At 38.8% G+C, this 888,839-nt stretch overlaps 14 protein-coding genes and 1 pseudogene across 27 annotated transcripts; 3 read left to right on the top strand and 12 right to left on the bottom strand.

The window, feature by feature from the left end:
* Positions 1-4,707: 4,707 nt before the first annotated feature.
* Positions 4,708-9,095, bottom strand: LOC129722767 (uncharacterized). The gene is made up of 5 exons (XM_055676491.1): positions 9,064-9,095; positions 8,879-9,011; positions 8,066-8,815; positions 6,922-8,006; positions 4,708-6,812 (listed from the first exon to the last, which is right to left on the bottom strand). Exons 2-5 carry the CDS (start codon positions 8,927-8,929, stop codon positions 4,817-4,819), a joined length of 3,882 nt encoding a protein of 1,293 aa, XP_055532466.1. The 5' UTR covers positions 8,930-9,011; positions 9,064-9,095; the 3' UTR covers positions 4,708-4,816.
* Positions 9,096-13,394: 4,299 nt separating this feature from the next.
* LOC129724221 (tyrosine-protein phosphatase non-receptor type 4) lies at positions 13,395-19,318 on the bottom strand. Of its 2 annotated transcripts, none has more exons than XM_055678932.1 (10): positions 18,660-19,318; positions 16,975-17,578; positions 16,706-16,914; positions 16,494-16,646; positions 16,262-16,413; positions 15,902-16,189; positions 15,212-15,843; positions 14,522-15,149; positions 14,283-14,460; positions 13,395-14,217 (listed from the first exon to the last, which is right to left on the bottom strand). In XM_055678932.1, the coding sequence occupies exons 2-10, from the start codon at positions 17,543-17,545 to the stop codon at positions 13,870-13,872; spliced, it is 3,159 nt and encodes a 1,052-aa protein (XP_055534907.1). In that variant the 5' UTR covers positions 17,546-17,578; positions 18,660-19,318; the 3' UTR covers positions 13,395-13,869. The 2 variants fall into 2 exon arrangements, with proteins under 2 accessions (XP_055534907.1, XP_055534908.1); XM_055678933.1 differs by having other exon boundaries at positions 19,092-19,318.
* A 4,661-nt stretch (positions 19,319-23,979) lies between these two features.
* Positions 23,980-28,072, top strand: LOC129723533 (AP-2 complex subunit mu). The gene is made up of 7 exons (XM_055677809.1): positions 23,980-24,179; positions 24,781-25,067; positions 25,150-25,312; positions 25,369-25,644; positions 25,700-26,153; positions 26,218-26,356; positions 26,497-28,072. Exons 2-7 carry the CDS (start codon positions 24,891-24,893, stop codon positions 26,602-26,604), a joined length of 1,317 nt encoding a protein of 438 aa, XP_055533784.1. The 5' UTR covers positions 23,980-24,179; positions 24,781-24,890; the 3' UTR covers positions 26,605-28,072.
* A 13,517-nt stretch (positions 28,073-41,589) lies between these two features.
* Positions 41,590-553,494, top strand: LOC129722356 (calmodulin-binding transcription activator 1). Of its 4 annotated transcripts, XM_055675735.1 has the most exons (24): positions 41,590-41,794; positions 44,197-44,694; positions 100,956-101,133; positions 145,474-146,415; positions 405,421-405,512; positions 487,668-487,735; positions 503,000-503,135; positions 503,201-503,417; positions 503,474-503,766; positions 504,280-505,275; positions 524,689-525,670; positions 525,728-525,933; positions 525,996-526,265; positions 526,320-527,092; positions 527,212-527,337; positions 527,398-527,630; positions 528,060-528,287; positions 529,256-529,323; positions 529,390-529,559; positions 529,615-529,817; positions 529,875-530,298; positions 530,355-530,429; positions 538,099-538,126; positions 538,256-553,494. In XM_055675735.1, exons 3-24 carry the CDS (start codon positions 101,094-101,096, stop codon positions 538,370-538,372), a joined length of 6,687 nt encoding a protein of 2,228 aa, XP_055531710.1. In that variant the 5' UTR covers positions 41,590-41,794; positions 44,197-44,694; positions 100,956-101,093; the 3' UTR covers positions 538,373-553,494. The 4 variants fall into 4 exon arrangements, with proteins under 4 accessions (XP_055531710.1, XP_055531714.1, XP_055531711.1 ...); XM_055675739.1 differs by lacking the exon at positions 538,099-538,126 and having other exon boundaries at positions 503,486-503,766; XM_055675736.1 differs by lacking the exon at positions 538,099-538,126.
* Positions 105,122-117,866, bottom strand: LOC129722367 (uncharacterized). Of its 2 annotated transcripts, none has more exons than XM_055675757.1 (3): positions 117,649-117,866; positions 117,446-117,592; positions 105,122-105,490 (listed from the first exon to the last, which is right to left on the bottom strand). In XM_055675757.1, the coding sequence occupies exons 1-3, from the start codon at positions 117,749-117,751 to the stop codon at positions 105,426-105,428; spliced, it is 315 nt and encodes a 104-aa protein (XP_055531732.1). In that variant the 5' UTR covers positions 117,752-117,866; the 3' UTR covers positions 105,122-105,425. The 2 variants fall into 2 exon arrangements, 1 of the variants encoding a protein (XP_055531732.1); XR_008727594.1 differs by lacking the exon at positions 105,122-105,490 and adding an exon at positions 117,097-117,383 and having other exon boundaries at positions 117,649-117,864.
* Positions 118,341-119,096, bottom strand: LOC129722366 (uncharacterized). Its single transcript, XM_055675756.1, has 3 exons — positions 118,866-119,096; positions 118,563-118,804; positions 118,341-118,484 (listed from the first exon to the last, which is right to left on the bottom strand). The coding sequence occupies exons 1-3, from the start codon at positions 118,966-118,968 to the stop codon at positions 118,425-118,427; spliced, it is 405 nt and encodes a 134-aa protein (XP_055531731.1). The 5' UTR covers positions 118,969-119,096; the 3' UTR covers positions 118,341-118,424.
* LOC129722362 (UDP-glycosyltransferase UGT5-like) lies at positions 191,034-192,693 on the bottom strand (annotated as a pseudogene).
* On the bottom strand, positions 194,067-195,719 carry LOC129722359 (UDP-glycosyltransferase UGT5-like). Its single transcript, XM_055675748.1, has 2 exons — positions 194,862-195,719; positions 194,067-194,805 (listed from the first exon to the last, which is right to left on the bottom strand). The coding sequence occupies exons 1-2, from the start codon at positions 195,699-195,701 to the stop codon at positions 194,071-194,073; spliced, it is 1,575 nt and encodes a 524-aa protein (XP_055531723.1). The 5' UTR covers positions 195,702-195,719; the 3' UTR covers positions 194,067-194,070.
* Positions 212,810-214,550, bottom strand: LOC129722361 (UDP-glucosyltransferase 2-like). The gene is made up of 2 exons (XM_055675750.1): positions 213,702-214,550; positions 212,810-213,644 (listed from the first exon to the last, which is right to left on the bottom strand). Exons 1-2 carry the CDS (start codon positions 214,536-214,538, stop codon positions 212,910-212,912), a joined length of 1,572 nt encoding a protein of 523 aa, XP_055531725.1. The 5' UTR covers positions 214,539-214,550; the 3' UTR covers positions 212,810-212,909.
* LOC129722360 (UDP-glycosyltransferase UGT5-like) lies at positions 217,248-218,964 on the bottom strand. The gene is made up of 2 exons (XM_055675749.1): positions 218,123-218,964; positions 217,248-218,059 (listed from the first exon to the last, which is right to left on the bottom strand). Exons 1-2 carry the CDS (start codon positions 218,957-218,959, stop codon positions 217,325-217,327), a joined length of 1,572 nt encoding a protein of 523 aa, XP_055531724.1. The 5' UTR covers positions 218,960-218,964; the 3' UTR covers positions 217,248-217,324.
* LOC129722363 (UDP-glycosyltransferase UGT5-like) lies at positions 235,384-237,645 on the bottom strand. Its single transcript, XM_055675752.1, has 2 exons — positions 236,665-237,645; positions 235,384-236,608 (listed from the first exon to the last, which is right to left on the bottom strand). Exons 1-2 carry the CDS (start codon positions 237,496-237,498, stop codon positions 235,874-235,876), a joined length of 1,569 nt encoding a protein of 522 aa, XP_055531727.1. The 5' UTR covers positions 237,499-237,645; the 3' UTR covers positions 235,384-235,873.
* Positions 237,491-239,488, bottom strand: LOC129722364 (UDP-glycosyltransferase UGT5-like). The gene is made up of 3 exons (XM_055675753.1): positions 239,055-239,488; positions 238,412-238,995; positions 237,491-238,356 (listed from the first exon to the last, which is right to left on the bottom strand). Exons 1-3 carry the CDS (start codon positions 239,290-239,292, stop codon positions 237,628-237,630), a joined length of 1,551 nt encoding a protein of 516 aa, XP_055531728.1. The 5' UTR covers positions 239,293-239,488; the 3' UTR covers positions 237,491-237,627.
* A 36,350-nt stretch (positions 553,495-589,844) lies between the features above and the next one.
* On the top strand, positions 589,845-674,751 carry LOC129722365 (elongation of very long chain fatty acids protein 7-like). 2 transcript variants are annotated; one of them, XM_055675755.1, is made up of 6 exons: positions 589,845-590,610; positions 653,508-653,698; positions 653,903-653,983; positions 654,102-654,264; positions 672,487-672,623; positions 673,320-674,751. In XM_055675755.1, the coding sequence occupies exons 1-6, from the start codon at positions 590,469-590,471 to the stop codon at positions 673,833-673,835; spliced, it is 1,230 nt and encodes a 409-aa protein (XP_055531730.1). In that variant the 5' UTR covers positions 589,845-590,468; the 3' UTR covers positions 673,836-674,751. The 2 variants fall into 2 exon arrangements, with proteins under 2 accessions (XP_055531730.1, XP_055531729.1); XM_055675754.1 differs by lacking the exon at positions 589,845-590,610 and adding an exon at positions 644,439-645,054.
* Positions 674,752-710,165: 35,414 nt separating this feature from the next.
* LOC129722357 (RING finger protein nhl-1) lies at positions 710,166-875,247 on the bottom strand. 8 transcript variants are annotated; one of them, XM_055675742.1, is made up of 14 exons: positions 875,156-875,247; positions 874,313-874,559; positions 757,836-757,976; positions 748,310-748,445; positions 748,103-748,245; positions 746,757-748,040; positions 745,279-746,015; positions 744,940-745,179; positions 744,191-744,874; positions 743,972-744,131; positions 743,763-743,903; positions 733,258-733,334; positions 710,654-710,884; positions 710,166-710,595 (listed from the first exon to the last, which is right to left on the bottom strand). In XM_055675742.1, the coding sequence occupies exons 3-13, from the start codon at positions 757,968-757,970 to the stop codon at positions 710,671-710,673; spliced, it is 3,951 nt and encodes a 1,316-aa protein (XP_055531717.1). In that variant the 5' UTR covers positions 757,971-757,976; positions 874,313-874,559; positions 875,156-875,247; the 3' UTR covers positions 710,166-710,595; positions 710,654-710,670. The 8 variants fall into 8 exon arrangements, with proteins under 8 accessions (XP_055531717.1, XP_055531716.1, XP_055531720.1 ...); XM_055675741.1 differs by having other exon boundaries at positions 875,167-875,238; XM_055675745.1 differs by lacking the exons at positions 874,313-874,559; positions 875,156-875,247 and adding an exon at positions 798,841-799,373 and having other exon boundaries at positions 746,757-747,306; positions 747,370-748,040.
* On the bottom strand, positions 776,294-777,658 carry LOC129719536 (uncharacterized). Its single transcript, XM_055670931.1, has one exon. It carries the CDS (start codon positions 777,656-777,658, stop codon positions 776,294-776,296), a length of 1,365 nt encoding a protein of 454 aa, XP_055526906.1.
* Positions 875,248-888,839: the final 13,592 nt, after the last annotated feature.

The following is an 888,839-nucleotide window of genomic DNA, read 5'->3' as shown; positions in this document are numbered from 1 at the left end:
TTTGAAATATTTTATGCTGGAAAGTAGGAAGAAACAACAGAAGTTTATCTGCAAATGCCATCGTAGTGGCAAAGTCGGGCACATGCAGAATAACTGACTTTCGGAGAAACCGGAAGCAAATGCTAGAGCGGTCGTCGATAAGAAAGAAGTCGTGTTCATGGTGAACGGTGACAAGAAAAAGTCTTAAACTGGGAAGATCCAGTACTGGTTAGACTCAGGACTCAGTGATTACCTCGTGAAGGATGCAAATCATCTGCGGTCCATACGGAAGCTCACAGATCCTTTCATTGTACTGGTCGACAAAAGCGAAATACTACAAGGTATACAGCCCTAGGGTTGTATGAAATGGTGACGTGGGACTAAACACTGTAATTAGGGGATTTTTTGTTACAAAATATACAGAGTCTGCAGACACAATCAATGTGTTTGCTCAGCGACTGTACGTATTTTAATTTTCAGCCTCCCCTGGAAATCAATTTTTGAAATATATTCAACAACACTCGAAAGAATATCGTTTATATCTGACGATATTATGCCTGTAGTATTTTTCGTGCTAACTCTATATCCTCAAAAACCAAATCCAACAATATTTACGTTACCATAATAAATGGGTTTGTCTTATTTAACTCTGATAAAATCAAATCTGTAATATGGATCTTACTTTCAATATAATATGGAAGCCCTTACAAACGTTCATTAATTGGCAAACATAATATTTTAAACAAAATTATTAACAAGTTCCAACAAAAAACGTAGCAATCAACATTTCCATTTTTGTTTTTTGCTTGATAATTTTTTTCACTTGCCTACAACGTTTATTATGGTAAGGCTTAGAATAATAATAAATCATCTCGGTACTGTTGCTTTTACCGGCATGTTTTCTTACAAGACATCAGTTTTTATTAGGTTCTGAAAGCAGGTTTAGAAATTGTTCAAGAATGTGGATTGTTTCAAACTTCTCGGAAAACTTTTACCTTCGAGACATCATACTAGTCTATGCTCATGAAAGCAAAAATTAATTGACCTATTGGGACGGGGAGACTGCCAATTTTTATTTCGATATTGATACAGAGAATATCACAGGGAACGGATGGTGTCCATTAGGGTGGGGAAAAATTATCGATTTTCCAGAACCAAGTTTTTTTGGTTCCTTTTGGGGTCCCATACAACCCCAAACTTACTTGAAGTCGATTGGTTTTGTCTTCGCTTGGCGCATTGCATTTCAAATTTGTATGAGAATTCATATGGGAAAACCTACTTTTTTGCATTTACTTTTCTAGAGAGCTCAACAATGCTCTAATAATGCACTACATTATGTTGAAGTATAGTATTTTAGATGCCTAACAACTTTGCAAAAGACTGAAGAGCTAGAATGTCCCTAAGAAGAGCCATATCTTTTCAAAGTTGAGTATGTCGATTTAAATGCATAAAATCTTGTTTTCTGCCAACATTACCAATGTACCGGCGTCAGTTGGATTCCCATCAGAAGTAACCTGTTGTAACGAGTTTATACACTTCGGCCAAGTTGTTAGGCATCAAAAAACCTTCCATATGAAGTCATAAAACCTATGGTTTGATCCATTTTGAGCCCTTTAGAATGGAAAATGCAAAAAAGTTGGTTTTTCCATACAAATTTCCATATGAATTTAAAATGCAATGCGCCAAACGCAGACAAAACCAATTGACTTCCAATAAATTCAGGATTGTTTGGGGCCCCAAATAGAACAAAAAAAACTTGTTTCTGGCTTTCTGCTATCAAATTTCGTTTTTACCATATAACGATTCCCCACCCTAGTGTCCATTCACGTCGTCTGTGCTAGGAATGCTCGCATGTAATTGGTTCATTATTCGCGTAAATTTGTCATTGAAACTCTTTATCAATTTTAGCGCTTAGCAATGAAATTAGAGTGATAGCTATCATATTACAAATTTTTTATACATTTTATCTCTCCAACAACATATTGGTTATTGTTATCCATCATGTGGTTATGCTGTTATTAACGTTTGAAATCTGACGCAACATTTGCGTCATTGTTTCATTTCCAATTTTACAGAATGCATTACAGTATAGTAAACAAAGACGTAGTCCCGTAGACGTCAAAAAAGTGCTGCCCCAAAGCTCGAAATAGCCTAGAAAGATCATAGCTTTCTAACCATTTCATGGAAAAAGAAGACTCGGAACATCTGTTATGCCGATGTCCGGCAATTTTTATCAAAAGATATAAGTTTCTCGAGAGAGGTCTTCTGGAACCCTCTGAAATATGGAGAACAAATCCCAGTACGGTTGTGCGCTTCATACGAAGTATAATAGCGGACTGGACTAATGCTATTGGCCAGACTATAACGACCACTTCCAATAGTGATACGTTATCCTGACTAAGCAAAATTAAAAAGGAATATGTCACAAAATATCAAAAAATTGGTCGCAATGACGAAAATACCCAACACGGAAAAAAAACCGTTTCTGTGAATTTTGGTGCCCCTAGTCATTACCAAAACGCGTCAACTTACGTGAAAGTTTGCATAGTAATTGCTCGCCAGGTTCGTTGCTTCAACGTTATGTTTACGAAAAAACTCATTTAAGCCTCTGAAAAAATGTTAGTGGCTGGGGGCACCGAAGTTCACAGTATGACTAAAAACCTATAATCTTTCTAGGGCAGCTATTTTTTCGCTTTTGTTGCTCTTTTAGATCAATATATTTTGGAATATTCTGCTTTCTCGAGGGTACTCGGGAATTTTTTTTTTCACTTAAATAGCATTTATTTGACACGGCACAATACATATTTATGTTTTACGGAGCCAATTGTTTCTAGTGTCCTACTTTATAAAGTATCTTATAAACTAAGCGGAAATTTTTTATCCTCGCTGGCGACTACGAGCTAAAATTAAATCTAATTAAAACTAACATGTTGTTTCTGATCGTTGGTGTTTAAATAGCCATATAGTGTGTGCCACTGAGCCACGATATCACGGAAGGCCTTGGGTTCTCGGTCCTGACTAATTCGTGTGGGGTTCCGACGCTGGTTTCAAAATCCAGGTCCAAACATGTTCTTGTCGTTTTGTTGAATGTAGACGAAAGGTAGTGGGACTAGACTAGGGCATGGATGGATTTCAGGAAAATGTATATGAGGGACGTGTAGGGTAGGTTTGCCAAGACATCACGAACAGGAACAGTTGGTAGCCTACTTCCAGCCCGAAGGGAATCTATTAATTTAGACCAATTTAGACATGACCAAACAATATGCTCTATGTCGTGATAACCTTCATCACAGGCACAGATACCGCTTTCGCCGAGCCCAATACGACGAAGATGCGTGTCTAATCTATAGTGATTGGACATAAACCGAGACATAATGCAAATGAAATCTCGACCTACATCCAGCCCTTTGAACCCCGGGTTCGTCGATACTTTGGGTATAATGGAATATAACCACCTTCTCAGTTCCCCTGTAGTCCATGAATTCTGCCAACTGATGATCGTATTCTGACGTACAAAAACGCAAAATTCATTAAAAGCAATTGGTCTTCGATAAATTCCACCGTTTATCGAGAATAGTAATAGGTAAATAGTTAGATACTTTGATGCTTCTGGTGATGATTTGTATTTGCGCTCGCTGCCCATGTAGGCCCGCCGGGCTCTGACAAGAAAGATACTCATCGTTCGTCGTCGCAATGAGTTATCTTCGCTCGCAACACTGTCCGAGTCAGTCGGATACCACGGTGATGCAACCCTTATTTTCCGTCGCAGTCGTGGAGATGCAGAGGTATACGACTGTTACACCTCCTTCCTTACAAAATTTTTCCCTACCCTAACGATCGTAAGGACGTGGCTGACGCCATTATCGATCCATACAAAGCGGTAGCTACTGAATTGTTCTACACTGAAGATGGAAAACAAATCCCAAGTAGCCATATACGTGGTTCTTTGTACAACTTTACTAGCTCAGATCGATCACGGAGGAGTGACTACGAATTATGCGGTCGTCAAGCTCAAGCTCTGTTCGAGTTCAATAGTTTTCCGTGAAGTGGTTTATTCTGAATAACGACTTTCTGAGGATTAGTGCTTTCTGGATAGCAGTTTTCTGGAATTTGGTTTTCTGAGGAAAAAACTTCGGTATTTATTTTTTGAAGGATAGTTACGAGAAACTGTTGAAAAAATCGTTGAAGGTACCCTGAGAGCGCCAATATTTTAACTATGCAAGGTTTCATTTCTTATAAAACAATATAAAGCCCCTATTACATAAGACGAGGCGAGCAACTCGCAAAATTTTGTATTAGAGAAGGCGAGTGAAACTTGGCTGGTTCGCCCAACATTCAGCCGACTAGCTATCTGCAATACCAAAATTGGTCAGACGAGTCACGCGCCGCTCGCCTTGTCTTCTGTAATGATGGTCTAAATTTCCAGAACTTAAATTTTGAATACTAAAAATTCAGCTCACAATGACTATTATGACGAAAAACAAATTAAAATTTACTCTTCGTTAAAAAAAATCTTGCATTTCTCTTTTCGAAAAATACTCTTACATTTCTCTATTCTGGATTTTTCACCAAAAGTTTAATAATAGCACAAAAAAATCAACTTATTTCTTTCTCAGAGCGGTGAAGACAAAAGTTAAAATGGTGACGGTGAAAAATCAACGCGAATAAGGCATAGAATTCACAAATTTCAGTAAAGTGGTTGTCATCGGAGTTAAAATCAATTCAACGTTACTAATCATGAACTTTATGCTGGCAGAACAAGATGGTAGGTACAGCACGAAGATCTTATACTCTAATATCACATTGATGAAATTGTATCTTTTCGCTTCCCTTCAGTCTAGCTGCCATGGGCATCCTCGCCGTAAGCTAGCGGCACTATGCCATGCATCAGTTGGTTGCCCAAATACTCGTTCTGATGAAGACCAGCACCAGCACCGGCTGTTGAAGCGACCGTTGAAGTGGATGATGACAACGAAGACGACGACGACGAGGAAGGTGAGGAAGAGACGTTCACATCGACCTGCATTAATTGCAGCTCCTGTTGAGCAGAATCCGAGACCGTACCAGCCGGTTGCTGGTAGTGGTGACTAGCGTTATCCATCGCAGGCATCGCATAGCCATAGAAATTGTCCACCTTCGAAAGGTTGTTGGCAAATCCAGCCGGTCGAATGATCGGTTGCAACGGGTACTGATGCTCCTGCGAATCGACACTCGATTGGGACGGCGGTATCAGCGAGAATGCATCCAATGGTGGTTCCGATTGATCTCTTTCGACTATTACGACATCCGAATTGACACTTTCACAGTGACGCTCTTGTTCTTCTTGCTCATCCACTGGTTGATTGGTAATTCCATTCGAAGGAGAACCGTGCTCCGTATCGTTGATATCCTCATTGGATTCGTGCTTGGCTCGATGAAGATGGTATTTAAGCTCACTGATGGACACAAACGTACACTGGGAACACTTGTAGAGAAGATTAGACGCCACATCTGCGTGCATTCGTTCCAAATGCTTCCGATACGTTGTGCTCTGAATGCTGGTGTAGTCACAATAGGAGCACCGATACATGTGACCCGCCGAGTTGTGCCTCATTTTATGCCTGCGGATAGCATTATGATCATTGGTCGAATAATCGCAATTCTGGCATTTAAACTTCTTCTCGTCCGAGTGTTTTGCCACGTGCGATATCAGCAGATATCTCGTTTTAAACAGCATCCCACAAATGGAACACTTCAACCGGCCGCCATCGGCGCAACTCGATTCCACTCCGTCAATCGAGTGTTTACTTTCTACGTGAGCCTTCAAAATCTTTTGATTGGAAAATTTTAATCCACATTTGACGCAATTCACCGGCTGCAGCGATTGATGGGTGTTGGTTTCATGTTTTCTCTCGGCATGTCTGTCTTTCGCTTGCTGATTTTGTTCCCGGTGAGACCGGCGATGGTTGCGTAGTTGCTTGTTATTTTTGAAACCTTTATCGCAAACGGCACATATGAAATTCTTCTCGTCCGAGTGGATTTTCATATGGGTGTTGTTCAGCCTGCAGAGCACCGGTGTTTTGAAGTTGCACAAATGACACGAATAGAGCTCCATATCGATCGAATGCTCGCGCCAGAGATGGGTATGTAGGGTGTTCCAGTTTCGAAACTCTTGAGAACCACACTCAGGGCATCGAATGCCATCCGAAGCTGACGTCGCTTCGCCTGCTTGCACGTGACATCGTTTGTGGTAGGCTATGGTTTCGGGTTGTCTAAAGCGAGCACCACAATCCAGTAAATCACATTTGTAGCCTTCTTCCATCGGGGTCAAGTTGGTGTATAGTTTCTTCAGCTTGGTAATCCCAGTTTGCTTAGCTCCTTTCGGACGGCCACGACTGCGGGTCCTTTCTCGGCTGGGTAGATCGCTACTGGATATGTGTGACAATTGAGCCTCATGTTGATGACTAGCGGAGGCTGCTTCAATGTTGATTTGCTCTAGTTGACTAAGAGGTGTAACAGTGTTCGATAGCGATCCAGGAAGACATTGTACCTGCGGTTGAGATGAAGTTGCGGGTGGAGGAACAACTAGTGGCGCATGATGTTCCATTAAGTTGTCGGATACATAGATTCGACCCTGCTGGGGAAGAGGTGCCGCTGGCAGAGGGGTCCCGGATTGAACGGATGGTTCGGGCGAGGTTTTTGCTTGCACTGGTGGATCGAGATTTATGATTTCCTCCGCGCACACGAACAGGATATCTTCGTCGGTTTGATGATATTGTTGAGAGTCCGGTGGTTCTATTGGAGGTGCCGGCAGCTGCTGATGATCAATAAGGTCGTTTGTTTGCGTTGGTAATCTGGAATACACAGTATTAGACAGTAGAATTAGTAACGTAATCGCATTTAGTAAAAATTATGGTATCTTCCTATCGTAGTACTAAATCATGTTAAAATGTAACATCTCACCTCAAGTGCTCCGTTTGGCCTGTGTACGCCACGTTATCAGCTGCAGTTCCCGGCTCGATAATGATAAAATCATTATTAAACTCCGGCTGGTACGAGTCCTGTTCGGTTGGTAAGTTTCCACATATTGCGTTGCAGCTCTGTATTTCATGATATTGATTGTCCGTTCCGGAATAGCTATCCATTTCCTCAGATGAGGCAGGTTCATCCAGAACGTTTCCGAAGTCGTCCTCGTCTAGCTGGTGCCCCGCGTGATCGTTCTCTTTTTCCAAGCTGACATTCTCCATGCTTTGTGTGCTATTGTTGTTGCTAGAGTTCGGTGGTAGTAAGTTTTGCAACTGGAGCTGATCGATGGTCATAAGATTGAGTTCGTCAACCGATTTCAGATGAATCGTTGGTTGCTTTAGAACGCTAATGTTCTTGATAAAAATTTTACTCTTTCTTGGTTGTGATTGGAGCATTGATTCCGTACTGGCAACAGTGATCGCTGGCGGTGTCGCAACCATAGGTGGTGTCGAGGAGTTACTACTACAGGTGGGATTGGGCATTAGTACCAGGTTTAGGCCTGAACATCCCATGGATGCCGTTCCGACGCTTGTAATCGAAGTGGCTGGGCTCACCACCTGAGGTGGTGGAGTCGTGTATAAGCTTTCACTGCTGCTAGTTCGGCTCATTTCACATGTTGAACTTATACTTGGAGGAGTTATCGACAGCAAAGGGTTTCTCAAGATGTCCACATTTCGAATAAAAATTTTGCTCCGCTGGGGAATCGTGTTGCTCCCATCGCTTATTGCCACCGGTGGTGATTGACTGTTTGGGCTAGGAACGGGAACAATAAAACTATACTTGCTTTCGTGCAGTCCTGAGGGATTTTGAAAAACATTATCTACGTTTTGGGCGTAATTTGCGTTCTGCAAGAGTGAAACATTTCGAATAAAAATTTTTCTGCCTTGCTGTTGCTGTTCGTGCTGCTGCTCCGCTTGTTGTTGTTGTGCTTGTTGAACGTTTTCCTGCTCAATAACGTCCGGTTTCTTGAGCAATTGCACATTCTTAATATAAATTCGACTTTTATTTTGTTCTGGTGCGGTCTGTTAAGAAAAATACTTCCCATTATTCGTTCGAATATCGTAACATAATTTAAACTTACCATCAGAGAAGGTGTTGAAACTGGAATCGTGATGCTATGTTGAGTTGTATTGCTATTCGGTGGTTCGGACGGCTCAGATCGAGGAAACCTCCGGTCTACCAGAACTCGCATTTCCGAAGGACACATCATATGATCATCCAGTAGGTGAAGCTCCAAAGAACTAAGCTTGTGAAACTTGTTACCACATGCGGGACAAGCCATTACTTCTAGATTTACTCGTTCCCTATTAGCATGCTGAGCATGGGTATGTTCCCTCAAGTTGCGATCTTCTATAGTAACAAACGGGCAAAACTCGCAGCAATAAACCACCAGTTCAGCTTCCTCTCGGGTTTCTTGCTGGTCAGCCGACAAGTACCGCTCGGCTGTCCCAGGTAGCTGTACCATCGCAGTTCCCTTCTCCAAAGCTCGCAGGTCACCCAGTTCGCGCTTGATAGGTTCCGATTTATCTTCACATTTGATATCGGTAGAACTGCTGTTGGATTGAGTTTGTTGTTGGTACTGCAGATTAATTTGTTTCGGAACCTTGACAAAAATACTCGGTAGGACAACATCATTCGGACCGGATGACCCACTCGGCAGACCGGAGCAAACGGTTATTGAGTTGCTGTAGGTAGTAGTCGAACTGCTCCCCCCGGTGTAGACTATTGAGTTTGCTGGAGGGATAGTAGTGAAATAGGGGGAAGGGCTGAATGTAAGATGAGTTGGTGAATCGGTAACTTGCAGCGGAGAATTGATTGAATTCGAAGCCAGCTGATGAGGAAGAAAAAGTATTGCATTATAGTTCTGAAGGATTGCAATAGCGAAACAACATACCATCGAATCGAACCCAAGGCTCTCTGTGCATTGATTCTGAAATATATCCATAGTGCTGTGCTGTTATTTCACGCCCATTGGATTAACATTTTTGATCACACGACACGAAAGACTAACAGTGTTGAAATTTGACCTATAAATCAGATTAAATTAGGATTTTTTTCTGAGCAAAACGGTTTGTTTACGTTGTTGCCACGGCTGATGCTTCCACTTTCCATTACATTTTGACAGCTGATGATGGTTCTGATCTTCGAGGGGCTCACGAATGAACAATACAGATATAAATTATTTTGTGGTGTGTAAAAATATGACGAAACCATTCGATATTATTTTAATGTTAGTCACATTTATTTTCTTTCTATTTATTTAATCATCGCGGAATTTCACATCGCTAAGCAAATTATGACGTATAGAATTTATTTTGTTTTTGAATTTTTATTACACTCAAAGTATGTTTGGACTGTTCGGTCTTAAAAAACCTGGCGTGCTGCCCGAAGCGCACTGTAAAATTTGTCAGTTTTTACTAGAGATCCTCAGAGGGAGAGATACGCGATGAAAAAAACCGATGATTTGGCAACTAGGTTTCACATATCAGAGGTGCCAGATCTCTTCTCAGAGCGCAATGTTCACTAACTTTTTTATTCGGCTCGTATAACTGATGGTGACGGTGGAAGTCCTGGGAATAATAAAGTGCATCATAAAAACCGTGAAGGTGTTAAATTTTATGTTTATGTTTAATTTTATATACTTTCATCATTATTCTGTAGACCATACAAAGGGTTTGTGAACCACCAGTTGAAAATCACTGTGATGAAGCAACTTTGGAGCATTCTCAATTCATGTTTTAGCAATAAAACATGAAAAACGTGCAAAAATAAATATATTCTTTATTGAACCTTATTGCAATACCTTTCAATGTGTAACCTTTCTTGTTCGTTTGGCTCGAATTTTGACATGTTCGTTTGGCTCACAACACTCTCTTCGCATATCTCTCCCTCTGAGTATTGCTAGTTTTTACCCACCACCGCACGTGCTTAGTTCATAAACAATTATCTGTCATCTCTTACTTGCGTGTGCGTCTTAAATCGCGATGTCGTTCCTTCATTACTGGGTAGATTTGCACTGACCCAGTAGAATAAAGAAATTCGCTATTAAATACTTTCATGGTAAAACAGCCCTCAGGATTTCACCTGCGCCAAAATGTTACACCAACGCATTCGGTCCATGGCAGCTTATCTCCAGTTTCTTGAGCGTCCTACATTTCCGAGATCTTGCTCCACTTGATCCAATCACCTAGCTCGTTGCGCGCCTCTACGTCTCGTGACGGCCATCGTCTCATACACCGCCGAAGTTGGGCCTAAGCACACGTCATTCGAAAACGGCTAGTGCTTGTAAATCCTCCTCGAGCATTGTCCATGCCTCGTGCTCGTGGAAGACTACCGGTCTTATGAGCGTCTCGTACATTGTGCTCTTGGTATGGGGGTGAAATTTGCCAGACCTCAACGTCTTGTGGAGTCCATAGTAGGCATGACTCTCAGCTACAATACGTCTGCGGATATCTCAGCTGTATTTATTGTCTGACGTTACCAATGACCTGAGGTACACAAATTCGTCAACCACCTCGACATAATCTTCGTCGATCACTACGCTACTGCCTATACGAGACCTATCGCGCACGGTTCCAGATTCTTGGTCTTCGACGTATTCATCTTCAATCTAGCCTTTTCTGTTTCGCGTTTCAGTTTGGTGTACTGTTCAGCAACCGCCTGGAACGTCCTTCCGGCAAGTTCCATTTTCGAGATAGTGTCGTAAACGGCCTTAAAATCGATGAATAGGTGGTGCGTAGAGACTTGGTAGTCGCGAAACTTTTGGAGGTTTTGTCGCAGCGTGAAGATCCACAAAACCGGCTTGATAACTTCCCACAAACCTTCTTGCTAGCGGCGAATGACGGCGAAAAATGATCTGGGAGAGCACTTTGTAGGCTGCGTTGAGAATCGTGATCTCACAGTTCCAGAGTTCTCACATTCCAACTTGTCACCCTTCTTGTATATTGGGCATATTACACTCCTCCGGTAGCTGTTCTGTATCTTAGATCCTGACTATCAGCTGAACCAGACAAGAAGCCAACCTTTCCGGGCCCTTTGATGCCATTCTTTTCAGCTGAGTTGTTCTTAAGCAGCTTGATAGCATCCCTAACTTCACTGATCGTGGGGAGCGGTATGTCTCCCTTATCCGCTGTGCTGTCGAAGTCGTTCCTCCTACGGTCCTAGTCTTTTGCCTCTACGCCATTCAGGTGTAGTGTAGTGTAGTGTTGCTTCGTTCATCCGTCAAGATCCCTCCATCTTTTTCCCGACACATTTCAGCTAGCGGCACAAAGCCTGTGTGGGATGCGTTTAGTTTCTTCTAGGATCTACGTGTTTCTTGTCAACGATACAGCTGCTCCATTTCCTCACACTCCGTCTTTTTCAGGCAGCGCATTTTGTCCCGAAATGGGTCTGCTGTCTTAATCTCTGTTTGTATCGACTCACGTTACAACGGGTCCTTTGCTACATTCTTCTCGTCTAGAATCGTTTGACACTCCTCGTCGAACCAATCTTTACGTCAACTCCTCTCGACGAATCCAACAGCACCTTCCGCTGCGTTGTTGATGGCTGCTTTCACAGTACTCCAGCTTCATCCAGAGAAACTTCGGTAAGCTGTTCTTTATCCGGCAAAGGTTTTATGCGTACTCAGTAGCGACTTCGGGGAGTTTAAGTCGCTTCAGATCAAACCGACAACCGAAAGTCTTTGGCTCATTTTGATTTCCGGTAGTCACTTTTCCTCATGAATCCTGGAAATTACACAGTGCCTCTTTGCCGTGTTTATAGAGCTCTGTGGGTAGTCTGTTTGATCTCCAGTATATCGGGAACTCAAACACTGTTATCGTTTTGAGCAAGTCATGATTAACTCTTCCTCCGCCTCCTTCCATTGCTCCGCTATTGAGCACCATCGAAAAGCTGCTTCAACCTGTCGACCACTTCCCGCTCGCTCGTGATCAGATTTTCCTCCTCATCCTTATACATATCTGGACTCGGTGTGTAGCCCGTACGGGATTGGTTTACCTTCTAATACAACTTATGCGTGTCATTAGCCCGAAACAGTTGCTATGAATTCCGTAGAAAGTCTTATTTGCAGCTGCAACTCGTTTGATTTTGCGGCTCACTTCATTGTCACATGTCAAAAGGGTATCAATCAACCACTTCGAAGATTTCTCAATCTAGTTCCACCTCAGCCGCGACACTACTAGCACTACCACGTTCTCTGCTAGTTGCCATGTACTTTGTTTCGGCAGAGTTGATGACGAGCCCCAACCACGCCGCTTCTCTTCTACAGGGCATAAACTTCTTTTCCACAGCTCTACGGTTTTCCCAGTTATGTCGATGTAATCCGCAAAGCCAAAATGCATTTGAAATTTTGGGGCTTATTACGGGAGTCAATTCACGGTAAGAACGAAGTGAAAAAATCTCACGGTGAAAAAGGACGCGTGCAAATCAAATGGGAATCATTTGGGGATTTTTCGGTTGCTGCGTACGAGTGATATAAAGCGTATGCTCTCGTTAGTAGGTAGTTTAATACTAATTATATTTTACATAATATGTACATGAGATGGTTTGAGTGTACGTGTATCTGTCGATCGATTGTCGAAGATCGAGAGATCGTGTGAGGTTGAGAATGAGTTACGTTGTGATGTCTAGAATGAGTTACCTGGTCGGTGATTATAACGAGGCGAGTTGGTAGGGTTACCAATCGAGATCGCCACAATCACTTTCACCGTGCCTATTACGGTTGTCACTTCACCGTGAAATGACTCCCGTGATAAGCCCCTTTGTGTGGATGGTGCCGTGCTTTTCACGTTTTCTCTTCATACTGCTCCCTCCAAGGCAATGTTGAGCAGAAGGTTTGAAAGTGCGTCCTCTGGCTTGAGTCCATCCAACATGACGAAAGCGACTGGTGTTAATACTGTTAATCCAGCGTCATCCGAATCAGCTTAATCAATTTCGTCGGAAAATTTTTCTATCATTCTCAGTCACAGCGTATTTCGCTTGACTAAGTCGTACGCCACCTTGAAATTCAAAAACAGATGATGGGTTTGCAGGTTGCCTTCCTGAAACTTATCCAGAATCTAGCCAACGGTCTCAATATTATGAACAATAGACGGGAGACCCAGCTGGTCTCGAGGTACGATGCTGGCCTAACAAGCCAGTCGTCGTAGGTTCGAGTCCCGGCTCGGGAGAGACTGTTAGTGTCAGTAGGATCGTAGCGCTAGCCCCGCAATTGTCCTGTACACTTAACAGTTGGCTGCAAAGTCTGTGTATAATAAAACAGAAGGTCGAGTTCCGAATCGGAATGTAGCACCTAGGCTTTGCTTTGCTTAGACGGGAGAGCACTTTATACGCAGAATTTAGCTTTTAGAATAGTAAGGTTAGTGAAATAGAGGTCACCAACGGAAAACTTCTTCAAACATAAAAAACACGTCTTAATACGCAAAGATTTATATTAACATCAAATCGGAGCTGAAAAGTCGATTGTAGGAGTTACGAAAAAATGGCTTCTGGCTGCTAACGTAAATAATCAGAGGAAACATACACCGGATTGAGAACCTACATACAGCTGTGTAATTACAGTCTACTTGAGTTTACTCTACTAATCGATTGAAAGTGATAATGACGATTCGTATTTAATGTATTTAACACTGCTAGAATAATCTTATGAAAATTGTTGTTACAACCACTTAGGAGTATACGATTATGTGTGTGTGTTTGTTTGTGATAATTACTGTTGGGGGCAAACTAGGAATAGCTTTTCATAAATATGTAACTGTCAGTCGTAAATCTACGGACAAGACACGGGGATAATACGATTACGTAAATATTGAACTTAAACATACGGTTAAAATCCTTTTTCGTCAAAAATATATAAATCTAGGTCGGAACCTAGACCACGGTTTCTAATCAAGTGCTAACGTTCACGCTGGCCGTAGGTTTCGGTGTCTCCTCATTGCTGTTGGTTGGCGTAATGTTATTGGTGGTCGGTGTCGTCGTCAGACTAGTAGTCGCTACGGCTAGTGGTGCCTTTCTGCCTGCCCTTGATTCATCATCGATGGGCGATGTGTCTTCCTCGCCGGAAGAAGAATTACCCACCAAACCTCCCCCAGCACCATTGGTAGTGGCAACGAACTTCAAAGTCGTGGTAGTCGGAGTTTTGACCCCGGCTAAAGTCGGCTTCGATTCCGCTGTCTCTCTGGTTATCATATTTTTGTAAGCTGCACAAATGCATTCGCACACGAAACGATACTGACTCTGTGAAAAGTGGAGGGTTGTTAAAACTTGAAGTAAAACTTACGAATTCTATTACGGTTACTTACCACATTTTGCACCATGCAGGCGCGTTGATCTCGCATAGCCTGTACGATGTCCAACGGATAGATTGGCTCCTTTTCCTCCATCAGTGCCAAGGCGGTGTCCATCAGGATTAACACGCCCGTTCGTCCGATACCAGCGGAACAATGAACAATAATTGGTGGATTGGCAGCGCTGATGTATCTAAAACGAAGTGATTAATTGCAATCATTTGAATTTGAATGATCAATCACAGTTAACGTACTGATGCACCGAGGTTGAGGATGGCATATCATTCGGACTTTCGTCGCTATCGGTGTGAACGATGCGTCGCTCGGACATATCCAACCCGCCGTTCTCGTCCATCGTTCGTAGTTTTACGTTTTTCAAGCTGGCTTCGATTTCCTGTAAAAGGGTGGTATTTCGAGCGGCCCGCACTTTTTCGGTAAACTGAAGGAACAGTTCCGGATTAGCAGGAACACCATGATCGGGCCAGGCTAGATACTGCATGTGCTGAATAGTTCTAATCTCGGCTGTCTTTTCATCGGTCAGTACTAGATCTCGAAACACGAAACTTCCCGTTTCGTCCGGTTTCTCGGTGATGCATTTGATGGAAAACCCTTCCGACAGGGCTAGCGGTTCCTCGTCGGCCGATGGCCAGTATTGATGGCATTTGGGGCGACCTCGTTCCATCACGGTGGTAAGCATTACCACTAAGTGGCTGCTTTCCTGCTGAACCATTCGCCAGAAATCGTTGACAGTAGTCGAGAGCGGCCCTTGGGTTGCGATGTACCGATTGATTGTCCCCGTTGGCGGGATTTCCATGTTGACGTAGTTTGCGTTGATGTAGTCACCGCTTTCCGCATTCAGCAGTACTACACGGGTACAATCGTCTGAAAAAAAGTAAACGTTCGATAGTGTTTTTAATAAAAACGATTCTAATTATCATACTCACAAGGCGAAATATCACGATAGCGATTTTTATTCATGTTTTCATTCTTCCTAGCTTCCGTGATAGCTAGGTCAGAATTTTTCCTGTACAATTGTTCGTACTGCGCCAGCAAAGAGCCGGACGCCAATCCGTCGCTCAATAAAAGCAGCGATTGTGTAAACAGCTGATCGCCGTTCAATTCTCCCCGCATATCATTCTCCTCTGGAACGTACTGATACAGTGGTTCCTCCTCCGTATAGTCGACTAAGGCATTCGGTTTTAACGTGAGCATCAGCTCACCCCCTTGTCGGGAAGCTCGTATTAAATTCACAACCTGTTCGTGCATCATGGTGCTCACATCGCGCCCGTTGATCATCACCAGCTGATCGCCCTCGCAGATCCGCGGCGTGCTTCTGTCTGCCGGTGTGTGCGGTGCCACCCGTGAAACCTGTACCGGAAGGTTAAGATCGACGCCACCCTTCACGTTGAAACCGAAGCGTCCCTGTTCGTCTGCCGCCAGCCGGATAGTGACCAGTCCCTCCTCGTTGGGGACGGTGTTTTCCGGATTGTTGATGCCATTGTACGCTGGCGGCGAGTCGAACATGTTCGGAATCTGGGCGTCGTACGTTCGACCGCAGTGTTCGATGAAAGTAGGACTACAAATAATTATTCATTAGTAATTACTTTCCGTTAACTAGAAAAATTGTAACTTACTCATCGCCCTGCTGTTCCCAGGCCTTCCGTGGAATCGATGGTGTTTTCGAAGTAACTTTATCGTACGTACGGGTGGCTTTCGTGAGCGATAGAAGCGATAGTTGGTTCTTGTTGCTCGCGCCATTTCCATTGCTGCCTTCGTTGCTGGATCCGTTCAACAGTGGGGACTGTGGCTGGGAAGGACACAGCAATCGTTTGCTCGGTGACCGTATAAAAATTTTGGCAACCTTGCCACGCTCTCTGCTCTCCTGGACGGCTTGCAGCTCGGTGCGGCCGGAATAGTGAAATCTAATCAACAAAAAAAAATCGCTTGCTTGAATAAAATCTTATCTTGTTTGGAGTACTATAAGGAACACCTACTTAGAACCTAAGGTTAATGGCAGGAATCGCGGTGAACGGTGCGGTCTTTGCAGTCTGAAAAACGAGTGATGCTCAACACACGCTTTCCATAGTGTTTTCGCGTTACGATGTGAACCCATACTGAAACCGAGCAGCGTGTCGTAGTTTTCCGACTATCCGGATTTGCAGTGAAGGTGAAGTGAAAAAAATTAGTGTGTTTTAACAGCTATTGCTTCGGATATGAGCAACTTACCGGTTCACGTCGCAGTTGAATGAAGAAATCTTTTCGTTTGAATGACACCTTAACCATCTTAGACCAGGAAAAGGTATTGACGCGAATACCATTTTGGTAGACTAGCAATCCTATGGACGAAACGCCCAGATTCAGTTCTTTACCGGTTGAATCCTGAAAAAAAACCCACGGTTAGTTATTTAAATTGTTGTGTGGCTACAAAAAGTAAATACCGTCGCTCTGTGAAAGTCTATTCCGTACATGTCTAACCGTTTGGCATGCTCGAGATAGTTATATTCGGCATCCGCCGGTAACTGCCCCCGGTGAAGCTTGTGCAGTTCTGATATCCGCCGTTCGGTTTCTTCGTTCTGCTCAGTCAGCAGCTGCATTTCACTAAGATATCCGTATGTGTGATCCAGAGGATTGTAGTCGCCCAGCTCAGCTGTAAACAATCAATCGTACTGGCTATTTTTGTTAGGCAATAATAAAAGGGCACACTTACACTGCACTGTGTAACTAGCGAGCAGACAGGCGGTATTTAAACCTACTGGCAGTTTGCCCTGAAAAATATCCCGTTTTATCTGCAGATAGAACTGGTATCTCGTATACTCTTCGTGTAATCGGCTCGGATCGGTTACATAAAATTTTACCCGGAAGGCAAGCGTCGGACTGGAGTCCCCCGAGAGGCGCACAGAATTCCATTGTTTCCGAAAGGGTTTGTTCGGATCCAACCATCGGCCCGAACCCGCTGTTGCCGATTCCGAGTTACTACTGCTCTTGACGCTGTTACCGCCATTTACTCCGCTGGTAGAGCTGTTTCCGCTTGTGCCTGTACCACATTTTGGTTGAAACTGCAGCCCAAAGTAGTCCCGTTCGGTAAGTTCCAGATGCCGGAAGACCTGCTCGAGAAGATCGGCTCCCTTCGCCTTCTTCTCTAGCTGGAAGGTGTGGGTGCTTTCATCGAGAAACAGAACGGTCACCGCTTTGGTTGGGACTTTCCTGTCGCGCGCCAGCTCGGCACTTCTTACTTTGTACGAACCACTGAAGCCACCCAATCGGACCCGCTCAAGCATCGCTGGCCATCGTTGTTATCGCACCGAAAAGAGCTGAAATAAGACAATATTTGATTAAATTTTAGTTAAGAAACTGAAGCAAAAAATATTTATAATGATGAAATGTTTTCACGGACAAGTTTCGTTTCTTAGAATTGACGAATTCAAACGCATTGCTTTTGGTGTTCGTTAAACATGTTTATCGTTAAACATGAATGGCTTCCATTGTGGTCGTCATTATCGTAAAGGTACACTTTCAAGGAAATATGAGTCAGCATCTTGGTGTATCGATCTTTCTTTTAGATTATTTTCAACTAGAGGTTACGACAAAAAATGCTATGCCTTATCAACAGCCTATGGATTTCACTCTTTCACTCTTTTTTCTTTGCAACTATTTCTTGACAATTCTAGCAACACGCTGCTATCCGGCATATCTGGATCGTCACACTTCGGTGTGCTTAAGGAATTATGTAAAGTAATGTAGCGCAGGCAGGTTTTACGTTCGATTGAGTAGAAAGTAAACAAATTCATTTAGTTCCAAGCATTCAAAAGGTACTACTAAATGGAGCTTCAAATACCGACTCTTTAGGAAAAAGTTAGAAGGTGGTGTTCAAGGCGTTGCGGGCACCCCTGCTTCGGACAAATTGCTCGATCATTGCTATACGTTGGGTATCATCACTTTCTAATAAATATTGGCTTCTAGTAAACAATAAACTTCTTATAAGCATCGGACCGTCGACCGCGACATGTTTTTCGCTGACCGTTTCCTTTTTTACTTCCAAGGATGTCACTGTAGGCAATTGATGCCTGCTCTTGACGTCTGTGCAAGGCGTGCGCGCACTTGATTCGACCTTGAATCTTAAATGGAAAACATCAAAATCCATTTGACTTTGGCACAGCTATCGAGGTCCAATACCTTTTATAAAACGTTTTCTGAGATGCAGAAAAAAATTTATTTAACACTTTTAAAGTTAGTCTTAAATCAAACGGCTGTTATTAACTGTGTGGGAGTAGTAGCAGGACACATTGATGATACAGTGAATGTCACATTCCTCTTGAGTTCGCGATAGGGTCAACACTCTCGCACACGGATCGATGAAATATGAGCAAGATTAATAAGTGTCAGCCTCCTTACCGTTCCAGCAGCAGCAGTAGGCAGTAGATATCGGTCCGCTTGTTGATGGATTTATTGCGCGAGCTTAACAGCACACAAACACAAGCGAGATGGAAAAAAAATCTCCGCACTCAGCAGCATCAACACGATGAGTAATCCAACGCTTACGTTCGTCCCGGCAATGCAGGTGCAGGATTAAGCAAAAAAAAAAGACTATCTCGCAGAACAGCTTTCGGTTAATAAGCAGCTAACAGGTAGTATGCGTAACTAGTTTCTGGCATACAATACCCCGCACGGTTAACGGTGATTTTCTGTTGTGCCGAGCGGGTCGCCAATGATTGAACGAATAAAAACCAAAACACGCACGAGCGAAAATGACCCTTTTTGGGGGATTCAACACGATTAACAGCCAGCCAAAGTAGAACAAAACGAGACAAGGAAAAAAATGCTAACCATAGACAGGATGTGCAGAAAAAGCGGAAAACACAGCTAGCACTGCATGAAACCGTTCAACTATTCGCGAATCTAGTATTACTAAGCGTTATTAAGGATGTGGCACTAGTTTAGCTGAGAAAAATACACTTTTTGAAAAGAAATTTGCAATAAATCACAGCGGACGACCGACCGAATGTCTACGAAAAAGGGGCGTACAGAGACTTTTTTGCTCACTGGATGACTGCTGTTGTCGCGTTATGCTTGTGTGCGAGTTGATGATGACAGGACGATGATCAATGACAGCTGACACACCGGTGGTCGCTGTAGACCGGTCGTTTTACGGTATGCTGAAGTTTCTTACACTGAAGTAAAACATCAAAAATATTCCTCGCTTATAGTGGGATTTGTTTTTAATTGTTACGTTCACCAGTCACGCATCCCGCATAATCAATAACCATAGAACGTGCCTAACAATTAGTTCATGATATAATCTCTCATACAGTGAGTTATCGTTAAACAATATGAATTATCATTAGTTTAGGGTTATCCTGCTTTCCACGAGCGGACAGTGCACGCAGCCCATTTTGACGTTATCGCTCGTGAAAAGCTGGATTGGTTATACGAGATTGCCTTTTCTCACATTTATGTTTCACAAAATGAAAACCCTTTTTTCCGTCCTTCCTGTTAACATTTTGTTTGTTTGATGGTTCAAGAAAAATAATTGGCGAGAAAATTATTAGGCAACTACAGCAACAGGGGTTTTCCGTCCCACCATATCCCTTTTTGTCCTTTAAAGCATTTTGTATACAAAAATAGACAGCCCTAAAATCGGTTTCATTGCACGAATATTGAGTTTCAAAATCTATGTTCTAGCAAAACTAGATTCACCATCTATTGGCCTCCCGCATAATCAATAACCATGAACGGATGATAATCCATATGGTTTAGCGATACCCCATACAGTCGGGACTATATCCCGAACAAGGTGTTAGGCACGTTTTATGGTTATTGTTTATGCGGGCCTGACAAATCTGTTGATATTGATTTGGTTTTTACTTGTGAAAGTGAAATATAACCCTGACAGAGCAAAAAGTGACATTAATACATCATTTTACGAGCTAGGACAGGACGTGACAAGAGAAACCAAAAATCACAATCGTTACGGTTGGCCGTGCTGCGAAAACTATCGGTATTTTTTGTTCACACTGTTTTTGCTTACCAAGTGTATGAACAGCTTTTGGTTCAACGATTTTTTGAAACTTTTTCATACACTATACTGTGTAATGTCTATAAAAATCAACATTCGAAATGTTATTCATGTATTTGAAACTACGTATGATAAACAGTAGCAGATTCATTTCATGAAAAGCAAGAGGAACCCAAAATGAGTTGAAATTATGGCTGGTTCAAATAAATTTAACATATATCTTCTAATCAATTGAACTAGCATTATCAAATTAATTAATTAAAATTGAAATCCAGAACTTGGAAAATCCTTGATATTTATATTTTGCTAATTAAACATTTTTGGAAACACTGGCAAGCGTCGTGCCGAAAAATCACAATGTTTCATGAGGGCAATTTTGAACGAAAAGAAGAATAACTAGAAGCCACTTGTCACGTCCTGTCCTAGTTTACGAGACGTTTCTGAACTCAATTCATGAATGAAATTTTGACAGAAAGCTCGGAACCGTTGACATAAAGCAAGTAAAAGCAGCATCAATATCAGCAGGATCCGTAACACCTGTCAGTTCTTAAAATGGTCAATACTGTTATGACAGGGATGCCAAATGTGAAGACATGTTTTAAGTTCGAAGAAATTACTACCGTAATCTCGCAGACTGACGTATGCGTCAGCGAGTAAAATTTTCAGTACGGGGTTTTTCCAATAACATTTGTTAAATAACCGTTCGATCGAATTTCAACAATCTGATCTGTACATAATGTGTTAACATGATCACAGTAAATTGCCAAATGCATGATTTGTGCATAAAGGATTAAGAACTAAAGTTATGTTACTAACGTCATTTTGTTGTAGAAACAGCGATTTTTTTTTTCATTGTTTCCACAACCGTTTGACGTACCTCCAGCTTAGTATGCGACTAGTCACTCGAAAAAAATTTTTCTTCATAATCAGTCAAAGGTCGCGATTCTCGGTCCAGAATTCGAATTCGGATATGGAGTTGATCGCTGAATATGGCAGTACAAGTGGAAGTGTACCAGAAGATGCAGTTACACTACAGGTTCCAGGCAAATCACTTACGAAACGCGCAACGGAACATTTGCGATATTTGAAAAAAAAAAGAAGAGAATAACACAATGTGATCCCGACAAATTGTAAATGTAACTTCGCCTGCTCTACACAGATTTCTCAAGCAAGAAGAACGGAATTGAATGAAGCATACTGGAAACTTCCCCTGGACAAAAAGAGAGCCTTCATACTTCAACATAGCCTTGGCCAGAACGTTAAACGCCGACGCGTCGAACCTGATATTTCCGGTTCTGATTTCAAAAAATCATATACATAAGCTTACCATCTAGATCAGCGGTTCTCAACCTGGGGTACGCGTACCCCTGGGGGTACTCGAAAGATTTTAGGGGGTACGCGAAAGAAAAATCAGTAATGGCGGACAAAGCAATTTTTCTCTAAAATACTTCATTTGTTTTTCAATTTTGCTCTTAAAACATGACTGTAGCAATCAACGAAACCATAGTTTAATTTGAAACCTAAACAAGACTAACGCAACATGATCTATCACTACTCTCTCCCACTCTGCGAAAGCATTCCAAGCCAGGGGGTACAATCGATATGTAAAATATCGCCAAGGGGTACGCGAACAAAAAAAGGTTGAGAACCGCTGATCTAGATGGTAACAAATCAGCGATTCAAGTTTGTTCAAGTTTCTTCTTGAATACGTTGGGTTACCGATGGAACAGCAAGTATGTTTGTCCAATACTTTGAAAAATTTCAAGTTTAATTTATTTGCATTATCCACTTTAAGCAATATTATCTACAGAGCTTATGAAGACAAAGAATTATTTAGATTAAAAAACGACTCGAAAGAGGTCCCGATTAACCCACTCGTGGAGGCCGTTAAGCTGGACGTTCTCTCCTATGGTCTGACGATTTCGCATTACAGAAGAGAGCACGTGCCAAATGTGCGTTATTTACCGTCGGATTTAACTTGCAAGCAGATGCACGAGAAATTCACACCTCGGCGCGAAACTGAATCGAGAGAAACGTGCAGTTATTCTTATTATACACTGTTCGTTCGCTAACTGGGCTGAGGGCCTAGCCCAGTTAACGAATGTCGCTCGCTAACTGGGCTGACATTTCAAATGTCGTCGAATATTGAGGGGGATTTCGATGTAATGGCGCTACCCGCATAATCAATAACCATAAAACGTGCCTAACAACTAGTTCGGGGTATAGTCACGACCATGTGGGTTATCGTAAAACCATCTGGACTATAATCCGTTTATAGTTTTTGTTCATGCGGGTAGGCAAAACTCTCAGCGAAAATTTGAAAATGTTTTAAACAAATACACTAAGAATCCTGACTGATGAACATAAAATGAGGAAAAATAAATTATTAGCCTTGCGTGTGCTTTATATGCACTTACCGTTGCCTGGAAACATGATCTTTTCATAAAACATTTATTTGACCTGGGAACGAATAGATGAACATCTAGGGGATCGCATGTGTGATGACAACCAAAATCCATTGAACTGAAAAAATCAATCTCAATTCACTATTCATGTGCCCCTATCTCGTTTTGTCAGCAATATGCCAAATGCTGATTTTTGACTTTCATCTGCTTTTTAACTGGGCAGTTAAACAGCACCCAGTTAGCGAACAGTTACTGTAACCGGATTCTATGTGACACGAAAATTCACTTCACCAAGCTTGGGCATGAGCTTTGTGAGAAGTGTCGAGTTGCGGACATACACATGAGAATAACTGGCCATCATAAGCAGAATACCGAAGAGACCGAATTCCTTAACGCTGACAAGGAAGACCAAGAGAGTGATGAACCAGGTAATCTTGCCGAGCGGCCCTCCATCAACTGTAGAATGGATTATAAGTCTGCTGCATCCCCTGTGAATAATGAAAAGAACACGGCGGCGGTGTGATTGCGTCTTCCGTGTAGACGAGTGGAAGGTGGCAGATGCTGGACGGCACACTGGAAGGTTTCAAGAAGGTACTGACAATTTCCGTCAGGAAAGCGTTGTCACGCCGTGTGTGTATTCGGGCCTTTTAGTTAAAAAAAAAAAAAAAAACAAAAAACGTCATACTTGGCGAATTTAAGGCCTTTCATCCAGAACTTTCTATCTGTGCCTTCTAGTGAAGGAGGTAGCCGTTCGCCGCCTTCGGCTGTGTGCTTGACTGCCTTCCGTGTAGACGTATTGTGCCTTCCACACGGTCTTGTGTCGCCTTCTTTTGACGAAGGCGCTGGCAACGCCGTGTTGTATCATTTTTCGCCTGCTGGTGATTCTAGAAGAGGCAACATATTTTTTCTTCCAACAAACATAAACAAACATGAATTGGGTGGCATGACGACAAGAAGGTTAGCACACGGGAAGGTGGTAGATGCTAGAAGGCACAATAGAAGGTTTCAAGAAGCAAGAAGACAATTTTCGTCAGGAAGGCGTTGCCACGCCGTGTGTGTATTCGGGCCTTCAATAGATCAAGTGACAACAATCACTCTCAGGCACACTTCCGCATAGTTGCACTTTTAAACTGGGCAGTTCATTTTGGTTAGAAGTATTTAATATAAAAATATTTAAAAGAACAAGTTTAAGAATATTTGTAGAACTGCCCCTACATTTTTCTCTGTGCATCGGCTCTGATTTTTTTTCCGTGTGCGTCCAGGCTCTGTCAAGCTGTCAGTGATTGACTTCAAACGTCACCCGAGAGTGGCTGCGTAACGGAATGAAAATTTGATTGTGTCATTTTGGTCATTTAATTTCATTACGCTAAAAGTCTGACGAAGAAAATTTGATTTTCTCTGATGTAGTGTTGTTTTTCGATTAGTTTCAGTTGAAAATGAAGTAAACGCTACTGCAGGGTATTGCACTCGTTACTTCTGACTACCGTTCAAAAGGTACGATTGCATGAATTCGCTTCTTTGCATCGATTAGCGCTAAATGTAAAGTGACAAAATCTGGTCCATTGATTGCATGGAGATGGAAGACATTTTTTTCTTTTGCGGTTGCACATTTGTCTGGTGGTGCAAAGAAATGCGGCTTATTTTTGGGCTAAAATGTCACAGTGAAATTTATGTTGATAAGCGTAGTTGTAATCTTTCAAATCAAACTATCGTAAATTGCTTTTGGATCTTAAAAGCAGAATCTTATCTAGGTCCGTCCGAAAATAGTGAATGTGCATTGAAAAGAAAGTATTGATTATCGATAACCATTTGGGTGCATCAAATAAAATACCACAATCCAGTAATTGATTATAGTAGCATTACCAAAAAAGCGAAGCAAGCACACAGGAAGTTTGATAATGCTCCCTACATGCATTGCTTCGATCGCCGCGACCCTCCACACTCTCATCATCCTGTGACTTGAATTTCAATTGCTCGTTATGCTACTTCTGCAAGTAGTCCCATTGACAGTAATTTTCTTATCGTCGTTTATTATGACGCTGAGTTGTAAGTGGGCGTTTTTTCCTTTTTAACTTATTCTTCGTACTATTTTCAGCTGTCCTTTGAAACTGAACCCAGCGAATAAATTCATCGACGTCGTTGGAAGCACACTGGACGGTACCGAAAGGAACCTTCCGATCGAATCGGAAGGCGTAGCAGAAGAAAATGATCGGCGGACTTTTTGTTTACAATCATAAGGGGGAAGTGCTGATATCTCGCGTGTACCGTGATGACATCGGACGAAACGCGGTCGATGCGTTCCGGGTGAACGTGATCCATGCCCGGCAGCAGGTCCGATCGCCGGTGACGAACATCGCCAGAACGAGCTTCTTTCACATCAAGGTGCGTCTCTAGTGGCATTGCATGCGCTGAAGGTTGTTTTTCACAGTTTTGTTTCGTTATTCTGTTTTCGCATTTTCCACAGCGAGCAAATATTTGGCTAGCCGCAGTCACAAAGCAAAATGTGAATGCTGCTATGGTGTTTGAGTTTCTGCTGAAGATAATCGACGTGATGCAATCATATTTTGGCAAGATTTCGGAGGAAAATATCAAAAATAACTTTGTGCTTATCTACGAACTGTTGGACGGTACTTTGTTTACATAGGTTGCTGTAACATGTAATTCTTATTTTCCTGTTTTTTAGAAATTCTTGATTTTGGCTATCCGCAGAACTCGGATACTGGAGTTTTGAAAACTTTTATCACCCAGCAGGGTGTAAAGACTGCGACGAAGGAAGAACAGGCGCAGATTACTTCGCAGGTGACGGGTCAGATTGGTTGGCGCCGCGAGGGTATCAAATATCGTCGCAACGAACTATTCCTTGATGTGCTTGAATATGTTAACCTGCTCATGAGTCCGCAGGGGCAGGTTCTGTCCGCTCACGTAGCTGGCAAGGTGGTGATGAAGTCATACCTTTCGGGTGAGTGACGGCTTTGGTTGATTAAGTGCGGCTTTCTAACTTAGGGAACTTTCAGGTATGCCGGAATGTAAGTTTGGAATCAACGACAAAATAGTTATGGAAGCCAAGGGGCGTAGTGGCATTTCAGGCAACGCAGACAACGAGGCTTCACGCTCGGGCAAACCGGTAGTTGTAATCGACGACTGCCAGTTTCATCAATGCGTAAAATTGAGTAAATTCGAAACGGAGCACTCGATTAGCTTCATCCCTCCGGACGGTGAGTTCGAGCTGATGCGCTACCGTACGACAAAGGACATTTCGTTGCCATTCCGGGTGATCCCTCTGGTGCGGGAGGTTGGACGCACGAAAATGGAGGTTAAAGTTGTTCTCAAATCGAACTTTAAGCCATCACTGCTAGGGCAGAAGATAGAGGTAAAGATTCCAACACCGCTCAACACGTCCGGAGTGCAGTTGATCTGCTTGAAGGGCAAGGCAAAATATAAGGCATCCGAGAATGCGATCGTGTGGAAGTAAGTTCGGCCTGCCACTGAGGGGAACTAGATAAACTAATTGTTGAATATATTTTTTTTTCAGAATAAAACGAATGGCTGGTATGAAGGAAACGCAACTATCTGCTGAGATTGAGCTGCTGGAAACGGATACGAAGAAAAAATGGACACGGCCTCCGATTTCAATGAACTTTGAGGTTCCGTTCGCGCCATCTGGCTTTAAGGTAGGTTGCTCGGGTGAGAATTAGGTGCAAAACATTGTTCTAAGCCTTTGACTTCATTTTTTATTTGAAAATAAAGGAAATATTAGTAGATTATTTTCTATGGCAGTAAGTAATAATATGCCATAAATTGCTCTTCTCAGGTGCGCTATTTGAAGGTGTTTGAGCCTAAACTGAACTACTCCGACCATGACGTTATTAAATGGGTGCGATACATCGGGCGCAGCGGACTGTACGAAACACGATGCTAAGAACATTTTGCATCGACTATCACCTGCTTCACCAACTGACTCGATATTCGTGGTATTCTAGTAATATTGATAGGAACGAATTGAGAATGAATATAAGACAACTACTATTACATTGTTCAATAATAACTATCTATCATGGTATAAGTTTAAACGAATTTTCATCGGAAATCGAATTTCGTACAACTGTCATTCGAGGTTACAAAAATTGAACCGATAGATATACAAACATTTGCATTGATTGTGAGACAATTTATTGTGAAATATGTATGCATATAAACAAGAAAATATTGGACCCATAGTTATCTAATATCTTTATAAAAACGAAAAGCTCCTTATTCCTGTTTTAGGACTGTATTACAAGAATTTAAAAAAAATATATTAATACATTTAGCTCCACCCAAAAAGAAACCGAATAAATGTAGATCATTAGGAATTATTGGATAAATGATGCTATTCTAGAGTATTTGCAAATATCATTAAACTGTACGCTAGCGAATAGCAAATGAATGCTTTCCATTTTCACTATGTTACAGCTTGTCCGATTTGTCAAATAGTTCAGAATCTCAAATACGCAAAAAAGTTTATTTTGTCCAACTTGTTACTACTGTGTCTTGATCTGTATATATAAAGAGCATGATTTACCCATCAGGCATTGACTATTGTTTCACACACACTATCCATTCCATTTACTTTTTTGCCTTTCATCCGCTCAACTGTTGGTTCCTAACCAGCGAATTATAGAAAAAATTAAATACAATAAGAAATAATGGCGAATCGAAACATGAAATTGTACAAAAAGAAATAAAAAGCAACGTGCAGTAGCGCAAATAGCCGTATCGCTGTAACCGTGAGCCATATATACTCTTTTCAAGCGCTGCCAACGCTGCGTTATCCTCGAACAAAAAAATGTGCTGATAGTAACTGTATGTCAAAACTTCAACTAAATCAAGTGTAATATTGCTGTTAAGTTTTACACCAGCCGACACAATCGAAGCAACTAGTAAATAAAAGCTGGAAAACAAAAACTCACAATCATTCGAAACAAATGTGAAGAAATAAAAAAAGATCAAACGTGAACGACGGCCGTGAACCATAATATCAACAGCTGCAGATTTTAGATTGGATTATCACCTTACGTTTACATAGTAATCTAAATTCACGTAGAAAACGATGCAAAGTTAAGCCAAATGTAACGTTTTTTCTAATGCATGGGATACACCTGGGCGTCGTCGATTTATTCGCTCTTATTCGAAACAGCACTATTTTGGCCCATTCGTTCTGCTGCGTGCGAGTGCATATTGCCGTTCGAAAAAAGAAAAAAAAAACATCCCTAAGCAGAGGGAATCGCAACATGGGATGCTGTACATCCTCATATATGATGCTATTGAATAATTATGCTATGGATCTATTAAATTATCAGACAAAAAACGACATACGATGGAATAAATTGATGAACATAGTTGTTGAAGTTCGCAGTTATTTTCTTTTGAAAGAATATTATGGGCTTCAACCCAAGCAAAATCTTTTTCACTTGAATTTGTGTGACACGGTTAGTATACAGTTATCACAGGAATCGCCTTCGGATTACTGCAAATTTGGAAATCCGCGTAAAAAAATCTGACTGATATCTTCTGAAATGAAAATAACACGAGCTCCAAATTTTCAAAAGCGTTTCGAAATTTTATAAAAAAAAATTAAGATTTTTTTTTCAGATTTTTCAATGCCCCAGAACATAATTTTTTAACATATTTTTTTAAATAGTTACTATTGAAAAAATATTTTTTGGTCGGTTGGTAGATTTTGATGTATCCAAAATGTGATGAACCAAGCTGAAAAGTACGGTAAACAAACCGTTTTAGCACGTATAGGATTTCATTGTGATGTTCAGGCTTCAGAATACTCCTCTTCGTTGGAATGTGTGGATGTAAAATATTGCTCTTGATACCAGTAGGCAGCAAACACGTGCTTCATATGCATTCAACTCATAGTTTTGCTTGATTTGATACAGCTCTTAAGCAAAAAACATCAAAGATAGCCATTTTAACAACCACAAACTTTTATAAACGCCAGCCAAGAAAGAGCACACTTCATAAACATTAATATTAATGCGTTTCGCGTTGACGGTATTAAGAGACTTTACAGGTTGATCTCATCTACGCGAACCTTTATATTTAATTATCAAAATGTGCGTGGTGAGAGAAGCAAAAATATTTCATACTTTCTTGTTCGCCTGCAAAAATTAAGCAAATACCAGCAACGCCGTCAACGCGAATATTAACAAACAGATCACAGTAGCTGGAAGAGCAAGAAATGACACTACACACTTGTGAGCAGAGTAAATCCACCCGGTCGGCACAAATTGTTAATCAGATGTTACTCTGATCGGTTCTTTCTACCTCCGTTCAAAAAGAGCATATACATAATAGCGAACCAAGGATTAATGCAGCAAAACAGCGCAGTAGGACATTGAGCACAGAACAGGATTCCCCAACGAACGATTGCGATATTTTCACCAGCTAACTTAATCGCTCTGGCATATTATTTTATCAGGGGAAAATGATAGAAGAGTCGGTGTATTCGAAAGCCTGGTGATGTTGTATACTTTTCGTTGTGTGAAAATGTCTGATTCTTGTGCCGTGTCAAATAAATGTTGTGTGAACAAAAAAAATAAATGTCTGATTTTGCGCCAAATAATCGTCATTAGCGGTAGAGAAAACGGCGACTGAAGTGCATCGAGAGTTGAAAAGATTTACGAAACAAGTTATAACTTGACCAGATCGGTACAGCACATTGCTGGTTCAAAAAAATTTGTTTGTAAATCAAAAGTTCATTCTTGAAACAAAGTTTATAATTCCCGTTGATGAGAGGATATAAACATCTCGTATATTTGATGCACTTTGCTTGTATACTCTCAATGTGCTCTTTAAAAATAAGTTTTTCATCGTGAATTAGTCCCAGTCAGTGCTGATTAAAGTCATTTTCCCCAGCAAAATTCTTTGAAAATTACAGCCAATTATTTTCAATTTTCACTTCCAATGATCGCAGCACTCTTTCAGATACACTAGATTTTCGTCCTAGTAACGTGCTGTTATACTCAGATGAAATAGATCGCGCGCATCGTTCACGGTTACGGAATTAAATTTGACGACAAATCCAACCAAATGATCTTCACTTCAAAGCGAGAAAGAAAAACAAACAGTCCACTCAACCAAAATGAACCTCACCGAAACACTTTTTCACTGACACTAATCGATGCCTTGACAATTTTCGTTAAGGTGAAACGGGACGGTGGTTTTTTTTTCAGGCCTTAGACGCGCCTATGCTTTTGCACTGGGTTGTATGTGACTTTTTTTTTGGGCTCCATTTACATTGCGAACCCACCGTGGATCCAATATTTTGCTTGTTATTTTTCGGTCATACAAAAATGGCGTCTTTTCATAGTCCTGCTTTTTTTGTACAATTTTCAGGTTAGGTTTCATGTCACTTGACGATTTTGAGCGTAAAAATCTCAGCTTCCATTTAATAAATAGGGCCCACTTACATTACACTTGTAATCTTAATGATTTTCGAGAAAATTACCTTGTAAAATTTGGACAAAATTCGAGCACGGAGTGTCACCTTAACTGATAAACTGATTTTGTTGTCTTGCTTAGCAATACTCAGAAAGAGAGATATGCGAAGGGAGTGTTGTGAGCCAAACGAACATGTCAAAATTCGAGCCAAACGAACAAGAAAGGTAACACATTGAAAGGTATTGCAATAAGGTTCAATAAAGAATATTTTTATTTTTACACGTTTTTCATGTTTTATTGCTAGCACATGAATTAAGAATGCTTTAAAGTTGCTTCATCACAGTGATTTTTAACTGGTGGTTCACAAACTTTTTGTATGGTTTACAGAATAAAGATGAAAGTATATAAAATTAAACATAAACATAAAATTTAACACCTTCACGGTTTTTGTGATGCACTTTATTATTCCCCAGGACTTCCACCGTCACCATCAGTTAAACGAGCCGAATAAAAAAGTTAGTGAACATTGCGCTTTGAGAGGAGATCTGGCACCTCTGATATGTGAAACCTAGTTGCCAAATCAGCGTTTTTTCATCGCTTATCTCTCCCTCTGAGGATCTCTAGTCTTGCCTCCATCGCTTGAAATATAATGAGCAGTGGTGGGCACCGCTATTCGAAAATTTAGCGACGCTAATCGCTAAGTCGCTAATCGGAAAATTTAGCTCAATAATCGCTAAACGCTAAACTCACATTAGCGGAACTTTCGCTAATCGCTAATCGCTAACTTTTTAATATGTAAATAGCCATATCGCTATATTTTTTGCTCGTGTTTTGTAAGATTTGGATCACTTTGATCTTTTTTGGTTAAACAAACGAAAACAATTACTTTTTAAAGCTGTTTACAGTAAGAGGTTCACAGGGTAGAGGTATTCATATTTGATTCTGTAAAAACAAGAATAACAATAGTTATTTAGGTTGCATTGAAAATAGATACTCTTAGTGCTTGTTCTTCAAAGTGCTTCAGTGCCTTGTACGATAACTGGAATTCCATTCTAGGGTAAAAAACTGACAAAAGTAACTTTCGCATTAAAGTATGTTCATCTTTCGAAGCAATTTACGTAAGCCATCAGCAATTCACAGTTTTTCTAAATATTTCTATTGTCGCTTCTCTACAAAATTTAGCGAATTAGCGATTAGCGTTTCGAAGGCCAAAATTTAAGCGACGCTAACAGTTTCGCTAACCAGCTCAAAAATTAGTGAAATCGCTAAATCGCTAACTGAATTTTAGCGTCGCTAATTAGCGAATTAGCGGAATGGTGCCCACCACTGATAATGAGGTGTTTTGACAGTTCACTTCCATGCAAAAAGCGGGAAGGGAGAACTCTGAAAGGATTGTGAAAAAATAACGTGTATGGATGCTTTTTTTCACTTAGGAAACGCCTGCTCTGAAATTGATCACGTACTGATTGACGGTCGGCACTTTTCGGATGATACTGATGAGAGAACTTTTCAAGAACCAAACATTGACTCTGACCACTATCCCGTCGTTTGTAGGATCCGCGCACGGTTGTCGAACGTGTTGAAATTTCGCACAGAGAGGACGATTAGGAGGACTTTCGGAGGAGCACTTTCAGGCGCTATTAAACGGTAAAGTGCGAAAGGAGCAAACATAGGCGTAGCCAGAGAGGGGCAGGGGGGTCGTTGCCCCCCCCCCCTAAATGTTGACATTGGTGCAGAATTTTGTTTTCAATAACTCTAATAGAACAAAACGACATCTTTAGCCCATAGAAACATCTGTGTAAATTATCAGCCAGATCAAGAATAATTGATTGAAATGCTCGCGCTATCTGTTGCGTGGAATTGCACAGGTTTTTCAGTTGATCCACCAAGGATATTGCAGCGGCAAAAGTACCGGGCAAATCCGCCCGCATCAACTAGCTTGGAGTATTGGAACCGAGCTGTGACAATTCCTTACCTTGATTCTCTTGTAACCTCACTGAAAACACGGTTCGATGAAGATAGTGTACCTGCCTACGCCTTGTCCTTGCTACATCCCGCTAACGTAACACGCCTGTCGTTGGAAGAATTTTTTTATGAAGTTGACAATTTTGTTTTGAGGTGGAAGTTTTGTATAAACATTGCAGCAGTATGAGAGCAGGCCGTAAGAATTTGGAAGAGTTGGATCTTATAGACCTGCTAGCTAAAGCCCGTTCTTTCTTCCCTGCGACTGAGAAAGCAGTTAAAATTGCACTTGCTCTACCATGGAAACATGCACGATTGAACGCTCGTTCAGCGCATTACGTCGGGTGAAAACCTGGCTGAGGTCAACAATATTTGAACAGCGGTTGAGTGCACTCTGCTTGCTGAGTGTTAATCGGCAGATGGTCAACAACAATCGTGAAAAGACACATGAACCGCTTCCGGAACGTTTGACGTTTGATGCCCGAGGACTTTATTGAGAATCTTGACTGTGTCTTCAATCTACACGTCCTTGGGAAGCTTTGACAGAATGTAGTTGAGATAGTGGCTGTGCAAATGGGTGTCCAGCTTTCGGAGAAGTAAACGCACCTTCGCCGCATCATTCAGCTGGCCTGCATCGTTCTCAAAGAGGTCCTGGGCGCGGTTAAACAACAACGGCTCCGTTTTCTTCGTCGACGACAAACTCGATGATGTTCAAAAAAAGGGACTCCAAAATCTGCTGCGGGATTTGATACTGACGCTGCTGGACCGCTATCCGCTGTAAAATTTGGGCCATCTTGTGAATCATAACTTGAATTCCCGGTTGCGGCTGCTGATCAACTTTATCTTTTGCCATGTTCGTGGATTCTTGAGATCCTCGTCGCCAAAATAATATGTCCAAAGGTTTGAACGAACTTAAGAGTTTTTAGTAAAGAACATCTATTTATATTCGAGGTTGGACAAAGAATTATCAAACTTTCCACTCTGATGTCAAGGACAACTTTTCACTGGTTGCCTTGATGTAACAATCACTAAAGACTAGTACAGTCATACCTCGATATAAGGCAACCTCGATATAAGGCAACCTCGATATAACGTAACTTTTACCTCGATATAACGTAACTTTGAAAATGTATTGAAATTGAAAATAAATGATAAAGCAACTGTTTTCGGGATATAAATTGCTTCAAGAATTGTTTTTAGTAAATTTTAAAATTAATTAAACTAATGCGAATAGTCCTAAATGGGCATAAAAAAGGTTTAAAAATACTAATAGGTGATGGTAAATAGGTTGAAATTTTCTCTAAATGGGCATAAGAAAGGTTAAAAAATACTGATAGGTGATGGGAAATAGGTTTTCGCGCATCTGTGAGTAACCGTCCATAGTCTTGCATCAATTAAAAAAAATTTTTTTGCTTGTTGAAAATTGTCCAAAATGGGCATAAGACTGGTTTGAAATTACTGATGGGAAATAGGTTTTCACGCATCTTTGAGTAACCTGTGTATCAATTGAGAAAAAAAATTTTTTTGCTTCTGAAAATATTTCTAAATGGGCATAAGAAAGGTTTAAAAATACTGATAGGTGATGGAAAATGGGGTTTCGCGCATATTTGAGCAACCATTATCATTCTCGCATAAATAAAAAAAATTTTTTTTTGCTTCGATATAACGTAACGAAAATAAAAATAAAGTTGCCTTATATCGAGGTATGACTGTATTTATTTCTATTTTTCAAAACACACTAAAGTCGCTTTTTACGCGGGGGATACGTGCAGCGTAAATTCCGGAATCCGCGTAAAAAAACGCATAAATTTCGAAATCCGCGTAAAAAACCGCGTCAATTCCGGAATCCACGTGAAAAAAACCGCGTGAAAAATCCGCGTAAAAACAACCGCGTAAAAAGCGACACTAGTGCACCATTTTTTTACTTCTAAAATTTTGAAGAGCTTGCCCCCCCCCCCCTATTTGAAATTCTGGCTACGCCCATGGGAGCAAAACAGAAACAGGATGAGGATTATTAGCGACGACCAAGCTGTGGAGCCACAAACACAGGAGGAGGTTAAAAAGACGATTAGTAAGCTGAAAAGCGGCAAGGCCGCTGGGAAGGATGGTATCCCTGCCGACCTTTTGAAAGCGGGAGCGGCTGTACTATGCGATCGGCGTTTCATGTGGGTAGTATGGGTAGTAGTACCCACTCGGAAAATATTTATGTGGGTACTTACCCACGTGGAACTATCTGACAAAACCCAAAAAATGTAATGTTGCGAGCGACAGATTTTTTGATGGATATCGTTGAGCGAGAGGTTATAAATCTACAGATTCATGTACAGTTGTAAAGTGTCTCAGGGGAAAGGATTATTTTTTTAATTGTATAATTTACGATAGAGAATTTAATTTACGGTAGAGTTCTAAATAAGAGATTTGCTATAAAAAAATCGATTTCGGAAACTTCAAGAACTACTCTTGTGCATTTTTTGGCTGGTCAAAAATGTAAGACTTTCACGACTGTAGTGAAACCTCTGACCATGCTTGTCATTCTCCTCAGTATGTGAAAGGAGAGGAGAAAAAATTCACCGCGCACTTCCCTTCCAGTATGTGCCTGCGTGTAGCAAATGCTTTCAGCACACTGTTTCTTTCTCCACTCCAAAGTGTCTCAACCAGCTTACAGAGAGACAAACACATTTCCAGCTCATCCCACATCTGATAGAAACAAGAGGAGTAGAACTTTACAGAGAAAACGCAGAAGTACACAACAGTGTCCACTGGCGAGTAGTCCGGAAGGTGAAAAAAAAACCTACCGGGCAAAAATGTAGTCCTCGTGTAGCTACACTGCGAAAACGAATTCCACCAGAGTAAATTCGACTGGCACGAGCAACACAGTCTATTTTTTTCTCCCAATCTCTTTTCTTCTTCTGCCATGCTCAGGAAACCAACTGTGAAACGCACCGCAGATAGCTCTGCAGTGTAATTATTGTGCGTGATGTCCACACGTGTGAGAAAGTAGACCATAGTTCATTGTCTCGCAAGTGAGAGATTTCAGATTTCACCGCAGTGCGTTCAGGTAGCTCAACAGATGAAAATCGTTTGTCGCTCTCTTCTAGCCTAATCGTTGATTTGTTCTTTAGTGTGACGGCAGTTGTTTCTGCAGTGCAAGATGTTCTCCTGCACTCTAGACGTTTTCTGAGGGGAAAAGACAAGCATGCCTTTGACAAGTCCGATTGAGCTCAAATTTTGGATGGAGACTTTTTCCGAGAAGACAAAATTGTTTAGCCCTCACGTTAATTAAAAAAATGCTCAAAAATGCCGATTTTTCAAGGGTTTACCTTTACACACACTGACGAATCTACCCATGCAGCATCGATCATAGTAACCCATGAAAAAAAAATTGACTAGAACTCTAACTGTAATGGCGAAAACAGTGAAGCTACTCCGCTCAGAAGTAGCTCAAAAAACGTTGCCCCGCCGCGGCGAATGCGGATATCGTGCGGAAAAGGGACACCGGTTACGATTGTTTCGGTATCTACAACATCTTGTTGTTTCGGTATCTACAACATCTGTTGGACTACAATCAGTGGCTACATCGCTGCGTACGCTTGATTGGAAGGTCGGTGCAACCGGCCAAACAGTTGAAAAGTACCTGGCAAACATGGACATCAGAAAGCGGCAGTCCCGTCCATTGGTCTCGGAGCTGCAGGCCATGACGCAATGGCAGCGGCTGAATAATATGGTCGAGTCGATTTTTTCGGCGAATCGCGACGTGATGGTGGTGGTCGCCGTTAAGATCTATCTGGCAACGATTGGCAGGGCACTCCGTATTTTACTTTCCCCACAAAGGAAGTAAGCTCTGAGGTGAAATTCATTTCACAAACCAAGTTCCCAAAGAAGGGGCTGCTGTGGCTGACAGTCAGCGAGAAACTTCGTACTGGTCGTGAAAGGGGAAATTTATAGTACGAAGTGCCTGCTGGAAGTTGAGTCTTTCATCAAGAAATACCATAGGGGCAAAGACGCTGTGCTCTGGCTGGATCTGGCGTCGGCCCACTACTCGAAGCAATCGTTGAAGGCGTTGATGTGGCTGAAAATGAATGCGGTACCCAGGGTGCGACCCATCCAGAGTTTCTGGGCAAACCAGAAGCGTAAGACCTTCTCCAACAATTTTGTCGCGATAATTGAGGAGGAATTGATGAATAATACGAAGAAAGAACTCAAAAACATGCCTACATGCATGTTTTCGTACACCATTGCGAATGTTCGTTTACCGGAAGGCCACTCGCAAGGGCGTGGAATTGCTTTTGCAAATGAGCTTAATATAATAATATAATTACCTTGCATGGTAAATTCATTGAAATCAATTATCTGTCTTGGTTTTTTGCTATCATTATCCGAATTTTTTTTGAAGTTTTTTTTAATGCAAACATTACTAATGAACAAATTTTGAAAATCTAATTTCTCTTAAACATTCCATTGGCACCCTATTGTTGATGTACTGTCAAATTTTCTTAAAATTATGTTCAGGTATCAGTAGGTCGCCCTCCGGCTACACCTTTGTCACCCATGAGCCTTCCATATTCCTTACAACCCACTCGGGAAAATAATGTGACGTCGGCCCTGCATACTGAGGATGAACCAATGTCGAACGACTGGTTGGAAGGCTTCATATGCTCAATCAATAAGAAGGGCCATCGACTGGATTCTTCTAACTATCGAGGCATTACGTTGCTCAACTCCGCATACAAAGTGCTCTCCCTAATCTTGTTCTTCAGATTGAGACCGTCAACGGAATCCTTTGTTGACGAATACCAGGCTGGTTTTCAACAGGGGCGTTCTACGACGGATCAAATTTTCAGCCTGCGACAGATCCTCTATAAGGTCCTGGGAGTATAACTTGCAGACTCACCATCTGTTTGTGTATTGCGTGCGGATAGCTGGCAAAACATCAGTTCGTAACGTTTGATGGTCTGAAGCAGGGGGATGCGTTCTGCAATTTACTGTTTAACATCGTCCTTGAAGGTGCAGTACGAAGAGCAAACGTGTAATGAAACGGTACGTTTGTCACGCAATCTCACCTGTTCTTTGGTTTTGCGGACGACATTTTTTGTCTCGCTTATTTTCCGTCGGTCTAGTTCCGCTACTGTTATTGCGCCAATCACCGACGCCTGGGGAGGCGACTCCACCCAAGACCCTAACTCACGACCCGTTGATTAACGGACCGGCGCGAACGGCTTTACTTCTTCATGCGATGGAAGCCGTGATCCCAGAAGTTTTTCGCCTCAGAAAATCTCCCAGTGTCGGCTAGAATTGAATCTAGACCAGTTGGGTTGGTTGTGAGGGGATAACGCTACCCCACAACCATCGACACCTATGTCAGCGGTGGGATTTGAACCCGGGTCATTAGCGTGGTTGGCGGAGACGTTACCAACTACGCTAAACCCATGCATTGCGGAGGACATTGATATCATCGGTATCATCGGAAGTTGAACGACGAGTTGTAGCTGCAAATAGGGCCTTCTATCTAGTCCACGTGACCAGTTAATGTCCCGTCGTTTGCAAACTCGCCCTAAGCTAGCGCGGTATAGGACGCTGATCCTCCCGGTTGCCCTTTACGTACTTGAAGGTAAAGGATGGACGCTGAAGAAAGCTGATTGACGAGTGCTCGGAGTATTTGGGCGTAAAGTTCTGCGATCGGTACTTAGCAGTAAATTGGAAGATGGAGCGTGGCGCAGACGCATTAATCACGAGTTGTTCCAGGTATACAAACATGCTGATATGGTTAAGGTGACACAGCGGGGCAGGTTTTAGTGAGCTGGACATGTGGCCAGGATGCCTGACGATAGAGCCGTTAAAACTATATTCAGCAGAGATCCAGGAAAGGGCCGTCGACTCCGTGGTAGGCTTCGCACTCGGTGGATGTGCGCGGTGGAAGAAGACGCACGATCTGCTGCTGTACGAGGTAACTGGAGAACGGCTGTCCAAGACTGAAGAAGCTGGACATCTATAATTCGTTCGACCTTGACCGGTAAACGGTCCGTCGGCCAGCAAAGTAAGTAAGTAATAGTAAGTAAGATTTCTTAGTTTAGTTATCAATTTCTAAATTAGCATAAAGAGAGAAATAGCTTATGGAATTTTAAAGATTTGTGTTACAGAACTCTGCCTAATTTAGACGGTAAAAACTCAAAGTTAACCAGATTTTCATTATTTTTTGCCAAATAAAAATGTTTTTTTTAATAACATTTGACATTTGATCTAATAAGACACCAATGACGTGCGAATATTAAAAATATTTTACGGATTGGAGTCACTTTTCTGGAAGTTATCCGCAGTGTAACATTTCTGCGAGTCTTTTAGTTTTCGAGTTACATGAATCTAACTTCTTTTCGAACGTTTTCCAGATTGATTTTGTGTTGAAAGTGTTCAAAGTGTCTCTTCATCTGCAAGGGGCTGGCAAGGTAGCTTTCTGGCGTAACGAACGTCTATTTCTGTATTATAGTTGGCTCCGTAAAACATTAATTTGTATTGTGTGATTGTATTTGTATTGTCAAATAAATGTTGTGTAAATAAAAAAATCTATTTCTGTACCATTCATCAGAAACTACTTCATCTGCCGTCAAAACTTAGTTGATTTGATCTTGGAGCACACTGAGTACTGTCAAACCTGTTTTTGTGCGACGGATAGGGACCGCACAAAATAAATCGCATAAAAAAAAATCATTTGAAACTTCACGTGCAATTACAAAACAATATTTCCACAACATTTATGAAAAAAAAACTTTTTTTATGCGGTGGATAGGGACCGCATAAAAAAAATTCTCAGTTAAAAATAACTCGAAAGTTTTTGATTCTGATTCAAAATACGTATGAGAACAATTTTAAAACAATACGTAACTTAACGTAACTTTTTTAAACATACTAGCCCTTTCAACCCCTTTCTTCGTAGGCTAGCAATTCGTGACTTTTCCTACGTAAAACTGACTTAAATAGTAATTTTTGACGCAACACTAATGTAATGCGTTGGAATTCATTCCAAGAATCGGAAAAAAATAAATGGCTGATGTTATCGGAAGTGGTCCTTTTTCATATACCGCACGAAGAAAATTCGCGCAAAAACAGTCACACAAAAAAATAATCGCATAAAAAAAGTCGCACAAAATAAATTTCGCACAAAAAAAAAGTCGCACAAAAACAGGTTTGACTGTATACTGAATATCACGTAAAATATCGAATAATATGCATAACATTGCGGAAATTGCTTAAAATAATTAGAAAAGCTAAAAATAATTACAGACAACATTTGGTTGTTTTGCCCGATTCAACAGATGAAAAGGGTGAACTGTCCATTTTTCGGGTGCCAGCCAGGGATGCCACATGTACAGATTAATCTGTATTTCACAGATTTTCGGCAGAAGTAACGGTACAGAATCTGTACATACAGATATACAGATTTTCGTCGAAAAGTACAGATTTACAGATTTTTCGAAATGGACATTGATTTTCAAAAACTATCCAAATTTTATTTCATTAAATACTAAGCAAATTGAAAATATTTTCAACTCCTCACACATTTTAAGCTAAAAATTTCGTTTATGTACCATAAAAACTTAAAAAATACAAAGTTCTTTATGTTTAAACAATACAGATTTTTTTTACAGATATTTTTGTTCCAGATACAGATGCTCAGATTTTTTCAAGGGAAAACACAGATTTAAATGTGGCAACCCTGGTGCCAGCGCCAGTGATGTTGGTAATGCATCAAATGTATGGTAGCTGACAGCGATGTCATTCCCGTGTTTATCTGCAGATTGGAAAAAAGGCGTTTTCACAGGGACACAAAAAATAATTTATGACGGCTCCAACGGCGTGCAAAAATTTCAATATTCGGAGGGTTTTCCGCACACAAACATGCTCTTTTGTCGAAATTTGAACAAAAATAATTATAGCAAAAAAGTTATTCAATAAGGCTGATACAAATTTCGAATTCCTTTCATGTCCAAGGTTATCAAAGTTAGCAAAGGGGGTGGCAACAGATAAATAACACCGAGACGAAAAAAAAGAAACATCTTTGATCAAAGTTTGTGTGCAAGTTATGACGTTTGTAACTTGCACTCAAATAAATGGTGAAAAATAACACTTTATTATTATTATTATTTATTTCGCTTGCCTTGTTTGTTGTTAAATTAAACATTTATGCTGTCGGAAAACCAATAAATTGTACAAAACGGTTTGAGATTTTTTTTTCTTTCCCTTCCAATATTCAAAATTTTTGAAGGGGTGGGGTGACATAAAATGAAAATAAAATTTGTAACGACCTAATGCTCTATTTTCGCTTTTTTGCGTTTTTTGTTGTAATAAAATTTCAGAAACATTTTTCTCAATAACTGAGGTAGAATAGCTGCGTATTTTAACTATCTTCATGACGAATGTAGTTTTGTATTAATAGCTTGAGTAGTTTTTTGTAATCATTCAGCCCGAGCCGCCATTGATAAGTCTGCCATTATGTTTATTGTTGTACCAACAACATTTTTGTTTTCATGTACACAGTTAGGCCGTTACAAATTTTATTTTCATTTTATGTCACCCCACCCTTCAAAAATCTTGAATATTGGAAGGGGAAGAAAAAAAAACTCAAACCGTTTTGTTCATTTTATTGGTTTTCCGTCAGCATAAATGCTTTATTTAGCAAACAACCAAGTCCAGTGACAGCGAGAGTGTCGTCAAAAGGCAAGTGAAATAAATAATAATAATAATAAAGTGTTATTTTTCACCATTTATTTGAGTGCAAGTTACAAACGTCATAACTTGCACACAAACTTTGATCAAAGATATTTTTTTTTTCGTCTCGGTGTTATTCATTTGCTGCCACCCCCTTTGCTAACTTTGATAACCTTGGACATAAAAAGAATTCGAAATTTGTATCAGCCTTAGCTTTAAATCCAAATGATCGGCTCGCTTTTTTCACCTCGAAAAAAAAAAATAGGAAAAAATATCTCCGAGTGATGAGGAGACTCCCTTCATGAGACTTGTGGCCGTGACGGCGCGGCGTGACAACGCCTTCCTTGCGAAAACTAAAAGGCGACACTAGGCCGTGTGAAAGGCACGATGCATTTAAAGGTTTGCTAGAAGGCGAATCTAAAATTCTGGCTAGAAGGCGTACCACCGGAAGACGCAATTGCTCCTTCTAATTTGCAGGAGAAGGCGTCATTACGCCGTGTGTGTATTTGGACCTTTTAGTTCTCACCAACCAAGTTCTACTGGACTCTAAGTAGGTGCTGCCTTTTGAAGCGTTGTTGTTTTAATTAAAACAAATATTTCGCGTAAAATTACACACAAAAAGCGGCTCCAGCTGTGCGCCCTATCATATCGTGATTCGTGTTTGATAGCAGAACCCTCGATTCTTCTGTTCGATTCGCACACCGACCGTCCGGCGAACGTAAATAACATCGTATGCGTGTGTGGTGCTGTACTGTGAGTGAGCTGAGAAGGCAAGTGTCTCATCGTTCTGTAGGAAGGGAAGAAAATAATAGTTTCACTGCCCGAACGATGGGTACGGGTGTAGTAGATTTTCCCGAGCTGCTCGCCAAATATTAAATTTTCACTGGAGCAGATACATACAGCAGCACAGCAGCGGGCCTGTGTTTATCGGTTCTAAAGTGTCAAATATCTAGCGAAATGGTTCGTTTCTTCCGCGTGTGATTCAGTTCCGGGTAGTGCAGATATCTGTGCCGTAGGTTAGCGTGATAGTACCCCGCAGGATCAATCGAACGGGCCAAATTTGTACAGGCAAAAGTGAAAAAACATTGACTAGTCATTTTTCCTTTCCTTGGCAGTCGCTGCGTTTTCCCTAGCAGTATCGGGCATGGGAGTGTGCGTGTGTGGGAAAGAGAGTGAGGAAGTGTTCGATATTGTGACGTTTAGCAGGTGTGAGCGAAACGGCTTCGCTGGCATCGTGTGAAATGGAAGAAGCTGGCGAAAGAACACAAGCAACTGAGTGTTGGTGAAAAACTCGGTTAGTGGAAATTCTGACTGTCCCATTCGGCTGCCTGCTGGCAGAACGTGATCCCTACGGGTTTCGTGAAAATAGTGAAAAGCAATAAAAACATACCACACACGGTGTGCGCTACTGCTGCTACTGCTGCTACTGCGTGAGTGTGTGCGTGTATGTTGGTGAGCACGTTGGCACGATTTTGGGGTGGTGGGATGGGTGGTTGTTTGTTGCCTGCCGGTGGGACGGGACTGTTTTGAGAAAAATTCAAATGTGATCCTTCGGCTGATAATGTTGGCACAGGCTGGTAAAACATAATGCGTGAGCTAGGGAATGTGTGACTATTTTTTGTGTGTGAATTGAAAGCCATTTTGGCGTGACATGGTGGGTATCCATGTTTCGACCGTGTCGTTTGCAGTGTACGTGCTCCGTAGTGAAATGCTACTGATTGTCGGTCGGACGGGTTTTAGGCAGTGATTAGGTACTGCTAAGCATTTGGGTGACTTTTTGTATCGCGCCAAATCTTGTAGAGGGCTTTTAAATATTTTTATTTGTTCAATATGTCGTGAAGTGCTGAATATTCAATAAAAGAAACTAAAATAAAACTAAATAGCAGAATCTCAAAACATAAATAAATTGGAGTAATTCCAGGCGATTAGACAACTTTTTTATTTAAACTAATTTGTCCTTTCCGATTTTGATTAAACCTGAGGAACTGTTCTTTGAAAATCACTTATTCTTTTCAATGAAACCCTTATAGGGTAAGTGTTTTATTAAAGATACCCACATTTTTAACAGCCATGACAAATGCAAATGAAAGCAATATTATTTTCATTCTTATGTAGAAGTATTGTTTGATGGAAATTTCGTAGTAAATTGGAGCGTGTTTGTTCGATTATTCATCCATCATCCCATGGCAATCAAGTCATTCGAAAAACAGTACACTAAAGTCCATTTCACGCACAAATTCCTGAAGCAGCGTAGATTTTAAAAGCTGCCCAAAAAACCTTCACTTGTAAAAAGTTTTTAGTTTTGCCTGCTAAATACTTTCAACAGAGAGAAAAGAGCAGTGTTAACTCCACTAGCAAATCAAAATTAAAATTAAGAACAAAATGAAAATGTCAGGTGAAATTAGTGAATAATTTCACTGCAGTGAATTAAGGATAACCTAAAATTTACGCAAAAATTCGTGTGAAAATGCGTGAAAGCTTCTTTAAGGCATTACCATTTTGCCACTATTTTAAACCAGCTGAGCAAGTTGATATCAAACTTTGAAGACGTCAGAAAAATGTGTTGTGTTTTATTTTATTCATGGTTGCGGGGCTATTGAAAGTGGCACTGATAAATAGAATATAATAAGTTGGAAAGATTGTTGTTTGATTAAAATGGTATCTTTAGTATAGTTATTGATAGCAACATTCTAACTAAAAAATATTCTTTTGCTTATGATAAAAATTGAACTCAATAAATATTTTAATATCGGCTGTCAAATTTTGGTGAAAATTAAGAACGAAACGCTAACAAATATGTCGCAGTTTTCACATTTTGATCAACGAATGTCAATTCACGAGATGGCATGGAATATCTTGTGGCAATTTCTGGAATAATCAAAACGAATTTCTGTATGGAAACATTGGTCTCTTAGCGAAAATTGCCTTTGTGTTCCGTTTTGTTTCCCTTAAGCAAACTGACCCAAAGGCCAAGCGCAATGTTTTAACCGCGACGTACAAATTTCGTACGACTCCCCGGGCGGGATCTGTACGTTTAGTTAAACTTGCATTAACATATGTTCCCTCATCATCCTAAAAATCTGCCGGGTCTCACCACCCGTAAATGGACACGTGCTCAGCAGCGCAACCCACCGCCGAACTCCGAAAGGCTCGCAAACGATAAACAGTAGCCACATGGACGGAACACAATACTCGCCGCTCTTGGACTCGACGGCACATGCTTGGCTTGTAGTGGTGCCTCGAAGGAATGAGTGAATCAGTGGAACTCAGCGAGGCGATCTAATTCCTTGCCGTACATTTCTCACACAATGCATGTGGCAGCTGAAATGTAGGCTTTGTGTATGGAGAGCTTTTAGCCCAGTTTTCCCATAGTGTATCGAGTGGAGTTTCCCGTTCTGATTTCGTGTTGTATTGGTAGTGTATTTCTAGGACAAAGTGTTGAAACTTGCAGTTAATGTAGTGTACTGATAGTTTATCTAGTTAGTTATCAATTGAAACGCCGTTCCGTGGTGCTGGAAGAAGAGTTTGAAATTGGTTCGCTAGTGATCGCAAACCACGTACACCTTGTTTCAGGAAAATAGTGAAGAAAACTTCTCCCCGTCGCTGGTTACCCGCTGCCTCGTAGCTAACGCAGTTGGATTCGAAGGGAGGAAAATTCGCCACCAACCGATTCATGTGTGTTGGTGATGTTGAATGGAGTGTGTTTGTAAATTCATTACATAGTTGAAATATTTCATCGTCGCTCTCGCTCTCTGCTACTACATCGGTGAGTGCCCGGACAACGACGTCAATATTATCCTTGGACTTCTAGCAAAGGGAACCGTCAAAGTGTTACTTTTTTGTGGCTAGTATTATCGCGGTAGGGCGAAATTTTCAAGGGTTCAAGTGCACCGGAAGGCAGCTTGTGTACCATCAGGTAAGCCTAGAAAGTGTCAACAGATTTGTGTAATATAACGGCCTAAGCAGAATAGTGAGGGCATAGTGTTCTTGTAGGAAATGTATTTGTCCGAATGGGTGGTGGACATAAGCACAGACAAAGGTGTAACAGTAGAGAAAATTCATCATTAATCACCGTCATATGGTATTACACTCGAGGATGGACAATTATAACGTTTCCTATTGCATACATCTAAATAATTAGTTTCATGGAGTAGCGACATTCGCTTTCTATATTTGAAATATTTTCCGTTTGTTTAGAAAGTTTTCTTCAACTACGACAGCCAAAAAAATAACTTCGTTTATATAGAACCGTATTTACTATTTCCCTGCAGAACGGCAAAATGATGAAGTGTACACTAATCGGTAAACAACTCGGTGTGGTTTCGCACCATCTCCTATTTCGTGCCGTCCGAGCGTCCACCCCTTCTTTTATTGATGTGTAACACATCGACACCGGAAGGTATGGGTTGGGAAAACTTTTCCGTTTATGTTACTGTTTTTCCGGTTTGAGTACACGTTTATTAGAGAGTCTAAGTTTGTTCCGACAGCGGAGCGGTTCCTGAGCTTCGGTAGTTATCTATCATTTGTCGAGGTTGTCGATAGAGCTACGACTAGAAATTCGTGAAACTTTTCTTTTGTTGTTTTCGTTTTGATTGTAGTGGTGACGGGTGTCGGGTTATCTGCTAGTTTGCTTTGTCCTGCCTTTGTCTTGATTGAAATATCCAATTATATCCCTACCAGCTTGGGCCCCACTGCGAGATGTCACTAACGAAATTTTTGTCAAAGCAAAACGAAAAATTACAAACCTCCCTTCCTAAGCCATAACTATCTATCTGAATACAGCAGCTGGTATTGTTTAAAAACTCCGAGTTTCAACCAATCAGCTCCATGTGAATTTGGAAAGCGCCAATGGGAGGATCAGCATTTTATGCAGAGCTTGGTCTGTGTGAGTTCTGTCTTCCCTTGTCATATGACTCTACGGCAATATGAATCACTATAAAACATATGAGTACCCAATACATGATATAAAGATCGTCATTTAGAACGCAAATGCAAATCTTGGTCAAAAGCAGTTCTACCGTCCCATTATTGGTATAAAGATCTGCTTGCATGCTTCCAGTAAGGAGAAGGCTCTGAAGTTAATGAGAAAACACATATAACAACACACTATTCGCGAAGTCCTTTCGACCATATTCTGGTTGATGATCGACATTTCTTAGATGACATTCATAGATGGTCCTTCCGCGAACCAAACGTCGACTCAGATCAACATCTCACGGGAGGAACGATTGTCGCCCGGCTGGTCAACGTATACGAGTAAAGTTTTTTGAGGAGGATACAGGTACATTTGAAAGGTTGATGATCGGATTGCTAAATCGGTTGGAGCTCTGAACGAACAGTGGAAACACATCCACGAAAAGGTCAGCAATACAGCGCGAGAGTTGTTGGGCATTGTACGGGAGAAATACTGATTATCCGGAACCGATCATGATTCACAGAGTCAAAACTTTCGACACTATCTTTCTTCCACTAAACAACGTGGGAACTTTCTACTCTAATCTTTATTGATCGCGATAGAGCGTTAGCCTCCTAGCTGGTCTCGAGGTACGATGCTGGTCCAACAAGCCAGTTGTCGTAGGTTCGAGTCTCGGCTCGGGAAAGACGGTTAGTGTCAGTAGGATCGTAGCGCTAGCCCCGCAATTGTCCTGTACACTCAACGGTTGGCTGCGAAGTCTGTGTATAGTAAACAAAAGGTCAAGTTCCGAATCGGAATGTAGCACCGAGGCTTTGCTTCGCTTTAGAACGTAAGTAGTATGATGTGGTGTCTTTAACGTACTTTATTCGAATGAGGTTGAAAGATTCTTTTGATCTAGCTAAGAGTAAAGAGAGCGAATAAAATAATGAGTTTCTCTTTATGTGGTGTATAGTTGTGTAGAGTTACATTCGCTGATCCTATGCAGGGTGATAGCTTTAATATAGCGTTAACCGACATGACTGTATGAACCACATGCAACGAATGATTTGATATGGAATCCCTAGAGGTAACAGATGAAAAAGCCGCGTCCGTGCAAATCGGCAGCAAATCTTGTGATAAGCCAGATGAGAGAGGCTAGAACGGCCTACTCCATAAACGCAAGAAACGCGAGCACTGTGACCGATCTCTTGCGGAAGTGCGGTGGTATACATGTCCAGGTTCTACACGACAAGTTCTTATCAAAGTAGTAAACCAAATCAGGAACCGGACTGTGCCAATCCTTGTGATATGCAATGGTATGCGTTGTGACGAACATTTCGAGATGTTGCTGAACGATAAAAAGGATAGAGCCGGCGACAGAAACAGGAGAGAAATTTAAGAGGATAGATGGCTGTAGATCCACGAAGATTAGATTATAAAGCGTGAACAGAACTAAAAAGTAGCAATGCAGTAGCTGGATAGGACTGCCTCTCAGCCGAACTTTTGAAGTCGGAACTGTTGCGTGAAATCATCGGCTCGTCTTAAAACTTGAGCATAGTTTCCCAACAAAACTGATAAAGCAAATTGGCGGTTTTTCATCATGCGTCAGGATAGCGGCCGTAATTACGAATCCTTTCGTGACGTTGGTTGATCTGAAGCCAGGCAATGGGCTCTTGAACCTGTTGTTTATTGTCTTGGAGGGTGTATAGACCGTTCCGATAATTATAAATACACTTACGATCAACCGTCATTTCAAATAACGTGCAGTATTCAACCAAACGTTGGCTGCGTCCTGTTGTTTACATCCAAAAAAAAACAGATGCTGTCATTTCTTCTAACATTTAGTGCGAAATTTTGAAAATGCGTGGCCTTTCTCCCGAGCAAAAAAAGCGAATTGTGCACAAATGGGGCACCGTGAGTGGTCTTTCTATAAGAAAATTAGCCAGAGAAGAAGGTATAAGTGTCGGAGCAGTTCAAACCGCATTGCGGAAGTATTGTGAAGAGTGCACATTTACTGATGCCCCAAGACGTGGTAGAAAACCCGGGCCTGTTGATCCCACAATGGACAAAAAGGTTAAGGAATACTACAAGCGGCATCCTTCAGTATCAGTACGAGATGTGGCGAGGAAGCTTGGAACCTCGGCGAGTAACGTGATGCGTGCCAAGGGAAGAATGGGTCTGCAGACCCGTCGGAAGCAGAAGCAGCCAAAACGAAATCCAAAACAAGCTGAATCTGTGAAACCGAGAGCTCCGAAGCTTCATGACAAACTTCTGACCAAAAAAATGGGGTGTGTTATCATGGATGACGAAACCTACATAAAACTGGACTATAAGACTCTGTCAAAACCGCAATTTTATACATCACCGAAGGGAAAGGATGTCCCTGGAAATTCGGCAAGAAGGTAATGGTTTGGCAGGCCATTTGTGAATGTGGGAAAATATCTCGTCCATTCATTACGAATGACACAATGAATGGTTAAATTTACGTGGAAGAGTGTTTGCAGAAAAGGTTGTTACCCATGATTAAGCAGCATAACAATCCTCCAATCTTTTGCCCCGATCTTGCTTCCTGCCATTACTCTAAGGATGCACTAGGGTGGTATAAAACAAATAATGTCACATGTGTCCCAAAGGAGATGAATACTCCAAACTGCCCTGAAATTCGCCCTATTGAAACTTTTTGGGCTTTGACCAAGGCAAAGCTGAGGAAATATGTCAAACCAGCGGACAATGTTGAAAAATTTAAAAAAGATTGGCTTAAAGTGGTAAAAATGGTCGGAGAACACACTGTGCAAATGCTTATGAGTAGTGTTAAGAGAAAACGTAAGAGAACTCGCGTATCCTACGAAAAATAATCCCAACTTGAATTGAAACTGGAAAGAAAACACTTATTATCTATATTTCAGAATAAAATGACCCGAAAAATCCTGTATTTTTTGTTTTATTCAAGAAAGAAGATGTATTTATAATTTTCGGAACAGTCTATAGTACTAAGAGCTAGCGTTCAGAGAAGCTGTACCATAATCTAAAAGTTTCATATGCTCCTTGGTTCTCTGGAAGATATTGATATCGTCGGTATTAATCGCAGAACAGGGGAAAAGGTATTCGTGCCTTTTAAGAGGGAATCAGCGAGAATTGGACTTATCATTAGCTTTACCAAAACGAAGACAATCATGGCTGGTAGAGAGCGTAGAGCTCTTCGAGTCTTGGTACTGAGATTGTGATTGCTGACTTTGTGTTCCTCGGTACTCTCGTGACGTGTAACTACCAATGATGTTAGCCGTGAAGTGGAGAGACGGATAGCAGCCGTAAACAGGACTTTTTGCGGTTCACGTAGCTCTCTACAAGTTACTGGTTCTTCCAGTGATACTCTATGATCGAGCATTTTGGCCGCATTAAATCAGCACTAGGAGTCTTCGAGCGTAGAATCCTTCGTTTGATATTTGAAGGCAAACTGGAGAAAAGAGTTTGGCGGAGAAGCCCGTGATATACCAAGTATACCAACACACGGATATCATCACACTGTTAAAACACAGCGGATAATATTCAGCAGAGAGCCCTACAAAGGTCGGAGACTTCGTGGTAAACCCCATTACTCGTTGGGTGTGTTGTGTGGATGAGGACACCCGTTAGACGGGTGTTGAGGGTAGTTAAAGGCGACTAGCTTAAGATCGAGTAATGTGGAAACATATTCCGGACCGTATGGCATCAATTGGAACAGATGGTAGTCATATGGGGCACCAAGTATTTTTTACCATTTTGTGAACATTGTTATTCAGGAGAATGACGTATTCGTATTTTTCCTTGTATTGTTTTTCCTTCAGCTCACGGCTCAAACGCGTAAATTGCGTTCGGCACCGATGTGATGGTTTCATTTGGTTTTAGTGAATTACACCTTGCTAGTGCTACCAAATATAGAGCCCCACTTGCTTGCAATCGTGAATGTCCGGTTTTGGATTCGACATGGAGGCATCTCTCCTCTTCACTTGTAATGGACTTGTGACTGCGCTTTGGTTATCGAAATGAAATTTTTTCACGTCACCAGTTCCGATGCGAGGTAGAAATCCTTTCCAGTTTGTCTTTGGAGCAGCTGCTTATAAGGAAAGAAACATCATTTGACAACTCTTGGTTTCAAGTGGTACGGATCCCAGTGTCCGTAACGTAACGCCTAACATTTGCGGGAGGGGAGTAGTTGAGACTATTACGTAATTGTAAAAAGACGTTCTGCTGACTCATGGGTTTAGTATGATTGAATTTGTATTTTGTATTTTGTTTAGTAACTTAAGAATGAGTGCGTCGCCCTCGCTTCTCTTGTCCTTCTGAAACTTCTTGGAGCAATTTCCGCGGTTTCTCGCTGCTATCTCCTTTTGTCCACCACGATAGTCCATTTTTCGTCATTTGTGGCTTCACCGTTTGTCTTTCCCTCAAAGAGACGTGGAGGCTACGCTGCCGAGCCAGCCTCATTCGTTTCGCGGGCGGTTCTATGAAACACACCTCAGTGAACGATAATACTACCGTTTGTGTGTATTTAGACACGGTCGCATTTTTCCGCTTTGAAGCACTTTGTTTTTACTAAGCGCATCTTCCGCCATTTCCGTTTCATAAGCGCGGCGTGATCCACCCTCGCACTGTTGACGCAGATGCACAATAATAGAAGACTTTGTTTCAAGTGCTTCGAGATTTTGCTACGACTCGAAACTCGATTATGGAATCGAGCTGTGCTGACACAGTCGCCACTCTACAGGAAGAGGCGGAAAAAAATACAAGAATTTATTTAATGTACTTTAATTAATTTATGTTTCTTCCAAATATTATTTGAAGTACTTTCAGACCATAATATCAACATTTTTGAATTTAGTTACCTGTATAAGATCCTATCCAACAAGTTTACTTGATGTGTCCACTATTTTTAGCAATGACACCCTCGAGACGACTTTGGAAGCTAGAACTTGCAATGTGCACGCTATTACTATAGGGAGATGTTTGGCAGGCTCTTGCTTAAACATTTTCCTCAATCGAATAGGTCCGGGCTTATAGGGGGCCAAAAATCTTTTGGCCCAAACTTCAAATTTTCCATCAGCCAGTGCAGTGTTGGCTCCGATTAAACGTATGATATAGCGCTCCATACTGTTGTAGCACAACTTATTGATCCTCGGAAAAATTAGCCTTCACCCAGAGAAGCACTAGGCCCTTCAAAATACCGATATACACTTCGGTATTAAGGCCGTTACAAATTTTATTTTCATTTTATGTCACCACCGCCCCCCCCCCCCCCTTCAAAAATCTTGAATATTGGAAGGGGAAGAAAAAAAAGCTCAAACCGTTTTGTTCATTTTATAGGTTTTCCGACAGCATAAATGCTTTATTTAGCAACAAACAAGTCCAGTGACAGCGAGAGTGTCGTCAAAAGGCAAGCGAATTAAATAATAATAATAATTAAGTGTTATTTTTCAACATTTATTTGAGTGCAAGTTACAAACGTCATAACTGTTAACTTTGATGTTAACTTTGATAACCTTGGACATAAAAAGAATTCGAAATTTGTGTCAGCCTAATTTTAACAACAATATTAACATTTCAAACCATTGGAAGCTACCGAGCTAAACATCATTATGTTCGGTTTGGAGCTTGAACTATACTTTTTCAGGAACATTCTCAACTGTCTCCGGTGAAATGAACCGGTCAGTGCGTTTGTTGGACACAACATCGATGCTGAACAGCTTTCCGTCGGAGAACAGGATTACCATTTTTTCTTTTTTCAGCGAAGAAAGCAATTTCTTCGAACTCGTCACTCGAAGTTTTTTATGTACTCCGTGGTCAAGTTTCATTATAGCTCTGGAAAATGCGCCAAATCTTCTTTGAAGATTCTTCGCGTGGATTTCAAAAGAATGTTGGCATCTTTGTCAAGTTTTCTCATAGAATGTACCGAGTTGCAAGCAATCTTTGCACGGACCGAATTGATCACGATTTGCGTACGTGAAAACAGAGGAGGTCCACTTCCCATCTTTCGCTGCTTAAGGCCAGTCTGAAGAAAGTTTTGGATGCGATAAACTGTGGCCAAATGACATCCAACGGCCACGGCAATTTCTTCCGTCGTCTTTTGGGTGAACAGTACTGTAACTCGTAATCACTTCTTTGGTGCATATTTTCACTTCTTTGCAATCAACCGGTTTTGATGTTCTGTTGCAGCCCTTAAAAGTAAATGTTAACAAATGCACTGACAAACAAAACAGGTCATTAGATACACAAACTAACCCAATACTAACGTTTGAACATGGAGGTTCTCATGAACACCCACTTTCCCGGATCGACAGAGACTGAAGAACAGATTAGTGATGGGTCGCGGCGGAACAACTCGAGACATATGGCGTCTCGGGAGTCCATCCTGCTGGCTCGCCGACTGTTCACGGAGGCTTCAATAGGTTGGGCTCTAAGCTCACTCGACCCTATAAAGTCTCCAGGTCCAGACGGCTTACTACCCATCTTTCTACAAAAATCGGCCGCAGCTATCATGTCCAAACTCATAAACCTCTTCAGAGCCAGCTTCATTCTGGGCCATATTCCGGATAACTGGCTGAAGGTGAAGGTAGTGTTTATCCCCAAAGTTGGAAGAAAGGATAAAACCCTACCTAAGACTATCAGACCCATAAGTCTGACTTCATCACTCCTCAAGTTGATGGAGAAAATAATGGATAAATATATCCGTGATGAGTTTCTTAAAGACTCCCCGCTCAATAGGAACCAACATGCCTATCAAAGCGGCAAGTCAACAGAATCTGCTCTTCACAGCTTAGTGACGTTGATTGAAATGTCCCTGAGTTATCAGGAGACAGCGCTTTGTGCCTGTCTTGATATTGAAGGGGCCTTCGATAACACGTCCTTTGCATCAATTGATACGGCTCTCTTTCATAAGGGAATCGACCACACTTCAAGGAGCTGGATACACGCAATGCTCTATAGCAGAGTGATCACAGCAACCTTGGGGGATTCGTCTGTAACAATGTCAGTGATCAAGGGATGCCCGCAAGGAGGAGTCCTCTCGCCCTTGTTATGGCCACTAGTTGTCGACGCACTTCTCAATAAGCTTCCACAGCTTGGAATCGAGGTCATTGGATACGCTGATGACATCGTCCTCATCGTCAAAGGTAAAGATGACGCAACTCTGTCGAGCCGAATGCAAGTGGCTCTGGATGCCACCACGTTATGGTGTCTGCAGGAGGGTCTAAACATAAACCCCTTAAAAACAGTCCTAGTTCCATTCAGTAGACGAAGGAAGATCTCCATCACTCCTCCAACACTGAATGGAGTCAGACTGGGCTTCAGCAATGAAGTCAAATACCTCGGAATTATTCTGGATAAGAAACTGATTTGGTCTGCACAACTGGATCATGCCGCTAAGAAAGCGATCTCGGCGATATGGGCCTGCTGAACTCTGTTCGGTAGGACCTGGGGACTGAAACCAGACTTGGCACTCTGGTCTTACAAGACCATTGTCCGACCAAGAATCATCTATGCTGCCCTTGTGTGGTGGCCCAAGGTGAACGAAAAGACTGCGCAAGCCAAACTAAAAAATACGTATGAACATTTTCGCATTTGTTTCTGCCGCATATGTAGCGTTTCCTTCTCGGTTTAGACTGGTGCTGCAAGCAGGTCGCCAGAACTCCGTTTATTGTCAGGGGTAGCTTTAGGCGTACCTGCCATACTTCCGCCTTTGACCGCATCCGTTTTTTCCGTGTTGGGTATTTCCGTCACTGCGACCAAGTTTTTGATATTTTGTGACATTCCGTGATCGCATCCGTTGGTCTTAATGTAGGCCGCTGCGCTGGATGCTATCTGTGGCTTTAGCCTTTTTTGTCTAAACCTACCCTAAACCGCATCCATTGGTCTCGTTGGAGACTGCTGAATGCCCCCTCTAGCGAAGAGACTTAGTAGCCTTTCGGTACCCGACCTCGTCTTTATGAATTCATCTATATTAGTTCAAAAGGTCCCCCTCTCAGCCGCTATCTTTGTTTATTTGGAGTAGTGGCCTATATGGTCCTATGATAAGCCATGGCCACTATGTATCGCCCCCGACCGGCGTAAGTCAGGTAAGGGCATTTCCTGGCTGCCAAGCGCCGACTCGTGGGAACACGCAATTCGGCCTGAAGTTATGGATTTGTTCGTTTCTCTTAATAGACTATTAGAAGAGAAGTTAAAATTAGCAGAAAGGTCTGAATCTGGTATGAAAATAACGTGGACAATTAACAGAAGGTCAAGTTTCGATAGTGGAATGTAGCACCAAAGCTTTGCTTTGCTTTTTATTGGTTTTCTATTTTCAATTGGCTTATATCTCATCTCAAACATGAAAGTTTATTTCGCTTCATTCGAAGATTGTAAAACATGAACTATTTTAATGGGGCATGTTCAACAAATTGATTCGTTTTTCTTGTATGCACTACATAACCAGCTGCCAGTCAGTGACTTTGTACATGCAAGGTACATGGCTAGTTAAAAGAATTGAACATGATTTCGGTTGCATCCCGTCAAGTACCCAGCGCCTCGAAGGTGGAGGAGTTCAAAAGGCGAAAATAGCTGTGCTATTTGTGGTGAACCAAATGATAGATGTTTATGAATTCATCTACTGAATCAGTTGCAAAACAGAATCGTCAAAACGGTTCAGGCGATCTGCTGCTCTAGTGCTAGAGAAAAGTGATTGCATGATATCGCTTTGAATATGGGAATCGTTATCAGATTTGGCTGGAGTTGAATCTATGCAAATCAGAAATTCGATTTGTATTTTTATTTACGCCCACCGTTGGTGGGAAAATTTCTAGCTCAAACATACGTGATGATATGATAGATACATATGATGCAAAAAAAAATTGATTGGATTGGGTAATGCGAAAAAAGATGTGCTGCTCAATCTGTACACAAAATTAGATACAGCATGCACATGTTTATCAACATTACTGTGGATGGGATTTTGTTTTAACATATGGGTCGGGAAAAAAGCGTACCAGATTTTTACATATTCAATAGTATTGAGAAGAACTAACTTGTTAAAACTTTGCTAAGACGATGGTACAGGCTCTTACTACCCATGGGAAGTATTCGAGCAAAAAATGTTGCAAGCGTGTGATGTTATCTTTGTGTCGGAATTTTCAAGGTTAACATCCTAACACCCAGCACCAGCAGCATGTTCTGCACCCACCCACAGGCCCGTGCCATCAATGCGGTTGAGGGTAAAACATAATGGAACGGAACTGAGCAGGCAAGCTTCGTCATCGTTCGGTGTCTCGTAAAACACACGCATTTCCTTCCTGCTCAGTTTTGGCTTTCGGTTTGCTCCTGGTTGGTACGGTGTGTCGGCTTCTGTTTCTGACTCACTGAACTGTCGATCGATACAATTTTATGGTGTCTGTATATAGGCGGTACGAAACCGGCATTCGTTAAGCTTACGAAACCAGGCTGACTAGGGAGGCCACCAGCTGTTGAGTATGCAATATTCATTAATTTCCGCTTGGGATTTCTTTAATATAATCATTGGTTTTCCTGCTTATCGTAGGTTCTTTGAGTAAGAAGGCAACTTGTCAAAACAATTTTTGACAGGATGGAAATTGACGATTTAATGGATTTTTTTTCCTTTGAAAGGTTCATTATACAAAGTTTCTATGCTGGAAAATTATAACTGAATGAATTTTCCAAATTATCAAACCAGTTCTCCCATATATTCGAATTGAACCGTAAATAGTTCATTTGGATCTCAGATCTTGTCTTGTATGATAGTATGATTGTGGTTCCCCATTGTCAAGGTTAGCTATTAAACAGCTGAACCCTCGACTGAATCCTTCAAACATGAAACATGATAAACGGTAAACAGACGAAGAGCAAACACGTCATCAATCGATTTCGGCGAAGATTTATGACACTAAAGTTCTGCGGCTGGGTAGGGAGATGTTCGGTGTGTGCGCCGGAGACAAAAAAAAAAGTTGATAGCAATCTAAATAATCGGAGTTCGTTTGACTCTGCCTACAGCCGTTCGTTGGTGGTTCTGACTCTTACAGCAGCTAGACGCAAACACGTTTTCCGCTTTCCCAGCATGCCGATGAGGCAAGTTGAATGATGGCGAGAACGTGGGAAGCCGGATATCGTGGCAGCAGTCCCGAGCCGGATAATGATTGGAAATGTTATTGATTCGTTCGCCAGCGTAGGCGGGAGATTGGTTGCTTTTACAGACAGTTTTATCTTTTGGTTTAGTGTGTTTATCAAATTCAATGACATTAATTTCATTAGATTTCTCCCTCCAATTTCATCCCACTATGTTCAGTTCTAATCCACCTGAAATGGGTCTGCTAAGCATCTAAATTATATTGGACTTTACAATTGTTTTTGTGAATCCGTGATCCAGCTGCGAAAAAAGGTGGATTATGTTCGTGTTTGAAGCGCAGTGAAAAAGCCCGAACGTTTAAGAACACGTTAATAAAGATATGCAGAGTGGATTCTCTACGCTTCGGTTTGTTTGTGTGTAGGTCAAGGCCGGCGCTGGGTGGGCCTCTGCTGGATGGTAAAAAAGGGGGTGAGTTTTTTTTGTGTGTTCTCGTTTAAGTATTTTGCTTTTCGCACGAAATACGCCTAATTATGAGTGGAAAGGGAGAGTGGGGTCGGTTTTGAGTTCTGTTTTCCGGCATGGCTCCGGTGAACAAGCAAAATATATCGATTTTCACTTTGTATGTGTTTGCTCCCGACCAGCAGTGCTGTTTTCTTCGGGTCAAATAAATTGTTGCAATTGTCTTGGAAAGCATGCGAACAACTTCCGAGGAGTCAATATTGATACTAATTATTTATTCAAACGTTATTGTTGGTTTGGAAAACCAATTGGTAATTGATTTAGGCTTGACACACAAAAGCGAAGCAATATTGGTAAATGTTTCGATGTTTTCTTTATGTGGTGAAATATTTCACTATGGGGAAACATTTCAGCTCATAGACATTGTCGAAGCGACTGCTGTTCTCATTGATGTCAGTAAACGCTTCGCTGCTACCGGAGATTTTCAGGATGACGCAAAATTTTAGGTACTTGTTGACTATGAATATGTAAAACGAGAAGAATTTGCGCTCTTCAGAAACAGCGATTGGATAATGTTTCAATTTGTTTGTGGTAGTAATTGTGATTTTTACCCTCCCAGTTGGTCTCGAGGTACAATGCTGGCCTAACAAGCTAGTTGTCATAGGTTCGAGTCTCGGCTCGGAAGAAACTGTTAGTGTCAGGAGGATCGAAGTGTGAGCCCCGCAATTATCCTGTACATTAAACAATTGGCTGCGAAGTCTGTGTATAATTAAACAAAAGGTCGAGTTTCGAATCGGAATGTAGCACCAAGGCTTTGCTTTGCTTTCCTTACGGTTAAGCAAACCCTTTTCCAGATAAATATTTCAAAAATGCAAGTTGTTTTATATTCTATAGATTTTCGGACAACATTTATAAAACAAAACCCCTTAAAAAATTCGATACGTTTAAAAAGAGTTGTTAGAATTCTTCGTTGGGATTTTGTTATTACAAATTTGCTAGACAAACAATCCAAAGTAAAAGTAAAAGAAAAATTGATATATATTTTGTAAATGGAGCCATCGTAAAATATAAAGTGAGTAATCTTTCGCGACGTTACTTAAACAATGGCAACTCTAGATTAACCATGTGATTTGGAAAAAGTAATGTATTATTTTCTTTCTTGTTCTAGATAAGTAAATAAATTGAAAGTTAACCTTAGTCAAGATTATATCCTTCGAAATCTCAGCTATAAAAGAAAACTCGCAAATGGAGCGTGATCAAAAGGTCACATCTCTAACTCAAATTAAAAGCTACATTCCTATCTGTTCAATGACTGAGCAGATAGTGTTCCTGTGTGGCGAAGTAAACCTTCTAATGATAGTAGCTTTGTGTTGCACAGTTCATTAGGCATCCTCTTCAGGTTTACTCTATGTCAGCTTGGCGGAGGTAATCCACTTGGAATCAAGTAAATCCTTACCTACCACCGCCCGACCGAAGCCTTGAGGGCTTGAGTGGTAAAGCCGGACATAAATGAGTTGAATTCATCTTGCTGCCACTCAGTAACGAATCCATCCCCTGACCAACCGTAGGGCAAGTGCTTCAAATGCAAAATGTGAATTATGGTGCTAGGTGGTATCTTCTGGCACGTTCCCGGATGAATAGTGATATCCTGCATGTTCGCTTGTGAATAAGGAACAGTGAATATTGCCGCTAGGAAATGCACGAAAAAAAAAAAACGACGAGACTCGAAAATGTCCCATTCGCGTCATTTTCTTCGCTCGTTCGGAAGCTTGAAGCAGGATATAATCGGAATGTCTAGTGGTGGCCACCCACTCTAGGTTAAGCTGATGCCTTAGCCCAAGTGCTCCGATCTTGCTGCAAGTTTTATGTAGATTTATAAATATTGAGTAAGCTGGGAAGTTTGCTTTCTTGGCTGTTCCTACATCCTGTGGCTGGGGCGTACTTTGGTAATTCGAATCAGCCGGTTCTCCGGGGCTAACCGTACTCCGGGACTTTGTCGCTTTTGTGTTCCGACCAGATGAATGAATAATAAATAACCTCAGATCATTGTAATGACTGTTTGAGGAAAAGGTACTTTTCTTTTATCCCTTGTAAGCGGACGTTTACTGTCTTCCTTGGCATCTTTCTTATTGTGTTCTTGGGGAGCGACCGCCATTGTTGTAACTGCAGCCGGATAGGGTTAACCGTACACCTTGGAGTGATTTGAAAAATAATACCTCTTACCGAAACGCATTGTGTTATTAGCTGGATGTATTGAATTGACATATGGATTTGATGTAGTGATTTACTGCTTCTAGATCTAATCTAAACCAACTAGTTTGAGGTTTGTGTGTTGTGTGTTGTTTATTTTCAACTAATTTTAAAGATGTTCTTAAAATGTGGGCATAACCGAAACAACATCTTTTAAATGCCACTGTTTGCTACACTAGGTCAACTTTCAATGCCAATAAAGTGCAATCAAAATGCTAATTCTCTTAATACCATGATTTAGTGCACAAATCCTCTTCCTGCTCCGCGCTGTACGGTTCGATATGTCGAAGGCAGGTGTCATAAATCCTCTGCCAACACCGTCAGGGCTTGGTCACTAACCGAGAATTTCCTTTTACCGCCTCACCTGGTGTTTGGGTGTGCATGCAGGTTGTTGGCCGAATCAGGAAGACTGTCAACAGACGGGTCGAATACACACACGCACCTACCCGTTCTGTATGTTATACTTGTACTAATTATATAACGATTATTGTTCAAATGAAATTCAATTGTCATGTGATTCAGTTTTCCAAATATAACCTACCCTCTCGTTCGGGTCCGAGAGCCTACAACAGTCGAGTAGGTTTTCCAGTACACCGGAGAGAACGATCGTTATGCGTGTGGCCCGAAATGAGCGACAAACAGAAACTTATAATAATACCATTTCGAAATTTATCTAACTGAAAATCATATGCAATCCCGGACTGGATGTGTTGTTGTCGTTCACCAATTCATAATAAGCGGCACCAGGGATAACACGGGTCGAGTGCCGTTGCCGTATCAGTACATGGTACCGGCAGCAGCAGTGGAGCGGTGGTAGTAAAGCCAACAGCAGAAACGGTAATCCAGCCAGCTCTATCTCGATGTTCTTCCTAGATGATGTATGCCCGACGTGGGATGGTCACCAGGACTGCCTTCGTCGGGCCTTCCCACTCGCAGGCAGGTTGCGAGTGGTTTGTTGGTTTGCAGGTAAACTTGTCAATGGTGGCAGTGGATGACTTTTTAATCCGCATTGTGCCGTGTTAAATGAACGATAAAGATAAAATTGTTGAAGATAAAATTGTTGAGTCTTATGAAAAAAGATAATTAGCTTGAAGAAAACAACCACTGCCAGTTATGTATTTTGTAAAGATCGATAACCAACTTTATTTCGAAATTACAAAAAAAAACTAGCAAAGTTTCGTGTATTCAAAACCTGAAACTCCTAAAAATATGCACATACGTATAGGAAACAAAATAATGTTCTTTTACTTAACCATTACAGACAAAATTATGTACAAAAAAAAACTGATTACAGATAGGACATCACAGCCATTGTTGTTCTTTTAAAATTTTCCACAACATTGCTGAAGAAAGCTATTTGGTATATTGAAAATTAGAAAAAATATTTTTTTTATCTTTAAAAACGCCAAAAGTAAGGCATTGCTCTATGGAACAATTTTACTGAAGACATTGAGTACATCAATTTTTCCTAGTCAAATCTGAACGATTACGATTTTTCGAGTATAGACCACTGTGCACTGTGGGATTTTCAAATAAATGTTTCCACCAATTCTTAATGGCTTGAAATATAAGTCTAAGAATGTGTAGAAACTATTTTGGAAGCTATTCCATAAAATGGTGGTTGAAAAACGTGCTTTACAATAGGTATTTCGTTGTTTTTATATTACTTTTTTGTACTTTACGACCTTCAAAAGGGCATTACTCAAAAATGTACCGAATGATGATTTTGAAATTTTGACCAGAGATTATCGACGTCATAACGAATCGAATGGTGTAATCAGCTTCTATGGTGCATTTTTTTTAATAACGGTCTGTGGGAGCACCGTGGCCTGTTTTTCAACCCGGATATTCAGTGCAACTCTAATCGACATATTAACTTTAGAGCAAATTCGTATGTAAAAATCTTCAAAGAATGACAATAAGTGTTTTTGCGATCAGAATCGTAGATCTATTGTGAGATATGCCCGGGTGTCTGCTGTACCCCGCACTTCTATTATTAGCAATACCGCTATTGAGAAGTGGCATGCTTTTATTATTGTTTATCAGTGCTTGTGTGTAATATGATACTCTTTCTTTTACACGCTTACTGTTCTACTATACCAGTGGTTCTCAACCTTTTTTTGTCCGCGTACCCCTTGGCAATATTTTCCATATCGATTGTACCCCCTGGCTTGGAATGTTCTCGCAGAATGGGAGAGAGTAGTGGTAGATCATGTTGTGGAAGTCTAGTTAAGGTTTCAAATTGAACTCTGGTCAAACAATGATTGCTACACCCAACGCAAACGGGGAACATTTTATTACTTTAGGGCAATTTTTCATTACTTATTGTGTCTTATGACTGCGCATTATACACAAAGAGTAACAAACAAAAAGTTATAAAAATAATGACGGCCACACGCTTGTATGTGTTTCTGGAGGAGAACATACAGCCAAGCACCGCAATGCATGTGTTAGCAAGACTTCACTCGCTGCATTTGTATTGATGCAACGATCAGGTTCGTTTTTGTCCCCTTCATCCACACATAATCAGAATCTCAACCGTCAACCTCAAATGTCTAATTAGAAACACTTGTGTAGGTTATAACCTACCAGGGAATTCTTCTACTAGATATCCCTGTACGCGCCTTTGGCGCGGAATTAATACACAAGATAACGGTGGACTAACTGACTTTATTTTCGTACATCACTACTTAAATATACCCTACCGGTAACTCAGAGAGAGAGACTTTCTCCACTCTCTGTTTACCTTACTAATCTCTTAACCTATAATCTAGTACCGCATGTACGATAGAACGCATGCGAGAGCATCAACACCGTTGAACCGGCGACTTCTGTTTTGTTTATAACACAAAACTTGTTTATTTTATTCGAGTTTGTTTGCCTGTAGCACAGCAGAAGGCTGCGCGAAGTTCTTTGCCACCTGTGGCATAATCTGTTGATACATAGAGTGTTGACAGAGACGTTCGCGGTCCTCTGTCAAGGGAACCAAATGTTTCGCCTGACTAAAGCATAGCAGAAGGCTATGCCCTCCTAGGAACAAAATTAAACTTTAATTATAAGGCTCGTGACGGAGCATAAGGTATTTTCTGCGCGGGTGTGACGTCACATCTGCCACCCCGCCTAGTTGGCCATTATCTAGAAGAGATGATGGTCACATGGTCCGTTCTGACGGCCGATAGGTGTGTTTTTCATAACAATTATTTTTCGCGTTTTTATGCTACTATATACATATTCGTTTTCATGATATTCCTTCTTTCCTTTGCACGTAAAATTCAATTAATTACAATAGTGATACATATCATTTCTACATAAATTAACGTTTTCAGACATGGATTTTCTTCATAACAAATTGACAAATGTTCGCTCGCCTGGTGCGCTGCGCCTTGTAGATATCCGCTGCTTGGCTGTCGGATTCAAGCGACGGGTTACAGGGGGTTTGAAACGGAAAGGTGCGTCTGGCAGTAGAGGTTCTCATCGGTTGTTTGTGATGTCATCCTCGCGAACTCATCTTTAAGGCTTCATCGGGTTATTTTCAATAGTTCAATGGTTATCATTGCACTTTAATTTAAGGCTGCAGTTCAGCTGCTTGTTTTACGATTGTTCAGAGTGTGTTGTTGAACTTCAATGTTGGGTTAGCCGTGTCCCTTTGGCATAGATCGGCTGTATTTTTGTTTGGCTTATAGTATTGTTATGCGCCGTGTGGCGAAAAGATTTGCGATTGCCACTGGCTCTGCGGTCACTTGGTTTATCATCTTTAACTGTCTGCGCGGGGTGTCCAATTACCCGCTAGCATGTGTGCACATTTTCAAAGCGTAGTGCGTAAAGACCATAGTTGATTAAACACGAGCAAAATTTTATAGCGTCATTTTGCTTGTTTGGCTTTGACCTCGAATCCTCATTTGTGGAAGTCAATAACTCTCAATGAGTAATATATATTTGGAACAAATTATTACGCCCTTCGCTGTGTAGTTTGCTGTATTCGTCTTCGCGCTGAAGTCTCGATTCTGGCTTGAGCCGCATTGATTGAATTCTGTTGCACATCTGGCCTCTTCAAAAACTGGATACTGCTCGTCTCCTCTTGGTAATAACGTTTGGCTTTACCTCCATCTCGACCATAGACACCCGCCGTTCAACTCCCCTCAAAACCGTCTGCTTCCCTTTTTGCGTCATACTGGGCATTATGGTATGTCCCCATCTCAGCATCCGTTGTAATCACCTCGGTCGTCTTCGAGGATCAGGAACTCGTCTCGTTGTCAATTCTTAGATGCTAGCTGCCCTACTTAGCAAGTGGTGCATTATTTTTTTTTGCCATTATTTCATCAATTCTTTTTTTCGTTTTTTTACTTTTTCCACTTGCTGTTTAAAATTAATTTCACACGCGTACGGGCTCTTATGTTCTATTATATCTTCTAATCTTCTACTTAAACACTATGCCCGTTTTTCTTTTTCTTCGGTTAACATAATTTTTCTTTTCCTACTAAATTGTACATCATTTGTATTAGATTTGATTTAGTATTTCAGTATTTGATTCATCTGATTTTACAAATATAACATTCAATTGTGCATTGATTACTTCTTTTCCATTATGCACTCTCTAACTTTGTTATTTGATGTTTTTTTTTTTTTTTTTACATTTGAAATCATTTCGACACATAATTATCCATTTATCTGTATTAGGCTTTCACTTTCCGCTTTAAAATATCAGTTTAACTTGTCTTGTGGCCCATTATTAACGCTTTTGTTTTTCATCAAAAAGAGTTCAAATAACTTTCTTCAATTTAAAAAAAATAGCATTAATTCGTTGCTTTGGTTACATATTTTCTTCATTTTGCGTTCTTTCCAAATATTTTCCTCCTTCTTCTTATAACAGTTTTCAATAAAATAAATCTGTTTCCGCACAATGTATTATTTTTTCATTTCTCTATTTTTGTTTCATCATGTTTTCATCGAACAAACCGCATTGGTTCATTCTTTTCTTTTCCTTTGTCAAGTATTTCCTGTCTGATTCATAAATAACTCTTTTCATTGTACAAACCGCGTTGATTAAATATTTAGCGTTTTCTTCTGTCTTCGTTTACAATGTTCATCTAATAACTGGCGTGTTCTTAACACCTCATATCATCTTCTATTTGCACCTAAAATGACCCGTCACTTTCTCATCTGCTTTTATTCTTTAATTTTTTGCATCTCTTTTTGAATCTGTAATTATTTAAATTTCGATTTGTCTCTTGCTACTGTCATACTTACACTACTTACACTTCACCTTAGTATGAGTTGCCTGCATAATACCTCTCCCCCTTCCGTCCGAAGGTGCGACCGCCCGCTTTAGAGATTCCTGAAAGATAAGAAGGTTAGGAAATAAACGAAAACTCGCACACTCAATCATCCTGGGCCGGTTATTCCCTTGTTTTTCTTTCACCCAATTTGCACTCCCGCCAATCATTCTGGGTAACCACCCCGTTGTCTACATTCGCTCGTCCTTAACTAAAATTAGAATAGTCTGAATCTCCTAAAGTCAGCAGTCTCCTTGTTCGGTAGGTTTTGCCTTCTTGTCCAAAGTCTCTCCTAGTTCTATTGTTTTCCGTCATTTAAGTTATCTCCATCACACAAAATTTCCCAATACATCGTCAATCGATTTTCTTCTTCTATTTCTTATTGGGCCATTAGCTATTTTAAATTAATCAAACCTCGTTTTCATGAGGTCTTTGTTCACTATATAATTTTCCCATGTTTACATTTGCATTTTACAAAAAAACAAACAAATGCTGTTTTAATTTCTATTAACTCTTTAATTTTCCATCACCACATTCCAGGTCATTCTAGTCATTCAAATTCCCCAAGTTTTCTATTTATTTAACTGTTATCGTCACTTCCTTTTTTAAACCTTGTTACGCCTTTTGATTCCTGTCATTGAAAGGCTCTTGATATTTTCGGCGACTTTTTCTATTTCTTCACGCCTTAACTTCAGTATATTTTTTCGTTTGGTTCTGCTTCTTCAATAAAATCATTCATCTTTCTCGGCGACTTTTCGTATTTTTTCACGCCTATATTTTACTTCCACCTTACTTTTTCATACAGTTTTAGGTGCTTGCTATTATAACTCATGCCCTCCAATATCGTATTTCATTAAATATATTCTGTCCGTTAACCTTGAAAGCATAGTTTAAGTTCATATATTCAGTCATAATAACGCTTAAGCCGGTTATTATGAACTTTTTCTAAACGATTTCCGTTTCTAATTACTGTGGTCAATTCGCTTGGAATGTCCACTACTTCATATGGTCCTCTCCATATGTTCTGAAGCTTTTGGCCTGCACCAGTCGCTACGGCCTTCACTAATACTTGTTCACCCCACATGGGTTTGTAATCATTAGATGATCTGTCGTAAATTTGTTTGCGGTTCTCTTTACTCCTTTTCAGGTTGGCTTGTGCGTTCGCGTGGAGGTCAAAAAATATTTTTTTCATCTCTTGTGTATATGTTTCATATGTCAAATTGTCCACTCCATTCCGCTTGTAAATGGAGGTGGGAATGCGTGCTGTACGTCCATACAACAATTCGAAAGGGGTGTACCCCGTTGATGAGTTTACTGAAGTATTATACTGAAACGTAAAAAATGGGAGTAAGTTATCCCACGTGTGCGGTTTTCCGCCAATAAATTGCCTTAGGTAAGTTCTTAACTCCCGATTAGATCTTTCCACCAAATTTGCTTGTGGGTGGTACGGACTCGTCGTTATTTTCTTAATTTTCAAAATTTTGCACACATCTTTCATGAGTGTGCTTACAAAATTCGCACCGTTATCTGTAACTAACTCCAACGGTACGCCAAATTTGCAAATATAATTCTCTACAAAAGTCCTCGCTACCGTCTGACTTTCTTGGTTTTCCATAGGTGCGACAGTTAAATATCTAGTTAGGTCGTCCTGCATGACCAGACCATAACGATTTCCTAAGTCGGACTCGGGTAATACTACTATATCCATGTATAATTTCTCAAATGGCTCCGATGCGGTCGTGGTGATCTGCATCGGTATCTTGTTTGATCTTCCAATTTTGTTCTTTTGGCAGGAATCACACTGCCGAACGTAGTTCTCGATATCCCGTTTCATCGTAGCCCATGTAAAAAGTGTGCCAATTCTCTGGCGCATTCGTCGCGCTCCTACGTGCCCTCCTAAGGGTGCATCGTGAAACTCCCTTAAAATTGTTTCCACTTGATCTGGCGCAATTACTGTACGCTCGCTATTAGCATTATATAATACTATTTGTTTTTCTAGCTTACCCGCTAGGAACTGAATCATTTGCAGAACTTCCTGTTGCTTGATTTTTCTGAATGATATTAGGTGAATGACCCCGGCTCCCTTTACTGCCGCGGGGCTCTTATTGAAGCTATCCAAAAATTGTGAAAAAAATTTCCGGCAATCGATTAACGAATTTTCGCTGCCGTCTACTATGAAACCGCCTACTTTCTTGTCTTTAAATTTGAGTACCCCATCCTCTACGTAGTCTTTCAGTCCTTGTGACAGCTGATACAGTGTCTGAAGTTCTCTGTACGCCGTCCGACTGTTCAAAATGACAAGACGAGCTTCGATATTCCTCTCGTCCAATATTCTCTTCGAGACTTCCACCGTCTCACTTGGTATCAGGTCATTTGATAATGCCTGTGAAAAGTCATCATATGAAATGTTGACGAGTTGTTGCTCATCCTCGTCCTCAGCGATGTCCGCAATGTCTATGGCACTCAAATCTTGTATTGTGCCGTTCAAATCATCCGAAGCGTTCTTCTGCTGCTCTAGCAGGCGTTTCTGCTGGCGCGTAATCATGGCTATCTGCCTGTGGGGTGAACTTTCCTGCCCCTGACACGTCCCATCTGATAAACGTGACAAAAAATCGGCGACTATATTTTCGCTACCCTGTTTATACCTGATGCTGCATTCCAAACCCTGCAACTTTAGTCTCAATCTTGTCAGCGTTGGAGATGTCTCTTTGAGCCTCCAAATCGCTATAAGTGGTCTGTGGTCTGTGTAAACGATAAACCTTTGACCAAAAATGTAATGTTTGAAGTATTCTATGGCCCATACAATAGCCAATAGTTCCTTTTCTATGATATGATATCTGGTCTCTGCACCTACAAGTGCACGACTCGCGAACGCGATCGGCCGGTGCATGGATTTTTCATTCGACAGGACGGCTCCAATAGCATAATTGCTAGCGTCTGTCGTAATAACGAAAGTGTCTTGATAATCTGGCCGGACTAAAACTGGCTCTGTAATCAGCGCGTTTCTAAGGAATTCGAACGCTTCCTGACATTCTTTTCCCCACACAAATTTAGCGTCTTTCTTCAACAAATCATTCAGCGGCTTGCGCTTCTCCGCGATGTTGGGGATAAACTTCCCGTAAAAATTTACTGTTCCCAGAAATGACCTTATACCTTTTACGTTTGTGGGTGGCTTAAGGCTTTGAATGGCCTTAATATTTGCATTGGTGGGTTTTATGCCTTCTTCATTAACGACATGACCCAAATACTCCAGTTCCTTTTTCAAAAACTGACACTTAGATGGTTCTATTTTTAAGTTATGTTTGCGCAAAGCTTGTAATACTTTTCGCAAATTATCATTATGGTCGGTGATAGTGTCACCGAAAACTATAATATCATCGAGGTAGACAAAAGCTTTCACGTCCCCTATCTCAAAGAGAACAGTATTCATAAGTTTTTGGAATGTTGAGGGGCTGTTCTTTAGCCCCATCGGCATCCGTGTAAATTCGAAGTGGCCTTTGGGAGTGGAAAACGCCGTCTTAGCCGCATCTCGGCGGTCTATCGGGACTTGATAGAACCCCGATTTTAAATCAATTGAGGAGAAATATTTTGCTCCTCCAACATTATCCAATATCTCATTTATAAGAGGTATTGGGTATACAAACGGCTTGGTAACTTCGTTCAATGATCTAAAGTCTACCACAATTCTGTATCTTTTATTTCCGTCAGCATCCGGTTTCTTCGGTACACATAACACCGGTGCATTCCAGGGACTAGTGCTGGGTCTAATAATACCCTGCGCCCTCATTTCATCGATTTCCTTATTAATGTGCCGTTTCGTGGCCTCCGGAAATCTATATTGCCGCTTATTGATAGGCACCTCCGATGAAGTTTCTATCGTGTGTACGGCGGCGTCAGTAGTGGTTAACCTGTCGCCTTCGAAAAAGAAAATATATGCATAGCTTTCAACTATATTCTTCACTGTCCTGAATTCTCTATCAGGCAAGTGCGCCAAATTCAGCACTTGCCGTAGTTTTTCAATTCTTGCATTTCCTTTTGACTCTGGTGTTAGTTTATGTTCTAATAGGTCATAATCTAGCCTAGAGTTAAGATCTATCTCGGTCATTATAATATTCTTCGAGTCAAGAAAATTGTTCTTCGGCTCTTCATTTCGATATGTTTGGTGCTCTCTATTTATTTCGTTTTTGTCTACGTCAGCCTCATTGCGGGCTGTGTTGCTAGTATCTCGCAACTCGTTCTGCACCATAACTCTATTTCTGGCTGCCACATAAACATGTTGACTAAGGACTTCGTCTTTGGGCATACTCCACGGACTCAAGTCGTCCGGACTTCTGTTTCCGTGTTTCTTGAACACTATGTAATCAAAATTATTTCCTATTTGAAGCGTATGTTTCTTTAAGAATTCTGCGCCGATTAATCCGTCGCTTGGCAAATTTTCTAATATATGAAATTGCGTCGGGATCAAAAAGTCTCCGACTATTAAATCCAACATAATTGTACCTGAGGTTCGCACAATGTCTTGGCCGATACCTCCGAAAGTGGTTACATCCTGTGTATTTACCGGTACATTCAAAAGATTCACAATGCGTGCATTAACTATATTCGCACATGCACCTGTATCTAAGATCAGGTTCAACGTAAATTTGACATTCTGCTTAGCCAGTAGGGTTAACATTAAGTGCCCTCTGACATCGTAATATACTCGCTTAGCCACACAAGCACTGTTGTCTCTTATGTGATTGCATGCGGTCCTCCAATCGGCTATTTCTATATTGCTGGGCTCATCGGTACATCTCCGCCAGTCAACATCTTCGCAAATTTCTGCTAAATCCTCGTTAAAATATTCCTGTGCAACAGGATCCAAAATACCTTCTTTTTGCGAATTATTACTTCTTTCATTAATGTTGGCTACCATAAGCATTTTCTGAGGCATCCGGGTATACGAATTCCTGTACCTCCTATCAGTTGGTCGATCTTGACCATAATAATTATATTTCCATCCATGGGCGTAGTCCCCTTGGCTTCGCCGGTAGGAACGCGCTGTGCGATAAATGTATTTGGATCGATTACCGTCGCTAGATCCACATATATTGTTATAATTGTTTTGTCTGTAAATTATTCTATCTCTATTTTTGTAATTATAATATTCATTTCTTCCAAGACGGCTGTTGCTATAATCAGCGTCTTTGTGATTTATTGTAAAAATATTTCTGCTACTATCAAATTGTCTAAGCGCAACGCGCTGTCTTTCGACCCATTCTAGGCCCTGTATTCTGTTTTCTATTTCCGCGATGTGATAACGCTCATGGTAGTAATCTTCTAAGTCGTCTAGCAGCTCTTCTAACTTTAATGCTCGTTTACCCTGAGCAGCTTCTTTCAATGCGGTGTCACACAAACCCGCCATAAAATGTAATCGGAGACTAACTATCATGCATGACTTCGTACAATTAGTTTCGTAGGAGTCGATTTGCTCCTTAATTTTCAATATCCTCTTTTTATAATCAGGAAAGGTCTCATTCGCTTCCTGTTTCAATGTTTCTACTTGATTTATAACTGCCTCGATGCGTATAATATCCCCAAATTCCTTTAATAAATTCTGCTTAACCTGTGGCCAAGCATTTGCGTTAATTCTATGTATTGCTGCAGCAGCTCTGCCTTTTAGTTTTAATAGAATGATGTAAACCAGTGGAGCGTGTGATACTCCTTCTGGTATCTCCCGAGCAAAATGCTCGATATGATAAACGAACGCTTCTAGTTCGTCTAGCGATCCATCAAATTCTGGGATGCACTGAATGGCATCTGCTTTTGGGAACGTGTACTCCATTATAAATATAAAATTTTATATATATTTCATAAAAACAATAAAAGGTACTGCGGACTAAATACTATAAGACTATATAAGGCTTATGTAGCCTTCTTCTTTTTTTTCTAGGTGTCACTAACGATTCTGTTGACCAGATGTGATAACGTAGCGTGACCGACTCTAATTTCTTCGTCGCGCCATCAAAAAATCTGAACACCAAGTTTCGAACCATTTAGTGTCAACGGTTCAACGTTTATCTTCATTAATTAAATAAATAACTTTAGGTTTTCATAGTAATTAAATGATTATTTAAAAAAAATCATTTCTATTTAGTGTAATTAAATTAATCAAAGATTGTTATTGGTTACATTAGATGGCGTAAGGTGCCATTCCTTATTCATGAAATAATATTTTAACGTAAACTTCCAACATTATATATCTCTGCCGTCGGTTACTATTTACTCTTCCGGCGGATATGTCACCATCGCTGCGCGCGTTGCGCTTATAGATGTATCCATTTTTTTTTTACCCTCTTAGCAATTCACCGCTACTGGTAAGCCATGTATGGTAGCAAAACGTTCTTACCATTGGCCATTAAAATTGATGCTTACAAAATACGACCTTGGCCGTGGCTGGCACAGCTGATCGCAATAACACTGCAAAATTCATAAACAGAGACAGCGTACCCGACAATTAGTACAACTGACTAACTTTTGTATGCAACGTGTGAGCGCGCAATTCGTAGTTACCGCTCTCACGCTCTTTATTGGACATTAATGAAATGCGACTTTACCCTTTTTATATTTGCTAACGATAACGTAGCCACCCGTGTGCTAAAATTCTCTCTTAAAATAATTAAGGTGATTTCCATGTGCGCAACTTTGCGAGTATCTGTTTGCGTTCTTAAATTCGATTTGCTAGCGGTGTTACCGCGGTGCTTCCCGCTCTGCCACTTTAATTATTTTGTTGGGCAAATGAACGAAAATCGCTTGCGTGCACTTGTCGTGCCGAGAGTTTTATTGCTTGCCGTTTCAGAAATAAAATCAACCGCGCAGCAGCGGCGCGAATTGATTGTTTATACAAATTGGCCACTCGACCCAAGTAGATGTGATAACCTGTAAATCGTTATTATTACGAACCACTGAAGAATTGTTACGATTGTAGTTCGCCTAATGTAGTCTCCAAGGTCATTTATGTCTCCTAATGTGTATCTCTCCGTCGTTCTCTTCTATCGTCAATAGCTCCTAAATGGTTTTATATTTGGTAATTTTTTGTTCTATCAGTTTTTAAAAAAAGGATTCAATAGATGTTAATTCACTGTGTGCTTCTCACCCCTTGATTCCTGAGTTTCTACAAGGGTCGATGAAAGCGGGGATCTTCAAAAATCACCGATCGCTCTAAGTTCGCCAACTGATCTTCTGCAAGATCTGATGTCTCAAACTCAAGACAATTTTCTGATAATCTTCTATTTCTGTTTGGCTCAGGAACAATCGCCGAGTTATTTAAGATTTTCAATGCCAGACACACTTTCGATTGAACGAGTGTGTACTGATCTGTTAATCTATTCCAATGTTCTGGCGTTAAATTCGAATTTTCATACTCTTTTAAAATTTCCGAAAAGTCGTTTAAAGCGTCGCTTAATAATTTTCTTCTATTAGCGACTGCCGCCCGCGTTCTCGGCCTGTTTATGTTATTGCTCAGATTATGGTACTCCTGGTAGACATAATCCTTAAGCTCTTTTAATCTTGACATTTATGGTCATAACCGTCTAACACCTATTCTGCTTTTGCAATATGCCGCATAATAAAAAAGGAAATGACTCACTCACCCGAGTATCCTTGACACAGGGCTGGTCATCGTTGTTGACTTCAATTTCCACTACGTAACTTCGGCACCTTCTTAATACGGCAATTCACTATATCGAATATCTGCCAACGTCGAAACTGACACTTACATGAAAAAAAACGATCGCACTTTACAAGTCGTCTTCAGCAGCAAAACACAGCACCTTTTCCCCGCATACGAATGTCACTCGCTTGGGTTTGCCACCAACTCAGTTCACTTCCATGCAAAAAGCGAGAAAAGAGAACACTTTTTGTCAACGTCTTTTCTCGATTTTCGTTTCTCTTTTTTTTTTCTCTTTCACTAGCAGCACTACTTTCCAAGCTGCTGACCTCGATAAATCGTTAAGTACTTTTTCTTCAGTTCTCTTTTTTTTTCCTTTTTTTTTTTTCTTTAAATAACACACTCTTTTTCTTCCGCGAGCACTACTTGGATTAAAACTCCGAAAAACTATTTCATTTTTCACTGAACCACAGATATTTAAACCACTACTTTTTCTTTTTGCTCCCTTAGCGTGATTACTACGACCGAGTTTACGACCGCGTCTGACTTCCGAGATACGTCCGATTAAAGAAAAGATTCAATGGCGCGGAAAAGACCACGCGCTGTCACCACGTGTGTAGGTTATAACCTACCAGGGAATTCTTCTACTAGATATCCCTGTACGCGCCTTTGGCGCGGAATTAATACACAAGATAACGGTGGACTAACTGACTTTATTTTCGTACATCACTACTTAAATATACCCTACCGGTAACTCAGAGAGAGAGACTTTCTCCACTCTCTGTTTACCTTACTAATCTCTTAACCTATAATCTAGTACCGCATGTACGATAGAACGCATGCGAGAGCATCAACACCGTTGAACCGGCGACTTCTGTTTTGTTTATAACACAAAACTTGTTTATTTTATTCGAGTTTGTTTGCCTGTAGCACAGCAGAAGGCTGCGCGAAGTTCTTTGCCACCTGTGGCATAATCTGTTGATACATAGAGTGTTGACAGAGACGTTCGCGGTCCTCTGTCAAGGGAACCAAATGTTTCGCCTGACTAAAGCATAGCAGAAGGCTATGCCCTCCTAGGAACAAAATTAAACTTTAATTATAAGGCTCGTGACGGAGCATAAGGTATTTTCTGCGCGGGTGTGACGTCACACACTTTCGTTTCGTCCCCCAGTATTTACTTGAAATGGAAATATGTAATACTGTCTGGCCAGCGTTGCCGAAGTTGCGAATATTGCCTGGTTAGGCACGAGTATTGCATTTTCAAACAGGTGCAAATGAGTTTCCATGAACCAATGAGTATGTTTTTTAGATATCTTGCAGGAAAGCGAATGTTTTTGTTTTTCTCTAACGCAGTTTACAGATCGTGATGTCATTTCAAGTCTTTGAAATCATCAACGTTTGCATACGCTATGATGGGGAAAATGCTGCTTGGCAGCTCTTGTCATATTTTTTCTCAACTCCGTATGCGAACTAATACACACACACCGGATGAATTGGAGATTGAAGAAACTTGTAACATGTGCAACATATGCGACGGTGTGTGATTTTTTTTTGCTTGAGATGGAAAGGGAGCAGTTTTTGACAGAAAAAGTCTTGCATGTGGTTGAAACGACTATTATTAGATATTCGTACTCCCGTAACACGTGCTAAATATACGGCAGTATGTGTTGTTACTTGAGTGGGGAAGAATTTTATCGCCTTTAAAGTGATAGGTTTGTTACCCAAAAGGCAATTTTGCGCTATTGCTTCTAAAGTAATAAGGAAAAGTTTTGCGTGTACAGTCTTGTTTTAAGAGCAAGATTGAACAACAAAGTATTATGAAGAAAAATTTCTTTGTCCGCCATTACTGATTTTTTTCCGCGTACCCCCTGAAGGCTTTCAAGTACCCCCAGGGGTATGCGTACCCCAGGTTGAGAACCGCTGTACTATACCGATGCTCGTTCCTCGTGCCGAATATCACCAACTATAATTCCCTGGAGAAGTTTTGTCGTGCGTCCTTCTGGCCAGTTTTATTAATAAGAGGGACTTATGTTTTTGTTAAGAGGAAGTCACGCGAAGGTGTTATAGATTTCAGCGTAAAGGAAGGGTAAGTGGTACAGTAACTGTTCGCTAACTGGGTGCTGTTTAAGTGGGCTGCTTTTCAACTGGGCGTTCGCTAACTGGGCTATAGCCCAGTTAAAAAGCAGATGAACGTCAAAAATCAGCGTTTGGCATAACGCTGTCAAAACGAGATAGGGGCGCATGAATAGTGAATTGAGATTGATTTTTTCAGTTCAATCGATTTTGGTTGTCATCACACATGCGATCCACCAGATATCCATCTACTCGTTTCCAGGTCAAATAAATATTTTGTGGAAAGAACATGTTTCCAAGCAACGGTTAGTGCAAATACAGCACAAGCAAAGCTAAAGACAATTTATTATTTCTCATTTTCTGTTCATCAAACAGGATTTTTAGTGTATTTGTTTTAAAACATTTTCCAATTTTCGCTGAGGGAGTTTTGCCTGGCGCCATTACATCGAATTCTCCCTCGGTATTAGACGACATTTGAAATGTCAGCCCAGTTAGCGAACGAACAGTGTACAGTGGACAATAAGTGTTAGTTCGGAACTTCGCCGCTAAAGGCGCTGCATTTTTTAGCATATCTTTGTATATTGCCTCATCTTTCATATTTGAGGAAGACAGAAAAAAGCTGGCATTAAAACAGACCGTGTTGTTGCCATAAAATGTAAGAAAATAATATGTGTGACCTGATTCCAACTAAACCAAGGCATAACCTTCACAGTGTATATATTTGGCCAAATCGACGGCGTAGAAGCAGTTTCTATGACTTTATTCGCTTTGGGTTGCTGTAATGAATCCATTTTCCATCACTCATAACGATCCGATGAAGAGATCCTTTCCTTTTTTGCCGCTGGGGTAATTGCTCACAGAAAGAAAAGTTACGCTCAACGTTCCATGGCTTCTTAAGGATTATAATGAATCCTTCTTTGTTTTTTAATCATTTCCAAATTTCAGGAGTTACGGCTTGGCGGGTAACTCCTAATACCAAAGCAAGCTGTTCCTTCGTTTGGCATGGATCCTCATCGAGCATTTCCTAAAATTCAGCATCCTCGAAGGTTTTCGCCTTTCCTTCACGCGAACATTCGACAACATCTAAATTACCGTCGAACAAATCACGGTACATTGTTTCACTTGAAGCAGCATTCCCATGAACTTGTATAAACTCTCGTTGTGCTTCATCCATCGTTTCTTTGAATGAAATGAGAAATCCCCGATTCGGCCGTTTCCGATTCAATATTGTATGATATTCAACAATGTTCGTCGATTGTTCTACCATGTTCAAGATAATTCATGAATGTTATGCCTTGCGAATCCCGAAAATATCTTTCAACACTTCACAACACTTCAGCGTGACAAAAGTCACCCTGTCGACTACTAACTGGACTCGGGAATGTAGTGGTGGAAAATTCCTTCTTATTGTTCTTATTGCCCGTAATCAATGCCGGATTATCCATCGAAAGTTTGACACGTGGGTCTTCTCGCTCAATTGTTAAGGTGGTAGTGTGTAGAAGCCACCACGTTGTCACCACGTGGTCGACTACGAATTTTCAGTGCCACAAGACTCGGGAATAGCTAATGCGTTATCTATGAAAACACTATCCTTTGTTTTCATCATCATAACACACATGATGATATGTTTTCACAAGTGACGCATTACCTATTACCGAGTGGTAAGCGTTTAAAAATTTCAAGTCGACCACGTGGTGACTCGAAGTCGGCCATTTATGGCTTCCACACACTTCCACCTTAAGAAACGCGGCACCCATCGCACGGACAGCATTTTTTTTAGGTACTTATTCATTTATTTCGTCAATCAAAAGCCAATATTCAACATTCTAAAAGGTATGCTCATGCCGAGACGTTGTAAAATCATTGGTTTCGCAGTATTCATTGTGAGTGGTAAGTAGGTAATGATTAATAGCAAACATATTTTGATTTCGAAGTTCGAGATAGAATCTGGTCTGCCCCAAGGAAGCCATTTGGGCCCTCTACTATTTATTCTTTTTGTGAACGATTCGTGCGCAACTATTAAATCTCTTAAGTATATTTCCGCCGATGATTTGAAATTTTATCGTGTAGTATCGTCGATAGTTGACTGCTGTGCCATTCAATCCGATATTGATGCGCTGCTGAATTGGTGTACGCTAAATGGTATGGAAGTGAATGTGCAGAAGTGTAATGTTATCTCATTCTGCAGAAACAGGCAAACCGCTCTGTTCGAGTATAAGATGGAGACAGTCGGTATCACTCGAGTAAATTCCGTGAAAGATTTGGGTATCCTTCTTGACAGCAAACTTTGTTTCGCTCAACACGTTGCAGTTATTAACGCTACGAGTACTCGTTTGGTCACCCTATCACGCTGTTCAAATCACACTCGTTTGGTCACCCTATCACGCTGTTCAAATCAACCGGATTGAACGAATTCAGCGTAATTTCGTTCGGTATGCCCTGAGAATGCTGCCTTGGGAAGATCCTATCCGTCTGCCACCTTACGAACATCGATGTGCTCTTATCCAGCTGCCAACTCTGACTAACAGGAGAAGTCTACTACAACGCTTGTTCATCTTCGACCTTCTCGGAAACAATATTGATAGCCCGGAACTGCTAGAACGAATACAATTTAATGTGCCATATCGAACCACCAGACGAACGGATTTCTTCAGGCTTCCTATGCATCGCACTTTGTTTGGCCAGAACAATCCAATTGATACGTGTTGTCGTGTATTTAATGTTGTATCTGATTATTATGACTTTGATGTGAATAGGACTACTTTTAAATCTAGAATATGCTAATATTAGGAACTGTCTGTGCGATACTATCGAAGACCATTAAATAAATAAATAAATAAAAAAGTTGTCGAATAGGTGCGTAGAAATTTAGCTTGGATAAAAGTGCAGCTGAATCTATGCGCTGCGAAACGATAAAGTTTACAAATAAAACTATTGCAAATTCACGACGCTCTTTTGATGATTGTATTGTATTGAAAGAGGAAATGATGTTCTGTTTAATTTACGAAGGGCAAACAATAGGAAGAGCTTTTGTACAATATACTAACATTTTGGTAGTAAAAATGTTCAAAAGTAGTACAATTTCAAACGTTTTTTGATTATTTTCTTATAAAAAATTGTCGTTAACATTATTTGTTTAGCTTTAATTGAACGTTCTACAGTTAGTTCTCTGACACCAACTCTCTATCTGCTTTAGTTTTCCAGAAATTACAACTTTATTAAAACATGTTTAATGGTGAACTGGTAATCAAACCACGAATTGTGCCGCATTAAAATTGTAATATCGCAAAAACTAAAGCAGATAGAGAGTAACTGTCGAAGAATAAACTGTAGAGCGGCTGAATACGTTTAATTGGAGCTAAACAAAAAAAAAAAATAAAACAATAACAAACATTTTTGTCTTCAAATTTTTTTTAGTAGGAAATTTTCTCAGCTATCATATGAAATCAGTAAAATCGTTCTAAGTGGTATACAGACAAATTTAGAGCCACTTTAAGAAAAAGAGCTTTTTCAGAATAAAGGAAATGTCGTTAATCTGCAGAAAAAATTAACAGGTCCCAAGCGAAAGCCTTAGGGGACGTCAGAAGTGGCTGGCATCGGACTTCAGTTTTGTCCGATAAATTTAACTATTTGTTGGTGGTTAGTTAAATATGATTCGAGCCACTGTAAAAATTCTGGCTCAAGCAAAATTGTTTGCGATTTGAAGAATAGCATTCGTATGTCTATGTAATCAAATGGCTTGCTAACGTTTGTATGAAGAGCTCTTACATAATTCTATTATCCTTTGCATTTAAAGAGTAGTTTATAAATTCAAGTAAATAGGTCGAAGTTGAACGGCCTATGAAAAAGCATCGCAGTTATTGGGTTTTTAGTTTGGAGAAACAGTTTTTCGTTAACAATTGCTTCGAATATTTCAGGAATGCGAGAGGTTAGAGCTATTCCACGGGGAGCTCCGTAGCTGTAAGGTTACAGCGGGTGGTCGTGGGTTCAAATCTTAGTAGAATCAGACCATTTGGTTGCTAAAGGACTTTAACATGGGTTTATTTTCAGGCTCTCCACCACATAACCTTCCTCCAAGCTGAATTCTCCAGTATCCCTGTTGACGTACCTACTAACAAAATAATACTTCTTATAAGAAAACTGGCCTGAATAACGTATAATAGTTGTCTCAGAGAATTGTGATTATGGTGCGATATTGTCTGGAGGAACGAGGTTCCGATAAGACTCCTTTTTTGACAAAATTTAAGTCCTAATTATAATAAAACTGACCAAAGGTTACCTTTGGTTGCATTAGAGGCTCAGAGAATTGTGATTGTGACTCGATGTATTTGCAGGAAGAACGAGGACAAGACTTCTTCTTCTCAACAAAATAAGTACCTACTATGCCGTTGAATTCAAATTTTTCCACTAGACGCTCAATGGTTGATCTGGCAGGACGATTATGACGAGCATATATTGGATGTAGCGCTCTTAAAGTTGAGGCCAATGTCTCCGATTTTCGGCACTAAATTTTAATAATCTTGGATCTTTTCATTATGAAATGACAAATTTTACTGAAGGGAAATGCAAAGAGAGCGGGAAAAAATATGCCGTCGTTTGTTGTCCCTATCGGTTTACTTTCGTAGCGCTCTTATTGAAAAACCCTTCATATACTGACCAAAATCACCGAATCGTCCCTAGGCTTGTAGATTGTTTCAATCGCCCGCGAGTTCCGACGGCTGGCAACGGAGAGGTAGTTTTTCCGGAGGTAGCAAGCTTTCCAATGTTTAGTAGTGGCATTATTAATCGCTGATGGCAGAACTCCACTCCGGCTCCAGTTACTGTAGCAGTTGAAGCAGCCGTGTGCTATGGGGCACAATTGCGTTACCGTGACATACAACCCTACCGCCATACGACGGAATCGGGATCATATTGGGGCCACATGGTTTGTAGGGTTATACGTTTATACGGAACAACATCGTCATCATTGTCGTCGGCGCTGTTGTCGCTGTCGCTCTCACGCCTCGCCATCGTCGTCGTCATCGTCCTATTGTAGGTGTGCCCCTGGAGGTGGTCCATCGACGACAACGCTCTCGCTTACCTGTGGCCAATAATAAGTTTTGATCGTCCTCCGGAGCATACCTATAATAAAGCATATGCAAACACACTTGCCTGCTGGACGGGCGGGGGGACGACAAATAAATGTATGAGAGCAGAGGGCAAGCATAAGCAGCTACACAACATGCAATCGCAGCCGTTTCAACAACGATAAAACAGAAGGATATGTGCCAGTACCAGCCTCCAAACGTCCGGACGGTCCTTGCTTCGCCCACTCTGAGGTGATTTCAGATACGAGCAGTGAGAGCCCGCTTACTGAGCGAGTCGGGCCGAGATCAACTGATGGCATATGGCAAAAGGCGAGAAAAGCGAGATATAAATGTAATGATGAGAATAGTAACACTTTGGAGGATATTAGTCAGACAATAATAGGCTCCTATCGGGTCTTAAATTGGCAATAAATTTCACATAATTAATATTGAGGATGTTTATGCAAATGTGAAAGATTGGTGGAGTGCCACACGGGCATGCAGAATTCATGTCACGATATCGATGGCCGGTGGCTGGAAACGAGTGCATAATAATGGTGGCAGTAGTGGAGATTGGACACAGGTTGTAAGATGGCACAGAGCGCTCGTATTGTGGTTTTCGTGTTCGATTTCTACTGCCTTATTCAGCATGACCTATTGCCTTATCTGTAATGATCTAATATAAATGAAATCCTTATTAAACTATGTTGAAAAAAAAAGCCCTGAAACCAAAGCGTAAACTGCACAGTAACTAAATGCAGAAATAAACGAGTTCATCTTAATCACATTCGTGTTCCACTAAAACAATAGTATCCTGTGTAGCAATAAATCCAACTAGAGATTCAATTTAAAACCCATTCATTTCCAGTCCCGGGACTCTTTATCGTTTTAACAACTATTAAATCTGTGCGTCTGCCATAGACAAAACCAAACAGAACCCAAAAACGAATCTTGCCATCCCGAAGGGACAGAGTGAGCGCTAGCTGATGTCTATACGATGGTCCCAGCATTACTCACACGTGCAGCTAATTTCATAAAACAGAGTCCACGCAACAAAGCAACACCCCCATAAATATCATCGTTACATGCGATTAATTTCATTGTAATTTATTGTATTCGATAGTATTCTCATGTTTTCAAAGTGAATTGGGGCTGGGTTCGATTTCCAAAATTTTCCATTTCCCCCTTGGATCGAGAGTCCAGTACCCAACACAGGGTCCAGCTGAGGCGACGTCAGGCACTCCGGTCGGTCGTTCCGCAATAAGCAATTTCGAACGATTGGAAAACAATCAAATCTGTTATCGGTGGTTGCAACTTGTTATCTGCGCACCACATAAAGTATGGCAGCAAATAAACCGATAAGCGCTATCTGTGGACTGGAGCTAACCTAGAGCGATTAGAGGTTGCTGTAGTGATAGTTGGCTGCAAAGCAAATTTACGTGTAGGTGTAGTTTCATTGAAACTTTGAATCTGGATGATTTATTGTGTAAATACTTTTTATTAGACTAAGATTATTGATTAGTTTGGATTTTCAACAAAAAAATATACCGCAAGAAGTCCAAAAAAGTGACAGCTGTGTGTAAAACACCTTCAAAACAAAAAATAGAACATCAGATGGAAATCGTTTGGAAGCTTTTAATTCGAATGGTTCAGCGCCACAAAACACCAACAGAGCGAATAGAATACAGCTTTTTGGTGTCATTTAATTCACTGCGATAACTGTTTTTTAAGTTTCAATTTCAAACAGTAAATCATTGCCATGAACTGTGTAAAAAAAAAAACGGTGTACTGCACGTGATTAGAGATTTATGCACCGCGCTGAACAGTGCCCGCGGAGGGGTTTTTCCCCGTAAATTATGAATAGCACAACCCGAAATTATTGCGTCATTGATATTCATGAGAGAATGTTTTGGATAATCGTTTTCATTATTATTTTTTGCTAGCTCAGTGTCACTGTGTGATTCATATATTCATTACGCTGGTTAGATGAATGGGATCCGTTCAGGGTGGGGGTGTCTGTTTTGGTCCCGTGGTCATTTCAATTGACAGAGGACCAGGTACGTTAACAATGGGTTTTAATACCCTATGCCCAGAGGCTTGATCAAATATAGCTGTTTAGATTGTCAAATAACAATTTTCGAGCGCATAATTTTTGATAATGTTGTTTGATAGTTAGGGTTTGCGTTTGTGTACTAGATAATGATCAAAATGTATCTGCTTACGCTTGCTATTAGCTAGCGATGTTGATGAGGGGGGCTTAGATTGATGTGCTGTGGTCAACCTGATTTACAATTTTAACTAAGTGATCATGTGGGATGTATCAATTTGGAAGATTTGAAGTTTAATTTTGTTTAGTGGCGAAATGAATTAAATATTTGCGTGGATGCATTTTCAAGTCTCTTATATATTTTTAGTACGTTTTCTATCAAAATTCTTTTCTTAAGTTAATTTAAATCTAGAGATTTGATTTTCAAACCTTATATATATATATATATATATATATATATATATATATATATATATATATATATATATATATATATATATATATATATATATATATATATATATATATATATATATATATATATATATATATATATTTTTTTTTTTTTTTTGTTTCAGGTGGAGGGGAAATTTGCATCCAAACCCCTGAGGTGACCAACCTCAGGGAGTGTGGGGTTGGTTTGAATCAGTGACCGGACCCACTAAAACCCCTCCAGTCTCCAGCCCATAGTACTCCCCGGGACCACCGCTAGGTATTGCTTCGGGGAGCGGCTTTTGTGCTCTGTGCACCCTCTTGGTTCTATAGATCTCTTTGCTAACTTAGCTAACTAACCTGGAGACTGGCCGTTAGCTAACACTGGCGTGTCGGTGGTCAACCTGTCGCCTGTTTTGCAATTCTAAAACTATTTGAGAGGCGGCTGTACAAACCGCCCTCCAAATGTTTGGGTCTTTACACATCCTCCGAACTAGGTTGTCCGGAGTGGTGTCTGGCCCGCTCACCACCATCATGTCGCTCCGCGCATGCACAAAACGAGGGCACACGAAGAAGACATGCTCAGCAGTTTCTTCCGCATCCGCACACTCGGGACACATGGGGGACCCCGCATGCCCGAATCTGTGTAGATACTGCCTGAAGCAACCATGACCTGACAGAATCTGTGTCAAGTGGAAGTTAACTTCTCCATGGCGCCTCCCGACCCATCCGGATACGTCCGGAATAAGTCGATGCGTCCATCTACCCTTTGCGGAATTGGACCATTCCTGCTGCCTTCTGATCATCGAGAATGACCTTCTGGTGCCTCGTATACCCCTTGTGTCACGTTGATCGAAGCATTCTACGTCCTCCTTAATGGCGATGCTGATAGGCATCATGCCGGACAGGACGCAGATGGCGTCGTATGACACTGTACGGTACGCGCTCACAACCCTCAGGCACATGAGCCTGTAGGTACTTTCCAGTTTTCGACGATGACTGTTGGTACCTAACGCTTTGGACCACGCTGGCCCACCATACCTAAGTATGGACGAAACCACGCTGGCAAGAAGTTTACGCTTGCTGCCATATACCGCTGAGCTATTGGACATCATTCGAGATAGTCCTGCTGCGGCCGTTGAAGCCCTCTTACAGGCATAGTCGACGTGACTCTTGAATGTGAGCTTATCGTCAACCATAACCCCCAAGAGCTTCAAGGAACGCCTTGAGGTAATGGTGCAGTCACCGACTCTGACCACCGCCTGTTGCTCTAATTTGCGGTTGTTCACAACCGTAACCTCCGTTTCATGGTGCGCTAACTCCAGTTTCCTAGAGTGCATCCAGTCTTCGACCTTGCGTATGCAGTGCGCGGCCGTCAACTCGACCTCTTCGATCGACTCGCCGTAGACCTCTAGCGTGATGTCGTCTGCGAAACCGACGATCACAACCCCTACAGGGAACTTTAGTTTCAACACCCCGTCATACATGACATTCCACAACACCGGGCCCAGGATGAAACCTTGCGGTACCCCTGCGGTGATTGGGACGCACTTCTGACCCTCCTCCGTGTTGTAAACTAGTACCCGATTCTGGAAATAATTTTCCAAAATCTTGTACAACGACACCGGTACGTGGATGCTCCTAAGCGCGAGCGCTATGGAGTCCCAACTGGCGCTATTGAATGCATTCTTCACGTCAAGCGTGACGATTGCGCAATAGCGAATGCCCCAACTCTTACGCTGGAGTGCTACCTCTGCCGTCTTGGTGACAGAGAGAATAGCATCCAGCGTGGATCTACCTTTCCGGAAGCCGAACTGGTTACTTGCCAGACCGTTTACACCCTCTGTGTACTTCACCAGTCTGTTGAGGATAATCCTCTCAAGCACCTTGCCCGTAGTGTCCAGCAGACAGATAGGTCTGTATGCTGATGGGTCCCCTGGCGGTTTCCCAGCCTTCGGCAACAGCACCAATCTCTGTCGCTTCCACCTGTCCGGAAAGAGGCAGTCATCCAGGCACTTCTGCATGACTGCTCGAAATAGATCAGGGGCCACTTTCATGGCCGTCCTGATGGCCAAGTTCGGGATTCCATCCGGTCCCGGTGCCTTGCTCACCTTTAGGGAGTTGGCGATCACGATGAGTTCCTCATTCGTAACCCTTACCTCCTCCACAACCTCTGCACGGCTGCCGTCTCTCACGGATTGGATGCCCGGCAGGTTGGCCGACCATCCCTGGTCTGTGTCTGAGATACTGGAACGTCGGACGTGAGACTCAGCAACCGGAGGCCAAGGATTTGGCTCGTGTCGTGGAAAGAGTCCCTCGATGATGCGCTCCAGCATCGCTGGTGATCGCTCTGCAGGCGCCAACACGCCTTTGGTCTTCGCCATTACGACTCTGTAGGCGTTGCCCCACGGATTCGTATTGGCACTCGCGCATAGCCTATCGGTGCAGGCCCTTTTGCTCGCCTTTATCGCACTTTTAAGCGCCGATCTTGCAGATCCGAATACTACACGGCGCTCTACCCTCTGTGCATCGGTACGTGCACGTTGCAACATCCGTCTTGCACGGAGGCACGCGCTACGGAGGTCCGCTATCGCGTCGGTCCACCAGTATACCGGTGACTTACCATTCCTAGGTTGGCGGGTCCTAGGCATGGTGGCGTCGCACGCCCGCGATAATGTGGCAACTAATTGGTCAGCACTCGGGCGGAGCCAACTGCCCCCCTCGCGCTCTCTTCTCATTGCTTCTGCAAATACCTCGGCATCGAAATGCGATGTCTTCCACCCGCGGACGGTCGGAGTATTGGCTCTACCCGTCGCCTGCCGCCTCACGTTCTGGACTACGCTATAGCAGACCGACTGGTGGTCACTATAGGTGTAGCCATCGTCTACCCTCCAGTTCACGATCAGTCCTGGGCTGGAGAACGTCACGTCGATGATCGACTCCGCACCATTTCTGCTGAATGTACACTTGGTTCCAACGTTGGCCAGATCTAGGTTGAACTTTGCCAAAGCTTCCAACAAGATCTGACCCCTCCGGTTCGTGCGGCGGCTTCCCCACTCAACAGCCCAAGCGTTGAAGTCGCCCGCCACTACTAAGGGTGTTAGTCCCGTCAGCTCTATAGATAACAGATCGACCATCTGGGTGAACCTTTCGATAGACCAACGCGGCGGAGCATAACAACTGCAGTAGAACACTCCGTCCACCTTGGCAACCGCGTATCCTTCATTTGAGGTTGACACAATCTCCTGAACCGGGAACTTGCTGGTCGTGCATATGGCCGCCGTACTGGACTTATCTGCAACCCAATTACCGTTTCCGGGAGGAATGCAGTAGGGGTCCGATACGATTGCGATGTCCAACCGCGACTCAGACGCTGCTTGGTATAGCAGCTGCTGTGCCGCATAGCAATGGTTCAGGTTCAATTGTGTCACCCTCACGCCCGTGGTTCCGTGGCCGCCTTACCGGCTGGGCACCGTGGGCCTCCCATAAAGTGCTTGGCGTCCCGTTTTCCAGTACATACCAAGCACTTGGGAGGCTCCCCGCAGTCTTTAGCTTTATGGCCAGCACCACCACAACGCCTACATAACTGGCTCCTATCGGGCCCCTTGCAGGTCCAGGACTTGTGTCCTCCCTCGAAACACCTGAAGCAAACGTCCGGCTGCTGGAGTATGCTCAGGGGACATACTGACCAGCCAACCTTAAGTTTGGCTGTCTTCAGGGCCAGAGTTGCATCGGCCGATGCAAGCCGGAAAGTGGCCACCTGGGTCCCCGCTGGACCCTTTCGGAGGCAAATTACCTCAGTGGCTACTTCCACTCCGCACTTCTCCTTGAGGGCCTGTGCAATATCGCACCTCTCGGTGATTTCATCCAGGTTTTTGAGCTGGAGAGTCACCTCTGAGGTGAGTGCCCGAATTTGCACATCTTTCCCGAGGACCTGCTCGGCTACCGTCTTGTAGGCAGCGCCCTTGTTTTTAGCATCCTTACGGAGCTCAAGGATCATCTCGCCGGTGCGAGAACGACGGATGGTCCGCACATCCGCTCCCAGATCCTTGAGCTGGGTTTCGCCTCTCATTTTCTTCAAGACTTCGGAGTACTTGGACCCCTCCGTCTTGAGTATGAGGGCGTCGCCCCTGCTTCGCGCCTTCTTTCCCATTTTTGGACGATTTGTCGCCTTCTCGTCGTTGCGCTTGCTGTCTTTTTGGCGCTTCCTTCCTCCCACGGTAACCCAAGGGTTTCCCGTAGCTGCCACTTCGGCAGACTTTTCGGCGGACTTGGAGGCCGTTGGTGTGCTATCTCGCGGGCTTAGCACAACCAACCGTTTCTTTCTGTTCTCGGGGGCTTCCCCCGGAGACTGCCTTGCTCTTTTTGCGGCTGACCCGGAGGCGCAAACCGCTGCAAACGTGCAGGTGTCCGTTTGGACCGACTTCGTCGCCCTTCCGGTCACCTCCGTTGCATTCTTCTCTGCAGCCACCGCTCTTGCCTTGAGCTCGGCGTGCTCCTTCTTCGCAGCATCGACGGAGGACCGAAGCATGTAGAGAGCCTGCTTCAGGTACTTCGTCGTGTTGGTGCGACTTTTCGCAAACTCGATTATGGCATCGAGCTGCTCCGACAGCGCTACTACCTTCGGTAGCGTGTCTCGCTGTCTTCCGACCGCCTTTATCATCAGTGGACCAGCCACTGCGATGTCTTGCGTCGATCCGGTAGGCGTCCTTTACTGCATCCATCTCCGCCTTTCTCGGCGGAGACCTCTGGATGCCTCCTCGTGCAAACGGGTTTTTCAACCCATCTGCGCCCAATTGTTGATCTTCATTTTTTTCAATATTCATTCTTGTTAATTGGGTCCCCCTTCCAGCCGCTATCCTTATCCATACTGGAGTGGTCGCCTATCTGGTCCCATGGTAGTCTATGCCGAAGCAGTGAGGCCATGGCTAGGGGCGGCTGCCATAGCGCCTTATGAGCAACTATGACACCCCCGACCGGCGCAAGTCAGGAAAGGACATCTGATCCCACTCCTGCCCGGTTCCCACCGGGCAATGAATTTGGAACGTACTGGAAGGCCTGCCAGGTTTTACGGGACGGAGACCCCTGCACCGGTTGTTGTCTCGCCGTTTCAAGCCGTTGTCACACGACCTTACTAAGGGAGCTCGGCGCAGGTGCCAGCCCAGAATCGTGGTACGAAAACGAAATCCGACTCTTATCATATGGCGTTGCGACCAGTTACCGTAATTGGGAACTTACTGGCATCAATCCCAATGGGCGAATTAGTGCATTTGGGTGGTGGGAGCGGCACTATTCGCTCCGTCAGAGCTGCTTCCGGATAATGTGGCTTTTGTGAGAATTCGGCGGCCCAATGCCTGAGTCTCACCACAACCTAGGCTAGCTCTCGCTGATGGTCCGGGACTGCGTTCTTGCAGTTAGCACTTCCGTGGCCTACGGTAATCGCCAAATACCGACCCGTGGTGGCATACAGCTCTGCCAAATATATAATATATATATATTTTTGCATATAACTGAAACTGGGATTGTCAATAGTAGTACTGCTAAGTCACTTCCCGCTTGAAAATGCGCTTGGCACCAACTTTGAAGGCCCATATCTTTTGATCAAAAAATATCACCACCGCGAAATTTTCGTCAAAAATACTTGTGACTTTTTTCAGCTTCTTCAGTGCCCCAGAACATAGATTTTCAACATATTGTTTTAAATAGTAACTATTGAAAAAATATTTTTTCTTCAAAAAAAATATTTTCGTAAACTACAACTTAGGATGCATCTGCTGTGAAAATTTCATCAAATTCGATGCAATATTTTTAAAGCTATGTCTGTTTAAAAACAATTTTGACCTAAATTTCAAATGACAAAAACAACTTGTAAACTTACTCAAATTCAATAAAAATTGGAAAATCAACTTCCCGAGTGAAACTCTTGAAGTTTTCAATACTTATTTGAAAAAAATTGACATCGCGATTTTTAGTGATCCGTTTCACGAATTCTGACCCATGTACTAGTTGCCGGTAGAAAACTATGAAACTGTTGTCACAAAAAACATTCAAGAGTTGACACTTGATGAGCACACATACCGTAGGTGATTGCATGCAAGCCTGAGTGGTAAGATATTACATTTGTGTATGAAACCTTGCATGCAAATCGCTCACATCGGCTTGCTTTTGCGATTTAGAAATGATGGAAGAATTTAAATGCGAATGAGGGAACCCTGGCTAATTTTTTTTTGATTCTAATCTTTCTTGGATCGTGTCTTCGTATGCTAGCAGGAAAATCAATATAATAATTTCAGTACATCATGTTCTTCTTGCACAATAAAGGTAGTTGTTTTTTTTTTTCACCTGTGGATAAATACGAAACGAGGCAGTCACACGACAACTGGTACTGCGAATTTATTTTATAAGTAAGATATCTCAAAATTTCACTGAATTACAGTCACAAAAATTCCTACAACAGGGCGCCTGTCTTGGGCCTGGAAAAACCTTGGAAACAATCAGGTAAATTTTAATATTTGAAAAGAATTTTACCCTGATGTTCTAATGTTGTGTTTTGGGCGTTCGATTTTTTAAAAGCCAATATCGCTGTTATTCATACACTAATAAGTATATTTGTATAGCAATTTCGGTATTGATTCGGTAGTCATATTCCTACAATATACGATACGATATCCAATAAAATGTCGCAGAAAGTTCTTCGTAAATTAAATTTCTTAAGAAAGAATCACCGTAGGATGGCCAATTTGGGATTAATTTGTCATCCTCAATGCATTACAACACAGTAGCCGGCGCCGGCTACGTCCTTACGGTTTGTTAGGGAACGAAAAACGGACGTATTAAGGGGGGACCCTACTCTAGAAAGTCGAAGAAATCAAATTTTTTTTTGCTTTTTTGGAATGCTTACACATTCAGAAATGTTGTGCCAAAAGAATTTTTTTGATATCTGATCGCGTTCAAAAGTTACAGCTAAAAGTATGGGGTCATCTAGAGAGAATTAGCGGAGACGTTTTATGTTGCTCTGTTCGAACAATGCACGCGCATTTTCTGACCAAATATATACAATACGAGCGGGGGTCTAGTGTGGTTGGTAACGTCTCCGCCAACCACGCTCGACGCCTGGGTTCGAATCCCACCGCCGACATAGGTGTCGATGGTTGTGAGGTGGCGTGATCCACTCACAACCAACCCAACTGGTCTAGATTCAATCCTAGCCGACATCGGGAGATTTTCTGAGGCGAAAAATCTCTGGGATCACGCCTTCCATCGCATGAGGCAGTAAAGCCGTTGGCGCCGGTCCGTTAATAAACGGGTCGTGAGTTAGGGTCCTGGTTGTGGAGTCGCCTCCCTGGGCGTCGGTGATTGGCCACAACAGTGGCGGAACTAGACCGCCGGAAAATAAGCGAGAATAAAAAAAAAAAAAAAAAAAAAAAAAAAAATATATATATATATATATATATATATATATATATATATATATATATATATATATATATATATATATATATATATATATATATATATATATATATATATATATATATATATATATATATATATATATATATATATATATATATATATATATATATATATATATATATATATATATACAATAAGTAGCGTTTAGTCGGACCTAAACCCACAAATATATTTACACCGACATATTGAAACTCACACACACACACACACACACACACACACACACACACAAAGTGTGATAAATCGAAGAGGATTAATCAGTAGTTTTATCGAATGGTGAAAGACAGCAACCCGTTGTTCCTCCTGTGCATAGGGGGAATAGGGGCATAATGAGCACCCTAACTTGGTTGCTGATTTAAGCATGGAAAACGACAAAATTTTTAAAATGTCTACAGTGCAAAACTTGCATTAACTGTCTATAATTAAAGGTACACTATTCACCAGTGGTGGGCACCGCTAACTGAAAATTTAGCGACGCTAATCGCTAAGTCGCTAACCGGAAAATTTAGCTCGATAATCGCTAAACGCTAAACCCACATTAGCGGAACTTTCGCCAATCGCTAATCGCTAACTTTTTAATATGTAAATAGTCATATCGCTATATTTATTGCTCGTGTTTTGTAAGATTTGGACTACTTTGATCTGTTTTGGTTAAACAAACGAAAACAATTACTTTTTAAAGCTATTTACAGTAAGAGGTTCACGAAACGGTATTCATATTTGATTTTGTAAAAACAAGAATAACAAAATTTATTAAGCTTGCATTGAAAATAGATACTCTTAGGAATGTTTTCATAAAAATTCAATTATTATCTGAATCGAAAAAGTAGAACCAAAGTTGTCATAATTTCAAGCGCATTGCAATTCACCAAAGTTCTTGATGTGCCGAAAATTCAATCTAGACCTTGTGCTTGTTCTTCAAAATGCTCCTGTGACTTGTACGATAACTGGAACTCCATTCTAGGGTAAAAAAACTGACAAAAGTAACTTTCGCAGTAAAGTATGTTCATCTTTCGAAGCAATTTACGTACGCCATCAGCAATTCACAGTTTTTCTAAATATTTCTATTGTCGCTTCTCTTCAAAATTCAGCGAATTAGCGATTAGCGTTTCGAAGGCCAAAATCTTAGCGACGCTAACAGTTTCGCTAACCAGCTCAAAAATTAGCGAAATCGCTAAATCGCTAACTGAATTTTAGCGTCGCTAATTAGCGAATTAGCGAATTAGCGGAATGGTGCCCACCACTGCTATTCACAAATTGAAAAGTTTATCGTATAATGGTGAAAAAACACAAATTAGATTCATGCATCAAAAACAAGCAATCAGTCGATGTGTGGGGCACAATGAGCACCCCACTGAGGCATAATGAGCACCCACGGGGTATAATGAGCTGAACACTGCACTGCAGATAACTCCCTGAAAGCTGAAGGAGAAGTGTATGGAGCAGGAATAACTGACTAAAAAATTTGATACAAATACATTATTTTTTTACTCAAATACCTTTTTTAAATATTGTACCGGATACATCTTCTGCGTCCAAGGAAATAGTAAGTAACACATTTCTAAACAATTTACTTAATTCATTACAGTATCATCGTTGTTTAAAACTTTAAACGCGTTTTTCTCGAAACCATGTTTTTTCAACTGGGGGTAAATATTTCTCTGCATCTACTGAACCGATTTTGCTGAATTTTTTTTAACATGTAAAAATGGGTTATCTAACTTGTTACGTAGCCGTTTTTTGATATCTGAGTTTTTCAATGTTTTATGATTTTTTAAACAGTGATTTTTGATGAAAAAAAAACAATTTTTTTACTAAAATGGCCGCCATTTTGGCAATTTTTGGAATTTTCGAAAACGGCTACGTAACAAGATAGATAATATGTTTCTATATACTGAAAAAAAATTTCAGCCCGATCGGTCTACTAGAAGCTGAGAAAAACTTATCACCAGTTAGGTACTGATTTAGAGAGAGCATCCACGTTCCCAGCTGCCAACAGTGTAATACTCACTATATTTACATTCACGACATGGAAAATACATCTTCAAATATACCTTAATCAATAGCCAAAATAGCCAAACACTTCGCTTTACTCTAGACAGCCAAAAAAAATATGAAAATTCATGATTTTTCGACCTTCTAGAGTAGGGTCCCCCCTCAAGCAGGTATTAGACGAAGCGAATATTTGCTATTTTTGGTACGAATTTTATTTGCACAAAATAAAATCTGTACCAAAAATAGCAAATATTTGCTTCGTGTAATACCTGCTTTACAATCGTTGTTGCTCGTGACCGAGCATCTCTAACGACTGTTACGCTGCCGTTACTGCTACCGTGGTAAGTGACGGAATTGTATGCTTTTACCCTTCCCTTCACACGCTTATATAAAGAGTTCTTGTTTACCGAGCCTCGTTTCTGTTCCTGTAGGAGACTGAACCACTGCGACCATTGATAATTGATTTATTATGGTGTTACCGAACCAAGTATCAGTAATCATAATAGGAAGGTGTATTTTGCTTAAGAATTTAGCGTGACTGAAGTGTCAATGTAGGGGGAAAAGTCCTAGCAGAATCCTGCGGGTGAGTAAAGCCAGAACGGTTTGTTTGATTGCTATAACGACTTCGGCAAAGCTGTAGACAGTAATTTTGTCCCTCCAGAAAAAAATCCCGCGAAAAAAAAATTTTATCACAAAAAAAAATTAAAAATTTAATATCTCAAAAAACTCCCTTTTGCCAGATCCCAATTATTTTCTACGAAAACTGCACGCTGTAAGCTAAAAAAGGTAAGTAGTTAATTGAACTTGAAGAAATAAAAACTCAAAAAATAAATTCGTCAAAATGAACAAAAATGTGTGTATGTTTTCTGAAAGAACAAAATTACTGTTAACATTTTGCTGACGACGTTAAGCAATCAAACAAACCGTTTTGGCTTAATTTTTTGATTTTTTTTGGAGAAGTTAATTTTTTTTGATTTTTGATTTCTCCATAACTATCAATGTTTGACTAATAGTTTGCAGATTTAAAAAAAAAAAAATCTTTTGAAAAATCGAGCTTTTTGCGCTAGTTAACTATGAATTGTTTTTGCTTTTTATTTTTTCCTAGAGAAAATATTTTTTTTGTTTAAAAGTTATTTGTTTTGAAAGATAAAACTATTATCTACAACATTGTCGACGACGTCACACCGACCAAACAAACTGTTCTGGCTTTAAAAATATTTGTAATAATCGTTTGCCCATAAGAACCTCTGTGCAAAGGTTCAGCCAGATCAAAAATAGTATCCCATTTTTTGTGGAGTTGTACTTTCATAAGCCTAGACTATTTTGATGTCTCGAGAGGAAAGCTTTTCCGAAAAGTTTTATGGTTTACTGTGAGCCGAATTGCAAGGTCGATTTTGTCGATATATGTACGCAAAATTTTCACTCGTTACTTTGGAAGCGAAAAAAATCTCCTTCTTGTAATAAATTTATTGCCTAAAAAGCAATGAGATTCATCTTCACTAAAAAAGTAACACATATGTTTTGCACATGTTACTACACTTCCAGAGGCAGAGCTGCCAGGTATTTTTTTTACCGTTGTAAACCTTGTAGCATAGACAAACAGACGTGCTCCTTCGAACAAAAATCCTGAAAAATTTTCGTCCTTATTCGAAACCATGTGAGCTTATTGCATACTGACTTATTTTTGTAAAACTCTTTTTGTCTTTGCTGATGGGTGTGCACGCTTGCTTAAATCAACACAAGCGGCATTAATGATGGTTTTTGTCTTTGATAATGAATGTGTACGCTTGCTTATAGCGACGCTAGCGGCTTATTGCCCACTAAGCAAGATTTCAAAATTATTGTTATTTTTCTGGTCGATGAAATCGTCATCGAGTGGCACGTCTATTTGTTTGTGCTTGTAGTATTTTTCTCCGGCATGCATGACGGATGCAAATATTGATGCTTTCAAAGATCTCATTTGCTTGAGCCTAAGCTTTAGTTTGAACGATCGAACATTTCGTAGTTGCTCCTCCGTGATGAAGTGAAGTTGCACAAAGAACTACTACTCGGGATTAATTTACCATCTTCAATGTGCGACAATTCTATAGCTTCCGCTTTGTGAATATCGCCGGCCACGTCCTCACGGTCGGTATGGAAGGAAATAAGGAAGTGTTACAACCGTTGTTGCCAGAGACCGAGTTTACCCCTGCATCTCTAACGACTATGACGGTAAAGGAAGATACTTTTTATTACCGTGATCAGTACCGATTTTTCATACTTTTACCTTTCCCTCTACACTCCTATTTTTATAGACTCCACTTCTCTGCTTTACCGAGACTTGTTAAGTTACCCTGCAAGGAGAATTGTTCATTCAACTCTGTTCTACTTTTTTCTAGAAGTTAGCGTGAGCAGTGTTTCTAAGCGAGTGAGAAACAAAACCTTTCTCCCCCTCTCTGCTTGACAACGCTACGCTTTTCGCTTTTAGTGTTTTGCACACACGCTCTTGAAATACTTTTTATTCTTCATGCATTCCCCTGAGTAGCAGCAAGCACGCACCGACACGCAAAAACGCTTTTGTATTGCTACTCAGCGACTGTTAAAAAGTACACGAGTTCCTGCTAGCGAGTAGGAGTACTCGACTAAAATTGCTCGACTAGGGGGAGTTCTTGAAAAACTGTGCTCGAAAACGAAAATGCTTTCTCCATCTACCCGGTTTTGCTTCATGCACCGACAGCCGACAGTGGGGTGAAGAAGAAGTAAAATGTCGCATACTGGCACGTATAGGGTATTAGACTGTAAGTTTTTTACAGCAGTATTATGCAAATCGCTGCCGGAGTAGTCCGATACCCTATTTTTTGTCCCTCTGCAACCATCGTAAAGCATCTAGAAACAATTGTCTTCGGCTGTTCGTTGTCGTGAGTAGGGGAGTAGGTACACACGAGTGTGGGAGTGTGTGCATATGGTTCTCAAGAACGAATGCGAGCAATGAAGAAAGCGGAAAACAACGAGTTTGAATGAAGAATTCTCCACTGTGTGATAGCGGTTGCAACGAGAACCTCAAACGCAACCAACAACACTGAGCGTGAAGGAAGAGTCAAGCAGGGGGATGGTAGGGAACCTTAAAATAAACTCATGTGTGAAAATCCTTCTGGCAGCGAACGGTCTGATTCTACTAAGATTCGAACTCATGACCATTCGCTTGTCAAAGTGGACTCTGTAACCTAGAGGCTACGAGCTCTCCTATTGGCGATTTCAAAGACTTCGCCTGCTTCTTAAAATCACATCACGATCTGTAAATTAGATCTGCGTTAGATAGGCTGACCAGATTTTCTCGGGATAAAAACGGGACAAATGGATTCAAAAAACGGGACACATGATAAGATTGATTTGTGAAAATTTTTACTAACCAAAGAATGCAAACAATTATTCATTGCTTTGATGTACCTACCCAATCCTGTACGACACTTAGCGTTGGAAAAAAAATTAGTGTAGAAGAGTGTGATTTTAACATCCTGAAATTTGTCACATGGATCATCGGGATTTTGACTAAAAATTATCATGATCTCAAGTTTCTATCGCGACTTTTTCGTCCGTTCACGGTAGGAGATGTCCTTTCCAGTGGTGCGATGCTGGCCCGAAATGTACTCAGTAATATCAAAACAATCCTGGCTGCTTGGGAACCTTTTTTCCATTTAGGAAAATCTCAATGCAAAGCTTTATTTAACAATTTTTCATGGAGTATCCGAAAATGGTACAAAATGGCAAAAAGACGGGACGGTCACAAATATTTGAAAAAAAACGGGATTGTCCTGTTCAAAACGGTACGTCTGGTCAGCCTAGCGTTAGAGCAAACACAAATATTTGCTTTCTTGCAAGCGGATGCAAGCCATGTTGAAAATTCGCACTAATCACGGACTTAAAGATCCGCATGCTATAATTTTCTTCTTCTTCTAGAATTGTTTCTCTCTTACCTTCGATTGGCTAGATCCGCCTGCACATAGAGTGGATTCGACACTAGTAGAAGAGGCTCGGACGGCACACGTCCACTAGAAAATCTATCATTGAAGAGAGCATTGAAAATCAGAGCAGAGGATATTCCGGACGATGGTAACGTAGAGCAACAATGGACAACCATCAAGAACGCCTTCATCGCGATCAGCGAGAATAATCACAGATGGAACCTGGCCGAAGAGAGAAGAGCGGAGGCAAGTAAAAGCCGCGACTCCCTGGCTGTTGAAGGGGAGAGAGTCGCAGCAAACGGCGATATCCGCCTCCTCGCGATATCCGTATCTCGCGACATCGGAGTGAAGCTAGGATGAATCTAAGGATGTCTGTGAAAAACGCGACTAGACAACTACTTACCGACCCCACTGACCATTTGAAACGCTGGTTTGAGCACTTCGAATAACTTCTTCGAGTTTCGACAGCCGACTAGTCATCAACATCTCGGTAGGATCCGCCAACTTCGTTGCTTCTTCATTGCAGAAGATCGAAGCTACTAACCGTTATACAAAATCCCACAAAGCTCCCGGGGTCGATCGTATGTCAAAAGAGATGCTCAAAGCTGACCCTATGCTATCCGCAAAAAAAATCAACTATTTTGCAATATCTGAGACATCGCGACAATTCCGGCCGACTGGATGCAAGGAGTCTTAGTGATGGTCTTGGACAACCGATTCCTGTGGTAGGTATATACAACTGGTGTGTGGGTCGGCCACACACTTCGAAGGAGCGGAAACTAAATTTACAAGCAAACGTTGGACTCCAGCAGGGTATCGCAGCAGAGGCAGATCCAGAGACTTCAAAGAAATCCATTGGAATTTGACCCAGGTCAACCCATTGGGCACAGGTCAAGGCTAAAGTGAGTAGCCGTCGAGGATGGAATTCTTTCGAGTCGGCTGAGCTTTTGCAATGAATCCCAGCAAAGCTGCTCGCAATGTAGTATTTATTTTTCATTTTCAAGCGGTAAACAGTGTGGTGTGGTAAGATGAGCCGATTTGAAAGGTCAGAGGAAAGAAGAAAAAACAGTTAAGTAAGCCGGTAAAAAAACTTACGTTTCCAATTAAACATTTGAGCTTAGAGCGTTACAGGAGAGTTTCTGCATATGTGTGCGAAAAGGGAACTGACTTTCTAACACACGCATATCGGTTCTTAATTGCATTTTCCTCTGCAGAAACACATAGGCGTGCAACATTTAATGCGACAAAATTGCAAAATTTGAAGTGATGACCTTTTTGCGGGACAAAGCAACTGGAAAAATTCTGGTTATGAAAAATCTGGAAGATTCGAAATCAAATCTGCCTCTATGTTTACATTCTCAAAAACTTGGATACCTGGCAACACGGGCTGTGAGTATATTATTCAAAATGAGGTCTTGAAGAAAAAAAAATGCTGGTACAGGCAACAGCAAATTTGGAAGAGTACTAAGAGCAGCGCTTGCTTTACCAAGCCGAGTCGAAGACGAGCATCAAGCAAACGGTGTTTGATACTCGTAGGTATTGGCATGCAATTATTTGTATGGCATTTGAGAATCTATCACTTTTTATTATTTTACCAAATCGTTTAGAGAGAGTCATAGAATGGTGTGACGTATTACAAGGGACTTGGTTAAAAATCATGAAAAGAATGAATGATTCAATTAAACCAATGTTATATTATTATTTTTTACCTATTTTTCAATAAACCATCGCTCCCATAACTAACATGTTATACAAAGACAAATCGGATTCCACCGATGACGGTGCGGTGCCTTTCCTACCGAACGGGTTGACATTTTTCCAGCGAATCGAGAACGGCAAAAGGCACACACAGAGAAAAGCGACAGTTCAAGTGGTCGATGTCGTGCCTTTTGACATGTGCATGTGCCATGCACGAAGGAAACGGCAAACATGCATTCGCCACTACAACGTTCGTTATGCACGTGATGTTTCATCGACCAATCAACAGTGTAAATGTACCATGGTGAGAACTGGTGGAAGCGTGCGCGGGTGGACGCGAATGAGGCGGTACACGGTGGAAGGGTCCTAATGAGTGACCATTACGGGCAATTAAAGTGGTATGGTGTGACGGGAAGTGTGTGTACTATGGATTAGGAAATATTGTTTCATGACTCAATTGAGTTAATTTTTTGTGATCGAATCTATCAAAGCCATTAGTGCACAGAAACTGAGAAATGAAAATTAAAAGTCGGACGTACTTTTGTTTTCCTACTCTGCTTTGTAGCTACAATATTTAAATGCTGTTGACAAACAACCAACACAACTCAGTTCAACATTGGATTTTCTGCCCAATTATTTTTATTGAAATCGTATTTACAGAAAAAATACATGTTGCATATGGTTAAAATACGATACACACGGGTATCGAAAAAACATACATCTCTCATTAAATACCAAAAATCCCACGCTTAAGGTTGCACGCATTTATTGTTCAGATTAATTCGCAGTATTCAATCCTAGCAACTACCGCTAACAAACACAATTCAAGCTGTGCGAGTAGCACACACACACGCACACATACGTCGATAATGCTATTTGTTCCATATGCCAATTATGGTACACAATCCTCCCAGCTTGCCAGAGCATTCCCTTATCGCCAGGCGCGCCACACGAGTGATGTGGCAAGGTGCAAATGAATCGACCTATAAAAATCGTTCAGCTTTTGGTCCATTTCCGGCTGTAATTAACCGGAATCGAAACTCTACTTTTTCTGTTCCTGGCGTGGCGTCAACGTGACGGGAATATGTTTTTCGCACATCAGTCTATAGCTCGAGCCCAAAAAAAAAAAAATGAATGCATTTACGCATAAGCTCACCGCTTGAATCCTCTCATTCGAGTTTCGGTAATGTTGTGGCGAGGGGGTCGAGAAGAAGCGCGCTTTCTTCCTGATAAAATTCAATCCAATTCAATTGATGATGGAGGAATTAAATAGTGTAATTTAAAGCTTACTTGTTCAGCAAAGTTATGTCTGACTTTTACAGGGGAGAATGTAGGTCTGGGAGTGACATTAATAATAAAAAAGAAAATTTAAATCACTCAACAAGTGATAATTTAATTAAAGCAAACGAAAATGAAATAGGATGGACACAAAAAAAATCAACCGACGATTCGATGACAATCGAAGCTTGAGGAGCGTTTTTCCGATACGGTATCCTGATGGTGAAGGACGATAGCTCCGTATGCAGCCATGCATCGACTGCTAGAGTTTTACAATCTGTAAACGGTAACGGTGTGACGGAAGAAGTCCGGATAAAAAAAAAGTTGTCCGGCTGGTAGATATTGCAAAAGTTGCAATGAGTAATTATAGGAGTATTTTTTTTCCAACAGAGTTTGCATCTGCTGCTGGATGAGACATGTGTCATGTGTCGAGGATGCAATGTGACACAGTTTTGAAGTGATTGGATTTAGATTAAGAACTGTTGGCTGGTATACGGAAATAAATTTCGCTTTTAGTTTGTCAACGCCCAGAAAGAAATTTAGATTGAGAAAGAGTAAAGAGTAAAGAGTAAAGAGTAAAGAGTAAAGAGTGAAGAGTAAAGAGTAAAGAGTAAAGAGTAAAGAGTAAAGAGTAAAGAGTAAAGAGTAAAGAGTAAAGAGTAAAGAGTAAAGAGTAAAGAGTAAAGAGTAAAGAGTAAAGAGTAAAGAGTAAAGAGTAAAGAGTAAAGAGTAAAGAGTAAAGAGTAAAGAGTAAAGAGTAAAGAGTAAAGAGTAAAGAGTAAAGAGTAAAGAGTAAAGAGTAAAGAGTAAAGAGTAAAGAGTAAAGAGTAAAGAGTAAAGAGTAAAGAGTAAAGAGTAAAGAGTAAAGAGTAAAGAGTAAAGAGTAAAGAGTAAAGAGTAAAGAGTAAAGAGTAAAGAGTAAAGAGTAAAGAGTAAAGAGTAAAGAGTAAAGAGTAAAGAGTAAAGAGTAAAGAGTAAAGAGTAAAGAGTAAAGAGTAAAGAGTAAAGAGTAAAGAGTAAAGAGTAAAGAGTAAAGAGTAAAGAGTAAAGAGTAAAGAGTAAAGAGTAAAGAGTAAAGAGTAAAGAGTAAAGAGTAAAGAGTAAAGAGTAAAGAGTAGAGAGTAAAGAGTAAAGAGTAAAGAGTAAAGAGTAAAGAGTAGAGAGTAAAGAGTAAAGATTAATGATAAAACAATCATTTATCTCGTAATAAATTATCGTTTACAGTGGAATGCCTAAACGAAAAATTTTCAATGATTGTAAAACATTTAACTCAAAGCTTCATCACCTTGCCATCAATAAACGATAAAGTTTTTGAAGTGGCGGTAAACAGAACGTCGGCGCGCTTTCGTCGCCAGCTCGAATGTGCATTTCCCCATTTTCAACTTTCTCGTTCGATTGCTAGGCTATAGGACGTATTAGTTCTCCAAATCTATACTCCATCCTCTACTCACGTGAGCATCGAACTTCACGACGGTAAACTTTTCCGCCCCATTTGCCGTCGATAGATGCCATTCCCCCTTTCCGTTTTCCTAACCAGATCTCGGTGAACCAGGAAAAACTTTCCATATGAAATCCAAATCATTGCTATTAGTATCAATTTGTATCCACTTAATTTTAGGCTCTTTTGGCATTCCCGTTTCTCCTTGCCTCGCGTGTGTTACCTACCGTTCTTCGGCTCGATTGCCAAATTGTTCTTTCGTTGAGCTGTTTATCGAATTTTCCGTTGGAAATACCAAAATCATATAGCAAAGGCGTTCCTGCAAAACCTTTAGCTTGAATTGCCCGCCGGTTTTAGCTATCTTTACCGGAGAGCAAGGAGTCAAACTTCAAATCCATGCAGACTTTGGCAGAGGATTTGTGACTATGGGAAATAGATCCCGCACCCGTAGTTGGTGGATTAGAGCATCGTCACAGTCAACTGACGACGTTGGCGTCGTCGTCGTTGTCATCATCGTTCGTACACCTATTTTCAAGGGGGTATGGAAATCCCGGCTTTTGGCTGAGAATCGGTTTGATTTTGTGCTGATATCCAATTTGTGCCGATCGAAGAGGAAGACAATTTTGCGGTAGAAACTATCCCGTGTGTAATCCTGGTGTTGAATATTTTTTTTTGATTTTTTCCCCCGCTGCCATCACAAAACCAATGTTGTGTATGGGACTTCGCTGTAGCACACTGGAAGTTTTCATGTAAGCAACGTAAAGGTAGGCTCAGCAGTTTGTCACGATGAGGGATTTTCGGAATGGATTGCGTAGAAACGGAAACTTCTTAATCGCTAGTTTGTGTGGCCTCCCTCACACAAGCTGCGGGATTGGTTTAGCGGCTTTGATTACCGACCGGAGGATTACGAGGTTTGGATCTTGCCAAGAGCGTATTAATATTAATTCTAAATAATAAGGAAACGAAAATTGACTAATGAAAATACGTCCCAGAAAAAATTATCGAAATTTTCACCGAACGCAAATCACATCGAATAGAGGTCAGTCGTATGCACTTCTACTCGGCTGCCTGGTCCAGGATGTAAAGTGATTTAGTGAAGGCTCTGTACTACGTAAGAGTTTTGTACGAGAAAAGAACCCCCCTCCCGGGAACTGTCACAGATTGGCTGCTGTGGAGATGTCAATGGGAGCAGCGGAGAAAAATCCGACAAAGTAGCTTAAAATGATGAACGGTCGTTACACAATGTTTTGGCGCAAAAGAAGAAACATTATTTTTTCCGTCTCCTCTCCTTGCAAGGAGAAACAAGATAGTCACCAGTGAAAAGTTACCCGTTGTGGCTGGAGACGAGATTTCAGGGTAGAATGTCAGGCAAGCGATGGAGAAAAAATGAGTGTTTCATGATAAATGAGCTCTGAATTTGGGCTAAACTTACGACGGGTAGGCATGCATGTTCAACATGGACTACGGGGCGGCCAAAGGAGGGAGGAGATTTGCTCAGTGAAAATGTAGCGAATTGAAGATTTATGACATTATGCAACAGATATCCTTATAATCGTTGGCACTTGATCTCGTCATCGTCATCTTTGCGTGATGCGGAGCTCATTCTTCAACATCGACATTTTCTTTTCGTTTGCAGGTGAAGTTTATATTTGTGATAGAGGCATGGTTTTCCTCCAGGGTAATGGATTTATTTAGCATATTTCTCGCTGTATGGAGCTAACTTAACATATGCAAATCTGAGCACTGCATTTTGCAGCCCCCGATGCTGGCTGGAAGGTGGTGTCAAAGTATTCATCAATCTTGTTGCTGACGACAGTCAAACTCTTACCATAAAAGAGATTTATTTCGTGTACGTGTTAGTAATCCTGGGATGGAAGCAACATTTTCAAGAAAAAGTTCTTCAATTCCATCCGGGAATATTTACATAATAAAGTAGGACGGTAAAACTTAATCAGCGGTTGAGCGTTTTTTTTTTCTTTCGCCGAACCTGCACACTACAGCTTCATAATCTGCGTCCTTAGTGGTGTAAGGCATACTTTAAGTTATTTTACTAACCACTCATTCAGTAGCATTTTATTATTGATAATTTTTTCCTCTTTTCTCTTTGAATTTTTTTCTACAGAGTCGGTGCAAGTAGATGCACTTCTTTGGAGCCTGCCAGTGAGAGAGCACTTCCGACGCGGAAACTGCCCGCCGGAAGAGGATGGTGAAAGCAAGTTTTTGCTGTGCACCGTAATAACCACTTTCCGACGTCTGGGCAATGACGTCACAGGCCGTCTACTGTCTTAGCCTTCAGATACGTAAGTGATATTTCACGGCTTGATTCATAGCGATGGGTAACGCTGTGCGATTATTGCATACAGTTTTTCTCTCCAGTGGGGTGTTTTTGTAACTGTGTTCTTTAGACGATTTTTTTAAAATGTTTCCCAAAACGTAACAAAAAAGTAGTATCGAGTAGTATTTTACTCAATCAAAACGGGTTCTTCACAGTGCGCAAAAACTGCTTGAAAAAATAACACGCTCGTAATTACCGGGTGGAAACGAATTAGTTCCGCCAATATTTCTTGCCAGGTAAAGATCTAAAGATAGGCAAAGTTACGAAAAAGTAGTCTGCCCCTAACCACTCACTCTCCACGCAAATGATTTACAGCAAATTTATGAATGATTTTCAGGAAGTCTTTGCCACACAAAACGAATTTTTGGAGGGGCATGGGAAAACAAATACCGACCTTTCGTAACCATGAATCCGCTCTTCCTAGGTCGCTTGGCTGGGCAATCCTCGTGCCAGCAGGGGGAGGGAGGTAAATGTGAATTAGATTTACCGCTTTATAGCACCACTCTGCCGTAAGACCAGAAATCGGTTACACCTCAGAGACTGGGACTGGCACCGAGGTCCTTAGGCAAATGGGGTCGAACGGCCAGTGGTTATGGCCTAGTGGCGTATACGTGGCGTAGTTGAACACCGGTCCAGCAGTGCGATGATGTATGATGCATGACAGGAAGCAATTTATAAAACTGAGTTTGTGCTCTCTTATGTTTAGCATGAAGTTGTTACTGTGGAATAGCGGCGGGAAGGAAGGCGGAATGTCGCCGTTTCGGAATAAAATCCAATTAGATTGAATGTTTATTTATTTTAAAGCAGAACAGAGTTTTAGTCAATTTTTAAGTTTATTTTTCAACGTCAATACCGTGAGCATACTACGCTGGACCCATTTTGAAGCATTTAAGAAAAATTCAAGATCATGATTTCAAGTTTAACTCAAATTGACCAAAAGAGTTTAGAAGAATATATTAAACAAAACGTTCAGAACTCAGTCTAGAATATCTGATAAATATTGCTGAATGAAGAAAAAAAAAGGAATGAATTAAAGACAGAAATGGACAAAATCTAGCCGAAAGAGGGTTAAAAAACAGAAGTAACCAAAAAAGCGGTAGAAGTTGTTTAAAAGTGGACAACATTAAGCTAAAATTGATTTGCAAATAATCTCAAAAAATCTCAAGAAATCTCAAAAATCTCAAAAAAAAAGTCCGTCCCAGTTCCATTTTTACCAAAATTGAGTTAATAAAGTTAGATCCACTTAATACTTGGTCGCAGTTTTCTTTTTACTATGGCGCCTCTAGTGAAGGTTGCGAGGAACCAATGACAGCGCAGTGATGAGGAATGTTTGTTTACATAGTGTTGAAAGCTTTCTCAAATTCGAGTCAGTGGATCAAAAGGTTTCGACGATGAACGTGAAAGACGTGAAAAATTTTGCACACTCTTGTTGAAAATCCGACGTGGTCGAGTGTAAAAAGTTGAAGAGGTTGTTTATAAGACACGACCGCAGAGGTAACGTAGAATACGACAATAAGTCTTTTTGCATGTGTTTGTGTGTGTGTGTGTGTGTGTTTGTATGTGTGTTTGTGCGTGTTTCTCTAATTGAAACTGCCGATGGACAATAACTGACGTTTGACCGAAACACGATTGATAAAACTGAATCAACTGCGAGGCAGTGTAGGAAGTAGTCAAGTTTTTACGCCAAGCTATGCGACCAATCTGCGAGAAAAGTACATGTTTATTCGCATAAACTGGCGTAGCGGTTTTTCTGGATCAATTACCACGGGCCGACTCGTATAATCCATGGGGCCTCTTTTCAAACATCAATCTTCATAAAATTGACAGACTATTTTGTTGAAATTGTATCTCAATATAATGCATTGGGTTAAAATAACAAAAACGCGTTTTTCTCGCAATGATGGTGTTGGTTGTTACGTCAACTATGTAAACAGGGGCAGTGCAGGCCATCACATTTTCAAGTGCGAATAACAGTGCTCAATGAACTGTTTGGGTGTATTCTATTCTTTACTTCTTTTCTTGCTATGTGTATCTCACTGATTTATTACATTCGGCTACCCGAGAAAAAGTTACTCACCAGCAATTCGACTCACAGCAGAACGAAGCGAATGAGGCGAACGAATCTAACGAAGCAAACTAATCTAACGAAGCGAACGAAGCGTCGAAAAAGATCAATGATGTTTATAAAAGTCATTGGGGATAGAAACCGTTAGTTCTGGTGAGAATAGATGCGTACAAGAACCAAACACACGCCGCCGCATAGGATGGACAAGTGAATTCTCTGTTAATCGGATAGGGTGTTCGATACATCTGAGAAGGGATGTGTTTTTGTCAGATTAATTTTTGCAGGATATAGTTTAAGGAATTAGTTCAGATGTTCGCACGTATCTATTGAGACACGGTGCTCCCACAGACCGTTATTATAAAAAAAATGCACCAAAGAATCTGAGTACACCATTCGATTCGTTATGACGTCCAGAATGTCTGGTCAAAATTTCAAAATCATCGTACGGTACATTTTTGAGTAATGCCCTTCTGAAGGTCGTAAAGTACAAAAAAGTGATATAAAAACGACGAAATACTTATTGTAAAGCACGTTTTTTACCGCCATTTTATGAAATAACATCCAAAAAAGTTTCTACACATTCCAAGGGGTATATTTCAAGACATTAACAATTGGTGGAAAGATTTCTTTGAAAATACCACAGTGCACAGTGGTCTTAACCCGAAAAATCGTGATCGTCCTAGATTTGACTGTGAAAAATTGATTTTATGTACTCAATGACTTCAGCAAAATTATTCCATAGAACAAGGCCTTACTTTTGGCTTTTTTAGTTTTTCGATCAATCCACCTAACAGTGAGATAAAAAAAATATTTTTTCTAATTTTCAGTATACCAGATTACTTGCTTCAGCAAAGTTATGGAAAATTTTAAAAGAAAAACAATTGCTGAATACTGCGATGTCCTATCTGTACGTTGGACACGACAAAATAGAGTTTTTTGTGGAACACCCCTCCTAAAAGTCAGTTTTTTGTCTATAATTTTGTCTGTAATGGTCAAAACAATGCAAAATGTTCTAAGATTTTATTCATTCAACTAAGATTCTCTCAAAACTTTATGAAATTTATTGTTTTGACAATCATAGAAAAAGTTATAGACAAAAAACTGATTTTAAAGAGGAGTGATCTATGAAAAACTCTATCTTGTCGTGTCCAACGTACAGATAGGACATCGCAGTGGTCAGCAATTGTTTTTCTTTTAAAATTTTCCACAGCTTTGCTGAAGGAAGCAATCTGGTATATTGAAAATTAGAAAAAAATATTTTTTTATCTCACTGTTAGGTGGATTGATCGAAAAACTAAAATCGCCAAAAGTAGGGCCTTGTTCTATGGAACAATTTCGCTGAAGACATTGAGTACATAAAATCAGTTTTTCACAGTCAAATCTAGGACGATCACGATTTTTCGGGTTTGGACCACTGTGCACTGTGGGATTTTTAAAGAAATCTTTCCACCAATTGTTAATGTCTTGAAATATAACCCTTGGAATGTGTGGAAGCTTTTTTGGATGTTATTTCATAAAATGGTGGTTGAAAAACGTGCTTTACAATAAGTATTTCGTCGTTTTCATATCACTTTCTTGTACTTTACGACCTCCAAAAGGGCATTACTCAAAAATGTACCGTACGATGATTTTGAAATTTTGACCAGACATTCTGGACGTCATAGCGAATCGAATGGTGTACTCAGATTCTTTGGTGCATTTTTTTTTATAATAACGGTCTGTGGGAGCACCGTGGAGATGTTTGAAAAAAAAAAATGGCATTCTTTCAATGTATTGTTTTGTATCTAGAATGGTTGGAGTCAACTTCTGAAGTTTTAAATGTATTTAAAAAAACTGTATTAAATGCTTAAAAACATATACATTTACTTCAAAACCAAAATATTTCAGTATATTTCACTTCATTTCTGCTTATAATTTAGTGACAATAATTCGTTATTCAAATGTTTAACGTATAGCTTCAGACTTCTGAGCAAAACTGGATAATGCTAGATATATCATTGAACAACTGTGTTTGTGACATGAAATCCGATGCCTCTTTGTATAAGCCGAATTAAAATTATTTTGCTCGTAGATGCACTTGTCAACATCGGCAAGGCATCGATATTTTATAGTCCCTGTGGCATCAGCCTTTTCCGCCACAACATCCTTCAACTTTTTTTCAACGCGCCGCGGTTCATCACTGCTAACCTGTTTTAATTTTTGGGACCTACCACTACATAGCCCTGTTGGCTGAATAAAGCTAATCGCTTTGGATCACCTAGAAAAAAAGACACGAAGAATATGATGCGATGCGTACGAATGATACGAACGATGCAAATGAAGTGAATGATGCGAAGGATTTGAGTGAAGAGGTTGCCACGAATAAACTTCTGCCTTCCGATCTGATCGGGTCCGAAGCGGAGAAGGTGCGAAGAAAAACAAACTTCTCTCACGTAAGTCACTCACCATGGCACGGGACAATAAACACGTTTGTTTAATTTAGGAGTGTTGCCACTGTACTGAGTACTTCTGGTTGCAAACAACGTATTTGAGTGTAATGAAGCGATAATCAGCAACACGGAATATGAGAAATCATGAATTCTGCGGTTCCGGGCATCATAAAACGGTTTCAAGTTTTGAAAGGTCCCAAACCGTGACGAGTAGAAGAAAACGGTCGTAAAAACTCGTGTCCGGAAATTATACAACCAAAAGCTGACGAAACTACACTGTTGCATGATGGACGATAAGACTAATGTTAAGGTGGGCTGCAGGGAGCCTGTATTTTCAGGGAATCTGTATTTCACTGCCGAGGATAAGATTGATGTTACAGAGAAGCTCCGAACACAGAAGATGTCCAAGTTCACCAAGAAGTTCTCGATTTGGCAAGGGATTTGTTCTAGCGGAAAGTGGAGTACAACTTTCGTTACCTCAAGCACCACGAACGGATGTATTTGGAAGAGTGTTTCCAAAAGTGGCTTCTCCCTCTCCTGGAGGCTCACAACGGTCTAACGATCGTCTGGATTTGGTATCGATTTGCTGGGCTATTATGAAGAAGATCTTCCGAAATATCTTAAAGTAGTGAAGCCAGTTGAAGAAATGAAGAAAGTATGAGTAAATATGCAGAAAATTGTCGATTGTATGGCCAAATACCTGCAAAATCTTATGGCCGAATTTAAGGTCAAAGTGCGGGAGTTTGAAGTAAACGGCGAAAAAAAATCAAAACATATTTTAATTATTTGTTTTTACACCCTGGAAATTTAATGACAATCGGATAAAAATCCGAATTTCGGGAATTATTTTGTGTGTGCGCGCTATCATTTTTCTGTTGAGCAATAAATTACAGCAAGATTTCGAACCTATAGGATTCGATTCAAAAGTGTTCTCGTGGTATGGATATAAACGTGTTTTTCACTCGTAAAATTATATTCTTTGTTTGTTGCGAGAAAATGGTTGCGAGTAATTGATTGACACTATTTTGATCTAGATCACTGACCAAGATGAATACATTTCATATCCTAGCGATAATTCAAAACATTTCAAAATATTTGCGTGGTTTGCAGTAACAACGACTTCCAGCACCAATCTTCTACTGTCAACTTTCCATGACAGCATTACCGGGTTCCAGTTTTCGTTAGACTAAATTAAAACAACACAAATGATTCCCGTCCGGGTCGTAACTTCAACATATCGAATATTTCCTTGTTTGGGGGATTATTCGCTATTCTAAGCGCTCTGACACTGGTGCCTGTAATACAGCCGATCCATCGTTCGCTATATTATGAAGCCAATGACAACACAGCTATCATGACGTTGGGCAATTTATTTTGCAAACATTAAACGCATTTCTTATACACCAACGGGGCGGGTGCGTAGCCAGGATGGAGGAACGCCAATGCAAGGCACGGTTTCGTTTTTCACCATCACTGAATTGACAGGATTTAGCTGTATCTCCTCAAAATAACTCCCTACAGCCGCTGAAACGAAATCGAGAGCAGCGCTTGTTTCACTTGATTTACTAAATACTCGTACATGTTTCCGCTGACTCGGGTGGAAAGTTCCCCGCATCGCAAGTTTATTCCTAGCACAGCTCGACCCGGCGGAGTACTTCTTTCGATTCTGACTGCGTTTAGAGTAAATATTTAATCAGTGATGTACAATCGTTAGCACTTACTCCGGGTTGGTGTGACGCGCGAATGTGAAACCGCTCTGTTCGGTGACTCGGTTTTACTTGTAGCAGCTATCGTTTAGTTTCGGTCTCAGTGGGATGTGGCGAAAATCGTGATTTCCGCTCACGAATTTCAGCTAACTTCTTGTAATCTTCCAGTACTGTCTTCTGGCGAATTCGACTGGTTCCTCGTTCCCGGTACAGGGTGGAGGTCGTCTTGTTGATGAGAGACGGTACATCCATCGTGATCATTCATATGTATGAGCAGGCGCGCCCGGAAGGAGGCAACGGTTAATAAATTTATTCGTGTTTTGTGAAAAGAGAACATCAAATTTGCAAACTTAGAGCAAGTAAAATTTGGACACTACAAAACACTTGAAAGCGGCTGTTTTTTTTTTAGTTTTTTAATGACATCTCTGTTTTCGAGAACCATACATTAAACGATTTCAAAATTTAATTTCTGCTCAGAAAACCACCTGCATGTAAATAAACTAATTACCATGTTTGTCGTCCTTATTGGTGTGACATTCGGATGAATACCAGAAAACTGGTGAAGCACGCTTGAGGAGTCTTCCACCAACCGTTCTGTGCCGGCAGAAAGGCGGCAGACAGGAAAGATAGACTTTTCATGCTATAAGTCATACTTGGCTTCACAGGTAAGGTTCAACACTCCCCCCAATGCTGTAGTCTTCCGTGAAAACAGGTGGTGTGGTAATGTGATACGGCAATTCATTTTGCTTCGGGCGAAGAAAGATGCTTAGCAAATTCTGAAGAGTGAATATTAGTTGAGGGGGTGATGCGGGGTAAAAGTTGATTTCTACTGAACTAAGACAAGTCACAAGTCAGCACGGAATCTTACCCCAAGCTACCAGCAAAGGAAAGCAGTACCATTTTATCAGAATTATGGTAGTTGTATACACAAATAAATAAAAGCCACCCAATCCCTCGATAGCTAACACGGCAGAAGATAGATGTCTAAACTGTTGACAAATATATCGTGGCAGTTGGGGGAGCATCCGGAAATTAAACGGCTGTGGCTGAGGGTACGAATGAATGACTGATACAGTACGGAAAGCATCTGGGGGGAGTTAGCTTTCATCGACTGTGATTTATCTTGTCGACCTCCTGTAGACTAACATCGTTGCGGATCACAGATTCAATTGAGCAAATAATAGACCCTTTCTTGTGCTTCAGATGAATATGAGGTGCTAATCAGGTTATTAGAGTTTTTTATGAGTCCCATCACGGTAGAATTTTGAAGAAAAAAAATCGCTGACATAAGAGATCATAGAGTAAATAAAATTCCTTAGTCGTATAACGTTCTGCTTAAATACATCGAAGCATTCAAACGGATTCGGATGAAAATAATTTCGTCGTTACCGTCTTTGCTGCTGGCAATAGCTTCCGTCTTGGCTGCTAGGTCAAGTGCATAAAAGTGGAAGTGATTTATTGATAGTTTTATCTTCCAACACTTGAGAAAATTAACTTCTTTTATGAGCACTAAAACGGAACATTTCCTTTTGTCTCTCGGCGTCGGCTTGCTAGTTGCCTGTAATCTAACCTCCCAGGAAAAGGGAACCTTAGTCTGGTTTTAGTAGCACAAAAAGGATGACACACAAGGGTAACAGCACGTATGTGAATCGTCGTCGCTGGCAATGCGATTGTGTGATTCGGATTTTATTGCACTTCTCCGACCGAGAGCGAAGGAAGCGGGTGCAGTGGTGGTGACGCTGGTGGCGGTACGCTCCCTGCCAAAGACAACCAAATCTCACCGGAATGTTTTACCATTTTCTTCCGTTTCCGGAAAGATTAGACGTACAACCTGCTAGTTTACTTGCTTGCGGTGCTAAAGAAAATTGTCCCTTAGAAATATATAAAAGCGGTAAGTAGATGAAGTCTAGACTTGAGTGCTGATTTCGGCTGTGCGATGTATGGTGAATTACTAATACACGCTCGATTGAATGACTTTATTCAAAATGTTGTATATTATTCATTACCAGATTTCTGAAGTGTAGGTTGAACATTTTGAACGGTAGTGTCCGTCATCTTTATTTGGGGTTCATGTAATTTGAAGAACATCCAGTTATTAAGTGATTTCTAATTTCTATAATAGTTTCGATTTCGGAACCGCAGCGCCTGAGCTTAGAAAAGTTGAGAATTGACAAGAGTATTTGTAATTGATTAAATTCTTACTGGTTCGCTTGCTTGTATTTTCTGTTGCCAAACATTCCTATATCATTATCGGTATCCTTACTAACCTTGCCTGTAATTGCAATTTGTCAGATCTGATTAATAAGGTCTTTGTTTGCAAATGCTTCTATTACTCCAACGGCAAAAACTTTGTTGATGGTCGGATAATGGAACAAATTATTCAGGATGTTTCTACTTCATAGCTGTAGTAACTCATCGTAAAAAATAATTCTTTTCAGTTGCCTTCAACACAGTGGCGTAGCTTGACCGGGTGACACTCAGAGCGGAAAATTTGGGTAACACCCCTTTCCCCCTGGATGTTATCTCCACCATGTTGCAGTGAAAACATCTTGATATAAAAAAGTGTGAGATTTAGCACGTTCGTTTTCAATTGCACTAAATTTATTCGTTTTTTGAAAATTGAAATGGGTGGGATTATACTCTTAGAAGCAAAATTGTATAATTTTCAAGGGTTTCACCTCGATATCCACCTAATCGATAATTAGTCTCATGGATGTCACCCTTTTGAAGGTGACACGCATAACAATTTTCCGCATGAGTCCAACTCTCTGACATTTATGACATTAATGACATATATCACATTTATGACTCTTATTACATTTATAACATTTAAGATAGTTATATTATTTATGACATGTATGATATTTATGACATCAATGACATTTGACATTTATGACATTTATGGCATTTAATACATTTATGAAATTTATGACATTTTTGACATTTATGACATTTATGACATTTATGACATTTATGACATTTATGATATTTATGATATTTATGATATTTATGACATTTATGACATTCATGACATTGATGACATTTATGACATTTATGACATTTATGACATTTATGACATTTATGACATTTACGACATTTATGACATTTATGACATATATGACATTTATGACATTTATGACATTTATGACATGTATGACATTTATGACATTTATGTCATTCATGACATTTATGACATTTATGACATTTATGACATTTATGACATTTATGACATTTATGACATTTATGACATTTATGACATTTATGACATTTATGACATTTATGACATTTATGACATTTATGACATTTATGACATTTATGACATTTATGACATTTATGACAATTATGACATTTATGACATTTATGACATTTATGACATTTATGACATTTATGACATTTATGACATTTATGACATTTATGACATTTATGACATTTATGACATTTATGACATTTATGACATTTATGACATTTGTGACATTTATGATATTTCTGACATTTATGATATTTATGACCAAGCATGGAAAAGTTCACTCACTAGCAATATTTCATGCAAATGTGTTTTTTGATTTATCAGTTATCGTTCAACTATTTCCACTCGCGTACAAGTTTTCCATAGAAACGCTGCTGATTGTTTTTCGCTTCTAAGAGTTCCGAATACCATAGAAGGAGACTGAATGATTCAAACACGATAGTATTTATTGTATCCAAGTTCACTTGCATTCAACATTATCGCGAGAAGCTTTGAGATATTATCGCCAGTGGTACAAAATTATGAATCCAAATGAACGTTAGATTGCGTTCAATTGTTTGCTTGCCGGAGCAAATAGGTATCATCAATGCATACGGAAATTGTAGCATGGTGCATTAGCATCTGATACTTGAAATCACCAAGAATCATCGTGGTATATCACGGTAAAAGCACGACGTGGAGTAGCCGAATTACGCCTACAAGCAACCAACATTTAAAAAAAATCATTGCGATCGCTTGAGTGCAATCGTTTACGATTCTTTCGTGAACCACTCGCTATATGTTGCTCGCTCCGCCTAAAGCAGGCAATATTGAAACAAAATCATCAAAGAAAGCTACCATATATTTCTTTGCTCTAAGTTGTCTGTTGCAAGCTTGAGAATGTGTAACTTTTAATAGCGATGGTTTGCTAGGATTGAAAGCTTATAAATAGCACGTTTTTCCATCCTTGTTTATGACATTTATGACATTTATGACATTTATGACATTTGTGACATTTATGACATTTATGCAATTATGACATTTATGACATTTATGACATATATGACATATATGACATTTATGACATTTATGACATTTATGACATTTATGACATTTATGACATTTATGACATTTATGACATTTATGACATTTATAACATTGATGACATTTATGACATTTACGACATTTATGACATTTATGACATTTATGACATTTATGACATTTATGACATTTATGACATTTATGACATTTATGACATTTATGACATTTATGACATTTATGACATTTATGACATTTATGACATTTATGACATTTATGACATTTATGAGCAGTTGTTCACGGGGGGGGGGGAGGTGTTAAAAATCTGTCCACTTGGTTTGTGAATGGCCCCTTGAAAATTTTCAAATTTTTTTTATAAAATTCTTGAACTACAATTTTCGAAAAAAAGGCGTATGCGTTTTGGCTAACACTTAATTTGAAGGATACTCTCAGAGAATGCTTTAACTGTCCAGTAAAACTAACTGTGAACGAGGGAACTATAAAAAATATATATATACAAAAAAAAACAAACACATTGAATTTTGAATGAAGAAGAATAGTTATATTAATAAAAATTTGGAATTATTATATGCGCCGCAAAGTTCTCATTGTTTTTTAAACTTTGTGTTAAAAAAGCATGGATATGGCTTGGCGGGTAACTCCTGATGAAGAAGCAAGCTGTTTCTGCGTTTGGCACGGATTCTGTTCGAGCAGCTCCTAGAATTCAGCGTCCTCGAAGTTTTTTTGGCTTTCCTTCACGCGAACAGTCGTCGACATCGAAATAACTGTATTTAAAAGGACGGAACCAATCAAGGAACGTTGGTTCATTTAGAGCAGCATTTCCGTAAACCTTTTTTTAAACTCTCGATGAGCTTCAGCTGCCGTTTTCTTTGAATGCAGTTTCGCAAACTTTCGCAAACGACGAATATTTATGGTTTATTCACCATACGTCTCAACATCATGTTTTAGAATTTGCTGATAACTCATTTTCAGCCCCGACGATCTGCCAAAGAAACACATATTTGAATGACCATTTTGGATAGTACAGAAATTTGGCACTCACATTAGTATTGGAGGAATGTTTTAGTATCAAGAATATTTTTCTAAAAGGGTGTATATATTTTAGTTACATTTTATTTGAAGCATTGTTTCTCAGAAAGCTTAAACTGTCTGTGAACGATGGAACTAAGAAAAGTGTACACCAAAAAACTAGTTTATCTATCAAATACATAACATTTTAAGCTTTTATTTAAAAGGAAGCGTTTTGTTAGTGGTAACTTGAAACTTTTGGGTGCGCAGCTATGTTCCCGCTGTATGGTTTTCAATAACAAAAGCAGCTTTATTTGAGCAAGCGCTTGGAAATGGTTTGGCGAACCGAAACAATCTGTTTCTGCGTTTGGCATGAATCGTCGTCGAGCAATTTTTCAAATTTCGCGTCTTCGAGAGTTTTTGCCTTCATGCGGACAGTCGTCAACATCGAAATTATCGTCTTAAAAGGGACGGAATCTATCACGGCACGTTGTTTCACTTGGAGTAGCATTTTCGTAAACTTTTTTTTAACTCTCGATGCGCTTCAGTTTCGCGTTTACTTTAAATGAAATGATAAATCTTCCACAAATAATGATTAGTTGGTACAAAAATGGTTTGTTTTGTTATTTGGTCCATCTCATTACTGCTGGCACCATCTGTTAACAAACAGCAAGAATTAAGTTGCGCTCCTAGTATCATTTTCATCGAAACTTGCAGTTATCACATAAGTTGTGAGTAAAAGTTCAGAATGTTTCTTAAGATTGAGTTCTGGAGCATTTTTTCAATATCAACATGTTTTCAGTTGTTAAATTATTGTTGTCGAAGAGTGAATTATGTAGAACCGATCATACATTTCAATGAGTTCTATGATTTTTGCCGAAAAATCACGGATAACTTACGAATAAGGCGTATTTTTCTAAAACAAAATCGATTTTATTTACTTTTAAAATATCTCGGCCAATAACGCAATAAAAGAGTTGATGAACGTAAGCTTTTTGGCTTATATTTCGCTACTCCGGATTTTTATTCATAGATTGTGTAATAAATTTAAGTTAAAATAAACAAATCGTTCCTTTTGTTCTAATTTGACATTCTATTTTATTATTTTTCTAGTTTTCTGAACTTATATTCTAAATATTATGAAAATGAAAACCTTTTTGAACGTTAATTACCCACGGCTAGAATCATTTAACATTATTGGAATACAGGTATTCCTCGTTATAACGAGCTTTTTTCGACTCGTAGTCCTACAGTCAAGGTGGATAGCAGCTTGGCGAATGAAGTAGTATAAGCACGACAGGGAGGGAGAGTTAGAGAAACCTTTGTGGAATAATTAGATAAATTTAAGACCAGATTTCTTTCGTTTAAAGCAGTTTGAAAGTACCCCGATCAAACGATTGTAACGAAGGAGTAACACAAATATATCTGAACTTGATAGAAATAACAAAGCTTATAATATTCTTGATTTGGCGAAATGATGAAAAGTACAGAATTATATCAAATTCTGTTATCATACACATGAATGTTCAAAAATGTGTTTTTTTAAAGCATATTCATAACAAAATTTGTTATTCAATTAGCAAAATATTGTACACTCTCACTAATTCTGATCTTTTTCTGCCAAAAACCTTACAAAACTTGTTATAATTTGTAATAATCAGTAAGTAATTTTGATAGAAATTTTGATATTTTAACTATTAACGAGACCAAGTTTAGAACACAAGTTGATACAAAAAGTTCGTAACAATATATCAAGATTTGTTACAATTCTGATATTTTTGACTGATCGGGACGACATCTCTTCGAGATACTTTCGTCTCATTGGGTAGGGCAAGATGCAGCGCCACAGAATGTTGCCGCAGCTGATTTTAGGCTGGCCGTTGCCGTTGAATTTCGCCGTATAAACAGCAGTAAGTATGTCAGGTAAAAAATAAGTTAAGTAAGCAGTTGAATTCGATGCCGTTTTTGTGGAACCGGTTGTCGACATGGATTGATATTTGATAAAGAGAGTCTTCGGTAAGCATTCTTATGAAGCAGGTTTCAACGGTTGTTCTTTTCCCGTGCTTTTTTTTCTTGGTGTTTATTTTTTGCAAAGCTTTATTACAACTCGTTCTTAGATAGTTTTTATACGCAACCAAACGTTGCTGAGCAACAAAAATTGACAAGTATTCTTGAGTCTAAACAGATTTCTTTACCCTCGACAAATACTCAGTTTACAAAACCGAAGCAAAAACACTCCAATTTGGACGAAAGGTCATCCGGCAAACCATTTATTAATGTGCATTTTTCAAATAGATAAAAAATCCCACAAGAAGTAATCCAATAAGAGGCGTGCATGGCACTATTCTTGCATTTTCCTGCAATGGAAGTTATCTCCTAAAGCAAACGACAAATACGTCTAAATGTGCCGACAAACAGTAACAGCGAGTAGAGCAGCACACCGAAAAAAATATAACCCTTTTGAACAGTCACCCGCTAACGTCGTAAAAAAGAAACCTACAACGCGGGTTCCGGGAACTGCTGGAAAACCACAAAAAATCCACTATAAAAATATTTAATAAAGAGCATCGCGAACTTGCAAGCTTTATTCGAATTTCCTTCTGTTGGTTCGCTCTGTCGGTTGGCAGCAAATCATGAGGGGAGGCTGGGAGCTGGGGTAGTCCCGGTGGGGTTACCAAATTTATAGTGTTGTCTCTTGAAACCGAGCTCTTCGCGATTTGGCAGACTGTTTTCCACTGGAATGTGTGTATGTGTGTGAAGTATGTGACGATACCTCAAAGAAGAGGAGGAAATAAGAACACTCGGTGTGTCCGGAGGACATAGTTATCCGGAAGGGGCATTTTGTGTTCAATCTATTACAGAATTTGGTATTGCAAAATGAAAATGCGATTCACTGAGATCCAAATGAAGGTCGAATGATTATTTCTTTAATTGGATCGGTAGCTGCATAGTTCACCGTCGGATTCCCCTGATTGTTGATCGCAAAGTTTTCCGACTGCTTTTGTTCGTATATACTGGTTGCTTTGCTGTTATCCATTCGAATCCTTGGCCAAAAGGGGGAAAAACGCTAGAACGAGAATGTGAGCATTGTGCATAAATTTCATCCTTTCGCCGGGCCTAATGGATGCGGACCGCGAAAAAAAACCGTTAGGTCTTCTTGAGTGCACTGCTCATCGCGCCCATAACAAATGTTTTTAATCAGCGAATTTTTCCACTGTCCAGTTAATGGTGTGCCCAATAAATTGTGGCATGGCGAGGGTGAGTATGACTATTGCATCTAGGAGACAGATGAAATCAACACCAGCGGTGTTGGGGCGGTTTCATGTTATGTGAATTTGACGAACTTAAGCTAGTGGTTGAATTAAAAAAACAGGAGAGTTGTGTACAAAGCCACGACTGCAAGGTTGGAGTAGAATACTTTTACAAGAAAGATAACCCGGCTGCTTGCGTGTCAGTCATTTTTTCTAGTAAATAAACGTTGACTAATCGGATCAATCGAATTTCGCCATTCAACAAGGATTGACCATTTTCAATAATATAGTAAGTTGCTTGTCATGGTTGGGGCTTGACACTTTTTAAATTTTGAGATGAAATTTTTTTGGATGTCGTGCTCATGACTGAACGAAAAGATAATTCAGTACGTTATGAGACACGGAGATAAAGTAAAATTTATAACTTTTACAAATTTAAAAATGTGAATTAACTCATTAGAAGATATTAACTCTTCAATCAAGTGTTTATTTCGTCCTGAAAAGGACAATTTGTTGTTCATTTTAGTATCGGATAAGATGCCGATCACATCTTTGCGTTATCACTGACCATGTGAAGAAAATATTCCTTGTGATAAAATAAACAGTGAAAAGCTGATTTAACACTCAAAACTAGACGGCTCACGTGTTGTCAAAATGAGTCAACTTTTCATTGAATGCATTCACTAGTGCCCACTATCGCACAGAGACTGCATTTCACTAAAGTGCCTCACTGCATCAGCCGCTATCGATGCTGAGATCCGCTGTAACTAGTGCGCTATCCATAGCCATGCCACAGTTGTGGCCGCTTTCCGCCATCGCTGGTATCCACTGCACTGTTAGTGCTGCTGCTAAGGGAGGACGACTGCTGTTGTCGCTGTCTAGAACTATTATGAGCGGCTTCGGCTGAAACAGGCTCTTATATAGGCCAAATAGCATGTTTTAAATTGCAAGGTATATGATTCTGTCGACCGTGCTTGGGAAGCAATCATATAACGACCAATCAGAGGTCGAATTTTTCGTTTTGTCAAGGCTTGACTATTTTCAATAGTACAATAGTGTGAATAATAAAATTACAATTATCTTCTTTTGGTAAGAATCTTAGAAGATTTTTCAATCTATTGCTGCAAGAACGAAGGAAATCCATCAAAAACTAACCGATTTATTAGCATTTGAAATTGGACATATTTTTCACTTTTTTCGGTTTTAGATTTTCATTTCACATCCCTATGTAGCCGAACTTCCTGAGAGAAGTATTCTACTTCAAAAGGTTTGTAATTTGATTTATTTTATTTTATAAATTCATTGAAAAATTATTATGTTGAGTCTGTTACTTAAATGGGCTTCCAGTTGGCACTGAGGAGGCGTCCGAAATATAGCTTTGAATTTTTTATGTGTTTCGTTTTAGGAGGTGTTAATGCAGTTGTAGATGATGGCTCCAGGTAGAATTTTTTTTCAATTTCATTGTCTGTGTCTTTTTTTTTTTTCAAAATTTTGACCAATGTTACAGTTAACTATTTGATAATTCAATCTTACCTGGATCATATTCTGGATACAAGGGCCATGGCCTTCCATGAACTGCGGCTGCTTTGTATTCCGTAGATATTTCCGTTTTCGAAGGTTCCATTGTAGCTGTTGATAGTGTCTTTGGTTCGACGACTTCGTTTATCGCGTTGTCTGAGTCTTTTTTTTGAAGTTTTGATCAATTTAACAGTTAACAAACTGATAATCCAATTCACCTGAATCATATTCTGGATACCAGTTTGATGAAGGTCTTCCATGGACTGATACCCATAATGTGAGAACTATTAAAATGGGAAATATTTTGCCTTTGACACCCATTTTAATTTTCAGAAGCCAACAAAAAACTCTGTTCACTTGTAAAAACTTAACGACGAATAGTACGTTTGAAATTAATCACTGAGAATTCTCTGTCTAATTGACAGTCGCTTGCTTGTAATCGTAAGCTTGAAAAGAGAAATGAGATAACGCGTTGAAAAATGGCAACAGATTGATTGATGCATATTTTGCTCTTTGATTGAGCGTCGAGAGAGTAACAGATTAGAGAGGGGTTTAAGGCCAATTCACCCAGTCGTTGACAGCACCCAGATTGTGGCGAAATTTTGCAAGTTTGTAATTCAACAAACTTGAAGTTTCAAAGGTCAAAGAAAAGATTCAACATTTATTTCCACCTTCATTTCGATTTTTTTTATTGTGTGAGGGCCTATATAAGAACTTACACACGACTAATTTAAATTTTGGAGGTCATATTCAAAAGTTTTTTATTCGATTCAATATAATGCAGATTTACTATTCAGAACGACGCGGATAAGTCTGATTATTTATGTCGTTATGTATTTAAAAAATGTCTAAAATTTTATCGAAAAGAGTATAACGCATCCAGGCAAATAAAAGCAGTGGTTGGTAACTGTTTGTTGTCAGTTTCTAATTTTATTGAAATAATTTTTAACTGAATGTTTACATGCAAACATAACTGACCCGTGTAGTCTTGCGGTTAGCACTTAGGAGGAGCAGAATATCCAGTATAACGTGGGGCAGGAGTTCTCGAAAAAGGCTGTAAAATATCCATATTTGAACATGTAGTCAGCGGCACTTAATTTAAAACTGAATAGTTGAAAAAGGGTTAACCAACCTCATCAAAATGTATGCGTTTCTCTTCCAGCAGTCTTGTGTTGAGATCTTCCCCAGGCTGTAGTTCGAAATAGTGCGTTCCTGCGGCATGTCGGATTGAATGCAACTCTGGCATTTTCACCGTGTACGCCTCAGCAATTTGTTTATACTTGTATTCCGTGGTAGTTTCCGTTGTAGAAGGTGCTCCTGTAGTTGTAGATGATGGCTCCGGGAGGAACACCTCGTTAATCGCGTTTTCTGAGTCTTTTTTTTTTTCAAAATTTTGATCAACTTAACATTTAACAACCTGATAATTCAATCTTACCTGAATCATAATCTAGATACGGGTCCGATGATGGTCTTCCATTAACCGCTACGCATAATGCGACAGTAATTAGAATTTGAAATGCTTTACCTCTAACAGCCATTTTTGTTTCCAGAAAAGAAGTGACCTGCGTTTACTCTGAAGGATGTACTGCGAATAGTTTGTTTTTATTGAATCGCTGGGTATTTCCACTGGGGATGAGAAGAAATAATGAGATCACTCGCACAGAAAAGGCAGCAGATTAAAGCGCATTGTAGCGGAATAAAAGATTATAGCTGGATGTTTCAGTGCTCCCATTGAATATAATGGGAAGAAAACTGTTTTCGTGAGTTATTTTGTTCGTTTAAATTTGAAAGTTTTTTCCTATTTAATTTTAATGAAGTTTATATTTTTTTAAATTTGGATGCACATTTTTTTATCCTTAGGAAACTACACTGTGACGATTTGAGATCGCTCTTACTTCCATGGTTGAAAGTTCAATACAATTACAGTTTCAGGAACCAAAAATTTAACAATTTCACTGTCATATTGTCCACATGGTCTGCCAACACTATCATCTCAGAATTATTCATAATAATCTTCCAGGGGAAATCCCAACATGATAATCAATTTGTTACGCACACAATCACTGCGAACCAAGATTGGGCATCGTGAACTGGTAAAAGATTTCGCGGTATAATAGATGGAAGTACGTAGAATTTTTATATTGAATAATTAAATGGCATTGCAATGGAATAAACTTGATTGGACCGTTATTGCTTCAAAACCATCATCAATTGGGTTATTTAGCTATATCAGTTTTTTATGTCATCTGAAAAAACTGCATTTTTTAAGCAAAACGTGATTCTCAAAAATTTTCTATCGCTGTCCTTCGCTTTTTAAATCATGATTAAAAACTGCTCGAAAATAGCTATGCTACTGCTCGAAATCGCTACAATGACAGTTCGCCCATATACCAACTGTCATTGTAGCGATTTAGAGCGAAATTTTATTCTTCATTTAAAAATTCGAAGAATGATTATATAAAGTGTCAAAAATCACGTTTCGCTCAGGAAATTACACTCTTTCAGATAATATATAAAAACTAGAATTCCGCATCATACAACAGCTGACTAGGGAGCCTATACACCAGAGAGATGCAGAGACACTCACCGTTAAGGCAACTGTCAACATCAAAACGGATAACGGCAATGCAAAATTATACAGCTCGCCCGTTTCGATGTTGACAGTTTCCTTAACAGTGCGTGCCTTGTCATTTCTCTAATATACAGGTTCACTACAGCTGACCTTTGGATTGAACGACGTCTGTCGAACAATAATAGAAGCTGTGATATATCGCCGTTAAAAAATAAATACTCCATAGCCAACTAGATGTGTTGTGAGATCATACAGCAGCCAAGTTGAACTCAGTTGTTTTACGTGCTATTTATTAAATAGCGATTCAAATGTTGATTATAACTAAAACGTATATTCAGAGGAGCTTCAAGACATTAGATTTTTTTTCAGAATTTTTAAACCTCCTACAAAGTTATTTGCCATCAAGAAGCACATATTTTAAGCTATTCGACACATTTCGATGTTTTAGAGGATACTTTCACTTTAGACATCTCCAAATCGAATTTTTCGTAAATAGTTTCATATGCTGGATAAACTAACCTTAGACTTTCAATTGAAGGTACAAAGTTTTGCCTGTAAAAGTATGTAAACAACCTTTTCGATTGATTCATAGTAAGTAGTAGTCTAAAAAATATTCAGCTTTTGTTTTGTGCGATTTTTTATTTTGACATTCCACTTTCTGCCTTTTTTGCTCTCTACATCTCTGTTCTTTTACTTTCCTAGTTTCTTGATTTTCCGCTTTCCAAATTCTTTGTTTTTGCTATTTTGCAGGTTTTTTGCTTTTCTGGATTTCTCGTTTCTGTTTGGTGACTTTTTGATTTTGATGTTCCTGCCCTTTTTTGTTTACAATGTTTTCGTGACCACAGCAAGATTATGAGTAGCAATTGTTGCAGCAATGAAACCTTCAGAATCATAAATGAAACCAATCGTTTTCGATGTTTGTTCTTGAAACTCTCCATAAAGATCTGAAAATGGTTAACGGTACTCTGATCTCTACTTTCTGCTTCTCTGCTTGTGATTTCTTGTTTATCTGCTTTTATGTCCCTTAAAATTTATCCTTTCCTTGCTCCTTTAAGGGATAATATCCACTAAATGCTTAAAAAACAAGGCTTTTTTCATGATTTTTTTTAAAGGACATTTGAGATGCAAGGTATATAAATAATATATCGTTGGATTAAGCAACTCTTGAAGAATAGAAAAAAAATTGTTGTTACATTTTTATTTGCTGTGAACCGCTTTTATTTTAAAGTTCTTTCGCGGTGAGCAGTAGAAGTCGTGCCCAACTCCAATGATTTTGAAAACACGGTTTTTGAGAAAAACGCGTTTGAAGTTTCAAAATATCTGATGTAAGGCTGCGCTTACCCTCTTTCGCGATATCAGACATGTGATGCTCAGCGACTTTGACGCGGTTGGCGTCCGACCCCTCGTAAAACTCAAACTTTTCACTCATATTTAAGTACTTTTTAGTATAACTTACAGTTAAAAAGTATAGAAAAACTCAAATAAAGAACGTACATAACGAGAACAGCTGATCGACTAAACAAAGGGAAATTGTGAGTAAACATGTGCTGAGGAGACGCCGTAACAGCTGAAACTTGATGCAGCGACCTCTATACTTCAAATTTGAAACAAGATATCGATCATAGGCAACTTCTACTAGTTTACAAAGCCTCGAAATTAAAAAAAAAACGAGCATCGTCAAAATAAACGAAAAATGTCATTTTGGAGCATAAAAGTTGTTCGGTAAAAATTGATTTGAACGAATTCTGAGTTTAGATCAGTACTTGGGCGATGTAGATTTTGATTCTAGGATAATTTTAGCATGATTTAAGCCAATAAAAAAATAACAAGTAAAAAATGTTTTCGGTGGCTAAAAAAGCAAAGCAAAGCCTTGGTGCTACATTCCGTATCGGAGCTCGACCTTCTGTTTATTATACACAGACTTCGCAGCCAACTGTTAAGTGTACCAGACAATTGCGGGGCTAGCGCTACGATCCTACTGACACTAACAGTCTCTCCCGAGACGAGACTCGAACCTACGACAACTGGCTTGTTAGGCGAGCATTGTACCTCGAGACTAGCTGGGAGAGTTTTCGGTGGCTATAACCCCTTAAATCACTACTTTTTCCTTTTGGTTTTCTGTCCTTCTACGTTTTGCTTATCTATTGATTGTGTTTAAATTTTTTGATTTTATTTTTTTCTCTTCTTGTTTTTCTCGTTTCTGTTTTTTGATTTAATAATTTTTTGCCCCAGCTTTTTTATTTTTCAGCTTGTCTGCGACTGTTTTCTTTGTATTTTATGCTTTTTTACTTTTCTCGTGTTTTGTTTCCTGATTTTTACTTTTTCTGCTTCAAAATAAAACTTTTCATGGTTTAGTACATTTCTGCTTTTTGACTTTTACCTTTCCAGCTTTTCTACTTATTTTATTTTTCTTTTTTTCAATTTTTCTGTTTTTCTACTTCTATTGTTTCATTTTTCTGATTTAAAACCTTTTTTATATTTTACCATTCTACTTTTTTGTTTTTCTTGAATTCTTTTATTTTTTCTTGAATTTTTTATTTTTCTGCTCTTTTGTTTTTCTATGTTTCTGTTTTTTTTTTAAAGGAAATAAACTGAATCGAATTCTAAATTTATTCAGAACCTTAGATTAGGTTCAATAAGGCGTCGTACACAAATTACGTAACGCTAAAAACCTAGATTTCAGACCCACTCTGCCCCCCCCCCCTATGTAACGATAAGTTACGTTCGATATGACTCCCCACCTAAAATTACGTAACGCTGAACAACCTGACCCCCCTCCAAATTTGCAATTTTGAGCAAACATCACAGTTACGTAACGATCTCAACTACCTCCCTTCCATTGGGGCTATGTAACAGTAAGTAACGCAGACCTAACCCTCTTCCCGACCTTCATGCGTTACGTAATTTGTGTACGACGCCTAATAACTAAACAGAATAAATAACTGCTGGTGTACAGGGTGTCACCATGAAAGTGATACACTTTATTTATGCCATTAAAGCAGAAGAATGTTTCTTCTCTGATCCTTTTTTATTATCATGGACGAGTAGTTGAATCATATCTTTCGCGTTTGCATTTGATAACAGCCAGCAAACGCTTCTCAAAATTATCACAAGCCGCAGGCACGACTTCGATCGGCATTTCACCCCAGTTTTTCAAAAAAAAAACCTGAATTAATCCACCTAGCGGTCAGATCCAGCCTTTCCCATTCAAATTTTTATTTGTAAAAATAGATTTACACGAACGCTTCAATCCAAGAAATGTATATTCACTCTTTAGGTTCTAAAATATTGATGTTGCAATCTATACATATAAAAATGCAGTCCGGTCTGTCTGTCTGTCTGATCCAAAACTACCGAACCAATCGACGTGAAAATTTGTAAGTAGGGGTTTTTGGTGCCGATAAAGGTTCCTTTGATGGTTTGAGACCCCTCCCTCTTCTGGAAGAGAGGGGTCCCATACAAATGAAACATAAATTTTTGCACAACTCATGAACAAGCCAAGCAAATTAAACCGAATTCGGCATGTAGATGTTTTAAGGGGTACAAATGTGTCCATAAAAGTTGGACGCCCCTCCCTTTTCTGGAAGGGAGCGGTCCCAACAAAATAAAACACAAATTTCTGCACATCTTGATAACTAATCAAACTGAACCAAATTTGGCAGGTAAATGTTTTTAGTGGTAAAAAATATGTCCATAATATTTTGACACCCCTCCTTCTTTTGGAAGGGAGGAGTACCATACAACAATATACAATATCGCACGCTTAGCCTTGGGACTAATAGCGGTCTCGATCAACTAGATTAGTTGAGAGAATTCGTTATCGATATTGTTTTAGGCACATTTTACATGTGTAGGATAAGTACAACGACACACCGTGCCCCAGTGCTGAGTCGAGAAAATTTCCAGCTCGAAAAGATCCTCGACTCGATCGGGAATCGAACCCGATATCACAACCGTGTGGGAGAGCTAGCCGACCGACATCGCTAACCACAAAGCTACGGGGACCACAAATGTGCCATACAAATCAAAAACACTAATTTCTGCACATCTCGAGAACTAACCGAGTAAAGGGAACTAAATTTAGCATGTGAATGTTTTTAGGGGTAACAAATATGTCCATAATGGTTCGACACCCCTTCCTTTTCTGGAAATGAAACACAAATTTCTGCACATCTCGAGAGCTAACCAACTAAATAGAACAAAATTCGGCAGGTGAATGTTTTTAGAGGTAACAAATATGTTCCATGATCGACCTCAGGCAACATTTTGGTTTGTAAGATGGCAACTTTCGGTTCCTGGAAAACAGCCAAAAATGGTCGATTTGCACCCAATATAACAATATCCGGATTTAGAATGATACACTGGAGCTAAAGTCGACCACAGATACCATATTGAATTCTAAGATGGCGACTTCCAGTATTGGGTGTTATTCGATCATTTTCGGCTGTTTCCCAGGAACATGTGCTTCCAGAAGAGGGAGGGGCGTCGAACCATTATGGTCATATTTGTTACCCCTAAAAACATTCACATGCTAAATTTGGTTCCCTTTACTCGGTTAGCTCTCGAGATGTGCAGAAATTTGTGTTTCATTTGTATGGCACATTTGTGGTCCCCGTAGCTTTGTGGTTAGCGATGTCGGTCGGCTAGCTCTCCCACACGGTTGTGATATCGGGTTCGATTCCCGATCGAGTCGAGGATCTTTTCGAGCTGGAAATTTTCTCGACTTTTGTTACCTCTAAAAATATTCAACCAGAATGACGCTCAGAGACCAGAAATTATCTTAAATACCATTTTGAAATCCAAGTGGCGCCCTCCGGTTTGTGAAAAACAGCTTAAAATAACCAAATACCATCCAATATTAGTATCTCTGGAACCAGAATAACGCAGTGAGCTTACAATTGACCTCAGGCGCCATTTTTAATTGCTCAATGGCAACTTCTAGAAAACAGTTGAAAATGACCGAATAATACTCAATATGGATATTTCCGTAATCGAGATGATGCATACAAACCAAACCTGGACACCATTCTGAATTTGAAGAAGACCACTTTTAGTTTGTGGAAAACAATCAAAATAACTAAATACCTCCCATGTGGGTATTTCCGGTGTCAGACTGATGCCAGAAAGTCTGCTGAAAATGACCGAATACCACCCAATCTAAACATATAAAAATGCAGCTCTGTCTGTCTGTCTGTCTGATTCATTTAGGCTTGAAAACTACTGAACCGATCGGCGTGAAATTTTGTATATAGGGGTTTTAGGGGCCGAGAAAGATAGTTTGAGACCCCTCTCTCATCTGGAAGGGAAGGATCCTATACCAATGAAAAACAAATTCATGCACATCTCGAAAACTTGCCAAACAAATGGAACCAAATTTGGCATGTGGATGTTTGAAGGAGTGACAAATATCTGCTTTGAACACTGCTACATTACTTATTTTTTACCCGGTATCTGTTTGGGGACAATCGTGCCAGTTTGAGTCGTTTGATGGTCCTATACATGAATAATCTGTTCAAAATTAAATGTGACAGCTTTTTTCTGATCAATATGTTGCTCATTCTAGCAAAATACAAAATCTTGATTTGTTCTCTACTTGAATCCACTGCAATTTTTCTCAAAAACAAAAAGAAAAGGGAAACACTGCCTTTATCACTTTAAACACGTGTCGCAATCAAAACAAACAGAGCTGCTTAACGGGGTAGGCCTCCCGATGTGAAAAGAGGCACCCAAATGTGTGTATCACTTTCACAGTGATACCCTGTAAAATTTTGATTTTGTTTTTCTATGATATATCTTTATTCGGTTTAGCTCATATTATCTGATGGCCCTCGTGGTTCTGTGGTTAGCGATGTCGGTCGGCTAGCCGACCCGATTGCCGATCGGGTCGGGGGTCTTTTCGAGCTGGAAATTTTCTCGACTCAGCACTGAGGGTTGGTGTAAAAGCGAAGCAAAAATTTAAATTTCACAAAGTAGTTTCCTCATTTTTCACTCATTTAGACACCTGAATATCCTTTGGGAAAGACCTCGCGTCACAAGTGGCTTGGTACCAGCGTGAGTTGCATATATTTATGCATATAAAAATGAACTTCTGTCTGTCTGTGTGTGATTTATATTGATCTGGGAATGACTAACCTGATAGGCGTAAAAATTTGTATGTAGGATTTTTTACGGCCGAGTTCCTTTGATGGTTTGAGACCCCTCTCTTCTCTAAAATCCCAAAATACAAATAAAACACAAAATTCTGAATTATTCGAAACCAACTCAACATAAGAAATGCTATATTTCAGGTAGCCAGTTTAGCGGCGATTAATTAGTAGAAAAACCGGTACCCATATTCTCACTTATTTATCGCCGCTGGGATATCAACCTGAAATATAGATTTTCTTATGTAAAATTGGTCAACAAATTGATTAGTGATGGATTCATTTAATGTAGGGCTCGAGAAATGATCTGTTTTGCCTCATTCTTGCGTATTTTCGGAAATATAGACCCTTTCCCGTGCCCTGCTTAGGATGAAAATATCACCAGTCAGTTTATTGGCCAATTTTACATAAGAAATGCTAGATTTCAGGATGATGTACGGAAGCCAAAAATCGACCCCGGACACACTATTTTGATTTCTATAATGGTTACTTCCGATTCTGGAATTTGTGTACGATGCCTTCCAAGGATTGACCATTTTCAATGTTACAGTTGCTTGCATAATTAGGGCTTGATAATTTTTAAGGTTTGATCATGCTTTTGATGTCGTTTGGAAGCAAATAACAAAAGCTGTTGGGTGTGCTGAGCAGGGTTATGGAAATGACTGCAATACAGTGACAGTTAATTTTCAACTAATCCGGCTCTCATTGTATTGCACAGCTGTACACGTTCGGTAAACAGTCCGACAGCAACTGACGACAGCACACACATGCAACTCTAAACGTGCTGTTATTTTTCATCTTATTTATGTTCATCCTCATCCTCAAAATGAACAAAACAAGGCTGTCATGTCTGAACGAACAAAATACATGCGCAAGAATGAGCTGTCGTGGGCAACACAAGACCGTTCCAATATTTTAAATGGAATGTAATGGATGAACTTTAATTAGGTTCTTAATTGGCCCTCAAAATGACAATTTGTTGTTTAGTTTAATATCGCATATAATGCTGATTGCTATCCCCTTGCTCTTTGCTATCCCCTAGATTGGGAATAAGGCATTCCTTAGATAACATAGTGGAAAGCTGTTTCGGCGCATATATTTTAAATGCTGCTGTACCTACTACTGATGCTGCCTGCTACCGCATAAAGGCAACTTTTTACCAGAGAAGTGCCGCTGCACCAGCTGGCCCTATCACTATGACTACCGCTGCCGTACAAAGGCAACGTTTTAGTAGGGGAAATGCCACTACACCTTCCGTAGCTGGCGGGTGCTGCCACTATCGATGCTGATACCCGCTGCAGCTACTGCTACAGCTATCACTGTTGCTATTCGCTGCCACTGCTGCTGCTAAGTAAGGACTGTCCTAGTCGCTATCCAGAACTAATATGACTGGTTTAGACAAAAGCAGGCCAAATATTATCATCCCGGTTTACCCGGTTATATAATTCTGTCGATCGTGCTAGGGAAAGCAAGCATTAGGTGACCAATTGAAGGTCGAGTTCTGCGTTGGAACAAGGCTAGACAGTTTTCAATAGTGCAATAGTTCGAATAATCTAATTATAGTTTTCTACGTTCGGGCGGATGCATAAATGATTTTCCAATCGATTGCTACAAGAACGGAGGTAATCCATTGAAAACTAACCTGCTTATTATCATTTGAAATTGGACAACTTTTGAACTTTTTCTGTTTTTTAGATTTTCATTTTATATCCCTATGTAACGAAGCTAGTACATTCATAAAAATAGAAGAGCAATGAATTAACTTTAACATTCTGATCATTTTTTGAAATCGTATGCTGGTTTGAGTAATTACAAGAGTTGAAGCAGTTTTGGTTAGCCAAGTTTTGATGAAAAACACACGGTCCATGAGAAAGTAACGATTTTCAGTTAACGAGGAGTTCATCAATTTGATTACACAAATGCAGTTTCTTTACTTAATCCACACGGGCTTTCAAATAAACATAACTTGAATCTTTTTCAACAACTTTATGTGAACAATGCAGTGGTCTGGTCTGAACGGGAATTGCTCATTGTTTTTAATTGCCATGTTATTTTTTTTTAAATCGGACTTGTTTCTGTTTGTCTTGAAAATTGCACTTAATTTTTCCATTGTTTTTACTTAGACAAGCACCTTACACTCGTAATTCTTTCTGTATTTCTGTCACGAAGTGTCTCGCGAGTTAATAAAAATGTAATGGTAAAGTTAAACCTAACTTACCCTCATTTTTGTCACACATGACTAAGTATTAGTTTCCTATATTATTAAGTGTTATCAAGCATGTATAAAAATGTGTGTTCATAAATACCGCTGATAGGCAAAAAAAAACTATTTTCTCATGGCTGCTACAACTAAGAGTGAAACGAAGAACACAACAATCCTAGTTCACATTCTGGAAATGGGTTTCCTCTTCCCGTAGCTTTTCTACTCCGTGCAAATAAAATGCAGCACGCGCTGCTCTAATGTAAATTACACCTATGGCTGCGCCCAGCAGCAAGCTTTATGTACCAGTCAAACTTTTAACCAGAAATACTCTCGTAAATAAGACAATACGAGAAGGTCGGCGAAAGTTTTCGCGAAATGAAACGTAATTGTATGTGCAGACTAGGCAATTTTAATGTCGGCGAAAAGTTTCTGCATCTTGCTTTCCGTTTTCGCTATTTGTGCAGCACAAACAAGCGAACAACCAGTGGGAAAACTTTTCTCCAGGGGGAAGATGACTTTTGAATTGCGTGTCACTGAACATGAACGTTCGGGCGGGCCTAAAATAACAAAACAAAAATAAGAAAAATGGAAAACGTTGGTTTGATTCAAATTTAGAGAGGCTAATTTCGCAATTCAAAAGCGTCAAGTGGAAATTCCCATTTTTCAAGTGGAAATTCCCATCGAATTTTAGGGACGTTACCAATCGATAGAAACTGGTAATTAGACTAGTGTTCGAACACACTTGTTAGCCGTGAGGCGATATTTACGGGTTATTTGTTTCCTAATTTACTTCGACAATCTGGAGCGTATTGGTTGTAAAGTTCGCACGGTCGCCAGGTAAAGCCATGTTTTCCGACCTTCGATTGGCAGACGTGGGCGAAGTGATTCGTTTTCTACTATAGCGCCATCTTTGTACAACCCAACTGTTCTCTACAATGACAATATGGGATATTGTGATGTTTTGTTCCTATTTTATGTAGCATTCTGTGGCGACAAATGAGAAGTGTTAGGAAATGGGGGTTTTAGGGTTAAATAGGTAAATACTGTCATTATTATTAACTGGATACTTTTAGGTTAACATTTGTATGTATTACAGTAATTTAGCGACTTTGTATAGTTTTGTTGTATTTAAATGCGTATATTGTCTCAAGACATTTTTTCGAAAAACTCGAATTATACCACTAACTCTTACTAACAGTTGCCGTTGCACTTCATCGTAAAGGTGAAACGCAAACAGTTCCAGCCAAGCTAGTTTAGATTTTAGTTTGTAACAATCATAAACAAGCGCTGTTCATCCCATTCATTTCCGATGCCGCTTTGACATAAAGCTGGTGAAGTTGGAAGCAAGCTCGAATCCTTGCCGAAGCTTTGTGCGGCAGCATATCGACACTGTCGACATTAGTGGCTAACGGGTGAACGAGACTATTTGGAGTTTAATCGTTCTTACAGCCTTTACGTGCAGTACGTTATACACGTCGCCGTTCGTTTTACTAAGGGTCTCGTTGTATCCGCGTGCCGTTGCCATCGATGTTCCGGTTGGTGGCTTTGTCTAGCGACACGTTCCAAAAGTAAACGAATAAACGGTGCCTGTCTCGGCTCTTGCTGTGGGTTGTTATTTTCGAAATTTTATTACCCTTAGATTTGTTTGCGATCAAAATTAGTTGAACATTTCATTGAACGAAAATAATTACATTGGATGTGGGTGGTTGGGTTCGTGGAAAATGAACTATTCAAACAAATCATTATCATCTGTGCGTTAAACAGTAGAAATATAAAACATTTATTTGTTGCTCCTATTCTAAAAAAAGCCTAATTTTTTCAAAATAAGAATCACTGATATATTTTTTCCAACAAAATCAATTTCAAAAGAAACAAAAAATCTAAAAATGTTCGAAATGCTAAAAAACAGCTTACGTTAGATATTTTAGAGAAAATAAAAAAAAAGGATTTCGAACGAATGATAGATGCTCTTCAATTCGAGTCAATTAAGAGTGAAAAATCGTTATAGACATTACTTTCGTCCCGAATTCGGCTACCCATATAATACTTGTCTACCGCCGTTGCTGGAGCTGAAGCATTGACCCCTTAAATATCATGCTCCAAAATTGTTATTGCCCCTTCTAATATAAGCAGTTCCTAAGGCGGCAGTCGGGGTTCACGTATGTTTCCTTCGTGAAAGTCGATTTCTATCTCGAAAACTAACTTTTGCTGGCCCGCTGCCAGCACTTCTTTTTATAGCTGTGTCGTCACGGTGGTCAGCACCGGATCGGACATGATCTACTACGGTGGCCGGCTGCAATCCCTGATGCAGGGAAACAGAAGGAGATGCTAATTTCTAGAACCCGGTAGTAAATTAGACTCACTTTGCGGTCTCACAAACAGGGCCAAAACAAACACTGTTTTGAACCGCAAACCGAAATGAGCTAATCTACATAGCAAATTATTTTCCTGCCCCTTTTTACCGCGTCGACTACTTTGAGAGAAGGGAGTACTTATTTTTGTTTAACTTCTGACCTGACCCGAAAGTGAATAGCACCCTGTTTCTCTTGGCAAATTAATAAAATAATAACCGCACCATTTGTCACCTGTGCCGTCAACCACACTCAGATATGAATATTATATATCTTTTTATACTTCCTCATGTTCTAAGTATAGTGAGTGAGAAGGGAAATTTTTCTACCGAATTGCTCAATAATGACAGAGTTTGGGTGATATGCAAATCAAAGTTGGGTTTTAACCACCTTGAAATCGTCGTAGTTTTTCACCGTTCAATTGGCTGTAATATTACGCCTAGTTACGGCATATTCGTGTGCACGGGGGTGGTTTCTGGAGTTCTTTATAGAAAGATGGAAGAAAACAAAAAGCTTTTGATGGAATTGGCTCATTGAATAATTTGTAAATGCCAAGGTCACATTAATTTAACACAGTACTCGCACCTCTATTAAAAATTCATACAATTTATCGAGACATTAGAAATGTTCAAGCACAGGGCATCAGTAAAAATACTTCGTTAGAATATCCTTATAAACATTTTTATTTAGCTAAAATCATGCGTAACAATAAGACTTATTTATAGCATGAAATTGAATTCAATTAGGGACCACTCATATTTCACGTGGACAGATTTTTGACGATTTTGACTCTCTTCTCGCCCTCAGTGGACAATTGTCCCCATATATTTTGAAAAATTTTGTTTGGACCGTGGACATTTTACAAGCCCAACTTAGGAGTTCTGAAAAATTTTTAAACTTTGGCTAACAAATTCCCAATAGGTAGACAAATTGAAGATTCATCTGAATCTTTAAAAATCTGTTTGTAAGATAAGACAAAATATATTGGCATCGGAAAAAGCTGCAGTTGTATTTTAATTATTAAACTAGGCACAATCATAGATGTAATCTCTGATAAATGGGCTTCTATAAGATTAAATTAGAACGCGCCTAAACGGGTCTGTTAGTATAATAAATAAGCTAGGACAGCTACTGAATATATAGTCTAAAAACCTGAAAAAATTTGAACAGGTTGGTTATAAGACACCATAGAGTACTTAGAGGAATTGCTCATATGTAAAGACTGCAAAAATTTTCCAAGCAAAATATATTTAGGTGTAAAGATTTTCAGCAGAATAATCCAATTGGAGTTTTTATTGAAGTGAACTCTCTTTCCCGCTTCTACTTAGTCGTTAGTCTAACCCATTAACTCCATCCTGTCTTCCAGTCACCAGTCACCAGTGAACAGCCTCTAGGTGTCAGCCTGCTTGACAAAAAATTTAGCGTTTTTGGCTTTCTACAAATTATAAGTGGCCACATCGGGCTTCAAATAGCATCGAACACAAATTAGCGGTTTCAAATAATAACTTTGGGAAGTATTTAATTATTTTCATCACCTTTTTAGAGCTTTTCAGAGACTGAAAGGTGCCATCTTGGGTTTTAAAATAGCATCGTACATCAATATTCAGTCCCCAGTTCAAAAAATATCAATTTTGGGGAATATTTGAACATTTGAAAGTCGGCATCTCGAGTCTCAAAACATCGTCGGACACCGATAACCGGTTTTCAAAGCTTCGGAAATACCAATGTTAGGCGGTTTGAGAACATTTTCCACAGAGTTATACGGCTTCCCGGAAACCGTTAGTCGCCATCTTGGATTCGAAAATAGCGTCGAACTTGATGTTTTGATCTTTGGACATCAACTTTCGGCCTTCAAAGTCCAATCCAGCGTTGTCAAGCGAGCGAGAAACAAAACCTTCCACTCCTTTCTGCTTGGGAATAAAATGTGTGCTAGTTTCTCTAATCGTTTTCACATACACTTTCGAGAAACTTTTTGTTATTCACGCACTTGCCAGAGCAGCAGCCAGCATACAATCGCTCACGAATTCTTTTTTGTCTTTCTACTAACGAGGAGTACGCTAATAGGGATATGCGAGTAGGAGTACTCGAATAAAAGTACTTTACTAGGGGTGCTTGAAAAAATGTGCCCGAAAACGAAAATGCTCTCTTCACCGGCTCACGCAAGCGATTTGTCGATTGCTGAACTATAGCCCAGCAATTTTGCTTCATGCATCGACAGCCAAAAGTGGGGTAGAGAATCTGTATAGTATCGCATGTTAAAACGTGTAGAGTATCGGACTATCTACCCGTCGAAATACTTTTTTGTCACTCCGCTTCATCGCGTCACGTCACTCCGCATCATCGCAATGCATCTTGAAACAATCATCTTCGGCTAGTCGTGCTCGCGACTAAAGGAGTGCACGCGAGCAGGAGAGTATACGAGAGTGTGTTGTTCATGTGTTCGTGAGCAAATGTCGGCTCACGTTCGTACGAGAAAACTCGCAAGTATCAACACTCGGTGGTTGAAAGAAGGGCAAAAAAACGAGGAACAGTTCGAATGAGGTATCTCCAGTGTGTGATTTTGGTAGAAGTGAGAACCAAAGCTGCGAATTTTCACTGTCAGCAACAGAATATCAGTTGAAATTGGAGGCTGTGAATATCGATTTCAGCACGAACAAGCTGAGAAATTACTTTCAGGTTTGATCGGTTGACAGTGGTAATACTCACTACTGCAATTTCGCACGCGCTCTGTTGTATTAGCGATGTTTATGTGTTTCAGAATGTAGATGCTCATTTATTTCATCGGCTTTATGCATTGGATTGGCACAGATCAAATGTATTCAACATGTTTCTAGACAATATCATTTTATCACTGACAGGATTTTCAAGAAGAATTGTCACGGGTGGCACTCAATATCAGTCTCAATCTGAGAGAATGAGATTGCTGTTGTGTGATATTAATTTTGCAGTTTCGAAATTTCCCAGCTCTGGTGATAACACCACTATCGCATGCTTTTTGTAATTGAGTTTAACAACACTGCTCCAAACAAGATCGAGAGACCGAGAATAATCAAATTAATTCAAAAAATTCCTCATATGCATGAAAAATCTTGACTTTTGACTCCCTCCTGCCTTAGAGGTCACCTTTTCCCCATTCCAATATTTCTATGACCACTTCATTTGTACAAAGAATACGTGTGCCTTGTGGAAACCGATTCCGGCGAATTGAAGGCCGGCTTTAGATGAAACGGACGTTGTCTTTGCCTTTGTTGCCTTGACTAGACATTGAAACTTGCAAATTGCTACAACTAGGCGACGCTGTACAAAGGATAGAATGACGGAATGACGGAATTTGAAAAAAACGGACAGACTGCGCTGCACTCTGTTTGTAGGTGTACAGACGAAAGTTTTGCGAACAGTACATTAGTTTTTCGTCTATAGTATAACCGTCAACAATATGCTTGTTATATGCTGAGATAGCAATCGACTTCTTTCTAGTAGCGCGCAGTTTTTAGGTTACAGCGAATGCAGCTTTTGGCTGTGAAATTATTTTCAGTTGATTTTTTAATATTAACTAATGCGACCTACAAAAATCTACCGAAATTCCTCGTTTTCTCCACTTTCGCACAAATCCCTGCTCAAATATAGTCTGTTAGGTTAGATTTATACATATAATTCACTGCAATTCACTTTCTAAACTCCAATGATAAATTTTGGTTCGTAAATTTGTTTCGACGTGAATGCAGTTAGTCTCTTATTAACCGTCTGCCGCTTCTGCCCGCGCGACAGCTTCACTTTCGTTTTGGGTATCAACTTCACTATCGAAGATATTGGTAGCTGACACAGCAATGCTGCAATGACTAGTAAATTGACGTGTGCCACTATTCTGATAACACCAATGGCACTTCTTAGCGCACCGAAACCATTCATTATAAGTTGTAAAAAATGTGGGTGAAATTGAATTCTGTTTTGAACAAGGGAAATGGTAGAAAATAATAACTACTTCAATTGATTAATTTTGAGGCTCTGAAAAGTGCCATTGATGTGTCACAATAGTGACACCAGCAAGTTTGTTTCATTGTGTTTATCCTTATATGGACACGTTCGCGCAATCGATAGTTACTGCTGCGACCAATAAACTCAAAAAATCTTTCTCCTCTGGATCTGATTGGATTCAAACCGTTGTGTTCTGTCGATGTATTGTTGCATTAGTTTACCCACGCTCAGGCCCGTAGCTACCATATGGGCTAGGATGGGCTTAGCCCCCCCCCCACGCGTTCGCATTGCCCCTAGCGAAATTTTTCTAATTCGTATAAATAAAGCGAATACTTTACCTATTCACATATTCTAGATTAGCTTTTGACGTAGGACTACGTCTAACCGCACTATATCGAGATACATTCCGCGAAAACTAAAACCAAGATGTAACGTCGGAATGAAAGATTTCAAAAGGTTATACTGATGCAACCAAATGATGGATTACAATAATCAATAGGTCGTTGGATTGATAAAATGATGGACAATTTTCTGATTCTTCAATTTTCATTTTCACCTCATTGTTAAACAGTGAAAATTGAATAAAAGTTTCAAGGTCGAATTTTCACCAACAATGTACCAATCATATGCGAGCACGCCTGGCACAGACTTCATGAATAGACACCAACTGCCTGCTGTGATATCCTGTATAGCAGTGGCAAAAAAATAATTGATAGAATCTCCCCGTCCCAATAGGTCAACTAATGTTAGCTTGCATGAGCCTAGACTATTTTGATGTCTTGAAGGTGAAGCTTTGTCGGGAAGTTCGTAGCAACCTCCACTATCAAACAGTATTACGTACTGCTGTTAATAAATATGTTAATGTTAATAAAACTGATGTCTTGAAGGAAAATATGATGGCACCGGCAACAGTACTGCACCGAGCAATGTATGAACAGATCGCTGGTTACTCGTCGTCTATCAGTGCAGAAAAACTCGATATTCATTTTTGTGCAGTCAAGCCAAGTGAAAACTACATTGCCGCTATTGACGCATAGTGGGGTGTGAAACACAATCGAATTGCCGTTTGAATTGTCTTCTTCTTGTTTCGTATAGCAGCAAATATCAGAATTCAATATGATTTTTCGGGTGCCGCAAAATACGCTGCGCCGCCGGGGACATCAAAATGCGTTGTTCATTTTTGAACTCTACACTCTGCTTTTTTCTGATTTATTTAAGTAACTGAACATAGGGTATTTAAAAGACAATAGAAAACCAAAATGCTCCGTACAGATCTTTGAATAAGTAGTTAAATAAGCTGTACTGATGATTATATTTTACTAGCTAAATGAATTGACTCCAATATGACAATAACAGTTGCATCCCGCGGTGGCGGTATAGAGGAAAACCAAATTCATTTCATCCTGACATTAGTGTTCCGACATTAGTATTTGTATTTTTCATTTGGATTTTTTTTTTAAATTAGCATTTGCAAGAAAATATTTTTTCCATAACCTTACTTGTATTTGAACAACGCTATGCAAACATTAATTGCTGAGGCTAATCTTGTGCATCACTCTAGCCCAGTTTATTTTCGAAGATAACAGACATATAACTTTCAAATATGGTATCTTCGTTGTTCTTTGGTATCTTGAAACTGATCAAATTTTTTCTGATTGAGTTTTAGGTGATAGTAATCTCATCTGTAGAAGATACTATGATTTTTATGTTGAAAAAGTGCTCTTTTCAAAATGTTATTACTAAGTAAGCTGCAAACGGTTGCACTTGCAATAAGTTTCGTCTGATAGCTCGAAGTTTAGTCTTTAATAATTGTGAAGATACTCAGTGGCCGTCAGTGGCCTGAAATATGTGGTGGTTTTTAGTTTCTTACGATTGTTGATTCAAAAAATCAGTTTTTCAGGTTTATTCTTATTTTATCCACGTAATACCACTTGGGTATGTTCAGCAAAGTTTTAGATAATAGTAAAATAGGCAACTTTGCTTAAAACACCGAAACGCATGATGTAATTCAATGGAATATGTTATGATTTTAGGGCACATTTTTTAGCACACCATTACAAACCAATCAGCAAACTCGCTTGGGATTCATATTTTTGAACTTTTGTGATGTTCATGGGACATTTTCATAATTAATTAAGAGCCAGTTCGCGAAGACCGCAACTAGGTCTTGTTTCGAAGTTCTCCGATCGGACTGAAACTTCCACGGTTTGTTTATCTTTATAATAGAACAATGTTTTGCATAATGTCAGATTTTTTGAAAAGGGGTAAGTGGGGTAAAAAAGCACGTCAAAAATTAATGTCCAAAAATTGCTAAAAACTTAAAATTGATATAACTTTGTGAAAACTGAATCGATTTTCATGAAAATTGGCATGTTTATTCTACTTTATAAAGGGAACGAAATGAAAGTAATTGGAGTTGCATTAGTGTATTAGTGCATAAAGAACAATGACACAAAACGGAATTTCGCTTCTCGCACAATGGGTTAGAAATGATGGTCAATGACATATTATAGAAAATTTGGATTTTCTCAGGCATCTTTATAACGGCGCATTTTTCGAATATATCTAATGAAAGCTCTTGAGTTGCACTACAAAACGTATCATTTGGATTTTAATCCTAGATCTGTTGGCAATAGAAAAACTGCTGTGAAAATCACCTTATATTTTTAGAAAAATGCGAATATTTCATCATGTATTCTCGATAGCAACTTCCAATCACTTTCATTTTGTTCCCTTTATAAAGTAGAATAAACATGCCAATTTTCATGAAAATCGATTCAGTTTTCACAAAGTTATAACAATTTTAAGTTTTTAGCAATTTTTGGACGTCATTTTTTGACGTGCTTTTTTACCCCACTTACCCCTTTTCAAAAAATCTGACATTATGCAAAACATTGTTCTATTATATGCATAAACAAACTCTGAAAGTTTCAGTCCAATCGGAGAACCTCGATACAACCTCCCTTGTAAAGGTGGTTGCGGTTCTCGCGAACTGGCTCTTAATGTATATGGAAATTTTGCATTCACTTGAAAACTTTGCATTTTCTCAAAAACTCTAATTTATTACAAATTTAAAATACAATGAAAATTAAATTTCAAAATCTTCAGAAGATTCATCTTGAACCTCTGAACTGTCTGAACCACTGTCTCCTACCAAATTTATACCTAACAAATACTTTGCATCTTGAGATGATATTTTGGAATTTTGTTTGGTATTTTTAAACATACTGGAGATGAGTGGGTCCGAAGATACCAACAAACGGCGAATAAGGTCGAGATTCAAGATAGTTCTTGAGCATTTTCTGGTGTTATCTCATCGGTATCGCTTGAGATCTTTGTTTCTCGATTTCTGAGCCTCTTCGGAAAGTTGACCTATTGGAACATTAAACTGTTCAAAAATTTCGCTGCCGTGGATAAGTATTTTTTGCACAGAAGCTGGCATATAGTACCACGGGTATAGATGCACTAGATATGTTGCTGTCTCTGCACAATATTCGGAAAACCGCTTAGTGTTGATTTCGCATCCAGATGCTAACACCTGATAATACATTTGCATTTCAATTTTAGGTTGAAAACTGTAGTTCTACCTTTATATTACCTGCAATATTGCTCCGCATCGTTCCAAAGCTTTTACATTTAGCCCAGTTATGCATGCCGTTTAAGAAGTATTGGAAAAGAAACGACGAGCAGTGTTTCCATCATTTGATGTCCCTGTTTCTTCTGGCTTTGGTTTAACATTTCAAAAATAGATGAGTTTACCCGAAGAATCATAACATATTCCATTGAAAAGCATCATGCGTTTCGGTGTCTCAAGCAAAGTTGCTTATTTTACTATTATCTAAAACTTTGCTGAACATACCCAAGTGGTATTACGTGGATAAAATAAGAATAAACCTGAAAAACTGATTTTTTGAATCAACAATCGTAAGAAACTAAAAACCACCACATATTTCAGGCCACTGACGGCCACTGAGTATCTTCACAATTATTAAAGACTAAACTTCGAGCTATCAGACGAAACTTATGGCAAGTGCAACCGTTTGCAGCTTACTTAGTAATAACATTTTGAAAAGAGCACTTTTTCAACATAAATATCATAGTATCTTCTACAGATGAGATCTAAACGAATAAGTGTCTACAGAAAAGTTGTTTGTTTTACTACATCTAAAACTTTGCTTAACATACCCATGTTATATAATGTGGTTTAAGTGTGAAAAAGTCCAAAAAACTAATTTTAAGGTACTACTTCCAAAGACCATATCATATCTCAATAAATTGAAGCCATGGCAACTTGATATATAAAGCAAACTTTTTTAAAATTTCAAGTACTACAACATTGTAGAACACATTTATTCGCTACCGGTTCAAATAAAAAGTTAATTTTTCTAAATACAGTTTCACCTTAAAAAACAAAATGGCGAATATTCCAATAAGTTGTGAAATCAAAATCAGTCATCATCAAGTCATCAGAACAAACCGAAAGGCTAAAATGCACACAAACGTCACAAAATAATTAGGTTCACGAATTTCCGCTTTTAAACCACTGTGCAGCGGTGATTCAGCGATCTTAAGCAAAGTTTTGCAGAAGGGAATTACATTATTTGGGCCTAACGAAAAATTGTCAGCGGAACTGAGGCGATTGATAGACGATTGTTCAAGAATTTCTGGAGTGAACTTGAATAAATTTTATTCTTCAATTGATAATTAAATTGTAAACGATTGTTTGAAACTTTTTATTAATAAACTTTATTTGAAATCTCATTTTTGCTAAGGATTTTTTCCTGGGAAATGAGATTTTTCATTCCCGTTTCCCGGGAAATCTATTCTCGGGAATATTGCAAACCCTCATTTAAGCTGAACGTATTACTTTTAAATTACTTCTTTAACACAAAAACGTCAGTGAAATTTCTGTGCCCCACCACGCAAAACGGAGTAGCTACGGCTCTGCCCACGCTGCTTAATTTTTAATAGCTCATTCAAAAAGCATAAATTCCTGAAAATCTAGAACCGATCATTTCTTGTTCCGGTGATTAAATGTGGAAATAAAAGTAATATCCGGAAATACCGTGAGATTACAAATCTCTGCTGCATCGAAAATGTTTTTCGATTTCAAAGTCTTCTATGTAGCTGGATTGAAGTGTTATATTTCTACAGACCAACATGGTTTTATGCCTAGATGTTTGGTTATCACGAACTTCTGGAATCTACTCATTCTTGTTTCACACAAAAGCAAGGCAAATCACTCGCAATTTGATCTTCTCTTCATTATACACAAACTTCGCAGCCAACTTCAACTGTTTTAGTGTTCGAGACGGTTGCGGAGCTAGCGCTATGATCCTACTGACACTAACAGTCTCTGTTTAAACAGACTTGTTTTACACAACTGGAAGCAAAATGCCAAGTGGAGGTGGTTTATACGTTTATACGGTTTAGCCGTATTCGACAAAATTGATCACTGTATACTATTGCGCAAAATAATCCTGCTTGGGTGCTTCGTACAGCTTAGTTGCATGGCTTATTCCAGACCTGTGTGACCGATTACTTCGGGTGAAATTGGGAGCGTGTACCCCAACTCCGTTAGTCAACTTAAGTGGCGTACCTCAAGGAAGTAACTGGAGGCCGTTGCTTTTACGAATATTTTCATATGTCGTCAGTATTTTGCTTGGTGATGAATGTAAACTTAGACATGCGGGTCACCTCAAACTATATTTCGTCGTGAAATGCGTGGAAGATTGTCACCATTTGCAGCAGTTACTGGATATGTTTGTAGAATGGTGCAATCGTAATAAGCTGATTGTCAACATTCCTAAATGCTCTGTAATGCTCTGTAATGGAGTCGTGCTCAAAATGGTTCAAGAGATGAATGACTTGGGTGTGATAATGGATAAAGAACTTTCCTTTGCTAGTCATCGATACGCCGTCATTGTTAAGACTGGTTTAAAACCAAAATAGCTTGGAAGCTCTGTATTGTTCTTTAGTGCATCCCAACTTAGAGAATGCCTCACCTCTTCACGCAAAAAGGATAGATTATGAGAAGACAAATTCTTATCGTAACTTTGAGTATCTCTTACATAATTGATATTACATGAAACAGATTTCAAATAAGTTAATCTAACGTCGAGATAAAATTGTTTATCTCGACGTTAGATTAACTTGGGGTAATTGGGGCAAAACTTACATGTTGCTCGCATTTTACGTGAATCAGACACCTACCAATCGATTCCTGAGACTTTTTCACCCAATATCAATATAGATTTTAACTACAACTCTTAGATATTAGCGCATTACCATTAATGCTCATATATACTCGACATTATTTCGCTTTGTGAAATATACTAAAACCATGCCAAAACCGTTCCGGCGACATCCAAAAATTACGTAACGCTCATAGGGAAAAGGGGGGTATCCTTGAGCGTTACAATTTGTTACATAGGGGAGGGGGGACGTAATATCAGCATTACGTGACAAAAAAATCTTTGGAGAGACTTTTCAAAAACTTGCATTTTTATTGAGCAAATTAGTATATTTATTGAGCAAAGTTAGTGTTGGCGTTACGTTTTGTTACATATGGGGTGGGGTCTAAAATTTGGGTTTATTGCGTTACGTAATTTATGGAAGTCGACAATCACCGATTTGAGCTCAGTTTTTATCCGACTTAAGATATGTTTTTCTTAAAAGATGGATTAGAAAATGCTTATATGTGGACAAACTCTTGGAGTTTGATATTTGCATCGAAAATCGAAAATTTCCGATTTCTCAAAAATTCAAAATGGCGCTACTGCACAGTGTCAAGAGATAGAGAAATGGTTTATTCGGCATCGTTTTAGAACGTGCAAAAATATGAAACTTTGCTGAACAAACAAAATTCCTATCTTCATTGGGTACAGAGTTACAGAGTATTATCTATGAAAGTTAATTTTTGCACTTATCTTCTGTTAGTTACATTTTATGAGAAAACGTCGTTGTTAAGAAGCATTTCTGCATACAAAACACACGTTTTTGTTGGAGACCACACATCTCTAGGATTTTTCCTTACAAAGTTATAGCATATTTTAGCTTATTTTTTCGATAACTTTGAGAATGTATAAAGTAAAAAGGTGCAGGTAGAATCATGATGTCAATACTTTTTCGCGAAGTTTAGCATGAGTGCTCAAAACTGTTATAAGTTCCATCCGTCCCAATTCACCTTATCTTTATTTGATACGTTGTTGAAGTTATCGAAAAAATATGCCGAAATGTGCTATAACTTTGAAAGGAAAAGTCCTGAAGATGTGTAGTAAAACGTGTGTTTTGTATGTCCAAATGCTTCTTTAGAACAACGTTTTCTTGTAAAATATAACTAACAAAAGTTAAGTACAAAAAACTAACTTTCAAGTAACTTTTACACAAAATACTCTGTAACTCTGTTCCCAATAAATATAGGAATTTTGTTTGTTCAGCAAAGTTTCATATTTTTGCACGTTCTAAAACTTTGCCGAATAAACCATTTCTCTATCATTTAACACAAAAAAGTTAGTATATTTGATATATGAAAATCTACTGTAATATATGCTCGCCGTACTCTAATATGGGTGGATGGGGACAAATGGAACCTGAAGGAGTTTATAGTACTTCAGCTTAACTTCAAGGAAAAGTATTGACATCATGATTCCAATGGCTTTTATTCAACCTATACGTTCTTGAAGATATCGGAAAAATAAGCTAAAATATGATATAACTTTGTAAGGAAAAGTCCTGGAGATATATCATCTTTGGCAAAAAAGTGTGTTTTGTGTGCCCCAACAATTCCTCCGAACTGAACTTTCGTGTAAAATGTAACTAACAAAAGTTAAGTACAAAAAACTAACTTTTAAAAAAGTTCCATGTAATATACTTTATGACTTTGTACCGAAAAAAGATAGGATTTTCATTTGTTCAACAAAGTTTCATATTTTTGAATTTTATACAACTTTTTCGAATAAACTATTCTTTTATCTCTTCATACAAAAAAGTAAATATTTTATTTTTAATATAGTAAACTCTTCTTAGTTTTTGACAATTTGGGATTATGCGGGTCATACATACAAACAATTGCTACGAAGACATTATTAAGCTAGGATGAAGGTGAAAGGCGCTATGAATTAAGTTCCACTTTTTGCCTTATTGGACCACTGTGCACTGTTGCCACTTAAGGTGAAATGTGTTCAAACTCGGGGAAATTTGTTTTTGCGTCAAAATGAATCAAAAAATCATACATCGAAGCCAAGGCAAAAACTGTAACAATGTGTAATGATATATTTATATTCATTAAGTCTTTTATGTTAGATGGATAAAATAAACTAATCACTAAATAACACATATTACAAGTAAACACACGCTACCAGCACACGCACAACTAACTCTTAGCAGTGCCCAGACGGCTGAAAACGAACGCGTCAGACCCGAATAGAATTACTATAATATTCGGATATGTTCAGAAGTGCTACATATATGCGTGTAAGACGGTGCTTTCCACACAAACGGAAGATCCAAAATCTAGCGCTTTAGAAGGTGATATCCAATTACCAGTGCGCTATGGAAGACTGCGATCAAATTGTATGATTAAATTCGATTAAAAAGACCGAGTCCCAACCTTAAACGATCATGCAGAGATTGAGTGATTCGTTATCACTAGAAACATATTAAATTATTTCAAATACAGTGCTGGGTCTCTATTCCAGTTTACATTACACGAATGAGCGGCAAAAACTTCACGAATGTAATACATTTGAAATCGCCACTTGCTGCACTGCGCTGCTCTGCTTGCTGCTGATCGATTTAGTTGCCAGTAAATCATCAACCTGCAACAGTAACCAGACATATAATGAAGACTAAATGTCTGCTTGCTAGTTTTTTTTTTACGCGACTTCTGATAGTCAAACTTCCGGTAGGCGTGTCGTTGTGCACTCAAGCGAGCAAAACATCGACACCAACAAATCGTTTGTATATTTCAGTGTCGGTTGTGCTGGGGAAGAATGGAAGTTATTGTTTGTTTATTTTCATTTAGACTGAGACTGTGAGTTTCGTGTTATATTTGGTCTTGTTTTCTGCTCTGGTTATTCCAAATATGCATTTAAAAGATTTCAGCGTTAGCGGCACAAAATCACAATTTTCCGCATTTGGTGCACGCATAGCTAATTTCTTAATCCAATGCTGTGAGAATGAAGAAAGTCCGTTGGAAACTGACTAAGTTTTTGGCATTTGAAAGTGGACAATTTTTGAGACGCTTCCATTTTCACCCCTATGTTGCCGTAAGTCATAACTTTACGTCAAAAATGTGATTGTAGTATGAGTTCAAAGCTTATTTACAAAATGCCAAGCTAATCAAAATAAGAATATAGTTGCCATGGACTCTTGTTATGATAGTAATAACAGTTAAATTGTTGTAAAATTTATCAAAAATAAATGCCTCCTCCCACACGAAAATCCTTTGCACGGCTATGCCCATAGAAGATGTCATTGAAACAGCTCATAATAGCCTAGGAGGGAAAAAATCCTCAAGAGTGGGTCGGTCCGGGCGTCGATCTGTCCCTGGTTCTACCCGTTGCGTTGGTCCATTTTACCGCTATTCATTTGTCTACGTGACTAGTTTCTGCTGTTCACAGTGGAACGTGGTGGAAGTGACTTTTTGCAGAAGCCGCAAAGCCACTGTGAAAGATGGGCAACGGTCGGGATGAAATTAAATTCTCCGAGTTACAATTTGCTGTGCTTTGTATGTTTCTTTCCACAAGCCACGCAACCAGGCTGCGGGATGAGATCTGTCATCGCGACTAGACCGGTCCAGTTAGAAGGGTTGCTCGTTTATTAAAAGACATCGTAAAAATGGGTAGGTGTGTCCTCTGAATAACTGTTTGAAAGTTTGTTTCCATTTTAAACTAGAAAATTATCCTGTCAAATAAATCGTTTAATTTCAAACGTAATTCAAAGCGTTTTGTGCGGCGCACAAAAAGAGCAAAAAAAAATGAACTGGATGTTTTACTGTTAACCCGAAATCAAATGTAATAAAGTCGATTCTTTGGATTGGGAGGTGTTACATCATTTGGCTTATTTAAAAAAAATGACGTGGCTCAGCTCAATGAAGGGATGATGGATGTTCGTTAAAACTTACTTCCGGTATCGCGTCACGTCAGTTTCAATGCCTTTGGACCTGAAAAACTGTACAACAATCGAACAGGTAATGCCATTCCTCATCCTTCGATAGAGTGTCTCGAAGGCACTTGAGTCAAAGTGAGCCATTCAACTCCGACTGTCTGTGCATCGATCTGTTACTATCCAAAGCCAGTGCTGTCTTATGCCAACTTGATACTTTTGGGAAGGTGCATATCCATTGAAGTTGGAAAAAATAGAATTGATTGACAACGAACGATTTCACAGCTGACTGAGGCCTTTCAATCTGGTCGTATCTGGCGGGTTCAACTTAAAAAGAACTATGACAGTTACAAAGTAAATCATTGGTCGGAGTGTTGTGGAAGAAAGTTAGGAATAAAATTTGAGAAGGGGCGCAAATCGGTTGGAATACCAATAGAAGGGTGATTGATTTTACGAGCTTTTATGTAGCTTTGTTCAATGGTGTACAGTTTATGACCTAAAAGTAGGTCTTTGGGCTGTGAACATGCTTGTAAAAAAGAATCAAGCGGAAAACTGTTGCAATAACTTTATTCAGACTTTTTGTTGCTGTTAATAATCGAAATTTAAAGCTCTGAATGTTGTTGATAGAAAAATTTGATTTATGTCTAATTTATCAGAAATTACTCATGGCTGCTCTAATTACTCTATTCCAGGTCCCCCAGCGGAAGAAGGAAACAATGCCGTATCCACACCCGGTCTTGCGGTCAGCGCTAGTGAGCTCACCAAAATGGTCGCCACCCCAACGCCGGTTACCGCCCCCGGGGGAGCCATCATTACGGGACTGGACAGCAAAAGTGTCACCATTACGGAAGCGGCCTCCCGGCAGTTTCAGTCGCAAATTCAGCTTCAGCAGGCACAAGCGGCGGCGGTTCAGACGGCCTCGTCCTCGGTCCAGCCCCAGCACAGCAACATCATTCTGGTGCGTGGCTCGCGGTCCGAAAATGGACAAATTATTCTGCAAAACACCCACGAACTGCTCAGCCTGTTGAACGACGAAGACAAACCTATTCTTCTCCAGCATCAACGTTTGAAGACAAAACCGGCACCGGAAGTGGCGTCCAGCGCAGGAAACACAATCCTGTTCCAGCCGGCAATCAAAAACAGTGCCGTCGATGGGACAATTCTGCTGCAATCAGATGGCATCAAGAAAACGGCTATCACCTCGGAGGGAGGTCCAATCTTCCTCCAGCAGCGGCTTACTAAAAACGGGTCCACCGAAGGACCGATACTACTTCGTACGCTTAAACGCATAGATAAATCGCAATCTATTTTGGTAATTCGTAACGCTACAACTACTGCTTCAGTCGCTAATGCTTCCAGTACTTCTTCCGCTTCCATTGTCGCAAATGCCACCACCGCCGGTGTTACCGTCAGCGCAGCGACATTGGCCAGCTCGTCTAATGCTACCCTCGTTAAGGCTAAACCTCTGCAGGTACAGAGTCAAGCCACGGTCGTCAACATTGGCTCCAAAGCAAATACCGTTACTGCTTCCGCTTCCTCCGCACGGGACGAAGCCGAAGGCAAGAAGGAATCGACTGCCGGTGCCACGGTAGCGAAAGTCATTCAGAAGCCGATCAATTTACCGCTCGGGGCAGGTGAGTGTGTATTTTGTTTCACTTAAATACTCTGTCAGGTGGAAGGGAGTAGAAACAACAAACATCACGATTGGCAGCGATATATCACAACAGTTGCAATTTGTCTCGGCATGAGAAAAAAAAGTGCTGCTGCTAAAGGACAGATGTTTGACAGTTTCTTCCTTTCTCCAATTGGTGCGAGCATATATTTTCGATACGGTTCAGTAACGGTGTGCCGGTGTCCAGCATCGGCATGAAATATATCTACATTTAATTCATCTTAACGAATGCTTCAATTTTTTTATTAAATTCTTATTTCAATAAGACTCATTGAACGGTTAAAAAATTAATACAAAATCAATTGAACCATGAATAAACTTAAAATTAATTATATAAGCTATAAAAATTTAAATTGTAATAAAAATGTTCCTGAAGCTATTCAAGTGAGCTGAAAGAACGTTTGTATTGTATTGAACAATTTTATGATTTGAATCGGTTGCAGTCTGTGACACAAATAAAATTTCCAAATGTGTTATGTAACAATAACATGTTAAAGAGTTCTAGCTTATTTAGTTTTTTGAAGTACTGGTATGGAAGTAACAAGTAAAATAGAATAAAGAAACAAGCACATTTTATTTCAATTAACAAGAAATGTTGAAAATTTTGCTGAAAAATACCATAAATTAAAATAAAATCGACAAATTGCGCAAAACGAAAGCGAAAAAAACTGTACGGCTTAGGAAAAAAACAAGTGAAACGTAACTGAAAAATTAATATCACAAAACACTGAAGACAATGGCAATTCAAGAATTCATATAGCAAAAGATTATAAACATTGAAATCAAATTGAAAAACATGAAAAATTCGAACAATATAACAGAAGGGTTGTGTGCAAAGTCAAGACCACAAGGTTGTTTGTTACTTTACTTACATTATTACATTAGAGAATGATCGCAAGCGATAATTTAGAAGTAAACATCTCTTTTGACATAGGACTATGTCTTACTGCACTTCTGACATAATAATTATCATATCTTTTCAATTTCAAACCAGGGAAAATTAAAATTAAAATCAATTGGAAACGTAGTGGTTGTTTATTTTCGAACCTTGTTGTAAGAGACTCCACCATTTTTACAAGTGATACCCTTTTCCCAGCTTCACAAGACAGAAACATATTTTACTCGGCTTGTTATACGAATGTACGAAAAATGAACCTCATTTCGTCTAACAACCAGTGGAACCGAACTAATGGAACTTTTAGGCACGGACAGTAAAACACGTTGTGAGTATCATGTTGCAGGCTGACATCCCAAAAGTACAGTTTTTTCACTGTCTCTTCAGAATACTTTTTCTGTTGCTGTTTGTTCGTGATACCTTTCCGCGCTAGCAGTCGAGGCAGATATTTTCGTGGGACCCTTTTTTTTCGAATCATTTAGAGGTAAGAAAATTTCATTTGGGTGTTGGGAGCTGAAGCTGTCAAAAGTTGAAAACAAACTGGAATCAGCTGATCGCAACTGTCTCGTGGATTGCCTTATCAACGCTTCGCTTCGGCCCAGGACTAGGGGGGCCATCGAATCGGGGAGCCCGGGGCATTTCCCCTCTTGCCGCCCCCCCCCTCCCTAAATCCAGGCCTGCAATACCTCTACTGTAACAGAGGAACGCTCCGAATGTCATTAAACAAAAGTCATCGCTTGGTACCTTTTTACCCCCTGGTTGCGGCTTAGAAGGAAGACAACCTTCTTCTTCTCATATCGGGTGGCGGCAGATAGCAGAAGGTGCAACGCAACAGTTTAATGCGCTCTTGGGTGTTGCATATTGCAGTTGTGCGGCTGGGAGAAAACTAAATTTTGTTCGAGCTGATGGTGCTAAACATGTTTTGGCTAAGGCCTTTCAACATTTTAAATAAAGTGTAAAAACTTCTCTGAGACCTATTCAGTATTTTTAGCTAAACACGATGAACTTTTGATAGACATCGGATTAGTTTTGTATATACCACTGTTGATGCACGATACTATGGAATTGTGGATAACATTACACGTTTGCTTATCTGTAGCGGATTTTGATCGTAGCTGCAATTTAATTTATATTTATTTTTTTATTTATATAATAAAATATATTTATTTATATCATCTGACGTTAAGCTTTAATGAAAATAAAGAAAACCATTAAAAGTTTCTAAGATCCTCAAAGTTTACACAGTTTTCTGATTTTTATTTAGCGCCATTGCTGAAGTCAAGTTGAAGTTCTTATTACACTGAAAAACTTTGCTGAAGACTGCAAATACGTTAAATAGAGTATCAGAGTACTGGACCGTATATTCCATCAATAAATACATATGGTTATATTCAAACTGAAATATAACGAAAACACAAAAAACACATCTTTCAAAATTTCAGAAAATTAAGATTTTCTAATGGACAATTTTTAGAAAAAATCATGGTTTGCTAATACTTGCTAACCTATGAGATATCTAATTCACAAAATTATGTTTTTTTTAATTTTGTGTAATATTTTCACTTAAGTACTTCAAAAACTTTTGTACTCGAAAGAAAACTACGTAATTATTCAATTTTCCTCGAGAAAAAATTTGTAAAAAATTAATTTGAGTGAACTCATAACATTATCACAATTAAACGTGAATTTCTGACAAATTTTATAAAAACTCGTAGATCTCTGAAACTTGAAGAGTTAGGAATTTGGTATGTTCTGTGAAGTTTCATAGAACTTTAAAATCTACAACTTTGTCGAAAACCGTAAAGCTCTAGCGTGTAAGGGGAAGAAGTTGGCATCGCAACGCCACCTTCGCAGCCAAATTCCGAACTAATTCAAACATCCAAAATAAAGCCCTAACTATACCAAGAAACTTTGCAGAAGATCAGAAACCGATTGGGCAAACCCTGAGAGCGCTAATAATTTCGTACCGCTAGATTCCATTCCTGGCCCAGTGTGCGATGAAGAATAAAAAACTGCTCGAAATGCCTTAAATGACAGTTGGTCTATATACCGTCCCGTATACGCCCATGGCGAAATGTCATTCAAGACTCGTGTCATTCAATGTCATTCAAAAATCGAAGGAAAACGATAACCATTTTTTAAAAAACACGTTTTGCTCAGAAAACGCGGCTTTTTCAGATGATATATAAAAACTGGCATAGCTTTAGGACCCAATTAGCTATTCTACGAAAAACACCCTGATAAAATTTGATTGTATTAGCTTACTCCACACAAAAAAGGTCTCGGTTACATGATAAGCAAGCGCTCAAACTTCTGAGCTACATCCCCGACGTCGGAAATTGTTCTCTGCTGCCGAACATAAAGTTGCTAGTTAAACATAAATGAGCATAACAACGAATGAGCATTCAAAAACGAAAAAATCAATTGGAAAAGCAGTGGTTAACCAATCACGAGCTCAGTGTCTGTTACCGAAATTAGTTCTACATGAACGTTGTAAGAGGCTATACCATTTTTGAAAGTAGAACCATCTTTCTTTTCAATTATGTCTATCCTAGTTTCGTCAGATGCAAAAACATATTATTTCATAAGTAATACGAATGTAGGAAATGAATGAATCTCACTAGATGTTAGCAACCATCAACCATCAACCCCTGGAGCTCTCACACACGCAACAATATAACCCGTACCGTGTTATTGCCCGTGTTTCTTCTTTCCATGTCGGATGGAAACAGATAGTAGGAGGGGCAGTGTTGTTGCGTGTTGCATATTGCACCTGTGCGACTGGGAAGCAAAATGTTGTTGATGTTGGATGAAGGAAAATAGCAGGAGGTTCCGCACTCTCAGCCACACAAGGCTGTGTTGCATTTTGATATAATATCTGTTAAGGTCAATAAGCACTCTTACACAGTACTATTGCGGATTTTTGAATGCTTCCGTTACGCGCATTTTCGAAATAATGCGGTTTTTTTAGTTCAGAAATCTTTGCCCGAATTACCGCGGGTTGGGAGCCAAAAACGTTAAAGTGTTTATTGAGTAAAAGATTTAGTATAAATTATCTCCGCACTCGGAAGGATTTGGAATGACCGTGAAAGAGGACAATTTAAAATACTGGTCGTAGAGCGTCTCGGATTTTCTCTAAATCCTTTCCTTTTTTTAATTCTCGCTTATTTTCCGTCGGTCTGTCGGTCTATTTCCGCCACTGTTGTTGTGCCAATCACTGACGCCCGGAGAGGCAACTCCACGCAGGACACTAACTCATAACCCGTTGATTAACGGACCGGTGCCAACGGCTTTACTTCCTCATGCGTTGGAAGGTGTGATCCCAGAGATTTTTCGCCTCAAAAAATCTCCCGGCGTCGGCTAAGATAAAATCTAGACCAGTTAGGTTGGTTTTGAGTGGATTCATGCCACCCCACAACCATCGACACCTATGTCGGCGTTGGGATTCGAAAACAAAATGTATCTCATTGATGCAGCAATATAACTCTATCGTGTTGCACTTGAAAGGACAAGCGAATTCTTCGTTCCGTGTTAGATTATGGTGATGCGTGTTGCACATTGCAACTGTGCGGCTGGGAGACAAAACTTTGTCCGTGTCGGATCGAAGCGGTACAATATTCTGTCGACCGTGCTAGGAAAAACAACTCAGCTCTGATTGGTCAAAATCTGCGTTTCAACAAGGCTTGACAATTTCTAGTAATAAAAAAGTTCGCATAATCGAATTACAATTTTCTGCATTTAAGGCGAATACGTAGCTAATTTCCCACACGATTGCTAAAAGAACGCAGGCAATCCGTTGAAAATAAACCGAGTGATATGCATTTGAAATTGGACGCATTTCGTCCCCTGTTCCGTTTTTTTAATTTTTATTTTACGCCACTATAGCGGAACGTTTTTTAAAGGCTTAGTTTTACGTCAAAAAGATTTAAGAACATAAGCTTTAGAAAAAATAGAATTTTGAAAAACGTGAAATATAATGCAGATGAACGAAGTTAAAAAATATGTATGAAATGATTAAAATATATGAAAAGAATAAAAACAACAAATGACTATATCAAAAAGAGAGCGGTTAAAAAAAGCGGGGTGGAGGAATAAAATATGAAAATAAATTTCGGGTAAAATAATTTCTGCATTTACAATCTAAAAATTGTTCTAGCAAAAAAAAATATATGAAAAAAATTTAACAAATCCTTAAAAGCAAAAGAAGAGAAAAGTAAGTTAAGGATGAAAACAATGGAATATTGCTATATAAAACCGAAACAGAAATACAGAAGGTCAAGAAAATAAACGTAAAAAAAGAAGAAGATAAAACAAAAGAAAAAAACAGGAAGACACGAATTAGTAAATAAGAACAAACATTCATGAAAGCGGTAATTGAACGAATTATATAACGTTGTATATGGACAAAAAACATGAGTTATAAACATTGAAATAAGAACAAGAAACAAGTAAACCATAGATAAAAATAAACATTGCTACTGTTGGTTAAAAATAGAATGGGGAAAACAAAAAAATGTCTAATTCAAAAAAGAAAGATTAGAATGGAATATATATTGTTGAAGGACACAAAATAACCCATGAAAATTGCAAAACAAAACAAAAAATTCAAGGAAAATAAAAATATAAAACAAGATTGCTAAAAAATGAGAAAATTGAGAAATGGATTTTTATGTTTAAAATTAAAAAAAAAACTTGAAATTACGAATCAGAAAAATTATAAAATTATTTTGCAAGTGTGTGTACTAATAAAATGCAAAGAGATGTTCGGAAACTTTATGAAAAACACTTGTATGAAATGAATAATGGTTGCACAGTTTAAACAATTAGCTGAAGAGGCAGTTAGAAGGAAAAACAAGAGAAGTAAGAGACGCAAAATCACTGCGGAAATCAGAAAACTGACAATTTTTAAAAACAGGAATTGATAAATAGCAAATTAATTTAGGTTAGGTGAACAATTCTTAACGCGGAATTACGGGCCATGTGATATCTCTGTGTCTTTCAATCAAGTTTGGAGGGGGGTTATGTTGTTCAGTGTTATGTAATTTTAGGAGTTGGGGAGTCCCATCGAACATTACTTAGTATTACATAGAGGGGGTTCTGAAATAGATTTTTAACGTTACGTAATTTGTGTTCAACCATTCGACCGATTTCGAAAGGTTCCGATTTGAATGAATTTTACACACTTGATTCCCTTTTTTCTATATGGATCATTTATTGATGTTCCGAAATTTCAATCCCGAAAATGCTGCAGTAAGCGTGAACACTTTTGCTGGTTTATCCAAGTGGCAATGGTTTAAAACTTTCATATTTGTGTTACAAAACCATCAAATATAATTTTAAATGGTCCGAAAACCAGTTTAAATAAAAATTCACTCCCCAAAAATATATGAGCTCAAATATAAAAAGCTAATTTTTTTTTCAAAAACCTTGCAAAACAAGGTTCAAAAACAATGCCAAAAGGAATATTTTTTCGATGCTTCCTCAACATTTGGCCCACCGCGTCCCACTCGGAAGCGCTGATGAAAACCGGCGTGACAAATTGACAAAACCGATGAAGTAATCAAAAAATGATCCGAAGCAGAAATCGAAACCGAACAGGCAAAGAACTGACGACTCAGACGTTCCGTACCTGTGTCGTGGCTGTGTTGACTTTCCATGCTTCGCCATCGTTCGAACCTGAATCGAAAGGCAGTCGAAAATGAGCCGTTTCTTCGCCACATTCCTGCCGTCGTCGTTTTCATTTTCTTACGGATGATTGTATTTATTGTGTATTTGCATAACACGAGGATCATCCCATCGGAGAAGCTTTCCAAATCGGTGCACAAAAAAAAAAGAGCGACCCGTTCTACTCCAAACCTTTCTCTTCCTTCGGTTCGCTGGTCGTACGTTTGCTACCTTTTAGTTTTTTCCCCTGGCGTGCCTGCCCAGGGGTGGTTGATAAATGTAGAGACGACTTGTCGCCTTGTCTTCGCCTGGAGGATGGAGGCGTTTCTGGTACCATTTTTCACACTTTTGTCGCCTGACTTGGTTTAATGTTGAGCAGCAGCAGCAGGACCATGCGGGGTGGAAAGACCACCGAACGGTTCAAAGGGTGACTTTTTTAGCAATCTGTTTTCTTTCGATTTCGGACCGAGACACGCTGCAATTTGGAATGCTATTTGGCTTCCACATTTCAACTTCGATCCCGTTGGCACAATGGCGGGGGAGGTGAGTCTGTACATCGGTGGTGGCATTGAATTAATTTTTGATTTTTGTACAAATTCAATTTCTTCTCATGCTTTCTTTGGTGTTCGGCTTGCTCGAGTGGGCTGGAGTTGTTTTCTTTGTGCAGTGATTTGCGCGAAACCTCTTTTGCAGGTGGAAGCGTTTTATGTTCATCGGACCATGACGAAGCAGGGGGGACGGAGGGGAAATGGTGATTTGAAATTCGCGGCAGTTTGATTTATGGGATAAATTACAAATGGTTTCAAAGGAAAAGGTACATTATTATTTTTGTACCTGTTTTGAGAGGAATTGATTGTTAGTAAGACTTGGCTGTAGTGTGAATTGTAATTTCACGGTGAAAGTCTGAATTGCACTATTTCTTGACGGTACAGAACTTTGTTATGTATATTATATTACTGTTATACCAATAATTGCTTTCTAGAAGAAAGATAACAGAAACCTGCTGATCGCATTAACACCTTGCTGGGTTCAAGTGAGTTTATTTATTTCTTTTCTGTGCTCGGAGCGAAAGCATTGATACCTTGGCGCGAAGTAGAGAGATAGAGGCAGAAATGTTGAGTATCCTCTCGAACAGATCATTTTTATTCGCTTACACTGGAAACTGTATAAAATTGTCGCCCGAATATGAGTCAGCGTTTTTGATTTCGTTTTTCTTCACTTTTTTCTGACATTACCGACATGAGGGAAAACGTGTTTTCCACAAACACACGCAGTGCATTTTATATTTGACCTAAACAGCCAAGTTCAAATTTTGTTGATTTTATCGAATTTCATTGTTATCACAATCGTCTAATTATGATGACTCTATTATATAACACAAATATCGAAGCAAAATCAATAAGTGTTCCATCCTTTAACAAAAATCCATAACCAACGAATTTTTGGCACGACTTACCCATAGGCTCTTCTCTACGCTAGCGACGACGACGATGACGACGATGGTGACGACGTGATCTAATGAAGTGACCACGAATGCTCAACAAGGGACTGTACGGTCAGTCGTTGACGGTCGGACTCCCAGGAGAGAACACTGGTGAGAAGCACTCGTTCGGGTTCGCCCCAAAGCATCACTTCCGACTGCGCTTGGCTGGAATAGGCCAGTATCAAATTCAATTAATGCAATAACCAAACTGCCAATCAATAATTAATTCAATTGGGTGTCGATGGCGGCCCCGTGCCATTTCGGAAAGTGATCAATTTTTTCCCTCACGTGTCGTCCTGTTCCTGTTTCGGAGAACGTGTATGAAAGTGTGTATACCGTGCACGTGCTACGAATTTGAAGAGCTGTGTATGAGGTGAAAATTCAGCTAATTGTATAATTGAATATTCATGGAAATACTCGAAGGTGCTGACGAAGCTTTTTCGCAGAAAAAAAGAAAAGATATCATAACATTTTTTTTCGTTTGAAAAAGTTCCACAAATGAGCCTGGTGGCACTCGAAGAGAAACGGTATGAAACATTGCCGGAAATCGTCTTCCACTTGAGCCATCCAAGCAATTTCCTTAATGGTTAGTTTATTTTCGGACAAAGCGACAACACACAAAAGTGGACATCATCGTCGTAAACTCTCCAAACTGATAAAGTTCACTACTCTATCCCTCCCCGTCTTTTGTCGACTCGCCTGGTAGTACTTTGGTCCTCAATGAATTTCATTCCCGGCTCGGAATGAATGGATCCTATTCACATTGAGGAACGTCCTTCTTCTTTGCTTATACCTCACCCAACAGACGGAATTCACCCAGCATACAGATAAATAATCGTTATCATCGTTATAAAATTAACGAAATAAAATTGCAAATTATGAGGATTGTATAGAGCTGGGGTAGCATTTTCATAAAATAGTCATAAAACCCGGTGAAGAAAGCATATTTCATTTTAAAGTCTTTGCTTCCGGCGACAAAAGCGGTCCGGAGGGTCGGCTCAACACAGCCACAAATCCTTCACGGGGATGATGCACAGTCCGCCGGGTCAGACCGTGCTAGTGTCTTATTCCGGGTGGGTCGGAGTCCCTCCGATCAACGACAGCTTTTCTTCTTACCCCAGCCCTTCTTCGGTGACAGATGGCGCTGACTGTGACGAAAAGGGAACGGGCAGTCTATCTGTGTTTTGAATGCTGAAGACGGCGATGAAAGTTTGCCCTTTGTTGCCGGTCGTTAATGGTGCTTCATCAGCATTCCGTCGGGCCTCCGGAAGGGTTGTCAAGGTTAACAGATGTTTTCTCGTTAAGTTTGGTCGCACTTTTTCGCGTTGTTTGTTGCGTGCGGGTTGGATAATTGAAACGAAGACAACATTACGCATTTGATGAAATGGTCTTTCGGGATGCGTAAAGTGGACTCCATTTACAACACGATTCAGTTTACTTTTTAACTTTTAGCTAGTGGCTGTTTTTTAAAACATTCGGCAACACTTTTCGCTACGCGACAGACGTTTTGTCTTTTGGTCAAATGAAATGAAGTTGAAGTTTCTAGGAAAGTTACTGGAGCGCACACGGGGTCAGAATCGCTTGGACAACCGTTTGGGACTTAAAAGAATATTTTCTAGTTTTTTTTTTTGATGATTTGTTTGTCTAGAAAACCCGCAAAAAGCAAGTTAAAAAAATGTCCCCATTTTAATATTGTTTTAATTGTCATTTTTTATAGCTCTGAAATTTTTCACAGATGTTCCTAACATCCAAAGGTGCCATTTGTCGACATGTCGGCAAAGATGTAGATAGTAATCTTGTCTTTTCAGAAAATATATATCGCAAGACACAAAAAAACACAGAAATGTTATTACAAATTGAATATCTATGAAACCCACTTTTCAAAAACCAGATTTTGTTGTGTAAAAACTATGTTAGCTTAACATTTATAACTTGAAGAAATAAAAAAAAAAAACAAAAAGAAATGTCTTCAAAAAAATATACATTGAAAAACCAAAAAAAATTGTTTGACGTAGAATTACGTCTTACGGCAATATCCACAGGGGTCCAGTTTCAAAAACCGAAAACATCGATAGCGTCACGAAAGTTGTCCACTTTCAAACGTTTTAAACTCAGTCAGTTTCCAACCGATTTCCGTCATTTTTGCAGCAATCGGATGGGAAATCATCTAAGCACCCGTCTAAATGCAGAAATTGTAATCAGATTGTTCGAACTATTGTACTATTGAAAATTGAAAATTGTCAAGCCTCGTCGAAACGCAAATGTCGACCTCTTATTGGTCGCCTAATGCTTCTTTTCCCAACAAGGTTGACAGAATATACCTAGTTGACTAGGAATGCGCGCTTTGTGTTTTATGTATAATTCATTCCATGACTGTACCGATATCACACGGACGTTGAATGCTAATCGTGGCGAAGAAAGAAAAACCGAAATTTAATTTCTGGCTGATAGCGCTGGGCGCGTTGATACTCACCTAGGCACCTGTCTATCTGGCGGCTGTTATAGAGTTTTCGGTAGCTGCAGAATTATTGGAAATGGCAGGCAATTCTACTAGTGAAAACTGAAGAACTAGAATCATCGGCGAATGGTTATCCGAAATGATGATAATCGAACAAATTTGCCAGTGTTTTTACTGTTGTGAAATATAATCTACAATTATGTGTTTGAAGCAGTTAGGATTTTTCATCATGTGTAACAAACGTAAAACTGCAAATTTCAGCTTTTGCATGGCAAGAAAAATTCAACATTGCCTCAAGAACGTTTTGGTGGCCCTGAGAAGGACCAGTTGTAATTTATACTTGTTCTCGTGCTAGATGGCAATGTTATTTTGTTGCCTTCATGAGAGCACTATCGGTCCGGCTAGACAGAATGTCCACAAGAAATCATTTTTAGTAGATCCGTATTACGAAACTGAGACAAACTGTGGGAGCTTGAAATTAAGGCGGGGCTATTCAGAAGATAGCTCTAAACCAGAATAAAATGGGATTCATTTTTCGTACATTAGTATTACGACATACGAAATAAAATTTTTCGAACGTTGGAGAATGGTATAATTGGAAATAAAGAAGTGACCTATATATTGTGTCAATTCGGATACCGTACGCGATTTGACCACGGCGCAATTATTCGAACTTTGGAGAATGATATAACTGGAAATGAAGAAGTCACGCCTCTATTTCCACTTATATCATTCTTCAACGTTCGAGAAAAAAAAATGTCAGAGCGGATATCGCACACGATCTGACCATGAAGCATTTATGCGATAATTTAATGAAAATTACAGTTGATGTAATCGGACTTTTTCAAGGCTAGTACATGTATTTGAAAGAGTATAATGAATCGTTATTATTAAACTGCAACTGTTGTTTGATGCTGCTACTGCAAATGCACAGTAAAGGGATGTTTATTACGATTCGTTGATACTGTGCATAACCGGTGGTTCATACGAACAAATCCGATTTCATACAGAAAAGTTCAACACACAACACTTCATTAACAAGGATGTAACGTCTTGAAGAAGACGGTTATTGTTTGACATCACAGCAAAATTTCGACATTCATACTCATGTCTACCATCGGCGATATCAAACACGCAACAATCTGCCTCCTTTCGACACGGGGACGGGAACATTGTCTCCTTTTAAGCCGCAACACGACACGATACATGTTATTTTGTTGCCTTTATCGCTCCGGCTCGACAGATTTGATTTGATTTGATTTTTATTAGAGAGCCTTTAACCTGAGGAGTCATTCAGCTCTTCCACCGGCTCGACAGAATGTCGACAAGAATTCATTTTTTGTGCATCCGTATCACGAAACTATTTATCTCCCAGCTGGCCTCGAGGTACGATGCTGGCCTAACAAGTCAGTCGTCGTATGTTCGAGTCCCGGCTCGGGAGAGACTGTTAGTGTCAGTAGGATCGTAGCGCTAGCCCCGCAATTGTCCTGTACACTTAACAGTCGGCTGCGAAGTCTGTGTATAGTAAAATAGAAGGTCGAATTCGGAATACGGAATGTAGCACCAAGGCTTTGCTTTATCACGAAACTATGTCAAACTGTGGGAACTTGGAATTAAGGCGAGGCTATTCAGAAGATAGCTTTAAGCCAGAATTAAATCAGATTAATTCATACAATTTCTTTTAATTTTTAATTTTTTATTCCACGAAGTCAACTTAAGCACATCGATTAGAGCGCTTTTGACATAAAATTACGTTTTACGGCAACATGTATAGGAGCACAAAATGTAAAACCGAAAACATCGAGAACGAAATTGACCACTTTCAAATGTTTTCAACTCAGTCAGTTTCTAACGGATTTCGTTCATTTTTAAAGCAAAAATGATATACGAGAAAAAAAAGGAAAAAATATACCGTGTGAAGCAGTAATTAAATTGATTAACCCCAGTCGAGTGTACTTCCAAACCTATTGCTAAAAAATTTATTGAAATAAAACAGGTTTTTTCAATTCTACGTTAACCTTGCGGTCGTGTCTTGTAAACAACCTCTTCAACTTTTTTTGGAGAATGTCACTCTTTTGTTTTTTATTTTTACAAGTTCAAACAACTATCAACATTTAGTGAACATTATGTATTTTTGTAGAATAAAAATTAGATGATAATCGTTTCATCTTAGCGAAATAAAAATGAATTACAATTAAAAAAAAATTACATTGATTTTTTTAGAAAGGACAAAATTTTTATCTACCTCTTTGCTGAAGATACTATACCGATCAAACAGGCCGTTTTGACTCTAAAAATAACTGTAATCATCGATTCAAATTTCAGAAAAATAAAAATTAGAATTATAGCAAAATATGACATCTCTACTGCATAGGAGCACCTCAGCCAAGTTTCAGTCAGATAAAAAATAGTCGATCAAAATGGTTGCTCTATGTTGCATAGAATTGCACCGTGTTATGGATAGGAGAGCTTCGCAGTCGCAAAGTTGCAGAGTCCGCTTTGACATGCGGGTGATCGTGGGTTCGAATCTCAGTTGGTTGGTTGTCAAAGGCCTTAGCCATCTTACAATTTTACGATGCACTTAAAGAAGTTTTGATCACGTGCCCCTTAGAACCGAACATGAACCTTGTTAATCTCCCGAAATAGCTAAATAGTGCAGCTACAGCTGCACTATGGAAAAATATTTTTATCATTTTTTTTCAAAACTTCTCGTTTTTTTTCCACTTGTTATGATCAAAGCAAGTTGATTAAAACTTGTGGTCAAATTTTGACAGAGACGTGTATTTTTTTGAATGAAAAGTGGAAATTATACTTTCAGTGTCTGCCCTTCCATTTCTCATACGCTTTTGATTATCTCTAATGTGTAAGAACATGTTTGTCAAGTTAAGTGAATATGAAGATATGGTAGAATATGTACAGATATGCTATTGGTTCTCACTACCGCTTCTGCTATCTGCTACTACCCGATGCTATTTAGTTAGGGCCGTCCTAGTGGCCATCCACTAGTAAAATGGTTGGTTTGAGTAGAAGCAGGCTCTTACAAAGCCTAATTAGTGCATTACCAGTTAACTAAGTATAATATATTGATGACCGTGTTAGGGAGAGCGAGCACTGAATGACCAATCAGATCAATCGAAATCTGCGTTTCAACAAGGCTTGACCATTTTTAATAGTACAGGATTTGCATGATTAAGGCATGACAATTTTCAAGGCTTGAATATGCGCTTAGTGTCGTATGGAAGCCGATACAGAAAAATGGTGCACTCAGTTACGAAACATTTGATTATGCTACTGTTGGGTGATGCGTATCGCTAAAGGAAAAGAAAATTCAGTTCGTGTTGAGACATGAAGTTGAAGTCTAATGTACAACCGTCTTTGTGAAGGGATTCCAACATCTCGATTGAAATATAATGAATGGATAAGAAAATATTAACTCTTGAATCAAGTATTTAATTTGTACATACCGGATATGCCTCTCTATGTTATTCAGGGTAAAGGGAGTAAGGCATTCTTCTGAAACCCCAGTGGAACGCTGTTCTCGTATTGAAATTAGACAGATCACAGATTTTGATTGCCAGCATCTCAAACTATTCCGTGTGTGGTCAAAATATGGCAGCTTTTCAATGGAGAAATGCCGGCCGATGTACCTACTGCTGATGCTATCGTACAAAGGTCTGCAGCTTCTTATTAGAGGAAGTAACGCTACACCTACCGCTAAACCGCTGGTTACCACTACCATTACAGCTGACGCTGTCATTACCGCTTCTGATACCCGCTGCGCTGCTGCTGTTACTTAGGACCATCCTAGTCGCCATCGACTAGTAAAATGATTGATTTGATTGATTGATTGATATCTTTTAAAGAACTTACACCCTCCAAACGGTCTTTCGTCCCTTATGATTGGTTTGTGCAGATACGATACTCAGCCCAAACAATGCATGCTTGGTTTTTTAAATATATAATTCTGTCGACCGTGCTAGGGAAAGCAAACATTAGGTGACCAATCAGAGGTCGAGGTCTGTATTTCAGCAAGGCTTGACAATTTTCAATAGTACAATAATTTGAATAATTACACTGCAATTTTCTGTATTTGGGCGGATGCATAAATAATTTTTCATTCGAGACCTGCAAGAGCGTAGGAAATCCATTGGAAACAAACCAACTTATTAGTAGGAAAACTGCTCCATTATTTAGCTCAGCCCATATATTCATCTCATACAACATGCAAACTTAATTGAAAACAGGAAAAAACGCATATTTACTTCTTAAACCAATTTGCTAATCCATGGAATGGATTCTTCTTAGTTCACTTTAGATTCCTCATAAAGTATAATCCTCAAAAACTCACTTAAAAGCACTAAATTTGATACTATAGTCGGGCATCTGCACTCGAAAACTCATTTATTTCAATCAGCTACCTCAGAAAACAAAATCCGCGTAACGTTCTATACGGCTACAACGGGAGTCGTTCAGCAGCCAACCAAAGTTTTTTTCATCACTAGCGGACATTTTTTCATTTTAACCACTAAACTAAAACACTACACTAAGAGTACTTTAATCTTTGAAATGTTCACTTCAAATTTCCTAAAACAAGCTGGAATTAGCAGAAATATATGAGATGAATTTCTACAATTCCTAAATTTCAACTGTATGTAATTTTCATCTGTTTTCACTGCGTTGAAGAAAATCGAAAGTGGCCAAATCAGTTTCTGTTAATACGAAAAAATCATACTGAAAATGTTGAGTTATTTCGACATAATTGACATAAATCTACAGCACTGTAGTGGTTACCTAGGTTACCAATTTTGCACGTAAACAACTGCAGGGGATATCTAGGTAACCTACTATGACGGGCTGCGGCTACGTTCATTCATAATAATGTGATTCATTCATGATCAACAGTGTGATGAATATGGTGGAGTCGTGAGATGTATAATTGAGCAGTGATTCAAGTTTTGAGATGGATATGGAAGCGTTGTGAAAAATGGTTTGTTTTACAAAATTCAGGACTTATCTAGCTAATTTTACTAAACATACAATGCTAAACGATTCCATAAGAGCAAGTAAACATGTTTAGTTTATTTATTCAATGATTTCGTGAAAATTCGGTGTTTAATCCGTGCATTCATCGTGAATATCGGCTTAATGAGATGAATAATAGAGCAGTTCCCCTATTTGAAATTGGACATATTTTGCATTTTTCCGTTTTAAGATTTTTATTTTACACCCACATGTAGTCGAACGTCCTGGGAGAAGTAGTTCTAACTAAAGCTTCTTTTGCAAAACAAATAAGGCTATTCTAAAGTACAAATCGTATAGATATTGCATGTATAATCCCGTGAGAAAGATCGCAAAAATGTTATGGAAAAAAATATTGCAAACTAACTTTTGTTTGTTAATTCGTTTGTATTCTGAACTCATATTCCATTGAACTATGAAAGTGCATCATTTCACTCAAAATATTATAAATTTCAATTGAATATAACACAAAAAATAAAATTTTTGACTGTTCGCCAAATTCACGGTTTCGTCAAATTCACGGTGAAATTTTTTTTAACCGTGATAAAATCGAAAAAGCACCGAAAAACAAAATGGCGTGTATTAAAGAGCTTAATTTACAGTGGACAGTGATTTTCAGGATTTATTTTTGATGGTTCGGTAAAATTTTGTAATCACTTAAAACTCGATGTTCACTTGTACCGTCGGTAATGTGATTTCAATCGGTCGGTTAGCTGTGTTCAGGCTATTTTCCTCAATATGTGAAAGAGGAGAGTGAATATACATTGATCACTTTTTGCCCAATATGAGCGCCGCGTGTAACGATTTTTGCGCTACACCTTTATTTCTACTTTGTGCTGTGTTTCTGCTGCTCGCAGAAAAATTAATACACTTGCTGCTTACACCACAGCTCAGCGAAACAAGAGTGGTGAATGGCTCTATTGAGAATACACGGAAGTACACCGCGGCGCGCACCGCAGAGATATTTTTGATAACGTTCAAAGAGCAAACATGCGTGACAGTTTCGAGATGCAAAGCAAACAACGCGATTTATTTTCCTACCAAGATGCTTCCCTCATTTGATGTATGCTTAAGACACACAAATTAAAAGCACTGTAGTGAGTCCTGTTGTGTTGAGCGTAATGTCATTACGTGTGAAAAAGCTCACACCAATTTATTATCTCCTTGGAGAGATATTTCAGATTCCACCCCGGGTTATTTTTGCATTCTTCTCAGATACACACGATTCGCTGCTTTGTTCAAGTAAGTTCGCCGCTTTGTCTACCAGTGTGAAAATAGTTTTCGCAATGAAAGATATTGTCTTTCACGCTAGTGATTCTCTGAGAGAAACGATTTTTCCGGTTTTTCGAGCAGTTGCAGACATTCAAAAACATCTGGCATCTCTGACTAAGAATCAATGATTGTTACTGCGAATGCGGGAGTCTCAGTAATTTTCTTGATTTACAGATCTAAAACTGTAAAAAAAATAACCGACCAATAAAAATGTGATTGAGTATGAAGGTTAACTGCGAAACCCCCCACCTCCACTATGAGTGTTATGTAATTTATGGATGTCGCCTTACATAACAATTTTTTTATTACCTCGTGAGCAAATTGTTGTATTTTTTACAACATTCAGGAGTCGATATTTTGACTGAATTTTAACCCGTTCTCGTCCACTGTGAGATGGTGAATGAGGATTTTACGGAAAAATAAAGCAGAAACACAATCGAAACAAGACACAAAATTAGCTACAATAGCATTGCAGAATTAAATAGGATTATTCAGGTCTTTTCTTTTCAACGGTCAATGTGATACTTATCACAATTTAGTGCTTCGGTTTGATGATACAAGCATTTGCGCTTTTAATGGTCGGTCTGTTGTGTGTTTTTCATTTTTTTTTATGAAATGTTAATTGATGCAAAATATTCCAGTTGACTTCTTATTATATAGCAACTATAGTTTTTTTCGTCGCCAAGTTTTTTTTGTCAATATTTATGCAACGTGAGGTTTTTTTTTCGTATAATTCAGGTGATTCCTGACAAATATCGAGCTGCTCAAGTTATTCCACCAACAAGCAGCTCCTGCTTTCTAATAACATCAACCGAAACTTGTCAGAACAACTTAAAACAAAGCAACTCACACTAAACTGCTTCGCAGAAAACTTTTCAACCCGAGTAAAAACTCAAATATTTGGTCCAAACATTATCCTGTCAGTCATTCCTGCGGAGGCAAGCTTCCCAATCTATTTTGAAGAGTTTTTTTGTCGGTTTCCTTCGACTTTTCTCGTTACCCTCCCTGCCAGGCGCTCTTTAGCGGGGTCAGCGAATGACGATACTTCAGTCTTTTGTGGTTTAGAAAAATTGTTTCTACTAAAAGCGATCCCCACCTTCTCTATTCTTTTACTTTTTTTTGCGCCGCGTTTCCGGTTTGGCATGTGCAACTTTGATACATGAAACAAGTGCAATTCCAATAGAGACAATAGAGACACACGGTACACAGCAAGTTTCGATGCTTCTTTAGTTTGATGTTTTTGCGAACCTGTTTGTCGATGGTTGCCGTTGCCCACGCTCTTGGGGGAGGAACGAAACTGACTGCTTCGAATTTTAAATAGTTGAAACGATGCCTTTACCATGCTGTCTTCTATCGGTGGGCTCGTGGAAAAATGGGTGGCTAAATTTTTTCACCCTATTTTTTCACCCTATATTGTTGCGGCAGGTAGTCAAATTGAACCGGAAGATTTTCAATTATCAAATTTTTGCATCAATTACGTAAAAGTTCCAACTAATAGGCACCCTAAAGGTCAGCTTAAATGAAGAGAGAGTTTTTTCTTCGTTTGCATCGGTGAAATCATAATTACTCACAAATTTTTCAAGTTCCGTCTTGCGTTTTGAATGCTAATGAACACTTTCAATGACGTTAAAATCTCAAACAAGTGCTAACTCTTGCATTTGCTGTGTTCTACCTGAAAGAGAAATAACTAAGAAACGTTAAAAAGTCAGGGTTATTGACCTTGCATAAAAGAACCTTCCTTTTTGCCAACCTAATTTACTTATAGAGGAAAACCGTTTGTCAAAGCTAATCTCAAATTGATCATTGCATCCCGCCGCACCAAGGGGGAAGGTGTAACGTTCATCAAAACGAGCTCAACTGGCTGGCTCTTGACAATGTTAGTTAAAAAGCTACTTTTCACGACATCATGCCGTTGACGTCAGGGGTCTAAGAAGGGTGAAAGTGCTTCATTAGACATTTTGAAAGGAGCTATTGTGACATAAGGTACAAATAATAAAGCCATTTCACCGTTGAGGCATCCAATTTGAGTCTAAGCGGTGTAGAGCGAGCGGGAGCAGCATCATCATCCCCCGTTATCAATGTCATTATCAAGTGTACACTTTTGCCGGTCCGGTTTGAATTTTTCGTGTGGATTAATGACATTACAGGGGCGACACCGTGGGACTTTTGTTGAGTGTTGCGCACTGTTGTTTTTGTTGTTTACATTAAACAGGCCCAGTGTGAAAGAATAAGTCTTTACTCGGTTTGCTAAGGCTTTTATATGCCAAAGGGTTTTGTGTACTCGCTTTGCTTCAACTACTCGGAAACACTTCAGTGCATGTCATTGGGCAGGTGGTACTTTAAAAGATGCTTACATCGTACACTTCACGGGATAAGGACCTTTTGGAGCGTGGCGTGTGACACTCGCTGGATTTAATGTTGGCAGTAAGCGTTTTTGTGTTTACTGGCGGAAATGGTGGATGTTGTTTTCAGGTGTGTTTTTGTGTCACGTTTAAATCGTTGATTTGATAATCCGTTTTACAACTTTTTGTGCTGATAAAAATGTATACTGTACGGTAATTAGGCTATGGTTTTTAAAAATTTCTATCAGCAATTCGATATAAATTTATAAAATGCTGTTAATTTTGCTATAACTATACATTATAATGCGTAACCAAATAGTGCTTGATAAATCTATTATTTTGATTATAAGGAATGCACAAACGACGATAAGAAATTGAAAAACGAGTTCAGTCCAAATATTGTCATTTCATGTTCGAATCGTTTCTTACGCGAAATCTCTCACCTTAAACTTGTTTTGAGAACGGGAAATACGCAGAGAAGAAATGAATAAAAGGATTTTTGTTGAGCCTATTTTGACTAGACCTGTGCGCCGACCATATCATCGGCGGCGGCGGCGTAGAAAACATTTTACCTCGGCGGCGATCGGCGCGCCGGCGTGACGCCGTTGGTAATTCTCGGCGGCGGTGGCGTGTACCGGCGTGACACTAATTACCACTTCCAAAATATTGCGTATAATGTGTACACTCTCATGTTCGGTTTTTTAATTCAAAATAAATAGTTAAAAAAATGTTCATCCGGGTTGACAGGATGTCAAAAAAGAAATAAGAATGGTTAAGAAACAAGTAAGCGAACAATTTGACATCCAGCAAAGAAATGACTATCGGCGCAATAAAAATTCTCTCGGCGGCGCGCCGGCTCTAAACCATCGGCGGCGGCGGCGTGCGTAAAAGTGTCGGCGGCGGCGGCGCGGCGTGGCGGCGCACAGGACTAATTTTGACCCGAGCTGCGGGTAATCAACATGAAGATGTGTAAGACAATTAATTAAAAGAGAATGAAAAATTGGAAAAAATGACCAATACAATAATAGAGGAGATGGAAGAAGAGATTGAGAAAATTTCAGTGAAAAAATGAAATATAACAATATTGAATCTATCAAGTGAAAACAAATTGAATCTATTAAGAGGAATGACAGAGAATAGAAAAAAAAAAGATAAAAAGGAAATAAAAAGATCATAGAGTAGTAGAAAAATATAAGAAGAGAAGAAAAGGAATATAAAAATGTCAAACATGTCTATGGCCTGGAATAAAAAAAACATATTATTGAAAAAGTAGAGCAGGAAAGAATTAAAAGTTGAAGAAAGAGAAAAGCAAAAGAGGAGAACGAAGAAGAACAAAAGAAAGAGAAAATAAGACAATTCAATTTTAAAATAACGATGACAAAAATGAAGAGAACAAGCAAAATAACAAGAACAAGAACAAGAACAAGAACCAGAACAAGAACAAGAACAAGAACAAGAACAAGAACAAGAACAAGAACAAGAACAAGAACAAGAACAAGAACAAGAACAAGAACAAGAACAAGAACAAGAACAAGAACAAGAACAAGAACAAGAACAAGAACAAGAACAAGAACAAGAACAAGAACAAGAACAAGAACAAGAACAAGAACAAGAACAAGAACAAGAACAAGAACAAGAACAAGAACAAGAACAAGAACAAGAACAAGAACAAGAACAAGAACAAGAACAAGAACAAGAACAAGAACAAGAACAAGAACAAGAACAAGAACAAGAACAAGAACAAGAACAAGAACAAGAACAAGAACAAGAACAAGAACAAGAACAAGAACAAGAACAAGAACAAGAACAAGAACAAGAACAAGAACAAGAACAAGAACAAGAACAAGCACAAGCACAAGCACAAGAACAAGAACAAGAACCAGAACCAGAACCAGAACCAGAACCAGAACCAGAACCAGAACCAGAACCAGAACCAGAACCAGAACCAGAACCAGAACCAGAACCAGAACCAGAACCAGAACCAGAACCAGAACCAGAACCAGAACCAGAACCAGAACCAGAACCAGAACCAGAACCAGAACCAGAACCAGAACCAGAACCAGAACCAGAACCAGAACCAGAATCAGAATCAGAACCAGAACCAGAATCAGAACCAGAACCAGAACCAGAACCAGAACCAGAACCAGAACCAGAATCAGAATCAGAATCAGAATCAGAATCAGAATCAGAATCAGAATCAGAATCAGAATCAGAATCAGAATCAGAATCAGAATCAGAATCAGAATCAGAATCAGAATCAGAATCAGAATCAGAATCAGAATCAGAATCAGAATCAGAATCAGAATCAGAATCAGAATCAGAATCAGAATCAGAATCAGAATCAGAATCAGAATCAGAATCAGAATCAGAATCAGAATCAGAATCAGAATCAGAATCAGAATCAGAATCAGAATCAGAATCAGAATCAGAATCAGAATCAGAATCAGAATCAGAATCAGAATCAGAATCAGAATCAGAATCAGAATCAGAATCAGAATCAGAATCAGAATCAGAATCAGAATCAGAATCAGAATCAGAATCAGAATCAGAATCAGAATCAGAATCAGAATCAGAATCAGAATCAGAATCAGAATCAGAATCAGAATCAGAATCAGAATCAGAATCAGAATCAGAATCAGAATCAGAATCAGAATCAGAATCAGAATCAGAATCAGAATCAGAATCAGAATCAGAATCAGAATCAGAATCAGAATCAGAATCAGAATCAGAATCAGAATCAGAATCAGAATCAGAATCAGAATCAGAATCAGAATCAGAATCAGAATCAGAATCAGAATCAGAATCAGAATCAGAATCAGAATCAGAATCAGAATCAGAATCAGAATCAGAATCAGAATCAGAATCAGAATCAGAATCAGAATCAGAATCAGAATCAGAATCAGAATCAGAATCAGAATCAGAATCAGAATCAGAATCAGAATCAGAATCAGAATCAGAATCAGAATCAGAATCAGAATCAGAATCAGAATCAGAATCAGAATCAGAATCAGAATCAGAATCAGAATCAGAATCAGAATCAGAATCAGAATCAGAATCAGAATCAGAATCAGAATCAGAATCAGAATCAGAATCAGAATCAGAATCAGAATCAGAATCAGAATCAGAATCAGAATCAGAATCAGAATCAGAATCAGAATCAGAATCAGAATCAGAATCAGAATCAGAATCAGAATCAGAATCAGAATCAGAATCAGAATCAGAATCAGAATCAGAATCAGAATCAGAATCAGAATCAGAATCAGAATCAGAATCAGAATCAGAATCAGAATCAGAATCAGAATCAGAATCAGAATCAGAATCAGAATCAGAATCAGAATCAGAATCAGAATCAGAATCAGAATCAGAATCAGAATCAGAATCAGAATCAGAATCAGAATCAGAATCAGAATCAGAATCAGAATCAGAATCAGAATCAGAATCAGAATCAGAATCAGAATCAGAATCAGAATCAGAATCAGAATCAGAATCAGAATCAGAATCAGAATCAGAATCAGAATCAGAATCAGAATCAGAATCAGAATCAGAATCAGAATCAGAATCAGAATCAGAATCAGAATCAGAATCAGAATCAGAATCAGAATCAGAATCAGAATCAGAATCAGAATCAGAATCAGAATCAGAATCAGAATCAGAATCAGAATCAGAATCAGAATCAGAATCAGAATCAGAATCAGAATCAGAATCAGAATCAGAATCAGAATCAGAATCAGAATCAGAATCAGAATCAGAATCAGAATCAGAATCAGAATCAGAATCAGAATCAGAATCAGAATCAGAATCAGAATCAGAATCAGAATCAGAATCAGAATCAGAATCAGAATCAGAATCAGAATCAGAATCAGAATCAGAATCAGAATCAGAATCAGAATCAGAATCAGAATCAGAATCAGAATCAGAATCAGAATCAGAATCAGAATCAGAATCAGAATCAGAATCAGAATCAGAATCAGAATCAGAATCAGAATCAGAATCAGAATCAGAATCAGAATCAGAATCAGAATCAGAATCAGAATCAGAATCAGAATCAGAATCAGAATCAGAATCAGAATCAGAATCAGAATCAGAATCAGAATCAGAATCAGAATCAGAATCAGAATCAGAATCAGAATCAGAATCAGAATCAGAATCAGAATCAGAATCAGAATCAGAATCAGAATCAGAATCAGAATCAGAATCAGAATCAGAATCAGAATCAGAATCAGAATCAGAATCAGAATCAGAATCAGAATCAGAATCAGAATCAGAATCAGAATCAGAATCAGAATCAGAATCAGAATCAGAATCAGAATCAGAATCAGAATCAGAATCAGAATCAGAATCAGAATCAGAATCAGAATCAGAATCAGAATCAGAATCAGAATCAGAATCAGAATCAGAATCAGAATCAGAATCAGAATCAGAATCAGAATCAGAATCAGAATCAGAATCAGAATCAGAATCAGAATCAGAATCAGAATCAGAATCAGAATCAGAATCAGAATCAGAATCAGAATCAGAATCAGAATCAGAATCAGAATCAGAATCAGAATCAGAATCAGAATCAGAATCAGAATCAGAATCAGAATCAGAATCAGAATCAGAATCAGAATCAGAATCAGAATCAGAATCAGAATCAGAATCAGAATCAGAATCAGAATCAGAATCAGAATCAGAATCAGAATCAGAATCAGAATCAGAATCAGAATCAGAATCAGAATCAGAATCAGAATCAGAATCAGAATCAGAATCAGAATCAGAATCAGAATCAGAATCAGAATCAGAATCAGAATCAGAATCAGAATCAGAATCAGAATCAGAATCAGAATCAGAATCAGAATCAGAATCAGAATCAGAATCAGAATCAGAATCAGAATCAGAATCAGAATCAGAATCAGAATCAGAATCAGAATCAGAATCAGAATCAGAATCAGAATCAGAATCAGAATCAGAATCAGAATCAGAATCAGAATCAGAATCAGAATCAGAATCAGAATCAGAATCAGAATCAGAATCAGAATCAGAATCAGAATCAGAATCAGAATCAGAATCAGAATCAGAATCAGAATCAGAATCAGAATCAGAATCAGAATCAGAATCAGAATCAGAATCAGAATCAGAATCAGAATCAGAATCAGAATCAGAATCAGAATCAGAATCAGAATCAGAATCAGAATCAGAATCAGAATCAGAATCAGAATCAGAATCAGAATCAGAATCAGAATCAGAATCAGAATCAGAATCAGAATCAGAATCAGAATCAGAATCAGAATCAGAATCAGAATCAGAATCAGAATCAGAATCAGAATCAGAATCAGAATCAGAATCAGAATCAGAATCAGAATCAGAATCAGAATCAGAATCAGAATCAGAATCAGAATCAGAATCAGAATCAGAATCAGAATCAGAATCAGAATCAGAATCAGAATCAGAATCAGAATCAGAATCAGAATCAGAATCAGAATCAGAATCAGAATCAGAATCAGAATCAGAATCAGAATCAGAATCAGAATCAGAATCAGAATCAGAATCAGAATCAGAATCAGAATCAGAATCAGAATCAGAATCAGAATCAGAATCAGAATCAGAATCAGAATCAGAATCAGAATCAGAATCAGAATCAGAATCAGAATCAGAATCAGAATCAGAATCAGAATCAGAATCAGAATCAGAATCAGAATCAGAATCAGAATCAGAATCAGAATCAGAATCAGAATCAGAATCAGAATCAGAATCAGAATCAGAATCAGAATCAGAATCAGAATCAGAATCAGAATCAGAATCAGAATCAGAATCAGAATCAGAATCAGAATCAGAATCAGAATCAGAATCAGAATCAGAATCAGAATCAGAATCAGAATCAGAATCAGAATCAGAATCAGAATCAGAATCAGAATCAGAATCAGAATCAGAATCAGAATCAGAATCAGAATCAGAATCAGAATCAGAATCAGAATCAGAATCAGAATCAGAATCAGAATCAGAATCAGAATCAGAATCAGAATCAGAATCAGAATCAGAATCAGAATCAGAATCAGAATCAGAATCAGAATCAGAATCAGAATCAGAATCAGAATCAGAATCAGAATCAGAATCAGAATCAGAATCAGAATCAGAATCAGAATCAGAATCAGAATCAGAATCAGAATCAGAATCAGAATCAGAATCAGAATCAGAATCAGAATCAGAATCAGAATCAGAATCAGAATCAGAATCAGAATCAGAATCAGAATCAGAATCAGAATCAGAATCAGAATCAGAATCAGAATCAGAATCAGAATCAGAATCAGAATCAGAATCAGAATCAGAATCAGAATCAGAATCAGAATCAGAATCAGAATCAGAATCAGAATCAGAATCAGAATCAGAATCAGAATCAGAATCAGAATCAGAATCAGAATCAGAATCAGAATCAGAATCAGAATCAGAATCAGAATCAGAATCAGAATCAGAATCAGAATCAGAATCAGAATCAGAATCAGAATCAGAATCAGAATCAGAATCAGAATCAGAATCAGAATCAGAATCAGAATCAGAATCAGAATCAGAATCAGAATCAGAATCAGAATCAGAATCAGAATCAGAATCAGAATCAGAATCAGAATCAGAATCAGAATCAGAATCAGAATCAGAATCAGAATCAGAATCAGAATCAGAATCAGAATCAGAATCAGAATCAGAATCAGAATCAGAATCAGAATCAGAATCAGAATCAGAATCAGAATCAGAATCAGAATCAGAATCAGAATCAGAATCAGAATCAGAATCAGAATCAGAATCAGAATCAGAATCAGAATCAGAATCAGAATCAGAATCAGAATCAGAATCAGAATCAGAATCAGAATCAGAATCAGAATCAGAATCAGAATCAGAATCAGAATCAGAATCAGAATCAGAATCAGAATCAGAATCAGAATCAGAATCAGAATCAGAATCAGAATCAGAATCAGAATCAGAATCAGAATCAGAATCAGAATCAGAATCAGAATCAGAATCAGAATCAGAATCAGAATCAGAATCAGAATCAGAATCAGAATCAGAATCAGAATCAGAATCAGAATCAGAATCAGAATCAGAATCAGAATCAGAATCAGAATCAGAATCAGAATCAGAATCAGAATCAGAATCAGAATCAGAATCAGAATCAGAATCAGAATCAGAATCAGAATCAGAATCAGAATCAGAATCAGAATCAGAATCAGAATCAGAATCAGAATCAGAATCAGAATCAGAATCAGAATCAGAATCAGAATCAGAATCAGAATCAGAATCAGAATCAGAATCAGAATCAGAATCAGAATCAGAATCAGAATCAGAATCAGAATCAGAATCAGAATCAGAATGAGAATAAGAATAAGAATAAGAATAAGAATAAGAATAAGAATAAGAATGAGAATGAGAAAAGAAATCGAAAACGAAAACGAGAACGAAAACAAAAATAATAAAAAAAAGCAAAGCCTTGGTGCAACATTCCGATTCGGAACTTGACCTTCTGTTTATTTATACACAGACTTCGCAGCCGACTATTCAGTGTATAGGACAATTGCGGGGCTAGCGCTATGATCCTACTGTCAATAACAGTCTCTCCCGAGACGAGACTCGAACCTACAACGACTGGCTTGTTAGGCCAGCATAGTATCTCGAGACCATCTGGGAGATAACAGAAAGTATACGAAAACAAAAATGAAAAAGAGATTGAAAACAATTCTCGCTAAGCGAGGATGACAACGAAAACGAGAATGCCAAATGAAAAATAAAAATAATAAATAAAAAACAAAAATAATAACAAAATGTTCGTCCTTTTCCAACAGAAAATTTATTTCTTGATATACATTCATCAAAGATTTTTATTAATATTTCATTATTCTGGTATGCGGGTCTGGATTTTGCACGGGTACAGTCAAGTTTTTTCACGAGGAACAGGTAACACGTAAACGCGTAAACGCGTAAAAAACCCGTGTTAAAAAACCTGACTGTAATTTGAATTGGAGAACGACAAAAATCAAAATTGGTATTGCTCAACTCAAGTTTTGTTGTGATGTGTATCTTATTGAAAGTAAAATATTTGCTAAAGACCCGCTTTCTGACTTTAGCACGTAATATTTAGCGTAGTACAATCATTTGGGCCACAAGGCCTGTTGATGTAATTTTTACAAATAAACAAATAAACAAATAAACAAATTTGATTTCTTTCTAGAAATATCGTTTGTATATGAGCACTAGTTTTAATGGAATATTTTTTATCTCTTTTTTCAGGTATGTAACGTTGATGTTTGTTTAACACTCTCTTAGGTAAGAATGCTGTTCAATTTTACACTTGAAGTCCAAAATATTCCCGCATAAAACACACAAATGGATTTTCTGGAAGTACCTCCTTCCATCTTACAACTCGCGAGCAGAAAACGCGTCCGTTCTTATGATCTATGAACCCTTTTAAATGCCCGGTTCGGGTGAGTTGCCGCTGATTAATACCGCCATTAGTGTAGGATCAGATTAAATATTCAAATTAATTGGTTTGGTAGTAGCCACTTTCCTTTTCATTTCGCGGTGACATTTAACGGCTCATTCTGATTGCACCCTCGCGATAAGCGGGAGAAATTCTGAGGTGAATAAAAAATGAAAAATGCTCCACTGTATATCCTGTACAGAGAGCGCCGCCGCGTGCGGGCTGAGAAAGGAGTTAATTTTTCATCAGTTTGATGTTGTTGTTGGTTGCGAAACGAAATTACATGGTGGTAACGGTAGCCGCGATAGCTTCCATTAGCCAGTAAATAAATTAGTCAACCGAGGTGGGTAAGGCGTGCGATCTTTCATCGTGCTTTTAATTTTTATGGACGGTTTTATTATCGGAGATATTTCACTGTTTCGGGACTTTTTTTCTGGTACGCGAATGTGTTTCACTTTGCTATCCTCAGCGGTTAGGAGCTATAAAGGGACTTCCGGAGTGTAGTGCCAATGGAAAAGGTCTGTCCCATTTTCGATGCTTTATTTCTAAGGAATGGGACGCGGCTTGTGATAGCTAATCGCTGTAATGGCCCATGTCGGCCGTTGAATTTTTTTGGAGACAACTCAGTTTTTTGGTGAATTTATTGACCAGTCGTTTGAGGCGTGCTTTTTGGGAAATTTCGCAGATTTAATATTCTTGCCTGAACACCCGAGAGTATTCTCTCTGGAGTGTCATGTTACATTTTTACGAAAACCACTAAAATAGTATTACAGCCGTTTCTTTTTACTTTCCGTCGGGTCACGTTTTTTTAAAACTTTCCTCAAAATGGCTCTAAATATGTAAAAATTGACAGTAAAAGTTACGCAAACAAACGCCAACAACGCGACATGAACGTCGATAGTGTAATACTGCAACAATGGACGGTCAACAACCGAAGGTCGAAGGTGTGTTGCTCCACCGTATCGAACGACATATTCGACCCAATAGACGGTCAGTTCCGTCGGAGATATAGGTTGATCTCTGAATCGCTTGGACAAAAGCCTACAATGTGGGAAGATTGATTAGTAGTTTAAATAATTATTCGAAAGCTCACTTACAGCAGGTAGCGGCTTTGGTTTGTTAATTTGAATTCCACCTATCCATATTTGGAGGGTACGGCATTGGGGCACTGATGCTAAAGTGATTATTCAACAGCACAAGCGACACATTCCGCATCTGTTGATCAAGCGAAAGCTTCGCATTGGGAAACGCTTCATCGTAGATACGTCTCTGTTTGGACATGTACCGCCATTTGTTGTAAGCTCGGTCGATGTATTCCATGGCGGTGAACATAAGACGGTCCCAAAATTGATCATGGTCGATGGGTGGTGGCGGAGCTCCAACCAGGTGACAGGTCCATAAAGAATTACCGAATGCGGAGAACGTTATCAGTGGTGCGTTGAAATGTTGAGCCAGCCCGTACAGTGGCTCACTGATAAACGTTTCCACTAGCACGACATCGAACGTTTCATCTGAATTTAACAATTTTACCACGTTCGGATTTTTCAGCACAAACTCACAAGTCATTTTCGGGAACGTTTCGTAAAGAAAAATCATCATCAGCTCAAACATTACCGGTCTGGCACCATGGAAGTCGAAAAAGTTTGGTTCGTTAGTTCCGCTCGAGCCCAGCTCTATTTGTCGATAGTTCGGCAACGAAACTGCGGAACGAAACGGTGTGACAACTGTGACATCGTGACCAGCTTCGGCTAAGGTTTTCAAAATAGCCTCCAATTATATTGTGGGATTTATTGTCCACTGGAAGAACTCCTAGAATTTTGTAACCTCCCGTTGGGTTCCAACAACCGGATGCCAGAAGCAACAAAACTAGCGCCAAGCGTTTGTTCATGGTAAAACACGATTACCTACTGGATGCGAGAGAGGCGATTAGACCGTTCGATCGGAGTGGGTTAGTTGTAATGCGTTATCCAACGCACCACGCAAATAAACGAAAGCGTTTGTCCATGGTGGAGCACGACTGCTGAAAGTGAGAGAGGCGGTTGAACCGGTCGCTCTGTTTGGCTTGAGTCTGATGAGTTGCCAAAAACATTTCGTTCCACGATAACGAATGATTTGCTTATTTTTCGTGCTCGTGATTACGAATGGGATATGAGGGTGATGCGAAATCCTTGGTTAAAATTCTTGGTTTCGAATTATTTTCTCATAGATTAATATTTGAATCTTTAGAATGAAACTGTGGATTTGGCGAAACTGTGAACTCATGATAGCTTGCACAAACTGCTCAAAATGCTTCAACCCTTTATAAGGTCGTGCTAACTGCGCTAGGAGACGACACAAGTTCAGTAAAACATAAATAAAATGTAAAAATTAACAAATCCCACTTCTAGCAGTTTTAGAAAACTTAAAGTGTTGCAAGATACCCTTAGAAGTCTTCAGTTAAGCAAAATTTATAAACAATATTTTTGGTGTCTCAAAAAAAAAATTTTTTTTTCGTTAGTGGCAATATCGTTGCCACTGCCTTAGGGTTAGGTCAATTTTAGGATTTAGTATTCATTAAAGTACCGTTCACTTGTTTGGACACTCACTGTACTGGGGCTCTTTTTCATGCGATATTTTTAATGTTTGAGGTAATTTTATCATACAGTTCCTCTACAATTTTGGGTTTGGGTTTCGTTGCTAAGGCTCAGTCTCACCCGATTAAATAGCGGAGGAGTGATTGAGTGCATCATTCGCTTGATATAGGGTATAATGACTGTTTTAGCGGGGTTAATGTTCAGCCCTTCTCCTAAGCACCACTGAGAGGTGGTGTTAAGAGCCGTTTGCATACGACTAGACAGAGTTGCATCACATTTTCCTCGAACAATAAGGACTATGTCATCAGCATAACCAATGACTTCGTAGCCTAGCTGCGATAGCTTGGTTAGGAGAACGTCTACCACCAGTGATTATAACAGTGGTGAGAAATCTCCTCCCTGAGGACACCCTTTCACTGCGTCTACTGTGACAGATTATCCCCCAATGCAGCTGTGATACAGGGATGCCACATATACATATTTTTCTGTATTTTACAGATTTTTGACTTGAAAAAGCAATACAGAATTACAGAATATTGCCAAAAATACAGATTTTATAGTTTTTCTGTGTTATACCAACGAAGTGGAATGTGACTTGAATGAAGCAATGAACGTTTCAAAATATTTGTCAGGATTTCTATGCAAAGTTCGTAAAACAAATTGCAAAGAGCCCGATCCTGTTGTAAGAACGGCAGTTTCATGTAATCTTAATCGTTCGTAAAATTGGAAAATTTAAACGATTTGATGTGACAATTCCCCAAATTCGTAACAGTAACTGACTGAAAAGGGCTGTCAAACGAATTTGGTATGCTTGAAAAAAAAAACTTTTTGACCGGAAGATTCATTGAAACAAATGATTTAACTTGGTTTATGATGATAATTTCAAGTTTCCGTTATGGATCATTTGTGAGAATTTTCTTAAAAAATCCACACTCTTCTGCTTGTTGGGAACGCCTACTTTTAATATATAGTTGAAACCAGAAATCGCATGCCTCTAAGTTAATGATCTCAATTTCAAAAGCTGAAAGCTACGTTGCAGATCAAGGAAGCGATACTAATATTGAATTAACGAAAACTTTGTGAAATAAATTTAACGAAACCTGTATAAACATCACGTAGAGAAAAAAGAATTTGTTCAAATATATTCTGCAAGTAAAAATGTTTCCATCCAACATTCTGAGTTTGCTCGATACAGATGTTTTAATACAGATTTTTTGGCCCTAGATACAGATAAACAGATATTTTTAAAGAAAAATATAAATGTGCTGTGATATTCCTGCTCTAAAGCATTACTTGGATCCAGCTAATTGTAGTTCTGTCGATTACTTTATGTTGTAGAGCCGTCTAAATTGAGGCAAAGGACGTGTTATCGAAAGCTCCCTCAATATCTAGAAAAGCGCAAACCGCTGTCTCTTTATATTTCAGTGACTCCTCGATCTTTGTCACTAGGCAATGCAGAGCGGTTTTTAGTAGATTTACCTTGTTGATAAGCATATTGATGTTTATGTAAGGGGGACTCCTTCAGAAACTCACTGCGGATATAGTTGTCTATAATTTTTCCATCAACTTGAGAAGAGTTGACGTCATACTTATAGGTCTGAAGGCTATGGCCAACCTTAACGTTCCGCCGGATGACCGGGATATGTCCTAGAGTAAAGCTGGCTCGGAAAAGGCCGATGAGTCCGTAGAATATCATCCGATCGTGGGGTCAAAAGAGCCAAGTGCCCCCTTGACAGAAGCCTCCGTAAACAGTCGACGAGCGAGCACTGCGGAGTCTAGTGACGTCTTGCGTCTAGATCCGAGGCTCTTTAACGTTCGACTCGGAGGCAGAGCATTAGCCGATATCGTATCGATACTTACGGTATCGATACCTTGAGGCTAAAATATCGTTTTTTTTTATCGATGCCAGCAACTTCGATATCAAGCTGGATCGATACTTTCGCCCCGATATTTTTTCGATACTGAAGAGAAACTATAAAATCGGAAAATATTGTTGATTGCGACAAATTGTCTAACGGAAAAGCCTTGTAGAAGTGCGCGGATATGATCCATCGCGTTAAAGTCTTCTACAGACAGTTCAGAAATTTGGTTTGTGCTTTTTTGTAAAAGACACGTACAGGATTGAATATACCCGCTCATTTCTAAGGCGGTTTTTCATGCCTCTTGCGAGAAAAATGCTGCCGCATTTGGTAATACTGTCTGTGCAGAGCAAAATCCTAAGCGCCGAGTTTTTGCAAAAAAGCAGGCAATAAACGATAAGAAGCCAGGATTATCGTGCTGCCCTATATTTCAAATTAGGCCGCCGACGCGCGTATGCTATTGCATTGATTTGTGTGTGTGACATATAATTCTGTCACCAATGTCCCATTCTGGTACCATTAGACTATTGACCGCAGGGATACAAAATATGCAGATTTGTCTTCAAAACGCAGATTTTTAGAGTCGGTGTGCAGATTTTTGTTGATTCGCAGATAATTATATTTTTTCCAGAGTCGCTGCAGATTTTCGTCAGAGTTTCTTTATATTTACGCAGACTTTCTCAACATCTGTGAAAATTTTTGCAGACTTTTGCTTGCGCGAACGCATTTTCTCAAATCACAGATAAATTTTTTTCAGACTTTAAAGTCAGATTTTGTCGGTTTTTCGAATAGTTGCTTACATTTTTCAAAAACACCTGGCATCTCCAATTTTCCGTATTAATGATCAAGAAAAAATGGTAGCTTTTCACAGACCTGTTTCAAGTAGCAGGCAGAGTATCGATACAGCTGGTATCGATGCTCCGCCCTCAGTATCGACCTGGCATTGATACCACCGGGGAAAAATTATCGATACTCGAGTATCGATACTTCTGCAATTTTTGCCCAATGCTCAGGCTTCTTCCGTTCTCTTGATTTTTGCCCAAATTTCTCTCACACAGAGTGAGTAATTATCCACATTTAGGCGTAGAGTATTTCAGTCGCAGAGTTCCTTTTCACTCTTTATCATCACGTGTTAGGGATAAACATTTATTTGCTCTCTCGAGTGCGTCTTGAACTGTCCTACAGGTCAGACGTTTTTTCGGTTGCTTGTGGACTGGTCTTTGACTGCCTATAGCTTCAAAGTTTGTGTTTTGTCAGTGTGTCTTTTAAAGACTACCTGAAAGTTATTTCCCATCAGTCTTTCTCAAGACTACCTACTTTTGAATTTAACATTTGTTTTAACTTTTTTCGTACCACCTGAAATGGCTGGACGGAAAAAGAAACCTCGCATCGCTGCGGGGAGGAAAAGAGAGGCATCTCTTTCTGATACTTCGAGTGTCTGTAGTGACAATCCTTTTGATATTTTGCCTGAGCAAGAAGCTGGTGAAATGGAAGTTGTTAATAATGAAACTATACAAAATATAAAATCTTTAAAAAAGGAGAAAGTTCCACCTATTGTGGTAACTATTTCTTCTGAATTTAATATATTCAAAAAGGAACTTTCAACGTTTGTTTCTGACGTTAAAGTTACCTATCAAATTGGCCGTAGAGGTGAATGCCGCTTATTAGCCGACTCAGTAAAGGGTCGTGATCGTCTTGTCCAGTATTTAACTGACAAGATGTACAAATTTTTTACATATGACACCAAGAACGCCAAGCCGTTCAAGGTTGTCTTGAAAGGTCTCACCAACGATCAAACCGTTGATGAGATCAAACTTACTTTAACAGAATTACTTGGCATAGCCCCTACCCAAGTAATTCTAATGAAACAAAAATCACGAGGCGAAAACAGTCAGAGAACTGGAATTTCCCTTGTTAATTATTTAATTCATTTTAACCGCAATGAGGTTAACAACTTAAAATTTTTTGAAAAAGCACATGCTTTGTATAATGTGCGTGTAAAGTGGGAAATTTATAGGAAGTATGGCGGAGGTGAAAAGCATATCACCCAATGCCGTACTTGCCAACGTTATGGCCATGGTTCCAAATTCTGTAACATGGACCAAAAATGTCTTAATTGTGGAGACTCTTCTCACAAAAAGGACACATGTCCTGTGAAAGAGAGTAAAAATTTTCGCTGTGCGAATTGTAACGGCAACCATATGTCAAATTTTTATCAATGCCCAGTCCGGTTAGCAATTGTTAAGGCAAGGCAAGGTAAACAAAATTCAATTTCTCAATTAAAACCAACTTCAAAACAAAATTCTCCAAGCGTACCAGTGACGCATAGTTTACCTACTCCTTTGCATACCCGTTTAACTTATGCACAGGTTACAGGTAGTTCGAACATTTTACCGCCTAGTGTTGGTAGTTCGAAAATGACCGTTAATATGGGTAAGCAAAACACGCTAGATAATAATTGTACACCTATCACTCCAGCTAATATTGCTACCGAAAATATTTTTTCTAATGTCAACTGCCTGGGGCCTATTACGGCAGGTAAACTTTCTTTTTTGCAACAGGCAATGTTCGATCTTATGAACGCCATGTTGCAGGCAAAATCAATGTTTGAAGCCATTCAAATAGGCACAAATTTTACTATTAAAATTGTTTCTAATTTAAAATTTAGCAATGATTTTAAATAAAACAATTAAAATATTAAATTGGAATGCTCGCTCAATGAAGGCCAATGAGAATGAGCTTTTTAATTTTTTAACAGTAAATAATGTGCATATTGCAATTATTACTGAAACATTTTTGAAACCTAACATAAAATTAAAATATGATCCCAATTACGTGGTTCATAGATATGATAGGATTCAGGGTTCCGGCGGTGGAGTTGCAATTGTTATTCATCGCCGAATCAAACATCGTGCTCTTCCCCATCTTGAGACGAAAGTTATTGAAACTTTGGGAATTGAAGTTCAAACTGAACTTGGGATTTTATTTATTGCCGCAGCATATTTACCATTTCAATGCACACGCGAGCTCAAAAATTATTTTAAAGGTGATTTACAAAAACTCACCAGAAATCGTTCGAAATTTTTCATAATCGGCGATTTTAACGCTAAACATCGTTCATGGAATAATTCTCAAAGTAATTCCAATGGAAAAATTTTATTCAATGATTGTTCTTCAGGATACTATTCTATTTTGTCTCCGAATAGTCCTACATGCTTTTCTTCTGTAAGAAACCCTTCAACAATTGATTTGGTGCTAACAGATCAAAGTCATGTGTGTAGTGATTTGATCACACATGCTGACTTTGATTCTGACCATCTTCCAATAACTTTTTCTTTATCACATGAATCAGTTTTAAACCCTATGAGCTCTGTTTTTAATTATAACAAGGCTAATTGGGAAAGATACAAAACTCATATTGAGAGAAATTTCAATAATGAGCTTGATTTGCAAAACGAAGTGAATATTGATTCCGCTTTGGAAGCATTAAAATGTGCAATTGTTGATGCCAGGAATTATTCTGTTCCAAAGGCTCAAGTGAAATTTGATTCATCAATAATTGACGAAAATCTTCAACTTCTAATTCGTTTGAAAAATGTCCGCAGACGTCAATATCAACGTTCTCGTGACCCTGTTTTTAAAACTATTTATAAAGATTTACAAAAAGAGATTAAACATAGATTTACTCTTCTGAGAAATCAAAATTTTGAGACTAAAGTTGAAAAATTGAAACCATATTCAAAACCATTTTGGAAGCTGTCGAAGATTCTTAAGAAACCTTCAAAGCCTATTCCAGTTTTAAAAGATGGTGAACGTTTTCTTGTATCCAATGAACAAAAGGCTCAAAGACTTGCTCAGCAGTTTGAGAGTGTTCATAACTCAAATTTGAATTTTGTGAGTCCAATTGAGAATGAAGTCACACGTCAATTTGATTTAATTTCTTCCCAGAATTTTTTACCTGCAGAAATAATTGAAACTAACTTGAATGAGATTAAATCAATTATTAAAAATTTCAAAAATATGAAAGCACCTGGTGACGATGGAATCTTTAATATACTAATCAAACATCTCCCTGAGAGCACAATGGAATTTTTAGTGAAAATTTTCAATTGCTGCTTCAAAATTGCATATTTTCCCAAATTATGGAAAAATGCAAAAATTACTCCAATTTTAAAGCCGGATAAGAATCCAGCTGAAGTTTCAAGTTACCGACCAATCAGTTTGCTTTCTTCAATAAGTAAACTGTTTGAGAGAATTATTCTTAACAGAATGATGTCACACATCAACGAAAATTCAATTTTTGCAAATGAACAGTTTGGATTTCGCCATGGGCATTCCACAACTCATCAATTGCTCAGAGTTACTAATATGATACGAGCTAACAAATCTGAAGGTTATTCCACTGGAGCTGCTCTTTTAGACATAGAAAAAGCATTCGACAGTGTTTGGCATAAAGGTTTGATTGCGAAATTGCAAACTTTTAATTTTCCGATTTTCCTTATCAAAATTTTAAAAAATTATCTTACTGATCGAACTCTGCAGGTTGTCTATCAGAATTCTAAATCTGATAGATTTCCTGTCAGAGCAGGTGTACCTCAAGGTTCAGTCTTGGGGCCAGTCCTATACAACATATTCACTTCAGATCTTCCTGATTTGCCTCCAGGATGCACAAAGTCATTGTTCTGCGATGACACAAGCATTTCCGTTAAAGGAAAAAGCCTTCGTGTCATATGCAGTCGATTGCAGAAAAGTTTAGATATTTTTTCTTCCTACTTGCAAAAGTGGAAAATCTCTCCCAATGCTTCTAAAACTCAAATGATAATTTTTCCGCATAAGCCTAGGGCGTCTTTCCTCAAGCCAAACAATAATCACGTTGTCAAGATGAATGGGGTTATTTTAAGTTGGTCCGACAAGGTTAAGTACTTGGGACTAATTTATGATAAAAAACTTATTTTCAAAGAGCACATTGAGAGTATACAAGCCAAGTGCATCAAATATACGAGATGTTTATATCCTCTCATTAACAGGAATTCTAAACTTTGTTTAAAGAACAAACTTTTGATTTACAAACAAATTTTTAGACCAGCAATGCTTTATGCTGTACCGATCTGGTCAAGTTGCTGTTCAACAAGGAAGAAAACGCTCCAAAGGATTCAGAATAAAATTCTGAAAATGATTTTGAAGCGTCCTCCTTGGTTTGGTACACTCGAATTACATAGACTTACTGGTGTTGAACCATTAGAAGCTATGTCAAATAAAATTATTAACAATTTTCGACAAAAATCGTTGCAATCCTCAATTGCTACGATAAGCTCTCTTTATAGCCAATAAGTTAGCAATTAAGTTAGTTGTAAGTTTACTTCCCCTTTTCTGACAAGTAGGTTTAAATCCCTACGAATGATAAGTCCTTATTGCGAAAGCAAACAAATCCTAACAATTAAAATTTCAAATTTCTAACAGTGTTGAGAAGTCACCATTTGTGATTGGACACACATACTCATTATTTACTAATATTTATCATAAATACTTAAGCTACTAACAAATCCCCCTTTTTAAAAAAAAAAAAAATAAATAATTTATTTGCTCTCTCAGTATAAGAGGGAGTAGTTTTCGTTAGCTTCTCCTTTACTAGAAGAGAAGTTGGCCAAATATCAAAACATTTAGGTTCACACTGAAGCCACATCCTAACCGTTTTCGAATTTAATATTATAGGAAGATTCACAACTCACCATGGGTGCGTATTCTGCAGAAAGTTCGATTTTATACTGTTTTTTTTTGTCGCACCCCAGAGCGATGAGAACGGTAACGCAATGCTCGGTTGGTCGCCCAGCAATTTATTTCATTTTTCTTGCATGCGCGGATGAGCAGTTCACAAGAGTTTCACTGGATTTTTGCTCTGTCAAATTATCAAATTAGGAGCGTTTTTTCGTCAGAGAAACTATTACTCTGCGCTCTCTCTACAGCAGATGGTGTGATGCACATTGAATGTAAGCTCGCAGTTGTTAAGAGGGAATGAAAACTCGTTCTCTTCAAGATGAAGATGAGCAAAACAAAGCCTGCTCGGAGGTCACTGTCGAGCTAGCAAAGTGAAAACCTTCCGCGTTTCTTTGATGGTGACAGTCGGACTTCCATCTATTTTTCAATTGCCCTAGACCATTCATATGATATTTGAACATTGTTTTTTACAGTCGCGTTGCCTCAGACAGAGTCTGAATGCTCTTATAGAATCGAACTCTGGACCTCCTTTTGGCTTAGCGTAGCCCAGCGTTATATTTTGTGAGGCATGCTTTTTAGGCTTCCCAGTTGGACGTGATTTTAGCCTTGTTGGACAAGCGTTTAGCTGTACTGTACGACAGACTGTCCGGTTTTCTTAACGGTTAGTTTGAAGTACAAGCTTTCGTGATCCTGTACTGTAGACAGAGGTGCGAAATTTCGAAACTACAAAATGAATATCACATAACAGCAATTCATTCTCTCAGATTGAGACTGATATTGAGTGCCTCCCGTGTCAATTTTCATTGAAAACATGTCAGTGAAAGAAATGATATTCTTTAGAAACATGTTGAATTCAAAACATGCATTTACATTCTCAAAACAAATAAACATCGCTAAAACCACACAGCGCGTGCGAAATCGCAGTAGTCAGTATTACCACTGTCAACCGATTGAACCTGAAAGTGACTTCATTGCCAGCTCGTTCGTGCTGAAATCGATACTCAAAGTCTTCAAATTCAACTGATATTCTGTTAATGACAGTGAAAATTCGCAGCTCTGACTGTAGGTCACTTGCTGCGATGTCCAGTTTAACTGGAGTTCGCATAGCTTTGTAACATGATGGTCTCGAGTTGACCAAATATTCCTTGAAGGAGTTTCATTTGGTTTTCTTTGAATTCCTGAAGTATTCAGGAGTAGCCTCGACGTCAAATTTGAACTCTTATGAAAAAACTCAAATTGTCGCTGTTGTATTATGTCAGTAGAGCGCAGTGCGATGCACTTCTGTGTACTCTCTTTAGAGTGTTCACTATTCTTGTTTCGCTCGGTTAATTTCTTTTGCGAGCGGCAACAGCACAACACGAAGCAGAAGAAAGAAGTGTGGTACAAACGCAGCGCACATACCACAGAAAGGGAATTTTATCTCTGCTTTTTCCACATATTGAGGAGAATAACAAGCCTGGTCAGTCTGCAATCTTCGAAATATACCTTGCTTACCCGACGCTTATGAACTAAATTTATCTCGAAAACTTAGCGAATAAAACTATCCACCATCCAGACGCCAATGACTTTCAGAACAACTTGCTAAAGACTGCAGCTTTCTAGGAGGACGGAATCTAACGATGAGTTATAGTCCGTAAAGTACGTTAAAGTACGATGAATTTTGTGCTCTCTACCACCATGTAGTAGTGGAATTTTGCATTGGACTGTCCACCATCCAGAAGTCTATGATGAAAACATAAGATATTTCCTTATTCCAGGTAATGCTGGTAGAAGGAAGTATTGGTACATAATATCATTAACGTGCACAGTCCTCACGTAGGAAGTAACGATGACGACGCCTGTTACGCGCAGATGGAGCGTGCATACGACAGCTGACCAAAACATGGCTCATGAACGAAAACGGCCTTCGACTCATTGACTTCTCCACTTCCAAGAACGTGCATAGCATCCCATAACGATACAACTGGAGATAACCACAACAGGCTGAAGCACGAATCGATCACGTTTAAATTGACGAAAGGCATTTTTCGGATATTATCGACGCCCAAATCTATCGTGGCGCAAACGTCGCCCGCTAAGGTATGATCCGGAGCGACCTAAATTCCCGAAGTCGCTACTGAAGACGCGAGACGTCGAGAGGTATCGACGTAACGGCTGGTTCGACAGAGAGTGTCAAACGATTCTAGACGAGAAGATTGCTGCGCAGGCGTGGATGCTGCAGCAAAATACTCGTCATAACATGAGTCGATACAAACAGAAATGAAGACAGCAGACCCATCTTCTCCGGGACACAAAAGCGCCACCTGGAAGAGTTGGAATATGAGGAAGCAGCTGTATCGTTCTCAAGAAACACGTAGATTTTACAAGGTACTAAACGCATTCCGCGTAGGCCTTGTACCGTGAGCTGGAATGTGTCAGGATAAAGATGAAGGAATCTTGACGGATAACATGAGGTGATTGACAGATGGAAGCAGCACTACAATCAACACCTGAATAGCGCAGAGGCAGAAGACCAAGACGGTAGAAGGAACGACTTGGTCAGCACAGCGGATGAGGGAGACATAGCGTGCTATCAAGCACCTCAAGAAAAACAAATCAGCTGGTAAGGATGTCATCGCAGTGGAGCTTATCAAGCTGGGTCTGAATAGGTTGGCTCTGCATCAGTTGATAGTCAGGATCTGGGATACAGAACAGCTACCGGAGGAGTGGTAGGAGGTATTGATATACCCAATATACAAGAAGGGCGACAAGTGGGAACGTGAGAACTACCGAGCGATCATGGTTCTCAACGCAGCTTGCAAAGTAATTACCTAGATCAGCGGTTCTCAACCTTTTTTTGTCCGCGTACCCCTTGGCGATATTTTTCATATCGATTGTACCCCCTGGCTTGGAAAGTTCTCGCAGAGTGGGAGAGAGTAGTGGTATATCAAGTTGTGGTAGTCTAGTTCAGGTTTCTAATGGAACTTTGGTTTGTTTGATTGCTACATTCACATTTTAAAAAGCAAGATTGAACAACAAATGAAGTATACTAAAGAAAAATTGCTTTGTCCGCCATTACTTATTTATCTTTCGCGTACCCCCTGAAAGCTTTCGAGTACCCCCAGGGGTACGCGTACCCCAGGTTGAGAATCGCTGGCCTAGATCATCTTTCACCGTCTCTCGAAGCGAAGGTTTGTGCCAGTACATCAACTTCGCAGACGACGTGGACCTTGTCAGAAAGACGTTCTAGGCAGTTGCTGAACAGTACACCATGTTGAATCGAAGGTTAATACGCTGAAGACTAAGTGTCTGCTAACAGGGGGAACCGAGTGCAAGAAGGCTCGCATAGGCAGTAGAGTAGTGATCGACGGAGATGAGCTCGAGGTGGTTGACGAATTTATGTAAATCAGATCATTGGTAACATCAGACAACAACTGCAGCAGAGAAATCCTCAGGCGGATTGTAGCTGGAAGTCATGCCTACTACGGACTCCACAAGACGATGAGATCTGGAAAACTTTGAACCCGTACCAAGTGCACTGAGTGCAAGACTCTCATAGGACCAGCAGTTCTCTACGGGTACGAGACATGGACATTACTCGAGGAGGACTTGTAAGCACTCGCCGTATTCGAACGACGTGATGCCGGACAACGATCCCGCGAAAATGGTGTTCGTCTCGAATCCGGTACAAGACGTAGAGGCTCAATCGGAATGGGGTGGCGCAAAGCGATTGAAGTTAGGTTTTTAAGAATCCGATTTTTTTTGTTACATGAAATTTCGGTTTTCTAATTTTTTTTGAAGCCATATGGCTTAAAAATGCATGAAACAACGCGATCTGGTATCATCTGAAAATAAAAACTCTTATGTGATTTTTCGCAATTCTACTGGCCAAACTTCAATCGTTTTGCGTCACTTCATTTTAAGTGTGATTGAGTTTAAATTTTGTACAGGGTGTTATTTCGGACATGTGAATATTTTGTATCTAGGCTGTTTTGAAATTTTCTCGTCACTTTTTTCGCATACAGGTGAATTGATGAACCAATGCATTGCCAAGGGTCATTTTTAGTATTATAACGGCTGACGTTATTTTAACTGTAGGCTAATAACCATTTTTTGAAGTAGAATACTTCTCTCAGGAAGTTCGGCTACATAGGGATGTGAAATGAAAATCTAAAACCGAAAAAAGTGAAAAATATGTCCCATTTCAAATGCCAATAAATCGGTTAGCATTCGATGGATTTCCTTCGTTCTTGTAGCAATAGATTGGGAAACCTTCTAAGATTCTTCCCAAAAAAAGATAATTGTAGTTTTATTATTCGCACTATTGTACTATTGAAAATAGTCAAGCCTTGTCGAAACGAAAAATTCAACCTCTGATTGGTCGTTATATGATTGCTTCCCAAGCACGGTCGACAGAATCATATACCTTGCAATTGAAAACATGATATTTGGCTTATATAAGAACCTGTTTCAGCCGAAGCCGCTCATAATAGTTCTAGACAGCGACAACAGCAGTCGTCCTTTCTTAGCAGCAGCACTAGCCCTGTGGTTGGTCACCACGTCTCAGGAGCAGCGCGGTTCTTTTCATCGTGTGTCGCCAGACTGCCATTAGTCCCCCCGTGTTGAGGCAGCATAAAGATTGCCATCAGGAAATCCAATTTTGAAAATCAAAATGCCTTTTTCAAGGCAAATAAACAAGTCATTGAAAGTTAATAATTTTCTGACAACGCAAGCAAGCATTCTGTGTTGGATCCTAGCAATTTAAATCTGTCGCGCCCGTCTAATTCACTGAATGTGGAATAGCTTCCACAGTGCATGTTGTCCGTGTATCTCAATTCCCCCACTGTTAGGGCAGCTCGAAGGTTGCGATCAGCAACCGATTTTGAACCGCAAAATGCCTTTTTCAAGGCAAATAAACAAATAATTGAAAGTTAATAATTTTCTGGCATCAGCACAAGCAAACATTCTGTGCGGGATGGAATCAAATTTTGTTGTAGTTGTCTAAATTTACTTTATTTAGTAAACCCCCCACGGTAGGGGCAGCGCAAAGGCTGCGATCAGCATTACCGACTTTGAACAGTAAACTGCCCTGTTAGGACGCTTTCACAAAAGCAGTTAGTTCGACTATGCAGAGCTAATATGAAGTCGATTCAATCAATCAGCATGAACAGAATTTCGTCGTCTCCCAGCTGCCAAGTTGCAACATGATGCAACACGCAACAGCGAGCAAACGAAATCGCTTGATGTTACAAACCGCAATAAGATACGGGTTAAAACCGTTGCGTGTGTGAGAGCACCATCGGTGTTTATTAGCTGGATACAAAAATCATATGCGAATTGTCGAATAATTTTTCTGAAGAACATTAGGGAATGGAACAACTGAACTAAAAGGTGTGGCCTATTTCGTAGTACCCTTCGGCCATGAAAGAGTGTTTCTGGGAAAACTAGCTACATTCATTAGTCGGAAGGTAAGCTGGATGAACCGTCCGGGTTATGCCTGTGCCTGCCTTCAAATTAAACAAATCACTTGCCCTGTGGTTGGTCACCACGTCTCAGGCCTCTGCCTGAGAACGAACGCCAACGCGAGCGATCGGGAGAGATTTTTGCCGTACATCAGCCGGCACTTCCTCTAATGGAAAAGTTGGATCATTTTGTTCAGAAGAATATTACTCTCGGTAATTTTACAAAGATGCGATTGCATTTTATCCGATATGGGATTGAACAATTGTTCTTTTGAGGACAAATAAAACACTTAATTTGAAGAGTTAATAGTTTTGGGTACCAGTAGCAGTATGGTAACAGCCTCAGCGGTAGGTGCAGTCGGTACTTCCATGAGGCGGATGTTATAAGGAAGCAAATGGAAGCGGTACGGCAGCGGCACGGGAAACAGTTCGGGTGTGCTCAGACGAGCGTCATTTTTCGTTGTTGATATTATTCCCCACATGAAACGAAGCGCTTTCGTACGATAGCGGCGGTATTAGCGGTAGATGCATTTGCCAACACTTACTCCAGTAAAGCCGTGTCTAATTTTCAATGTGAAAACACCTTTCTATTGTGTTAGCCGTGCGCATTAGGCCTCTGCCGGGCTAAACGCGAAAAGCGGCGTGTACCGATTCGCCCGGCCGTAGGTTAATGTACAACCGTAAGTAGAGCTGTGTAAAAGTATTCTACTTCAACCTTGCGGTAGTGGCTTTGCACACAACCCTCCTGTGATTTTTTGGGACAGTTTTTTCTGTTTTTACTTCAACTTTAGCAATAAACTATAATCCTAATTGTCTAATTTGTTGAAAAAGTAAAGCAAATTTTCAACATTCTTAGAGGAATAATTTGACCTTGCTTACAAAAAATGAAAGATATTCTTGATGGTATTGTTAATTTTTATTTTGCCTTTGCTGATTTTTTTTTTTGAAAATAATTTCAATTTTCGAGTGATTTATTTAACATGTAGGCAGCGCTGCAATTTGTTGTTTTGTTCATTGAAGTGCAGAGGTAGATTAACAAAGATTTGTCATTTATCCATATTCGGTTAGAGGGCAAATAAATCGATTATTCACAGTGAATTATGTACATAATCAGAGGATACAGAGAAACATTGATATGAATTTGTCATTTAACTAGTATTTTCAACGGTTTGGGCTTATGTTTTAATTTAAATTGTCTAAACTCGTTCCCATAATGCTTTGTAAAGAGTGATTATCAATTCTTGGGGAATCTGTGCGATCAAACACTTGCGCTTCTTCACCTGACATGATCAATAAAAAAAAATGGTATTTTTTCTTTCACTAGGTGATACACTAGCTTATCGGGTGAATTGAAACGAATAAAATTTTAATCTCTTCAAAATATAAAACAAGTTAACAAACTGTAATACTTCGTCTTAGATACTAACAAATTAGGCTGTCTTCTCTTTACCACCAGCCGGACAACTCTTCCGGAACACTTTTCGGTATATTTTTTTCACAATGAACACATTAGTTACCACAATAACCACTAACAGCAACAGCGTTACGGCGTACACATCAAGAGAATGATACTGTAAATAGGATAGTTCAAGTGCTGGTGAACGTAGTTGCGGTGCTCCACCGTGTCGCAGCACGTACTCCACCCAAAAAACAACGGTTTGCCTTGGAGTCATCGGTTGGTCTCTCAACCGTTCCGATACTAGTTTTGCATTTCTCGCGTACGACGGATCGTTCAGTACCGTGTTGATAGCGCGTCCCACCGTTTCTTCACTAATGTCATCAAAATGAATTCCCAAGGCGTACCCAGCCCGTACGGACTTTTTAATGTTCATCGTTTGGTCTCCGAAGATCGGTATTCCCAACATCGGTTTACCGTGGTACAAGGATTCCGTTGTGCCAAGGTTGCCTCCATGTGTAATGAACAGTTTCACATTTGGATGGGCCAACAAATCATTCTGCGGAACCCAGTTGCTAATTTTCACATTTGCTGGCTTGTTGGGAAGATTTTCATCCTCAAATTTCCACAGAACACGCTGCTTTAGTTTGCTGAACACCTTCAGAAAAGCATCTCGTTTTTTTGGTGGGAGATCCTTTGATTTTAAGGTAGAACCCATGCAGAAATAGACAACTCCCTCTGTAGCTTCATCGAGATAAGCTTGTAAGTCCTTCAAATAAAGATAAGATATAGGTGTAAATATGTAAACGGAAGAAGGGCAACCTTTGGACTTACCTTCGGTAGCGGTTAGGGGGTTCGATTTGAATTCCACCAACTTCAATCATGTTGGGTGGATAAGGCCTAGGGCTGCTAAGGGTGAAGTGTTGGTTCAAGAAAACTAAAGAAACATTCTTCATCTGCTCTTCGAAGCTTTGTTTGGCATTCGGGAACGCTAAATCGTAGTATTTCTTCTGTCTCGGCAAATAGATCCAGTTATAGTAGATCCGATCGAACTCAGTGAAGGCAGTGTTAACGAACCGCTCCCAGAATGTCATGCGATCAGTGTAACTGAGCGAAAAATGTGCCAAGTGCGATGTCGGATGCGGGCATCCGACTAGGTTGTTGGTCCAAATTGAATTTCCGGAAGAAGAAAAGGTAATTAGGTGGGCATCGAAGTGCTGCGCTAATCCATAAAACTGCTCTTGTACGAAGGACTCCACCACAACAAGATCGATTTTTTCGTCGGATTTCAGAAGATTCACAACGTTCGGATGCTCCATTGCCAGCTCGAACATCCGGCCAGATATCATTCCGTACAGCATGAATAACATGATGGACGAAGCTAGGATTCCACCTCGCATTTCAAAAAAATTAGGAGCATTTTGTCCTTCCATAGCCGTTTCCAACAATCCAGTTAGCACGATTTCTCGGTAATTCTTCGGTGGTTTCTTAGAAGTGTAGGCTGTTATCACAGTTACATCGTGGCCAGCATCGGCAAGCACCTTTGCGAAGGCAGTTCCTACGATATCGTGCGATTTACCACCCAGCGGCAAGATGGTTAGTATCCTAGCACCTTCTGCGAAGGTGACAAGTGATATGAGCAACAACCCGACAGCTGCTCGCTCGGCCATCGTGATGGTTAGTTCAATACTGCCTAGCGTAACTTGCAGTGTTGTTCCGGTAAGTATTGACAAAATTCCAATCGGTGTGGGACTCGACGCGGATCCACAGTGGGTTAAGTTGCGGTTTCCAATTATCGAAAATGTGAGTATTCAAGAATGTCTTTTCATATTTCATTTGTTTCTTTGACTCACTGTGCCTAATGATTTGCGTTTTTCGTCGCGGTGGAACTCATTACTGCAGACTCACGCTGCTTCAAAAGTGTGTGGAGCAGCAAGGTTATCTACAGTCTTGTTAGGTATTCTTTATCTACTACCTAATTCCAGCTGTTTTTTTATCTCTCCTGCATGGAAGGCTGAAAACGTGTCTTCAGATATGTGTTGAATATTAAAAATAAAAATTCCTTTTTTTTAAATTTGTTCCCTTTTTCGTGAAATTGGGGTCCTTACCTTATTTATTATCATTAGCATGGTAACAGATCCTAATGATCAGTTATCAACAACTACAAGCACACAAACGTATGAAGCAAATATACGAAAAGCTGATGTATGTCTTCTGTGTCTTTGACCATATACTTCTCAGCACCACGTGCAGTTCAATTATATAAAACAGTGACTTGGGCTTTTATTCTTTACGGACGCCAAATTTCAACTCACTCAACAACAGTGCCTTAACAGATACACAGTTTCATGACGTTTGATTCGGTTTCATCATTGTTTTGAGTATGTAATTATATATCAACAGCGTAGATGTAAATGTTAGTGGCACCGGTATAATAAATAATTGAATTTTGCTCGTTGAGGTAATACTTTCATGAGAATTTTGGAACCACTATTTGGTCCCCGAAGTAACAATAATGGTGAATCACGTGTCTGAGATATTTTCGCTTCCTCCTGAATGTTCGGGTTTGGAGAAACTCCAACTTGGCTGGTGAGACACAATTATGGCAATCTGCTTTTGACAACACTATTAAGGAGCATGACTGTTAATTTGTCCAGGAAATGCTCTTCAAATCAACCTGTTCAAAGAACTAAAAATTTTCCTAACCCACGCGCCCTGGCGCAGTCAAATTTGGAGATATCCAGCAGTGAGTTGTTGTTGCTGCTGTCTAGCGTGATTGGTGAGAAATCGTAGATCAATGACCTTGACCATAACCTAAGCTTAGACTAGCGTCGTGCCATTATTAACTAACACAGATGTCGACGTCTGTGTGCTCTTCGCGTGCCTGTGAAATTTATGTGTCTGGTTCATTGTCGATTGAGTTAAACGGAAGGGGCTTTCGATTCGATTCGAAAAAAAACGTACAGATGTGATTCGGCTGTAAACAAGAATAAGGACGTTAATCTATTCAAAATCTATCACATACAGTAACACTTCGTCTTGGAAACTTATTACTTATTAGGCTTTTTTCTTTTTTCCACCTGCCGGGCAGTTTTTTCGGAACACTTTCCGGTATAACTTCTTCACGATGAACACATTGAATGCCACAACAGCCACCAATATCAGCAGCATAACGGCGTACACATCGAGTGAATTGTACTGTAAATATGATAATTCCATTGCGGGTGAACGTAGCTGTGGCGCTCCACCGTGTCGCAGTATATAGTTCACCCAGTAAACGACAGTTTGCCGCGGAGTCATCGGTTGATCTCGCAACCGGTCTGATACTAATTTCGCATTTCTTGCGTATGACGGATCGTTCAGTACCGTGTTGATAGATCGCCCCACCGTTTCCTCGTTGATATCATCGAAATCGAGCCGCAACGCGTATCCAGCCCGCACAGACTTTTCAATGTTCATCATTTGGTCTCCGAAGATAGGTATGCCCACCATTGGTTTGCCGTGGTACAAAGATTCCGTCGTACCGAGGTTACCTCCATGTGTAATGAACAGTTTCACGTTCGGGTGGGCCAACAAGTCACTCTGGGGAACCCAGGGGCTGATTTTCACATTTGCTGGTTTGTTTGGAAGATTTTCGTCCTCGAACTTCCATAAAACACGCTGCTTGAGTTTCCCGAACGCTTTCAGGAAGGCGTCGCGCTTCACAGGAGGGAGATCCTTTGATTTTATGTTGGAGCCCATACAGAAATAGACAACTCCCTCTGTGGCTTCATCAAGATACGTTTGTAAGTCCTTTAAATGAATAAAATTCTTAATTTTGAGTGGTTAAAGGACAACCTCTGACTTACCTTCGGTAACGGTTTTGGATCATCGATTTGAATCCCTCCTACTTCGATCATGTTGGGTGGATATGGTCTAGGACTGCTAAGTGTGAAGTGTTGGTTCAGAAAAACTAGGGAAACATTCTTCATCTGCTGTTCGAAACTTTGTTTAGCATTGGGGAACGCTAAATCGTAGTATTTCTTTTGTCTCGGCAAATAGATCCAGTTATAGTAGATCCGATCGAACTCAGTGAAGGCAGTGTTTATGAACCGTTCCCAAAATGTCATGCGATCGGTATAGCTGAGCGAAAAATGTGCCAAGTGCGACGTCGGATGAGGACATCCGACTAGGTTGTTGGTCCATAGTGAGTTTCCAAATGCGGAAAAGGTGATCAGGTGGGCATCGAAGTGCTGCGCCAATCCATAAAACTGTTCCGCTACGAAGGACTCCAGCAGAACAACGTCGAACTTTTCGTCGGATTTCATAAGACTTACAAGGTTCGGATGCTCCATTGCCAACTCGAACATCCTGTCAGGCATCATTCCGTACATCATCACCAACATTAAAAAAGAAGTCGTGATTCCACCTCGCATTTCAAAAAAGTTGAAAGCAAATTGACCTTGCATGGCTTTTTCCACTAATCCAGTTAGCACGATTTCCCGGTAATTCTTCGGTGGTTTCTTAGAAGCAAAGGCCGTTATCACAGTCACATCGTGGCCAGCATCGGCAAGAACCTTTCCGAAGGCAGTTCCTATGATGTCGTGCGATTTACCTCCCAGCGGCAAGACGGTTAATATTCTAGCACCTTCTGCCAAGGCGACAATAGATATGAACAACAACCCGAGAGCGACTCGTCCGGTCATCATGATGTTCGATTCGATACTGACTTGTGAAGCTGGTGTTACTCTGGTTAATATTGTCGAAATTCCAATCCGTGTTGGACTCAAGTCGGGTCCACAGTAGGTTATGTTTTCGATAACTAGTGGTAACAAAATGTTGCAGATCTACCTAATATTTTCATCTTTGAACCACTGTGCGGAATGATTTGCGTTTTTCGTCGCGCTGGAATTTATTTGCAGACTCACGCCACTGCAGAAGTGTGTGGAGCAGCAAGGTTTTCAACAGTATTGTGAGATATTTTTTGTCTACTGCTTCATCCAAACTGTTTTTATCTTATCATTTTTTCTAAAATTGGGCTCTGTTACGAACATGATAACAGATCCTAATGATCGTTTATCAACCAAAAATTGCACACAAACGTATGGAGCTGACATACGAGACGCTAGTGTATGTTTGCTGTATCTTTGACTAGGGGTAAACAAGGTAAGACCGCCCTGCGGGGTAAGACCGCCCACTGTAGTTTTACTACCAAGTTATAAAATAATTGAAAAATTTCTTTAACGTGTCTATCACAGTATAATTACATAACATTTTGCACGTTTTTCTGTTTTGATAGTGCGCGAACGGTCGCAGAAATAATCAAAACCAACCTTCCAGCTGGCAACCAGTCAATGCGCTATTGTTTTGCGGCAACGGGACATAAGGTTTTTCAGTCTAAAAATCTATTGTTTTGTTCGTGAATATACGTTTAATCGCTTGCCTGAATCTATCTTCTTTCGGGAATATCGAAGGCCGTGAGTAATCTTGTAATTTTGACTACTTTTTCGGTCAAATATGAAAATGTTCCACTGGGGGTAAAGTCGCCCACTATACAAGGGGTAAAACCGCCACGTATCCAACTGCTTGTTGTTTTACTTCAAGACCCAAATGCCTCGACACTACAAAAGGAATATTTACAGGACCAGTAAAGCAACTTCAAGCCACATAAGACATCGATGTTAATCGACCATTTTCGATTTGGTTGAAGCTTTTCTAGTAATATATTTTAACAAGGCTTATTTTTGAAAAAAGTAAACCTGTGTGAAAATGGTGTTAATGAACCAAAATAATTTTAGAGCCATGACGGTTTGTTTGATTGGTATGACGTCTCCGGCAGAATTGAAAATAGTAGTTTTTTACTTCCGAAAAAAATACACACTCTAAAAAAATTAAAGAAAAGATATAAAAATAGAATTAAAAATATATTTTTTTTTCAAATTTATTTGAAAAAACATGTTTTTGCCTGTAAAATCTACAAAAGGTAAGCTAAAATTTTATGGTTGTTGGATCATGGAGTAATAGAAATATTAATAGCTAAATTTTTGTGAAGAATTTTTTTGGACGGTTTGTTTGGTGTATAGAGTCGTTGATAATTTTGTTCTTAAAAAAAAAAAAAAAAACTTAGAAAATTGAAAATATAAATAAACGAAATAATAATTATTAGTATTTTTCTATACATAATAAGTCTTCAAAAGAATCATACAGACAGGTTTAATGAGTTTTAATTTTTAGCTTAAAGATAGGTATATTATGAATTTAATATCTTGAAAACCCCCAATTCTGAAAAATCTATTTATTTTGAAAACCAAAAAAGTTACCTAAACATTGATCTGAACTTGAATAATCAGAAAACAAAATAAGTTGAAACTTAGAATTTTTTTTCAGATTTTTCACAGTGTATATTTTATTTAAAAAGAAAAAAAATACCATCTACAACTTTGTCAGAGACACTATACCGATAAAATCAACCGTTTCGGCCCTAAAAATATTGTTTATCCTCAAAAAATGGTGGGCGATCTTACCCCGCTGGTGGGCGGGCTTACCCGGCATGAAAAAGATCTGCACATGTTCAATGAATTTTTAAAAATTAAAAAAAAGCTGGAAAATAAACAAAAATATTTCAGTTCTTATTTTTTAAATGCGGGTATTGAATAGAAGAACCTCTTAGCGAAGAAAAAATGAAATTGCAGTCGCAACTTTTTTTTCTATAAACAGAATTGCTTAAAGGGGCGGTCTTACCCCGCTTACTCCTATATACTTCTCGCCACCACGTGCAGTTCAATCATATAAAACAGTGACTTGAAATTTTTTACTTACAGCTCCTCAAATACGGTGAAAGACCCCGTTGTAATATATAGCACAGTTTCGCGACGATTGCTTTGGTTTCATCAGTATTATGATATTTTCTGTGTTTTCGACTTTTTGCTTGGATTTTCAAAGCAAGCATTCATTGTTTAATTTTGAATACAAAAAAAAAAAGAATACAAAAAAAAAATATTAGTAGCAGTCAGCATAAACACAAAATTTGCTTATTAAGTCAATACTTTCATCAGAATGAGTATTTGAGCTCAGGAGGATCAAAAAAGTCGAGACACGTATCAGGAATATTTTCGGGTTTAGTGAAACTCCAACTTGGCAATAATACATTGAATCAAAAATAGTCAGCTACAATTACTACTATTCCGATTGCTGCTCAAGTTTTGCTACTTTAATTGTACATAAATAATTTCGATATTTTAAACACTATCAACTAGCATGGATGCCAAACAATTTTTGTTCAGCAAATGTTCTTCTAATAAAACTGTTCAAAGTTATCAAAATATTCCTAACCGACGGCCCAGACGCAGTCAATTTTGGCGATAGTCAGCAGTGAGTTGTTGTTGCTGCTAACTAGTGTGATCGGTGCGACAACCGTGGTTTAATGACTTTGACCATGATGATTTTTATGTGGCTTAGGCCTAGCGTCGTGCTATTAACAAACACAGCGTCGGTGTTTGTATGCTCTTCTAGTGCCTATGAAATACACGTGTCGCTGATTTTTCATTCGATTCCGGTTTAGATACCATTATTATATGGATGAAAGATAAGAGTGGTGTTACTAGAGGAAGTTGCGGGTTGAATTAGTGTGCAACTTTTCACAGTTTATCTATCTTTAAAGTTTTTCAAATAATCTTTTGAAAATCTACTACATAAAATACCACTTCGTTACCGTTAATTAAGCTTCCTTCTGTTTTCGACCAGCTGGACAGCTGTTTCGGAACACTTTTCGGCATAGCTTCTTCGCAAAGAACACATTAGTTGCCACAGTAAACACTAACAGCAACAGCATTACGGCGTACGCATCTATTGAATTGTACTGTAAATAGGATAGTTTTAATGCGGGTGATCGCGGCTGCGGTGCTCCACCGTGTCGCAGCACGTACTCCACCCAGAAGACGACAGTTTGCCTCGGAGTCATCGGTTGATCTCGCAACCGGTCCGACACTAGTTTCGCATTTCTTGCATATGACGGATCGTTCAGTACCGTGTTGATAGCTCGTCCCACCGTATCCTCACTTATGTCATTAAAATTAAGCCGCAATGCGTAACCAGCACGTACGGACTTTTTAATGTTCATCATTTGGTCTGCGAAAATTGGTATTCCCAACAACGGTTTACCGTGGTACAAAGATTCTGTCGTGCCGAGGTTGCCTCCATGTGTAATAAACAGTTTTACGTTCGGATGGGCTAACAAATCATTTTGTGGAACCCAGGTGCTGATTTTCACATTTCCTGGCTTGTTGGGAAGATTTTCGCCCTCAAACTTCCACAGAACACGCTGTTTTAATTTTCCGAACGCCTTCAGGAAGGCGTCTCGCTTTTCAGGTGGGAGATCCTTCGATTTCACGGTGGAACCCATGCAGAAATAAATAACTTCCTCTGTTGCTTCATCGAGATACGTTTGTAAGTCCTTCAAGTAGATAAAATATGATTTAAAATAATTATCGAACGCTGTTGAATTTACCTTCGGTAACGGTTTGGGGTCTTCAATTTGAATTCCACCGACCTCGATCATATTGGGTGGATAAGGTCTAGGACTGCTGAGTGTGAAGTGTTGGTTCAGGAAAACTAGGGAAAAATTTTTCATCTGCTGTTCGAAGCTTTGTTTGGCATTCGGAAACGTTAGATCGTAGTATTTCTTCTGTTTCGATAAATAGAACCAGTTGTAGTAGAATCGATCGAGCTCAGTGAAGGCTGTGTTTATGAAACGTTCCCAAAATGTCATGCGATCGGTGTAACTTAGTAAAGAGTGTCCCAAATGCGACGTCGGATGAGGACATCCGACCAGGTCGTTGGTCCATAGTGAGTTCCCGAAAGAGAAAAAGGTAATCAGATGTGCATCGAAGTGTTGCGCTAATCCATAAAACTGTTCCGATACGAAGGACTCCAACAGAACCATATCAAATTTTTCATCGGATTTTAAAAGATTCACAACGTTCGGATGTTGGATTGCGAACTCGAACATTTTGTTAGACATCATTCCGTACAATATGGCTAACATGAAGGACGAAGCTATGATTCCTCCTCGTATTCCAAAGAATTTTGGCGCATCTGGACTTCCAGAGTTTGTTCCAATAATCCAGTTAACACAATTTCCCGGTGATTCTTCGGCAGTTTTTTCGAAGCGTAAGCCAGGCAGGCAGATCAACAGTGGGTTAAGTTTTTGGTTAATAGTGGTAAATCAAAGTAGCAAAATTACGGTTACTCTGGTTTACGGCAATCCATAAAGTCACTTTTGAACTACTGTGCCCAATGACTTGCGTTTTTCGTCGCGGTGGAATCTGTTGCTGCTGACTCATCGTATTTCAGAAGGGCGTGCAGCAGTAAGATTTCTGCACAGACGATTGAAAACGTGTCTTCAACTATCTGTTACAAAAAACCCTCGCCAACAAAGAGATGCAGAGTACATAAATTCATCTCTTTTTCAGTTGGTGGTCGCTCATTAACCAATACTCTCGCACAAACGCGTGGAGCGAACATGCGAAAGAATTATGTTTACTGTGCTTTGACTATATAATTCTTTTCACCACGTAATGTTCAAATATATAAAACAATGACTCGGCAGTTTAATTATATACAAGCGCCAGGTTTTAACTCACTGATCAACAACACCTCAAATACGGTGAAAGACTCTGTTGTAACGAATAATGCAGCTACGCGACGCGTGCGTCGCACAGTGTGACTAAACTAAAAACTATTATCGAAAATATTTTCCGTGTCATTTTCGGACAAGTTCCTTAAAATGCCCTTTGATATATTGGGGAGATATTCGTTAGAAACGTTATTGAGGAATAAATCACTAAAATAACATCATCTAGACACAAAATGCTAAGTTTGTGTCTTGGTATGGTTGTAGAATTAAAATATTTACTAGCTGATACCCGACCCGCGTTGCTGCATCTTATAGGTTACGTCGATGACCACATATCTAGAAAATGTGTTTTAGTTTCAGGAACATGTTAAGGGGGGATCCTACTCTGGGAGGTCGAAAAATAATGAATTTTAGTGATTTTTTCGAATGTTTAGAGTAAAGTGAAATTTCCGGGTAGTTTGGCTATTGATAAACGTATATTTGAAGATGTATTTTGCATATCGGGTATGCTAATAAAGTGAGTATTACGCTGTTGGCAGCTGGGAACGTGGATGCTCGCTCTAAATCAATACCAAACTGGTGGTAATTTTTTTTCAGCATCCACTGAACCCATTTGGCTAAAATTTTATTCTAGAATGTAAAAATGGATCTTCTAACTTGTTATATAACCGTTTTTGAAAAATCCAAAATTTGCCAAAATAGCGGCCATTTTAGTAAAAAAGTTAGTTATTTTTCATGAAAAATCTCTACTTAAAAAATCATACAACAATAAAAAATTCACATATCGAAAAAAAAAAATTGATCCAAATCGGTTCAGTAAATGCTGAGAAAACCTGACTATCAGTTGAAAAAACATGGTTAAGAGACAAACGCTGCCAACAGCGTAATACTCACAAGATTTGCATCCACGACATGCGAAATACATCTTCAAATATACCTCATTCACTAACCAAAATACTCGAACACTTCATCTTACCCTGAACATCCAAAAAAAAATCACAAAAATTCATTACTTTTCCACCTTCCAGAGTAGGGTTCCCCATTTAACCTAAATTACCCTAATTCAGGTTTTGAAGTAGAATACTTCTCTCAGGAAGTTCGGCTACATAGGGATGTGAAATGAAAATCTAAAACCGAGAAAAGTGAAAAATATGTCCAATTTCAAATGCTAATAAATCGGTTAGTATCCGATGGATTTCCTTCGTTCTTGCAGCAATAGATTGTAAAACCTTCTAAGATTCATCCCAAAATAAGATGATTGTAATTTTATTATTCACACTATTGTACTATTGAAAATAGTCAAGCCTTGTCAAAACGAAAAATTCGACCTCTGATTGGTCGTTATATGCTTGCTTCCCAAGCACGGTCGACAGGATCATAAACCTTGCAATTGAAAACATGCTATTTGGCCTATATAAGAGCCTGTATCAGCCGGAGCCGCTCATAATAGTTCTAGACAGCGACAACAGCAGTCGTCCTTCCTTAGCAGCAGCACTAGCTCTGTGGTTGGTCACCACGTCTCAGGAGCAGCGCGGTTCCTCTCAGCGTGTGTCGCCAGACTGCCATTATCCCCCCGTGTTGGGGCAGCATGAAGATTGGCGTTGGGAAATCAAATTTTGAACATCAAAATGCCTTTTTCAAGGCAAATAAACAAGTCATTGAAAGTTAATAATTTTCGACAACGCAAGCAAGATTCTTTGTTGGATCCTAGCAATTTAAATTTGTCGCACCCGTCTAATTTACTGAAAGTTAAATAGCTTCCACAGTGCATGTTGTCCGTGTATCCTAATTCCTCCACTGTTAGGGCAGTTCAAAGGTTGCGATCAGCAAATAAACAAATAATTGAAGGTTAATAATTTTCTGGCATCAACGCAAGCGGACATTCTGTGCGGGGTGCAATCAAATTCTGTTGTAGTTGTCTAATTTCTACTTTATTCAGTAAACCCCCCACGGTAGGGGCAACGCAAAGGCTGCGATCAGCATAACCGACATTGAATAATAAACTGTCCTGTTAGAACGCATTCACAAAAGCAGTTAGTTCGACTATGCAGAGCTAATATGAAGTCGATTTAATCAATCAGCATCAACAGAATTTCGTCGTCTCCCAGCTGCCAAGTTGCAACATGATGCAACACGCAACAGCGAGCAAACGAAATCGCTTGATGTTACAAACCGCAATAAGATACGGGTTAAAACCGTTGCGTGTGTGAGAGCACCATCGGTGTTTATTCGCTAGATAGAAAAATTAAATGCGAAATGTGGAATAATTCGTCTAAAGAACATTTGGAAATGGTAAAACTGAACTGAAAGGCATGGCCTATTTCGTAGCACCCTTCGGCTATAAAAGAGTGTTTCTGGGAAAACTAGCTACATTTATTAGTCGGAAGGTGAGCTGGATGGACCGTCCGGGTTGCGCCTGTGGCTGCCTTCAAATTACTTCACAAATCACTTGCCCTGTGATTGGTCACCACGTCTCAGGCCTCTGCCTGAAAACGAACGCCAACGCGAGCGATCGGGCGAGATTTTTGCCGTACATCAGCCGGCACTTCCTCTAATGGAAAAGTTGGATCATTTTGTTCAGAAAAATATTACTGTCGGTAATATTACACAGATGCGATTGCATTATATCCGATATGCAATTGAACAATTGTTCTTTTGAGGACAAATAAAACACTTACTTTGAAAAGTTAATAGTTTTCTCAGCGGTAGGTGCAGCCGGTACTTCCATGAGGCGGATGTTATAAGGAAGTAAATGGAAGCAGCACGGCGAAACAGGTCGGGTGTGCTTAGGCGCGCGTCATTTTTCGTTGTTGATATTATTCCCCACATGAAACGACGCGCTTTCGTACGATAGCGGCGGTATAAGCGGTAGATCGTTTGTCAACACTTACTTTAGTAAAGCCGAGTCTAATTTTCAATGTGAAAACACCTTTCTACTGTGATGGCCGTGCGCATTAGGCCTCTGCCAGGCTAAACGCGAAAAGCGGCGCGAAGTTAATGTACACGCCCGGCCGTAGGTTAATGTACAGCCGTAAGTAGAGCTGTGTGAAAGTATTCTACTTCAACCTTGCGGTCGTGGCTTTGCACACAACCCTCCTGTGATTTTTTCGAAAGCGGTTTCAAATGGTGCCAATTTACAGAAAAACACTGTTTCCGAGTCTGTTTCAACTAAAATAAACACGCCCATTCCTTCTAGCCGCATGCTGCTTGACGGTGCACAGTGGTTCGAATTGTATGGCAAGGGCGGTCATAAATCATTTTTTTACAGTATTGCTCTTGAAAACTACTGAAATCAACAGAATTAGGTGTTTTTCGACTATAACAAACTTTTCTGGGACTGCCATCATCCAACTTGTCAAAATTTTCTAGCATTGTCATTATTATGCATGCATAATAGGGTGCCAATCGAATATTGGGAAAAGTTTGACCATTGAATTTCAAAATACGGCAGTTTTCAAAAGTTTTGCCTTCTCGAAAGAAGTCCCTATGCAAAATTTAAGCACAATCTGGTTTCGTTAAGTGAACCCTCAAAGCGATCAAATTTTGATTTTACTTATTTTACGTTATTTTTCTGGAATAACTTCAAAAAAAAAATTGAGATTTTCTCAGGAAACACCCTTATTTCAACACCAAATATCGAAATTCTAATATGAACAAATGTTTAAGAACAAATTTGTAAATTTGAGCTGAATGTACCACAACCCTTTTAAGAAACTATGTAAAAATTATGAAATTCAAACGAAAAAGTAACTATCTTTAGCCGCTTGTCATCGACTAAGATGCAAATATATGTAGCTAAAACTTTTAACAAATCTTTTCTATGTCCTAAATCCTTCGTTCGGTGGTAATTTGGTGATAGTATCTAGCGCAGAACACATTTAAAAGTATACATGAATTTAACTATGAGTGGTGCTCTTTGACTTTTCTACTACGGTCCCCCTTACGACTAATTATGATTACAGTTTATCACATACCTATCAAAACAACACCGCAACAGCATAACAAACCTATTTTCCGAAGGCTTATGATGAAAATAAACAGATGAAGCAATTGAATTTGTTCTACAGCGGATATGTACACAACGTAAAAAAACACGTCCGTTTAAGTTGATTTTGCAAGTGTTAAACACTTTCCCTTATCTCGTGCTCAAAAGTAAACTGTTCATTAAATAGGTCAACAAAAACAGCTCTTCTGCATTCTCAGGTCTATAACCGATCTATTTAATCAATAATAGCCAGAAAACAAAAAAACTTTTTTTCTATTTTTGGCCTATGGGCGAACCACTGTGTGGTGTAGCATTTTGGGACTCCAACAAATAAATGATATTCGCAACCACCAGTCACGCTGTTTGGACCTTGTTTTCGTAAATGAAGACTGTGTTTCACAGCGCACAATGGTCCTGAAACTGAATATAGGAGTAAATTTGAAGTAAATCTAAAGGGATTGCAATATTTTAGAAAAGCTAGAAAAGCTTTCTTCTACAGAATTATTACATATGGTAAAGTGCCTATACAACAAAAATATCAAAAATTGGGGTGGTTTTTTATTTTTTTAAATTGAAGATAGAAGTTGTTATACAATGTTATAGAACCTTTGATTTTAAGCAACTTTTCACGAAACAGTTTTTCTCTAACTCTAAAAATGACCGATTTAGTATGAAAAATCACATGTTTCGCTATAACTTTTTATTTAAATTTTCACATCCAAATTGTTTTTGACCAACTTTCACGGCTTTTTAAGAGTAACAGTTTACAATTCTGACATCGGTAATATCTCAATTCTACTTTAAGTTATTAATGTTTTTCATAAAAAAATATGCCTTTTTCATTTGTTTGTAGTTGTTTTTTGAGCAAACATAAAAAATATTTTTTGATCTCAATTTGAAGGGCACATTTGACTATATGGAGAATCATTTAAAATATATATGTTATATATATATATATATATATATATATATATATATATATATATATATATATATATATATATATATATATATATATATATATATATATATATATATATATATATATATATATATATATATATATATATATATATATATATATATATATATATATATGTTATGTAATATTTGGGTAAATTTAGTTTGAAAACAACCCGAAAATTGTAATAACTTTATTTATTTTGCGTGTCAACGCACACAGATTTACATCTTTGGTGCTTTCTCTCGAAACTAGAAAACATACCTTTGATTGAATCCAAAAAGATCAAAAATCGATCAACTGATTCAAAAGTTATGAATTTTTGGAAATAAAATACATAGAACAAAACCGTTTCTTAGGGTCACCCTATTTCGGGTCACCCAATGTGCTCAATTGTGCTCAAAATTGCAGTGATGAATTTTCGTCGAAAATGATCAAACTCGTAATTTTCATTGGGTCGTTAGTGTGACCATCTCCGATATAGGGGGACTTTGAGAAACGGTTTTATTCTATGTATTTTATTTTCAAAAAGGTATAACTTTTGAACCAGTTGTTCCTTTTTTAATTTTTTTGAATTAAAACCGTTACTACTCAACAAGGAAAGCTAGCCTCAAGGGATGTGTCGCTTTCAGTTTTAAGTATGGATATTTTTTATGTGAGCGAGCAGTCTGTGATATGCGCCACTGAGAGTGTTAAATCTGTTCTTTCGCCTGAACAGGAAGTAGAGTAGTGAGGGGCAAAAGTACACATTGGCCTTTTTGAAACATACGAGCAAAACAAACTAGCAACATTGTATGAATTTCCAGTATTATAACGTCAGTTAAGCACATATTAAACACATAAAATTTCATTTAAATGGTGCGAAGTTATAAAAAAAGTTGTGTTTTGAGCTGTTTCGATCTAATTTTCTTAGTTTTGGGAATAACGATTCTCTTATTCGGAAACTACAGAAATTCGAAAACAACAGAACCTAAAAAACTCTTGTATAATTGCGGTTCGTAGGGTGAATTTGTTTTACCGAAAATATTTTGGTGTATGTCATTAAAATCAAACCAGTTGAAAAACTCATTGTGGGGCAAAAGTACGCATTAAATTTCTGTAAACGTAACGAAAAAATGTGTTTAAGGTCAAATGTCATCCAATATAGATATTTTTGCAACCGGGAAGGTGCCCAGAGATAGGAAAATGGCTCAGACGCCATTTTGAATTCCAAGATGGCAACTTTCGCTTACTAGATAAGAATCTAAAATGGTCGAATACCTCCTAATATTTGTGTTTCCGTAATCGAGATGATGTTTAGAGACAGGAAAACGACTTCAAACACCACTGAGGACCCCAAAAGGCGACTTCCGGTTTCTTAAATACAACAAAATTTTACCAAATTCCGGGCAATATGGTTATTTTTGAAACCGGAATGCTGCCCAGAGACCATAAAATGACCTTAGACGCCATTTTGGATTCCAAGATAGTAACTTCCGGTTTCTCGGAAACAACCAAAAATAGTCGAATATGTGTATTTCTGTAATTTGAATGATGCCCTGAACTCGGAAATCGACTTCAGACTCCATTCTCAAATCCAATATGGTGACTTCCGGTTCGTATAAAGTCGTTTTCAGGTCTCGTGACATCACTCCGACTCCAAAAGTACTCATAGGGTTATATTCGTCAATTTTGTATATATTGTCCGGAAACCGGAAGTCACCATCTTAAGTTTAAAAATCGCGCTTAGAGTTGATTTGGGATCTCTGCGCATCATCCCGATCCTTGGAATACCCATATTGGGCGGTATTCGGTCATTTTAGGTTGTTTTACGCAAACCGGAAGTCACCATCTTGGAATTCAAAACAGCATCTGGTATCGTTTGAATGTTTCTGGATAGCATCCCGATTCTGAAAGTACTCATATGGGGCGGCATTTTGTCAATTTTTACTGTTTTCCGCAAATCGGAAGTCACCAATTTGAATTCAAATATATCTCTGGAGTTGATTTTTGATCTCATCTTCAATTCGATTCCAAAAATTCTCATAATTGGCGGCATGCGACCATTCATGACTATTTTTGTAAACCTGAATTCTCCATTTGGGAATACTAAATGGCGTCTAGGACCGTTTTTGGGTCTCTGAGCATCATCCCGGTTCCGAAAATACTCATATTGCAGCGGTTCTCAACCTGGGGTACGCGGAAGCCGTTTGATACGGTTAATTATTCCATTCTCTCGTTCAAGTTAGAGAAACTTATCTAGTATAAAACTGAAAAGGGTTGAACAAGTGAAAGATCTTGGTGTAATACTGGATAAAAAACTAACATTCAACCCCCAAATCTCTGCTGCTATTGATAAATCAAATCGTTAGTTGGGTTTTATATTTAAAATCGCTCGTGAATTTGCAGACCCGCTCTGCTTTAAAGTGCTGTACTGTGCACGTTAGAATTCGCCTGTACCGTATCGTTATCAAGCAGTTTGGATAAACAGATTAGAAAGTGTCCAACGAAAATTCTTCGGTATGTTTTGCGAAACCTTGCTTGGAATGACCCGCTGAATTTGCCGCCTTACAAAGACCGCTGCCGCCTGTTGGGCAAAAAAAAACCGTTATCAACATTGTCGAGTGTCACAAGCCGTATTTGTCTGCACATGTATATTATAATGTCATCCCGGTCATGTATTTATATTCCCTTTGTTGATAATTGAATTAGTGTGAAACTTCGTACAACTTTTTGAAGATTTATGAGTAAATTATCTTTCAATTATTTCATTTAATCTACTCAACTTCTATCACATTAGATAACATTTCGCCTTAGGAATTAACATATTAGACTTTCTTCTCTTTTCCACCAGCCGGACAACTCTTTCGAAACACTTTTCGGTATAACTTCTTTACGAAGAAGACATTAGTTGCCATAATAACCACTAACAGCAACAGCATAACGGCGTACACATCGAGGGAATTGTACTGTAAATAAGATAATTCCATTGCGGGCGAACGCAGCTGCGGTGCTCCACCGTGTCGCAGCACGTAGTCCACCCAGAAGACGACAGCTTGCCTCGGAGTCATCGGTTTATCTCGTAACCGGTCCGACACAAGTTTCGCATTTCTAGCGTATGACGGATCGTTCAGTATCGTATTGATAGCCCGTCCCACCGTTTCTTCACTTATGTTTTCAAAATCGAGCCGCAAGGCGTATCCATTCCGTACGGATTTTTCAATGTTCTTCATTTGGTCTCCAAAGATAGGTATTCCCACCATCGGTTTACCGTGGTACATGGATTCCATCGTGCCGAGATTGCCTCCATGTGTAATGAACAGTTTCACGTTCGGATGGGCCAACAAATCACTCTGGGGAACCCAGGGGCTGATTTTCACATTTGTTGATTTGTTGGGAAGATTTTCGTCCTCGAACTTCCACAAAACACGCTGCTTCAGTTTGCCGAACGCCCTCAAAAAGGCGTCTCGCTTAACAAGTGGGGGATCTGTTGATTTTATGTTGGAACCCACGCAAAAATAGACAACTCCCTCTGTGGCATCATCAAGAAATGTTTGTAAGTCCTTCAAACAGATAGATTGTTGCTCTAAAATTTCGGGCAGTCAAATGACACCATTTTGACTCACCTTCGGCAATGATTTTGGATCATCGATTTGAATTCCTCCAACTTCGATCATGTTGGGTGGATAAGGTCTAGGACTGCTGAGTGTGAAGTGTTGGTTCAGAAAAACTAGGGAAACATTTTTCATCTGCTGTTCGAAGCTTCGTTTGGCATTCGGAAACGCTAAATCGTAGTATTTCTTCTGTGTCGGCAAATAGAATCGTTCGTAATAGAACCGATCAAACTCAGTGAAGGCAGTGTTTATGAACCGTTCCCAAAATGTCATGTGATCGGTATAGTTGAGTAAAAAGTGTCCCAAGTGCGACGTTGGATGAGGACATCCCACTAGGCCGTTGGTCCATAGTGAGTTTCCGAAAGCGGAATACGTAATCAGGTGAGCATCGAAGTGTTGCGCTAATCCATAGAATTGCTCTGCTAAGAAGGACTTCAACAGAACAACGTCATATTTTTCGTCAGATTTCAAAAGATTTGCAACGTTTGGATGTTCCATTGCTAACTCAAACAAAAAAGTAAGTAAAAAGTGTCCCAAGTGCGACGTTGGATGAGGACATCCCACTAGGCCGTTGGTCCATAGTGAGTTTCCGAAAGCGGAATACGTAATCGGGTGAGCATCGAAGTGTTGCGCTAATCCATAGAATTGCTCTGCTAAGAAGGACTCCAACAGAACAACGTCATATTTTTCGTCAGATTTCAAAAGATTTGCAACGTTTGGATGTTCCATTGCCAACTCAAACATCCTGCCAGGCATGATTGCGTACATCATCACCAACATAAAGAAAGAACCTAAGACTCCGCCCTTCCAATCGAAAATGTTCGGTGCAGCTTGACCTTCCATAACTTTTTCTAGCACTCCAGTTAGCACGATTTCCCTGTAATTTTTCGGCAGCTTTTCAGAAACGTAGGCCGTTATCACAGTCACATCATGGCCAGCAGCGGCAAGCACTCTTCCGAAGGCGGTTCCTATAATGTCGTGCGAATTTCCACCAAGGGGCATGATGGTTAGTATTTTAGCGCCCTCTGCTAAGGCGACAATTGATATGAACAACAACCCGAGGGCTACTCGTCCGGCCATCGTGATTATCAATTCAATACTGTCTTGTGAAGCAGGTGCCGCTCTGGTGAAACTGTCAAAATTCCAATCAGTGAGGGATTCGAGACGGGATCACAGTTGGTTAAATTGATGATAAATAGCGGCAATTTCATGTAGCTGAGCTATTTTAAATTCAATCGTTAATGTTTCTTTATTTCTTATTTCGAGCCACTGTGCCTAATGATTTGCGGTTTTAGTCGCGGTAGACTCACGTTATTTCAGAATTGTGTCTAGGGGGCCATCCACATACCGCGTGGACAGATTTTTGACGATTTTACCCCCCTGGTGGACAAATGCCCATATGTTTTTTGTTTTTTTTTTGCAAGGACCGTGGACATTACACAACCCCCCCCCCTCCCAAGCTGTCCACGTCGTATGTGGATGGCCCCTAGTGGCATTGTGAGATATTCTTTATCTACTGCCCAATTCAAACTTGTCATATCGTTCCTGTACGGAGGGCTGAAAACGTGTCGTCAGATAGGTGTTGAAGATGTCTTCGAAAAAAATGCAAGTTACTTGAATTATTCGTTATAAGAAAAATATATTAAAACAAATTAAATTACTGATTTGTGAGCCTAATGGTAAGGATAATGCAAAATAAGAATTATTACCAAATACTTCTAATATTTCGAAAGTAATTAAAGAAAAGTAATTTAAGTGCATTGTGATCTACAACGGAGGTTACACTGTCGCTTTTCTTACAACTGGGATCTTCGCGCTATCATTTGTTATAAGCATGATAACAAATCCTGATGATCGTTCATCAACCGATTCTCGCACATAAACGTGTGAAGTAAATATACGAAAAGCTAATGTGTGTTTGTTGTGTCTTTGACTATATACTTTTCTGTGCCACATGAAGTTCAATACTGCCGCTCATGGCAAGTCCGTCCCAATTGCATTTTTGTCAATTTTGAGTTTATTTATGGAATCAATTCCTTTTTATATCTACTTTCGATAAAACAAATATTGTTGAATACTTCGTTCTGAGAAACTATGAAAAAAATTGCAGGTCAGTTTGTCCCTCAGCAAAAGTGATCGCAAGTCGGGCCCATTGCAAAAATCTTCGCAATTTAACCCCACAGCCAATAATGATTATGAGAAATGTGATATTTACCACAACTTTTGGTCTTCAGGTTTAGAATTGGATGTACCAAGTGATATTCGATAGGAGGTTTGATTGAATTTTACGCGTTCTACATCGTGTGGCTCTAGCTGATAGTACAATGTTTTCATCAAGACAAAGTTTCCACCAGTACCTAGCTTCTTTCAGCTGTTGTTTGTTGACGGTGAACGCTTTAGGTGTGTCACTATATTGTTGGTTAAAGCATTCTTTAGTAAATACTACTTTTCGTATTTTATCCGTATTTTATGTAAAGACGTGGGCAAGAATTGCTCAATTATTGTCGTGAATTTCGTTCTGGAGAATTTGTCAGGCATATCAAATACTTCGGTAGGCTACTTAGCTGTATTTTAACGGAGCAAACATTTTCCTAAGCTATAGGTGTTCTTTCATATTAGCTTCCACTGCTACGTGGAAGCTGTCCGCCGTCACGAATGTGTGACCGCTCTCAGAAAAATTTAAAACAAGTTCCTACACCTAAACTGATTTCGAATTTATCAGTAGTATAAAATGTAAAAACAAAATCTAATTTTATTTTGAGCGGCGCATATATATTGTGTTATGCTTCTCACAAAAAACTTGTTCAATGAAGCACGAGGGAAGGTCATTTATGAATTGACCAGCGATTTGCAGTAGTTTGTTTTTCATCACCGGTCGTAGCTGGCTATGGGACTGACTTGCTATCATTCTGGCTACGTACCCTAAAAGTAATCGCATGTGAGTCCCAGCTTATGATTTTTAATAAATTTTAATCCAATTTCGGTGTGTATGCAAGTTTTATGATGCAAAAGTGTTAGATTGTCATTGCAGTACTAAATTCTGTTGGTGGTATTGATTGAAAAAGCATTTGAGTGCAAAATTTCACCTAAAGTGTTACAATTTTTAATTGCTGTTTTCTCATCAGCACCAAAACGCAAATGGGACGGACTTGCTATGAGCGGCAGAATAGCACTTCAAACACGATGAAAGATTCATTCGTAGTAAACAACACAGTTTCATGATGTTTGCTTTGGTTTCATTAGTAATTTGATGCTTACCGTGCTTTTTACTTCACACTTCAAGTAAATGGTATTCGCAATGCTCTCACTAATATAAGCATGGACAATTATTCCACCTTTAACGGTATAATCTTATAAGAACAAACGAAATACATATAAATGTTAATAGCAGCCGGTCCATACACAAAATTTACGATCGGAGCGGAACCGTAGATAAATGACCTTGACCATAATAAATTCATGGCTTAGGCTTAGAATAGCGTCGTCGTGCCGTCAACGAACACAGCGTCGATGTCTGTGTGCTCTTCGAGCTGCTAATGAAATACACGTGTCTGGTTGCTGACTGTCGTACTAATCGAAGGGTTTTAACTGTTTTCGATTTAGATACCGTTCTTGTGTGGATGAAAGATAACAGCGGTACCTAAAACTTTTTATAAGTTTATTAGTAAACTCTCCTTTAAGTAATTCTTTTAATCTTTTAAAATTAACAACATAAAATAACACTTCGCCTTAAAAACTAACGATTTAGGCTTTCTTCTCTTTTCCACCAGCCGGGCAACTCCTTCGGAGCACCTTCCGGTATAGCTTCTTCACAATGATCACATTAGTTGCCACAATTACCACTAAAAGCAACAGCATTACGGCGTACACATCTATTGAATTGTACTGTAAATAAGATAATTCCATTGCGGGTGAACGCAGCTGCGGTGCTCCACCGTGTCGCAGCACGTATTCCACCCAGTAAACAACGGTTTGCCTCGGAGTCATCGGTTGATCTCGCAACCTATCCGAAACTAATTTCGCATTTCTCGCATATGATGGATCGTTCAGTACCGTGTTGATAGCTCGTCCCACCGTATCCTCACTAATGTCATCGAAATCAAGTCGCAAGGCGTAACCAGCACGTACGGACTTTTCAATGTTCAACATTTGGTCTCCGAAGATCGGTATTCCTACCATCGGTTTACCGTGGTATAAGGATTCCGTCGTGCCGAGGTTACCTCCATGTGTAATGAATAGTTTCACATTCGGATGGGCCAACAAATCATTTTGCGGAACCCAGGGGCTGATTTTCAAATTTCCTGGCTTGTTGGAAAGATTTTCATCCTCAAACTTCCACAGAACACGCTGCTTTAGTTTGCCAAACGCTCTCAGAAAGGCGTCTCGCTTCACAGCTGGAAGATCCTTTGATTTTAAGTTAGAACCCATGCAAAAATAGACAACTCCTTCTGTAGCTTCGTCAAGATACGTTTGCAAGTCCTTAAAATAGACAAGATCTTAAATTTTGAGTGGCTGAAGGGCAACATTGCAACTAACCTTTGGTAACGGTTTTGGGTCATCGATTTGAATCCCTCCTACTTCGATCATGTTGGGTGGATATGGTCTAGGACTGCTAAGTGTGAAGTGTTGGTTCAGGAAAACTAAGGAAACATTTTTCATCTGCTGTTCGAAGCTTTGTTTAGCATTGGGAAACGCTAAATCGTAGTATTTTTTCTGCGTCGGCAAATAGAACCAGTTGTAATAGATCCGATCGAATCCAGTGAAGGCTGTGTTTACGAATCGTTCCCAAAATGTCATGCGATCAGTGTAGCTGAGTAAAAAGTGTCCCAAGTGCGACGTTGGATGAGGACATCCGACGAGGCCGTTGGTCCATAATGAGTTTCCGACAGCGGAAAAGGTAATCAGATGTGCATCGAAGTGTTGTGCTAATCCATAAAACTGTTCGGCTACGAAGGATTCCAACAGAACTACATCAAACTTTTCGTCGGATTTCAAGAGACTCACAACGTTTGGATGCTCCATTGCCAACTCGGACATCCTGCCGGGCATCATTCCGTACATCATCACCAACATAAAAAAGGAAGCTATAATTCCTCCTCGCATTTCAAAAAAGTTAGGAGCACCTTGACCTTCCATAGCTTTTTCTAGCAATCCAGTTAGCACGATTTCCCGATAATTCTTCGGCAACTTCTTAGAAGCGTAGGCCGTTATCACAGTCACATCGTGGCCAGCACCGGCAAGCACTTTTGCGAAGGCAGTTCCTATGATGTCGTGCGATTTACCACCCAACGGCATGATGGTCAGAATTCTAGCGCCTTCTGCCAAGACGATAATTGATATGAACAACAACCCGAGAGCTACTCGTCCGGCCATCTTGATGGTCAATTCAATACTGTCTTGTTGAGCTGGTGTCGTTTTGGTAAATATTGACAAAACTCCAATCGGTGTGGGACGAGAGGCGGGCCCACAGTGGGTTATGTTGTCGGTCAGTAGTGGTAAATTAGTGCTAAACTATCAAAAATCTTGTTAATATGGGTAAAATGTGTGCATTTATATAAAGAAAAATTTGTATCAAAAACGTGAAAATAAAATGACACATTGGTCATCTTTAAGCCACTGTGCGTAGTGATTTGCGTTTTTTCGTCGCGGCAAATCTCATTACTGCTAATTCACGCCCCTTCAGAAGTGTGTGAGCAGCGAGAGTGTCGTGAGATATTCTTTACCTACTGTCCAATTTATAATGTTCCAATGGTTGAATGATCCGTATAATTGGAGTCATTCTTTCGGAAACTGGAACTTGTACCCTGTTATTTGTTATCGGCGCGTGATAACAGGTTCTAATGGTCGTTCATCGACCAATACTCTCACATAAATGTATGCAGTAGCGATGTGAAGTTTAATTATAGAAAACAGCGGCTGGCCGCTCGACGAGAGCCAAAATTGAACTCTCTTATCAACAGTGCCTCAAATACGATAAAAGACTCTGTCGCAATGAATTACGCAGTCGCAAGACGTTTGTTCCGGCATCATCAGTATTGTGATATTTCGCTTTATGTAATGATGGTACAGGATAAGAATTTCGGGTGGAGATTGTGCAATAGGATTTTTGTTTTATTTGATAAATATTGAAATTATAACTACTCCTTGATGATTATTCCAATTTTTTTTCCATAAAAACATAACTTATAAATGCTCTGAGTACGGCAAATCTCAAGAAATATTTTTATAGAATTTGTAATGTTGACTCCATTAGCGTATTCTATCAAAAGCCCGACTATTTGGATTTTTATGCATGTTGAATTCTAGCGTAGCGTTCTTATGTTCTGCCAATAAACAACCCCTTTCGAAATAGTCAAAACGGCCCAGCCGCAGTCGATTTTGAGGTTATCCAGCAGTGAGTGGTTGTTGATGCTGAACAGTGTGACCGGCTCAGAATCATGGGTCAGTGACCTTGACCATAATGATATTTTTATGGTTAATGCGTAGTCAGCGAAGGAAAAAAATCACCTCTAGCGATTAATGAATACATATAAAACAAGCCTAGGATGCGTTGACATCGTCGTAAGTATGCGAACAACAAAGTATCGGTGCTGGTGCACTCTTTTTGCTTTCCTCTTTACGATATATTTCTATTCATTAGTGTACCTACGTGGTGTAGTTCTCAATGTGCACAACTCGGTATATGAAGTTATTCGTCTCTGTTACAGAGAGCGATCAGAACTTGTTATATCCTTATTCTTCAGACTCATGAAGATGATTTTTTGTCGGAAAAAGAAAGAAAATGACATTGTATGCTCTCCTACTCTCGCTTAAACTCAATCGCTGCCGAAGTACTCCCTTCCCCCACACATTCCCTCTCACCGCACCACACCTCTGCTGCTGTTCAGGCGACATGATTTTCTCCTGTTGCTATCCTTTTTTCCCGTAACTACCGGCCTATGGAGAGACAAACGCAACGATCAAATCGCTTCTCAGAGCGGATGTAGTCTAGTCATGTGTTTGTTTCCTCCCAGAAACCTATGCACCCTATCATCATTTCATTATTGTCGTTTTCGTTTTCGCGGTGTACTACACTTTTTCCGTGCTATACTTTGCAGCTTCAAATAAAACATTTTCAGTGTCATTGCATTGGTATGCGTAATAATGGGTTAGCTGTCAATTCGTTTTGTTTTGGTCATAATCGCATTCGTCATTTTGTCTCGTTTCCATTTCATATGTCAATCTCGCAAATGTGCTGAGAAAAAATTTATCTGACACTTTACCACGTGAAACGAAAACCAAAACAAACCAGTTTTGACACATACGTGTAACTTCCTACAGCACACTCTGCTTTTTTCGGGTGTCATCAGTGACAGAAAAAGTGTAGGGGGAGACAAAAAAGGGTAACACGAAAAATCAAATAAAACATTTTCGGTGTCAAAAGTGTCATTTGAGTGTCATTTGAGTGTAGTACACCGCGAAAACGAAAACGTCATATGGGTTGAGAGGATTCGAGTTTAGTCCCGGCCTGTACACTTCGTGAAGTGCACATATGATGAATAAACGAGGATTGCATCATATTCGTTTCGTTTCCATCCAAGGGAATGGTATGGTAGCCTTCAAGCGTTACGAACATCTATTTCTGTACCGTTTGTCCCAAAACTACTTTTTCTGCTGTCACAGCTTGCTTCAAAACTCAAAAAAATTTTTGAGAAATTGCTCAAAAGAAATCGCTCAAAACTGTTTGATATGCTGATCAATAATTGCAGTCAACATTTAGCCGGTTTGCCCGAATCAACATAAGATAAGGGTAAACTGCCCATTTTTCGGGTGCCAGTGCCAGTGATGTTGGTAACGCGTCAAATGTATGGTAGCTGACAGCGATGCCATTCCCGTGTTTCCATCACAGTACCATTAACAAATCCCGCGTTGATGTCTGTGTGCTCTTTAAGTGCCAATGAAATGCACGTGTTTGGTTGCTGACATTTAGCACTAATCGATTCGTTTTTATCGAATGTGATGAAAGATAAGAGTGGAATTCAATGGAAGCTACGGTTGAACTATTGTGTAACTTCCCACAGTTTTTCATAGCTTCATGAGTGCTCTATTTTTAAACCAATTTATTCAATCTACCTAAATTCTATCACATAAAATAACACTTCCCCTAAGGAACAAGCGTATTAGGCTTTCTTCTGTTTTCCACCAGCTGGACAACTCTTTCGGAACACTTTTCGGTATAACTTCTTCGCGAGGAACACATTAGTTGCCACAATAACCACCAACAGCAACAGCATTACGGCGTACACATCGAGTGATTTGTACTGTAAATAGGATAATTCCATTGCGGGTGAACGTAGCTGCGGTGCTCCACCATGTCGCAGAACGTATTCCACCCAATAAACGACGGTTTGCCGCGGAGTCATCGGTTGATCTCTCAACCGGTCCGACACAAGTTTCGCATTTCTTGCGTATGACGGATCGTTCAGTACCTTGTTGACAGCCCGTCCCACCGTTTCCTCACTAATGTCATCCAAATCGAGTCGCAAGGCGTATCCAGCACGTACGGACTTTTCAATGTTCATCATTTGGTCTCCGAAGATCGGTATTCCCACCATCGGTTTACCGTGGTACAAGGATTCCGTCGTGCCGAGGTTACCTCCATGTGTAATGAACAGTTTCACGTTCGGATGGGCCAACAAATCACTCTGCGGAACCCAGGGACTGATTTTTACATTTCCTGGCTTGTTGGGAAGATTTTCGTCCTCAAACTTCCACAAAACACGCTGCTTCAGTTTTCCGAACGCCTTCAAGAAGGCGTCTCGCTTCACAGGTGGGAGATCCTTTGATTTTATGTTGGAACCCATGCAGAAATAGACTACTCCCTCCGTGGCTTCATCAAGATATGTTTTTAAGTCCTTCAAACAGATAGAATGTTGGTTTAAAATTTAAAGCAGTCCACACACACTATTTTGACTTACCTTCGGTAACGGTTTTGGATCATCCATTTGAATTCCTCCGACTTCGATCATGTTGGGTGGATAAGGTCTAGGACTGCTTAGTGTGAAATGTGTGTTCAGAAAAACTAGGGAAACATTTTTCATCTGCTGTTCGAAGCTTTGTTTGGCATTCGGAAACGCCAAATCGTAGTATTTTTTCTGCGTTGGCAAATAGAACCAATTGTAGTAGATCCGATCGAACTCAGTGAAGGCAGTGTTTATGAACCGTTCCCAAAATGTCATGCGATCGGTGTAGCTGAGTAAAAAGTGTCCCAAGTGCGACGTTGGATGCGGACATCCAACTAAGCCGTTAGTCCATAGCGAGTTTCCGAATGCAGAAAACGTAATCAGATGTGCATCAAAGTGTTGCGCTAATCCATAGAATTGCTCTGTTATGAAGGACTCCAACAGAACAACATCAAATTTTTCATCAGATTTCAAAAGATTCACAACGTTCGGATGCTCCATTGCTAACTCGTACATCTTGCCAGGCATCATTCCGTACATCATCACCAACATAAAGGATGAACCTATAACTCCGCCCTTCCAATCAAAAAAGTTCGGTGCACCTTGACCTTCCATAGCTTTTTCAAGCAATCCAGTTAGCACGATTTCTCGATAATTCTTCGGCAGCTTCTTAGAAGCGTAGGGCGTTATCACAGTCACATCGTGGCCAGCACCGGCAAGCACTCTCCCGAAGGCGGTTGCTATGATGTCGTGCGATTTACCACCGCTTGGCAAGATGGTTAGTATTCTAGCGCCTTCTGCCAAGGCGACAATTGATATGAGCAGCAACCCGAGAGCTACTCGTCCAGCCATTGTGATGGTCAATTCAATACTGTCTTGTTGAGCTGGTATCGCTCCGGTAAATATTGACCGAATTCCAATCGGTGTGGGACTCGCGAGGTGTCCTCACATTGGGTTATGTTGTCGGTCAGTATTGGTAAATTAGTGCTACTAAACTATCAAAATCAGGATAATGTGGGTAAAATGTGTGCATATTCTTAGAACCAAATTATGTAACAAAAAGTGGAAACATTGGTCATCCTAGCGCCACTGTGCGTTTTTTGTTCGTTGCCTGAAATACGGTGAAAGACTCTGACACAATGAATAACGCAGTTGCACGACGTTTGCTTTGGTTTCATCAATATTATGATATTTCGCGTGCTTGGTTTAAGCTTGATGTAGCGATGTGATATTTATGGAACAAGATAAGAACTTCAGGTGTTGATTGTGCAATAGGATTCTTGTTTGATTTTATATATCTGTATAATGGATCTGGATAATGATTCCTCCTTCAGATTTGAACTCTTCTTTCTTGCGAGACTGTATTGATATTTAAATCATGATCAGTGCCTAATGATGTCATAAGAGTAAATGGCGACCGTGACCGTCCCACTTGTTGCCAATTGACCTTATATTTCCAAAAGGTGCAGCTAACTTTTATCATAAAAAATCTTTAAGATACTTCTTCGTTGGCACTAGGGAAAGGGCTGATAACTGCACTAATAGCTCATCGGTAATTGGTCTTGCAGTTGAGATTAACAGCTGGGCGTTTTCCTGCTGTTATTCTCCACCATGAGACTCGCTTATCGAGAACGACAAACGCCAACAGTAATTGGAGATATATATGGAAAACAAATAACTGGATCGTTTTCGTTATCAATCTCATTTATGTTGCCATTTATACTAGCCCTAATACAGAAGGATTATAAAATAACCAAATTTTATTTTATAATTTGTTGTGAGTGTATCACAATTTTGAGCAAAAGTTTGGACTGCAATGATGAAATCATTGACGAATGCCGGTAACAGTGTTACCGTCATCTCTCCCTATCTTTCGAAGAAAAAAAAACTGGATAATTATCGGGAAGTTGTTTTCAACAGTAGTCTGCGTAGGGTCCGCAGATCGTCTTCCACCTGGTCGATCCACCTTACCCGCTGTTGACCAGAGCGTCCTCCGGAGACCAAAGTATGCGCGATTTCTTGCCATAATGCGTCGATGAATTTCTCTGCCAATATCGTTGTCGGCAGTTACCAGTGAGCCCAGGTAGACGAACTCGTCGACCACCTCGATTTTATCACCACCAACTTGAACTCGAGGTGGGAGATTATCACTGTCACTGTCTTCTCGCGAACCCCTCCGTTTCATGTACTTTGTCTTCGATGCATTGATGACCAGTTCAATTTTTTTGGCTTCGACCTTTAGTCCGATGTACGTATCCGCCTTCTTCACAAAGGTTCGAGCCACAATGTCGATATCGTCGACGAAGTTAAAAAGCTGAACCGAGTTTTGAAACATCGTGCCACTCGTATTGATCCACGTTTTTCTAATGTCACCTTCCAGGGCAATGTTACATAGTAGGCACGAGAGACCATAATCTTGCCTTAAACCTCTTCTAGTTTCGAAAAGGCTCGAGAGTGCCTCCGATACTCAAACGACACCATCGTCGCCTTGACCAATCGCGTTAGTTTGCCCGAAAATCTGTAGTCGTTCATAACTAATTTGCCATAGCTGGTCTCGATCGATTATGTCGTATGCCGAAATGAAATCGATGAATAGATGATGTGTGGGCACGTTGTATTCGCGGCATTTCTGCATAACCTACCGAACCGAGAATACCTGATCCGTGATGGCACGGGCACCCATGAATCCCGCCTGGTGCCCCACGAACTTCTTCGCAAATGGAGAAATCGACGGCAGAGTATTTGGGAGAGAACCTTGTAAGCGGCGTTTATCAGATTGATTGTCCGGTAATTGCAGCATTCCAGCTTGTTGCTCTTTTTGTAGATGGGACACATAATACCTTCCATCTACTCCTTCGGCACTCGTTCTTCCTCCCAAAACTTGGCAATGAGCCAGTGCGCGGCTCTAACCAATGTTTCTCCACTGTATTTCAACAGCTCGCTGGGAAGTTGGTCCACTCCAGCAGCTTTATTGTTTTTCAGCCGGCCAATCTTCTCATCCACCTCCAGGAGATCGGGGGCTGGAATCTTGTTTTCTTCTACTGGTGCACCAATATCAATTGCCATACCATCTTTCGATTACCTCACACTCGTCCGTAAGGAGGTTACCTTCCAAGCTCTTGCACATATCGGCTTGCAGCACGTGGCCTTGTTCAGCTCCTCCTAGAACTTCTCAGTGTTGTTAGCTTGGTACAGTTCTTCCATCGCTACGCGATCTCCGTTTTTATGTTATTGCTTCTTCGTTCGGTAGACTGAGTTTTGGTCGTTCTGTGTTCGTCGGTAACGTTCCACGTTCGCTCTCCTACGATAGGTACGAACGTTAATGGAGTCGGCGAAGAACCTTCCGTCGGTTAGGACGTGGTTGATTTGATTTTTTGTATGTTGGTCGAGTGATCTAAAGAAAGTAATTCGGACTACCATACAACGGGGGCTGCAAAGTTCACGCGCCGATAGCCATTATCATTAGGTACGGCGTGCATTTATGTCCCCAATGACGACTTTCACGTCCCGTCACAGGCAGTTATCGTAGACCTGCTCCGACTGCGTATAGAACGCTTTCTTCTTGTGTGCAGTTCACGTTGATGATGCTGTTGTTGAAGCACTTATCAGTACTATGAAGTCAGTTCCCAGCTCGCTGGGGTGCAATAACTCTGATTAAAATTAAAAATTACCTGCCCGATACCAGCTTTTCCATACCTTCTGTTCTGTCAAACAAAGTTCCTGCAGTGCTACGACTTCGAAGTTGCATGGATGTAGCTCATCGTAGACACTGATCAGCCGCTTCTAACATGAAGAACAGACGCTGTTTTGAGCCACACCATCTTGGTGAACAGACGCTTGGGTTGGCGAAACATTTCCTCTACCGCCAAAGTATGGTGCCAATGATTGCGTCGTACCTTCTCACTTAGCTATTGTCGGACGACAGCATTACCAAGGCAACACCAACCAGTTGTGTCCATGTTTCAACTAGCTATTGTAATTATATGACTCATATGATGCATGCCATAGGAAGTTGTGAGGACAAGAGCTAAGTTTGAGCTAAGTTGAGCTAAATCTCAGCTTGTTATTCAATGCACACTGGGCCAGAAATAAAATCTAGCGGAACGAAATTAATAGCGCTCTTAGGGTTTGACCAATAGGATTCCGATCTTCTACAAAGTTTCTTGGTATAGTTAGGGCGTCATTTTGGATGTTTGAATTGGTTCTGAATTGAGCCGCAAAGGTGGCGTGCGATGCCAACTTCTTTCCCTTACACGCTAGAGCTTTGCGGTATTCGACAAAGTTGTAGATCTCTAAATTTCTCTTAAATCTCTAAATTTCTTTTGAATTTTAAAAGTATTCTTCAAAAACTCGTAAATTTCAAATAAAATTTAAGTGACAGAAATTTTGTTTCTTCCACAAAGTTGCATAAAATTTTCTAATCTGAAACTTTGTCGAAAACTGCAAAACTCTAGCGTGCAAGAATAAAAAGTTGGTGTCGATGCGCCATCTCTGCGGCCAAATCGCGAACTAAACTGAGTGTCAAGTTGAAGTTCTTATTACACTGAGAAACTTTGCTGAAGAATGCACATAGGTTTAATAGAGTATCAGAGTACTGGACCGTAGATTCCATGCAATAAATACATAGCAATTGTATTTTTATATGAAACCTATGGTTATATTCAAACTGAAATGTCACAAACACACCAAAAAACACTTCTTTCAAATTTACAGAAAATAAAGATTTTTTGATGGAAAATCATGGTTTGCGAATACTTGCTACCCGCTAAGATATCTACTTCACAAAATTATGTATTTTTTTCAAATTTTGTGTATTATTTTCACTTAAGTACTTCAGAAACTTCTGTAATCAGAAGAAAACGACGTAATTATTGAATTTCTATCGAGAAAAAAAAAGTAAGAAATTATTTCGAGTGAATTCATAAAATTATCAAAGTAAAGCGTGAAATTCAGACAAAATTTATAAAAACTCGTAGATCTCTGAAACTTGAATAATTAGAAATTTTGTATATTCTGTAAAGTTTCATGAAATTTAGAGATCTACAACTTTGTCGAAAACTGCAAAGCTCTAGCGTGTAAGGGAAAGAAGTTGGTATCGCAACGCCACCTTTGCGGCTAAATTCCGAACCAATTCAAACATCTAAAATGACGCCCTAACTATACCAAGAAACTTTGTAGAAGATCGGAAACCGATTGGTCAAACCCTAAGAGCGCTATTAATTTCGTTCCGCTAGATTTTATTTCTGGCCCAGTGTGCAATGTAACACCCAGGTCCCGTATCAACCCGATCAATAGTGTTCGAATCAATAGTTGAATTCCACCGCAGTTTGGCGACGCTTAAAGAAGATAATTTTACATTTCTTTATATTCATCCCATTTTTGGCACACCGTCCACCCCTTTTTGTCACGCCACAGCTGGAGTATGTCGATATCAACTTGCAGGAATGCACTTTCCAGAACGGAAGAAGTTACTCAAAAGATTTTAAAGTCGTTCGCGAACAATAGCTTTTCTGATGCCAAACGGTAAACGAGGTCGTTTATATACAGGATGAAGATGAAAGGCCCGAGGATGCTCCCTTGAGGTACACCAGTTGTGTGACATCGAATGCTACAGAAACTTCATAATCTGCTTGGACGAAAGTTTTTCTTACAATTAGCTACGATCTCAGCTATTCAACTGTTCAGCGTGTGAAGCCCAAATGTAGGAGTTTTTCGGTTATTAGGGTGTGTGAAACCACATCTATTGCATTGGGTCAAAATAAGTTCGATCACGCTTTTGCCGCTTTAGAAACAGTCTGCGGTGCCCTGTTTTCTAGTACATGAAAATTATTCAATTGAAGTAGTTGTTTTTTTTCTGCCATCATTCGCCAGAACGTTAAAACTTCGAGACCGCAGACGGCAAAAGCAGCGATCGAAAATGTTTCAATTTCCATGCAATTTATCCGTCTTTATCTCTATACTGTGTTTAATTTGTCTTTATAATGTGACACACCAATAATATTTTTTAACTTATTTGCCAAACGAATTTTCCGAGTTGTGTAGTTGCATTAATCTTGCTGTTTAGTTTGCATTACACATAATAGACGACATACACACAAATACAATCACAACAACAAACAAACTTCATATGGGTCATTCCATACGAAGTGACCACAAAAAAGCACAAACTTGGACACGACCATCACAGGTTTCACTCGAAGTTGGGAGAATTATTCATCTACTGTCGCTTTGGAAAAATCCCAAATTTGGTGTCGATTGGAATACCCCCGCTCTGTGGGACCCCCCAGTTTATTGCAAAGTCACGCATTCAAAATCTCTTTTTTCGTTGTTCTTACAATTCATAGACGTAAGGTGTCCGAAAAATACAGATAGATGATTTTTGAAGAAAATAAACCAAGGAATCCAGAAAAAATATAGGTTTTGACCGGAAGTGTTGCCAGATAAATTGTTTTTAGCATAGCATAGCATAGCATATTTGATCGCCCGTGTGTTGCCCGCGATTGACCAGAATCAGCTGAAATTGCACAAAGAACCGTCAAAATGGTGCCTAGGAGTAGCAAGCCATTCTCAGTGTACAATTTCTGGTGATCTTTCTTTTCACTGGTCAATAACGAAGCTGGCCACGCCCAATGCAGATCAATAGAGGAAGGGATATCGGGAGTGTTAGTTTAATACTTGTTGCTACTAGAGACCGAGGAATCCTCTGCATCATCCACAAGTATCAAAGGAAGGAATTAGTGTTAGTGGAAAGGAATTGATCTGGATCCATCGAGGTTGATGGTGCGATCTTCTCTACACAAATTCGCGCACGATATGGTTACTTCTCGGTCTCTGGGCAGCCGGCCACCAGGAGACGATATAAATAGAACCGCGCCACGATCTAGTAATCTTCTTGCGTATCTAAACTTTGCGTTTAATGCCGTGAACTTAATTCAAATTTACCTAGAAACGAATGGATTTCGTAAAACGCAACAACCGTACGCTGAACGCAAACTACGCAAACTACTGGTCCCAGCTCAAATAACCGATAGAGCGCTGTATTGAGATAGTCACACTGAGCGCAGTCAAAATACCGCACACGAAACTGAACTGCCTTCTCCGAAAACAAATAAGAGCGTGCCGACCACTTGTATGACGAAAAAGCCAAAACACCCGCTTTATTAAAAAAAAGGAAAATAAGGGAACCGGCAAAACAGGAATAGATTTGGCATCCATGCAGGGTTTGTCTTTGTCGTGAATAATTACAATATTTATCGAACGAACGAAACCTATTCTGAATCGTAACGTGCTAAAAAAGAACCGACGGGCGTACAGTCTTCGAAATAATGATTTGGTACATCCCGGAAATCACAATACACCGATAATCCTCAGATGAGCAAAGCTCACCAAGGCCGCTTCACGTTTACACCGGAGCATTATGTAGGACCGCTTTATTCCCTCTCACCGACGCATACGCAAGAGGACACGGTGCTTCGCCCCGATAATCTTTTGTTTTGTATTTAAGTTAAGATACCTACTGAGTATAAAAACTGGCAAAGTTTCATGCACTCATAGCTCAAAAATTTAAAAAAATGCAATATGCATATCGAACAAGACTGAATTCTAAGTTGATTGATAAAATGCCGAAGAAATCGCAATCGAAATTTAGTTGCTAAACCAACAAAATTTTCACATAATTAATAAAAATTGTCTATGTGTTTCAATATTTGTTCAAAAGCTAGAAAAATCATCAAACAAGGGTATAAAACTGGGCCAAATGTTTGTAACCGTTCGGTCAGGCCGCGATAAGTTTATGAATTATATAGTTGCCAGATAAATTGTTTTTGTATTTGAAAACTAAATTTTCATTTTTCGGCAAATGCAGCCATTTTGATTTCAAATTTGATCATTTAATCGTGCTCCTTGGAAAATTTTACATTAGAAACAACTATCATCCCGAGGTAATATGAGCCAACCTCGAGATATAACATTTTTATGAAAAAAATTGTAAACGTCGTAAATAATTTTTTTTTACAATTTATAGACGTAAGACACCCGTTAAACAGTGATATGTGAATTTTGAAGAAAATAAACCAATGAATCCAGAAAAAATATTGTTTTTGCCCGAAAGTGTTGCCAGATAGAATATTTTACTTTTTAAATCATATTACCTCGTGATGATTTTTTTTCCTGTATGGACTTCCTCACTGCGACCAGAACCGTTGATCTATTGTGAGATATGCCCGGGTGTCTGCTGTATCCCGCACTTCTATTTTTAGCAATACCGCTATTGAGAAGTGGCCACGGCGTGTATCCTAGAACAACTTTATTTAAAAAAAATGGGCGTCGCCAAAATCTTTACCATTTGAAAATATAGCTTTTTACCTTTCATTTGGGACCCTCCGGAAAATCATCCATCGCGGGCTTTCGAACAACTTTTTTTTTCTTTAAAAAGTATTCTGACAGCAAAGCGTTTAACTACCGAGAGGACAGTACGGTGCTACAAATGAAAATAAAAATGCAAGAAGTTTCGAAGTGACATAGTGAAGGTTGTAAGTTAGTTGAGTGCAACTTTCGCTCATACTGGAAATTTTCCAAACACCCCTAAAATTTGAAGTTATGGTCAAAATGCCGGTATTTTCACCTCAGTGCATGAAAATTAATTTTAATTCATTTGTTTTTCAACCGATTTTGAATGTTTTAGCCATTTTGGAAAGGGAAAAAAAAAGGGTTTTCAAAATATGTACAGGTTTGTACTAACTTCATTAAAATATGTTGAGTTTTTCGAGCGTAAATCTAATTTTTTTGACTTCTCCACGCAAATTTTTCAACTTCACTTGAAATTTGTCTGTTATTTTATTTTGTAAGAAAAGTACTATAAGTACACTAGCAGTTTGAAACTATCTTAAAATAGAAGCTTTTGTTTGTAAATCGGCTGATAATTTGTTGAGTAACCTGTTTTTTAAGGAAATCAGAATTTTTGATTTTCATCGAACAATAATATTTGAGTTGTTTATTCCACGGTATTACAAATTGAAGAAAATGCAACAACTTCTGATGCACCCCTTGTGTAGATTGTAACAAATCATAGTGTATTTGAAGGACATTTTTATAAAAATGTGTGAAAATTTGTTCTTAAATTTTAATTTTTTTAAAACTACTTATTACACGTACACCTAAGTGAAATCTGTAGATTATCTATACATTTTGAAAGCCCTATTTTTTGCCTTTGAGAACATTTATAGATGACGTAGCATTCGAGGGGGAAGTGGGGGTTTGCATTTTTGTGACGAAATGTGACGGGAGGGAGAGGGGGGGGGGGTCAAGCCAAGCTACGTAACAAATATGAAACTAAGAAAACAGCAACTATGGGGGGAAAGGTGCGTCATTTATGGATGTTCCCTTTCCAAAACGATCTATATATAAAGAATTTATGTAAAAATAACACAGTTGGAAATAAACATGTGAACCACGGTCCAAAGGCGAAGTTTTGACAATAACTTCAAATTTTAAGGGTAATTGAAAAACTTCAAGTTCGTACGTTAATAACACACGACTAGAGCTACAACCAACACTTGGTCACATCAGAAGTACTTTCATTTTTTTTATTTATAGCACCGTAAAATAAACAGTCCAAATATTATTGTTCGATGAGAGTGAAATATTCTGATTTGCTTAAGAAAGATATAGTTTAGCAAAGTATCTGCCGATTTACATAGAACAGCTTCCATTTTATTCATAATTTAAAATAGTTTCAAAGTGTTTGTGTGCTTGTAGTACTTTTCTTACAAAAAATAACTGACAAATTTCAAGTAAAGTTGAAAATTTGCTTGGATAAGTTTAAAAAATTAGATTTACGCTCGAATAACTCAACATATTTTAATGAAGTTAGTAAAAACCTGTATATATTTTGAAAACTCTACTTTTCCCCTTTCCAAAACGGCTAAAACATTCAAAATCGGTTGGAAAACAAATGAGTTAAAAAAAATTTCTATGTGCTGAGGTGAAAAAAACCAGCATTTTAACCATAATTTTTTTATGAAGAAAAAAAAAACCATAATTTCAATTTTTAGGGGTGTTTGAAAAAATTTTAGTATGAGCGAAAGTTGCACTCAACTAAACTTACAACCTTCACTGCATCACTTCAAAATTTCTTGCATTTTTTTTCATTTGTAGCACCGTACTATCCTCTCGGTAGTTAAATGCTTTGCTGTCAGAATACTTTCTAAAGAAAAAAAAAGTTGTTCGAAAGCCCACGATGGATGATTTTCCGGAGGGTCTCAAATGAAAGGTAAAAAGCTATTTTTTCAAATGGTGAAGATTTTGGCGATGCCCATTTTTTTAAAATAAAGTTGTTGTTCTTACACGCCGTGTGGCATGCTTATTATTATTTTTGATCAGTGCTTGTGTGTAATGTACTTCCCCTCGTTTTACACGCTTACTGTACTTCTCTACCGAGCCTCCTTCCTCCTGCCAAATATCGCCAATTATAATTCCCTGGAGAAGTTTCGTCGTTTGTCCTTCTGGCCAGTTTTATTGATAAGAGGGACTAATTTTTTGTTCAGCGTAAAGGAAGGGTAAGTGGTGGGGAGCCTGAGAATAAACTCATACTTAAAGTCCTTTTTGACATCGAATGGCCTGATTCCACTAAGATTCGAACCCACGACCATCCGCTTGGCAAAGCGGACTCTGTAACCTTGCGGCTATGCAGCTTCCCACCTCGGGATGATAGTTGATTCTTATGTGAAATTTTCCAAGGAACACGATGAAATCATCAAATTTAAAATAAAAATGGCTGCATTTGCCGAAAAATGTAAATTTAGTTTTCAATTACAAAAATAATTTATCTGGCAACACTTCCGGTCAAAACTTATATTTTTTCTGGATTCCTTGGTTTATTTTCTTTAAAAATCATCTATCAGTATTTTTCGGACATCTTACGTCTATGAATTGTAAGAAAAAGAAAATAGAGATTTTTGACAAAAATTGCGCGACTTTGCAATAAAGAGGGGGTCCTAGAGAGCGAGGGGTATTCCAATCGACACCAAAATTGGAATTTTTCCAAGAAGACAATAGATGAATAATTCTCCCAACTTTGAACAAAATCTGTGATGGTCGTGTCCCAGTGGCATGTACACTTCGTATGGAATGACCCATATATAATTCAAACGAGCTTTATACAATATGATTGCATTTAGAAAAAAACAATTTTAGCGTCAGTATTTAATCGCTTGAAATAAATGCAGAATTGTTATTTAGAAAAAAGTCTTTGTGAAATAACACTTAATCATATTTGGCATCATTTGACTGCAAAATGAAAAACTTTTGAGTTGTGCCGGTGTTGTACGGAACCGAAGATATCCAAACCTGACTGTAAGTACGTGGCCGGCGTCGTTATTGGTCTATACTAAATCGGGTCATTGATTGATGCACAGTGAGAAGGAATTACCACTATTAGTCGTTCTTTCAGTTGATTCATTGTGCATTTTGATATGTACAGTAGGGTGGGACAAAAAATAAATGTTAGCTCCCATGCACTTTTCGTGTTCCTTATGGGTCCAATAACAACTGGGTAACTTTTCAGATCGATCGGTGAAACGCCCGATTTGTGCCCGATTTTTAAAGTTTCCATACGATTTTATATGGGAAAATCCACTTTTTCAAAACTTGTTCTCTAGAAATTCTCAGTTAGCTCCTAAAAATATATCGACACATGATATTTGTAGGAAATTTTCCTAGGACAAAATTCTTCTGAGGACCGTAAGGCGCTACGACGCTTGTAGAAACAGCTATTCACCCCAAACTGATTGAATGTCTGATGGACGGCTCACCATTTCAATTTTCCAGCAACACTGCTACAGCATGCTGCTATTGCAGATTTGCTTAAGTAGGAGAAATATTTTCGCGTGGAATTAATTTTCAAAGTGTGATTTTTGCTCAGAGTATCTTCGAAGAAGCCAGCAAGATAAATTTAAGTGATATTATTCCTCATCACATGGCTGAATTTGCAACAGCAGCATGCAGCAGCAGTATTGCTAGTAAAATTCAATGGTGAGCCGTTCGTCAGATATTCAATCAGTCTGGGGTGAATATCTTTTTTCACAAGCAAGGTAGCGCCTTGCGGTCTTCAGAAGAGTTTTTCCCCGAAAAATTTCCTACAAATATCATGTGTCGATATATTTTTAGGAGCAAAAAGTTTTGAAAAAGTGGATTTTCCCATATAAAATCGTATGGAAACTTTAAAAAAAATCGAGGGTTTCACCGATCGATCTGAAAAGTTACACATTTGTTATAGGACCCATAAGGAACACAAAAAGTGCATGGGAGCGAAAAAATAACACCATCGCTTTTTTCCCATATTACCGTGTCCCAGTCTAATTACAGTCAGAACTAAGCTAAGCTAAGCTTGAAATAAATGTAGAATCGCATGTTTCATAATTTGCAATGTGTAAGAAAATTCAGCAATGCTTCAAGAATGTGTTTATGGCTTTGAGAAAGGTAAATTGTAATTCGTACTTGGCAGGAGGAACGAAATAATTCATTCGAGCTAGTGTTTTCGTAATTTCGTAATAGCTTCGGACCTGGCGTACTGCTAGCTCTCCTGATAACCGCTTCTACCGCTTGTCCGTAGCCCGCATTATTACCACTCTAAACTAATGTTTTTTTCGAAACTAACGGAAAACTAATGTTTTTTTCGCGCAACGTTCGTTGTTATCCGTAAAAACAATACGTAGCGCAGCCCAACTTTTTTTATTTTCTTCCATAATACCGTGAGCCTGGCCCCACCTACTTGTCGCGTTAGTTCTCTCCGTAGGTATTCGAAACAATCGCACGGATTCATTAATCACAACATCATTAAGTGCGGCACAGCCAGTCCTATGGCTGCTAACGTTACGGCCAGTACTCGTAAATTATGCGGGTTGGTACAGGAATACCTATCGATCTAGGGGCTGTATTGTACTTCACTGCGGAAATGTATTGGTATTGGCGGTGAACGCTGCTAGAGATAATAGAAGGAGAATCATGCTATAAGTGGCATTCGCAATGACGAGAAACTGAGCAAGCATCTATCTGGCGGTGTCCAAGGAAATCTTTCCTCCGAATATCCCAGCTGTGCTTCTTTCAAAGAAAACAGAAAAAAGGTATTATTCAATTGATTTCCAGCTTTGTAGAAAATTAATCCAACCATCCTTTCAGGGACAATCACTTGCTTTCGATTGAAGCAGTTTATGAGTTTTTCACATGTCAGTGCTATACAGTACACGTGAGTTTACTATCAAATTCAATTTTCGAATTAGCCATGTTAAAAAAGACAATTAAAAGTATCGTCAATACCTACCCATAAAGCTTAATAATGAATTTGCAGTCTGCGATGAATTTATCAACCTCTCGTGCGAACGTGATTGGATGCAAATACAATAAACTTGATTTTTATTGATTGCAAACATGATGTTTATGTTTGTCCGCAAATCAGGATGTTGAGAAACTTGCATCAGTTGCGTGCTCAACAGTATCGAGTTGCACATATTGATTTGTGAGCTATTTAATGAAGAGTTCAGTGCTTCAAACCTTCGCTGTCATGAAAGGATTTCCAGTTGAAAGTGAAATCTTTAAATTTCAACTTTCAACGAACAAGCTTAGAATGAAAGAGACTTTCAGCTCCAATCAGATGATAGCAGCATTTCTGTGATTTCGAACACGCTGTGTTGCTTTAGCGATGTTTATGCGGTTGAGAATGTAGATGCTTATATAGTTCATCGACTTCATGCAATGAACTTGCTCAAATCAAATAATTTTGGTAATAAATCAGACATCTCACTTCTTCCAATGACCGGACCTCCATTTAAAATTGACGTCGCTGACGCTGCAGGTCGTTTCATTTTGAAACAGTGAAAATGCGGTTTTTATCACTTTCGTTTGCAATGTCGAAAATTTGCAGCACTGCAAGTGTTACTTAATTTGAACAAATTATAGTAGCCTTTATGGCTTAATGATGAAACACTCTCAACAAAGCATTTGTGAAATCAACCCAACAAACAATTGTGTTATTAAACAGCTTATTAAGCTGTAGTTCAGCCGAAATCCGTTTGTTAGCAGCTTCACAAGCTATAAATCAACAAAATTGTTTGTCGGGAAGTTTGCAAGTGTTCTACATCAGTTATGCGGTCGTGTTTTGGATACAACCTCCTACTAAAAATTATAGATTATTATTTGTTTCTGTATTCCAAGGAAAAAGTCTTGAACTCTCGTTAGTTCATCACTCTAATTGACTTGTTCTAAAATACGAAGGGGAGCTTGTAGCCTCAAGGTTACAGAGTCCGCTTTGTCATACGATTCGTCATGATTGGCCTTGACCCTTCTCTCATGCTGAGTTCCGAAAATACTACAGGGTATACAGCCCTAGGGTTGTAGGAAATAGTGGCGTGAGACTAAACACTGTAATAACTGTAATTACAAACACAATAAATTAGTTTGTTCATTGAATTACGTATTTTAATTCTCAGCATCTCCATCATTGTTTTAGAAATATATTTAATTGCACTCGAAAGAACTTTATTTACACTTGGTGATGTTGTGCCTGTAGTGTTTTTTTTGTGCAAACAACATTCAACAATTACCACAAAGTTAAAGTTTAAAAAGATTCATTTTTGTTTTGTTTTGCTTCACAAGTCTGTTTCATTTGCTAACACTTACATTTACTGTATTACGAAGACAGCTATTGTAAGTATATTATTTTATTTGTAAAGTTAAAAATAATAAAATATCTAACAACCCGGACGAACACATACGATTCGCATAGATTCTCCAGGATTCCTCACATTGGATTCGTGAGCGTCCTTGAAAAAGATTCCTGAAAAAAGAATCCTCAGGAATGCCCTGTATATGGCTCTAGGATTCTTGAATAAGAATCCTGAGTGGAAATCCTCCGGATCGTGTTTGCGATTCTTTTCACGATTTCGTCACCGAGTTAAAGGTATCCTGGGGATTCTTACTCAGGATTATCTGCGTGTTAGTAAGGGAATGTTGAAATGTAAAAAAAAAGATTCTGAATAGATTTTAATAAAAGGACAAAAAATTCATAAGCACCCGCTGGCCCTTATTCTTCTATGAATTAATATTTTTAGGAACTTACTCGCTCGATATTATATCAGTCACGATTATTTAGTATATATCGAAGATAAAAATAAATATAAAAAACTTATAACCGTTGCAAAAATGTTCAATTTCTGTTGAGTAATTTATGGTTTTTATGGTAATCATATTCATGAGATAAACTTTCAATCACCATTAGTAGCAGCTTTGCAGTTTTGATTGCACGCGAATAGAAGTCGTTCCCGCTGCAATGATAGACGACGGGAAACTAGCGGAGCTCTGCTCCACATGTACGCTACAGTACTGTTGCTCTTACCAGCATGTTTTCTTCCAAGACATCAGTTTCTATTACGCTCTAACAGCAGGTTTAGAAATTGTTCATGAAAAAGGGTTGTTTCAAACTTTTCTAAAAACCTTTACCTTCGAGACATCAAATTAGTCTAGGTTCATGTAAGCAAACCTAAATTGACCTATTGGGCGGGGAGACTATGTTAATTTTGTTTTAGATATTGATACAGAGAATGGTGCTTATTACGGGAGTCACTTCACGGTGAAATCAGAGTGAAGTGAACAAAATCCTATTACAGGACTCACGTAAGTGAGAAAAACGTCGCAAAGTGACATCTAACGCAGAATCAGGGTTATTATGAGTGTCATATGAGTGAAGTAGAAACGGAAAATGCGACGTTTCGCGTGTAATTATTTCACGACCATTTTGAACGGTGAAATGATTTCACGAAGATAGGGAAGTTTAAAAATCGATTGATTTGTAATCCAGTGACAATATATATGGGATTTATTTTCCAGTAACAAGGCTTATTTTTTTTCCTTGAAAAAAAAAAACGACTCTCTGGGACTTACAAAATTTTTGAGCTGCGGCCAATGGAACGTAAGGAAAAAATTTACCTTCGAATTTCGTTTAGCGGTAGGGCTCAAAAGTTTCCTTTTGTCGTAAAATGTCCTCATACAAAATTTCAGCTCAATCGACTTTCCGGAACTTAGAAATGTTTGAGCTGGGAATCTCGCTCATTTCACTTGCCCTATTCTCTTTTTCACTTCACTGTCAATCTCACTTCACGGAGGTGATTTTTGTCACCTCACTTGAGGTGGAATCGGGAATAGGTCTCAAAAAAGTGATAGTGAAATATATTTCACCTTGAAGTGACACCCGTAATTAGCACCAATATCACCGGGAATGGTTGGTGTCTATTCATGTCCTAGGAATGCTACGAATGCTCGCATGTGATTGGTTCTTTGTTCGCGTAAATTTGTCCTTGAAACTATTCATTGATTTTGCTCTACAATGAAAAAGTAATGGTAAAAGTAATTGTCCAACATTTTATCTATCCAATAATCCAATGCTGTTATTATCGTTTGAAATCTGACGCAACATTTGCCAGTTTCATTTCCAATTTTACAGAATGCATACCAGTACAGAAAACAAAGTATGAGCGTGTATAAAAATTCGCCAGTATGGTGACAAAGTAATCTACCTATTCGTTCTAGTCGCTAAAGATGCAGAGGTAAACTGGGTCTCTTGCAACAACGTTTGTAACACTTCCCTTTTACCTTTCCTAATTGACCTTAAGGACGTAGCCAGTGCCGTTATCGATCTTAACAAAAAGCAAACGCTACATTGAAGATGGCACGGTGGTTCTTTGTGCAACTTCACTAGCTGAAATCCATCACGTAAGAGCAACTACGAAATATGCAGTCGTTCAAGCTTAACCTCACTTCATTTGTTCTAAAATACAAAATTCATGGGCTCATAAGCTATTTCTATCTATAAAGTTCCTTTCGGATTGTAGGATAAGAAACGGCTTAAGCAGTGGCACTTATTTTAATCAGTCGAAGAAAACAGGCTTAGACTCCTGAATTTTGATCAATATCGACAATTTCAATGATGAAAACGAAAACTTTGTCTAGCGGTCTTACGAATATAAGAAATACTGTTAATCACAAAGAAATCTGTGAACAAAAATCATTCGAAACAAATCGGGTGCTGAAAAAAAAACGCCTGCAAAGCAGATGGAAACTGCTTAAAATATGTTCGGGGTGATTTGAATAGTGTCCCTCGATTGGTAACCTTAATTGATTATTGTTGAAGTTTGCTTACTTAGTTTTACGATCTGAAAACATGTTCTGACAGAGAAAAAGATAGAAAACAGATTGATATACTTTTGTTTAAATTTCACCCAATATATTTGAAGTATTTCGTCTGAATACACAGGCGGTTTCTAAAGCTGCTTAGAATATGTTTCTTACCCTATACAACATTGTATACAACGCTAAATAACAGATGTCGTGTTTTAAGAATAGTGCAGAGTATTATTTGGACTTGTTCCGCTATCAATTTCCAAGTTAATGGTCTGTTAATGTTAATGATCTTAGAGCCTTGACAGTTTGTAAACGATGCTCTTATCATACATTACGCCAAATAACAAATCGGTTATGTTTCGAAGGAAATTTTACTAATCCATCACAAGATAAAGATAACAAATGCCATGGGAAGTGATTCTTTGTCGAGAACTTTTTATTTTTTTAATCATTTCAGTTATGAAAAATTATGAAAAAGCAAACTGAATTAAATGTATTGAATGAAAAATCATAAAACTTGTCTAGAAACCATTCTTACATTTTAAATACTGAACAACAAAAACAACTGCTCGTTTTGGCTTAATATTGAGCATTATTTTACGCTTGTTTCTTGCGTTTATCGGTTGCGGCAGCCTTTCTTCTGAATATTTTGCGGCAAACTGCTCTCGTAGCAAGACCACAAACTACTAACATACTGCCGAGAAGGACTAACATCATAGCATATACATCCACAAGATGGTACTGAAGAAGGGAAAGATCCATAGCTGGTGAGCAAAAATGTGAAGCGCCGTGCTTCACCAAATATTCCACCCAGTGGACAACGGTTTGCTGAGTTGTCATTGGTTTATCTCGAAATCTTTCGCTTGTAGATCGAGCTTTCTTGCTGTACGTCGGATTGGTTAAAACTTCAGTGATAGCTCGAGTAACCGTTGCTTCGGTAATTTCATTGAAGTCCAACAGTACGCCGTATCCGGCGCGGACGGCTCTAGCGATATTCATCAGCTGGTCTCCGAAGATCGGAATGCCTACCAAGGGTTTGCCATGGTACAAAGACTCCGTTACCCCCAAGTTTCCTCCGTGTGTAATGAACAGTTTGACGTTCGGATGTGCGAGGATGTCATTCTGTGGCATCCATGCCTTGATCATTAAATTGGCTGGTCGATTTGGAATAGTTTCATTCTCGAACTTCCACAAAACTTTCTGCTTTAGCTTGGAAAAGGCCCTCAAGAATGCTTCTCGTTTTTCGTCCGGAAGATCTTGAGACGCGATGTTCGATCCCATACAGAAGTAAATGACGCCGTCAGGTGCTCCATCGAGGTACTTCTGAAGGTCCTAAAATTGAGTTAAAGATTAGTTTAGCTTGTACATTGTTTAAAAGGTGTACGAACCTCTGGTAGTGGATTTGGTTGCTCAATCTGGATACCGCCTATCTCAACCATGTTTGGAGGATAGGGTCTGGCGTTGCCCAGTGTGAAATGCTGGTTGAGGAACACCAGCGAAACATTGTTTCGCTGTTGTTCGAAGGTAATCTTTGCATTTGGGAATGCCTGATTGTAGTAGTACTTCTGCTTCCGTAAATAGATGAGTTCATAGTAAACGTAATCAAACATTGAGAAGGCTGTATTCACGAACCGCTGCCAGAAGGTCATGTGGTCTGTAAATTCGAGCATAAAATGGGCCACATGCGAATAGGGTGCCGGAGTTGCCACCAGATCATTGGTCCATATTGTGTTGCCGAAACTGGAGAAGGTGACTAGTTGAGCATCGAAGTGTTGTGCCAATCCGTAGAACGATTCCGAAACGAATGTCTCAACTATAACTATATCGAATTTTTCATCGGAATTCCGAAGATTCACAACATTCGGATGGTTCATAACTTCTTCGAACATCAAGGAAGGAAACATTTCGTACAACACTAACAGCACCATTAGGGCAGAAAAAATTCCACCTTGCATATCGAATATATTGTGTCCGTCTTCCGAATGGGCTTCCAGTAAACCTGTCAGTTCAATTTCTCGATAATTGTCCGGTTTGTTTTTCGAAGGATACGCGGTTATGACGGTAACATCGTGACCTGCTTCCGCTAACGGTTTCATGATTGCAGTTCCAACAATGTCGTGAGATTTTCCACCCGTTGGAAGAACGCCCAAAATTCTGGCACTCTCGCTTGAGGCCACGAAGTACACGGTGAAGAACAGCACAACAACTTTATGGGTGACCATTTTGAACCCAAAACTGACACTGTTTGCTGAATAAAATTTTAATTTAGGAATAAATATGCTTGCTTATCTTTTTGTCACCCGAGCGTGGATTACACGAAAGGTCATGAAAAGTTCGATTGCGAACGCTCTTTAGTCTATTTTTTTATTCGAAATTATCGATGGTGCTCGTAATTTTCGGCAAGCAAATCGCAACACCCAAAAACTAACAAACACAATCACACCCATGATAAGGACTAGTACCGAGAGTACGTCCAGCTGATTATATTCTACTACTGCAAGCTCGACCGCCGGTGAGCGAAGATGACTAGCGCCGCGGTGCCTTATCACGTACTCTATCCAGTACAGTGCCGTTTGTTTTGCCGTCATCGGTTTGTCGTGATAACGCTGGGAGATAAGTCGAACAGTTTCGCTGTAGCGTGTGTTATTCAGGACTTCATCAATCACGGCCAGTACGCTCTGTTCCGTAACGTCGTTCAAATCCAACAATGTCCCGTATCCCAGCCGAGTTGCTCGGCGGACATTCATCATCTGATCGCCGAAGATAGGAATTCCGACGGTGGGTTTACCATGGAAGAGAGCTTCGGTGGTTCCCAGCAGTCCTCCATGGGTGATAAAAAGTTTCATGTTTGGATGTGCCAATATGTCGTTTTGGGGCAGCCATGGTTTGATAAGCAAATTGTCCGGTTTTTGAGGAATCGTATCATCTTCGAACTTCCAAAGGACCCGCTGCTTAAGCTGCGAGAATGCTCTGATGAATGCGTCTCTTTTGGCTCTAGGCAAATCAGTAGATTTCAGATACGATCCCATGCTGAAGTATATGGCACCATCTGTGGCTTCATCGAGAAACTTTCCGATATCCTGAAAAAAATGTACGATCACTTATAGTGGCATATTCTATGAACATTTAACTCACCTTAGGTAGAGGTTTAACATCTTCAATTTGTACTCCCCCAACTTCAATCATATTCGGTGAATAGGGTCGTATTGATCCCAAACTAAAGTGATCATTCAACAGCACCAGTGAGACGCTCCTCATCTGCTGCTCAAAAGTTATTTGTGCGTTAGGAAAAGCTTTCCGGTAGATCGCATTCTGGCTTGGTAAATGAACTCCACGGTACAATAAGTTATCCCACCAATTTAGAACTACATTCCACAGCCGTTCGTAGAAAGTCATCTTGTCGTCATAGTACAACCAGGAATTAGGAATATGCGAAGTCGGCGTTGGGCTCCCGGTAAGTTCCGCCGTCCACAGCGAGCTCCCGAAGGGCGAATATGTGATTAGTGAAGCATTGAAGTGCTGTGCTAAACCGTAGATGGCTTCCGTGAGAAACGTCTCAACTATAACAATGTCGAATGTTTCACCAGAGTTCATCAAACGTTGCACGTTTGGGTGGTTTAAAGTATATTCGCTGGAAAACTTTCCAAACGTGGTGTATATAAGAACTGTGTTGAGCAGCGGCGATACATCTTTGAAGTCGAATGGATTACCCATTTGTTCTACGAATTTTATTCGGCTTAAATTATGTTATTTAAAAATTTCAAATATTCACACTCACCAAACATCGCCTCCACGACACCGGTCAGTTCAATGTTACGATAATTTTTGGGAGCATTTTTCTCCGGAAAAGCAGCAATCACCGTCACATCGTGGCCCGCTTTGGCCAGCAATTTCATGTAGGATGCTCCAACGAAGTGATGCGATTTCCCGCCGGTCGGAATGACTCCAAGAATTTTAGCACATTCGCCGCCCGAAGTGACCAGCAAAAAAATTCCCAACACTCGCCTAAGAAGCATATTCGTATTGGCGATACTCTGAACTGCTACTAATCACTGCCGATCAGCTTCAGTGCGTTTATATGTTGTCAGTTTGTCATCTGTGCAAACCTTCCGCTGAGAACTGCAAGTTATCCCGAGTCAGCATTTTTGAGCGATATTGTCTTCGTCTAAAGCACGAGCCACCAAAGCTAAGCGCCAATCGTTGTTTTCGCTCAGAGTTTGTTCTTCTTGTCGAGATTAAAACGTGCGAGACGTCAATTATCTACAACTGCTGATGATGTTGTGTGTTAACTTGTGATAAGATAAAACTTTGCGATAAGGAAGAAAAGTCTATTCACAGTCATTCCTCTTTGTGTGCGGTTGAATCTTGAACTAGAAAAATTATACACTAGAAAAAACTTTTGCGGTAATTTTTTTTTATTTCTCTAATGGTGGCTGTGATGAAGAGTATGAATGCATTTCTAAAAATTGATGAACCATTCAGGTTTTCTATATGAGCAAAACCACGCCTTATTATCTGCAAAGAAATCTTTGGTTACACAGAAAAACTGTCTGAGAATGAATTGTAGGAAACGAATTCGGCCATGTAAAACAATAAAGCAATTCCACAAAAAATGGGCAATCAATTCCATCGATCATTTTTGAGAAGCAATTAAAAATGCTTTTTGGGATGATTACAAATATTTTCAGGGCCAAAACGGTTTGTTTGATCGGTGTGACCACTTCGGCAAAGTTGTAGATAATAATTTTGTCTTTTCAAAAAATATACACTCTAAAAGAAGTATTTATTTTTAGAAAAAAATTCAATTTCATTTTTTAAAAATCTGATTTTTATCTAAAACCTACAAAAGGTTATCTAAACAATGCAACCGGTTCGGTCATGGAGAAATCAAGGAAAAAAAAAGTTTTGATATTTTGAAAAAAAAAAATTTTTAAATTTATTTTCGAAGGGCATATTTTTTGGAAGGACAAAATTACTATCTACAACTTTGCCGAAGACACTATGCCAATCATTTAAACCGTTTTGGCTGTAGAAATATTTTTATTTTCCAACAAAGCATTCTATGGGGAATTAAAAATATTTTTACAGTCAAAACGATTTATTTGATTAGCATAGTCTCTTTGGCAAAGTTGTAGATAGCAGTTTTGTCCTTCCATTCAAAAATGTACCCTGTGAAAAAAATTTTTTTTTTTCAAAATATCATAACTTTTTTTCTGATTTCTCCATGATCAAACCGGTTGCATTGTTTAGGTAATTTTAATAAGGTTTTCAATAAATGAGCTTCTTTTGATAATAAATTTTTGATTTTTCTTCTAACTTTTTTTTAGAGTGTATATTATTTTCGAAAAGACAAAACGAATATCTACACCTTTGTCGAAGATCAAACAAACCGGTTTGGCCCTAAAAATGGACATTTTTTGTGGAACTGCTCAGCTGTTTACGACTAACTATCTATACGCATTCGGTTTTAAGATATTTCGAAATTAAGGTTGCTTCGAAAATGGAAGTTATTTTAAAATTAACTCTTTTTGTCGCTTTTGGTAACGTTTTGACGAGGGGCAGAAAAATCATAAGCAGACGATGAATTCGACTTTCTGGGAATAGAAGCCCAGCCCGAGATGAACGGGACTTTGTCTTTGTCTTGATTTAGCCTTTTATGCCACGACCAGACATTGTAACTTGTAAATTACAATCCAGCAGTCCACATAAGCACTGAGGATGACTGTATGTCACAGTCGAAATATATATTTGCGCGGACTGAATTTCAATATTTATTTCCCAAATTTCTAGTAGAGTCTAACGGAAACCGATAATTATTTCTTTTGAAATTAGTTAAATATGTGACGATGAATAAACGGAATGGCGATGTGGTGAAGAAAATTACGCAACAGCTAGGCGACGCGGCGTAGGTGGTGGAATGAAAGAATTCGAAAAAGAAGACAGACTGAAATGTCAACTGTATAACCGTTTACAAGCATATCGTTAATATGGCACCAAAGGCAAGCGGATGTTGGCAGGAGATTGGCGAGCTCTCCGAAGCCGAACAGCACACTGTGTCAGAAGCTGAAGCTGTATTAAAGCAATTACGAAATACATCTGCTCGTAGTATATTGTTCATTTCTCCTGTCAAGTAACAATGACAATAGGTCCTTTTCAGGGCCACAAACACGTTCTTGAATCAATATTGAATTTTCTTGCCTTGCAAATTAAGAAATGTGTAACCGCAGTTCCACATTTATTTCAAGCGATAAAAAGCGGCGTGAAAGGTCTTGAACCAGATTTGTTTCTCACTAAATGCGACCATATTTCAATTATCGACCTAGTTAAAATTATGTAATTTAGAAATCTGTGATCTGCCCGATCATTCTGCCCGATTTTGTAATATACATCGTCAGTTGAAGTTACTGCCACAACTCAAAATTTTGCAGTTTTGAGTTTTTAATGGCAAACGATGCGGTTTCGTTACAAGTTTAATCTCACAAAGACCCGTTTCAAAATTCACAAAAATTCCAGAGTTACAAGTGGATGTGTCTTTATTGCACAAATCTTAAATATCTCTAGAAATACGGAAAAACGAGATTACAACTCATATTACTTGCTTATTACATGCACATGATAGACTCAAACAAGTTTAATAAAAATAGGAAGTCCTAAAATTAGAATTTTTCACGAATAGAAAAAATGAAATTTGAAGTTCAATGCTACGACACAACTTTGAAAATTTTTTGATAATTAAGTTCGAAGAAATGCCGCCAGAAATGAAAATAAAACGAGAATCATTTTGCGTTTACAGTTTATTAACAATGCTGTCAGTTTTTTTTTTCACACAACATTTATTTGACACGGCACAATACAAATCAATGTTTTACGGAGCCAATTAAGTACAATGTTGTCGGTTGCCACAACTGTGATAATACCAGTGGCACTTCTTAGCGCCCCGAAATCACATATTGGAAGTTGTTAAATAGGTTGGTGCACCTAGATTTAGCTTTGAGATTGTCTCGAAAATAACTCTTTTCATTACTATTGACAACTTTTTGGTGATGGTCGGAAAAATAATGACTACTTCATTTAAATACTTTTGGGGCGCCTGACAATGCCTCTGGTAAGTTTGTTACATTAATCATCGCTCTTCCGGTTGTTATTTGCCGATGACACGGAATGATTCTGGTTCCCTTATTATTTCTTCACACACTGCCAACAACAATATTTCAAGTGGACACACGCTACGCTTACAAAACGCGCTCAGGGGAGAGGGGTATTCAACGAAGTGTTACACTGTGTGAGGCCCCATGCAGTCTTGCGTTATGTTGGAATAGGGGGTATTGAAAATTGCCAAATCCTGCGTTACGTAATATACTAATGTTCCCTACTTTCAAAAACACCGCCGTAGCTCTGCTTGCCTCTGGCCAATTCACTTTCCAGTCTTCTTGCTACAGTGAACGAGGCAATGAAGACTATATTTTTACACACTAGCATTTGCTGTTAGGTAGAGCAAATCCGTTGGAAACTGACTGGGTTTCAAGCATTTGAAAGTGGACAGTTTTTTAACGCTCTCTATGTTTTCAGTTTTTAAATTTACACCCCTATGCTACCGTTAGACGTAATTCTACGTCAAAAGTGGTGGATGGAAAAATATAAGGCTTTTACTTAAAAGTAAGGATTCAAATGCTCTTTTCAATTTCAACGTTTTTGAGAACAATCAAATTCTAATGATGCAATTATAAATTAGAATCAAAATAGCAGTTCAAAATCTTGATTATCAACTTTTTAAGTTAACATTCTCAATGCATCCGTTTTTTGAGATATTTTTAATGGTGTTTGGAAGGGGGGGGGGGGGGGTTAGGGTTCTCTAGCAACAAAAAAAGATTTATCAATATAAAACAACTCATTCCTTGACAGCAAAAAGATTGGACGAATCGTTTAGAAAACACCAAAATTACATAGGACTGGTTTAAAAGCCAGCCAGGCGACTCCTGTGTTTTCCAGTGTTATTCTTAGTAAGCATTAATGTTGCCTGGAAAATTCGCTGACATTTTTCTTTTTTTTCAACAATTATATTGGTTTTATTCTGTTCATAAACTCTTTTTGGTTGAATGACTGGTAACTTTGAAAAAGATTATGTTGAAGGTTGCTGGAGCACAGTTGTCGGTAGAGCTCCGCTTCATCGTCGAAAAAAAAAATGTGTTGAATTCTGCGTGAGGTGAGAAATAAGCTATCGATTTCTGGTCTCTGAATATCATCCCGGTTCCGGAGGCACTCCTATTAACTGGTATTAGGACATTTTTGACTGTTTTCCATGCACCAGAAGTTACCTTCTTAAACTTCAAAATGGCGTCTTGAGTTGTTTTCCGGTATCTGAGTTTCATTCTGGGTCCGAAAATATTTGTATTGAGTGGTATTCGGCCGTTTTTTGCTGTTTCCTGAAAACTGGGAGACACCATCTTGAAATTCAAAATGGCTTTTGAGGTCCAATTTAAACCTTTGGATAACATCTCAGCTCTACAAATATTTGATGGTATTTTGCCTTGTTTTCACAGCTTTAATCAATCTAAATCTGTGTTCAAAACAAAGCTCTAGGGAAAAGTAGGTAGAGACGGACACCCGGACACCCTAAGGGTTAAGGGTTAGCCATAATAATTACTCAGGTATTGCTATTCTTTTGAGAGCAAAAGTGGTACATGTCCAGTCTAAGCATGAAGGATGCATTATAGCTCGCTAATCTTAAAACGTAGAACATTCATGTCTTCAGCAGAGTTGTTCAAGTGATTGAGTTTGTTTGTTAAGGAATTCTATCACTTTGTGGCGTTAGTGTATTTGTAACAGAAGACCTTTCAAATAATCTAGATCGACTGTGGCCAATTAAAAGGAAAATACCCTGGTATCTTAAGAAATGCTATTTGGTCGATAATAACTACACGATGGACCCAGGTTCAACTTTCCGGTTGCCCTCCGGATCCAGAAATAACGTAGAAGAGGAAAACTGAAAAATATTTTGGCTATAACTCTGGTATAAGTTATCAGATCTCGGCTTTTCTTTGATATTATGGTATATTTTTACATGCGATAGATTCGAAAAAAAAAACACGGAAAATACCTGTTCATTAAAGCAGACAGTGTATGTAGTTAGAGGAGCGACAAATGAGTGAACTGAAAATATGATACAGCCTTGGAAAAATATACACCGTATCCCGATGGGACTAGGACCTGTTTTTCAAAATTAATCTCGTTTACGGTAACTCCGGATCTTTCGGAGGGCTATCTGATGGTAAATTTGAGTAACATTCTGTCATGAGATTTTTCGTCTGAGAGTGGTTTAGAAAAAAAGTGGGACTGTTCTTAATAATTAATCTCTTGTATGGTAGTACCGGTGGTTCACGTGGTGGCCATCTTGGAGCATATTTTGTTAAAAGATCATTTTCCTTCTAGAATTGGTCTCGAAAAAAATATAAGGAAGCTTTAGGAACACTTTTGAAAATTGACATTTTACGCTAGTTCCGGATCTTTCGGTGAAATCATTTCGTTTCTAGTCAATCCCGCAGAAGCAGTTTCGAAAAAATTAGGAAGCTATAGGATCACTTTAGAAAATTGACCTCAATTACGGTGTTTCTGGATCTTCCGGGACCCACGTAGTGAGAAAATTCCAAAACAGACAGATCTTCATCTGAAAGTACTCAATCACTTGACCAACTTTGCTGAAGACATGATTGTTTTTTATCCTAAGATCCTCGACTTACAATTCATCTAACATGCACAGACTGGACATGTACCACTTTTGCTCTCAACGAAATGGTGATTATGTTAATTACCAAAAATTGTTCTGGCTATAACTTTAGTTTAGGTTATCAGATCTCAGTTTTTCTTGGATATTCTAGTACGTAATTGCGTTCTGCATCAATTTTTGCATAAAACCCAAAAAGTGTAAAAATGGCACATGTACCACTTTTGCTCTCAACGGCTTAAATCACGTGGTCATAAAGAGGGGGACGGGGGGTTTGTCAAAAGACCACGAAAGACCACGCACGGGGGTGGGGGGGTTAACGAAATGACCACGTGGTCTTTTTTCCTGACTTATAATTTATGGTTGCCACCAAGTGAAGAATGAAGCTCTTGCATTTTAGAAATATAGAATGTACTGAACGTTTAAAACAAAAAAATTGAAGCGAATTTTTGGCACTTGACAAATGAAAAGACCACGTGGTGAAAGTCGCAAGGGAGGGGGGGAGTGATTGGCCAAATGACCACGAAAGACCGCGGGGTGGTACGGGGGTATAAAAAGTGATCAAAATATGACCACGTGGCTTAGGAACGGCCCCATAGAAACAAGAGGGGTGAATCACTCTACAGAGAAAACGCAGAAGTACACCACAGTGTCCACTGGCGAGTAGTCCGGAAAGTGAAAAAAAAACCTGCCGGGCAAAGGTGTAGTTCTCGTGTTGCTACACCGCGAAAACGAATTCGACCAGAGTGAACACGACCGGCACGAGCAACGCAGTTTATTTTTATTTCTCCCAATCTCTTTTCCTCAAGAAACAAACTGTGAAACGCACCGCAGATAGCTCTGCTGTATAGTTATTGTGCGTGATGTTCTTACGTGTGAGAAAGTACAGCATAGTTCATTGTCTCGCAAGAGAGAGATTTTAGATTTCACCGCGGTGCCCTCAGGAAACTCAGCAGATAAAAATCGTATGTCGCTTTCTTTTAGCATGTGCGTTGATTTGCTCTTTAGTGTGAGAGCAGTTGTTTTCGCAGTGCAAGATGTTCTTCTGCACTCTAGAGGTTTTCTGAGGAGAAAAGACAAGCATGCTGCTAAGTGATTAATATCTGCTGGTTTCTCTCGCGGGTGTACTTTGTAAACATCTGTAGTACACAACCGATATTATATGTGAAAATTCTTGGAAAATCCGTGTGTCCATCTTTCCCTACCTTAGTGTGTCCATCTGGCCCGTCCTGGATGTAAATTTTCGAACGATCGTAGCTCTTTATCGGAACATCGAAAATCTGCAGGATTTTCACTAGAAAACCGAGGAAAGACTAATTAAACACTTTACCATCGGGAACAAATAAATACATATAAGTTTCACGAGTTTTCCATTATTTGCCGTGGAATGAAAATTACATCAAATAACGCGTTCTCGGAAATATTTTTTGTTTTACTTACAAATTTGACAGTTTGCTTGCTGAAAACCGACAATGCATCTCAAAAGTATTAAAGTATTATAAAACGTTCTAGTTTGTGAAATATCAAAAGTTTCTATCTTACCCGCAGTGTCCGTTTTTGCCTACTTTCCCCTACATTTTTCAACAGTACAATATATTTCGGTGGATGCGTAATTATTTTCGGCAATAATTGAGGAAATCCGTTGAAAACTGACTGAGCTTTTAGCATTGGAAATTAGATAAATTTTGTGACGTTCTCGATGCTTAGATTTCCATTGTCACCACTCTCTTAAAACGTTGCCGACAGTTTAGCGGCAGACGTTGGGACAGAATTCTACGTCAAAAATTTTCGTAGGGCTACGTTTTTATTTTCTAAAAACTAGTGTGTATTTTGTAAAGTGATAACGGAGCCGGTTAGGATGTAACATCATATTTAACCGGAAATTACTGTCTTATGTTGGATAGATAAAATGTGTAACATTGTTGTGATATGTTAGTCATTACTGTTATGTTACTTCGCTGGTTAGTGGTAAACACGAAAATAAAATCGTTATTGGAGTTGGACTACAAGTCGAGTCTGAATTGAAATTCGGGAAGCGGGATGATAAACAGGATTAGGAATGAGATTAGGATTGGAGTTTTATCTGTAATAGGATATTGAATTAGATTTTTGGAATTATAAAAAAAAATCACAAGTTAACGTTTAATTGAAAGGTCGACTGCTAATTTTGGAGCAAAAAATTAGATTGGAACTGAAATGGAAATGAAAATTGGATTGAAATTTTAATTGGAATCGGTAACTCTTGAAGTAAGATTTCGAATGAGATTGGGATTCGGAATGGGATTAGAACAGGATAAAGAATAGGTTCGGGATTTTAATTAAAGCTCGAATTTGGGGTTGTGATTGAAATGGAATATTGGAATGGGTTAGAAAATAAATCGCATAAACAAAATTAAATTTTGAATGAAAATTTTGATTCGGATTGGAATTTAAATTTTAGGTTGATTTTAAAATAAGATTGAAATATGCATTTACGGTCGAAAGTAAAACTAGTGACTGGAAAAATAATTAAAATGGGTTCAATATTTAATTTTTTATTGAGATTTTTAAATTGCAATTTGAATTCTTGTCTTTGATTTGTATCTGAATTTAAAACGAGGTATGGACTCGCATTGAAATACAAATTGAGGCTGGGACTAAGAATGGAGTTGGAAACGGGATTGGTACTAAGTTTACGGTCGTGACTGAGATTGGATTTTAATTTGTGCTTAGGATTTGGATTGGGATCAAGAAAATTCTTAATTTGATTCTTTTTTTTTTCACACAACATTTATTTGACACGGCACAATACAAATTAATGTTTTACGGAGCCAATTTAAAAATTAAATAATTTGATTCTTGTTCTTAAATTGGAATTGAGTTTTCATTAACTCTCAATTGTATTGTGACAGTAAGTTGGAATTGATTTTAGAATTAAAGCCACATTGCAAACAGTTGAATAAATGTTGCTATCGTTAAGATTTATTGTAAATTTTGAAGCAAAGAAATGAAATTGGATCGGAATTGATATTGCACTTGGGATTTGAATTGAGATTGGGAATGGAATTATATTCAAACAATAGAAGGAATTAGGGTATCAGCTATATTACCGTCAGGTTTTACTTATCATCGTCAGGGGGTAAATGATATCCAAGATTGTTAATTTCTTGTATAATAGTTTTTCATAATGGACAGCACCTTCCTGCGAAAGATTATTTCTCTATGACTTCATTAACCCCCTGGACGATAATTGGACGAACCTGACGGTAATAGATTCGATACTCTTTTTGTGTTATGTGTTTGAATTCTCAAACATTTTTTTTGAGAACGGTACGGTTTTAAATAGGGGAGAACCGTTCAAAACGCACCAATTGGGTAAGATGGCCCATGCTATTAATTCCCTAAAATACTCTCATATGTGGCTTTTAATGATGAATTTCCTACAGTTCTCATATGAAAACTATACATGAATTTTTTATTGGCTTTTATGGTTAACTGACTTGCAAAAATACAAAAACCTGTGGTTTCTCTAGCTTTTATACTTTTGGAATTCATAATACTATGACATTTTCTATTTAATTCGCTAACTTTCAGCAACTTTTACTTTGAAATTAACAAAATTAAAGATGGGGGAGAATGCACTATAAAGCTGGTCCCTGCTGGTCTCGATGTACGATGCTGACCTAAAAAGCCAGTTATCGTGGGTTCAAGTCTCGGCTCGGGAGAGATTGTTAGTGTTAGTGTCAGTAGCGCTAGCCCCGCAATTATCTTGTACACTTGGCTGCAAAGTCTGTGTATAAATAACGGAAGGTCGAGTTTCGAATCGGAAAGTAGCACCGAGGCTTTGCTTTGCTTTGCGCTATAAAGCGCTTGCAGATGATTGCTTCACAATTTAGGGCATGTTACATTGTTTTTGATTTTACTTTTGAGACTTCAAATGCTTCACACGCGTGCTGATTTCTGATAGGGACGTGTTAGGCTTCTACTTTGCAGCATATTGGTCTTCGCTGTGGTGCGTGTTGGCCACGGGATTGTTCGGTAGCAATGGTAATTTTGATCAAAAATAACATTAAAATCGAGTATTTTGGAATAAGTTTCGCCATCAATATACATTATATAGATCCTTTAATTACCAAAACGTTCAATGTCGCTTCAAAACGATTAGAAGTGCTGTAAATTACGTAAATACTTAGCTGGTGCGTTTTATAAAGTTCTCCTGCCATGACAAATTCTCTATGTAAATAATGGGCATTGTCTAATATTCTTGTTCAAGCGTGTTCTACAGAAACCCAAATTAAATTTCTCAAAATCTGTCTTCCCACGCCCGCCTTGAATTACGCGATACGTTCCAGCTCCGTGGTTCCAGCTCCGTGGCTAATTCATGTTTCTCTATGTTTTGACTCGCACGTGACATAACCGGAAATGAAATGTGCCGCAAACTCAGTCTATCCCCGTCTATCCGACAAATAACCAGCGAACTGTGGCGGTGGTGGCGGCCTGGTGTGGACTAGACAAGCTGTCTGGTTCAATGTGTTCCCGAAAAAACAGAACCATCTTTCCGGTTTTCGGAGTACCGCGTGGAAGTCAAAAGTCGTCACAATTTTCAACTTGATCTGAAGTGTCTTAAGCAAAATGTCCCAACAGAAACGGGGGATGATTGTCAACCAGTATGCTTATTCCACGGAATTGCGAGCAAGGTTTCAATTATCATCGGTCTTGACACGAACAAAAGTTCCTGGGAGCGGAAAGCGGGAATGTTTATTTCCCCAAGCAGTTTAATAGCTAGGAGGAACTTTTCAAGGGGTTAATTGGCCACCGGCTGGTTTTCGGGCGCAACAGAAGATGATGGGCCGCTAGGTTTTTTTTTCTCCATGGCGGAGAAGAAAAGCAGCAAATTTAATTTATTCACTGCCTGGTTTGGGTATGATCTGCTCACTAGCGACGCGACGGTAGCCTGAGCTCATGCTAGCACGCGGTTGTGCGGGTTTGTGTTATTCTTCTTCCTTCTGCCGTGCCATCCGTTAAATTATGATCTTGAAGCAACCGCGCAAACATTATAATGGATTTTGTTCGTGAAAGTTTTTCGGCTTCGTGTGTGGCCGGATGAACTGGTAAATGAGCTCTTTCGACTCAATGAATAGAAATAACAAGCCTTTTGCATGATTGGTTGTAAGTTTGTTTATTGTAATGATGTTTCACAGCTACAATCAGGAGTAAAACGAAAACACAATCACTTCAAATCGAATTCAAATTTCTCACTGAATCCAATATGTCATAAATAATAACATAAAATTTATTACCCAGTGGACCAGCGCTAGACAATTCAAGCTGCTCTTAAACTTTAATCCTTCTACTTAAAGGGACTTGCTGCTACCGAAGAGTTTCCTTTAGAAAACGGTTCACCAAGACGGGTAGGATTTCGATCCGTCAACGGAGCTTATCAGTCTGGTCTGACAGTGGAAGTTTACACACTGCTTTGCGGCCGCTGACTGCCCAATGCTTGGGTTGGGATGGCACCTTAAATGTTCGAACGTTGGCTGACAAGTGGTTGCTAATTTGAGCCTTCAAACTGTTCATACTGGCAATCAACACTATCGTATTTGATAATCTCGCCTTTTCCCGTCGGGGTAATATGAGCCCATCAGCATCATCAGGTAGAGCTCTTGATTCTAGTTTCGAATCCTTTCCCCGTCCCGACGGGACCGACACGAGGAGAATAGTTTATTGGGAATCTTTAATATGATTAACGCCACCAAGCCAATAAATATGATGATTGATCGGTTCGCTTGGAATATTCCCTGTGGAGGGGTGTCATGCTGACTAACACGAGCTTTCACCTCAGTGGCAATTGAAATCATCGCAATTGCGATCCCGGACCAGGTGCAACTTGATAGAAATAAATGCTTTTTTTTCACGGAGAATTATCATAATAAATTGGGAATGAAATCGGTCGAAAGGATGGCACATTATTATTGAAATTTTCGAATAGTTATAGATATACAAACAATTCCGTTGGAGATAATGTGTGGATTCATTCATCCATTGAGCGGTTATGTAGATGTGAATTGGACTTAAATTAGCCCTGACGGTTTTCGCAGAATCGATTCAGTTGCAATTGAAAATAAATTGAGCTTTTCTTTGTGGCGCCATTTGGCATCAATATTACCAATGAGGTTTATCCTAGAGTTGGCTGGTAAAATATCGAAGCTGAACGTTTGTTAGTAATTTGATGTTTTACAGATGCTTATGATCACATTCTGTACGTTATTACCTAATATTACTCCAATTTTGTTTTTTTTTTTTTTTATTGAGATTGATAAGATCAAAATAATGGTCGCAGTGGTCAGAATCTTACAAAAAAATTAATATTTTAAATTATTTTGCATTGTATCTATAATGATGTTACCTAAAATCGACGCTCATTTGCTGTTTTGCGACGCGTTTTTCTTTGTCAGTATTTTAAAACAATTTTCCATTAATCATGGTATTTTTCAGAAGAGAAGAACTGGAGATAAGTAAAACTTGCAATCTCCTAATGCAATTGAAATTCTCGAATTTCCTTGATTTTTTCCAAAAAAAAATTTAAATGTTTACTTGTCATTTACCATTTGCAGCAGAAAATATTTTACCTATTTCTTTATAAATACCGGCGTGCAGGGCTTTTTTTGACACTTTTTCCAAGTTGAACACAAAATATTTGAACACGAAATAGTTGAACACGGCTACTTTTGACAGTTTCAAAAATCGATAGAACTCTGTACAATGCATTTTTACTAAACTAAAGAAAGTTAATTTCAGATAGAAGGCCTTCAAATGTATATTTCAGGAAATTTATCGGTAGGTTCATACCATACAAACATAAACACATCTTTGTAATATGGCTGACAAAAAAATTTACCGCCTTAAATATATTTGCAAAAAAACAACAATCTTTAACTCAAATCTTATAAAACTGAACAAATTTGAGAAAAGAATATTTTTTTGGTAAGGGTATCGATTTTCCTAAATTAATGACCAGCGAAACAACGAATTTGGAAAAAAAGTTTTAATAGCTATAATTTAATTCGGCTCAAACGAGTGATTTTTTAGTTATCTTTATAATTCTGACGCATTTAAGTTCGGTTTGGTAGTTCAAAGGCTTAAACAATCTATCAGTTTTCGAACATGCTCTGCTGAATGGGCATTTTCGAGGCAGCTAATATTTCACTAAAGTTTCTTTCACATACGAGAGAGTCTAACTTGAAACTTATTTATGTTTTTCTAATATACACTAAGGTCGCTTTTTAAGCGGTTTTTTACGCGGTTTTTTTACGCGGCTTCTTTTACGCGGATTCCGGAATTTACGCGGTTTTTTACGCGGATTCCGGAATTCACGCGGTTTTTTTACGCGGATTCTGGAATTTACGCGGTATTTTTTTTTGTCCGGATTTCGGTTCCCCTTCACTCGGAATGCAAAATTAACGATGGTTTTTTTTACGCGGATTCAGGAATTTACGCGGTTTTTTTTACGCGGCACGTATCCCCCGCGTAAAAAGCGACTTTAGTGTAGTTTTTATTTGTTTCATGATAGTCATAGTGATTGTCTAAGGTATATTGCGGGCGAGGTAGGACTTGCTATTTGTTCGTATGTAAGTTCAAACGACCTTGGCAGTATGAGGCCGAGCGTTGTCATGCAGTAGAATCACTTTTTCGTGTCTCTGCTCGTATTGTGGTAGTTTTCCGCGCAATGTTATGTTTCATCGCCTAAGTTGAAGTCGATACCGTTCCCCAGTGTTGGTTTCCTTCGGTTTCAACAGCTAATAATAAATAACACTGACATGCTCCCACACAGATCAACTTCTGTAGTTTATTCAGTCGAGCCGATATCATAAAGCCATGACTGGGCAGTTCTCATGACTTTTTTTTGGGATGCTGTAATGAATCCGGTTTCCATCCCCGGTTTTAGGTGTGTCAAAATCGACCAGCATTTATTAATCGAGAATTTAATTGCGATCCTAATATATCAAAATTATTAATTAAGAACGATTAATCTTTTGCACTGAGTACTGATTTCAAGAACTCAATAAGACGATTTGACGAATTGAACGATTTTAAGTCGCTCGCGATCGCTTCAAAATTGCCGAAACCTTGTCGTATCATTTATTATCCACAGGTAATTGTCGCGGAGCCCGCAAAACAGTAGAATCTCCTCTGTGAAACTCCTCCGCTTAAGCGCCAGTACTGACAACGGTCCGTACTGCGGGGAAGCGTGTTTGTATCAGCCCGGGTAGTTCTTTCAGGGCAGGTCAGGTAAGGAATGCAACTGACTCTCAATGCGAAAACCTACACGAACTACGGAAGTGGACCGAGAGCGGAACGGTCGGTTTCTTACTAAAAAACTGCTCTGTAGTCCACAGAGCGTACTTAGTTATTATTGGCTTCCCTGCCTGGTCGACTTTATGCTACTTTTAACACATGCGATTTTTATACATATAACCTGTCACAAAGCGTTTCGGGTCCAGCGCCACGTTCAGCGGAAAATTCTCAGGTGATGGCTGCGCGCTTGGAACAAATGGAGGCGCCAAGCAGTTAACGTTACCTACGGACACTGCAAAGGATTTCACTCGTGCGTCGTGCGAAAGGAGGCGCAAAGTGCTTCACGTTGCCGGCGAACGCTGGGGAGAACTCAACGTATTTTTCCTTCTCTTAACTCTACTTATACCCTTTCTTCTGTTCGGGAAACTTTTATACTTGAATTTATAATTTTAGTATATTTTACTTCTCTTTGCTCATGTTGCGTGAATTCAAAAAAAAAAAAATCTCTAAGCTTTTAGCTTACCTACTTTACTTTTCACGGCTATCTTTTGGAATGGTTCCCTAGTAATAGTACGATGATTGCTTATCGCTATCTAGCAAGCCACGCACGGTTAAAAAGCCATAATCTTTCATTGGCTCGCGCGGCACGAAGTAACGACTCATTAGTCTAGCCCTAATTGTTCGGTTGAGGCGAAAGCTCATTCTGACTCCTGTGAAAGGTTTTATCTATGATTATTTTCTGTTTCCGAAAAATAGCCTGGTTTTGAAACCCGTTTACGGAAGCATTAATTGAGAGTGGTATAGTTTTCGGTTCGATTTGAATTACGGTATTTTGAACTTCGGAAATTATCCTGCTGCCCGAGGAACCGTGAAACCGTCAAGAGCTGCATGTATCAGCTTAATCAGGTTTGTTAGGAGACCATGTTCAAGCATATCACTGGTCGACAGAAGAGCTAAAAATTTGCGGTCTCAAAGCTCGAAATAATTGCCCTAGAAAGATTATAGCCTTTGAATTTTGGAGCCCGTAGTGTAGTGTGTCAGAGTGTCGCATAGTAATTACTCGCAGGGCTCATCTCTTTCACGTTATGAGAAAGTGAGAAATCTTATTTAAGTCTCTGAAAAAGTTATCCGTTCTAGGAACACCAAAACTCACAGGTTGAAAAGCTATAATCTTTCATTTTTTCCCAGTTTGAGCACTAGGACCAATCCTGTTTTTACCAGTGTAATCTGCCACAGCTAGTTGCGTTTCACTAAATCGTACGCCGCATTGAAGTTTGAAAACATTATGTTTGTATTTGTCTGTATTTCATCTGACATGAGTAGTGTCCTAATGAATTAATAAAAATTTACAAAATTGTCGAACATGAAGTCTTATTTCTAAAACGACTAGAAGCTTCACTGAAGTCCACAAACATGAACGTCAAGATCATCGAGGGTATCGCCGCATCATATACATAGACAATACGGTGGCATCTTTCTTGCAGCAGTGACCGGTACCGGGGAGGACGTTGAGCCACACGAAAATTCAGCATGGAAAGTAGTCGAGGAGAGTCAACTTCTCCATTGAGCAACTTCGCGACGAACAACGCCATTTTTCGCATCGGTTTTCGTATTCAGGAAAAACTAGAGGATTTCGCCAAGTAAGGCGACGTAGGGCCAACCGGATAAATCTTCGCTGAACACCTTCAATTCTATCGATCCAGCACGTATTTACAGGATTTCAGCCGGTCTCAAGAATGGGTCTCACCAGCGCACAATACAAGGACTTCAAGCAGGATGGATCATTGAAGCCTTTGGCAACTTTCGACCTCAATTTTCGAGATGTAGTGGTTTGTGAACGATAGTATTGGATCCAGGACGAATTCCACGTCATTCACTTTCTCAGCTCTTCGGAGAGAAGTCCCGTTAATGCAATAAGGTTTGTTCCAATTAGTATTTGGCCGTTTCCTACTACAGCAGCGCGTTGTCGTACCGAGAAACTAATGACAGCGTTTTGATCTTGAAGGTTTGTTTACTGGAAAATTTCGTCAGGATTGGTACACGCGTTGAAAAGTTATCCAAGATGGAACGTGAAAGACGCGAAAAAAATGCGCACATGGTCAGGAGGAATGATCGCCAAGGCACACAAACTACCGAAACTGACTGTGTATAGCGTGCCCAAACGTTACCGGGACACTTTGACGGTGAATCGTGCTAACCAAACCATACGTAGAAGTGGAACATTGGACCGGAAACTACTAGCGAAGGTCATCAGGGCAGCCCGAAAAAATCCTGCGGGCTCCCTCCGTGATTTGGAAAAAAAGTTCAATGCAGCACATAATACAGTTCATAAAATCTTGGACACATCCCGGGTTGGAAATTTTACCTTGCTAACCGTAAGGGGAATGCTCCAGGTAGGTTCAAATTTGTTTTTGCGGATAAATTCGTCCGCAAGTTGATGATTTGGCAAGCCATCTGCAGCTGTGGAAAGGAGACAAAAGTTTTCATCGCTGGAGCAACCATGAATGGATATGTTTACAAGGAGAAGTGTCTTCAGGAGATAGTTTTGCCGTTCATCCAGTCACAAAAAGGCCCCGTGAAGTTCCAACTGCCCACAGTTTCGGCCAATAGTCAAGCGTAAATTGAGGAAATGTGGCAAATCAATCAAAACATCATCCGGTATGGCAAAGTGGTGGAAAAAAATGGCCGATACGGTTGATGTTGCCATTGTGCAGAAATTGATGGGAGGTATTCGACGAAAAGTTCGAGAATTCATCAGAACAGCAGACAAATAATTTTTCTTGTACTTTTTCTTTGAAGTTAAATGAAAACCCTGCAAAAACATGTTTTTACCAATTTTGTTAGTTATTTCCTCATGGAGAAATCGGTAACTGTTTGCGGCCCAATTCTAAATGAAACGAACCCTAATCAATTAAAAATTGTTTTTTTAGCGATGGAACGTCATGACGGTGCATTTTGGTACGCTCACGATTAGTTTGTTGCGAGAACATCAGTCCGTGAACAGATTCAGTAGGAGTAGCAAACAGTGGCAGTCTGCAATTGAACGAATCATCAAATATATTTTCAAGCCATCGGCGTAGAAGAATTTGCAACCCAGATGCGCGCGTCGTTGAAAAAAAAAGAATAAACAAAAGCGGACCTGAGTTGCTACCTTGGGGCACTCCGGTTAAATTGTAGAATCTCGAAGGAGTCAACTTCAACACGAAGCTTACGATGATGTCTCTGTAAGTTGTGTTGGCGGAACTTGCCGAGGATCCTAGTCCGCTCGAAAACCGCATTGGTATTCACCAAAAAAGGGTTGCTGCAACGGTCTCAGTCTATGTATACAGAAATGAGGAGGGTTATGCCTCGACAGTTGCTATAGTCGAAGCTATGTCTTTTCTTAGATAACGCCAATGAGTTCTTCCTACCAGTCGTAGGTGGTTTCTCTTCAGACCTTCAGTATCATCTGGTGAATTGCATTTTAAAGCCGCTTGGTGTCGATATTGACGAGTTCGGCCGGTAAGCGGCTTTGTGGTTCTTCACAGCGGCCTTGTGATTCTTCAGTTCTATGCAAAAAGATTGCAAAAGAAAAAGATTTCATCTCGTTGGCGGATTCACAGTTCTTCCCCAAGTTCTCTCGTTTCCCCGACGACTCTCCTGCCTTTAATTAGCTGGTGTTTTTTTTTACAAAACTTAACATTAATTTACCTAAATTCATTAAAAGGCACGTTTTGATATTTTTCCAAGGAATCTCATGAAGAACGGGCTCAGCGTTGGGCTTCTTCTGGTTATTGGCTTCTTGCACCTGATGTGTCTAAGTTTGCAATAGAAAATTTAAAACTGAACATCCTGAGTGAAAATACAAGCGTCAGAATGATAATCGTCATTGATTCTATTGAACCTGCTAATCGTTACTCGTGTTTTTCACCTGTTGGAACTATTCCACCACGACTAATCGAACTACAACTGAATCTTAAAAAATCAACATGAACTTGAGGAAAACTTGCGAAGATTTGCAAAACTTTTTCCCTGTCCTGCTAAGCTCCAGGTAACATCAAAACACTAGAGTGATAGCGTTCAACTTTGGAACTTTAGGATCGAATGACAGCAGCGCAGCCAACTTAATGGTAATGCGGTATTACTCTACCATTATTGGACTGTCAGATAAAAATGTATTAGTGATACAGTTCACATAATTGGAATAACATATTTTGGAAGTTAAATGTTTTGTTTCCATTCACCTCGTTTCATGGTAATAAAATGAAAAATTGTTATGAAGTTTATTGAAGACGCGTTTGCTGAGCTATAAACCAAATTTGTCATCAATCATACAAATTTCGTTTTCAACACGTTTCGGTAATTTCGATGAATTTCAATGAAACATTGCTGGATTTTTTTTTTTTGAAGTTCAACGCCGTGATGAATATAGCCCTATTTAGAGTTCCGAGCGAAGTGAAAATCTCAAATACAAAATGTTCATTTTTTCACGCTCGTAAAAATGCAACCTGCAAAAATTTCATTTCGCTTTGAACTGTAAACAAATTCGATCCAGCAAAATCGGAGGTTGTGGATCTCATCTTTTTCACTAGGGTTTACTTTCTTCACGCATGCAAACGGTAGTGAAAAAAGCAGCAGCAAGCGAAAACTTGCGTGCGTTTTTATTCTGTCAGTTGCAGTCAATTTTTATTTCGTTTGGAGTGTAAACACGTGAATTTCGCTTTACTTAAACTGTAGACTGCAGGCTGGTGAAATACCTGCGTGTTCCACAAACGGGTTTTCACGACAGATTTCGCAAGCGAAAATTTACGCTTTTTCACTTATCAAATTTTTCACTTCGCTTGGAACTGTGAACTTTGCTTATCACGGTATTTTACGGTATTATGTGAAAAGCAATTTGTGACAACCCTCAAACAAATAAATTATCTTTTTAGTAATTTCGTCCACCAAATGTCACAAGTCGAATTCTCCTTCCTCTGCACCCTTATTCTACTACGATTTAGATTAGTCCTCAGAAAAATTACGTGTATTTTGAATCAGAATTGAAAATCAATATTTGTTGCTGCATAAACTGCAAGATTTTTGAACATCTTACAAGTACGATAAGTGTTCAAGGCCAGTACATTTACCGATTTAAGTCTCTCTTTTAGAGCAGTTTCTAAAATATCCGAAGCTTTTGTCAAGCCTCTTTGGTGTGTGGTAATTCATATACTAGTAGAAAACAAAACTATTGTAAGTGTATCTCGTTCCAATCTAATAATTCCTTTTTCTACTTTCAGGTAGGTGCCATAACCCGTTATCTATGTTTCGTATTGAAAGGGGTGAGTAAAAAAGATGATTTTAGTAAACAAAATTTTGTTGCTCTATTCAAATCTGGGATGAGAAATAAGAAATTAAGATGATTTCCATGTTCAGAGAAACATTTAGTTGTTCCACTCTGGAACTCGGAAGAGAAAGTGTCTACGTTCATCGACGAATTTCGTCTCTTCGTCGACAGACCAGACCACGTGAGCTATCGCGGGCACTGGCTGCTTACGAATGAGAGAATCACAACAAACACAAATGTTGCTAATAAAATGCCGTCACATGGCAGCCGCTCTCGCTCGCGATAAAAATGTCAACAATTTTCCTGCTCATTTCCGTTCTCTCCAAGCGGCCCTCCTGGTAAGCTTATCTCGCTCGCACCCCACGTTGGGGCCACACACTCTCCGGAACGTTCTGTTATCCTTGCTCAGTGAGGGGAAAAACAGGATCCTTCCACCGAATTTGAAAATTGGCTTTCCTTTTCGCTCGCAGGCGCTGCGGATCGCTCGCGCGCCTGGGGAAGGTCTTTCGATCCTTTTCCGGCGATTGTACCGTTTTTTGCTGTGCATGCTAATCCAAGCCTTCGCGGCTGAGGCCCGAACGTTGTGTCCCCCCTTTCTCCGAACGCATATCATCAGCGTGGTGGCGGCGGAAGGATCTCGCGTGCCACACACGGGCCACAACAATTTTCAGTGTCGTTTATCCTTCTGCCGGGAAAGGAAGTCCCTGTCGTGCCGTTCCCCTATAGGAATCAGTGCGCCTTTGGCACCTATTCCTCCTTCTGTCTGTATAGATAAATGTCTGTCTGTTAGGTGTCGTATCCTTCCCCGGCGTCTCCATCGCCGTGTGTACAGTCGACGTTGTGTACTCGTGTATGTGTTTCGAAACAATAGGAGATTGTTTACACAGTTTGTGGTATACCGTGTCCGTGTCCGTGTTTGGTGCAGAAAAAATCCAATTCTTTACCGTTTAGTTTCGCTATTCAAAGCGCCAGTTAAATGTTCTCCCAAGAAAAAACTAATTGTGACACCTTGAATTAAAAGTTTTATGTTTGTGAGAAATCGTACAACGAATGCTGATTTGTACATATCGTTGTGCAACTGAATACTTTTAAGACCTCAGTAGTTTCACCGTGGAAGTGTCCTAACGTGGTATTGATAATTTCTCCCATTTGAGTGTTGTGGAGTGTACTGTGTACAGTGAAAATCGTCAAAACTAAAATTAACAAAAACAAAAAATAACATAAATATAATAAAAAAATCTGGTGTGAGTCAGTCTAACCCCACTATACAAAACCGCAATCATTCGTTATTGCTTTGAATCTCCTCGTAATTACGGTAATCTTATCCTGAAGTGATAAAGTGTTGAGGTACAATAAAATTACAACCGACGAATAAAAAAAAGTTTCTCGCATCGAGAATACAAACTGGAACGGCTGGTTGAAAAAGTAAATAAAAGCAAGAAACGGTAGTGAATAAAACCTAAAATGAACAGTGAAGAACTCAACCCTTGCCATTCCTCGAGAAGTGCGTGAACGAAAAAAAGTTGATAAAAAAAACAAAATCAAGTGAAAGTGAGGAACTCGTAAAAATTAACCAAACCCTAGTAAAACGCGTTCCCAGCTGGACGATGCTGAAAAAAGGTAGCTCGAGAAAGGAATCTTTCGAATAAATCTTAACGGCAATTAAACTGAATCGTAAGCGAAAGTGGTGGTGATTTAACGATGTCCCCTTTTATTTCCGAGCCGACTGTTTGGCGGTGCTTTTCCATTACAAAATGTTGGAAATTTAGATATGTTTCTTCACCAGTGGACTCTTGTACATTTTTTTTCTTCAGATTATCAGTGTGGTTTTCACAGCCTGAAACAACAGGTTTCGTGTCTGTTTGCTGTTGGAATTTCTGAGGATTACCACCCACATATCGTGGTGTCGTCCTTACGCGTTCTAGCCTTCCGCACAGTTGGCCCGAATCAGGGGCCACGGCAGCAGTAGAGCAAGTGGGACCGAAACGAGTGACACAGTTTTTTTTCTTCCTTCTGCTGTTGCTCGCAGCCTATCGTCTGTGTGCCTACAGTCGAGCATGGGAGGAGAAACGCCTTGTCCTGCTGTGGTGTGGTTTGCCTTTTCACTCGCACTGGCGCTGGTGACGATCGGCCTCTTCTGGATGCGACCCCGATGGTACCGTTTGCCGTGCAAAATCGATACCGTGGGAAGAAGGTGGCCGTTTTTGCATTGCAAATTTATTGGTTTTTGAAAAAAAAAACTTCGTCAACTTTTTCCTCAATGATATTGTAAATCGATTTTTACGTTCTCGATTGTACGTCACTTTTGGATGGGTTTGATGCGTTGTGAGTGGGGCTGAGGGTCGGCGGAGAGGTGTGAGTTTTGTTGAAAAGGAAGTCGATTTTTAGATGCACGGTTGAGGGAACTTCAGAACGTTCCTTATATGTTTTATGGCATGTATATTGTTTCTTTAATGTCATCTTACATTAACGCTTCCTTCCAATTTCTTAAAGTTTTCATTGTCTTACTAAAAATGAAAGGTACAGAAAAGAGTATAATAAAATAACATATCATCGCAAAAATCATAAAAAAGACAAAAGTTTTGTGATCTGGGGTTGAATAAAATCTTGAAATAAAAAATGATCTAGAGCGATGAGGCATTTGAAAGTTTCGGAATTAACAATGTTCCATGCTCGCGAAATCTACTAGCTTCTTTGAGATTTTGCAATTTTAATCGGCGATACAGAAAACTTCTGCTAGTACAATCGGTGTAAGACACTGAAGATGTTTGCGCTTGTTTGTCTGTAAAAGCATTTACCATTGAAGTAATGAAATGCTAGTGTCTTTTTCTTTCATTTTAAGAATGTCTTATACTCTATAAATTCAATTTGCGGGAATGAATTGTAGGAATGAGCAGAATCAGTCGTCCAAGGTATGCCAACTTTTGCAGTTTTTTGGACTTGGTGCAAATTCGTTCTTAAAATTTGTTATGTTTTTCAGATTTTCTCAGAAATTGCGCGAATTTTCGCAGCTAAAGCTATAAGCGCAAATTTTTTGGGCTTCGAGTTTTTTCGAATCTTATACAGTGTTTAACAATACCCGAGCAGATGCAGATATGTTCAAAAACATGTGGCATCTGTGGTTTTATCCTTTAACTGCATGCCAATCTGACAAATTTCCATGTTCTGTTGTTAGCTATTTAAAACAAATCTATAGAAATATATGTGAATTGCACCGAGAAAATGAATGAAATGTAGACTAGAGGATGAAATTACTCTTTATAATTGCAAAAATTAGCGATTATTTAGGGTAGCGAACGGCGTCATCAGTGGCTTTCTTCGGCAGGTTTTCTGCAGCAATCTTATGCAGAAACCTGCCGAAGAAAACTACTGCGAAAGCCGTTCGCTACCCTAATAATAAAATTCTTTTTTGAATAATTTGAATTATTTCTTAAGGTATTTGTACTCATAAAACAAAAGAAGATGCGTTAAAATTTCTATTTTCGTGAACTTTATGCGTCTTCGGAATCGGATTGCGCTGGGTTCAAATGTTTGGATGTCCAAAGAAAAAAAATCTTGTGGACTCTGGATCATTTTGCAACTACTTATTTTCTGGCAGAAGATATTACCATTTACATCCAACTTTTAAGTGTTACCCGTAGTACATAAAAGTGTATTGTGCCGTGTCAGAGAAATATTTTGCAAACCTCAATACGTTCAAAATCATAAAAAATAGAGTAAAATATCATGGATTTGATCAACACTACAAAGAAAATTCTTAGACTGAAAAAAAAAAATATTAGAAGTCTTTTCTTCTCTTTCTCGTAAACCTCTTCCAAAATTCCCTTTGCTAAACTGTGAGTTGTTTCGACCCAATTTTTGTCGGGTTTCAACCCAGAATAACTGTATAATGTACATAAACCCAAATGATTGGTTGATGTTATGTAACCATTGCATTTTACGGCGGCTGGCAAAAAGTACGTGTTGGAATGAATACTTGACTTTTTCTGCTCACTTTATGAACTAAAATTTGAAATTTTTAAAAGTACACGAATTGTCGATGCTTGATATAATTTTTTTTAGGTTCTACCAATGTGAAGATATACAAATTTGAAGATTTTTAGTAGCGTACGATTGTGGGAATAAAAAATAATTAAGGTCATATTTTTTCCCAGTAAAAAAATAAAATACTTTTGCCGAATTGCTCGGATATTATCAAATTCAAAACGTTCTAAGTATTTCGAAAAAAAAAAAAACAATTCTGGATGAAAACTTGAAAAAATTGATCAGTGAAAGAATCAAGTATAAAAAGCTGTTGTACCTAGAATAACTATTTTTTAGTGGTCAAATTCTCAAGACGAGGTTTATTCTTCTCGAGCTACGCCAATATGTCCGCCATTTTGGGACTACAGGTCGAGTCTCTGTCTCTGAGAAAATGTTGGTGGCTAAGGCACCAAATTCATAGGAATAGTTCAAAAGCTATATTCTTTCATTTTTTCCAGTTTGAGCTTTAGGACCGCACCTGTGTGGACCAGTATTTTCAAGAAAAGTCGGTTTCACGTTTTGTGTTTTTATTGTTTATTTTGCAAATCATTATTCAGAGTGTGGGTTAAATTTCTACCTCGAATATTATCGGAATGTACGAATGTACGTACTCTATATCAAAACAAGAACAACATCCATCATGTTTATAGTTTCTTGTTCGCTATTGATATGAAAATTCACGGAAAAAAAAGGTTCTTTGACTCAAAATTTGGAAAAAAATATAAACGTTGGAATATTCCGTACAAGAAATGCAACCTTTAGCATAACTAGAAAATGTTTGAAAAACTTGCTCAATCATCCGATTGAGAATGTTTTTTTTCAATTTTGCTCTAAGATAATACGCGGATTCCGGAATTTACGCGTTTTTTTACGCGGATTCCGGAATTTACGCGGTATTTTTTTTTGCGCGGATTTCGGATTCCCTTCACTCGAAATGCAAAATGAACGCTGGTTTTTATACGCGCATTCCAGAATTTACGCGGTTTTTTACGCGGCACGTATCCCTCGCGTAAAAAGCGACTTTAGTGTAAAGTACTCATTTATTGTAATGGAATATAAGTTCAAGATACAAACGAATAAAAAAACAAAAACAATGCATAATATTTTTCTTCCTAGCATTCTCGCGAACATTCAATACCTGCTATATTAATTCAGCTAAGGCATTCCATGGAAAATAAATAAAAATATTTTTTTTTAGGATGTCCTCTCCGATTTCGCTGAAACTTTGCACAATCGTTCCCAATTGATAAAGAGGTCATTCTACACTATCAGTTCTTCACGTAGACTCATGACTGCTGTTTCAGAAGGGCCTATCAGAATCGTGACTGACAAATAAAATATTTTGTATCAGAAAAACGACTTGTTTTATTGAAACGGTGTCTTCAGCAAAGTTGTAGGTAATAAAATTGCGATTCTAAAAAAAATATATACTCCGTGAAAATATTTTTTTTGGGCCAAACATTCCAAACTGTCACAAAATCTAAAATATCTTAAAAAGTACCTTTTTAAAAAATCTATTTTTTTACGCATTGAAGACGACAATATGTCAAAATTTGGTGATGGTAAAATGAAAAACAAAAAAGTTATGAACGGTTAAATATTCTATCATTTTCACTTAAACAAGCGAACTGGAAATATGATACAGATTTGGAAAAATATACCGCATCCCGACGGGACTTGAACCCGCAATCTCCCAACTTGAACCCGCAAATCCGCAATCCCAGAGATTGTCACACTGTCTGCTTAATGAACTTTAACGTATTACTTGGAGAGTAATTGAAAAATATTTTCCTTCGTGTAACAAATCTATTGCTTTACAAGTCATAAAATTCTTCTCCTGTTGAGTAACAACCCTCACTGTCATATAGTTTGCACATGTTGCAATTTTGTCAGATTGTAAGATCACGAGTATTTAATAATAACCGTTACAACTACTTGCAAAACTTTTTCTCACTACTTGAAAAGGTAAATGAAAAATCATCCACATCTCCAGTCGATTTACAAAACACACTGTCGTGAATTAAATGAATTAGATCGGTGCATCAATACAAACACAGCAGATCATGTCTCGCTTACACATGCAACGTGGCTCTTGCTTGTATGTTCCCCTGCAAAAGTACATACAAGCGCGTAACTTCATTACTTTTTGGTTATTGACATCTTAGCAGTAGCAACAACTATACATAAAATAGTTTTGAAGTGAATAAATAAGTGGTTAAGTGAAATAACTGTTGGTGTTAAGGTCCAGCAAACAACATGAATAACACTACGTACAAAATTGAATGTATTCGACCTTTCGATGGTAAAAAGTGTTCGAAGCAGCTGCGGAAACTATCGGAAAATAATATCCAAAACTTGAGATCGTATTTGTACGTCATGTCGTCTGCATGTAGAGAAACTAGCTCTGTCTACGCGTCTAATTTTTGAAACCGTCTGATAGCGGGAAAGGTCGCTGAGTTACGCATATTAAATTTCAATAGGGCCAGTATCAAAATGATTGATTATGCTACAAAAAACAGCGCGTTGGATTTGTATCATGCTCTTAGCGATAATTTGTAACGATTACAGAAAAACACAAAAAAAATATTCTGAGTGGAAATGACAAAATATTTAAACGTCCATAACTTTTTTGTTTTTCATTTTACCATCACCAAATTTTGACAGATTGTAATATTGTCGTCTTCAATGTGTAAAAAAATTAGATTTTTTAAAAAGGTACTTTTTGAGATATTTTAGATTTTGTGACAATTTGGAATATTTGGCGCAGAAAAAAACATTTTTTTACAGTGTATATATTTTTTTAAGAATCGCAATTTTATTACCTACAACGTTGCTGAAGACACCATTTCAATCAAACAAGTCGTTTTTCTGTTACAAAATATTTCATTCATCAGTCACATTTTTGGATAGGTCCTTCTGAAACAGCAGTCGTGAGTCTACATGAAGAACTAATAGTATAGAACGACCTCTTTATCAACTGGAAACAACTGTGCAAAGTTTCAGCGTAATTGTAAATGGTTGATCAGAATAGATTTGCGAAGTAGCGTGGGCTTGCTCAGTTTTGTTCTGCCCATTCTTTAGCAGAATTGAGAGAGTCTAATGCTTAGGATTAAAGTATATACAGGCCATGTACGATTTTGGCAACACGTCCAAATTTAAATTTTTTAGGATGCCTACTGGACTAAAAAGAAAATTCAATAGTCAATTATATAACAAACGAACAGTGTTGTCCGATGCTTACCGGACTACGGCGACAATTCAATTCAACGCTTGGATGATTGCTGGTGGCAACACGTCCAAAGTTTTTATGTTGCCAAAATTGAACCGTGCCAACAACGAAATGTGCCAAAATCGAATGAGGTCTGTATTAGGAATAAATTGCAGTCTACATTGATTGACGAAATAAATAAATAAACTGTTTTGTTAGTTTATGTAAAGAGATTATTTCTACAGCGACGTTATATTCCCGTAATTTGAACTTTTAATAAATCTTTCGCAACTTCTCCAATAGTACATAATTTGCGCTCAAAAGTCAATAAAATTCGCTTTTTACGATTAATTTTTGATTAAATTGTAACTAATTGTAACAGATATGGCACTTTTTTGCCCTATCCAGTAAAATGAGCAATTAAATTGAGTTCATAAAACTATATAACTGCAAATGAAAATTATGTTTTTAATGCACTCTTAACAGTTGCAATATCATTAATCTCGATTTCTAATTCTTTTAAAGAAGTGTGATGAAATCGAAATAAAAAGCGTAAGAAAATCGACCGTGAATTTTACGAGTAAAGATCAAAATGAATTATGAAACAGCACTGTATAACAAAAATAGAACGAACTAAAAAAAAATTTAATTGATCAGAATGTCAGTCAAAATCTATGTGATTTTTCTAAAAACATCTGTTTTTCTAAAAACACGTTTGCATTAAAAAATATGGACTTTTTACGGATGGTGAAAAAAAAAATAAGGTAGATAGTTAAGTTTGATAAATTTCCCATAGAAGGCTATTATATTAGCTTACTTGCGAAAAATTCTATGCTCTTGCGAGCGACCTTCAAGCAGTTAACCGGAACGAAAACATGCGTGCAGGTCCTTTTTTTTTTCATTTTATCGTTGGAGTAGATCTTACGCTTCAAGTTTGTCCAGCAATTCTCGATGGGATGCAGCTGAGAGACGTTGCACACTGTTTCCAAAGCTGCAAAAACGTGATCGGAAATATTTTGACCCAAAAAACTTGATTTTAGAGCCAAAATGTCTTCATTAAAGTTTTTTCATTAATTATTCTCAATGTTATAGGAGTTACAGTTTTGTGATCAATACACTTAACAGTGAAAAGCGAATTTTACTGTTTTAATTTTTGCGTATAAAAATTCATCGTGTTCGACAAAGCTGTAGCACATTTAATGAGAAACAACTTTGTCAAAGACACCATACTTCTATCTACCTATTTTAATGGACTTATGTGGAGTTTTCTACAGATTGCCACTAAAAATCAGTTCTTTCAATATAACTTTTAGTAGTGATTTTCTATAATTTTTCAATGTTCTATGATATTGTTTTCTATAACAAAACAAACAATTTCTTCGAAGGAAGTTTATTTTTATCTCACATATTTTTTCAGTTATTGACGATTTCTACTTAAATAATGCACTAATTCACACTAATTACTTTTTACTCAAAAAAATGATTTTGGAGCCATAGTGTCTTCAGCAAAGTTGTTTCGTTAATTATTCTTCATTTTATAAAAGTTATAATTTTGCGATTAATCTACCCAAAAGAGAGAAACGAATTTTATTTTTCTCATTTTTGCATAAAAAATCTACTTTTCTGAGTAAATTTTTAGCATATTTTATAAAAAACAACTTTGTCGAAGACACCATGTTTCTATCTGCCAATTTAAACGAACTATTGTGAAGTTTGCTCTAGAATGCCCCCAAAAATCATTTTTTTGATATAACTTTTTATAGTGATTTTCTAGCATTTTTCAATCTTCTACAATGTTTTCCAGTTCAATAAAACACACGAGTTCACAGAAGGAAGCTTATTTTTATCTCTTATAATTATTAAGTTATTGAAGAATTCTATTGAAATAGTGCACCAATTTACTTACAGATATAAACACAGGAGACAGCGAGAGACAAATGCCTTTATCTGGATTGCATTATGATATAGTTATACTTCAATATAGAAATGGTTTAATCTGCAGATATTTGCAGATTTTGAAGATATCGGTTAGTATATTAATGCATTATATTAATAAAAATCGTCAATAACCAGAGAAATATGTGAGATAAACATAAACTTTCTTCGCGGACATTGTTTGTTTGGCTATGGCAAACAACATTGTAGAACATTGAAAAATTGTGGAAAATCACTTCTAGAAGTTATGTTGACGAAACTGATTTTTAGTGGCAATTTTTCGAAAACTCCACAGAAGTCCATTTAAATAGACAGATAGAAGTATGGTGTCTTTGACAAAGTTGTTTCTTATAAAATGCGCTACAACTTTGCCGAACGCGATGCATTTTTATATGCAAAAATGAAAAAAGTGAAATTCGCTTTTCACTGTTAAGTGGATTAATCACAAAACTGTAAGTTCTATAACATGGAGAATAATTAATGGTACAACTTTACTGAAGGCACTGTGGCTCTAAAATCAAGTTTTTTGGGTCAAAATAATTTCGATCACGTTTTTGCAGCTTTGGAAACAGTGTGCGTTGGGCAGGTTCGTCGACTTGAGTACCAGCCGCTCTAACTCCTCCAACGATTGCTTCGAGTAGTGAGCCAACGCCAGATACGGCCGGAACACAGTCTTCACTCTTATGGTATTTCTTGATGAACGACGCAACTTACGGCCGGCACTTCTTACTATAAATTTCCCCGTTCATGGCCAGTCCGGAGCGAATGAAGAGCAACTTTGACATCTTCTCCTCGCTGATTAACAGCCACAGCAGCACCTTTTCGGGTACCTTGGTGTGTGAAATGAACTTCACCTCGGAGCTTACTTTCTTTATGAGGAAAGTAAAATACGAAATGCCCTGCCAATCGTTGCACGCAGCGATGTAACCACTTTTTTCACGGTCTTTCTCTGCAGCATTTTTTGGAGCTTTTTGTCGCTCAGGGTCGCCGACCGTCCGGAACCGAGCTTTCTTTTGATATTCTGATTGTTGTCTAATAGTGCCAAGATGTCGTAGATGCCGGAACGGGCATATCTTGGGTCCACAAAGTGCCGCACGTTGCCCATTTCCGGCGCGGCGGGGTACTGCTCTTTGAACGCGTACACTTCTGAACGAAGCGGCTTCACTGTTTTCGCCATCACGGTTAGAGTTCGACTGATAGAACTCTTTTGATACTTGCGTTACTATGATTGATGCTTCATGGGTAGTTCCGTTAGTGCGTGTTAAGGTAAACCTATGAAAAATCGGGATTTTTTATCCATTTTTCTAATGGATGAACAATAATTAAAATTAAAAAAGTAATGAATTCCAAAATCAATTCTCTAACTGCAATTGAATAAAAGATATTTTTTTCTACTCTATAAAAAGTTTTTCACATTTTTTATATGCGGTTGTTACATCGCAGAACTTACATGGTTTTTTGCGCAAATTTTGGAATATACGTGGACTGAAGCCGCTTTTTACGCGTTTTCACACGTATTTATACACGAATAAATTCTCGGACGTAAGCTCGTGTGATACGGACGTATCTATAGAGTGATCCAACCAAGTGCGATTTTGAGATTAAAACAATAGTCCTCTGGGCTATTGTTTTAGATAGTGATATTCATTTTTCCTTTGTTAAGAGGAATCTTTCTTATAAGGAAGAGTTAAAATGGCCAACAGCTTGCGAAAGAATACTGTTAAGCTAACCTTTGCACCGGGAAGCAAGACGCCTTCGTATTTGGAAGTTCTGAAGTTTTCCATAGAAAACCAAAAAGTCCCTGCAGCTGAAATTCACAGCATCTACAAGGATGAGAACGGTAGCCAGTTTTACATCAAGTTCGCTGATGAAACCACATTTACAAAGTTCATGGCAGAAACGGAGGAATACTACATTTTCCATTACGAAGACAAGACCACGGCAAAAGTGACAATTGATCAGGCTTCTCGGATCTTCAGGTACGTGAGGATATTCAATCTCCCACCGGAGATCGACGATCGTGAGATCCAATACGTACTGGGACAGTACGGAACAATCCGTCAACATGTGCGAGAGAAGTTTCCAAACGTTAACATCTACACCGGCATCAGAGGAGTCCATATGGAGGTGTCAAAGGAGATTCCAGCGCACATGTACATTGGGCACATCCGTGTCCGAATATTCTACGACGGGTTGAAGAATAGATGCTTTTTCTATAAAGAAGAAGGACATGTGAAATCGAAATGTCCGAAACTGGCAGACATTTCGAAGGACAGCAACAGCTCTACGAATAATGCACATTCCAATATCCCACGTGGCAGACCGGATAGACCGATCATCGATCGTAGTGAACCTCTCCCGTTAACAATGACTCCTCTTGGTAAGAAGAGTAGAAACAATTCAGAAGCGACGAGTTCATCAAGCTTCGCCTCACGACCTTTATCTCAACCGTCTACGTCTTCCATCTCGTTCACCCCACTAACCAGCCTTGATCAACCCAACGCAGTGAAGCAAGCAGCAGTTAGAAACACCAGCGACGAGAGCGGCATGAAGGAAACTGTTTGTGACCAAGATGAAACAAATGAACACATGGACGACGACATTGCCGAGGTAGATCGTCAGATTTTGTTGAAGCGTGCGAAACCAGAATCAAGCAGCGACGACGAACGATGTGTATTGGAAAATAAGAAGGGCAGCAATTCCTTGGTCACGATAGGTCAGCAAGGCTGGCACATGGTCGAGAAAAAAGGTAACGCTAAGAAACAAAGAAGACAAAGTAAATAACTTGATAACCATGTTTTCGAGGAAAATAGCAAGTATAAATATTAACTCAATTACTTCTGCTGTAAAGCGCGGACTATTGAAAAACTTTATATGGAACAATGACATTGATTTTGTTTTTTTGCAAGAAGTTGCCTTTGATAATTTCAATTTTTTGCCCAGTCACCTCTCCATTGTCAATACTAGTGGCGAGTGTAATGGAACGGCTGTTTTGATACGAAAAAGTTTTGACTTCTCGAATGTTTTAATGCATCCCAATGGAAGAATTTTATCTACCTCCATTGCTCATTCTGGGTCGAAATATCGCAAAGAACGTGATACTTTGTTCACAGAAGAAATAGTTCCACATCTATCAATTGACCAACCGAACATAATCCTAGGCGACTTCAATTGCATTCTTTTGAATAGTGACTCTAACGGTGTAGTCAAAAATATTTGCTATGGTTTAAAAACATTGATAAGCGATCTTAAACTAGTCGATATTGGAAGAACTAAAATGGGTAAAACAATTTATACCTTTTATAGAGGAGATTCTATGTCCAGGTTGGATAGAATATACGCCCAGAAGAAAATTACTGGTACCTTTGAATCGTATGCCACGTGTTTTACAGACCACCATGCGATATTGTTAAAGTATAAAGTGAATTCTAACTCCAATGTTACACCTACGGGAAGGGGTTTCTGGAAAATAAATCCCATAATTCTGCGTGACGAGACTGTTTATAATGAATTTGTATCAGTTATTCGTGATTTACGTAACAGAACATCTTATTCAAATGACTTATCTAAGTGGTGGAATGAACACTTTAAACCGAAAGTCAAATCGTTTTTTAAGACAAGGTCCTTCGAAATAAGACGACAAGTCGAATCATCGAAAAATTTTCTATATGGCTGTCTGAAAGAAATATCAATAAAGCAGAAAAACAAAGAAGATGTATCTAAAAAAAAAAAATAACGGAATTTATTGTTTTTTACTGTGAATTTCAGGATTTATGCAATATTTAGCGCGAACTTTGGAATTTACGCTGTTTCCAACCTCATTTTTCGAAACATATTCGTTTTTAGACGGATTTAAAATTTAATGTGGCTCTTTACGCGAATTATTCTGAAATCTAGAGTTATGTTTTAAGTGAGTTTTCATTTTCAACCTGTTTATTCAGAGTGAGCTTAGTTGTCGTAGTTGCTGCTCCGTGATCGATCTGAGCTAGTGAAGTTGCACAACGAATCACGTATATAGCTACTTAGGATTAATTTACCATCTTTACCGTACAACAATTTAGTAGCTACCGCTTTGTATGGATCGAACGTAACGGGGCCGACTACGTCCTTGCCATCGTGAGGGTAACGAGGAAGATTGTAGGGAAGGAAATGTAACAGCAGTTGTCGGCGAAGACCAAGTTTACCTCTGCATCTCCACAACTGCGACGGGAAGGAAGGTTTGTGTCACCATGGAAAGTGACTGAATCGGACAGTAGTGTGCGCGAAGTTAACTCATTACGACGACGAACAGGAGTATCTTTTTGTCAGACCTCGCAGGTTTATGCGCGATGCGCGAGCGACAACTGAAGCATTCAAATGTTCGAATGTGTGTCTATTACTATTCCCGAGTATCCTCGAGAAAACAAATACACTTTGGCAGGCACGAATCTGTGATAGGTATTTATTGCGCATTCATCAGATTGATCACGATTTTTGTCGACCGAGTGGATCGGCTCCGATTCAACGGGAATAGAAGCAATGCAAGCTATCTTCGGCTACACCGTCAGACCGAGATCAAGTTTATCTCTGCATCTCCGCGACTGCGGTGGGAAGGAAGGTTTGTGTTTCTATGTCACCATGGTAAATGACAAAATCCAACAACGTTGCGCGTTTAGCTCGCCCATTACGAAAAAAAACGAAGAGTATCTTTCACGCCACGATTCTAAAGTGTGCTACAGTCAATGATTTGTTGAACAAAAATATATGTAAATCATGTTTTTGCCTTTCTCCTAGAAAGATATAGCAATCACTGGCAAAACAGAAGGTATAAAAGTACTCCAAAGTCCCGAATGGTATATATCACTCGACTCAGTTCGGTGAGCTGAGCATTTTCTGTATGTGTACAGAGTTTTGTAAATAACTTTTCTCCTTATACCAAAAGATAAATTCTTCAAAGCAAAAGACATTAATCCAGAGCGCAGTTAACATCATATGAAATGCTGCCAATGGTGTATGCGTAATAGATAAGTTGAAGTTGATACGGTTACTTTTTTCAAATATTTTTTTTATACATGTCACAGCTTGTATTTTATACGTTTTTCTTAGAATGTTACGTTTGTTTCATGGAGTTGAGTTTTTGTGACCAAAAAAATATTTAAAAATAAGCACATCATTTAAATATGCTCCCATACCATAAACGATCTTAAAATAGTTTTAAGATATTGTGTTGGATGCAGTACCGTTTATCAAAGTAATAAAAACTTGAAAATTTTTCGATAACCCTGAATGGCGGGAGAACACTCGAAACGAATAAAAATTCGTTAGCATCTAATGCAAAGTGGAACTTTTTTCATTATCCATTATTGTAGCGTAATTCCTGCAGAACTTTTTAAAGCTGTTCTAATCGTACAATCCTCACAGTAACTCTATATTCGAAAACCTCATTAGAAGCTCGTTGTCAACAAATATCTTCGTTGACAAGTTTGCCGCCGTAAAAGTTGGTGGCCGGTCAATTTTCAATTCCTCACATGTTTAAAAGCTCGTGATCGTCGTGCTTTTTTCCCTCAACCAAAACTAATTCATGTTCACGCTACTCAAAATGTAGGTGAATTTGGACTGAAGCACATAATCGTCACTTTTCTGACAAAGCCAGAACCAATTATAAAACGAACCCACCATCGACAAAACGACAAACAGTCAAAATAAAAAAAAAAACGCGATTTCCTATATGCGTTTAGTGTCATTAGCCTAATCGGTAGACGGAACGTCCGTCCGTGTGCTATTCTTTTTAAAACAGCCACCAAATTCGATTGTTGATGTCCCGATGCGAAGTGGGCGGTGGTGGAAGCAAGAGCTAACTCCAAATGTATGCACACCTAGGCATGACGTGGGCATGTATCGAAACGTCACCACATCCCTCCCTCCGGAACACGCGTTTGCTTCCGCACAACTCGCACGCTATGTTGCTTGCTTCATATATTGACAGTATTTTGAGGACAGAGTCGACCGAGCGCTGACAGGGTTTCCTAACGGGCTTTCGTGTGTGGAAAAAGCTGCACAATTCGTGGAAAATGTTAAAGCCTGTGTTAGCAGGAAAGAAGTCGACACTGCTAGGAGGGACAAGGGCAATCAGTTTATCCATTCAGTCGCCGTTTGACACACCAAACATTTGCACTTTTTTTTCCTCTCCCCGAACGTGTTTAGCTGTCGATCCGCGCGTTTTGTACTAGGTGGATTCTCCGGAACAGAAACAGACTTGAGTGTGCGAAACCTAATTCACCAGAATGCCAAACATATGTCTATGTGTCCTCATGTATCAGTGGTGCAAGTGGTACTTTCTGATTTATACTAGGCTTTAAGGGTTTGCTGTATTTTTTTCTGTATCTATTCAAGGGGAACGCAGATAAGAATATTTGAAATAAAATTAGCAAAAACGAATTAATGTAAGTAAAAATAGTTCACCAATTATACTGGTCTAAAATAAAATAATTCATCTAGGTCAAATAAACTAAAGTGACTCAACAGTTATGCAAATATTTTAAAACTCGCGAAACCTCTTTGTGCTATTAAACAACTAATCATTGAATCACTCATTACGGTCGTTTCGTAACAATAAATGTCTTGTTTCCTTTCCAAAAGGCGTTGCCCATACTCCCACTAGCGTAAAGAAAACATTTTGTCAAAACTATGCTGGAAACCGATGGAATCGTAACGGTATACGGTACACGTGAACACTAACCGACCGGTTGTTGGCCATTTCGTGCCTTCCGAGAGTCCGTGCGATAGTAAATCATATAATTAAATTTTTACTCGCGCGATATAAGTCCCGGCTAAAGACGACGACGACGAGTTGCATGTAGCTGAAAGCTCAACAGCTTTTCCACCCGGAACGGGGTTCCTCTACAAACATGGTGAACGCTTAACAGGTTCACGGCGGAAACCAAGAAATCATTAAACAAACCAAACAAATGCTTTACAGTCGACACAGAAAGGAGAGTGCGTGTCCGCAAGATTTCCTACGATTTTCACTCTCACTTTAATTGAAAACCATTAACGGGATACGGCCAAAGCCGTGGACTTGAACTGAAGTGTGCCATGTTGTGGTCCCATACATAAACGGAACAGGACAGAACAGTGTTATAATACCGTAACACATGGCGTGATTGCGAACGCTGAATGCATATTCCGATTCAATTAGGCGAAGAAAATGCTGTTTTTTATTGAAATAAAACACCTAGAGGTTGACTTACAAACTTTTAAGCTGCACTTTGAATAGTAATCAATATTTGAGTGCTTTTTAGTTGAGCAGTAAACGTTTCTGCTATACAATCGTATCACATAGCCTGTTACGAGAAGCTTATCTAGTTTCAACTAAGTTTCCGTTTCAAATAACAAGTAGAATGAGTTAGTTCTAGTAATTAGAGAATTATATGACTTTATTACTTTCAAAATTTCTACTCGTGCTCGTGCTGTAAACTTCGCTCAAAACATTTGTTATTATATCTACTATTATTGTTATCAATAAAAAACTGTCTCAAGCACAGTAACAATTCGCATTGAAAAATTAATTAATTGAAGCGGTGTCCATTTTTGAGGGAAAGACAAACAAACACATAAAAATTTGTTTATTATTTTCGTGACTAATCGATATATAAAACACTTTTTTCGCATTTCAATTAGAATAATTAGCAAAAATGTTGCCTCGCGATGAAGAAAAAACTATTCATTACTGTCAAAACACTTTGACAGTAACTAATAATCAGCTGTAGGTAAACCATGTTTGTTTTAGTTTTAACCATCGGAGGACTAGTTTAGCCCAAAATGTTGGTTTCTTATAGAATGTTATGTTAAAAAAATTACTAAAAAATTCTTCTATACAGCAAGCAGTGAATATTTTATAACAAACGTGTTTTTAGAATTTAAGATCCAAACAAATACTTATTGGCTCGCCTGTCATTCATAAAAAAACGATGTAAAATGCTCTGCACAAATATGTGCTTAAAAAATAGGCTTATTTCTGATCAGAAAAAAGGCCTTGCTTTCATAACAGTTTCATCCACTTCGGCTTAAGAGACCGTCCCAGTTTGCCTGAGCTTGTCCTTCATAATCACCAAGAATTTTTCTATTGGGCAAAGTTCTGGTGAGTTTGTGCGGATTTGACCCCTTTGGTACAAAAATAACATCTTTTGTTTCGTACCACTCCTTTACCGGTTTCGCGTGATGTAATAATGTCAAATCGGGCCAAAACAGTGGGGCCGAAGGATGGATAGCAGACGCTTATGGAGGCATTTATCTTTATATATCTGGTCGTTGATGGTGCCGGTCACGACTTGCTAAATTGGCCACACCCAGCAATCGCCTGTCATTCCAAGTACTTCTTGGCAAACTTCTCGACTTTCATCTTCTGGAACTTCTCCGGAACATTCCGGTGGAACTTGCCGATGAGAAACTCCAGGTCGTTAATCTGCTTGGAGTCTACTTTAATCTTCCATTACCGTTTATTCCATTTCGGCTACATTAACCTCTCACGGTACAGCTTTCTGAAGTCGAGCCCACTGCATTGTCTGCTGGACGAACCAGACGGAAGAATTTATTTGGCCACCGTACGAATTGAAAGGTTCGAATTACGCTCGAAGTTATCTCTGACCTTCCTTGGCTTCACGGGGTCGATCGTCTTTTCTTTTCTTCCGTTGCTAGCTCGCAGTTGGGTTGTTTGGGTCCCCTCGAACAATTTTACGGGACATGGTAGAATTACTTATTGTTTGGATTGTTTTATTATTTGGTAGTGTTCAAAAGTTGAATTTGAAAGCATCCGAAGAGTAAACTTGCGAGACGAGAGGCCTGATCCATTTTTTTCAGTTCAGAGATGCAAAGCAAACAACGTAATCTACTTTCCAACCTATGCTCCGCTCATTTAATATATATGCTTGAAAGAGACACAGCAACAGCACTGCAGTGAGCTTTGTTGTGTAGTTATTGTAATATCGTTACGTGTGCGGAAGCTCACACCAGTTTATAATCTGTCTGTCTCTTCAAGCAAGTGCGTCACTTTGCACATCAGTATGAGAGCAGTTGTTTTCGCAGTGAAAAATGTTCTCGTATACGCTAGTGATTCTCTGAGGAGAAACGACACATTTCAAATGTGGTCCCATTTGACCGATTGTTTCTAAAGTTATGTAGAAGTTTATGTTTCGTTTGCATGGGAAATCTCTCTTTCTGAGGAGAGAGGGGTATCAAACCTCCATAAAAACATGTCTAAAACCTCCTTATGTCAAATTTGGTTTCATTTGCTTGACTAGTTCTCGAGTTATATAAAATTTGTGGTTCATTTAAATTGGAGCCCTCTCCTTCTAGACAAGGGAAGGGTGTCAAACCACCATAGAAATATTTTTTACTTCCAAAAACCTACACAGGCCAAATTTGGTTCTATTTGCTTGATTAATTCTTGAGTTATGCAGGAGTTTGAGTTTCATTTGTAGGGTGGCCCTTCTTCACAGAGAAGGGAGAGGTCTCAAACCAGCATAATAACCTTTCTCGGCTCCAGAAACCCTGACATACAAACTTTCACGCCAATCCGCTGATCCATTTTTGAGTGAAATCGTGATTTGCGAACTCCAACTAATTTTTATTATATAAAAAGATAGGGCGTACGGTTCCTAGCCTAAAAGATCTGAAAATATGCAAAAGTTTGCACACTTAGCAAACCAAGCGCGTTTCGCGGTTGGACAATGTTGTATAAAAATAGGAACTGTTAAGGAGAAAGAAAAATATCAACTATTTTAAAAATAAACCAGCTTTTTTGGCGTAGAACTAAGGCTTTTAGTAGGCTTCTGAGGGAGGTTGTAAAATGAAAATTTTAAATCAAAATTCAAATGCTTGTAACTCACTTAGTTTTCAACGGCTTTTGTTTATTTTTACAGCAATATATTGGACAAAAAGCTACGCGCCAATCTAAGTAGTAGAAAGATGTAGTTTTATGATGCTAACTTTTGTATCATTGAAAATTGTCGAGCCTTATTTTGAAGGCAAATTTCGATTACTCAAAGCTGAAAATAAGTTCTGATGGATATATTCGAAAACAAGATGAATATTCGGATGACAAGATGAACAAGAGACCAGAAAATAACCTCAAACTCGATTCTGGTTTAAGGAAAACAGCCTAAAATGGTCAAATATGATCACACCACAGCATGGCAAAAAATTCAAAAGTGGTATTGGCAAATTAAAGACAGCCGAAAGAAAACATGTTTGTTATTCCCATGTCGATGGCATGTATGATTGTATATAACATTCGGTATGCGATACACACATCCTTCAGTACACACCCGCTCTATTGCCGATTCACACGACATTCGTCATAGGCAAATAAAAAACAGTGGAAAATGTCTGCGGTGGATTCGGGATGTTACCGCAACTGCTGTTTTTGTAGTGCTGATACGAAGGACTATTTAAAACAGTTTCTTCTTTCTTCTACATTCGTTATTCTGATGGCGTGGGCCTGACGTGGTTGGTAACGTCTCCGCCAACCAACCAACATTCGACGCCTGGGTTCGAATCCTAACACCTAAGGTGTTGATGGTTGTGGGGTGGCGTGATCCACTCACTACCGGTAGATTTTCTGAGGCGAAAAATCTCTGGGATCACGCCTTCCATCGCATTAGGAAGTAGAGCTGTTGGCGCCGGTCCGTTAATCAGCGGGTCGTAAGTTAGGGTCCTGGATGGAGTCGCTTCCCCGGGCTTAGGTGTTTGGCACAACAACAGTGGCGGAACAAAACCGACGGAAAATAAGCGAGAATGAGAAAAAAATACATTCGTTATTCTGGGGACACCTTCCAAGTAATGCCGAATCGTTACACGAAGTACATTTTGTGATGCTCTGTTGCCAATGCCTTCTCAAAGTGATTAACCGACTGCTAGCGCGGGTAGCTATCGCAAACATACAGCCACAGAAAAAGTATTGTGCGAATATAGTACAAAAAGGCTGTACTTTTGGAATGCCTGTTCAGACACCATTTCAAAATCCAAGAAGGTTTCCGAAAAAAAAAAAAAAAAAATGGCCACATACCATCCAATATGGTGATTTCCGGATCCAGACTAATGTTCATGAGCCGGAAATAGATTCCAGACAAAATGATGAATTATTTGCGTAATCGAGATGACTTACAAAGGTCAGCATCCTGTGCTCCAGACCCAAGACGTCAGAATCCTGCGCGATAATAATAAAAATGGACGTTTAAATTGAACTTTAAACTGTTTTTCCTTATAACGAAACCGACATATTTTTTGCAGAATAATGTTTAATAGATTTACCGCTCTATTAACCCTCTAGTGCCCAAGTTAATTTCTGGACGGGTTCCGTTAAAATCACTATGGATCATTATAAACACTTTTTAATTATTTATTGAAGATTTTTAGAGGTTTGACTAAAGCCCGCCAAATGGCGGTATTGGGCACTAGAGGGTTAATTTTTTTCCTTTGAAAATTTTTTCTTGAACTGTTCAAAATTTTAAAACTAGTAGGTCGTTAAAAGTTTTGTTTTCTGGACTCTTACAGAAATGTTGAAAATGAGAAGAGGAAGGAAAAATTAAGCCGCTTTTTTATGTTGTTAGTTTTTGGACAGCAAACTGTTCATACCTAATTGAGCAACATAGAGCAACATAGATAGTGTCACCAATAGGCAAGACAAATGATTAATTTTAATAACAATGTGATGTTTTCCAGCATTCATTTGCATGCCATACAATACTGTCCATTTGTAAGAAATTTGAAAGAAATAAAAAAAAAGTTAGAGAGGTTGTGTACGACTGTAGGAAGATACGACTGCAAGGTTTTGTTTTCAGTTCTGATTGGTCGAATACTGCGTTCAAAACAAGTTAAGCAATAGTTTAATACTACACCTCCACCATAAAATCACAATTTTTTGTTTTGCTAGAAGCATAGCCAATTTTCGAATCGATTGCTGCAAAAAAGAAAATCCGTTGAAAACTGTCTGAGTTATAAGCATTCTAAATTGGACAACTTTCGAGACGCTCTCGATGTTTTTTAATTTGTACCCCTATCTCTTTATATTGCTGTGAGACGTAATTCTGCATCAAAATCGCATAAAAATCACGTTATTTTGAACAAATTGTGTAAAGGAAAGTTCGCGTCATTTTATAAAATCGTTCGCGTGTACACATGTGCATGTGTATGCGTGTGTACGAAAGACACAAACTAACAAGAAGGGCCATTTTTTTTTCGACTGTTTACTCTATTCAACTATTTGTCCTATTTGACCTCTTGTGCTACTCGACCATTTGTTATGTCTTGGTTACAATAATGACGTTAAACAAGTCGCGTATAAAAGAATTCAGTGTATTTCTAGATAAACATTTCAAAAGGTCCTATCTGCTTTCATCGTTTTTCCGGAGCATCCTTTCATTTTGGTAATAGAAAATATATAGATAATAACAGATGAGCCAATCATATGCTATGAAATTCACCAAATAGATCGGAATGCTTATCTTCGTTGATGTAAATAAATCCCATGATGAAACAGTAGAAGAGTTGACCAAATGTAACCAAATAGAAATGTGGAATCAAATGTGAGCAAAAATTTCTATTGAGCGATTTGACTCTTGTGGAACTAATCGATGTAACTGTGTCGATCTTTTCCAAAAAAATGGAAAATAATAATTACATTACTAAACAGTACTCTAAATTCCTTAACAATATTAAAGCTTATTTGTTTAAAAATAAAATTTAATCTTCTGACTATGTAAGAAGATTAAATTTTATCTTTCACCTGATTATGATCTTATTTTGTAACTTAAGGTTTATGATTTCCACATAATTCAATTGCGATGTTTACTAAATATCTCATATGCGACATAAGCTATAAAAATAAACCACCAATCGAATTCCACTTGACATAAAAAATATTACAGACGAAATCACACTAATTTTCAAACATAAACTGGTATTATGATTCATCGTCGATAATGGTCAACTGGAAATCACCAAAATTGTAGTCAATTTATCTTTCTCTTCTGTCACAGCTAGCAGACGAATATATGCTAGTCAGAACCGTACTTGAGCAAGCCATTTATTGAAAAAGTTTTGTGGTCTATGGATAATGTATGAAAAAAGAACAGATTCGCTCCAGAGGGGTTCAAATATCATCTCATGGGCATATTGTCTCGAAGTTTTTTTTCTCGGTCGCCCCCTAACGCAAAAAGATGTCACACAAGATGCCGGAGGAAATTTCATAAGCTAAATCACCCAATCATTTATTCGTAAGTTGGATTGTGATCTACGAAAAAGGAAAAATATCGTGCAAAGTTGGCAACATCGAGCTGTATCACTCGCGGTGGTACACCTTTTAGGTAATATAATCTACCTGTATGAAAAATTATCTAATCTCGCAGATCAAAACCGAAACGAAAAATCACGCGAACACTTTTATGAGGTGAAGGACAGTTTTTAAACTGCCGTTCTAGATAACGCTCCATCACTGTAAACATTGTACCTACGGTTGAGTGTTATTGTTTATTTGCTTTGTGTATATTTTTTATCTGCGTTATTTTTCGGTAGATGGTGATATTTTAATGTGATAAAGGTGACGCATTAAGTACACGGAGCGGTAAAAAAGTTTCACTACCCCAACTTGGTTAAGTAATTCGAAACTCCCATAACATGTGGGTTTACCAAAGTGTTCCACCGAGAATTGGGGATGCAGTTTATTCCTCAGCATGATAGCACAAACCCTATGCCACACGATTAAGGCCGGCATAAACAGAAAACAAACAACCTCCGCCTCGTCGCTCCACATTGAATTTAGAAACAGCACTGATCGAATAAATCGTTTACATTCCGATTTGCTGCTGCAGCCGTGAGCATTGACGGAAATTTTATTGCCCTCACTACAGGCTATGCCGTGTGTCCCGTTCGGACTGGGTATCCTCCTCACGAGGACACAACGTGTTGTGCTTCTGTGAGGAGCGGTGATAGATAGGTTAAATGCCAAAACTGCGTAGTATTTCAACTCTTTTTCTCTCGCTCTGGCAGCAGTCGCAGTGATACCAAGTAGAGAGCAGACAACGTCCAAACTGGTGGCCTGGTGAGGTTGAGTTAAATTCGGAAAATTCTCCAAATAATATGTAAATATAAATCACTAAAATGTTTAGTAGCTCTCGGAATGCATGTATAGATTCGTGTTTTTCGGTTGAGCTCACAGCAGCAGTGTGTCTATACTTTTTGGGGATTCCCCAAGGATGCCTATAAAAACAAACCGCTCAGGGCGAAATGGATCAGGACAGTAGGTTGTTGAAGTAGGTGGTACACTAACTTTCTTTCGATAACTTATGCGACTTGCCTTTAGTTCAGTACGAAGCCTCTGCCAGTTGGCAACCCGGCAACCGGGTTCTACGGGGGTGATGATTAGAATGTTACGCTCTGTTGCCTTCCACACTCCCGGCCCGGGTTTGGTGTCACTGCAATTCGGCTGTGGGTGACCATAGAGTACGCAAAGCAGGTTGACGAAACCAGGGGGAGTCCCTGAAATGGTAAAATAAATCAGAACCTACCCGAATTAGACGAAGCATTGAATTTCGAGGAATTGTGTGTTTAGGGTATTTCACACTATTCTGTCCTTGGCTTGCATCTTACGTTCGGTGCTGCTTCTCAGTTTTCATGAATTATAAAAATCGTTACTTCCATTAAATGCTTTTCGTCACTTGGTGGGGGGAAGAAGTGAACATTTTCATATCCAAATTAAATACACGAGATTCGATTTATTCTTCTACATACAAACATTGCCAATGGTCGTTTTTCTGCTGGTTGACGATTGTTGGCACTTCCCTTGTTCCGTTAGGACGATGGGAATGTTTGATTCTTTCGATGGGGGTGGGGGAGAGTGGTAGCAGAGTAAGCAAACGATGTTCGGCTGGTAAACTATTTAATTTGGCAACTATCCGGGATCTGATCCCAGATCCCCGGATTGGCAAATGTTGTGCTGTTCCGGTAATCAGCTTCGACGCTTCGGATGTGAATTCGTTTCAGATTCTCGATATAAATTTTCATCAAAAATTTATGGCAAACATTTTATGGACTAAATATTTTAAAATGCTATTCAATCGGAAGGGTGTGTATGTGTCTGTGAGTGTGTGCGGTGATGATGGGCTCTATTCGTCCCATGGTGAGGGGCAACATTCCAGCAATTAGCTAGTGATAAATGATTGCAATTTGTGGGAAAATTTGCCGATAGAATTTTTTGTACCGTTTATTCGAAGGTCGGTGCTTTTCCACAGAGCACGCGCTGCGTTGTTACCCAACTGGGGAGAAATGGGCTGGCGTTGAACGATGAAATATTGACTGAGACAGCTTGTTGACAGAATTATACGGTGCATGACTGAAGCTAATAATTTATTAATTTAGACACTGAGGGAGCAACTTTTTATAACGGATTTTCATTGGAATTATGCAATTAGCAACGTTATTGTAGGCATACACGTAGCGGTTTAATCATTTGATAATTTCGAATGATTTAAATTGAATTGCTCTGATTTACTCGAAAATTATTCATTCAAACCTAACACAAATCTGGCTGCTTGACTCATTTGTTTTCGTTGTTGACTGTGCACACATCAAGGTATTGTTGCAGGATTTAGGTCTCAATAAAACAGCACGAAATTAGTTCCCGGTTTCGAGGTACATCAATCATTGTTGCACACGATCGCTTCCACATGCTGCCCAGATATGAACTGAACGACAGTACTGTCCGAACGATAACGCGGACGGTCTATCGCTTATCTTTTGGGCTACGAAAGACTTTTTATCTTTACTGTGTCTGTGGATTTTCGTAAGACTTGTGCGGCAAATATAATAACAATGGCAATAAAAGGTAAAAATCATAGAGCAAATAGGTAGCTGCTTCTTGCTCCGTCGACATTAACTTCCTTGGAAGTCGAAGATTTCCTAACGTTTTCACTGCTGTGTATTGTCGTATGATGTTGTTTTTTATGCAAGGTTGGTTTCGCAACATGTGCTGACTTAAAAAATAGCGAAAACAAGTTTTGACTTCCTATATTTTCACTTAAGTGTAAACAAAATTTTTTCATCAGTGCCGAGACTCAGAATAATCTGTACCACAAAACATGCATTAAATCTCCTAAAGCTGACCAAGAAAAATATCATCTGCTAATGGTTGTAGAAACCGCAAATTCTAAATAACTTGTCAAAGGCTTCAGTTTTTGGTTACTTAGCGTCTTAATATTGTTTATTTTATTACTTTTTTGTTATTTTTTTGCTTTCAATTTTTTAAAAATTAAGTTTTGTTGTATTTATAATCCTGTTACGGCAAATAAACCTACACTTAGGCGAACATAAAAGAGCAACTTTTTAATCCACAGTAAATCACGAATAATTCAAAATTTTTAAGAGTCATACTGTCCTCCGGTAAATTGTTATTCATAAAATTTCCCATCTTTTGAAGGTTAGTTGGCAATATGCTAACACCCACTTTTTTGAATCGAGTGGTTTTTTTTTTTTTTATTCTCGCTTATTTTCCGTCGGTCTAGTTCCGCCACTGTTGTGGCCAATCACCGACGCCCAGGGAGGCGACTCCACACCCAGGACCCTAACTCACGACCCGTTTATCCGTTAGGACCGGCGCCAACGGCTTTACTTCCTCATGCGATGGATATGGTGATCCCAGAGATTTTTCGCCTCAGAAAATCTCCCGGTGTCGGCTAGGATTGAATCTAGACCAGTTGGGTTGGTTGTGAGTGGATCACGCCACCTCACAACCATCGACACCTATGTCGGCGGTGGGATTCGAACCCAGGCGTCGAGCGTGGTTGGCGGAGACGTTACCAACCACACTAGGCTTCCGCTCAGAAAGTTGTCCTTCCTAGGCTTTATTTTCCTCTTCTTCCTTTTTTTATCTGATGCAAGGCTGCGCCTAACCTTCTTTCGCGATATCAGACATGCGATGCTCAGCGACTTTGACGCGGTTGGCGTCCGACCCCACGCAAAACTCAAACTTGTCACTCATATATAAGTACTTTTAATTATAACTCACAGTTTTTTTTTTTTTTTTTTTATTCTCGCTTATTTTCCGTCGGTCTAGTTCCGCTACTGTTGTGGCCAATCACCGACGCCCAGGGAGGCGACTCCACACCCAGGACCCTAACTCACGACCCGTTTATTAACGGACCGGCGCCAACGGCTTTACTTCCTCATGCGATGGAAGGCGTGATCCCAGAGATTTTTCGCCTCAGAAAATCTCCCGGTGTCGGCTAGGATTGAATCTAGACCAGTTGGGTTGGTTGTGAGTGGATCACGCCACCTCACAACCATCGACACCTATGTCGGCGGTGGGATTCGAACCCAGGCGTCGAGCGTGGTTGGCGGAGACGTTACCAACCACACTAGGCCCCCGCTATAACTCACAGTTGAAAAGTATAGAAAAACTCAAATAAAGAACGTACACAACGAGAACGGCTGATCGACTAAACAAAGAGAAACACGTGCTGTAGAGACGCTGTAACGGTCGAAACTTGATTTGAAACACGATATCGATCATAGGCAACTTCTACTAGTTTACGAAGCCTCGAAATTTAAAAAAACAGCATCGTCAAAATAAACGAAAAATGTCATTTTGGAGCGTAAAAGTTGTTCGGTAAAAATTGATTCAAACGATGGTTGTTCGAAAACGTTTGTGTTTTTTGACGTAATTTGATGATATTTAATCTAGCCAAAACACATAGTTTTCATCGGTATGGTGTTTTGGTAAAATTGGAATCAAAATTTTGTTCAAATATTCGTTTGGTATACATTTTAATTGACAGTAAAGCCACTAGGCTTAAACGAGGACAAAAACAAAAAGGTTATTTCCTGTCCACTACTCTGGCCGGTCTTCCACTAGCTTTCTGACGGATCGTTGTTGTGGTTTGTGGGAAGCTATGAAGTTCACCGTAAACTTTTTGTCAAAATTGTTGTGCAGTTCATAGCGAACTGTACAATGCGCTTGCGGAATGCATCTTGATTCGACGCCATTTTGAACAGAACTGGGCATGCATAAACAAAACGAAAAATACTGTCATAATAATGTCCGATTGAGCCGAAATTTTGCACAGATCATTTTTTAAGCCAACGAACAAAATGTACATGGTCGGTTTTTGAAAATTTTTTTTTCCTCATCTATAGTTTATTTGACACGGCACAAATACAATTCAATGTTTAACGGCGCCAATTATATCTGGTAGCTTACTTTCTAAAGTATCTTAATAACTAAAAGCAAATTTTTTATCCTCGCTGCCGACTACGAGCTGAAACTAAATCTAACTTAAGCTAGAATGTTTTGCATGAAAAGCACTGAATAGTTGTTTGATGGTTTTCCATCGCCATAGGTAAGCAGCATATTGAATATGTTCCGCTGCTGGGCCAAGATATTACGGACTGGCATATTGGGTTGTCTCCCTCGGGGCCTGAGAGTATCGTGCGGGTCTAGTTGCTGTTTCCGGATCCGGGGTCTTAACGTGTTCTTGTCGTTTGGTTGGATGTAGGCGGAAGGGGATAGGACTCAACTGGGGCGTGGATGGATTCCAGGAAAACGTATATAAGGGACATGTAGGATAGGTCACGGCTCGCCAAGACATCACGAACAGGAACAGCCTACCTTCGGCCTGCAGGGAAGCTACTAATCTAGACCTGGCGTCACGGTGTACATGGCATGACCAAACAACGTGCTCTATGTCGTGATAACCTTCACCACAGGCACAGATACCACTCTCCCCGAGCCCAACACGACGGAGATGCGCGTCAAATCTATAGTGATTGGACATAAGCCGGGACATCACGCAAATGAAATCCCGACCTACATCCAACCCCTTGAACCACGGGTTCGTCGATACCTTGGGGATTATGGAATGTAACCACCTTCCCAGTTCCCCCTTGGTCCAAGAATTTTGCCAACTGATGATCGTATTCTGACGTACAAATGCGAAAAATTCATTAAAGGCAATTGGTCTTTCATAAATTTCACCGTTTGTTGCGCCCACCTTAGCCAAAGAGTCCGCTTTCTCATTGCCCGGTATCGAGCAGTGAGAAGGGACCCACGCTAAGGTAATCTGAGTAGATTTTTCGGATTAAGCACTCAGATGTTCCCGTATTTTCCCCAGGAAATACGGAGAGTGCTTAACATCTTTCATCGATCGGAGAGCCTCAATGGAACTGAGACTGTCCGTAAAGATGAAATAATGGTCCGTGGGCATTTTTTCGATAATCCCTAGGGTGTACTGAATTGCAGCTAATTCTGCGACGTAAACAGAAGCAGGATTATCGAGCTTATGGGAGACGGTTAAATTGTTATTGAAGATACCGAAGCCAGTGGACCCATCAAGAAGTGATCCGTCAGTGTAGTACATATTGTCCCAGTTGATGTTTCGATATTTATTGGAAAAAATTTTGGGGATCTGCTGCACGCGTAAATGATCCGGGATTCCACGAGTTTTTTCTATCATGGATGTTTCGAAAAACACAGTAGAATCAGAAGTGTTTGATAAGTCGACACGATTTGGAATATTCGAAGAAGGGTTAATATTTTGGGACATGTGATTGAAATACAATGTCATAAAACGGGTTTGAGAATTAAGTTCGATTAACCTTTCAAAATTTTCAATCACGGGACGGTTCAAGACCTCACATTTGATAAGAATACGAGAAGACAGGCTCCAGAAGCGGTTTTTCAATGGTAGTACTCCAGCTAAGACCTCCAAACTCATCGTATGGGTCGACTGCATGCAACCTAAGGCGATACGCAAACAACGATATTGTATTCGCTCCAGTTTGATCAAATGTGTGTTTGCTGCGGAGCGGAAGCAGAAACACTCGTATTCAATAACAGACAATATCGTTGTTTGGTAAAGCCTTATAAGGTCTCCTGGGTGGGCTCCCCACCATTGTCCGGTTATTGTACGAAGAAAATTCACTCTTTGTTGACATTTTTTCATCAGATACCTCACGTGACAACCCCAGGTGCCTTTAGAGTCGAACCAGACACCAAGATATTTGTGTACCAAAACCTGAGAAATCGTTTTACCCATTAATTGTGTTTGAAGCTGAGCAGGTTCATGCTTCCTAGAAAAAACTACTATCTCAGTCTTCTCCGGAGAGAATTCGATACCTAGCTGTAAAGCCCAAGCAGACAAATTGTCCAAGGTATCTTGCAATGGTCCTTGCAAATCGGCAGCTTTGGCTCCTGTAACAGAGATTACACTGTCGTCTGCAAGTTGTCTTATCGTGCATGAGTTTGCCAGACATTCGTCGATGTCATTTACATAAAAGTTGTAAAGAAGGGGGCTTAAACATGAGCCCTGGGGAAGACCCATGTAGCTAATGCGAAAAGTTGCCAAATCGCCGTGCGTAAAATGCATGTGCTTTTCGGACAACAAATTGGGCAAAAAATTGTTCAAAATTGGAGAAAATCCTTGTCGGTGAAGTTTACCCGAAAGAATGTCAATAGAAACGGAATCAAAAGCCCCCTTAATGTCCAAGAACGCAGACGCCATTTGTTCTTTGCGAGCATACGCCAGCTGAATATCTGTTGAAAGCAACGCAAGACAATCATTCGTCCCTTTGGCACGGCGGAAGCCAAATTGAGGTTTTTGAAATTCGATGAATACATTTTTTTCTTACAAGCATTGTCACCCTATATTAGCTTTTATATACATACTCTCATTTCTCTCTGAGCGTTTTTATTGTGGAGTAAGGGAGCCTTAAAAATTTCAAAATTTTCAGTTGTTACCCGTTAGTTGAATGTTGACAGGTGCTTGCGGGACCAAAGGACAGAAAAATGAACACACAAACTCACAAACACCCACACGCTATATACCACCCACTGTAGACGCACTATTTACTATCGGCAGTAACCACACGGCTTCCAAGACTTGAAATTGTCCAGTCCTGAATGGCGGGAGCTTTCCAGAGCATCAGCGCCGGTCTGGTTCAGTTTCGGGCTGTATTCTAACAACGATATCTGAATTGGATTATCACTGGTGAGGTCCAACCCAGATCGAAGGGAAGCCGAACTGGCAACCTTCACAATCCACCAGAGAATAAGCTTTCATTGGTTGATTGATTGATTTCTTTTAAAGGGACTTTTACCCCTACAACGGTCACTCCACCCTGATGAGCTTCAATTTTTTGGATTTGAATTTTCCGTCGAATAACAGTTCTAAATAAGTGACTTCGGAAGACCACTCAATCCCTTCATGACCACAAAACATAATGGAGGCGGTTTTAGTTTGGGAGTTTGTCGATGGAGAATCATGATTACTTAGGTTTTGGTAGCATTGATTAGAAATATTCAGGTGCTATAATATTCGACAAAGGCGTCAAAGCATTGCTGAAGTTTCTTGGTGAACTCGCGAATCATTCTTGCCTTGACGGCGATTGCTCTGTAGTCTGCGAACAAAAAGAGCACGCAGCTATCTCCTAGGAAAGGTATGATGGAGGTGTAGATGCTGTACACCAAAGGGTCCAGCAAACTGCCCTGCGGGACCTCTGCTGGGATGGAAAAAATGTTTGATAGGAAACCATTCTACGATACTCTGAACGACCATTGCCGAAGGTAGCTACGGATGATTTTTTAAGATATTGTGGAAAATTGAAGGTACGCATGGCAGAAATTGTCAAACGCCTTTTCGATATCCAACAATGCAATGGTTGTGGACTTGGATACAGCCTTGTCACTTTTGATGTTGTTCAACACCTGCACTTTCCTAAAGCCTGTTTCGGGAGAAAGGTGTAGTTTTCCTCAGTGATGACAGTAGGCTGATCGGACGGTAGCTTGATGTCAACGTCGGAACCTCCCCGGGTTTGCGGATTGGTATGAACAGGTCAACCCTGTTGCTGAGCTTTTCTAAGACCATAACCCAGGAGTCTTCATGTTCTTAGTGCTCTTCAGTGCCTAGTAAACCTGTTCTGCTGTAATTTTATCTTCTTGAGGAACGGTTGAGGACGCAGTGCTCAACCTGGTCTTCCATCGGACTAGCCATGGTCAAGCCAAGAAAATGCGATGAGGCAATGTGATCACCTACCGCATTCACTCCCTTGACCGGCGCAACAAGAAGACTGCTTGGGTGCGATTTTAGCACCTTGGTTACTTTTCAAAATGACCAGGCGCAGTCATCCAAACTTTAGACTGTACGTTCGAAATTTCTATTCCGGAGTGAAACCATTTTGCTTGTTCAGCTCGGCCACCTCGAGCTTTATGTCCAGGTCCCTGGTCCTCTGGCGTCTATGCACATTCCGCAATAATATTAGCAGCCGGGTATGGGAATCAATGGCAAGTACTTACCCCTTATAGGAACACGTTGAACACACATTTCGTCGACCACGTTTATGGTTCGCTAGAAACCCTCCAACGCCTAATCGTTGTCTTCAACGTTGTCAAGCGGTGGTGCCTCGTCGATGTTGTTATCCATGTTTCGAGCATAGTGCACCCAGTTCACATGATGGTAATGTTTCCTCAGACAGCTGACAAGAGTGAAAATCTTTCGCCTTGAAGACCGTGGGTTTGTCTTTTTTCCTACCTGGCTGATTGTTTGCGTATATGATAGGTGCGCTATAAGCACTGAATAAAACCTTCATACGCGCTGTTACTGTTTCAGAATATGACTGTGAGAATGGAATGTGGTGAAGATTCTTATAATTCGAAGAAAGAAGCTCGTGCATCAAGTGGATACTCATGTCCATCGGAATGGAATGTAGAAAGTTTATGTGACTGAAATGTTTCCTAATTCTGGGAAGGCCTCTTCATCCCCTCCTACTCACGAGCCGTAAGTCATCTTGAAGAGATTACTTATGCCGATCAGCTGCTGGCCTATAAATATAATACAAATTTTTCCAAGAAAAAATATAATCTCGGCACCTTTCTGATTTTACAATTACATCGACGTTCGCGGTGTTTGTGAAGTTGCATCCGGAAAAAAAAACTTTCAAGTAACGAGCGTGCTTAACAGTCTGAGTGGCTCAATAATCATGAGCTACTGTGTGCTCTTTTATAACGTGTCTCAGTAGGGGAATAACGGGGTGATTGGAAGAACAACCAATCACGAGAAAGCAGCTCTGCTTCCTTTCCACGTTACTTCCGTTGGGTGATAAATACGACGCCATTTGGCTGACGTTGCTAGACAATGAACAAGCACGTGGAATCATTTAGTCTACCTCTCTGATGTCTGTGTTAGGGAAATAAGGGAAAATATATGTCATATACAATATATTGAACCTTGAAAGATTTCCGTAATTTTCACCATGTAATAAGAAAAATTAGAAATTGTTGGTTCGAGTCCCACCTGTTGAACTATTTTTTTCGTAGTTTCTAGTATCATATTTTCAGTTAATTTAATTTTCTATTTTCATTACTACATTTACTCCTTGAACCAAAAATTGAAAATAGCATGACTTTGCTTAGAGTCAAGAAAAGAAAAACAATAAGAAAAAGGTGGTATATATCGTTATACTATAAAATCTTGTATGTTTTTAGTTATCCAACGATTTATTATTCAATGAAATTGGTACAGTGGTTAGAGAGCTACAGGTCGGACTCGATTATCCGGAACAACAAAATTTTTTTCATTCCGGATAATCGAGTTTTCCGGATAATCAATTCACACAAAAAATACTGAAATTTTGCGATTAACAAACATAAAACAAATATTTCTTTTCTTTATTTCACTTGTATGATGCAGTGGCGTAACCAGAAATTATTTTTGAGGCGGAAAGCGGTAGAATCTTGAGAAGCAAAGAAATAAATTGGACATTGATTATTTTCACTTGATTCGAACATGTCCCAAACATGCCGAAAGTAACTTAAATGGTAACAAATATGCCAGAAGGGATGGTAAAGGCAAAATTTCGGAATTAAAATTGAAAACGGACACCAAAAAACTAAAATTCCGGATAATTGAGTCTAAAATTCCGGATAATCGAATTCCGGATAATCAAGTTTCTGGATGATCGAGTCTCCGGGTAATCGAGTCCTACCTGTATTAGCATTTGAAAACTTCCATTCCGCCAATCAAAAACGTTACATTTTTTTTCAATTTTTTTACAGAATGTACCCCAGAAAAGTGAAAAAAAGACGTAGCCCTACGTCAAAAAATGTTCCGTGAAGTCACGAAAGCGTAACTATTTTGGCTTCAGTTATAGAAAGCTCTCCAATGGTGAAACTTGTTCGCAAAACTCGATTTTTTAAAATTTGGCAGTATTCCGTGGCACTCTGCCAATCAAATTAAACAAAAAATTTCAGTTTAACAATTTGTCTGGCAATGGAAAATTCTCCTATGCGTTAAAGTTCAGTACATTTCTACTGTTTCTGTGTATAGGATTGCATAACATTACAGTATTTTTGTATGTGTTTTTTTCATTTTTAACCTTCAGTTGAAGAAAATTAGAGGGGCTCGTATCCTTAAGGTTACAGAGTCCGCTCTGGCAAATGGTCATGAGTTTGAATCATAGTAGAATCAGACCGTTCGGTGTCAGAGGAATTTTTACGCGTGGGTTTATTCCCAGGCTCCCTCTTATCCCCCTATTTGACCCTTCCCTCGATCTAAATTCCAGAGATAAAGTAAGACACAGTTGGAACAATACCTCTGCAGACAGGCTAGCCTATGTGTAGGCATGTAGAAAGAAGGGTAATAGTATGAAAATCTGTACCTCACTACGGTGACAAAGTAAGCTTCCTTTCCATCATAGTTTTTAGAGATGGAGAGGTAAACTCGGTCTTTAGCAATAACGTGCTACTTCTTTTCTTTCCTAACCGCAACCGTAAAGATGTTGCAGGAGCTGTTATCGATCTTTACAAAGCGGAAGCCACTGAAAAAGTTTCATTCCCACTTGAACTCTTTAAGAAAAAACTTGTAATGGATGCGAGTGTATCGCTTAGTAGTGTTTCTTCAGAAACAACCATTGTGAATCGGAATGAACTGATCTATTTGTGCGGACTGTTTCATATTTGCCCAAATGTTTTTAACTTATTGATTACCTTTTCGAGCCCTGATGATGGTTCCATGACAGGACCGAAACGTCGGTGATGAGCGAATCAACGCATTTCATTAGACTGTAAGCCGAAACGCCAGTTACAGTTGTTCTTTGTACAACTTCACTAGCTCAGATCCTTCACGGAGGGGCAATTACAAATTCAACCTACAGTTGAAAACAATTGTGGAGTTTAGAACCTTAAAACTCTTTAATTAATTCACACATAGAAACTATGAGTTGAACCCATTATATAAGCGTAGCAGTAATCATATTTATCAACATTATAAGGAACATATTACTAGCAGCTTTAGGAACCGCCGGTGTATTGAGACGAAATACTCGAAATGTGTTGGGTGAAATTCAAACAGAAGTATATCAATCTGTTCTCCATCTTTTTCTCTGTCAGAACTTGTTTTCATATTGTAAAACTAAGTTAGCAAACTTTACCAATAATCAATTAAAGTTACCAATCGAAGGACACTATTCCAATCTCCTCGATCCTATTTTAAGCAGGCGTTTTTTTCAGCAACCGAAATGGCTCCTGAATGGCTGCAATATAAGTCGATTTTTTATTGTGTTTGTTCACAGATTTCTTTGTGATTACCGGTTTTCTTATATTCGTGAGACAGCTAGACAATCAAAGTTTTCGTTTCTATCATTGAAATTGTCGATATTGACCAAATTCAGGAGTTTGATGCTTATTTTCTTCGATTGATTAAAGTAGGCGCTACTGCTTGAGCCGTTCCTCACCCTATAAGAAAAACCACCTTTTTTGAAGCTACTGATAAGACGACTCTATTAAGAGACACGTGGTTCTACGGCAAAAAATATTGTTTTTCTCATGTTTATAACTCATTGATGAAATTTATTTTATTTCAATATCGTTTTAAAACATTAGGCATGCGATATAATTTTTTTTTATTTAATTGTTAGAATATGGAATGGGAGGAGAATAAGCGATCTGGTACATTACTTTAAAAATAACCATGTGTCTCCACTAAACTCTTTGGAATAGCCCGATCTGCTTTGCACCTGTATTATGTAATTTCCGCCTACAAAGTCTTATTGATTTTTAATCACTTCTTTATTCTGTGCATTAAATGTAGAATTTTGATTTTTATGAACTAATTATCGTTGGAATTTACTCTGAATAATTCGATGATGTTTCTGGGTGTGTAATATATGAGAAATAAATTGATATATCAACCATTCAGCTTAATATTTTTTTCTGTGTTATGTTGCAGTATCCAGAGCAGGATCATTCACCAAATTTTCGGCCTCCGAGAAAAGTTTCAACTGCCAAATTTATAAATCAAAGCATATCATTAGCTTCTGATTTGAGTTTACAGTATTTTTCAAATGACTAATTTCTAAAACTTTGAAAGGCGCAATCTCATATCTTTTGCTTCCGTTTCCCTGCCTCCCGTCAGCCGTCCATTCTCAAACCATACAATCTCGCGTATTTCATGTAATTCGGCTTCGTGGTGGTGGTGGTGGCACCGACTGACAATGGATACCTAGGCACCTGGATTTGGCAGGTTTCTTTAAATAATTTAGATAAAGTGCCATGCGATAAAGCCCCCGTACACCGAGGATTGGGCGATTCGCGCGCGGCACACAGCCCTGGTTACGCTATCAACGCCGGGGGTGAGCTGCTCTCAGTTTTGACGTGGTCTCCTAAGCCCACTGACAGAGTTTTTTGCTCTCTCTTTGCGTCGTGTTTCATGTCTTTCTGGGACACAAGCCAGTGCCCCGTTGAATAGTGTCCAAAAATTCTGTCGAAAACCCCAATCAGCCATAAATTAATAACCTATCTATAGTGAGTAACCATTCGATGCTGAATATGGTTCTGGCCCTTGCCAGGGCCTGAGTGTGTGTGTGTGTGGCGAGTGTGTTTTCTTGCAGGGAAGAAACGGCTGCCCAAATTGCATAAATTTGCGTTGCCCGCCAGACAGTATCGGAATTCGATTGCAAACATCAGGGATTATCTTGTGCTTAGTCAAAGGGTCGTAAACTAGTTGATCGGATTTGATGCTTTGTTCTCGCTTACGGTTCGGTTTGTGTCTCATTTCGGATTCGGAGCCAAGGAGTTTCATATTTCCCTCCCCATCGTATAGGTTATAGCAGCCAAAGAAAATAACTAGTCCAGTGAATCGTAGAATCAGTGGAAGACCTATCGAAGATGGTTGTGAATGTGCGGTGAACGAAATCAACGTGGAAAACTTTCTCGCACTCGTAGTCACATAAAAGCAGCTAATACATATGTTCCTCCAAGATCCCGATGTTCTTGAGAAGTCATGTGTTACAAGTGAAATCGTTCGAAATAACTTCAAGCGAGAAAGGCTACATTTACTGCTAGCCCTAAAAACGTCAATTTGCGTAAAAATAAAATCAAATAAAATCGTCGATCGGATCAGTGTAAGCACGATAAATAAAGTAATAAAATCAGAATAAATAAAGAGCTTTAACGTGTAAACATACGTCGCCCGGAGGCGAAACGAGACTGTCATACAGTGAAACAAAATAAAAACCCAAGTACAAACACTGGTTCAGTTGAACACGAGGATAGAGACAGATAGTGGCCCCCCAAAATAACCCCCGAATGGAAAGTGATAAAAATTATGCCCCCTGAAGATGGATGGGAAGGGGAAGGGGGGAAAAATCACAGCATCATCGCGTTTGGTGGCGACGGTGGATGCAGCAGTGTTGTAAGTAGAGCCAGCTGAAACGAAGTGTTGAGTGTAATAAATTTTTGTGGTTACCCCTTTTTTTGCGATGGGCGCGTGTGTGGTTTACGCTTCAGAGGCCCACACAGAATCAGTAACTCTGGTGTAATTCAAGAAGAGGGACGACAAAAAAAAACAAGGGAAGAAAATCATCACATTCGAGCTCTCCGGGTAACAGTTGTTGACGGAAAATGTGCGTAAATGAAATAAAGTAAAATTAATATAAGTAAATTCCATCGGTTTTTGGGTGAGCTGTGAGCTGGTTTTTGTTCCGCTTCGGGTGAGCTTTTCCGCGTATGGATTTGTGGGGAATGTCGACTATGAATTTACTGGTTGTTAGGAGGTACAAAAAAATGAAAATGTGTGTTAATAAAAGCCCCTCCGAAATGGACTATAAATATTGGGTGGTTAGTGTGCTTTTCCATGCCGTCGGTTTTATTTTTATTTATTTCGTTTTAGTCCTTTTTTTAACTAGGTAATTATGGATTATAGGATTGCAATGAGTTCCTGTTTGTTCGACAGTGGGATGGAAATAAACAAATGATTTTTTCTCGAAACAATAAGGATAACTCAAATTTTGGTTATTTGTTATTCTTCTAGTTTCCATTCAGAGTGCTTTTCCGATTTTATCACGGACAGAAAATAAATTCACCGTGAATTTGGTGAAATGATAGAAATCTTTTTTTTGTTGGATACGATTTAACCTAATTATCATTTTTGAGTAGAATAATTCACTTATTCAACGGAATATAAGTTATAACAAATAAACAAAAAAGTTAGTTTATTATATTTATCTCCGTAGCATTTTCGTGATCTTTCTCAAGGATATTATACATGAAATATAAAATTGATCTTATTCTGCCTATTATGGCATAATTAAAGAAGACTAATGCTTGTTTATGTGAAAGTGTGGAACTACTAGTCTTTATTATTTTCGAATCGACGTCCTATAAATAAAATTGCTCTGCAATTTAACCTTTGAATACATCTTCGTTCTTTACTGCGCGAATAACACGTAATTTTTGCTCCAAAGTGAATGAAATTCGCTTTCTAAAATTCATTTTTCACAAAATTATAACACAAATAAATTGCAAGAGATATGATACTTGGTTGCTCTATCCATACAGGTTTTTTTAGCCTGCATCATCACAAATATTTTCGCATTATTGTTTCTAAATGATTCAGAATTAAAGTTCAAAACGTGTGGAATGAAACAAGTCAGCAAAAATATTGAACTTTTTGAAATGCTTTTGTAAAATAGAATTCAGCTAGTAGGAACTAAAGATCTATATTCGACGTTTTGTTGAAGAAGGAAAATTGAATTTTCGTACCAAAATACACTTGGAGTATGGGTATTTTTACCATGAAGTACAAATCAGTGCGTCCTGACTATTGTCAGCAACGGGTAAACAGATATTGAGTCATATTTTTTTTAAATAAATCTCGCCAATAAAAAATTTTGACTGGAAAATAAAACTTGATTGCTTTTATAGAATACGAGAACCTTTTTCGTTTCGCTCTAGTTTGAGAAATGTATTTTAAATCAAATTTCTACCTATTTCTTAAAATACAAACGACTCACACCAGTGATCGATAAGGAAGTCTAAAATGAAGGTTTGGTTTAGAGCGTTTTATCAAATTCAGTATTTTCAAGAAGTACAACTTGGCCTGAAGCTCGAACTGAAAAATATTCAAACTTATCTAAAGCTGAAATGTAATAAGTAAGCGCCCATAAAACGGGGACGAGACACGAGGCATATGGACACTAGGCATATGGATGTTAGGCATAGTATGCTAGACGCGAGGCATAATGGATGTGAGGCATAATGGATACGAGGCATACTGCCACAAGGCATAACGGACGCGAGGTCGAATGGATGCGAGGCCGAATGGATGCGAGGCCGAATGGATGCGAGGCCGAATGGATGCGAGGCCGAATGGATGCGAGGCCGAATGGACGCGAGGCCGAATGCGATATTGTATGATCGCATGAGATCCAATTATCGTGACTATGTGTTCCGGATTTGCAACATTCATTCCGCAGCAGAATCTGTTGAAAAATAGGTTGCACCTTTGATGATTGACAAAAAGCGTCATTCAATGAATTGTTTATTTAACCGTCGGAAGCGGCGGCCTCTCGCACACGAACGACTGATCTACTGGTTTGCTAGGTCTACTCAAACAGAGTTTCTTTCCCTTAGTTAAGTCCAAACGAGCGGTAGCGAGTAAGGACAGCATTCGCTCGAACAGCGGGTCGGCCGAAGGCCGCGAGTGTATTGCTTTTCAAATGACACTCTAAAGCGAAATACATGTTATTGAAAGAGGGCTGTGATGAGGATGACGATAACACCGTATTCCGCATCACTTTTCCTCGGCCTTGTGTCTATTCGGCCTTGCGTCCATTCGGGCTCGCGTCCATCGGCCTCGCGTCCATATGCCTCGTGTCCGTATGCCTGCCATCCATTATGCCTAGCGTACTATGCCTTGCGTCCCTATGCCTCGCGTCTGTATGCTTGACGGGGTGTCATCCCATAAAACACGTAACGCTTAAAGGTGGGCAGGAGGTGTCTGACAAAGCATTGCAACCTATCTGGAGTATATTATAAATCTATACAAAAAGAAAGAGGGTCGAATATAATTATTTTTTATTGCTGTGTAATTATTGTACGTTCCCTAAATGATTTAAAAAAATTACATCAAAATAAAAAAACAAAAAAAAATTTAAAAAAAGGAATTTTTTGAATCTTCAGTTATCATTGATTGTTGAACTGTGGAAATTTATGAAAAGTTTCAAGGTTTAATTCCCACAAGCAATGTACCAACCACATGCGAGCACGCCTGGTACAGACTTCATGAGTAGACACCAACTGCCTGCTTGATATCCTCTATATCAGTGGCAAAAAATTGACAGAATCTCCCCATCCCAGTGGGTCCACTAGAATTTGCTTCCATGAGCCTAGACTATTTTGATGTCTTCAAGGTGAAGCTTTTTCGGAAAGTTCGTTATAACTTCCTTTATCAGACAATTTAACGATCTGCTGTTAGAATACTATTGAAACAAATATATTGAAGGAAAACAGGCTGCCACAACAGGCAATAGTACAGCGCCGATTTCCACTTGTGTGCATATGTGTGTGGGTATCGTGTCGCGACCTGGTGGAAGACAATCGAATTAGCGTTTTAATTGCTTTCTCCTCTCTGTATCGTATAGAAGCAAATATCAGAAGGTGCCACATACTGCGCTGTGCGGCCAAGGACGATAAAATTCTACACGCGTCGGTAGAGGCAGGTAGCAGGAGGTGCATTGCACTTTCAGGCACGCAACTGTACACACCAAATTTTCATTGCTCGAAACCAGCAAAATTTTGTTGCTTTTTGGTGTGCTGTGTTTCCAGCAATCTGTTCAGCAAAATGAAATTTGCTGATTATTCAGCAATGCTCAATTGCATAAAAGTAGCAGATCGTTTGCTGCATGTTCAGTAAAACAAAATAAAACATGCTGGTTGTCAGCTATGACAATTTGCTGTACATTCAGCAAAGCATAAATCAATTTACTGGTTAACCAGTTAGTTCAAGAAAACCATGTTTCCCTCAGGCACCAGCTTCCATTTGCCCATCGGATCATAGCCAAATTACTGTTGAACTAGAGATGTATGATTATCATTTCAACCTTTGAGTTCATCTAGCCCAACAGTGACTTAGCTATGGTCCCATATCCGCTATCAGGAGCTTAGCGATGATCCCGTACCAGCTGCACAGCGATTTGGCGCGTTTTACTGATGACAGCTTGACGTAAAATATTTGACATATCAATTCTTTCGCTGGATTACAGCAAACATTCATTTACTGTTTTCTGTTCAGCAAATCGATTTGCTGTATTTTCGCGAATCACTGAATCGATTACTGGTTTTCAGTAAATTTATCAATGAAATACTGGTTTACAGCAAAAATAAAATTACTGAACGAAATTCAGTTAATTGTAGAACTGAATTACAGTATACTTTTGAAAAAAATGCTGTGATTCAGTAAACAAGTGATTTGCTGACACACTTTCAGCAAGGTCTTTTGCTGAACCATAAAGAGAAATTTTGGTGTGTATATCAAGGCAATGTTGCATCCAGAGCATATCATTGGGTTACAATTGAACGGCTTTTTTGCAAGAAATTTGTTTTTTGACTTTAGGAAGGTTCGTAAGGAAACATCAAAATACATTCAATACAGCATTACCTCTGAATAATTTTGCTTCCAAAATGTTATTTTTTGCATTCTGCATTTGGTAGAAAAATTTCTCTACCTTCAAATAATAAAAACACTGATCAACAAAAACGGAGAAAAAGTTGCCCTAAAGCTCAAATTGCAAAAAATGAGAGATTATAGCTTTTCAACCATTCCTGTTTATTGACTATTTCATCGCTACTTAGACTTCCCGCCTTACCACAGTCACTGACAAAAAAAAAGGAAATCAACACAAAATAATGTCAAACTTTCACTTTTGCAGCAGCAAAATACAAAAACATGAATCGTCACGGCTATTTACTCCTTTCCTGTCACTATTTTACTGTGAGGCTATTCAGAGGTAAAATGCGCAATATTTTTGGTTTGTAAATGTAAAAGCGCGTGAAAAGGCCGCAGAGTAATTGCTCGCCGGGTTCGTCGGCACTACGTTTGCTCTAGAAACGTTTAATCTAGAAACCGATTTTAAGGGAAAAATATGGATCTTGAGCTCGATAGCAAGATTTTAGCAAAAAACATTCTTTTACAAAGTTGTTATAAACACAAGGTATTGACGGGAGTGTTTACCTCACTAATCCCTTTTCCAAAATCCTCAAACTCTGCAAACTATTACATTATTGCATAAATAAACATAAACTGAAAATTTCAACCCAATGGAAGAACATCGACACAAAACGGAGTAACGCTTCTCGCACAATGGGTTCGAATGATGGTCAATGTAATAGAAAAATTGGATTTTCTCGCGCATCTTTACAACGGCGCATATTCTGAATATATCAAATAAAAGCTCTTAAGTTGCACTACAAACGTATTTTGGATTTTAATCTTTGATCTGTTGGTAGGAGGAAAACAGCTGTGAAAATCACCTATTTTTTTTTTTTTTTGAAAAATGCGAGTTTACCATCATGTATTCTCGACAGCAACTTCCAAAAACCTTCTTTTGTTTCCTTTGTATAGTTGAACAAACATGCCAATTTTCATGAAAATCGGTTCAGTTTACTCAAAGTTATAGCAATTTTACGCTTTGAGCAGTTTTCCCCTTATCAAAAAATCTGAGGTAATGCAAAACATTGTTCTATTCTATAAATAAAAAACCCTGAAAGTTCCAGCCCGATCGGAAAACCTCGATACAACCTCCCCTGTAATGGCTATTTTAACAATTTTTTTGGAGCTCCGATATTTCCAAATAAATAAGACCATATAGAGAAATACAACTCTTTCAGACATTGCAGGTCGTTGAAATTTTCAGCTATCTTGGAGATGAATTCCAATTGTCGGTTTGATTTAGATACTATCGAGCAGTAGTGAAGATTGAATCCCAGTTTTGAGTCAAGTAGAACACCAAGATCAGTCTAAACAACTAAACACGATCTACGCTGCGAAGCGCAGGTAAGAGTAAAGGCTAGAGTTGTGTTTATAGAGCGTCATCACCGCACACTTTGGAGCAATGATAATGAGGCAATTACGATGTCACCAGTCACCGAAGGTATTCAGTTTAGTTTAAAGACGATGGAAATTCTCTGTTGAGTAAACTATAACATACAGTTCACGGTGATTTGCATAAATGAGCACTAGTATAACACTCAACAGAGCTGCCACATCATTGAAGAATAACGTGAATAAACGTGGGCCCAGGTTGCTTCTTTGTGGTACCCCAGAAGTACTGATAAAAAAAAAGAGGCCGGTGCGCCGAGTCGCACCCGAAGGGGTTTTCCAGTCAAATACGAGTTCAACCATGTTATAAGCTGCTTGAATGCTCCAAGTCATGTAAGCTTGCTTAGCAGAATTTGATGGTCGGTCTTATCAAATACTGCGTATAAATAACGTCTACTTGGGCTTTCTTGTGCATGTGCTAGTAAAATCAAGAAGGTTAGAAGTTTCCGATCGTCCGGGAATAAATCCATGCTGGTCAGTTAAAATGTAGATTTTAGAACGGATCAAGATAACTTGACTAAGGATAATCTCGAATAACTTGGACACCGGCAAGAGACTAATAACATCATGGTAGTTTCTAGTGTCTCGCTTTTACCCAGCCTAGAAGACAGGAAACATGAATGATTCTTTACATAGTGCTGGGAATTTATCTTGCTCTAAAGACGCATTAAAAATGGTTGCTATAAGATCGGCTACGACAGCTGAACATCAGGACACTACTGCCTGAATTCCATCCGGGCTAGGAGCAAGTGAAGTCTTAAGCCTCCTCGGTAACGAAAGCACCATAGCTGGAGTTACCTCAAAGGTGGATGGATCCAAGAAGTCGGTAGAAGTACCAGAAGCAACAGATTCCGCATCGACATCACTAGTTGTCGGGCTGTTGATTCCTCACCATCATGAATCACGTTGTTTGTAATACTGGAATCTTTTCTTTTGCTGTTGACCTTTCCTCAGAAGCTTCGAGGCTGTCACCGCAAATTTTTCTAAACTCTCCGTACGTGAAATTTGGATAAAGCACTATTAAACCTACAATAAGCAGAACTAGCAAACTTAAAATTACTAGAGTGCTTTGCGTTCTATGACGACGTAAAATTCTCTGTGCTGCGTTACGATCACATTAAAGCTTAAGCCTAAGACTTGATACCTAATCTTCTGAATACGATCGCAGGAGGTCCTCAAGGCAGCAACTTGGGGCCTCTACTTTTTTTGATTTATGTTAATGACCTGCCTAAAATTGGACTGCATGAAACACCTCGTCTTTGCGCTGATGAAACGTCCTTGTCTTAAGCATCTACTGACTTTAATCAAGTTATACAACAAATGAAGGAGGACATGCAAACGTTGCAGATATACTTCGAAGAGAACTTACTATCCCTCAACTTATCAAAAACAAAATGTATGATTTTCGACTCCATTCGATGACTGAAATAGCTTGACTGTGGTAGGAGAAACGAGGCTTCCATAGTGCAAATTTTAGTGCGTCCCAGAATGGAAGAAGTCGGTTGTGAATGACCGGTGATCGATGAGGCATCATCGTCTGATGTATGATGCAATGAATTGAAGTCTGGTCGTTGTCGTAGACCTTCACGGACAAATCGCCATAGCCGAACGCACCAAATGAAGCTAAGTGTTTTCAGATCAGTATCTTTTTAAACAAGTTTTATCACTTCACGGGGGTTCAGCGCATTGCAAACATTCCATCTCTTCAATATTATCATTAGTTACGTCGGGATGAATACTCGATAAATACACCTAAAAGCTTTTCTCAGCCAGTGGCCACTAGTTTTGAAAAATTTGTTTTTGTTTCTTGCGCTATATCCGACCGTTTCGAATAGCAGTTTCAATTGTTCATTGTTGTATAAGTAGGCGCAGCTGGTTTATTTTTAAGCTTCTCAACTAAATAGGCTCTGACACTTTTGCCATTCAATTCGTCTTTGCAGGCTGAAAATATAAAAATTGCTTTGCCCTGCGCGAACAAATCCTCAAGGGCACGGCTGTTAAATCCACAGCATTGCTGGCCAAAATGTTAATAGCCCCCACAGAAGTTACAGAGTGTTTGTAAACACGATTGCAATTTTCAGCAAAGAAAACCAACGGGTTTTATATCGCAGCGGGTATAAACGAATGAGTATTTCTGCGTCAGGATACCGAAAATCGCACGGAAAAACTTCTTTTTCTACACATTACACTTTTTATCCACTTTCACTATTTAATTCTATCTTTTTGATAAAATTAAATAGTGAAAGTGGATAAAAAGTGTAATGTGTAGTGTAAATATTCTATCGAGACGCTCGATCAGAAGTTAATAAATTTTGACATCTTTTTCACCAAAACTAAATCAAAATAAACATCAAGCGTTTCGAAGGCACGTAAATATTGGCCAGGGTGCCAGTTTACAGTTAGGGTTTCAATTTGGATGTTTAAATTGGTTCACAATCTAACCGCAGAGATGGCGATGTGTTACCAACTTTGTTCTCCCGCACATTAGAGTTGTAGACAAAGTTGTAATTCATGAAACTTGAAGAAATTTGTGGAAAAAGCACAATGCAAATACGAAAACAAAATACACTCTGTCCAACTTCCATAAGACCACCATCATTTTCTCTCATAAAAGAATTAAGGATAGGAATTTTGATTTAAGATTGTTATGCATATGTGAGTACTTGAAATATTTTTTATTAAATACAAATACAGTTGAAAAAAAAAATCATACATTTATTTTTTACTCTTGAATTTAATAAATTTGGCTGTCCAGTTGCTATAAAACCATTCAAAAATTCAGTCAAAATTATCGACTTGAAGCAACCAAATCATCCAAATATCGCAATTAGTAATCAGTTACCTTACCATCGCGGTTAATAACCTGAAAAATGCGATTTGGCATACTGTTAACCAAATTTTGAAGCACAGATTTCTCGTTATTTGCCTGTGCGTCATCAACTAGCAAATCAATTTCCTGATCCTTGATCCACTTCTTGGTTTCTTTGCTGGTGTGAATAGCAGCATTATCCTGTTGGAATGTGAACTTTTTGCGACGGTTTTTGCGTGAAACCGGTAGCAGGGAGCCTTCTAGAACCTGGATGTAGTCTCTGCTATTCATTTTGCAGGATGTGAAAGCAATCTTGAGCATTCCGGTTGCGCAAAGCCCTAACCAAACCATACAGGAACCTCCACCAAAGCTACGGGTAGAAAAACACTGTTCTTCCTTTCTCAAATCACGCCATTATCCATTGAATCCATCCGGACCATCTAAATTGAACTTCTTTTCATCGCTGAAAATAACCTAGATAAGTCAAAAGTACTAATAAACATTTTTTCCATCGAAGAATTTTTGAAACCGCATTTAGCTTGCTTTCATGTTAATTTTAGCAAAGGCCAATCGTTATTCGATGTAAGAATGTGTAAGATTGGGTGCCTTCATCTTTTTAGCCCGTTTTATGTAAGGACTTTTGACCAAGACTTGACGAATTGTCTCCCGGGATACGTTCAAATTTAAAGTCTCCTTGATTTTGGCCAACGAGTTTGAAGAATTGGAAGCTGTTCTTACGATTTCCCTTTCATCACGACTGAAAAGCTTTGATTTACATGAACTCCTTTTTGTTTTTCCGTATCCTTGCGGATTTGCCAAGAAATTCAGTACTACTTGATGAGAGCGACCAATCCGACGAGCGATCTCCCTTATTCCTACTTTCTCAAGATGTAACGCTTCGATTTGCCCTTTTTCTTGGTCTGTCAGTACTTTTCCCTTCGGCATTTTGTAAATTTAGCCTCAAAACAAGTTCAAAAAGACGAAAAAGCCAACTGGTCTTATATAAACTGGACACTGCAAAAACGCAAACACATTTGTTTACGTGGAGCGCTTGCACACATACATGTGATGGGAATAACTGTCACCAATACTAACACTCTGAAATATGATTTGAAAACAGGGCTGTTATTTGTAGCGCGGGACTAGTAAAATAGCACCTGGTCTTATAGAAACTAGACGGAGTATAACACGAAATACATCTCATTGCTTCGGATTTAAAATTTATCTGTGCATCTTGATACGAGTAGTGGCTAGGAATAATTTAGCAGTAACCAGGCCTATGAAAAGACGCCATTTTTATATGACCGAAAAATAACAAGCAGAATATTGGAACCACGGTGGGTTCGAAATGGAAATGGAGCCACAAAAAAGTCACATACAACCCAGTGCAAAAGCATAGGCGCGTCTAAGGCCTGGCAGTAACGCATTAGAACAGTGTTCGCAGATGACATTGATACAAAATTTTTCGAATCTTTCAATTATATTTCACAGAATGATTGTGACTTGATTTTTCTTTACTTGCACACTTCCCCTGTGAACTGGACATCGCATTCACGTGATTGCTTCTGTCCGGCTCTAAGGACCATCACGATTGGTTTCATGTCCACGGTTGTATTATGTCATATATACTGACATCCCTGATAACAACTAGTTTTACCACAAAGCGAGCACACCCTATTGGTGTGTAATTAAATCCCCTCACGTTTGTCGTTCGAGAGTAGGTACCTATACATGCTGGTACTACAATCGGCCATTGGCCGTAAGCTTACAAATTCCTCCGTGTCCCGTTTCCTCTCAAGAGCGCACCTGGAAAAGCTCGCCCGCTCACACTAAACCGATGTAAAATCCTAAACTAACAAGCATTTTATTTATTTACCATGGACAGCGTATTACATGAGAGTGTGTGATAAAAATAAAATATAAATAGCCAAGCACCGGGGCTGTTGCACTGTTGTCGACAAACGGAGCCCCGGTTCGTGAGTGAGTGAAAATTTGTGAAAATTGCTCCGCGGGAGATAATTGACTGCCTTCCGAGAGGGTCTACCATATGATGTGTAATAGTGACATAGTTGATAGAATTTCATATCCAACAATGGAACGGAACAAGAACCAGACATGGATTGTGTTTAGTTTAAAATGAATTACTAGTAATGATGTGTTATCTCTAGGAACTCGTATAATTTACTCGAAGTTTGTGTTGCGAAAAAATGTCGCTTGTTTTAATTACAGTAGAACGGTTAATTGCCGCCTTGCAGGCGGTGGGACCTCTAGGGAAGAGAAAGCAAGAGTATGATTTATTTTCGTTGGTCACTTTATTGATTTCGAATATGTTCGATGTTAACGTGCGCGATGGAGAGCCAATATTAATCATGCGGTTCATTATTTTCATTACCGCCATTATTACGACCGAGGTCGGGCGGTCAGCAACGCGTTCAGTTTCCATCGGCCACAGGCCGGCATAAAACGGTACGGTTCTTCCGATGGAAGGTCCAAAATAACTGGCTTAGTGCACTGTGTGACACTGTATTAACTGAAAATCGCTCAGGAAGCGGTAATTGGCGAAGGTGCAACCGGTGTAAAGAAAAAAACAAGCGTGACTAATAATGGCCGATTATCGTCATCTGCCACCACATCACCAAGCTCGCGGTGGTATGTACCACCCATTGGCAAACCACGGAATGCTTTACCCACCGCAGCCGGCACATGCCGGCTCGACGATGGGAATGCAACAACAACAACAACAGCAGCAACAACAACAACAACAATCTCAGCAGCAGCAACGTCAACAGATGAATCCTCATTCCCACCAACAGCAGCAGCAGCAGCAACATCAACAGCAGCAACAGGCTCTCGGTCACCATCCGGGGCCACCAATCCCACCTCCTTTACCTCCGATGTTGCACCAGCAGCATCCCCTGAACCATCATCCCCACCCGCACGCGGCAGTCCACCATCATATGCTGACTAGGCACTATCTCGGGATGCACGCCGGCCATCCGCGGCTGCACGGCATCAACATGACCACCAGTATGCCCCTCAATGCAAGTAAGTCGCATGGTTTTTACCACACACTTTAGGTTTGAGGGTCTGGGTGGGAGGCAGATGAATTTGTTATTGACCTTGACAGAGGTATTATTGATTAGCTGAATAATCTTTCGTTTATGTTCTATGATCTCGAGAGTTCATGTAATATGTTTTAGTCTTAATGCTATTTTTTACATTTCGATTATCTAAAGGTACTGGAAAAGTAGAAGCAAAAATACTTTTTACAATCTTTAGGCGAAGAACAGACATCACACCGGAAAAATTCTTCGTTTTAAGATTTGATAAAAAATCGTTTGCTTCATAAATGACTAAAAGCCGTTCGACGTTCTTTGGCTACAACTCCTTAGTTTTGTACCATCCTGTACCTTAACTCAATTGACTGTACTCCTAAAAGAATAAAAACTAGAATCCAAACCATTACTTAACATTGAAATATTTCATTCCGCCATAATGACCCATAAATCACGCCTCTAGCAGATGGGATCCTTTACTCAAAAGCACGTCTGCTTCAGCTGCAATTGGACATCATGGCGAAATAAAAAGATGATTCAGTTAAGGCAGCCTGGAAGGAGAGGAAAAAATACACGACAAATATATAAAAACCATTACCTAAAATGAAGCCAAACTGTAAAACTTTAATCCTCTCTCACCCCATCGATTTCCCGTGCCTCCCTTCGATTCCTTTCGCTCTTTTTATTGAAAGGCCATAAATTTTCATCACTTAACAAGATCATAATTTGTAACCCATCCTTCATCGCCGCCCCGGGGCGGGAACCCAGCGGTGGGGTGGGGTGACGCTTTGACACATCTTGAAATTTTATTGATGATCGTTCGCAAAAAGGTACTTTGCTGTTGGTTCCCTTCGACTTTTGTCACATGTGTGATGGATTGGAAGACGGACGTGCCTTTTCGTGTTTTTGAGTGGCAAATTTCGTGCCGAACGCTGAACTGCAAAAGTATATTTCCTTCCAGTGAAGCACTAATTTAAAAATACTTCCGAAGGTCACAGTTTCGTAACACAACTGTTCAGCAACTCATCACACTGTCGGTGAATTTTGATTTGCTACCGGCTAATCCAACCGGCAAAAAACTCCAACATTTCCCGAATTTTATCCACGTCCAAACTTGCTCAAACTTGTAGTATTCTGCCTCGGAGAAGAAGATTTCAACTAGCATGTTGCAAAGTCCTCGGTCACCCAGCCCTCCGCTCACCCATCGGTTTTCCGAAGTAAGTCGGAACTTTCATTCTTTTTCGTCAAGTCAAGCAGCCTAGGAAAGAATCCTTAAGACAAACAATAAATTTTAGCCTGCTTTTGTTTTCCTCACCAGTTGATAGAGCACCGCAGCAGGAAGGACAGAAAGAAATCATGAAAATGGAAAGTACTTCCCAGCCAAGCCGAACTTTTTCCCGGTGGCCGTTTTTCTTCGGAGGAATGAGGGGAGAACTTTCCGAAAGGGCATCATCCCCAAGCGATCCCCGACGATTTGGCGAATGACTTTTGCTCCAGATTTTGGACTTTTTATTTTCCGATGAAAAATTGCATTCGTTGGAGTAATGAATGGAAGACATTTTTATGAATCATGCACCCGGGGAGGGCTGTGCTGCCGAACGTGCCGTGGCATCGGGTGGGAATTGGGTTTTCGCGAGCGGGTGGCGGTGTCAGCTTACGTCTGCTGAACACTTGTTTTTTCTTTTTTTACTTTTTCTTCACGTAACTAACTGCGAAGCAGCTCGCCAACGAACGAAACTTTTCACCGATGTGACTCCCACTTTTTTTAATTTTTCAAAAGTTTCGCACAGCACATCCTGCCCCTGCTAACTTTGCCGCTGAGAAGTTGTACCCACCCGCAGGTCGGTTTAACGAATCCCGTTGTTTTTACTAGATCACAGTGTGATTAAATTGACGAAATGTTCGGTTTAAATGTTATAATGAGCATATTATTTATTTTTTTATTTTATTCTCCTCATGAACTTCCGTTGATATGTTAGCTACTGAGAAGTACAAGTGCAATTGTAACCTCACGTCATTCTTTTTAATTTCTTCAGCTATAGAAATCTAAGAGAGAAAACTCTGATATTTGATAAAAAGTCATGTCGTGAACCAATATTCAGGTAAAATTTCTATGTAGTTTATTTAGATTTGCTTGCTATTGACTGTTATTTTATCCACATATATGAAATACACCTCTCGTCATTTTTAATTGATATTAAAATTGTTTCATGTAAACACGAATGTAAACACGCAGTCAATATGCATGAGTTAAATTATATGATTTACGACTGATGAATTTTCGAATTGAAAGTCTTAGTAGAATGAAATATCTATATTGAGAATAGGTGAACGCCGTTCAAATGGTTCTCAGTATTTCGGTTATTAATTATAACCAGTGGTGGGCACTATTCCGCTAATTCGCTAATCGCTAATTAGCGACGCTAATATTCAGTTAGCGGTTTAGCGATTTCGGTAATTTTTGAGCTGGTTTGCGAAACTGTTAGCGTCGCTAAAATTTTGGCCTTCGAAACGCTAATCGCTAATTCGTAAAATTTTGTAGAGAAGCGACAAAAGAACTATTCAAGAAACTGTGAATTGCTGATGGCGTACGTAAATTGCCTCGAAAAATGAACATGCCTTACTGCGAAAGTTACTTTTGGAACATTTGATTCATTTAAACAACGTTCAATTGTCCTATTTTTTTGAGTTTCTCTCTTTACGACACAAGTGCAAGTCAGTCTTTTACCCTAGAATGGAGTTCCAGTTATCGTAAAAGCCACAGGAGCATTTTGTAGAACAAGCTCAATGTCTAGATTGAATTTTCGACACAGTAAGAACTTTTGTAAATTGTAATGCGCTTGAAATTATGACAAATTTGGTTCTACTTTTTCGATTCAGATAATGATTAAACTTTTATGAAAACATTCCTAAAAGCATCTTTTTTTAATGCAAGCTGAATAACTTTTGTTACTGCTTGTTTTTACAAAATCAAGTATGACCACCGTTTTGATATTGTAAGTAGCTCTTAAAAGTAATTGCTTTGGTTTGTTTTACCACAAAAGATCAAAGTGGTCCAGATCTTACAAAACATGAGCAATAAATATAGCGATATGACTATTTACATAGTTATAAGTTAGTAATTAGCGATTAGCGAAAGTTCCGCTAATTTGGGATTAGCGTTTAGCGTTTAGTGATTATCAAGCTAAATTTTCCGGTTAGCGGTGCCCACCACTAATTATAACTATCACCAGGGTTTGTTGTGACTTCTGTCGATGATTTACCCGTATTTGTTTTTGACGTAGGACTACGTCTAACATTCCGCGAAAACTAAAACCAAGATGTAACGTCGTAATGAAAGATTTCAAACAGTTATACTGATGTAACCACATGATGGATTACAATAATCAATATGTCGTTGAATTGATAAAATGATGGACAATTTTGTGATACTTCAATTTTCATTATCACTTCATTGTTAAACAGTGAAAATCGAAAAAATGTTTCAAGGTCGAATTTACACCAACAATGTACCAATCATAGGCGAGCACGCCTGGCACAGACTTCATGAATAGACACCAACTGCCTGCTGTGATTTCCTATATAGCAGCGGCAGAAAAAAATTGGACAGAATCTCCCCGTCTCAATAGGTCAACTAATGTTAGCCTAGACTATTCTGATGTCTTGAAGGTGAAGCTTTTTCGGAAAGTTCGTAACCACCTCCACTATCAGACAGTATTACGTTCTGCTGTTAATAAATATTTTAAAGTTAATAAAATTGCTGTCTTGAAAGAGAATATGATGGCACAGGCAACAGTACTGCACCGAACAATGTATGAACAGAGCGCTGGTTACTCGTCGTCTATCAGTGTAGAAAAACTCGATATTCATTTTTGTGCAACCAAGCCAAGTGAAAACTACATTGCCGCTATTGACGCACAGTGGGGCGTGGAACACAATCGAATTGCCGTTTGAATTGTCTTCTTTTTCTTCTTGTTTCGTATAGCAGCAAATATCAGAATTTAATATGATTTTTCGGGTGCGCAAAATACGCACCGCCGGGGACGTTGTTTATTTTTGAACTCTACACTCTGCTTTTTTCAGATTTATTTAAATAACTGAATATAGGGTATTTAAAAGACAGAAAACCAAAATGCTCCGTACAGATCTTTGAATAGGTAGTTAAACGAGCTGTACTGATGATTATATTTTACTAGCTTAATGAATTTAGTCCAATATGACAATACCAGTTGCATCCCGCGGTGGCGGTATACAGGAAAACCAAATTCATTTCATCTTGATATTAGAGTTCCGACATTAGTAATTTTTTCTGATTGGTTCTGTATACTGGTTAAATGTTTAAATTGACCTGGATTAAAAAACAAATTCTATGTCAATTTCAAATTTGGTCCAGAAACCAAATTTAGGGGGAAATTTGGGTCTAAAGCTCTATAGCAATATTTTAGAGAAAAACTTTCTTCTACAAAGTTGTTACATATGATAAAGCGCTTATTAAAAAAGTATTAAAAATTAGAGTTGATACATATGATAAAGCGCTTATTAAAAAAGTATTAAAAAGTTAGATGACCACCAATGAACTAGTTTTAGTTCCATGTCGTTTAAGGTGTCGCTTGATGAATTTGGGCTGACGACCTAGAAACTTGATATTACCACCCGAACCAAAATACCTTCCTTTTGGAAGATGTTGAGCTTAAATTGGTTAAAATAAATCAAGCAAACTACAGAAGTAAAACGAGCTAAAATCAAACATAGCTTCAAAAAGAAAATATAAAATTATTGTAGTCCTACGTCAACTATGCGGTCGTGTCTTGGATACCACCCTCCTACTATTTTTCAGTAGAATTAAATGAAAACATTGCCTATTCTCAATATCTATGATTTGTGACCTTCATAATAATAAACCATTCTTCAAAAGTATATGAAAAGTGTAGTGTATTGATACAAAATAGGAAAAATGTCGAATAACGAAATAGGTTGTCGTTGATAAATTTTCGTGCGCCGCAAAGAGCCCTTCGATCATCCTCACTATTAATCAATCACTCTCATCGTACGAATTTTGGTCACAATGAACCCGTTGCCTCGTGTATTAATATGTTTAGTCGTATAGAAGAACATTTTGAGTTTGGTGAGCCTTCGCAAAAATGAAAGAAAAAGCTAGAAAGGATAAGTTTTTAATATTATATACATTTATACCTTAGTTCATTAAGACTTCGAGTCAGTTGAAAATTATACCCAAATAAACAAATAAACTTTGTTTCGGCCAATTTTTGTTTTGTAGATATTGGATTGATTTTTTCTCTGCGACTTTTGTTCTGACACGTTCATTGTATCGCATTACTTTTTTCCCAATTAGAGCTCAATTCAGAACGATCTTGTTAAAAAATCATTTTTTCCAAATTTTACACATTTGGCTTTATATTTTAAGTGTTTACACTCTCAAGTTATGGCAAACCCAAATACTTGACGTTACGAGCTGCGCAAAAAAATGAGAAAACATCGATTTTTGAAACCTCCTGCGTGCTTCACTTTTTGAGAGATAACTGACGCATAATTCACCAATTCCAGAATACTTCTTTTGCTCACACTGTTTTTTCTATTACTTAGAATATTTTTGGCTTTGACTTTTGTTCATTCTGAGCCTGATATAAAATTACTTTCAAGTTTAACTTTTTTTGTTCTTTTAAAGGATTTTTTAAATATTCGGAGCTCAGTTTGGCATTATTTTGTATTTCGGTCTTTTCTGGCATTTTTAATTGCATATCAGCGACATGATCCGAGCATGTATTGGGTTCATTTTTTATGTCGATTCTAGGAAAGTTTTTCGGTGATTTTGTGCTTCATTTCAGATCTTTTCTGATATAGCTGGTATAGCTTTTAACGATTGTGACCTTAATTCAAGATCATTTTCCGACCTTTAAAAGCGGTTTTCGGCGGTTCAGAGCAAGTGCACTTTTTCAGGGCTAAAACTCGAAAAACATGAGAGGTTATAGTTTTTTAACCAAACCTTGAAATTTTATTGCCATTACTTAGCTCGGAAGAACGTCAAAAGGCCGCAGAATAATAACTCTCTGGGTTTGTCGGTTGTACGTTTGATTGAGGGAAGTTTTTATTTAAGTCTCTGAAGATTTTACTCACTTCCGACTTGGCTAGGAGCACCGAAATTCACAGGAACGATTAAAAAGCTATATACACTAAAGTCTCTTTTTACGCGGGGGATACGTGCCGCGTACAAAAAACCGCTAAAAAAAACGCGTAAATTCCGAAATCCGCGTAAAAAAACCCGCGTAAAAAACCCGCGTAAAAAAACCGCGTAAAAAGCGAACTGAGTGTACTTTTATTTTTTCCAGTTACAGGGATTACCTGAAAAAACAAAATTCGCGCATTGCTCTATACGGCTACAACGTGACTCGTTCAGCAGCCAACCAAAGTTTTTTTTTCACTCACTACACTTAGAATACTCTAATCTTCAGAATGTTCACCTCAAATTTCCTAAGACAAGCTTTAATTAGCAGAAATATATGAGACGAATTTTTACAAATCCTTAACTTCAACTGTATGTATTTTCATCTGTTTTCACTGCGTTAAAGATAACCAAAAGTTGCCAGATCAGTTTCTGTTAATTCGAAAAAATCAAATTGAGAATGTTGAATTATTCCGACATAATTGACATGAATCGACAGCACTGCAGTGGTTACCTGGGTTACAAATTTTGCACATAAACAACTACAGTGGATACCTAGGTAACCTTTTACGACGGTTTGCGGCTACGTTTATTCATGAAGGTGTGATTCATTCATGATTAACAGTGTGATGAATATGGGGGCGCTGTGAGATGAATAATTGAACAGAGATTTAAGTTTTGAGATGAATATGGAAGCGTTGTAAAAAATGGTTTGTTTTATAAATTTCAGGATAAACTAAATTTTCAATGCTGGACGATGCCATAAGAGCATGTAATCGTATTTTGTTCATTGATTCCCTGATTTCGTGTGAATTTGGTGTTTATTCCGTGCATTCTTCGTGAATACCGGCTTAATGAGATGAATAATGGAACAAATACCCAATTGCCCTTCAGCCAGCTCGGTCAAGTCAAGTCTTCATAGACTTAAATGAAGTTTTCTCAAACGTAGAAGCGACTATCTCTGCGGTTTTTTACGCCTTTCCGGGCTGGCTAGGGGCACCAAATCTCTCAGGAATGGCTAAAAAAAATAATCTTACATATTTTTCCAGTTTGAGCTCTAGGGCAAAACCTGTGTTGACCAGTGCAATTTTTGGATCGTTTTTCAATCTTGCCTTCACTGGTTTTAAACGCTCTTTACGATAATATTGAGGATTGTTTTGTTTTTGAAAACGTTTTTCGGCGATTCTGTGATTAATTTATAATCATTTACAATTTTGGTCCTCTTTGGATTTTTAAAGTGATTTCAAAACCTTACAATATCCGTCATGAGTTTGGAATTGCCTCAATAAGTAAATAAGTAGTTGGAATTTTGCAGCATCCCTTCAAAGAGTCCTCCATACCTGCAGTAGGCAAACATCTCTGATATATTTCTGACATATATTTATATTTCGAGCAGTAACTGTGGAGTTGACGATTGAAAAATGTACTAATTGGGGAAATAGTCAATTAAAAATTTTCGAAAAATATTGTCCAGCTCGAGACGACACAGGCTGGCCCTTTTTCGATCGATACTGATGCAGTAGACCCCACTGTGACGTGAGAGTGTTGGAACCAACAGCCCGCCACTAAACAGTACTCTCTACTGAGTAAATACATGACGTGCGAAAAGTGTGCAAGCGATACAAAATAGCTACTTAGCAGGGACGCGAAATTTTTCGTATTTTAACCATGACCTATTCCGCGATTCTCACATCCTAAAAATTGACGATCTACGGTCAGTGCTACCAGTGGTGGTAATGTCAACTGAGATTATTATTTTAACCTCACGGGTGTTGCTGAATGATGGATGACGCCGCTATGCACATGGCCATAAAATCTATGACTAACTTCGCGTCAGTCTAAACACTAATACAGTCTCACGCCACATGCTGTATCTTGCTCAAATACACTTTTTTGGATGAACTCAACAAACTGTAAATAAATCGTTAACAAGAACTTTCAAACAAAATAATTTAAATTGTATATTTTAAGAGTGAGTTCAATCGCTGAGTTAGTGAATACTGAAACATGCTAACCAGCTGGATTTCGGAGTTTAGAGTTCATAACACTCGAAACTAAAGACCATGTAGTGCTGTCTTTGCAAATCAAACTGTTGTGGTCCTCAACAAAACTCCTCCTGAACAGCTTTGGTGAAGACTGGAACTTTCCGAGTGGTTTAATTCACGAGAAAAAGTAATTAGAGAATACTAATGAAAACTTCATGCACGGTAGCACCACGGTGTGGCAGCATTCCGAGATAAACTATTGACCAACCAGAAGCCCTTACCCTTCTACACAACTTTCCTGAAGACAGCAGCTTTCTAAGTGGTGCATCCAATCGAGAAAAATTTAGTTGAAAATACTCAAAACTACATGCCAAGTAGCGGCTAAATTCTATACCAACTCAACTTGCCAGTAAGCTTCAGACCGAGACACACTGTTTCCAAAGCTGCAAAAAAGTGATCGAAATTATGTTGACCCAAAAAAATAGATTTTAGAGCCATAGTGCCTTAAGGAAAGTTGATCCATTAATTATTCTCCATTTTATAAAAGTTGAAATTTTGTGATTAATCCACTTGACTGTGAGAAGTGAATATTACTTTTTTTCATTTTTGCATATAAAAATTCACTTTGTTCGGCAAAGTAGTTGCACATTTTATAAGAAACAACTTTGTCAAAGGTACCATACTTCTATCTGAATTTTTAAATGGACTTTTGTGGAGTTTTCTACAGGTTGGCACTAAAAATCATTTTTTTCAATATAACATTTAGTAATGATTTTAATAATAACTAAATAAACTGAAGAGATAAAAATATTCTTTTTTCGGTGAACTTGTGTGTTTCATCATATTTAACAACATTTTTTTTTTCCTCATCTAAAGTTTATTTGACACGGCCCAAATACAATTCAATGTTTAACGGCGCCAATTATATCTGGTAGCTTACTTTCTAAAGTATCTTAATAACTAAAAGCAAATTTTTTATCCTCGCTGCCGACTACGAGCTGAAACTAAATCTAACTTAAGCTAGAATGTTTTGCATGAAAAGCACTGATTTGTTGTTTGATGGTTTTCCATCGCCATAGGTAAGCAGCATATTGAATATGTTCCGCTGCTGGGCCAAGATATTACGGACTGGCATATTGGGTTGTCTCCCTCGGGGCCTGAGAGTATCGTGCGGGTCTAGTTGCTGTTTCCGGATCCGGGGTCTTAACGTGTTCTTGTCGTTTGGTTGGATGTAGGCGGAAGGGGATAGGACTAAACTGGGGCGTGGATGGATTTCAGGAAAACGTATATAAGGGACATGTAGGATAGGTCACGGCTCGCCAAGACATCACGAACAGGAACAGCCGGCTGCCTACCTTCGGCCTGCAGGGAAGCTACTAATCTAGACCTGGCGTCACGGTGTACAGGGCATGACCAAACAACGTGCTCTATGTCGTGATAACCTTCACCACAGGCACAGATACCACTCTCCCCGAGCCCAACACGACGGAGATGCGCGTCAAATCTATAGTGATTGGACATAAGCCGGGACATCACGCAAATGAAATCCCGACCTACATCCAACCCCTTGAACCACGGGTTCGTCGATACCTTGGGGATTATGGAATGTAACCACTTTCCCAGTTCCCCCTTGGTCCAAGAATTTTGCCAACTGATGATCGTATTCTGACGTACAAATGCGAAAAATTCATTAAAGGCAATTGGTCTTTCATAAATATCACCGTTTGTTGCGCCCACCTTAGCCAAAAAGTCCGCTTTCTCATTACCCGGTATCGAGCAGTGAGAAGGGACCCACGCTAAGGTAATCTGAGTAGATTTTTCGGATAAAGCACTCAGATGTTGCTGTATTTTCCCCAGGAAATACGGAGAGTGCTTAACATCTTTCATCGATCGGAGAGCCTCAATGGAACTGAGACTGTCCGCAAAGATGAAATAATGGTCCGTGGGCATTTTTTCGATAATCCCTAGGGTGTCCTGAATTGCAGCTATTTCTGCGACGTAAACAGAAGCAGGATTATCGAGCTTATGGGAGACGGTTAAATTGTTATTGAAGATACCGAAGCCAGTGGACCCATCAAGAAGTGATCCGTCAGTGTAGTACATATTGTCGCAGTTGATGTTTCGATATTTATTGGAAAAAATTTTGGGGATCTGCTGCACGCGTAAATGATCCGGGATTCCACGAGTTTCTGCTATCATGGATGTATCGAAAAACACAGTAGAATCAGAAGTATTTGATAAGTCGACACGATTTGGAATATTCGAAGAAGGGTTAATATTTTGGGACACGTGATTGAAATACAATGTCATAAAACGGGTTTGAGAATTAGGTTCGATTAACCTTTCAAAATTTTCAATCACGGGACGGTTCAAGACCTCACATTTGATAAGAATACGAGAAGACAGGCTCCAGAAGCGGTTTTTCAATGGTAGTACTCCAGCTAAGACCTCCAAACTCATCGTATGGGTCGACTGCATGCAACCTAAGGCGATACGCAAACAACGATATTGTATTCGCTCCAGTTTGATCAAATGTGTGTTTGCTGCGGAGCGGAAGCAGAAACACCCGTATTCAATAACAGACAATATCGTTGTTTGGTAAAGCCTTATAAGGTCTCCTGGGTGGGCTCCCCACCATTGTCCGGTTATTGTACGAAGAAAATTCACTCTTTGTTGACATTTTTTCATCAGATACCTCACGTGACAACCCCAGGTGCCTTTAGAGTCGAACCAAATACCAAGATATTTGTGTACCAACACCTGAGAAATCGTTTTACCCATTAATTGTGCTTCCTAGAAAAAACTACTATCTCAGTCTTCTCCGGAGAGAATTCGATACCTAGCTGTAAAGCTCAAGCAGACAAATTGTCCAAGGTATCTTGCAATGGTCCTTGCAAATCGGCAGCTTTGGCTCCTGTAACAGAGATTACACTGTCGTCTGCAAGTTGTCTTATCGTGCATGAGTTTGCCAGACATTCGTCGATGTCATTTACATAAAAGTTGTAAAGAAGGGGGCTTAAACATGAGCCCTGGGGAAGACCCATGTAGCTAATGCGAAAAGTTGCCAAATCGCCGTGCGTAAAATGCATGTGCTTTTCGGACAACAAATTGTGCAAAAAATTGTTCAAAATTGGAGAAAATCCTTGTCGGTGAAGTTTACCCGAAAGAATGTCAATAGAAACGGAATCAAAAGCCCCCTTAATGTCCAAGAACGCAGACGCCATTTGTTCTTTGCGAGCATACGCCAGCTGAATATCTGTTGAAAGCAACGCAAGACAATCATTCGTCCCTTTGGCACGGCGGAAGCCAAATTGAGTATCTGATAGTAGACCATTTGATTCGACCCAATGGTCTAAACGACGGAGTATCATTTTTTCCATCAATTTCCGGATACAGGATAGCATTGCAATCGGCCTATAAGAGTTGTGATCAGAAGCTGGTTTCCCTGGTTTTTGTATGGCGATCACCTTCACTTGCCTCCAATCCTGCGGTACAATATTTTGCTCCAGGAAGTTCAACAAGCGCCTCTTGGCATTGCCGGGTAGATTCTTCAACAAGTTGAATTTGATTCTATCTAACCCAGGCGCGTTATTGTTACAGGACAGGAGGGCAACTGAAAATTCTGCCATCGTAAAAGGTGATTCAATCGCGTCGTGGCCCGGAGACGCATCGCGAACAATGTTTTGCTCAGGAACAGAGTCCGGACATACTTTCCTGGCAAAATCAAATATCCACCTACTTGAAGACTCCTCGCTTTCGTTGACCGTTACGCGATTCCGCATTCTTCGGGCTGTGTTCCAAAGAGTGCTCATCGATGTCTCCCTCGACGTCTCGTTTACGAACCGACGCCAATATCCGCGTTTCTTTGCCTTAGTCAAGCTTTTAAACTTGGTATCAAGCTCCGAATAACGTTTAAAGTCGTCGGCATCGTCTGTATCCCGGAAGGTCAGATACGCGTCGGATCTTTGCGTGTAGACATTGGAGCACTCTTGGTCCCACCACGGAGTGGGAGGCCGTTCTTTGATCGTTACGCCGGGATATTTCTTCGTTTGGGCTTGCAACGCGGCGTCGAGAATCAAGCCCGCGAGGAGGTTGTATTCTTCAAGTGGTGGATGATGTTGAATCGACTCGACCGCTTTTGAAATCATTTCCTCGTATAACTTCCAATCGACATTCCGTGTGAGGTCATACGGAATGTCAATTGGTCGCATGCGAGTTGACCCGTTATTAATTGAAATAAGAATAGGCAAATGGTCGCTACCGTGAGGATCAAAGATTACCTTCCATGTGCAATCCAACCGTAGCGACGTCGAACATAAGGATAGATCCAAAGCGCTTGGGCGCGCTGGAGGTTTCGGGATACGTGTCATTTCACCGTTGTTTAAAATAGTCATGTCGAAGTCATCGCAAAGGTTATAGGTTAAAGAGGAGCGGTTATCATTGTATGGGGAACCCCAAGCCACGCCATGAGAGTTGAAGTCTCCCAAAATCAAACGTGGCGAGGGAAGAAGTTCTATTAAATCAAAGAGCAGCCGTTGCCCAACCTGTGCTCTGGGAGGAATATATATTGAGGCAATACAAAGCTCTTTACCTTGTATTGTCATTTGACATGCGACAACTTCGATGCCTGGAATCGAGGGGAGGTTAATACGATAGAAAGAATAGCACTTTTTAATCCCTAAAAGTACTCCTCCATATGGGGTGTCTCGATCAAGGCGAATAATATTAAAATCATGGAAGTTGAGATCAATATTTGAAGTAAGCCAAGTTTCACAAAGGGAAAATGCATCGCATTTGTTTTTATTTATCAAAACTTTAAACGAATCAATTTTTGGTAAAATACTTCTACAATTCCACTGTTAGACAGAGATAGAATCCTTCATATACGCAGTTGAATTAGGCATCGAAGGATACGATCGGTGCAAGGAGGGGCCATTGGGCAGTCAACTGCTTCAAAAATGATCTAACTGTTGGGAGGAATGCTGTAAGAAAAATTTTAATTGGATCGGGTACATTGAAATTTTCAAAAATCCAGTCCACAATGTCAGAAAATTTCACTAATCCAGAGTTTGTTTCATCAACTGGATGTGCAAAAGGAACAACTGGGGTTTTAGATGTTCCTGGCAGTGCTGGGAACTCCTTCTGGGACTTTAAATTTGCAAGTCCAGGAGGAGTTTGCTTCGGTTCTTCCGCAGCACTGTTTGGTTTGTTCGTACTTTTCATTACACTTTGGGAAATCTTAGGACCTTTACGGGGAAGTTTAGGAGAAGAAACATTTTTCCTCTTCCTAGACTCCCCAGGATTGGCATAAGATGTTCCCGCTGATGAATCGTCAGAATCGGTTTCATCAGAGGGCAACAGATCAAAGGGGTTCGATGTTATGGTAGAAGTGGTCACGGTCTTCTTCAGCATCTCAGCGTAAGAACGCTTTGAACGCTCCTTAAGTGACCGCTTGATTTTATCTCTGCGCTGCATGTACACCGGGCATGTGGAGAGCTCATGCTGGTTTTCCCCACAGTGAATACATTTTTCAGCATTAACACTGCAAGAATCTTCCGCATGAGTCTCCCCACACTTGCTACATCGTGCCTTATTGCAGCAGTAGGCGGCTGTGTGGCCTAACTGCTTGCAATTGGTGCAATTCATAACACGGGGTATATACAATCGCACAGGCAGACGAACCCGGTCGATCGAGACGTGGCTAGGGAGTGCAGATCCGGCAAACGTAACACGAAACGAGTCTGACGGAGTGTAAACTTTTTTACCGCCGACGAGAGACATGGACCGCAATTGCTTACAATCCAAAATCTTCGCCTGTGTTTCGGTCTTTTTGAAGCAACCGGTTGCGCTTTTTAGGATACACTCGACAGACAGACTCGAATCGGTTATGACACCGTCGATCTCCACGTCTCGTGCGGGTATGTAAACGCGATACTCGCGTGTGAAGAGCTCAGAGCAAGCGATAGCATTGGCCTGTGCCAGATCACTGACCACGACACGGAGCTTGTTAGGTCGGACCTTGGAAATTTCGTTCACGGCCTTGTACCCCTTCGTCAGGTCTTTAGCAATTTGCAGTATGTTTAAACGCTTTGAATTCACTCCTGCCTTTGGACGAAAATAAACAGTATAGCTGCCCTGTTGAGATCCGTCCGGGTAAAGCCTGGGGCGAGGGGGGACTGGAGAATGAACAGGGGAGGGGGTAACAGAAGGGTCAGGGTCAGGGGGGTTCGGGGATGGTGGCACGGGAGGCGAGGGATCTATATCCATTGCGCTAAATGTAGCGCATTAGCGCACTAGCGCCGACAAGAACACGTACCTCTTTACTTCTTCCTTCCAGCAGTGGTTGTCCGATCGTTCGAAGCTGCACCCAAAGCAGCCAGCAGCACCAATACAGCCACCAGCAGTGAGCCGGGTGTGAGATCACTCAGCACAGCGACACGGACTCGACTGTCAACTGATGGGCTTGGATTAAAAAGATCTATTCACGGTGCACAGATCAAAACTGCAGCTGGTATTTTGCACCAATACAGCCAAAGTTGTGAGCCGGGTACAGAACGTATCGACACAACTCACAATCTAGTTGGCCTTTAGCGCGAATAATACACTCTTTTGTTTGGCTATTCGTACACACGGACCGGATTGTAATAGAACGACCACTTTGCACGTCCGTTTCTGTCGAGTGTTCGACGCGGAATGATTTAACAACATTGTAGAACATTAAAAATTTAGCAACACACTATAAAAAATTATATTGGAAAAATTATTTTTAAGGGCATTCTAGAGAAAACTTCACAATAGTTCACAATAGTATAGTGTCTTCGACAAAGTTGTTTCTTATAAAATGTGCTAGAACTTTACTGGATTTTTATATGCAAAAATGAGAAAAATAAAACTCATTTCTCACTTTTAGGTAGATTAATCACAAAACTCTAACTTCTACAGAATGAAGACTAATTAATAGAACCACTTTACTGAAGGCACTAAGCCTTCAAAATCATTATTCATTTTATGAGTAAAAAGTAATTATTGTGAATTGGCGCATTATTTCAGTAAAATTCGTCAACGACTAAAAAAATATGGGAGATAAAAACAAACTTTTTTCGGAGAAATTTTTTGTTTCGTTATAGCAAACAATATTGTAAAACATTGAATAATTATAAAAAACCACTATAAAAAGTTAAATTGAAAAAAAGATTTTAGGGGTAATCTATGGAAAACTCCACAAAAGTCAATTTGAATAGATAGATAGAAGTATGCCGTCTTCAACAAAGTTGTTTTTTTTTAAATTACCAAACTTTGCTGAATAAAGTGGACTTTTATACTCCAAAATGAAAAAAAGTAAAATTCGTTCCTCACTGTTGAGTGGATTGATCATGGAATTGCAACTTCTATAACATGGAGAATAGTTAATGGAATAACTTTGCTGAAGACGTTACGGTGCTAAAATCAAGGTTTTTGGGTTAAAATAATTTCGATCACGTTTTTGCAACTTTGGAAACAGTGTTCTCGGGAGCGAGCAAAAAGACAGCGAAAAAGAACGAGAAATAGCTTGAATGGAGAATACTCCAGTGTGCTATCAGTAACCACGAGAACCTTACTTGAGGTGTTGTATGCTGTTCATTAGTGAGACTAACAACACTGCTCTTAAGTACGTAGTTTTTATGCGTTTATGGCCAGTCCAATTCGTCAGGCTGCAGCCATCTTCTTTTGAATGGTTCGTGCTCCGATGTCAATACCATCGGCGAAGCCAAAGAGCTGAACAAACCTGAAGGTAGCAACTCTCTAAGTGGTGTTATTTTTGCGGCAAATCAAGTTTACAATACTCCAAACTACATTCGGTGCGGCTGGAATAGAGTTACGTAATCTGCATATTTTAGGTGATGTTAAAGCTTTCGGGCTGCTGAAATATTCAAACTGAGTGTTTCAATACTCAGTAAAGCGATTTTATAGCGGGTAATGAATCGATAGTTCTCATTTGAAAGTTAATTGAGATCGCCATCAAGCAAAATTTACAGTATACAGTCAAAACCAGAACATATTGTCAGGACCAGGTTTGCACACTTAGGCACGAACTTCTCTGCTTTTTCGTAGGTTGCAGCTGTACTGACGTTTTAAGAAAACTTCTTGAACTATTTTTACAATAATTCAATTCAATTCCATAATTGTTATAAGGATCTTTTTTTTTTTTGAAGTAGAATACTTCTCTCAGGAAGTTCGGCTACATAGGGATGTAAAATGAAAATCTAAAACCGAAAAAAGTGAAAAATTTGACCAATTACAAATGCTAATAAATTGGTTAGTATCCGATGGATTTCCTTCGTTCTTGCAGCAATAGATTGTAAAATCTTCTAAGATTCTTCCCAAATGCAGATAATTGTAATTTTAGTATTCAAACTATTGTACCGTAAACTGGGGTGACTTTGATCACTTTTTTGATTGTATCTCAAATATTTTAAGAATATACTGTAAACAATAATCTTTGATATTTTTAAAATAAGTACTGGCCTGCATTGAGAAAAATCCAGTCACTACTTCAAAAGTTTAGCAACAATTTTGCTGTTTTTAAATAAGCTCTAAAAATTTTACACCAATCATCATTCCGGGGTGACTTTGATCATTTCATTGTTTTGATGAATTTTGAGTAACACTTTGCTACTTTCACTAAATTGAACAGCCTGAAACGACTCAAATGAGTTTATAAATATGGTAAGCAATTTGGGAGCCATTCACATTCTACGTGAACAGTTTATAATGGCGAATGTCCAAGTTTCATACAAAATTTTTAGAATATATATGAATGAATATTCACTGTGAGAGAAGGTGGTCTAAAATCATCAAGAACTAGTCCACGAGGAATATGACTTATGAAATTGTCCAAATTTGCATGTTACTTCACGTCTTGGGTTTTTGTTAAGAAGAAATATGTAATACGCTGTGGAGAATATTGGGACTCAACATTGCCTTCGAGGAAAAACTTGCAAAAATAACAATAAAATGTATTGTTATAATATTTGTTCATCTTAAGAACTAATCTGAGAACAAAATAAAAAAACTTTACGTATTGCAATTTGTTGTTTTGAATCTGCTTGAACCGATTATTTGTATGCAACAAAAATCGCCAAAAATACACTTTATTTTCAATTAATATTTCAGCATTAAAAACACTCTTTAAATAGCAGGAACTTTTCCTGGGGAAAATACGGGAACATCTGAGTGCTTTATCCGAAAAATCTACTCAGATTACCTTAGCGTGGGTCCCTTCTCACTGCTCGATACCGGGTAATGAGAAAGCGGACTCTTTGGCTAAGGTGGGCGCAACAAACGGTGATATTTATGAAAGACCAATTGCCTTTAATGAATTTTTCGCACTTGTACGTCAGAATACGATCATCAGTTGGCAAAATGCTTGGACCAGAGGGGAATTGGGAAGGTGGTTACATTCCATAATCCCCAAAGTATCGACGAACCCGTGGTTCAAGGGGTTGGATGTAGGTCGGGATTTCATTTGCGTGATGTCCCGGCTTATGTCCAATCACTATAGATTTGACGCGCATCTCCGTCGTGTTGGGCTCGGGGAAAGTGGTATCTGTGCCTGTGGTGAAGGTTATCACGACATAGAGCATGTGGTTTGGTCATGCCCTGTACACCGTGACGCCAGGTCTAAATTAATAGCTTCCCTGCAGGCCGAGGGTAGACAGCCGGCTGTTCCTGTTCGTGATGTCTTGGCGAGCCGTGACCTATCCTACATGTCCCTTATATACGTTTTCCTGAAATCCATCCACGCCCCAGTCTAGTCCCGTTCCCCTCCGTCTACACCCAACAAAACGACAAGAACACGTTTGAACCTTAAGCACAAAACCAGCAACCAGACCCCGCACAATAGAACCAGGACCCAAGGACTACGAGCCTCTGTCCCAACTCACGACATCGTGGCTCAGCAGAACGAATCCATACATGCCAACAACAAAACACTGATTGGAAATCCCATGCTAGTTTTAAGTTAGACTTAATTTCAGCTCGTAGTCGGCAGCGAGGATAAAAAATTTGCTTTAGTTTTTAGGTCATCAGATATAATTGGCGCCGTTAAACATTAAATTGTATTTGTGCCGTGTCAAATAAATGTTATGTGAAGAAAAAAAAAAAAAAATAGCAGGAACTGCATGAATAGTAGCAATGCGAACATATATCCACACAATCAGTGAAGATTACTACAAATCCCAAGCACTATGTGCGCTTTTTGCCACATTTTCAAAAAAGAGGTACAGTGATCAAAGTCACCCCGGTGATCAAAGTCACCCCAGTTTACGGTACTATTGAAAATAGTAAAAACCTTGTCAAAACGAAAAATCCGGCCTCTGATTGGTCGTTATATGATTGCTTCCCAAGCACGGTCGACAGAATCATAGACCTTGCCATTTGAAATGTGCAATTTGGCCTAGGGGCCATCCACATACCACGTGGACAGCTTTGGCAGGGGGGGGGGTTGGCTAATTTCCACGGTCTTTACAATTTTTGTAGAATTTATATGGACAGTTGTCCACGGAGGGGGAGGGGGGGTCAAAATCGTTAAAAATCTGTCCACGTGGTATGTGAATGGCCCCTATATAAGAGCCTGTTTTACTCGAAGCCGCTCATTATAATTCTAGACTAAAACAGGAGCAGTCCTCTCTTAGCAGCAGCAGTGGATACAGCAGCCGTAGCAGTGCAGCGGATAACGGCCACAGCTGTGGTATGGCAACGGATAGTAGAGCGCGTCTCAGCATCGATAGCAGGACCAGGTGATGCAGGGCAGCGGATACCAATGGCAACGGAAGCGTCCACTACTGTGGCAACGCGGATAGCGCAGCGGTTGACGTTGGTCTCAGCATCAATATAAGCAGGGCCAACTGATGCAGTGTGACATTTTAGTGAAATGCTGTCTCTGAGCGATAGCAGGCACGGTTTCAAATTTGTAGTGTGTTGTTATTCGAGCACATACCCAATAAAAAATATTCGATGCCCCAATAAAAAATATTCTTTTTATTTTAGTGTTTTAATTATTGGCTTTATACTAAATCCTTAATTTCCATACCATAAGTTGTTTTGTGTTGACTTTTTTTTCAGTAGGGGGGATGTTTTGTAATGAAATAATTATTTACTAATATTTATTCAAAATTTATATTGTGTGTTCTGCCACACACGATGACATATCAACACTGTTACATATATTTTTTTTATATTTTATTCCATTGAAAAATTGTAATTGCTTCCGCAGTTCATTGTGTTGACTTTGTTCTTCCAGCTTAACGGAAATCATTATTTTTATCATTTTGATAGAAATTTTGGGAATAAAACTTCGTTGACTACACAAAATTACTTTTTACAATAATAAATAATCTCTAACGGTATTTTTTTCTAAAAGTGGGTGTTGTTTTCTTCAAATTGTGCGTAAAATATAAACCAAATGTCAAGTTCTAAACGGATTTGACGTTTGAAATCATAACAATAATCGGTGAAGTTTCACTTCTGTTTTTTTCTGCATACTCGCCAGTGGACTTCACAGATATTAGCAAACCGAACCCACTGTGTCTCGTCAGGGGATATATGCTGTACGATTTTTCCAGTTTCCTTAGCTTCACGAAACTTGCGTTTTGTTTTTCTGTATAAATCGAAGCAAAAACTTCAAAATAAAGCAATTTAATTTAGTTAGTTGTGTTGATTGTTAATTTTATCGATTTCTACTTCTTGTCCCATTTGGGGGCCAGCAGCCCTCTGTTGTTGTTGACCTTTGTCAGCGCGCCGAGCGCTCGGTGAACTAAACTAGACAGTTTATCCAGGCCAAGCGCCGGGCTGCTTGCTTTTTGGCTCAAAGTGGCAAGATTTTCAAACAAACTGTTGGCCGCCTGGGGAACCATTCAACGGGTTAGACGTACGAGTCGAGAGAAGCGAAAGAAGGAAAAAAAAAAACAAAAAATCTTGCTCTTCGGTTGCGTCCCCCCGGGTTGGAAAAACAGGGGGAAACAAGTGTTGAATTTTTAACCAACTACAAGAAGCACTACCGCCACTACCAGCACTGATTTCTGTCATCTAAACCGTTCGAGACACGGCTGGAGAGGTCAAACCAACGACCGAAACGGTGCTTGCCCGGCTCGCCCACATCTTGTAGTGTTGCCACGGTGTTCATACATTGTAGAGTGCATCCGTTTATTTTTTGCCATCACCATCCGGCCCGGTTGAAGCCTAGTTTCCTATTTCTTGCACTCGTCGTTCCGGCTCGACACATATGCGACCAATAAATGTCACTAGTGGCGGTTGCAAGAGTTGGCCCGTTTCCGTTTTCTGAGCTCCGCTCTTTTTGCGATTAGGTGACGTGGGTTTGATTGCGCAGCAAAAAATGTGGTTTGTAAATGAACCCTACCCCGGTACGGAAGGGTTGCTAGACTTTGGAGGGGCTCAGTCTCTTCATGGGCTGGAAAGTTACTTAAAGTAAGCCGTGTAAGTTGAAATCTAGTTCGAAATTGAAAATTGAAAAACAGCTGGTAGTGACATCAATCGTAGACACGAACGAAAGGCTTTCCTGCAACACTTCTCGTCTGCCTTGCCATAGTCGCCATTCAAATAGGTGCATTCCCGGTCGGAACGCTTCCACTTTAGAACCTAATCGATATTAAAAGAAATCCTTATGTCTTCTAGCACTTTTTACTGCTTTGGCCCCGACCAAGAGCAGCAGCTGCTGTCATCGCGTTTCGACCCCCAATAAAAGTGTCTCTTTATAGAGATGTTTCCTTTTCGGGCTCAATTTGCTCGGTCACGGGTTAACCCCCTCGCTCTAGTCGCTGGTACTTTCTAGTCGTTCGGTTTTCTTTCTTCATCCAGGTTGACGGGTGCGGAAGCACTGGTGAAAGAGGTGTGACATCCGCCTAACACGGGAGGGAAAGCGGATCGTAAATATAAAAATAAAAATGTAACGACAGTAAAACCAACGTCGTTGGTGTGCTCCCAAGAAAAACTGACATTCTGACTGCCGGCTATAGTTTAGAAAAGAATGTACCAATGCTTGCTTCCCGGTCGTGGTTTTTGCAGCCTTGCAACCGAGTAGCAGTTGGCGGCTGCTTTAGGACAGGAAAATATTCAAGTTTTTCCAACGCGTCGCGCGTTACACCGGAAGCCACAGGCGTTGGAGGCTCGAGCGTCTGCTTGCTGCTACTGAACGCAACCGCGGGAAATTGCAAGTGTCACGTTGAAAATGCATTAGCCTTACTGTTGTCGGTTGAAATGCTGGCAAGAAAGTGCTGAATTCCAAGACGTCGTAAAGCGGAAAATCCACTTTGATGATTGAAACTGGAATTTAACCGGATGGAGAAGGAATCAACATGATTGGATGTTACACACTCCGTACAACTCGTGGTGGTTTTTTTTTCGCTAATGCATCTGAAAAGATGGAAACCACTTTGATCTTGGCTGCGGAAAATAAAAGTAGTGGGTGTAATTGTAAATATGTGAAGTTGATAACAAACTCCTCTAAAAAGATGCAGATATCCGCTCATATTTATATCAAGGAGTCGAAAAACATAGGGAATAGGGAATGGTCTAAGTCTAGCTCTACGGCTTATCCACACATTCCGTCGTTCAAAACTCGTTTCGTCTATCGTAACTCACTCGCATCACATGTACCAGCATAGAACTTCCCACCGCCTCAGAATGCCGATTAACAATTGCCTAGGTGTGTAAATTAGCCATATTTGAAGCGATAAATCATTTTAATTTTCGCCAAATTATAAAACCGAAAAACGAACCGACTATTGTTTCCATACGTGTGGAAGTAGAGCAGAGTTTGCCCGTGCACCACAAATATAAACCGAGTGCCGTTTTCCTCTAGCAACAACAACACAACCCACGGGTGCAAGGGAAAAAAATAGCAAGCACAGACTCGCGCTCGGACTTATTTTCATCAGATAAAAAGTAATTAATTTCATAAATGTAATTTGTTAAACAAAATTTTACCGCTTTCTCGGTTCTTGCCATGTTCCGTGGCAGCTGGTTTTAGCAAATGGCTTCGTGTTTTCCCACTTTCCACAACTGATAGTCGCTCGTGCCATGGTCCACACACTGTATACCAAGTGTGTGCCTGTGTGTGGGAAGAGGTGGGGAGATTGTGTAGTTTTCTACCGTACCAGGTTTTTTTTCCGACGTCTTCTCTTTGCTGTGCAACCCACCCGTAACCGAAAAGTTCCTTAGTTTTTGGAGCTGAACGCGGGTCGCCCATCGTACGGCGGGTTTGTACAAAATGAAAACGGTGGCTCTAGCTTCCTGGTTTTCCTAACTCTTTGGCCAAGCGGCAGCGCAACAACCGGCCCAGGCACCGAGTTTTGTAAATAAAACTAACTCATGCGGCGCCCGACCTGCTAAGCTGGTGAACAGCAGGAGCAACAAAAAAACGGTCCGAATCTATATCTTGTTACCCACCAGAAAAGCTAAATGCGAAAGCAAAGGTGTTTTCGCTAACGGAAAATTTTACCTCTTATCGGGATAACAGGTACGAGAAACAAAAAACAAACGCACACACTGTGAGAAATGGTTAAAAATGTTTATTTAGTAAACGGACGTATTAGAAAATTGAACCCATTATTCCATTCGGGTAATTATTTTTACGTCTAACAGCTTTGACAAAAACAAACAGACAAACTAAAATAGTACTGAAATACTATCATAATCATGTTCAAATGTAATTCATAGAGTCTAAGGAAAAACTGGACAAGTTTCATCAATAATTGAAAAAAATTGCATATCTACATGAGCCCAACTTTTTATTGTAAAACTTTAGCAAATAATCACTGAAAACTTGCAACTTGAAGTTTACAAATTCGATTACCATGTTATGTATGAAAAAGTTATAGATCTTTGGATACCTTTAGCGGAATAGAACAACACTTGAAATTAAGCAACACAGTAATATTTTATTCAAAAGTTATACCATAATCTTTCTAATCTACGGTATTTTGGTTTTTCATTTTTCATATATTTTTAGCGTCGTTACAGCGAACATATCTCTGCAAAGTTATACCTGAAATACAATGCCTTAAACATGAATCATATATAACATTTATGTAGGCCCTACCTAGGTGTTAGGCATCCAAGTTTCATGATTTTTTTGTTTCCAGTAGGAGTTTTTTGGCATAACTTTAACCTAAAATAATACATTCATTGATACAATGTAGGAAAAAACATTAGAGATTTATTGAAGAAAACCTGAAAAAAGATAGGAGCTTTTTAACCGTTCTTGTGAATTTTTGTGTCTCTAGCCAGTTCGAAAGTGTTTCAAAAGGTCGCAGGGTAATTGCTCGCAGGGTTCGTCGCTTCTACGTTCAATCTTGGGTGCCTTTAGCCTGCTTAGGAATTGCGTAAAGTCAGCTTCAACGTAGTTCTTCCGTAAGCAAACGTAGAAGCGAGGAACCCTGCGGGTGATTACTCTGCGGCCAGAAAAAAAAATTGAACTCTGTCTGTGTCTTGAATAAAATTGTGCATTTCTGAATGAAACTCTGTATTAGCTTGCCATTAGAGGACGCCATATAGGGTAAATTAACCTATAGTAGTGGACCTTTCCTATAATGGACCACCCGCTAGATTAACTCAATTTATGCGAGAATGCGATGGGTTTTTCAGAGAACTTCCATCAGGAAACATTCTTTTTCAGCCAGTCTACATAACCAATATCTAAAAGTTCCGATTTATGTTAAGAGACATTGAGTCAATCTGACGGGTGGTCCACTATAGGTCAATAAAGTAAAGGGGTCTATCATAGGTTAATTTACCCTAAATTCAAGCGTTATTTATCATAAGAGGCTCAATTTTAGTAGGTGAAATCTTTGAAAAATTATATCTGAAAATATCCAATCTCTACTGAAACGTTGCCTATAAACCTAAAATAAAATAAATTACTCTATTTTTTCAAGTGAAATAATTAAACTTGATTTGTATCATGTTTTTAGCGATATAACAATAACAGAAAAAACACCCAAAAAAAATTCTGAGCGAAAATGACAAAATATTCAAACGTCCATAACTTCTTTGTTTTTCATTTTACCATCACCAAATTTTGGCAGATAGTAATAAATATTGTCGTCTTCAATGTGTAAAAAAATTGATTTTTGAAAAAGGTACTTTTTAAGATATTTTAGATTTTGTGACAATTTGGAATATTTGGTCCAGAAAAATTATTTTTAACTGTATATATTTTTTTAGAATCGCAATTCATTACCTACAACTTTGCTGAAGACACCATTTCAATCAAACAAGTCATTTTTCTGATGCAAAATATTTCATTCATCAGTCACATTTTTGGATAGGCTTTTTAAAACAGCAGTCGTGCGTCTACATGAAGTACTGATAGTATAGAATGACCTCTTTATCAACTGGAAACAACTGTGCAAAGTTTCGCGAAATCGGAAATGGTCGATCATAATCGATTTGCGAAGTAGCGTGGACTTGTTCATAAGCCTTGAGTCTAAATATCTGTGGACATGTCATGTGTTCGCAAGTCGTCAATCATTCAGCCAAACTGTGAATTTATATCAGGTTAAACTCAACTGAAAAAAATGAGAAAAAGAAAAAAAATCAAAATAGTTTTTGTAAACTTAATTTAAATTTGTACTTATGCCAAATGTAAATAAGTTTACAGGAGAAACTGACAATAAGGCCGATTGCTTGTGCGCGCTTTTATCTCCACGTGATTTCTTCTTTTAAAGTGTGTTTTGCGAGAAAATAAATAGTGAAATCTACTAAAATTACTAGTGTTGGTGTTCCAATCAACAGAACCATCGGAATATGCAGTCTTTGGAGGATTTTGTGCGAGATAAATGATATTGATTTTTTAGATTTTTTTTCTGTTTCAGTTGTTTGTGTTGACATGCTATATACCAAAAACATCATATCAAGAAGACTGGGAACTCTGCCTTAGATTGAGCGACAGTTTTGGAAGCGCAGTCTTTCGAGTAAAAGTGGAACTGACGCGTGCTAGTGTGTGTGGTGGAGATGCGAATGCAAGCTGAACGCACAGGTTCGACTACCACATACGCCCACTCTGTCTTCGCAGCGATGCAAACTTTCACCTTTTGACACTTGTCATTTGTATGGGATCGATCCAGAGATGCCAGTCTTCTTGATATGATGTTTTTGTATATACTCAATCAATTGTTTTTTGACATGTAGTAGGCGCTGCATTTTTTTTGCTTTGACTACGACGTGTAGAGGTAGATTCATACAGATCTGTTTTGTATATATTTCCGGTTTAGAGTAGAGGGAAAATAAACTGATTTTTTACTAGATTGCTATATAAATAATCTGAAAATTCAACTGATAAAATACAATTTAAACTAAAAAGTCGGTAAATCACGACAGCCTCGGCTCTTATCAGCTTTTAAAATTCATACCTATAATATAATCAATTATCGAACCGCAACATCTAACAGATGTATCCCAGAGTTTCCCTTTCCTACTAAAATTTTCCATCTCATGTAACATTCATGAGAGCACGTAGAGTTCTCTGCGGTACTCTTAAGTAAATGTTGGACTAACATTCCTTTTCCGTTCAGTTGCAAGGACGTGGCCAGGGCGGTAACAGTTCTCTGGAGACATCTGACCTTTGTTTAGTAATATTTAATTAGATCCCAAATTTAATGTTATTGCTCAGGAACGAAGGTAATGTGTTCTCGTAAACAGAGTATTGTTGCTAGCACCAACTACGAAGTTGTGCAGCTGTTTATGCTATGTCCAATGTAAATAAGTTTAAAAAAAATATTTTGATTTATATGATTATTACTAAAATCAAACTGGAACTAAACTGAAATCGACCTAAACCAGTATTAGGGCGTCGTAAATAAATTACGTAACGCCTGAAGAAGAGAAAGAGGGGTTGAAATTATGTCATTTTGTGTTACATATAATTGAGGGGATGGGCTAGTTGAGCCAGTTACGTAACTGTAACATTTTTTTGGAAAAACGGAAATTTTGAGGTGAGGGGGGGGGCAGATTGTTTAGCGTTACGACTTTTTGAGAGGGGAAGTTATATAAATGTTTTTATTTTGTTACATAGGGGGGAGGAAGGGGGCTCAAATCTAGATTTTATGCGTTACGCAATTTGTGTACGATGCCTAATGTGCCCCCTCCAGATTTTAAATTCTGAGCAACCTTCATCGTTACGTAACTATCTCAACTAACCCCAGAACTCTCCCACCCTCTGCCCCCTATATAATAATAAGTAATGCGACTCAACCCCCTCCCTCCTGCGTTACGTAACTTGTGTAATACATAAATAGTTCTAGATATGTATGTGATATTTCGTCTTGATATTTGAACTACGTGTTACTCTATTAGGGTGGCAAGCAGTGTTGCAAATTTACACTGTCAGTGATAGATTCTCAGTTGAAACTGATAACTGCGAATATAACATTCGACACGAACGAGCTGACAGTGATAATTACTTTCAGCTTCAATCAGTTGACAGAAGTAATGCTGACTGGCAGCATTACTATAATTACGCACACGCTATGTTACTTTAGCGATGATTATGCGGGGGAGGATGAAGACACCTACCAACTGCATTGACTGTATGCAAAGGATTGGCCCAGATCAAATAATTTCGGTATTAATTAGGACATAACGTTGTAACTGAACTGCACTGTGAAACTGCTGTTGTATCATTTTCATTTTGCAGTGTGGGAAAGTGTAATGAAAATGTGTCCTCCTCAAATGCATGTTATGTTACTACCACTGAGCGACTGAACGTCAATGTCGAAGGGTCAAGGTTGCCCCAAAATTGTGTTATAATAGTTGACACATCATTTTAATAGTAAATTAATGAAAAATTGAGATGAAAATCAATAATTCGGGGCTTAGGTTCACAGCCCAAAATGCCCAAAATGCCCAAAATATATTCAACAGTAAAATAATGAAAAGTTGAGCTGACAACCATATTTTTCGGGTTTAGTTTTGCAGTATTCAACCAACCTCCAGCTTCTATTGCTGGGAGCAGAATGGTATAGTTTACAATTGCAAAACAGTAAAAAATAAACTAAAAATCAATTGAAAAAGAAGTGGCTAACGCATCACAAACTTGCTTTCGGTTTGCGTTTTTTTAGAATCATGTTGTAAGTGACTCCACTTGTTTTCAATTATGTCATTTCCCTAGTTTCGCAAGACGCAAAATAATTTAATTTCAAATGAAATACGAATTTACGAAAAATGAATCTCATTTCGTGTTGGCAAAGAGTGAAACTGGATCGACGGAGCTCTCAAAAATTCAACAAATTGTTTGAAATGCTACTGTTCTGGCGAATTTCCCCTTTTTACTTAAGACTAATAGCAGACTTTTATAAAACCTAAACACTTCATTTCTGGTTAGCTACACGCAAAACTTTCCCTTATTACTTTAGAAGCAATAGCGCAAAATTGCCTTTTACGTAACAAACCTATTACTTAAAAGGCAATAAAATTCTTCCCCAGTCAAGTAACAACACATACTGTCATTATTTTATTTTATATTTACTCCCGTACGACTATCTAATAATTGTCGTTTCAACCACATGCAAGATTTTTTCTGTCGAAAACTGCTCCCTTTCCATCTCAAGTCAAAAAAAAAAAAAATCACACACCGTCGCATATGTTGCACATGTTATTAGCTTCTTCAATCTCCGATTCATCCGGTGTGTGTATTAGTTCGTTTGTTGTATGCATACGGAGTAGAGAAAAAATATGATTAGAGCTGCCAAGCAGCATTATCCTCGTCATAGAGAATGCAAACGTTGATGATTTCAAAGACTTGAAATGCGTCTTGAAATGACATCACGATCTGTAAACTGCGTTAGAGAAAAACAAAAACATTCGCTTTCCTGCAAGATATCTAAAACACATACTCATTGGTTCATGGAAACTCATTTGCACCTGTTTGAAAATACAAAACTCGTGCCCATCCAGAACAATATTCGCAACTTCGGCAACTCTGTTCAGACAGTATTACATATTTCCATTTCAAGTAAACACTGGGGGACAGAACGAAAGTGTTTCTAATTAAAGATTTGAAGTTGACGGTTGAGATTCTGGTTATATTTGGATGAAGGGGACAAAAATGAACCTGATCGTTGCATCAATACAAATGTAGCGAGTGAAGTCTTGCTAACACATGCATTGCGGTGCTTGGCTGTATGTTCTCCTGCAGAAACACATACAAGCGTGTGGCCGTCATAACTTTTATTACTTTTTGGTTATTACTCTTTGTGTATAATGCGCAGGGTGATCCCAGGGTTCGTCCGAACTGCTCTGCAGAACTTTCTATCGTAGCTGATTTTCAATCGTTCCACTTCGGCGGTTGCTGTGATCAGCGCGATCCAGCGTAACAGTTTTATTGAATAGTTTCAGCACGCTGTTTACCGTTTTTTTTCGGAAATTTGAGGCATTTCGCAATTTTGTCATTAGTTTCTCGTAACCGCCACTAGATGCGCCACAGTAAATAGAAAGCTGCGACGTCCTCGAATTACCAGCATTACATTCGAATTACCTGCTAGCTCGGAGCCGTAAGAATTACTCAAGTGAGCTGCAACAGGATCATAAAATGAAGGCGGTACAGTTGGTGGAGAACTCATGCTTAAATTTCAAATTTAGTTCACTCTTGTCTTGAGAATAACGAAACGGACAGGGCATTGGTAAAAAGTTAGTGTTATATGCTTACCTCAGGACATACGTCCTCTTCATGAAAAACTTTTTACAAATCAAAATTGATTGATACATAACATACATTCAAAAAGAAGTAACTTAGAATAACGGCTATCTTTTACATATTTAGGAGATGTTTGTTTTGTAATCATTGTTGTTGCGCTATTTTTTTTTTTTCATTCACGTAAAATGCAGACAAATTGTATTTTAAACCAAAAGAAAAAGTGGTGCAAAATAATGTAAAATAAAATGTAAAACAAATTGAGATTATATTGAAGTCCTTTGGAAAAAGAACAAAACCAGAACAGACGACTCCGCCAAATAGTGTTGTGAACTTCTTGCTAGGAATTATCGCTGCCAGTTTTTCTACCGTGCTATTTGGCATTTCACCCTCGGGCGATTCCGAAGGAAGCGTTAAGCGGTGTGGTTTTAATTCCATTTCAGCTGGTTGTTGTTTTGTACGTCACTCCGCCAGTAGGGTTTAACAAACGATAGCCAATGGAGTTGCAGGGTTGGTATCTGTCTACACACAAATGACAAAAAGAATCATATTCCGAGGGTTTTCACCTTTCAAAACTAATTAAAATAATGCTTCTGTGTTCTTAAGCAGCGCTTCCTGGTGTGGGACTAGTTGAGAGAAATAATCACCTTGAGGTGCGACAAATGAGACACTTTAATCTTTAACAATAATCTTTTTTCATCTTTCTCAATGATTGGAAAACCTTTACAAACAATACGATAGAATCGTATCAATCGATTGACCAGAGAACTGACTTGACTTCTTCTGGTATTGCCAGGAGAGGGGCAATCAAAGGCTAAGCTCACTACACGTCATACATAATTTCGGGTTTGCAGAAGGGTGAAATTCCTGGTCGGCTAGCTCAACATGCAATTACCAACATTCCATGAATTTCTTCTTCGATTGAATTCCACCCATACTTGGTTTGTTGGTTTGTGTGCGTTTTGTACCGTACAATCGTGTTAGTGTATTACTTCAAGATTGATTTACAATTGAGGATAGAGCAATATTCAGAGTTTCATGTGTTCAGCTTTAAGCTAAAATTCAATCCTCGAGGCTCAATCAAGCCAAAGTTCAATTGTTAATCAAAATAACGCTTTAAAGAACAGCCGGTTTGCTTTATTATCCCCTCGCTCACTGTAAAGTTCGACCGGAAATTTGCATTTGCTGAAATGTAAACAACCGATTGTGTTATTCTTTGCTCGGACATGCCACAATAGACTGGCATTGGCCTCTGCTACCGTCCGCGTACCAAGCGTCATGCCACGATTTTTCCGTCACTTGGCCGTACGAAAAACGATGCATGTATAATATATTTATAGCCGCCATTTATTCCAAATATATTCAAAATTAGGATTTAAACTGTTGGTTTTTCCACACAACTAAATGATTCAAATTTGATTATGCTCATAATTACATATCCTTATTATTATATTCATTCGTCCAACATTTCCTTCGTACGAAAGTACGACAAACAAAAAAAAAAAAAAAACACAAGACGTAAGGTAAACAGGATAGTGGCCACGGATTTCATTCCACTAACATCGGGGGCGATAACCGGCCACTTTGCGATACGCCCCGGGTGTGATATTTGCAAAACGGACAGGATATAGGATTACATCACGAAATTCCGCCGACCTTTTGAGCTCTCTACTCCTCCTCGCCCCAGGCGGGCCAGTTGACGAATGTCCATTCGTTTACAACACACAATTTCTTGGGTCCCACAGCTGGAAAGCAACCAGGAAAGCCGATTCGACTTCCACACTGAGAAAGGATGAGGGATGTTGTTTTGGGCTCCATTATTCAAAGAGAAACGAACAATTGCCGAAAATGGGCGGAAAGGGCTGCTTGCTGATTCCGTCAGTTTGAAGCGGTCTACTGAACGGGCGTGGAAAGACTTTCATATTTTTCAAGAACATACTTTATTTTACTAGTGGCGCTCTAGCGCTGGGATCCGAAAGGGCCAACTTGTATTTGTAATGATATTCATGACACATAAATTATTTCGATGAAAATTTGAAGAATGGCTGGCAGCAGAACGCGTTGCCAAACTTTTTCCGACCGGCCGCTCCGCTCTGCTAAGGCCATCAGCGCTGTCGTAATTCGTTTGATGGTTTCTTGGCCTGTCGACGAGAGTGAGCAATGCCTCTGGTATTCATAAGGTCATTGGGCAAATGGATTTAGACATTCGGGTGATGTGTACTTCAGGAACTATGAACATGAAATGGTTAGTGTTTAACTAGACTGCTCACGGAATGATTAATCGGAACGCTTGTCTCGGGGGCGTCAGGAAGGGCTGGTTTGGGAGGTTAGGCAGCATTAGCTTAATTTGTAGTTTCATCGAGACAATTACGAAATTAATAGGTTAGGGTAACATGTTGGATTTTTACTAGAATTTACATAAATATTAACACGCTAGTGATTACAGAAGAAAAATGTTTAATGCGAGAAAATTAATTTTCATTTGAATGAATGAATGAGTGAAGTGAATTGTTGAGTGAATAAAAATATTTTTGCTTACTATTCCGTAACTTCACTTCGACTCGACTTCGAGCAATTTTGTAGAATTATCTGGTAAGAATTATATTACAATTAAGTTTCAATATAAAAATGACATAACAACCCATATGGAAAAAAGTGGATGTACCTAACACTCGGGTGTCTAGTCTAGTTTGGAATCCAGACCCAAATATGAAAGTTCTACATTTCGAACACATTGCTTATAGAAAATAGTTCCAATATCATTTAAAAAAAGGCAAGGATAATTAGTAGGCAGAATAGTTTGTAAGGCAGAAACACGACTGATATTCAATAACAACCATGAAAACAGAACACAAAAATAATTGTTTTCAATTTTTGTTAACTATGATTCGGCCGGCTCGATGTTGAAGGTTATGCTGTCCTTACTCACCACTCACTCGGACTCAGCTAAGGGGAAGCTTATACGAGTAATTCTGGTAGCTGGTTGAAAAAAGAAAAACACTATTGATGAAAATATTGAGGTCAGAAAAGATAACCCATTAAGGTAAAAAAGGCTCATGAATGGCCAGAAACGGCAACAAAAAAATCTTCAAATGTGGTTAAAAATTGTAGATAAACTTAGAGACAAGAATTCAATTGCAAGAATAAAAATAGAATTTTTTGAATCAATTCTAAAACTGGAACAGTCTGGAAAAACGAGAAAAGTGAAAAACAGCTCCAAACTGGTACTTTAAGCATCGGAAACCGTTTCAATAGGTCAAGAGGAAAATATATTTTAGATGCGCAAAAAAGTTCTTGCTATCTGTCTGTAGATGGCACCAGCAGAAAGTGCTATTCAATTCGAAACAAACCGCCCTGACAAGGTTTTGAGCTAAATTATCTATATTGTGGGACTGCGTCATTACTTTTCTCATTTCATTGAAAGAAAGTGGCGGCTGAAGCGCATCGAGAGTTAAAAAAAGTGTATGCTGTTCTCAGTGAAACAACGTGCCGTGATTAGTTTCATCGCTTTAAAGACGATTAGGATCCCTACCTAACGCAGGAACAGCTTGCTTCGGTATTATGAGTTATGCTTTGGGAATGATTCAACTCGGGTTTCTTATTATTTCAGGCGACGCTGATCGTTGTTTTTTCGCCTTTCAACAACTGCTCCAGCGGTAAAAAAGGAAAGACTTTTTTCATCACATCGTGACGGGTGATGAGAAGTGGATTCATTACTGCCATCCAAAGACAATAAAGTCAGAGGGATGGGCAGTTACGTCGGTGTTATTTATTATGAACTGTTAAACTAGGGAACGGTTTAGACTTCAAACAATACAAGCAGAGGCAAGGAAGAGTGATTATATTGTATGACAATGCTCGGTCTCATCCTGCCAAAGTCGTTAGAATTTACATTAAAACGCTCTAATGGGAAGTTCTATATAACCCGCTATATTATAAAAAAGATAAAAGACATAAAGTTAGATAAAAAGATAGATAAAAGACATAAAGTAGTAAAATGCAGATACAAATTGATGACGAAGCAAACCAAAAAAATAATCAAATCGTTGATAGACTTAATGCAAAAGGCAAGAACTAGTTCACATTTTTTTATAGCACTTTTTTCTCATGTACGAAATTACCTCTAAATAAATGCAGAAAGACTTTTCTCTGTGTGGCTTTTCTACCTTAAAAAAAGCAATTAATAAGAAGCACATATTTTGAAGCCGATAAAGGGAGAAGACCCTTTTAGTACGAAATCATTAGAATGAGCGAAGGCAATGTCGGAATTTGGTTAGTTTCCTTGGCATTTCCTGGTTTTTTTTTTCATTTTAATCATATTTTTTTTCAGAAAATCGTTCGGAATATTTCACAGTGACTTCAAATATAAAATTCGTTAACACGATGAAGTTGAATCGCTGGAAACCAGAAGTCCTGAAACAAATTATACCAAGGTTACCTTAAAACATTGAAATATGTTTGCGAAGTCTTTGAGAACAGAAGACACAACTAATCGTCATAAAAAACTCGGCATTTATAGGCCTGAAAAGGCACACTCAACGTAAGTGGAAAACGTTTTGATTTTTTTTTTGTCTTATGATCGTGCATTAAACAAAAATGGTAACAAACGAAAAGAAATAAAACTGCTACGCGTTTAACGCGTTTCTACAGGGGAACATACAACCAAGAACTGCAATGTATGTGTTAACCAAACTTCACTCGCTACATTTGTATTGATGCAACGAATTTATTCATTTCAGTTCGTCCTATTGATATACACGTAGGTTCCCGTAGCTTTCTTGCGTGAAATGTCTAATTGAAAACACCACTGTTTCGTTTCTTGGCTCAATGGTCTGTTTACTGGCAAATGAAAAGGTGTAATAGCTTGTGACCAGCGTTGCCGGAGATGCGCATATGAGTTTTCTAGATTGGCACTTTTTTGGCCTTGAATTTTTTTTTAAAGAAGTGTGTGTTTAAAGCGTGGCTTGCAAAAGGAAAAGTGTTTATGTTTCTCTTCAAAGCGGTGCTTTAGGGTAACATACTTGTTACCAGAAGGAGAATTTTCCATTGCTCCTTTCAAAGTGATGAGCAAAAATTTTGCAAGCAGTTGTAATGGCCATTATTAGATCCTGATCTAGTAGCATTGCAGTCTGCAATTTGCAGAATAGAGGGCATAGACAAAACGATTAAGTCAAGCATTTTTTTTCAATTTTAAAATGGTCATAACATTGCGAAAATTAAATCAATTTTGACATTTCCTCTTCAAGGGTAGCCACTTTGGTTTGTTTCGAAGAGTTTTAGGCGACTGAATATCTTTCTGAAAGTTGGATTATGAAAAACAAAAAAATCTGATATTACCGGTATAGGGTAATCGCTCCATTATTCATCTCAACAGCTAGCTGCACCTATATTTATCTTATTTCTCTCATTTGTCCAATTTACCGCCAAATTTCTACAAATTTTTGAAAGTAAATCTATTCGCTTCTCGATTTTGTCAAGTGGTTGAAAATTTCACGTTGAAAATATGGTAAAATTCGACGATAAGTTGATTAAAAAGGCGTGATGAGTGCTGAGATGAATATAGGAGCGATTATCCTATTTTAATTTTTGTTTCTAAAATAAATATTTTTCAGTGTAGGCTCTTGATTTAAATTTTTCTAATATTTTTAAATAAAATTTTTTTGTAACAAATTTGTTACAAAGGGAAGAACTTTCCAATTTTAGTTCTAAAGTGCGACTGAAATCGGCATGAGCATTGGGGTGCAACATTGCGATTCGGAACTCGACCTTCTGTTTATTATACAATGACTTCGCAGTCAATTGTTCTAGTGTACATGACAATTGCGGGGCTAGCGCTATGGTCCTACTGACACTAAAAATCACCCTCGGGACTCAAACATACGACTGGCTTGTTAGACCAGTATCGTACCTTAACCTTCTAGTGCCCAAATTAGGTTTAAGATAGACTTCGATCAAAAATTAGGAAAATCTCAACTACGGTCTAAAAAACGAGAAGGGTAAAAAATGTCCTCTCTAGTCCTAAAAATTATTCCACCTAGTGGTGAGACCCAGCCTTTCTCCTTCGAACTTATAATTTGTTACAATAGATTTACTCCAACACTTAAAAAATACACCTTGATTATTTCTGCTGGATTTGTTATTCATTCTAAACAACAAATTGTTGGTAGCCAACAGCACAACTATACCGAACATCTAAAATTTAACATATCATCGGCTTCGTGGAACACTGGCACAACTCAAAATTTTGTATTTTTGAAGTTTTGATGGCAAACGATGCCAAATACTGTTAAGTTTCATCACACGAAATCCCATTTCGAAAATCACAAAAATTCCAGACTTATAGGTAGAAGTGCCTTTGCTGCACAAATCGAAATTTCTCCATTAAGTTAGTAAAAATAAAGTTCTAACTTGGACAACGTGAGCACGTAATATGTGCATAATAGACCCAAAGGTGTTTAATTAGGATTGGTAATCTTAAATTTCAAAGTTTTCTTGAAAATCGAAAAATAAATTTTTGACGCAAATTTTCAAACGCGTTTTTCTCGAAACTATGTTTTTTGAGTTGTACCAGTGTTGCACGAAACCGACGATATGAATATAAATTAACACATACACATGCAAATAACATTAAATTCTTTCAACTAGATGATGTGATTTTGTTTTGATTGTGGTATAATCTATTTGTACTCATATACTGCCTATAAATATTCAGATTCTTTAAGTCAACGTTAGTCAGTAGATTTCAAATAATGTATAGCTTGTTCCTTATACATTAATTTGAATGATCTTATCAGTGAAATTGAAATTCTTTAACGCAGTTGATATTACTGATCGTTTCTGAGAGGCATCCAATGAATGGCCAAATACCAATCAATATGGGTTCTTGAAACCTGGATTATACTCAGTGGCCAAAATCCGACCTAAAACCCACTTTTCAATCCAGATGACCTTCTGGTTGCCTGATAATCATAAAATCATAAAATCCATCATAAAATTGCCGAACTGCCTAATCTGGGAATTTCTATGGCGAAGATGGCGACAGTTTCCGATCAACAGCCTAAAGTGACAAATATCATCCAATACGATTTGAAGAAGCGGTATGATACCCTGAGACCAGAAATCATCTTCAGACGCCATTTTAAATTTCTATACAGTAGCTTCCGGTTCCTACCAGTCTAAAAGGGACAAACATTACCCAATGTGAGTTTTTCAGTACCCGGGATGATGCTCAGAGACCAGAAATCAACTTCATACTTCATTTTGAAATCCTAATTTGCGACACCTGTTTATTTAAATAAGTCGTGTAACCTTTGAAAGAAGCGATTTTCAATATTTTTACAGTTTAACAGATAATGGATAAAATAAAAGTCCGATTACACTGGTCAACACAAGTGTTGCCCCGAAGGTCAAACTAAGAAAACATGAAAAATTATAGCTTTTCCTGTGAATTTTTTTTCTGTCTAGGGCAACTATTATGAGCAACATTTTTTCGATTTTGTCAACCAGTGTTATAATCAAATTGAATGGGTACCAATAAAGCAACTAAACCTTCAATTTAAAACTAAGATTGTTGAAATCAGTGATGCCATCTTTGGCAAAACGAGTGAATTTGATAAAGTTTTCTGAACACGTTTCTTTTTATAACCTTCGAACTACATGTTCAATCATCATAAAATTCGTTATTTAGGGGTTTTAGAGACAGCCCGTTCATTTGATATCTATTTTGTTCAAATAGGTTGTGTACTTTCTGAGATAATGAAGTTTCATAACTTTTACATATTGATACATAACAGACAAAGTTACAGTCCGATTATAATAAAATTCAATAGGGTTTTATCAGGCAACTAGACCTTTCTATTGCAACTTATTTTGTGAAAATCGGTTCGTCCATCTCTGAGAAAAGTGGGTGAGTTCAAACAGTCTTAGAAACATGTTTCTTGTCATAACCTAATTTCACATTATTACACATAACGGAAAAAGTTAAAGTCCAATAACAACAAAATTCAATAGGGTCTTATGGAGCAACAAGACCTTACATATGACACTAATTTTGTGAAAATCAGTCCAGCCATCTCAGAGAAAAGTGAGTGAGTTTAAACAGTGTTTGAAACACGTTTCTTTGCATAACTTTTGAACTACATGTTCAATCATTATAAAATTTCTTTTTACAAATGGTTCAAAAAACAAACCCATTCTTTTGATACCAATTTTGTTCAAATCGGTTGTGTAGTTTTTGAGATAATTAAGTTTTGTGATTTTCACATTTTGATACATAACCTCGAAACTAAGAATCCGATTACAATAAAATTCAATAGGGTCTTATGGGACAACTAGACCTTTCATTTGCAATTAGTTTCATGAAAATCGGTCCAGCCATTTCTGAGAAAATCGAGTGAGATTGGGAGACCGTTACATACATACACACACACACATACACACACACACACACACATACACACACACACATACACACACACACATACAAAAAATGCTCAGCTCGTCGAACTAAGTCGATTGATATACGAGATTCGACCCTTTGGAGCACTTTTATACCTTTGGGTTTTTTCAGTGATTGCTATACCTTTCTAGGAGAAAGCCAAAAAGGTTAGAATGGGTAAATATCAATATGAAAAAATATCATAGAAATATGGAAAAAGTTCCGTACGAGATCAGTCGCTAGTCTGCATAAGGCCGTCGTTTCTAACCGCGGGCTGGGGAGCGACTGGGATTGAAAAAAGGCCAACAAAAGATTGACAGATACAGAATCAGAATATCTGATGAATTTGAATTTCCAGTTTCTCTGAAACAAAATACAATAAATCTTCGCTTTTCACGCTAATTGACCGAGACGCGCATAAAACCACATAAAATGTATGAATTTTGAAATCCACGTTAACAAAAACCAATGTGAAGTCCGACATTTGCGTTCAAATGAACCGCGTAAATTCCAAAATCTGCGAAAGAAAAATTTGATTTTTTATGATTGTTGATAACTACTCTCGAATAAACAATTAAATAACAAGCAGAATCAGTTTCACACTCTGAACACACGATACAAAAACAGACTAAAAAAATACCGAGTGAACCATCCTTTTTGAAGAATCGACTTAAAAAAAGCGAAAATTTCGAGATCGAATCCACGTGAACAACGACTTGTAAAAAATAGTTATTACCAAATGTGATAATGACACATTCTCTGCGAAGCTACACCAACACACCAATTTTTGAAATGAATATTTCAGCAATGTAAATATTTTTCCTAGATTTTATATTGTTTGAACCTTCCAAAAACGTGAATGTAAAATTTATAGTGTTTAAGAAACTGTAGAAAACTAATTGCAAAGTTCAAGTAAAATTAACAAAAAACAAGCGTTTCTGGTACATTTTTCAAATGGTTACAAATGATCAGGAGTATGTATTTACAAGACATTTTTGATGTTATATGACTGTGAAATAAGTGATTTATTCGATGCCTAAGGGTTTTGAAGTGAAATTTCAAATATGTCGATCTTAGGCCAATATGAAAACAGGGGTAATTTAGCATTGTAACGTCACGAAAAAAGTACAGTTTTTCACTTCATGGGAACTCCTTACATTTAATATTGTAAAGTAATATTTTTTTTCTTTATACTCAAAAATACCTTTAATTTGATACTAAAAAATCGCAGCTAGGTTGAATACAACTTGAATTACAACCAGGTTTAGTTTGCGTTGTAACGTCACGAAATTTCTTTTCTCTCTTTATATAATATTCGTCTATGTTTAAAAACATACTTCATGTGTCTAAATTAGTTCACGTTACATCTGTCACATAACAGAGAATAAATTTTGTAAAATGGATTAATGTTTTTAATTATTAAACTGTGGGTCATCCATGAGTAACGTTACATTCTAAAAAATTCTAATATTATTCTATTATATTATATTACAATGCATTGCGTGACGGGAGATTGAAAATTGTCAACTCCCGCGTTACGTAACATGCGAATACTTCGTCCGCATCGCTCAAGCCAATCTTCCGAATGTGATGGTTATCGCAATTACGGGACGTGACATCACCACAATTAACGATGAGAAGAACATTTTTGAACGACCAACACCATATCGTGGAATAAGCCAGCTATTTATTTTTGGGGCAAGTCTAGATGAAAAAATCTTCAGCCGCAAAAATGCACTCGAATTTTCTTGAATGAGTAGTGTGAGTTTTAAAAAATCAAGGAAATATTACGGGAGCGAAAAAAGCAAAAAAAGCGGCATTTTTGTGTTATTATTATAATTTTTGAAAGGTTTCTTGTATTTATTGGAATTGAGGACACATTTGTAAACTTGTTTTTAATATAAATGCTGAATAAACTGCTAACGTACTCAGACATTGTGAAAAACTACAATAAAAATAAATTTAATATGTTTTACACATAACGTCATATAAAACACTTTTGAGAATATTTATGATACATAGGTCACTTATGAAAAGAATTGATTTGATCATAACTCACATTCCTTCACTGAAAATCTCCAAGTTTAAGGTGGGTTCTGCATTCCCAAACATTAAACGACAAAGTAAATTTGTTACGTAGTTTATGAATAACCCCACAAACCAAGTGCATAAAGTAGAAGTAGAAATATATAAAATCAGATATTGAACTATTCCATATGAAAATGTCTAAGAAATATGTGATAAATAATGGATATCGACTGATTCATATTTTCGTGACGTTACAACGGAGTGAGAATACCCCTTGCTGAAAAATGAGCGTTGTAACGTCACGAAATATAAAAGCTTCTCAAATATAGATGTTACCAGTTATAGGAACTCTAAACATGGCAATATGTTTGATTATTATTTGTTATCAAATTGTGGAAAAAGAAATTGTTATAAAATTCCAAACAGAGCAGAGTTTTTGACTTTTGTAAGAAAAGTCCCGACACCTCAATTTCTCGCACGTTGTAACGTCACGCTACATTTTTACTCCCCAAGGTAATATAAACAAAGTAAACAAATATCTTATACATCATTCTTATAGAAAGTTTTGTCTACTTTCCGAATCTGTAATAATATCAAAGGGTTTCAAGAAATAAATACAAGTTAGAATTAAAATGATGCCAACAGAAGAGTCGAAACGTTGTAACGTCACGGTAGAATGTGTCTAATGTCTTTTTGTATAGTTGCTCGTAGCTTACCTTATTGTCAGTGGTGTCTCATGATTTTGAATCCAAACTATGGTATAGGAAGAATCTAATTTATTTACTATGTCATAGAAAGAGTCTAATTTGTTAATGGAAACATCGCCTTCGAACACTTCATTTATCCTTAGAAATTCTTAAGCAAGCCCTACTTACGGTTGTACATTCAACCACGGCAAACCGAATCGTTTCGGAACGCTATTCGCGTTTACTATGTCATCTTTATCGAAACTATGCTCCTACGATGAAAATTGTGTGTACCGCAAAGAAGTATCCTGTGACTTTAACTTTTCATCAATTCACTGGTCGACAAAATGGAAAAAAGTGCATTTCAAAAGCTCAGACAAAAAAAAAGATTATAGCTATTCAACCATTCCTATGAATTTTGGTGCCCCCAGCCATTACCAAAACGCGTCATCTTACGTGAGTGTGTCGTATAGAAGTTGCTCGCCGGGTTTGTCGCTTTACCGTTATGTTTACGAGGAAACTCATTTATGTCTCTCACAAGAACGGTTGAATAGCTATAAGTTTTTTTTTTTTTTTGGTCTGAGCTTTTGGAGTGCACCTGTGTTGACCATTTGATAATTATCAAAGTGAAGAGTTTTTGGTGATTTTTAAAGTTTTTAAATCATAAACTATTCGTGCTCTAGTCAAAAACATGCTGATGGTTCCATCAGGTGTTTTATTATCGTCAACATTGCTGATAACACCTTAAGACCAAAATTCACCTAAAAGCTATCGAGAAACCACTAAACCGTTATATGCCTGTACTAAGAAGCACAAATTAATCAATCACAGTTTTTTATCCTTTCATAATAATCCAATAGAAATAAACCGAACATGAAAATATCATGTTTGTTTGACGAAACCACAATCGCTTTAATTGTGGCCAAATCATTTCGAACCCTGTCACAAAGCAGCATTGCACTCCACAGCGGTTAGTATGTACTCGGAACCCTAAAAATCACTTTTCCACCCCCTTCCTAACGATGTGCCCATTTTCCATTTCTCGCCGATGACGCTCTCATTACCCAAACAACGAACGGCTCTAACATTCGCATGATCGCACCAATTAAAGTGGGCACCTCGGCTCGTTTTGTTACCTGGCGTGAACAGCCCCAAAATGGGCGAAAGGTGCCAACTAGGGCAAAGAGCCATCCGTCACTCATCCATCCATCCGTCAGCCAAATGGCAGCAGCTGTGCCAGCAGCACTGGGAAGCAGTGTAAGTAGGAAAAAAGTCATCAAACTAAATTTGACATGCATCGCTTTGGGCTTGTTTACCAGCTTTTTTGCACGCCTAAATGAAGAAAGTTACGACGACGGAACGTTCCACCGCCCTCCTTCCCCTTTGCTAGCAGAAGTAAAACGGCACAGAGCGACCGTGTTGTGTGATAATGCTCGCTGATAAAGGAAAATATGTTTCCGGCTGGCCCATGGCCCACGGCTGCTCGCAGGATACAGCAATCAGTCGTAAGGCTTTCACTGGCATGCCCTCCTGCCGGTGCGCGCCCGGCCATGCCTACCTGCCACGGGAACAATTGCCGGCTGCTTGTTGTAATCTTGAATGATTGTTAGGAAATTATTTCGACTTCCTCTTCTTGTTTCCTGGCTGGGTAGATGGGACTCGGGAGGAAGGTCGATGAGCTGAAACGAGAGTGGTGGTTCAAGTATTCAATATTTGCCTACTATAGAACCGTAATTAATGTATTCCAGTGACAAGTGGAATCGTTTGTGTAGGATATTAGTTGTATGATTTGAACCTTACAATCTCGTGAGCTATTCTCCACAAATTTATTCAGCGAACGTTTCGAATCAATCTAACTGTCTAAAAAGGTTTTAAATAAAATGCTTTTTAAAGTACCGACTGACGATTGTTTGGCTAATCGAATCATACTCGTTATTTAATGCACAACACCACCGCTGGAATGGAGTCAACTCGTCTGGTTTGTGACTAAGGGGATCGAAGTTCGAGAAGAAAAAAGTAAAGCACAACTCTTTCCCTTTTATAGGTGCCGTGGGAAATTATCCTCCCACCCGGTGAAAAGCCAGAAATTGGAAGTATCTTTGGCATAACATTTATAGAGATCCAACACCCGTTCCTATTCTTCGTCGGTTGGTGTGGTGGAAAAACTTTTCCGTGATTTCCGACCCCTTTTCATCGGAACCGAAACAGGATGCGAACATACGAAACTTTATGATTATTTAATAATAGAATCCCTTCTCCCGTGGCACTTTGGTGTGTGTGTGTTTGTGTCTGTGAAAGTGTTTCGCTCACCGTTGGCTATATTTTTATCGTGTTAATGATGGGGTTTTGCGAAATGAAAAGAAAAACGGCAGCATGTTTATGTGACATTAACCAAGTTTTTCTCCCGGTGGTTCAGAGAAAAAAGAGTGAAGAAAAAAAGTGAGAAACTTCGGACCGAGGCGACAAAATTTAGATTAGTGGTAGGAAAGTTTATTTTTGTGTATTTTCAAGTTTGCGTGTTAATTTCTACCCCGTAAATGAGGGGTGGAACAACACTTGTGAAAGTTGTTATCGAGATTCGGTTTGAAAGAAAAAAAAACTGTCAACTTCAATTCGAAAGGGTTTACACCTTGATTGTTAAAATATTTTTCTCTATAGTGTTCTGAAGTGTTGAATCGTTCCGAATTCGTGGGTCACTTTCCATTGCCTTCAGCATTTGCAATAATTTCTCCCCCAGTCTTGCGAGAGTTAACTCAGCGTGTTGCCACAGACAACCACAACCCCTAGTAAAAGTGGCACGTTCTTGTAACGTGAAACGTTTCGTGGTTTAAACTTCCAACCCATTCATCGTGGTCTCGTGGCGCAACAATTACAAACTTGAACGCAAGGAGGCAAGTTTTGCTGGTGCACAGCTGCCGCTTCGCCACGGTGGTGACTTGCCAGCCAGCAGCCTCCTGGAGGAATTCCAATCCGTACAATAACAGACGCCTTCTCATCTTTAAGTGGCTGCCGCTGTGCAACCATCAACAACAATAACGGGTGCCTAGCGCTCTAGGAGCTGGAGGTGACGGAAAGGAAAGTTTTTCTCGCTTGGCACGCTGCTAGGACTTCTTAGCAGAAGCGAAATGCAACCGACAACCAATTTTCACGCTTGTTTCTTGTTCGTTTAATTTCATTCCTATCCATCGGAACAAGCGGTTGAAAAGGTGACGTGCATCCCCAGGATTTGGCGTTGGTGGTGAGCGCGGAACATCGTAATTAAGTGCATTTGTCAAGTACAAAAGTAATTTCACAGTCGAAGAGATGCATGGCATCATAATTCTGCAGCTTCCATCGGGGCGAAGTAAGGAAGCGCAAGATTTTTATCTCGAACGACGAACGACAAACTTGCTCCTGTTGTACCCTTCGGCGCACGGTATGACAGCAATATAGGGTTTTATCCTTTGCTTGCAATCTATGAAGCATGGCGGTGAACAATGATTTTGGCTTTCGAGTTTTTTTTGCTTCTGCCTGCTCTCAGCCATGCTCTGGGCTGTTGGCTCATAATTTTCACTGGCGATGAGCTGCTAACGAGTGAACGGAATGGATAGAGTAACGTTTGCCAGGGAAGGAAGACTTGAATCAACAGCTTTCGGACGAAGATTCTGTCGGTGCCGGCATGACAAAGTATCTGTGAAAATGTAATGAGTGTAATTTTATTTAATGCGCTCATAATCTTGTCAACGAGGAGCAGCTCTGCCGGAGTCAGCGCGAGATTGGGATCTTCTGCATCCGGCGTTTTATTATTTGCACGGCGGTGACTGTTGCTGCACGGTGTACGGGGTTGTAAAGAAGTTACTGTCAGACTGATTTTCGGATTGAAGACAGTCGGGATGTTGGAGGTTGACGGTGGGGTTTTCGTGGGTGCAGAATTTGAACGGGAAGGGTAAGTGTTTATTTTTAGCGTCGAAAATTTTGTTTGAAAGATCACGATTATCAGGAGGATGTAAAACTTTATTGAAAGAAATTACTTTTGTTTCCAGTTTGGAAGGACTTAGCAACCTAAAACTTCTTAGCAACAGAATTCCTGATTGCAAACTGCTGATTACGTCTTCCTTTTTAGTTATTTGTAGTTTCCTCGCAGTAATTTGCTTAACATATCACCTTTCATCATGCGTCTCCATTGAGCTCTTAGAAATAATGCATGATGGATATTTACATAAATTATCATGAATTATCAAAAAATTCTCTTCAACAAAAAAAAAACAAAAAAGCAAAAACAAACCTCCAAATAGATGCCAGAATTACTTGTGGATCATAGCTGTTAGTTTCTTTCTTCAATAATTTTGCATCCTCAAGAAATGAGGGTTCTTGAAATCAAGTCCAATTTTTTTGTGATAAAACTGAAATGTTTGGTGGCTTTAGAAACTATCACCGATCCGTGCCTCCCACAAGTCAGTCATTGGTCCAAGATAACTCCAAGATCGTTTACGTGATCGACTCTTGTTTGCTACCTTCCATCAATGGGGCACACAAAAATTATCAGTGATTGAGCCCGGTATAATGTTATCACTTCACATTTTGCTGTGCTAAGTGGCATGGCATTTTGTTTACACCACGTCGCACAGCAGTCCAGTAGCGACTGTAAACGTTAACAATCGAATCGATAAATAAATTTTCGAATCATCGGCGTAAACAAGTCTGCAGCCTGTTTCTAGGGCGCTAGCAGCTTCGTTGAAAAAAAAATATAAAAAGCCCAAAATTACTACCCTGCGGTACACCCTGCGATTTATTCGTAAAGGAAAATGATACAACAGTATAACTTGCAACGTTCTATCACACAAAAATAATTTTACTACGGGATGAAACGTTATAAAAATGGTGGTCCCCATGGCTCTGTGGTTAGCGATGTCGATCGACAACCACACGGTTGTGATATCGGATTCGATTCCTGATCGAGTCGAGGATCTTTTCGAGCTGGAAATTTTCTCGACTCAGCACTGGGGCACGGTGAATCGTTGTACTCATCCTACACATGCAAAATGTGCCAAAAACAATATCGATAACGAATTTTCTCAACTAATTTGGTTGATCGAGACCGCTATTAGCCCCAAGGCTAAGCGTGCGGTATTGTTTATATTGAAACGTTGTAAAGCTCCCATTCGAGATATTTTTTAGTAGAATACGATCAAAAAGAACTTTTAGATCAGTATAAACAACATAAACTTTCGCTTTACGTTCATCGTCAGCGATACAATTTAAAATGAAGGCTCTACCTCTTGCGCTTTTTCAGCTACTTACAAGTTGATTGGAAGTAACGGATACAATTTATCACAATCTTTGAATACTGCATTGACTGTTGGATTAACTCAATTTGATACTAGAGACATAAGCTGAGAATACTGCGAAATCAATGTTGCGGTAATTTAATTACTGCGTCGCGATTCACGAATTACAAGAACAAGCCTGATGATGAGTAGGAATAGAAATCGTTACAGGTTGATGATATCATGTTTTCAACTCGATTGCGGTAAACTAGTAGTAAACTTTGTTTTATTATCTAACTTTCTAAGCTCTTTAGGGTTTGTTGCTATTTCCCTATGCTTTTCACTCATTGCTTACTTTTCACTGCTTAAGCAGGTATTAGACGACGCAAATATTTGCTATTTTTGGTACGATTTTTATTTGCACAAAATAAAATTTGTATTGAAAAATAGCAAATATTTGCTTCGTCTAATACCTGCTTCACTCTTTGCTCCTCACTCTTAATTTTTCATTCCTCATTGCTCATTTCTCATTCCTCATTCTTCTTTCCTCTCCTCATTCTTCATTTTTATTTTCTCATTCCTCTTTCTTCATTCGTCATTCTTCATTACTTATCACTCCTTTTCCATTCCTCATTTCGCTTTCCGCATTCTTCATTCCTTATGCTCACTTATCATTCTTTATTCACATTGCTTACTTAACGTTCTGCATTCCTCATTTCGTATTCCTCATTTCTCATTTCTCATGCGTCATTCTTTATTCTCATTTCTCATTTCTCATTCCACATTCCTAATTCCTAATTTCTCATTTTGCATTCCTAATTTCTTATTCCTCATTTCGCATTCCTCAATCCTTATTCCTCATTTCGCATTCCACATTCAGCATTTCTCATTTCTTATTTGCATTTCTCACTACACATTTCACACTCCTTATTTTTTATTCTCAATTCTCATTCCACATCCTGCATTCCTAATACCTAATTCCTGATTCCTCATGCCTCATTCCTCATTCTTCGTTCCTCACTCCTCATTCCTAATACATCATTCCTAATACATCATTCCTAATACATCATTCTGCTCATTCTGCTTCATCATGTCTCATTCTTCATTCCTTCTTTCTCCTTCCTCATTCCACATTCCTCATCCGCATTCCGCAATCCTCATTCCTCATTCCGCATTCCTCATTTATCATTCATCATCATTCATTCCTAATATCTCATTTATAATTTCTCATTTATCATTCTTTATTCCCCATTTCGCATTCCCATTCCTTATTACTCATTTAGCATTCCGTATTCCTAATATCTCATTTATCATTACTTATTCTTAATTCATCAATTCATTCATCATTTCTCAATCCTCATTCATCATTTCTAATTCCTCATTCCTCATTTCTCATTTTGGGTTTCTATCATTCCTTATTCACATTTTTCACTCCACTTTCCACATTCCTCATTCCTCATTTTTATTTCTCTTTATACATTCCTAATTCATCATTCAGCATTTCTCACTTTTCATTCCTCATTCCTCATTCCTGATTCCTGATTCCTCATTCCGCATTCTTTATTCGTCGTTACTCATTCCTAATTCTTCATTCGTCATTACTCATTCCTCATTCCTCGTTCCTCATTCTTCATTCGTCATTACTCATTCCTCATTCCTTATTCGTTCTTCCTCATTCCTCATTTCGCATTCTGCAATCCTCATTTCTCATTCCTTGTTCCATATTTCTCATTCTTTATTCTCATTTCTAATTCCGCATCTTGTATTCTTAATTCCTTATGTCCATGCCTCATGCCTCACTCCTCATTCCTCATACCTCATTCCGCTTCATCATATCTTATTCCTCATTACTCATTTCTCCTTCCTCATTCCTCATTCCTTCTTCCTCATTCCTCGTTTCGTATTTCTCATTCTTTGTTCACATTTCTCATTCCGCATTCCGTATTCCTAATATCTCATGTATCATTCCTTATTCTTAATTCAATAATTCATATATCATTTCTCAATCCTCATTCATCATTCATCATTTCTAATTTCTTATTTCTCATTTCTCATTTCGCATTTCTATCATTCCTTATCCACATTTTTCACTCCACATTCCTCATTTCTTACTCTCATTTCTATTTATACATTCCTAATTTCTCATTCATCATTTCTCATTTCTCTTTTTTCATTTCTCACTATTCTTCCTTTATTTCGCATTCCTCATTCCTCATTTCTCCTTCCTCATTCCTCATTCCTTCTTCCTCATTCCTCATTCCGCATTCCGCATTCCTTCTTCCTCATTCCTCGTTCCGTATTTCTCATTCTTTATTCACATTTCTCATTCCGCATTCCGTATTCCTAATATCTCATTTATCATTCCTTATTATTAATCCAATAATTCATATATCATTTCTCAATCCTTATTCATCATTCATCATTTCTAATTTCTTATTCCTCATTTCTCATTTCGCATTTTCTATCATTCCTTATCCACATTTTTCACTCCACATTCCTCATTCCTTACTTTCATTTCTCTTTATACATTCCTAATTCCTCATTCATCATTTCTCATTTCTCTTTTTCCATTTCTCATTTCTCATTATTCTTTCTTTATTTCGCATTCCTCATTCCTAATTCTTTTCTCTTTATTCCGCATTTCTCATTCCTAACTTCGTATTACGCATTCTTCATTCCTTACTCCCCATTTCGCATTCCGCTTTCTTTATTCCTCATTCCTCATTCCCCATTGTCAATTTCTAATTCCTCATTAATCATTCCTCATTACTATTTCCTCATTCCTCATTCCCCATTCTTCATTTCTCATTCTGCCTCCTTCATTTCTCATTCCTCATTCTTCTTTTTCACTTTTCATTCCTCATTCCCTGTTCCTGATATCTCGTTTCTCATTGCACATTCCGTATACAAAACTCCTCATTCCTCTTTTCTAATTCTACATTCCTCATTGCTCATTTCGAAGTCCGCGATTCTCATTCCTTATTCCTTATTCACACCTTCCCTCCACATTCCACAATTTTTTGTCTTTATTCTCATTTCTCATTCCTAATTCCCAATTACTTTTTCCTAATTTCTCACTCAACATTTTTCATTCCTCATTCCTTATTCCACATTCTTCATTTGGTATCTCTTGGTCCTCATTCATCATTTCTCATTCCTCATATTGCATTCTTCATTCTTTGTTCCTCATTTCGCATTTCGGAAGCGGACATCGTAATTCCTCATTTCTCATTTCTCATTTCTCATTACTCATTTCATATTTTGCATTCCTCATTTATCATTCATCATTTCTCATTCCTCATTTCGTTTTTTTTAATTTTCATTCTTCATTTCTCATTCCTCATTCTCATATCTCTTTCCTCATTCCTTACTCCTCATTTTTTACTTCTCATTACTCATTCTTCATTCCTTATTCCTGATTCCTCATTTCTCACTCCTCACCTTTCTCATTGTTCTTCAATTTACATTCTTCACTTCTCGCTACACTCCTTGTTTTATATTTTTCATTTTTCACTTCTCACTTCTTACTATTCTTCAAAAAATTTATTTTTATTTTTGTTCGTTTTGCTTTTGCATTACTCTTCTGAGTTTAATCTATTCATATTTATGTTTTGTACACTTTTTCCCATTTTTATATTGCTTTTTGTGGGTGAAAATCATTTTATAGAATTTTTTGAATACTTGTGAGATACAAAAATGATTGAAAAAACAGTACCGCGGCATTTATAATATACATAACGCTCTTGATTCTTGATTCTTAATTCTTGATTCTTGATTCTTGATTCTTGATTCTTGATTCTTGATTCTTGATTCTTGATTCTTGATTCTTGATTCTTGATTCTTGATTCTTGATTCTTGATTCTTGATTCTTGATTCTTGATTCTTGACTCTTGATTCTTGATTCTTGATTCTTGATTCTTGATTCTTGATTCTTGATTCTTGATTCTTGATTCTTGATTCTTGATTCTTGATTCTTGATTCTTGATTCTTGATTCTTGATTCTTGATTCTTGATTCTTGATTCTTGATTCTTGATTCTTGATTCTTGATTCTTGATTCTTGATTCTTGATTCGTGATTCTTGATTCTTGATTCTTGATTCTTGATTCTTGATTCTTGATTCTTGATTCTTGATTCTTGATTCTTGATTCTTGATTCTTGATTCTTGATTCTTGATTCTTGATTCTTGATTCTTGATTCTTGATTCTTGATTCTTGATTCTTGAATCTTGAATCTTGAATCTGAATTCTGGATTCTGTATTCTGGATTCAGGATTCTGGATTTGGATTTTGAATTCTCGATTCTGCAGTTTGAATTCTGCACACTTAGACATTTTGGATGCTGGATTCCTCATTATGAATCCTGGACTTTAAAGTCTGAATATTAGATTCTTGATTCTGGGTTCTCGATTCGGGATTCTGTCTTTGGATTTTGGATTCTGGAATATGGATTCTTAATTCTAAATTTGGGATTATGGATTCCTGACTCTGGGCTCTGGATAATGGTTTCTGAACTCTGGATGCTGGATCTTGCATGAACAGTGATTTTTAATTTCAAACCCTTCTAGAGCCAGCAGAAAAACAAGCGAAGTTGTATGAAAAGAACTCGAAATGTACGTAAATCACAAAAAGAATATAAAATTTTGCTTCGTTTTGTTAATGATACTGATTACAAACAATTATTACTGGAGAAGAAACTGTTTTGGAGCAGAGATTGAAAACATGTTATCATTTTCCTCCGTTTTTTTGCATACCATTCTATGAATCTTGGTGGTGTATATTTCATCTATTGTGAACACAACATTAATTTTATAGTCAAAATCGCACACCTGTGCTGAGAGTATTTAACCCAAGCGTAGTTCCCACCTGGAACAATTTAACTTTATCGCGTGTTAGCATTGAAAAACTAAACAACAGCGTTCGGTTTTGTCCGCAGATTTCCTCGGGATCAATTTATAGTCTCGGCCATAATTTAGAAGAAAAAAAAGGACATTCGTTTAACCACGCAGTGACCGACCGGCCGACCGGCCAATTCACACCTCTGCTGCCCTATCGGGTCTGGGTGACCGACCCACGCGCTCTGATCACTTTTTACGTTACGGTCGTCCTTTTGGTCGCTGCAGCGGTAGAAGCAAACAGGATGCAAATAAATAATCGACCGGCTTTGGAACTGAGAGTTCGATAAATTGGCTCCTTTCATGGTTTACCCTTCGGTGTCGGCTTTGGCGGTGGCCTTTCGGTGCGTGCCTCTGCTTGCTTGACCAGGGCTGTGGAACTATAAATATTCTGGTCAGTCTGGTTCGGATAACGCGAGCCGGGCTCGGGGCACGATATGGGGAGCGACGTAGGTGGGCTTGCGGGAGTCCAGGTTTTCAGTGCCAGCTGCTAGGCGAAAGTGTGCGGACTACCACACACGCACAAGTGCGGACAGGGGCGACTAGGCGATCAATTAATCATTTTCATAATTCACTTGCTGATTACATCTATTCATTTTAATAACTCATCTCATCTCAGTGGATGTCGGTGGATGTACACGGTACTTTGAGAGAGATTGGATTTCAAAAATGTGTAAAAGTCGAACGTTTTTTTTTCTTGGAGAAAAAGTGTTGACAACATTTTGTTTTCTGAAAAACTGATAGCTGCTTGAAACTATTACATTTTTGGATTTTAACAAATTAATCCTCCACATTCTATGGAGCTACCATTTACAGGAACCATTTCGGAAATAAGTTTCCGCTGGACATAGCGACTCTGCCTAACGTTCTTCTAATGATTAATGACGCTATTTTCCAGTGGCGATACCACACTTTGTCAGCCGCAACAAAACCCTCAATAATAATTGGGAATTTGGTTGCCCCGTCGTCCAGTAGTACGGAGGAATCTACGAAGAACGTGTTAATAAAGGTTCGACCGAAGTCAATTGCTGTCGGTTGGTTACGGAACGCGGTCCAACTATCGCGACAGACCTGACCGGTTGGCATCCGGGCGGAGCGTGAGTGTGGAATTTCACGCGGTCCGGTCGCGGGCGCGAAATCAACCGCGGAAGTGAGCTGGCTTAGGTTTACGTATGGGACCGGACTGGCGAAGCCGAGAGACCTGATGATAACGGTGAACGTTCCGTTTAGCGCGCGCGAAGGTCGGTCTAGTTCCCAGGAGAACGTTTTGTTAAGGCAGCGTACGGTTTTCGATGGCTGGCGTAAGGTTTGCGATGTGGCGATCTAAATGCGTGTTATGCACCGTGCGATGAGGTTGCTTTCAGTCGAGTGTGTCGAAACTGTCGAAACTCTCGAAAAATTTAATGTCGATTCAAACCTTCCTCAGTTTACGGTTCAACCCGGTACATTAAATATCACTTCGGGTGCTTTCGTTTTAAGCGCGCGCGGGGTCAACAATAGCAACGACAAAAACAACGCAAAACAATAACAACAACGATGGGGCATAAATAATTTTCGACTTCTATAGAGACCCGCTGATGATGTTGGGAAGGTGAAGCCCAGTGAACGTTCCCTTTAATTATAATGGACTTTCAGATGATAGAATCGGTTTTATTGTTAGTGAGAGAATATTGCATTTTGGGTTATAATAAGCTTTTTCAGGAGGACCTGAAGAGCGGCCGTAGTCTTCGTTGACTGCATGCGTTCATGGATCTAAAAGCTAAAACGATGCCAGGGTTCGTTAATTTATGAAAAGGTCTAGTTTCTACAGGAACCATTTGAGGGCTGTTGTTGCGGTTCTCTAGCAATCATCACTGCCGGAGGTAGCGAATTACAAATCAAATGGTTACATAATCATAACCTTAATAACAACTTGCTTACAATCGGCGATTTAGTATACCGAATTAGGCAAAGGTAAACAGTTCATTCATTAATGGGTCCTGCGTGGCATTAGCCAACCGCTAAAGTCCTAAACGGAGGCTTTATGACAAGCTTTGGAATAGACCATAAGAAAACAATCAAAATCTAATAAACAGTGGAAATTGCCACCGAAATTAGTACATAAAGCGTTAGAACACTTCAAAGTTATGACCGTTTTTGAAGACATTTGGAGAAAGAAACGGAAATTCGGAATGGACATAAAGGGCCTCCCTCTTTCGGAAATTATCCAATTGAAATCGAGAACCTGGTAACTTTTGCTTTTTGGTTCGTTTAACTACCGTATTCCCTGTCTCCGTTGCTTTCCCTCCATGCAAAAGCGGGGCTAGAGAAGCATAAAATAAACATTACTTCTTTTTTATGTTTATTACATCAAATTAATTGTCAAGATAATTGAAAACGTCTCCAGGACCGTTTCGTTTGTTTTACCTGCGCCACGAAAAGGTGCAAACGATTACCGAAAGGCTGATTCGTTCCAAATCAAATGCGGGGCGATGCCGTCGATTTCAATATTCATGGCAATAAGAGACTAACGAGCAATAATAGAGTGTTCCGAATTTATGATTATTTTCTTCGCATTATCCGGGCACACGGGTTGAACCGGCGCGCGCGATAAAGCGGTGTGGATCGGAAAAGAACCATAAAACTGTTACCAAATCATTACCATCAATTCGTAATGGCATTTGATACCCGGTGTGTGTGTGTGTGTTTGTCTCTTTCACTCGTGGGTGGCTGCGTGGGGGAAAGTCATTTCGGAAAGGATCGTTTGGCTGTGAGTGACGGATAGAAAAGCGTTTTCATGATGACGAGTATTGGTGAGCAAATAATGCGCTTGCTAAAAAAGCGGTGAGATAGGTCTATTAATTTGCGATAAAAATCGTTTAGTCGTTGATTGAATATCCCAACTCTGGAATTCATAGACCCATTTGAATTTAATTTTATCATTGAAAAGGTCAACACTATATCAAGCATCTAATTTGTTGTTATACACAAAAATTATACAAGTTACTAGAAAAGCGCTCGATCCTTTCTGCCTTCTATGGTCATGAACTATAAATAGCCGTGATTCACGTATACACAAATAATCCTAAAGCGACAAAAAAAAAAACGGAAAATAGTCCGGAAGTCTCCCATTAAGGCAAAAACGAAAAAACTCCCAAAAAATAACAAGGTGGCAAAACGCCCTTCCGATAGTGTGGTGATCGTTTTTAATCCTATCCCGCTTCCGCTGCTGGCACCCTCTCTCAACCCGCCCCACGAGTGTTGCTAATGTAAACCACACTTTCCGGTCATCGTTTTCGGTGCTGCCTTTTCCGCTCCAAGGCGCTTCATTTGAAAGGACACCCGAAATTGCTCCGTTCCTTCACGGCACAACATCACGTGAGAGACACGTTTGCATATAGCGGTTCTCATCCGGTGGTGGCTGGTCGGTTGGCCACGGCACGAAACCAAGCGGAAGGACAGTTTAGAGCCGAATAGATTGAAGCACCCTTCGCCGGAGGTTTGCCGTGTGCCGAAAGTATACTGACAGGACTAGCAGTAGAAAAAAAACTAGATCCGGCGGAGACATGAATTACACTCTTCGCTCCAGCAGCGCTACTCGTCTTCACCAGTGCAGCTGGAGGTTTTTTTTCTTTCACTGTATTATCGACTGAATTTGCCATTGTGGATTCAATTTTTTTTTCGGCACATTTGCATATAGCTTATAAAAATACGGTCATGAAACCGCCCTCTCGGATACAACAAGTGAATAATATTAATTTTTATTCATATTAGACAGTAGGATATGCAAACAATGTACACATGAACCACATCGGGGTAAGTTTACTTTGCTAGTTGTCGGGAGGTGCTTTCAATTTTCGGAAGAGACTTTCGAGTGATATTGACTTCAAACGAAACAAAAAATGAACGAAAGATTTTTCCACATAAGTTGAATGTAACATTTGGACATGCTTTGAAGTTCATCCATCCTTGCTTTTATTATTTGTGTTTTTTTGTGCTTTGACATTTGAACCACATTTGGCAAATTTTAAGTAATAATTTTCCTATCCCTTGCTCAAGAAATTACGCCATGCCACTGTGGTCCAAAAGGGCAAAAGTGGTACTTAATTTCTTAGTACCTTTTACCTCATTCTTAGCTTAATGGTATCTTCGGAACAATTGTTTGAATGAATGCTTGCGTTAGGCCAAAGTGTCAAAATGTATTTCAAGTTCTGGGCTATATAGACAAAACGTCAGATTTTGAAACATGGAAACTTTGCTGATTTCTTATCTTTGTTGTGTATAGTGCTAATGAGTATTTTGTATGGAAATTACTCAAATTTAATTTTTTTGTACCTAGCTTTTGTCCCGTCCGGATGCGGTATATTTTTCCAAATCTGTATCATATTTCCAGTTCGCTCATTTTTCGCTTTCCCTACTGCACATATTGTCTGCTTAATGAACTTGAATGTTAACGGGTAAAAGCCGTTGTTAAAAATAAAAATTTAGTTCGAAAAATAACGTTGGATAGTTGCATTTTAAAAGTTAACATTGTTCTAAGAAGCCGGTAGGACACAAAAAACACACGCTTTTGCCAGAGACCACACATCCAACGTTACCGCATATTTTAGATATTGTTTCGGAAAATCCAAGAATGTAATCAATATTCAGTGTCACAAAATATCAAAAAATTGGTCACAGTGACGAAAATACTCAACACGGAAAAAATGTATTAAGTTAAAAAAGGTAAGTGGGGGCATGATGGCAATCGAAATTTATGTAAAGATTCGGCAAACGTTGTCCCGCCCATTTTCCTTTATTCAAATAATTTCAAACATTCTAATTTATTAAATTCAACACAAAATGAGAACATCCTCGCCTTTTGGATTGTGTTCTCCAGAAACCGGATGTCGTCATCTTCGAATTATAAATGGTGTCCTGGCCTCTGGGCGTCAATCTGGTGTCTGGCCTCTGGGCGTCAATCTGGTTTCGGAAAAATTCATATTGGATAATATTTAGTCATTTTCGGCTGTTTTCCAGAAATCAGAAGTTTCCATCTTAAATTAAAAAATGGTGCCTAGAATCGATTTAAGGCTCTTGTGCGTCATCTCGATGATTTTGGACTGTTTTCCGGAAATATTGGTTGAAATATTTGTTTAATTTGTATGGAAGACCCCCGCTTTCAGAGTGCTGTGGAATGTGAAACCATCATAGAAACATTTCTTACCCTGAAAAACCTCCGCAGGCTAAATTTGATTCCAATAGCTTGATTAGTTCCCTAGTTATACAAAAAAATATGCTTGATTTGCATTAGAGCTCCCCTTTCCAGAAGAGGAAAGGGTGTCCAACCACTATGAAAAGTTTTCTTTTTCCCAAAATCCTCAACATGCCAAATTCAGTTCCTTTTGCTTGATTATTTCTCGACCTGTACAAAAAATTGTGTTTTATTTGTTTACTACTCCCCCCTTCAGAAGAGAGAGGGGTGTCAAACCAATATGAGAATATTTTTAAATCTCTACATGTCGAATTTGGTTCCATTTGCTCGATAAGTTCTCAAGATGTGCAGACATTCGTGTTTCATTTGTATAGGACTTCTTCCTCATGGAAGAGGAAGGGGTGTAGAACCTTCATAGAAATATTTTTAGTTTTACAAAACCTTCACGTATCAAATTTGGTTACATTGCTTCTTGTGATCGACAGTTTTCGGCGGAGTAAATAAATCAAACTACATTTGCCGGTTTGTCCGTACGTTTCGAGTTACTACTGGCTTTCACTCATCATCAGCGGACTCTAAAATTAACTTTATTTAATATACATTCAGAACAAAAACACAAAATTCAAACATACAAACTTTACGACTTACTGTACACACCACAACTACTGTTTTGTTTTCGGTTATCTAATTTTCTTCCTTTTCCTCTTTTTAGTTTGCAAATTATAGGGTTGTATGCAGCTTTGAAAATTATAAAGTCTTTTTGTTTGTTAACAACGTTATCATCTCCTCTAACTTTAATATGAAATGTTTCAGCTATTAGTCTTGTATTGTGCTTAGATACCTTTTCTTTAATTTTAGTTTTGTCGAAATCAAACTTATGCCCTGTTTCTAAAGTATGTTGGGCTAAGCCTGTGCCTCCGATGTTTTTCGTCTTTTGTTCCAATCTCTTATACAAAAACTGGCTCGTTTCTCCGATATATGATTTGTTACATTGACCACAGTTAATCTCATATACCACGTTTGTGTTTTTGTCTTTTGGAATTTTGTCTTTAGTTTTTGTGAACAATATGTTTTTAATTTTGTCAAGTGGCCTATAAGCAACATCAATCCCAAATTGTTTTAGGTACCTAGCTAGTTTTTCTCCTAAGCCTGTTATGTACGGTATAGTGACAAAGCGTTCATTCTTAATTACATTTGGTTTTTCCAGACTGTTGTACATTTTATGCAATCTTTGCTTTATAACATTTTTTACAAAGAAAACAGGATAATTATTTTTATTCATTATGTTTTTGACAACTTCTAAAGCTTTCTGTCTTAGGTCAGCATCGGTTAGTTTTAGAGCTCTATCTACTACAGCTATCACTGTGTTTTTCTTGTGACAGAAAGGACTGTCCGATTTGAAGTCCAGATACCTACCGTCTGGATCTTTGGGGAACCATTCAGTCGATATCTTTCCATCGCTTTTTCGTAGGATAGTGTCTAAAAACTTCAGCTTCCCTTCTGCTTCCATTTCGATTGTGAACTGCAGCCTAGGGTGAAAACTATTGAACACTGCAAGAATTTCATCTGTGTTTTCGCGTTCAGCACCCATCAAGCAGTCATCCACGTAGCGCCTAAAGAAATCCGGTTTTATACCTCGTGCTTGCAGTTCTTCTAGAGCCGCACTTTCAATTCGCTCCAAAACGATGTTCGCTACCACAGGAGACAAAGGTGATCCCATTGGAATTTCAAACTTCTGTTTATAAAAACTGTTGTTGTATTGGAAGAAAGTGGATTCCAATACATTTTTCAACATTTCCAAAAATGAACATTTTTCGATAGAGGTATAACTTTCTATTTCATCCCAAGATCACAAGAAAAACACAGTGATAGCTGTAGTAGATAGAGCTCTAAAACTAACCGATGCTGACCTAAGACAGAAAGCTTTAGAAGTTGTCAAAAACATAATGAATAAAAATAATTATCCTGTTTTCTTTGTAAAAAATGTTATAAAGCAAAGATTGCATAAAATGTACAACAGTCTGGAAAAATCAAATGTAATTAAGAATGAACGCTTTGTCACTATACCGTACATAACAGGCTTAGGAGAAAAACTAGCTAGGTACCTAAAACAATTTAGGATTGATGTTGCTTATAGGCCACTTGACAAAATTAAAAACATATTGTTCACAAAAACTAAAGACAAAATTCCAAAAGACAAAAACACAAACGTGGTATATGAGATTAACTGTGGTCAATGTAACAAATCATATATCGGAGAAACGAGCCAGTTTTTGTATAAGATATTGGAACAACACAAATATAATATTAAGACGAAAAACATCGGAGGCACAGGCTTAGCCCAACATACTTTAGAAACAGGGCATAAGTTTGATTTCGACAAAACTAAAATTAAAGAAAAGGTATCTAAGCACAATACAAGACTAATAGCTGAAACATTTCATATTAAAGTTAGAGGAGATGATAACGTTGTTAACAAACAAAAAGACTCTATAATTTTCAAAGCTGCGTACAACCCTATAATTTGCAAACTAAAAACAGGAAAAGGAAGAAAATTAGATAACCGAAAACAAAACAGTAGTTGTGGTGTGTACAGTAAGTCGTAAAGTTTGTATGTTTGAATTTTGTGTTTTTGTTCTGAATGTATATTAAATAAAGTTAATTTTAGAGTCCGCTGATGATGAGTGAAAGCCAGTAGTAACTCGAAACGTACGGAAAAACTGGCAAATGTAGTTTGATTTATTTACCCCGCCGAAAACTGTCGATCACAAGAAGCAATCAAATAGATGCGGCGATAACCACGATAAAACACAAATTTGGTTACATTACATACGGACAACGGTGCACAGATTGATGCTGTGTACACCGACGTCAAGACTGCATTCGACACTGTGAATCATCATATACTTTTTGAAAAACTGTCTCTACCAGGAGTTTCCAATGGGATGTCAAACTGGCTTTATTCATATCTGATCCTTAATATTGGTCCAAAGAAATCAGCTCGTTTTTCGCCATGTTCTGATGAGTCTCAAGGAAGCAACTTACGACCCCTGCTGTTTACACTCTTCTTTAACGACGTTGTATTTCTTCTGCAAAATGGTGGTACACTCATCTATGTCGATGATTTAACGATGTATCTCGTGGAACGAAGTGAAGCTGCTTAATTGTTTTAAACATTGGTGCACTTAGGTGTTTTGTTTGATGACCAGCTCTCTTTTAAGTCTCACTACTCGGCAATCACTGACAAAGTTAATCGTCAGTTGGGATTCATTATAAAAATTGACAAAGATTACAACGATCCCACATGTTGCTTTGAAATACTGAAGGCTGAAATCGACAGTACTGAATTATTGAGTCGTATGCGTCTTTATGCATCCACCATGTTCTTCGTCCTAGATTACTCATTAAAGCCACAACCAGGAATACGAGATATGGTTCAAATGATCTCATCAACGCCAGAAGCAAAAGATTTCAGCAGGCATACGATTCGTTTGATTTTAACTTGTCAACTGTTGCTTTGCGTCAGCGTCTGTGTTCATGTTACATTAAGTTAGAATAAGTTTATTTCATGAAGACCCAAATGTCCAATGATTTAAATTATAAATACAAATACAAAAGAAAAATCACAGGAAGGTTGTATGCAAAGCCACGACCGCAAGGTTGAAGTAGAATACTTTTACAAGAAAGATAACCCGGCTGCTTGCGTGTCAGTCATTTTTTCTAGTAAATAAACGTTGACCGTTAATTGGCAGTATTGTAGTTTCTTTTTGTTTGATATTTTGAATGGAGTTCATTGAATATTTTAAAATTTTGTGCAAATGAGAAGTTGAAGTGCTGCCGAATTGTAATATGTACATTTAATACGACATCATTAAACAGAAACGCAACAAAGGCTACGGTTATGCAGAACGCGAATAACGGCGCGATGCGATTCGCCTTACCGTGGTGAAATGTACAGCTCTTTTTAAGGCGAAGTAGAGCTATACATTTCAACACATTTCGTCTTGCCGATTCGCATCGCGCCGTTATTTGCGTACTGCATAACCGTAGCCAAACACTAAGCGACGCAAACACGTAATAATAGTCAGAGTATGCATGTAGATGAAGATAATTAACTTTGGATTATAGCGCAAAACGAGAAAATATTAACTCTTCAAATATTTATTTGTGTTCTTCAAATTTCAGTAGTTCAATTTAATATCCGATGAAATGTCTGTTTATTATCTGATGAAGCACTTATATAGGCCAAATGATGCATTCCCAATTTACTAGGTCCATAACTCTGCCAACCGTGCTTGGTAAAGCAATCGTATAACGACCAATCAGAGATCGAAATTTGTGTTTTGACAAGGCTTAAGAATTTTCAATAGTACAATAGTTCGAATAATAGAATTGCAATTCCATGCATTTGGTAGGAATCTTAGAAGATTTTCTAATCGATTGCTGCAAAAACGAAGGAAATCCATCGAAAATTAACCGTTTATTAGCATTTGAAATTGGACATATTTCTCACTTTTTTCTGTTTTAGATTTTCATTTCACATCCCTATATAGCCGAACTTCCTGAGAGAAGTATTCTACTTCAAAACCGCGCTGCTCCTGAGACGTGGTGACCAACCACAGGGCTAGTGCTTCTGCTAAGGAAGGACGACTGCTGTTGTCGCTGTCTAGAACTATTATGAGCGGCTCCGGCTGAAACAGGCTCTTATATAGGGATGAAAATAGGAATGAATTATTTTACGTACGTGGTGGATTGATATAACTTGAAAAATATGTGTGATTTCATTCCGGCTCAGAGCGATCATTTGATAAGCTCCACCTTTTTTTTCAGTTTCTAAAGTTTTTCCTCAGTTTCGTAGCACGGATGCACAAAAATGATTTCTTGTCGAGCCGGACCGATAGCACTCTCATTGAAGCAACAACATAACATGTTTTGTGTCGTGTTGTGCAGCTTCGTTGAAGAAAATGTTCCCGTCACCGTGTCGCATATAAGCAGATTATTGCGTTCAGTAGACAGTAGATAGTGTATCCAGCGAATAAACACCGATTGTGCTCTCACACACGCAACGGTTTTAACCCGTATCTTATTGCGGTTTGTAACATCAAGCGATTTCGTTTGCTCGCTGTTGCGTGTAGCATCATGTTGCAACTTGGCAGCTGAGAGACGACGAAATTCTGTTTATGCTGCTTGATTGAATCGACTACATATTAGCTCTGCATAGTCGAACTAACTACTTTTGTGAATGCGTTCTAACAGGGCAGTTTATTATTCAATGTCGGTTATGCTGATCGCAGCGTTTGCGCTGCCCCTACAGTGGGGAGTTTACTAAATAAAGTAAAAATTAGACAACTACAACAGAATTTGGTTGCATCCCGCATAGAATGTCTGCTTGTATTGATGCCAGAAAATTATTAACCTTCAATTATTTTTTTATTTGCCTCAAAAAAGCATTTTGCTGTTCAAAATCGGTTGCTAATTACAACCTTTGAGCTGCCCTAACATGCACTGTAAATTAGACGGGTGCGACAAATTTAAATTGCTAGGATGCAACACAGAATACTTGCATGCGTTGACAAAAATTATTAACTTTCAATGACTTGTTTATTTACCTTCAAAAAGGCATTTTGATTTCCAAAATTAGATTTCCTGATGGCAATCTTCATGCTGCCCCAACACGGGGGGAATAATGGCTGTCTGGCGACACACGCTGAGAAAAACCGAGACGTGGTGACCAACCACAGGGCTAGTGCTGCTGCTAAGGAGGGACGACTGCTGTTGTCGCTGTCTAGAGCTATTATGAGCGGCTCCGGCTGAAACAGGCTCTAATATAGGCCAAATAGCATGTTTTCAATTGCAAGGTATATGATCCTGTCGACCGTGCTTGGGAAGCAAGCATATAACGAGCAATCAGAGGTCGAATTTTTCGTTTTGACAAGGTTTGACTATTTTCAATAGTACAATAGTTCGAATAATAAAATTACAATTATCTTATTTTGGGAAGAATTTTTGAAGATTTTCCAATCTATTGCTGCGAGAACGAAGGAAATCCATCGAATACCTACCGATTTATTAGCATTTGAAATTGGACATATTTTTCACTTTTTTCGGTTTTAGATTTTCATTTCACATCCCTATGTAGCCGAACTTCCTGTATTCTACTTCAAAAATCTGAACTTCGTCTTGAAAGATACATTTACATTTACATTTACATTTCATATATTTATTTGCCAACGGATAAAAATTCTTACCCTAATGACAATTACTAAACTAACATTTAAGGGGTTATATACCTTTTTAGTTTTCAAAAAACCGAAATTTTTTTTATTGAATTATCTTCAAATACAACATCCCGAGAACATTTTCACAAATTTTCATAAAGATCTGAGCAATAGGGAGAAAGTTTGAGCGATTTGCAGCGCGCCTCGCCACGGCCACATAAGCTAAACTTGAAACTTTACACGCGGTCATCTCGGAATAGTGTTTTTCGAAAAATGACTTTGCCGTGATCCTGATTGCGGAAAAACTACTGAACCGATTTCCTTCATCTTTTTTTGAAATTTTCGTTATAAAATTCGCCGGTCCTTGAACGATCGCTTTTTGAAACCTACAGTTACATTTTGCCGCAAAAAAATTTTTATTGGCATTTTTAGCGCTCAAAACGTGCATTTTTTGGGAAAAACGTTTCCGTGCTTACAACGGCTTTCATAGCTTGGTAGGTTACGCGAGTCACGCCAAGGAAACTGTCTCAAGGCAAAGTGAACAAATTTGCATTGTCCTCGCAATTCAATCCTCGCAACTGTGTCTTGGTAGAAAGGACACCATACAACAGAGGGGTATTCCAATATAGGACGAACCAGAGAGCGATAGAGCGCTTTTAGGCAGTGCACATTTTTGAAGTTTTTGGCGAAGCGAAACAGAAATCCCAATTGCGATGAAGCCTTTGAGACTAAGTAAGCTGCATGGTCCTTGAAGCTTAATTTAAAATCGAGCATAACCTCCCAGACCCCTAACTACCGTTTCGCGACTCAAAACAGTACCTTGTAAGCTGTACTCGTGAAGATACATGGTATGTTCCCGACTGACAGAGATAGTTGAGTTCTAAGGCACATTTAGTGACATCCTGTTAATTCGTCACCAACTATCGAAGGCTTCCAAATTATGTTGAAGCATCTGGGCGTCTCGAATATTTTTTATTGTGTTGTATAGTTTTAAATCGTCAGCGTAAGATAATTTCATACATTTGAAAAGCAAATTTACATCGTTCATAAACAGTAGGAAAAGGAATGGTCCGAGATGACTGCCTTGAGGAACACCATAGTTCTGCCAGTCAAGTAGAAGTGAAGCCAAATTAGGAGGTTGTCATTAATTTCTGTTTTGTCGTATTTTGCCAAAGCGATCGCGTGGTTTACGTTGTAGAATACAATACAATTCTCGACATCTTTGTTTTCACCATCAGCCAGTTCGCGAGAACCACAACCGCCTTTCTGAGGGACGTTCTAGGGCCGTTTTACCCCATTTGGCACATACATGACATGGCTTATACATGACATTAAAGCTCTTGAATTGCTTTACGAAACGCTATATTCATATATTTTTTCTAGAGATATTGAGAAGAGTAGGATGACCCTGAAAATTGACAATTTTTAAAAGAAAAATGCATTTTTTTCGTCATGCTACCTCTTTGCCATATATTGTGACCATGCGTTTTAAAGTACTCTTAGTGTAGAATAATACCACAAATTTTTAGAAAAATCCATCAAGTCTAGTAGGAGTTATTGCACTTTTTAGTATTTGGACGTTTTTGGACATAACATTTTCAAGGGCGGTTTTACCTTACTCAACCTCAATGAAAAAAATTGAAATTTGGCAAAAATTCCTACCTTGAATAGACAAACAAACGCTGAAAATTCCAGCCCAATCAGAGAACATCAAAACAACATGCGGTTGCGCCTCTCGCGAACTGGCTGCTAATGATCAGGAAGGGTGGTGTGCAAAGCTACGACCGCAAGTTTGACGTAGAACTATATAATGCTTTTTGTTACATTATATGTATTGTTGCATTCGGGAGTGATTGCAAATGGTTTATTGAAATCCGAATAAGTTTGTATCAATATGTTTATGTCAATAACCTTCATCTAATAACTCTCTCAAACCAATATGGTGGCCCTGAAAAGATTTAAAATGGCATCTTGGGACAATTTTCGATTTCAGTGCATTATACCGATTACGGATATTCCCATATTAGATGGTATACAGTCATTATCAGACCGTTTTCAGAAACCGGCATCGTCATCTTGGATTTGAATCAACATGTGGAGTCAATTTTTGGCCTTTAAAATCATTCTGGATCCGGAAATACCCATATTGGGTGGTATTCAGCCATTTTGTAACCATAAGTCGCCATCTTAGAATTCAAAATGGTCTCTAGAGTCGGTTTTTGGCTTCTGTGCATCATCGATCATTTTGAACTGTTTTTTGGTAAAATTGGTTGAAATATGTGTTTCATTTGTGTGGGACCCCATCTCGCTTCCTGAGTAGGGAGGGGAGGGGGGTGTCAAATCATTATATAAACATTACTCTGAAATCTTCACATTCCATATTTTACTCCCTTTGCCTGATTGGTTCTAAAGTTATGTAGTTCATTTCTGTTTTATTTATATGGGAGCCCTTCCTTTTTTAGAAGATAAGGGTATTAAACCTCAATAGAACATGTCTTGTCCCCCAAAACCGCCTCTTGTCCAAGCTTAGGAGAATGACTGGAGAGCGACATTATACTGACGACTTTTTTCTCTTTTCACTCTAACAGCCTCATGCATGAGCTGTTTATGAGAGCTCACATACAGCTACAGTTTAAACAAGCCAAAGAAACTGTCTTGTGTTGCGTACGAGAGTTCATTCTTGCGCATGTATTTTGTTCTTTCGGACATGGCAGCCTTGTTTGCTCAGTGTGACAGTCTGCTGATCGGCTGCGGCTGTCATTGACTCGCATTTTTTCGTTTCTCCTTTTTCACAGGCTGGTGGCATATTGAATACAAAGCAAACCGTTTCCATTGTTGATATTATTCCCCACGTGAGAAAAAACGTGCTTCGCACCATCTCTCTTTCATTCTTTCATCGGCCTTACTGTCGTGTACCATAATCACCTGACATCTCGCTCGGATTCATGCTGAAGGATGTCGGAAGACTATAGGCTGTCATTTACGACAGCTTGGAATAACCAACAGACATAAGGAGATGAAAACTAACAGCCCGTATGGAGTTGCATGTGTGCTGTCGTCAGTTGCTGTCTGACTGTTTACCGAACGTATGGGAAACAGAGAGAGCTGTGTAATACAATGAGAGCCGGATCAGTTAAAAATTTGCTGTCTTTGTCTTGTAGTCATTTTCATAACACTGCTCTTGTCAAATATGATTCGATTTGCTTGATTAGCTCTCGAAGTACGCATAAATTTGTGTTGCATTTGTATGAGACCCCTCACTTCCAGAAGAGGGAGGAGTGTCAAACCATCATAGAAATATTTATTGCTCCCAAAAACCTCAACATTCCCAGTTTGGTTCTATTTGCTTGATTAGTTCTAGAGTTTTGTAGAAATTTGTGTATCATGTGTATGGCAGCCCTCCCTTCCAGAAGAGGGAGGGGTCTTAAACCTGTATATTAACATTCCTCAGCCTCATGAACTCTCACATACCATTTTACACGTCGATACGCTGATCCGTTCTTAAGTTAAATCGTGATTTGCGAACTCCAACTTAGTTTTATTTTCAACCTACTCTGCAGACTTTCCATCGTTGCTGCTTGTCAATCGTTCTATTTCTGCGGTTGCTGTGATCAGCGCGATCCAGCGCTAGAGTTTCAATGAATAGTTTTAGTACGCTGTTTACCGTTAATTTTGGGAATTTGAGGCACTTCGCAATTTTTGCGCCTGACCACGATGAATTTTCAACGTGAGTGTGCAAAATTTTCTCGTATTCGGCAAGTTCAATGGGTCATTCCAGGTAAGATTCCGTAAAGTATTTGCGTTGGAGTATTATACTTAGATCTTTTACATGTCCAACTCTTTTATGTTTTGTATTAAAAATCATGTAATCATAGGTCAAATCATATTTTGTACGCTGGTACCTAATAACAAAGCATTTCTCAGCAGTTCCGATAACACAAGTCACTGAACAAGTTCAATAACTTTTGTAGCTCCTCACAGTCAACAAGCACTTGACGACTAAGAACATTTTTGAGCCGTCAGCAAAAAAAAAACATTTTACCTCCTGAATTGAGTATCAGTGCCGCATCATTAATAAGGATGGAAAATAACAGTGGACCAATGTTACTGCCTTGCGGTACTCCTGAACAATTCGAAAAAAAATGGTAAAATGCAAGTTTCCAATGCATACAAAAAATTTCATATGCACAGGATATGATTCTATCAATTTACAGAAGCGCACAATACAGCCCAGTTTCTCTAACTTGGACAAGAGAATGCAATGATTGACCGTATAAACGGCAGCTTTTAAATCTTTATACACTGTATCAATTTGAGTCTTAGCGTCAGTTTTCTTAATACAACACAAATTTTACGAGATTCGTTTCTACCGCACGACTGTTAATCGATTGTTGATAATTGTTTCAAACACCCTAGATTCAGCGGGCAATGAAGATTATGCTTTTAGGTGCCGCTTCCTACCGTGTATGAAATGCTATAATTTTGCTGGGATAAGTCCGGGAGATCTGTGTGTTATATAACGAATATACAATAACGTGTGTTAGTTGAGTCTTATCGGTTTCTTAGAACAACGTTTCTTTGTAAAATGTAGCTAACAAAAGTCAGGTACAAAAAATTAAATTTCAGGTTACTTCCAATCAATTAACTCTATAATTTTATGCCCAATGAAGATAGGAAATTTGTTGATTTAATTTTTTTTTGTATTTTTACATGATCAAACACTTTGCTTGTTTATGACGGTTTTATCATATTTTACATTTATGAAATATTTATGAAAATTGTGATATTTTTGATAAAAAATTTTACAATTTTTGACAAATTTGAGATTTCTGACACAGTTGAAATTTTTGACATATGAGGCAGTCCACGCCACTTCGCATGTTGAATAATCATTTCCGATTTCGCTAAAACTTTGGAAACTCCTTCTTGATAAAGAGGTCGTTTAATGATATCAGTTGCTTATGTTGACTCACCGCTGCTGTTTCCAACGGACGTATCGAACAACGTGACTGATGAATAAACTATTCTACATCAGAAAACCGGTTTGTTTGATTAAAAAAGTGTCTTCGAAAAAGTTCTAGGCAATCAAAAAGTAATTTTTTTTTTCGAGCCAAATTTAGAAAGTTGTCACAAAATATTACACATCTCAAAAAGCATCTTTTTTTGAAAACCTATTATTTACACATTGAAGATAACAATCTTTACTACAATCTGTCAAAATTTGAAGATGATAATATAAGAAACAAACCAGTTAAAATATTTAATAATAAACAATTTTTCTATTTAAGCCAACATGATTTGATTGCTTTATGTTATGTCTTCAGCAAAGTTGTAGATAGTATTTTTGTCGTTCCAAAAAAAAATATAAACCGTAAGAAAAAGAGATGAGGTTAAAATAATAATTATATTTTTGATTATCTAATCTTGAGATGAGGTTCAAAGAATAATTATCAATTAAATGTCTTCAAAGTCCAGTTGTTGAAGAACTATTTTTTTACAAAAACTGCACTATATTAGCTGAATATTGATACTTGTTTGAATGTGGTAGAATGAAAAGTAGGAAAGCAATTTATTTTTATCAAATTTTTTACAGTGTATATTCTATTTTGAAGAACATGCTTATTATCTACAATGTTGCCGAAGTCGCGCGATCAAACAAACCGTTTAGACGCTGAACGCTCGGCGCAGGAGATCATCCCAAAGCTTGATTTATGTCAGCGGAAGATACGGGACATCAAGTTATGGGATATTATTAGATATTTATTGTTTTGTAAACAGTATAATCATTTCAAGGATCATCTCTAAACACTGAAAAAACTGTAACTAATTATGATGATTATATGAAGGTGTATTTATTTTATATAATATGAAAGATTTTTATTGAAAGCGGTTTGACTACACCATTGTTTGGATCAGATAACAAATCAAAGTATTTTCTATAACATCAAATTATTAAAAACTACCGTCATCGCAGCGATATCACTCTAACCTTTCAAAGGCACTCTGTCCGAAAGTGCTACCACTTATGTGAGCATCAATCATAACTAACTCACCATCAGTAAGGTCATCCTAATCCAAGCTCCCTCTTCCCGGTCTCCTTATATCTTACCAAACCCGAACATCTTCGCCGTGCTTGCTTCCATGCAGGGGTAAGTATGGAGTTGAGGCAATACTTTAACAAAATTAAGTATCATATTTTGCCATATTAAAAATAGGCACGAAGCAGCGCGACCCCAAAAAGGGCAGCCGGAAAAAAGGCACAACCGTATGAATGGGGAGGCTCAAGTGCATTTACAGACGGAATGAATGCATGCATGGCACGAAAGACTGCTTGCACCGAAAAATTCACGAGGATGCCGAAGCCTGGCAAGGTCCGGCTGGTTACAGGGAGTGCTGCTAGCGGAAGCATAAATTCCGACCAAAACCAGCCTCACATTCACACACACAGGCACATTTACATACACCCGTAATATTCGCATACGGAGGGCTTAAGGCGCATTTACAAATCCCACCTAGTACTGGTAGAAGATACTGGAAAGGACCGAGATGATGACGTTGGAGAACCGGAAAAGACCTAGGCCTAGTCTAAAGTGAGCAACCGGAGCGGGTGGAGTGGCAGTCATACGTAGAGAAATAGAAAGAGAGTTAGTTCTTGTGCAACTATTTGTACAACATGCACTGTTTCGCACATTTCATGCCGAGGGAGTCAAGCTGAAGAACGGGAAAGGAGGGAGCGTATTTCGCGCAAGTATGCTGACTTTGGTGTCTGCTTTGGGATCGCAAAAAAAATATGCCATACTTGCGAGAAAGCTAAAGCGGCAAAAAAGTCCGGAACACAACATATGCGAAGAACGAAGCGGCCGGATTCACAGCGATGGTGAGAAAAACCTGGTCCTGGCGCGAACGACGCCGCCGACAACGACGAACGAGCAGCGCACATGTTTCCTCACCGTTGAGCTATGTCCGGGACAGGGTGGAATCGATGGAATGGATTTGGAAGCAATCCTCATCAAATGAATAAAAAACTGGTCAGTTGTTTTCCATGAGAACATCGGTACATGAACCAACGTTAATGACGATGGTTGCGACTTTCTGAAAATTTAACCAATAGAGAGGATTTCGAAAACTTAAAAAACCAACAAGCTTTTCGGGTTCACTCCTGACCGCTCGTATTTTTCGGCAGGCTTTGAGCAACTGTTTCAGCACGATGTGAAAACACCGTCGCACATATGGCGATGGTGTAGAGCGAGAATTTAGATTGGATTCGGAACGCAACGCCCGGGCGAAAGAAAAAGCGCCAACTCCCAGCCGGTTGACCAGTTGAACCAAAACGAAGACATGCCCCAGAACATTGCTCACCGGCAAACGGTATCAACCTTGGCGTGGTACTAGCAAGCAGCTTACCCTCAGTTTCGCCAGGATAACTAAATGGCTTTCATTTGTAGCACACTCGTTTTGGATGCAAGTGGGAAAACAAGTTCCCTGTGTTTGGACAGACCTAACTAATGACTTGACTCAAGAACTGAGGGAGGAAGGATTCGTTTTTTTTTCGACCAAAGAATTTACTACTTCTAATTCCCATAATCGTAAAATATACACACTTGTACGGAATAAATAATGCCGGCGCTCGGCCGAAAGCCAACCCGGTTGTCCTTCTTCCTTCGCAGCGAGAAGCGAGTGCGTGTACGTGTATGCCGTGGGATGTAGATTCGGGACGACAGTTTGTCCCACCACCACGCGCACCAGGGAGACAGCGCGGACGGACAAACCAGAGGCCTATTGAAGCTCGCGCGATTAGACTTGTAAATATAATCTCGCACTCTGGCTCCTCCGGACGACAGCGGCGGCATGTGAAAGCAGGAAAAATTCAATTAACCAAGTAGAAACCAGAAAAAAAAACTACGCCTCTGAATGGGACGGAAACGAGTTGAATTCGTGACGAGCAGCTTTTCGGGGAACTAAATATTTTTGCTGCATGTGATGGGGTTTGGTTTAGCATTGAAAATCTTGCTATGGAGATTGTTTCAGTTTTCCATCAATTCAATTCAGTTTCATCAATTTCAGTTATTTTTATTATCTTTGATTGCTCTCATTTTAGATTTATTGTTAGATATTAATTATCAAGAGCTAAAAGTAATACTACTAAGAGCAAAAACTGATAGCAAACTGAGTATTTTCCGCGGGAGGAAAAATTGTATTTTGACATACACTGCCGCTCATGGCAAGTCCGTCCCAATTGCATTTTTATCAATTTTGAGTTTATTTATGGAATCAATTCCTTTTTATATCTACTTTCGATAAAACAAATATTTTTGAATACTTCGTTCTGAGGAACTATGAAAGAAAAAGCAAGTCGGTTTGTCCCATAGCAAAAGTGATCGCAAGTAGGTCCCATTGAAAAAACCTTCGCAATTTAACCCCACAGCCAATAATGATCATGAAAATGTGATATTTACCACAACTTATGGTCTTTAGGTTTAGAATTGGATGTACCAAGTGATATTCGATAAGAGGTTCGATTGAATTTTACGCGTTCTACATCGTGTGGCTCTAGCTGATAGTACAATGTTTTCTTCGAAACAAAGTTTCCACCAGTAGCTTCCTTCAGCTGTTGTTTGTTGACAGTAAACGCTTTAGGTGTGTCACTGTATTGTTAGTTAAAGCATTCTTTAGTAAATACTACTTTTCGTATTTCATCCGTATTTTATGTAAAGACGTGGGCAAGAGTTGTTCAATTATTGTCGTGAATTTCGTTTTGAAGAATTTGTCAGTCATATCAAATACTTCGGTATGCTACTCAGCTGTTTTTTTACGGTGCAAACATTTTCCTAAGCTATAGATGTTCTTTCATATTTGCTTCCACTGCTACGTGGAAGCTGTCCGCCGTCACGAACGTGTTACCGCTCTCAGGAAAATTTAGAACAAGTTCCTACACCTAAACTGATTTCGAATTTATCAGTAGTATCAAATGTAAAAACAAAATCTATTTTTTTTTGAGCGGCGCAGTTGGTACATTGTGTTATGCTTCTCACAAAAAACTTGTTTAATGAAGCACTAGAGAAGGTCATTTATGAATTGACCAGCGATGGATTCATTCCAAACGCAAGTTATAGCACCGCCATCGATTTGCAAAAGTTTGTTTTTCATCACTGTTCGTAGCTGGCTATGGGACTGACTTGCTATCATTCTGGCTACGTACCCTAAAAGTAATCGCATGTGAGTCCCAGCTTATGATTTTCAACAAATTTTAATCAAATTTCGGTGTGTAGGGGAACTGTGGATAAAATGCCCAGTCGGGGCAAAACGCCCCACTGCAATAATAAGAAAAGTATGCATTTTTTATCAGTACTTCAGGTGCCAATCGCTCTATCTCTCATTTTCAACGCGTGTGGATCATATAAACATTCTATGTTATATAAATCCTACGGAAATTGGAAAAATTTTTCTGAGGCCTATTTCTCACAATTTTTACAATTCTTTCCGTAAGACATTACGCTCCCAGTTAACATTATTACGTACCTGTAAATTGCTCTGTTTATGAAAAAAAGTCTTGGTAACTGGTAGCCAACGCAAAGTTACTGGATCTAATTATTATTTGAATTATTTGAACGATTTTTATTAAACTAATCGAGGCGGGTCAAAATGCGCCATAAGAAGCCCCATTTTACTAAACAAAACGGTTATACTGATAGAAACTATTGCCGATCTAGTAGCCTTGGGTGCAGCAATACATTCGTGCATAGGTAACACGCGCATCACAATTGTCAAAACGTTCGCAATTAAATACGCAGTGTTAGTTTAGTTGTGCTTTGCTCTAGAAAACCCAGCTAAAATGCCACGTAATTACGTGAGGACACCGGCGGATTTGGACGGAGGCTGCACTTTCGGCAGCAATGAAGGTGGTGCGAACGGGGTTGTCGAAAAGGCAAGCTTCAAAAGCCTACAAAATTCCAAGGAGAACCCTTACGCGGTATTTGGCAACGACTGCTCTGAAAATGGACGTTTCCCAACTTTTTCACCGCTCGGAAATATTTTTCCTGTGTTTAATGCTGTTCAGGAAAACGAATTGGTTGAACACATTATGAAAATGAATCTTCACGGCCTGGGAGTGACACGAGAGGAACTGCGAAGCTTAGCATTTCAACTAGCGGAAAAAAATAAAATATCTCACCCCTTTTGCCGGAAGAAAGAACTCGCGGGGCGGCTGATCTCCTCCAGGAGGTTTATGGTAGTGATCAGTTCTCCCCGAATCGAAGATGGAACGCGGATGAGACTGGTTTCAGTACCGTGAGTATCTAGTTAATTATTTAGAATTTGTGTGGCTAGTGTTAAAACTTATTTCGTTTTCATAGGTTCCAACAAAAAATTGCAAAGTTTTGGCAAAGAAAGGTGCACGGCAAGTAGCAGGAGCAGTTTCTGCAGAGCGAGGAATAAATACTACAGCCATAATGGCCATGTCTGCGACCGGAGAGTATATTCCTCCGATGATAGTTTTTCCGCGAAAACGAATGAATGAGGCTTTGAAGGTAGGCGCACCTGAAGGATCGATATTTGCATGTAACGAGAGTGGTTAGAGCACAACACACACGTTCTCAACGTGGTTCGACCATTTTGTTGCAAAAACGAAACCTACGGAAAAATCTCCGGTTCTTTTAATACTTGACGGACATTCTAGCCATACTAAAAATGTAGAAGTGCTCGAGAAGGCGAAAAAAAACCACGTTCGGATCCTTTCCATACCGCCTCACACTTCCATAGGTTGCAGCCTCTAGACGTGGCTTTCATGGGTCCGCTTAAGTCGAGCTATAATAAAGCCCTCGAGAAGTTCCAAAAGGAAAATATAGGAAAAACGGTTATAATTTTTAACATTGCCACATTAATAATTAGTGCATACTCCGCTAGTGCGTCGATTTCAACAGCTAAAAACGGTTTCCAAGCCAACGGCATAAGTCCTTATAATCGGCACATCTTTACAGCAGAGGATTATGAAGCTTCTGATTTCCTGATTGCAAATCCCCTCAACGATGTCGTAGATAACCATCTAGGCGATTACAATGACCTGAACGTTGATGCACAAGAATTCGATGGCTCTATGAATTTAAAAGAACCAGTCGACCAATACGGTCATCTGCAGCAAATAGAATATTGAATGAAATTCTTTGCTTATTCTGCGGTATTGTATTCAGTTTGTCTAAAGATGGAGAAGGCTGGATGATGTGTGTCCAATGTAAAACGTGGTTCCACTCTGAGTGCGCCACCAACCCATCTTCAATTACTTGCGACATGTGTTTTTAAAGTTTAACCAGAAATAATTGAAAATAATTACTAAATACTTTAAGAATATGTTGTTTATTTTTATATCTGCAAATATAAATAAATTTTCGGTTCATTTGTTCTGTTTGTCACATCGTTTATATGCTTACAAAAAACTACTCAAAATAGTTAATTCAAAAAAACTACAAATTCAACCTGTTCCATAACGATTATTGAATAATATTCATAGCAAACTTTCAAAACTTTGGGACTCATCCAAGAGTTACGTAAGGGATCATTAAGCATGTGATTACTGATTTTTTTTATTTAAAACACCGACCTGCGACCCGAATAATTGATTTAGAGACTATCTCTGATATTTCGGGTCATGCTGGTTGTACGTTGCTAAGAAACAGGCAGCGCATTTTGCCCATTTGTTGTGGCGCATTTTACCCCTTGGTGTGGTGCGTTTCGTACACACATATGAGCATTTAACCCCGAACAAATCTGAAAATAAGATTTCGATAACCTTTTTGAATTTCACGATTTCAACGTGTTTTATTGATTTTTAGGCTGCAGGATGAATTGGTTTAGTAAAAAACTGTTCAAACTTTAGCCTAGTATGTTTCTCGAATCACATTTTGCCTTGACGAGTGCATAATGTGAGGTTCTTCTTAACATGGGCATTTTGCCCCCAGTTCCCCTATGCAAGTTTTATGATGCAAAAGTGTTAGATTGTCATTGCAGTACTAAATTCTGTTGATGGTCTTGATTGAAAAAGCATTTGAGTGCAAAATTTCACTTAAAGTGTTACGATTTGTTTTGCTGTTTTCTCATCAGCACCAAAACGCAAATGGGACGGACTTGCTATGAGCGGCAGTACACTCTATATAAAGTATTTGAAAACTGTTTGAGGAACTGATAAAGTACAGACCTCGCTCGATTTTGGCACGTTTCGTTTTTGGCACGGTTCAATTTTGGCAACATAAAAACTTTGGACGTATTGCCACCAGTAACTATCCGAGCGTTGAATTGAATTTTCGCTTCAGTCCGGTTGGCATCGGACAACACTGTTCGGATTGCCTATAGAATTGGCTATTGAATTTTCTTTCTAGTCTGGTAGGCATTATAAAAAAATTCAATTTGGACGTGTTGCCAAAATCGAACGAGCTCTGTATTGTATAAAAATAAACATTGAAACTTAATTCAATTTTTCTGGTGAAAAATATTGAATGGAAAAATGGTAGGTATGGAGGCAGTTTTGTTTAACGCTGCATCGCTATTTTGTTCAATCGAATTTGCAACTTCTGGTCGTAGCAAAGAAGGTAAAGCGAAGGGAAAAAAATCGTCCCGTTTATCTCGTACTGGGTTTCAATTCCCGTTATGCGCCATTTAGCAGTCAACTGCTTTTGAAGCACGTTTAACGTTTTAACTGTAGGTAAAAATGCCAGCAGAAGACTTTTAAGAAGATTAGTTTCATTGAAGTTTTCAAAAATCCAGTCCACAATATCTGAAAATTTCAGCAGTACAGATTTTGGCTGAATCTTGGACGCAAATGAAGGAACAGTTGTGTTTTTTCGGTGTTCCTCAGTTTGGCCAATCCCGGAGGTGTTTGCTTCGAGCTTTCAAACAGCACTTTTTCACTTTAATGTATCTGTCATTTCGGATGAGGAACTGCTTTGTCCTTTCCTGAAAAGATTGGGGGAAGAAAGGTTTTTTTTTCTCTTTCTAGACTTTCCGGGTTCAGCAAAAGAAGGCTCCGCAACAGAATCGTCAGAGTCAGACGTCCAAAACTCGTACAAATTTGAAGAAACCAGTTTTGTAGTTGCCTACTTGAGCTTTTCTAAGGAAGTGCGCTCTCTCAGAGACCGCTTGACTTGGTCTTGGCGCTGTTTGTACGTGGGACAGCTCTTGCGTAGTTTGCCCACAATAGAAGCGTCATCTGCATGTTGCTCTCCGCATTCGATGCAGTTCATCATCCGCGACACAAACAAGCGCACGGGTAGACGCACCTTGTCCACGAGTACACAGCTTGGCAGTGCACACCCGACGAAAGTCACCCGAAACGAGTCTGATTGGGTGTAAGTATTTACATTTTTGTCCAGCGATATTAAACGCAATTGCTTGCAATCCAGTATCTGAACCGGCTGAAGGCTAGAATCCTTAAAACGGCCGGTTCCAGCTTTCAGCAGGTCCTCGACAGTCAAACTCGAGTCGGTAACCACACCATTGCTCACCGATGCGTGAGCTGGTTTGTACACGTGGTACTCCAGTACGAAAAGATCACAAATAGCCACCTAGTTTGCTTGTTTGAGACTTGAAATTAAAACACGCAGTTTATTTGGGCGGACTTTGGCAATTTTGGTCTCGACTGAGAACCGTGCCTGATCCTTACAAATCTGCATTGTATTCAATGCCTTTACTTTGGGCCGGGAATATACAGCCGAGATTTCGTTTCGTAAAGTCAGATAACTTAGAAACGGAGCAGGCAACAACGATCCTGTCTCCTCTGAGGCTATATTCCAACCGATCTATTCGAAGTTATCTAACTTTCAAGTTTCTTCATTGAATGCTGAGAAAATTTTCTAGTAGAGTGGAGTGCTTCAAACATCAACATCAACATCCACATACGTTAAAAACAGTACTAATTTTGAACATTTTTGCTCACAAAATGTATTTCTTTTACATTTATTCAGATATGTAAAAGCTCTGGTAGAATTTTTTTCAGCTTTTAAACGAAACCAATAGAATTGCCCTAAGTGCTATACATTTGAAGTTAGAGCCACTTTATGGAAGAGTATTCGAGAAACTTGAAAGTTAAATAACTTCGAATAGACTCCGGTTAGGGCATATGCATAGAGGAGTTTTTTCATTAAATATGCTTCTCTATCAGCCCCTGAAATACTCTCAACAAGGAACCAATCACCCTGTATACCAAATTCATGGAAGATGAAATAGCTTCATACTCCTTTTCTCACCCTGAAGTTTTGATTTTCACTTTTTATCCAAAAATAATCTGCTGCAGAAATACGCCCAATCATCGTTGAAAGTTATGGTAAGTTACCACGAAAAAGCACAAACTTTGCATCGACCATTGTTGAGGGCCAAGTGTTGTATACCAATCGACTCAGTTCAACTAAACGAACACTGGCTGCATATATGTGTATGTGCGTATGTACGTGTGTAGGTGTAAATATGTTGTTTATCTGTGTGGTATATCAAAATCGAACAAAGAAAAAATCCCATCCTTCTTACAGAACGCATTATCCGGTTTTGGTGTAGACAAGTGCAAATGGAAGCTCCAAAGCTCTTTAAAAATCAAACTGAGCGAGTTTTTTTATCAGTTGCTTGAATGTTTGAATATTTAAATCAGAATGTTTAAGCATAAGATATTTTACATTTCCGATCATTTCTCTCTCTATCTTTCTTTTTTTCTATCTCCCTTTTTCTCTTTTTCTCTCGCTCTCTCTTTTTTCAACCGCCATGTATTTCTCAAGAGAAACTAAAAGTGAAAGACATCTGTGCAGTGTTTTATACTCTGTGTGTTGCCTTCTAACTGGTGTAAATTAATGAACCTTTTGTTTTAATAGCTCAAAAAAATCGTTTAAAATCTGTGCACGTGGTATGTTCTGAACTAAAATTTCTTGAGAGCAAGTTTGTAGAACTTTGCTGCAATTCGTAGGAAATATTCGATGCTAATTAATATTCTACAATCATTATGTTTTTTTTTCTCTAGATTTTGTGGTTTTTGAAAACGAAGCCATTGTGGTATTTAGGCTTGGATTATGAGGAACTATATCACTAGTATTGCAATGAACTGACAAACATATCTGCTGTTCTAGAATTAAATATGCATCGTTGTTATCTTTATTGTTTCTGGGCGTTCGATTATGTCAAAAATTCATAAATTGTTTCTATCCTAAAAAAAAGCAAAGCCTTGGTGCTACATTCCGATTCGGAACTCGACCTTCTGTTTATTATACACAGACTTCGCAGCCAACTGTTGAGGGTACAGGACAATTGCGGGGCCAGCGCTACGATCCTACTAACACTAACAGTCTCTACCGAGCCGAGACTCGAACCTACGACAACTGGCTTGTTAGGCCAGCATCGTACCTCGAGACCAGCTGGGAGGGTGTTGTTTCTACCCTAGAAAGCTTAGAAAAATGGTTTGAGGTCGAAAAAATATGACCCAGACTCGAGTAATGATATTCACAATATTTGTGAAAACAGGTTTGATTCAATAATCGTATCTGGTTAATCCTTTGGAAAAGTATCTCTTAAATTCAATTTTAAACGATGTATGGTTTACTGGCATAATAAGTTTATGTGAGTTATAGTTAGTATAACAAAGGTTTTTGCACTGCTAGGTGGATTAGTTCAGGTTTTCTTTACAATTTATAGACATATAATGTCCGAAACATACTAATAGATGATTTTTGAAGAAAATAAACCAAGGTATCCAGAGAAAATATAATTTTTAACCAGAAGCGTTGTCAGATAGATTTTTTTCGTATTTTAAAACTTAATTTGCATATATAGCAGCTATAAAATAAATTTAATTTTAATTTTAATGATTTAATCGTGTTGCTAGAAACACATATTACCTCGAGGTAATATGAACCGATCTCGAAATATACCAAGTGGTATAGACATTTCGTATGGAGCGACCCATATATACTCCACCCGTTTTATTCTCCGGACATCATTTTATCCAGAATTAATGTACAACTAGAAATGTTTCCTCTGGTGTCAAACTGACATTACGTATGATTTTAGAATTGTTACGCATAAGACTTTACTATGATATAGCTTGTACGAGTACGATTATCCGGGGTCAAATATCTAGAGTATTTTTTTTTCTTTAATTTGAGATTGTGTTGACATTTGCGATATATCAATTCTGTCTAGAAATACCCACTTCCTTTGAATATTTTGCATTATATGCCGCTAAGTTAACTGAATGTAGCATACTGACAGGTGGCACGACTGGTTCATCTCATTATGATTGGTGTTCTTATTTTCTAACAATTACTTGATCGCTTCAGATTAAATCTTGATGACCTTCTTTAATCCGTCACTTATCTAGTAGGCTTCAGTAAGACCGCAACACTGAAATCGTCACAAATACAATACAGGTGGAAAGGGTAAAGGGCAGTGTGGATAGTTTCTAAAAACTTCATGAACCTCATGAACTTCATGATGAGGTTCATGAAGATTCGGACGAAGTGCTATATCTTTTGAATAAAATCAGCTGCATTTAAATTCAAGATAAATTCATTGAAAACCGCTATTCGATTCATCATTATAGATGACAAATAACGACATACAGTAATTCCGGTAATTGTTTTTTAAATGTTTATTTCGGCTCATTTCTCGAGTACAATAATTTCTTATTAGTAAACTAACTGTTTTTGACAAGTGGAACTAGGAAAATAAAAATAGATTGACGGTTCGATTGTGAAGTGAAATATTTTTCAAAATTTGGAATAATCGAGTCCAAGCTGTAGTTAATTTAATGCGAATGTTTATTTCAATTTTTTTTTTTAAATTTTTGAAGTACACACATTTTATTTTATTTAACTACCGAATACATCATGCTGAAATGTTACTGCTTAGAAAAACGTTGAATTTATTAGGCTTATCTGGAGGCATGCTTTTTCTCGCTCATAACTGCACAGATTTTTCTCACTAGCACTCTTTTCTTGGTTCTTGGTCTTGTTCTTTTTTGCAAGACTCATCCTTTTTTCAGTAAATTCAGATAAGATTGTTTGTAAGTACGAGAGTATAGCTGCTTTGTAAATAATATGGGATTTCATATCAACTTGATGAGGATCAAAAAAATCAAAGACCATTTGAGCCTATCCACCACAAAAAAATCTAGTGCTAACTAGTGCTAGTGAATAATAGTCACTGATTGTATTAATGCCACAGAGAAAAAAAAACTCGCATGCACTCTAATTACATCATGAGTAGTTTTAGCTTTCATTTTTTTTCCGGAGAAAAAAATCATCGTTTACATAACGGTCGGGTTCTTGCATTATCAAGCAGTAACAATCAAACAGTTTTTGCTGGCAAAAAAAGCTACTATTACATTCCAAACTTATCCTTACAAGCCGAAAAACTCCTATTAACGTGAGAACGGACAGGCAAGTCCTTCCGAGGAAACGTCGAAAGCAGCTTGCATGTAATCGTAAAACTATTTCCTGCCCTTTCCATCCACCCCCTCAGGAGCCACGATTTCTTTCTTTTATCCACCGCCAAAACTTCATCAGAATCACAAACTGGCAGCAAAAAAAAAAAGAAGCACAAGTGCAACCAGCAACATCGCCTGCCACCCTCACAGCATACGTGCACGCTGCCGTTAAGTCGTCGCGGCTGTGAGCAGCGAAACGTTTTTCCCCCCAATGAAAATCGCATGCTAAAATTCTATATTATAAACAATTTTAATTTGTATACATTATCATATTTTTGCTATATTAAAACCTTTCTTCCGCGCTTCCGGCGGTCCATCACACGAACACACACACTCACACTCCCCGCCGATGTAATCAGGCCGGAAAAATCGCAATTCTTCTTCCCACGATGGACGTTTATTTTTCCGCTCGTTCACATTAAACTAATGATAATTTTCTTTCCGTTTACGTTAGAGACCACTTCGCTAGTCAGTCACCAACTCCGTTCGCTTTTTTGTCAGCGAATAGTTCGGGGCGTCTGGATTAAAGCGAATTATTCTACCGAACAGATGGGTTTATTTTTCAGTGGAAAAATAAAGGCGAGATACGCTGATGATGAAGAGATCATTGTCCGCTAATTGGCCGGGGCAGCTTTTTTTCGCCTTCGTTGTTGTTGTTGTTGTTATTTCACACACTGAAGCTGCGATTATTACGCAAATCAAATCCTTCCATTGAACCGTTTGATAAATTGATTAAAACTAATGATTTGAGTTATTTGCTGAAATAAATTATGCAATAATCACCCCTGAGCGGAGCACGTGCCGGGTTTTGTACCGCGTTTTTTTTTCGCTGCATATGTGTCGCTTAACGCCATTTAAAATCCATCAATAATTTATACATTTTGTTTTGTACAATTTTGTCCCTTCTTGAATTTTTTTTCGTTGTTGCAATGTTGCCTTTCTGCTCTTATGTTGGTCAATTTTTCTATAGAGGTGTATCACAATTTTCGATTAGTTTCTTTCTCCCTAATTACGTCAATGCTGGTAAGTCAAAAGCTTCGTTGCGATGGAACCTGGGAACAGTTTTGTTTGCGGCAATCCACGTACGTTTGTTCTATGCCAAAATAATCAAGGGTGCAATATTTATATTCGTGAGAGCGTCGCGTATTCATATTTATTTGGCTTTAATTTGAAATTATACACCATATCATTACTTTAATTATAAAATAATTAAATTGTGACTGAATTACCCTCATTATTGGAATCGTCGGATAGGGCTGGAGAGCTACCAGCGAGGAAGCAGCGGGGAACGGGTTAAATGAAAGCGCAAATCTTTTCGAGAACGTGTTTCAGTTGACGATGCAGTTGTGGGTGGAAGGGTGCTATGTGTTAAATGGAGTCGTCAACTCGAATCATTCTGGTCGGGAAAGCTACAATAGTGGAGAAGAAGGATGGCTGGCAGCCGGGAACAACTGGGTACAATTGTAAAATTTTCAGCTGGCAATTCGTGAGCGACGAAAATCCAGCAATTGCCAAGCGGCCGGTGCGGAATCCGCCGGGTATGTACGACAGCTCAGAGATAAAGGTCGCATTTTCCCGTGGCTCAGATTTCAATTTAAATTTATGAATTGTTTTATTTGGCCCGCGGCCGTGGCGTTGGTTTTGTATCAGATAAGAGCATTTCGGTGCAATTTGTGCAATGACGTAACACCTTTAAGACTTTAATCGGGGGGGCTTTATGGGATGGTTTTGCATTTTGGGTGGACTGTGCAGACATATATCTAATCTATTAATGTAATTGTTTCGACTTTTTTTTCACTTGATTAAGCAGAAGTTCATTACCAGTTAGATGAATTTTGAGTAACGCTATAGGCGCTTTGTGAAAGCTTTTTGGTCAATTTTTTATATGAATATAAGTTATATAATTTGACCAGCGCGGAAGGTTACGTCAGATGTCAAACGTTAAAAACTCCTCAATTGTAAGATCGATTGCACTCATCTATATGTCATTGGACAGATAAAATGTGTAACAACTCTATGATATGTTTGTTTCGTCAGAATTTTAATCGAAAAGCCACGTTCATTTGCTGACCGATTTATCGAAAAACTTTTCAGCAAAACTCGTTACTGTTCTAGGTCAGTTCGATTATCAGCCGCCACGCGCGGAATCGTGCACGCACCTGTCCGGAACTGGTCTATCGACAAGGCAACTCATTCTGCCGAAAAATCACCCGCCAGTGACGGCGTGTAGGTATAGACAGCTTTTAGGTCTACACAATTCCAAGAATGTATCGCATTGTGTTTATTTGTCAGAAATGTAGACCGTCAATATGCAGAGCAGCAGCTCCGTACGTACATTTTAGTCTTTTCGCGCACGCATCTGCCCCATAAATAATGTCGATCAAATTTAGACATTCAATAAAATCTAGTATTTAATACTTTTTTTCTGCTAAAACGAAAACGTCCGTACTGGCGTCGGTGCCGAGCCGACGCATCGAGCTGCGAAAATATAGTTTTGCAGAGGAATGTCATTCCGACAAACGTCAAACGCACAGCAAATCCATCAAAGCCGAACAGAAATTCGATTTCAGATACGTGGTTCCTCCTCCTCTACGGTATTTTTGCCGAGCAGTGATCTGGTCCGAATACCTTTGAGAGAGGGGTGAAATCTATTATTATACCGGCATATTTGGATGGCAGAGCAGCAGACCACCGCAATGCCTTCCGTTTTACCTTCCGCGGCACAGCCCAAAATACACATATATTTAGATAATTTTTCATTTGATGCAAATCAAATACATTCGCAGCTCAACCCTCCTTTCGCCGAGAGTCCATCACCAGCGTCTTGGCCAGGAAATCGCCTTTGAAAAAGGTGTTGATTGCAGTCCTGCTGGTCGTTCGTCATTGTTGGGAACGGAAAACCTAGCAGCACCCTGGCCAACCCTGGGTACCGCGCTAAAAAATGGCAAAATTTATGATTTATATTTATATGCCATAATTTGAAGTTCCGCTTTGTATTTTAAATCGCCGAACCGATCCGGCACGTGTGCTTTGAGCACACGGCCGGCTACCCGTCAAACGAGCGGCGAGGACAATAAAATCCCGAAAGCGGGAAGGCAAATTTGCTCAACTAGAAACCATAGGTACTAGGAGCGCTAGTCCTATTCCCCGTTGACCCCAGCGTTGATGGTATCACAATAGCCTGTGAAAAGTGTTTCGGTGATTTATATGAAATATATTCTAAACAAAATATTTTTTTTTGTGTGTGCTGCTTCTGGCCCTGGTCTGTCCTGGCTGGCTGGCTGACCGGCTCGGTAGAGCAAGAAGATTCGGGATACAATACGAGAAAGATTTTGCCACGCCATTCCTGTTCGAGAACCGATTGAGTATTTTTAGCAAAAGCTGAAAATGTGAAACGAATGGGCCCGCTCCGGTATGAGGCTTCCGTGACAGCTGAAGAAACGAACACCTTGACGCTATCAGAGGCAGATAAATTGGCCCCTGGAGATCATTTAAAATAGATTTATCATAATTCATTTTTCATAAAATGTGCACCAGGGACGACAGATGACAGAGCAGACGGTAGTGTCAAGTCATAACTAGAGATGGTATGCGAAACGGACGATTAATCTTTTGATTTGTCTGGATCTGTATAAAACAATGTTGAACAAATAATAAGGCTGCGTCATAAATCATCAGCGTCATTTAGTCATAAATATTTTGGCACTTCTCTTTGAAAATCTGTGTAAATTTGAAAATATATATGTTTTCTCCAATATTTATATCAAGTCTTAACCTAAAATTAGTGGTTAAAAAATTTGCAAAAAAAAAACAAGAATGTATTTCATCGTACATTTTTCAACGATTGAAAGCTGTTTCTTTGGTTAGGCGATTAATGTTTATGTTTTAGATTTCTTGCGCTCACAAATCACTGCCACTTCTTTCAAAATCAACTTTTGCTTGAATGTTGATGACGATTGTTGTTAACAATTTTGTAACATTCCGTAGAAAGTGAGAGAAACAGTTTGCAAATCGACATAAACTAATATATGTTGACTTTTGTATTCAAGAAAGGTAGGAGGAAGTGGCCGTTCGTGTCCCACTATCTGCCAGCATAACAATTTGTTACCGAATGCAGGCTCGGCCAGTCACCTGCTACTGCTGCCGCTACTACTGTTGCCACTAAGTTGGGACCGTCCATCCCACCATCCACTAGTAAAATGATTGGTTTGATTTTTTAAAGTTTAAATATCCTTCATTTTACTTATGGTGTTTTTTTTATACATTTGATTTTTCAATTGTGTGAGATATCCAACTTTAGCATTTTCACCTCTGATTTATGAATGTGCTAATAAGTGTTAACATTTTTTTACTTTCGTGTGTGATTCACATTACACGCAAAATTTAAATTATTAAAAAATACTAGCTATACTTATGAATACAGCCCACGAATGAGCATCGCACTAGAGTTTAGTGCATAGTTTTTAGTGTTTTCAGCGTGTGCAGCGGTTATTATTTCCTATAGATTAGAGATTCAACATTTTCTGGATTCAGTCGTTAAACAAAGAAATTAAGTAAAAAAATCAACACCTAACTGAATACACATGTATTTTTCAAAGCTTAACAAATCCAGTTTATTTTATATAAATTTTAGAGCAATGATAAATTTTACAATAAAAAGTAAAAAATAAGGCCGCGTAACAAAAATAGATTTAGTCGACGGCTCAGGGGTTCAAAATTTTAAGTTTTTCCGAAATTTGTTTTATATAAAACAATGATGACTTACAAAAGGTTTAATCGACTCTGCAAGCTCACTTGATGGAATCTCTGATTTATTCGCCAAACATTTCTCGAATGTTTTCAAGACAAATTGAATAGTCTGTCTAATATACAGTTTTCTTACAACGATGTTTTGGAAGTTATAAAAGTTAAGGACGAAAAAAAATAAAAATATCGATGCAATAGCATCAAGACTGCCGAGTTGACAGAATTTGCGTTAACGTCCTTCACGTTTGATTATTGTGAATCTAAGAAATAAATCAGTCCAGTTTGGGCCTTCAGCTCACGAACATGTAGCTTTAATTTAATTAAAAAACGTACCGAATAGACCGGGATTTTAACTTATATGGGTCATTCCAGACGAAGTGTACATGCCACTTGGACACGAACTTCAAAGATTACGCTTAAAGCTGGGGGAATTATTCATCCACTGTCTCTTTGGAAAAATTTCAATTTTAGTGCCGATTGGAATACCCCCCGCTCTGTAGGACCCCCCTATTTATTGCAATTTTTGTTAAAACCTCTTTTTCTTTTTCTTACAATTCAAACACGTAAGATGTACGAAAAATACTGATAGATGGTTTTTGAAGAGCATAAACCAAGGAATCTAGAAAAATATAACTTTTAATCGGAAGTGTTGCCAGATAAATTATTTTTGTATTTGAAAACTTAAGCTACATTTTTCGGCAAATGCCAGCCATTTTTATTTTAAATTTGATAATTTCATCGTGTTCCTTGGAAAATTTCACGTAAAAACAACTATCATCTCGAAGTCAAATTATTTACGAAATTTAAAACTATTTTCGTAAAAATGCTATATCTCGAGTTTGGATCATATTACCACGGGGTTATAAATGTTTCTTACGTAAAATTTTCCGAGAATTACGATGAAACCATCAAATTTAAGATAGAATTAGCTGAATTTGCCGAGAAATGAAAATTCAGTTTTAAAATCCGAAAATAATCTATCTGGCAACACTTCAGGTCAAAAACAATATTTTTTCTGGATTCCTTGGTTTATTTTGTTCAAAGTTCACCTATAACTATTTTTCGGGTGTCTTACGTCCATAAATTGTAGAAAAATTAATTACGAAATTTACAACTATTTTCGTAAAATTGTTATATCTCGAGATTGGCCCATATTACCTTGAGATGATAGCTGTTTTTTATGTGAAATTTTTCAAGGAACACGATGAAATTATCAAATTTAAAATAAAAATGGCTGGCATTTGCCGAAAACAAAAGTTATATTTATTCTGGATTCCTTGGTGTATGTTTTTCAAACATCATCTACCAGTATTTTTCGGACATCTTACGTCTATGAATTGTAAGAAAAAGAAAGAAGACATTTTGAACAAAAAATGCGTGACTTTGCAATGAACAGGGGGTATTCCAATCGACACCAAATTTGGGGTTTTTCCAAGGAGGCAGTAGATGAATAATTCTCCCAACTTTGAGCAAAACCTGTGATGGTCGTATCCAAGGTTGTGCTTTTTCGTGGTCAATTCGTATGGAATGACCTATATATTATCCCATGAACCAGACAATTGGCACAGTCAGAGTGCTATTTGATTAGCGAAAATTGAAAGACTTGGAGTTGTATCTCCTCATGCGGACTGGATGTAGTCTTATCTCACTGGACGATCTTTATCGGTGAAATTGAAAATTGCTGAGATACACAGTTTTGTATAAATTTATAAATTTCTGGAAGCAACCTAGGTCCATTGTTATTTTAGTTATTTTTCAACGATATTTGTTGATTAGGTTGATTTATGCAGATGATTCTAAATTTTAATCGGTAATAAGATCTGTTAGCTGACTGTTGTGAGCTACAGTGGTGCGTTGACCGTTTCTGCGACTTGTGTTACGAAAATCTTCTGACTATAAGTGTGACAAAATATTCCGTAATCTCATTCTCGCGGAAGAAAAATTCAATACAGGTCGGGCCCCGGAGTTCGATTGTTCGAAATTTTAGACTCAATTATCCGGAATATTTATTTTTTCCTGTTAGTTTTTATTATTCATCTTGAAATTCTCTGCATATTTGTTACCATTTCTGTCCTTTCCGGCATGTTTGAGGCATACCGTAGTTAAGTAAAACCAATCAGTGTTTAATTATTATTTTTTGCTTCTGGCTACGCGACTGACATTCAAGTAACACAAAGAAAGAAAAATAAGATTTGACGCTCGTTGACTGCACATTGTATGTAAAAGTATTCATTTTTGTGATCCGATGAAATCGAATCGATCGAGTGAAATTTTTTTGATAGTCTGGATAATTGAGTCCGATATGCTATTTGTAATTACACAATTGACGCTGAATCACTCAATCGTACATCTGTCGTAAAAAATCTCAATCTATTTTTAAAAATATTATATATTTTTTATTTCACTTTCTTTTTGCAATCTGGTTATTTTTTGTAATTTTCATAGAATTAAGGGTTTTAAAAAATGAGCTCTTTTAGATACAGGTCGGGATCGATTAGCCGTAGTATCGAAAAAATTTTCACTTCGGATAATCGAATTTCCCGGATAATCGAATCACAAAAAAAATCAAATTTGGGATCAACGAGCCCGAAATAAGGATATCTGTTTTGTTATTTCACTTCTTTAATGCAGTGGCATAGCCAAAAATTATTTCTGAGGAGAAAAACCGTCAAACCTTGAAAAGCAAAAAAAATAAACATCGATTATTTTTAATTATTTCAGACACGTCTCAAACATGACATGGTGACAAATATGCCAGGAGGAATAGTAAAGGTTTGGAAAAAAAATAAAAACTAACAGCAAAACAAAATATTCCGGATGATCGAGCCTAAAATTTCAGATAATCGAATCCCGGACAATTGAGTCAACACAGGTGTGGCCCTAAAGCTCAAACTAGAAAAAAAATGAAAGATTTCAAATTATTAGCCATTCCTGTGAATTTTGGTGCTCCCAGCCACTAACATTTTTTCAGAGACTTAAATGAGTTTTCTCGTAAAAATAACGTTGAAGCGACGAACCTGGCGGGCAATTACTTTGCGAACTCTCACGTTAGGTGACGCTTTTTGGTAATGGCTAGGGACACCAACGTTCACAGGAATGGTTGTAAAGCTACAATCTTTCTAGGGCAGTTTTTTCAAGCTTTAGAGCCACACTTTTTTTCGCTTTTTGACCAGTATAATCGAATCTCCGGATAATCGAGTGGACCGTTGCCGAAGACGTCAGACCAATCAAAAAAGCCGTTTTGGCTATAAAAACATTTGTAATCATCAATACCTTCCTACCTTAGCTTCTTAAAAATGAGTCGTAAAACCAATAGCACAAAATGACATCTTTCACCCAAAACTTTTAAAAGCGGACCCTTTTTTCGTGGAACTGCTCAATATTGCTTAAACCTTGAATGTAATGGTAAAGGGTTTTATGTAACCTTGTTAGCTATTGCCAAGACCTACATAATCGCATTGCGAGGTATGAATGTAACATTAGTAATTTTGGAGAACTAACATGCAACAGAAAACTGATTTCCTCCAAAAAAATGTATATCTTTTATTGATCAATTTTTACCGCAAATTTTAGCTTCAACATCGTCTGGTTTGTGTACCAAACAGACTTGGGTTTCTCCTCCGGGCGACCGAAGAGCAAGGTGTATTTTTCGCTTGCACTACACGGGAATCAAAGGATTCCGCGCGCGCGATTCATTTACGCTGCACCTGGACCTGACAAGCAACTGCTCACTCCTATGCATTCTGCACAGGAAAAACGAATCGTTTACACTTCAGCAAAAGAGAAAGCCGAAGTTTTACACCTAAAACCGAAATTTTGCTCCGCAAAGCCGAACGATGGCACGCAGCGTCCGTCATACAATTGCCATGGCTAGTGCGATTGATTTTTAAAGCCAGGGTATTTTTTCCCAGCATTCAAATAAATCTTCTAAGCATTTTTACTGCCTGACGAGCCGACAGTAGCAAAATGACTCCAGAGGTTTTCTGACCAAAGCGTATTGGACATAACATGTTGGTCGCAAATGCAACTGATGTAACGATAAATGTATATATGAAAAATGGGTACTGAACTTTAATTAGCCACTCTAGTTTTTAAGCTTTTTACAGCCTTTCGCAAACGATCGCAGCTTTTCTTTGCCAGTTCTTCACATCTTTTATTTTGTTCAAGATGTCCTTTTCTTGAATTCTCAGGTCAGTGTGACAACTTGGTGGTATGAATAAAAATATAGTGAGAGTAACGAAGGAATAAGCACGTATGGTCCACGTTGTTGGATGCTCATCCACTAAAACAATAGTGAATATTCCTAATTGCTACTTATTTCAAACAATTTTTTTTTCAATTTTTTTCTACTTATTCCAGCAGAAACCAGATAAATCCTGTTTCTAGGATGTCTTATAAAGGCTAGACGGATTAGAACTAAACCTAAAACTAAAACTAGCATGTTCTTTTTTGAATTACCGCATGGTTCGATTTGTTGTTTGATGAGCACTCCGTTGCTTTTCAAGAACCGTCAGGCGGGATCAGATTGTGAGGTTGTGACTTCTAACCCTTGACTTTTCAGCCATCTCTTCCTGGTCAGAAGACTATTTTTTCTTGGTTGAATATTGGAGGGAACTTTTTCAAAAAAGTTTGGTCTTGTGATCGCCATGAAATGGCTAACAAACAATGGGTTTGTATGGCACAATTTCACCACACTGGCACAATCTTACTCCGATTTACGGAAGCCATAAATCAGTATCGTTCATGTTCTGGGGTGGCATTGTGCAGTTCGATTCGAGCGATTTTCGATACTTTTGAGTACGTCACATACTTTCAGTTTTGCTTTAAGCTCAAAAGGAGTTATCATTGTCATTTGTCCTTCGGCTCATCTAACCCACAAAGTCGAAAAAAATACGAAAAACGAACCACAACGCCCACCAGCAATCATTTAGTTTTGTTCGAGTTGCTCGAAACGAAATGCGAAATGTCACCCCTGTTTCCTTGGTCCAGTATACCACAAACTGGAACATGGGTATCCAAAAGTAACGATCAGGTGCCTCGGAGTTCAGCACCACCAAAACGTTCATATTTTCATGATGGTTCAATCCACAAACGCATTGATTACTATCTGTGAGCCTGATTCGCAGTAGATGTGCGCCTAACCCGTATTGAAAGGACGAGGTCTGCCAGTTTGTAGGCGTACTCTGACGAGAAAATTGCAAAAGCTTATTGTAGGCAATTGTAGTTCTATCATAAATATCACCATTTGTTGCGCCCACCTAAACCAAAGTGTTCACCTTCTTATTAACCCGAATGGAACAATGAAAAGGGATCCACACTAAGGTAATCTAATAAGATTTATCGGATAAAACATTCTGATGTTCCTGTACGTGTACGGAGAGTGCTCTATTATTCTCATCGACGAAGAGCCAGAATAGAACAGAGACTGTTCGTAAAAATGAAATAATGGTCCGGGGGCATTTTTTGCGGTGTAAAATCTCTGTAATACTTCTGTTTTCTAGTCATTATGGCACGAAGATCAACTACTCAACACGTTTGACTGAACTTTTTTTTCAATATAAAGTAGACAAAGCATAGGTTATTAGTTTTCTCATTTGGTTTCATTCGTCTACACGGTGCACCCGCCGTGTACTCGAGAAATAACACACGCGCACCTCCGAACTAATGCGTGTTCACGGCGTGCGAAAAAAATTCTCTTCGCGCGAATCGAGTAGTCTGCTCCTCGTGCGAGTCGACTGGTACACCTGGTGCAGAGAAATGCCAAGTCTGGTACCAAATATACATCACATTATATACAATTGTTGCTTTGGAAATGTAACGATGATTTAAAATTTTTGATTTAGTTGTTTATATAACGACTGAAACGGTTAATTTAACGGGTTTATCGGCTTAATCAGTCCGTGTATACTAGCAAAAACGATTTGTTTTTTCTTATTCCGACATTCCGTGACCGGTCACCGAAACTGTCGGAAAAAGAAAAAACAAATCGTTTTTGCTAGTATACACGGACTGATTAAGCCGTTAAACCCGTTAAATTTTTGATTTATTGTATAAATCAAAGAAGAGTTGTGTACAGAACCAAGACCGCAAATCAACGTAGAACTAGGTAAGGCTGTTTTTTAAAGGGCGTTTTTTTTAACTTCACCATTTACTCGAGAAATAATGTGGTTGCAGTGAAAAGTTTCAGAATGGCATCTGGAGTCGTATTTTCCCTTGTGCTCTACCCAGTGAATGTGACGATAGAGGAAAAAAGACGGACGGCAGATTTTAACTGCCAGAATCCAGAATGCTCGAGTTGTTACAAAAGCAACTCAGAGTTTCTCCAGAAGAAGTGCCACCCCGGATGAACACATTCGATTCGCATAGATTCTCTAGGATTCCTCACATTGGATTCGTGAGCGTCCTTGAAAAGATTTTGAAACCGAGAGAAACAGGATACATAAAGCTGCTGAGTTGAATGGGTATGACAAAGACTTTGTAAACAAAATTCTCCGAAAACATCAACGGAAAAAACACAGGCTAAATTGCACAACACTAAAACCGGAAAAAGAAGAACAGCATAGAATCAGTCTTCCATTTTACCCAAAAATAACCAATCCCGTCCAATCCGTACTACAGAAACATGATTTCTATGCTGTTTACAAAAGTGAAAACACCTTGAAAGATCTGTTGTGCAATTCAAAAGACAAAGTACCCCCGGATGAAAAATCAGGTGTCTACCAAATCCCCTGCAAAAACTGCTCCGCGGTTTACATTGGCCAAACACGACGGAAATTCAAAGTGCGACTGCGAGAGCATAAGAATGCAGTTGACAACGATCGGGCTAATGAATCGAGCGTGGCAGCACACACCATATCCCAAAACCATGCCATCGACTGGGAAAATGCAAAATTATTAAAAAATGTACGAAAAACATCGAACCTAAACGCATGGGAATCAATGTACATCACCACCGCCGACAATCCATTAATGAATGAGGATGATCCCCCAATACTCTCTTCGCTCTTCCACCTGACGAAGCCGTAACAGTGGTGAAATTGTGATATATAGAAAACAACAACTACTATGCGCAACTAGTCGGACATCGTCCAGCTGATGGGCAAGATCGCTGCCCGAAACCGGTCGACTAAAAAGGTAAATCAAATTCCTTTTTTATGTTTTGTAAGAACAATAAGTGTTGTGTCCTGTCTCTCGTCGCGTTCCGTGAGTGTCCTTGAAAAGGATTCCTGAAAAAAGAATCCTCAGGAATGCCCTGTATATGGCTCTAGGATTCTTAAAATAAGAATCGTGAGTGGGAATCTTCCGGATCGTGTTTACGATTCCTTTCACGATTCCGTCACCGAGTTATAGGTATCCTGGATTTGGATTCTCTGCGTGTTAGTAAGGGACGGCCGTTACTGCTGCAACTGCCGCTATCTGCTGCTGCTGAATTATATCCGAAGGTCTCACCATTCGAAGGTAAAATGATTTGTTTGAGCAGAAGCAGGCCCCAAGAGATTCTAAGAGGCCTCGTCCGTTTTGGAGCTGGCTCCTCTTTTTTGGTAGGTTTTGTTTACTCCGCATTTCATTTCTAGCGCAAAACGAGAAAATGTTAAATCTTTAATCATATATTTGTCTTGTCCTCAAAAGAATTATTTGTTGTTCAATAACTCGAATTTGATGCCGATCGCATATCTGTGCTGCCCCGATAGTGGGGGTTAAGGCACTTTGACAACACAGTGGAAAACTGTTTTCAGACTGAAAATTAGATGGCCATCAGATTTCGATTGCAAGGATCCAGAATTCTCGTGTTGTTGCCTCCAGCTTCGGCGGAAGAAGTGGCTGTCCGTATCCCGATATAATGATTTGCTTAAGCTGAAAGCAGAATCGACAAGTCTGTTACCTAGTTGCTACTAGCTATTACTATATTGGGACCGTCCTTCCCACCATCCACTAGTGAAATGATTAGTTTGAGCGAAAGCGGACTAGTATATAGCCCAAAAAATTCTTCCCGGTTAACTAGGTATAATATTCGGTCCACCGTGAGGAAGAAAGCAAGCATTGAGCGACGTACCAGCGCACACTGGGAAAAAATGAACCCAAACTCCCACTATTTAGAAGCCGCTGGGCTGCCAACCTGAAATCATCATTTCTTATATAAAATTGGTCAATAAATCGATTGGTGCTATTTTCATTCTGTGCATGGCACAGGAAAGGGTCTTCATTTCCAAAAATACGCAAGAATAGAGTGAAAAGGGGCAAAATAGACCATTTCCCGTGCTCTGCACAAAATGAAACCATCACCAATCGATTTGTTGGTCAATTTTACATAAGAAATGCAATATTTCAGGTTGCCAGTCTAGCGGCGATTATATCAGTGGAAAAATCGAAACCCTCATTTTCACTAAATAATCGCCGCTGGGCTGACAACCTGAAATAAAGCATTTCTTATGTAAAATTGGTCAACAAATCGATTGGTGATGGTTTCATTTTGTGCAGAGCACGGGAAATGGTCCATTTTGCCCATTTTCACCCTATTTTTGCGTATTTTTGGAAATATAGACCCTTTTCCGTGCCCTGCACAGAATGAAAATAGCACCAATCGATTTATTGACCAATTTTACATAAGAAATGGTATTTTTCAGGTTGCCAGCCCAGCGGCTTCTAATTAGTGAGAATTTTGGTTCATTTTTTTCCCAGTGTGCAGCGGTCGAAATCTGCGCTTCAACAAGTCTTCAATAGTTCGTATAATCAAATTACAATTTTCTGCATGTGAGTGAATATGTAAATGATGTTCCAATCATGAGCAAAAGAAATTCCTTCTAAACTAACCGACTCATAACCATTTGAAATCGGACATATTTTTCTCTACGTTTTTAAATTTTCATTTCACACCCCTATGTAGCGAAACTTCCTGCGAGACGTAGTTCTACGTCAAAACAATTCGAATACTTTTGTTGCTTAAAGGCTTTCCTGAGAAGGTTTTTTTTAACAATCTTTGAATGGTAAAATTGATATCTTTCTTATAGCTGTAAATTAGTATCATTTATGTTAAGTACATCTGTCCCAGGATATCACAAGCTGAGACAAAATGTGATATGGATTTTTTTTTTTAATTCATTAAGCAGACAGTATGTGAAGTAGAGAAAATGAAAAATAAGCGAACTGGAAATATGATACAGATTGGGAAAGATATATCGCATCCCGACGGGTCTTAAACCCGCAATCTCCCTGTCTCCGGCATGGTGTTTTTTTAAATTTTCCAAGTGGCCCTTCAAGGTAGGATTCCCTTCTAATCTAATCACTACATTTTCTCGGTAACGTTTGAGTTGATGATTACATTTGAAAGATTTATTTCTTAGATTACTTTTCGCGAAGCAATTTTTTATTAGTTCAAAAGATGTGTTAAGGTCTATTTTATGGTATGTAACCTATAAGCTAAGTCTTTGATCTGAAATAAAAATTTCAGCAAATTAATGCACTCAAAAACATTTTTAAGTACAAGTAAATATATACCAATCATTCTAGCTCTTCACTAATGAACAGTTTCTTTTTCAATATTCGAAAAAACTGCTCTTTATCTTCTATACTTTTACTGTTATACCTGTTAAGTGCGTAGTTGGTAATTGAGTTCTTTCTGTTTTTTTTTTTTTTTTTTTTTTTTTTTTTAAATAGGGTCATTCCATCTCAAGTTTCTTAAGAATGCTGTAACTCGAGTTTTTCTCATAATACCTCTACGAAATAGGTGTTTCTAGAGTGAAAATTTCTCAGCAACTTGACTTGATGAATTATCTAATTTGAAATCAAAATATACCTCAGAAACCTCAGAAACACGATGAAATTGTTTAATTTAAAATCAAAATATACTCATTCGCCGAAAAATGCAATTTCATTTTTCAAATGCAAAAACAACATATCTGGCAACACTGGCGCTCAAAATTGATTTTTTTGTGGAAACCTCAACTATTTTTCTTCAACATTCATGCATGCTTTGAAGCTATGATTAAAAGAAAACAAGACTTGTCGCCGAAAAATTGCACTTCTTTTTTTCAAAAAAGGGGAGGGTCTTACGAGGCGGGGGATGAACCGATCGGCACCAAAATTGGGATTTTTGCATAATGATCTTATATTAGTCATTCCACAAAATTTGAGCCAAATCTGAGGAGGTCGGTGACACGTTTGTCTCTTTTTTTTTGCACACTTGAGATGGAATGACCCACATGCAACTCTTTTTTGAAAAAGCTCTGAAAGCCCGAAGCAAGCTGTTCCTGCGTTTAGCAGAAATCCTCATTAAGCAATTCTTCCAACTCAATTGCCAATAGGGTTTGCAATATTCCCGGGAATCGATTTCCCGGGAAACGGGAATAAAAAATCGCATTTCCCGGGAATTCCCGGGAACCGGGAACTGACAAATTTTTTAGCAAAATGAGATTTTTAATGGAGTTGATCAGTAAAAAGTAACTAAAAATTGTTTGAATTTCATTCTCAATTCGCATGAAAAACAAATGAAATACAAAACATATTCAAGTTAACACCAAAAATCCGTGATCGATTTTTGTAGCAATTTTTGCAGGAGAGGAAAATTAAAGGGTTTCATGTCGTCAAACAATCGCTTCAGATCCGCTGACAATTTTCCGTTAAGCTCCAAAACTTTATTTCCTTCTGTAAAACTTTGCTCAAGTCTGCTGAATCACCGCTGATGTTCGATTTCTAGAATACTTTGAAATCGCCGATTTCAGCTTTCGCTACACCTAATTGAAAACTGGTGTCCAATTCTTTCAGTTTGTTGAAGAGAAAACTAAGTGTTAGGCAGGCATTGGACGCGGAAAATATTTGCTATATTCGGTACGGACTTTTTTAGCAAAATGTTTTTTTTACACTACAGTAATTATTTACTGTTTACTTGAGCGGTGGCAAACCTATTCGCTATTTTTTTTTCTCATTTAAATATATTTGCTATGCTATTGTGATTTTTTAAATAAACTGCGTTTTAAATCTAGTTTCCATTGACAGGACAACATTTCAAACCCTTTTGGAGTTTATATCATTATTAATTAGAACGTAAGTTTAGGAGGAAGAATTTTGGTTAATTAGCTACGTTATTTCGTTATTTCGCCGTTCGGAGGTTTTTCTGTGACCGAGGCAAACCAGAAGGAAATGATAGAATACTAAATAATCAGTTCAATACGAGTCAAAATAAGTCAGTCTTAGAGCATTTGAAGGCTTACTAATTAACATGCAAGGATGACTTTTACGTTGAAATACAATAATGACTTTAAGTTTTATAAAATGATTTATTTCAGGCCGCACCAGTTTGACGTATTTAATTTTATTGCAATATTGCATAAGAAACTATAGTGAATCATACAAAAATTTTCGCGAAATTCGGGAATCCCGGGATCCCGGGAATCAATATTTTTGTTCCCGGGATCCGGGAATCCCGGGAAAAGCTATTTCCCGGGAAATCGTTCCCGGGATTGCAAACCCTAATTGCCAACTTCGAAATCAACTCTCGATGCGCTTCAGTCGCCGTTTTCTTTGAATGAAATAAGAAATGTAACACTTCCTGCAAATGACGATTATCACGCATATAAAAGTATATAACGTCACAATAAAATCAGCGATTCGTTTAGCATAATTAGCTTGATTAATCACGTTTAAGATATGTCAAAATAGACTGGTGAGAACTTGGTTGCACACCTTATATTTAAAAAAATTCATTTATGATTATATTTTACCTAAAGATTATTTTTGATTCAAGGCTTAGTTTTGTATAAAACCGTCCAAACTATGTTTTTGTATATATTGGAATTTTCTCGGCTACGATTGACCAGATTTGAATGTATTTTAATTACATTTGTTAATTATTTTTTGCTGAAAGCAGTTACTCTTGGCAATCAGTAATGCGTTTGAAGTATCTAATGCAACACGTTTTTCAAGAAACCTTCGCGACATTTCAGGAAGAAAATTACAACCGCGATTATTTTGTAGTTTTCCCGGATTCCCAAAGAATATTGTTGTCAACCAGGTGCAGCATATTTTGCAGAGTTCGCAATAAATCCCTCGAAATGTCCTTGATTAGATGAAATTACATCAGCATTTCTGAAAATTTTTACGAAGGAATTAACTTCTCTTTTGTTTTGACTATCCAATGTGTATTTGTTCAATATCCATTTTTTTTCAAAAATATATAATTGCTCATTTTTGTTGCCTATTTACAAATTTGTAACAAGCAACACATTATTAAATTATATTTATTGAAAAGCAACCCCGTTCAAATTAACTCAGGTGTCCCCCAAGGCCCTAATTTGAGACCACTTATTTTTATACTGTACGTAAACGACATTTCCTTTATCCTCAAAAATAAAAAAAAATAATTAAGAATAAGGAAGAAAAAATCAAAATATTCCAGAATGAAACTCATACATCAATCATCGGATTCGATGTACGAAAACGTATATCCTATTTTTAGGGACTATTGTCTGGTGGCTTCTAATTAAAATTTCTGTATGAAACAAGTAAGTTCATTTTACAGTGATATACATAATGGCATACACTAGACCTGCACTGACATTTTCTTAAAATCGAAACAATGTTTTTACCGGAAACTGTCAATGACCTTTTATGTTTTTCCGTTCCTGAATATTTTTTTATACGGAAGTTCTGAAAAGGGGCACCAGTTTTTCATTTACTTTTGAAATCGTTTCAAATAATTGCGCTATCGCTAGGTAAATTAGGTTATGACTTTAACAACTGAATATTAAAGTTTTATACGTGTTGTCAAACAACATTTTCATCGTAATCAACTGAAAATTAAACACGACTTTGGTCCTATTTGGAAAAGTTCTGAGCTTAAAATACTTCCACTCAATCATGCGAGAAAGCTTTCGCTCTTCGTAGCGAAATAAATTTATCTCCCAGCTCCAATCCAAGAGGCACAAAATCCCATTTTTATGCTTGATCAATCGCAAAAACTATCGTTTCGCGAGGAATCCCCGAGTCAACTAGCAGCTCGAATTCGAATTGCCGGTCGGGAAGCGTGCGCAGGGAGGATTGACGCTGTCTCGGAGTGTATCGCCGTAACATAACCTATCTCGTTCGTATAATTTTCTCCATCGGGAGAATAAATCGCTAATTTAAGCTAAATTATGTATATCGCCCGGCAATTTATGACATTAAGATTGTTCCCGCCCGGTAGCGTTTCGTGCTTTCCCATGCCTGCAGTCGGTCCTACGGTGAATCCAGCTCTGTCTATCGCACCGCGAACCCGCGCTCAGACGCAACTTTGGTTCTAGGCTTTTACGATCCACTTCAATTACTTTGCAGGCACTTTTTTGTGTTCGTCGGGTGGACATTTTTCTTTGGCGGGCTTTTTTTATTGCCATACGCAGCACCTCATACCGGAAAGTACAAGAAAGCCAACGAAAGGATCATCATTTCGGGGCTGCTTCTGTTCAAGGGGAATCGTTTCTAGCGGTCGTTCATCTAGTGGCAGTAGTAGTTCTCTAAAGGTCACCATTGTTGGACTTCAAGCGGATTTACGACCGAACTAGGCATAAATCATCACCAATAAATTATAATTTCTTACATTCAGAGCAGCCATCTGTAATTCAGTGAAAACCGTCGCCGAAATATAAAGGAAAGCCCACAAAGTTCGGGTCATTTTGTTGAGGTAACCGAGCAGAGGCCACATAGGGAAGCGTAACCGGGATGGGTAATCAGATAGTGGTATAATTGATTTGCTTTATTGAGTCTAATTAGTGCAAGCAATAATAAAACCTGCAACAGAGGCTCGTTTAGGAATTGAGCCATGCTTGATTTAGAAGTTTTATGTTTTGGAGATGAATATTCGTTAGACAGAAGTAAAATTAAATTTAGCGATCATCATGTGCTGTTTGCTTTCTTCGTTTTTTTTTGTGGTAAATTTTCACCATTGAACATTCATCAATGTCTGTCTCGTTGATCCGCCAAATTAGTCCTGCATATAAAGAAGTCGTAAAATTTCCACGAGCGAATTGCGGGAGGTGTGCTGGCGATGGGATCTTGTAATCGTAGCGTAACGGCAATTTCACAGGACAGGAAGGAACCGAACAGAAATGGCCGAAATTTAATGCTAGCAGTCACGATTTTCAGATTTGTTACAAATGAACGAAATAATGTCAACTTTTACCTCGCCCCGGGGTAATAAATAATTTCTGCTCCACGTGCTTGGCACCGGGATACGCCGCGTGCCCGGGAACAGTTTAGCTGGACATCGCCCACGTTTGTTTCCTCTCCGAGCCCGCGGACCGATAGTATCAAGCGTGTTGTAATTCGGGGCCGTAAAATTAGTATTAAGTCGTAAAAACACACAATCAATCGTAGTTCATCTATGAATAATTGTGGTTTATTTGCACCGTTAACAGGGCGAGTTCCGAGTTTTTCCAAGTTAAGATTTTCGCTGCCGCTGTCAGACGAGAATACAGTTTCGAAAATCGTGCGCGGGATAATAATTTGTTTCAATTTACTTAAGTAATAGCCGAAACCGCACTGAGGGTGGCCAAAATTCATCCGAAAGAGTGCAGCTCAGTTTTTCAATTCTGTAAATCAAACAAATTAATTACGCCCACTCACAAAAAATAATAATAACATATTCGAAGCAACTGCCAATTATTTCATCTTTTGGCCTGCCCTAACCAGAATCTCTGTCTCGCTCTCTCTCTCTACTTCCAGATGGTGAACCGATCAAGCTTCCGGAAAATTTAGAAAGTTTACCACGGGCTGACCATTTCCCAAACCAGCGACATCGGTGGAATACTAATGAGGTGAGTAAATGCCAAGAATTTTACGCCCGTTGTTTTTATCCGTTGGCATCGACGATCGGAACTAGGAAAGACTAGGGTTGGGTTGGAAGATTCTTCACCCCCGCCCGCACACAGTCGACAGTCAGCCATTGAAGGGGTAGTAAAGTAAGGAATCGAAAGAAGCACAGGCAAAAAATCGTTTCGACTGACTGGACTGGAACAATCTGGCTGGCGGCGGAATTCCTTTTCCTGGATCTAGAAAGAACGAGCAACACATAGAAAGAAAAGAAAAAAAAGTTCACAAAACGGAAAAGATCAAGAGTCAAGAGTTTAATATTGGGTGGAATTGTTTTATATTTTATTGGATTACCGTCTTCTGGCTGAATGAAGCCTTGTTATTCGTGCTGAATGAGTTTATATATACACGTGTGAGTTTGTACCGCTTGTATGTGGGTTGTTTCCATTTTTTTTTCTGACGATACTTGCTCACTCGGTAGTACGCCGTACGGTTCAAATTGAGCTTTCCTCAGAATGCACCAGCTCACTCTCCTTCCCCGTGGTGGAAAGTGGGATAGTTTATTCCGCCTAAAAGGTTAACTCGTTTTTGTTTTGCCTCCTCGTTACCGGCACTTGGGTTGCTTTATTTTGTAGTACGGGAACGTATGTGGAATAAATAGGACTAGGATATTATTATTGTTTTAAAAATAGCTTTCAAGAGCTATTGCTGCTTGAATTTTCTTCTTGTATGGAGTGGCTGAGTTCGTTATAGGAGGTTATAAGGTTATTGTTTTTTTTTTCTTAAACATTGTAACCTTTCCAACTCTATGAATAGTTTGTTTTATTTTTTAATGTAAAAAAATGTATCAACACTTGAAAATCTTTAGAATTTATATGATTATCATTTTTCTGTAAGTTCAGATAAACAAGCTTTCTGGTTTGTCAACTGAAGTGAAGAATAAAATAATTGAAATTATTCAATCAATTTTCGATCGCGCAACACACTTCTTTCAGTTAGGAATAAAACAAAACTAAAATGCGGTAAAGAGAGCAATCATGCAAAGTCGATATTACATTATTCAGTTCGTGAAAGTATTTTTGGAATATTTCTTTAGATTATATTGGGTTTTGTCTTTTATACCACTATTTACTATCTTTCTTCTGAAGGCACCGTCTAAAGATAAACTGGTAATGCACCACAATGTTTTTCTTGGCATGCCATCAAATCTGGTTACTGACTGTCATGAAAAATATTTCATTGAAATATGGCGAGAATAATTTCTTGAATTTTTAGGACGAAGGTTTAAAGGCAATCAACAAAAGACAAGGGTACAAAGGACAAGAAACAAAGGGCATGGGACACGGGATACTGGACACGGGACATGGGACAGGGGACATGGGACATGGGACATGGGACATGGGACATGGGACATGGAACAAGAGACATGGGACATGGGGTATGAAGCATGAGACATGAGACATGAAACATGAGACATGGGACATGGGACATGTGACATGGGGTATGAGACATGAGACATGAAACATGAGACATGAGACATGGGACATGGGACAAATACGGTGGAAATTTCAAAAGTTAATCAGAAGAAAACATTTGATCAACTTTTAAGCAAATCAGATAAAATTCAGTAAAAATAATTCATATAAGAAGTTGATTACATAAAATGTTTAACTGATCTAAAATAATTTAATAAAAAGTTTATCAGATAAAAAGTTGAGCAGATAAAAAGTTGATCACAAAAGAAGTTATTCAGAAAAAAAAGTTAATCAGACAAAAAATAAAGTTAATCAGGTATAAAATTATTCGGATAAAAAAGTTAACCAAATAGAAAGTAATTAGATAAAAATGTAAGCAGATAAAAAGTTATTCAGACAAAAAGCTATGGAGATAGAAAATTAATTGAATGAGAAGGTAATCAGATACAAATTATATCATTTAAAAACATAATCAGGTGAAAAGTTATTCTGATAACAGGTTAATCGTAGAAAACTAGTAGGATAAATAGTTAATCAAATTAACAGGTTGTCCGAGACAGAGTTAAATAGATAAAAAATTGATCAGATGAAAAGATAATTTGATGAAAAGTTGAATGACAAACAGGTTATCAGATAAAAAGTAATACAGTTAAAAAATAGAGAGTTATTCAGTCAAATAAAAAAAATGTATATATGTAAAAATAAAATGCAACAAATCTATAAAAAAACAAAGTTGAAAGGTAACAAAAATAAATAGCAACAAAGCGGGAAAGCAACAGTGATAGAGAGAAAGATCGTAAATATCAAAGATAAAATGTAATAAAGTTAAAAAACAACAAAATTGAAAAAAAAAGATACAAAAAAACAGAGATAAATAGTAACAGATACAAAAAGTACCTACGATATAACGTAACAAAGATAAAAAGTAAGAAAGATAGAGAGTATCAAAAATAAATAGTGACAGAGACAAAAAGTAACAGAGGTAGGAAGTAACAAAATTAAAATACAACAAAATTAAAAAATATCGTAGATAAAATATATTACAGCTAAAAAAGCCGAGCTCACAAGTAAATGAGATTAAAAATAACAGAGGTCAAAAGAAGTAAGGCTAAAAAAATTAAAAATAACAAATATAAAAAGTATCAAATATACAGAGTACTAGAGATAAAAAGTTACAAAGTTAAAAAATAATAAAATTAAAAGATACAAAAATGAAAAGTTGTAATGATAAATAGTAACAGAGAATTGAAGTTACAAAAATAAAAATTTACAAAGATAAAAAAATAACAAAGCCAAACAGTAAAATAAATAAAAAGCAACAAAGACCAGATGGAGCAAAGATAGAAAGTAACAGAGATATAATTGAACCTAGATAAGGAGTAACACAGTTAGAAAATAACAAAATTAAAAAAAAAACGAAGATAAAATGTAACAATGATATTTAGTAACAGAGATGAAAAATTACAGAGATGAAAAGTGACAAAGATAAAAAGAGAAAAAGATAAAAAGTACAATACTGATAGAACGGACACGTAAACGTAAACGGGACCAGACAACAACACTTATTGCTCTTACTTAATATTAGGTTAAATTCTGAAATTTACCTTTTAGCGTCGACCGGTTTCGAGCATTATCATGCTCATCTACAGGACGAGGCCCGATGTCCAAATCGTTTACGTGTCCATTCTATCAGTATTGTATTGTGAAGCTCTTACTTTAGCACTACCGCAATAATTACAAGTGTAAAGATAAAAAGTAACCAAGATAGACAGTAAAAAAGATAAATAGTGACAGAAATGAAATGTATCAAAAAAAATTAACAACGGTAAAAGTAGCAAACACAAAAAAAAACAAACTAAAAGTAACGAAGATGAAAAGTAACAAAGTTAAAAAGCAAAAAATATTGAAAGTATCAAAATAAAAAGAAACAAAATTGAAAAATATCAAAGATAAAAAGTAACAAAAACAAATGTTAACAAAGAGTAAATAAGCTTAATAGTAACGAAGGTAAAATGTAACATAGTTGAAAAATATTAAAATAAAAGGTAATAAAACTAAAATATAACAAAGTTAAAAATTTCAATAACAAAAAGCAACACAGACAAAAAGTAACAAAGATAAAAAGTACCAACAATTTGAATTAACAAAGGTAAAAAATAACAAAAAATAAAGTTACAAACATGAAAAGTAACAAAGTTAAAAATAACAGAAGAAAGCAACATAGGCAAAAAGTAACAAAGATAAAAAGTAACATGGTTAAAAGTATCAAAATTTAAAAGTAACGAAGTTAAAAGTAACAAAGATAGAACAAAGCAAAGATTTAACATAACAAAGCTATGAAGTAAGTAATCAGATGAAAAGTGAAAAAGGGTAAAAAGGGCAACAGATTTTCTACCTGATGTAAAATGGTAAATTGGTAAAAAGGAAAAAGAATAACGAAAATAACGTAAATGAACTTATAAACGTTGAAAGTGGTTACGGGCCATCCACATTCCACGTGGACAGATTTTAAACGATTTTTAAATCCCCCTCCCCCTCTCGTGGGCAACCAACATAATTGAAAAATAATAAAATAAAAAAAAATAAAAGATTAACAACGGTGAAGAGTGACACGACAAAAAGTGAAAAAGTGATAATGATATAGAGTAACCAAGAAAACACTTAACGAAGTTAAAGAATAACGAGGATAAAACATAACAAAGTTAAAAATAGCAGAGTTACGAAGTATGTAATAGAGAGGAATTTAAACACAAACAGATTAGAAGTTAAAATCAGATAAAATTAATCAAGTAGAAAATGTTAAAAAGTAAAGACGGTGAAAGCATTAAAAAGAAAAAGTCCGTAAAAAGGTAAAAGAGAGTAAATAGGCAGAAGCGGTAAAAACTATAAAAAGGGAAAGTCGGTTAAACAGTTAAAAGTATAAAAATCTAAAATGATAAAAAGATAAAGAGGTTAAGCGGTAAACAAGTTGAAATGCAGAGAGTTAAATATACTTAAATGTGAAAAAGTTAAATTGTAAAAAGTTGGAAAAACTGAATAATTGAAAAACAAAAAAGTAAAAAGGTAAAAAAGTAAAAATAGTAAAATCCGTAAAAAAGTTGAAAGTAGACATGCAAAAAAACTGAAAAGTTAAAAAAAGAAAAAGATAAAAAAGTAAAAAGGTCAACAGGTAAAAAGGTGAAATGGTAAATTGGTAAAAAAGAAAAAGGTTAAAAGTTAAAACATTCAATACATTAAAAATGTAACGGTATAAACGGTTAAATATCAAAAACGGCAAAATCGGTGGAAGGTTATAAACGGTGAAAAGGTAACAACGGTGAAAAAGTTAAACCGTAAAAAATCATTGTCATTATAAGGTAAAACGGTAAAAAGGTACGAAAGCTAACGGCAACGGTAAAAAGTAAGAATTTGAAAAAATTTAAAACGGTTAGAAAGTTAAAATATTAAACAGATAAAATGGTACACGGGTAAAAAGTTTCAAAAAGCTCAATACAATGATAAGGTAAAAACGCTAAAAAGATAAAAACTATGAAAAGGTAATGAAAGTAGGTAATAAAAATATAAATCTGATAAAAAGGTAAAAATGGTAAACAGATAAAAACGGTGAAAAGGTAATAACTGTATAAATGTAGAAAAGCTAAAAACCTTACAAAATAAAAACGTTGATAAGGTAAGAGTGGTAAAAACAGTCAAAAGGTAAAATCGTTGAAATGGTAAGAAGATGAGAAAAGATGTCAAAAGGTAAAAAACTAAAAATTGAAAGGTGAACAGGTACTAGGTGAAAAAGTAAAAAGGGTAAAAAAGTAAAATGGTAGAATGGCAAAAAGTAAAAAATTCTCAAAAAGTCAAAGATAAAAAGGTGCAAAAGTTAAAATGTAAAAAGTTTAAAGGTAAAGAAATTCAGAAGGTTAAAAGATACTAATATATATAGATAATATATGGAGGTGAACATATTAAAACGGTAGGAATGTTGAAACGCTAAAATGGTAATGGTAGAAACGGTAAAAAGGTAAAAACGGTAGAAAGGTAAAAACCGTAGAAAGAATAAAAACATCAAAAGGTAAAGACGGTAAAGAGGTAAGAAGGCCAAAATGGAAACGGTTTCTTTTTTACGAGAAAAACTTTTTTCCTTTTTTCCTATATATTAGGAACTTTTTCCTAGATATTAGGAAAGAACGTTAAAAATTCAAAAACGTAAATAAATTGAAAACGTGAATAACGTAAATAAACTTGAAAACGTTGAAAGTGGTTAGGGGCCATCAACATTTCACGTGGACAGATTTTAATCGATTTTAACCCCTCCTCCCCCTTCCCCCGTGGAACACTGACCATGTGGTATGTGGATGGCCCCTTAAACGATAAAACGGTAAGAACGTTAAACAGGTAATTACGATAAAAAGATAAAAACACTAAAAAGATAAAAGCAATAAAAAGTTAAAAAGAAATGAAAACGGGAAAAGGTAAAGACGGTAAATCGGTAAGAAGAAGAAAATGGTAAAAAGGTAAAAACGGTGAAAAACTGAAAACATTGAAAAGTATAAACGGTAAAAAGATATAAAAGGTAAGAAGAGTTGAAACGGTGTAAAGATAAAAATGGTAAAAAGGTAGAAAGGGTGAAAAGGTATAAACGGTAAAGGAATAAACCGGTAAAAGGTTAAAACGTTAAAAAGGTAGAAACTCGAAAAACTTTATAAAATTCAAGTCGTTAAAAAAAGTAAAAACGATAGAGTGGTAAAAACAGTCAAAAGGTAAAAAGAGAAAAAAAGCAAAAAGGTATAGAGAAAAAAAATTGAAAAGTGAAATACTTAAAAGTTAAAAGGTAAACAGATAAAAGGTGAAAAAGTGAAAAGGTAAAAACGAAAAATGTCAGAAAGGTAACCAAGCTTAAAAGGTTGAAAGTAAGTAGGTGAAAAAGTTAAAAGGTTGAAATGTAAGAAAATGTAAAAAATTTAAAGGCAAAGAAAATTAAAGTTCAAAAGATATAAAGGTAAAAATGTAAGAAAATTAAAACATTAAAAGTAGCATCAAAAATAATAATATGCTGGGGTAATAACATTACGAAAAAACAAAATCACAAAAAAAACACAAAAGGAAGTTGCTCAGAAAAAAGTTCAATTTTACTTTTGAAGATCCTGTTAAAGTTAAAATGCATGAAACAACAAATAAAGCTTACAAGCTCCTACCTTAAATATTTGCGTTTCCGTTTAACCGTTCTATTCAAGTACTACTAAGATCTGAAGAAAACGTTGGATGTTATACCAATTTTCTTTTATTACGCAACATAGAACAGTCAAAAATGCAACATGTGCTTTGTTATCGAGTTTATTTTTATATTTGTAGAAGCTTTTCAACCTTCGAAACAGTATTCGAGGTGCAAATAGTTAATACTTTTCTAAAAATTAATCTCTTAGAAATCATTTGTATACCGAATACAAATTTGCATTTCTACGACAACAATCCCGCTACAGCCGACTCGCACGGTCCGGCATCGTGTCGTCTCCTTCGGAGGTTTCTCCTGTGACAACGGGTGGCCCAGCCGCCCATGCTGAGCCGAAAGGACCCGATCGTAAAGTTGCAAAACTCATGGTCCAACGCCGCCCATAAACAGCTCAAGTCAAGCGTCGTCGTTCGACAAAAAGGCTGGCAAAATCTACGATATGCAAGTCGGAAGTGCAACAATATAAAGAAAGTCCACTTTCTTTCCGAGCACAGGCGGCGGCTCTATGTGCATTATAGACACGTACAACATACGTGTCACATACAAACACACACATTTGTTTCTTTTTTTTTCTGTTCGCCGAGGACAACAAAAACAATCCAAGAAAGGCTAAGAATCGTGTGCCAAACAATTCGGGCCGAGTGTGAGCGGTTGCAAATATGCCAGCCAGAAGGATGAAGCCGTGAATTGAAAATAGATAAACAAGTTCTAAATATTGATGGTTTCCTCCCTTCGCTTTTGAGGGGTTTGTTTTGGTCTGGGAAATTGGATTATGAGGCTGACGGTTTAGAAATGGGACCATTCATGTGATTAAGCCTCAGTAATTGTGTACCGGTTTTGTTCTGGGTTTTATCTTTCGTTTCGAGAAAATAATAAATCGAAAGAAATTAAATTTGTTGTACACCAATCTTAAATTTTAGGGTTCAAACGAAGAATAATACTCTATCACCTCTCGCAAGTAGCAGCAAAAAGAACTTATCTTCTACGGTGTTCACGCTCAGAAGCCATACAGTCATTTTACGAAGCATTGAGTGTGAAGCTCATTTAGGACTTTTCCCACTCCATTACGAGCACCGCTTCACCGTCCGGTAGCGACGGCGCCTAACAGGTCTAGAGGCGAGCAGAGCCGTAATAATAGCACCCGGTAAGGTGCCAACTACCACCGGTAGCGCCTCCGGTCAGCAGATGGGCAAAGGATGTTACAACCACACATCCGGTTGCTCGTGCCTGCCACCAAAATGACCCGTCGTCGTTCCTCGGTAGTCCCTTCGCTTGTTGCCCCGACCGGTCGGTAAACCGTTTTTCCGATTTTATTATTGCTCGCGTAGACACATTTTCCACTTCAGTTCGCGTAACAAGCGAACACCTCATGTGTGTGATCTGGCGGTGCTTTCCGTGCCTTGCCCCTTTCCGTAGTGGGTGTATTCTAGGCCTTACGGCTATTTACTTACTTCGCATAAACGAGCAGCGAAAGCAATTCTTCCAGACCACATAGCAGAGCGCGGCACTCGGGGATAGCAATAATGCCATTTGAGAGTAACCAATAATGCATGATGATGGTGTTGTGGTGGGTAGAAAAAGGCACTGAAGCGGTTTGTTGCATTCCGGGCGCGTTTTGTTTCGGCCGCTTTCGAGGGTGCGCATTTCACATTCACCTCTTCGTCCTCCTCTTGATTGAGCCTAAAATGAAGCGCTGGAAGTAGTAAAAACTCGGCAATCGACGAACGGAAAGCGGAATCAATTCTTTTCTGACTGGTGAAGTAAAAGTGCAAGCTGCTGTGGTTTTTCCGGTCACACATTTTAAGTGAAAATATAATAGAAATCATCGGATTGTGATTGCCTACTGTCGAAGGTGAACGATTGGCAGGTTGGGTAAGTTTTTTTTCGACTTACTTTTACCTTAGCCATTTTCCACGTAGGACGGAAAACTCGGTTATCAGTATACTGTCTTGATAAACGTGCCACTTGAGCAGTGCTAAGAATATTGTATAGGCGAACCATTTCGAACTCGCCGGTCGAGGTTTTGATTTTGCATATCTTTTTTGGGTCGTTATTGGATCTGAAATATTTTAATGAAGTCAGTCCGAGAATTATCCACTCTAAGATCCAAGAAAATGTTTTTTTATGCCGTTTTGATTATTTGTAGCTCAAAAATTTAATTCGGGGCCATTCACATTACACGAGTACATCTATGGTAGAATGAAAATGTCCACGCTTACACACATGAATCGAGGAGGGGGTCATGATAATGTCCACTTGGAGACAATATTTTCTCAAAAAAAAAAAAAAAAATGAAAACCTGCAAAAAAATAAATTGACCTTCAAAAACATTCTGCACATGTTCTGGTTTTAGAGACCTTGGTGCATATTACGGGAGTCACTTCACGGTGTAAATCAAAGTGAACCGATTTCCCGAAGATAGAAAAGGTTTAAAAATCCATTGATTTGTGATCTTATAATAATCTATATTAGATCAATTTTTCAAGAAAAAGACGATTTTTTCTGAGAAAAGATAGACTCCTTGGAACTTACAAATTCTCGTCCCTCTCATTCATCTATGGATTTGAAATCAACTTTTACTTTGCTTTTTTCTTGAAGTTTTCAAACATTGGGCTGAATTGAGCCATTTTCTTTTTGGCTTTTTTCTCTCGTTAGAATTAGTTTATTAATTTGAACTAAATATAAGGTCGTTTTCCTTTTTGTTTCTGGTTTTCACTTCAAGCATCTTGTATGCTATATTTCAACATTTTTTGAAGTAGAATACTTCTCTCAGGATTTGAAATGAAATTCTAGAACCGAAAAAAGTGAAAAATATGTCCAATTTCAAATGCTAATAAATCGGTTGGTATTCGATGGATTTTCTTCGTTCTTGCAGCAATAGATTGGAAAATCTTCTAATATTCTTCCCAGAAGAAGAGAATTGTAATTTTATTATTCACACTATTGTACTATTGAAAATAGTCAAACCTTGTCAAAACGAAAAATTCGACCTCTGATTGGTCGTTATATGATTGCTTCCCAAGCACGGTCGACAGAATCATATACCTAGCAATTTAAAACATGCTCTTTGGCCTATATAAGAGCCTGTTTCAGCCGAGGCCGCTCATAATAGTTCTAGACAGCGACAAAAGCAGTCGTCCTCCCTTAGCAGCAGCGGCCACAGCTGTGGCGTAGCAATGGATAGCGCACTAGTTGCAGCAGATTCCAGCAACGATAGCAGCTGGGCCCGCAGATGCAGGGACTGTTGTTACCAATGGCAGGGAAAGTTGATACCACAGCATTGATAGCGGCTGATGTAGTGAGGCAATTGAATGAAATGCAGTCTCTGTGCGATAGTGGGCACTAGTAAATGCATTCAATGAAAAGTTGACTCATTTTGACAACACGTGAGCCGTCTAGTTTTGAGTGTTAATTCAGCTTTTCACTGTTTATTTTATCACTGGGAGTACTTTATTCGCCCTGTCAGTGATAACGCAAAGATGTGATCGGCATCTTATCCGATACAAAAATGAACAACAAATTGTCCTTTTCAGGATGAAATAAAAACTTGATTGAAGAGTTAATATTTTCTGATCAGTTCATTCACATTTTTAAATTTGTAAAAGTTATAAATTTTACTTCATCTCCGTGACTCAAAACGTACTGAATTATCTTTTCCTTCAGTCATGAGCACGACATCCGAAAATATTTCATCTCAAAATTTAAAAACTGTCAAGCCCCAACCATGACAAGCAACTTAGGCGCCGTACACAAATTACGTAACGCAACGGGGGGGGGGGGGTTAAGTCTGCGTTACTTATTGTTACATAAGGGGAAGGGGGGGTGGGGTAGTTGAGATCGTTACGTAACTGTGATGTTTGCTCAAAATTGCAAATTTGGAGGGGGGAACAGGTTGTCCAGCGTTACGTAATTTTAGGGGGGGAGTCATATCGAACGTTACATATTGTTACAAAAGGGGGGGGGAGGGGGTCTGGAATCTAGGTTTTTAGTGTTACGTTATTTGTGTACGACGCCCTACTATATTATTGAAAATGGTCAATACTTGTTGAAGCGCAAAATTCGATTGATCTGATTAGTCAACGTTTTTTTACTAGAAAAAATGACTGATACGCAAGCAGCCGGATTATCTTTCTTGTAAAAGTATTCTACTTCAACCTTGCGGTCGTGGCTTTGCATACAACCCTCCTGTTTTTTTCTGTTTCTTCTGTTCCTCAAAGCATTTTTCAGCCCTCTTTGGCTAAATCATGATCTTATTTTATTCTGACCTATTCTGTCTGATCAAAACGTCTTATACTGATGGAAATATTGTTGGCTTTTGCTGGCCTTCAAAGACGTTAATGAACCAGTTTAAGCTGAATTCGGGATGCGAAGTGTTTTTAGATGTTTCAAGCTGCATTTACCAGATTTTTAACGCATTTCATATATTTTTTTCTTGAGTTTTTTTCTGATTTATAGTTGGTCGGCGTGCGACCAGACCGAGCCAAGCGCCATTTTCTTTAATTTTAAGTTATTAACACCAGTGGATGTGCAAACTGATTAGTAGTTCAGTGAATGTCCAGTAACTACGGCTAGTAAATGGTATATTAAAAAAATTGAATAAAATGAAAATTATCTATAAATTTTGAACCACACAAAAGAGATTATTTTACAGAACAGAGCTGTTTTGGCTCATTAATCCTTTTTTTATTCATAAATTATTCCAAGACCACTCAATCATAATACCGCTTCTAAAGGAAAGAGAAGGCCAAATGAACCATTATCATGCATATAATGCATATAATTTTCTGGGTAACTATTTAGTCAAGCTATTTATCTGGATTTTTTTGTATATCTGAGCGAAATTTAGAATTATTTTTGAAAGAATCGCAGCAAGCTGCGGCCGTAATTTTTCCACGTGTGATTTTTCGCTTACATTTTTCTAGCACTGAAGTTGGTAAAAGTTTATGTGTTCGTATATGTATTGGAGGAAAGTGGTAGAAGAATATCAATTCTTCATCAGATTTAATCAATAGATTTAATATTTGTTGGTTTAACTCGTTTCAAAAATTAAAAAAATGACAAGTTTTATTCCTTTCAGGTAAACCCCACACATTTGTGAGTGGTTTCGGTATAAAACAGATCACGATGAGGTGTGTTGGTATAAAATTGGTATAAAATAGATCCAAATCATATAATATGTATAGTATTTTGCAGTTCACAGCAGCCGTTGTCTGTTGGTTTAAATCGGTCTTAAATGAGAAAATTAAACAAATTTGTGCTCTAGTAAAATAATTAACTCACTCGTGGCCCCTACAGCATTACTAATGTCTGTTTGTTAAACCCAGCAATTAATATAAATTAACTAGGTGTGCATCTCTAATCAGCCGACTGAATGGAGAACAAACCAAAATTGTTCAATAGAGTCGGGTATAAATTATATGTTTGATCGCATCACTTATCAAAGTGAATCCTGATCCAACTTACCCTTCCCTACTAACAAAAACCTCCTTCATGTGACTTTTGTGGAGATGCAGAGGTTAACACGGTCTCCAAATAGCAAGAGTCACACTATCATCCCTTCCCTTTTCCCCCCTGATTGCAAGGACGTGGCCGGTGCCGTTACTGATCCTTCAAAATATTGAATCACTGAAACTTGTACAATGAGAATGATCGGTCACTCCTAGCCCCATTCAGTTGATTCACTGTGCAATTTTACTGATTTTGATCAATCACGGAGTGCAACCTTTGACATGTGTAGTCAGTCAAGCTAAGCAAAGCAATCTAAGCTATCTGAGTGAAATTTTGAATTGTTTTTATTATATGATTTTTAGACCCCAAAGATCTTTTTGAGAGATTTTGGAAGTTTTTTGTATCTTTTTCTGAAGGAATCGCTCACTGGCCTGTCTATGGGTCGATTACTGACCTCTCAACATCTTCCCGGTTCCAGAAATACGTATGTTGGATGGTATTGTCAATTTTGGACTGTTTCAAAATGACGTCTGGATTTGGATTTTGACCTGTGGGCATCATCTTGATTCCGGAAATACTCAGTTTAAACAATATTCGACTGCCTGAAGGCAATTTTCTGGCAGTCGAAGCTTCTGAATTCGATTTTCGGCGTATGGTAATCATTTCGATTCTCATATTAGGAGGTATTCGGCCATTTTATTGTCGAATACACCAGTGTTGATAAAAATATTTTTTAGTAGCGAAATGCTTTGGAAATAACAACCAATCTTTTTCAATTTGCACTTCCTATGAATGCTGCACTCGTTCAGATACACTAGATCAGTGGTTCCTAACCGCGACCAGTAAGGTGGCCGCGAGGCTCATCTAGGGGTGCCGCGAAGTTCTTGGTAATTTTGACAGGTAATTTTTTTTCTAGATATCTCTGTGACAGCGGATTTACCACTCCTCTGCGTATAAGGACCAAGACGTGAAACAAATTAGACTTGCAGGAGAATATGAGACCAAAAACGTATCCTCGAATTGCGAAACTTGTATCTGATTTTTTTTGCGGGGCCGCGAAGCTCCCTGTGTTTCTCAAAAGGGGCCGCGGAGTTCTTTGTGTTTAGCAAAAGGGCAGCGGAGCCAAAAAGAGAGGGAACCGCTTCACTAAATCTTCAGCGTTGTAACAAGTTGTCATTTTTACTTTTATTTTTACATTTCACGCGCGTCGTTTACGGTCACGCAATAACAGTCACTGAAAATTCGACAAGATGATCTTCACCGCACCTTTGGTAAAGCGAAAATAAAAGTCAAACATCAAACTATCAAATAAACGTCAAGATTGATCCTAGGGCGGACTTTCTGGAGCCGTTGTCTTTCGAGGTAGTCCGACTTACTTAGCTTACTTGAATGGCCATACCTCCTGAGACATGACCCACATAACCTAGTTGCGCCAATTTGCTTCAGCCATAGACCGAGACTGCCCACCTCCAATTCCGCGGGCGCCCGGTGATCTACAGATCGTGCTTTATCTGGTCCACTCATCTCGCTCTTTGGGCCCTTCGTCTTCTTGTTCCTACTGAATTTTGAGCATTCTAGTTACATGCATTGCCCATTGTATCCTTCCAGCATTTTGTACGCTTGGTGTGTAGACTCAAGTTTTGCGACCGTAGTTTTCTATGGAGCCTACAATAGCAGGCATGACTTCCTCTTATAATACGCTTTCTAAGCCAAGGTATACAAACTCGTCGACTACCTTGAACTTATCCCCGTTGAATGTTACCGTATTTCGTGATCGTGCTCAGATGCGCCTAAAAACATATACTTTGTTTAAGACGTACCAATCTTCAATCCGAACCTATCTGCTTTACCTTTCAGTCGGGTATATTGGTCTGCCACCGTCTCAAATTTTCTACCGACAATATCAATGTCATCCGCAAGGCAAATGAATTGACCTGATCTGTTGAAAATCGTGCCTCGTATGTTAAACCCAGCCCGTCTCACAACACCCTCTAGCGCGACGATGAACAATAGGCAGAAGCGACCATCATCTCGTCGGAGCCACCTTTTTTATAGCTCAGGTAGAGGGAAAATTTGCAGCCCACTAATTTGACCCACTAAAAATCCTCCAGTCTCCCCGTGTGGCGTGTCGGTGGTCAACTCTAGGAATATTTGAGAGGCGGCCCTCACACATCCACTTAACTAGGTTGTCCGGAGTAGTGTTTGGTCCGCTTACTATCCTCTTATCGTGTCGCTCAGCGCACGCGCAAAACGAGGACATATGGAGAAGACATGCTCAGCAGTATCTTCTGCATTCACGCACTCGAGGCACATGGGGGACCCCGCATGCCCGAACCTGTGAATATAATCCCTGATCTGACCATGATCCGACACGATTTGTGCTTATCTGTGCATCTGATCTGATGTTAACTTCTCCATGCCCCCTCCCGACCCATCCGGATACCACCGGAATAAGTCGGTGCGTCCATCACCCTTCGCGGAGTTGGACCATTCCTGCTGCCATCTGATCATCGATAATGATCCTTGTATGAGTATGTGTTGGTCGAAGCATTCTACGTCCTCTGTAATGGCTATGCTCATAGGCATCATGCCGGACAGGGTGCAGATTGCGTCGCATGACATTGTACGAAACGCACTCGCAATCCTCAGGCACTCGAGCATGTAGGTACTTTACAGTTTACCACGATAACTGTTAGTACTCAGCGCCTCGGACCACACCAGACCCCCAAACCTAAGTATGCACCAAACCACGCTGGCAAGAAGTTTACGATTGTTGCCATAAAACCGCTGAGCTATTCGACATAATTCAAGATAGTGCTGCAATAGCCGTTGAAGCCCTGTTGCCCTATTGACGTAACTTTTAAATGTGAACTTATCGTCAACCATAACCAGTAAGAGCTTAAAAGATCGCTTGGAGGTAATAGTGCAGTCTCCGACTCTGACCACCGCCTGTTGTTCTGATTTGCGGTTATTCACAGCCGTGACCTCCGTATTATGGTGCGCTAACTTCAGTTTCCTGCAGTGCATCCAGCACTTCACAACATCAATAGAACCAAACTGTAAACCTAACTAAAACATTGAATCTGTAGATAACAAAATCGGCAAATATTAATACCAAACACTGGAAAAAACTACAGAATCGCAGGATGGACGAACCATAAGTTTCAAAGACGGTAGAGATAGTTTGTTATTCATCTTGTATTTTCGGAAATAATTTAGTAGGAATTATTATAATGACAGCAATTTTCATTTCTGAGAAACAAGTTTGTGTAAAAAAAACTTACAAACTACTGTGGAATCGAAAATAAATTTTCAGCTTTGTAGTCTCAGTAAATTTTCTGATGTATTCTGTTGATATTGTTGAAATCCTGCGTTGAGATCTTTTTCAGAAAGATTCTGAAACAGGATTTGGTACCATTATATAATCTTGTTTTACAAATTAAAACACTTTATTGCTTACATACACTGCCACTGCAAGCATATCTGTCTAATATTCTACGCAAACCTTGTAAACGTTGGGACAGTTATGGAACGGCAGTATAGAGGTATTGTTTATTGGCGGATTATGGTCAAGGGTGGCGAAAATCTGGTAATTAGCGCTAAAATGAATTTCTAATTGAATTACTAAATATTACTGGTTGTTTTCAAATCCGATCGAATACTTAATACTGCCCAAAAATATCAGGGAAATTATTATTGTGTTTCAGGGAAAACGAAGGAATTAATATTAAATATTTTTTCGCCATTACGTAATTTCTACAATCAAATATCAACTTATGTTAATGAAAAGTCCGGAACCACCGGCCGAACCATTGTTTAGAATATTTATACAGACCACAAAGCCGGAATTCCACAGCTGACCCAAAATATCCAACAGTGGCAATAAAAAGCTTTCAACATTTTGCAATATATGGAAAAATTTTCGTTCTCTTTCTGTCTTCTGAAAATTAAAAGTTTGATCATAGTTAGATGATGATGCAAGATCTAAGTATCGTGAAGGCTAAATAATTTCAATTTATTTTAATAACTTCATTCCATTAGCGTTGAAAAACTCATCTTATTATAGCTGATTACAGGGGAGTTTACATTATTAGAGTTCCTCAAGGAAGTACCTTGGGATATTTCTCATTCACTTAAAATTAAAATCCTGCAGTACCAATTGAGTGCCGGATTAATTCAAGCTATAAGTTAATGAAATAATAGTTAGATCCTATTTTTGTTACATCCTTCGATCTTTATCATGAATACTAAAAATTGAGTGCCATTGTTTTACTTCTTTAGGAAAGGTTGAACAAACTAAAAAACCCCGGGTGAGTCTCAAGAACTAGTTGACAAAACAAGTAAAACACAACCCCTGCGTCAACTTCTAGTCGCTACAGGAAGACCAAAATATCATATGTACGAACACATTGAGGTCACCATAGCGGTAGATTCTACCGGTCCCAATGCTTTATCCGGCAACAATTGCCCTGCCTATCTGCCCCGTACCAAAGCGCCATATCTTTCGTGGCATGACCTTCAAAGAATTTGCTTCCCCAGCCGTACAGAGCGAAGCCGTTTGTTGTATGGCCCGGAAAGCGAACATTCAAAACGTTTATTTAATGTGCATTCTAAAGCTGTAAATTTCGTCTGAATGGGAGAATAATGCTCGTTTATGTGTTGCCATCTAATGTATTCCGTCGTCGTCCGCCGGCGTGTTGAATCGAAATCCGATAGGTGCGTGGGGCACGGGAAACTCTTGTAAGTGTCTCAATTTCCAACTACAACCTGCTAACCTAAAAGTTTCGCCAACCGTCTTGACGGTACGCTTCGCAGTTGCACGTTCCGATCAACAACGACTTTCGCCTCACCATGTAGGTGAGGTGAAAAGACACATAAACATTTAAAATCTTTTACAACCTTTGATATTAGTACACAGGAGCTTATAAAATTTATTTTAATGAGTTGCTATATTTATATCCGCTTTTTTCGTCGGTCGGTCGCTTCTTTCCAGTTTGAAGCAAGACGGCAGGACGGTGACAATGGCGGGACCCGGCGGATGTCAAGAAATAAGGCACCTCTCCGCCCATAAAAATGAAAGCCTATAAAAATCGTACGAACCGTTCTATGAATGGCCCATATATGGGGTGTTTCTCTGTGTGCGAGAGATGACGTGCAACACACTTGGCGAAATGGCCTTCCCAGGCCGGAATCGACGACAATCGGCGACCTTCCGGTTCGGTTGGCTCGACAAAGGCCGTTGGTGTGCGTTTTTTAAAACCTTGTCCCACCTACCGACGAAACCGACCAGGTCCAACCAACCGACCGACCGACCGATGTCTTGCTGGCCAAGTGCCGAGGCCCCGAGCGGATCGCTATAAATAAAGATTCAATTATATAGACATTTGTTGATGCTTTTTTGGCTTCCAGAAAACACAATCGGTCTCTCGGGGAGAGACAGAGATAGTAATAGAGCCTTAATAGTTTTGGAAAGTTTTTTCCTCCGATATATCACACACAGCCGTTTGGCATCCGGTGGGACACATACACGTAGTTCGGTACGGACGCGCTGTCACTTTTATGACCCTTTTCATTATCTTCAGACAATCGACTGGGTCATAAAAAGCCGTACGGATGTAATCAATGTTCATTCGCTTGGAAATGGATAATAATTTGGAAGCTTTTACAGATAAAATTTGAAATGATCGATGGTGGAAAGTTTATTACGAGCCGAATCAATCAAGTTAATAGTTGGGCTACAAAGTATCGTGCGTTGCCGCCGGAGCTCTGGGAGTTGTTATGAAAGTTTTATTATTATTTTTTTTCAGTTTTCATTCCAAATAATTAGTGTAAATGGATTACACTTTCTGCTTGCAGCCTTCGAGCTTCGAGACTTCCGTTACATTTTCCTTATTAATTTGCTATTCATCTTCTTACTGGAGCACGGTCCGAAGTGCATAAAAACAACTGCCGCGCGGTGCATGATATGGTGGGAAAATCTGATTTATTGTAATTTATTTCGCATAAACCAGTGACTTTCGCGAGCAGCCGGCCAACGGTAAAGAAAAAAAGGGAGAAAAAAGCAAAAAACAATCATAAATTTAAGTTCGCGTTCAAGTTGTTTCCACTCACTCCTCCGCGGCGGGATCTTTGAGAAGCGAAAGCCAGCCAGGCAGGCAGGCAGGAACAGGAACTGGAACCTGTCTCACCAACCGAATAAGAAATACTAGTTTCCCATCGGGAAGGACTGGGCATCCGACTGTTGTAAAACATTGCTGAGAAAAAAAAAAACAAAATCTACAGTCTGGTGGAGAGTTGCGGTCGCCGTTCGAAAGCGTGAACAGTTCTCGTTGCAACATACTTGCTTGTTATGCGAGAAATGACTGTTTCTGTTTTTTTTTTTGCTGGTGATTGCTGTGAATAGTCGCCGCTGGCGACATGCAACAGCGAGACTTGTAGTTAGTTACCACCACCAAAATGAGCTCAGGAAATGCATTCGGTTCTACTTTAAGTGGAAGTGAAAAATACATGCATGGTGATAATCAGATGGCTGCTGAGGGTTTCAACTTGATTAGGATGTTATTTGTAATTAAGCTAAAATCGCTTATTTAATTGAAATCATCAAGTAAATTGCTCGTCAACTAATTCTGGTAATAGGCTTTGTGACTCCCTGCATAAGCTGATAACTCTCATCATAACAAGTTGATCACAAGACAACATGTAAAGTTTCTATCGAGGTGCTAGGAATCAGAAATTTATGCAAAGAAAAAAAAACAATGGTCATTACTGTTTTAAGGCTCGCCGATTTCAGTTAAATTCATGTATTGGCATTTGTTCGAGTACTGCAGGGCAGTTAATAACTTCTTGAAGCACATAGAAAACAAAAAGACGTTGCGCTTTATCACGTCTGGCTGACAGCGACTCTAAACATATAGGTTGATATCTATTAGGGTAAGGGGGATGTTCGATTGGTTCGTTACAAGAGAGTGACCGTAACGTAAACCGTACAAATTCAAGACAGGAGGGGGGACTTCAGAACGCCAGTTTCAATTGATCATAATCAAATTGTCTAAGCGCATGATACAATTGTCGAGGCTTACGTCGAACAGTAAAACAAATGGCCTGTCAGGGGATCAAGCCGTGCCAGTGGCGTTGGAGGTTCAATTGAGTCCATGTGCTCTGGTAAATTTCTAAATGCGAGCTCAAGAGGATTTTCGATAAAAAAATGTACCAAGCACGATTTTGTTAGAGTTCACACATTTTTTTGATAATAGATAATTGGTATAGAAGCACACTTTTACTGTGCAAATTTTGCCAGTTGCCGTTTTCCTGCTGACCCGTACGGGTACGCACAGCCACCGTAGAAGATTTTGTTTGCGAGGGATTTTGTGTGTATTTACATTTATTTGCGGCTATCATCAAGGTGCGGAAGCCGAAATCGGTTCTGCTGCTCCACCCCCCAACAGTTATGTGTGGCAAATTTTGTTTGCTACCTTGTGTGTTTTGAGAGAGAAGAGTTAATTGGAAACTATGAATTTTATGTGACTCAGTAGCTAAAACAATTCATCATACTTTCTGTAGCCCTACGTTTAGGCTGCTTTTGTGGTCTCTTTTTTGTAGGTGCATAATGCATATTAGTAAAACTGGTAATATTATAATGCCTTTGTATGCGTGTGCATGAGTGAGCATGCGAGTAACGAATTTTTGTAACCCCATTTGTTGGTTTTGGTTTGTCCTTCATTGAGAGTCACAAGAAATCTTTCTATGGAAAAGGGGAAAATAGAACAAAATTTTTAAGCAACACTACCGGAAGGTTTCTGAGAGAGCGTATAAAATGAAAATGTTAAATCTTAACATGTAATAATTTTTGTTCAACCTCGAATGCTTATAACTCAATAAGTTTTCAACGAAGTTTCTTTGTTTTTTCAACAATCGATTGCAAAATTAGCTACACGCCCACTAAAACTCGGAAAATTGTAATTTTATGACGTTAACTATTGTACTATTGAAAAATGTCGAGTTATGCTTTCAACGCATATTGTGACAACTCAGAGCTAGAAACAAGGTCAAGTATCAATCCAATATTTTAGAAGCAGTATTTTAACCAAATTCCGGAAATCGACCACAGACGCTGGGTGAGTTCCAAGATGGTGACTTATGGTTTCTGGAAAACAGTCAAGTATTGTCGAATACCACCCAATATTAGTATTTCCGGAATCAGGATGAAGCCCGGAGACTGGAAATCAACTTCAAACTTTATTTTAAAATTTTAGTTGGTTATATTTGGTATCTGGAAAACAGCCTAAAATGACCAAATATTATTCAACTTGAGTAATTCCGAAATCGGGATGATGCTCATAGGTCAAAAATCGACCCCAGACTTTGGACAAATTACAGTTTCTGAAAAACAGCGAGAAAGGGCCACATATCACCCAATATGAACATTTCTGGAACCGGGATTATATCCAGAGGTCGTAAACTTGTTATATTTTATTACCGTAAACGCGGTAATCTTTGATAGTGCGGGTAACATTGATAAGGCCTGATGACCTGCACATAACAACCCAATGTATTTGTCTCGATATTTTTACAATAGCTGTTTCACTACTTTTTTTGTGGTTTAGGTGGTTCCCGTGGCTCTGTGGTTAGCGATGTCGATCGGCTAGCGGTTGTGATATCAGCTTCGATTCCCGAGGATCTTTTCGACCTGGAAATTTTCTCGACTAAGCACTGGAGTACGGTGTATCGTTGTACTTATCCTACACATGCAAAATGTGTCAAAAACAATATCGATAACGAATTCTCTCAATTAATAATCGAGTTTATCGAGACCGAATTTAGGTATCATTGTACGTGTTAAGCATTAATTTTGTGCTGTTGGCGTTATACAATGTTCCAGAAAATCGTTAAAAATCTGTCCACGTGGTATGTGGATGGCCCCTTACGTCTGGGGTTGAATACTGGCTTTTGAGTATCATCCCGGTTCCGATATCGTATTAGATAGTGTTTGACTGTCTTAAGCTATTTTTCTGGAACCGAAAGCCGCCAATGGAGTTAAAAATGGTGTCGATGGAGAGTCGGCTAGTCTTCATTATTTTTTTTCGTTAGGTTGCTCCAATGAATTAATTTCCATTTTTGTCATGACCCCCTTCCTTTTTTACCGCCTGAGCAGTTGTGTAGAGGAAAACAACCAGCTTCAACTCTGTGTCTTGACGTTGAATCATGAGGAACTTGAGTTTGTTGTCTTTGAATCATTTTCAAAGCATGCAAACGCTTATAAATGGCCTGGCGGGTAACTTCTGATACCGAAGTAAGCTGTTCCTGCGTAGGACATGAATCCTCACAGAGCAAGTCCTGAAATTCAGCGTTTTCGGAGATTTTTGGCCTGCGTTAACACCGAAATTACCATCTTCCAAACGACAAATTTGTGTTTTTTTTACTATCGATGCGATTGTTGCCGATTTCGTTGGATGAAATAAGAATAAGAAAAATAACACTTCCCGCAAATGACGGTAATTCGGCAAGAATTTTTCACACAGCTAAAACTATATGATGTCTCAATAAAATCATTCACAAGTTAAAGCGCTTTGTTCACCATATGTTCCAGCTTGCATCATTACGTTTTAGCTATGTCAAAACCGACCAGCACTCACTGCTGGCGCCACCTATTGTCAAATAGCGAGAACTTAGTTGCACACTCAAAACATAGATTTATTGAATACCAACAAGATTTTTTTCACGCCTTTTTGGAGAGGCTTTTAGTTTTTGGCTGGTTCACCTTTATGAAATTTTTTTATCTCAAGACATCAAGTTAAATTGCAATCGATGTGCTGGGAATCATAATTTTTTATGATATTATTCAGTGAAGAATTCTGTAGATAAAATCACTTGAAACTCTTGATTTAATCCTTGTTTACGAAGATTTCGGAATTAACGTGTTTTTTTTTTCTAATCGTTCAAGTAGAGTATCTGATGAGTTTATTCAATCCAATTACTGAATATTCACCAGTTTGGACTAAATTTTTAATATTTTTTTTTGATTTTCAGTTCGATTCACAGCTGGACATAACACTGTTATTTATTCTTTTTTAAAAGCAGCCGAAATGTCTAAAAACCTTAAGTAAATCCTGCTTTTTAGGCAGAGTACGGAATTTACACGGTTTACGTAAAATAGTAGGGGGTGGTATTCAAGTATTCTTATATTCCATTAAAACAAGTAGTAGAGGGAAACACTTCTTTTACAAAACTTCGAGGCATCAAAAGGTGCCAGTTGCCGAATCTTTTGTTTTCTGGTTAGTCTGTCCAGAATTTCAGCCATTTCAGTATTTTGCAGTAGCCATGTACTACTAACAGCCACCAGCATTACGGGTAAAACCGGCACGAGATGACCGGAACTATTTTGTCTTTTTTTATGTAATCGGTACGGTTTAGTAATGAAAATGATGGGGTGAAATGTTCGAACGGTACCTTTTATATCAAGGCTTCGTCAGGTAGTTAGAAAGAAGGAGGGGCTAAGTAGAAAATGGAATGACAATGAACGCAAATAAGCATCGGACACAGAAAGTGAGAACAACAATAACAACAAAGTCAGATCGATTGTATCCGTTAGTGTCGACTGTGCTTGGAAAGAGAGGTAGTGATTGGCTGCGCGGTATGATTTAGACAATCGCAATTAATTACCAATTTTTAATAGTGTATCTCAAACAATAGTTGGTTTTTGTTACATCAATTTAACCGCAAAAGAATTTCTGTTCAATTGATGCCAAAACCTCGAAAACCTGATTATAAATGACTGAAAAATAAGCGCTCAAAACCTAACCACTTTTCCCTGGTTTTCCCTGGTTGAATTACTAGATTTTCAAATTCAGGTGCCTAACTTCGATATAGACGTTAGTCAACGTCAAAAAGACTGTAGTGTATCTGTATATGTAGCAAACCACCATGGTACAATATTACTGCTTCGGGGTACACTGATTCTAGTCAATTCCGTTATTCGAATATGGACAGAAAATTTGTGAAAATAGAAGGAATAATGCATTTTTTTCTTCACAAAAATCCGACTATTAGGGTAGGGAACATATTCTAAACAGCTTTAGGAACCGCCTGTGTATTCAGACGAAATACTCGAAATGTGTTAGGTGAAATTAAAACAGTAGTATATCAATCTGTTCTTTATCGTTTTCTCTATCAGAACTTGTTTACAGATTGTAAAACAAAGTTGGCCATCTTTAACAATAATCAATTAAAGTTGCCAATCGAGTTATGTGAAAAATTGTGTTTCTTCCTTATGGGAGCTCTCCCTTTCAGAAGACCGAACGGTGTCGAACTATAATCGAAACATTGCTCCAAAAAACCTCTACATAGTTATGCAGAAATTTGTGTTTCATTACTATGGAAGCCCTGTCTTCTAGAAGGGAAAAGACTATTTAACCATCATTGAAATATTTCTCGTTCCCATTAACCATAGCGTGCCAAATTTAGTTCCATTTGCTCGAGTAGTTTTCGAGTTATGCCGGAATTTCTGATTCATTTGTATGGGAGCTCTCCTTTTCAGAGAAGGGAGGTGTCTCAAACCAGCCTAGAAACCTTCCTCGATCACAAAAAACGCTAGGTACAAATTTTCACGCTTATCCGCTGATCTGTTTTGAGTTATATCGTGACATACGGAAAGTGACTTGTTTTATTCATATAGGTCAGTGGTTCCCAACAGGGGGTCCGTGGCCGGCAAGGGGTCCGCGAGACTTACCTAGGGGGCCGCGAAGCTCTTGGCAAATTTGACATTTTTATGAATGTAGCAGTTAGGGCAGAACTGTTAAAAAAATTGTTTTGTCAACAGTATTCCGAATATGGATTTTTAACAAGATATTTTTGAAGAAATATGCAGTTATCATCATTATAATGAGACTTTATATTCAAAACAAATCCTCTAAAAATTTTTGACTGAAAAATTTCAACTCTCTAGGGGGTGAACTGTTAAAAACCCATGAGGTGACCCATGAGGAAATTTTTTATACGTGTCACCTTCGAACAGGCAACATCCGTGCGATTTATTATTAATTAGGTGGAGGTCGAGGTGAAACCCCCGAAAATTATATGAATTTGCCTCTAAGAGTATAGTTTTTGATAACAAGATGATTTCCGTGCTACCTGGTGGAGGTGACACCCAGGGAAACCGGGGTGACAACCAAATTTTCCGCCCCGGGTGTCACCCGGTCACGCTACGCCACTGATTAAGTGATTAATAATTAATTATTATGCACCGACGATTGATATGGAATCAGAAACTTTCAGCCGAGACTGTCTGAATGTGTTCTGAACTAGAACACTATTTTTGTAATTTTATCATGAAACATCCAAATCCTCTCCGGCTCGACAAATCCCCCCGGTCAAGGGTGCGAGTATCACAAGCAAAAATTTTCTCTCAAAAAATGAAACCAAGCAGAGCGTCACATTTCCTCGATAACGATACGATTGCTTCCTTGTTTCAATTCCCCACTCCGAAATGCTGACTGCATTCGTCTTCCTGTTCATTCGACTGTATTTTCCTGTGGGACAAAAAAGAGTTGCTAACATGTCCTATCATCGTTATTTCTGTTCAGTATGTGTATTTGTTACTTGGCACTCGAGGACTCGAGGCGGATTAAACCAACCAAAGACGAAGGGTTTCGAAATTATTGGGTGCCGGAATAACATTGTCGTTTTTTCTCTACGATATGGGGATGAAGAGCAGCAGCTAGACGCAAATGGCCTTCAACACCCGGTACGTGACGATGGATCCACTCACTAGAAACCACTTAATTTGACGACGACGACGACGAGCCACAAAAATGGCATCCCCACACGTAGAGGCATTGAATTTTTAATACGCTCGCTTGTCCCCCGACGCGGGATTTGCGGATGGAAAAGTGATGCGGAAACTTCATCTCCGAATTGCACCGAATGATTTGATTAAGACACAAATAATAGGTACTATTTGGCAATAACCCCAACAAATCGTGACGTAACGAGCATCACATGAGTTATGTTCGGGTGCCATCCAGAAAAATGCAAGCGGACAAAGTAAAACTATATTCGTGATCAGATTTTCGAACAAAAACATTAAAACAATAACACCGGTTTTATACAATCATACATTAAAGTTTATGGTGCCCCCATCCAATAGGCGATCCTGGAGTGGTGGGCTAATGTTATTCTGTGAAAACGTTCCGCAAACGAACGTTCGGTAGGCACTCGCATCATTTCCAAGATTTTCTCGTTATGAACTGTTCCCGTTCACGTTCAAAGTCGGACCATGAACAGTGAGTGGGGAACTAAGACTGCTCTGGAAATATGCCCGCTTAGATAGATGGACCATTACGTTCCCATTGGAGGAGCCAAATTGTTATTGCTTCCCGGGACTATTATTGCCGAATGAATGTAACACTCACACACACGTTTCCTGTCGGTTGGTTTTGGGTGCTGGAAAAGACACGTGTTTATCTGGATTTATATGACTTGACATCACGACTGGAGAGGGGGTAAAAAGGTGCTGTTGGAATGAATCTTGTTGTGTTTTTGAAAAGTCGGCTTTGTTTTTAGGTTATAGTCGGTGTCTTGTTTTTTTTTTTGTGTAGAATGGAACTTTAACGTCTTTCTGTATTGTGCATCATGCGATTGTTTTTTCTTGATTTTGTTGCAAGTTTTTTGGCTTTGTCCGTAATTACTATTGTCGATTTGTTACAATAGCGTAACTATTCATCAATATATGAACTAATTTTTCAAAAAGGTCCAAATGATCACCACGTTGAACTCGAGCGCCAATTTGGCGATTGATAAATAAATTACGGTTCGTAATCGAAAACCTTCGTATGCAAATTTTCAAATTCACGCAGGATAATGACCTTTGTCTTTTTTTTGGAATATGCATGACGCAACAATCACGATAACCCGTAATAAGGACAAAAAATATAGCAATAACTAACTTTTTTATTCCACTGAAGGATAATAATTAAAAAAAAATTAGGTGTGTCAAATGTATTTGAAATTTATTAACGACGTATTTTTTCGAGAACGAATTACGAGGAATAATGTAGAAGAATTTAAAATCAATTTAGTGGTACAAAACAATACCAATTCTTTTTGATAATGGAAATGGCTGAAAATATCCTTCCAAATGAGTATTTACTGGTCCAATCCCTTCCATTGTTCTATCGCGATAATATATGGAAGATTTAAAATTCCTCCGAGACACGACTTATGCTGTTAGCGTTTCTGCTACGGTACCACAAACCAGCGACTCATAAAATAAACTGACAGAGGGAAAATTGCCCTCATGAATGTCACTCCGGTCCGATGCCAACGATAGCCATCAAACCTGGCTGACCCCAAACCCTCTCACTGCTCGCTGACCGCCGATGTCATATATTTTACTACATTTTATTCGTATACCTAAAACCTCCCACCGCTATCAAATCGGAATAACTTAATTCTCCCATCTTGTTCGGGACATCCTCGCTGCAAGCCAGAGTACGGCTGACCGACTAAATCGTACCGGGCAAGACCATATCGAGGAGGACTCTCGACTGGAAGTAGCACCCATTTACATACACTTCCAATCGTAATCAAACTCACTCTCCACTCAGACGGTGCCAAGTGGCAAACCCGAGCCCCGAGGGCGACCTCCCACGAATCTGCAATTTTGTACGTAATTCGGCCACTTCATGTTGCACAATTCAAACAAAAGCTGATACCTGCCTGCCTGGACCATCGCGCGTAAACGGTACGGTTCGCAACCCCAGGTTCGTCTCATTTTATCAACTGACCAGACAGGCCGAGACCACTCCAGGAAAAAGGTGTTTTGTGTCGTACGACTACTAATTGGCTCATCGCAGTTCTCGGTCCGCTCGGTGTGGTGACGGCGAGGCGGAAAAAGTCATTAAAATCACATTCCTATTGCTCAACTGGTGTCTCATAAGTGCCTTCAAGTGCGAAATGAACTGGCGTGTCAACGATGGAGGGAAGCTCTACTCGACCACAAAGTCCTCAACGTGGTTCCGCGGAACAGGCAACGGGTAGTCCGTTTATGGCGTGTAAATTTTAATTAGAGCGAAAAGGAGTTCTTATCAATGCAGGCACTGCTGCGACGAGGTGGACAGATCGTGCCCCGAGCTGCTAATAGGCGAATAATTCCACGGGTAGATAATTTATATTCCACCTTGTAGTTAATTCGGACATTAAATGAACAGAAATTCACTTTTCCAGCTAACGCAAATGTCGGGTTGCACTTGGTATAGTAGCTAGTAATAGCCGAAGTGTTAATAATTACTTTGCCAAAACATTGAACTGTAATTTGGCACAGTCGCACGGAAAAATTTACAACGTGACGAGTGTGTGTGTAGTTCGATTCTTATCTCGAAATCCATTACTGGATGGATAATGTGCGAATGCATTGCCAGCAAATCGAGTAGCCCTTGCTAGCTGGTTTCGTTTCCTTTTTTTTTTTGTTAACTTTATTACCAACAATGCTACCAGAAAGGGTACAACATATGAGCTCAGAGGTGAGTATATCATAGCTGATTCCAAACGACGTCAGCCAAGTTAGCAACGGCCCAGAAAAAAAGCGAGCAGAAAATAACGACGGGATACCACCACTGGCAAGTGTAAAACAAATCCCCGCGGGAAGACTCTTTTTGTCATTTACTATCTCGGCCCTAGGCTTCCCGGTGCTCCAGAGGGTTCCGGGTGTCATCTTCCGCGCGAGTAGGGCGCCCGCTTTTTTTTTGTGGCTATCACAATTTATGCGACTTGATGTCGTCACAACAGTTGGTCACACACTCGCGTTCCATCGTTGCTCGGAGGTTCGTCCGTTCGTCCGTATGTGCGAATGCAGCGTGCGGGGCGGTGCTCTGGTGGCCTTCCACACAGCTAACATTTAATGTGAAACTCGCCAGCACGGCATCCGTTCAGTTGTACTTCCGTTGTGAAATGGAGGCTCCTTGTTTTATACTCTTTGCTCTGTTCTTGTTGATATTTTTTTCTGTTTCTGCCTCTGGGTGCTAAATGCTGAATATCATCGAGGCGCCTTCGTCGATTGTTGGTATCTTTTTTGTTGTTGCCTGTGGTTTTGGAGGCTTTATTCTCATGATTATTAAGCTTCACAACCGTTTGTTCAATTGTGTTTTTTTTTGTGTTAGCTTTGAGGGAGAACATAAACATCACGAGCTTGTGGTACTTACTCAGTAAAGCTAAGCAGACGTGAATGATTTCGTTGGGGTTTTTGCTATTGGAAAACGAAACCAGAGTGATCAAAACTTGCCGTGAATCTGATGGTTCACTAGCAATAATGATTTGCTTTTTTCCACTAAAACTCTACCTTAGGTTAAAACTCACATAGCTGAAAAACAAATTGATCTCTCTTTTCGATCAAATCATTATACGATGTTCTAAACTGTGATGTAAAACATTCCGCTGATGAAACGTGAACTTCCCAATTAAATATTTCCACAAACTTTGCTGTCAATTGGCAGTTGTGGGTTCGTGTCCCACCTACTGAACTATATTTTTAGAAGTTTCTACTATGCTATTTCCAGTAAATTCGGTTCACTATTGTCATCCATACATTTATTGCTTAAAATATAATGAAAAATGGCATGGCTTGCCTCAAAATAAAGTCAAAATAAAAAACAATAAAATTTTGCAGCCAACTTTTTTGGATACAGGACAATTGCGGGACTAATGCTACGATTCTACACGCAGATATCGGAGAATTGCCAATATTCAAAACCTTTTGGATCACTTGTTAACAAGAAACATTTTCTGTAAATCGGAACCTTAAAAGAAGACAGTTTTCCAAAGCTGGTACAAAATCTTCTTGTTTTTTTTTCTCAACTATTACAAGCGAACAACTAATGGCTCACAAATTACAGAAAAGATGGTCTGCTGATGACATTAGGTCCAAGGTGATTACTCTGTGGAATGAACGATAAGACATCAGATCAAAACTTGTACGAATTGGGAGAACACAATAATTGATTAAGGTGTGACCCTAAGGGCTTGCTTTCATTTGACAAAAGTGGTGTTATAGATAAAAAAATAACTTATCTAGGTTTCAAAACTAATCAGAAATTACGCTAATTCCGCGCCCAACATTTGTGTGTACTGAAACAGAGCTAGGACTGATACATAAGACTGTTTGCTAGCATCGTATCTTGAGACCAGCTAGGAGGTTCGACTGAATATTGCTACCATTGGATTATTTGACAATTTGAATCTGACTATTTACATGAAATTTTGAAGTCTTCGAACAACATCACAAGGATGCAGTGCTGATTTCGCATTTCAGATTATAATTTAGAAACATGATTCTTACTTACAATTATTTCTCTGTGTGGGCTCATCACTGCAACCAGGAACATTTAATCTATTGTGACATTGCCCAGGTATTTTCTGTACTCCGCACTTCATACTTTTGGTAGTATCACTATTGAAGTAAGTGATACGCTTATCATTCATATCCGTGTTTGTGTGTGAGGTTTTACCCTTCCGTTTAAAGCTTACTGTTTTACTTCACCGAGTCTCTCTCAAGCCTACCAATATCGCAAAATTACAATTCCCTGGAGTGAGACTTCACCTAACGTTCCTCTCTAGCCAGGTTTATCTAAGAGGGACTCATATCGAAAAGAAGGAGTCTTATCGAAACCTCGTTCCACCAGCCAATATCGCGCCATAATAACAATTCTCTGAAGAGAACCAGTTATTATACGTTGCTCAGACCAGTTTTATTATAAGAGAGATTAATATTTGTGAGGAGGAAAGTCAACAGGGGTACTGAATCAAGTTTGAAGGAAGTGTATGTGGTGGAGAGCCTGAGAATAAACCCACGTTAAAGTCCTTTGACAACCAAATGGCCTGATTGTACTAAGGTTCGAACCCAACCACGCAGCTAGGGAACTCTCTTTCTTACTTACATACTTGTTACTTCGCTGGTCGACAGACCGTTTACCGGTATAAAACCGTGCAAATTCGAAATGCCCAGCTTTTTTTAGCTTAGGCCAGTACCGTTCTCCTGTCCCCTAGTAACAATATTGGTTTTATCAAAGTTTTATAGCGCCTAACATAGCTAAAAAAGCGCTCTAAAACTTTGATAAAACCAGTTTTGTTACTTGGGGTCACTTCGTACACCAACAGATCGTGCAGATTCTTCCACTGAGTGCGAGGCCTACCACGGAGTCGACGGCATCTTCCTGGTTCTTTGCTAAATATAGTTTTGGCGGCTCTTTCATCAGGCATTCTGGCTACATGTCCAGCCACAGAAGCCTGCCTCACTTTGTCATCTGTTTGTGTTTGTACATGTTTGTTTACCTGGTACAACTCGTGATCCATGCATCTGTGCCACACTCTCTACTAACCATCAATCAGTACTTGATCGATTTGGGAGCAGGCTTCTCTGTTTGGATGCCTCCAGGCCACTCCTCTGGCCGCGGTGAAGTTTATCAGCCTGATGCCGTTTTCATTAGTTGACGAGTGGAGGCTATGTATACCAATGGCCGGACGGAAGAATTCCTCCATCCCAACATGCGCATTTGCATATCCGATGACGACTTTTACGTCGCGTTTTGGTCACTCTTCATCGGTTCGTTGCAGCTTTTCATAGAACTCATCTCTGTCCTCATTGGATTTTTTGTTTGTCGGTGCGTAGATTTTGGTTGTAGAGTTTTCCCTTAATCCCCAACACGCATATACGGTCATCTACGGGCCTCCACTGGATGTCTCTTGTTTTCTGATTTTCCAACACTACGAAACCGACGCCCCGTTCCGCTGCTTTGCCGCCACTGTAGTATATGTGGTACTTGAAAGAAGTGTGTGCAATAAGATCTACTGCGCGGAATACCCCTTTTCAGGAGTCTGGCCTCCTGAAGCGCTGCGATTTCGACTCCCTGCCGCTGTAGTTCTCGAGCAAGCAGGCCATCTCGCGCCGGTTCATTGAGAGAACGGACGTTCCAAGTACCCGATTTTCAATCGTTTACCGTTTTATGTTTCCGTGGTCGTTTTCGGTCCGTATTTCTAATTTCGTTGTTCGTGGTTAGGCTACTTTACCAGGGTCGCGATACCTACAGCCTGCTGATAGGACTGCCATCTTAGGTGTGCTGGCGAGATGCAGAATTTCATGATTCAAGCGTCATCTCCGGGTCAGACGCTGTTGTACGGCGCCCCTAATATGGGGATACAGTTACGAACGACCTCACTCAGCATAGAACTAAAGTTTCCACCGAGGGTTTGTTAACCGATCTACGCTAAGGTTACTCGTATCCCAGTCGGTATTTCGTGGAGGTTGAGATAAGAGTTACTGGACAGAGGTGAGTGCCCACGCTAGAATCTCAAGTTACACGTGTCCAGCCATTTACCAACCAACAGCCGATCAGTGTCCAAAATAATCGGCTGTGCGCTGACGTTGGCCAGCATCCAGCCGTCCCATATAAACATCCTGCGGTTCCAGAGCACCATGTCGGTGATAATATGAGAGGCCGTATCCAGGCGTGGAAAGCTCCTAGGTGTTTATCAAGAAAAACGCGAAAATCAACGCGCATACTTTAAGACTAATGTTCTGGGAAAGATTGTGGCCCGGCACTTCGGAACCTCTTTAGTAAGGATCATTACGTCATTCAACAGGACGGTGCACCGGCCTACACGGCGAATATCGTCCAAGCGTGGTGTCGGGAGAATTTAACTGATTTTCGCGATTAGACTGTATGGCATCTCAGTTTCCCGGGCCTTACTCTCCTGGACTTTTATGTATGGTCGTACATGCTGGGCCAGCAGAACTAACATAAGTGAGCACTATGGATCAATTTAAGAAGCACATTTTTTTGTGATAATCAGGCAGCACTTAAAGCCCCGAATTCCCCTTTCTGCCACTCTATACTAGTGTGGGAATGCATCCTGTCGCTCCGAAAGTTAGCTATGAAAAACCAGGTGAACTTATACTGGGTTCCTGGTCATTGTGGAATCGAAGGAAACGAGAAGGCCGACTTACTCATCTCTAACTTTGTTGGCCCAGAACCTTTCTGTGGAGTCTCCCCGAGCACTCTAGAGCTGAACTCGGTGAATGGGAAAAAGCGACCATCAAAGCAAACTGGGATGTCATAAGCGGATTACGACATTCGAAAAGATTCATAGAGCCAAAACGCGAGAAGAGCCTCGTGCTGCTCAGAATAAATAAGAAAGACTTGAGGACATTCACAGGGCACTGTCCGAGTAAGTATCATCTCAAGAAGATAGGCAAACTTGATGATGATAAATGTCGCCTGAGTGGCATCGAAAGCGAAACTTCAGAACATCTACTCTGCGAATGCCGAGTATTAATACAACGCAGATTGCGTATTTTCGGTAAAGGACACAGAACCTACCGAAATTTGGAGGGAAAGTCCTGGTGAGGTAATAAACTTCATACGAAGTGCGTTGCCCAACTGGGATAAATGTGCAATGTAGCAAGGACATCAACTCGCCAAATAGTGATGTCCCTTCTCGTACGCACATGGAGTAAGGTGAAGCATACCACAATAAACAATTAACAAGGGTCGCAGTGGTTCAGTCTTCTACAAGGGAAAAAAAGAAGCTCATTTCTAAGATTTGGGACGAGATGTCAGTGGAGTAGCTGCGTGCCGCGTGCGATTTTTTGAAAAATGTCTCAAGCTCGTCATACAGCACAATGATCTTAGCTAATATGTCGTAAAGGTTTTAGATAAACATTGCCTCAATAAAACTGACTCAGAAAAGAATATTTTGAATACATCTTTAAAGTGTATTCGAGTTTATATAACACCCTGTATAAATGCGAAGGTCTGTCTGTCTGTTACCTATAATTTCAAAAACTACTGAACCGATAACCGTAAAAATGTGTATATAAGGGTCTACGAATACGGGGAGTAACATTAATTTATTTGTTTCGTTTTATTCCGTAAGCAAAGAAAATAAGGGGGGGGGGGTCCATTTGTAATCTTTAAACTTCAGAACGTCTTCCACAATAACGATTTTGTGGCATCGATGTTGAATTTTATGTATTTATTTAACGTGGCAAGGCCCAAGTTCGTTTATTGTAAACTCCCTTACACCTAACTGTACACGTGTGTTCTGAAAAATCTGTATATGTAAATGGTGTATATCAAACTTCATAATTTGTTAACTATCATAAAACTCATCGTGAATATTTATATACAGGCGTTTCCAATATGAGGCGTGGTTTTACGACATTACTCTGTCATTTACGAGTTTCTTTTATCCCACTGGCGTAGTTGAGAGCACGGGAAAGAAGTTGATAAATGTTGTTAACCCTTAATAATGTTGAAATTATTATATAATTCGGAACATAATGGACCTATAGCAGCGTATTTATTTCAATAACTTTTAATTCTATTGAAAAGTCAGCGAGGGGGGTAGCAATAGCGAATTTGTTACTTGTACTTCTAAATCAAACAAGATCACCGTATCATTTTGCATGCATGGGTTATCAAATACTGGGTATATTTCTGGTACATTGATTTTCCTGTTTCTCAGTAGCGTTTCGCGTGTTGGACGTGTTTCTAAAATAATGGTATAGTTTAAATTAGTTTATTTGACACGGCACGATACATTTTCTGTTTTACTGAGCCAAGTACAATTCGTATTAATTCTACGTTAGCAGGGAAAAGAGGGAGGCCTTTTTTTTATTCTCGCGGCCGACTACGAGCTAGTGGGGATTTAAGGTGAGAGGAGGGGAGATACAATTTTGACTTAAAACTATTTTGGAACTTTGTTTTTCAACTGGTAAAGCAATTGTATTCTTGTTTGTTGTGGGTTCAAAATATTTGTGTAAGCATAGATGCGGGCTATTCGTTTCCGTGTCTTCAGCATAGTATATTTGTATCCTTAATCTGACAAATAGACAAAGAAAATTTTAAATTTTAATGTCAGCATTTTTCAGAAAGCAGTATAGCTGTGTCATGTACTGCAGATCACCGCTTCCCAGAATGTCTCTAACGGGAACGTTCGGTTGTTTTCCTTGGGCCCGGAGGGAATCTATAAGCTCGGACCTAACATCACAGAATTCGGCACACGACCAAACAACATGCTCGATGTCATGGTAGCCATCGCCACTAACGCAGTGATTACTGTCTACAAGCCCTATACGAAAGAGATGCGTGTTTAACGTGTAGTGATTGGACATAAGTCCGGACTTCACGCGAATGAAGTCCCGACCTACATCCAACCCCTTGAACCATGCTTTCGTCGATACCTTAGGAAAATGGAATGTAGCCACCGTCCCAGTTCATCTGAGTTCCATGATGATTGCCAACTGTTGAGTGTTCTCTGACGCAAAATGCTATAAAATTCATCATAAGCAATTGGTCTTACATAAATATCGCCATCAATAGCACCCACCTTAGCTAAAGCGTCAGCCTTTTCATTGCCCGGAATGGAACAATGAGGAGGGACCCACGCTAAGGTAACCCGGTAATTTTTATCTGTTAAAGCACTTAATAACCGCCGTATTTTCCCCAGGAAATACGGGGTGTGCTTTACAGTCTTCATCGATCGCAGTGCCTCAATGGCACTGAGACTGTCTGTGAAGATGAAGTAGTGGTCTATGGGCAGGGTTTCGATGATCCCAAGAGAGTACTGAATAGCAGCAAGTTCTGCGACGTACACGGAAGCAGGAGCATCGAGTTTGTAGGAGGCGGTAAAATTTTCGTGGAAAACACCGAAGCCAGTGGACTCATCTAGATTAGATCCGTCAGTATAAAACATTTTATCACAACTCACATGTTTAAACTTATTTGAAAAAATCTTAGGGATCTCTTGTGGGCGCCATTGATCCGGGATACCAATAATGTCTTCTTTCATGGTGGTGTCGAAGAATATAGCATTGTTAGAAGTATCTAAAAGTGCGACATTGGAGGAATCGTATGAAGAAGGATTAATATCTTGAGCCATATAGTCAAAATATAAAGTCATAAATCTGGATTGATATTGAAGGTCGACCAACCTCTTGAAATTTTCAATTACTAATGTGTTCATGACCGTACATCGAATTAGTAACCGGTAAGAGAGATTCCAAAAACGATGTTTCAACGGAAGAATACCCGCTAGCACTTCAAGACTCATCGTATGGGTCGACTGCATGCAACCCAAGGCAATACGCAAACAACGATATTGTATTCTTTCTAGTTTCAAAATATGCGTGTTCTCAGCGGAGCGAAAGCAGAAACAACCGTATTCAAGAACTGACAGTATTGTTGTATGGTATAACCTTAGAAGGTCTCTTGGGTGAGCACCCCACCAGGTTCCGTGTCAGATACCTAATATGGCAAGCCCAGGTGCAATTAGAGTCGAACCAGACCCCGAGATATTTTCGACTAAAACCTAAGTGATCGTTTTACCCGTTAGTAGGAGCTGCAGCTGAGCTGGATTATGCTTCCTAGAAAAAACGACCAGCTCAGTTTTCTCCGGAGAGAATTCGATACCCAGCTTGAGAGCCCATTCAGACAAATTGTCTAAGGTATCTTGCAATGGTCCTTGCAGATCGCTAGCCTTGCCACCAATAATGGATACAACGCTATCGTCTGCAAGTTGCCTTAGCGTGCATGAATTAGCAAGACATTCATCGATGTCATTGACGTAAAAATTATATGAGAGAGGACTTAAACATGAGCCCTGGGGAAGGCCTATGTAACTAATTCGAGAAGATGTCGAATCGCCATGTGAGAAATACATATGCTTTTCTGACAACAAATTGAGCAAAAAGTTAATCAAATTTGGTGAAAGTCCCTGCGAATGAAGTTTCGCGCTTAAAATTTCTACAGAGACAGAGTCAAAAGCCCCCTTAATATCCAAGAACGCAGAAGCCATTTGCTCTTTTCGAGCAAATGCGAGTTGAATTTCAGTAGAAAGCAACGCTAGGCAATCGTTCGTCCATTTGCCCCGGCGAAAGCCAAATTGAGTATCTGGAAGTAAACCGTTTGTTTCGACCCATTTGTCTAACCGTAAGAGGATCATTTTCTCCATTAATTTCCGGAGGCAATAGAGCATCGCAATTGGCCTATATGAATTGTGATCAGAAGCAGGTTTCCCGGGTTTCCGAATAGCAATGACTTTTACCTCCCTTCAGTCATGCGGAACAATATTTAGCTCAAGAAACTTGTTGAACAAATTCAACAAGCGTCTTTTTGCAGAGTCGGGTAGATTCTTCAATAGGTTGAATTTTTTTCTATCTTACCCTGGAGCCTTATTGTTGCACGACAGGAGAGCCATTGAAAATTCCAACATCGAAAATGGAGGCTCTTTCGTAGTTACTAAAAACGCGTCGCGAAAGGTTTTCTGTTCCGGTACAGAGTCCGGACAGACCTTTTTGGCGAAATCGAGTATCCAGCGATCTGAATACTCCTCACTCTCATTCGAAACGTCACGGTTCCGCATGCGCCTGGCGGTATCCCAAAGAGTGCTCATCGCTGTTTCCCTCGTCAACGCGTTTACGAACCGCCGCCAGTACCCGCGTTTTTTCGCCTTTACTAAGCTCTTCATCTGCCTGCTCAGTGCCTCGTACTTTCGAAGTAGGTTGACAGTGCCGTACTCCCGGTAGTCCTTATACGCCGCGGACCTTCGCGCGTACAGCTCAGAGCACTCTTTGTCCCACCATTTGTTGGGAGGGCGCTGTCTAATCGTTACCTCGGGTATCGGTTTCGTCTGAGCTCGAGTCGCGGCGTCGATTATCAAGCCAGCTAAGAACACGTATTCTTCCTCCGGAGGAAGTTCCTCGTGAGTCTCGATAGATTCCGCTATAATAGACTCAAAACGCTTCCAATCAATATTACGTGTAAGGTCGTAGGAAACATTGATTGGGTTCGGGGGAGTTGAACCATTAGCAATTGATATAACGATTGGAAGATGATCACTACCGTGGGGATCGTTGATTACTTTCCACTGGCAATCTAACGCTAGTGATGTCTAGCAGAGGGATAGGTCAAGCACGCTTTCACGTGCTGGAGGATTAGGTACACGTGTCGCTTCCCCAGTATCCAAAAGTGTCATATTGAAGTCGTCGATCAAGTTACAGATTAAAGAAGATCGGTTGTCGTCGTACAGCGACCCCCATAGCGAACAAAATCAGAAAAGGTGCGGGAAGTAATTCTTCTATATATCAAGGAGTTGCTTCTGTTCAATCCGCGCGGATGGGGGAATATATAACGAAACAAGGCAAAGGTCTTTTCCATTCATGTTCGTTTGAATGGCAACAACTTCAATATTCGAGATAGAGGGGAGGTCGATTCTGAAAAAAAAATTGCACTTTTTAATCCCTAAAAGTACCCCTCCACCTTGTGAGTCTCGATCTCGACGAATGATGTTGAAGTCGTGGAAATTGAGTTGGTCATTTGAATTGAGAAAAGTTTCACAGAGCGCGAACGCATCACAATTGTATGTGTTTATCAAATGTGAAAATAAATCGAATTTGGGGATGATACTTCTGCAGTTCCACTGTAACACAGTGACAAAATTCCTAACCTCTTTCGACGTATTAGTCATAGAAAGATACGATAGCTGAAATGAGGGGCCAAGTTGCTGTGAGTTGCTTCAAAAAGGTTTTCACTGTGGGGAGAAGGGCAAGAAGAATGTTTTGAAGGGGATCTGGTATGTTGAATGTTTTAAATATCCAGTCCACAATATCAGAGAATTTTATGAACCCTGTTTCTTTTATGTCTTCTGATCGAGAAATGGGTGCACGAGGGGTTTTTGGTGCCCCAGGAAGCGTTGGGTACTCCTGGTTTGATTTGAAATTAAAACCGGGGGGTACTTGCTTCGGTTTTTCTTCACCGCTTCCTTTTTGTGTTGTCTCATTGGTCATTCCGCTAGGGGTTATCTTACGACCTTTGCGAGAAAGATTAGGAGAGTTGAGCATTCTCCTTTTCCTAGATCCCTCTGGCAAGGCATAAGAACACCCTTCGACGGGATCGTCAGATGTACCCTCATCGGTTGGCAAAAAGGAAAAGATGTTTCCTGTCGAGGGTGGCTCAGCCCTCTTAATCATTTCTGCGAAAGAGCGCTTTGATCGTTCCTTAAGGGAACGCTTAGTTTTTTTTTCTCGCGCTGTTTGTACGCGGGACACGCCAAAAGGTCATGCCGAGTTCCCTCGCAGTAAAGACACTTTTCAGTATCCCCACTGCAAGCGTTCTCAGCATGATTGCCTCCGCACTTGCTGCAGCGTGCCTTGTTGCAGCAGTAGGTGGCTGTATGACCTAACTGCTTGCAGTTTTGGCAATGCATGACCCGCGGTACGAACAGGCGTACAGGCAGACGAACCCTGTCCAAAGAGATGTAGTTCGGCAGTGCGGATCCGGCGAATGTTACAAGGAAGGAATCCGAAGGGAGGAATTTCTTCTCGATGGATACTGATTCGGATTCGTTGGATACTGAATGCAATTGCTTGACATCCAGTATCTTTACATCTTGAATCAGGGGGTTCTTGAAGCAGCCAACCCCGTGACGCAAAATGTCATCGACCGTGAGGCTTCCTTCGGTAACCACACCGTCGATCTCCACGTCCTTGGCAGGGATGTACACGCGGTACTCCCTTGTAAAGAGCTCGTAGCTAGCAATTTCGTTTGCTTGCTTCAAGCTACTCACGACGCAGTTTGTTCGGCCTCACCTTCGTAATCTCGGTTACGGCCAAAAACTGTTTTGCCAGGTCTTTGCCTATTTGAATTATATTCAAAGGTTTTTTATGGGCCGGAAGTAAACAACGTAGGGACCGCTAGCGGCATCTGGGTAAGCTTTTACCCGTATTTCCGGTACCCATGGTACGGGGCTAGGTAGCGGGGGTGTTGCAGGGGAAGGTAAGGGAGAACTGCTGGGGGAAATTTCAATTTCTTCCCCATTTGTTTCCACATCCAGAAAAAGTTGCACCTGCACGTCGTCCATTTTGCGGGAGCGTTACGCTCTTCCGCACACAAACGATAAGTATTCGAATGTGTGGCGGTGGGGGATCAAACAGTTGATATTAAACTTTAAAAACAACATTTCAAACTACAATGGATCAAATAAAAAAAAAGACAGTAATACTAATAATAATAACAATAGAAATAATACTAATAATAATTATAATAATAATAATAATAACAATAATAATAATAATAATTATAATAATAATAATATTGATAGTCATAATATTAATAATGATAAAAATTCTAAAGTGAAAACTTCACCGAACGTCTAAGTCACGACCTCATGGCTGATAGTAGGATCAATCGAGTGTCTCCGCAGAACAAACAATGACGATCCAGCTTCGCGTTGTGACACAGTGGCCTTGTAGATGCCACTTGTAGTTGACTTCCACTCGCTCGATCGTATGATGGTCCGTGCTGCTAGCGGGGTAACAGCGGTGCGGGAGAATTATTCTTGCTGATATATCAGCTGCGTATCAGATCACTGGCGGGGTAGCCTGCCCCTACCAGTGTGCAGAAGATGTTTCTGCCGATATACTCAGGCTATTGTTATCGCACAGCACAAGAACTAATCGACAAATGTTGAGTACTCGTACCTCTATTAAAATTTCATACAATATATCGAGACATTATTATTAAATTAAATTATTCTGACCCAAAGAACTTGATTTTAGAGCCATAGTGTCTTCAGTAAAGTTGTTCCATTAATTATTTTCCATGTTATAGATGTTACAGTTTTGTGATTAATCCACTTAACAGTGAAAAGCGAATTTCACTTTTTTCATTTTTGCATATAAAAATTCATCGTGTTCGACAGAGTTGTAGCACATTTCATAAGAAACAACTTTGTCGAAGACACCATACTTCTATCTGTATATATTAATGGACTTATGTGGAGTTTTCTACAGATTTCAACTAAAAATCAGTTCTTTCAATATAACTTATAGCAGTGATTTTTTACAATTTTTCAATGTTCTATAATGTTGTTTCCTATATCAAAACAAACAATTTCTTTGATTTCGTTTGCTATAGCAAACAACATTGTAGAACATTGAAAAATTGTAGAAAATCACTACTAATAGTTATGTTGGAAAAACTGATTTTAGTGGCAATTTGTAGAAAACTCCACATAAGTCTATTTAAACAGACAGATAGAGGTATAGTGTCTTTGACAAAGTTGTTTCTTATAACACGATGAATTTTTATATGCAAAAATGAAAAAAGTGAAATTCGCTTTTCACTGTGGATTAATCACAAAACTTTAACTTCTATAATATGAAGAATAATTAATGGAACAACTTTACTGAAGGCACTGTGGTTCTAAAATCGAGTTTTGTGGGTCAAAATAATTTCGATCACGTTTTTGCAACTTCGGAAACAGTGTGCGATGGTCAAACGCTCGTTGTATCGATTTAAAACGCGAGTTACCGTAGATTGAACCATTCCCAGCTTCCTGCTGATTGCGCGATGAGAAAGATTTGAATTTTCCGACTCCATCTTCGCAACGATTGCACTAGCGCAGCTGAGTGCGATTTACATAGTGTCAACAATACACATTAAATAAGTTTCACCCAAATGTACAATAGAAAATACCCAATGAATAAAAAGTTACAGTCATTTCAAGATGATAAAATTCGATTCCGTACACCCTTTACGACCCTTCCTGTCCCATATGTAACAATAAAAAAACGCAAATTAACACCTTCCTTCCGCCCTTCAAGCTATATTCAATTCATAAATGATGCCTTACGCGTTTATAAAATTATAATTTTATGATGTAAACTATTGAAAAATGTCAAGACAAGTCTCAAACGCAGTTTTCGACTCATAAGAGTTAAAAACAAGATCGAGCCGGAATGATATCTAGAGACCGACAAACCGACCGTAGATGCCATTTTAGATTTCAATATAGCATCTTCAGGTTTCTGAGATCAGCCTAAAATGGCTGAACACAACCGAATATGATTACAGAAATTGGGATGATACCCAGAGGCCGGAAATCAACTCTAGACACCATTTTTGAATTCAACATGGTGTGATTAACGGTTGTTGGTAAATAGCCAAACATAGTCAAATACCATCAATTATCAATTATCAATATTTCCACAACGAAAATGAAACCCATGAAACTGCCCAAAATACTCAAATACCTCCCAATATAGGTTGAAATTCTCCCAGACGCCATTTTAAAATTCAAGATCGTGACTTCCGGCTCCCGGAAAATAGCTAAAAATTGCTAAATAGCATCCAATTCAGAGATGATGTTCAGAGTCCAAAAATCGGTTCCATTCTAGAAATCCAAGGTGACAACTTCCAGTTTCTGAGGGACAGCCAAAACTGGTCAAATACTACCTAATATATCGTCGGCTTCGTGCAACACTGGCACAACTCAAAATTTTGCATTTTTGTGTTTTTGATGGCAAACGATGCGAAATCTAGTTAAGTTTCATCCCACGAAAAATATTCCTAAAAAATCCAGAGTTATGAGTAGATGTGCCTTTGCTGCACAAATCGAAATTTCTCCATAAAGTTAGTAAAAATAGTATACTTATATTAACTTAGACAACGTGCTCATAATATGTGCATAATAGACCTAAAAGTGTTACATAAGGATTGGTGATCTTAAACTTCAAAGTTTTCTTGAAAATCGAAAAATAAACCTTCGACGCAAATTTTCAAACGCTTTTTCTCTAAACTATGATTTTTGAGTTGTGCCAGTGTTGCACGAAACCGACGATATGTTTTCCTAAACCAGGAATATATTCAGAGGCCGGAAATTGATCCCAGATGCCATTTTGAATCTATTCAAAGCCACCATAATATTTCCAGAGAGTTGTATTATTATTTTAGAGTATCTGTAATGAAGAATGATTAAAAATAAGAACAAGCTTCGAACTTGTGCTTTGCGATCATTTTTGAATGCAATAAACAATTATGTAAGCAATGTAACTAACAACCCAAGTAACAAAACTGATCATATCAAAGTTTTATAGCGCATTTCTGGTTGTGTTAAGTACTATAAATGGGTTTTATACCCATATTGTTACTTGGGAATATTACATACTTCTACGTCAACCTCAGCTACTGTCCATGGGTTTTCAAATCGACACAATTGTTTTTTGTTTCGTTGGGACTGTGAAGTAAATGAAAATTAGCAATTCACAAAAGGTGATTTAAAGTTCGCCATGTTTCGTTAGAAGCATTACTAAAACTAGATGAAATCACAGTTTCAAATTTTATTACAAGCATTGCAATCATTACTTTCTGTTCAATTGTTGATGGGTAAACTTTTATATCGTCCAGCATTTAGCTATCATGTTGTCAAAGGTCCATTAGTTATTCTAGATTCAAGCAACCGAAAGATTCTGAATGCTAAGATTGCAATCTTTCTAAATTTGTGGCCGCAACAAAAAAGGAGGCAAAAGTAGGCGTACATCACTCCGCCAGTCGTCGTGTAGGGTGGCGAGAAAGCGAAGAAAGTCCCCAAAGCGGTCCGGCCGTCATGTGGTTTCTTCCTCTTTTAATCTTAACGGCGAAGGCCGTGCAGAATTCCAATCAGCCACAAACTGCGGGGCTCTGTGTGGCTGCTATGCAATGCAAGTGGCGACTGGGAAAGAAATCCTTACCACCGCCGGCCGCATCTGCCAATTGGTTTCCATCCCCCCGAGGGGCCCGAATGAATCGCCGGACCCAGTTGAGCTGGCTTCGGCGTGCATTTCAATCAGCACGCTAGATGTAGGCATACACTAGGCTAGCGCTGGCTGAGCTGGAGCCAAAAATAAGATTTCGCTTCCGAGTGATGGGGATAGATTATGTATTCAGATGTGATCCTGTGCCGAACCGAAGGCTGATTGTGATTAAAATTTCATCGACTAATTGGCGTCCTCGTTCTTCTGCTAATGGTCGCCAACTTCAAAGTCTTTTGATATGTATGCCCACACTGCTTGAGTCGGCCTGGCGGGAGTCGGTGTTTGCATAGAAAATTGCCACTGCACGGTTATAAAAAGACATGTATAAACGTTAAGCTGCCCATTGAAGCCTGAAGGCGATAAATTTTACTTAGCCTTTGTTCTTTCTGCTGCCCCGTGGAAGGGCGCACGATTCGCTGGCAACAATTAAAATCCTATCGCATGGTAATAATTATCGCTAATCAAGAAACAATCAAACGAAACCGAAATTATGTAAATTCCAGCAGCACAACATGTCGTAAGTCATGCCATTCCAACATGGGAACTTGACTGCCGAAGGGGGCAGCAGCGAAAAGCGGCTGAAGTAGCTATTTGTTAATCGAATCGTGATTAAACATATTTAACTGACTTCAACCACGAAAGGGGATGTTTCGAAGCCTTCCCGGATAGCGAGAATTCCGGCGGACATCGAGGGTGCGGGTGCATTGTTCCGGAACGATAAACATTGACCGCGGTCGTAAAAATAACGCGCAATCAGTTCAAATTAAATCATTTCGAGCAAGCGATTTTTTTTTCTTCCTTCGACCCATCCTAAGCGCGCTGTTCCTTATGGTCCATAGCAGCGAAATAAAAAAGCCACTCAGGCGAAGTGAAAGCGGCTAACGAGAGTGTGATTAATTCTTGCCTCCGTACCTTTGCTTTGCGCGTTACCGGTTGGGTCAAAATGGAGAACCGCCATCAGGCTTCCATGTAGGTGGTTTTGGAACCATCAGCAAGGCCGCTGGCGAAGGCGAAGATATCTGAACCGGGAGATCTATGACTCGGCAGAACGCTTATTCGAGGGTGATTTATCGCGATTTTCTGACCCAACGCTTCCGCTGGCTAGCGCCTCCTAATGTCTTAATAAATTATCGGCCGCTGTAATCTGGGCCTCCGTCCGGGTGTGACGGTGAGTGGGTGCTGGCAGGTTGCTTATGTTTTAGGTTCTTTTTTCTAGTTTGTCTCACCTTTTTGAACAAATTGGGTTAGACGTTGTGCTTTTCCTTCACGAGGTTTGTTTCGTTTTAAGTAGATTGATGTTCAACCGTATAAAATGGTTGAAATTCCCATCAAAGTGCTTATAATGAACTAATAGGTAACATTTTTCTCGGGTTTACTCCTAATATCTACAATACATTTGATTGCATATGTATATTTGTATATTCCATATCCACCCAGTTTTCACGTACAAAAAAAAAAACTCGTAATGAAAACATCCACTTCACAACACCGCCTATCATTCCAAATCAGCCGAAATGCTAATGTGACATGAAAGCTTGAATCACCATGCATAATAAGCCATAAAGTGCCCGGAGAGCAGCATTTCTCACGAATTGCAAGCGACTACTGGTGGCAAAACCGGAGCTACTAGCTTGTTGCTGTTACTTTCCATCTGAATAGCGAGCACCCAACCCAGGAAGAAGGATCTGCTACCCTTTGGCAAGGGGCAAGTGCTGCACATCGTCCACGGCTCGATGTTTGGTTTCGTTCGGTTTTAGCCCGCCGGAAATCGCAGATAACGACTCAGAACGTACCCACTGCCATTTTTCCGGGCACCCTTCCACCACGGGCTGACTGTGTTTAACAATAGGATGCAAATGTCTTGTGTGTTGTTTGCCGAGCGTTTCTAGCGCGACAAAGAAATGCTAGCTTTTTTTTCGCTCATTTTCATTTTCAAACCACTTGAAGGATATAATAGAGTGGCGCGCTATACAGACATGTTTCGCTTATCCTCCGGATATGGCACAAATGCACTGTTGCCTTTTTGCCCTGCATATGTGTAACGCTTTTTTTTTGGTTTCCTCCGTCGCTTCATTCAATCGAGGAAATTGAAAAGTATTATAAAGCGAAAAGCACTCATTGGCGAAAACACTATATGGAGTGACTGCTAGCTAACTTACATCGCTGTCGGGCTTGTAATCTGCTTTGGAAAATCTCATCCTTTCCCGAGTACAGTGGTTGTACGACTAACAAACGTATGTGCAGTGCCAGGAAGAAAATCACACGCGAAGATACCAATTTTATTTAATAATACAAATGAACTATTTTACATTTCCTGGTTTGTTTCGCCGCCAACTGTCGAACGGAGATTTTCTTTTGTACTCGGAAGAAAGAAAACCAGAAGGAAAGAACGACGTTCCCGCCAGTTGATATATCTTTAATTTACATTTTCCGAATGAAAATCTAGACAATCGTAAAAATTTTACTGATAAACCAAAGCACATTGCTACTCGTATGCACTTCAACTTTTTCCGATGTCTTTGTTCCGCTGCCGCCACATTTTTCGAAGTGGATGCATTTTTCACCAGTAACAAAACAACTGGCGATGGGGAGAGGGAACAGAGCAACGAAATGGAATGGAATGTATGGCTCCAGCATCCACCCCTACTACCCACTTGAGCTGTGTTCTCTTCACCTCTCGTCCCCATGACCGCGCGATAACCAGTAGCATTTGCCGCAAGGGCAATAGTTTTCGATTTTATTCCAAGTCAGCAGATTTTTTTCTTGCTCCAGCCGAATCGAGCAAGGCCGAAAAAGACTAGAAATTCAGTTTTTTTTTATGTTGTTGGATTCTTAGACTGAATTCTTGCCAATTCTATCCATTACGTTTATATGCCTTCCGTGCGATTGAATGCACTCTCTGCTATTGAGGGGGGCTGCTGTCTGTTTCTCGGACAGTTTGTCTGCTTAGTTGGGTGAACTTTAAAATAGCTTAGCCACAAACGGGAACTGCGCTGGCCGGTTTTCGGTGATATGTGCCGTTATAAACCAAGCGTGGAATTGCCATAGAAAGCTGCCTAATTTAAGTGAGAGTTCCGCTTCAAAGTCGTGGTCTATCAATAAGCTATTTCTCAACAAACAAAGAGCTTCTTATTGGATCGATGTGTGATCGTGAATAGTTCTTTTAGGATCCCACAGGAGGAAAATATTCTGTAATACAATGTTGAAAACTTTTGTTTCCAACAAAACCACGGAGTTTGAAAATTTTCAATGCATATTATTCAGAAAATGATGAGATTATCTCGTCAATTTAGAAAAAGTGATTTTTTACAATGTAGCTCAAATTTTGAAAAAATCCTTCCGGAAATAAATTGTTGTATCACTAATACTAGATCCCACGAACCAAATCTTACATATCTTATCCTCTTTAAATCACAAATCGCAAATTTCGAATCTTTACTCCAGAACCGTAATTCCAAGATCATTTATTCCACATCTTAAATCCGGAATTTCAAATACCATGTCCTAAATCTCGAACTTGTGGCCCTGAGTGCTGAATATATCTAATATTAAATATGTTCCATATCTAAAATTCTGAATCCCAAACACCGAATCTAAAATCCAAAAATGTATAATGCTGAATTAAAAATCTTTAATCTAGCAAATGCTAAATCCAAAACCCCAAATCCCAAGATTTCCGCACCCCTTTTCAACGGGAGGTTTAATACTTTGCAAGTATATTTCATAAAAAATGCTGTCATACTGTTTGAAAGTAAGTAACATGTCAATTGCTCTAAAATTGTCCTTTTTTTCTTAATTTACTCATATGTAAAAGAGGTCTTGGAAAAATATTTCAAAATTTCACACATCCATTTCTAAATTCTAAGATTCGAAAAAGAAATCCCCATTTCCAAATTCCCAATTTCAGATCTCACGACCGAAACCCTATATTTCTTATCCTACATTGAGAATCTCAAACTCCAAATACAAAATCCCAAGTTTTGAATCCCAAATTTCAATTCCCGGATTCCAATTTAGAATTTTTAAATTCATATTCCTGTATCTCAAATTTGAATGCCATATCTCGCATCTGCAACATGCGAATCTTAAATCTCAAATTTCTATAACTCAACCATGAGTCCCAATCTCACAACTCTCATTTTATGTCACATATATTAATTCTCAAACTCCAAATTCCATCAAGAAAGATTTCAAATCTCAATTCCTAGTTACAAATCCCAAATCGTGAATACAAAATTCTCAATCCGAAACCTTATTTTCAAAATTATTTAATCCATATTTCGAATTTCGAATCTAAAATCCCATTCACCACATTTACCAAACATATACCACATCACGATTCTATTACCCTCAATTCAATCAACTGAAATTTAAGATCCCGAACTTTTAGTCCCAACTAAAATAAATAGTTCGAAATCCAACTAAAAAAATTTAAATTCTAGGATAAACAAAAACTAAACCCCACATTTCAAATTCTTAACTGGAGATTCCAAGTTTCAAATTTTTAATACCGAATTCCTAGTTTGAAATCCCCAAACATAAATTTTAATACGGGAGCGTCACAAACATCAAATCCCAGAAATAAATTCTAAATCCCAAAATTCCAAACCCCAGGTCCAAAATCTTAGATTGAAATCGCATATATCAAGATGGCTTGACAAAGTAATTTTTTTTAATTCTTTTATCACCAATATTTAGTGGTTAATTTATGAGTTCGAAATCCAATTTGTGGTAATTTGTGGTTAAGTGGTTTCCGAGAAATTTTCAAAAAACTGAGTCAAGCCATCTTGAAACATGATTTTTCTTTAAATGAATCGGACAACGATGATATATAGATCAATCGGAAGCTCTTAGTTTGTGGTTCACGAAAATGTAATTTTTAACGTCATAATTACTAGTGTTTGTACAGAAATTTGTGTTTTATTGTTCACGTGGTTCTACGTTTTGTTTATTTGTTGATGACGCTGCTGTCCGCTAGTGGCGTTGGCTGTTTGCGGTGTTTGTCACTGCTATACTGAGCGTGCGTTTGGGGAATATGCTAAATATCGTGATTCTTAGGAACTTAGCCAACACACTTGCATTACAGGTAGCTTAACAGGCGCAGAATGGATATGTGTAAATTTGTTTTCAAAAAGGATACCGGTAACGAAAATGTACTTTCAAAGGAAAGCAATCCAAATTCGACGGATTATTTTTCAGAACCAGTAGGAATGGCAAACAATAATTATCACTTTTTCATCACCTAGATTCGGAGAAATGTTTCAGAAATATTCAAACAAATGTTCAAATAAGCTGTCGGGATCCAACTTAATGTTGCTCTTCTGTTATTTTTTCATGCATATGTGCTAACTTATGAGCAAAGTAATAAAGAAGATTTCTGCTGTCCGCGTGTCTGTTAAGCTACTAGTGGCACCGTCGCACAGAAGAGTACCTAGAACAAAAATCTGGCCAAAATAAGAAAAAAAAATTATGTCGCTTTTTGGTGCCGCTATATTTTTTCTGCAGCTTCAATAAATGCTTCACAATATACCATCACTCGATTAACGTTAAACGGTATTATCATATGCTGCGAGCGCTGTAAACATTGACAAATTTTCAAGCATTTTTTGGGAATCGAACCAGTTGTGCCAGGCGTCAATAAAAATGACAATTGATCAATATTATGCACCAAATGAATTTTTTATGTTCAATGCTAATAAACCGGTTGATAAAAATTCCGATATTGAAAATTATAGCTACTCTTAACAAGTTTTCGAAATTAGTGATTTTTACGTATTTTCGAGCGTTTTCAATATTGAAAGAGTTATCAAATCTCGCGGAATCCGATCATATAATCATCGGGGGAATGGAAGTTCATAACATCACATCCTCGCAAATATCTCATCCGGTAACGTCCAGATTGACATTTGCGACCCGTTTGAAAAATGTTGTTCATGACATATTTTGACGAATACCTGCCTCATGCTTAAAACAGAGTTTCAGTTCAACAAAGATTAAATGAGATTAGTTAAGTGAATGAACTTCAACTAATTTAAGTAAACTTAAAATTAACTTGATGCACAGAATCAATAATCCAGGTAAATAACATTCCGTCTAAAAGCCTTTTTCCAACTTACGTAGGTTCCACGAGGCATCATATAATTGAGCAACAAATTGAAAATTCAAAATGAAGATATTTTGCTACATCATTTTTCTTGCAAATTCTTCGATTTGTTTCGCTGCCCGTTTTGCGAACACAAATTATACGAGCGTATTTCTTCATCTGTTTAATAACATTAATGAAGCCACATAGGCTATGTTAATGTAAACATCAAGTTATGTGCGTGATTATTAGAGTTACTCTTTGATACAATTCTGCGCCTGTTGGGCTACCTGTAGTAGAGCAAGTGTGTTGGCTAAGTTCCCCGAATCTCGATATTTACCATATTCCCCACACGCACGCTCAGTATAGCAATGACAAACACCGCAAACAGCCAACGCCATTAGCGGCCAGCAGCGTCATCAACAAATAAATAAAACGTAGAACTACGTGAACAATAAAACACAAATTTCTGTACAAACACTAATAATTATGACTTTAAAATTAACATTTTCGTGAACCACAAATTAAGAGCTTTCGATTGATCTATATATCATCGTTGTCCGATTCATTTAAAGAAAAATCATGTTTCAAGATGGCTTGACTCAGTTTTTTGAAAATTTCTCGAGAACCACTTAACCACAAATTACCACAAATTGGATTTCGAACTCACAAATTAACCACTAAATATTGGTGATAAAAGAATTAAAAAAAATTACGTTGTCAAGCCATCTTGATATATGCATTGAAATCTCTTGTTTTATAGCCGAAACCTTAAATCTTATATCCCAAATCGGTAATCTAAAACACCGAATCCCAAAACTCATAAAAGCAAAAATCTCAGGCTCACATCTCAAATTTTCAACACTGAATTCAAAATTCAAAATGATTAATCCTTTAAATTGTTTCGAATCTCAATTTCAAAGTCACTAAAGTATAATCCCGATTCCCGTATTTCAACTCTCAAATCCGGAGTCCCATATCATATATTTCAATTTTTCAAATTCCGAGCCTTAATATTTATTTCCGAGCCTCTAAATCTAGACTTCTTATTTCTAAATCTCCAATCTTCGATTTAAACTTCCAAATTTCATATATCTCAATTCGGTTGTTTCAAATCCAAATGCGTATTATTATGTCTCAAAACCCAAATCTGAAATTCCTATTCTCGAGTTTGAATTCCAAATGCTTTATTTTAAATCACTTAAGATTCTATCAGAATATAAAATCAACCGTTATCTTATAAATCTGAAATTTAACATGACAGTTTCAACCCGTTTCAGGAATTTAAACAGTGTTTTCTTCGATTTCGAAAAACTGTATCGAAGCAGACGCATCTGTAGACATCAGGTGTTTCTTGGCAAACTTTGAAGGTTTTTGATTACTTACTTCCTCCGGAACATCAAACTTGTGCTGGGCAGTAAAGGACAGTAGCCCCGGAAGCTGCCGGAATCCCTCCATGACGTAAGTCTCATCATCCACGATGATACAATGAGGCTTCGTCAGCATCTGGGTTTACAGTTCGCGGGCACTGATCGTCACGATTTGGTGCCTTCTCCACTTCGTACGTATTTAATCCCTTCCGGTTCCGGTTCTTATCTTTCTAAACGAAAGACTTGGACAGCTGCCACTTTTTAGCCACATCCCTGGAATTCCGCGTAAAAGCTTTCACAACACGTTTGTGATCCTAATCACCAATAAAACATCCATTTTGACCACATTTCTCCTCCCGTTCGACGCTCAAAGTTTCGTAGTAACGTTCAAGTGCGCAAAATAAATTTTTCACGTTGCTTTTCGGATAATTTTTGTTTCTAATTTCGAAAAACTAAATGAACTATAAATTCAGTGTGAACAATACATCGAAAACTACTTCTACCAGAATTTTCAAGATGAATTCCCAAATCTGAAATCGAAAATTTCAAACTTTTCCCTAATTTCAGATCTATGACCCAAAGCCTACATTTTTCATCCTGCATCACGATTATCAAACCCCAAATACCAAACGTAAAATATTAGATTTTAAATCCCAAATTCCAAATTTAATAACAAATTTCAAAATTTCAATTTGAATTTAAAATCTCAATCCTGAGACTGCAAGTTTTGAATCGCAAATCCCAAATTCCAAATTTCAAATAGCCACTCCCAAAATTCATATCTCATATCTTGCACATTCTTAATCCAAAATTCCACATCCAAATATTAATATCCTAATTCCTAAATCACGTATTCCAAATCACCAACCATCATCGATTCCAAAATCATTTGTTTAGCATCCTAAATCTTCAAATCCCATATTCCATATCTCCTTAATACCTGATCGTATACTTCAAATGATACATTCCAAAGCCAAAATTCCAATTTACAAATCTTTAATCCTGAATCCAAAATTCAAAATCTAAAAAAAATCCCTAATATTATTCTAAATATCAGATTTCGAATATCAAAACTAAAAATCTAATCCCCATCTAAAATTCCATGTCCCATACATCCCATTTCAAATTCTAAATACCGTAATGCAAATTCCAAAACCTCAATTTAAATCCCAAACATCAAGCCCCAGGTAACAAATTATTTCTTTTCATTTGAATTTCAAATCTCTAATGCCAAGCATCAGATCCCGAATTCTAGTATAACATTTCATGTCGAAATTCGAAAGCTTCAAATCATAACCCTAATTTGGAATCTAAGATCCCTAATCCTGAAAACCTAATCTCCAATCCTTAATCTGAAATGCCCGATCCTTCGTCAAAATCCGAATCCGAATTCAAAATCTAAAATTCGGAATCTCGCATCACGAATTCAAAACATATATTAGAGGTTTAATCTTGAATCTTTTATTTGGAATATCAATTCAAATTTAAGATTCGTGTTTTAAATTTCAAAGTCTTTTCCAATAATCCAAAATTTTACATTCTACTACTCCAATCTGGAGTGGATCGCGAATTTTAAATCCCGAATCCCAAACTTGTTATTCACAAATCCCAGTTCTCCACTTTCAAATTTCATAAGTCTAAACGTACATCTCGAACCATAATCTCAAATCGCTAATCATAATTGCTGACCCTTAAATCCTCGAGTTTAAATTCCAAGTCCGCATTCTCCGAATTTAAAGTCGTCTATCTTAATTCTTTAATTTTAATTTCCCAAATTTTCAACCCGAAATCTCAAATTTCACTCCAGGAATTCCAATTGCTCTATCCCAAAGTAGGGTAAGGAACGGCTTAAGCAGCAGCGCCTATTTCAATCAGTCGAAGAAAACAGGCCTGAAACTCCTGCATTTCGATCAATATCGACTATTTCAATGATGGAAACGAAAACTTTGATTGTCTAGCTGTCTTACGAATATAAGAAATACCGTTAATCACAAAGAAATCTGTGAACAAAGATCATTTGAAACAAATCGACCTATATTGCAGCCATTAAGGAGCCACTTCGGGTGCTGAAGAAAAAACGCCTGCAAAACAGATGGAAACTGCTTAAAATAGGTTCGGGGTGATTGGAATAGTGACCTTCGATTGGTGACTTTAAGTTTTTATTGTTTTAAGTTTTCCAACTTATTTTCACAATCTGAAACCGAATTCTGACAGACAAAACGATAGAGAACATATTGATATAATGCTGTTTGAATTTCACCCAACACATTTCGAGTATTTCGTCTGAATACACAGGCGGTACCTAAAGCTGCTTAGAATATGTTCCCTATCCTAATCACAATAAAAACAATGAATTACTCGAAACTAAGAAGAATTCTGAAAGCCGGTTTGGAACGGCTATTTTTAAAAGTTTTGGGAATTCAAATGGTATTTTCTTGGATTTTGGGAAAATTGCATACACATAAATTGAAAGAGCCATTAAATGTTTTATGAGTATGATTTTAAAATCGCAATCTCAATCCCAAATCTCGAATCTAAGACCCTGAGTTACAGACATTCTATAATCAGTCTAAAATTGGTTACCATAAACCGAATCTCAAATGTGGAATTCAAAATCTCAAATTATAACTCACAAATGCAAAACCCTGATTCCACATGTCTCAATAAAAATTTCGAATCTCTAATTCTTAATCCTGCATCATTAAGGGGTAATATCTACCAAATGCTCAAGAAAACAAGGCTTTTTTCATGATTTTTTCACAGGACATTTGAGATGTAAGGTTTATAAATAATATATCATTGGATTGAACAACTCTTGCAGAATAGAAAAAATATTTTTATTGCTTTTTTTGTTACAAAATGGCGGCTGTGCAGCGATTGCCGTGAACCGCTTTTTTTTAAGTTGTTCCGCGGCGAGCAGTAGAAGTCGTGCCCAACTCCACCTATAACCAAAACAATTTCTTTTCATTATCTACATAAGTGTCGCTAGTGAAGTACACATGATTATATTTTTAGAATTTTTCTTCGCAAAATGGCAACGGTTTGAAAAAAAAGTTCTGTTTCGACAAAAAAAAATCGACTTTGTTTGTTTTTAACTTTAGTTGTTGTTAATCAATCGTTAAAATCGTGTGTACTTCACTATGTAATCTAATGAAGAAGCTACAGTTAAAATTTCAAGTCAATCGGATGTAAACTTTTTCAGTTCTACTGCTCGCCGATTTTGAAAACGTGGTTTTGAGAAAAACGTGTTTAAAGTTTCAAAATGCTGTAAATCTTGAGAATCGCAATAATAAAGCGGCTAATAATTTATTTACCTTCAGTCAGCTATCCCTGCGTCGTAAAGTTGTCCTTCCTGGGTTTTATTTTCCTCTTCTTCCTTTTTGTCATCTGATGTATGGCTGCGCCTAGCCTCTTTCGCGATATCAGACATGCGATGCTCAGCGACTTTGACACAGTTGGCGCCCGATCCCACGCAAAACTCAAACTTTTCACTCATATTAAGGTACTTTTGAATATAGCTCACAGTTATAACGTATAGAAAAACTCAAACAAAGAATGTACACAACGAGAACGGCTGAAACACGATAACGATCATAGGTTACTTCTGCTATTTTACAAACCCTCGAAATAAAAAGAAAACCGAGCATCGCCAAATTAAACGAAAAATGTGATTTTGGAGTATAAAAGTTGTTCTGTAAAAATTGATTTAAACGAACTTTAAGTTTAGATCTGTACTTGGGCGATGTAGATTTTCATTCTTGGATAGTTTTAGCATGATTTAGGCCAATAAAAAAAAGGCAAAATTTTTTTTTTTGGTAGATATTACCCCTTAATTTAAAATCCATACCAATCCTCTAATCCCAAATATAATCTTTCAAATTCCTAACCTTTAATCCCGTATTTAAATCCGAAGTAACAAACAAAACTCCAACTCTAATTTCAATGTTTCAATCCCTGAATTTCGACCGGGATCACCAATTTTAGAATCTATATCCAAATTTCAATGTTTAAATTCCGAATCCGAGACTTCAAATCTAATCACAAATCCTCGGGTTCTCGTCACAAAATTGTAATCTCAAATCCCAAATCTCAAATTCCAAACTCCCAGTGCCTTAATCCAGAATCAAATGTTACAAATCACAAATTAGATAATCCGAATACAATTTCTTAAGGGGGGATCCTACTCTGGAAGGTCAAAAAATAATGAATTTTTTTCTTGTTTTCTTCACGGATGTTTAGAGTAAAGTAAGTATTCGGGTTTTTTGACTATTCATATATTGAGGTTTACGCTGTTGGCAGCTGGGAACACAGATGCTCTCTCTAAATCAGTACCTATCTAGTGGGAAATTTTTCTCAGCATCTACTGAACCGATTCGACTAAAATTTTGTTGAAAAAATGGATTAACTAACTTGTTATATAGCCGTTTTTGAATGTTCCAAGAATTGCCAAAATGGCGGCTATTTTAGTAAAAAATTATTTTTTTTCGTAAAAAATCACTATTAAGATTATAAAAAATTAAAAATTCAGATATCGAAAAACGGCTATGTAACAAGTTAGATAATCCATTTTTACACACTAAACATTTTTTATCCAATTCCAACAGCGTTAAACTCACTACACTTGCATCCACGACATACCAAATATATCTTTAAATACATCTTCAAATATACTATAATCAATAATGATGGTGGTAATCGATAACACTGGTCAACACAGAGCTCAAACCATTCCTGTAAATTTTGGTGTGCCTAGCCATTACCGTTTTTCCAGAGACTTAAATTAGTTTCCTCGCAACATAACGTTTAAACGACGAACCCGGCGAGCAATTTTTATACGACAGACTCAAGTTAGTTGACGCGGTTTGGTATTCGCTAGGGGCACCGAAATTCTTAGGAATGGTTGAATAGCACAGTGCAACAATTTTTTTGCCTTGGCTTCTATGTATGATTTTTTGATAAAGTTTGATGCGAAAATAAATTTCCCGGAGTTTGAACATATTTCAACTTAAGGGGCAACAATGGCGCCATTTTGAATTTTTGAGAAACTGCAAATTTTTGAGGTTTTTTCGTCGCCATTTTGTTTTGAGACCAAATATCCAAATTCTAAGAGTTTGTCCACATATTAGCATCTTTTTACCCATCTTTTGAAAAAAAAAAACAGATCTTAAATCGGACAAAAACTGAGCTCAAAACGGTGATTTTACGAAACCGGGTTTGGCATAGTTTTAGTATATTTCACAAAGCAAATTAATATCGATTATTTCTGAGCATTAATGGTAATTCGCTAATATCTTAAAGTGGTAGTCAAATTATATCTTATTTTAAGTAAAAAAGTCTCAGAAATCGAATGGTAGGTGTCTTATTTTTTTTTTTTTTAAGGTGGCGGGGAAATCTGCAAACAGACACCTGAGAAGAGAACTCAGGGTGTGGGGATGAGACTAGGGGAGAGATGCTGGGGTAGTTACACTCGCCCAGACACCTACTGATCCCTGTCCCGACCCACTAAAACCCCTCCAGTCTCCAGCCCTGGTCTTCCCGGAACGACGGTTAAGTATTACGTCGGGGAGTGGCTTTTGTGCGTGATGCACCCTCTTTACTCTTATAACCTCCTAGCTAACTACCTGGAGACTGGTAATTAGCTACCACTGGCGTGTTGGTGGTTGACCCGCCACACACGTTGCAGCTCCAGAACAATCTGAGAGGCGGCCGCACAGACCGCGTTCCAGATGTCCGGGTCGTCGCACATCCTCCGGACTAGATTGTCCGGAGTAGTGCCAGGCCCGCTCACATCCATCATGTTGCTCCTCGCTCTTGCGAAACGGGGGCATACGAAGAAGACATGCTCAGCAGTCTCCTCCTCCTCCACGCACTCGGGACACATGGGGGACACCGCGTGCCCGAACCTGTGCAGATATTGCCTGAAACAACCATGGCCTGACAGGATTTGTGTCAGGTGGAAGTTCACTTCACCATGTCGTCTCCCGACCCAGCCGGATATCTCCGGTATGAGTCGGTGCGTCCATGTGCCCTTTGTGGAGTTGGACCATTCCCGCTGCCAGCGGAGCATCGAGAATGACCTTCTGGTACCTCGTATGCCCCTTGTGTCACGTTGGTCGAAACACTCTCTGTCCTCCTTGATGGCGATGCTGATAGGCATCATGCCGGACAAGACACAGATTGCATCGTATGACACCGTACGATACGCACTCGCAACTCTCAGGCACATGAGCCTGTAGGTACTTTCCAGTTTACCACGGTTACTGTTAGAACCTAGCGCTCTGGACCACACTGGCCCACCATACCTAAGTATGGACGAAACCACGCTGGCAAGAAGTCTTCGCTTGCTGCCATAAACCGCTGAGCTATTGGACATCATACGAGATAGTGCTGCAATAGCCGATGAGGCCCTCTTACAGGCATAGTCGACGTGACTCCCGAACGTGAGCTTGTCGTCCACCATAACCCCCAAGAGCTTCAGGGATCGCTTCGAGGTGATGGTGCAGTCTCCGACTCTGACCACCGCCTGTTGCTCCGATTTACGGTTGTTCACAACCGTGACCTCCGTCTTATGATGCGCGAGCTCCAGTTTCCTGGAGCGCATCCAGTCCTCGACCTTGCGTATACAGTGCGCGGCCGTCAACTCGACCTCCTCGATAGACTCGCCGTAAACCTCCAGCGTTATGTCGTCTGCAAAGCCGACGATCACAACCCCTACAGGGAACTTGAGTTTCAACACTCCGTCATACATGACATTCCACAACACCGGGCCCAGGATAGAACCTTGCGGAACTCCTGCGGTAATTGGGACGCAATTCTGACCCTCCTCCGTGTCGTAAACAAGTACTCGATTCTGGAAATAGTTTTCCAGAATCTTGTACAGAGACACCGGTACATGGATGCTCCTGAGCACGAGCGCTATGGAGTCCCAACTGGCACTATTGAACGCATTCTTCACGTCGAGCGTGACGATTGCGCAGTAGCGTATTCCCCTTCTCTTGCGCTGGATTGCTACCTCCGCCGTCTTGATGACGGAAGAGATTGCGTCCAGCGTGGACCTGCCCTTCCGGAAGCCGAACTGGTTACTTGCCAGACCGTGTACACCCTCCGTGTACCTCACCAGTCTGTTGAGGATGATCCTCTCAAGCACCTTGCCCGCGGTGTCCAACAGGCAGATAGGCCTATATGCCGATGGGTCCCCTGGCGGTTTCCCAGCCTTCGGCAATAAGACCAGTCTCTGCCGCTTCCACCTGTCCGGAAAGAGACAGTTATCCAGGCACCTCTGCATGACTGCCCTGAACAGCCCGGGGGCCGTTTTTATCGCCAGCCTGATCGCCAGGCTAGGGATACCATCCGGTCCCGGTGCCTTGCTCACCTTTAGGGATTTGGCGATCACGATGAGTTCTTCGTTCGTAACCCTTGCCTCCTCCCCTGCCTCGACACGGCTGTCGTCGCTCACGGATTGGATGCTCGGCAGGTTGGCCGACCATCTCTGGTCTATGTCTGAGATACTGGAACGTCGGACGTGAGACTCGACTGCCGGAGGCCAAGGACTTGGCTCGTGGCGTGGAAAGAGTCCCTCGATGATACGCTCCAGCATCGCTGGTGATCGCTCTGCAGGCGCCAGCGCGCCTTTAGTCTTGGCCATTACGATCCTGTAGGCGTCACCCCCCGGATTTGTATTGGCACTCGCACATAGCCTATCGAAGCAGGCCCTCTTGCTGGCCTTTATCGCACTCTTTAGCATCGATCTTGCCGAACTGAATGCTGCGCGGCGCTCTGTCCTCTCTTCTTCGTTTCGCGCACGCTGCATCCTCCGTCTTGCACGGAGGCACGCACTGCGAAGCTCGGCTATCGCGTCCGTCCACCAGTAAACCGGTGGCTTTCCATTCCTAGGTTGGCGAGTCCTAGGCATGGTGGCGTCGCACGCCCGCGATAGCATAGCAACTAGTTGGTCAGCAGTCGGGCGGAGCCAACTGCCCCCCTCGCGCTCCCTTCTCATTGCCTCTTCGAATACCTCGGCATCAAACGGCGATGTCTTCCACCCGCGAACGGTCGGAGTGTTGGCTCTACCCGTCGCTTGCCGCCTCTCGTTGTTGTCTACACTATAACAGACCGCCTAATGGTCGCTATTAGTGTAGCCATCGTCTACCCTCCAGTTCTTGATCAGTCCTGGGCTGGAGAACGTCACGTCGATGATCGACTCCGCACCATTTCTGCTAAATGTACTTTTGTTCCCAACGTTGGCCAGATCTAGGTTGAGCTTTGCAAAAGCCCCCAACAGGATCTGGCCCCTCTGGTTCGTGAAGCGACTTCCCCACTCAACAGCCCAAGCGTTGAAGTCGCCCGCCACCACCAACGGCGTTAGTCCCGTTAGCTCCATGGATAGGAGGTCGACCATCTGGGTGAACCTTTCGGTAGACCAACGTGGCGGAGCATAGCAACTGCAGTAGAACACTCCGTTTACCTTAGCAACTACGTACCCTTCTTCTGAGGTTGAGACAACCTCCTGAACCGGGAACTTGCTCGTCGTACATATGGCCGCCAAACTGGACTTATCCGCAACCCAGTTACCGTTTCCGGGAGGGATGCGGTAGGGATCCGATATGACGGCGATGTCCGACAACGACTCAGTGGCTGCTTGGTGTAGCAGCTGCTGAGCCGCGAAGCAATGGTTCAGGTTCAGTTGCGTCACCCTTACGCCCGTGGTTTCGCAGCCGGCTTACCGGCTGGGCACCTGGGGCCTCCCATAAAGTGTTTGGCGTCCCGTTTCCCGGAACATACCATGCACTTGGGAGACTCCACACAGTCCTTTGCTTTATGGCCTGCACCTCCACATCGCCTGCACAGCTGGCTCCTATCGGGCCCCTTGCAGGTCCAGGACTTATGTCCGCCCTCGAAGCACCGGAAGCAAATATCTGGTTGTTGTAGTATGCCCAGAGGACATACAGACCAGCCGACCTTCAACTTGCCCTCTTTCAGGGCCAGGTTAGCGTCCGCCGACGGTAGTCGGAAGGTAGCTATCTGGGTCCCCGCCGGACCTTTGCGGAGGCGGATTGACTCCTTAGCCACCTCCACCCCGCACTTCGCTTTTAGGGCTTGTGCAATGTCGCACCCCTCAGTGATTTCGTCCAGGTTTTTAAGCTGGAGAGTCACTTCTGAGGTGAGTGCCCGCACTTGCACCTCCTTCCCTAGGACCTTTTCAGCAACCGTTTTGTAGGTAGCCCCCTTGTTCTTGGCGTCCTTCCGGAGCTCAAGTATCATCTCGCCAGTGCGAGATCGGCGGATACTCCGCACATCCGCCCCCAGATCCTTGAGCTGGGTTTCCCCCCTCATCTTCTTCAAGACTTCTGAGTACTTCGACCCATCCGTCTTGAGTATGAGGGCATCACCCCTACTCCGCGCCTTTTTGACCTTTTTTGGTCCTCTGGCCGCTCCGCCATCATGTCGCGTCGCACCTTCCCGACGCTTCCTACCCTCTACGGTAGTCCAACGGTTGCCCGTAGCCTCCACCTGTGCCTTTTCCGCGGTGGACCTTGAACCGGTTGGCGTGTGTTCCCGTGGGAGTAGCACGACCAATCGTTTCTTGGTGTTCCCGGGGGCCGTTTCCCCCGGGGACTGCCTCGTTCGCTTAGCGACCTGCCCCGTGGAGCAGACCGACGCGAACGAGGGGGCGTCTGTCTGCACCTCTTTAGATGCAGTCGCCCTCCCGGTCCTGGCCGCTTTCTCGGCCGCCTTCACCCGAGCTACGAGTTCTTCGTGCTCCTTTCTGGCTTCATCAATGGTGCTCCGAAGCAGGAGGAGGCTCTGCTTCAGGTCGCCAGCGATGTTTCGCCTGTTCGCCAAGAACTCGATTATGGCATCGAGTTGTTCAGACAGCGCCGCCACTCTTGGCCGCGTGTCCATACACCTTTCGACGGCCTTGACTAGCAAGGGACCGTCTACCGAGATGTCTGGTGTGGACACCGACGGATTCGCCGTTTTTCCACCTCCAGACTTCGCCGCATCCGTCTCCGCCTTCTTCTGCGGAGACCGCTGGATGCCACCTCGTGCGAAGGGATTTGGTAACCCCTCCGCACCCGTCTCTTTTGTTTTTGAGTTCAACATTTTTGTTTATTGGGTCCCCCTACCAGCCGCTATCCTTATCCATAATGGAGTAGTCGCCTAAATGGTCCCAAGGTAGTCTATGCCGGAGCAGTGAGGCCATGGCTAGGGGCGGCTGCCATAGCGCCTTATGGGCAACTATGACACCCCCGACCGGCGCTAGTCAGGAAAAGACATCTGATCCTACTCCTGCCAGGTTCCCACCAGGCAATGGACTCGGAACGTACTGGAAGGCCTGCCAGGTTTTACGGGACGGAGACCCCTGCACCGGTTGTAATCTCGCCGTTTCAAGCCGTTATCACACGACATTACTAAGGGAGCTCGGCGCAGGTGCCAGCCCAAAATCATGGTACGAAAACGAAATCCGACTCTTATCCTATAGTGATGCGACCAGTTGCCGTAATTGGGAACGTTACTGGCATCAGTCCCAATGGGCGGTATAGTGCATTTGGGTGGTGGGAGCGGCACTACTCGCTCCGTCGGAGCTGCTTCCGGCCAGTGTGGCTTTTGCGAGAATTCAGCGGCCCAGTGCCTGAATCTCGCCACGACCTAGGCTAGCTCCCGCTGATGGTCCGGGACTGCTTGCTAGCAGTGAGCACTTCCGTGGCCTTCGGTAATCGCCAATTACCGACCCGTGGTGGCATTCAGCTCTGCCAATGGTAGGTGTCTGATCTACGTATAATGTCAGCAAAATGTCGATTTTGCCCCAAATCACCTACAATACAAAAATTGGTTTATCTGCTGACATTCTACATAGTTCAGACACGTACCATTCGATTTCTGAGACTTTTTTACTTAAAATAAGATATAATTTGACTACCACTTTAAGATATTAGCGGATTACCATTAATGCTTATACTAAAACTATGCCAAACCCGGTTTCGTAGAATCGCCGTTTTGAGCTCAGTTTTTGTCCGATTTAAGATCTGATCTATATATGTTCAAACTCGGGGAAATTTAGTTTTGCATAAAAATACACAAAAAAATTATATATAGAAGCCAAGGCAGAAAAAAGTCAATTTTTGTTGCACTGTGTAATCCTTAATTTTTTTTCAGTTTGAGCTTTTGAAATGCATTTCTTTTTTATTTTGTCGACCAGTGAATCTTCCCAAAAGAAACATATCTTAATTGTAGTTCCGGAATCTGCAAGGTGAGTTTTCGGAATTTATTAGGGATTTGTCGCAAGGTATACATTTGGTCTGTGGTCGCTCCATCCCTCGAAAACCACTGTGGTGTTCGCCAACAAAGGGTTCCTGCAACGGCCTTAACCGATAGAACAGGATCCGAGGAGATTCTTGTGTACGGTATTAAGAAGAGTTATGCCCCGATAGTGGCCAAAAACAAACGAATTCCTGATATGTAATTCAAGACCTCAAATCATTTGTGAGTTTGAATTCCACATTTATAATCTACAATTCCGAATTTCAAATTTCTAAGAAATTTCCGTGCACCAAATCCTAATTTTTCCAAAAATCTTCAAATCCCAAATCACGAATTTCAAATTGCTAATCTTAAACTTCAATATCCCCGAAGTATGAAACCGTAATAACTTCAATATTCCATGTTCCATGTTGTAAATGTCGAATTCATGACTCGGAATCCCGAATGTCTCGTATTCAAAACGATCCATACCAAATATAAAATCCAAATTTCAAATCTGGAGTCCCAAATCCAAAATGTAAAATTTCAAATAAAAAATCTTCAACCCAACCAACTGATTTTAAATTCTAAATCTCAAATCCCAGATCCCTAATACCGTATTGTATATTCCGAATAAAATTCTGATATTTTAATTTTGAAATCGTATCTCACAATTTTCTCACAACTTCAAAATATAAAATTTTAAATTTTGTACTGTAAACCATGTAATCCATATCCTGTTCCCCATATCTGGTTCTTGATACCTAATTTCAAACTTCAAATCTCAAATTCTCGATCTTCAATTCGAAGATTCAACTATTATGAGACCAACAACGATCAAATAAACACCAAATCTCAGATCAATTAATTTATTTTTCAACTCCGAATTCCAGATCTTAAATTGAAATTCCCAGATCCTAGTTTCAAGTTTGAAATATCATGCCTAAAATTTGGCAGTCCTGAAACGTAGTGTAAATCTTGAATTTCTAGTCCCCCAATTACAAATATCTTACTCACTATCCTAAATCACAAATCCCAGTTTCTTCGCTAAGACCCGAGTCCCAAATTTAAAATTAAATATCTCGAATCAAAAATACAAAAACGTTCCACAACTCAATTCAAATTTTAACTTGGAAATCTTGTTTCACGAATTTAGAAGAGAGCCCAAAACTTCAATTTTAAAAATCTTATTTCGAACCTTAATTCCAAATCTGGTAACAAACTATAATTCCATCCCGAATCTCTAATATCAAACTCATGTTTTGAACCTCAAAATCTTCGATTTTTAAATCAAAATCTAGCTTTACCAAGCTATATGATAGGGCAGATGTTTGTTTACCTTCATTTTGCAACAATAACTTGTTCAACCTACGAAGCAACATTACACTATTCAAGTAATAGGGCATACACGGTAAAGAATTTAATTAAGCCTTTTCCATTGGGAAACATTCTGTACTTCATTATCATTACCTCTATGAATATTTTTTTGATTAAACTATTGATATGTCCTGCAGAAATACATTTCGTGTAAAGAACATGGTTATAATACTTTGAACTATACTGAACGAACCGGTTAACAGTCTCAAAAAAGCAAATCATTCGTCTGCTTGGCCTCTGGCATCAAACTCTAAAAGTTTACCAAAACAGAAGCTTTTCAAATTACGTATCAAGGTCCCGCATCTCTACCGTCTAATCGATGGAAGGTAGGAAAATTTTCTTTCTACCCGAATGAAAAATAGTTTAGCTCATTATTTTTCCATCATACCTGACCGGTTACACACATTTTACATCGACAAACTGCATGCTCTAACGTCAACGTGCGAACAACATTGCACAGGCTGTATCAGCGGCACCTCCTTCTCATTTTTCTTCTGCCAGTGCGATGCGAGAAACGAGGTCAAGAAGGCGATACCGACCAGCCTTGCCACACCACCAGTAATCAGTAAACGACCTGTTCGGGTGTGTATACCAGAACATAAATATTATAGTGAGTGGGGCAGTTGGCAGCGTAGTGTGGCGCAAAATCCAGCTAGTGTTGCTGCTGCTGCTGTTGCTTCTATTTGCCAGTCACGAATCCTCCCACGCTCGGCGGAATGAACGAATCCTTCCGAGCAGGCACGACGAGAAAAACTGGTCCAAGAAGTTGCAGCCCAGCAGCAACTGGAAAGAAACCGAATGGTTCGGGTAGCGGGTCGGAAAAATCTATCTGAAATAATTATATGCGCTAGATTTGATGCTCCAAGCTCAGTTTTAGCTCAGGGGAGCAAGTCGGGTGGAGAGTGACGATGAAAGCGAAAGATGTTTCCTGTTCCCCTTCGACTGAACGGAACCCTGCCGGCGGCCGTAGGATAAATGATGGGCGGGGGTGTCGTCATCGCGTCGTCGTCGTCGTCGTCGTCGGCGTCGTTGTGCTCGTTGAGAGAACTTTAGACCAACGGAGGTGAGATAGCAACAGTGAGATCATGAGACAGGAGAGCGGTCGTGGGAGTGACTGCGATAGCGTGGGAAAATTGTAACGTGGGGAAAACGGATAGCGAAAAATCGGGTCGCTTCTGGTGCGGGGGTTGTTTTTCATCGTCGTCCGTCGTTATCGCCGCTTACGGTGGAGGCGGAAGTGGCACCGGCAGTAGAAAATAACATCATCATCATCATCAGCAGCAGCACCGTAGTCGTCATCATCGTTTGCACACGGTTTCGATTGGGTTGGGCTCGAGGTTTTTGGCTATTCGCGCTTTTTCCACTTTGTTACTCTATCGTTAAATGTATGAATGATGGGAAATTGAATGCTGGATAGTGAAACGAACCGATAACGTGATGCAATTATTACGACGCTTATGGTATATTGTGGATATCTTTGGAGTGGTATTCATCATCAGATTGTTGTTATTTTTGAGTACCAATTGATTGTTCTGATGTTTTGTATACAATTGATTGTTTTGGTATCTATCATTCGGTAGAGCTAAAAATCTACGGAAATGAGTATTCTGTAATATTTTTTATATAACTTGTAGCAGTTTGCTAGTCTGATATATTACGATGGAATGAATTTAGTTAGTTTTTTGTGTAATTATGATATAGTTTTAAAATTATTGCCTTAGCCCCATGATGAAAAATAATTTCGCGTAAAATTATGCTTAGAAGTTTCTTTGAAGATATTATGAGCAATAATCACACTTTCATGCTTAATTCCACGTAAAATTCTTGCACATATGTGAGAAGTTTTTGATAGCAGCATGAAGCAGCAGTGTTGCTGAAAAAAAAAAACAATGTTGAGCCGACATCGAATCATTTTTTACGTTAATAACTTCTTTTACAAGCGTATTAGTGCCTTATATGCCTTGCCTCATATAAAAGCGTATGGAAACTTTTTGGGCACAAAAATCTAGTTCCACCGATCGATCTGAAAATTCAAACACTTGTTATAGGATCCATAAGGAACACGGAAAGTGCATTAGAGCAGACATTACTTTTTGTCCACCCGTGTTTCTTATATATAGCCATCTCGCAACCTATTTTTACTAAATATGGTTTTTATACTGATATTCAATGATCGAGTCACTTTCGTATTTTTTGTTTTGCGTTCCATCAGTTTGTTGAGCGATTTAGAAAGCTTCCGACATAATAAAAACTATTTAAGCACAATTATGAATAAATTTACAGATAGTTTATAATTAGTTTGTCACAGCAATGTGGGGTTTGCGTTTGTTTCCAAGGAGTTTCGCTATCTAAATTCGTAAACTAACCATTACAAATTTGAAATTTCAAAATCCTCCGATTTGAAAATACCAGAATACATTTGAAAACATACATTTTTAAATACAATCAGATCGATCATATATAAAATCTTGAAATCTATGACTCCGTGACTCTATAAAAGCATTATTCATAAAAAATGAGGTTGGTAATCTATAGAATCACACTTCCATTAACCCATGATTCGAAAAATCCATCAACTCATGAACCCCTCATACATACAAGAATCCACAAATTCTGGTATTCATATGTCTAAAATTTCATAAATTCAAAAACTGATAAATACTTGCATTCATAAATCCATAAACCTATTAATCCATGAATGTATAAATCAGTAAATCAGTAAATCCTTCAATCCTTTAATTCATAAATTCAGACATCCATATTTTATCAATTTTCTCAATGTATATGAATCCAAAAATTCATAAATAATTCATGGTTAAATTTTCAAAAACAATAAAATCCATAAAATAAAAATCCAGAAGTTTATGACTTCACAAATTCATAAATCCATTATATGCATTTATACAATGACTGTATGGAAAAAGTTTCATAATCGAATTCAAAGAACCAACCATATACATTTTGTTTGTTGGCCCAAAAAATGAACCTGTGCAGAATTCCAGCCCGATCGGACATCATTTGGAGGTGCCTCAATAATCTCAAAGTTTTAATACTTTGACTCTCGAAAATCCACCCAGTACATGGAGTACATGAAATCGGGAAAATTGATTTTTTTTCAATAGCTTAAGATGCCCAAGAAACATAGAAATAATTTAAATGTGCTATATCCCTAAGCTATGTCGATGGATTTTCGTCTAAAACTAAACCAGATTTCTTCGTTTTATGCAATTTCAAACCATTTGGTATCAAACAAAAATGCGATTTTGCCAATTTCATGTTTCCCCCTCTGGGTCAAAAATCAAAACTTGGAGCGATTTGATCTAAATCAAGGCCAGTTAAGCTGAAATTTTGCACAGGTCATTTTTTTGGGCTAGTAAATAGAATGTATATAGTCGATATTTGAAAATTTGGCATGAGCTCTTCCGCTGTCACCCTGACATATACATAGGAAAATAACACAATAAATGCAAATCAATTAATAAATCCTTGAATACATGTATCCGTGAATCCTTGATTTCATATGTTTAAAGCTCATTAATTCAAAAATTAACAATTCCTTACATTCATATATCCTCAAATCAATGAATCTATGAATTCATAAATCAATTTATCCTGGAATCCATAAATTTTCAAATTCAATCCGTGAATTTCGTGAGATTATAAAATCATAGATCTCCCAACCCATACAACCATACATTCATAAACCCATAACACCATTAATTATTCAAATCTTAAATATATGAATAGAGAAAATCATAAATAATTCATTATTCTTAAAATCCGTGTATCCTTGTGTTTACTCTCCAATTGAATAATTCATGAATATATGGTTCATTATTCTAACAATGACATAACAAGCTTGGTGTCGTATGTTTGAATCCCGGCTCTGGAGAGACTGCTTGTTTTAGTAGGATCGTAGCGTTAGTCCCGAAATTACCCTGTCCACGGAATTAAGCATCTATCAATTTTTAATCTTCGATCCCATAAATTTCCACATCCATAGGTCTTAAAAATACTAAAATCTTTGAATACATGAATCCGTAAATCGTTGAATTCATATGTCTCAAAATTAATAAACTCAAACATTAACAAATCTTCAGTCGATAGCAACCTCTCGTCGCGATCGGTAGTTGTTTTCTTAAGCTCCAAGCGTCGTATTGTAAAACAAAGGGAAGATAAATGACCTTTGTTCTATTGTTCTAAAATAATTGGTCACGAGGCATCATACTTTGGTCTTATATAGCAAATAACACCGAATTTGGTGATTCTAGACAGCTGACACTGGTTTAACTAAGTTATCGAAGAGGAATTATCGGATTTCGTGGGAGTAAGAAGAATAGTAGTGTAGTCGAGCTCGGCTCGTACCGCCATTGCTGTAATCTGAAAACACGTGGCTTGCAAGTGCATAATTATCGTAGTTTCTGTGGCTGATTTGTCATCGTTTAAGAAACAAATTATCATAGCGTGCATTCGGTCCGATACACCCGACAATGGCGTCGGGTGTGCATAACTTCCTAGACCCTGGTGGGGGTTCAGGTAACAAAATCGATGGATCTCATACGGGGAGGACAATCTCCAGTTGGATGGATCCTAGAAACGAATGTGGTCGACTCTCTTTTCTTCGCCTTGAGGCGGATGGAGGGGTCCTGCCTAAAAATCCTTTCCTGATCAGAACCTCCATTGAAAAAAGTGTTAACGGCAGAATTGAAGGTGCGTTTACAGAAAACCAGGGAAAAATGTATGCTTTGAAAGTTCGCAATGAAAAACAGGTTGAAAAGTTACTTAAACTGAATACGTTACTTGATGGAACAAAGGTAAAAATTAGTCATCACCCCAATCTTAATAAAGCCCGATTCGTTGTCAGTTGCAAAGAAGTCATTGGCATTCCCGAAGAAGAGTTAATAGACTATCTTAAACCTTATGGCATCACTGATGTTAGAAGAATCACCAAGAAAAGCGGGTTATTGCGTGAAAACACAAGTACAATCATTGCGACAATCAGCGGTACAACGATTCCTGAATACATTGAATTCGGATATGTGAGATGCAAGACAAGACCTTACTACCCAAGCCCCATGCAATGCTTTCAGTGCTGGTCATTTGGCCACACTCGAATGCGATGCCAGCAGACTCAAACAAAATGCGGGAACTGTTTGTTCTCAGATACATACTTTAGATGATGAGAACAAATGTTATCAATTAGCATTCTGCAGTAGATGTAACTCCGATTCCCACGCACTATCAAGTGAACAATGTCCCACCTATATAACGGAAAAGGAAATACAACACATTAAGGTAGACTCGGGAGTTTCATACCCGATGGCCAGAAAAATGATAGAATCTCGTAAAAACACACGCTCGTTTATTGGAGTAGCAACCGCTGGAAAAGAACAACAATTTTCCAACCTAATATCAGAGCTCGAGAAGTTGAAAATAGAAATTATTAATAAAGATCGCAGAATTAGTCAACTAGAATCGTCATCTAGTACAAATAGGATGGAACTCATACAGAAGCATGGCACTATCGAAGACCTGGTAGCTGAGAACATACAACTCAAAGCGAAGGAAAACAAGAAAGATCACGAAATCAGTGTTTTACGAAAAATTCTCTCAGAAAGTAAAAACACGCAACAAATGGAAAAACCCGAACAACAAATTCCTGAAGAAAACTTCTCGTCAACCAAACAAATTACCAAGTCATCTTCAAAACAACAGCAACCGAAACAACAAAAACCTAAGAAAAAAGCTGAGGAACGACATTCCAGCATTATCACAAACGCTATTAATGAAATGCACACTAAACGAAATATGCAGATAGAAACTAGAAACACTAAAGCCAAAATTACCCGCTTAGGAAGTAGAGAATTTCTTAGCGAGTTTCTCTCCGACACATCTGATGACTCAATCAATAAGGACAACGCCGAACATCTCGATGCTATTCCGATGGTAACATAACACACTAATCTGCACAAAGTTTTGCCTTCCTTTTTTTTTAGGGGAAGCTTTTATTATTCAGCTGTTACATCCCATGATATGACCTCGCACTCACCCAATCATCTTTTAATGGATCCTTTATGCTCTAGAAATCATAATTATGATCATGTTTCTGACGGTGCTTCCGCTAGAGCTCAGACCAGTTCTGAAAACGACAGAACTTGCAATATTCACGATTCAATTGCCTCATGTAGTAATTCTATTGAAAACATTCTAGCATTGCAATGGAACGCAAACGGGTTGTTCAACCAGTGGAACGATTTACAAATGTTAACACTAAATAAACCACGTGTCCTAGCTATACAAGAAACCCACTTTCGAAAGGATATAAACCCGTCGCAATGGATGGGTAGTCGTTACAAATGGTTGCAAAGGCACGGATCGAACAAATATCAATCAATTGCTTTAGCTGTAAGAAACGATCAACCATTCACAGAAATTGATATCGATAGTCCCCTACTTTCAATCGCTGTTCGATTACTAGGAACAATACAAATAACAATTGTCAACATCTACATTCCCACTAGGGGCATTGAGAATCTTCAGCACCATTTAACGCATCTTATTAGTAAGCTAGAAACACCGTATATCATCCTAGGTGATTTTAATGCCCACCACAGCTCATGGGGATCAAGCAGAAACGATGGAAGAGGTATTATAATCAACGATACGGTAGAAGAGACCAATTCTGTTATTTTAAACGACGGCTCTTTCACATTTTCAAGAGGAAACTGCAGTTCCGCAATTGACCTCTCAATTGCATCAGCTGATGCTTTACCTAAGATCTCCTGGAGTGTTGCTAAAGACACTCATGGAAGCGATCACTTTCCCATATTTATCAATTTAAATGACTCTACCCCTCAAACGACTCGTCGACCCAAATGGAAATTTGATCAAGCTGACTGGACAAAATTCGCATTAAAGGTTGATTGTAATATACCACCAAACACTGTACTATCCACACAACACCTTGCAAATATAATCATAAACGCTGCTGAAGAAAGTATACTACAAACATCCACTATCCCGGGAAAAAAAGCTATCCATTGGTGGAATCGTGCTGTCGCAGAAGCAGTTCGCACAAGAAGAAAGGCTTTGAGAAAACTAAGAAAAACACCTGAAGGACACCCCCTATTGTTAGAAAGACCTAATGACTTTAAAAAAGCCCGCAATGAAAGCCGACAAATCATAAAAAAGGCAAAAATTGAAAGTTGGGAAGAGTTTCTTGATGGCATAGATTCTGGGGTGTCAATTTCAGATACATGGCGACGAGTAAACTCACTCTCGGGTAAACGTAGAAAAAACGGAATAATTATAACAAAAAGTGATGGTACAACTACTGACTCACCCACCGAAATTGCCGATAACTTGGCGGAATACTTCGAGAACCTATCTTCTAACAATGGATACTCTCAAGAGTTTTTATTTAATAAAACCACCGCGGAAGCTGCAGGTATTAGTTTCGAAAATCAATCGGATAGAATCGGTTATAATGTCGATTTCACCATGATGGAATTACTTTACGCCCTGAATAGTAGCAAAGGAAATTCCACAGGCCACGATAGAGTCGGTTATCCCATGTTAAGAAACCTGTCAGTAAAAGGAAAAACAACGCTCCTCCAAACAATTAACGCTGTGTGGAATAACAAACCTTACCCCCGTGAATGGCAAAGCAGTATAATAATTCCGATACCAAAACCAGGAAAATCATCACACACTGCTTCGGATTTCAGACCGATTAGCCTTACCAGTTGCATTGCCAAAACGGCCGAAAGAATGGTTAATAGACGGTTGATCACTTATTTAGAAGAAAACGACCGCTTAGATCACAGACAATTTGCTTTCAGAAAAGGTAGAGGCACAGGAGCCTACTTTTCTGACTTTGGGTACATCGTCGATCAAGCTTTAGCTGAAGAGAAACACATTGATGTAGCGGCTTTAGACTTGTCAAAGGCATACAATAGAATATGGAAATATGGGGTGTTGATGCAAATGAAAAAAATAGGGTAACAGGTAATATGGGAAGGTTTATTGCAGGATTTCTCGGAGATAGATTCTTTCAGGTAGCGGTGGGGAACACTTTATCGGAAACGAAGATCGAAGTTAACGGGGTCCCACAAGGATCAGTACTAGCGGTAACAACGTCTTCGGCAACTTACCCCCTGGAATATATCCACTGGTATATGCCGATGATATAATATTAATTGTCACAGGTAAAAGTGTGTATAGGACGAGACAAAAACTGCAGACTAGTATAAGGCAGGTAGCCAAATGGTCGGAAAAATATGGCTTCCAACTAAGTTTGGAAAAATGCGCTATTAGTCATATTTGCCAGAAAAAACATCATCCTTGGAGACATCCAGTTACTGTGAATGAAACGGAAATTCCGTTCAAAAAAATTTTAAAAATTCTTGGTGTAACAATTGATCGGAAATTTAATTTTGGCCCCCATTTCAGAACACTAAAAATAGAAGTAAAATCAAGACTTCAACTTATGAAAACAATATGTAAACGACACAATAACGGAAATCGTAGGACTCTGATTCAAGTAGGAAATAGTATTTTAATATCAAAACTACTGTATGGGCTTGAACTTAGTGGACGAAATTATGAAACACTGATTAGCATTCTGGGTCCAATATACAATAAGACCATTCGGCTCTGTTCAGGGTTGCTACCGTCAACACCTGCAATCAGTGCCTGTTTCGAAGCGGGCGTTCTTCCTTTTAACGCCACGGTAGCGCTCGCTACCGTCCGAGGGGCTGTGGGTGCGCTGGAGAATCCTGTCAGAAACACATACTCCGTAAGCACCATAACAGATCCCATTTCTCAAAGGTTTCCAAACTGTTTGAAGGGAAAGGTAAACCCCAATGTACTATATGCGGTGTCGATCTTACCATCGAACATATTCTAATTAACTGCCCGCAATACCAGGATATTAGAAATACTTATCTAGAAGACACATCAATCCGAAATATTCTTTCGAACGATCTCAATAGGGAAACACAACTGATTCGTTTTCTCAGGGATGCCAAATTATTTGACCGAATCTAATCTTAAAGCCATGCTCGTTGACTAGGGTTGGAAATTCCTCTTTTACATTTGCAGACAACAAAACAGCTAAAAAAGGAGCGTACAAATCGTCACAGAAGCCTTCCAAAATCGAATATCAGTACCGAACGTATTATAAAATTATATTTATTATGAATTGAAAAAAATAATTATCAAAGTGATGAATGACTAACGGTTAAAGTCACTATAATTAAATAAATAAATAATAAATTAACAAATCTTCTTATTCATGAATTCACAAACCTGTGAATCCACCAATCCATGAATTTTCCAAATCCATGCAACCATGGATCATATATCCATTAACGCATAAATTCGTGAATTCATAAGTTTCATGATCCCAAATCCATAAATTCATAAATTCAGCAATTCATGAATTCATGCAATATATTTATAAATTCATATTTTTGTGTGTCAACAAATTCGTTGATATTTAAATTCACAAATTCATAAATCTATGAATTCCTGAATCAATGATTGCATGAGTCCTTAAACTTATGAATCCACAAATGCATAAATTCATGAATTCATAAATACATAAGTGTAGGAATCAATGAATTTATCACTCCGGAAATTTATAACTCCAAAAATTCAGAAATCTATTGATCCAAAAGGCCATAGTTTCTCAAATCGATAAATCCAATAATTCGAAAATAATTAATCCAATTATCCATGATCCACCCATAGATCCGAGGGATTATAAGTTTATGAATCTATAAATACAATACGCTTTAATTGTATAGGTATGTATACCCCAAACCATAAACTTTAAATTTGTAATCTATGAATCAATCAATTTATAAATCTCAAAATCACAAAACCCGTAAATCCATGAATCCATAAATTTAATCCGTAAACCCATGAATATTTAAACTAATAAATCCATTAATCTACAAACCCAAAATCATATTTCTATTGAATTTATTATACTATGCATCTAAAAATCCACATATCGATTGTACAATCTATGAATCCATAAATCCTTAAAAATAGTTTTGTAATCTGCGTAAAAATACTGCGTAAATTTCAAAGTTTGTGCTGAAAATCCACAAATCTGTAGATCAGATAATACATAGTTTTGACGTTGACTAACGTCTATATCGAAGTTAGGCACCTGAATTTGAAAATCTAGTAATTCAACCAGGGAAAACCAGGGAAAAGTGGTCAGGTTTTGAACGCTTATTTTTCAGTCATTTATAATCAGGTTTTCGAGGTTTTGGCATCAATCGATCAGAAATTCTTTTACGGTTAAATTTATGTAACAAAAACAAACTATTGTTTGAGATACACTATTGAAAAATTGTTTATTAATATCGATTGTCTACATCATACCGCGCAGCCAATCACTACCTCTCTTCCCAAGCACAGTCGACACTTACGGATACAATCGATCTGACTTTGTTCTTATCACTTTCTGTTTCCGATGTTTATTAGCGTTCCTTGTCAATCAATTTCTACTTAGCCCCTCCTTCTTTCTAACTAACTGACGAAGCCTTGGTATAAAAGGTACCGTTCGAACATTTCACCCCATCAGTTTCATTACTAAACCGTACAGGTTAAATACGGACGCTAGGTGTTAGCAGCTGAAAGGAGGAAAGACAAAATAGTACCGGTCATCTCGTGCCGGTTTCACCCGTAATGCTGGTGGCTGTTAGTAGTACATGGCTACTGCAAAATACTAAAATGGCTGAAATTTTGGACGGACTAACCAATAAACAAGAATAATCGGCAACTGTCACCTTGTGGTGCCTCGAAGTTTTGTAAAAGAAGCGTTGCAACACCCTCTACTATTTGTTTTAATGGAATATAAGAATACTGTAGTCAACGTCATGCGGTCGTGTTTTGAATACCACCCTCCTACTATTTTTAATTCATGGATCCGTAAATCAATAAATCTCAAAAATCAATAAAGTGGAAAGATCCCTAAATCCATAAGTTCGTTCATAAATTCAGAAATCCATTTATCTATATACAAATCCATTAAAAATAAATACATCAACCCTCAAATTTGTAAATCCGCAAACTAATCAATTTGTATATCCAAAAATCCATACACCCATAAGTTCAACAACTGCGAATTCCATTGATCCCTGGATCCATAGACTCATGAATCCATGAATTCATAGATTAAAAAATTCGCAAGCTTATAAATTCTTAAATTAATGAATCCCATTAAGCCATCAATCCCAAATGTAATATATCTATTGATATTCAAACCTATAAATCCAGAAATCCGTCGGTCCATAAATCCATAGATTAACATATCCATAAATCCACGTATCCATTTAAAAACCTTTGTGTAATCCTCGTAATAAAATGTCCATACTCCAAAGTCTGTGCCGAACATTCATAAATCTGTGAATCCAAAAATCCATTAATTTTTAAATCCATGCGTCCAAGGATCCATAAACCGATAAGTCCATGGATCCATAAGTTCAGTGATCCCTGAATCCATGAATTCAGAAATCTATGAACCTATAGAGAAATTCATATATACCTCAATCCCTAAATGTGTAAATCCATGAATCATTCAATATTTAAATCCAAAAACCGCGAATCATTGATCCATAAATCCATATGCCCAAAGGTTAATGAGTTTCGAATTCCTAAGGATCTAAAAGATCGTTAAATTATTAAAACCAATAATTCACAAACCCGTTAGGCAATTGTTAGAAAAAAAATATTACTATTAAATCCATATAATAATGAATCTATGAATACACGTGTCCAACAAAATCCAATATGAATCCATAAATCCTAAAAAAAAATCTCTAATCCGCGTAGAAAAACTGTCTAAACTCAAGAGTATGTGCCAAAAATCCATAAATCTATCAACTCATGGACCCAAAAATCCATAAATCCGTAAATCCATAAATTCAAAGTTCCCTAAATCCATAAATTGAAAAATCCATAAATCTATATACAAATCCATAAAAACATAAGCCCTTATATCTGTAAATCCAATCAACCAATCAATATAATAATCCAAAAATTCATAAAGACACTAATCCAAAAAACCGTGACTCATTAATCCTTGAATCCATATACCATAATGCATCAAATTTCGACACTTTAGCTATGATGTAACTTCTCGCACTAAAATATCAACAAAAACTTTCTCATCGATCTTAAAGGTTTAGCATGTTGGTTATTTTATTGTTGTTGCAACTAAGTGTCGAGCTTCGTAGCCGCAAGGTTACAGAGTCCGCTTTGACAAGCGAATGGTGATAGGTTCGAATCTTAGTAGAACCAAACCATTCGTTCGCAAAAAGGACTTTAAGTATGGGTTTATTCTCAGGCTCTTCCACACAAAATCTTCTCTCCAGATTTAATAACCTCTCATCTAAAGCTTCGATAATATCATAGACTATAGCACGTTCACGCTGTTAGAGTGATAGCTTACAGGAGGATATGATAGAATCGTTAAGGAAGAAAGTTGGTTACTAAACCTGAATAAGAAGACAAAAAGTACTATTACTTCCCTCCAGACTTGATAACTACTGGTCTAAAACTTCGATAATATCATAGACTATAGCACGTTATATGCTTTTAGAGTGATAGCCTGCAGGAGGATATGATAAGGTCGATAAGGAAGGAAGTAGGTTACTAAGTCTGAAGGAGAAGACAAAAAGCACTATAACACGGAGCAGGTTACTTCTCAATAAGTAGCACTGCAAAATGGTAAAAAAACAGAAATGCGCAAACAGCGAAAATGTCCGGACAATGCCACAATAGATCAAACAAATACTGGTCGCGGTGGGGTCCATACAAAAAAAAAAGTGCTATTTATACAGATTTAATCACATTTTGTACACGAAAACAAGGAGAATTTAAAAATCGGCTTTGATTCGAACTCCGAACACTTCAACGTAATCGCTAAGAGATAGATAGGCAAACCGTCTGAACACTGACTGTCACTTTTTTCAACGCCTGCTGATTCCCCGGAAGTGGCCCTACAGTAAAGAACCATACTTCACTGGGTGAAGGACATTCCAAGGAATTAAATGGTGTATAATAATCATGCTATTTATTAAACTAGCTCTAATAGTTCATTAAGCAGACAGTATATGAAGTAGAGAGAACGAAAATTAAGCGAACTGGAAATATGATACAGATTTGGAAAAATATACCGCATCCCGACGGGACTAGCTCTAATAATTCGATTTTTATTGTAAAGTGTTCGAAGTTTGAATCAAAACGGTACTCAAATATCAATGAATTTATAAATTCGTAAACCCAAATATCCTTAAATCAACAAATGCAATAATCCACCAAACCATTAAGTCATAAACCAAAAAATCTTATTTCTATTGAATCCATAGAATAATATATCCATTAATGCTTGTTTGAAAAAAATTTCATCATCGAATTTCAAAAACCGACCATGTACATTTTGTTCATTGGGCCAAAAAATGATCTGTGCCAAATTACAGCTCAACCGGACATGATTCAGGGGTGCCTCAAAGTGCTTAAAGTTGTGATTTTTCGACCTTCGGAAAACTACCAAGGGGGGAGTACAGGAAATTGGGAAAATCGATTTTCTTCGATGTGTTTTACTAAAAATGCATAAAACGTCGAGATCTGGTGTTATCTCGAAAATAAAAATTTTTTTTATTGAAAATCGACCTAGAAACCCGTCTTAAAATACTTCATATTAAGCCTTTATATTTGTGTTTGAAATTTCATGATATTCAAAGAAAAAGAGAATTCTAACCTCTTAATCCTCTGTTACACGCTTTGTTATGTTTTGAACCAATCAATTTATGAATCTAAAAAGCCATAAAGTCATAAATGCAAAATTCGTGAATTCCATTGATACTAAAATTTTAACCCATGATTTCGTGAATTCATAAGCCCGTAAATCCTTCAACTGATAAATCAATCAATCTAAGAACCATCCACAGCTTGGTAATCCAAAAAATCATATCATGTTCTATACTTATTTATATTTATAAACCTATAGATCCACAAATCCATAAGTCCATGAATCTATAGATGATTATAGGGTCAGAACTCGTGAAACGGGTCACTAGAAATGGCGATGACTAATTTTTTCAAATAAATATAAAAAACTTTAAGAGTTTCGCTCGGGAAGTTGATTTTCCATTTTTTACTGAATTTGAGTAAGTTTTCAAGTTGTTATTGTCATTTGAAATTTAGCAAACTTTACCTAGTTTTTGCAGGACAGTTTTGAAATTTTGTCAAAAACCCTGGATTTTTTCAGATTTTTCAGTGCCCCAGAACATGAATATATACTGTTAATATTTAAATACCTACTATTGAAAAAAAAAATATTTTCGTTCAGAAAAAATATTTCCAGAAACTACAACTTGGTTTGCATCTGCTGTGAAAACTTTATTAAAATCGATGCAGTATTCTCAAAGATATGTTTATTGAAAAAAAAAAAAAATGTTGACCTAAATTTAAAATGACAATAACAACTTGAAAACTAACTCAAATTCAGTAAAAATTGGAAAATCAACTTCCCGAGTGAAACTTTTGAAGTTTTCAATATTTATATGAAAAAATTGGACATCACGACTTTTAGTGGTACGTATCACGAATTCTGACCCTATAACCATAAATCCACGTATCCATAGAAAAAAATAAGAATCCATAAGTCCATTAAAAAATCGGCAATCTGCGTAAAAAGCTGCCTGAACTCTGGAATCCGCGCTAGAAAGATGAGTACCTACAAAAAATGCGGTAAAAGAAAACTTAAGTATGAATCCACAAGTTCTTAAATTCATAAATCCTTGAATAATTCAAAATTCATAAATTCTTTCGTTAGAACTGTGTAAATTTTCATAACCACTTCGGTACGCTGATATTCGCGATATCTGATTCTTATTTTCTGATATGCGCGTAGAAAAACACACGTAAAATGCAAGAAAAGCAACTTTAGTATGAATTCATCATTCTACGAATCCTTATATCCATGAAGGCTCACGTCCATGAGTCCTAAAATAAAGAATCACAAGAAGGTTGTATGCAAAGCCACGACCGCAAGGTTGAAGAAGAATACTTTTACAAGAAAGATAACCTGGCTGCTTGCGTGTCAGTCATTTTTTCTAGTAAATAAACGTTGACCGTTCATTGGCAGTATTGTAATTTGTTTTGTCTGATATTTTGAATGAAGTTCATTGGATATTTTTAAATTTTGCGCAAATGAGAAGTTGAAGTGCTGCCGAATTGTAATATGCACATTTAATACGACATCATTAAACGGGAACGGAACAAAGGCTACGGTTATGCAGAACGCGAATGCCGGCGCGATGCGATTCGCCTTACCGTGGTGAAATGTACAGCTCTTTTTAAGGCGCAGTAGAGCTATACATTTCAACAGATTTCGTCTTGCCGAATCGCATCGCGCCGTTATTTGCGTTCTGCATGACCGTAGCCAAACACTAAGCGACGCAAACACGTAATAATAGTCAGAGTATGCATGTAGATGAAGATAATTAACTTTGGATTATAGCGCAAAACGAGAAAATATTAACTCTTCAAATAATCATTTGTGTTCTTCAAATTTCAGTTGTTCAATTTAATATCCGATGAAACGTTTGTTTATTATCTGATGAAGCTCTTCTATAGGCCAAATGATGCATTCCCAACTTACTAGGTCCATAACTCTGCCGACCGTGCTTGGGAAACCGCGGTATAACGACCAATCAGAGGTCGAATTTTGTGTTTTGACAAGGCTTAAGAGTTTTCAATAGTACAATAGTTCGAATGATAAAATTGCAATTTCACGCATTTGGTAGGAATCTTAGAAGATTTCCTAATCAATTGCTGCAAAAACGAAGGAAATCCATCGAAAACTAACCGATTTATTAGCATTTGAAATTTTTCTCACTATTTTCAGTTTTAGATTTTCATTTTACATCCCTATGTAGCCGAACTTCCCGAGAGAAGATTCTAATTCAAAATTAAATCTTCATTAATTCATTTGCTGTCCTTATAAGGACAATTGTTCAATTTATCATTGATAGTGAGGACTAAGGCGCACGGTCAACACAATGAGAGAGGTGTTTGCATATTGAAAACTAGACACGGCTTTACTGGAGGAAGTGTTGGCAAATGCATCTACCGCTGATACCACCGCTATCATACGAAAGCGCGTCGTTTCATGTGGGGAATATCAACAACGAAAAATGAAGCGCGTCTAAGCATAACCCGAACTGTTTCGCCGTGCTGCTCCCATTTACCTTTACATCGGCCTCAGGGAAGTACCGGCTGCATCTGCATCTACCGCTGAGGCTGTCACTATACTGCTATTGGTATCAAAAGCTATTAACTCTTCAAATAAGTGTGTTATTTGTTCTCAAAAGAACAATTGTTCAATTCAAAATCGGATTTACGCAATCGCATCTCTGTAATATTACCGACAATAATATTCTTCTGAACAAACTGATACAACTTTCCCATTAGGCCTCTGTCATAATAGACGCGAAAAGCGACGCGAACCGATTCGCTCAGCTGTAGGTTAATGTACAGCCATCAGTAGAGCTGTACATCACTACTATGAGCGGCTTCGACTAAAACAGGCTCTCATATAAGGATAAAAATAGGAATGAATTATTTTACGTACGTGGTGGAATGATATAACTTGAAAAATATGTGTGACTTCATTCTGGTTCAGAGCGATCATTTGATAAGCTCCACCTCTTTTTTCAGTTTCTAAAGTTTTTCCTCAGTTTCGTAGCACGGATGCACAAAAATGATTTCTTGTGAACATTCTGTCGAGCCGGACCGATAGCACTCTCATTGAAGCAACAAAATAACATGTTTTGTGTCGTGTTGTGCAGCTTGGTTGAAGAAAATGTTCCCGTCCCCATGTCGCATGTGAGCAGATTATTGCGTTCAGTAGACAGTAGATAGTGTATCCAGCGAATAAACACCGATGGTGCTCTCACACACGCAACGGTTTTAACCGTTTTTATTGCGGTTTGTAACATCAAGCGATTTCGTTTGCTCGCTGTTGCGTGTTGCATCATGTTGCAACTTGGCAGCTGGGAGACGACGAAATTCTGTTTACGCTGATTGATTGAATCGACTTCATATTAGTTCTGCATAGTCGAACTAACTGCTTTTGTAAATGCGTACTAACAGGGCAGTTTATTATTCAATGTCGGTTAAGCTGATCGCAGCCTTTACGCTGCCCCTACAGTGGGGGGTTTACTAAATAAAGTGAAAATTAGACAACTACAACAGAATTTGATTGCATCCCGCACAGAATGTCTGCTTGTGTTGATGCCAGAAAACTATTACCCTTCAATTATTTTTTTATTTGCCTTCAAAAAAGCATGTTGCGGTTCAAAATCGGTTGCTAATTACAACCTTTGAGCTGCCCTAACATTGGGAGAATTAAGATACACGGACAACATGCACTGTGGAAGCTATTTCACATTCAAATTTAAATTGCTAGGATGCAACACAGAATACTTGCTTGCGTTGACAAAAATTATTAACTTTCAATGACTTGTTTATTTGCCTTCAAAAAGGCATTTTGATTTCCAAAATTTAATTTCCTGATGGCAATCTTCATGCTGCCCCAACACGGGGGGAATAATGGCTGTCTGGCGACGCACGCTGAGAAAAACCGCGCTGCTCCTGAGACGTGGTGACCAACCACAGAGCTAGTGCTGCTGCTAAGGAAGGACGACTGCTGTTGTCGCTGTCTAAAACTATTATGAGCGGCTCCGGCTAAAACAGGCTCTTATATAGGCCAAATAGCATGTTTTCAATTGCAAGGTATATGATCCAATCAGACCAATCAGAGGTCGAATTTTTCGTTTTGACAAGGCTTGACTATTTTCAATAGTACAATAGTGTGAATAATAAAATTACAATTATCTTATTTTGGGAAAAATCTTAGAAGATTTTCCAATCTATTGCTGCAAGAACGAAGGAAATCCATCGAATACTAACCGATTTATTAGCATTTGAAATTGGACATATTTTTCACTTTTTTCGGTTGTAGATTTTCATTTCACATCCCTATGTAGCCGAACTTCCTGAGAGAAGTATTCTACTTCAAAATACATAGTTTCCCTCAAACCCATAAATTCAAAAACAACTAATTTATAAATTCTCAAATTTGAAAGTGGTCCAGTTGGACTAATTATTGTACTTTATGACCTTTTTTCTTTTTTTGTCTTATGACTTCATTTTGAGTTTAATAATGTGAGCAACGCCTGTAGTTTCTAAGAGGATGCGAAAAATGAGCAAGGACAGATGGTGTGACTTAAATTTAGAAAAAAAGCAAATTAGTGCGTAAAGTAAACACAGCATAACGGAACTCTTCCGTTAGACGCGTTTCGGTGGAAGTTTCGTCACCAATCGAGCGTTTTGATGACTCACAGCCGTAGATATAGCGAGTCGCTATACATAGCGTATGCGAGAGAGAATTCTCCTAGTTACAAAAACAACTTCCACAAGGCAGTGCGTGTGAGTGATCGAGGCGTGATAAGAATGGGACACAATGGTAGCGGGGTTTCAATATTATTCTCAGGAGAAATTACCTTCCCAGTTTTTCAATTGACCAAAACACCATGCCGGAGACGTCGGTGAATGCGGATTCGCGTCCCGTTCGGATCGACATTTTTTTTCTAAGTCTAAGTCATATCTTTTGTCCTTGTTCATTTTTCGCATCCTCGTAAAAGTTACATACATTGGCCACTCTAATAAATATTGTAATTTTCTCTGTCAATGATTTCGTACGTGATTAACTGATGATTCGAAGCAATTCAGTTAGTTACATATTAATTACTATATTTATGTGGGGCTTCTCAGTCCATCGTTAGAAAATAGTTCTACTTTATTGAAGTTCTTCCCAATTCGTTTGCCTTATTTTGTACGGAGATTTGATTATTTTATTCATAGATATCCAAGCTACAGCTATTGGGAAGTGGCATGCTTGCTCTTGCTGTTCATCCGTGCTAATGTGTAAATGATTTTACCTTTCCTTTTACGCTTACTACTCTACTCTACCGAGCCTCGTTTCTCCTGTCAAATAGAAGTTTCGTGTGCGTTCTTTTGGCCAGTTTTATTATAAAAGGGTTTTTTTTTCTCACATAAGAAAGAAACATTCTATCAAAAACTAAAGCTACGATTTCCAAAATTTTGACAAATTATAATTGAAAAATGAATGGATTACGTTGTATAGCTTTGAACTTGCAGTAAAATAATAATTACGAATTGGCGAATGATAACACTTCAAACTAAAACTTTACTAATTATACCATTTTGCGTTTTTCTTTTCCAGGAAATTGCCGCCATACTCATCAGCTTTGATAAACATTCCGAGTGGCAGTCGAAGGAAGTAAAAACCAGGTAAGCTACAATCATTCAATCAATTACAATGTTAGAATAGCATCAGTATGTGACACAAAATCCTCGAAGGTGTTCAGCAGAAGGATTCCACACCGTTAAAACCAAACTGCGAGCTGCGAGCACATGAAAACGGTTCTCATTAGCTGTCGTGAAATGTGTTTTTTCCACACAAGGTGCCCCGATTTGGGAGCCATAAAATTATTACTCACCCCCTCTTTAGAAGAGTTCCAGCGGATTCATCTCCGACTAAACAACCGTGTGCACACACGCGGGTCATAAAATACGAAATTTCAATTTGTATATATGATCTGATGCCTTGTCAGCAACTCGGTGCTCCATTTGTTCGTGAAGAAGCGCACGGCACAGCGCTAAACTGTTGATTCTCGCGAGATGTTTCACGCGAACACATTTTTCCCGGTCCCGGCGTTTATGTGGTCGTTGTGTGTAGAAATTGTGTTGACGAACTTATTGCCGGTAATTTGCAGCGTTTTACGTGACGACTTCCCTGATGAGTCGTAAATGAGTGAAGCGATAGGGGCGAATTAGGAAGCGCTCAAGGCTGCACGGTTCTGTCGGGGTTAATGTAAATAATATTAAATAAATATTAACTAACTCAGGTTGGTGGTACTTGCTGTCGAGAGTAAGCTAAGCTTGAATTTATTACAATCTCTCATGCAACAACGATTGTAAAAAGAATATTTTGCAGATACACCTTTTCCAAAAAAAAAAAGAACCAGCGAAATTATGTGTTTCGTTCAGCTGACATCTTTATGCTCAAGGTCTGTTGTTTTCATGTGCCGTAATTTACACAAGTTGATAGTCGTTTTTGTTCAGAACCTGACATAATTCAAAAGTATTATCGGCCTACGGGGAAGCGCACCAAAAGTGAAGCCTTTTCTCGAAAACGCAAGATTTATTCCTGTAAATACATATTAATTTAACTTTATCATCCGGTGTCCATATAAAACCAAATAAACCCACGCACAGCGCCGTTACCAGCCTATACCAACCTGTCAGCCTATACCAGTCCCCCTTCCACTGGGTCGTATTTATGATTATTGTGTTGTGTTGTAATTTTAAGCATTCTCGGTTCGCACACTGTAATCTTGCGAAGCGCTATCCGCCAGCAGCTCAAAAAAGCGTATAATTCGTTTATCCCCTTCGTCGCCCGCTTGACCAGGGCTCTACCACCGATACCGTCGCCTTGGGTAAACACGACAGATGCCCTCTCTTCCCTCCTCCCCCTAGGGATATATCCTTGAACTGTAGCAAGGCTGGTAGCAGGGCCACGACACGCCAGTCGGTGTGAAATTTATTACGAGCCTACTTTAAAGCTGACACAAGGCTTATGCACACGCACACCGATAATGATCCTCCCCTACCGCGGAAAACTTCCGTGCCGTCGCGGTGGTGGCACCAGAAAAAAAAACACTTTTTATGAGGGATCATTTGGTGGAAAATCATTCGGCGAAGAATGAAAATAAATAAATACAGGAGAGATAATTTATCTGCCACTTTGGGGAGTACAAATTGAAATCGTGTGTCATCCGTTGGTCGCCATCGTTCCCGGGTACGGCGGATGCTGGCAATGGTAAGGATTAATTTGGCCCCCGGGAGGCTCCGGGGCCGCTGAGTTGGTCAGTTGAAGGAGTCATCTAATTGAGAAGAATTAATTAGGTTAAAAGACGTGTCTTTTAACTGGAGATCATGTGTCTTTGTTTAGGTGAAGGTGGAAGTAATTGTGCGATTTTGGCCTTAATGTCTAACCATGCATTTTTATGTTGAAACCATTCTCGAACATTCATTATACAACATTTGACAAAGATTAGTTTGGTAATTGAAGACAAAATTGCTACGAAATGTTTTCATTTTTTTATCATCGTAATTGAATACGTTATTTTTTATTATGGTTACATTGCATGCAGGCCTTCAATTGACATAGTGGGTAATATTTACATGTATCATAAATAATCCAATTTTACAACGTAAAAGCTGTCATTAATCACGGTTCTGAGAAAAAAAAAACTTTTGAAGCATTGAAGCACGTAATAGGAGGATGATGCATAAAATGTTAGGTTGGGTATTGATTGGGTTCGATTAATATTTAATTGATATTCTTTTTCAAACCACTAGTTTTTTATTAGACCATTGATAAACTTACAACCCGTAGTTGACTGTAACACATTTCGCTATAAGGTAAATTTTATTAAATCGTTCTAAAATATGGCTAAACCTAAGCTATAATTTCACAGAAACCTTTTTCCTGTTATTTTTAATTGTTAATATGTGGCTTAATATATTTCATTACACAGTAGTTCAACATAAGAAACTCAATAAAATTGAAATTTCATGTGAACAAAATTTAGTACTTTTTTTTAATTTGAACAGCTTTTTGAAATAAACAAGTTTCTGTGATGTAGAGGGAGGGAAGAAATCGCCGTGCCGAAGCCATCACTAATTTTTTTTTCTTCGGTTCTGACTCTTTTGTATGATTGTTAACATATTTTTACGTAAGAGCATGTTGATGGGTTCTTGACATTTCATGGATTTCTAGAACATTTGGCTCTAAAAAATAATCGATATCGAAAATTTCATGTGCTTTTATGTAGCGATCGACGAATTGGGAATTTGACGACTTCCCGGAATCCGAAGAAATTTCAGCTTTGAATAGGAATTTCTTTTAGAGTAGATGAAACTTTTGATCCCAATCTCCAATTGATATTCGAATTTTCAAATTTGAAATTTTAGTATTGAAAGTATTATTGTTATATTAATAAAATTATTATGAAAATGTTAAAAATAAGCACGTAGTTTAAATATTTTATTCTTTCCGTTTATGTCATGCCATAAACAGCAATTCGCATATTTCGAATTATCCATTGACTAAACTACCTAACAGTTGTTATTTGAACAGCACGTGCGTTTCACGGTAAGCGGTATCACTAATGATAGCACGAAAACACGTAATCTTTCATGTTGTTCTTACTGATTTACTCTCTTCAATAACACCTGCAAAATAAGGACAATTTTCGATGATACGTGTTAAAATTAAACTTTAGCAGCAAGTTTACCCCCTTTACCCCCCCCCCCCCTGAGTTTGCAACTATTTTCTTCAACATGCACGGTCGTCCACAGTTAGAAGTAAATTTCTCTTCTTAACCCAAAAAAAAAAGAGTTGAACCAAAATGGTTTGCTTTCATGTCGATTTCAACTATGCAGCTGGACCGAGATAAAACTGATAATACGCTTCATGCACAAAAACCCTTGTGAATAAATTTACATAACGATTGGAATTATAGATTTAAACTTTGCAATAGCAAACATTGACGCTCCCCCTTGACCACTTTACCAAAATAAATCAGCACTGATATCTCATAAATATGTCCGACACTCGAAAATGTTAGGATGCAATATTTTGAAGATAAACTATTCAACGGTTTTAATATAATGAAGATTAATATAACTCCCCCTCTCTTTTCTTACCCCTCTGTGATATAGATAATATACCTCGCGTTAAAGTGTCCCTGAATACGATTTTGCACGTTGATCAAGATTAGTGTTTGAAAAACTGCTTGCTACCCCTTCTCCTCGTGCTCGTGAGATCAATACCAATCGATTAGGCGGATTTGAAATCGATAAAGACTGACATCATTCATACATCCCTCCTCCACCTTTATTTCGTCACCGGAATTTCACTGAAATACCGGAAATCAATGTCATAGAATACCAGAGGTTCACATAAATCAAATCACTCTCCCCTTTCCAACCTAATAAAATAGGTTTAATTCAATGTCGTTGAAATACCGAAGCTACTCTAGATTCTACATACCGAATTTAATGATGATCGGTTTAGCAGTTTTAAAATCATTAAAAGTTGACTCATCTCATCTCATCCTCAGCCTTACTACGCAGATGAAATAATGAAAAGTTTCAAGTTTACAGAGTACAGACTGATTCTCTCTTACCCATGCTTATGTGATAAAGCAAAACTAATGCTTTAGGCCCAGAGCCTTCGATCTTTTTTTTTAATGTTAGGGGTTCTGTATTTTTTTATTTCTTGCCTATTTTGCGGCCATACGGCCGTCGTTGTTTCTCCTTCGGAAAACAGGGTGTCTAGTATTCCGGCGAAGGAATATCGGAAAAATTTAATATTCCAGACTAAGCAAAGGAAGGTTGAATAATTGAAATTATGTGACTATACGTGTTTCTGGAAAAGAGGCTACGCACGATGAAGCGGGATTTTTGCATGGGGACTTTTTTTCGAGAAACTTTTGAGACTTACGGCCAAACAAAATTCGGAAAGTCTGTTTCTAGTGGCACTTTGCTGTTTATGTTATGCGATAAACAAGTATTTGAATGTTGTTCTCGAACTGAGCAACACTTTATTAAAATAGCGCGTGCGTTGGACGGTAAGCGGTATCGTTAATGATAGCACGAAAACGCGTCATATTTACGTTGTTCTTTAAACTTACAACTTTGTTACCACTGAACGGATTACAGTCATTGATATAGCCCTGGATAGAGAACAAATTTCTCTATTTTATGAATACAATTTTCAAGACATTTTTCTATAGTAAAGAGGTTAAAGTTCATAGCCAACTTGATTATTGTTCAACGAATCGTGTGTCCGCAATGATGCAATCCAAACACCGCCCTAGCACAGCTGACACTTAAATAGAGAAACGATTTGACTTAATAAACGATTTGTTGTTTTATGTTATACAGTAGGCAATGTCTGAGATTTTTTCGAGGTGCTTATAATGAACACGAACTGAGAATGTGAAATAGACTTAGAAAAATTTTTCCTTGTCCAGATTTGTTGTTGTTGTTCTATTCGTCCGAGTGCACAATGACACGCCCACCGGAAGTATAACTGTTATTAGTCACATAGAAAATTAGCATGCAACAATTTCTTCTCCATTGTTCATTCAATTAAGTCTTTATTGTTCACTGTAGCAAGGATGATTCTTTGAAAACCGGATCGACAAGTAGCAAGCAGACTTGCCGCAGCGCAGCAGGCGATGGTTTCATGTTTGCATGGTTTTTTTTAGCGCATCAAGCGTTGTTTTTTAGCGCATCAAATTATCTATCGAAGTTATTTTTTTTTCTGTCATTTGCCAGAACGATTCTAATAGTGATGAAAACTTTTAAATCTCGTTTTTTTTTGTGTTTATTTCTTGACTGCAGGCGGCATTAGCAACGATTGTAAATGTTTCAATTTCTCCACCATTTTCTCATCTTTATCTGAATGCTGTGTTTGGGTGGCAATGCCGGCATGAAAAAAGTTTCATCATCGAATTTTGAAAACCGACCATGTTCATTTTGTTCATTGGCCCACAAAAAATTATCTGTACAAAATTTCAGCTCAATCGGGCATAATTTAGGCATGCCTCAAAGCGCACAAAGTTGTGATTTTTCGACCCTCGAAAATCTACCAAGGAGGGAGTACATGAAATTGAGAAAAATCGAAACTTTTTTTTCAATGCCAAATGTCTCAAAAATGCATAAAACGTCGAGATCTGGCGTTATCTCGGGAAAAAATTTTATGACCGAAAATCAACCTTCTGGGATTGGGCTACCGAAGGCTTAATATGGAATTTTCCAGAACTGACTTCTAAAATCACTCAAAATTAGTTCCAAACCAGATGTAAATTATTTTTATTTTTATAAGGTGTCTCAAACTTAATTGTCATTAGAATGGTTATTTTATTTTTCACTAGGGTGGTTTTTTTATCTTATTTATCAAACGATTTTTCCGAGTTGTGTATTTGCATTGATCTAGCGGTTTATTTTTATAGCACTCAATCGACTCAATCACAGCTACAAACAAAATTTCAAACTTAGTTCAAACAAGTTCGATAGTTAAAATATAATCGTATTTAGTGAAAAACAATTTTAGTGTCACTTTTCAATCGCTTGAAATAAATGTAGAACTGCATGGTTCAGCATTTGTAAGGTAAGAAAATTTAGCTTTCCTTCAAGAACGTGTTTATGACCTTGAGAACGGTCACTTGTAATTTGTGCTTGGCAGGAGGAGCGAAATTTAATAGCTTCAACTTCGAACCCAGCGCATATGTTTTAATGATTTTCAACCATTTTAGCTCTCCTGATAGCAGCAAATTTAGGGAAGTATGAACTTGGTTGCTCTGCCGCTCGTCCGTAGCCCGCTTGTATCCTTGACGATACGCTTGTGATTGAACGCTTGTGATTGAACAGTTGACGAGAAACTAATGTACTTCTCGCGCGACGTTCGTCTCTATAAAAACAATGCTCAGTGTAGTCCAACACTTTTTTACATTCTTCTTTTTATGGGTATTAAAGACAATCGCACGGGTTTATTTCATCATATTCATTTGTACTCTAACTTTCGTACGATTCGGGTGTATATTTTGAAACCGATTCCAGTTCACTTTCATTTTTCGTATTTCTCGTGATTACTTTCCAACCACGTGGGTGGTAAACGTAGAAGAAGATGCACAACCGGTACTAAGGCTGCTAACGTTACGGCCAGTACCAGTAAATTATGCGGGTTGGTACTTCTCATGATCTCATCTCATCAAATGGATGAACTCATACCTGACGGACCGAGATGTTTGCGTGATAATTGGTTTAGAAGAGACGGAATATCTCATTAATCTCTTCGGTGCAAATTGTTTCCAAAGTTGCAGAAATGTGATCGAGATTATTTTGACCCAGAAAAATTGATTATAGCGGCGTAGTTTCTTCAGCAAAGTTGGTATATTACTTTTTCTCCATTCTATAATAGCTTTAATTTTGTGATTAATCCATCTAAAATTGAGGAACGAATTTTACTTTTTTTCATTTTTGTATGAAAAAATTCACTTTGTAGCACATTCTATTAGAAACAACTTTGTAAAAGACACCATATCTATATTTGCCTATTTAAATGGATTTTTATTAAGTTTTGTTTGAATTACGATTATAAATCTTTTTTTTTTTTTCAAATTAACACTCAATAGTGATTTTCTACCTAATACTCTCCCAGCTGATCTCGAGGTACAATGCTGGCCCAACAAGCCAGTTGTCGAAGGTTCGAGTCTCGGCTCGGGAGAGACTGTTAGTGTCAGTAGGATCGTAGCACTAGCCCCGCGATTGTCCTGTACACTTAACAGTTGGCTGCGAAGTCTGTGTATAATAAACAGAAGGTCGAGTTCCGATACGGAATGCGACACCAAGGGTTTGGTGTTGCTTTTTGAGTGATTTTCTACCATTTTTCAATTTTCTAAAATGTTATTTGTTATAGCAAAACTATCCATTTCACCAAAGAAAGTTTGTTTTTATCTCTTACATTTCTTTCGATTTTCATTGAAATAATATACTTATGTACTAACAGATATCTACAAAATCTGCAAATTACTGCAGACAAAACCATTCCCATGTTGAAGAATAAATAAAACATCATCCATTACAGATATAGGTATTTGTCTCTTGCTGTCTCTAGGTGTAGATAACTGTAAGTCAATTAGTGCTTTATTATAATAAGAATGTTCAACAACGAAACAAACATAGGAGATAAGAATAAACTTTCTTCGATGAACTTGTGTGTTTTATTGTATTTAACAACATTGTAAAGCATTGAAAAATTTTAGAAAATCACTAAAAAAAGTTATGGTAAAAAGAATGATTTTTAAAGAGCATAATAAAGAAAACCACAATAGTGCATTTATATAAGCAGATAGCAGTAAACGAGCAACAACTTTGCCGAACAAATGAGATTTTAAAGTGCAAAAATGAAAAAAAATAAAATTAGTTTCTCACCGTTAGATGGATTAACCATAAAATTTCAACTTCTATGACATGGAAAATAATTGATAAAATAACTTTGCTGAAGGCATTACAGCTCCACAATCAACTTTTTTAAGTAAAAAGTAACTAGTTTAGATTAATACATTATTTAAATAAAAATCGTCAATAACCTAAGAAATATGTGAGATAAAAATAAACTTCCTTTGAAGAAATGGCTTGTTTCGTTATAGCAAACAATTATAGAAAATCACTATGAAAAGTTAAATTGACAAGAATAGATTTTTGGGGTAATCTATAGAAAACTCCACAAAAGCCCATTTGAATAGGTAGATAGAAGTATAGCGCCTTCGACTAAATTGTTTGTTTTAAAATCTGCTACAACTTTGTCGAACAAAGTGGATTTTTTAATTCCAAAGTGAGAAAAGTAAAATTCGTTTCTCACTGTTAAGTGGATTAATCACAAAATTGCAACTTCTAAAGCATGGAGAATAATTGAACGAACAACTCTACTGAAGACACTGTGGCTCTTAAATCAATTTTTGTGCGTCAAAATTAATTTGGATAACGTTTTTGCCACTTTGGAAACAGTGTGCGGTGTTTCACATGGGAGCAATTTAGGTCCCCTACTTTTCACTCTTTTTACGAACGAAGTCACCACTTTACTGCAACCTGGGTGTCGCTTACTTTACGCAGATAATGTGAAAATATCGCAGTAATCAAAGCCTTATTCGACTGTTTGGGACTACAACGTTTGATCAACGTTTAATTGGGTTCGAGGTATGGTGCACGAAGAATTTGTTAACACAAGCTGAATCCAATCATATTTAATTACATGGTACTTGATCATACATTGCAAAGGGTAGCTCACATCTGTGATCTTGGTGTAAGCCTTGGTTGCGCGCTCACCTTTCGTCCACACTTTGATGAAATGATTTTGAGGGCCAACCGTCAGCTGGTATTTTTTTAAGGTAGCTACTGAGTTCCTAGGTCTTTACTGTCCTCGATCGCTCTACTGTTTGCTGGTGCGCTCTATGATGGACACCCCGTCAAGCATACAGACGTAAGGCATACGGACGCGAGGCATAGTTCGCTAGGCATAATGGACGGCTGGCATACGGACACGAGGCATACCCTAGTAACAATGTTGGTTTTATCAAAGTTTTATAGCGCTTGATACAGCCAAAACAGCGCTATAAAACTTTGATAAAACCAGTTTTGTTACTTGGGTATGGACGCGAGGCCGCGTCCATTCGGCCTCGCGTCCGTTATGCCCTGTGGCAGTATGCTCCGTATCCATTATGCCTCACATCCATATGCCTACCGTCCATATGCCTCGTGTCCCGCCCCCGCGCTCTATCTATATTGTTTGATTGTCTAGTGCCCATCTCCAATGAAACAGAACACTAGATTCGAATCGGTCCAGAAAAAATTCTTCGATATACTTCTCCATCCAACTTGCCCTCTTATGAAGTTCAATGTAGCTTAGAGAGCCAATGAGATGTATGAAAAAAAATTGACCTCCGAATATCGTTTAGCGGTAGGGCTCAAAAGTTTCGTCATCTCGAAAATAGTAGGAGGGTGGTATTCAAGACACCACCGCATGACGTTGACTACCGTATTCTTATATTCCATTAAAACAAATAGTAGAGGGAATTGCAACGCTTCTATTACAAAACTTCGAGGCACCAAAAAGTACCAGTTGCCGATTATTCTTGTTTACTGGTTAGTCCGTCCAAAATTCCAGACATTTTAGTATTTTACAGTAGCCATGTACTACTAACAGCCACCAGCATTACGGGTGAAACCGGCACGAGATGACCGGTACTATTTTGTCTTTCCTCCTTTCAGCTGCTAACACCTAGCGTCCGTATGTAACCGGTACGGTTTAGTAATGAAACTGATGGGGTTTGATTGATTAATTTCTTTTGAAGGGACTTTAACCCCAAACGGTCATTCGTCCCTCTGCTTTGCTTGAGGAGAAACAGTCTCTTATATAGCCCAAAAACATACGCTGAATGATGGTGGCTTCTCAAATCTGGCGGTGCCGGTGGCGGTGCCACATGCGCTATACGTACCTCAAAACGGTCAAAGTTTCAACTTTTTGACCGATGAAAATAATCGAAATTGTTTTTATGCCAAATGTCTTAGAAATGCATGAAACATCAAGATCTGGTGTTACCTCGAAACAAATTTAAAAAATCGAGGCTTAGAAAATTTTTAAGCTGGGAGACTTGAAACTTTGACCGCTTTGAGGCACGTGTTCCCAATGTCCGATCGAGCTGAAATTTTGCATGCGGACTTTTTTCGAGAAGACGGTACTTTTAGTCCATACCGCTAAACGATATACGAAAAATCTATTTTCATTGGCACTCTAATGTAGCTACTGGGACTTGAAACGCTTGAGCAGCGACGAACTACAGCTCAAGCCGTTTTCGTTGCTAAAATCTTATCCGGACAAATTGCAAATGATCCTTCACGCACTTGAGAGACCGCAAGGGACTTCCTGTATCTCGAGCCGAGCAGAGTGAACTGTTTAATCTAGTCCGATTATGAACTTTTCGACTTTGGAATTTCGATTGATGCCTTCAAACGACTACTCTTTTGTAGACGATAATCAGTTTTAGGATGTTTAGTGTTATTGTGTATGTAACTTAGATTCAATATATTATTAAGACCATACCTGTGTGAGATAACTTTACAATAAATAATAGTAATAATTGTTTTAACATACTCGTCATCAACTTGACTCCCTCTTAAATGTTCTCAAAATTCTTAGATTTTTCACCATCAGGATCCAAATAATTTAAATATCGGTTAAATGTCAAATTGTTTTATTAGGAAACAGTTTCTTTGATTCCTTTTCTATCCGTTAAATTTAAATAAAATTTTAGTTCCTATTTTCCATTTTGTTTCTACAGTTTTGAAAAGCTTGCTCCTCTGATTCGAATTCTGGCTACTTCACATCCTCATTTATAAGAACATATAATCGAAGATGACGTTGCGTGTCTTGAATTTTAAATTGTCTTCGGACATCGATTTCCAATTCCTCCAGAGCCAGAGAGCCACAAAATATCCATACTCCTTAATTTCATAAAGAAAGTTCACATAAAGCACAAAAAATCCTAACTTTCAAATAAATTAGGACCTCCTGACCTTGCACAAGTTGCTCTTCCTGCCTCACGTTTATAACAATAACCTTTTTATGAGAAATACGTATGTAATTTTGAGTTTTTTATTTAAAACAAATATGGGTCATTTAATACGAAGTGACCACGAAAAAGTACAAACTTGGACACGACCATCACAGATTTTGCTTAAAATTGGGAGAATTATTTATCTACTGTCACTTTGGAAAAATTCCAAATTTGGTGTCGATTGGAATACCCCCCGCTCTGTGGGACCCCCTGTTTATTGCAAAGTCTCAAAGTTCAAAATCTCTTTTTTCTTTTTCTTACCATTCATAGACACAAGATGTCCGAAAAATACTGATAGATGATTTTTGAAGAAAATAAACCAAGGAATCCAGAAAAAATATAAGTTTTGACCTGAATTGTTGCCAGATAAATTATTTTTGTATTTGAAAACTAAATTTACATTTTTCGGCAAATGCAGCCATTTTGATTTGAAATTCGATAATTTCATCGTGTTCCTTGGAAAATTTCACATAAGAAACAACTATCATCCCGAGGTAATGTGAGCCAAACTCGAGATATAGCATTTTCACCAAAATAGTTCTGAATTTCGTAATTAATTTTTCGTAAAAATGTTATGTCTCAAGATTGGCTCATATCACCACGGGGTGGTAAGTGCTTTTAACGTAAAACTAGCTGACCCGACAAACTTCGTCCCGCCCAATTTCGTGTTCAATTTAATAATTTTAAACTTGCCAAATTAATTGATTCCTTGCGATTTGTTTATATCGTTTGAAATGATTGGTTTTATCGGAATGACAACATCCTCGACTTTTGGCTTCTGTACATCACCTCTATTCTGAAAATATCCATATTGAGTGATTTTCGATCATTTTTAGCTGTTTTTCTGATATCAATCTGACTCCGGCAATAACCGTATTGGGCGGTATTTAGTAATTTTGTTGTTTTCCAGAAACTGAAAGTGGTCTTTTTGAATTCAAAATAGTGTCCAGGGTCAATGCTTGTCTTCTATGCATCATCTCTATTACGGAAATATCCATATTAAGTAATCTACGGTCTTTTTCGGCGGTTTTTCTGAAACCGGAAGTCGCCATCTTGGGTATCAAAGTGGCATTTGAGACAATTTCTGGCCCCTGAGCGTCATTCTGGTTTAAGAAACACCCTTATTGGGTGGTATTTGGTCATTTCGGCTGTTTTCCAGAAACCAAATATCTTGCAGTTCATAATGGTGTCTGTGGTAAATTTTTAGCTTCTGATTCTGGAGATACTCATAGTGGGTGGTATTTGGTCATTTTCGGCTGTTTTCCAGAAACCGGAAGTCGCCATCTTGAATTTCAACATAGCATTTGAAGAAAATTTCTAGCCTCTGAGTGTCATTCTGGTTAAAGAAACACCCATATTGGTTCGAATTTGTCATTTTTGGCAGTTTTCCAGACACCGGAAATCGCTATCTTAGAGTTCGAAATTGTGTCTGTGATCGATTTCTAGCTTCTGTGCACCATTACGATTCCGGAAATACCCATATTAGAAACCGGAAGTTCCCAGCTTAAATTTGAAAATAATGTCTGGAGTCGAGTTTTGGCCCCTGTGCGTCGACCCGATCATTGTAGGCTGTTTTCCAGGAATCCTGGTTGAAATATCTGTTTAATTTGTATTGGAGATCTGCCTCCGCTTCCAGAGCACGAAGGAGTATCAAACCACCGTAGAAATTTATGTTTGATTTGTATAAGAGCCCTACCATCCAGAAAATGGAGGGATATTGAACCATTTTGGACATATTTGTAACATCTAAAAACATTCACATACCAAGTTTGGTTGTATTTGCTTGATTGGTTCTCGAGCTGAGCGATATTTGTGTTTCATTTGTACGGGACCCCTCCCTTATAGAAGGGGGAGGGGTGTTGAACCAATATGGACATAATTGTTACCCCTAAAGACATCAATATGCCAAATTTGGTTCCATTTGCTTGGTCAGTTTTCGGATGTCTAGAAATTTGTGTTTCATTTGTATGGAACCCCTCACTTCTAGAAAAAGGAGGGGTCTCGAACTATCTTAGTCACCTCTCTCGGCCTCTGAAATTCCTATATACCAAATTTCACGCCGATCTATTCAGTAGTTTCCAAGCCTCCATGGATCAGACAGACAGAAAAACAGAGCTGCATTTTTTATATGTTTAGACAGTTCAACCGATCACCGTGACGGTAGCCACCTATCAAGCGTACTTCTATTTGTATTAATTTTCGGTGGTAGCTTTTAAAGGATGATTTCAAAATAACTGTCGAGAGTCACCTGTTTTAAATTGCTGTCATATTATTGTTGTTCATTGCGCCTTCTGCGATCTCATTTTTTCGTTGCATGGAAATTATATTTTCGTGAATTTTACCATTTTTCTTTGAATTTTCCTAGTTTTTCCGCCGTAACATTTTGCTTTGAACAAAGACGAACACAACAAAACAAAGCCAGCTCAAATCAGACGCTCCGTTATAAAGTTATGGGCGGTCGCACATATGTAACTTTATTTTATATAGAAGATTTTCCGAGAAATACGATGAAACCATCAAATTTAAAATAAAATTAGCTACATTGGCCGAAAAATGAAAATTTAATTTTAAAATACGAAAATAATCTATCTGGCAACACTTCCGGTCAAAAACAGTTTTTTTTTCTGGATTCCTTGGTTTATTTTCTTTAAAATTCACCTATCACTATTTTTCGGGTGTCTTACGTCTACAAATTATAAAATAAAATAATTACAAAGTTTACAACTTTTTTCGTAAAAATGTTATATCTCGAGATTGGCTCATATTACTTCGGGATGATAAAGGTTTCTTATGTGAAATTTTCCAAAGTCAAATTATCAAATTTAAAATCAAAATGGAATGACCCATATTCTTTTCCGATGTCCTACATTTTTACAAAGCAATTTCGTTCTTGGACGGTTTTTCTTTTCAACGAAAAGTTTTTGACCTACAAAACGTTAAATAAAGTGTATGATAGAATTCATACACTCTTTCAGAAAGTTACTCTTAAGTGAAAAAAAAAATTTCCGTGGAAAATACACTGTTTGCTAAACCAAATTCGCATGCAAATTATTATTCAAATCGGAGCCAAGTTGAAATTGGTTAATAGGTTGTTTAGTATCGATTTCTCATGATTCTGAGAACTTTTATAATTTGAACTGTGTTCTAGGAATTTTTCAGAAATTGAATTAAAAAATAATCAATCGTGGTGAAAACTTTTATTATCGATTATATTTGGTTATCTAGCGTAATATTTCGTCGTTTTATTTTTATTTTTAACTCCAACTAAAACTTTATATACTCAACAACACACTTTTAAATTCATTAACACCAAAATTATGGCACTAATTGTTTCAACCAAAACACTGGAAACAATCCTTTTTACTCTAACAATCCCATTAATACTGCGTAATAAACTATTCCAGCCCAAGATTAACTTCCCCTTGAAATCACACCAAACAATAGCCGCTTATTGCATCCATAAATCCTCGCTAGATATCGTTTTTCGGAAGCGGCTTCTAATAATACACAAAAAACCCCGTTTCTGGCAAGAGCTACATCGCTAATCTTATCGCGTTTATAAATTTGGGCGCCTCTCTCACACGAGTACACGACAACCGCGCACTTCGCCTTGTTCTTAGCAGGGGCGTTGCTGCCGGAGTTGTTGAATAACTTTAAGGCGGAAACAAAATAATTAACTCCGGCCGCCTTCCTAACCTGCTTTGCATGCGTGTCTGCATATGTGCTGAAAGTACTCGCTGCCTTCGGGTGTGGGCATACTTTTAAAATAATAATAATAATATAGTTGTAGAGAAAACTTACTTCATCCCGATTAGGGTATGGTGCAAATTTTCCACAACCGGAAATAAATTATGATACGCGAAATGCGAAGCGTGTGTTGCTGGGTGGGCAAGGTAGTTGGAGGGGTGGCATTCCTTTGCAACTCTCTCACTCTTCCACCCTGCATGTGTAGGTACGGTGCGCTTGTATGAAAGCGGAAGCGGTTGTTCGAGGGTGGCAAAATAATCACCGTATGCTCCCGTGTGCGTATACATTCCGAGGCGACAGAATCGTCTGCACGTGAGAAATTAGCGAATAATTAATTCCCCTTTAAACTGGCCGGCTTACTGCCGGAACAAAACGGGGGGCTTTTCAGGGAAGTTTGCATTTGATATTCTAAACATTTGCATTTGTTAGCTTCTGTCCTTGAACTTAAATGGACTGGAAGGTAATTGAATAATTTCCAGTTTATTTGTACTTTTATATGTGCTTTACCTGTTGCTTATTAACCGTTGCTTTTCTGGTTTTGATTTCTTTCTCATAGACCGAAGAGTGGTTCCATGTTACTGTACTCTCGGAAGAAGGTTCGTTATCGACGCGATGGTTACTGCTGGAAGAAGCGCAAAGATGGTAAAACAACCCGTGAAGATCATATGAAATTGAAGGTGCAAGGAACTGAGGTATGAAAACTGATTTTTTCAAGTAGACGCTTTGCTAACTTTACCTTCTCTCTTCATGGTTGCAGTGCATTTACGGGTGCTACGTTCATTCGGCCATCCTGCCCACGTTCCATAGACGCTGCTACTGGTTGCTGCAGAATCCGGACATTGTTCTGGTACACTACCTTAATGTTCCATACCCGGACGACACCAAGATGGCGGTCATCACGCCGAACCTGGCCCTCTGGGGTGACAAGAAGGAGTGGACCAAGGAGGAGTTGGTCAGCCAGCTGAAGCCAATGTGTAAGTGATCGCCGTTGGGGGGTGGATGTTTTAGCATGCTTTCACTGATTGCGCAGTTTTCCCGGCAGTTTTTAGCGAGGATGAACCGGACGCGACGAACGAGATCGAAATTTCGACGGCCGAAACAGTCGAAGCGATCGTCAGCCAGCTGATGGAGAAACAACGGATGGCTCGACAGTCGGCGCTGGTAAAGCAGCTCGAGTGCGGCTGCCCGGATGCGAACTGTGTTGATGGAAAGAGCTGCTCGCACCCGATGAGGCGGATTAGTGCGGCCAAAAGTGATATGGGCAAGCGGGGTGAAAGCGGTCACCTGGGCGGAACCGCGCCGAATGTGCTGATTGGATCGAGGGTAAGTGGAAGTGAAGTGATTGGGAAGCTTTATTATAGAGATTCTTAACAACTTCACAACTTGAAGGAACAGAATAATATTTTAGTAGACAAGATTTATTGGGCAAATATTCATGCTACCTCACTTGAAAGCGTTCAATTTTAAATTAATTACTTGGCTTGAACGTTTCTTGAATTGTCAGTTTTCAACAAATGTAAATTTCTGCTGTACTACGCTTAATGCAGACAAATAAGCGAAAATTAATTAATTTATAGCTGAAAATGACGGATGTGGTTACTGTATGTACCGAAACAAAAAAAAGGATATCAATTTCAATAAATCCCATCAATAGTTCCAAATGGCAACACCTGGGATTATAGAGCATTCCTGGCTATCGTCCCGATAAATCGGACAAATAATTCAATAATCACCATCAGTCGTCCTCAATTTAGCACCCCTGAATAGCCATAAGATAAATCCTTTCGCCTCACGTTAACCACACAATCTCAATTAACTTTCCATTGCATTTACCAGATGTACCCCCGCTGGATCGACAGCCGGAAAGCCCGAGAGCAACAGCAGCAGCAGCATCAGCAAACCCATAACAGCCTCCTGGATGCGAGCCGGTCCGTCACTCCGAAGGACGCACCGATACATTTCCAAGTCATTCCTACCTCTCAGCAACCGAACCACTCCAACAATCCAAATTCAATTAGAGCAATTGCCGGCAATCATCATCACCATCAGCAGCAGCAGCAGCAGCTTCAGAACCCTTCGACTGTAGTGGTCAGCAGTAGTAGTAATTTAACTCTTACCCAGCATCTCAACTCTTTGAACACCAGTAATAGCAATAACAATAATTCACAATTAACAAGTGTCAGTAGTCATATTACAAACGGACTATCCAATGCTCATTTGGCAGCGGCTGCCGCTCAGCATCACCAACAACAGCAGCAGCAGCAGCAGCATCGAAGTCATATGATCATCACCAGCAATAATTCGTCCTCGGCCTCGTCGGCAGCTGGCAATTCGTCCGCTCCCAACGCCGGAGCCAACAATCAATTAACCGCGACTGGTCCTAATAATGGCAACAACGGTAGCAACCGTGGCAGCTCTGACCCTAGCATAAATCTTTCGACTAATGGCGAAAGCCATATATCAATGCACGGCGGTCAACATCAGCAGCAGCAATCATCGGGATCCACGCGAAGGACGATAGCGTCCGGCGGTGGTAACGGTTCAGCGGACAACGTCAATCAGAGGACGTCATCTCAACACCGGCAACAGCAGCAGCAGGATGGGTCCGCGGGCGATGGATTGATAAACAACGGAAGCAACAACAACAACAGCAGCAGTAGTAGTAGTAGCGGCAGCAGTAACAACAATAACAACAGCAATAGCAGTGGTGTTGGTGGTCGCCATCATAATCATATTACGGTTGATAATTGTGCGGTCAGTAGTGCGTCAATGGTTAATGGATCGAACAGCGGCACGGGTGCCACGCCGTCGTTGGTTTTGAGCTTGTCACAGGTGAGTTGCGTTCTGTGGGGTGACCGGGAAACAGGGAGACATGGGAGGGTGTAATAATGTAACACGCAATGATGAACATTTAGGCGATGCAATAATATTTTTTTTCTTTGACCGAATCTTGAATGCTGGGTTAAAAATTGTCCTGTAAACTAGTCTTGTTGTTGTATTTTTTGAAAGCATTTATTTCGTAGTTATAAACCACATCTTTTCTTTTTTCACGTTTCCAACTAGTTCTAAAATTTTGGTATGGGATTTCTACATGTCCTTTTATTCGATTTGGTAATCACGACCATCAATGCATTTGTTAATTATGATTGTTTTACGCAATTCGTACATATTTTTCGTATTTAAACTGTAAACTACGTATTTTTCGTGTTAAAACTCTTATTTTAAGCAACATTATTATATTTCATCGTTATTCTTTATTTTTTGTTATACTTGTGCGCATTTATCAAGATGGCTTGACAAAATATTTTTTTTTAATTCTTTTATCACCAATATTTAGTGGTTAATTTGTGAGTTCGAAATCCAATTTGTGGTAATTTGTGGTTGTGTGGTTCTCGAAAAATTTTCAAAAAACTGAATCAAGCCATCTTGAAACATGATTTTGCTTCAAATGAATCGGACAACGATGATATATACATCAATTGAAAGCTTTTAATTTGTGGTCCATGAAAATGTAATTTTAAGGTCTTAACTACTAGTGTTTGTAAAGAAATTTGTGTTTTATTATTCACGTAGTTCTACGTTTGTTTACTTGTTGTTGACGCTGCTGGCCAATAGCGGCGTTGGCTGTTTGCGGTGTTTGTCACTGCTATACTGAACGTGCGTGTGGGGAATATGGTAAATATCGAGATTTGGGGAACTAAGCCAACACACTTGTTATTTCAGGTAGCCAACCAGGCGCAAAATGAATGTGTGTAAATTTGTTGGTAAAAAGGATACCGGTAACGAAAATGTACTTTCAAAGGAAAGCAATCCAAATTCGACGGATTATTTTTCAGAACCAGCAGCAGAGCCGGATTTGCGATTGGGGGGGGTCCGGGGTCCAGTCTTGTGTGGGGGCCCCAGAATAAACTTTATCCATCTTTGAAAACCTAACAAAAGTTTGTCAGAAATTTTCAGAACATCTTTTTATAATGTGTCTTCGCTGAAAAATTATCAATTATAAAATCAACGCTCAACTCGCAAATTCACAATGCCATATTTGACAGCCTTGGTTTTTTCATACGCTAAATATTTTTAATTAGTTTCATCTTCGAAAAAAGACGGCTCCCCCAGTTGCGTTCGAAACCATTAGACTTAAATTAATACGCAATACAATTTTAGTTTAGCATGTATTTCGTAAGTTTGCTATTCAAATTTAAATTCTTCAAATGTAATTCAAAGGAAATATTCACTAGACTCTGAAACTACTTATAGAAAGCGGATTTTATTATTGGGGGTCAGACTTTCAAAATCCATTATTAATTGAGACAAGATTATTTTTTCTTGATTTGTGGTGGTCTCAAAATGTGGGACCCTTCTTAAATACGGCCCTGCGTCTGCAGGTCTGTAGAACCTGCACACGGACTCTGAAAATCTGCATTATGCAAAGCACATCTGGTATCCCTGATTCGGACAAGTAAGCAACAGCAATGCATTAAAATAAACTTGTGGGTTATTTTCTTTCTCTGCTTTACCTCCCATGCGCGCTGGTTTGATTCAATTGGTGTATTAAAATGTGTCATTCCAAGAGAATCCGAGGTGAACTCTTATGGAGGTAGTTGTGATATTGGCGCTCGCGAAAAATATCACTGAAGGAAAGTTCAAATTTTCTTACTGAAAATCGAAATTTGAATCTCATTTTCGATAGAGAAAAAACCTTTCTCGATTTGTGGGGGCCCCTAAAATGTTGGGTGACCCCCCCCCTCCCTTAAATCCGGCACTGAGTAAAGCAGTGAAAAACACCGCAAACAGCCAACGCTACAAGCGACCAGCAGCGTCAACAACAAATAAACAAACGTAGAACTATGTGAAAAATAAAACACAAATTTACGTACAAACACTAGTAATTATTACCTTAAAATTACATTTTCGTGAATCACAAATTAAGAGCTTTCGATTGAGGAATATATCATCGTTGTCCGATTCATTTGAAGCAAAATCATGTTTCAAGATGGCTTGACTCAGTATTTTGAAAATTTTTCGAGAACCACACAACCACAAATTACCACAAATTGGATTTCGAACTCACAAATTAACCACTAAATATTGGTGATAAAAAAATTAAAGAAAATTATTTTGTCAAGCCATCTTGATATATGCTACTTGTGCCATTATTTTTCATAATATTCATAATATTTTTTTTTGTTATCAATCACATTCTGTTCGATTCCGTCACTATTCATTAATTCTTGTTGCTTTTTTAAATAGCCTTTTTTTTAATCCTTTACATATCATTGTACTTTGTTTTCATTTATCATCTACGTTTATCATCTCTACTTATCACAGTGACATGTTTCGTTATACTCTGAAATGGATTGTATACATCATAGGCATTATTTTTATTTGCAAAATAAAATTAAGCTGAAATTCAACAATTTAGCAAAATTCAACTGATCACGAACCAGCCCACTGGTTTACTTTTTTATAAGAGCATGCAAAAAATCAATCTCTCTTTTTGGAAGCTAGGAGCTATGCAACACAAAAACTTGCTCTCCTTCTTGTTGCTACAACTCGAACAATCAAATTTATTTTGTGTTGGCAGACTTGAAAATTCAGATAATCAGAACGAAACTCAATGATGCAGCTGTGAAATTGACAGAAACAAGCGTGATATATGGATAACATGGTGGGTGAGGTGAGACTTTCAATTTAGGCGTTGTTGTGTAGGTTTTAACGACATTGTCAGAATAAGACCGAGCATTTTTTTTTTTCTTCACATAACATTTATTTGACACGGCACAAATACAATTTAATGTTTAACGGCGCCTATTATATCTGATGACTTAAAAACTAAAGCAAATTTTTTATCCTCGCTGCCGACTACGAGCTGAAATTAAGTCTAACTTAAAACTAGCATGGGATTTCCAATCAGTGTTTTGTTGTTCAATGGTCGTCTGATAATCGTCGAATGGCATGTATGGATTCGTTCTGCTGAGCCACGATGTCGTGAGTTGGGACAGAGGCTCGTAGTCCTTGGGTCCTGGTTCTATTGTGCGGGGTCTGGTTGCTGGTTTTGTGCTTAAGGTTCAAACGTGTTCTTGTCGTTTTGTTGGGTGTAGACGGAGGGGAACGGGACTAGACTGGGGCATGGATGGATTTCAGGAAAACGTATATAAGGGACATGTAGGATAGGTCACGGCTCGCCAAGACATCACGAACAGGAACAGCCGGCTGTCTACCCTCGGCCTGCAGGGAAGCTATCAATTTAGACCTGGCGTCACGGTGTACAGGGCATGACCAAACCACATGCTCTATGTCGTGATAACCTTCACCACAGGCACAGATACCACTTTCCCCGAGCCCAACACGACGGAGATGCGCGTCAAATCTATAGTGATTGGACATAAGCCGGGACATCACGCAAATGAAATCCCGACCTACATCCAACCCCTTGAACCACGGGTTCGTCGATACTTTGGGGATTATGGAATGTAACCACCTTCCCAATTCCCCTCTGGTCCAAGCATTTTGCCAACTGATGATCGTATTCTGACGTACAAGTGCGAAAAATTCATTAAAGGCAATTGGTCTTTCATAAAAATCACCGTTTGTTGCGCCCACCTTAGCCAAAGAGTCCGCTTTCTCATTACCCGGTATCGAGCAGTGAGAAGGGACCCACGCTAAGGTAATCTGAGTAGATTTTTCGGATAAAGCACTCAGATGTTCCCGTATTTTCCCCAGGAAATACGGAGAGTGCTTAACATCTTTCATCGATCGGAGAGCCTCAATGGAACTGAGACTGTCCGTAAAGATGAAATAATGGTCCGTGGGCATTTTTTCGATAATCCCTAGGGTGTACTGAATTGCAGCTAATTCTGCGACGTAAACAGAAGCAGGATTATCGAGCTTATGGGAGACGGTTAAATTGTTATTGAAGATACCGAAGCCAGTGGACCCATCAAGAAGTGATCCGTCAGTGTAGTACATATTGTCGCAGTTGATGTTTCGATATTTATTGGAAAAAATTTTAGGGATCTGCTGCACGCGTAAATGATCCGGGATTCCACGAGTTTCTTCTATCATGGATGTATCGAAAAACACAGTAGAATCAGAAGTATTTGATAAGTCGACACGATTTGGAATATTCGAAGAAGGGTTAATATTTTGGGACATGTGATTGAAATACAATGTCATAAAACGGGTTTGAGAATTAAGTTCGATTAACCTTTCAAAATTTTCAATCACGGGACGGTTCAAGACCTCACATTTGATTAGAATACGAGAAGACAGGCTCCAGAAGCGGTTTTTCAAAGGTAGTACTCCAGCTAAAACCTCCAAACTCATCGTATGGGTCGACTGCATGCAACCTAAGGCGATACGCAAACAACGATATTGTATTCGCTCCAGTTTGATCAAATGTGTGTTTGCTGCGGAGCGGAAGCAGAAACACCCGTATTCAATAACAGACAATATCGTTGTTTGGTAAAGCCTTATAAGGTCTCCTGGATGGGCTCCCCACCATTGTCCGGTTATTGTACGAAGAAAATTCACTCTTTGTTGACATTTTTTCATCAGATACCTCACGTGACAACCCCAGGTGCCTTTAGAGTCGAACCAGACACCAAGATATTTGTGTACCAAAACCTGAGAAATCGTTTTACCCATTAATTGTGTTTGAAGCTGAGCAGGTTCATGCTTCCTAGAAAAAACTACTATCTCAGTCTTCTCCGGAGAGAATTCGATACCTAGCTGTAAAGCCCAAGCAGACAAATTGTCCAAGGTATCTTGCAATGGTCCTTGCAAATCGGCAGCTTTGGCTCCTGTAACAGAGATTACACTGTCGTCTGCAAGTTGTCTTATCGTGCATGAATTTGCCAGACATTCGTCGATGTCATTTACATAAAAGTTGTAAAGAAGGGGGCTTAAACATGAGCCCTGGGGAAGACCCATGTAGCTAATGCGAAAAGTTGCCAAATCGCCATGCGTAAAATGCATGTGCTTTTCGGACAACAAATTGTGCAAAAAATTGTTCAAAATTGGAGAAAATCCTTGTCGGTGAAGTTTACCCGAAAGAATGTCAATAGAAACGGAATCAAAAGCCCCCTTAATGTCCAAGAACGCAGACGCCATTTGTTCTTTACGAGCATACGCCAGCTGAATATCTGTTGAAAGCAACGCAAGACAATCATTCGTCCCTTTGGCACGGCGGAAGCCAAATTGAGTTTCTGATAGTAGACCATTTGATTCGACCCAGTGGTCTAAACGACGGAGTATCATTTTTTCCATCAATTTCCGGATACAGGATAGCATTGCAATCGGCCTATAAGAGTTGTGATTAGAAGCTGGTTTCCCTGGTTTTTGGATGGCGATCACCTTCACTTGCCTCCAATCCTGCGGTACAATGTTTTGCTCCAGGAACTTATTGAACAAGTTCAACAAGCGCCTCTTGGCATTGCCGGGTAGATTCTTCAACAAGTTGAATTTGATTCTATCTAATCCAGGCGCGTTATTGTTACAGGACAGGAGGGCAACTGAAAATTCTGCCATCGTAAAAGGTGATTCTATCGCGTCGTGGCCCGGAGACGCATCGCGAACAATGTTTTGCTCAGGAACAGAGTCCGGACATACTTTCCTGGCAAAATCAAATATCCACCTACTTGAAGACTCCTCGCTTTCGTTGACCGTTACGCGATTCCGCATTCTCCGGGCTGTGTTCCAAAGAGTGCTCATCGATGTCTCCCTCGACGTCTCGTTCACGAACCGACGCCAATATCCACGTTTCTTTGCTTTAGCCAAGCTTTTAAGCTTGGTATCAAGCTCCGAATACCGTAAATAGTCGCCAGGTATACCTCCCGTCTGGTAGGCCTTAAACGCGTCGGATCTTTGCGTGTAGACATCGGAGCACTCTTGGTCCCACCACGGAGTGGGAGGCCGTTCTTTGATCGTTACGCCGGGATATTTCTTCGTTTGGGCTTGCAACGCGGCGTCGAGAATCAAGCCCGCGAGGAGGTTGTATTCTTCAAGTGGTGAATGATGTTGAATCGACTCGACCGCTTTTGAAATCATTTCCTCGTATAACTTCCAATCGACATTTCGTGTGAGGTCATACGGAATGTCAACTGGTCGCATGCGAGTTGACCCGTTAGTAATTGAAATAAGAATAGGCAGATGGTCGCTACCGTGAGGATCGAGGATTACCTTCCATGTGCAATCCAACCGTAGCGACGTCGAACATAAGGATAGATCCAAAGCGCTTGGGCGCGCTGGAGGTTTCGGGATACGTGTCATTTCACCGTTGTTTAAAATAGTCATGTCGAGGTCATCGCAAAGGTTATAGATTAAAGAGGAGCGGTTATCATTGTATGGGGAACCCCAAGCCACGCCATGAGAGTTGAAGACTCCCAAAATCAAACGTGGCGAGGGAAGAAGTTCTATTAAATCAAAGAGCAGCCGTTGCCCAACCTGTGCTCTGGGGGGAATATATATTGAGGCAATACAAAGCTCTTTACCTTGTATTGTCATTTGACATGCGACAACTTCGATGCCTGGAATCGAGGGGAGGTTAATACGATAGAAAGAATAGCACTTTTTAATCCCTAAAAGTACTCCTCCATATGGGGTGTCTCGATCAAGGCGAATAATATTAAAATCATGGAAGTTGAGATCAATATTTGAAGTAAGCCAAGTTTCACAAAGGGAAAATGCATCGCATTTGTTTTTATTTATCAAAACTTTAAACGAATCAATTTTTGGTAAAATACTTCTACAATTCCACTGTAAGACAGAGATAGAATCCTTCATATACGCAGTTGAATTAGGCATCGAAGGATACAATCGCTGCAAGGAGAGGCCATTGGGCAGTCAACTGCTTCAAAAATGATCTAAATGTTGGGAGGAATGCTGTAAGAAAAATTTTAATTGGATCGGGTACATTGAAAGTTTCAAAAATCCAGTCCACAATGTCAGAAAATTTCACTAATCCAGAGTTTGTTTCATCAACTGGGAGTGTAAGAGGAGCAACTGGGGTTTTAGATGTTCCTGGCAGTGCTGGGAACTCCTTCTGGGACTTTAAATTTGCAAGCCCAGGAGGAGTTTGCTTCGGTTTTTCCGCAGCACTGTTTGGTTTGTTTGTAACTTTCATTTCACTTTGAGAAATCTTAGGACCTTTTCTGGGAAGTTTAGGAGAGGAAATATTTTTCCTCTTTCTAGACTCCCCAGGATTGGCGTAAGACGCTCCCGCTGGTGAATCGTCAGAATCGGTTTCATCAGAGGACAACAGATCGAAGGGGTTCGAAGTAACGGGAGAAGTGGTAACGGTCTTCTTCAGCATGTCAGCGTAGGAACGCTTTGAACGCTCTTTGAGAGACCGTTTTATTTTATCCCTGCGCTGCATGTACACCGCACATGTCGAGAGCTCATGCAGATTTTCTCCGCAGTGAATACACTTTTCAGCGTTAACACTGCAAGAATCTTCCGCATGAGACTCCCCACACTTGCCACAACGTGCCTTATTGCAGCAGTAGGCGGCTGTATGGCCTAACTGCTTGCAATTCAGGCAGTTCATGACGCGGGGCACGTAGAGCCTCACAGGGAGACGAACCCGGTGGATCGAGACGTGGCTTGGTAGTGCAGACCCGGCGAACGTAACTCGAAACGAGTCTGACGGAGTGTATACTGTTTTGCAACCGATGATCGATGCTGACCGCAATTGCTTGCAGTCGAGCACCTTTACTTCGGGACACGTTTTGTTCTTAAAGCACCCTTTGGCACTTTGCAGTATACACTCGACGGACAGACTCGAATCGGTTATGACACCGTCGATCTCCACGTCTCGTGCGGGTATGTAAACGCGATACTCGCGTGTGAAGAGCTCAGAGCAAGCTATATCGTTGGCCTCTTTCAGGTTACCGACCACGACACGGAGCTTGTTAGGCCGGACCTTGGAAATTTCGGTCACGCCCTTGTACTCCTTCGTCAGGTCTTTAGAAATCTGCAAGAGGTTCAACTTTTTCGATTTCGGTCCTGCCTTTGGCCGAAAATAAACAGTATAGCTGCCCTGGGCTCCGTCTGGGTAAAGCCTGGGGCGAGGGGGGACTGAAGAATGAACAGGGGAGGGGGTAACAGAAGGGTCAGGGTCAGAGGGGTTCGGGGATGGTGGCGCGGGAGGCGAGGGATCTACATCCATTGCGCTAAGTCTAGCGCACTAGCGCTGACAAGAACACGTACCTTTTTATTTCTCCCTTCCAGTAAGGTTGGTTGTCCGATCGTTCGAAGTAGCAGCCGTTACAGCCAGCAGCACCAATACAGCGACACCAAACAGCCACCAGCAGCGAGCCAGGTGTGAGATCACTCCACACAGCGATACAACTCGCTGACACTGATGGCTTCTTCTTTTTCCTCGTTTGTGTCTCGTCCACTGCTGTAGCACAATCCAGCCAGCAGCCAAATCGGTTTGCGCACCAGCTGGCAGTCACGATGCGAAACAGTTGCACAAAGGCACGACCTTGAACCCGGATTTATTTCACTCGACCAGGCAAACAATGCCAACACTTGTTCACACGTCTTTTGTTTTATACTCTATCGGACCGATCACCAAACACGTCCAGTACTGATGCGTGTTCGGCACAGAATGAAGACCGAGCATTGTCATGCAATAGAATCACTTTTTCGTAACTCTGCTCATATTGAGACCGTTTTTCCCAGTTGTGTTCTATCATTCCTCAATGATGGATTCGTTCGGGTCCAACAGTTAGCTTATAATAAGTACCACTGCCCCCCTTGACCAGAGAGTCCTCATGACTTTCCTTCCTTTGGGTTGCTTTAATGAATCCGTTTTACGTCACCCTGCTCGATGCTGTGTAGTAAACCCTTCCTTTTTGCCGTTGTACATTGTTTCCGAAGCTGTCTTCAGCAAAAATGTTTCATCAATCATTTTCCAGTTTATATAAGTCACGGTGTTGTGATTTGTGATGAATTTTAGTGCAATAATTAAACAAACATAAGAGATAAAAATAAACCTTCTTCGATGAAATTGTGTGTTTTGTTATAGCAAACATCATTATGAAACATTAGAAAGTCGTTTTCCGATCTCTAGACATCATCCCGGTTGTGAAATTGCCTATTTTTTGTATGCCTGAAAAGCCCATATTAAAAAAATACCAATATGGTATCAAAGATGACTAGAACAAAATACCTAACTTCCAGTTTTGCCTTTCTACTAGAGAGGTATAGCAATCACTGGAAAAACCGATGGTATAAAAGTTGTCCCAATGGCCGAATGTCATATACCACTCGACTTCTTTCGACGAACTGAGCATTTTCTGTATGTATTTGTGTATGTGTGTATGTGTGTGTGTGTATGTGCAACTTTTTTTTTCACTCACTTTTCTCAGAGATGACTGGACCGATTTTCATAAAATTAATTGCAAATGAAAGGTCTAGTTGCGCCATAGGTTGCTATTGAGTTTCATTGTAATCGGATTTTTAGTTTAGAGGTTATGTATCAAAATGTAAAAATCACGAAACATCAATATCTCAGAAACCACAAAACCGATTTCAATAAAACTGGTTTCAAATGATTGGACTGTCTCCAGAACCCTTAACTTTCGAATTTCGTTATGATTGAACATATGGTTCAAAAGTTATGTAAAAAAAAGTCATCCTGAGTTTGTTTAAACTCACTCATTTTTCTCAGTGATGGCTGAACCGATTTTCACAAAATTAGTGGCAAATGATAGGTCTAGTTGCCCCATAGGTTGCTATTGAATTTCATTGCAATCGGATTGTAACTGTGTTATTACTTTTCCAGTTATGTTTAAAAATGTGAAATCCAGCTATGAAAAGAAACATATTCTGATGACTACTTGGGCTCACTCACTTTTCTCAGGGAGGGTTGACCCAATTTCCACAAAATTAGTATCAAATGAAAGGTCTAGCTGCCTCATAACACTCTCTTGAATTTTGCTGTAATCTGAATGTAACTTCGTCTGTAATGTATCGAAATGTGAAAATCACTAAACTCCATTATCTTAGAAACTACACAACAGATTTGAACAATATTGATATCGAATGAACGGGATAGTTAAGGGTTAACTGATGAATTATGATTGAACACGTGGTTTCAAAGTTTGGCTCCCCCAAACGTTCCCTTTTCTTTTGATTGTAATCAAACTTAAGCAACCGTTATGTTTTAATTTGTAAAACAACGAAAGTCTAGTATTACAAGACTTATTTGAACATATGTCATTCAAACGAGTAATCTCTCAAACTTACAAATAACAAACTTCATAAAAATTTGATATACTGTTCCAAAGTTTTGTAAAGAAAAGAATTTCAAAGGCTATTCAACACTACAGCTGCTTTGATCAATATATATGGCCTCAACATGATTTACATGTGGTATCGTACTATTTGAATGTTCCCGGTATCGCTCGTGATTAAATTGTTCGAAATTAAGAGTCATTTCTCATATTTCGCTATTTCTGAAGCACTAACATTACGTAAAATTTCATATTTTATACTTTAATTACAACATCAATATTTTAGAACCCAAAGAGTGAATATACCTTTTTGGATTTAAGCATTCATGTAAATCTATTTTTACAAATAATAAGTTTGAATGAGAAAGGCTGAGCCTGACCGCTAGGTGGATTAATTTAGGTTTTTCATACATTTTGCCCACGACACCTCTACAACGGTTAGTGCTGCCATCTGATGATTAAAATGCACATGAAACTGATTATTAGCAAAATCGATTCATCGTGCATAATCCGCCATAAATGAAAACTAGATGAAAACTAGCACCGTATAAGGATATTGAAAGTTAGATGGCAGGGGCATACAAGGATATTGAAAAAGATTACTTCGCCTTTCGCCACCTTGTCACCTTGCGGCGACAGACCGATTATCGATCCAGTGCCGAATCCAGAATACGTCGCCATGTCACGGGTTGCTATCTTCCAGTCGCTTCTAACACCTATCGAGTTTCCTTCTAAATATAGTGTTTGAAACTCGTTTATCTGGTATTCTACCTACATGCCCAGCTCAATGCAGTCTGCTGTGTTTCATCTGCTTAACTATATCTGCCGATTTGTATGCCTGGCACACTTCATGGTTCATGACCATTTTTCAATTTGCTGCCAGGGATTGACCGCAGATTCTAAGCTCAAAAACACCAAGAGCTCGCTGATCAGCTTCTTTGAGTGTTCATGCTTCAAGGCCACGAAGCACCACCAGGAGAATCGGATTTGCAGGCTGCGGAACTTCAGTTGGTTACGTAATCCGTATTCTCCTACTTATCTATCGGGTAAGCTCAGAGTTTATGCCCCATCTACCACTCTACAGTTTATGCCAATGATGTCGATATCGTTCGCAAAACCTAGGAGCATGTGAGACTTTGTGACGATAATTATTTTGTTGGAAAATCATGTTCGATTATTATTTGCCATAACTTGTTTCTCTTAACTGAGTCGTACGCTGCCCTGAAGTCTATGAGCAGATAGTTAGTCTGTCAGTTGAAATCTCGAAACTTATCGAGGATTTGTCGCAGGGTAAACATTTGACCCGTAGGGAAACGTCCCCGTTGAAAACCACCTCCAAGTTGGAATTCGATTTCAATACACTGGACAGCCGAGTGCGGATCTTGCATAACACGAGATCAACGTTTGGCCCTCTGAACGAACTTACGTCTGTAATGTTCGATCTGTGAACAGGGCATACCATATTCCTGCATCCAGATGTGCTTCAGTATATTCCAGCGTGAAAAATAAATCCTCCAGCGAAATTGATAAACTTCAGGCCATTATTGTTCGTAGTAGAGTGAAGGTCAATTACGGCGGAGAAGAAACCTTCCTGCCCGACCTACGCATTTGCATCTCTTTTCAAGAAGATCATAGAACTCCTCCTTCTCGATAACGAGTTTATCATTGGCCGGTGCGTACACTTTGATTAGGCTCTAATTGAAGAATTTTCCCTTGATTTTCAACACGCATATACCCGACTCCTCTTTCTGCTTTACCGCCACCACTGTAGTAGAAGTGTACCTAAATGAAGTGTCCGCAATAGGACTGCTACCCAGGATTCAAGTTTTCCTGTTTTCGGCCACCGCACCTCCTCGATAGCTTCGACCTCCACATTCACTTTACGTAGCTCTCTAGCCAGGTTATCTGCGCGTGACTGTTCGAATAGATTCCTTATATTCCAAGTTTTCAACAATCGTAGCCGTTTTCGGATGGCCCAGGTCCATGCCGATTATTCCGTTCCGTATTATTATCTGGATTGTTCGTAGTAATTCATATTGGGTATGCCCCCTTACTAGAGCTGTGGAATCTAATCTTGCGATGGGGCTACCGTCCTAGATATAGCTGGTGAGGCACCGCATTTCATGACTCAGCCGCTCGCTCCGGGTCACACTCTGTTGTACGCCGCCCCTCACATGGGAACACAGCCGCCTTCCCAGTCCCAGTCAGCATACGACCAAAGTTTCCAACGAAAGTTGGTTACCAGATCTCTGATAAGGTTACTCGTATCCCGGTCGGCATCTCGTGGAGGTTGGGATAAGAGTTGCTGAACAGGGGTGGAGTACCACAATAGGGTCTCAAGTAATACGTATACAGCCATTTTCCAACCGTATGTTGTCTAAAACAAAAATTATAAAAAAATGACTTCACAGAATACCCTTTTTGTCCACTTTTAAATGATACACGCAAAATTTTTCCTTATTACTTTAAAAGCAATAATGCAAAACGCTCCCTTTGGTAACAAATCTGTTACTTGAAAAGCAATAATGTTCTTCTCCAGTCAAACAACAGCCTGTCATATCCGGACTACTTCGTGATTAGGGCGAAACTAGATACGAAAACAAGCAAGGATTCGCCCTTATCACGAAGTAGTCCGGAGTTTTACACATGTTACGGCAGTACAACTATCTGATCTGCCGTAATCTCGCAGACTGACGTAAGCGAAATTTTTTCAAATGTGGGGTTCTTATGCCAATTTGTTCGTTATTCAAAGACCCATCTTTTGGCATCTTTCTTTTAGTTGTAACTAATTCGTACGTTGCATAAAATCAAGAAAACAAAATGACGTATGCACCATTTCAATACAAAAGTAACAAGTAACCCGTTCGTTTTTGGGCCGTATTGAAATACTGATCAAATGGATGTACGTCAAAATGTTATATCACGGCAGTGATTTTGGTCGTTACGATCACACGAAAAATTTTCACCTGTCGAAAAATGCTCCTTTTTTCATCTCCAGTCAACAAACAACATATACTGTCGCATGTGTTGCACATGTTACTAGTTTCTTATGTCCGCAATTCATCCGGTGTGCGTGTATAAGTTTTTTCGTTGTACGCATACGGAGTAGAGAAAAATATGACAAGAGCTGCCAAGCATCATTTTGCCCCGTCATACTGTATACAAACGTTAATGATTTTAAACTTCATATGTAGCTTAAAGTCACATCACGAACTGTAAACTGCGTTTGAGGAAAACACCAACATTTGCGTTCTTTCAATTCTGGTCACACGGTATTACATATTTCCATTTCGAGTTAACACTGGGGAACGAAACATATATATATATATATATATATATATATATATATATATATATATATATATATATATATATATATATATATATATATATATATATATATATATATATATATATATATATATATATATATATATATATATATATATATATATATATATATATATATATATTTTTTTTTTTTTTTTTTTTTCCTGTATGGACTTCCTCACTGCGACCAGAATCGTAGATCTATTGTGAGATATGCCCGGGTGTCTGCTGTATCCCGCACTTCTGTTAATTGCAATACCTCTATTGAGAAGTGGCATGCTTATTATTATTTTTATGTCAGTGCTCGTGTGTAATGTACTACCCTTCCTTTTTTACACGCTTACTGTTCTCCTATACCGAGCCTCCTTCCTCCTGCCAAATATTGCCAATTATAATTCCCTGGAGAAGTTTCGTCGTGCGTCCTTCTGGCCAGTTTTATTGATAAGAGGGACTTATTTTTTGTTAAGAGGAAGTCACGCAAACTGCCCATAATTCAAAAATTGGCTAATATGCCATTTTTACCAAAATCGAGAAAACAGTTTCTGGTGTGTACCATACCCTAAACAAGGTCCCTACGGAAGCCGATTGTCAAAAAATGCATTTGGGAAGGCAGCAAACGTGAAACAATTTTGGCTAATATCCAATATCCAATTTGAACCTGTGGCATGTTCACGAACCAGTGTATAATTACTGAACTGTGTTTCTTCTAACTTTCGAAAGTGTGTTGTAGCTTGGTGGTTACTGGCGACAGGTGAGCGATCGTAAGGCCATTGCATCAAATTTGACTTTTTCACGAAGAATATTCGATGCTACAAGAATTTATTTGTTGTACTGCGAAACCCAGTGATCAAAACATGTGACTGTTTCCTTCTGTCATGAATCTTTACATTTAAAAAAATGATATTCAGCTCTTTGATTAGGAGTAATATTGATAAAGAGAAGGTTCAGATTTCATTTTGGATTTGATGAGAAAAAATAGGAAAGGATTGTGAGATTACCATGAATAATAATATTTTCGTTATATTATTATATTGCCGCACGTAACAATTGTCTCGTCGTCCTTTTCATCCTCACTTGTGCTTCCGTGTTGTTTTATTGAAATTAAAACCATTTGCATCACCAACGAGTACGATATAATTCACATCGTATGGATATTAGCCGAATTGCACACCGTTTTGTCAACTGACCTTTCGTTTATAATTGAAAAAAACGGCTACTGTGTTAAAAATACGTGGCGGATGGATTTTTTCTACAGATTTCTCTGTTTCAACTCAACGGCAAGGTTCCAGCATATATGAAGGGTGATATACTCAATAAAAAAGTTGTCATGATCAGTCAAAATATGTTGTACCGACAAAAAACTCTCAAATGCGTTTTTCTCAATTTGATGTCTATGGCATATTAGCCAATTTTTGGACTATGGGCAGCAAAGGTATTTGTAGATTTCAGCGTAAAGGAAGGGTAACTGGTGGGGAGCCTGAGAATAAACTCATGCTTAAGTCCTTTTTGACATCGGATGGCCTGGTTCTACTAAGATTCGAACCCACGACCATCCGCTTGACAAAGCGGACTCTGTAACCTTGCGGCTACGCAGCTCCCCCATATATTTTGTTACTTTTTGGTTATTACTTTTTGTGTCTCATGCGCGGTCATAAGACACAAAAAGTAATAAAAATTTAATTAAAAGTAACCAAATCTTCCCCGTTTGTGTTGGGTGTACCGTTCAGGATAGAGGACCATACTTAAATGACGTAGCATTCAAGGGGGGAGGGGGGATATCATCGTTTTGTGACAAATTGAGCAAGAGGGGGAGGAAGGCGTTGGATTAAAACCGACGTAGCATTTATTTTAAGAGACCGAATTTTTATAGAAAAAATGTATACCAAAAATACACTAGAAAATTGCGTAAAGTTTTGCAGCGAAAGCTGTTAAAATCTTTCTATCTGTGGCATTTTGAAATCTTCTACATAAACAATCGCTTGGATTTCCAAACACACAATCTGTTTTAAAAATAAAAATCGTCGTTTCTTAACATCTTTCCTTTTCGTACCAAAACACAAACATTAACGAAACAGACATTAATCCAGAACGTTTTTTTCAGAGGGGTAAAAGTTTTGTGACCAAATGCTGCGAGGGAGGAGGAGGGGTTTGAAAATCATGAAAAAAACGCTACGTCATTTGAGTATGTTTTCTAAGAGATTTGTTGTTAAGAACTTATTCGGTAATTCGGTAATAACTGTACCGAATCCAATATTCAATGTATCGCAAGATGTTGTTATGTACAAGATTTTTAGGCTATAAAGTTAATAACATCCATTTTTCTATTAGGGGCCATCCACATACCACGTGGACAGATTTTTAACGATTTGGAAAAAAATACCGAAAATTGCCGATACGCGTAATCGTTGTATGGTGTGCGTAACAGTTGTCATAGTAATAATATCTCTTGAAGATTTTTCATCATAAAGGTAGGCGTGCATTTGTTTTATTATACACTAAAGTCGCTTTTTACGCGGGGGATACGTGCCGCGTAAAAAAAAACGCGTAAATTCCGGAATCCGCGTAAAAAAACCGCGTAAATTTCGGAATCAGCGTAAAAAAACCGCGTGAATTTCGGAATCCGCGTAAAAAATAACGGCGTAAATTCCGGAATCCGAGTAAAAAAAGCCGCGTAAAAAAGCCGCGTAAAAAAGCCGCGTAAAAAGCCGCGTAAAAAACCGCGTAAAAGCGACCTTAGTGTATTTCGAAATCTGAGAAAACAAAAAAAAAAAGAATTATGAAATATGACTGCTGTTTTATGCTGCTTTATGCTGTTTTATGTTTGTAGTTGAGAGGGTTTTCTGGCGCTTAAAAGCTTTGCTAGATATTGTCAAAATTCTTGCGCAAAGCTTCGATCTTTTGCACTGAATGTTTCACAAGGTCTTGATCATTCGCAGAAATCTGGGACGTGAAATTTCAGAATTTAAAATTTTGGTGTCGGAGTAATCCAATCATTACAGAAAGTCTCAATGGCTTCTAAATAATAGAGAGCTTCGTAGCCGCAAGGTTACAGAGTCCACTTTGATAAGCGAGGGGTCGTGGGTTCGAATTTTTGTAAAATCAGGCCATTTGATTGTCAATCGACTTTAACATGGGTTCATTCTCAGGCTCTCTACTACATACCCTTCCTTCAAGCTGAATTCTATAGTACCCTTGCTGACTTTCATCCTAACAAAAAAGTCCCTCTTATAATGAAACTGTTCTGAGTAACGTATAATAGTTCTCTTCAGGGAATTGTAATTATGACGCGGTCTTGGCTGGAGGAACGAGGTTTCGATAAGACTGCTTTCTCTTGGCATAATAAGTCCCTTCTAGAATAAACCTGGCCAGAGAGGAACGTTAGGTGTAGCCTCAGTTCAGGGAATTGTAATTTGGCGATAAAAGAGGCTCGGCGGTATAGTAGGGCAGTAAGCTTGAAATGAAAGGGTAAACTCTCACACACAAGCACGGATATAAGTAAAAAAAGCGTATCATTCACTTCAATAATGATACTGCCAATAATATGAAGTGCGGAAAACACCTGGGCAATATCACAATAGATCAAAATGTCTCTGGTCGCAGTGATGAGTCCACACAGAGGAAAAAAGATAGCTCAATAGAGCTACACCAAAGCATTAACCGACGACACGTTTAGGGCTGTCCAGTAACACGAAATATTTGTCTGCTTGTCCGCCTGCCAAAATGTCCCTTTTATCAAGCAAATTCCGGCAGTGATGTCCAGCAAAACCGAATTGGGAATGACAGGTAGCGTTGATCGCTGATGACCATGCTTTTGATTCTGTCTGATTATCGTTCGCAACAGCATCGAGGATTCGACTCATAATCCCCACTAATTGTATTCTCCTCTTCTCTCTCGAGCAGAGGAAGGAACACAGTTAAAATATTTTTTTTGCATCTTTATTGATACCTCCACTTCGAATCCAGATCTCTGCGTTTCTTTTCAACAAAACAATTGTGCACAACGGTCCCTTCTTATTATCCAAGTCTGATTTACACTCACACTCACACAATAAGGACACCGTTATGAACAGTTACTCGCCATAACATAAACCAAAACATTGATGGTTTTAAGATTTTCCAGTTTCAGTTCCAAATTTTTGAAACATTGAAATAATTTTCGAAAACGTTAGGAGTGAATGCAAGAATTAGTGACCACGTCATCAGAGCTTTTTTCTACGTTCAAACATATGTTCAAGGATCCCTGTTCACCATCTATGCCGATTTTAACTTTGTAGATTATGAGAAAGCCAGGCGAAATGTAGACAGTTGTCGAAACTGTCTACATTTCGCCTGGCTTTCTCATAATCTACAAACCCATTGCCGTTTAACAAACAACAGTTGGGTATGACTTCACTGATTCTGAAGTTTGATCTGCGTTCAATGTTATATTTTCCAAAAATCGTCTAATTGATGAATCATACCCTGGAGCGTAGACTGTAGTCCTGCCAGGGTTGCTGACTGTTTTCTTTTCAAATGCTCTTTGTTAATTGTATTGTCTAAAAGAAAGACATATTTAATTTTCTCATTCTTAATAATACACCAACATAAAGTATACAGACCAAAGTAATGCTCAGCTTTATATATGCCTTCATACGCAGAACATTTTGATGCGTTAATTGATTCTTTGTAGAAGCTGGCTAATTCACTGTTAGACGCGTTCTTTTTCCATGAACTTAGGGTAACTTAATTTGATTATTAGAAGCAGAATCTTTGTCGCGAATTGCTTGAGCAACAAATTGCTCCTGTACTTGCTTTACTTTTTTGGCTAACAGACCGTTCACCGGTCTAGGGCCGAACGAATTAGAGATGTCCAGCTTCTTCAGTCTTAGACAGCCGTTCTCCAGTCTCCCCGTACACCAGCAGATCGTGCATCTTCTTCCACCGCGCACATCCACCGCGTGCGAGGCCTACCACGGAGTCGACGGCCTCTTCCTGGTTCTCTACTGAAGATAGTTTTGGCTTGAAGATAGTTTTGGATAGTTTTAGTTGCTCCTGTACATTTCCCGAAAAAAGGTTTCGAGTTTTGGTCTGTTTTGAACAGGTATGGGCAAATATTAGATTTTTTTTTGTTTTCTTTTATCATTTTATTCAAAACGACGATTAAACAAATTTTTAACTATGAAATATTAATACTGGAGAGCTAAAACTATGATTCTTCGTGGAAACCGTTTTTAAACATAGCGTGTATGAAAGTTTCGTCAGTTCTAGTCTTTCTGCTGTCCTGTACAGATGTTTAACATTTGTGCGACTTTCATAGCGAATTGTTTATTGCCATCCCTTGTAGTGAAGAGTTAAATGAATAATTTCAAGCATACGGTCAGTGGAAATAGTTCAAACTTAGATGCTGAATTTAGCGACAATATCGAAATAGCTGAGAAGGTTACGTGATCCGACAGGTACTGAAGAAGCTGCGAAGACCAAGACATATATTTGTTGTTGATTATCGTCCTTTCAGAAATATCCTTGATGGTTTAAAATGTAAGCAACAGGTATCTTGAGGACTAATGATATCTACGAGAGTGTTCCAGGCAATTTTTTGTATTTTGCTGACCCTAACGCCGAGTTTCGAACATAAAAAGATTGAATCTAACTATCCTAAACAGCTAATCTCTGGTTTCAATTCTCCTTCCACTTCCAGTTGCAAGGATCCCCCGGCAGTCTATTAATCCTAAACGGTCAGCAGCCATCGTTCGTATGTCATCCTTCTCAGCAGCAACAATCGCAACAGCAGCAGCAGCTTCTCCAGCAGCGTAAGTCTTCAGCTGACGCTTGCAAAGATAGCAGCAGCAGTAGCAATGGCAGCCTCAGCACCAATAGCAGTATTAAAATGGAAAATTCACCGTCCGATGCTAGCCAGCATAGCTTGATCCCCAAGCAGGAAATCATGGATTCGTCTTCCTCGCCGTCATCGTTGACGCTGATGGGAGGAGTTCTTCACCATCAAGGATCTTCGCCGAATAGTGGAATGTTCGGCAACTATTCGGCTAGACGAACTCCGGCCCGGCTGGATGGCGGCAATGGTCATCATGATAATATGCCATTCTTTAACGAGACGTTAGATCTGTCCCAGGAAGATATCCAGAAGACGTTGAGCGCCAATATGCCACTTGGTCATGGTAATACAGACGCTGGTGTTGGCGGTCAGTCTGGGGTAACGCCAACTGATGACGCGATGAATGGAGAAATCAATCCAATGGATTTCATCGAAAACTGCGGCAGTCAGCAGGATGCGGTTGATGATGACGTTTTCGTTAATCTGGACGCGTTCGATATGTTGGTGGAGTTTCCCGAGTTAGAACTGGATGCTAAGAGTGGATTTTTCAATAGTAGCGATGCCGGAACGGAAACCGGAGGCGATGCGGATGATGGAGCTAGTGATTTGAGTCAGTTCAAGTTGTCCGCTGATAGTGGTATTGGGATGGGTGGTGCGGTGGGATCGCATGGTGCGAATGTTTCTACTATTACGGATTTCAGTCCGGAATGGGCCTATCCGGAGGGCGGCATTAAGGTGCTGGTTACCGGACCGTGGAGTTCCAGTTCGTCCTATACAGTATTATTCGACTCGTTCCCAGTGCCGACAACGCTGGTTCAGACGGGAGTCTTGCGGTGCTATTGTCCGGGTAGCGAAACGATCTTGTTTTTTTTTAGAATTTGAGACTAAAATATTTTTTTCACAGCACACGAAGTGGGAGTAGTTACGTTGCAGGTGGCCAGCGAGGGCTATGTGATATCGAATGCGGTTAACTTTGAGTACAAATCGCCACCCAAGTTTGAGACAAAGTGCGAGGGCAATGGGAATGACATGCTGTACAAGTTTAATCTGCTCAATCGACTGGAGTCGATCGACGAAAAGCTGCAGATTAAGGTAGAACCTGGAGAATTGGTAAACTTTGCCGGTGGTTTGAGTGTATTTTATATTTTTTCAATAATTTTTTTCCTATCAAGCCTGAAGATTCCATCCTGTTCAAGCAGGCCAACTTTGAGGACAGGCTGGTGTCGTACTGTCAGATGCTGACCGCTAAGATATGGCGTTCAGTTACACCGGGTTCGTGGATTGGAAAACACCGTGGCATGACTCTGCTGCATCTCGCATCCGCTCTTGGCTACTCAAAGCTTGTGCGTACTATGCTGACTTGGAAAGCGGAGAACTCCAATGTGATACTGGAAGCTGAGATCGATGCACTCAGCCAGGACCAGGATGGCTTTACGCCTCTGGTATGTAAATTATTCTTTCCTAAATTATGAATTTCATATTTTTATTTTCTACAGATGTGGGCGTGCTCCCGAGGCCATATTGATACCGCCATAGTTCTTTACAAGTGGAACCAGACGGCGCTGAATGTGAAGAACAACGCGCAACAATGTCCGCTTGAAGTAGCCAAAAGTAAGGGTTTCTTCGGTCTACTGGCGGAGCTTGAAAAACATGAATCGCTGCGATTGCAGAGCAAAAATTCGCATGCTCCTATCAGTTCATCCATACCGACTCTATCATCTATTACTTCGTCCTTTACTACATCTTCCACGTCCACTTCGTCTTCTGCAGCGTGCAATTCCGCGCTGGCCGCTGCCGCTTCTGGCACTTTGCCGTCTTCTTCCAGTTCTAATGCTTCCACTTCTCTAGCAAATAGTAGTAGTAGAACAACCGTGGCCGAATCCGCCCAAGAGTCCAGCAGTAGCAACGCCATAAATGACAATGATAATCAATCGGGCGCCGGAGCCGAGGCGAGTCCGGAGCATAACTTTATCAACGATCTGTTCAACTATAACGATGCGCTTAACAGTAGCAATAGCGATAGCAATAGCAACGATAACTTTGCACTTTCATCCGCCTTCAATCCGTCGCTGTCTCCGGCTGCCCTGTCACCATACGGTGATGGCAAGCACCAGGGTGGCGGATCGGCGTCACTTACCAGCAGCAATCTGCACTACGCACTCGAGAACAACAACTCCAATCCGATGCTGTCGAACGCCCTCTCGCCAAATTCCGACAGCAACCGGAGCCATGATGGGGTCTTTCTGCGTCCGGGAGCGGTGTTCTCAAGGTAGGAGTTAGGGTAAATTGGGCTTTCTATTTAGGCTATGGTAAATAAATTGAAGCTTTCGTAAAATAACATTTTAATTTGTATTTACTCTCTCAATGATTCGGCTTTTTTTTTTCTAGCGGACAAAGCCCTCCGGGAGCACGCTTGTCCAAGCGTTCATCCATCGATAGTGGCATCCACATGGAAACCAGGCCGTCTCAGAACAAGGCAGGAAAATCGTTGCGCGATATCCAGCGCATGAATAGGTAAGCGCCCGTCCGAATTCTTTGTCAAGCAATAGAGATTACAAATCCATATTCCCGCAGAGGTGATCGTAGCATGTCCCTTCCGTTGGCTTCTGGAACCGGTGCTGGTCAATCATCACCTTTCAATACAACCCATACTGGAAACACTGGTAGCAAGGGTTCTTTTGGTGGCGATTCTGAGAACTTCTCTTTATCGATTAACGACCGTACAACGGAGTCACCGTCGCAGATTTCCGGCACACTCAGTAACGCGTCCCTGCTGTCTCCGCTGCGTAAAATGGACTTCGCTCTATGTGAGTAACCAACGCTCGCTTGGACTTAGCTATTCATTCTTTTCCACAAACTCCATTCGAAAATCCGCATCAACAGAACGGCTTATTGGTTATTTCAAGTTTGACACACATAATTCTGGCACAGTTTCTTTCGGCAGTAGAAATATACTTAAAATAGCTTCAGATTGATTATACACTATACACACGAGTTGAGATTTTTCAAAAATTTTCTAGACATTTTCGCTTTTCGCGTTCCGTACAGACAAAGTGCACCCCCTATTTTTACCATCGGATAACAGAATTTGAACTTTTTACTTAAGTAGTGGCTTTTTCGCATTTTTTTTTCTGTATCTTTTCGATTGATGATGATTGAAATGAACGGTACTATTATTTCCGGAAATCGAACGACGACTCGCCTCGGTCGGGGTGTTTGCTGGGTCTCTCGTGCAGGTGAGGTATCGGCTGCCGAGACGAGTCCGATGTGCGAGGACGTCGTCGAAGCGCTGCAGGAGGATGAACGCCACCCGCAGCAATCTTCCTACGGCGGTTGTGGGTGTGGTGCGATTGGAAGTGGTAGCACCGCCGCGCATCTCCACCATCATCATCATCTTCATCAGCTGCCGGTGCAACAGCAGGACAGCGTTGAGATGAGCGTCCCGGGGGGTAGTGGGACTGTAGGTTAGTTGCTTTTTTTGTTTGTTGGTGGATTGAATTTTAGTTTTTGGTATTTTAGGTTTTTATTTTAGTTTGACTTGGGTGATCTCTTTCTTGTTTTAGTTGTTACTGATATTAATGTGTTGGTATTGCTGTGATATTCACCGTAACATTCAGTCCTTTTTTTTCATTTACCCTTTTTTTCTAGTCGAAAGCCATTGGAGACCGTTCCCCAACCACTTGTTTTTTTCTTTGTACGGTCTCATCACTGAGGCTAGAAGTATTTGATCTATTGTGATATTATAAATACCACGTGGTTTAGGAATGATCTCTTAATGATTATTGTTTTGTTGTTATATTTATTTTCGCTCCAGCCATAACTATCGTCATTAAGTTTTTTGTTTCTTATTCGAGTTTATGTATGGATGTGTTGTAAGAAACTCTTGCATTTTTGTATCTGTTCTGAAAAGACAAGCGAGGTTCGCACAATCGGGGTTTGAAGTGGGTATTATTCTGTAGATTATTCCTGCTATATTTTCTTATTATCAAATATTGTATTTGAAACTAACACTGCCAACCCGGTAAGTACACAAATGTTTGCATGAATAATTTTCTGCTCCGCTTCTGCTAGACTTTTGCATTTAAATTGATGAGAAAATGGCGCCTATGTGAAAACAAGGACTGTGTTTCAGAGACTGATAGGATGTGCTTGCATTATAACTAAAGTTTTCAACGTGTCAATAGCTCAATATATATATAATATCCACTTGAAGCACATGTTCTCATATATTATTGTCTTTTCTAGAGATGTATTTATAAAAATTTAATATAACTTGTCTAGTTTACTCAACTGCATGCTCTTTTATGTCATCGTTATAGATACTTACTCATTTTTTTAATATCTAGATGTGGTAAGACTAAACATGTTGTAGTTCGTAAAACCGATAAACCCGGAATGAAGACTCAAAACCGAACTTTTCACCTTCTTTCAGGGGAGTCGGATGTGAAAGTACTAACGCTAGCAGAGCAGATCATTGCTGCTATGCCCGAGCGGATAAAGGTAATAAACAATTAAGAAAAAAAAAGTTTGACCAACATAAAAATTTCCTCTCATTATCACCTGCAGATTGAATCCGAAGAAATCATGTCGCTGGGTAGTCCGATGCCAGAAACGCTTAGCGAGGATACATCCGGAATGAGTATTCTGACAGATTCCTTCATGGAACCACTGCTGGATTCGTTGCCCTCGTCGCAGTTCGAGGAGTTCAATTTTGAGTTCAGTGACCATAACTATCGGTGAGTTGGATTTTATTTTGAATGAAGACAAAGTTTTCATAATCGACTTGCTTAGGTATCACGATGTTGGTACACCCTGTTCGAGCCTCAGTCCAGCGTCGTCCGGGCCTCTTCAATCCCCAGCCAGCTATTCCATCCCGCAGGATCCTCCCGTGAGCTCGCCCAGTCCCCCGCCTACCACACAGGACTTTACTGAGTTTCTTCAGGCCACCAACTGCAATCCTTTCGAGAAGGACTTTTCTAATCTGAAGTTGAATGGTAATTTTTGCTCTTCCAAAATGATGATTACATTACAAGCCATCTTTTTCGACACAGAACGGGAACAGCGCGAGCTGTACGAAGCAGCCAAATGCATACAGAAGGCCTACCGTTCGTACAAGGGTCGCAAAAGTCGCATGGAGGAACAGGACAAGGAACGTTCGGCGGCAGTGGTGATTCAGAACTATTACCGCCGGTACAAGCAGTACGCTTACTATCGCCAAATGACCCAGGCGGCGGTGATTATCCAGAACGGGTACCGTTCGTACTGTGAAAACAAGCGCTTCAAGAAGTCTCAATCGTCCTCGCAGACCGGTCAAATGGGCAGGGATAGTGCGGAGGAAGCCGCCTCTTCGTCGCAGTGCATCCAAAGCTACTATAATACGTTCAAGAATGAACAGAAGCAACAGCAATCGCCTCAGCAACAGCAGCAGAACAATCAGGGCGTCCTGAAGGAACCCAGTCCATCCGGTCCGCTGAAGTAAGTTTGCCAGATTTGCGATAACCAAACCGGTTATTATTTTTTGTGTATTTTAGACGAACTTATTCGCAACGAACTCAGAATCAAGCCGCCAGGAAAATTCAGCAATTTATGAGACAATCGAAAAACAAGTGAGTACAGTTTAACTGGATTTAACTAAGTTGGAGTGAGAGTCCATTTATTAACGTAAAGCTTAAATAATATGTCTGAAATATTTGCTGTTCAAAATAATGCAGCGCAATCCATAGAATCTCGTTATTTCATTTATTAATAGAATTTGTGCTTTAACGTACTTTCTCTGCAAACTCACTCTAAACTTGAAATATTTCACTCGCATGCAATTTTCTCCGCTAAACTTCCGAGTTAACCGCAAAAAAATCCGAAAGATTTCAAACACATTGATTTTACCTTCCGAGTTGTGGATATCTAATAGGGTTAGGAAGGGCCTAATCAGTGGCACCTTTTGAGAAAACGGGCCTGAAATTTAGAAAAATTCACAGATGGAAAGACTTGCTTATTAATGTTATCAGACTTCTAAATCAGAAAGCTAGGTTTCGAATCTTGAGTTTGAAGTTTCTTCTACCGATTCTTATGTTAGGTTAGAACTTTTACTAAGTAACTTTTTTATACTTTGAATTTCGAGTCATAGGCTCCAACATTTGAATTCGGACTTCGTATTTCGGTCAAAGAATCAAACTGCGCGAATTTAATTTAGAAACTCGGATGTTTCAATTAGATATATTGAGTTCGGAATTCGGATTTTGCTTTTCAGTACTGAAGCTTAGACAATATCATATATCAAATAATTCGACTTGGGACTTGAGAATATCGCATTTGAGAAGAATTTTGGATTCCGAATTGACAATTTAAAGCTGAAAATCTGGTCTAGAAATTTCACCGATTGTCTAATTTAGGATCTCAGATTTCAAAATCTTTGAATCTTGTATTTAGAAAATTAAATTCAGACTTGAGCGTCTGTTTATGAATAATTTCTTCTTATAAAATGTTATGTTAATTATATCAGAATGAAGATTTTCATATCTTCAAGTTATGATGTGGACACATTTTTATTTCTGATTTTGGATCATGTGTGGTCGCATAGTCGTAGCTACTCTGTTTTGCGTGGGGGCAGAGAATTTTTATTTAAGAAAACGTTTTTTTTTTTCGTAGAGTAAGCAGTTTAAAGGCTATATGTGCTCGACAGAAAAAAAGTACCTTTAGTAGTGTCCCGGAAGAATTTTTGTTTTCCCGAAAATCCGGTTTTCCGGGTTCATATACAAAAAAAAACCTGCGAATTTGCGTATATTTAAAAGAAAGCAGGGATGTAAACTTTAGATTTTTTTTGCAGTGGCCAGCTAGCTTGTTGCTAAAAACCATGAAGGAAAAAAATCTGCAAATTTTGACTGACTTAAATGAGCAGGTTTACATTGTGTAATTGAGTTTTAGGTGACCAACTTTTTACGCAGGCTCAGACATTTTTACTCTAACTGAGTAAAAACTTCGTAAATTTACTTTGTACGCCAATGAGATGTATGAAAAATAAAAGACATTCGAATATCGTTTAACGGTAGGGTTCAAAAGTTTTGTTATCTCGAAGAAAGTCCCCATGCTAAATTTCAGCTCAATCGGACTTTGGGAACACGTGTGATCAATGTTTCAACTTTTTGACTAATGAAAAAAAAAGCACATCGATTTTTCTTATGCCAAACGCCTTGAAAATTCATGAAACGTCGAATGTATACGGTAGTTAATCGAAATTTTTTTTTTGGAAAAAATCAACTTTCTCGCGTTTAAAAATTTTTGAGCTGGGGCCAATGGAACAAATCGTTTAGCGGTAGAGCTGATAATTTTTTTTTTGAGAAGACGAAATTTTTGAGCCCTATCACTAAACGAAATTCGAAAAATCTATTTTTATTGGCACCCTAATACATAGCTTACGGCTGGGTATTTGTATTCGAGCTCGACGTGAAGACCGCTATTGATTAGCGAAACTGTGTATCTTCCACTTAATTCCTTCAAATGTTCAAATGTCTTGAGGGTGCGACCATGTGCGATTGAAAAACTAAGGACAGAAGAGAGTTTTTAAAAGTTCTACTCTGAAGCAACATTGAAGGAATAACAGCGTTAGAAATCCAGCTTCGAGAGTTGCCTCATTTAAAACCAATGTCAACCAACGATACTGAGATATTCTATTCACGAAAAAATACTGAGAAAATGGAGCGATTTAAGCGTCAGCTTGAATTCTAAATTTTACGTAGGCATTGTTTGATCAGTGTTTACCACCAGACCGGGTAGAGTGTGGAATGTCCGTAGTCCTGTCCGATTTTATTTCGGACCGAAACGGAACAGAGTTGTCCGGGCCAGGTAACGGACTAGGTTATGCTTCCGAGATGTGAAAAATTCCGGCCAAAATATATTGAACTGAACATGAACATGAATCACAAGAAGCAATAAAGATTTGAAAAAACTAGTATTGTGTATCTTTTTTTCCCACGATATGCCCAATCTAAGAAATCAAGAAGTGAGAAATAGATACTTCTGGGAAAACTGGTCCAATTTCACAGCCAAACTTGTTTTGCATTGTTCTAATGTAATCAAACATATAAAACTGTGATTGGTTATTTCTTAAAAATGACACTTTAAAAAACCGACATTTTCACTCCCAGACGCTGGACCAGACATCCGAAAGGGAAGTATGCGGATCGTCAGTTTCAACTTTGACGCGAATCAGGCTGGCTCACCAAAAGATTGAATAATTAATCCTCTTTGGCATATGAGCTCGACCAAGAAATTGACTGTTATCGTTAACATTTAAAAAATACTGAAGACTATTCAACAATGCTTATTGCTAATATTTCAGATTTTTCTTTTGGATTTTTTCATTTAATATCAATCACATACATGAGAAAATTGCGTGGTGGGGCAATGCAAACGCGTGAGGGGGCTAAACCCCCCCAGTAGCTACGGGCCTGGGTGGTCGAGATTTTAGATTCTAGACTTTGTTTACTTTGAATTGTAAACGTTGCATTCCGAAATGTGAATTTCTGATTACTAGCTTCGTCTGAGTTTCAGAAGCTCCGAAATTTTCATATTGAATTTTGTTCCAATAAGTTTCGCAATTATATTTTAAAATTTTATATTCAGAAACAAAATGATTCCTCGAAATTCAAAATTTTGTTTGTCAAAATTTTTACATCTTTTGCTTCGATTGCTTCGAATATTTAAATTCGATCTATTCGAAGTTTTCTTTCCCTGAATCTTATTTAGTTCCAATGGATCTAAAATGTAATCGTCTAGGTAAATATTTTTTTACAATAAGCCAAGACTGGAGGTCGATTGGTATAAGAGAAGAAATATACAACTGTCAACTGTGCCAACTTACTTACTTACTAACTTTATTTTTAAGGGCCGATTATCGATCCAATGCCGAATCCAGAATACGTCGCCATGTCACTCGGTCTTGGGCTGCTATCCTCCAATCTCCCCTAGCACCTATTTCGCAGGCATTCTCATTGACAAAACACATTAAACGAGTGCGGGGCCTACCTCGAAGTCGACAGTCTCTATCGTTATTTCTGCTAAATATAGTCTTCGCTTTTCGTTCTTCCTGCATTCTAACTACATGACTAGTCCACTGCAACCTGCCGTGTTTTATACGCTAGACTATATCCGCCGATTTGTACACCTGGTACCATGGGCGCCGACTTCATAAAACTATTGGGGGAGCAAAAAAATTTTTGAAAAAATCTGATTTATCTGATTCTAGAATAATATTGCCTTAAAGTTTTGCGTGCGATACGTCTTGACGTTAAGCAGGCCCGGATTTGAGGGGAGGGGGGGGGGTAATGCCCCGGGCCTCCCGATTGAAGGGGCTACCTAACCTTTTTTTTTGCTCGTCACCTTCCAGAACGTTACCTCTAAATGTTTCAAGAAAAGAGGAGCCTCACAAACAAATTTGCCCCGGGGCCCCCAGCTTCTAAATCCGGCCCTGACGTTAAGTAATTGGAATGGCAGTTTTGAAAGCAACTGTCGAAGAACACAGTTTTGCAAAATGGCATGAGGGTTTTTTTTCCTCATCTATATAGCATGAGGGTTGTGAAGTTTAAAAATAACAAATGAAACTCTCAGGAAAACCGAAAAAAGAGGTGCCAACTTTCTAGTATTATTTAGGGTCAAAATTATGCGTTGCCGTTCGGACAAAATATTGGGGGGGAAGGTGGGTTCAAAAAGTGTTGTACCCCCCAAAGTAGGCGCCTATGCCTGGTACACATTGGTACTCGCCAACAAAGGTCTCCGAAAACGGCCTCAGTCTGTGGAACAGAAAACGCGAGAGAATTTTGTGAACGGTGTTGAGAAGGGTTATGTCCCAATAATTACTACAGTACAGGCGAGGGTCTGTCTTGTAGATATGACATATGAGACCCTCCAACCAGTCCGAGGGTAGTTCTACATCGGACGACATACTCAGCGTGATCCCGTGTAAAGCACGATATAGCTGTTCGCTTCCGACTTTGAAGAGTTCGGCTGGAATGCCGTCCTTACCAGCTGCCTTGCAGTTCTTCAGCTCTTTCACTGCTCTCTTAACCTCGTCCATGGATGGACCATGGACTTCTCCCGCATTAGGTGCTGATAGTACTATGGATATGCCTCCACTGTTCTTTCAGGTTACCTTCAACGTGATCCTCGATCCGCTCATCTACCTTCTGCAGGTAGCCACTTTTCCAGTTGATAGCCGCTGAATGTTCAACTGTATCCTCCTTGTCGTTCTGGATATTAACACGTTGGGCAACCAAGCGCGAATCTTGGATACCAGCAACCTTCACATTCACTTCTGCAGCTCTCTAGCCAGGATACCTGCACGTCCCGGTTCGAGTAGAGTCTAAGTACCGAGTTTCCATTAATCGTTGTCCTTTTTCGTTCGCTTAGGTCAATGCCGATTATTCCATTCCGTATTTATATTTGGATTGTTCGTAGTATTTTATATTCGGTATGCTGCCTTACTGGGGCTGCGATACCTAGTCTCGCGACGAGGCTGCCGTCTTAGATATAGTTGGCGAGGCACCGCCTTTAGTGATTCTGCCGCTCGCACTGAATCAGACGCTGTTGTACGCCGTCCCTAACATGGGGAAACAGCCGCGTACGATCCCCCTTCTCAATCAGCATACGACCATAGTTTTCTGTATGCCCGAAGAGTACTGGGTTCTGAAATGTCACTGCGACATTCTTGCTGATTGTCTCTGTTTGGCTGTCCACGGGTTACGGATTGCTCATACAACACTACCTAGGACAGGAGTTGCTGGTCAGAGGTTGATGACCACAATGGGGTTCCAAGTGACACGTGGTCAGCCAGTATGTGCCAGTATGAGTGAGAGTTACGCTCAATAGGGCATTTGCACAGTGCATATGTATTAGTCATCTGTTGGGCAGGCAAAAGTGACAGCTCCATATGATTAACATGGACCGGCAAGAGCAATTTATTTCAAACAATTATTTTAGAATACTCAACACGAAAATCACGCAATGAAAACTTATTTCCACAAGCGAACATGTTTACTTATAACATAAAAAAATTCTTTTAAGTATTAAAAATCGTTATGCGGTGAAATTAGGAAATTTAGAAATTGTGTCCCAGGCTAACCGAACTGGCGCGAATATTAAACATTAAATTTACTGGAAAACATTACATTTTCCGTTGTTGCAGAATATATTACTGATAGAGACGTAAGTTGTAAATTGTATGAAGGTTTTAAAAAGTTTAGATGAATTAGTTCAGACCGGCATTTTGCCGGTTTATTGAAACGTTTTGTTCGGATTTTGTTTCGCTTTTGTTCGGATAAAACGTTGATCAATATTGATTATTTTACGTCCAACAAGTAGTAAATCCTGTTAACTTGTATTTCGCTTTCAATCTCATTAGATGATAATATCAAGAAATAAGATTAAAGACTGTTTTTCGCTGGACTCCGAAGATTCATGATTGCCAAAATATGCATACGTTCTAGAAATTTTTTTATTAAAATGAAATATAAAATGAAATATAAAAAATGAAAACTATCACTAATTGTGAATATTCGAAATTTTTTAGAGCAAAAATGATTAAAATCTGTCAAGTAATTGATGATTAAATCTTGTATCGCCACAACGGAAACAAATGGTAAACCTGCAATGTGTGCCCAACAGATGCTATGCATGTATGTGTAGCAAAAGCCCTATAAGAACTTCAACCGACATTAGGTTACTTCAAGAGTTCATCTGAGTTTTTCAAATGAATCCCCTTTTTGAGACATTTCAAAATAAAGTTAGGAAAATTTAAACTTATGAAAATATGCCGTTTTTGAAGGTTATTCCTGCTTCTTCACCAACATTTTTTCGAGTACAATCTTGCCGTGGTCTTTTGGGTTCTAAAATTCGAACTCTGCGCTTTCGACTTGGTGACTAATATTTATTTCATTCGAACTTGGCAAAGTTTTGAATTTTAGTTTTTAAAGATTTGGCTAGAAAATTTTTCGATCATGGATGATCAGATTGATTGATTATTGTCAAATACCTCATTTTGAGTTTCGGTTTCCAGATTTAGATGTTTTCCAAGTTTTATATTTCGGAATTTCAAGATTCCGATTTTGTCCTGCGTTCAATTAGATTCGATTACAGGTGATTATCGGATACGTGTATAAATACGGTCATCAAAGCATTAATGATGCAATTTATTGTTTTAGTTTTATTTCTGATGTTGAGTAACACGAGTAACTTCGGATTCCAGATTTTGTACTTTGTTGATCTTGAGTTTGGATGGCGTGTTCCGAAATGCAAACCTCTAAATGCTAACTTATGATTATGTGTGGTGTTTCGAAATTCGGAAAAAATATTTCAAATTGTATTTCGATCAAACTTCTAAATTTAGAAATTGTATTTCGGATTTCGGTCTCCCTAAGAGGTACAATTTGAAATTTTAGCTATTTGTTTTGACAGCCCATTTAGCAAACCGTTTTTCAAAATTAAATTTAGTTTTTTTAAGTTTCTTTATCGTGATTCCTAATTTTGATTATGAAAATACTACGGTGTTCTAATTGAACTTTTGAATTCCGGAATTTGAAGGTTTAGATTTTGTTATTTTTGGCATTTCTCTCAAGATCTTCGGATTCAAGATTTTAGGATTTGTTGGGGCTGGATTTTTGGATTACACAGTATTGTTTGTAGAATTTTAAAAATATTGAGAATATTGAATGATTATAGAATATTATAAATAATAAGAATTTCAGATTTATGAAATGAGACTATTAACCTGCGAATTTAGTTCTTACTATTGAACTCTCAGATCCTGTTTTGAAATCTCGAAATGTTGCCAATTACTAATATTTTTTTAGTTCTTAGCATTTTGGACTTCAAATGATTGGATTTTTGGTTTCCAGTTCTCAAACTAAAATTCTAAATTCCGGATATAAAATAATTATATTTATTTATCGAACGACTGCATAGAGACTCCAACATTTGATTAGAAATATGCAGTTCTTAACTTAGAAATTGGGCTTTTTAGTATTTTTCATTTGAATCTTCGGGTATCGGACATCAGATAAATGAGAAGTTTGTGATAGGCAAATTTACGTTGTGGGTTCTTTCAAAAACATAGTTATCATTTTATAACTATATAAAAAATTTACTGACACTAAAAAAGGAACATATACTTCTGTTTTGAAAGATCTTTTACGACCGTTTCTCTTTTTTCTTGTGAAAAGTAAGATATAAAAGTAAATACAACCTTCTAACACTGTGCTAATATTTCTCCAATGCTAACATTAAAAGTACTTGGGATGAGCAAATGACGATTGTGGTAAGAAACTTTTCAATCTCTACTGTTATATTAGGCATTTCTAGTTTTGATCTCAAAGTAGACGTCTGATTAATAGATAAAAATATAACACTGAAATAACAATCATTTTCTCTGGTCTCCCCATCACAGGCTGCAGAGAGAACGAGCCGAAAAAGAGAGGCAGGTCCACCAACGCAGGGCGGAGTACCTCCAAAACTTGCAGTATCACGTGGCAGCAGCGGCCGCACCGGCACCAGCGCCTACTAACGAACCCCGCTGAGCCGGAAGGCAACCGCCCGAGCGAGGCGCAGCACGAATGCATCTTGATAATCATCAGCAGGGGAGGTGGAAAAAGCTGGCGTTGGTGTTGCTGAGGCCCCGTTTGAAAGTGATAAAAGTGGAAACTTGCTTAATTTTGTGAATTTTTTGCTGTAGTTTTCCGTTTAGTGAAAATTGAAATTTTGTTGCATAGTACGTTGATAAACCAATCTGGTTGATTTTTTTGGTAGAAATAATTTGGGCTTAGCCCATCGTCATTTGAATGCAATGAATAATTTCATGGTTTACGGTATTCGTATGAAAACTTGCTTGCAAGTTTTAGTTGTCGAGCAAAGATGCACTTGCGTGCAATTTTTATTTATAACCTATCAAGTTATTTAGAAATACAACAAAGCAGAGTTTAAATGTGCAATATTACGAATAACGGAGAGTTGGAGTCGGAAAAAAACATAAAACGGGAAATTTGTTACGAAGGGAATGTTGATTGATAATCAGATACCTGACTCTTTACCATATACGAACGAGAAGTAAAAACTAGCTGAATGAACATAAGCAAATTGTGATTGAAGATTTTTGTTTTTCATTTTACGTAACTAAATCGTACTTCTTAGAGCTCTGATGTAAATCAAACCTTTAGATAGAGTAGAAGTTGCAACAAACCAGAGAGAGAGACAAAGTAAATTTACTGAGGCAGAATTTTGCAAATAAACAAGAAAAAAAAATATTTTTATTAATAGTTGAGAAGGTGAAATAATATTTATAGAAAGATACTTTATTATTGTAAACATAGAAGGTTTAATATCAGAGGAGAATAGAAACAAACCGAGATACTTATTTAGTCGCATCAAGTGTAGAAATGAGCATCAGTAGCGATTGCATCATCGTGGAATGATGGTCGGAAGCAAAACAAAAACAACAACAAAAAAGATGCGGGCACCGATCGAATCACGACTGTTGATAATAATAATAATAATGAAAACAAAAAAAAAGTTAAAGCTTTCCAACCGTTGCCGTAGTTTGTTGCTGTAGGCCTCGCAGCACTTATGGCGTTTTTTGTTGTTATTGATCAGCAAGGTGTGCAAAAGGCGTTAATGATTTTCTATTTCAGTTAACTTTTTAATTTATTCACAATTCAGTCCACAGCCGACAATTGGTGCTGTGTAGTGGACTTGTACATAAACAAACAGTGTAACTGGCAACAGTTGTCACTGGAAAACGGATTTTAGGGGAATGGCGGTTCATTTTTACTTTACTATTTGACTGTTACTTATGTTGTTCTTGTAAAAGTATATAAACTCTAGGTTGAAAACAAATGGAACTATTGTAAAAAAGAAGATTATACAGTAAAGACTATTTATCACTTCGTAGGTTAAACATTTATCGAGATAACGAGAAACAAAAAAAAATTGATAGCTTGGATTGTTGATTCGCTTCACGGAAGCTAAGAATCATGAAAGCATTCATACACACCTACACTTATCACACTAATTTATTTACTAGAAGACGTGCGTCCATCTTATGACTTTGAAGACTTGTAAAAGAATTAAAACTATAGGGCAAAATCATACGCAAAAGTTCATACATATTTCTATGAAGCAAAACATTTACTAAATCTATTTTACTCTAAACACTTACAAAAAACCGATTAAACTGCGCATCTGCAACTTTAGAACTTTGATAGATGAAAATGATAGGTCGAACGCATATTTGGGGAAACTTCTACTTTACTAAACCTCAACCCAAACAAAAAAAACGCATAATTTTTAAAGAAAATTTTCCAACTTAAAAGTAATGAATTTCGTATAGAGGAAGGTAAAGATAAAACTCATTTAATCCAAACATCTTCGCATTCGCATTACCTAATAGTTACGGTTAGTTAAAAAAAAGCAACAGTGATTGTAAAATCAGTAAACTAATGGCCATTTTTCGAAATAATATTTGCTATCATACAATACCAGCAAACATTGCATGAGATAATCTAGAATAGAGTGAAGAGCATGCTGCAGAAAATGCAAAAAAGTGAGAAAGCAATCGCGAACAAAAAAAAAATTTAAATCATCTTACGTTGGTCACGATTTCCCTCTTAACACTACAGACTTACTACACATACACAGTTGCATAATGATAAGCTTCTATACCGAGACTTTTTGAAAGCAATCTCCTGTAACAAAATAAAGAAGAAAAAAACGAAACAAACACACATCTAGCCTAAAAACAAATGGATATCAACTATTAAGACATTCGGTTTCATCCCTCGAAAAAAGAGAAGTGAGAATGCCGATTGCACGTTTCTAGTTTCTAGTTCTAAAAGCCAGGGAAGAAAACCGTTCGTTTTCTAGTACTAACTTTTTCACTATGGTGCACTTGATAAAAAAAAAAACGAACAAATGTTGAAATGAAACATGGTCGGAAAGGATGAAAGCTTTAATACCTAACCTAGCAAACAAAACAAAAAAAGAAAACTTAAACTCTCTCTTTCTCTCTCGTATTACGAGCCCATTTACTGAGACAAAAATAAACACAGATTTCCAACACTTTCCACTCTTAATTCCACTTACTTAAAACGGTTAAACAGATTTCCAGTTGATCCTTCCGGCCGTCGGAATAATAACAGTCATGACACCAGCCAGCCAGTTTGCCCGACTTCACTGCGTGTTTTGTGTTTTGTTTCGCAAAGAAAAAAAAAAAACAAAAGAAAATCAATCGTTGTTGCAGTTCCGGGGTTCCATGTGGCACTTGCGCCCATACTGACCCCGAAAAAAGAAAACAGATCTAATTTCTTCCACAATGTTATACCTCTACTCTAGCGATAACAGAAGTAGGGACACTTGCGGGTCTGTGCGTAATCTACTACATCTGTATAGAGGATATTCTTGGTAGGGTTAAATGCCGCGAGCGACGCGTTTCATGTAGTTTTTTTACACGCATTATAATTATTCTATACACTTGTTGTCTTCTGCCTAATTGGTTGTGCTCTTTACGTTTAGGTTGTAGAAAATATTCTTAGGTGCGCTTTCTGCACTCGATTTTCTGTTCAATTGTAATTATTGATTGATTGATCAATTGATAGGCAGAACCGATTTCTGTTATTTGTTATTGTTTATACAGTTTATCGTACGGTCGAAGATTGACCACAAATTCGTATGTAATCTATTGCTGCTGGAATAATAAAGCGCATGATTGCTGAATTTTGATTATTTTAAGAGCTGCCTTTTTCTTGTAGTTTAAGCCGCGGTTGCTAACAGGAATGATACGAGTTTTTTTAGGTTGAAGCATCGTGAAAAGATTTATCACATCCATAATTAGCTTTGAACCAAGTTAGACTACTTTCTGGTTGTTATTCGGTGTGAGTCAGCATCAACAAAACTTACAAGAATCGTAGAATTTTACCGTTCATCCTACACATTTTTGATCTATCATTAATTCTCCCTTGGTCGATGATCTTTCGGATAGAGGTTCAGTCTACCGCCTGCAAAACTTGATATTTGTGCTATATTTGGTGCCACCTAAACCAGTTCGGCAGAGCGTGGTGATATTTTAGTATCGCATCTGTTGGTAAAAGGTGTAAACCCGGATGCTTGTGTTGAGATCCATCAGTATTAGTAGAAGAAGCTGATCGCGAAATTCTAATCATTAAAATCGAAGTTCGAGCTACCTTTCACACGACACATAAGCAATTTAGTTATTTTTATTTTGTTCTTGACTATTTCTTCAACATGATAGTGTCACCCGACGAACATCACACTCAGGTTTAAGTATTCGAAATCGTCTTTCAAAATTGTATTCTTCCTTCTCTTCTTTCTATCTTGAATAGCTGCAGTTTTTCCAACTTATCTTGAGCACCTTTTTTTTTGGTTTTCGGTTACCAGACCAGTGAAGCGTAGGTAATTCTGTGTGTTACAATAGACGAATAAATCCAATAGATCATTTTCGGGTTTGTTCCATCTGCTTACCAAAAGTTTTATTACATATTCATAAAGTAATTGTAGTTAATTATTGGCTTCTTTAGATGTGTATTCTAGTTTAACTATTGGCCGCAGCAGAAGGAATATTACCCCTGCTTTTAATGCTTTTACACTTATGTAAGAGCTTCCAAAGTTTGTTGGTTTTTATCTTTTCAATAACATCTTATTAATCCATTAATAATACAATAGTCGAAACCACGTTTCTTCATTGCAGCAGTCATTGAGTCATGACGTGAATTGTAAAAGGCTCCTTCTATATCGAGAAGATCCGACAGTGAAATTTCTTTTGCTGCAAAAGATTTCACTAGTTTTGTAACTATAGTATTGAGTGCTGTTTGTTGGGGTTTGAACCACTGCGACCAATATTTTGCCCTATTGTGGTATACCCATTACGCAGTCCCAAAAAATCGATGTTAAAAAAGTACAGGTGCTCAGCCCTAAATTGAAAGATAATATTATTTATAGCATTTTTGTAGAACATTTCGACTTTCTGAAAAATCGTTTTCAGGTTGCTTATTCATTCCCCGCATAATCAATAACAATAAACGGATGATAATCCATATGATACCCCATACAGTCGGGACTATATCTCGAACTAGTTGTTAGGCACGTTTTATGGTTATTGATTATGCGGGTTACGAATACTGCTCTATGCTGTTTTTCATAATTCATCGCATCCAAGATGGCGGACTTTTCCTTTAGCCGTCTTCAAAAGGTTCTGCACAGACGCTCTTTCAACGGAAATGGCCACTTTAATCCAATCTTTTTTTTTGAATTTTTCCACTGTATCGGCTGCTCGGACACGTTTGCTGAGGGTTGCCTTCACTAATGCCCAAAATGTCTCAATTGGGCGTATTTCCGAGCAATTTGACGGATTCATGTGCTTTGGCACAAAAATGACTTCGTTGTCTTCAAACGCGTAACGTAGTCGCAGAGTCCGCTTTGTCATGCGGATGGTCGAATGGGTTCGAATCTTAGTAGAACTAGGCCATCCGATGTCAAAGAAAAAGGACTTTGAGCATGGCTTTATTCTCAGGCTCCCCACCAGTTACCCTTCCTTTACGCTGGAATCTACAATACCTTTGCGTGACTTCCTCTTAACAAAAAAATAAGTCCCTTTTATCAATAAAACTGGCCAGAAGGACGCACGACGAAACTTCTCCAGGGAATTATAATTGGAGATATTTGGCAAGAGGAATGAGTGTCGGTATAGTAGAACAGTAAGCGTGTAAGGAAGAGTATCACATTACACACAAGCACTGATGAACAATAATAATAAGTATGCCACTTCCCAATAGCGGTATTGCTATTAACAGAAGTGCGGGATACAGCAGACAACCGGGCATATCTCACAATATATCTACGATTCTGGTCGCAGTGAGAAAGTCCATACAGGAAAAAAAAAAAACACTTCTGAGTGGGTGCATAGTTACAGCATGTCAAATCAAGCCAAAACACTACTGAGCCTGTATGTTGACGTATCATGGGCAGCAATCTCTTTTGCAGGCATTCTTTATTGTATATGTCAGTATTCATAGTGGTGCTTATTACGGGAGTCACTTCACGGTGAAATATATTTCACTCTCACGCTCACTCCCCTTTTTTAGACCTATTCCCGATTCCACCTCGAGTGAGGTGACAAAAATCACCTCCGTGGAGTGAGATTGACAGTGAAGTGAAATTGAGAATAGGACAGGTGGAATGAGATTGTTTCCCAGCTCAAAAATCTCTAAGTCCCAGAAAGTCATTTTTTCCGTTTTTTTAGATAACCACAGATCTTGACGTGTTCTGCATTTCTAAAACATTCGGCATAAAAAAAAATGTTTTTTCGGTATCGAAAATTTCCTAAACTAGTATGCATTTTTTTCATCGGGCAAAAAAATGAAAATTTGACCGCTTTAAGGCACGGATCAAATTCTGATTCGTTTCGTTACTGAAGAATAAATCCAATATTTACCATTAGATCACAAATCAATCAAATTCAAGACTTATGGCATCTTCGTGGAATCATTTAACCGTTCAAAATGGTCGTGAAATAATTCACGCGAATCGTCGCTTTTTCCGTTCTCACTTCACTGATATGACACTCATAATAACCCAGATTCCGCGGCAGATGTCACTTTGCGACGTTTTTCTCAATTACGTGAGTCCCGTAATAGGGTTTTGTTCACTTCACTCTGATTTCACCGTGAAGTGATCCCCGTAATAAGGACCAGTATCAGTTGTGATGATGCGCCATTTTTTCAGTGTGCCCATACTTTCTGGTGCGGTCTATAGTGGATTGATTACAAAAGACAGCATAGGTTGCTTTAGATCTCACTATTACCGTATAAACCCAGTGCACAGTGGTTCAGGAATGCAATCTAGCGGAACAAAATGAATAACTCCGGATCGTGTTGGTTTCTTGAGATAGTGTTTTCAACAATGTTCATGAGAAGAATCAAGGAATATTTTTGTATGAAAATATTTGAACTAAACGTGAATCAAACTAGTACTAAATTTTTTTCCTACATTTTTGCAATTTAGAAGGATGGTTTACAAAATTGTTTATTAGCCAATAATATGAAAGTCTTTCAAAGTCACAACTCTTCAAGAAGCCATAGTGTATGAGATATTGATTTTTGTTGTTGTAAGTGTACTAACAAACTCTATGAGTTTCTAGTTATAAATCTTTTAAACTTTGAACTTTGCCGCAGAAATAGGGTGGCTATGTAGTTTTTGAGATATTTAAAAAACGAAAATTTTTATCGTTTTTTTGAATGTCATATCTCAATTAGCGCACTAAAGCGCAACCTGAAACTCTCACGGCGGAAAAAATATTAAACTAGGTGTATGTAGACAAAGATTCAGCTCAGAACTCCTTGGAGATTCTACTCTATGAGAAATTTGGTAAAACTCTACTAACTTAAAAAATGCTATTTTGTTTCGAATGCTATGCCGAATATCTTCGGAGATGTTCAAGAGAATTGAATATGAACTCTTTTGGTCTCAAAATATTCAGTTCAATATTTAAAATGAACTATTCAAGTCTTGTGAGATTATTTTTTTTTAATAGGGGGATTTGTTAGTAGCTTAAGTATTTATGATAAATATTAGTAAATAATGAGTATGTGTGTCCAATCACAAATGGTGACTTCTCTACACTGTTGGTAATTTGTAATTTTAATTGTTAGGATTTGTTTGCTTTAGCAATTAGGACTTATCATTCGTAGGGATTTAAACCTACTTGTCAAGAGAGGAAAGTAAACTTACAACTAACTTAAATGCTAACTTATTGGCTATAAAGAGAGCTTATCGTAGCAATTGAGGATTGCAACGATTTTTGTCGAAAATTGTTAATAATTTTATTTGACATAGCTTCTAATGGTTCAACACCAGTAAGTCTATGTAATTCGAGTGTACCAAACCAAGGAGGACGCTTCAAAATCATTTTCAGAATTTTATTCTGAATCCTTTGGAGCGTTTTTTTCCTTCTTGAACAGCAACTTGACCAGATCAGTACAGCATAAAGCATTGCTGGTCTAAAAATTTGTTTGTAAATCAAAAGATTGTTCTTCAAACAAAGTTTAGAATTCCTGTTAGTGAGAGGATATAAACATCTCGTATATTTGATGCACTTGGCTTGTATACTCTCAATGTGCTCTTTGAAAATAAGTTTTTTATCGTAAATTAGTCCCAAGTACTTAGCCTTGTCAGACCAACTTAAAATAAGATGATTTTTTTTCAAACAGGATACATTTCAACCCTCTAGTGCCCAGTGTCGCCTTTAGACACAAATAAAAAACGCATATTTTCCGATGAAAATCACTTAAAACTTTGAGTAGAATTGAGGTATTCACGATGTCAGCATTGCAAATTGTTTTTCTTAGAAAGTCCTAAAAGTTGTTCAAAGACAGTTTTAAGATGAAAATTGAAATAAAAAAGTTAGAGCGCAAAATGTTGTTTTTCAATATATCGGTTGTTTTTAAAGATAGAGAAAAACTTTTGCCCCAAAGCTATTTAAAAAAATAGAGCTATAACATTGTAAAACAAATCTTTCTTTTATCTACAAAGATAAAAAATATTTCATCGAAATTTTGAGCCACCCTAAGTTTTGATAATTTTTCAATAAGCATTTTATCACATGTAATAACATTGTAAATAAAAGTATTACTCTAAAATATAGCTATAGAGCTCTAGACCCGAATTCCCCCCTAAATTTAGTTTCTTGACCATTGTGCATTGTAACGAACATCCATTTGATCAGTTTTTCAATACGGCCCCCAAAAACGAACGGGTTACTTGTCACTTTTGTATTAAAATGGTGCTTACGTCACTGTGTTTTCTTGATTTTATGCAACGTGCGAATAAGTAACAACTAAAAGTAGGATACCAAAAGATGGGTCTTCGAATAACGAACAAATTGGCATAAACACCTCATATTCGAAAAAATGGCATTTCCGTTACTTTGTTATCTCACGGCAGACCAGATCTTGACGTTTTTTGCATTTCTAAGGAATTTGGAATAAAAAATATTAATCTTTTTCTAACGGTTAAAAGTTGAAACTTTGACCGCTTTGAGGCACGAATCGAATTTTGATTCGTATTGTTACTGAAAAATAAATCCAATATTTATCAGTAGATCACAAACCAATCAATTTGCAACACTTATCTCATGTTCGTGGAATCATTTCACTGTTCAACATGGTCTTGAAATAATTTCACGCGAAGCGTCTCTTATTCCGTTTTCACCTCAGTGATACGACACGCATAATAACCCAGATTTCACGACAGATGTCACTTAGGTGAGTCCAGTAATAGGGCTTTATCCACTTTACTCTGCTTTCACCGTGAAGTGACTCCCGTAATAAGCACCATTATCAATGTCATATCACCGAAGAGCAAACGGAAAAAGAGGCGTTTCTAGTAAAATTATTTCACGGTCATTTTGAACGTTGAAATGAAAGGTTGAAAACTCGATTGATTCGTGGTCTATTGATAATAAATATTGAATTTATCGTTTATTAACAAGATGAACCAGAAACAGAATAATTTTCTGAAAATCGATTTTTCTAATTTCGTTCAGTGGTAGCACTCGAAAGTTCGGCTTCTCGAGTCCCAATGCAAAATTTTAGCTCATTTTAGCTTTTGATAATGCACAGGTACTAGTTTATGAAATTGTCGAGATCCAATTTGTTTTTGGTTGCAAATATCGTAGAAATGCATAAAAAGTTAAGATCTGGTGTTATCCAGAAAAGATTTTTTTTGAAAAAAAAAAATTGTAAGCTGGGGCCAATGTAAAAATACCTTCGAATTTCGTTTAGTGGTAGTGCCAAAAATTTTCGTGTTCGCGAAAAAAAATCATTGGCTCAATCGGACTTAGGGAAGTGCTTAAGGGGTTATATACCTTTTTGGTCGAGAAAAATGAGGGAAGTTTGAATTTAGTTTTCAGTGCATAGCACCATTTTTATTGCATCAAAGTGATATTTTTCTGAAAGCACAATTTGTCAACAACAAAAAAATACGTTTGATTTTGAGATATACTAATTATTACTGGAGTAATGCTCGTTTCTCCGAAACGCTTTTTTTTCCCAGAGGCTTGCGGTGATACTGATAGAGACTCAGTGGGTCAACTAAATTCAAAAAAAACTCATATTATTTCATTAGTTTAGAAGTGTGTCGTGTCCTTGAACGATCGCTATAATGAGTACATATTTTGTTTTCAGTGAAAACTGGAACATTTTTCCCAAAAGAGCACGTTTTGAGCGCTAAAAATTGCATTGAACATTTTTTGTGGCCAAATGTAACTGTATGTTTCAAAAAACGATCGTGCAAGGAGCGGCGAATTTAATAACGAAAATTTAGAAAAAAAAAGATGAAGAAAATCGGTTCAGTAGTTTTCCCGCAATCAGGATCACGGAAAAGTCATTTTTCGAAAAACACTATTCCGAGATAATCGCGTTTAAAGTTTCAAGTTTAGCTTATGTGGCCGTAGCGAGGCGTGTTGCAAATCGCTCTAACTTTCTCCCTTTTGCTTACATCTTTATGAAAATTTGTAAAACTGTTCTCAAGATGTTGTAGTTCAAGATAATGCAATAAAAAAAATTTCAATTTTTCGAAATCTAAAAAGGTATATAACCCCTTAAGTGATTTCACTTTACCTAATAAATGGTTCATGCAATTGTCGCTACCAATTTTTTTTTTATGTCAAATGTCTTATATACCTAGAAATGCATAAAACGTCGAGATTTGGTGTTATCTCGAAAACAAAAATGTTCGAAAAAAATCGACCTTCTGGGACTTTTTAAGCTGAGAAAGTCATTTCACTTGTCCTATTCTCGTTTTCACCTCACTTACATAGCTTATTTTGGTCACCTCACTTTAGGTGGATTAGGGAAAAGGTTTCACAAAGTGAAGTGAGCGTGAGAGTGAAAAATATTGCACCGTGAAGTGACTCCCGTAATAAGCACCAAACTCGATTTTATGTTTGCAGGATCTCAAATTCATTTTTTTTTTTTAATATTTTTAATGAGAGGTTAGATAATTTCCTAGAATCCATTCATAGATATTTTTTTCTATCTCTCATCATTACTGAGATATATCGAATTGAAAATAAAAATCACAGGGGTTCTGTGCAGAGCCACGACCGCAAGTTTGATTTGTGGTTCTACAAAAGGTTGTTTTTACATTAGTTGTATTAAATATGTTCAAAATTTTGTGCAATGTGTAAATACGACATCTGAACAGGAATGGAACAAACACTATGCAGCGTAAACAAGTTTCAGTGCCCGCAGATTAGAATAACATTTTATTTTTAACTATAGCGCAAAATGAGAAAGTTTTGAATCTTAAATTCTTTTGTCCTAAAAAGGACAGTTTGTTGCTAAATTCACTATTTTATTGTACCTCTGTACCAGGGGGAATTACGGTGAATTAATATATGACGAAGGCTCTAAGGACTGTCCTACTCGCTGTCCAGGACTAATGTGTCTATTTTAGGCTGAACTTTTGTACAGGGCCAAATAGTATATTCCCCATTTACTAGGTCTATAATTCTCAACTATCACAGATTTCAAGATTTAAAAGTATTATCGTGAAAATGGTAATGGCTCATATTACCTCGGGGTGGTAAGTATTTCTTGCGTAAAATTTTCCGGGAAATACAATGAAATTGTCAAATTCAATATTAAAATGGCTAAACTTCAAAATATACAAAGCAAACAAACTTTTCCACGCAGTTGTAACAAAAAGTGGAAAATATTTCGAAAGTTAGGAAGAAAAAGAATGAGCTTTTGACAATGTACATAAGTTTTATGTCCATACACACCATGGTCCATGGAAGCACACAGGTTCGGAAACTGTTCAATTGAATGGATTGTTGAAACTAAACGGAAAATATTTGCGCATCTTGGAAACTCGTCGCCTAAAGTAATGGCTGTTAAATGCTGTCCTCAAGAGGGAGTTATTTCTTCACTACTATAGTCCTTAGTTGTGAACGATCTGTTGAAAACTTACATTCACTAGGGTTTGAAGTAATCGGATTTCCGGATGACGTGGTTCTTATAGTCCGGGGTAAACTCGATGACGTTATCTCAGAACGAATGCAATTATTTTTAAACTTTACTTTCTCGAGGTGTAGAAGAGATGAACTAATTACAAATCCCTTCAAGACACTTGTACGATTTACAAAAAGATGATCATAACACTAATCCTGAAATTTCTAATTTGAAACAGAGTTCTGTTGATATTTTTCATGGGAGTTAAATATCTTAAAGTAAATCTGGATTGTGAGCTGTTCTGAAATACACACGAAAGGCAGTCATTAACAAGGCTAATACTTACTCGGCTATTGTAAAACCCAGAATAACATATGTAGCTTTGATGTGGTGGCTGGAAACTAAAAAAAAAAACAACTCAATTCTAGTTCGAAAGTTGCGAAGGCTTGCTACTATTCCTAGTACAGGGGCAATCCTTCTAAAACCCTAGAAGTTCTCCTCAGTCTATTGTTCGACTGGATGTGGTTAACGTGAATCGGAACAGACCCGAGCATGGGAAGAACCGATGGCTTCTTCCTGTATACTACCACATTTCGGGAATGCTTCATAAAACATCATTAATGTTTCAACTAACCTGTAATTATTTATTTTGAATCTGCTGAACCAACTAGATAATCTAATTTTATTAGTTTGCACATTTGGTTTTTCCGTGAAATCTTTAAAATGTTTTTATCTTGCAATTTTTCACATCACTATTTTTTCTCCCTCACTGTTGTTCATATTTTCGTGCCGGTAGCGACTAGACTCACCAATGTCGGCACGTAAGAGTCGTGTAAACATTCAAACTAAGTATACTTTTCTTTCTACACTAATAAACAGCGCGATCCTAACTAATTTCTGCGAAAATTCGGCCGAAATGGACTAAAACTTGCCTCTAAAGTGTAGCGTCAACTGTGTGTGACAATTTTGCGCTCGTGATGACAGCACTGCCAGCAGCAGGCTGCGCTAGCATATAGAAATGTTGAAATTGTCATGACTCTGATGAATTTTATGGCATCAAAAATATTAAAAATTTGGTAACCATGTACGTTCAACAATGATAAAATAATAAATGCTTAGATTCCGTCCCGTTTCAAGTTTAGGCTTGAAAATAACAACTTTCGCTTCTGTTGCATCTAAAATGGAAGTGCTCATCATTCGTTGTACGGAAGCCCAGCAATTTTCACAAAACGATGCAAATTCTTCAATAAGGTACTTCTAGAACCTCAGAAATATGAGTTAGTTTTCCAAACAATGTTTTGAATATTATTCGCTGCATGTTGTCCTCATGTATGACCATATTTCATTTTGAACACTCCCCTCCATACATAGGCCAGAAGAGGAGGCGAGTGGCGAATTACTCGTCTGACCAATTTTGATATTGCAGATGGCGAGTCAGCTGGTCACTCGCGTTCCCTAATACACAGTTTGGTTTATATTCGTGTATCATTCCTGACAGCACCCAACGTAACGGGTTTTGTTTATTAAATTTCATTCTTTCAAATTTACAATCATAGAACCAAAACTCACACTAACGCGAAGTAAGCACTAGCAGAGGTTAGCACAGCTCGGGAAAAGAAACAATTAATCCGAAATAAACGTCCAAAAAACTTTTTCTATGATTAACTTAGAACTAGATATTATCATAGGAGAAAAAAAAACAAAAATCTAGTAGAGAACATAGTAGAGTAGTGGAAAACTCTAGTCGGTTAGAAGCAATTCAACAATAAGCCGCTAAAAACAACACAACTAACCCTGATGATTACGAAAAAAAACATGAACCTGTACATGCAAAGATTTCACAGTCTGCAGATAGTAGTTTAGCTAGCTAGTTTGTAGAGTTGTCACTTTGTCAGGGGCTCCGAACTTTTAGCATAATGAAAAAAACCGAAAGAGAGCTCTTCATACGGGCTCGAGTACATAAAATTTGCACACATATTTTGTCACACCAACCAGAAATGGTTGAATAATAATCTACAATCCTGCAGAGCAAAAAAATCGCATTGAAATTCTACACCTCAATCTACTTTGGCTGCAGTAAAATAGAGACTTACAGTAGATATAAGCTTTAACAGTTAAGATGTGAAATATCTTTGGGTTCAGCTGTTTATGTTAAGGTTAAGGCCATAATAAAGCTAACAAACACCAAAACAACGTGCATGTTTCTCAGTTCTAATAACAGCGTTAATACAACAGGAGAGAAATTTGAAAAGTCTGATTTTTTGTTTCATTGATTTCATCACAATGCTGAGTGACAGTTTATCGAAAGTTTAGTTTTGATTTAACGTTTAAGTTTTGGTCAATGATCCGACTACAAAAAGTGCAATAAACTTAGCTCTGCATACTTTATCGAGTGCGATGGTAGCAAAAAATCTAGGGTTAGAACTTGGAATAGATAGATTTTCTCCATTTGCAAAAACAAAAACCGAGAAAAACGCGCACTAAGCAAAAATAAGGTTGTTTAAAAGTTTAAAACAAAACATTGAATCTTTCGCATTATCGCTTTACTTGCAATCGGGTGACGATTATACTGCTTACTACATCACTCAAAACTACACAGCCAAACACCATACCAAAACGGAATATTTCACTCTGTACATAGCAAGTGCCGAATCGAGAAGGTGTCATGCAGGAAAAAATAAAAACTGAAGTACCTAAGTCCAGCTAGGATGGACATTCGATCACTAAAAAAGAAGATAAACAAACGTAGAGCATCCACTTTGCGGAAATACAAACCGAACACCTTAACTGACAGTATTCAAAATCTAATTCGAAATTTATCACTAACAAAAAAGTGAAAAAACACCAACAAAAAACCAAATGCTTAAAAACGCAAATTTATTAAATCCGACTAATAAAAAAACCCCAAGTCAATCAATACCGTTCTGGCCTCACCCGGCAACTGACTGTACTGTAAATATAAACAAACCAAACTTCTGTCGATTCGGTGAATCCACTTGAATTTTGTTCTAACCACTTGTTAACTATTGTTTAAGAATTTTTCCATCACAAACAAAATAGTACGATGATGGAGTGAAAAGTAACACACACTTTCAGACATGTTCTACGGTAATAAAAATAAAGAAGAAAAAAAACACAACAACTAAGCCGTTTTGACTTTCGCTATTCATTATTCTCTAATAATAGTGCAACACATTGTAGAGTGTAGAACGAGGCGAACAAAAAAAAAAAAAACAGTAGGCGTCGGTTTTCGACAGTATTTGTAGTTGAAGGATAGCCTATCCTATCATGGCAACGACGACGGAAACATTGGAAAAATTTTTCTTTATCTACACTACCTAATTGCGAAGGAGAAAAAAAACCTATTAATAATTCTACTACTAATACTACCAGCTCTTCAAACTCCTAAAAAACCGGCATTATTTACCAATAAATAATATTTGATGGCGAACAGAACACGAAAGCAGCAGCAATAAGAGGCAAACAGAATGCATAGCAAAGCGAGAAGAAAATTAACAAAAAAGAGGAATATTCTTATAATTAATTTACGACAAAAAAAAAGTTCTATTATATTGTAGCTATCTTTGAAAGTAAATATTATATTATATTGTACTTATAAAAAAAAAACAGTTTAACAATTTCTGAAATAAAGAGAAAATTAATTCGATTATATGTGTTTTTCACTCAACCTGGTAGACAACCGAGGATCCAGCTTTCCACGAGTAGTAATGGCAGATGGATTTGATATTCGATATAGGTTGGTAAACTACTGTTCTCGAGTCCGTGATCGAACATTTTTATAAATGTTTGCGTACGGGAACATTTTTTCCAAAAACTCAGTCCAAAAATTTGTGCCTAAGAGATATTAATCATTTCCGGCTAGTGATGCCAGATGGCATCACATGACATTTAAACTTTGATTTGAGTTTAACAATTATACTTGAAAATTTGCACGTTGGAACTATTCAGTATCGTTAGAGAACAGATTGACCTATAATATGCAATACAATCTGTGTCAATTGTGCATATGGTTGATTAGTAATATGAGTTAAAAGTCCATTTTTTTGTGGTAAAAACTGACTTCTCTTCGCCGGGAACGGGTTCACTGATATCAATAATAACGATCATTGGAACATTGATGAAGAAAATGGTTTAGCAGTGTTTCAATAATTGATAGTCATTTTTTTTTAAATTACCATTACGAGATGAACTACATGTTCATAGAATATTTGCATCAGTCGGTATCAAAAATTTTATTCATTTCTCATTGCCAGCGGTTTAGTTTCAAATAATTTTTCAAAAACATAAAACCTGATTTACAGGGGTATTAGAAGTACTGATTCGAGAGCCGCAAACTGTTTTCAAAGCTGCAAAAACGTGATCGAAATTATTTTGACCCAAAAAATTGATTTTAGAGCCGTAATGTCTTCAGCAAAGTTGTTACATTAATTATTCTCCATTATAGAAGTTGCAATTCCATGATTAACCCACTCAACAGTGAGAAACGAGTTTTACTTTTCTCATTTTGGAATATAAAAATCCACTTTGTTCAGCAAAGTTGTAGCAAATTTTAAAAGAAACAACTTTGTGGAAGACAACATACTTCTATCTATTTATTTAAATGATCTTTTGTGGAGTTTTATATAGATTGCTATTAATTTTTTTTTTTGCTATTTAACTTTTTATAGTGATTTTCTACAATTTTCGAATGTTCTACAAAACTGTTTGCTGCAACGAAACAAACAATATCGCCGAAAATAGTTTATTTTTATCTCACCTATACTTTTGGTTGTTGACGATTTTTACTAGAATTATGCGCTAATTTACACTAATTACTCTTAACTCCAAAAAATAATGATTTTTGAGTAATAGTGTCTTCAGTATAGTTGTTCTATTAATTATTCTCCATTTCGCAGAAGTTAGAATTTTGTGATTAGTCTATCTAAAAGTGAGGAATGAGTTTTATTTTTCTCATTTTTGCATATAAAAATCCACTTTGATGAGTGAAGTTTTAGCACATTTCGTAAGAAACAACTTTTTCGAAGACACTATACTTGTATCTGGTCATTTGAATGAACTGTTGTGAAGTTCTCTATAGAATGCCCCTTAAAATCATTTTTTAAAATAACTTTTTATAGTGATTTTCTAAAAAATTTGAATGTTCTACAATGTTGTTAACTATAATAATACACACAAGTTCACCGAAGAAAGTTTAATTTTATCTCGTAAGTTTATTTAGTTATTAAAGATGATTATTAAAATAATGCACTTATTTATTAACAAATATCTGCACAGGAGACAGCGAGAGACAAATGCCTATATCTGGACTAAATGACGTATTTCCAGATCATTTGAAATGATTTTGCTCATCTGTCGGATTGACGGGCTTCCTAAATCCCACTTAGTCTGGCCCACTAACCCCTGGTTGATAATGACGACGGAGCAAGACCTGTGAGAGTATTTTGGAGCAGCATATATAAGCGAGATGCCGTAGTAGCTGTGCCACTCCAGCTTGTAGCCCTTTTTGTACATGAAATAAACGGCTCCCATCCACCATTGACTTTTTTTTTAATAAAACGTTTATTTGACACGGCACAATACAGATAATGTTTAACGGAGCCAATTTAATCTTACTTCTAGAGTATCTTAAAAACTAAAGACAAATTTTTTTATCCTCGCTGCCGACTACGAGCTTTAACTAAATCTAGAACTAAAACTAGCATGGTTTTTCCAATTGATGATTAAAAACCCTGGCATTTTTAGATGGGCACTCTGATGCTTTTCAAGGAACCATAAATCAGCACCATGTATGTTATGTTCTGCTGACCCAGAATATCACGAACTGGGACATAGAGTTGTATTCCTCGGGCCCTGAGGGAGTCCAAAAGTAGGGATCTGGCGCCACAGAATTCAGCAAACACCTAAACTACGTGATCAATGTCATGATACCCCAAACCTCAAACGCAATGATTACTACTAGTGAGCCCAATACGCAGTAAGTGTGCGTCTAACTCGTAGTGGTTGGACATAATCCGAGACATCACGCGAATGAAGTCTCGTCCTACATCCAACCCCCGAAACCAAGGATTGGTAGATACCTTGGGGATGATGCTGTGTAGCCGCCTCCCCAGTTCTCTCTTATCCCACGAGGCCTGCCAGTTGATAAGTGTATTTTGACTTGAAAATTTTAAAAATTCATTGTAGGCAATTGGTCTGTTGTAAATATCACCGTTTGTTGCACCCTCCTTACCCGTGTCCGCTTTCTCATTGCCCGGAATGGAACAATGAGAAGGGATCCACACTAAGGTAATCTGAGAAGATTTGTCGGATAAAGCACTCAGATGTTCCCGTATTTTCCCCAGGAAATACGAAGAGTGCCTTACATCCTTCATCGATCGGAGAGCCTCAATAGAACTGAGACTGTCCGTAAAAATGAAGTAATGGTCCGTGGGCATTGTTTCAATAATCCCTAAGGTATACTGAATTGCAGCCAGTTCTGCAACGTAAACAGAAGCAGGATTATCGAGCTTATGTGAGACGGTTAAATTGTTATTGAAGATACCGAAGCCAGTGGACCCGTTGATAAATGATCCATCAGTATAAAACGCATTGTCGCAGTTGATGTTTTTATATTTACTAAAAAATATTTTAGGGATCTGCTGCACGCGTAAATGATCCGGGATTCCACGAGTTTCTTCTATCATGGATGTATTGGAAAAGACAGTAGAATTAGAAGTATCTATCAAGTTGACACGATTGGAAATGTGTGAGGAAGGGTTTATACTTTGAGACATGTGATTGAAATACACAGTCATGAAACGGGTTTGAGAATTAAGTTCAACAAGCCTATCGAAATTTTCAATTACCAAGGGGTTCAAAACCTCACATTTGATGAGAATACGAGTAGTCAGATCCCAGAAGCGGTCTTTTAGTGGGAGAACGCCCACCAAAACTTCCAAACTTGTAGTATGGGTCGAATGCATGCGGCTTAAAGCGATACGTAGACAACGATACTGCAATCGTTCCAGCTTGATTAAATGGTGTTTGCAGCGGCGCGGAAGCAAAAACACCCGTACTCAAGCACCGATAGTATCGTTGTTTGGTAAAGCCTGGGTGGGCTCCCCACCATGATCCAGTTATTGTCCGGAGAAAATTCTCTCTTTGTTGGCATTTTTTATCAAATACCTAATATGACAGCCCCAGGTGCCCTTCGAGTCGAACCAGACGCCGAGATATTTATATACCAAAACCTGAAAGATCGTTTCACCCGTCATCTGTAAGCGGAGCTGAGTGGGCTCGTGCTTTTTAGAAAAAACTTGCTATCTCAGTTTTCTCCGCAGAGAATTCGATACCTAGCTGTAGACAAATTGTCTAAAGTATCCTGCAGTGGTCCTGTGATAGAAACCACACTGCCATCTGCAAGTTGTGTTATCGTGCATGAATTTGCCAGACGATCATCGATGTCATTCACATAAAAATTGTAAAGATGGGGGCTTGAGCATGAGCCCTGGGGAGACCCATGTAGCTAATGCGGAAAGTTGCCAAATAGCCCATGCGTAAAATGCATGTGCTTTTCAGACAACAAATTGTGCAAAAAATTGTTCAAAATTGGGGAAAATCCTTGCCGGTGAAGTTTGCCCGAAAGGATGACAATAGAAACGGAATCAAAAGCCCCCTTAATATCCAAGAACACAGATGCCATTTGTTCTTCACTGGCATACGCCAGCTGAATTTCTGTTGAAAGCAAGGCAAGACAATCGTTCGTCCCTTTGGCTCGGCGGAAACCAAATTGAGTGTCCGATAGTAGACCATTTGATTCTATCCAATGGTCTAGGCGATGGAGGATCATTTTCTCCATCAATTTCCGGATACAGGATAGCATTGCAATCGGCCTATAAGAGTTGTGATCAGAAGCCGGTTTTCCCGGTTTTTGGATGGCGATCACCTTCACTTGCCTCCAATCCTGCGGTACAATATTTTGCTCCAGGAACTTATTGAACAAGTTCAACAAGCGCCTCTTGGCATTGCCGGGTAGATTCTTCAACAAGTTGAATTTAATTCTATCTAACCCAGGCGCGTTGTTGTTGCAAGACAGGAGGGCACCCGAAAGTACCGCCATCGAAATAAGTTATTCCATCGCGTCGTGGCCCGGAGACGCATCGCGAACAATGTTTTGCGCTGGAACTGAGTCCGAACATACTTTCCTGGCAAAATCAAATATCCACCGACTTGAAGACTCTTCGCTTTCGTTGACTATATTACGATTTCGCATTCTTCGAGCTGTGCTCCAAAGAGTGCTCATCGATGTCTCTCTCGAAGTTTCGTTCACGAACCGACGCCAATAACCGCGTTTTTTTGCTCGGACCAAGCTTTTAAACTTGTTCTCAAGCTCCAAATATCGTTTAAAATCGTCGAGTTTGCCTTCATCCCGAAAGGACTTAAACGCGTCAGATTTTTCCGCGTAGACATCCATCTTTGTCCCACCATGGGGTGGGAAGCCGTATTTTGATCTTTGTGCCGGGATATTTTTTCGTTTGGGCTTGCAACGCGGCGTCGAGAACCTAACCCGCGAAGAGGTTATATTCTTCAAGTGGTGGAATATCTTGAATCGACTCGACAGCTCGTGAGATCTTTTCCCCGAATATTTTCCAATCTATATTTCGATTGTACGTGATTTGATCCGTTGGTTATTGAGATTAAGATAGGCCAATGATCGCTACCGTGAGGATCGAGAATTACCTTCCATGTGCAATCCAACCGTAGCGATGCCGAACATATAGATAAATCTAAAGCGCTTGGTTGTGCTGGAGGTTTTGGTACACGTGTCATATCCCCATTGTTCAAAATTGTCATATCGAAGTCGTCGCAGAGATTATAGATCAAAGCTGAGCGATTATCATTAGAAGGGGAGCCCCAAGCCACACCATGGGAGTTAAAATCTCCCAAAATTAACCGTGGCGAGGGAAGGAGTTCTATAACATCAAAGAGCAACCGTTGCCCAACCTGTGCTCTGGGGGGAATATATATTGAGGCAATACCAAGTTCTTTACCTTGTATTGTCATTTGACACGCAACAACTTCGATGCCTGGAGTCGAGGGAAGGTTAATACGATAGAAAGAATAGCACTTCTTAATCCCTAGCAGTACTCCTCCGTAAGGGGTATCTCGATCAAGGTGAATAATGTTAAAATCATGGAAGTTAATGTCTATATATGAAGTGAGCCAAGTTTCACAGAGGGAAAATACATCGCATTTGTATTTATTGATCAAAACTTTGATTGAATCAGTTTTGGGGATGATACTTCTACAATTCCTCTGTAACACAGTGATAGAATCTTTCGTCTCAGCCGATGAATTAATCATCGAAGGATACGATTGCTGCAAGGAGGGGCCATTTAGCAGTCAACTGCTTCAGAAACGTTTTAATCGTAGGTAGGAATGCCAGCAGAAGACTTTTAAGGGGATCAGTTATGTTGAAATTTTCCAAAATCCAGTCCACAATATCTGAAAATTTCAGTAGTCCAGATTCTGGCTGAATCTTGGACGAAAAAGAAGGAACAGTTGGGTTTTTAGATGTTCCTGGCAGTGCTGGAAACTCCTTGCGAGAATTCAGTTTAGCCAATCCCGGAGGAGTTTGCTTCGGGTTTTCAACAGCACTTCTTTGCTTCAATGTATCTGTCATTTCAGGTGAGGATCTCCTTTGTCCTTTCCGGGGAAGCTTGGGGGAAGAGAGGTTTTTTTCTCTTCCTCGACTTCCCAGGTTCGGTAAAAGAAGTTTCCCCAACTGAATTGTCAGAATTAGACTCATCAGACGACAGCACCTCGTAGGGGTTTGGGGAAATCAGTTTGGTGGCAGCGGCCTCCTTAAGCATTTCCGCGAAAGTGCGTTTTGAGCGCTCTTTCAGAGACCGCTTGATTTTGTCTTGGCGTTGTTTGTACGCGGGGCATACGGACAGCTCATGCGGGGTCTGCCCACAATGGAGACACTTTTCAGCGTCTCTATCACAGGCGTCATCTGCATGTTGCTCTCCGCATTTGCCATATCTCTCTTTATTGCCGCAGTGGGAGGCCGTATAACCCAACTGCTTGCATTTGGTGCAATTCATCACCCGCGGTACAAACAAACGCACGGGTAGACGCACCTTGTCCACGAGTACATAGCTCTGCAGAGCAGACCCGGCGAAAGTCACCCGAAACGAGTCTGATTTTAGTTTTTACACCCTTGTCGAGCGATACTGAGTGCAATTTCTGGCAGTTGAGTATCTTTACCGGCTTAAGGCTGGAATCCTTGAAACGGCCGGTTCCAGCTTTCAGCAAGTCCTCGACGGTCAAACTCGAGTCGGTGACAACGCCGTCGATCTCCACTACGCGGGCTGGAATGTTCACGTGGTATTCCCGCGTAAAAAGCTCAAAAGCAGCAATCTCGTTTGCTTGCTTGAGGCTTGACACCGAAATACGTAGTTTATTCGGGCGGACTTTGGAAATCTCTGTCACGTCCGAAAAAAATTTAGCCAGATCCCTTGAGATTTGCATCGTGTTTGATGCTTTTACTTTGGACCGAAGAAATACAACCCATGGCCCAACGATTCTTCCGGGTACAGCTTCACGCGGTGGATCAGCTCCTGAGATGCTCCTCTAGCGACTCTCGGTGCCTTGTATCCTGCCTTGTATGCTGGACGCACAAACCAAGCACGCAGCAGTATGGTTTATATAGGGTGTGGAGGAAGTGTATGTTAGATTGTGTTGGCAAGTCGAACAATCGAAGCAACGGCAGAACGAACAGTTGTGACGTCATACCGCAAATGGTTTTACTCTCTCTTATGGAGATAATTCACAAGTTTCAATGTTTATGCTTATTTTACAAATAATTTTCATGAATTCATTTCCTGAACAGATCAGAGAAAGGCACTGTTCACGCTCTCCTAATTTTATTTGAAATTGAAACAAATAAGCAGCTTTTTGCGATGAATACTGTACTCAAAATGCAATATCATTTTTATTTTTTTCATGTTACATATTTCTTTCGAATATCTTAAATGTTCCAGAATATCTGAGAAGATGATGGCATTATAATAGTCTTATTGATTAATGAAATGGCAAATCTCTTTTGTTCGTTTTGCTTTTATCTTTGGAATTATTTTTCCATGCCACAGCATTCCAGTATCAGCTGTATCGATTCCCGTAAAAGTCGTAACCTGTCCAAAGGTCTGCAACGATCCACTGTTTATTCCACTTGAAATCGTAGAAAAATGTGACATTCAATCCGAACCAAAATTTCTTAGGTTATTTGGTATTTCACGTGTTATCTTTTTTAACGCTTTGCGTTTCACGTTGGTCGGTAAGATGGTTTTTCATGCGGAGGTATTCGAGTAGATGGGCGAGCTAAAATTATCCTGTTTTATAGAAGCGGTATTTTTGCATATATTGTTAGCACGTACCTGTTTTTTTTTCTAGCATATTCACGATAATATTTTCAAAATGATGCAACTGGGAATGTTTTGAAAACACATGAATGTACCTAATTTACATCTTTTCAATGGCGCAAAATATCTGTTATTTTTCCTTCGGGAAACAATGCAAACTGTTTTTCTTTTTGCAGCACGAGGATTTTTGCCAACCACAGCAGGAGACTGCACACCTCGGCATTCCAGAGTATCTTGATTGTCACAGCTAAATATCCGAATTTTCTTATCACTACACTACAGCGATGTAGAAAAATAAAACTGAAACATTGGTATGGCGTAGTACTTTTCCTAGCAACGGTAGTGTAAATAATATCATAGCAGTTTTACACATGTACCAATACAACTATGATACCATTGCCACACCCTATATAGACCATACTGAGCACGCAGAGCCCCAATCACCAATATAGTAGAAAAAAAACCAAGAAAAAAGCTACTTATCTTTTTAGCTGCTCTCCTCCACAACCCGTGCGCGGGCAATGCCAATCTCGGTCGCAAAGATCAGTTCTGCACACAAAAAGCCCGGTAGTTTGAAGTGATGGTGTACTTTTTCGTCTTCAATAGACAGCTTCGGTGCACACGCGGCACAATTCACTGTTAAGGTCTAAACACAATGGATACGTTGCGGCTGCGTTTGCGGTAATTTGACAATTAGCCCATACATTTTCTGTCAAATTAACGTCAACGCAGCGCAAACGTATCCATTGTGTTTGGGCCTTTATTCCAACAGCAGGCTGAAGACCGTCGCTAGCTGGGTAGCCGGCGCCCAGTGGCGCAAGCATTATACTCCGGTTGCTAGTCGGCTATTGTTTAATCACAACCGATACCGAAAGCACAAACGATACGCGTACCGTAGCAAACAAAGCGGTATTGTTTGTTCGAGCGAGCAAAATAATACGGAGCGATATTCAGTTGCCTCCTTTCTCGACGATAGTAGGTAGAAAGGCGAAAAAAATGCCCACTTGTCTGGCAGCATTTCTTCCCCTCAAATCAGGAAAAATACTTTACAATACAGCTTGCTAGGCAGTCCGTCTTGACGGAGCGACATTTTTGTTTCTCAGCTTCCGGATCTCACAACGAACTGCGTAAATATCGGGGGCTGGTTACTCCGTCATCTGTTGCTGGTAATTCTAGGTCAGTTCCTGTTCTGCTTTCTCCTGCTGTGTTTGGTGTTCATCGAAGTACTTCTTCTACCTGTCGACCCCCACACTGGAAGTTTCCCATGTGCGTCGTTTGCATATTTTTGGCTTGCGGCACGTAACATCCGCGAGACTGGTTCAGCTTCGAATTCGGCATTCGAATGGTTGACTTCGTCGCCCCCAAAAACATGTCCATATAGAGTACCTACTTGCGGTATAACCTACTTTATATTCAGGTTCACCTGGAGATCACCACAACAGACCGAATCAAAGTCGATTACGTTTACACTTTACACGATAACACTTTCCACGCAGCGGAAAGTGTTATCGGGTTTGATAAAAATTGACATAACGGCTGGTCCGACAAGGAATGTCAGTGGATTTTAGACATTGATACTGCAGCAAAGAACCCGTCAAAACGAGATGCGATACAAACAGAAACAAGCACAGCCGACTCATCTCCTTAATCTTAAATAAAAACTGGAGTGCGAGGAATTCAGATAACTGTATCGTGCCCAAGAAACGCGTTGTTTTTACGAGAAACTTGACGCGCAGGCTTTGTGCCGCGAGTCGAAATGTATTGGGATAAATCTGAAAGAATCTTTACGGATGAGCGTGTGGTGATCGACACGTGGAGGTACAACTACGATAAACACTTGAATGGCGCAGAGGTAGAAGATCAAGGCAGTAGGATGAACGACTTCGTCAGTACTGTGGATGAGGAAGACATACCGCCTTCACGATAACTGGAGTGCAGTTAAGGGTGCCAACAAACAGCTCAAGGACAATAAATCCGCTAGAGAAGATTGCATTGCAGCGGAGCTTAACAGGCTGGGCACCACCTAATAGTCAGGATCATCTTTTGTTGTCTACCGCTGCAAGCAAGAACGTTGTGGAAAGTTGTCAAATCGGTTTTGTGATCGTGCGATCGACTACGGAGCAAGTATTCTCACTGCGACAAATCCTTTAAAACTTTCGTGAATATCAATTCCCGACGGTTGAAAAATTGTAGAAAATCACTATAAAAAATAGAAAAGAAAAAATGATTTTCAGGGGTTATCTATGGAAATCTCCACAAAAGTCAATTAAAATAGATAGATATAAGTATGCCGTCTTCAACAAAGTTTTTTTTGTATTCCAAAATGAGAGAAGTAAAATTCGTTTCTATATCTATAACATGGAGAATAATTAATGGAATAACTTTGCTGAAGACGTTACGGCTCTGAAAACAATAGTTTTGGGTCAAAATAATTTCGATCACGTTTTTGCAGCTTTGGAAACAGAGTGCGGGGGTCGATTACGGATCGACCCGCTTAGTATGTTTCCTATGGGTTAAGAATTGGTTTAGACATATTTTATAAAAGGAGTGTATGCATACGTTTTATTTCATGCATTCTAGCTCAGAATTCTTTGGTTGCATGTAAAAATTGTCTGAGAACAGCTTTATCAACGAAAATCCCGGAAAAACTCGAAACGCTGCTCTGCTACTTTAAATGCTTCATGAATATTTAAGTTGAATACTCTTCCAGCGGTTCAAACAGAGAACGAGGGCCTGTAGAATCAATTTGCACTCTGCTACCGAGCAACAAAACTCTCTGAACCCGAAAGCGGTAACTGGAGAACTGCTATTGAACTCATCGGCAAATTACACAGGGGCGGACGAAGGCTGATTTGAGCTGCAGGCGAAGACTGATTTTGATTTTGACTGATTGAAGCCACACAAACGTTCTTGTATGCCTGGTACACTTCATGGTTCATGCGTCTGCGCCAAACACCATTTTCTAGTTTGCCGCCAAGGTTTGAAAAAAAAAACCCTACGCTCAAAAACACCAAGAGCTCGCCGATCAGCCTCTTTCAGCGTCCATGATTCATGGCCGTAGAGAGCCACCGGAAGAATCAGTGTCTTATAGAGTGCAAGTTTAGTTCGGATTTGCAGACTGCGGGACCTTAGCTGGTTACGTAATCCGTAAAAGGCCCTGTTTGCGGCTGCTATCCGCCTCTTTATCCCACGGGTAACCTCGTTGTCACATGTCACTAAGGTTCCCAGGTAAATAAATTCTCCTCGCATCGTGCCTGGAGAAGCAACCTTCCGCCTCCGCAAGAAGACGCTCCCAATGCTGTCGTTTCTTCCGGCGATGGAGTCTCTTTTCAGCGGCTCTAGCATCTCGATATCTACCCACGCTCTGACGAGTCACAGCCGTGGCCAACATGTGACCCCTGGCGCGGTTCTTCTCCTCCGTCACTCGCTGGCACCCAGCGTAAAACCACTCATTGGACGCAGCTGCCGCAGTTGTACCCAACACTTCTCGCGCTGTAGTGCTCATCGAACTGTGGATGTGTCTCCTGCGCTTTCATTGTATGTCTTTTCCAGGAGCTCAACGAACACCACTTGTTACACTAATGGGTAAAGTGAGTGAAATTCTCAAAGATACAAAAACATTTGAAAAAGTATCAATCAGTTGATTTTTTGTGATGTAGTTTAACGCATTCATTGGAGTCGTCTCAGCTGGCAACATAGGTGATAAAATAACAAGTTCTTGGTGCATTTCATGTCCATCGATGTCACACTCTTTCTTGTGTGCGAGGATTTTCTGTAAATACAGACAACTTTTCTCTAGCTGATCTGTACTACAACCCATTAAACTGTGAATATCATACAAGAAGCTGAAATTGTCACTGTGATTTTTCATTAACTGGAATCGATCATCGAACGATGCAATAGCTACATCCAATACAGAATAGAAGAAATTCACTTTAAAAGAGAGTTTTTTCGATGCAATTGGTTCATCTGACTGTTCGTATGCAAACTGTTTCTTTATCATTCTCGCCCGAATTCGTGTTTCTGTTTGAAACTCCGGATTTACTTCTAAAATGTCGGCACGTTCTTTAGCATCAATAATGACGCTATTCAAACCTTCATTACTCATATTTTTCAAAAAGTTTTAAACGCTGCCTATCGCTGCCTGCCTATAGTGTTTTCGAGACTGCTATTTATTTTTTGAAGGTACTTACTCACTAAATTGATTTTGAACAAAATTGAATGCCAAGCTACTAAACTGCATAAGAATTTAATTTTTTTAATTTTTTTTGCTAGGCTTTTTGCAGTATTTCTTGCAAACGCATCTTGCTTCAGATCCTCGATTGCTTCATATAGGGCATAATAAATTTCTCCTATATCAAACCTCCAGGGAGTGACAGCATCAATTCGACTTTCCCAACGCATTCCACTCAGAGGCTCTACCGTAAGAGAAGTAATGTGTTTTTTGAACGATGAGTTGAAGCAGAAAAGAAGTTGAAAATTTCTTGCACGACACTGAAAAAGTCTACTGCATCAAAACATGACTTGGCACCATCGCTAACGACAAGATTGAGAGAATGGTTGCTGCATGGAACGGATTGATTTTTACAAAAATTGATTTTTACAAAAAAAGTTTAAGATAATAAGTTTAAGAGATTATGATAGATCTCGACGTTTCATGCATTTCTAAAACCATTTTTTTCAATATCGAACATTTTACGAACTACCTGTGCATTTTTTATCGGCCGAAAAAGTGAAACTTTGACCGCTTCGAGGCACCACTTTTCGAAGTCCGACTGAGCTGAAATTTTGCAAGAAGACTGTGGCATGTGGAGTGTTAGTACAACGTTAGTACATGAAAATGTGGATGGTCGCGTCGCACGTGAATGGAAATCCTGCTAGAGAGAGAAAAAATTTCCTCGTCGCTTGAAAAATAAACACACGCATTAGCCGTCTGTTTGCCGCCCCTCGATGATTGACGAGCAGGCGACCGCCTGCTTCGCCTACGTGTTAATCCGCCCCTGAAATTACATCTACACCGCTGCATTTCCTTGAAATTCAGTCGTAACAACTATATCGAATAGCAAACCGTCGAATTGATCTCGCTCGTCTAATAGACAACCTCCACACGGAAATGACTGGCTGACTTTTCCACTAAATGCAACCCGATCGGATAAAGTGAACCGAAATGCGGAACCGTTTGCTAAGTCAATATGTGCTTACGGCTATCCGAAAACAGCATCATTTCAGAGTGAAACGCAAAATATTAATTTCCTCCAACTCCAACTGCCAATACACACGGCTTTCATTCCATCCAATAATTAATTACTCGGTTCGATTGCCCGCCTGACGGCTTTGAAAGCCTTCAGGTCAGGAACAGAACCGTGTTGTTCCGCTGCTCAATGGCGTTGGAGAACCAAACACCGAAGAAGAGGAGGCCCCCGTTCTAACCAATACCCGCCGGAATAGGCCGAGACGGAAGATTAGCAATGAACCGAGGCGAGCGTAGTCGCTTTGGCTAATTTGTATCGATTGCTGCTGCTGCTACTGGTGGTGATGGTGTTGCCATTTGTTGTTACCTTACACTACCAGCCAACAATGTCTACCGCCTCTCAGCGTTGATGGCCTCCGGCGAAGCATTTGAATCAATGGGCAGTGAGAGCGTTTTGAATTTAGCCATTTAGTAGGGGCTGCGGCAGTGGCGCGAAAAGCAAGAACCTTCGATCCGATCCGAGACCACATGGCCGCAACGACATGGTTGCGATTCAAAACGAATTCTCTTCGCTGTGAGCCGGTGTGACGATGACGACGACGGCGGCGGCGAGCAGACGATGGTTTTGTGCGCGGGATTTCCTAGCTAATTAATCGAACCTGAAAATTGAATCGTGTCCTGGCGAAGGAATGAAGTGCCCACCAACATTGAATTGATTGTTGGTTTGGTCGATCGAACCACGGCGAATAGTTTGCTGCTGTTTCGGAGGAAATCGGATCCTGATCCTGATCTTGATAAGTGATTTATATAGGAATGCAAATACAAGTTCGGGCTCCGGTCCGGTTTTTTCGGGTCGAAAATCGAAACGTATCAGAATAATGCGAAAATAATAGTTTTTCTATCGTAATAAAATCGAAAATTCACTGTAACACAAAGTTGAAGAAGGCACAACGTGATGAAAGTTCAATTTATATTACCACTAAAACTAAGTTAAATGTAGATCCGGTCTGCATCTTTACCCAATGCTGCAGGGGTTTCAACTTCTTCTGTCTAGACAAATCAAATACTAGGGAATAAGTAATTGCAAAGTGTTAAGACCATAAAAGCTTTACACATAATTTAAGAAGATTGGTAATTTATCACTTCCTGGTTAGAAGATAGTATTGAAGCAATAAATGCTTGCTGAAGTGCGTGTTAGTATAACAGTGTCATCTTGTTGATTTAGACAAGGTAGATGCTTCTATAATGTGTTTCTTAAAATTAGACTTAAAATAGACGCACAATCCAGCACGGTGACCTTACTAGCAATTAATAAGTTTGACATTGGTAGACATTGGCCGATTAGTTGGCTTCAGGAACTAAATTCGGTCTTGAACGAATAATTCAGCTTAAAATCTGTGCGCAAAATCTCTCAATAAATCAATGCTCAGAGTAAGGTTTCGCTTTCCTAGGTGCAAAGTCGGCACAATTATCCAATCGTAAAAAATAACCGTTTACTGCATGCTTTACGATTAATTTGTTCCGCAGGGGCAACCAAGAGTGGGCAGTAGATTATTTATTACTTTTAGGCTGGATGTGCGCTTTGCGCTTGTGCCAAACAACAACGGATTCGATTGTGTTCTGTGTTGCGATTTCTGTCGAGAAAGTTGCAAGCAGATCAGGCGTCTGCTGTTTGATCCTGCCGAAGGTGAAACAACCAATCTGACCATAGTCGGATTCTATTTACTTCGAATGGGCCTATAAATTGCACTTGTCTAGGTTCTGTTGAGGAAATCTACAGTTCCTAAGGGTCGAACGCATAATCAATCATAAGTATCGCATAGGTCAAGTGTTTGGGTTAAGTGATTATGCGTTTTGAAAACTGAGGTCTGTGGCTTTTTGACTGGCTTTGACGGTGTGGTTGGTCACCCGCTGTACAAGGTAACGAAAAAGCTGACTCTTCCGTGCGGAAGGCCTATTGTTGATGATGGCACTGACTGATTTAAACTAAAATAGTCATCACATAGGTTTCACGCATTAATCACAATTTGGCGTACTGTTCTATTAGAAACTGATTGAATGTGGAAGGTCTTGGCGGATTGAGTAGAGAAAAAATAAGAAGAGAACGGTTATGCCGTGGGTTTGACTAGATGGCTTCGTTTCGGTTTTCGGTTTCGTTATTTCAAACTCGTGCTGTTATTTTCTGATGCAGTCAAACGAATGACAGGCAAGGACGTGGATATTGTAAAAAAAAAACATTTTGTTTCAAACTTTAATCTGTTAATAAATTTGTAAAAAACATGTTTGAAGATCGTTGAGCGGGAAGTCGTTTATTGCACCGACCTAGAATTATTTGACCTGCTAAGGTAAATGAGCTTTGCCAAAACAATGCTGAACCAGGCGTGAATGCGGTAGTCAGACTATGTTTTGAATGACTTAATTATAACTTGGTTCCGGTTTCAGTAAAATTAATCAATGAAAATGCTTGGCTCGTTGAACTTGAACCGACAGCATGTACCCTCAATTCGATTTTTTTTATAATTACATTGTTATTGAAAACTTTCATGTTGAATTTCAACGGATCATTATGGTTTTTATTACGACTGTTGGCATTACACGGAGTGTTATTCTCAATATTATCGAACACTACCCAAGTAACAATATCAGTTTTACGATGCACTTGAAGAAGTTTTGATTGCTTGTCCTTTCAAACAGGTCATAAATCTTATTATTTTCACAAACTGCTACAAATCAGCCGTAAAGTCCTCACAAAATCGAAGAGGCCCATGCTAGAGAAGGTGCTCGAGAATAGTTCCTAAAGTTCCCTTAAAACTCTATATTTTTATCGATATTTACTCATAAAAGCATTTAGGAGTTACTCACAATCATGAAAAAACTATAACAAATTTCGAGAGTTTTATAAATTAGGTTTGCGATCCTTCTTTTTAGCTTATTTTGCTTGGAACAGAATTTATTTATTATTAACATAGAGCAATTTATGAAACAAACCCCATCGATCTACTTCTTCTCCAAAATGAATGTCATCGTAGTTGTTAAATAAAATAGTAAATCTTCACGTATTTTCAAGTTCATATATGAGAATTTTTAATTGCCACGTTCAGTTTACATGTGTTATGTGGCACAAAAGTTTGTAATTTTCAACGCGCTATGATATTACTGCCAAATAAATAATTTATTTAGAAAATGAGAAAAATATCTGAATTTTCGTTAAGTTCAGGTTTGCTGGACTATGGAAAGTTTTACTAAACTTTGTGTTCATCATGATCAACATTCACTACTAAACTGCCAGAAATATTAGTAACATTGAGAATTACGGTCTTTTATTACTATTTAATTACAAATGGCTATTATTTTGACGGAGCTATTCGCATTCTGTTCGCCATATTTGTCGATGGTTTTATATTCATCTTTCATAAGACAGCTTCTAACTAAAACTTCTTGGGCAAGACTAATGAGATATTTTTAGTATCTCGATAAGTTGGCATTCACTTATTGAATTCTCGGAAAAGAATAGTTGCGCTTGAATAAAAGTTGTTTGAACTTCTCAAGACAAACAAATTTCATCAAGGATAGCTCCCTCTCCCATTTGACAGCTGTTTGTTTATAGTCAAGCATCGAGCTGATTATGAGCTCGAACGGATGGAGATATGGCCTGATACTGAAGTTAAAGACAATCCAGTGCCACCTCCAAAGAAACGCAAGCTACAAAAGCTCACAAGCAATAATAATGTAGTGAAGTATTTCAACAACGTTTACAAGCAAATGGTGGTGACACCGGAAGAATTACTCATAGGCATGAAAGCTGTATCCAAGCCCATGGTTAATTGCTTAAACTTCTTGTTCCTTTTGTATATTTTTAATTTCTAAAATCGGTTATAGGCTAGGGCCTTAAAACATGAATGAGCCAAATGAAGAAATGCAACATGATGCATGAAGCAGGAGAATGAATACCATTTTTTGATGCTTATTCACAACGAAAGTATACACGCTTAAATGATTTGATTAATTATGATGTAGGTTGACTTGACTTGACTTGACATAAGGAGTTAGTTGTTTGAATGAGCTGAAAAATGTTTGTTTATTTTAGATTCTTTTCATTCACGAATGGTTTCTCTTTCATGAGACAAAATGATTTTAAGAACAATTTTTGGGCACATTGTCAAGATAGATTCATTTTAAAGATAAGTACCATAAAACTCTCATGAAGTTTTATGGAAGTTTCTCAAAGGTATTTTTGACGTTGACTAACGTCTATATCGAAGTTAGGCCCCTGAATTTGAAAATCTAGTAATTCAACCAGGGAAAACCAGAGAAAAGTGGTCAGGTTTTGAGCGCTTATTTTGCAGTCATCTATAATCAGGTTTTCGAGGTTTTGGCATCAATCGATCAGAAATTCTTTTACGGTTAAATTTATGTAACAAAAACAAACTTTTGTTTGAGATACACTATTGAAAAGTTGGTAATTAATATCGATTGTCTAAATCATACCGCGCAGCCAATCACTACCTCTCTTCCCAAGCACAGTCGACACTAACGGATACAATCGATCTGACTTTGTTGTTATTGTTGTTGTCACTTTCTGTTTCCGATGTTTATGCTGCTGCTAGCGGAAAAAACCTTGCAAATATGCATCTTTTTGTTGGTGTTAATATTACGACAGCGGCCGGCGCCCCATAATTCTGATTCCAAAACCGCACCAGTGACATGCGGACGCTAGGTGATAGCAGCCGAAAGGAGGAAATACAAAATAGTACCGGTCATCTCGTGCCGGTTTCACCCGTTATGCTGGTGGCTTTAGTAGTAAATGGCTACTGCAAAACACTTAAATGGCTGGAATTCTGGACGGACTAACCAAAAACAAAAATATATTCGGCACCTGGCACCTTTTGTTGCCTCGAAATTTTGGTACAGAAGCGGCTAACTGAATTTTTTGTTTTACCAAATGCTGCTGCTAGCGGAAAAAACCTCGCAAAAATGCATGTTTGTGTTGGTGTTAATATTACGACAGCGGCCGGCGCAGCTTTCAAGAAACATTTGTCTCTACCATTCCATCATCTATGTAGCCCCACCTTCTTTTTATTTATCTGACGAAGCCTTGGTATAAAACGTATCGTTCGAACATTTCACCCCAACAGTTTCACTACTAAACCGTACCGGATACATACGGACGCTCGGTGTTAGCAGCTAAAAGGAGGAAAAACAAAATAGTAACGGTCATCTCGTGCCGGTTCGACCCGTGATGCTGGTGGCTACTGCAAAATACTAAAATGGCTGGAATTCTGGACGGAAACCAGTAAACAAGAAATCGGCAACTGGCACCTTTTGGTGCCTCGCAGTTTTATAATAGAAGCGGTTAGTTGAATTTCATGTTTTACAATTGCTTCTGTTAGCGAAAAAAAACCTTGCTAAAATGCATGTTTATGTGGATGTTAATTTCACGACAGCGCTAGGTGTTAGCAGCTGAAAGGAGGAAAGACAAAATAGTACCGGTCATCTCGTGCCGGTTTCACCCGTTATGCTGGTGGTTTTAGTAGTAAATGGCTACTGAAAAACACTTAAATGGCTGGAATTCTGGACGGACTAACCAGGAAACTATAATCGGCAACTGACACCTTTTGGTGCCTTGAAATTTTGTTACAGAAGCGGCTAATTGAATTTTCTGTTTTACCAAATGCTGCTGCAAGCGGAAAAAACCTTGCATAAATGCATGTTTGTGTTGGTGTTAATATTACGACAGCGGCCGGCGCAGCTTTCAAGAAAAATTTTTCCTTACCATTCCATCACCTATGTAGCCCCACCTTCCTTTTATTTATCTGACGAAGCCTTGGTATAAAACGTACCGTTCGAACATTTCACCCCATCAGTTCCATTACTAAACCGTACCGGCTACATACGGACGCTATCTTGAAAGAATTCTGGACGGACTGACCAAAAACATGGATATATTCGGCACCTGGCCCCTTTTGGTGCCTCGAAATTTTGTTACAGAAGCGGCTAATTGAATTTTCTGTTTTATTACAAAATGCTGCTGCTAGCGGATAAAACCTTGCAAATATGCATCTTTTTGTTGGTGTTAATTTTACGACAGCGGCCGGCGCCCCATCATTTTGATTCCAAAACTGCACCAGCGACATGCGGACGCTAGGTGATAGCAGCTGAAAGGAGGAAAGACAAGAGTACCGGTCATCTCGTGCCGGTTTTACTCGTTATGCTGTTTTTATAAGAAAACGGTAGTCAACGTCATGCGGTCGTGTCTTGAATACCACCCTCCTACTTTTTAATGGGATATTAAGTGGGTCTAAAAACCGCTCCTCAGGGTAATTAGACTTATTGATGAAGAAGTATTACGGAGGACTCTTCAAGTGTTCCTTAATCACTCTTGGAAACTGCTGATAAATAAAAACCACAAGTTCTTAAAAAATCTTGTGATAAAACTCCGTATATTAAGTAATGTTTTAATAAAACTACCATAAAATTTAAATAAAACTAAATCGCATTAGGATTGTTACTTGGGTAGTATGATATTTTTTGAGATTTTAAATATATTCTTTCAAAACATTGAACTTTGAGGATACATTCTATTCAAAAATTTAGAAGTACAAAATTAGCTTTTAGAAAATAACTAAATGAAAGCAGAAAAGTGCAATACAAAGAAACCAAATAAATCTAGATATTGTTGTTAGAATAAATTGGAATACACCTGGAGAACCTGTATTGTCCTGTTTTTTGCTGGCCTTCCGTTGTCATCAACTTAAAATTTATTTGTAGGGTAAGATTCGGAACGAAACTCACCAAGATTTTTTATTTATTCATAGGATTCCGAGAATTTATTCCGAGATCAAAAATGTGAACAAAAATGTCGAAAAATTATGAAAAGGGGTCAATCTATCTCAAGACTTTTGAATGAAGAATAAAAATCACTCAAAATCGCTTTAATGACAGTTGGTACGTGGGCAAACTGTCATTAAAGTGATTTCGAGCAGTTTTAATTCGTGATTCAAAAACCGAAGGACAACGATATACAATTTTTGAAAATCACGTTTTGCTTAGAAAATGCAGCTCCTTCAGATGAGTTAAAATAGGGTAACAGCTTAACAACCCAATTTTCCATATAAGGTCACTTTACAAATATCTTAACTTTGGTGCCAATTGGATCACTCCTCGCTTTATTGAGAAGTAAAAAATTTAAAAAAATTGACGTTGAATCACGTCTTACGGCAGCATAGGGGTGAAAATTGAAAAACCGAAAACAACGAGAGCTTCACGAAATTTGTTCACATTCATTCAAAACTCAACCAGTTTCCAACGGATTTTTTTTTCATATTCAACGCAATCGATTGGAAAATTAACTGGGCATCCAAATAAACTAAAATGCGGAAGGTTGTGACGCTAACTATTGTATAACTGATGAATAGATGCATATTTCGACCAAACAGAATTGAAAGCAAGGCCAAATATCTAGTCTCAGTCTAATTCAAACACTACAATCAATCGATACTTTTTTTTATTTCATCTTTCCAGCCAACAATGAAGTATAAGAACGATTTGACATTCCAATGAGATTGACACGCCCACCGGAAGTATAACTCTCAGTATTCACGTATAAAAGCTAGCATACACAAATTTAGTCAAGCAAGAAAAAGATTTACTGCAAAGTGGATAGGTAGCGGTTTCCAATATAATATGTTCGTATAGTTTTTGATGCAACATCCGCTCATTTGATTGTAGCGAACGGACCAGCAGAGTAACCCAGCGAACCGCATAGGAGCTTGGTGATTACCTTTCACAGTGCTAAATTTCGAATCTTTCGTCTGTGTGGGAAGCACCGTCATACAGGCATGTCATTAGGACTACTCAACTTGTCCGGACATGTTAAGGTGAAACCTCATTGAATCCAAAAATGGCCGATTTCGAGTCGCCACTTCCAATTTCCGAAAGCACAATACTCGGAAGTAGTTAATGCGTTCTCTGTGAAAATGCTATTTTATGAGGTGAAGCAAACATAAAAAAGAATTTTCATAGGGAACGCAATGAGTATTTCCGAGTCTTGTGCTTTTGAAAATTCGAAGTGGTGACTCGAAGTCGGCCATTTTTGGATTCAATGAGTTTTCACCTTGAAGATTCTGTCCGGATCCAGCACGTTCACTTTCAGTCGATTGGGCATTACTAATAGTTACTTTTATAATGTGTTGTTTGCTTGTTTTTTTGTTGTTGTAAGATTTAGACCACTGCGACCATTGCTTTGACTTTTTGTGCTATGATGGCTCGCTTACAATGTGTGAAAAAAAAAAGAAAACAATCGAAGAACTGGAACTAGAATCAACCCGTGTGATCGGTAAATGACAATCCGCAATGATGATAAATTTACAAACCTGCCGGTGTAACTATTGTGACGCGCCAATGGCACTTTTTAACACCTTAAAATTATTCAAATAAAGTAGTTATTAGGCGTCGAACAAACATCACAGTTACGTAACTGTCTTAACTACCCCCCCTCTCCACCCCTACGAAACAACAAGTAACGCAGACTCAAACCCCATTTCCCCCCCTTCATGCGTTACGTAATTTGTGTACGACGTCTTATTTGTCTGCCACTGGCTAAAACGTTGCTAATAGTGAATAAAGGCATTATTTTTGAAACAGTTTCGTTTTTCAAAGTAGAATTCAAATTCGCGCTTGCAACCTCACTTATAACTTCAAATAAATGGTTTCGAGGCGCTAAGAAGTGCCGTTGGTGATGTCACAACATTGGCACCCAGTAAGTCTGTTGATTTGCTGGTTATTGCGAATTACCATTTGCATATGACGCGGAGTGATTCCAGTTTTCTTGTTGTTTCTGAAAGCATTTCGACTAAGAATTGTACAAGGTTTTGTCCGGCGTCTCTATTGACCAGGAAAGTGTTCTGCCAAATATTCCAAGCAGGATTGTAAACGCGTTTAACCCTCTAGTACCCAAATTAATTTTTAGACGGACTTCGAAAAAATCACTATTAAGCCTCATAAACATTTTTTAAGTTCTTATTAAAGCTTTTTAGAGGTTCGACTGAGGACCGCCTAGAGGCGGCACTGGGCACTAGAGGGTTAAACGGTCAGCATATGAATCATTCCATACCAAGTGACAACGAAAAAGCACAAACTTCGACACGACCATCACAGATTTTGCTCAAAGTTGAGAGAATTATTCATCTACTGTCAGTTTGGAAAAATCCCAAATTTGGTGTCAATTGTAATACCCCCCGCTCTGTGGGACCCCCCTGTTTATTACGAAGTCACGAATTTTTTGTTCAAAATGTCTGTTTTTTTTTGTCCGTTAAATACTGATAGACTGCCCCAGTCTAGTCCCGTTCCCCTCCGTCTACACCCAACAAAACGACAAGAACACGTTTGAACCTTAAGCACAAAACCAGCAACCAGACCCCGCACAATAGAACCAGGACCCAAGGACTACGAGCCTCTGTCCCAACTCACGACATCGTGGCTCAGCAGAACGAATCCATACATGCCATTCGACGATTATCAGACGACCATTGAACAACAAAACACTGATTGGAAATCCCATGCTAGTTTTAAGTTAGACTTAATTTCAGCTCGTAGTCGGCAGCGAGGATAAAAAATTTGCTTTAGTTTTTAAGTCATCAGATATAATTGGCGCCGTTAAACATTAGATTGTATTTGTGCCGTGTCAAATAAATGTTATGTGAAGAAAAAAAAAAAAAAAAATACTGATAGATGATTTTTGAAGAAAATGAACCAAGGAATCCAGAAAAAATATAAATTTTGACCGGAAGTGTTGCCAGATAAATTATTTTTGTATTTAAAAACTAAATTTACATTTTTCGGCAAATGCAGCCATTTTTATTTTAAATTTGATAATTTCATCGTGTTCCTTGGAAATGTCACATAAGAAACATTTATCATCCCGTGGTAATATGAGCCAATCTCGAGATATAACATTTTTACGAAAAAAGTTGTAAACTTCGTAATTAATTTTTTTCTAAAATTTGTAAACGTAGGACACCCGGAAAATAGTGATAGGTGAATTTTGAAGGAAATAAACCAAGTAATCCAGAAAAAATATTATTTTTGACCGGAAGTGTTACAAGATAGATTGTTTCTGTATTTTCAGACTAAATTTGCATTTTTCGGCAAATGCAGCTAATTTTATCCTAAATTTGATGGTTTCGTGGTATTTCTCGGAAAATTTTACGTAAGAAACACTTATCACCCCGTGGCAATATGAGCCAATCTCGATATATAGCATTTTTACGATAATAGTCAGAGCCGGATTTATGGGGGGGCCCAGGGGGCCCGGGCCCCGGGCCCCCACATTTTTGGGGCCCCCACAAATTGAGAAAAAGATTTTTTCTCTTTAAAAAATGAGATTTAATCAAAAGTTCGAATTACAGTAAGAAAATTTGATCAGACCATTTCAATCTGACACTTTCTTTCAGTGTTATTTTTTCGCTAGCGCCAATATCACAACTACATCCATGGAGCTCCCCTTGGATCAGGGTTGCCACATTTATTTCTGTATTTTTGCTCGAAAATGTCTGTATTATCTGTTTCATGGGCTAAAAAATCTATATAAAAAATCTGTATCCAGCAAACTAAAAATGTTGCATGAAAATCTTCTTCCTTAAAGAATATATTGAAGCAAATCACCATTTTTTGCTTTGGCCTAATTTTTTATTGGTTCCAAACTTATAATTAGGCGAGCTAATCAAATGTAGTAACTGAACACGATATTGCTTATTTTTCTTTACGTGATGTTCATGCATGTTTTTGTTAATTTAATTCTAGTAGCTCCTGCTTGGTTAGCAACGTAGCTTTTAGCTTTTAAAATTGAGCTCATAAGCTTAGGGGCCATGAGATTTCTGGCTTTAGACTTGCTGCAATTATATATTGAAAATATGCGTTCTACAAAAGCCGAAGAATGTGGAATTATTGAAAAAATTCGCACAAATGATCTCAGTAACGGAAACATAAATTTACCATTGGCATTGTGGCGTCCAACTACTCAGACCAAGTTAAGTCATCTGTTTCATCGAATCTTCCGGTCAAAAAGTTTGTTCTTAGCGAGTAAAACTCGTTATTCATGTCTTGTCGATCAGTTACTGTTACGAATTTTGGAAATCAAATCATTTAAATTTTCCAGTTTCACGAATGTTTAGAATTGAATAAAGCTACCGTTTTTACAACAGAATCGATAAAATCGAACAGCTTTGCAATTTGTTTCACAAATTTTAAATAGAAATCCCGTCAAATATTTCGAAACGTTATTTTCCGCCTTCGTCCAAGCCTCATCCCTCTTCTTCTGCAACGATACTAACATAAACAGCATCAGGTTTTTTCACAAAAGTTTGAAGGTCGTTGAGTTGAATTTAACCTTCCAAAAAATTGATTTCATTTCGAATAGCAAAAGATTCTGTAAAATCTGTATTTTTGACAATATTCTGTAATTCTGTAATACAGATTCTGTATTGCTTTTTTAATTCACAAATCTGTATAATACAGAAAAATCTGTATATGTGGCATCCCTGCCTTGGATTCTCTTGGAATGACACACATTAACACACCATTTGAATCGAACCAGCGCGCATGGGAGATAAAGCAGAGAAAGAAAATAACCCACAAGTTTTTTTAATGCATTGCTTTTGCTAACTTGTCCGAATCAGGAACACCAGATGTGCTTTGCAAAATGCAGATTTTCTGATTTCGTGTGCAGATTCAATTGACCTGCAGATGTGTGTAGTTTTTTCCTAGTTTCTGTAGATTATTGTCAGAGTCGTCTTATATTTGCGCAGTCTTTCTCAAATTGTGTGCAAATTTTTGCGTGTGAATCGCAATTTTTTCAAATTAGGTTTTTTTTCAGGTGTCAAGAAAAAAAAATCGAAGATGAAACTAATTAAAAATAGGTTGCGTACGACTGTGGAGAATGAAAGGCAGTCTTAGCATTATTAAGTTTCGAGTACGAGTATACTGAAGGAGTTGAATGTTGATTATTTAATTAATAATTTTTCTGCAAAACAATACGAAAGAAAAAATTTAACAAATTTTTGATAACTTTTCAATAGCAAATAAATGTTTTTAACTCGTACGATAAAAAAAAGGTTTTGTTTCTTACGTAAAATTTACCAAGGAACACGATGAAATTATCAAATTAAAAATAAAAATGGCTGCATTTGCCAAAATATGTAAATTTAGTTTTCAAATACAAAAATAATTTATCTGACAACACTTCTGGTCAAAAGTTATATTTTTTTCTGGATTCCTTGGTTTATTTTCGTCAAAAAGCGTCTAGCAGTATTTTTCCGACATCTCACGTCTATGACTTGTAAGAAAAAAAAGAGATTTTTGACAAAAATTGCGTGACTTTGCAATAAAGAGGGGGTCCCACAGAGCAGGGGTTATTCCAATCGACACCTAAAGTGGGATTTTTCCTAAGAGACAGGAGATGATTAATTCTCCCAACTTTGAGTAAAATCTGTGATGGTCGTATCCAAGTGGCATGTACACTTCGTATGTAATGACCCATATTCATTTGACCTCGCCTCCGTAGCGTGCTTCACAGTAGGGTTTCGCACGTAAATGTAAAACTAGTCAGCCTATACTGTCGTTCCAATCATGGTAGGCTCATGTTCTACACAAACTAGTGAACCTGTATATTAGAGAAATGACAAAGCGCTTTTTACGCGGGGGATACGTGCCGCGTAAAAGAAACCGCGTAAAAAACCGCGCAAATTCCGGAATCCGCGTAAAAACCGCGTAAATTCCGGAATCCGCTTAAAAACCGCGTAAATTTCGGAATCTGCGTGAAAAAGCCGCGTAAAAAAACCCGTGTGAAAAACCAGCGTAAAAAGCGACCTTAGTGTATTACATAACTTCATGAAGGCAAGCCAGCTTAATGGAATGAAGTGGCAAAATATATCTTTAGTACTATTACGGCAATGCGCAAATCTGTTACTATGACAACAGTTAACCAGCGCATGCGTAATTGTGTTTTTATGCACAGTGCAACCAGACCGACAATCTTTTTTATGAATGGCAGTTTTAAATAGTTATAAATCGATGATAAAAAAATTCAACCGTTCAAAATGAGTTGTTTCTTTCACTTGAATATTTAAATAGTTTCAACTTTATCTAGACATAACATCTAACAAAACTAGAAAACGTGGTTGGATATACGATAACGAATATAGTGATATTGGTTACACTGCAAGCATTTTGTTTATCTTTGCATGGCGCATTTTGGCCCGCCTCGAATAAATACAGAAATCGTTTAAATAATTAAAATTTAGATCAAATAATTTTACGTTGGTTGCTGAGACCTCTGTCCACGGGAAAAAGCACTTTATAGGTACGTAGTATTGTTATGTTACTGATAGGGAGCCTATACACCAGAGAGACGCAGGGACACTCACCGTTAAGGCAACTGTCAACATCAAAACGGATAACGGCAATGCCAAAGTTATACAACTCGCCCTGTTCATAAATTATGACGTTTTTGTGTTACAGTTATTACAAAATAAAAAAAAAGCAGCCAACTAAAAAGTGTATCCAACTGCATGAAAGATTTGTTGTTTGTGATAAACATAACTACAAAATCAACGATTTTCCTAAGGGGGGCGTATTATACCTGTTTACCCTACGGATTCCCAATAGTCTTATATCGTATTTTTTGCACGTTTCCAAATAAATGGAGTGGAGCGTTATACACCAGGGGTCGTTTTATGCATGCTTATCCTACAAACATGTGTCGCAATCAAAGCAAATTCAGTTGTTTCAACAGGGTAAGCCTTCCGATACGAAAAGGGGCACTCAAATGTGTGTATCACTTTCACGATGACGCCCTGTAAGAGTTTGCAGGATTTCTGGAAACCTTGAAGTTTAACAAAATTGATCGATATTATTAGGGTTTGCAATCCCGGGAGCGATTTGCCGGGAATTATCTTTTCCCTGGATTCCCGGATCCCGGGAACAGAAATATTGATTCCCGGGATTCCCGAGTCCCTCGAAAAATTTCGCAATATTTAATATAGTTTCCCACACAATAGTGCAATAAAACTAAATATCGTATCGTAAAGCGAAACTTATGTTGTCAATGAATATGGCAGAGCAATTCTCGCTGAAACCGTCCCACTAGTGACATGAGGTCTTTCAAAAAGGTTATTTTTATGTCTAAATGATTGAAAGTAGCGGAAAAGTGAGAAAATCACTTTGGTTAGTTCATATTGAGCGACCCCTCGGGCACAAATCGGTTGAACGGTTTTTACAAAAATTGATTTTTGAGCAATTCTTGACCTTTTTATGTTCGATCTTATGAACGCCATGTTGCAGGCAAAATCAATGTTTGAAGCCATTCAAATAGGCACAAATTTTACTATTAAAATTGTTTCTAATTTAAAATTTAGCAATGATTTTAAATAAAACAATTAAAATATTAAATTGGAATGCTCGCTCATTGAAGGCCAATGAGAATGATCTTTTTAATTTTTTAACAGTAAATAATGTGCATATTGCAATTATTACTGAAACATTTTTGAAACCTAACATAAAATTAAAATATGATCCCAATTACGTGGTTCATAGATATGATAGGATTCAGGGTTCCCGCGGTGGTGTTGCAATTGTTATTCATCGCCGAATTAAACATCGTGCTCTTCCCCATCTTGAGTCGAAAGTTATTGAAACTTTGGGAATTGAAGTTCAAACTGAACTTGGGATTTTATTTATTGCCGCAGAATATTTACCATTTCAATGCACACGCGAGCACAAAAATTATTTTAAAGGTGATTTACAAAAACTCACCAGAAATCGTTCGAAATTTTTTATAATCGGCGATTTTAACGCTAAACATCGAGCATGGAATAATTCTCAAAGTAATTCCAATGGCAAAATTTTATTCAATGATTGTTCTTCAGAATACTATTCTATTTTGTCTCTGAATAGTCCTACATGCTTTTCTTCTGTAAGAAACCCTTCAACAATTGATTTAGTGCTAACAGATCAAAGTCATGTATGTAGTGATTTGATCACACATGCTGACTTTGATTCTGACCATCTTCCAATAACTTTTTCTCTATCACATGAATCAGTTTTAAACCCTATGAGCTCTGTTTTTAATTACAACAAGGCTAATTGGGAAAGATACAAAACTCATATTGAGAGAAATTTCAATAATGAGCTTGATTTGCAAAACGAAGTGAATATTATTGATTCCGCTTTGGAAGCATTGAAATGTGCAATTGTTGATGCCAGGAATTATTCTGTTCCAAAGGCTCAAATGAAATTTGATTCACCAATAATTGACGAAAATCTTTAACTTCTAATTCGTTTGAAAAATGTCCGCAGACGTCAATATCAACGTTCTCGTGACCCTGTGTTTGGAAGCTGTCGAAGATTCTTAAGAAACCTTCAAAGCCTATTCCAGTTTTAAAAGATGGTGAACGTTTTCTTGTATCCAATGAACAAAAGGCTCAAAGACTTGCTCAGCAGTTTGAGAGTGTCCATAACTCAAATTTGAATTTTGTGAGTCCAATTGAAAATGAAGTCACACGTCAATTTGATTTAATTTCTTCCCAGAATTGTTTACCTGCAGAAATAATTGAAACTAACTTGAATGAGATTAAATCAATTATTAAAAATTTTTAAAATATGAAAGCACCTGGTGACGATGGAATCTTTAATACACTAATCAAACATCTCCCTGAGAGCACAATGGAATTTTTAGTGAAAATTTTCAATTGCTGCTTCAAAATTGCATATTTTCCCAAATTATGGAAAAATGCAAAAATTACTAATAATTTTAAATCCGGGTAAGAACCCAGCTGAAGTTTCAAGTTATCGACCAATCAGTTTGCTTTCTTCAATAAGTAAACTGTTTGAGAGAATTATTCTTAACAGAATGATGCCACACATCAACGAAAATTCAATTTTTGCAAATGAACAGTTTGGATTTCGCCATGGGCATTCCACAACTCATCAATTGCTCAGAGTTACTAATATGATACGAGCTAACAAATCTGAAGGTTATTCCACTGGAGCTGCTCTTTTAGACATAGAAAAAGCATTCGACAGTGTTTGGCATAAAGGTTTGATTGCGAAATTGCAAACTTTTAATTTTCCAATTTTCCTAATCAAAATTTTTAAAAATTATCTTACTGATCGAACTCTGCAGGTTGTCTATCAGAATTCAAAATCTGATAGATTTCCTGTCAGAGCAGGTGTACCTCAAGGTTCAGTCTTGGGTCCAGTCCTGTACAACATATTCACTTCAGATCTTCCTGATTTGCCTCCAGGATGCACAAAGTCATTGTTCTGCGATGACAGAAACATTTCCGCAAAAGGAAAAAGTCTTCGTGTCATATGCAGTCGATTGCAGAAAAGTTTAGATATTTTTTCTTCCTACTTGCAGAAGTGGAAAATCTCTCCCAATGCTTCTAAAACTCAAATGATAATTTTTCCGCATAAGCCTAGGGCTTTTCTTTCCTCAAGCCAAACAATAATCACGTTGTCAAGATGAATGGGGTTAATTTAAGATGGTCTGACAAGGTTAAGTACTTGGGGCTAATTTATGATAAAAAACTTATTTTCAAAGAGCACATTGAGAGTATACAAGCCAAGTGCATCAAATATACGAGATGTTTATATCCTCTCATTAACAGGAATTCTAAACTTTGTTTAAAGAACAAACTTTTGATTTACAAACAAATTTTTAGACCAGCAATGCTTTATGCTGTACCGATCTGGTCAAGTTGCTGTTCAACAAGGAAGAAAACGCTTCATAGGATTCAGAATAAAATTCTGAAAATGATTTTGAAGCGTCCTCATTGGTTTGGTACACTCGAATTACATAGACTTACTGGTGTTGAACCATTAGAAGCTATGTCAAATAAAATTATTAACAATTATTAACAAAAATCGTTGCAATCCTCAATTGCTCGATAAGCTCTCTTTATAGCCCATAAGTTAGCAATTAAGTTAGTTGTAAGTTTACTTCCCCTTTTCTGACAAGTAGGTTTAAATCCCTTCGAATGATAAGTCGCAATTGCGAAAGCAAACAAATCCTAACAATTAAAATTACAAATTTCTAACAGTGTTGAGAAGTCACCATTTGTGATTGGACACACATACTCATTATTTACTAATATTTATCATAAATACTTAAGCAACTAACAAATCCCCCCCTTAAAAAAAAAAGTATATCCCGAGTAATCTGGAGAAGATTTGTGTATGCTAGCGTAAATAAAGCAAGAGTAGAATCATCACTTTTTTTATCCCTAGCAAATTCTTATCGACGAAAAGGGTACGAAAAAAGGGTAGCGAAATTCAGCCAATTGATTAAAGGCTGTTCAAAAATCACGGTGCGTGGGTGCACTTACTACCTGTGAACTAGTAATACTGACTGTCCGCATCATACGCACACCACAGCCTCAGTATATTGCGTTGATTTGATATTGGCCGCGAGTCATGCGTTGAACTGTTTGAAGCTCGATTTTGAAAAGACAAGATAACCTCAATGCTCACCTAATATTTTGAATGTATCTTGAAGCATTTTTTCTCAGCTTTTCAATGGTGATGTCAAATTCAAAATCGGTGGTTGCAAACTTGCTCAAAAACACGTTTTTCTGCTGAAATCCAAGATGGCGGCGAGATCCAAGATGGCGGCCAATTTTTTTCTACTTCAAATGAAAGCTCTATCATTCCTCTTGAAAACAATGTGTGGGTTGCAGGGGGTTAAATGACAAATTTAAGAGAAATAAATCAATAAAAAGGTCAAAAATCAATTTTTGTAAAAACCGTTTAACCGATTTGTGCCCGAAGGGGTCACTCAATATGAACTAACCAAAGTGGTTTTCTCATTTTTTCGCTACTTTTTCATTTAGACATAAAAATATCCTTTCCGAAAGACCTCATGTCACCAGTGGGACGGTTTCAGCGAGAATTGCTCAGCAGCTTTAAAATGGGCACTTTACGAAGCAAATATTTGCTTGAAATGACGGACAATATTTGCTGGCGTGTACTAATAAATTATTTGCTTCAATTATTCGACAAAAATATTTGTTGTTTTGTACAGTGAACGAAAAATTGTCAATTTCAGTAAACGAAAAACGTCCAATGTCGTTCTTTGCCAGTAAGTTCACTACTGAGCGAATGGTTGCTCGATTTTTCCTTCATTGATACAAATTTTCAAAACCTGTAGGTTGATAGAAAAATTTAAAATCCGTGAATCAATGCGACCAGAAATAAATAATTTAATAAAATTCAGTCAGTGTAACTTGGGTCGTGGCCGCAATTTCACATCAAAAATCATCTTCGCAGGTTGTTTACGTAGGCATTCCAATGCTCTAGAACTGACTTATTTAGGGTCGTATTGAAGTGATTATTTAGTATTCTATAATTGCCTTTCGGTCTTTTAAAAAAAAACCGCCAAGTGGCCAAATAACATTCTAGTTAAACAATCAAAATTCTTATACGGAATCCTGCTCTCTAATCAATGGTGATACCAATTCCAAAAGGGTTTGAGGTATTTTTCTGTCAACAAAAACTAGATTTGCGGCAGTTTTTTTTGACGTAGGACTACGTCTAACCGCACTATATCGAGATACATTCCGCGAAAACTAAAACCAAGATGTAACGCCGGAATGAAAGATTTCAAACGGTTATACTGATGTAACCACATGATGGATCACAATAATCAATATGTCGTTGGATTGATGAAATGATGGACAATTTTGTGATTCTTCAATTTTCATTATCACTTCATTGTTAAACAGTGAAAATTGAATAAAAGTTTCAAGGTCAAATTTTCACCAACAATGTACCAATCATATGCGAGCACGCCTAGCACAGACTTCATGAATAGACACCAACTGCATGCTGTGATATCCTGTATAGCAGTGGCAAAAAAAAATTTGACAGAATCTCCCCGTCCCAATAGGTCAACTAATGTTAGTTTCCATGAGCCTAGACTATTTTGATGTCTTGAAGGTGAAGCTTTCTCGGAAAGTTCGTAACCCCCTCCACTGTCAGACAGTATTACGTTCTGCTGTTAATGAATATGTTAATGTTAATAAAACTGATGTCTTGAAGGAAAACATGCTGGCACAGGCAACAGTACTGCACCGAGCATAGTATGAATAGAGCGCTGGTCATTCGTCGTCTATCAGTACAGAAAAACTTGATATTCATTCGTGTGCAGCCAAGCCAAGTGAAAACTACATTGCCGCTGTTGACGCACGGTGGGGCGTGGAACACAATCGAATTGCCGTTTGAATTGTCTTCTTCTTCTTCTTGTTTCGTATAGCAGCAAATATCAGAATTCAATTTGATTTTTCGGGTACCGCAGAATACGCTGCGCCGCCGGGGACCACAAAATGCGTTGTTTATTTTTGAACTCTACATTCTGCTTTTTTTCAGATTTATTTAAATAACTGAATATGGTATTTGAAAGACAATAGAAAACAAAAATGCTCCGTACATATCTTTGAATAGTTAGTTAAACGAGCTGTACTGATGATTATATTTTATTAGCTAAATGAATTTAGTCCAATATGACAATATTAGTTGCATCCTGCGGTGGCGGTATAGAGGAAAACCAAATTCATTTCATCTTGATATTAGAGTTCCGACATTAGTATTTGTGTTTTTCAATTAAATTTTTTTTTTGAATTTGCATTTACAAGATTTACTTTCCATAACCTTACTTGTAATTGAACAACGCTATGCAAATATTAATTGCCGTGGCTAATGTTGTGCATCACTCTTGCCCAGTTTATTTTCGAAAATAACAGACATATAACCTTCAAATATGATATCTTCGTTGTTCTTTGGTATCTTGAAACTAATCAAATTTTTTCTGATTGATTCTGTATACTGATAAAATGTTTAAATTGACCTGAATTGAATGTTAACATGTTCATAAAATTCTATGTCAATTTCAAATTTTCTGTGAATATACATTTTCTACTAAAACTGTCATTCATTATCAATATTTTTTCCACGAGCTTGTAACTGCAGGAAAAAAATTGATGGGACATCTTTGCCGCTTTGTGATCGGTGAGTGAGCCAACTTTAACAAGACAAATAGATATAGAAGGAAGAAGTTTAATTTCTACTAAATCGTACTCAATTAAATATTTTATAGAAAGTTGCCTTTTCGCGTATTAAAGAAAATTCGCTGTATTAGAATGAAAGGTATTCATCAATAGTCTGGAAGCCAAATTAAGGGGGAAATTTGGGTCTAGAGCTCTATAGCAATATTTTAGAGTAAAACTTTCTTCAACAAAGTTGTTACATATGATAAAGTGCTTATTGAAAAAGTATCAAAAATTGTGGTGACCAAAATTTTCAATGCTATCAAGTATCTAACTTTTTTATTTTTGTAGATAGAAAACCTTGTTCTACAATTTTATAGCTCCAATAATTTTAAGTAACTTTGTAAAAAAAAAGATTTTCTCTAAAACATTGCTTTAAAGCTCTAGACCCAAATTTTCCCCTAAATTTGGTTCCTGGACCATTGTGAATGTTGAAGAGAATATTTTTTCTTCTAAGGTAGAGTGGTACAAAGAAATAATCAAAATACAGACCCCGTTCGATTTTGGCAACACGACAGAATATTTTCTGTTGCCAAAATCGAACCATGCCAAAATTGAACGGTTCTTTTTTCATGACTTTTATGACTTTTTAAGTGGTCCAAGACGACCTTAACAGTAGAAATGGCCACCAATGAACTAGTTTTAGTTCCAAGTCGTTTAAGGTGTCGCTTGATGAATTCGGGCTGACGACCTAGATACTTGATATTACCACCCGAACCAAAATACCTTCCTTTTGGAAGATGTTGAGTTTAAATTGGTTAAAATAAATCAAGCAAACTACAAAAGTAAAACGAGCTCAAATCAAACATAGCTTTAAAAAAAAATATAAAATTATTGTAGTCCTACGTCAACTATGCGGTCGTGTCTTGGATACCACCCTCCTACTATTTAAATAATTCGCATCGTGTGATGGGATAGCAAATATAATTGATAAAAAATGATCGAAAAGGCTATGCTACCGTTTAAGCAAACAAAGTTTTAAGCAAATATTCATTATAGTGTAATAGTATAGCATACACTACCCCGAAGAAATATTTTGGTTAAAAAAAATCAGTATCAAATAGCAAATATTTGCCTGGTTTAAGGCCTACCTAACAATCAGTTAACTCTCCAACAAACTGAAAGTATTGGACAATGGACACTCCAGATTCTATTGAAATGTAGCAAGAGCTGGAATCGGTGATTTAGAAGTATTATAGAAATCGAACTCTAGCAGTGATTCAGCGGACCTAAGTAGAGTTTTACAGAAGGAAAACACATTATTCAGGGTTTAAGGAAATTTTTAGCGGATCTGAAGCGATTGTTTGACGACTTGAAAACCCTGAAAGCCACTCTTCTGCAAATATTTGCAACAGAAATCGATGCGAATTTGAATAAGTTTTATTTTTTAATTGATAATTGATAATGAAGTTGTGAACGATTTTTGAATACCTTTTTTTAATAATATTTATTTGAAATTTAATTTCTGCTATGAAATTATTTCTCCATTCCCGGTTCCCGGGAATTCCCGGGAAATGAGATATAAGATATTTCCGGTAAATCTAGCGAAACTTCGGATTCGAGAAAATAATGGAGTTTAGTATTTTTTGTTGTATAGCAATGAAATCTAACGAAAAATATTAAAATTTATCATTTCACCAAGTCCACCGTTTTGTTGGGTTCACGGGAGGATGTTTTTTTGACCGTGATAAGCAAAATTCCATTGTAGTATTGAGTTAGATTAACCTCTATAATTTGTTTTAGTATTTACAAAATATTTTTTCTGTCATGTTTGGATGTGTCCATAATTAGTTTTTGAGTTATATTGAGGTAATACTTGAATTTGGCATCTAGTCGTAATCGTTCTTGCTATTTCGATCGTATTTATCATTTCACTTATGGTGTGGATCCAGTTTTCATGGTTCTGAGAACATGCTGCTGAAATTGGTATATTTTCAAGGGATATACTCTGAAACTCACTTGGATTCCGTTTAAAACCAATTGGTTTAATGAAAAAAATATCGATCTTTGCATTTACATTAAACAAGTCCACTGCAGCTTTCCCCTTTAAATGATAAAAAGTTCAATTAATAAATTTATAAAGAACTAATGTCGTGTATTAAAAACAAAGATGTTTTGAAAGTTTTGTTTTTTTTTTAATTAGGACAAATAAACTGCGAGCCGAATTTTTGTTTGTATATCATACGAAACGAAGTATAATTTCATTTAAAAGGAGATTAAAGTCTAGTGATATGATATAGTGTTAAAAAAGAGATAAAAGGTAAACATGAAAAAGGTCTGAATACTTCTTGTCTGATAATTTGTGTGATGATAATATTTTCTTTCGATCAGTATTACAAATCTATCAAATCAGATTAGAGAGTTTGCTGAATAAATTGCAAAAATAAAAAATTGTTTTCTATCTTGCTTCTAAACCGCCCGCTAATAACATTCATATAATAATAAAATGTTGTAAGTAAACCAAAACATTTGCGCTTTTTGAAATCAGAACTGCATTCGAGACGGGGCCAACTTTTTGATCGCTAGCTCAAATATTTCCTCCGAATCGCACAAGCAACAAACGCTCTTCAGTGAAAGCCTTCAAAGCCATTCTAGCGCTGCTGAGACGACACTATCGTGTCAACCGTTCGAAGCCAATGACTGCTCCACAATTGGTTCATAGCGAAATATTATTGCTAATTTTGCTCGCGTTAGCAAGTACTTACGAGGCGCGAGTCAATACGATTACAGTGCCGGATACAGTGCACCTAGAACGCTTCAGTGCATTCCAGTGGAAACCAAAAGCCGCCACTGGCGGCGCGGAACGTTACATCGTTTACCGCGGGTCGCGATCTCACCCTAAACTCTGACAGAGAACGGCGCGAACTTGCGGCGCGTCGTGTGTCACCACAAGCCTTTTTACGCTGGTCATCGTAGCACAGGCTGTCATCACCACCACCGCCACGCGCGATGATCAATAAAGCTGTCACGAGATGAATGAAGCGAAGCTCCTTTGAGTGAGTGACGACGGGGGTACTAAGTTCATCTGTGCTGTTAGCTTGGTGTATACCACCTTCAAGGATCTCTAGGCGAGCTGCCGTCTCTTTATTCCATCAGTCGCACTTTTTTCCGCATGCTGTCGGCGGATTGTGTTGATCATCATCGTCAGCATCAGTATCGTCATCAGTTGAACTTGACGGTGCTGCTGCTGCTGCTGTCGTCGTCGTTGGTGCCGCCGCCGTCATCGTCATCGTGCTAAGATCGATCGATCAAGAAAGGCTATTGTTTGGTGGGCTGCCGCAGGTGTCTGTCAGTTGTCGTTTCACTTTCGTTCGGTTCGGTGTGACGCGTTTTTCGTTCAACTCTGCTGTGTCACGAGTGTGCGCGGGAGCCCTTATTGCTGCAAGCGTGTGACAGCTCTATCTTTCGGAGTGATTCCAACCTGAGTGACTTAAATGCGCGTGCTGTTCTTGTGCAATTGCAACAACCGCTTTTTGCGCGATTTTGGCAAATTCCAGCAGAGCGAACATTTGGACTGGGGAGGAATTGGGACGAGTTAAGAATGCATTCGCCGCTAGAGTGCTGAGTCGTCGTACTTCTAGCACTGCGAGGCATTCGACCGAAGGGCTGATAAGCCGTTGTAGTTTGAACCAGCAGTGTGAATGTGGATAGGCGGAAAATCGTTACAACACTCACACGCCGAATCAATCAATCAAACTGGGCTGAGGCTGGGCCAAATTTCGACGAAATTTGCTGCTGTGGTAGGAGGCTTGCAGGGTGCGGCAAGTTTGCGACAGCAAGTTGACTTATAAAATCTAGGCTAAGCTTGCGCTTACATCGGTCATATTTTACCGAACGTAGGAAAACAAACGGTCACAAAGCAAACATCGAGAAAAGAAGTAGTATATTTTAGCAACAACCGGCGGAGGCCCTACCGAAAAAAAATACGTTCAGGATGAGTGTCGCAGGCAATTTCAGTGATTTCGGCTCGGGATCGCGATTCGTGTTTCAGATGGCTATCGACGAGTATCACGCGGGCCGGAACTGGTCCGGTTTGGTCGATCGATACTGGTTGATCGTGGAAGAACTGATTGCAGGTGAGTGTCGGTCGGAGTTCGGTGCAGGGTAGCGTAATACTTGCGCTCGAGCATGAAGATCGCATGACCGCCAAATTTTGCCAGCCACTAGTTAATTCATTCGCACAGAGATTTCGATATGGACTTGGGCAGCTTGTGGTGGGGTTTGTGATGTGTGAAGTGTATTCGTTACTCGGACGCTAGGGGTAGCTAACAGGTAAACGCAACGAACTGAATGCTCTATTTTTCAGTTGAGGGGTTTCGATGTGGCTTTTAATAGTTTGCTTTAATATTGGCTAAGTTTTGAAACGCCGCGATTTCGGTTGCGATTTTTGATTGAACGCCGCAGCGTGTGGCAGCAGCTGAGAAGAACGATTAATCACTCATTTAGGATGTATTGTCTAAGACAATACAGGAACTAACAAAGCCCAGACAGTTACCGTTCACCAGGAAAATCCTTGATATGTTCTGGTTTCCATTATTGCGTGTTGAGTTTTTCCTTTTTGATGTCAGTGGAATTAATTTAAATTTATTTTTGATTAAGAAACGAAAACGAAAATATAGGAGAGACGTTGGAAGTGCGTGAAGTCATTGAGAAGGTCTTATTTTATATGCAATCATGACTTTTAAACTGTGATCAAGGTGAAAATATTAAATGGGTTGTTGTTATTATTTTCAAATGCGATACCATGTTCAGTTATCGAATTAGTTTTGTAAGAAGATATTATTATTTTCAGGAAGCATAGCGTTTTCAAAATCTATTTACCATAATTATAACTGATTTGTCTCAAAAAATAACAACTCATGAACCATATTGCCCACATTGAAATAATTTCTTGTTCAGGAAATTGCTAGTATTTTTCTAAAACATTTTAAGAAAACTTTTATATTGTTTTGTTCTATTAACCGAAAAAATGTTCATCGGAAAAGGGGGATGTTTAAAGATTAGTTAAATTAGAGTGTGATATGTCGGAATTTTCAAAATACTGATAATCAAAAGTTCTTGTTAAAATGATGTGAAAAAAAAAACTAAATACGGGTCGGACTCGATTATTCAGCGACTTGATAATCCGGAATTTTTGACTCTATTATCCTGAATAATTTTTTTCTGTTTGTTTCTGTTTTTTCTGATTATTATTTAGAAATTCACATTTTTTATCATTTTCGGGATGTTTCTTACCATTTCTGTCTCTTGCGGTATTTTCGGGACGTGTTCGAAAAAAATGATATGAATTAATTTCCTCTTTTTCCCATGAAAATAATTTCTGGCTACGCTTCTACATCATACAAGTAAAATATCAAAAAAAAAAAAAAAAAACAACTGTTTTAGGGTCGTTGATTGTAAATTTTAATCATTTTTTGTGATTTGATTATCCGAAAAATACGATTATCCGGAGTGCAAATTTTTACGATACTCAGCATAATCGATTCAGATCTAGGGTAGGGTAACGGGGGTATTTTGGCCCACATGCATATTTTGGCCCACCCGGTAACATTTTACGCATTTTATCTGATAAACTCAATTAATATTAGAAAATTATGCATGCAACATTGAATAACACACCTAAGAATCATACTACACTATAATTTTTGGCGAAAAACTGGCTCTAGGTAGTGTTATTTTGGAATTAGTTCATACATATTCGAAGTCATGGCTGAGTCAACCCAAAGACAAGAGGAAGTGGTAATATACAAGTCAACGTCCGGAAGCTATTGCAACAAATATGTATGCTTTTGAAACAATTCGTTGTTTTAGTAACATCAATAAAATGTCATAGAAACAGTTTGTATACTCTAACATGTTAGAAAAAGTTGAAAAAGTGGTTATACGCATGGCCGAAATATTTTTGCCTCTTTCTGCAGCGAACATATTTTGGCCATGCCAAGTTTTGACATCTTTTTGTTTACCGTTCGGCCGTTTCACGTGAACAAAGAAGCAGCTTGTGACAATTTACAAGTAATTACTTCTAATTTATCACATTGAACGATAAGAAATTGGATGAGAATGTCTGTTAAACCGCTATAAGCCAAATCATTTCATTTTTAGATGCCTAAAATTTACAAAAAATCACAGCAGAAGGATGTTCTCCTCAAACCCACTATTTTTGCTCTAAAAATACCGATGATGATCTTAAATATAATTAGTCGGAACTATTTCCATACACGTCTGTGGATATACAGGTGGGCCAAAGTAAAAATTTGGTGGACCAAAATATGTTTTTAGTACTTCGTATTAATTTTGATATTTCTAGGATATTTTTCAATATATTGCATTGTTGAACGGTGTATATTAAAATAGACACTAAGCTTTTAACAATGGTATAATAGAGTAGGTATTTATGTTGAAAAATTGTGTTTGTTTTTAATTAACTGTGCGAACACTTCCCCGTTACCCTATTCTGTGTCTGGAAAATTTGAATGTTTCTTTAGGGTGTTGAGTTAATTTGAACAATGCTTAAAAAATTGCTGAGGTAGAACTTTGACATATTTGGGGGCATAATAAATAAAAAGACAGCTATCAGCAGTCGAGAAATATGAAAAAAGCAGTAATTACAGAATTTTTTTAAACAATAGTCCTAAATTTACTAACAATCAATGCATTGAATACGAAAAGTCTTAAGGTTTTAGCAAAAAGATAATATGTGTAATATATGACCAGAAAGATTCCAATAAAATTAACTAATGATTAAAATCAATACTCCAAATTAAATTTGCTGAGCCGAATGCGTATTAGAAAAAAAAAATGAGCCATCGGTATCGGTTGATCGGTACACTGAGAATAAAAAAAATTATAAAGCACTTAATTCTAAGAGCTTCACCTGTTCTAGTTTTTTAATTCTTCCAAGTGTATATTTTTTTCTGAAAAAAAAAAAACTATCTACAACTTTGCCAAAGACAATCAATCAATGCTCCAATTTGTTTTCTTAGAAAAATTAAACTTTTATATTCTATTATTTCTCTATAATCATCTCTCTCTATCAAAATTTAGCTAACATTTTGAAGCTATGATTAAAAACAAGATTTAAGAAGATGTCCGTGGTATTCGTTTCAAATGTTTTGTTTCGATATTTCCGCAAAATAAAATTACAGTGTATGTTTTTCCGGTAAGACAAAACTTTTATTTTCAACATTGCCTCATTTTTTCTCTTGTAGAAAAAAAAACAAATCAGCATGGTTAAATATTCACGTCTCATGAGTTTTTGATATTCAATAATTGTATTGTATTGTACAAGTCTCCGCAAAATTACTAGTGTTTTCATGTATGTAGACTGGAACACGGTTATATGGAAAAAGGAGATAGTTTTATTTTTTTTTCGATCCCATGAACTTTTCGTGTTTCTTGCGGGTCCTATAACAACTGTGTAAATTTTCAGATCGATCGGTAGAACTAAATTTTATGTGTAGGAAATTTTCCTGGGTGAAACTCCTGGGACCGTAAGGCGCTACGATGTTTGTAGAAAAAGTTATTTTCCTCAAACTGAATAAATATCTAACGAACGGCTCAACATTGAATTTTTCTAGCAATACTGCTGTCGCATGCTTCAACCACGTGATAAGAAATAATATCGCGTAGCATTAAGCTTGCAAGCTTTTTCGAAGATACTATGAGGTAAAATCACACTTTCATGCTCAATTCCACGTCAAATCATTTCTCATTCGTAAGCAAGTTGGCAACAGCAGCCTGCTGCAGCAGTGTTGTTGGGAAAATTTAATGTTGAGCCGCTCTTCAGACATACAATCAGTTTGGGGTGAATAACTTTTTTTACAAACATCGTAGCATTTCACGGTCTCCAGAAGACAAAAAGGAAAATTCCCTACAAACTGGCCATCTCTGGAGAATAAGTTTTGAAGAAGGGGATTTTCCCATCTAAAATCGTATGGAAATATAGTTCCACCGATCGACCTGAAAATTTACCCAGCTGTGTAAGGAACACGAAAAGTGCATGGGAGCAAACATTCATTTTTTGTCTCACGCTAATATTGTACACAGCATAAATGGTAAATGTAAAAAAAGTAAACAATTGAAGATTTCCTAGATAAACAAACTATTTTGAAAACATTTGGAGGGTTACAATTTTACCGAAATAAGTAATGTTTTGGTACGAAGACCGCGATATATTTTAAATTAAAAATTGTTATTGCACTGTGGTCTTTTTCACGCGGGCTATTAATGCGTTTTTTCAAACGCGACTTTTTACTATAACGCGGATTATTTTTAAGCGATTTGAAAGATTATTTGTACGTGGTATCAAATAAGTTTAATCTAATCTAATCTTTGGAACGCGGTGCAATCAGCCGCGTAAAACAAGAACCCAGTGTAACCTTATTTTTCCTTATTTTTGCTGCAAAATCCAGGTGCATAATTGAGGTTAGAATTGTATTTTTCAAGTAATGGGTTTTCAACAATTCCATAAAAATTGCTCCAATTTCAATATGTTTTTTAAATTGTGATTTATGATTTGGCTGAGTCTTTGCACAGCCGCTCTTAGCGGCTTAAAACATCATTTTGTGCTACTGGTATTGTTTTTTGAATCACGACTAGTTTGTGGAAAGGGCTTATGTAAATAAGTATTGATGATTCTAAATATTTCTATAGCCAGGATAGTTTGTTTGATCAGTGTGACGTCTTCAGATAATTATTTGTTCCTAAAAAAAAATAAAAATTAAAAAATAAACGCAGCAAAAATATTTGAATTTTTTTTAACCTTCCAACATTCAGACCCTTCGTTCAGTTAGTCTTTAGGATTTACACATCATTTATTAATTTTGCTTCATATCAGGATTCTATTACTCTACACAGTAAAAAAATTTTAATATTACACGTCACGCAAAATCTTTCTCACTTAAATTTCAGTTGCTTTTGACGAATACCACCATATTGTTTGAAAATTATGTGCATCATTTGAATGTGTGTGGCATATTATGGAATTATCTATCATAAGCGATGGAGGCAATTCTTTATATGCGATTCGACATAAAGTTTTCTCACTGTGTAGTAGCCACGTTCTCATCGTCCGCTAAGCATTCATTAAAATTACCTGGCCGGCCCACCTTTCGTCTTATTCGTTCTAGTTCAGGACAATTTGCGGAAACATACTTCACTGTTATGGCGTCCTTGCAATGTCTGCATAGTGGCTGATTTCTCTTGTTTGCGGGCGTCCAAAAGTGTGTCCAATTCGCGGTCGGTCGAGCATGATGCCTTTTTTCCTAGCTTTCCCGATCGCTATAAGGCATTACAAAAATTTACGCTTCTCGCAGCTTATTATGTAATATTTTTAAATTGATTTTTTTTTATTTGAAACTCAACATTCATGTCCAATATCAAATATTTTCAAAAAGTTCCGGGCCAAAAACCCAATAAATCAAACTGGTCATTTACGCAATGCATTTCAACAAATTTTCGAATTAATTTTAGCTGAGAAACGGTTTGGATACAGAGAATTATATTTCCAAAATTGATACAAAAAAGTACGAGCGTAGTATCCGAGGTAAGACCGCTTGGTTGACGTAGGACTGTAATATTTGGTTTTAAGACTTAACTCAAATACGTTTTAATCGTATTCATGATAAAACTTCACTTGGCATTGACGAATACGGTCGTATTTTCTTCCATACTCGAAAAATTACCCTTTTGTACACATTTTAATTGAGCACAGTTTGGTAGAAATTCGATGAGTTGTGCTACTTTATACTCGAGCAATATTTACACTTCATTCTGTATTTGAGAGAGATGGTTCATTAGCCGACTCCAATTCAGCATTGAGATACTAATCGATAACATAAAGGTATCATTGTTCAAAACTGATTTGTTCCTATTTCTCTTCATTTCTCCATTCATTCAAAAAAAACTTCAAAATCAAAACATTAGTTTTTAAACACAAGCTTTATTTCTAAACTTAATGTTCCATCTACTGTATTCTATACTGTTATTCCGTGCCTCTTGAACTTCTTCCGACATCATACCAATAGGTAGAATACATTGCCGTATGAAAGATGGACCGTAAATTGATAGTCTGTGAATTGTCGGTGAAAACGGGTAAAAGGAATACAACTCAATTATGCGTTATTGATTAGCATCTTAAAAAGTATCTTATTTGAAAAAAAAAGCATTTCATAAGACTTAAATAGTTCATTGTAAATATTGAACTAAATATTTTCAGACCAAAAGAGTTCATATTTAATTATCTTTAACATCTCCGTAACATTTGGCATAATATTGAATAAAAAAAATAGCACGTTTTGCCTTTCTCCTAGAGAGGTATAGCAATCACTGAAAAAACCAAAGGTATAAAAATGCTCCAAAGGGTTGAATCTCTAATATCAATCGACTTAGTTCGACGAGCTGAGCATTTTCTGTATGTGTGTGTGTGTGTGTGTGTGTGTGTGTGTGTGTGTGTGTGTGTGTGTGTGTATGTGTGTATGTATGTATGTAACGGTCTCCCAAACTCACTCAATTTTCTCAGAGATGGCTGGACCGATTTCAATGAAACTAATTGCAAATGAAAGGTCTAGCTGCCCCAAAAGACCCTATTGAATTTTAATGCAATCGGATTTTTAGTTTCGAGGTTATGTATAAAAATGTGAAAATCACAAAACTTCAATATCTCAGAAACTACGCAACCGATTTGAACAAAATTGGTATCAAAAGAACGAACTTGTTTTTTAAACCAATTGTAAAATAATTTTATGAGGATCGAACGTGTGGTTCAAAAGTTATATAAAGAACCGTGTTTCAAAGACTGTTTAAACTCACTCACTTTTCTCAGAGATGGCTGGACCGATTTTCACAAAACTAGTGTCATATGGAAGGTCTTATTGCCCCTTGAGACCCTATTGAATGTTATTGTTATTGGACTTTAACTTTGTCCGTTATGTATAATAATGGGAAATCAGGCTATGACAAGAAACAGGTTTCTAAGACTGCTTGAACTCACCCACTTTTTTCAAAGATGGATGGACCGATTTTCACAAAATAAATTGCAATAAAAAGGTTTAGTTGCCTGATAAGACGCTATTGAATTTTATTATAATTGGACTGTAACTTTGTCTGTTATGTATCAAAATGTAAAAGTTATGAAACTCCATTATCTCAGAAACTACACAACCGATTTGGACAAAATAGGTATCAATTGAACGAACTGTCTTCAAAACCCCTGAATAACGAATTTCATGGTGATTGAACATGTAGTTTGAAGTTTATGAAAAGAAACGTGTTCAGAAAACTTTTTTAAATTCACTCGTTTTGCCAAAGATGGCATGACTGATTTCTACAATCTTAGTTTTAAATTGAAGGTTCAGTTTCTGTATTGGTACTCATTACATTTGATTATATTACTGGATAACAAAATCGAAAAAAATGCTGCTCTAAAGCTTACAATAGTTGCCCTAGAAAGAAAAAGATTCACAGGAAAAGCTATAATTTGTCATTTTTTGCCTTTCTCCTAGTTTTAGTTTGGTGACCAGTGTAATCGGACTTTTATTTTAAACATTATGTGTTAAATTGTAAAAATAATGAAAGTCTATTCTCTCGAAGATTTCACGACTTATTTTGAGAAAGCATGTGTCAAACGAACAGGTTGTTCCTCAAACTTACAAAAAAACAAAACCCAAAGGCTGTTTAAAACTGCTGCTTTGATCAAAGCTCGAAACTTGGAGTCATTATGATAGAAAAATTATTTAATTAGTACAAATATTACGTCAAATTTCAAATACTATGCTCCAAATATTCCTTCAAATACAACATCAATATTTTAAAATCCAAAGAGTGGATATACCTTTATTGGATTATATTTGGCAATTGAAGGATGTTTTCCAGAAACCGGAAGTCACAAATTCGGATTTCAAAATGAAGTATTGGGTTGATTCGTGGCCTCTGAGCATCATTCCGGGTTTTGAAAAACTCACATTGTGTAATGTTTGTCACTTTTAGACTGGTTTCCAGAAACCGGAAGCTACTGTCTAGTAATTTAAAATGGCGTCTGAAGATGATTTCTGGCCTCCGGGTATCATACCGCTACCCCAATCGTATTGGTCATCTGGATTGAAAATGGGGTTTGAGGTCGGATTCTGGCCACTGGGTATAATCCAGGTTTCAAGAACCCATATTGATTGGTATTTGCTCATTCATTGGATGCCCCTCAGAAACTATTAGTAATATCAACTGCGTTGAAGAATTCAAATTGATGTATAAGAAACAACATTTAATTATAAATTATTTGAAATCTACTAACCAAAGTTGACATGAACAATCTGAATATTTATACGCAGTATATGAGTACAAATCAATTATACCTCGATCAAAAAAAAAAAAATCGCATCATATATTTGAAAGGATTTAATATTATTTGCATGTATATGTGATGTATGTTCATATGTGTGTGAATGTTATATTTTAAATGTTCGGTATAGTTGTGTGAACAAAAACAAGAGAATAACAAATCCAGCAGAAATTATCAAAGGGTATTTTTTAAGTGTTGGTGTAGATCTATTTTAACAAATAATAAGTTCGAATGAGAAAGGCTGGGTCTCACCGCTAGGTGGTTTAATTCAAGTTTTTATCCTAATTTTGCAGAATTTTACAAAAATACTCACAGAATAAAAGCTCCAAGGAGTTCCGGGCTGAAATTTTGTCTAGACACACCTAGTTGAATATTCTTTCAGCCCTGCGAGTGTCAGGTTGCGCTTTTGTGCGCTTACAGAGATATGACATTTAAAAAAAATCATCGAAGTTTTCGTTTTTTTTTTAAATATTTTAAAAACTACAGGTCATAGCCATCCTATTTCCTTGGCAAAGTTCAAAATTTAAAAGATTTATAATTAAAAACTCATACAGTTCGTTGGTATACTTTAAAAAATAAAAAAAAAAAATTAATGTTTTTTGTCCATTTTGTGCAAAAAAATTAATATCTCGAGAATTTCATTTTATTGACTAATAAACAACTTTGTAAAAGAAACCATCCTTCTAAATTGAGAACATGAAGAAAAAAAAATTAGTACTAGTTTAGTACACGTTTAGTACAAATATTTTCATACAAAAATATTCCTTGATGATTCTCGTGAACATTGCCGAAAACACTATCTCATAAAACCAACACGATCGGGAGTTATAATTTTGTCCCGCTAGATTGCATTCCTGGACCACTGTGCAATGATGCATACATAGTTTAATAATATTCATAAAATTTATCAGATAAAATGCGTGATAAAATGTCAAGCGAATGATAGTAGGTTCGAGTCGCAGTAAAATCGGGCCGTTCGATGTCAAAAAGGACTAAACATGGGCTCGTTCTCAGGCTTTCTCACCATTTGCCCTTTCTTCACGCTGAATTTTATAATACCTTTGTGTGACTTCCTCTTAACAAAATAGATCCCTCTTATAGAATAGAACTGACCAGAAGGACGTACGACGAATCTTTTCCAGGGAATTATAATTGGTGATGTTCGGCATGAGGAGCGAGGCTTGGTATAGTAGAGCAGTAAGCGTGTAAAAGGAAGGGTAACACACAAGCACGGGGAAATAATGAGCATACCACGGCTCAATAGCGGTATTGCTTATATTTAAAGTGCGGGATATAGCAGACATCTGGGCATCGTCAAGTATCAACTCATTTTCATCCATCCATCTGCGCTCGTCCGGAGGATTTGAGGAATCAGATTTTTTGCAGATGTTTCGTAAAAATCGTTTTCTGTTCTTTGTTGTTTTTGGTTTATTCTAATGAGTTTTGAGTAATCAACTCAATTAAATAATTTTTCAATTTGGCAGAACGTTTTTTAATCATTTTTGATATATCTTCTTCATATGACAGCTTTTATCTCCATATCCCACTCCCCCCTTCTTCACAAATCGTTTCGATCTTTTAAACCCCCCTCCCCCTATATGCGTGACGAATTTCATGGATGCTCTCTTAGGTTATGTAAGGTTGCGTTCATATGTTTGCTTCACAGGATTATTTGTCAGTAGAATAAAAATACAGTAATTACACTAGTGTAGCGAGCATTTCAAATTCTGTTTTATGTTTTTAATGAATTAGAACGTGAATGTGATGGTGAAAAAACTTTTATCGTGATATTTTCATCACTCAAGTCACTAAATCAAACCAGTTCTGCAAGAACTGTAAAACAAACAAATAATCTGCTCAGAATGATTCCCCTCATAGTTCGATTGTATTTTTTTTCTTCTTCTTCTTGTATTTTATAGATAAACATAAAATTCCGTAGCTCAGTTGATTTTATTGAATTTATTCTCTTCGTTTCTGAGGTACAATACCATTCAACGAGATTTTTTGGTTGGTAAACGGCTGGGCAGAGCGTACCTGCAGTACAACCCGTACTGGTATAAAATAGACCCCATTGTGGTCCAGAGCATCCTGCCCGTAGTACCAGCCGGGATACGAGTAACCAATCGAAGATCATGATAACCAACCCGTGTTGGGACCTTGGTCGTTTCTTTCTATAATTCCTACAGTCGTATGCTGACAGGGAAGGGGTAGGTGGGCTGACCTTCTCAAAGGAAAGCTCAGCCTTTCTGAGCGTCTGTTTCCCAGGTTAGGGGCGGCTCATAACAGCGTCTGACTCGGAGCGGGCGGCTGAATAAAGAAACGTGCTGTCTTGAACGATATACCCAAGATGGCTGCTCGATCACGAGACTCGGTAGCGTAGCCCTAGTAAGGTAACATACCTCAACAATTACACTACGAACATTCAAGAATATATAACTCGGAACATTCGGCATGGAGGCAACGAAAAACGGACCACGAGTGGAAACTCGGTACCTGGAACTGCAAGTCGCTAAATTTCGTGGGCGGAGAAAGGGTGCTGCTCGAGCAGCTAGAACCCCGCAAGTTCGGCATCGTGGCTCTGCAGGAGATCTGTCGCAAATGTGAGAAAGTGTGGGGAGTCCGTGAAGGCGATGCCCAGTTCTACCAGAGCGGTGGAGTAACCAACGAGCTGGGAACGGGTTTTTGTGTTATGGGCAGAATGCAGGATCGCGTTATCAATTGGAAGGCGATCAACGAGGGGATGTGTCTGTTGAGGATAAAAGGTCGTTTCTTCAACTACAGCATCATCAACGTGAACTGCCCGTGTGAAGGTAGACCTGACGACGAGAAGGAATCGTTCTACGCGCAGTTGGAGGCAACATACGACGGCTGCTCGTTACGGGACATCAAGATCGTCATTGGGAATATAAACGCCCAGGTTGGTAAGAAAGCGATGTATAGACCGGTGATAGGGCCTCACAGCCTACACACCGACACGAACAACAACGGCCAACGATGCATCAACTTTGTAGCTTCCCGAGGCCTAGTGATAAAAAGCACCTTCTTTCCACGCAAAGATATCCGCGAAGCCACCTGGAGATCACCTGAACACCGAACAACAAATCAAATTGACCACGTTCTCATTAATGGCCGATGTTTCTCAAACATTGCAAACATACGCTCGCTCCGGGGTGCGGATATCGACTCAGACCACCACCTAGTAGCAGTACATTTGCGCTCAAAACCATCCACGGTATTTAATACACGTCAGAACCGTCCTCCACGGCCAAACATCCGGCAGTTGACCAACCCGCAGGCTGACGAAAACTACGCGCGCTTACTCGATGAGGCACTACCTTCCACGAAAGGGTTATGTGCTTCGACTCTCGACGATGTATGGGGGAAGTCACGCTCGGCTATTGGAGAGGCCGCATCCGCGGCACTAGGTGTACTAACGTCGAGCCGACAAAACTGACTGGTTTGATGGGGAATGCCAGCAAGCGATGGAGAGGAAGAGAAGAGCTTGGAAAAATTATCTAAGCATCGCCACAAGACGACGTACGACGTACGCCACAAGATATACGACAGTAGTGTCCCAGTTCCCGATATCCTGGAGATCGAACGGGAAATTAGGTTACTTAAGAACAACAGAGCCGCCGGCAAGGACAGGCTCCCAGCAGAGCTCTATAAACACGGAAAAGAGGCACTAGCAACGGCCCTCCACTGGGTAATCTCTAGGATTTGGGAGGAAGAGAGACTACTGGAGGAATGGATGGAAGGAGTTGTATGCCTCATCTATAAGAGAGGTGATCGGCTACAATGCAGCAACTACCGCGGCATAACGCTGATCAACGCTGCCTACAGTTCTCTCCCAGATCCTTCTCCGCCGTCTATCTCCTTTAGCGAAAGAACTCGTAGGGCAGTATCAAGTGGGCTTCACACAAGCACGCGCAATTCCGTGTAAATTTTCACTCTCCGGCAGATCCTTCAGAAATGCCGGGAGTACAATGTGCCCAAACATCATGTTTTCGTGGACTTCAAGGCAGCGTATGATACAGTCAACCGAGACCAGCTATGGCAAATATTGCACGTCTACGGTTTTCCGGATAAACTTACACGACTTATCAAAGCTACCTTAGATCGAGTGATGTGTTACGTGTGCGTGTTGGGGACACTCCCGAATTCCTTCGAAGCGCGCAGAGGGTTTAGACAAGGAGATGGATTATCCTGCACATTGTTCAACATTGCTCTTGAGGGTGTTATCCGACGGGCGGGCATCGAAACGAGAGGCACGATTTTCAGCAAAGGTAGTCAACTCATAGGCTTCGCAGACGACCTAGACATTATTACAAGAAAATCAGCGACGGCGGAGGCAATCTACGTCAGACTATAAGTGGAGGCTAGAAGAGTTGGACTAGAAATAAATGCGTCGAAAACCAGGTATAAGAAAGGAGGAGGCTCGAAAGAAACTAACACTCGCCTCCCACGGACGGTGGTCATGGACGGTGACGAACTCGAAGTGATAGAGGAGTTCGAATATTTGGGATCTCTGGTAACCGCCGACAATAAAACAAGTAAGGAGGTCCAACGACGTATTCAAGCTGGAAATCGAGCCTACTTTGCCCTTTGCAGGACGCTTCGATCCAGGAGCATACGCCGCCGCACGAAACTGACGATGTACAAAACCCTAATTATACCCGTAGTTCTCTATGGACTCGAAACCGTGACGCTGCTCACAGAGGACATACGCGCACTGGCCGTATTTGAACGGAAACTGTTGCGGACAATATTTGGTAAAGTACAAACTGAAAACGGAGAGTGGCGTAGGCGTATGAACCACGAGCTGCAGACACTACTTGGAGAGATTCCCATTGCACACCTGGCGAAGGTCGGGAGGCTGCGATGGACCGGGCATGTCGCGAGGATGCCGGACGACAGTGCGGTAAAATCGGTTCTCTTCAAGGACCCCACCGGCACCAGGGATAGAGGGGTCCAATGTGCTAGATGGCTTGACCAGGTTGAAGCGGATCTGAGAGTATCAAGACGTCTATGAATTGGCGACGAGTAGTCCAGGACCGAGTAGAATCGAGGAAAATTCTTGATACGGCACGAGCCACCACGGCTCTAGGCTGCTGAAGTAAGTAGTATGATTTTTTCATCAACCGGGGTGATATCAAGAGGACGAAATCTGACCTTAAACGCCTTTTGAATTTCAAGACGGCAGTTCCCTTAAAAAGACCAACTGTTATTTCCGGAATTATTTATATTGTTTTGTAGGACATTTCGACTTTCTAAAAAAATTATTACAGGTTGCCCAAACGTGATTTATAAAAAATGATTTTTTCAAGATTTAAAAGTCGCTTTTTGTATTTTTTTTTGCAATCCGGTTCCATTCCAATTATTTTCCTTATATTTTTTTATTTTTGAATATGTTGCATGGTTAAGTGCAGTATTGCATTCAGTCATTTGACTTAAGAGGTTATATACCTTTTTGGTCGAGAAAATGAGGGAAGATGAAATTTATGTTTAAGTGCATGACACCATTTTTTTCGCATCAAAGTGGTATTTTTTTGAAAGTACAGTTTATCAAAAACAAAAAATAAGTTTGATTTTGAGATATACCAATTATTACTGGAGTAATTACCATTTCCCCGAAACGCTATTTTTTGCAGAGGCTTGCGGTGATCCTGATAGAGACTCAGCGGGTCAACTGAAATGAAAAAAACTTATATTATTTCATTAGTTTATTATTAGTAATGGGAACGTTTTTCCCAAAAATGGACGTTTTAAGCGCTAAAAATTGCAATAAACATTTTTTGCGGCAAAATGTAACTGTATGTTCCAAAATTTCGTTCAAGAACCGGCGAATTTAATAACGAAAATTTGAAAATAAAGATGAAGGAAATCGGTTCAGTAGTTTTCTCGCAATCAGGATCACGGCAGTCATTTTTTGAGAAACACCATTCCGAGATAAACGCGTATAAAGTTTTAAATTGAGCTTGTGCTACCGTGGCGAGGCACGTTGCAAATCGTTCTAGCTTTCTCCATTTTGGACAGATCTTCATAAAAATTTATGAAAATGTTCGCAACATTTGTACTTCAAGATAATGCAATAAAAAAGTTTTCGATTTTTTGGCAACTAAAAAGGTATATAACCTCTTATACATCTAAATAAGTGAATTTTTCCATGAATTTTAGATAAAACCCTTCAAACACATATAAAAAATTTCGGTCGAGAACTAAAATTTTTATTGTAAAGTGGGATTTATTACGAAAATTTACATGAAAAAGATCCTTGATATTTTATCAGAGGGCAGAGATATTGGCATTTTCATATGTGTTGGAAAACTAAGCCTTTTAACAGATATGTCAAATAACTTTTTTTTGGGAGGTAAAAAATAACAATGTTTAGAAAACAAACGCTTTTTTTGGATGGATAATGACTTAGTAGGAGGTTTAGGAATTTTTCAGGAGAAGCAATTATCGAAAAACCTTTAAATAAAATTCTGTTCAACTGATTCTTTCAAATAAAATGTTCTTATATAAAGGTTATGAAGTGGTTTAACATGGGAATACATTAAATTAACAGTTTCTTTGCGAAATAAAAGATTTTATCTTACCAAAGTACATAGACCTTTTTGACTTCATATATATTTCACTGGAATCCTCGAATCGTCTGGAACAAAGTGGTCTATGTACACAAGACTAGTAAAAGACAAAGAAAATGACGGTAACTCGTATAAAATTGCTAGTGTCACATGTTGCATGAAAGACATAAGACAGAAGACAGAATGATGGTCAAAGGCCACAAATCGTGCCTAAAAAAACAATTTTCAATATCCAAGATGGCCAAATGAGCAGTGGAATATGAGAAATGACTAATAATTTTGGAACTTTTTATCTCGAGAAACGTCGGGAACGTTTAGCTTGTAGGGAATAAATTGACACACTCAAAATATTCTCCACGTTATAGTTACCGGAGAAGGTACGTGAATATTTTCCACTAGTGTTTTCAAGTAGATCCTGCTCAGCGAAAAAAATTTTAATTTCACACGTCACGTAAAATACTTTCTCATTTAAATTTCAGTTGCTTCTGGCGTATACCACGTTTTCATTTGATAATTAAGTGAGCAGATTCAAGCCAAATGATCTGCAAATACGCGAAAATTTAACCGATCATTTTTGATTTGAATGAAACTTTGCACACGTATTTGGCTTGACAAACTGAGCATTTTTCACAGAAGGAGAGACACTGTAGACATTTTTTTTCTGACCAAAAAAAAAATTAAAAATCTTCTATTAAATAAAAATAAGTTGGTGTCTGTATAACGGCGTTTCACTCGAAGTAGAATCAACGGATTTGAATGATTCTTTTTGTGTTTGTTTTGTCTTCATCTTCGACGAGTTAATAGGCCATAAAAATAACAATAATCAACTGATAAAGTTAAAAAAAAAATTGAAATATATTTTCGGTTTTTCCCGCCTTTTACTCCAAGAACAACGTCATTAGATTACTATGATTGTAGGCTATGACCGGTAGACAAGTTGTTGTAGCGTCGTTATTAAGGCGTTGTAGTTGAGTAAACAAGCACCTGTTATTGATTCACGTGTTAGGTGATATTCGTTTTCGCTGCCTACTACACCATTTCTATGCAAAAGCGCTATAGCGTGGTAGCAGCAAACTCGACATGCATGTGAATACTCTCAACGTGGCTTTGATTTTATTCAAGGGCATATACTTGATAATGTCAATTGAATTTCTGGCTTATTTGAGCAAAGTTGCATAAAATCGTTTTATTTATCTGATAAATGAAAAGAAAGAACAAGAATAACACTACATGTGCGATGATTTAATTTACCATTGTTCGGATCTAATCAATCTGTTCAATTTTCTCTAAAACGCACACTGACTTAGATCATTGACATTTGCTCATGCTGCAATGATTCTGTTAGCTGGTAAAATGAACGTGTAGTTTTTGCTTCTCAAAAAACATTGATTTCTGTTCATGTTTCGTTAAATAGGCACTATTGCATTCCTACAAATCTCTGGATGTAGTTGAATGTTGAATTGAAAACTATAATGTAGCGAAGTGTCAATTGCACTGTGCTTAGGCAGCAGATCTGCCTCAAAAAGCAGATGAAATATTAATGTCATTGAAGCGAAAATTTCGAAGCTCCGTGTACCTACCAATTTACCATTTAATTTCCAACGTCTGTATGTACCTTCGCGCTCCGCAGTTGGGTGATGTTCGATAATGCCCAAAGCCCTGATAACTGGAGGCATTAAACCTAGAACATGCATATTCTCGTATAAACAGCTTTATGTCATGTATGTTTGAAAAAAAAAAAAAAAAAGATATCCGAAAAATGGTTGGCCACTAGGTTTTGCGAAAATTTTTGTTCAGTACAAAACCATATTGTCACTATGCCATGGCAATAACGAAAATCAACTGGAAAAGTTATAAAACGTTAAAAACCAACCCCTGATATTTCCCGCCCTTCTGAGATTCTGAGAGGATTCCTGGTGAGTTTTAGTGAGTAACGATTTGTTGTTGCCTTTGAAGAAGACACTGTCGGTACGTAATAAACATAATAGATTAAAAATAATAATGTGTTTTTTGCAAGAATTTTGAGGAGTATTCATACTGGTTTCAGTTGATTTCGATTAATTTTCTTCCACATGTAGTGGGAATGCTTCCTAACGAAGATGCCGCTAAGGGTATTTTATAAAAGAAATGTTCCTTAATCTACATGATCAAACTGATTCTTGCATATCTTCCAGTTGACTTTGACAAATTTCTGCTGTGGTCGAAGTGTTTTTTGTTCAGATGAAGTTGTTGTAAGTGGAATGTTCAAATACTTAACATGCCGTTGAATTAAAATTAAATTCGTTGTTTTTGTTACAGTTTGAAAGACACGTTAAGACACGAGTAGTAGCAGGTCAATAAAAGTGTCAAGCTCCGCAACACTGAAGATAGAATATTGAAAAGTCAGGAAATATACGAGCCCCGAAGGGAAGTTGATCGGTTAAGAACAAGACGAGTTCGAAATGCACGACGTTCGACACCCCATATATCTCAAAATCGTCAGTAATACACTTAGTTTCCATAGTCTTTAAACGAGTCTTGAACAAAAGAAAAATAAAGTATAATAACTTAAACACTCAATTGAGAGAAAAATGCCAATTAAATATTTTCAAATACTACTACTTTATAGATTCAAGGTCAAATTTACCACCGAACAGATGCATTGTTGCCACTATCCGATGGCAAATGTCCTTGAAGCGACAATTCTGACAGGGAACTACAAAGGAGAAGTCGTAATAATCCCACGTATCTCGATTACTCCTACCGATTTGCCGTTAAATTTTAAACGCCTGCAATTTCCCGTGCGTCGCGCATTCGCGATGACTATTGATAAAACCCAAGGACAGTCACTGAAAATTTGTGGCATAAACTCCGAGTATTCACGCTTCTCACATGGACAGCTCTATGTCGCATATTCACACGACCCTGACCCCGACATTGTGGAATATATAGAATCTGGGGGCTAGGACCGCCTTGACCACTTTCACATGTTTCGTATATTCCGAATTTTAAGCTTGATTTATTTAGAATTCTGAAGTTTTTTATAAAATCTGTTCCAGTGAGATTGGCCAGGCAGAAGGGTATTACTATATTTGCATTAAGCCTAGCTTTTGAATAATTGAAAAAAAAAATGTAATAATTCCCTTCAAAATATTTAAAAGAATGACTGTTTATTTTCAGAAATGTAAAAAAAACTAAAAACAAATCAGAGCCGAAACATATCGTAGGTATGTTTTTTAGCAGCAGTTAGATATTTCAGTTTTTGCAATACAACAGTCAATAAAACTCAAGGCGGCGGTACGAAGTTTGCCGGGTCAGCTAGTAAACATTAAATTTCAATTTAAAAAAATTAGTTGAATGTCATTCCATTTTTTTTAAGAAACTTGAAGTTAATACCCAACTTATATAAAAAAAATCCAGGATGAAGAAATTAAAAATATTTTTTTTATGGCAGATTAATTTTTTTATAAAAATTCTAATTCATATATTTTTCAAAATATTTTTATTCTGATGATTTTATTTTTTTCATTTTGAATCAAAAATCTCTTGGTAGTTAACATTCTAAAGGCATCGGTTTTCGAGTTATTTTGAGTTATTTAACCTCGAAAAATTATTAATATTTAGGAAAATGCACGTTTTTCTTAATTTGTTCGTGGTTGTCCAGCAAAAACCCTACGTTCATTGGAATGCCAGCAAAATAAGCAATTTAATTAGGTTTTCAAATCTATGCCCATGCACTAAGTGCAAAAGACACAAATGAAAGTTAGGTTTTAAGTACCTTTAATATTCTTGATTCAGAATTATTCTAAAGAAGCGTGATAAAATCGAATTAAAAAGCTTGATAAAATTTGTTAATAAAATCGAAACAGCACTGTACAACCATTCGTAGAGCACTGTTATTACATTTGTTTTAGCTAAAATTCGTGTGGCCAAAAACTCACCAAATAAATAATTTATTTCACGTTAGCCATACAATATTGTGTTATAAACTCTTCATTATAAACCGCTCAACATAACCTACTCTGCAAAGTATACCACAGGTCACTGTTGCGCGCCTGCGGCAGCCGCCCGGTCTGGTCACGGACCACAAACTATAACGTTAATGATGGTTGTGTGACAAACAGCGTGTTATATCGTGCGATAAAAGCAGATAATCGTCGGCAACAGGCTTAGATGAAAACAAACAAAAACCGAACACGGACCGTGCAGGTTGGTCGAACCGATCGATCGAAGGGCCCAACTGCGTGGGTTAGGTTGAATGTTGCACGGACCTTAAAAAAAGCGTTACTCGTTGCGTGAAATGTGCACCACAGCCACGGCGTCGTAACAAATGATGACCGGGACGGCCGAGACCGCGATTCGATCGCCGTGCTTTTGTTCCATGTCTGACCTGTTGACACTCAAAGCTAAGAGCGTGCGCAGCTCTGTTTTACGGCCTTTGCTGACCACCACCGACCGCAGCGTGGTACTTGCACTTGTACCACCGGCTGACAGCGAAGGTGCGATTTTTCAGATGGCTATAAAGGGGTAATTGTTTCTCTGACCGTGCAGATCATAAAACAAGCTGGAATTAGAATTGGCGCGAGAAGTTAACACTCCACATCAGCGATATGTTGACAAATCGTTAGTTGTTATGAACTTATTTCATGGGTCGTAAAAAGTTATATAGATGAAGCATTATTTTAAATTATACACTGATTATTACTCGAACTAAACCTTCAAATTGTTTTCTAAAGAATGTCGCTTGGTTGTAATTTGAGATTGTTTGATTGCAGCTAAACGATCAAGGTTAGCAGTAAATCTATTTCGAGGTTCTGGGCTAAGATAACTGGAAGAGTTACTAGTCGCAGTTTGTTAATTATGACAGTAAATCATCTTCGCTTCAAACTGTCAATCGAAAACATAAACTTTCAGTCTGATCTCTTTCACGGCTTTGGCTACCGTAAAACCTGTCTACCATATTAGGGTTCAAGCTTTCTAAAACATTTCTGTGTGCACATGATTACACTGACCCAAACAAAGTCAAGAGTTGCAAGTTTGATCACACCTGGCGCTTGCTGATAGTGGGGATCGCTCGTTTACTGTTATATACACCTCTAATAGACGGAGAGTTTCGTCACCCCACAGCCGGGGGCAATTCCAGTCTGATACAATCAGCAACAGTTGAGCTTTTCAAAACTGCACATGCCAGCAATTCTCGGGTCGGGTTGACTATCGTGTTTCATTGTCATTAGCTAGTGCTTGTTTTGGAGTTTTGTCACCCGTATGATATGTCGTATGATTGCGGATATAAATCGAGTCTTGGATCAGTGCCTTGTGTAGGGCGTTTATGTCCTTTTCCAGGCCGAATGCTTTCGCACTAAGGCATTAAATCCTCGTCATCGACGGGGCTTACCAGCAGAGGCGACAGGGTTCTAATTTGGCTAAGCAATTTTATTATGCTCGTAAAGCTCGCAACAAAACGGCAACAAAGAGGTTATGCGTGCTCATGCGAGGCTTGATTCTGCAGACGACCGACCTGATGGAAGCTGCCGAATACGGTGCGGAAAGACTAGGAATTTATGTGGGTGCCTTGTTGTTTGATGTTGTTTACTGTCGGAATTGATCCGTGCTAGAGAGGTGAAGAGTCAGCATTGAACCTGACAGTTCAATGTCATATTTTTCCGCTGGATTACTTGCTCCTGGGGCAGCATCCTGCAGGCCGTATCAGTTTCTGTATTTAACAGCGAGCGAACGAGCAGCAGATGTGGACCGAATGTTTTGATGGCTTAATTTGTAGTCTCCATTCTGGTTCTTTATTCTATTGATAATTTCTTTGATACGTAAACTTTTACAACCTAATAAAAGCCATTTTATAACCCATATTCGAGTAACAGTAACAACTTTTCCAATCCGTTTCCGGATATACATTTGATGATGGTTATCATTCTTTTTAGAAATGAATCGTATAAATGCACACATGACTTCGTTCTTTTCGGTGAAAAATACTGACTTGTTATTTTTCCGTTGTATTCCAATACACAATACACCCTAGTTAGGCTTCACAGAAGCAACTGGCTCGTTAACCAAACACTAATATAACCGATTACATCCAGCAATCTATAATTACGATCTTTGATCACCTCTGTTGGGAATTCCTCTGCGCAAGCAAACACAATGACTTCTCCAAAACAAACAGTTCACGAAGCGCCGCTTCCGCCGCCACCGTCGTCGCCGTCAACGTCTTCCTAACTATTTTGCCTTCACGATGACGGTGTTGGTTTTTGCTTTTGCTTCCAATTTCAAGATTCCGGTCTAAATTGCACCAACACCTCTCGACGGAAAGAGATTCTTCTCGGTTGGTTAGTGTTTGACTAGCCATCCGCCTTGATGTCACTACGTTTCTGGTCGGTTCGTTCAATGGGTGAACCGTGAAACGTCGAATAAGCTTTTTTTGGCGAACTTTAACTGCTTAACTCATTAAATGCGCGAATCTCGGTGTTATGTGTTCTTATACTTTCTTGGGGGATAGTTTGACAGTCGGACAAATTAATGGATTGCGATATCCGATTGGTTGGAAGAAGATCCAGCTTGTAATTAATTATCCACCGGGATTCATGAATTTTTTTCTTACTCTTTTTGGTACACAATGATGCTGAATTTTGTGCGGAAATTCAGTAAGGTTCACCCGGATACGCACGTCATTTGTTTGAGCAAAGGTGGCGTGAGAGTTTGTGGTCTCATATTATCGTAGTTCATCACTCCTCCGTTAGATAGTACATGTTGAATTTTCAATTAGATGATTTGTTAACCAATCGTATTTTGTGAACACTGTCTCAAACATTCATTTTGATACAAAGTTCAGTTTCAGTCATTTTTATTGAGTTAATATATTTTTCGTAATTAGCTTGACTGTTGATTGTTGACTGATGATTTGACCTATGACGCATGTCTTCTAAACGCGGTTAAGAGTGTTGTCTAGTGCTCTAATTGGCCAGCTGCTGCGTCCTAGGATGTTTGCTTTGCTGTAAAGCATTGAACTTCAATGGCGGATTCTTGCCATGAGTGCCTTGCCATTAATCCAAGGGCTCTGTACACGAACTCTATACAGCTGCATGTGCGCGCTCATATGAGTTACTACACAAAGCCCGCTGTTGCCTACCTTTCATGATCATCGTTAAATCCAAGCGTTAGTAGCTAGGCTGAGCCGGTAATTACAGTTATCCATCGGATCGGATATGCCGTCAGCAAAGGTGAAGTTTTACCGCCTGTACAGATTCCACGTATGTGTGTTTTTATTTATTGTTTATTACGCGGTACTTGCTCTCGGTGCGAATCCGGACAAACAGCGTAAAAAACACGCATACCGATATACGGACGCGGTTAGCCATAAGTAGTAATTTTGGCCTATCACAACGTTGACCTCTCGCGTCTGAGCCGTCAGACACATCAAACGATGAGACGACCGTGAATGTCGGAACTGGATTGGGAGGTTGGTTTTTTTGTTTTGCATTTATTGAATAATCTTCACGATTCCATACAACACGCTGCGACCATGAGTGTTGGTATGTGTGTGAAGTGAAGAGTATCTATCGATAGGGTTTGCTTCTTCGGAAGCGCGCGGACTGCGTTTGAAACTTTTGTGCTTATAAAGTTGGTTCGCGCTTGCTCGACTATCGTTTGTGCTTCACAATGTTGCCTTCGTTTAGAAAGGGATTCTAATAAGGAGTAATTGGCACTTTTGACGCAAACTCCCTTTTAACGGTAGCAAACCGCACCCCCTCGACTAAACCTGTGTTTTTGGAAAAACTCAAGATGATTTTCATTCTGGGCGGCGGCTAAACTTTTTTTTGCTTCAAATAAATACTCCACTTCTGGCACCAATCAACCTATACTATTCGAACACTTCGATTTAGTTAAACCAATTCGCAGTTAAAAAGTTCTTTTTTTTCTTGCAGAAATGCGAACGAAAACAAACAAACAAATCGTGATAAGATTCAAAAAAAAGCTCCAACTTTTAAAACAACGTTTTCCTGCAAGACATCAGTTTTAAGTTGATTCTTACAGCGATTCAATAAATTCTTTGAGTGACGAGATTGTTGCAAACTTTCCTAATAAGATTTTCATTCAGGAATCAAATTGGTTTAGGCTGTCATATGGAAGCAAACTTTATTTAATCTGTTAGGGCATCTTCAGCGGTGGTCCAAATCGTTGTTTTGTTCTATTTTTGGGAACAAACTCAAACTCACTGCTGCACTGGTGTTGTAAATTTTGTTTTATACCAGATCTAAACTGAAAAATTTTGAAACTGGTATACGTTTTGGTCTATTTTTGTCACTTTTTGGAACAAGAAATAGATCGTTCTAAAACACGTTGCACGCTAAAATGTCATATTTTAATTGAATACCTGATTTTTAGGTATTTCCATATAAGCTTTGCGGGCGCTGTGGGATAAACGAAATAAAGATTTTTCACATCGATTTTACAATTCATTTTTGTGGCTTTTCCGAAGAGGAAAATGAGCAGTTTTGTCGTTCGAGACACAGACAGCAAGAAACAGACTAGCAAAAGGGAGAATTCTGATAAGCCGTAAAGGATCACGCCCAGGTTCAACTATTTTGTTTGCAACCAACAACCATCAGGAAGGCAAATACGTTGGCTATCTAACCTTCGTTAACTGTCTTAATCATAGTGGTACTACCAACATCGATCAGTTTCAAGAAGCAGAAAAATGTTCCCCGAAGACACTGAACTGAAAACTTTCAAATGCAGACTTGTTACAATATCCTCAGAAACGAGCCCAAGTAAAAAGAACGGCAAGATTTTAGGATTTAAGAAATTGGTGGAACGAAAACGGAAAACGAATATCTCCGCGATCAAATGTTTTTCGCTATCCTCCTACTAGCCCTACTTGCAGCAGTAATTTTTCGATCATTGGTACCAATCCTTCCTGAAAAATGTCGCTGACGCTAAACTCAAACCGTAAAATCCATAGTCTTGTGGATATAAATTGTCTTGCCGAAGTAATCGTTTAATGTGCGTAAAAATAATCGAATTCCCGTTTGTTGAATATTGAGCGCTCCGCGGAGCGCTCTTTATTATAACGAGTCTTATGGAAAACTGATAGCATGGGGTATTAATTGTTGACGGGTGACAGATGTCAGCGGTTTAAAACATCAAGATATGCATCACCGGTGCGAGAAACACGAAGTTGGTCTATATTACACGCACAACTTTTCCTTATTACTTTAGAAGCAATAGCGCAAAATTGCCTTTTGGGTAACAAACCTATTACTTGAAAGGCAATAAAATTCTTCCCCATTCAAGTAACAACACATACTGCCATATATTTAGCACGTGTTACGGAAGTACGACTATCTAATAATGGTCGTTTCAACCACATGCAAGATTTTTTCTGTCGAAAACTGCTTCCTTTCCATCTCAAGCAAAAAAAAAATCACACACCGTCGCATATGTTGCACATGTTACAAGTTTCTTCAATCTCCAATTCATCCGGTGTGCGTGTATTAGTTCGCATACGGAGTAGCAAAAAAAATTCAGCAGCATTTTCTCCGTCATAGAGTATGCAAACGTTGATGATTTTAAAAACTTGAAATGCGCCTTAAAACGACATCACGATCTGGAAACTGCGTTAGAGAAAAACAAAAACATTCGCTTTCTTGCATGCTATCTACAGCACATAATCATTGGTTCATGGAAACTCATTTGGACCTGTTTGAAAATACAAAACTTGTGCCTATCCAGACAATATTCGCAACTTCGGCAACTCTGGTCAGACAGTATTGCATATTTCCATTTCAAGTAAACACTGGGGGACGAAACGAAAGTGTTTCTAATTAGACATTTTAGGTTGACGGTTGAGATTCTGATTATGTGTGGATGAAGGGGACAAAAATGAACCTGATCGTTGCATCAATACAAATGCAGCGATTGAAGTCTTGCTAACACATGCATTGCGGTGCTAGGCTGTATGTTCTCCTCCAGAAACACATACAAGCGTGTGGCCGTCATAATATTTATTACTTTTTGTTTGTTACTCTTTGTGTATAATGCGCAGTCATAAGACACAATAAGTAATAAAAAATTGCCCTAAAGTAATAAAATGTTCCCCGTATGCGTTGGGTGTAGTTAGTTCTATTCAGGTTTTACTGGTGTAAATCTAGTATAAAATTATTCCAAAAATAGACCACTGCTGAAGATGCCCTTAGGGGAGGAGTTGTGTCGACTTTTTTCCTGACACACAGTTATCACAGTAGGAGGTGGATGGGCCCTGGGGGAAAGTTGCTGAAAAGTAACAAAATCTTCCTGGAGAAGATTTTATTGTTTTTGCCCGCCATTATTTAGATTATGATTCGTTTGAATAAAAGTTTTTACCGCACTATTATCGCAAAATAAGTCATTAGATGTATACACTATGGACTTAAACTAGTATTTAAATTCAGATTACTTGCTACTACAACTATGATGTAGAACTACTTCAAATAAAAAAGTCCTCTGAAAAATTTCTATCGCTTTTGTATCAAAATAGAAAGGGTTGTGATAAACTCTCTATAAACAAGAAAAGCTTAATAATAATCTAATCGATTTATTGTTTACCTGTTAGTTGAAAATTATCCGTGAAAACAAAAACCAAACTATTGGATACCGTCATGTCCTCGTCAATTAATTGTTTACCACCTGCGAACGTGTTCTTGAAATGGCGAATGAAAAAAAAACTACGATCTTCAAAGCTTGTATGATTTAGATAGATTTGTTTGAAGTCAACAGATATGTGCATGAGAAAGTAAATACAGAAAAGATACTTGTTGCTAGATCATTGATATTACCAATTCATGCACATCTGCTTAAGGGTTAAAACGTCCCATTCCAAACGTCGAAGAGGGCAGCTCGCATTGCATAGCTCATAGTTTCTGTCTTTTCATTAAAAACAATTGTATTCAATTTCATTTTGGCAGCTGCGGATAGAAATAAATGTATGCATTGTATAAAAAACAATTAGAAAATTTACTGGTCTGACTTCATACAGATTACACTCAACACGTTCCAATCCATGAAACTTAGGAAATTCGCGAGCCGCTCTATCTGCCATAACCGTTGCGGTGATCTATCAATTGCAATGCAATAATGCTAGTTATATTTTTCAAGTTTTATCAAGATAATTTTATAACGCGTTTCGAATTTCGAGTCTCTGCTTCGCGAAACATCTAAATCCAATGCCAATAGATTGAAGCATTTATCCCGTAGTAGTAGTAAGTAGATATTTCAGTACAATTGTACGCCGATCATTGTTTTTTTTCTAGGCCTATGAAAGGACGCCATCTCTCCAAAATCAAATATTCAAAATGCAAACGGGAAAAAAGATATCACATACAAACTTATTGCAATAGTTGAAGTCCTAGAGCAAGGGAAAATATGTACAAGCGATGACAGTTTTTTTATGACATTCGAGAGAATTTCTCTATGACAGTAGTGGTATTGGCAAAACTAGGACACCCGACGGAAACAATGTTTTGTGGCTATAACGTTGCATGGCACTTAAGATTATTTATTTATTTGTCATTCCGTCATAATGATATGACCTGATTCACAAAGCTTCTCGGACGAACACATACGATTCGCATAGATTCCCTAGGATTCCTTGCATTGGAATTGTGAGCGTCCGTTAAAAGGAAACCTGAAAAAAGAATCCTTAGGAATTCCCTGTCTATGGGACTAGGATTCTTGAATAAGAATCGTGTAGTGAGAATCCATCGGATTCTGCAGGATTCCACATTGGAATCCGAAGACTTCTCATAACACTTCTCAAGAATCCTAGTCCCATATACAGGACATTCCTGAGGATTCTTTTTTCAGGATTCCTTTTCACGGACGATCACGTTTCCAATGCGAAGAATCCTAGGGAATCTATGCAAATCGTATGTGTTCGAACAGATGTATATGAATTGATTCTACCCGGGACGTCAACCGGACGAACGCACAGGTTTTGCATAGATTCTCTGGGATTCCTCACATTGGAATCGTGGCCGTCCGTGAAAAGTAATCCTGAATGAAGAATCCTCAGGAATGCCCTGTCTATGGGACTAGGATTCTTGAATAAGAATCGTGTTATGATAATCCATCAGATACAAAATCTTTTACTTTACTCATTAGTGCTCGACGGGGTACCAGGGTACCCACAAATTAAAATTCTTGCATCTTTTGCAATTATCATCCGATTTCGATAGTTTTAACGCCAAAAGATTAAGTAAATAATCTACTTGCAAATGAGCGTTAGCGGTGCCCCTTAGGAATTCTCCTCTCTCGGGAATTCGGTTTTCTGGGGATATGTTCCAAAACTGAGGAATTTTATAAGTATTTGAAAAGAATCTCACAATGATTTGGTTCAAATTTTCTAAAATTACTTCCACAGGACATTTCTATGGTTTTGAGTATTTCAGTGATATGCCCTCGAAATGGTCCTTCCGGCACAGATTCCACTGGGGCTTCTGGTGAAAACAATTAAATAATAAGATCAAATACCACAAATACCACATAATATAGGTATTTTCGGAACCGGGATGACGTTCAAAGACCGAAAAACGATCTCTGACGTCGATTTGAATTCCAAGATGGCCACTTCCGGTTTGTATAAATAACCTAAAATGACCGAATACCACGCAATGTGAAAATTTTTGGAATCGGGCTGATAAGAAATTTGGAATAATTTTTTGTGCCCTCTTTTTGTTTTTAAAAAGGTTTTTTTGATATGTTGAAAATCTTCAAAAGTTTTGAATAAAATAAGATATAATATTTATTTTTATTCTTGTTGTCGGATGTACTATAAGTTTCTAGGGTTTTAACTCTTTGAGACACTTCCAACTAAGCTGTGTTTTGTGTTGCCGAAAACGAACTTTTTTTCATGAATTATTTTCACTTTTCAAGTAACCTATGCAACCTAGGCACTACATAATGCCACCAATGGACTACCTTTTGGATTCATCGGTGTTAAAGGTGTCGCTTGATGGATGTTGGTTCAATAATCTGGGAGTGTCCGGAGTTCAACCGGGACAGGTCAGTGTTTGGCCTATAGCGATCTAGACACTTGATGATGACTAGGTACTCGAATAATTATTGTAACGGCACGGTTCTAAGCACTGCTTTGATCATGACCGTTATATTTCCGGAGCATGTCACGGTCATACACCAATTGACCGATTCCGGCCATCCGCATTGGTAACATTAAGGAATTTAATACCATCCTTTTGGCGGCTGTTGAGCTAAAGTTAGTTAGCGGAAGACGAGGAAACTACGGAATAATATTAAACATAACCGTTCGTTTTTGGCACATGTGTCCAAATAAGAATGTTTTACATGTATTTAGACGAATTTTTATGTTCTTCTGTTTTGACTTGGGACTACGTCATTGTTTTCTATACTGGTATGCATTCTGTAAAATTGGAAATGAAACTGGCAAATGTTGCGTCAGATTTCAAACGGTGATAACAGCATAACCACGTGATGAATAACTATAACCAATATGTTGCTGGATAGATAAAATGTTGAACAATTTTGTAATACGCTAGTTATCATTATTTTTCCATTGCAAAGTTGTAAAAATCGATAAAAAGTGTCAAGGACAAATTCACGCGAACAATGAACTAATCACATGCGAGCATTCCTAGCACAGACGACATGAATAGACACCAACCATTCCCTGTGATATTCTCTGTATCAATATTCAAAAAAAATTTGACAGAGTCTCCCCGTCCCAATAGGTCAATTTATGTTTGCTTCCATGAACCTAAACTAATTTGATGTCTCGAAAGTAAACAGTACAGTAGTAGAATAGTTTATGTGGAGCAGAGCGCCGCTAGTTTCTCGTCGTTTCCCAATCAGAAAGACAAAACAAAAATGTAACAGAAGCTGTTAGTTTGTTATGTGAAAAACCTATCAGGTTGTGTTTACAATTTGATTTCGTTAGGTGTTAAAATAACAGAAATTATAACAAATATGATTCTACTAGTATCAAATCCATATCAAATTTTGCTACCAACGTATCTGCTTCCTAACAAATTAAGAAAGCATACAGAACAATATAATAACAAGTATTGATAGTAACAACTGCTTTTGATAGAAACGAAAAATTTGATAGACTTGCTTGAAAACAACTTCATTTCAGGATTTGTTATTATACCTTATTCTGATCCAACTTTGCTATCGGAAGCATGTGGGAAAATACAAAGTTGTATCAAAATATGTTATTTGTATCTCCTGTTGATAGAATTTTGAAGCTTTTTTGATATGCTCTTCTGGTCGGGTTATCATTACAGCAGGCATCACTTCTATTCGCGTGCAATCAAAACTGTAATGCTGCTACTGATGGTGATTGAAAGTTTATCTCATGAATATAATTTCCCCAAAACTATAAATTACTCAACAAGAATTGGACATTTTTGCTACGTTTATATTTTTTTAATTAATTTTTATTTTCGATATCCACGAAATAATCGTGACCGACATAATATCGACCGAGTAAGTTTCTAAAAATATTCATAATTAAAATATTAATTTATAGAAAAGTAAGAGCCGGCGATTGCTTATGATATTTTTTGTCCATTTACTAAGATCCTTTCGGAATCTTTTTTTTAACATTTCAACATTGTTACATATTTTTTTAACTTAACAAAAAAATAATAAACTTATATTAGCTGTCTTCGTAATATAGTGAATGTAATTGTTGACAAATTAAACAAACTTGTGAAACAAAAAAAAAAAAACAAAAATGAATCTTCTATCTATAATTGAAAAATTTTGTTTGCACAAAAAAAACCACAGGCACAACATCACCAAGTGTAAATGAATTTTTTTCGAGTGTAATTGAAGATATTTCTGAAAAAATGAAGGTGAGGCTGAGAATTAAAATACGTAAATCACTGAACAAATCACTGTCTGTAATTACAGTGTTTAGTCCCACGTCACTATTCCATACAACCCTAGGGCTGTATACCTTGTAGTATTAGTTTTGGATACAGCCTTTTTATGGTAAATAAATTAAAATAAGTACAAAAAATTTTGTTGTAGCTTGAGCATGATTGACCACCGGTTGCCACTTCGTTACTAATCAGAGTCGATCGAAATTGTACATCGAATTTATTATTTATTTCTTGGGATTAGCTATTCGATGTGCATCTTCAATGACCTCTGCATACTAATCAGTACCGAACGTATATCAATAAAAGTAAGGAAATTGATTGTGTTATTAGTTTTTTAAAAATGTTTCTATACCAACATTTGTCCAAAAGCCAGCAAAATCATAACTTGAGTGCGCTTGACTCGAACAAAATGTCCATAATTTAGAACGTTGCATTTTTACGCATTTTGTTGAGAATGCACAATGGTCGAGAAACCAAATTTGGGGGGAAACTTGGGTCTAGAGCTCTATAGCAATGTTTTAGAGAAAAACTTTTTTCTACAGAGTTTTTTTTTTCTTCATCTATGACTTTCTACAGAGTTGTTACATATGATTAAGCGCTTATTGAAAAATTATCGAAAAATAGGGTGACCAACATTTTCGATGCAATCAAGTATTTAACTGTTTCATCTTTGTAGATGGAAGAATTACTTGTTCTACAATGTTATAGCTCCATTAATTTCAAGTAACATCGTTAAAAATTTTTTCTCCATCTTTGAAAACAACTGATTTATATTGGGCGGGGGCCTAGCGTGGCTGGTAACGTCTTCGCCAACCACGCTCGACGCCTGGGTTCGAATCCCAACGCCGACATAGGTGTCGATGGTTGTGGGCTGGCGTGATCCACTCACAACCAACCCAACTGGTCTAGATTCAATCCTAGCCGACACCGGGAGATTTTCTGAGGCGAAAAATCTCTGGGATCACGCCTTCCAACGCATGAAGAAGTAAAGCCGTTGGTGCCGGTCCGTTAATTAACGGGTCGTGAGTTAGGGTCCTTGGTGGAGTTGCCTCCCTGGGCGTCGGTGATTGGCACAACAACAGTGGCGGAACTAGACCGACGGAAAATAAGCGAGAATGAAAAAAAAAGATTTATATTGAAAAAACCCATTTTGCGCTCGAACTTGCTCTAACTTTTTTATTTCAAGTTTTATCTCAAAGCTGTCTTTGAACGACTTGTAGAGCTTTTTATTTAAGAGAAACAATTTGCAACGCTGATATCGTAAATATCTCAATTATACTCAAAGTTATTAATATTTTTCATCAAAAAATATGCGTTTTTCATTTGTATGTCATTCTTTTTGGGGCAAACATAAAAAAAATCTTTTGGTCTCATTTTGAAGAGCATACCTGACTCTTTTAAAATTTAATTTTTAACTATAGGTTTTTTTTTTAATTTAAGTAAATTCAATTTAAAAACAAGACGAAAATTTCAAAAATTTTATACATTATGCATATCAAAGCACCAAGTCTTATTTTTTGATATTTTTTCTTATAACTAGAAGTATTTACTTTTAATCAGACTCAAAAAGATCGAAACTCGATCAACTGGTTCAATAGTTATGATTTTTTTTTAATTAAATACATCGGACACAGTCGTTTTCGTAGTCACCCTATTATAGTCCAATTTGAACAGATTGTCAAGGTTTTGTCATCAGCTCATTAGAAAGTTTTTGCAACAAAAATAACCAATTGATTGAGATACACTTTTGAAAAATTGATCAATAAAGTGGATTTCCAAATCATATCGACACGGTGCCCCGCTGGATATAAAAAAAAATTGTCCATCAAATCCAAGTAAGAGGGTCAATTCTTGAGGTCATTTTACACCTCTGGTTAAAATTTTAAAAAAATCTACCGACCGGATCTCGAGAAATCTCGATTTCAGGGTGTTATTGAATGAATTTCAAAATAATCCGTATTCGATTCATGCAATATCACCGAAATTCATCCAAAAACTTGCCCAAATCATTTTATGCCAAATTATACTTGTTGGTGTTGCTACAATTATGATAACTCACCACTGACTTAACCCTCCAAATTGACTTAAGTGTGTTATTTGTATGGCTTAGTGGCTCTAGTTTAATTTAAATGTTATGTTCTGTGAATTGAACGGGAAAAAAATAATTTAAACTTGTTGTGTTTCATACAAACCCACACACAAACACGCACTCACATACCCACACAAATATTCACACACGTATACATATATATTGCCCACAAATTTAGAAAATTATGCATTATATTATCCTATTTAGAAAAAGTGATTTAAAATAATATATATACAATAGGAGAATTCAGCCTCCTTTTCCTAGTTTGTATATCGAATAATTCGATTTTTTTAAACAATTGCATTTCGCACGGAGTAAAACCAATTGGTAGCTATGCATTTTTAATATTTCTCGAAGGTTCAGAGCAAAAAACGTTTCTTTTAGTGTATATTATTGTATTTATTTTAGAACAAGAAAATAGAATCAACAAAAAAGTACATTTTGGACATATTGGCTTTTACGTAAACCATGCAAAAAAGGCAGTATAGGCTAACACATGTGATAACTGTTATACTCAATCAAGGCACTTAAGAAGCGATCGTTGTAAATCTGGAGTTTTGTTCAGTTGCCAAATCACGTTGAAATGAACAGGCTCGGAAGCTTGCAGAACTCTGGTACAGGGTACTTACTTAGCCCTGGAAAGATAATCTTATTTTGACGTGAAATTGATGCATAAATATCAAATCATTTAAAATGCAAGTTTTCATTTAGCAGTGCTTGTCTTTCTAACAGAGAAAATATAATACATAATTTTCAAAGTTTGTGTGTTTATGTGTATACATGTGTGAATATTTATGTGTGTTTGTGAGCGTTGTGTGTGGATTTGTAATAAAACGCAATGATTCATTTTTCCACATTCACTTCACAGAGAGTAACATTTAAATTAATTTAGAGCTACTAAGCCACACAAATAACATACTTAAGTCAATTTGGAGAGTTAAGTTATCATAATTGAAGCTACACCAACAAGTATATTTTGGCATAAAATGATTTGGGCAAGTTTTTGGATGAATTTCGATGAGATCCGGTCGGTAGATTTTTTTAAAATTTCAACCAGAGGTGTAAAATGACCTCAAGAATTGACCTTATACTTGGATTTGATGGACAATTTTTTTTTTTAATAATGGTCCAGCGGGGCACCGTGATCGATTAACCAACCACTACCTTTTTGCCTTTCTCCTAGAAAGGTATAGCAATTACTGGAAAAACCAAAGGTATAAAAGTGCTCCAAAGGGTCGAATCTTTTATATCAATCGACTTAGTTTGACGAGCTGAGCATTTTCTGTATGTGTGTGTATGTGTGTGTATGTGTGTGTATGTAACGCTCTCCCAATCTCACTCGATTTTCTCAGAGATGGCTGGACCGATCTTCATGGAATTAATTGCAAATGAAAGGTCTAGTTGCCCCATAAGACCCTATCGAATTTCATTGCAATCGGATTTTTAGTTCAGAGGTTATGTTCAAAAACGTGAAAATCACGAAACATCATTATCTCAGAAACTACTCAACCGATTTTAACAGAATTGGTTTTAAATGAACAAGCTACTTAAAAAACCCTTAACTTTTGAGTTTCATGAAGATTGAACGTGTGGTTCAGAAGTTGTTTAAAGAAGCGTGTTCAGGAGGGTGTTTAATCTCACTCATGTTTCTCAGAGATGGCTGAACCGATTTCCACAAAATCAGTGTCATCAAGGTCCAATTACCCCATAAGACCCTATTGATTTTTTTTGTAATCGGACTATTACTTTGCCTGTTATGTTTGAAAATGTGAAATCCAGCTATGAAAAGGAACATATTCCGAAGACTACTTAAACTCACTCACTTTTCTCAGAAATGGCTGGACCGATTTCCACGAAATTAGTGTCAAATGAAAGGTCTAGCTGCCTCATAACACCCTATTGAATTTCAATGTAATCGGTCTGTTACTTTGTCTGTAATGTATCAAAATATGAAAATCACGAAACTTCATTATCTCAGATAGTACACAACCGATTTGAACAATATTGGTATCATATGAACGGGCTAGTTAAAGGTTAATTGATGAATTTTATAGTGATTGAACACGTGGTTCAAAAATTGTGGAAAGAAACATGTTCCGATGACTTTTCAAATTCACTCGTTTGCCCAAAAATGGCTGGATTAATTCAACAATCTTAGTGTCAAATGAAAAATTTGGCTTTTCTATAAGTTCCCATTTTATTTGACTATAATCGTATTTTTATTCCAACCGTTATGTATTAAATTATAAAAACAACGAAAGTCTATTATCTCAAAGTTCACACGACTTATTTGAACATATCTAGTGTCATTTGAACGGGTTGTCTCTCAAACTCACAAGTAAGAAATTTTAAAGCAATTTGATATATGGTTCAAAAGTTATGAAAAGAAACGAAATTCAAAGACTATTTAAAACTGTAACTGCTTTGATCAAAACATATGGCCTCAACAAAATTTAAATTTGGTATTGTGCTATACGTACGTTCCCGGTATTGCTCGTGATTGAAGTGTACGAAATTTAAAGTCATTTCTTTTATTTCGCTATTTCTTCAGCACGAATATTTTACTCTTAATTAATATTTTTTTTAACTTTTTGCTTTTCTCCTAGAAAAGTATAGAAATCACTTGCAAAACCGAAGATATGAAAGTGCTCCAAAGGGCCGAATGGTATATAGCACTCGACTCAGTTCGACGAACTGAGCATTTTTTGTATGTTTGTGTGTATGTATGTGTGTGTGTGTCTGTGTGTGTGTGTCTGTGTGTGTGTGTGTGTGTGTGTGTGTGTGTGTGTGTGTGTGTGTGTGTGTGTGTGTGTGTGTGTGTGTGTTGGTGTGTGTGTTGGTGTGTGTGTGTTGGTGTGTGTGTGTGTTGGTGTGTGTGTTGGTATGTGTGTAGGTGTGTGTGGGTGTGTGGCTATCTTAAAAACCCTTGACTTTTGAATTTCATATAGATTGAACTTGTGGTTCAAAAGTTATGGAAAGAAATTGTGCAAATCACGAAACTTCATTATCTCAGGAAGTACACAACCGATTTGATCAATAGTATTATCAGATGAACGGGCTAGTTAAGAGTTAACTGATGAGTTATGATTTAACACGTGGTTTCGTTATGTTTAATAAAACAACGAAAGTCTATTATCTCAAAGATTACACGACTTATTTGAACATAACTAGTGTCATACGAACGAGTCATCTCTCAAACTTACAAATAACAAACTTCATAACAATTTGATATGTGGTTCAAAAGTTAGGGAAAGAAAAGTAATTCAAAGGCTATTTGAAACTATACCTGCTTTGATCAATATATGTGGCCTCAATATAATTTAAATGTGGTATCGTACCATTTGAATGTTCCCGGTATCGCTCGTGATTGAATTGTTCGAAAGTAAGAGTCATTTCTTTTATTTCTTGAGCATTTACATTACGTTTAGTTTCATATTTTATACTTCAATTACAACATCATTATTGTAGAACCCAAAAAGTGAATACACGTTTATTGGATTGAAGCGTTCATGTAAATCTATTTTTACAAATAATAAGTTTGAATGAGAAAGGCTGGGTCTGACCGCTAGGTGGATTAATTTAGGTTTTTTAGCACAGCCGACACTGAAATATACAGTCGATCTGACTTTGTAAACGATCTGTTGTTGTTATTGTTGTTATTTTTCTCACTATAGTGCACATGCAAAAAATTTACTCTTAGTAGTCACGTATAAAGACTCCAGCTTGCAGAAATTTTGTATTGATTGTATAACCGGTTACTGCAGCGAGAGGACGGTTGACTCTTATTGGAAACTGGTTCGATCCGCTGCCAGCAGAGCAACAGTAGTTCATTTTAGCACAACAAGGCTGAGCACGAGACTCGTTCGCTCGCAGCGTTCCACAGCAGACGGACCAATCGGTGGACTGCTCAGAATTGCTAAACATGTCCGAACATGTTAGTAATTTTGTACGGATCAATCGCAGTCGCGGCTGCTTTCAGCCATTTGGCCACTGCGAATAGCTACACGCAAAAGTTGGAGTGTGCGTAACCAGATCATTTATGAGCGATATTAGCGCGTTCACTGCTTAAATTTGGAACCAGTATAACGCATGTGCGTTGGGATGAACGCATTTGATGCTCTAGCATATTTTGAATGTATTACGCAGCTCTAAACCACTACACTTATAAAGCATCAACCAATGTTCAAAAGGCTGGCATCGTTAAAACAGCGCAACTAGCAACCAGTACTGATAAGCTGAGTACTTACAAAACAAAGCAATTATTGTTTGATCGATTCACTTTCATGAATCAGGTCATTTGAAAACATCATTCAATCATTAACAATAAACAAAAACATAAGATTTGTCCAACACATTTTGCATTTAACTATGGCTCTGGTTTTATTCTCATGCATATGGTTTCGCATTACTCGCACCAGCGTACTTCTAACTTCTTTGGCAACAAGGTTCGCTATTGGCTGTTTCGGTTGTTGACGATTTTTAGGGATACACGAGCCGTTAATACGCACTGGCTCGCGAAAGCAGAGAGCGATTTTTTGAGCGCCTCGAACCTGATCGTTCGCCCCAAACCGAAGTTTACCGAAACAATACGATTTTCGTGCATATGATACATATTCTGATTTTGATCTCTGTCAATGTATTCCTTGTACAACTTTTGTGTTATGTAGGGGTGGGCGAAACGGCTCTTTTGCAAGAGCGGCTCTGAACCGCTCACTCACCGTTCTGAACTGACTCATATGAACGGCTTATGATTCACAATGATTTACGAGCGTTGACAGTTCGTGTTGTCTCGGTAAACTTCGGGTTCGTGCAAACTATAGGTTATGGTGCGCTAAAAGAACCGTGGTTCTTTTTCGTGAGCCGTTCGTTTTTTCGCTCTTTTCCAAGAACCGATTCATATGAACGGCTCGTGAGCCGCTCGCCCATCTCTAATGTTATGCGTTTTATGCATTCGTTGTGCAAAGTCAGAGAGAATTCTGTGCGAAATTAAGAACACATTGGATGATTAAAGCTTGAACTTTTGCGTGTATGAGCTGATAGCTACTGTCCGAAAAATTGGAAAAACTGTTTGAAATTAAATAGCAAACAAAATATAACTATAATTACACACGCTACCGGTACACTCACAGCTATTAGTAGTGGCCGGAAAGGCCGAAAGTATACGAGACACGACAAATCCAGAAAAAACTACAAACATGTGCGGACATGTTCAGCAATGCTGTACAGTGCTGTGATCCGTCGGTTGGTCCGCGTGGCACGCTGCGATCGCATAAATCGATTGCTCAGCCTTACTGCGCTAAATCAGCTGCTGCTTTGCCGGTTCAACAAAGCTCTACATTTTTCAATAGTACAAAAATTAGCATCACAAAATCACAATTTTCCGCATTTCGGTAGATCTAATTCATGCTGTAAGAATGACTAAAATCCGTTGGAAACTAACTGAGTTTCAAGCAATCGAAAATGGATAATTTTCGTGACGCTTTTGATTTTTTCGAACTTATACCAGATCTTGACGTTTCATGCATTTTTAAGACATTTGGCAGCTAAAAAAAATTTTGATAACGACAACCTGTGCATTATTTTAATCGGACAAAAAGTTGAAACTTTGACCGCTTCGAGGCATGTGTTCCTGATGTCCGATCGAGCTAAAATTTGGCATAGGAACTCTATTCGAGAAGACGAAACTTTTGAGCCCTACAGCTAAGCGAAATTCGATGATTTTTTAGATTTTTTTTTCGAGTTAACACCAAATCTCGAAGTTTCATGCATTTCTAAGACATATGGCATCAAAAAAAATTGCGATGTATTACTACCTGTGCTTATTTCTCATCGATATTTTCCTAAAACTTTGACCGCTTTGAGGCACGTCTTCCCGATGTCCGATCGAGCTAAAACTTTGCATGGAGACTTTTTTCGAGAAGACAACACTTTTGGGCCCCTCGCTACACGATATTCGAGAGTCAATTTTTTCCATACATCTCATTGGCACTCTACTATATAAGTAAGACGTAATTCTACGTCAAAAAAATCTACTCGCGATTCGAAAAAAATATGTTTGCATAGACAAAAGACTACGAAAATCTGCACATGTATAAGAAGACTCAGACGAAAATTTGCAGAAACTCTGGAAAAACTACATATATTTTGAAATTGATTAAAATCTGTGTCTTGCAGACAAAACTGTATCCTACATGTGGTATCCTTGACTTAGAATGAGTCAGTAGCGTGTGTTAATGACCGATATGTCTTGCTTGATTGCATATGCGGGGTGTGCGGAGAACAAAAAGAGAACTTAAATTATCTTGTGTCAATGGTGAATGGCAATCTAAAAATGATGCTGAACAAAACAAATATGTCAGTATTGTAAGAAAACTCGAAGCATTTTTGAGTGGTCCAAATCAGCCGTACAATCGAATCAAAATTGTGCCTTGTCTGTGTTCTAAGCGTGGAAATAATCGTAAATATTCTTAAAAATTTGGAATTTTCTCACTAATAACTAGCGATCAGATCCTAACTAATGCATATAACACCGAGATTTTTATTGTGAATTCTTTCGGAACCAGCTGTAAATTTCCACTTAATTTATTTCTTTTTTCGACCAAGCCCCCGTAGGTAGAAGGTGCCTAAAACAAAATCCTCTTAGAATGTCAATTCCAGTGTTTTATCGCTCACTAGTGTTAACATCGCAGCTGCTACGAAAAATGAAAAATCGGAGCAAACAATTGTTTTCACATAGGAATCGCTTTCATTAAGTTTTGTAATACATTATTTTTTGCCTACATAATCGAGTGGGTTTGGTCGGGAATGGATAAGTACTTGAAATATTATTTGAAATATTATTATATTATATTATAAAAAAATTCAATATTCAACACTTAGGTCGAAATCCGAGCGCAAAACCTTCAAGCGCTTTTCAATTTCTTACCTTTATGCAATAATAATCATCAACCCTTTTTGTGTGGTCTTTCGTGGTCTCTCGCGTCTTTCATCATGATCACGTGGTTTGGGAACGACTCCCCGACGTCTGTCTATTACATGGTGTGCTCGTATGTGATTAGTTCCGACCTCGAATCTTTTCTTTCTTCTTCATTGCTAACCGGTGAAACAACAATGATAAACAACGTAATCACGAAGTAGTTTCACATTTTATCTATCTAACGATATATTGATTATTGTTATCCAATGTGAATTGAAACTGTTATTGCCGTTTGAAATTATTAAATTATTAAATTTGATATCACCTCTACGGTCATATTAAGATATCTCAATAATTTAGATTTGCTTCAGGTTTTAGGGCCTAGTTGAAACTTTCTTTGAATAAAATAAGGCATTGCTAAAAAAAACGTTTTATGATAGCTAATATAGATTTTCATTTTTACAAAAACCAGGGTAAAACATAGAAATACAACACTTTGAATAGTTACCGCACCTTCTGAAGAAATATAATGGAAAATGTAACCTTGAGTCTGATACTCAACATCATACAATCCAAAAGTAATTAATACAACAACGGTATTTAAAAAAAGTCATGCCGCTCTCTCTTCGATAAGTTCAATAATAGACCAGCAGACAGTAACTGTACAGTAGCGACAGTAGGTCATTCGAGGACATTCGGATTGGTATTTTCGACGGCAACAAACGAAAACAAAAAAAAAACATTTATCCGATTGATTGCCGTGAGCATAGTACTGTACAGTAGGCACGAGCCTCCGAATGCAGCAGCAATGGTTAGACCACAAGAGGAAAACAGAATGTTCATTAACTTCACTGTCATAGCCAAGGTGAAGTCCAAGTACAAATGTATCATTCAGAAACCAGTCAGTGCTGCATACAATTAGCGGTACAGAGAGGAGGAGGAGCGGGCAAGCGTTACGCACGGATGGGGCCGTACAGACATCGTTCAACTCCACTCAAGCATTCACGGGTGTTCGTACGGAATGGCGATGGTACTCATAACTGGCCGGTGGTGCACGGACGCCAGCGTGGACCTTTATGTACGACTAAGGTTGCCGATGAACACTAGATGACCGCGTCGTATCGCGCCGTGCTGTTCTTGCTGCGACCTTACCGACTTCACCGCGTGATTCATTAATTGTCTGTAAGTCGAACCTTACAAGCTGCCTAACGAGCCGAAGCAGCTTTCCTCGACCAATAAAAATAATCGAATGAGCAGAACATCTCGAATGGCTCTGTAGTGAATCATCGATTATCAGAAGTAAAACATGTTGTGCCTTTTTTAAAAACCCACATTACGGACTAATCGAATCGATATTGAATGAAACTTCCGTCCGGCATTTGCAACGAACACGCATCATTCGCACATCAAAAGGAATAGTTCCTATGCTCAGCCGTCAAAACCATAAACCACAATTCTCATTTGACGAGTTGAACCACAACGAACAGCCTTCGACAGCAAAAAGACACGTACAAGACCAACCACATCAGAGAGTAAACAAATTTTTAGAAGAGTCTATGCCACCGGAGCCGAACCTTCAAAGCCAACCGGACTGACCGCAGCCATAATAGTAGGATGGTTGTTACTTTCCTCTACTCCGAACCATTACATTGTCTATCCGTCAACAAGAAGTGTACCGTAAACTGGGGTGACTTTGATCACTTTTTTGATTGTATCAAACATTTTCAGAATATACTAAAAAAAATATTGTAAATATATTTTTAAAATAAGTACTGGCATGCATTGAGAAAAATTCAGTCACTACTTCAAAAGTTTAGCAGCAATTTTCAATCACTTGATCACTTCATTATTTTGATGAATTTGGAGTAACACTTTGCTACTTTCACTAAATTAAACAGCCTAAAACGACATTAACGAGTTTATAAATATGAAAAGTAATTTGGGGGCCATTCACATTCTACGTGAACAGTTTATGTTGGCGAATGTCCACGATTCATACAAAATTTTTAGAATATATATGAATGATTATCCACTGAGAGGGAAGTTGGTCTAAAATCATCAAAAACTAGTCCACGTGGAATATGACGTATGCAATTGTCCAAATTTGCATGTTACTTTACGTCTTGGGTTTTTGTTAAGAAGAAATATGTAGAACGCTGTGGAGATTATTAGGACTCAAGATTGCCTTCGAGGAAAAACTTGCAAAAATAACAATGAAACGCATTGTTATAATATTTGTTCATCTTAAGAACTAATCTGGGAACAAAATAAAAAAACTTTAAGTATTGCATCTTGTTGTTTTGCATATGCTTGAACCGATTGTTTGTATGCAGCAAAAATCGCCAAAAATACACTTTATTTTCAATTAATATTTTAGCATGAAAAACACTATTCAAATAGCAGGAAATGCATGAATAGTAGCAATGCAGACATATATCCACACAATCAGTGAAGAGTGCGACAAATCCCAAGCACTACGAGCGCTTTTTTACCACATTTTCAAACAAGAGGTACAGTGATCAAAGTCACCCCGGTGATCAAAGTCACCCCAGTTTACGGTACTTAACTTAGCAGCAATTTTTACCTCGGTCCATCGACGCAGAATATTTCAAGTTCATCACCACTATCTTTACCCGCGTGAACCGGCAACGGCGCTGGCATACGTGGAGGCTGTGGTACAGTGTCAGCACCGCGTCGCGGAAAGTGTACAATTTGAACTCACGCAAGGCCCCCTGCGTTGTTATTACCATGATTACTTTTATTATTTCCCATCTTGTCAAAGCTTTGTTAAAAGCCGCACTCCACCACCATTACCACTGTCGAGCTTTTCCACTCGAAAAGCATGCGGGTCTGCTAGCGCTGGTATGCACCGAGTATGAACCGATCCGATGCGATATGATACGTAGGTACCTAGTACGTACCTAACCGATCGATCGCCAGTGTGCATTCCGTCCAGCGAACGCACGCACCGGATGGACGAGTTGCGGGATTGCGCAATCCTGCACCGAAGGTCGCCTAGTGGAAAAAGAAGAGTAAAACGGCTGCCAACGGTGAGGCCTGGTTTCTTTTTTTTCTGTTCCGGTGCTTGTCTCTGCTCGGGCTATTGGTTCGGTCGCCCTGCCTTAAGCTGTGTGTGTGGGTGGGTGGAAGCACCTTGACTGAATTCAATCGTACAAAGTGGATCAAGCGAAGGTGCGTGAACGAAAGTGGAAAAGTTCTGACTGCATTCCTGGGCGGAGGTGGGTGGTACTCGACTTAGTTGGGCGGTTTTCTATAATTGGTTCAGGGATTCGGATGCGCGAAGTGAAAAGGTCGAATCAGAATATTCTGAAAATAGTTGAAATTGTATTCGAATATTTTTGTTAAGCTTGGTAAGCTGAATAAATTTTTGGTATGCTGCATACAGTTTATTCAAAGCAACTCTTGGTTGTATAAGAAAACTGTGTGTGAAATCAAAATTAATGGACTATCAAATTCGACTAGTAGCAGCGTTACCTTTTTATGATTTGTATCGATTACACTGCAGTGAAGTGAAATCTGTAATATTGAGTTGGCTATCGAGACTCAATTACCTACTTGCACTCTTCTCATCATATTCCCAAGAAATCACTCTAAAAGAGAATTCTGAAGTGGGGCTTGAAACTGAAAATCGGTTTTTGATTGGTGTAAAGTTGAACACGCTCAAATATTAGTACACGCTTTGTAGCTAAAGTGACACCTAGAGACTGGAAAATTATTTCCTAGAATTTGATACGATTTACAAATTTTTATTTGAAGTAGATAAGTCGACTTTTGTCGGTATTCTGCATGCAAAGTTAAACACCGTTGTTTCTAAGAATGACAATTTTTTGGGAATATCTGAAGCTGGTAATCTTGCTATTAGCAGCTATATATAGTCATTCATGCAAAAGTTTCTACACATCGGCTTTGATGGATCATTTACTTTCAGCCACCTAAAGTCGTGTATGTTCTACGACATGTTCTTTGCATATTTTGAAACGTTAGGGGATGTTGTTGAAGCTGAGCCATTAATAAAATGAAAAGATTTGATCAAAGAAATCGGTCAAAGCAGATAGGATTTAGTGGAATCCATCCAAATGAAAGTGAACGTATGTTTTTAGGTAAACTCCGGTATCAAAAGTAAAAAGAGATCCACAAGGAAGCTAACCCTTGTTAAGAGAAAGGTTTCAACAAGATGCTTGCTCAAGGGTTGATTTATCTAAGAGATTGTACATTCTTGCTTCTAGTGGTAACATGTGAAATTCGACATTCGAGGCGAACTTAGGAGAAGTATACTGATAAAAAGAAATGAATAAATATCAGTATAAAATATATAACTGCCGAAAAAGAAAAGTAGGATTATACACCATAATTAGTATGTTCTTTATCCAAAAGTATCCGAATGGGGATTATTAAATTTACTTACATATAGTGTTTATACAAATAGTTTATTGTAGAACTTAAATAATCTGTATTTTGAGAAAATCAGTATTGTATGATAAAGATTTTTTCTTATTTATTGATGATTTATGTTGACGCAGAGTTTGAAACAGATGTAGTGAGGATTTGGAGAGCAGCAAAGCGGGACAGATTTCACTTCAATAGTACACTTCCACGGAGAACCATTTTCTGTTATTTCCATTTTTCAATTACAATTTTGGGATCGAACATTTTAGTTCAAAATACATTACAAATACCTTATTCAATACTGCTTTTCCTTTCATTAGTATGCCGTAGCGTTAGTCGATTCTGCACGCTGATGTTTCCTTATCCACTATAGCAACGGTTAATTGCCTGTACACCTTGCGCTTTCAAATAACATAAAACTTGATTAAAAGTGACTTTACTACTCTGACCAATATCATGTTTGAAACCGCAGCCGGTGTAATAAACAGTCCCTGAGCGCTGTGCAGAAAAATCATACCTGCACTGAACTACACTCTCATTCTCTTCTCGCTCAACCAGACAAGGTCAAAACACATATCGGTCAAAGATGAAAAGGTCGCGAAATGTACTACTCGATCCTCCAAATTCATGTTCAAGTACACGCTAGCTGCTCTAACTTTCCATACAATTTGTTTTTTTTTTGCTTTTTTGCACGCTGGTTCGTACTGACACCAACCTTGCCACTGACTCAAATCACTCGGCTTGGTTAAAGCGCAGCGAAAAGCAGCGTGTAACAAATCGCGATCAAGCAAAGAGCCGCTCGTGGTTACATGCGGCCTCGAGTGAGCCACCAGATGTTTTAAGGGCCAATTTTGATTTAGTGAATAGTGTTTGAAAAGAGAGGAAAAAAAGTAACGAAGTGAAATGTAATAAACTGGTTTCTCAGTCGAACGACCGCCAGACCGGTGGCACGACCTTGGCCGAATTGTTGGGACCGGGTTTGATATCTAATTAAAAAATTTTTTTTCTCGTGTGATATGTAACCACGATCGTGAAAGATTACACCGCTTTAGGATACATCAAGAGGGTTTTCTAGTTTGCCGTTGCTTTTACGATTTGGCTTGTTGCATACTGTGAGTTTTTTGCTTTGGAAAGTCTTATTACATAAGGTTATGAACAGAGCTCATGTAGTGGCTAAATATGATTCGTTGGTGCCTAATTGATCGTCATTTGATTCTTAGTTGAGTTGTTGAGAAATGTGTTAAATGAACAAAAAGGCAATGTAAGATAATCTCGAATTCGTTCTAAAATAATAAATGCAATCTGCTCAATGTTGAAATATTTCCTAAAAAATTCTAAAAAACAGCAAAAAAGTTATGAGGACCCAGAAAACCATTTAAAAAAGAAGTTCGGACATAGGTTTTGACTCAATCAATACTTTGTCTTCAATTGTTAGAACTAAAATCAATTTCGATTGAAAATCGGCGAGAAACGAATGCATTCTAAAAATGTTCAAAATTTTGTTGAGGTCAGATCCGGGTTGGAAAATAGCTCTAAATCACGAAACATGCTATACGAGACAATGGTTTGGAAGGAAAGTATAAATACAGTTTTGGGCCGTCGAGAAATAGTCTCTAATGTTAGGAAAGACCAGTAAACTGATGTGGAATTCAGCCGGGAATTGAAAATAATCATCAATTTGGTCTAACCCTGTAGTGCCCAAATTAATTTTTAGACGGACTTCTAAAAAATCACTATGAAGCTTTATAAACATTTTTCAAGTTCTTTTTGAAGCTTTTTAGAGGTTCAACTGAAGACCGTCTAAAGGCGGCACTGGGCACTAGAGGGTTAAGTTATACTTGCCTTACAAGTTCTGAAAGAAGAATACTGAAAAAATTTCAATCTAATTTCTTTTAATCCTTTACCGTTATGTTTTCGACAATTTAAGTAAGTGTTTGGCAGGGAATCCGGAAACACACCAAAATGAAGAACTTCCCAGGCAATTTGACATGCGGACTCTAAAAGGATTCCTGGAGTAATTTCATGAATTGAGGTTTATGTCCAATTATGATGGTGGCCAAAAAGAACCCCACGGTCATATCTTAATTTAAATATAAAATACCATTACACATGCCTTTTTTAATCATGGACAAGTATTTTAATGTTGGCAGCGGGGGCCTAGTGTGGTTGGTAACGTCTCCGCCAACCACGCTCGACGCCTGGGTTCGAATCCCACCGCCGACATAGGTGTCGATGGTTGTGAGATGGCGTGATCCACTCACAACCAACCCAACTGGTCTAGATTCAATCCTAGCCGACACCGGGAGATTTTCTGAGGCGAAAAATCTCTGAGATCACGCCTTCCATCGCATGAGGAAGTAAAGCCGTTGGCGCCGGTCCGTTAATAAACGGGTCGTGAGTTAGGGTCCTGGGTGTGGAGTCGCCTCCCTGGGCGTCGGTGATTGGCCACAACTGTGGCGGAACTAGACCGACGGAAAATAAGCGAGAATAAAAAAAAAAAAGTATTTTAATGTAGAAAAAAAAACATATAACCGTTTCAGATTATGAGTTGGAGGCATTCTGAGGCTAAAAAGTCATAGCTTTGCATGTTTTGCGTACTTTTTAGAAAAATATTTCGGATTTCAGCAAGCAGATACCTTCTGTTTCTCCTCAAAAAAAAAAAAAAAAAAAAAAAACACATGTTAGCGTTTTAAATTTTTGAGTTACAGACGAATGAACAGCAATGGTCATGTCTGTTTGTAAATGATGTAATAATTTTTAGTATTAAAAAAACTTAAATTTTTCAATTCGACATCTACGAAGTTTTTTATGTGAAAAACCTATATGGCACTACTGTATTTATTTAGAACACTTCAAAAACGGAGGAAATAATATCAATAAAGTTAATTACGGAATGCCGTTTTATACAATAGACAGAAAACTTAGGCGTCGTACACAAATTACGTAACGTTAAAAATCTCGATTTAAGACACCCTCCCCCCTATGTAACGATAGGTAACACTCGACATGACTCCCCCCTAAAATTACATAACGCTGATCAGCCTGACCCCCTCCGAGATTTTCAATTTCGAACAAATATCACAGTTACGTAACTGTCTCTACTACCCCCCCCCCCTCCCCCCTACCTATCAATAAGTAACGCAGACTCAACCCCCCTCCCCCCTTCATGCGTTACGTAATTTGTGTACGACGCCTAAGAGAAGATTGTTTATTCCCACTAGTAAAGAGCGTTCTGTGAGTTTAAGCTGGTTGAGTTGAGGTTAACCTCGTGTTTTTAGAGGAAGAAAGTCTGAAAAAGTAGAGACAGTGAGAGTGTGTGTGAGAGAGAGAAAGAGATAGAGAGAGAGAGAAAAGAAAGGAATAGAGAGATAAATAGAGAGAGAGGGTGAAAGTGATAGAAATAGAGAGAGAGGGTGAAAGAGATAGAGATAGAGAGAGAGAAAGAGAAAGAGAGAGAAATAGAGAGAGAAAGTTAAAAAGAGAGTGAAAGAGAGAGAGAGAGTGAAAGAGAGCGAGAGAGTGGAAGAGAGTGAGAGTGAAAAGGAAGAGAGAGGAGGGAGAAAGAGAAAAAGAGAATGAAACAGAGAGAGAGAGAGAGAGAGAGAAAAGGTTTTGTTTAAGTTCATCGACACGATTGGGTGGGCTCGGGTCGTAAGGGTTAGAGACGAGAAATATCGCAAAATTATTCTTAATTCTGCTGGCCAACACTAGAAGAAACAATATGAAAATGATAGCAGTTTTAGCTTTAAAATGCTAAGTTCTAATACCTGTAGGTCAGGAAAAGACAAGAAAGATTCAAATTGCACCCGAATATGTCTTAAAACGCTTCCAAATAGGGGTCGGACTCGATTATCTTAAGTTAATTTGTTTTGCTGGTTGTTTTTTATATTTATTTAGAAATTTTACTTTACTGTCACTTTGGGCATGTATCAACACATGTCCGACTTAAGTAAAATCAATCAGTTTTTAATGTTTTTTATGCTTCTCACGAAATTACGATTGAAAATTAATATAATTTTCTGTGACTTTCGAAATTTTCGATGATATTCAAGTCCAACCTGTATCACAAAACACCAATTGTTTATTGAGCACTTTCAAACTGAAATAAATAAGAACGTCTTCAGGTTAGAAATGCGGATAACGAAAAACATTCAAAACTAGAATAGTAGGAATGCATCCAATAACTAGTTTATAGTAGAAAGAATATGATTCCTATATTTACCCTGAGTTTATTAAATAAATTTTCTGAAGCCCAGATATGCGGAAAAAAGGGACTCAAATCCAAAATCTGCTAAAAATGGAATGCCACTTAATTCACAAAATGTGCATTGATAAACTATGCCTATTGTTTGTCAAGAAGTAAGCATAAAATTTTGATTCCCAATTGACAATTCACGCTCCATAATACTAAGCAAAATTATTCTGACTTTCTCGAAAATCTTCGAAAAATGTAACTACAATGCAGACAAGAAAAAATAGTCCAAATTTTAACCCTACACAGTGTGAAAACTTTATGTTGAATCGCATATAAAGTACATATTGTCTCCATCGCTTATAATAGAAAATTCCAGAATATTCCACGCAAATTTAAATAACACTGCACATAATTTTCAAAACAAATCGTGATTTACGTCAGCAGCAACTAAAATTTAAATGAGAAAATATTCTAGGCGACGTGTCATATTCAGAATCTTTACTGTCTATGTTGAATTTTCTACAGGGTAAAAATGTTGTTACGAGAAAACGTTTTGAGTTTCGTCTTAAAAATTGTCCAAAAGTGCTTCCATCAAATAAAAACTTTGTAGTTATAAAGACATTTGAAACTGTTTAATTTCATTGTTTAAAATAGCATTAGCATTTAGCATAACATTGAATGTTTTTGGTAGCACAGACAAAGACTTATGTTTTATATATTTTAGGCCCGTTATTCTGAAAAGAATTCAAAATGTTCTTTTCTTTTTCCAGATGTTTAGAAAGAATGGTTGAAAAATTTTAAAAAAATATTATTTAGATTATAAAGGGTGATATTTTCGCTATTTGGTTTTTCGTGTATTCAAATTTGACAGTTCACGCGGGAATTCTGACAGCTGTCAAAGTCTACTGTACTCAGTTTGGTTTGCCATTTCATCATGAACAGATTTACGCCTGAACAACGCTTACAAATAATCGAATTTTATTACCAAAATTCGTCCTCTGTGAAAAATGTTTTTCGCGCATTACGACGAAGCTCATTTCAGGTTAAATGGGTATGTTAATAAGGAAAATTGCCGCATTTGGATCGAAGAGCAACCAGAGGTAATACAAGAATAGCCAATGCACCCAGAAAAATGCACGGTTTGGTGCGTTTTACACGCTGGAGGCATCATTGGTCCGTACTTCTTCAAAGATGATCAAAATCGCAACGTCATGGTCAATGGCGCTCACTATCGCGCGATGATATCTGATTTTTTTTGCCGAAAATGGAAGAGCTGGGTCTTGTTGACATGTGGTTTCAGCAAGACGGAGCAACGTGCCACACATCGCGCGAAGCAATGGACATATAGCGGAATGAGTTCGGTGAGCAATTCATCTCACGAAATGGACCGGTGAATTGGCCGCCTAGATCATGCGATTTAACACCGCTAAATTATTTTTTGTGGGGCTACGTTAAGTCTCTCGTCTATGCGGATAAGCCAACAACAATTCCAGCCTTGGAAGACAACATTACACGCTTTATTCGCTAGATACCAACCGAAATGCTCGAAAAAGTGATCCAAAATTGGACTTTTCGTATGGACCATTTAAAACGTAGCCGTGTCCAACATTTGAATGAAACTATCTTCAAAAAGTAAATGGCATAAACCAATTTATGGGCTCAAATAAAGATTTCATACAGTTTCGTAATTTTCATGCGTTTCTTTTAAAAGAAAAACCAAATTCTTAAAAAATCACCCTTTATTAGGGTAAGGGACCCATAATTCGCCCACCCACTAATCAACAAATTGTTTACGGGGTTTGTTATTGAATTATGCCAAATAATAATTTATTTTCAATCTCAGCTGTTTCTTTTCTATGTTTAAACACGGTTCTGAGAGTTGACACTATATTGCGAACAATAAAAAAAATAGGTGGGCGAATTTTGGGTACTCGGATAAAGTGGGCGAATTATGGGCTCGTTACCCTATACCATTCTGAGCTCTTTTGGGGTCATTTCTTTCACAGCCATTTCTAACATTTAGAAGTGTTGTTTCGCCGTTTGAGCTTAATTGACAATCTTTTTTTTTGCCATTTAGCCTGATACAAGGGTCCATAGAAATTTTTTAGAATTTATATGAGCAGTTTTCCGCGGGTGGGGGGTGGCGGTGGGTTTAAATTGGTTTAAAATCAGTCCACGTGGTATGTGGATGGCTCCTAATCTCTTCATGCGTTGTTTGCCATTCTAAACCTAATTTTAAATATTTCTGTTTCTTTTTTCTTTCTTTCCCTGGTTCCTAGAAAGGTCTTTTAAATTTCTCTTTTGGCCATATAGTTTTTAAATCATTTTGCTTTTGAAACGTTTTTTCTCTATTCTGTGCTTACTTTGCGATTCGTTTATTTTCACTTCAGGTCTTCAGAAGTGTTTTATTTTTCACAACGTTCGGCTATTTATTGAATATTTTATTATCATTTTTGGTCTTTCGTCCCTTTAAAAGTGTTTGTTCGTCATTCTATATTCGAATTGGGATATTTTTACCCGTTTCTGGCCTTTAGAAACTATTCGTCACATTGTGTTGATTTGGAATTTTTTTGTTGGGTCTTTTCCTTCTATAGCCGTTTCTGGCCATGAAGCGTTTTGAACTTATTTTGTGATACTTTTTTTCTTCAGACATTTTTTCGTCATTTTGAGTCTAATTTGCGTTAATTTCCTTTTTCTTCATTTCTAATTTTTGGGATCATTTTTTCGCCATTCTGAACCTAATTTTCAACTATTTATTTTTTCTGGCCATATTTAGTCTCCAGGAACCTTTGTTAGATATTTTGAATTTAATTTGGTATATTTTACTAACCATTTTTATCTTCAATTTTTCTTCCTATTGTGGGCTTAATGTGTCTTTTTGTGAAGATTTTTTTTTATTTCTGGGAGCGTTTTTTGCTATTTTGAGCATAATAAGTTGGGTTATTTTTTTTTATTTTGCTTCTTTGGAGCGTTCTTTTACTATTCTGATCACTTTTGTTTGATAGTTACTGTCTTTTGAAAAGGTTTTTTCGCCAATCTGTACTTGATTGGCGAATATTTTTGTTTTTGGTGATTTTTGTCCTTTAGTAGCACTTTTTTCCTGATCTTTGGAAGTGGTTTATCATCATTCTGAGCTCAATTGAGAATTATAGCGGTAAACATAGGCAGGCTTGTCGTTTCTGTCAGAGAATCACTAGCGTGTAGAAGAATATTTTTCAATGCGGACACAACTGCTCTCATACTGGTGTGCACATCGACGCAGTTGCTTGAAGTGAGCAGCGAATCGTGTGTATTTGAGAAACTTGCAAAAATCACCGAGATTTTGATATATCTTTCCAGAGAGATAATATACAGAGGTGAGTTTTCTCACCTCAAGTTTCTTGAGCACATATAAAATGAGGGAAGCATCTGAGTAGAAAAGTAGATTGCGTTTTTTGTCGAGTTTGCTTTGCACCTCCAAACTGAAAAAAAAATCCAGGTACCACTTCGCATAACATTCTTCTAAACGAAAACTCAAGTCGTATCTCTTGCATAATCTCAACAGTGCGCAGTACTTCTATGTGTTCTCATAAAAGTGACTCATCACTATTGTTTCACTCGGCTGTGGTATAAGTAGCAAGTGAGTTATTTTTTTTGCGGGTGAAACCCATGTTTTTAGCATTAATTGAATGATAATTACCCAATTTTATTGATAAGCAAAAAAATCAGTAACAATTATGAGGTTTGCAAAAATCAACTTTATTACTTTTTCACTAAATTCCATAATATTCTGAATAATATGAAAATATACGTACAGTTCATGATGTCACGAGTAAGCTTGACCAAATACACGAAGGATTTGGCAGGCAGCAGCAAAATGCACACTGCTGAATGTTTCGGCTGCCAGCATATCGGGCTATTTTTGCGATGTCTTTTTATTGTTATTTCCCAGTCCCTGAAAAAGTGTTAGGTTTCTGTCCAGTAGTTTTTCTTCCGACCATATTTTTATATGACAAACATGTCACAGAAAATCTGATTGTTTTTGGGTGATAATCGTTAATTTCAGACTAAAATTAAAAAAAAAATATTTGTAATTTATTATTCATTAATCTGGCAACTTTGTATTCATGAAAATTTGGACAATAGCTTTATAGCGTAACGAAGTTGGTGTGTGCAAAAAATGTTTCTCTCATGATTTTCTCCGCAAAATATTTTGTTTTGCATCGCTTTTCGCCGGAAATATTTTAACTTTTGCGATGCGAAACGTTGGAATGAATGGAAAAACAGGTGCTTTTTGTTGTGGGAATTTTTGATCGGCATTTTGAAGATGCCAAAAAAGTACATAAAAGCTGTTGACCTACACATAGACCATCACTGTTAACTCTAAATACTGACGGTGCCTTATCCCTTAATACGTCATATCTGATCTGTAGAAGCGGTTTTTCTCGCCATTTTGAACTCAATGTGTGATTTTTTTTCCTCATCCATTTCTGTCCTTTAGAAGCCTTATTGTCTTTCCATCGTAGTAAAATCTAAGCTGGCTATCTAAAATTATGCTAAGGTCTCTAACTAGAGAGCATGCCTAGAAACGTTACATTGAATGCTGATTGGTTGTTGCTTTCTACCAAAGGTAATGACGTTGCATTTGTCTACGTGCAGGGTATGGAGATTCCGGTAGCTTCAATCACCGAACGCATCCTCAAGTAACAAAATTGGTTATATCAAAGTTCGTACAATACATACATTATGACGGTTGGCATAAGATGGCTGAGGCTATCAAATAAAACCCAAACATAAACAAAGCCTTCAATGTAAGTTAACATACAACTAAAATAAAACAATCCTAAGTCTTTTAAGCATTTTGATTGTTACTTGGGTCAAGTAAGTTTAGAGATCCACGGAAGTCACAAAGACAGTTTATAGTCATGATAGTTTTTAAATCGTTCGCAAAATAGAGCCGTGTACTTAACAGAAATATAGCACCGAGAACATAAGCGGGCCACGATTGCTTCTTTACGTCACTTCAGAAGTAGAAGGCTCTGAATGTGATGGCCCAACACGAACACATACATCTGCCAGTATGGTATGATCGAATCCATCTGACAAGAACGACAGAGAGTTCCAGTTTATCCAGCTTTTGTACATGGATGGAATGATTCATAAGATTAAATGCTGTCTTAAAACTCTAAAGGAAAAACTTTCAACCGTGTTTATCTGCGTCAAACCATGGAGACAAAATGCATCGTGCAGAGCACTCCCAGCTGCGGTCAAACGTAATTTGCTAATATCAACGACAATTACACTCTCTTCCAATGGTATCCAATGCAGTTCTCGACAGTTGTAGTCCCTAAATCAGGCCGGTCCAACCTTTATGAGGCGAGGGCCAAATTTCACAATTTACAACAGCTGTCGAGCCAAAATTTTGAAAACTTTCAAGTTTCAGCTAATTTTTAGATTATGTGCAAATATATGTTAAAATACCGTGCTGGTTAACTTTGATTTTGATATAAAAGCAGTCCGTTTTAGATTAATAAGCCGAGGGTGATACCAGAGTTCGAAATCGTTTATAGTCTGTCCACGTGGTATGTGGATGGCCTCTTTTCAAAACAAACGTTATCAGAAATCGATTCGATCAAGACCCGTTGAGGCGAATTCTTCTTATGTAGCATTGAGTTTGGTTGCTTTATTGGCGTAAATTACATTGTGTTAGATAAAAGAGTCCGTTTCCTGTTCGATGTGCTTTTAATATTTTTAAAAATATGGTAATAGGTCACCTTTTCTTCCTATTCGAATTCGAAACATCTTAAACTATCTTATGATGACGTCGAGTGTAGAACGAGAATCGCATAACCCTAAGCCAAACGTTTACACACAAATAATTATTTCGAATTTAATTTTAATTTTGAGTTCATGTCGAAATAGTACTTGAGTCTGTCGAGTTTTTTAATTGGAATTGTTGGCTAAAACCTAAGAGTCGATCAACGCTGCGACGTACACATGTAAGCAAATATCCAATACATCTATCAAAATCAACAACGCAAGTAGATTGCTTCAAGAACGTTTCTGTTTCAACCAGGCGTACCCATCATGATTGAACATTACCCAATCGTTAAAAAAAACCTATTCATGATTCCAACTGTAAAGTTTCGCTAGTACATAAAACTGTTTTACTAGCTTCGGCAAAGAGAGTTTCTGTTCAACACACCCATACATTGATATCGTGCGATCTCTCAGCACGACGCATTATTCTTGTGTTGGATTTTCACACCCTACCCCGCCATCGTCGTCATAAAGGTACACAAAAAAAAAACGAAACAATTACTTTGCACAGGAGGGATTCTACTTGTGCGGCAACAGGATCACGCCTACATCGATGTGTGTTGCCTTCAGAACGCCGGCCGGTCCTGCATTGATGTGCGTCGAGGCGGTCGATTTAAATCGCGTGCTGCCTTCCAGAAGTGGCTTTGCCACTGCGCTGTTGTTGTTTACACGTGTATGAATTTTTTTGTTCTGAGCCCCGCGCGCCGTCGTTCTTCATGGCTTCAGAAGCTTTTCGATGCGTTGACGAATTAAACTAATGCATGTATCACGGCGCCGATGGCTTCGTACCGCGGTCCGCTGGCAGGTGTCGGTCTACCGGTAGTGGAAATTCTGCATATAGGTTCTTGGATATTGGTCAATTAGCGTTAGTTCGGGGCTCGACATCGAACGGGGAAGTTTAGTGCTGGTTTTTCGCGCTCGCGTTGTTTTCAGTGCTGACGGTGGCAGAATCGGAAGTTTTTGCAGTGAAATCATAATGGTGAATTGTTTTTGCTCGATCGGGAAATTGTTACACGCGGTCGACCTGTGATCGAATTTCGCCGTTTATCGAATTTGTGCCGAGCTCGGCGGAGTGAGTGACAAACAGTAGCTCGAGCAGAGTGTCAACACAAACAACAACCGCCGCAGGAGGGGTCAGAAAAAAATAATTAAATATGGAGCATGATTTTCCTACGAGTATCAGCGATTTTGCGTTGGAACAGAAGCCGGCAGTGATTTTGACCGTCGAAGATGGATACCAGGCAAAGAGCTTCGGATCGCTGCTCGCCCGGTACTTTCGGGCCCTGGAGGGATTAACGGCTGGTAAATTGGAATGGGTGGGCTCATGACGGTTCTGTGCGTGTGTGTGGGTCTGTCGAAAAACCAATGCTGATAAAACAGAAGTTGTGCTTTGGTGAAAACTTGTGCTCCAACTGTGACAATTGTTGACCTCGATTCGGTCTGTGTTTGATGTATCTATTTTGCAAAACAGAAAATAAACACGGTTAAGTGACACATTGACACCGAATGGAATTTTGGAGTAATAGTCACACATCCAAGAAGACATTTAAGTTCTTATTATATGTCCATAACTAAATACTTATAATTGCTTATGTTGCAAAATCAGTGACGAATAGTCTAGATTCGTGATACTAACAATTTCGTGTTTACAGAATTGTAAAGTGCAGTTGTGGATTTGTGGAACGGAAACGGAAAATGAAATCTAAAGTGCTTGTTAATCAGACATTATCAGTATATAAGTATAATTGAACTGACATTCAATATATGATATGATAAAAAAATCCGAGTACAAGAGATTTATTATGAAATCTGGGTCATCGAAAAAAGAGCTTTCGAATTTTTGGCTGAAAAATCAAATGGTGCTTTGTTGTTTGAAAACTTTTTTGTTGCTTTGAACCTACTAAACAGTTGTAAGAGGATATGATTCAAATATGCGGGATCGAAAATATGCCGTGGATTGAAGTAAATAATTACTCTCCTGAGTGATTTGCGTTCGAATTCAACATGCTAACTTCATAACGAAAAACTATACTTTTTTATCAAAAACTTGTCGAATTGATTTGAAGCATTTATACGATTAGTTTTAAGTGATTTGAAACCGAAAAGTTTAGAGTTTTCTATTTTTTATCTTTTAATTGTGAATAGTAACCTAGTTACCTGAATATTGCGAGAAGCCTTATTAAAAAAAACAAGATTTGTTCCACTACTGTGTGTTTGAACTGTGGAAAATGCCCATGATTTAAGCAAGGATGGTACACAAGAGTGACCCCAATTCAGAAGTTAGTTGAACAATTCAAGTGATATATTTGTGTATTATGTATTCCTAAGGAGCTACAAAACCGAGAATGTTGATTGCAGTGATTTTAGTTTTGAACATTGTTTACGTTTTTAATTGATTAGTTTATTCCATAACCCAAAAAATCCAAAGTTTTTTACTAATTGTATAGCGCTTAAGCATTTGAGAGTGCACCTTTTTTGTGAATTTCCATAAAAGCACTTCTGTTTTTCAATATATATCTCACGAACTAAAGCAGGTGAAAGCGTCTTGGGATATTGATTTTATTGAATTCGAAATTTGCAATTAAATGGCATTTGTTATAATTGATTCTTTCAACACCTAACTCTAAACATTTCCCCACAGATTTTGTGATTTCTATAGCCTAGTTAATCACTTATGACCTGAACTACTAACATGCAGTCTCAGAAAATAGCATGCTTCAGGACTGTAGAAAATTGTAATTGTTATTCTCCGCAGATATCTGAGAAGATCTCCGTTTTTCAAATTTATGAGGGACCCTTTTTAATATTTAGGTATTTGCATGTGAGTGCTAAACATAAAAATGTTTCCTGGTGTTAAGCCACTACAAACAAAACAATTATTCATCAGCATTGTGAAACGATCTTCAAAAACTTTTGAGAGTGCTTATTTGTAGTATTAAGGTTTTTTGCTGTCGCAAACGCCTCAACATTTTATAAAATTTTGTTCAAGTAGGACTTGTGGCATACAAATAAAAAGTTATACAGGACTGAAAATCGAAGCATAGCGTTTTTATCGCTAGGAATATACAAATTATTTTGTTTGTTATTTTCGTCATTATTGATGAACAAGTGAAATAGTTTCCTCGTCATTTCTGTGCAGGTTTTCTTTTCCATAGAATATTTTTGTTGAATGGTCTCCATATTTTTTTCTCAATTGCAGCGATTATTTCACAGCAAATCAGTACACTAATCTAGATTCTACAAAGCACGGTGTATAAGCTGTTAAGTTTTGTTACATTTTTTACTATTTATTTTCTACAGTTGATGACCGGTAAATTTTTCAATTCTTAGCGCCCTGTTTTTGTATTTTAATATTTTTAAACTTTTGATTCCCTTGAAATCAGTTTATTTGGAAGCATCTAATTGTTTTATTAATTTTAAAACATTTACCGTTTCATTATGTTTAGTATACAACGCTAAAAGTTGTTATAAATTGATATTTTCCATAAATTTATTTGTTTTATTTTTTATGTTTACCGTCACTCATATGATTTTTCAATGGTTTATATTTTCATGGTATAATTTGGTAAAGTTTTTGGGCTCGTTTATTTTTTTAATGTTGCACTTTAGTTTTGTTTTTGTTATACGGTCTTTGTTTTTGATCACATTAAAAAATCATATAAAAACAATAACTGTCTCTTTGTCAAGCGGCCGCGAAATATGGAATCAACTTCCTTAGCTATCATCAGAACCCAATCCAGCAGACAACCAAGCTATTAGCCTAAAACTTGAGAAAAGTCTGTTTCATGCGGTCTCGATCAACTAGGTTAGTTGAGAGAATTCGTTATCGATATTGTTTTCGGCACATTTAGCATGTTGTAGGATAAGTACAACGATACACCGTGCCCCAGTGCTGAGTCGAGAAAATTTCCAGCACGAAAAGATCCTCTCGACCTGATCGGGAATCGAACCCGATATCACAACCGTGTGGGAGAGCTAGCCGACCGACATCGCTAACCACAGAACCACGGGGACCACACGCATTTCCGCTATTTAAATATTTTTCAACGTTTTTTTTGCATCCCATATCAATGAAGTTGATGCGATTGTTCTTTTTTCTCCAAAATAAATTTCGAATCTCTCATTGGAACAAGAAAAACGCAGTCGACTGATGAGTTTTTCTACTCGCCCCATTGCATGAAAACGGAATTTTAAATGGGCTTCAGTCACTCCGAAGGAAATAGAATCTTTTTTCCCGATTTATTCGAAAATCACCTGCTTCATAAATACATACAATACAAGAGCTCTTAAGCATGATCAGTTAAAAAGTCGATCCGGAAGATTTTATTCTCAGCAGTTGGAACCGTCCCACACTGGGAAAAAGTGGACCCAAATTCCCACTAATTAGAAGCCGCTGGGCTGGCAACCTGAAATATAGCATTTCTTATGTAAAATTGATGAATAAATCGATTGGTGAAATATAAATATAGCACTTCTTATGTAAAATTGGTCAACAAATCGATTGGCGATGGTTTCATTTTGGGCAGGGCCCGAGAAGTGGTCTATTTTGCTTATTTTCACCCTATTTTTGCGTATTTTTGGAAATATAGACCCGTTCCCGTGCCCTGCACAGAATGAAAATATCACCAATCGATTTATTGACTAATTGTACATAAGAAATGTTATATTTCAGGTTGCCAGCCCAGCGGCTTCTAATTAGTGGGAATTTGGGTTCATTTTTTCCCAGTGTGCGTCCCCAGACTTTTTTATTGAATTGCTGCGATATTAAATTATGCACTAGCCAACTCTGTGAAGGTGATGTGAAGATTTAAAGGTAGACGGTGTCCGAATAAATCGTAAAAGTTTGAACAGATGTTTCCATGGAAATGGTGCTAGGTGTTTTTATGTTATCGAGACAGTAAAATTTCTAAATTTTTAGTGCTAGCGACCTGTGATTTCTGGAGTTTGGAAACTGTTAGTGCCCTGTTATTGAATTTTGATATTCTTGAGTTATTCAATCCCATCTAACATCAGGTTTATCAGAATTTTATTATTTACGGTTGTTTATTATATCTAACTTAGAGCAAGTTTTGTAAAAATTTCTTTTCATGGTTTTCTACTTTTAATTCCACAATTTAATAATTTTATTTCACATTTCGAAGAAGATTTTACATTCAAACGGAAGGAACACCTATGGGATACCCACTTTCACTTATTCTTTAAGAGATTTAGAGCTTGAGCTTGACCGCACATTTCGTAGTTGCTCCTCCGTGATGGATCTAAGCCAGTGAAGTTGCACAAAGAACAACATGAGATCAACATATCATGTTCAATGTACAATAATTTAGCAGCAGATAATTTAGTAGTAGGTCGATAACGGCGTCGGTCATATTTTCACGGTTGGTTAGCGAGTGAGAAAGTAAATATAACAATCGTTGTTGCCAGAGACCGGATTAACCTTTGCATCTCTAGCGACTATGACGAAAAAAAGGGTTACTGTTTCCACCGAAATAAGTGACAAATCTTTATACTTTTACCCTTCTCTCTACTTTTTACGCTACTACTCTTTTTTACCGAGCCTCGTGAAATACTTCTATCAAGTATTAGCAACTATAATTACCTAGACTTTGTGTCGGTCTGATTTTTTTATTGTTTTCTCTGCTGAACACTGGAGAGTTATATAACTTATGCTCTATTTTTCCAAATTAACAGCAAAAGCAAATTAACAATGGCAAATTTGACAGCCTGTCAATTATCATAGTCGTACGATTTTTTTTTATCAGTTTCCTCCTCAAAATTAGGCGAATTGCATGTTATCGTAAATTACACTAGCTGATCCGGCCAACTTCGCTCCGCCCATTGTTCTAAATAATTTTAAACATTTTTAATATATTCCACATACATCTAAAGATTGGCTATGCGATCTGTTTACAGTCTTCAAATGCATAACAAATCGGATATTGGATACGTTCCAACTCAAAAGACAAAAAGTTTGAAATAGTTGGTTTAATTGGAATAAGTCATTTGTTTGGTCCAGGAGAGGAAGGGGTGTCGAACCACCATGTGAAAATTTATTACCCTTAAGACATTCACATTTTTGATTTGGTTCTAGTTGCTTGATTCATTCTCGAATTATGCAGTAAACCGGGAGGGGTCCAGACGAGGAAAGGGTGTCAAATTACCACCAAAATATTTTTTGCTCCCAAAAACCTCTACATGTCGAATTTGGTTTCACTTATTTGATTAATTCTTGAGTTATGTAGTAATTTGTGTTTTATTTTTATGGAATCTCTCTATTGCAGAGGAGGGAAGGGTCTCAACCATCATAAGAACCCGGCGAGCAATTACTATGCGACACTTAAGTGAACGTTGACGCTTTTTGCCGTCTTTTTTGTCGATCAGTATAATACTTTGTTTCATTTTCGAGCACTCGAAAACGAAAGAAAATATTTTCAAATGAAAGTTAAGGTTCACAGCGTCACTCTCAACTGACGATTTTAAATTTAAAATGACTTTTTCAGGCACTGGTCATAACTACATTCGTTTAGATTTATCTAACCTTGGTCTGAAACAATGAACGATGACGGGGACAGGTGGCATCCATACAATACGTGACGCATATAGACAGGGGATGAAGTTAGACAAATCGTGACGATATGTGACGTAGGAGGAAGAGGGTGTTTGATATTGAGTGACGTCACATTCCGTCATTTCGTTAATTTAAACAGCCATCAGCTTCACTTGCAGTAAACCGGTGAACACCAGACGGGAAAGAAACTCGTAATCAAACTCGTTCAACGGCAAAAATGCCGAAGAAAATGATATAAAAATCAAGCTGTTCGTATCAGGAGAAAATATCATTATAATGTTACAACCAGATATTGGAAATAAACCTCATTTTGATCTTAAAATGGTTTACATAGTTGGTAAAATAACAAAAAATATACCAAAATATTATTCCTCTATGACCAAATGAATAACAAAGCTTGATATTTCAATGACAATCCTGTAATTTGCATTAAAAATCACAAAAATGACCGATTCAGATATTTTCAACTTATTGAACACCGAATGCATAACTGAATATTTTATAAATAATCAATAACAACCAATATTCACTTAAAAACTTACTTTCAATTAGATATTTTTAAATCAACTTACATATCGGGGCATAGCGAGATATGATATCAAAATTTCATAATATTTTCATATGCATGTTTAAAACGTGAATATCTTTCGAATAACACGATAAGTCCTCATAGCTAAATATGTTTTTGATGAGTTATGATTTTGTAATGCTCTCCTGCCCGGGAACAACTGCGTGAAATGTTGAGCCCTGGTTGTGATGTTGGCACTTTAATATTTTCAGATTGAAACGGTCTATTCTATTCATAATGTTTTTTATTGGGAAAAGTTTATTATTCTCAATTGGTCGATTGAAGGCTCCTAACACAGATTTTTTTTTGGAAATTTTGAATGGTATTTAAAAAATATCTGCTTTACTTTAGAAATAAAATAAGTTAGAGAATCTAATTAAGGGGTAATATCTACCAAAAACAAATTTTTTTTTGTCATTTTTTTATTGGCTTAAATCATGCTAAAAGAATCCTAGAATCAAAATATACATCGCTCAAATACTGATCTAAACTCAAAATACGTTAAAATCAATTTTTACCGAACAACTTTTATGCTCCAAAATAACATTTTTCGTTTATTTTGGCCATTCTTGTTTTTGTTTTTAATTTCGAGACTTTGTAAACTAGTAGAAGTTACCTATGATCGATATCGTTTTTCAAATGTGAAGTATAGAGGTCGCGGCATCAAGTTTCGACCGTTACAGCGTCTCTACAGCACGTGTTTACTCACAATTTCCATTTGTTTAGTCGATCAGCCGTTCTCGTGGTGTACGTTCTTTGTCTGAGTTTTTTGATACTTTACTGTGAGTTATCCTCAAAAGTACTTAAATATGAGTGACAAGTTTGAGTTTTGCGTGGGATCGGGCGGCAACCGTGTCAAAGTCACTGAGCGTCGCATGTCTGATACCGCGAAAGAGGGTAGGCGCAGCCTTAGATTAGATAAAAAAAAGAAAGAAGAGGAAGATAAAGCCCAGGATGGACAACTTTATTGAAGGTTAGCTGACTGAAGGTTAAAAAATTATTAGGGGTTTTATTATTGCGATTCTTAAGATTTACAGTATTTTGATACTTTAAACGCGTTTTTCTCAAAATTTTGTTTTTATAATCGGCGAGCTGTTGAACTGAAAAAGTTTACATCCTATTGACTTGAAATTTTAACTATAGTTTCTTCATTAGATTACCTAGTGAAGTACACACGATTTTGGTGATTGATTTACAACAACAAAAGTTATAAACAATTAAAGTTGATTTTTTTTTGTCAAAAAAAGAACTTTTGACCGTTGCCATTTTGCGAAGAAGAATTCTAAAAATATAATCATGTGTACTTCACTAGCGACACTTATGTAGATAATGAGAAAATTTTTGTTTGGTGATAGGTGGAGTTGGGCACGACTTCTACTGCTCGCCGCGGAACAACTTTAAATAAAAGCGGTTCACGGCAATTGCTGCACAGCCGCCATTTTGTAAAAAAAGCAGCAATAATTTTTTTTCCTATTCTTCAAGAGTTGCTTAATCCGATATATTATTTATATATCTTACATCTCAAATGTCTTTTAGAAAAATTCATGGAAAAAGCCTTGTTTTTTGAGCATTTGGTTGATATAACCCCTTAACTTGAATTTGAAATCGATAGGCAACCAAAGAATAACAAATGTAATATGTAGTACTTTTAACCATTTGAAGTTTTGGTTATGAGCGTTCTAATTAATTCTAGAATTTTTCAATTGATAACGATTAGAGACAGTGGAAAAACGCAATTTCGCGGAAGCCACGAATTCCGAGAAATTCAAATTTCTAAAAGATCTAACACTGGGTTTTTATGTGAATTTAGAACTTCACTCTTGGTTTTTTTTTGTGAATTTCCCAGGATATTTATGTTTCTTTTCTAATTTTTGTTTTGTTTTGGTGTTTGAGATAAGCTTTTATTATCAAAGTCCTTAAAAGTGTTGTTTTTCTCACCAGATTTTCATCGTTATTCGCAGGTGAAAATGACTCTACTCTGAAGTCTTTTTCGAAATTATTCAGCAGGCATCATTCAACATTTTTCACACTCTTAGGTTACATATCCCCTGAGTAGAAAGGCGACTTGAATGATTGCACGTTACATATATAACTACAGGTGTTCGGTTCTTCAACAGAATCTCAATTTATAACACGCGTTAACGTTTCGAACGCTACGGAACGTCTGGTCACTTAACTATATTGGTTGTGAAAAAAAACTTGATTCCGAAAGCACGGTCTATACTTTTAAATTATGAACTGCAGCTTTAAAAATTTTGTGGAGTGTTTTTTTTATGGGATCACTTATTTTTTACAACGAAATTGCACACACAATTATTAAAATTCTCGTTAGTAATCATTAATATTTATTCATTTATTCATTGCATTGAAGTGCTTCAACGCAAGAACTTGCATGCAAGCATTTCCAGCTGTGCATCAATCAAAGATTTCTCTTGCATGCTCGTTTCTCTTTCATAGGTACAGTAAAGTTCCCTGTAACTTGCATGAGCAGCGTGAAATATTGCACGGTTTGAAATTTTGCAACAGTTGTGAAGTTTGGGGAACGTTATATTTCAAATTCACACCATAAAAGAAAGAACAAAATTAAATTGAGCAACATATTCCCACGCTCCATTCCAGACCCTCGCGCCAAACACCTCCCCTTTATGGACAATCCACTACCGACGGTTTACCTGATCATCTGCTACCTGCTGTGGGTCCTGCTGCTTGGTCCGATGTACATGCGAGATCGCAAACCCATGGACCTGCGGCGGTTCATCATTTTCTATAATCTGTTCCAGGTGCTGCTGAGCGGGTACATGTTTTATGAGGTAAGCAAACAACGACATTGATGTATCTCTGCTAGTCGTTTGACTACAGACGGAATGATTGTATAGCATACACAGACACATTCATAACACGGCGGTCCGTGACCGTGAAAATCGGTACATTTTTGTGACAAGGGATTGTGAGGTCCCCCTACCTGTTGATCGCCCCGGCTAACAGAAAATGTCTTTATTCTTGTCGTCCCACAGCATCTGATGGCGGGTTGGCTACAAGGGTACAGCCTGACATGCCAAACAGTAGATTATAACGATGGACCACTTTCGCGGAGGGTAAGTAAGCACAAGCGTCTATTTTCATAGCCGACCCATGTTTTGGTGGGTATCAACCCAAACCATGTTTGCCTGTTTCTTTTTGTCCTGTTTAACACTTTTATTTCTCCCGTCGCAGATGTTTAATCTTTGCTACGTGTACTACCTGTCGAAATTGACCGAGTTCGCTGACACGATATTTTTCGTCCTACGGAAGAAGCAATCCCAGATCACGGATTTGCACGTGTATCACCATTCGCTTACGCCCATGGAGGCGTGGATTCTGACCAAGTTTATTGCAGGTGAGCCACAACCATAATGCCCCCGACCACTCATTTTTTTTTCTGCGTCGCCGTTCTCTTTTTTTTTGCGTGACCTTTTCACCCGAGGTGTGCTCAGCCGGAACGCAGTCGATAGGCATCTCCATTGAAATATGTATTTCAAACCCATCGTCCCGGTTTGACCGATTTACGCGCTGATGCTTTTTTCCATAGGTAGCCTCGAAATAATTTGCAACTCAGCCCATTCATTACTCCCTCGCTGTAAACTGTGGGAAACTGTGATGCCATGCGAGCTGTATTTATTTACTTAACGTCGCTAGGTTGGAGTTTATTGACAATTTTGCTGATACCTGTGTAATCATAACGTTATGATAATAATGATGAAGTTTTTTTTTTAAATTTTTATTTTGTTGTGCATGGTGCTATACTTTTTAACCCTTTTTGTGACCTATTTTTGATAAGTTAAGCAAGATAATTGGTGGTACTTAAATACTGTACTGAATATTTATGGTGAGTTGATTTTTATCTCACTTTAGAGTACAACAACTGTCAATATCAGAAGAACTAGGGTTTCTGTTTCTGATGCGGTGCTGAGTGAAATTTTATTTTAATTTATGTTTAAAAAATGGAAAGCAATTGCAAAGTTTATTTGGCTTTAATTTTGGTTCCATGTTTTCTTTTGATTTTGCTTTTATTTACCTTACTCTTCTATTTCTTTCCTTATTCTTAGAAATTCTCGTTTGTTTTTGGTTCTTGGTGAAAAATCGAATAATTAAGCCAATTAAGCCCTAATTACATTACCTAATTTTAGTTGCAGAATGCGTTATTAGCTTGGCTCCGAAAATTTGCCTTGAATACTTTGCTTTGCCTCTAAGCACCGAGTCGATGAACACAAACTTTTATGCGTAAATAAAATTGGGTTTCAATCAGAATGATTTGGAAATATGTAAAAATTTTATCGAACATTTTTGATTGGAATGTTACTTTGCACACGTCTTTAGATTAGGAAACAGAGTATTTTTCGCGAGTGGAACTCTTGTTGAGATTGAAGAATTGTTCCCTGAAAGATTGTATTTATTTTGGCAAGAATTTTGTATGAAAAAAATTTTGGCATGAACTTTGTTTGAAAAGCTCAGAAACCCAAAAAATAATTTTGTTGTTTGCAAGCTTATTAGGCTGTTATTCAGCCGAGATCCGCCTAATAGCAGCTTTACAAGCTGAAAATCAACAAAATTATTTGTTGGAGAACTTCCGATCATAAATCTAAATTTCAATTTCATTTTTATTGAGTTATTACAAAAAATCTGGTAAAAAATCGAAGATAGAGAAAGGTAAGACAACAAACAGAAAAGGATCAACGCATACAACAGTTAAAACAGAAATTGCCCGTCAACAACCGTCTGGAAACAGTACAGAAAAATGATCCAAAGGAGAAAAAAATTAAAAAGCTAAAACTACTTAATTTTGAGTTGTGTCAGTTTTTAACTTAACTAACGCGACGACATGATCGAACGAATAAACAAAATGTAAATATAAGTAAGGAAAAAGAAATTACTAAACTCAAAACCGTTATACGGAACTACTACCTTCTTGTCACTTATCCACAGTCTACTTCCGGCTAACCACAAAATTAAAGTGAAAAAAAAACAGCTTCCGCAAAATTTTGTTATGTAATTCGAAAAAGTAGGAGGGTGGTATTCAAGACACGACCGCATGACGTTGACTACCGTATTTTCTTATATTCCATCAAAACAAATAGTAGAGGGAATTGCAACTCCAGTATTTGTTGCAATTTTATCTAACAGTGCATTTCTGAATGCTGAATACTAGAAGAATGGATCTCTATTATTTAATCGCTGTCATTTCATACATACCGCATGACGTAGGACTCTATATTTTTCATCTAACAGTGCTTTCTTATTTGCTGACATTAGAGCGCTTTGAACAATAATTAATAAATAAAACAGAAAATTCAATTAGCCGCTTCTGTACCAAAATTTCGAGGCACCAAAAGGTGCCAGTTGCCGATTATAGTTTCCTGGTTAGTCCGTCCAGAATTCCAGCCATTTAAGTGTTTTGCAGTAGCCATTTACTACTAAAGCCACCAGCATTACGGGTGAAACCGGCACGAGATGACCGGTACTATTTTGTATATCCTCCTTTCAGCTGCTATCACCTAGCGTCCGCATGTCACTGGTGCGGTTTTGGAATCAGAATGATGGGGCGCCGGCCGCTGTCGTAAAATTAACACCAACAAAAAGATGCATATTTGCAAGGTTTTTTCCGCTAGCAGCAGCATAAACATCGGAAACAGAAAGTGACAACAACAATAACAACAAAGTCAGATCGATTGTATCCGTTAGTGTCGACTGTGCTTGGGAAGAGAGGTAGTGATTGGCTGCGCGGTATGATTTAGACAATCGATATTAATTACCAATTTTTCAATAGTGTATCTCAAACAATAGTTTGTTTTTGTTACATAAATTTAACCGTAAAAGAATTTCTGATCGATTGATGCCAAAACCTCGAAAACCTGATTATAGATGACTGCAAAATAAGCGCTCAAAACCTGACCACTTTTCTCTGGTTTTCCCTGGTTGAATTACTAGATTTTTAAATTCAGGGGCCTAACTTCGATATAGACGTTAGTCAACGTCAAAAAAGGCCTCACATAACCCATCATCAGCTCAGCATGAGAATTCTACAACGCACCCCAATCCCTTGCAGAATGCATTTCCAATCAACCTTATCCGGGAGAGCTGAGGCCCCTTCGAATCGGAAGCTTTTTGTGAAACGGAATCGGTGAACAAGCCGTAACCTCCCGGGGACGACACACACAAGGATGAACGAAGAAGAGAAAAGAAAATCGGATGCTTAATCAGAACCGGAAAGAATCGGATGACTAATAGTCAAGTAGAACGGCGGATTTGAGTCGGCAAAGAGACTGGTCCCGTCTTAATAAATGCCGTACAATGAACGGAAGAGATCGTGGAAACACCCTTCAGTAATCTCCGGCTTAAAACCTGCCAGGTCACTACTCTTGTATAGTCCCTGGTGAACGGCCTGTGGATCTGTATAGATCACCACGATGTCCCAGAGTGTCGAAAACCTACAGTAAACGATGCCATTCAGGCACATCCTAGGCAAAACTTGAACCTCCACGCAGCTGTATTCCATCCAGGAACAGCTCATTATTATTACATTCTCAAGAGCTATCCATAGAGATGCAGCGTAATATCAACGGTTTTCTCCATGATGTGGCCGAACTCGCAATCCAGCACCGGTCCTTGCGGTACAAAAAATTCACTTTTACGGATAGACAGTATATACTTGCATGTCAAAGGATTTCAAGAATCAAAAGAAACCTATGAAAGGTAATCTGTCAAATTCCTAAGCCTCGTCCTCTCTTGAAGACATCAACAGCCATCATCAAAAATGAGGTAGCAAAAAGGAGAACAAACGCGGATCTGTCATCGCGGGTGTATTAGAGGATGCAAACCTTACAATTTTGAGCGATGGCCATGAAACAGTGTCGAGCACAGCGAACCAAATGTCGGCAAGTAGTTCGGGAAGCGAAGCGTGCTTCATGGGAAGGACTTTAAGACAATATCAGTGAAGAATATACCTCCACCAAGGTTTGGGGTGGGATCAACTCCATGAACGGTATGCGAGCTAGAGGTATAATCCTTAAGGTGCAGGATACATCCAGGATCTAGACTTCGCAGATTCGTCAGCGATCGATGAATACCTAATCGAATTGATTTAGAAAAATGACTTCTCCACCAAGACAGTCTAAAACTCTTCTATGCCCGACACTTATTAAACTCGATTTCTGCCTATCCACGATCACAGGACGATTCTTAAGGGTCCATTCTTGCAGAGACAATATTGCTCATTATCAAGAACACTGAGTTTCTCAGAAAACATTTATATTATTGGAAAAACAATGGCAGCTCTTATTTCGGAAAACAAAAGCTGCGGTCAGAGCCGTAGGAAAGTGGCAGTTGTAACTGAGTTTTGATTGAAAAAATTGGTATTGGTGGTATTCAAGACACGACCGCATGACGTTGGACTACGGTATTCTTATTTTCCATTAAAACAAATAATAGAGAGAATTGCAACTCTAGTATTTGCTGCAATTTTATTTAGTGCATTTCTGAATGCTGAGACGTTAAAACGTTATAAATAATAATATATAGGGTAGGGAACGGCTTAAGCAGTAGCACCTATTTTAATCAGTCGAAGAAAACAGGCCTCAAACTCCTGCATTTCGACCACTATCGACAATTTCAATGATGGAAACGAAAACTTTGATTGTCTAGCTGTCTTACGAACATAAGAAATACCGTTAATCACAAAGAAATCTGTGAACAATTGCAATTGAAACAAATCGACCTATATTGCAGCCATTCAGGAGCCACTTCAGGTGCTGAAAAAAAAAAACGCCTGCAAAACAGATGGAAACTGCTTAAAATAGGTTCGGGGTGATTGGAATAGTGTCCCTCGATTGGTAACTTTGATTGATGATTGTCAAAGTTTGCTAACTTAGTTTTACAATCCAAAAACAAGTTCTGACAGAGGAAACGATAGAGAGCAGATTGATATACTACTGTTTGAGTTTCACCCAGCACATTTCGAGTATTTCGTCTGAATACACAGGCGGTTCCTAAAGCTGCTTAGAATATGTTTCCTGCCCTACTAAAAGAATGGATATCTTTTATTCAATCGCTGTCATTTCATACATATTCGAATCAAACCTTTGTTCGTAGCTGCACCAGCAAGACAATCATTTAATTGAGCGAATTGGTAAAATTTTCCTATCTAAGCAAAAAGCAAACTTAACGAAACTATTTGAAATTGGAGCCCAGAACGATTAAAACGAAAATTTTAAATTTAAAAATTGTTTGACATTAAATTGATAAAACTCATGCTCGGTTAGCTCCAGCCCAGCATATAACTTCATGTATTTAAACAAAAAATACGTTTATTTCAATAACTTAATACAGCAAGAGCTCAATTACACGTTTTTCGGTAGTTGTTATCAAGGTTTTGGCGAGTGACAGGAAAATATCTTAACTTCTTCAATTGTGATTTAGAGCATTTCTAATTGTTTTGTTATTTTTCACGATAGCGACAAGTTTGTTTCTTTCTCTGTGTGCGAGAAACAAAATCAAAACCGCGGACCGAGAAACAAAAACTGAAAATTTAATGAATGCTTTTTGAGAAAACTTGCAACTCTTTTTACCAATAATTTATGACACTCAAAAGAACCTGTTTTGATCTAAATGAAATTTTTAGTAAATAAGTGTTGATCATTCATAGGCAGTAATTTTTTCTCGATGACTAAAGACTGGCTGAAGAAGTTAAAATCGCTGCTGTAAAATCAAATTCACAACTGTGTTCGTTAAGACGTTTTAATATTTTTAATGACAATAATAATCTTCGATAAACACCCGCTATAGTTATCCACACACATGCTATAACTATCTATACACACGTTAAAACTATTCATACACACGCTGTAGCTATAGTTTTTTATACAAACATGCTAAAGTTATCCATACACACGCTATTCCTATCCATACATCCAATACAAATATCTATAAACACGCATAAGCTATCCAACCATGTGCTATTACTATCCATACATACGCCATAAGTAATCATTACACACGCAGCAGCTATCCACACACACGCTATAACTATCCGTACACACGCTGAAGATATACACGCTATAGCCATAATATGCTACACATGCTATATCTTACACACGCTATAGCTAGCCATACACACGCAACAGCTCTAGCTATAGAACAGAATGAAGAAATGCAGCTGCCCACTACCTCCGCCGCTGCTGCCTGATACCACCGCTCTGGTTCTGCCGCAGCTCAGTTTCGCCACTGGAATCAGCCACCGCTGCTGATTATTCAAGACCGTTCTAGTGGCCTTCCACTTGTTGACTGATGACTACTATGAGACGACGCAGGTTATTATATAGCCCAAAGCAAAAATCCATTCGCGAGCAAAGGGGAAGCGAGCTTGTGATTGGTTGAATGTGCACGACTTTTAACACAACTTTTAGCTAGTTTGGTATCGAAAACATATTTAAATTAGTATATGACAATCTTGCGCAATATTTCCCCTATCAATCAAGCCATTCCTGTTTAGAATCTGTTCAGTGGTAATGATAAAAGAAGCATTTTAAAATGGTGTTGAAACACCTGTTGCAGCTACCGAAAGCGAGCTCGTTATTGGTTGAAAGCTGCGAGACTGTTTGCAAAGTCAGATCGGTTGTATCCGTTAGTGTCGACTGTGCTTGTGAAGAGAGGTGGTGATTGGTTGCTCGGTATGATTTAGACAATCGATGTGATTTATCAATTTTTCAATAGTGTATCTCGAACAATAGGTTATTTTTGTTACATAAATTCAACCGTAAAAGAATTTCTGATCGGTTGATGCCAAAACCTCGAAATTCTGAAAAGAAATGACTGATATATAAGCGCTCAAAACCTGACCACTTTTTCCTGGTTTTCCCTGGTTGAATTACTAGATTTTCAAATTCAGGTGCCTAACTTCGATATAGACGTTAGTCCAACGTCAAAACATCACTGTGGGTCACATGTAAGCCGCATTTCGCCCAGAATGAAGAACGTTGCAAAACCACCAGCCATACGGATGCCATACGAGTAGTAGTCGAGGAACCAGACTCCAAGTTGCCGAAGCCTTATTGGTTTCCAGGCTTCTTTACAGACTGGAAATAACATGCAGTGCTTCCATGGAATGCTATAACAATATTCGCACCATACACACAGATTCACAGACAACACCAAAGTCAGAACGAGGATGCTGATATGCTTGCCACATTTGGTCGAAGAGATTCTATGTTTGTACACGGATAGAATCCCGTGCTTACTTACCTTAGTAATCAGATGACAGCCATAGTGGGTTGTGCTGTGTCAAGAAGTTGTCGTCATGTTACTCGGTTCAGTGCTCTGTTTCACCAGTTTTCAAGGGGTCTCATCACCCGAAAGTCTCCTTCGGTTGAGTCGAGTCATCGTTCACGTTGCGCCACTCTATTTCTGGTGTCGGTGGGGTTACTGAAGAGAAGCAATTTTACATGGTTGTCGCCAAACATCCTCGAGACGTGACCAGCCCATCGCAGCCTAATGATTATCACCAGGTGTGCAACGGAGTTCTTCCCAAGCAGCGCGTACAGCTCATGGCTCAGGCGCCTTCACCATTCTTCATCGTTCGTCTGTGTTCCACCGCAAACAGTCCACAGCTCCATCAGTATCAGTTCGAAAGCTTCAAGGGCATTCATATCCCCCGCGAGAAGCGGTATTGTATCAATTTTGTAAAGAACTATCGGTCTTATCATTGTTTTGTATAGCGTCAACTTCGTGCGTCGTCGCACTCGATTCGATCGAAGTGTCATCCGGAGTGAAAAGTAGGCATGATTTCCAGCCTTAATGAGTCTTTTGATCTCTTTGCTGATGTTAATGTCAGCGGTCAGCAATGACCCCAAATACACGAAGTCGTCGACCACCTCAAGCTCATCGCCGTCTACAGAGACTTGAGTTGGTGGGAGGCTGACCTTGTTCTTCTTTTGATTCGTCTGACTTCGGCTTTCAGTCCAGCAAAGGTTTCCTCTGCCTCTGAAAAGTTACCTGTGGTGATGTCGAAGACGTCCGCGAACTATTTTCGTGAGAATCTTGTCCCTAGTATTAATGCCCGCCCTTCGGATCACTTCTCAGGGGCGTTGTTGAACAGCAAACATTTCATCATCTTGTCTCAACCATCTGTCTGATTCAAAGGGGCTTGAGGCTTTTCCCGAAACACACACGTAGCACATACTTGGCGCTATGGTGGCCTTGATCAATCGCGCCAGTTTATTCGGGAATCCCTTGTCGTGCATGATCTGCCATCTGCTTTCATGTTCTATTTGCAGCATTTCTGTAAGATCTTTCTGGTCCATTATGAGGCGTGCTCTCATAAAGCCTGCTTGGCACTGACCCACGAATCTTCTGATTAAAGGTGATTGACGATGCAACAGGAGAATATTTTGTAGGTGGCATTGACTCCAGCTCGTTCCCTTTTTTGTAGCTGGAGCAGACGAGCCCCTTCATCTGCTCGTCTAGCAACATTTCTTTCTCTCAAATCCTGGAAATAGCCAATTACAGCGCCACGCTACCATACCTGAAGAGTTTACTTGGTAGTCCGCGTTGGCCCACGGCTTCTTGTTCTTCAGTTTCCCGATCTTACAACGAACGTCATAAACATCGATGAACCGAATACCAGCCATCAGTCATTGCTCCTGGTGCTCATAGCCATTCAAGTGTCCAACGAAGAATTCCTTCTACTTACGGCGCAAAGCGCGAGACTGGCTTCTCATGTAACTTTCGAGTATTGTTTGCACGGGACAGTTGTTTGAGCTCTTCGTGTTTACGATCCTCTTGTTTCTTTCGTCTGAGAATCGTGGTCATAAAGTGCCGTGAAGGTCTGTATTAGCCTTTGTTATCCCTCGTTGAATTGCCTAGGTATATATCCCAGGTCCGGTTATATCCATTCACCCATGTCCTGTATGGATGCTCCGGAGCTTGGTGATGCGGAGCCGCGGGGTTTACACGTTCGACAGTTTGATCGCAAGAATACCGCAACTAGACAGTGCTACGAATCACTATCCGCACCGCTAATGATGCATACGCTGGCTGGTTATCCCTGAGAAGAACCGGTCGTCGATGAGAACATGGTCAATTTGGTTTGCTGTACGTTGGTCTGGTAACTTGGACCACCAGTCTTCAGGAAGCCACACATTTTTTTCTGCTAAAGTTTTTGATTTCAATTTCATCACTACTTTATTTTCATTAGATCTTATTGCAACGACTTATCCACTTAATCAAAAAAAAGTCGTTCGATAATTTTTTTTACAATAATCCATCGGTAAAATGTAATAATACCGGTATTCCTGCAAAAAAGCATCAAATTAACGATTCTGTAAGATCTGTAAGTTTTGCCATAATTTTGTTAATTTTCACCGAAATATTTGCTTAATTTTACATTCACCGAAATCTGTATAACTTTTCACCGAACAATCTAAAAAATGCTAAATTGTGAATGTTTTGGCATTTTTCTTATACGTGTAACCATGCAAGACGCGAATGTTTTCTACTGGTGCTACTGATTTATTTTAATTGTTGTTGTGTGTAAACATAGGATATTTATAATTTGGAAAGTATTTATGGTGAATTACTGAAACAGGATGTACGAGTCGCTAACATTTTTCATGGTGGCGCTGAAAAGGGCCGGTAAATTTTTGATGTGACTTCGAAAAAAGACCATTTAAGTTTTCCATGCAGGAATATAATTTAGTAATTAATTTAGGTTTGAGTTTAGAAATTACAAACCGAACATCGGTAGTTTCTGTCACGTCATTCTTACTTATACTGCAAAGCTCACCTACCCATTCATGTGAATGGCTCAACACTTCACGCGTAGTACCGTCTACTTTCTGCGACGGACCAGCAACAGTTTCAGCCGAAATGCCTTCTTTTCTACAAGCTGACACTTTTTATTAGTTTCTTCCACTTGTTCACGGACGCGCTGCAGTAATTTCGCAAATATAACGCCTGTAATCACTGCGACTAGGGTTTGCAATCCCGGGAACGATTTCCCGGGATTCCCGGATCCCGGGAACAGAAATATTGATTCCCGGATACCCGGGATTCCCGAGTTCCGCGAAAAATTTTGAATGATTCACTATAGTTTCTTATGCAATTTTGCAATAAAATTAAATACGTCAAACTGAAATAAATCATTTTATAAAACTTGAAGTCAGTATAGTATTTCAACGTAGGAATCATCTTTGCATGTTAATTAGTAAGCCTTCAAATGCTCTAAGACTGACTTATTTTGACTCGTATTAAACTGATTATTTAGTATTCTATCGTTTCCTTCCGGTTTGTCTCGGTCACAGAAAACCACCGAACGGCGAAATAATGAAATAACGTAGTTAATTAACCAAAATTCTTCCTCCTAAACTTACGTTCTAATCAATAATGATATAAACTCCAAAAGGGTTTGAAATGTTGTCCTGTCAATTAAAACTAGATTTAAAACGCAGTTTATTTAAAAAATCACAGTAGCATAGCAAATATATTTAAATGAGAAAAAAAAATAGCGAATAGGTTTGCCACCGCTCAAGTAAACAGTAAATAACTACTGTAGTGTAAAAAAAAAATTGCTAAAATAGTCCGTACCGAATAAAGCAAATATTTTCCGCGTCCAATGCCTGCCTAACACTTAGTTTCCTCTTCAACAAACTGAAAGAATTGGACACCAGTTTTCAATTAAGTGTAGCAAAAGCTGTAATCGGTGATTTGAAAGTATTCTAGAAATCGAACATCAGCGGTGATTCAGCAGACTTGAGCAAAGTTTTACAGAAGGAAATAAAATTTTTGAGCTTAACGTAAAATTGTCAGCGGATCTGAAGCGATTGTTTGACGACATGAAGCCCTTTAATTTTCCTCTTCTGCAAAAATATGCTACAAAAATCGATCACGATTTTTTTATGTTAACTTTAATATGTTTTGTATTTAATTTGTTTTTCATGCGAATTGAGAATGAAATTCAAACATTTCTTTGTTACCTTTTACTGATCAACTTCATTAAGAATCTAATTTTACTAAAAAAATTGTCTGTTCCCGGTTCCCGGGAATTCCCGGGAAATGCGATTTTTTATTCCCGTTTCTCAGGAAATCGATTCCCGGGAATATTGCAAACCCTACTCACCGCCATAGGAATCGTTAGGCATAACCGGTATTACTCCTAAAACGATTAATCTGTGCGCGTAAAAAAGCAGAATCATGCGAACGGCAAAAAGAAAACATTATCACATTCTAACGAGAACGGATACAATCAAATTGCCTGTCATCTTTCTTATACAACAGCAGTTCACATAATCTGCTCAAAAACATCTGTACCAAATTCTGATGACAAAATGTGAAAATTGTTCACCATTGCAGACAGCAACCGTTGCGACATCAGAATTACGAACACTTCTTCGGTTCCTACAAATAATGGAATAAATCATATCAACTCCTGCCAATACTCATACTTTGATGCCACGTTTCCACACGTTCACTAAGTGTGAAAGAGAGGGAAACAATTTAGTCGAGAATATAGCAGTGGGACAGTTAACCGTTTCCAATTGGAAAACGGTAGTACTTTTTTTTCTACTTCACTCGTGCATCAATGATCGGAAACTATGTAATGGGATCTGAAACCTGTTCCTGATCCTTTTAACTATGAAATACAAAATTACTCTACAAGCAACCTGTTGTTCAAGCAAATTTCTACTTATCTTTTATTGCTATGCTTTGGCGATGTGGAGAGCAATATGCTCTCAAGTTGACACACACGAGTCTTCTTCATCTCCTTCACACGAACACGAAACTCATACACACAACAGAACGGCCTCTATTGATTCAGCCATTACTTTATCACAAATCACAAATCTTCTAAGTAAATTTTCACCCTATATCTAACTTTTACCGAATATATTTCACTACTGTCACACGCGATAGTACAAAAAGGAAAAAAATTGCTAACTTTCATGGACACATCTTGTTGAATGACATAGAAAAAAAGAAAATAATCGGAGCGAGTGAAAACGCGGGTTTGTTCTATTACACAGCCAAGCTCTCTGTTATAAATGTCAAAACAGTTATATAGACTATCTCACCGAATCTTCTTAACCTCACTTTTCAGCATTTTCCGGTGGAGCAATCATGTGCCAAGTGAAAATGCTGCTTAATTTATAATTGTTTTTAGTGTACTGGCACCTGACGGCGCACAACAGTTAAAGGGCATTTTAGTCATAAATGAAATGATCTGCTATAATTGAAAACGAAACTGCAAAATTTCGAACATTCAAAATCTTAAATAAACAAAGGTCTTTTCTGTGCGGAGGATACATTTTAAATTTGTATGGACGCTTAGAAAAGACTTTTTTGAGTTGAAAACATAACGAAGGAAACCGTCTAAAAATGTTTGAGACTCGTTTAGGTCGTGTGAAAACGCCGTATGTGTGTGTGTGTGTGTGTGTATGTGTGAGTGTGTGTGTATGTGTATGTGTATGTGTGTGTGTGTGTGTGTATGTGCAGATTTTTATTCTCACTCACTTTTCTCAGAGATGGCTAACCCGATTTCCACAAAATTAGTGTTAAATGAAAAGTCTAGCTGCCTGATAACACCGTATTGAATTTTTCTGTAATCGACCTGTAACTTCGTCTGTAATGTACCGAAATGTGAAAATCACGAAACTTCATTATATCAGAAATTACACAACCGATTAGATCAATATTATTATCAGATGAGCGGGCTAGTTGAGAGTTAACTGATGAGTTTTGATTGAACACGTGGTTTCAAAGTTTAGCTGCCCTATACGTTCCCATTTCTTTTGATTATAATCGAACATAAGCAACCATTATGTATTAAATTGTTAATGAAACAACGAAAGTCTCTTATCTCAAAGATTACACAACTGATTTGAACATAACTAGTGTCATACGAACCAGTCATCTCTCAAACTTACAAATAACAAACTTTATAACAGTTAGATATGTGGCTCAAAAGTTATGGAAAGAAAAGAAATTCAAAGACTGTTCAAAACTATACCTGCTTTAATCGATATATGTGGCCTCAACATAATTTAACTGTGGTATCGTACTATTTGAACGTTCCCGGTATCGCTCGTGATTACATTGTTTGAAATTAAGAGTCATTTTTTTATGTCGCTATTTCTTAAGCACTAACATTACGTCAAATTTCGTATTTTATACTTCAATTACAACATCAATATTTTAGAACCCAAAAAAGTGAATATACATTTATTGGATTGAAACGTTCATGTAAACATATTTTTACAAATAAAAGTTTGAATGAGAAAGGCTGGGTCTGACCGCTAGGTGGATTAATTTAGTCGGATTAATTTAGACGCATCAATCGCGTAAAAAGAGAATCCAGTGTATATCAAAAATATTAGAAATGAAAAAGTCCAATGTTTTTTACATACTTTAATGGTTTTGATCGAAATAAAACCTACCACACACGCTATTAAATTAAAATTCAGGTAAAACTGTGCAAGATATTATAGAGTGTTATATGTAAATGTGAACGAATGTGAATGGAAATTAACGGAATAAATTAATCGATTTATTCAAAAAAATAATAACAACACTGGTCAACACAGGTTTTGCCTAAGAACTGAAATTGGAAAAAATTTAAAAAAAATCTTTTTTAACGGTTCTTGCGTCGCTTCTCTAGTTGCCCACGGGAATACTTTATTCAGGTTTCAAGAGAATTGAAAAGTTAAGGCAATGAAGACTATCCTTGGATAAACGGAGAAACGACCTAGTTCTTTGCTTTTTTTCGACCAGGGTAATAAATTAAAATAATTTTTATTATCTTAGACATGCTTCAACTTTGCCTAATTCAAAATTCTGATAAATTTTTTTTTTATATTTCGGTAGTTTTTGTTTAATAAGTAGTATTAAGAAGCAGCGACTTAAAAATAAATAAACTGACAATGAGTCACAAAGTTCATTAGCCTTTTCTGACTGGATATCAGAAAACTAAATTGAGCAAAATCATTTCAAATCGCCTGGAAATACGCGAAAATTTATCGACCATTTTTGATTTGAATGAAACTTTGCACACGTATTTGGCTTAGCAAACTGAGCATTTTTTCACAGGTCGAGAGATTTTTTACGCCCATGAGTTACATTCTAAAAGGGCGTATGCCTTTTGGCATAGGTTTTATTCGAAGCATTGTAGCCCAGAAACCGTTGGTTGAATAGAAAAACTGTCTGAGAATGAGTTGTAGTGAATCGAAAATGCATCATAAAAAAAATATACACTGTACAAAAAAAAAAAATTTTTTTTACCAAAAAAGTTAAAAATAAACATTAAATTTCAATTTAAAAAAAAAGAGTTAAATTTTATTTTTATTTTTTTTAAAGAAACTTGACGTTAATACGCAACTTTTAAAAATGTCCAGGATGGAGAAATGAAAAATAATTTTTTTATGGTAGATTAATTTTTTTTATGAAAATTCTAATTCAAACATTTTTTAAAGTATTTGTATTCTGATGATTTTAAAAGATGCAGAGAGTCATTTTGAATCAAAAAGCTCTTGGTAGTAAACATTCTAAAGGCATTGGTTTTCGAGTAATTTCTAATTTAAACTCAAAAAATTATAATTATTTAGGAAAATACAAGTTTTTCTTAATTTGTCCAGCGAAAACCATACGTTCATTGGAATGCTTGATCAAAAATACACAATTCATTCTTTGATAACAAAACGATTGGGCGAACGGTTCTCAAGAAAAGAGTTAAATGTTCTAAGTGATATAAATATATATAAGAATCAAATATTTATTTTCGAGTTTTATTATCTTAAGAACATATTTTTTTATGACATAGATACTTTACAGAACTAGTTTCACCTTATATTTTATATAAATCATAAGTAAATGATTCGTCATCTTTTGAAAACAGTTTCGTTTAATAGTAAGTAATACTTTTGTGTGGCAGCTATTATTATAGATTTTTTGAAAATATTGCTCCATTCTGTTACTCCTTGTTCATATTCTTCATATGTTACCCAACTGAATGACATTTTTGATGAATTTTTATTACTTTTCTGATTAGACCAATCATACAATTCTTTTGCCCTTGTAATGGGATGTTCATGTTCTTTAGCTAAACTTGCATTTCCTGCCATTCGTTTTAATATGCCACCAATTGCATCGCATGGACTTTTAACATGAGAAGTCGCAAAAAAATGCCACTCTGCATCGACGTTATATTTTGTTTTGAACTTGCAAAGACTTGCAAAGTTATTTCTATTTTTATATTGTGAGGCAGCTCTTTACTTACTTACCTTTATGGCGACAGATCATTAAGATCCTATGCCGAATCCAAATTACGTCTCCACAGAACTCGGTCTTGGGCTGCTACTCTCCAGTCTCCCCCTACACCCGCTGCTCTGGCATCCTCGTCGACAGCACACATCCAGCGCGTGCGCGGTCTGCCTCGAAGTCGTCGGTCTCTATCCGGTTCTCTACTAAATATTATCTTTGCCGGTCGCTCATCCGCCATCCGTGCTACATGGCCAGCCCACTGTAACCTGCCGTGTTTCATCAGCTTGACAATATCAGCGTGTTTGTATACTTCGTACAGCTCGTGATTCATGCGCCTGCGCCACAACCCGTTCTCTAGTTTGCCTCCGAGTATTGATCGCAGGATTCTACGCTCGAAGACCCCAAGCGCTCGTCGATCGGCCTCCTTCCACGTCCACGATTCATGTCCGTAGAGCACCACCGGGAGGATCAGAGTCCTATAGAGCGCAAATTTCGTGCGGATCTGTAGGCTACGGGACCTAAGCTGGCTACGCAATCCATAATAAGCCCTATTCGCCGCCGCAATCCGCCTCTTCACCTCGCGGCTCACCTCGTTGTCACATGTCACGAGAGTATCAAGATAAATAAATTCGTCGACCACTTCGAAAGTATCCCCATCCATCTCCACCGCAGCACCAACACCCGTAGAACTACCACGCTCTCTACCAGCCACCATGTACTTCGTTTTGGCAGTGTTTATGGTGAGTCCAATTCTCGCAGCTTCCTTTTTGAGAGCCGTAAAGGCCTCCTCAACTGCTCTACGGTTAACACCAATTATACAATGTCGTCCGCAAAGCCCAGAAGCATGTGAGACTTAGTGATGATGGTGCCGCTCCTCTGCACACCTGCCCTTCGTATCGCACCTTCCATAGCCATGTTGAACAGCAAGTTCGAGAGCCCGTCACCTTGCTTCAGACCATCTAACGTCACAAACGCGTCCGAAAATTCGCCCGCTCTCCTAACGCATGATGTGAAACCGTCGAGCGTCGCACGTATCAGTTTAATCAGTTTAGTTGGGAAACCATGTTCTAGCATTATTTGCCACAGCTCGTTGCGTTTCACTGTATCGCACGCCGCTCGAAAGTCTATAAACAGATGATGTGTCTGCAGGTTGTGTTCTCGAAACTTGTCGAGGATCTGTCTCAAGGTGAACATCTGGTCCGTTGTAGATCGCCCCACTCGAAAACCGCATTGGTATTCTCCAACAAAGGCTTCCTGCAACGGCCTCAGTCGCTGGAACAGGATACGGGAGAGAATTTTGTAAGCGGAATTGAGGAGGGTTATGCCTCGATAATTACTGCACTCGAGTCTATGTCCCTTCTTGTAGATAGGGCATATGAGTCCTTCCAACCAGTCCGTAGGTAGTTGTGAGGCAGCTCCATCAGACATTAATATCGCTTTTTTTCAACTCTATTGTTGTTTTCAAAAAACTCATTATTTTGGCAATGAACACCTGAACCGCAACAGTATCATGATGGAGTACTTCCGATATTATGATGAAGCTGATATTCTTAACCCTTTCCCGCTCATGGTGACTCTAGAGCACCAAAAATTATAATCATTATATCATGACATAAAATAGTTTGTTGTGCTTACGATTGTTCCATAAACATTTGTGTTCCAGATTCTGAATAGTAAACAACGAAGGGATGAATGGTGGCTTGACTATCATTCCAATAACTACACGAATCACAAATTGATAAAGACGTATTAAAATGAGCTTGACTGTTCAATATTTTTAATTTTACAATACCGTTTTCGTTTAATTTGCGTAAGCTTGATGAGCACCGATGATCAGGAAAGGGTTTACAGCATTTGGTCTTGGTGTATTCCATTTTCACTTTATTCATCTTCACAAAATGCAAACTGTTACTAACACTTCTGGAGAAATGCAATCGTATTTGTTAACGAAAACAGATATTATAGGTAACCCAGTAGTTATTGGTTGCGTACTTTACAAACAGTTATAATTAGTAAACAAGTAGGTAGTGTTGCACGACAAACGTATTTTTTTATAAAACATTCGGCAAGGGGGAACGTGTAGGTAGGATAAGGTACAGCGTTTGAGTTATTTATCCAATCGTTTTGTTCTCAAGAATGAATTGTATATTTTTGATCAAGCATTCCAATGAACGTATGGTTTTTGCTGGAGAACCACGGACAAATTAGGAAAAACGTGTATTTTCCTAAATGTTAATAATTTTTCGAGCTTAAAAACCGATGCCTTTAGAATGTTTACTACCAAGAGCTTTTTGATTCAAAATAACTCTCTGCATCTTTTAAAATCATCAGAAAACAAATATTTTGAAAAATGTTTAAATTAGAATTTTTATAAAAAAATTAATCTACCATAAAAAATATATTTTTCATTTCTCCATCCTGGACTTTTTTTAAAAGTTGCGTATTAACGTCAAGTTTCTTTAAAAAAAAATAAAAAAAAATTCAACTCTTTTTTTTTAAATTGAAATTTAATAATTATTTTTAATTTTTTTTGGCCAAAAAAATTTTTTTTGTACAGTGTATATTTTTTTATGGTGCATTTTTAATTCCCTACAATTCATTCTCAGATAGTTTTTCTATACAACCAACAGTTTCTGGGCTACAATGCTTCGAATAAAACCTATACCAAAAGGCATACGCCCTTTTAGAATGTAACTCATGGGTGTAAAAAATCTCTCCATCTGTGAAAAATGCTCAGTTTGCTAAGCCAAATACGTGTGCAAAGTTTCATTCAAATCAAAAATGGTCGATATTCGACCATAGGTCATTGGGCGCGATCTTGCTCAATTAGATTTTTAATTTTTCTTCCGATACATTGCAATTCACTATGCCTTCACTGTTCTAAAAATCATTGATTGTTTCTTCTGAAAGCAATTCAAACTGTGTAGTCAATCTTGCGAATATTTGATTATGATGCTTGATTAGAAAACAAATGTCCAGTTAACACAATAAATAATATTATTTGTTATTTCTAGAATAAGAATGACTTGGGCCTATAATTTTGAAAAATAACGTTTAAATGGCAACTCAGTTCGGGCGGCTGGCTAGTCCAATTATCATTATCAAGAATCAACCGCAGCTCAAACCAATCAACGCCACAACAACAGCGAACACCGACGGTAACGACATTATGGTTCCTCATATTGTGTCTCTCTCTCCTGGTCGTTTCTGTATTTTTTTTTTCTCTTGTCATTCCAATCCACCCGCGTACACTTTGACTGATAGTCCCAGTGTGTAAAGTTAAAAATAAAATTTAACTCATCGTATCGTTTATTCCCCGCAGGTGGCAACGCAACCTTTCCCAATATTATCAACAATTTCGTGCACGTGCTGATGTATTTCTACTATATGCTGTCCGCGATGGGACCTCGCTATCAGAAGTATCTCTGGTGGAAAAAGTACATGACCGAGGTTCAAATTGTGAGTATCAAACCGTAAGCTGCCCGGAGGCGCAGCGCCTCAGTTGGTGTATATTTCAGTCTGGCGAAGATTTCGTACCATAAGATCGGGCGCACCGTGCGACGTGATTTCGCATAGTCAAAAACAACCAACAACCAGGGACCGACGACGGTACAAAATGGAAAAACCGGAGATTTATAGGCCCGTGTGAAAGGGACACAGATTTTTTTTCCTTGCTGTTGTTGTCATGAATATACATGGGTAGGATCACATCTACGCACGACTGATAACGATGATGAGCAGCTGGAAGCTCACGCCAATCAGGATGGTTGATTATGTAAATTTCCAGAAATCGATTGAAAATTGGCATATCACCGATGATGGCTTAATTCGAGGAAAATTGAAGAGGCGAGACAATTATGAGTTTCCCTTTAATCACACTGAACGTGCGCTCTCGAGTGGGAAGCAACGAATGATAAATGCCACAGTGTGCGCCAACGTCGGCCGTTGTCGTCGTCAGTGACAATTTAATTCCCTCCATGTGTCCCTTCGGTTGGGACCAGTGCGGCGTAAAGAGTTGAAATAAATTGATGAAAAATTGAATTGAAAATTATGATTTCGTCCTTCTGCCAGGACGATTGGATTGAACATATCTCTCAGAACTTAATTTTTATTTCTAACATTTAATAACTCGATATAAATTATCCCTTTTTTCAGGTTCAGTTTATCCTTTGCATTGGCCACTGCATCAACGCCCTAGTGTCGGGCTGTCCGTTTCCACGCTTCATCTCCACACTGCTTCTCATCAACGCATCAATATTCCTGATACTGTTCATGAACTTTTACATCCAAAGCTACAAACGGAGGCCGTCGGCACAGCCGGCGCTTGTAGCAGCCCAAGTCAGTGACAAGGACGCACCATCGATGGTGGAAGATCTGCAGTGCAACGAAGAGTCTACGGTGAAGGAGGTTAACAATAACAGTATCCTGCTGAAGCAAGTCTCGGTGGAAGGGCCAGACGATGAGGTTCCTCCTACCGCTAACGGTGACATCGTTAGCAAAGTGGAAGTGGACGTGAACAGCCCCGGGGAGGATTCCGAACCCGCCAGCGGTATTGAACTGTCAAAGGATGTGATAGCCACAGTTGATGGACTTCGACAGCGGATAATGGGTACCGAAGAATTGCTTTCCGCTCGGGTGGAAAAAGCTGTCGCAGAAAAGTGTGACCATTAGATTTAGTTTTAAAAAGTGTAGAGTATGGCGTGCGATAGGTTCTTAGTTCGATCATGACAATTCGAGACCAGAATAAGGTCTCCGGGTGGTTTAGAGGCCGCAGTCGGGTTTATCCTCAGGTTCGCTCACTGACGAAAATAACAAGCAGCATACGCTGAGAAACGCCTACAGCTGGCTGTAAATAGCCTTTAAATAGTTTAGTAACTTTAGTACTAGAAAAACTCGCTAAACAAACAGGCACATTTCGATTTATGTGTACTATTCCCGTGCAAGATACGGGGCATTTTGCTATATCTGTGGTATCAAAGTTAAGCGGAATATCTTACACGATTAGGCAATTATGTGTTCAATGACAAGTTTGATTGAGGATCAAAGTTAAATGATTGAAACGAAAAACATATTGACGCAAAAAATCGACCTTAAAAATTATCTGTTAGACGAGTAAACGTGTGTCTAATTATAATGTCTAGTCTAGAACAATTTTCAACTTCAGTTAGTGTTTTTTAAAGCCTTTCGTACCGTTAAACACTCAGGAGGATAGTGAGAGAGGAAAAAAATAACGTTTGCTCAAACCATTAGATAGTCGATTTCAACACAACCCCATACCCCCAATAGACGCTATAGATAACAGTACAGAAAGTATTTCCCCGTTCGCGTTGCATTATCGTTTAGATTTTTAGTGTGCGCAAGTGTGCACTGAACGACGACTGAACAACGGTGCAAGTTCCGGATTCCTGTCGGGAGCGCGGAAAATTAGTTTCATTGACGGCGACGAATGCCGAACAGAAAAAGTTCAACCATTAGCGAGTAAGCAAACTGTCCCATCGGAAATGTGACGGAGTTAGTTAGGGGAGATAGAACTTCGGACAGCGATTGTCAGATTGATGGTGACACGATCAGAACAAAAAAAAAACACACACACACACAAAAACTAATGCGTTTTCATGAAGGAAAATGGAGAAAAGTTCCAATATTTCACTATGTGTTAATTTTCTGTCGATCAATGGCTTGTATCACTATTTTAATAGAATAACTTCCAGCGTTACCGTAGAGTCCATTTTTCTCCAAGTCAGTTTATCTCGTCGGATAATGGGATCGTGAGTAACTTTCGGTAATTAGACTGGATGTTTGCCACTGGTGTGCGATTATTGTTTCTTCCTCACATTCAGAGTTTTATGTTACGCAACTTTTGTATCATTAATGGTTTTCTTTTTTTTTAGTAGTTTGTTAGTAGCTTAAGTATTTATGATAAATATTAGTAAGTAATGAGTATGTGTGTCCAATCACAAATGGTGACTTCTCAACACTGTAGTTATCATTAATTAATTGTGATTTAATTTAATGCTCCGGTAACGGTTCACATTCGTCTTTAGCAAAACATGTGATAAGTGCTGGAATTACAAGAACTTATTCAGTTGCAGATTTTTTATGCGTACGTTATACAGGGTGTGTAAATGATTTTTTTTAAATGTAAATGCGACTTTTACCAACCATCCGTCGGAAAAGTACAGGGAAATCATTTCAGTTCCAAATATTGGAGGCAGTGTCGTTTTCACAGGAATTTAAACTTTAGCTTGGTAAATATAGAAGGCTTTTTTTGCAAATGGAAGACCGTTTTATTACCAATTTGTTAACGGCTCAATATTTCTTCTGCAGTTGTCAAAATAGGTTCTCAGTCGCACTAAATGATTGATTGACTAATTTCGAGTTGTTCCGATTTGAATAAAACATTGAACACGGGGTGTCAATTAGCACAATTGTGCTGCTGCGAGGTAAACCACCGAAGGAAATACGCGCTATCTATTTAGTTGACTGTTTGTTCAATCCTCAACATATTCTCGTCCCTACACCAGTGTTTCATTCAAAGGGTAATAAGTACAACTTTGCAAGCAATCGTCCATTCGGTCCTGGGTGAACTCTAACTACACGTCTTTTAATCCATGTAGACGATGGTAGGTTATCGTTTTTTAATAAGGCACAATTGACTGATTAGCAGATCGGGTTCATTTTTTTGGAGCGTTGTTGCAAATTGTTCAGATACTCAAGACTCCATCGTAAATTTTTCTGTACATGTTTATAGCTCGTCAACCGCTTTGAGTTGTACCGGAAGTGGTCCAAAATGTCCAGATGTCGAGGAGTTTGGGACGCGGGGATCTGATGTTATGGGTGAAAATGCTCTAGAATTGAAACCTTATTTAAGGTCAACAATTCCTCATATATGTGGGTAATGTAGATTCAAGTACCCTACGCAAATGATGCTTAACTCCTTTGACTCCTGCGTCCTATAATGCGTCTAACGCGGGTATTCGCGGAGGTATAAATTTCCACTCGACTCTCTTTCCATTGCAAAACTCCTGGATGTCTGCAACGACCTTGTAATTGAAATTCTCATTCAACGACTTGATTTCGTTCGAAATTTGTAGCGTTGTCGCAACAGATCGTTTTACTCCAGCCCCGTTGATCAGCAAATCTTTTTGGGGCTGCTGAGTAATCAGCTGTTGATAGCAACATTGCCACATTTTAATCTGTACTCGAATGGCGAAAATATTTTTCATCTGTACTTTTTATTGCAAAAATCTGTTCCAAAATTTGTGCCTGGAAAAATTGTGTTGCATGGAAAGATCACTTTTTTGACGTTGACTAACGCCTATATCGAAGTTAGGCGCCTGGATTTGAAAATCTAGTAATTCAACCAGGGAAAACCAGGGAAAAGTGGTCAGGTTTTGAGCGCCTATATATCAGTCATTTCTTTTCAGAATTTCGAGGTTTTGGCATCAATCGATCAGAAATTCTTTTACAGTTAAATTTATGTAACAAAAACTACCTATTGTTTGATATACACTATTGAAAAATTGGTAAATAACATCGATTGTCTAAATCATACCGCGCAGCCAATCACTACCTCTCTTCCCAAGCACAGTCGACACTAACGGATACAATCGATCTGACTTTGTTGTTATTGTTGTTGTCACTGTCTGTTTCCGATGCTTATTTACGTTCCTAACCATTCCATATTCTTCTTAACTCCTTCTTTCTAACTAACTGACGAAGTCTTGATATAAAAGGTACCATTTCACCCCATCATCAGTTTCATTACTAAACCGTACCGGTGACATACGGACGCTAGGCTTATAAAAATCTACACTTTTTGACGAAAATTTGTAATTTGTACCGTACAGAATCTATACCAGAAAAAAACCAAAAAAAATTTACATTTTCAGATAATTCTGTACCTGTGGCCATGCTTGTCATTCTTCTCAGAAGGTGAGAAGTGCGGAAAAAAAATTCACCGCGCACTTCCCTTTCAGTATGTGCCTGCGTGTAGCTAATGCTTTCTCCACACTGCTTCTTTCTCCACTGTCAACGCAGTCTATTTTTTTTCTCCCACTCTCTTTTCCTCTTCTGCCATGCTCAAGAAACAAACTGTGAAACGCACCGCAGATAGCTCTGCTGTGTAATTATTGTGCGCGATGTCCATACGTGTGAGAAAGTACACCATAGTTCATTGTCTCGCAAGAGAGAGATTTCAGATTTCACCGCGGTGCCCTCAGGTAAATCAGCAGATAAAAATCGTCTGTCGCTCTCTTCTAGCATGTGCGTTGATTAGCTCTTTAGTGTGGGAGCAGTTGTTTTCACAGTGCAAGATATTCTCCTGCACTCTAGAGGTTTTCTGAGGAGAAGAGACAAGCATGCCTGTGGCAACACTGGTTGATTGCCCAGTTACTAGTTCTGAATAAAGTGCTCTTGTTCTCAGACAAATCAATAGTGCAAAGTATACTTCGTGAGTTTTTTGAGTTCTCACGAATTCTTCTTTGGCGGTGACTAGAACTTGCGGTCATGGTTATCGTTGCTTGTACCACCAAGTTTCTCGCGATGAAGCGTCGTGTAGTGTCTTCTGTCATACTTTAAATACCCTAGGCTTTTGCAGAGTTCGACTGGTTAGTTTTCGCTTCAGGCAGTTGAAACACCGCTTAATCAACTCAAGTTTCTCGTCGATCGGTTTCGAATTGAATTTGTTGCAACACATAATGGAAGATTCTTTCCACAAGCTACACATCCTTGTAAATCTCCATTTTAGACGTTTTACTGCCGGCAGCCCTATACCTTGTCGGTCTTTTGAAGGCATAACGTCCAGAACTTGGTATTTGTCATTTACAAACTTTTCCAACTGTTCGTAAGTGGGTGGTTTTGTTCCGGAGCTGCTGATTACCATTCCCTTCTGGTCCCTGAGTCCAATTTATTCGCCATTAGATTACAAACATGGCGTCCCAGGCATCCACAGGTTGGTGCCTGGATGACTGTCTCTTTCCGGGTAGGTTGAAGCGGCAGAGACTGGTCTTACTGCCGAAAGCTGGGAAACCGCCAGGGGACCCATCGGCATATAGGCCCATCTGCCTGCTGGACACCGCGGGCAAGGTGCTTGAGAGGATTATCCTCAACAGACTGGTGAGGTACACAAAGGGTATACACGGTCTGGCAAGTAACCAGTTCGGCTTCCGGAAAGGCAGGTGTTTATCACGCTGGATGCCATCTCCTCCGTCACCAAGACGGCGGAGGTAGCACTCCAGCGCAAGAGAAGGGGAATACGCTATTGCACAATCGTCTCGCGCTTAGGAGCATCCATGTACCGGTGTTGCTGTACAGGATTTTGGAAAATTACTTCCAGAATCGAGTACTTGTCTACAACACGGAGGAGAGTCAGAAGTGCGTTCCGATTACCGCAGGAGTTCCGCAAGGTTCTATTCTGAGTCCGGTGTTGTGGAATGTCATGTACGATGGGGTGTTGAGACTCAAGTTGTCTGTAGGGGTTGTGATCGTCGGCTTTGCAGACGACATAACGCTGGAGGTTTACGGTGAGTCAATCAAGGAGGTCGAGCTGACGGCTGCGCACTGTATAAGCAAGGTCGAGGACTCGATGCGCTCTAGGAAACTAGAGCTAGCGCATCATAAGATGGAGGTTACGGTTGTGAACAACCGGAAATCGGAGCAACAGGCGGTGGTCAGAGTCGGAGACTGCACCATCACCTGAAAGCGATCTCTGAAGCTCTTGGGGGTTATGGTTGACGATAAGCTCACGTTCGGGAGTCACGTCGGCTATGCCTGTAAGAGGGCCTCATCGGATATTGCAGCACTATCTTGTATGATGTCAAATAGCTCAGCGGTTTATGGGCAAGCGAAGACTTCTTGCCAGTGTGGTTTCGTTCATACTTCCATATGGTGGACCAGTGTGGTCCAAAGCGCTAGGTACTAACAGTTACCGCGGTAAACTGGAAAGTACCTACAGGCTCATGTGCCTGAGAGTCGCGAGTGCGTATCGTATGGTGTCATATGATGCAATCTGTGTCTTGTCCGGCATGATGCCTGTCAGCATCGCCATCAAGGAGGACAGAGAGTGTTTCGACCAACGTGACACAAGGGGCGTACGAGGTACCAGAAGGTCATTCTCGATGCTCCGCTGGCAGCGGGAATGGTCAAACTCCACAAAGGGCAGATGGACGCTCCGACTTATTCCGGAGATATTCGGTTGGGTCGAAAGGCGCCATGGTGACGCCAATCTAATCCAGAGGATGTGCGACGACCCGGACATCTCGAGCGCGGCCAGTGCGGCCGCCTCCCAGATTGTCCTGAAGCTGCAACGTGTGTGGCGGGTCAACCACCAACACGCCAGTGGTAGCTAACTACCAGTTTCCAGATAGTTAGCTAGGAGGTTATAAGAGTAAAGAGGGTGCATCACGCACAAAAGCCACTCCCCGACGTAACACTTAACCGTCGTTCCGAGAAGAGCAGGGCTGGAGATTGGAGGGGTTTAAGTGGGTCGGGACAGGGACCAGTAGGTGTTTGGGGGAGTGTAACTACCCTAGCATCTCTCCCCTAGTCTCATCGCTACACCCTGAGTCCTCTTCTCAGGTGTCTGTTCGCAGATTTCCCCGCCACCTTAAAGTTAAAGTCGTACCGTAGCTTAGTTTTAAGTTTTTACACAGCAACGAATTGCATTGAAACAAATTAAAATCAGAACGTCTTGGAAAAGTTTTCAAATGCCTCCTAAAATTCATGTTGCGTTATTCACTGTTTTTAAATCGGGATATGAAACTTATTCTTACAACTACATTGAAACTTATGTTAAATATTTCTTTTTGTCTTAAGATTGTATCGAGAGACTATCAAGTTTTTAAGAAAATTGCTGGCTTTCGTTAGTTCATTTATAAAATCGCAGATATTTTACAATCGAGCGGAAAAAAATTAGAATAAGTCGTAATTTCAAACGGAAAAATAAGAGAAATTATCCTAAATTCCAACGAATTAATTCTTCATGCAGTTATAACTTTTCCTTCTAACGGTTGGCGCAGACTCCTCTTCTGGTGATAACTTTGCTGCGAGTTGTTTTTCGGCCAATCAATGTACCGTTCACTTCCCACTTACTGGAAACAACCCTCGGGCGAGCTTTTAAGTTTTCGATGGCACAATATTGTACGGCATCTCAAAATTATTTATTAAAACATTGAAAATACCTAACAGCTTTACACTCTTTACTGAAAACCTTCAATGATCTCACTTAGAAAAGACAATCAGAACTTCAATTGCAGATGAACGAATTCGTTTTTTGACAGTATGACAAAGGTATAAAATGCATTTGACCTAGTGCTGTGCTACCAAAAAAAATATTAGTTTTTCAAAAAACATAAAACGCAGATTAAGTTGTATCAAAGATTCAATTGATACAATTTATATTTGCATTGTTTGTCTGTGTTCGTGATTACCTACAAACGCAAGAAATACTTTCCCAGGGTTAAAGAACAATGGCAGGAAAATCCATCGATTCATGCGTCGTCTCAATTGTATCAAATGCATGTGTTTGTTCCTTCCGCATGCAGGAATCACTGATCTTTATTACTTTATTACTTTATTTTCTTTTTCAAATAACAACTTTTATTAACTATTACAATTATTTCACTATTTACAGCAGGAAATTTTTTTTCTATTTCAAATATTGCTTTTTTAATCAATATATTTAAATAATGACTTATCTGAAGCTGAAATGTCGTACAGAAATGTTCAAAAAATACGTAAAGTTTCAAGAGAAGGGGGAGGGCTATCTGGCAAAATTTTGCCACCCATGCGAAAAATTTTAAGTGTATGTACAAAAGAAGAAGGTTTCGAAAACATTAATCTCTGTTCTGCATAATCAATGGACGTTCCCTGATAGATTCATGAAATAATAAAAAAGGTAACATACCGGATAAGAATTACTGCGAACAAACCAGATAATCATAGGACTTCGTTTTCTTGTTCTAAAGACAGATACGAATTCTATTCTGGAGATAAAAGAACAGTTGCATCAACTTTATTGATAAGGGATGCAAAAACAGTTAAAAAGTATTTAAATAGCGGAAATGTTCGGTTAATTACTTCATGTATGTCATTTAAATGTATGGATATGTCAGAGTTACGAACATAATGGGTTCAGGGTTGGGTCAAGTATTGCTACTGATTCAGGATCATCTTGTACTTCGTATGTACTTGCTTGTACTTGCTGGTAGAACTGGAATCTTGGTTCGTTTCTCTCGGGTTGTTGATGTCTTTGTCAATTCATGTCAAGTATCACACAGCAAATAAATCAGACTTTTTACAAGTTTTTGGCTTACAGCTTGATTATCTGCTGGATTGGGTTCTGATGGTAATTGGTAACTGAGGAAGTTGATTCCATATTTCGCTGCCGCCTGACAGAGAGATAGTTACTCCTACACAGTAAAAAAATCTGAATATCACACGTCACGTGAAATATTTTCACATTTGAATTTCTGTTCCTTCCGACGAAAACCACGATTTTAAATGAAAATTATATGCAATGTTATTTGAATTTCAGTTGTTTCTGACGTAAATCATGGTTTTGTTTGAAAATTACACGCAATATCATTCAAATTTACGTGGAATGTTATGGAATTTTCTATCATAAGCGATGGAGGCAATTCTTTACATGCGATTCGACATAAAGTTTTCTTACTGTGTATATAACATTCTTACAGCTTGCATCATGCAGAGAAGGTTCCATTTTTTTATACGGTTTTGAACCTTTTTGTTTGTAAGTCCTGACCAAGATGGGCTGAGAATGTACAAAACAAGTTTCAGGCATCAGGCGCCTACTTGTTTTTGTGTAAAAATGTTCACTATGGCGTTGTTTCTATTCGCAACGTAAATTTTCAAACCAGTAGTTTTTCGTGAAACATAAGTAAAAGGTTGATAAATACCTCACGGCAATCCACAAATTCACTGTAAAAACTTGAAATGCTTCATTACCGACCCAGTATGACACACGACTAAGCTCGAAGTGGAACAAAATAGCTTCCATACGCAAAGTCTTTTAGCACTCGGGAACGCTCTGAACTTGAGCCTCCATTTTGTATTTTTTTTTTCAACAAAATGACAGTAGTGCTTCTAACCCATAAATGAGTTTGGAGGACTTGTTTACTAGCGAACTACCCGAGAAAATTTTACGTTAGATTGAGTTAGGTTATATCGAGATTGCCTTATATAGAGGTTGCCTTATATCGAGATATGACTGTATTGGGATGTAAGGATCAAGGTGAATGTGGATGTTGCAGTTATCTAGAAGATACGGTGGCCAAAAACGTGAGAACGTCAATTTCGGGCAGTAAGTCCTATTACGGGCTTACTTTTACGGCGACAGACCGATTATCGATCCAATGCCGAATCCAGAATACGTCGCCATGTCACCTGGTCTTGGGCTACCATCATCGAATCTCCCCTAACATCTATTTCGTGGGCAACCTTGTCTACAGCAAACGTCCAACGAGTGCGAAGCCTACCCCGAAGTCGACGGCCTCTATCGGGATTTCTGCTGAATATAGTCTACGCTGAACGTTCTTCCGGCAATCTAGCTACATGCCCAGCCCACTGCAACCTGCCGTGTTTTATCCGCTTACACGTCATAGTTAGTGCGTCTGCGCCAAACACCATTTTCTAGTTTGCCGCAAAGGATTGAACGCAAAACCCTAAGCTTAACAACACTAAGAGCTCGTTGATCGGCCTCTTTCAACGTCCATGCTTCATGGTCGTAGAGGGCCACGGGAAGAATTAGTGTTTTGTTGAGTATCCTGTTTACAGCTGCTATCCGCCTTTTTATCTCACGGTCAACCTCGTTGTCACATGTCACTAATGTACCCAGGTAAATAAATTCATCGGCTACTTCAAAAGTTTCCTCATCTAACACCGCCTCATCACCAACATTCGTCGGACTACCACGCTCTCTACCAGCCACCATGTATTTCGTTTTGGCAGAGTTAATGATGAGCCCTACTCTCGCAGCTTCTATTCTAAAAGGTCCGAAGGCCTCTTCCACTGCTTTACGATTGATACCAATGATGTCGACATCGTCCGCAAAAACTAGAAGCATTTGAGACTTCATAATGATGGTGCCGCTTCTTTGCACGCCTGCCCTCCGTATAGCACCCTCCAATGCGATGTTAAACAATATGTTTGACAGCTCGTCTCTCTGTTTCAAAGCATCTAACGTCACGAAGGAGTCCGATATCTCACCAGCTATCCTGACGCATGCTGTAGTGTCTGCAAGGGTGGCACGTTTTAGCCTAATCAGTTTTGTTGGGAAACCATGTTCGAGCATAATTTGCCATAACTCATTTCTTTTTACTGTATCGTACGCTGTCCTGAAGTCAATGAACAGATGGTGCGTCTGCAGGTTGAATTCTCGAAATTTATCGAGGATCTGTCGCAGGGTGAATATTTGGTCCGTAGTGGAGCGTCCCCCTCGAAAACCACATTGGTAATCGCCAACAAAAGTTTCCGACAACGGTATCAGTCTATGGAACAGAATACGGGAGAGAATTTTGTAAACGGCGTTGAGAAGCGTTATGCCCCGTCCAGACGGTGGCCTTTCTTGTAGATTGGACATATGAGACCCTTTAACCAGTCCTAGGGTAATTCTACATCGGACTACACTCTCAGCATGATCCGGTGTAAAGCACGATACAGCTGTTCGCTCCCGACTTTAAAAAGTTCGGCTGGAATGCCGTCCTTACCAGCTGCCTTGCAGTTCCTCAGCTCTTTCACTGCTTTCCTAACCTCGTCCATGAATGGTCGGTCCACAGCTTTGCCATCATCCTTAATCAACATCCTGCTCCTTTCGACTATGATGTTTTCTTCACCATTCAACAGCCCACTAAAGTGTTCCTTCCAACGCCTGGCCACCTTCGTTCTATCGGTAATTAGGTTCCCCTCTCTATCGTTGCGCATGACAGGAGCAGAAAGTTGATGAGTGGATTGATGAAAGTTGATGAGTGCATCGATGAGCAAGTTGGAGGGTACCAGAATGAACAGTGGAGACGTATCAACAGTACAATCAGAACCACAGCACGAGGAGTGTTGGATACAACTGCGACAACCATGTCCAATGAGTGGTTTGACGCTGAGTGTCAGCGAGCTAGGGATTAGAAAAACAGTAATAATATGAGTCTAACTAAGCTTGAAACTTAAAAAATGTATCTGATGGACAAAAAAAGCAAACAAATAAATTATTTAAATTGAGTCAAAGGAAATTTTCAGAGGATGGAAGAGGTAAAAAGCTCCAAATTTGAGCCTAAAATCAGTAGGAATACTTCCAAAGGTCAGTAAAAAAAAAATCTCAAAATAGAATTCAAATCACCAGGAAGCAATTGTCAGGAAAAGGTATTCGGCTTAGACCATCTTTTAAATTTGATTGATTGTCTGAAATGATTACTAACCCTCTAGTGCGCAAGTTGTTTTTCAGACGGAACTCGGTGAAATCACTATGAATCTTTATCAACATTTTTCAAGTATAGATTGAAGCTTTTAAGAGATTTAACTGAAGCGTGTCTAAAGGCAGCACTGGGCACTAGAGGGTTAATGTGCTTCATAAGGTACTTCCTACTGTACACCAACTCCGATAATTATAGGTCAGTTAATGTTTCTCTAGCAAAGAAATGACCAAAACGTACCCAATCTGCCAGCTGCATTTCAATCAATTTAAGAAAGTAATATTCCTCTGATATTTCTGTAAGCTTCCTATCTGTTGTTAAAGTCCAAACGGAGGCACCAATTTAGCTCGGGGTTTAACTGTGGCAACGCGTCGGTATTGTGTTTCTGATTTACTATTTTGAATTTCGTCTCTTCCCCCCAGGGGGATATCCAGTTTCAATGGCGCCATCGACAGCGCAGTTCCATTTGCCTGTCGTCCCTAGTCCGCATCTGACGTAGGTACCTAGGTTGGCTTCCGTGCAAGTTTGTTCAAAGTTCTAAATTGGAGCCGGGTGAGTTTCCCGCAGGGAACAACCCCGAGGAAAGCCACAAAGTATGTGTCGATATTTAATTATTGCGTTTGGGTATTTTTTATTCTCGTTTTAACATGTTTGCTTGTAAACTCTGTTTTCACTTGTGTGATAAGTTTAGAATGTCTTTAGTCGACACTTTGCTGACAAACGTAGAAAAGTGAGAGTATCATATGTGCTTGCATAATCAATTGCGCTGACCAGTTCCGATAGGAAATGGATAACTTTTTAATCAAAGTGTTTGCGATCGTTATGCGTCTGGGGAAAATCTTCATCAAAAAGTTTTTCTCCCCTTCCCAGAAATCTGCACAGAACTTTATCCAAGCTGTTTAGTCAGTCAGTAAGCTTTTCCGCAAGTCATACCGAAACGTACAGTTCTTTGTTCAGATCGAGAAGAATACAAATGGTCCCAAACGGATGGCGATTGGTGCTAGAGAGGTTCAATTGTGCTATTTCGATTATCGCTATGAGATTCCTGATGGAGAGCGTGAAGTACGTATCAAATGACGCTTCGTTATCGTGATGATTGGTGATTTCCACTATCTTCCAAACTTTATTCCAATAATTTTAGATACTCTAGAATGATGAATTTTAGACACTCTAGAACGTGTACTGTGATTAGGTAAAGGCATTGATTTTCATGAACATCACTAGACTATACCTCAGCAGAAAGGTTACAGCCTCAGGGGAAACGAATGGTTTTCTAGAGTGGTTTCTTTTTCCAAGCTTTAGTTATGGTTGTCCTTGTCACACTGAATTTAAAAAACAGCTTGTCCACAACTGAGGCGTTGCTGGTATCGAGCATCTTTTCTGTGTCAAGTCACATAAGAGGCAAACTCTTAAAAATTCGTTTACTTAGTTTATCTGCAATCTCAGAGACGTTTGTGTTGCTTTTACTATTGCATTCGTCATTCTCGTTCAGAAGTAGCATTTCGATAGTGCATGTTGTTATATCATTATGTTCGGGCAGTTACATGTAGTACTTTATAAGATTTTTATCAAATTTATACATTTTACAAATCAAAATTTTTAATATTTAATCTTAACATTTTGAACATTCATAATTTTGAACACACAAAAAGAGGAAACGCAGTATATATAACTCCATGAATTTAAAAATGAAAAAATAATGAAAAGTTTTTTTAACCGATCCCTTTGCACACACAGGATTATACTTTTGCAGCGATTAAATTGTATTGAAACTTACCTTTTATGTTTGTCCAGAAAGATCAATAAACAGGTTTAATAATAAAATGCCATTCGAAGCATAATATCCACATTCGACTGGTTCAATGGACAATAATGTCACTAAAAAAAGACATCAAAAGTCACTCGCACGCCAAGAGCACGCATGAAAATCATTGAAAAATCACAGCCATCAATCGCGTTACATGATACATAAGCGAAATCCGTTTTGTTGGCATAATATGTCACCCATAGCCAGAGTAAGCTTAAAAGATGGGATAATGGAGATGGATTTATTAAAAAAACGAAAAATGTATGAGATCCGAAAGCATAATAGAAATATATCGATTTTTACCAACGACGGAGTCGCATATAAAAATATGATAATGATGGTGTTGGAAAATCGTATCGTAATATAAAAGCAGACAGAACGCCGTACGCGTCAGCGTTCTCCAAAAAAAAAAAAAAAAATGCAAACATGTTCCCGCGAACGATCCTTTTTCTCGTCAGCGGAACCCTATATCTCCATTAGAACCCCCATCAAACGGCAATTTCGCCGGATACGTGCATCACGCGAGTTCGAAAACCACCGCCGAATGATGTGCTAACCAAGTCTGCCAAAAGGTGAGCTTATTATCAAACCCATATCCACCACCGTGATAGGTTATTCACGCATTGAAGAGAAGCGTGTCGAAAAGTGACAGTCGAAATCGAATTTGCGTGCATCGCCGTCCACACGGGAGCCTTACGTTGTTGGGAGGCGAAACACGTCCGAAGCATAAAAAAAAACTGGGAAAGTGGATTGTTCGTGCGTTCGTTTGCGCGGTAATAGATTGACTGATGCCTTCAATCATATGTCTCAGAATGAGTTTCATATTTCATTTTTTTTCGTCTTCCCGTAATTGGGAACTCTCGACAGGAGAATTGGGCTGTCATTTTTTGTTTCATTTCCCTCGGTAAATGTCGAAATGTTAGATGGAAAAGTCATATTACTAAGCACGATTTTCCTCAAGTATAATTTGTTCGGATACAGAAGGATATAATAAGCTCAATAAGGACAAACCATCTGGCTGACGAATTATAATCATTTTTTTTAAGAAAAATATCTTTTGAGCGGTTTCAAGCTGAAAAATCGGAGAAAACTTTTATATAGGAAAGTCACATCTCAATGGAAGAGCATCGCAAAATTGAAAATCCAATAGTGTTAAGTGCAGCAGAAAAATCCTCCCTTCGGGTATGAAGAAGCAGCAAACCGTGCCGATATTGTGTTTTGCAATTCAATAGAATCCTTCCGTTCCAACTCTAACCGGTGGGGAATGGGTGCAGAACGCACCATCGTTTCAACTCTTGTTTTTAAGGTTTAGTTTCATTACTAAACGAAGAAAGATGAATCTGTATCATAAACTAATGAAAACTTAAACTTCGTTACCCATTCTTTGTAACACCTGACAGTACCCGGACAAACTCTCCAACACAGTTCCAGCAGATCTGTGGTGAAATGCAAACAGATGACCTGCTACGTAATCAAATGCATATACATTGAAGACACGGCGGCAAATTGAATTGAACCGGCATCCTTCGGTACCTTTCGCATTGTGTCATCCACAAGCAGCGGGCGTACGTTGCGCCACCATCCCTGCTGGCCTTCATCTGGCAATCTTCAGCATCGTCGTCGTCGGTCACTGAGAATGCAAAAAATATATCCAGCGAAAAGTTTTTCGCTCGAAGATCACACTCGATTCACGGAAATCTCATTACAATTTTAATTAATTTTGATCGAACATTGCGCCGTCTGCTGCCACCGCGCTTCCAAACGCCTATGAGGACAGTTTCATCCAATTTATTTTTTTCTTCTGGAAAGATTACTAGGTATAATTCTCTGCGCTTTTCGTTCACTCTAGTATTAAGACGAAGGACAATTGAGTCGTAGATACATTTACACAAAATGCATGATTCTAAGAATCAGACAATGCGCTCATGGATTTGACAAGCAATGTGGGAGGTATGGACTATGATGAAATGATTAGAAATGATTTGCTTTTCGGTAAACTGAGCGATTATGGAAACATTTAAAACGTAGAAAAAAAAAAGAATTGAATTCCTTGTAATCACACATTTAATTCAAGCATAATTCTATTTACATATTATAATATCCCACGGCGTTGCGGTGACAACTCAATCGCAATTCGGATTTCAATTTCAATCCCAATTCCAACTTAAATTCCATTTTTAATTTCCAATTCCAATCCTAATCCCAATCTAATTACCATAATTACTCCCACACCCACTCCCACTCCCACGCTCATTCTCACTTCAACTTCTAATCCCACTCCCAATCCCACTACAACTTCTAATCCCAATCCCACTCCCATTCCCACTCCAACTTCTAATCCCACTACAACTTCTAATCCCAATTCCAATCCCAATCCCAATCCCAATCCCAATCTCAATCTTAATCTCAATCTCAATCTCAATCTCAATCCCAATCCAAATCCCAATCCCAATCCCAATCCCAATCCCAATCCCAATCCCAATCCCGATCCCAATCCTAATCCCAATCCCAATCCCAGTCCCAATCCCAATCCCGATCCCAATCCCAATCCCACTCCCACTCCCAATCTTAATCTACAATTTTATATCCAACTCACGTGGGGTTATTAGTTAAGCGCATTAAAATCGACTTCTGAACCACAGTCGAGTGCTCACTTTGATTTGTTCAGTGGAGCTTTATTCAGTTTGACTGTTTATTTAATAAAGTTATTTTGTGAAAAATATGAGACGACCAATTTTGAGCAAATAATTTTTTAATTTTTTAAAAAAGTTTTTTTTTTCAGTGTAGGATATTAAACTTAAGAGCCAGTTCGCGAGAACCGCAACCACCTTTACAAGGGAGGTTGTATCGAGGATCTCCGATCGGACTGAAACTTTCGTGGTTTGTTTGTCTATATAATAGAACAATGTTTTGCATAATGTCAGAATTTTTTCAAAAGGGGTAAGTGGGGTAAAAAAGCACGTCAAAAATTGATGTCCAAAAGTTGCTAAAAACGTAAAACTGTTATAACTTTGTGTAAACTGAATCGATTGTCATGAAAATTGGCATGTTTATTCTACTCTATAAAGGCAACAAAATGAGGGTTATTGTAAGTTGCTATCAAGAATACATGATAAGATATTCGCATTTTTCTGAAAAAATAAGGTGATTTTCACAGCAGTTTTTCTCTTGCCAACAGATCTAGGATTAAAATCCAAATAATACGTTTTGTAGTGCAACTCAAGAGCTTTCATTTGATATATTCAAAAAATGCGCCGTTATAAAGATGCCTGAGAAAATCCATCCATTTTTTCTATAACATGTTATTGATCATCAATTCGAACCCATTGTGCGAGAAGCGAAACTCCGTTTTGTGTCATCGTTCTTCCATTGAGCTATAATTTTCAGGTTATGTTTGTTTATGCACTAATGCAAAAGTGTGCAAAATTTGAAAGGAGAAGGGGTTTGTGGGGTAAACAGGCTCTTCAAAATCTTATATTTAGAAACTGCTCAAATCGTAAAATAATTACTCTCGGCTTACATTCAAAGTTACACGATGGAATGAGAGGTTATTTTTGGAGCCAACAAGAGAATGAACGAATGTCAACAAAGCCACGTGATACTTTTTGTTGAGCCTTTTTTAATGTGCCCTTTAAAGAATTAAATTACCATTAGAAAAAATTTCACCGGAAGATGCATGATTTTAAAAGTACACCCTTCTGCAGGAATTAGGCAATTCAAACCGGAAATGTATTCATCGGTAGAACAAATAAAATCGTTTCTCGCCCACTTTTCTACGTTATATAGGCAAAATAAGCTCGAGCTAATACAGACAGTCTGTAAATAATAAACAGAAGGTTGAGTTCCGGATCGGAATGTAGCATCAAGGCTTTGCTTTTTTTAAGCTTGAGCTAATACAAGTTAGTGAAGATAAAGCATAAATGAATATACGAGAACGTCATGAATATTGGTTGGTAATAATGAATCAATCAATTCTCAAACATTGATTTTCATAAGGTTTGCTGCTGATACCAGAGCCAAAAAAAATGCATTCTTTGAAAATGCATTGAGTGCAATTACTAATATGCTCTACTGCTGCTTAGATGATGATCATACAGATTTAAAATAAGGATAATGAAATATAGATTTTATTTGGTTTTTTACTACATTCGACCCCTTGGTTATTGAATTATTCAAAGACCATATTAAAAAAGTTTAACAAGACGTATCGCAAGGCTGTGTTGGCATTCATTCTACCTCTGCTAGCTCCAAAAACAACCTCTCATTTCATCGTGTATCTTCGGGTAATAAGCCAACTTTACGCAGTTTCTGAATACAAGATTTTGAAAAGCCGGTTTACCCCACTAACCCCTTTTCCGAAAACCTTAATTTCTGCAAACTTTTGCATAAGTGCATTAGTGCATAAAGAACAAGGACACAAAACCTTTCGCTTTTCGCACAATGGGTTCGATATGATGGTCAATAACATGTTATAGAAAAAATGGATGGATTTTCTCAGGCATCTTTATAACGGCGCATTTTTTGAATATATCTAATGAAAGCTCTTGAGTTGCACTACAAAACGTATTATTTAGATTTTAATCCTAGATCTTTTGGCAAGAGAAAAACTGCTGTGAAAATCATTTTATTTTTTAGAAAAATGCGAATATCTCATCATGTATTCTTGATAGCAACTTACAATAACCATCATTTTGTTGCCTTTATAGAGTAGAACATGCCAATTTTCATGACAATCGATTCAGTTTACACAAAGTTATAACAATTTTACGTTTTTAGCAATTTTTGGACATCAATTTTTGACATACTTTTTTACCTCACTTACCCCTTTTTAAAAAGTCTGACATTATGCAAAACATTATTCTATTATATAGATAAACAAACCCTGGTAGTTTCAGTCCAATCGGAGAACCTCGAAACAAGACCTAGTTGCGGTCTCCGCGAACTGGCTCTTAATTATTTCAGTACATATTTCAAAATAAAATTTTTAGATAATTCCCTAGAAGTTTAATTCCGCTTCAAAGGATCGCTTTAGTGATCGTATGAAAGGACTTGAACTATTGAGAAACATAGCAGAGGTCCACTGTACCTCTGTCCTTACTGCGTTGAGAGGGGCTCAGACGCGGTGGACCTACATTTCCCTAGCTTCTCGTGGGATTCACATGGACGATTCAAACAACATAAACATAAACAACTTCAACAAAAATACTCAACAGGAGACAAAGCAAGTGGTCGAACAGACACTTCTTGATCAAGAGATGGAGGCAGGGTTTAACCGTGATGATGATTCACTACAAGGCTGTCCATGATCCTTGATTTCCCTAAGGAGAGAGTGAAGCGTCTCTCTAACGCACATAAGCGCAGGTACACGGCATTCCTGAACGAAGGATGAAGTCGGAATGCTCGCCTTTCGATCCTCCAGGTGGCTAGACCTACCAAGTTAGGCTGCTGTTAAGCAGCAACGATCGGATGACGTCCCGATCGTCTGGCGAACAAAAAAGTCTTGGGTCCGCAATGGGGAGACACTCGGTGGGAGTTACCTACAGGAAAATGGTTGAGGCTATTAATATCGCCAGTTAGCAGTTTTTTTTTTTGAACAGCGTAGACAGACGACGGTATCTTTACACTGGATCGACGTGTAAGGAATCACCGAGCAGCACTTCCTACTAAACTACATGTTTAATAAAGCTGGCATGCGTCGGGTGGTCAGATCGATGACCAATATAGAAAAGATGACCAATATAAGTAAGGTACATCCTTCTCGTCGCAACGGAACGGTCAGTCCAGTCACCACCACCTACTCAACGTAATCTCGCAAAGAACAAGAAGGTACATACGGAACGTCCAAAATCGTCATCTCCTCCTGCTCAATGCAACCCTGTAATGGAAGGTGGTCCAGCAGATGGCAATAACCAGCTTGATGCCTCAACCTCTCACCATTTTCAAACCCGCCTTTCCGCAGAAAATTCCAAGAAGCCTCAACTACCTTCAGCTTGCAAACCTAGGTCCCAGAAACCATCTTCCGACGGTGGTCATGTGTCTTTTGGCCATCACTCACAGCAGACAAAACTAACCGGTGTCGGAGCAAAGGCAATCCAAACCAGCAGCTCTGCTGTGCTGATAGCAACCGTCTGATAGCTACTGGAGCCTCCAATCTAATCACAGGTGGACACGCAATTAGCAGCTTTCACTACATACAGGTGATTCTTCGTCACGCAAAGGGGCCTTCCAGCGTTCTTAGCAGAAGATCCATTAAAGAGCGACTAATTGGAATCACTGTCAAGAACACAAAGGTTCTTGGCCTCACGGACACAAAAGGTAGGTTAATCCACAGTCACAAAATGGTTTTTCTCTAACGAACCAAGCTTGTCAGTTCACCAACACATTATTTTGAAATCCAAGCTAATCCTCCAAGGAGCGATAAAGTCAGGAACCCGAAGGAGACTAACTGGTCCTCATTTTGGGAACACTTAGTCAACTCCCGGTCTCCCTGCTCAATCGATATACGCACATCCGACAAACTGAACATTGCTTCACGTGATCTTGAATGCAGGGTCACTGCATTGGCCTACATGGCCAGCTGTTCCCTGAAGGAGGGGTTTTTGTGTAGTAACGTGTCTTGATGGAACGAAACGGTCAAATCTTCGCCATGAAGCCAGGTGCTTTTTCAACAGGGCCAAACGTGCATACAACTGGGAAAATTACAGAGCTTCACTTACCAAAGTAGCTACACAAGGCTAAAAGAAACAAACAATGCCCGAAGCCACGTGGCTCCAGAAAGCGATGTTTATAGACCACACCAACGGTATAAGGCAGTTAAAAAAAGAGAACGGCTGTCACTGCAGGTTCTTATGAACATGCACATCGCTGGGTCTAAATGTATAATCGAACAACTAACGTCGGAGCAGCAGACTCCGAGGACAAGGCGTACAGCGTCCAACGACTCTATTCGGCTCACTCGAAGATTGTTCACAGAAGCTTCAATCAATTGGACATTAAGATCCTTTGAACCTATCAAGTCTCCAGGACCACATGACATTCTACCCATCTTTATATAAGAATCAGATGAAATCAAAATACCAGATAGCTGTCGGAAAGTCGAGGTGATTTTCGTACCGAAGGAAGGAAGAAATGACGAAACTCTACCTAAGACTTTCAGGCCCAAACGCCTCAAATCTACATTCCAGAAGTTAATGGAGAAAATTGCAGATAACTATACTGCCCATAATCGCATATTTGTAACATTTACAAAATTGGTTGTTCGAGCAAATCGCACTTTTATATTTTGACCTTAAATTCATTGTTCCCAATATATTCTTGCAAATAGACACTTTAACTAAATTTAGTACGTTGGGCGCCAATTGTAACAGGGGGTCACCCTGTACACACCTAAATTTGCCTGGCGAAACCCTTACAGGGCGGCCAGATACCTCTAACGGACTTTCGGATCTTTGCTAGAACACTGAGAAAGAAAAAAAAAACAAAATAAATAAACAAAAACTTATCGGTTTATTCCGTCCTTTTCCTCTTCCTGTTTTGTGGTGGGAAGGAGAGGCTGCGGCGACGCTGCTGCTCGTTGTTGAAATGGCGGTTACCAACAGCTCCTGCAGCAAACTTCGGCGGGGTGGTTTCCTTCGCTCCTTGTCACTTAGCCGGGGTAGCGAACAATGCTTACCACCGGCGAGCCAACACAAGTCGTAGCACACGAATCCCGGGCCAGCGGAACAACCTTCGCTGGTCTTACACGTATCCGCGGAACAACCTTCGCGAGACACACAGGACACAGACTGCAAAAAAAACAGCAGTTAAAACGCGCACAAAAATAAACACAAAACGCGACGTGTGTCCTGTACCGAGATCGAGGCTAAACTACTCATCCCGCGATGGCTGCCTATGTTGCCGACCACAACAAACCCGCCGTGACGTCTTAGTCAGCACTCAGCACACCACTTTTCCGCAGCTAGAGGGAAATTTCGGCCTATCTAACCCTAAACATTAATTCACAAATATAAAATAAAAATTATCGGCCCTACTAAACGCGACAATATCGTTCACAAACGAAAAAACGAACGAATTTAAACGAATTTACGTGAACGATATTCAGCGCAAGTGGTGAGAACTGTCATAACAAGTACACGCTGCTGCGGGAGTGCCCAAATGCGGGTAATTTTCACTTTACACTCTCTCGCAGCGGCACCCAAAATTAGGGTTATTTTTACGTTAGCGTTACACATAATTAAGTAAATTTCCCACTCGATGCTAAAATTGTAACCGCACAGGTTACATATTATGTGATTACAGGCAGTATATCCGCAATGAGTTTCTTAAGAACTCGCCACTACACAAATAACAGAACGATTACCAACCTGGTAAATCGAAGTAAACTGATCTTCATGGCATAGTGACTCTTATCAATATGTTGCTGAGGAATCAAGAGACGGTGCTATGTGCTGTTCTTGATATTGAAGGCGCTTTTGACAATACATCCTATGCCTCGATCAGTACAGCTCACCCGAATAGGAGAGTTGATATCACTACGATGAGTTAGTTCCAGAATATGCTCTCGAGCAGAGAAATTACAGCTACATTGGGAGATACTTCAATCACGGTCTCAGCGACAAAGGTTGTCGATACTTTATTAAGCAAGCTAACCCATCTTGGCTATGGAATTGTAAGACCTCATAATTCGCGGAAAAAGTGACGCAACAATGTCGAACCGCCTTCAGACGGCACTAGACATTATCCTGAGTTGGTGCACTCAGGAGGAGCTGAGCATACATTCTGCTAAAGCAGTTTTTGTACCCTTCCTCAAACGGAGAAAACACGCACTATCTCCTCCTTCACTGTTTACTGATTCTCTGTAAAGAAGCTGAATACCTGAGTATTATCCTGGATAGTAAGCTGAATTTGACGGCCCAAATTGACTATGCAGTCGAGAAACTACTTTGGGCTTGCAGTAAACTATTTGGCAAAACTTTGGGATTGGAACCACAATTGGCTATCTGGTTCTACATAACCATCGCACAGCCAAGAATTTCCTGCGCCACCCTCGTGTGGTAACCATAGATAAATTACATGAGAACCCAAGCAAAGCTTCGAACAGTTCAAAGACTGGTCTGTCTTTCCGTTACAAGCACCATGCGCACCACACAAATGACTTTTATATCAGCCATTTTGTTTGAAGACCAAATATCAAAATTCTATGCCTACTGCCACTATATCTACTTGTAAAGAAATAGGCAGAGGCTTAAAAAAAAATAAAAAAAAAATAAAAGGGCGATCAGGTTAGTCATCTTCGCATTTTAAGGTAGTTTGAATTCACACCCTTAGTCACCATAGTACCATGAAACTAGTCGCCATATGTGGAGCAGGAAAGGTACTTCCATCAGGCATCAGCTGCTTTTATGCAGATGGATCCTACACTGGCTCCGGAGTTCACGGTTGCGGTGTTAAGTAAACTATTTCAATAGGTGTATGGCTCACCGTTTTTCAAGCAGAAGTGTATACTATACTAGTCTGGGCCAAGATATGTCTTAAACGTAACTGAAGATATGCGGGAATCGCCTAAAGAACATCGGGATTGTCTCATGCGATAACTGCCGCTTCTGCAACCTTGCAATTGAAACTTCAGCTCACTTGCTTTGTCAGTGTGAAGCCCTTGCGTTTACTAGGAATTACTTCTTCGGACGTTACCTTCTAACTCCATAACAGCTATGGAATTCCAATCCCAAAAAGCTCGTTCATCTCTTGGATTATACGATACTAAATTGGGGCACAGCATTACTACCAACCAACCCTACTCCGTCGAAGAGTACGGGTACTTGGAAATCTGTGAACAGTAATCGGGGCCGCCACAAAGGATAATCAACAAGTCGGTCGCAGTGATTCTCTTGGTCTCAATACCCTTCAGCCATACAAAAAAGAAGTAATGTATAGACAAATTTCCTGTATCTTTTGTTCAGGAATATAGATTTATGGAAACACTTCAGCTTTTTGCAAATGTTAGTCCAGATAAATTTATGTGAAAATGTATGCAAAGTTTTTGTTCTGTCTTCTGTAACTTTTAAAAAGGCTTTTTCAGTATTTTTTTTGTATGGACCTCACTGCGGCCAGTATAGTTTTTTGATCTTTTCATGTCATGTCCTCCTGCAAGTTATAACTCTAACAGCGTATAACGTGCTATAGTGCCTATCATATAATCGAAGCTTTAGATTAGTGGTTATTAAGTCTGAAGAGAAGATTTTTTGTGGAAGAGCCTAAGAATAAACCTATACTTGAAGTTCTTTTTGCCAACGAATGGCTTGGTTCTGCTAAGATTCGAACGTTTGACCATTCGCTTGTCAAAGCAGACTCTGTAACCTTGCAGCTACAAAGCTCTACAGTCTTAGGGGTGTATCGAAACGCTATTAGGTCTTATGTTCCACGTTTCGGCCTTTGAACTTGGCCTTCTTCAGGGGATCTACAAATTTATTAAAAACATTTTATAAAAATAATACATTTTTTTCTCTTCAAAAACTCTGACATTGTTTTTTCTCAAAAAACTTACATAAAGTTGTACCGTTTTTTGTTCAGCGTACAAAGCTTTACGAAAGGTTGTCATAGCTATCTATAGGTTCTCTTTCAAAATTCAATCAATCGAATCATTTTGAAATAATTTTTTTTGTCTTTTTAGCCTGAAAAGCGTTTTCGGAAAATTTTGGCTTATTTTGCTTCTGGTTTTCCGACGTAGACCTACGTTTCTCGGAAAGAAATAAATATCTAAAACGGAGAAGGGGACGAAACTTGTCCCTTTTCAAAATGCCTTTAAGCCACTCTGTATTTAACGGATTTCCTTTGTTCTTGCAGCAATCGACTAAAAAACTATTCTCGCATTCGCCCAAAAAAGAGCAATTTGTAATTTGATTAGTCGTACTATTGTAAATTGTCAAGCCTTGTTGAAACGCAAATTTCAACCATTGATTGGTCGCCTAATACTTGCTTACCCCAGCACGGTCAACACAATTATATACCTAGTAAACCGGGAATGCACATTTCGGGCTGTATAAGATCCTGCTTCTGCTTGAACCAATCAGTTCATTAGTGAATGGCCACTAGGATGGTCTTAACTAAGATGCAACCACGGTGCTCCCAAAGACCGTTATTTTAAAACAAAATGCACCAAAGGATCTAAGTATACCATTCGATTCGTTATGACGTTCTGAATCTCTGATAAAAATTTCAAAATCATCGTACAGTAAATTTTAGAGTAATACCCTTTGGAAGGTCGTAAAGTATGGATAGGTTATATAAAAACGACGAAATACTTATTGAAAAGCACATTTTCCAACCACCATTTCATGGGATATTTTCCAAAATAATTTCTACACATTCCAAGTATCATATTTCATGGCATTTACAATTGGTGGAAAGATTTTATTTTTTGAAAATCCCACAGAGTGCAGTACACTAAACTCGAAATATCGTGATCGTTTTAGATTTAACTGTGAAAAATTAATTTTATGTACTCAATGTCTTCAGCAAAATTGTTTCACAGAATAAGGCCGGCGATTTCGGGTTTTCGGTCAATCCACCCAACAGTTAGTTAAAAAAAATATTTTTTCTTATTTCTAATATACTTCAGCAAAGTTGTGGATAAATTCAGAAAAAAAAAACTAAATACTGCGATGTCCTATCTACATGATGAACAGGACGGAATAGAGTTTTAATGGTACAACTCTTTTCAAAATCGGATTTTCGTCTATTACTTTCTCTCTGACCATCAGTTTTTAAAAACTTCCAAATAATATACTTTATAACTTTGTATCTAATGAAGATAGGATTTTTGTTTGGTCAGAAAAGTTTCATATTTTTATATCTTCTACGACTTTGCCCGATATTATTCCTTGAATGAAGAACTAAAACAGAGTTGTTTTTTTTAATCTTGTAAACATTTAATTACTTTTAACATCTTGATATTATGCGGGTTATAGCATAGCATAGCCTAGCATAGCATAAACAGCTGGACAACTTCGTAGGTGGTATCAGCGACAATACTCTGTTTACGAGAACAAACTACCCTCATTTGTGAGCAGCAACATGAAACTTGGGATCTAATCAAATGTTGCTAAACAAAGGTCAGATGTCTCCAGAGAATTGTTACCGCCCTGGCCACGTCCTTGCAACTGTTGGGGAACGGAAAAAGAATGTTAGTCCAACATTTACTTGAGAGAACCGCAGAGAACTCTACGTGCCCTCATAAATGTTACGTGAGATGGGAAATTTTAGTAGGAAAGGGAGACCCTAGGATACATCTGTTAGATGTTGCGGGTCGATAATTGATTATATTATAGGTATGAATTTTGAGAGCTATGAAGAGCTGAAGCTATTGTGATTTACCGACTTTTTAGTTTAATTTGTATTCTATTAGATCATTTTTTAAATTTACATAGCAATTTTACTGTTTTATGTTTTGTGGTTGTGGGTGAATGAATACGTAGAGTTTAGACTCTTAATTATTTAGTTACACGCTTATTTTTATCCACCGGTTTGATGTAACTTTCATTAGTAGCAAATCAATCTTTAGTCAGCCAGCCTAAAGGGGCTTCACCTCTTAGTTGAACATTGTCAAATAAGACCTACTCGAACAAAGTCCAATGTTCTCCGAAACATAAACCCGAAACTCTAAAAACATGTGCTAAGTGACGTATTGGTATGAACAAGACAATCTCTGTTTATTTACAAACATTTTAGTAAATAATTAGTTTATTTTTCCTCTACCCTCAATCAAAAATAAATACGAAACAGATCTGTATGAATCTACCTCTACACGTCGATGATCAAAGCAAAAAATACAACGCCGCCTACATGTCAAAAAGCAATTGCAGTTGAGCATATAGTATGCCAACGCAAACAACTCGAACAGAAAAAAATCTTAATAAATAATATCACTTATCTCGCAAGAAATCCTCCTTAGGCTGCATATTCCGATAGTTCTATTATTTGGAACACCAACACTAGTAAATTTAGTTGATTTCACCATTTATTTTCGCGCAAAACACATTGTAATGAAGAAATTACGTGGAGATAAAAACGCGCACAAACAATCGGCCTTGTTGCCAGTTTCCTCCCTTTCAACATTTTGATATTATGCAGGTTATTCATACAAACAATTATTCCGAAGATTATTTTTAAGTGATGCCGTAACTTTATGTGCAAATTAAAAGTCGGAAGTACTTTAACACTTCATATTTAGCTGGTAGCTTTAAGCCATCGTCGTGGATGTAGCTCAGGTAGTAGAGCAGCAGTAACTGAGAAGTGCGTCGAAGAAACCAAGAACCAGTAAGAAGCGTCTTTGGTCCTTGCGGGCCAAAATAATAGCAGCAGAGGTGAAGCGTCCCAACCAGTGGCGAAAGGCTTTTTACTCGAGGTAAGGGAAATCGAAGCTTTTTTCATACTTTTTTTCTTATATCTGTCAAGTTTGCCTTGCACAATTATTAAAATAAAAAGATTGTTTACTGCTGCTTCGTGTAGATACTGCTTAGTTTTATTTATTTTGTCATGCAAGTTTTTTATCCGCCAACCCTCACTTTAGTACAATTAGCAGTAAACTTTTTGTACCTATTTATCTAGGCAGAAATTTACGCTTTGTGTTGCGAAATGGCTCCCCTGATAGTTCGCTACAGACCATTAAGAATTACACATATTCGCAAAGCTCATTCATTTATCCACCGTGATGCCGCGCAACTCGTGTGGAGAGGAAAACCGGCTAGATAAATTAAAGGATGTTTTCTGAGACAAACTTCTCGACTTGATAATTGCTCCCCAACGGGTGCACTAGGAAAATGGGGTGTATCTTTAAATTAGCACGAACAAAACATTATTACGATTGGCGCTGATGGCCAGTACACATTTCACACATTTTTCAATATGCTGTGGTATGTCGTACCACAAACTATTACGCTGCAATTCCCGAAACTACATAATAAGATTTACGTCAACAACTTAAATTGCCATCCAGGCACTTGCGAACGAATGAGGGACACCTTCCCCTGCTCGGGCTGGTGGAAATTTTGCTAAGAAAACCAGATATATCATCCAACAGACGAAAATTAATGAAAACCAGCAAATTGAATTAGTGGAGCGACGATGAAAGATTGCTCGGCCTCCGAGCCCTGCTTGGGTCCTAGTGCAAGAGCATGGTTGTTAGAAGCAGTATGTGTAGAGAGAGAGAGTTGAGTAGAAAAAGTTACATTCTACTGAGTCTGTGACAACAGTGCCTCGCCGGCGTGTGGAGCAGGAGTTATGTCTATCCTCGGGGGAAAAATGTGATACCAACAACAGCATGGGCGGCAAAGTGGTAATAGCAGTGACAGCGACACGATGCGACATCTCGAAATGTGCTTAATGAAATTAAACGAAAATGACAATCAATCATTGCTGGGCTGTTTTTTGCGTCTGTGCGAGTTGCTGCATCAAGAGGAAGGGGATCACAAAATAATGATTATCGAAATATGATAGGCGTTTTTTAAAGAAAAACAATTTGAAATCTCCAAACTCTAATAATTCATATTCTATTTCGGTTCCTTTCATCCCTCTGCCGAACAACGTTTCCAAAACAATTTAATCAAAGCGTAGTAATTCCAGCTTGGTATGCTTTATTTTTTTTCAATTCCAACGGACATGCACTTCCGACCATTCACATAAGGCAATAATTCATTAGAAAATTCCATTGCAATCTTTCCATCAGCGCTGACCTTCTTTCGTACCCCAGACGCAGAGATTGTAATCCAATTTCTCTTTGAGACAAAACATACAAAAGGCACCTTCTAAATAAAAAGGATCTCCTAACTGATAATTAAATTTTTAATATCTCCCCCGGAGATTGTTCCTCGTCAGCAACGGTTTCGAACGGATTCGTCCCCTTCTCCCGTCCCGTCCCACACTTTTTCGGCTATGTTGAGCATTCATCCATCTCAACAAAGTGCAGGAAACTGACTGGACGTTCGCCACAATAAAAATCGTGATCCTGGCCGAACCGGTGGGGAGTATCCGGAACAGTTCTCGCAGTCTGCCACTGCGGCTTCCGCAGGGGTCTGCCTGTGTTCGTGGAGCAAATTGCCAGTGTAATTTATCCCGCTGCCATTAATTTCATTTCCTCCCCACCAAAGTGAGCGTCGTAGGCAAGCAAACCTGGCTTCCGAGAGAGTTGAAGTTGTATTAACTTGGCGACATCGTGTGCGTGTGGATGGAAGTAAAGCAGCGCTGGGTTGCATTTGAGCTGTGATTAGTAACAATTAAATGGGTATGAAGTTGTTCAGAATGAAGATTTTCAACTTATGCTTGACAATTTTTATTGTACCCTTCTGGAAGCTTTTTGACGCAAAAATTAAGTTACCGCTCAAATGTAATTACTTTTCACTTCACTGCCAAAAGCGAAACACAGCAGATTAGATGGTATGATTGCACTACCAGATTGAAAATTGTTACTTATTCGTTCCAATGTACTCAAGTGGATCACAACATGTGTGATTAGAAATTGTTGCCGTGTTGGCGAACTTGGAAACAAGACCATGGTATTCTTCCTCCGTTTGTGCATGTTGATGATTTTGGTAAGTTTTGGTTTGTCCCGATAGCGTGTACACAAACTAGCACCGCTCGGCATAATCCTTGTTTAGTTTATCCATCCAGGCGGTGACGTTTCCCTTTCAAATTTTGCAAATATCGTACCGCATGTTATGAGCTTGAGCCGTATAGGAAGCCACGAAGGGCTTTGTTGTGACTTGCGTAAATAAATTTTCCCTGTTCGCATTCGCACACTGACGGGACGAGTGGTTTAAATTTCATCCTACACGCACAGAAAACCACACGAAATGGGATTTGATATTTCATTCCTAACCGAAACCACGTGCAATAAACTATGGGAGCTTACATGGGCCTCATGTGTACTATCGGACCGGTTTGACCGGTTTGTTGTTCCATTGTGGAAAGGTTCATCGATATATTTGCATGCGGTTTTTGATTTGTGTTTTGTTTGAAGTTCAAATTTCTCCTCATTTGTACGACGAGGTTGTATCCCTACCAATGTACGATTTAGCAATCGGGTATTGATGGGGTTCGTATATGAAGGGGCTTGGACCGTTTTAACGAACCCCGCCCGAGTCGGTTTCCTTTCCTAAAAGGGTATAATCAACAATCGTTGCTGATTGATTCACACCGTTGTTGTTTTGTAGCGGAAATTGCTGCTCATTTTAGAATTGACACCATCCACATTGATTTATTGAGACTTTGTGGATATGAAAATAACAATGTTAATTGTTCACACATTTGGTTGTATTTCTCCGGGAATCAATCAAATGGATTGATGTTTGAGCATAAGAACATGTTTCTGGCATGTTATTATGCCAATAACTTATTTGGAATCGGTGTCGGATTTTTTTTGCAAATATGATTAAAAAAAGTTTTTAGTATTGCGTTCGTTGCAGTGCGAGCTTTGGTCGTCTTCAAGTTTAATTTTATTTTTATTGACTATGTAAAATCTATTAAATACTACAAAATGTTTATCCAGATTCCTATTCCTGTTTCAATACCAATTCCCATTTCAATCTAACCCCACATCTCAATTTTAATCCAATACCTAATCGAGATCATAACCTTTATTTATATTGATTGAGTTTGAAAATAAAACTTTCGATTTATTTTTAATCCTATACTAATATTATTCCTAATCTCAATTCCTATTCGTTTATTTAATTGATTCTGTATACTGGTCTCCACTACAATCTCAATCTTTGTCTAAATTGGAATATTGACATTTATTTCACACTCGAAGAAATTTAAATCCCAATCAATCCTTATTCTAATAATTATTCAATCCGAATGGGAATCAAATTCAATTCAATCCCAAGACCATATGTCGGACTTGATTGAAAACCCAATCCTATTAAAACAAGCTAAAATTTGAATATTTATTTATATTTACATATTTAAATCTAAACCCCAACTTAAAGATCAATTCCAATTTAAATTCCCAATTTCAAATCCAATCTCAATCTTAATCTCAATCCTAATATTCATCTCAATGTCAATCTAAACCGAAATATTAACCCAGATTCAACATCAGGCCCACATATGAATACAAATAAAATATAAAACTCATTGCACGCCAAAATTCGAACATCTCACAATCACACAATCGCACAATCTCAATCCCAATCACCATCAAAATTCCAATTTTGATTCGAATCTTAATTTCCGTTCCAATTTTAATCAATCCTAATACTCACCCCAATTTCCATCCTAATCAAAATCAAACTCCAAACCTTGATTTAATAAGGCCAATCCAATTCTTCAATCCCAATCAACATCCAGATCCAATCCAAATCCAAATCTCAACTTCAAACTCGTTCTCAATTCCTAATAAAATTTGAATTTCAATCTCAATCCAAATATAATTCCAAATCCCAACCTCAAATTTAATACCAATTTTTATTCCAATTATGCCAATTGTAACAGGTGTAAGCTTAAATTGCACACCAAGAGCTAGCTACCTGAAGAAGGCAGTAGCTATTCTTCTAGTTGATCTATTTGCCCAGTTACTCACAAGCATCCGACGTTGCGTCTGAGCTTCTCCAGCAGCAAACTTCGGTGGGGCTGAGATGTATTTTTCACTGGGGGTTACCAATAGCGCACCTCAGACTATATGGCAAGCAAACACCACAACTCACGTAATAATCTTCGTTGGAATTGCAAACAAGTGGAATAATACGCCTTTTCACAACACGAGACACAAACTGCAAAATCAAACAGTTAGAACGTGCACTGAACGAAACAAAACGAGTTTAGCCTCAATTACGGTGTGTCCTACCGCAATAGAGGATGAATCGAAAATACCGCGATGGCTGCCTCCGCTGTTGACCGAAAAAAAAAACCGAAACGTTGGTTTTAACACCACTTTTCAATAGTTAGAGGAAAATCGTGGCCCATCTTACCCTAAACATCCATTCAAAAACATGACAAAAAATTATTGCGCATATCTAACGTTACCGAATCGTCCACAAACGAAGAAAAAATTAACTCGAATAATATTCAGTGCACAGTGGAGAAAGGTGGTTATGTTGTATATACGCTAGTCAAGCGGTACCCAAAATTGGAGTAATTTCCAGTCGTATTTTTAATCACAAATCGGAAATCATTCTTAATTCAAATTCCGACCTCATTAAACATTTTAATCCCAGTCTGAGTTCCAATCATAATCGTAATCCTCGTCTTAAAACAAATCAAATCCCATTTTTAATCCCAATCCTGCTCCCAGCGTCTGTCTAAATCCCATGACCAATTACAGTCAACCTCAACCTCAAACCGAATTCTATTCTCAATCCAAATTCTAATCAAACTGCAAATCCAAATTTTTATTAACTTCAAAACCAATAATAAACCTAAGTCCAATTCGTAACCCAATCTCAATACCAATACAATCAAAATCCTAATCCAAATACAACTCCAAGCATTAATCTAATTTTGAACAACTCAACCTAACTTAAAATTCAAATCCTAGTCTCTGAACCCAATGCTAATCCCAATCCCTATTCCAATCCCAATCCCAATTCACATCCCAATCCCAATTCCACTCCCACTCCCACTCCTGCTCCCACTCCCACTCCTATTCCCACTCCAACTTTTATTCCTAATCCCAATCCCAATCCCAATCCCAATCCCAATCCCAATCCCAATCCCAATCCCAATCCCATTTCTGCTCCCACTCCCGCTTCCACTCCTAATCTCACCCAGTCCGCACAAATGACATGTTGGTGACCTTTAAAAGAAGATTCTTTTTCGTATGGAGAATATGTTCTGTAAATGGTTAGGAATGCTGAAAAAGCTTCGAAAAGGCGGGGCTTAGAGCTTTATTCAAACTTTTGGCAATTGTCACAAAGTGGTGTGTTAGAAATATTCTACATTTAAATATTTTCAACTTGGTGATATTTGTAGGAGAAACCAGAAACGTTTTTATTTTTCTAAATTAGCACAGCGAGTGGTTTTTCGTCATCAATACATCCATCAATATTTTCCGTGACAAAGTTCCAAAATAAAATAATTTATTTGTGACTAACTCCAGAACATTGCACTTGTATATTTTTTTGTTTCACCGATGAAATAATCAACTGTGTAGGACTGTAGGTACATATAAACAATAACATAAAACAAGTTGAAATTGCGATAAATACCAAGAGCTATTTTCACATGCAATCCCATTTTCGTTGTGAAAGTGAATCGCCTATCCCTTAAAATTATCATGCGCCCACAGAAAAATAAGGTTTTAGATAGCATTCGTAAAGTTTTGAATATATTAAAAACACGAAAAATTAAATTTGTTGCTCTTTTTGCGCAAATGTCAGTTCATATGTGAGTCTTGCTATAATCTAGTTACGAAACATATGGACATTTTCGATGAAAACGTCCAAATCATATTATGGTTTAATTTTGTAATATATACTTTTACCGATTTTAGCAATCATTGTTTCCATTTCAGTGAGCCATTGAATTCTAGGTGTTCGTCAGTTAGGTCAATTATTCTTGGTGACTTCCGAAAAAAAACATGCATTCTTCCTGATGACGATTATAGATCCTATCTGCATTCGTCAAGAAATCAATTAATTTGAAATTTTGAAAAAGATATATTATATAGTATATTTCCTTAAAAATTCACGGTGACTAAATTGTAACATTTAAGCCAAAAAGACGACTACCAAAATCACTGTGATCATGTTAATAACTCATAATTTTTTCAAAAGGTCGCATATTCTTTTGAACAAAACTTCTGACATATGTTTTCTTATGAGAGTCACAGTGACTAATTAAGGAAACTATTGCTATGAAAAGTCACCATGAATTTACCAAAAAATTTACCCGTACCTCTTAATAACTTGGCGACTATTCTAAGACAAAATGCCACTCGTACTTTAAATTATCACCGTGACTAATCAGTGGGGAGAACACTTTTGTTTCTGAAGAAAAATAATTTCGTCTGTGACTCTTCAGAGAAAAATAAATATATTGAAGTTCAATTCTACAAGAGACCAAAAAAATGAATTTTTGTTTTTAAATTATTGCATTCGTGTCTTTCGTGAGAAAATTAACACAATATTTTTCTAGAAAAAGTAATAGTTACTCGATTACAGAAACTGTTTCCATATTATTTTTAAAACATTAAAGTGACAATTGTAACAAAAAAGCACTTTTTCATTTGTGATTCTCGTGCGGATTGGGCACTTCCACTCCCGCTCCCATTCCCACACCAACTTTCAATCCCAATCCCAATACCATCCCAATCCCAATCCCAATCCCATTTCCACTCCTACTCCCACTTCCACTCTCACTCCTGCTTCCACTCCCACTCTTATTCCCACTCCAACTTTTATTCCTAATCCCAACCCCAATCCCAATCTCAATCCTAATCCTAATCCCAATCCCAATCTCAATCCCAATCCAAATACCAATCCCAATGTCAATCCCAATCCCAATGTCAATCCCAATCCCAATCCCAATCCCAATCCCAATCCCAATCCCAATCCCATTCCCAATCCAAATCCCAATCCCAATCCCAATCCCAATCCATATCCCAATCCATATCCCAATCCCAATCCCAATCTTAATCCCAATCTTAATCCCAATCCCAATCCCAATCCCAATCCCAATCCCAATCCCAATCCCAATCCCAATCCCAATCCCAATCCCAATCCCAATCCCAATCCCAATCTCAATCCTAAGCCTAATCCCAATCCCAATCCCAATCTCATTCCCAATCCAAATCCCAATTCCAATCCAAATCTCAATCCCAATCCCAATCCCAATCTCAATCCTAATCCTAATCCCAATCCCAATCTCATTCCCAATCCAAATCCCAATCCCAATCCCAATCCCAATCTCAATCCTAATCCTAATCCCAATCCCAATCTCATTCCCAATCCCAATCCCAATCCCAATCCCAATCCCAATCCCAATCCCAATCCCAATCCCAATCCCAATCTCAATCCTAAGCCTAATCCCAATCCCAATCCCAATCTCATTCCCAATCCAAATCCCAATCCCAATCCCAATCTCAATCCCAATCCCAATCCCAATCCCAATCTTAATCCCAATCATAATCCCAATCCCAATCCCAATCCCAATCCCAATCCCAATCCCAATCCCCATCTCCATCCTAATCCTATTCCCAATCCCAATCCCAATCTCATTCACAATCCAAATCCCAATCCCAATCCCAGTCCCAATCCAAATCCCAATCTCAATCCCAATCCCAATCCCAATTCTAAGCCTAATCCGAATCCCAATCCCAATCTCATTCCCAATCCAAATCCCAATTCCAAACCAAATCTCAATCCCAATCCCAATCCCAATCTCAATCCTAATCCTAATCCCAATCCCAATCTCATTCCCAATCCAAATCCCAATCCCAATCCCAATCCCAATCTCAATCCCAATCTCAATCCTAATCCTAATCCCAATCCCAATCCCAATCCCAATCCCAATCCCAATCCCAATCCCAATCCCAATCCCAATCCCAATCCCAATCCCAATCCCAATCCCAATCCCAATCCCAATCCCAATCCCAATCCCAATCCCAATCCCAATCCCAATCCCAATCCCAATCCCAATCCCAATCCCAATCCCAATCCCAATCCCAATCCCAATCCCAATCCCAATCCCAATCCCAATCCCAATCCCAATCCCAATCCCAATCCCAATCCCAATCCCAATCCCAATCCCAATCCCAATCCCAATCCCAATCCCAATCCCAATCCCAATCCCAATCCCAATCCCAATCCCAATCCCAATCCCAATCCCAATCCCAATCCCAATCCCAATCCCAATCCCAATCTCAATCCCAATCACAATCCCAATCCCAATCCGAATCCTAATCCCAATCCCAATCCCAATCCCATTCCCAATCCAAATCCCAATCCCAATCCCAATCCCAATCCCAATCCATATCCCAATCCCAATCCCAATCTTAATCCCAATCTTAATCCCAATCCCAATCCCAATCCCAATCCCAATCCCAATCCCAATCCCAATCCCAATCCCAATCCCAATCCCAATCCCAATCCCAATCTCAATCCTAAGCCTAATCCGAATCCCAATCCCAATCTCATTCCCAATCCAAATCCCAATTCCAAACCAAATCTCAATCCCAATCCCAATCCCAATCTCAATCCTAATCCTAATCCCAATCCCAATCTCATTCCCAATCCAAATCCCAATCCCAATCCCAATCCCAATCTCAATCCCAATCTCAATCCTAATCCTAATCCCAATCCCAATCCCAATCCCAATCCCAATCCCAATCCCAATCCCAATCCCAATCCCAATCCCAATCCCAATCCCAATCCCAATCCCAATCCCAATCCCAATCCCAATCCCAATCCCAATCCCAATCCCAATCCCAATCCCAATCCCAATCCCAATCCCAATCCCAATCCCAATCCCAATCCCAATCCCAATCCCAATCCCAATCCCAATCCCAATCCCAATCCCAATCCCAATCCCAATCCCAATCCCAATCCCAATCCCAATCCCAATCCCAATCCCAATCCCAATCTCAATCCCAATCACAATCCCAATCCCAATCCGAATCCTAATCCCAATCCCAATCTCAATCCCGATCGCAATCTCAATCCCGATCTTAATCTTAATTCCAATACTAATCTTTGTTCAAGTGGTAATTCTTATCCTTATACTTGTTCCAATCTTATTGATTTTTTTTATTGAACGGCACTTTATTCACTGACTGAAGGTTTTTAACTACGATAATATTTGGTTACCAATTTTTTTTTTTTTAAATAAGGAATTGAGTGTTAATTAATTAAATCGATATAGTGGCTCGACGCTTTTTTTCAGTTATGCTCGTTGATTAAATAAGGTGTATATGGGTCATTTCATACGAAGTGATCACGAAAAAATAAATTTCGACCGTCACAGATTTTTACTCAAGTTTGGGAGATTTACTTCGAAAAAAAATCTCTTTTGGTGTCGAATGGAATACCCCCCATCTTATGGACACATTTTCATCAATGGAAAATAATGCACTTATTGTTCGAAACTGCTCTTACTTTTTTTGCCATTATTAGATGTAACAAGTCGGGAATAACCTAAAAATGATTTATAGTGTTCTTTCTGGGTATTAAGGAACTCCGTTGTGTTGCCATATTTTTTTCTCCAGATTAATTTTTTTCTGAAAACTTATTTTTCAATTAAAAGTTATGGGTTCATTGTTTTATTCTACTATAATACTAAACTGCATTTTCAAGGAAATAGAAAATAGTATTGTTTTATTTTTTTTTATAATAGTGGAACGAAAAGCTATAGCAAAAAAAACAAAATGAAAAACAAAGTAAAAAATACAAAATAGCAATTTGCTTATTTCAAAGACAGTTGGATTCTGTGTGATAATATTAGTTTAATTGTAGAGCCCATTGTTGAACTCATAAAGACGGAATTGATACTAGAAGGAATTGCAGTATGCATAGATCGAATTCGAGTGAACGATGGAGCTTTGTCAAAACGACTTTTGGTAATACTTTTCTTCTTGCTGCACTCTGTAGTATAAAATATTTATTGGGTGTATGTAATCGATGTATTCGATTTCCGTCAAAAATGCTGATAATATATTAGCTTTTTTTTAGCAGAAAAAAATAATTCGTTATTTTTCCTTCCTATTTTGGCAGAGCTGTGTTTGAATTTCGATAGTAAATGATGGTTGTCTTGGAACGTGATATTCAGAGCAGTAAATACGCGCAGTTTTAAGCTGTTCAAACATTAATTAACTCAAAAATCTTCATTTTACTACTTTTCTACAGTTTTAGGTAAATTCTCCAGTATAACAATGATATAAGTTAACTTCGCATTCGGCATTTCTGTTTTCACTAGTACTTCCAATTGTGTAATTTTGTTCAAACTATTCAAAACATTATTCTAATAGAAATATATGGTCAAGAAAGACAACAGTTATTCGTTGCAATTGGCTAAGTAACCGCTAAAATGTCCGCTTGTTAATGTAGCACAAAAAAATTATAGACGCAACAGGTCCTGAGAGCAATTTTTCTGTTTTCTCAAAAAATAATTAATTAATTTTGTTGGTATCGGATGCGGACATTAAATTTGCCATTTATTTATTCACTTGATCTAGCAGCAACGCAGTGTGTTTACCGGCACGTGACTGTGGTTTGTTCTGGAAATACGAAAATTATTGGTTATTAGTGCGACTGAACATTGAGATGAAATATTACCTTTCACTAGCCGCCAGCTAGAACACCTGCACCCGATGGTTTTCCCGGTCGCACACCAGGATGTTGCCGTTCGACATGATGGCCACTCCTTCCAGACCCTTGAACTCGGCGTCACCGGAACCCCAGGAGCCGAACGCACGCAAAAAGCTGCCATCTGGATGGAAAATTTGAATTCGGTTATTGCCCGAATCGGCGACGCAAATGTAGCCCTGATCGTCGACCGCGACGCCTCTGCAAAAGGGTGGTTAGAGAGAGAGAGAGAGAGGAAGCGTTATAATCATAACCAAATGGAATCGAGACGGAGATTATGTTTCCATCGAACTGAGCAAACCTCATTTGCCGAATTGAACGGGCAAAGTTCAGTGAACAAAAAACTAATAAGCATTGTTCAATTTCAGGAGTGCCAGAATGGATAAAGCTATCATATGCCATGGAAATCATTTCCAAACAAGAGGAACTGCAATTTGAATCGGCGATAGCCGGATACGATATAGGTACCATCGGTTGTAATAATATTAAATTTCGTGAAGTTTATAGATATACATTTTCGTTGCTCGTCGTCGACTGACGTTAGACAAGGATAGTGATGGAATGTATAAAGAAATTTTTTTTTTTTTAAGTTCTCAAGAAGAACCGATGATTGGAATTTTTTGTAATGAAGAAAAAAATCGGATACTAAGTTAAGATGATTAAATATCTGCTCGGGCATAGCTCGAGAGGGCGGTATAATCAAGTCCTTCTAAAAGTTGACGATGATATCGACGGAATGTTGGTCGCAATAAGACCGGATCAATTTATTCAAATTAAAATTCCATTAACAAATTTTTCGTTCGAAGTGCACTCACAAAATTATTGAGTAGTATGTACGAAGGAAATGTTTCGAAGGAAACTTGGTTAGAATTTAAAAGTTCCACTCGACACTTTGGAAAGGTGAAGTTTTGTAGGAACCCAACAATTCGAGGCATTTGTCAGATTGAACAAAACCCCTTTATTGCGTTGCGTATGAATAAAAATGAAACTTATTGTAAAACTTTCGGAAGCTTTCAGCAGCAGGAATCGAATAGGGAGAATTTCATCCCTCCAAACCGAACCTCCAACAAAATAATTTTGCTTCATTTTCAGCATCATCTGTTTTTCTTTTTACACACATAGTTGTTGGGAAAAACTTTTTCATTTTGTTATTTTAACCGAGCGAAAAACCGAGGAACGACGATTTGTAAACTTCGTTCTTGTAGAAGAAACCAGAAAAAAAAGGATTAAATAACCCAACGCGGAACGCGGTCCCATGTTCAGAAACGCAAAAGTTTCCTTTTTTTGTGTGTGTATATTTGTATATACAATTGACAATCGTGTGTGTGTATATACAATTGACAATCGCGCATCGGTTCATTTTCCGTATTCCGCGTTGCAATTATCGTTGCAATGCGGCGCAGTTATGACAATCGAGCTTTTGTGGCATGCAACGATGGCTGAAAACCGCAGGCACAAAGGCTTTGAACTGTTTCGATGATGCGTGTGACACAGATTTCTTTGTTTTGTGACGGAAATGTTGACATGAATTTTAATTTAACATGACGAGACATTATTGCAGGCTGTGTTTTACTATCTCGCACATACCACCAGCCGGTATCTAATATTCACGACCATGACTGAAGCTATGCATCGTTAGCTTCCGATCCGTTCGAGCCACCTAGAAGGTGACCCCTTTACTACTATCTCATTCTCGTTCAATCGAAACTGATGGAAGCGAAATTGTTTTTCCCGTTTCCTGGGATTCTAAGGAAATGCCTTTTCAACACAGCAGGATGCATGGTCCAGGTTGGTGCGATACATTATATGTACTCGTCGCATACGAGGGATTTCACGCGAACTCGTTTGCGGGGTTGGCGTCATCTTCTCGGATTACGGTAAAACTTTGTCCGTTTGTTGACATCAATAAAATGAGCAAATTTTCGTACTTGAAATCTTAACAATAAATAAAGACGTTTTGTTTTGAAAATGGTTAAAGTTTGATTTTGATGTAGGACTACGTCTTACTTTTGTAAGGTAACATAATACTGAAGGGTTAGAAAGAGCGGTCATAAATCATTTTTAATCAGTATTGTTCTCAAAAATTATTGAAATCAAAAGAAATTAGTGTTGGTGGCAGAAAAAGCCCTTTTGGAGCTACCGTTAATATGGATATTCATGTCAAGCTCGTATACAAATACCCAGCCGTAAATATACTCACCCCCACTGACGAGTAATGAAAGAAACACGGTTTACGGATGGATATTTGTATACGAGCTCGACATAGAGAACCCTATTGATTTTCTTACAGTTCTTCAACGTTGCGTTGTTTTCTTTCCAATATACATTTTTTAAACATTTCAAATAATTATCATCAAAATTACTCAGCAGGTCCATGACAGCGCAAGAGATTTGGAAACTAAGCAAAAATATCGCTATGAACGACTCCTAGTGGCGATCATGCGTTTTGTTATGACAAACGGTAACATAAAGTGCGAGCCGCCGAAAACAATCATTATGTTCCTGACGAAGCGAAAGCTGAGTGAGCTTCAAAAATCGAGTGACAAAGTTAAAGACCAATATCATATTTCACAGGATTTTGTAATTTTGATCACGTTATTTGATCAAAAACTTCTGTTTTCAACACGTTTCGTGACTTGAAATCTTGCCTGGAAAATGGACTTCTTAACCATTGTAAATGGTTTTGTAGATTCCCCTTCATCCCTTGTTGTTAGATGAATATATCTCATTCGCAACATAATATAAAGATTATATAAATTTTAGTAATATTTGATATCTGAAATTACGTTCGCATTTCCCAACAGGGCAGCCAAACTTTGAAACCACGTGTTCAATCGTAATTCATCAGTTAACCCTTAACTAGCCTGCTCATCTGATAATTATATTGATCAAATCGGTTTTGTAGTTTCTGAGATAATTAATTTTCGTGATTTTCACAATTTGGTACTTAACAGATGAAGTTACAGTCCGATTACAGAAAATACAATAGGGTGTTACGAGGCAGCTAGACTTATTAGTTGACACTAGTTTTGTGGAAATCGGGTCAGCCATCTCTGAGAAAAGTGAGTGAGTTCAAGTAGTCTTAGGAATATGTTCCTTTTCATAGCTGGATTTCACATTTTTAAACTTAACAGGCAAAGTAATAGTCTGATTGCAAAACAAATCAATAGGGTCTTATGGGGCAACTAGACCTTCCATTTGACACTAATTTTATGAAAATCGGTCCAGCCATCTCTTAGAAAATGAGTGAGATTAAATAGTCTCCAGAACACGTTTCATTCCATTTTAGGTAGCCCGTTCATTTGAAATCAATTTTGTTTAAATCGGTTGTGTAGTTTCTGAGATATTGATGTTTCATGATTTTTACATTTTGATACATAACCTATAAACTAGAAATCATATTACAATAAAATTCAATAGGGTCTTAAAGGGCAACTAGACCTTTGATTTGCAATTGATTTCATTAAAATCGGTTCAGCCATCTCTGAGAAAATCGAGTAAGATTGGGAGAGCGTTACACACACAGATATACACACACACATATACAGAAAATGCTCAGCTCGTCGAACTGAGTCGAGTGATATACGACGTTCGGCCCTTTTGAGCACTTTTATACCTTTAGTTTTTGCAGTGATTGCTATACCTTTTTAGGAGAAAGGCAATAGGAGAAAGAAAAAATGGAATGATAGAAATGACTTTTAATTTCAACTTCAATCCCGAGCAAGGCCGCAAACATTGAAATAGTATAAAATCAAATTTAAATGATGTTGAGGCCACATATTTTGATTGTAGCTATAGTTTTAAACAGTCTGCGGGTTCCGTTTCTTTCTATAACTTTCAAACCACATGTTTGAACATGATGTAATGCATTTTTTAGGGGTTTAAAAGCCCATTAATTTGAATTCAACTATGTTTGTAGCTTATAAGATATAAGAGCGATTTTCACATTTTGACGCAGCGCCAAAACTAAAAGTTTGATTGCAATGAAATTCAATAGCAACCTAAACGGCAAATAGACCCTTCATTTGACACCAAGATAGAAAGAATCGGTCAGACCATCTCTGAGAAAAGTGAGTGTGAAAAAAAGGTGCACATACACACGTACACACCCACACACAAACATATACACCAATACATGCACACATGCAGAAAATGCTCGTTTCGTCGGAATGAGTCGAGTAGTATATGACATTCGACCATTTGGATCACTTTTCTACCTTTTAATTAGCCAGTGATCGTTAGAAGAAAGTCAATATGTTTACTTTCATTATGTGATTTCACATTTTTATGAACAACGGACAAAGTTACAATCCGATTGCAATAAAATTCAATAGCAACCTATGGGGCAACTAGACCTTTCATTCGACACTAATTTTGTGAAAATCGGTTCAGCCATCTCTGAGAAAAATGAGTGAGTTTAAACAACCTCAGAATAACTTTTCTTTACATAACTTTTGAACCATAAGTTCAATCATAACGAAATTTAAAAGTTAAGGGTTCTGGACAGAGCCCGATCATTTGAAACCAATTTTGTTAAAATCGGTTGTGTGGTTTCTGAGATATTGATGTTTCGTGATTTTTACATTTTGATACATAACCTCTAAACTGAAAATCCGATTACAATGAAATTCAATAGCAACCTATGGCGCAACTAGACCTTTCATTGGCAATTAAATTCATGAAAATCGGTCCAACCATCTCTAAGAAAAGTGAGTGAGAAAAAAAAGTTGCACATACATACACACACACACACACATACACACATACGCACATACATACATACATACAGAAAATGCTCAGTTCGTCGAAAGTGGTATATGACATTCGGCCATTGGGACCACTTTTATACCTTTGGTTTTTCCAGTGATTGCTATACCTTTCTAGAAGGAAGGCAAAAAGCAAAGCCTTGGTGCTACATTCCGATTCGGAACTTGACCTTCTGTTTATTTATACACAGACTTCGCAGCCGACTGTTTAGTGTACAGGACAATTGCGGGGCTAGCGCTACGATCCTACTGACACTAACAGTCTCTCCCGAGCCGACACTCGAACCTATGATGGCTGGCTTGTTAGGCCAGCATCGTACCTCGAGACCATCTGGGAGACCGTTAGTATTTTACTTTATTTGAAAAAAAGTAGTTTAAAAATTCAGTTTATAAATCATAATCCATTTTTCTTGAGAAAATAAGTATTCTTATGTTTAGCAATTTTTCATTAGTCTAAATAGTCCAATATAATAATACATAATTCAGGATGGTCTCTTCCACATGCAAAAAGTTTTCCTAACAACTTTGTAACCTAATGTCATATTTTGCATATCTTGTAATTTATATGCGACTTTTAGAATATGCTAAGAACTAAAATAAATATATATTTTTGAAAAAAAAAACGCATTTCAATTTTTGTCTTATTCAGCTTAAAAGTTGTTACGTTTTTGAGAATATATAACATTTTTTTGCCCATTTTGCAATTTAGGAACAATTTTTAGGATAACATTTTGATTATCTAGGAAAAAGTCCATTGTAGAAACCTTTGTTGGGGAATACCATTGCGGTTTCAAGCGGGAAAATCTGAAACGGACCTGATGTTCACTTTGAGGCCGACCTCGACAAGTTTCGAGAACACATCTATTTATAGACTTTAAAGCGGCGTACGATTTAATGGAACGCAACGAGTTGTAGCAGATTTTGCTCGAACATGAGTCATACATGCGACTCTTGACGGTTTCACATTACGTGTCAGGGCAGACGTGGATGTGCAGAGTAGCGGCACCATCACCACGAAGTCTCAAATACTTCTCAGTTACGCGGACGGCGTCGACATCTTCCGTGTTAATCGTAGAGCTGTGAAGGAGGCCGGTTTTTAGAAGGGAAGCTGTTAGAATTGGACTAATCACAAACAGTGTCAAAAGGCGGCTGACAGACAGGCTTCGTTTTGCTCATCTTCATCTTCATCATCTTTCATCTTTTAACAACTATGAGCTTACATTCAATGTTCATCACAGCATCTGCTGTAAAAGAGCGCTGAGTAATAGTTTCACTGGCGAAAAAAACGCTCCTAATTTGACAGAGCAGAAGCCCAATAAAACTTTTGTAAATAATTCATCCTTGCACGCAAGAAAAGTGAAATAGAATGCTCGGCGAACAACTGAGAATTGCGATACCGTTCTCATAGCTCTGGGGTGCGGCAAAAACTGTATAAAATCGAACGTTCTGCAGAATACGCACCCATGGTGAGCTGTGAATCCTACTATAATACTAAATTAAAAAACGTTTGGGATGTGGTCAATGTGAACTTAAATGTTTTGTTCTTTGGCCAACTTCTCTTGTAGTAACGGAGAACCCAACGAAAACTGCTTTCTCTTAAACTGAGAGAGAAAACATTTGGTTGCCCCTCGCACGCGATGATTAAGAGTGAAAATGAACTATGCGACTGAAATACTCTACGCCTAAAAGTGGATAGTTAGTCACTCTGTGTGAAAGAAAGTTCAGTTCTCCAATGCGTCAAGGGGTAATATCCACCAAACACTCAAAAAAGAATGCTTTTTTCATGAATTTTTTTGAAGGTTTTTTTTTCTAATTTTTTTATTTTTTTTTTTTTTTGTATTTTCCAAGAGTTGTTTAATTCAACGATATATTATTTATAAACCTTGTAAATATTATATCGTTGGATTAAGCAACTCTTGGAGAATAGTAAAAGAATATTGCTGTTTTTTACAAAATGGCGACTGTGCAGTGATTGCCGTGAACCGCTTTTTTTTAAGTTCTTCCGCGGCGGGCATTAGAAGTCATGCCCAACTCCACCTATAACCAAAACAATTTTTTTTCCTTATCTACACAAGTATCGCTAGTGAAGTACACATGATTATATTTTTGAATTTTTTTTTCGCAAAATGGCAACGGTTTGGGAAAAAAATTGCTTTTCGACAAAAAAAATGGTATTGGTGGTATTCAAGACACGACCGCATGACGTTGGACTACGGTGTTCTTATTTTCCATTAAAACAAATAATAGAGAGAATTGCAACTCTAGTATTTGCTGCAATTTTATTTAGTGCATTTCTGAATGCTGAGACGTTAAAACGCTATAAATAATAATATATAGGGTAGGGAACGGCTTTAGCAGTAGCACCTATTTTAATCAGTCGAAGAAAACAGGCCTCAAACTCCTGCATTTCGACCACTATCGATAATTTCAATGATGGAAACGAAAACTTTGATTGTCTAGCTGTCTTACGAACATAAGAAATACCGTTAATCACAAAGAAATCTGTGAACAATTGCAATTGAAACAAATCGACCTATATTGCAGCCATTCAGGAGCCACTTCAGGTGCTGAAAAAAAAACGCCTGCAAAACAGATGGAAACTGCTTAAAATAGGTTCGGGGTGATTGGAATAGTGTCCCTCGATTGGTAACTTTGATTGATGATTGTCAAAGTTTGCTAACTTAGTTTTACAATCCAAAAACAAGTTCTGACAGAGGAAACGATAGAGAGCAGATTGATATACTACTGTTTGAGTTTCACCCAGCACATTTCGAGTATTTCGTCTGAATACACAGGCGGTTCCTAAAGCTGCTTAGAATATGTTTCCTGCCCTACTAAAAGAATGGATATCTTTTATTCAATCGCTGTCATTTCATACATATTCGAATCAAACCTTTGTTCGTAGCTGCACCAGCAAGACAATCATTTAATTGAGCGAATTGGTAAAATTTTCCTATCTAAGCAAAAAGCAAACTTAACGAAACTATTTGAAATTGGAGCCCAGAACGATTAAAACGAAAATTTTAAATTTAAAAATTGTTTGACATTAAATTGATAAAACTCATGCTCGGTTAGCTCCAGCCCAGCATATAACTTCATGTATTTAAACAAAAAATACGTTTATTTCAATAACTTAATACAGCAAGAGCTCAATTACACGTTTTTCGGTAGTTGTTATCAAGGTTTTGGCGAGTGACAGGAAAATATCTTAACTTCTTCAATTGTGATTTAGAGCATTTCTAATTGTTTTGTTATTTTTCACGATAGCGACAAGTTTGTTTCTTTCTCTGTGTGCGAGAAACAAAATCAAAACCGCGGACCGAGAAACAAAAACTGAAAATTTAATGAATGCTTTTTGAGAAAACTTGCAACTCTTTTTACCAATAATTTATGACACTCAAAAGAACCTGTTTTGATCTAAATGAAATTTTTAGTAAATAAGTGTTGATCATTCATAGGCAGTAATTTTTTCTCGATGACTAAAGACTGGCTGAAGAAGTTAAAATCGCTGCTGTAAAATCAAATTCACAACTGTGTTCGTTAAGACGTTTTAATATTTTTAATGACAATAATAATCTTCGATAAACACCCGCTATAGTTATCCACACACATGCTATAACTATCTATACACACGTTAAAACTATTCATACACACGCTGTAGCTATAGTTTTTTATACAAACTTGCTAAAGTTATCCATACACACGCTATTCCTATCCATACATCCGATACAACTATCTATAAACACGCATAAGCTATCCAACCATGTGCTATTACTATCCATACATACGCCATAAGTAATCATTACACACGCAGCAGCTATCCACACACACGCTATAACTATCCGTACACACGCTGAAGATATACACGCTATAGCCATAATATGCTACACATGCTATATCTTACACACGCTATAGCTAGCCATACACACGCAACAGCTCTAGCTATAGAACAGAATGAAGAAATGCAGCTGCCCACTACCTCCGCCGCTGCTGCCTGATACCACCGCTCTGGTTCTGCCGCAGCTCAGTTTCGCCACTGGAATCAGCCACCGCTGCTGATTATTCAAGACCGTTCTAGTGGCCTTCCACTTGTTGACTGATGACTACTATGAGACGACGCAGGTTATTATATAGCCCAAAGCAAAAATCCATTCGCGAGCAAAGGGGAAGCGAGCTTGTGATTGGTTGAATGTGCACGACTTTTAACACAACTTTTAACTAGTTTAGTATCGAAAACATATTTAAATTAGTATATGACAATCTTGCGCAATATTTCCCCTATCAATCAAGCCATTCCTGTTTAGAATCTGTTCAGTGGTTCGATATATTACTGCGACGCGACTGTAATTGTGAGATACGTGTTATGATAATGGTTTTACGGATCAGAAGAGATTGGATGTTTTTGACGAGCATAATCAGCGAAAAATTTACAGAAGCTTTTTGGTTTCTTTTCATTAGGTGGAAAAGAAGTGTTCAATTAAATTGAATAATCCTATTATTCATATCGCGGGCAATGAACATGCAAAAAACAACAATATGGGTATTACTTCTAATGAGCCTGATATCGAACAGCGATACTTTGCAGTATCGATACTTTTTTCGCGATAATATCGGAGTTTCAGCACTCGCTTTCGATACCAGTATCGGTTCCAAGTATCGATGCCTAACGATATCGCAACGTCCCTACTTTTAGGTGGTCTAACGCTTGCAGCTTATTCCCTCTCTGAATTTTTGGTTTGCGGTTCAAATTTCACGATTATCGGGACACTCTCACTCACAAGTTGATTCAAACCAGAGATTTTCGTACCACGGCTCGATCGGATCGGGAGACGATAATGAATTACCGATTAGAGCAAATGAGACAATCGGAATATCGTATTAACGAGCGATGATAATCTCGCATACAGTTAACAGGGTAGAAAGTTCACGGAGTGTTCTTTCGGCAATTTATTTGTCACATAGGTTTTCTTCTCGTGTGACGATACAAAATATCGCGTATTATGCGTGATCATAATCCAATAGGATTCTCTCATGATAATTCTTTGATACGATTTTGACCATCCTTGGTTAGATATATCAAAAATTTTCCGATTTTTTTTCTAAAAAAAGCCAAAAGCCTAAACAAAGCAATTTGTGGTAGAATATCTTTAAGTGCAGACGACTTTTTGGATATTGTATAAATTAGTGACGTAGGGGGTAAGGGAATATTGGTGGTATAAAATTCATTTTTTTAAAATCCGAGCATCAAGTTCGAATTACGATTGCAAAATAATTTTACGTGCGGAGAAAATAATGACCGGCTGTATTCATATCTATTAATTGATTGATTTTATTAAACAAATTCTACTTAAATTTAACTTTCTGAAACTTCGGAAAGAAACAATTCTCTTTTAGGATTTTTTCCACATCCTTTTCCAACTATTTAGTTCTTGGCTTTGAAAACTTTACCGTCACTTGTTTTTAGTTGCCTATTCATTTCGTTGCCATGCGGTCGTCATTTTTTCCCCCACGAGAAACAAGGTGTCTAGTATCAGCACTTTATTTTGGTGTAGGAATGACGGCAAAATGTACTATTTTAGACTATGCAATAGAAGGTTGCATGGAATTTATCTGTCTGTGGAAATGGGATTTTATTTTATATTTTATGGGTCTGTATCTGGTTCTAGAGAGGCTGTTGCAAAATTTTTGAATCCCACCCTACCTGCAATATGATATGCGATGTGTCATGTGCATTTTCATAGTTTTTGAGTTAAGTATTAGATTCACTCTATTTCTTGCTTTATTATCGATTAAGAATACAAAAAAAGTTGTTTCTTTTCAAAAAATGAGTTGAAAAATGTTTTATTTAGGTTGTTTAAGTATTTTTATTGGTAAAAAACTGATCCATTTTGTTTGCAAGCAGTGACAATAGGATCAAATATACAAGGGTTGCAGTATATTTTTCCGTAAAATGCTTCTATAATATTCAAATTTCATGTAGAAACACTTGTGTACTTGCTTTAAAGCTGGAATTACTGGTAAAATGCGAAGGCCTATACAGTCAAACCTGTTTTTGTGCGACTCTTTTCTGTGCGATTATTTTTTTTTCATTGGACTGTTTTTATGCGATTTATTTTTGTGCGGTATTTGAAAAAGGACTACTTCCAACATTTTCAGCCATTTAATTTTTCCGATTCTTGGAATGAATTCCAACGCATTAAAAAGGTGTTGTGTCCAAAAATTACTATTTGAGCCAGTTTTACGTAGGAAAAGTCACGAATTGCTTGCCTACGAAGGAAAGCGGTTGAAAGGATTAGTATGTTTAAAAAAGTTTCGTTTATCAATCCGATGTTTTAAAATTGTTCTCATAAATATCCAAATCAGAATCAACAACTTTCGGGTTATTTTTAACTGAGAATTTTTTTATGCGGTCCCTATCCACCGCATATAAAAAGTTTTTTTCAATAATGCTGTGGAAATATTGTTTGGTAGCTGCACGTGAAGTTTCAAATGATTTTTTTATGCGATTTATTTTGTGCGGTTCCTATCCCTCGCAAAAAACAAGTTTGACTGTATTGAATCATGATCGGAACAGCGTACTTCTGAGACTTCACCGCTTCACTTTGCTACCGTTCCAAGCAAAATTGTCCCAGCGTACATAAGATATGTGTAGAATATGGGACAACTATGCTCTGATTGCCAGATTGCCTGTACTTGATATAATGATGAATTTCACGTTGGTACAATTCATGGAAAAGTTATTGTAAAATTTTTTTTCCTTGAGTGTGCGCAATTTTTCAATGTAAGGAACATTTTAAGGCAATTGTATTGTCTACCTAAAAATACTTTACTTCAAATGGATCTGAAATAAAATGGATGGTCCTATTGAGATAATTTTATGTTCGGATGATGATTCACCCTGTTCCAATCAATATACAAGTTCTATAATCAAATAGCACGATACATATGACTAAATTAACGAAGGATTTACTATTATTATTGTTTCTGCGAACTAGACAGATAGATTGCTTCAATGAACGCAATTTGTTTATGATATCATGCTATGTTAATGGTGAAAATGTGACTTCAAAATCTATGTACCATTAAAATAGTCTAAACTGTTCCGACATTACCTTACTAAAAACCAGTGCTTTGTAAAGGATCGCAAGTTGACTGTAAAAACACGAATGCGATCGCTTTCCGCAGTCAACTCGTCTGCTCGGCATAGTACAGCGATCGCCCGGAGAAAGAGCAGTCAAAGTGGAATTGAACATTTTTTTAGTTCCTAGGTGGCGGTCATTCGCTATAGCAGCGCTCGTTTATTTCGTTCAATCTTTCATTATGTATACGTTCAAGGCACAAAGTGAATAGGGCAGTTGGTACCATTTCTACAGCTTCGCTGAGTTGCGGGCCAGCGAAGACGCACCGAAGGCGGGAAGTTGAGAATGAAATAAGTTTCGGTCGCTTGCGCGGCAGTTAACACATGTGATTTGCTATTTCCTAAAATTGTGTGCTTTGCATTTGAGGTGGATGGCCTTTAGATTTTTTTTTTTGTGACTCGACTGTGGTTGTAGCGTATCCTGCGTTGCGAAAGCGGCTCGCCCTACCGCAGTTTAATGTACAGGTATACTTAAGGCTGTACATTGACCAACGGTAAGGCGAACCGCCTACGCAGCGCCGGCCGCGCCAGTATGTTTTTAGCCTCACAATCTTTCGTGAAGGTGTAAAAGAAATCATATTTTATAATCAATATTTTGTACCGTAAAACGGGGTTTCATTGATCAGCGGGGTAACATTGATCAGTTTTACCCTTCTCATGAATAGTTGAAATAAAACTGCCCCGTGATTACTTTTGCTAAATTTGAGTAAAACATCTTAGTCTTGTGTCATTCGAGATCTGAACAATATTGCATTGTTTGATATTTTTTATTGTTTTGATAACCAAATTTAAAAATCAATTTGATCGTTGTATTTCTTACTATCAGTAAGTGCCAAAAAAGCACTTTATACTAGTCGAATATAAAACATTTCGTATTCATTGACATGTTTTCCAAATCCGTTATCTAATTTTCTCAATCAACTAGAAAAAAATTTATGGAAATTTATTATATTTATAATTAATTAATTTATATATGTTGAGAAAGTCCAGTTTTATGCTCTAACCAGACATCATCCTGGTCTACGCAAGGATGTTGTCTTGGCTAGAGCATAGAACGTAAGAGGCTAGAGCTGGCCTATTGATACTTCCGTTGTTGGAAAGGCCTTGCATATATGATCAACATACGTTTTCTGAACACAAACATTTTACAACGATTGCTAACTTACAAAATACTTCTGGCACATTTCGCAACGTTTACGTTTTTCATCATCGAAAGGTGAAATTACATATGGCATAAAAATGACTCGCAGTAGGCCGCGGCTAGGTGCAAGGACAGGACTATCCTCCGTAATGGGAGCAGTCAAGGAGAGCGTGATGTCAATCCGGAAAGCGTCTCTAAACATGTTATCAAAGCAATATCTAACATTTTTAGTTCAAAAAAGTTTCAAAACAATTCAAAATTGACACCGATCAAAGTTACCCCAAATAAGGAAACAACGACGAAAAACAAATGTTTTAATGTTCAAGATTTTCGAAGGGCTTTAAAAACTAACTTCTCAAGTTCTAAGGATGCCAATACTGGTACTAAAAATATGAAAACTATAATTTCAGTTGTAAAATATATAAATACACAAGGGTCTTTTTTTTACGCGGTTGGTTGTACCGCGTTGAAAAAATCCGCGTATAAAAAACCGCGATATTAAAAAAATGCTTAAAAAACTCCATTCAATAATATGATCCGATTAAAAATAATGGCACGTAAGTAAATCTAAACTTGAAAAATGATATAAAAATGGTAACGAAACATACAAAACAAGTTTTTAGTGCTTCTAAAATGAAAATTCATTGAAGAACATGACAATAACTTTTTTATAATAATTTTGCTACATGTTTAGTTTTTGTTTCTTAAACGGAAGTAAATCGCTACGACCCTGACTCGTATCGTTGTTAAAATATTACTGTATTTTTGTTTCTTCTTCCCGAATCAACGAAAATTGCCTATTTTTTGATAATAACAGCAAATATATTTATATATATATATATATATATATATATATATATATATATATATATATATATATATATATATATATATATATATATATATATATATATATATATATATATATATATATATATATATATATATATATATATATATATATATATATATATATATATATATATATATATATATATATATATATATATATATATATATATATATATATATATATATATATATATATATATATATATATATATATATATATATATATTAATATATATATATATATATATATATATATATATATATATATATATATATATATATATATATATATATATATATATATATATATATATATATATATATATATATATATATAATTATTTAGATTAATAAAACAGAATATCTTATTGTCATGAACCATACGATTGATTTTTACTCTATTGGATTTACTTATACTGAACTTATTTATTGTGCTACAGCGATTTAGAACTTCTGAAGTGACCTAGTGTAGGTTGTAGGTCTTGTTGAGTATAACATTCGCTTATACTAGAAATTTTACAAACACCCTTAAAATCTGAAGTTAGGGTCAAAATACGCTTTTTTGGACCTCAGCGCATATAATATTTTTTAACTCAGTCATTTATCAACTGATTTTTAATATTTAAGCAGTTTTAGAAAGGGGATAAATAGAGCTTTCAAAATATATACAGGTTTTTACTGATATCAATGAAACATGTTGAGTTATTTGAGTTTAAATATAGGTTTTTAGCCATAAATTTTGATGAGTTTTCGACGTTTCACTGACCAGTGACGAAAAGTCGGATAGTATAAAATAAGTCGTTCTAAATTTTTGTGACTGCTCAGCCGAAAGTATAACATAAGTAAATAGGTTTTTAGTTTTTTCACGCAGTTTTTCGACTTAATATTTTAAGAAACATACCACAAATATACTATAATTTTGAAAGTATATTCAATTCCGAATCAAATGAAAGTATTTTGGTGAAAATCGGTTGATATTTGGCTAAGTTATTTATATATTTTTTTAGAAAACCAGTATTTTTGGCTTCTATCGCACAATTATTTCACGGAGCTACAAATGATAAAAAAATGCAAAAACTTTTGATGTGACTTAGTGTGGGTTGTATTAGATCAATGATCTAATTAATCAGCCAATATAGGCTTTTACTTAGTATAAGTCGGGTCTTTTTCAATCAGTTATTGAAAACTATCTTTAGATTTAATCTTCTTAATTGTCTCCGTACGTACTCGTTCACGGCTCAAATCAGGAAGCTCTTATATTCGGTCTTTTCATGCTATCATTTTTCGAAAGCGAGAAGTCTCTCGCATCGATTGGTTTTAGTACAATTTGTTATTTTTACATGCTTAATTTAAATAACTAAACTATCAGTATATAACAGGTTATAGTTTAAGTCATGTGTTACTTGCGCGTTTACTTTAAGTTTTTCAAAAAACCCCAAAAAATATAAGTTAAGGTCAAAACCCTGCTTTTTACCATAGCTTACATTTTTATGTTTAATTCGGTTATTTTCCAACCAATTTTTTATATTTTGGTTGTTTTGGATAGGCGAAAAATAGAAACTTTGAAAAAAATAAATATGTTTAAAGAGTTTACCTATATGTGATGAATAGTTTTAAAAAAAATTAGATGATTCATACATAATAAAATAAGATGATTTATATTTTTTTTTAAATTTTACCTATATGTGATAAATAGTATGTTACACTCAACAAGACCTATAACCTACACTAGGTCACTTCAGAAGTTCTTGCATTTTTTTTTTCATTTGTAGCACATTGTAATCCGCGTTATGTCAAAAAACCGCGTAAAAATAATCCGCGTTATTGTAAAAATCGCGTATAAAAAAACCACATAAAAAACCCGCGTAAAAAAAGACCCCAGCGTACTCACGAAAAAGTGAAAAAACTGATCAATGTTACCCCGTTTTACGGTATATACCTACCTATTTGTGTAGTTGCGAGCACGAGTGGTTGATTTTTCTTTAAATGCTGTTAATCAATTTACTTTGATTATTGAATTTCATAGATTCAACTGCACTAATGCAGTGCAGAGCATGCAACAAAACGAGACGATCAAAAGAATTGGAATTTTGTATTAAAACGTAATTGAATTCGGATACGACAGCCATGTAGCATGTACCTCTTTCACTCTATGAAAAAACAACGGATACAAACGTTGCGAGCTATTTATTTAAAATATATATATTTAAAACTTGGCAAATGGCAAATGGCTGGACACGTGTAACTTGAGACCCTAATGTGGCCATTCACCTCTGTCCAGCAACTCCTATCCCAACCTCCACGTGGTGCCGACTGGAATACGAGTAACCTTAGCGGAGATCGGGTAACCAACCCCGGTGGAAACTATGGTCGTATGCTGACTGGGAAGGGGGTCGTACGCGGCTGTATCCCCATAGGGGCGGCGTACAACAGCGTCTGACCCGGAGCGGGCGGCTGAATTATGGAATGCTGTATCCCGCCAGCTACACCTAAGATGGCAGCCCCATCAGCAGGATGTAGGTATCGCGACCCTGGTAAGGTAGCATACCGAAACCTTTCATCAACCACGAACAACGATTTTAGAAATACGGAACGGATCAATCGGCAAAGACCTAGGCTACGAACACGGAAAAAGATTAAGGTTAACGATTGGAAATTGGGTACTTGGAACGTCCGATCTCTCAATGAACCGGCGCGGGCTGGCTTGCTTGCTCGAGAACTACAGCGGCAGGGAGTCGAAATCGCAGCGATTCAGGAGGTTCGGTGGCCGAATTCCGGAGAAAGGGAACTCCGTGCAGTAGACCCTATTGCATGCACTTCTTTCAAGTACCACATCTACTACAGTGGCGGCAAAGCAGCGGAACGGGGCGTCGGTTTCGTAGTGCTGGAAAATCAGAAAACAAGAACCATCCGGTGGAGGCCCGTAGATGACCGTATATGCGTGTTGAGGATTAAGGGCAAATTCTTCAACTACAGTTTAATCAACACCTACGCACTGACAAACGACAAATCCGATGAAGTCAAAGATGAGCTCTATGACAAGCTTGAGCGAATCTATGACGAGTGCCCAAAACACGACGTAAAAGTCGTCATCGGAGACGCAAACGCACAGGTTGGGAGGGAGGAATTCTTCCGTCCGGTCATTGGTAGGCATAGCCTCCACTCGTCAACCATTGAAAACGGCCTGAGGCTGATAAACTTTGCCGCGGCCAGAGGAATGGCCATATGTAGCTCCTATTTTAGTCTTTTCGGGGACCAAACATTGACTCTGACCATTATCTCGTCGTTTGTAAGATCCGCGCACGGTTGTCGAACGTGCTGAAATCTCGCACAGAGAGGACGACGCGTTTAAAAAAGCTGATGGCGTGGCAGCAGAATACGCCAGAGAGCTGGATCAACGGATCGCAGAACAGCAGGAGGAAGGAGTGGAAGACATAAATGGGCTGTGGAGCAGTATTCACGGCGCCATCGAAACGACTGCGAGAGAGGTGGTAGGTACGACGCGTGGAAGGCAGCCTAACGGCTGGTTCGATGTCGAGTGCCAGAGAGCGACAGATGAGAAGAACCGTGCCAGGAGCCGCATGCTCACGGCGGCTACGCGTCAGAACAGAGAGAGGTACAGGGTGGCAAGAGCTGCTGAAAATATAACCCACCGTCGGAAGAAGCGCGAGTACGAGGAGCAGGTGCTCGCCAGCGCAGAGCACAGCTATGCTCGAAACGACGTGCGGAGATTCTATAGAACTGTCAACAGAGTCAGAAGCAGGAATTTCCAGGTGCCGGTCATGTGTAATGACAAGGACGGCTTACTGATAAACCGACGGTTGCAGCCAGGTGGAAGGAGCATTTTTAGGCGCTATTGAACGGTGAGGAGCCGGATGAGCAGAGCAGGAACAGGATGACGATTATGAGTGACGAACAAGCTGTGGAGCCACCAACACAGGAGGAGGTGAAAAAGGCGATTAGTGAGCTGAAAAACGGCAAGGCCGCTGGGAAGAACGGTATCCCGGCCGAACTTCTAAAAGCGGGAAGCGAGCGGCTGTACTATGCGGTCCACCAGATAATACTAAGAATCTGGGCGGACGAACAAATGCCGAACGACTGGTTGGAAGGCCTCATATGCCCTATCTATAAGAAGGGCCATCGATTGGATTGTGGCAACTATCGAGAGATAACGTTGTTCAACTCCGCATATAAAGTGCTCTCCCGTATCCTGTTCTTCAGATTGAGACCGTTAACGGAATCCTTTGTTGGCGAATACCAGGCTGGTTTTCGACAAGGGCGCTCCACAACGGATCAAATTTTCACCCTGCGACAGATCCTCGATAAGTTCCGGGAGTACAACTTATCGACTCACCATCTTTTTGTGGACTTCAGGGTGGCATACGACTCAGTGAAAAGAAACGAGCTGTGGCAGATCATGCTGGAACACGGTTTCCCTGCAAAACTAATAAAGCTGAGTCGTATGAGGAGGGATCAAAATCGTGCGTGCGGATAGCTGGCGAGACATCAGCCGCGTTCGTAACGTTGGATGGACTGAAGCAGGGGGATGCGCTCTCCAACCTACTGTTTAACATCGCTCTTGAGGGTGCAGTACGAAGAGCAAACGTCGAAAGAAACGGTACGATCATCACAAAATCTCACATGCTTCTTGGCTTTGCGAACGACGTCGATATCATCGGTATCAACCGTAAGGCCGTGGAGGAGGCCTTCGTACCTTTTAAGAGAGAAGCAGCGAGATTGGGAGATTGGGACATTAACTCTGCCAAAACGAAGTACATGGTAGCTGGCAGAGAGCGTGGGAGTCCCCGTGGTGTTGGTGCTGAGGTGGAGATAGATGGGGAACGATTAGAAGTGGTTGACGAATTCGTTTATCTTGGTACGCTTGTGACATGTGACAACGATATGAGCCGTGAAATGAAACAACGAGTTGCAGCTGCGAACAGGGCTTTCTACGGACTGCGTAATCAGCTAAGGTCCCGTAGTTAGCAAACTCGCACAAAACTAGCGCTGTATAGAACGCTGATACCCCCGGTGGCCCTTTACGGACATGTAGCATGGACGCTGAAGGAAGCTGATCGACGAGTGCTCGGAGTTTTTGAGCGTAAAGTTCTGCGATCGATACTTGGCGGTAAACTGGAAGACGGAGTGTGGCGCAGACGCATGAATCACGAGCTGTACCAGGTATACAAACATGCTGATATAGTGAAGGTAATACAGCGGGGCAGGCTGCAGTGGGCTGGACATCTAGCCAGGATGCCTGACGAGAGAGCCGCCAAAACTATCTTCAGTAGAGAACCAGGAACAGGCCGTCGACTCCGTGGTAGGCCTCGCACGCGGTGGATGTGCGCGGTGGAAGAAGATGCACGATCTGCTGGTGTACGGGGAGACTGGAGAACGGCTGCTCAAGACAGAAGAAGATGGACATCTCTAATTCGTTCGGCCCTGGACCGGTGAACGGTCCGTTAGCCAAAAAAGTAAGTAAAGTAAGTAATTTAAAACTTATTCCAACCTCAAATCGTAATTTTGACAATTATGCGAATGTTAAGCATCATTTCGGAATTCTCTCGCTACGCCTCAAACGTAAGAATGCTTCAGACTGATTGACTGTTTTTTCGGTCGATCATGAACATAAACGAAAAACGGAATGGTAATGCAGACAGAACATTGTACGAAGTTTCCCGAACGGCCTTGAATACCGAGGCCGTGCTCCTTTTGCGGAATCAACATTGCACGCTGCCCGTTGCTGATTGACTATTTTTTCGGTCGATCATGAACGCAAACGAAAAGTGGTATGTGAATGCCGGCAGACGATTTTATGACGGACATGAAAGACAAAGCGGCGGTCCTTTTGCGGAAGCAAACGTTGCCCGCAGCTCGTTCCACATTCGCTCTGCTTTAAACCGTTCTTTGAAATTGAACATGCTGCAGATACAGGTTGAAAATGAGTGAAGGATCGCACAAAAAGGAAAGCATGTAACTGAACGAGAAAACGTTCAAGCGTCTTTTTAGAATGGGATTTTTCAAAGCTCTGCTAAAAACACAGAATTATCAACACTTTCATTGGATTTCGCTTCGACTGTCGGTTCTAGTACAAAGAACAGATGGTCAATTGACATTCGCACATCGAAAAGATGCACACTGCCATTCGTTTGGGGATGTTATTTCGTTTTATTTATGTTTACTCAATCTTATTTTGTTGAGAAGTGAGTTGTCCTCTCAACTAGACAATTTTTCTGTTGGTTCTGATAGGCGAGCGGCAGAACCGGTGAACTAATTTCGAAAAATCGATTTCCATTTACACTTTACTGTTTATGTCATGTGATGAACAACGATTCGTATGTTGTTCTCGAATTGACCTACTGAACTACGCACGTACCAAGCGCGGTAAGCGAAATCGCTAATGATAGCAGGAAAACGTTACGTTACGTTTCTTTACTCTTCTAAATATTCTTCCGCACTCATACCTCTACCACAACGCAAGCCGTATTGAGAGTGAGAGACCTTAGCGTGCCAAACCGATGTTTTTCTAATTTCGGTTTGTTACATAATAGTTATTCATTTAGGTTATTTTTTCTCAACATGCTTTTCGCTTTGATATATTCTCAAAGTTCACTTTTTTAGCGTACACCGCCACCCCTCCAGAGGGAATTTCTGGTTACGTCATTGGCACGGCGTGCATCGGAAATTCCAGAAAAAAATGTCTTTTTTTTTCAAGAAAGTTGAATTCAACACGAATTGAGATTTATGTTTCGTACATTCGTGTTACATACGGAATAAAACCTCTTTGCGTATTGCGGAACTGGGGGAATGACAGAACGTAAAAAAAGCCGAGTCAATTACAACATCGGTTTACACTAAACATCACGAAGTTAAAATTCCCCTAGAACACAAACCAGACAACACTATGGATGATATTATATCAAACCTCGTTAACCGGTTATTTTCAAGCTTTTTACACATATTCTGAAAACGTGAGTGGATGATTTTTATCAAATTGCAACTTCTCCACAACTCGATAATACCGTGTAAAAACTAATCCGGTTTCAATCAAATGTTCGGCGTGTTCTGCTGAGTTACGAAGAAAAGTAAGATGAAAAAACGTTGATCCTTTTTAAGAGATGTCTAGTGTTTTTTAAATTTTCTGAGTACAGATTGTCCATGTTACCGATGTAACCAAGCTCACAAAGATTCTATTATAGCTTTGAGAATTCCGCCGGGTGAATTGACGTGAAACTTCTCATACACATTCTGAAATACTTCTAGCGTCTTCTCAAGAGCGAAGAAAAATCGACAATGATCCTCAGATCACAGCAGACATTCCTGTCCGGCCGGGAGCGGATGACGGTAGACGCAAGTTTCAAAATTGCTCGAGCAAAGCGGGTTGTCTGTGCACTATCGCCACTTCATCCCCGGTAACCGGCCAACCGATCGGAGGAATAAAACAGCGGTGGGGGACGCAGGCTATCAAGTTTAGGAGAGATAAAAAAAATAACCTTCGAAAATCATCCGACGGATTACGGCTATGACGACGACTATGATGATGATGATGATGAGGATGCTGGCGAGAGGAAGATAAATACGAGTAGCACACACTGACGAGTGGCAGCCAGCCAGTCCGTCCGTTCCGTCGTAAGATCCAAAATCAGATAGGTCAGACGACGAACTAAAGCACAATCAGCCACCGACCGGAGGCACATTCGCTACATCGTCTGATCCGGCACGTGTTGGCGCAGCAGAAGCGGACGCTTTTCACGGCAGTGAATTGCCTGCCGCCGGAAGGGGGGAGGTTCACAGCTTGATTTCGCTATGGAACAAACGATTGATGAATTGATTGATTGAAATACTCGGCTTATACAAGCGGGTCTTGATTTTGTCAATTTTCTATCGAACTACTCAACACCACACCGAGTATCAATTGAACGGAGGTGTAGCCATCGAATCGTGTCCAAATCGCTGCCAAAGTCAGCGGATCAACATTTGCTAACCAATACCGGTAGTTAGCATAGTTCGGTGCGTGTCCAGTCAGAGTAACTGGAACAGTGGTTTAATAATCGGAAAATTGTTTGTGGGATATTGTTACAAGGAAACTTCGATGTAAGGTGCATTTTGTTTTACAAAAGCTTACGTGATTCTAAGCGAAATCGTCGAACATTTTTGATTCGTATGAAACTTGACACGCATTAAACGAGCATATTTTGTAGTAACTTGTTTATGTTTGAATTAAATTAAATCAAAAACAGTCTGCTTTAATACTCGATGTACGCAACATTGTCCTGACAAATAATTTTTCATACCTCAGGATACATTATATCCAATGATACAACACGAAACTGTGTGTACTGGATTGTGTCAAATGATTGGCATAACAACGATCGCAAAAAATATATCGCAATTTGAGCACAACATGTATGAAATGAATGTGAGCAAATAAAATAAAAGTATTTTTCATAGATTGGCTAATAGAAAACGAATAGATAAATAAAAGCGCACGTTGGGGATGGGACAAATAGCTGCGTTTACAGTCGAATTGGCTTTACCCGTGGTGATGTAAGTTTTAATTAAAACTAGAATAGGCAACGCAGATACGCGACCAGCGGCCATTTTTTTTTCGATTCGTCGGGATATATATTGACGACTATTGGTTTCCATTTTATATATGTGAAATGGTTGCGCTTACCTCGGGAATTTAAACTGACCCTCGTCGGAGCCCTCGCCACCGAAGGTGGTCACTACGCGACCATTAACATCAAAAATCTGTAATTGGAAAATACAGGATATTAGTTTCAGTTTGAGGTTTTACGTTCGAAAGTTGGTCAGGATGGATAAATCAATATAATGAACGTAAGTCGACTGAAAAATCTGTGGTTGAAATCATAACAAATAGTTTACGTTTGTTGTATAGAAACAATTGAAATTGACACTCCGTTCAAGCGAACGAACTAATTATTTTTCCCCTAAGCAATTCATCACTCACCGAGGAACGATATACACCAGCATTATTTATTTATACCGCAGAATAAAACTACAATCCTTCCGCTAAACATAAATTGAAATTATCACCCCCCGTTTTTTCATAATTGCTCAGGGGTGTTTTCCCGTATAGAAGAAAACTCGAAGCAACTGTGCAAAGTCGCCGTTTGTTATAAGCTCCCCCTTCAATGAGTCGTTTTCCCACCTATAGATTTCAATAAATTGAAGTAAACGTAGGCTTAACCACAATTCAGCCGAGATAGAAACGCCTGCCCGAGCTTGAAAAGAGCGACTCCACACATTCGAGTGCCGGTTGCGTGTCGACTAGGAGCTTTCATGCATTGAACAGCTTCTCCACCCAGTGGGTGCGCGTGAGATTTCTTTTGCACGACTTCAGTTCAGTAGCAACGCGCCCCCATTGAGCGAAAACGTTACTTGATAAGGCTCCTTCTGAATTGGAACCAGGATGTTTTTTTCCGATGAACGTCCACCGTCGAACCGGATGGCAGAACAACTTTCATGTTGGTGGGTGAGGCCTGAGCTTACACGTAAGGGTAGGTGAGTTTTCGGGCGGAAACCAGGCAGCGAGCCCGTATTGTACTGAGCAGATTTGATTTTTTGGTTCGGACGAACGATGGGAAAAGCGGATGGAAGGTCTCAGTCCCAGATTGGTACCGCTGTTGGCTTTGTTGGTGGGGTGCGATGGACCAAAAAGTGTTTTTTTGCTACTGTGAACAATCCTTGATAGGTTATCAGATTGTCCTCTTATTGAAATTCCATCTTGATAGTACTTTGATTGGAGGATTCTGTTTTTTTCATACGGTGCTACTAAAAGCTGTTTTGAGGATGCGTGTGTGATAAAAGTAGGCGACCGATAGGTGGTGGAATCATTTGACGTTCTTTTTTTTCGTTTCAGGTTTAAATTGAGGTTTTCAAAGTTATCAGTTTCTTAGTTCCACACGCAATGCGCAACAGTGTTCGAAGGATAGGCCCTATCATTGTACTGGAGTTTCATTATATTTTGATAGCAGTCCAATGTTTATGTTTATTGTATTTCATTGTCTGACAATCGTTCGATTCGATTTGCTTTTGTGCGAGGAATAGATTAATTGCAAACAAAGCGAAGAAACCCTGTGCACAGGTGGAAGCCGATCCTACCTTATATCGAGTATTAAAATAACATGTTCGGGAGTTCAAAGGTGAACGAAACCAGAAGAGTGGATGAGAATCTGTGTTCAGTGTTTGTGGATCAGCTTCTGGATAAAATATTCCACGGTCCCGAAGGAGGCGGCAATATAGACGATACAGCAGTTTGAAAAAGAGTAGATGTGGCATGCTCACTTATTAGAAGCAGCCGAATTTTAATAGCATCCCTCTAGTGTGTGACTTTAGCAAAACAGTCTTGAGTACTTCTGTTTTGTAACTGGTTTTTCGAAAATATTTCAATTTTTACACAGTAGTTTAAATCCATAATGACAATTACTAACAAATCGAAATTAAACAGACATCGAGTTTAAATAAAAACAAACAATTAACCCTGGATTGAGCTACGTCGAAGAAAACAAAACGACTTGATTGCAGCAATTATCTCGGAACATTTTGATTCTTTGTATAAAATTTTCTTCCAAAGTTTGTCTCATAGATTAAGGCCATTGCAAGAAACCTCTTGTTGGAGAGTACCAGTGAAATTTCCGGGAAGGATGATTCACAACGGACTAGATATTCACCTCGCGTCAAATCCCTGTCAAACTCAGGAAAGTCTGTTTACAACCTTGAAGGTGGCGTACGATTCAATTAAGCAAAACGAGTTTCATAGCATGTCCGCACAGAAGTCACGATGCAGAACCTCCAAATGTGTAGAATATATTATTGTAATTTGTTGACAAATCCTAACCCAAAATAGTTTTTGATTCAAAAATTCGATAGAAAATTTTTAAGTAAAATTTAAAGAGGACATTATTTTTATTTGTATTTGTTTCACCAGATCACCAGTTTTTGTTACTAAATTATGTTAATACAGACTCGTATTCATAACAGCATCTTATCTTGAGTGTACAGCTGAGCTGTCTCGCCAGCCATATTCAAGGCGAGAACTAGGCGAGACTAGGCAGCGCGGCGCTATTAAGGTAGTATGCCGAAAGTATCCTTTGAATAATCCAGAAACAGGTTCGAATCGGAACAATCAGTATAGACCCAGGTGAACGGAAGTTCTCATCAAAAAACAACTAACCCGACGACGTAAAGAAGGGGTTTTATGAGCTCCTCAACAAAGCATAAGGAGAGTAATATAAAGATTGGTTCAATACCAGTAAGGACACAATTATAGTGAATGGCAGCAGAATTGGATATTGAATAGGGGCCATCCACATTTGACGTGGACAGGAAAATTATCTTTTTTTTTAATACTACAAGGTATACAGCCCTAGGTGTTGTATGAAATGGTGACGTAGGACAAATGTAAATATTGATTTTAACTATTGTTTAACATATTTCACTACGCCTGTTATACACCGTGTATCTAACACATTTCAACTCTCCCAGCTGGTCTCGAGGTACGATGCTGGCTTAACGAGCCAGTCGTCGTATGTTCGAGTCTCGGCTCGGGAGAAACTGTTAGTGTCAGTAGGATCGTAGCGCTAGCCCCGCAATTGTTCTGTACACTCAACAGTTGGCTGCAAAGTCTGTGTATAATAAACAGAAGGTCGAGTTCCGATACAGAATGTAGCACCAAGGCTTTGCTTTGCTTATCTAACACAGGTATAAGGGCTCCACTTGCTATCGTGTTAAGAACAAGAATGAAGTTGAATTTTCTACACTCAGTCTTTTGTATCGAGTTGAACGTAGATTTTTGCAATTAAGGCGGAGCGACGCAGATTTGAGAAAGAGAAACGAAACAAAACATCCTCAATACTGCTGAATTATTGTTATGAGCACCGGAAGAAAATTTGTACTTTTCTGATGCTTCTGAAAATTACCCTGGTTTTAGATTATCTAATCTGCGTTATCGATATTGGACCGATAACGATGGTCGACTGGGTACAAAGGAATAATTGAACTGGAAAATCAGCGAAATTTCTTAAAATTAGGGTTATATTTTGCGGCGATAAACTGTTTATAGGCAACACTACCGTTTATCTTTGATGCCCTTGTTGTTATTGTAAAAATGATTGTTGAGAAATATTTGAAAATTTCACACTAGTAGTAGTTACGAAAATAGAACGCAGATGATCGCACCACCGGTAGCATAGAATATTTTGCTTGTCCGCACATAATAAATTTGCTCCCCGCTCTGTCCTCCGGTAGATGTGCCAGCATAATATCATGCAGCAAACAATGGCACCAGTTGCTGTCATATGCAGTGTCGCAGTGCCTGAAAGTTGACTCGTACGCAGCTCTCGTTTCCTAATGTTACGAACAAGAATGAAGCTGAATTTTTTCACACGCAGTCTTTTGTATCGAGTTGAGCGTTGATTCTTGCGTTGAAGGCATGACCACGCAGTCTCGAGAAAGGGAAACGAAACAAAATACAGAATATGTAGGCAGTGGAATTTATTCCGACCATATTATTGTTATCCGTTATCCGTTATCAGGAAGCAAGGAAAATGTGTGGGAAAGCTTGACCTTGGAACACTTCACCTATTTTCACCATTAAGCAGTAAAGCAACAATGTTAAAAATTATATCAAACAATTATCACATATTTTTTCATCCACCGACACATAAATGAATACTGCATTAAGTCGTTCTCTTGCTCTTATCGTTTGAAATCTGACGGAATGTTCGAGTCCCGGATCGGGAGAGACTGGTGGTGTCAGTAGGATCGTAGCGTTAGCCTCGCAATTGTCCTGTACACTTAACAGTCGGCTGCGAAGTCTGTGTATAGTAAACAGAAGGTCGAGTTCCGATACGGAATGTAGCACCAAGGCTTTATATTTTAATCTAGCATAGAAAACAAAAATGTAGTCCTACGTAAAAAAAAAATATCTTATTTTACCTAATATTTTTGAAAATTTCTCAACATGTCTGAAAACCTTTCAAAAAAAAAAACGAAAAGGTCAAAAATAAAAAGATTCCTATCCCATTTCAAATATAGTTGACAACTTTTAAATCAGAAACGCGCTGACTATACGCTCGATGCGATCATGGAGCTCTTGGCGAATAGGAATAACATTACTGGAGGCCTGAAGTAGAACCGCCTCCGACTTCGGGCCTGCATAAGCCGGAAATGAGGTAAGGATCAAGGAAGTGACTGCATCTAGGCAAGTGCAGAAGGAAGCCCTTTCTTTAGCAGTCTACAGGTCGCTAAGCGAAAGAAGAAAATTACAAAGCGAATGGTTGTGCTAAGCCAACATACCAAAGAGCTCAAGCCCCGCTGAGAAACCGGCCAGAGTTATTAAAAGACGTGGAGTAAATGGGACGCCCTAATATTCATGATAGATGGACCTGAGGTCTTGAGAGAAACTGAAAGGCGAAGCCTAGTTCAAGGATGTGGGTGGTGATGTGCAGAGTAACTGTAGATTTCGCACTGGAGCTTCCATAGGAAGATAAGAGTAAGGGCGCTAGCTACAAAATGGTAGCCGAGAAGGGTCTTGGGCAAGGATGTGCAGATTTGGTCACTTAACTCAGAGGTGATGGTAAGAGGTAAGTAGCAACGTAGGGTGATAGTGGCCACAGATAAGCGATTCGTCTCCTTTACCCTTTACCCTGAAGGTAACAGAAATCTAAGGTTGACTGGTCGATATGCTCCTTGAACATGTTAGAGAAGCCAGGTGCCAGTTGCATCAGGTGCTTTGAGAGGGGACAATAATCCTGGAACTGGCGCCCTAATGGACGACCAGCTGGGGCGGAAGCCCCAGGAGGTTGTGTACACCTCAAAAGAGCGACTTGTTTGCCAGGGTGAACGAAATGTTCTACTGCTGTTATTATGCACCGCAACGATGGTCTATCGAAAGGTTCACCTAGATGATCGACTTAATAACTATGGAGCTGATGGCCGTAGCACTGTTTCAACGCTTGGGCTGTTGAGTGGGGAAGTTGCTGTATAAACCCGAGGGCAGATCTTATAGGCAGAGCCACGTGTACCCGGAAGCATCTCTGGCGGAGCGAGTAGTGCCGCTCCCATCAACCAATATGCGCTAACTCGCCCATTGGAGCCGATGCCAGTTAAGTCCTAATTATGGCAACTGGTAGCATAGGAAACGGACTTTAGTCGGGCCTCGTTATAGTACCACGTCTTTGCGCTGGCACCTTCAACGAGCTTCTTAGTAAAGTTGTATAATAGCGGCTTGAAACGATGAAGTGATACCCGGTGCAGGGGTCTTCGTCCCGTAAAAGCTGGCAGGCCTTCTAGTACGTTCCGCGTTCATTGGTGGGAATCAGGCTAGACAAGGATCAGGTAGTGGGAATCAGTCTTAGGAGTAGATTTCCTTTCCTGACTAATGACGGTCGGTGGCGTCATAGTTGCTCATAAGGTGCTATGGCGATCTACTTTAGCCATGACCTCACTGCTTCAGCATAGGGGTCATTCCATACGAAGTGTACATGCCACTTGGACACGACCATCACAGATTTTGTTCAAAGTTGGGGGAATTATTCATCTACTGTCTCTTTGGAAAAATCCCAATTTTGGTATCGATTTGAATACCCCACGCTCTCTAGAACCCCCCTCTTTTTTGCAAAGTCACGCAATTTTTGTCGAAAATCTCTTGTTTCTTTTTCTTACAATTTATAGACGTAAGATGTCCGAAAAATACTGATAGATGATTTTTGAAGAAAATAAACCAAGGAATCCAGAAAAAATATAAGTTTTGACCGTAAGTGTTGCCAGATTAATTATTTTTGTATTTGAAATCTAAATTTACATTTTTCAGCAAATGCAGCCATTTTTATTTTAAATTTGATAATTTTATCGTGTTTCTTGGAAAATTTCACAAAAGGAATAACTATCATCCCGAGGTAATATGAGTCAATCTCGAGATATAACATTTTTACGAAAAAAGCTGTAAACTTCGTAATTATTTTGTTTTATAATTTATAGACCTAAGACACCTGAAAAATAGTGATAGTTGAGTTTTGAAGAAAATGAACCAAGGAATCCAGATAGAATATTGTTTTTGACCGGAAGTGTTGCCAGATAGATTATTTTTGTATTTTAAAATTAAATTTGCATCGGTGAGATGATTCTAGAGCTTCGAAAGGATTCGAAGAATAAAAGCGCTACCTACGAGACAGTAGCCGAGCAGGTCCCAGGGAGAGAGGTGCAAGTTCAAGCACTTACCTAAGAGCCAACGCTCCAGCTTAAAAACCTGTACGAAATTACCGACGGGTGCGACGTTGCACAAGCCATTTACGCGAGGTGCGAAGTGAAGGTGGCCACTGAGTCAATCCGTCTCCAAAAGAGTCCAGTGGGAACCGAGATGACCACCTGTCTACTAGCGTTAGTGGTTGCGAACTTGGCACTAAAGGAAGGCAAGCTTCAGATCGGCTGGTCAGTATGCCCTCTGGGTATGCTGTAACAACCGGACGTTCACCTCAAGTGCTTTGAGAGGAGACATAAGTTCTGGACCTGTGAGGGGCCCGATAAGAGCCAGTTTTGCAGGCGTTGCAGTGGTGCTGGCCATAAAGCGAAGGATTGCGTGGAGTCTTCCAAGTGCATGGTGTGTTCCGGAAAACAGGACACCAACCACTTGATGGAAGGGCTCACGTGCCCAGCGAAATCACGGGCGTAAGGATGACGTAACGAATGCGAATAAGTCAAGTATGGTGGCCATATGGACGACTAACAGGTTTCTGGTTCAGGCGGTTTTTTCAACCTCAAACGAGGTATACACTGTTGCCAAGATTAACGGAGTGTTCTCCTGCAGTTGTTACGCTCCGCCAGGTTAATCTATCGAAAAGTTTACCCAGATAGTCGACCCGGTAACTATGGAGCTGACAGGGTTAGTACCGTTGTTGGTGTTCGCGGGTTATTCAACGCCTGGGCTGTTGAATGAGAAAGTTACTGTACAAACCAGAGTAACCTCTTTCAAAGTTTAACCTAGGCCTGGTCAACGTTGGGAGCAAAAGTACATTCAGTAGAAATGATGCAGAGTCGGTAAACGACGTGACGTTCTTCAGTCTAGAAATGATCACAAACTGGCGAGTAGACGATGGCTACAATACAATAGCGTCCACGGCAAGCGACGTGTAGAGACAACACTCCAACCCACGGATGGAAGGCATCGCATTTAAATGCCGAGGTATTCGTGGAGCCTATGAGAAGAGCTGCTGACATCACCACGTCTGGGACTCGCCAGCCTAGGAATTCCATTCTGGTGGACTGGGGGACTGGTGTAAACCGAAGAACATCGGGTAGAACGCCGCCTAGTATTCTACAATCTCAGCGATTAAGAGTGCAATTAAGGCGAACAAGAAGACTTGTTTTGAGAGGCATTGTCAATACGAACTCATTACAAGATTCTTATGCTGACGCCTACAGGATTGTAGTGACCAAGACCAATAGCGTTCTAGCGATTGCGGAGCGATAACCAGCGGTGCTGGAGCGTATCATCGAAGACATAAGCCGAGTCTCACGTTCGATGCTACAGCATTTCTGACACAGACCAGGGATGCTCGGCCAAGCTGCCGGACACCCAATCTGTGAGCGATGGGAGTCGTGCCAAGATTAAGGTGAAGCTACGAACGAATGAGAGACTCGCCGGGATCGCCAACACCTTAAAGGTGTGCAAGACTCTGGGACTGGATGCAATCCCTAACTTGGCTATCAAAACGGCTATAAAAGTGGCCACAGGCAGTCATGCAGAAGTTCCTGGATGGCTGTTTATTTTCGCAGAGGTGGGCAAACTGGTGTTATTGCCGAGACTGTAAAACCGCCAAGGGAGCCATCGGCCTATCTACCAGCTGGACACTGTCGGTAAGGTGCTTGAAGGATTATCTTTAACAGCACAGAGGGTGTAAATGATCTGGCAAGAGCCCAGCTCGGCTTCCGGAAAGTAGGTCTAGCGCTGGATGGTATTCTCTCCGTCACCAAAACGGCGGAGGTAATACTCCATCGCAAGAGAAGGAGCATTCACGTATCAGTATTACTGTACAAGATTTTGAAAATTACTTCCAGGATTGAGTACTAGTTTAAAACACAGAGGAGGGTCAGAAGTACGTAATAATCACCGTAGGAGCACCGCAAGGTTCCATCCTGGGTCTGGTGTTGTGGGATGTCATGTACGACGGAGTGTTGAAGCTGAATTTCCATGCAGTGGCTGAGATCATCGGCTTTGTGGAAGAGATAACGCTGGATAATTCCCTAAATTTTTTATGCAAAAACTGCAGATTTTTTTTTCTTTTTGTATTTCTCGTGGGATCCGATTTCGACACTGCAGCAGTAGCTGCAGGTAGTCTACAAAAAAAAAATACCGAATATCTGCTCAAATGTTCTCATTTTTTTCATTCCTGGGAAATATACCCTAGCAGCATCGCCATTAAACAGGATGTAGAGTGCTTCGATCAACATGACGGCATACGAGGTACCACCAGATCATTCTCGATGATTAGATGGCAGCCGGCAGGCTCCAATCCTGCGAACTGAATGCGAAATTGGAATGGATGCACCGGTTTATTCCAGTAGTATACGGATGGATCGACAGGGACCATGGAGAAGTGAACCTCCGCTTGACACCGATCCTGTAACATCACGGTTCCTTCAGACAATAAATACACAGGTTCGGGCATGAGGGGGTGGTTTATACAGCCGACTCTTAGATTGTCCTGGAATTACAATACGTATAGCGGATCAACCTCCAACACGCCAGTGGTGACTAACTGCCATTCTAGAAAGTATGAGAGTGTAGAGAGTACATCATGTACGACGTTAGACTTAATCGTCGCTCCGGAAAGATAAGAGCGTGTTTTTTAGCCACCTTGGAAAAAAAACGTCCTTCTGACGAACTATTTGACGACTGAACACATTTAGCGGTTGTCAGCTGACGGAGTTGCTGCTGAATACAAATGAAAGTTTGATAAGTGTATTAGAGATCCGGCTGGAAGATGACTGAAGTGAGATACTCCGTACTCGCAGGATGGTGGCACCAAATCGACCAGGTGAGGGAGAAATACCGAGAGTCTTGAGCGGCCAAAAAGGACATCCATCGAACACTGTGTTTGATTCCCTGCGGATGTGGATATATATTTCTATAGACAGGTTCAAAGTAATCAGTATCAGACCGTGCCAATCTTTGGCATGTGCATCGACATAGGAGGGAACCTGATTACCGATGAGACGCTGCGTTGGAAACCACATTGTGTTGGAACCAACATTTCGGTTTTGTTGATCAGTGAAGAGGATAAAGCTGTCGAAAGAAACGGGAGTACAAATGAGGAGATTAACAAGCTGTGGATTCGCCGAGCTTACATAAGCTCATCTAATAAGTTTGGACCAAAGACAAACGAACTCGACAAACGGACGAACTCATTTGCCTATTCTATAGAAAGCCAATTCCAGCAATTACAACTCTCAATACTGCATACAAAAATCCCACCGGCATCCTGTTTCAAAAACTGAAGCCGTAGCAAAATGCCTTTCTTGGAGAGTACCAATGTGATTGGGCGATCCTGAACGGAAAAAAGATTTACCTCGCGTCAAATCATTACCAAGTTCAGTGAAGTAAACATACACGCTTATCGTTTGTTTGTAGACTTGAGGACAACATGCGATTTAGCTAAGCGCAACGAGTTATGGCAGATAGAGATGCCAGATGTTTTTAAAACACGTCTGCAATTACTCGAAACACCGGAAAATCTGCTTGAAATCTGAAAAACAACTTTCCGCGGTACAAAATAATTGTGATCGCACAGGTACAAATCTGCACACGTTTAGAGAAATCTACATAAACTATGGTAAAACTGCAAATATCTGCGAATCAATATAAGTCTGCACACGGACTCTAAAAATCTGCGTTTGCGGACAAATTTGCTTGACAAACCTGATCAGACTTTTTCGTGCCACCATTCGGGCCCATTGGTGACAGTGGATTGTCTGAAGCAGAGTGACGGGCGCTCGAACCTGTTGTTTAACATTGCCCTGGAGGGTGAAGTACGGAGAGCTGGCGAAAAAAGAAGTCTCATACTCGTCGTACAGTTTTTAGCTTGTTCACAACAGGACCCACAAGAAACCATTTGGATGACCCGGCCAATAATGAGAAAGTAATTCAAATAAACCTACCTGAATACGATGATTGTTGGAGTCGGACACGATAACACGATTCGTATTCGAAACGGCAATGTAATGCGGATGCTCAAGCTGACCTTCTTCTTTTCCACACGAACCGAACTTGCCGATGAATGTGCCATCCGATTGGAATACCTGCGGATATTAATTTAATGTGACCAACTCTGACCTATTTTTACAAGGAACGCTCAGCCACAGCGTACCTGAATACGGTGATTCTCCTTATCACACACATAGATGAAACCTAGCACATCCGTGGTGATACCCCACGGATAGTTGAACTTCCCATCCGCCGTACCCTGGGTACCGAAAGAACGAAGGAATCGTCCGGCCGGATCCAGTACTTGAATACGGTGATTGTATCTGTAAGGGCGAAATAAAAGTTAGCGAAACGAACTCCATTCGTGCTCATCTAAATCAACCTATCGGCTATGATGTACTGGCCGATTCGGTTGACGGCAACCCCTGCCAAGCAGTCGAATTCTCCGTCTCCGTTGCCGTACTGGCCGAACTCCTTGACGAAGATGCCGTTCGAGTCGAACACCTGGACGCGATGGTTGGAAGAGTCCGCCACTACGATACTATTGTCCGGGCCGACGGCGATGCCGCGCGGCCACGTGAAGGAACCTGGTTCGCTCCCCCGACCTCCTATCTGGAACAGTTGTCGGCGCTTCTGCAGGTACTGTGTCCTAGGGGACATACCTGCTGCCCCTGGTATACCGACTACTGCCGCCGTAGGAGAGGTAGGGGAGCCTACCCCGTTTTTTGAATCATCATCGGAGCTGAGGATGTCTGTTTGGCGCAGGGGAAGTCCCAGGCTCAGCCGTCGCGCGGCGGCCGACGAAGATGACGAAGCCGACGTCGAGGGTGTTGCTAGTGATGACGAAGTGGCTGACAGCGACGAGGAGGGTGTATCCTTGCTGTCCTTGGTACTGCGGTTACCGTACTTGTTTTTGAGGTAGCGAGCCCAGGAACTGAGGGCAGCACCATCTTTGTCGGTACCGGTACTGCGATCCGGCGAAGGCTCCCGCGATTTAAGGGCGTGCGTCGAGCGGCTACGCGACAAATCGGCTGGTTGAGAAGCGAGCGATGATGATGCGCCGTATCTGCGTAGGTAAACAGTAGCAAAATTAAAACAGTGGTATTATGATTTTGAAAGCAAGTAACTAGCCTAGAAGCAAGATAAGCCGACGGAGACGACGTTGTCGGTGACACCGGTTCATCATCTTCGTCCTCGTTGCCAAAGTTGTGCGACGAACGGCTGCGAGCTAGTCGATTGCGGCGATCCTGCAGGGCAGTGAAACGGCTTCGGTTGCTGCCGAGACGGCTGTCGGAGTCATCGCCGGTGGCGTCGTCTTCCGGGGCTACAACAGCCGTACTCTTGCTCTTGTTCAAAAACCGGCTCGTATATCTGAAAGGAAGGAATGTGTCCTACAAATGGTACCGAGAACGAAAGAAAGAAAGAAAAAAAAACAAGCGGCTAGTGGATGCGGTTTAAGCGAAACATTACCCGGAGCTGCCGTATTTGTTCTCCTCCGGTTCGACGTGGGCAGTGGTTCGTGAGCGAAGTGCAGAACTCGATGCTGAGGATGTTCCGTATTTCGGGCTTTCGTCGCGTTCATAGTTGCTCCGATAGCTGGTTGGGCTGGAGTAACCGCTGGGACGAGTTTCCTCGCGAGAGTTACGCTTCGAGTCCATAGCGGCCGCTTCGCGTGCTTGGATTCTGCTAAACAATGGCGAGTTTTGCTGCTCGCGACGAATAGGTGGAGTAGTGACCGTTGCAGTTGGTCTCACAGGTGCCGGCTTCTCCTCCTCCTCTTCTTCCTCTTCTTCTGATTCCTCCTCGGAGGACGTTTCTTCCTCGCTACTGCTCTCGGATTCGTCTTTCTTTTCGGTTTTCTGCTGCGTCGTCGTCGTTGTTGTTGTCGTTGCTGGTGTTGGAGTTTGTGACAGGAAACGGCTCTGGAAAGGTTTACGCTCCGTCGATGAGTTGGAGGTTGGCGAAGCGATATTGCGAGCAGGTTCAGCATTTTTCAAAATCGAAGCTTTTGGTCTGGGTTCTTCGGTGCGAGCCGGCGAGCTCGGCACGGGTGAAGCACTGGAGGACTCGCTCGAAGAGTTCGAGTCACTACTGGCAGAGCGTACGGGAGTTTTCTTCGACTGTGGTGCGGGTGTTCCCGCTTTAGCGGCCGAGGACTGACGGGAGCGGCTCGAGCGTTCCACTTCATCCTGATCGCTATCGGGCTGCTGGTCGTCGATTGGTGAAGACAGAGATGGTATGAAATAAACAAAGACGGGAAGAGGGTTCATTTTTGGTGAGACAGGGCTAGGGAGAAGCGCAGATGTAGACAGATGTCTATAGTTCGGGTGGTAACTTTAACGTGTGTTTGTGTGATTTGTTGGTAGAATTACTCGATGTGGGTTGCGACGACTAACGTGATAACATTCGAGTTTTGGTATTCGTTCGACATGCTGGCTGAGTCACATGCACCGGGAGATTAGTACTGCTAGAAACAAATTTACTGAATAAATAATTCGCTTTTGGAGCTTACGATTTTTAATGCTTTACTTTGAGTCTATGATGGTGTTGCTTTCCGATGTGCAAATTTCCATTCCCTTTTGAACATAAAATATTGAATAAGGACGTTAGATTTGTTAACTACGCGACACAACGACGTCACGCGGAACTATAGAATTTCCCAGCGAGGTGAGACGAACATGCCCCCGGTCGGGTATTGTTGAGTTATTAATCACAAACGGTATGTCCATTCGAGGTGGGTTTGGTTAACAAAATTATCGATAAACAGAGAGTAGCGCGCGATAGATTAAGAAACAGGTATGTGTTACGTATAATACTTAGCGAAGAGAATCCGAGCCATGTCTTTCGTTGTATTTGTAGTGTATTCAGTTCTTCTAGGTGTATTCGTTGTAACTAAAGAGCTAATTGTATCAAGGTAAAAAGTGCTAGAATTCCTCATCGGATCTCACCTCGACATGCGGAGATGAACGTCGGGCGGGTGAGCTCGGGGTGCTGTCGCTGTCGTCACTGTTGGCCGCTGCTTGGGCGGAATTAACACGAGCCTTTAGGGCAGATACGCGTTCAGCAGCAGGACGCTCCGGTTCCGTCGCTACCGGTGAGGATGGGGTGGTTGTCGTTGTTGAGGTACTTGTCGACGCACCCTTATTTTGTCGCTTGATTTTCGCAATCTCATCATCTTCGGATAGCTGTCTGGCCGTGGTAACTTTCAGTTTCGGCATCGTCAACGGATTTGGTTTGGGTGCGGTCGGAGTTGCCGCCGGGGAGGCCTTCTTCACTTTACCTTTTTCCGTATCCTGAAGTCGTTTCATCACACGGGGCGAATCCATTAGACGGAAGATTCCACTGAGCGGTCCTTTGGCGACATCCTCGGTGCTGGCCACCTTATTGGCCTTCTCCTCCTTTTCGTTGAAACGTACCTGCTTGGATTCGTTATCCGAGTCGTCGTCCCGCTGATGACTGCGTGCAAATCTAGACCGGAAACGGCCCTTGGTTGACCTGCTAGCGGGTTCATCGTCATAGTCATAATCGTTTCCACGACCATACCGAGATTCATTTCCGTACTTCTCTTTCTCCGGTGCGGCTTTAATCGGCCGTTCCCCAAAGCGACGTCCACCGAGCAATGGCTCGTCATCTGCATTCCAACCTTGCGCCTCCTGCTGCCGGAACTGAGCGGCCAATCGGTGATCACTTTTCGAACGCATCAATCCCGGTCCAGGGGGCGGTTGCAGCAGCATGCTCTGACTTTGACTAGTTCCAACCACGTCCGATGGCAGTTTCAGATCCCCATATGAAGACACCTCCATGATCAGCTTGTTCGGGTCGATGTTCATGATGAAACGCACCTTCCTGCTGTAGTCCATCGTTTCGCAATCAAAGTTCCTGATGAAATCAACCGTTCGCAGAAAAATCTCCTTCGTGTCCATTAACTCGCAATCATCCCACTCAACCGAGCCCTCGTTCATGTACTTCTCAGCTAAGTCGGAGTTGCTCTGGATGTTGGCGATCTCCAGCTCCAGGTTTTCCTTCATCGTCAGCACGTTCTTCAGCTCCGTTGACAGATATTTATCCATATCACCACGCAGATGATCGGTCCGGTCCTTGAGTGCCTTCTGCAGCCGGCGGTAGATTTCATCGATTTCCTCCGATACGCTTCCGCAGTTGTTCTGCAGGTTCTGTGCATTCTTCTCCACTACAGCCAGAACCTCCTTCAAACGGTGAAGACCACGTCGGATCTGAGCAGATAGAAGGAGATATCTTAATCATTTCAAAGACGGTATTAAAAAACTATTAAAACCTGATTATTGATACGATTAATTTCACGCCGCAGTATGTCCATGTGGGCACTCTTGCAATCCGCGCAGATCTTTTTCTCGCAGTGAACGCACTGAGTGCAGTACGCTTTCTCCGAGCAAACGTTGCACCGTTCCATCACCTGACCTGTTGAACAATTTGAAATTAGTTGGTACTGTATTTAATTTGATAGTTTGAAAGCAATACTCACCAGATGTTGGGTCCGGCAGTTCGCCAGTGATCTCGATGTGCAGCTCCAGGAACCGTTGCAGTGTCACGTTGGTCGGAAAACCTTGCACACCCTGGTAGGGGATGCGATGTTCTGCGCGGCATTCCGGACATTTTACCTGGGACCGGTGAGAATGGGTAATTAATAAACGTTTGCATGGGTAATTAATAAACGCTCTTTCGACTGGACAAAACCCAAATAGGATGGAGTGAAATGGATTGTGATAAATGATGGCAGTGACAGTATGGATATGCAGGAATATGATTGAAAAGGTGATTCAATTGGATTTTATTGTGGTGTTGTGAAATATGATCAAGCATGACAAAGTGTGCATGGGAGCATTATTAAAATGTGATGAGGTATAATGAAATATGGTATAAAGAATGATTCGATTTGACAAAGTGTATACTTTATACATATGAAAATATGTTTTCCAACTCCACTTAAACACTGATGATGGTTATAAGTCATAATCGAAATACGTATCTGTGGACGTTTGAAAGCAGTATTCGAATTTTTATGGTAGAATCAAATGGAAATCGAGCTTGTTTTTAAGCTTTTTTTCCTGAAAATATTGCGTAATATGCATACTCCTGATAATTTAAATAATTTATGAGCAAATAAATATTTCTTCAAATAATTCTTCAAACATCTATAACATACTTTTCGTTTTAAGTATGGTTTTGGTTATCTTGAAAAAAAAAGAATGTTCGAGTTAATTTAATATTTCAGTTGCTTCACAGAGATTGTGAGCCACAGGCTGATTCGCCACCATTTAAAAACACGTTTTATTATGTGCCATTTATTAACACAGTTTTTTATCATAAGTGCCAAGACAATCCTAGATTCTGTCAAACTTATAAACCACGCAATAGAGAGCATATTGAATTTGATATTTTATTCAAGAAAAGTTCCATTAGTAATTGTTTCTTTCACATGCAGTTGATATTTCAATAAAACCAGCAGCATTTTTCATTTTTGAACTACCTGCACATACCGGCAAGTTTGCGTATTCAATTTTAGGGTGCTTTTTCGCTCCCTTCCTAAGTTTTTAAGAAGTCGCATAAATTTGCCGATTAGTACAATGCTCTACCGCTCATGCCTGAAGTGTGAGAGCCCATATTCGGTGTGTATTCAGCCAACATTCGCAGTGAATATTATGATATTATATATAACACTAGATAACCCAGCAAACTTCGTCCCGCTCATGCTTTTTTATTTGAATAATTTGAAACATTTTTAAATTATTCCACATACATCCAAAGATTTGCTTCGCGATTTGTTTATATGTATTCTGCGAATGCATGACAAATCGGATATTGGATACGTTCAAACTGAAAAGACAAATCATTTGATAAGATTGTTTTTACCGGAACTGAACATCCTCGCCTTTTGGATGTACTTCATCACTTCGATTCTGATTATACTCATACTGGGTGGAATCCAGTCGTTGTTTTCCAGAAACAGTAAGTTATCATCTTGGATATTAAAACGCCATGAGGATTTTCTGACCTCTGAGCATCAATGTGATTTCGGAAACAACCGTGTTGGTTGCTATGGGTGATTAAAATGACTGTATGACTGACAGCTGGCGTTGCAGTAAAAATGATGATGATGATTTGTTAACCTATCGAGATTTTATTTGCAGTGAGTTATCACAAGTTTTTAACTCCGCCTGTTACGGCTCTCCTTGGTTCAGTTTAGCGTTTACGAATAGACTTGAATTATTGAGAACTGGAGCAGAGGGTCCAGAACCCCTGTAAAGGAGGATGGTTGCAACAGCTCTTAACCATGGCTGTTGCGTAAGATCCAATGGTTAAAACCCCTAAGCTAAGGTGTTATGCGACCCGTGTCGATTGATGAGGTGGGGGAGGAGGGCGGGGTTAACAAATACCCAGCCTCTAACGGAGCCTGTGGAGCACCAGGGCACCCTTCACAGTAATTAGCCCTTACTGCATCACGCGGGTAACTGATGCAGCGGACTCTTCTTTACCCAGCGACTCGTGAGAATTTTATGGATGACATCAATTCACAGAATTCGGCCACCGGCAGCCTTTCTTTGCCGGTACCCATGGATTTATCAGAGCGCAGTTCCATAAAAACAAACGCACCGGGCGGAACGGAGGAGATGAAGCATGAGGACGACTTCAACCTCGACAGCGAATCGTTGGACGGAAGACCCTCTACTTCATCCTTAATCCTACGTTCTCCACAAGGGAATGACGAAAGTCAAATGGACTTACTTCCCGGTCCAGAGACAAGGCCCAATGACGAAGGGAAACCCGAATCATCGGCACCCCTTGTCAAGCGACTTTCAAATGCGCAAAGGCGGCGACTGAGCAAAAATCTTCGCTCCGGTCTCTCGTACGAAGAAGCCAGGGAGCTGGCCCTCCTTCCGACAGAGCAGCTTGCTCAAACAAACCAAGTCGCCGTCAAGCGTCAGCGGTTGGACGACTCGGTGTCCCCAAACACCAGTACCAAGTGTCTACAGCATAAAAAACTGCGGAACGGCACTGGTTTGGGGTCATCGGGTCCGAAGCCGCTCCCGACGGCCACATTTAGGGACCTGGCGGGAGCTATAAGCCTTGCGGTTACTTCTGCTACCCACCCCTGCTCCCTACTCTCAACGGACCAGTTTTAGACTGTCCGGACCACCATCCTCGATCACATTGCTGACCAGGAAAATCCAACCACCAAACCCAAGCTTAACGGTTGCCATCTAAAAAATGGCTACCTGCAACTTGCCTGTGCCGACACCGACACAGTGCAGTGGTTGGAAAGGGAGGTACTTTCTCTCGTACCGTGGGAGGGAGCACAGCTTCGTGTATACCACATGAAGGATCTGCCAAAGGCCAGACGCTATGTCGGTTACTTCGCGGACAGTGCAAACTCTCCGGACGAGAATATCCTTCGTTCACTCCAGAATCAGAATGACCATATCTCTCCCAAAATGTGGCGAGTCTGTAACCGCAGATTGGTAAAGACCTTAGTCGAGCTAGTTCTGGATATCGACGAAGAATCGACCAAACTCATCGAAAATGGAAACCATGAACTGCACTACGGTTTCGGTAAAGCACGCATCCGAAAGGTAAGCGGAAGGCCGAACGTCACAGGCAGGAAAGACTCCGTCGCAATGTCAGGGAAGGTACGTGCGGGTAACTCCTCCGGGAGTACCCTGCCACCACCCAGGCAAAGCGATCATGCGAATAAGCTTAAGGTTCGCGTGGGCAACTCATCCGGGAGTGCCCCACAACCACCCAAACGCAACCCTGCGGCTGGGGAGGTACGCGCAGGATGCTCCCTCGGGAGCGCCCTGTCACCACTCAAACAACGCAACCCCGCGGCTGCTCGGACGGTTCCGCTGAAGACTCGCAAGAGTGTGAAGCATCAAACACCGAACAGTCGCACCCCCCGGAGTCAAAAACCGCCACAGAGTGCGGGACGACCTTCTGTTACCAATCGACTGCTGCAACCGAAGCCGAACAGTGAGAAAGAGCAACTTCCATCAACCAGCCAAACCGCTGCTGGCAGCCGTCAGCCAATACCCGGATTATCTTCCGATCCGGACAAAGACGGCAACTGCACTGCAAAGTGGGCAGCCTTCGCTGCGTGCAAGCGAATCTCATCACGCAAAAGGCGCCTCGGGTGTTCTTTGCAGAAGATTCGCCATAGAGTAGCTAGCGGCTGCATTCATCCAGGAGCCGTGGATCAACGAATCCAAAGTTCTCGAGCTTAACGCTCCTAACGGTACGTTAAACTACTGCGACACGCAGTCCAAAACAAGGACTACAATTCTGCTAAATAGAGAACTAAATTTTTTACCTATTACAGAATTTATCCAACGCGATGTCGTTGCCGTCACGGTTGAAGTACCGACAACCAGAGGAAAGCAGGAGATGGTTGTCGCGTCGACCTATTTCTCGGGCGACCAAGGAGACATACCGCCACCTGAAGTTGCTGCGCTCGTGCGGTACTGCAAGGCCATCAACAAGCCGCTTCTAATCGGCTGCAATGCCAACGCCCAACACATGATCTGGGGCAGCTCGGATACCAACACTAGGGATGAGTAAGGAGGTCCTTGATCTCACTCTATGTAGCGCCTCTATTTCTGAAAGGATTAAAAATTGGCATGTCCCCGATGAACCTAGTTTGTCGGACCACAGACACATTGTTTCCAATATAGAGGCTAACCCTCTGAAAAGAGAGCTGTTCAGAAATCCTAAGAATACAGATTGGAAATCCTTTAAGGAACTTTCGAACTTTCAGTTACAGCAACATTCGAAATTCAGTTGACCTGAACTCGGCAGCAAATGATCTACAAGAGATAATCATGGGTGCTTTCAATGCAAACTGTCCACTAACACAGCGGTCAGTATGCCGCGACGTACCCTGGTGGAATGATCAACTCAGTGACCTTCGTCGGGAAACTAGGCGATTGTTCAACAGGGCAAAAGTCACATCTAACTGGGACGACTACAGAGCAATGCAAAACGGAAATCCAGAGTTAGTCTCTGTGAAAGAATCCAAACTCTGCCGGAAGCTACGCGGCTCCAAAAGGCGATGTCCAAAGACCATACAAATGGTTTGGGACAAGTAAGGAAAGAGGATGGAAGCCTCACTGTCACAACCAAGGAAACATTGGAGGTTCTCATGAACACCCACTTTCCCGGATCGACAGAGACTGAAGAACTGAATAGTGATGGGTCGCGGCGGGACAACTCGAGACATATGGCGTCTCGGGAGTCCATCCTGCTGGCCCGCCGACTGTTCACGTAGGCTTCAATAGGTTGGGCTCTAAGCTCACTCGGCCCTATGAAGTCCCCAGGTCCAGACGGCATACTACCCATCTTTCTACAAAAATCGGCCGCAGCTATCATGTCCAAGCATGGAAAAGTTCACTCACTAGCAATATTTCATGCAAATGTGTTCTTTGATTAATCAGTTATCGTTCAACTATTTCCACTCGCGTACAAGTTTTCCATAGAAACGCTGCTGATTGTTTTTCGCTTCTAAGAGTTCCGAATACCATAGAAGGAGACTGAATGATTCAAACACGATAGTATTTATTGTATCCAAGTTCACTTGCGTTCAACACTATCACGAGAAGCTTTGAGATATTATCGCCAGTGATACAAAATTATGAATCCAAATGAACGTTAGATTGCGTTCAATTGTTTGCTTGCCGGAGCAAATAGGTATCATCAATGCTTACGGAAATTGTAGCATGGTGCATTAGCATCTAATACTTGAAATCACCAAGAATCATCGTGGTATATCACGGTGAAAGCACGACGTGGAGTAGCCGAATTACGCCTACAAGCAACCAACATTTGAAAGAATCATTGCGATCGCTTGAGTGCAATCGTTTACGATTCTTTCGTGAAACACTCGCTATATGTTGCTCGCTCCGCCTAAAGCAGGCAATACTTAAACAAAATCATCAAAGAAAGCTACCATATATTTCTTCGCTCTAAGTTGTCTCTTGCGAGCTTGAGAATGTGTAACTTTTAATAGCGATGGTTTGCTAGGATTGAAAGCTTATAAATAGCACGTTCAGAAATGATACCCGAATGATTGTTATGCGATACGAGTTTTTCCATCCTTGATCATGTCCGAGCTCATAAACCTCTTCAGAGCCAGCTTTATCCTGGGCCATATTCCGGATAACTGGCTGAAGGTGAAGGTAGTGTTTATCCCCAAAGTTGGAAGAAGAGACAAAACCCTACCTAAAACTTTCAGACCCAGAAGTCTGACTTCATCACTTCTCAAGTTGATGGAGAAAATAATGGATAAATATATCCGTGATGAGTTTCTCAAAGACTTCCCGCTGAATAGGAACCAACATGCCTATCAAAGCGGCAAGTCAACAGAAACTGCTCTTCACAGCTTAGTGACGTTGATTGAAAAGTCCCTGAGTTATCAGGAGACGGCGCTATGTGCCTTTCTTGATATAAAAGAGGCCTTCGATAACACGTCCTTTGCATCAATTAATACGCCTCTCCCCAATAAGGGAGCTGGATACACGCAATGCTCTCTAGCAGAGTGATCACAGCAACCTTGGGAGATTCGTCTGTAACAATGTCAGTGATCAAGCGATGCCCCCAAGGACGAGTTCTCTTGCTCTTGGTATGGTCACTAGTTGTCGACGTCATTGGATACGCTAATGACATCGTCCTCATCGTCAGAGGTAAAGATGACGCAACTCTGTCGAGCCGAATGCAAGCGGCTCTGGATGCCACCACGTTATGGTGTCTACAGGAGGGCCTAAACATGAAACCCTTAAAAACAGTCCCAATTCCATTCAGTAGACGAAGGAAGATCTCCAACACTGAATGGAGTTAGACTGGGCTTCAGCAATGAAGTCAAATACCTCGGAATTATTCTGGATAAGAAACTGAACTGGTCTGCACAACTGCATCATGCCGCTAGGAAAGCGATCTCGGCGATCTGGGCCTGCAGAACTCTGTTCGGTTAGACCTGGGGACTGAAACCAGACTTGACACTCTGGTCTCACAAGACCATTGCCCGACCAAGAATCACCTATGCTGCCCTAGTGTGGTGGCCTAAGGTGAACTGCGCAAGCCAAACTCGAAAAAGTTAAAAGACTTGCATGTCTTTCGGTTACCAGCGCTATGCGAACGACTTCAACTGCAGCCATGGAAGCAATGCTCTGCCTACTGCCTCTACATCTTCATGTGAAAAAGGAAGCAGAGCTTGGCGCTCTAAGGTTGCAAAGGAGGAAAACTATACTCGAAGGGGACCAAATTGGCCACCTTCGCATACTTAGGGAGTTCAAACTAACTCCGCTATTAACTACAGTCTCCGACTGGATTGACGTTAGGACCAACATGGATATTCTGTATAGAGTGATGGAAACAAACCGCTCTATGTGAAACAATGGAGGGCCTAATCTACCACCTGGCCTCGTCAGATTTTGTACGGATGGATCGAAAATAAGATCCCTAACAGGATCCGGTATATACGAACCCGGTATCAGGGAAACATTTTCCCTGGGCAAATGGCCCATCGTTTTTCAAGCAGAGGTATATGCAATATATATCTGCGCAAGAATATGTCTGAAAGGCAACTACAGACAAGCGAAAATCGGTATATTCTCGAACAGTCAAGCAGCACTACTAGCACTTAAGTCCGTCAAATGCGCTTCCAAACTTGTTTGAGCATGCATTGAAACTCTACGGGAACTCTCCCGGCAGAACTCAGTTTTTCTGTTTTGGATGCCCGGTCATTGCGCAGTCGAGGGTTATGAACAAGCTGACTACCTAGCAAGACAGGGATCAGCTCAGCGGTTTATTGGCCCCGAGCCGTGTTTGGGTACGTCCAATTCCGCTATCAAAAGCGAACTACTAACTTGGGAAAGGCTAGAAATAGTATCCCAATGGCAACAGGCACAGGGTTGTAGACAAGCTAAACAGTTTATCTATCCGACCCCTGGAACCGCCAGAAAGCTACTTAGTCTAAATCGTAGTGAACTACGGATAATCACGGGACTCCTTACCGGACACTGTCCCGCTTTTTACCGCGAATCGGTATAGTGTTGAACGACACCTGCCGATTCTGCAAATCTGAACCAGAGAGCTCAGAGCATTTGCTTTGCTCTTGCGGAGCTCTTGCTTCCTCTAAGTACAACTTCTTAGGAAGCTACCTTTTACCTCCATACCAAGTGTGGAGCTCTAATCCCAAACAGGTAATATATTTCATCAACTATGTTGTACCTAATTGGGGTACAGGTTTACAACAAAACAGTTCTACTCCATCAATGAGAACGAGCAATCCGTAACCTGTGCACAGCAATCGGGGCCAGCCACAAAAGACAATCAGCAAAAGACTGTCGCAGTGGCATTTCAGTACCCAGTGCCCTTCAAGCATTCAGGAAAAAAATCCAGTATTTCAGCGATTAAAATTTTCCAAAAGAAATGATGAGGTTTCATTATTTTTTTAAATTTATTTTTTTTTTCTGTTTAACGATTGATTTGCATTTTTAGTGCCTATTCTAGAGAAGTGCTAGTAATTTTGACACTAATCTTATGAACAATTTTGCTGAAGACCGAAACGTTCTAGGATAACTTCGTGCGATGAGTAATGGTCAAACTAAGATAAAATGCTTGCGTACTAGCGCCATGTAGCGGTGAAATTTCGTACTTAACTATTCACCATCCAGTAGCCATTGACCTTCTGAACAATTTTGCTGGAGACCACAATTTTCCAGGTCGTCGGAAACTCGAGATATGTACCTATTAAAGGTTATGCAGAATTTTTTGAGCCGTTCCGCAATACTCAGTGAAGCGATTCCAAACTTACTAACTAACAAACTTAAGTGGGTAGTTATTGGGAATAAATTGTTCAAATTAAAACACTTGTGCTGAAGTTGGGAAAGTATTTTTTTCTTTCGGTTAGCTTTAAGTAAAGCCAGGTTTTTTTTCTTCAAAACAGTACTAAACTATCTTCATAACTAGATCAAAATTTATTCAGATGTTAAAAAATCATTTTGGTTGAGCTTTACTATTCCATATTGCTGTATAAAGAGGAAAAAGTGTTGCTATATAATTCCTTTGAGGGTATGTTTGTATTATAAGTAAAATTATCTCTCGAAAAATACCTTGCTCTACTGCTAATTGAGCTAATATTAGTGTTATTGATCTGAATAAATGACAGAATCTGCATAGTTACTGTTTAGTTTAATCATCTGCAGAAGAGGAAGTAAAACGAATGTTATGTATTTATAATAAAAATTTTGATAGTAGTATCCATGTTACATTTTTGAAAAATCTATACTTAGCGTCTTAGCAGAGTGATTTAAGAAATCAGAAGAAATAATTATAAGTATTCCGTTGCCTGTGACATACAGTCATCATCAGTGCTTATGTGGACCGTATATTATGACCAGTCTTCATAAGCACTGATGATGACTGTATGTCACAGTCGAAATACGTATTTGCGCGGACGAAATTTCAATTTTTTTCCCCAAATTTCTAGCAGAGTCTAACGGAATACTTACAATTATTCCTTTTGATTTATGTTACGTTTGTTCAATTTTGTAATCGATGATTGTCCGATTTTCATTGTCGAACACTATACTGAAAATTTGATCAGTTCGTAAATTCTTTGAAATTTATTCGAACGACAAGCTTCGTCCTTATGTGGTGATCGAAATCTCTCTGTGACCTTTTGACTTGTCACCACTAAAAGTTACATCAAGAGCAACTTTCCGCTAATTGTTTGTAAGTGATATAAAAAGTGAAATTCTGAGCAAAAAGTTAAAGCTGAAAAAGTAATGACACCAGAATGGCTTTCGAGGAAGACACCAAGAAGAGCGTCTTGATCAAATGCTTTAACCATCTAGCGGTTTTCTTCATTTTTACTCCGCGCTTTTTACTTTTTTCACCATCAAATGCACCGTTTGTTTTTTGTTGTTGTCGGAGAAGAATTTCATTCTTCTCTTTGCAATGTGTAAGGCAGTGCATCCTCCTACTGCTAGTGAATAACTCACCTGTCGCTTGACGTAATCGATGAGACCGTCCATGCACGGTTCCATGCAGAACGAGTGCTGACATGGTAGCAGCTTCGGATTGCGGTATCTGTCCAGACACACGCAACACGTTAAAAGCTGTTCAAATTGCTCCATTTTTCACTGCAACGAAAAGAAAAAGAACAGACAGAAAGAGTGCGTAAATAAATAAGCGTATTAATAAAAATGCCTGCAAGGAGATAAAATGTTACAGAACATTAATTGATGCTATAGAATGTCGGGCTGTGCGTGGGTCTTCAATACCTAGATGAGACGATGCTGGCCGATGGTGTAGGGAGGCGTGAGAGTTTATTGCTTCGCTCCATTATGTTCACTGGATAGAAGACGAGCATAGAAAATTTCCCCGCATAGTTTAGCTGACTGAAAGTGGCAGGAAAATATCAGTGCACAAAAAAGAAAACACCCTCCAGCATCGAATGAAATGGATGTGCATTAAAACGAAGAAGCTTCTCCTCGCGGACTCTGTGGCGATGGTCTGTGTACAAAAGCTCTCAAACGGAGATGTGTATTCATTGCGTGCTACTTAGAATGGCAGTGCTGACACACTTTCAGCCGTGAAAATCTCACCGCCATTCAACAACTAACAAGCCGTGAAAAACGAATGCCTCAACAAGAGTACTAGAGAAAAAATGGCATAATGTTAATGGGAGCGGTTTCACAAAAAAAGCAAAAAAAAACAACTTCGGTTGATCTTTAACATCTCGAATAAACACGGCCACATACCGAAACTTGGCAGAGCTGCATGCCACCACGGGTCGGCGCGTGGCGACCGCCGAGGTCACGTTATATGAGGGCGACCGCTGACAGTACCTAACAGCCCTGGACCAGCAGCGGGAGATTGCTTAGGGGTGGTGAGGGTCGGACACTGGGCCGTCGACTCCTCGTAAATGCCACAATTACCCGGAAGCACCTCTGACGGAGCGAGTAGTGCCGCTCCCATCAACCAAATGCACTCCCCCGTCCATTGGGGCCGACACCAGTAAGGTCCCAATTATGGCAACTGGCAGCGAACGAAACGGATTCGAGTCGGATACGCTAAGGAACCACGACCAAGGGCTGGCACCTGCATCGAGCTCCCTTAGTAAAGTCGCGTGACAGCGGCTTGAAACGGCGAGATGGTACCCGGTGCAGGGGTCTCCGTCCCGTAAAACCTGGCAGGCCTTCCAGTACGTTCCGCGTCCATTGCCTGGTGGGAATCAGGCAGAGAAGGATCAGATGGGGGGGAACTAGTCCTAGGACAAGATGCCCCTTTCCTGACTTACGCGGGCGGGGGCGTCATAGTGCTCATAAGGTACTATGGCGACCCCCCTTACCCATGGCCTCACTGCTTCGGCATAGATTACCATGGGACCATACAAGCGACTTCTCATCTATGGACAAGGATAGCGGCTGGAAGGGGGACCCAATTAACAAAAATGAGCTCGAAGAACCAAAAAGAGACGGGTGCGGAGGGGTTACCAAATCCCTTCGCACGAGGTGGCATCCAGCGGTCTCCGCAGAAGAAGGCGGAGACGGATGCGGCGAAGTCTGGAGGTGGAAAAACGGCGAATCCGTCGGTGTCCACACCAGACATCTCGGTGGACGGTCCCTTGCTAGTCAAGGCCGTCGAAAGGTGCATGGACACGCGGCCAAGAGTGGCGGCGCTGTCTGAACAACTCGATGCCATAATCGAGTTCTCGGCGAACAGGCGAAACATCGCTGGCGACCTGAAGCAGAGCCTCCTCCTGCTTCGGAGCACCATTGATGAAGCCAGAAAGGAGCACGAAGAACTCGTAGCTCGGGTGAAGGCGGCCGAGAAAGCGGCCAGGACCGGGAGGGCGACTGCATCTAAAGAGGTGCAGACAGACGCCCCCTCGTTCGCGTCGGTCTGCTCCACGGGGCAGGTCGCTAAGCGAACGAGGCAGTCCCCGGGGGAAACGGCCCCCGGGAACACCAAGAAACGATTGGTCGTGCTACTCCCACGGGAACACACGCCAACCGGTTCAAGGTCCACCGCGGAAAAGGCACAGGTGGAGGCTACGGGCAATCCTTGGACTACCGTAGAGGGTAGGAAGCGTCGGGAAGGTGCGACGCGTCATGATGGCGGAGCAGCCAGAGGACCAAAAAAGGTCAAAAAGGCGCGGAGTAGGGGTGATGCCCTCATACTCAAGACGGATGGGTCGAAGTACTCAGAAGTCTTGAAGAAGATGAGGGGGGAAACCCAGCTCAAGGATCTGGGGGCGGATGTGCGGAGTATCCGCCGATCTCGCACTGGCGAGATGATACTTGAGCTCCGGAAGGACGCCAAGAACAAGGGGGCTACCTACAAAACGGTAGCCGAAAAGGTCCTAGGGAACGAGGTGCAAGTGCGGGCACTCACCTCAGAAGTGACTCTCCAGCTTAAAAACCTGGACGAAATCACTGAGGGGTGCGACATTGCACAAGCCCTTAAAGCGAAGTGGAGGTGGCTAAGGAGTCAATCCGCCTCCGCAAAGGTCCGGCGGGGACCCAGGTAGCTACCTTCCGACTACCGTCGGCGGACGCTAACCTGGCCCTGAAAGAGGGCAAGTTGAAGGTCGGCTGGTCGGTATGTCCTCTGGGCATACTACAGCAACCAGACATTTGCTTCCGGTGCTTCGAGGGCGGACATAAGTCCTGGACCTGCAAGGGGCCCGATAGGAGCCAGCTGTGCAGGCGATGTGGAGGTGCAGGCCATAAAGCAAAGGACTGTGGGGAGTCTCCCAAGTGCATGGTATGTTCCGGGAAACGGGACGCCAAACACTTTATGGGAGGCCTCAGGTGCCCAGCCGGTAAGCCGGCTGCGAAACCACGGGCGTAAGGGTGACGCAACTGAACCTGAACCATTGCTTCGCGGCTCAGCAGCTGCTACACCAAGCAGCCACTGAGTCGTTGTCGGACATCGCCGTCATATCGGACCCCTACCGCATCCCTCCCGGAAACGGTAACTGGGTTGCGGATAAGTCCAGATTGGCGGCCATATGTACGACGAGCAAGTTCCCGGTTCAGGAGGTTGTCTCAACCTCAGAAGAAGGGTACGTAGTTGCTAAGGTGAACGGAGTGTTCTACTGCAGTTGCTATGCTCCGCCACGTTGGTCTACCGAAAGGTTCATCCAGATGGTCGACCTCCTATCCATGGAGCTAACGGGCCTAACGCCGTTGGTGGTGGCGGGCGACTTCAACGCTTGGGCTGTTGAGTGGGGAAGTTGCTTCACGAACCAGAGGGGCCAGATCCTGTTGGAGGCTTTTGCAAAGCTCAACCTAGATCTGGCCAACGTTGGGAACAAAAGTACATTTCGCAGAAATGGTGCGGAGTCGATCATCGACGTGACGTTCTCCAGCCCAGGACTGATCAAGAACTGGAGGGTAGACGATGGCTACACTAATAGCGACCACCAGGCGGTCTGTTTTAGTGTAGACAACAACGAGAGGGGGCAAGCGACGGGTAGAGCCAACACTCCGACCGTTCGCGGGTGGAAGACATCGCACTTTGATGCCGAGGTATTCGAAGAGGCAATGAGAAGGGAGCGCGAGGGGTGCAGTTGGCTTCGCCCGACTGCTGACCAACTAGTTGCTATGCTATCGCGGGCGTGCGACGCCACCATGCCTAGGACTCGCCAACCTAGGAATGGAAAGCCACCGGTTTACTGGTGGACGGACGCGATAGCCGACCTTCGCAGTGCGTGCCTCCGTGCAAGACGGAGGATGCAGCGTGCGCGAAACGAAGAAGAGAGGACAGAGCGCCGCGCAGCATTCAGTTCGGCAAGATCGATGCTAAAGAGTGCGATAAAGGCCAGCAAGAGGGCCTGCTTCGATAGGCTATGTGCGAGTGCCAATACAAATCCGTGGGGTGACGCCTACAGGATCGTAATGGCCAAGACTAAAGGCGCGCTGGCGCCTGCAGAGCGATCACCAGCGATGCTGGAGCGTATCATCGAGGGACTCTTTCCACGCCACGAGCCAAGTCCTTAGCCTCCGGCGGTCGAGTCTCACGTCCGACGTTCCAGTATCTCAGACATAGACCAGAGATGGTCGGCCAACCTGCCGAGCATCCAATCCGTGAGCGACGACAGCCGTGTCGAGGCAGGGGAGGAGGCAAGGGTTACGAATGAGGAACTCATCGTGATCGCCAAATCCCTAAAGGTGAGCAAGGCACCGGGACCGGATGGTATCCCTAACCTGGCGATCAGGCTGGCGATAAAAACGGCCCCCGGGCTGTTCAGGGCAGTCATGCAGAGGTGCCTGGATGACTGTCTCTTTCCGGACAGGTGGAAGCGGCAGAGACTGGTCTAATTGCCGAAGGCTGGGAAACCGCCAGGGGACCCATCGGCATATAGGCCTATCTGCCTGCTGGACACCGCGGGCAAGGTGCTTGAGAGGATCATCCTCAACAGACTGGTGAGGTACACGGAGGGTGTACACGGTCTGGCAAGTAACCAGTTCGGCTTCCGGAAGGGCAGGTCCACGCTGGACGCAATCTCTTCCGTCATCAAGACGGCGGAGGTAGCAATCCAGCGCAAGAGAAGGGGAATACGCTACTGCGCAATCGTCACGCTCGACGTGAAGAATGCGTTCAATAGTGCCAGTTGGGACTCCATAGCGCTCGCGCTCAGGAGCATCCATGTACCGGTGTCGCTGTACAAGATTCTGGAAAATTATTTCCAGAATCGAGTACTTGTTTACGACACAGAGGAGGGTCAGAAGTGCGTCCCAATTACCGCAGGAGTTCCGCAAGGTTCTATCCTGGGCCCGGTGTTGTGGAATGTCATGTATGACGGAGTGTTAAAACTCAAGTTCCCTGTAGGGGTTGTGATCGTCGGCTTTGCAGACGACATAACGCTGGAGGTTTACGGCGAGTCTATCGAGGAGGTCGAGTTGACGGCCGCGCACTGTATACGCAAGGTCGAGGACTGGATGCGCTCCAGGAAACTGGAGCTCGCGCATCATAAGACGGAGGTCATGGTTGTGAACAACCGTAAATCGGAGCAACAGGCGGTGGTCAGAGTCGGAGACTGCACCATCACCTCGAAGCGATCCCTGAAGCTCTTGGGGGTTATGGTGGACGACAAGCTCACGTTCGGGAGTCACGTCGACTATGCCTGTAAGAGGGCCTCATCGGCTATTGCAGCACTATCTCGTATGATGTCCAATAGCTCAGCGGTTTATGGCAGCAAGCGAAGACTTCTTGCCAGCGTGGTTTCGTCCATACTTAGGTATGGTGGGCCAGTGTGGTCCAGAGCGCTAGGTACTAACAGTTACCGCGGTAAACTGGAAAGTACCTACAGGCTCATGTGCCTGAGAGTTGCGAGTGCGTATCGTACGGTGTCATACGATGCAATATGTGTCTTGTCCGGCATGATGCCTATCAGCATCGCCATCAAGGAGGACAGAGAGTGTTTCGACCAACGTGACACAAGGGGCATACGAGGTACCAGAAGGTCATTCTCGATGCTCCGTTGGCAGAGGGAATGGTCTAATTCCACAAAGGGCAGATGGACGCACCGACTCATACCGGAGATATCCGGCTGGGTCGGGAGACGACATGGCGAAGTGAACTTCCACCTGACACAAATCCTGTCAGGCCATGGTTGTTTCAGGCAATATCTGCACAGGTTCGGACACGCGGTGTCCCCCATGTGTCCCGAGTGCGTGGAGGAGGAGGAGACTGCTGAGCACGTCTTCTTCGTATGCCCCCGTTTCGTAAGAGCGAGGAGCAACATGATGGCTGTGAGCGGGCCTGGCACTACTCCGGACAATCTAGTCCGGAGGATGTGCGACGACCCGGACATCTGGAACGCGGTCTGTGCGGCCGCCTCTCAGATTGTTCTGGAGCTGCAACGTGTGTGGCGGGTCAACCACCAACACGCCAGTGGTAGCTAATTACCAGTCTCCAGGTAGTTAGCTAGGAGGTTATAAGAGTAAAGAGGGTGCATCACGCACAAAAGCCACTTCCCGACGTAATACTTAACCGTCGTTCCGGGAAGACCAGGGCTGGAGACTGGAGGGGTTTTAGTGGGTCGGGACAGGGATAAGTAGGTGTCTGGGGGAGTGTAACTACCCCAGCATCTCTCCCCTAGTCTCATCCCCACACCCTGAGTTCTCTTCTCAGGTGTCTGTTTGCAGATTTCCCCGCCACCTTTAAAAAAAAAAAAAAAAAAAAAAAAAAAAAAAAAAAAACATACCGAAACTGCCGAGGCATTTTTCACCACGGCAGCAAAGAATTTTCCGCCCTTACAGTCTGTTTGCGGGACACGACTCCGCAGTGGTACATTAATTCTCCTAAAAGGATTTTCGCCAAGCGTTGATGATATTCTCGTTCCGGGCTCATGTTCTCAGCTGAGTGACACACGTTGGCAACCGTCTGCCCGAAATTAAAGTCAGCGCTCACACGGTGCAAGCCAGGTATGGAAAATATTTACAATCCTCCCACGTAGCGTGGAGGGCGGCCGCGAGCCCAGCCACAGCCGAAAGTCGGGTTGATGGGTAGTTTGTCCTGTCAGCGGAACGTTCTTCCGCTTCCGTACTCAATCCGTTCCATTCGGCGGTGGCGCCGGCGGCGGCGGAAACGAGTATTCATCACTTTTCACACCGCAAACGCGGGCCAGCGGTCACCGGTAACGGTTTTATCACGCAATCACAAAAGGATCACGGAATGCTAACCTTCTTGTCAAAGCGGGGCGGAGAGAGGGCGGATGGAGTCGCGGGTGGTGCCGGTGGTAAAATCCAATCCTAAATCAGACTGCTGCCCGGCAATGCGAAACCCGGGGAAAATGAAACCGCGGTCGGCGACAGCAAACAGACGGTTTACATGTGTGTTCAGCGGAAAAGGGTGCTACCGTTTGTTTGTTCTGTGTATTGGATGGATTTAGCTCGAGATGCGGTACGATAACAATGGTTTTGTAGCCTAATGTAGAGGGGGTGGAAAAAAACGGTGAAAGGGGAATGCTTGTTATACGGTTATTTTTATTCCATAAAGGTGCAGTACATTTTGGCGATCGGCAATTTTGGGCTGCTGATGGTTTTGCGAGCATTTTATGCTCGGAAAATCTAATTTGAATTGAACGAAACTCGATTAAAAGTTCTAGTTATTGAATATGGTTCTGTTTTTTTCTCTGATGCGAGTTCATTACTAAAAGTGCACCATAGCTTTTTTAGTACTTACTTTTTTAGTACCTAACGGAGCAGCATGTTTTTCTGTTTTGCCTTGTCGGGTTTGTACGTATTTTCCTTGTTTACTTTTATTTATTAGTGAACAGTCTTTTGAACCAAGGGCCGATTTTTGCTTGCTTCTGTTATTTTAGTGTTAATATAATAACACAGTGCAAGAATTTTTTAGCCTTGGCTTCTATGCACGATTTTCTGATGAAGTTTTAGTTTGAACATATTCCAACTTGAGGGGCAACAATGGCACCATTTTAAATTTTTGAGAAACCCGAAATTTTCGATGTTTTTTCGACGCCATTTTGTTTTAAGACCAAATATTAAAATTTTAAGAGTTTGTCCACATATCAGCATCTTCTTACCCATCTTTAAAAACAAACAGATCCTAAATCGAATAAAAACTGTGCTCAAAACGGTGATTTTACGTAACCGATTTTGGCATGGTTTTAGTATCTTTTACAAAGCAAAATAATATCGAGTATGTCTGAGCATTAATGGTAATGCGCTAATATATAAAAGTGGTTGTCAAATTATATCTTATATTGAGTAAAAAGTCTCAGAAATCGATTGGTAGGTGTCTGATCTACCTGAAATGTCAGCAACATGTCGATTTTGCCCCAATTCCTCTACAATACAGGTTTACCTTGACGTTAAATTAACTTATTTGAAATCTGTTGAATGTAATATCAAGATTGTAAATGATACTTAAAGATACAATAACAATATGTCTTCACATAATCCTCCCCTTTTTGCGGGGAGGGGGTCGCATTGAACTTTATCGAAGACATGATGATTCTGTCTCATAGCTGAAGCGAGATTTTTATGTTTTGATCGGTCCTGGCCAAAAATGCAACCCCTTCCCCGCGAAAGGGGGAGGGTCATAAAAAGACAAATTGTTATTGTATCGTTGAGTATCTCATACACTCTTACACATCAAACAATTTTCAAATAAGCTAATCTAAAGTCGAGATAAACTTATTTTAGTATTGTAGTGGTATTGGGGCAAAGTTAACATGTTGCTGACATTTTACGTCGATTAGACACCAACCAATCGATTCCTGAGACTTTTTTACTCGATATAAGACATAGATTGACTACCACTTTTAAATATAAGCGCATTACCATTAATGCTCATACATACTCGATATTATTTCACTTTGTGGAATATACTAAAACCACAGATTAACAGACATAACACTTTCAAATTTCAAATGCAATCATCGTTTGGATGATATCAGTACTTTACGATAGTAACACTAGCACCATCTGCTGCCGTGTTCGCGCTTCGTCTCGTATTTCGACATCAGCGCTAGTGTTCCGAAAATTTCCGATTTCTCAAAAATTTCAAAATTGCGCCATTGTTGCTCCTTAAGTTGAAATATGTTCGAACTTGGGGAAATTTGGTTTTGCATCAAAATATACAAAAATATATAGGGTAGGGAACATATTCTAAGCAGCTTTAGGAACCACCTGTGTATTCAGACGAAATACTCGAAATGTGGTGGGTGAAACTCAAACAGTAGTATATCAATCTGTTCGCTATCGTTTTCTCTGTCAGAACTTGTTTTCAGATTGTAAAACTAAGTTAGCAAACTTTAACAATCATCAATCAAAGTTACCAATCGAGGGACACTATTTCAATCACCCCGAACCTATTTTTAGCAGTTTCCATCTGTTTTGCAGGCGTTTTTGAAGTAGTATACTTCTCTCAGGAAGTTCGGCTACATAGGGATGTGAAATGAAAATCTAAAACCGAAAAAAGTGAAAATTATGTCCAATTTCAAATGCTAATAAATCGGTTAGTATTTGATGGATTTCCTTCGTTCTTGCAGCAATAGATTGGAAAATCTTCTAAGATTCTTCCCAAAATAAGATAATTGTAATTTTATTATTCACACTATTGTACTATTGAAAATAGTCAAGCCTTGTCAAAACGAAAAATTCGACCTCTGATTGGTCGTTATATGCCTGCTTCCCAAGCACGGTCGACAGGATCATATACCTTGCAATTGAAAACATGCTATTTGGCCTATATAAGAGCCTGTTTCAGCCGGAGCCGCTCATAATAGTTCTAGACAGCGACAACAGCAGTCGTCCTTCCTTAGTAGCAGCACTAGCCCTGTGGTTGGTCACCACGTCTCAGGAGCAGCGCGGTTTTCCTCAGCATGTGTCTCCAGACAGCCATTATCCCCCCCGTGTTGGGGCAGCATGATGATTGCCGTCAGGAAATCCAATTCCGGAAATCAAAATGCCTTTTTTAAGGCAAATTAACGAGTCATTGAAAATTAATTATTTTTGTCAACGCAAGCAAGCATTCTGTGTTGCATCCTAGCAATTCAAATTTGTCGCACCCGTCTAATTTACTGAATGTGAAATAGCTTCCACAGTGCATGTTGTCCGTGTATCTTAATTCCCCTAATGTTAGGACAGCTCAAAGGTTGTAATTAGCAACCGATTTTGAACCGCAACATGCTTTTTTCAAGGCAAATATAAAAATAATTGAAGGTTAACAATTTTCTGGCATCAACACAAGCAGACATTCTGTGCGGGATGCAATTTTAATTCTGTTGTAGTTGTCTAATTTTCACTTTATTTAGTAAACCCCCCAACTGTAGGGGCAGCGCAAAGGCTGCGATCAGCATAACCGACATTGAATAATTAACTGCCCTGTTAGTACGCATTCACAAAAGCAGTTAGTTCGACTATGCAGAGCTAATATGAAGTCGATTCAATCAATCAGCATAAACAGAATTTCGTCGTCTCCCAGCTGCCAAGTTGCAACATGATGCAACACGCAACAGCGAGCAAACGAAATCGCTTGATGTTACAAACAGCAATAAGATACGCAGAGTTGCCGTTTTGAAATCTGGGATTTGACGACAAAAATCTGTGAAAATCTGTGACCTAGAGAAAAAAATCTGTGATCATATCTGGGGAATGATTATTTGTTCAAAAACAAAACGAGATTGATTGAAATGCTTTATATTAACATTAAATTTTCCTCCACTCGATTGAATTAACTATTTAGCTTTTTAAATTGCATTGGAACAGTCAACTTGTTCCTCAACGAAGTGTTTTTCAGGTTGGCATTGAGACCAGATAAGCTACGTATCAGAGAAAGTGACCATGATTTAGTTAGAAGAAACTCTTCCATACGTTGGAAACGGTGAACGTCAAAATATCGTAAATTCAATCATAATGAGGTGATTCAATCAGGTCACCTCTCTGCACACTTCATTGAGTCAACTAAGCAGCATATATCGCGAAAAACTAGCATTCCTAGATGGAATCGATAAAAAGGCAAATGTCGGAAGTGTAAACGAATTCGAAACTTGCGAAAAGAATGACTCCGGATAGTCGAACTATTTTCTACAGATGGTTATTCGAGCTTCCGGAAAATCCTTCGAAATAATGAGTTTGACCTGTAGAAAAAATGTAGGTAATTTGTTATTTCCGGCATTTATGGGAAAAATCTGTGAAAATCTATGATTTTCCAAAAATATCTGTCATCTGTGATCACAGATTCTGTGATTTGAAAAAGAGAAAAATCTGTGATTTCACAGAAAAATCTGTGAAAATGGCAACTCTGGATACGGGTTAAAACCGTTGCGTGTGTGAGAGCACCATCGGTGTTTATTCGCTGGATACACTATCTACTGTCTACTGAACGCAATAATCTGCTTACATGCGACACGGGGACGGGAACATTTTCTTCAACCAAGCTGCACAACACGACACAAAACATGTTATTTTGTTGCTTCAATGAGAGTGCTATCGGTCCGGCTCGACAAGAAATCATTTTTGTGCATCCGTGCTGCGAAACTGAGGAAAAACTTTAGAAACTGAAAAAAGAGGTGGAGCTTATCAAATGATCGCTCTGAGCCGGAATGAAGTCACACATATTTTTCAAGTTACATCAATCCACCCCGTACGAAAAATAATTCATTCCTATTTTCATCCCTATATAAGAGCCTGTTTTAGTCGAAGCCGCTCATAATAGTTCTGAACAGCGACGACAGCAGTCCTCCCTTAGCAGCAGCGGGAGCGAGCTGTGGGTACCATCGATAGCGGATAGCGGCCACAACTGTGGCATGGCTGCGGATAAGCGTTGCAGTTTCAGCGGATCTCACCATCGATAGTTGCAGGGCCAGCAGATGCAGGTACAGCGGATACCAATGGCGGCCACAACTGTGGCATGGCTACGGATAGCGTTGCAGTTGCTCAGCAGTTGGGCCAGCGTAAAGCGGCCACAACTGTGGCATGGCTATGCATAGCGTAGCTCTTGCAGCGGGTATATCAGCATCGATAGTAGCCGGGTCAGCTGATGCAACGACACTCCCTTCACTAAAATGCTGTTTTAGTGTGGTAGCGGGAAGCATCAGCAGCAGGCTTGCATGAAGTGAATACATCAGCCAGCAACTTTCTGTAAGGCCTCTGCCATAGTAGACGCGAAAAGCGGCGCGAACCGATTCGCTCGGCCGTAGGTTGATGTACAGCTCTACTGATGGCTGTACATTAACCTACAGCCGAGCGAATCGGTTCGCGTCGCTTTTCGCGTCTATTATGGCAGAGGCCTAATGGGAAAGTTGTATCATTTTGTAAGAAGAATATTATTGTCGGTAATATTACAGAGATGCGATTGCGTAAATCCGATTTTTAATTGAACAATTGTTCTTTTGAGAACAAATAAAACACTTATTTGAAGAGTTAATAGCTTTTGGTAACAATAGCAGTATAGTGACAGACTCAACGATAGACGCAGCCGGTACTTCCCTGGGGCCGATGTGGAAGTAAATGAAGGAGCACGGCGAAACAGTTCGGGTTATACTTAGACGCGCGTCATTTTTCGTTGTTGATATTCCCCACATGAAACGACGCGCTTTCGTATGATAGCGGCGGTATTAGCGGTAGATGCATTTGCCAACACTTCCTCCAGTAAAGCCGTGTCTATTTATCAATGTGAAAACACCTTCCTTATTGTGTTTGACCGTGCGCCTTAGTCCTCACTGTCAAGGTACCACAGAGATGTGAAATAAACACTACATCCTATGATAAATTGAAAAATTGTTCTTATAAGGACAACAAATGAATTAATGAAGATTTAATTTTGAAGTAGAATACTTCTCTCAGGAAGTTCGGCTATGTGAAATTAAAATCTAAAACTGAAAAAAGTGAGAAAAATTTCAAATGCTAATAAATCGGTTAGTTTTCGATGGATTTCCTTCGTTTTTTACAGCAATCGATTAGAAAATCTTTTAAGATTTCTACCAAATGCATGAAATTGCAATTTTATCATTCGAACTATTGTACTATTGAAAATTCTTAAGCCTTGTCAAAACACAAAATTCGACCTCTGATTGGTCGTTATACCGCGCTTTCCCAAGCATGGTCGGCAGAGTTATGGACCTAGTAAATTGGGAATGCATCATTTGGCCTATATAAGAGCTTCATCAGATAATTAACAGACATTTCATCGGATATTAAATTGAACAACTGAAATTTGAAGAACACAAATGAAGAGTTAATATTTTCTCGTTTTGCGCTATAATCCAAAGTTAATTATCTTCATCTACATGCATACTCTGACTATTATTACGTGTTTGCGTCGCTTAGTGTTTGGCTACGGTCATGCAGAACGCAAATAACGGCGCGATGTGATTCGGCAAGACGAAACCTGTTGAAATGTATAGCTCTACTTCGCCTTAAAAAGAGCTGTACATTTCACCACGGTAAGGCGAATCGCATCGCGCCGGCATTCGCGTTCTGCATAACCGTAGCCTTTGTTCCGTTCCCGTTTAATGATGTCGTATTAAATGTGCATATTACAATTCGGCAACACTTCAACGTCTCACAAAAATTTAGAAATATTCAATGAACTTCATTCAAAATATCAGACAAAAAGAAATTACAATACTGCCAATGAACGGTCAACGTTTATTTACTAGAAAAAATGACTGACACGCAAGCAGCCGGGTTATCTTTCTTGTAAAAGTATTGAAATTGTCGATATTGATCAAAATGCAGGAGTTTGAGGCTTGTTTTCTTCGACTGATTAAAATAGGCGCTACTGCTTAAGCCGTTCCTCACCCTATATAGAAGCCAAGGCAGAAAAAAAGTCATTTTTTGTTGCACTGTGTTATTATTTGAAAGTGAATTTTGTGTGATTTTCCATTACCTAAATTCGAATAATGGCTTTGCATGCTCTATCTCATATTGCGTAACTGGTTTAATCTAATTTCATGTAAATTTATAATTTTTATTAGCATCTTTTCAAATGGGTTGTTTTCCATACGGCAGTTTACAGTCACCAGTTTTTTTTATTTTCTATTTGTTTTTATTCTTTGCCATTTTTGGAGTACAGCCAGTTTTTTACGGGGGGAGGATACCTCATAAAAAAGCGCGTTCGAAAATACGCGCAAAAAACACATGTTTGAAAATCCGCGTGGAAAAACCGTGGTAATCCAAAATCCGCATAAAGTAAACCACCAAGAAAGGCTATAGAAAAGAAATGAGACGCTTTACAACCAGTATGTAAAATTGTACTTTTTGATTTCGGATCATTTCAGATTATTTCGGATCTTTCGAAGGGCGGGGGTCTTTTTTGACTTAGTCTCTTACTCAATAAACACTGAGACGTTTCCGATTCCCAACCCGCGTTAATTCCGAAATCCGCGAAAAAAACGCGTTATTTCAAAAATCCGTGTAAAAAAACTTGACTGTACTTAACATTTTAACATTGTCTCTGGTATTTCCTTTGTGCATTACATTTTGCTCCATAAATATTTTCAATTTTTTTTCCATTAGGGTAGTACTTTCTGTCATTGAGTTGCGCAAACATAGATTTTTTCCCAAGTTTTCAATTTTCAAAAATTTTTCATCCCCAACTGTACTTTAAATAACAATTACTATGCAAAAATGATTATACAAACCAGTTTAGCTCTTTCAAAAGGTTCAAGATCCAAGATACATTATATTTTGGATTACTTATAAAATCTTGCATAAAATATATATTTTTTTACAGAAATAGTTTTTCATTTGAAACTATTATTTATAGCGATAGAATTTTTCCACCATAACAACCATGCACTTTCATTGAAAAAAAAAAGCTACTGTTGATGCAAAAATATCAAACTTGTCAGCATCATGATACTGCATTACAGTAGCTTTTTCGATGGAGACGCATGGTGATTGAAGACATTAAAGATTAAAAAAATTCATCGCCAAAATAAAAATAGCTTAGTGAAAATTTGACATTTTATGTAAAACTTTTTAATGAATCCAAGAAATATCAAACAACAGGGTTTTCTGGGTCTAGAGCCCATCATCACACCGAACTACGGTTTGTATCTGGATTTTCGCATAGTTATTGTTATTTAAAGTACAGTTTTATATTTTTTCTCTTCTTCGATTTTCTTCGAGTTGATGCCAGAGGATTCAAATCAGTCGAGCTCAAAAGCTAAGCTAATCGATTTTCGGGGCACCGTATTCTAGGGAATGTTACCCTACGAGCTAACAAATATACGTGTCTACAAGTTTTCAACCAAGACCAACTATAGCAATTTTAAGCGTGATCGAAGCAAGTTCTAAATAATATTTTTTGTGTTTGAGGATAATTTTGACAAACTTAATTCCAGTATTTGTTTTAGTGCTATCCTTATTTTTGCTTCATTCACAATTCTCAATTGTTTATGTTTGAGGGGAGATTTTATTCAATCGTTGCCTATTTTAATCCAAGCGTGTTTTTTGTCACTGAAGGCCAGTTTTTGCTTCGTTTTTGTTATTTTGTGTGAATAAGTTAATCTCCTGATCTCCTTGGAGAGCAGCTTGCCTAAGCGTCTGTTCCACAGGTTAGAAGCGGCTCAAACAGCGACTGATCCGGAGCGAACGGTTGAACTATGAAATGCGGTGTCTCGCCAGTTACACCCATGACGGCAGCCCTGTCGCGAGACTAGGCATCGCAGCTCTAGTAAGGCAGCATGCTGAAATAAACATACTGCGAGCAATCTAGAGAATGATACGAATCGGAACAATTGGTATAGACCAAGGCAAACGAAAAAGGACAACGATTGGAAACTTGGTACTTGGAATGTTAGGACTCTGTTCGAACCGGCACGCGTGGGCATCTTGGCCAGAGAGCTACGGAAGGCAAAAGTGGAGGTAGCAGCCATACAAGAGGTGCGTGGGCCTAAAACCGGGGAACGTGAATACCGGGCGGTCAATCCGACCGCGGGCACTTCTTTCAAGTATCACATCTACTACAGTGGCGGCGATAGAGCGGAACGGGGCGTCGGTTTCGTACTTCTTGGAAACCAAATGAAGCGTGTTATTAGGTGGATGCCTATTAAAGACCGTCTATGCGTATTGGGGATTAAGGGCAGATTCTTCAATTACAGCCTTATCAACGGGTACGCGTCGACAAACGATAAAACCGATGACGTAAAGGAGGAGTTCTATGAGCGCTTTGAAAAAACGTATGGAGAGTGCCCACAGCACGACATAAAGATCGTCATCGAAGATACGAACGCACAAGTCGGACGAGAGGAGTTCACTCCTCTTCACTCAGGGCCGGCGGTTGATGTGGGTAGTATTGGCAGTAGTATCCAGTCGGAAAATATCTCTGTGGGTACTTGCCCACACGAAATTATCGGACAAAACCAAAAAAATTGTAATGTTTTAATGGTTGTTAATGGTACTGTAAGAGAAGCCTTACCAGAAGTCCGATCAAGTATAAATTTTGGATGTAGACTTGTTGACAAATCTGTTGAGCCTTAATGTTTGCATTAAAAAAATGCGCAAAAATTGTCGATTTTGCCCTTACACGCACTAACGAAAAACCCCAATCATAATAACCCATGAGTCAGCAGAAAAAATTTAACTCGAAGTCTAACCGTGATAGCGAAAACAGTACAACTACTTCATTCAAAGGCGTGCGCGTTCAATGAACGGTATCCCGCCACGTTAAAAACGGACATCGTGGACGTCGGGGATACGCCCGTATCGGCATCCACAATATCTTGGCACTATTGAACAACAATCAAAGCATCGAAAAAAAGCCCGACAACCCTGAGGGATTAGAAGCTTCAATTTTTGTCAAACTATAATGAAAGGTAATCAAATTGGTCACAAATCTTTCGGCTTTAGTATTTATACAATTCTTCTTTCTATCCAGTATCTCCGAGCAGAACGATATTGAAGTCGACATTGCACGACGACGAATGCAAAACAGTGCACCTCGCAGCCTGGAAGAATACAAATTTGATCACTCACAAAGAGAAATGTGCCAGATCGCTGGCAAGTGATGATATCTGCAGGTGAAAAACAAAAACATCATGTTTTTGCAAAAACTAAAGAAATCGCCACTAGCAATCTTTATAATATTCAAAACAATATCAGGACTATTCCACGAACGATTATCAGAATATAAATCAATATAAATATACCATTCATGAAATGGTACCTGAACAATTGGAAGCCATGCTTTCACCATTTCTAATAAAATATTCGTAAACTAAAAAATATTATAAACTTAATGTTCTTGACATGGTAATTCAACAATAGCAGTACTGATACTGATAAATTACGTAAACTATTAGGAACTATTTAAATACCATTATTCCTATCGACCGGATGCGTATCTTGTTTCAGCAAAATAACATATTTATACTATTTGAAGAATAGGTTTAGTACAAAATTTTTGATTATTAGTTTACCATATCGTGTATAATATCGAAAAAAATATGTTCGGGAAAATCGATGTTTTTGAATGGTAACCATACCTAACGCCTAGTTCACCGAATGGTTATTTCTCAGTTTACTATAAAGGAGATGGTCAAAACTGGGGCTGATATGGTATGTAAATGTGTATGTATGTGACTTTTTTATAAATGGTTAAGATACTATACGGGAAACAATTCGTGTATGGTAGTTGTTTATGCGGGTAGTAATTTATTTCAAAACATTAGTTTTAGAAGATTTCTTCGTTACGGGTGTTTTGAGTGTTTGACATTTAGTGTTTAACCAAGCACAAACTAGTCATGTATTTTCTTCTAATTGGTACAGAGCGGAGGATTGCGGGCACGAATCTCAGTACAACCAGTTCATTCGTTGTTAAGGACAAGCATATTATATGGAAGATTCAACTAGAGACATTGTTGGTGTAACCTTACACTAGCGCGTCGTCGCAGGTTTCTCCTTTTATCATTTCTAGTCCGGAATCACGGACGCAATCTGCAATAAGTAACTTTTCCATATGATTTGTCATTTTTTTCTGTGAAAGTATGAAATTGAGTCAACTAAGTCTAAAATTGAATATTTTCAGTTTCGCGTGTAAAAATATCGGTCACATGCTCACAGAAATGCAACAACAATGCACAGAAGTACAGTAAGGCAATTTAGGTGGACATGAGGTTTTCGATGCGATTTTTTGATTTTAGAGTCACAGTTTCTTCTAAAAAGTTGTTTCTTATAGCTAGTCCTTTATATATGTGCAAATGAAAGTTTTGGTGGTCCTAAAATCGGCGAAATAAAAATAAACTTTTTTATTTCCAGAAGTAACTGCATACATTCTTCGGCACAGTTGATTAACTAATTTTGAGCAACAAAAAAACTCTTTTGTAGCTATTAAATTGACCGAAATAGAGCAATTTTACGTGACTGGCATAGAGTGGGTATCGAAAAAAACAGTTTTTTGGTTTTGTTTTTACAGTTCAAATTTAATAACAGAGTATTCTTCGGATGACCTAAATAGTTTAAAAATATTATTGCTTGGATTTTCGGCTCATCAGTCTTTGAGCTGAACTAAACGAAGTACTGCCTCTTTTCCTTCAACGTTCCGACAATATATTTTGTCTTTATCAAGAAGTCTACAAAAAACAAAGCAGAGATGTGTTTTCCCTATTTTAAAACCTTTTGCGAATGTCTGGTACTTACTAAAGCTTTTCGTTTTGTTTTCATTTGTAACTTATATAATACATAATTAACTGTGGTCTGTTTGCGTTTATCACATAAAATGGAACTATTTTAAATAATTTTTGTCATTGAATAATCTAGAAAAACTTGTACTCGGAAAAACATTATTTATGGTCACAATTGTTAATCTTCTACTAGTGTGTTGTCGAAATTTTATCTAGATCAGATTGTCTGAGTGCGCATGATTGTCAGTTTCATGACGTCTATGAATTTTATGTTGTTTATTATTGTTTTTTACTGTGTTAAACACACCTGCATAAATAGAACTTAACCCGTCTGTATCACTTTTCTTGTTAACTGTATTGTTGTTCGTTGCTATGTGGCATATTTCCAAAATCGGTAGTGCTGTTGTGTTTTCTGTGTTGGTTGAGTATTTTAACATTGTTAAGATCAAATGTGTGTTGGGTTCTAATACAGTGGTGCAAGAGTGCTGTCTTTTCACTTAGTGTTGCGGATTGTGGATCTTCTATGTCGGTGCCGTTGTCAACAAGTTTCTGCAGCGCATTCAAGTTCGATCTGTGTCCGCTAATTCGTGTTTTTAACTTATTTGTAGTCATGCCAATATATTGTGAACTGCAGTCGTTGTATGAAATACTATAAATAACATTGGTGTGGTCGTCTTTTGCTATTTTATCTTTTGTTTGTGTATAATATTGTTTGGCCATGTTTGTCTTTCGTGTGGCTAACTCAACTGTTTTGTAATCGTTTTTCAGGAACTTACTGATCTTATCGGTGAGATACGGAATGTATGCTATTGACCGGTAAGTGTATTCCAGGTGTTCACTCGGCGATTGGTTGGAACTATGTTGCTCGGTACTCCTACAGTTTCTCTGGTTGATCAGGCGATGTCGCAGTGTCTTAGGGTAGTCGTTCAGCTTCAAATGTTGGTCCATTATGTTGACTTTTGCAGACTCCGATAAGCCGGTGGACAACCTGTTCACTCTACTAATAAAATTGATGGCCATGTTTATTTTTTGGTGAGGTGGATGCGCCGAAAAATAGTTTAGAAAACGGCCACTTGCAATCGGTTTTTGGTACCATTCCGTCGATATATGTTGATCATCGTGTCTGACAAGTAGCATGTCAAGGAAAGGTAACCGGTTGTTTTTCTCTGTTTCACAGGTAAACTGGATGTTAGGGTTGAAGCTATTAAAAATCTTGAGCACGTAGTCAAGCTGATCGAGTGGAATGGCAGTGACTAAATCGTCGACATATTTTTTGATGAACGGCACTTTGATTTTAAGCTGTTTGAGTACGCAATCAAGCAATACCTTTGTGACAAGCTCCGCTACAATTGGCGATAAAGGGTTGCCCATAGCTGTTCCGAAGACCTGTTGGTGGTACCGTCCATCAAATTTTAAGAAACTAGCGTCGATGCAAAATTCAACCAGCTCCAGAAACAGGTCCAAGCAAATGTTCTTAGCGTTTGGTCTTATTTTGTCCCAGTAACAAATTACGTCATGGCATACTAGTTCCTTTGGAATGCATGTGAACAATGAAACCACATCCAATGAAATCAACGAATATCCAACAGGTAACGTGACAGTGTTGATGAAATCGCAAAACTCGAAGGAATCTTTTATGTTGTATGCACTATCCATGGAATTTTGAATAATTCTTCCTACGAACTTTGAAAGTTCATAGGACGGCGCCGTCATATTAGGTACTACAGGTCTCAAAGGTAAACCAGGTTTGTGCGCTTTAGGTAACCCGTAAATTCTTGGGCATAGTGCGTTCTGCGATTTCAGGTTGGAAGCTGTTTTTTTGTCGATTAGTTTCAGATTATGTAACCGCTCCACCAAAGAATTGTTTTTGCGTTGAAAAGACGGTACCACCAACAGGTCTTCGGAACAGCTATGGGCAACCCTTTATCGCCAATTGTAGCGGAGCTTGTCACAGAGGTATTGCTTGATTGCGTACTCAAACAGCTTAAAATCAAAGTGCCGTTCATCAAAAAATATGTCGACGATTTAGTCACTGCCATTCCACTCGATCAGCTTAACTACGTGCTCAAGATTTTTAATAGTTACAACCCTAACATCCAGTTTACCTGTGAAACAGAGGAAAACAACCGGTTGCCTTTCCTTGACATGCTACTTGTCAGACACGATGATCAACATATATCGACGGAATGGTACCAAAAACCGATTGCAAGTGGCCGTTTTCTAAACTATTTTTCGGCGCATCCACCTCACCAAAAAATAAACATGGCCATCAATTTTATTAGTAGAGTGAACAGGTTGTCCACCGGCTTATCGGAGTCTGCAAAAGTCAACATAATGGACCAACATTTGAAGCTGAACGACTACCCTAAGACACTGCGACATCGCCTGATCAACCAGAGAAACTGTAGGAGTACCGAGCAACATAGTTCCAACCAATCGCCGAGTGAACACCTGGAATACACTTACCGGTCAATAGCATACATTCCGTATCTCACCGATAAGATCAGTAAGTTCCTGAAAAACGATTACAAAACAGTTGAGTTAGCCACACGAAAGACAAACATGGCCAAACAATATTATACACAAACAAAAGATAAAATAGCAAAAGACGACCACACCAATGTTATTTATAGTATTTCATACAACGACTGCAGTTCACAATATATTGGCATGACTACAAATAAGTTAAAAACACGAATTAGCGGACACAGATCGAACTTGAATGCACTGCAGAAACTTGTTGACACAGGCACCGACATAGAAGATCCACAATTCGCAACACTAAGTGAAAAGACAGCACTCTTGCACCACTGTATTAGAACCCAACACACATTTGATCTTAACAATGTTAAAATACTCGACCAACACAGAAACACAACAGCACTACCGATTCTGGAAATATGCCACATAGCAACGAACAACAATACAGTTAACAAGAAAAGTGATACAGACGGGTTAAGTTCTATTTATGCAGGTGTGTTTAACACAGTAAAAAACAATAATAAACAACATAAAATTCATAGACGTCATGAAACTGAAAATCATGCGCACTCAGACAATCTGATCTAGATAAAATTTCGACAACACACTAGTAGAAGATTAACAATTGTGACCATAAATAATGTTTTTCCGAGTACAAGTTTTTCTAGATTATTTAATGACAAAAATTATTTAAAATAGTTCCATTTTATGTGATAAACGCAAATAGACCACAGTTAATTATGTATTATATAAGTTACAAATGAAAACAAAACGAAAAGCTTTAGTAAGTACCAGACATTCGGAAAAGGTTTTAAAATAGGGAAAACACATCTCTGCTTTGTTTTTTGTAGACTTCTTGATAAAGACAAAATATATTGTCGAAACGTTGAAGGAAAAGAGGCAGTACTTCGTTTAGTTCAGCTTAAAGACTGATGAGCCGAATCCAAGCAATAATAGATACACGTCACAGTTGATAGCATTCACATTAGTTTAAAAATATATTTTTATTGTACGTTTTATTGAAAAAATAGAAAATCTTCACCTGTACAACATATCGACAATGTTTTTTCGTCAAAAGTTGCGTATTTTTGTGTTCTTAAGGTTAACCGAAGAAAACTTTGTTATTACATTTGAACTGAAAAAATAAAGCAAATAATCGGTAAATTTATTAGCTACAAAATATATTAACGAAGTTGCTTAAAATTAGTTGATTTACAATTTTGCCGAAGAATGTATACAATTATTTCTGCAAATAAAACAGTAGTTTATTTTGTTTCGTTGATTGTAGAGCCAACCTAATTTTCATTTGCACATAAATAAAGGACTAAGTATAAGAAACAAATTCTTGCTTTAAAACCACAAAATTACATCGAAAAGCTCATGTCCGCCAAAATTGCGTTACTGTACCACTGTGCAATGAGTTTTGTTGCCTTTTTCAACACAAGAGGGGGTGTTCCCACTGCGTCTTTTCGAAATTATATGGGAAATTCGGGAGTGAATAATATTGGTATTATAAGATATTTGAAAGAGCTGAAGAACCACAAAATCGGGAGCGAGCGGCTGTGTAGTGTAATTCGCCAGATTATCTTAAGGGAGATGGTCTGAGGAACAACTACCTACGGACTGGTTGGAAAAACTCATATGCCTTATCTACAAGAAGGAACATATACTCGACTGTAGTAATTATCGAGGTATAACCCTCCTCAATTCCGCTTATAAAATTCTCTCCCGTATCAGGTCCAGCGACTGAGGCATGAAAAATAACAATGCGGTTTCGAGCGGACGATCTACAACGGACCAGATGTTCACCTTGAGACAGATCCTCGATAAGTTTCAAGAACGCAAACACCGTCTATTTATAGACTTTAAGGCGGCGTACGATACAGTGAAACGTAACGGGCTGTGACAAATCATGCTTGAACATGCACGCAAATGTTGGATGGTGCGGAACCACATCAATATTGTGTAATGTTGGAGCATCTCTAGTGCTATTTTGGAACCAGTACACCAGAGGTTTGTTATTCATAACGCATTTGGTGCTCTAACGAATGTTCAATGTATTGGATGGCTCAAAATCCCTACATGTATGAAATATTAACCAGTGCTAGTAACGGCGTGATGATTTGTACTGGTATTGGTAATATTTTACAGAATGCTGCTCTCGCTAAAGCAGTGCAACCAGTAATTAATACTGATGATTTTTGTACTGACTAAGCTAATATAAACTGATTGATTCACTATCATGAATCTGGTCATTCGAAAACATCTGCGAATTAATAACAATTGAATAGACATTGGATTTGTTCAAAACATTTTGCGTTTAACGACGACTCTGGTTCAATTCATATGCATTCGGTTTCTTGTTACTGGCACCAGCGTCAGCAAATTTTGTTGCAACAAGGCACGCTATTGGCTATTTCAGTTGCTGACGGTGATTAGAGGTGCACGAGTCGTTGATACGCACCCACTCGCGAAAGTAACCAGTGGTTTTTTGAGCGCCCAAAAACTGATCGTGTATTTGGTGTATTTTAGATATTATTTATCAGTTTTTAGCTTGAAAGAATCTAATCAAAGGATCTAATATTTTATAATTTCTTTTAATTACCCCTATGCCTTTTTTCGAATATAATAAATAGCATTAGGTGCCGCTTGTAGTTTGCACTGTTTCGGTTACAAATTTAAAACTCTTCATTTTTCATCAGTTAATGCTGAGAATTATTAGTTAGTTGAAAATGAAAGAAAATACCACAGAAAAAAACTTTAGAGGACACAAGTTACCCCTGCGGGGTATAAACAATGTTAGCAAAAGATTAATAGTTGCGAATTTGGAAAACAAATGCAATTGAAACAGTTTTTCAGAAATTGATGAATGACATGTAAGGGCTAATACGAAATCATTATGGCTACAGTTTTAGCTCAAAACAAGTTTTTATGTGTCTAGCCCAACAAAGTTCTACTTCAGCAATCTCTCCAGCATCACAGATAAATCATTTCTCGTGTCACTTATTTCCAAACGTTCACGCAACATGACATGTGTGGAACGCAAGCGGTTGAAGTTTGTCCCTGTACTCTTCGAATTATCGTGATGTCTGGGATGCTTCCTTCGCAACCGAGCGTGACACAAACAACTCAATCAAAACGGTTTCAAGCAAACATCATATTATTATTTTGTCTTCGTGGGCGCGCGTGTGTGTGTGCATGAGTGAGGATGTGGATGCCGATGACGAAACGACGTCGCTTCACCACGCGCGACATAAGAAGTTTCCACTCGTCAAAGCCACATGCAATCCGTGTGTCACTCGAGAATGATTTGGTTTCGCTTTTGGCACCGTGTCGGTACCAGAAATTTATCATTTTTTACCGGTTTTCATTCTGTGTCTCTTTGTCGCGTGCGGTGACCCAGAATGTCATAAAAGCAAATCTCGGCGGCGTTGATGGCAATGGCGACGATAACAACGCGACAGTCACTAACGAAATTACTTCCGAGATGTGGTGACAATTTACGTTCTAGGAATCAGTTGGAGTCGAGAAGAGAAAAAAACACAATCAAACGAGTTTCGAAGGAAATCCACCCTCACCCAATCAAAAAGTTGGAAGGATGGGATTAGGGGGGAAAAGCAGATTGAACGACTTCAACAAGCAGAAGCGACAGATCAACGAAACCACTTTTTTTAATTCGTTCCGTAATATATTTTGTTTCAGTGCCATTTCGCACTTGAGGGGTTTTTCGGGAGTGCTCTTGATTGATTGCACACATGCGAAAAAATCCGCGCTGATGTCGTAATGCAAACTGTGATACCGTCGAGGCATCAATAAAAATGCTGTTTTATAATGCTCGCAAAAAGTTACGGCTGCAACCGGACCGGGTACAAACAAGCTGGTGTTAAAATGATAAATCCTTTCGAGCATCTGTAAACAAGTCGATTAAGTGGAAATGGATGCAGTTCTGTTTTTTTTTTTTTAGTTGTACGACAAGTTGTTTGGATTTCCGGTTGTTGATTATGTGTCAAAAATGGAGTCAACACAAATAGTGGGGTATTTTACAGCTGATAAAATATGACTGTTTACATTTGAAATCAACAAGCACACCACTCTTTACACAAATTCCTTCCGGTCAAGATGAATACTTGTGGGTCGACGATTGGGATTATTTGCATTGATTGATTATTTGCGTCCTTCAGAGGAAATAACAGTTACATTTTTTTTTCTGAGTTGAATTAATTAGCAAATTTTTGACGAGGCGAAATAGAAAAAAAAAATTATTTTGTGTTGGATGAAAACATTTGTTTTACTCTGTCTTTTTAGTCTTCCTAAATTTATAATTCATCTCTTTCAACATTTTAAATTTGATTGAGAACATATTTCATCAACTTGCTTGACTTCAAAAGTGTTTCTAGGAAAAGTAATTTGTCTCGAACTAGATCTGAATCAACTCAATGATTTCATACTCATTTTAGTAGTTAAATTTTGGGTTTGATGATTCTTATGAACTTTTAGAGTGAGATTCTAGTAATTGTGAGAAAATAATTAACGGGCGCTATTGTGATTGTGTCCAGTATGACTGTTCAAATACAGTAGGTTCAACGTTCAATAAGCACGTGATGTAGTTCTGAGATGTTCAAATACGGCTTTTCCTAAGGGACTTCATCTTCGTAATTTTATTTCAACCGTGTGTAAGTTAAAGAAAATTGTGAAAATCCAAAAACCTCGCAAGTTTCATTAAATCGATTCCGGTAGTTATCCACAAGCCTGCTTAGTCAAAATATTGGATCTCTGTTTTTGCTGGCATTATCTGTGTACCGTTTAAGTTAATCCTCAGAAAAGAACTTGCCAAAACGAATATTACAATCGTTTTTAAGCCCCAGCACAACCGTGAACAAGAAAAGTGCGGAAGCCCTGCTTTAAGTATGAGCCACACTTAGTAGACATTTGAGAGACTCCGTTAGATAAGAACATCACTCTGTCGTTTTCTTTGATTAGATGGCGTTAGTCCCGGTTTATGAGCTTCAGAAAACAAATCCCCCGGCAAATGGTTTTTTTTGGTAGAAGCGACAAACGTGGCTACGAGAATTGATAATAATAAAAAAAATCTCCTCAGATAATCAAATTAAATTTCCACAGCCGATGCTAACACTAGTACTCGAGTCAATTTATTTCACTACCGTAAAGCGACGCGTACTGGCACCAGTTTATGGACCGAACGAAAAACAATCAATTTCCCACCACTATCAACTCTCATGAATACTATTATATTCGAAAAGTTTTCCAACTCAAACAATGATGCCGCGCTGCAGAATAAATGTTGCCACCTCCACAAACGGAGACGCATGGTAATCGGTTTAATCAACATCCACCCAAACACCCTGTAGACAAAGGCACAGAGAAGCGAACCAGAGCGGGATTGCACTATACCACCGCGGCTGCCGCAGTGAATCGAATCGCAACAAGGCGAGACGCGACTCTGCGACACCAGGGAACACGGGCAAAACCAACAGAGCTTATACACGCGAGGGACTTTATGTTTGCGTATCGCCAGCACCGTTGAGTGCCACCGGCGTCGCGACGCACTGATAACCATCACCATCATGAGCCAAACGTTCACGGGCGGGCGTTAGCCGGGAAGCTTTTGGGAAACTGGTTAGAGCACAGTTTAGTGCAGCCGTTTTGTGTCGATGGGCTTGCGGTCGTTGAATACACAGTGGTGGATATACTTCCCCCCTACCCGGCTGTGGACATCTGTAGCCACAAAGCACGGGAAAATCGTAATAAGAACGCGCTCGTCTCGTACTGGCGTAGGCGTACGTAACTGACAGTGTGTTTGATGAAATTTACATCCGATTATCCCCGCACCTGATTGAGTTGGGAACTTACGTATTCCGAGTGCGTTCCTGTATTTGTCACTGATTCCGTCGGTTTGCTTTGGAATCGGAAGAAGTCGATTTAATGGCGTTTGTTGTTTCGCGCTTTGAATCTGTAATGTAAGCCCCTTGGGCAACCAGAAACAGCCGCATTCAAAACAACGGAAAAATTTCACTAATTATGCAAATATCATTACTCACGGTTGATAGGTAGCGCCCTCGCAGGGATTTGCCGGATTCACAGTCCACATTTATAGCTTTCCACATCTTTTCGATTTTTCGTTCATCCGGACGTCATTGCTTGCAAAACCTACGCAGATTACCGCGCGCAAGCTAACCGAGTTCGAAGAAGTCAGAAGCAGGAGCAACATTTCCCAACTCAATTTTAATTCAGCGCCCATAATTCACTCCAGCTGGCTGACATTGAAAAGTTCGATTTTCGCCAAATCTGCTATCGGAACGTGCGCCAGTCGTCAGTTGCAGTTGTGGTACGATCGCGGAAAATACATACAAAACTGACAGTAAAACCCACACCAGCTCCCGTCGCCGTGGCCAGTTTGCAAATGAAATAAACTATTTTTGGATGAAAAAAAATCGTCATACAAGACGATTGGTTTCTCAATTTTAGATGCCAAGTGATTCAGCGCACCCATCCCAGACGCAATAGGAAAATGCGAAGTGCAGTCACACTGTGTCGCGAAGGGTAACAACAAGAAGATTGAATAAAGTGATTTCATAGACATTCGTGTTTATTCGTTACCAAGTCACAAAGTCCAAATCGTTGATGTGTGTTTCTTTGGCGTGCGAAAGGAATTTGTCTTTGTCTCGATTTGATTTATCATCGGATGTTTTCGTGGTGCTGCTCACTTCACTGAAAATTAGGCTGCTGGTTGTGGTGCAATGGCGTCTTTCTATACGCAGCCAGCTGTAGTAACTAGTGGATGGATACGAATTTAAGGGAAGTTGGGATCTAGGAACAAAAAATGCGCATTACTCTCTCTCTAATCTGATTGCTTGGAGAACGCAGCTCCTGGGTTGTTTTTTTTTTTGTTTACGAAAAACTCAAGCAGTTTAATTCATGTAAGATTTTTTATTCAAAAGCATTCGATGAATGCAATGCTTTTTTCACTAAAATATACCATCATAATTTCATGCATAAAGACTTCATGAGTGAGATATTCACTTTTAAAATAGATTGATTAAGTTTAAAATTGAATAAAAAATAAAAATAAAACATGAGAGCAAAATCCATATTATGTTCAGATAAGAACTAGTGTCATCTTAAGTTATATCTATTATGCAGTTTTGAAGTTCCATCAGATTTTAATATTTTGCACCTAATTTTTCTTTTCTTCGCTCAAGAATCGTTAAGCGATGCCAGAATAACCAGTTACAAAAGTATTATTCCGAATATGATTGAAAACGCGTGGAAGAACTAAAAAGATTTATGTATGCCTTGAAATTAAGGGACTCCCCTAAAAGAAGAAATAAAGATGAACTTATTTTTCATTGAGCGTTTATAGTACAATTTCATTGACTAAGAATGAAAGAAATAGTTTTAATTTCGATACAAAATCACAGAAAAAATATTAAAACTGACAAAAAAAGGCAGGAATTTAGAAGCAACATATTTTCCAATCAAACCCAAAGACACGTAAAACTGATGAAAGAGCGTAAAAAAAACAAGAAGTTCCAAGTCAAAATTATAACGTTTTCCAATCGTTTGATAAAGATTCATCAAATCGTCAGAGAGAACGAAAAATAAAAAAAATTGGCTCCAAGTTAAATCTCAAAACAGCTCTTATGTCAGATAAAGAAAAAATATCAATGACAACGATTTATTTTGAGCCCAGAATTGCTAGAAGAATCCATGAAGAAATATCCTAGAATAAGACTCTAACGCATTTCGTATCCAACGACAAAAAAAAAACATTAAATAATAACCATAATTGTACAGTAAATTTTCAAAAAACCAATTGAAAACCAGAAGAGATTAATGAAATGTTTTTAAATTTCTTCCAAATTTTTTTTAAACATTTTGCGGTTTGTTAGAAATCCAAAACTTTTGAAGAATATCATGGAAATATTGCAGCAGTTTCAGTCAAATTTTGGATCCCTGGTAGACTTCCTGGAAGTAGAGAGAAGCGAAAAAAAATCACAGGAGGGTTGTGTGCAAAGCCACGACCGCAAGGTTGAAGTAGAATACTTCTACAAGACAGATAACCCGGCTGCTTGCGTGTCAGTAATTTTGAAATCGGATTTGTTTCGTACATACCGCTTGTTAAGCACAGTATCAACGAATCGTAATGAACATCCACTGCTGTGCATTTGCAACAGCATCAAGCCTCAGTTGCAGTTTATCAATAACCATTCATTATGCTCTTCCAAATACATTTAGTAGCCTTGAAAAAGACCGATTGCTGCAATTGCAATTTTCATTCAATTATTGCATAAATGCTTCATGGTCAGATAGCGTGCGATATCCGCTTTGACACAATAAATTTTTCGAACGTTGTGGAATGGTATAACTAGAAAAAGATGTTACTACTCAGCCTGAAGGGCTTTTGCCAAAGCCCCTAGTCCCTGGTCGTTCCTCTGGGGACTGTTTGGGGTTGGGTTCCCAAGACCTCTTTTCTTTACTCCTTGTCGGCCGGGAGAGACTCAAAGGTCCTCAGGGTCGGCTCCGGGTCTACTTCGGAACCAAGAATTCAACTAATTTATATTTTTACTAGTTTTTATTTTAAACCACTCACTCTGCTTGTCCGAATGTGGGGGAGGCACGTGGCCTGCGCTGGTTGCTCTAGCTGTACCGCTGCTGCTCTGCACGGTGCTCGTCGCGATGGTCGCCGCAATACTCGTCGCGATGCTCGTCGCGGTGCCGTTGGTGGAGGGGACAACAGCCCGTCGTGGTTCCTGTCCAGGATGACTACGACCTCACAAGCTGCCTCAAACCGGGGGTCCGGTCGGTGGCTTTTCCGCCTGGATTCAGCCAGACTATATTAACAGGTCCTGACTTATTTTTGTTAACCGGCTCACTAATTTTTTGGTGCTAAATTTCACTTCAATGGCCTTCCTTCGTATAGAATTGGTTCTCGTTTGTGGGGTCTTCACCCAGTAATTACGTCTTTACTCGTCGCCGGTCAGGTCAAGAAGACAGTATCCGGCTCCCAAGCTTCTCTACCACCTATCAGCATTCCCATCTGCCACTCTCTCCGTGCATGGTGCAGCAGATTTCGAGCGGTGCATCAGCAGGGTTGTATTTTTATATTTTTAGTACAAATATTTTTTAATTATTTATGACGTTATTGTCTACTGGAGTTTTAACATTAATTTTAATCCCTACATTTAATTATTAACATTCTGACTTTATTAATATTAGTATTTTAACAAACATAAATATAATTACAATTGAACGCATGCCCAACCTAAACATAAACAAAAATACATCAAGATCGTATCTACTACACTACACTACTTATTCCCTTGCTTGCACTTTCCTACATGGGCATTGTAGGGCAAGAGTTGCGCAACGGTAACAAAGAGGTGTGACTTAATTATTTCCAGTTATACCATTCTACAATATTAGAAAAATATTATTTCGTATGTCGTAATAATGATATTGCCGATGGTAGACATGAGTATGAAGGTCGAAATTCTGCTGTGATTTCAAACTATAACCGTCTTCTTCAAGACGTTACATCCTTGTTAATGAAGTGTTGTGAATTTTCTAAAACAGACTCTGCATCGTGAGCAGAACGTGCCAAACTTTTCTGTTCGAAATCGGATTTGTTTCGTATATACCGCTTGTTAAGCACAGTATCAACAAATCGTAATAAACATTACACTGCTGTGCATTTGCAGCAGCATCAAACCTCAGTTGCAGTTTATTAATAACCATTCATTATGCTCTTCCAAATACATTTAGTAGCCTTGAAAGAGGCCGATTGCTGCAATTGTTATGTTGTTATGTAATGTTATGTTATATTTAAAAATTCCATCTGACAATTTTTGTCTTAGTGAATAAAATCAACAATTTGAGACGATTGACAATAAATTATTAGCGAATCCGCCGGCGACGTAAAAAAGTGTTGATGGGTTCGTTGAAGTCGAACAGTTCTGCAACCTCGTTGAACCTCGTAGACATAAACCTAATCGCATCATATTGGCCGTACCGATTATACCTTGCCTCCAAGTTCGAAAGCTGACGTCTCCGCAGATTCCTTTCTGGAGCGTAGAGATTCAATTCTGCGAGAATAGCGGGTGAATCAATTTCATTTTCCACGATCTTCGCAACAAAGATAATTTGTGCGTTAAATCTTCTTCTCTCCAACGTCTCAATCCCCAATAACATGCAGCGGTGCAATTGCAATTTTCATTCAACTATTGCATAAATGCTTCATGGTCAGATATACTCGCTGCAACTGCTACGCTATCCGTAGCCATGCCACAGTTGTGGCCGCTTTACGCTGCCATTGGTAATGCTGCCCCTGCATCAGCTGGCTCAGCTGCAACTAGTGCGCTATCCATTGCTATGCCTGAGCTGTGGCCGCTATCCGGTATCGCTGGTATCCACTGCACTACTACTGCTGCTGCTAAGGGATGACTGCTGTTGTCGCTGTCTAGAACTATTATGAGCGGCTTCGGCTGAAACAGGCTCTTATATAGTCCAAATAGCATATTTTCAATTGCAAGGCATTTGATTCTGTCGACCGTGCTTGGGAAGCAATCATATAACGACCAATCAGAGGTTGAATTTTTCGTTTTGATAAGGCTTGACTATTTCCAATAGTACAATAGTTTGAATAATAAAGTTACAATTATCTTCTTTTGGGAAGAATCTTAGAAGATTTTCAAATCTATTGCTGCAAGAATGAAGGTAATCCATCGAAAACTAACAGATTTATTAGCATTTGAAATTGGACATATTTTTCACTTTTTTCGGTTTTAGAATTTCATTTCACATCCCTATGTAGCTGAACTTCCTGAGAGAAGTATTCTACTTCAAAAAATCAAATGATTCCCGGTTGTTACTTAAATGTTTTAAAACCAGTCCAAAAGAATTAAAAATGCCTTCGAAGCCATCAGCGGCAGACAGAGATGTGAACATGTTGCCAACTTTCCCTTAAAGCTGCCATTTTTAAGGGCAGAGAAGAGAAAATTAATTTACAATTTGGTCTAAGCTCGCTTCAAACTTTTCCAAAACTTAACAAAACTGTACGAAGAGGCATGAATTTAAAAGGAAACATTTTTATTTCATTCAACTTCGAGGACACATAGAACCGCCGGTAAGAGTGAAAATCCTACTCTAGTTCTAAATCCTACTCCTAAATCCTACTCTAGTTTGATTGGTGGTTTGCTCTACATAGCGATAAACACGAGGCCAGATGTAGCAATTAGCGTCACGTTACTTGGACGAAAGGTCAGTGCTCCGAGTGTCGCAGACTGGACAGAAGCAAAGAGAATTATGCGGTACCTTCTGGCGACGAAGCATCTCCGCCTAAATTTGGGCAACAATAATGCTGATCTAAAGGTTTTCGTGGATGCAGATTAGGCGGGCGATCAACGAGACCGAAAATCCAACAGTGGTTACATAATCTTTTATCATCTACCGAAGCCGAGTTCATCGCTGCAGCAGAAGCGTGTCAAGAACTACTTTGGATCCAGAAGCTAATGAAAGACGTAAACGAGCCAGAAAACCAAATTGTGCTCTACGAGGACAACCAGAGTACCATCCGGCAACTGGAAACCGAGCAACTACAGCGACGATCCAAACACGTAGACACTAAGATTCAGTTTACCAAGGACCTCGTTCAACAAGGTGTGTTAACCATAATTTACTGTCCATCGGAGCTTATGGTTGCGGACATGCTCACTAAACCATTAAGCAAAGTAAAGCTCTACAAGCATAGGACCGCAGCTGGAATGCTTCCAGTCAAGTTTGAGAAGGAGTGTTGATAAAGCAAACTTAACAAAGCAATCAGCTGAAAGTATTTGGATCACAGCAATCATATAAATGTTATAATAAAGTTATTTTCTCATTCCACTGTTACCATTCAACAAGATCAGTTTGTTATTTTACACGCTCTGCTAATATTAGTTGTATTAGTACAAACCTGTATACATTTTAAAAATCTTTCTAAAACTGCTCAAATATTAAAAATCGGTTAATAAATGACTGAAGTGAGTTAAAAAAAATTGTATGCGCTGAGGTCCAAAAAACCGTGTTTTGACCATAATTTCAGATTTTAGGGTTGTTTGGAAAATTTCAAGTATGAGCGAATGTTACACTCAACAAGACCTACAACCTACACTAGGTCACATTAGAAGTTCTGTATCGCTGTAGCACAGTGTAACATATCTAGTGAACACTTTTTTAGTAAAATATTTTGAGTGAAATATTTGTTTTGTATCATGATTGGAACAGCTTACTTCTGAGACTTCAACGCTTCACTTTGCATGTGCTTGATATAGTGATGGATTTCACGTAGGGATAATTAATGGGTAAGTTTTCATAACAAAAACTTTTTTCCCTTCAGAGTGCCCATTTTGAAATGTTAAAAAAATAAAATGGTTGATCCGATGATGATACAAATTCTTAGATTTGATTGTTCAATTGAGCATGATATTAGCAACTCGCTATTGCAAGCGGTATTCCCTGACTGCTGGAGAAGACTGTTATGTTCCCGGTTAATAAAAAAGGCAACAATCACGATGTAACTACCTTTAGAGGAATAACCTCACTAATAACCTCACTATCCAAATTATTTGTAATTCTCGTCGGCAACGTTTTCTTCGTGAGTTCTAGACATATATCTCGATAGACCAACACGGCTTTTACCCAGGTAGAGCGACAACAACTAACTAGTTTCAGTTTACATCTAATTGTATTACAATTGTAAACATGGAGAACTGCATAAACATAAAAAGAGACATTTTTCAATCAAATTTAAAGACTCATGATACCAATTGAAACGTTTTTGACGCACATAAACGTAGATAAAGATGTGAATGAGCTCCTAAGTATTCGTCAAAATCACCAAATCACCAAGGCCAGAGAAGCCAGAAAAGAACTGGTTCAAAATTCTTCCAAACCACATCGATCTAAATTGCAGCTCAAATACGTTGGAGCTATCCTATTTGTCAGATAAGGGAGAAATACTTTCGACAATATAAGAATATTTTTTTTAAGTCCAGAATCCTTGAAAGACCCAAATAAATTAATATCTCAAAAAAAAAAGTAGGAGGGTGGTATTCAAGACACGACCGCATGACGTTGGACTACGGTATTCTTATATTTCATTAAAACAAATAAAAGAGAGAATTGCAACTCTAGTATTTGCTGCAATTTTATCTAACAGTGCATTTCTGGATGCTGAGACGTTAAAACGTTATAAATAATAATATATACTAAAAGGATGGATATTTTTTATTTAATCGCTGTCATTTCATACATATTCGAATCAACCCTTTGTTTGCTGCACTACCAAGACAATAATTTAATTAAGCGAATTGGTAAAATTTTCCTATCTAAGCAAAAAGCAAACTTTACGAAACTATCTGAAATTGGAGCCCAGAACGATTCAACCTAAAATTTTAAATTTGAAAATTGTTTGACATTTAATCGATAAAACTCATGCTAGGTTAGTTCCAGCCCAGCATATAACTTCATGTATTTGAAAAAAAAAACGTTTGGTTCAATAACTCAATATAGCAAGAGCTCAATCACACGTTTTTCGGTAGTTGTTATCAAGGTTTGGGCGAGTGACAGGAAAATATCTTAACTTCTTCAGTTGTGATTTAGAGCATTTCTAATTGTTTTGTTATTTTTCACGATAGCGACAAGTTTGTTTCTTTCTCTGTGTGCGAGAAACAAAATCAAAACCGCGCACCGAGAAACAAAAACGAAAATTTAATGAATGCTCATTGAGAAAACTTGCAACTCTTTTACCAATAACTTATGATACTCAAAAAAGCCCGTTTTGATCTAAATCAAATTTCTAGTAAATAAGTTTTGATCATTCATAGGTAGTAATTTTTCCTCGATGAATAAAGACTGGCTGAAGAAGTTAAAATCGCTGCTGTAAAATCAAATTCACAACTGTGTTCGTTAAGACGTTTTAATATTTTCAATGACAATAATAATCTTCGATAAACACCCGCTATAGTTATTCACACACACGCTATAACTATCTAAACACGCGTTAAAACTATTCATACACACGCTGTAGCTATAGCTATCCATACACACGCTATTCCTTTCCATACATCCGATACAACTATCTATACACACGCATAAGCTATCCAACCATGTGCTATTACTATCCATACATACGCTATAACTAATCATTACACACGCAGCAGCTATCCACACACAAGCTATAACTATCCGTACACACGCTGAAGATATACACGCAATAGCCATAATATGCTACACATGCTAGTGTCTTACACACGCTATAGCTAGCCATACACACGCAACAGCGCCATCCCTATCATCGCAAATGTCATAGCAATACAGATGCACATACGCTATATGTGCACACTGCACACAAACCCAACGTTTTCACCCAACGATATCTGAATTAGATTACCGCTGGTGGGGTCCAACTCAGATCGAAGGAGCACCGAACTGAATGAAGAAATGCAGCTTCCCACTACCTCCGCCGCTGCTGCCTGATACCACCGCTCTGGTTCTGCTGCAGCTCAGTTTGGCCGCTGGAATCAGCCACCGCTGCTGATTATACAAGACCGGCCTGGTGGCCTTTCACTTGTTAACTGATGACTGCTATGAGACGACACAGGCTATTATATAGCCCAAAGCAAAAATCCATCCGCGAGCAAACAAGAAGCGAGCTTGTGATTGGTTGAATGTGCACGACTTTTGACACAACTTTTAACTAGTTTAGTATCGAAAACATATTTAAATTATTATATGACAATCTTGCGCAATATTTCCCCCATCAATCAAGCCATTGGTGTTTAGAATCTGTTCAGTGGTAATGATAAAAGAAGCATTTTAAAACGGTGTTGAAACACCTGTTGCAGCTACCGAAAGCGAGCTCGTTATTGGTTGAAAGCTGTGAGACTGTTTACGAAGTCAGATCGGTTGTATCCGTTAGTGTCGACTGTGCTTGTGAAGAGAGGTGGTGATTGGTTGCTCGGTATGATTTAGACAATCGATGTGATTTATCAATTTTTCAATAGTGTATCTCGAACAATAGGTTATTTTTGTTACATAAATTCAACCGTAAAAGAATTTCTGATCGGTTGATGCCAAAACCTCGAAATTCTGAAAAGAAATGACTGATATATAAGCGCTCAAAACCTGACCACTTTTCCCTGGTTTTCCCCGGTTGAATTACTAGATTTTCAAATTCAGGTGCCTAACTTCGATATAGACGTTAGTCCAACGTCAAAAAAACTAACTACGAGGCAAACCGCTTCGAACAGCATGAAGAGCTAGCAATAAATTCTGGCAATGTTCATAACTAAACTGTCGGGAGCGAGGGCTGTATAATGCAATTCACCAGATTACCTACTCAACTGTAGTAACTATCGGGGCATAAGCTTTCTCAATTTCGCGTATGAAATTTCCGCTCGTGTCTTGTTTCATTGACTGGACCACTGCTGGAAGCCCACGCTGATAAAAACTAGTGCGGGCGGGACGATCTGCAACGGAATAGACCCAGAGACAAATCCTCAATAAGTTTCAAGAAAACAACTTGCAGACGCATCATCTGTTCATAGAGTTCAAGGTGGCGTACGATTCAGTGAAACGATTATGATTGAACAAAACAAAACTGCCAGTGGGTAAAATTCAGAAGCATTTGTGACGTTGTCGATAGTCTCTAACTTACTGTTCAGCATAGCCTCATTACGCTTCTATGTATGCTTCGCGGACGACATTGATATCATGAGTGTTAATTGTAGAGCTGTGGGGGAGGCCTTTACAGCTCTCAGAAGGGAAGCTGCATGAATTGGACTTAGATTTTTTTTTTTTTTCAAACAAAGTTCATCGTGACCACTATCTCTGTGGTTGTCCTAAAATTTGCTGCTTTTGGAATCTGGAAATATTGTCAGTTGTAGAGCGGCGGAAGAAGGTAATGTGGACAACCAAGGTAAACTATCCGAAGGATTCGTCTACGAGGCAACTACCATTTTTACGTGCCTGTAAGCCATCCAACAGGACGCTTTAGCAAAACTTAGTACCTAAGCAAGCACTCGAACGTAGTGCGAGAAGTTTCTGGCGAAGTAGAAATGATGCTTGTTTATGGATGACGAAACATCCTTGAAGATGAATTTAAGACAGCTTTCCAGAACAAAATTTTATGTCACCACAGCACGAAGCGATGTCCCCACCGAGTTCAAGTTTGTTTTCGCTAAAACGGAAACTAATGATCTATTAAGGAACTTGGAGCTGTGGACGGAAACTCATGGTTTTTATCAAGAACAAGACGCTGGACAAGCAAAAGTACATCGAAAAGCGAGTTCTATCGTTTATTTTGGCATACAGAGGTCTTGTTAAGCTTCTGTCTGGATTTGACAAGCTGCAACTACAGCCGAGAAGTAGTTAAGTGGTACCGAGACAACAAGGTGGATTTCATCTCAACGTGTATCAAACCACCCAACTGTCTTCAATTCGGCCAAATCGAAAAGTACTGGGCAATAACCAAGAGGAAAATGAAGAAGACTAAAAAGGTGATGCGAGATGCGGCGCAGATTGGAAAAAATAGCTGCAAAGGTAACCCTGGTTTGTGAGCAGAAAATAATTTCAAAGTAAGTTCGAATTTCAAAAAAAGTTCTCGATTGGATCCAACGACTGATGAAATAATTTTCTTCTATTTTTTAATAATGCCCAAAATATCCTTTCTTAGACCACTCAAGATGTTTCCTAAATCAAACCAACTTTGAGATAGTGCTAAATAATTTGTTCCGAATTCTAATAGCGAAATTATTTATTCCACTGCGTCAGGTCAGGTCTTCCAAGGCATTAAGGGAACCGACATCGCGAATGTCGACGCAAGTAAGAAAGAGATGCCAGATAATTGTTTACGAACTTAGCACGTGCGGTGGTGGGTTGAAACTAACAAATTTTACGGTGCGCTTCGGGCAGCACGTAAGGTCATTACTGGGTCAAAATCGTGCGAATAAAGAAGGGTTTTGATAGCAGTTAGGTTGGATCCAGGTCAAAACGAGCTGAGATGGTGGAATAAAAAAATTCGCTATAAATGAAGTGGATGACGATTTTGTTTATCTTGGTCAGGCTTGTTATTCTTTCAATATGTGGAAAGAGCACAGTGAATAATCACCGATTACTTCTTGCCCAGCATGAGCGCAGCGTGTAGAAATTTTTTGCATCACACTTCTTTTTTTTCCAGTTTGTGCTGTGTTTCTGCCGCTCGCAGAAAGGTTAATAAACTGGTTGCTTTCAATTCAGCTGAGCAACACATGAATGGGAATCACTCTAGTGAGAGTACACAGAAGACCCTTGCTTATTTTGAATTGTATAGCCAAATTAGGTCCGCATGAAATTTGCGATCTACAGGACGCTGATCCACCCGGTGATGGTCTATGGATATGAACCGTGGTGTACACGGTGGCAAACTAAAAAATGGGGTGGTGGCGCAGGCGCAGCTGTATGAAGCATACCAACACGCTGATACTCACTGATGACAGATCACATGAGTATGGTGGATGATCAAACAACAATGATAATATTTATTCTGCAGAAACCCAATTAGAGGCCGACGACTTGGAGTCAGACCCCGCACGCGTTGGCTGTGTGCTACTAACAAGGTTGCACGAGCAACCCAAAATTTGTGGAGGTATATTCTGCATTTGGCATAGGATCTCTACGATCTGTTGCCACAAAAGTAAGTAAGCATAACAGATACGTACATTTGTGAGAGACCAATTTAGCGATCAGAAGAGGTAGCTTAAATAACTCGAAACTTATTTTAAAATTTCCATAAATGTTTTTTTCTGGATGTTTCAAAGCAAAGATGCTTAAAAAGTAAAATAAAAGTATTTTAATAAAATGATGAACAAGCAAAGACAAGCAAAACTTTTTTTAGATCAAACAGAAATAGAAAATGAATCAGGATTCAATGTCACAGAGTCCGCTTTGGCAAGTGGGTGGTCGTGAGTTCGATTCTTAGTAGAATCAGGCAGTTCGGAGCCAGAGGGACATTCAAGCATGGGTTTATTCTCAAGCTTCCTCTCAAATCTCAATTCTCTCATGCTGAATATGTCAACACGGCACACATTTGAATAAATTCTGCTCCAGGGAATTATAATTGCCCATACTAGTACAGGTCGGACTCGATTATCCGGAGACTCGATCATCCGGAAACTCGATTATCCGGAATTTTAGACTCGATTATCCGGAATTTTATTTTTTTGGTGTCCGTTTTCAATTTTTATTCCGAAATTTTGTCTTCACCATCCCTTCTGGCATATTTGTTACCATTTAAGTCGATTCCGGCATGTTTGGGACATTTTCGAATTAAGTGAAAATAATCAATGTCCAATTTATTTTTTTGCTTCTCAAGATTTTACCCGTTTTTGCCTCAGAAATAACTGCTGGTTACGCCACTGCATCATACAAGTAAATAAAGAAAAGAAATATTTATTTTATGTTCGTTAATCGCAAAATTTCGGTCTATTTTGTGTAATTCGATTATCCGGAAAACTCGATTATCCGGAACGAAAAATTTTTTGATGTTCCGGATAATCGAGTCTGACCTGCATCTTGAGTGGCTCGCAGTAGTAAGCGAAGAGGGAAGAGCAAAAGTGTAAAAATCCGTCACATTCTACGGTGACAAATATGTACCTCTTTCTTTCCGTCACAGCCGTTGGAGAAGCAGAGATAAACTAGATCTTCGGCAACAACGATTGTTATGCTTCCTTCGTTGCCTTCCCGAAGTGACCGTTAGGTTGTATGATGAAGTTGGTAAATTAATCCCAAATAATGATGAATCTTTGGGCAACTTTACCAATCACGGAAGAGCAATTAAGCTCAAACAAAAATATAAAATAAAAGCTGACAGACCGTTTTAGGAACCACAAAAAGATTTTCGTGATGTCGTGACCAGTTGGGAGGTGAAGAAAGCCAATTTACTGGTTTTAAGAATGCCTTGTTCTAAAACTGGAATATTTTGTTTGCAAAGCGCATTGAAAGTATTTTGACTAGCGGAAGGATTTTGAAACATCATTGCTGAAAAACGGTAGTTGAATATATTTCAATTAGGCCCAAAAAATCTTAGGAGCCATTTTCAGAACCAGGAAACACAGAAACATATTTTTGTATTTGGTCCAAAATTACTGATTCTACCGGAACGGGTTGTAAACTTTGCTTTGCTGTCAACTAAAATTGTTCAAAATGTCTCTTACAGACAGGTAGACGTAAGTATTAAAAACAATCTTGAAATATTACTATGAACATAAAAAGAGGGTTTATTGAAATGAATTGAAGTAGAATATTGCTACAATTATCACTCCTGCAAACTTCTCTAAAATTGTCCAACTTTCACGCATTCATGGAATGTTACCGAAACTAATTTCGATGCACCTCGAAAATATCCAAAACTGGCACATGATACATAACCACTCCGTTTCTGATAGAATTGGATGACGCACACTGGGAGCATTCCTTCTTCTTGTTTGTAACCGAACCACAGGCAAACCTTGGCAGCGCTACTGCTAATATGAGTTAGCACGCAATTTTTCTGCGTCACAAATAGTGTTGTTTTTGTATTGCTTGTGCTGGTCAAACGGTAGATATTTATAAGCAGCAGAAGCTGTCGGGTTTACAGTGTTCAGCTTGTTTTGGATGTAATATGAAACGTGACAAAAAGTTTGCTAAATTTGGCCAAAAATCATCGGTGTATTTTGTCTCCAAGCTTGCGGACGGGTATGTTTATATTAACCCTATCGTCATTGATGTCGTAGCAGAATGTTCTGTCGCAGCTGTGGACTGGTGGTGAAATATGACGGGTGATTCATTTTTATTTTTATCACTAAAACAATTTTAATATAGAAAGGATGAAGTTCAAGGAATGAGTTTAACCATTTACCATAAAATTCTATACCTATTAGTTTTTAAAATATTACATAATGCATCTGAAACTACCACCGTTGCACTCCGTGTGTGGCGAAATGCAGTCCCTATAAACACCCTATAAAACAAAACTCATCAATTTTTTTTTGCTGTTTGAACTTCTACGTGGCGTTTATGCTTTACCCTTCTTCCAGGCCAAAGCAACAAAAACCCGACCATGGCTTCATAACATAATTTATCATCCAATGAGAAACAGCTAATTGCTTCGTAACCGACCGTTTACATTCCTGTGCTGCGGGGTGCTGCCATCCGGGAACAATTGGACTATATAAGTTCTGTTAATTATCAGTAAACGTTGGTAAAGTTCCACTGAATGGCATTTAAGTTTCTGATGTATTATTTTTTTTTTTGCTTCTCTCATCGTCGAAGCCGACCCGCAGCTGCACCCCGATCTCGAGCATCGTTCTGCAAAAATTCGCTCATTTATACCTACGTACTTTCTTTCTGTCTGATTCACCGCCTGTGTATAGCTTCTTTTTCCTATCCGTTTGCTGCGAAAAATTGCACTTCGCTTTTTCGGCGAAAAACTTGATCTGGTGCCTCTTCGAGCCCTTTTCTTCGGTCTTCTGTATATATTTCAAGCTGCGCAACTGGAATCTAGTGACACTCTGGAACTGTCTGTAAACGCCGGTACGTGCTCGAAAAGTCGTCAATTAAAAAAGGAAATTTGAAATAAATTGCACAGAAAATGCTAGACAAGGGAGGAAGATTCACTAATTCACCGAACCGCATGCATCAGTTTGCAATTTCGTTTCGTTTTCGATCCGTTTCACTGTTTCCGTTCGGCAATGCGCTCTGCTGGAAAACTTCTTTCGCCGGGGTGTGGAGGATAAAAGATTTACGCATACGCGTTGCAAAATTGAATTGTAAAGGTTTTCTGCCAACGCAACGGACTTGGAGGAATACAATCTACGAACGGGGCTTATACACGGTCGAGCGAGCGGAAGAGTACTGCAGCCGTTGAATGAATTTCCACTTGACCAGCGGTACAAAGTGCCCGCACTAGAACGAGGAAAAGTGCAAAAACCGTGCCCTGTGTGGTAGTAAACAGCAGCATCAGCACACACACACACTGCACGGCACTGTAAATCAGGAGGAAAATTTCGCAGGAAAATGGAGCAGTAGGTTTTTTTTTGCACAACCGAAGGTAACGAAGGAAACGATCACCAGTGGGATAAACAGCGGTACGAGCTCTCGGTTGGAGAACACGATCACTGCGCTGCTTGCACGCGTCGCTGGTGGTGTTGGTGAGATCGCGTGTAAGTTAAAAATATTTGTAAACCCACGCTCGATCACGTCATATGGTTTTTCCGGAAACATTCTACTTCGCAAAATGAGCCAGGCGAAAGAGAGCGAGGGAGAGAGTGTGTGCGTCAGAGTTACGGTTTTTATTTTTCTTTTTAGCCAACAACAACACTTAAGTGCAGACGGGATTGCACCTGTTGCGACGGCGCGATGGGTGACCGGTGGCGGTGGTCGTAGTGTTAGCGTTGGATGAGCTCATAGTAGTAGATACGGGGGAGTTTTGGAGGTTTGAACTTCTTCAGAAGCGCAAAAATGATGCGAAAGTTGACAATTGTTAATCTTGTGATCAATAATGGATTAAGTAAGGACCACAAAATTCGGCTTAAAATCCAGTCTGAAGACCAATGAAAAATTCTCAAAATGCCATGTCATTCCTGACCGGACTGAAACGGGTAATGCCTCCGGGGTCCAGTTCAATTTCGATAGCAAAATTGAAAATCGTAAAAAAAATAAAAATAATAGACAAAAAAATGTCTGCAAAGGTTCCATTAAATTGCCTTTGTATATATTTTATCAAAATGCGACTTGTTGACTTTCATGGTGTTATCTGTATGTTTCGTAAAAAAATAAAATTATGACTGTTAAAAATCAACTGAAAATGGGAACTCGAATCTTTCTGTAAGAAATCTGAATCTTTTTTCAAAGATATATTTCATGTTAGAATATTGCAGTTATTGTTTTTAATTACTTATTTTCAAGACATAGAGTTTTTTGCGACCTACCCCAAAATGCAAACTTATCGATCTTTTTCAATTAAAATGTGTGTTTCTTTCCATTTTCAAAAATACTTGAGGAGAAACGGTGTTGAAGCCACAAATGGCCGACCTCGAGCCACCACTTAAAATTTTTAAGCGCGTAAGACTTGGTAACAGTTAATGCGTCACCTGTGAAAACACTATTTTATGTTGGCTGTGGTGAAGCAAACACGAAAGCTACTTTTATTATTAATTTTTTGCTGAATTTTTATGTAACTTCACCACTGTGCACCACGAGTGTAGGCAGTGGCGTAGCTATGGTTTGATGGGCCTGGTGCGGTAACAAAAATGTGGGCCTCCAATGAAAATGACTGGGTAGTTTTTTATTTTATAAAAGGAATTAAGACAAACAAAAAATTTAGGTTTTTCTACTTATTTATTTCGTTTTCCGCAAAATTGAAATAAGGGTAAATTAGATACCTACTATCCGTGCTTTTTGATTGGCAAAATCAGAAATTACAGATTCAAAATCAATGGAATCAGCAGTGGTGGGCATCATTCCGCTAATTCGTTAATTGCTAATTAACGGCGCTAATATTCAGTTAGCGATTTAGCGTTTTTTGCTAATTTTTGAGCTGAATAGCGGACTGTTAGCGTCGCTAAAATTTTGGCCTTCGAATCGCTAATTCGCTAATTTAGTAGAGAAGGGACAGAAAAAACTATTTTCAAGAACTGTGAGTCGCTGATGGCGCACGTAAATTGCTTCAAATGATGAACATACCTTACTGCAAAAGTTGCTTTTGGAACAAATGTTTCATACGAACGAATTGAATTGTGATAATTGTCTACACACTTAAAATTTATTGCCGGGTCTCGGTAATTTTTGCCGAGAACTGCACCATTGAATGCTCCCTTGACAAATAATGGCAGCAGCTTTTTCGTAAATCTCGGTTCACCTAACTGAAATTTCGGCACAAAATATCCGTAATCTCGGTAGTGATAGTTCGGTATTATTTTGTGCCGAAATTTTGGGTAGGTTGAGCCGAGATTTACGAAAAAATACGACAGCTGTCATTAATTTTTCAACCAAGCACTCAGTGGTGTCGTTCTCGGCAAGAATTACCGAGACCCAGCAATAAATTTTAAGCGTGTAGAATTCCTTTCTTTACGACACAAGTGCAAGTCAGTTTTTTTACTCTATTGTTCGAGCTATCGTAAAAGCTACAGGAGCATTCTGGAGAACAAGCTCAAAGTGATCTAGATTAAATTTTGGAATGCCAAAAAATTCTGCATATTGCCATGCGCAACTTCGGTTCTCCTTTTCCAATCAAATAATATTTGAGATTTTAAAAACATTTGTATTACATACAAGCAGAATCACTTTTGTTGTATGCACAAAATTCTCAAGTATGACTGATTTATGAATTTTGAACCTCTTTTTGTAAATAACACTCAAAATTAATTTTTTTTTTGTTTTTATAAGCAATAAACATATCCATATGACAACCTATGTATTAATAAGATAGCGATTAGCGATTAGCGAAAGTTCCGCTAGTATGAATTTAGCGTTTAGCGTTTAGTGATTATCGAGCTAAATCTTCCAGTTAATGAATTAGGGATTAGCGTCGCTAAATTTTCAGTTAGCGGTGCCCACCACTGGGAATCAGTGATTTCAGTTTGTTTGATAAAATGGCAAGGTTTGTTAATCTCAAGTTACTCATCGTTGACCTCAAATAGTTCTTGATCAATTTGAGAAACTTCTTTCGCAAGCTGCAATACTAATTCCCATCGTTAAAAAAAATCTGGGAGCGATTTCTATGCTTGGTACCGAATCGATCAATTTATACCTATGAATAAAATTCAAAGCTCTATTGCTCCACCTAGATGAATATTGTTGAATTCTGTTGAAACCGAAACGTAGTCTTGGAGCCGTTTTCGTTCATCAATGAATTCGTCTCTATCGATTTCTCCTGAAGCCTTCTCTAGATCCAGCTCTGCAACAGGATCCAAAAGAATGTCGAGTGTTAAAAAAATCACAGGAGAGTTGTGTGCAAAGCCACGACCGCAAGGTTGAAGTAGAATACTTTTGCACAGCTCTACTTACGCTGTACATTAACCTACGGCCGGGCGAATCGGTTCGCGCCGCTTTTCGCGTTCAGCCTGGCAGAGGCCTTATGCGCACGGCCAACACAATAGAGAGGTGTTTTTCATATTGAAAATTAGACACGGCTTTACTGGAGTAAGCGTTGGCAAATGCATCAACCGCTAATACCGCCGCTATCGTGCGAAAGTCAGCCTGGTAGAGGCCTGAGACGTGGTGACCAACCACAGGGCAAGTGATTTGTTTAATTTGAAGGCAGCCACAGGCGCAACCCGCTGCTATCCTCTGTTACTGCTGAGTGCTGATATCTGCTGTCAACGTTGTGGACAGTCCATCCAGCTCACCTTCCGACTAATGAATGTAGCTAGTTTTCCCAGAAACACTCTTTTATAGTCGAAGGGTGCTACGAAATAGGCCACGCCTTTCTGTTCAGTTTTACCATTTTGTAATGTTCTTCAGACGAATTATACCACAATTCGCATTTGATTTTTGTATCCAGCGAATAAACACCGATGGTGCTCTCACACACGCAACGATTTATCCCTAACCGTATTGCGGCTTGTAACATCAAGCGAATACGTTTGCTCGCTGTTGCGTATTGCATCATGTTGCAACTTGGCAGCTGGGTGACGACAAAATTCTGTTCACGCTGAATGATTGAATCGACTTCATAATAACTCTGCATAGTCGAACTAACTGCTTTTGTGAATGCGTTCTAACAGGGCAGTTTGTTATTCAAAATCGGTTATGCTGATCACAGCCTTTGCGCTGCCCCAACAGTGAGGGGTTAACTCAATAACGTAAAAATTTGACAACTACAATAGAATTTGCATCCCGCACAGAATGTCTGCTTGTGTTGATGCCAGAAAATTATTAACCTTCAATTATTTTTCTATTTGCCTTGAAAAAAAGCATTTTGCGGTTCAAAATCGGTTGCTAATTACAACCTTTGAGCTGTCCTAACATTGGGGGAATTAAGATACACGGACAACATGCACTGTGGAAGCTATTTCACATTCAGTAAATTAGACGGGTGCGACAGATTTAAATTGCTAGGATGCAACACAGAATGCTTGCTTGCGATGACAAAAATTATTAACTTTCAATGACTTGTTTATTTGCCTTGAAAAAGGCATTTTGATTTCCGAAATTGGATTTCCTGATGGCAATCTTCATGCTGCCCCAACACGGGGGGAATAATGGCTGTCTGGCGACACACGCTGAGAAAAACCGCGCTGCTCCTGAGACGTGGTGACCAACCACAGGGCTAGTGCTGCTGCTAAGGAAGGACGACTGCTGCTGTCGCTGTCTAGAACTATTTTGAGCGGCTCCGGCTGAAGCAGGCTCTTATATAGGCCAAATAGCATGTTTTCAGTTGCAAGGTATATGATCCTGTCGACCGTGCTTGGGAAGCAAGCATATAACGACCAATCAGAGGTCGAATTTTTCGTTTTGACAAGGCTTGACTATTTTCAATAGTGCAATAGTGTGAATAATAAAATTACAATTATCTTATTTTGAGAAGAATCTTAGAAGATTTTCCAATCTGTTGCTGCAAGAACGAAGGAAATCCATCGAATACTAACCGATTTATTAGCATTTGAAATTGGACCTATTTTTCACTTTTTTCGGTTTTAGATTTTCATTTCACATCCCTATGTAGTAGAGATGGTCGGGTATGGGAAATTTGTTACCCGTACCCGACCCGTACCCGACTCAACGAAAATTTTCAAACCCGTACCCGACCCGAACCCGAAGTCTGGTTTGTTTAAAATACCCGTACCCGACCCGAACCCGAAAAATATCTATTCCAACTACCCGTACCCGACCCGTAACCGATAGGAAAAAACGCCGAAATTGCCGGTACCCGACCCGTACCCGACCCGTCCTAGATTTTTTTCTAAATTTTTTATTTCAAAATGCCTGGGTACCTCGCACATTTTATGCACTGATTGTCATATGTGGTCTCTCGAGATGATGGCCGGAGTTAGGCTAGAACCGAGTGTGCGTGTGAACGAATGATAGTGAACCCAGAGTTTCAGGCGGGTGGTCCACTATAAGGAATCGGTCCACTATGAAAAGTGCATGTCTGGTAAAGTTTAAAATAAACGACGAGTTTTATAAACACATTAAAGGGTCAAACGAATTTTGAAAGGTTAAAATTAATATAGTTTATAACTTGAGAAAAATTTTATAATTCACTGCATTTGCCAAAAACCTGTAATTTTGAGTATTGATTCGGTGTCATCGATAATTGAATTACCCGTACCCGACCCGTACCCGACCAATTGAGAATTTTTCAAACCCGTACTCGACCCGAACCCGAAGCCTTGGTTTTTAATTACCCGTACCCGACCCGAACCCGTAAAATATTTTTTGGCGTTACCCGAAACCCGACCCGAACCCGTCGGGTACGGGTCGGGTACGGGTTTCGGGTAAAAATACCCGTACCCGATCATCTCTACTATGTAGCCGAACTTCCTGAGAGAAGTATTCTACTTCTAAAGCGTATTCCTCTGCGAGTTCATTTATCCGTTGAGATCTTGTGGCAATTTTCTGGATAATCCTGTCAACTGATGATATCATTTCTCGTCTTAATTCCTTCTTATAGCTTAATCCAGCGTCTGCGCTTCTTCACCTGGCATTCTCTTCTTTCGACGAACACGATTTTGTGGGTCTGGATCAATTTCTAGTACAGTACACTTTTTTCTGCATACTTTAGAGCTCATTCCACAATTTTTTCTCGCTCTCGGTCAAAAACTTATGTAATGCCATCAACTTGTTAGCACACTCCTGTATATTCAGATTTTTTGCTGCAAGTCTCCCAGCTGGCTTCGAGGTACAATGCTGGCCTAACAAGCCAGTCGTCGTATGTTCGAGTCCCGGCTCGGGAGAGACTGTTAGTGTCAGTAGGATCGTAGTGCTAGCCGACTTAACAGTCAGCTGCGAAGTCTATGTATAGTAGAACAAAAGATCAAATTCCGATACAGAATGTAGAATCAAGGCTTTGCTTTGCTTGCTGCAAGTATTTCTGGGTATCGTTGATTTCAATTAGAATTGAAGCCCAAAAACCAAAAAGATGGACATGTTGACCGGTTCGGTGTTCGCAAGATTTTGGGGCCCCTTTGGGTGGTGGGCCTGGTGCGGACCGCACCAACCGCACCCCCGTAGCTACGCTACTGAGTGTAGGTAGCTCAACTGCGCGGTCACAATTACTAACAAAGATGGCTGACCGGCTGACCGATGGTAGTTGCAGATGTTCGCCAAAATGTATGCCCGCCGCTCGAGCGCCGCACGCAGCCATTGAATGGCCATGGCCGAGAACGAACAATAATATTTTGAGCACACTGAAAAATAAAAAACACAACCGGAACAGCACCTTGGAAATATCCCCCGTTGATGGGTTTATTGTTTCTGCGGGGATTTTTGACCGGGTCGAGGTCGTCAAAGCGTTCAAGGGATTTTTTTGGCAGTTTCGGAAAAGAAGATACATAATTAGGTACAAGGATTGGACAAAATTAGGGAGTTAATCGTTTTTGCAAGGATAGTGGTTAAAATGAAACGATATTGAAGCCACAAACGGCCGACTTCAAGCCACCACTTCGAATTTTCGGAAGCACAAGGCTTGGAGATAGATAATGTGTTCTTTGTGAAAACGCTATTTTATGTTTGATTTACCACAACAAACATAAAATAGCGTATTTACACGTGACGCATTTACTGTTACCGAGTCTTGTGCTTCTGAAAATTCGAAGTGGTAGCTCGAAGTCAGCCATTTGTGGATTCAATATCGTTCGGCCTCAAACTTTCAAATATCTTTTTGTTTATTAATCTACAGAAGATAAGTAACTTAAATCGGAATTCCAATTTTCAATTCCGAACGAAAAAGTTACAAAACTAAAGCTTCACCGTTGATCATGATATTGTTTGAAAATTGAAAATAATATTAGTTCGACTGTTTGAGTATAGAAACTCAGTTCTCATGCCGGATTCATTTTAAAAAACGTGACCAATATTTTCTGACGCATTTAAGCCTATTTCAGTCACATCGGTTAGGCCTTCGCCAACCAATCCAATCTACGTGTGTATCCGGAGGGCATCTGATGCCACCACAAAACCGATGGTGCAGCACGTCCTCACAGCATCCACGGAAGTCGTCGCACCTCTGCGTTCGTCGCCAGTGGCTTGAGCTGAAGCCGTGTTATTATTTATGACGATAAAAAATTTATGACTTTGTTTTCCCTTTGTTGTGCGCTGATTGAATTCCTATATTTGTGCGAGGTTGAGTGAACTCTAACCTAATTCCGGACCGGTGTGAGATGGGGCGGAACAACGTGACCCCGGCTAGTTTCGCACAGAATTTATTTCCCGCCACTTGGCAGCTCGACTAGAATGTGTTAAATATGATGTGTTCGCTCTGCTGTGCTAGTGTAGGTATAAGCTCAAAATATGTATCACTTTACGACTTTTTGTTGTCCTGTCATGCCGTCTTCATATGGTTGTTAGTCAAGGTTTTATTTTTTAAGAAATCGACTGCTGCTATTTGCAGTGATAGGTGTGGGATGTTTTTCCGGTGAAGATGCCACCTTGTCTCATTTATCCTCTCCTACCTAACGCGTGTGTGTGTGGAAGCAACGGTGGCGAAATGATATGTTCGTTGTTACGGACGGTGTTAATCAACGTGGGAGCACTTAGTGGGAGATAAATTGAAGTGTTACGTAAGGGCAGGATTGAAGTCGTAACATATCGCGTTGAATTGCGTAACCATTGGAAACAAAGTTCTCATAAATTGCATCAATTAACTTCAATCATAATTGTAGTTCTTCATCATTTGTAAGATAAAATGAAAATGTGATTGAATTAAGATAATTAAGATTGTATCATCCACAAACGACAAATTTACTCTATTCTGTATTCCCTGACGGTAGAAATGTTTTTTTCTTTTATGTTGGCGTTCCACTGAGCAACGTTTTTTGGTGTCAGCACTCTGAAAGAAGCACGAATTTATGATCGTTAGCGCAGCGTTTAAACGAAAGCTGAAGTGGATGGAGACATAAAAATCCAATTTTTATGGAAGCTTTTTTTTGTAAATTTTTTTCACGACACTTTTTAAAATATCTGTATTCTAATGATTTTGAAAGATTCGGACAGTCATTTTGAATTAAAAAGCTCTTGGTAGTTAACATTTTAAATGCATCGGTTTTCGATTTGTTTCGAATTGAGGTTCAAAACTTTTCAATTATTTGGAAAATAAAAGTTCTTCTCAATTTATCCGTGGTTCTCTAGAAAACGCCATAAGTTCATTATGAGCAATGTTATACAATCCATTCTTTGACAACAAGATGATTGGGTGTATTGTTCTCAAGAAAAGGGGTAAAATGTTTCAAATGATTTATTCATATATTATTTAAATATCCATTTTCGGATTTTATTACCTTAAGTATATTGAATTGAATTGAATTGAGTTCAAAGTAACATTCTTTCCAAAATGATTCCAAATTTTTATTTTGAACAACTATTATGCAGCTAAGCTACACGATTCAAGAATTGTTATCTTCACAAATGTGAATATTGCCCAAACCGTTCAAATTTTGAAAACAGTTTTCCAAAGTTTCTTTCAAATCAGAAATGGTCGATGAATTTCTTGCGTATTTCCAGGTTACTCTTGAATCGACGTTTAGACGATTTTACTCTTGAATCGAGACATCGAATGATAAATATTCGAATTTTTCAAAAATAAAAAAATGACAAAAATGACGGATTATGCGCCCCAACTTCTTGACCGGCTGTTGGCAGAACCCTCTCAGAATTCATTGAAACTTCGAGGGTGAGAGTAAGGATTTTTTTTCTATGGACCTCACTGCGACTAGTATAGTTTTGGATCTTTTGTGGCATTGTCCGGACGTTTTTGCTGGTCGCACATTTTGTTTTTATTTTTTACCCTTTTGCAGTGTTACTGATTGAGAAGTAACCTGCTCCGTGTTATAGTGCTTTTTTATCTTGTGCTGACGATTGAAAAATGATTACTAACTGGGGAAATAGTTAATTAGAAATTTACGAAAAATATAGTCCAGCATGTGGGACTCGAACCCATAACTTCTAATCTCCGGTCAGATGCGTTTCCGATTACACCACCGCAAGACGTATAAATCGGCCTCGCTAAATAGATATTTTGTATCGCTTGCACACTTTATCGCACGTCATCATTTACTCAGTAGAGAGCCAGCCACCGGCTTTTGTTTCGTAACCCTCACGTCACAGTGGGGTTTACTGCATCAGTAAGAGATCGAAAATCGTCAGCTCCACATTTACTGCTTGAAATAGAAATAAAATGGGCTTGACCTGCATTATAGTCATTAAAAATAAGAAATATAAATATTTCATGACGGACCAACACGTCAAGATGTTGCCGTTGGTAGAGACGGCAACATACTGGCGTGTATGCGTTTCTATCTGACCGGAGATTACAAGTTGTGGGTTCGAGTCCCACCTGCTGGACTATATTTTTCGTAAATTTCTAATTAACTATTTCCTCAGTTAGTACATTTTTCAATCGTCAACTCCACATTTACTGCTTGAAATAGAAATATGTCATTGATGTTATGAAGTTGGCATCCATAATTTACGTAACGTTCATAGGGGGTTCTCTTGAGCGTTGCGAATTGTCACGTAGGAGAGGGGGAGGAGTTTCGATCAGCTTTACATAACAAAAGATATCTTGCTTGTTCCTCCGGGAGGCCGTAATTTCACTCCATAACAAGCATTTTTGTTAAGCAACGCAGGTCAGAGGCGAACGTATCAAAAGACTCACTTTTGAAAACTTAGTAAATGCACACATACATTTACAAGCCATGCCATATGTTCAGCAACATTATTCAATTTCAACAAACTGGCCGCAATTTATTATTTATTATTCAATTTTAATTTTTATAGGGGGTGGTAGTTATATTTTTGTATTTTTATAGGGGGTGGTTTATAGGAGGTGGTAGTGGAAACTAATTATTTGTAAAAATAGTCTGATCCATATAGGCTCGAAAACTACAGAACCGATCGAAAGAAAATTTGTATGTAGAGGTTTTTGGTGCCGTTAAAGGTTCCTATGATAGTTTGAGACCCCTCCCTCTTCTGGAAGGGAGGGATGCCATACAAATGAAACACAAATTTCTGCACATCTCGAGAACTAACCAACTAAATGGAACCAAGTTTGGCAGGTGAATGTTTTTAGAGGTAACAAATATGCGCATAATGGTTTGACGCCCCTCCCTCTTCTATAAGGAAAGGGGCCCATACAAAAGAAACACAAATTTCGCACAGCTCAAGAACCAATCAAGAAAATACAACCAAATTTGGTATGTGAATGTTTTTAGAGGTAACAATGTCCATAATATGGTTCGACGCCCCTCCCTCTTCTGGAAGCACACGTTTCTGCACAAATTTTTGCACATCTCACGAACTAATCAACTAAATTGAACCATATTTGGCAGGTGAATGTTTTAGTGGTAACAAATGTGTTCCAGAATCGACCTCAGGCAACATTTTGGATTGTAAGATGGCAACATTCGGTGCTGGAAAACTGCCAAAAATGGCCGATTTCCACCCAATGTAATAATATCCGGATCTAGAATGATACACAGGAGCTCAAATCGACCACAGATACCATTTTGAATTCCAAGATGGCGAACGTATAGGGCGGCCAAACTTTGAAACCACGTATTCAATCATAATTCATCAGTTAACCCTTAACTAGCCCGCTCATCTGATAATAATATTGATCAATTTGGTTGTGTAGTTTCGGAGATAATGAAGTTTCGTGATTTTCACATTTCGGTACATTACAGATGAAGTTACAGTTCGATTACAGTAAAATTCAATAGGGTGTTATGAGGCAGCTGGACTTATTAATTGACACTGATTGTGGAAATCGGGTCAGCCGTCTCTGAGAAAAGTGAGTGAGTTCAAGTAGTCTTCGGAATATTTTCCTTCTCATAGCTGGATTTCACATTTTTAAACATAACAGGCAAAGTAATAGTTCGATTGCAAAACAAATCAATAAGGTCTTATGCGGCAACTAGACCTTCCATTTGACACTGATTTATGAAAATTGGTCCAGCCATCTCTGAGAAACATGAGTGAGATTAAACAGTCTTGAGAACACGTTTTTTTTCATTACTTTTGAACTACAAGTTCAATCGTTATAAAATTCACAAGTTAAGAGTATTTCAGGTAGCCCGTTCATTTGAAACCAATTGTGTTCAAATCGGTTGTGTAGTTTTTGAGATAATGATGTTTCATGATTTTTAAATTTTGATACATAACCTCTAAACTAAAAATCCGATTACAATAAAATTGAATAGGGTCTTATGGGACAACAAGACCTTTCATTTGCAATTGATTTCATAAAAATCGGTCCAGCCAGCTCTGAGAAAAGTGAGTGAGAAAAAAAAGTTGCACATACACACACACACTTACAAAAAATGCTCAGCTCGTCGAGCTGAGTCGAGTGATATATGCCATGCGGCCCTCTGGAGCACTTTTATATCTTCGGTTTTGTGAGTGATTGCTATACCTTTCTAGGAGAAAGGCAAAAATGTCCTCAATGTCATATATGTCATAAATATCATAAATGTCATATATGTCATAAATATAATAAGTGTCATAAATGTCATAAATGTCATGAATGTAATAAATGTAATAAATGCCATAAATGTCATATGTGTCATAAATGTCATGAATTTCATATATGTCAAATGTTAATAATGTCAAATATCAATGTCATAAAAGTCAAATATCATAAATGTCCCAAATTTGATAAATCATACATGTCATTTAGATGTCATTTAGATCATAAATTCTCATTTATCTCATAAATGTCACAAATGTTGTGAGTGTCATATATGTCATAAATGTAATAAATGTAATAAATGTCATGATTGTCATAAATGTCATAAATGTCATGTCATATATATCATAAATGTCACGATACTCTCAAGGCCCGATGGAAACAACCCAATACGCCAGTCCGTAATATCTTGGCCCAGCAGCGGAACAAATTTAATATGCTGCTTACCTATGGCAATGAAAATCATCAAACAGCAAACCTGTGCTTTTAATGCAAAATATTCTAGCTTTAAGTTAGATTTAGTTTCAGCTCGTAGTCGGCAGCGAGGATAAAAAATTTGCTTTTAGTTATTAAGATACTTTAGAAAGTAAGCTACCAGATATAATTGGCGCCGTTAAACATTGAATTGTATTTGTGCCGTGTCAAATAAACTATAGATGAAGAAAAAAAAATCATAAATGTCATATATGTCATAATTGTCATAAATGCCATGTCATAAATATCATAAATGTCATAATTGTCATAAATATCATAAATGTCATAAATGTCATAAATGTCATAAATGTCGTATGTGTCACAAATATCATTAAATTCATATATGTCAAACGTCATAAATGTCAAATGTTATAAATGTCAAATATCATAAATGTCAAATGTCATAAATGCCATAAATGTCATAAATGTCATAAATGTAATAAATGTCATAAATGTCATAAACGTCATAAATGTCATAAATGTCATTAATGTCATTAATGTCATTAATGTCATAAATGTCATAAATGTCATAAATGTCATAAATATCATAAATGTCATAAATGTCATAAATGTCATATATGTCATAAATGTCATAAATGTCATAAATGTCATAAATGTCATAAATGTCATAAATGTCATAAACGTCATAAATATCATTAATGTTATAAATGTCATAAATGTCATAAATGTCATAAGCGTCATAAATATCATTAATGTTATAAATGTCATAAATGTCATAAATGTCATAAATGTCATAAATATCATAAATGTCATAAATGTCATAAATGTCATATATGTCATAAATGTCATAAATGTCATAAATGTCATAAATGTCATAAATGTCATAAATGTCATAAACGTCATAAATATCATTAATGTTATAAATGTCATAAATGTCATAAATGTCATAAGCGTCATAAATATCATTAATGTTATAAATGTCATAAATGTCATAAATGTCATAAAAGTCATAAATGTCATTAATGTCATTAATGTCATTAATGTCGTTAATGTCATTAATGTCATAAATGTCATAAATGTCATAAATGACATAAATGTCATAAATTTCATAAATGTCATAAATGTCATAAATGTCATAAATGTCATAAATGTCATAAATGTCATAAATGTCATAAATGTCATAAATGTCATAAATGTCATAAATGTCATAAATGTCATAAATGTCATAAATGTCATAAATGTCATAAATGTCATAAATGTCATAAATGTCATAAATGTCATATATGTCATAAATGTCATAAATGTCATAAATGTCATAAATGTCATAAATGTCATAAATGTCATAAATGTCATAAATGTCATAAATGTCATAAATGTCATAAATGTCATAAATGTCATATATGTCATAAATGTCATAATTGTCATAAATGTCATAAATGTCATAAATGTCATAAATGTCATAAATGTCATAAATGTCATAAATGTCATAAATGTCATATATGTCATAAATGTCATAAATGTCATGAATGTCATAAATGTCATAAATGTCATAAATGTCATAAATGTCATAAATGTCATAAATGTTATAAATATCATATATGTCAGAAATGTCATAAATGTCATAAATGTTATATATGTCATAAATGTCATATACGTCAAAAATAACAAAAATGTATAAAATGTCAAATATCAAAACTCAAAAATTTCAGAAATGTCAAAAATATAAAAAATGCCAAAAATATCATAAATGTTAGATATGTCAAGAATGTTAAATATGTCAAAAAATGTCAAAAATGTCCAAAATGTCAAAAATTTAAAATATGTCAAAAATGTAAAAATGTCAGATATGTCAAATGTATCTAAAAATGTCAAAAGTATCCAAAAATGTCAAAAATACTAAAAATGTCAAAAATAAAAAAAAGTCTTAAGTGTGAAATATCAAAACTCAAAAATGTCAAAAATGTCAAAAATATCAAAATTGTCGTTAAAACAAAAATGCCAAAAATATCAAAAATGTCAAAAATGTCAGAAATGTCAAAAATTTCAGAAATGTCAAATTAACAAAAAATATCAAATATGTCAAAAAGGTCAATTATGTCAAGTATGTTAAAAATGTAAAAAAAGTCTAAAATGTCAAATATCAAAAATTTCAAAAATGTCAAAAATTTTATATATGTCAGATATGTCAAAAGCGTCAAAAAGGTAGGTTTGGAGATTGAAGACAGACTTCTACGATCAGGGTTGGAATTATGTTGGGATTAAGTATATCTTCTCTGGATTTTGGGGATGAATTTAAAGTTTGGAAGTGGGACCAGGGTTTTGTGATTATGATTACTATAAGGAATAGGATCGAGATTGAGATTAGGTTTAGGATTGGAATTAAGGGGTTCGCCACAGAAGGCAGAATCACAAAAGGCAGAAGCACGAAAGGCAAAATCATGAAAGGCAGAACTCTATGACCGTACACACAAGGCAGAATAATCCAAAAGGCAGAATTTCGAAGGGCACGAAAGGCAGAACCACCGGTAGCAAAACCTGACTCACGATAGCCAAGTGCGAATTCTGGTCACAGTATCAAAGCTGTACATTTATTCTTTAATAATATTTGGTAACCAGACATAATAACTGGTCACAAGCAATGATCAGTTTTGATAGGAGGTGCAAATCAAGCCTAATTATTAGATCCGAAACGCGCAACTGGTTTGGCTTAGGTCCTCAAGACTCATCGGCATCGCGGAGGGTAATTTTTCGATGTTAGGTATAACTTACACTAGTCTCAACGGCTTGTTGATTATAATTAACATAACACAATTCATGCGGTGAAGACGCATAATCGAGGGCAAGGAACCGAGGCGGCACAAAGCCGCCGTGGTTTCCGCGGTCCGAGCCGGCCGCCGACCCGCCGTCGGAAGCGGCGGCCTCTCGCATAAAAACAACTGATCTACTGGTTTTCTAGGATTATTCAAATAGGTTTTCTTTCCCTTAATTAGGTCCGAACGAGCGGTAGCGAGTAAGGACAGCATACACTTGGACAATAGAGTCGGCCAAAGGCCGCGAGTGTGTGTTGTTAAAAAGAAAATAGACCATTTTTTATATCTGCCTTTCGTAATTCTGCTTTTCGTGATTCTGCCTTTCGTGATTCTGCCTTTTGATTTTCTGCCTTTCGTAGGAGACCCGAATTAAGATAGAGATTTTGGTTAGAAGCAGGGATTGAAATAAGAGTTGAAGTTGGAGTCGGGATTGGGATCAGGATTGGATTTGCGATCAGAGCTCAAATAAAAATTAGAATTAAGATTGGGATTGGAAATGGAATTGCAGTTGAGATTAGGATTGCGATTTAGACTAGAATCGGGAATTGGTTAGGGATTGAGGTTTAGTTTGGAATTCCGATTTGTCATGGGATTTAGGATTCGATTTTTACGATTGGGTTGTGATTCGTATTGGGATTTGGTCGTGGTTGAAATTGGAGTTGTGATTGAAATTAAAATTCGGATTTGATTTGGGATTTGGTTTTTGATATCGACAATTTCATGAACTACTGACTGTGCTTTTTCTATTTGTAAAAATGCCAAAAATCGGATATGTAAAATATCTTAAAAATGTCGGGAAAAGGCCAATACATCAAAAATGTGAAAGGCCAAAAAATCATTAGAATCATTATTTTTGAATATATTTAATTTAAATTCAGTCAGAAATTTTTGAAACTCGTCCACAGTGCTGAAATGTGATCTAGATCGCCGTGTGTGGATACGACAATGAACGAATGACGCTAACCCGACACGAACCGAAACCACCGCACGAAGGCAGATTTTTTGTAACGACTCGATCGTGCAAACTCCGGCGGTTCATTTTTAGCCTTAGAACCGATCGTTGTTTTAAAGTGCCGAAAACTGTGTGTACCTTCGTGAGGGGCTATTTATAGCCCCTACGTCTGCAAGTGTTTACCGTTGCAACGGGTCGGGCTTTCGATTATGGGTGACCAGTTGTTCGAAGAGAAAGTGCGTGCGTAGTTTGCACACGTGGTTGAGCGAAAATTTTCCCATCTTGAGAGAACGACACAGTTTCGTGTTTATCATATTATTCGGCTCGTTCCATGGACCAAACCTTGAAAAGTAAACCGTGAAATATAAAAAAAAGCGAAACGAAGTGTTTTGACACGATTTTATGATTGAAAAAATCTATAAAAGATATTTCTACGGCAGCATGTGGAGGCACTTTGTAGTTTGATCTTGTCTAGTACAGATTAAACTTTATTTCATTTGGTCGGAATGCAACCTATCTGGACCAATCGCTATTATTTCAAAAATTGAGTAATTGAGTCATGAAAAAACTTCTGTAGTAAGTTGTAGAATATTTACGGATCATTTGTGGGTGGGTAAACATTAAATGCCAATTACTCATAATAATGTTTCTGGCGCTTGGGTCGTTCTGGTTACGCCCCGACGATTTGGATCATCATCAACCCGGATACTTGGTGAAATCTTGTTCAAGTTATGGTGTATAATTGAATTTTTCGTATTAAAACCAGCACTTCCAAAACTCCAATTTGTTGACAAGTTATTCAATTTTGCGTAACCAACTATACGGGATGCCGGAGTTTGCCACCAGCTAGACATAATCATACTCATCAAATAACTTTGAGGCACTTTACAAAAGCGGCTCGACTATAATATGCAAAGTGAATTATCATCAACTGAAATTCAACTGTGCGGGGAAAAATTATTACAAACCAGCTGGCGGTAACTTTTTGCGAGATGAATAAATTTGAAAAGAATGTTGTAAGCCGGAACCGCAGTTTGTGTTAAAGAGAAAGTGGCGTTTCATATCCCGGGATTTTGAGTCCAATCAACGTCACACGCTACTTGCGTGTGTGTGTTTTCTGTTAGTAGGAGAAATGGCATCCCATGGCGTGACATCGCTTTTTGACACGTTAATAACATTCGAGGCGTAACTGATGCATTAAAATATGATGTTATTTTCTGCAGCCAATTTTCGTCGTTCGCTTTGACTTTTTTTTTTTTGAACGTGTGAACTTGTGCACATTTTCACGTCAATAACACTTGTTATAAAACGTATCGCAGCCTTCTTTCAACAGAGCATACCGACAACGGCAATATTATTCTTGAGTTTTAGAGTGTGAAGAACGAACGAAAGGAAAATCAAATTCTTTTTTTTTGCATTTTTCTCATGGTCGAATGTGACGAGCTGTCAAGATATGTCACCAGACGGGAGAGGTGAAACGAATAACGTTTCTGTCAGTGTTCCCTCCGAGTGGCAGTGAGACGAACGGACTTTGACGGTTATGAAAGTTTGTTATCATTATCGCAAGGAAATTTAATGAGCAGCAGCATAAAACCCGAAACCGCTTCCAGTGCGATTTTTATGGCAAATTTGCAAGAAAGAAACCTCCCGCCCCAGGCAATAAAGAAAGCAATTACGTATGCTGTGCAGGTAATTAAGTGGCATTTCGCTTGCTAAAGTGTCAGCATAATTTGACAGCCTCTTAAGCAGTATCACTTAATTGCTGGTGCTGCCAAATCCCAAACAGCATTCACCCACATTTAAGTGTAGTGATAAATTCGATATAATGTTCGTAAAGTTAGTTAAAATGCCAGACAGTACCAGTGAGCTAAAAATAGCAAAAGCTACCTTGTCTCGCGAGTTCATTGAAACCTTATATGGCTTGAGCCATATGAAACTGTTACCACTTTGCACACTGATCCAGAGCCAGGTAATCGCACTACCGGGAGGCGGGCGAACCGCCCACTTGCCTGATGATTTCTTCCGCTCCTGTGATATTAGAACGCAAACGTGCTAACCACGACACTTCCGGCGAAACGTGCCACTCGAGCAATACTCGGAAGTGCGGATCCCGGGAAAAACCTTTTGAGGAAATTGCTCTAGCTGATGCTGATGGGGAGGAGGTGAGGATTGTGAGTGCGAAACCACACGCCTCTTAGGATGTATTAGAAAAACAAACGTCACTCCTCTTTTCTCTAGCGCAGAGTTTGCCATTGTTGGGGCGATACTTTGAAACTTGGAAATATTTTCTCAAGTTTTGACGCGAGTGCAGTTTGAAAGCAAAAAAAAATTAATGAAACTTACAAAGTCACATACACAAAGAACACTAACACAAGACTAATATATGCAATGTCAGCAAAAAAGCGTTTAACTTTTGGCTTTTCAATTTCACGATCACTTTTGAATAATTAAACTTGAAGTTTGAGACCTAATCGGATATCTGACTACTATTTATTTATGTTTGATTATGGTGAAAATCTGATTTCCAGTTTCCAGAACAGAAACACCTTCAAATCACCACCTAAAATGAGATTGCGTTTTCGAATTACAGCCTCCCACTCTCAAGGTACCACACTTAGGGGCAATGCCATCCCGGAAACGGATGGTACTGATGACAACAACACAAAAATAACAATTACAGGAAGATGAATAGTATCGATTTGCTGTCACAGCTTGCCGACAAAAGACAGACAAACCGAGCGTCCGTGGCGATGTAACTGACAGGAAGATTCGCACGAACGGGTCCGCCATCGTTGCAACCGGATGAGGCGGGTGGCAAGTGGTAACCAAAGTCACAAGTGCCACACAGTGGCAAAGAATTCTTCCCTGTCGCGGTCCTGTTGTAAGTAATTGTATAGGTAAAGCATGTGTATGTGTGAGACTCGAAAAGAATGGTTCATAGCAACATCTTTGAAAAGTTGCCGATGTGGATATGAAGCAACCTTCTGGGCCCCGTATGTGCGTAGATTAACAAACAGGAAAAGGCGGAAAATAACGACACATCGAAAATCAATAGCTCAAATAAGTGCTGCCTGTTGTTTGCGAAAGACGGCTCCGCCAGGAAGCCAGGGCGAACGCCGTAAACCACTTGTGGGTGGAAGGCGAAAATGGTTAAGTAAGTGGAAAATGTTTTCCTAATATAGCCGCTTTCAATGTCACTCATTTGCCAATCGGGTTGTTCGGAGTGACGCTTTAATAATAGCTCCGGCTGGAGTTGGGTTCGACAATTAATTACTGCAATTTGTTCACTAGCATGGAAGTTACAAATCGCGTGACATATTTGATTAGTTTAACCGGCTGAATGCTAGTTTTGTTTCTTCACGATAGTATGTAGAAACTTCTGTTTAACTTTCACTCAAAGTAACGTCGAAGCTGCTAACGATATTGATTAAAAACTTTTACGGCGTCCGCTCGCTTGATGGAATCTTCGTCAGAAAGCGTATCAATCATAATCTGGCAATTTCATTGAAGTCAATCATTGGCGGGAGAAGTAGCGAATTTCTGATTGATGTGCACCACATTTGCTGCCACGGTGTCGGCTCCCGATACACTGCGAAGGATGAGCAAAAGCGGAAGGCAACGCATTGAGGAAACAAAAAAAAAGATCATATCGATGGAATTCCGGATGGCTGGTACGGATATATGGGGGGAAAACTCATCGCATTCTTCCCCGCCCTGTTGTCATCGATCCATCCGGTAAAAGTGCATGTCACGCCAATGATGTCTATCGACAAGATCTGGACGCGAATGGCGATGCGATGAGACCGGAAATCTGTTTGCGTGTGTGCCCACTCCGATCAAGGTCGTCGGGTGAAGCTCGATGAAAACAGTAGAAAAAAAAGGAAAGTAATCGGGTTTCTTCTGACGACAGAGGCGGATTGTCTCCTTCCGCATTAATCGCCTTCGGAGATAATAACTTTTCCGATCGGCGTCGACAACCGCTGCACGGGTGAGACCAGTACGCAGTTAACTAGAACTGGTGAAATTGGCTGGAAAATCAATTTTTCTGTCAAATTATGCGAACACCAGACTGTATCCAATCCGATGCTTAATAATTCAATCAAACTTATAATGACTGTTGATTCCACGGATTTCGAAGGGCTGATTTATTTGCGCCTAATGGATATTGAAATTCATATGCTAGAAGTCAGAGGCTTCAAGCTTTGAATCTCTTTTTTAATTTATTGATTCTATATTCGAACGATATGTAATTATGCGTATTAATTAGGTGTTGATTACGTGATGAGAGAAACCCAAAACAGAGCTTCTGTTTTTTTTTTCTTACTAAATTCGAAATTGAAGAAAACGAAACGACGAAGAATTGTGGCCTTATTTCTATGTAACAGTGAGTGGGTTAGGAAGCTCCGTAGCAGCAAGGTTAGGTACAGAGTCTGCTTTAATAAGCGGGTGGTCGTGGGTTCGAATCTTAATAGAACCAGGCCATTCGTACCAACGGACTTAAACATGAGTTTATACCTAGGCTCCCTTCCTTCACGTTAAATTGAACAAAACCTCGATGAATACCTCAAAAATAAGTCCCTCTTTCAATAAAACTGGTCAGAGGGACAGTCAGTTGAAATCTCTCCAGGATATTGTAATAGACGATAATATTAGCCAGAAGCTGCGAGGCTCGGAGTAGTGAGTGTAAAAAGTAATGGTGAATGCATTCACACAAGCACGAATTATATTAATCTTACAAATCACTCTGAATAGTGAAGGGCGGAATACAGCAAAAATCCGGATCAATGTTCTTGGTCGTAGTGATAAGTTCATAAAGAAATAATTTGTAACAATAGAGCATTAGTGCACACAGGGTCATTTTTATGAGAACAAACCTGGCAAAAGGCATAATGTGTGATGAGTGTCTCATTTCGCTATCTATGATTCCATACACAAATTAAAAGCTTTTTGCTTCAACTGTTAGGTTTCAATTCTTTACAAAAAGTTTTGATAAATATTGTTAATCTTTTATTTGTATGTTTCATATTACTCCAAAACATAACATAACTGACTCATTGCCATTGTTGTTGGGCTACAAAATTTATTATTTTTCCGCCTGCAAAAATATTCAGATGAGTACAATCAAATGAACATACAACTACAACTGTGTGCTTTCCACAGTTAGATAAATGATACTTGATAAATGATACTAGATAAATGATGAATAACTTGGTAAATGATAAAGTGATCTTGGCATTATTTGAGTCGTCCACACGGTTCTTAGCCGCAATAGATTTTGCTTAGGGCCAGGCTTGTCATTTCTCCTCAGAGAATCACTAGTATGTAGGTGAATATCTCTCACTGTGCAAACATCTACTCTCACACTGGTGGGCAAGTGACGCACTTGATTGAAGAGATATTATGCCAAGTAAAAGCTCTGTAGTTGTTTTATAACATGCTAACTTCGGGTCTGGACCTTTTCTGTAAAGAAAATAGCACCCTGAAAATCGCCAAGTATTTTTCAAGAAAAAAAATTTTTTTTTCGTTAAGTAAATCTATTTGTCACTTTTGTCATCTTGCCCTTAAGTTCGTTTTAACTTTGAGCAGCGGTTCTCAACCTGGGGTACGCGTACCCCTAGGGGTACGCGAAAATAAAATCAGTAATGGCGGACAAAGCAATTTTTCTTTATTAAATTTCATTTGTTTTATAATATTTCTCTTAAAACAGGACTGTAGCAATTAAACAACCCATAATTCAATTCGAAAACTAAATTAGACCTTTACAACATAAGCTGCGAGAACAGACCGAACCAGGGGGTACAATTGATTTGAAAAATATCGTCAAAGGGTACGTGGACAAAAAAAGGTTGTGAACCGCTGACTTAGAGTGATAATCTAAATTTTTAGTGAATCTATCAAGGCTAACCCAAGTACTTGCAGTTTTGGTGATTTTGACGGCTTTTTTCGAAATAAAAATTTTAAAGAAACGTTTTACCCCAAATTGCGTATCTTCTGGTAAAGTAGGTATTTCTGCTAAGGTACAGTGATAATCCAAATTTTCAATAAAATCTATTAAGTCTAGCAGAAACTATAGTGATTTTAGTGATTTTGGCGGTTTTTAAAAAAAAACCTTCTAGGGCCGTTTTACCCCATTTGGCACACTTGGCTTGTACATGACATTAATGCTCTTGAGTTGCTCTACAAAACGCCATATTCAGAAATTTTTTCTAGCGATGTTAAAAAGAGTAGGATGACCCTGAAACTTGACAATTTTTAGAAGAAAAATGCGTTTTTTTCGAAAATTTACCTTTTTGCAATACATTGTGACCATGCGTTTTGAAGTACTCTTAGTGTAGAAAAATACCGCAAATATTTAGGAAAATCCATCAAGTCTAGCAGGAGTTATTGCACTTTTTAGTTCAGGTCGGACTCGATTATCCGGAGACTCAATCATCCGGGGGCCTCATTATCCGGGGCTCGATTATCCGGAGAAAATGGCTCGATTATCCGGAGTTTTTTTTTCTGTATTTTTATAATGTACTTTTGTCTTCCGGGTCATTGGGAGTTTCGGGGTTGTTCAAAATTGTAACAACAATGGCCCGTTCTGTTTGGGTAGTTCGTTTCTAGCAGTTTCCTCGTCGTTCCTTCAACCAATTCTTACTCAACAACCTCCAAAAGCAAGGTATTATGGTTTTTAGTTGCCGATGAGAACCACTATTGGTCAACCGGTTTCGAATTTATGGCCGGAACATATTTCTGTAATACAATGGCCATGATCAATGCAGTACTTACAACCACAAGCCTGTTTCGGTGGTGTTCCGGATACTCCTGGATTATTAAACCAAAACTCATCAAGCGAAATCAACAACGATTTTAAATCCGCAAAGTAGCCCATTAGTGGCCATATCGAGCGTCTAGGTGAAAAAATCATCTAGGTCAAAATCAAAAAAAAATCATGAGTGTTATCAAAATCGAACAGGGACCGTATTTTTTTTTCTTCACAAATGGGGTCTGTATATATAACACCTCAATTCTTCTTAATATTTAAGATAATAAAACAGGTAAATACCTAAATCAAATCAAATTCTATGATATTTTCTGGAAAATATTTCCTTCAATCTCTCGAAGCAAAAGCTGTCTTTCTAATGGTAGTTCTGATTTATTTCATTTGGTTTTTACATCTTCGAGATAATCAATATTACACAATTTATTATCTAAACATATAAAAATGCAGCTCTGTCTGTCTGATTCATATAGGCTTGGAAACTACCGAACCGATCGGCGTGAAATTTTGTATATAGGAATTTTAGGGGCCGGGAAAGGTGACAAAGATAGTTCGAGACCCCTCCCTCTTCTGCAAGGGAGGGGTCCCATACAAATGAAACACAAATTTCTGCACATCTCGAAAACTAACCAAGCAAATGGAACCAAATTTGGCATGTGGGTGTTTTTAGGAGTAACAAATATGTTCATTTTGATTAGATACCCTTCCCTCTTCCGGAAGGGAGGGGTCCCATATAAATGAAACACAAATTTCTGCACATTTCAAAAACTAACTAAGCAAATGGAACCAAATTTCGCAAGTGGATGTTTTTAGGAGTAACAAATATGTCCATGTTGATTAGACACCCTTCTCTCCCTTCTCTGGAAGGGAGGGGTCCCATACAAATGAAACATAAATTTCTGCACATCTCGAGAACCAATCAACCAAATGCAACCAAATTTGGCAGGTGATTGTATTTAGGGGTAACAAATATATCCATAATGGTTTGACACCCCTCCCTCTTCTACAAGGTAGGGGTCCCATTCAAATGAAACTCAAATTACGCACAGCTCGTGAACCAATCAAGCAAATATAACCAAATTTGGCAGGTGAATTTTTTTAGGTGTAACAAACATGTCAATAATGTTTCGACACCATTCCTTCCAAGATGGCGACTTCCGGTTTCTGAAAAATAGCGGCAAATGGCCCAATATGGGTATATCCGGGATTGTTATGATGCACTGAAGCCACAAATCGACCTCAGACACTATTTTGAATTGTAAGATGGCGACTTCCGGTGTCTGGAAAACAGCCGAAAACTACCAAATACCACACAATATGAGTGTTTCTTCAACCAGATTGACGCACGGAGGCCAGAAATTGTTCCCAAATGCCATTTTGAAATCCAAGATGGCGACTTCCGATTCCTGAAAAACAGCGGCAAATGACCAAATACCACCCAACAGCCGAAAATGACCAAATACCACATAATATGAGTGTTTCTTCAACCAGATTGACGCTCAGAGGCCAAAAATTGTCTCCATAATGCCAAGATGGCGACTTCCGGTTTCTGAAAAATAGCGGCAAATGACCCAATATGGGTATATCCGGGATTATTATGATACACTGAAGCCACAAATCGACCTCAGACAACATTTTGAATTGTAAGATGGCAACTTCCGGTGCCTGGAAAACAGCCGAAAATGATCAAATACCACTCAATATGATGCACTGAAGCCACAAATCGACCTATCAACCTCAGACAATATTTTAAATTATAAGAAGGCGACTTCAGGTGTCTGGAAAACAGCCGAAAATAATCAAATACCACTCAATATGAGTGTTTCTTCAACCAGATTCACGCTCAGAGGCCGAAAATTGTCTCCTAATGCCATTTTGAAATCCAAGATGGCGACTTCCGGTTTCTGAAAAATAGCGGTAAATGACCAAATACCATCCAATATGGGTATTTCCGGGATTGTTATGACGCACTGAAGCCACAAATCGACCTCAGACAACATTTTGAATTGTAAGATGACGACTTCCGGTGTCCGGAAAACAGCCTCACGTGACCAAATACCACCCAATATGAGTATCACCGGATCCATAATGATGCGAGGTGATTTTAGACAACATTTTGAATTAAAAAATGGCAACTTCTGGGAAACAGCCGAAAATAACCGAATACTACTACATATGGATATGTCCGTAATCGAAATGATGCAGAGAAGCCAAGCATTGACCCTGGACACCATATTGAATTAGAAGATGACCACTTTCAGTTTCTGGAAAACAACGAAAATAACTGAAATGCACCCAATATTTATCCGGATTAGAGGTCATGTACAAAAGTCAAAAGTCGAGGATGTTGTCATTCCGATAAAACCAATCATTTTTAAACGATATAATCAGATCCCAAGGAATCAATGAATTTAAAATGTTTAAAATTATTAAATCGAACACTTAAATAGGCGGGACGAAGTTTGCCGGGTCAGCTAGTAACGTATATATGTATAACAAACGCCGTCAAACAGTCTAAAGACAAATTTCAATTTATTTCGTCCGTACATGAGTTACGAACGCGATTGAGAAGCTAAAAGCCCAACAACAACAAATCGCAGCAACCCTGGCTGCGATGGAAGTATAACAACAACAATAACAACAACAACAACGTGCTACGATTATTCGCACCCCGCGAGTTGTATTGAGAGCAAGTACAGTTGAAGCCACCTGTAATTCTTGCGTTAAATGCTTTGCCGCGCCAACCAACTCGGCGCGATCATCAATAACAGAACCTTCCACTCTGCAGCAGAACTCAGCGCGCTACCTATCGGTACGATAGCACCGAGACGACAATCGCGAGCAGTGTAACATCTTATAAGTAAAATAAATCATTATTGTTTTAACTCGTAAACGTAGCAGGTCGTCCTCACGTCAATCCGAACATCAATTGTTGCAAGCTTATAACTCATGTATTGTGTACAACATACTTTAATAGAAAACTCACTGTTCTAAATGAAAGATATTGAAAATTAAAAAATTAAAAATGGCTCGATTATCCGGAGGATTCGATTATCCGGAGCGAAATGTTTTTCAAAACTCCGGATAATCGAGTCCGACCTGTATTTGGACGTTTTTGGACATATTATTTTCAAGGGCCGTTTTACCCCACTTAACCACAAAGAAATGAAATTTTGAAAAACTTCCACCCTTGAATAGACAAACAAACTCTGAAAATTTCAGTACAATCGGAGAACATCAAAACAACGTCTCTCAGAAAGCTGGTTGCGGCTCTCGCGAACTGGTTCTTATAAGCTCTAAATTTGATATTATAGTCGGGTCATTCCGTGTCAAGTGTCCGAGGAAGTGCATCGACCATCTCCGATTTCGACCAAAATTTGTGAGTCGATGTATTTTGGGCCGAAATTTATAACTACAAAGTGTTGTACCGATTGGTGGACCCCTCGGCCAATGGGACTGCCTCCACTTTTTGCGAATTTAGCAAAACACCTTTTTTATTTTGTGGTCCCATACAAATGAAACATAAATTTCTGCACATCTCGAGAACCAATCAACCAAATGCAACCAAATTTGGCAGGTGATTGTATTTAGGGGTAACAAATATATCCATAATGGTTTGACACCCCTCCCTCTTCTACAAGGTAGGGGTCCCATTCAAATGAAACTCAAATTACGCACAGCTCGTGAACCAATCAAGCAAATATAACCAAATTTGGCAGGTGAATTTTTTTAGGTGTAACAAACATGTCAATAATGTTTCGACACCATTCCTTCCAAGATGGCGACTTCCGGTTTCTGAAAAATAGCGGCAAATGACCCAATATGGGTATATCCGGGATTATTATGATACACTGAAGCCACAAATCGACCTCAGACAACATTTTGAATTGTAAGATGGCAACTTCCGGTGCCTGGAAAACAGCCGAAAATGATCAAATACCACTCAATATGATGCACTGAAGCCACAAATCGACCTATCAACCTCAGACAATATTTTAAATTATAAGAAGGCGACTTCAGGTGTCTGGAAAACAGCCGAAAATAATCAAATACCACTCAATATGAGTGTTTCTTCAACCAGATTCACGCTCAGAGGCCGAAAATTGTCTCCTAATGCCATTTTGAAATCCAAGATGGCGACTTCCGGTTTCTGAAAAATAGCGGTAAATGACCAAATACCATCCAATATGGGTATTTCCGGGATTGTTATGACGCACTGAAGCCACAAATCGACCTCAGACAACATTTTGAATTGTAAGATGACGACTTCCGGTGTCCGGAAAACAGCCTCACGTGACCAAATACCACCCAATATGAGTATCACCGGATCCATAATGATGCGAGGTGATTTTAGACAACATTTTGAATTAAAAAATGGCAACTTCTGGGAAACAGCCGAAAATAACCGAATACTACTACATATGGATATGTCCGTAATCGAAATGATGCAGAGAAGCCAAGCATTGACCCTGGACACCATATTGAATTAGAAGATGACCACTTTCAGTTTCTGGAAAACAACGAAAATAACTGAAATGCACCCAATATTTATCCGGATTAGAGGTCATGTACAAAAGTCAAAAGTCGAGGATGTTGTCATTCCGATAAAACCAATCATTTTTAAACGATATAATCAGATCCCAAGGAATCAATGAATTTAAAATGTTTAAAATTATTAAATCGAACACTTAAATAGGCGGGACGAAGTTTGCCGGGTCAGCTAGTAACGTATATATGTATAACAAACGCCGTCAAACAGTCTAAAGACAAATTTCAATTTATTTCGTCCGTACATGAGTTACGAACGCGATTGAGAAGCTAAAAGCCCAACAACAACAAATCGCAGCAACCCTGGCTGCGATGGAAGTATAACAACAACAATAACAACAACAACAACGTGCTACGATTATTCGCACCCCGCGAGTTGTATTGAGAGCAAGTACAGTTGAAGCCACCTGTAATTCTTGCGTTAAATGCTTTGCCGCGCCAACCAACTCGGCGCGATCATCAATAACAGAACCTTCCACTCTGCAGCAGAACTCAGCGCGCTACCTATCGGTACGATAGCACCGAGACGACAATCGCGAGCAGTGTAACATCTTATAAGTAAAATAAATCATTATTGTTTTAACTCGTAAACGTAGCAGGTCGTCCTCACGTCAATCCGAACATCAATTGTTGCAAGCTTATAACTCATGTATTGTGTACAACATACTTTAATAGAAAACTCACTGTTCTAAATGAAAGATATTGAAAATTAAAAAATTAAAAATGGCTCGATTATCCGGAGGATTCGATTATCCGGAGCGAAATGTTTTTCAAAACTCCGGATAATCGAGTCCGACCTGTATTTGGACGTTTTTGGACATATTATTTTCAAGGGCCGTTTTACCCCACTTAACCACAAAGAAATGAAATTTTGAAAAACTTCCAACCTTGAATAGACAAACAAACTCTGAAAATTTCAGTACAATCGGAGAACATCAAAACAACGTCTCTCAGAAAGCTGGTTGCGGCTCTCGCGAACTGGTTCTTATAAGCTCTAAATTTGATATTATAGTCGGGTCATTCCGTGTCAAGTGTCCGAGGAAGTGCATCGACCATCTCCGATTTCGACCAAAATTTGTGAGTCGATGTATTTTGGGCCGAAATTTATAACTACAAAGTGTTGTACCGATTGGTGGACCCCTCGGCCAATGGGACTGCCTCCACTTTTTGCGAATTTAGCAAAACACCTTTTTTATTTTGTGAATATCTCGAGACCCTGAAGAGCTACAAGTGATATTGACATATCATTTTGAAGGGTTTTAGAATCGAACTACGTTATCAATTTTTTTCTGCAGTGTTGCCAACATTGGATTTTTTTCGATTCCAAATTTAATTTGCAATTTCCTCAAAAAAAAACCCCTTTCGATTTTGATTTTGACCACGCCAATGTGTTAAGCAGACGATTTTACATAGGAATCACTTATCAGCAAAAAAACAGAATATAGCGTTCCAGAGATACAGCATTTTCAAAAATGCAAGATTTTGGATTTTGTATACGCACGAAAGCGCTTCTACATAAATTGCTGCTATCTTAACCCTTTCCCGCTCATGGTGACTCTAGAGCACCAAGAATTGTAATGACTATACCTCGACAAAAAATAAATTATTTTGAATTCTTTTTTCTACAAAATCTTGCATTTCTAATGTACTTTCAACTTAGCATGTCAAATGTCAGCTTGATTCAATGTTAGAACTGTTATCAAGAAAACTACAGAAGAAAGTCCGAAATTTACGATAAAAAAATACTGTGTGTTTTTAGCAACTGTTTTTCTAAAACATTCATTATTCGTTTTTATAATAAAAATAACTTTTACGTAGATCTATTGTTCATTCAGTGTAACGGTCCATAAAATTAACAATTTTTGTTCTTGTTCACTTGTTCCATAAGTTTTTAAATTGTGCCTCAGGGCACCTTTGGGCACCGATGGCCCTAAACAAACTATATATCTGATTTCATATTTTGCTGGCCGTTCTTCTAACTACGAATTCCATAAAGGGATGAATCAGAAGCTGATGAGATGGGAAGCGACACCGAAGATGAAGTCGCTATGTTTGGGATAGATCCATTACCAGATGAAGTTCATGAGTATTTTTCCGAGACAAAAACGGGCCAATAAAGAAATGAAAGTGGGTCTAAACGCACTGAAAGCGGACCAAAAACGAAAACTTACAATTTCTGGGAAAAGCTGCAAGCCAAAGTCTAGGTACATGACAACTCAGAGATAAAGAAAAGAGGAGAACTCGGATATGACAAGCTCTTCAAAATTCGTCCTTTCATCGATGAAGTGAGAGCCAATTTTGTAGCCTAGAAAATTCCTTACTCAATAAAAAATAAATCATCAAATAGATATAAACTAAGTTTTTTTTCGAAAACTACGTTGTTTTCATTATTTTCTATAGTATTTGAATAAAAAGTTCAAAAAGTATCAGAAAATTTTTTTTTTCGTGTTTTTTGAAATGTCCCTGATGTGCTCATAGGTGCTTTGGAGCACCATTTCAAAATTCGCTTTTTTCTTCAAAATACAATGTTTTACAGTGATTTCAACTACCCTGCAAAGTATTTTGCCTAAATTGACCCGGAAAGTATTTTTAAATCATGAAAAACCTCGTGAGCGGGAGAGGGTTTAAGGTATCCTAGCAGACGTTTCTGTAATCGAAGAGATGTTCCTTAGAGGAGCATCCGTTAATGATGTAACGCAAACAGGAGAGGAGAGTTTTGGCTACACTTTTCGTATTTAAATTCAAACTGTTTTTTGTTAAATGTACACTTTTGTCAATGATTCGAATTTTGAAACCAACTTGTGACATTGTTAATAACGTGAAAAAATGCTGATTTCAGAATTCATTTCATAATTTTGAATATTTACATTCAAGACCACATGTTCAAACAATTCTCCGAACGCATCCAAAATATTTTATCATCTTAATCCTAATTTGCTCATATCAAAGCACGTCATAGAGCAAGTAAGCCTATTATAACATTCATCTGCCTAGGTTCTTCTTCTTCTTCTTACCCAGGATTAGAGCGGAGGTGGCTGTTTGACGTGGAACTACGTCTTTGTTTACTATACTGAGAAGTATTCTGTAAAATTGGAAATGAAACTGGCAAATGTTGCGTCAGATTTCAAACGTTAATAACAGCATAACCACATGATGGATAACAATAACCAATATGTTGTTGGTTAAATAAAATGTGTAACAATTTTATAACACGTTAGTTATCATCATTATTACGCTGCTCAACGGTGAAAATTGATAAAAAGTTACAGGGAAACTCACGCGAACAATGAACCAATTACATGCGAGTATTCCTAGCACAGATGACGTAAATTGACACCATCCGTTCCCCGTGTTATTCTCTGTATCGATATCGATGTAAAAATTGACAGAGTCTCCCCGTCCCAATGGATCAATTTATTTTTGCTTTTATGAGCTTAGACTAAAATTATGTCTCGAAAGTAAAAGTTTTCCGAAAGCAATCCCCAATCTTGAAAGTTTCTAAACCTGCTTTCAAAACCTAATAAAAACTGATGTCTTGAAAGAAAACATGCCGGTAAAAGCAGTGCCAGTACCAGTGGAGTAAAGAACCGCAGGTCTCTCGTTGTCTATGATTGCAGCGATACTCTTCTATTCATACATTTCAGCGGTACACTTCTATTCATACTGCAGCCAGTGATGGAAACGAAACGAATATGATGCAATCGTCGTTTATTCATCATATGTGCACTTCACGAAGTGTACAGGCCGGGACTAAACTCAAATCCTTTCAACCCATAATGAAATGATGATAGGGTGCATAGGTTTCTGGGAGAAAACAAACACATGACTAGACTACATCAGCTCTGAGAAGCGATTCGATCGTTGCGTTTGTCTCTCCATAGGCCGGTAGTTACGGGAAGAAAGGATAGCAACAGGAGAAAATCATGTCGCCTGAACAGCAGCAGAGGTGTGGTGCGGTGAGAGGGAATGCGTGGGGGAAGGAACTACTTCGGCAGCGGTTGAGTTTAAGCGAGAGTAGGAGAGCATACACTGTCATTTTCTTTCTTTTTCTGGCAAAAAATCATATTCATGAGTCAAAAGAATAAGGATATAACAAGTTCTGATCGCTCTCTGTAACAGAGACGAATGACTTCATATACCGAGTTGTGCACATTGAGAACCACGTATTGTGGTGTACACTAATGAATAGAAATATATCGTAAAGAGGAAAGCAAAAAGAGTGCACCAGCACCGATACTTTGTTTTTCGCATACTGACGACGATGTCAACGCATCCTAGGCTTGTTTTATATGTATGCGAATGCTTATGAACTTTTGGTTTATTTACTAAGATTAATTAGAGTCTCTTTTACATTTCAAAATTGTTGGATGATATATTATTATTCACAGCTTTACCATAATAAACGTATGTATATTAGCAGTCTTCGTAATACAGCGAATGTAGTTGTAGGTAAATATAAAAAATTGTCAAGCAAAAAACCAAAATGGAATTGTTGATTGTTACGGTTTTTTTGCTGGAACTTGTTAATAATTTTGTTAAACATATCTTTTTATGTTTGCCAATCAATGAACCTTTCTAAGGGCTTCTTTATTATTTTGAAAGTAAGAACCATATTATAGATTTGATTTGAATAAGACAAAACCATTTATTATAATAAATTATAAGTATTATTGGATTTGGTTTTAGCGGATATAGAGTTAATTCTGACTTTGACGCATAACGAGAAAATCTTGGTGCTTTTTTAACAAGAATGAGATGCTTGTGCCTTGTCAAAAACATGTTGTTTGCACAAAAAAATACTACGGGCTAATACTAATATCGCCAAATATATACGATATTCTTTCGAGTGTTGTTGAATATATTTAAAAAAATTGATATCCAGGGGAGGCTGAAAATAAAAATACGTACAGTCGCTGAGCAAACACATTGATTCTGTCTGCAGGCTCTGTATTTTTTGTAACAAAAAAACCCCTAAAAAAATCCCCTGTTTAGTCCCACGTCACCATTTCATACAACCTGTTTATTTGACACAGGCTTTGCAGCCAACTGTTTAGTGTACAGGACGATTGTGAGGCTAGTGCTATGATCCTACTGGCTACGTTCATTCATGATAATGTGATTCATTCATGATTAACAGTGTGATGAATATAGGGGCGTCGTGAGAGGAATAATTGAACAGTGATTTAAGTTTTGAGGTGGATATGGAAGCGTTGTGAAAAATTGGTTGTTTTACAAACTTCAGGATAAATCTAGCTAAGTTTACTATATATACAATGCTGAACGATTCCATAAGAGCACGTAAGCGTATTTTGTTTATTTGTTCAATGATTTCGTGAAAATTTGGTTTTTATTCTGTGCATTCTTCGTGAATATCGGCTCAATGAGATGAATAACCGAGCAGTTCCCATAGTATTTTCCGGAAGAATCAAACTAAAGAAAGCTGTTGCATTTGTTTTTTGGCGATAAATTATTTGTGCAGGTAAATGTGACTGAAAATGTTGAGAATGAGCCGAAAATACCAGCACGCCGAAATTACATTCTCCTACCCTAGATAATTAAAATTTGGTTCTTTGCTATATGCTACAATTGGGACGATATTTGCGATTTAAAAAAAATGTCATCTGTGATCTCATACCGTAATTTGAAAAAGAAAAATACTGTATGATTTAGCAGAAAAATCTGTGATAATGGCAACTTTGCTTCCGGATCCTGGAATGTTGAATAAAATATTCAAATTTTTGCTAATATTAGGTACCAATTCAAAACCTTGATGAAGCTTTTAAACCCACATTATCATACTTCCAGAAATGCGCTTTTTGGGTGGCATTTGACCATTTTTTATTGTTTTCTAGAAACCGGAAGTTATAATCTTGAATTTCAAAATTGCGTCTTCAGTCGATTTCAGGCCTCTAGATATCAATCCGGTTAGTAAATAGCTGAGCAGTGCGTAATATCAGTACTTCGTATACTTGCATGTATAAAATAGGCTCCATTGCAGTTCGTGGCATCCTTCCCAGCACGTGATACAAGCCGAGATGCGAGTAACCAAGCGAAGGTCCAGGTAACCAACCTGTGGTGGGACCTTCATTGTATGCTTATAGAGAAAGAGAATCGATAGGGGAAGAGAGCGCCTATTTCCCAGGTTAGAAGCGGTTCACAACAGCGTCTAACCCAGTAAGGGCGGCTGAATCAAGAAATGGGTTGTCGCTATAGCCAAGACCTACCCATCTAAACAATTACCAGACGAGCAACCAAAAAAATATAGCTCTGAACATTCGGCATGGACCTGGGCAACGAAAAATGGACCACCAGTGGAAACTCGGTACCTAGAACAGCAAGTCGCTAAATTTTGTTGACGGAGATAGGGTGCTGCTTGAGTACTTAAAACCCCGCAAGCTTGGCATCGTGGCTCTCCAGGAGATCTGTTGCAAAGGTGAGAAGGTGTGAAGAGTCCGTGGCAGCAGGGCACAGTTCTACCAGAGCGGTGAAGCAACCAACGAACTGAGCACGGATTTTCGCGTGCTGGGTAGAATTCAGGCTCACATGATCAACTGGAAGGCGAAAAGGTCATTTCTTCAACTATAGAATCATGCCCATATGAAGGTAGTCCTGACGACGAGAAGAAATTGTTCTACGCGCAGGTTGAAGACACTGCTCGTCTCCGGACATCAAGATCGTTATCAGAGATATTAACGCCCAGGTTGGTACACACTTAATTTATCTCGCGCACTTCCAAACAGCTCGGCGAAGTTTTTAACAAATTTCAGCAATATATTTCGACGAACATTCAGCAAATGTATCGATCTACCGTACACCACCATGTATTGAAATTTTGTTTGCCGAAGTTCTTGAAAATTCTGCCGGTATTTCTTAAACATCACATACCTACATACGCTATTTTCGGGATGCGGTTATAGACTCAGACCACCACCTAGCAGCGGTACATGTGCGCTTAAAACTATCTACGGTATTTCACACACGACAAAACCGTCCTTCTCAGCCAAAAACCTGCGGCAGTTGCACAACCCACAGGCTACCAGGGAATTGCGCGCGCTAACTTGACGTGGTACTTCCTTTCACGGGGCTTTGCCACGAGAAATAACATTGCCAAATATTGACGAGCTCGAAACGAGTTGATCACGATTCTGAGGCTTTCGCCAGCAGGAGGACAGAGATCGTGAAGAGCTGAAGCGACTGTTTCGGGCTAATGACACGGGCAAGTTTTACGCAAAAGGGAAGTTAACCTGGGAGTGCCTACAAACGATAACCGTATCTCAGTTCCCGATAGCCTGGAGATCGAACAGAAAATTGGGACATTAAAAAACAATCGAGCCGCAGATAAGGATAGACTACCGGCAGAGCTATGTGAACACAGCAACGAGGCACTAGCAACGGCGCTCCACTGTATAATTTCCAGGAATTGGGAGGAAGAGAGACTACCGGGGACATGGATGGAAGGAGTTGTATGCTCCATCTATAAAAAGGGGCCATCCCAGATTCTACTCCGTCGTCTTTCTTTGTAAGGCAGTACTAAGCGGGCTTTACGCAAGCACCCGCTTCTACGAATTAATTCTTCACTCTCCGGCAGATCTTCCAGAAATGTCGGGAGTACAACGTGCCCACACATCACGTCTTCGTGGACTTCAAGGCAGCGTATGATACAGTCGATCGAGACCAGTTATGCACGACTACGCTTTTACGGATAAACTGACACGACTTATCAAAGCTATCTTGGATTTAGTGATGTGTTATGGTGCGTATCGGTGTCACTCTCGAATTCCTTCGAAGCGCGCAAAGGATTGAGTTAAAGAGATGAACTATCCTGCATGTTGTTCAACATCTACTTTAGGCTTCGCATACAACCTCGACGTTATTACAAGAAACTTTTGGATGGTGGAGGCAATCTACAAAGCAAAGCAAAGCCTTGGTGCTACATTCCGTATCGGAATTCGACCTTCTGTTTTACTATACACAGACTTCGCAGCCGACTGTTAAGTGTACAGGACAATTGCGGGGCTAGCGCTACGATCCTACTAACACTAACAGTCTCTCCCGAGCCGGGACTCGAACATACGACGACTGGCTTGTTGGGCCAGCATCGTACCTCGAGACCAGCTGGGAGATTTCTACACCAAACTAAAAATGGAGGATAATATAGTTGGACGTATAATTTTTGCGTCTAAAATAAAGTATATGAAAGTGAGAGGCTTGAGGGAAACCAACATTCGCCTCCCATGAACGGTGATCATGGACGATGATGAACTCGAAGTAGTAGATGAGTTTTTGGGATTTCTGGTAACAGTCGACAATAACAACAGTAAGGAAATCCAATGACGTATTCAAGCTGGAAATACAGGAGTGTATGACGCCGCATGAAACTGACGGTGTACAAAACTCTAACTAGAGCAATAGTTCTCTGTGGATTTGAAACCACGACGTTGTTCACGAAGGACATACGCGTACTGGCCGTATTTAAGCGAAAGTATCGCCGTCAATATTTGGTGGAATATAAGGCTGCTTTTATTTATTTATTTCGTCAAACAAAAGTAGACTACATATGTTTAAAACTAACTTACATGCTATATGCTATTTATACTAGTGGGAGCAAAAAAAAAGAGTTTATACATAATTGAATAATAATTTCTTCACTTGACGGATTATTACAATGAATGTTTTCTATCGATTTAAATTGCGCGTTGAGTTGAAATATTGTTTTAATTTAGTTCTCGACATAGAAAAGTCAATTGTTTCACAGTGTTGGTTATACACTAACATCATTTGATTAATTGGCCCGTATTTAGCATAATTGTTTCGTTGATGATTTAAAGAAAACAAAGTCCGAGTTCGTAAATTCCTAGAAGGTACATAAAGATTGAGTTTTGATAATATTTCGGGTGAATCGACACGTTGAGATACGATATCGTTAACAAATGACATCATTGCGAATTCACGACGGGCTTTTAATGATTGGATGTCAATAAGTCTGCAGCGTTCGTCATATGATGGTAGGGGAAATGACATCCATCGTAGATTACGAAGTGCATATAACAGGAAATGATATTCTGTTTACATGTGTTGCAGAAAACGGAGACCATACAATGCTACAGTATTCTAAAAGTGACCTGACATAGGAATTATAAAGTGTTTTTATTGTGTATGGATCTTGGAAATTATAGCAGAAACGTTTTATAAAACTGAGCATGTTACTAGCCTTATTAATAATTGTATTGTAGTGATCAGTGAATGTTAATTTTGAGTCGAGTATGACTCCTAGGTCCCTAACTCGTTCACTTTTCTCTACTACCTGATCTCCTAAGGAAATCATATTGCTTGGCATGTTTCTTTTTCTGCCAAAAGCCATCGAACTACATTTTTTAACGTTTAGCTGAAGAAGGCTTTTTTTACACCAAATTTAAAAATATTTTATCTCGTTACGAAAAATATTTACATCATCAGCGTTTTTAATTTCAATGAAAAGTTTAATATCGTTGGCATAAATAAGAATTTTTACATGTTTTAGAATAAAGGAAATGTCGTTTACAAATAATATAAATAGTAGAGGGCCCAAGTGAGAGCCTTGAGGAACTCCTGAGGTTACCTGAATAGGTTTCGATATTCTACCTTTAAATTTGACTGTTTGTTGATGATCTGTCAAATACGATTCAATCCATTTGAGTAATTGTGGATGAATTCCAATTTTTCGTAACTTGAAGAGAAGCAGGGGTATATCAATGCGATCGAAAGCTTTACTGAAGTCAGTTTATAAGGTTTCAACATAATTACCTTTATCCATTGCGTTCAAAGAGAAGTTAATAAACTCGAGTAAGTTAGTTGTTGTTGAGCGCCCTTTGAAAAAACCGTGTTGCGTTGGGGTAATTCTATTTTTTATTTGGTGGAATAACTTTTTGTTTATTATTGCTTCAAAAAGCTTAGGTATACAGGAAAGAATGGCTATGCCTCGATAGTTGCTATTGTCGGTTTTTTTACCAGATTTGAAGACAGGCACTAGATATGAGTTTTTCCAGAATTTCGGGAAGCAACCGGATTCCAGCGACATATTGAAAATCAAGAACAGTGGGGAAGTAAGCTCTTTAGCTAAATGTTTCATGAATTCTGGCGGAATTCCGTCTGGCCCGGACCTTTAGACGCATCCAGAGCTTTTAAAGTATCTTCAATTTCGCGTGCGCTGACATGTTCAATATTGAAATAGTTAGGAAACTCAGGAAAGTTGGTGAAGAATGTATAGTCACGATCAAATTCGGAGAAAGTTGTATAATTTTGTTGAAAAAAATCAGCAAATAGATCAGAGATGTATGCCGGGTTCTCTTCAACTTTGTCATGCAGTTGCATTTTTGAAGGAAAATTTTCAGATTTTAACTTTGATTTAACATATTTGAAAAAATTTTTTGAACAGGATTTCATTTCAAGCTCAGTCTTTAATGTGAACTCTTCAAACGCGTTACTAATGTCATCGTTTAATTCGCCGCAAATGTTAAGATAAGTTGTTAAAGCATCACGATTTTTATGAGTTTTGTATTTTTTATGTGCTTTTTGTTTTTTAAGTATTTAATTTGTCCATTGTACCAGACTGGGTATTTGGAATTGCCATGACGTCTTAATCTTTTCAATGGTATTTCGCTAATAAATAAATCAGATAATATGCTATAAAAATTTTCTATAGCCGAATCGACGTTTCCGTCTTCAAACAATACATCTTGCCAGTTGATACTATTTAGTTTATGTTTTAATTCATCATAGTTTGCTGACTGAAAGTCAAAAACATCTTCGAATTCATATTCGTCAGGTCTTTTATTCACATGCACAAATAAAGAAAACTCTATTGCTGTATGATAAACTTCGTTCTTCCATAATGGTTGTAATGAATTCGTCACACAAAAGTCTTCACTAATGTTGGACATTAACAGATCTAGATAACAATTTTGTCCATTTTTCACATGATTTATTTGATTAAGACCAAGATTAGAGGTTTTATCAAAAAGAAGTTGCAGCGTTTCATTTTCGCCAATAATAGGAAGTAAAATGCTATGGTTATCGATGTCCGGAATAAAATCAATGTTGCGTTGGTTGAAATCACCGTATATGTGGAGTTTTACTTCAGGTAACAGCTTAGATGCAATATTTTCAACAACATGAAGAAACTTTTCAAAGATTTCATTCCGCGCATTATTTGGAGGGAAATAGACAGAGACAAATACGTGTGTCTCTCCTGCTAGTTCTGCTTTCACCCAAACATGTTCGAACTCTTTAAACTGAATGGTGTCGATAAGCGCTGAATTAAAGTCTACTGCCACCGCAATCAACACACCACCACCGGATTTCATTTCAGATAATTGATAGTTACGGTCATTTCTATAGACATTATATCGGCAACCGAAGACTTCTTCGCTGCGAACACCCTCATCCCAGCTGGTTTCGGTTGCTAAAATAACAGAAAATGAACAGGATAATACATTTTTTTGAATTTCGTTAATTTTGTGAGCGCCTCGCATGCGGTTAAAATTTTGGCAATATACAGAGATCTCGGTAGTGGTGGGGTGTTCGAGTGTAGAAGCTAAAGAATGAGAGTCATTATTAACAGAAGTGTTTACCAGAGCAGAGCAGGTCGCGTCATTTCCTACATCTCTAGGTTGAACAAAATTATCACCAGCAACGGTCCTCTGATGAGTGAGTCAATTGCGTTGAAGACACGAGTGCCTAGATGAGCACGCAATGCATTGTGAAGTAGGAAGGTGTGCAGGATCGCTGATCATCTGGGGTTGAGAAAGTGAAAACTCGTCGTTCGCCGGGTATGGGTTAAGAGTTTCGCCTCTTTGAAATTGAATCGTAGGAATGAAGTTAGATTGAGGTCTGGAGAATCGGTCTTTCGCTGCTGCAAGAAGCACTCTGTCAGGTGGTAACAGTTGATTTGCATGGAAACGATTAGAGTTGGTGTGTTGTTGATTATTGTAGGAGTTGGTGACTGAACATGTCGCGACAATGCTGAACTACAGTGTCATAAAATCGATTCTCTTAAAGGACTCCACCGGTACTAGAAACAGAGGAATTTAGAATGTATTTAGAAAATACAGGAAACTATTCGCACATTAGCATCAGGTTGTGGCAGATGTTTGAACCAAACTACCAGAACCAACCAGAAGCCCATGATTTATTTAGCTGAAGAAGGCAACTTCACAGTATAAATTGAATGAAATCAATCTCTAAACCGCCACGCTGCTGCCGAATTGTTAGACGAAATTTTCTCTTATTGAAAGCCCTTGAGCTCCTAAACAATTTTTCTAGAGATCGCAAAGTCTTGAAGTGAAGAGTTTGTATTGAGTTCTAAATGCTCAAAACTAAACACTCACTCTAGCACTGGAATACGGCTTTTGGTGGCGTTCTGTATAAAAAGCACGTTAAGGAAAGTTACTAAAGCTAAATTAATAACAAAATGAATAGCGCAAAGTATAATAGATTGAATAAAATTTTTACAGATCGATATTCTGTTTACAGATTTGAAGGCGGCCTACGACTCGTGTCGACTCAGTTGAGCGAAATGAATTGTGGCAGATAATGTTAGATTTTTTTCCAAGAAACTATTCAAGAAGATTCGGATAACGTTTGAACGATCGAGATAAGACACATGTACTATCGTAATGTTGAATAAGTTGAATCGGGGTTATACGTTTTCTTACTTATTTTAAAATAGGCCCTTGAAGATGCAGTCTAAATTTTTGACTATCAAATTTCAAAGCATGGATCAGGAATACACTTTCACCTCATTTAAATCGTTTTGCTCTTTTTGTGGGGGTTGGTTTTCGCAAACACCTCTCCTCTTTTATCATTTTCGTTTACTGTCTACATCAAAAACTGGACCATTGATCAATAGCTCTTTTTAAATATACAAACATGGTCAGGATCATGAAGCGGAAGTTATATTTTTGATAGACGGGCAATGCTCCAATATATATTTGCCTATAGAATGTAAAAAAATAGATGAAAAAGTTAAGATTCCTCGTTGGCGAAACGGACAAAAAAAAACATTACGAGCTTCATCAGCATCGATACGCAAATTGAATATTAATATTTGTTTTGCAAAAAATATTTTCGCTGTTCCACTTTTATCCGATGTTCAACTGATTCATAGAGAAATCAAAAACATTTCATTTTCACATTTTCGCATGATCGAGTGCAGTTGAGAAGTTTAGGCTGCCATAAAATGAATTTGAACCTGCTAAAACGACATTGGATTCTTTATTCAGAACCACACACACTGAATGTGTTCTTCAGGTGGAACACTAGTACTAATCCGATTAAAAATACAAAAAGTTTATCGAACCTGGTCGCAATTGGCATCCGCCGACAGTTACAAAAAAAAATCATTAGAAAGGACTTTCATGCCCAAGCTCGCCTATTGACGGAGCAATCTCGTGAAGAATCTAAAATGTGCTCGAGCAGAAAAAGAAAAGAAAGCAAACCCTCGTAGAAGAGTCACCAAATAAGTTCAAGCATTCTTGTTTCGATTTCATGGCCATTAACAAATAGTGACTAATGATCTATTTACGCTATTTGCGAAGTAAAAAGCCGAACCGAAATAACCGAAAAAAAAACGGTGCAGGAGAGGGAGGGAGAAGGGCGGATGGATGGTGGGAAAAGAAAAACAAACTGAATAACTACGGGGCATGTCGTCAGCCTTCGGAGGGTTGGGTGGAATGGGGGTGAGGAAGGTGATTACCGAAGCGTGTGACGATATTCACCACCCACCTGCGAGCATTGACCGCTCTGTTTCTCTTTTTCCTTCACCACCCCAGCATTTATCATCTCCGAGGGCATTCTGTTTGCTATTTTTTCGGCACCGTGCGTGTGCGCTGATGAATAATTGTCATCGAGCTGAAGCGATCGGTAAGTCAGACTGCTTTGGCAATATTTCGACGAAGGTTTCCGCTCTGAACAGACGAATGACATTTTGGGTGCCGCTTGTCAGCACCATTGATTTGAAAATTCTTGCTAGAGTTTTTCTCCGAAGCCAGGTAGGGATTTGTGGCCGATTCTAGGGAACCCACCGGCACAAAAGAAGCTCGTTATTTGAGTATCGTTTATTTGCTCATTCTGACAGGCCTGACTGACTGACTGACTGACTGACTGACAGATTGCAGCGACTGTGTAATTCGAAAATTGGACAAACCGAACAAGACGCAAAACTTAACGAGTGGCGAAGAAGCGGAATAGATTGGTTGCTGGCAAGAATGTTGGACTTTTTCTTCGCAGAACTGAATTATTTCCTAACACCGCAAATCGAAAAAAGTCAATCAACCATCAGAAACTAGATTGGCAGAATTTTTTTGTGCTGATCGGTTTTGCTGCGCACAGGTAGCACAGGAGGTTGGAAATAAAAATTAGCATCCTACAAGTATGATTTTATGTCTGTCACTTTGGTGGGAGATGATTGACAGCTTGGAAAGGGCATTTCAATAGCATTCTAATTCACGGTACAGCGAAAAATTGGATTCCGTCAAGAGAGTGACGCTGATGATGTGGTTTATGCAAAAAAATAAGTTGCCACATCTGGGAAGGGAAACATGAGTCAATCATCAGGGAAGCTCGGTACGAAATAACTACAAAGCGCTTTGCGGTTCCTGAAGTGGAGCGGATGTTACTACATATAATTAATTTTGACCATACCGCCTCTCTTGATTATATCTATTCTTTCAATTTTAATTACATGTTGAAGGAATAAAATAAATACGACTAGCATGGAAAAAAATCATAACATTTGTCTTTCATCATTCACGTGGCGTATTTTTTATAAATATCCCATTTGATGTTTCAAATCCCAACGGGAGCAAACCAAAATTGCTACTTAACCCCCACGTACGGGGACCATTTAGGACAAACCGCCAAAGACATCGCATCATTTCTTCTCGCAACATGCTCCGAAGCGAACAAAATAGCATTCTCCTTCGGTCTATTTTTTCGCCAATGGGGGTATTGTTATTTTTTAATCCTTTCCGCTTGTCCTACTTTTTCTGCGGCTACGAAACCCGGTCATAGCCCAGTCCCGAAGTGGGTGGCGCTTTGCGGCGGGCGAAGTAAGAAGCAAACATCTCGCCGGTTCCGAAAAATGATCCCCTTCATCGCTCAGCGGAAATATAAATCCCGGAAAAGGCTTTTATTTCTTCGTTTATGAAATGATTCACCAGCGGTAACAAACAGACGAACCTAACCTAAACTGATTCCTATCAATCTTGGAAGGCTATTGTGCCTAACAAAGGCTCGAAACAGAGACACACACGCGCAATCCCATTCTTCAATGCAGCATATGTTTGTTTTCTTGCGAATGGCCATTTTCTCTAATTGACGTACGATTACCAACATGAACAAAGCAAATCAATTACTGCGGCCATTATTGTCCGAAAATCCTCTGCTCCAACAAGAGATGTTGTTTCTACTGTTTAGTCGAACGATTATTTTTCTTTCACTGAGTGCTGTCTAAAATAGAAAACCCCAGCCCATTCGAAAGATAACAACCATCCATACGGAGCAGATAATAACATCATGTTAACACCAATAAATTGACGATTTATCCTTTTCACCAGTGGTTCAGAAAAACAGAAATCACTCGTCACTCAATCAGAGCATCCTTCACGGTTCTCCTCCACATGTTCGATAGTTGCCGGCACTGGCACCAAGCTTGGCACCGTTGGGAGTGAACAACACTTCAACAATCAATCTGAATCCGGCCGAAATTAAAAGGAAATTTCCAACATAATAGAGGGCAGAGATCGTTATGCAGGTCAGGCCACATTCGGATCAACCTCTGTCGTACCCTCTGGCTGGCTACCGCTATTGACGAAAGGGATAGTAACCAAATCATACCGATTTGCAGGCACGTACAGGTACCTGCAGTAGTAGTGAAGTGGTCCAACGTCGGGTTTTTCAATTTGCCGGGGGCTGATCGTCAATAATGGTTAGCAGAAAAAGATGTTTTTGCTTTAGTTTGAAGGCACTGTGGAAATATTTCCTCTCTTTCAGAAGTCAATTCCGTAGGTAGGGACTTTTAAAATTCAGAATAAAGAAAAACTAGGCATGATTTAGAAAATAAAAATGGAATGACGACAATATAACTGTCTCTGGAACGCAAGCAACATAAAACAAGAAATGTTTTGCCTATTCTTCCTAAATTTTTGAGGAAGCCTTTATTTCAAAAAGTATAAAACAACTTGCTTTTCTTCTAGAATTTTTCTGCGTCGCTAAAATTGCTGATTTTCATGAAGAGTTTCATGTCGTCTGCGTGACTATTTTTCAAGTATGAAGCAAATATCATTCACATACAAAACGAAAACAAGTGGACCCGTATATGAGCCCTGGCGCACCCGATAATTTGGCCACAATGGGTTTTGAGAATCAAATTCAAAGGCGTACTATTCGTTTGCAATTTGTTAAATGTGACTGGAGCCAACTCAAAAATTGAATTTTAATTTCCATGGACTCATAGATTACTAAAATTGATGCTGCATGGGTAGTTGCGTCCGTGTGTGTGAACGTAAACCCATGAAAAATCGGCAATTTATGTTCTTTTTGTCACCGCAAATGTTATTGCAAAACTTCCTTCAAGTTCTTCAGAAAAAATTCTTTTTCTCTGTGCCGAAAACATAAATGAGCTTGCCAACAAAATAACAAAACTGACTAGTTATTTACAGTTCTATTTTGATTTTTTTCTGCATTTTCGCTTATTTTCCGTCAGTTTAGTTCCACCGCTGTTGTGATGCTAATCACCGACATTCAGAGAGGCGAGTTCACCCAAGACCCTTACTTACAACCCGTTGCCGGATTACTTTCTCATGCGATGGAAACAAGCTGACGTTCATGGTTAAAAGTAAACGAATCAAAATACACTGAACGAAATTCAATCTACGTTTAACCGTAATTAAAAAAAACACATTATATTTTTTTTTGCACAAAATGTGTTTACTGACCTTAAGGGGATTATAAACAAGCTCATTAACGCTCCCAGGACCCATCCAAAAGGTTTTCGTTGTTCTACAAAGTTCCTTGCTATAGCTAAGGCCTCTTTTAATTTGATATGATCGCAAAAAGTGGTGCTCAGATATGAATTTTGGTTTCCTCATAGATTTTATTTTTTTTACCTATTCTATTTTTTGTGCTTCGATAGTAATTGAATAGATTAAGCTTTTTTATATCTTATTCTTTATTTCTGTCAACTGTTTTCGTATTTGTTATGTTTAATTTTTCTATTTTCTTTTTCGTATTTTCGTTCTCTTGGTCATTTATTTGTCTGTTGTCAATCTTTTTTTCTTTATTATTTGTTTTTACATTTTCTTTTTTTTATAATGAGAAATATTTCATTTAATCATTGTTTTTTATGTAGTGCTGTATGTATTTTATTAACAGTTAGTTTTATCTCTATTTACAAAACTTACGGTTTTTATTTCTATTTTACACGCTTCTCCAAGTAAATTCTTAATCAAAAATGTTGTACTCTCTGTTGAGAAAAGTGCATTGAAAACAAAATTTTCATTTGTCTCTCGTCTCTTTAATGCATTTGTATAGTTCTGTGAACTCAATTTTATTTCTGGATAGAGCAACTGACAATCGTTTGTACCAACTGAAACATTCTTTTCATTCAATGTTCATCACATTAGATAACCTTTTTATATCTCAATCCTCATATCTTATATCTCATAACTCGTACCTCATATCTGATGTCTACTATCTCATAACTCATATCTCATATCTCATATCTTATATCTTATATCTCATATATCATATCTCATATCTCATATTTCATATCTCATATCTCATATCTCATACCTCATATCTCATATCTCATATCTCATATCTCATATCTCATATCTTATATCTCATATCTCATATCTCATATCTCATATCTCATATCTCATATCTCATCTCATATCTCATATCTCATATCTCATATCTCATATCTCATATCTCATATTCCATATCTCATATCTCATATCTCATATCTCATATTTCATATCTCATATCTCATATCTCATACCTCATATCTCATATCTCATATCTCATATCTCATATCTCATATCTCATATCTCATATCTCATATCTCATATCTCATATCTCATATCTCATATCTCATATCTCATATCTCATATCTCATATCTCATATCTCATATCTCATATCTCATTTCTCATATCTCATATCTCATATCTCATATCCCATATCTCATATTTCATATCTCATCTCTCATATCTCATATCTCTTACATATCTTATATCTTATATCTCCTATCTCATATCTCATATCTCATATCTCATATCTCATATCTCATATCTCATACCTCATACCTTTTATCTCATAACGTATATCTTATTTCTTACGTCCCATGTCACATTTCTAGTATGTATCTAATTTCTCATTGAACATTTTTAATTTTTTTATTCATATTTCATTTCTCATTTCTCATTTCTTCGTAGTCATTTCTCATTTTTCATTTCTCAATACATATTTCTCATTACCCTTTTCTTATTTCTCATATGTTATTTGTCATCTCTAATTTCTAATTTTTCCTGTTCTCTTTTTCGATTTCTCATTTCGCAAGACTGATTTCTAATAACTCATTTATTATTTATCATTTGTCATTTGCCATTTGTAATTCGTCATTTATTATCTCTAATTTCTAATGTTTTCATTTCTCAATACTTATTTCTCACTACTCATTTCTTATTTCTAATATTTTATTCACCATTCGTCATCTCTGATTCCTTATTTCCATTTACTTTTCATTCCTCAATACTTGTTTCTCATTACTCATTTCTCAATTCCCAGTTTTTCATTTTTCATTACCAATATCTTATTACTCATTTCTTATTTTTTCATTCGACGTATGTCATTTACCGTTTGTCATTTGTCATTGGTCACTTGTCACTTGTCACTTGTCATTTGTCATTTGTTGTTTGTCATTTATCATTTGCCATTTTTTATTTATCATTTACCATTTGTCATTTGTCATTACTCATTACCTATTATTCATTACTCATTTCTCGTTTCTCATTTCTCGTTGCTCATTTCTCATTTCTCATACAGTAATCACCCGATTATATCAGTACCCGATTTTGTCTGCCCCCGATTTTATCACATTTTCAACCCGATATTATCATCAAATAACATTTTATTGAAAAAATGTCAGGGTGAACTGATTTTATATTACGCTTCAATATTTCAGTAATTTTTCATAATTCTGTGTAGAATAACATCGTTCTGGATCTAGTTTACATTGAAAATTCAACCGTTGCATAATGTTGCATCTTGCTGTTTTCGAGTGAATAGTGATACAAATGTTGATTATAACCGCATAATATGTTCGGAAAAGTTTCTAAATATTTAAAAACGCATCTTTTGATTTGGAGAGATGGGTGATTAATCCTCCTAAAAGTGAAATAGAATATTTACTTTTTCATTAGATTAAGATAGACGCTTGGTGTCTGAGGCAAAGTATAAGGTGATCTCAAAACAAAAAACTTTGTAGAAGACACCATGTTTCTATCTCTTACATATTATATTATAAAGTTTTCTATGAAACCAGAAAGGTCAAAGGGGCATTCGAAGAAGCTCGATGATATCAAAAAATGTCTGACATGCATGCTTGGTAAAAACATCATAGCAAATTGAGTAACACACATTTCGACTCACGTCTGCTCATCATCAGTTGGTACACAGTGTATTTTTCATACATTTACGCAGCGTCCTTGCCATCTCAAGCGAAATGTGTATGGCGTCATCCATAAATTATGTAAGGACTGTTTTCGAAATTTTCAACTGTTAAGATCGCAGCGATAAATAATTCAACAAATTTAAATTTTTTCAGTTTCATGAATTTTTTCATTCTTACGTAAGATTCTCTTGAATCCCCCTCGTCCTTAGGCTTCTTAGACCAGATGAGAGGCTATAGAACGACGATGTATAAATGGAGCTGTTTAAAAAAGTTTTCGTTACAAAATCTGTTGTTCCTTTCGAGTGCCCACTTTGGTTTGTCCAAAAAAGTTGTAGGCAACTATAGTATCTATCTTAAAAATATTTGAAATAAAACAGTGATGACCGTTTTTTAACTTTTTGTTTTTGAAATAAGTTTTTCTTTGAGTACAGGATCTCAAATTGAATTTTTTCACTATTTTTTTCATAAAAGTTCAGACAGTTTTCTCAAATTCATTCCTTAACAACTTTTCTATATCTTTTGTCATTATTCAGATATATAGAAAACGCAACTGCAGATTTTATCATATGTTTGTACAGATGAATTTTCCAAAAAAAAATAAAATCACGGATTTTACGTATTTAATTATTTATTTAACACCTTCAATTAGAAAAATTAAAATTTGAAAAATTTCCCGATTTTATCACTTTCCCTATTTTATCACCCCAAACAGCATCAGGGGGTGATATAATCGGCTGATCACTATATCTCATTTTTCGTTTTTCATTTCACATTTCTCAGTTCTCACTTTTCATACCTCATTTCTCATTTCTCATATCTCATATCTCATATCTCATATCTCATATCTCATATCTCATATCTCTTTTCTCTTTTCTCATTTATTATTTCTCATATCTCATTTTTCATTGCTCATTTCTCATTTCCCATTCCTTATTTCCCATTACTTATTTCTCATTTCTCATTTCTCATTTCTCATTTCTCATTTCTCCTTTCTCATTTCTCATTCCTCATTTCTCATTTCTCATTTCTCATTTCTCATTTCTCATTTCTCATTTCTCATTTCTCATTTCTCATTTCTCATTTCTCATTTCTCATTTCTCATTTCTCATTTCTCATTTCTCATTTCTCAGTTCTCATTTCTCATTTCTCATTTCTCATTTCTCATTTCTCATTTCTTATTTCTCATTTCTCATTTCTCATTTCTCATTTCTCATTTCTCATTTCTCATTTCTCATTTCTCATTTCTCATTTCTCATTTCTCATTTCTCATTTCTCATTTCTCATTTCTCATTTCTCATTTCTCATCTCTCATTTCTCATTTCTCATTTCTCATTTCTCATTTCTCATTTCTCATTTCTCATTTCTCATTCCTCATTTCTCATTTCTCGTTTCTCATATCTCGTTTCTCATTTCTCATTTCTCATTTCTCATTTCTCATTTCTCATTTCTCATTTCCCATTTCTCATTTCTTATTTCCTATTTCTCATTTCGCATTCCTCATTTCTCTTTTCTAATTTCCTGTTTCTCATTTCTCATTACTTGATTCTCATTTCTCATATCTCATTTTTCATTTCTCAGTTCCCATATCGCATATCGCATATCTCATTTGTCATTTCTTGTTCTATTTATTTTTCTTTTTTTTTGTTTCCCATGTCTTATTATGAATTTCACATTTTTCATTTCATGCTAAATGATTGTTTTATATTTTACCACTTTTGTTTTTCCGTTCGCTATTTTTATTTGGCATCATTTCTCCTATATCATGGCTAATTCCATTTTTAACTTATTTGTGGCTTTTCCGGTTTCGAAACGAGTGACCAAGCTTCCGCTTTCTCCGGAACTTGTGAACTACTGCTGCTGCTGCTGCGCGTTCGCACTTGTCTTCTGCGGGTCACAGAACAAAAAAATTTCTACACTAGTTTAGCGGAATTTTCTTCTTCTTATGTGCGCTCTCGCTGGCCTGCCAACTGCTTGCTATTGTAGCACAAAACTGCTTCTGATTTTTCCGCACTTTTTATTATATTCGATTACAAAAGGGGTATATTTGCTTTGCTTTGCTTCGCGCACAGAGCAAGAGGCAGAGAGAACAATCCGGGATCACCTCAAACACCACCGCTGATGATGACTGCTGCTGGCTGACTAATGGCTAAATTCCATTGTTTTTTATTTCGTTTCTCATATGTCACATAACATTTCTTATTTCTCATTTCTCATCCTCATTCTTAATTTCTCATTTTACATATCTCCATTTTTATTTCGTTTACTCGTTTCTGATTCCTCAGCTATCATTTCTAATTTTTTTCGTTTCTCATGTCTCATTTCTACTCATTTCTCGCGTATCATAGATTTCTAGTCTTCGTTTCCCGTTTTTTATTTTTCATTTTTCATTCGTCATCACACATTTTTCATTCCTCATTTTACAAATATCATTTTAAATGTCTTTTCTCCCGTTTTTTATTTCTCATTTATTGTCGCTGATTTCTCATTTCTTATTTCTCTTTTCTTATTTTTCATTTGTTCATTTCGAGTTTCTCATTACTTTATTCTCGCTTCTCATATCTAACGTCTCATTTCCGATTTCCCATTTTTCACTTCTCAGGTCTAACGTCTCAATTCTCACTCTTCACTTTCCACTACGCACTTCTCATTACTCATTTGATGCTTTTTACATCTCACTTCTCATTTTTCATATTTTATCACTCATTCCTCATTTCTTATTTCTGAGAAAGTCCTCATTTCTTATTTTTCATTTCTCATTTTTATACCTCATTTGACATTGATCCGTTCCCTTTTCTCATGAGAAATGAAATTTCTCAGTTTTCATTTCTCAAATCTCATTTCGCATTTCTCTTTTCTCATGTCTCGTACCTCGCTAAATTAGTAACTCCCTTTTTTCAATTGGTTCCTGGTTTGCTATTATATATTTTTTTATCAATTTAGATACTCTGGTTCACAATTTGGCAAATTTATATCTATTTTAATTAAATGCAGCTTTCTTACAACTCTATCGATATTTCTCTTGACTCTATTTGGATTCTTTATGCTTTTTTTTTGCCTTTTCGTGTTGTTATTTTCTAATTTTTTCTATTTGTTTTGTATTTTCTATTTATTTTTTCATTTCTTCCTTTTACCTTTGTGACAAATTTTTTACGTTTTTATAATTTCTAGTACTTCAATATTTTGTGCTGCTGCCTGTCGCTCTGTTTTTTTTTTTTGTCTCTGTTTGTTGTTTATCTCTCCGTTTTGATTATTCTTTTTATAGCCAAAAGACCACGAGGGGTATGGGGGTATGAAAAATGATCAAAATATGACCACGTGGTTCAGGAACGGCCCCATAGTTGAGTTGAAAATCAAGCATTTTTAGTTTAGTTTCACAGCATTCAACCAATCGCGAGCCCTCTTCTATAGTTAAAAACAGAATTGTATAGTGCAGTATCGTACATAGTGCCATAACCACACCTTTTATCAAGTTTCGTTATTTTCTCAGTTTCGCAAGACGCAAAAAGATTACTATCCGTATGTCATATAAATGTTTAAAAAATAGTACTTATTTCATGTAAGTCACAAGGAAACCGGGCTATAATTTTTTAACAAGCGTTAGAAACTATTTCTTGACATCAAAATAAGCGCTTTTTCATGCCCCAAAAGTCACTCGAAAGAATTTTCCAAATAAAAATCGGGCTGGAATAACTAAATAGTTTTGAAGGGTAGATTAGCAAATTTTGTGTGAAAACTCCAAGTTTTTAAATGCATTTTAACCCTATAGAGAACAAAAGTTGACTAATTCTAAAAATGGATTTTGAAGGTGAAACTATGAACTTTCATCCTAAACGTGCTGTTGTTGCATATATGTGTAAACAAGGGAGTAGGGTGCCTCCAAAAAGTGTCATGTCATTTTAGAACGAAAAAATACCTGTAACTTTTTTCTCTGAAAAGTTAGCAATTATCTATTAGTGTCAAAATATGCAGTTTTTCACGCCCTAAAAGTCACTCGAACACCGCTTTCAAATCCAAATAAATCTGAAAAAACTAGAGCAATAAAAGTGTTTTTTTTTACCCACCCCGAATGAATTTGTAAAAATTGCACTATAACATTGAAAAAACGAGATAGAGCAATAATTTTTTTAACAAAATTTCATGAAATTAAATTAGCTACTATTTTGTGGAAGACAATATTGCTCTATGTCATAAGATAAAAAAGTTACAATTTTTGTTTTGAGTACAATAGGACCACCCTAGTAACCAGTCATACTAAAAGATAGATTCCTCTTAGTAGAGTAACTTTCTAGAAGACAAGAAATCTCTAGCATCTATGGTTTCCGACTTACAGATTTTTGTCGTGAAATTTCACGATTCCGACCATAGTGCGTTGGAGCTCTCAGCCATGTAATAAAATAAAACTTTGTATCGTGTTGCGATTTGAAAGGAGGACAATCAAAATCTTTTCTCATCCGAAAGAAGCAAATAGAAGAAACGTAGCACTCTCAACCATGCAACATTTTATAACCAACCTGCGGCAGGCAGATAACAAAGTTAGTTTTTTAGTGCGAAAAAAGTCGAACTGTAACCGTTTTTCTTAAGACGTTTTAATATTTTGAATAAAGTGTAATGCATTAATGTAACTTTGAACTGAATAAAATTGTTCTGATTTTGTTTACTGATGAAATATTTAAATTTACCTGAATTAATGCAATAAAGGTTGGAGTTTTCATACAATTTATTGTCAATTTTAAAATTTCTGTATAACTGTCTGATACCTTATTTCTTGTTTTTTTTTTCTTCATATCTTCTAAACGATGTCTAATGGTTTGTGTCTCGTTTCTAATTTTTTATTTCTCATTTCTCGTTATCAATTTTTAGTTCCCCATTTTATTTATCATAACTGCATATTTGTTTTATTTTTCTCTTTTTTTTCTCTTTACTGTTTTTCTTTTTACCGTCACTTTTCTTGCATCCTTTTCAAAACACTCTCTTTCTATTGCCATCAATAAACTCTTCCACATTTTTTTGTCCGTTTTCTACTTCTCTCGCTCAATTTAGTTTCTATTTTTGACTCTCTTTTTTATCAAATTTATGTTTTACTAATATAAAATTCTGGGATTATCTTTTGTGCTGAGTGTCTATTGATGATAAAAAAAAATATTTTATTCGCCAAAACCGTTGTTTTTACTGATTGGTCAGGTGTCTTTGGCAATGTTGTAGATAATAATTTTGTCCAGCCAAAAGAAAATATACACTGTTAAAAAAGTTTATTGAATTTGCAAATTGGCATAGGAATATCTACTTTGATCACACATTTTCTTATTTGTGATAACTTCGAAAAGTTTGGAAATACGTGCTTTTTCTATGGTAATTATCGATAATTGATCCCTCAGCCAGTTCTATACCGGGTAAATTAAATATCGAAATAAGAACAGATTTTTTTTCAGACTGATGGGATTTTTTTCTGATTTCCATCTTGCTTTGAACCTTTTAATGCAGTCCCTTCAACGAAGGAAGAATTTCATGAACAGCTATTTGTTTTCAGAACTGTAATTTATTCGTTCATGTGGAAGCGGAAAGTACTTTTCTTTGAGTTAGTTTTAACCAAGTCATCATATTGAATCCGAAATTGGATGTTATTGGACTTCATTTTTATCATTTGCTTATTTGACATAATATTTTGGGAAAGATGCAATATTATTTTCTACCTTACTTTACTTCCATTCACTTTCATAAAAAAGTTATTTTGACATCTATTTCTATAAATATATCTATAAATCTTAACTGTCTAGCGTTTCAAATTATATTCAAAGGTTATCTGTTATGCGAGCTTTTTGTTTCCTATTTTGCATTTTTTTAAGCTCCCGAACAAACCGAATTGAATTGACTAGGTGTAATTTATGTTGAGTAATCTCAACACAGAAGATCAAAGTGTGCTTATCCTAAAGTAAGTGCATTAGCGTGCACATGTTCCCAATTTTGTGCTTGTCTGTTTCACTTTCTTCCAAATTAAAGTCTCCATTAATGGCTATAAGGACTCTACCTCTAGACATTATTGAGATAGATGCGAATTACGGGTGTCAATCTGACACTTTCGTCCCAGCTGGTTTCGATTTCAAAAATTACTTCGACGGCAGATGGTAATACATTTTGATGAATTTCCTTTATTTCGGCTGAACGTTTCACGAATTAATGTTGACAGTTTTCCTGCCTGAAATTTCTTTCGCCGGAAATATTGTCGAAACCTTCGCAGCTATTGATTTTTCAGCTATCGAAAAAAAGTAAGCCAAGACGAACTCTGATCCTGTTCTATCGCACTAACGGTATTGCGATTAATCATCAATCGAAACAACTTTTACTATCCGGCAAGCGTTCTTAACCGTTATTAGCTTCGCAGCGGTTGGAAAGCACCAAATGCCCAACAATGAAATGTATATATTGCTCCCGGATGATTTATAGGTAATAAATTGTACATCAGTTTCGCCTGATGCAAGTTGGTCAATTTCTGATTACAAATGCGAACAGTTACATCTAACCTTAGAGCAAACAATGATAAGCGGTATACTGATACTTAGGTACTCGAGATCATATTTCAAATGTTTCACATTAGTTAGACAGAGGAATATAACAATACTCAAGAGCATAGGGAATTATGCAGCTGAATTGGCGAAGAAAATTTTCCTGAGTGCTTTTCCACCAGAATCAAACGCTGAGTTCAACTTCTTCAATGGCAGGTAGAGTGCTCCTTTTTAATTTAAATTCACCTTTTGCTTTCTAATTGTATTCGAGTCAGAATTATAATCGAATAATATTTTTATCCTTTGAAGACAAATAACACTTGAATCGAAATTACATCAACCAATAAACCACCCTACTGATATCGAACGTCTACACTTCACAATCGATTTCTATAGAGAGCAGACAATAAATACGAACTTAGTACAACAGGTATTCAACAATTGCTGAGTCGCGGTGCTGTCTTCTTGGTACAAAGATATGGAACAAATCGTTGTTGCTCTGAATGTATTATTATGGTCATGCCCGTTTGCCTGTCGATCGAGATGAGGTTCTCGAATGGTACGATTCAGACCGCTTGGAAGGAAGCTGTCAGCTGTCGGGATGAATTACGACAGCAGATAGCGATGGCTTTCTGCTGCATGGCATCTGAAGCGCTCAATTTGATTACAGCATCCCATTGTGTCCGGGATGCTCAAATGTAACGCCAAACGTCAGTGAGTTGCAGTTAATGGCCATTGTCGCGCCAAAAGACCGATCAACCAAATTTGAGTGACTCTAAATTGAATTGAACTACGTACGCGTATTTGATTTCGTTTGGAGAAGAATTCTAATCCGTGCACAACGTTTTTTTGAAATGAAAAAGTCGTATTTTCCGTTGATTCCGACTGGAACTAAAGCAAACAGTTTTCTTAGGACCAACAAATCAGTAGTATGGCAAAGTTTCGCTCGCGTCTACGCCGTACTCAAATTTGATGAAACGTAAACTCCGTAAAACGTGGTAATTGTTACGATTAAGTAAAACAAAGAGCTCTTAAGTAAATACAACATTTTATAAATTGCGGTCTCGCAGAATAAACCCTTGCTTCCTGCGGCGGAAAGCGGGCGCAAAACTTTTCCACCGGCAGTTATCCGGGAGCGGTGGTGCGCGACTGGCTCGGATTCCTCCGGGCTGGGATAATCGGATGGGAAGCAGTTGCGCTATTTGACAGCACCATTAGCGTCGCATACAGTGCTAAAATTAACTCAACTTCGCTTCGCAGCTCGTCGATGCGGAAAAAGTGCAGACCATTCCGGGCGGCTGTAGCAGCGCTGCACGGACTGCAAGCGGTGACCGATGCGATGTATCTGCTGCAGGGAGGCGCCTTGATGGAAGTGAGTTTTTTGGCACTAAAAATTAAATTGCATTATGATAATTTAAATACGTTTCAACAATAACGCAAACAATTCGTTTTTCGAGTCAGAATAACATTCACTCGAACTCAACCCAGTTCCAAGCTGGCGTGAAAACCACAGCTTCACATTCTTTATGTGCAGGCAACTCGACCGGTAACCACTTTGAAGAACTGACACTGCTGTGGTTTACGTAGGAGCACTCTATGGAGGAGGGAAACCCTTCTACTAGTGTAGTGTGTACCTTACCTGCTTGCTCTTGCTTGGCAGCTTGGCGGTTTTACTCGCACTCGCACTATGTCTGTGTTTTTCTAGCCTATTGTGACCATTCCAACAGTTCTTTTGCCCTATAAAATGCATGCGGATATTCATTTTCTGTTCAATGGATTCACGATAAAAAGGTACGACTACGGGGTGACATTGATGCACATTTACGTGCCATACCGATGACTGGTCAGGGGGTTACGTGGTGAGGTAGTGACTAGGGAAATATCCGGAACTTCCCTGCAACAAGCAGTTAGTAACCGTAAAATTGGGTTATTGTTTAAAGTTCTCACGATAATAAAGATTTTAATTTGATTTTTTTGCATGCGGATTCAACTCCATTCAGTTAGCTCTCTAACTTATCTTGCTCTAATGTTGTTAACGAAAGTAAAAAGTGTATTTGCGAATTGCGACTTGCCTGTGTTATTGACTACAGTTTACCTAGATTTTTCAGAAAACGTTTTCCTTGTATCGGTTCTTATTTTTGTGCATCGTACACGACAAACGCGTGATACAATGCTCAACTTCATAATGCGAGAGTGGTTCTGGAAAAATATACTTATGACTGGTCGAATTTTGTTCAAGTTAGTCAAATCCCTGTTCATCTTGTCGCTAGTTTACTTTACATAATATCTACACATTCAACTTCATTTGAAACTGTTTCATATTTGAACAACAATTCAGTTGCCGATTCCCAAGGACCATCATTCCAGCGCTCCGCTCTGACCAAAGTGATCGGTAAAAAAACAATATTTCGGTATTCATAGAAAAGAAAACTGGTAAAATCGATAAAATCCCGGCTTTTTTTGAATTGTTCATATATGGTGTTCATTGTATAAAACGATTATATTTACAGTTCGAATTTTACCTTTAAAAGTATTGCTCTTTATTGGCGGAGAAGTGAAACACAATAATAAGTATGTCCAAAGCTTTCTCGCTGAAACTGCTGCGAGCTCTATTAGCAATACATTTGCAACTGAGGAAAATGCTCTCTCAGGTTCAATCGAAGTTGGACGTTTCAAAATAGAGAGGTAAATCTTCGATTTCTTCGGATAAGTAAAACGCAAATTCATTTCTGATTATCATTTTATTTTCTTTTTAATTCATTTACTGTTCACAATTGTTTCAAACAATGTTTTTCTAAGCATTTCGAAGTTATTCACCATAATAAAACTTCGTTTTGCTATGTGAATGAAATTTGGGATATAAAAATCTGCATATTTTCTTGAATATGAGTTTTAATTGAAATTGTGCCTCATTACTCTACGCTGTAGATCTTTGGATTCATTCATTGATATTCAATCGAACATCACGTCATTTCTGCCCTGGAGCCTGAAGATACCAGTTTTATTTATGAACTAGCAGATACACGACCCGTGTTGCTAAACCGTTATGTTTACCGTTGCTCCACCATTATGTTCACCATTATGGCATACCTCTCAAAAATTCATAATTTCAAACAAATATTAACATTGCCATGTTATATCTATAAGGCTGTATTTATTCTGCCCAAAAATCTTATTCCAATTTCCATTCAAACTCAAAATAGCATTAGGTGAGAGTGATAGAAATTAAGAACATCCTGATACTAAATTTTTTATTTTGACTAGGAACAAAATGAACCATCCTAATCTTCAATCACTCTTCCATCACACGTGCAAGAGGAGCCAGGTGTCAAACGTGAACAAATTGAAATCGGTTATTTCGATTCATAAAACTTTGTGTATTTGTACTACCTCAACCCTATTCTGATTGGCTCTGTCATATAGAGGTCCAAATCGTCAATGCTGAGAATTGTCTCATAGACTGTTATTGTTGGACGAAAAACAATTGTTTCTGGAATTCTTAAAATAAACTACAAAAGGTACAGCAATAAAAATCTTGTTTCATCAATAGTATAAGCCTAATTCAACTTAGTTTTAATGAGGTATTTATTTAGTAATTCTAAATCAGAAGGGTCGATCGCAAGGTTGACGGGGAACTACATAATGCTGTTTGTTACATTGCTTGCATTATTATACAAATTCAAATACAAATACAAATTATTGCATACAAGAATGATCGCAAAGATTAAGTTCGAAACAATCTTCTCCTTTTCAAGAATTTTTTAAATGATAGACTCTCCGGATACTAATAAAATAGCTCTCAAGAAATATTCGGGTGGCCCATAAAAGATTTAATGTCGATTATAATGGGGTCGATTTCCTACCGTTGCACATAGGAGTACGTAGAACAAAAACTTGGCCAAAATTAAAAAAATGAATTTTCAGACAGCAAATGTGTCTTAAAGTGGTTTTATCTCTATTAAGCTTTATATTTAGACATAAAAACTTATTATTAACAAGTTTCGTTAAGTTAAATCACCTAGCAATGATATATCAACTGTCCTCTGCTATTACTCTGAAATTCGAAAAATGTACAAATATGGTAAGAGCTTGTTCTGGTGAATACCTTTTTGCCAATAATAGATTCTGATACTTTTGAAGCGTCATTTAAATCGCTAGCTTTAAAAGGAGCGTCTGATATGGATATGTTGGATACCGCAGTGGTCCCAGTAGATCATTGAGTCATGGGAACTGCTTAACTCAACTCATCCAATGGTACATTTACGGAGTGATTCGCGATTAAGGCGCAACTAACAAAATGTAAACAGATCGTTTTATTACACCATTGGTTTCGAAAAGACTTACCTACAAAATTCATGGCAAGAATCCTTCCTTTTGTATAAATTGATAAAATTATTTTTAACAATTTTTTAGTGAAGGGAGACAAAACAGTTTATCCAAAACAAAAGATACTTTGGAACTAGGCCCTTTACATTGTTTTGAATCAACGGGCTTATTTACGAAATATTTCGTAAACAGGCGACGGTAAAAAATTGTAGTATTTTTAGGAAACTATAAGACAAGTTTATTTTACGTCGAATTTTTGTATTGATTGAACTGACGATTTGTAAATGTAATTCCAAATTCTCAAACTGATATTTCCCAATGTTTATCTTTTGCCAGTTCCCCCCTAATCGCAAATCACTCCAGATTTTCTCTTAGCATTTGCGTTATGCGTCTCTTGCTTCGATCACTGCAATCAATCCTTTGTTTGGACGAAATGAACGTGAAGCTTCCGACCAACTTTACAATTTTATGGTTAAGCTATACCAATTTTGCCATACTTCGAAACTGTCAATTTAATTTAAACTAACTTTTGAGACGAAATCGTTGATATCTTAAGAAAGATTGCTTCATGAAGGACATTTGTTTTTTTTTTGTAAGATTTGGACCACTCGATCATTGTTTTGGTCTTTTGTAGTAACATTTGATGGTTTTTTCAAGTTTTTATTCCAGAAACAGAAACTTTTTATAACTTGAATGTTCGTAGCATTGCGCAATCAACTCGAATAGGGTATTTCTCGGCTAGTTATCACACAATCTTAAGAAACTAATCAAATTTTTACAATCGGAAGCATCATAAATGCGCTCATTGAATAAAAAAAATATTATCAGAAAATCTGGACGTTCCAACTTCGCATTGATCGCAACCACGAATGGGTGAGCATGGAGCAGATTTTCTTTCTGGTACTTACTCAGAAACACATAAGCTTTCCAATGGTGAGTGAATTTTTGCTGGGACTTGCTGGGAACCCAAACAAAAATCCTTTTTTGTAAAAAAATTGTTAATCAAAAGAAACTGAAAGACACATGTATGGCAAGACCTTGTTTTGAAAAAGTTTTTTCAACCTATACAACACATTTCTGACCTAAATTTACTTAATATGCCTTTGTTTTTACTGCCCATATTAAATTTACGCCCAAGAATCACTGTAAAGTTATAAAAACATGAGTGGAAATTTATATTTTTCGTAGAACAATTTGTGACTTATTCATGGGCTCTAACTAATACGAAGGTAATGATAGTTACTGTCGTTAGTAAACAACTCAGATAATTTCAAGCTGGCCTGCATACAATGTAGTAAGCATCAGAGAATGCAAAAAGGATCAATAGAACGAAGAACACTTAATTTTTTTTTCGTATATTGGCCAGGTTTTTGACTGAAATACTCCTATGTGCGTTTGATATCTTCCTAGTTTGAGAAAAAATAATATTTGGTGGTATTTGACCATTTTTGGTTGTTCCTCAGAAATTGGAAGTTGCCACCTTGGATTTGAGCATTTCCGATGACTGGCCTTTAAAGTCGTTTTAGTTCGGAAATATTAGATGGTATTCTGCCATTTTTGGCTGTTTTCCAGTAACCGAAAGTCACCATCTTGCATTTCAAAATGAAGTCTGAATTTGATTTGTTTGATCGATGTAGAGTCCTACCAAGAAAGGCACAAAATTACAAGTAATTTTCTCAATAAGCTTATTTTTTCAAAATTTTATTTTTTATGCAAACTTTAAAGAGTTATTTAAACAATGATAGTGGAACTGCTCCATTATTCATCTCAGCGCATATATTCATCTCATACAACATGGAAACACAATTGAAAACAGGAAAAAACGCATATTTTCTAATTAAACCAATCTGCTAATCCATGGAATGGATTCTTCTTAGTTCACTTTAGTTTCCTCATAAAGTATAATCCTCAAAAACTCAGTTAAAAGCATTAAATTTGATATTTTAGTCGGGCATCTGCACTCGAAAACTCATTTTATTCAATCACCTACCTCAGAAAACAAAATCCGCGCATTGCTGTACACGGCTATAACGGGACTCGTTCAGCAGCCAACCAACGTCTTTTTCATCACTAGCGGACCACTTTTTATTTTAATCATCAAACAAAATCACTCACTACACTAAAAATTCTTTAATCTTTGAAATGTTCCTACAATTCCTAAATTTCATCTGTATGTATTTTCACTGCGTTAAAGAAAATCAAGAGTTGCCAAATCAGTTTTTGTTAATACGAAAAAATCATACTGAAAATGTTGAATTATTCCGACATAATTGACATAAATCGTCAGCACTGCAGTGGTTACCTAGGTTTACAATTTTGCACGTAAACAACTGCAGCGGATATCTAAGTAACCTACTACCACGGTCTGCGGCAACGTTTATTCATGATAATGTGATTCATTCATGATTAACAGTGTGATGAATATAGGGGCGTCGTGAGATGAATAATTGAGCAGTGATTCAAGTTTTGAGATGGATATGGAAGCGTTGTGAAAAATGTCTTCAGCAAAGTTGTAGACAAGAATTTTGTCATTCTAAGTTCAACCATTGTCAGAAACGGACAAACGATAGATTTACTGCGGTACTATATCTTTGCATCGTTTAATCCGTTTTCAAGTTCATTGCGCTTTGTGATTAAACTATACACTGCGTACTGTGGCGCATGGCTTTCTTGACAGCTAGGGTAAGTGTTGCTCGGTATCAATCAGTGTTCTACCCCATGCGCACCCCTCCGCACCGTTAGAGGGTGGTGTTTGCTGTTGTCGGTGTCGTCGCGGGGATTGAACCAGCTCTACAGATAAGTTTTGTAGTTGGTAAGTAGTTTTAAGATTTTTTTCTTACTGTTTACTATTATTTGACCTTCCTAAGCATTTTATTTGAAAGCTCAGGCGTTGCAGCAGACCAGAAGGGTCAAGCAATATCCGGATGATTTGCCGGACCATGGACTGTATTTTTCCGGCCCAAATCGAAACCTCGAAATGTAATGTAGATTTCCAAGGAGTGAAGCCTTACAAAGCTGTAACTGAGAGCTTCAAAGTTTGCCCAAACAAATTGCGGGTGACAGTGTCTGATCTCACGCAAGCAAACGCGATTGTTTACAATGAGCTTTTACACGGGAGTATCGACGCACAGTGGTCCAATAAGGCAAAAAGTGGAACTTAGTTCCATAGCGCCTTCCATATTTATCCTAGCCTAATAGTGTCTTCGAAACAATTGTTTGTATGAATGACACGCATAATCGCAATTTGTCAAAAATTATGCAAGGTTTACTATACTAAAAATAAAAAAAAAAACAAACTTTTTGGTGTTGAGAAATAAAGGAATGGTTTATTCAAAAAATTAAAATATATCTCCAGGGCTTTTCCTTACAAAGTTATGTTATATTTTAGTTTTTTTTTTTCAATAACTTCAAGAACGTATAGTTTAAAAAGGGGCAAGTAGAATCATGATGTCAATACTTTTCCTTGAAGTTAAACTGAAGTACTATTAGCTTTTGTAGGTTCTATTTGTCCCAATCCACCCATACTAGAGTACAGCGAGCATATGCTACATTAGGTTTTCATATATTTAAAATACTAACTTTTGGTGTTAGAGGAATGGTTTATTTGGCAAATTTTTGGAACGTGCTAAAATATGAAACTTTGCTGAACAAACGAAATTCCTATCTTCATTGAGTACAGAGTTACAGAATATTTTATGTAAAAGTTACTCGAAAGTACTTAACTATTGTTAATTACATTTTATAAATAAACGTTGTTTCAAATAAGCATTTGACCATACAAAACACACGTTTATGTGGAAGACCACACAACCAAGACACAGCAGGAATCTGGATTTCTGAAACCCTCAGATATCGTGGACTGGATTATACAAACCTTCGATATCGTTTATCTCCTTAAAAGTTCTCTATTGGTTTTCTACTTACAGTTAGAACATTTTTGAAACAGATGACCGTAAAATGGCCCCTTCTAGTTACGATCGTATCCTTTGATGGCTAATTCAACGATTAGGGTCGGCGGTTCAATCAATGTTTTACAGTGAAATTGCAGAAGTATCATTCCCAAACTCGACCCATTCAAATAAATGATAAACAAATTGAATTGCGACGCATTTCCTCTCCGCGAAACTTAGTTCGCTTTGCATCTAGATCTTCACTTCCATGATTTCAACATTATTCGTCTAGATCGAGACACTTCTTACGAAGGAGTACCTCTAGGGATTAGTAACTGCTCTTCTTTCTTTCGTATTAACCTTCCCTCGATTCCAAGTATCGAAGTCGTCTTAATGTACTTTTCCACCAGAGCACAGGTTGGGCCGGAAATTGATGGTGAAAATGATACTCCGTCGCTTGGATCATTGGGTCGAATCAAATGGTCTACTATCAGATACTTAATTTGGTTTCCGCCGTGCCAATGGGACGAATGATTAATTTGCGTTGCATTCTACAGAAATTCTGCTCGCAAAGAGCAAATGTTACCCGTGTTCTTGGATATTGAGGGAGCTTTTGATTCCGTTTCGAATAAACATCACCGACAAGGATTTTCCCCAATTTTAAACAGTTTTTTGCACAATTTGCTGTCCAAAAAGCACATGCATTTTACGCATGGTGATCTGCAATATTTCGAATTAGTTACATGGGTCTTACCCAGTGCTTATGCTTAAGACAACTTGCAGACGACAGCGTGGTTTCTATGACAGGAGCCAGAGCTGCGGATTTGCAAGGATCATTGTACGATACCTTAGACATTTTTTCCACTTGAGCACCACAGCTAGGTGTCGAATTTTCCGCGGAGCAGACTGAGATAGTAGGTTTTTCTAGGAAGCGTGAGCAAACCCGACTTTACTTACAGCTGATGAGTGAAACGCTCTCTCAGTTTTCGGCAAAGTTGTAGATAACAATGTTGTCTTTCCGTCTTGTTTTTGTGAAAAAAAGTTAAAATAAAAATTAGAAATCAATTATCTAAAAAAGCTCATTTTTAAAAATCTAATTTTTTTATAAAAATACAAAATTTTGTATTTTTTACCGATCATGTAGAAATCAGGAAAAAATTGTTATAATTTTTTGAAATTCATTTTAAGTTTTTTTGAAAATATACCCTATATTTTTTTATGGAAGGACAAATATCTATAACTTTGTCAAAGACACTATGCCAATCAAATAAACCGTTTTGACTGTAAAAATATTTTTATTGCTTAGACAATCTTTTGTAGTTTTTTTGAAAGAATTAAGATTTTTTTAAAATGAACTTTTTCAGATAATCAATTTTTAATTTTTATTTTAACTTTTTTCACACACAAAATATTACATACTGCGGAAAACTAAAATCAAAGTGTGGTGTTGAAATGAAATATTTCAAACGGTGATACTGATGTAACCAAATGACGGATCTCAAGAATTAATATGTCGTTGTAATGATAAAATGATGGATAATTTTGTGTTTCTTCATTTATCATTATTACGTCATTGTTAAACAATGCAAATGGATGAAAAGTTTCAAGGTCGAATTTCCACGAACAATGGATCAATCAGATGCAAGCACGCCTGCCACAGACTTCATGAGTGGACACCAACTGCCTGCTGTGACTACCACTGTTGCCAACTGTACATATTTATCTGGAAATGTATAGATTTTCTCGGTTTTTTTCGGTACAGATTCTGTTCTGTACAGATTACAGATTTCGCAGCCAAGCCAAATGGAAACTACATTGCCATATACAGTGCTGCGTGTTAGGCTATCGCGTAGATATCGTGTTGTGACCTGGAAGACAATCGAATTGCCTTCTTCTTTACTGTTGTGTAGTATAGAAGCAAAAATCAGAAGGTGTCGCACACCACGCTGTGCGGCCGGGGATAAAAAATTCTGTTCGCAACAGTGTATCACGATGTTCGATGTTGCAACTGAATGGATTTTGACCACCAATGTTTTGATTGAAAGGCGAACGTTGCCAAAACTTGTGATACAATAATTGGCATATCATTGAATAGTAAATTAGTTAAAAGTTTAGTTGAAACCCACTTTTTCCAGTCCAGTTTCGCAGCTTTCAACCAATCACGAGCTCGCTTCCTGTAGCTGCAACAGACGTTTTCTCATCATTTTAAAGTGCTTATTGTGTTACTACCCCTGAGCAGATTTCAAACACCAATGTCTTGATCGGCAGGTAAAATATTGCGAAAGATTGTAATATAGTCATTAAAATATATTTCCAACAAAAGTTAAAAATCGTGCACAGTAGATGGCATTTGAACTGCAACCGTAGTGGTTTTCATATCCATGTCGTAATGATAAAAACTCCATTCAAATTCTTGAAATTTTAAGCTACATTGGGTTCCTGCCATGTTAAGATAAGATTCGTTGTTTATTTTTTAACTCTACACTCTGTTTTTCTCAGATTTATTAGAATGATTAAATATAGGCTATCTAAAAGACAATAGAAAACCAAAATGCTCCGTGCAGATCTTTAAACAGACAGTTAAACTAGCTGTATTGTTGGTTATAATTTTCCAGGTAAATGAATTTAATTCAATATGACAGTCATAGTTGCATCTGGCGGTTGTGGTATAGAGAAAAATCAAATTCATTGTATCTTGACATCTGCAAAAAAATATTTAGATACTAAACATATGAACACAACTTTCCATTGCCGTACTTGAACTTGGCTCATGTGTGCCAAAATTGAACTTTGTCGAAAGTGAAACGTTATCAAATCGAACAGAGTCTGTAATCTCAAAATGACATATAAAACTATCGTAGTCCTACGTCAACCATGCGGTCGTGTCTTGGACATCATCCTCTTACTTTTTTAGAGTGTATATTTTTTTCGAAAAGACAAAATTGTTATCTACAACTTGTTTTTCGTATTTTTTTTCGATTTTGCGGGTTGGATTGGCCGAAGGACAAATGACAATGATAGCTCCTTTTAAGCTTAAAGCAAAACTGGCAGTATGTGATGTACTCGAAAATAGCGAAAATCGCTCGAATCGAGCTGCACATGCCACCCCAGCATTTTTCAGCTAAAAAAAATAGTCGTGTTCCAAAAAATTAAACAAATAGCACAAAATGGCATCTGTAGCCTATAGAAACACCTCACCTAACGATCGAATAAATTGCTTGCCGGTTTTTTTGTGGAATTGCTCATATACAGTTTAAAATTAGAGAAGAATTTTTGAAGATTAGATTTATTAAAGATTAGAGTAGAATTAAAAAAGAAATAATCCTTACTCTAAATGTAATAATTATTCGTTGTTTTGCTTTCGTCTTGATTAGACGCAAATTGTTTATCTCCGTTTGATTCGCAAAATAACAATACACGAGTTATCGTACGGGTGTTTTTTTTTCGATTAGTTCTTGTGTGCGATAAAAATAGCCTGAATATATCGGCAGATACATCTTCTGCACACTGGTAGGGGCAGGCTACCCCGCCAGTGATCTGATACGCAGCTGATATATCAGCAAGAATAATTTTCCCGCACCGCTGTTACTCGCTAGCAGCACGGACCATCATACGATCGAGCGAGTGGAAGTCAACTACAAGTGGCATCTACAAGGTCGAGTGTAAGATACGGCCACTGTGTCACAACACGAAGCTGGATCGTCATTGTTTGTTCTGCGGAGACACTCGATTAATCCAACTATCAGCCGTGAGGTCGTGACTTAGACGTTCGGTGAAGTATTCACTTTAGAATTTTTATCATTATTATTAATATTATTAATATTATTGTTATTATTATAATTATTATATTATTATTGTTATTATTATTATTATTGCTATAATTATTATTATTATTATTATTATTATTATCACTATTATTACTATTGTTATTAGTATTAGTATTAATGTCTTTTTTTAATTTTAATCCATTGTAGTTTGAACAATTGTTTTTAAAATTTAATATCAACTACTTGACCCCCCCTCCACATTCGAATATTTATCGTTTGTGTGCGGTAGAGCGTAACGCTCCCGCAAAATGGACGACATGCAGGTGCAACTATTCCTGGAGGTGGAAACAAATGGGGAAGAGATTGAGATCGCCCCCATCAATTCCCCTCTACCTTCCCCGCTACCTAGCCCCGTACCAAGGGTACCGGCAACACGGTGAAAGCTTACCCAGATGCTTCGAAAGGTCCGTTCGTAGTTTACTTTAGGCCCATGAAGAAGCCTCTTAACATTATACAAATAGGCAAGGACCTGGCAAAACAGTTTTCGGCCGTAACCGAGATTACGAAGGTGAGGCCGAATAAACTGCGAGTTGTCGTGAGTAGCTTGAAGCAAGCAAAAGAAATTGCTAGCTACGAGCTCTTTACAAGGGAGTACCGCGTGTACATCCCTTCCAAGGACGTGGAGATCGACGGTGTGGTTGCGTCACGGGGTTGGCTGCTTTAAGAACCCCCTGATTCAATATGTGAAGATACTGGATGTCAAGCAATTACTTTCAGTATCCATCGAAGAAGGGAAGAAAAAATTCCTCCCTTCGGATTCCTTCCGTGTAACATTCGCCGGATCCGCACTGCCGAACTACATCACTTTGGACAGGGTTCGTCTGCCTGTACGCCTGTTTGTACCGCGGGTCATGCATTGCCAAAACTGCAAGCAGTTAGGTCATACAGCCACCTACTGCTGCAACAAGGCACGCTGCAGCAAGTGCGGAGGCAATCATGCTGAGACCGCTTGCAGTGAGGATACTGAAAAGTGTCTTTACTGCGAGGGAACTCGGCATGACCTTTCGGCGTGTCCCGCGTACAAACAGCGCGAGGAAAAAATTAAGCGTTCCCTTGAGGAACGATCAAAGCACTCTTTTGCAGAAATGCTTAAGAGGGCTGAGCCACCCTCGACAGGAAACATCTTTTCCTTTTTGCCAACCGATGAGGGTACATCTGACGATCCCGTCGAAGGGTGTTCTTATGCCTTGACAGAGGGATCTAGGAAGAGGAGAATGCTCAACTCTCCTAATCTTTCTCGCAAAGGTCGTAAGATAACCCCTAGCGGAATGACCAATAAGACAACACAGAAAGGAAGCGGTGAAGAAAAACCGAAGCAAGTACCCCCCGGTTTTAATTTCAAATCAAACCAGGAGTACCCACCGCTTCCTGGGGCACCAAAAACCCCTCGTGCACCCATTTCTCGATCAGAAGACATAAAAGAAACAGGGTTCATAAAATTCTCTGATATTGTGGACTGGATATTTAAAACATTCAACATACCAGATCCCCTTCCAAACATTCTTCTTGCCCTTCTTCCTACAGTGAAAACCTTTTTGAAGCAACTCACAGCAACTTGGCCCCTCATTTCAGCTATCGTATCTTTCGATGACTAATACGTCGAAAGAGGTTAGGAATTTTGTCACTGTGTTACAGTGGAACTGCAGAAGTATCATCCCCAAATTCGATTTATTTTCACATTTGATAACACATACAATTGTGATGCGTTCGCGCTCTGTGAAACTTTTCTCAATTCAAATGACCAACTTAATTTCCACGATTTCAACATCATTCGTCGAGATCGAGACTCACACGGTGAAGGGGTACTTTTAGGGATCAAAAAGTGCTATTTTTTGTCAGAATCGACCTCCCCTCGATCTCGAATATTGAAGTTGTTGCCATTCAAACGAATATGAAAGGAAAAGACCTTTGCCTTGTTTCGTTATATATTCCCCCATCCGCGCGGATTGAACAGAAGCAACTCCTTGATATAGCAGAATTGCTTCCCGCACCTTTTTTGATTTTGGGAGATTTTAACTCTCACTGTTCGCAATGGGGGTCGCTGTACGACGACAACCGATCTTCTTTAATCTGTAACTTGATCAACGACTTCAATATGACAGTTTTGAATACTGGGGAAGCGACACGTGTACCTAATCCTCCAGCACGTGAAAGCGTGCTTGACCTATCCCTTTGCTCGACATCACTGCAGAAGTATCATCCCCAAATTCGATTTATTTTCACATTTGATAACACATACAATTGTGATGCGTTCGCGCTCTGTGAAACTTTTCTCAATTCAAATGACCAACTTAATTTCCACGATTTCAACATCATTCGTCGAGATCGAGACTCACACGGTGAAGGGGTACTTTTAGGGATCAAAAAGTGCTATTTTTTTGTCAGAATCGACCTCCCCTTGATCTCGAATATTGAAGTTGTTGCCATTCAAACGAATATGAAAGGAAAAGACCTTTGCCTTGTTTCGTTATATATTCCCCCATCCGCGCGGATTGAACAGAAGCAACTCCTTGATATAGCAGAATTGCTTCCCGCACCTTTTTTGATTTTGGGAGATTTTAACTCTCACTGTTCGCAATGGGGGTCGCTGTACGACGACAACCGATCTTCTTTAATCTGTAACTTGATCAACGACTTCAATATGACAGTTTTGAATACTGGGGAAGCGACACGTGTACCTAATCCTCCAGCACGTGGAAGCGTGCTTGACCTATCCCTTTGCTCGACATCACTAGCGTTAGATTGCCAGTGGAAAGTAATCAACGATCCCCACGGTAGTGATCATCTTTCAATCGTTATATCAATTGCTAATGGTTCAACTCCCCCGAACCCAATCAATATTTCCTACGACCTTACACGTAATATTGATTGGAAGTGTTATGAGTCTATTATAGCGCAATCTATCGAGACTCACGAGGAACTTCCTCCGGAGGAAGAATACGCGTTCTTAGCTGGCTTGATAATCGACGCCGCGACTCAAGCTCAGACGAAACCGATATCCGGGGTAACGATTAGACAGCGCCCTCCCAACAAATGGTGGGACAAAGAGTGCTCTGAGCTGTACGCGCGAAGGTTCGCGGCGTATAAGGTCTACCGGGAGTAAGGGCACTGTCAACCTGCTTCGAAAGTACGAGGCACTGGGCAGGCTGATGAAGAGCTTAGTAAAGGTGAAAAAACGCGGGTACTGACGGCGGTTCGTAAAAGCGTTGTCGAGGGAAACAGCGATGAGCACTCTTTGGGATACCGCCAGGCGCATGCGGAACCGTGACGTTTCGAATGAGAGTGAGGAGTATTCAGATCGCTGGATACTCGATTTTGCCTAAAAAGTCTGTCCGGACTCTGTACCGGAACAGAAAACCTTTCGCGACGCGTTTTTAGTAACTACGGAAGAGCCTCCATTTTCGATGTTGGAATTTTCAATGGCTCTCCTGCCGTGCAACAATAAGGCTCCAGGGTTAGATAGAAAAAAATTCAACCTATTGAAGAATCTACCCGACTCTGCAAAAAGACGCTTGTTGAATTTGTTCAACAAGTTTCTTGAGCTAAATATTGTTCCGCATGACTGGAGGGAGGTACCCAGTCAACATTTTCATACGTATAATAATGTTTCGATTCCAATATCCGCACTCATATATATCATACAAACTCGTACTTGACGCATGAAAACAGCATATGCGTACTATTTTGGAGGCGATATACGTACTGAAGAATAATGGTATGCAATTTATTGATATACGTTTTTATATACGATAATTTCCGATTAAAAGTGATTTGTTTCACACTATCTTACATTTTTATCCTACAATCGTAAATCGGTTAGATTCCACCATGATATACAATTGAAACTGAATTTCTGCGCATGATAATAAGCGTGGTATACGATTTAGATTTCGTCAAGATATATTTGCGATAATTTTCACTCAGTGTTATACGATTTGTGGTTGACTGGGTAAAAGTCATTGCTATTCGGAAACCCGGGAAACCTGCCTCTGATCACAATTCATATAGGCCGATTGCGATGCTCTCTTGCCTCCGGAAATTAATGGAGAAAATGATCCTCTTACGGTTAGACAAATGGGTCGAAACAAACGGGTTACTTTCAGATACTCAATTTGGCTTTCGCCGGGGCAAAGGGACGAACGATTGCCTAGCGTTGCTTTCTACTGAAATTCAACTCGCATTTGCTCGGAAAGAGCAAATGGCTTCTGCGTTCTTGGATATTAAGGGGGCTTTTGACTCTGTCTCTGTAGAAGTTTTAAGCGAGAAACTTCATTCGCAGGGACTTTACCCAAATTTGAATAACTTTTTGCTCAATTTGTTGTCAGAAAAGCAGATGTATTTCTCACATGGCGATTCGACAACTTCCCGAATTAGTTACATGGGTCTTCCCCAGGGTTCATGCCTAAGTCCTCTCTTATATAATTTTTACGTCAATGACATCGATGAATGTCTTGCAAATTCATGCACGCTAAGGCAACTTGCAGACGATAGCGTTGTATCCATTACTGGTAGCGAGGCTAGCGATCTGCAAGGACCATTGCAAGATACCTTAGACAATTTGTCTGAATGGGCTTTTAAGCTGGGTATCGAATTCTCTCCGGAGAAAACTGAGCTGGTCGTTTTTTCTAGGAAGCATAATCCAACTCAGCTGCAGCTCCTACTAACGGGTAAAACGATCTCTCAGGTTTTAGTAGCTAAATATCTCGGGGTCTGGTTCGACTCTAAATGCACCTGGGCTTGTCATATTGGGTATCTGACACAAAAATGCCAACAGAGGATTAATTTTCTTCGTACGATTACCGGAACTTGGTGGGGTGCTCACCCAGGAGACCTTCTAAGGTTATACCAAACAACGATATTGTCAGTTCTTGAGTACGGCTGTTTCTGCTTTCGCTCCGCCGCGAACACGCACATTATAAAATTAGAGAGAATACAATATCGTTGTTTGCGTATTGCCTTGGGTTGCATGCAGTCGACCCATACGATGAGTCTTGAAGTGTTAGCGGGTATTCTTCCGTTGAAACATCGTTTTTGGAATCTCTCTTACCAGTTGCTAATTCGATGCACAGTTATGAACCCATTAGTAATTGAAAATTTCGGGTTGGTCGACCTTCAATCTCAATCCAGATTTATGACTTTATATTTTGACTATATGGCTCAAGATATTAATCCTTCTTCATACAATTCCTCCAATGTCGCACTTTTAGATACTTCTAATAATGCTATATTCTTCGACACCACCATGAAACAAGACATTCCTGGTATCCCGGATCAATTGCGACCCCAAGAGATCCCTAAAATTTTTTCCAATAAGTTTAAACATGTTAGTTATGATAAAAGGTTTTACACTGACGGATCTAATCTAGAAGAGTCCACTGGCTTCGGTGTTTTCCACGAAAATTTTACCGCCTCCTACAACCTCGATGCTCCTGCTTCCGTGTACGTCGCAGAACTTGCTGCTATTCAGTACTCTCTTGGAATCATCGAAACCGTACCCATAGACCACTACTTCATCTTCACAGATAGTCTCAGTGCCATTGAGGCTCTGCGATCGATGAAGCCTGTGAAGCACACCCCGTATTTCCTGGGGAAAATACGGCGGTTTTTAAGTGCTTTAACAGATAAAAATTACCGGGTTACCTTAGCGTGGGTCCCTTCTCATTGTTCCATTCCGGGCAATGAAAAGGCTGACGCTTTAGCTAAGGTGGGTGCTATTGATGGCGATATTTATGTAAGACCAATTGCTTATGATGAATTTTATAGCATTTTGCGTCAGAGAACACTCAACAGTTGGCAATCATCATGGAACTCAGATGAACTGGGACGGTGGCTACATTCCATTTTTTCTAAGGTATCGACGAAAGCATGGTTCAAGGGGTCGGATGTAGGTCGGGACTTCATTCGCGTGATGTCCAAACTTATGTCCAATCACTATACGTTAAACACGCATCTCTTTCGTATAGGGCTTGTAGACAGTAATCACTGCGTTTGTGGCGATGGCTACCATGACATCGAGCATGTTGTTTGGTCGTGTACCGAATACTGTGGTGTTAGGTCTGAGCTTATAGATTCCCTTCGGGCCCGAGGAAAACAACCGAACGTACCCGTTAGAGACATTCTGGGAAGCGGTGATCTCCAGTACATGACACAGCTATACGGGTTTATAAAAAATGCTGGCATTAAAATTTGATTTCTTTTATCTATTTGCTAGAATACAATTTCTGTCACAAACTGAAAGAGAATGATACACCCGGCTGGAGACACTAAAACGAAGACTCGGCATCTCTATGTTTACGCAGACACCTCAGACCAAAACTGCTAAAAGAGAACATCACTGGTTAGCCACGTACAAATGAATACATTCTGTAATATAAAATAGTTAAAAACAAAATTGTAACACCCCTCCTCTCACCTTAAATCCCCACTAGCTCGTAGTCGGCCGCGAGAAAAAAAAAGGCCTCCCTCTTTTCCCTGCTAATTAAGAATTTAAAAAAAAATGTACTTGGCTCAGTTAAACATAAATTGTATCGTGCCGTGTCAAATGAACTATTTAAAAAAAAAATGTAATGATTAATGCATAAAAAATAATAAATGAATAAATAAATTTATATGTCACAGTCAACAGCGTTCTATTTTAACTTTTCTGATTCTTTTTCTGCAAGTTCTGATAAATATCAAGATTTAGGTAGCGCAGTTTTCGCAGAAAAATTCGGATTTTTAAAAAGTGGATTTTTGAGTTGTTTAATTCCCAAAAACAAAAAATGGATGTTTGAAAATAAGTTTTTGGATATAATGAATTTGAAAAAAATCTCCTGAAAATATTTTTTCACGATTTTTTCACGATGTGTTTTGTGTAGAAATTAAAAATAAACTTTAAACAAGGTTTCATATATCGGAAACTCGAAAAAAAAGATTGGCGTTTGCAGACAAAAATATCACTTTTGCTCTAACAACAAAAACACTATCAATATACTTAGCCGAAGAAAATGTAACATTTACAGTTAAATTTTATTCTGATATACCAGCGGCTCCCTTCAATAGTAAGTGCCCAAAGTGCCTACGTTATATTTTACCTCTGTATTTCTAAAGAGCACGATTATTGAACATCACAAACGACGAGAATAGGTTCCGTCACAGTTCGGCAGTACAATATGTATGAGTGACTTGAAATGTATTTTGGGCTAAATTACAATACACATATTGAGTTTTAAATCAAGTAATTAATTTATTAAGTTATCCATTTTTTATATTTTTTCATGCATCACAGCAGTTGTAGATGCTAAAATAATTACAAGCAAATGGATGGTCCAAATAAGGGAAACGACAGTCGTGTAAAATTTCCATGACATGCCGAAATGAAGTTGAACTACAAATTCTGTACGGTTTTCTGATTTAGTTAGCGTCCAGTGATTTTCAAGTACCGTTGATTAATCGTTTATGAATTATCAATAAGGCAGGCAGTTGTTAGAAATAATTGCGGGAATCTCCGGTACTGATTATGTCGAGTGGTTTTCACAGAACACTTTGGAGTAATGTCTCATATTAATCTTAGTAAGATCAAATAGCAGCTAAGAGAATGTAATGACACTTCAAAAATGACGAAAAGCGCAGATGATATTGGTTGCATTCCTACATCCCTCCTGTGAGTTTGAAGTACAATTAAGGATAGGTAACATATCGAAAATGTTCACTGCTGCTTCAATATGCTAGGACTTAGCATCTATCCGCACACTTTTGTTCGTGTTATGCTAGTAAAATGAGACACAATAAATCAGACAAACAAACACAAATCATTGAAAAAATATATTAATCAAATTCACTCAGGTCATAACAGGTCACGATAGTGAACCCATATTAAGTCCAGAATCGCAGAAAGAACCCCTCTGAAGGCCAAAATAGACCAAAGAATCTCGAATTAAACTTGGAATAGAAAAAACACGCCAATAGATCGAAACAGAAAATATATCTCAAGAAAGAAATGATCGCAATTTTCACTCTGTTGATTACACAGTGCAACAAAATTTTACTTTTTTTTTCTGCCTTGGCTTCTATACATGATATTTTCATAAATTTGACGCAAAAACAATTTTCCCCCTGATTGAACACATTCCACCTTAAGTGTCAACGATGGCGCCATTTGTAATTTTTGAGAAATCGGATATTTTCGATGTTTTTAGGCGTCATTACGTTTTAAAGCCAAATATCAAAATTCTGAGTGTTTGTCCATTTTTTGCCCATTTTTCAAAGAAACAGAACTTGAATCGGACAAAAACTGAGCTCAAAACGGTGATTCTACGAAAACGGTTTCGGCATGGTTTGAGTATATTTCACAAAGTGATATAATATCAAGTATGTATGAGCATTAATTGTAATGCGCAAATATCTAAAAGCGGTAGTCAAATGATGTCTTAGATTGAGTAAAAAAGTCTCAGAATCAAATGTGTTCAAACTCGGGGGAATTGTTTTTGCACCAAAATACAGGAAAAAATCATACATAGAAGCCAAGGCAAAAAAATTGTTGCACTGTGTTATACGCAATAAAAACAATTGAACATCACAAATGAGTGCAAAAGCAATTGACAACGATCTCACACGATGAGAAGTTATTACAATCAATGCTTTTTTGCCATTGGTAGCCTCAGTTGCATGATCGAAAGATCACATAAGGCTCTAGCTTAAATTCCTTCAATTTCCAACTCAGAAGATAATAAAAACCGCCTATGATGTACAAAACAGAACGGCACGGTTTATGAACTATAATTTTCTTTTTCTCCGGTAACTTCCAGGAAAAATATCAAATTATGAAACCTGTCCTATAATTTTATTGAATGTGAAATGCCAATGTAGCATCAGTTATGCGTGTCACGTTCAGTTTTTTTCAATAAAGAAACACCGCTTTGATTGCAACGCTGCAATCAAGACAAAAAAAAACTGCTATTGGTTTTGTAGTCACGTAATAAAATAAAAATAATAATTGGCAATATCGAATGATTCACTCCTGTAGTAGCGAGCGTTGATTTTCGCAATTATGTAACATTCGCTGTAACGAATATCCGCCGTCAGCTTGGGTAGTATTTTTCATTCAGAATACGTCTGATACTTTTTCCCGCTCTTGTTTGACGGCAATCTCGAATGGTACATAAATCAACGACAGAAGGCAGAAGCGCTTAAGTACTATCCCTGTAATTGTCGACCTTGAAATTCTATACCATCTGACGACGCTATATATTTTTATACTATTCCTACTGCTTTCCTTCTGTCTCTCTTTTTCTCTCTCTCTCGCTTTGCTCTTTCTCTCTAACCAACCGTACAGCCAACAATCCATCCATCAACAAACACCGGCGAACGGAAAGCCCTTGAGCAGGGAAAATATGTTTCAAAATAAAAAAAACGGTACACCACAAGAGACACTCTAGATAGAGACTCACTTTTTTCTTCTTTGTTTGGCAGTGTCCTTCTCTGCAGCCACATTCAGCATCAGCAGCAAATCATCAAAGCGCCCAGTCGCCGAGTTTCGCATTCCACATTCCCGGCTGTCGGGTGGAAGTAAAAGTCGCCGGCTGGGCTTCCCGTTTCCAGTTTCACTCTCGACTCGACGAGGAGGAAAACGCTTTCACTATCAAGTAGTACTTCGCTTGTTCAGTACTTCCCACAGATCCAGAATTACTACTAGAGCTACCGAAAAGAAAAAAACAACAGTCCGTAAACTAAATTATTTTCACCCTAAACCCTTCTCAAAGCGATCGGGGCGGCTTCAAACCACTTTCGGTCCGCGTCGGCTTGACGACGTGCGAGCGCGTTTTGATTAGAATTTCACTTCAAACGTTTCCCTCCCCCGAACAGAATCTGCCTCGTTTCCTCGCACCCACCGTTGAAATAATATATGTTCACTTTCACGAAGGTTCCGTCGGTTGAGCCGGTTCAAGTCGGGAGGAAAAATGAAAAACCGAAATTCCACCAGAGCGGTGGGTTGTGGCTGCGATGCGCCGGCGCACGCACCTTCACTCACACCAACACGCACACGCAAGCCGAATTCATTTCAAGTGGAAAATATTTTCTGCAATTTCGTCACCGTCACACGCTTGATGATCACTTGGTCTGCTGCAGTCACCAGGTGACCCACGACGGGTGTTCTACTTCACTTGAAACCGGTTGCCCTCTATTGCGTGAACACGTGTATTTTGAGTGAAGATCGCCTCCACCGTCGTCTGATGGAACCAAAAAATATTCACCAAACCGCGGGGTCACTTTTCACCGAACTGAATACACACAGGCACTTTACCACTCGCCGTCGAACGTCCGTCGGTCGCTGCAAACAATTCTCACTTCTAACAGGCGGCTCCGAAGGCCGGTGGTCGACTAGCAAAGATGAGATGATTTTTGTAGGGTGGTAGATTGGTCACTTGAGAGGACTTCGGTCGGGGGGCCGGTTGGCAACGACGATGCGTGCCATGTGTGTTCGCTTTTTCGGTGCCGCAGTTGCGTCTTAAGGTGCGCGTGATTGTTAATTGGTCCGTCAGTGCGGGCCCACGCGGGAGTGTACAGAAAAATGTCTTGTAGTTAGACTGTATGGAAGTTGTCTTTCCGTTGTCGTAATTTTTAGTTTTGTTTTTTTTCCAATTTTTTGCCTATGCAAGTTCTTACACGCAAATCGTTGTCGTGAAGGCCTTTGGCCCACTCGACCATGGGCCGATACTAGCCGAAAATAACAAAATACGACCTCCTCGTGAGTGTGTGTTGATTCGCCGGCTCGACGGCTCCTCTAATAACGCGCGGTGGTCACACCATTCTTTGGCCAAAAAAAATCCCCTGAAAAGCAACACAATAACATCCCAAGTAACAATTCTATAGCTACTTGGTTTTCTAACGGTTTTATCACAGCAATAAATATTACCAACGGTTTTATGGCGGTTAAACCCGTTGCCAAAAGTAGCAAGTCGTAATGAACACTGATAGCTGTCAATAAAACTCTGACAAAACTTACAATAAAACCGGCAAGAGTCAATGCGGTTTTGCTTTATTATTGGTTTTATTATTACTATCTATTGCGGTCATTCAAAATCTAAAAAACTACTAGTTGGCTATGAAAAATATCTCATAAAATTGTAATAGGTGCCCAGTTTTAACCTGTCAAACCTGTAAACAAATATATGCAGGCAATGATATACATACAGGTGAGACAAAACCGGCTTATTCGGTTTAGTGTGATGCAGAATTCTGTCGCAGTCTCCGTAAGATGAGTGTAAAATGCTTTAGAGCATCTTGCAGCGCATTTGTGAACATTGATGACGTAGAACTCCAAAAATCTAATAAAGTAACAGGGCAAAGTTAGTACTGTTCGGTAGTATTTTTTAAATTTAATCGCCAGTTTGTCTTGTTTCGGTTGAAAATAATTTCCTATGTCGTTAAATTATGCGTCCTTAAAAATAAGGTAGGGGCATATTTCGAAATATATTCAATATTCAATTAAACTAAGTATGTATCGTTGCATTTTTCGTGCACCTCTCTATTTATATCAAAGCTCGTTGATTCCTCATTGTCGTCGGTGTGATGTCAGATTTTTCATAAAAATAAAGTTGTCTAGGTCCCAGGGATTTACCATATTTTTCTCTAATAATACAGGCATACAACCTTTGCCGCACCTTACAACATATATATCATTGAACTAAGCTTATTGCGGTTACGATTGATACCAACTAAATACCAACCGCGCCATATTGATCTTTTGAAACTTTTTATGATCTTGAAACGAAAATCGAATCGTCGTCTGACTAACAAGTAAATTGAACATTCAAAGTTGATTTTGATCTATCTCTGATTGAAGAACACGGCTAGATTTTTTTTCTGAAAACCTGAGCTAAAACAATCCAATTCATTTTTGCTAACAATGAGATCATTTTTGTAAGCCCGTACTATTTTGATGGCGCATAAATTTTAAGCGTCTATGTTCTCAAAATGCACGACAAATTTTCATGTGCATATGCTTGAGAGTTACAAAACCTACCAAAAACCCCTTTTTATTTCTTATCTTTTTACAATATCACCATCAAATGAAATCGATTGCACAATGATAACTAACACAGGTGAAACATTTCTCCCGCGACGAAATATTTCCTTATTGAAAAAAGTGACGTGATGTTCTGGTGTGTGTGCAGGAACGGCACAACAAATCAACTTATTACGGTTGCTGTCAAGCAATGAAAAGTAGAATTGGACTTATTGTGGCAAGTAGTAGAGCGCAATAGTGCAACCAAACTTATTGCGCTCTTAAAGAGGTAATGCCAGCGGCTTATAGTATGCGGTACTCTTTCCATGTGGTTTTAAAGCAGTTTTATTGCCATTCTTATAATTGCTTCAATAAGCTTAGCAAGGGTGGGCCACCTGGCTGTAAAGCAAACTCACAGCGGTTATCAGAAGGTTCTGATAGTATTTCTCGTTTTAACAGCAGTTTTGCGAAATTGGTCATGAAAACCGCTAAAAGAATGCAATACGACTTAAATTGTTACTTGGGATATTCGAACCTGACACACACGCACATACTGTGCGACAATTTCCCACAACCTAGTAAAACAACCAGCGATATAATTGTGTGTTCGAACGGTGTGATGATATAACTCGGAGCATTCGCGTCGCCCCTGGTTGAATTTCGAAGTTCATTCATTCTAACCAAACTGACGGCTGAATGTCCGCGCAATACCCACGGTGCGGATTTATTTATACCCCGTTGATCTCAGCGGGCAAACGTGGCGGCAGAATGGTCTCGGTCTGCGAATATTGGTGTTTTTTTTTTTAGTGTCGGCAGTTCCTATGCGGGACGAGAGGCAATTTCCGAAATTTCTTGTGGGGAAATAAACATCTTCTCGGTGGAGTATGATGGGTTTTTCTTTTAGCGGAAAGAGCTACGCAGCGGTGATATAATCCACTGTAGAGTGTGGTTTTTTGGCCTTTGGTGGAGGGAAATTGTGGGATCCAGTTTTATGTTGGTTGTTATGAGAGATGGTGAAGTGAAGACTCGAATAGTAGATAGATTTTGAATACTAAAATTGCAATCAAAAGTATAAAGAATCTATTTATTATTCATTATTCTGTGCCTGCCATTTTGATATATGGATTTTTGTGAATATCTCAAGTTTTAAATGATTATAATTTTTAATGATATCTGCAATTGCTATTATTGGTAAATGTAGGGAATTTTTTGCAAAAGAGTGGACATAGTGTTTTCTGTTTATCATGGATATAGCATACAACGAGATTTAAACTCTGCCGGAACTAATGGAGCTAACACACGCCATGACGTACAGCCTGGTGCCCACAAGCCTGTCACACACTTCGATTGACCATCCAGCTTTCCTACTTACCCCTGAACAGCTGAAAACAGTTCGTGTCGCCATTCTGGACTGCATTGCAAACAAGAAATCACTTGCCAAAGTTTAAGAATTTTAGACTTAAAAACTCGGTAGAAGTCCCAATGCACAATGACTCAGAAACCAAATTTAAGGGGAAATTTGGGTCTAGAGCTCTATAACAATGTTTTAGAGAAAAGTTTTCTTCTGCAAAGCTGTTACATGTGACAAAGCGCTTATTGAAAAATAATCTAAAATTAGGATGACCCGAGTTTTCGATGAAATCAAATACCTAACTTTTTTATTTTTGAAGATAGAAGAAAAAGTTCAATAATGTTATAGGGTGACCATAAAAAAGTAGGAGGGTGATATTCAAGACACGACCGCATGACGTTGACTACCGTATGCTTATAAAAAAAAAAAAATATTCCATTGAAGCAAATAGTAGAGGTAATTGCAACGCTTCTTTTACAAAACTTCTGTAACAAAATTTCGAGGCACCAAAAGGTACCAGTTTCCGATTATTCTCGTTTACTGGTTAGTCCGTCCAGAATTCCAGCCATTTTAGTATTTTGCAGTAGCCATTTATTACCAACAGCCACCAGCATAATGGGTGAAACCGGCACGAGATGACCGGTACTATTTTGTCTTTCCTTCTTTCAGCTGCTAACACCTAGCGCTGTCGTGAAATTAACATCAACACAAACATGGATTTTTGCAAGGTTTTTTCCGCTAGCAGCAGCATTTTGTAAAACAGAAAATTCAACTAACCGCTTCTATTATAAAACTGCGAGGCACCAAAAGGTACCAGTTGCCGATTATTCTCGTTTACTGGTAGTCCGTCCAGAATTCCAGCCATTTTAGTATTTTGCAGTAGCTATTTATTACTAACAGCCACCAGCATCACGGGTGAAACCGGCACGAGATGACCGGTACTATTTTGTTTTTCCTCCTTTTAGCTGCTAACACCGAGCGTCCGTATGTATCCGGTACGGTTTAATAATGAAACTGATGGGGTGAAATGTTCGAACGATACGTTTTATACCAAGGCTTCGTCAGATAACTAGAAAGAAGGAGGGGCTACATAGATAATGGAATGGTAGAGACAAATGTTTCTTGAAAGCTGCGCCGGCCGCTGTCGTAATATTAACACCAACACAAACATGCATTTTTGCAAGGTTTTTTCCGCTAGCAGCAGCATTTGGTAAAACAGAAAATTCAATTAGCCGCTTCTGTACCAAAATTTCGAGGCACCAAAAGGTGCCAGTTGCCGATTATAGTTTCCTGGTTAGTCCGTCCAGAATTCCAGCCATTTAAGTGTTTTGCAGTAGCCATTTACTACTAAAGCCACCAGCATAACGGGTGAAACCGGCACGAGATGGCCGGTACTATTTTGTCTTTCCTCCTTTCAGCTGCTATCACCTAGCGTCCGCATGTCACTGGTGCGGTTTTGGAATCAGAATGATGGGGCGCCGGCCGCTGTCGTAAAATTAACACCAACAAAAAGATGCATATTTGCAAGGTTTTTTTCCGCTAGCAGCAGCATAAACATCGGAAACAGAAAGTGACAACAATAATAACAACAAAGTCAGATCGATTGTATCCGTTAGTGCCGACTGTGCTTGGGAAGAGAGGTAGTGATTGGCTGCGCGGTATGATTTAGACAATCGATATTAAATACCAATTTTTCAATAGTGTATCTCAAACAATAGTTTGTTTTTGTTACATAAACTTAACCGTAAAAGAATTTCTGATCGATTGATGCCAAAACCTCGAAAACCTGATTATAGATGACTGCAAAATAAGCGCTCAAAACCTGACCACTTTTCTCTGGTTTTCCCTGGTTGAATTACTAAATTTTCAAATTCAGGGGCCTAACTTCGATATAGACGTTAGTCAACGTCAAAACGGTTGTATTCGACATATATTATTTTCAAAAATCCATACCTTTTGAACCAGTTGATCGAATTTCAATCTTTTTTTGAACAAATTAAAGGTAATTATTTCAGTTTTAGGAGAGAACACTAAAAAAAAATCACAATTTATTTTTACGCCAACTGTTTCATAATATTTTTTTTGCTATGACATTCAAGTGCTTAAATCTAAAATTTAGGCGAATATCATGAGATCTGATTTTTAATGACTTTTCGAAGCTTGGCATGCTGACTTTTTTGGATATATATTTGTAAAAATGTATAATACTTTGAAACGCTCTGCAGCTTCAAGGCAGCTTGGAGTCAAAGGAAAAGTTGCTCAAAATATTGTGCTCAACAAATCTCTTTATTGTGACAATAGTACAGTCGAATCGCTTTATAACGACATTGCTAAACCTTTTAGGACATTCTCAACGGTACCTTTTGTTCTATATATATGATGCTACATACGATGCTGGCCTAACAAGCCAGTTGTCGTAGGTTCGAGTCTCGGCTCGGGGGAGACTGTTAGTGTTAGTAGGATCGTAGCGCTGGCCCCGCAATTGTCCTGTACACTTAACAGTTGGCTGCGTCTATGTATAATAAACAGAAGTTCGAGTTCCGAATCGGAATGTAGCACCAAGGCTTTGCATTGCTTTTCGATATAACGACAGTCCCTTGCGATTTCGCTTTAAAGGGATTCGACTTTATTTTAAAATTTGGTTATAGCAGACCTGACACTAAAAAAATTGTTAAAAAAAAGTGATTTTTTGTAGAAAAGCAGCTTAACTAGCCGCAGTTTGCCATGGTTGTGACTACATCCAAAATTTAGGTGAAAACTTAAGCTTTCAAATGCATATTGTCAGCTATAGCGCAAAACTGCGCAGATTGTCTCTTTAGTGAGGAATGCGATAGAATTTTTTTTATTATATTTTTTCACACTTGAAATTTGATCTAGAATTTAATTGAATCAAACTCATAATACTGCATTGATGAAAATGCAAATGTTAATCCGTAAAGGTTAAAATATAAAATTGTGCAAAAATCACCAAATCATTGAAAAGTCATAAAAATGTATCGTATTTACATGGTTTCATTCTCATTATTTCTTACAAAGATTGATGAAAATGTGTCAATTCCTTAACAAATACTACTTCTGCCCAACTTCTGTTATGCTTGTGAAGCTACAATTCCGGAGTGTAATGACATTGAACATTGGACATTAATATTAAACGAAGATTATTTGAATTGAAGAATATCTTCGCTTCATGGTTAGATACGTTGTTTTTTTTGTACGCTGGCGAAAATCTGCGTTCAAAACACAGTATGAAACCCCCAAAAAAATTCAGGTTGGACCAATCGATATTTCAGGTCAGCAACATCAATCAAATCGCAATACTATGTATAGGAAGTATGACTGAAGAGGCTCAAAAGAAGAGTAATTGAATAATTGAATATGCTAAAAGTTGAATAATTGAATATGTCAAAAATCGCAAAAATAGTCTAGAAAATACTAATCATGATAAATTCAATCATCTTTTTATTTTCACACGTGCAAAGTGTCAAAAAATCATTAAAAATTAGGTCGCGTGCTTTATGGACGGCCCCAAATAGAAAATGGATGCTAGATTCGTTTTCTGCACTTCATAATTATGTAAATATCATATTTTTGACGCACTTATCGACACTTTTTTTGCTTGGTCAGTCTTTGTATGAAGTCGCCCCACTGTGCTATGGAGCCGAAATTTCTGAGAGACGTAGTTCTACATCAAAAAACTAGATTACTTTGCTCAAACTGGAAAAAAAATGAAAAATGTTAGCTGTTAAACAATCTCTGTGAGTTTTTATGCACAAATGCATCAAAAGCTAGGTTGCATATTGAATTTTGGGGTGTCAATTCCATTCAATTGGCCGCGTGCCGATAACTCGTTCCACAAGTACAATTTTGAAATATGATGCATGACAAACTTGCAGTCTATGAGTAATGCCACAAGTTTGTCGAAGGAAGCAGTGCTCTAACTCTTGCGCCTAAAGTGTGAGAGCTAATATTCAGTGGGATATTCAGCCAATATTCGCGGTGAATATAAAGATATTCACCGCGAATATTGCACTGAATATGAGCTCTCACACTTCAGGTATAATAGTAACAGCATTGCACTATTCGACAAACTTGTAGTACTACAAGTTTGTCACACATTGTTTCTCAAAATTGTACTTGTGGAGCGAGCTATCGGCACGCGGCGAAAAAGCACCTTTAAATTGAATATGCAACCTTGATCAAAAGTCCTCACCAAGTCCCCACCCAGACTCACTTATCACAAAATTAAACCATGCGCTCCCTTTCATTGTCGAAATAATGGAGGCGCCAAGTTATCCTTTGCACAGCATTCTAGGGAACGAATTCAGGGTGAAATTTAAGTCTCGAGCTCGTCAGCAGTATTCTAGAGAAAGACTGTCTTCTACAAAGTTGTTACATATGATGAGGCGTTTATTTTTATGTCAAAAAAATAAGGGTGACCAAATTTTTCAATGAAATCAGATATCTAACTTTCGCATTTTCGCGGATAGAATTGAAGATTGGTCAGCAATGCTGTTGCCCAATTATTCTAGTGAAAAGAGTTTTTTTCTCGATCTTTATAAAATATCCGATTCAGAGCTATTCTGCTAAATTTCTAAATGTTTATGTCTGTCTGTTTCCTATGGACTTATTATTGAATCGATTGCCGTGAAAATTTGTACCCAGAGGTTTTCAAGTACGGGGAGTATCACAGACATATTATTTTTGTTCTGTCTTAAAGGCGTGTGTTAGGAGGAGAAAAATTTTGCCTTCAAAACTTGAAAAGTATCTTCCCGATGCGAGACAGAGCAAAAATTACACTGGTCGACAAAATGAAAAAGTGCATTCCAAATGCTCAAACCGGAAAAAATGAAAGATTATAGCTAAAAAAACGGTAGTGGCTAGGGGTTCCAAAATTCACAGGAATTGCCACTTGGAAAAAATGAACCCAAATTTCCATCACTTAAAAGCCGCAGTCCTGGCAACCTAACAAACAGCATTTCTTATGTAAAATTCGTCAATAAATCGGATAGTGACATTTTCATCGGGTGCAGGGCACCGGATAGGGTCTACATTTCCGAAAATACGCAAATATAGGGTGGAAAGAAGCAAAATAGACCATTTTCCGTGCCGAGTACAAAACGAAACCATCTCCAATCGATTTGTTGACCAATTTTACATAAGAAATTCTATATTTCAGGTTGTAAGTCCAGCGGCGATTAATTAGTGAAAATGTAAGTTTCGGTTTTTCCACTAATTATCATAATGTGGGGATCTATGGCTACATCTGGCGTTGAAGAATTTCGAGAGTTCAGTTATTTGGACATTTTGAAGTGAAAACTACCAGCATCCAACTAAAAGCTTAAGTTGGAACCCAACAAGACCGAAATCCGAAGCTCACCCCAAAGTTGGGTTCGCAGTGGCTCAAGGGAAAACGTATCAATGATATGGAGTGGCCAGCACAGTCTCGCGTTAGGTAATCCCAACTGAACGGAACGTAATCACTCCGAAAACAAATGCTAAGCTTTTTGAGTCGATGCCAGGACAATACCGAGCAGTTTTTAAAGCCAAAGATGGTCACAAAAAGCAAAGCCTTGGTGCTACATTTCGATTCGAAACTTGAACTTCTGTTTATTATACACAGATTTCGCAGCCAATACAGGACAGTTGCTGGGTTAGCGCTCTCCTACTGACACTAACAGTCTCTCCCGAGCCGGGACTCGAGCCTACGACAACTGGCTTGTTGAGCCAGCATCGTACCCCGAGACCAACAAGGGTGGTCACACAAAAAACTAAAACTGTGTGGATTAGCGTTGCTTTTCAACATTTTTGCCTTTCTCCTAGGAAGGTATAGCAATCACTGCAAAAACTAAAGGTATGAAAGTGCTCCAAGGGCCGAATGTCGTATATCACTCGACTAAGTATGTTTTTATTCGCACTCACTTTTCTCAGGGATGGCTGGACCAATTTTCATGAATTTAATTGCAAATGAATGGTATAGTTGCCCTCTTAAGACTCTATTGAATTTTATTGTAATCGGATGTTTAGTTTGAAGGTTATGTATCCAAATGTAAAAATCACGAAACAAACCTTTAACTGTTTTAATTTCATGAAGATTGAACACGTGGTTCAAAAGTTATGCAAAGAAACGGTACTGTAGACTGTTCAATCTCACTCATGTTTTTCAGACATGGTTGGACCGATTTTCACAAAATTAGTGTCACATGGAAGGTCTAGATACCCCATAAGACCCTATTGGTTTTTTTTTTTGCAATCGTACTATTACTTTGCCTGTTATGTTGAAAAATATGAAATCCAGCTATGGAAAGAAACATATTCCGAAGACTATTTAAACTCACTCACTTTTCTCAGAGATGACTGAACCGATTTCCAACAGTTGTGAAAAGAATTTTTCAAATTCACCCATTTTTCCAAAGAATGCTGGACTAGTTTCAACAATATTATGTATGTGTGGAAATGTTATGTATAAAATGTTAGGTGTAGCTGTGCTTTTTGCTACCAGAAACTCGTTATTTAGAGTGAAAAATAAATCCAGCAGAAATTATCAAGGTGTAATTTTTTCTATAAATTGAAGTGTTCTTGTCAATCTATTTGAACAAAAAAATAGTTTAATGAGAAAGGCTGAGTCTTGCCGCTAGGTGAATGAAATTGAGTTTCTAAAATCATGTCTCAAATGTAAGAGAATGTGTTTTGCTCGCTTGATTTGGCTGTGTTTTGACATCATAATAATAAAATAAACACCAATTAACAGTGTTTTAATTTTCCACTGGGAGTGAATACACTTTTTTCATACTGTACTTCCATGTGTACACGTCTGTCACAGTAGAGACAATCAAAAAGTGTACTCAAGGAGGAGCTTTTTTCTTCCCTGCTATGGTCGCTGGTGGCGTTCTTCTTAACAAGCTATTGCAGCTTAAAATCGAAATCATTGGTTCTACCAATGACGTAACAGGGGACAGCTAAATATTGTTTTATTTTATTTTTTTTGTTTTCTTACTCCACTACAAACACGCTTACAGAGCCTGACAAAGTCATTTTAAATTGACAATTATCAGGTTATACTGACGCTTTGACTCCCCAAGGAACACACAAAACATGTTAGAAAATAAGTTACAACGAAAGTAGTCATATAAAGGCACTGCAAGCGCAATTGAAAACTTGTGTTTTTATATTGTGTTTGAAGTTGTTTTTCATCAGTAATACAACCGCGTTTTGAAAACAAGCTCGTTTTTTCTGGTTTTGGAAATGTTTTAAATAACATGAGTTCAACAATAACAATATCCTCACTAAGTCTTTTCGTCAGACATTACACTATATAATAACAATACTACATACCTGTGAAGTGCTTTTGTTCAGTACAAAGGTCGTAGCATTCAACAGCTAACGTGAAATTATTTGATCAAGTCAATATTTTAATTAAAAATGCGCCATCAGAACAAAACGCTTGCAGTGTAACCAATATCACTCCAATTTTTGTTACCGGATATCCAACTACATTTTCTAGTTTTGTTAGATGTTATGTCCAGATAACGTTGAAATTATGCGACAACAATTTTAATATTCAAGCGAAAAAAAAACAACTTATTTAGAAAGGTTGAGTATTATTTTCTGTCATCAATTTATAATCAATTAAAACTGCCACTGATAAAAAAGATTGTCGATCTAGTTGCACTGGGTATAATAACATATTTGCGCATGCGCTGGTTAACAGTTGTCATAGCAACAGATTTGCGCATTGCCTTATGAGTACTCGAGATGTAGTTTGCCATTTTATTCTATCAAGTTGGCTTGCTTTCATGTAGTGATGTAACACTTCATGCAGTATCGGTACTTGTTCTAGTAGCCTTCAATTTTCGCGTTTTTCTGGTGATAGAGATATCATGGAATATGTAACGTCAACTATTCTATAACAACGTGTGTTACTTGGGTCGTCGCTTCCATTTGAAAAGCGTTTGTATCATTTTCGATCATTTTGTGAGTCACAACTACTCGAAAACTCTTGCTTTGATTTTGACGGCTGAAGGGTTTGAAAATGAAGGGAATGTTTTAGATTATCAACGTCAGTCTCACATGACGATTCTCAATTGAAAACGACATTGAGCGCTAACGGAGACATATATAAAGAAGAGGGAGAAAAAAAAGTCGTGACGATATGAAAACGGAGGACGCCAACACCAGTTTCACAACTCAGTTGCTATAGGGCGATAGTGATCAACAGAAAAAAAATCTCCGAAATATTAATCGAAACCTGCATGACGTATTTATTGGATGCCATTGCCGTTCCTTTTACGTTTTGCGGTGTCAGAAAACTTTCATCACACGACGCGATGCGGTGCTAATTTCACATGAAACGCTAAAGGAAAGGAAAGGGACATAGTATGCGTCAGTATCTCCGTCAATCGAGACAGGCATCAGTTTCATTTGAAATACGTGATGAACACTAGACGGGAAAGAAAGGAAGAAGCGACTCAATGACAGTATCCGAAAGGAATCAAATGAAAATGAAACTGTTCAAATCGAAATGAAATTTTCAATTTTATTGTTTTATTTCGAAAATGTAGAACCTTGCACGCTTAAAAAGAAATAAAAGTAAGTAGTTGTAAACTCTCTCTTTATGTCAGTACATTTTGCTTTGTTTATGTATGCTCAGTTTTTTTTTTTTTAATTGCTTCGAAACAAGAAATATTGCGCAAGCGCAATGTACATATGAAATGGAAGGTACTAAAATCACGACAAAAAGTACACATAAAATTATTAAAAAGCGAAAATCTTCCGGTTTTAACTGTGTATACTTCAAACATCGACAATAATTCGCAAGGAAGGTAGTGCAAAAAAATACTTCGCTTTTCTTGTCTAAATCAAGGCCGTGATTTTGATATCAATCAAGATGTGAAACTGAATTAATGATAGAAGAAAAATTTGATTCTATTTCTTCAAATATACTATGCCGATGGAAAGTATGACTTTTGGTTCCAGAATAACCACTCGTCTCAATTTGTTACGCTGGGATGCGAATCGAATGATGGTCTAACCCTCAACCTAGCATGCTAAGAGAGTTCAATCTAACACCTCTAGTAATGACAATTCTCGGACTGAACGAAAGCGAAGCCCAATATGATAGTTCCGTAGAGAATGATTGATACAGATCGTTCCATGTGGAACAATGGCAGACATTGTGTTCCATCAAGAACAATTCTTTTCTACACGGATGGTTAAAACATCGGGTCCCAGACTAGATCCGAGGTTCAAGACCCAGGATCCAGGCCACTATCTTTTTGGGTAACTGCGTGGCTGCGCAATCGAGGCAAATAAATATGCTGTTAGCCTAGCAAGTCATGAGTCAGCTCAGCAATTTATTGGACCCGAACCGTTTCTAGGTACCTCCACATCCGCAATTGAAGGCGAAATCCGGCATTGAGGGAGAAATTAGTAGAATTGTATGAGCGCGTACAGTAAAAAGTTTTATGAATATATCAAGAAGCTAGCAGATTTCAATAAACGTTCGTATGCGAAAATTTCAAAAAAAAATCTTAGAGCACTGTTTAAAATCAAAGTTTTTAAAAAAAAATATTGGGAACTTCAACTAAGAAAAAAAAATGGAACAATGTTCAACCAGCTATAAACAGAGTTAGACAGACTCTCAGAAAAAAGCGAGCAATGAGAAGAAAAATTTTGAAAATTTACCAGCCTATAGCCCGAAACCACAAATACAAAAATTGCTATAAAACTGGTTTTCACAGAACTTACAGAACATCAGTCATCAATAAGTTCCCAATATAATAATCTGATGAAGCGACATTTGTCTAAACGCTAGTGTGTCAATGCGAAATTGCTGACCAGAAAAGATAATTCATCATTTACAATTTTATAAAATTATTCCTTGTTGCTAGGATATCCAACAAATGAGTATCGCGTGTGAAGTATGACATCATCAGTATGATTGAAAATAAACTAGAGAAATCGATTCGAATAGGAACGATAACAGAAAAAAAAATACTTTAATGCAATAAAAACGGCACAAATGAATATTTATATATGGCCCATGCTACAAAGAGATGAAAAACCTTCGTATTGGCAAGATTGTTGCATCATTTGTCAGGTTCACAGTTAGAACGTTTATAAAATCAAAGCCAACAAATACATACGAATATGTATATTTTTTTTTCTCGCTTATTTTCCGTCGGTCTAGTTCCGCCACTATTGTTGTGCCAATCACCGACGCCCGGGGAGGCGACTCCACCCAGGGCCCTAACTCACGACCCGTTTATTAACGGACCGGTGCCAACGGCTTTACTTCCTCATGCGATGGAAGGCGTGATCCCAAAGATTTTTCGCCTCAGAAAATCTCCCGGTGTCGGCTAGGATTATATCTAGACCAGTTAGGTTGGTTGTGTGTGGATCACGGTGGGATTCGAACCCAGGCGTCGAGCGTGGTTGGCGGAGACGTTAATATGTATAATTTATGAAAATGGAACAATCATCTTCAAGAAAATTAATAAGTTCATCTTGAATATTCGAAGAAGAGAAGGTTGTTTAAAATGCGTTTTGTTTGTTAACTACAAAAATAGTTATCCTTCTCTCCGACAGTTGCTATGAAGTATAGTATAATGATGGTAAACAG

This window comes from Wyeomyia smithii, chromosome 2 (genome assembly GCF_029784165.1).
Source record: "Wyeomyia smithii strain HCP4-BCI-WySm-NY-G18 chromosome 2, ASM2978416v1, whole genome shotgun sequence".
Lineage (NCBI taxonomy): Eukaryota > Metazoa > Arthropoda > Insecta > Diptera > Culicidae > Wyeomyia > Wyeomyia smithii.
The sequence above is the reverse complement of the archived record's forward strand: the minus strand, read 5'-3'. Positions and strand labels throughout refer to the sequence as shown.

What these genes read in the sequence shown, in the direction of transcription:
- LOC129724221 (XM_055678932.1), bottom strand. Translation starts at nt 17,545, where the DNA reads ATGCTTGAGCGGGTCCGATTGGGTGGCTTCAGTGGTTCGTACAAAGTA. An exon ending in CTATCGTGATATTTCGCCTT is followed by an intron (nt 15,150 to 15,211) that starts GTGAGTATGATA and finishes ACTTTTTTTCAG; the next exon opens with ACGATTGTACCCGTGTAGTA. An exon ending in TCCTCAACCTCGGTGCATCA is followed by an intron (nt 14,461 to 14,521) that starts GTACGTTAACTG and finishes ACTTCGTTTTAG; the next exon opens with ATACATCAGCGCTGCCAATC.
- LOC129723533 (XM_055677809.1), top strand. Translation starts at nt 24,891, where the DNA reads ATGATCGGCGGACTTTTTGTTTACAATCATAAGGGGGAAGTGCTGATA. An exon ending in GAGAATGCGATCGTGTGGAA is followed by an intron (nt 26,154 to 26,217) that starts GTAAGTTCGGCC and finishes TTTTTTTTTCAG; the next exon opens with AATAAAACGAATGGCTGGTA. An exon ending in TCGCGCCATCTGGCTTTAAG is followed by an intron (nt 26,357 to 26,496) that starts GTAGGTTGCTCG and finishes TGCTCTTCTCAG; the next exon opens with GTGCGCTATTTGAAGGTGTT.
- LOC129722359 (XM_055675748.1), bottom strand. Translation starts at nt 195,701, where the DNA reads ATGATGACCGGACGAGTCGCTCTCGGGTTGTTGTTCATATCTATTGTC. An exon ending in ATCCAAAACCGTTACCGAAG is followed by an intron (nt 194,806 to 194,861) that starts GTAAGTCAGAGG and finishes ATTCATTTAAAG; the next exon opens with GACTTACAAACGTATCTTGA.
- LOC129719536 (XM_055670931.1), bottom strand. Translation starts at nt 777,658, where the DNA reads ATGACGGCGCCGTCCTATGAACTTTCAAAGTTCGTAGGAAGAATTATT.
- LOC129722357 (XM_055675742.1), bottom strand. Translation starts at nt 757,970, where the DNA reads ATGGAGCAATTTGAACAGCTTTTAACGTGTTGCGTGTGTCTGGACAGA. An exon ending in AACAAATACGGCAGCTCCGG is followed by an intron (nt 745,180 to 745,278) that starts GTAATGTTTCGC and finishes CCTTCCTTTCAG; the next exon opens with ATATACGAGCCGGTTTTTGA. An exon ending in CCAACAATCATCGTATTCAG is followed by an intron (nt 733,335 to 743,762) that starts GTAGGTTTATTT and finishes TTCCAATTACAG; the next exon opens with ATTTTTGATGTTAATGGTCG.
- LOC129722360 (XM_055675749.1), bottom strand. Translation starts at nt 218,959, where the DNA reads ATGGCTGGACGAGTAGCTCTCGGGTTGCTGCTCATATCAATTGTCGCC. An exon ending in ATCCAAAACCGTTACCGAAG is followed by an intron (nt 218,060 to 218,122) that starts GTAAGTCAAAAT and finishes ATCTGTTTGAAG; the next exon opens with GACTTAAAAACATATCTTGA.
- LOC129722363 (XM_055675752.1), bottom strand. Translation starts at nt 237,498, where the DNA reads ATGGTCACCCATAAAGTTGTTGTGCTGTTCTTCACCGTGTACTTCGTG. An exon ending in AACCAAATCCACTACCAGAG is followed by an intron (nt 236,609 to 236,664) that starts GTTCGTACACCT and finishes ACTCAATTTTAG; the next exon opens with GACCTTCAGAAGTACCTCGA.
- LOC129722366 (XM_055675756.1), bottom strand. Translation starts at nt 118,968, where the DNA reads ATGGCTGTTAGAGGTAAAGCATTTCAAATTCTAATTACTGTCGCATTA. An exon ending in GTATCTAGATTATGATTCAG is followed by an intron (nt 118,805 to 118,865) that starts GTAAGATTGAAT and finishes AAAAAAAAAAAG; the next exon opens with ACTCAGAAAACGCGATTAAC. An exon ending in AACGCATACATTTTGATGAG is followed by an intron (nt 118,485 to 118,562) that starts GTTGGTTAACCC and finishes GATATTTTACAG; the next exon opens with CCTTTTTCGAGAACTCCTGC.
- LOC129722356 (XM_055675735.1), top strand. Translation starts at nt 101,094, where the DNA reads ATGACGTCACAGGCCGTCTACTGTCTTAGCCTTCAGATAC. An exon ending in TTCAGTGACCATAACTATCG is followed by an intron (nt 529,560 to 529,614) that starts GTGAGTTGGATT and finishes CGACTTGCTTAG; the next exon opens with GTATCACGATGTTGGTACAC. An exon ending in ATGAGACAATCGAAAAACAA is followed by an intron (nt 530,430 to 538,098) that starts GTGAGTACAGTT and finishes TAACATTAAAAG; the next exon opens with TACTTGGGATGAGCAAATGA.
- LOC129722364 (XM_055675753.1), bottom strand. Translation starts at nt 239,292, where the DNA reads ATGCTTCTTAGGCGAGTGTTGGGAATTTTTTTGCTGGTCACTTCGGGC. An exon ending in TGTCGTGGAGGCGATGTTTG is followed by an intron (nt 238,996 to 239,054) that starts GTGAGTGTGAAT and finishes TAAAATTCGTAG; the next exon opens with AACAAATGGGTAATCCATTC. An exon ending in ATGTTAAACCTCTACCTAAG is followed by an intron (nt 238,357 to 238,411) that starts GTGAGTTAAATG and finishes CATTTTTTTCAG; the next exon opens with GATATCGGAAAGTTTCTCGA.
- LOC129722361 (XM_055675750.1), bottom strand. Translation starts at nt 214,538, where the DNA reads ATGGCCGGACGAGTAGCTCTCGGGTTGTTGTTCATATCAATTATCGTC. An exon ending in ACCCAAAACCGTTACCAAAG is followed by an intron (nt 213,645 to 213,701) that starts GTTAGTTGCAAT and finishes GTCTATTTTAAG; the next exon opens with GACTTGCAAACGTATCTTGA.
- LOC129722767 (XM_055676491.1), bottom strand. Translation starts at nt 8,929, where the DNA reads ATGGATATATTTCAGAATCAATGCACAGAGAGCCTTGGGTTCGATTCG. An exon ending in TTTCAACACCTTCTCTGATG is followed by an intron (nt 8,007 to 8,065) that starts GTAAGTTTAAAT and finishes TTTTCTTAACAG; the next exon opens with ACCGCACCAGAACAAAATAA. An exon ending in GGCCAAACGGAGCACTTGAG is followed by an intron (nt 6,813 to 6,921) that starts GTGAGATGTTAC and finishes TGTGTATTCCAG; the next exon opens with ATTACCAACGCAAACAAACG.
- LOC129722365 (XM_055675754.1), top strand. Translation starts at nt 644,907, where the DNA reads ATGGAGCATGATTTTCCTACGAGTATCAGCGATTTTGCGTTGGAACAG. An exon ending in GCGGGTACATGTTTTATGAG is followed by an intron (nt 653,699 to 653,902) that starts GTAAGCAAACAA and finishes GTCGTCCCACAG; the next exon opens with CATCTGATGGCGGGTTGGCT. An exon ending in ACATGACCGAGGTTCAAATT is followed by an intron (nt 672,624 to 673,319) that starts GTGAGTATCAAA and finishes CCCTTTTTTCAG; the next exon opens with GTTCAGTTTATCCTTTGCAT.
- LOC129722367 (XM_055675757.1), bottom strand. Translation starts at nt 117,751, where the DNA reads ATGGGTGTCAAAGGCAAAATATTTCCCATTTTAATAGTTCTCACATTA. An exon ending in GTATCCAGAATATGATTCAG is followed by an intron (nt 117,593 to 117,648) that starts GTGAATTGGATT and finishes TTCAAAAAAAAG; the next exon opens with ACTCAGACAACGCGATAAAC. An exon ending in GTATCCAGAATATGATCCAG is followed by an intron (nt 105,491 to 117,445) that starts GTAAGATTGAAT and finishes CTTTTTTTCTAG; the next exon opens with GTGATCCAAAGCGATTAGCT.